Source organism: Macaca thibetana, chromosome 1 (genome assembly GCF_024542745.1).
Source record: "Macaca thibetana thibetana isolate TM-01 chromosome 1, ASM2454274v1, whole genome shotgun sequence".
In the NCBI taxonomy this organism is placed as follows: domain Eukaryota; kingdom Metazoa; phylum Chordata; class Mammalia; order Primates; family Cercopithecidae; genus Macaca; species Macaca thibetana.
The window spans coordinates 108,626,656-109,758,158 of NC_065578.1; the positions used below are offsets into that span (position 1 = coordinate 108,626,656).

Sequence of the window (1,131,503 nt, forward strand, 5' to 3'; positions counted from 1 at the left end):
CGAGCGTTGTACCTCTCCACGCTTGCTCACGCTGTTCCCCTGCCTGGATGCCTTTCCCTCCTGCCTATTAGTGGAATTATTCCTTCCTCTTCAAGATAGCTCCGATGCCACCTTCTTCTTCTTCTTTTTTTTTCAGACGGCATTTCACTCTTGTTGCCCAGGCTGGAGTGCAATGGCGCGATCTCGGCTCACCACAACCTCTGCCTCCCGGGTTCAAGCGATTCTCCTGCCTCAGCCTCCGGAGTAGTTGGGATTACAGGCATGCGCCATCACGCCTGGCTAATTTTGTATTTTTAGCAGAGACAGGGTTTCTCCATGTTTGTCAGGCTGGTCTCAAACTCCTGACCTCAGGCAATCCGCCCGTCTAGGCCTCCCAAAGTGCTGGGAATACAGGTGCAAGCCACCACGCCCGGGCCAAATGCCACCTTCTTTAAAAAGCCCCCCCTAATTCCTCCACCCCCGCACAAAAGTATTAGTGACTATGGCTCTGTGACAGCTTTTGTCTCTGTCCAAGAGACTGGCTGTTCCTCGAGGACATAGTTCATCTGTGTACCTCTCACACTTAGTTACCTATCCCTGTGGCTAGAGCATGGTTCTGGCCAGACAGGGCCTCCCTCCTCGGCCTGCTCTGACAACCTGAACAGAACAGTCACATTATTCAGAGGGTGCTTGGGGATTTGCCACTCGAAGCTCAGCCCCAGGTTCCACCTCTTTCCGCCCTGTGCTCAGAGGCCGAAAGTGTTCTCAGCTGGATCTTAGACGGCTCTACATCCCTATGGAATGCTGGGCCTATTAAGCCACCCTTGACAAAGTACACTGGCACTGTGGGATGAATCCCATCACTAGGATAAAGCGTCCAATATCCTCTTTTAACAAGCCCCAAAGAAGGTCTGTCTCACAGGGCTGGGACATCAAAACCTCTACCCCTGGCTGCAGCAGGCATGGGGAATGCAGTTTTGTGGTTAAAGTGAGTGAGTCCGCAGCTGCCCCTAGAACAGCCTAGAGACCCCACTGGCCTACAAGATGGTGGCTCCAAGCATAAAGGGACACCTGGTCACCCCTTTCTGCCATCCATCCATCCATCCATCCATCCATCCATCCATCCATCCTCCATTCATGTATTCATTTTATCTTTTTTTTTTTTTTTTTTAAAGACAGAGTCTTACTCTGTCACCCAGGCTGGAGTGCAGTGGCATGATCTCAGTTCAGTGCAACCTCTGCCTCCTGGGTTCAAGTGATTCTCACATCTCAGCCTCCCAAGTAGTTGGGATTACAGGCGCATGCCACCACCCCCAGCTAATTTTTGTATTTTTTGTAGAGACAGAGTTTTGCAATGTTGGCCAGGCTGGTCTCAAACTTCTGACTTCAAGTGATCAGCCTGTGTTGGCCTCCCAGTGTTCTGGGATTACAGGCATGAGCCACTGTGCCCAGACCATGTATTCATTTTTTGACCAATATTTTCCACATGCCTACTGTGTGTGTCAGGCCTGTGCTAGGTGTTAGGTGACAGGCATTCAAGACATATGTGTTCTCATTCGTCCTGGAGCTCACTGCCAGTGGGTAAGATAGATGATGTTAGCCACATAAATACTTTATGTAATTACAAGTTGTCATACGTGCCAGGAAAGTGGGGGCATTTAAAACTGCCATGTTCAACAGCTGGAAGGCAGCCAGCGTGTCCAGAACAGAGTGAGGGGGGAGGAGTGAGAACAGGCAGGGCCACTCCACACTGGACTTTGTGGATAAATATAAGGACGCTGGATTTTATTCAAGGTACAACAGAGGCCCAAGGCAGGGCTTTCAGAAGGGAAGTCACATGCTCAGATGTAAGGCTGTGCAAGGGTACCCTGTGAAGGATACCATTAGGTGTCCTTTAATCAGATAAATCCAGAATGTGGCACTTCAACAAGAAAACTGGACTCTTCAGTTGATGTCACCAAAAAAGGAAAGAAAGAGAGAAATTTAAAAAAAAATAAAAAATGTGACATGTGACCAAATGTAATCCACAAAGTTGAAAGCAGCAGCTGTCTAGGACCTTTGGGAGACAGTAAGGAATTTGGATTGGATTGGATATTACATGATACCAGGAATTCCCCTTCATGTTCCTGGTTGAAGCAGCAGTCCTGTGGGTGTGCAAGAAAGGGAAGAAGGGGAAGTCCTTGGAAAATATTGGTCAAAAAACGAATACCTGAAAGGAGGAAGGATGGATGGATGGATGGATGGATGGATGGATGGATGGATGGATGACGGGATGGATGGCAGAGAGGGCTGACCAGATGTCCGTGTATGCCTGGAGCCACCATCTGGTAGGCCAGCTGGGTCTCTAGGCTACTCTAAGGGCAGCTCCAAACTCAATTCACTTTAACCACAAAACTGCATTCCTGGCCGGGCGCGGTGGCTCACACCTGTAATCCCAGCACTTTGGGAGACCAAGGAAGGTGGATCACGAGGTCAAGGGTTCGAGACCAGCGTGGCCAACATAGTGAAACCTCATCTCTACTAAAAATACGAAAATTAGCCAGGCATGGTGGTGCATGCCTGTCATCCCAGCTACTTGGAAGGCTGAGGCAGGAGAATCACTTGAACCTGAGAGGCGGAGGTTGTGTGAGCCAAGATGGCGCCACTGCACTCCAGCCCGGGAAACAGAGAAGACTCTGTCTCCAAAAAATTAAAAAAAAAAAAAAAAAAGTCTGCATTCCCTGACTCTCAGGAGCTGCCTGTGGAGGGGCCCAGGGCTCAGGCACCTTATTTTCCTCTCATTCTTCAAAAATTGAGAGAGATAAAGCAGAGTGTCAACAATTATTGAATCCAGACACCAGGCACAGTGGCTCACATATGTAATCCCACTTGAGACCAGGATTTGAGATCAGCCTGTGCAACACAGCAAGACCCCGTCTCTTAAAAAAAAAAAAAAAAAAAAAAAAAATAGCTGGGCATTGGCAGCCTGCGCCTGGAGTCCCAGCTGTTCAGGAAGCTGAGGTGGGAGGGCCACTTGGGGCTGTTTTCAAGCGTTGAGGCTGCAGTGAGCTGTGATCGCACCACTGCACTCCAGCCTGGGCAGCAGAGTGAGACACTGTCTGAAAAAAATAAAATAGAAAATATTGTTGAATCTAGCCGGAGAATATCTGGTACTATTTATACTATTACACCACTCTTTCGATTTCTCTGAATGTTTGAAATTTTCCCAAATAAAAAACTGGGGGAGATTTTTTAAACCTAAAAAATGTTTAATAGTTAAAAAAAAATTACTTTGGCTGCCGAGCAGAGACTGGTTTGGGGGGAAGTGACCACATGAAGAATCCATAAAATCCTGACTGAGTATCCCCCTCTGTGACAGACCTGAAGTGGGGCACTGAGAAACAACACAGCCCCCACAAGGAGTGCACCCTCCAGCCTTGAAGAAAGTGGGGAACAGTGGACGGGGCATGGCAGGCAAGTGTAGACCGAAGGGTGTTCAGGTTTCTGGCCGCCCCCACCCCCCAGGCTGCTGGCTCCTGGTCCCTTCACGCCACCCACCCCACAGTCCAGGAGCCCCCCATGGCCAGGTTCTCTCCTTCTGGTTTCTGTGCCCTTTCTAAAGCAGCACGGAGCCCAGAAATGGGATCGGGTGCCAGGGCCTCTTCCCCACTCTCTCCTTCCAGAGAAACTGCCCTGCCCACCCACAGAAGGTCACCATGACCGTTCCCATCAGCGGCCTCCCTCCCTACCACTCCTTCCCTGCAGGCCATTGGTTCCAGAATTTCAGCCCACAAGGACCTGCCCAAGGCAGAGCTCACCTTGTTCTTCCCAATGTGGCCCCTGTCTGCCCCTCCAGTGTGCTGGGCCACAGGAGATCCACCCCAATCTCAGCTCCAGCCAAGCTGATGCTTGCATTTCATTCATTCATTCATTTTATTCACTCATAGCGTACTGCTTAAAAGCGTGGGCTCTGGGCCAGATTGCCTGGGTCCAAATCCTAGTTCTTCCATTACTAACGGTATAATCATGGAGAAGACACTTAACATGTAGCTTAAGAGACTCAACTAATGAATTCCTCTTCCAGGAATGCTGTTCCTGATTCTTGAAGATGCAGCCCAAGTCTTGTCTCCTCTAGGAGGCCCTCTGGGATTTCCCCCACCCTCACCACTCTCTCCTCTGAATTCCTTTAGCCTTTTCTGTCTCATTTGCTTCTGGAGCACTTCACCCATGCGACCCCATTGCCTTATCCAGGGGCCCTCAGGAAGCAAGCTGAGTAAGAAAATCCCATCAGAGCTAAAGGACAGCCAAGCAGGTCTCCTTCCTTCCCAGAGCCTCCACTGTGAAGTGGGAGGTTTGGACTAGAAGAGCAATAAATTCTCTTTTAACAGACCCCAAGCCCTTGCTGCCCCTTGATAGCACCTAGAAGCTACGCAAAAAGGAAGCCTAAATGTCCCTTACACATAGGAGGGAGGTCCATTGCTTCCTTACAGCTGGAAAGCTCCATGAAGCAGGCAGCCCTTCCCTGGGAATCAGGGAGGCCTCCACCAGGGCAGCCCCTCCCTCATTTGAGACTCTCAGTGATGCATTTGAAACTTGGAAATTTCCCTCCTGCTTTTGGGAGTTGGAAGTATCTGAGTATCTGAGGAAGTGATGGGGAGAGAGCTCTGTCCTGTGCCCCTGGAGGGAGGACTGGGGAGGATTAAGGACTATTTGCCAAACATGCCTGGGGATGACGGGAAGCGTTCCTTGGATCCCCCAACCTATCCGCCCTTGGGTGGAAAGGCCGCCCACCTGGAGGGGTCTCCTGTGCTCATGCCTTCCCTGGCAACCCTGCCTCAAGGTGCGAGGCTCCAGAACCACATTCCATGATCCAGAGCCAGGGCTACTCTTTCCTCCCACCCAGAAAGCTTATTTTAGCAACAAAGGGAGAGAGATGAATGGAGAGTTGCAGCGTCTCCACGGGTTGGCTTGGGCCTTCACCAGAAATGAGAGTCTCATTACCCAACCCCAATTCAAAGGATACTTAACAGATGGTATAATTTCCAAGCATTCTCTGCACCACATGGCTATTAGGTGAAGAACAGAATGCCCACGCAGCCCCTAGATCCTTCCAAACTCCAGAGTCTGAGGAAGTCTGGAGAGGCAGAGCCCTGTGGAGGCTGCGTAACCCACACCTCCATCTCCAGAGCTGCCCTTGGCCTTGCTCAGAGGAAGAAAGCTCAGATGTCAAAGGGGAGGGCATTTCCTTGAGCCATGGGTCCCCCTGCTACCTATTTCTCTCCATCCTGCCAGCACAGTCTAACCCTAATCTTCCTTGCTGTAGCCAAGGCCCATCTCCTTTCCTATTTCCCCAGGGAAAAAGACAAAAGCTGATTTCTCATCCTTGGCCTCACTGTGTGGTCACACAGACACTCCTTGGGCCTGGGGCTGGAAGTCCTCTGCTGTGACCCAGTGAGAGTGGCACCACTGTGACCAGGGGGCAGTGGTAGAAGGGAGCACCTGATCCAGTACTTTTCAGATGGGTTCCTCCAGACCCTCAAGTTCCACAGAGCAGCCCAGGGATCTCTTGGTTGGGGGAGTGGTAAAAGAGGGGCAAGGCCCTGACCCCCTCACTTCAACCCAGCAGCACTACTCGTCTGTTCTTTATTCTGGCCTTCCACTTCAGATTTCTTTTGAAGAAAAGGATTCTACTGCTAAATAAACATTCGAGCACCATTCACCTTATTCAATCCCCTCATTTTACAAAAAGGGACACTGAGGCACAGAATTTGAGCAAGGTCACACAGCTGTGGGGTTGGAGGCTGGGACCCAGGCCAGGGCCTTCCCCCAGGCCAGCTCTCTACCGCCTGGCTGGGCCCCTGGCTGCTCCAGGATGTAGGGAAGCGTTTTCTGAGTCGCCTGCACGGCTCCTGCCTGGTTCTCCGTGGTCCAGCTTCATGTCTGGTCCTCTCCAAGGTCCCCTGGAATCCCGCACACCCTCTCAAGTGAAGCTGCCGTGAAGAGGGTCTGGAGCCCGGGTACCGGGTAGGCCTCCTCGCTGGTCACAAAGCTGTGGCGGAAGGAGGGGGTAGCCGCAGGACACGGACAGGGAGGCAGGAGGGGGTGAGAGGCCGACTCTCTAGACGGGACCTCAGGGGGCAGTGCAAGCCCCTTGTCTCCGATCCAGGAAGCCTGTGTTAAAGCTAGGCTCCACCGCAGCCGGCCTCTGAATCTGGTGATAGTGTGTTTACACCACCTGGCTTCCACCCGCTCTCACCCTTCTAATTTACCTCTCTGGAAAAGCCCAAGTGGTGTCCAACATGAGGCTGGGGTCATTCTTCCAGCAGCCGGACCTCAAGGGGCATGCTGGTCAGACCGCAGCCTCGCTGGTGGGGTGGGGTGGGGGGGACGGTAGGGAGGGAGTGGGCTCAGTAGCTCATTGTGGGTGCTTCTCTGGGATTTTGGTGGCTTTGTAGTGTTGCTCGGGGCCCTTTTAACTCAGTCTGACCCGGGACCTATGGGAGGGGACAGCAATGAGGGCTCTTAGGACTGGCATGAACTGGGAACTTGGCCTCTGAGAGCCCTTAAAATATTTCGGAAACCTCTAGGCATACTTAGGGTACTGCCACCATGACTATCATCGGCTGGGTGGCTTCCGATCGCTAATTCGCACCGGCAATCTGAGGCGGCCGGCCTGGGGAAATAGGGATGGAAGGTCCTGCTGGAGGGAATCCTGGCGCGTCGGCGCGGAGGAGTGCGCTGGGTGGGGCCCACCTCCTTCGGCACGGCCGGCGTCGCCGCTTTAAGGCGGCAGCGGCGCGAGCAGGTCTATGGTAATGAGCCGCCGCCGCCGCCGCCGCGGCTCTGCAGAGCTCGCCCGCCCGCCGGGGAGGCGAGGGAGCGCGGGGCTGGGCCCGGGGCCGCGGCGACAGGCAGCAGCCGCGGCGGGGACGCGGGGCGCGAGCCGGCGGCGCGGGATCGTCGGGGGCCGCCGGGGCCGGGCCGGGGTCGGGGCGCGCGGCTACGCGGGCGCAGGTGGGAGATCCCACAGGGGCGGAGGGGGCACCCCGGCTCCGGAACCCGGGGCCCGGCAAGGCCAGGGGCGCCGCGGGGCCCGCGGGCGCAGGTGGTGAGTGCCCGGAGCGCAGGTGGAGGCGCAGCGGCAGCCCGCAGTGCTCAGGGTAACCAGGGAGCGGGTCTGGCTCCGGGGGCGGTGGGAGCCCGGGCGCGTCGGAGGGCGCAGCGCGGGGCCCCGCCGAGCCATCCAGGTGCAGGCCCCGCGGGGCGCACGGGGGGCCCCCGGGGACTTGCGCCCTGGCCCGGGCATGAGGCGCGGCGGGGCCGGCAGGAGCCGGAGGAGGAGCCGCCGCCGCTGTTGACTCGGCCGCCGGCCGGGAGCTGGGAGAGATGCGGAGCCCGGCCACCGGCGCCCCCCTCCCAACGCCGCCGCCGCCGCCGCTGCTGCTGTTGCTGCTGCTGCTGTTGCCGCCGCCGCCGCCAGTATTGGGAGACCAAGTGGGGCCCTGTCGTTCCTTGGGGTCCAGGGGACTCGGCTCCTCTGGGGTCTGCGCCCCTGTGGGCTGGCTCTGTCCATCCTCAGCGTCGAACCTCTGGCTGTACACCAGCCGCTGCACGGATGCGGGCACTGAGCTGACTGGCCACCTGGTACCCCACCACGATGGCCTGAGGGTTTGGTGTCCAGAATCCGGGGCCCATATTCCCCTACCACCAGCTCCTGAAGGCTGCCCCTGGAGTTGTCGCCTCCTGGGCATTGGAGGCCACCTTTCGCCACAGGGCAAGCTCACACTGCCCCAGGAGCACCCGTGCTTAAAAGCCCCACGGCTCAGATGCCAGTCCTGCAAACTAGCACAGGCCCCTGGGCTCAGGGCAGGGGAAGGGTCACCAGAAGAGTCCATGGGTGGGCGTCGGAAAAGGAATGTAAATACAGCCCCCCAGTTCCAGCCCCCCAGCTACCAGGCCACAGTGCCAGAGAACCAACCAGCAGGCACTCCTGTTGCATCCCTGAGGGCCATCGACCCAGACGAGGGTGAGGCAGGTCGACTTGAGTACACCATGGATGCCCTCTTTGATAGCCGCTCCAACCAGTTCTTCTCCTTGGACCCAATCACTGGTGCAGTAACCACAGCTGAGGAGCTGGATCGTGAGACCAAGAGCACCCACGTCTTCAGGGTCACGGCGCAAGACCACGGCATGCCCCGACGAAGTGCCCTGGCTACACTCACCATCTTGGTTACTGACACCAATGATCATGACCCCGTGTTCGAGCAGCAGGAGTACAAGGAGAGCCTCAGGGAGAACCTGGAGGTTGGCTATGAGGTGCTCACTGTCAGGGCCACGGATGGTGATGCCCCTCCCAATGCCAATATTCTGTACCGCCTGCTGGAGGGGCCTGGGGGCAGCCCCTCCGAAGTCTTTGAGATAGACCCTCGCTCTGGGGTGATCCGAACCCGTGGCCCTGTGGATCGGGAAGAGGTGGAATCCTACCAGTTGACGGTAGAGGCAAGTGACCAGGGTCGGGACCCGGGTCCTCGGAGTACCACAGCTGCTGTTTTCCTTTCTGTGGAGGATGACAATGACAATGCCCCCCAGTTTAGTGAGAAGCGCTATGTGGTCCAAGTGAGGGAGGACGTGACTCCGGGGGCCCCAGTACTCCGAGTCACAGCCTCAGATCGAGACAAGGGGAGCAATGCCCTGGTGCACTACAGCATCATGAGTGGCAACGCTCGGGGACAGTTTTATCTGGATGCCCAGACTGGAGCTCTGGATGTGGTCAGCCCTCTTGACTATGAGACCACCAAGGAGTACACCCTACGGGTGCGAGCACAGGATGGTGGCCGTCCCCCACTCTCTAATGTCTCTGGCTTGGTGACAGTGCAGGTCCTGGATATCAACGACAATGCCCCCATCTTCGTCAGCACCCCTTTCCAGGCTACTGTCCTGGAGAGCGTCCCCTTAGGCTACCTGGTTCTCCACGTCCAGGCTATCGACGCTGATGCTGGTGACAATGCCCGCCTGGAATACCGCCTTGCTGGGGTGGGACCTGACTTCCCCTTCACCATCAACAATGGCACAGGCTGGATCTCTGTGGCTGCTGAACTGGACCGGGAGGAAGTTGATTTCTACAGCTTTGGGGTAGAAGCTCGAGACCATGGCACTCCAGCACTCACTGCCTCGGCCAGCGTCAGCGTGACTGTCCTGGATGTCAACGACAATAATCCAACCTTTACCCAACCCGAGTACACAGTGCGGCTCAATGAGGATGCAGCTGTGGGCACTAGCGTGGTGACGGTGTCAGCTGTGGACCGTGATGCTCATAGTGTCATCACCTACCAGATCACCAGTGGCAATACCCGAAACCGCTTCTCCATCACCAGCCAAAGTGGTGGTGGGCTGGTATCCCTTGCCCTGCCACTGGACTACAAACTTGAGCGGCAGTATGTGTTGGCTGTTACCGCCTCCGATGGCACGCGGCAGGACACGGCACAGATTGTGGTGAATGTCACCGATGCCAACACCCATCGTCCTGTCTTTCAGAGCTCCCACTATACAGTGAATGTTAATGAGGACCGGCCGGCAGGCACCACAGTGGTGCTGATCAGCGCCACGGATGAGGACACAGGTGAGAATGCCCGCATCACCTACTTCATGGAGGACAGCATCCCCCAGTTCCGCATCGATGCAGACACAGGGGCTGTCACCACCCAGGCTGAGCTGGACTACGAAGACCAAGTGTCTTATACCCTGGCCATTACTGCTCGGGACAACGGCATTCCCCAGAAGTCCGACACCACCTACCTGGAGATCCTGGTGAACGACGTGAATGACAATGCCCCTCAGTTCCTGCGCGACTCCTACCAGGGCAGTGTCTATGAGGATGTGCCACCCTTCACTAGCGTCCTGCAGATCTCTGCCACTGATCGTGATTCTGGACTTAATGGTAGGGTCTTCTACACTTTCCAAGGAGGCGACGATGGAGACGGTGACTTTATTGTCGAGTCCACGTCAGGCATCGTGCGAACGCTGCGGAGGCTGGATCGAGAGAACGTGGCCCAGTATGTCTTGCGGGCATATGCAGTGGACAAGGGGATGCCCCCAGCCCGCACGCCCATGGAAGTGACAGTCACTGTGCTGGATGTGAATGACAATCCCCCTGTCTTTGAGCAGGATGAGTTTGATGTGTTTGTGGAAGAGAACAGCCCCATTGGGCTGGCCGTGGCCCGGGTCACAGCCACTGACCCCGATGAAGGCACTAATGCCCAGATTATGTACCAGATCGTGGAGGGCAACATCCCTGAGGTCTTCCAGCTGGACATCTTCTCTGGGGAGCTGACAGCCCTGGTAGACTTAGACTACGAGGACCGGCCTGAGTACGTCCTGGTCATCCAGGCCACGTCAGCTCCTCTGGTGAGCCGGGCTACAGTCCACGTCCGCCTCCTTGACCGCAATGACAACCCACCAGTGCTGGGCAACTTTGAGATCCTTTTCAACAACTATGTCACCAACCGCTCAAGCAGCTTCCCTGGGGGTGCCATTGGCCGAGTACCTGCGCATGACCCTGATATCTCAGATAGTCTGACTTACAGCTTTGAGCGGGGAAATGAACTCAGCCTGGTCCTGCTCAATGCCTCCACGGGCGAGCTGAAGCTGAGCCGCGCGCTGGACAACAACCGGCCTCTGGAGGCCATCATGAGCGTGTTGGTGTCAGGTAAGGAAGCGTCCAGGTGGCGCTGGGGTGGGGGTAGCTCGCGGGGAGGGTCCGGGCAGCCACTGGAGGTAGGGCACGATCCAGGAAGCAGCTACAGACCCACCTCCCTGCCCAGTGCCTGGCACAGAGCGGGAGGGGGCAAGAGCCAGCTTGGGAAGAAGCCCCAGGAATCCCGGTGGCTGGTGCAGGCCCCGCCTTCCACCAGGCTGGGCTGGGCTGCTTCGGTTGGCTGCCCCCACTGTCTACCAGCCTGTGACGTGGTCGGGGAAGTGTTGTGAGGCTGCCCTGGCTATGGCTGCCAAGAATTGTGAAAAAAGGCGCGTGGAAGCCTGGGGGGCCAGGAGAGCTGGGGGAAGGGTAGAGAGGACTGTGGCGCAGGAGGGGAGGCGAGGCCAGGGCCCCTTCACCCCCATCAAGATATTCCTGCAGTCTCATACAGCCTTTGGCAGAAATGGGGACCACGGGAGCACAGGGCTGCCGCTACCCAGGGGTCAGGACCCTGCAGTCCTCTTCTGGCCCCTTTTGCCTCCTGGCTGAGCTGCAGAATCGGCTGACATGGACTTTGTCTAGCGCATTCTTTTCCCTCCAGGCAGAAAGAGCCTGGCCTGGCTCCCCCTTCAGAGCTCCCACAGGAAGTGAGGCTAGAGCTCATTGTCTGACCAAACAGATCCCACTTTCAGAGTCCGTGGTTCGGGTCTGGCTTGGAGGAGGGGCTGCAATGAAGCTGGGGGGCAAGCTGAGGCCTTCTGGGCCCCCTTGCCACCCCACGGGCTGTTCTTAGGGTGCCAGGCCTTCCTTTTCTGCTGGCTGTGACCCGGACGAGCTCCAGGAATGGAGTGTAGGGACCAGGACAGGCCAGGGGACTGGTGGGCTTTGAGGGCAGAGACCCCAAGGCACCTGATCTGAGGACAGAACAGAGTCCCAGGGCGTGGGAGCCTGGCGGGATCCCAGGCTGGGGCATTCCTGCTGCTTGGCCAAGCGCTCAGCCTACAGACTCCCTGGACAGCAGGGCTGGGGGAGGAGAGTTGGAGGGGGTTGGTGACAGTATTCTGTCTTTTTTTATCAGCTGTGGGGAGCCAGAGGTAGCAGCAGGGAGAGGACCACACCCAAGTTGCTGAGTGCCTTCCCCAAGCCTGGGAACAACTGAGACCCTCATGAGGGGATGCTGTTAGCTGCACCCCAGGGGTGGGTCAGGTCACACCCCCTCTAGGCAGCTTTCAAACCCGTCAGGGAAGGGAGGAAAAGAAGAGGCTGACAGGCCCCTACTTCCACCCCAGGGAGTGTGGCTGGAAGGGGAAGGAAGGGCATGGGAGAGTCAGGGCGTGGCCTCACTCAGGGTCCTTGCTGGACAGATGCCCCCCTGCCCCACCCCTCAAGGTAGCCACAGGAACCAGGAAGCAGGAGCTTTTCAGGGACTGTGGCTGAGGTTCTGAGCCTCCGGAGACTTCAGTTTCCCCTCCAGGAGGAGGAAGTGGGAGGCTGAGCTCCTGTGTCCTCAGCTGTGCCTGGGCACTTGAGGCGGTGGGAAGGAGGTGGGAAGGAGGGCCTCTCCCTCTGGTCCTCCACACCCAGCCTGCCCTTGGTGAGTGTGGCCAGACACTAAGTGATGGGGGCAGAGAAGCGCCCCCACTAGGCTTTCCGTCTCCCACCAGGGCAGAGCCCCAGACCTTGGTTCCCTAGTCTAGAGAAGGCTCGGGGCAACATCCAGGAGGGCTTCTCCTGGCCTGGCAGCTCTGGCCCCACCCTCTCCCTTCCGCCCTGACCCTTGGAGGCAGTCACCACGGCAACCCCAAAGTTCAGGGAGGCCAGGGTGAGGGGGAGCTGACTCCCACTGCCCCTTTGTTTTCCTCCTCTTGTTCTTTGTCTCTTCCTTCTTTCCCGCCCCTGCCCATGCGGGGCCTTGCAGCACTGCCTCTCTCCGGTGCCCTCTCCCTGCTCCTGTGGCTCTCCTGCTCTCCCACTTGCCCATCGCGGGCTCTTTTCCTGGGGCTTTGTCTTCCCCTGTTTGGTCTCCGTGTTTGTGCCTCCTCTGTCTTCCTCCCTATGGCTGCGGCTGTCCCAGCCTGGGCCGATGGCTCTCCTGGAGCCTGAATTCTCCTCGCCTCTTTCTTCCTCTGCTCGGACACACAGCAGCTCCTGTCCATGGTCTGGGCAGCTCCCAGAACAGCAGAGCCCTCTTGGCCTCCAGCCTCCGCTGGCACGTCTGCCAGGGGAAGAGAGGTTGGGAGGCTGACCGGGACCTGGCGCTTTTCCAGGTGTGCCTGGCTAAGCTTGGGGCACAGGTGGCATTTCCTGGGGTCAGAGGCCATCCTAGCGCTTTCTTTTCTGTTCAGGAAGACAGCTTAGGCAATGCACTCCCCACCCCTGTTCCCACCCTGCCTTTGCACCTGAGGGGTGACCTAGGTCAAGGCAGGGGAGGGGGACACAGAAAGGAGAGAGCAGTGGGTTGACTGTTGGGGATGGGGACAATAGCAGAGGGGGCAGGTGGCCCCAGATGGTGAACCAGATGGGCAGCAACAGAGACATGCTGGGAGAGGGGCCCAGGCGGGGCCTAAGACGATGGCGGCGGGGGACACAGCGAGGAGTGTTCGTTCCCAGGGCTGAGTGGTGGCAAAGTTTCTCCTGCTCCGTGGCTTTGGTTGCCCTCTCGTCTCTTAATCAGTTATGGGCACTGTGTGTGGAGTCTTGGGCTGCTTCTGCCTGGAGGGAATATCTGGTCAAGGAATCATTAGGCAGATGTACCAGGTATACAAGAGCCCTGTGCCAGCTGAGCACCCTAGTGCGTGCGGGGAAGTCCGAAACAGAGAGGAAAGTAGAGCCTGATGACATAAATCTGGGTAGGCTTCCTGGAGCAGGTGAGCTCAGGGCAGGTTAGAAGACTCGGAGGACTGTGGGCTGGTGTCTAGGTGGGAAGGAACAGCCTGTGCAACAGCTTTGAGACGAGAGCAGGAGGAACAGAAGTGGGTGATGACAAGCGGGCTTACTGGTGATAGCTGGTGAGAACAAGCAAGTGATGAGGCTGGAGGGTAGGTGGGCAGTGGGCCGAGGACACGGCTGAGATGGGGGTCTGCCTTCAGCCTTCCCGGCTTCAGCTGAGCCACCGCTGGTATAGTCGGTCACCCCAAGTAGGTACAGTACAGATGCAGAATTTGTCCCCATGTTCCTCGCCTACTCACACCCCCCCCCAGAAACATGGGCTCCTGCCCCATTACTGCTAGGGTAAGCATTCGCTCTTTATGTCTAGTTGGGCTCCCCCTGCTATGTGGTGTTTGTTTGTTTGTTTGTTTTCTGGGGACAGAGTCTCGCTCTGTCACCCAGGCTGGAGTACAATGGCGCGATCTTGGCTCACTGCACCCTCTGCCTCCTGGGTTCAAGCAATTCTCCTGCCTCAGCCTCCTGAGTAGCTGGAACCTCCTAAGTAGCTGAGATTACAGGCGCCCACCACCACGCCCAACTAATTTTTGTGTTTTTAGTAGAGCCGGGGTTTCACCATGTTGGTCAGTCTGGTCTCGAACTCCTGACCTCGTGATCCACCTGCCTCGGCCTCCTAAAGTGCTGGGACTACAGGCATGAGCCACTGCGCCCCGCCCCCCTGCTATGTTTTAAAGACCATTTATTCTTTTTGGAGACTGAATAGATTGTCATCCACATCTCAGTGTTTTCTGAACACCTACTATGTGTAAGGCATTGTAACAAATAAAAATGTGAATGTGCCGGTAGCTCATGCCTGTAATCCCAGTGCTCTAGAAGGCTGAGATGGAGGATCACTTGAGGCCAGGAATTTGAGACTAGCCTGGACAACATAGCAAGACCCCATCTCTACACACAAACAAAAATTAGCCAGGCATACTTGTGAGCACCTGTGGTCTCAGCTATTTGGGAGGCTGAGGTGGGAGGATCGCTTGAGCCCAGGAGTTCAAGGCTACAGTGAGCTATGATCGTGCCACTGCACTCCAGCAGAGGCGACAGAGTGAGAGTCTCTTAAAAAAATAAAAAATAAAAAATAAAAAAAATAAGACTATCCCTTATTGCCCTGCAAAGCCATTTCCTCCATCTCCAGGTCCCCAGCTTTCATGTTTTAGCTAAATAAAATTCATTCCCATGTGTATGTGCATTCAGGTGTGTGTGGTATTTCTGGGCTTAGGGTGTGTGGGTGGAGTGAGACACCAGCAAGTGTGTGTTAGTACTTAGCTGTTTATAAGTGAGTGTGTTGCCTGGGGGTATGGCAGGCATTTGGGTGTGATGCTTGAGCCAAGTGGGTGATGAGTAGCTACAGGCCCTAGGGCCAGAGAAGAGACTGACTCAGTGGGGCTCTGGGGTCTCAGAGTGGAGAGCTGCCCAGGCCCTTCTATCTCTGCCCCCCTGGTCCCCCACCCCCACTCACCCTGTCTCCAGCATGGGGTAGTGGGTGATGTTGTCACTGGTTCACGGGGCTCAGCTGGATTTCCTGGGGTGGGGCCCCCCAGGCTACCCACAGCAGCCCAGAGTTGGGCGGGAAGAATGCTTTGTGTTGGGTGTTGCCATGGGGATAGCAGGTCTGCGCCCAAGCAGCCGTGGGGCTCAGTGGGAGGGGGACTAGGTGGCCCACTGACCCAGTTTACCCCCCCAACTCCCTGCTGCAGCCATGACTGCGATTATCGTGGTGTTGAGGCGTAGAGGCTGAGGGGGCATGGGGATGATTTTTATGGCTCTCAGGATGCTCTGGGCCCTGTAGAAAAGTATGAAAAAGACAACATAGGGTTCCCGTGCAGGGCAGCACAGACTCTGGGGGAAGGGAGCCGGAGCCTTGGTTGGACAGGGAAAGGTGCACAAACATTAAGAGGTGTGCTGTGCATCAGCGACAGAAGGTTTTGGGAAAGGATGCAAAGAGAGTTTCTGCAAATCTCATCCCCTGAGCCCTGAAGGAGTGACTGGCCCACAGGTGACATACCTGGCTCAGCACCCTTATGCCAGTGGGAGAGGAGAGGCTTTCTTGGTGGGTGGTGCAGGAATATGCAGGCTGAATTGCAGCCCCGGCTCCTGTGCAGGGCCTTCCCCACACCCCTGCGCGGGTCTGTGGCTTGGCCCCCCACCCCAGACTGGGTCCTGACTGGTGTCCCTCTCCACAGACGGCGTGCACAGCGTGACGGCCCAGTGCGCGCTGCGTGTGACCATCATCACTGATGAGATGCTCACCCACAGCATCACGCTGCGCCTGGAGGACATGTCACCCGAGCGCTTCCTGTCACCACTGCTGGGCCTCTTCATCCAGGCGGTGGCCGCCACGCTGGCCACGCCACCGGACCACGTGGTGGTATTCAACGTCCAGCGGGACACCGACGCCCCCGGGGGCCACATCCTCAACGTGAGCCTGTCGGTGGGCCAGCCGCCAGGGCCCGGGGGCGGGCCGCCCTTCCTGCCCTCCGAGGACCTGCAGGAGCGCCTGTACCTTAACCGCAGCTTGCTGACGGCCATCTCGGCGCAGCGCGTGCTGCCCTTCGACGACAACATCTGCCTGCGGGAGCCCTGCGAGAACTACATGCGCTGTGTGTCGGTGCTGCGCTTCGACTCCTCCGCGCCCTTTATCGCCTCCTCCTCCGTGCTCTTCCGGCCCATCCACCCCGTCGGGGGTCTGCGCTGCCGCTGCCCGCCCGGCTTCACGGGTGACTACTGCGAGACTGAGGTGGACCTCTGCTACTCACGGCCCTGTGGCCCCCACGGGCGCTGCCGCAGCCGCGAGGGCGGCTACACCTGCCTCTGTCGTGATGGCTACACGGGTGAGCCAAGGGAGGGGACCCATGGGGCAGCCCTGGAAGGCTCTGGTGCAGGCACAAATCAGGACAAATGATGGCGGCTGCCTCATTCTCTTCCCGAGTGAGGTGCAGCTACACTGGGAGGTCATAAATCCGGCCTGCTCCCTGACAGCACTCCACTGAGGAAAGCAGCGCAAGGAGTGCTTCTCCCTGCTGCGCACGGGACACACAGGCAGTGTCATTGCGGGTAGAGCTGACTCCAGAGCCAGTCGGCCTGGGTTCGTGTCTCAGCGTTGCCACTAGTAGCTGTGTGACCTTGAACAAATTACTTAATCTCTCTGGCCCTCAGTTATTTGAAATGGAGGTAATGACCGTACTTAGGTCATAAGTTGGTTGTGAGGATTAATGTAATTAATTTGATACTTGGAAACAGCTAGTGGCATGGAAGGTGTTGGCTTTGATTTAAGGGAACGCTGAGATTGGGTGACTTGCTCCTGGTCTCATCACAGCTGGTTTAGATGTGAGGCTGGGCCTAGAACCTGGTCTCTACACTGCTGAGCGAATTCCCTTTCTAAGCTGCAGCAAGTACTTTTCTCCCCAGGCATTAAGGGGAAGACACAGAAGTGCTGGGGGAACTGGAAGGGGTCGGGTTCTGAGATGGGGTGCTCCAGAAGATCATTGCACCTGTGTGGGCCTGGGCAGAATGGCTCCACCTCTGCCCAGGTGCTGGTAAAAGAGGGTCCTGGCTAGGGGACTTCCCTGTTGGCCTGTCAGCCAAGGTCTTTACACATCTTGCTCCCTGGGATGCTCACTGCCTCTGCTCTATGCTCCTGACCCCTCCCTTCAGGCTCCTGCATCTTCTCAGGGCACTCCCTGCTTCTCTTCCCTTCCCTGCAGGCCCTTCCTTCCGAGATGCCCAAGCCCTGCTCCCTGTCCTCCAGTGCTATGCCCACTGGCTCTGCCAGCAGCCATAGGCAGGCCCCACTCCCTTCCCTGCTGCATCTTCCTGCCCAGAACTTGCCAGACTTGACTTCTCTTTGCTGCTGCTAGGGGTGGGGGGAAGGGGAGGGGCGGGCATGGGGGAGGGGAGAGGAGTCTTTGTCCAGGAGGATGGTGGGGGGGTTGGGGGGGTTAGAGTAGGCGAACAACAGTTTCCATGGAAACAAGAGCAGTCACTAGGCACAGGAGCTGAGAACCTATCTCTAGAATCTGGGAATGGGGAGGGAGAGAAGGGTGGATTTTCCCATCTGATGTTGGAGTTTTCAGCTCCTCTGTTGAATTGTCTGAGCCCTCAGAGCTCAGTTTCTCACTTTCAGCATGTCCCACGTGCACAAAGGTCCTCAGTCTGGACCCCAGGGCTCAAGGTGGGAGGCCTCTGCCCCATTCCTGGGGGCTCCCCAGCTTCTCTCTCTTACTCCTCCATAACCCAGACAAATCTAAGTGGAAGCCTGGTCCCATCCCCGGGGAGGGAAACTGATCTCAATGCCTGAGAGGGACAAAAGCACCAGTAGGAAGAAGGGAGGAGGGAGGCTCCCAGCCCTCCCACTGTCCTGCAGGCCCATCTGCCTGTGCACATTTACCCTCTTGGGGGCCAGGACACCCCCAGGCATGCTTGGTAGTGTGACATCGAAGGCTCCCAGGAGCCTTACAACCAAGTGTCCCAGCAGGCCTGTGCTTATGAAACCCAAATGGGGTAGGGAAGGGGCTGGGAACTCTGAGGAACTTGCAGTGTGTGGAGCTGTGGCGAGAGAGGCTCAGTGAGCCAAAGAGGGTGCCCAGGAAGGCCTGGGGACCGTAGATCTCAGAGAAGATGGCACAGGAGAGGAAGTGGGGATGCCTGGGAGGTTTGGGGGGTATTACAAGGGTCACGGGAGGCCGTGAGAGCTATCACTGGGTTGTGGGGGGTCTCAGTTCCCCTCCCATCCTCAGGTACTTGGTACTCACCTGCCTTTCCTCTTGTCCAGGTGAGCACTGTGAGGTGAGTGCTCGCTCAGGCCGTTGCACCCCAGGTGTCTGCAAGAATGGGGGCACCTGTGTCAACCTGCTGGTGGGCGGTTTCAAATGTGATTGCCCATCTGGAGACTTCGAGAAGCCCTACTGCCAGGTGACCACGCGCAGCTTCCCCGCCCGCTCCTTCATCACCTTTCGTGGCCTGCGCCAGCGTTTCCACTTCACCCTGGCCCTCTCGTGAGTGGCTGGGCGCTGGGGGTAGGGAGCAGGCCTGGTGGGCGTCTGAGGTGCCTCCTGTTCTGTGGATGAAGTAAGAGGTCAGGCATCGAAAGAGCGTGGAGCAGGCTGCCAGCAGAGCCAGGAGCTCTTGGAGTTGCCTGTGGTTCTGTCCGCAGATCTCCCTCCCCTGCGCTGGTTAGGTGGTGGGGGTGCTGGCATCAAGGTGGATACCCCATTCCCTGCCCCCATCCCCAACTCCTGTTCAGGTTTGCCACAAAGGAGCGCGACGGGTTGCTGTTGTACAATGGGCGTTTTAATGAGAAGCATGACTTTGTGGCCCTCGAGGTGATCCAGGAGCAGGTCCAGCTCACCTTCTCTGCAGGTGATCACAGTTGCCCCCCATCCTTGCCCATCTTCCAAAGACCCCGAGTCTCCCAGCCCCTGACCCCAAGCCACATACTCTAATCAGCCAAACCTGGGCCCAGCCCCAGCCACTGGCACCCCAACCCTGCCTTTCCCAGCCCTCATCTGGCATACCAGCTCACCTGATCCTTTCCTCAGGGGAGTCAACCACCACGGTGTCCCCATTCGTGCCTGGAGGAGTCAGTGATGGCCAGTGGCATACGGTGCAGCTGAAATACTACAATAAGGTGGGTGTGGAGGGCACAGAGGGTTGGGGTTCTGTTCTTGCCTCAGGTGCTTACACAGCCCTGAATGGCACTGCCTCCAGGCTTGGGTGGGCTGGTCAGGGCATTTCTGGCTGAGAGGAAGGGAGCGGCTGGGAAGGTACCACCTTGCTGGGCATTCCCACCCCACTGGGCACTGCTTGATGCTCCCTGTTCCACTAGGCAGCCACAGACTTGGACACTGAGGAAGGTAGTTACATGCATAAACCATGTGAGCACACGTGTGTGTATGCATGTATGTGCGTATGTGTCTGGGCATGTGGGTGCACACAGAGGCACCCAGTGTGTGCTGGCCATGAACCTAGTGGGCTCTGCATCAAGTGTCCCCCTTCTTTGCTCTTTCCTGTCCACAGCCACTGTTGGGTCAGACAGGGCTCCCGCAGGGCCCATCAGAGCAGAAGGTGGCCGTGGTGACCGTGGATGGCTGTGACACAGGGGTGGCCTTGCGCTTCGGATCTGTCCTGGGCAACTACTCCTGTGCTGCCCAGGGCACCCAGGGTGGCAGCAAGAAGTGAGCAGGGAAAAGGGCCAGGGATGGGGTGAAGTGAGGGCAGAGCCAGGCAGGGAGGGAAGGTGGAGAGGGTGAGCTTCTGGGGGCTCCCTCCCTTTGCCTCCCTTAGCCCCTGCTCAGCCCTGGGGATGGGGTCAAGACTGGGGAATCAGAGCAAGGCCCTGTGGGGCAGTCTGGGGAGGGGGCCAAGTGTTGGACAAGAACAGTTCCAGGTGGGGGTGACCCCCTTCCTAAGCACTGCTCTGCAGGGCCCCTTGGACACCTGCCTAGGCCCTTCCTGTCTCCCGGCCTGGTGGCAGAGCAAGCGGAGGACCGGAAGCTCCCAGCCCTGCCTTGTGCTGCCACCATCTTTTCTCCCCCAGGTCTCTGGATCTGACGGGGCCCCTGCTACTAGGCGGAGTGCCGGACCTGCCTGAGAGCTTCCCAGTCCGAATGCGGCACTTCGTGGGCTGCATGCGGAACCTGCAGGTGGACAGCCGGCACATAGACATGGCTGACTTCATTGCCAACAATGGCACTGTGCCTGGTATGGGCGCCCGGGGTGGAGTCAGGCTGGGATCCCAGTGCTGAGGGGAGGGGCTGTGCCTGGTGTGAGGATGCCAGAATGCAGGGTCTCAGAGGCCTCTCTAGCCGCTGCCACAGGATTCCTCTTTACAGCCCCGGCTCAGGTCCACTGAGAGGCCTTCTCTCCATTCCAGGCTGCCCTGCCAAGAAGAACGTGTGTGACAGCAACACTTGCCACAATGGGGGCACCTGCGTGAACCAGTGGGACGCGTTCAGCTGCGAGTGCCCCCTGGGCTTCGGGGGCAAGAGCTGCGCCCAGGGTAGGAGGGGCGGCTGTTAGAGGCTGAGGCCTGGGTGCTATCAACAGCCTGGGAATTGGCAGGGTTGGGGCAGGCGCTGGGCAGGCCGCCGCTGAGCCGGGCTGTGGGTGGAAAAGCGTGTCTGGGCAGAGCCCTGAGAGGGCAACACAGGAGACAAAGGGGCCAGTCAGAGGCAGGCCTGGGCACAGCGTGGGGCGGGCCCAGGGCAGGTACACACTTTGGAGGGCGGGGCTGATAAGGGGAGTGGGCTCTGCCTTCCATGCAGCTGCCACCGCTGAGCATCACACCCCTAGGGTCCTCCACGGCTCCACCCGTCACAGTCTGCCTTTTCCTGCCTCCCCAGAAATGGCCAATCCACAGCACTTCCTGGGCAGCAGCCTGGTGGCCTGGCATGGCCTCTCGCTGCCCATCTCCCAACCCTGGCACCTCAACCTCATGTTCCGCACTCGCCAGGCCGACGGTGTCCTGCTGCAGGCCGTCACCAGGGGGCGCAGCACCATCACCCTACAGGTGATGCAGGGAAGAGCCGGCTGGCCCTGGCCTGGCCGTAGGGCCCTGGTAGCCTCTAGGGGGCTGGACAGAAGTGGCTGGGCAGGTCCTGGGCAGGGGTGGGGACAGATAGAGGCCACTGGATCCGTTGGGAAGGTCAATGCTGCCACCTATTGGGCCTGAAGGAAATAAATACACTTTCCTCTCTGTGGCCTAGCTGGGCAGCAGGATGGGTTTGGTGGTCCAGAAAGGGGAACTGTGAACTGGAGAAGAGTGATGAAGGCCGTTTGCTGACGCTGCTTTCTTTCCTCCTGGTGTCAGCTACGGGAGGGCCACGTGGTGCTGAGCGTAGAGGGCACAGGGCTCCAGGCCTCCTCTCTCCGTCTGGAGCCAGGTCGGGCCAATGACGGTGACTGGCACCATGCACAGCTGGCACTGGGAGCCAGTGGGGGGCCCGGCCATGCCATTCTGTCCTTCGATTATGGGCAGCAGAGAGCAGAGGGCAACCTGGGCCCCCGGCTGCATGGTCTGCACCTGAGCAACATAACAGTGGGCGGAATACCTGGGCCAGCCGGCGGTGTGGCCCGTGGCTTTCGGGGCTGTTTGCAGGTGAGTGTCCTGCCCTGCCCTCCCATCTTCCCTACCACTTCAGCCCTGCTCCACTGAGGGCAACACTGCTCCTGTCCCTCCCAGGGTGTGCGGGTGAGCGATACGCCAGAGGGGGCTAACAGCCTGGATGCCAGCCGTGGGGAGAGCATCAACGTTGAGCAAGGCTGTAGCCTGCCTGACCCTTGTGACTCAAACCCGTGTCCTGCCAACAGCTATTGCAGCAACGACTGGGACAGCTATTCCTGCAGCTGTGATCCAGGTATGCTAAGGATCCAGGGCAACAGGCAGGTTATCAGGTGCCTGGGGCCACATGCTGGCTCTGCTGTGTGACTTGGGGCATGGGGCATCACATCACCTCTCTGAGCCTTAGTCATCGACACAGCAAAGCCAGCTGATAGGATGCTACGTGGGAAGAAATAGATGAAGGTGGGTTTCATGGAAGATGGTGCGAGGGGAGGGTGGGGGAATGAGCCTCTCTGGTCCTTCTGGTCCCAGGTTACTATGGTGACAACTGTACTAATGTGTGTGATCTGAACCCGTGTGAGCACCAGTCCGTGTGTACCCGCAAGCCCAGTGCCCCCCATGGCTATACCTGCGAGTGTCCTCCAAATTACCTTGGGCCATACTGTGAGACCAGGTAAGCAGACCAGGGCATGTGGCAGCAGGTCCCAGTGGCTGCTACTCCTCTTTGTGTGTCCCTCAGAGCCCTGAAAGCCTGGCTGATCCACAGCCAGGGTCAGAAGGGCCACACAGGGCTCACCTAGGTTAGGTGGGAGTGGCAGGGGGAGCTCATGCCTGCCTGGATCCCTCTCTGCAGAATTGACCAGCCTTGTCCCCGTGGCTGGTGGGGACATCCCACATGTGGCCCATGCAACTGTGATGTCAGCAAAGGCTTTGACCCAGACTGCAACAAGACAAGCGGCGAGTGCCACTGCAAGGTGACAGCCCCAAACAAGCCCCCACTGTGGCCACTTGGGCCTCTGTCCACATCTCCTGGGCCCTAGGGGGAGGCTATAGAGATGGGTCTTCCTGCAGAGTCGAGGGCCTTGTGCCTTTGCCCTCATAGGCGGAGCTGTTGACCGCTTACCTTCATGTGGCTGAGGTGTAGACCCTGGGCCAATGTGTAACCCATGGGCTGTGGGCCTGGTGTGGTGGTGGTTTGCAGCCTATTCTGATTGTGTGACATCTCACTGATGGGCTCAACTCCAAAGCATTGCTAGTGTTAATTATTTTTGAATGCTGCTCCTGAGGGGACCTGAGGTCGGGACCCCCTCCAGAGGGGCCACAGCTGAGAGGACCCATGAGCATCCTGGGAAGAGAGCCTGGCCAGTGACACCCTTCCTCCCTCATTTCTCAGGAGAACCACTACCGGCCCCCAGGCAGCCCCACCTGCCTCTTGTGTGACTGCTACCCCACAGGCTCCTTGTCCCGCGTCTGTGACCCTGAGGACGGCCAGTGTCCATGCAAGCCAGGTGTCATCGGGCGTCAGTGTGACCGCTGTGACAACCCTTTTGCTGAGGTCACCACCAATGGCTGTGAAGGTGTGGCTCCTGGGATGGGTGGGCAGCCCTCTTCACAGTGTGCTGGGCACCTGCACCCCAGGGAAGCCAGGAAGGGGTGGTTGCAGTCCTGGGGAGACCTAGGGAGGGCTGGGGATCCTGGGCAGGACCGCAGAGGGAGAGCTGCTCCTGGGTGACCATGTGCTCTTCCCTGCAGTGAATTACGACAGCTGCCCACGAGCGATTGAAGCTGGGATCTGGTGGCCCCGTACCCGCTTCGGGCTGCCCGCTGCTGCTCCCTGTCCCAAAGGCTCCTTTGGTAGGTGTTGGAGGCCCCAGTGTGATATTGAGGACATGGCCTCTGCTGTTAGTGGGATGAGGGCAGGAAGCCCCTGGCTGAAGATCCGGGGACTCTGCTTTCTGGCCTCCAGGTCCTGGGATTTCATTTCCCATCTTCCTTGGCTCACGGTCCCCCTTCCCCTGTTGCCCAATTGTGCCTACATCTTTGACTCTTTTTTTTTTCTTTTTTCTGAGACAGAGTCTCGCATTGTCACCCAGGCTGGTGTGCAGTGGTGCGATCTCTGCTCACTACCACCTCCGCCTCCCAGGTTCAAGCAATTTTCCTGCCTCAGCCTCTGGCTGCTGTCACACCTGGCTATTTTGTTGTTGTTGTTGTTGTTGTTGTTGTTGTTGTTTTTCTTTTTTCTTTTTGGTATTTTTAGTAGAGACAGAGTTTCACCATGTTGGCCAGTCTGGTCTCGAACTCCTGACCTCATGATCCGCCTGCCTCGGCCTCCCAAAGTGCTGGGATTACAGGCGTGAGCCACTGCGCCCCGCCACATCTTGGACTCCATTTTTTTATTTTTTTTGAGATGGAGTCTCACTCTGTCATCAGGCTGCAGTGCAGTGGCGTGATCTCGGCTCTCTGCAACCTCCACCTCACAGGTTCAAGTGATTCTTCTGCCTCAGCCTTCCGAGTAGCTGGGACTACAGGTGTGTGCTACCATGCCCAGCTAATTTTTTGTATTTTTTTAAGTAGAGACAGGGTTTCACCGTGTTAGCCAGGATGGTCTCAAATCTCTTGACCTCGTGATCAGCCTGCCTCAGCCTCTGAAAGTGCTGGGATTACAGGCATGAGCCACTGCATCCGTCCCACATCTTGGACTCTTAACAAAAATGCTGAAAAACCTGCACAGTGCTCGGCATAGGGCTGTGCTAGAGATTCAAAGATGAATCATGCAGGGTTCCCATCGTCAGCTCACCACCGAGTCCTGGAGTTATGCCACCACAAAGGCAGACAGTCTGGGGAGTAGGGGTGTTGGCTGCTGACCCAGGAGACCCAGCCCAGTATGGGGGATGGCGCTGGTCCTGGACTGGCGATGAGCAGGTTCATAGGCAGGAAGTGGTAGAGAGCACAGAGTGGTGACTGGAGACAGGCAGGATGAGGGCTCAAGGAGGTCACATGCCCTGTTCCCCCAGAGCCCTGTGTGGACCCATCTTGCAGAGATTTTTGGCCCTGGTGTTCCACATACCTGTCTTCCTGTTTCACCAGAGCTCTTGTTTGCTAGTTGCTGTCCCTGGCCCATGAGGTGCTGGCCTCCAGCAGAACCTGTCAGCCAGTCTCAGGGGCTTCCTGTGTGTCTCCCTGAGGGCAGCCCTTTTGGCTTCCTTCCCGCAGGGACTGCTGTGCGCCACTGTGATGAGCACAGGGGGTGGCTCCCCCCAAACCTCTTCAACTGCACGTCCATCACCTTCTCAGAACTGAAGGGCTTCGTAAGTGAACCGCCTCGTCGCCATCTTTTCCCTCTCCTTCATGCTGAGTCTCACTTGCCCCTACTCCCATCTTTGAGAAACGGGATTCTGGAATTCCAGCCTGTGTGTTCCTGGTCTCCCAGCTGGAAAGACCATCTCTCCCCTCCTGAGGTCCTTTTGCTCCAGAGTTCCTGCCCTCACTCCTGCTCCTCCACTCCCTCCTGTCTAGGCCGAGCGGCTACAGCGGAATGAGTCAGGCCTAGACTCAGGGCGCTCCCAGCGGCTGGCGCTGCTCCTGCGCAATGCCACGCAGCACACAGTTGGCTACTTTGGCAGCGACGTCAAGGTGGCCTACCAGCTGGCCACACGGCTGCTGGCCCACGAGAGTGCCCAGCGGGGCTTCGGGCTGTCTGCCACGCAGGACGTGCACTTCACTGAGGTGGGGCTTGGAGGTTGCAGGGCTGGCTGGTTAGATGGGGGTCATGGTGAGTGAGCCTGCTCATGGCAACCTGGAGGGCAGAGGGGGCCTTCCCATCCCACCTATGAGGAGCTCCCTGCTGGCAGGAGGCCTCCGTGAAACCCGTGACCCTTGGCCCAGCCCTCTTCCCAACCCTTCTCATAGTAAGGTGTGTGTGCTGGGGCACGGTCTGACCCAGAACAGAGGCCTGCCTGTGGTACCACGGGCTGGGAGGAAGCAGTATCTCAAGACATCTGTGTGGGTCCAGGCACAGGGCTGGGAAGCTCTTATGTAGAGAATGAGGAGGAGGGTGAAGGGGCAGAGCATCCGGTGACCTGAGTGGGCAGTGCAGTCCAGGAGCATTTCAGGGGAGGCAATGGTGAGCGCAGAGGGAGGGGCCTGCCGGGAAGCGGGGGCTGGCCCGGGCACAGGCCGAGGCTCTGTGGCGGGGATGTCAGGTGTAGGCTGTGAGCACACCCACCGTGACCTTGCCCACCCCAGAATCTGCTGCGGGTGGGCAGCGCCCTCCTGGACGCAGCCAACAAGCGGCACTGGGAGCTGATCCAGCAGACAGAGGGTGGCACCGCCTGGCTGCTCCAGCACTATGAGGCCTATGCCAGCGCCCTGGCCCAGAACATGCGGCACACCTACCTAAGCCCCTTCACCATCGTCACACGCAACATTGGTGAGGCTGGTGCCAACGGGTTTGTGGAGGGAGTCCCCGACAAGGAAGGGCGGCTGTGCTGGGGTCCTGCCTGCCTCACAGGTCCTATCTGTGACCATTTCCTTCCTTAGTCATCTCTGTAGTGCGCTTGGACAAGGGGAACTTTGCTGGGGCCAAGCTGCCCCGCTACGAGGCCCTGCGTGGGGAGCGGCCCCCGGACCTTGAGACAACGGTCATTCTGCCTGAGTCGGTCTTCAGAGGTCAGTGGTGGCCATGGATTGAGTTGGGAGCTGGACCCCAGTGTCTGTGCAGACCCCACAGAGGGCAGGGCCCAGCTAAGTGTGACAGTGTCCCCTCCCAGAGACGCCCCCCGTGGTCAGGCCCGCAGGCCCCGGAGAGTCCCAGGAGCCAGAGGAGCTAGCACGGCGACAGCGACGGCACCCGGAGCTGAGCCAGGGTGAGGCTGTGGCCAGCGTCATCATCTACCGCACCCTGGCCGGGCTCCTGCCCCATAACTATGACCCTGACAAGCGCAGCCTGAGGTCAGTGGCTAGGGGACAGGTGTGGGTGGGGTGTGGGTCAGGCGGTGAGTGCTGAGGCATGGAGGGGGTCGGGGGCGTCTCCCCAGTCATGTGACTGCTGTGGTGACTGTGCACCTGCCTGCCCTACATCAGAGTCCCCAAACGCCCGATCATCAACACGCCTGTGGTGAGCATCAGTGTCCATGACGATGAGGAGCTTCTGCCCCGGGCCCTGGACAAGCCCATCACGGTGCAGTTCCGCCTGTTGGAGACAGAGGAGCGAACCAAGCCCATCTGTGTCTTCTGGAACCATTCGATCTTGTGAGCCTGCACTACCCTCGCCCCCCCGCCCCCAAGGCTTTGGGCTGAAAGCCCAGGCCCCTGCATGCCTCACCCTCCTTGTCTTCCTGACTCTGCCTTCCTCACACAGGGTCAGTGGCACAGGTGGCTGGTCGGCCAGAGGCTGTGAAGTCGTCTTCCGCAACGAGAGCCATGTCAGCTGCCAGTGCAACCACATGACGAGCTTTGCTGTGCTCATGGATGTGTCTCGGCGGGAGGTCGGGCCCCCAGGGGCAGATGCAGAGCCGTGGGTGGGCACTCAGGGCATGGGGCTGGTGCTCAGGTCCTGCTCTTCCTAATTCGCTGGCCCCCTGCCACCCACTCTGCAGAATGGGGAGATCCTGCCACTGAAGACACTGACATACGTGGCTCTAGGTGTCACCTTGGCTGCCCTTCTGCTCACCTTCTTCTTCCTCACTCTCTTGCGTATCCTGCGCTCCAACCAACACGGCATCCGACGGAACCTGACAGCCGCCCTGGGCCTGGCTCAGCTAGTCTTCCTCCTGGGAATCAACCAGGCTGACCTCCCTGTAAGATGCTGCTACTGCCCAGAGACTGTCCCCACCTTCTCAGGCTACCTCCCCAGTCCCCACTGGCAACCCCTGCTCCTTCACCATGAACTCTAATAAGGTGCCTAGTGCAGCGCCTGGCCCAAGATTTCCTCTTCTCCAGGTCCCCCGGGATCCCCCAGCATCCTACGGGCATCTGCCTCTGGCCCAGGCTTCCCCGGAAGCAGTTCCCAACACCCAGGCCCTCCTCCCTGCCTGACCCAAAGCAGAGCCTGTCCTCTGGGTGGACCCCGGTCACTGACCTGCCCTGGCCTGGGCCCTCAGTTTGCCTGCACAGTCATTGCCATCCTGCTGCACTTCCTGTACCTCTGCACCTTTTCCTGGGCTCTGCTGGAGGCCTTGCACCTGTACCGGGCACTCACTGAGGTGCGCGACGTCAACGCCGGCCCCATGCGCTTCTACTACATGCTAGGCTGGGGCGTGCCTGCCTTCATCACAGGTACCCCCACCCATTCCTGGCCTTGGGGTCCCACATCCTTAGGTCCACCTTTGTTCCCTCTTCTCCCCACCCACATACAGGCCCTGAGGCCCCACATCCCCATGCCCCAGACCAGCTTATTCACAGGTGTCCCTCTGCTTTAACCCAGACTCCGAGGCCGCCACCCAGGTGTTGCTTCCCTATCCTGGGGAGGACACAAGGGCCGATGGTGGGCAGAACCCTTTCCATGCTTTGTGCCTGGACCTGTGAGCCCACCTGCTTGCAGCCCTACTTCCCAGGCCCCTCACCACCCCTCACCTGCTCCCGTCTGTCTCCATGCTCCAGGGCTAGCTGTGGGCCTGGACCCCGAGGGCTATGGGAACCCTGACTTCTGCTGGCTCTCCATCTATGACACGCTCATCTGGAGTTTTGCTGGCCCAGTGGCCTTTGCCGTCTCGGTGAGTGCTAGCAGGTGGGTTGGGTGTCACCTGTGGCCCTCCTCTGCTGTCCTCCTGCTACTGGGGCCATGTGTCCTCAGGACTCCCTTTAGGAACAGCTGAGGCCACGGGGCATTGTGGGCTGGGTAGAAGCTGTTTATCCCCACTGAGCACCCCATGTCCTCTGCCCCTGCCTAGATGAGTGTCTTCCTGTACATCCTGGCGGCCCGGGCCTCCTGTGCTGCCCAGCGGCAGGGCTTTGAGAAGAAAGGTCCTGTGTGAGTATAGGGTTGGGGTGCCTGGGCCGTGGGCAAGCACCAGCATGGGAGGCCTTATGGCCAGACTCATGGCCTGTCCCTATCCTTAGCTCGGGTCTGCAGCCCTCCTTCGCCGTCCTCCTGCTGCTGAGTGCCACATGGCTGCTGGCACTGCTCTCTGTCAACAGCGACACCCTCCTCTTCCACTACCTCTTTGCTGCCTGCAATTGCATCCAGGTAACTGGCCCAGCCTGTGGAGAAGGGAGGTACCTGGGCTGTGGGTACCTGAATATGCACAGACCGTTGCTGCCTCTTGCCTGCCAGGGCCCCTTCATCTTCCTCTCCTATGTGGTGCTTAGCAAGGAGGTCCGGAAAGCACTCAAGCTTGCCTGCAGCCGCAAGCCCAGCCCTGACCCTGCTCTGACCACCAAGTCCACCCTGACCTCGGTGAGGGAGCCAGGGGTCTTAGGCGGGTGGTGAAGGGAGGGAGAGGTAGGAGGCCCAGTGAGCCTGTACTTTTGGCCCACTCCCCTTTCCCTTTTCTCCGTCCGTTCCTGGAAGGTGGAAGAGGGGGTGAAAATGGTATGTTTGGCCTGGGGAGGAGATGTTGGAAAGGGTGTGTAGGATTTTGACTTGAGGGAGATGGGTCTGAGACAGATAATCAGGTAATAAGTGCCTTGCACCTGAGAATCTCTCATGAATTTTAGTAAATTTTCTGTCTCCCAAGGTGCTCTCAGGAGTCAGTTTCTGGTCCTATCTTTTACAGAGCCATTATATAGTGAGTCCAGGATCCCTGGGGGCATGCAGGGGTGGCACAGCTGTGGCAGAGCTATGACCACTGCCAGGCCTCAATACGGGGGCAGCAGAGAAGCAGGGCCCCCTCTTTCAGACCTGAGCATGTGGAAGGTGAAACTTAGGGCAAGTTCCCTCCACCCTCCTACTTCCCAGCCTGGGGCCAGCCATCCCACTCCCCTACTTACTGACCTCTCTGTTCCCTACCTAGTCCTACAACTGCCCCAGCCCCTACACAGATGGGCGGCTGTACCAGCCCTACGGAGACTCAGCTGGCTCTCTGCACAGCGCCAGCCGCTCGGGCAAGAGTCAGCCCAGCTACATCCCCTTCTTGCTGAGGTGAATCCTGGAAATGGGAGGGTGGAGGAGGGGAGGAGGGGCCCATGCATGCTGGACCCGGGCCAGCCAGCCGTTGGGAGTTGAGGAGCACACACTATGGCTAACATGTGGGCTAGCTTGGATTAGAAGCTGTAAGGGACCCACGGCTGGAACCAGGATCCCAGGGGAGAGGAGAGACGGGGACTCTGGGCAAGGGGCCAGGCTGACCCCCAGCATGGTCTCGTCTTCCTAGGGAGGAGTCCACACTGAACCCTGGCCAAGGGCCCCCTGGCCTGGGGGATCCAGGCAGCCTGTTCCTGGAGGGTCAAGACCAGCAGCATGGTGAGGATGGCAAGACTCCGGCCGCCCAGCGGGGCAGTTGGCTGGCTTTTAGTGAAGGTGGGTGGAGGTGGCTGGGCTGGCTGTGATCTCTCCCTGGCCTCCTAGATCCTGACACAGACTCCGACAGTGACCTGTCCTTAGAAGATGACCAGAGTGGCTCCTATGCCTCTACCCACTCATCAGACAGTGAGGAGGAAGAAGAGGAGGAGGAAGAGGAGGCTGCCTTCCCTGGAGAGCAGGGCTGGGATAGCCTGCTGGGGCCTGGAGCCGAGAGACTGCCCCTGCACAGTACCCCCAAGGGTGGGCCAACACCAGGGCTATAGCCTTTGGGGCCGGTAGGAGGAGAATGGGCCTGGAGTTCTTGGGAAGCAGGACTAGGGTGGTGGCCTCCTGGCTATCTGCCCTCTGTGGGCCTCATCTACTTCCTTTCCCCACCAGATGGGGGCCCGGGGCCTGGGAAGGCCCCCTGGCCAGGAGACTTTGGGACCACAGCAAAGGAGAGTAGTGGCAATGGGGCCCCTGAGGAGCGGCTGCGGGAGAATGGAGATGCCCTGTCTCGAGAGGGGTCCCTGGGCCCCCTTCCAGGCTCTTCTGCCCAGCCTCACAAAGGTGAGTGGGGCACCCCCAGCTGCCGCGCTCCCCTGGTCAGCAGCCTCACACCTCACATTCTCCTGTGGCTGCACCTCACAGCCCTGCCCCGGCCCGCAGGCATCCTTAAGAAGAAGTGTCTGCCCACCATCAGCGAGAAGAGCAGCCTCCTGCGGCTCCCCCTGGAGCAATGCACTGGGTCTTCCCGGGGCTCCTCTGCCAGTGAGGGCAGCCGGGGCGGCCCCCCTCCCCGCCCACCGCCCCGGCAGAGCCTCCAGGAGCAGCTGAACGGGGTCATGCCCATCGCCATGAGCATCAAGGCAGGCACGGTGGATGAGGACTCATCAGGCTCCGAGTGAGTGTGGCCGGGTGGGCGGGACGGGGTGCAGCCCCGCGGAGGCCCCACCTGGGCCCAGAGCTGCCTCCGGGCCTCCCCAGGCGACTCTGGTTGGCTTTAGGAGGACAAATGGGTGAACTGGCCCAGCTCCCTTACTATGCCGTGCCCACAAACCATGGTGCCTTGCGGGGCGGGCCACCCCTCCTGGGCGCTACGCGGTGTGGCCCAGCCTAGGGCAGAGTGCGGGAGGATGGGGAGCTGGGAGTGCTTTCCTGTTTCCTTCGTCTGGTGAAAGCTGTCACTCTCTCCTCTGTTTCAACTAACCCTCTGTCTGCCTTTTCTGCCACTTTCCTTTCCTGCCTCTCCAGATTTCTCTTCTTTAACTTCCTGCATTAACCCTGGGCTGTGGCTCCTACGCCCGAGGCTCCCTTCCCTTCCCCAGCCGCACTCATGCCCTGCTCCTGTCTTGTGCTTTATCCTGCCCCGCTCCCCATCGCCTGCCCGCAGCAGCGACGAAACGTCCATCTGAGGAGCCTGGGCCTTGCCAGGAGGGGTACCCACCCCACCCAAGGCCATCTAGTGCCAACTCCCCCCCCACCATTCCCCTCACTGCACTTTGGACCCCTGGGGCCAACATCTCCAAGACAAAGTTTTTCAGAAAAGAGGAAAAAGAGAATTTAAAAAAGGATCTCCACTCTTCATGACTTCAGGGATTCATTTTTTTTATACGCTGGAAATTGACTCCCCTTTCCCTTCCCAAAGAGGATAGGACCTCCCAGGATGCTTCCCAGCCTCCCCTCAGTTTCCCATCTGCTGTGCCTCTGGGAGGCGAGGGACTCCTGGGGGGCCTGCCCCTCATTCGCCATCACCAAAAGGAAAGGACAAAGCCACATGCACCCAGGGCGTCACACCCTTCGGGCTGCACCCGGGCAGGCCTCAGAAAGGTGAGGGGCCAGGGCAAAGGGTGCGCCTCGCCCTGCCCGCGCTGCCTCTCCCAGGAACTGGAAAAGCCCTGTCTGGCGAGGGGGCAGAAGGACTCAGTGCCCCCGGACCCCCAAATGCTGCATGAACACATTTTCAGGGGAGCCTGTGCCCCCAGCGGGGGTCGGGCAGCCCCAGCCCCTCTCCTTTTCCTGGACTCTGGCCGTGCACGGCAGCCCAGGTGTTTGCTCAGTTGCTGACCCAAAAGTGCTTCATTTTTCCTGCCCGCCCCGCACCTGGGGCAGGCCAGTCATGTGTTAAGTTGCGCTTCTTTGCTGTGGTGTGGGTGGGGGAGGAAGAGTAAACACAGTGCTGGCTCGGCTGCCCTGAGGGTGCTCAAGCACAGGTTTCAAGTCTGGGTTCTGGTGTCCACTCACCCACCCGCCCCCAAAATCAGACAAATGCTACTTTGTCTAACCTGCTGTGGCCTCTGAGACATGTTCTATTTTTAACCCCTTCTTGGAATTGGCTCTCTTCTTCAAAGGACTAGGTCCTGTTCCTCTTTCTCCCCGACTCCACCCCAACTCCCTGTGAAGAGAGAGTTAATATATTTGTTTTATTTATTTGCTTTTTGTGTTGGGATGGGTTCGTGTCCAGTCCCGGGGTCTGATATGGCCATCACAGGCTGGGTGTGTTCCCAGCAGCCCTGGCTTGGGGGCTCGACGCCCTTCCCCCTGGCCCCAGGCCGCCATCTCCCCACTTCTCCCCTCTCCTCAGTTTTGCCGACTGCTTTTCATCTGAGTCACCATTTACTCCAAGCATGTATTCCAGACTTGTCACTGACTTTCCTTCTGGAGCAGGTGGCTAGAAAAAGAGGCTGTGGGCAGGAAAGAAAGGCTCCTGTTTCTCATTTGTGAGGCCGGCCTCTGGCTTTTCTGCCATGGATTCTCCCCCTGTCTTCTCCCCTCAGCAATTCCTGTAAAGGGTTAAAAATTTAACTGGTTTTTACTACTGATGACTTGATTTTAAAAAATACAAAGATGCTGGATGCTAACTTGATACTAACCATCAGATTGTACAGTTCGGTTGTTGCTGTAAATATAGTAGCATTTTGTTGTTGTTGTTTTTTCATGCCCCATACTACTGAATAAACTAGTTCTGTGCGGGTACAGCACTGTCACTGTCTGCTTCTGTGTGGCACCCTGTCCTCCCACAGGGAGGAAGACCTGGTCTCTGGAAAACAAAAGAGCTGGCAGGGCCCAGAAGTCCCCACTGGGAGGTCAGGAGACTCAGACGCCACTGGTTGATAAGCCTGTCCCTCGGTCTATGTCCATGACACTGCTCCCAAGTAACTGGATCAGCGCAGAGCCCATTTCCTGGCATTTCCAAGGAAGACCTGGCGGGCAGGCAGGAAAGCGTCCTTTTCACCAGGACAGAAAGGACTTCTGTGGTGGGAGAGGCTGCACAGGGCCGGCAGCCTTTCAGCCCAGCCCCTCAGGGCTGAGTCCTAGACAGGGCTGAGTTTTCTGGGGCAGCATTGAAGAGGCAGGGAGGGCTGCATTGAGAGGCTGGTGGGAATTGAATGGTGCTCAGTGACTCAGTGCCTCCTAGCTACACTGCTCAGGGTTGTTTTTTGTTTTTTTCCCCATTGGAAAATGAAGCAGCTACTCATACTGAAGCCAAGTGTGTGCTCTGCAACATTACTTCTCGTCCTAAGTTTCATATATATATATATATATATATATATATTTAAAAATACATACTTTTTAAATTTAATAGAGACAGGGGTCTCACTGTGTTGATCAGGCTGGTCTCGAATTCCTAGGCTCAAGTGATCCTCCCGCCTTGGCCTCCCAAGGTGCTGGGGTCACAGATGTGAGTTGCCGCATCCGGCCTAGTTCCAGGTTTTGTGTTTGCCAAAGTTCCAGTCAATAAACTAGAAAGACGGCTGGGAGTGGTGGTTTACGCCTGTAATCCCAGCACTATGGGAGGCCGAGGCAGACAGATCACCTGAGAGATCAGGAGTTTGAGACCAGCCTGGCCAACATGGTGAAACTCCGTCTCTACTAAAAATACAAAAGAATTAGCTGGGCGTGGTGGCAGGCGCCTGTAATCCCAGCTACTCCAGAGGCTGAGGCAGGAGAATGGCGTGAACCCGGGAGGCGGAGCTTGCAGTGAGCCGAGATCGCGCCACTGCACTCCAGCCTGGACGACAGAGCGAGACTCCGTCTTAAAAAAAAAAAAAAAAAAAAAAAAAAAAAAAAAAGGCCGGGCGCGGTGGCTCAAGCCTGTAATCCCAGCACTTTGGGAGGCCGAGACGGGCGGATCACGAGGTCAGGAGTTCGAGACCATCCTGGCTAACACGGTGAAACCCCGTCTCTACTAAAAAAATACAAAAAACTAGCCGGGCGAGGTGGCGGGCGCCTGTAGTCCCGGCTACTCGGGAGGCTGAGGCAGGAGAATGGCGTAAAAACCCGGGAGGCGGAGCTTGCAGTGAGCTGAGATCCGGCCACTGCACTCCAGCCTGGGCGACACAGCGAGACTCCGTCTCAAAAAAAAAAAAAAAAAGGCCGGGCACGGTGGCTCACGCCTGTAATCCCAGCACTTTGGGAGGCCGAGGCGGGCGGATCACAAGGTCAGGAGATCGAGACCATGGTGAAACCCCGTCTCTACTAAAAATACAAAAAATTAGCCGGGCGCGGTGGCAGGCGCCTGTAGTCCCAGCTACTCAGGAGGCTGAGGCAGGAGAATGGCGTAAACCCAGGAGGCGGAGCTTGCAGTGAGCCGAGATCGCGCCACTGCACTCCAGCCTGGGCGACAGAGCGAGACTCCGTCTCAAAAACAAAAAAACAAACAAAAAAACACAAACCCTAGCTGGGCGCACTGGCTCACGCCTGTAATCCCAATACTTTGGGAGGCCAAGGCAGGTGGATCACTTGAGGCCAGGACTTAAGAGACCAGCCTGGCCAACATGGTGAAACCCATAGCTACAAAAAATACAAAAAAAGCCAGCTGTGGTGGTGCGTGCCTATAGTCCCAACTACTAGGGAGGCTGAGGTGGGAGGTGGCTTGAGCCCAGGAGGCAGAGGCTGCTGTGAGCCAAGATCGCACCACTGCACTCCAGCCTGGGTAACAGAGCCAGACCTTGTCTCAAAAAAAAAAAAAAAAAAAAAAAAGACACAAACCCTGGAACCAGACTGAGTGACTTAATCTTTCTGAGCCTTAAGTTTCTCTGCCTACAAAATGAGGATGATGATAAAAGCATCCACCTAATTGAGCTTTTGTGAGGATTAAGTGAGTTAACACATGTAGAGTGCTTGGAACAGTTCATAGTACAAAGTAAGAGGCCAGTAAACACTGGCTTTCTGTGTTGTTGCTACTGGGTGCAGTGGAAGAGTGCATAGACAGAAAAAGTCGAAAGCCAGGCCCAAAGGGAAGGAGACAGGCAGGTGGCTGAGCAAGAAGGGCAGCCGTGGCAGGAGGGCCTCCTCCCTGACTGGCACTGCCTACTGAAAGTGCTGCTGAAGCAGGTTTGGAGTGGGAGGAGGTGGGGTGGGGACAAAACTCAAGGCTGACCAAGAGGGCGAACAGGATGTGCCATGCCCTCTCCAGCCGCCAGGTGGCAACAACACATGGGTCTGCAGCTTGTTTTGCCTCTAACAACCTACCCCGGACATGGCTCACACCCAGCCCACACAAACATGTCACCTTCCAGCCTCACCCAGGTGTGTACCTAAGCCTGCTGACCTTCCAGTGCTTCTATTGGCCTGGGAGCCACCAACAGGCCCTGCTCACTAGACACCAGTGCAGGGCGCAGCTGGGAAGCACACTTGAGGTTTCTTGCCTTACACCAAATTTCTCCAGAGCCGAATACTCCATGTCTGTCTGCATACCCCTTCCCTCCCACCGATTCCTGGAATCCCAGAGGCTGCAGGAGTTGCTGCAGAGCTCAGGGAAAGGTGCATGTCTAGGCACTGTCACTGAAGTAGGTGAATGTGCCAGGTGAACCTTGGAATCAGCCGCAAAAAGGGGAAAGCAGTGGTGGGCCCCTGGCTCCAGGGACAGGGCAAGGACACTTTGGTGCCTAAGTCAGGCATTTATGGCCAAAGAGGCATCGGTCGGGGCACCAGCTGGCAGTCCCACTTCTCTTGCCCACTTACCACTTCTCAAGTCATGAAGTTTCCTCAAAACTCAGAAGGAATTGAATTGGTTCTGATTACCAGAGTTAAAGACTGCAAAAAAAAGGGAGGCCTTACACCAAATCTGTTAAACGTCTTTGTTATTCCTTCAATGAACACCATCTTGCACCCAAATATCTTCGGAATAAATAAACTAAATGCTCTGCTACACACAGGTCACAACACTAGGGTACTGCAGAGGTTTACTGGATCCTGACGCTAGCCCCCAAGTCTAACGGGAGATGAGGAGAGCACGACAACCCCAGTGATGTAAGTCGGAGTGTGACTAGGTGTTCCAGCAGCTCTGGCTGAGGTGACTAGGGGAGATGAACACCACCAAAGGGCCTTCACGTCTCACAGGGAGAGCAAACAAGAAGCTGGTGTGTTTCCAGGAGGCTCCATTCTTTTGCCAGTAAAGGACATTCAAGTTTAGGATATAAGTAAGAATCTACCTAGATCCTAGCTTAATAGCCTCACTTACTGTGAATTAAGCTACACTTAACTTTCATCTGGACCTTCCAATGATACATGAGACCTGGGGAAGGGCAGCCTGTCCTTGTCTAATGCCATCAAGGGGAGCAGTCACAGCCTGATGAGCCTGAATCTCAAGGCCCTAGGGCCTATTCAGGCCCCTGCCTAGGAGGCCCATCCTGCCTACCTGCCTGGAATTAGAGATTTACTCCAAATTTGTTAGAAATTGGAGCAGGGGGCCGGGCGTGGTGGCTCACACCTGTAATCCCAGCACTTTGGGAGGCCGAGGCGGGTGGATCACCAGAGGTCAAGAGTTCAAGACCAACCTGACCAACATGGAGAAACCCTATCTCTACTAAAAATACAAAATTAGGCCGGGCGCGGTGGCTCAAGCCTGTAATCCCAGCACTTTGGGAGGCCGAGACGGGCGGATCACGAGGTCAGGAGATCGAGACCATCCTGGCTAACACAGTGAAACCCCGTCTCTACTAAAAAATACAAAAAAAACTAGCCGGGCGAGGTGGCGGGCGCCTGTAGTCCCAGCTACTCGGGAGGCTGAGGCAGGAGAATGGCGTGAACCCGGGAGACGGAGCTTGCAGTGAGCCGAGATCCGGCCACTGCACTCCAGCCTGGGCGACAGAGCGAGACTCCGTCTCCAGAAAAAAAAAAAAAAAAAAAAAAAAAAACAAAATTAGCCAGACATAGTGGTGCATGCCTGTAATCCCAGCTACTCGGGAGGCTGTGGCAGGAGAATCCCTTGAACCTGGGAGGCGGAGGTTGTGGTGAGCTGAGATTGCACCATTGTGCTCCAGCCTGGTCACCAAGAGCAAAACTCTGTCTCAAAAAAAAAAAAAAAAGAAAAGAAAAGGTCGGGCGTGGTGGCTCACGCCTATAATCCCAGCACTTTTGGGAGGCCGAGGCGGGCGGATCACGAGGTCAGGAGATTAAGACCACGGTGAAACCCCATCTCTACTAAAAATACAAAAAATTAGCCGGGCGTGGTGGCGGGCACCTGTAGTCCCAGCTACTCGGGAGGCTGAGGCAGGAGAATGGCGTGAACCCGGGAGGCGGAGCTTGCAGTGAGCTGAGATCGTGCCACTGCACTCCAGCCTGGGTGACACAGCGAGACTCTGTCTCAAAAAACAAAAAAGGGAAAAAGAAATTGGAGCAGGGGCTGGGTGCAGTGGCTCACACCTGTAATCCCAGCACTTTGGGAGGCCGAAGCAGGGGTGGATCACCTACCGTCAGGAGTTCAAGACCAGCCTGGCCAACATGGTGAAACCCCATCTCTACTAGAAATACAAAAAATTAGCTGGACGTGGGTGGTGGGCACCTGTAATCTCAGCTACTCGGGAGGCTGAGGCAGGAGAATTGCTTGAATCCAGGAGGTGGAAGTTGCGCTGAGCCCAGATTGTGCCATTAAACTCCAGCCTGGGTGACAGAGTGAGATTCTGTCTAAAAAAAGAAAGAAATAGGAGCAGGATCCACTTCTAGATATACAGAGAATATAAAAATACGTTCACTTTATTTTAGAAAAATGAAGACTCATAGAGTAAGCTTATCACAAACTGGCCTATTAGGAGTCACAGAATTCACAGGAAACAATTTCTGAAGTCCAGGTGCCTGCTGCCACCTCTCCAAGCAGGCCGGAGTCCAGTAGAGAATGCAATTCAGGAAGACGGCTCCTCAGAGGGCAGGGAGGTTAGCGACGGAGGCCACTCATATGGAAATGTCCAGTGAACCAATGCCGGGGAAGAACATCAAATTCTCTGGGGCTGACCACAACTGTGGGGGTGGATAAAGACAAACCACCGGCCTGTACTTCTCATTTTCTGTTTGTTCATTTCACTGCTGGAAGGTGACCTCTTTTCCCCTAATCTTCTTTCAACCCAGAGAGTTTAAGACTTCTCCAGCTCAATCCTAATCCACCCCATTTCCCATGGTCTCTCCTCCTGGGAGACCAGCTCTGGTGGCATCTCTTCCTCCTGTCCCTGGGCCAGAATCTGCTGGCGTCAGGGTCTGCCGGGTAGAGGCAAGTCCAGGTACTGACTGTAGTGGTTTGCTACTGAAGTCTTGCTTGCTGTCCTGATCTCTTTACCTAAAGAGATAGAATGAATAACTGCTTTAAAATGCCCTTCTTCCTCAAGCCCGTTTGTCACCCAGCAGAGTTCAAGCTCCTTAGGGTGGGGGCGCCTGTAAAAAAACCCAGATTGCAGTGAGCTGAGATCCGGCCACTGCCTCCAGCCTTCCCTCAAAAAAAAAAAAAAAAAAAAAACAAAATGCCCTTCTTCCTCAAGCCCGTTTGTCACCCAGCAGAGTACAAGCTCCTCAGGGTGGGAAAAAAATGGGATCCCCCTTCCCCTGCCCCAGGCTCCCCTCCTCTCTCCATTTTGCCATACAAAATTCAAGGCTGATGCGCATAAGAGCTTGGAATCCCAGATGATGGCAGGGTAGGGAGACAGGATGGCCAAGGGAGGACCAGACTGACCTGGTAGGTCCTGGGACTGCCACTTTCCTGGGGGGCTGCAGATTGCTGCGAGTGGCACCCGTGACAGGAAGATTTGGTCGCTGGGAAACAGGAACTTCACAGGGTTAACAAAAGAAATGAGTTAGCAGCAAATTTAACTGACCTCGAAAAGAAATACTGGATGAAGGAAGCGAGTGTGGGATTAGTACTCTCCCCCGTGACCATGAGGTATTTGAAAACTAAGACTCAGACTCTGTCCAGCCCCATGTCCTCTCTGTAACTCAGTCTCCCCATCTTCCAATCGAATTGCAATGAGGATGGCAAAAGTGGTCACTGTTGCCAGCTCTGGGAGGGTGAGGACATGCTGGGCAAGGGCAGGAATTCTTCCCCCTGACCTCTTACCCTTGTGTCCACTTTCCCGCACTCTGTGTCCTGCAGCGCTTGGTCTTGGAAGCCCTTTTCGAGTTGACACAGAATCCGGAGGTAGGGCACCTCTGCCAGGTGGCACACTCCAGCTGGTGAGTGGCATTCGGCTGGCAGGCCTGGGGATGGCTGAGGGAATGGGCAGTTGACTGGAAGATTTAGCAGCTGCTCCCTGTGGCCGGGGCAGGCGTTGAGAGTTGCTGGCAGAAGGCTGTGGGGCCAGGACTGATCTGACGGGGGCGGGTGGGCCTGGTGGAGAGGCGTGGAGAAATTTCAGAGTCAGTCCCACCAACTCCCCACTCCCACTCACCCACAACTTGGCTGCTCAGGTGTCCTCACTGGCTGCTGCTCTCCCACTGGGCCCAGCTCTCCCCCGGACTGGGGGAGTCGATCGGGTAAGAGGAGAAGATGCTGGGCTTTTGGATGCAGGGAACAGATTGCAAGTGGGTGACTCCTGAAACACAAAGAGAGAGAAAAAAGATTAGAGTGGAAAAAATATCTGTTCTGTGGCTTAAGGAATTAAGAAATAGAGGTGGAGAGTTGTCTACATCCCAGTAAGGAAGGGTAGAAGTTAGCTGCTAATATCACCATAACCATCACTATTGCCCATACCATTTATTGAGTTTATTATAGACATTACAGAGCTTATACTCAGACACTGTGGTAAGAGTTTTGGTTCTCTTTTTTCATGGTTCTCATTTAATTCAAACGATTCTAGCTGAAATATTATCCCCGTTTTACCAATAAGGAACCACTCCCTGCCTGCATCATGGCACGCACGAGTCTGGGGCACACTTCCAACTCAACCCTCTCAACTCACCCTCTTCATGTTGGAGGGCCTCTTTCCAGATGTTGTCCGGAGAGCCCTGACTGACCCCTTCCTATCACTGCTCCGGAGTCGAGGCGTCAGGCTGCTTGGGGAGGGGGTACTCCGAGCCAAAGAGTTCACAGTCGGCAGCAGGTCTCTGACAGGACTGTCCTTCAGCACAAAGGTCTCCCGCCGAGGACTGGGCTTCACTCGGTGAGGCCCCAGGCCCTCGCTTGCGCTCTCCCGCTCCTGCAGGGCACACTGCTCCAGCTGGGCGGCCAGCCGGTTGGCCTCATCGAGGATCTCCTCCAGTTTCTCTGGGCTGAGGGGGCCTAGGCTGAGCCTCACACCCTGGGGGGCAGGAGCCACGGCATTTGGGTCACTTCGGTGGGAGAGGCCCCGTCGAAGTGGTTTCTCTGGAGTCACCAACACTGTTATGTCTTCCTCCTCACGGCTGAGACAGGAAACAAACCAGGCATCATGCCCGTGCAAAAGAGAACAGGAGTTTATGCAAGGGAGACTGCACAAAAGCCCCACAACAGAGCCAGGGACATGACCCTAGGCCCTGATGCCCATGCCGGCTGTGAGCTGTGGCCTCTGGGTGATGAGATACCTGGTTCTATGGGGCCTAATAGGCCTTTAGCATTTACGGACATCAGAAATGATGCCAGGATGGAGATGCAGCAAATCCACTTACCCTTTTTCTTAACACCCTGAAATCTAACTCCAGCTTCTCCCTTCTCTCCCCACTACCAGTAGTGTCATAGAGGCCCAAGTCAGCCACCCGCCCAGCAGCCCCAAGTGCGCCAAACCTTGCTAAATTACCAACCCAAGCCCCAGAGGCAATTCAGCAGTAAGGGGTTAGAGACAAAGAGGTACTGTTAGAGGAAAATAAGTGGGATAAAGAGGTGGTACCTGTCAGATGGTGACAGCCCCCCAAAGTCCAAGGTCTCATCCACAATAAACCTTACATCTGAAGGGGAAAGAAGAATGAAGGCCAGTCATGGGTTCCTGATGCAGCTCTCCATCGCTGGGTCTCACTCCTCCCTCTCATTCTTCCCTCCCTCATTTCCTTACCTTCCTCCAAATCCTCCATGTCCAGCCAGCAGGAGCGAGAGTCCAGTTAGATGTGAGCTGGAGAGAAACAATACCTTTCCTCAGTATCCTTTCTGCCCAAGTCTCGCAGCTAGATTCAGGGTGCAAGCCAGGGGCGGGGGTCATGCTGGAGGCAAAGCAAGCACCCAGGAGTGGCACCTCCCGCATAACTACTCCTGCTACTTCCAGGAAAGATACGGAGGGCTCCCCCAACTGCCCAGATTGCCCTGGAGCCGCCCCGCATCCTGGCCTCTCCTCACTGGGAGCGGTCTGCACGCCTCACCTTCCTCCCCGCCACTAGCCTCAGGGTTCTGCACTCCCCAAGCCACCTTTCTACTCCCCTGGCATCACACGCAAAGCACACCTCCAGCCCACCCTGTTTCCAGTTCCCGCGCTGCCTTATCTTCCACGCAACAGGCTTTCTCCCGCAACCTAGTCCCGGGAATCAGCTCTGAGGGGGCGGGGCTCCTTTCGAATCTCTCAGGCCCCACCCACTCAAGCCACACGCGCGCTGTGATTGGTGAATCCTCAGGGGGCGGGACAGCGGAGCTGCCGGCCGGAAGTCAGTCGATGGGGGCGGTGGGAGGACCGTTCCCAGAAGACTCCATCCCGGGCGGCCAACGCGGAGCCAGAGGGTTGAGGCCGCGAGTGCGCGTGCTCGCGTGCCCGGAGATTCTCTTTCCCACAGGCAGATGACAGCGGAGCGAGGCTGGCCGGGAGGGAAGGAAGGGACACACGAGTATGGACCTCGCGCCCCACCCCGCTGTCGCTGCTGGGCCGCCGAGCCCCCAGTCTCCAGAACGGTTGTGCTGCCTAACGCGGCCGCTGACCGACGCTCTGCGGGAGGAAATTCGTTTTCTTGGGTGCACTCAATATGCAGGCGCCGCATTGGCCAGGATTCCTCAGTTGAGGGTTTTTTCCAAGTTAAGGAAGCACCTAAACACTTACATTGTAGTTATATTGAGGTTCTCTAAGTACATCATCCATCGCCTCTTCAAGAACCTGAGGCAGCTGAGGTGTAAAGAAAGCAACGGGCGGCCGGGCGTGGTGGCTCAAGCCTGTAATCCCAGCACTTTGGGAGGTCGAGATGGGCGGATCAAGAGGTCAGGAGATCGAGACCATCCTGGCTAACATGGTGAAACCCCGTCTCTACTAAGAAATACAAAAAATAGCTGGGCGAGGTGGCGGGCGCCTGTAGTCCCAGCTACTCGGGAGGCTGAGGCCGGAGAATGGCGTGAACCCGGGAGGCGGAGCTTGCAGTGAGCTGAGATCCGGCCACTGCACTCCAGCCTGGGCTACAGAGCGAGACTCCGTCTAAAAAAAAAAAAAAAAAAAAAAGAAAGCAACGGGCTTTTCACCCAGGCAGGCTGGGGTTCAAATTCAACCCAAGTTTGACTTCAAAACCCAAGTTTCGGTTTAGAGGCGGCTGCCTTGAGTATATTTGCCCTCTTTTCACCTCTCTTCGCTGATCTGTGAAAGGAAGATGGTGGTCCTCGCAGTTATGGTGTTAGGAGGATAATTATGAGGGCGTTTTCTACTGTGTGCCCTTAGGGGACTTAGACGGGGTGTTTGTAAGTAGCCCTCTCTGAACTAAAAGCAGTATTTGTAAAATGCTTAAGCCAACTTGTTAGGAGTGTTGTCTCTGTTGTTTCTAGATGTTGCCCGGGCCACCAGTGAACTTGTCAGAGGCTTCAGAGCAGAGCGACTCCATCTTGAATAGAGGCTGGGTAAAATAAGGCTGAGACCTGGGCTGTATTCCTAGGAGGTTAGGCATTCTAAGTCACAGGATGAGATAGGAGGTTGGCACAAGATACAGGTCACAAAGACCCTGGTGATAAAACAGCATGTGGTGAAGAAACCAGCCAAAACCTGCTGAAACCAAGATGGCGGTGAAACTGACCTCTGGTGGTCCTCACTGCTCATTATATGCTCATTATAATGTATTAGCATGCTGAAAGGCGCTCCAGACAGGGCTACACAGTTTACAAATGCCATGGCCACATCAGGAAATTACCCTATACAGTCTAAAAAGGGGAGGAATTCTTAGTTCCAGGGAATTGCCTACCCCTTTCCCAGAAAACTCATGAATAATTCATTCCTTGTTTAGCATATAATCAGGAAATAACCATAAAAATAGCCAACCAGCAGCCCTTGGGGCTGCTCTGCCTCTGGAGTAGACATTCTTTATCCCTTTTCTTTCTTAATAAACTTGCTTTCACTTTATGGACTTGCCCTGAATTGTTTCCTGTGCAAGGGCCAAGAACCCACTCTTGGGGTCTGGATCCGGACCCCTTTCTGGTGACAACAGGAAGAGATAGCAGGTCCGCACAAGATACAGGTCACAAAGATCCGTCTAATAAAACAGGGTGCAGTAAAGAAGCCGGCCAAAATCTGCCAGAAACCAAGATCGTAAAGAAAGTGACCACTGGTATCCTCACTGCTTGTTATATGCTAGTTATAATTCATTAGCATGCTGAAAGACACCCCTGGCAGCGCCATGACAGTTTACAAATGCTATGGCAACATCTATATGGTATAAAAGGAAGAGGAGCCTTCAGTTCAAGGAAATCATGCTCCTTTCCCAGAAAACCTATGAATAATCCACCCCTTGTTTAGCACATAATCAAGAAATAACCATAAAAATAGCCTACCAGCAGCTCTTGGTGCTGCTCTATGGAGTAGCCATTCTTTCATTCCTTTACTTTCTTAATAAATTCACTTTCATTTTACTCTGCGGACCCACCCTGAATTCTTTCCAAAGATCAAAGAATCCTTACTTGGGGTCTGGATGGATCAGGACCCCTTTCCAGCAATAAACTGAGCTCCTACAAATGTTCTGAATATTTAAAGTGAAAAAGCCCTAAGGGAATGGTTGAGAAGCTTTCTGGTAAACAGAACCTGAGCTTTAGTCCCCAGAGTTCATGCCCATTATTTTGGCCATTTATAGGCTTTCTTGTTTACTTCCTAGTTTTTGGCTGTGACATTGAGGTGGTGAGGTCTGCAGGAGTGAGATGTCACTGTAATAAATACCATCAGAGACCAAGGAGCTGGAAACCAAAAATAAAATTCTAGGCCCCCCAACCGACTGAATGGACCCATTCTCTCCAACAAGGGCATTCCAGATTTAACCTGGAAAACTAGTTCAGGCCATAATGGAAAGTGGGGGGTGGACATGCCTCATTATACTCTCTGCCTTTTGGGATTCAGACACAGCTGACCAACATTAACATTAAAACAGAGATCTTGCTGGGCGTGGTGGCTCACGCCTGTAATCCCAGCACTTTGGGAGGCCGAGGCAGGTGGATCATCTGAGGTTGGGAATTTGAGACCAGACTGACCAACATGGAGAAACACCGTCTCTACTAAAAATCCAAAAAAAATACAAAAAAATTAGCCGGGATCATGCCACTGCAGTCCAGCCTGGGTGTCAGAACAAGACGCTGTCTCAAAAACAAACAAAAAAAAAACAAACAACAACAACAACACCACAAAGATCTTAAGGCTAAGGAAACAGACTTTTTTTTTTTTTTTTTTTTTTTTTTAGACGGAGTCTCACTTTATTGCCCAGGCTGGAGTACAGTGGTGCAATCTCAGCTCATTGCAACCTCTGCCTCCTGGGTTCAAGCGATTCTCCTGTCTCAGCCTCCCAAGTAGCTGGGATTACAGGCACACGCCACCATGCCCAGCTAATTTTTGTATTTTTAGTAGAGACGGGATTTTGCCATGTTGGCCAGGCTGGTCTTGAAACCTTGACCTCAGGTGATCTGCCCACCTTGGCCTCCCCAAGTGCTAGGATTACAGGGATGAACCACCACGCTTGGCCAGAAACAGACTTTTTGTAGCAATAATATTACTGGAGAGGGGTCCTGATCCAGACCCCAAGTGAGGGTTCTTGGATCTCACACAAGAAAGAATTCAAGGCGAGTTCATAAAGTGAAAGCAAGTGATTAAGAAAGTAAAGGAATAAAGAATGGCTACTCCATAGGCAGAGCAGCCCTGAGGGCTGGCGGTTGCCCATTTTTATGGTTATATCTTGATAATATGCCAAACAAGGGGTGGATTATTCATGCCTCCTTTTTTCAGACCATATAGGGTAACTTCCAGATGTTGCCATGGCATTTGTAAACTGTCATGGCGCTAGTGGGAGTGTAGCAGTGAGGTCACTCTCATCATCGTCTTGGTTTTGGTGGGTTTTAGCCAGCTTCTTTACTGCAACCTGTTTCATCAGCAAGGTCTTTATGACGTGTATCTTGTGCTGACCTCCTTAGGATCTCATCTTGTTACTTAGAATTCCTAACTGTCTGGTAATGCAGCCCAGTAGGTCTCAGCCTTATTTTACCCAGCCCCTATTCAAGATGGAATTGCTCTGGTCCAAACGCCTCTGACAATAATACGCCAAATTCCAGCCTGATTCTAGTATAGTATCACATGACAGACAGTAGACCCTGAAAGAAATTATTTTACCCCAAAATATATTTTTCTTTTCTTTTTCTTTTTTCTTTTTTTTTTTTTTAGAAGCAAATGAAGCACAAAATTTATTGTGTGTTTTTTGTTGTTGTTGTTGTTGTTGTTGTTGTTGAGACGGAGTCTCACTCTGTTGCCCAGGCTGGAGTCCAGTGTTGCAATCTCAGCTCACTGTAAGCTCCACCTCCCAGGTTCACGTCATTCTCCTGCCTCAAGTAGCTGGGACTACAGGTGCCTGCTATCACGCCAGGCTACTTTTTTGTATTTTTAGTGGAGATGGGGTTTCACCATGTTAGCCAGGATGGTCTCCATCTCCTGACTTTGTGATCCGCCCGCCTCGGCCTCCCAAAGTGCTGGCATTACAGGCGTGAACCACGGCGCCTGGCCCGCAAAATTTATTTTAAAAGATGCTGCAAATTCACTCATCTGCTCTAAATAACTCCTGTCCTTTGGGATCCTGTTATAGGCAATGTACACAAGACTTTCCAGTGCAATATATATATTTTCAGTAGCTCTTTGGGAAACTGGTGGTGTTTGGTTACATGAATAAGTTCTTTATGGTGATTTCTGAGATTCTGGTACACCCATCATGCAAGCCGTGTACATTGCACCAAATTTATAGTCTTTTATCCCTCACCCCACCCCACCCTTTCCCCTGAGTCCCCAAAGTCCATTGTATCATTCTTACGCCTTTGTGTCCTCATAACTTAGCTCTCACCAAAATCTATTTCTTTGACATATTTTGAAATGGCCCTGCAGAGCTGTCTCTTGTGGGGAAGATCTACATTCTGTAGAGAATTCCCATTCCTTCCCAGGTATCTTCCCTGATCCGGGAGAGAACTAGGAGTCCGGCACCTTTTTAGGTCTGATAAGAGCTCTGAAGTCTGCTACCTGGAGGCTTCACCTGCATAATAAAACCTTGATCTCCATAACTTTTTATCTTAACCCAGACAGATCTTTCAATTGGTTCCAGGTCTTAGATAATAACTCTTTTAACCTATTGCCAATCAGAAAACCTTTGAATCTGCCTATGACCTGGAAGCCCCTCCACCCCTGCTTCAAGTTGCCCGGCATTTCAGCTGAACCAATGTTCATCTCACATGTGTTGATTGATGTCTGATGTTGCCCTGAAATGATTAAAACCAAGCCATAGCCCAACCACTTTGGGCACATGTTGTCAGGATCTTCTGGGGCTGTGTCAGGGGACCTTGGTCACTCATATTTGGCTCAGAAGAAATCTCTTCAAATATTTTATAGAGTTTAACTCTTTTCATTGACAGAGCCTTAGGATTTAGGGTGGGAATACCCAGAACTTGCAAGTTTATGTGAGGAAGAGCAGAGAGAAGAGGATTGCCTCTTCTGCTAATGAAGATGGAATGCCAGTTGCTTGCAGGATGTAGGGTACATGGAGGGTGGGGAAACCAGAACCAAGTAGGGCTTCCCTCTCTCCAGGCAAGTAGTAGCAAAGTGGAGATCAGAGGGGAAGAAGGGAAGACGCTGTTAATGAACTGCGTTTCTTCTTCCCCTCGGAGCAGCCCGAGTAGAGAAACTCTACACTTCATGCATCCTTGGATGAGTAGAGGAGGAAGTTTTAGCAAACTGGAAGTTAATTTCTCCTAAAGAAACTCCACCAATTTATGATTTATTTTTATTGTTATTATTATTATTTTTGAGAGACAGAGTTTTGCTCTGTCACCCAGGCTGGAGTGCAATGGTGTGATCTCATCTCACTGTAACCTCCACCTCCTGGGTTCAAGTGATTCTCCTCCCTCAGCCTCCTGAGTAGCTGGAATTACAGGCATGTGCCACCACACCCAGCTAGTTTTATATTTTTAGAAGAGACACGGTTTCACCATGTTGGTCAGGCTGGTCTTGAACTCCTGACCTCGGATGATCCGCCTGCTTTGGCCTCCCAAAGTGTTAGGATTACAGGTGTGAGCCACTGTGCCCAGCTCACATTATGATTTTGAAAGCTGTTGCAGTACCAGGAAAAAAAAAAAACAAGGCAACAGAACTTTCATCTCCATTAGAAAGACAGCAAAGCCAGAAAGTATAGCTTTCAGGCACAAAAGTTCTTCGCCCAGCCAGTAATCTGGGAAATATTGATATTTGTTTTCCTCACCTCAACCCCAAAATGACATGTAGGAACAGGTGTTTAAGTTTTTGGATAAATAATGAATTAGTGAAGAAATTCTGGTTGGTCGCGGTGGCTCATGCCTATAATCCCAGCACTTTGGGAGGCCGAGGCAGGCGGATCACAAGATCAGGAGATCGAGACCATCCTGGCTAACACGGTGAAACCCGATTTCTACTAAAAATACAAAAAATTAGCCGGGCGCGGTGGTGGGCACCTGTAGTCCCAGCTACTCGGGAGGCTGAGGCAGGAGAATCTCTTGAACCCAGGAGTTTGAGGTTGCAGTGAGCCAAGATCATGCCACTGCACTCCAGCCTGGGTGACAAAGTGAGACTCTGTCTCAAAAAAAAAAAAAAAAAAAAAAGAGAAGAAAGAAAAAAAGAAAGAAAGAAATTCCACCTCTCCCAGCCACATAGTAGGCCTGAACTCAGAAGTCCTCCTTAAGTGTCAGATGCCTAAATGAGAACAGTAAGGACTCCAGCGTGCCTCTCCTTTGATGCAGAATGTGGCTGGAGGTCTTGGGCAGTGTGATTTTATTTCTTCACCATGAAGTTTGGGAATATATAATCTTTAAGGGATGACCCTTGAGTAATTCAGGGAACAGCAGAGGCATGGGGCTGTGGGCTGAGGCCAAAGGTCTGACTTATCCTTAGGGCATCGTAGCTGGGGATATTTCACCCCTTCCTGACCTAGGTCCTGCTTCCACTGGAGGGAGGCCTCTTTGCCATTGTGTACATGGCTGGCTGTCACTGGACTCACTCTGGTCCCTCCCCCGACATTCTCAAGCAGGGGTTCCCTACAAATGATTCGCATGACTATTTTCTCAATTTTCAAAGGGATAGTATATAACTGGTAACATTCTAATTGCATAGAAATAAGTTAATTTATGACACAAAGGATACCTTATGGCATGGAGGCTTAATTCTTGTGGAACTTCAGTTGAGGACTGGAATAGATACTTTGCCTCAACTGAAAATAGACCTTTGGTCTGAACAAAAAAGCCCTTCACATTCTGCTCAACCAAATTGCTTCCCCAACCTCCTCAAAACCTTTCCTAATATGTATTGCCTCCTGGAAATATTTTCTTTCTTAAACACATGATTCCAACCTAGACCCTCTACAGTGGGGATCGCCGGATGAAAGGGATGAGAGAAAACAGGAAAGCCTTGGAGTCAGACAGACCTGGTTCAAATCCTAGCTCTGCTGCTTACCAGCTGCATGACTTGGGACAACTTGTGAACTTCAACTTCCTCATTTGTAAAATGAAGATTAAAAGAGATAAGGCACTGAGTTCAGTGCCTGTTGCATAGAAGGCTGTTTTAGTAATCTATGATTATATAGCAAACCACTTCAAAATTTAGTGGCTTGAAACAACAGCCACTATTTATTTGCTCATGAGTTTACAATGTGGGCAGGGCTCTCCAGGGGTGATTTGTCTCTACAAGGTGCTCGACTGGGGCTCTGGGGTCCAAGGTGGCCACATGTGTCTGGGGCCAGGGTGCTGGCTGTCAGTGGGGATGCTTGGTTGTCCTCCACGTGGCCTCTCATCATTCAGTAATGTAGCCTGAGATCCTTTACATGGGAGCTGACTTCTAAGAGGAAAAGTAGAAACTATGGTACCTCTTAAGGCCCAGGCCTGGACTGGCACCTCTTCACTTCTGCTACATTCTTTCGGTCAGAGCAAGTCACATGATTCAACGGAAGGGGAAACAGACTCCAACTCCTGATGAGAGGAGCAGCATGCTCATACAAAGACAGGAGGAACTGTTATCATCTTCTGTAGATTCTATCACAGAACACCTTCCATATCTTATTTGTCATCAGAATGAAAACAAAGATAATCAAGGGAACCTCACCTTTATTCTTTCCTGGGTTTAATGAGACTCTGCTCCAATTTCTTTTTTTTTTTTTTTTTTTTTGAGGCTGAGTCTTGCTCTGTTGCCCAGGCTGGAGTGCAGTGGCATGATCTCGGCTCACTGCAAGCTCCAGCTCCTGGGTTCAAGCGATTCTCCTCCCTCAGCCTCCTGAGTAGCTAGGATGAGAGGCGCCCACCACCACACCTGTCCAATTTTTTTGTATTTTTAGTAGAGACAGGTTTTCACCATGTTGGCCAGGCTGGTTTTGAACTCTTAACCTTAAGTGATCCGCCTGCCTCGGCCTCACAAAGTGCTGGGATTATGGGCGTGAGCCACAATGCCCAGCCTAATTTTTGTATTTTTGTATTTTTTTTTTTTTTTTTTTGAGACAGAGTCTCGCTCTGTCGCCTAGGCTGGAGTGCAGTGGCGTGATCTCGGCTCACTGCAAGCCCTGCCTCCCGGGTTCACGCCATTCTCCTGGCTCAGCCTCCTGAGTAGCTGGGACTACAGGCACCCGCCACCACACCCGGCTAGTTTTTTTTGTATTTTTAGTAGAGAGGGGGTTTCACCGTGTTAGCCAGGATGGTCTCGATCTCCTGACCTCGTGACCCACCCGCCTCGGCCTCCCAAAGTGCTGGGATTACAGGTGTGAGCCACCGCGCCCGGCCTAATTTTTGTATTTTTATAGAGATGGGGTTTCACCATATTGGCTGGGCTGGTCTCGAACTCCTGACCTCAAGTGATCCATCTGCCTCAGCCTCCCACAGTTCTAGGATTACAGGTATGAGCCACAGTGCCCAACCCTCCAATTTCTTGAGTATCATTCCAGCCCTCAGGTCTTGGGGCTCTGTCTATAATTAGTTATGTTCATACTTGTGTTCTGCTGTTTGCCTCTTTTTGGTAGATGTGTGTCCTGTTATCCCAACTTAAATTGGAAAGCCCATAGAGGCAGAGAGCAAGTCACCTTCGGCATCTCTTTCCAGCACTTAGTACTGTAGAGAGTTGAATTCAGTTGTGTCGTAGATGTCTAGGAAAAGAACAGCATTAGAAACCTCTGTGGAAGAGAATGTGGATATGGGAAGAGAAAGGGGAGTCTTAAGGCCCTGTGATTCCTTATAGCATGGCTAAAGGATGGTAACTTTCCTTGTGTTTCATAGAAAGTCTCAAATACAGGAACATTTAGGCACTGGGGAGCCACACATTTATTTAGATGAATCCAAACCAGACATGGTGCCGAAGCTCCTTGACACAATCTCACCACTGGTGGGCTTCCTGGAGGCACTGAAAAGAGATAGCACTTTGTAGCCGTGACAGCAAATGGCCAGAGGACACCAGGCTGCTGAGGGCACCATTCTCACGGACCCTGGCTCCTGTGCCATGAATTCACTTCATTGCCGGGCACTGGCTGTGAGAGAGGGAAAGGGGTAACTAACACGAATGCAAGTATCATTAACACAGAGAGGGAGGGGAGAGAGGGAGAACTGTCTCTGCAAGCCGACTGTCGGAGAGCGCTTTCCTGAGAAGCCTGTACTTGTAATGCATCCCTTTGGGCTTTCATTTGCTACATACCAGTGAGAGCCTTAAATAAATGTCTTATGGGATCAAATTCATTTCCAATTTCCATCAGCCAGCAGCTACAAGTCAGAGAGGACACTGGGAACTTGTTCTCTTTAGTTCTGTCTCAAGCTTCTTTTTCACCTTATGCATCAATTTCTACATAGCATGCCTACTGTGAATGACAGAAAATCTAAAGGAGCTGTCAAGTTCTAAATGATGAGCTGAGTTGCCTTTTGCCAATAATGTGCTGCTTGGGACCACACACCTAAAGGTTAAATTATAATTGACATAAATGAGAAGGAGGATTTTCTTCTCTTGGAAGGGAAGGAATCTATAAGCTTCAAAGTAAAAAAAAACAAACATATTAATCCGTTTTTTACCATGCTTATGATCCTGAGGTGTTTACTCAGTCAGCAGGAGCAGCCTCCCCTGTCCTTATGTACCCCACAGGCATAAGGTGCTGTGACTCTTGTGGGTTCCTGCACTCCGAATTGTTCCCTTGACATCTTTTCCTACAATACCTGCCCAGCTCCCTCCCCTAGAACCTCCTTATGATTAGGTGGATGCCGTCACTCTTCTTCAGAGGACCATTAGGTTTAATTTCTACCATCAACTTGAGAAGTTCAGATGGAGAGAGGATATGACAAAAGCAGACTGCATCTAGTATTCATTCTCTCCACAGGGATGACAGTATTCGCTTTTAAAAACAGGCCGAGCGCGGTGGCTCATGTCTGTAATCTCAGCACTTTGGGAGGCCAAGGCGGGCAGATCATGGTCAGGAGATTGAGACCATCCTGGCTAACATGGTGAAATCCCGTCTCTACTAAAAAAAAAAAAAATAGCTGGGTGTGGTGGCAGGCACCTGTAGTCCCAGCTACTCAGGAGACTGAAGCACAAGAATCGTTTGAACCCAGGAGGCAGAGGTTGCAGTGAACCGAGATGGCCCCACTGCACTCCAGCCTGGGCAACAGAGCAAGACCTCATCTCAAAAAAAAAAAAAAAAAAAAAAAAAAAAAAATGCTTACAACAAAAGTGGTCACTAGTGGATACATGACTGGAAGGCTCAGGAATGCACCTCTGTCCCTGACTCAACAACACTAGCCATAAACAGGAACTAATCCACTGACACATCTTGCCTCTCTTTACTTACCTTTGTCAGAGTACCACGTCTTCTTAGGTGTCCTCAATTAGGAACTGCAATAATTCGGACATTTATCAGTGTTAACATCTCAGAAATCTCTGAGAAACCTTCTTTCAGAGCATTAGCATTAGAAATAGAAATATTCTATTTCAGGTTTTTGGGGAGTCAATGGTGCTAATTAGGTAGTCTATACATAGAGAAGAACAGGACATGTAAGGGCTCATTCATTCTCGATTCATGCAACAAACAGAGTGCCTACTGTGTGTCAGAAACTGGGCTAGACACTGTGGGGACAAACGCAAATAAGACACTGTCCCTGCCCTCAAAATGCTTATAATTTAATAGGAAAACATCTATAAATAGAAAATTATAAAACAGTATGTTAAACACAATGATAGAGATCTGAACAAGGTGACAGGTATAGATAAGTGATTAAATACTTTAAGGAAGTAGAGAGGATATGCAATATTACCTGTAAACAAACAAGAGGGGAAAGTGAAATAAAGCCCGACAAACAGCTGCAGCTTTCCTAGGCTGAGTCAGAAGATTGCACAGCATAAAGAAAAATGAGCTGAGTGAGGACCGGAGACCTGGGCTCTTTCCACCAGTGCCAGGTGGTCAATCAACTGACACTGGAAATCATGGGCAAACCAGTTGTACTTTCGTACAACTACCCCCCCCGTACTTTCGTCTTCTCTTTTGCAAAATGGAAATACAATTCTTCCTGTATTATTGAATTGCGATGGGGAGAAATGAGATTGTAGATAATTAAAATGTCTCCTCCAAGACATCCTGATGATGACAGTGATGAGAGGGTCCAACCGAGGAGCCCCTTCTCCACCTAGGCTTGCGTCTCTGGCCCCTGACTCTTCCACCGGTGGAGAGAGGAGGTGGCTGGCAACCTAAGGCACTGGTTCTCCTCTTGCCCTTACCTTTCACATCCACCCGACAGTCCACAGATGCCTCCCCTAGGGGGTTCACCGCCTTGCAGGTATAGATGCCTCCATCAAAGGGACCAGGCTTGCGGATCTCTAGGGAGCAGATTCCCAGGTGAGTCAGGGCTCTGTACTTAGGGTTGCCTTGGATATCCATCTTGTTCTTCAGCCAGATGATCTTGGGCTGAAAGACAAAGATGAGGGAGGCAGCAAGGAGGGGCAGGGGTAAGAACCAATAGTCTTTCTGTGCTCAGTTTCTGGGACTCTGTCTACATAGAGATAATGGCTTTCTGGAAGGCTCCCTGTTCCTTATTGTGGGAAGGGGTTCCCCTTCCAGTACCTTCAGTAGTCGCCCAAGCTCCTTCTCTTGGTTGAAAATAGCGCCTGAAGCTTCACTTTCTTCGCCAATATTTCTGACTGGAAGAAAACTGCTAACTTCTATACCGTGCTCTCAGGATCAGAAGCACTGAGCATCAGGCTCACCTGTTGTGAACCATTCATATTCTGTTCCCACTGCTGACTTTTGAGTTGCCTCTGTTCCCTCTGGTTAGAGAGTAGCTTCTAGAGTGGGCTCTTGATATCCCCCTTCTGAGATGTTATCTCCATGTAGTCTGGCCCAGACTCGAAACCCAAAAGGTTCTTGGTACAGGTTATTAATGGTGTTTTATGCTGTGTGTGGAGCACGATGACTAGATTGTAAATAGAGAGCCTTGTTCAGGATCATGGCCAAAGGCTGAACTCTAGGCAGCTTGCATGTGCACGGCCCTGATGGGATGAGGTACGGATGGGAAGGAGAAACCACCAGGACTCCGTCACTCCTACCAGAGACACAACTTGAAGCACATGCCTAATTGCCAGCAGGTCAGTAAGCAACATTTTCATATATGAGAAACAAACATTCAAAAGGAAATGTCATTCTCATTAGTCTGTCTTGGACTCCAAGCACCCCGACTGTTCCTAAATACCGCGCTGTTGAAGAGGCAAATGGCGGTGATGGTAACAGATGTTATGTTACAATGCTCTGCAACTCAGCTTACGTTAGGAGAGGCAGGAACAGAAAGCAGCTCAGCACAGCACCCCCAAGAGCCCCCACTCACCCGGGGAGAGGCACGGACACAGCAGAAGAGCTGGGTGTTATAGCCGGTGACTGTAGTGCAGTCGGCCAGAGGCTGGGTAAACTTTGGGGCTTCAGAGAAATCTCGTTGGGCAAACCCCTTGATCTTGTAAACAGTAGCTGAGGGCACCAAGAGGGGCTGGGATGTAGCTTCTGAGACCCCAGCCCTCATCGACTCGTTATCCTTAGCCTTTTCTTTCTTTCTTTGTTTTTTTTTTAGATGGAGTTTCATTCTGTTGCCCAGGCTGGAGTGCAGCAGCTCTATCTCAGCTCACTGTAACCTCCACCTCCCGAATTCAAGCAATTCTCCTGCCTCAGCCTCCTGAGTAGCTGGGATTACAGGAGTGCGCCACCATGCCTTGCTAATTTTTGTATTTTTAGTAGAGACGAGGTTTCACCATGTTGGCCAGGATGGTCTCGAACTCCTGACCTCAAGTGATCTGCCTACCTTGGCCTCCCAAAGTGCTGGAATTACAGGCGTGAGCCACTGCACCCGGCCTATCCTTAAGTCTTCCCAGCTCATGGTCCCCGTGCCTCCCTTACCTGCTTTCTGGATGTGGGCGAGATCCGTGGTGATGGGGGCTGTTTCACTGAGTCCGCATTGGTTTTCAGCAAAGACACGGAAGGCATAGGAGTTGCCGATGATGAGATCGGAGACGATGCAGCTGGTGCGGTGATAGTGCTCCAGCACTGTGAACCACAGCTGCGGGGCCGAACATGATGCCAGAAATCAGCCACTCCATGTGGAACTACCAGAGGCCTGTCCCAGCGTGCCCTCTTCCACCCTCCTTCCTCCCCAGCTGGCCTCACCCCAGATTTTGTGTCAGCCTTCTGCACCGTGTATCCCAGGAGTGCTGTATTCCCCGTATCTTGGGGAGGTGTCCATTCCAGGGTCGCGTTGAAGCCCCAGACGTCCACTAGCTTAATACTCTGAGGAGGGCCTGGCCTCTCTGAAAGGGCAAAGCCATGGCAGTGGGCGCGGCACAGCCCACATGCATTGAAGTCACTTCAGGAGTGCCCCAGCCCCTTTTCCTGCTCAGCTACCCTTCCTGTGCCCACCCTGTGTCCCAGACATGACGTGGGGGCCTTGCCCCAGCTTCCTCAGCTCTCTGCGCTGGCTCCTCTTCAGCCTGGAGAGGGAGTTCCTGAGGAACCCCCATCTCCCACTCCCCATCTCCCCCGCCGTACCAATCACCAGGATGTCAATGGTGGCGGTGGCCTCCAGCCCGCCCAGCTGCACACGGAGTTGGTAGCGACCTGAGTCAGCACGTTGGGCTTCTCGGATGAAGAGGATGGAGTCTCGCTCCCCATTCCGCACACTCACACGGCTGGTGTCCAAGGCACAGCCATCGTGTGTCCAGATGGCTTGAGGTTTGGGCTTGCCCTGAGGAATGAGGGTAATGCTTTGAGCAGCCCTGAGAGGCTTCCTGACTCTCCCTGCTGCTGTAGGGGTCCCGTCCACCCCAGGTCCACAGGGAGGCTTGACTTGGAGCTGCATATGCCTTGAGTTAGAAGTTGGTCGACCCTCCCGGGGGCCTCCTCCTTTCAGCAACAACCTAAGGATCTTGGGAAAGGGGGATGGCTTTGAGTCTCCCAACCTCTGAGAGCTTAGGTCATGAACACCCGGGGCAGCTGTGACCCAACTGAATAGCCACTCAAACTGCCAAGAACCCTTCTAACTGCAAGCTCCGCAGCCTCTGCAGACTGAATGGTATGGATTAGCCTCATACCATCTCATGGGTGCACATCCAGTCCTATCCAAACCCACCCTCAGGAGTGCAGAGGTCTTTTGGCCTCAGACTTCTGGTGATGTGACCCCTTCTATCCAAGGCCGGGAAGATTGCCCCTCTGCTAGCAGGACTCTTGGCATCTGTTTCCAAATCGGAAGCCTGGGCTGGCCCCAGACATGGACCCAGTATGGTTCTCGCGTGATCACCTGGAATGGGATTAGTAGGTTCACTGTGTCCCCAACCTTCCGGATGTAGGTCTGCCTCAGGGCCCGAGGTAGCCAGATCTTGGGGTGCTCTGAGTGATGGAAAGAGAGAAAATAGGAGATGGATACTCAGAGAAAGTAAATCCTGCCTCCAGCTGCCTGCTGTGGGTGGGTGGCCCAGGAATCAGTCACCAAATTAAGCCTTTCTTAGAGGGAAGGGGAAGAGTGCTCCTATCATCCTGCTGGGATTTGGGGATGAGGGGTTGGCTTAAGGAACACCCTGGGAATGTTAAAGTCTCAGCAGAAAGAACACTGGAGCGCGAGTCTGACAGTTCTCTTAATTTGTAACTCTCAAATGCTGACTTTCCATCATCTCGAGGCATTCCATCCTGATGGAGGCATTTTTATTTTTCTGTTTATGTACAGACCAGCCTAGTCTGTGTGGTTTGTCTTTCCACCCTTTTCTACATTTGTCCTTAATACCATTCCTTTTATCAAGGCCACTTTCCATGTCAACCCTGACCTCCCAGTTAAGTCTGAGTCTGAGGAGAATGCTCTCCATTCTGCAGGCAGAGTCAACACCCTGGCCTCCCCAGCCGCCCACGGAGACAGCACTGATGTCACTGCAGAGGGAGCGCATGTCTGGGTCCCTTCCTCTGCATGGCCACTCTGCTCCCGGGCTTCTTCCAGTTTGCTGAGGATCATTTTGTACAGATTCTGGGACAGATGCGGTCCACCGCTCATTTCCCCTTGATCTCCCCGGCCTGCCCCAGTGAGAAGTGGAGATTAGATGGTGTGTTTGAGCTTCCAGGATGAAGACAGGAGAGGCCTGGAAAAGTGCTGAGTGTAGGTTTGGAGAATGACCAGGTGTCATTTCTCTCCTCCTGGGATGCCTCACACTGTCTCGGCTGCCAAAGCACAAATATTCTACCTGGGCTCCCTCGGGGGCCTGGCTGAGACGGACACCATTTTCTGGCCTTTTCCTGGCTGCTGTCTCTTCCTTTCTCAGGCACAGGCGTTCGCCTGGCTGATGTTATCTTCAGTAGAATGTGATAGTGCTTCAGTTCCCAACAACCCAGGATTCCTGCCGCAGTTCATTCTTGGCAGTTGGAAGAACTTCACCCCTGGTACATTCCTGTGGCAAAGAGCATGACTGCTTGATAGTGGATTCCAGACTCTTTGCTAATGCACACTTCTGTGAAAATACTTCCCTGAGCATTCACTATGACATATGTCTGTTTACTTATAGATGAACTGTTGAAATATGTACATTACATAACACAAACATGTAAGTGACGCAACTGAAACAGAGCTTCTACTGTGTCCTTCCTCCAGCTCAATCGGCGAGCACTGTCCAGAGAACTTGACTCCCGGAGTCTCCCCATGATAATCTCAAGGTCGCAAGACCTTTGCAAATGAAGATCAATAGCAATGTACAGTGCACACAGTCCGTTTGATTTCTGCAGTTTCCTTTTGTGCTGTGTGGCTTATGTTTTCACCCGGGCTGTGCCTGTCTTAGACTGCACCTCAGGAATACATGATGAGGGGACTTGATGGGTCTGCGTGCCCGTTCTCCCTGCCCTGCGCAGGGCTTGACGGCCTCAGCACAGATGCAGCAGTCCCAGGCGGCTGAGCGACCCTGCTGTGGCTGCCCTCGGCTGGGCTCTGGTGGCTTGGGAGGGGCGGGGCATGAAGAACAGAAGAAGCGTTTGTGTGATGGGCTCCTCTCCTGTGGCCATCTTGGCAAGCAACCAAGGAGTTGAAAACGGGTGGATATGACTTAAGGGTGTTTTGAAAAAGAGGGCTAGTACTTGGAAAGCGAGGGTCAAAAATCCCATCTTTTGGGAGGCCCACTGACGGGGGAAATCACCCTTCTTACATTTGCTGGAGATCGAAGGTGGCTCCTGGCGTCCACAGTGAAACCCCTCCCTATAAAACTACAAAAAAAACTAGCCGGGCGCGGTGGTGGGCGCCTGTAATCCCAGCTACTTTGGGAGGCTGAGGCGGGAGAATGGCAGGATCAGGAGATCGGAGCTTGCAGTGAAACCCCGGCCTACTGCAAATCAAAAAATTAGCCTGGGCGACAGAGTGGCGGGGGCCTGTAGTCCCAGCTACTCAAAAAAAAAAAAAAAGGAAAAAAAAAAAGAACCCGGGAGGGCGGAGCTTGCAAAGTGAGGGTCAAATCATCTTGCCACTGGGCACTTTCCCACTGTTGGGGGAAAAGCGTGAGACCCTTCTTACGTCTCAAAAAAAAAAAAAAAAAAAAAAAAAAAAAAAAAAAAAAAAAATAGAATGTCGGCGTTGGGAAGGGGCTGTAAGCACCAGAACAAGGAAGCTGGGAGGAAGAGGGCTCCGAGAAAAAAGCCGGTATTCTGGAGACCTCCCGGCTAGCGGTGACGATGTGCCTGGCAACTGAGACTCCTGCCTCCCCATCTAAGATTGTGTGTCTGCAGGACCCATTCTCAGAGCACTAACTGTGTCCTGCCCGCCAGTGTCCCCCCGGCACTGAGCACCAGTCAGGGCTCAGAGAGTGGCCTGCCCCTGGAGGGAGGAGGCCCAGAGGGAAAGCAGGAGCTAGACACACCCAAGAACTGCAAAGGGTTGAGGTGGGGAGAGGAACCCAGGTCTTCACGCCTGGCAGAAGTGCCCGCTGCGGCCCGCCCTGCCGAGACCTCAGGTAGGGAATGGGCTGTCATGGGTGGCTGTGAGCTGATGTATGTGTTTCCACCTAATGTTTCTTAGAAAAACACCTTGGAAAATGTTAGCGTTCTTACATCTGAACCAAAGAGAAAAATGAAAGAAACGGGTTTATGTGGAACATAAGCTAAGGTGGGAGAGTTAGGGGAAGAGGAGCAGACTGGCCCTTGAGATCTAGAGAGGATCCCAGCTGGGCAGAGAGAGCAAGGAAGGAGGCTGCCCGCGAGGACGGTGGTCTCTCCCGTCCTGGACGGCTCCGTTGCCGGTTCTCTGCTTATCAGTGGGTTTCCTGACAATGGACTCTGAGGATGAGCAGGTGAGGCCTCTGCTCACAGCAGGCTCCTGGCTCCCTGTGGGAGGGCAGAGGAGGGGCGTGAGGCTCACACAGCTGACTATGTGCAGAGGTGGCAGGAGACAGTGTGACAGCTTCAGACGCCCGGTCAACAGGTCAGCAGCATGCGCTCCAATCGCCTCCCAACCCAACCTGGGTGCAATCTGACTCTTTGCTAAGAATGTGAATGCCGGGCTCATTTGAGGCATCTCTTTTCACACATCTGCAGTCAAGCGAGGTGTAAATTGTACTGACCTTGGGGAGGCATGGCTTTCCCTGATGCCCAAGGTCTTTCTCCTCCTCAGATGCCAGGAGGGATGTGAACCAAAGCCTAGAGCCTTTAAGAGCCTAGGTTTTCTAAGAGCAGGTCTGTGAGAGTCACAGTTTGGTTTTCTCCCTTCATAGGGTCTTAGAGAAAAGGCATCTTGAAAAGTCCTTTAAGGGCCTTTGGTTCTGAGCTGGGCTGCTCTCAGTCCGACATTTCTCTCAGACAGAATGCTGTCTAATTCTTTCTCAAAGATTCTTAGAGAAGACTACTTTAGTCCGGGCACAGTGGCTCACACCTGTAATCCCAGCACTTTGGGAGGCTGAGGAAGGTGGATCACCTGAGGTCAGAAGTTCAAGACTAGCCTGGTCAACATGGTGAAACCCCGTCTGTACTAAATATACAAAAATTAGCTGGGCGTGGTGGCAGGTGCCTGTAATCCCAGCTACTTGGGAGACTGAGGCAGGAGAATCACTTGAACCCGGGAGGCAGAGGTTGCAGTGAGCCGAGGTCACACCATTGCGCTCCAGCCTGGGCAACAAGAGCAAAACTTCATCTCAAAAAGAAAAAAAAAAGAAAAGAAAAGAGAAAACTACTTCAAGTCCAAAGATCTTGAGTTCTGATTAGAAAATTCCTCCTAATGCCTACCCTACTTTTATCCTGCTAAAGTTTATGCCTGGTTTACTATTCTATAATTGTTCCTATCCTCTCATAATTCCCTTTTATGGGATCAGTCTTTCTCCAGCGGCTCCCTAGGGGCTGTATAGTTCAGACCAATGTTACTAACTATGACCTAGAGAGACAAGAATCAAGATGGAAGCACTGGAGAAGTGGAGAGGGGGTGTGTGTGTGTGTGTGTTTGTATGAGGGTGTATGTATGTGTGTGTGAATGCATGTGCGTGAATGTGTGTGTTTGTGTACGTGCACGAATGTATGGGTGTGTTTACGTGTGTGTGTGTGAATGGTGTGTGTGTGTACGTGTGTGTATGAGAGTGTGTGTGTGAGAGAGCCTGCATACACACGTGCCTATGTGGGTGAAGGGTCACCAAAAGAGGGGGAATGCAGGAGGCTAGCTACGGCTTTGAAACTATCCAGAGGTTTCCAGAAATCCAAGAAGTACCAGGATTTCTTAGAGAAACATTACCAGATGCCTAGGATGTGGCCTTGGTCTACTCAGAAACCTGTCTCGAGGAGTGCAATGGGAAAGGAGTGGGGCAAGAGTGTCACTTTCTTGAAGACCATGAAACTAAGGTCAGAAAAAATAAAAGGACATAGGAACAGGCAACACTTCTTTGAGGAAAAGACTCCACCCCACCCCGTCCCTGTGTTACAGTCGTCCCCCTAGTGCTTGATGGTTTTAGCCCTGGCTCACTGTCTCTCCAACACTGCTCCAGGCATAATTCCTGCTGGTCCCAACACCCATGTTTCCAGTCCCTGTAGGGTCTCTCACATCCAGCCCACCACTCCTCCAATAACTTTGTCCTCTCCTAATTCAGCCACTGGTCCCTGTGGCTATTTCTAGACCAACAGCTACAATCCTTCTATGATCAGAATTACAAGCATCCCACTGTCTCATCACCAGAGATGGCTGTCTAACAAAATGTATGTTACCCCTTCTGTAGTGTAGCTATCTCTGAGAAGTGGCTACCTGGCCACCTTTTGCTGGACGGCCATGAGACTAGTTCTTGCCAATGAGACCTAAGTGGCAATGGTGAGAATCACTTCTGGTCCCAGGCTTTGAAGAAGTTAGATTTCTATTTTCTCCTTCTGCTAGCTGTACGCAAATGATCACGGGGCCCTAAGGAATGGCAGAGCCCCAAGATGAAAGAGGCCTGGGTCCCTGAATTACCACATGGAGGAGAACTATCTGCAGAATACAGTTGTTTTCAGTTCTTATGCTAGTGAGAAAGAGATGTCTGTCATTCCTGAGACCAATTTGTTTCATTCACTAGTATACCTAACTAATATAATCTTTATCCCTTTAGCTCACTTCCTCTAATGCTCCAACACCAGCAATTCTTTGGCACCACTGAGATCTGTGATCCATTGTCCTACCACCCTCTCACTACCTACCACCCCTTTCATGTCAGCACTTTCTTCACTGCCCAACTTAGATTACATGGTCATTATTATACTCTCTCTCTTGCACTCACTCAAATCCCTGAGTCCTCTTTGACTTCATTGCACTCTCCTGGCAATACCTAACCCTGGTTAAATAAACTTCCCACCCACTCAGTGCCTGTATCTGCACAGAGTAACAGGACTAGGGGAAAATACAAAATTATGTGGAGTTTAACTTGAGGGCCATTAATAGTGACCACCACCTCCAAGTGGACCCTGGCAATTCTACTAGACTTCCCAAGTTCACTCGGTCTCCCATTCTCCTGGATGACTATTGCACACCTTCCCCTTCTAAAACCTCCCTACCTTCTCCCTCATTCTCATTCCCAGTTGTTGATCTTGCTAGTGTCCAAGGCCCACCTACAGTCTATTCTTAACATGGCCAGCTGGAAAAATCCTTAAAATCTACAGTTGGTCCTGTCAGTCCTTACTCCCAGTCCCTGCACTGGCTGTCTCTCTGTCTCGTAGACAAACCAAAGTCTTCACAGCGACCCTGCTACCTCTCAGACTGAAATACTGCCACTGTCTCCCTCTCTGTGCTACAGCCACAATTGCCCCAACCCATAAAGCACACTCCTGCCTCAGGGCCTTTGCAGTTGTTCTCTCTGCGTGGAAAATATTCCCCCAAATATCTGCATGCATTGCTTTCTCACATCCTTTAAGTTGCTGCTCAAATGTCACCTTATTAGTGAGGCCCTCACTGAATATTCCATTTGAAGCAGGAAGCCTGCATGCTTCCTACCCGCAGCACGTGTTATCCCCGTCCCTGCATTAGTTTTGGCATAGCATTTCTCACCACCTGACATATTAGATATTTTACTTGTTTATTTATTATCTAGCTCCCTCTGTGAGAATATAACTTCCATAAGGGCAGTTATTTTACCTATTTTGTTCATTTCTGTAATTCTGGCACCTACCCGGCCACCTTTTGCTGGATGGCCATGAGACTAGTTCTTGCCAATGAGACCTAAGTGGCAATGGTGAGAATCGCTTCTGGTCCCAGGCTTTGAAGAAGTTAGATTTCTATTTTCTGGCACCTATGATGAGCACCTGGCACATCATAGGCACAACCTAAATATTTGTGGAAGGAAGGAGGAGGAAAGGAATGATGGAAGGAAGGGCGGGAAGAAAGGTCACTCCTAGGCATGAGATTCAGTTTCCCATGTCTGGAAGACACAGAACAGTTCAGACTGAAAGAGCACACACAGTCAGTTGGAGCGATGTTGCTGAAGTCAGCAGATGGGCTCTCCCTCCTCCACCTCAGCGTCTCACCTTCTCTATGGGAGGGATGCAGCTTGTTACCCAGCCTCTCCCTGTTTTGGAAGCTCTCCTCTCGCCCCTGCCAAGCTTTGTCTCCAGGACACAGTGCTCAGTGTAGTGCTGAGGACAGACATAGAACTGTTTACCAATGCCGGCCACCTACTCCTGCTTATTTAGCCACGTAGCAGGCTTGCCAAACTAAAAGCTCATTGTTGGCCATTTGCAGTTGGTTTTGATCTTGCAAATTAATTTCTATTTCTGATGCTTGCTCTAGTTCCCAAGTTTTCACATGCTTACTGTGATACTCAGTCCCAGAGCTCTCTGTAAGGAAGAGGAGTTAGGAGGAAGAAAGGCTTTGGAGCTCTCAGGTGGCTTAGGGGTCATCTAGTCCAGGCCCATGGCACCCTGAAGGATCTTTAGTGGGGGTTTGTGTGTTTTTTTGTGTATTTTTCCTGGGGCAAGAGTCCACAGCTGTCATTAGATTTTCCTAGGGGTCCATATCCACCAAAAGGTTAAGACCCTGATTTAGTTCAACTCCTCAATTTACAGATGAGAAAATGGGAGTGGATTGACTTGCCTCGGGCCACAGAACAGAGCCAAGATTTGAACTCTTGGAACTTCTTTGTTCCAAGTAGTTAACAGATGCACATATATTTTGGAAAGTATTCAAAGGTATTCTTATTGCCAGTGACTTCTAGGGTACCACTGGGTTGAGCCACTGGGTGCTAGTGGCCCTGAGGCCTGCAGTGTACAGAGCTGCCGCAAACAAGAGGGTTTGGGCTGCATTTGCGGGCCCGTGACTGGGGGCTGTCAGGAGCTGGCTGCAGCCAGAGGGGAGAAGCATGGGGGAGATGAGCGCCCTCCCTTGGGGTTTTGGGGAGACCAGTAGAGACAGCCAAGTCTTCAGCAGTCTCAGCTCTCATTCTCCTGCTGCCTGTCACTTATTCTCTGGGCCTTTTAAGGGAAGAAACTGGTTTTCTGCCTCAATCACCCCAGCTTAATATATTAACACAAACTTCTGCTCCCATCTTCAATGGGACAAACTTGGCCAGCTCTCTACCCTTGACATTCAAACAGTTTCTGGAAACCTGGCCTCTCCCATGAGGATAAGAAGCAGAGAGTATCTGCTGCACAACCCTATGGAGGCAGAACACAGCCTTCACCTCTCACTTGGAAATATTTGATCATTTATTTACATCTAGTTTGACCTCTTCCAAGGCACTCTGGATCATCTCAGCAATCCTTTCAACTACCCTGATAGGTAGATGTTACGAATCACCATTTTACAGAGCGAAAATGGAAACTAAGCCATTCAGTGACTTGTCCAAGGTCACAGGGCTATTAGAGGCAGCACTAGGAATTGAGCCTACAGCTTTGCCTCCAAGTCTAGTACATCTTTTCCCCTGCCTCTTCCTGCCCTGGGAGTCCACGTGTTTCTTGTTTGTGGTCTTTTCATCCTCTTCACTCAAGAATTCCAGGTGAGCGCCACGAAGTGGTTAGCTACAGAGGCCTCAGTCAGGGCATTCGGGGATGGGTGGCAGGAAGCTGGGGGTTGGAATTCGTGCCAACCACCTCCTCACTTGGGAACGCCTCTTTGCTGAGAGGCGCACAGAGACCATCGTGAAGGGGAAATCGAATGCTTCTCCCAGACGAGCTCCACCTCTGTGGAGCTCAGACTCCGAGGGGTCAGGATCTCCCATGGGAGCATCTGGAGGTTGGAGGAGGTCCTGACCCCGTGGCACTGCCCAGCAGAAGGCCGAGTGTCACTGTGCTGCCCCACTCTTAGCCTCCCCATTGCCATAGCTTTTGATTTCCCTGTTCCTTCTGCAGACAGCCACTCTCTCTCACCCCTCAGTCCCTTCCTGACTGGCCATTAGTATATCAGGTCCTCCCGTCCTTATGACAATTTTTTAAAAGGTAAAAATATAAACAGATCATTTTTAGTCACTGTAAAGTGCCACCAACATCATCACTGACTTCTCAGCTAAAACACAAAAACTTAGCAGAGACATTTGAGCAGCAAGTCAGACTCCATCAAGGACAGGGGCTGGGGGCTCCCACGAATGATCTCCAGCCTAAGCACCAATCCTATAAAGTCTTTAGCTCAGCAAAAAACCTGAGGTGCCGCCAGGAAAGTGGCAATGTCCTCCCCAACTCCCACCACCCAGCCTCGCCAGCCTCCCCACCCGCCATGGGTCACCTTCTATAGGGGGCAGGAGCTGGGGAGTGGGGCTGCCAGCCCCCTGTCCAGGTGAAGCCTGGGGTGGTTCAGCATCTGCTGGGCTGACTTCTTTCACCTTCAGCTTGGATCCTACGGCCACCTCCGGAGCTGTGGCTGCCTCCATGCTGGGCCTTCCCAGAGGCTGGGCTCCAGCTCTAGATTTTCACTGCTGGTGATGAGGGAGGGGCTGAGCACCTGCTCCCAGGCTGGCCTCCCGGGTCCCAGCCACAGGGTTACGTAACTGGGCTGGCCTTCCCCCCTCAGCTACGCCCTGCAGAAGGGCTGAAGTAGGGGTTGGGGGAGAGAGGAGGATCAAAGAGCAGCCAAGAATAGCCCCAGGAGGAGGACTGAGGTGGCCCGGTTATCTCGAGAGAGAGATGACACCCCCCACAGCACCGGGGGGGGAGGGAGAGCTTGAACACAGACCATCCACAAGGGACCTCTGATTTCTGTCGGGAGGGTTGAGTGACATCTCTGCTCCTGACCTCCAGTTCATCCCGCAGGGCATTCAGGTCCCAAAGAAGGGGCCCAGGATCAGCTGACTCACAGCAATACCTGAACTGCTCTTTCTCCCTCTGCTCCCACATTCAATGAGTTGTAAAGTCTTATCAACTCGACCTTTACAGGGCCTGTCCCATTCTCCCCCGCTCCCCAGAGGGCAGCGGGCACAGTGCAGTGGTAGGTGGAGACTGCACTCACACTGGCTGCCCGGGCACCACTTGGGGCTCTGTCACCAACTAGCTGTGTGACTCACAACACATCACAGTCTCTCTTCAGTCTGTTTCCTCATCTGTAAAATGGAGATAATTATAACCGTAGGGTCGTTGTGAGGATTAAAGAGGTAATCTCTGTAAAGTGCTTAGCAGAGTGTACCCGACTAAGTGCTTGATAAATGTAAGCTATTTTTAGGTCAGGCCAGCACTTCCCCCTTTGAGAGCTGTCAATGGCTGCCTTGCCTATGAGATGAAGTACAAATAAAGGGAGAGGCAGCAGTGGTAGAGGCAGGCGAGCTCAGAGGACCTGCGTGTGACTTCTGGCTGTACCACTCACTCACCAGCTGGGACTCTGGGCAAATCACCAACTTGGAGTCTCAGGTCCCAGCCTGTGAAACAAGGGATGATGCCATGATTGTGTTGAGGATAAAATGATACAATCTATAGGAAAGTGGCCAGCTCACAGCAGGTACTAGTCACATTAGTAGGATTTCCAGACTTAGCAAACCATCTTTCTATACGTGTTGTACATGCCATGGCCACTGCCGCTTTCCTGTCATACTCCCACCTTCTTATCTCCAGAGGCCAGCATCCCTCTGCATTTTAAAATGCCTTAATTTTAGAGCAGTTTTAAAGTCACAGCAAAGTTGAGTGGAAAGTACAGGGTTCCCGCAGCCCCTACTTGCCCCTGTTATTTTTTTCATGAAAAAAAAAAAAAATGGGTGCAGTTGAATAAATGGACTGACTTCTTACTCATTTTGCCCTCAATTTTGGGGTAAATGGTAAGATCCCAGGAGCCTGTGTTATCTTGGGGTGACAGAAGCTCACCCTCTTTGTAACTGGTATAGGGGCTGAGGTCCAGGACAATCTGTTTATTGGGGCCTTGGATGGCCTATGGGGCTGGTTTGGTTGGCAGAAGACTGGGTTTTTGCCATATCAGAACTAGTTTGAAGGTCTTCCTGAACTATTTTTCTTGCCTGACCCAGCCAAGGCCCCGTTAAGTGTGGACAGTCCCCTAGCCAGGAGACCCCAAATACAGCCCCTTTTACGCAACACGTAACCCATCTTTTGGTGAGGAAATTGGCCCAGGCTGAATCTTAGCCCTTTGTTGGAACGAAGGTGTAAATAATCAACTTTAAGATGCAGGTTCCTAAGCTTTGCCCATCAGAAAGTCTAATTCAATAGGTCTGGGGTGGTATCCAGAAATCTGCACCTAAAAAAACCAACCTAGTGATTCCGGCACAGGAAATCTTAGAATACCATATTAGATAGAATTCCTTCAAATAAAACGACCTTAGATAATGTCCTGGTATAGAAACTCTCCCATCAGATGGTGGCCTCAGAAACAAGGGCTTTGCCCTGTCATCTTCAGACCAAGATGCTGGAGTATTACATGGAATATTGCCCCAGGCTAGCAGGGTAGGATGGCTAATGGTTCCAGACGGGTGGGCAGGAACCTCTCTTAAACGCTTTGCAAGGTCCTTAAATGAAATGGACAAGAAAGGGCCAGTACGAACAGCAAGAGAAATGTAAGAGGGGCAGATGGGAAGTTACAAAGCTGAACTTCTCAGTGCCGCCAGGTGTCAAACCTGCTGAAAATAACACAGAATTCAAGGAGTAATTATCTGTTGCTGTGTCCAGAAGGAAGAGTGTAGCAACTGAAACCTGTGAAGGTATGTGGGGTGGGTGCCTAGACTTTCTAGGCACTGGTCGTACACACACCCACAGGAGGAAGATCTGTATGAGCACAAAGAGCAAGAAAATGAGGTAATTTACGGCTCACATTTTGTGAGTCGTTTTCCTCATAGATGACCGAATACATTTCATGCTATAAATGTACAGTCCTGGCTCTTTAACTGGCCCGTTCTCTGATTGCTAGAGTCTGATTCTGAAGCTAGAAAACTGGAAAATGTATCATATTAACAAACTGTAACTTAGTCATTTCAGTAGGTTAGGTAACAAAGTCCAGTCTGTTTTATTTTTAACCCAAATATTCCAAATATACAGAAAATTACCAGTACAAAGTTAAACACATTCAGATTTATTTACACAATGCTAAAGAAATTTGAGTTTTATTTCCATTTTGTGGAATTTTATTATGGGGCCTGGCTTTAATGTGTAAGTGATGTGGGTCACTGAAACTCGATTATCCCACCTCACATGCAATTTTCTGTCCCAAGGGAATAGAAAACTTGGGTTTTTAGGGCACATGCAGTAATGATCTTAATACTGCTTTACACTTTCGTAGGAAGGCAGCTGTCCCACAGCTTGGGGAAGGACCACATGCTCAGAAAGGGAACAAGAGAGAGGGTTGAACAACAGGCACATGGGGACCCTGAGCATTTCTGTGCACAAGGAAAAGGAGAATATAACCAAAACCTCCTCCCTAGAGGTCCAAACACAGGAGGTGGGCCAAATCATCAGGGAACAGTCAGTCACCCACTTGTGGCTGAGGGCATGCGGAGGATGAGAACTACATTAAGGATCTGGGGCATAGCAATAAATCATTACCATGTACACTATACAGTTTATATATGTATATATGTACACACACATATATATAAAGGTACAGATTAGTTTGTTATTCCTTATAAACAAGTACACTCAAGAATGTACTGGTGTGAAGAAATGCATACTGCAAGTTGTTTCGAATTAATTTTCTGACTCTTGTTATTGTAATGCAACCTAACCAAGAAATCAACATGCTCCTGCTATTTCAATGATGCTTCATGAGGGGAAGGCCTGGGCTCTGCTAGGGCAGGATGGTGCTCCTAGAGCTACCTGAGCTGGACAAACCCGTGGCAGATGGAACAGAAAGTCTGGCACCTGCTGACTCTGGCCCTCCCTGTCACTTCATCACACAGCAAATCTTAAAACTTTGGTTTTTTTCAAAGGACATTTAAGTCCATGTTCATTTTCCTGCTTCAGGGAAGATGGCAGCAAAGTTGAAAGCCGAACCCTTTCCTATTTTAGCAGTTCCAAGTATCCTGGACGAATATAGGGGCGAGGGGCTACACTGACAGTGAGCAGGATGCACTCTAGGTCATTGTGGACAGGCACGGAGCTCTTGAGAGCGCTGCTCAAAGGAAAGGGAATCTCTACCTGGATGGTTGGCCTGGAAACTAAATAATGACTAATGCCAGGCCAGTCCTGTTATCCTAGGGTGGGTGTGGATGGCCCTGGGCTCCTCTCCGTATCCTGGTATCGTGACGAAGGTCATGAGAGAACCAGCTCTGGTTTACAGACTCGAGGCAGGAGCTGGAGGCGGTCAGCACATTACCAGCCTGTCAGGGATGAAAGGCAGCTTGGGCATGGAGAGGCCCAGAGGCAAGCCTCAGAGCAAGAGAGAGGAGGTGGGAAGTCCATTCAGAGGCAGACACCGATTCCAAGTTCCAGTTACAGCTGATCTATGGACCCTCCCGAGCCCACCCCCAGAACTGCTGCAACTCTTCAAAGGCTTTTATTCTTTGAAATAGAGTTGCCGTTGAATTAACAGCCTACAGGAGAGACCAGCCTGGGCTGTGGTCTCACTAGAGCCCAATGCCCCCTTAGGCCCAGAGCAGAAAGAAGAGTGAGTTCCCTACCTGGATTTAAGAACTCGGACCACTTTGGACTGGTATGTTCAATCTCTCTTATAATGCTAAATTCCATTGCTGAAGCCTCCAGAAATGATCTCTTCTGCTACATCAAGCCTGGGAGTTTACACAATGATACACTATGTTTTACCTTCAAAGACAATGTTCCTAACATGAGTAGGGCAAATTAGAAATGTTTTTTTTTTTTTTTAAAGCTGTAACGGATTTGGGCTGTCTTACTCTCTGGCTGAGGACATACATTTGTGAGTGAGCAGGTTGATAAAGAAAGCTAACTAGCCAATAATGAGAATGAGTCAGGCTGGCTGTCAGTCTTCAAACCAATGGAGCTAGCCAGCCTGGGGTGGAAACCAGGGTGGGGAGGGAGACCCCTCAGTGGAGAGTCCACTTCTGCACTCTTGAGCAGTGACCCTCAGTGAGGGGAAGGGCAGTTTCTGCAAACACATAATTCCCATTACTTTTTTTTTTTTTTTTTTTTTGAGACGGAGTCTGGCTCTGTCACCCAGGCTGGAGTGCAGTGGCGCGATCTCGGCTCACTGCAAGCTCCGCCTCCCGGGTTTACGCCATTCTCCTGCCTCAGCCTCCCGAGTAGCTGGGACTACAGGCGCCCGCCACCTCGCCCGGCTAGTTTTTTGTATTTTTTAGTAGAGACGGGGTTTCACCGTGTTAGCCAGGATGGTCTCGATCTCCTGACCTCGTGATCCGCCCGTCTCGGCCTCCCAAAGTGCTGGGATTACAGGCTTGAGCCACCGCGCCCGGCCAATTCCCATTACTTTTGTTTTCAGCCATGAAAGACAGGAAAATACAATTTTCTGTTCACCAAGGTGGCAAAAAGGTGCTAAATACTGCTCGGAAACAAATGCCACTGATCCCTGTCATAAAGAACAGCAAGTCATCTACATGAAGGCTGCCCTGCTCAAAGTGGTCAGCACTCAAATGCATAAAGATTTCCAAGAGTCCTGAAGACAGCCAGCCAGCACTGCTTATCACACACACGGGAACCCTGAACTGACTCCATCCCAAGAACATTGTGAGGTTCAAATGACATTATGCGAGTGAAGGTGCTCTGAAAATTTGCTAAGTTCCACAGAAATCCCAGATATCATCATAAGCGAAGAGCTTATAATAGCCATTACCAATGGCTAGCTCCACTGGTAATCGTATATGGGTTAGAGAAGAATATTAAGTTTCTTAAGTCTTAAAATGAGTAAGAGGATTACCATGTATTGGTGCATCTACCCACAGTGAGTACATGCTGGGAGAAAGGTAAGTGGTGTAAACAGTTCTTTTATGGGCACCAAATCCACTTTGGGCAGGAGGGAGGGTAGGACAGAGGGTGACGCTTTCATTTGTGAGCTGGCGTATCTTTGGAATTATTTTTAATTTTAAAACCATGCAAAATGAATGAGCAAAAAGACCAGTGCACTCCAGCCCTAACCATATTAATTATCTTCGCAACAACTGCCTTAACTTTATTTTCTAACGGAAGCTCCCTGACTCATTTAATTCTACTGCAGTTTCAATGTCTCTAAAAGTCTCCATCCACTCTCTCCCCCACTTTCCACGCAGCTGTTAATCCATTCTGGGGAGGAGAGAACTTAGCCATCTGCTCACATTCTGATGAAAGTTAATTTGGCACTTAAAAAAAAAACCCAAAAAAACCTGACTTTCTAGCCACAAAATAAACTAGTAGCAAATGGTATCTACCAAAGAATGTCCCAATCATAATCGCTGGGAGAAACTGTGACCCGCACAGTAGCTACAGTAAGACCAAAAACTTTCCATACTATATTCCTATATAGCAAATATTCAAGCTGTATTAAAACGAATTATTGCAGCTTTCCATTACTATATGGGCACCCCAAAATTCACCCAACAACATTCTATAATTTATTTAATTTAGAGAAGTATCAAATGGAAAACTTTTTTCAATTCAAAATAAGAAATTAATGTATCACACAAAGCATCATCTAGACTGGAAGTGTGTTTTCAACTGGTTCCTCCAAAATTTTCGTATCAACAAATTACTTGGTGAGGCCAGAAAAAAGTGGTGAGAAGGAGAGCCTGGTAATGAAATTCTAATTTTTTAAGTCTATACATCTGAAAAAATCTCTAGTCCTGGTTCCATGTACAACAGCAACCTAAGAAGCAGCAGAGAGGCAGCCATTGACATGATTCAGCAATGAGCCACATGACAGTTAAAAAGGGAACATGGAAGACTGTGAGGTTCCGTCTTCGGGGGGGGCCACACTGTGTACCCGACAATCAACTCTAGGGAAGAGATCATTCAGCCTGGGCAGACTTCCAGCTAAGTCTGTACCCTGTCCTTGAGTAAGTCCACTGGCACACACACAAAGCACAGCTTGAAAGATCTCAGAAGAAGCAAGAGTTTCTCTTTTAATAGGTGCTAAATCTAGTCAATTCTCTGCTGCTCCCTTCTTCCTGCCCCAAGTTAAAAATATTGCTCTGTAAGTTTTCCTGATTTACCGTGTGGGAAGCACATGTTTAACTTAGTTGTCAAAGGGCAATTAACAAAGGTATTGCCTAATTAAACAGGGGAAAAAAAATCACTGTGGTCTGTGGTCTCTGAAAAACACAAAAAAAGGAAGTGGGATCTGTGTGAGGAGCTGGTGTGCAGTGTTCTTGGAGTAGGACTGTCCCCAGATGGAGAAAAGCTGGCCAGGCTGTGCCAGCCTCTGCAGCCTGTTTTCATCTCTACAGCTGCTTCGTCTCACCAGCAGAGCCCAGGGATGGTACCAAGTACACTGTGAGAGCTGATGCTGGAGTTGGCAGATGCCCTGGGGCAGGCGCCATGCAGAACACACAGAAGTGAGGTTAGTGAAAAGGTCCCTTCGACTTCCATTTCATTTCCCTTAAAAAACAAAAAACAAAAGCCCATACTTTGCAAAGAGACAGGACAAGAAATAAGAAGTTAAAGAATTTAAAATGTCCCCCTTCTTCTCAGAGCCAATTGTAAAAAAGTGCTCAGGGTTCCCCACCCCCACCCTGCATTTCTTTAATGTAGGTCCTTTTGGCTTTGATGGAAGCAGCAGAAACAGAGCTGGGTCCCTCGCAATGGGAAATTTATTTCCCGAAGTTGGAGCCACAGGGAGTGTAAGAGGTACTGTGGTTCCACCATTCACGCTGGGTCCAGCTCCTCTGAAGAGCTATTCCAAGAGGTCCTGAAAAAGACATGCACCATATTACCAACAGACCACAACACTCCTATTTCAAAAGCAATCACCTAGTTTTTGGGCTTGCCAAATATTATAGTCATTAAGTTGCCTTGGCCCTGGCATATCTTGATCACGAACAGAAGACAAATTTTTTTTTCTTGTATTTTTTTTTTGCGGGGGGGTGGGGTGGGGTACTACCATTCAAGAAGAAATAGCCTCACCTCATCTGAGTCGTCATGATAACCACTTTTATTAGTGTGGGAGGCTGTGTCCAAAGCATCCACACCATCCATGCCATTGGCCTCTGCATGCTGCTGCAGCACAGAGTATCGATGCACCAGGAACCTGTGAACAGAAACCTCCTTAACACTCGGGTGGCACACAGGGGTGCGTTTCTTACAGGACTGTGGACTTCCTCAGTTTTATACACTCAGGAACACATCAGACACAGAAAACACAGTCCATGGTCGACATAGGAAAAATGTAAGACATGAGAAGATTTGGGCCTGATTTTTCAGGAACAGTACTGCAAGTACCTAGTTTTTGCCAAGAGCAGACTCAGCCACATGCCCTAGGCTAGCCTTCTGGCTTGAACTCAGTACCTTGGATTGACTTCTGTGTTCCTTACCTTCCCCCACAGACATATTTCTTCACAATGAGCACTCCTGCTATGACTGTGACCAGCATCAATCCCACGATGGCCAGGATAATTGGAACAGAATTTGACTTGGAATTCTTGAGAAATTAAAGCACAAACACAAAAGTTTTAGGCATGCATATCCTAGGACTGAGGTCAAAGCAGCCACTCATTCCCCTCATCTCCTTGTGAATGATCTGCAGTCCTGATGTGCTTACGGATGGCTCTTTTCCAGCTCCCCAAGATGAACCATCTCAATGTTACCAGGAGAATATTATAGCTGGCAGAGGGTCATCTTAGCTCCAACTGCCTTGAACCTTCAAATTCAGTGCCTTAAATGTCAAAGTTACCCTGGAAGCCTTGGCAACTGCCTAGATCAAGTATGACTGCTCCACAGCACCACTGTTCACAAGTCTTGGGGCTTAAGGGTGGAGCAGGAAAGGGAGACTACTATAACAGTGGGCCGAATGCCTAGAGAACAGGGTCATTATCTGGGAAGAAGCTGTGTCAGAAGAACCAGGCAGGCCATTATATGACACCAAGATTTATTTTTTTACTTAATTTTGATATCTTGTTACAAATAAGCCTTATTATATCATTGTTTGCGTGTGACCTACCTGCTTCTGGGTGGGAAATAGGGAGTGTGTGTTTTCAATGTATCCCAGAGGAGGCGGAGCTGGATTCTGGGACAAGCTGTGTCCCTGTGGGCGGGAGTCCTGTGCAATCACACACACGAACACTGAGGAAAGTCACCAGGAGCCCAGGACAAGGGTGCACAGAGGGAGGAACTCGCCCCCTTACCAATACACGCACCCACACACTCCTCTCCCATCATGTCCTTAATCCCACCCCTTGTCAGTCCTTCATCCCTTAGAACAACAGAGAGGAGGAACTGCAGGTGGTCCAGCTTGACCTCCTCTATTACGAATTGGGAAACAGGCCTGCTGTTTAGCATCTGAAGTCATGCTGTTGGTCTAGTGCTTCATTATCAAGAGGTTTCCTCTTTACACATCTCCAATTCTACAGGTAGTTCAGTGCTACAGATTTGGACGCAGCCTCATGACCTTTTTTTTTTTTTTTAAATTGAGACAGGATCTCACTCTGTCACTCAGGCTGGAGTGCAGCGGTATAATCACGGCTCACTGAAGCCTTGACCTCCCAGGCTCAGGCGATTCTCTCGCCTCAGCCTCCTGAGTAGCTGGGACTACAGGCATGCACCACCACATCTGGCTAATTTTTGTTTTTTTTTGTTTTTTGTAAAGATGGGAGTTTCTCCATGTTGTCCAGGCTGGTCTCAAACTTCTAGCCTCAACTGATCTGCCCAACTCAGCCTACCAAAGTGCTGGGACTATACAGCTGTGAGCCACCACGCCCAACAGATAACTTGCTTCTAAATCAAAACCTGCTCATTACCATAGCTCAAATTTTCACTTTGAACATACTTAACATGACTTGGTCAAAGATCCACCCTACCTATTGCCCAGTGCTCTTCTCTTCCACACATGCACAACTCCAGGTCATGGCCCTTCACAGACAACCTTTTCTTTTTTTGTTACGGAGTCTTGCTCTGTTGCCCAGGCTGGAGTGTAGTGGCACGATCTCGGCTCACTGCAACTTCCACCTCCCAGGTTCACACGATTCTCATGCCTCAGCCTCCGGAGTAACTGGGACTACAGGTGCACACCACCACCCCCAGCTAATTTTTGTAATTTTAATTTTTGTATTTTTAGTAGAGACAGGGTTTCACCATGTTTGACAGGCTGGTCTTGAACTCCTGACCTCAGTGATCCACCTGCCTTGGACTTCCAAAGTGCTAGGATTACAGGTGTGAACCACTGTACCCAGCCCATAGACAACCTTTTTGAATTTTCCTAAATGACTCTCAGCCTCAGAAATTTCCACAACTGTATGATTTTAAGAATTTTACAGCTTTACAGAATATCATCCCCCCATCCTCAATAAAAAAGGAGCTTTCAGTAGGGTGAGCTTATCACTGGGTTATGTGACCCATCCTTCATGCTAACAGCTTCCTGTGCAAAGGGAAGCCTGACAGAAGTAGTTTGACCACTTTGTATCAGTAACAAAACTCTTGATGTTTTAACTTTGATATTTCTTGGCAGAACACAAAATCCCATTTGTACCTGAAAACTAGACCTATTTTAACATACCTGTTTTTCCGGACTCAAAAAGTTGCTTGTGCATTTCTTTTTCAAATCTTTTACTTCTCTAACTGGATTCACCCCACCCTGGCATTTGTCCCCTGGAATTTTCCGGTACCTACCAGGCAGAGAAGATTATTTGGTAACAGAAGATAAGGATGTATTCCTGGGTCCCTGCCTACTTCTTGGAAACAAGATTTGAAAAGCTGCCAAAAACCTTCCCATCCTTACATCATCTTTCAGGTCTGGGGGGATGTCCACAGGGATGTTTTGGGGGTATTTTGTGTAGTTTCAGGCCTCTTAAGCAAACTAAGCATCTCAGTCCCCTGCTGTCAGAAACATGCCTGTTCTTTCTACCTAAGAGACTGTGCCAAAGAAATGTGACCTGGAAAAAGGTCATTAACAAGTGGTCCAAAATGGGAGAGGGGAATTATCAGGGGAGGGAGGTAATGAGGCCCCTCTAGAGCAGCACTGTCCAATATGGTGGCTACTTAAATTAAAATTGATTAAAATGAAAATTTCAGTTCCTCCGTTACACTAGTGTCCACAGCTACGTGTGGCTAGTGACTATCATATTGGGCACAGCAAATTACAGAACACTTCCATCACCAAAGAAAGTCCTATCAGACAGAGCTCTGCCTGGCCGTGCCTAAACTGTGGCAGGCGAGTGATGGACATTCATGGTGGATGGGACGCTTCTATCGTTCTGCCTGGGGGTCCCTCGCCTCTCCTCCCTTCCTGGGGGCGGTGGGCGGGAGGCAGGGGTGCAGGATCTGGCCGAGCTTGTTCTCCTGCCCTCTGCCTCGTGGTGTTGGTGGGGTTGAGTCCTCTGACACCAAGCACCCATGGCTCACCTCCTGTAGTTGACCCTCGAGGGAGGCCTTCACATCCTGCCCCTCCCCAACCCCTCCAAAAATAGTGCTCTAAAGTAGGGCTTGGATCTCAGTGTGGAGAGAAGCAGCTTTCACTCTGAACAAGAACACCTCATCCATCATGACAAGGGAGAAAAGGCCACCTCACCCATTTGTTGTTAGGTGTTCTTCTCTTCCGTACAGACAAAACTCCAGGTCATGGCCCTTCAGTTCTGGCTGCTCCACACACTTGGAGTCATTTTCTGGACGGTAGTAGCCAAAATCACTGCAAGAGTCAGCAAATAAAGTACCTTTCAAAGCAGCTGGAAGACAGTAAGTGACTAGCAATGAAGGGTTATGTGGGCAGTGGATGGTTAACATTCTAGTCTTGGGTTGTTAGAAAGTAGCTCAGGAAGGCCTGTGACACCTCTGAAGGAGGTCGATTTAGGAAAACAGATATGGAGAAGCCTTTTTTTTTTTTTTTTTTTTGAGATGGAGTCTTGCTCTCTTGCCTAGGCTGGAGTGTAGTGGTGTATTCTTGGCTCACTGCAACCTCTGCCTCCCGGGTTCAAGTGACTCTCCTGCCTCAGCCTTCTGAGTAGCTGGGGTTACAGGTGTGTGCCACCATGCCTGGCTAATTTTTAAATTTTTAGTAGAGATAGAGTTTCACCATGTTGGTCAGGCTGGTCTCGAACTCCTGACCTTGTGATACGCCCGCCTTGGCCTCCCAAAGAGCTGGGATTACAGGCGTGAGCCACTGTGCCCGGCCAGAGAGGGCTTTATTGAGGAAAAGAAGCTTATGGGTCAGGCCTGGTGGGGTAGGACTAGCAAGGGCCCCGAGGCTGTGCACTGCAGGCAGCTCAGGCGCAGGGAGGGGACTAATGCAGTCTGCAGAGGGGTGGGACTCACAAAGAAACCTCAGCATCAGCAGCAGCTCTCAACTCAGGGATACTTGGCAATTCTTTTCTTTTCTTCCCCCCCGCTCTTTTTTTTTGAGACATGGTCTTGCTCTGTTGCCCAGGCTGGAGTACAGCAGCATGAACATGGTAGCTTCAACCACCTGGGTTCAAGTGATCTTTCTGCTTCAGGCTCCCAAGGAGCTGGAACCACATGCATACACCACCATGCTCATCTAATTTTTTGTGAAGATGAGGTCTTGATGCATTGCTCAGGCTTGTTTTGAACTACTGGGCTCAAGTGATCGGTCCACCTCGGCCTCCCAAAGTGCTGGCATTACAGGTGTGAACCACTGTGCCTGGCTAATTTTTGTATTTTCTGTAGCGTCAGGGTTTTGCCATATTGCCCAGCCTGATCTCAAACTCCTCAGCTCAAGAGATCCACCTGCCTCAGCCTCCCAAAGTATTGCGATTACAGGCATGAGTCACTGCACCCAGCCAGTAATTCTTTTCTTTACCTCCAAATGTCATTATTATGTTGCCCTTGTGATACACAGCAAATTTTTCTGTCTTCCCCACTTCTGTTCCTTTAGCTTCTTAGATAGTCTTTGCCTTCCATGTGAACACCTTTTTCTGTCCTCCATTCCACCCTGTCTCTCCAGAGTGCCACCCACTGCTCTCCTTTTCCTGCTTTCCCCAAAGAAACAACGTCTGCTGACAATCTCCAGGGCTGACTCCATGAGCATCCTCGGTTCCCCTCCTCTGACCTGCCCTGGGGCCTTGCTTCCCTGAGTATGAGGAGAACAATCAATCTCTCCCACTCAGCTGGCAGCATCTCCTTAGCCTGCATGTCTTGACCTTAGAAATTACTTCCTTAACCCACCTCTCCCTTACTACCCACATTTCTCGAAAGAGTATTTCTTTACTTGTCCTATTTTACTCATTTATTTTTTCTTCCATGCATTTTGGCTTCGACCCCTTCTGCAACTTTGAAAATAAGTGTCTGGTCCAGGTATGGTGGCTCATGCCTATAATCCTAGCACTTAGGAGGCCGAGGCAGGCAGATTACCTGAAGTCAGGAGTTCAAGACCAGCCTGGCCAACATGGTGAAACCCCTTCTCTACTAGAAATACAAAAAATTAGCTGGGTGCAGTGGTGTGCGCCTGTAATCTCAGTTACTCGGGAGGCTGAGGCAGGAGAATTGCTTGAACCTGGGAGGAGGAGGTTGCGGTGAGCCGAGAACACGCCACTGCATTCCAGCCTGGGCGACAGCACGAGACTCCATCTCAAAAAAAAAAAGAAAAAAAGAAAAAAAAAAAAAAAAAAAAAAAAAAAAGTAAGTGTTTGCAATGTCCCCAAAGCTCAACAATCATCAAATTCAGTGGAGCCCTCTCTGGTCTCATTCCCCCAGACCACCCATTCTGCAGCATCGAACACACTGTTGTGCCCCTGCCCACCTTGGCACTGGCAAAGCTGCACTCATCTGTTTCTCTGCCCTCTGCTGCCCCTGCCACTGCCTGCTCTTCTTTCTTCCTAACCCATAAATGTAGTCTTCTGCCGGGGGCGGGGGTAGGTATAATGCATTCTCTTACTTTTTCTCTACCTGCTCTCCCTTAGTGATCACAACGATTTTTGGTTGCAACTAAAACTTCCAGGTTTTACCTCTCTTTAGTTCTAATCCTGTATTTCGAATACATGCTGGATATTACCACCTAAATACGCTGACAAAACCTCAAAGAAATAAGATGTTCAAAATACATCATGTTTTCTCCTTTGTGACAGACTCTCCTTATCATTTCCATATTTGTCCATGACATTACCTTCCTCCCCTCAGTAGAAAATTTAGCCTGAGGATCCTCCTTCTGGACCCTACTTACTTCTTTATCATGACTACTATGACTTCCTCAATGGCCTATCTTCCAGAACACCCTTCCTTGATCATGCTGTCGGTGTCTCTGCTTGCAGTAGTCCACTGGCATTGATGACCTGCTTCTTCCCAGATGCTCATGGACAAATCCTACCGTTTGCCAATGCTCAGCTCTCATACCACCTCCTCAACAAGGCCTTCTTTGACCCACTTCCTTTCAGCTCTACATGAAATATTCTATTCCTTTTCTAAATCCCCATGGCACTTGCCACCTTCTGTTTTGCAACAAATTTTCCATTATCGCTTTTCATTGCCTGCACACAGCTGGTATTCAATGAGTATTTGGGGAATATATAGATGCTGCTTGTATTTCAAGGTTTTTCTGGTAAGTATTTAGGAGAGAGTATGGAGAACAAAATATGCTGAAGATATCACCCTTCAAATAACAGGAGGAAATTCGGGTAAGAGTTTTAGGTATTCAATCAGAAATTTCTGGATTTTTGTGAGTACCCTTCTCACTCATAAAGGACCCACTTCCCAAACATGTGGGCTCTGGAGTTGGGATGCCAGTTTCACATCCCAGCTCTGCCACTTCCCACGGGCATGACAGTCATATCCTCTCTGTTGTGAGGTTAAATGTAAATTGCTTAGGACAGTGTCTAGTATAGAGTTAGTGCTCAATAAATGTTAGCTGCTATCATGATTACTATATTATTATCGAATAGAATATGCTTCCAAGGAATTTGGGGCTTAATGGTGGAAGCAAACCTGTAAATAGTAGTTAAAACACAGTAAGTGCTGTAATAGGGGAACTCTGGGGGTCTAGATGAGGGAAAGCCCATCTAGTGGTGATACCTGAGCTAAGTATGAAAGGCTAAGTGGGAAGTCGCCAGACTTGGGGGTGAAGCAGGGACTGTGGAAAGACTTTTCAGGCAGAGGAAGCATCATGTGCAGTGGCATGGAGGTCTGAAGAACCACAGCATTGCTGGAGAAGAGCAGAAGCACATGTGAAGAGCCTGGCATATGTGGAGTCAAGGATAGGAGAGAACCCTTTAGAGTGTTACAGGTTCATCAATGACCTCCAACCCTACAGGAACACCAAAGGTGATCCTTACGGAAACAGAGAAGGGAGGACCCTTGATCATGCCACACACAGGTGTGAGCCATGCAGGAGGAACCACACTGGGTCAGACCTGCATTTTGGTCAGAACTATATTCTACAGTCACCTGCGATTTGAGAGAACATGACATGCAGGGCCAGGGCTGCTATCTGCTTCCCTTCTTTGTCCAAATCCTTTAGGATCTACTTTTATCTTGTGTCAGTATCTTTTACAGGTAACAAGTTTCATAAGATCATCATCTGTGATGTGAAGCAGTTCCTCTTATTTGCCCCAAAATTACCTCATTTAAGCTATCCAGGGACTCATGCCCTTATATAATCAACTAACCCGATGCCAGCCAAGTAACTAATCCTTAAGTCTGGATGGTCCTGAACTCTAGGGAGTCCACTTTGATGGCCTCTAAACCTTAATGGGACCATGACTATACTGATGTCACCTCTAGTCTCAGGACCAACCACCATCTCTCTGCCTTGATTCTTGCAGAGGATCCAAAACCTAGTGTCCGCCTGCCGAGCTCATGCTGTCAGGGAGTTTTCTTTCTCTTTCTTTGTTTTCGTTTGAGATGGGGTCTTGTCATATTGCCCAAGCTGGTCTCAAACTCCTGAGTTTAAGCAATCCACCCTCCTTGGCCTCCCAAAGTGCTGGGATTACAGGCATGAGCCACCGTGCCGGGCCTCAGGCTATTTTCTAAAGTCCAATTTCCTCTTTGCTCCTCTACCACTTCTTTTGGTGTTTTTGTCTTTATTTCCTACAGATTTTTGTTTTATTCTCTTCTTTTTTTTTTTTTGAGACAGAGTCTCACTCTGTCCCCTAGGCTGGAGTGCAGTGGCGTGATCTCGGCTCACTGCAAGCTGTGCCTCCCGGGTTCATGCCATTCTCCTGCCTCAGCCTCCCAAGCAGCTGGGACTACAGGAGCCCCCGACCACGCCCAGCTAGTTTTTTGTTTTTTTTAGTAGAGATGGGGTTTCACCATGTTAGCCAGGATGGTCTCGATCTCTTGACCTCATGATCTGCCTGCCGCGGCCTCCCACAGTGCTGGGATTACAGGCGTGAGCCACCACGCCTGGCTTCTCTTCTTTCTTATATCACTTCTCTCCTTCCCACCACTGTCAACTCAGGATTTCTGGGGTTCATTGCTGGTTCTGCCCATTAACTGTCTAATACGATTATATTATCTAATTATTAACAATTTTGGTTTCCTTTCTCTGTGCCTCAGTTTCCTTGATAAGAAGCAGCAGTTCTCCACTCTTGGAGAAAAGGGTTTCAATTTCTTTTGGGACAAGAGTCTCACTCTGTCGCCCCGGCTGGAGTGCAATGGCGCGATCTTGGCTCACTGCAACCTCTGCCTCCCAAGTTCAAGTGATTCTTGTGTCTCAGCCACCTGAGCAGCTGGGATTACAGGCATGTGCCACCACACCCAGCTAATTTTTTTTTTTTGTAGAGACAGAGTTTCACCATGTTGGCCAGGCTGACCTCGAACTCCTGGCCTGAAGTGATCCACCTGCCTCGAACTCCCAAAGTGCTGGGATTACAGGTGTGAGCCACGGTGCCCGGTTGGATTTCAATATTTGTTAGCCTATAAGAAAACTGTCTTTCACCTCCTCCAACAGGGAAGGGGAGATAGAGAAATCTGAGGAATGCCGATACCAGAGAAAGTCCTCCAGGGAACAGAGGCAGATGGAAGGCTGCTTGGTCACAACATAGTCTCGACCATTCTGACACACGGATGACTTGCGTAGCCGCAGAAACTGTTCTTTATAGCCCAAAATGCAGCCATCTTCATAATCTTCAGGGTCTGTGGAGTGTGCCAGCCATATGGTATAGTCCTTCTCTTCACCTGAATGAGAGACAGACTGTTCAGGAAAAGTGCACAGCACAGAACCCACCCACGGGAGGCAGCTGCCAGGCTATAGGAAGAACAAGGAGAGGGAAAGTGGGAATGTCTGACTCAACCTATTCCTTCATTTTGGAATTGCAAACAGAAAGCTACACTAGTCTAGAGCCTACTAGCAATTGCATTTCCTCATGCCAAAAGAGTATTCTTTCCATCTGAGGATTAGGAAAAACCCTACTTGTTTTGAAGTGGGAGCTGGATAGAAAATCTCTCAAGTTCCTTCCAAACTAAGAGGCTGTTGTCTGTGTGTCTTGCACACCTACGCCCTCAGTCAAGGAGCTGTCAGATGTAAGCAACCAGATATTTTCCACTCAGGGCCAGGGAGCTCTTTGTTTAGGACAAGATACTAATTAGCCAAGAACACAGGTTCAATTTCACCATGTGTTCACTGGCTTAAGGCAGAAGGGAAAACATCCTCTTCCTAGACTTCTAGCTCCAATTGACCGGCTCTCAAATGCAGATTGCTGATGAACCTAGTTTCTGGCTTAGTATGTCGTATCATCTACTGGAAAAACGACTCAAAGGCTGTGACCTAAAGACAGTGGATTAGGTTTTATCCTTCGGGAAATGAAGACCAGCATAGAGCCTGCTAAAGAGCAGGTGCCTAACAAATCTTTTAATGACATTAAACTTTAGGGGTAACTGGAAAACTGCCTGCTGAGGGGAAAACTCCCAAGCCAGCTTCTGTACAGACTACTGAATGGATTTAAATGACAGCGACCCTCAGGCATTAAATCTATTTGAACGTCTTATGGAAAAGTAAGGTCCAAACCAAGGGTCTGCTCCCTCAGGAGTCACTAAATCAACACACTGAGGAAATGAGCTCATGAGTCTCAAAGAACCAAATTCAACTAAAGTGTCTGGAAATGTTAAGTCTTTTATTGTATCATGCCAACACTTAACTACAGGTCATCCTTTTTCCAGTGTTTTCCTTTATCCCCCTTCTTTTTTTTTTTTTTTTGAGATGGAGTCTTGCTCTTGTCACCCAGGCTGGAGTGCAATGGCACGATCTTGGCTCACTACAACCTCTTCATCCCGGGTTCAAATGATTCTCCTGCCCCAGCCTCCCGACTAGCTGGGATTACAGGCACCCGCCACCTCACCTGGCTAATTTTTGTATTTTTAGTAGAGACGGGGTTTCGCCCTGTTGGCCAGGCTGGTCTCGAACTCCTGACCTCGTGATCTGCCCATCTTGGCCTCCCAAAGTGCTAGGATTACAGGCATGAGCCACTGCGCCTGGCCATTCCCCTTATTTCTTACTATAATGCCAGCACCTTTGTTTGGCACTGAGATCAGGGTTTGCTTGTGACACTTCGGGAACACTGTGTAATGAACATTATGAATCTTTTTCTGAAGCTATTTTCTGGTCCTTTAATACTGCTTAATGTTGAAATAATATTTTGTATATATTAAGTTTATTTTATTAATATCACCTTTCTTTTTACTTTTATAATGTAACTGACAGAATAATTTAAATGACATATGTGACCCTCATATTTCTCCTGGACAGTGCTAGCACCAAGGAGGAGGCTGTTTTTCTGATGCCATTCCATTACTTAATCACCCGCACAGAACATCTGTCAATCCTCTTTCATGTGCATATGCATCTGCTGATTCCAGCTAACAGAAATCAAACCATATTGATTATTTAGGAAAATAGGCTTAGGTTGCTGGTAGAAAAGGTCAAAGGAGACACTCACAGTTCCTTTCAAGGATATCTTTAAAATCAATGGTGTAGGAGACCCACTGGCTGGTCAGGAAAGATTCTGTGAAGCCCCAAATGCTGATATTCATGGACCTCGCTCCAGGTTCTGAAGCTAGGCCAGTGAAATAGATGGGGTCCCTGGTGAACGTGTAGGTTTGCCAGCACTGACCTTCGTCTGTGGAGAACCTGAAACCACGATTAGAGAAAGATCATGACAGAGGATCCACGTATACTGGGAATTCAGAAAACCACTCTGGCTTTTTGACCCCAAACCAGACAAAACCCCTTACACATTTAGGTGATGGCTTATTGGCTGACAACTATTTTAATCTTTTTTTTTTTTTTTTTTTCTGAGATGGAGTGTCACTCTGTCACCAGGCTGGAGTGCAGTGGCACGATCTCGGCTCACTGCAACCTCTGCCTCATGGGTTCAAGAGATTCTCATGCCTTAGCCTCCCGAGTAGCTGGGATTACAGGCACGTGCTACCACACCCAGCTAATTTTTGTATTTTTAGTAGAAATGGAGTTTCACATGTTGCGCAGGCTGGTCTCGCACTCTTGACCTCAGGTAATCTTCCCGCCTTGGCCTCCCAAGATAATCGGTGTGAGCCACCGCATCCGGCCAACTATTTTTACTTTTAATGTCTGTGGTTAACAGGATAAGCAAAAGAGATTTGTTCAGAGAGAGTATGAAAGTAAATATCTTTGCAGAAATTATTTCAAAGGAAAGACAGGAGAGTGACCCGGGTAAGAAGTGGCTTTTAAATTAATAAATTTAAGGCTGGCTGTGGTGGTGCACGCCTGTAATCCCAGCATTTTGGGAGGCTGAGGCAGGTGAATCACCTGAGGTCAGGAGTTCAAGAATAGCCTGACCAACATGACAAAACCCCGTCTCTACCCAAAAAAAAAAAAAAAACACAAAATTTAGCTGGGTGTGGTGGTGCATGCCTGTAATCTCAGCTGCTCAGGTGACTGAGACACAAGAATCACTTGAACCTGGGCGGCGGGAGGTTGCAGTGAGCCAAGATTGCACCACTGCACTCCAGCTTGGGTGACAACAGCGAAACTCCATCTCAATGAATAAATAAATAAATAACAATCAAATTATTTTATAACAACTTATACTTCTTTTTTTCTTTGAGACAGGATCTCACTCTGTCACCCAGGCTGGAGTGCAGTGGTATGATCTCGGCTCACTGTGGCCTCGACCTCCTCAGGTGATCCTCCCACCTCGGCCTCCCAAGTAGCTGGAACCAAAGGCATGCACCACCACGTCCAGCTAATTTTTCTTTTTTTTATGGAGACAGCGGTTTGTCACATTGCCCAGGCTAGTCTTGAACTCCTGGCTCAAGCGATCCACCCACCTTGGCCTCTCAAAGTGCTGGGATTACAGGTGTGTGCCACCATACCCGGCTCAGAACTTATACTTAAGAAGTCATTTTCAATCTAGAGTGCTTGAACGCTTCCATAATAATTTTGTAGACAGAAAGAATATATATATATATATATATATTTTTTTTTTAATTGAAATAATATTAGAGACAGGGTCTCCCTATGTTGCCCAGGCTGGTCTTGAACTCCTGGGCTCAAGTGATCCTCCTGTTTTGGCCTCCCAAAGTGCTGGGATTAAAGGCATGAGCCACTGCGCCCAACCCAGAAAGAATGTTTTTAAGAAGTGACAAATATGTTAGCTAGAGGCAGTGAGACGAAAAAACAACGCCATTTTAAAAGCAATCCTTTCTAGAATCTTATCTATAGTTCTGTCAAATGCAAAAATTTGAATTATAGTCTGTAACATCCCCCCAATAAACTGAAGACCATCCCCCAAGTTGCCCTCTATGCAGACAATGTGTGTGAGATGAGTTCATGCATACTTAATCACATTGATAGGACGGCTGCTGTGCTCAATGGCCACAATGATGCCTCCAGAATCCAGGATGGTGTAATAGTGGGGTCCTTCCAGCATCTTTGTCCAGGAGTAACCCCCATCATCTGAGATGTACACATCTGGAACCATCACTGAGATGGCGTCCCCCACGCTACCTGCAACATAATCCGCCATCTCATCAGCACAAATAGGCAATGAAACAGAGAGCATTTACTCAAGAGAGAATAATTTTGAATGAATTTATTCTGATTATTTCCCATCAAGTCTCTTTTAGTAGGAAAGAAAACCACCAAAAACTTGGGAGAAGTTGTGTTGCTCTCTCTGATAAAAGTTGATGAAAAACCCAAAGTGTTGTTGTAATGTAAGAAATTCTACCAAAGGAATGTAAAAGCATCCACAGTGTTTTTTCTCAGAGCGTTCAAAGCCTGCGGCTGAGTTTCAGTGTGCTCAGCCACTGTTCCAGTTGGAGGCGGTGAGTGGGAGGTTTCTTACCATGAGCAATGACAATGCCTACGGCATTCGGCTCTGAGAGTGGGGCCATTGGAACATTCAGTTTCTGGGAGATGCTGTAGGAAGCATGAATATGAAGGCTGCACTGTGAAAAGAAACAAAAGCTTAGATTAGAACCAAAGATACAATTTCTTTAATCATTTCACAGAGCCCTTCCAATAAAGCTTTAAGTTAACCCAGACCTAGGTAAATGTACCATCTTAACCTTTTATTTACTATTTAGGTGTATAGTTCAGTAGTGTTAAGTATTTTCACATTGTTGTACAATCACATCTCTAAACCTTTTCATCTTATAAAATTCAGTCACCAAATAAGCAACAGTTCCCTACTTCTTCCTCCTCCCAGCTCCCAGAAACTACCATTTTACTTTGTGTTTTCTATGAATTTGGCTACTCTAGGAAGCTCATATAAGTAGAATCATATAATATTTGTCATTTTGTGTCTGACTTATTTCACTTGGCATAATGTCCTCAAGGCTCATCCATGTTGTATTAATAGCGTATGTCAGAATTTCCTCCCTTTTAAAGGCTAAATATTATTTAATTGTGTGTGTGTGTATGTGTATCCACACACACCCCACACTTTATTTACTCATTTATCTGTCAATAGACACAAGTTGCTTCCACCTTTTGGCTATCATGAATAATGTTGCTATGTACATGATTGTACAAATATCTTTTTGAGAACCTGCTTTCAATTCTTTTGGATGTATACCCCAGAACTGGAATTGCTGGATATGATAATCCTATTTTTAATTTTTTTTAGGAACTACTATGCTGTTTTCTGTAGCAGCTGCACCATTTTACATTTTTACCAAAAGTGCACCAGGGCTCCAATTTCTCCATATCCTTGCCAACACTTTTTAAAATAGTAGCCAACCTAATCTGTGTGAGGAGATATCTCATTGGGGTTTTGACTTGCATTTTCCTAATGATTAGTGATGTTGAGCCTCTTTTTATATGCTTGTTAGTCACTTCTATATCGTTTTTGGAGAAATGTCTATTTAAGTTATTTGCCTATTTTTTATTCAAGCTATTTGTTTGTTGTTGAGTTGTAGCCCAGTGGCATACTCTTGATTCTGAAATGTACTACAATATCTGGAAGCAAATATACAATTATTTCCTCATGGGTAACCTGCCTCAGTTTATTTTATTTTTGCATTACATCAAAGCCTCTGACCAATGTTTAAAGGCGGACTCCACACAAATAAACTTGATAAGCACCTGATATACTTCAGACACTGTACAAGATGTGATGGTAGTTGGAAATAAGATCCAGTCTTGTCTTTAAGAAACTGGTGTCTTAGGCTCCATGCCCACTCTCACAGACCCAGCCAAGTGGACCACTGCATCAGGCCAGCCCCTGAAGGCTAAGGGTAGCCCGCACCAGGTTGGCTCCTGCAGATTCACTTACCAGGCTCCAGGTGTTTCACCTGAAGACCCACTTACAAGGTCCACTCTAGTGGATTCCACTGCCAGGCCTGTTGCACAGGACCCAGCCTCCAAGCTACTCCCAAAGCCCAAGGCACCAGACCCACCTACCTGCAGAACCTGTCAGTTGCCCTGCAAGAATCTCTGGATGAGCTACCTGGTAAGAGATTCCCCTGCTGAAGCCATCTGTAAAGGACTATGTGTGTAAGGGGACACATAGGCTGAAAGTAGAGATCAAAAAAAGATATTCCACACAAATGGTAGCCAAAAGAGAGCAGGGGTGGCTATATTTATTTATTATTATTATTTTTGAGACCAAGTCTCACTTTGTTGCCCAGGGTGGAGTACAGTGGCGCGATCTCGGCTCACTGCAAGCTCCACCTCCTGGGTTCACGTCATTCTCCTGCCTCAGCCTCCCGAGTAGCTGGGACTACAGGTGTCCACCACCAGGCCCGGCTAATTTTTTGTATTTTTAGTAGAGATGGGGTTTCACCATGTTAGCGAGGATGGTCTTGATCTCCTGACCTTGTGATCTGCCCGCCTTGGTCTCCCAAAGTGCTGGGATTACAGGCGTGAGCCACTGTGCCCAGCCAGGGGTGGCTATATTTATATCAGACAAAATAGACATTAAGTAAAAAACTATCACAAGGGATAAAGATAGTTACCACACAATGATAAAGGTGTCAATTCATCAAGAGCCTATAACATTGGTAAATATAAATGCACTCAACATTAGAGCACCTAAATGTATAAAGCAAACATTAACAAAACTGAAGGACGAGGTAGACAACAATACAATAATAGTAAGGGACTTCAATACTGTACTTTCAATGATGGATCATCCAGACAGAAAACCAGTAAGGAAAGAGCAAACTTGAACACTACCATACAAATGGACCTAACAGACATATACAGAACACTTAACCCAACAGCAGCAGAATACACATTCTTTTCAAGTGCACAGAGAATATTCTCCAGGATAGGCCACAAAACAAACCTTAACACATATAAGACTGAAATCACCTCAAGTATCTTTTCTTTTTCTTTTTTTGAGACGGTGTCTCACTCTGTCACCCAGGCTGAAGTGCAGTGGTGTGATCTCAGCTCGCTGCAAGCTCTGACTCCTGGGTTCAAGCAATGCTCTGCCTTAGATTCCTGAGTAGCTGGGATTACAGGCACTCACTGCCACACCTGGCTAATTTTTTTGTATTTTCAGTAGAGACCAAGTTGGTCAGGCTGGTCTTGAACTCCTGACCTTGTGATCCACCCACCTTGGCCTCCCAAAGTGCTGGGATTATAGGCGTGAGCCACCATGCCCGGCCTCAATATCTTTTCAACTATGACATAATGAAACTAGAAATCAGTAAAAGGAGGAAAATTGGAAAATTCACATGAATGTGGAAATTGAACAACATATTCTTGAACAACCGAGTCAAAGAAAAGGGAAATCAAAAAATATCTTGAGACAAATGAAAAGGGAAACACAACATACCAAAACTTAAGGGATGCAGCAGAAGCAGTTCTAAGAAGAAAGTTTTTGGTGATACATGTCCACATTAAGAAAAAAGAAAAATCTCAAAAATCTTAACTTTATACTTCAAGGAAATAGAAAAAGAACAAACTAAGCCCAAAGTTAGCAGAAGGGAGGAAATAATAACAGAGCAGAAATAAGTGAAATAGAAGTTAGAAAAAAATATGAAAGATCAATGAAACTTAGATTTGTCTTTTTTTTTTTGACAAGATAAAAAAGTGGCAAACTTTTAATTAGAATAAAAAAAAGAGAAGACTCAACTAAAATCAGAAATGTAACAGGAGACATTACAACTGATACTACAGAAAAAACAAAGGATCCTAAGAGACTACTATGAACAATTATACTTCAACAAATTGGATAATCTAGAAAAAATGGATGAATTTCTAGACACATACAGCTTACCAAGACTGTATCATGGAGAAGAAATAGAATATTTGAACATACTAATAAGAGTAAGGAGGCTCAATCAGTAATCAAAAACCTCCCAACAAGAAAAGTTTAGGACCTGATGGATTCAATGGTGAATTCTAGCAAACATTCTTCAAAGAAAAATTAAGACTGATCCTTCTCAAACTATTCCAAAAATTGAAGAGAATGGAACACTTCCAAACTCATTTTATAAGGGTGGTATTACCCTGCTACCAAAACCAGACAAGGACGCTAGAAGAAAACAAAATTACAGATCAATATCTCTGATGAACATAGATGCAAAAATCCTCAACAAAATACTAACAAACTGAATTCAACAGCATGTTAAACAGATTATATACCATGATCAAGTAGGATGTATCCATGGAATGCAAGGATGGTTCAACATATGCAAATCAATAAATGGGATATGCCACATTAACAGAATGAAGGACAGAAATCATATCATCTTGATAGATCCAGAAAAAGCACTTAACAAATTTCAACACTCTTTCATGATAAAAGCTCTCAATAAATTAGGTATAAAAGGGATATACCTCAACATAATAAAGGCTATATGTGACAAGCCCACAGCTAACATCATACTCAAACATTCAAAAGCTAAACCTTTTCCTCCAAGATCAGGAATAAGACAAAGATGCCCATTCTCACCACTTCTGTTCATTATAGTAATGGAAGTCCTAGCCAGAGTAATTAGGCAAGAAAAAGAAATAAAAATAAAAAGCATCCACACCAGAAAGAGGTAAAATTGTCTGTCTCCAGGTGACATGAGCTTATATATAAAAATCCTTAATCTTTAAAGACTCTACCAAAAATCTGTTAAAATAAACAAATTCAAAAAAGTTACAGAATATAAAATCAACATATAAAAATACAATATACACTAACAACAAACTATCCAAAAAAGAAATCAAGAAAATTCCATCTATAGTAGCACAAGAAAAAAACTTAAAAAAAAAAAAAAAAAAGAAACTTAGGGACAAATTTAACCAAGGAGGTGAAAGACTAAAAAACTACAAAACATTGATGAAAGAAATTTGACAAAAAAAAAAAAAAAAAAAAAAAAAAAAAAAGAAAAAGAAAAATATCCTATGTTCCTGGATTGGAATAATTAATATTGTTAAAATATCCATACTACCCAAAGTGATCTACAGATTAAACGTAATGCCTATTATTTTGACTGTCTTTTTTTACTATTATATGGTTATAAATAACCCTCTTTCTGTGACAACACAGAACAATCCAAATACATATTAATTAATTCATCAGATGTTTACTGAGTACCTGCTATATTTCAGGCACTGTTTTAGGTATTTAAGGTACATCAAGAACAAAACAACCAGTTGTGGTGGCTCACATCTGTAATCCCAGCTGAGAGGCTGAGGTGGTAGGATCACTTGAGGCCAGGAGTTTGAGACTAGCTTAGGCAACATGGTGAAACCCCATCTCTACCAGAAAGTACCAAAGTTAGACAGGTGTGGTGGTACACACCTGTAGTCCTAGCTACTTGGGAGGCGGGAGGATTGTGTGAGCTCAGGAATTTGAGGCTGCAGTGAGCTATGATTATTCCACTGGACCCCAGCCAGGGTGACAGAGTAAGACTCTGCCTCTTAAAAAAAAATTCCAATGGTATTTTTCACAGAAATAGAAAAAATCCTAAAATTTATATGGAACCACAAAAGACCCTGAATAACCAAAGTAATTGCGAGCAAAAAGAACAAAGCTGGGGGTATCATGCTACCTAATTTTGAAATATACTATAGAGCTATAGTAATCAAAACAGCATGGTACTGGCATTAAAAACACATATAGACCAATGGAACAGAATAGAGAGCACAGAAATAAATCTATGCATTTATTGTTGACTTATCTTTGACAAAGGTGTCAAGAACATACAATGTGAAAAAGACAGCCTCTTAAATAAATGGTGCTGGGAAAACTGAATATCTATATGCAGAAGAATGACTTTCAACCCTTTTCTTTTTTTTTTTTTTTTTGAGACGGAGTCTTGCTCTGTCGCCAGGCTGGAGTGCAGTGGTGCAGTCTCGGCTCACTGCAACCTCCGCCTCCCAGGTTCAAGCAAGTCTCCTGCCTCAGTCTCCCCAGTAGCTGGGGCTACAGGTGCACACCACCACACCCAGCTAATTTTTGTATTTTTAGTAGAAACGGGATTTCACCATTATGGCCAGGATGGTCTCGATCTCTTGACCTCATGATCCGCCTGTCCTGGACTCCCAAAGTGTTGGGATTACAGGCGTGAGCCACTACACCTGGCCTCAATCCTTATTTCATGTCATGTACAAAAATCAACTCAAAATGGATTAGAGACATAAATGTAAGACTTGAAACTGTAAAACTACTAGAAGGATATATAGGGAAAAAAGCTTGACATTCATCTGGGCAATGGCTTTTTGGATATGACCCTAAAAGCACAGGCAACAAAAAACAAAAACAGACAAATGAGACTGCATCAAACTAAAAAGCTTCTGCAGAGCAAAGGAAACCACCAAAAGACAGAAGAGAGACAATACACAGAATGGAAGAAAATATTTGCAAACCATACATCTTATAAGGGGTTAATATCCAAACAAATCAGTAGCAAAAAAACAAATAATCCAACTAAAAAATGGGCAAAGGACTCGTATAGCCATTTATCAAAAGAAGACATTTAAATGGCTAACAGGTATATGAAAAAATGCCCAACATCACTAATGGTAAGGGAAATACAAATAAAAACCACAATGAGATATTATCTCCCCCAAGTTAGAATGGCTATTATCAAAGAGACAAAAGGTAAGTATTGGCAAGGACATGGAAAAAAGGGAACCCTGTACATTGTTGGTGGGAATGTAAACTGGTACAGCCACTATGCAATACAGTAAGAAATTTTCCTAGAAAATGAATAACAGCAGGGCCGGGCATGGTGGTTCAAGCCTGTAATCCCAGTACTTTGGGAGGCGGAGGCAGGTGGATCACGAGGTCAGGAGTTCGAGACCAGCCTGGCCAACATGGTGAAACCCCACCTCTACTAAAGACACAAAAAATTAGCTGGGCATGGTGGCACACGTCTGTAATCTGTCACTCGGGACGCTGAGGTAGGACAATCACCTGAACCCGGGAGGCGGAGGCTGAAGTGAGCCAAGATCATGCCATTGCACTCCAGCCTCAGTGACAGGACAAGACTCTATCTTAAGCAAAAAAAAAAAAAAAAAAAAAAGAAAATGAAGGACAGAATTACCAGCAATCCCATTTCTATTCAAGAGAAACAAAATCAGTATGTCCAAAAGATATCTGCGCTCCCATGTCCACTGCAGTATTATTCACAATAGCCAAGATACAGAATCAACCTAAGTGTCCACTGATGGATAAATGGATAAAGAAAATGGAATATTATTCGGCCTTAAAAAAGAAGGAAATCCTGTCATCTGTTGAAAACACAGTGAACCTGGGAGGCATTATACGTTAAGTAAAATAAGCCCAGCACAGACAGACAAATACTGCATGATCTCACTTGTAAGTGGAATGTAAAAATGTCAAGCTCACAGAAGCAGGGAGTAGAATGGTGGCTTTCGGGGGCTTGGGGTATGGGGTGATGAAGGCCAAAGGGTACACAGTTTCAGTTATTCAGGATGAATAAGCTTTAGAGGGAAAATATACATGGTGAATACAGTCTAGAATACTGTATTGTTACTTGAGGTTTGCTAAGAGAATAGATCCTAAGTGTTCTTACCACACACACAAAAGATAATTCTGAGGTGATGCATATGTTAGTTAGCTTGACCGTGGTAATCATTTCACAATGTATACATATATCAAAACATCACAGTGTACATTGTAAATATATATACAATTTTTATTTGTCAATTATGCCTCCAGAAAGCTGGGGAAAAAAGAAGTGTATTGTCAGAAACTAGTTGAGGTATGCAGCCGAAAGAAAGTTAGTGCTCTAAAAAAGGTTCAAAATGGTTAAAATAATAAATATTATATTATGCATATTTTACTATGTTTTAAAAAAGAAGAGGTTCAAGCAAACTATTAATGAAATGAAGAGGAATGATTAGTTCTAACCGGATGGTCACCGAGGGTGGTTAGGATTTCCACTAATCCTAGTCAACTGGGGTTGGGGGAGACAGGCCCAACTTCCCCCAGGAATAGTGTGGGTGTTCAGGCAATGGCAGGGGGTTACAAGGGTGTGTCAGGGATAAGGTGAGCAATGACAATGAAAAGGCGGCAGAGGGCCCACCAGGAGAGAACCTTTACTCACCAGGTCAGGGACAGAGGCCATTCATAGGCCAAGAGAGCCACAATGAGCGCTGGGCAGGGAGAGGCATGGGGAGCCTGCAGGCAGCAAGGCAAACACACAGGCCACTGAACCTGCCCAGGCTTAAGGCGAGGAGGGCAGTGGCTGGGCAGGGCCAAGGCAGACAGATGGGAAACAGGGGTCAGAAGGTCGGGTAGATGCAACAGTGCTTGCGAGTGTAAAGGAGGAGAGTGTGTTGAGGTGGTGTAGGCAGGCACACTTTCTCTCACCATTTAAGGCTCTTAAAACAGAAAACCCCACCTAGAAAAGCAAAGTGTATGTCAGTGATAGGGATACTAAGGAGGGTTTGGGAACTACTGGTACTTGAATTTCTGAAGGAAACTCCAGCTGTCCCCCAAGCTCTCATTCTGTGAGAGTCAGATAAAAACTTATTTTTTTTCCCCTTTTTCCTTGCCTGCCTGTCACTCCTGGCTTTGGATCTCCTGGAGTGACACGTGTGTAGTTCCGGTTCCCAATCTCTCTGCAAGGAGGCCTGCCTTGCGTCCCTGTGCACTAAGCAGGTCACCACCCACTGGCCATGGGAGCCTAGGGAGAGGGAAAAGAAGGCCAGATCCTCTTCCTCTTGTTTCCAACGAGCAAGACTGTGCACTGCTTATGAGTGGCGGAGCTGTGGCTTCTTGCAGAATCTCTAAAGTCTCCCAGCTGCCATGTTGAGCCCTAACTAATTACCAGCCCCTCTGGCCATTGTTTTAACTCAGCAGTTTAGCGAACCACAAATTGTTAGCCCTCAGTTTTGTTCTTTAAAAGACAAATAATCCATAGTATTTTGACCTTTCCTCAGTTCTTACTTCCCAAATTCTAAGTTAATTTCATTACTCTCATCTCAAACTTTCCATCTTATTCTGAGGACCCTAATCAAGTATGAAACTTCATCATCCAAAAGCCTGGCACGGATCAGAGCAAAACGGAAAGGCTGCTGTGCTCTGCACACATTAGAGTAAACAAACCTCATTCTTGTTTTTTGCTGTAGCATCACATTCACTGTTTTCAGGCTTCCTCAGGTGCTTCCACCTTCCTCCTTGGTCAAAAGTGATCATGGTCTGGATAGAATTATCTGAATGGGAAGAGAACGACATTAAGCCTGATACACTGGAAGTACCTAATTAGATTCAGTTTATCATTGCATAACTCTCTCCTGAGACCATATAGCCCCTGGAGTACAACAAGCTTGTAACACCTCACAAAACAGCTCATTGTTGGTGAGTAATGAAGCAGCACTTTAAATATGATATTTGAGGCCAGGTGCAGTGGCTCACACCTGTAATCCCAGCACTTTGGGATCACCTGAGGTCTGGAGTTTGCGATCAGCCTGGCCAACATGGTGAAACCCCGACTCTACCAAAAATACAAAAAGTTAGCCAGGCATGGTGGCGGGGGCCTGTAATCCCAACTACTCGGGAGGCTGGGACAGGTGAATCACTTGAACCTGGGAGGTGGAGGTTGCAGGGAGCCAAAATCACGCCATTGTACTCCAGCCTGAGCAATGAGAGTGAAACTCTGTTTCAAAAAAATAAAAAAAAAAACATATTTGAAGAAGGTGTCCCACCTGAACAGGACCCAACTGATTCCACAAATTATCTAGGACTGATATTCTTTGAAAAAGATACTTTTTAACTCCTTACCAACATGAACAGGCTGATGTCCATTCTCCTTCCCTGTTTGCTTGCCTGGGAAGTAAAGTCTACCATAGGAAGGCATCCTAACGTTTATTCAGACAAGGCCATGACACTAGGCTTGTTTCAGGGACTCTTGAGATTCAATAAGTGCGCATAGTTCCAGGTTAATAACTCTGAATTATTGTCTCTCTACTACTCCATATCCTATTTTTCTTATACCTTTCTTTTTTCCCTTGTCTCTTCCCCATTCTTATTTTCAATGATATAAACTGTTGCAGGTTTTAAATTCAGAGATAATATCCTTTGAGTTTTCCTTTATTTTTATTTATTTATTTATTTATTTATTTATTTATTTATATATCTACTTATTTATTGAGACAGAGTTTCACTCTTGTTGCCCAGGCTGGAGTGCAATGGCGGGATCTCAGCTCACTGCAACCTCCACCTCCTGGGTTCAAGCAATTCTCCTGCTTCAGCCTCTCGAGTAGCTGGGATTACAGGCACCTGCCACCCGGATAATGTTTGGTATTTTTAGTAGAGACGGGATTTCACCATGTTGGTCAGGCTGGTCTCCAACTTCCGACCTCAGGTGATCCACCCGCCTTGGCCTCCCAGAGTGTTGGGATTACAGGTGTGAGCCACCGCGCCTGGGCTCCTTTGAGTTTTCTAGGAAAAAGCAAATGAGAAAGCAAATGAAGGAGAATTAGTTTATTCAACAAACATTTACTGAGTGCCTACTATGTGAAAATTCTTTTTTTTCTGAGACAGAGTCTTGCTCTATCACTCAGGCTGGAGTGCAGTGGCATCATCTCGGCTCACTGCAACCTCCGCCTCCCGGATTCAAGCAATTCTCCTGCCTTAGCCTCCCGAGTAGCTGGGACTACAGGTGCGTGCCACCAGGCCCGGCTAATTTGTATTTTTAGTACAGATGGGGTTTCACCATATTGGCCAGGCTGGTCTCAAATTCCTGACCTCAAGTGATCCACTCACTTTGCTCTCCCAAAGTGCTAGGATTACAGGCATGAGCCACTGTGCCCAGTGTGAAAACTTTTGTAAGCCTTTGGGAATATATCAGTGAACAAAATAGACAAAAAAGATATTGTGAAAAATACATTCCAGTAGGGCCAGACAAGCACCAGACATAGTAAATAAGTAAATTATGTAGTATGCTAGAAAATAAGCACTATGGAAAAAACTTGCGCAGCTAAAGGTGGATTGATAGTGTGTGTGTGAGGAGGGGAGGGCAAACTGGAATTTAAAATAGGATAGTCAGGGAAGGTCTCATTCAAAAAGTAATACATGAGTACAGACATATCAGCCTTGCAGGTACCTGGAGAAACAGAGGGAACTGTCTGTGCAAACTCTAATTCATGCATGTGCATGTGTACCTGGTGTGTTAAGAACTGGCAGGTGGACAGTGTGATGAGGGTAGGGCAGATAGAAAGAGAAGAGCTGGAGGTGAGTCAGGGAGGAAACCAGGAGCCACATCTCCAGGACCTTGTAGGCCACTGCCAGGACTTTACAAAATAAAAACAGCCCCTACCTCCTACTGAAAAATAAATACATAAATAAAATGACACATTAAGAGTCTTTGTACTTGAGACTAATGTGTTTATTTGTATAACTGGCCTAAGGAAAGGTGAGCTCTGTAGAGCCAATGAGTAGAACACAAGAAGAACCCTGGTTGGCTATCGCTCTGCACCCTTAACAAGAGGAAGAGCAGGAAGTGGGTCAAATTCAGGCTTATTCTCGTAGGCCTACATCTCCCAATACAGAAGACTCATTTTATAACCTAAGCAACACAGACTCAAAACATCTTCTTTTCTACTTGCCATTGCTCTTCTCACTCCTAGTTCTATTTACCATAACTTATTTAAAACAGGGAGCCAGAATTTGCATGGGCTTGGTCTGTCCCTGCTAGACTCTCCTCCTGATCCCTCCTCCCCTGGCATCACCCAATGTCTCACCACCACCAGGCCAAACCCTCCTGCGACTCTGATACTTTGCATGTGTAGCTCCTTCAGCTGAAAATGCCCTTCCCTCCCCATTCCTGCCTATCATACTTCAGGCTCGGTCTTAAATGTTTTTAAAGTGTGTTCATTGTATGGTTTTGAGTGCAAGGCTGTCCAGTCGTTTATTCATAGGCTCATTCAGCAAGTATTACTGAACATCTACTATGTGCAAAAATTGTCATAAGCACCAGAGGAGCATCAGTGAACACAACTTTAAAAATCACTGCCATTCATAGGACTCAAACAGAAGCTTCTTCAAAGAAGATATTCACACGGCCAACAAGCACATAAAAAGTTGTTCAACATCATTAGTCATTAGAGAAATGCAAAAAGAAACTATAAACGAGATACTACCTCACTCCCATTAGGATTGCTTTTACAAAAATAACAGAATATAATGTTTGCAATGAAGTAGAGAAATTGGAATACTTTTGTATTGCATGTAAAATGGTACAACCACATGGAAAACCCATTGGTATTTCCTCTGAAAGAGAAACATGGAATTATCATGTGATCTTGCTATTTCACTCCTACATATATCCCCAAAGGAATTGAAAGCATTGACTTAAACAGTTACATGTATAACAATGTTCATGGCAGCATTCAGTATTCATAAGAGCTGAAAATGGAAAGAGCCTAAGTGTCCATCAATGGAGGAATGAAAAATAGGCTGGGCATAGTGGTTCATGCCTGGAATCCCAGCACTTTGGGAAGCCAAGGCGGGCAGATCACCTGAGGTCAGGAGTTCGAGACCAGCCTGGCTAACATGGTGAAACCCCATCTCTACTAAAAATACAACAATTAGCTGGGTGTGGTGGCACACACCTGTAATCCCAGCTACTTGGGAGGCTGAGGCATGAGAATTGCTTGAACTTGGGAGACTGAGGTTGCAATGAGCTGAGATCAAGCCACTGCATTCTGGTCTGGGCAATAGAGCAAGACTCCATCTCCAAAACAAAAACAAAAACAAAAACAAAACAAAAGGTGTTATATTCAAACAAAGGAATATATCTATTCTAGCCTTAAAAAGCAATAAGTGAAATTCTAAAACATGCTGCAATATGGCTGAACTTTGACACAATATGCAAAGTGAAAGAAGCCAGACATACAACCAATAGTGTATGATTCTGCTTACATGAGCTACCTAGAATAGGCAAATTCATTGAGACATAAAATAGAATGTTGGTTACCAGAGCTGGACGACTGGGTGGGGACGAGGAGTGGTTGTGCACCTGGTGCAATTTCTATTTGGGATGATGAAAAAGCTCTGGAAATAGGGGTGATGGTTGTACAACATTGTGACTATGCTTAATGCTACTGAACTGTACCCTATACAATGTTAAAAACTGCAAATTTTGTTATACATATGTTGCCACAATAAAAAAAAAGGAAACAAAAAAATGTACATGGGTAGGCTTGTTGGCTTGGCAAGCAACACTACTAGAGGACAGGTTCCCCGAAGCCTCAAGTCCTACCACATGCAACTGAAGGCACGGTGCACCACCGGGATGCTGAGACTCACCTTCAGAGAGCACGCTTGTTATGTAGACGCCGCGGAGGGAGGTCACATTGGTAAAGTCTGTCTCTCCGCCTGTGGTAGTGTAGAGATGTCGGTCCAAAGACTTGGAATAGACAATGCCTCGATCATCTGAGGTAAAGATTGTGCCAAACCCAGTGTCTGAAATAGGCAAACAAACAAAAATACTAAGTCTTGGGTGGAACCAAAGAGAAAAACAATAGTCTAACCACACACATGATTGTCTGCCTGACCAAACACAGCAGCCAACTGTGTCTCTTCACGATGAAGACTCAGACCTGAGAATTAATCAAGGTTTGATACTCAAGATTTTTATGCCCATCTTTAATTCTAGTACCCAGCTTAGTGCCTGGAATATGGCAGATGCTGAGTTTGTTGAATAAATTAATCAGATGCTACAGAAAAACTCTTCCCAGATATATTTTGGTGGGAGAGGCCGTGTGTTTAGTTTACACTTTTTAAATCTTTACACTCTAGAACAATGCTTCTCAAACTATCTGTAGTGAAGGATCAATTTGTAAGATTTCCAATATGTCACAAACTGATGCTTTTGTAAAACATAATAAAAACTAATCAGTAGATATAAGCCCCTAATTTTCTTTTTTTGAGACAGAGTCTCACTCTGTTGCCCAGGCTGGAGTGCAGTGGCACAATCTCCGCTCACTGCAACCTCCGCCTCCCGGCTTCACGCCATTCTCCCGCCTCAGCCTCCTGAGTAGCTGGGACTATAGGAGCCCACCACCATTCCCGGCTAATTTCTGGTATTTTTTAAAGTAGAGATGGGGTTTCACCGTGTTAGCCAGAATGGTCTCGATCTCCTGACTCACAATCTCATGCCTCAGCCTCCCAAAGTGCTGGGATTGCAGGCGTGAGCCACCACACCCAGCCATAAGCCCCTAATTTTTTATCATTAGATCCAACAGACATAAAATTGCTTTGTCGAAAGGCTAGAAGAGTTTCCAAACTCTTGCTCTCAATTTCTGTACTTACCTGGTAACAGAGAGTTTGTAAATCAGTACCAGTCTGGCTGACCATTCTTTGAGCAGCTCTGCTCTAGAACACCTAAACATACACACAAGCTACCTTAGAGTACGAAAACAAGTGGCATTTTTAACAGGGGCTACAGATTATCTCTAGGACAGAATAATCAGTAAGGCACTAATAAATTTCTAGGGGTAAGAGGAAACTCGACATGTAAAAAGAAAAGCTGCTCAAAGCTTACATCTCTATGCTTTTAAGGGTAAGCCACTAAAAAGCTCTCACCTCCAGGTTCATCTACATGCATGAATACCATGTCATCATTTGCTGCCAGAATAGAATAAAACTGTTCCTGTCCCACAGAGGGTAGCTGGGCCATGCTCCACGTGTCCCCTTGATCTGTTGAAACGTGGATCCTTCTTGTTGTATCCTAGAACAGATGTCAGTATTTATCTTTCTAATTTTCAGCCAAGATGCCATGTGCAGGGACATGAACAAGAATGTTTTAAATAATTACTATTATCCATTTCTCCACTGGGTACAATTGCTATGAATGAAAGGTCACAGTACCAATTACCAAAGCAATTTCTAGCCTCTAGCAAAGTTCTAGGTAAAGGAACAATCCATTCTATTTTAAGTAAGGCTATCTTGGCTTTCTCTTTGAATTCTTCATTCTGATGAGGCCCTGTAAGACAGTATAGTCTTTGTCTCTGATAGTCCATCTCCTTCAGTAGAGCTAAGGATTTGATGGGAACATCTTTAGGTTGGCTTTATAGCCATTTGCATACACTCACTCAGATAATTCATTTTTTTCATTTTTTTTTTTTTTTGAGACGCAGTCTCGCTCTATCGCCCAGGCTGGAGTGCAGTGGCGCGATCTTGCGTCACTGCAAGCTCTGCTTCCTGGGTTCATGCCATTCTCCTGCCTCAGCCTCCCGAGTAGCTGGGACTACAGGTGCCTGCCACCACGCCCGGCTAATTTTTTGTATTTTTAGTAGAGACTGGGTTTCACCGTGTTAGCCAGGATGGTCTCGATCTCCTGATCTCGTGATCTGCCTGCCTCGGCCTTCCAAAGGCCTTCCAAAGTGTGGGGATTACAGGCGTGAGCCACAGCGCCCAGCCGGATAATTCTTAAAATGATGACTACTGCATAAAAGTTTGGTCCCTTTCATACAGTCCTTGCATAATTCAAAGAATTATATAATTAAGGGTCTAGAAAATAGAGATGAAACCCATATTTGGGAGATCACAAGGGAAGTCAAGATGTAACACGCCTTCTCTCTAAGGAAGTCTCTCAGAATAGCCAGGATGAAGGAACAGGCATGGGCTGGAAAGAGGCCAAGGAGAGTCAAAAATTACTATAAGGAAACTGATCAGGGAGTATTTGGCTGGCAAAAGGAGTCTGTTAAGAAAGCAATTAAAACTTAACTCTCTGATAAATAGCTTAAAATCGCTACTAGATACAGTTAGCCTGGGCATAAGAATTAATGTCAGTGTTTCCTTAGGTTAAATACTCTTTAAAGTTCAGTGATAAGTAGATTTAACTTATTCAACTTATACCAAGATGTCTCATTACGTTGAATCTTATTCTCATTGCTGTAGGTAGAAACCAGAGTTCAAAAGCACATCGCAAAATTTTAATTCTGTAGACAGAATTATACCATATATGCAGTACAGCATAGGAGGCTACCTCTGGAATTTGAGTCTGATTTCCAGCAGGATTCCACTATTGTTGACCCTAAGTAAGTTACTCAATTTCCTCACCTATAAAACCGAGATAATACTATTAGCTCACAGGGTTGTTGGGAGGATATTACAAAATGGCTCGGGAGAGTTATCTGTACTTATTGCCTACTTCTTCATCTCTAGTTCTCACTGAAGTCACTCCAATCAGCCTTTTAAATTCCAATGAAGTGCTTTTGTGAAAGTCACTAACAACCTCCACTTCGCCAACTCCAGTGGATTGTTCTCAGAATGCACCTAACGCAATGGTCCTGATTTCCCTTTCCCTCCCTTGCTCCTCCCTTTCAGTCTTCTCTGCTGGATTCTTCTCTTTCCAACTTTCTGTTGTGGGTGCTTCAGGGCTTGCTCAGTCCTCTCACCTCTTTGCTACCTACTTACTCCTCCAGAAGATATCATCTAGTCACATGGCTTCAAATATCATAGCAATTAGGGAGATTCATATACCCAGATGCTCACTTGACATCTGCATTCAGATATCTAATAGGTGTCTCATATGCAGAACTGAATGCTTTTTTTGTTTTTTTGAGACAGAGTCTCACTCTGTTGCCCAGGCTGGAGTGCAGTGGCATGATCCTGGCTCACTGCAACCTCTGCCTCCAGAGTTCAAGAGATTCTCATGCCTCAGCCTCCCGAGTACCTGGGATTACAGGCACGCGCCACCACACCTGGCTAGTTTTTTGTATTTTTCAGTAGAGACAGGGTTTCACCATGTTGGCCAGGCTGCTCTCAAACTCCTGACTTCAAGTGATCTGCCCGCCTTGGTCTCCTAAAGGGCTGGGATTACAGGCATGAGCCACCGTGCCTGGCCCAAAACTGAATTCTTGATTTTTCTCCCACAACCTACTCCTCCTGCAGTCTTTGCCATCCTAGAAAATGGCACCACCACTCAGGTGCTCAGGATAAAAACTCTTAAAGGTACCCTTAATTTTGCTAATTCTCTCACAACCCACATCAAATCCATCAGCAAGTCCTACTAGCAATATGTTTAAAAATATATCCACAGTCTCACCACCTGCCCTCTCACCCACTGCCAAGAGCCTGGCCAAGCTACCACCTCCCCAGCTTGGACTCCTGAGAGAGCTCCTGGCACTCCTGCTGCTTCCACGCATGCCCCTGTCAGGCTGTTCTGCTCACACCTATTCTTCAAAAGAGAAGACAAATCCCAGCATTCCCCTGCTCACAACCCTCTCATAGTTCCCAACACAGGAGGAGTAAGGCCCACATCCTAATTGTGACCTACGAAGGCTGCATAAGGTCTGGTCAGGCCCCCTCTGGCCCCACTTTGGACTGTTATTCTCTGTGCTTCCTCCATACTGCCCTTCTCCCCTTTGCTTGGATTGACTGGGCATGCTCCAGCCTGAGGGTCTCCACATTGGCTGTGCCTCATCCTACTCTCCTCCGAGATGGCCACATGGTCATGTCCTTGTTTTACTTAGGTCTCAGAGAGCCCATCCTAAACACCCTGTCTAAAAGAGCACTGACTCTTGACACTTTCTGTTTTCTTACTGTTTTAGATTTCTTCACGGCTTTAATTACCTGATACACACACACACACACACACACACACACACACAGACTCATATTCATTTATGAGACAGGGTCTTGTACTGTCACCCAGGCTGGAGTGCAGTGGCATGATCACAGCTCACAGCAGCCTCAACCTCCCCAGGCTCAGGAGATCCTCCCGCCTCAGCTTCCCAAGTAGCTGAGACTACAGGCACACTCCACCATTCCCGGCTAATTTTCCTATATTTTGTAGAGACAGGGTTTTGTCATGTTGCCCAGGCTGGTCTTGAACTCCTGGCCTCAAGGGATCCACCTGCCTCAGCCTCCCAAAGTCCTGAGATTACAGGCATGAGCCACCACCCCCAGCCTTCATATTTATTTTTTGAGTATTTATTTTCCCCCTTAAATATAAGTTCTGAGAGCAGGAAATTTATCTGTTTTGTTCACTGCCATATTCCTGGGACTTAGAATAGTACCTAGCATATAGTAGGCACTCAATAAATTAATGTTATCTAATTGTATCTTTATTTTTGGATAATGAGCAAGAGATTGCTTTCTACAGATGTCCATGTCTGAGTAATGCCCAAACCCTGGATCAAAATATCCTGGCCAGGCGCGGTGGCTCACGCCTATAATCCCAGCACTTTGGGAGGCCAAGGCAGGGGGAATCACCTGAGCTCAGGAGTTCAAGACCAGCCTGGCCAACATGGTGAAATCCCATCTCTACTAAAAATACAAAAATTATCCCGGTGTGGTGGCGCACACTTTTAGTCCCGCTTACTTGGGAGGTTGAGGCAGGTGAATTGCTTTAATCTGGGAGGTGGAGGTTGCAGTGAGCCGAGATCGCATCACTGCACTCCAGTCTGGGCAACAGAGCAAGACTCTGCTTCAAGAAGAAAAAAAAAAAAAAAAAAAAAAAAAATTCCCAGAAAAGATACCAGAATTCACGTGGTGACTGAAGGCCAAAGTGCAGAGTAGCCTATCAGATTCAATCAGCCTCTGCAAAAAGAATCACCCCTAACACTTACAGTGGCACTAAATATAGCAAAAAGACAAGAAACTCTGTCAGTGCCAAGTAATAAGGAGAATCTATAGGAGAGATATTTGCAGAAATATCAGACCCCAAAGGGAACAAGGCAATACCTACCTTATCAGCCATCACAGAGGCAAAAAGGAAACGTCCCCCAAGACCAAATGAGTAGATTTTCACGCCAATAGTTTTGAAGCTTTTTCCCAAGTCTAAAGTTCTCCATAATTCCAGAGCCCCAAGGTCAGCTTCTTAAACAAGACAAAATATTAATTAAAATTTCACTTACTGGTGAGCCTAGTTCAAAGCAGTTGTTTTCGAATCAGTCTTAATTTTATAGCTAAACCATTTTAAATACTATGCATGTTAATCAAGTGACAACATAAAATGTGATACAGCATTAGATTTAGGAAATTCATATTTGTGTTTTATTTTATACATTTCAGATTTTTGCTCGATGGAAAGGTAAGAGATTACTTAATTCCAATACAGTGTTTCATGAAAACATCAAAGCCACAGCATGCTGCTTTACTTTCTTCATGGCACAGTTTAGAATTATCTTATCCCATTTTAAATTGTCGAGTTTTCTTTTCTTTTAAGAGCTGGGGGTCTTGCCACATTGCCCAAGCTGTCCTTGAACTTCTGGGCTCAAGCCAGCCTGCTGTCTCAGCCTCCCAAGTAGCTGGGACTACAGGCATGCAACCATCATGCCCAGCTTGAGTTTTGGTTTTCTTGTTTATCATCCAACACCCCTACTTGAATTTACATTCCATGAGGGCAGGCCTTGGGTGTTTTGTTCTCTCCATCCTTAGAATAGTGTTTAGCATATGAGCAGGTGCTCAAATATCTGTTGAAATATGAGTAAATGATAGATTTTGCTTTCTGTTTTGAAACTGTGTCATCATTTGGGAAGCCAGTTGCTTCTACAAGCAAACACAAACACAACCCATGCTTTCCTGTAGAAATAACTATGCATTTCAATTTGCTGTTGTCTGTAGCATAATATTTGCTTTACATAAATACATGGCTAAGATTAAATATTGCCTCTATGTATAGCCTATATTTTTACTTGATCTGGATAGTGTAGTAATTTGGTTTTATTTTTAAGATTTTAATAATCACTAACTGCTTTCTTTAGCTATTACAATTTCAGGAGAATAGAAGGATCTTTTATGTTTCTACCTTGCACAATCCAGAAAATTCTACCACGAATGGACAACAGGACACTATTTTCTGGGACTAAAATATACTTACTGCAGGAGCCATTTGCATAGGTGGTAAAGAAGATGGTGTTGTCTGATCCCCTACAATGAGGCAAAAACGGGGAAAAGAAATGGTTTAAGACTGCTGAAGGACTGTGTTGACCTTACTCACAAACTTCCTAGCAGGTCTAACAAGCTTCATTCACAGGTACCAACAAGCACCGCTTCTCAGGTGCTGAGCCCTAGTCCTTCACAGCTCTGCCCGTCAAGCTCCCCACTGCCCAGCCCACGTGTTCTCTATAGTCTACCACTTCTTTAAGTGAACTCTTTCAGGCAGTCATGCTTGTCTATTCACCCTCTCCACATTTGCCTCTGACATTTTTGATCGTCACAACTGGGCGGTGGGTTGGGGAGTTGTTACTGGCATCTAGCGGGTAGAGGCCAGGGATGCTGTTACTTATTTATGATGCACAGGATGGTCCTACATGATAAGGAATTCTTTGATCCAAAATGTCATTAGTGCTGAGGTTGAGAAACTCTGTTTTAGAGCAGCTGGCATGCATTTGCCTACTGTTTCTTATTTTACTTGCATAGTATGTGCCTTACCTTTCCTACTATATAAATTAGCTTCTTCAGGGCAGGTACTATGCTTTGCTGTTTCCCTTCAGAATCAAGTTCAATGCTTTGTATGAGCTAAATAATTTAGTTCTTCCATCTCAAATAGACAACTAGGTCAGTGGTTGAATTATTTAAAATGTAACCTGGAAAGGGAGTTTGCAGGGAACTAGATTCAGACCCTCCCGGCACTTACTGGATTACAACCAAAAAAAGGTGTTGGTTTTGAGAATGTTCTTTCAGAACTTTAGGTTGTAAATTCCTAGAAACTAGAGATCTAAAAAGGTGAGTAAACAGCAGCAGCCTGGTTATTCATATTTAGACACTAAACAAAAAAAAGTTACAAAAGTAAAAATCTTGCATAGGATACACAACAAAATACTCTTTTAAAATAACTTTTTAGTTTTAAAGATAAGGTTGTGCTTGTTTATTTAAGTGATGGAGTCTTGCTCTGTCACCTAGTTTGGAGTGCAGCGGGGCAATCACAGCTCACTGCAGCCTCGAACTCCTCGGCTCAAGTGATCCTCCCACCTCACTCTTTTGAGTAACGAGAACTACAGGAGTGCACCACCATGCTTGGCTTTTTTTTTTTCTTTTTATTAATTTTTTGTAGAGATGGGGTCTCACTATGTTGCCCAGGCGGGTCTTGAATTCCTGGTCTCAAGCGATCCTTCCATCTCAGCCTCCTAAAGTGCTTGGATTATGGGTATGAGCTACTGCATGTGGCTAAATATGAGTTTTAATGATTAAAATTTAACAAAAATTAGCCAGGTGTATGCCTGTAGTTCCAGCTGCTGGGAAGGCTGAAGTGCGAGGATCACTTGAGCCCAGGAGGCAGAGGCTGCAGGAAGCAGAGATCGTGCCACTACATCCCAGCCTGGGTGACAGAGCCAGGCCTTATCTAAAAAAAAAAAAAAAAATTACTGAAGTCTTACTTACACATGACCTACATGTTTTAGTTCCATCAGGAGTGAAACAATTTAACTTAGTTATCTTAAAAATTACTTCCGCCTGGTGCAGTGGCTCACGCCCTGTAATCCCAGCACTTTGGGAGGCTGAGGTGAGCAGATCATGAGGTCAGGAGTTTGAGACCAGCTTGGCCAACATGGTGAAACCCCATCTCTACTACAGGGTGTGGTGGCGCACGCCAGTAATCCCAGCTACTCAGGAGGCTGAGGCAGGAGAATCACTTGAACCTGGGAGGTGGAGACTGCAGTGAGCCGAGACTGCACCACTGCACCCCAACCTGGGCAACAGAGTAAGACACTGTCTCAAAAAAAAAAATTACTTCCTTCCTGATAAAACTGTATAAGGTACAAATACAATTCATTAGAATACATAAAATGAAAGCAAATGTGGCATGTGTACCAGAGTGGTGCTATAAAAACCTCATTAAAAAAACATTTCTGGGGCTAGGCATGGTGGCCTATAGCTATAATCCCAGTACTTTGGGAGGTTCTGAGGAGGAAGGATTGCTTGAACACAGAAGTTTGAGACCAGCCTGGGCAACACAGTGAGACCCCCCCACATCTCCACAAAATAAAAATACAAAAATTAGCTAGGCATGGTGGCACATGCCTGTAGTCCCAACTACTTGGGAGCCTGAGGGAGAAGGATCACTTAAGTCCAGGAGGTGAAGGCTGTGATAAGCCATGACTGTGCCACTGTACTCTAGCCTGGACAGAAGAGCAATACCCTATATCTCAAGAACAAGGAACATTTCTAGAAAAGGCCTACTTTATTTAAGCAACATATTTAATACTTTAATTAATCTTGGTAGACGCATTTCAAATCTGTATTCTACACTTTCCTGATTCCTCCAGTACAGGAAACTCTTGGTATTGTGGGTCCTGATCATGAACATCAATTGTATCAAACTATAACACAGTGTTCCCATTAGAAGTTACCAACGCAGGTGTACTTTCTTGATCTAGCACTAAAGAATTTCATACTGTTTATTCTCTAAGTTTTTGTCTGTTCTTTTAGAGTAATTTCACCTCCTTCCAGCTCTCAGGCTGTAATTCTAATGCTGTTACGTGCTTATTGTAGCAGTTACATATCCCACCTCTGGAACCAATCTGCTATAAACTGGGATTCACAAATTAGCTGAAATTAGTCAAAGGGAAAGGAGAAAGAGGCTCTAAACAACATTTTGAGCCTAATCAGATTTTGGAGGCATGAAGCCTCTTAATTCAATTCTTGCTTAGCCATCCCCACATTCTCCAAATAAGCCTCCTTTTACAAAAGGAAAAAAACTAAAGCCCAGAAAGGTTGAGCCCCTGACTAGCAGCAGAGTGAGGATAGAACAAAGGTGACGCGACTTCCAAGTAAGAGCTCCCTCCACTCCATCCTCTTTAAGCAGGCACCCGGAGGGGCAGGGAATCTCTCCGAGAACAGTGAATGAGTTTTGGTGCGCAATGTGACTTCAGGAGTCTGGAAGCTCTTTCAGCTTTCTTCCTGATTCCTTGCCATGTTCTACATAACTGAAATGGAACTCCAGACAAGAGAGTGTAAATCTGGGCATGGAGAAGTATTTAAATCCCTAAATTAAAGCTATATTTTATTGTATTTTAATTGATGTCACCATTCATAGAGAATAAACCCTGGGCAGGCAGCAGCAACTCAGTCACATGCCTTGTTTTATACTTTATGTTCTAACATTTAAGTGAGACTAAGTCTTCTTTCCCAGCAGAATGAGAAGCTCCTCCAGGTCAAGGCCTGTGTCATAGCCCTCTCTGATATTCCTTATGGCACCCTGAAGAGCACTTGGCACAGAGTAAGTGCTCAATATTCATTCATGTGATTTTTGGCAGCACTATCAGGAAAAGGGTTTAGGGCTCTGCACAGATGGAGTCTTCTGTTACTTACCATTTGGCCAAACATACTGCTTTGTGGATTTCTTCCCATTTTCCCCCAAAATTCTTGGACACCCACAGGCCATTCTGAAAGATTATAAATGACTTATCAAAATTCTAGCTTTATCTTGTGCAGTTGCTTGTATGACCTTTAATATTTCATATCCAATCATTCAGGACAGTAAAAACACACACTGAAGCTCCATCAGAGCTGCCCGAGCTCCACAGACGCACACATGGTCTATCTGGGCCCTTTTGGGGTCTTGAAAGTTCGGAATAACAAATGTGTATGAAGTGCCTACTATGTGCCACGCACTGTACCAGATGTTGCACTGGGGATACAAAGATGAATAAGACACACTCCCTGCTGAGAGAAGGGGCTCACAGTTTAACAAGGGGCATAGATAAGAGGAAAGTTCAACACTATGCAGAGTTATAAAATATGGTCTAGTATAGAAGTGGGGAGAGGAGGAACATCGCATCAGAGATAGTTTCCTGAAGAAGACAGCTGCACTGAGTTTTTTTTTTTTTTTTTTTTTTGAGACGGAGTCTTGCTCTGTTGCCCAGGCTGGAGTGCAGTGGCCGGATCTCAGCTCACTGCAAGCTCCGCCTCCTGGGTTTAGGCCATTCTCCTGCCTCAGCCTCCCAAGTAGCTGGGACTACAGGCGCCCGCCACCTCGCCCGGCTAGTTTTTTGTATTTTTTAGTAGAGATGGGGTTTCATCGTGTTAGCCAGGATGGTCTCGATCTTCTGACCTCGTGATCTGCCTGTCTCGGCCTCCCAAAGTGCTGGGATTACAGGCTTGAGCCACCGCGCCCGGCCTGCACTGAGTTTTAAATGATGAGCAGTGGGACCAAAAGAAGGCAAACAGGGAGATGAGGTGTTGCTGCACAAAGAGAGACTAGTATTAGCAAGACAAGGAGGTCATAAACCCTGCAGCGTGTACAGGGAGCTAAAAGCCATCAGACATTACTGGAGTGCAAATTCCAAGGTAAGCAAATGAGGAACTAACGCTAGGCAGAAAGGTGAGGCCAGCTCACAGAGAGCCTTCCTTCTGTGCCATGGTAAGGACTCCAGGGCTTATTGCATATGAGGTGCTCCCAGGAGGAATGTGTGCTAAGCAGGAGGATGACACAGTCCATTTCACTTTTTTAGGTGGAGTACTTGGATGAGAATGGGAAAGATGGATTTCAGAGGGTCCAGACTAGAGGCAGGAAAAGCAGTGAATGACTGCCACATTAGTTCGGTAAGAGCTAATGAGGTCTTGAACACTGGCCATGAGGAACAGGCTCTGCAAGAATTTAGAAGCTAGCATAGTAGAACTGGATGACTTTTCCTCCAGGGCAGGATGAGAGGTAGGAGTATGGGGGAAGTGTGTGTGTGTGTGCGTGCACGTGTAAGTTGGTCACTCTGGTTTTCTGTTTGGGGTATCGGATGCAATGTGATATCATTAACTAGTATAAGGATTAAGGGAAGAAGATCAGGTCTGAGAGAAGAGTAGGGAGGAAGCTCAGTTTTAAATTGATTTAAGGTGCTTGTGGAACATCCAGCTAGAGATATTCAGGGGGCAGCAAGACAGGAATATGATGCATTAGGGGAAAACCAGGGCTAGAGATAAGTATTTGAAAATCTTATACATTATAGGTGGTGGTAGTTAAATGGTAAGAGTGGAAGAGACTGCTCAGTGAAATGAGGAGTAGGCATTTAAGGGTAGGCTGAAAGGAGGTTAAGGAAGATACTAAGAAGGAATAGCTAGAAAGCTAGAAGAACTAAAAGGAATAATGTCACAGAAGCCAAATAATTAGAGTTCTCAAAAGGAGGAATTGGCCAATAGTTTGAAATGTAGCAGAGACTTAACAAAACCCTGACTGACAACATAACACTGGTAATGTGAGCTTACTGAGCTCGGCCTCAGCGGAGATGGGACAGAGATGTCCTAGTCTAGCTGAAATAAATGTAACTTATTTAGGCAGAATTTATGTTCAGTACTCCTGTACTCTCACCCACCATTCTCCTTTAACTTTTTCTCCCCTGGTAATATATTCACATCCCAGCATTTCTAATTTATCTAATTCTACTTATAAAGACAAGGCAGAATTTGATACCACTTATTTGCACTTTAGTACAAATTGGTCCCTCTTCTCCAGCCCAATTATATGTACTTCAGACTTACCCTTAAATGGAAGACATTTCAGGTACCGAAGCAGATTGTATCTGTCTCTTTCTGAGGATAGTGCTGTTTTAATAACCCTGAGACACTTGGTAAAGGAGACGCAGTAGTCAAAGGGGAGCTCTATGGGCCTGTTCACTCCTAGGGAGGGCTCCTTGCTCCCTTGTAGTGCTTTCAGCTTAAGCTGCTGGAGGCCAATTTCTAGGAATTGTTCTAAGATCTGAAGCTTACTCCCCAGCAAGCTAGTTTCCTTCCCCCAGCCTCCACTGCTAAGCATAACTCTGAGGCCAGACACAGTGGCTCACGCCTGTAATCCCAGCACTTTGGGAGGCCGAGGCAGGCGGATCACCTGAGGTCAGGAGTTCGAGACCAGCCTGGCCAACATGGTGAAACCTTGTCTCTACTAAAAATACAAAAAAATTAGCTGGGTGTGGTGGCACATGCCTGTAATCTCAGCTACTCTGGAGGCTGAGGCAGGAGAATCGCTTGTACGCGGGAGGTGGACGCTGCAGTGAGACCAGATCGCGCCATTGCACTCCAGCCTGGGCAAGAAGAGCAAAACTGTCTCAAAAAGAAGCATAACTCTGGCCCTCCTGGAACCCCCTAGCCTGACCTCTGCTCAAAAATCTCCCCACAGAAAGCCCAGAATCCAGATCTCTCTTCTAGTGCCCTTCATCCTCCTATGTCACCCTTTGCTCAGCCTGACTAGTTCACAGTTATGATCTTGTTTCTGACCCCAAAACAGTTAGTACAGCAATGACTCTCAAACTTTGGTGCTCAGGCTCAGCTGGGGAGCCTGTTAAAAATATTGGCCACCCTACAACAGAAGTCATTGACTTATTATCTCTGGGTTTGGGCAAAGGGATGTGCCTCTTGAACTAGTTCCTCAGGTGTTTCTATCTGATGAGAGAAGGCCATAAAAATGTAAAGTATAATTCTGATTATTACAGTCTAGCAACTCAGCCACTTTGGGCCCTTAACCACAGTAAAGGGAGACTGGTCCTCCAAGAAAGGAGAAGCTGAATGTGTTCCTCAGAGAACTTTCAGAAGAGAAGTGGGAAGGTTAGGAAAACACACTGGTTTCTGGAGAAAGTATAGGAATGTGGTAGGGAGCGCAGGGATTTAAGACTTTGGATATTTATACATGAGTGCCAACGACAGAAACCAGTATGTTTTATAAACTGATGACCTAACAAAAAAGAAAAAAAATTAGAAAGATGTTGTCTGATCACAGAAAAGGAACAATGACAACATCAGGAGTTTGACAATTTATGCTTGTCCCTTGTAGCACAAGAATGGTTAAATTAAACTGTTTTCTAGTTCATTACTGCAATACCATACATTTAGTCACTTAAAAAAATTACAATGACAACTAGGCATCATACTTACCTGGAATAGACAGCACATGGAAATTGTGTCCTTTACCAAATAGGAAAAATCGTTAAAAAAAATACAAACTTCATGCCATAAGGAGATTCTAGAAAGAAGTCCAATATTAAAAGCATTTCCTAAAGGATCCTTCTAAGACAGTACATTTGAGACTCTAAAATGCAAAAGACAAACCACGTTCCTCAACTGGACTTACTTCAGTGCTGAGAGCTAAAAGATAGTCAGAATTCTGAGGGCTATACATCATCTGAGTGAGGGGATGAAAAGGGAGATCTGTTTGCACAAAGTTCTTCGCAAAATCTGATGATCTGAAGATTCTTCCTCCACGACTTCCTCCAGACACCTCTGCTGTTAATACCACCTGACAGGAAGAGGAAAGATCTGATTCAGGGTATGATACTATCTATGCAAGCACACAAGTTCGTACACCATTTTCACCAGACATTAGTTAAGAAATCTTAGTTCTAGAAGTAAGAAGAGTTACAAAAACCGATTAGTTGCTCCACTCTACTCCTTGGGTCTTATTCTTATCAAAAAATAACACCCTGAACTGAGCTGGGACATCGTATCTGTGGGTTTAAGCCTTGATTAGGCTGAATAACTGAGATTAGTTTTCCAAAAGACTAAAATGTTGTCATAGGGTATATACATTGGAACGTTAAGCAACTGCTGCGTAATTATTAAGGGCTTTGGTGCACCTTGGGCAGGGAACAAAAAAATAAATCTGTGTGCTCAGAGTTCCATTCTTTTTTTTTTTTTTGAGATGGAGTCTCGCTCTGTCGCCCAGGCTGGAGTGCAGTGGCGCAATCTCCGCACACTGCAAGCTCCGCCGCCTCCCGGGTTCACGCTATTCTCCTGCCTCAGCTTCCCTAGAAGCTGGGACTACAGGCGCCTGCCACCACACCCGGCTAATTCTTTTGTATTTTCAGTAGAGACGGGGTTTCACTGTGTTTGCCAGGATGGTCTCGATCTCCTGACCTCGTGATCCGCCCGCCTCGGCCTTCCAAAGTGCTGGGATTACAGGCGTGAGCCACAGCGCCTGGCAAGAGTTCCATTCTTATACGACTGATATTAAATTGTGTTTAAGGCAGGCACAGTGGCTCAAGCCTGTAATCCCAGCACTTCAGGGGGCCGAGGTGGGCGGATCGCCTGAGTCCAGGAGTTCAAGATCAGCCTGGGCAACATAGCAAAACCCTGTCTCTACAAAAAAAAAAAAAAAAAAAAAAAAAAAAAAAAAATTACCCGGGAGTGGTGACAAGAGCCTGTAGTCTCAGCTACTCAAGTGACTGAGGTGGGAGGATCCCTTGAGCCTAGAAGGTCAAGACTGCAGTGAGCTGTGATGGTACCACTGCACTCCAGCCTGAGGGACAGAGTGAGACCTTGTCTTAAAAAAAAAAAAAGTGTTTAATTTTAAAATACAAATATAGCAATACTAAACTAAAATACATTATTGTGAATCACTGGACCATGCCAATACTAATATCTGACAGCTCTGCATGTGGTATCAAGCACAAGCTTTATGTATACAAGAATGAGTCTCACCTTTCCAGAGTTCTCAGGACCAATAGCCATGCCAAATTCTGTCCGAATAAAGGTGTTATTGATGAGATTTGTAATATCCTTAAAGTTCTTCCCATAATCCTCACTGAGAGGAAGAAAAAAAGGGCAAATTTAGGGTACAGTGGTCATGGATATTACGAGTTCCTACTCAACTTTCATTCTCCCTTCCCACCAACCATACTGAGAGACTCGGCTCACCCTCAACAGTCACATTCCTAGCTCCAGAGGTGCCCTGGTGAGTCCAAAGAACATTCCACCCCGCCTCACCAGTGATGGGGGTTCAGGAATTGGGGAGTGACTCAGGATGAGCCAATGGGAGACAAAAGCGGGGGGAAATTTGGGGTCTTCTAGGAAGCACACTGCCTCCCACTTACGACAGCCACCTGATAAAATGGTCTATATTCCTTCAGACCAGCAGTTCTCAATCAGGGTGTTTTTGTCGCCCAAGAAACTTTTGGTAACGTCTGCAGACTTTGTTTCTTTCTTTGAGACAAGATCACACTCTGTTACCCAGGCTGGAGTTCAGTGGTGCAATCTCAGCTCAGTGGTGCAATTCCCAGGCTCAAGCGATTCTCCAGCCTCAGCCTCCCGAGTAGCTGGAATTACAGGTCTGTGTCACCACGCCTGGTTAATTTTTGTATTTTAAGTAGAGACGGGGTTTCACCACATTGCCCAGGCTGGTCTCGAACTCCCGAGCTCAAAGCGATCTGCCCGCCTTGGCCTCCCAAAGTGCTGGGATTATAGACATGAGCCCCCGCACCCGGTCCTGGAGACATTTTTGATTATCACAACGCAGGGCTGAGGCGCTACTGGCATTAAGTGGGTAGTGGCCAGCGATGTTGCCAAACATCCTACAAGGCACAGGACAGTCCCACAATAATAAAGAATTACTTGGCCCCAAAGGTCAAGAGTAGTAAGGTTGAGAAACCCCAATGATGCAGTATACGAACACACAGTAAAAAGACTGCTATCGTTATTCTGTCCCAATGGGAGCACAGAGAAGGTAATTTCAGAATTCCTGAGAAGTAGAGCCTATGACACTGAATTGAATTGACCCTGAAGCCTGACATTCCTCTGTACTTAGTTGCAGAATCAACTATTCCCTTATTATTCAAGTTAGTTTAAGGTAAGATCTATGCAAAGTACAGCCAAAGGCTTCTAACTAATCTATTAATCCACAGCACTTATGATAAAGCTGTAAGTGAAGCTGTACCAAGTTCTTGAAGTTTTCCCCCCTAGAAGTTACCATCCTTAGGCACAAGTCTCTAAGGCACTCAGTACATGAAATACACCTAGGAAAAACAAACAAACTTAATCTCAACTTTCAGGGTTTCAAAACTTTTTCCAAAAGTTCATTCCAACAATATCTTTGAGAAGTATCTGAATCCGTGTTTAGATTCTGGGAAATAAAAGCAAAAATTCCATAGCTGTCTAACACTGACAGGTTTAATACTATGTATAGCTCTCTTACACAATACACAATGCTAAATCTTAATGTTCATTAAAGTATCCCATCAATGAAGACAGCTGTGCACTGCAAATTTTCACACACAGATAAATGTAATCTGCAGCGGTCTTCAATGATAGACTATAGCTACATGTTGCATGAAGATGCTTTGGTCACCAACGGACTATTTATACGATGGTGAGTCCAGAAGATTATGATACCATATTGTTACCATGCCTTTTCTGTTTAGATATACAAATACTTAGCACTGTGTTATAGCTGCCTACAGTATTCAGTACGGTAACATGCTCTACGGGTTTGTTGCCTAGGAACCACAGGTTATACCACATAGCTGCGGTGTGTAGTAGGCTATACTGTCTAGGTATGAGTTAAGTACACTCTGCGATGTTTGCACAATAATGAAATCACCTAATGATGCACTTCACAGAATGTATCCCCATCAATAAGTGAAGCCTGAATATACATGATGTAAATGATGTTATAGGTTTTGGTAGCGGCCTCAACAAATAAAGAATTGCAAAACCATGAGTGATGTAAGGGGCTGAAGTGAACATCTTGTCTAACTCCCTCATTTCACAGATGAGGAGTTGCAAGGGAAGGCAATTTATCAAAAGTCAACTAGTTAATTAAGGGCAAAATTGAAACTATAGTCCAATTCTCTGAACCTTTAGCCCTAAACTAGAGATAACTTTTAATTATCTGTGAGGATTTTTTCCCTTACAAACTGGGACCTTCCTCTATCTTGCTGGGGGCTTATGACCCGGCAGAAGAGATCAGCTAAGAGAAAGTTGGAGACAGAAGGGAAGTATCCATGTGGGTATGTAGAGGTCCCTGATAATATGCTTAAACAACTATATATGTCTAGGTTGTCTGAATGACTTTATCCTTCCTTAAGTACATACACACACGTAGAAAATTCCTAGATAAATGAAATAGCATTGGGCACCACCCAACAAAGTCCTATATTACCCTTCCTTTGGCTTTGGAGTAGATCAGCTCTTACCTTCCTGACAGCTGGCCAAGAGATGTGCATAAACAATTCCCAGCTCTACAGTGCATATATCATCAACAGCCCTGTAAACCTTCCAAAGGGGTTGAAGCAGCCTGATTAAGACTAGTTTACAAATCGGTCCTCCTTCATGACATCCCCAGAGAATCTCCACAAACCTGTTGTTGGCAAGGCTGCTTGCTTTTTAAGAACTTGGCACAACAAACACATCCCTGCCCTTCAAAAAAAGAAACCAGCATGAGCAAAACAAAAGATCACCTGCTACAGCACTCTAGTGCTTTAGTCAGTTAAATAAATGGAGAAAATGAACTAGCATCAACCTGCTAGGACTTAAGTAGAGTACTAGCAAGGCCACTTTGGGCCCAGGGGTATATTTTATTAACACAATACTTTATTTAAATGTAGCTTTATTTTCTATTAGCATACATATCACGAAGATATGTATGGTCTCAAACTCCTGGCCTCAAGCAATCCTCCCACCTTGGCCTCCCAAAGTGCTAGGATTACAGGCTGATCCTAGCACTTTATTTTCTTTCTTTTTTTTTTTTTGAGACAGAGTCTCGCTCTGCCGCCCAGGCTGGAGTGCAGTGGCGTGATCTTGGCTCACTGCAAGCTCCGCCTCCCGGGTTCACGCCATTCTCCTGCCTCAGCCTCCCGAGTAGCTGGGACTACAGGCGCCCGCCACCTTGCCCGGCTAGTTTTTTTGTATTTTTTAGTAGAGACGGGGTTTCACTGTGTCAGCCAGGATGGTCTCGATCTCCTGACCTCGTGATCCGCCCGTCTCGGCCTCCCAAAGTGCTGGGATTACAGGCTTGAGCCACCGCGCCCGGCCGCACTTTATTTTCTATCAGCATACATCATGAAGAGGAAATCAATGAAGCAACTTTGATAAATAAATCTAATTTTCAAATTCCATATGATAATTAATGCAGTTAGGCACAGCTGTCATATGATAGGTAAACAATTAAAACCCTGTGAAACCAACTGCTTTAGAAACAAGTCTTTTTGGCTGGGCGCGGTGGCTCACGCCTGTAATCCCAGCACTTTGGGAGGCCGAGGCGGGTGGATCACGAGGTCAGGAGTTCAACACCAGCCTGGCCAAGATGGTGAAACTCCGTCTCTACTAAAAATACAAAAATTAGCCAGGCGTGGTGGCACGTGCCTGCAATCCCTGCTACTCAGGAGGCTGAGGCAGAGAATTGCTTGACTCCGGGAGGCGGAGGTTGCAGTGAGCCAAGATCATGCCATTGCACTCCAGCCTGGGCGACAGAGCGAGACTCCATCTCAAAAATAAATAAATAAATAAATAAATAAAAAGAAACAAGTCTTTTTAATAACAATTCTATGCATCAACACTAATGTCCACTTTCTGGTTACTAAAAATAAATGATCATGGCCGGGCGCAGTGGCTCACACCTGTAATCCCAGCACTTTGGGAGGCCGAGGCGGGTGGATCACCTGAGGTCAGGAGATCAAGACCATCCTGGCTACACAGGTAAAACCCGGTCTCTACTAAAAATATAAAAAAGTAGCCAGGCGCGGTGGCGGGCACCTGTAGTCCCAGCTACCTTGGGAGGCTGAAGCAGGAGAATGGCCTGAACTCGGGAGGCGGAGCTTGCAGTGAGCAGAGACTGCACCACTGCACTCAAGCCTGGGCGACAGAGCGAGACTCCATCTCAAAAAAAAAAAAATAAATAAATGATCATTTTTGCATATATCCATGGTGTAAACACGAACGTTTATAACTCAAGACAATAATGCTAAAATACAAATATAGTTGGAATACAGCTTATTTTAGTTTGGGCTGCTATCAGAGAATACTATAAACTGGGTGGCTTATAAACAGCAGGAATTCATTTCTCACAGTTCTGGAGGCTAAGAAGTCCAAGATGAAGGTGCCAGCAGATGTGCTGTCTGGTGAGGGTCTGCTTCCTGCTTCACAGATTGCCCTCTTGTCACTGTAACCGTACATGACAGAAAGGACAAGGGAGCTCTCGGGGGTCTCTCTTAAAAGGGGACTAAACCCAGTGGTGAAGGTTCTGCCCTTATGACCTAATCACTTACCACAGGTCCCACCTCCTAATACCATCGCACTTGGGGTTAAAATTTCAACATATGAGTTCAGAGGGAACACAAACATTCAGTATACAGCATCCTGACACCCCCACCCCGCCCCTCCACTCCATTCCTCCAAACTCATGGCCTTCTCACATGCAAAATACATTCGTTACATCCCAACAACCTCAAAAGTCTTTTTATTTTATTTTATTTTTTTGAGACAGAGTTTCACTCTTGTTACCCGGGCTGGAGTGCAAAGGCAGGATCTCAGCTCACTGCAACCTCCGCCTCCCAGGTTCAAGCGGTTCTCCTGCCTCAGCCTCCCGAGTAGCTGGTATTAAAGGCATGGGCCACCACACCTAGCTAATTCTTGTATTTTCAGTAGAGACAGGGTTTCTCCATGTTGGCCAGGCTGGTCTCAAACTCCTGACCTCAGATGATCCGCCCTCCTCGGCCTCCCAAAGTGCTGGGATTATAGGCGTGAGTTACTGCATCCAGCCTAAAAGTCTTAACTTGTTCCAGCATCAATTCTAAAGTCTAAAATCGAAAGTGTCATCTAAGTATCATCTATATCAGACAAAGGTGAGACTGAAGGTATGATTCATCCTGAAGCAAACTGCCCTTCAGTTGTACAGTTTGTATTTTTGTATATTAGCCTCCCAAAGGCTAATTTTTGTATTTTTAGTAGAGACAGGGTTTCACCATCTTGGCCAGGCTGGTGTTGAACTCCTGACCCGTGAAACTTGTGAAACCAAACAAGTTATGCACTTCCAAAATACAATGGTGGGACAGGCACAGTATAGACATTTCCATTCCAAAAAACGGAAATGGGAAAGATGAAAGGGGATTCCAACTAAGTCTAAAATATAGGCAAACTTCATGATATATATTTATTTAGTTATTTTTAAAGAGTAGGTCTTAAGGCTGGGCATCCTACCACCTCGGCCTCCCAAAGTGCTAAGATCACGCCTGTAATCCTAGCACTTTGGGAGGCTGAGGTGGGAGGACTGCTTGAGGCCAGGAGTTTGAGACCAGCCTGGGCGACATGGTGAAACCCCATCTCTATAAAATACACAAAAATTAGCTGAGCATGGTGATTTCCAGCCTGTAGTCCCAGCCACTCGGGAAGCTGAGGCAGGAGGATCACTTGAGCCCAGGAGGTCGAAGCTACAATGAGCCGAGATCATGCCACTGCACTCCAGCCTGGGCAACAGTGCAAGACCCTGTGTCAAAACTAAGTAAATAGAGGGTCTTGCTCTGCCACCCAAGTTGGGGTGCAATGATGTGATCATAGCTCACTACAGCCTAGAACTCCTGAGCTCAAGCAATTCTTCTGCCTTAGCCTCCCAAGTAGCTAGGACTATAGTCATGTGCCACCACACCCAATTTTTTTTTTGGCAGAGATGGGTCTCACTATGTTGCCCAGCTGGTCTCAAACTCCTGGCCCCAAGCAATCCTCCCACCTCAGCCTCCCAAAGTGCTGGGATTATAAGCATGAGCCACTGCACCCGGCCTAGATATTAAAGCTTGAAAACAATTCTCTTTGGCTCTAACCTGGGTCCTACAGGTCCAATGTTGGGGAGGGGGTCCCTCCTCTTCCCAGACATGTTGGGATTGTGGTCTTGCTCTGCAGCCTTGCCAGAAAGCGGGTAGGCCCCCAAGGATCTGGGTGGCCTTTTTTCCATGGCTTTGGGTGATGGTCCCTCCTTTTGAAATTGAGGAGGCAGCCTTGGAGATCCCTGAACTGCCTTGTCTTAAAGAAGAGCGCACATATGCAATCGAATAGCTCTGTGGTCCTTAAAATCTGAAAGCCTTTCCTCATTGGGTTCAAACTGGCAGTTTTCCTGTTGGGGTAACTGATTAAGTTCTTAGTTCACACCGATGCTAATCTCTTTATCAAATGGTCACTCGGCCACATCCTAATTATTCTCAGTTTGTGCAATTTAGATAGACTGAGAATTTTCCAAATATTTAAGTACTGCTTTCTTCTTGCTTAATAATTCTGTCCTTGAGTCATTTCTCTTTTCCCACATTTTACTACCAGCAGTCAGGAAGAACCAAGCTGCAACTTCAACATTTTACTTAGATATTGTTTTAGCTAAATACGCAATTTCATTGCTTGCAAGTTGTACTTTCCACAAAACACTAGAACATGAACACAATTTGGCCAAGTTCTCTGCCACTTTATAACAAGCATTGTTTTTTCTCTATTGTCCAATAACATGTTCCTCATTTCTGCCAGAAACCTCATCATAATAGCCTTTGTGGTCCACATTTTAATGAATATTCTACCATGGATTACTTAGGTATTCTCTAAGATGGAAGCTTTCTCTATAGCTCTCCTCTTTTCTTTCTGAGCCTTCACCGGAATCGTCTTTAAGTTTCATTAACAGCTATGTAGGCTTTTTCAAGCATGCACCTCAAAACTCTTTCTGCTTCTACCTATTTTCTTTTGTTCATTTTGCCATGATTAAGCCACCATAAATTATAACATAAAAGTAACAAGGATGATGGCAAACTCTTAAAAATATTATTGTTTTGTAGTTTTTACTAATTGAGAAAGCTTATATAATCTTCATTATGCATGGATTCTATATTTGTAAATTTGTTTACCTTCTTAAATTTATTTGTAACCCCCAAATCAATACTCATGGTGCCTTGCTAGTCATTTACAGACATTTACAGAGCAGCAAAAATGTGAGTCACCCAGTGTACCCATTCCCAGCTGAGGTCAAACAAGCTGATTTGTGTTCAGTTCTAACACTATAAACAAGTGTCCTTTTCACGGTCTATTTAGTGCTAGGTTTTTGCACGTTCATGCTTTTTTTGGGGTACTTTTTCTACCTAAATGGCCTCCAAGTGCAGTGTCAACATGCTGTTGAGTGTTCCTAAACGCAAGAAGGCTTTGATGTGCCTCATGGAGGAAATATGAGTATATGAGACAAGCTTTGTTTGGGCAAGAGTTGTAGTGCTATTGGCCATGAATTCAGTGTTAATGAATCAATAATACACATTAAATAAGGTATCTTTAAACAGAAACACACATAAAACAAAGTTATGTATTGATCATTTGATGAAAATGAGTGCTGTGACCAGAAGTTTGCATAAACCTAACCCTATATGTCCCCCTAGGAGCAATGGTTCACTGTTAACTAATTCAGTATTCATGACAACTTTACAGAACATAACTATCACTAATAATGACAACCAACTGTACTGAGATTTCCAGGTAAAAGATCAATAGGGAGAATGTAGTTTATTAAAATGTATCAAAAGAATCATGGACCTGAAACTACTGCTGGGTAAAACTGGCAAGATTTGAATTCATAATAAACTTAATTCCCAATATTTCAGTCTCTTTTTTCCCCACTACCTGATATTACCTTGTGTTTTTATTTAAATATTTTGTATTTTATCATTATTGGGAAAGGATACACGTTTTCTGTAGAAATTTTGAAACTACAAGTGGGAAAATAAAGAGAGTAAGATATTGTAAATAAAATCACAGAACTTTTAATCAGAAGGAACATGAATATGTATTTGGGGGTCTTCATCTTACTCTGATTGACAACTTGACGTGTATAAAAGTGAAGTTGTATTAAAGGTAAAATGCCAGCATCACATTTTAGTATACTTTTTCTTTAAAAAAAAAAAAAAGCAAGAAAATATATGTTGTAAATGGAATTTATGCCAACCTTGTAACTGAAATATGCAGTCATTGTTAACAATCTACTGCAGCGAAAACTGAACTCAGCATATCATAAAAAAGGTTGTTACACAAGATGCCTTGAAGACGCTGGTTTACTGCACTAGCAGCACTTTGCATTGTATACCTTTAAGTTATCCTTTTTAAAAAATCTCAATCCCAGCACTTTGGGAGGCCGAGGCGGGCGGATCATGAGGTCAGGAGATCAAGACCATCCTGGCTAACACAGTGAAACCCCGTCTCTACTTAAAATTAAAAAAAAAAAATTAGATGGGCATGGTGGCAGGCGCCTGTAGTCCCAGCTACTTGGGAGGCTGAGGCAGGAGAATGGCATGAACCCGGGAGGTGGAGCTTGCAGTGAGCCGAGATCGCACCACTGCACTCCAGCCTGGGCAACAGAGTGAGACTCCATCTCAACAACAACAACAACAACAACAAAAACTCAAGTAACATCCTGAAAAACTTACATTGACTATGTAATATATTTTAATGCAAAACCTCTTATAGATTTCCCTATTGATTCCCAAAATTTGAGCAACTCTCAATAGGAAATTAAAACCAGAAATAAAATAGCCCAGCAGTCTTTGTGATATTAATAATTAGGTATACAATATTGGTGTAGAACAATGCCTACATTTGCTTCACTAAGTAAATTATACAATGAAAAGCTGGACTTAAGACATCATAAAACAAAAAGATGGAAAATATCTGTTAGTCACCAAAAATCAAATTATCATCTTAATTGTAGCTAGTTTATTTCTTCAACTTCATATGTGCGAGACAAACAAACTTTATAATCCATTATACAAACTAATATTCCTTATAAGAAAATCAAAATTTGCCGGGCGCGGTGGCTCAAGCCTGTAATCCCAGCACTTTGGGAGGCCGAGGCGGGTGGATCACGAGGTCAGGAGATCGAGACTATCCTGGCTAACATGGTGAAACCCCGTCTCTACTAAAAATACAAAAAAAACTAGCCGGGCGTGGTGGCGGGCGCCTGTAGTCTCAGCTACTCGGGAGGCTGAGGCGGGAGAATGGCGTGAACCCGGGAGGCGGAGCTTGCAGTGAGCCGAGATCACGCCACTGCACTCCAGCCTGGGAGACACAGCGAGACTCCGTCTCAAAAAAAAAAAAAAAAAAAAGAAAATCAAAATTAATACTATATAAACACGGTTCCTTTAAATGGAATACATATATGTGTGTGTATACATGTACACACAAACATATGTATACACACACATATATTTGTGTACATATACATATACATATATATAATCTCCCAAATCCTTCAATAATTCTTTTTCACAGCTTAAAGACAGAAGTATACTCCCTCTAACTCTGCATATCAACAGGGACAACCTCCTTCTATTCTTGTGAGACTTCATGCTGTAATACACAGAGCAGGTGGCATGTGATTTGCTGTTTTTTATTTGAAATCCAAATGAACCTTTAACCATATAAGATTTAGTACGCAAAGATAGTCTAATGAATAATAAAATCATCAATGCTGTGAAAAACAGAAAAGTCCTCAGAGTGGGTTCAATGGGCTTTTAGTGGTAATTGGGCAACTTCAACATACTCAAGACCCATTTTGATCAAACTGCGTCTTTCACTTTCTCATTTCGGAAACAACAGTTGCCTCTTGGTTGGCATGTTCAACATGGTTGACTTGGTTGGCCAGTCACTTTAGGCCAGGCCAGCCCAGTTAGAAAGGCAACAAGGCATATTTACAGTTTCCGCCTAAACTCTGGGAGCAGGTACAGAGTCAGTTGCTACTTTGTGGCAAGGAAGAGATAATTAATATTCAAAGTCAATGTGGTTAAAAAAAAAAAAAAGAAACAAAAAACTGCTGGGTAATATGAAAAAAATGTTACCCTGGTAATATTATACTATATCAGAAACAAATAGAATTGCACTCTAGTAAAGTATATGTCAGGAAAGCGGGCTTTTTCACAAGACTACACAAAAACAGGCTGAAAAAAGGCTGAGTCTGATGGTGGTATTTAAACAGTGACATGGCAGTATCAGTTCTCATTTTGGTTTCGATTGTCTTAAGTTGTTGAGGCATTAGGTATAGAAAATAATTCAATCTGGAGAAAGAGGCATTTAACAAACAGCCTTTAAAACATGCTGACGGCCGGGCGCGGTGGCTCAAGCCTGTAATCCCAGCACTTTGGGAGGCCGAGGCGGGCGGATCACAAGGTCAGGAGATCGAGACCACAGTGAAACCCCGTCTCTACTAAAAATACAAAAAATTAGCCGGGCGTGGTGGCGGGCGCCTGTAGTCCCAGCTACTCAGGAGGCTGAGGCAGGAGAATGGCGGGAACCCGGGAGGCGGAGCTTGCAGTGAGCCGAGATCGCGCCACTGCACTCCAGCCTGGGCAACAGCGTGAGATTCCGTCTCAAAAAAAACAAAAACAAAAACAAAAACAAAAAAAAACAAAAAAACATGCTGACATCCATCAGAGCGGAGGTTTTCCTTTGCTACTAAAAAGTGAATTGGAAATAAACATCCCCTATCACACAAATGTGTATGATATTTATCACAGTAGCATTAGTGAAAAAAACAGCTACAAGCTAACTGTCCAATGGAACAATGATAAATTATGTCAACCTAAAAAAATGAGGGGTTACTAGCAGAGTTAAGGTATGAGTACTGACCAATCAGCATGGATGTAGGTCATAATGCCAGGTGTTAGTAACATTTGCATGTTGGCAGGGGCTAGGGGGTACAGTGTGCATTTGTAGAAGATGTGGAGGCATCTGGGGGCAGGCAATCACTTTTTAGCAACTAGTGTGGAAGGCTTCAAATTCATTTTAACAACTGGTACAGCAATGCCAGTACCTGCTGGCTACATGCCATCCCTGGTCATTGGCATGGCAGCAGCTAACAGCACCCAAGCTATTCCTCCATGCCAGGCACTGCAGAGCATACCTCACAACAGCTCTGAGGTGGGCATTATTATTGTCCTTTTACAGATGATAAAAAAGACTTAGGAGGTTAAATGACTTTCCCAAGTTCATTCTGTTTGCAATGACAGTGCTGTGATTCAATCCTAAGCCTACTTGCCAACAAAGCTTGGCAACATTTTGCTATTCCACGTTGCCTCCCAATACTCTACAACTATATGATACAACATTAAAGGGGAAGGTCAAGATAATAAATGACAAATGAATTAAGATTACACTTGGCTGTATGAACTTTTTTCTTTCCTTTAAAATTTTCAAATGTCCTATAATATGATTATACTGCTTTTATAATGAAACACAGGTTGGTAAGAAAAACTATCATGAGGAGATACTTTATTTTTTTGAGAAAGGGTATCGCTCTCTCACCCAGGCTGGAGTGCAGTGATGTGACCATAGCTACTGCAGCCTCAACCTCCAGGACCCAAGAGATGCTCCTAACTCAGTCTCCCAAGTAGCTGGGACCACAGATGTGCGACACCATGCCCAGCTGGGGAATGGGCAATTGTGAGGAGGGGAATTTATGAGAGCAAACATTCTTAAACACTGGAAAGAGTTACTGAAGCAAAGTTACACATTTTAAAACGCATTTTTCTCTCCCCAAATAGGATGCTTTTCATCTAAAATGGTTCAACTACTGTTCTGATTGAATAAACAAAGTCACCTATTATAGCTCTTTCTAGCACCAAGACTCTAAAATATAGTCGATCCTGTATCAAAAAAAATTTTAATTATCCATCCAAAAAAATTATAAAGAAGCCAAGACATTCATTCATTTATTTGATTATTATTTACTGCCTACCTACTACATGTTAGGCATTTGGCTAGATTCTGGGGAACCCAGTTAGTCAAGAACCTTGCCTTCATGGAATTTGCACTGTAGTTCTAAGATAGCAATTCCTTGTTGGCCTAAAGGTATTTGTTGCCTCTCTGGGACAACATCAATGTACTGAAGGGCAGAGACTTCTGGCTCCATGCCCAGGAGACGTAGTCAAAGTTCATACCTCATGGGGAAGAGAGGTTAGGCTAATCCATTTCAGAGCTTGAACGTGGGTTCACTCCCACTTGGGCCAAGAACAGCAGTCAAATAAAGAACCTTGAGAAAGTACCATGACTCCTGGGAGATACCCTGACCCTAGGGTAGTTTCTATATCATCTGCTGGGAGGTCATTATTTCTTTAGGTCCCTAGGGGAAAATGAGACAGACATAAATGATTGAGAAGACACAATCATTCAGCAATCTCTAGGAATTAGTTGGTCTTGATCTTACTGTTAAGGAACGGAACCTACTTTTTAATCAAGTCATACCTTTGAGAAGACAACTCTAAAACTTCACCAATGTCACAGTATAGGTTGTGGTTCCAGAACACAAGTTACCATCATTATCACCAGTGTGAACACTACAAAGCATTTTGGTAGGTCTGACCTGACAGCCTCCTTCTTACGTAAAAATAATCTGCTTAGGCCTCAAAATGCTGTATAAATAATATTTGCTGGGAAAGTACAATGAAGATTTTTACTTCAGGAATATAAAAAACCATTTTGTGCTCAAACTTAATAGAAAGACTTTTTAAACTCCATACTACCTTCCCACAAACAAATATCCATATAAATGAACACAAACACACAGCACTATAGACTCTTTCTTCATCTTCCTTTATTGTTCTGCCCCTCAGTCAGGTCAAACCAACCTCTTTGGAACCAGGTCCCTTTTCATACTTCTTTCAGTTGCTAATTAGATGTTAAGGCCAGGCACTGTGGCTCACACTTGTAATCCCAGCACTTTGGGAAGCCGAGGTAGGCAGATAGATTGAGCCCAGGCGCTCAATACCAGCCTGGGCAACATGGTGAAACCCTGTCTATCCAAAATACAAAAATTACCCAGGCATGGAGGTACATGCCTGTAATCCCAGCTACTTGGGAGGCTGAGGTGGGAGGATGGCTTGAACCTGGGAGGGAGAGGTTGCAATGAGCCGTGTTTGCGCCACTGCTCTCCAGCCTGAGTGACAGAGCCACACCCTGTCTCAAAAAAAAAAAAAAAAAAGTAGACGTTAAAAAGTGTGCTGGGGGCTGGGCACAGTGGCTCCCGCCTGTAATCCCAACACTTTTGGAGGCTGAGGCAGGCAGATCACTCGAGCCCAGGAGCTCGGTACAAGCTTAGGCAACATGGGGAAACCCCATCTCTACAAAAAAATACAAAAAATTAGCCGGGCGTGGTGGCGTGTGCCTGCAGTCCTGGCTACTTGGGAGGCTGAAGTGGGAGGATGGCTTGAGCCTGGGAGGCGGAGGTTACAGTGAGCCAAGATGACGCCACTGCACTCCAGCCTGGGAGACAGAGTGAGACCCTGTCTCAAAACAACAACAACAACATGTGCTAAGTGTGACAGTCTGGTGAAAACTTAAGATGGCTAGAAGATCTTTTACATCAACTGTTACACGCCATCATGTCTAGAAAAGGGAGAATCTACATTCTCAGTATGTTACTTAGTCAAATGCTCCAACGCGTGTTATTGATCTCACCTTCGATATAGCTTGGACTGTCCGAAAGTCATAATTACCAGTGGTACATGGAAGGTAGTCAAGACTAGAATGACCTGGAGAGAGAAAAAAGCATTCCATAAATCAAAAAGATACTCCAATCACATGCTGATATGTGTTCAAGATTAAGCCAACACCTAAAAGACTTTTGATATCCCTACTTTGTAGTACTCCCCAAAGTCTAGAAAGATCTAGGTACTAGGGCTGAGAATGATGAGAAAGTCCTCAGCTCATTTTGTTGGGTTGATCCCCATCGCCTCCATTGAAGCAGTGAGGCTGACTACTCAAATACACATTAAAATAAAAGAAGGCTTTAACTATTTTGTATCCATACTATTGTAAGATACTCTCAGGCAAGCACCCTCTCCATTTTCTCCTTATAGAAGCTAGAATAGCGTGGGTGTTCTCCTAGAGGTCACTGTGTCATGTCTGTCTTGTCTTTTTCTTCTCCTTGTTGTTGGTTCTTCATGAAATTCATTTTTTCAGTACTTTATCTACCAAAAACTATGCATGAGGAAATGATTCTGGATGGATTACTACAAGAGTCTAGGGAGTCTCAAAAAGCCATATGAGAAATCTTGAAGATGGCTGGGCACCGTGGCCCATGCCTGTAATCACAGCACTTTGGGAGGCTGAGGTGGGCAGATCACTTAAGGTCAGGAGTTCGAGACCAGCCTGGCTAACATGGTGAAACCCTGTCTCTACTTAAAACACAAAAATTAGCTGGGCATGATGGTACATGCCTGTAGTTCCAGCTTCTTGGGAGGCTGAGGCATGAGAATTGCCTGAACCTGGGAGGCGGACGTTGCTGTGAGCCAAGATAGCACCACTGCACTCCAGCCTGGGTGACAGAGCAAGACTCTGTCTCAAAAAAAAAAAAGAAAAAAAGAAATCTTGGAGATACCAACTATCTAAGATAAAAGGGTAAATCATGGAAATTAGGGTACAACTCAAATTCTAGAAAAAACTGAGCTATGCTTAAAGAAATTCTACTAGAAGTTTAAAAATTAATCAAAATAAGAAATTTACAATTTGCTTTTCAGCACCAATATTTTATTTCTTTAGGCTTCTAATATAATTATCATGTGCCTCAATGAAATGACACATGCATTATGGAATACCAGGAGGCAGGAGATGTTGCCTCTGCTCTTGTTCAAGCAGGATATTAAGACAGCCAGGCAACAAGTCCTGATTTAAGACCAGAGGCCAATGTATCCTCAGCATGCCCTCCTAGTGGAAGCCCAGCTGTATATCAGGAGGGATAAGGAACTGACTGATCCTCCTTCCAGTCCCCCAATCCTGACAGTACCTCCTTTGTGGTAGGGGCAAGGACAACAGATGAACAACCATGAGCCCATGGGCACCACAGTCCCTCAACACACCTGTGGGAAAGGACACAGGAACAATACAGTTTGGAGGAAAAGTGCCAGGATGTGTTTAATGGACATTTTCTGTTTCTATATAGGGGTTTTCCCAAGTATTGTGAGCTTCCCTTCTCAATACAGAGCACTCTCTTCCCTCTTTCTTCTTGCTCATCTTGATGCTAAGCAGCCACCAAGGACTGAAAAGGTGTCCATCTTCCTACTGTGGAAGAAGGTGATCAGAAGACGTTCCCGGCCAGGCGCAGTGGTTCATACCTGTAATCCCAGCACTTTGGGAGGCTGAGGCATGTGGATCACCTGATGTCAGGAGTTCGAGACCAGCCTGCCCAACATGGTGAAACCCCATCTCCACTAAAAATACAAAAAATTAGCTGTGCATGGTGGTGGGTGCCTGTAATCCCAGGTCCTTGGGAAGTTGAGGCAGGACAATCGCTTGAACCTGGGAGGCGGAGGTTGCAGTGAGCCAAGATCGCACCATTGCACTCCAGCCTGGGCAACAAGAGTGAAACTCCGTCCCTACCGCACCCTAAAAAAAGATGTTCCCAGTTCTAAAGCAAAACCAACACAACTACAACTTCCTGAAAGTCTGTCTTGCAAACATTTCCTGTGATTGAGGCTAAAGACAGTTTCAGGAAGAAATGATACTAGGTGCTTAACCGCCCCCCAAATCTGTTGTCATCTTCTTGCTGGGTTGAAATAACAGACTCAAAATATGACTTACCCCAGTGCTATCTCCAACCCAGGACAAGGATACTGAGCCTCTGAGATCATCAAACACATGCTATAAGGGGAAAAAAAATTAATTTAGAAATGACAGCTACTCTCCTTCAATCTTTGGCTTCTTTAAATATCTGAACTTTATTACTGTTCAGAGTAATTAAGTTAATAATTATAAAGGGGATATGGATTCCCAGTACAAAATTTGGGAGAGATGGGATTTAACTACTTAATATGAATCACAAATAACCTGGAAATTTAAATTCTCTTTTACACAAAGTAAGCCAAGCAGATGAGTTTTCTTTACTGCACCAGATGGGGAGATGGGATAATCTAATTGCTTTCTCCAACAGAACTAAATATAAAGGTATAGCAAAGTATTTTTAGGACACTTTAAAACAAGAGATCATAGCCCACACTGGCAGGCGTAATTGTAACCAAATCAGCATAATTTAAATTTTTCTGGGCATCCTTTACAGTATAGCTGAGAAGTTCATAACTGGATTCCTTTTACTTCTAGGCTAGCTCACTCAAAATGACAAGGGGCAGAAGCAAGAAGCAAATGTCTTTGTTTCACCTTTTTATTTAATAACCATAGTAATAATGATAATAATAAAACAACCTCACTAGAGTTGCAGTGAAAGTAAGGAGGTAAAAAAGGGAAAACTGGTATATTATACTCAAAATATAATAAGCATGTTAAAATATAGTTATAATCATCATTGTAGGTGGTTTTGGATTTGTTTTTTAAATACTTCCTTTCTCTACTTATACAATAATATATATTCATTAAAAGAGATGTAGACAATTATAACAAGGTATAATAAAAATAAGTCATTCACAATCCTACCACATAGAGATATACTCAAGGTTAATATTATATGTATTAATACAATCTTCTGTTCTCTATCATTTTTGTAACTGATTAAAAAAAAAAAACCAAAGAGGCAATAACTGCACTTGGCAAAAATTTCAAACCATATAGAAATTACATACTATATAGAATCTATATAGCAAAAAGTGAAGATCCTTCTCTTTTCCAGGCCACATGTTCACCACCCAAGCCCCATTTCTTAGACAGTTTAATAGTTCAGTATATATTTCTAATAATTGTTGATGATTATGCTTTTTTCTTAAGACTTATAATCTTACTAAGATTTTAAAATCTTAAACATGCCTTGCCCTCCCATATATGAGAAGCTCCTTAGAAGCCAGGGAATGTAACTTTATATTTCTTGGTACTCCCTGTGCCTACCACAGGAATACTTTGCACACTCAGTAAGCATTTGTTGAAAATGATTACACATCCTTCCCAAACCATAAACTCAACCTCAAAATAGAACATGTCTAAAAATGGTTGGGATGTCAGCTACTCGGTCACTCAAGCCACCAATCCCAACATAGAAATCTAAAGAAACAGAACTCAAAACATGAACTGTTTTGTTTATCTTGGAATTTTCTCTTGTAGTCTTGAACGGGCTTCTGAATTAATTCACCTATGTGATTTCCCCTCTGGACCATAAGTACCTTTGATGTCAAAAGAATCTCTCACACAATTTCTGTAAGTTAGTACAATCAGTGCCTCACGCAGGTCTTGCTCCGTAAATAATGGTTAACTCTCAAATGCTCGGCAGAGCTTCTCACAGCCTCTGCAGGACAGAAGGGTTATTCAGATATGCAGGCTTGCCAGGCATCTGAGAAAAAGTAGGGCTGCTAGAGCTTCTGAAACCGGAAGCTTAAAAGTGACACAGCAGTGTGCCTTATACGATATTTCACACATAGCAAAACCACACATTCTCTTGAGTGAGCATAATGTCTGAACTGACATCAATGAGGTCCTTCAGGAAAAACAGGAACATCCAGAGCTACCACAAGCACCAGGCAGATCACAAGGGCTAAGATCACAGTCATCTAAACATAGGTTATCTTTCCAAGGAAGGTCCTTGTCATAACTGACTAAGAGAAAAGAAAAAGCCCATCAATTATGGCACTGGAATTAGTGGTTGTCTTCATCAGGCTGTAAGATATCAGTCTTGAGCCAATCAGGACTGCAACTTTTACTTTTCAGGCAATGCTCTACACAGCTGACCCAGTCAATGCAGACTGGCATTACCCACATTTTCCTATTGCTCAACTATAGAACGAGGATTATCACGTGTCACTGGCAACTCTCAGCTTCACTGAAACAACTGAAATGGTAATGGACCTCATTCATCATCCAAAGAGTTCCTTTGGAAATGTAGCAAAACTGTGATTTTCTACTACCCTTAAGCTTCCTTCCCATCCGCTCCAAATAACCAGTGAAGATTTGCTTTTGAAAATGGGCAAACTCACTGAAAAACTCATCTACCTATAGCAAATGCAACTAATTTTTTAATATTTCAGTCTCTAACATTCTTACACTGGTGAAAATTCAAAAAGAAAAATGAAATGAGATGTTACAGCAGGCCCAAAGGTTAAGCAGAAAGAAAAGGTCATATGGAAAGGAGATAAATCCAGGAGAACTAGGGACCCAAGAGTACAGATTCAATCCTGGCCTTTCAATGGGAGAAAAAATATGGATGTCCAGGAAAGGGCGGACAACCTGGTCATGGTTAGGAGACAGAATTCACAAGTCAGCACAAAGCCATCAATCCTAATCCAGAATCATTTCTAATATTTAAGACAACATACATGTCATTCTACACTGCAGTGGCATCTTAGATCTTTCAAAATATGTATTACAGCACTTTTAATTGTAGCCACAAGAACCCTGCCTGTCCTCCCCACTAGACCTGAGGTCCATCTGGTAAAGGAATCAAGCCTATACATTTCAGCAGCTAACACCCAGCACAGTGCACAGTGGGCACACACAATAAATATTAAATTCTTGAAGAACTACTTATGAAGTTCTGAAAAAGAGGATGATGAAGTAAAAAGAGAAGGCCAGGCCCACTTAACTTCCCCATGACAGACATGGGTATGAAATGTAAAAGTTCATTTCAGAGTGGACTTCTGCTTCTGGTCAAGATAGAGTGACAGGGATCACATTTACCTTTCTACGGGAAATAGCTAATAAAAAAAAAAAAAAAAAAAAAAAAAAAAAAAAAAAAAAAAAAACCACACACACAGAATAGGCTGGGCGCGGTGGCTGATGCCTGTAATCCCAGCACTTTGGGAGGTTGACACAGGTGGATCACGAGGTCAGGGGTTCGAGTGAAACCCCGTCTCTACTAAAGATACAAAAAATTAGCCAGGCGCGGCAGCACACCTGTAATCCCAGCCACTTGGGAGGCTGAGGCAGAGAATTGCTTGAACCCAAGAGGCGGAGGCTGCAGTCAGCCAAGATCGCGCCATTGCACTCCAGTCTGTGTGACAGGGTAAGACTCCATCTCAAACAAACACACACACAGAATATATGAAATCACTGTTTCCAAGATATTGAACACCAGGCACAAAGGACGACGATTCCTGAAAGAAAAGGAACTGAACGAGAGTACCCTACAGCTTACTGGCTTACTGCCTGGAGAGAATTTCAGGCACAGTACAGGGGAGGGGCACCCAGGCAGAGCCCAGCGTTCTCCCTAAACTGAAGAGAGGAAGCTGATAGTCTGGGGAGGCCAAAGAGGTTCACAGGGCAGAAGATTAGAGCAGAAAGACTTACAAAGAAAAAAATTTCTGGAGATCTGAGCAGTGGGCCTCCCCTGCCACCCCACCAAGTCTTCCGCTGAACACCGAACAGCACACGCATGTGAGGAAACTACCTGAGGCCAGGGAAATAATTACCTGAAAGGATGGCAGAGAACAATATTCAGACCTCACACAGGAACAGGAATAATCCTTGTTCCCAGCAACCATAATAGGAAACCTTGTATTTCAAGGAAATTGGGTAGAGTACTCAGAAACATTTACCTCTGTGGTAAGGAAAAATAACCCCAGACTTAATGCTGTGCTGGTCCCGCCTAAAAAAAGCTTAAAAGCAAGACCCAAAAGGATCAAACTGTTTCCAAGTAATCAGTGTTCCAGAACAAAGTTCAAGAATATTTATAAGAATACAAAAATATCTAGCATCCAACAAGCAAAAACTCACAATATCCAACTGAAAAATCATCAGGTGGGTAGGTGCAGTAGCTCATGTCTATAATCCCTGACCTTTGGGAAGCCGAGGTGGGAGGATCACTTGAGGCCAGGAGTTCGAAGCTAGCTTGGGCAATGTAGCAAGATCCCCATTTCCACAAAAACAATTTAAAAAAAATCAGCTAGGCATGGTTACACATGCTTGTTAGACCTCGCTACTTGGGAGGCTGAGGCAGAAGGATCTCTTGAGCCCAGGAGTTTGAGGCTACAGTGAGCTATGATTATACCACTGCACTCCAGCCTGAGCAACAAAGCAAGACCCTGTCTCTTAAAATAAATTTTTAAAAATAACGAGGCACCGGGCCCGGTGGCTCACGCCTGTAATCCCAGGACTTTGGGAGGCCAAGACGGGCGGATTACGAGGTCAGGAGATCGAGACCATCCTGGCTAGCACAGTGAAACCCCGTCTCTACTAAAATACAAAAAAAATTAGCTGGGTGTGGTGGCGGGCGCCTGTAGTCCCAGCTACTTGAGAGGCTGAGGCAGGAGAATGGCGTGAACCCGGGAGGTGGAGCTTGCAGTGAGCCGATATCGCACCACTGCACTCCAGCCTGGGCGACAGAGCGAGACTCCGTCTCAAAACAAACAAACAAACAAACAAACAAAAAAAACATAACCAGGCACGCAAAGAAGAAATCAGGACCCATAATGAAGAGAAAAATCAAACTGACTCAGAAATAACAAAGATAATTAGTAGATAAGGACACTGAAACAGTTATAACTGTACTCCACAAGAAATTAGAGAATGGATTGAGAATGTTAAAGAAAAAAAATTTTTGAAAGACTTAAATCAGGCCAGGCGCGGTGGCTCATGCCTATAATCCCAGCATTTTGGCAGGCCAAAGTGGGCAGATCACTTGAGGTCAGAAGTTCAAGACCAGCCTGGCCAACATGGTGAGATCCCATCTCTACTAAAAATATGAAAATTACTAAAATACTAAAAATTAGCCAGGTGTGGTGGTGGGCACCTGTAATCCCAGCTACTCAGGAGGCTGAGGGAGGAGAATCACTTGAACCCAGAAGGCAGAGGTTGCAGTGAGCAGAGACTGCACCACTGCACTCCAGCTTGGGTAACAAGAGTGAAACACTGTTTCAAAAAAAAAAAAAAGACTTAAATTAGACTTGTAGAAATGAGAATTACAATGTTTGAGATGAAAAGTATACTGGATAGGGCGCTGTGGCTCATACCTGTAATCCCAGCACTTTGGGAGGCTGAGGTGGGCAGATCACCTGAGTTCAGAAGTTCGAGACCAGCCTTGCCAACATAGTGAAAACTTGCCTCTACTAAAAATACAAAAACTAGCCAGGTGTGGTGACATACACCTGTAGTCCCAGCTACTCACAAGGCTGAGGCAGGAGAATTGCTTGAACCTGGGAGGTGGAGGCTGTATTAAGCCGAGATTGCACCACTGAACTCCACCTGAACGACAGAGTGAGACTCCGTCTCAAAAACAAACAAACAAATAAACAAACAAAACAAACACTGGACAGGCTGAACGGGAGATTAGACACTGTAGAAGAGATGAGTGTGAACCTGAAGCCATACCAACAGAAACTATCCAAAGTGAAACAGAGATAAGAAAAGACAAAAAACGAACAGAGCCATCAATTTAGAAAATGTTCTAGTTTCTACAAATGTTCTTGAAGTTGTTCTATAGCTCAGCGATGGCTCTGTCATTCTTTTTGAAGTAGAACAACTTCAGACAGCTGATTATATATGCAATCAGGGCATCTAGAGGAGGCTGGGCTGGAGACAGAAAAAAAAGTTAAGATATAATAGCCAAAATTTCCCCAAATGTGATGAAAAGGATAAACCCAGAGATCCAAGAAGCTCAGAAACCCGAAGCTCAAGAAACATGGTGAAAAATACACCAAAGCACATCATATCATAGTCAAATAATCTAAAATCAGCAATAGAGAAAAATCCTAAAAGCATCCACAAAAAAGATGACATTACATACAGAGAAACAAAGAATGATAGCAGACTTTTCCTACAATACAAGCCAGACAGTGGAGTAACATATTTAAAGTACTGGGTAAAAAACAGTCAAGCTGTAATTCTATAGCAAGTGAAACTATTTTTCAAAAATGCAGGTTTCACAATGAGATACCATCTCATACTAGAAAGAGTGACTACTATTATTAAAACATCAAAAAAAAAAAAAAAAAAAAAAAACCCAGATACTGGTGAGGCTGTGGAGAAAAGGGAATGATTATATACTGTTGGAGGGAATGTTCAGCCACCGTGAAAAGCGATTTGGATTCTCAGAGAACTTAAAAGAGAACTATGATCTGACCCAGCAATCCCGTTACTGGGTATATATCCAAAAGAAAACAAATCATTCTACCAAAAAGACACATGCACTATGTTAATTATCGCTCTACTGACAATAGCAAAGACATGGAATCAACCTAGGAGCCCATCAGCAGTGGACTGGATAAAGAAAATATGGTCTATATACACCATGTAATACTATGGAGCCATAAAACGAATGCCTGTCCCTTGCAGCAACATGGATGCAGATGGAGGCCATTACGCTAAGCAAATTAACACAGAAACAGAAAACCAAATACCACATGCTCTCACTTATAATGGGAGGTAAACACTGGGTACTCACGGACTATAAAGATGGCAACAATAGAAACGGGATTATTAGAGGAGGGACAGAGGTGAGTATTGAAAAACTAACCGTTGGGTGCTATGTTCACTACCTGAGTGATGGAAGCATTTGTATTCCAGCATCACATGATATACCCAGGTAACAAACCTGCACATATACCCCTAAATCTAAAAGTTGAAAAAAAACCGCACGTTTCAAAAAGGAAAAGTTCTGTGTTTCCGCACTTGTCCATCGCTCCTCAGCATTCTACGGTGGGTGTTTCTTTTTGACAGCCACCAGGGACGGACTACACCAGTGCAAAAGATCTGAAAGACAGCCAAAGTCCCATTTTTCACTGCAAAACAAACCATTCTGGTTTGTAATTATCACAGCTCAAAGTGATCTCCTCTTCCTAAGTATTACCCTCACAGCATTTACAGACACTCCTTGTACTATAACTATTTATATATATATATAAATGTAAACTATACGTACACGTAAACTATACATGTAGAACTATTTACATATTTGTCTTCCTCTCAAATTATGCTATAACTTCTTAATGGCAGACACTATAATTTGGTATTACCCATCAGGCCTAGAACAAGGTCTTATACATACTAGATGCTCCACAAACATTTTCATAAAAGTCTATTCACAAACTCCTGCTACTAACGTTCTTTCTTTTTCTTAGTATTTTTTTTTTTAATTCACGATAGCTGTTTGTCCCGAACTAACATTATTGATCTGTGTGTAATCTTCCTTCTAACACGGTTACTGCTGTCTCAGTAAATAATGGCTGAATAGAGTTATTCCTATGCTCTTCCAGCCAGCCAAGACACTGTTATACACTGGCATGTGTTCTTAGCTGTTCACACATGATGGTGACCTTACTCCTCTCCTTCCCATTGTAGTTACCATTAGCTTCATGTAGCTAAACATTGGTAAAGATGCCCTGAGCACATCTAAGTGTTTAGAGGCATTGAGCAGGGGTAGTCTATATAGAAGAGAAATTCAAATTTCAAGTAAAAAAATAAAGGTATGAATACTGAGATTTAAGCAGAGTTTACAGAGTTGGGAGGCAGATATAAGCAAGAGCAAGGCAATGAGAGAAGGCAGCGGTGCAGGTAGAACATACAGGAAGATAACATGCAAGTATCTTGAACATTTTCAAAGAACACAAATAAAATCTATTAATATCACCCTCTAGTAAAATGCTGAGTATACAGTAAATGCTATTAAGACTTGTTAAAATAAAAAAAAAATTTCAGGCTGAGTATGGTGGTTTATGCCTGTAATCCCAGCACACTGGGAGGCTGAGGTGGGAGGGTCACTTGAGTCCACAAGTTCAAGACCAGCCTGGGCAATATAGTGACCCCCATCTCTACAAAAAATTTAAAAATCAGCCAAGCATGGTGGTGCACACCTGTAGTTCTAGCTACTCAGGAGCTGAAGTAGGAGGATCACTTGAGCTCAGGAATTCGAGGTTGCAGTAAGCTATGATCATGCCACTGTACTCAAGTCTGGACAACAGAGAGAGAACCTGTCTATATTTAAATAATAATAATAAGAAGAATCTCAAGGTCAGAATAAAGAAAGTTAAGGTTGAAATAGAAGGAAAATAAAAATGAAGAAAAGGAAATATCTTTAAGAAGACATTTTAGAAATAGTACTCCTGGCTTGAAAGACCAAAGAAAGCTGAGAGAAGCCACTGGATCACTTAGACAAGAATGGTGTCTGACGATATATACAGCTGAAAATAATGAGTCAATAAGTTATGGTTCAATTGCTCTAATCAAGGCAAAGTAAGAAGAATAAAAGAAATATGAACAGAGGATAAAGCTTTGTTGCTAGAAAGAACTGAAAGGCAGAATAATTCCTATAAGAAGGGAAAACCCAAAACCTCTGACACAATATTACCAAAGAATGTTCTATAATATTAAAATAATGAATCATACAAAAACATCTAGTACTATGTTGCAGAGTCCATCCAACAGAAGGTAGAGTGAATATTTTATATATATATAGCACTTTATATATATATATAGCATATATATAGCCCTTTATATACATATAGCATATATATTAATATTTTGTCATGTTGTTATATTAATATAAATTAATATTTATATATAGCATATAAAGCACTTTATATATATATATAAAGATATTATGTGTTAGTTGTATAAATGATTCAAATGGAGAGTGTGGGGAGAGTTGAAGCATGTTTTGTTTCTGGTAAACAACAGCTGTAGGCCAGGCATGATGGCTCACACCTGTAATCTCAGCACCTTGGGAGGACGAGGCGGGTGAATCACCTCAGGTCAGGAGTTCAAGACTAGCCTGACCAATACAGTGAAACTCCATCTCTACCAAAAATACAAAAATTAGCCGGGCCTGGTGGCACGCACCTGTAGGCCCAGCTACTCAGGAGGCTGAGGCAGAAGAATCGCTTGAACCCAGGAGGCAGAGGTTGCAGTGAGCCAAGGTTGCGCCACTGCACTCTGGCCTGGGCAACAAAGTGAAATTCCATCTCAAAAAAAAAAAAAAAAAAAAGCCGTGTTGCTTTAATGTAGCATGCCTAAGAGACAGATTATTTAGCACAAGGGTGTCCAATCTTTTGGCTTCCCCGGGCCACACTGGCAGAAGAATCGTCTTGGGCCACACATAAAATACACTAACACTAACAATAGCTAATGAGCTTAAAAAGAAATCATACAAAAAAATCTCATAACGTTTTAAGAAAGTTTATGGATTTGTATTGGGTCGCATTCAAAGCCACCCTGGGCCACATGTGGCCCGCGGGCTGTGAGTTGGACAAGCTTCATTTGGCACAAAGAGAACATGATCTGGTCACTACATATTGCTAAGGAGTCAGCTAAATGTATGATCTAGAAACAGGTCAAAATTAAGGAAAACTATGTAAATATGTTGTTTCTCTGCTCAACAGTCCAAAAGCCAGTACCCTGGCAAATACTGTAATTCAGATGACCTAATCCTACCCCAGGAGAGGAAGCACAGAAGCCAAGAAGTTTAAGAGTAGTTGGGTAAAATGTCAGCTTGATTCTACCAGGAGCAGATGAGCATGAAATTATTGCCACTTTTGGAAAAATTTATTAATCCCATGACAGAGTTACTGGCGCAGGAATAGACAAATCAATAGAGCAAAACAGATCCAGGAATGGATGAGGTTTCTTTTAGCACATGATAAAGCTAGCACTTCAAGTTAGTGGTATAAGAACACTGGAAAAACTGGCTATTTGGAAAAATAAAAAATAAAAAGCTGAATTCATAACTCCCTTAAAATGCCTAAATAAATTCCATATAGGGAGAAGATTTAAATGTAAAAAAAGTAAATTATAAAAATACTAGAAATGGCCAGGCACAGTGGCTCACGCCTGTAATCCTAGCACTTTGGGAGGCCAAGGTGGGTGGATTGCTTGAGCCCAGGAGTTTGAGACCAGCTTGGGCAACATAGTGAGACCCTGTCTCTATCAAAAAAGAAAACAAACAAACAAAAAACAATAGCCAGGTGTGGTGGCACAGCATGCGTTTGTGGTCCCAGCTACTCAGAAGGTTGAGGTGGGAGGATTGCTTGAGCCTGGGAGTTCGAGGCTGTAGTGATCTGTGATGGCACCACTGTACTCCAGCCTGGGTGACAGAGTGAGACTCTGGGTCAAAAAACGATACCAGAAGTATAAGTGAATATTTTTATAACCTTGGAATGGGAAGACTTTTACAAAAATGCTATAAAAATCAGAACCAATATTTAAGGATTTATTTTGACTATGTAAAAAGTTTAAATTGCAAAACACCAAAGAGAAAGCTGAAAAAAACTGGGGAAAATTATTTCTAACATGACAAAATATTAATGTAGAAAGGGTTTCAATTAATATAAAAGGGTTTCAATTAATACAAAATTATTTGTAACATGATAAAATATTAATATACAAAGGTTTTCAAATCAATAAGAAACAGGTCAAAACCTCAAACAGGTTTTTGGAAAACAGGCAAAGAACATGAGCACCCAATTCATAGAAGGACAAAGAAATGGCCAATATACATATGAAAAGCTATTTAATCTCTAAAAAAAAAACCAAAAAACAAAAAACAAAAACAGGCTGGTGCAGTGCCTCACACCTGTAATCCCAGCGCTTTGGGAAGCTAAGGCGGAAGGATCACTTAAGCCCAGGAATTTGAGACCAGCCTGGGCAACATGGCAAAATCCTGTCTCCACCAAAAATTTAAAAAAAATTAGCCGGGTATGGTGGTGTGCACCTGTAGTCCCAGCTACTCAGGAGGCTGAGATGGGAGGGTGGCTTGAGCCCAGGAGGTAGAGGCTGCAGTGAGCCAAGAAAGAAAACGAAAAATAATATGACATTTTTGCCTTTCAGACTGGCAAAGATTAAAAGACTTGACAAAATGTATCCAGTGACAGCATAGGGACCAGAGTACCTTCTTCTATGGTGGGTGGGAGTACATAAATTGCTGTAATTTTTCCGGAGAGCTATTTGGTGATGCAAATAAAAAATGAAAACATCCATATCACGTGACCAAGCAAATCCTCTTAGGAATTTGTCGTAAGGGGATAATCACACATCTTTATAAAAGATGCCATATATTGGGGTGATTCCTGCAGCTAACAACTATTGAACATTCCCCACGTCATCTTCTGTGTTAGGTATCTTATACACATTATTATTTAATCCACATAACCCCATGAGATATTACTATACCTGTATATTATAAATGAAGAACTGGAGCTTTGTTAAGTAAATTATGTTATACCATATAACAATATATCTGGTGCTATTAAAAATGTTTCAAGAACAAGGAAAAAAAGAAACATTTAAAAAAATTTTAAAAAACAAAACCAAAAATGTTTCAGGTATTTACTGACATTGAAAGATATTCATAGCATATTAGTAAAAAGCAGGCTACAAAACAGCATGTGACATCATATGTGCATATTTATGGTTAAAATGATATCTGGGACCGGGAACAGTGGCTCACACCTATAATCCTAGCACTTTGGGAGGCTGAGGCAGGACAATTGCAATTGCTTAAGCTCAGGAGTTTAAGAACAGCCTGGGCAACATAGTGAGACTGCCTCCACAAAACCAACAACAACAATAAAAACTACCCAGGCCTGGTGGCAAGCACCTGTAGTCCCAGATACATTGTTTGAGCCTAGGAGGTCAAGGCTACAGTCAGCCATGATTGTGCCACTGCACTCTACTCTTGATGACAAAGCAACACTGTCTCTAAAAAAAAAAAAAAAAAAGATATCTGGAAGGATACCCTTTAAAATATCAATAGCAACCGTCGTATTGTAGAATTGACACAGGTGCACTCTTCTTTATAGTTTTTCTAGAGTGCATGAATTACTCTCATTCTACCTCCAATTGGCAGAAATCATTTTTAAAATAAAACTATATAAGTAAGCTATTTTTAGTTTAAAAAAAAAAAAGAAAAAGTATAAAGGAAAGGGTGATATAAAAAGTACACATAGACCATGTTAATTAATTAATTTATTTTTGGGGGGCAAAGTCTCACTCTGTTACCCAGGCTGGAGTGCAGTGGTGTGATTTTAGCTCACTGCAACCTCCATCTTCCAGGTTCAAGCAAGTCTCATGCCTCAGCCTTCCCAGTAGCCAAGATTACAGGTGCATGCCACCAGGCCTGGCTAATGTTTGTATTTTTAGTAGAGACGGGGTTTTATCATGTTGGCCAGGATGGTTTTGAACTCCTGACCTCAAGTGATCCGCCCACCTCAGCCTCCCAAAGTGCTGGGATTACAGGCGTGAACCACCGCGCCCGGATGCATGTTAGTTTATTCTTATTTATATTACACTAGCTAACAGATATACCAGAAGGTTATAGGATAGGTCAAGAGCCCCTGCTACACTGAGGCACAGGAACATAGGCGGTCCTGATGTAAGGTAGACCTCCTAATATCATTAATCACTGATACACTAAGCTGCCTTTTCAGAGTCACATTCAGAGCCTTTTGTCCATTACCTATTGAATAGTGATTTCTGGTGTCCCAGATGGTACCAACAGCCATCTACTGCCCTCGGTAGGGGAGCTCCGAAGCAGAAATAACTGGCTGGCATTTATAGCTGCCATCTGACTGTCAAATAGATTTTCAGGAATTCATTATGTTAGAAAGCAGGGGACAGCTTGTACTACCTTCTCTAAAAGGCATCCACCTTGAGAGCTGATGATATAAGACTCATCCAAGCATTTATTGCCTACCATCTTAAAGCAGGAGGCCCCCACACTTCAGAGTTCATGAATTAGCACACTGTCCATTTCTGGGATCATCTGAATACCCCCTAGGTTCTGCTCACAAGATTCTTCATGGAAACAACCATCTTCACATCTAATTAAACTAAAAACCAAATTAAATTACTGTTACCATAAGCTTGGAAAATTTAAAGTTGGGCCCAAGAGTCACTGTAGCTTGGAAAAAAATCCAGTCATGAGAAACTTCTATCTTTAGTTACACACATGATCAAAAATAAAACACTGAAAAAACTAACACTGGCACTACTGCGTGTAGGTCAGTTTTCCCAAGGCAAGGCCCAGCTTAAAAGCCACTTGCTGACGGCCTGACCATGTACCCATCAGGAGCAGCCTTTTTGACAAGCAAAGAAGGAGGTGAATTCAATGATGGCATTCTTCACATACATGCCCTCTTTCAACAAATATGTCTGCATGCCTACCATGTACTGTGATGATACATGCTCTGAGCTACTGAAGATTATACCCTATCAACAGGCATCTTACGTACAGAAATCTAAAAAGAAAGGCTAAACACACTAGACTTTTAATCTACAGAAGTCAGCCTGTCACACTGAAAATAAAACTACGAAAGAACGTTAAGCCTCGCCCAGTAACTAACTGGTTGGGATGGTAGGCACAAATCATTTTCTCTGTTGGGAATCCATTTCCTCAGGAGTAAAACTGAGGATTACGAAGGCAAGGCATTGGTGATCCCACAAAGACTGGGGATCTAGGATTAGTCTTCCAAAGCCCTGTGAGGCCTAGAACACAACCTGAGTGACGCTTTTGCAGGCAGGAAGAAAATCCTAACAGAATATAGTTCTATTAAATTAGGCACTGCTAGAATCATAAAACATGAGCCAGAAATAAGATCACAAATGTCCCAGTTCTTATGGAGTCTATTCTTGGAAATGAAAAAATTAACTACAAAATAATGTACAAGTTTTCAAATCTATTTAATTATTCAGAGTTTTCTGAGGGAGCATGATACAGAGGAGAGTACCAGGCTAATAATCAGTCAACCCGAATTTTATTTCCAGCTCTGCAAAACGCTGCGTGAAACTGGGCAGCACAACCTGACATCATTACCAAAGTGAGGGGGCTAGAATGACAATCTTTCTAGTCTTTCTAAGCTTTAAAATTCTATGACTCATCAACAATTCAGCCACTGAGTTTGCTTTTCAACTGCTATGTATCTGGGATTTGGTTGTTTTAGAGATCAGCTCCCTGCTCCACAATAGGCCAGTGTTCAAAGGAGAGGGGCAACAGCAACCTCCATGATTTAGATGCCTCAGCAACCTGGATACGCACTGAAAAGAAGCAAGGAGACCTCTGATGCCACTATTATGCATTAAAAATCTGTGCATTTGACTTCTAAGAGAAATCTGCAGACCATCACTCTAATTCAATTTACTAAACTGGTTAGAATTGTCTAATGTTAGAAATCTGCTTTCTTAGCATACAGAGGAAGCAAATCAAATTTGAGGGTGATATATGCAGAGACAGACAGGGACAACAGCAAGAGGAAGAGGATATTACAAGAGGAATTACAAAGGGAATATCATTTCTGCAGGAAAAAAGCAAACAGGCAGACAATGGCATTAAGTTTATAATCTAGGACATTTGAAATGGGAGAAGATAGCCCATATATCTCAATAGCCCCTGTGGGTATTAAATATTATACCACATTAAAATACTGTGAGTCATGTCTTAGTCCATTTTCAGTTGCTATAAGAGAATATCCAAGACTGGGCAATTTATAAACAAACGATGTTTATTTAGCTCACAGTTTTGGAGGCTGTGAAGTCCAAAAGCATGGCATAGGCATCTGTAGAGGATCATCCCATGGCAGAAAGTGGAAGCAAGCACAGGAGACACAGAAAAGAAATAGGAACAGGCCAGGCATGGTGGCTCACGCCTGTAATCGCAGCACTTTGGGAGGCCAAGGCAGGTGGATCATTTGAGGTTATGAGTTTGAAACCAGCCTGGCCAACATGGTGAAACCCCATCCCTACTAAAAATACAAAAATTAGCCAGGCATGGTGGCACACACCTGTAATTCCAGCTACTTGGGAGGCAGAGGCATGAGAATCCCTTGAACCTGGGAGGTGGAGGTTGCAGTGAGCTGAGATCACAACTCTGCACTCTAGCCTGGACAAAAGAGTGAGACTCTGTCTCAAAAAAAAAAAAAAAAAAAAAAGAAAGAAAAAGAAAAAAAGAAAAGAAATAGGACCAAACTCTTCCCCTATTATAATTAACCCACTCCTGGGATAAAGGCCTTAATCCATTCATGAGTTGGTGCCCTCATGATATAATACCTCTTAAAGACCCACCACTTAATACTGTTAGATTGACAATTAAGTTCCTAAAACATGAATTTGGGGAGGCACATTCAAACCACAGCAGTCCTGGTACAGCATAATTTATTATCTTCTTAGTGACCTAGACTCATATTGTTGACCAAGAAGCAGAGAAGTATATTAGAAAGATTTCCATTAAAAAAGCAAGCAAACAAAAACCCTTTGGCACTTACAAAAGGGCAGGCTTAGTTTTTGAAAGTCACTTCCATGAAACAATTCATTTCTCAATAAATAGCTACATTTCATAATTTTTTGCATTTAACGGCTATATCTTAGTTCATTTTAAAGAAAAGAAAGTGACAAAGAAATATGCTCCAGTTGCCAGCTGACTGAGCCGAGAGAACCATAAAGGCTGGCTGCTTATCCCTTGGGTGTGGGCGCTAACCCCTTCCCCCATTCCCTCTGCTACAACCACACTGGCCTTCTTCCAGATCCTGGAGTATGCCAAGCTCTTTTAGACCCAGGCCTTATGAACATGTTGTTCTCTCCGCCTGAGATACTCTTCCTGGCAAAATTCTATTCAAGTATCAGTTTAAATAATTTCTCAGTGAATCTTTCCTAATGCCCCAGACTAAAAAAGACCTGTCGATTATTCTCCTGTGGTTACTATTTTTCTTCTTGGTTGTTACCACATTTATAATTATATATCGGTTAGTGCCATTTTCTCTATTGGTCCATAAAGTTCCATCAAGGCAGAGGTCTGGTGTTCTACACCAGTTCCCAGGACCTGATACAGTGCCTCATGTATGTAGGTGCTCGATAAACATTGCTGAATTAAAGAAAAACAATAATATTTAACCTTTACTAAGCACTTATTATATTAGTATTATATATATTAAGGTACTCACTGTTAATTTATAAAGAAAGCAGCAGGCTCAGAGACATTAAGTAATTTGCTCAAAGTCAAAAAGTTGGTAAGTGGCAGAGCAAGGCTTCAATATCATGTCTGTCTGACTCCAGATTACACATTTCATGACTACTCTTTCTTCAGCATTGTGGGAGGCAAAAGTGATGAAGGACTCATAGTACAAGCTGGACCCTACCTTTAAGGAGTTTATCATTGAGGGAACAAAACTTCTATGGATGAAACTGAACTCAAGACAGAAGTGTTGTATTATACGGAATAGTCCAAAATTATAGGGGAGAACAGGAAAAACTAACAAGGGCTAGAAGGGCATTCAGACAGGAACAAAGCCATGAAAACAAATATGGAGAAGCAAAAACCACATGGGGAGCTGGAGGGACTGGTTAGAAGGTCACTTTAACTGGAACAGAGCGTTAACATAGGCCAGGAAGTGGTGAAATAGTAGGTTAAATAAATATGCACACAGGCCGGGTGTGTTGGCTCACACCTATAATCCTACCACTTTGGAAGGCCCAGGCAGAAGAATCATTTGAGCCCAGCAATTTGAGAACAGCCTAGGCAGCATAGTAAGACCTCATCTCTACTTGTTAATAATTGTTAAAAGTTTAAAAAAGCAATATGCACATAAGAAAAAATAATTCCATCAACATTCTAGTCCGCTATTCTTTCAAGTTCCTGAGAAGTACCTATCACATTCACCAATATTTCTTGAAACCACAGAGGTCAGTCAGTAAAGCACAAAGCTAACAGTAGCTGCTCAGTTAAAAGGGTGAAATATGCAAGGTGCTATTTCAGAGCTATCAACTTAAACCACAGTCATTAACTCTAACAAATTAAAGCTTAATGAAGGGGAAAAAAATTGTTATTAAATTATAGTCTTTAAAAAATAATTTGGCCAAGTGCAGTGGTTCATACCTGTAATCCCAGCACTTTGGGAGGCTGAGGCAGGCAGATCGCCTGAGGTCAGGAGATCAAGACCAACCTGGCCAACATGGTGAAACCCCATCTCTACTAAAAATACAAAAATTAGCCAGGTGTGGTAGTGCACACCTGTAGTCCCAGCTACTTTGAAGGCTGAGGCAGGAGGATCACTTGAACCCAGGAGGTAGAGGTTGCAGTGAGCTGAGATCATACCACTGTACTCCATCCAGCCAGGGCAACAGTGAGACTCAGTCTCAAAAAATAAATAAATAAAAATAAATAATTTTAAGTTATTTAAACCTATTTACGAGCCAGGCACAGGGATATGTGCCTGTAGTCCTAGCTAACGCAAAGGCTGAGGCAGGAGGATCACTTGAGCCCAGGAATTCAAGGTTATAACAAGCCATGATTACACCCCTGCATTCCAGTCTCGGTGACACAGTAAAGACCATGTCTTTTAAATTTTTAAATTTTGTTTTAAAACAAAACAAAAACTATTTAACCATATATGCTTGAAGCTATTATAACCAGATGACCAGGTATCTGATTATTGTTTTCTGGTTATTAATCTGATTATTTTCTTCTCCATCTCCCATAGCTTCAAGAAAGGCATTTTGGGCTGGGTGCAGTGGGTCACGCCTGTAATCCCAGCACTTTGGGAAGCCGCGGTGGGTGGATCACAAGTTTAAGACCAGCCTGGCCAAGATGGTGAAACCCCTTCTCTACTAAAAATACAAAAATTAGCCAGGTGTGGTGGCAGACACCTGTAATCCCAGTTACTTGGGGGGCTGAGGCAGAGAATTGCTTGAGCCCAGGAGGTGGAGGTTGCAGTGAGCTGAGATCACATCACTGCACTCCAGGCTGGGCAACAGAGCCAGACTCCGAAGATGGAAGGAAGGAAAGGAAGGAAAGGAAGGGCATTTTGAATAGATGATCTCTCCCTAACCCTACCTCCCACTCTCCTCTTTTTTATCCTGAGTCCAGTGATACAAATAGTACTTTTTTTTTTCCTTTTAGATATGGGACCTCACTATGTTGCCCAGGCTTGCGTACAGTGGTTATTCACAGATGCAATCATAGTGCCCTATAGCTTTGAACTCCTGGGCTCAAGCTATCCTCCTGCCTCAGCCTTCCAAATAGCTGGAACTCTAGGTGTGCACTACCACCTACCCCTAATAATTTTTTTTTGTTTTTTTTGGAAGACAGTATCTCGTTCTGTTGTCCTGGCTGGAATGCAGTGGCGCAATCATAGCTCACGACAGCCTCAAACTCCTTGGCTCAATTGATCACCTCACCTCAGACTCCTGTGTGGCTAGGGCTACCGGCATATGTTACCATACCAGGCTAATTAAAAAAATTTTTTTATACAGATGGGGTCTCACTATATTGCCCAGGCTGGTTTCAAACTCATGGGCTCAAGCGATCCTCTCACCTCAGACTCCAAAAATCTTAGAATTATAGGTGTGAGCCACCCTGCTTAGCCAGAGCTAATATATCTTAGTCCAGATGTAGTTCTTGTGAGTACCTATAATTCTCTAGAAATATTAGAGATATGAAAAAAATTAAGCACATGTACAAATATTTAAGCATCTAACTGGTAATGTGTCAGAAGCTTTGTAGAGAAAATCATCACAAGAGATCCTCAACAAAAGAATATACACTAAACCCCATACCATCTCTTAATCTTCACAATGACCCTAAGAAGTAGTATTAGTACTCCCGTCTCATAGATGAAAAATCTAAAGTTCAGAGAGGTTAATTTGTCCATGGTCACCACTGAAGTTTGAATCCAGGTCTAATACCTGAGATCCTGTTCCCCCAAACCACTGCCTCAAACCATCATCAATCATATTAATAAAAGTTTGACATAATCACAAAGGCTTAAAAAAAGAAAAAACCACTACATACATGTCTTACACTTCTGCCAATCTTGACTCACTTTAATTCTTGCCACCCCCACTCAAGCCTGTCATCCAGCTCTGCCAAGTGATAAACCAAATGCGTTTATGCCTCATCCGTCTGCTTTAATATACATGCTCCTCAGGGTTTGACTCGAGGGTTGTATTTATCAGGATCACCTGGCTGACAAGCAGGCCCTGTGGAGGCTGTGACACATCAACAGGTTTATTAAGGAATTATACTAATCATACTCATATGGTACTTCAAGGTTTCACAATATTTTAACATATATTTTCTCTTCAAAACTTCATGATAATCCTCCATTTTATGTGATGGGACACGGAGGCTTAGAAAGGCTAGTTCAGCTCTGCTGAGGGTACTATGACCTTGAGGAGAAGAGTAGAATTCACAACTATATTACTTATAACTGGGATCTCATAACTTTGCCTTATCCCTGAAGCAAATGCATTGATTTCAACACTCCTATGAAACACTTCCAAATGCAGCACCATGTTGGGACATCTATGTTTTACTCCCAGCTCTTGGCCCATAAGCAAGTCAGCCAGCCACATCAGCAAAAGGGCTCTGACCAGCTAATCAGCCCAATGATCCATGATTCAAACCGTTAAGCACATTATCAGCAAGAGTTCAATCTTATCCTTGTTCACAAATGTTAAGAAAAATCTGTTCATAGGCATCACCGACTTACAGCTCTTGGCTTCCTCATGCCTTGGCTCACATTCTTCAACCAGGTCCAGAAGTTTAGGAGTGTTTTTTGGAAACATTTAGCACTTCAAGTATAAAGGACGTTCTGCCCCGCCCTCTGTTCTGCTTTCCTCTGGAACCTTCGCATCCAAGACCAAAGCAATGGCCGGCCTCTGAAAGGGGAACTCTTCTTGGCTCCCCATTTCTACCTGTGGTTCCTCCAGCTCTAGCCTCATGTCTAGCACTATCTGTAAAAACTCTTTCATAAGTAAGTCCTTTTTGCCAAACTCCCTACCCACACCCCTCGTCTTTCCAACCACCACAAAAGAGCTATTTTTTTTTTTTAACTTCCCTATATGTTTTCCTGGAAACCTTAGTGATACTTCCCATCAACTACCTCACCCTAAAATAAAGTTTCTATCGACCATTCCTTGAACATATCTTGGATTTTCCTACTTCCTTGGTGTCTTTACAGATCTCCCTAAAAATCACCTCCACTTTGATTCTCTCTTCAGCCAGAGGGCTTTCCCAACACACTGCACTGCAGTGGTCAAGCCTTCTTCCAAACTCCCCCTGAGACATCTCTGAACACCTAAATCCTTAAGATAGCCCCAGTGCTTTGCTTTGTTTATGCACAGGTCTGGACTCCACTCAGTACATGGCAGGCTGCTCAGTAAGTGTCTAAATGAATGACATCTATATAGTAGTACTCTATCTTTAACTAAACACGTCGGTAAAACTTCTCATTTGACCCTCCAAACAATCCAAAGAGCTGCTGCTCTAGTTTAAAAAACAACTGTAAAGATCACAGAAGTTAAGTGATTTTCCATAATCACACAGCTATGAAGCAGCAGAGCCAGGACCCAAATCTGGGTATTGAGACATCTCTTTGAAATTTTGTATACAACATGTTTATGTTCTGAATCCTTTGTGATAAATAGCAAATACCAGATAAACATGATTTGAACTAACCTGTCTGGGAATTTTTGAAGTTAATACAAATTTTCCTTCCCAGTTCAATTTCTCCTGGTCCTTCAGAGCAATTGTACTGTGGAACGAGACTTGCAAACTGGCTTAAGTACAATATTAGAAAGTGTGTGTGTGTGTGTGTGTGTGTGTGTGTGTTTTAGGATATACAGGAAGAACAAAACTGTTATCAAAAGCAAACATAAGACGGATAGTATTCATAAGCCAGAGAGGGAACATACATACGTTTTCTTCTGATGAAAATAAATCAAGCCAATTAATCATATGTGAGTTTCTACAAGTGAATATATTTATGGTAAGCTGACCATCTATTTTCAAACACACAGGCAGCCAGGATGAAGAAAAAAAGCCCAGTTTTGGCAGAGTACTATAGGGAAGAGAAAAAGAAAAATGAATTTACTGCTATCTATTGGGTTTGCTTTTGGACTATTCAAGCTAGTAGCTTTTATTAGCATTAGATTTTTCAGCCAACAAGGAACAAACGATAAAATATTACCCCCAAAATAAAAGAGACAAATGTCTTTCATAACTGTATGAAAAAAAGTACTCCTGCTATCTTTAAAAACACTCATATTTCACTGAAGCAAGTCCTGAAGGTGGTAGTAAACACCCCTAAATGTGAAATCCATGCTATGTTCAAGTTTGACTGGGAAGTCAAACAGCCACAGTTTGCTTCTAAATTTGGAATCGGCCAGTAAACATTTGTGATCACAACCTCTGGCCTCTCTTCTTCCATGTGAATCATAGAATTTTTAAAAGAAATTTTAAGGCTAGTCCAAAACTTCTCATGTTGTAGATGAGGAATGGAGGGCCAGAGACTAAAACGCAAAACAGAAAATAAATTACATTCACAGAAAACTTCCTCAGCAGAACATGACAGGTTCTGAATGGAAGGATTTTGTTTTTACTCTGGTTTCCTGAGACTGAGATTGGGGATAGAGAAGGAAAAATAGCCTCCATCTTTCACCTAACAATTTTCATAGGTATGAGGAATCTGTCATGAACATTCATTCAACCAAACTCAAAGTTTGGTTCATTCAACTCAAATCTCAAAGCCACATATTACTAATCCAACTTCGACTGTAGTCACCACTGAAACAACAACCAAAAAACTGTCTAGAACTGACTGAAATTGATCAGCTTGTTCTTCAAGCCCCATTAATCCTCAAATTCACCTGCATACAAATCACTGAGACCACAGAGTGGGAAGAACAAGTTTTCACCAAGTTTCTAAAAACAGAAGTAAAAGATGCAATAAAAACACTGATTACAAAAGGAGAGAAGGAACTGAAACTTGTAGAAATTTACAAATGCAGTATCTAGTTCATAATATTATCAGAGTCATTGCCACAGTTTTGATTTTTCTAGAAAGCTGTATTTTTAATTACATGTCAAATGTGATGGGTTTGTCTGCCTTAATGTTAGCCCCTAATTACGTAAAACACCTGAGCCTCATTTCTGCAGCCTCAAAACACAGTTCACTTTCTGTTAAAAAAAAAAAGAAAAAATGGAGGGGTAGGATTAGGTAGGAAGGAGGGAGAAAAACAAACATTACTCCCCCGTTCTGACCACTACAACTTGGTGCTAAGCACTGCCCAGCATGTGATGGTCACACAAGGGTAACAGGCCAACTGGGACAAAGTTGGGGAGCGCAGACTCTGCAGTCACCCACTGAGAACCCAATGCCTGTTGACAAGAGTTGATAGGACACTGGCAGAGTGCAGAAGAAACTGTTAATAGTACCTGTGACCCTGACATGAAAGATCTGATCAAAACAGCAGGATAGAAAGCCTATTATTGTTGTTAATATCACAAAAAGAAAATAGTCATTAGAAATTGAAGAGAACATAAGCCTTCTTGCAATTATTTCCACAAGCAGACATGAGACTCAGATTTCTAATTAAAAATCACTGTGCACAGAGCTAAATATTTGAGTCAGCAGAGAACTTACCTAATTGTTAACACTGCATTCCCTTGGAGCCATCTGTCATACCTGGCTAGCTTTCTACTCTCATCCCAACCAAACTTCAGATGAAGACTAACCTTTCCCCAGATAAATTACATTTCATCAAATCTGCTGATACTTCTTACTGAAATATCCAATGCATAAGTGATTTTAACATCCCTCTAGGGGCTAAAGGTCTAACTATACATTGCATGAGAGAGGGCTCTTCGTGAGGGTTTTGCTCACTCTGCTCAACCAGGACCAAGAAGGAGACCCTACAGAGTTCCTACTCCTTGATCCAAAACTGAATGGAAGAAACAGAACTGAAGAGAATATTAAATAAGCTAGACAGCTGGGGGTGCTAGGGAAGGTAGTATGAAGAGAGGCCAAGTATCGGAATAAATGAGGCAGTTAGGAAGTTCCGGGGCATTAAAGGACTGATCTTCAGACTTCCGGGTGTTACAAAGGTCTGGTGATCCACAACAACAGGCCAAGGGCTTCAGAGGCAGCTCCCTGAAGCCTCTGACAGGCACACTCAGTCCTGTGAGCTCGGATTCAACCCTGCCAGTGCCAGCAAACAAACACACACATTCTTCCCAGAGCTGACACCCCATACAACACGGCCTCTCTACAGGGCCTGTTTATTTAAGAAACCAGATGCTTTGATGTTGGAGTAGAAGTTGGGAAGTTATGTTTAAAGAAGTGGTTAGTGACAGGAGCAGAGGGAGGACAGAAAATAAGCAACAGTTCCTGGCTTTATTCATCGTAAGTTTTAAAAGTTTTAAGGAAATTGTCAAATGGTCTGTACACAGGAATGAGAAGGAATGAGAAGTAAGGAAATTACATCAGCCACCACCACAACTCTGGCCAAGGCATTTCATCTGTTCCTTTAAGACAGTTTCATGCCTACCCTCAAAGGGGTGCTTACAGCAGAAATGTTTTGAAGCAACCCAACGTAGCAACCAACATTAATAAAGTCTTCTAGGCCTGCTCAATTTCACGCATGTACAAAGGTTATACATGTCATGGATACTCCAAGCAGTTGAAGGAAAGAATCAGTTAAAAATGTGGCATGAAAACAGTTTTGAGTTCCAGGCAAAAGGAAGATTATTGAGACTAAGAAAAGAGCATTTATAAATGATAGCTAATTGCTGAGTGCTAATTATGTGCCAGACATTGTTCTAATGAGTTATTACATATGTATAGATTATACAACACAATGTGATATGTTGTAATACATACTATAACTCATTACAACGTAATACAATATTACATACTTATATATTAATACAAATAGATATTACACAATAAAATAATATACATATACGTATATATTATGTTTATATAATTTAACACACACTCATTTAATTCTCACAACCATCCTACAAATTAAGTGCTCTTATCTTCACTTTACAGATTAGGAACTGAGACACAGAAAACTTAAGTAACTTACCCAAGATCACACAGTGACATGGCCAGGGTTCAAATGCAGACAGTCCAGACAAGGCAGTGCTATACTGCCTTACCATGGTATGTCAAACCCTTAGAACAAAATTAGGGAGCATAATTTTTGGAATGGTATAACTATTTATCTTTCTCCTTTGCTTTCTTGTCATCCCTTTTGTTTGTTTTTTTAGTAACAGCCAATATTTTTTATTCCACTTTCCCATGAGTCTATCATAGCTAACTTGTATTATTATAACTAGAAAGGAAAATGTTTTCTCCTGCCTCAACTCCTAAAATAGAGCACTTAATCATTAGAACTTCTATGTGAAAAAATATATACTGTGTGTAATAAACCCAATACACTTTAAATATATTTTAAATTAATAGACTGAAATGATATGAGAAAAAAATCTTAGAGAGAAAAAGGGAGGCTTGAGCAAAGAGAAAAACCTGTTGGATTTCACGTACAAAGAAGCCTGAGTGGTCATCAGGACGCCGGTCTCCTAAAAACGTAATGTAAACGCACTACCGTGCTTTAGCTTTACCGTGCTTTCTTGAGAAGACAGGTTAAATGCTAATATATTCTCATAAGCCACAGAAACAGGTCTAGTAGTTTGCTATAACTTTCTGAGGCTTTTCATTCTCCAGTCTGAACGATCTTTTCTTTGTATCTTGGCACCCCCAGCACCTAGCACAGATCTAGGCATTTGGAGGGCATTCACATACACTGATGGTATGAATTACTGTGGCTTCAAACAAAACAGGACCAAGTTAAAAGAAGTAAGAGAACCATGAACTTTTGCCTTTTCTTGGGACTCAAATCCTGTCATATTATGTAGGAAAAATGATTCTACATGTACTTTCCTTCCCCAGTTGTACAAAGTATACAACATCTCTGATAAAAAGTTGTTCTGTCATGCTGATGCTTTTATTTCACATTGTTTTATAAAGGGTCCAAAAATGCTAGATCTCTTCAATACAGTTCAGGATTTTTCATGACTTCTAAAACCAAATAAATAAATAGAAGAACAGGCTACTACGTAACAATTCTTGGTTAAGGAAGTGCTACTTAACCATTTTTAAGGTAAAGGATATTAAACAAAGGCTCCACTTTTTTTTTTTTTTTTTTTAAACCAGATACAAAAAGGATGAGATCTCTGAAGAAAAGACCACGGATGATTAACAAATGCAAAACTTTTTTTGTTTGTTTGAGACAGAGCCTCACTCTCACCCAGGCTGGAGTGCAATGGTGCGATCTCGGCTCACTGAAACCTCTGCCTCTTGGGTTCAAGTGATCCTCATGCCTCAGCCTCCAGAGTAGCTGGAATTACAGGCGCATGCCACTGCATCTGGCTAACTTTTGTATTTTTAGTAGAGACAGGGTTTCACCATGCTGGCCAGGCTAGTCTTGAACTCCTGACCTCAAGTGATCCACGTGCCTTGGCCTCCCACAATGATGGGATTACAGGTGTTAGCCACCATGCCTAGCCAAAATAGCTATTTTAAATAAGGTCACTGAAAAAAAGACTGGGAGAGAAAAAATAAATAAATAAATAAATAAATAAATAAATAATTGCAAACAGCCAAATGAAAGAAATAGAAGGAAATTCCTTTTTTGTTTTTTGAGACAGAGTCTTGCTCTGTTGCCCAGGCTGGAGTGCAGTGCTGCGATCTCGGCTCACTGAAAGCTCTGCCTCCTGGGTTCACGCCATTCTCCTGCCTCAGTCTCCCGAGTAGCTGGGACTACAGGCGCCCGCCACCACACCCGTCTAATGTTTTGTATTTTTAGTAGAGATGGGGTATCACCGTGTTAGCCAGGATGGTCTCGATCTCCTGACCTCGTGATCCGCCCGCCTCGGCCTCCCAAAGTGCTGGGATTACAGGCGTGAGCCACCGTGCCCGGCTAAAAGGAATTTTCTTTTTTTTTTTTTGAGACGGAGTCTCGCTTTGTCACCCAGGCTAGAGTGCAGTGGCCGGATCTCAGCTCACTGCAAGCTCCGCCTCCCAGGTTCACGCCATTCTCCTGCCTCAGCCTCCCACTTAGCTGGGACTACAGGCGCCCGCCACCTCGCCCAGCTAGTTTTTTGTATTTTTAGTAGAGACGGCGTTTCACCATGTTAGCCAGGATGGTCTCGATCTCCTGACCTCGTGATCCGCCCGCCTCGGCCTCCCAAAGTGCTGGGATTACAGGCGTGGGCCACCGCGCCTGGCTAAAAGGAATTTTCTTTACATATGGACTTCAAAGAATGAGTGGTTTTAGGTCTACTCTTCCATAGATTTGACCTTAGAACCCCTCAGCCAGTTTTCTCAACCTCTTGCTTTGGAATCAATATATTACAAATGGCATATCAATTCAAACTAACCAGTAAGACTCTGACTCAAGGAATAAATCCAGGCAGGGCATAGTGGTTCACGCCTCTAATCCCAGCAGTGTGGCAGCCTAAGGTGGGCGGACCACTTGAGCCCAGGAGTTCAAGACCAGCCTGGGGAGCATGGCAAAGCCCTGTTTCAAAAAAAAAAAAAAAAAAAGGAAAGAAAAGAAAAGGACAATTAGCTGGGTGCATGCACCTGTAGTCCCGACTACATGGGAGGCTGAGGTAAGAGGATCACTTGAGCCCAAGAGGTCAGGGCTGCAGTGAGCTGTGATCGCACCACTGCACTCCAGCCTGGGCAACAGAGTGAGACCTTATCTCAAAAAAAAAAAAAAAAAAAGGAATTATACAAAAATTAGCTAGGCATAGTGGTGCACACCTGTAGTCCCAGCTACTCAGGAGGCTAAGACCCTGTCTCCAAAAAAAAAAAAAAAAAAAAAAAAAAAAGAAAGAAAAGAAAAAGAGGAGTAAATCTAAATCCAGGAGCAGCAGCAGATCTAAAAGTTAGGTCAATCAGCAAGAGAAGAATTTGAAATATGGAGTAAGAATGCTGTGTCCAGCTAGTGGTCCAGTATAAATTAAGCATCACTGTTGTAAAGGCTTTCTCAATCCCCCACTGTGAGAAGGAAGTCTATTTGATTTTTTTTTTTTTTCTCATCAAGTAGGAAGACTTCCTAGATCTCATTCTACCCAACCTGTCCCACCCTCCAGCACTAGCTTGGCTACCTTTACACAGCTACTGCTCGGGCTACGCAAAGCACAGTTATTCTTGAATACTTGTGTCTTGTGTCCCCAGATCAGAGAATTCTATCACAGGTGACAAGTATGGTCCAGATAATCGGGCAGTCCAAAGGGAGACTGAGGCTTGGCTGACGCTGAAATACAGTTACAAAAGGACAAGGGCAGGCACAGAACCTTGGCCATCCATCTCTGCCCCCAAGTGCAATTCATTTTCTTTGAAAGAGGAAAACAGGCAAGGGAGAAAATACATAGAATTGAAAATACATTATGCAAATGTGGCTAGCAAGGATTAAATTGTTAATTTTAGAGAAACAAGAGAAAGATGCCCAAGTTGTGCTGAAGCAAGGAACCAGGACTTTTTTAATAATTGGTTTTGTCAGTCCTGTAGTGTGCGAAGGTTGAGCTGCTTGTCCCCACGGACAGAAATCCCATAATTCTGAAAGTCTTTTTGACCAAGAGCTGGCTCAAAGCAGAATGTGTGCAATGCGTTTCTTAACTATTGAAAATGTTGTCACCGCGGGATATAGACATGCTAGTCAGAGTTCCATACCATGACAGAAGGTCAAATCTGAAGCAGTCAGAAAGATCACATAAATACTGCCATCTCATTTCCAATCTAGTCTCCTTAACTATTAAAACACGGTGACCAGACCGCTGCTTCGGGCCTCCTAAACTCCCGCCTCTCCCACCCGGAAAGTACTGACCCACGGAGGACACACCTTTGCTTCTGAGCAGCCCAACTTCTGCAAGCGCACAAGAGTTAATTACTCCTTCACCCTCCTGGGGCCTAACAGTGTTACTGGGTCCTGATTAGTTACACAGACGAAAAACGACGTTCAAAAGATTCTGACAACTTTAAAAAAAAAAAAAAGAAAAAAAAAAGAATGCGGTGGAAGTCTAAGATTGCCTCCCCTGTGACGAAACACAGCCCCGCCGGCCGCTCCTGCCCGACTCCGCCCGCCCGCCCGCCGCAGTTTCGGGGCTGCGGCCCGGGGGGCGCGGGCGCGGCGGGGCCGGGGTCTCCTCCGGGAGTCGCGGGGAGCACGGGCCGGGAGGGGCACGCGGGCGGCACCTCGCAGCCGAGCGGCTCCCGGGCCCGGCGCCCGCTCACCTGGTGCGTGTTGTTGGCCAGCTTGGCGACGAAGTCCCGGACCCGGCCGCACTCCTCGTCCTCGCCTGGCGCGCTGCGACGCCAACGGCCGCCGCGGGGAAACGCGCCCCCGGCCGCGGCCGCCCGCAGCCCCCAGCTCACCCCGATGGGGCCAGACCAGCGCAGGAGCGGGGCAGCGGGCGGCGGCGGCGCGTCCAGCCGGTCCTGGCCAAGGGTCACCGGCGGCAGCAACTGTAGGAGGAGGAGGAGGCCGAGACCGTGGGGCCAGCGCGAGAGGCCGTCCGCAGCTCCCCGGGGCCGCTCCATCGCCGCCGAATGCCGCCGACGCCGACACCTGCCGCCCGGCGCGCCCGCCCACCCCCGTCGGCGCGCGCCACACCCCCGAGCCGAGCGCGGCGCTCCTTGGATACGCGCGGCCGGGCCTCTCCGCCCCATAGGCTGGCCGCCTGTCCCTCTTCCCCGGTCTACTCCTCATTGGCTCGCGTCGCCTCCGGCTTCGGGGGTCCTGGATTCGGATGCCAAGATGCGGGACTGATTGGCTGGAACGTGGCAGAGACTGCTGAGGTCAACCCCGCCTCGCCCGGCGTCTCCCGAGCCCGGCTTGTGGAGTTCACGTAGGAGCTTCTCCCACCTTCCCGCCGAGCCCCGGGCTCCTGGCGCCGCGACCCCTTGCCGCACCTCTAGCGCCCTCAAGTTGGGGCTGGATTACGTCCCTCCTGTTCCCCAGAGACACTCCTAAAATTCCTTCAGTGAGGCAAAGCCTGGAAAACCTACCCAGGAAATCTCTGAGCTCGCTCAGCTGGAAAAGGGGGCTCCATCATGAACAGGGGCTTCAGGTTTTTATAAACCCCGCTCACTGGAGCGCCCATTGTCTGCTAAGCAGCTGCCTTGCTGCCAAGAAGGTGAATGCGAACTGGTGTGGGCCACATCCTACGGAGACAGACATCAGGACATCCGTGACTCGGGCAAGCCTGAATAGTCTTTCCATACGTTTGGCCTCTCTCGCCTTCCTCTTCTGCGGGGAGGTAGGCCAAAGGCGGAATTACTTACAGGTTTTCCAGGACTTCGAATGTAGCTTAGGCATTAGGGGCAGGTAAAAGGGGGCAAGAGAATGACCCAATGCCTACTGTTCACATGACCATTTCCTAGATGCACATTTATTTTACCAAAGTGCCTTAACTCTGCAGTGAGAGCTTCGGACAAGTTTGGTTCCAGTAAGTGATGTCCTCTAAATTAGCACCCCGATCCACCTCTAATGAATAAAATAAAACCCCTGCGCTTTTCCCTTTACCGCAGAAGCTGCACATACAACTTCTACAACACGTAGCACAGGTAAAACCAGTTCTGAATCCTTAAACTTACTGACTCCATCCCTTTAGAAAGCTAGAAATTGTTCAGTAGAAAAGGTAGCAAACAGATACAAAATATGCAAATCGTTACAAAGCAAGTAAAGATTACTTTTAACTATAAACTAGCCATAAACTCAAATGAGGGTATAGTCATTGTAGAGCAAAATGATACAATGCACCCAACCCGATATTCACATTAAAATACTTCCAGTCACATTAACTTTCAAACAAAAAGACTTACGAATTTACAAATTTTCCCAAAACAACCATATTAAGACGTGAGAAGAAAAATGTTTTTGAATGCCATCTAAGCAGGATAGTAAAATCATTAGAATAGTCTTTTAAGTTCTCAGTTACTGGACTGACAAGATAAAGCTGATGAGAACTGGTGAACAATTTGTTCCTTTCCGTAACTACTATCAGATTAATTTTAAAAATAGATTATTTTAAAATCTATGCCAACTATGGGAGTAGATCACAAGACAGTCAGTTCCAGTAGCATGTGATTAGGTGGGGGGAGGAAACGGGGTTATAAAGGAATATTTCTTTGTTTGGGTGACAAAGATGAATGGTCTATTGTCTTACTGTTTGAAAAGAAAAACAACTCAATAGTGCCACCTCCTGGAGAAATTGCCAAATACACTTTTAAACGCTATTAAATTTGTTGGCAATTATCTGTACCTTCACTTTTTAGTATGTTGCTTTTAGTTATCACAGGCTTACAGTAGTTATATATTTCCTTCCTCAAACTGTATCAGCTTCCAGGACATGGTAACTTGCATATGGCACTGAGAAAATGTTTGAGTGAATACATTTACTATTTCACTTTTTAAAATTGGAAACCCTAGGAACTATATTTCATTTTTGTCTAATGAGATTTACATTAAATATAAAAGTCACACTGTCAGTTCTCCTTTGTGAAATACTGGACATAAGATTTCACCTTATTTGCAGGACTAAAATAAGTAAATGTATCTTATTACTAAAAACCATACCTTTCTCCAGGAAACATTCTATAGCAGAAAGATAACATAAAGCAATTACACATCATGAAACCATTGCTGTTCCTAAGAAAGCTTGTTTTAATATTCTACAAAAAAATCAAAGTTCTACCTCTTTGAAGAATGCCAATTATAGAAGGTATGAAATTTATTGTTTTACCAGGTAAAATACAAATACACTGCCCAGCCAGTGGGAGGGAAAACAATTTAAGCTGAGGCCAATGGAGACAGGCTGAGCTATTCCTTAGTATTTGGGCATTTTTCCCCCTATGAAATGCATGTGATTCAGAGACACGACTCACCTCTCCCAAAAGCAACACTGGCTTTATCCATTTCTGCATTAACCTAGAGTTAAAGGGGAATATTGTTTATTGTTTGGCTCTCCCCACTACAAGTTTCACAGGAGCACAGATCATATCTACCATTTGAACAGCTCTCTCTGCCTGATGGCTAATACATTTCTTGGCATATAGTAGGTAGGTGCTCAATATATTTGTTACAGGAATAAATGAGATAGGATTTTCAATGGTATTTTCTATTAGGATTTAATAAAACAAAGTGATCTTTAGAGAAACAAATCTCCCAATCAACATGCTATACTTAATAACAGTGTTAAAATCACTAGAAGTCTCTGGAACATTGAGTAACAATATACTAGTTCTCTACTTTCCTTATGTGTTATTCTAGGGCAAAATCCCTTTCTTCCAAATGTTTCCTGTCGTTGCAGTTTCCAAATGTATATAAACACATTGTTGTTTTTTGCTGAATTACAGTGTGGATTTAGTATGAATTCAGCCTACCCAAATAGTCATAATTTATTAACATCATATAGTACAACTTCCTACACATTAATATACCCAGAGCCCAGCAAATAATTATGGGGTCCCTGTTAGTGAATTAAATCAATTCTGCATCATCCATATATGGATTAGCCATGTTGTGGACAGTGCAAGCACTTTTCAAATCTCCAGATTTCCCTATTACAAGAGCTGGTGATCTGAAACAAGATCTGAGCTGTTCCAAGTCCCAACAGCTTAATTCTGTGTGTCCATGGGCACACAGCATTAAGATTCTTCATCTGTTAAATAGTGATACAAATAGTGATACTGATACCATCTTCCCATGGTAATTTTTGAGGCTGAGATACAATGATTCTTCAAACAGTCTCCACCAGTCATATGATGGCAGCTCTAATGGGGAGAGTTCGTCATTCATTCCAAAGTCTAATGTAAACTGCTTCTGAATTTTATTTTATTTTTTTATTTTTATTTTTTTTTTGAGACGGAGTCTCGCGCTGTGTCACCCAGGCTGGAGTGCAGTGGCGCGATCTCGGCTCACTGCAAGCTCCGCCTCCCAGGTTCACGCCATTCTCCTGCCTCAGCCTCCGAGTAGCTGGGACTACAGGCGCCCGCCACCACGCCCGGCTAGTTTTTTGTATTTTTAGTAGAGACGGGGTTTCACCATGTTAGCCAGGATGGTCTCGATCTCCTGACCTCGTGATCCACCCGCCTTGGCCTCCCAAAGTGCTGGGATTACAGGCTTGAGCCACTGCGCCCGGCCAAACTGCTTCTGAATTTTATAATTCTCTTCCTGATATGGCTGAGATTTGTAATTGATTGCCAGTAAGGCCAAGGTCATTAATTTAATTCTTAGTCCTTCACTTCGTAAACAAGGAAATCTCTTTCCAAATTGTCTATCAAGACCCAAGAACTGGTACAACACTGTTGATGGCTTATTCCAACCCATCAGTGTTTTGAGGAGGACCTCAAAACATGTTCTTCTGATAGTCAATTAGTAGCATCTCCTTATAAGAAAAGCAGCAAAAATACATGTTTGCTCAAGAAATTACAGGGCCAAAAATGGATTTACAGTGCTGTTAACATCTATTAACCACTGGGAAGAGCTGGACTAACATCTATTAACCACTGGGAAGAGTTCATTTATCAACACCAAGGGATTAATGGGTATAGTTGATTCTGTTATAGAGCATCACTAAAACAGTTTTAGAACAGACATCTTCACAGAATAGGGATATTAATAATGCTATCCTTTTGGCCCACTAACATATGCATTTCAAACAAAGACTGTATTACAATGGCTGGGTGCAGTGGCTCTCCCCTATAATCCCAGCACTTCAGGAGGCAGAGGCGGGAAGATCACTTGAACCCAGGAGTTCGAAACCAGCCTGGGCAATATAGTGAGACCTCATCTCTTTAAAAAAGAAAAAAGAAAAGAAAAAAAGACTATCAGAAGAGTCTATTAACAAATATTTTAAAATTTTCTTTATTTCAGAACTGCCTTTATGTACAGACATCATTAAAAAAATGCACATACAATGGAGATTTTCCAAGGATCAGGAGTTGGAAATAAAATTTACGGACATTATTAAGAACTGAAATTGTCCCAGAGAAGTTCTGAGAATCAGGCTTCCTTAAATGTCCTTGATAACCTCTTCAAGTTCTTCCTTTGTGAACATGTGGAAATTCTGGCCAGGCTGCACTGTGGCTAGCTGGAAAGAAAACAGAAGGGTTAATAAGCTGGGCTCAGTTACCCTGCAGATGGCCCTACCATGGTCAGGAGAAGCTGTGTTGGTGATGCAGCTATTCATTAGGAACTAAGGGATCTGCTGTCCCAAGGCCTTCCCAGGCAGCAGGTCCCTAAAATAGCTCTCTGGCTCCAAAATAAAAATGCTTATTGACCAAATTTTCTATTTTAAGGTTAACTCACCACATCATACTTAACCAAATGCCTGGCATCACTGTCACTTCTTGAAGTCACTTCAACAGGGATCACAAAAGCAGCGGCAAAGTACACGGAGTCAGTACTTTTTTCTGTTAAAGACTCCTTTAGAATTATATTCGAAGTATATTTAAATACTTAAAAGTTGAGCTTGTGTGTGTGACTTCAGGTTACTTGGCCACTCTGTGCCTCTATTTCTTCATCTGTACAATGAGGACAATAAGAATAGCTAATTCACAGAGTAGTTGTGAGGATTAAATGTTAATATATGTAACGTGCTTAGACCATTGCCTACAACAAATAATCATTAACTACTGTCAGGTGTTTTCCCTAAAATTGTTTATGTGGCAAAACTTATCAAAAAAGTTTGTTGTTGTTGTTTTTTGAGACAGAGTTTCACTCTTGTTGTCCAGGCTGGAGTGCAATGGCATGATCTAGGCTCACCGCAACCTCCACCTCCCAGGTTCAAGCGATTTTCCTGCCTCAGCCTCCCTGTAGCTGAGATTACAGACATGCACCACCACGCCTGGCTAATTTTGTATTTTTAGTAGAGACAGTGTTTCTCCATGTTGATCAGGCTGGTCTCGAACCAACCTCAGGTGATCCACCCACCTTGGCCTCCCAAAGTGCTAGGATTACAGGTGTGAGCTACTACACCTGGCCTGTTATGTTTTTTAAAAGGACTGGACAAGAAAATATTTCATTAACACTGGCATAGGAAATCAGTTGTGACTGCTGAAGATATCAGTAATAACTGGAAGTCCAGATGGTTAATTTCAAATTTAACTAACATGGCCAGGTTTTCCATTCTCTCTGCTGATCGTGTCCCACAGTTTTAGGCAATACTGAGCAATAGGTGCCACATTTGCCTCAAAAGATGTGTGTTTTACATGTCATTTCCTCATAGTGTCTTTTTTTTTTTTTTTTTTTCAGTTTTTAAAATTAAACACATGGCTGGAAACAGTAGCTCATGCTTGTAACCCCAGCACTTTGGGAGACTGAGGCGGGAGGTACACTTGAGTCCGAGAGTCAAAAACCAGTCTGGACAACACAGGGAGACCCCGTGTCTACCAAAAAAAAAACCCCAAAACTAGCAGGGGGTGTAGCAAATGCCTGTGTCCCACATACTCAGGAGGCTGAGGTGGGAGAATTGCTTGACCCTGGGAGATTAGGGCTGCAGTGGGTTGTGATCGTCCCACTGCACTCCAGCCTGGGTGACAGAAAGAGGCCCTGTCTAAAACAATAAATTAATTAATAACAATTTTTTTAAAAATTATAAAGATAGTAGGGCATTTTAAAGTAATTTTCAGTCCTGATATTTAATATAACTTGAAAGTTGCGAGACAGAATTAGCATAATCCAGTTATATGATGTTTAGTATCCTCTGCCTCATCTATAAGTAAAATTCAGAAAGACTGTTGCACATTTTAAGACACCCGATACCTGGGAACAGACTTAAAAAAATGTTCTCCTCTCAAAGCTTATAGTCTCCTCTAGATTCTCCTAAAAGATATATCTCCAATTACGTGAAATGTCAGAAAAGTCCCAAATATATTTGCAAAATATAGGTAAACAATTAGTTTACCATATAGACCATGAGTTCCATTCCAAGGATATTTAAACATACAAATATTACTGCTTCTTTTGGCCAGACAAAATTCCTTTAATTCTGGCACTTTGTGAGGCTGGGGCAGGTGGATCACCTGAGGTCAGGAGTTTGATACCAGCCTGGCAAACATGGCAAAACCCCATCTCTACTAAAAATACAAAAATTAGTTAGGCACAGTGGCACGTGCCTGTAGTCCCAGCTGAGGCACAAGAATTGCTTGAACCTGGGATGTGGAGGTTGCAGTGAGCTGAGATCGCACCACTGCACTTTAGCCCAGGCAACAAAGTGAGATCCTATCTCAAATAAATAAATAAATAAATAAAAATGTTACTACTGCTTCTGTTAAGGTATATCTTTACTTGATGATCAATGACGTGAAGACACAGAAATACAAGGGCAATAATCTAAAGAGTTAGGGCCTAAAGAATTTCACTCATGACTCAGGCTAGCCTTCTCAAAACATTACAGGGGCTAAAAAGCAGAAACTGGGAAAACTCTTGAGTAGAACAGTCCTACAGAAGAACTGGAACGCAAATCATACCATTAATAATAGAGTTTGAGCCAAGGACTGCTTTCAGGAAGTTGCTCATCACTAGATAAGTAAAAATAATCCCTTACATTTGCATAATAATAAATTTATTTGCATAATATGAAAGAAAATTTTCTATTTATCTCACTTTCAAAAAACACTTCTATGAGGCAGGTAGAACAGATATTGTCTTTCACTCTATTTCACCAATAATTAATTAATAAGCACCTGTGTATTAGTTACATGTACTTGTGACTAAGGATCCAAAGAAAGAAAGTCCATCTTATTTACTAAGTGCTAGATGCCAAATGTGTTCAATGTCAGGTAAGTGTTATAATAAAGCTAAGCATATGTATAAGAGTGATCTGGGGGAGCCCAGGAAGGCTTCAGGGAGAAGCAACTTTTGAGTTATGTATTAAAGCATGGCAAGAATGGGTCAGACAATCAAACACAGGAAGGGAAACAATGTGCAAATGTGCAGAACCACAAAAGAACATGATGTATTTGCAAAATTGAAAGTAATTCTGTATGGCTAGAGTGGAGGTTGCATATGGAATATGAAGTGAAAAGAAGAGGGAACAGGGGGGTCAGAGCCCATGGGAGACAGTACATTAAAGCGGTTAAAAGTATAAGACCTAAGACCAGACCTGGATTCAAATCCTGACTCTACCATTTACCTGTTGGCCCTACCCTCTCAAAGTCAGTTTCCTCTTCTGTAAAATAAGATTTTCGGAATAGGAATATCTATCTCATAGAAGTGTTGTGAAGATTAAGAGAAGTAATTGCATGTAAAATGCTTAGCAAAGTCTCTAATAGATTAAACAAATGACTTAAGTAGTAGTGAATTATGCCATGAAAAGAATTTTGGAATTTATCTCACAGACAACAGAAGTCAGAAAAGGTTTGTTTGTTTGTTTGTTTTTGAGACAGAGTCTTGCTCTGGAGTGTAGTGGCATGATCCCAGCTCACTGCAACCTCCGCCTCCTGGGTTCAAGCAATTCTCATGCCTCAGCCTCCTTAGTACCTGGGATTATAGGCGCATGTCACCGTGCCTAGCTAATTTCTTGTATTTTTATTAGAGACAGGGCTTTCACCATGCTAGTCTGGCTGGTCTTGAACTCCTGGCCTCAAGTGATCCACCAATCTTGCCTTACCAAAGTGGTGGGATTACAGGCGTGAGCCACCATATCCGGCCAGAAAATATTTTTTAAGCGGAGAACAATTAAGATTAGATGTAGCTTAGAAAATCCACTGTAGTAGCACAATGAGGAAAAAATGGACTGAAATGGAGGAGGGCAAGATTAATTAGGAGGCCTCTGAAAATATACAAGGTAGGGGAAAAATGGGGACCTGAACAAAAGAAGGCACTGGAAGTAGGGATGCAGAAGGGACATTGACTTGGGAGTTATTTGTAAGGGAGCAAAGAAATGATTTGAGTAAAAGGGAAGGAAAATCAAAGTCTTCCAGGTTTCTCATGTGCATAACAAGTGCACTGGGGGTGTCATCAGCCAAAATTAGAAATATGGGAAGATGAAATGGTTTTTAAGAAAGATAATGATTTTAATTTTAGAACCGTCAAATTTGAGGTGAATGCTTCAAAAAGGTCAAATGATAGTTCCAAAGAGTGACCATGAAATCTGACAAATAAGAGTTATCTTACCAAGGAGCAGTCTCATGGAAATAATAAAAGCTGAAACAAATAGTAATGATTGAGGAGTAAATGAGAGGTGAAGCAGTGGAGATAAGACAGGTTCTGTTTGGAGGAGACTTGGCAATAAAGGTGAAAAAATAGGATGGATGAAATAGCACTCAGCAATAAAATGTAACAGAATTGATGCAACACGGGTGAATCTCAAAATCATGCCAAGTGAAAGAAGTATAGTCCCTATAGTCACCTACAGTCCCAGCTACTCAGGAGGCTGAGGCAGGAGAACTGCCTGAGGCCTGGAGTTTAAGACCAGTCTGGGCAACACAGCAAGACCCCATCTCTAAAAAAATTAAAAAACATTAGCCAGGCCTGGTGTGTGCACTTGTAGTCCCAGCCACTAGAGAGGCTGGGGTGGGAGGACTACTTGAGCCCATGAGTTCAAGACCAGTCTAGGCAATATAGCCAGACCTCATCTCTTAAAAAAAAACCAACCAAAACATTTATATGAAATTCTAGAACGCAAAACAAATCTATAGTGACAAAAAGTAGATCAATATGGGGGAAGAGACTACAAAGTGACATGAGGGAACTTTTTGGGAGGATCGATATAATGACTGGGGTGACACATATGGGGTAGTACATTTGTCAACATCTGCTGAATTGTAAACTTAAAATTGGTACATTTTACTGTATGTAAATTATATCTCAAAAAAGTTCATTAAAAGTAAGGACACTAGACAGAAGGAGGTATATATAAAGATTTTCTTTAAAAGAAAGATGTAAGATGTAACTTGGATTTTTTTTTTTTTTTTGAGACAGAGTCTCGCTCTGTCGCCCAGGCTGGAGTGCAGTGACACGATCTCGGCTCACTGCAAGCTCCGCCTCCCGGGTTCACTCCATTCTCCTGCCTCAGCCTCCGGAGTAGCTGGAACTAGAGGCACCCGCCACCATGCCCAGCTAATTTTTTTGTATTTTTAGTAGAGATGGGGTTTCACCATGTTGGCCAGGATGGTCTCAATCTCCTGACCTCGTGATCCGCCTGCCTCGGCCTCCCAAAGTGCTGGGATTACAGGCGTGAGCCACCGTGCCTGGCCGGATATTTTCCTTTTCTTAGGGGAAAAGGCGGGAGGCTGGAGCTCCAAGGAACAACTAATGGACTAAGAACTTACAGCAGATGGGTTCTAGAGCAGTGGCTCCCAAATGTTAGTCCTCCTTAGACTGACCTTTCACAGCAGCCTATGAAAGCTGGTTCTATGGGTGAGACATTCACCAACAATACCCTCCAGTATTCTCTAATCTTCTGTCCTTAACTAGTCAATCCCCTACTATGGATTAATCCAACCATCCATTTTCTCATGAGTGTAGTCAACAAATATCCTGGTAAGTACTAATTGGTTTAATTACTGATTTATAATTATAGCCTTGGTTGGCCTTTACATTTTATTTATTTATTTTCTGAGACAAAGTTTCGTGCTGTTGCCCAGGGTGGAGTGCAATCTTAGCTCACTGCAACCTCTACCTCCCAGATTAAAGCAATTCTCATACCTCGGCCTCCCGAATAGCTCACCACACCCAGCTAATTTTTTGTATTTTTTTAGTAAAGCCGGGGTTTCACTATGTTGGCCAGGCTGCTCTTGAACTTCTGGCCTCACGTGATCTGCCTGCCTTGGCTTCCCAAAGTGCTGGGATTACTGGCCTCAGCTAGGATTTTAATATGGCCTAGCAATCCTTTTACTCTTCCCTGTCTTCTCTTTTCCCTATCCATAATGACTTTTCCAAATATTTCCCATTCTCAATTTTACTGTTGCATTCACCCACCCTCAGCAGATGACCTTACAATCACTAGGAAAATTCCGGGGAAATGTGGGACATCTCTCCAGTTTACCGCCAAACCCACCTATCTTTACTCGTCATTACTTCCTTTTCTCCTGTCTACTCTTAGCATACTAAAAAAGGACATTCCCAAGCTGGTCCATACCTCTCCAGTCTCATCCCTTACCATCCCCCACCATCTTATATATATCCCACACCCAACAGTCAGACAAAACTTCAAAGTTTCCTTTACCCACAATGTTATTTTTACATCTTGAACCCTTTGCACATGTTGTCCCCTCTTCCTGGAATACCTTTCTGCTCCCTTTTCCAGACATCTCCTCTTCCAAGAAGCTTCCCTAATGCTTTAGTCTAAGTTACACATACGGGAATCTGTTCTTACTGACATTATAGAAGTATCACCCCAGGTTGGTTCTTATTATCTATATGTTCCCTGCACTACACAGTATACTACTTGAATAGGAATTGGATTTTCTGTGTCTGTATCCCTGGGCATCCAGCATAATACCTGCTATATAATGGGTACTCAGTATGATGCTGAATGAATTTTACTTTTCAAAACCAACTTTTTCATGTGTACCACCCCTTACCTCTTCTATAACTTTTCCATCACTATCCTAACCTCTCCTTTTATTTCTTTCAGGTTTTTTTTTTTTTTTTTTTTTTTTTTTGAGAGAGTCTCGTTCTGTCACCCAGGCTGGAGTGCAGTGGTAAAATCTCGGCTCACTGCAACCTCCACATCCTGAGTTCAAGCGATTCTCATACCTCAGCTTCCCAAGTAGCTGGGATTACAGGCATCCACCACCACGCCTGGCTAATTTTTGTATTTTTAGTAGAGATGAGGTTTCACCATATTGGGCAGGCTGGTCTTGAACTCCTGCCCTCAAGCGATCCACCTGTCTCAGCCTCCCAAAGTGCTGGGATTACAGACAACTGCGCCTGGCTCTTTCAACATTTTTCTATAAGCTAGTTTCATCTCTGTTTATATTTTCAAGACTTCCCTATCCTTAAAACGACACAATCCTTTTATTGAATGCTACCTTCTGCCAACACAAATCAAACTTAAGAAAGCAGCATACTCTTGTTTTCTCCACTCATCACCTCCCTTTCATTCTGTTTATTTTATTTTTGAGACAGAGTCTCCCTCTATCGCCCAGGTTGGAGTGCAGTAGCTCACTGCAACTTCCGAATCCTGGGTTCAAGCAATTCTCATGCCTCAGCCTCCCTAGTAGCTGGGACTACAGGTGTGTGCCACCACACCTGGCTAGTTTTTGTATTTTTGGTAGAGATGGGGTTTTGCCATGCTGGCCAGGCTGGTCTCAAGTGATCTGCCTGCCTTGGCCTTTCAAAGTGCTGGGATTACAGGCGTGAGCCACCTCGCCAGGCCTCATTCTTTAACTCACTGAATTCTGGCTTTTGCCAGCACCACTTTACTAAAGCTGTTTATTATTCAAAGGCTGTTAATAATTTCTTAGGAACTAAATATACAAAAATGTGATTTCTATGATCTATGTAGTCTTCAGCAATGCCAGCTATAATATCTGAATAAAAAACAATAAAACAGCCAGGTGCAGTGGCTCTCACCTATAGTTCCAGCTACTTAGGAGGCTAAGGCAGGAGAACTGCCTGAGGCCAGGAGTTTAAGACCAATCTGGGCAACATAGCAAGACCCCATCTCTAAAAAAATTAAAAAACATTAGCCAGGCCTGGTGTGTGCACCTATAGCCCCAGCTACTCAAGAGGCTGGGGTGGGAGGACCACTTGAGCCCATGAGTTCAAGACCAGTCTAGTCTAGGCAAATATAGCCAGACCTCATCTCTTAAAAAAACAAACAAAAAAAATTCAACAATAAAACAGAAAGTACCTCAATGTTTGTTGCATTCAGCTTCTCCTCCATTACTTGTTTGAGGATGATGAGTGAAGACTTGATGGCTTCTTTCAAAGTCATAGACTTGAAACAAAGAAGGCAAGAAGATGCCTATTAATTATACGCAATCCCTCCTTCCTTCAAAGATTTTCCCTTTATCTCACTGAAAAAAGTATGTAGCAAGTATGTCAAACATCTTACTTACTATGGTGCATTACAAGTATCTCCAGAACTCAAGTAAATGGCAAATAAGTAGAATACACTTTTTCAGGGAAAAAACCCCAAAACCTTATTGTGAGCCACAATAAAGTCACCAACCAAAGTAATCTTTGAAGAAGGGGAAAGGGATAGACTTATCTTGTGTACATTTGAATTCCTCTTTTAATTTAGAAGATAATATTATTGGCAATATCCTATGAACAATGCCCAAATGATCTAAGAGGTAGCCTAATGATTTAGAAAATTCATATTTACCCTGTTTTGTACCTAATTTCCTCCACATGTAAAATCAATATTATTAGGAGCTAATGTAAGCAGGCTTCCCCATATGAACCACCTGAATAAGTACAGCAGCCTTCAATCACACCAATGAGTTACCCAAAACCAAATCTTCCCATCTCACAAAGAAAATACCAAATGCCCACTTGCTTCAAGAACCAATTGTAAAACGCTAAGTAAAGCTGTGGAGATAGAGGATAAACATATTGTGGTACACCCATACCACGGTATATTACTCAGCCATCAAATGGAAATACTGGTACAACATGAATGGATCTCAGAATCAGTGTTAAACAAAACAGATACAAACTGACTAACTGTTTAATTCCATTTATAACAAAGCATAAGAACAGACAAAACTAATGGACAGTGGTAAACATGGTTGTAAAGGAGGGAAAGAGATTGACTGGAATGTGGATGAGCATTTTTTTGGCGGTGATGAAAGTGTTACCTTGTTTTGCAATTGTCAAAACTCATAGAACTGAACTCTTAAGGTTTGCACATTTTATTATATGTCAATTATACCATGAATTAAAAAAATAGTAAGAGTTGTGAGAATACTTAATTACCTTGTGGTAAACTTCTTGCAAGGAGCTTTGGGCACCCTCTGAAGCAGAGCCAATTGCACGAGCATCACACTGTACAAAGGTCCCAGATGGATCCATATGAAACCTGCAAAACCCCCAAAATGAGGACTAAAATGCTCAGGAGTGGTGGCACTTTACGTAACAAACGTCTCACTAAAACAAAGCACAAATGCTTGGCCCTAGAGCCAGGAGACACCACTGAAACATTGAGGCAGCCGGGCGCAGTGGCTCAAGCCTGTAATCCCAGCACTTTGGGAGGCCGAGACGGGCGGATCACGAGGTCAGGAGATCGAGACCATCCTGGCTAACACGGTGAAACCCCGTCTCTACTAAAAAATACAAAAAACTAGCCGGGCGAGGTGGCGGGCCCCTGTAGTCCCACCTACTCAGGAGGCTGAGGCAGGAGAATGGTGTAAACCCAGGAGGCGGAGCTTGCAGTGAGCTGAGATCCGGCGATTGCACCCCAGCCTGGGTGACACAGCGAGACTCCGTCTCAAAAAAAAAAAAAATATATTGAGGCACAGATCTAAAAGATGTTCTATGTCTGGAGAAACCAGACATTTTAGAAAGTGTTTAAGAAAATTAGCAGCTTCCTTAGGGATTCAGAAGTATAGTATGTATAAATATGGTACTTGTTTATGCCTATCTTAGAAATATCTGAGGATGAGGATCAGATCAACATTCCAGAGCAAAGCTCTAAAACATACCCTGACTATAGTAACAAGTTACTTCTAATTCCTTCCAGAATTAGCACTGGTTCCAATAGAGGAATTCTTCATGGAATCCCCAAATTTGGGCAAACGGCATAGAATCACTAAACTTTAGTATTAGAAGCCATATATATATATATATATATATATATATACACACACACACTTAACAATAGCCCTTTTTACAATAATCTTTTTTAAATACATTTTTTAAAGAGATGGGGTCTGACTCTGTTATCCAGGCTGGAGTGCAGTGACATAATCATAAGCTCACTACAGCCTGGATGACAACTCCCGGGCTCAAGAGATCCTCCTGCCTCAGCCTTCAAGTAGCTGGGACTACAGGTGTGTGCTAATACCTGGCTAATAGTCTACAATAATCTTCTCAGTCCCCACCCCAAATTAAAATAACTCCCCACAAAAGCATGGGGGAAAATTACAAAATGGTACTTACAGCTGAGGTCCTTTCTCATCAACTCCTCCAAATAACAATGCTACTCCAAAGGGACGAGACTAGAACCAAAAGGCAAGAGATATTAAGATAAATGGCTATGAAGTAAGGAGTGAGAGGGGCTGGGAATGTTATGTTTACAGGACAAATGTCCTAAGTCCCACAGAACAATAAAAAAAACTCGACACAAGTATCACACTCACCATGGCACCTGGATCTGCATCTTCTTCTCCAAACTGGAGAGCCAGATTGGACACAGCTTGGGTCACACTCTCCACTGTCATTGTCTCATTGTAGGTGAACCAGTGGTTCTAGAAGAAGAGCAAACCATGGTACACCCTTCTAATAAGGACACTGAGGCAGCCCACCATCTCACTACGCACATTCCTTTAAACTGGGATTGGAAACTGAAGGCTCAAATGTGGTTTTCTTAATTAACATTAACCCTGAGTACTTGGGAGTACATGAGAGGAAGAGAAATAGCTCTGGAAATAAACATTATCACAAGGACTCTAAGCAACGACGGACAAGACAATTATTGCCTTGAAAAAGAGGAATATGCCCTGAAAGCACCAAGTTTACTCTTGTCAAAAACTAAAAGTGCCTCTTTCCCTCAAAGACTCTAGCTTATTCTGTTGATGTTTAAGTTAAATGACTTATTCTTACATAAGTACAGACAGCAAACTTGCAAGTAAGTGCAAAAAATTTTACCGTGAGATATATTTTTCTTACTAGCCTATCTCCAAGCAGCAGCTACAAAGTTTAAAAAAAACAAAAAAAACAGTATCCCTGACCAGTATTTGTCAGCTGGTACAAGTTATTACTCACCAGAGGAGGGCTGTTATTTGCAAGCCTGGCAACAAAGGCAGTTGAGGTGAGAATATCCTTTAACTATGTCCACCTCCTGCCATGATGCTCCCACAGAAAGTCAATTAGGAAACAATGCATTACAATGCATGCTTTATATAAGGCAAAGCCAAAAAAAAAAAAGGAAGACACTGTCAGCACTACTGACCAGAGCCTCTTTAAAACTGCAGTGATCAGACAGCTAAACTCCAAGCCCCAGAAAGTTCTAACTGGGAATTCTACCCAAAATTACTCCCAAGAGCCACATCTAATATTGACACAGACACCTGCAGTATAGCCCAGGCAGCTACATAATCACTAAACAAGCAACTCAAGTATCCTGGTAAAAGGGAGATAATACCAATTTTACCTGTGTCTCCACTCTGGCTTTATCAATTAAAGTCTTAGCATCAGCAATTAGCCCACTCATGGCACAACCTGCAATGTAAAAGCGACAGTGACCCAGTGGCCAAATCCTTGTAGAACTCTTTCATCCACTCAGGAAATCCTGAAATTCTGGAGTGGAACCATGGCAGCCATTCAGCTATCCCATGGCATTTTATACCCGAAAGTTTAGATAGGAAATGATCTGCCCTGAACCCAAGTATTAACGATGTTAGAAACAAAAAACCATCCACAATGACACACAAGTCCAGATGATAAAAATAAGTCCAGAGAAAAGCAGCTAAACAAACATGAATTTCCACATATTACATCCCTAAACATCCCTTTAGCACTCTTTGTAGATGATGATACATTTTCAAACTAAGCAAACACGAATGTCCCAACCTGGGAAACAGAGAAAAGAAAATCACCTCACTATGGACTACAGTGGAGGACTCTCGAATAAATCAAAAGTCTTTTGCCTCTCTGTCCCAAACACAAAACAACTAGTTATATCAGAGAGTTTGCCTGATGGCCCAAGCCACCACAATTATGGCTATACTGTTATTTTACGCACCATGACTCAAATCTAAATCTCCAGTCTAAGTTTCTCTCCCAAGTTTCAGACATATAAAGCCAAATAACTTCCTTAATATATCTACTTGGACATATCACACACTCATTTCCCTTCTAGACCCCGTCTTCTTCCTTGGCCCTCACAACCAATCAGATCACAAGTTCTGTCAATTTCTATCTTCCTCTCCATTCTCTGGCTACTGTGTTAGTTAAAACCTCCACCATCTCTTTGTTTGGACTATTACAAGTTTTAAACTGGCCTCCCTGCCTCTAGTCTCAGCCCTCTTTAGTCTACCTTTAATATCATTATCAGAATGGCCTTTCTAAAATTGTAATGGGATCCTATTACCTCATTGCTTAAAACCTTTCCCATCCTTGCAAAAGGATTACATTGAAGCCTTTGGTGTGGTAAAAAAGGAATTCCGCTCTCTGACCAACTCATCTGTTGCTGCAGTTCATGTCCCAGTCCCACAAAACTGCTTCTGCTATGGTATTTTATATTTTACACCATGACGGCTTCAGTCATTTCTATTCCCTCTGACTAGAATGCTCTCCCTTGCTATACCCAGACACTTGTTTGCCTTGTGTACACTTCCTTATCTTTCAGAATTAAACTCAGCTCAAAATCACTTTCATGGAATCCTTTTCTGAAAGCCCCACTAACACTGACTCCAGGCAAAACTAATTATTTCTTCCTTTGTACTCCTACTGAGAACACACTAGAGTCTTTCTTAATACTTTTGTCACTTAATTGCATTGACTTACTTACATGTCCACCACCACAATTAGACCGTATGCTCCTGGAAAACAAGGACTATGTCTTATTCCTTTCTATTCCCTGGTATCTAGCATAATGTCTGGCACATTGTAGGCTCTCAATTTGTTGAATGTAGTGACACTGAGCTACCTTCAAAAGACAAGTGACTCGAGTTAAAGAAGACACAATGTTCCAATCTTAAAAGATAAAATCTCAGTTTCTATATCTATGAAAGAGATAGTATCAAGCTTCCAGAGTCACCATGCATTTGGTTCTGATGCCTTCAAGCAATTAATTATTTTGCCAATGCTTCATTAATTAGATGACTAGACAGGTTAAGAAAATTTAGATAGCCAAATAAAATGGCATTCTATAAATAACTAGAACTACTCACCCTGTAATACTATTATACAATGATGTCAGAAGTCAAGGCAGGGGAATTAAAGACCAAAAAAGTGGGTAGAGGGAACAAGGAATACAAAGATAATCTGAAAACAAAGGAGGAAGACTGATCTAGTCAAGTCTATATTATTCTTATAACTTGTAGTCACTCCAAAGATCTTTGAGAATTCCTCTTTTCTCAATGGACACTCCAGCTTCCCATACATAATCCTGTGCTCTGGTGGCCTTCTACTAGAGCAAATATTATGCATCAGTAAAGACCCAACCATCGTAAGGAGCTGGCCTATGATTCAACCTTTGCATATTTCAACAACCATCACATTTACCAAGTCTAAATTTGAGGGGAAAGGTACTTCTGGGAGTAGGTTAAACATAAATGAGCCCTGCAACAGCCTCCTACTCCTACATTTATATATTCTGGCCTACTGCCTGGAAAATAATAGCAAACAAGGGGATAACATGTTCATTTCATAAACCTTCCTTGCAGCATCACAGAGGACTAATTAACCCAGACCAGGTCCTACAGAACAGCTTTCCTCCACTCCTTACCTATGTGAGCATCAATCTCTACAATTTTCTCAATGCTGCTGGGCTCCATCAGTGGGGAAGTAATTCTCTTCTCCACAGCTAGGCACACACCCTCTGATGTCTGGATCCCAATGGCTGTAGAACCAAGCTAAAGAGAAACATCTTATGATTACCATATACAGGTCAAATAACTGTCTCACATACTCACCCGATAGCTCTCTGTAAATCTTCACATGATAGAAACTTCAATTGGCCACATCTTATAGGCAGAGAGAAGGAGCACCCTAATATACTCTAAGTAATTAATATACTATTCCTGTCAATAGCAAGAATATTGATTTACAGAAAAAAGTTCTTTTTTTCTCCCTTAAAATTTTTTTTAAGTTTTTAATGTTTTCTTTATAATTTACCCAGGTAATTTCTAGAACCCCAAAAGAGTAAGTTCAACAAAGTCTTTCAAACATTGGAAAAATCCATTCTCTAATGCCAATATTTGGAGGAGGGAAGATTCAAAAGTTCTAAACATAGTGGGCAAGAAAGTAATAAAACTCTTAATGTCTTTTCTGGACCCGGTCTCTTTTCACCTCTTACATCTGTCTTGGTCTGTCCCAAGAGGTGATATTCCCCAACCTACCTGACCTCCAAAAAAGTAATAAAGGAAGGTAGGGAGGGACAAAAAGAACCACCACCATCATCACCACCAACAGTGTAAAACTATTAATTATTTAAGGTCGCTAGAAGTCCACAATATACCTGGAATTCATCTCGTTATCTCTATGTAACACCCAGCCATCTACTACTCCTCTATGCCCATTTCGTGCAAAATGAGGATGACAATAATAACAAGAAAGGTAAACATATTATGTATTACAAAATGCTTAAAATGGTGCCTGCCAAAGATGAACAAATGTTATTCATATTCCATGCCTAGATTACTTCAATAACCTCTTTCATCTTTAATCTCTCTCTCAATATATCTCTCATGTTATAGCCTGACTGATCTAATAAAATGCTATTATCATTATATTTCTTCTCTCAAGAATTAACATCACCCTATACTGCCTATAATATAATATCCAAATAAACTTCCAGAGCCTTCATATCCTGATGCCACTTTTCCCTTCCAACTTCATTACTCGTTATTCTCCAACAAAATCCCTCAGGTATAGCCCAACCCACTTGCTCAAGCCACATTATCTCCTACCCTTGCACCCCTCTGCTCATGCTGTCTCCCCTGGAATACATTCTTCCTTTCCTCTATCCAAATTTCACTCATCAAAGCCTTCCATGACTATGTTTTGTGCTTTGAATTCCCATTATATTCAGTTATTTCTACAAAGTAATCACTGCCAAGTGTGAGCATTGCAAAGGGTTCCAAAGAATCCCATGAATCTTTATGTATAACTTGCTTAACATGTCTGCAGACTGAATGATCGTTTCACACACATATATATTATTTTTCAAATGTGTTAAGTTGTGACTTTATTTAGAAGTGTTATTAAATGTACACCAGCTTTTTGGCATGTATTTTCTTAATCAGTGGATACCTGCATAACTACAGGAGATGAACTGTCAAAAAATTTTATGTAAAAAAATGAGTACTCAGGTTGGGCACAGTGGCTCATGCCTGTAATCCCAGCACTTTGGGAGGCTGAGGTGGGCAGACTGCATGAGTCCAGGAGTTCAAGACCAGTCTGGGCAACATGGTGAAACTCTGTTTCTATAAAAAATACAGTAATTAGCCAGGCTTGGTAGCATATGCCTATACTCCCAGCTACGCGGGAGGCTGAAACGGTAGGACTGCTTGAGCCCAGGAGGCAGAGGTTGTAGTGAGCCAAGATCATGCCACTGTACTCCAGCCTGGGCAACAGAGTGAGACCCCATCTCAAAAAATAAATAAATAAAAATGAAGGCTCATATTTCTAGTTAAAGGTGTAGACTAATGACATACATTTGTTCCATGCCTTCCTTAAGTCTGTTAATGTAAGATTACAGGACTTTTAAAAAGGCATAAATCCACTATAACAGAGAGTGAGACAAGACACAGCAACAAAACTTTGAAGCTGAAAAGAAGATAGGTTAGTGATACCCAAGTAATCCAAATCCTAAACCAGCAGTAAAGAAAGTAAAGAAACAACTTGATTTTTATCACAGGACCTCACAAAAGGAAATGGTGGCAACAAGGACTTCTGGAAATGGAAATGAACAAGGAGCTAAAAACTGCAGGATGGTTCAGTGTTTAAGAAACAGATTCCCAGATGCCCTCCCCTATGCTGTAAAGCTAGATGACTGCACCTCTCCCACTCCTGCAGAAGACTCCAGGCTTATTCTCTGGAGACCGTAAAACAGAGGGTCTTTGGATTGGGGACACCAAGCACAGTCTAAGGCAGGAATCATGCACTGAAAACAGGGTAAATATGTAAAACTTTACAAACTGAGTGTTAAGAACCTCAGCTTTCTTTCCCTACTCAGCTCTCAGAAGCCAGCAGGCAGAAATACCCTCCCGGAATGAAATGAGAAGAGGCAGTTTTCTTCTCAGCAATGTTTTTCAAACTTTTTGACCAAAAGCCACAGTAAGGAATACATTTGCTTTCATAACTAAACCCCACAAATAAATACAAATACATAACAGAAACAAAATTTCATGAAAAAAAACCACTCACCACTACTATGGGCAAGGCATTTTGATATCTACTGCTCTGTTTCACTTAAAAAAGAAATCTGGGCCAGGAGTGGTGGCTCATGCCTATAATCCTAACACTTTGGGAGGCTGAGGCAGGAAGATCACTTGAGCCCAGGAGTTTGAGACCAGCCTGGGCAACATGGCAAAACTTTACCTCCATGAAAAATTTTAAAAAATTACCTGGGTGTAGTGGCATGTACCTGTAGCTGGGGGCTGAGGTGGCATGGTCACTTGAGCCTGGGAGGTTGAGGCTGCAGTGAGCTGTGATCACACCACTGCACTCCAGTCTAGGTGACAGAGTGACACTCTGTCTCAAAAGAAATGCTCCTCATGACCACTAAATTTATTTTAGTATCTCCTAATAAGCCTAGATCTACAGTTTGAAAAACATAGCTCTAAAGAATCTGACCAGTTCAAAAGGAAAAAAAATATTTTAGACAGGGTCTCATTCTGTTGCCCAGGATGGAGTGTAGTGGCACAATCACGTCTCATGGAGTACCAACCTCCCAGGCTTACAAGATACTCCCACCTAAGCCTCCAAAATAGCTAAGACTACAGATGTACACTACTACACTCAGCTAATTTTTAAAATTTTTTGTGAAGACAAGGTCTCACTATGTTGCTCATGCTGGTCTTGAACTCCTAGACTCAAGCAATCCTCCTGCCTCAGCCTCCCAAAGTGCTAGGATTACAGGTGTGAGCCTTGCCCAGCCTAATTTTTAAAATTTTTTCTAGACATGGGCTATGTTGCCCAGGCTAGTCTTGAACTCCTAGGCTCAAGTGGTCCTCCTGCCTCAGTCTCCCAAAGTGCTGGGATTATAGGGATGAGCAACAATGTCCCACAGGGAAAAAAATTTTCAAGAAAAATTAGAAAATGGTTGAAGAAAAATAAGACATTTCATCCATAAAACAAGAACAGGATGCTAAGAAGACGAAAAGAAACAAAAGAAGTTGGAAATTTAAAATTATTTCTGGCCAGGCGCGGTGGCTCATGCCTATAATCCCAGCACTTTGGGAGGCTGAGGCGGGCAGATCACCTGAGGTCGGGAGCTCGAGACCAGCCTGACCAACATGGAGAAACCTCAACTCTACTAAAAATGCAAAATTAGCTGAGCGTGGTGGCGCATGCCTGTAATCCCAGCTACTCAGGAGGCTAAGGCAGGAGAATCTCTTGAACACGGGAGGCGGAGGTTGCAGTGAGCCAAGATCGCGCCATTGCACTCTAGCCTGGGCAACAAGAGCGAAACTCCAACTCTAAATAAATAAATAGTTTCTACAATACTATTGGAAAATGGGTTCTACCAAATTGAGCAAATAAATAAAAAAAGATGACATGGGGCCTAACACAAGAGGGAGTTAAAGGGAACGCCTAGAATGATCTCACAGAAAATGAAGTCCACAGCTATGCAGGAGGCCCAGAGAATGACCAGTCCAGATTGGAGCAGGTTAGAAGGCTCCAAGATTTCATTAAGAATCCTTAATAGGGCACTGTGGCTCATATCCATAATCCCAGCACTTTGGGAGGCTAAGGTGGGCGATCACTTGAGCTCAGGAGCTCAAGACCAGCCTGTGCAACACAGCGAAACACCATCTCTACAAAAAATACAAAAATTTACGCTGGGCGCGGTGGCCCACATCTGCAATCCCGGCACTCTGGGAGGCCGAGGCAGGTGGATCACAAGGTCAGGAGTTCGAGACCAGCCTGACTAATATGGTGAAACACCATCTCTACTAAAAATACAAAAAGTAGCCAGGTGTGGTGGCACATGCCTGTAATCCTAGCTACTCAGAAGACTGAGGCAGGAGAATTGCTTGAACCTGGGAGGCAGAGGTTGCAGTGGGCTGAGATAGCACCACTGCACTCCAGCCTGGGTGACAGAGTGAGACTCTGTCTCAAAAAAATAAAAAAATAAGCCGGGCATGCTTGTGCATACCTGTAGTCCCAGCTACTTTGGGGGCTGAGGCGGGAGGATCACTTGAGCCTGGGAGATTGAGGCTGCAGTGACCTGAGATGCACCACTGCATTCTAGCCTGGCTGACAGAGCAAGACCCTGTCTCAAAAAAAAAAAAAAAAAAAAAAAGGGAATCCTTAATAGGACACTTAATTTGCCTGAATGTTTTGAGAGGATACATGTAACCTAGAGAGACTTTGGGATGCATTATTGATCATCCTAAATTAAGCAAATATTTTTAAAAAGAGAATTATTAACTCCAAGAAAAACAATGTTGTGCAGAAACAGAAAAACAATTATAAAACACAAAATGGCTCAGCTGTGAAAAGCATTTACAGTCATACTAATGTAACTATTGACTAATGATCTAACAAAATTATGATATTCATGATATATATGGAGAGGGTCACCCTATCCCCACCTCAGAAGACAATTGTGTGTGGTGGGGACTAGGGGTGTGGGGTTGGGGCAGAAATCTTCATCCTTCATAATGAAAAGTCCATGGATAATGCCTAACAAAAAAACCATAAACCTGTGTTGTAGAGATACGGAGGTACATGCCTAGAACATTACCAGCTGAAACAATTTGAAGTGTTGCCTCTGAAAAGCTGAACATAGATGATGCAGGCCTCAAGAATTGCTATTTTTGTTACAAGGTTCATAGAACTACTTTGCCTTTTGACTCTGAAACTACATGCATGTATACCTTAAAAATCAAACAAATATATAATCAGCAACCATTGCCAGAAAACTTAATTTAGCACTTAATTGTTCTCTAATTGTTTCATTTATAGTATACTGATCTTGAATTCCCAACTGAACAGAGTAGGACAGAATTCATATATACTTTTAATCTAGAAGAGTGATTCTCAATTGGGGGCCCTTTTGTCCCCACCAGACATTTGGCAAAGTCTGGAGACATTTTTGGTTGTCACAACTGAAAGAGGGCTACCGGCATCTAATGGGTAGTATCCAGGAATTGATAAATATCCTAAAATGCACAAGATGGCCCTCCACAACAAAGAATTATCCAGTTCAGGCCAGGTGTGGTGGCTCACACCTATAAATCCCAACACTTTGAGAGGCTGAGGCAGGAGGATTGCTTGGGCCCAGGAGTTTGAGACCAACTTGGGCAACACAGCAAGACCACATCTCCACACACACACACACATAAAAAAGCCAGGCATGGTGCACACGTCTGTATCCTGGCTGCTAGGGAGGTTAAGGTGGGAGGAAAACTTGAGCCCAGGAGTTAGAAGCTGCAGTGAGCTAAGACGGTGTCACTGTACTCCAGCATGGGTGACAGAGTAAGACCCTGTTTCTAAAAAAAAGTAAAACAAATCTCTTTAGTCCCTAAGGTGTCTTTACCAACAAGAATACAAAGGTGGGCCGGGCGTGGTGGCTCACGCCTGTAATCCCAACACTTTGGGAGGCTGAGACGGGCGAATCATTTGAGGTCAAGGGTTCGAGACCAGCCTGGTAGTAAAACCCCATCTCTACTAAAAATTTAAAAAAGTTAGCCAGGCGCAGTGGCACATGCCTGTAATCCCAGCTACTGGGAGGCTGAGGCAGGAGAATCACTTGAACCCAAGAGGCGGAGGTTGCAGTCAGCTGAGATCACGCCACTGAACTCCAGCCTGGGCGACTGAGAGAGACTCCATCTCAAAAAAAAAAAAGAAAAAAAAAAAAAGAATACAAAGGTAGTCAGATACATGATTTGCTAAAGAAAACAAAACAGAAAAAGTAATACAAGTGCTAATTCTGGACTTCTGTATCCCTCTTTATAGCTAAGAGGATCAAAAGCACAAATATGTCCCTCCACCCCCACTGAGAAAAAGCTATTAAGATAATTATGAAGCAGTTAACTGCTCAAAAAGTTTTAAAATACGTATTAGGAATAGGATTGAAACTGTTATAAAAATGGTTAACAGTGGTTGCCTAAAGGGATGTAAGAACATTTTCTAAAGGAATGGTTAGACCACATTTACTCCAAGTGTTCTGCCAGCAAAATGTTAGGTAGCCATGAAATTTCAGGAACTATGCTACTTGCTACTATACCTTGATAGCCTCAATGGCATACTCCACTTGAAATAATCTTCCTTCGGGAGAAAAAGTATTCACGCCCCTATAATTTAAAAAAAGTTATTAATTATACTCATAAAAACTAGTCATGTAGACACTGAATTCAAGTTCCTTGACAACTAGCTCAGATAGCTACAGAATATGCATGCTGTCATTATTCTCTACTTCGCCCACAACAATCTGTAGCATTTTTTGTACATTAACAGTTTCTCAAGGGAATGGAACCTATATATAGAATGCTTCTGCCCCACTCCCAGAAAGTCTTTCCAAACTGGTGAAATGAGAGCAAGTGACTTTTCTGCCTTAATCCTGAATCAACCTGGGTCCATTCTGAATAGACTTGCCAGTTCCTTTGGTAAGTTCATGCCCCAAAACTATCAGCCAATTTCCAAGAAAATGTGCATTTTTCCTTATTCTCTTCCCATAACATGGGATATATGATGTTAATATCTGGGGTTAACACTCTTCTTTCCATTCTCAATGCCCTCATTACTTTTCACCTAACTTTTGTAATAGTCTCCTAACAGGTATTGACTCGTGGAGCAAGTCCGAAGTGTTTTTCCCCTAATTCAGACAATCTCTATAAAACACAGTTATTACTTTTTTGTTTTTTTATTTGAGACAGAGTCTCGCTCTGTTGCCCAGGCTGGAGTGCAATGGCACGATCTCAGCTCACTGTAACCTCTGCCTCCCGGGTTCAAACAATTCTGCCTCAGCCTTCCCAGCAGCTAGGACTACAGGTGCATGCCACCACACCCAGCTAATTTTTGTATTTTTAGTAGAGATGAGGTTTCACCATATTGGCCAGGCTGGTCTCGAACTCCTGACCTCGTGATCCACCCACCTCAGCCTCCCAAAGTGCTGGGATTACAGGTGTGAGCCACCGTGCGTGTCCCAATTTCTTTCTTTTTTTTTTAGACTGAGTGTGCTCTGTCACTCAAGCTGGAGTGCGGTGGTGCGATTCCGGTTCCCTGCAACCTCCATCTCCTGGGTTCAAGCGATTCTCCTGCCTCAGCCTCCCAAATAGCTGGGATTACAGATGCCCGCCACCATGCCCAGCTGATTTTTGTATTTTTAGTAGAGATGGGGTTTCACCACGTTGGCCAGGCTGGTCTCAAACTCCTGACCTCAAGTGATCCGCCTACCTCAGCCTCCCAAAGTGCTGGGATTACAGGCGTGAGCCACTGCGCCCAGCCCTAATTATTACTTTTTAGTAAAAGTTAGTCACAGGTACATTTCTATACTTACTTGTATGAATTACTATTGTTATCTTAACAGACTGAGATCCATGTAGTTCCTAATTCTAACCTAGTGAATTCACTCAACATTTATATAAATTACATGTCAGACTGCTTTTCTCTCTAAAACACTTCCCCTTAACACCTAACACTTTCCACCTTTCCTTGCTCAAGTGTGCTGGAAATCCCTACGGAGAAGAGGCACCAAACATGGTCTCAGCTATAAAAGCTTTGAGCACACAATGGACACAAAAAATATGTGAACAAATGAATGAGATGGTTGCAATCCGTGGTTTATGGAGTCTGGACTTTCACAACAGGTAACATGTCATATAGCAGTGCTTTTGGCCTGGCGTGGTGGCTCATGCCTGTAATCCCAGCACGTTGGGAGGTCGAGGCGGGCGGATCAGCTGAGGTCAGGAGTTCGAGACCAGGCTGGCCAACATGGTGAAACCCCACCTCCACTAAAAAAACAAAAATTAGCTGGGCGTGGTGGCAGGCGCCTGTAATCCCAGCTACTTGGAAGACTGAGGCACGGGAATCACTTGAACCCAGGAGGCGGACATTGCAGTGAGCCAAGATGGCACCACTGCACTCCAGCCTGGGTGACAGAGTGCTAAGCACCAGTTACTTCCAAATCTCTATTACCAGTTTTACCTCTTTCCTAACTAATTTAAATGTTTGCCGAACATTTCCACTTGCATATCCCATTAGCACTTAACACTTAACACTTTTCAGTTTGAAATATTATCTCTTTAAATCCAGTCACCTTGCAAAATTGACTTCATCTCCTGCCATTCCTATTTCAGTTTTATTTTAAAACACCTCCGATCTTCCAGTGTTCCCAAGATAGGAAGTTCTGAATGATCTGACTCATTCCTCCTCATCTTTTCCCATATCCAACTATATGGTAAGTCATACCAATTCATATCAATTCCTCCTCCACAGTAACACATCACTCTTCCTTCTCAATGCCCTCATTACCTTTCACCTAACTATTGTAATAGCCTAACAGGTATTGACTCACTTTTCCCTAATTCAGACAATTAATCTCTGTAAAACACAATTATTATTTAACAGCACACAGTTGCCTACAGAACTAGGACCCAAACTCCTTAGCCTCGTATTAAAAACCATTCAATATCTAGCAGCATCCTGCTTTTCCCATTATCTCCTGCTGTTCCCATACATGTATCATATGTGCCAGTCAGACTGGACTTTTCCCAAAATGCTTTGTGCTTTTCCATTGCCCCTCCTTCATTTATCCCATATTCTCCAACTCAAAACTAGTGATCTCACTGTCTTTATTAAATTCCTACTCTTTCAAGAGACCTAGTTTAAATGTCAGCTCCTTTGTGAAGTTTTCCAAGATCCTCTCATACTGCATGCAATCCCTCATCAAAAACTCAATGGTATTGATTTGAGTTGCTCTAATGGCATTAATATATTTCTGACTCACACTATAGTTACTTCTATAAACAATTTTTTTTTTTTTTTTGGAGACAAGATCAGCACCACCATACCTGGCTGATTTGTTTTTAATGTTTAGTAGAAACGAGGTCTCACTATGATGCCCAGGCTGGTCTCCAGCTCCTGAGCTCAGGCAATCCTGCCTCAGCCTTCCAAAGTGCTGGAATTACAGGCATGAGACACTGTGCCTGTAAACAATTCTTTAAGAGTCTCAGGCTGGGCGAGGTGGCTCTCACCTGTAATCCTAGCACTTTGGGAGGCCAAGACAGGTGGATCACGAGGTCAGGAGTTCAAGACTACCCTGGCCAAGATGAGGAAACCCAGTCTCAACTAAAAATACAAAAATTAGCCGGGCATGGCGGCACTGACTGTAATCCCAGCTACTCAGGACGCTGAAGCAGAGAATTGCTTAAACCTAGGAGGCTGGCCAGGTGCGGTGGCTCATGCCTGTAATCCCAGCACTTTGGGAGGCCAAGGCGGGTGGATCACGAAGTCAAGAGATCGAGACCATCCTGGCCAACATGGTGAAACCCCGTCTCTACTAAAAATACAAAAATTAGCTGGGCGTGGTGGTGCGTGTCTGTAGTCCCAGCTACTTGGGAGACTGAGGCAGGAGAATCGCTTGAACCCGGGAGGTGGAGGTTGCAGTGAGCCAAGATCATGTCACTGCACTGCAGCCTGGCGCCAGAGCAAGACTCCCTCTCGTCTCAAAAACAAACAAACAAACAAAACCCGGGAGGCGGAGGTTGCAGTGAGCCAAGATCACATCACTGCACTCCAGCCTGGGCGACAGAGCGAGACTTTGTCTCAAAAGAGTCTCCTATATGAGAGCAAGGAGCTTGATTTTGTCCATTGCTGTAGCACCAGCACCTAGAACAGTGCCTTGTTCACAGCAAGCACTCAAGCACATTAACTAAGAGAATAAAAAGGGATGTATTTTAGGCCGTCTTGGGAAGACAGAAAAATAAGTAACAAAGCAGTCAATACATATGTTAAGTAAATGGCCACAAAATTTAATAAATGATTTCTGATAAGGATAACAATTTCTATCATACACACCCTAACTCAAAATTATATGTCACCCGAGGATGATTCTCTTCAATGTTCTGGAAGTTAAATATCGACCAACAAAGTCACTTTGTAGGACAGTGGGGAAATATGTCAAAACTTCACACACATCTTCTATGAGTCAGTAAAAAAAGATGAAAAAGTGGTAACTGCAAGTGGTCAGCATATACTTGACAGGATCAGCATATACTTGACAGGAAATGCAGCTTCTGACACCACTCAGTACAAAGAAAATGTCTGCCTTCCCTGACTTTAAAAAAAAAAAACTTAGTAGCTATGTAAAAACTTAACTCATGAAAACAGAAACTGAAAGTAAAAATGTCTACAGCATAAATATGTACAACTTAATATTGTGCACATTTTCACACCACAAGTTTTTTAAAATTTGCTTTAAACTTTTAAAAAGTCAGAAAAATTTTGGTCAGTTGGAATCAGCATGATGAGAAATCTCTTGAAAACCACTCTAAATTCCAGTTCCTGTAAAATCAGACTCCAGACAATATATCCAGCCAAAGCTACGACTGCGTTCGCGCTTCTGCAGAAACTATACATCGCAGCATGCCCTACTACAAACCAGTTGCTTTTTCTGCCAGGAGGCACGTTTAACTTTTTGTTTGTTTGTTTAAGGCAGTCATACTAGGCACGAAAAGATGAACGGGGCAAGGGGTGACCCTTGGCCCTCTCCGGGTTCAAGTTAGGAGTACCACCGGCTCCTCACGCCTTCTTTACCAAGCACAAGTCGGAGCTTCTCGCTTCCGCACTGAGTTAGGACCAAGGGGGTGACTCAGCGGTAGGACAAGTGCCGCCGATGTGGTCTACCTTGGGGAACCACGGCGGGCGCCTAAGGAGGGCAAGAGATCCCCAGGTCCGGCCAATCTCGGGTTCCTGGGGAGCCCCATGACACGGCAGAACCCAGGCCGCGCGGCCAGGTCCCGGGCCTGCCCACCCGTAATTCCCACCCGACGTCCCCCAGCCGCACGGACCTGTCGTACTCAGACCGGGTGAGAAACATGGCGAGGGCAGGAGGAGGCAGCGGCTACGCGGGGATTCTGAGGACCAACACGACTCCACCGGCGCCCAACTCACCCACACCGCCACAGTACCAAAGACCAACTGCGCGTGCGACCGCGACCTCTTTAGCCCGCCTTCCTGTGCCTGCTTCCTATTGGCTAATAGTAGTTCCCGCTGAGGTGATTGGGCCAACGCGCTTCCTCGCCAGGGCATGGTTGGTCCGGAGGAGGAGGACCAGTGAGGTACTTCCGCCTTAAATCTCGGGTGGTTGCTAGGGACGATTGGAACCCGAGGCGTGTAGTGAGTTAGCCTTTTAGAGAAGGTGTGAGCCCGCCCCAAGACTGGCAATTGAAAGGGCTTGCACGCAGAGCTGGGCTGTCTGAACCCTGACTTAATAGGTCCCTCGCCGGCTCCCGTAATCCCAGCTAGAGTACTTTGGCCCGGTTTCCTGCAAGGGCCCCACCTTCTTTCTCTTCGCAGGGTTCCCTCTCTTAGGGTTCCTCCGCGGTGTTCTCCTTGCCCGGTCGAAGACTCCAGGACTTTGGACGGCAACGGGTCCGCTACAGTGGGTCTGAGCCGGCGCCGCGGACTAGTCCCTTAGCTTCAGCCAGTTTGGCTCGTTTATTGAGAAAAGCAGGGGGCGAGGGGTTAGTATGTAAGAAAGTCTTCGAGTTTCCATATGGTTAAGGTAATTTTATCAACTCTTTCTTGCACCCCTCCACCTAGTACAGGTTTCAGACCTAAATAACCTAGAGTTCAGGATCCGACTTCAAAATATTCACTGCTTTTTCTGTTATTTGTTAAAAAAAATAAGTGTTTTCTGTGAGCCCACATCGTGCCATTGCACTGCAACCTGGGCAACAGCCAAAACCTATCCGGAAAAAAAAAAAAGAGCGCTTTCTTTATCGACGCTTCTTGCTTCCCTTCAATAAGTTGCTTAAGGAGCAACTTTACAGCTTCGAAATAACACTATAATTGAAGTATTTGTTCAAGAAAGGCAAGTACGAACTCTTGGCACGGGGGTGGGGAATAGAGGGAAATATTGGTCAAATGATACAAAGTTTCAGTCAGACAAGGTGGATGAGTTCTATAGTTAATAATCATGTATTGTGTACTTGAAATTGTGAAGAGGGTACACCTTAAATGTTCTCACTACAGGAAAGTATGTGAGGTGATGGATTATGTTGATTAGCTTCATTATTCGCAGTGTGTGTATATGTATATGTATATCAAAACGTCACGTTGTATACTATAAACATGAACAATTTCTATTTGTCTCTTACACCTTAATAAAGCTGGAGTCGGGGGAAAGAAGTCATTTATGCTAGAAAGGGAAATGGCAGCATCTCATTTCCAGTTATTAATGTGATACCACTAGTCGAGTCCTTAACCTCTGAAGGCCTGTATCTTTCCAGTAAAGTTCATTCTTGGTCCTAGATTAGGTTTGTAAGTCACCAAGGCATTTCAAAGGTCTAGGAAATGTAAAAATATGCCTTTTGAGTATTAGCCAATATCTGTTTTCCCCACCCGTTATTTTCTGACTTCCTTCATGGATTCAGTAGGAATTTAGTTTGGTCATCCCTGGCCAATCAGATGTTTAGCACTAATAAAACTGAGGAAAAACTCCAAGTAGCAATCCTCAGGGATCTGTTAGATTTCTGAGAAAAGAATGGTAATTTTTAGCTTTCTTGTCAGTTTTCTGACAGGCTTTTTTTTGTTTTGTTTTCGCCTTATCAGTTATGTTCTATGGAAAAGTCTTGGTTGTAAATTGACTACAGCTGCTCTTTAGAAGTTCTTTTATGGCCAGGCGCGGGGTCTCACGCCCGTAATCCCAGCACTTTGGGAGGCCGAGGCGGGTGGATCATGAGGTCAGGAGTTCAAGACCAGCCTGGCCAAGATGGTGAAACCCTGTCTCTACTAAAAATACAAAAATTAGCCGGGCATGGTGGTGGGTGCCTGTGATCCCAGCTACTCGGGAGGCTGAGGCAGAGAGTTGCTTGAACCTGGGAGGCAGAGGTTGCGGTGAGCCAAGATCTCACCACTGCATTCCAGCCTGAGTGACAGATGGAGTGAGACTCCATCTCAAAAAAAAAAAAAAAAAAAAAAAAAAAAAAAGGAGTTCTTTCACTACAAAGGTACTTAAGTATAATATTTCCTGAGCACCCAGGGTTGGATGGTGCTCTGCAGCCCCTACCAATGTCAGAGACAGTAGTGAAAGACTTACGAAATGTTCTTGAATGTAGACTCTCCTCTGGGTAAATGTGTTTGTGCTGTATATAACATAAATGAATGGGAGCCGCAGGTAATTGTGGATAGGAAGGAAAATCTTTTCTCCCAAGAGAGTGCATTGTAAAAATCTAACAGCTAATATAATGTCTCTTTGAAAGAAAGAAAATGAGAAATTAGCTGTTTAAAAGTAATTGAAGTTAAAATGTGTGTATGCACAAAGGAATATTGTTCACTCTTTAAAAAGGAATGAAATTCTGATACATGCTCCAACTTGGATTAGACTTGAAGACCTAATGCTAAGTGAAATCGCAGACACAAAAAGACAAATATTATATGATTCTACTTATGTTAGGTACCTATAATTGTCAAATTCATAGAGACAGAAAGTAGAATAGTGGTTATCTAGGGCTGGAGGAAGAGGGGAATGAGGAGTTAATGGGTTTAATGGATACAGCATTTCAGTTTGGGATGATGATGAAGTTCTGGAGATGGATTGTGGTGATGGTTACACTACAATGTGAACTTACTTAATGTCACTGAATTGTATACTTAAAAGTGGTTAAAATGGTAAGTTTTATGTTACGATATTTTACCACAACAGAAATAATTTTTTAAGTTAAAGGGAGGAAGAAGGAAGATAATGAAAATGTGATTCATTTGAGAGTCAGTATTCTGTCTTGTTCAGCCTAGCACCTGGCATATGCTCTAGATACATTTGTTTGGTAAATAAGTATGTATTTTTTTAACTTTTATTTTGAGTCCAGGGTGTATGTGCAGGATGTGCAGGTTTGTTACATAGGTAAACGTGTGCCATGGGGATCTGCTGTACACACCATTTCGTCACCCAGGTATCAAGCCTAGTATCCACCAGTCATTTCTCCTGATCCCCTCCCTCCTGCCACCTTCTGCCCTCCAGTAGGCCCAAGTATGCGTTGTTTCCCTCCATGTGTCCATGTGTTCTCATCATTCAGCTCCCACTTGTAAGTGAGAACATGTGGTATTTGGTTTCTGTTCCTACATTAGTTTGCTGAGGATAATGACCTCCAGATAAGGGTGGGTTGATTGATTGATTGCTATAAGCATACTAGTTCCATAGACATTAATATATGTGTGACTTGGAGAAGTAGAGTAAGTAGAAAATTCAGAATTTCAAATAGCCACTTTAAAATGTTTTTAAGTACTGTAGTTTTTTATTTCTTAAATAAAATAGACAAAAGTTTGTTGGCTACACCTTGTTAGGTGAAATACTAATACTGAGAGATGAGAGGGACTGTTCCTCATTGGAGAAATGTAAGTTATTTAGACATTAATAAAAGTTCTGCGTTCACCCATAGAGTGAGAGTTCTCAGATATTTTGGTACTATTTTGCACATTTTTGCAAAGAAAGAAAAATCATCCCTAATTGAAAGCTGCCATGATTATTTTACAGATGAAATAAACTCTATTGCAGTAAAGATACTTTTCAATTGTAGATTAGAAGCTTTGTCATTCCACTGGAAGTAAGTGTAGTACTTTGGTAAAGTTAATAGCCTGATAAATGTTGAAAATACATTTGTTAGCAAACATCATATATGTAGCAAACATCATATTGTGTCAGACATTCCTGGGTGAGGCAGAAAATATGTGGAGAATTTAAAAAGTAATTCCAAATAAATTTAGGTCCCTTTTCTCTTTCTAAATATTACATTCCCCAAATCCATTTATCCACATTTATCTCTAGTAACTACAATTTGTTTACATAAAAAGACATTTTAGATTTGGCTGCTTCCCTGTGTATCATTTTTTACTTCAGTCATTTTGTAGCGTATTTTTAAATAACAAAGGTTTTTAACTCAAGGATATAGAGAGCTTTAGCTAGCTTTGATTCTTGCAAACCCCTGAAGAAATAGAAATTGAACAGTTCAGGCCAATGACTTAGCATGGCAAGAGTACTAATGCAGGCCCATTGCTGCATAATTTGGTACTCCTCTAACGGGAAACTTTGGCTTATAGACCCCCCCATCAGCCTAGCTGAAACTTTCTTAGAACTGAGCTGCAGCTTGAGACCCTGCCTGTGCAATCCTTTTTATTCTGTCTCCTTCATAGGTGCCAGACTTATAGCACAGTCTGTAGCATCTCCCACCTTCTCCTGCTCTCATCCCTTTTATCCTTATAGACGTTTCTGCCAATTAATCTCTTACATGTTTTTATGGGCTGAATTGTGTCTTCCCCCAAATTCAGATGTTAAAGCCTTAACCCCTAGTATCTCAGAATGTGACTGAGCTAGGACCTTTAAGGAAGTGCTCAAGTTCAGTGAGGCTGTTAGGGTGGGCCCTAATCCAGTCCTGACTGGTGGCTTTATAAGAAGAGGAAATTTGGATACACAGACACCAGGGGCAGGTGCGCACAAGAGAAACGGCCACGTGAAGACTCAACAAGAAGGTGGCCATCTGCAAACCAAGGAGAGAGGTTCAGAAGAAGCCAGACCTGCTGACATGTTGATCTTGGACTACTAGCCTCCAGAACTGTGAGGAAATACATTTCTGTTGTTTAAGTCACTCAGTCTGTGGTAGTTTGTTATGGCAACCCTCGGAAACTAATACACATGTCAAATCTCACTTTGGCTTTTGCTTCTCAGAGGACACAAACTAACACAGATGGCACTAAGGGTGATCCTGGAAGACATAAGATGGGATTTCAGGACTGACTCACTCACTAGTTGGGCAAAGAGGATGCCATCCTGCACAGCATAGGAGCTTGGGTAGTTCCTAGCACAAGGTGGCGACCCAGTTGCTAAAGATTTTCATCAATGGTGACCTGGGAAAATATCCCAGTGAAGTTAAAGACCTTGCAGATACAATTTCAGGCATTTGAACTATATGGGGGAACAAGGCCTACAAGGACAGTGGAGATGCCTGGATACTGCTAAGTTATAGCGATACTCTGAAGAGGGATGAGAAAACAAAGCTCCACTTGGTTAATGGCCAAATGCGAAAGACAGAGGGTCTCTTTAGTAGCCTACAAAGAGTCATTTATTTTTTGCAATGAAAAAGCTAACATGGATGTGTGACAGACTTCAGACATGATAGGGTCACATATTCCAGACACATTTAAATGTGCAGCCAAAGAGGTCAGGGTCCTTAATGGGAAAGCCAGAGATTGAAACAAAGGATGGGACATCTGGGTGGACATCCGTATGGATGTTTGCTCTGCAGACCTCTGTATACTTTCAAAACTTGCAGAAGTGGTCTGCCCCTCTATATTAAGAGTTACTTCTTCCTCCAAACTGAAAGATAACTGCAGAGCTACTCTCCCACAAAGAAACACAGGAGTTGCCCCAACTTCCTCTCCTAGCCTCTCCAGGCCAAGAACTAGAGGTGAATACTGGCATATCCCAGCTAGGAACATGCTGGGCCTGACAAAGGAGGAAAGACAATAAGAATTAATTAGCGTATGCAGACAAGCCAGGGGAGTACTCAGGGATTGGATTTTGAGGTTGCTTGATCAAGGGTACTAAAATATAAAACAATAATCAAGATTCATTGACTTGGGGGCACTTCTTGAGACACAGAATTTAACACCCTAGCAAAGACTCAGAGATAAAACAAAGTCGCTTTTGGGGAATTCTTAGAAATCGAACAAGGGCCGGGCGCGGTGGCTCAAGCCTGTAATCCCAGCACTTTGGGAGGCCGAGACGGGCGGATCACGAGGTCAGGAGATCGAGACCATCCTGGCTAACACCGTGAAACCCCGTCTCTACTAAAAATACAAAAAACTAGCCGGGCGAGGTGGCGGGCGCCTGTAGTCCCAGCTACTCCGGAGGCTGAGGCAGGAGAATGGCCTAAACCCAGGAGGCGGAGCTTGCAGTGAGCTGAGATCCGGCCACTGCACTCCAGCCCGGGCTACAGAGCAAGACTCCGTCTCAAAAAAAAAAAAAAAAAAAAAAAAAAAAAAAAAATCTGGAACAAGTGATGGCCAATGCTCAGCAAAGTAAAAATGAGTTACCCTGGCATATGGTAGAAGAATGAATTTAAAAATAATTTAAAATAATTTAAAAATTCATTCTTCTACCATATGGGGGAAGTGAGTGTTTTCAATTGATGTATCATGTGAGAACAGAAGACCCTTTAGAGGATTATGGTCCACAGAAGGGTCGAGAAGATGCACCATTCACCAAGGCCATCAGAAGTGCTCTGTTATGAGGAACAGCAGCATCACCAAAGAGTTTTCTATAGTCCCGGACTGACAATTGGAGAAGCAGTCACTGAGTTGGGCTTATTAATAACTGAGAATTATATCACCGCAACTCCCAAGTAATAGAGGCCAGATGGTAGTGCTTAGTCATCAGAATCCAGAAGGTCCAATTACCAGTAAAAGCAGCAAGATCTGGGAAGAGTAGCAAAGTAGAAATGTCTGAATTTTTTCTGATGTATGGTAGGGGCCATTCCCTACTTGAGTCATATATTTCTGTAGACTCTGTTATAATTGTAGCTATCAGACATGGAAAGATGCAATTTGGAGTTTGTGATGATTAATTTTTTATCAGCTTCACTATAGGGTACCCAGATATTTGATCAAATATTCTAGGCTTGTCTGTGAAGGTGTTTCTGGATAAGGTTAACATTTGAATTGGTAGACTGAGCGAAACAGATTGCCCTCCCAAATGTGAGTGAGCCTCATCTAATCAATTGAAAACCCGAATAGAATAAAAAAGCTAAGAGGGAACTCTCCTACCTGACTACTTGAGCTGGGACATTGGTCTTTTCTGGCCTTTGGACTGGGACTGGAACATCAGCTCTTCTTGGGTCTCAAGCCTACCAACTTTCAGACTTTAATTGGGCAGAAGCCAATGGTCTGGCCCTTTTCACAGGGGGTCTGGAAGGCAAAGGACTGAAAAATCAAAGACAAGGAGGTCTAGGATAGAGTCATGTGTCTGGGATAGAGTCATGTGAATGAGTATCCAGAAGCAGGCATGAGGTATGAAGTTTTTATATCATGTATCTACAAAAGAAGAGGCATTAAACAATCAAGTGGGCAAAATGAGTCAGTTGACATTACTAGGCTCAATCATTGGCCACCTTGGAACTAGTATTATGGACACTGTTATGGGCTAAATTGCTGTATTTGTTCACATGCTGCTTATTAGACATGCCTGAGACTGGGTAATTTATAAAGGAAAGGTTTAATGGACTCACAGTTCCACAAGGCTGGGGAGGCCTTACAACCGTGGTGGAAGTCAAAGGAGAAGCAAAAGCACATCTTACATGGCGGCAGGCAAGAGTGTGTGTGCAGGGAAACTCCCCTTTATAAAACCAGACCTTTTTAAAACCAGTGAGAGTTATTCACTATCACACGACTTACTATCATGGGAAAGACCCACCCCCATGAGTCAGTTATCTCCCACCGGGTCCCTCCTGTGACACGTGGGAATTATGGGAGCAAAATTCAAGATGAGATTTGGGTGGGTTCAGAGCCAAAGCATTTCATTCTGCCCCAGCCCCTCCCAAATTTTATGTCCTCACATTTCAAAACCAGTCATGCCTTCCCAACAGTTCCCCAAAGTCTTAACTCATTTCAGCATTCACTCAGAAGTCCACAGTCCAAAGTCTCATCGGAGACAAGGCAAGTCCCTTCCCACTATAAGCCTGTAAAATCAAAAGCAAGTTAGTTACTTCCTAGGTACAATAGGAGTACAGGCATTGGGTAAATACACCAATTCCAAATGGGAGAAATTGGCCAAAACAAAGGAGCTACAGACCCCATGCAAGTCAAAAATCCAGCGGGGCAGCCACATGTTAAAGCTCCAAAATGATCTTTGACTCCTTGTCTCACATCCAGGTTATGGTGATGCAAGAGGTAGGCTCCCACAGCCTTGGGCAGCTCTGCCCCTATGGCTTTGCAGGGTACAGCCCCGCTCCTGGCTGCTTTCATGGACTGGCGTTGAGTGTCTGCGACTTTCCTGGGCACACAGTGCAAGCTGTCAGCGGACCTACCATTCTGGGGTCTGGAGGATGGTGGTCTTCTCACAGCTCCAACAGGCAGTGTCCCACTGGGGACTCTGTGTGGGGGCTTTGACCTCACAATTCCCTTGTGCACTGCTCTAGCAGAGTTTTCCATGAGGGCCCTGCTCCTGCAGCAAACTTGTGCCTGAGTATCCAGGTATTTCCATACATACTCTGAAATCTAGGGAGAGGTTCCCAAACCACAATTCTTCTGTGCACCTGCAGGCTCAACACCACGTGGAAGCTGCCAAGGCTTGGGGCTTGCACTCTCTGAAGCAATGGCCTGAGCTCTGTTTTGGCCCCTTTTATCCCCAGATAGGACACAGGGTACCAAGTCCCGAGACTGCACAAAGCAGCAGGGCCCTGGACCCAGCCCTTGAAACCACTTTTCCCTCCTAGGCCTCCAGGCCTGTGATAAGAGGGGCTGAGGTGAAGACCTCTGACATTCCCTGGAGACATTTTCCCCATTGTCTTGGTGATTAACATTTGGCCCCTCATTACTTTTGCAAATTTCTGCAGCTGGATTGAATTTCTCCTTAGAAAACGCGTTTTTCTTTTCTGTTGCATCATCGGGCTGTACATTTTCTGAACTTTCATGCCCTGTTTCCTCTTGAAGGCTTTTCCACTTAGTAATTTCTTCTGGCAGATACCTAAATCATTTCTCTCAAGTTCAAAGTTCTGCAGATCTCTAGGGCAGGGGTGAAATACCACCAGTCTCTTTGTATAGCAAGAGTGACCTTTACTTCAGTTCCCAACAAGTTTCCCATCTCCACCTGAGACCATCTCAGCCTGGACTTTGTTGTCCATATCATTATCAACATTTTGGTCAAAGCCATTCTACAAGTCTCTAGAAAGTGCCAAACTTTCCCACATTTTCCTATCTTCTTCTGAGCCCTCCAAACCATTCCACCCTCTGCCTGTTTCCCAGTTCCAAAGTTGCTTCCACATTTTTGGGTATGTTTACAGCAACACCCCACTCTACCAGTACCAATTTACTGTATTAGTCTGTTCTCACGCTGCTAATAAAGACATACCCGAGGCTGGGCACAGTGGCTCACGCCTGTAATCCCAGCACTTTGGGAGGCCGAGGTGGGTGGGTCATGAGGTCAGGAGTTCGAGATCAGCCTGGCCAACATGGTGAAACCCCATCTCTACTAAAACTACAAAAATTAGCTGGATGTGGTGGCAGGCACTTGTAATCCCAGCTACTTGGGAGGCTGAGGCAGAGAATTGCTTGAACCCAGGAGGCAGAGGTTGCAGTGAGCAACACACCACTGCACTCCAGCCTTGGTGACAGAGCAAGATTCTGTCTCAAAAAAAAAAAAAAAAAAAAAAAAAAAAAAAGACATACCCAAGACTGGGTAATTTATAAAGGAAAGAGGTTTAATGGATTCACAGCTCCACATGACTGGGGAGGCCTCACAATCATGGCAGAAGCCAAAGGAGAAGCAAAAGCACATCTTAATACATGGCAGCAAGCAAGAGGGCATATGCAGGGGAACTCCCCTTTATAAAACCATCAGACCTTGTGAGACTTATTCACTATCATGGGAAAGACCCACCCCCATGATTCAATTACCTCCCACCAAGTTCTTCCCTCCACACACGGGAATTATGGGAGCTACAATTCAAGATGAGATTTGGGTGGGGACACAACCAAATCATATCAGTTGCCCCCTACTCAATTCATACATTGAAGACCTAACCTCCAGTAGCTCAGATTGACCTTATTTGGAAACAGGATTGTTGCACATGTAATTAGTAAAGATGAGTTTATACTGGAGTAGGGTAGAGCCCTAATTCACTCTAACTAGTGTTATAAGCAGATGGCCATGTGAAGACATACACAGCATGAACACTATGTGAAAATGAGGCAGAGATCAGGGTAACACAACAGAAGCTAAGAGAGAGGCATGGAGCAGATTCTCCTTCATAGCTCTCAGTGGGAACCAACATTGCTGACACCGTGATCTCAGACATCTAGCCTCAGAACTATGAGACAATACATTTCTGTTGTTTAAGCCACCACGTTTGTGGTACTTTGTTATGGCAGCGCTAGGAAACTAATACCATCACATAAACGGAGTGGCCACAGTGGCAGGGATAGAGGCTATGTATGGGCTTCAACTTTCCAAGGCTGATTTAGCTACTGATGATCTTTACTGTCAGCATCAAAGACTAATGCAAAGTCCCCAATATGGCACTATTGAGGAGACCAACTGGCTGCTTGGTGACAAGTTGACAGCACTAGGTCTCTTCTACTTCTGAGGGGTTCAGTAGTTCATTCTCACAGTGATGGATGTCTAATCTGGGTGTGGGTTTTCTTTTCCTGCCCACAGGTCCTCAGTCAGGGTTTAAAATATGGAGTTTAAAATACGGGTTTAAAGTACGGGGGTTTACAGAATGAATGCCTGATCCACAAGCATAAACATCTTATGTAACATAGCATCCAACCAGGGACTTGCTTCATGGTAAAAGAGGAGTGGGAGTGGGCCTGTAACCATGACATCCATTGATCATACCATCATACCATACCATCCAGAAAAATCTGGCATTTTAAAGGGCTGGAATTACTTCCCCGCCCCCCCCCGCCCTGAGACAGCTCACTTTGTCACCCAGGCTGGAGTGCAGTGGTGCAATCTCACTGCAGCCTTGATCCCTCGGGCTTAAGCCATCTTCCCACTTCAGCCTCATGTGTAGCTGGGACTATGGGTATGTGCCACCACACCCAGCTAATTTTTTAAAAAATTTGTAGAGAGGAGGCTGGGCGCGGTGGCTCAAGCCTATAATCCCAGCACTTTGGAAGGCCGAGGTGGGCAGATCATGAGGTCAGGAGATCAAGACCATCCTGGCTAACACGGTGAAACCCCGTCTCTACTAAAAATACAAAAAATTAGCCTGGTGTGGTGGTGGGCGCCTGTAAGTCCCAGCTACTCAGAAGGCTGAGGCAGGAGAATGACGTGAACCCGGGAGGCGGAGCTTGCAGTGAGCCGAGGTGGCGCCACTGCACTCCAGCCTGGGCGACAGAGCGAGAGCTCATCTCAAAAAAAATAATTGTAGAGACAAGCCCTCACCATGTTGGGCAGGCTGGTCTTTAACTCCTTGGCTCAAGTGATCCTCCCGTCTCAGCCTCCCAAAATGCTGAGATTACAGGCATGAGCCTTCACAACCAGCCTGGAGTGACTTTCTAAAGGCACGAGTGATGTTCCACTCAGAGGCAACACTCTGAAAGAATTGGATGCTATCATTCTGGATTTGTTATACACATTAAATCAGAGGCCTTTGTAATTCTGTCATAGTTTGTTTTCCATTGCTGTAACAGAAAACCACAGACTAGGTAGTTTACGAAGAAAAGAAATTTATTTCTTACAGTTCTAGAGGCCAGGAGGTCAAAGAATATGGTGCTGTCATCTGGCAAGGTCCTTCTTGTTGTGTCATAACATGACAGCATCGCATGGCAAGAGGGCAGGAGCATGTGTGTCAGCTCAGTTTTCTCTACCTCTTCTTTTAAAGCTACAAGCCCCATTATGGGGGTCCCACCCTGATAACTTTATCTAATTCTAATTACCTCCCAAAAGCCTCACCTCCAGATGCCATCAACATATGAATTTGGAAATTAATTTTTTTTTTTTTTTTGAGACAGAGTCTCGCTCTGTTGCCCAGGCTGGAGTGTGGTGGCGCGATGTCTGCTCACTGCAAGCTCCTCCTCCCAGAGTCACACTATTCTCCTGCCTCAGCCTCCCAAGTGGGTAGGATTACAGGCACCTGCCACCACGCCCCTCTAATTTTTTGTATTTTTAGTAGAGACTGGGTTTCATTGTGTTAGCCAGGGTGGTCTCGATCTCCTGACCTTGTGATCCACCCGCTTCAGCCTCCCACAGTGCTGGGATTACAGGTGTGAGCCACTGTGCCTGGCTGAAATTAAGTTTTTAATACATGAAATTTGGAGGACACATTCAAACCACAGCAGGCCCTAATAGGAAAAATACTTGGGTCCACTAACCAAAGAGTAGATGTAGGAATAGCCCCACTTCTCTTCACTATCAATAACCCAGTAGAAGATTTTGTGCTTCCCATACTCACAAATGTGGGATCTGTAGGGCTGGAGGTCCTAGTCCCCAAAGAGGTTACACTCCTGTTAGAGATCACAGCAAGGGTCCCATTGAACTACAAGCTGTGGCTGCTGCTGGGCATTTTGGACTCCTTATTCCAGAGATCAGGAGGCAAAAAGAGGAGTCACCATCATGACAGGAGTAATTGACCCTGATCAGTAAGAGGAGGTAATGCTGCTTTTTACAGAGCCAATGTGATCCCTCTTGGGCATCTCCTGATACCTCCTTGCCCCATGTAGCTGAATGAACACATGCAGCAAATCTGGCCTGAGGAGCCCAGACCACCACATAAGCCACCAAGACCTGCTAAGGTGATAACGAATGGTGAGGGGAATTTGGAGTAGATAATGGAGGAGAGAGAGGATCAGTATCAACTGTGGCCCCCAGACAAGTTGCTGTAGTTTGTCACACTAACCTTCCTCTTCAAGTTTTCCTTTAGCAAGAAAGGCCCATGGGAACCATAGAAAAATTTCTTCCCAAACCTGTGTGAAAAAGTGGATCTCTAGGGCTCGAAGAGTGGGCTGTGGTGGTTATGAAAGTGGGCCTTTCAGATTTCCTGCTATGGGAGAATAGTTGATAACCCCAACTGCTGACTTTCTGGATCAACCAATGTGTTTGCTGCTGAGGCTATGCTTCTTAGGAACTATTTTTAGCCAGTGACTAAGCATGGTGGGGTACTAATACAGGCTCAATGGGACTTCTCTAATGAGTCACTTTGGTTCAAAGCTCAGAGGGAAATTTAGAGACAGAAGCAGCAAATTTAATTCAAAGAAAACAAAGGAAAGAAAATAAAGATGGCATCAGAAATCAATGAAATAGAATGCAGGCATCCAAGACGGAAAATCAACAAAGCCAAAACTTAATAATCTTCTAAAAGAGAAATGAAAATTCATCAACTCCTACCAAGGGTAATCAAGAAAATGTGAAAGAAAACACATTACCAATATCAGCAATTAAAAAGGGGGACATCACTATAGGTCCTATAGACATTAAGAAATATGGGAGGATGCTACAAACAACTTTATACCATTAGAGTTGACAATTAAGATGAAATGGAAAATCTTAGTGAAAAACAAAATTTACCACGACCAAAACCAGAATAAATAGAAAATTTTATATTTTAGAAGAATTGAATTCATAATTCAAATCTTCCTACAAAGAAAACTCCAGATGGCTTCACTGGTGAATTCTTTCCAAGATATATACTGCTTTTAGAAAGGCATAAAAGACATATTCATACTTTCTAATGCTTGTATATTACATACTCTATTTGTGGCTTCACTTTCCCCTGCTTCCATGCATCATTCATTGAACACCTACTATGTTTCAGGGCATGATGCTAGCTGTTATAAATACAAAGATGAATAAAGGGTTTTTTTGGTGGGGGAAGGACTTTCAGATTGATGGAAGAAGTAGATATATATAATGTAAATGCAGCAAATTCTGTACTAATGATGATATGTATAAAGTAATATGAGAGATGGTGATGAATCCAGGGAAGGGAAGGCTTCCCAGGCATGGGAGTGAAACAACATGGCATGTGCTATAGGCATAAAAATGACTAGAAAATAAAAGACATCCCTTCTCAGTCTTCCTTACTGAATCCTCTCCTCATATTCCCTTAATTTTTTTGATTCCTCAAGTCCTGTGCTTGGTTTGTTTTTCACTCTCCCCAAGCAGTTTTATCAACTCTCACATTTGCCCCTTTCACATACAAGTTAATCATTCCAAAATCTATGTCTCCAGACTCCACCTCTCTGTTGAGCTCCAGGCCCAATGTCCAAATATCTACAGAAGTCACCTATGCAAGAATTTTGCCCTCACACTATGCCATCTCCTGCATCACCAACTTCCCTCCCTTAAAAAAAATCCTTCCATTGATTGCACATGTCTCTCCAGCTACTACACAATTTCTCTCCTCCTCTTTGTGTAATGAAACTTCTCACTTTCTTTGTTTATTAGTTAAAAGTGAGGTTTTTATCCCCATTACTTTTTTTGAGACTGTGCTTATCAAGGTCACCAATAACCATCCTGTTGCCTAATTCAGTCCTTAACCTACTTGACTAAATGGCAGCATTTGACTAGTTGATCATTTTCTCTTTCTTGAAGGACTGTCTTTCCCTGGCCTTCACCCTATACTGATTTTCTTCTCACTTCAGTAACTCCTCAGTCTCTTCATTGGATCCTCTTTCTTTTCTCAACCTTTAATTATTGGGGATTCTAGTGTTCCATCCCCAGACTTTGACGACTTTTTTTCTTATACTCATTTCTTAGAAAATCTTAACCAACTCTGTCATTTTAAATATCATCTATATGTTAGTGATTCCAAAAAATGTATATCTGCAGCCTCTCCCCTGAACTCCAGACTCATATCTCCACTGGCTAATCCACTTGGATGTCTAATAGTATTCCAAACTAAATGTGTCCAAACCAAGCCTTTGATTCCTTGCTGCTCAAACCTTCAGCCTTCTCTATATCAGTAAATAGTTCTACCATTCACCCTGTTGCTCAGGCCAGAAATGTTGGGGTCATCATTAACTTCTCTGCTTCTATTACCCTCATTTGATCCACCAGCACATCCATCATCCTACCTCGAAAATATATTCCAAATCTGATTGACTAGTTCTTACCACCTTGATCACTGTTACTCTCATCCAAACTACTATTATCTCTTACCTAGATCCCTTCCTCCTAACTGGCTATCCTACTTCCACTTTCCCCCAACTATATTCTGAATGATCCTTTTACAGTGTAAGTTAGGATATGCCACTCCCCTGTTTGGAACTCTCCAGTGATTCATGTCACACTTCAAATAAAATCTAAAATTCTTTCCACAGTCTGCAAGGCCCTAATGATCTGGCCTCTTGCTGCATTCTGACCTTATGTCCTTCTACTCTCCCCTTCTTTTTTTGTACTTCAGCCATACTAGCTTCACTATTGTTTCTCCAACATATGACAAGCACATTGCTGTCTCTGGACCTTTATACTTGTTTACTTTAGAAATACTCATTCCACAGATATTCTTATGGCCCATTTCCTCACACCATTCAGGTCTCAGTTCAAATGTTACCTCCTCAGGGGAACCACCCTATCTAAAATAACTCTTTGATTTGCTGTGCTTTTACTCTATTTTTCCCTAGCTTATAACCCTACAGGAGTTATATAACATACACATCTGTTTATTGAATATTATCTGCCTCCCATGTTAGAATATAATTTCCATAAAGACAAGGAATTTATCCATTTTGCTCAGTCACCAAGTCCTATATATTCTACCTCTTTAAAATATCTTCAAGCTGACCCAACACTTTGGGAGGCTGAGGTGGAGGATCACTTGAACCCAGGAGTTTGAGACCAGCCTGGGTGACATAGACCCTGTCTCTACAAAAAAATAAAATAAAATTTAAAAAAATCTTCAGTTAATCTTCTTTCCATTCCTACTACCTCTGCCTTAATTCAGTTGCCATCTTCACTTGCTTGGACTATTAAAGTATTCTTCTACTTGATTTTGTACCTTTGTTCTCTCCTATCCAGGCCATTCTCCCACACTACTACAAATTTGATAGCCCTATAGTTGATATCTGTTCATGCCTCTCCCTTACATAAAACCCTTTGTAAGGGATACCCTCTTTGCATATTGGATAAAGGCAGTCCCTTAACACAGCATCCAAGGCAATTTCTAGCCACTTATTCTGCCCCCTCCTTGCCTTTCGTCTCAAGCAGTCCAAAATGCTTATATCTCATGTGTTTCTTGCCTCTGTCCTTGGAACATGCTGGTTCTTTTCTCTTAAATGCCCTTTCCTGACTCTCACAAAGATAAATATTACCTCTGGCCATGCTTCTATTGCATTTATTATACTGTGCTTGATTTTTTAAAAATACTTATATGAATGTCCCATTCATGTGACACTGTGAGCTTCTTAAAGGGAGAGAATTGTGTCTTATTTAGGGCACAGCTCCTGACACACAGTCAGGGACAGATGGAGATGGGAGTAAGGCACAGGAAGTGTTCAGAGTAGAAGGAACTTTATGTATGAACACTCTGAAGCATGAAGGAACTTGCTTCATCTTTAGGAAAGAGAGGAGGCGAGTATAACTGGAGACCAGTGAATGAGGGGCAGAGTAACAGGAGAGCAAACTAGAAAGACTATGGGAACTAGATCATGCAAGGCCTTGTTGGTCATGCTAAGGATCTTGAACATTATCCCAAGAGAAATGGGAACCCTCTGAAAGGTTTTAAGCAGAAGAATGACAAAATAAGATTTGCATTAAAAAATCAGGATGGCTGCTATGTAAATAATGGATTGAAAGGATACAAGAATGAATACAGAGATGAGATAGACACTATTGCAATAGTCCAGGCAAAAGGTGATGGTGGGTTAAACTAGAGTGGTAGCATTGGGGATGGTGAGAAGTAAATAGATTCAAAATATATCTTGGAGGTAGAATGAATAGGGCTTACTGACAAAGTGAGGGGGTGAAGGAGATAGATTTGCACAACAGAAAGGCTGGTGGAATCATTTACTGAAATGCAGATTTGTCAGATTACTCTTGCCCTTATGGGCCAAAAGAGAAACAGTTAAGTTTTGAGAGGTTAAGTTTGGGACGCCTGGGTGTGAGGCATGTAGAGGAATAACACAGTTGAATATAGGGGTGAAGATTTCAGAAGAGAGGTCTGGACTGGAAAATAATTGGGAGTCATGAGCATACAGGTTTTATGTAAAACCGTAAGAATCAATGAGAGAACCTAGAGAGATTGTAGCATGAAGAGAAGAGGGCATGGCTTATGTGGAATTGAATATAAATTCACTGGATTAGAGGTAATGAGAATATGAAACTCAGAGGGCACAGGGACCTTGAAGTTGCCCAGGAAAATGGTAGAAGTTGAGGGTACAGGAAGGCTGTGAGTGAGGTGCTTGCAGGTCTTAAAGAGAATGAGGGAAAATGACCAACAATTTGGAAGATAATTGCATTGAGAAGGGAGAAAAGATGAATAGATAGGTGACACAAACCTCTAAAAGACAGAAAGATTTTCCAAGAGGTAGAAGTAGCAATGGGGACAGACAACCTAAATTTCCCCCTTAAGTATATTTTCTGTTTCAGATAATGAGGATCTTCAAGAGTATCTTTGGATGTTGCAGGTTAAATAGATTCAAAGAAATTCTATCTCTGCTGTTCCAGACCAAGCCAGTCCCCTGGGTCTTTTTCAAGGCAGGAAATCTGGTGGAGTTAGGCCAAAGCAGCGGGAACCTGGCACAGATAAGAGTGAGAAATAGCAGGCTATACTGCGTTCAAGTGAGAGATGGTAAGGGATTGAACCAATGCAGGAGCAGAGGGGATAAACAGGGAGAGCTTCAGGAAATACCTCTGATGTGTCTGGAAACTGAGTTCAATTACATGGCTACTGATTCAATCATTCATTCCTACATAAGGAAATCCCTGCAGAACTCTGAATACCAAGGCTCAGAGGAGCTTCCTGGTAGGTGAACACATCAGGGTACTGGGAAAGTGATGCATCCTGTCACTGTAGGAGAGTGGGGAAGGATAATCTGAACTCAGAAACTTCCCAGATTTTGCTTTATGTCTCCTCATTTGACTGGCTCTGTTTTGTATACTTCATAATAAAACTATAATCACAAGTATAGCACTTTTCTCAGTTCTGTGAATCATTTTTGGGAATTATTGAACCTGAGGGCATTGTGGGAACCTCTGAAATTTTAGTCAGTTGGTCAGAAGTTTGGGATCCCTGAACTGTGGCTGGCATCTGAAATAAGGCCAGACTTTCTGGGGACTGTGACCTTAAACCTGTGGAGTCTGACACTAACTCCAGGTGGTTAGGATCAGAATTGTATTGCACTTGGAATTGGTTCTGAATAAAAGGTAACAGAAAATCCTATTCAAACTGACTTTAAAAACTAAATGGAATTTATTGGTGCATGTTACTGAAAAATCCAAAGTATAAGATTTCAGGGCATACATAGCTTGATCTAGCACTCAACTAGCATTACCAGGACCTGGTTTTTTTGTATCAGGTTTTCTGTTCTGCTTCCTTGAGAATGGCTTCATTCTCAGCAAACTCTCTCCGGTGCAGGATGGCTGCCAGTAGTTTCTGAAGCTGTGTGCTTGTGGATCTACATCAAATTGAGAAGAAAGGGAGAGACAGAGAGAGGATCTTGATGACTCAAATAGGTGTCCAATAATTGAGTATGATTGGCCTAAACTGGGTCATGTGACCATCCTTCAACAAACTACCTTGCCTAGGAGTATTGCCATAAGCCATCTAGAGCCTATCCCTAAAACCAGAAGTAGGGTAAGTCTTTCCCAAATCATTTTGCCAAAAATGGCTTGCCTTAAGCAAAATCTGGGTACTGTTGTTAGGAAAATGGGGAAATGAACACTGGGGATACAATTAGTTACGTCCACTACAGTGTTAAATTTATATTTATTTAATTGACTTTTCATTTAAAATATTAACTACATTTTTCTGCACTTAAAGAGTTTTATATCTGAACTCTAGTTGGTTTAAGTATTCTGTGAGATTCTCTTTGCAACCTAGGAATTTGTTAGTGCAGTTCAGTAAAAGAGAAATGCTGCTTGCCATATTATGGTAAAAACTCACCTCTAGATGTAATTTATGTCCAGTTTAATTATTCAGAGAATGGACCCTAAGAAATAGTTGGGTTGACAGAGTAAAATGATTCTGGTAAAAAAAAAAGTTGACAGAGTAAGATGATTCTGCAAAAGAACATTTCTGTGCCCTCAGCTCTGCAAGACCACTTGGAACTACCAAAATAGATATCACAAAGCTTATACACCAAAGCTCCTGGACTTTATTAATGGGAAACATTCTCAGATCTTCATTTAGAGCCAGTTTGCTATGATTCTAGATATAGTTCTGACAGATTAAGTTATCTGGTGTAGTGAACCTATGTTGTTCACAATTCTCTTTTTTGGGTAATAGTATTTTGATTTTCCTCTGGGTAAACTAGCTCTCTCACTTTCGGTTTTGTGGATTTTGTAGGGCTGATACCACCTATAAGGTTGAGGAATTGTACATGACCAAGATCCTGTCAGTCCCTTGTCCACAGTAATTGATGCTGAAATGGGCAAGTGGCTCAATCTGGGCTATTGCGAGCCCTACCCAGAACTTTGCCTGCAACTCTGGTGGGGTTGCTAGATTGTTAAGATGTAAGCCCAGATCCATATGGGATACCCTGAGGGAAGATCCTGCTGGAAAATTATGCCAATGTAGAGGAAAGAAAAGCAGAAAGATAGAGATAGAAATAGAGATTCGGCTGGGCGAGGTGGCTCATGCCTATAATCCCAGCACTTTGAGAGGCCGAGGCAGGCAGACTGCTTGAGCCCAGGAGTTCGAGACTAGCCTGGGCAACATGGAAAAACCCTGTCTCTACACAAACATTACAAAAATTATTCGGGTGTGGTGGCTCATACCTATGGTCCCAGCTACTCCGGAGGCTGAGGTAGGAGGATCACCTGAGCCCAGGAGGTTGATGCTGCAGTGAGCCATAATTGCCTGTCACTTCACTCCAGACTGGGCGACCAGAGTGAGACTGTTTAAAAAAAAAAAAAATAGGCCTGGCACAGTGGCTTACATCTGTAATCCAGCACTTTGGGAAGCCAAGGCAGGTGGATCATGAGGTCAGGAGTTCAAGACCAGCCTGGCCAAGATGGTGAAACCCCGTCTCTACTAAAAATACAAAAATTAGCCAGGCACGTTGGTGCATGCCTGTAATCTTAGCTACTCAGGAGGCTGGGGCACCCTAATCGCTTGAATCCGGGAGGCGAAGGTTGCAGTGAGTCGAAATTGCACCACTGCACTCTAGCCTGGGCGACAGAGCAAGCCTCTGTCTAAAAGAAAAAGAAAGAGAGAGAGAGAAACAGAGACAACTGAGCAAGGAGAGAGCAAGAAAGAGAGAACTCAATTCTGATGTTATACTTCGAGCCCTTGGAACCAGCCATGACTAAAAAATTATTGGACTTTTCAGTTACACAGGCAATAAATAACGTTTATAGCTTAAACATTTTTTAGTTAGGTGTACGTACTGAAAGAATTTTAATGAATTCATCTGGTTTTCTGGCTCAAGCAAATTTGATTAGAAGTAACAACAAGAAGGGTTTTGCTTGAAGGCATGTAAATAAGCAGCAATTTCACTTTTTTTTTTTTTTTTTTTTTTTGAGCCAGTCTTTGTCTGTCGCCCAGGTTGTAATGCAGTGGCTTGATCACAGCTCACAGCAGACTTGACCTCCTGGGCTTAAGCAATTCTCCTATCTCAGCCTCCTGAGCAGTGACTTTTTAAGTGTTATAAATCCTGAACACCAAATGGAATAAAATACAGTATTTTGGTATCTGGTGCTGACACCAAAAGAAGGCAAAATAAAACTATAAAATCTCTCTTTCTTTCTATTTCATTAAACAGTTTGGGACCCTAATTATTATATCATATCTTATAGTTCAATATCTTACAGTACAGGAAAATGTTTGATGATCCTAATGACATTCTCTATTTTTATAACTGCCTTCAATGTTCTTTCACACATAAAACCCTTTTCTTTTTTTTTTTTTTTTTTTTGAGATGGACTCTCACTCTGTCACCCAGGCTGGAGTGCAGTGGCATGATCTCGGCTCACTGCAACCTGTGCCTCTTGGGTTCTAGCGATTCTCCTGCTTCAGACTCCCAAGTAGCTGGGACTACAGGCATGTGCCACCACACCCGGCTAATTTTTGTATTTTTAGTAGAGACGGTGTTTCATCATGTTAGCCAGGCTGGTCTCGAACCCCTGATCTCAGGGAATCCATCCGCCTCGGCCTCCCAAAGAGCTAGGATTACAGGCATGAACCACCGCACCTGGCCCATAAAACCATTTTTGATTTCTTCTTCAGTGAGTAGTTACTATACTAAAGCAAAATTATATTATTAACGTTTCTGTCTTAATTTTTTTCAATTTTTTTGTTTGTTTTTGGGACTGTCACCTAGGCTGGAGTGCAGTGGTGCAATTTCGGCTCACTGCAACCTCCAGCTTCTGGGTTCAAATGATTCTCCTGCCTTAGCCTCCTGAGTAGCTGGGACTACAAGTGCACACCACCACACTGGATAATTTTTATATTTTTAGTAGAGGTGTGGTTTTCACCGTGTTGGCCAGGCTGGTCTTGAACTCCTGGCCTGAAGCAATTCACCTCGGCCTTCCAAATTACTGGGATTTCAGGTATGAGCCACCTTGCCTGACGCAGCCTTTTTCCTAAGAAAGAAAGAAAAAATAAGTGTAGCAGAGGATAGAAGAGGTACGGAGTTACTGAGACTGGGTGGTAAAAAGGGAGTGGGAGGGCTTGTGGTGAGGGTGTCAGTGATCGGGGGAGGGTTTGGGCGGAAAGAAGGAGGGTTTGAAGAGAGAATGAAGAAGAGTAAATAAATTTGCTGACCAGTGTGTAAAATAATGGTATAACATCAACAAAAATACCTGAATTTCAGTGCTTAAAAATAGCACAGTATACTGGAACATCATAATACAGAAAACAATAATGCAATGAGGACTTCCTCTTCCTTCACCTTCAGTCAGAGTAGCCTCTAAATCTTATTAATCCAATTTTAGAGACATATCATCCCACCTAGAGATTCTGCTTTCTGAAATATTCTTGGTGCCGACCTTGGAAGGCTCTGGTTCTGTTTTAAGAAGGAAAGCCATTTGCTTGTATCACCTTACATATTGCTGTCAGATTAATATTTCTGAAGCACAGCTCTAATCAGGTAGTCACTAATATTTATTGAGTGTCTGCTATGTTTCAGGCACCAGGCTCTACATACATTATCATATTTAACCTTCACAACAGCCATTTTTAAGTAGATACTGTCATTATCTCCATTCTCTAGATTAGCAAAAAAAAAACTTTAGAGAAATCAAATCTCTTGAAAAGGAAACACGGCTTCTAAGTGGCAGAACCAGGTTAGGAATCCAGGTCTGTTTGGCTCTGGAGCTTGGATTCCTCACTATTATTCTATTTTATCTCTTCTGCTCAAAACCTAAAAGTAAATAAAGTCCAGGGGCTTATCATTCAAGGCCGTTACCCCCAACTGCTATTCCAATTTTATTTTCTTTTTTTCGTTTTTTTGTTTGTTTGTTTGTTTAGTTTTGTTGTTGTTTTGAGAAGGAATCTCACTCTGTCGCCCCGGCTGGAGTGCAGTGGCGCGATCTCAGCTCACCAATGCACCCTCCACTTCCTGGGTTCAAGCACTTCTCCTGCCTCAGCCTCCTGAGTAGCTGGGATTACAGATATGCACCACCATGCCCGGCTAATTTTTTTGTATTTTTAGTAGAGACGGGGTTTCACCATGTTGGTCAGACTGGTCTTGAACTCCTGACCTCGTGATTCGCCTGCCTCAGCCTCCCAAAGTGCTGGGATTACAGGCGTGAGCCACTGTGGCTGGCCCAATTTTATTTTCTACTGCTACACCTTCATACATCTGATTTTCAGAGCAAATGGAAGTATTTGCTGATCATCAATATACTGCAGTATTTCATACTACCATACTTTTGTTTACAAAAGAATGCTTTCTCTGTCTCACTGGTTCTAAAAAATAATAGAAATATTTAAATCCTTGTTTCGTACAATAGTTGTGATTTTCATTATAATAAGAGCCATTGGATTTTACTGTGATGCAGCTATTTTTTCTTCTTCTGAAGCATGTATGAAGATTAAGTGGTTTTTGAAATCTGTTAGGCCTTTACAAATCATTTGTAAGTCCAAATCCTAGAGAATTAGGATTCTAGATAACAGAAGTCATTTTCAAAAGTCCAAGAACTCTTTAGTGTCTCCCAAGATTATCTAATAAACAAAAACAACAAAACCAATAGGACATAAATTTGGAAAATGGTAAATCTCATTTTGTAGTTGGAAGTGCCTATACTCCTAACAGGCAGAATATTCAATAATTAAAATATCTGCTATGGAATAATTTTGTAGATTAAAAAAGGCACGAGTGATGTTACCTTGAGTATACACTTAGTTTGGCTACAGTATGGTTTGAGCTTTTCAAAAAGCAGTGGCTCTTCAGAAAGTACAAAAGAAGAGAATATTTTCTAACTCATTTTAGGGGGCTATCATTACCTTGATAACAAAACCAAACCAAGATAGTTTAAAGAAAGAAAACTATAGATCAATAACCCTCATGGACATAGATGTAAAAATCCTCAACAGATATTGGAAAGTCCAATTCAGCAATATATAATATATAACACAAATATATAAATACATATATATAACATATATATGTGTGTGTCTCTCTATGTATATATATATGCAAACATATATAAAGAATAACACACCGTGACAAAAATGCAAGGCTGGCTCACTATTCAAAAATCAGCTGGGCATGGTGGTAGTGCACGTTTGTAGTCTCAGTTACTCAGGAGGTTGAAGCTGGAGGATCAAATCCAGCCTGGGCAATGTAGTGAGACCTCCATCTCTCCAAAAAAAAAAATCAATAGACTCACAAAAATATAATCAGAAATATAATCTTTGACAAAGGAGCAAGGGCAATTCGATGGAGAAAGAATGGGCTTTTCAACAAATAGTGTTGGAACAACTGGACATCCACATGCAAAAAAATGATTCTAGCCCACAAGCTTTACATCCTTCACAAAAATTAACTCAAAATGGATTATAGACATAAATGTAAAATGCAAAACTATAAAACTCCTAGTAGATAACATAGGAGAAAATTTAGATAGCCTTCGGTTTGCTGATTACTTTTAAATTTTTCATTTATTGTATTTACTTTTATTTGTTAGAGATACATGCCTCACTGTGTTACCCAGGCTGGAGTCCAGTTCAAGCTCACTGCAGCCTCAAACTCCTGGGCTCAAGTGATCCTCCCACCTCAGCCTCCCAAGTAGGTGGGACTACAGGCATGCCACCACCCTCAGCTAATTTTTTTATCTTTTGTAGAAACGGGAATATCACTATGGTGTCCAGGTTGGTCTTGAACTCCTGGCCTCAAGTGATCCTCCTGCCTTAGCCTCCCAAAGCACTAGGATTACAGGGATGAGCCATTGTGCCTGGCCTGATGATGACTTTTTAGATACAATACCAAACGCATAACCAGTAAAAGAAAAAATGATGTTGGATTTTATTAAAATTTAAAAATTTCTGTTATGCAAAAGATGCTGCCAAGAGAATGAGAAGACAAGCCACAGACTGGGAGAAAATATGTGCAAAAGACTGATCTGATAAAGGAGTGTTATTCAAATATAGGAGGAACTCTTAAAATGAAACAATAAGAAAATGAACAAACTGATTAAAAAATGGGAAAATGATCCAAACAGACATTTGACCAAAGAAGATGGCAAATAGTATATGAAAAAATACTCAACATATGTCATCAGAGAATTGCAAATTTAAACAGTGTGATACCAATACATACTATTAGAATGGCAAAAACCCAAAATATTGACAACATTTAATCCTGGTGGGGATGTGGAGCAATGGGAACTCTCATTCATTGTTAGTGGGGAAAAAAGAAATGGTACAGCCACTTTGGAAAATAGTTTGATGGTTTCTTACAAAACTAAACATACTCTTACCATACTATCCAGCAATGTCACCCCTTGGTATTTACCCAAATATGCTGAAAGCTTATGTCCACACAAAACCTGCAAATGGATATTTATAGCAGCTTTATTCATAATTGCCAAAACTTAGAAGCAACCAAGATGTCCTACAATAGATGAATGGACAAATTGTGGTACATCCAGATGATGGGATATTATTCAGCACCCAAAATAAATGAACTACCAAGCTATAAAAAGACACAGAGCAACATTAAAGGTATATTATTAAGTGAAAGAAGCAAATCTGAAAGGCTGCATACTGTATGATTCTCACTTTATGGCATTCTGAATAAAGCAAAACTATGGAGGCAGTAAAAAGATTATGAGTTGCCAGGGAGTTGGGGAAGGGAGGGATGAATAGATAGAACACAGAAGATCTTTAGGGCAGTGAAACTCTTCTGTGTGATACTATAAGGGCAGACACATATCATTTATTATGCATTTGTCAAAACACACAGAATATACAACACAAAGAGTAAACTCTGGCTGGGCACAGTGGCTCATGCCTGTAATTCACCAGTACTTTGGGGGACTGAGGCAGGAGGATTGTTTGAGCCCATGAGTACAAAACCAGACTGCGCAGTATAGTGAGACCTTGTCTCTCCAAAAAATTAAAATATTAGCCAAGTGTGATGGTGCTCAGTCCCAGCTACTCAGGAGGCTGAGGTGGGAGGGTCACTTTAGCCCAGGAGGTCAAGGCTGTAGTGAGCTGAGATTGTGCCACTGTACTCCAGCCTGGGTGACAAAGCAAGACCCTGTCTCAAAAAAGAAAAAAAAAAAAAAAGACTGTAAACACTAATGTAAAGTATGAACTTTGGTTGATAATGATGTGTCACTGTTGGTTCACTGATTGTAACAAATATATTACATTGGTGTGGGACATTGATATGGGAGAGACTGGGCAGGGGAGGAGGAGGTGTACTCTGTACTTTCTACCCAATTTTGCTGTGAACTTAACACTGCTCTCAAAATAAAATATATTAATTTAATTATACATGTAATTTTTTTCTTTTAAAAAATCAATTTAGGCTGGGCGTGGTGGCTCATGCCTGTAATCCCAGCACTTTGGGAGGCTGAGGTGGTTGGATCACCTGAGATCAGGAGTTCAAGATCAGTCTGACTAACATGGTGAAGCCCTGTCTCTACTAAATACAAAATAATTAACTGGGTGTGATGGCACATGCTTGTAATCCCAGCTACTCGGGAGTCTGAGGCAGGAGAATAACCTGAACCAGGAGGCAGAGGTTGCAGTGAGCTGAGATTGTGCCATTGCACTGCAGCCTGGGTAACGTGAGTGAAATGTCATCTCAAAAAAAAAAAAATCCATTTAATTTGCCATACTAAAAGTCTAAATAAGAAAGTGTAGTGGTCTTCCTGCTCCTTAGCTCAGCTAAGTCCAAGTTCTTGCCTCACAACCAGGAAGAATTAGGCATGTGGACACCAGAGAGTGAGTGGAGTAGAATTTATTAAGCAAGAACTCTCAGTGGAGAGGGAACACAGTGGGATGGTTCCCCTACCTGAAGGTGGGAAAGTCCCCTGTGTAGCTGGGTCTGGGGCCTTTTATGAACTTAGAATGGGGAGTGCATGCTGATTGGTTTGTGAGTATGCAAAAAAGGTTAAAGTGAAGACACCACTCAAAGGAAAGGGTAGGTATATGTAAAATAGGTGAAGAGTGGGGACCAATCAGAGGAAAGCACACCAAATGGGAAGACAAGTTCTCAATCCGGTCGGAGGATTTAACTTGTAGCCTGGCTTCCAGGCTTTAAACTGTCTTTGGCTTAGAGGTGGGGTTGTACCAGGGACCTGCCCCAAATCTGTTTAGGCATTTGGCTGCCTCCTATCACTATCATTTCCCCCTTCTAAAGAAGTACATCTAACTGCCATTAGTTTGAGGATGAAGTCCAATCTTAACTGCTTCCTGCTGACAGGGAGTGCTGTTTTGGGAAAACGGCAGTCAGATCTCCCTCAGAGGTCTAAGGGTCCCCAGTAAAAGGGAGCAATTGTCTAAGGCTCCGGTTACATGATCATTTGGAGTCTGATGGCCTCTAGGCAAGAATAAACAATTTGGTTTATTAGAAGACATGTATCAAAATGAAACAAGGGGGTAAAGACAGCTCAAAAATCCCAAGGCTGCCAATACACTTAGATAACTGGTGGCTATAGTTATGCCTGCTAAGATTTGGGTGCACGTTGGCTTTGGTTAACTCCCTTGTTCTGATTTTCCCAAACAAAGAAACCTCCAGGTTATGAGCACCCTGTTTACTCCTATCACCTGGCAGGATTTGCAGGAGAATTGCCCAGAATTAGAATATTGATCCGGATTTTTACATTATCCATCCCTTCTGTTTCTTTCTGAGCTGCAGTGGGAGATCACTGGTTGGTTCACAGGAAAACACAGGATTAGTCTAAAACGTAGGCAAAAACTTAAAAAGAACTAATGAGATTAGAATTTAATGAAAGTGTATGATAAGTTTGAAACATAATTTTTCTTTCTCCAGTCCTTATTTTTGTTAAAGACAAATCATGATAGGACTGAGTTGTTTGCAAAATAAACTTCAGTCTTATAGTTGTCTCTTATACTGATTATTATCTATACTTATACTGATTATTTGCATAAAGTGTAGAAGAATAATTATTTTTCACATAGGCTTTTAAACTTGGCTTTGATGGAACTCTGTTCCACAAGGAAGCTCAGATAAGACCTTTTAAAGCCAAGCCCAGCCATGGGTTTATAACCTCAATCCGGTCGGAGGATTTAACCCAAGGTTTACCAACCTATGAGTTGGGTAAATTCCTCTCTTCTTGAGATCCCAAGATAACATGGGGCTCCTGTGCCTGTTAGAAAGTGACTCTTTACTCAACACAGGTTAGGAACCCTGTACAGGGACAGTGTAGACAAGGTATGTGATCAGTTTTCCCAGGGGGTTTTTATTGGCTCTGTAAGTCAGGCTTGATTCCCTAAAGGAAAGTGCATCATTCCAGTCAAAGCCTTGGTAAAATAACCAGTTTCTCCAATTGTGTCCTGTTGCAAAAAAAAAAAAAAAAAAAAAAATTCTTATTGCACTGATGCAAATTCATTACTATATTGCTATGAGTTAAGAATACTCACAAATAGTTTCAAAATTCTAGAGAAACCTGGCAGGGAGAAACAAGTATACTTCAAATTTTGTTCGCAGGAGTATAGTTTACTCAATTATTAAAGGCTGTAAATGACTCAAAAGTTTCCTTGATTCTGAAAAACAAAACAAAGATCAGCAATATCTTAAGCAAAAAGTTTAAAAAAAGATTACTTCAGTTTTCTGTTCAGTCAATTCAGTGAACTCTTACTCTGCTTGATATTCATGAACATTTTGGCTCTTGATGAGTCCTGTACGTTTTCCTCTATTTCAATGTCACAATCTCCAAAGTGATCAGAAACCTGTATTTCAGAGCACCTGTCAAAGTCCTATAGCTGATTATAAACCATGTTTTGAAAAGAATCAAAGCAAGACAACAATTGTCTGTGAATGACAAAATGTCCTCAGGATAGTTAGGGTCAAATACAAAATTGACAAAGAAATTGGGTTATTTCTGTGGTTGACAATAACTTAACATAGTAACCTTAATTATGATTGCTAGCATATACTCAGACATTAGAATTTTAGAAATCCCATGCAATTTTGGAACACGTTAACATTATTCACTAAAATATAACCTGAAGAGAATTAAACATTATTTTGGCAATCCTACATAAGTAAACATGTCAAACAACCCTGTTTACCTAACTCTTTTGGATGCCCCACGGGACCCCTGTAGCACCCAAAAGTTAGGGGTTGGAAAAGACAACCTTGAAACTGAAGTTTGATTTGGGGAAGGCTGTCAAATATGTTAAAGGTTTAAAAACACTTGATATTATGAAATAGAATTCCAGATTACCATAAGTCATTTATTTAGCCAAGATGATGACTCAAAAAGTTTAAGCAAGGCAAAAACCTTTACTCATTAAGAGGGAAGCCTTAGTTTTCCAATCTGTCCTTAATATTACATAAAAATCCCGTTCAAAGGAGAGAAAGCCAAATTTCACCTTTGCATTAGTCTATTATTAATGTCAACCCCAATTTTTTAATGAAACCTTATAGATAATTCTATCCAATCTTAACCAGTTTGACCATGAGGTGAGATTCTTATAAACCCTTTATAACTCTTCATAAATTTTTGTTAAAGAGCAGATCAGTGCCTTAAGAAAACCTTGTGCTTTTATTCCAATGCTCAATTTGTGGAAAAACCCTATAATACCATTTTGAAGTTAGTCAATATGTTCACACACGGGATTTCTTTTGAAAGATTAATTTTTACAAACTTTCCACCACTTGTTTAAGCCTTTAGCTTTATCTTATCTAGTTTTATTAAATCTTATCTAATTTAAAACAATCCTTTAACCCTCTAAACTAGGCAAAAATTTACATTCCCATGCCTTCTTATAATCTTTTACCAAAAACACATTCCTTACACACCTTGCATGTAAATCTGTTTTTAGTAGTCTCAATTACATGTTGTAATGGCAACTCTTAGCAATTGATATAGAAGAAGCATTTGACAAAATTCAACATCCATCCATGGATTAAAAAAAAAAACTCTCAGCAAACAAGTAACACAGAGAAACTTCTCCAACCTGATAAAGGACTTCTACAGAAAATCTAGAGCTAACATTGTACTAAATGGTGGAAGGCTGAATACCTTTCCCCTCAGATGAGAAACAAGGCAAGTATGCCAACTTTCACCACTCCTATTCAACATTGTACTGGAAAGTTCTAGCCAATGCAATAAGGCAAGGAAAATAAAAGGCATACAGTTTGTAAAGAAAGAAATAAAACTGTTTCTATTTGCAGATGACATAGTTATGTACATAGAAAATCCCAAGGAATCACACACACAAAAAAAATGTCGTAGAACTAAAATAGGAAAGTATAAAGGTCACCAGATAAAGGATTTTTTTTTTTGAGAGAGTTTGGTTCTTGTTACCCAGGGTGGAGTGCAATGGTGCAATCTCAGCTCACTGCAACCTATGCCTCCTGGGTTCAAGTGATTCTCCTGTCTCAGCCTCCTGAATAGCTGGGATTACAGGTGCCTGCCACTAAACCTGGCTAATTTTTGGTATTTTTAGTAGAGACATTGTTTCACCATATTGGCCAGGCTGGTCTCGAACTCCTGATCTCAGGTGACTCACCCGCCTTGGCCTCCCAAAGTGCTGGGATTACAGGCGTAAGCCATCATGCCTGGCCTAGGATAAATGATTAAAATAAAAAAGTTATTTTTCTATATACTAGAAATTGTCAATTGAAAACTTCAATTTAAAACAGTATCGGGGCCGGGCGCGGTGGCTCAAGCCTGTAATCCCAGCACTTTGGGAGGCCAAGACAGGCGGATCACGAGGTCAGGAGATCGAGACCATCCTGGCTAACATGGTGAAACCCCGTCTCTACCAAAAAATACAAAAAACTAGCCGGGCGAGGTGGCGGGCGCCTGTAGTCCCAGCTACTCGGGAGGCTGAGGCCGGAGAATGGCGTAAACCCGGGAGGCGGAGCTTGCAGTGAGCTGAGATCCGGCCACTGCACTCCAGGCTGGGCAACAGAGCCAGACTCCGTCTCAAAAAAAAAAAAAAAAAAAAAAAAAAATATCATGGCTGGGCATGGTGACCCATGCCTGTTATCCAGGACTTTGGGAGGCCAAAGTGGGTGGATCACTTGAGGTCAGGAGTTCAAGACCAGCCTGGCCAACATGGTGAAAGCCCGCCTCTACTAAAAATATAAAAATTAGCTGAGCATGATGGTGGGCACCTGTAATCCCAGCTACTTGGGAGGCTGAGGCAGGAGAATCGCATGAATCCAGGAAGTGAAGGTTGCAGTGAGCCAAGATCACACCCCTGCACTCCAGCCTGGGCAATAGAGCGAGACTCCATTTCAAACAAACAAACAAAAAGTCATTTCTAGTGGCTCCCCCAAAATTAAATGTGAGGGCACTTGAAAAAGTGAAATTAAAAGATAAAAATAAAAAATATAAATTTTATTTATCAACACAAACTCCATCACCTTCAAGATAACTTTTGTAAATGATAATATCAGTCACTAAGTACATTACTAAAGAACTGAGGGTCCTGGGAACTTAACCATATCAATGTAATATTTTTTTACAGCATTAACTGAAGAAAAATAGGTGTCCTTTAAATATTTTTTAAGATTGGGAAACAAAAAAGAAGTCAGAAGGAGCCAAATCAGGACTGGAAGGTAGATGCTTACTGATTTCCCATGGAAACTCTTGCAACATTGCCTTTGTTTGATTAGAGGAATGAGCAGGAGCATTGTTGTGGCAGAGAAGAACTCTCTGTTGAAGCTTTCCTGGGCGTTTTTCTGCTAAAGCTTTGACTTTCTCAAAGCACTCTCATAATAAGCAGATGTTATCAAGGCAGGAGGATCGCTTGAGCCCAGGAGTTCAAGACCAGCCTGGGCAACATGGCAACACTCCGTCTCTACAAAAAAAATTTTTTTTTTTTTTTTTTTTTTTTTTTTTTTGAGACGCAGCCTCCCTCTGTTGCCCGGGCTGGAGTGCAGTGGCCGGATCTCAGCTCACTGCAATCTTCGCCTCCCGGGTTTACGCCATTCTCCTGCCTCAGCCTCCCGAGTAGCTGGGACTACAGGCACCCGCCACCTCGCCCGGCTAGTTTTTTGTATTTTTTAGTAGAGACGGGGTTTCACCGTGTTAGCCAGGATGGTCTCGATCTCCTGACCTCATGATCCGCCCGTCTCTGCCTCCCAAAGTGCTGGGATTACAGGCTTGAGCCACCGCGCCTGGCCCTACAAAAAAAATTTTTTTAAAATTAGTTGGCTGTGATGGTGCACACCTGTGGTCCCAGCTACTTGGGGACTGAGATGGGAGGATTGCTTGAGCCTGGGAGGCAGAGGTTGCAGTGAGCTGAGATTGTGCCACTGCACTTCAGCCCAGATGACAAAATGAGACCCTGTCTCCAAAAAGAAAAAAAAAAAACAACAGATGTTAAAGAAGAAAAAAAAAAAAGCAGATGTTATCATTCTTTGGCCCTTCAGAAAGTCAACAAGCAAAATGTCCTGTCCATCCCAAAAAACTGTTGCCACGACCTTTGCTCTTGACCAGTTTATTTTGCTTTGATTGAACTCCTTCCACCTCTTGGTGGCCATCGCTTTGATTGTGCTTTGTCTTCAGGATCATAGTGGTAAAACCATGTTTCATCCTCTGTTACAATTTGTTGAAAAAACGCTTCAAGATCTTGATTCTACTTTTTAAAAATTTCCATTACAAGCTCTGCTCTTATCTGCAGATAACAACAGTTTTGGCACCCATTGACTGGAATGTTTGCTTGACTTTAATTTTTCAGTCAGAATTGTCTAAACTGAACCAGTTAAGACATTTATCGTGTTGGCTGTTGCTTGTGCTCTTAGTCATTGGTCCTCTTCAATTAGGGCACAAACGAGATTTATTTTTTCCTTGCAAACTGATGTGGATGGCCTGCTGCTGTGGGCTTCATCTTCAACATCCTCTCATTCATTTTTAAAACAAGTTATCCATTTGTAAACTACTGATTTTTTTAGGGCATTGTTCCCACAGGCTTTTCACAAAGCATCCATGATTTTACCATTCTCTCACCCCAGCTTCACCATTAATTTTTATTCTTGCTTCAATTTTAGCAGAATTCATGTTGCTTTGGTAGGGACTCTTTTCAAACTGATGTCTTATCCTTCTTAGTGTCTCAAAGTAGCTCCTGTTAAGATAGGTTATAAAAAGTTAGTATGAGTTTATTTTGGTGCAAAAAAGTTTTGAGGCCAGGTGCGTTGGCTTACACCTGTAATCCCAACACTTTGTGAAGCTGAGGCAGGGGATCACTTGAACCCAGAAGGTCCAGGCTGCAGTTAGCTGTGATTGCGCCATTGCACTCCAGCCTGGGTGACAGAGTGAGACTCTCTCTCGTAAGTAATAATAATAATAATAATAAATTAATTAAAAAATGTTTGAAATCCATGCACAGTATTTTCATAATGCACATTGTCAGTGAACTTTTTTAAGACTTACGTATAAATTTATCAAAACATGTATATGATCAATATGCTTCAAACAGAAAAATACTGATGAAAGAAATTAAAGACCTAAATAAATGGAGAGGTATATTGTGTTCATGCTTTGGAAGGCTAAACGTAGTAATGATGTCAATTTTGCCTAAATTGATCGATAGATTTAATGCAACTCCAACAAAATCCCAGCAGAAGTTTTAAATTTTTAAAGTTGATACATAATAGATGTTCATATTTTCAGGGTACACGTGATACTTTGATACAGTCATATAATGTGTAATGATCAAATCAGGATAATTGAGATATCCATCGCCTTAAACATTTATCTTTTCTTCATGCTGGGAACATTAAAATTATTCTCTAGATATTTTGAAATATGTAACAGATTATTGTTTATAAAGTCACCTTACTGCTTTATAGAACACTAGGTATTATTTCTTCTACCTAACTGTATTTTTTGCATCTATTACTCCACCTCTCTTCATCCCTTCTTGCCTTTCTGCTTCCTGGCCTCTGGTAACTACCAGTCTACTCTCTCTCTCTCTGACATGGAGTCTTGTTGTGTCGTCCAGGCTGGAAGGGGTGGCGTGATCTCAGCTCACTGCAACTTCTGCCTTCTGGGTTCAAGCAATTCTTGTGCCTCAGCCTCCCGAGTAGCTGGGATTACATGCATGTACCACCATGCCCGGCTAGTTTTTGTATTTTTAGCAGAGACAGGGTTTCACCATGTTACCTAAGCTGTCTCGAACTCCTAGCTTCAAGTGATCTGCCTGCCTTGGCCTCCCAAAGTGCTGGGACTACAGGCATGAGTCACTGCCTGGCCTACCAGACTACTCTTTATCTTCATGAGATCCATGAAGCTACTCCGAAAACTGTTTGGTAGTTTTTTGGTTTTTTTTTTTTTTTTTTTTTAGCTCCCATATATGAGTGAGAACAGCCAGCAAAATTTTTCATGTAGACAAGCTGATCCTAAAATTTATTTTGAAAGGCAAAGGAACTAGAATAGCTGAAACAATCTTGAAGAACAAAATGGAGAAATCTTATTATTCTATTTTAACATTAATGATAAAATTACAGTATTCAATACAGTGTGGTATTGGCAAAGGTACAAACAGCTAGGTTAACGGAAGAGAACAGAGTCCAGAATTAGATTTACGCTAATATGGTCAGTTGATTTTTTTTTTCCCCAACAAAAGTGCAAAAGCAATTCAATGGCAAGAGAACAGTCTTCAAAAAATGGTGGGGGACAATTGGACATTCATATCTAAAATTTTTTATTTGTTATTATTTTTTGGAGACAGAATCTCTCTCCGTCACCCAGGCTGGAGTGCATTGGTGCAATCTTGGCTTACTGCAACCTCCGCTCCCCAGGTTCAAGTGATTCTCCTGCCTCAGTCTCCCGAGTAGCTGGGACTACAAGCATGTGCCACCACGCCCGGCTAATTTTTGTATTTTTAGTAGAGAGGGTTCACCATGCTGGCCAGGCTGGTTTCGAACTCCTGACCTCAAGTGATCTGCCCACCTTGGCCTTGCAAAGTGCTGGGATTACAGGCATGAGCCACCAATCCTGGTCATAAAACCTTTTTTTAAAAACCCCGACCTAGGCCGGGTGCCGTGGCTAACGCCTGTAGTCCCAACACTTTGGGAAGGCCGAGGCGGTCAAATTACCTAAAACCAGGAGTTCAAGACCAGACTGGCTAACATGGTGAAACCCGTCTCTACTAAAAATACAAAAGTTAGCTGGGTGTGGTGGCGGGAACCTGTAATCCCAGCTACTCAGGGAGGCTGAGACAGAAGAATCGCCTGAGCCCGGGAAACAGAGTTTGCAATGAGTCAAAATTGCACCACTGCATTCTAGCCTGGGCGACAGAGCAAGACTCTGTCAAAAACAAAAACAAAACAACACCCTGACGTAGTCCCAGCTACTCAGGAAGCTGAGGCAAAAGCAGCAATTGAGTCCAGGAGTTAAAAGTCCATTGAGTCCAGGAGTTCAAGTCCAGCCTGGGTAACACAGAGAGACCTCCCATCTCTTAAAAAACAAAAATTGAGAAAAACTTTGACCTAAATCTCATACCTTATACAAAAAAACCCCAAAAAACAAAAAAGCCATCTAAATACAAAACATAAAATTATAAACATATAAACATTTAGGAATCAATTTTTTGTTGTTGTTGTTGATACGGAGCCTCACTCTGTCACCAGGCTGGAGTGTAGTGGTGCTGTGTCCGAAATGTATTCCTTCCGGTGAGTTCCTGGTCTCCCTGACTTCAAGAATGAAGACCCTCACGGTGAGTGTTTATAGTTCTTGAAGATGGTATGTCCTGAGTCTGTTCCTTCTGATGTTCAGATGTGCCTTTAGTTTCTTCCTTCTGGTGGGTTCCTGGTCTGGCTGACTTCAGGAGTGAAGTTGCAGACCTTCGCAGTGAGTGTCACAATTCTTAAAGGTGGCGCATCCGGAGTTGTTTGCTCCTCCCCGTGGGTTCGTGGTCTCACTGACTTCACAGTCCCTGGCGGTGAGTGTTATACCTCATAAGGTAGTGTGAACTCAAACACCCAGCAGCAGCAAGATTTACTGCGAATACAAAAGAACAAAGCCTCCACAGTATGGAAGCCTACTCCATCAGGTTACCACTGCTGGCTGTGGTGGGGGGGGGGGGGGGGGAACAGCTTTTATTCCCTTATTTGGCCCTGCCCACATCTTGCTGATTGGTTCATTTTACAGAGCGCTGATTGGTCCATTTTACTGAGTGCTGATTGGTGTGTTTTTACAGAGTGCTGATTGGTGCATTTACAATCCTTTAGCTAGACACAGAGTGCTGATGGGTGCATTTACAATCCTTTAGCTGGACACAAAAGTTCCTCAAGTCCCCAACTGACCCAGAAGCCCAGCTGGCTTCACCTCTCAGTGTGATCAGGGCTCACTGCAACCTCCACCTCCCAGGTTCAAGTGATTCTCCTGCCTCAGCCTCCTGAGTAGCTGGGACTACAGGTGCTCACTACCTTGCCCAACTAATTTTTGTACTTTTAGTAGAGATGGGGTTTCATCATGTTGGCCAGGATGGTCTTGATCTCTTGACCTTGTGATCCGCCTGCCTCGGCCTCCCAAGGGTAAAGAGTTTTTTAGACAGGATGCCAAAAGCATGATCTGTCAACATAAAAATTGGTAAATTAGAATTCACCAAATGACAGTGTTAGGAGAATTAATAGACACTATAGACTGGGAGGAAATATTTGCAAATCACATATCCAACAAAGGACTCGCATCCAGAATATAAAAAGAATTCTCAAAATTCAATAGTAAGAAACAACTCACATTAAAAATAGGCTAAAGATTTGAACAGACACTTCACCAAAGAAAATGAGTGAGAATTAGCTAGGTGTGGTGGCACATGCATGTAATCCCAGCTACTCAGGTGTCTGAGGCACGAGAATCACTAGAATCTGTGAGGTGGAAGTTGCCGTGAGCCGAGATTGCAGTACTGCACTCCAGCCTGGGCAACAGGGCGAGACTCTGTCTCCAAAAAATAACGTAAAATAAACTCTCTGTGTGTGTGTGTGTGTGTGTGTGTGTGTGTGAGTGAGACAAATAAGCACAGTAAAGATGTTTAACATTATCAGTCACTGGGGAAATGCATATTAAAACCACAATGAGGTATCATGACATACCTTTTAGCATGGCCAAAAACAAAGTAAAACTAAACTGATAATACCAAGTTATGGAGAAGATGCAAAACAATGGAGTACATTGTTGGTGAAAAACAATGCAATGCAAAATGCTATAGCCACTCTGGAAAAAAGTTTGGTAGTTTCATATAAAGTTAAACATACATTTACACATAACCTAGAAATTCCATTTCTGGATGTTTACCCTAGAAATAAAAAACACATCCACACAAAAACCTATATAAGAATGTTTATAGCAGTTCTACTCATTACAGCCAAAAAAAGAAAAAAAAAAAAAAAAAAAAAAAAAAGGAAACAACCTAAATGTACTTCTGCAGGTGAATGGATAAGCAAACTGTGATGGATCATATTTCCTGTGAGGGAGTACTACTCAGCAACAAAAAGGAGCAAACCACAAGCAACAGTACGGATGAATCTCAGAAACATTATGCTGAGTAAGAGAAGCCAGACACAAACGACTACATACTGTAAATTCCATTTATCTGAAATTCTAGAAAAAACAACTGATTTATAATGACTGAAAGCAGATCAAATGGTTGCCTACAGATTGATTGCAAAAGGGCAGGAAGGGGCTCTTGTGAATGGTTGAAATGCTCTGTATCTTGGTCGTGGTGGTGATTATATGGGTGTATACATTTGTCAAAGCTCAAAGTTGAAAATGTACACATCTTATGACTGAGGTGGCTCACTTTTAGGTATAGAGCAATGTTTATCAAGCTGCTGGTAGAGTCCTGCTATTAGTGAATCATCAAGTTAATTCCAGTGTGTCTACCTAGAGAGGTATTTATCCTGGAACTAATGAAGCTGAAGCTTCAGCCTCCCACCCTTACAAAACATCTTCCAAGCCCTGGTTACTAATTTTGTATTCAAAATTGTGTGTGTTTTTTCTTTTTCTTTTCTTTTTTTTTTTTTTTTTTTTTTAGACAGAGTCTCCCTCTGTCTCACAGGCTGGAGTGCAGTGCACTGTCTTGGCTCACTGCAACCTCTGCCTCCTGGGTTCAAGCAATTCTCCTGCCTTCAGAGTAGCTGGGATTACAGGTGTTCACCACCATGCCCGACTGATTTTTTAGACGGGGTTGCACGATGTTGGCCAGCCTGATCTTGAACTCCTGGCCTCAAGCAATCCACCTGTCTCAGCCTCCCAAAGTGCTGGGATTACAGGCATGAGACACTGTGCCTAGGCAAAATTTTGTACTCTTTCTCAAGGGGGCCCTCAAATCGTATTAACTTTAGGCTCCACAAAACCTGGATCTGCCTCCGGGTGACCAGAATTTTTTTTAATGAAGTGGAATAGAAAATATGAGGATGTTTTGCAAAACTTTATTCCAGTTTATATAATGGGTCAGGTTGTAAAATTTTATTTCTTACCAGGGTTTGTGGTTTAGTGCATGTGCGTGCACACACACACGCACACACACACAAAGTTGGAAATTCAGTGCTATGTAGAAATCTATGTACATGTGCACAAGGAGGTCTGTACAAATTTAGTGCAGTGCTGTTTGTAAGAGAGAATCTGGAAACAACCTAAATGCCCATCAATATGAGAATAAATAGACTGCAGTATGCCTATGTATGTAGTAGAATTCTATATAGTTAAAAGGAATGAACTAAAGCTACATGCATCAGGCTAGATGACTCTCATAAACACAATATTAAGTAAAAAAGTGAGTTGAAGAAGGTTACCTAAAGCATGATACCATTTAGATAAAGTTTAAAGCAATTTGAAAAACAATACTATGTCTGATGAGTTTCTAGGTATTGCTCCTAGATATAGTTATATACATAGAAAAAGTAGTAAATCATGCATGAGACTGACAAAAAAAACAAATTCAGGATTGGATAATGAATATTTCTGGGGAGGAAGGAGGGAGGGAATGACATGAGGTGATACACAGGGCTTCAATTTTATGCATTTTTTTTCTTTTTCAAAGAATAGGTTTAAGGATAATAATGGATTTGAGGCAAAAAAGAGTTAAAGATTAACAAGGCTGGTTGATGCGCAAGTGGATTTTTGTTGTGTTATTCTGATTCTTTTCTGATTGTGTTGTATTCTGTATGCATATTGTTGAAGACATTGGTAATATATATGTTTTTGTGTTTGTGTAGTGTGGCATTCACACACATCACACTATTTAATTTTTATGACGGCCTCGTGAAGTGAGTGGAACATAAATTATTATCCCTATTCCATAGAACAGGAACCCAAGATGGCAGAACAATTTAAAAGGCGGAGGGACCGGGCTAAGCTGTTCCTTGCTTAGTCTAGATTTGCATGGAAATCCACTGGAGAAGTTTCCCTCAAGTCCATGTGGCCTGATCCAGCCCGAGCTGACTTCCTCATCTCTTCTCTCTCTAAATCCCAAGGCTTTGGGAAGGCACTTACTCAACGGGGAAACAACTTGTATGCATAACAGCCAAATGTTTGTTCAAAAAGCATTCATTCTGACATGCGGGGTGGAGCAGTGGGGGGGACCCGCAAGAATGACTTGGGTGAGATGGATACGTATTTACAAGCCAATGCAGAGGAATTTGTCCTTGGACAAATCACTTAACCTTTTACTACTTATATTTATGCTCTAGTAAACCGAGTGTAGAATATTCTCGACTGCTCACGAATGCTTTTCGAAAGTTAGAGACCGATTTACAGTCATCAAAATGCAACAACGTCAACCCCTCCTCTCCCCTTCCCTTCCCTTCCCTTCCTGTTCTTTTTCTTTCTTGCTCTTTCTTTCTTCTCTCTCTCCTTCTGTCTGTCTTTTCTCATTTTTCTTTTTTTCTTTTGTTTTTTGACACAGTTTTGCTCTGTTGCCCAGGCTGGATTGCAATGGCGCAATCTCGGCTCATTGCAACCTCCGCCTCCCGGGTTCAAGTAATTCTCGTGCCTCACCCTCCCGAATAGCTACAAGTACAGGCGCGTGCCACCACGGCCCCGGCTAATTTTTGTATTTTTAGTAGAGACAGGGTTTGACCATGTTGGCCAGGTTGGTCTCGAACTCCTGGCTTCTTTTGATACACCCGCCTCCGCCTCCCAAAGTGCTGGGATTACAAGCTTGAACCACCGCGACCGGCCAGACGTCAACTTTTCAGTACCTTTCAATATGTTCTTTGCACCCCATTCCTCAAAGGCCTTTTTTCACTCTCATTTAAATGGTAATGACCATTTTAAAGGAGATTGTTTATACTTGATAAGGTTAATAACTTTTTTTTTTTTTTGAGACAGAGTCTCAGACTGTTGCCAGGTCTGGAATGTAGTGGCGCGATCTCAGCTCACTGCAACCTCCACCTCCCGGATTCAAGCTATTTTCCTGCCTCAGCCTCCTGAGTAGCTGGGATCACAGGCGCACACCACCACACCCGGCTAATTTTTTGTATTTTTAGTAGAGACGAGGTTTCACTATGTTGGCCAGACTGGTCTGGAACTCCTGACCTCGTGATCTTCCGGCCTCGGCCTCCCAAAGGGCTGGGATTACAGGCATGAGCCACCGCGCCCGGCCAGTAATTTTTAAATCGCTAACATACAAATGTCTTTTGTTGATTAAAAAAAAAAAATCAAAACGATACCTAGCTGGACAGGATTAAAAATCAGCAGCTTACATTCTATCGCCCTTTTGTCGGTACTGACGGTATGTTAACCGTGAGACTTAGAACCTTGTTTCACAGCCCTGATCGTGCCTCATGAGAGTCTTTTACATTCTGGGTATTCTGGTATGGAAGAGGAGAAAATCCGGCGCAATCCAGGAAAATAGGGAAGGATAAACCTGGAGCCCGTGCGTTCAGGCGCGCCTGGCTAGGTTTTCCGACGGCCGCGGTGTCTCGGTGGGGACGGGTCCCGGAGGCTTCGGCAAGGACCCGGAGCCCCCCCGCCGCAGAACTAACCACGGAGGCCGCAGGTCCCTTTAAGGTGCCCGGCAAGCGGAGAAAGGGAGCAGAGGGGGCGGGAGGAGGGTTCGGGAGCGCACGCCACGTGACTCGGCGGCCAAGTTCGCTGCGAGTTTGACAGAAGTTTGAATCGGACTCGGGGGCTTTCTGCTGCCGGCGGGGCACCGCGGCGGCCGCAGCCTCGGAGAGCACGAACAGCAGCGCCCCTGCGACCCAGCCAGCCAGTCAGCCTGGACTCCGGCCCACCGACGGCCGCTCGCGCTCCGGCCCCGCTCGCCTGCTCTGCCCCCGACCCGCAGCTCCCCGCTCCCCCGCAGTGTCCACCGCCTCCCGGCCAGGGAGCCAAGCCCCCACGCCGCGCCCTGCGCCCGCAGCGCCAGCATGTCCTCGACCGAGAGCGCCGGCCGCACGGCGGACAAGTCGCCGCGCCAGCAGGTAGTCCCTGCGCGCCTCGGACTCTCTCACCCGCCCCTCTCCACCTAGATGTCGGGCTGGACCCTTATCCCACCCCTGGACGGCGTGTGAGTGGGGTAAGGGGACCAGCGCCTTCCCAGGGCTCCCCACAGCCCTGATCCCCCGGCCGGCTGTCTCCGCAGGTGGACCGCCTGCTCGTGGGGCTGCGCTGGCGGCGGCTGGAGGAGCCGCTGGGCTTCATCAAAGTTCTCCAGTGGGTGAGTCGCTGCCCCGGCCCCGGGCTATTTCGGGAGCCTGGGCTGTGACGCTGACCCGAAGCAATGGAGCCAGGGTGGGGGCTGGGGAGGTGCTGCGGCCCGGCCACGGCGGAAGGGTGGGGGGCGGCGACAGGTGGGCGGGGGAGGGGCGGGCTGGGGCTGCTTCTCCGGACTTGGTGGCAGGAGGGTGAAGAGCGAGGCATGCGGAGTCCCGGATTCGGTCCTTCTATGTGCAAGGAGCCTTTGCCCAGGGCGCTCACATTTCACCCGGGCGAGAGGACCCGGGTGTAACCTTTCCAGAACTCTGATCCTGCACATACCACTCCTTGGTGACGGGAGGAGGGAGAAGGACGAGGGGGACGAGGTCCGCTCTTCACCAAGAGGGAAGCCGTGGAGGGCAAAGGAGGGAAGGAAGCAGGCGATGGAAACCATCCTGCCCCCAAAACCACCAGGGACTGGGTGATCCTGCAGGTACTGGGCTCAAGGGACAGGCTCTCGGCTCGCCGTTCCCTGTTGAATTCGCTGGAGTAATCTGAGTTCCTGTAAATAAGTGAGGGAGTGGATGAATGAATGAACGGAGCTTATGGCTCTATGATTAAACAAAAGAAAAAAATGAGACAATTAAAAATCACAGCATGGCTAAAATGTGGCATGTAGAATAAGATGGAACACTGATCTGAGAAGCTGGGGCCCTGGGATCCAGACCTAGACCGGCCTTTTCCAGCTATGTCACCTTGGGCAATTCATTTCTCTGGACTTCAATTTCCAACACTAGTCAGATGTTGATCAGAACCTTCCTAGGGTCTCCTTATGCTCTAAATAGGTTGGTGTGCTAGAATATGGCCCTATGTTAGACTTACTCTGTGACCTTGAAAAAGTCACTTGCTCAGGTCCTCAGTTTCCCCTGTTATAGTCTAGTGGAAATACTGTCTTGCTTCACTAGGCCAGTGCCCAAGGCCTCCTGGGTATAAATTAGGAATGTGGACAGGTGCAGTCACTTTCTCAAATCATAAAGACTTGTAGGGGGCATTTAGTGCACTATTGCAGAAGAGATTTTAAGTTAGACAATCCACATACCAAATGGTGTGTGAATAACTTAATTAATGTGCTCTCAGTACAGAATTCAGCTAGGGAATAAGTTACCATTAATACTGAGAAGGATTGAGTTCTACAGGGCTTTGGAGACAAGAATTAGCACTGTGACACCAATTCTTAAATCATGGTTTGCATGAGAATAATCAAATCTGGAACCCAGGGGCAAGAGTGCACTTGGGATTATCAGGCCAGCCTGGGAGCTCCCAAGTGCAAACTCTGGGACCTGGTGGGGACTTTCCACCTTTCTTACTGCCGCAAGAGTGGTTGGACCAATTGCTGATTGAGCTCTTTTGCCTTTGGCCCCTTCCCTGTTCTGATCCACCACTCAAGTGCCAGAGGGAGCCATTTAAGAATGGTATTAAGGCGCTGAGAGATTGGCATCCAGAACTGGAAGAACCATTCTAAGCAATCCAGAGGAGTGGAACCTGAAATGTAAGAGAACAATTTTACCATTCAATTAGGCAAATGGATCCAACAGAATTTGAGACAGACTGTCAAAGGATAAGGGAGACAATGAGGGAGACCATGGACTCCTTTCCCTTGGAGGGATTCTGAAAAGTTTCCTTCTTCAATCCTGCCATCCTTCCCTTCACCCAGCACCCCAAATACCCACAACATTTCTGTAAAGGCTGTACAAAGCAAAGCCTAGGGAAACGATCCAGTCTTGAGGTCAGCATTAACGCCCTAGGAATTAAGATCTGATAGACTTTTATGATCTTCAAGTACTTAGAAAGGGAGTTGTGCAAAACAGAGACCCTTTTCTCTCAGAATGCTAAAGCCTGGGCCCTGAGCTAGACTCTGAATTCCGACTTCATTCACAGGGTAGCATCACAAAGAAACGTGCTTTGCTTTTATTGCCATCCCAGGTAGCCTGAATTCAGGGCGCCAGTTTCACTTGCTTTGAAGCTCTGCAGATGAGGTAACATAAAAAGTACACAGGCACCAGCACCAGAAATGACAGTGGAAATGTCATTTGAGTTTTTCACTTATTTCCTGTTTGGAGGGATCAAATGCTCCTGAGTGGAGAAGGAAAAAAGAAAACACAAAGCTTGCAGTTATTGTAATGGTAATTGAGAATTTTGGTGTCATTATTACCAAAAAACAGAGATTTTACTGGAATCTTTGTGAAAAGAAAGTAATGTTATTCTTTTATTTGTTAGGAGCTTATCTTAGAGTGTTTTTTTTCAATTGAGAAATCGATTAATCTCACCTCAATTCCAATTCTGGAGTCTCACTAAGTCTATACTAAGCTAGCAAAAATAACCTGGACATAGACCAATTATTGGAGAACTCATTTTTTTAAAAAAAGAAAAGGTCATCAAATCATGGGAGTTCAAGATAAAAAAGAAAAGGAAATAAGTATCTTATTTTTTTTTTTCTTTTAAAGAAAAAGACATACTTAGGGAGGTTGAGGTGGGACGATTGCTTGAGCCCAGGAGTTTGACACAAGCCTGGGCAATAAGGGGAGATCTCATTTCTACAAAAAAATAAAATCAGCTGAGTGTGATGACACATGTTTGTGGTCCCAGCTCCTTGGGAGGCTGAGGCTGGAGGATCATTGAGCCCAGGAGGTAGAGGCTGCAGTGAGCTGTGCATGCCAGCCTGGATGACAGAACTAGACCTTGTCTCAAAAAAAAAAAAGAAAGAAAGAAAGAAACAGAAAGAAAGAAAGAAAGAAAAGGAAAGAAAGAAAAAGAAAAGAAAAGAAACAGAATGAGACAGATTTTTGAGGTCAGATACGCTTTGGTTTAAATTGAGTCTCCTCTGCTTTCTTGCTTTCTAGCTCTGGAACCTAGAGTAAGTAAATACCAAATCTTTTTTTTTTTTTTTTTTTTTTTTTAGACAGGCTCTAAGATAGAGACTAAGATAGAGACTGGCTCTGTCACCGAGGCTGGAGTGCAGTGGTAAGAACACATCTCACTGCAGTCTCAACTTTCCAAGCTCAGGCAATCCTCCCACCTCAGCCTCTCAAGTATCTGGGACCAAAGGCACATGCCACCATGCCCAGCTAAGTTGTAAAACATTTTTGTAAAAATCGGGTCTCACTACGCTGCCCCACCTGGCTTTGAGTTCCTGGGCTCAGGTGATATTCCCACCTCGGCCTCCAAAAGTGCTGAGATTACAGACATGAGCCACCTCACCTAAACAAAACAAAACAAAAAACAATGAGATAAGTGTGGGAGTAGGACCTGAGGAGAGAATTTGTCTTCCTTGTGCTGTGAGCTAACTGGTGATGTTAGTGTCCTCAGGACTGTCACAGGATTATCACCAGTGAGCATGTCAGTACCAAAGGGGAGCCTCATCCTTAAACTGGAAAGGTTATTCTGACATCGTGGCAAAAGAGATGCAGAAGGAGGAGGCGGAGGGCAGAAAATGACCAGCGCTGTCCCAGCAATGGAGGTACAAGAGGAGAAAGGCTGGTTGGCACCAGAATGCTAGAATTCCCCCTTGTCTCAGGGCCTCTACTTCCCCTTGGCTGCTCCTTATAACCAGTTTGCTCATCTCAGGGCCTTGTGCTTGGTGACAGGGGTGGTTTCAGTTCTTTCCCTCTCTTCTCTGTGTCTCAGTCACTTGGCACAGTTAGGGAAGAAAGCAAACCAGAAGTGGAAAGATGGAGGATTAGGAGACATGGAGGCGGTTGGGAGAAGGTGTCTTTCTGAGCTTCTGCACCCCAAGGCACAGAGCTACTTTTTCCCTCCTTGTAATCCTCAACACACATGGTAGAGCTCTCTTCTTTAGCCTTAACAACTCTGGGATGCAGTGTTTGTTTTTATTATTTTTGTTTGTTTGTTTTAATATGACACTCCTTTCTTGATGTGAATTCTCAAGAGCAGGATCTAGGTCTTATTCGTCTTCACATCTTCAGCACCTGGCACAAGGTAGATGCTCAATCAGTGTTGAGTTAATGAGCAAATGAAATGGAAAGAGCACTGGGCAGGGAATCAGGAGATGTGAATTCTAAGCCTGGCTTTCACATCAACTAAATGTGACTTTGGGAAGGTGACTTAATCTTTTGGGGCTTCACCTCTGTGAAATAAGATGATTGGGCATGAGCATCTTTGAGGTCCCTTTTGTTCTGCTGCTCTGTGAACCTGTGATTCCCCTCAGATGTTCTCATTTTGCTCTGATACCATCCGACTGTACAGTGTTCAGATTTAAACATATATTTTGGTAAATAAAAAATTATCATGTAAGATCCCTGACTTGAAAAGAATCAGAATACAATAAATACTGAAGTTATTGTGGGTGTATTTTGCCCTCTGAAGAATCTGAAAGCAGGATTCAGGATTGTCAGAACCTCGGGACCGTCATTTAGACACAGCAGAACTTTTGGTAATAATGGAAAACTTTTAGAATCTGTGCTCTCTGAGACAGTACCTGCTAGCCACATGAGGCTATTAGCACTTGAAATGTGCCTAGTGTGACTGAACTGAATTTTTTTTTTTTTTTTTTTTGTATTTTAGTAGAGACGGCATTTTGCCATGTTGGCCAGGCTGGTCTCGAACTCCTGACCTCAAGTGATTCACCTGCCTTGGCCTCCTAAAGTGCTGAGATTACAGGCATGAGCCCCCACACCTGGCCTGAATTTTTTTGTTGTTGTTGGATCCAGTCTCACTCTGTCACCCAGGCTGTAGTGCAGTGGCATGATCATAGCTCATTGCAGTCTTGAACCCCTGGGCTCAAATGATCCACACACTTCAGCAGCTGGGACCACAGGCATGTACCACCATGCCCAACTTTTTTTTTTTTGGTAGAGATGGGGTCTTGCTATGATACCCAGGCTGGTCTTGAACTCCTGGCCTCAAGTGATCCTCCCACCTTGCTTCCCAAAGTGTTGGGATTACAGGTATGAGACACTGCACCTGGCTTGAATTTTTAATTTAATTTAATTTTGATTAACTTAAATAATCAAGCTTGGCTAGTGGCTACTGTTCTGGATAGTGCAGCTCTAAAGTGTGAGTCCATGAGGGCAGAGATTTTGATTTTCTTTTTCTTTTTTTGAGATAGGGTCTCGCTCTGTCACACAGTCTGGTGTCCAGTGGTGCGATCATGTAGCTTTGACCTCCTGGGCTCAAGAGATCTTCCCACATCAGCCTCCAGAGTAGCTGGGACCACAGATGTGCACCACCACACCTGGCTAATTTTTTTTGGCTAAATAAAAAGTTGGCTAATCTCAAACTCCTGGGCTCAAGTGATCCTCCCACCTCAGCCTCCCAGAGTGCTGGGATTACAGGCATGAACCACCATGCTTGGCCTTTTTTCTTTTTTGTTCACTACTAGATAATAGTGCCTAGAACCATGCATAGTAGACACTGTACATGCTAGGCATAGTACATGCTCTTAAATTTTATCTTTCTGTAGATGCTCAGGAGTGCCTTTCAGGAGAGTGCTGGTGAAGAGAAGTCTCCATAACTGACCATTCACTGCCCCCAAGTTTTGAGTACCTACTTTCTCTTTACGATTTTTTTTTTTTTTGAAATGGGATCTTGTTCTGTTGCCCAGCCTGGAGTGCAGTGGCATGATCATAGCTCACTGCAGCCTTGAACTCTTGGGCTCAAGTGATTCCTCCACATCAGTCTCCTGAGTAGCTGGGACTATTAGCAGGCACCACCATGCCTGGCTAATTTTTTGTTTGTAGTTTCTGTAGGCCAGGGTCTTGCTATGTTGCCTATACGTTGCTGGTCTCAAATTCCTGGGCTCAAGCCATTCTCCTGCTTGGCCTCCCAAACTGCTGGGACTACAGCTGTGAGCCACCAGGCCCGGCCCCTGCTTTCTTAAGGAACTTATAAGGAGCCATTCACTGACTAACTGCCAATAGGTAAAAATATTTCCAACTGTGCTGCCCTTCCTAGAATGTGACATCCTAATCATGTCCAGTACTGGGCACCAGAAGCTAAGAGGTATAAAGAAACTTCTAAGAGGAATCAGATGCCCACAGAACTGACAAAAGGTTAGATAATTCCTACGAGGAAGAGCTAGAGAAGTTCCACTATTACAATGGTGAGGCCACTTTGAGTAAGTAAAGGGTAATGATGCAGAGGCTTTGAGCGACTCTTCTCTACCTCTGTGAAGAAGGTGGGCAGACAGGGCCCTACTGCAGTCTCCATCATTTAATTCAGGAGAGGTTATTTAGGCATTGGAGGGAGGTTTTACTGTCTTCTTTCCCAGATATCTTTAACATGGAGACAATTCTCATTTGTCTGGAATAAACTTCCTGGAAACAGAGAGGTGCCCATTATGACCTTTGGAGAGAGGTCAATGGCTCCAGCATGGAGATCTGCAAGGCCAGGCACTGCAAGCCGGGGGCAGTGGTACTGGACACCTCCCAGGGGCAGAGCACAGCTGTTGGCAAGCCCAGCCAAGAGTACACTGACAACGTTACTCTCAGAGAGAGAGAGTTCTGGGACTGGAAAGGGCCTCTAGATTATCTACTCCAAACCCCTCCATTTAAGATGAGGAAACAGGTCGGGCACAATGGCTCACGCCTGTAATCACAGCACTTTGGGAAGCCGAGGCAGGTGGATCATGAGGTCAGGAGATCGAGACCATCCTGGCTAACATAGTGAAACTCCATCCCTACTAAAAAAATACAAAAAATTAGCTGGGCGTGGTGGCAGGCGCCTGTAGTCCCAGCTACTTGGGAGGCTGAGGCAGGAGAATGGCGTGAACCCAGGAGGTAGAGCTTGCAGTGAGCCGAGATCGCGCCACTGCACTCCAGCCTGGGCAACGGAGCAAGACTGTCTAAAAAAAAAAAAAAAAGATGAGGAAACAGACTCAGAGAGCAGAGTGACTTATCAGAGCTCACCTGGCTAATTAGTGACAGGACCAGGTCTGGAACCTAGGTTTCCATACTCCTAGTTCAGTTCTTCTTTCACTCCATAATGCTAACAAGCATTAGCAAAATAAAATGCATATAGCTTCTATTCTAGACTCTGGATGCTGGGCTGACATATCGATCAGCTGTCTTCCAAGTGTTTAATGTCCAAGACACTGAGTCTCAAAGAAACATATAGAAAGTGAACAATTAAGAGAATAAGCTCATTGCTTAACAAGAACGTGATATTGGGTACAAGTCAAAGGTAAGTGCACAGGAAACCTAGTCTGAGCAGATGATGTGGAGGACAAGACATTTCAATTTCTTGCCTCCTTTTCTTTTCTTTTCTTTTTTTTGGAGTGGGGGGCAGGGGGAAGAAGGTCTCACTCAATCGCCCAGGCTGGAGTGCAGTGGCACGATCTCGGCTTGCCCCGATCTCCACCTCCCGGGTTCAAGTGATTCTCCTGCCTCAGCTGCCCAAGTAGCTGGGATTACAGGCATGCGACACTCTACCGCCAGGCTGATTTTTGTATTTATAGTAGATACGGGGTTTCACCATGTTGGCCAGGCTGGTCTCAAACTCCTGACCTCAAATGATTCACCCGCCTCAGCCTCCCATAGTGCTGGGATTACAGGTGTAAGCCACCGCACCTGGCTTCTCACCTCCTTTTCTAACCAAAGTGTGTTTCCCAGAAAGAAATTGGAAAATCATAGGACGAGGAAATTTTATTTCCCTCGAGAGAGAAGGTGTAGTAAAATGTGAGGAAAGGTAGAGAAGAAAACCATTCAAGTGACCTGAGGCACCTCTGGATCTTAACACTGAGAAATAGCAGCATCAACAGATGACAAAGGGAAACACCAGTGGGGAAACGGTGAAGACTGATAAGGCAAGTGGAGGGTACTTTTCTCTGGGCTTGAGCCAAGATTGTCACATTGGCCCAGCCAGCGCTATTGCTAGAAGGCCATGTGCCTTTTGGGGAAGAGGAATTAGGCTGTCAGTACTATGGGACAGCAGTATGGCCCATCTGGGGTGGCTTGGTAGAAGCCGGCCCCTCCAGCTATACCTCCACCAAGGCAGGAAGCCACTGGAAGTTAGCAACTAGGAAACAAGATTAGATGACTAGTTCAAAGGAGAAATGAAAAGCATTCTAGGCATGTCTGATCTAGGTTGATGCAGGGGAGTCTTTCTGAGTGTGTCTCTCCCTTGGGAAGGAAATTCAAGTCTATCTGTAAGCTAGAAGTTTCCTAAAGCCTGAATTGCAGAGGTTTTGTGTTAGTCATCTTAAGGAGGCTACCTATGGTCCCCAAGTCATGCCCAATGGAGAGATCTGGCAACTGTCCATTTCCTGCCTCTTCATCTCCCTCACAGACACCATTCAGTCAACATTATTCATTTGGCTATTTGGTCCAGCAGCCTGAGGCTGGAAGACAAATGGAAGCCATGGGTTTCTGCCTAGGCAGTACTTGATTAAAGGGTATCCTCACTGTCCCCCACTCCCGCACTTAATGTCGGCATCTGTGGGGAGTCGCGGTTAGTTGTTGACTTTGGCCAGTTGAGGCCTTCTGACTCTCAAAGAGGTTTCACTCTCTCTCTCAGCTCTTTGCTATTTTTGCCTTCGGGTCCTGTGGCTCCTACAGTGGGGAGACAGGAGCAATGGTTCGCTGCAACAACGAAGCCAAGGACGTGAGCTCCATCATCGTTGCATTCGGCTATCCCTTCAGGTGAGCAAGAATTTGTTCCAACCCAGCACATTGTCTCTCACTTGATTGGCAGGACCTGCTTGGTCTCTTCCTCCTCCAGAAACCTAAAAACCATTCGTTGTGTGCCACTCCAGATTCAAATAGAATGATAAGACTTAGATCCTTTCTGCTCTTTAGCAATTTCAGACACACTGACCAGAGCAAAACGTAAGGGAAACACAGATTGATCACTGTTATAATAATGTTCCAGTCCATGGACAACAAATGGCAGGTCACACCAGCTCATACAGAAAGAGCCACTGCAGTTTGGGATGGAGGCTTACAGGAACCTTGTCAAGGTGGACAGGTCTCTCTGACCCTCAGCAGCCTCCTCTCTGCCTTGAAAGTAGGGAAGCTTATTAGTACTTACATCCTAAAGAGTTGATGTGGGATCCTCAGCCAGTACCACCAGGATACAAGTGGGCACACCTTGACAGGGAGGTAGAAGTGAACTCTTCTCTGGGTATTTGGGAGCTAAGGAAGTAGGGGGAGCTCAAATGTCCAGAGGAGAATGGGAATGGGGCTCACCTTTTCAGAAATTTCTAGTATCAGCACCCAAGTTATATTAACTGTCTCATATATAATTGGCTGTGTTTTCCTCTTTAATTTGTCCACTGCCTCATTGGAAAGCCCAATAAAGCCCGAAAATGGGTGATTCCAATCTTATCTTGGCCACTCTGGGCCTGCACTTTCCAGAGGCAGAGTGAAGCTGATCTGCCTAGTGGTTTGGCTACCAGAAATAGAAGAACTACATACATTGCAGTTGTGACCTAAAGGGCCCTGGAGACACTTGGGAATACATGGTCACCATGTCTGGGCAGGGTAGATGAGTGGGATGGGGGGCAGCTGAGAGGAAGGTAGAGTTTTACTGGAAATTTTGGGGAAGTTCTCATTTTGACTGCAAGGTTCCTTCCAGAAACTTTCCTCCCTACATGACCCCTTTGTTGGCTCTGTAAGAGTTCCCTGCTGAGAACTAGCACAGGACTACTTCTGGGCCAGGGAGACAGAGGATTGCTTGAGCTCAGGATGGCCTCCCCTGCCACCTGCAGGTTGCACCGGATCCAATACGAGATGCCCCTCTGTGATGAAGAGTCCAGCTCCAAGACCATGCACCTCATGGGGGACTTCTCTGCACCCGCAGAGTTCTTCGTGACCCTTGGCATCTTTTCCTTCTTCTATACTATGGCTGCCCTAGTTATCTACCTGCGCTTCCACAACCTCTACACAGAGAACAAACGCTTCCCGCTGGTGGTGAGTCAGCACAGGCCAGAAGGAATGGGGTGGAGAAACTGAGATGTTTGTGAGGGGGCTGAGGTCAGAACTGGAGCAGAGGACAAACATAGCGGCTTCCACCCCCATGGTGGAACCTCTGCCTCCATCAACCTCCCGTTGCTTGTTCCTGTTCACAGGAGGCACAATAGCACCATACACAAGCAGGCTCTGGAGTTAAGACTGCCTGGGTTCAGATCCCAGCATGGTCCCTTACTTGCTGTGTGATCTTGGACAAGTTAAATAACCTCTCTAAATTACAGTTTCCTTAACTATAAAATGGGGATAAAATAATAACTGCCTCATAGTTTTGTGTGTGTGTATGTGAAAAAATGAGAATGTATGTATTTAGTACATAGTTAGTCTCAATAAGCATTAGTGATTATTAATATTATTCCTCTTTACTCTCTTCCTATCCCAGGGCATGCAAGGTGGAAGGGGTGCCTTAAGGGACCCCATTTGCCTCCTGCGGTCTACCACTTGTAGCTGAGCAATGGTGATCAAAGGAAAAGCTGGGAGGGAAGAGTGGGGAGTTTAGGCTCCACTTGGGATGAGTGGGTTTTGAGGTGAGGCTGACCAACAGATGCCTTGGTACATTGTAGCCAGATCTTAGATGTGAGGGCATTAGCAGGGGCAGCCTGAGTGGCAGGACTCCTTTGGGGGCAGTGAACAGATACCTCAGGACCACCTGGGTTCTAGGTGTTGGGTAGGATGGGAAGAGGCAGCTGTCCTGGTACCCAGGGATTGCCAGCATCATGGCAAGAGGAAAAGAAGCAAGGGAATAATGAGGGCTTTCTGAGTGTATTTCCTATCCCTCTGCTCCTCCCAGGACTTCTGTGTGACTGTCTCCTTCACCTTCTTCTGGCTGGTAGCTGCAGCTGCCTGGGGCAAGGGCCTGACTGATGTCAAGGGGGCCACACGACCATCCAGCCTGACAGCAGCCATGTCCGTGTGCCATGGAGAGGAAGCAGTGTGCAGTGCCGGGGCCACGCCCTCCATGGGCCTGGCCAACATCTCCGTGGTGAGACCTGTGGCCACTGCGGGAAGCAGCACCAGCCCTGCTGCCCAGGCCTGTCCCAGCTAGCAGGTCCTGAAAGGAAAGAGAGGGTGTCCAAGAGCTGGTGTCCCCTGCATCTGGAGCTGGTGCCCTCACTGTGCTTCATGCTGGCTGCTCGCTCCTGGCTGACCCTGAGAGGACATTTTGGGATGAGGGGAACCCGAGAGCCACTTAGCCTTCTGTTCTTTCCTCCTTCCGCACTCTGCCTCCATCCAATTCCCTTCTCGTGTCCCCACCTCTAGGCATACTCTCTGTGATGTCTCCCCTCCTCCTGCCTGTTCTACACAATGTGTGTGAGCACATAAAGGGGAGCCTGGGGCTGTGGCTGAGCTTGAAGCTGGGAGGAGACCCAGCATGAGTGGGAAGGGGCTTATTGTCACTCAGCCCTCAGCCTGGAAAGGGGCTTTGGAGCAGTGGTGGATCAGCTGGATGCATATAGATTTGGCCATCCCAGTTGTTAGAATGTTGAAATATGTCCTTATCCATTGGTAAAGAGCTGAGGTCTTGAGCTTCTCAAATGCTGCCCGTCATCCCAGCCACCTCAGCCTTGCTCTGAAAATGACTTGTTCCCACAGCTGAAATGTTTAATGGCTGGCAGACCAGGAACACACTTCTGGAACTTGCTGGAACCCTGCTGAAGGTTCCCCCCACCCAAATTTTGTTGTAAAAATGTTCACAGATACAACAAATTTGAAAAAATTTTACAGTGAACACCCACACACTCACCACCTAGACTGTGCCATTAACTTTTTACTAGACTTGCTTTATCACATATTTATTCACTTCTTCATCCATCAATCCATCTTGTTTTTAGTGCATTTCAAAGATTTGAGACATCAGTACACTTCCCTCTAAGTGCTTCCTGCTGTGAGGTTTTAAAAATATTTTGAATAACTATTTGAATATAGCCCTGGCTGGGTGCCTGATCATAGGGAAGGAGCACCTTGGACAGCTCCTGCCACACCTACCTGGCAGAAGGTGCTCCAAACAGGGCCTCACGTGTGCTGCGGGAGGCACCACAGGGCTGACTCTTGGCTCCTTGCTACGCTTTGCACAATGCTCCTCTAAAGGGCCAGATTCTGCTAGTGACCAAGCTACATCTTGGGTGCATGCTGTGGACAGAATTAGACACTTTCACCTGGGATTCCCTAAACAGGTGATGGGCCTGAGCCCTGCCTCTATACCAAGCTCTCTGTCTTAATTTAGTCTTTTTGGCCCTCTGTGCTTCTTCCCTGCACAACCCCCCACCCCCACTGCAATAGGAACTCCCCCTCCCTGTTCCCACAGTGACCCCCTGACTATTCTCACAAATTCCCTTGATGTCTTTGCAGCTCTTCGGCTTTATCAACTTCTTCCTGTGGGCCGGGAACTGTTGGTTTGTGTTCAAGGAGACCCCGTGGCATGGACAGGGCCAGGGCCAGGGCCAGGACCAGGACCAGGGCCAGGGTCCCAGCCAGGAGAGCGCAGCTGAGCAGGGAGCAGTGGAGAAACAGTAAGCAGCCCTCGACCTGGCTACTCCCGAACTGGACAGCACCTCTTCAACCACCTCCGGCTTCCAGGACCTTTCTCTTCCTCCTCCTCCAATTCCCCTCCCCCATCATTCTGGTCTTTGAGCTTTGAGACGATCGGCAGGCATCAGCTGTTGGAAACCTGGGCAGCCCTCCCAGTGGCTTCCTATCCTCCTCCTTGCTGGAGCCATGAATGGCAGGAGCTCAGTGCTTCTTGTCCAGTGCCTGGACCCAGGCATCTTACTTCGGGTGTTACTTGTACCCTTACAGTCTCTGAGAACCAGCTTCTGCTGCAGGTGAGGGTTGGGGGCAGGAAACCAGTGCCCTGAGACTGGTTCCTAGCAGCCACCTTTCTGTCAACCTGTCCAGCTTCAACAATGTTAGGGGGAAGGGAAATCAGCTAGTAGCCTTCCCTTCTGGTCCCTTGTGTGGAAGCCCCAACAGTGGTTTGATGACCCCTCCTCAGTGGCTGCCATCTAGTCCCTGTGTCTGATGTCCAGTCAGTCCACGACTCAGTGTGCCTTCCACTGTCTTCTCTGGCCTCTGCCTGCCCACAGAGTCCACCACGTGTGAACCAGAGAGGTCCACCAGCCTAGAAAACAGCCCTTCAGAGGGTCCTGATGAGGCCTGGACTCAGCTGGGAGCAGGATAAATTTCAACTGAGTTGCAGATTCAAGAAAGTAAAGCCAGTAAACTTGCCGGCAGAATCAACTTCTTCTATCCCCTCAATCCTCCCACCCACCAGGCTGGGGCACTTTCCACCAACACTCTAAACTCTGCTTTAGAAATGCCCTGTCTTCTTCCCTGTCCACCTTCTTGGTCTCACACTTGGGACTCAAAAATGTGGAGTCTAGGACCTGCCACCTAATCCCCTTACTTCTCTGTCCATCTCCCTTCCCCAGCCTTGTGCATCTGAGGCATTTGAGATCCTTTTTGAAGTCTGTCCAGCCCTTCCTTTTATTCCTGTGGGGCCAGATAAGGGCTTAGAAAGGGCCAAAGGACCATCATGAGGCTAAGTTGCCCCAGAGCCCCAGGATGGATGGGCCCATTTTTTCCTTATTCCCTGCTCAGTTTTCCCCCTGCTCCTTCTCTAGTCCTTCTTTCATATTTCTCCTTCTCATCTTGAAAACAGGATGTTCCCACTCCCCCTTGCCCTCCCATTTCTCCCCTGTGTCCTTATTTCTCCGTCTCTATCCCCTCCCAAGTCCAGGGCAGGCCGATGCTATTGGTGCTTCTTCACTTTGGGACCCAGTTCCATATTTGTCTTTAGTGTATATCCTCTTCCTGATACCTCCTTCAGTCCGTCTCTGGGCCCCAAGGCTGAGAATCAGTGCTAACTGGGTAAGGATCACTTGCTTTCCACCCAGCTCAATCTGCCCTGGCCATAGGGCTTCCCAGGGAAGGAAGAAGAGGGAAGAACCCAACCACTTTCCAGTCCAGTGCCAATTGGCCCACCAAGCATCCCAAAGGTGACTGTGCCCTGTGCCAATCTCTCCTCAGGACTGAGTCAACCCCCTTCAACCTCCTCACCTCTCTAAACACCATCCATAGTAACATGTGCATTACTGGGGTACCTAGGAGTCAGGACTTTTGACTTCAGGCCAGTCATTTTCTCCTGATGGGGAAAAGGTAAGATTTACATCCCCAAAGGCTCGAGTCCCTCAGTGAAAGAATTAGTTTTTGTTTGTTTAAGATTTTGGGGAAGAGATCTGAGGAGGAAAGAAAGGAGATGGGGTGAGAGGGTTTCTAAGTTGGAAACTCTCTCCGTCATGAGCTGTCCCCAGGTTACTCAAGGACAAGGGGGGACAGTTTTGCCTATAGCTCCAGAGACACCGAGAACAAAGGGGCGACCTTCATTTTTCTTCAAGCTGGCCTCTGTGGGGGTCTGTGAGCAGCTTCTACTGGATCTTTGTTTGGATTCTGTGTCTGTATTTATAATTTATTTGAAATGTGCTGGGTAGTGTTCTCATTTGGGGGCTGAAGTTAGCAACTGGGCCTTCAGCTAGGGAAAGCAGTTGCGGGCGGGGGGTGGGGGGAGATTATATTCACTCCTGCCAAGGACTCCCAGCCCAGAACTCTCTTTAGAGCAAGGAAGGCTCGTTCTCTTTCTTCTCAGGGGGCTCCCTTGTTCTCTGTCAGGAGAGCCTTGATTTAGGCTATGGCCTCACTCTCCATGGCCACCCTAAGAGGAAAGGCTACTTCACCTCATTACCTCCGGAGGGCTGGGTGGGGCCAAGTGCCTCATCGGACTCATGCTCTCTCCAACCAGAGCTGGCATCGCTGCTTTGCAAAGTGGGGCCTGAGGTAGAAGAAGGTGTCTGGTTTCTCCAGCTGCTGTAGGAGGCTAACGGGCAGGGCACTTGCCCTTTGTCCCACTAGATTCTAACCCAGCGCCAGGGTGCCCACCTAGGACCTTTCCTGGACATGAGTTTCCATCACTCTCACAGCCATCAGTCTCCTACTTCTGGGATTGCAGATCAGGGGTAGGGGGAGAATGTTGCATGTTGTTTTCCCGTGCTTGTTATTATACATTTGAATAAACAGTGCTGCAAGTACTTGCCATGAAGGATCTGAGACTGGAGTCCTTCTGGGGATTTATTTTTTCTTCCTCTCCCTTGCTTTAAGTTCTTGGTCAAATATCAGGACTTTCACCAAGGTGCTTTCCACTCTGTACCCCAAGCAACAAAGTCATACTCTGTTGCTTGGGGTGCAGAGAGGAGAGCAGTTATTTCTAGCAGGCTCTCGTCTAGTGACATCTCCTCTTTTGGTGGCACCCAATTAGACCAAAGTAACTGGGACTCATTAGCAATTCTGGAGCAAACTCAAAAGGTGAGAGATAGTGGCTTCCACAAAGCTGTTTCCATTTGCTCTCCTACCATCTGTGACCCAAACACGCTTCCTGTCAGGAGTTAAGGGCCATATGCTTCGCTTTCTTAACTATCAGCTTCTTGTTGAACAAACTTGTACCTCTATCCCCCTTCAGAGAGTCACACACTACATTTACATCCCCTAGAAAAATACACTTGGGTACAACTGAACATTTAATTTTTAGCAGATTCCTGGATGCCCTAGGGATCATCTGTGGGTCTCAGGTTGAGATTCCCTGCCCTCAGAGATTATTCTTGAAGTACTTATACCTTCCCTGGATGAAAAGAAGAAAATCTAAGGTCTTGCTCCCAAACTTGTTTTTCCCTTAGCTAAAGGGTCAAGAGTAGGGGGTGAGGTGTGAGACGTTGAGGAGGAAAAAGGATTAGTATTTCTTTTTTAATGTGATGGGGGGTTGGGTGGGAAATGGAGGAGGCAGACTTTTGTCTCTTGATTGTGTGAGGGTGGGAAGAAATGTTATCAGCTGAGAAGATGAAATAAATGGATGATTAAGGTACTTTCCAGACCTTAGCAAGGAAGATGACAGCTCTGATGAGAAATCTCCCTATGCCGAGGCTTCAGAAGCAGCCCTTCCAGCAGAGAAAGTATTCATTAGAAAAAGAAGGCCAAGTGATGGATGGAGTCAGGGTCCAGCCAGGGTTTGGGAAGAGGCGGTACAGGGTATCGATCGCAGTTCTCAGGAGAAGAGAGACGGATCAGCAGAGATGCTGCAAACACCAGCCGCCTCGGGGCCACCCCAGTTCCAGGGCTGGCTCTGGCTCGGAGACAGCCTTCTGTCATCGTGACAGGTGATTTTGGTCAGCTTGGCCAGGTCCTCTCAAAACCAGACAACGCCACTCCAACCCTCTGCTCTGTATCAGGGCAGTGTGGGTTTCCCACAGAGGAGGCACGACACGGGAGCCGAGGCCCTCCCCCACACCACCCCGGTGTCCTTCAGCACATCCTACAGACTCCCTCCCCTTGCCCTTCTGATTCACAGCGCCCACCTCCCTGCACCTACCCTATTTGATCTACAGGGGAGCGAAGTCGCTTCGTGGCCGCCAGCCCGGGAAGGGGCGCCAGCCAGCTGGCGGACGCATGGCTTAGAGGGGTGTCTGGGCTGAGAGAGGTTTGGGGCTGGGGAGAGGTGCAGTGAGCTTGGGAGAGTGGACTGGTAGCACAAATAATGTGTGCATAAGGATTAGAAGAGGAGATCCTGGAGCTTTGGTCTTCTTTTTTCCCCCTGTAATTGTGCATTTCGGAGGGACTCTTGCTGCAAGCTCGGTAGGCAATAGCATCCGCTCCAAGACTACACTTCCCAGAAAGCTGTGCGGGAGGGAGAGGGGCCGGGAACAGGCAACCTGTGCTGCGCTTGCGCAAAGACTGAGCTGGAAAGGCAGGTGGGGGGGAGAGGGGAGGCGTGCCCGCGACGGGGCGAGGGGGAGGGGGCCGCGCGGCGGCGGCGCCAGGGCGGGCGCGCGTCCGCGGCGGTGATGGCGGTGCGTGAACGCGCGGCGGCAGCAATGGCCGCTCTGGAGCGGCGGGTGCCGAGTCTCGATGACTTCGCGGGACAGAGCTGGAGCTCGTGGGTGGAGCGGGCCGACCTGCCCGCGACTGACGGTGAGTGAAGCCATCCTAAAGTCCGGGGACCCCATCACTATCTCCCCTCCCCCCTTCCGGGCCCCCGCCAGCTGAGGGGAGCCGCCGACTGGAGCCGCCGTCCGGCTCCCCGGCCCCCCAAACAAAGGACCCGCCGGGTCCTAGTGCCCGCCTGCTCCGTCACCTTCGCGCCTCCGGGTCCTAGCGCCGGCTTACCGCTTACAGCCCACCCTGCCCATCTCTGCCTCTGCCAGTCCCCAATACCTGCCCCCCACATAGGCTTGCCTTTATCTTTCTCCTTGCCTGCTGCCCCCCAGCTCGCGCCCCTCCTGCACCTGCCTCCGGCTTTCCCTGTCCGCAACAGTCTTCTCCACGTGTTTCCCACGCACCCCACTTCTGTGCCCCCTTCCTCACCCTCCTTGTTCCTTCGCCTTTTGCCCCACACCTCCTGCTCCTTTTCGGCATTTGCCTGCAGCTGCAGTGGTTTTAGACCCCCGCCCCCTCCGCGTTAGTTCGTCCGTCCATCCATCTATCCTCCCTCCCTCCCTCCATCCTTCGGTCCATCCATCCATGCCTCTAACCCACTGTCCTTTCCCAGGCCTCTTGCCCTGCCTCTTGGCTCTCTCCTCTGACTCTCACCTTCTCTAGGCCCCTGAGTGTCTTAGTGAGCGGGCCTACAGCCCCTTCTTCTGATCTTTGTCTTCTGGGCCCCAGGGAGCACCTGGCCTCGTGGCCTTTCGGGGTGACAGCAGGCATCACGCCCCTGAAGAAGTTTGCAAGTGAGAAGAGGTGGAGGAGGAGACTGCATGGAGGGGTCTCTAATGACACTTGTTCTCCTCTGAGACATCCGACTCCCAGTTTCGTTCTGTCCATCATTCCCTGCACTTGCATTTCACGGACTTAAGAGTGGGAGCTGCCCCTTGTCTCTTGCGTGCCTAACCCACCACCCCTCATAATCTGGATATTATATAAGATTGTCAACAATCTTCTCATCCTAGAAAGGAGCATATCTGTTAATGGTCATCAGAGATCGGACCTAAGCGGGAGCCCAGGCCACCCTGGGACTGCCCCATGCTGGGTGGGCAAGGATGGGGCCATTGTCAGGGTCTGGGTGCATTGAGAACCGGAAATGGAGTCAGACGGGTTTGGTGACTCAGAATTGATTTTTTTTTCCAAGGGACAGGGAGGGGGCGTAGAGGAGGGAGGGGGGAGGAGAGAGGTAGGGGGATGGGGAAAAAGCTGCTTTGCACAGCTAAGATGTTTTTGTCATTAACCCAGAAACTGAGGTACAAGGGCAACCCCTGCCCAGAGCCCCTCTAAGAAGGGGAGGGACTTGCATAGCTGACCAAGGAGACTTTGAAGATGCTCAAGGACCAAAGACAGCAGTTTTTCTGCTCTGTGACCATCCTATCAGTGCAGGACCTGAGAAGCTGGGTGTAACTTTGACAATGCTATGGTAACCCAGGTGGAGCAAAATTGAATTCATGGGGGTGGGGACCTGGGAGAGTATCTATTTGGGATGCCACATAGTAGCAGAAAGGACCCATCTGAGAAATCTCAAGAAGAGACTCAGGGATAGAAAACTTCGTTAAGGACTGTTTCCCCTTTAAATGGGGAAGCAGGCCCAGAAAAGAGATGATATTTACCCACAGTCACCCAACTAGTTAGCAGTGGAGCCCTGAACTGCACCTTGAGGTGAAGGGTCCTATAAGAAAGGCGGATGGATTCTTCTTAGTGGGACCGTCTTAGTCCAGATGCAGCAGGTGAAGGAAGATGGGCATCTGAGAATGACCCACTGAAAGGTTCCCCAAGTGGTCCTCACACCAGGAGCTTGTCATGGAGTGTGGGCTTCATACTGTTGAGCTGCAGGCCCTGCTTGGGGCTTCTGGAAAGGGGACAACCTCTGGGCTGTCTTCTGGGAAGAACAGTCTCTGGTAAGGGGAGGCTGGAGACTCCCTAAAACTGGCCCTGAACCTTCTGAGCTGTGTTTCTCCTCTAGGGGCTGAGCTGGAGGAGAGTAGCAAAAACATGAAGAAGTTGGATGCCATGACCCTCATTAAAGAAGGTGGGAGTCGACACACATTAGGGCTGGGACCCAGGGCAGACAGGACCACGCTCCACTTTTCCACCACACTACAGAAGGAGGTGGCTGCTTGAAGCAGCTGTCTGGGGACCCTCATTTTGATAGGTCTGAGTCGGCCGGTTGCTCTGGCTCCTGTGACCTGCTGTTGGAGATCGTAATCATAGGTGATTGCCCACTCACCTGAAAGCGCATACCCTTTGGGACTGCTTAGATTGAACTCTAGAAGCTGGGAGCATTCAGCATGGAGCTTGTTATGTCAGCGGGGAGGTGAAGTGCCCTCTGAGTGGTGGGATGGGAGTGTTCTCCGATCTTCCAGGGAAACCCTGGGATCCTCAGCCCCAGTGACATGGGCTTCTGTCATTGCAGACATGTCCATCTTCGGGCACTGCCCTGCCCATGATGACTTCTATTTGGTTGTGTGTAACCACTGCAGCCAAGTGGTGAAGCCTCAAGCTTTCCAGAAGCACTGCGGTGAGGGGAGCCCTAGGGAGGAGATAAAGGGACAGGGGAAGGTGGAGCATGGAACTCTGAGGATGGGGTCAGTCAGGAGGTCTCATGGGGTAATGGAGGGTGGTGTTGAGTATAGGAAGGTCCTGGGGGTGGCTTCAGAGCATTGTGGGGAGTCGGATTATTGTTTGAACAAAATTTTAGCATCCAGTGGAGTTAAGGGAGGAGTTAAGGAGTTCAGGAAGCTAGGTCTTGAATTTTGAGTCTTAAAGGCTCAGATTCAAATGGGAAGGAGGCATGTTTACAATCTAATTTATGGAAACTCAGATTCTCTCATGTGAGTCTATGGACAGGGTTAGGTTGGGGAAGGAAGTGGTGATACCACTCACCTCGATTATTCTTTCCACCTCCTGGTGACAGAAAGAAGACACGGGCCCCTCAGCAAGCTTTATGCCCGGGCCCCACCCCCACCTCCAGCCCCTGCCAGCTCTCAGAAATGCCATGTAGTGAATGGGCAGGGCCCAGCTTGTAGGGCACCAGGTTCCACGAAAACCTCCTCCAGGGAGAAGGGCCAGGGGTCCCGGAGCCGTGGCCACCAGCCTCCTGAGAAGACCCAGAAGGACAACCTCTGGTAAGGAGAGGCTGGAGACTTTCTAAGACTGGCCCTGACCCTGACCCATGGATGGGTTGACATCAGTACAGGCAGCCCTGGGTCGAGGCGTACTCCTCACCGCAGGAGGCAGCCACCCTGTCTGCGGCTTCCTTCCATATATTCCAGGGAAGTTGGGGTCTCCTCTTCCCGTGTTTCACACCCCTGCTGGAGCCCACCCAAATTCCAGGGCTGGGAAAGAGATGGCTCTGGGCTAGAGTCCAGGCCCCAGGCCTCCCCTCCCCTCCCCCAGCCAACCCCCTCTCTCTATATGTAGCCTTTTCGTGCCTGTGGTGAATCTGGAGAAGATGTCCAGTCTCCCGAAGCCCGATGGACATGGAATCAGGGTGGCCCCACCCTCTGCTTTTCTCAGCCAGCCAGGGGGTCTCACCAAGGACTCCCCTGGAAAACCTCCCATGGCTCCGCCTTCTAAAGAACCTCCTGGCAGAGAGAACATGGAGATCATCCCCAGTGAGGGGTCCAGTCACTGGGCTGAAGGCACCCCTCCTGAAAAGGAGCCCAGTGGGACCAGGCTGCCCCCTAAAACCCACCGGAAGATGGCTCGTGAGTAGTTGTGGTCTTGGGGGTCCGGAATGTAGAGTGGGGACTCCTTTGGGCTGCTTTGTCCTTGGGCCAGATGAGGAGGAGGTCAGGTTTATGGGCCTGGCCATCACAGGTTGTAGGGTACAGGAGCCCTGTCACCTCTTGACCTGCTTGTTTCCCGGGAAGCTTCTCTCCATCCTGTGTCTCCTGATCAAGGCTGAGGGAGCCCATGCCCAGGAGGTGAAGTTCTTTCTCTCTTTTCTCACCTAGATCCAGGGCACATCTCACAGCTGGCTTCTCTGGCATCCCAGATGCCCATGGCTGCTTTTGTTTCTTGATATATGTTGCCCTGCTTTGGGCTTGAAGTCCCAAAAGATGCATCTGAGATTGGGATAGGGATGGTTCTCACACCCAGCAAAGAAATGTCGATGCCCAGAGTTTCTCTGGAAGGTAGAGCCCCAGGCTGAGGGCTATAGGCTCTTCTGCCTTAGTACCAGTTCTTCTCAGGCCCTTGACAGGAAGCAGCCAGATCCTCCTGTGAACTCCTGGAAATGGTCTTGAGGTTCATTGGAACTGCTTTCCCCACAGGGAAGGAGTGCGACCTCAACAGGCAGTGTGGGGTAATAAATCCAGAGACCAAAAAGATCTGTACCCGCCTGCTGACCTGCAAGGTAACCCCCTTCCCACTGCACAATGAGGGAGGACAGCACAGGGCTTGCCCACTCCTTCCCTGGGCGAGGAGAGGAATGTCGATGTTACTGAAGATCCAGCTTAAGGGAAGGCGGTTAGGCCCACCCAAGGGAAGGGGAGATGGGGATGCCCCTCTTGGGCAGAAGGTGGGAACAGTGGGAAGGAGGGAATTTCCAGATTCCTCCATCCCAAAGGAGGGTTTTGGCCTCATGGGGGAGTGAAACAAAGACACATGAACACAGCTGCAAATATGCCCACATCTCTCCCCACCCCCAAGCTTGCCCAGGCCAAAGCACCCTGCCGGCCCTCACCCCTGCTCAGTTCATACCTACTCCCCAGCTCTCCACCCTGCTGTATTCCAGATCCACTCAGTACACCAGCGCCGGGAAGTCCAGGGCCGGGCCAAGGACTTTGACGTGCTGGTGGCAGAGCTGAAGGCCAGCTCCCGCAAAGGAGAGTCTCCCAAGGAGAAGAGCCCAGGGCGCAAGGAGCAAGTTCTCGAGCACCCCTCCCAGGAGCTCCCCTCTTCAGTCCAGGTTGTGGCAGCGGTGGCTGCTCCCAGCAGCACCTTCTCTGTTCGTGCCAAGCAGACTTACCCATACTGTGCACTGCCCAGGTACGTCTAGAATCCAACCCCTACCTCACCTGGGGGTATTTGGCCCCTAAGCCATCAGGGGCCCCTGGAAACAGGCTCAGGGAGTGTACTGGAAGGTGCACTCACTCAGCCCTGGGTATGGGGGGATTCCTGGGGCTCCTGACAGTGGTGTGGAAGCAGGAGACTTCCCCTGTTCCCAACCAAGCATACCACAGCACCCCAGCCCCTCGGCAGTGTGCCAGATCCAACACTTGGGATATGAACATTTTCCGAGCTGCCTCCAACAGGCCGAAACTTGTCACTGGGGAGCAGAAAGGCCGAAAGGGTCACAGTCCCGGGCAAGGCAGCCCTGTGTGTATTCACTCACTTGCCCCTTCGTGTGCAGAGGCTACGCCGGACCCCAGGGAGAGCCTGACTTGCTAAAGGACACATACATGCATCTCTGCCCGTCACACAAGGGGCAGACACGAAACACAGGCTCAGCTCACAGACAGGCTCAGCTCACAGACAGGCTCACAGGAATATGTAATGGAAGAAGGGGGTTGAGCGAGTTGACTGGGCTGACCAGAGCTGGGTACCATTTAATTGCGAAGATTTTCTGGAGGAGGCGGATCTACAGCAGATTATCCCCTGAGGAGGAAGGGCCTGGGAGGTGAAGGGGCTGAGGAGAGAATCCCTTGGGAGCGGTCTCTCTGTCTTTTACTCTGTGAGATCTGTTGTTCCCTCCTGTCCTTCCCTTCCTTCTGTCCTCTTTTGATTGCCCTACAGGGTGTCTGCACCAGTGCCCTGCTCTTTGAGCTTGGTGGGTTCAAGGATGCCCCTACTCTGACCCCACAATAGTCACATTCCCCTCACATCTCTTTTGGCCCTTACAGGTCCCGGGCCTCCTCCGAGAGTGAATTGGATGATGAAGGCCCCTGTGATGGTGATGGGGACCCAGGCCTGTTCCCCTTCCCCATGCCCCGGGGTGGGGCCCAGGCATCCAGCGAGGAAAGTGAGGAGGAGGGGACATCTGACGACCTCCACCTACCCCCTGACTGCCATTATGCAACCCGGCCCCCACGGCCACAAGCGGTAAGGACCTGGGACAGGGTCCTAGGGAGGGGGTGGCCCAGCACTCCTGGCCCACAATACGGGGAAAAGAGGCCAGATCCTGTGTGCAGATGCCCTCCGTGCACCCCAGACCCTGCCAACTATGCACTGTCCTTCTGCCTTTAGTTCTGCACCTTTGGGAGCCGGCTGGTGAGCCCAGGATGCTATGTGTTTAGCCGCCGGCTGGACCGGTTCTGCTCAGCACTCAGCTCCATGCTGGAACGGCACCTCAGCTCACACATGTGGAAGTAAGTCTCTTGGGCCCAGAATGGAAGTTCTAGAATGGAAATTCCCAGGCTCCAGACATACCTGGACTTCAGAAGCCCTGATCTTTCCTGTATACCCATAGGTGTGCCTTGGCTGTTTGCCAGCAGAACCCTAGATAGGGAGTGGCATGAAAAGGAGGTGGGAAAACTTGGCAGCCTAGAGCTTGGCTAAGGCAGGGCATGGAATGGTGGTCTGGTGTTGAATCTAGACTCTCATCCATCACTTCCAGTACCTTTTGGGTAACTAGGGATAGGGGATGCCCAAACCAAGATTTAAAATGAAGTTCCTAGTGGGCTACCTCCTAGTTCGTATGTACTAGTTAATTCCTCTCCACAGGCACACCCGTGTCTTCTTCCTAACCCTCAGTTCCAGCATCTTCCAGCAGATGGCAGCAACTCTGGGGCTCTGCTGGCCATTTCTAGGTGGGGCAGAGAGACTGGAGCGTGTCTTGTGTTGGGAGAAGCTCTCTTGTTTGCTTGGCAGTCACAGTGGGGCCTTCTTTTTGCTGCAGGAAGATCCCACCAGCAGCTGAACCTCCAGCTCACCTTGTCAACTCCCCGTTATCTGCTCCCCTGAGCCCATCCTCTACAGGCACCTGCCCCCGCCTTCCAGGTCCACCCCCGAGACCTGCCTGCCCAGCCTCCACACCCCCCACCAAGGACAGCCTTGTCCCCAGCTACCCTGCAGGCTCCCCCAGTGTGGCAGCTGCCTGTAGCCAGGCAGAGTGCATGGGCGGGAGCCAGGCTATCACCTCACCACTGCCTGCCAACACGCCATCCCCGTCCTTCAGCAAGCTGCCGCCTTCCAAGGCCAGCAAGTCATCCAAAGGCAAGGATGGGGTGGAGGTGGAGGCCCCTTCTCGAAAGCGGAAGTTATCCCCTGGCCCCACCACTCTTAAACGGACCTGCATCCTGGAGCCCACTGGAAAAGGCAAACCCTCTGGCTGTCGGGGCCTCTCGGCCAAAACTAAAACAGCCCTGAGCATGGGGCTTAACGGGACAATGGGGCCAAGAGTGAAGCGGGCAGGGCCCCTGGACTGTCGTGGTTCCCCTCATCAGCTCCCTACACCAGTCAAGGCTTCTCAGCTGGAGAACCGGGGAGCAGCTGGACACCCAGCCAAGGCCCTGCCAACCAACTGCCTCTCTGAGGAGGAGGTGGCCAAGAAGCGGAAAAACCTGGCCACTTACTGCCGGCCAGTGAAGGCCAAGCACTGTCAGGCTGGTGCCCCTGCTGATGTGGCCTGCTCTGTGCGCCGCAAGAAGCCAGGCCCGGCCCTGGCCTTTGAGGAGAAGTGCTCTACACTGAAGGTACCAGCCAGGCTCCCTGAAGATTGATGAGGGTGGGGCACATGGCGGGTACCTGATACAGAGAATATGCTACATTGGTGTTTGTGCAGGGAAAGGGAGGAAGGGGAAGTTGAGAGAGAGTTCCTGGACTGTTTTCTTTAGGAAGAGGTAGGTCAGTTCTTAGCGAAGTGACTCCAGCTTTTGCCTGGTGAACCTTCCCCTATCCCTAACCCTTTCCCTTGGGCTGAGGAGATGCGGCACCCCTCCATCCCTGCTTTTGCTGTAATCGAAGGGCTACTTCTTTCTGAATTGGCTGTGACCCTCATTCCAGGTACTGGAGCTACCTCTGTTCCCTGAAGGAAAGGGAGTTTGAGTCCCTGGGTCACAGCCTAACATGCCGAGCAGCAAGGTGGGTGGGCTGGCCTCACTGGATTTTCCTCTGGGCATCAGGGCCTCAGAGGGCAGGCACACAACCCCATGTCCACTTATGCACATGTGCCCACCTCCAGGTGTGCAGGTGACAGGCAAGTTCTCCAGGGTTTCCAGTAAAGCCTGCAGCCAGTTTTATTTGCCTCTTCTGGTGGGAGCCCTGGCATAGTGTGCCATGTGCTCTCCATATGATCTCTGCCAGGAGGTGGGACGGGGGTGCTCTCCTGGGTTAGATGTGGGCCTAATCATAAACCCTGTGTATTCTCCAGCTTCACTACCCAGGCTGCCCACTACTTGCTCAGTTTTACTCACCGGGCCAGCAGAAGGAAACCAAGCTTTAGCCCTTGTAGTCCACACAGTTCACTGGGTAGGACAGCTGGTAGGCCCCCACCCTGACCCTTTCTCTCGCCTCTTGTCTTCCTGCAGTCAAAAACCCATTAACGAGAAAGTGCCTGCCCACTGCAACGGAGCCGCCAGCACCTCCTCCCCTCCAGATCCGGGCCCCAGGCTGCTGCCGCTTTTTATAACTTTATATTATTTTTTTTAAGAAAAAAAGCTCTTTAAAATACCTCAAGACTGTCTCCCTGTTCTGTTGCTGCTATGAAAATATAAAAACAGAAACATAGAAAAGGAAGGAAAAAAATAACAAAATGAGTGTCCTTACTGTCCCCAGCCCTACCCTGGGAGGCTGAGATGATAGGCAGCAAGACTCCAGCTCCCATAGCTTGCCTGCAAAAGTCTCTTATGCTCATTATTATTATTATTACTGTCATCTTCTCACTTTCAATAGTGTGAAAAATGTGTGGAGTTTGTGTCACTGGGGGAGTCTCTCCAGACAGGATGATGAGGCGTGTGGCTCTGAATGAGCAAGGCTTCCTGAGTCTTGACCCCAGAGACAACTATGGTCCCATTGGGAAGAAAAACTTGAGAGGGGAAGCTGCACTTCTGGCTCTTCTCTAGGATCCTTGCCCTGAGGATCTGGGAATTGGCTTGTGACCCTTTTCTGGTCCTTCAGCAACCCTAGGCGTCCATCCCTCCCTGAATTATTGCCTGTTTTTCTTCAGCTGTTCCTGCTTTTCCCACCTCTTACCAGCAGCCTCATTTTCTCAGCCACTTAGGGAGCTTGAGCTGGGTTGGTCATTGCTGTTGGGATGTTCCTGTTTTCTATTGGACAGCCTTCCTTCCCGGCCTGTGGGTTTGCCTTTAAGGAAGGGGTAGAACCTTTCCCAGGGAGGCCTCCTTGGGTTGAACCACACCTTTTTCGGAGGCAGGAAGGGAAAAGGCATCATCACTTGCAGAACTGGTGGTGTGGGAGGCCACCGGAGTGTGGGAGGCCTTGGTCCTTCAGGATCACCTGGCTCCTCAGGGCTGAGCAGCTTGTGAGGAGGCGGCAGGGCTGGGAGTGCCCTAGTTATTCCATTTATCTCGCTGGGAACCACTCCCGTGCAGATGCGAGATGAGACTTGCATCTCTCTCCTTTGGTCCACCAGGTTCAAGGCACTATATTTTGGCCATGTCCTTTCCTAGTCTCCTTGCCTTTAGGCAGGGAGGAAGCTTGTTCCCTGAACAACACAGAAGGAGGTAACAGGAGACAGTGCACAGCCAGGGAAATCCAGTACTACTAGAAATCGGCTCCAAACACTGGTTTCACGCTCTTGGTTCAGCGTACCAAGTGTGTGATTTGGGGTTTCACTGAAATCATTTGCCACAAATGTATTTCCAGAGGCTGCTTGGGATTTAGGCCCTTGTAGACAGACACACAGAAACAAATGAAGGTGGGCCGGGAACTGTTCGGTCCCCTTCTGCCTCCGGGCTCCCACGGGAGCGGGCCTCTCCGGGGCACTCGCGCTTCCCCCCCAGCCCCCAGAGGGCGCTGTGGGCCACTCCGTCGCACTGCCGGCGGCGTCCCGGGGGAGGAGCCTCTCCTGCAGCCGCCGCCGCCTCCGCGATCGCAAACCCGGAAGACGTGTTCGGGCAGCTGGAGTGTGCGAGCCCGCCGGCCACGGCCATGCAGCCCTTGGAGGTAGGTCTGGTTCCCGCTTCAGCTGGGGAGCCGAGACTGACCCGCTGGCTGCGGAGAGGCAGTGGGATCTTGGCGCACCTGGTAGCTTTGGGCTTCACCATCTTTCTGACAGCGCTGTCCCGTCCAGGAACCAGTGAGTGTGCGGGGCGGGGCTGCGGAAGGGGGCGGAGCGGAGATGCTGGAGGGGCAGCGCTTGGGAACGCCGGGAGACTTGGAGGAGGGACCCCAGCTGTAAAGGGGAGACAGAAACAGTGGAGGGATTTTGAGGGCCTGGTGGGGCGAGGTCCCAGGGATCCTGGAAGAATGGGGTTTGGGGTGCTGAGGGGGAAGGGCAGACGATTGAACAGACCGAACTACTTCCTCAGAAACAGGTCCCCTGATGGAGAATAGAAGTGAAGGAGGCCGGGCGCAGTGGGTCACGCCTGAAATCCCAGCACTTTGGGAGGCCGACGCGGGTGGATCACTTGAGGTCAGGAGTTCGAGACCAGCCTGGCCAACATGGTGAAACCCCGTCTCTACTAAGAACACAAAAATTAGCCAGGCATGATGGCGCGCGCCTGTAGTTCCAGCTACTTGGGAGGCTGAGGGAGGAGAATCGCTTGAACCCGAGAAGTGGAGGCTGCAGTGAGCCGAGATTGCGCCACTGCACTCCAGCCTGTGCGACAGAGTGAGACTCCGTCTCAAAAAAACAAAAAACAAATAAAAAAGGCAGAGGACTGGGCTGCCAGCTAAGAGGTGCTGAAAGGGGAACCCAGGCCAAACTGTTGTGTGTGGATAGGGAGGCCCTCTTGGTTGCTCACTCTGGGCCCCTTGGCTGCTCCACTTTGTCCTTAGTTCCTGTTCCCGATTAGGATTGGGGATGGTACTTTTCTCATGTGGCTAGATTCTTTGGGTTCCACCTAGCTACAGGGGCAGGAACAATGGTACCAAGCCCTCAGCCTGTTCTCTTTGATTCTTAGGTCTTTTCTCCTGGCACCCTGTATTCATGTCCTTGGCGGTGAGTTTGGGCTTCTATCTGATTTGTTTGGGTATGCCTCACCTCATTCTGAAAGCACCCAGCTTTCAGAAAGCTCAGCCTTTCTAAGGTTAAGGCAGGTGGAGGAAACATCTAGGGTTCATTTTTCCCTGCAGCCTATGGGATTGGGAAACCTGGAGGGCTGGGCCATAGGCAGATGTCAGGTGGTTGAAAAGGGTGGGAGGGCATGGAAGATCTTTCTTTCTCCACTGGGGCCTGAAAGGAGAAGCGGGGAGAGGTGTTACCCAGTCATTTCCCGACTTGTCCCCAAAGTTCAGGGAGAAGTTTAACATTTGCTGTTCCACTGGTCAAGAAATGGGAGTCATTGTAGAGGTTGGGATGGGGAGGTGTCAACCTGAACGAGGAGATGTGCACTCGAGTGCTGATTCCCAGTTGTTCCCAGAAATGTTGAGCTGTGAGACTGGTGGTCCTGGTGGAACTTATTTAACCCTTACCCTTTGTCCTCTTTGTTAGGATGTATGAGAGCACCTCCTTTTTCTCAGGCCTCCAAGCCAGACATGAGGCTTACTGGCTTTCTCCTATGTTCACAGTTCTGCCTCTGCATGGCTGAAGCCATCCTACTCTTCTCACCTGAACACTCCCCGTTCTTCTTCTGCTCCCGAAAAGCACGGATCCGGCTCCACTGGGCAGGGCAGACCCTAGCCATCCTCTGTGCAGCTCTGGGCCTGGGCTTCATCATCTCCAGCAGGACCCGCAGTGAGCTGCCTCATCTGGTGTCCTGGCACAGCTGGGTGGGAGCCCTGACACTGCTGGCCACTGGTGTCCAGGCACTGTGTGGGCTCTGCCTCCTTTGTCCCCGGGCAGCCAGGGTCTCGAGGGTGGCTCGCCTCAAGCTCTACCATCTGACGTGTGGACTGGTGGTCTACCTGATGGCTACAGTGACGGTGCTTCTGGGCATGTACTCAGTATGGTTCCAGGCCCAGATCAAAGGTGCAGCCTGGTACCTGTGCCTGGCACTGCCCATCTATCCAGCCCTGGTGATCATGCACCAGATCTCCAGATCTTACTTGCCGAGGAAGAAAATGGAAATGTGAGTTCCTGCGAACTCTTAATCTGGGTGGGACACTTGTCTTGAACATCATGGTTCATTCGGTGATCTATAAGGGATCTATTTCAGAAGTGATCAGGTTTTTGCACTTCTTGGCTGGTTCAGGGACTGCAGAAACCAAAGCTGCTGTTGTTGAGGAATAATTCAGTGGGTCAGAATGGGAAAATGTACAGGGTATGACTGGAAGGTGAGGGAGAGCCTGATCCTGAAGCCTCTACTTGATGAGAGACAGAGTTTTGGGTGGTGATAGTGATGTCCTGGTGGTCATTTCTTGCTTGTGTGCCTGATGAAAAATTGGGTTCCCGTAAGTAATGAATGGCATCCATGGATATTTGGGTTACTTTTAAGAAAGCAGTGTGATGTAGTGGAGAGAGCCCATGGGTCTTATTTATGGGATATGGTCCTGTTAGGCTCTGTTGTACAACCTTAGGTGTGTTTCATATCTAAGGACCTCCGTTTCTTCATCTGTGAAATGTTTCTAAACAGTCTCTTAAGTTCCTTCCTTCTCTAATACTCAGCATCTGTCAGGTCGATGTCTCAGAACACCCTCCCAGCCGTGGACCATGTGGACCACTTAGCAGACTCGGGGTAGTTCTTTACTCCCCTGGAGGGACAGCTCTGCCCTTGAGGCCCTTCAGAAATTTGTGCTGATTTGGTCCCTGTGCCAGGGCACAGGGGGTCAGGCGCTGTGGAGAGAAGGGACTCAGGTGAGAGTCTTCTGGACTCTAAGACAGTAAATGCACTAAAGTCACTTTAAAGCTTTTGGAGAAGCAGGAGGGCATTGACTTAACCAAGCTGAAGGCTCCTGGCTGGGCTGCCCAGCCCAGCTGAGATCTCCCTTCAGCCCACCTCAGGATCTGGGCTTGAGGGCTGCAGGGCCTGCGTGTGCTCCCTCCCTGAAATCACTTCTTAGAGCAAAGGAGCCCTGGGCATCTCATGCTTTGCCCTTCTTAGGGCTCAGGTTCTTGCCTTAGCACATAGCTTCTGGACACTTTTTGAAGCTTTTCATAAGGGCCAAGGAAGTGGGGCAGGGCTTTTCTGATCCAAAGAAAACAAAGTTTCTCTGGTTCCCCCTCTTCCCTTGTTATCTAAGCTTTCCTCACTTGTCATCTCTTGCCAGCTCTTAGGTCCAAGAGGGGGCTGAGTTTGGTGCCAGCTGGCAAATGAGGGCTGGGCTCTCTTCCCTACAGAGACCACCACCCTCCTTGCTGCAGCTGAAAGTAGTTCCCCAGACTGCCCTCGGTGGTGAGGACTGGATGCTAGACTGTTTAGTTGTGGTCTGGCTCAGTTGAGAAGATGGGACCTTCCTAGATCATGGCAAGGCCTGACAACAGCTGAGCCAGGAAAGTGCTGCTGAGGCAGGTAGACATAGCTCACAGGGAACTCTGGGAAGCCTGGGGTGTAGGCGCTGGAGCTCCAGTTCCCGGGAGCAGGGGCAGGTGTTCCTAGATGTTAGTGTTGTGGATGTCCTGGGTCTTTTGAAGATTCAGGTCCTCCTCTCCGGGTAGCTCAGAAGTAAGGAGGTTGGTTTGATTCAATAGTACAAGAATGGGGACAGCAAGGGCAGAAGTGTCCTCTCCATGTACCTCATTATGCCCCTACTGGGGGAGATTGCCTCTCCCAGGACGAGCATCTAAAGGAGGTCCCTGCTGTGCAGAAGGGTATTGTCCCTGTCTCTTTCATTGTCCTCCCTCCTCTCAAACTCTCAGTGTGGTGTGAACTCGGCAGAAACGGTTACTGGGGCTGCATGGAGAATCTCACCTGCGTTGATTTTGATCCAGGGACTGCATCTCCTCTTTCCTCATCACAGCCAGCACTGAGGGGCTCACTCTACCTGCCACAGGGTAGGAGGGCCAGGCAGAGTTCACCAGCTTGCTCTGAGAGCAAGCAGGCAGTGCCGTAAAGCCTGAGCCTGCCTGAGGTGCTGCCTCCTCCCAGGTGGTGCGGGGGTTGGTGGGCGGGCGGGCAGGCGTGCTGACAGCCGGCAGTTTGCGTGGGCTGTGCCATCTGATGTCTATTCCCAGCCCTGGGAGGAAGGGGGAGTCATTTATATTCTGCAGGAGGAAGGGGCCCCAGCTGTCGCCTTTCTGACCAGCAGGCCTGTAGGGCAGGGGCACAGAGCAGAGAGGAGGGCACAGGTGGTCTCCTGCTTAGCCTGGTCTGACTGCAGTGTAGGGAATAGGTCACCAGGAGGAGCCCTTCATCCTGGCAGGCCGGATTGCGGAGGGACTTCCCTCCCCCTTCTTTCCATTTCTCCCTTCATCACCACCTGCCCTCACATCCTGGGGCAGCAGCTGGACAGCCATTAGACCTCAGTGCCAGGGCACTCTTCCTCCAGCTGGGATCTCAGTGGCTCCCAGCTGCATGGCCTCCTGCTTGTGTGTTCCCTCCTCCACCATCCTCTGTTCCCCGCACCTCCCTTATTCTCATGTCTGGGGTATTTACTTGGCTCCTCAGCAAGGAAGGAAACGCCTTGGAGGAGAAGCACATGGTTGCCCTTTTGTCCTTGCTCCCTGGCTAAGGAAAGCTGCTAGTGGTCAGCCTGTTTTGCCTTTTTTTTTTTTTAAAAAAAAGCCAGGACAGCGTGCTTAGATTTAAAACATTTGAATGTCATTTGCACACATTTTCATATCAAGCTAAGTCCTGATTCCAAATTTGATTATATTCCAAATTTGATTATATTCCAAGTTTGATTATATTCAGATTCAACCTTGAGGACATTAGAAATATAGATGGCTTCTGTATCCAAATCTGAATGGAAATGAGATTACCCTTCTGGGTTCAGATACCCCTCCCAAGCCTGCGTCTTTCCTGTAACCACCCCTCCTCTGAGCCCCATCATGGCTGGGGTTTGTGTGGAATGGCAGGAGCTCTGTGTCTGGGGAAGTCCTCCAGCCTCACCTTCTTGGCTCTTAAGTGGTAGGCTGTTACCACTTGCCATTCTGGGCCTCCTCTCTCCCCACCCTTTCACAAGGCAGGCTGCCCTTCGCACTCACTGGCCCATCCCTTCTTTCTCATCGTCCCACCCTTCCACCCCCGTGCATGGCTGCTGTAGGTCTGGTTTTTTTTTTTAGACGGAGTCACACTCTGCCGCCAGGCTGGAGTGCAATGGCACGATCTTGGCTCACTGCAACCTCTGCCTCCCAGGTTCAAGCGATTCTCTTGCCTCAGCGTCCCGAGTAGCTGGGACTACAAGTGCGCACCACCACAACCAGCTACTTTTTGTATTTTTAGTAGAGACGGGATTTCACTATGTTGGCCAGGATGGTCTTGATCTCTTGACCTCATGATCTGCCCACATCAGCCTTCCAAACTGCTGAGATGACAGGCGTGAGCCACTGTGCCTAGCCAGGTCTTGTTTTTAAAACCTCACTGTGGGAGATTTAGGCATCCTCCCTGAGCCAGCTGGCTGCTGTGCCAAAGCGTGTTCAGAGTTAATAATAATCATTAGCTGAATGGTGCTGGAGCCTTTCAGCTTCAGATCTCTAAGCACTTGCAGGCTGAGTCAGTCAGCCCTCACCTTCCCCCTCTTCCTGGGCTGCAGAGTGTAACAGAATGGGGAGGCACTGTGGAAGGATGTCAGGAATCTTGCTGCTAGCCACGCCTTGCACTGTCGTCTGGGAGTGGGCACTGTGTCCTCTCAGTGAACTAATAAGACTTGCACCTGACAAAGGTCAAGATATGTAGGGAACACAGTATATGCTAGGCTGAGACCTATGGTGGTGGCAGGGATGGCTGCTGAGCCTAACTTCTAGTACTCCTGGCCTTCCTTCTGTTTACCTGTCTTGGCCTCCAGGGGGCACCCCTGGTCTTGATGCCTCAAACCCAGCATTTCTGGGTCCCCTCTGCAAGCTTAGAGAGCAGGGAGGCTTCTGGTAGTGCTCCTGATGCTCCTGTGTCTGGTTGGCACAAAGACCCTGTGTAACATGAAATGAAAGGTGCATCGGCTTGGGGGCTGGGAAACCTGCAGTATGGGTTTACTCCGTCCCTATCACTAGCGTGGCTGTGGGCAAACCACTTATTGCCTGACCTACCTCACAGGGATGTTGTGAGGATTTGATGAGACAATGAATGTTAATAGGAATTGGAAAATTCAAAGCATTAAACACATGTAAACAGGTGGTATTATTATGTTCTTGTCCTTCTCTTTCACTGAGCCAGGCTTTGGGCTTTATGCTTCTTAGGCAATAAACAGTTACGGATAATGACAGTTAGGGGATCTAAGTCTCAGAGACTTGTTCTGGCAATCATAAGAAAACATGGACACATTTCTTCCTTCCAGATGCAAGGTCAGCTCTTACCAACTCCTGCCAGAAATGCCACCAAGGCCATGACTAGTGAAGTTTGCCGTAAGTGCTGCCTACCTGGTGTTCTCAAATCACAGGGCAGACTGCAGATCTCGGAGTCAATATAGTTGCTCCCTAGGTCCAGCCTGAAGTTCCTGGAGCTGGTCTTCATCGGGAGCTGTAGGTCCCAAGTCTATCTAAATCTCTCCTAATTCTGACCTTCTGAGGGAAAAGTGGGGTGGACAAGCTAGGAAGGGAGGAGCAACTGGAACAAACAGCATCACCACAGACCCTGTTTCCCGAAGCCACAGAATGAGCAACACTTGCCTCAGGCATTGGAGATGCAGAGCAGGGACCCTTGGCTTCTGGGGGTCCACAGCCTGGTTTCCCTTTTCCCCCATTTCAGGCTCTTGGAGTAGGATCAGTCCCCTCCTCCTCCAAGTGCTTTATTGGCATTCACACACCCGCACACACACACACTGAAAGCAGTTCTGTTTAAATTTTAAATTGGGGAAGGATACTTTCCATTCCATTTGTCTGAGAGCAGCCAGCAGTCTGCCTGGAGTGGATGCAAAGAAGCAGGAACAACAGCAGTGCAGAGGCTTGAATATTCGTTTTTTATCTTAATTGTTTTTTCTGTCCTGGGATCCAGGAATGAAACACTAGCCAGGCATTGTGTGCAGAGCCTCAGCAGTTCTCACCAGCACTGCACAGAGAAGACAAGCTGAAAAGAACTGCCCTGGAGGGTGGTTTGAAGTAGCCCATCTCCAGCATGGTGCTGGGCTTAACCCCTTCATATAGGCAGAAATTACCTCCAGTGAGGGGACCTTCCCCCTACCTACCCTCTCAGGAGACTTGACTAGTCACGAGATGCATCACAGAATAACAATCTCAGTTTATAATCCACCTGCTATTGTTAGGATTTCCCAGACGAGTTTTTGACCTCTGTTGGAAGCAGATTAAGGAACGACTTCAGGCTATTCAATGGTATCTGAGGAGTCAACTCTGTCTCACTGAATATACATGAGTGGACCCCTAGCATCCCTATCTTTAAAGCAGATACCCAGTTATCTCATGGTGCTTTCTAAGGATGCTCAGTTCTGCTCAGGCCCCACAAAAGCAAACTACGACCAAGTGAGGGAGCAGTGGGAGGTGAGGGAAATGCAGCACAAAGTACAATCACTGCAGTACTCGCCAACCTGTATTTGTGTACACATGGACACACACACGGGCCTTGGCGTCAGTGACTCCTGCCTAATGTATGCCAGTCTCACCTAATGTATGCCAGTGCCGAAGGGCATCCAGAAGTCCCACCGCAGGGCTCCACATCCTGGCTCACTGCAGGTTGGTTCTCTCAGGCCATGGTTCCAACCAGGGAGAGTAAACAAGCTGACTAGATTGGAGGCCTCAGGGCAGGTCTAGGTGTCTTCACTATTTTGCATTTTCCACTTGAGAGTGTAGAAGCCTGATGAAGGGGTTTGACTGGCAGCTGCTTTAGCCTTCCTCTCTCAAGCCCCAGGAGAGGAAGCATCCAGCACAGGCTTACTGTGGCTAGACCAGAAAAGCCAACCATCCCACTGCAGGGGCCTGAGCCTTTTCTGCTATGTGGGTGGGGAAAGTGAAGCTTCCCCACTGGTTTCCTGGGAGACACAAGATAAGTGGTGCAAGAAGTGCAAGTGCAGAAAGGGAAGGAGTTGAGAGATTGTGGGGAAGAGAGGCCAGGCTAACCAATGCACTGAACTCGTATCTATTCTCAAAGAAAACTGTCATATTAGCCTCCTCCCTCCCCGCAAGTGCTACCTAAGAGTAGCCAGGGTAAGTGCTGCAAGGCATGGCAGACAAAATTGCCCATCTTGGCCAGAATCTAAGGAACTTCTTGTGGCTTGGGGGAGGTGATGGGGAGGTGGTGAGGATGTGGGTGGTGGGTGGGTGGGGGGTGTTGAAGAGATGCAGCCATGGACTTCCTTGGGCTTGGCACAGGCCAAAACAGAAGAGAGAACTCCAAGTAGTTCTCATCAGACTTGCTCTCCTTATCGGCTTCATCCTGTTGGCCAGACTGTCAGCCACAGAAAAACTGCTTTGCAGATGAAAAACTATATAAATGCAGAGTATGGGAGTGCTCTGACATCAACAGCTGTCATTTCACTGACTGCCAAAGTTGACTTGTCTGATGTGGCTGGTTGTGCAGTAGCTCCACCCCTCATCACCTTGGTTGTTCCTCCTGAAGTGAAAAACAACTTTCCAAATAGAGGAGGGCTGCCCTTCGGTCAAGACTTTAGGTAAGTATTCAAATTCGGATTCTTTCAATTTTTTTCCTTGTATCATTTCCTCTCCCCCCTTGGAATCTGCCATGACAACCCTCTTCTAGAATCACCGAGAGTAGCCAAAGAATCAGCATGGTTAAGAGTTGAGAATCCAGTCCAACTTCTGGTAGGCTGAATCTGCACCAAAACGAAGGGACTGCATTTTTCCGTTCCACGCAATGCCTAGGACACACTAAACCTGTCAAGGAAGATTAACCTGCCCATTAGGTGAATATACTTTTAGCCTAAGATGGCTACCATTTACAACATGAAAATACTGATAATAAAAAATTCTGTGAAAGTGAGCTGCTCCCCACCATTTTTAAAAACCCAATCCAAGCATTTTTTCCATGGTACGGTCAGTAGGCTTGATCCAGACTTTTAAGAGAACTCTGCAAGGGTGGCAACCCTCTGCCCTAGGGATCCAGGAAGGCTTCATTACCTACAAGCCTCAGCGAGCATCAAGTCATTTGATTTCTAAACTCTAAAGCTTCAGTGACATTTGAGAATCTTATCTTAGAGGTCAGCAAACTATGGTCTGTTGGTCAAACCAGCCCATTGCCTGGTTTTGTGTGGCCTGTGAGCTAATAATAGTTTATGTATTTTTTAATGGTTGGAAAAACTCAAAAGGCATGTTAAAATTATATGAAATTCAAGTTTCAATGTCCATAAGTCAAATCTTTTTTGGACCAGAGCCACAGTCATTCATTTTTGTCCTGTCTGTGACTACACTCAGGCTATAGCAGCACAGTTGAGTTGTAACAGAGACTGTGTGGTCTGCAGAGCCTCAAATATTTACTATCTGGCTCGTTAGAGAAAATGTTTGCTGACCCCTGGTCCATCTTAATGCCTAGATGTGTATTTCACCCATGTCCGTACAATAGCACTTAAAAGATTTTCTTCCTAGATAGGCCACACCCTTCTGAGGTACAGTGAACCCCACCCACAGGCTGAAAAAATAAACCAGTCAGATTGTGCCAGGACAGAGACTCAAGCCAGGTTTAATGATCATTGTCTAGTTTTCAGAGCCCAGAGGCTCCAAGATTTGCCAGCCTAGGTGTACACAAGTGGGAGGAATGGGGTCTTGGACACGGGAGGCCTGCTTGCTTTGTCAGCAGAGCTACGAGGAAGTACAGAGGTAAGAACACACAGAAAACTGGATCCATCTGCTTTGTTCTCCCCAGCGAGGGTGTACCTTCTCCTGGCCCCTTCCTTGGGCCCCATAAACACACACACACACAAAAAAATCACAAATAATTACACAGACAGATTGTAGAGCCCTGTCATACTCTGTCTCCAGGGACACCTGCTTCCTGGGAGACATGTCTGGTTTATGGGTGCGGGGTAGGGTGAGAGGAGGTGATCTCTCGGCCTTTTCTTATACCCACACCTGGCAGTTTTCAACACAGGGTTCTAGTGAGCTTACATATGGTGATTACTCAATTCTCCAATTAAAAAGCTACCTTTGGGTTCTATCACCTGAAACCACGGGAAGAAGCTAATCAAATCTCTTGGTAGGGCAGCCAGGTACATCATCTACCAGGTGTCTCAAACTCAAGGCCCAACTAGTGAATATAGTCAGGAGACAAGAGCCACAGGGCCTTTTCTCATTTCCTAAACTGGGTAGGAATTATGAAGAAAACGGCCCTCCTAGTCCTCAGGAGCTCCATCACGATGCCCCAGAAGGCCTGCTTCATTTAACGCTCACTTTAAGGATCGTCAGAGCCATAGATGGTGCCAAGTGGGGAGACTGCAGCATGGAGATGAGATTTTCACAGATTTCCTGATGAGTCTGAGGAGGGAGTCCTGGTTCCTATAGCTCCAGTAACAAAATTCTCAGGAGTCTCTGGAATAAATCAAGACAACTTTTCTCTCCTGAGGACAGTTAACAGGAAGAGCAGCTCACAGCTGCTTAGCCCCTTGCCAGTTTCCTTCTGAGTCCTTCAATGACCTAGTTCTATCTTAATTGCTCATATATTGCTCATATATATAGTCTTTAAGGGAGGTTTCTGAGGAGTCTCCTGAGACTCAGGAGTTCTTCCTGAGAAGAACCAGGTAGCTCCTCACCACCTCTTCTTCCAAGGTCTTCAACCCATGGTTCTTCTAACTCCAGCCTGGGCAGAAAAGTGATTCAGTGCCATGGAAATGTGGGTGAAGCTTCAGGGAGTTCAGAAATTAAAATACAGGAGTGTGTATTTGAAGAGCCTGGCATGGTCACTGTCTCTTCTAAAGGGGAATACAATTGTGTGGATGAAGTTGTGCACATTGGTGGAGACCATTCTGAGAGTGGCGTTAATGGGGACTACAGATTCACTGTCCTGGTGGAAGTCAAGGTGCTGGTGTGCATGCATACCTATAAGCATGCATACCTATGAGCATGCAGGTACTTGAGGGAAATGCTGCACCTCTCTCTCAGCAAAACTAGGTTACTAATAAAGGATGGACAGCAGTCTTGAGTTCCCAGGACCCAGACAAGGGGAAGATGTTGAGTCCCCTTCCCCAATCTTAATGGGAAGCTTAATAGGCCCTCCAAGCCCCTTACCCACAGGTAAATGACACCTCTTAGAACGTAAAAAGAGGTCAGAAATCTAGAGGATCTGGAGAACTTCCAATGGACTGGAAACGTGGGAGAGAAGAGACACTAAGAAAAACCAACATCAGAGAACATTTTCACCTTCGCCCTGCTCATCCCCCGCCAAAGCTCAGAGCAGCCACTCCCAGGGTATGCAGTATAGTCAAAGGGAAAAGTTAAAGGGATCAGTCATCTCCATACTCAAAGTATTCTGCAACCTTGGATGGAATGGAATGTTGAGCTCATCCTTCTTAAGTTCCTCTGGCCTGACAACCACAACTGCAAAGACCTCTCAATGGAGGAATGGGGTGGCAGAACTCCCCTTCTGAAAGTTTAGTACTCCTGATTATCTCTGCTTCAGGATTGCCTGGAATCTGTGGAGAGGGCAGAACTCTAAGCTGCACTCCAAATTGCCATTCTGGGGTAGAGACTACCCAATTCCAGCCCTTCCGATGTCAAAACCCCATGCTTTGACTTTGCAGCAGAGGTGATATCTCTGAGAGGAGCAAGACAACCTTGTCCACATAGAGGAGATATATACTGGATTTTCTCTATCACCAAGACTACTCTTAGCCAGCTGGGGCCAGGCTTTCCTGGACTCCTCCCCTTACAGAGCAGCATATTAGGGAAAATTCAGAATCCCACCTGAGCTTGATAAGGAGACTGGATGAAGAGATGGTATACATTGAGAATCAGCTCCAGCTGGATGCTACATAATAGAGGCTGATTTACCTTCATCCTTCTAGCGTGAAGTGGGCCCATGTACCATGTCTGTGGCAGGCATCCATAAAAGCTCTACCTTCAGCAGCCCCCACTCTGGCCTGACACACAGATGCTGGGAATCAAATACTAACCAAGGGTTTCACCAACCAGGGAATTAGCCTATCTGGAGTTCACCCCCCATCTACAAGTTTCGTGCCGGCACCGATGCTGTGACATGGACCCTTCAGTTCATGCTGTACCCCTCTGTGCTACTGGTCCCAGGACGAGGCACAGATAGCACATCCCACACTGCTGTCATAACTAACAGGCAGCAGGCCAGGCTCCTGCGAAGATCCATCCACCCAGGGCTCATCAGGAAAGAGGAAGGCTTTAATGGAAAGTCTTACAACAGCTTTGGGGAAGTGTTACCGATTGAGGTCTCAGCCTTTTCCTGACTCGTTTTCCAAAGGTTTTCAATTTCCCCAGCTGTGAAGTTTGACTTCCTAAACAAAGAAGATACTACAGCTTTTCCCCAGTGTGGCTCCTGTGGAAGCTCCCCCAACACACACAACATCACAGGTGTGGGTGGGCAGAGATAGAAAAAAATTTTTTTTTCTGAATGTTTTTCTCTTAAGGAGCTAGGGATGACCTCATGAAAGTTTAGGGAATCTGCTCTTCCCCTCACTCCTTCCTCAATCCCATCCAACTCAGACATGTTTCTCTTCCTCTACCACACTGAGAATTGGCAGGGCTTTGGGTACGGGTGTAGCATTTGCCTGAGGATTAATATACCCCCATTTGAAAATCGTGGCAGCCACACCCTGTTTGGGGTCTTGCTCTCTGTTGTACCTGGGACCAATTCCCTTGAGGTCAGGAGGAACCCATTCCCTTGGGCAGCCAGCCCTCTCTTCCATCCCCTCATATCCTTCAGGGGTGCATTACCTCTCCTGGGGCAGAATCTCCCCACCAACCCATCCTGCTCACACCACAATGGGCGTATCAGAGAAGACCGAGCTGACTGATTCCGGATCCGACATCCTCCGTTGGCCCTTGCCTGTGGCCTCAGGCACTGGCAGCGTGTTGCCTGGCTTGAGCTTGCCGTTTTGACCCTGCCCAGGTCCAGCAGGTTCCAGGAAAGCCACCCGCCGGTCAAAACCATCATCTTTGTCCCCACCAGCCATAGGATCATGGTTGGGTGTGGTACTAAGCATGGAAGAGCTGAGGCTGTCTCCTTGATGGCTGGAAGGCTTCTCTACACCCCGGCACCAGCAGCGGCAAGGGGTGAGGTATAGGTATATGAGGACCAGGACCACACTAAGGATACAGCCCACTAGGGTGGTATAGGCTGTGTTGAGGGTGTCATGGTGTCCGTGCAAGGTGAAATTGTGCACTTTCAATTCCACAGACAGTGTCTCATTGAAAGTCTCTCCCATGGCATAGCAGGTATACACACCACCGTCCTCGACCTGCACCTGCTGGAAAAGAAGACTGCCATCCTTAGACACACTCACCGTGCCATTGGTCACCTCATCTAGCACCCGTTCATTACTTGGCGTCACCCACACCTTGGTCATCCCTTGCTGCTTGGTGTCACACTTGATGATCAAGGTGTCACCCAGGTGGGCCTCCCAGGCACGCTCCTTGTACTCGCCACAGTTGAGGAAACTCAGGTTGAAGACATTGTGCAGCTTCTTGGAGTTCATGCAGTACAGATCCTCTTGAAAGTCCATCACGGAGCTCAGCTGCCGATACTGCCAGTGTGAAAAAAGCTGGTAGAGCTCACAGTCGCAGTTCAGGGGGTTGTTATGTAGGTACAGCCCATTCTTGATCCAGGCCGGCAGCTTCTGCAGGTCAGGCAGTGGCAAGTTCTTCAGCTTGTTAGAAGAGAGATCCAGGAGCGTCAGTTTGGGTAGCTTGGCTCCTTCCTTGACCAGTTCCAGAGGGAAGCGAGAGATCTGGTTCTGGCTCAAGTAGAGTTTCTGCAGCTGGGCCATGTCGTCGAAGGCGCACCGGTCCACCGCCATGATGTGGTTATTGTAGAGCAGCAGCACCTCCAGCACTTGCAGGTCACTGAACAGGAACTCATCCAGTGTACGCAGCTGGTTGGAGGAGAGGTCCAGGTAGCGCAGGTTGGGTACGGGGGAAAAGGCCTCAGAGGAGATGAAGTTCAGGTGGTTGTGGCTCAGCAGCAGGGAGTGCAGTTGAGTCAGGCGCGTGGGGGTCCACTCGGCCCGCAGGCGGCTCAGGTTGTTGTGGCTGAGGTCCAGTAGTGCTGTGTAACTGGGCAAGGAATGGGGCACATTGGGCAGCTGCTGTTTGGAGCAGCTGAGGATGTTGCTGGCGCACAAGCAGGCAGCAGGACAGCTAACCACGGCTCGGCCAGCTCTGGCCACCTCAAAAAGCAGCAGGGACAAGGACGGCAGCAGGAGCCAGAGGCCTCTCGGGTCACGGTGCGGGTGCATAGTGTCACTGGAGTGGGCGAGGAAGGCCACAAGGAAGATCTGGGAGGAGGTCACCCGGGCATGTTCTGGTGGGGTACAGAAGGGTCACTTGAGAGAAAAAGGATGGGTTTGTGGTCACCAAGGACTCCAGAGGAAAGGACACCCTCTCCCACTTCCCCTCCCACCCTTACCTCCACCCCCTTTGGGCTAGGAAAGAGATGCTGGGTAGTTTCCAGGCACTGTGCAGGCAGTGGGATGTAAATATCGGCCAAAGAGGAGGTGGCCCGAGGGCCTACTGGGCTGGGGTGACAGGGGTGCAGGCTGCAGGTATGTACAGGATGGAAGGGACTGCTGGGAGTCACAGGGATGGCACGGGCAGGGTTTGGAGGTGGGGTCGGCGTGCCTTTTGGGAGGAGCTGAGGGAAGGTCAACAGGGCACCGGGCTGGGTAGGACGCGTCCGGTCAGGGTTGAGGGTCCCCGGGCCTGTAGGGGCGGGCTCCCCCCGGGATCACCGGTCACTGCACCTGCTCGGCGAGGACGTGTCTCAGCCCATGGCCGGTCCGGGAGCTCCGTCGCGGCCTCCCCCGGCGGCGCCTCACCGGCCGGCCTGTCACTGCGCCCGCCTTACGCAGGGGCCCGCGCCCGGCACCGTCGCCTCCCGGGGACTTGCGGGGCCCCGCTCCGCTCCGCTCACCCCGCCACCGCCTCGTCCACTGAGCCCGCCGGAGCCCACTGACCGCGGCCGCTGTCTCCAGGTCCGCAGGCCTAGCGCGGATCGGTGCGGGGAGCTGGAGGCGCAGCGATCCGAGCGGAGGGAGCGGCGTGGGGGCAGCGAGCACCGCGCGCGCGCCCGTCGCCGCCGCCAGAGCCTCGGGGCGCGTGCGCGCGGCGGGGGCGGGGCGCACGTGCGTGTGTTTGTGTCGGAGCCGGCCGGGCGGACGCGCGCGGGGTCCTTCCCTCAAAAAGAGAGCTCGGGACGCTGAACTAAAGACGAAAATTGGCAGGAAGTGCGGCAGTGGCCCCTTAGGATCAGCTATAACTTCCTCCATCCCCATTCTCCCATCCCCCATTCCCCAGCACCCTTCTCGCTACACAGACCCGCTCTCAGGAAAAGTCTGAAATGAATCGCTGCACCTACTCGGGCAAGAGGCGTCACATGTCTTTTAATTTCGCAAATTAAAGAAATCTGGCTCAGCTCCCGCCTGCCAATGTTGGCGGGAAATTCATTAGTCACATCTGAGGTTCCCCCCTTCTCTCCGTAGTGGTGGGGTCTCAAAAATTGGGGGAAGTGTTCCCCCCTACCCACCCCGTCTTGATGCTGCTAGTTCATGACCCTTGAGGAACCACTGAAGGGCACAGCTCCTTAGCCTGCAAGCAAGCTGCGCAGGAGTGGCGGGAAAGGGGATGTTTGGTGGGCCCAGGCCCCAGAACACCCCTTTATAGACACCTCATGCACGTCTCACCACTCCACCTGCTACACACACACACACACACACACACACACACACACACACACACTGCATACAAGCCAGGGACAATTTCCATTCCTGGAAACTCCGAAACCCTTCGCAGCCTGGAGGAAGTCATTCAGCCCTTAGGTCTGGCCACTTGCCTTCTTCCTAAGCCAGTGCCAGCTCCCCACTCCCCTTATGGAGCAATTCCAACATAGTTTCTCTGTTACCTAATGCTCAAGATGAAGGCCAGTGGTAGAGGTGGAGGGGTGTCTTCTTTAGGGTGGCCCCTGAAACAACAAGAAGCTGTTACTAGTGTATGTTGTTTGGGGGTGAGGAAAGAGAGATGCAGGAAGAGCCTAGACCTTATCATTCAAGACGTTAGCTGTTCTTGAGATGGTGGACCGTAAGCGAGAAATTACCTTTTTATTCTTTCCAGTCTCTTACAACAGCAAGATCAAGACTGAAATTAATGTCTCAATAGATTAGCTTGCTAAGAGTTTTAAAAAGAAAGAATTTATATCTGTCACATGTTTTACCATGAATTTTAGTGAATATATTATCTCTTCAAGGAGTATTAGCATGTTAACCTTTCGCATAGTGTGAAAAGGTCTTTCTGCCAGGTGCAGTGGCTCACACCTGTAATCCCAGCACTTTGGGAGGCTGAGGCAGGAGGACTGCTTGAGCCCAGGAGTTGAGAGCAGCCTGGGCAATATGGTGAGGCTCTGTCTCTTTAAAAAATAATAATAATAAGGCATGGTGGCACGCACCTGTGGTGCCCACTACTTGAGAGGCTGCGGCAGGAAGATCACTTGAGCCCTGGAGGTCAAGGCTGCAGTAAGCCATGTTTGTGTCACTGCATTCCAGCCTGGGTGACAGAGCAAGACCCTGTCTCACAAAAAAAAAAAAAAAAAGAAAGAAAGAAAAGAGAAAGGTCTTTCTGTTCCTGTTCATTTCAGGTATCATTGAAAAGATGAGGAGGGTAATCTTTTTGGAGGACAAGGAGTGAAGAATCTTGAAATCACATTGCATCAGTTATCTATCGCTGTACAATCACATTACCCCAAAACTTAGTGACTTCCTACAACAATGTACATTTATTGCCTTTCACAGTGTCTGTTGGTCAGAGATTCAAGAGCAGTTTGGTGGACAGTTCTGGCTTGGCAGTTTCTCATGCAGTTGTACGTTAGATGGAGCTACTATCATTAGAAGGCTTCACTGGGGCCATAGAGGCTCACTTAATTTCGTGTGGCTGGCTGTTGGCAGGAAACCTCTATTCCTCTCCATAAAGGTCTTTCCACAAGATGACTTGAGTATTCTCACAACACAGTAGATGACTTACCTCAGAGCAAGAGATCCAAGGGATAGCAAGACAGACATCACAGTGATCTGGCTCTTTGAAGTGATGGGTATCACCTCCACTTTGGTCACATATGCAATCCCTGATTCAATATGGAAGAACTACACAAGGACACAAATACCAAGAAGAGAGGATCATTGGGACCATCTTGGAGGCTGGCTATCACACACATCATCTCTGAAGTTACATCTGTTTTTTAATTTTGAAAATTTTCAAACATACACAAAAGTAGAGAAAATAGTACAATGAACTCCGATATACCCATCACCCATTTCAATAATCATTAAAGAAATGTCATAATTTTGTTTTGTACAAATATTCCTGAGAAACACATGCTCCTCCCACCCCACCCCTCATCTCCATATTGCATACTTTTCACCCCAGTGTTGTTCCAGGCTCTCTCCTCTCCCTTTCCTCTTTTTTTTTTTTTTTTTTTTTTTTGACAGAGTTTCTCTGTTGTCACCCAGGCTGGAGTTCCGTGGCGCAATCTTGGCTCACTGCAACCTCCATCTCCTGGGTTCAAGTAATTCTCCTGCCTCAGCCTCCCAAGTAGCTGAGATTACACATGCCCGCTACCATGCCTAGCTAATTTTTATATTTTTAGTAGAGACGGGGTTTCACCATGTTGGCCAGGTTGGTCAGGAACTCCTGACCTCAGGTGATCTGCCCTCCTCGGCCTCCCAAAGTGCTGGAATTACATGTGTAAGCCATCATCCCCAGCCTCCCTTTCCTCTTTCTGCTATGTTCAAGGTATGGGAGAGAGACAGATACAAAAAAAGAAGCAGGCCCCTTATGATGGATACCAGTTTCAAGAGTGGGTGTCTGCAATTTGGAAGGGTCACTACAGATATGTTGCTCATCACTTTTTTCAGCTAATCCATATCCTTTTAAAAATAATCATTTTGGCCGGGTGCGGTGGCTCACCCCTGTAATCCCAGCACTTTGGGAGGCTGAGGCAGGCAGATCACATGAAGCAGGAGTTCAAGACCATCCTGGCCAACATGGCAAAACTCCATCTCTACTAAAAATACAAAAATTAGTCCGGCGTGGTGGTACACGCCTGTAGTCCTGGCTACTCGGGTAGCTGCGGCATGAGAATCACTTGAACCTGGGAGGTGGAGGTTGCCGTGAGCCAAGATCATGCCACTGTACTCCAGCCTGGGCGACAGAGTGAGACTCTGTCAGAAAATAAATAAATAAATAAATAACCATATCTTTTAAAAATGTTAATGTGCAGACAAATCAGCAGAGTATCTTATAATCATGGAGATTCTAAATTACCAGGACTGGGGTGTGACCTGAGATTCTGCTTTTCCAACAAGCTAACAAGATGATGCCAATGCTTCTTTGAGACCACACTTTAAGTAGCAGGAATCTAGAGTTGTGCTGCCTAATTGGTAGCCAGCAGCCATTTGTGGCTACTTAAATTAATTAAAATTAACTATAAATCGCTTCTTCAGTTTCCCTAGCCACATTTCAAATGCTTATGGCCATATGTGGCCAGCTACCCTGTTGAACAACGTATTGTCACAGGAAGTTTCATGATGGCACTGGTTTAGATAATTGACTCATAATAACTTTCCCACAGCTGCTTTTTAGACCAGAACAACTATTAATTCACAACCAAAGAAGACCTGGGCAAGATAAATAGCAACAGGTTATTTAGTGAGTATGTATTTCCACTTGCTGAAATGGACCAACTCAGTATTCCTAAATACAATTTGAGAGGTTGTTTGGTTAGCTTAGCACTTGAGCAAAAGCAAATGGATATGTGTCCCAGTTTATGAGACTGGATGAATTCCTTTTCTCCACACTACAAGAATTTTTTTTGCTTTCTTAATAGCTAATACTGGCCATTAGAATCAGAGTGGAGAAGGCTGGTAGTGGTGGCTTATGCCTGTGATCCCAGCATTTTAGGAGGCCAAGGCAGGTGGATCACTCAAGCTCAGGAGTTCAAGACCAGCCTGGGCAACATGGAGAAACCCATCTCTACTTAAAATACAAAAATTAGCCAGGCATGGTGGCATGCTTCTGTAATCCCAGCTACTTGGGAGTCTGAGGTGGGAAGATGGCTTGAGCCCAGGAGGCAGAGGTTGCAGCAAGCCAAGATCGCACCACTGCACTCCAGCCTGGGCAACAAAGCCAGATGCTGTATCCAAAAAAAAAAAAGAAAGAAAGAAAGAAAGAAAGAACAAAGAATTAGAACGGACAACGCCGAGGGAAGACACCCTATTAAGAAACTATCTTTTGGCTGGGTGCAGTGGCTCACACCTGTAATCCCAGCACTTTGGGAGGCCAAGGAGGACGGATCGCTTGAGGCCAGGAGTTTGAGACCAGCCTGGCCAACATGACGAAACCCTGTCTCTACTAAAAATACAAAAATTAGCCTGGTGTGGTGGCACACCTGTAATCCCAGCTACTCGGGAGGCTGAGGCACGAGAATTGCTTGAACCTGGGAGGAAGAGGTTTCAGTGAGCCAAAATCATGCCACTGCACTCCAGCCTGGGCAACAGAGCAAGCCTCTGACTCCAAAAAAAATTTAAAAATTTAAATATTTTAAGTATTCTTGTATTTTGTGGAGATCTCAGTAGTTCTACTCATATCAGCAACTTTGTATTTTTTGGGATGTCTCCAAGAAGAGGGGGGCCTCTAAAAATTAGGCTATTTTGGGGGTGGGTAGCAATAAAGATGAGTCTTCTGTTATGAATTGCTTAAATGGCTAACATTTTAGCCCTCACCACTGGGTTGAGGCCCCCCCGCTTTTTTTTTTTTTTTTTTTTTTTTTTTTTTTTTTTTTTTTTTTGAGACAAAGTCTTGCTCTGTCTCCAGGCTGGAGTGCAGTGGTGCGATCTTGGCTCATTGCAACCTCTGCCTCCTGGGTTCAAGCAATTCTCCTGCCTCAGCCTCCCAAGTAGCTGGGACTACAGGCGCATGCCACCATGCCCAGCCAATTTTTTTGTATTTTTAGTACAGACGGGGTTTCACCATGTTGGCCAGTGTTGTCTTGATCTCCTGACCTCGTGGGCCTCCCAAAGTGCTGGGATTACAGGCGTGAGCCACCGCGCCTGGCCAGGTTGAGCCCTTTCTATATCTAGCAGTTCACTCATGGTTCCATGTTCGGTTTGTTCCTGAAAGTGCTCACTCTTGAGGATTCCTTTTGCCATCCTCCTGCCCCCACCTCCATAAACCATCAATCATTTCACTGACCTTTTAACCTTTTAGAATGCTCACACATTGATTTACTCAATGTCCAGGAGGCAAATACTCCCTCTGTTTAGATAACCGGCATCGCAGCCTCTTTTTCCAGTCTTTTCTCTTTCCACCTCAACCCTGCACACTTTCCGGAAGCTCCACTTGATCTGCAGAAACCACAAGAATATGCATACCAACTAGGGGCAGCTGAGGGCTCACTGATGTAGGTGGAGGCATGCCATGGGCACCTATCCATGTCCTGGGCTCTTCAGGTTTGTCAAACAAATCTGAAGGCATCTGCTTAATCTATAGCTTGTGCACTACAGTCAGGACTATCCTGCCACCAAAGTGGTGATCACTCTAGATGACTAAGTCATGAACATTCTCTTGACTTTTAACATGTATGGACATCTCAGAATAACTCTGCACTGAGTCATCAGATAGATGTGTCTTTGAAGTATGGCTGAACAATAAATTCATGGTTCAAAATGTTATTTTAGCCCTTAGGGATGGAATTCACCACCACAGTCCACCTACAGCTGACCTGATATCCCAAAGATGGAAGACTATAGTTCCAAGGCCTTGCTACAAGTAAGAATACCTTGGACCTACTGCCATGGGGGCCTGGATAACCAGGAAGTCCTCCAAAAGGAATCTTACATTTTTTTCATTAAGAAGTTTTGTCATAAGTCTGAAAATATTTTCTTTTCCTGTACATGCAACCCTCTCTTTTGATTTCTAAAGGCTTTATATCTAAAATTAAATCCTAGCTAATGTTGAAACTTCTAAACTAATTTTCATATATGAATTTTTTTTTTTTTTTTTGAGGCAAAGTCTCACTCTGTCAGGTTGGAGTACAGTGTTGTGATCACAGTTCACTGCAGGCTTGACCTCCTGGGCTCAGGTGATCTTCCCACCCCTACCTCCCAAAGAATTGGGACTACAGGCATGTGTCACTACACCTGGCTAATTTTTAATCTTTTTGTAGAGACAAGGTTTCACCATATTGGCCAGGCTGGTCTCAAACTCCTGGGCTCAAGTGATCCGCCCGCCTCAGCCTCCCAAAGTGCTGAAATTACAGGTGTGAGCCACTGTGCCTGGCCCATATATAAATTTTGGACTAGTTTGTCTTATATTTGGAAAGTTAATATTCCAGTGTAGGAAGTTAGCACTTTTATGATTTGGGAAAGGATTATAGTTAAATTCAATGTTTAGCTTATAGTTAAAAGTTTCTTTCCATGATCTGCAGCCATTTGATTACTATTTGAGTTTATAGATCTGTCTCCTCTAATCATGCTTTCTGAGCCCATACCTACTCATTTGTCTTTGAAGTTTCTACTCTTCAACCACTTATAGCATTCTTAGCAAAGTCTCAGAGTAATGGCAGTACTAGCTCATCTAGCTCTTACCTATAATGAGAGAACTTTAGATTACCTGCCTGTGCTGGAAGAGGCCATAGCAGTCAAGTTCACAAGCTGGTTCATGGCAGAACTGAGTTAGAAGCCTAGAGAAAGAGTGTAGCTTTGTGGTTAAGGGAGTAGTCTCTAGAGCTAGACTCCTTGGGATCCTATCTTGGCTCTGCCACTCACTGTGTGACTTGAGCTAGTTACTTAACCTATAAAATGGGGATAATAAGAATACTTGCCTAATTGGATTGTTGTGAGGACTTACTGAGTTCAGGCATCTAGGAGAAACTCGAACACCAAGCAGGCTCCCTATAAATATGAAGAGGTAGGAGTGGGCTGTCTCCTGCATCCTTGGTCAAGGTTCTTTTCAATGCATCATAACATTTTCAGGGACAGTGCAAGGCAGATAGAACTGAGGAAAAGTTCTATCTGTAGTCTGTGCTCTCCAGAGCCTGCCTTCTAGGGCTCCAGGCCAAGGTGATAGGCAGAGCTAAGTACTCAGTGTTGATGAATGGGGGGCTAGGATTAGGAAGTCATTAGGAAGCCATGGTAGGGGCTGAAGGAGTGAGGAGGACTCAGGATCAGTAACGGAGCAGTCAGTTCCTGTGAGGGCACACACCAAACCAGCAGGAAGGGCAAGGTCTCACTCCCCAGAGCAGGCAGCAGTTCCTTTAAAATCACAGGCAAAGGTGCTCCGGCTGTACTTAGTTTGGGTCAGACCATAGCTGGAGTCTCAAGTTCAGCTCTGGGCAGCTCATTTACAGTCTGGAGCACAGCCAGAGGTAGTTGATGGAGTGGTACACAGTCTAGTAATCATTCATATGCATTCACTCACACACATCTGTTGAGCCCCTAGGGCAGAGCACTGTGTTATGTGCCTGTGGTGAGGCTGGGTGAAGCAGGATGCAAATATGCTTTAGAAATAATTTCTTCCCTCCAGGACTTAGAAGGTAAGATATGTGGATTCTACACAGTTTAGCAAATATCTGTCAATTGCTCATTATGTTAAGGACTCTATGTAGGGTATGTACTTTGTGGCCAATAGAAAGAGAATTGGACTGAGTGTCAAGAAAGCTGGATTCCAGTCTCACCCCCTGTATTAGGACATTCTTCCCTTGCTATAAAGAAATACCTGAGACTGGATAATTTGTAAATAAAATGTTCAATTGGCTCACTGTTGCACAGGCTGTACAGGAAGCACAGCAGCATCTGCTTCCCGGGAGGCCTCAGGGAGTGTTTACTCATGGAGCAGGCACTTCCCATGGTGAAAGCAGGGGCAAAGGGTTGGGGAAGTGCCCCACACTTTTAAATGACCAGATCTCATGAGAAGTCATTATCACAAAGATAGCACCAAGCCATGCGGGATCTGTCCTGATGATCCAACTTCTAGCTTTGAGGATGACAATTCAACATGAGATTTGGGTGGGGACAAATATCCAAACTGTATGACCCCTGTCGTCATCTGGCTGTGTGACTGTGGCCAAGTTACAGTGGGGCTCAGTTTTCTCACATATAAAATGGAAGTTATAATACCTGCCCTATTAAAAGTACAAATTCTAAAGCTCCTGACCAACTGAATTGGAATCTTCATGGGAGGAGCCTAGGAAGCGTTTTGAGCATCAGGGCACTTGGGAAACACCACCCTCAGGGCCATGTTCTCCATATTTAGGCCTCAAACTGTCTACATCAGAATCTCCAAGGAACTTAAAAAGAGGATTCCAAGGCCCACCCCAGACTTTCCTAGAACTCTGGAGATGGTGGCCTGAGAATCTGTATTTAAGGTGATTTTTTTTTTTTTTTTTTGAGACGGAGTCTCCCTCTGTCGCTCAGGCTAGAGTGCAGTGGCGTGGCCCGATCTCGGCTCACTGCAAGCTCCGCCTCCCGGGTTCATGCTGTTCTCCTGCCTCAGCCTCCGGAGCTGGGACCACAGGCGCCCACCACCACGCCTGGTTAATTTTTTGTATTTTTAGTAGAGACAGGGTTTCACCATGTTAGCCAGGATAGTCTCGATCTCCTGACCTCGTGATCCGCCCGCCTCAGCCTCCCAAAGTGCTGGGATTACAGGCGTGAGCCACCGCGCCCAGCCTAAAGTGACTCTTTATACCTCCAACTTTAAGCACCACTATTATAGAATTTTGGTGAGGATTAAATGAGAACAGTTGTAAACACTTTGATAGCTCATATATGAGAGATGACCAAGCAACGCGAGATTTTTACTTTGGGAGGAAGCCATCATAACCATTTCTGAAAGTTGAAGCATTGTGCATTAGTCAGAATCTTTGGAACTGCAAAGAAGAATGATACCTAACAGGCTTTAGGAAGAAAGGTTTACTGCAGGACCCCACAGGGTAGCTGGTGAGTCGCCTTGTTAGCTGTAGTCACTGTGGTCCCAATGCTTCCAAGACTTGGAGAACTGAACTCGTGTTTTGAAATGGCAGAAAGAGGCCCATAACCAAAAGTCATCCACCTTCTTTCATTTCCATCAGGGTGTTTACTTACTCAAAAAAGAGGCTTTGAATGAGTCAAATTGCCACCATCTAATATTGAGCACTCTTTTACGGCAGAATTTTTATCAAACCCTTTCCTTTGGCCTCCTGTGTCCCCCACCCATACAAGGTTAATTTCAGTAGGTGGACTAATCCCCATTCCATCATCTGTGGTAAGAGTAGCAGTTAGTTTTGCTCAGCGCCTTGGGGATATGCTTTCTTCAGAAAAGTAAGCAGGGAATATATTAAAAAGAAAGCATTTTGAGGCCTGTTTATCTAGTATAGATTTTCATGGAAAGAGGGAATAAATGAACTATGATTCTAAAATTTGGTAATACACATCTCTTTGTGAAACCCATGGATTTCCTCCCGGAAGCACGTAGGCAAGGCACACCCAGATTTTTGCACATTTCTTGGGGGCATGGACTTTATAAAGCCCATCCATGGACACCTAGGTTGAGAATCTGTGCTCTCCTGGGCCTTTAAAGGGCAGAACTATACTACTGGGTGGAAGTGCCAGAGACTCAGATTTCCTTCGCATGTACAGAAACATCTTCTGACATTTCAATTGTCCAATAACGAATCTTTTCAATCTTGAGGTAGTGAACTCCCATCACAGGAAGCACTCAAGTAGGAGCTGGATGACGACTTTGCACAGATGTCCATTCATTTATTTATTATTACTATTTTTATTTTTGAGACAGAGTATCACTCTATCACCCAGTCTGGAGTGCAGTTTCCTATGTGTCTATCTTTGGGGTTTTGTTTGTTTGTTTGTTTGTTTGAGACAGTCTTGCTCTGTTGCCGAGGCTGGAGTGCAGTAGCACAATCTCAGCTCACTACAAACTCCACCTCCTGTGTTCAGGCGATTCTCAGGCCTCAGCCTCCCGAGTAGCTGGGATTACAGGCACACGCCACCACGCCCAGCTAATTTTTGTATTTTTAGTAGAGACAGGGTTTCCCCATGTTGGCCAGGCTGGTCTTGAACTCCTGGCCTCAGGTAATCCACCTGCCTCAGTTTCCCAAAATGTTGGGATTACAGGCATGAGCCACTGCGCCCAGCCTATGTGTCTATCTTTGTATTCCACTTTTCTATTATACACACATAGGAGTTATTGCTATATGTGAATGGGGGTGTGTGATAGAATGAATGAACAAATAGGCTGGGTGTGGTGGCTCACACCTGTAATCGCAGCACTTTGGGAGGCAATGCAGGTGGATCACTTGAGTCCAGGAGTTGGAGACCAGCCTGGCCAACATGGTGAAACCCTGTATCTACTAAAAATACAAAAAAAAAAAAAAAAAAAAATTAGCCAGGCGTGGTGGCCCACACCTGTAGTACCAGCTACCTGGGAGACTGAGGTACAAGAATCACTTGAACCCAGGAGGTGGAGGTTGCAGTGAGCTGAGATTGCACCACTGCACTCCAGCCTGGGCAACAAAGCAAGAGTCTGTTTCAAACAAACAAACAAAACCTCCAAAGATGGACACATAGGAAACTGTTTCTGTCCTCAAGTGCCGTGGTGTAGTGAAGGAAACCAAGATGGCCACAATGCATGGTGACAGGTAATATAAGAGCCCATGTGTAAAGAGCTTAGGAAGACAGAGAAGAGAAGGGAGCAAGCTTGTGGAGGAGTCCTGCATAGGGCCAGAGGTTGACCAGATGACCACTTCCAACTCTAGTACCCCATGCAGCAGTGAGGCCAAGGGGTAGCTGGGGGCACGAGGTGGACTTTAGCCATGCCACTCCAAACAGATGCATGACCTATGTTTTTTAAAAAAATGTACTTGATACACAAATACAGCTTCAGGAGGAGTCTTCCAGCTCCCCCCACCTCCTCCTGCCTTCTGCCTTTCAACCACATGGCAGCTTCTTAGACTGTCCTATATGGGCCTTCTAGACTGCTACTGATCTTTTTGTTTGGTTTGGTTTTTAGAGACACGGTCTCACCATGTTGTCCAGACCAGACTCGAACTCCTAGGCTCGAGTGATCCTCCCGCTTCAACCTCCTGAGTCTGGGGCTATATAGGCATGTTCTACTATGCCAGGTCTATATTTCATGAAGTTATCAAATAATGGCCCGAGGCCCTCCTAGACATTGTTATTTGAATGGAGCACCATCAGTCTACTGTTTGGGCTGGAAAACCAGGGACTGCTGGTGAGAATGTGCTGGTGAAGATTAGGAAGGGGGCAGGTAGGAGTGCGTTTGAGCATGGAGTGGCTGTCTCAAACCTGGAGTCATCTCCCCATGATTGTTCTAACAACTTTGAGGGTTGAAAGCATTTCCTTCCCTGCAGGTTTTCCTCGTTTTCTTTGCCTGCTTCCACAGACAGTACACCCGCCCTTTCTCCCTCCCACCAAGGTCACCACTCAGCAGGCTTTGATCAATGTCATCTTTTTTTGAAAGTCGCCTTGGAAAAAGGCAATTTGACTGCAGTGAGGCAGAACAGGGAGCTGAACACCAGCCGCCCTTTATTGACCACAGTCCAACCCCAAGAACAAAATGAAGAGGAGTGCCGTGCTGCCCTGGGCCCCTGGTGATCGCAGGACCGCCTCTCCCAAGGGCTCTGGGCATGGTAGAGAAGCCTACAGCACTGGGTCTTGGGGTCTAGGTCTCCTCCTCCCTTTCTGTCCCTCTTCCCAGCCCTTTGTCTTCTGCTACTTGTTTCCTGGCGGGTAACTAAAGGTCCCTGAGAACCCCCATGGCTCTGGGGACAGGAGCCCTCTCCACTGTGCAAGCAGTGGGCTGCTGATTAGCGCAGGGAATAAATAACAGCAAGCTAATTATCTCCCTGATTGCGGCTTGCCTCACTAACACGGCTGGGCTGGAGTGGAGATGAGGCAGTTGAAACTATTCCAAGCATGCTTCTGGGTTCAGGGAAATTTCCATACGTTTCCAGCCTGGAGACACTTTCCCTTCCCAGATGCTCTGGAGTTCTAACTGGAGATGTTCCCACTCCTGCTTCACCTAGGAATTGAGAGACTCACCCCAGACAGACTGTTTGTGTCTGTCCCTAGTGGGTGATGGGAGCTGGCTTCTCAGAGAAGCAGGGAAAGGCTTTCAGGGAGGACGGGGATGGCCAAGGGCATGGAGAGATGAATCCTCAGGGACCACATACTCCAGCACTTAGCTTCCTAATTACATCTGCTACTCCAACTCCTTGAACTGAGTGCTTCCTATCAGGCCTGCAAGCAAGAGTAGAAAGTACAAAGAGCACTGGAGAGCACTGGTCCGGGACTCTAGTCCTACGGTGACTGCCTCTGTGACTTTGGACACAGTCCTTAATCACTCAGGTCCTCCATTCCCTCTTTATGAAACGAGAGAGTTAGGCATCATGACCTTGGAGCTTTGCCCAGCTCTAGAAACAGCTCTAGAGTCAGCTTTGTGACTCTAGCTCTGAAACTGGACTGTACTGTTCTCTTGGAGTCCCAGGCTTGGAAAGCGTCTGACACTTCTTGTGGCCACGTCTTCAGGTTTTCCTTTCCCCCATATTATTGCATTGTTTCCCATCTTCCCTCGCACTTTACCTGACTTCTCTACTCTCTTGGTCTTGAAAACGTGTCTTGCCTGGAGGGAGAAGTGTGAAGGACATCCTCTTCAGGAAGATGTTAGTTTCCAGCAGCCTGGGCCGTGCTAAATTGCTGAACAAGTAATTATTAGCCTGTGAAAAGACAAGATGTGGAGGTGTCTTTTCCCGGGAGTGGTAACTATTGCTGGTCTACTGAGTATAGAGGAAGAAATCTACTTGCCTCCTAGGCATTTTGGCCCATCCTGACTATGAGCCTTGCCCCTACCTGCACGTCAGTTGCAGAGTTCACTTGCAGGAAATTGAAGGGCTGTCTCCATTTGCTGGTGAGACTCATCTCTACAGGGTGGGTAAGCCGTCTTCTGCTGGAGGTCAGATGTTAGACAAACCAGATATTTTCATCTGATAAAGATGAATCTATGAAAAAGCAAACCTAGGAAACCCTTAGGAAAGGGAAAGGGAGAAAAGATAGGGCTAAGAGTATACTTGGGCTAAAGAGAAAAATACTGCATGTGGAAAGATAGGGTAACAACCTCCCAAAGTACTAAGTTCATGCTACCTGGTCAGATCTGATGGGAAGAGATCTCATGTAAGAATCAGAAGGTCACATTCAACATCATGCTTTGTAACTTCTAAAGGGTAAACTTGGACAACTCATTTGCTTTTTGCATTGGTTAGGGTGAGCTGGCTGATGTGATGAATAACCCCCAAGTCTCTGACTTACCTCAATGGAAATTAACGTCTCCCTGGAATAACAGTTTAATGAAGATTTTCACTTGATGGCTTCCCATTGGATGAGACTCAGAACGATCCGCCTTGTGGCTCTGGTCACTGTTACAGGTTTTGGAATCCTCTACTGGAGGATTCTGTATTCCCTGTTTCCAGTCAGAAGATGGGGTAGAGACAGGAAGCATGCAGGATTGTGTGGAAGGTTTTATGGACCAGCTCTTGAAGTGGCATTCATCATTTCTGCCATATTCCACTGGCCAGAACTGTGTCATATGACCACACTTGGCTACAAGGGAGGCTAGGAAATGTAGTCAGACTATGCACCCAGGACGTAAAATGAAATGGTTTCATAAAACCAGTCTGTGGCACATATTATTTGCAGTTTTTGTTCCCAAACTTATCCATAGGGCAAAGGGCCTCTACTTCATCATCTAAGTTAGCATGAATATAAGTTAGGAAAACAGATTTTGAGAGAGCTTAAAAAATTATAATGTGTGTGTACATATATATACACACACACATATATATACACATACACATACACATAATGTATTTCTCAGATTAATCTAGAATTAACTTCATAAATACTGGCTCTCTTACTCTATTAGAAACACTAAACGCTCTATTATTGAAACAAACATATTTGGGTTATATGACAAGTGTCTCTAAATGACAGTTGGAGTTCAGTTCAGTGTGTGAATAAATACTCTGCAATAATTAAATCCTTAAAAAATTATATAATGTGTCCTTTCTCTCCCCTTCCCTTTGATCTGGATTAAAGAATCAGCCAGCACAGATGGCGTGGTCAGTGTGGCTGGGGCCAAGATTTGGCTGGTTCAACCAGCATGTGTGGTGAGTTTGAGGCAGAGAGGGTGGCCTGTGTGGTTAGGAGATTGATTACAAACAGAGGAACTGAGCACACACGTAGTAGGTTCAGGATGATGGGACCTATATTTCTCATGGTTAGTGACAGGAGTTACATATGTGGAAAGAGAATAAACCCTGCAGTATTCAATCAGAATTGGGGTAATTAATTTGAACTCCTGATTTTAATATATGTAAATGATGTAAATGTGTGTGTGTGTACATATCTATTTCTAGTCCCATGTATACAAATGAGGGGACTTATTTATGTGTCCTTTGAACGATACTAGAAGCAATGATGCCCCAATGGCAGCGAGCACACCAAGCACCCAGATTTTGGCTTCTAAAGGTATTTTCTACTTAAAACAAAAACAAAAACAACTCCACTAGGACTGATTAGCCTAGAAATTATTAGATGAGCCCCAAATATCTTGTGCTAGAAAGTAAGGAAGTGCTCAGATAATGACGGAAACACATGAAAAGAATGGGGAATCCAACTTGAAGGGGCATGCACAGGCCAAATCTGGGACAATTTAGGCATCAAAATAAATAATTTTGGTATTAGGTTACAACTAAAATACGGTAAAACAGGAATGACGGAATAAACAAATAAATAAATAAATGGAGAGACAGAGCAGGCTTTATCTTATGTTAGAATGCCAATTGATGTGTATATATATATATAAAAGCTGCATTTAGAAAATTGCCATTTGGTAACCATCACAGTAATAAACAATCTAGGGGAGGCCTGGCGCGGTGGCTCACACCTGTAATCCCAGCACTTTGGGAGGCTAATGTGGGCAGATCACGAGGTCAGGAGTTCGAGACCAGCCTGGCCAACATGGTGAAACCCCGTCTCTACTAAAAATACAAAAATTAGCTGGGTGTTGTGGCAGGCACCAGTAATCCCAGCTACTCGGGAGGCAGAGTTTGCAGTGAGCTGAGATCGTGCCATTGCACTCCAGCCTGGGCAACAAGAGCGAAACTCTGTCTCAAAAAAATAAAAAATAAAAAATGAAAAATGATGTAGGCACAAGTCATCAGTGGATGTTATAACTAGTGGGTGAAAGTCTGATGAGCAATATGATTTTTACACAATTTTAGTGTCTCCCCACAAATACTTGATTGATGAGTATGCAATACTATCAGTTGACTTTACAGTGGAAAAACTTAGCTGACGTTATCTTAGCCAAGTGATAAAAGTTAACATCTCCAGGCCAGGTGCGGTGGCTCACGTCTGTAATCCCAGCACTTTTGGAGGCTGGACGGGCAGATCACCTGAGGCCAGGAGTTCAAGACTAGCCTGGCCAACATAGCGAAACCCTGTCTCTGCTAAAAATACAAAAATTAGCTGAGCATGGTACATGCCTGTAGTCCTAGCTACTTGGGAGGCTGAGGCAGGAGAATTGCTTGAACCCAGGAGGTGGAGATTGCAGTGAGTCAAGATCATGCCACTGTACTCCAGCCTGACCAACAGACTGAGACTCCATCCCTGCCACCCCCACAAAAAAAGATAACATCCCACTAACAGAATATGGCCTCACTTCTGCAGTATTCCTGACAAAACGCATAACCAGAAACTACTCATAAGGGAACATCAGCCAAACCCCAATTGAGGGACATTCTACAAAGTTTCCAGGCTGGATTCTTCAAAAATATTAAGTTCAAGACAAGGAAAGATAGGAAATGTTCCAGACTGAAGAAGACTAAAAAGACATGACAACTAAATAGAACACATGATCCTGGATTAATGCTTAGATCTATAAACAATGTTACTAGAATAATCAGTGAGGCCAGCACGGTGGCTCACACCTGTAATCTCAGTACTTTGGGAGGCCAGGGTGGGTGGATCACTTGAGGCCGGGAGTTTGAGACTAGCCTGGGTAACAGCGAGACTTCATCTCTACAAAAAGTATGAAGAAACTATCCAGGCATGGGTATTCACCTGTAGTGACAGCTACTCACAAGGTTCAGGTGGGAGGATTGTTTGAGCCTGGGAGGTCAAGACTGTAGTGAGCCGTGATCATGTCACTGCACTCCAGCATGGGCAACAGAGTAAGATCCTGTCTCCAAAAAAAAAAAAAAAAAAAAAAAGGATTAGTGAAATTTGAATGGGGTCTCTTATTAGCCAGCAGTTCTGTATCAGTGTTACTTTTCTGATTGGGATGTTGTTGTACTTTGGTTATGTAGGAGAATGTCCTTGTTTTTGGTGAATACACACTGAAGTGTTAAGGGGTAATAGGGCATCATGTCATCATGTCTGTAATATACTCTCCAATGGATCAGAAATTACGTATATATGATGTATATATATAAGAGAAAGACAGAGAGAGAACACATATAAAACAAATTGAGGACCGGGCACTGTGGCTCACGCCTGTAATCCCAGCACTTTGGGAGGCTGAGGTAGGTGGATCACTTGAGTCCAGGAGTTTGAGGCCAGGTTGGGCAACATGGCGAAACCCCATCTCTGTAAAAAAAAAAAATACAGAAATTAGCTGGGTGTGGTGGTGCATGTCTGTAGTCCCAGCTACTTGGGAGGCTGAGGTGGGAGGATTGTTTGATCCTGGGAGGTGGAGGTTGTAGTGAACCCAGATCACACCACTGTACTCCAACCTGGGTGACAGAGTGAGACCCCATCTCAAAAAACAAAAACAAAATTTAAAAAAACAAGTTGAGGAACTGGGTGGAAGGGATGCAGGAACAGAGGTTCTTTGTACCTTTCTTGCAACATTTCTGTCGATTTGAAATAATTTCAAAATAACAAATGAAGGAAACATCCACAGTATCAGAACACCTGTGCCTTTGGACTCCTGCAGGAGAGACACTTGAGAAGAGTTGGAAGTTAACAAGAGGTCAGAAGCAGCAAAGCATCACAGAAGGTGAACAGGATTTGGAATAAATGACATGGATTCGGTCCCAATTTTGTTACCTATTAGCTGCATGATCTGCAAGAAGGTGTTTCACCTTTCTGAGCCTGATGATAGTAATAATCTCACAGGAGTGCTGTGTGGCTTAAATTATTAAATAAGGTATGTGACAGTGCTTTGTAAAAACACTATTGCAAATATAAATCGTTAGTAGTATCTTCCTTCTCCCAGAAAACTACAACTAATGAATGTAAAACTGTCCCTTCAGTCCGCACATCTCTTTCAGTTCTTCATTCAGCTGCCATCTCAGAGAGACGTAAGAACGTGCTTACAGACTGAGAATGGAAGAGGCCGGCACCTAGGAGGAGGCACAGTTGACGGCAAAGCCACCAGGGATGGCAACAGTGCATGCATCTGTGTCCATGTGTGCTCCTGTTGTGTGCACGCACACCTCCTGGAAGCCTTGGTTTCAGGCGCCTTCTCTGTGAGCAGAGACCCTGTGGGGATGGATGCATGCTATTATAGATTCATAAACATCTGCTCGTGTGGCCTGGGTAGTCCCTTCTAGAAGGAAAGCCCCTTTGCTTCTGTCACTCCTGACAAAAATACTTGTGCACACAGCATTATGATACATACCATTCTCTAGTAACTTAGGAATCAGGGTCCTAACGCCACACACTGCAGATGAGCTGACAGCCAGCAGTGTGGGGTGATGAGAATCAGACCTGCTTGTGCACTTTCCAAAGCCTTTCATTCACATTCCCTCACGCGAGCCTTAGAGCGACAGCAGCCTGTGAGGCAAACATTGCTCTCTGCATTGCTCACGGATCAGGACTTGCCCATCCTTAGAGCTAATAAATGGTACCCACGGGACACAAAGTCAGGACTTTCACGATGCCCCTCCATCCCGTGGACATTCTGACTGAGGATATGGTTTGTCACAGCACCTCCCTCACCTCCCTTTCCAGGGCCCTTTTCCTCTGCCTCTGGGTTCTGTTTCCCATGTCCTTGGCTCCTCAGAGCTCTCCTCTCCTATGTCAGCCACACTGATCTCCACCCCCAGATTTCTGGCCCATGAAGCACCCTCTGCTAGGGTTGCCTCTCCAGACTGTCCAACAACTCCTTCCCCACTGCCCCCACATTCTAGCTGGAGCCACAAGGGTTCAGCATCTTAGCCCCTGTTCTGGAGTCAAGAGAGAAGAAAACAAGGAAGAGGCTACCCAGCCCATGGCTTCAGGAAGCTGGCCCCGGGAACTCACTTGAGTGCTCTCTCTATTCCCAGTCTGGTTGCCATGTCATCTTCTAGCCCAGGCGCACGTTCCCTTTCCTCACAATGCCCCTGCAAGAGCAGTACTTGGTTCCTTCTAACTCACTCTACCCCTGTGAATCAGGCCTGAGGAAGTTCCAGCAATGCCAAGTTACCATTAGGCTCCTTCTGCTCTAAGCACCTCTTGGATCCAGACAGACAGATGGATCAACATCAGGCATAGCAGAGCCCAGGGGTCTCTGCTCCATCCTTTGGGTGCAGCTGCTCCTAAACTGACAGGCTCAGCCTACTTCTGGTGACAGTGGTGTGACCAATGCACATTCTGATGGCCCCAGCTGCCTTCACTGTTCTGAGAGTCCTGAGGAAGAGAGTGCACCCTGGGCTTGTAAGGAGTGTTCGTTGGGCTTGCTGAGCATGTTAAATGGGTCAAGGGTGATCCACTAGACCTTAACCAGTGGTTTTCAGAACGTGGAGCCGCAGCCCTGTGGTGGAATGGAACCAACACTGACTATCTGGGCTATGGGAAAGCTCATCTGAAACCTGCCTCTAACAGCTGGATGTCCCTGAGCAAATCCTTCTCCTCCCTAGGACACAGCTTCCTCATCTGTAACATGAGGAATATGCTGTACCGCTGTAAGGGCCCTTCTGCCCTTTGTACACCTCTGGTTGTATGATTCTACCAGCTCTTCAGGGCTGGATCTGGGCCTGGGCCTAGAAAGAACTCACATCTGGAATTCAGGCCTTCTGACCTCTGTGTTTTCTATTCACCAATGATTCTGGAAATGGAGGCCATGGGGGGAAGTCTGGGGAGCGGCAGGTGCTATGCATAGCCTGGCCTCTGTCCAGTGGGTAGGAAACTGCCCAGTAACCCAGCAGCTGGACCCAACAGGACTTCCAGTGATTGGTGCTGTTCCCATGGTGGTGCTGGAAGGTGGGGGTGCAGGGCTGGAGAGTGGAGGTAGGATGGAAGGGAGCCTGGCAAGCCCCACACCTCTCCTGGAGAGTGAAGCCTCCACCAGTGGCCTGAGGACATGTGCCCAGGACACCTTGGAGCTACATTAGAATTCAATTTGGGAGGCCAAGGCAGGCGGATCCCTTGAGGTCAGGAGTTCGAGACCAGCCTGGTCAACATGGCAAAACCCTATCTCTACTAAAAATATAAAAATTAGCCAGGCTTGGTGCCAGCTACTTGGGAGGCTGAAGCATGAGAATCACTTAAATCTGGGAGGTGGAGCTTGCAGTGAGCCATGATTGTGCCACTGCACTCTAGCCTGGGCAACAGAACGAGACCCTGTCTCAAAAAAAAAAAAAAAAAAAACCCACAACAACCCACCCCCCCAAAAAAAACCCTCAATGTGGAATAAATGGGAGAAACACAGAACTAAAATGAAGCTTTCGGTAGCAGAATCAACCAGGCATAGCAGAGCTTAAGGCTTATTAGAGCTTGCTTTCTCCCTCTGTAAAATGAGGAGTGTGGCTCGAGATATTTTGGAGGTCTTTTCTAGCCTTCACACTTTATAACCCTGTAAGTAAGAATCCAGCTCATTAGGTCCTACTGAACTCCCCTCTGACACCTGGCCTCTCCGCTGTTGTCCTCCCTCCACATGGCAGGTCAGGCGGTGTGGAGAGCCTTGCCCCTGCCTCGGGTGCTGCCCAGCTAAGCTTCTGCTTGCCCAGGCCCGGGACAGGGAGTGGGAGAAAAAGAGAACTATTGTCTCTTCCCTCCCTCCTTCCAGTATCCCCCACTCCCCAAGGGCCAGAGGATCCCCTGCCATCTCTCCACCCCACAGGAAACCAAATCCAGCAGAGCCCAGGGGCACAGAGAGGGGGGCCCAGGGCCAACAGAAACAGCTGCCTTAGGTGTCATCTTGCCATGGGGGTGGAGAGGAGCTGCACTTTTGAGGTCCCCCCTGAGACCAGCTGGGTAATCTGAGCCTCTTTCTTGCCCTTCTTAATTATCTGAGAGAAGGCTCCGAGGGTCTCTTGCAGCCAGGTCAGGGCCAGCCCAGAAGCCACGAATCCATCTCTCTGGGCTCCAGGATTGAAGGAGTGGAGCTTTTGTGTGTGAACTCCAAGGAGCTCAGCTAGTGTAGCAGCGCTGGAGAGAAGCACAGCCAGAGTGCCAGAGCAGGCAGTCACTGGGCTGCTTTCCCCCAGACAGACGGGGTATTGATCCTGCTTGCACGCCACCCCCCTCTCCCCAACACTCTCCACTTCATGGCGCAGCTAATGGCCTGGAAAAAACTGGCCAGCTGTTCCCCAGCTGTGACATAATGAGCTCAGGGACGATCAATGCCGTTCTGGTCTCTAATTAGGCCAGGGAGCTGGCTGGAGCGAGAGTGCGGCCTGTTTCTTGAGGGCACCACTTCTACTCCAGTCCCCAGCTGCTGTCTGTTGGCAGCCACCTGGGCCCAGGCATCTACACCCCAGAGGAGCAGGCAGGGCCCTCCAGCAGCCCTTGGGAGGGTCTTTTGACCCAGAACTCCTTTTCCAGCAGCAGCAGAAGCAGCGACTTCATACCCACATTAGATGGGGAGCCTGGCCTGCACGTGAAGCGCAGGACTCCCTCCAGCTGCGGTAGCACCCCTCTCTCTGCCTGGGTCTGTCACTCATCCAGTGGCCTTCAACTGCAACCCTCCAACTCCCTACCCTTGAGGCCCTGCCCAGGACCCTTTCCACTACTGGTCCTGAATGCTAAGCTCGGGACTGCAAGGAAGAGGCTGGTAGCACAATCGGTTTCTAGCCCAGCCTCCCTCTGCTATTTATACTCTCAGTCCAGGGAGAGATGGATCCGATACTCAGTGTATGCACTGCAGAGGAGGAAGTGAAGATGGAGAGAGAGATGGAAAGGGAATGGGGAAAGGTGTACATTGAGGCAAAGAAGCAGAGAGGTCAAGGAGCAGAGGCCCATGGCCAAGAGGCTCCAGGACTCGGAGAGTTCTGAGAACAGGATTCAGACAGCAGAGGACAGATCAAAGAAGAGAAACCAAATAAGGGAGCCAGGAAAAGTGAGAAAATGGGGTCATCAAGGAAGAAAGAAGACGAGATAGAAGAACCAGGACACACCCTGTGCTTGTGGGGGTCAGGCCCCTGGTGCTGGATCAGATGTCTGATCAGGGAAGCGGAGGTGATGGACACACACTGTCCGGGGGCCTGGTGTGAAATTACAGGAGCCAGGAGAGAGTGCCTCAGAGGCACAGGAGCAAGGCCATGTGGGTGTGAGCAGAGGCTAGTCTGGAGGGACAGGGCTGGGCAGGATAGGCTAGGGATAGGAAGGCCAGGCAGGGATCCCCTCCTAGAACTGTGGCTGTGGGCTCTGCTCTCTGTGGGTGGAGGTTCAGGTTCAGGCAGGCAGCTACGAGCAGGTGGCAGCAATGTGGGGAGGAGAGAAGGGGACTGTTGTGGAGATTTGGAAGTAAGGAGGACCAGAAGGGAGGGATGTCTAGGCTTTCTGCAGCCTCCACTTCAAGGAAGCTCAACATAGCTCCACGGCCTGGGACAGGGCATTCTTCAGCCAGCCTCCAGCCATCCTGCCATTCACACAGTCACACAAATCAATCAGATGGAGCCCCTGAGAGGGGTCTTCCTGGGATCCAGCTGACCCTGGTCATCCCTTTCTCAGTCTTTTCCCAGTCCTAGGACTACACCTCTTCATGACTGTGGTTTCCAGAAGAATGGCCTGGTTTGTAGAGATCTGAAATGCCCACTGCTGTTTCCTGCGTCCCTCCACCCACCCAGGCTGAGCCTCTGAAGCTGTCAGGGGCCTAGAGAGAGAAGCCACTCAAGGACAGCAGCTGCTGACTCAGACGCTCAAATTGTAGGGTGGAAAAGGACCTTAGAGAAGGCCTAAAACTGTGGCCCAATCCCTCATTGGAAGCTGGGGCTCTAAGAAGCCTGAGCTCCGAAAAGCCGGGACAGCAGCCCAAAGCATACTGCCCACTTAAGGCGGATGCACGCTGGACTGCTGGTTCAGGCCTCCTTCTGGGACATCAGTCCCAGACCCTCACAAGCTCTTAGGAGTAGGAGGGATTTTATCTAAGGAGCCAGGGGCCTCTCGCCTGGCCCTCCCAGCTGACTGTGATGGTGTAAAAAGGTCAGGTTCCACAGGACCACCGTCCCCAGGAGGGAGAAGGCAGGTGGCGGTTGGGCGGGGAGAAGCCTGTCACCGGGTATTGCAGGCAACTCTTTGCATCTCTGTGGCCAACACTGCCGCCCTGTGGCTGCTGGCTGTCAAGGCAGTCTGGGGGCCGGAACTGGAGCGGCTTGGGTCCTCTTTCCCACCCAGGACCTCACCCTCTAGGAACTCTTGCCTAGTGCAATGCTGATTTAGATCCTCCAGGGATACCCCTCCAGGGGAGGCCATCCAGGAGACTGAGCTTCCACGTGCCATTCTGCAATAGGGTCCCCAGGCATGTGGGTGAGGGCTGACCACTTCCCGGGCCCCCACAAACCCCAGGGGCCACTCACAAGCCATCTCTGGATCCCCAAGGATTCCCCGAGAGTTCTAGGTCTGGAAGTCTGGCCCTCCCTTCAACCAATGGGCATAAGAGTCAAAGGAGGCGGGGGGTGCTGTTTTTAGGTGGGGCAGGAACGCAGGGAGAGGACTTTGGAGGGAAGGAAATGTCTGGGAAAGAGGTCACAGGACCAGTATCATTGTGTCCAGTGGTGTCCAGCCTGGACAGGGAAGAGTCAGGCTGCCTTAGGGCTCAGTAGGGCTTGGCTTGGCTGAGGATGAGATGGTTAGGGGCGACTGCCCCAGAGACGTAGAGCAGGGGTGCCCCCCAGAGTCAGACACCAGGCACTGCTGGGAGTGCTCTGTGGACCTCTCAGTTGGGAAATCCAGCACAGTTCTTTGTTTTCAGGCCAGGGCCAAAGAAGTAGGCCTTGAGCTGGGCGTTCCAGTGTGGAAGGACCAGCTGATAGTCCAGATGCCATGTCCTCTCAGGACAGGCTGGACAGCTTCTTGTGATATCATTACTCTATAAGGAGAATTTCCTGCCACTCTAATTACCACTCCACCCTTTCTCCTCCTCTCCGAAGAATGGACATGCAGGTCACTCATGAGTACCTGGGCCAAAGATCCTCAGAGCCCTACCTAAGAAACATGAGAGTCATCTGATCCCGTATCACTTCATCTGTGACCTCCCCTTTCTTCTGAGTGCACTCTGTCACACATTCACATGCACGATCTCCTTGATGACCTATATGGATTTTTATTTCTCCCTCTAGGCCTGAATGACAAAGGAAAATCCCCCGTCTCTGATTCAGCCCCTTGCTCTGGAACTTGTGGGTTCAGTAAACACTTATCAAAGGACCCACCAAAAGACAGGGCCTGGAATCCCAGCATTTTGGTAAGCCAAGGTGGGAGGATTGCTTGAGCCCAGGAGTTAGAGACCAGCCTGGGCAATGTGGTGAGACTCCCATCTCTATAAAAATAAAAAGTTAGCTGTGTGTGGTGGCACAACTGTGGTTCCAGCTACTCGGGAGGCTGAGGCAGGAGGATCACTTGAGCCTGGGAGGTCGAGACTGCAACGAGCCATGTCTGTGCCACTGCACATTCCAGCCTGGGTTTCAGAAAGAGACTCTATCTTAAAAAAAAAAAAAAAAAAAAAAAAAAAAAAAGATAGGAGATAGGCACATCTGTGGCCTTAATGTTTCCCTGCTCAAAACATTTTGTTACGTTGACTTCTCAGTCTGGCTTCTCAGCCTGGCTTGCAGGGGGCGCGGTCCCACAAATCTACCTTTCTATTCTCACTTCTTCCCTACATCCAGATTATTTTTCAGTCAAATTGGAGAACTCACAGCACCCTGATATTTCCTAAACTTGCTATTTCCAAATTTTTGGTAGACCTTCTTTTTCCATCTAGACTACTGTCCTCCTCAACCTCTTTCAATTACTCCCAGTTAAAATCCTACTCCTCCTTTAAGACCCATGCCACTTCCTTCATGAAGTCTTCCTAGATTTCATAAGAAAGTAAGTTCACTTTTTCCTTTGAATCTCCCCAGCAATTTCACCATCCCTTGACACTTAAAACCTGCATTGTCCCCATCCTAGACATAAGCACCAAGAGGGCAAGTCTGTATTTGTTTAATCTTTGTATCCCTCTTCCTCACTTCCTATACAGAGTTTTGCATATAGTAGTTGCTCAATAAACATGTCTCGAATGGAGTCACATAGAGTCTGCAGTTTGGGCTGCTAGGAGCTGAAGGAGGTGGGAATGGGGTGCTCCCAGGCTTCAGAAGACTATAGGAATGTACTCAAAATGGGGAGACAAGGACAGTATAGAGGTAAGTAGGGTGTCTGGGCCTGCTCAGAACCTTGCTGGGAAGAAGGAGCTGAAGAAAACAGACAGCTGGGAGGTCCTGGGGGTGTGGTGGGCTGAGGAAGGGCCCCAGGAACCCAACTGTGCACCATTAATGACAGGCTGAGAAAAGGAGCAGGACTCCAGAGGCTTGGGTTCTGGTTGCACCTCCTTCACTCTCTAGCTGTGTAGCCTAGCCCTGGGCAAGTCACCTTTCCACTCCGGGCCTGTTCATCTGTAAAATCAGGAGTTAGACACCTGACCTCCTGCGATCCTTTAAGCTCTGCTACTCTGGCCCCATGCCACGCTTCTGAAGCAGGGCTGTGCTGAGCAGTGGGGATTGGTGTCTCCCTCCCCAGGCTTCAGCACTGGGGATGACCCCACCCAGGTCCTGGACAGTATTTCCCAGAGAAGGGAACAGAACCCAAAGCCACGGGGAAGGAGGTATGTGACCTAGGTAAGCTGTGTCCTGGTTTGGAGGATGTGAAAGCAGTTCCAGGGGGAGATCACACCCCTCCAATTCAAAGCAATTAAAGTGCCAAGTTTTCAGGCCCCAGGGAAGGGTTTTGGAGGACTCCCCTTTCCTTAACTGTGCTTCCCTGTCTTCTTCCTTGCCTCATCCCCATAGTATAGATCTGGAGTTTGAACCCCAGTTGCTCAACTATGTGGCTCTGCAAAAGTCACTTAATCTCTCTAAGCCCCAGTGTCCATATCTGTAAATGGGATCACTGAGACTAACACAAAAGATTGTGTAAGACTACTCACACGAATACGCCTAGTGCTGTGCCTACTGCCAGAGCTCCCTTCCTGAGTCTGGAAAAGGACTGTTAGGACAGATGGCCCCCAGGCCACAGGGCAAATGACTAATGCTGCTTTGCCCATGCACTGGGTGTGGGGCAAGGCCTGTGGAGGGACAGGCTGATGATGGGAAGGTTGGATGGAAAGAACGTGCAGAGGATATTACCCTGATTGCTAGTGAGGAAGGGTCACTCAGCCTGTAGACCTATTTATTGTGTTATTAATAAATAGGAGACCCAGGAGCTCTCTGGGACTTTTCTGTGGGGTTCCAGCATTGAGCCCGTGCTGATGGACAGGAGGTGGGCAGCATGGGAAGGGCCCTGGTCCATAGCAGGCCTGGCCTAAACATGCACTGTGGGTGTTCCTGCCACTCTTTTGAGCCTGGTTCATCCGAGGCCCCCAGTTTCTAATCTGGTTGGGAAGGATTTATTTTTGGGTCCCTGTAACCTAGCAATGGGCTCACATGACCAGTGGCAGCTGCAGGCTGAATATACCGTTGGATCTCAGCTCCTGGCAGGGGGTATGGGCCAGACTGTGGGGGAATAAAGAGAATGGAAAGGCTCTCACCTCTGCTTTCCTCTGCCTCCCTCCTCGGCCCCTTGGCCTGGCCCCCAGATGGTGGGCAGGGTGAGGCGGGTGCCTGGAAAGCAGGCATGGCTGGTACTGGTACAGGGGTCTCCAGGCAGCCAGGAACTGAGCTGTGGTGGGGAGGTCCCAGCTGTGAGCCTGCTGTCTGGGTGGCAGGGGTGGGGGGGTTGGGTGCCTATGTGGATGGAGGTGGATGCCAAGAGGACACAATGCCAGCAGCTTGGCGGGGGAGGCCTGGCTAGGGAGTAGGCGGCTGACAGGCAGTCTATGTTGTGGGATCTCAGGGACATCCCTGGTCGATGCTGGAATCCCAACATTCTGCTTCTTCTCTTTGTTCCCTGTTAAATTGTTAATATTCCTGGGAGAGAGAACACGTTAAGCTGCTATCAGTGCAAATGGATTTATCAACCTCTTTCCTGAGAGCAGATTCTGACACAAGGCAGAGAAGGAGGGTAGTGGGTGCCACTGAGCAGGCGAGGGGCTCTAGGGAGGGGGCAGTGGCAACCTAAGAAGCCTTCAATGTTTATTGAAGAAGTGGATGGATGACTGAAAGATGAATTTGGTTGGCTTCCAGGTCTCATCCTGGGGCAGAAAAGGGTGGACGGGCAGACACGACCCTGTCACGAGGTGCTGGTGGGCAAGGGTTGGGTAGGACTGTACCAGAAAGCAAGTCTAGGATGGAAAGATCAGTCCTCAGCACGAAGGGCCCTGCCACGATACCAACAGGAGGGGTGCCACTGTCGGGAACAGGGCCTGGTCCCCGTCCTGTAACAGGATTCCCTTCCTGGGTATGTGCACAGCATAGTGAGCCATGGATTTCTTATGTGGTTTGGGGGATCACACCCAGTTTCTCCATCTTGGTCTTCTTGCCCCCTCCATTGTGCTAAGCTTTACTAAAAGGAGGGACTGGCAGGTGAAGTTGGGGGTGTGCTGTCAGTAGCTACTCCACACCCTGACTGAGATCATTTAATGAGATACAGCATAAGAAGTGCCTCCCAGAGTGGGCTTTCAAGAACTAGTAGCATCATTATTATTATTATTATTATTTATTATTATTACTATTATTTTGAGACTCTTGTTGCCAGGCTGGAGTGCAATGGCGCAATCTCAGCTCACTACAACCTCCATCTTCCAGGTTCAAGTGATTCTCTTGCCTCAGCCTCCTGAGTAGCTGAGATTACAGGCATGTGCCACCACGCCTGGCTACTTTTTATATTTTTGGTAGAGATGGGGTTTCGCCATGTTGGCCAGGCTGGTCTTGATCTCCTGACCTCGTGATCCACCTACCTCAGCCTCCCAAAGTGCTGGAATTACAGGCGTGAGCCACTGTGCCCAGCCAGCATGACCATTATTATTATTTATTATTTGCCCACAGGCTAGGATAAGCAGTTCCCCATCCCGACCTCCTGAGCCAAGATGGTTCCAACAGCTGGAACATGCTCCCTCTTTGGTACCACCTTTCCCAGTAGCTCTCTGGGAGGGGCTTCAGGACACGGAGGCCTTGCCTGCTGTCCACAACACGAGCTGTGATTACCTGTACTAGCTCCCTGAAGCCGGAGAGGCAGGCTATGTTTGTTTTGCAGGCTCCCTATCACTATTAGATAAGCTTGGAAGTGAAGAATTTTGCCCATTTTCACAGACAGCCAACTCACAGGCCAAGGTCTTACCACCAACCAATAGAATGGCGCCAAACTGGAACCAAGATTTATCTGACTCCAGTCTAGCGCTCTTTCTAAAATCCTGTTCCAATGGGTCCAGGTATGCTCTGGTTCTTATTGAACCCCTTGGAAGGGGCCATGCCAGTCTGGGCTGGGGCCCTGCAGGAAGAATGTGGGTGCTGAGCAGGGACAGGCTTTACCTAATCCCAGACAATCTGCTTGATGCCAAATTAATCTTGCCAACACAACAGCACAGGGCTTCATAAAAATCACTTTGCTGTCTACAGGTTTTCAATTTGGTATTTCCATTTGAATTTCTTGTACTCAGGTATACCTAGTTTTGAGGTCTGTTTTAGGCTTTCTGGAAGGCAGTGACTACTTCTATGAAGATAGCTTTTAGGGCTGTAGTCTACAGTCTTGTGTCAGGCCACTGAAGGGGGCATGGAGCCAAGGGAGAAGGAGGAGGAAATACTTGGACTTCAAACAGATCTGGGTTCAAATATCAGCTCTGGCACTTATTAGCCGTGTGATCTGGGGAAAGTCACTTCTCCTCTGGCACCTGGTTCCTCACTTATAAAATAGGGCAAGTCATGGCTGCCTCATAGATTGGTGTGAGAATTGAACAAACTGTATGTAAAGGGCCTGGCACTTATAAGAGCTCAAAAAGTGGTGGCTGGTGACAGCGGCACTTGCTGCATCGGCTCTTGGTTGGTCAGTGGCCTCTTTGTTGTTGACCTGGGGCAGCCAACTTATCCCAGTGAGGTCCTTGGGTAACTCATTGTTCTTATGGCTCTTTGGGTTGGGCCTGTTAAACAATTCCAGAATTCCCTTTTTCCTTCTTAGAGGCAGAAGGAGTCCCTAGATAGGCAAGTCTGAGGGAAGAAGGCTCTGGAGTAGGGTATCATGCCTGAATTCCCTGTTTAGGCTCATGGCTCTGCCACATGGAGCTATGTGGCCTTCAGCAATCTCTTTATCTCTCTGGGTCTCAGAAACATGGATACCTTGGCCTGTAGGACGTCTTACAGCTTTACAATGTTAGGATTCTATCCTTGGGTATCAGTCATGTACCCGGGGAAATGATCATTTTCTTCATAGCTAGAGGGAAGCCATGCCCCTTCATTGCGTCTCTAAAGGCCCATCATGCCACAGATGGGCGATGCTCAGTGGCTGATGCTCCCGAGCTCTCTCCAGTCCTACAAATCCAGATCAGTGTGAGCACTCCTGAGTCCCTGGCTCCCACTCTGTCTCCTTCAGGAAGCAGTGTTGTGTGGTTCCCATGGTGGCTCGGGGGGAGGTTAGATCCTCCTGCCCCCTCCCTGCCAATCTCCATCAGCCCTCACAGCCCCACTCCCAATAAACATACAGTCTAAGCAAATAATAACAATTTGCTTTTTGGTGGCAAGGACAGGTTTAAGACAAAGCCTTCAGCTGCCCTTCAAACCTGAGTGCTGCTCCTAAACCTGTCCCCCATATGCATTAGGCAGCTTCCAAAGGAACCAAACTTTGGACCATCCCTTGGAGCCTCAGTCCCCTCCCTGGCCTAAGCCTTGGGGCCCTGGGTCTGCGCTTACCTGATGCATCAGTACCTTGGTTCTGATGTCACACAGAACCATGCATCTCTCCTATCTTCTCTTTGAACCACTAAGAAATCAAGGCCAAAATGTAACTTGCCCAAGGTCACACAGCTAGTAAGTGCCATAGCCAGGCCTTAAACCTGGATTTTCTGACTCCATGTACTTTTTTTTTTTTACTTCATCAGGCTGGTCAGGAGGGTCTCCTCTACCTATCATTACCTGGTCCCACGAAACTTTTGAGATGCAATCCAGCAGCCTGGAGAAGTGAGAGGAGTTGAGCTCACTGCCCGGCACCTTGCCTGGGACATTGGTGCCCATCTTTTTGCTCCAGAAGTGACTCTGAGGGGCTGGGTGAGAAGCAGGAGGCCATTAGGACCCAGAGGCTCTCGGAGCACTCTGCTTTGCCGGCTGCCTCTCACCGCTCACTGCAGTGCTTCAGGCTTCAGCAGCTTTGGAGAAGCATCAGCTGAGAGGAGCTATCACATGGGAGCCGGGACTGCTCAGCAAAGGTAGGAGTTGCCGACTAGGCCAGGAATGGGGGCCAGACCCAGGGCCTGGTGGTGAGTGCCAAGGTATCCCCATAGAAGGGTGGCTTTCCAAGGACCAGCCCTGCCTACCTTCTGGTGAGCAGTTTGATCAGGAGATGGGCTCTCAGGTATCCCAAAGGCGGTATTGGGGTGTGGGCATCTCTGAAGCCCAGAGCTGGGGGGTTGATCATCTCCTGCCGGCAGGAGTACCCACATCCTGCAGACAAACAGCATTCCCGGTCTGTCTTGCTCCATGTCATGGAGATGGGTCTCCCACATTCTAGGAATGGGCCCTTCAGCATCCAGGCTGATGGGCAACTGTGTCCTGGGCGTGGGCAACTCTGCTGAGGAGAGGTTTTGTAGCTCCCCGGAAATCTTCCCTAGCTTAGGAGGGGCATGCTCTTGTCGGAAGGAAGGCTAGGCTCAGGTCTTTGGGATGGAAGCTCTGGATCTGGAAAACAGGTGCATGTGAATCCCAATACCTCTGTGGCCTTGGGCTGGGCACTTATGCACATCTTGCATCCTGTAACTTGACCATGCCCCTGCTAGAGGCCCAGATCTCAGGCCCTAGTGGCACAGCCTTCTAGGTACTGAAGGTCCTGGAGGTAAGAGGGGCGTTGTTGGAAGGAAGTAGTGGGGGAAGGAAAGCATCTGTTGGGGGAGTAGGCATAATGATACGACCTGGGAGAAGAGTAAGGAACCCTGGTTTCACCTATGAAACTGCTACACCACAGCCCTCCCCTCCATAGCCCCCGTCCATTAGTGAGGGAGTGCCAAGTAGCCAGATACACTGATCTGTCTGTTAAGAGAAAAACTGGAGTCCTGGCATTTAGGAGTCATTGTGGAGACACTGGCAAGCTTGAGGGGGCTATGAAAAAGAGCAAGGTCCAATGCCTTCGTGCTCAGGGCTCCATCATGGCTGCATGGCATCCCTCCAGCTCCACGTGGAAACCACATCTGCTTCCCTCCGTCTGGGACTCTTGATGTCCATCCAGACATGGTGGGTCTCTCCTCCTTCAGCCACCAGGGAGGGAGGGACTCTGAACCACGTCGTCTGGGCTTCACTCATAGGCAGAAGGGATAGGTAAATTGCAGCATGGAGAGTAAGGAGGAAGGATGCTTCTCCTAGCATTTCTTTCAGGCATTTTTCCTGGTAGACTCTTATGAGAAGCTGATATCTCACTTTTTGCCCACTCTTCATCTTCTCTGCAGACCCTAAATCTCTGTGGGCATGTTAACTGTGAAATGAGCTTTCTGTATCCCTAGAGAGAGGCACGTCTCTAGGCAGTTGCCCAAAGTTAGGGCTTCCTCAAGTCCAGGAACCCCGGCTACCCTTTCCACAAGAGAGTCCCTTGGCTGGCACACAGCTGGCTGACTGAGTGTTCTTGGAGTTTGTCCTAGGGGGCAGGGATTCAACTATCAATTTGAGTTTGATTCAATTCACAAAATTGTATCCAGCATCTATTGCAGGCATAGCATGTTAGAAGTTGGATCGGTGTAAGGTTTGTGGAAACACCAAAAACCAAAGGTGACTGTAAGGCTGTAACTGTGGAGGAGGGTGAGGCCCATCTTGCCATGTGGTCCTCTTTATTGCAGCCATAGAAATGATGGGTTTTTAAACTGAGCAACTTCAGTGCCTCCTCCCTACTTTTTGTTCCGTGACTGCAGTAATAGTCTAGAACTAAGGGGGTTCTTGGTCAGGGATCCTCCAAGGGTCAGCTCTAGAGACCAGAGATTTGGGAATCTGAGGAGCCGGAAGTTGGCAGCAGCTCCTTTCCCACAAGAGGGACACAGTGGCCTTGAAGAGTTCATGAGTGGGTGGAGGAGGGCAGCTTGAAAGCGACTTCTGGCTTTGGGAGCAGTGGAGGCTGGATGAGCTGGCTTCCCAGTTTCCTTCCAGCCGGGACATTTTATTTTCACTGCTCCTTCTCAACATTCCCAAAGTGGCAGCTCTTTGTGCTGGGAGTAGTGATGTCAAAAGAGCCTAAAGCACAGCTCCCCTTCTCAGGTGATAGCCCCAGAGCAGCAAGAGACATTTTTAGAGACAGCTGAAATTCAACAACTATTTACTGGATGCCTATTATAGTCCAGCCGGCATGGAGGGCACCTTCACATATGGCATGGCACAGTGAGCAAGAGTACTGGCCCTGGGGCCAGACTGCCCAGGTAAGTGCCCAGCCCTTGCTGCTTACTAGCTGTGTGACCTTGGGTAAGTTACTTAACCTCTCTAGACCTCAGTTTCACCCCTTGCAAAATGGAGATAAAAATAATATCTACCTCATAGGGTTGTGTGAGGAATAAAATGAGTTAATATAGGTAGAGTGCTGAGAACAGGGCCTGGCATATGGAAAATGCCATATTAATGCTACTGCTTGTCATTAATATTATTATTAAAAAATCACGCAGGATCCAGAAACACAGTTGTGAAGCAAGTCTTCTTCCTTTCATTTTACAGATGGATTTATGAGGAAACTGAACTTCAGAAGATTCACAGAGTTAGTAATGCCCAGAACTGGGACTAGAAACTAAATTTTGTGCTCCTTCTACTCCCCAGCAGCTCCTGCCATTCTGAGGAGATAAGAAATCAGGAAATTTACATAAGGAACCCTAAAACTGAGGCACCATCCCAGAAATCAGCAGGACCTGGGAAGGAGAGACAGAGGATTTAGAATCCCCGGCTAACAGTTCTGGAAAGGGTAGAAGGGTATGGAGAATGAGAATGGCAGAAAGGAAATGGAAAAGGAAGAGGTGAAGGCCATTCCGAAGGCGAAGTGTTGAGTGGGTCAGGCTCCTGTACCTCTCACGTCTCCTGCTTCTTAGCAGTCACCAAGGCAGATCCTGGAGCTACCTCTGGCCGGAAAGGGGATATGAGCTTCTAATCCTTCAGCTGCCTGGCCTGGCGCTCTGTACGCAGACAAACCTGCCCAAGAGGCTCCAGTGGGAGGCGCCCCCTACAAAACCGGGAAGCCTGGGCCTGGGCTCGCCATCCCAGGGTCACTGGACTAGGATGGGGGATGGGCCTGTGACAGGAGGTACCCTGGGTGTCCTCTTTCGGCCCCATGGAGTCCTCACCCATCCCCCAGTCATCAGGGAACTCTTCGACTTTGGGGAGGGTCCCTCAAACCCCAGGTCCCTCTACTGCCAGTGGGGTCCCGGAGGTGGGGCTGCGGGATGTCGCTTCGGAATCTGTGGCCCTCTTCTTCATGCTCCTGCTGGACTTGACTGCTGTGGCTGGCAATGCCGCTGTGATGGCCGTGATTGCCAAGACGCCCGCCCTCCGAAAATTTGTCTTTGTCTTCCACCTCTGCCTGGTGGACCTGCTGGCTGCCCTGACCCTCATGCCCCTGGCCATGCTCTCCAGCTCCGCCCTCTTTGACCACGCCCTCTTTGGGGAGGTGGCCTGCCGCCTCTACTTGTTCCTGAGCGTGTGCTTTGTCAGCCTGGCCATCCTCTCAGTGTCGGCCATCAATGTGGAGCGCTACTATTACGTGGTCCACCCCATGCGCTACGAGGTGCGCATGACGCTGGGGCTGGTAGCCTCTGTGCTGGTGGGTGTGTGGGTGAAGGCCTTGGCTATGGCTTCTGTGCCAGTGTTGGGAAGGGTCACCTGGGAGGAAGGAGCTCCCAGTGTCCCCCCAGGCTGTTCACTCCAATGGAGCCACAGTGCCTACTGCCAGCTTTTTGTGGTGGTCTTTGCTGTCCTTTACTTCCTGCTGCCCCTGCTCCTTATCCTTGTGGTCTACTGCAGCATGTTCCGAGTGGCCCGCGTGGCTGCCATGCAGCACGGGCCGCTGCCCACGTGGATGGAGACACCCCGGCAACGCTCTGAATCTCTCAGCAGCCGCTCCACGATGGTCACCAGCTCGGGGGCCCCCCAGACCACCCCACACCGGACGTTTGGGGGAGGGAAAGCAGCAGTGGTTCTCCTGGCTGTGGGGGGACAGTTCCTGCTCTGTTGGTTGCCCTACTTCTCTTTCCACCTCTACGTTGCCCTGAGTGCTCAGCCCATTTCAACTGGGCAGGTGGAGAGTGTGGTGACCTGGATCGGCTACTTTTGCTTCACTTCCAACCCTTTCTTCTATGGATGTCTCAACCGGCAGATCCGGGGGGAGCTCAGCAAGCAGTTTGTCTGCTTCTTCAAGCCAGCTCCAGAGGAGGAGCTGAGGCTACCTAGCCGGGAGGGCTCCATTGAGGAGAATTTCCTGCAGTTCCTTCAGGGGACTGGCTGTGCCTCTGAGTCCTGGGTTTCCCGACCCTTACCCAGCCCCAAGCAGGAGCCTCCTGCTGTTGACTTTCGAATCCCAGGCCAGATAGCTGAGGAGACCTCTGAGTTCCTGGAGCAGCAACTCACCAGCGACATCATCATGTCAGACAGCTACCTCCGTCCTGCCCCCTCACCCCGGCTGGAGTCATGATGGGCCGCTGGACACTCGGAGGGATATGGGGCTAGGGGCCAGTTATGATCGCAAGGACCACCTTGTGGGATCACCTTTTCCCAGCTGGCTAGGGCTGAGGCTGGGGTCTCTGCACACAGCTTTTGCTTAGTGTTTCCTGGGTCAGGAACAGAGTCAACAGGACGAACGTGTGCAAAAGCCTTGGACTTGGCTGTGATCTTTGACTGCTGGGGGAGGGAACCTGGGTATGGTGAGACGGTGACGAGAGAAAAGGGTCACAAAGGTGAGGTGAAGCCTCTCAACCAGTGAAATTTCCATGCTTCCAGAAGCAGGGAATTCTCTAAGGGTAGGAGTTGGAGGATACAGGGCAGCAGGCCAGGTTTGGAGTTATTCTAGGGGCCATTTAGGATATTTTATTTTTCAGTGTAATTGTCCAGGGCAGTAATTGCACCCAAGCAAGGTAAGAAAATGACCCATGTTTTCTCATTTCCTTGCTAGGTTTAAAAAGAACTAAATGATAGCCAAGCGTTTCCACTTGAGTTAATAGATCGTTTTTCTGGTTTTATACCTGAGATTTCTTTAAAACGAGAGGACCAGTAGGGTGTATTCCTTTACTGAGTTTGGCCAGAAACAAGGCAAAATAGAAATTAGGGTACATGGAGTAGAAGATAGGAAAGCTGACTGCAGCTCTCTTTCTCCCATTCTTCAGGATAAGCCTTTCTGTTCTATTTTTCTGTCTCTCTCCTGCACACAGGAGATCAAGGGTAGAGCCTGATCTCAGCAGAGACAAAAAGAAGGCAGGATGGCTTTCCTCTCTTTTAGGAGGAAGAACTAGAATGCCTGGGGGTCAGATGGGCGAGGGTGGAGGTTAGCATTTGAATTGGTAAAGTAGCTGGATACAGAGAGGCCAAGTAATCAGCCTGACCAATAATACTGCGAATCTTTTCTTTCCAGGACTGGCTTCCCTGATCTCTCTCCTCATGGCAGCGACCCACCTCCAGTCCCGTGGACAATCGGGTACAAGAGACTTAAGGTTGGGCATGGGAAGGGTGGGGTTTCCATGATCCATTAAATGCCTTCCTACTCCCATTCATCGCTCTCAAAATTAGCTTCAGTGACAAAGACTTAAATCTCTCTCCTATCTGCAGCACTGGGTTGGAGAGAGGGCACAGGAGTTGGTCTTGGCTGTTCATTGATTGAGACTGTAGGAACTGTGTTGGTTGGTATTGGTGGTGGTATTTTCAGCAAAGAGGGAATAATTGCAAACTGGACAGGACACCCATCTGGGACCACCTGTCCATCCTACTTCCCTCAATTGAAGCAGGTAACACTAAAAGGTCAAGGCAGGGCCAGAGGGTGGTGTGGTCTGCATTTGAACAAATTCCTGGCTCACTGAGCATCAAAGGGGGAAATGGGCTGGTGGGAGTGGGATAGTCTCCCCTTTAAACAGTTAATAAATAATTTTTATAAAAGGTTATACTGATATCAACATTGACTCCTTTAGTTCAATTCAGTGCATAATAGTTGAACACCCACTAGTCCCTGGGACCCACACAGGGTGTGTGGTCACTGCTTTTAAGGAGTTCATAGTCTAATTTGATGAGATACCTTGTATTTTCACAAAGCACTTTGATCTGATAAAGCACTACAGAATGTGCTTGAGAAATATACTGGAGAATATGTCCATGGTTCTAACTTCTGAGAGTTCAGCCCATGGCAGCAAGATGCATACCTGGAAGCTTCCTGCAGATTGTAGAAAGCATAGGGGTTGTAAATGAAACTCTCTAATGAAGAAAAAAAAAATTAAATGAAACTGGGCAAACAGCTTTCCCCCTTTGTTGTAGGAAAATTTCTAGGTTTGTCTTCCTACCACTAGATTATTATACCAGTCTAGTGCCTATTACATTGAGGAAGTCACCTAAAAACATAGTATATATAGGGAGGAGAGTCGTTTGTGATTGAAAAACATGTTCACCTCTCCTCCCTATTAAAATAAATGCATACTGAGGAATCAATCATTCCTAGACAGGGAAAAAAACTTCTTTCCAACACCACTAATCAGCTATTAGATACAAAGCATTGCCAGCAGGTGGCAGTGTGAGTCCAATGGAAGGAGGAAACGCGAGTGTATGTGGTGGGAGGGGGAAGGGGAGGGCATTAAACATTGCCTGGCAGCCATTTTGTTAATTTATTTTGCCTTTTCCTTTGACTTTGCCCTCCAACCCTTCCTTCACATACATCAAAGAAGAAAGTTTTAAGACTAAGGGTATCTTTAATTCAGGCTGAAATTTCCTGACACTGTGATCTCACTGGTGTTTATTACAGAGTTTGACATACATGGGTTCATTTGCCATTTATTTTTCCCTGTAGGAGTGGATCATGAAGGAAATAAAAATTTCTCTTTTATTATGCTGAGAACTTTCCCAACAATTTCTGCTATGACCACCTTCCAGGAGTTTTCTAGTCACCAGGATGCCTTGGTAAAGTTCAATACGTAATCTTTGGCTCTGAAAGCTGTTCCTGGACAAAATCTGAGCTAACTCACTGAAGAATCAACAGATTGAGGCAACCATCCGGTCAGTTACTTTTTCCTGCATCCTGCTGGTGTTGGGGTAACTCCCAATCCTAGATGAAAACCTTAGACTTTCTGTTGTCAGGTGTCCCCAGGCAATATCGTAGAGGGGCATGATAGAAAAAGGTAACTCTGGGGTCAGAGAGATCTACTTACTCACTGTGTGAAGTTGGGAAAGCTGCTTAATTTCTCTGAGCCTACTTCCTCACCTGTAAAAATGGGGATCTTTATTACCTACCTCACAGGGTTGTTGTGAGGATTAAGAGATGGGATGTGGAAGCACCTAGCCATATCTGGCAAATAGGTACTCAATAAATATTGGTTTTACTTCCCTTTCCTCTTGCCCTTTTTCCCCAAAAGTATTGATAATGGAAAAGCGGTCCCTTTCATTCTAACAGTCATTTGGGAATGACTGGGGGACTATTCAAACCTTGAAGAATTGGCATTGCTAAGAGTTATGGTGGACGAGGCTTTTTAAAGTGGCTCTAATCCTCTAATTAAATCCTTCTAATTAATGAATCATCACTATATAGCCCTCTCTGTTGGGACCTTACATTCTCAAGTTCAGATTCTATTAGAGAAAGAAAGTAATTTACAATCACAGGGAAAGGTTTTAGGGACTGAGTTCCCTTCCCTAGAATGTATAGTAATTATGGGCTTATTTGCCTGAAAAGTTCATTTACGACTACCTTCACGCAGTATCCAGGGTTATTAGTGAAAGATGCTATCGGCCTGGGGCTTTCACAGTGGACTTAAGTTTCAGGTGAGAATAGGGCTGAGAGGCAAATTTTACTAGAATTTCTCCTTTTGTATGTAATCGCAACAGGAAATTTTAATAGGAGATTCACAGGATGCATTGGTTTGTTTCAGGGTGTGGAACTGAAGTTGACTTATCTTGGTTTTAGTTCTAAGACCCTAAGGTAGGAAGATATGAATTATACTGGAGAGAAGGGCAGCATGGAAATTTTATGGAGGAACTACAGGCTTAACTTTAAGGTCATCGAGTATCTGCTAGTGATTTCATGTGGCCTTTTGCCAACATAGGAGTTAAGCAAATCTCAAGCCCACAAAAAAACGTGAAAGGTATAAGGACCAGGGGACATTTTGAGAGGAGTCAGTGGGCCAGAGAGGGCAAAAAGATATTGCTAAGGTCCTGAACACAGTCGGTGTCATGGTCTCAGATGTGAGACGTGAACGGCGCCCAGGCCGGGCAGCTTGTTCCCATTCCATTGATCCGATACAACCCCAACAGAGGCAGTGTCCCAAACTTGGGCAGGGGCCCCGAGTCTCCAGAGCAAGAGATCAAAGGAGTTTTCTAACAGCAGAGAAATTATCAGCAGAAATTCCCGCGCGGGATGTAGGCTTTAATTTAGACATCTCCGCCCCAAAACTGGCATTTTGAACGCGGGAGGGCATTATTTGTTGGAGGCCCCGGTTTTTCTCCATTTATCCAAATCAGGTAGCCGAAAGGTAAATGAGGCTTCAAGTTGGGCGGCGGGCAGTGAACTTAACAGAACCTCGAAACTATAGATCCGCCGCCCAACCTAGCCGCCAGGTCCCCGTGACTTCCGCTTTCGGTCTCAACTCCTCTCCCCGAGGAGAGTGGTTTAAACAGTGAAGGCTGCGGGGCGTCGCCGGAAGTGTCGTAAACGCCGGATATCCGGTTCTTCACGGCGCTAAGGGAGCTGACGGAGAGGGCCGCCGCCCAGCAGTAGACGCTACCTTAACCTGCCGAGCCGCAGTTCCCGCGGTGTGTGAGTGAGCCCGGGCAGGTGTCCCCTCTTCCGCCGCCGCCATGGGCTGCACGTTGAGCGCCGAAGACAAGGCGGCAGTGGAGCGAAGCAAGATGATCGACCGCAACTTACGGGAGGACGGGGAAAAAGCGGCCAAAGAAGTGAAGCTGCTGCTACTCGGTGAGGGGCTGGAGGCGGGGACTGAGTGGTGGTCGGGAGAGCCTAGGCGCTTGGAAGGCCTGAACGGGGTCTAGTCGGGCCGACGAAAAGGACTCTAAAGGGATCTGGAGGGCGTGCCGGGTGTGGGGCGGGGTGTTGGGGTTCATAGCTGAGGCCCCAGAGGGCGTGATGAGGGGGGTGGGGTTTTGGGGTTGCGGGAATTAGGCTGTAGAGGGTGTGACTCCGGACTGGAATTGCGTTTAGCAGAGAGACTTGGGAGTATGGGCAGGTAGGATATTGAGGGAGTAGGAATATGGGAAAAGCTCATAAAGGAAGAGTTGATACTCGGGAAGGTTTTACATTGGGTTGGAGCGTGTTGGTAATGGTTTGTGAGATTGGAGCGTCGTGGTTCTTTGGCAGGATAAAGCTAGGAGGCTTGAATGGATGGTATAGAGACTGGAACAGAATGGTCACATAAGGACGTTGACATTTGTTAATGAGAGAGCCTTTTGAACTGTTGGAGGAACCCTGGATTATCCAGGAACATGAAGGTAGGTAGACGAGATAAATGACAAATTATCAAGTATAAAGGAAAAGAGTTTGGGTGCAGAGGCCATCTCTACCTTTCCACCGCTTTCTATCATTTTTATTTTCAAGGTCTTATAACGCCTTCTGTTTTTATAAAAGGATCGGAAATGGTGTGAGCTAAAGAAATTTAAAGAATGATTTGTTTGAGGTTTGTAGCAGAAGATATAGTGAACAAGAGATTACACATTGGAGAGTGCTGAACAGTTGCTATAGATGATGTGCAGTTGGAATAGTTACCTTAGGATAAGTTACAGAGTTGGACATATTTACTGTAAAGACTGTGGTAGACTTCTGGTGGCTGTTGTATCCATTTTGGCCTCTTCAAAGCAAAACCATTGGTTTCAGGAATTACTGTTTATATTATCTGATAGTCGTTTTAAGTGGCTTTTTTTGTGCAGTCGGATGTGTTTTACTCAACATGAGTTTTAAAATTTTTGAGAGGCTCAGTAAATCATACAAAGAATCCTGGCATTAGCTTACTAATAAATCAAGCCACATTTCATTATTAGTATTTTCTAGGGTAGTATTTCCATTAGAGATGAATAAGTAGGAGTAGGGGTTTCTGTAAGCAATAGAAATTTACTTTTTAAAACAATTGATTTTTGAGGAAAAGGAGTCACTTTAGGGGAAGTGCTAAATTTTCGTGGTATAAAGCTCCAGAGAACAGAATGTACCATTGTAACCCAAGACTAATTTTGTACTCTAGGACATGCTAAGTGCCCCGGTAGTCTCTTCTTAACGTATTTGGTTGGTTGTAGATTGCAGAAGCTCTGGTAATAGCTTTTTTGGATATACTATAAAGGGAAAGTTATGTATTGGAGCTTAAGCTTCCGGTTTGTATACTTGAACTTTCAGAAGATGCGAGTTCAAATTGTTTTAGGCTGCCACTGTCTGTATAACAAGTAGATAAGCATGGTCCCTGGTACATAGTAGGTGCTCCTTAAATATTTACTGTTAACCAGCCTGAGCCAGCAAATGTTGAACATTGGTCCTTGGGGCCTTTGAGAAATTTGATATAAACTATAATATTTAGGGCATTCACTTTTTTTTTTTTTTTTTTTGAGACAGCTCTGCCTCCCGGGTTCACGCCGTTCTCCTGCCTCAGCTTCCTGAGTAGCTGGGACTACAGGCACTTGCCACCACGCCCGGCTAATTTTTTGTGTTTTTAGTAGAGACGGGGTTTCACCGTGTTAGCCAGGATGGCCTCGATCTCCTGACCTCGTGATCCGCCTGCCTCAGCCTCCCAAAGTGCTAGGATTACAGGCGTGAGCCACCGCGCCTGGCCAACATTTTCTTTATTGATTTATTGGTTATGAAATTAAAGATGTATTCTCATCTTCTATGAGTGATTTGATTTACACTGACCAACAGAGATACCCTCAGGACATCAGCTTATTGTAAGGTAGTTGGAAACTTTTGAGACTTTCTTCCAAAAGGCAGGATTAGGCAGGCACAATTTGGACAGGCGGAACTTGTCCATATGTCTAGAAGAATTTTTATTCAGGATTTTACAAATAGTGCATTTAATTAAAAGCAGAATTAGACACTTGATGACTTAGGGAACTGTGTAAGCAGTGAGTAAAAATCAAAGTACTAAACATATTTGCTTTCAATTTTTATCTTCATTCTTTTTTAAGTAAGATTTTTTTTTTAATATTCTTGAGCAAGTTAAATCCAGAAATTCAAATAGTTTGCAGAAACATATGTTCTTGCTTGAACCATATCATAACACACATAGAAAATTAAAATTATCTTCTATGCTATTTCTGTAAGCAAAATGTACCCAAAACAGTATACAGTTTTCTTTTTCCTGAATAATATCTCCTTTGCTGTAGATGCAAGTCGTTTTTACTTTATCACTATGGAACTTAGTTTAAGTTGAGATCTATCTACTTACCCTTGTGTCTCCTGGCACATGATATATTTTCTTATGGGGGTATAGTTTAACATGGTGATTAATAGCATGGGTCCTGAAGTCAGACTGCTTCAAATCCTAATTCCCATTTGCTAGTTATAGCCTTGGGAAAGTTAATTTCTCTTGGCCTCAGTTTTCTTATCTTTAAAATGGAGAAAATAGAGCTACTTCTAGGATTGCTGTGAGGATTAAATATGATAATGATGTAAAGCAGAACACAGCTTGGCACATAGTACTAGCTTCATGAAGATTAGCTATTCTTATTAAGTCAAAATGAATGTTACAGATTGTAGGTATTATGGAAATTGTACCAAATTAAGAAGCTAGTGTGGGCCAGATTATTAACAGACACTTCAGTATTGTAATTCTTCCTTTGATAACCTTTGGTTTGAATTTCCTTTAGATGTTCTTGAGAAGGGCTGGGCATGGTAACTCATTCCTGTAATCCCATCACTTTGGGAGGCTGAGGCTGGTAGAATCACCTGAGGTTAGGAGTTCGAGACCAACCTGGCCAACATGGCGAAACACCATCTCTACTAAAAGTACAAAAATTAGCCGGGCATGGTGGTGTGCATCTGTAGTCCCAGCTACTTGGGAGGCTGAGGCAGGAGAATCGCTTGAACCTGGGAGGCAGAAGTTGCAGTGAGCAGAGATGGCACCACTGTACTCTAGCCTGACAAAGTGAGACTGTTTGTCTTAAAAAAAAAAAAAAAAAGTGTTCTTGGAAAGATCTTGGTAGGTATATCAAATTAGTGTTTAATTATGACATTCTGTTGAAAAAATACTATGCAAAGCTTCCCAACCAATGTTCCAGTGCTTAGGATGGCATATAGGTGTGCTGTTTACAAATTTTTTATAGCATTGAAATTTTAAATCATTTTTAGAAGTTCAAACTTTTATAGCAGTTGAAATTACATTTGAACGTCTTTGGTTTGATTTCCTCTTTAAAATTCCTGAATTTGGTAATTTGGTTATTTACTATTTAAAAAGGTAGAGATGGGGGTCTCATTATGTTGCCCAGGCTGATCTCAAATGCTTGGCCTCATATGATTCTCCCATCTCAGCCTCCCAAAGTGTTGGGATTACCAGTGTGAGCCACTGGGCCTACCCTACCATGAATTTGGTAATTTGAAAAAATTGTATTTGGTATAAATACGAAATTTATACCAATTTTACATTTAATATCATCTGTAATGCTTTGTATATTTTATGCCATAATTTCATAATAAAAAGAAATTTTGTGTGTGTGGGTTTGGTTTTGTTTTGACCCAGGACAAGCAAGAAAATTTTTTTTCACCAAGCTCTTTCAGCGCACCCCAGTGAGCCTTACAAATATTTTAATATGTGCCATCATGTGACAAAGGTTGGGAAGCACTGGTATAATGGATAAGAGCAGTGCTTTTGGATTCACACAAAACTGAATTTAAGTTCCACCTCCATTTATTAGCTCTGAGACCCAGAGCAAGTAACTTAACTATAAGAATCATAATTTTTACATATGTAAAGCAGAGATGATGTTTCATAATATGAAATGAGATAATGCATGTAAAATGCTTCACATTAGTGCCTAGCAAATAAAAAATAGTAAGTGGTCACTTCTGTCAATGATGATTGTGAGACTTACCATTTTAGCTACTTTTTTCAGAGGTTTTTCAGACAGCTATTTTGTTATTTTCCGTATTAATATACTGTTTTCAAAGATCCTCAAATAATTTTAATATCCTTTTGTGGTGAAAGGAATTAAATGTTAGTCCTTTTCTTTTTTTACTCGTCACTATACTAATGAAGATATTTAGTTTTGTAAGTTGTTGAATGATCTGTTCTCTGAATTTCCATTTCTTGATAGTTTCCTTTAGCAGGTTCTGAGAAAACTTAAAAAAATACTTTGTTATTTGGGATTTGCTGGCGGTAGTATGGCAAAAAGCCAGTTGCATGCAGAGAACTGGAATCATCTTATTTACTTGAACTGTTTATTATACAGTTAGTTATTTATATTTAAATCGCTGCATATTATTGGCTGAATATGCTTATTATTGAGAATAAGACTGCCCTTTGGTAAACATGCCATTACATTATATCCTCCTATAGGATTATACCCTTTATTATGTTTCCATTTACTTGGGATAAGGTTCATAGCCAGTTACATTTCATGTGAGGATGCATCTTGTGTCTCGGGGAAGAAAAGCTTTGTGTTTTATAAGCACTTGTCATTCTTTGTGTCTTTTATTTAAATGCATTAGTCACTTTTTTTTTTCTTTTTTTCTTTTTTTTTTTTTTTTTTTTTTTTTTTGTTGAGACGGAGTCTCGCTCTGTCGCCCGGGCTGGAGTGCAGTGGTCGGATCTCAGCTCACTGCAAGCTCCGCCTCCCGGGTTTACGCCATTCTCCTGCCTCAGCCTCCCGTGTAGCTGGGACTACAGGCGCCCGTCACCTCGCCCGGCTAATTTTTTGTATTTTTAGTAGAGACGGGGTTTCACCGTGTTAGCCAGGATGGTCTCGATCTCCTGACCTCGTGATCCGCCCGTCTCGGCCTCCCAAAGTGCTAGGATTACAGGCTTGAGCCACCGCGCCCGGCCTTTTTTTTTCTTTTTTTAACATTTCAATAAGTTTTTGGGGAACAGGTTGTCTTTGGTTACATGAATAAGTTTGGCAGTGATTTCTGAGATTTTGGTGCACCCATCACCTGAGCAGTGTACACTGTACCCAATGTATAGTCCTTTATCCCTCACTCCCCTCCCACCCTTTTCTCCGAGTCCCCAAAGTCCATTGTATCATTCTTATACCTTTGTGTCCTCATAGCTCAGCGCCCACTTATGAGTGAGAACATATATTTGGTTTTCCATTCCTGAGTTACTTCACTTAGAGTAATGGTCTCCAGTTCCATCCAGGTTGCTGCAGATGCTGTTATTTCATTCCTTTTTATGGCTGAGTAGTGTTCCATGGGTGTAGAGGGGTGTGTGTGTGTGTGTGTGTGTGTGTGTGTGTGTGTGTATCACATTTTCTTTATCTACTCGTTGATTGATGAGCATTTGGGCTGGTTCCATATTTTGCCATTGTGAATTGTGCTGCTATAAACATGCATGTGCAGGTACCTTTTTTGTATTATGGCTTCTTTCCTCAGGGTAGATACCCAGGTGTGAGATTCGTGCATCAAATGGTAGATATACTTTTAGTTCTTTAAGGAACCTCCACACTGTTTTCCATAGTGGTTGTATTAGTTTACATTCCTACCAACAGTGTGAAAGTGTTCCCTTTTCATCACATCCACGCCAACATCTATTTTTATTTATTTATTTATTTATTATGGCCATTATTGCAGGAGTAAGTTGGTATCACATTGTGGTTTTGATTTGTATTTCCCTGATAATTAGTGATGTTGAGCATGTTTTCATAAGTTTGTTGGCGATTTGTATATCTTCTTTTTTTTTTTTTTTTTTTTTTTTTTTTTTTTTGAGACGGAGTCTCGCTCTGTCGCCCAGGCTGGAGTGCAGTGGCCGGATCTCAGCTCACTGCAAGCTCCGCCTCCCGGGTTTACGCCATTCTCCTGCCTCAGCCTCCTGAGTAGCTGGGACTACAGGCGCCCGCCACCTCGCCCGGCTAGTTTTTTTGTATTTTTAGTAGAGACGGGGTTTCACCATGTTAGCCAGGATGGTCTCGATCTCCTGACCTTGTGGTCCGCCCGTCTCGGCCTCCCAAAGTGCTGGGATTACAGGCTTGAGCCACCGCACCTGGCCTTGTATATCTTCTTGTGAGAATTGTCTATTCATGTCCTTAGCCCACTTTTTGATGGGATTATTTTTTTCGTGCTGATTTGAGTTCCTTGTAGATTCTGGATATTAGTCCTTTGTCAGATGTATAGATAGTGAAGATTTTGTCCCACTCTGTGGGTTGTCTGTACTCTGCTGATTTCTTTTGTTGTTCAGAAGCTTTTTAGTTTAGTTAAACCCCTTTTTTTATTTTTGTTTTTGTCTTTGCGTTTGCTTTTGGGTTCTTGGTCATGAAGTCTTTGCCTAAGCCAATGACTAGAAGGGTTTTTCCAATGTTATCGTCTAGAATTTTTATGGTTTTGGGTCTTAGATTTAAGTCATTAGCCCTATACACCAACAGTAACCAAACTGAGAATGAAATCACGAACTCAATCCCTTTTACAATAGCTACAAACAAAAAACAAACAAAAATACCATAGGAATATACTTGACCAAGAAGGTGAAACACCTCTACAAGGAAAACTACAAAACACGGCTCACAGAAATCATAGATGACACAAATAAATGGGAACACATCCCATGCTCATGGATGGGTAGATTCAATATTGTGAAAATGACCATAGTACCAAAAGCAATCTACAAATTCAGTGCAATTCCCGCTAAAGTACCACCATAATTCTTCACAGAATTAGAAAAAACAATCCTAAAATTCATGTGGAACCAAACAAGAGCCTGCATAGCCAAAGCAAGACTAAGCAAAAGAACAAGCCTAGAGGCATTACATTACCTGATTTCAAACTATACTATAAGGCCATAATCACCAAAACAGCATGGTACTGGTGTAAAAACTGGCATATAGACGAATGGTACAGAATAGAGAACCCAGAAATAAAGCCAAATAACTTCCAGTCAACTGATCTTCGACAAATAAACAAAAATGTGAAGTGGGGAAAGGACACCCTATTCCACAAATGGTGCTGGGATAATTGACAAGCCACATGTAGAAACACTAATCACTTTTGCAGTCTGAAAATACGGCCCTTTTCAGGAATTAAAATAATGTAATCTTCCCTGACTACGCTATTCCTGTAGTACACTCATGGCCATAGAGTAGGGTGCTTAATACTAGATTTGACAGGGCATGTACAGTTCTAATAAGTGCTGCTACTATGTTTCTTTAAAAAATAATTTTTAGCATATTAAACTTATATGCACTATTACAAAAAAGTCTTAGTTTTTAGGCAGTTGTCTCTGTTAAAAGTAATTCCTGGCCTAGAGATCTTTTAGAGATGGTTAGTAAAACCTGAAGCACTATGCCACCCCGTGGTGCTGAGCTTCTTCACCCTCTAGCTTCTTGGGAAGGAAAAGAGAGTTGTTAGGCCTCTGCAGATATTTCCTTTTTTCCTATCCTGTCTCTCTTCCTTCCCTGGTTTCTTCTACAGCATACTTTCTCTTGGGGAAAGGAGTGTGTGTGTGTGTGTGTGTGTGTGTGTGTGTGTGTGTGTGTGTGTTTCATCAGGTCCTTCCACTAACTTCCATTCTTTTTTTTTTTTTTTAGACAGAGTCTTGCTGTGTCACCCAAGCTGGAGTGCAGTGGTGCAATATCAATGCAACCTCCGCAATCTCACTGCAACCTCTGCCTCCCGGGCTCAAACGATCCTCCCATCTCAGCCTCCTGAGTAGCTTGGACTACAGGCTAATGCCACCACCCCTGGCTAATTTTTTGTAGAGATAGGGTTTTGCCATCTTGCCCAGGCTGGCCTTGAACTTCTGGGTTCAAGTGATTCACCCACCTCAGCGTCCCAAAGTGTTGAGATTATAGGCTGAGCCACTGTGCTCAGCCTCTAACTTCCATTCTTAAAAGTCTCTCATCTGTAACCAGGAAAAAACAATATAGAGAGACAGATGGCAGGAAAATCAGTAGCTGTGCAAAAATGGAATGTTCAAAACGTGGAAGAAAAAACTGAGACATTGTGAAGAGTCTTTTGGTTCCTTTATTAGAGGACAGTTTTTTACTTGGAATTTTTGAAAAATCTGTTCTCTCTACTTGAGATGGCTTCTCTTTCTGCTCTTCCCCCAGCGTATTAATGAACTACATCCTGCTAGTTACCTCAAGTCAGTTTATCCAGTACAGAACTTGCCTTCACTCTTCACCCCCAAATCCACCTGTTGGGAACTTTTCTGTTTTAGTACCACCATTCTCAACATCGTCTAGGCTGAAAACAGCACTTGTTTTTAACTCCTCTCTTACTGTCATCTCTTACAATCAGTCAGTTGTGAGGTCCTATGACTCAGTCATTACTAGATGCCAGATTTTTGGACTTTAAGGTTTTTGGTAGACTGACCTAGGATTTTAATATTTTATTTTTCTTAGTAAATACATTTTAAAAATCTCAGACTACTGTCTGTTATGATTACTATTTAGTTCTCTTTCCTCCGTGAAACTTTTGAGACAGTCTCACTCTGTTGCCCAGACTGGAATGTAGTGGCACAATCTTGCATCACTGCAACCTCTGTCTCCCAGGTTTGAGCAATTCTCGTGCCTGACCCTTCTGAGTAGCTGAGATTACAGGTGTGTGCCACTGTGCCTAGCTGTTTTTTGTAGTTTTAGTAGAGATGGGGTTTCATCATGTTGGCCAGGCTGGTGTCAAACTTCTGGCCTAAAGTCATCTACCCGCCTTGACCTCCCAAAGTGCTGGGATTACAAATGTGAGTCACCATGCCTCACCACTGGTAAAACTTTTGATGTTCTGAATTGGATATGACATGACTCTCTCTTTTTGAAACCTCATAGTACTTTCTATGCCACTTTTAGTCTGCCTTATATATGGTTATTTATGTACTTACCTGGTCCTAACAATATGGTCTTTTAGGGCAGGAGGACTAAATATTTCTCATCTTTGTATCTGTTGCAGGACCTAATATAATGCTAAAGTGTTTTTGCCCATAAGGAATAGGAACACCACTCATACAAGTCACAAGTAAAAGAGGTATATTGAAAGGACACAGTAGGCAACTTCATAGGTGTTAGACATTCAAGAATAGGTAAGAAATGAAATACAGGTAGGTTGTATGTACGTGGATTGTGATACCCAACTCCCACCCTCTCCCCTATTTCTCCTAGAGCAGAATGACCTCCCCCGAGTCTTCAACTTTGGCTTACTCTGACATCTTCTGTGGCTCACACACTGCCCGACCTGGTAGTTCAAGTGCTTCATGTTATCTGATGCAGGCTCCCAGGATCCCATTCCCAGTTCCTGGGAAAGAGTATCAGATTGGCCCAACCTTGTCATGTGCCAACCACAATCCAGTCATGTATGGTTGGGGTATAGCAGGGTTGATGGGGTATCATGAGTTTTATAAGGTAACCCTTTCAAGGACTGGAGTAGGTCAAATTCTCTATTAAAGGCATGGCCAGAGAATTAATGTTTAATAAAGAGATGACAATGCCTAACACCTAGTAGGCACTCATTAAATATAAGTTGAACATAATGGAATGACATGGGAATATTGAGGAACTAAACATATCACTGTGTTACTTTCTCGTTAGTTCATGAGAATGTGCCTGCTCATTCTCAATATTACCATCTTGTAACGTTGAGAGAGAGAACTTAAATTCAGATTTAAAATTAGGCCAGGCACACTGGCTCACGCTTGTAATCCCAGCACTTTGGGAGGCTGAGGTGGGCAGATCACCTGAGGTCAGGAGTTCCAGACTAGCCTGGCCAACGTGGTGAAGCCCTGTCTCTACTAAAAATACAAAAATTAGCCAGGTGTGGTGGCGCACACCTGTAATCCCAGCTACTTGGGAGGCTGAGGCATGAGAATCACTTGAACCTGGGAGGCGGACGTTGCAGGCAGCCAACGTGGCACAGCTGCACTCTAGGGTGACAGAGTGAGACTCTGACTCAAAAAACAAAAGCAAAATTTGAAGTTAAATTGAAGTAGGGTACAGGATTTTAAAGTCCCATTATCAACACATTCAACTCAGAATAGTTAATGTAACCTGAATTTAATTACATTTGATTTTAATTTAGGAATTAATTTTTTAAAATGCATATACCCAGCTCAGGGTCTGTGCTTCATCATCACCCCGGCTTTTTTTTTTTTTTTTTTTTTTTTTTGGGTGCTAATTTTTCCTCTTACTACTTTTATGAGTATCAGAAAATTGTCCAAAGCTAAGGGAAGAAATAAAACACTATTTTTGCTCCTTATTAATAATTTTGCTTCTAATTTTTTGTTAGAGAGTAGATAAAAACGTTTGGCAAAGTAGATTGCTCATAGAGTTAAGCTATCCATGCTTTGTTTTTACCTTTAGTTTAGTTCTATGGCGGGAGCATAGGGCTTGTTGAAGGGAATGGGGAAGAAGGGATGCAGGTCTTCATTAATAAGAAATGTCAGCCAGGTGCAGCATCTCACGCCTGTAATCCCAGCACTTTGGGAGGCCGAGGCAGGCAGATCACTAGGTCAGGAGTTGGAGACCAGCCTGGCCAGCATGGTGAAACTCTGTCTTTACTAAAAATACAAAAAATTAGCTGGGCATGGTGGTGTGCGCCTGTAATCCCAGCTATTTAGGAGGCTGAGGCAGGAGAATTGCTTGAACCCAGGAGGCAGAGGTTGCAGTGAGCTGAGATTGTGCCACTGCACTCCATCCAGCCTGGGTGACAGAGCGAGACTGTCTCAAAAAAAAAAAGGAAAAATGTCTAGAGCAGTGTGCACTGAATTTGTTCACGTTACTGAAGTTCATTTTTAAACTTTGTTTTCTAGTCAATAAAATATAGTAGACTAGCAATAATAAAACATATCTCTTTGAACTGGTAACTCACATCAGAAATAGGAGATACCATGCAATTAATATAGGGCAAAGAAACTGAAAATTGAGAGATTAGTCCTTATCACTGAGCTTCATTTTCCTTTCTTTTTACCACTGAGGGATTTAAATTGAACCTCAGGGGTCCTTTGTCTGTGAGCTTAGTATTATTAACCAGATGGAATATTTTAGCAAATTATAAAGATAATTATTTTTGTGTTATGTCTCTTATTCTTGAGTTTGATTGAAATTAGTTTAACATCATAAAGCTGGTTACAAAGATAGTTAAAAACTGAAGTTAAAAACCTGAAAAACATAAATTCATGAAGTACCCCTAATGTCAATGTTCAAAAGAAAATACAAAGAAATCACTCTAGTATTTGACTTCCCCTCCAATTTTAATTGTCTTTTGGTATAATTCTTTTTCGGTGTTTAGCAAGTTAAAGTTATCTTTAAGCCTTTATCTGTCCAGGTGATCCTGTTACCGGCTTAGTAATCAGCTGTATCATTTCTGTAATTCAAGCTGCTTGAACTGAATAACATTGTGTTAGGATCACTGTTTAATTGTTCTAGTTTTGATAGATACAGTGCTTTATATAAGTGAAATACCATATTTTTCGTGACTTTCTGTTAAGTTGTAACAGAAATTCATATATCTGATGTGAACTAAGCAAAGAAGAAAGATACCTAAAAGACCAAATTTGTTTGACTTGTACCTAAATAATGGTCTAGTGATCTTAGAAACAAGTTTCAGGAAGAGCTAGTCTTCAGATCTGAACATCCTTTGATTTCCAAGTTAGACTTAGATATTTTTTTTTTTTTTTTTTTTTTTTTTTTTTTTTTTTTTTTTTTTTTTTTTTTTTTTTTTTTTTTTTTTTTTTTTCCTAAAAGTTTAAGAAAGATTGTTAAGGATTAGCTGAGATGTTATTGTGTTTGTTGATCCATTACTAATTGCTGTTAGTGCCTCTTTTTGTCACCAAGTCACGTTTTCAGATGAATAAATGTTTTTAATATTAATACAAAACATCTGTGTTTTGAATGATGTTAGTATTTTACATCTCAAAGAATTCTTACTGCTCTTGGAAGTAGATAGTATTCTAAGTCGTAATAATAATAATTATTATTTTGCTGCTCAGTATAATATTCTGAATTTTTTCTAGCTGTAGCAGCTATTGAGTCAGGCATGCCTTGCTGTGATCAAAACATACACTCTGTTTGTATATTTAAATTGTACTGGCTGGGCAAAGTCCTGTAATCCCAGGACTTTGGGAAGCTGAGGCCGGAGGACTAGCCTGGGCAAGATGACAAGACCTTGTCTCTACAAAAAATTTGACAGAGTGAGACCCTGTCTCTTAAAAAAAAAAAAAAGTCATTTGAGGAACAGCAAAAGTCCTCTCTAGTCAATGCTCTTGTGATCCTCCTGCCTCAGCTTCCCGAGTAGCTGGGACTACAGGCATGCACCACTATGCTAGGCTAATTTAAATTTTTGGTAGACATGGGGTCTGTCTACAGTGCCCAGGGTAGTCTTTAACTCCTGGGCTCAAGTGATCCTCTCAACTCAGCCTCCCAAAGTGGTGGGATTACAGGTGTGAGCCACCTTATCTGACCTGATTCACTGCTCTTAAAGAGCTGATGTGAAAGTGAGTTTTGACGGGTTGTTTTAAAGTGACATATCTTTAACAGAACATTTTCCCTGTATTTCTTCAAATTAGAACTTGGGAATCATTAACTTCAAAACAGGGTTTTGTTTGATATAATGATAAGACTACTACCATGACTTACGTAGGTAATGTAGTCCTGAGGTATATGTTAGGATAGTGCAGTCTTAATTTTGGTTCATTCCAGGGTATTGAGAATAATTTGCTTCTTTTCTCCTTCTGCTTCTAAGAAGAAAAGTATTTCTTATTCTATTTTTGTTATTATGTTTGTAATTAAAATCCACATTCATGTCCCCAGCAAAAGTTGAAGTAGTTCTTTCAACTTTTTCTAGACTACTCAATTTTTTTAAAATAAACTTTTAATTTTGGGAAAATTTTAGATTTACAGAAAATCGTTGCAGATAGTGCAGAGTCCCTATATACTTTACACCTGTTTTTCCTTAATGTTGATACCTTATGTAGCTATGGTACATTTGTAAACACTCAGAGATTAATGTTGGTGCCTTAATGTTAACTAAACTTCACATTTTATTTAGATTTCAGCAGTTTTCCCACTAATTTTCTGCTCCAGGATCCAATCCAGGATACGCTATTGCATTTAGTCAAGGCTACTTTTTATTGAGCTTTTTGGTTTTCAGTGTTGCACTGTTCAGTGGAAGGCTCATGTATTAACTTATTTTCCAGCCTGGAGATATAAATGAGAAATACACAGAATTCTTAAGCAGTTCAAGTAGGGGAGATACAAAAGTAAACAATGGTAATAAAATGTGATTACAGAAGGAATAGTCAATTTTGTAAGGAGGAGGAGGAAGAGAGAGAGACATTTACATCAGGGAGGCCCTCCCAGAGGAGGTGACATTTGAAATGGGCTTTGAAAATTAAATAGCAACTTTTCTTTTTTTAGTTCTTCCTTTTAGAATATTTTACCAAGCAAAAAGCTGGGATGAAAGTTAAATAGGAACTCTTAAGGCAGAGGCTGGAGAGAAGCATATCCAGACAAAGGGAATAGTAAGCACAAAGACTCAGAACATGAGTGAGCAAATAGATTTGATTGAAATCAAGGGTTGGTACCGGGCGCGGTGGCTCACGCCTGTAATCCCAGCACTTTGGGAGGCCAAGGCGGGTGGACCACGAGGTCAGGAGATCGAGACTATCCTTGCTAACACGGTGAAACCCCCATCTCTACTAAAAATGCAAAAAATTAGCCGGGCGTGGCGGCGGGCGCTTGTAGTCCCAGCTACTTTGGAGGCTGAGGCAGGAGAATGGCGTGAACCCGGGAGGCGGAGCTTGCAGTGAGCCGAGATCGCACCACTGCGCTCCAGCCTGGGCGACTGAGTGAGACTCCATCTCAAAAAAAAAAAAAAAAAAAAAAGAAATAAATGAAGGGTTGGTACAGGAAGAGTGTAGAAGGTGAGCCTGAAATGAAGGGTTGGTACAGGAAGAGTGTAGAAGGTGAGCCTGAAAAGGTATGCAGAGGATTTGGAGAGTGTTTATGTTAATTTTTTTGGTAGCTGTATTTTAAGCTGTATTATGTATGTGTGTGTACATATGAATATATGTGTGTGTGTATATACATACACAAAATATATATGTATGCACGCATATGGAGTAGGTTCTGCATCTGGATTTAACCAATGACAGATCAAAAATATTGGGAAAAATAAAATAATATGACAAAAATTAAAGTATAACAACTATTTACATAGCATTTACATTTTATTAGGTATTATAAATAATCTAGAGAGGATTTAAACTGTATAGCAGATTGTGTGTAGGTTATATGCAAATACTACACCATTTTATGTAAGGGACTTGAGCATTGGTAGATTTTGGTATCCTAGGGGAGTCCTGGAGCCAATCCCCTGTGGATACCAAGGTATGTGTGTGTGTATAAAATTTAGGGGAACTCATCCAGAGACTGCATTGTTCTCCTCCTTATTACCTGCTTTTTTTTTTTTTTTTTGTCATTCCACCACTAATTCATGCTGTAACAAAAGGTTAAGTGGAAGTAAATACATATGTGAAATCCAGACTGTTTTGGGTTTTAGCTTAACAGCTTTGGTGAGCAATTATTATAGTAAAGGAAATGAAATTGCAGGCATTCTTATCTGGCAACTCAGTGTGTAGTGTTTGCTGTTAGTGAATTTTGAAAGTGTAGTTTGATTTACATTTGATTAAATATACCTGTAGAAACGTGCTCTATGTGGCTATTGATGTTAGAGGGCCCTAGGTAGGGAGGAATATGATTTCAACATTTTAAATCCCAAAATTGTAGAATTTTGGGATGTAGGTGTTTTGATAAATGATTTAGCATTGCGATTAACTTTGGAGGACATCTGCAGTGTGATGAATAACTATTTCTATGGGTTAAAATGAAATATTTGGATTATTTGTGCATTACAGTTGCTTCTGTCAGTTCTGTTCCCTTTTACTCTAAACAAAAGATAGTTTTCAGTCATGTCATATATAAATACTGCATAATTTAATATTAGCATCAAAATGGCTTTTTGCTGCCCTGCTTTCATACGTAGAGGGAAACGTACCACAGGGCAAAATTAGAACACTGAGACTGGGCACAGTGGCCCATGCCTATAATCTCAGCACCTTGGGATCGCTTGAACTCAGGAGTTTGATACTAGCCTGGGCAACATGATGAAACTCCATCTCTACTAAAAATACAAAAATTAGCCGGTGTGGTGATGTGCGTCTGTGGTGCCCCCTTTTAGAGGCTGAGGGGGAAGGATTGCTTGAGCCCTGGGGTGGGGCAGAGGTTGCGGTGAGCAGAGATCATGCCACTGCACTCCATCCTGGGTGACAGAGCAAGACACTGTCTCAGAAAACAAACAAACAAACAAACAAAAACCATTGAGGCAGCTAGAGGATGATCCCAGTCCTTGCTCACAAATGACTGCTGCCTTAAGCATTCAAAGCCAAGGAAGGAACTTAAGTGGTAACATTTTGAGGAGAGCTGCTTAGCTGAGTGAGCTGCCTTTTTTTAAAAAAAAACCTCAAACCAACCCTTCCTTAGATGATTTATGAATGTAAAATGCCTATTAACTTTCTGCTTTATGGTTTATGATGCTTGTAAAATGATAGAATTATTGTCCATGTATGTAATTGGTGAAGGATGTGAAACTCAGAACAAACCATACAGTGCCATGTAAGTTATGGACATATTTTGGTTGTTAGGGCCTTTAAAAAACATCTCCCCCTCTGTCATTACATATTTTACCCTCTAGAAATATTTAATGAAACAGTAACTGATATTGGGAGGGACACATAGGTTGCTTCAAAGATAAATGGTAATGTTTAATTTTTTATGCTGGACAATAGGTACACAGATATTTTTGTTATACATTTGCTGTAAGTATTCCCTTTTATGTATCCAATATTTATTTAATAAAAAACAACCTAAAATTTTAAAGGCAAAAAAGGTAATTCTCATGTCCTTAAGGCCAATTCCATTCAGTTATTTTGTGTGGTTTTTTTTTTTTTTTTTTTGGTGGCAAGGAAAAGAAAACTCATTCAAACTAGGACCAAAAGTTGGTGGGTTGATAGGTTATTGTTAGACTATAGAAAGGTGTATGTGGGAATACAGGAAGAGTTGGAGAATCAGGCTGCAGGAACTGAGGCAGCTCTTAGACTGGCCAGACTGTTGTCTCTTTTTTGTCTGTTTTTGCCTCTTGCTGGCTTCACTGTTTCTGCCTTTATTTTATTTTATTTATTTTATTTTTTTGCTTTCTTACCTTTGCTTGTTCCCCTCTTTCTCTCTTTCCTTGGTCCCATCCATTTGTTTTTCTGTTTGTTTGTTTTTTGTTTTTTAACTGGGGCAACAACCTTTGTTGTAAAACAAAGGTGCCCTTCCCCCATTTACTCTCTGTTTCCTCACTTACTTGATGTCTCTTTTTTTGTGAACTCTCTCCTTTAAGTCTCACTGCACATGTGTCTGTTCTCTTCTCTCCAGACCAACCTTCCTCTGAATCTCTTCCTTTGTGACCTTGTTGTGCATGAAGCTCTATTATGGTAGCCTAGGTTTTTTTCACATGTATCTCCTAGTGCAGATTCCTCAGATAATCCAACTGGTCCTGCTCATCTTTTGGAGCTAGGTCACGTAGGCCCCCAACAGTCTGTGACTGGGTGACTCCTGTGTTAGGTATTTACTCTCAATTCAGTCACAGGAAAGGATGTGGCCTAGATCGTGTGGGCCATTCCCCGCTGAGGTAGTGAAGTAGGGATTTTTATAGAAGAGATTATGGGCAGGCAGGTGTTCTGAAATTCTAATATGTCAGTTAAGTTTTATCAAAATTTTCTCATATGCTCTTTAAGCTTTTTTGATAATTGGTATGTGATTGCTTCCTAGAACAATGTTTTTCAAAGAAAAGACCATTAGCTCTCTTCCAGTTACAACTCACTGCCATCTTTTATCCTTAAGATACTCATTCGTAGCCAGGCGCGGTGGCTCATGCCTGTAATCCTAGCACTTCGGGAGGCCGAGGCTGGTGGATCATGAGGTCAGGAGTTCAAGACCAGCCTGGCCAAGATGGTGAAACCCCGTCTCTACTAAAACTACAAAAAAATAGGACGGGCGTGGTGGCAGGCGCCTGTAATCTCAGCTACTTGGGAGGCTGAGACAGGAGAATCAGTTGAACCCGGGCGGCAGAAGTTGCAATGAGCCGAGATTGTGCCACTGGGTGACAGAATGAGACTCTGTCTCAAAAAAAAAAAAAAAAAAAAAAAAAAACTCATTGATGATCTCCCTGAACAAATAATAAATGAGTGCTCACTATGTTTTATGTACTCTTCTAGGGGTTAGGGATAGAATGAGATGATGAGTGCAAGGGAACTAGGACAAGGGTTTGAGAGTAAGGCTAGAAGGGAGTGAGGTTAGTGAGTGAGTCCAAATTTATTGTCAGTACAGTCATGGGATAAGAGCTGAAGGGCCAAGAGTGGGTGTGAGGCCGACTAAAGATAGCATAGGAATGGACATCTTCTGTTTCTGTTAACTACCCACATTGAAGATTCCATCCATTGCATCTGGCATCATGATTCATGTGATTAAGCAACCACTGAATATTATAGAAACTCAAGCCATTCATCTCACAGATAGTCATTAAGTGCCTACTCTGTCCTAGATTTTACTCTAGATTGGCGGGGGGTGCACAAAAAGAAATCACAATTTTGTGCTTTCAAGGATTGTGCTTTGAGCTTAGGGCTAGTGGAGTCCTAAACAGGCACAAACCCGAATAATTACGATAATTTGACCAAGTACTAATGTAATAGTGTTTGACATTACCCTGTAAAGCCAGGTTGAGCCTGGTCAGGGTGCCTTGAGGGAGAATTACATAGATATGGAAGGGTTTTCAGGTTGTGACAGAAAGGGTTTCATTACTATTTTAATCAAAATCAGGAAAACCAACTAGCAGCTTATGAGAAGCAAGGAGATTAGGAGCTAGGAAGAGAGTCAAATAATTTTTTTACAGTAGCCAGAGCTGGCTAGAGATAAAATGAGGTGAGGTGGCTGGGAAGGACAGTTTGGGAGCTAGTTTTGGAAGTTAACCTCTTGAACTGATGTGCAAAGGGAGTAATCTATGTCAGCCACCAGGGTGGAAGTGATAACTGTTCAGAATGAATGAGGAGGGCTTCAGCAAGGAGTTGAAGTCTGAGTTGAATAGGGGTTTCACGGATGTTTATAGCATATATAGAGGCTTGTCATGTTTAGCGGGATAGTGGGCTGGCTGAAAAACTGTTTTGAGATTGTAGGCTAAGGAAACTTGGTAATTTCACAAGAAAAATAGATCTCTAACTTCTCCCACCAGACCATAAAGTCCATAAACTTATTTGTATTTGAAGTCACAATTTTCATCATTTTCAGGCATGTAGGAGACATGTTTGTTAAAAAAAATTTTTTATTTGCTCAGTGCTGTTTTTCCTATCTGTTATTCTTCTAGCCTTTTCTTTTATTGAACTAAGAAGCAACGGGTTTTTAAATTAAGTGTAGTACCTTGAAAAGCCATTTGAATGAAATGTCATTTTTTGTTTGTTTGTTTGTTTGAGACGGTGTTTTACTCTTGTTGCCCAGGGCAGAGTGCAGTGGTGTGGTCTTGGCTCACTGCAACCTCTACCTCCCGGATTCAAGTGATTCTCCTGCCTCAGCCTCCTGAATAGCTGGGATTACAGGTGTCCGCCACCACACCTGGCTAGTTTTTTGTATTTTTAGTAGAGACGAGGTTTCACTATGTTGGCCAGGCTGGTCTTGAACTCCTGACCTCAGGTGATCCACCCGCCTCAGTCTCCCAAAGTGCTGGCATTACAGGCATGAGCCACTGCACCCGGCCTAGAATGTCATTTTTAACCTTACTTTGAATTTTTAGAGTTACATACCTATGCCTGTTACTAAAAGGAATCAACCAGGAGCAGTAGGTACTCCTATTGGAAATAGCATGGGCTTTCTCCTATGATCTTTAGTTGTAGATGCTCACAATTCTTTTTTCTTTCCTGTTGTAAATGAAAGGCGAGAATAAGTTAGCAAAAAAATCAATTTTATTTGCTGATAAAGCTTTCAGCCTACTGTGAGAGAGGGGCTGTCTGCGCCTATTTTGGTCATATGTTCCTATATGTCTGATAACGGGGGCTGGTAGAAGAGAGAGTGTTGGTCTAGCACTGACTAGAAGGTTATCTAAAAATAGTGCCATACTGGGATTTGATTGTCCAGACCTCTGGAAGAGGGGCTATACTCTAATTATAATCCTGCTACTAAAAATTTTAAAATTTCTCTATAGAAACCGGTATTTAACAGGAAGAGGAGATGTTTCAGGTACCCCTGGAATAACCACTATCTCAGGTGGTAGCAGTACAGAGAGACCTGTGAGAAAGCTTCAAGGAAAAGCTATAGAGGTATAAATGGATGAAAAGGAGAGGCGATAGTAGACAGGAATATCTGGGGCTGAAAATACATTTAAGGAAGAGAGTGTTTTTGTTCTTCAGGATAGGGTGAAGAAAACGACTAATGCTTTGATATATTATAGTTTGCTGTAACTTTCAGGTTATAAGTTATAGTTTATGTGTGTGAATCCAGATTCTGTCTAGGATTTTATTATGAAACCACTGCTAAATAGTTATACCATTTTTACTGTAATTTTGAACCAACATCAGTATCCAAGTTATTACTAAATGAAACTTTGTGAGGCCTTAACGTTACTTGGTGATATTCTCAACATTGAAAACAGCATTCATAAATAATAACTAGCTAACATTTATGGAACGTTTACTGTGTGCCAGGCACTGTTTTAAGCATTTTCTATTGACCCCCATTCAAATGAGGAAATTCATTGTGCTTGAAGGCACAGAAATAGAAATTCGCATAATATACTCATGTATCTTCTTTGGACTGGCTTTAGTCAAATGAAAGAGAAAAAAGAGAAGGCCTCAGGGGATAGTGTTTTTTTTTTTTGAGAATTAGCCATCTGTCAGGGTTAATTTTTAAAATCAGTCTGTATGTGAGCTGAATGAGTTTGCTCATATATGATGATGGTTTATTTGTTTTAGCAGTTCCAGATTCCAATCACTTTAGGCCTTGTTTAAAAATTATCTTGCAAAGAAATTATCACCATCTCTCACTTTACATACCCATAATGTAATAGGGTGGAGAGCATATGCTCTGGTACCTGCTCAGAGATCATTTTAAAAATTCAATTAAGAACATGTGGCTGGGTGCAGTGGCTTGCGCCTGTAATTCCAGCACTTTGGGAGGTGAGGCGGGAGGATTGCTTGAGCTCAGGAGTTTGAGGCCAGCCTGGGCAACATAGCGAAACTTCATCTCTACTAAAAATAAAAAAAAAAATTAGCCAGGCACGATGGTGTGCACCTGTAGTCCTAGCTACGCCTATCTACTGAGGAGGCTGAGGGAGGAGGATTGCTTGAGCCCGGGAGATTGAGACTGCAGTGAGCTGTGATTGCGCCACTACACTCCAGCCTGGGTGACAGAGTAAGACTCTGTCTCAAAACAAAAAACAAACAAAAAACCCATGTTTAGGTAAATACAGTGATTCTACATTAGAGTACATATTGGTGAATTTTTTTTTTTTTTTTTTTTTTGATATGGAGTCTCGCTCAGTGATCCAGGCTGGAGTACAGTGGCGCGATCTCGGCTTACTGCAAGCTCTGCCTCCCGGGTTCATGCCATTCTCCTGCCTCAACCTCCCGAGTAGCTGGGACTACAGGTGCCCGCCACCACGCCTGGCTAATTTTTAAAATATTTTTAGTAGAGACGGAGTTTCACCGTGTTAGCAGGATGGTCTCGATCTCCTGACCTCGTGATCTGCCCGTCTCAGCCTCCCCAAGTGCTGGGATTACAGGCATGAGCCACCGCGCCCGGCTCCATATTGGTGAATTTTTTTTTGGTTTAACAGTGTTGATGATTATGTATTCAAATTGTAGGTAAACACAGATGATTTTCTTTTTCTTTTTGCTGGGACAAGGTCTTGCTCTGTGCCCAGGTTTGAGTGTAGTAGCACGCTTGTAACTCACTGCAACCTTGAATTCCTGGGCTCAAGAGATTTTCCCAAGTAGCTGAGATTACAGGTGTGTGCTGCTAGGCCCAGCTAATTTTTTGTGTTATTCTTGTTTTGTTTTGTTGGTTTGTTTTTTTTCTTTGATAGAGATGAAGTTTGCCTATGTTGCCTAGACTGGTCTTGAACTCATGGCCTCAAGTGATCTTCCTGCCTTGGCCTCCCAGAGTGGTGGGATTATAGGTGTGAACCAACCATGCCCTGTTCCCAGATAGTTTTCTAAATTAATCCTCTTCCTTTATTCTCTGCAGATTGCCTTGCCTCTTTTATTGAGAATGAGACTAACATGGCTTCCTTCCTCCTTTTATTCTCAAAAATCTCTGTGACTTCACCTCTCATCCTTTTTTCCTACTTATATAGGATATCTTTTAAAGGACAAAGCTTCTATGTTGAATGGATCCTATTCCCTCCTGTTTCTGGGACCTTTCCAACTTTTTCTCCCCTGTATATCCTAACCTCCTGCGCAGTTCCATCCCTCTGCATACAGAGTCCTCTTCAGTTCCTCCCTTTCCAAGCCATAGATGCTGTCTTTGCAATATCCTTTACATCTTCCCATTCTTTGTATTTCAACTATCACTTCCCTGGTGTATTAAAGATGGGCAACTGAATCTCCCCTTAAACTTGTGATAAATTTTTGAAGAAAGAGATAAAAGATGCAGATAAAATTAGGAAGTTCCAAACACCATGTGTGTTGTAGGGTAGGGAGATGGAACATAGGAAGCAGCTTGGGGAAAATGCAACGATGAGATGTTATGAAAAGGGAGCTTACTGCTAGAGCAATGGAGCACAGAGAGTTGAGGTAAAAGTGAAGAACCCAGACCTAATAAGAAAGGGTTATAGAAAGTGTTTCAATAATTTGGAGAATTGTTAGATAAACTGATGGTTTTAAAAATAGTGCCACTTGGGGCAGGCGCCTGTAATCCCAGCTACTTGGGAGGCCGAGGCAGGAGAATTGCTTGAACCCGGGAGACAGAGGTTGCAGTGAACTGAGATTGCACCATTGCACTCCAGTCTGGGCAATGGAGCAAGACTATTTAAAAAAAAAAAAAAAGTGCCACTTGGAAATGATGAGAACAGGGAGAGGGGCTTTGAACTGGAAGCTTCAGAAAATCACAGCAGTAACATATAATAGGTGCAGCATCAGGCTCAGACATGTGAAGGATAGAAAGGATTAATTTGAGAAATGCGTAAGAAGAAAGAAGATTTTGTTACAGCTTGGTAAGGAGAGAAGAGAAGTGAGTGGGTTCCAGATGACTCTCATATTTCACACTTGGAAGATGGATAAGATGGTGGCACCCTTCATGGTGATATAGAAGCCGAGTGGGTCAAAGACTTTTGGTATAAAGTGATTCACTCTTTATTTGTATAAAATGCCCCCCGGAACACCCACTGAAACAAATCCGTATTTAGTTCTGTGGGCAGTTAGAAGTGCCTTTTTTTTTTTTCTTAAGATAGAGTCTCGATCTGTTGCCCAGGGTGGCGTGCCATGGTGTGATCTTGGCTCACTGCAACCTCTGCTTCCCGGGTTCAAGTGATTCTCATACTTCAGGCTCTTAAGTAGCTGAGATTACAGGTGCCCACCACCACGCCTGGCTAATTTTTTGTATTTTTAGTAGAGACGGAGTTTCACCATGTTGGCCATGGCTGGTCTCGAACTCCTGACCTCAGGTGATCCACCAGCCTCGTCCTCCCAAAGTGTTGGGATTACAGGCGTGAGCCACTGTGCCCTGCCAAGGTGCAAGAGACGGAACTGGAAGCTCGGAAGAAGATGTTAGTGTGATAACAAAGGGAAAGGCAAACTGACATTTTCTCAGGGAGCCTTGGAAAAATGTGAGGGAGGTAGGGCAACAGAGGGGTTTTTTTTTAATCAGCACATCCGTAGGCTAGGATTAATGAGATAGGTAGAAATTGATTCTGAGATTAATAGATTTATTATTTTATTCAAGATAATCTCACATGAATGATGGAAATGTGGTTTTCAGTATATAAAAGAATAGTACACATTGATTCATTAATCTCAACTTTTCTTAATTTAGTAGCTTTTGTTAATATGGATAATCTGAGAATTTTGTCTTTTAAACAATTTAAAATATAACTGGTATGCATTTGTATTTTCTTCCCCAGAGTAGAATCATTGGGTTTTTTAGATATGAATGAGAGGATCCACCTTTTTATAACAGCATCCTAAGAAAGTCACTGTGTGCTTCTTGAATATTAACTATGTAATACTACCCTGATTATCGATTATGTAATGAGACAAGGTCATATATAAATGTGCCTTTTGATTCTGTAAGAATGTAGTTGTCTAGAATTTTTATATTTGGATTTTAATTAACTTTTGGTTAGTAAAGTTGAGAAATATTTAGTAAAGAATCATGGTTACTAAATATTATTCATTGTTTAGTAATATTTATTTGAGTAGATAATTTATGTCATGACCAATTTAAGGCCCTGGGAATGCAGGGATGAATAAGCCTTCATGGAGCTTATATTTTAGTGTGGAAGATAAGAAATGAGCTAATCTGTCATGTGAGGAAGCAGTAAGTGCTATGAAAAAATATAACACAGAATAAGGGGAGAGACTGTGACGGGGTGAGAACTATTTAGATAGATGAGTCAGAAAAAGCTGTTCCTGTGAAAAAGAAAATCTTGCAAAACTTATTTCAGGTAACAGTAAACTCAAAGACAGGAAAGACAGAGTCAGGACCTAACTCAGTAAGAACCGGTTTGGTGTGTTGGAGGAAAAGCAAGAATGCTGGTCTGACAAGAGCAGCGAGGACAAAGTGGAGAGTAACAAGAGATGAGGGTGAAGAGGTAGGCAGGGGCCAGAGTATATTGCACAATAATGCCCATGGATTTTGAGTATAACTGGAGATCGTGTGACATGGTCTAATTTACATTTTACAAAGTTTATTCTACCTACTGACTGGCAAACTGGCTGTAGAAAAGGCAAGGTCTGAAGCACTGGACTATTTAGGAAGCTTTTGCAGTGATCTAGGCCTATGGTTTTCAATGTTCAGGAACAAACTGTTAAAACTATTACATTAACTATTTATTTTGTTTTATTAAAAAAATTAAGCTTTACTAATATTTAATATACAGATTGGCACTGGCATCCTTTTCTTATCTACATGTTAGTCACATGTCACTTAACATTTTTGACTTGAGCAACTGGTGAATGTTGGTGCCATTTACTGGAATGAGAAGACTGAGGGAGGAGCAGGGTTTGTTTTGAGGTGAGAGTGAGTTGGGGAATCAGTATCTCAGTTTTGAGCATTTTAGGTTTGTGAAATCTAAATACCTGCTAGAAATCTAGTATCAGGTAGATGGTTTAGATATATGAATCTGGAACCAAGGTTAGAAGCCAAGATTAGAGATCTAAATTTGCAAATCAGTAGTATAGAGGCAGTAAACACCAGCTTTGGAGCCAAACTGAATGCAGATTTCAGTTCTGCCACTTACTAACTGTGTAATTGTAGGCAAGTTACTTGACATCTGTCTGCATCATTAATCTCATCTGTAAAATAGGGATGATAATGTCTACTTCATAGGGTTGTTGTGAGGATTAGATTAGTTATTACAAACAAAGTGGTTAGAACAGCATGGCCGAGGTTACTCACTAGATGTTACCTGTTATGATTGGTTTATGAATAGTATTTAAGCCATGAGATTAGGGCCGGGTGCGGTGGCTCACTTCTGTAATCCCAGCACTTTGGGGGGCCGAGGCAGGTGGATCGCTTGAGCCCAGGAGTTCGAGAGCAGCCTGGTGAACATGGTGAAACCCTGTCTCTACTAAAAATACAAAAATTAGCCAGATGTGGTGGCGCGTGCCTGTAGCCCCAGCTACTCAGGAGGCTGAGGCAGGAGAATCACTTGAACCTGGGAGGCAGATGTTGCAGTGAGCCAAGATTGAGCCACTGCACTCCAGCCTGGGTGACAGAGCAAGAGTCTGTCTCCAAAAAATAAAGGCGATGAGATTAGATAACTTAGAGAATGAGTTTAGATAGGGAAAAGGGCCAAGGAGGGAGCCCTGAAGCAATACAACCTTTAGAATTCAGAAACTGGGCCAGGTGCGGTGGCTCACGCCTGTAATACCAGCATTTTGGGAGGCTGAGGCAGGCAGATCACCTGAGGTCAGGAGTTTGTGACCAGCCTGGCTAACATGGCGAAACCCTATCTCTACTAAAAATACAAAAATTAGCTGGGTATTAAGGTGGGAGCCTGTAATCCCAGCCACTCGGGAGGCTGAGACAGGAGAATTGCTTGAACCTGGGAGGCGGAGGTTGCGGTGAGCTGAGATTGTACCATTGAACTCCAGTCTGGGCTACAGAGTGGGACTCCATCTCAAAAAAAAAAAAAAAAAAAAAAAAAAGGATTCAGAAACTGGAGAGAGGAGATTGAGGAGTGAAGTAGGAATCAAACCTGAAGGGTGTGTTGGCTAGAAGCCTTCCTAGTGAAGAAAATATTTCAACTTAGACAAATTCTGCTTGAGAGGCTAAGATGAGCAGCAAGAATTGACCAACTGGGTTTGTCAAGATGGAAGTTTTTGGAGACCTTGAGAAGTAGTTTCAGTAGAGTGGTGGGGATGAAAGCCTGATTAGCATAGCTGAGGGACAGAATTGAATGTACAAAATTGGAGGCACTGAGTGTAGATGGCACATTAGAGGAGTTTTGCTGCAAAGAGGGATAGAGAAAATGGAGTGGTAGCTAGAAGAAAATGTGTGGGGTCAAGGAAAGTTAGGGGTGTGTATGTGTGTTGAGTTAAAGATGGAAAATAGTATAGTAAGCTTGTATGCTGATGAGAATGACCCAGTGGAAATAAAAAATTGATCATATTTGAGACATGGGAAATATCATGGGAAATTGCAGCAGCCATGACCTTGAGTAGGTAAAATGAAGGTGCACAAGGGGAGAAGTTGATTTTAAAACATTGGCAGAGATTTTTCATCCGTTGATGAAGGTAGAGAATATTAATGGAGGTACAGATAGACTGGTAGATGTGGTTGTGGGAAAATGAGGTAGTTTTTTCTGATTGCTTTAATTTTTATGGAAAAGTAGGGCAGGATCATCAGCTGAGAGTCAGAAGTGGCAAGGGGTTTATAAAATTTGAGAGAGAGGAGGTGGTGTGATATAGGGATCTTGAAAGATAGGAAAATGAGTTGACTAGGGAAGATCTAGCAGGTGGCTTTGTCAAGGAGGTCAGAAGGCCAGCTTGACATTTGTGGTCATTTGTTTAAAGTGATTCCAGCTGGCTAAGGAGGGCAGGGTGGTCTTGAGATGGTGTATGGTGAGAAATTGATAGGCACAGTGCCTTCTCTGCTTCTATTTAAAACATCTTTAGTTCTGTGACTGATAGGATTGCCCTCAGAACATTTCTCTGGTATGGGCAGGCAGCAACAGAGGAATTAATAAAAATGAATAGACCAAAATATAATCATTACATTTTTGCCCATATTCAGTGTTTATATCATGTTTTATATAGTGAATGAGTTCCTCCAAAAGTTTATGTTGCCATCTGTCCTTGGATATGCCTATTTTGCACAAATGATACCAAGCAAGCCCTAGGACACTTTCAATAAATTATACTTGGTTGCTGAGTTATGTAAAGAAAGTAAAATGCTGTAGTGGAGAAGCTGGATACATTTTCTTGATAGACATGAAAGCCTCACCAAAATTTTCCCTAGGACCTGTGGTTTCCATCAATCTAGAGTTATCATTCATGTTGATATTATACTTTTATGTTGATTACTGAGAAATTCAAAGTCTGGTTTTCTTTTCTTTCAGGTGCTGGAGAATCTGGTAAAAGCACCATTGTGAAACAGATGAAGTAAGTTGGAATGTGGCATTTTGTTAGACTAGGATTTCTCCTAATGCATATAAAATTCATAGTATCTTTTCATTTTAGGTCCACGCTATTGACTTGTGGTTTTCTTTGTTTTAAAGAATCATTCATGAGGATGGCTATTCAGAGGATGAATGTAAACAATATAAAGTAGTTGTCTACAGCAATACTATACAGTCCATCATTGCAATCATAAGAGCCATGGGACGGCTAAAGATTGACTTTGGGGAAGCTGCCAGGGCAGTAAGTGTTTCTCATTTCCTCTTCACTTGCTCTTATTCAGCAGATATAGTTTTAAGTTAAGCAAAATTTTTGCTTCATGTTTTAGGGAAATGAATTTAAGCAACAAGATAAAATGTAGTAAAGTACTTTGTGCTCACTTGAGAAGTGTTAGCAATCTACTTTAGAAGGTGTTAGATGTAACCACCCCAAGAGGAGTCTAGGAAATGGGATTCTGTGGATGCATCATAGGTTTCTGGGATAACTGTTCTATTCAGTTGCCTTTTTTTTTTTTTTTTTAACAGCACTGTTGACTTTTATAGTAGTTGATAATAGTACATTAAAATAATAATCTAAGAGAAAGGTTGCCATGATATGTAGCTCTGCTTTCTGAGGTGTACAGATTAAAGGCCAAAATCAGTCTTGCAGAATAAATTCTGTAAAGACATGAGCACTAAGTCCAAATTCTTGAATATCTAAGTCAGATATTCAAGAATACTATATACTACATGGAACCTTAGGCTATAGAATTGGCATATACCATGCCCTAGTATAATTCTTTAATGCCTTGCACATGTCAGCTATTTAAAAAGTTGTATTATTAATTATAATAATACTTAGTAGACCCTGAAGATCTTGTTTATAAAATTAGAGTATGTATAATTAGGATGTTTTATGCCATTGGGGAGGGGGCCAAAATGAAGGCAGGAGATCTTTGATATTACTATCAGCTAAATTCCAGAAAAGGCTGGGAAATTATAGAATTATTTCCTACATCTAAGGGACTCACTGGCTGTGTTCAGAGTGTCATACTTACGTGCCATGGCAAAATAAAAGGAGATGATTTGGGAAGTCTGCCTGGAAAGGCAAAACCTATATGTCTATGAAGTCGCTTAGGAACTCTTATAAGCCACTTCCAACTTACCAAATGCGAATTTATATTTGATAAAAAGATAGGAAATTGTTGAGGGGAAATACTGAAAGGGTGGTCACAGTTGGATAGTGTTAGACTGGAAAGTGTCTTAGAAATGGCATAAAGGAAGAGGAGCTAGATTAGGGATTGTAAAATGAGAGATGAGTATCAAAAAATAAGAGAAAATATGTGAATGTGACTTTTATATTTTTGTAAAATATATCACATAGAAACTATTTTTCTATGCATCCGAGTGGGGAAGTTTGGCAGTCAAGCAAAAAAAAGCCTTTATCCTTGTCTTACCCTTTCCTATTCCTTCTCTCACCTCCTGCTTTTCTTTCCTTCTTTTCCTCTTTTTCTTCTTCATACCAGCTCTATCTGTGGTCTTATTTTCTTTTTCCCATTTCTCATTTCTCCCTGTTACCTAACTCTACTTCTCTGTTGCATTTGTTGTATCTGATAACAGGTCAGTAGTACTGTTATTTATTCTCTTCCCTCTCTCTGTTGGCTTTTTCTCCATCTCAGTTATTGATTCTTTTAGTTTGTCCCTTTTCTCTTTCCCTCTTTAATTTTATTCCCCACTGTCTGTCTTCCTTTATTTATCTCCCTACCCTTTCATTTCTTTTTTTTTTTTTTTTTTTTGAGACGGACTCTCGCCCTGTCACCCAGGCTGGAGTGCAATGGCACAATCTCGGCTCACTGCATCCTCCGCCTCCCGAGTTCAAGTGATTCTCCTGCCTCAGCCTCCCGAGTATCTGAGATTACAGGCGTGCGCCTCCACGCCCAGCTAATTATTGTATTTTTAGTAGAGATGGAGTTTCACCATGTTGGGCAGGCTGGTCTCGAACTCCTGACCTCGTAATCTGCCTGCTTCAGCCTCCCAAAGTGCTGGGATTACAGGCGTGAGCCACAGCGCCCGGCCCCGTTTCTTTCTGTTATCAAATAATTGTCATTAATCTTTGGGTCCTAACACTCCAGTGTCACCAGATGCAGTTGACGTCATTAATCCCTGTCAGGCCTCCTAAATCATCCAGCTTTCTGGTGTCCACATAACCTAATCTGTAATCCTATATTATAATTTTTAAATGTTTCTTTTTTTTTCCTTCTGTGTGTAAGGTTTTATGTTTATAGCTCCTCTCTTATTGTCCTCTAGTGTTTTTGTTTGTTTGTTTGTTTGTTTTTTGAGACAGAGTTTTGCTCTTGTCACCCAGGCTGGAGTATAATGGCACGATCCTGGCTCACTGCAACCTCTGCCTCCTGGGTTCAAGCAATTCTCCTACCTCAGCCTCCCGAGTAGCTGGGATTACAGGCACCCGCCACTATGCCTGGCTAATTTTTGTATTTTTAGTAGAGACGGGGTTTCATCATGTTGACCAGGCTGGTCTTGAATTCCTGACCTCAGGTGATCCACTTGCCTCGTCCTCCCCAAGTGCTGGGATTACAGGCGTGATTCACTGTGCCCGGCCTCTACTCTAGTTTTTTATAGTTGGTTAGAGAGTGTGAATGGAAAAAAAGAAATAGAGCTGGGTGTGGAATAGGTTACTTTTTCACATCTGCTTAAGTGTGGGGGTGTAAAGTTTATTATTAAGAGAGGCCTCTTCTCTTTTTTTTTTTTTTTTTTTGAGGCAGAGTTTCACTCTTGTTGCCCAGGCTGGGGTGCAATGGTGTGACCTCGGCTCTCTGCAACCTCTGCCTCCTGGGTTCAAGCGATTCTCCTGCCTCAGCCTCCTGAGTAGCTGGGATTACAGGCATACACCACCATGCCCGCCTAATTTTTTTGTATTTTTAGTAGAGACGGGGGTTTCTCCATGTTGGTCAGGCTGGTCTCAAACTCCTGACTTCAGGTGATCCATCTGCCTCGGCTGCCCAAAGTATTGGGATTACAGGCGTGAGCCACCATGCCTGGCCAAGAGGGACCTCTTTATAGACCTTTAGAGAGGGTTTATTGTGGGGAAGCAAGAGCAGGTCAGTGGAAGAAATTAAGTGATAAGAAAAAAGTGTTTCCTCCTAAAAGAATATTTATAGAGTCAGGACAGCAAAAAAAGTAGTAATAATTCCCTCTCTTTTGAAGTTTCTCAAATTAGAATCGTATTTTGTTTTTTTTTTTTTAAGTAATGCTTAATAAGATTATTTGAATATGTGCATGAGTATAGGTCAAATTTCAGAACCAAGGGATTATAAAGACTTCAAATGTTAAAGCACCATACCTTGCATGTGTAGAAGGACATGCTCACTGTTGAGTATGTTTGCCAATTTGTCTAATATTTCAACTTTCCTCTTTCATTTGTTTAAAATTTTATCTTTGAAAAGAAAGGGAGGGGCATATAGATGTCAGCTAAGGTTTCTTTTTTTTTTTTTTTTTTTTTTTTTTTTTGAGATGGAGTTTTGCTTTGTCGCCCGGGCTAGAGTGCAGTGGCACCATCTCAGCTCACTGCAACCTCCACCTCCTGGGTTCAAGCAGTTCTCCTGCCTCAGTCTCCCGAGTAGCTGGGACTACAGGCACACCCACCACGCCCAGCTAATTTTTGTAGTTTTAGTAGAGACAGGGTTTCACCATGTTGGCCAGGATGGTCTCAATCCCTTGACCTCATGATCTGCCTGCCTCCGCCTCCCAAAGTGCTGAGATTACAGGCATGAGCCACCGCGCCCAGCCAGCTAAGTTTTCTTAGAGTTGAGCCTAGTCTACCGCCATGCCACCCTGAATGCGCCTGATCTCAGAAGCTAAATGAGAGTGGGTTGAGCCTAAATATTACTAGAAAGAATACAGGAAAGGATCATAAAGGAGGAAATATTACTAGGTAAAAACCATTAGAGCTGGAGACCCAGAGTTTGGCAACAATAATTTGAATGCACTTTGGATGGTTTTCTTTTGGTAAGGTGGATGCACAAGTTCTGGTAATTCACGAGTCTTTGGAGTTTTTGGTTGTGAGTTCACCTGTGGTCTGAAATGACTTTTGTTTGTTAGTTTACTTGTCCTGATGACTACTTAAGATACAAATGATTGCTCCCTTTTCTCCTTTACTTTTTCTTTACATGTTATATACTTTTTAAATGTTTTATTTTTGTAGTTATTTGGAATCTCTCAAGGTAGATAAATATTAGATGTGGTTGGGAAAATCATCCTGTGAGACCTGTGTTTATTTTTAAACAACAAGTAGGGATGGATAGAATAAAGCAAAACAATAAAAATCTCATAATCCATTTCTGTCCTGTCTGTCACATATTTTATGTTTAAAAACTATAACAACCTAGAAAACTATGGCTATGTCTAGGCCCGGTGGCTCATGCCTGTAATCCCAGCACTTTGGGAGGCTGAAGCGAGTGGATCACCTGAGGTCAGGTGTTCGAGACCAGCCTAGCCAACATGGTGAAACCCCATCTCTACTAAAAATAGAAAAATTAGCTGGATGTGGTGGCAGACGCCTGTAATCCCAGCTACTTGGGAGGCTGAGGCAGGAGAATCACTAGAACCCAGGAGGTGGAGGTTGCAATGAGCAGAGATCACACCATTGCACTCCAGCCTGAGTGACAAGAGCGAAACTCCATCTCAAAAAAAAAAAAAAAACTGTGGCTATGACTCATGAAGTTTTGGTTACTTTCTTTTCCTCCTGCTGCCTTCCTTTCCCTCTCTCAGAACATTATTATTATTCCTTTAGGGAAATCTAGGGACTGTTTGAACCTTTCCCTGAGGGATTTATTTCCCCCATTAGACTTCTAGACTCCTTAAGTGCCTCCATCTCCTCTCCTTGTTCTGCTCTCTGGGCTGAAGGCAAAGAAGATAATACTTTTTCTTAAACTTGATTAATGTTTTACTCCCTTTGAGGTGTTTAGACTTTAACTCTTATGTGCTAGTCTTTTTATTTCTATTTTTATTGTAGGCTTCCTTTAATAGAACGGGAATGTTTTACATAAGCCTGTCTCATAAACCAGTTTTTTTCTCTCAAAAATTATTAGCAATCTGGATGGAGATTTGTGGGCTGGCCAGAAATGATCTTTTCTGGGGATGGTGATGTGTGGAGGAGTGGTGGGGAAGTAAAATCATTTCTCAGCTCAGTTCTGGACTTAAAATGGTAGTGGAATGAGAATGAGGAAAGAATTATAAATTCTGTCATGCTGGCCTGTCAGAAAAGGTCTCTGTAACAACACCTGTTTTAACATAACATGTAATGTGTGTATATTTTAAAGAGACTGTCATCAAGGCTGAAGGAAATGGAGAGTCATCTGTCTCTTTCTTAACTGCTTTCTTCAGGATGATGCCCGACAATTATTTGTTTTAGCTGGCAGTGCTGAAGAAGGAGTCATGACTCCAGAACTAGCAGGAGTGATTAAACGGTTATGGCGAGATGGTGGGGTACAAGCTTGCTTCAGCAGATCCAGGGAATATCAGCTCAATGATTCTGCTTCATAGTAAGTAATTTTTCTCCATGAAACTATAACAGAGAATAACTTGGTGACGCTAGAGAAAGTTTAGTGCCCATCCTTAAGGAAATGTTTAAGTAATAGACACTCTTAGAAGTTTATAGGATGCTTTATAAAAATTGTCTAAGTTTAGGATTATAGAGCCCTTGGTCATTTGTATGATTTGGAGAAAAAAGTTCCCTCTTGGAATGTAAATGGGAGACTTGGCACCACTAAATTAGTTCCATGGCATTTTATTATAAGCAAGTGAAGGAGGAGAGACATCTATTGTGGCTGGGTTCTGAATCTGTTCCAACTCATAAGTTCTGTGTAAGAGCTTGGCACTGATAGCCAGCTAGAAAGGGAAATTAGAATTGTGGTATTCCTTTTTATGCAGCCAGCTCACCGTGGATTTCACTAATAAATATTTTGCCAGATCACAATAGTAAACTTTGTATAGAAAGAGGTTGAGTCATGGAATGAAGTTGAAGTATCTTTTTTTGTCAAGGATATTATCTTGAGTGTTAACATAGTTTTAGAGAATTTGTAATGAATACTTATATAAAGCTATTACATGTTATCCTATTTTACCTCTTTTACATATACTTATTTATAAAACCTAGATTCAGAATTTTTTTTTTTTTTTGAGACGGAGTCTCGCTTTGTCGCCCAGGCTGGAGTGCAGTGGCGCGATCTCCGCTCACTGCATGCTCCACCTCCCACGTTCACACCATTCTCCTGCCTCAGCCTCCTGAGTAGCTGGGACTACAGGCGCCCGCCATGACACCTGGCTAATTTTTTGTATTTGTAGTAGAGACGGGGTTTCACTGTGTTAGCCAGGATGGTCTCCATCTCCTGACCTCGTGATCCACCCATCTCGGCCTCCCAAAGTGCTTGGATTATAGGAGTGAGCCACCGTGCCCAGCCCAGAATGTATTTTTTTAAATGTACTTTTGCGGGGCCTAGTGAGCACTTGTTATCTGTATTTCTCTTTGTACTTTTAAGCATTAAGGTTTTTTCTCCAATATTATTGTTTTCCTACTTTTCACATCATCATTCTAGCTTAAATTGTTACAAGAAGAAATTAAATGATATAGTCAGGCTGTGCATAAGGACAGGGATACATTCTGAAACATGCATCATTAGGTGATTTGTCATTGTGTGAACATCATAGACTATGCATACACAGAATTAGATGGTATAGCCTACTACACACCTAAGCTTTGTGGTATATCCTGTTGCCCCTAGACTGTGAACCTGTACAGCATGTTATTGTACTAAATACTGTAGGCAATTGTAACGTAATGGTAAGTATTTGTATATCTCAACATCTCTAAACATATAAAAGGGTAATACGGCCCATGATGTCACTAGGGACTAGGAGTGTTTCAGCTCCATTATAATCTTACAGGATCACTAGCATACATTTATGGAGTCTGTTGTTGACCAAAACATTGTTATGCAGCGCATGACTGTATTTGAAAACTTTCTTATTCTTTCAGTGAGAACTTGACTTTAGAAACGTTTCAGGATTCTTGCCTACCTTTTAATAACATATTTTAGTTGCAGGTATTGAGAGCTTAAATAATTCTACCAGTGGTCAACAAAAGTAGATTATAATTGCTTTTTTTCATCATTCATTCAGAAAGCTCTGAATCCTCTAACTACATGTGCTTACATTATAGAGATTTTCCTAACAGTTGATCTAAGTTTGCCTCTTTACATTAGTGATAGTATTTGGTTTTATAGATCATTAATGATTCACTTATATTGGTGCCATCTGCTCATCAGTTTTCTAGCCTGAAATCAGCAAAGAATATAGTTTTGAAGCAGTCTTTTAATTATTTCCCTGAACAAATTAATTTTTTTTGGAGGTATTTACAATTTGTTTTTGGTTTAGATTTAAAAAACCCCCAAACCTCCCCAACTCTTCTGTTTATTGAAAGAAAACGGAAAATATTCTTACTCACTATAGTTCTCTTAATTTTAGTAAATCAAACACCATTCTCTAATGTCCTGTCAAATAGTTAAACACACATGACCTATTAAGTTTAATTGTCTGAGGACTTTTGGTATAGTTTGGTTTTGGTATTATACAGTACACAGTTAATTTAGTATTACATTTCAGGAATTTTTCTTTACTAAAAACATTTCCTGTTCCTATTGTTTTAATTTTTTAAATTGGCCTTCACAGTTTAATTCTGTAGAATTAAACCTACTTTTGTGTCTGGGCACGGTGGCTCACGCCTGTAATCCCAGCACTTTGGGAGACCAAGGCAGGCGAATCACCTGAGGTCAGGAGTTTGAGACCAGCCTGGCCAACATGGTGAAAACCCATCTCTACTAAAAATACAAAAAATTAGCTGGGCGTAGTGGTGAGCATCTGTAATCCCAGCTGTTCAGGAGGCTGAAGCAGGAGAATCACTTGAACCTGGAAGATGGAGGTTACAGTGAGCCGAGATCACACCACTGCATTGCAGCCCGGGTGACAGAGTGAGACTCTGTCTCAAAAAAAAAACAACAAAAAGAAAAGAAAACAAAAAACCTACTTTTGTTAATGTATATAGACTCTATACTTTAATTGTCCTATGTTGGATTCGTATTTTTTCTTACTATTTATTTCTTTTTTTAAGAGACGAGGATCTCACTCTGTCACTCAGGCTGGAGTACAGTGGCACCCTGCAGCCTTGACCTCTTGGGTTCAAGTGATCCTCCTGCTTCACTCAAGGGTAGGAGGATTAGCTAGGACTATAGGCGTGCACCACCATGCTTAGTTAATTTTTAAAATATTTTGTAAAGACAGGGGTCTCTTTATGTTGCCCAGGCTGGTCTTGAACTCCTGGCCTCAAGTGATCTTCCTGCCTTGGCCTCCCAAAGTGTTGGGATTACAGTCATGAGCCACCATGCCTGGCTTCTTATCTTTTCTATGATACTGAAGATCTGATTCTGTTTTGCCACTCTAGTAACTAGTAACAGGTTTAGAATAGGAACTAATTTAGTCTGTTGATTTGCTATGCACATGGTTGGCTTCACCAAGTAAAAGTAAGTGTGTCTTTTATTTAGTTATCTAAATGATCTGGATAGAATATCCCAGTCTAACTACATTCCAACTCAGCAAGATGTTCTTCGGACGAGAGTGAAGACCACAGGCATTGTAGAAACGCATTTCACCTTCAAAGACCTATACTTCAAGTAAGTCATTAGCCTTTTTGCTAGGTGTGCCAAATACAAGTATCTTTTGTTTTAGTTTACCATCTCTTAATCAGGGCAAAATTCCTCTGGGCAGTATTCCTTGGTTTAGAAACTTAACCTATTTATCAGCATTGTTTGAATATTTTAACTGAATGGGGGCCCAAACATCTCTTGTTTCTCCAAATAGCATCAAATGTTTGTGTCCATTTAGAGGAATTTAAATTCAAAAATAAATTGTAACTTGCCTCCCAGTAAAATTTTTCCTGTGATAACTGGTTTGTTTTAATTTTATTCTTTTCAGCTGCTTGTTAGACTCACCAAAACAGATATCGAATGTTTAATAGGGTAACAATATTGAACTTATGAAAACCAGTTTTTTTGGTTAGTTACATGGTTTTGTTTTGCCATTTTGATATTAAAATAGGAATGTTTTTCTCCCCAGTGTCACTTCTTTTTGGTTTGAATTTCCCTTCCAGTTGAATGGAATGGAGCAAGTATTATCATGGCTCTTGAAGTAATTTGTGCGTAGTGTCATGTACAATTAAGTTCTTAGTACAGTGCAGAAATATGGGGATAGAGGTGTTTTGGGTTGGTAAGATGACATTTAAACAGTGATTTTTTTTGGTTTGTTTTTAAAATTTTATTTTTTAGAGACAGGGTCTTACTCTGTCATCTTATCTGGAGTGGAGTGGTGTGATCATGGCTCACTGCAGCCTTGACCTCCTGGGCTCAAGTGATCCTTCTGCCTCAGCCTTCCAAGTTGCTGGGACTGTAGGCTCATGCCACTGTGCCTGGCTAATGTTTACCAAAAAAAAATATGTAGAGACAGAATCTCTCTTTATTGCTCAGGCTGGTCTCAAACTCCTGGGCTCAGGTGATTCTCCCACCTTAGCCTCTCAAAGTGCTGGGATTGCAGGTGTGAGCCACCATGCCCAGTCCAACTGTGATAGTTTGAGAGAGAGAAAATTCTAGTATTCTAATACAAATAACTTTCTCATTAGCATTAGTAATTCTTTTTTTTTTTTTTTTTTTTTGAGACGGAGTCTTGCTCTGTCGCCAGGCTGGAGTGCAGTGGTGTGATCTTGGCTCATTGCAACCTCTGCCTCCCGGGTTCAAGTAATTCTCTTGCCTTAGCCTCCTGAGTAGCTGGGAGTACAGGCGCATGCCACCACGCCCGGCTAATTTTTTTTTTTTTTTTTGTACTTTTAGTAGAGATGGGCTTTTACCGTGTTAGCCAGGATGGTCTCTATCTCCTGACCTCGCGATCCGCCCGCCTCGGCTTCCCAAAATGCTGGGAGCCACCATGCCTGGCAGCATTAGTAATTCTAAAACAAGCCTCAGCTTGTCTCTGTGTTAATGGTCTTTTATAAATATTAGAAATGTTTTTTTGGTTCCTATTTTCTTCTTTTGTGACCTTTGAGATTAGGAGTAAACTTTTCTCCTTCAATATACCATGTGTTCTTTAGTTATGTTATTATGCTTATATGTAGAATGTGATGTTCGGCATTATTGCATACAGATGTAACTACTACCTCAGAGCCTGTCAGGTTTTTGGTCTGAAACCAGCTCTTACACAGGATTTGTGAAATCCACATAGGGTTTACTTATTACTAGATACCAGTCAGGGTCTTGAAATCCTAATACACTAAACTAGAGTTTTTCCTGGTGCAGGAAAATAGCAGTTCAGCTCTGAATGCTTTTAGAATAGACTTGCTGCTTGTCGTTAGTACTGATGAATTTATTTAGCAAGAGCAGCAAAGACCACGTGGATTATCACTCATAAGATGATAAGAATGAGATTTCTTTGTGTAAGGTTTGTAATCTACTTATAATTAAAAGTTGTGATCATTATTTAGTGTTGGAAACTTTCTTATTGGTGTTGTTATATAGATCAATCTTTAGTTAGGCAAATCCTAACTGTCCTGTCTTTTTATGCCATAATCAATAGCCAGATCTAATTAAGGTGCCACACCTACTTGATTGTTGGCATGTAGTTATCTTGTTATGAAGTACTATCATTTCTTCCTTTTCCTCTTCTCTCTAGGCAAAACTACTATCCATTTATTCAAACATTTATTGAGCATCTACCATATGCAAGGCATTGTGTAATTGCTTACTTGCCTCTCAGTTAATGAGGTAATGTTTATGAAATGTTGATCTCTTAGTGAATGATATTGTAAATGTTAATATGTGCTAAAAGCCCACCTTGGAACTTCACAGTGTTGTATAGACTTTGTAGAGAAAATGGGGGAGTAAATTGAAGTTATTGGTGTGTCTCCCCTTGAGACTTCCATGGTGAAATATATGATGTTAGCCTTCCTAAAACCTGTATTATGACCCTATATTAAAGCCAACTTGTGATTACATCATTTCAGGTGTCATGACCAAAGATCAAAAAGAATTGTGCAAGATCAACCCAAAGGAAGAGTTGGGTCATAAAGAGATAATTCCTTTCAAGCATACATTGAGAAATCACCAACTGTGTCTTATTTCTTTCAATTTCTGGGCAAAAACATCTCTGGAAATGTAGGCCTCTAGTCACTATTGATCTTATACATTAAACCAGTTCAGCAGAGTTTAGCCTTTAAAAATTTTATCATTTTCTTCAAACACAGATCACAGAGTAACAATTTGCATGTATACGTCATTAGACCTAAGTATCAGCTAAAACACAAAGCAGTGCAGGTCTTCTTTTTACTGTAGGAGGTAGTTGAGGATGCTGTTGATGGAAGTTCAGCAGTTGACTCAGAATACCAAGTAAGTCGCCCAGAAGAGAGTATTGGACTAAAACTGATCTGGAGTGGAACATAAAGTTTGTGAACAGTTGAGACTTTGTTTTTATTAATTAGGTTTAAGTAAGACTTGGAGTTTGGAAATGTTGGTCAAGGCTGTTTTTCGGTTATTGGGTTCATAGAATCCTACCATAAAAATATAATTTATTTGTTTTTACAATTAATCTCCAAATTTTTTTTTAAGATAAGGAAAACAAACTTAGTAGGAAGAAGTTATGGAAGCAGAGTGCACATTGGGCATTTATAGGCAAACCATTTTGAGAGTCAGAACATGGGTGCTGGAGTTAGAGTGCCTAGGTTCAGATCCCCAGTCCCTGTTTGTTAGTAGTGTACCTTTGAGCAAATCATTTAACATTGAATGTGCCTCAATTTCTTTATCTGTATAATTGGGGTAATAATAATAGTACTTATAGGAGTGTTACAAGGGCAAAATGAGTTAAGATGTTTAGTAGTAGTGTCTGGCACCATGGTAAGCACTCAATAAATATGCCATTATTATTATTATCTCAAACTGTATTATTTAGCTCTTTGCTTTTCCTGTCTTTTCCCCTCCTTCCTTTAATCCATTTCAGTGCTTATTCTGCTGACTTTTCACACATCTGGTACAAGCTTTGATAGAGAGGAGGCTCAACAGTCTGTCTAAAATTAGAATCTAGATTATTCACAAATTTTATTTTCTCATGTTGTTGTCTTGTACTTTTAGCCAAGGTAATTATTTTGACTGCATTTAATCTATTCCTTGTTTGTCTTCTATTATAAATGAAGTTTTGAATATGTAATAGTGGGAAGTTTCCTAATTATTTCAGTTTAGGGAGAGGTGTATGTGTGACCTTGCTGAATTTGTGCTTTCTTTCCCCTTGCCAGGATGTTTGATGTAGGTGGCCAAAGATCAGAACGAAAAAAGTGGATTCACTGTTTTGAGGGAGTGACAGCAATTATTTTCTGTGTGGCCCTCAGTGATTATGACCTTGTTCTGGCTGAGGACGAGGAGATGGTATGTTGGAGCTTCTGGTAAAAAACCTGTCTAATGTAACCAGGAAATAGAAAATAACTTATTAGGAAGATTGTCTGCATCCATTTGCTCATTCAGTCAAAACTTAGTATCTTTACTTTTTTTGATCTGTGTCCTGTTACTCTAAAAAAGATGTTATAGGCACATTGAGTATGTGGAAAGGATGTTAGCCAGCCCTTCCTCCTACCTCCTCTCGCCTCAAAATTACACAAATGAGGACTGACACTCAACTTTATCTTATTGGTGTTTGACTTATTTCCATTAATGCCATTCAGTGCTGCAAAACTTGTTGGTTTATCTTTTTCTTTAAGTTAATCCACTTTTACTATTTGCTACTGACCTATCATCCTTTCTTTCTTTTTCAGAACCGAATGCATGAAAGCATGAAACTGTTTGACAGCATTTGTAATAACAAATGGTTTACAGAAACTTCAATCATTCTCTTTCTTAACAAGAAAGACCTGTTTGAGGAAAAAATAAAGAGGAGTCCGTTAACTATCTGTTATCCAGAATACACAGGTAAGAGGTTATGAAAGACTTTGTTGGAGGTACACATCTTACTTAGATTGACACTTTGGTGGCATTCATAAAACTGCCTTTTTTTTTTTTTTTAAGTGATTGACGGAGAGTATTCAGTGGTAGTGGCATTGGCATTAAGCCTGTGATTAAAACCCCCTAAGTCAAGAGTGCCATATCAGACACAATTGAATTTTCTGTGTTTATTTTAAATTTCTCTCTTCATTTTTTGAGGAAAATAAAAAAGGAGAAAAAGTAAATTTGGGAGCTGGGCATGGTGGCTATAATTCTAGCTACTTGGAAGGTTGAGGCAGGAGGATCATTTGAGCCCAAGAGTTTGAGGTCAGCCTAGGCAACATAGTGACACCCTGTCTCACAAAAAATAAAGTAAAACTTGGTATATGTCGAAGAAAATACAAGGGTAAGTTGTAATCATTGTGCCCAAGAAACTGACATGTAGTTGCCGAGGGACATAAATAAATTTATTGTAGTGTAAAATGTGCATTAACAGAAATGGAATAGAAGTGGTTACTTCTGATGGGGTCAGTGTAGTCTTTTTCTAGAGCGGCTAAGAGGATGAAATAGAAATCATCAGGCAGACGGGAATAAAAGCATTTTAGAAAAGAGGAATTGCATATATGAAAATATGGAAGTAGGAAAATGGTGTGACCAGTCGTGGAACTCAGAAGGAGTTTGGTATTACTAGAGTTTACAGTGGCAGGGAAGAAGTGGTTGGAGAGATGGTCAGAGATCAACTCATGGAGGGCCTTATATCTCATGCTGAGACAATGATAATCAGTTGAAGGTTTAATATCCTTCCATGATCCATATCATGGGGTACATGATATAGAAGAAACTGTGCTTTAGAAAGATTATGCAATAAATAATAAAGATAGTAGTAGATTTGAATTAGTAAGAACTCAGGATGGAAATAAAAACTCTTGATGGGATTAAGGGATAGATCTTAGAACCCAAAGGCAAGAATGGACAGGTCTTAGAATGGAATTAGAACTAGGAAATAATTGTGAGGAACCCTGGAAGCACTCTTTATCCCCATCTTTTTTCTCTCCTCTGTGTATCTTTTTTATTATTCTTTCTCTCCTTACCGGCTTTCTCTGCTATTCAGTTTATGTGATAACAGCTTGGTCACAGTTTCTGTATCTCTGTTAAAAAGATCAGACTAGGCCGGGCGTGGTGACTCACACCTGTAATCCCAGCACTTTGGGAGGCTGAGTGGATCACGAGGTCAGGAGATTGAGACCATCCTGGCTAACACAGTGAAACCCCGTCTCTACTAAAAATACAAAAAAAAAAAAAAATTAGCTGGGCATGGTGGCGGGCACCTGTAGTCCCAGCTACTCGGGAGACTGAGGCAGGAGAATGGTGTGAACCTGGGAGGCGGAGCTTGCAGTGAGCCGAGATCGCGCCACTGCACTCCAGCCTGGGCGACTGAGCAAGACACCACCTCAAAAACAAAAACGAAAACAAAAAAAAGATAAGACTAGACTGGGATTGCTTGGCCTTGGTTTCAATTCCAAGGAGAGAGATTCTGGCCATGGTTAAGTCAGGCAGAAATCTGTAGGCCAATCAGTTGAGGTCAGGGGCAGAAATATAACCTGCCAGGGATGGATCACTATGAAACTAGGAGATCAGAGTCAGGTATTTCCAGAGAATAGGAACTCTTATTAGCAGAGACACTGTAAATGCTTTCTATAATAAAGTGAGGCCAGGTGCGGTGGCTCATGCCTGTAATCCCAGCACTTTGGGAGGCCGTGGTGGGTGGATCATGAGGTCAAGAGATCGAGACCATCCTGGATAATGTGGTGAAACCCTGTCTCTACTAAAAATAGAAAAATTAGCTGGGCATGGTGGCGCGCACCTGTAATCCCAGCTACTCGGGAGGCTGAGGCGGGAGAATCGCTTGAACCCAGGGGGCGGGGGTTGCAGTGAGCTGAGATTGCACCACTGCACTCCAGCCTGGAGACAGAGTGAGTCTCCATCCGTCAATCAATCAATAAAGTGAAGGGGTAAAGCAGGGTTAAGGAAATGGGAAGAGTCAGAGGTACTCCCAGGTTTCTGTCTTGGATGCTGGTGCTATGACCTGAATTCATATTTAGGAATGTTGATTTTAAATTATTTATGGAACATCGAAATAATATCTCATGGGCAGTTATATTTGAGGTTGGGGAGAGGTTGGAGTTTGAGATCATCAGTAATGAAAACATGGAAATGGGTGAAATGACCTATGGAGAGAATAATATAGAATGAGGAGAAAAAGGACCACAGATAAAATGAGAGAGAATAGCAGCCTCTATTGGCAGGAGAGAAAGAAAGATATCATAACCAAAAGGAGAGCTTAAAAAGTGAGTTGATTAAATATTTCAGTCAACAGTGTTATCTGCAGATAAGTAAGATAAATACTGAAAAATGGCCTTGGAGTTAACAGTTAGGAGGTCGGTGACCTGCTCTTGAGAGCAGTGTCAATGGAAAGGTGAGTACAGTGAGTTACAGAGTGGAAAGTGAAGAAAGAAGACAAGTGTAGACTACTCTTGAGCAACGTGGTAAAAGGGAGAAATTTAAGAATGTTTATAGGTTGAGGGCTAAGATCCTATAAGCAAAAGAGGTGTTGAAAAAACAGATGTAATTGAAGGAGCAAGATTTGCAAGCAGGTGGGAAAAAAGGAATTAAGAGTCTAAGTAGGATAAATGGATAAACAAATTGTGTTATATACATACAATGAATATTATTTACCCAAGAAAAGGAATAATAATAGATGGTACAACTTGTATGAAACTCAAAACACTGTGCTAAGTAAAAGAGGCCGATACTTCTATTATATGATATATCCAAAATAGGCAAATCCATAGAGACAGAAAGCATATTAGTGGTTATGAGAATTGGGAGAATGGGAAGAAAAGGGAGTGATTACTTAATGGGAATAGGGCATTGAAAAAGTTTTGTTGCTAGAGAGAGGTGGTGATTGCATAACATTGTGAATACACTAAGTGCCACTGAATTGTACACTTTAAAATGGTTAAATATCTGTTATGTTAATTTTCCTCAATTTTTTAAAAGAGTATAGGTAGAGCAATTGATTTTTGAGGAAGAAGTAAGACACCTCTAAGACCAGAAGTACAAATAAGTGCAGATATGTAACATTTTGAGTGAGGTGGTAGGACAAAAAGTTGAGATGTAGTTTAATCCTCATGGCCTCTGTTTTCTTAAGGAAGTTGGAAATGTGGTTACCTGTTCAGAGTAAAGAACAGAGGGAAGTGAGAATCAGGTGAATTTATAGAAAGCAACCAAGTTTTAGGATTGGGGGAGAGAGATGTAAGACAAGTAAAAGAATCGGCATTAATGTTGAAGGCCCAGCTTAGAGTCTTCACACAAAGCAAAGAGCCTTTAATATCGTATCCATTTTCTTTGTTGTTGTTAACTTCCAAGCCTATCCTCCATTGTCTTCGTTCTACGTACAGATTCTTACAGTCCTTATTTGCCAGGTATTAGTATCTGTTCCTAGCAGACAAAATTCACTTTTCACTCATCTGCCTCTAATTTACAGAGGTTGTTTTCCAGATTTTAAGAACCTGCTTCAAGCACCTACAAAGCTGTTTTCCTTCAGTTCTTTAAATATTTTAATTAATATTCTTTTCCTTTCCTTTTTTTTTTTTTTTTTTTTTTTTTTTTTTTTTTTTTTTTTTTTGAGACAGTGTCTTGCTCTGTCTCCCAGACAGAAATGCAGTGGCATGATCTCGGCTCACTGAAACCTTCGCCTCCCAGATTCAAGTGCTTCTTGTGCCTCAGCTCCACTACAGGTGCCCACCACTAGGCCTAGCTAATGATTTTTTGATTTTTAGTGGAGATGGGGTTTCACTGTGTTGGCCAGGCTGGTCTCGAACTCCTGACCTCAAGCGATCCACCTGCCGCAGCCCCAGGTGTGAGCCACCCCACCCAGCTCCTTTTTTCTTAAGCTCCATTTTGTTACCTGGTCTTCTTTATATCTTTGTTATTGATATTTTTGTTATGCTTAATGCTACTGAAAATAGCCTCTAGTTTATTGGAATAATGAATTGTCTTTGTTGCGTTTCCCTGGCTTTATAGCCAGTTTCTAAGGCTACTCTAAAGGTTCCATAAGTAGACAAGATGGTGTAAAAAGCAGGTGATTTAAGGGTATTAATTACAAATGTTGCTGAGACAGCTTTTACTTTTGGTTCCTGCCACCTTTCTTTTTGTAAAAAATAAGAGCTTTATTGATATATAATTCAGAAACCCTAAAATTCACTCTTTTAAAGTGTATTGCTTTTCCTTACTTAAATTATTACCTTAAGGCTTTGAAGCTAAACCTCCTTAAAACTGTGGAATGATTTTGAAAAGAACAATTTACCCTGTTGAATTCCTTTTTTTGTTTGTTTTAATACAAACAATCCCATAGCATTTATTGCCATCTTGTAGTAACATAAGGGTAATCAAAACAATATGAATAAATGTTCATATTGGACAAAGGACATCTAAAAGCAAACTGTATCCTTCTCAACAATTTCTCACTTCATTGATCCTTTCTAGTTGGAAACACTTTGTAGCAGAGTAATATTATCTCCTTTTAGCATGATCCAACCCAGTTGTTTTAAAAAATATGGAACGCTTCATGAATTTGCGTGTCATTCTTGTGGTGCAGTGGCCATGCTAATCTTCTCTGTATTGTTCCAATTTTAGTACATGTGCTACCGAAGTGAGCACTACCCTGTTGAATTTTTATTCCAAGATCACTCCAAGGAACACAGCCTCTCTCAGACCTTTGAAGCAGTTGTGTTCCCTAGAAATGCACCTTCCTACTTTCCTAGTTTCCCTTTATACTTTCTAGATTTTTTTTAGCTGAAAAGTCTAAATGAAAGGGTAAAGAGAAACAACGTTATGTTTTCTTCAATCTTTGTGTGTGATGATTTTATTTTAGTTACCATGAGAGTCTACTCTCATGAAGAACCTAATTATAGAAACATCTAATGATTATAGAAATAGAGAATTCTATTCATATTTAATTGGGTTATGTTTCCTCTCCATAAGTAAATGGTAATGGTCTGACTTAGTTGAGTTCAGGCAGCTGTTACAATTTGAACTGAGAGTACGGGGTGTCTGTTTTAGGTTCCAATACATATGAAGAGGCAGCTGCCTATATTCAATGCCAGTTTGAAGATCTGAACAGAAGAAAAGATACCAAGGAGATCTACACTCACTTCACCTGTGCCACAGACACGAAGAATGTGCAGTTTGTTTTTGATGCTGTTACAGATGTCATCATTAAAAACAACTTAAAGGAATGTGGACTTTATTGAAAAGCATGGATGTTAGTGAAAGGTAAAGTTTCATACAAGGTAGTTATAGTGCTATAGTGATGTCTGTTAGCTTTGTAAAGTTTTTCTAATTAAGAATCTTCTTCTCTTCTAGTTACTACAGTGTGGAGTGTTGAGACCAGACACCTTTTGCTGTCTTACGGGGCAGCTACAAGCATGAACGGGACCAGGGAATGGCAGCAGCATGCAGAATCTTAGCACTCTTTAGCACAATCTTCTATATTAGGGAACTTTTAATTGACATGAGATGCTAAAGTCAGACATTGGAATTGGAAGAACTGTAAAGTGTGATTTGATCATCAAGACATCACTTGGATTTCTTAATCTTAAATGCTTATGGAAGATGTGAAGTTGAGGTGCTGCATTCTAGAACTTCAATATGTAGCTTACTCTTTTTTTCCCCCTTCTTAACAAACCACCAGTGGTTCATTTTTAGGGTTTTTTCATCAAGAGAAGAATAACTTTACTAAATTTTATTTCTTTATTTGCAAAAGAATCTTTATTAAAACACAATGTTAACTATGCACATGATGTGACCAGATCATCTTGAAAATATTCCTCTTTAGTAGGAACTCTTTGTTTGTAACTCTTGGTGTGGTCAGAATATAATACTTCCATAATTACTTATAATTCTTTCCAGTTACTGGGGCTATGCATACAACTTTTTTGATGAAATTTATGTTATTATCCTGCTCAAAGTACCATTATGGTTTCCATATGGTAATTACATTGGAAAGTTCTGCAATAAGATTCTAGTTCTCTCTTTTCTTTAAGCTTATGGTTGAAGGTTAACTTTGTTTATGCAGATTACCAAATTACTGCTGTGATGTAGTATGATAAAGTCAGCTTCTTGGATACAGACATGCCCGGGACAGCTGCCAATCAGAAATGCAAATTGCTAAATTCCAAACAGAACCAGTGACTTTGCTGCTACATATTTACTAAATTGACCACTTTGATTCTTGCTTGTTTGTCTCAGTTATAGGGAGTTTTGTACAAGGTGCCTCTTGTTTTCCATCTTCATGGCCTTTTCTGTTGAGAGACATCTAAAGTGTATTAACAGTGCATGCTTTTACTTTGTAAATGTGGTGCCAAATCCCTGTTTGCCATCGTTTTTACTGTAGCAATGTTAACTGTAGTAATCCTTAGTCAGTATGTTCTTTTGCTGAAACTGTTGCATTTTGGGACTTTTTTCCACTTTGTCATGTGTACATTTTTAATCTGTTATAGTTGGCAGCAGTATTAAAATGGTGAGTAAAGAGCCCAGGTTTGCTCCTGTTTGTAACTAGTCTTTAATGGAAATACTGTCTTCTGTTTCCTTTTGCCTTTGCAGAATGTGTTTTAGCCTTTGTCTGAGAATGGGTTTAGGTAGAAGGGTTTCCTGAAGGTCTAGTCCTTTGGTGTAATAGTATTGTTGAACCTTAGGTTTTATGTTATATCTGCATACAAGTGAATGTGATCATCATTCATTTTGCAGATTTACATTTTGCTTGTGTGGAGAGTTATATTCACTTCAACCTACAGACCCTTTTGTATAATGTACAGCAAATGTCATTAAATATTGAATGCTCTATTGGGGGAAGACAAATGAAGAGAATGCATTTTGAGCATTTCAAATCAAAAGTTTGAGCAGTGCCTTTTGGGGTCCAATGTTTTCGGATTGGATTCTATATCATCTTTTGATGTGACCTTTCACTAGTTTACAGAAAAAGGTTGGTGTCAACAAAAAAGCAAGTCATAGCAGTTCAGTGCCTTTGTTGGTTGTTTTTAACTTTTTTTCTGATTCTTTTTGGAAAATCATAGCTTACAGATGGTATAACTGTATTATATAATGAAATTTCCTTTAGATTTGGGAAAACTTGATCTGAAAGAAAATTATCAGCTTCAGTTGGTGATTGATTCAATGCCCACAATGTAAACAGGGTTGGTAGTTCTTACTCATTTTGAATATATCTTTTCCTTATTGTATTCTGTAATATAGGATCATCTGGAAACGAGAACTGGTGGAATATTATTTTCAACTTTAGTCTTTCTATATTGTGGACTAATGGAATGGTGTTATTGATAATCTAAAATAACCAATAATCCAAAAAAGTTCATTTTATTTTGAATTTGTATTTTCATTTGAATATCTATCTGATATGTTAAATTTTTAGCCCTTCTGTTAAAGAAAAATAGCAGGTCCCCATTTTCTGCCTTTGTACCATTTACATTTGCTCTCTGTTTGTTTACATGAAGATCACTTTTATTTCACCATCCCAAATAACTTATCTAAATGCACATTCCTTGAGGACACAGGGAGACAATTTAAGTCAGTGGTCTTTAATATGACTTAAGTAAAAATCACTTGGACCCATCTAAGAGATTGACTTTTGGCTGGTGGGCTGGCAATCGATTTTTTTTTTTTTTTTTTTTTTGAGACGGAGTCTCGCTCTGTTGCCCAGGCTGGAGTGCAGTGGCGCTATCTTGGCTCACTGCAAGCGCCGCCTCCCAGGTTCACACCATTCTCCTGCTGGGACTACAGGTGCCTGCCACCACGCCCAGCTAATTTTTTTGTATGTTTTAGTAGAAACGGTGTTTCACCGTGTTAGCCAGGATGCTCTTGATCTCCTGACCTCGTGATCCACCCGCCTCGACCTCCCAAAGTGCTGGATTACAGGTGTGAGCCAGCGCACCTGGCCGGCAATTTATAATTTTTAAAAGGTGATTTTGATTACCAGTCAGGCTTGAAAATCACTGGTTTGTATTGAAACAAAAGATATTTTCTTGTAGCAGGGCTAAAATGTGAGATGAAACATTAAATCTACTAGCCTGAAAAAAAACTTCGGCATTTGTAGTCAAAGAAGCTAAAAGTTGCCTTGTGTGTTTCCTCTGGAGAATGCTGGAGATTTGTGATGGACAATGTTTCAGAATTCAGGTGCCTATGCTTTGGACCATTTAAGAAGCCATTAGTCTCTGTGTAAAGAAGAAATATTCTTAATGGACAGTCCCCCCAACCTTATAAATTCAGCTTTGCAACAGATTTTACCTCTTAGGATGAAAATTCCAAAAACTTTAACAATTATTCTTAAGTGGATCTTGAGATGACATTTTCATCTTGGACAATTTGAATTCTAAATCTCTAGTTCACAGTGAATCATTTTTTAAATTTTTACTGATGGATCGTTATATTTCACAAGGTACTACATTTTTATAGTGTAAGACTAGATGGGACCAAAATTAAAAAAAAAAATTTCTTGCCTTGTTTTTTAAATTTTCATATATATTCTATTTGTTGTATATACACATTAGACTATTTTAAAATAACAGCTGGTTTTTGTAATTCATTCAGTCACTCTATATTCTTATATTCTGGTCATTATTCTCTCATTTATAGCTGTGACATTCTTTGGACATTGCTTCCCTGGCCTGATTAGTTACTTAATATAATTTTTTCATTTGCTTAGCATGTGCGACATAGTTCTGGAGTTTCCTGTTGCAGAACTCCTTGCTGTATTGCAGTCATATATAAGGTAAAGTCAGCCTCTTGTTCCTATTAAAAACCTACCATTGATTATTTTCCCTTTTTATGTGTTTAAAAAAAAAAAAAAATCAGCAGCCCTCTACTCATTTGTATAAACCTAAAACATCACTGTTTTCCTTGAGTGGTAGTACTTGTGGGATCTTTCCTTTTCATGTGTAATACTGATTTTAAGAACAATGATCTTAGTTTGCCAGTGTCAGGTAATTATTGTGTTCTACTTTAGGCTTCGTAGTGCAAATCAGAGATCTGACCTGGATCACCCTCAGCTCTTTACATAGCTTTATGGTCATCATATTTTGTTGTATTGCTCCCAACAAGCACAAGAGAAAAAGGCAGGCTGCCTAGAGACCTCAAGTTCAAAGCTGATTTTGCTGACAACTGTCAGGGAGTAAAAGAAAGGCTTTTTCAGGCACTAGAGAACTAACTTTAATGATGATCAAGGTCTTTATTCCTTTATGTTTTAGTTTTTAAGATCCCTTCTCTCCCTCCTTTCCCCTCAGTTTTCTCAACATTTATGAGTTAGTTCTGCTGAGAATGACATACTTCAGAACATATCAGGATAGGGCAGTTTTTTCTCGTTTTTCTTTTTTTTTTTTTTTTGAGACAGTCTCGCTCTGTTGCCCAGGCTGGAGTGTAGTGGCACCATCTCTGCTCACTGCAACCTTTGCCTCGTGGGTTCAAGTGATTCTTGTGCCTCAGCCTCCCAAGTAGCTGTGATTACAGGCGTGTGCCACCACACCTGACTAACTTTTGTATTTTTAGGAGAGACAGGGTTTCACCATGTTAGCCAGGCTGGTCTCGAACTCCTGACCTCAAGTAATTTGCCTGCCTTGTCCTCCCAAAGTGCTGAGATTACAGGTGTGAACCACTCCACCTACTCAGGGCAGTTTTTTTTTCTGATACCATATCAGGCCTAGACCTGGGCTGACTCAGATCTTCTCAGGAATAAGAGGTAATAACGAATGTTAAACAGCAGTAGTTACCTGGGGTACGTGGTTAATTTGATTTAGCGGATTCTTTGGCTAAACCCTAGTAAATTAAAATGTCTGAGCCAGGTCATGGGAATATACATGTTTTTAATACATTCCTCAGGTGATTTTGATGTAGTCAATCTGGGCCAACATTTGGGGACAACTGAGTAGGACCTAATACAGGTTGAGTAGCCCTTATCCAAATCTCTTGGAACCAGAAGTGTTTGAGAGTTCAATTTTTGTCATGTTTTGAAATATTTGCATTATATACTTACTGGTTCAGGATTCCAAATCCAAAAATCTGAAATCCAAACTGCCCCAGTGCGTGCTTCCTTTGAGCATTATGTTGTCACTCAAAAAGCTTCCGATTTTGGAGCATTTTAGATTTTGGATTTTCAGGTTTGAAATGCTCAATCTATATTAAAGATCAACACAGGCAGCTGGGCGCGGTGGCTCAAGCCTGTAATCCCAGCACTTTGGGAGGCCGAGACGGGCGGATCACGAGGTCAGGAGATCAAGACCATCCTGGCTAACACGGTGAAACCCCGTCTCTACTAAAAAATACAAAAAAAAAAAAAAACTAGCCGGGCGAGGTGGCACGCGCCTGTAGTCCCAGCTACTCGGGAGGCTGAGGCAGGAGAATGGCGTAAACCCGAGAGGCGGAGCTTGCAGTGAGCTGAGATCCGGCCATGGCACTCCAGCCTGGGCGACAGAGCGAGACTCCGTCTCAAAAAAAAAAAAAAAAAAAAAAAAAAAGATCAACACAGGCTGGGCACAGTGGCTCATGTCTGTAATCCCAGCACTTTGGGAGGCCGAGGTGAGCAGATCACTTGAGGTCAGGAGTTTGAGACCAGCCTGGCCAACATGGAGAAACCCCGTCTTTACTAAAAATACAAAAATTAGCCAGGCATGGTGGTGGACGCCTGTAATCCCAGCTACTCTGGAGGCTGAGGCAGGAGAATCGCTTGAACCTGGGAGGCGGAGGTTGCAGTGAGCGGAGATGGCACCACTGCACTCCAGCCTGGGCGACGGAGTGAGACTCCGTTTTTTTTTTTAAAGTCAACACAAACATTGAAAAGCAACTTCAGTGCACAAATAACCTCAAAATCACTAGTGAATGACCTATTTTTTCCCGAGAAGAAGTACCATTTGTACATGACTTAAAGTGCCTTCTACCAAGAAAATTACTGAAGACTGTTGGGTCACATAACATTCCTACACTTTGGATACAGAGTATTTAGTTTTATACAAAATTAAGACAACAGGAAACCTAGGATGTCCAAACATTTATTTCATTTATTTTACTGCATTTATGAAGTGAAAATTGAAAGATATACCAAATTAAAGATAAAACCCTGTGACAGATAACGGTATATGTAATAACATGAATATTTATTTACACTTGGTAGAGAAAGCAAAGCTAAGTAGCTCTAAACTAGAATGAAAGTCATTTTGAAATGGGTAAGGGGGTACATAAGGGGAATGATTGAGTCACATGTAAAAGCCTTTGTATGCTCAGTGCTAGTGTTTTTCTGAAATTCAGTGAGAATCACAAGGTACCAGAAATAATCAAATATTAATAAGTATTAATACACTACTGGGATAGACGTATCTCAGTGTACTAGCATTCACTAAGCTGTAAAATCTTTGACAGCAGGAATATTAAATTATGAACAACCTGGTTTATCTGTCTCCTCTTATCTTTTACCTCTCTCTACCCCCAAAATTCTCCTTGGGTTATCCAGACATTTTTACTAAGAGGCTTATTTATATGTAAGAGAGATTTCCAGTAGACATAACAAAACACAAGAAATTACCTGTTCTGTTTATTCTTGCTCATGTAGGATAAAGGTCCTGAGACCTCTCAGAATCTTAAGAGGTTGGAGAGTTGTTTGGAATGCTGGGTTCTGGTCTTTTCTCTGCTTCCAACTAGCTATGGAATCTTGTGTATTCTTTCAGTCTTACATCGCTCATCTGTTATCTAAAGATGGACTAAATTATTCCTTCCTGCTGTGGTATTCTGTGGCTCTCATCAAATAGAAATAACATATTTGAAAGTGCTTTGTAAATGTTATGATACTCAGGATTATACTCTACAGGGAAAAAAAAAAAAAATCCTAAGGCAGCACCAACAAAGGTATTCAACATAGCTAGTGGTCTTTTACAGCATTACTTTGCCCATATTCATTTTGAAGACCTGAAATGAAGTTGAACTATAAATTGCTCTAAAATTCGTGAAGCAGGGTGAAAAGGTCTTTGCTTTGTTTTACATTTAAATCCAGCTATTTTCTGCTTATACTAGTGATTTTTCATGGCAAAAAGAAAAGTTCCCTTCTGCAGTCTCCAGTGTCTTCTGACCTCACAGAAATGTCTTCATGCTTTTACCTAGCAGGACCACCAGAGGCTCTGTCACACTTGCAGTCCCTGGCCCAACACCGAAATCCTGCTGGAATCTGTGCTCCGGGGGCTGTGCCGGGTAGAGAGGGCAGTGGGAGGTAAGAGCTCTTCACCCTTCACCACCTTCTCCACCCAGCATGGCCGGCACACTTTGGTCTACGGCACATCTCCAAGTATAGAGTGGGTTTTGAATGTTGTTATGTCTCACTGTGGGGATGGGAAGGAATACTCTGATTTGGACTCTTTGGGGGTACATGTGAGTGGATTTTATTATCAGAGTAGGAGCTGTTTCAAGTTAACATGTCTTTTATGTTGCTTTTAAGACAATTTTTATGCCGCTTTTATCCATTCTTCCTTTTATCCACAGAAATACAAATTTCTAATTATAGTGTATTTTTTCTATTTTTAAAATTGTGATAAAGCATATATAACATAAAATTTGCCATCTTAAGTATACAGTTCAGTGGCATTAAGTACATTCACACTGTTGCACAGCCATCACCATCATCCACTTCCAGAACTTTTTTCATCTCCCTGAACTGAAGCTCTATACCTGTTAAACAATAACTCCTCATGCCCCGTCTTCTTTCAGCCCCTGGTAACCAGCATTTTCCTTTGTCTCTATGAATTTGACTATTTTAGATACCTCATATAAGTAGAATCATAGTATTTGTTCTTTTGTATCAATCATATTGTATTTTTGTCTAAAAAAGGAAAACTTTCAGATTTATGTGAAATGTAATGTAATTTACATTGGATTTATTGTAAGTAATGTCTCTTTAATCGTGCTATACTAGGGAAGTCCATTATAGTCTCTCCCTCTAAGAATATGAAGAGGAAATTTTGCCTTCAACAAACAAGCAAACTTAGTTATGTCTTTGTGATTTTATGCTATTTTCATATTCTATTTTGAGATCTATTTGTCTTAGCTTGGAGATGGTTTTGTTAAATGTCCATGATTTAGAGATGGCATAATGAAAAAATAACCAAGAATTTGGTTGGGAATGGGAGGAGCCTAGAAGAACGAGAAATTGGCTTTGATTTTATAGTGTATGGTGGGCTGTTGGTAGCTGGACGTCACCACAGGCTTTGGATTCAGAAGACCTGTTTTGGAGTTCTAGTTCTGCTACTGCCTAGCACTGTGATCTTGATGAAGATACTCTTCCTCCCTGGGCTTCAGTTTTCTCTCTATAAATTGCTAGTGATGGGGCTGGAATATTTTGAAGTTCGTTCTAACTTTAGCAGTCTTAAGAATTAAGGTTGCAGTGCCAGAAAATAGGGTTAAATATTTATTTCTGATCTGTTTACCAAAAAAAAACTTGATGGCTTAAAGTAAATAAAAATTCAACAGTATAGTGTAAATTTAAAATGAGGCAAAAGGAGAAAGATAATGACAGCAGAATATATGACTTACTTTTTATTTTAATCTTAGAGCTGTTTTATATAAGAACTTTTCATGAATACAGTCAAAATGTCCATGAGATAAAAATAAGCTATTTATGAAGGAAAAGTACAAATGCACTTTTTCTCTAGCTCTAACATGTAAGGTTTGGGAATAATCGTTGGCCTGACAAACAGTTAAGCTAGGGTAAGGGTGAATGCCTCTTCTGGAAGCCTATCCAGAGCATCAAAGTGAAGTCCTCTTACCTTTAATCACGGGAGAGCCCAGTCTGGACCAAGAGTTTGAGAAAATTATTTTTACTTTGTTCTAAGGTAATAGGTGAATGGGTGGTGCTCAAGGGCCCCTGTTGCATTTCATGTAGACTTGCCAGAAGAGTTTTAGCTTGAAAACATCATAAGATGAATATAGGCAGATCCCAACCTCAGTAAAAAACAGCTATATAATGTTGCTTTAAGTGCTACTATCTTATCCTCTATCCTCCAAGATGAACGCTTTACATAAAGTTTGTACAAGGTGGCTTGTGTGAGTTTGTTTATAAACCAGTTAAAAGTTGGGATATCCACCAGCTATCCCAAAAGAAGGGGACTAAATACAACCCTGTTTTAGTCTGCTAGAGACTTGTCTTCTGACGGAAGACCTGTCCCACTGGCTGTGCTTCTGTACTAGTACTATAAGGCAGGTTCTGTGTGAACATTAATAACCAAGGATCCTGAGTTAGACTTATAGTTGGGTCGATAACCAATTTGTACCTAGATTGAAAGACCAAGGAAAAGTTAATAAAATAAGCAACAATCTAGTACTATGTGAGGGAAAGTAGGGCTGTCCTATATGGAGATGGAATAAATGGGATAAATTATGTTTGGGGCCTGAATAGACAAGAGCATAGCTGTATAGTGAGGGTTCTTAACCTGGGGCTTCAGAGCTCCATGAGTCTACAAAGAGACTATTTGATATGCTAGTTTTCTTTGTAATTCTCTGAATTTAATTTTATGTGTTTAAAAATATGATGAAAAGAGGTACATGGTTTCATCAGACTGCTGGAAGGATCCATGATACAAAACAGATTCAGAACTCCTGTATGTTGAGTTAAAGTGAACAGGTTAGTAATGGTTGCAGCATGATATTCAGAGTAGTTCCTGAACAGCTCTTGAGTATGAGAAGTCTTTCCCAGGTTTTTTGTTTTGTTTTGATTTTTTTGAGATGGAATCTCACTCTGTCGCCCAGGCTGGAAGTGCAGTGGCATGATCTTGGCTCACTGCAACCTCTGCCTCCTGGGTTCAGGTGATTCTCCTGCCTCAGCCTCCTGAATAGCTGGGATTACAGGCATGCCCCACAACGCCTGGCTAATTTTTGTATTTTTAGTAGAGATGGGGTTTTGCCGTGTTGGCCAGGCTGGTCTCGAACCCCTGACCTCAGGTGATCCATCTGCCTTGGCTTCCCAAAGTGCTAGGGTTACAGGTGTGAGCTACTGTGCCTGGCCAGGTTTGTTCTTTGGCTTGTTTTTTCATCAGCAGTAGCCAGAGTAGTTTCTCGGATAATTCTCCCAAGCTGCTTTCTTTTTAGGAAATCAGAAAGACTATTAAATGAATTTAACTATTAAATGAATTAATTTAGCTACAAATTTGTTCTTGTGTATTTCAAGCTTATATGGCTCTCTAGTATTAATATTGCTAGTAGCAGCCTAAGTGTGAGTGGGTGTTTCTGGCAAGGAGCAATTTCCATTTTAATTGACATTTTCTTCTATGTACTAAATTTTGGATGCCAAGAGCTTTCTTCACTGGTAGTTGTAAATGCTAAATCTATATACCTAACTTCATCACCTTCTGTCAAGATAAATGCAAACTGCATTTCCCCTCAAAGGAGTTCAAAGGAAAACTTGTTGGCGTGTTTGGGGAGATGTTGTTTTCATCCACCATCACATGGACCCAGCTGCAAAGATTTTCAGTGCCTAAAACAAGCTCACCTGTCTTGGTTCTTCTGAAACATGTAGCAGTTGAAATGAAAGTTTAGAATTGTTCCCTTGTTCCAAATTCTATGACAGAGAAGCGGCAGCAGCACAATAATATACTCTAAATAAGAGTATTTGATGTCCTCTAAGTTTATTCAGAAAGTATCTTCTGTAGCTAAGAAACATTTGTAGAGATAAAGGTCTGTTTGATAGGGGCAGAGGGATAATCTTTGCTTAATAAAGATGATCGTTTTGGGATGTGTGCCTTAGAAACTAACAAACTCGCATCTTCTATCCAGTGATCCAGATCTCTGAGCTAAGGCACATAGAGGTCTGTTAGTAAAAAGGGAATGGCAGGTTTATTTAGGTTTGGTTAATACTAGTTTTTTACAGACTATAGGAAGCCTTGCTATTTTGCTTGGAATAGTTTGTTGCAGTAGTTTATTCTAAAAACCAGGTGTTGAATTTAATATATGGCAGCTTTTATATAGGATTTATTTCTGTGACCCTAAACACAAGCAGTTTTCTTTTTTCTTTTTTTTGAGACAGATTCTAGCTCTGTTGCCCAGGTTGGAGTGCAGTGGCGTGACCTTGGCTCACTGCAACCTCTACCTCCTGGGTTCAAGCAATTCTCTTGCCTCAGCCTCCTGAGTAGCTGGGATTACAGGCGCCTGCCACCATGCCCAGCTAATTTTTGTATTTTTGGTAGAGACAGGGTTTCACTGTGTTGGCCAGACTGGTCTCAAACTCCTGATCTCGTGATCCGCCCACCTCAGCCTCCCAACGTGCTGGGATTACAAGCGTGAGCCACTGCGCCCGGCCTGCACAAGCAGTTTTTCGTGCCTTCCCTTCAGTTATGTTCGTGCTCCTCAGAATAACCCTGTGAAGTAGGCAGGGAAGTCATCTTCATTTTATAGTTGAAAGACTCAAGACTCAAAAAGTATTCACATTTTTGTATTAAGTTGGAAAACCAGTACTGGAACCTGGGGGGTCTTCTAACTACTGGCCTGTGCTCTTTAAGCTGCACTAGCTATCCCACTTTGAAAAGAATGTATGAAACACAGTTGCAGTCATGTATACTTCATCTCCAAAGAATGGATTCATTCTTCATGTCATAGTATATTGACTATAATCTTCTGTTTTTAATTACCCAGATTCCAAGCCTGTTTATAGAATTTATACCTGAGGAATGGTGAGGATTAGAAGAGGCCACAGTCCTTGAGGTTTTCTTTGATGATAATATCTGTAACTGCATCAAACACAAATTTGACATTCTGTGTATCTGTAGCACAGGTCATGTGACTGTAGATTTCTTTGACATCTTTTCGCATATTGAGGTCAAGGAACTGGCTCTTGATGTAATTCCCCGCATCATCATAGGAGTTGTTACCTGGTTTTCCAGAAAAATAGTGAAAAAGTAGAATAAATGAACCCTTGTTAGTTGCTGACTCACTTTAGGTGATTGACTTGATCCTTAAAATGCAGACGACAACAGCTGGGGGCCTGTTTTTGGAGGGAAGGTTCTCGATTGCACTCCAATGTTTCTCACTTTAGTTGAAAAGAAATTGAGGAGAGGTGTCTCTCCACCTTTGGTTTTTAGTAGGTATCATATGAAGTCAGTGGCTCTCCTGCATCTAATCCCTGCTGTATTCCAGAGAATCTGAATTTAAACCCTGTAACTGTGCCCAAGGTTTTCCCTTAAGTTCTTTATGTCACCTTAGCCTAAAAAATGAGACAATTGCTAGTCACTACTAAAAGGCATTATTATTATTTCCAGCCCCTGACACTTACCATCATACTCTGGAAAACAAATGCTGAGATGGACTTTCTTGATTTTTTCCTCAAAGAGATCCTTCTTGTTGAGAAAGAGGACGATGGAAGTAGCCGCAAAGAACTTGTGGTTACATATGCTGTTGAACAGATGCAAAGACTCATGCATACGATTCTAGTAAGAGGAAACACCATTGGAAATATCAGATTTGGCTTACGAATAGCTACCTACTTCCTGCTCTTGTTCCCCTTGGAGAGACCAGTGCTCCAAATGTAAAAAGCAAGACAGAGAACAGCTTATCTCTTTTTAATGTACCAGAGTAAAGCCAGAGAGATGTGGGTTCGTTCTAGTTCCCTGTCTTTTTAATAGCTGTGTGACTTGCGGAAAATTATTGAGCTTTTTCTGAGTCTGTTTTCCTGTCTTATAGGGTTATAATGAAAGCTAAATGAGATTGCATATGTATTGTGTCCATGATAGTGGCTGGCATATAGGTCTATAATATGTGTTATGCAGATCTTTAGCAGCCAGGGTGCAACTGAGAACTTGACATTTTATAAGTAGTGCTGATAATGGGTTGAAACAGGCCCAAGTTAGCATGTGCCCATATGCATCTCCAGGATGATTTTGATAGGCTTCTTTCATGGGGTCCCAGATCTCAGTTTGGGCTACTTTGGTCCTGTTGCCACATGGTGAGGGTTGGAGAATTTCCCAGTGCCATACCACAAGCATTTCTGCTCTCTCATTTCCTTCTCTGATTGCTACTTAGAGAGCGAGAAGTCGTGCTATATATCTGCAGAGGCTGCCCATTGCCCCAGCCCAGCCTGCTTTTAGGGAGCAAGTCTTTAGGATTTTGAAGTATGCTATCAGTTGACTTGAGTTCAGTCTACTTATCTAATAAAACAAGAACAATCTCATTTGTGGCTTTTCCCCCCATAATACTCCTGTACAACCCTTTAACGGTCTTACAGACTTGGTTTATAGACTTTAGGGTTAAAGATGGAAAGTCTCTTATACTTTAATCTTTAGGGTTAAAGATGGGAAGTGAATAGCTCTGTAAGCCATCTTGGTTAGATGATATTCAGAGTGCCCTAATGTGAAGTTAAAACTACAAGGGGAAGGGAAGAGAACAAGCTGTGGCAAGGGATAGGAGTATCCCTTTCATCAGCAAGCTGTGGACCTCCATTTGTAAGCAGATGCTTGGGTGAAATTAACGTTTTTCACGCCTCTAACCTTTCTCACTTCAGAGAAGGTAACTGGCTGGGCTCTAACACTTGTGCTGTAGAACTCGTGTCCTACAGAATTCTACAGGCTAAAGAGAACCACTCTTGGGTAGTCTTCCAGCTGCCAATTTAATTGGCATGAGAGCTGGTCTGCCAGTCTCTCCTTACTCCTATGGACAGTACATTTTTAGCATTCTAAGTGGGGTTACTAGTTCAACCCCTCTATTATGTTGCAATGAAGATTCATATATGCTATTTTCTCTGTTCTATCATTTTCATCTCCTTCCTTAGGCAACTTGGGAGAGTACTAAGTGTAACTCCTTTGCTTTGCCTAGTTGATGGTCCCTTATCTCTTTACATTCAATTCCTCTTACGAGCTTTGTGATGTCCAAGTGATACTTCAATGTCTAATTTGAGACCAAGCTCACTCTCAGTAAATTTGGAGCTCTAAAATGCTAACCTAGAACCTGCAGAAGAAGTTGTTTTTCTAGAATTATTTGCATGAGACATTGATTGGTCTGCTAGACTGAAATTACCTAAGTTGGGCAGTAGAGTGACACAAGACTTAGAGAAAGGCTCATGGGGAGAACTTGTTCTGCCAAAGCTGCTTGGTGCAAGGGCCACTCACCACTTCGTCATCTTCCACCAGCACCATATCATAGGCACTGAGGGCTGCACAGAAAATGATGCAGGTGACTCCCTCGAAGCAGTGGATCCACTTCTTTCTCTCTGATCTCTGCCCTCCCACATCAAACATCCTGAGGGAAGAAGCAGCTATTTTCATAGGTATGCCCAGCATCTGACCCATAGGCCTTTGATGTTCACCCCATGAAGTGGGAGAGGAAAAGGGGGAGAAGCAGAACAGTAATTTAGATTAGGCTTCACCAAAGGCCAAGAGGCCTGCCTGTGCCCCTTTTCGGGATTTCACACGTGTATCCGAGGTGCCCCAGGGAACCATGCACTTACCTGAAATTCAAGTCTTTGACAGAAAACTTGGTTTCAATGATGCCCGTGGTTTTGACTCTGGATCGGAGCACATCTTGCTCACTAGGGAGGTACTCAGGGTCTGTGATTCGTTCTAATTGGTTCAGGTAGCTAGAGAAAAGTGATTAGCATCAGTGACAAATTTTCCACAGATAAGGCTAAGAGATGTAAAAGGTATCTTACCCAAAGTCACACAGCTAATTTGGTGATAGAAAGCAGGACTAGAAGCCATACTGTTAAATTTAGGATTCTTTCCTTTAAACCTTCATAAGTCATTAACTAGAGGAAATGGGGGATGGACTGAGGAACAAGCCCACTTGTGGCTGGGGTTCCAGCACATTTAAATCAAGTTAGGTAAGTTTTCCTTGGGTTTCCCCTGACTGCAAGCTTTTGTAGATTTTGGAATGAGATTTAGTGGTTTCAGTGGGTGCTAAAAGTTCCATCAAGAGGCAGTAAATTGAAAGAGACTTTAGAGACATGCAACACAGGCACTTTGTTTATATCCTGAATCAAACTGGGGAGGAAACATTTGAGATAACCGGGGAAATTTGAACACCAATTTGGTGATATTTGATGCTATTAAAGAATTGTTAACTATTTGGGTGTGATTATATTCTTTTTATAAAAAGGGTCAATATTTTAGAGATTCATAATGACATTTTTAGCATGAAATGATACCTGGAATTTGCTTCAGAATAATCCAGTAGGAAATGGAGGTAAAATGAAATAAGATTGGCCATGAGTTGATAACTGTTGAGGGGTAATTCATTATATTATTTCTACTTTCGTATATGTTTGAAAGTTACCATAAAAAAGAAAAAGTTAGTTTTTTAAAAGAAAAGGCAGGAGGAAGGCAGATGTGAACTGAGATGACTGAGAGGAGGAGGGAAGCACAAGTAACACAAGTGCCTGCTGTATGCCAGGCATTTTAATGTGCAGATTCTCGTTTAAACTCCTAAGCCATCAAGTTTCATATCCCCATTTTACAGATGGAGAAATTCAGGAGAGTTAAAGACTTGGCTAGGGTCAAGAGAAATTGTGGTGTATTATGAAAAATATTCAGCTTTGTAGTCAAGCAGCCCAATGCAAATGCAGTCTCTGCCATTTATCTACATGACCTTGGGCAGTTGATTAACTTCTCTGAACTTCAGTTTTTCATGTGTAAAATGAGGCTAATTAGAAAGGTACCATCTACCTTAAAGTCTTATTGTGTAGATGGGTAAAGGGCCTTGAGATGATATACACAGCACACCTAGCAGTGACTGGGCTTTGAGTGCTCCAGGAACAGTAAGTGATAGCATTATTACAAGATTAGGAGACAGATGGTTAGGTTAAATAAACTCAGGTTTGACTTCAAAATCCATGCTTTTCTATGATCCCATACTGTCTGAGGTAGGATTGATAAATTATGTCCCTTATCTTTTTGGAAGCAGCTTTGCAATGATGGTACTAATTCCTGACCACCTTCCTTTGGTTTGCCCTGGTAGTTTGTGTCCCCTACCTTGGCATCCTGACATAAGATGCTCCAGGTGTAGGAGACTCATTTCTGCTTAGTGGCCTAAGTAGAGCTTAGATTACCAGATAGAAAATTCTTCCCTGAAAGAGCCATCATGAATCACATTACTCCTGGGAGAGTGTATGACAGAACTGCAGGGCTATCTTAGGGTTCTGGAAGGAGAGGCTCAGTGTACACCTCAAGAGAACAGGGCTGAGGGCTATGAGGCAGAGCACCTCTTTTGAATTTTGCATCTTTAGCCTTGTAGGCTGTAGTGAGCCAGTGTAAAGCAATATAAAATAGTGACAACTGTGGCAGATCTCCCCATAGCATTAAATTCAAAACATTGCTGAAGCCTAACAAAACAGATCCACAGGCTGAATTCAGTCTGGGTCTCCAGCTTTCAATGCCTGAAATTTTGGGTTGGGTGAAATTTCTCCCAACCAGAGAGAAGACTGGCTAGAAGATTGCTTAAGCATCAACCCACCCTCTCCCCAGTCAAGAGTCTTACTAAGATGCGGAGTCATTGAGCTGGTATTCTGCAGCTCTCTCGAAGCAGGCTTGCACCCCGCCATCCTTCCACAACCTCCTAATGACCTCCACGAGCTCTGGAGGCATGGTTCCCTCCTCAATGGAGTCAGCCAGGTTGTTGAGCTGTCGCCCATCGTCCTGTAATGCAGAAACCTGGTTAAGAACTTCACAGGAGTAATAGCTTTCCAAGAGGCTTCTGGGAAGACTGCTGAATGGAGCATTTTACATTACTACAAAGACCTAAGATGGAAGCAATCTGCAGTGAAGATTCTATGTAAGAAAACTACTGATTAATTTTTGAGTATGCTCCCCAGATGCAGAGGGTGGCACTATACCCAGCCCTGGGATGTGTCTAAAGCAGGGCAGGGGTCCCAGGTATTTCCTCTCTGGAGTTTCCGGCTTCCATCCTTAGTCTGAAAGTTTACTGCCACAAAACGTGGGTCCTCTGCTGCAGAGAGACTGGGAATGTAAAGGCTAGATTGACCATGAAATAGACAAGATAGAAGACAGAGACCCATCACCTTTGTTCTTCAGTGATTTAAAGCTAGAAAAAGGCCAGTACTAGAAGTAGGGATTTCACTTACAAAAGTTCCATGGCCAGGAACCCAAGGGTAGCAATTTAAATGTAAAATAAAGTAAAAAAGCAGAGGAGGCTGTGAGCAGCTTTATTTTGTAAATATTTCTTATAAAGTAGGGCTTGAGGCCAGGCACGGTGGCTCACGCCTGTAATCCCAACACCTTGGGAGTCTGAGGCAAGAGGAGTGCTTAAGGCCAGGAGTTTGACAAAAAAAAAAAAAAAATAGCTGGGCGTGGTGGTGCACACCTGTGGTCCCACCTACTGGGGCTGAGGTGGGAGAATCACTTAAGCCTGGGAGGGTGAGATTGCAGTGAGCCATGATCACACCACTGCATTTCAGCTTGGGCGAGAGAGCAAGACCCTGTCCCAGTAAAAATAAAGGTGGAGGTTGCTTACTTCTCCAGGACTGCATTAAGAGATTTGAAATTCAGCAGGTGGGATTTTAGTTACTATTTTTCTTACCCATCTTTCCATATAGTTTGTATGTTTCTTCTAGCCTTTCTGCTTCCACCCTTAACCACATAATAGTAACCACATACCGCACAGCTTGATTCAGCATAGTCGATGCCCAGTGTGGTCATGGCCCGGATGATAGCCAGGATGGACTGCAGCACATTTCCATAGATGATAGCCTTGAACTCCAGGCATTCTTCTGGTGAATAGCCATCCTGGTGAATGATCCTGCAAGGGGCAGACACTCTGTCTTTAGTTGGACCTCAGTAACCAGACCTAAGGGATTAGGAATTTGGGGGTATTTAAGGGGTCATAAGAATCCTCTCTCTCTGTTGCTACTGCTTTCTCAAAGCGGAGGGTGGGGGCAAGAGGTACAGATGAGGGGCATTGGAATCAGATCCTTTATACCTGGGCTCCTTGAGGCTAAAGAGCCTTTCACTTTGAATACCTCCACTGGCTGACTTCTTCACCCTATCCCAGTGCTTTGGGGCTTTGTTGCTACTCACTTCATCTGTTTGACGATGGTGCTCTTTCCTGACTCCCCAGCACCTGGAAGGAAAAATGCTTGTGCTTTCGATTTCCACCAGTTCTCCCCAGCCTTCCAGGAGATGGCTTGGGAGAAGTCAGAGCCACTGCTTGCTTGGGGGTCTTGTTAGAGGAGAATACATAGGGATGACTGCTGCCCTCAATTTCTGGCAGGCTTGAGCTTAGGCCATTCACCCTGGATTTAGAGCAGTTTCTTAATTTCAGTACTAGTTAGTTTGGGCTGTCTCATGCATGGTAGGATGTTTAGCAGCATTCCTGGCCTCTACCCACTAGAGGCCAATAGCACCCCACTTCCCTAGTTATGACAACCAAAAGTGTCTCCAGACATTTCCAAATGACTGCTGGGAGTCAAAATCTCCCAGATGTAACAGATACAGGGGGAGTCCTTTAACATTTCTCCTCTGTGCCTATTTTTGACTCAGGAGAGTGATCTTGGGGTAAGATTGGAGAGAGCTGGATCATTTCACCAAAATACTATATTTTCATCACCTTGCTGGTTCCCTTTTTTTTTGAGACAGGGTCTCAGGTTTATAGCCCAGGCTGGAGTGTCATGGCAGGATCTCAGCTTACTGCAGCCTCGACTTCCCGGGCTCAAGTGATCCTCCTACCTCAATCTCCTGAGTAGTTGGGATTCCAGGCGTGTGACATCATGCCCGGCTACATTTTTTTTTTTCTTTTTGAGACAGTCTTGCTCTGTCTCCCAGGCTGGAGTGCAGTGGTGCTATCTTGGCTCACTGCAACCTCTGCCTCCCGGGTTTTAAGCAGTTCTTCTGCCTCAGCCTCCTGCATAGCTGGGACTCTACAGGCGCGCGCCACCACGCCTGACTAATTTTTGTATTTTTAGTAGAAACAGGGTTTCACTGTGTTGGCCAGGCTGGTCTCAAACTCCTGACCTCAGGTGATCCACCTGTCTTGGCCTCCCAAAGTGCTGGGATTACAGGCGTGCACCACTGCACTCGGCCTATTTTTTTTTTTTTTTTTTTTTTTTTTTTTTGTAGAGACAGGGTTTCACCATGTTGCTCAGCCTGATCTTGGATGGGACTAAGTGGGTTTCCTTTATTGACTAAAGTGTCCTAATGTCCTCATTCACACTCTGCTCTCCCCATCAAAAACTTATACCTTTAATGCTGAGTTTATACTACCCTAATGCCTCGACCTCCTCCCATTTCGCCTGTGCTTGTTCCCTCTAAGCAGCTTATCCTGAATCTAGAAGAAATCTGCTTAGGCTTAAAAGATCTCTTAGTGGCCCCACCATCTCTGTTTCCCCCTGCGTAACCTCCTGGGCTCCTTAGAGTCTGGGTCCAGCTTACAGAGATGTGCTCCTTTAGTGTGTCCTTACGACTGTGCCACAGATCAGCTGGGGGAAAAGAAGGCACCTTAGCCTAGTGCGTCAATTCCCAGATCCCTTATGAGGGCTTGGAAGCCCAGCTCAGGCATCCAATCTTCTGCTACATAGACCCCACTTGCTCCAGCTACCCTACTTCTGTGGTACCAGTGGTTTCTTTTCCTAAGCCACATGTCTCAAATGTTCTTGTCTTGGTTTTATTTACAGCCATGATCAATTTCCCTGACAAATTGAGGTGCTTTTATTTTCTCAGCACAGACCAGTGATCTGCTTAGGAGCTCATCAAGTTGATGAACCTTCCATCTGGCAGGGACTTTGAAGGTGGCTATTGAATAGAGAGCCAGGAAGGGACTGCTATACATAGACACTATTCCTCCTCACTCAGGGCCCCCTGCTTCCAGAATTTTTACTGCAAACAAGAAGAAACCACTATACTTGGCAAAAACCAGTGGGACTATCTCTGGGACTGTTGGCACTGACTGTATATTGGGACTTTTGAGCCTGTTGGTGAGGGAAGGTCCTGTTCTCTTCTGATTTCTTGGCTTAGGGTTCTCTGACTGCAGATTGGGTACAATGTGCAAGTCCAGGGTCCTTGAAGCCTAAAGGATGTGTTAGATTTGGTTAGATTTGGAAATGGGAGGGTTCATGGTGGCCCTTGCACTATTCCTCACTCAAGAGTAGAAAAACTCCGGAATAGCCTTGGCATTCTGGATCCCCTTGGGGTGGCTCTTTAGGCCCCATATTAACTCAGCTCTAGATCTCCTGATCACCTAGCCTGAGACTGTGTAGAGGAGAGGAAAAATGACCTGCCACCCCTCCTTCCCATGGGGTGAGGTAGAACCCACTGACCCTTCAGGAAAGCAGGAAGGACCCCTGCCTTCTCTGGCTCATCTTCCCATCTCACTCACCCAGCAGTAGCAGCTTGACAGTCTTGGCTTCCTTATCAGCATCTTCCTGCAGCTTCTTTTCTAGCTCCTTGGACCTCTTGGCCAGTTCTTTGTCCTCAGCACTGGCTCCGCTTCCCATCTTTGCCGTCTTGTCACCTTTTTCAGGCCCCTAAACCTTTCTCGTAAGGTTTCCTGTATGTGAGACGGAGAGACGGAAAAGAGTTGGAATTGAGTATCCCAACTTGGCTCCCCTAAAAGCTGGTCTATACAAGGTCAGGTAAGAGAGCAGGCTGTAGGGTCTTGTACTCTGCCTACATTGACTGAGACTCCCTACTCCAACTGGAGACCTACTTCTTAGTCTGGGGATTGTAGCCTTTATATCTAGCAATGTGATAGGTCAAGCCAATTAAGAGCTTTGTCAGTATGGCAAGGGGTAAAGACTCAAATGTTTATGTAACTAGGGAAATGATCTGCTGGGTTCTGGGAGAAGGATAGGATGCACAACCACTTCCATCCTTTAAGGGGCTCATCCCCTGAAAGTCTCTTGCTTCCTTGGATTTATTTGCATCATAGAGCTAGAGATTACGGGCATATAGGTAGGAAGCATTCCTTATGTTGAGTCTCCAGATTATGAGGTCTTGGTTTCAAGGGCTTCAGGGTATCAAAGCATACTCGTTTACCATAGGCTGGTCCTGGCAAGGAAATTTGTTTTGGGTGGTGCCCTTCTTTGGGAAGATTAGGAATGTTTCAGGTCCCACAGTGGCTGCTGCTCCAGGAAGCTACTAGCATTGCTCCTTTGTACTGGCCCCTCTCTTTGTACTTCTGCTATTGGCACTTATCATTTCATATTGTATGTCATTTTACAAATCTTTTCCCTCACTGCATTTCTCCCCCTGGAGCTCAATGGACCAAATCTGACTCATCTTTGAACCTCTCAGAACCTGTAGTTTGTTCGTGGATCAAAAGGTTTGGTGAATGAATAAATGTAGAAAAAGGGTGTATGGTGAAGAGAATGGGGTTGCTTCCCTTCGGCCCACTAAAGCCAGTTGAGTCCCAGCTTCACTTCATAAGTGAACTTTGCTGGTATTCAGTGTGGGGTTTGTGCTGCCTCACACAACAAACTCTGCTTCTTTGGGAAATTGGACTCCAGACTCTGGCTTCTCAAAGGTCGGGGCAGCTCTCTCTCCCTCTGGCTCTCATCCCAGCTGCCCTTTCCTGGGGGAAAAATGAGGGTGCGGTCTAGTAACTGCCTCACAGACATTGCGGACTCCACAGGTTGTACTCCTCTATGCCAGTTATTTCAGTTGACTTAAATGAGTCTTGCTGGTGGAGCCTCCTCGGGTGGAGATGTTTTAGAATTTTGCTGCCCAAAATGCGGATCAAGAGCCAGCAACATCAGATCACCCAGAAGCTCATTAGACATGCAGAATCTCAGGCTTTAACCCAGAACTTCTGATTCGGAATCCGCATTTTAACAAGATCTCAGGTGACTCTAAAGACATTAAAGATTGGGAAGCACTGCCCTCGGGAACTGTTTTCCCCTCAACTTACCTAATCCTAAGAATCAGCTGGGTTGCTGGTTTCTGTGTGTCCTCAAGTCTTAGGTGCCACTGACTAGAAGATCACCCTGCTTTCTGAGATGTTAAAATAGTGTACAAGTTTTTAAAGGGTATGTTAGAATCAAACTCCAGAGCCAGAGAAAATATTTTAAGCTAATACAGGTAGTTATTACGCCTGTGAAGTTTGGAAAACCCTGCCCTGAAACAGTTCTCAACTTTTAGTGTACAGTAGCATTTACCTGGAGTGCTTTTTAAAAAATACTGATTAAATTGGTCTGGAGTGCAGTCCAGGCACAAGAATTTAAAAACATCCCCAGCTGATTCTAGCGTACAGCCAAGGTGGAGAACTGAGCTCGAAGGATGTAATTTGCTCTTTCATTTGAGAGCTGGACTTGTGCAGCAGTGGCCAGTTGGGACTGGGATGGTCAGGAGTAGAATCTAGGTCTCCCCACCTATCAGGTACCCTGAGCCATAGCTAATTATCTTCCTCCTTCACACCACCTTTCAGCGACTGTACGGGCTGATGGAGAAATAGGCAGCTGCTGAGGGGCTTTCCGTGGTAGCCATGTTTTCCCATCAAATTGGCAAGTGCTTATTGACCTAAGGGAAAACAGGAGAGTCTCTTTGAAATTGTGACTATCTTGGAATCTTCATTATAAGGTTTCAGTAATTATACCCCACTGCCAGACGTGCTGTAGCCTACCCACAGTAACTCAGTACTCACAGTAACTCACACTGAGGCCAGAGCTATGCTGAAGGCTACACTGTTCAAGGGGCTGCCTGGAACTATTAATAATTATTATGTTATAGTTATTATAATAACTACTGAACAATGTAAGTGGCTCATAACAGTTAATTCTCACAATAACTGCTATCGTCCCCAATTTACAGACTAGATTAACAGAGACTTGAGAGTTAAGTAACTCATTTAAAGTTGGCTGGGCACAGTGGCTCATGCCTGTAATCCCAGCACTTTGGGAGGCTGAGGTGGGCGGATCACCTGAGGTCAGGAGTTCCTAGCCAACACGGTGAAACCCTGTATCTACTAAAACTACAAAAATTAGGCCAGGAGTGGTGGCTCATGCCTGTAATCCCAACACTTTGGGAGGCCGAAACGGGCAGATCATCTGAGGTCAGGAGTTTGAGACAGCCTAGTCAACATGGTGAAACCCTATCTCTACTTTAAAAAAAAAATACAAAAATTAGCCGGGCATGGTGGCAGGCACCTGTAATCCCAGCTACTTGGGAGGGTGAGGCAGGAGAATCACTTGAACCCAGGAGGCACTGCACTCCAGCCTGGATGACAGAACAAGATTCTGTCTCAAAAAAAACAAAACAAACCAAAACAAAACCCAGCATGGTGGCATACATCCAGCTGCTTGGGAGATAGAGGCACGAGAATCGCTTGAACCCGGGAGGCGGAGGTTGCAGTGAGCCGAGATTGCACCACTGCACTCCAGCCTGGGCGACAGAGTGAGACTCTGTTTCAAAAACAAAAAAACGAAGTTATATGTCCTAGTGAACAGACAAACCAGTGATCCTTCTTTCTATTACTCCCACATAAGTAGCCAGAGAGAGAAAGCATGGGCAAATGCATGAACTCGATAACAGCAGCCCTTGTTAAAGGAACCACTAACTTGTTTCACACACAGGGAAAGTGGGCTCGTTCCTTTTTCTACTGCTACCTCTGCAAACTTCTGTGCTGCTTCTGCTTTGTTCCCTAACCTACTGGGTGGAAGTTCCCCATTCTCACTGGAAAGCTGAGAGAGGGAACTGCTAGCCCTCGCCTGGCCTGAGAACACAGATCCATTACTGTGCATACATCATCCTGATGCCCGTGACCTCCTGCCTCTGCCTCTGTTGTCAACTCTGTGCCTTTGTTGTAGCTGTTCCACTTTATGATCACATTTAGGGACAGTTTCCTGATGAAGTAAGTAAGGTATGTAGTGCTATTTCCATTTTTGAGGTGAGTGAACTGAAGTACAGAAAAGTGATCCTCACATTAATAAGCAAGGTAGTATCAGAAGCCAAGCCAGAGCTCAGTTGTTTTGATTCACAGCCCTTTATAACCATATCATCTTGGATGAAAAGTAAATCTCTGTTTCTCAGTGATTTGGGCATGTTTCCTGAGTTAAGGGATCTGTCTGACATCCGTGGTAAGCTTTGTCTTAAGTGAACTGTGGGTAAAGACTTGTCCCAGATGGAGTGGGAGGATATGAAGGATGAGAACTACCTTCAGGACCTTCCAGTCCATAGGCAGAGGTGGGGGAAATTCACAGAGAAACAAATTAGTGAAAGGGATACTGCAGTAGTGCTGGGAAATTCAGAGCTGTTTAAGACCTAGCATTCACCCCTGGTAGGAAAGGCAATTAAACACACAGCTGACTGTCTGACAAGTTTTATGGCAGAAGAAAGAAAAGGGTGATTGTGAAATGAACAGACTTTCCACAGAGAAGCAGAACAACAGTGGAAATGGGAGATTAGTGTTTTGGGGAAAGGAAAGAGCATGAGAAAACAGGTAGAGGTACAAGGTACAAGGTGTGCTCAGAGAAGACCTGGACTTTGATGTGACTGGACTGGAGTGAAAGGTGCATGGAGTGGAGGGCTGGGAGGTGAAGATAAGGACAAGAAAGGGAAATTGGAGCCAGCCAGTGAAGCGCCTTCAATGGCAAGGGGTTTGGCTAAAATCCACTGGGGTCTTATAAACAAGTACAGATGGAAACAGCTGCATGGTGCTATAAACACAATGCTGGGTGACTGAGGTGGGTGGTAGAGGGAGCTGGCTGCTAGGAGAAGCTAAGAAAGCAGAGCTGAACAGCTTGTTTCTAGAAGGGCCTAGGCATAAGGTATGGTTTGGGAAATTGCCCTGGCCAAGGACCTTTTTGGAGATGCAGATATTCTCTCCCAAGTTTAGTATCTGTGAAGATTGTTCTGGCCTAGCTAGGGAGGCTGACATCACAGTGAGCTGAAGTCCAGAAGTAAAGAAAAGCAGTTCTTCAGAGAAACAGGAGTGCACCATCGTTAGGGAGCTGGGATTCCAGGAGGGTCAGTTAAGGAGCCATGTGGGGAACAGGCTAGGAGGGGAGGAAGCTGTGTTTGGAGCTAGGGAAGATCCCAGAGGCTCAAAAGCAATGTTAAGGCCTCAGTGTGAAAAAAGCCCAGGCCATAGGATGACTCAGGCCTTTATTTCCCAAGCTCTATTCTGCATAGACAATGAAACCTCACTGTGATTCTTGCTGGTATTGAGTGGGTGGAGGGACTGATGCTTAACTGTAATCAGGGCCGACTTCCTAGCAGCGACAATACACCAGATGACCTGGAAATAGGGGAGGGTTGTAGAGTGAGGGGTGTGTTGCAGATCGGACTAGGGGACTAGCATAAAGGGACTAATGAACTGGTTTGCCTGGGCTGGGTGGAGGGCAAGGATTGCTACCTATTGGCTGCTGAGGTAGGTAGGTCTGCATTAAGCAGGAGGCTCAAGAGGCCTGGCCCAATGCAAGATACTATCTTTAAAACTATGTCAACATTTGCATCTTATCAGAAGATACATGACATTCTATGTAGTTACATGGTGCTTGATTTTTGAGATTCATTTTATTCATTCTTGAGAGTCCATCAGCCTCAAAATCCCTAAGGGCCCCAAGACCAATTCAGTGGGCCACAAATGTAAACAGAATAGTTTAAGTCTGGGGTTAAGACCCAGGGAAGTCTGGGTTGGGGGGACTGTGGAGTCAATTATGGATTTTTACCGATTTTTGTTGATTTCTAGTCCCTTGATTATAAAAGTTATGGGTATGTATTATAATTTTCAAAATGCAAATAAATAAAATATAACCCATAATTCCACCACTACAGATAATCATTGGTAAACTTGTTGGTGTGTTTCTTTTCTACCCATGTATATCACATAAGTAGGACCATTCTGTATATAGTGTTTTGCATCCATTCTTTTACCTAACTTTATATTGTAAACATTTCCACATCATTAAACATTTCTCCAAGAACAATTTTTAATGGCTGTATTTCATGGTATGAATCTTCCATAAACATTCCCCTACTGTTGGGCCTTTAAAGTGTCTAACTTTCCTATGCAATACACATTGTGGTGCTGAGCAACTTTTTGCATACATATTTTTCTGGCAGCTTTTTTAAGAAAAACTCCAGAAAATTGATTACTGGGTCAAATAATAAGAACCTTTTTGAAACTTTTGATTATATATTACCAGATGGCTTTCAGAGAGATTATATCAGTGTTCAAGGCCACCAGTAATGTGTGTGCACACGTACGTGTGTGTGTGTCTCCCATCTCACTAACTATACCCTTGCCACCTGCATTAGTGTTTGTTTTTTTGTTTTTTAGTCTTTGCTATTTTGATAGGTAAACCTGGTTATCTCTGTTCTCTTTTTAGTTCTATGGATTCTGTGTGAGGTGAAGAGGCCAAGTTTTTTTAAGTTTGTTCAGGGAACAGTAGACAGGGATCAATGGAAGTGGCACCAGATGCAGGTGGAGCACAGGGTTCAAAGTCCAGAATCCAGCGTGGGGAGAGAAGAGGCAGGCAGAGTTTGGGAAGGAACTCTGCTGTGGGGGTGGTGAGAACTGGGAGGAGCCAGACAAACAGCATTAGAACAACTGGGTTTGGGGGGCAAAGGCCTCCCACAAGAGGGAAAATAGGGAAGAGATTAATTCCTGCTAATGCATTTAATTATATTCAGTGAAGTCTTAGGGACTTCCCTCCACAAGTTCCCTTTAGGTCGGATTTTCTACCCCTTGGCAGTGGGGATGCTTGTTGGATAGGATGTCTGCAGACCCCAGAACGGCTGTAAGTGAATCAACCTGTGAGTGTCAATAGAGAACCAAGGCCAAGGCTAAAGCAATGGTAATAATAAAAAAGTGCTAACTACAGGCCAGGCACAGTTCTAAGCAGTTAACTTATATTAACTCATTCATCTTAACCACCATATAAAGCAGGTACTCTTACACTCATTTTACGGAAGAAACAGAAGCACAGAGAAGTTAGTTAACTTGCCCAGTATCAGGAAGTAGGTGAAATCTGGATTTGAACGCAGACATTCTGGCTAGAGTTAAAGCTCTTAACCACCAAATACAGAAATGTGGGAAGGGGAGCCAGAATTGCAGGGCACAGCCTCCTACCTATGCCGGCCGGAAGAAAACAGACGACCAGGTGAGATTGCAGGGGCAGGACTTCTGCTTAAAATGAATCCTGGGACGATAACAACAGCTATCTTTCATTGGGCCCTGACTTCGTGCCAGGCACTAGGTAAAGGGACTTTACGTTTAATCTTCACAGTAACCCCTTTGAGTGAGGTACTGTCATTACCCCATCTTACGGATGAGGAAGCTGACGCACGAAACTGCCCCAAGATCAAGGGTCAGCTCAGGCCAGCCCTACCGCGGTGTGGCGGCTGCCCACGTGGCGCCCAGGAAGAGAAAAAAATGGCGAGGCGGGGTCGGCAGGCGGAGGCGGGGCCAGGCGGGGGCGGGGCCAAGGGCCGCAGAGCCTGGCGCGGAGCCGGCGAGATTTTCGTGGGGTCGCACCTGTTGCGTGACTCCCCCACAGTCCGGCCGCGGGAGTCCGACCCTGAATGCCCAGGGAGTGTTGCGAGAAACCTGGACGAGTTCCGGGTCCCGCTCCCTTGGGAGCACGTGGCCTACCCGTCTCTCGATTGCGATTGCGGGGTTGGGTGGTCGCGACACCGGGGTCGCCTTGAGGCCAGTCTGGCTGCCGAGATCTGCGGGAGTCCACCTCCGGCCAGCTGGCAATTTTGAAAGACTGCCTTACTTTCCCCATCTCAGTGCCAGGGCAGGGGCCCTTGGAGTGACTTGGCCGGAGTCTGGGGCCCGACCACCCTGCCCTCTCTCAGGACCCGGGCTTTCTGCTGTGCAGACCCTCGTGGGCGGCCTCCCCTCGGAACTCGGACACCATGGCTTCAGGTGAGTGTGTGTACGTGTGTTGGAGGGAGGGTCTCTGGGACAGAGAAGTGCTGTGGCCAGGGTGACAAGAGGGTGGGAGTCACAGCACAGCAGCAGGACGTAGGGAAGGCGGTCAGCTCTTCCTACGAGGGCCTGGGGAGCAGAGCCAGAGTGTGCAGAGCCAGAGGAAAAATCCGAAGAGGCTAGGGTCTCTGTCCCAGACCCCCAGACAAGGGGGTCTCCTGGCCTTCCTGCCTTCCTAGGAGGTAGCTATTTGGCGACGGTGGAATTTTCCCAAGACAGGCCCCTCCCTCCTGGGCTGGGATTCTCGGTTCTTCCCCCTCCTCCCAGAGCTGAGCTACCCCCGGAGCTGAGGGTCAGATGTGGAAGGAAAGTGGGTGCTGGGTTTTCACGGAGTATGCCAGCCCTGCCCCGGGAGGACTGTGTTTGAGCTTGGACTCACTCGCTGCTGAATTCCTATTTGTTATTCTTTTTTCTTCCAGACTAGCTGGAAGGACCAGCTAGCCTGGACTTTGGCTTCTTTGCCCTGGAGCCCTGGCATAATGGGGTGAGGGCTCTTGGTGGGTTAGTGGAGAGCTGGGGGCTGGCCCTTCCCCATCTTCTTTTCTACCCACTCCCTCCCCCGCCCCCCGCCAAGCCCAGCCACCATCAGTCACGTCACTCCTGGGACTGAGGAGGGAGGGGAGGGATAGGGGGCAGAGATGGAGGCCCCACTCCCCGAGGTTGCCTAGACAACATGAGAAATCGTGGCCGGGGCCTCTTCCGCCTGCGGAGCCGCTGCTTCCTGCATCAGTCACTCCCGCTGGGGGCGGGGCGGAGGAAGGGGTTGGATGTGGCAGAGCCAGGCCCCAGCCGGTGCCGCTCAGACTCCCCCGCTGTCGCCGCCGTGGTCCCAGCCATGGCATCCTATCCATCTGGCTCTGGCAAGCCCAAGGCCAAATATCCCTTTAAGAAGCGGGCCAGCCTGCAGGCCTCCACTGCAGCTCCAGGTGAGTGTGTGCTTCCTGGCCTCAGGATAGATGCTGGGCTCTGTCTTGCCACCTCTCGCCCAAGCTGCTGGTCCCCTCAGAGGAGGCCACCTCCTCTGGCATCCTCTCTGTGGTGGTGCCTCTTAACCTCAGTCCCAGGGACAGCCGGCTTGGAAGGTGGGGTGAGGGGTGGCCGGGGGTGGGGGTGGATCTGAGATATCTGTGCCAGGGATGCTGTCCTCTGTCACAAGGAGTGGGCATGGTGTGGGTGCAGCAAGAGGTGTGTGTGCACACGTGTCAGCGTGTGCATGTGCTAAGACTGCATGTGGAGCATGTGTGAATGGAGTGGGGGTGTGTGGGACTGTTTTGTGGACTGGCCACTCTGGTGCCTGTGCCTTTACCAGGCAGGCTCAGGCTGTTCTGTGACTAGTTCCACTTTTTAGGACCCCACATCTAGATTCCCCTCACTGGGGGTCTGACATCTGGGCACAACCATTGTTGGCATCCCACAACTGGGGGCTTGACTGTATCTATCGTTTGCTATTTGCTCGTTCCTTGTCTATGTCATGAGCCTCCTTAGGAGTATGGGGCGTCCTTGGTCAGGTCCGTGCAGGCTTCAGACTGGGGCTGCTGCCCGCACTGCGTGTGCTCCTGCACCCTTTGGTTCGTCTCTCACTCTAGTAAGCATCTCTGCATCATTTGGAGCAGGCAGCGAGGTGCAGCAGCGCCTGTCTCAGTGAGGGCTTGGCTGCCTGGCTCTGTGCTTGCAGAGGGCTGTCTGCCTGCTGTCTGCTCCCAGGCCTTGTGGCTAAGGAAAGACCCACCCTGACTTTGATGACCAGATCATGCTGACTGCCCCCCACCCTTGCAGCTGTCTGTAGCCATAGCCCTACTATCAACCTCCTATATTTTCTTGTTTCATTGACGATGCCTAGTGCTAGGTCTGTACTGCCCTGAGGGTGTTCTCTGTGCCCAGGTCTGTGCCATCCAGAAAGGGTGTCCCCTGGGTGGGGCCCTCCCTGGCCCTGTTTGGTTCAGCAGTAGGGCAACTGATACGGATCTAGCCCAGAACTGGATACCCTTCAGTGGTCAGATGGTAAGAGCATCTGACACTTGTGGGGTCAAAGCCGTGGACACCCCTGTGCCTACTGAGGCAGTCCTGGCAGTGTGTGAGGGGCTCCTGGTCGAGAGGGGAGATGGGGTGCTCAGAATCTCAGAGTTGGTGGGAGTGGCTCTGGAGCGGCCCACTCTGGCTTTTGCTTGACTTCTCTGTAAGTGTGGGTGTATGTGTGTGGTGCTGGCCCCTAGAGAAAGGACCAGTAGGCAGCTGAGTCTTCTAGGCCTGGCCTCTGAGAACGTAGAGGTTACTGCCTGTGTGTCACCTTCAGTGAGCCTGTGGCAGCCCTGGAGAGTGGCCTGGCAGGCTGGGGGGATGGCGTTGGCTGTTGGAATCTGTCCTGCTCACCCCAGAACTGCTGTGGAGCCCCAGACCCCTGTGCTAGGAGAGGGGGTTGAGATTTGGGCCTTTGACTCAACTCCTGCTAACCCAATATGAACTAGCCATGGAGGTCTGTGGTCGGCCTCCCCTAGATGGAGTTAGAAGTGGTCTGGGGCCATATGTAGGGAGGAGGTGTGTAGAATCAGGGTTCTTGGGCAAGAAAAGGTCTTACACTCTGGGGGTGAGGCAGGGTCCCCTCTTTTCTTCCTCTTTCTACTTTGTCCTTTTCCAAGAAAGAGATAGTCACCCCATCTCCACCCCTGCCAAGTTCACTTCACTGCCCTTTACTGGCCTATTGCCTTCACCCTGCACTGGGCCCAGAGAACCTCCCACTGTCCTCAGTGGGCAGGGCTACAAGTAGGATGTATTTTGAAGGTCCCAGGAGTTCATAATTGCAGGCCTCGCCTCAACACAGAGCCTGGTGTTTTGCAGAACACTTGCAGAGCCATTATCTCTGTGAGCCTTATGGCAGTTGTGGCTAGGCAGGGAAGGGAGCACTTACCGCCCCACTTGTAGATGAGGACCCAAAGCCTTCCATGGTAGGTAGAGACATGCCTGGAAGCAGGAACAGAATCAGACCCATGTCCTCCAAATTCTAGCTCCCTTTCTCCCAAACTTATTCTGGACAGTTTGTCCCGTCCCTGATGATAGGCTTGGATCAGGGATTGCAAGTCTAGGGGCCTGTGAACCAGTCCCCTGAGCAGCTGGGCAGCGGGGAAGCCTCAGTGACTGGCCCCTACCTAGACTGGGCCAGTTCCTCAGCTGCCAGTTAGCTTCTTCCCCAGCAAAGGCCCTGTCTCTCCTAAGGGACCCCATAGTCAGGGCCCAGAGGACAGTGGTGAGTACCAAGGCCACTGCCAGGGGAGGCTGACCTGGGGCTGTGGGTATGGAGATGAGGAGAGCTGTTCCCTTCCTTTTTCTCCCCTCTTACTCTTTGGCCAGCCAGGCCCTGTCCACTGACTGTCCCCTAGGGCAGTGGATTTTAAGGAGGCTTGGCTCCTCCCTGCCGGCCTGCCCTGCCCAAATCAGCCTACCCTGCTACTCCCCCTTAGGAGCCTCACATCTGGCTGGGTCCTCCCTGGCACTGTAGAGGCCCTCTTCAGTTCTGGAGCTCATCTTATCTCCCAACTCTGATGCTCCTTTTCTTGGTTTCTGGGCTCCCTTGAACTCCCCTAGCTCTGTGCTCACGGCCATCTCAGGGTCTCCCCTGCTTGCAGCTGCACTTGGTACAGCCTGTGCCAGCCCCTGAGGGACTGGCTGCAGCTTCACTGGCAAACAGGCGGGCAAGGGGCACAGGGCTGCTGGCTGGAGCTGCCTGCACTCTGCAGGTAGGGTTCAGGCAGGGCCCAGGGTGTGCAGGGGACGGGGTCTTGGATCTGGGGAAGGCCCCTCCCTCTTCCCTTCGTCCAGCTTTGGGACCAGTCCTGGAGTATTGGGAAATGGGTGCAGAGACTTTAAGGCCGGCTACCCAGGCAGATCCTGTAATCCTTCCCTAAGCCAGGGTGGAGGGTGCTGGATGGGAGCACTCCTTACAGCCGGCTGAGAGAGGCAGTTTGGGTGTGGAAAGCTTCCCACTGAGGAGCTGGGGCTGCTGAGCCCAGGGAGGGTCCTTCGGGGTAGGCTGGAAGCCTTGGCAGCCCCCATAGATCGGTGGCTTTACGGCCCTCTGGTGCCATCCTCCGGGTGGCACAGATGAAAAGTCTAGTCTTGATGGAGAAAGACCCCTGGCTTCTGACACTCCATTCCCCAGGGCCCTCTGTGGTGCCCCCAGCCCAGATCCTGGAGCCTGAGTGACATAGACTGTTTGTGGCAGCTCCTTTTAGAGGGACAGGCCAGGCCACATTTTGGCAGCCGTGGGGCCCTAGGGGAGAGGGCAGGCCTCCAGGGAGGAGGTAGGGTTCCCCTGCCAACCAGGCCTTCCACTTCCTCTCCTCTTCCCTTGAGGGCTGGTCCCCAGGTCAGAGCTGAGCAGCAGCTGTGGCTTTTCTTGTGCTGCACAGGTCCAGGATGTCAGGCACAGGGCCCTGCCCCTTACTGGAGAATCTGCTAGTCCAGGGGCGGGTCTGATCCTGGGTTGCCTGCCCTGGGAGCTGCAAGCTGGGGGTCCCTGGTGTGGCCGCCTGGTCGTTACCAAGCGCCTGGTGTGTGTCTCTGCGGGTGTCTGTGCATACGTGCGTGTGTGCGCACATGTACACGTGCACCTGCCTCTGGGAGGTAGTCATGTGGAGATTCTCATGGCCTGAGGGAGCAGGCTCTAGTCTGGGATTCGGTTCTCATTTGTGGAGGTAATGAATCTACTTGTTCTAGGGGCAGACTCAGAATCCCCATCCCGAGCCTGAAATGGTGAGGGGTCCTTGTGTTAGAGGTGAGGGTGAGCCCTTTGGGAGCCACACACACAGGCCTACTCTTCAGCTACTGAGGAGAGACTGCCCTCTTTCCCCACCCTGGGCTCTCTCGGGAGCTGGCCTAGTCAGGGCAGGGGCCCAGGGCTATCAGGGGTGCCCCTCCACCCTTTGACCCTGGCATCACTGTCTCTGCAGAGGCTCGGGGTGGTCTGGGGGCCCCTCCGCTGCAGTCTGCCCGATCCCTGCCGGGCCCCGCCCCCTGCCTCAAGCACTTCCCGCTCGACCTGCGCACGTCTATGGATGGCAAATGCAAGGAGATCGCCGAGGTATCACCTGGCACCACCCGCACCCTCACCCTGTGTCTCCATGCCCTGCCTCTGCTCCCCACACCCCTCACCTCAGCTGTCCCCTCACCTCACGCTTGGCTGTCTCCTGATCCTCAGCCTCTCCCAGGTACCCCTGGTCCTGCTGCCCTCACCCCACCCTTAGACTGTGTAGGAGAGTGTCCGAGGGCGGAGGGCCAGCCATGCTGACCTTCCTTCCCTCCCCCCAGGAGCTGTTCACCCGCTCGCTGGCCGAGAGTGAGCTCCGTAGTGCCCCGTATGAGTTCCCCGAGGAGAGCCCCATTGAACAGCTGGAGGAGCGGCGGCAGCGGCTGGAGCGGCAGATCAGCCAGGATGTCAAGTGAGCCCAGCAGGCAGCTGCTTAGTCTCCCTCCATACCCGTCCAGACCCTTTCAGAGCCCTTCTCTGCCTCTTTCCCTCGCGCCCTCCCTTGGGGTGCTGCACAGGGAGCCTAGAGTGGGCTTTGGAGTCGGGCTGCTGGGTTCTGTTCTGTCTTCTAGCCGCCGGTGTGGCTGGGCCATGTTGCTTAACTTACGGGTCTGCTTTCTCATCTCTAAAGTGGGTGAGAACAGCACAGGGTTCTGCAGCTCTGCCTTTGAGGATCACATGTGACAACATGTGCACGGCACCTAGTGTGGTGCTGGGACCTGGGAGCAAGGGCCGTCCCTTGTGATCTGCCTGACCTCTCACCCCTTTTGCCTCTAGGCTGGAGCCGGACATCCTGCTTCGGGCCAAGCAAGATTTCCTGAAGACAGACAGTGACTCGGACCTACAGTGAGGAGGGCAGAGGGGCACAGGGGATGCGGAGCTGGAGTCTGCCCTTCTGCCGGCTCCAAACCCCTCCCTTGAATGCACCCCCTGCAGGCTCTACAAGGAACAGGGTGAGGGGCAGGGTGACCGGAGCCTGCGGGAGCGTGATGTGCTGGAACGGGAGTTTCAGCGGGTCACCATCTCCGGGGAGGAGAAGTGTGGGGTGAGTATGGGGTGCACGTGGGGCAGGGCCTTGAATCTCCATCACCTATGTCTTAGTGGGTTCCCCCAACCTGGAGACCTGGGGGTGGGGGCTGGAGAGGGTGTTTCTCTTTCCAGCAGCTGGAGGGGCAGAGGGGCTGGCTGGGAGCCACTTGATGTGCTGGACCAGGGTGATCTGAGTATTCCTGGGGGCCAGGGCCTGTGGGAGGTGGGGATAGTTTGGGGTCTGAGATAAAGCCTCAGGGAGGAGGTCTCTGAGTCCGAGACTGAGGATGGTGATTGCATGTCCTCATCTTCAGGTGCCATTCACAGACCTGCTGGATGCAGCCAAGAGTGTGGTGCGGGCACTCTTCATCCGGGAGAAGTACATGGCCCTGTCCCTGCAGAGCTTCTGCCCCACCACCCGCCGCTACCTGCAGCAGCTGGCTGAAAAGCCTCTGGAGACCCGGACCTATGAGCAGGGCCCCGACACCCCTGTGTCTGCTGGTGGGACCCCCCATCTCTGCCCCACCCCATGTGCCCTAACCTCCTGGGCTTCCTCAGCCTAGTGCCTGGGCACCTCTGCCCTGCCCGCCTCTCCCTACACCCAGCCTCATTCCAACCTCTTGGTGTGCAGGGGTGGAGGTTGGGCAGGAGCTGTCTGACCTACTGGGTCTTCAACATCTCTTGCCGTCTGTGGGGACTTTGGGTTGGGCAGTGGGTGGCTTGGAAGAGCCCTGCTCTGACTTTACCCTCCTCACCCCTGCAGATGCCCCGGTGCACCCCCCTGCACTGGAGCAGCACCCGTACGAGCACTGTGAGCCAAGCACCATGCCTGGGGACCTAGGCTTGGGTCTGCGCATGGTGCGGGGTGTGGTGCACGTCTACACCCGAAGGGAACCTGACGAGCAGTAAGAGGGGTGTGGTGCGTGTTGGGGGGATGCAGCGTGGGAGGTTGCATTGGCTTGGGAGAGGCCACAGGGCTCAGCTTGCTCTCCTCACCCAAGCTCCCCTCCATGCCAGTTGCTCAGAGGTGGAGCTGCCATATCCTGACCTGCAGGAATTTGTGGCTGACGTCAATGTGCTGATGGCCCTGATTATCAATGGCCCCATGTGAGTCCCCTGCCATCCCAGACACTTAGCTTGCCTCCTAGCCCAGATTCTCCAGCCCCAGTTCTGCCCCAGACTCCCATCACCTGGTGATAGTCATCTTTCCTAGTTGCTGAGCCCTCGACTTGCCTGCAGTCTACTGGCCTCTTGGCAGCCTGCATCCTTACCCTCCCACCTGCTCCCTCTGATCTGCTACCCGAGCCCTCCCCAGGTGCCTCCCTTCAGGGCCTAAGTGTCTGCCTTGTTCTCCTCATGCCCAGAAAGTCATTCTGCTACCGCCGGCTGCAGTACCTGAGCTCCAAGTTCCAGATGCACGTGCTACTCAATGAGATGAAGGAACTGGCCGCCCAGAAGAAAGTGCCACACCGAGATTTCTACAACATCCGCAAGGTGGGCCCTGACCCCGTGACCCTCTCCGTGTCCCCATCCCACACCTCTGCCCAGCCTCCCATTCAAGGGCCAGGCCCCCCACAGAGCATCCAGTACAGAGGGTCCTTTCCCATCGCACTGCCCTGGGCCCCAGACCGTCCTGGCCTCTGGTGGATCAGCAGTGCCCTGTTCCACTCCAGGTGGACACCCACATCCATGCCTCGTCCTGCATGAACCAGAAGCATCTGCTGCGCTTCATCAAGCGGGCGATGAAACGGCACCTGGAGGAGATCGTGCACGTGGAGCAGGGCCGTGAACAGACGCTGCGGGAGGTCTTTGAGAGCATGAATCTCACAGCCTACGACCTGAGTGTGGACACGCTGGATGTGCATGCGGTCTGTGCCAGTGGTGTGGGCTGTGGGACTCAGTCAGTCAGGGGACCAGGAGTCAGGGGTGACCTGAGCCTTCCCATGTCCCCCAGGACAGGAACACTTTCCATCGCTTTGACAAGTTTAATGCCAAATACAACCCTATCGGGGAGTCCGTCCTCCGAGAGATCTTCATCAAGACGGACAACAGGGTATCTGGGAAGTACTTTGCTCACATCATTAAGGTAAGGAGGCCGCCTTCCCTGCCAAGCCTCGAGCCTGAGGATCTGGGGGCTTTTGGGGGATGAGACTCAAGGAAGGTGGGCAGATGACCCCCTGAAGAGCTCTGACTCAGCTCACCTCATGTCTAGGAGGTGATGTCAGACCTGGAGGAGAGCAAATACCAGAATGCAGAGCTGCGGCTCTCCATTTACGGGCGCTCGAGGGATGAGTGGGACAAGCTGGCGCGCTGGGCCGTCATGCACCGTGTGCACTCCCCCAACGTGCGCTGGCTGGTGCAGGTGCCCCGCCTCTTGTGAGTGTCCCTTGGAGTGGGAGGGGAACCTGTGAGGTCATGTTCAAGGGGTCAGGGCCTGCCTCCTGCCCTCCTAAGATGGCTGAGCCTCCCTTGTCCCTGCCAACCCCTCTGAGTGCAAAGAAGGGCTTCCTGGTCCCACCCATGGTCTGTCCAGCCTGGCCCACCTGGGTATCCTTGCTTTCCCAGTGTGGTTCAGATACGCCCCTATGCTCTTGGGCCGAGCTCTGACCCTTACTGGCCCGCTGGGTTTCCTCCCATTGGCCCTGACTTGCACATACCTGCATGTTATGTCTCGCCTGCAGTGATGTGTACCGTACCAAGGGCCAGCTGGCCAACTTCCAGGAGATGCTGGAGAACATCTTCCTGCCACTGTTCGAGGCCACTGTGCACCCTGCCAGCCACCCGGAGCTGCATCTGTTCTTGGAGCATGTGAGCAGGCAGCACAGGGCTGGGTATGGGGAGCACAGCCAGCTTCACGTCCAGCTGCAGCTCTGGCTCTGACCCCAGGGTTCTGTATTAGGTGGATGGTTTTGACAGTGTGGATGACGAGTCCAAGCCTGAGAACCATGTCTTCAACCTGGAGAGCCCCCTGCCTGAGGCGTGGGTGGAGGAGGACAACCCACCCTATGCCTACTACCTGTACTACACCTTTGCCAACATGGCCATGTTGAACCACCTGCGCAGGTGCCCGCACCACCCTGTGTCTGTTTGCTGTGCCGTCTCTTGCCCAACAAACTTCACTCTTGGCACCTTGGGCTGGGGCCACCAGACCTCTGACCCACCTGTTGCCTGGACTAGATGGGTTCTTTCTCTGCCCTTGGAGCTACATCTCTCACCCCTCACAGCCAGTAACCTACCCCTGTCCCCCTTATCCCAGGCCTGCATAGTTATCGGCTGGAGGACATATGCAGGCTGGGTTGGGAGGCCAGGGGCTCCAGTGAGCCCAGGTGATCCCAGGCTCAGGAGCTGACACTGTCTTCATGTCCCCCAGGCAGAGGGGCTTCCACACGTTTGTGCTGAGGCCACACTGTGGGGAGGCTGGACCCATCCACCACCTGGTGTCAGCCTTCATGCTGGCTGAGAACATTTCCCATGGGCTGCTTCTGCGCAAGGTCAGGATCTGCCCGCCCAGCCTTCCCTCCCAATTGTTCACCTTCCTCTGAACCATTCGAGCCCCTTCAGTAACCAATCCTCCTCCCACCCAGCCCTCAGATTGGATTCTGCCTTCCCAATGTAACTACCCTTCCCCGCCCTAGCCTCCAGCCTGGGGCCCCAACTTGGATTTTGACTAATTCACCCTTTGCACATCAGGCCCAGCCTGGATTCTCCTCCCCCTTCCCTCTTCTGTGGCCTGGACCCCCAGAACCACTGTGCCCTGCCCAGCCCCGAGGCCACCTGACAGGCCCTCCCTCCCTGTTGCCTGCCCAGGCCCCCGTCCTGCAGTACCTGTACTACCTGGCCCAGATTGGCATCGCCATGTCCCCGCTCAGCAACAACAGCCTCTTCCTCAGCTACCACCGGAATCCGCTACCGGAGTACCTGTCCCGCGGCCTCATGGTCTCCCTGTCCACTGATGATCCCCTGCAGTTCCACTTCACCAAGGTCAGAGCCCAGCAGGCAGCCAGGCAGGCGGGCGGGTCCCAGGACGCTGGGGTCTTTCGGGTCGGGCGGGGGGGGGGGGTCTCTCGGGTTGGTGCTGCCCCCTGGTGGTAGAGCATAGCAGGCCAATTGGCAAGTCCTATGGAGTTGGGGGGTTGGGCGGATGGGGGGCGGGGGTGGGTAGAGCGTGTGGGGAGGCGGGGGAAGGGAGGCAGGGGCAGCTAGCCAGGACGCACTCCTCTGAGGGAACCTGGCCCGTGCAGGAGCCGCTGATGGAGGAATACAGCATCGCCACCCAGGTGTGGAAGCTCAGCTCCTGCGATATGTGTGAGCTGGCCCGCAACAGCGTGCTCATGAGTGGCTTCTCGCACAAGGTACTACAGCGCCTGCCTGGACCTTGGCATGGCATCGCTCCTCCCCTCCTTTGCATTTGGGGTCCTGACCTGTCCCTGGGATGGCTTGGGGTGGGGCACGGCCCCTCAGCACTGGCGGCAGCCCTGCCCATTACCCCTGCTCCCTGCAGGTAAAGAGCCACTGGCTGGGACCCAACTATACCAAGGAAGGTCCTGAAGGGAATGACATCCGCCGGACCAACGTGCCAGACATCCGCGTGGGCTACCGCTACGAGACCCTGTGCCAGGAGCTGGCGCTCATCACGCAGGCAGTCCAGAGTGAGATGCTGGAGACCATTCCGGAGGAGGCGGGTATCACCATGAGCCCAGGGCCTCAGTGAGCCTGGTCCATGAAGTGCCCACCACATCGCAGCACTTTTACCACGTTTTGTCCTCAGACCCCTCCCATGCTGTGTGGTCTCTGCATGTCTCCGTTCTTGTCTGTCTGTGTCTTGCATGTCTCCGACCATGTCACTGTCCCTGAGCCGCCCAGTGAAAGCAAAGCCTGGGAATCTGCTCGTTGTTGTTTGGGCTCAGGTAGCACCTGACGGCCCAGGTATTGAGGGTCCCCCCTGCTGGTGGCCCTGTCCTGGGGTCCTCAGAAGCCTGACTGTCCTACGGGCTTCTCCAGTGTCCATAGGGGCTTGGGATGGTTGTGGGGGGCTGGCCCCTCTAGCCTTTCAGGTCCTTCCTGGACAAATCTAAGCCTTGGCCAGGGCTGGAATTTAGGCCCCTGTCTTGTTCATGTAACCGAGGGGTAGGCGGGGGACCTGTACACCTCTGCTGTGGGCACGGGGCTGCTGAGGGTCTGTGGAACTCCAGCAGCTCCGCACTGGCTAGAGCTGGGCTGAGAGCTCAGTCACAGCCCTGGGCTTCCTGGCCTAAGTGGGTAGACGCAGGTGGCAGAGGTGCTGGACCACATCTCCGCCAAGTCACTGCCCAGCAGCCTTCTCCGTCCTGTCCCCAGCCCACGTGCTCCTTGGGTGTCAGCTTCCTGTGCCTCTGTGGGAGAGGGCAGCTGCCGTGTGTTATGTCTGGGGCCACGGTCACTGCAAGGTCCTGGATCTGCCACTCAACCCTGGGAGTGGTGTTCCCAGTGTGGCTCCCAGAGCTTTGACCAGATCCTGATCCCAGCTGGCCCCTGTGTTGTGTTCTGGACCGAGGCCTTTGCTGTGAACTGCAGTGTTTCATACGACCCATCTTTCCTAGTGCATGAGAAATAAAGATTATTTAATTAATGAAGCAGGTGGGGTTTCTGTTGGGAGAGGAAGCACCATGGTGGGAGGTGGCTGTGAATGGAGGCACTGCACATTCTGAGGAGAGGGACTAGTCTTGGGTGATGTGTATGTTGTGCTTGTGGAAACTGACAAAGGAAGCTGTGGGAGAGAGGAGATACCCATCCGACCCTCATCTAGCCTGTCCCCCATGAGGGGGACAGTTAGCCCCAGGTCTGCAGCACATCCCTGTCACACCAGCTCGGGGGCTGGTGTCTGTTTCCTACCTTGTACTTCTTCCCCTCTTCCAGCCTCTGAGGGGATGGCCTGGTAGGTGGGGACTGTGCACCTACAGGCAAACCCGAGGCCAGGGTCTTCTGGGGGGTCTTATTTAGATGGCCCTCTCGAGGCCATACTCTCAGAGATTCTGATTCAGTAGGCAGAAGGTGTGGCACAGACATCTGCAAACTCTCAGGCAGATTCTATTGCAAGAGGTTGGCACAAGCCTGTGCATTCTGATTCCAGCGCCTCCCCCCACAACCTCAGCCTCTGTCCCATGTTTAATACACAATTTCTGGAGCACCTCCCTGGCACAGAGGTTGCTGGAGTCTGTTCCCCAGGTAAAGAAGGAAAGTGGAATGTGCCCTGGGCTGTGCAGGGTCCTGGGTGGGCGGAGAGAAGCCTGTCGCTGCCCCTGCTGCTGGCTGGGGAGGCCTGTCCTCCCCTGGCTGGCTGCCTCAGAAGCGATTAGCCCTGGAACAGCATGAGCCTGTGTAATTGAGGGCCTGCCCAGAGCCAGAGCAGCTGGAGCAGGAGGGGGAGGCTGGGAGGCCGCTGGCTTCCTCCTCCCTTCTTGTCAGCTGCTCTCCCTCACCCCAGCCTCTTTCAGCAAGCAGGTCTGCACCTGGCCCTGGGCCTCCCAGCAGGTGCCCCGGGAAGACGCTCTCCTCATCCCTCCTCACTTCCCATTGGCCAAGCCCTCTCCCGGTCAAGACCCGAGGCCCTTCAGTTCAGAAGACACCCCTTGCCAATTCATCCTGGCCACTTACATGTCACAGAATTGAATGCTGGAGCCCAATGAAGGTGGGAGGTGGTGAGTCCACGGCTCCCCCACCCAGGCTGGGCCTTGGCTGCCCAAAGATCCCCCTTTACAAGGGTGAGAGGGACTCACTTTTCAAGTAGGTGAATAATAACACACCTGAGCTGTGTCTTGTCTTTGTTTTAACAAGGAAGCAGGATTAAAAGATCTTTCTAGAAGGTCTTTCGGAGGCAAGAACTGCCTGTCCCGTCTGCCAGCACTTAGGACTCTATATTTACTCGTTGAATTTGTCATTTAATAGAATCCTTCAGTTCACATTCTTGTCTCCTGTTTTTCTTAGTGTGTGCTGAGGCTTAGCTCTAAGAATATTACTAATTTGAAGTTCCTAGCAGCCTCTCCATGGTTTATTTTTGAAACAAGGTCTTGCTCTATCATCTAGGCTGCAGTGACCTCCTGGGCTCAAGTGATCCTCCCACTCTTGTAGCCTCATGAGTAGCTGGGACTACAAGCACGTGCCACCTTCATCATGCTGCGTAGGCTGGTCCTGAACTCCTGGGCTCAAAGTCCTGGGATTATAGGCGTGAGCCACCGCGCCCAACCCACAATTTATTTTTTAAACAACTTCCCTCTGGTTTCTTAGTTTCTCAGAAATTTCTCTTTCAAATATTTGTGAAGAGAAAATAATCTTAAAACAGTAAGCCCTTAATACTTCTTCCTATCTGAAAAGAAAATCATTTTCGTTAAAAAAAAATTGGAAAATAAAGAAAAACAGGAAGAAGTAAAAAGCCCACTCATAATCTACCAAATATTCAGTTTCACCAAGTATTTGCTGCATGCCTGAGATGTATGTAGATATTTTAATACATATCTATGCATATTTGTGCGTTCTTTTCAGTTCTTTTAAAAATCGTATTTTTGAGTTGATTTCACATGGATAATTTGGGCTTTTAAAAATATTTATTATTATTTTTTTGAGATGGAGTCTCACTCTGTTGCCCAGGCTGGAGTGCAGTGGCACAATCTTGGCTCACTGTAGCCTTTGCCTCCCAGGTTCAAGTGATTCTCCTGCCTCAACTTCCCAAGTAGTTGGAATTACAGGCGCGTGACACCCACACCTGGCTAATTTTTTGTATTTTTAATAGAGACAGGGTTTCACCATGTTGGTCAGGTTGGTCTCGAACTCCTGACCTCAGCTGATCCACCCACCTCAGCCTCCCAAAGTGCTAGGATTACAGGTGTGAACCACCAGGCCTGACCCCGGCCTATTTTAAAAATTATTTTAACATATGTCTTTCCACATGTCATTAAAATACTCTGCAAATATGAATGTGAACTACTGTGCACCACCCCCTGGTGAGCCTCCCGTGGTTTATGATTACAGCTCTCCTCCGTTAAGAATAACTGTGGCCTAATGTGACCAACAATGTGCACTCTGGGTTTGACTTTTGGTTCCACCACTTTCAGGCTGTGTGACCTTAGGCAAGTTACTTCCCCTGTCTGTGCCTCCAGGTCCTCACCCATTTCATGGGGATAATAATAGCACTTTTCTCATGGGTTGATTTTGGATTCAATCGGCCACTGGATATAAAGCACTAAGCAAGAACTCAGTAAATATAAGCTATTATTATCTTTGCATAAATCTCTCCGGATTATTCCCTTAGTGTAGATGCCCTGAGTGAAATCACCAGGTCCAAGGTAGAATTTTTTTACTGTTCTTGATAGAAATGAATCAAAGTATGTGAGCCGAAATAAAAAGTCATTTCCTTGCCCTCGACCTTGCCTGCACCTTCCATGCCAGCCCGTCACCTCCTCTCCTCTTTTGGAGCCCCACGCCCTGCCCTTCCTCTCGACCTGCTCTGTGTGCCTGTGTGTGTGAAGGAGCCCACATCTTCTTTCTGGTCAGGGGCCAGATCTTACATGGAATCGGGGGGTGGGGGAAAGAGGGTGGGTGGCAGAGGGAGTAAATAAAACAGGCAACCCAACCAATGTTTGGGGCCTGTCCTGAGTGAAGTCGACACTGAGGGACTGTCCCTCATCTGTCCCTAAAGCTTTCGGACTCGGAAGCATGAGGGCCATGTGCCAGGCCACATCTCACATGCCCTGCATGGGGTCACCTCTCCATGCCCACTCCTGGGGGAGTGGAGGAGAGTAACTGGGGAGCTATCTGGGTCCCCAGGCTGGGGTAGAGGACGGGTAAGGGTGTTTGGTTGGGTGACAATAATCCTGATTTCTAAACCCTACACCAGAACATTTACCATATCAAAGTATTGCCTCACTTATGAATGTATTCATATGAAATTCCAATAAAGGCCTAAGCATTAACTCAGATTTAATCCAATGTTTGACAAATCACTTTATTTTCAAAATGAGAGTGAAATTGCCCAAATTAGGATGCCCTGAACAATCTGGGGTGGGTGGTCTCTGCAGCTGCACCTGAAGTGGGCAGCCTGCAGGTCTAGAGATGGGGACCATCCAAATGCCTTGATTTTGTGCGCACACCTGTCTTCTCCTGGCAGGCCCTCAATGCTGCCCACCCCCGGGCAACACAGGGAGCTGAAAGAAAAGCTTTGAGGGCTGCAAAAAAAAAAAAAAAAAAAGTTGAAATTGACAAATGTTTAATGAAATGCCTTCAGAAAGTTGCATGTCAACTTTAATATTTGTTAAGTCACATGTCATTATATTTGAAAACAATTTGTAACTTGGATTTTTGACAAGAGTTCCAGAATATGCAATATGATGAAACAGAAATCATAGCCAATAGTAAATTAAGTGAGTTACTCAGAGTCAAGTAATTTCAAAAGCAAATTTATAAAACCCCCTTTAAAGCAAAGTAGAGTTCTATTTAATGAGGGGTGTGGGTGCATTTTAAATGCAAGTGAGGGTGGGGCCTCCAAGAATCAGATGTAGGGTCTATAAAGGACTTACTTAAAATGGCTCAGCCCCGCAGTCCCACTCTGGGCCAGGGGGTTGGCTCAGTTGTTGGTCTTGCCATCACCTTCAGCCCCTCCTGCCTCCCTAAATAGTCTGGGCAGATTTGGAGCAGCTACTGCTGCCACTGGCATCTTCCTTGAATCTGTGCAATGGATACGCACAGCTGGAATTTCTGTCTCCCCTTTGCAGATGAGAGACTGACCTGGGTTTAAACCTGAATGTTCTGTTTATTATTTGGGCAAGTCAGCCCTCCTCCCTGACTTCCCAGGCTTGGAGGAGATATGCAAAGGGGAGTGGCTACCAATCCATTCCCAGCCTGGGTCCCAAGCCACGGCTGGGGTATGCTGGTGTATCTACTACGCATTTGCCATGCTGGGGTAAAATACCTATGAGCACCTGGCATTGGGCTGAGCTCTTTGTAAGTAAGTGTGAATGTACTTCCAGCTCCTAGGACTCTGCATGATCTCTATCACCATCTTCCCGCACGTCAACAGGGAGAATGAGGTTTGGGAGGTTATGTAACTCATCCAGAATGACTCAGCTAATGAGTGCCAGAGCTGGGATGTGACCCGAGAACTGTCAGGCTGCAAAGTCTTTGTTCCTCCTACTCTATCATGGTCCCTGCGATATGTGTCTGGTTGAGGGGGTCCCTCTAGGGGTGGGGTGCTCAGGGAAGGGACAGGGTCAGGCTCTGATGAGCAGGCGGATCAGTGCGGGTGAGTCTGGAGGCAGAAGGGTCATGCAGGAGGCTCCTGCCACATCCCGGGTGTGATTGACAAGGACCTGGCTGGTGGCAGTGTGGGTGGAGAGGAGCTTTTGTGGGGAGGCTGTTAAGACCAGTAGTTAAGACAGAGGCGGTAGAGGTGGCCACAGGATTGTGATTGGCTGGCACAGCCTGATGAGAGATGGAGAATATGAATGCTCTGAGGCGGCTGCTAGCCTGACCCCTCCCGGTTACCTTATACCCATCCCAGTCCATACACGGCCAGGGAGGTACTGGGCTTGTGATCCCTGGGTTCTATCCCATGGCACAGCTATCACTTATTAGCCATAAGATCCTGAAAAATTTCTAGGAACTCTGAGCTTTAGTTCTCTGATCTATCAAATGAGGATATCGGGGTCCACGTGTATTGGTTTGCCATGGAGATTAAATGCTGTTTATAAGGCTGAGTTCAAGGACAGGAGACTTGAACAACTATGGAGCTAGGACAGAAACTCCACTGGGGGACAGAGAAGGGTGGGCTAATTCCTTTTTGGAGAAAATAGCAATAATACCATGCTTGCTTTGTGTTTTATAATTTTCCATATTTAGGCCGGGCGCGGTGGCTCAAGCCTGTAATCCCAGCACTTCGGGAGGCCGAGGCGGGCGGATCACAAGGTCAGGAGATCGAGACCACAGTGAAACCCCGTCTCTACTAAAAAAAAATACAAAAAATTAGCCGGGCGCGGTGGCGGGCGCCTCTAGTCCCAGCTACTCAGGAGGCTGAGGCAGGAGAATGGCGGGAACCCGGGAGGCGGAGCTTGCAGTGAGCCGAGATCGCGCCACTGCACTCCAGCCTGGGCAACAGCGTGAGACTCTGTCTCAAAAAAAAAAAAAAAAAAAAAAAAAAAAAAAAAATTTCCATATTTAGTTTTTTTTGTTTTTTTTGTTTTTTTTTTTTGAGATGGAGTCTTGCTCTGTGGCCCAGGCTAGAGTGCAGTGGCCGGATCTCAGCTCACTGCAAGCTCCGCCTCCTGGGTTCACGCCATTCTCCTGCCTCAGCCTCCCGAGTAGCTGGGACTACAGGCGCCTGCCACCTCGCCCGGCTAGTTTTTTTGTACTTTTTAGTAGAGACAGGGTTTCACCGTGTTCGCCAGGATGGTCTCGATCTCCTGACCTCGTGATCTGCCCATCTCGGCCTCCCAAAGTGCTGGGATTACAGGCTTGAGCCACTGCGCCCGGCCATATTTAGTTTTTGCAACAGCCTTTTGAGTTGGTCAAGAGAGTGTTTATTCCTCCCAGCAGCCTCAAATCCTTTTGGAACCAGGTGTGAGCTAAACAGAAGCCATAAAATGTTACAAGTCCATAATGGATAATGGTACCAAAAGTCAAAGAGTCCCATACTTTGCCTGGTCACGGGGATAGGAGGTGGAGAGTGGAGTGAGGTCCTGGCGCCGGACTCCCAGCCCAGTGCTCTTATCTTTGTGCTCCCTTTGGGACCTGCTGGAGCTTTGAGTCAGAGCCTGGCCAGGGGCCTTAACTGGGGGTGGGAGGATGACTCTAGGTGACTGTGAAGCTGAGGTGGGGATGGCGAGGGTGGAACAGGGTGTGAGGTCTGGGCCTTGATGGAGTCACTAAGACTTTCGTTTTGTTGTTGTTGTTGTTGTTGTTTTGAGATGGAGTTTCACTCTTGTTGCCCAGGCTGGAGTGCAATGGTGCGATCTCTGCTCACTGCAACATCCGCCTCCCGGGTTCAAGCAATTCTCCTGCCTCAGCCTCCCAGGTAGCTGGGATTACAGGCATGTGCCACCACACCAGGCTAATTTGGCATTTTTAGTAGAGATGAGATTTCTCCATGTTGGTCAGGCTGGTCTTGAACTCCCAACCTCAGGTTGATCTGCCTGCCTTAGCCTCCCAAAGTGCTGGGATTGCAGGCATGAGCCACCGCGCCTGGCCAAGACTTTCAAAGGCAAGTGCCCATGTGTCTATTTATTTATTTATTTATGTTTTTATTTTTTGAGACGGAGTCTCACTCTTGTCACCCAGACTGGAGTGCAGTGGCATGATCTCAGCTTACTGCAACTTCTGCCTCCCAGGTTCAAGTGATTCTCCTGCTTCAGCCTCCCAAGTAGCTGGGATTACAGGTGCCCACCACCACACTTGGCTAATTTTTGTATTTTTAGTAGAGATAGGGTTTCACCATGTTGGCCAGGCTGGTCTCAAACTCCTGACCTCAGGTGATTTCACCCGCCTTGGCCTCCCAAAGTGCTGGGATTATAGGCATGAGCCACTGCGCCTGGCCCCATGTGTGTCCGTTTACCTCTGCTGAGCTCCCTCCTCTCTGCTCCTCCTACTGCCTTGGGCCTGTGCATCTTCTGGGAGATCCCCTGCTGGCTCTGAATCTCAGTGCACCTCCTGGGCAGCTGTGGAGGCTCGGCGCCCTGCCCTCATCTCAGCCTCTCTCGCACCTGTTCCTGCTCTTCTGCTCCTGGCCCCATCAGCTAACTCCCATTTACCTCATTTCTTTTCCTGAGTAACTGTTCTTTTTTAACTCCCACAGCAGCACTGTGCAGTATGTATTAGCGTTATCCGTATTTCACAGATGGTTATCCTAATGCACAAAGAAATTAAGTAATCAGCTCTGGTCACTCAGCGGGCATGAGGTAGAGCCAGGACTCAGCTCCAGGCCCATCCAGTTCCAGATTCCAAGCGGAACCATTATGGCGTATCGTCTCCAGAGCACTGCCAACCTCCAGAATCCTGCACGACCAAGCTGTCTCAGAGCATCGGAATCCCACACCAGCTGAGACACAGCAGCATCCAGCCAGGATGCGGCTGAGATGAGCGGCCTTCAGGTTCTGTCACAGGGTAGCAGGGGAACCCGGGACAATACCCAGCGGCCCACCAACTGCTCCCTTGTGGGGGAATATTTCTTGCCTCGTAGCGTGGGTGAGCCTGCTCTAACTGGTCCTCCTGCCTTCCTGATGGCTTCCTCACTGCCTCCCTCTCTCTACCCACCTCTTCCTTCTCCCCAGCAGGCCAGGAGGCCAATACCTGCTGCAGGGGCCTGGCCTGTTGCAGCTCTCTCCTCAGAGCCTGGAGTCAGGATGGAAGTTGGTTGGGAGAGAAGGAGGTGCTGGGGCGAGGTGGAAGGAGGAGGGGAGAGAGGAGGAGAGGCTCCTCCACGGTGGTCATCGAAGGCCCTGGGTGGACAGATGCAAGATGGACCAGCAGCTGGTGTTCAGGAGGCCACTGGGCAGGCCCTCGCTCTGTTCTCTCATGCAAATATGACTGCCCATAGAAACAAATTCCTCTAACCCAGCACACAGGAGCTGATAAGCTCCTTATCAGCTTACGATAAAGACTCAAACAACAAGCACAGGGTTTTTATAAAAAGTCAACCAGAAGTGGCTTGATGAGCAGTATGTTGGAAACGGGGTTTTGAAGAGTCTTGGTCAGCCCTGGGCCTCCTCCTCCTCTGCACCCATGTGCACTTGAGCAGAGCCCTGCTGGCCCAGAAAGTGCCTTTATTGGTTTAGAAGAAGATGTCCCTTCATTGGGTAGACACAGCCTCCTGATGGGGAGCACAGCTTGGCCAGCAGAGCACAGGCTGGTTTGCAGTCCATGATTCCCCTCCGCCCCCAGAGGCTCTTGCGCAGCATGTAACCCATCTGATATCTGTGTCAGCCTGGCTGGGGGTCCCTGGAGCGCCCACAGCCTGAGGGTGCACATGTAGCTGCATTCTCACTGATGCCACTAGTTCTTGTGCCTACTCTTGGAGGATGTCACCTAGCCAGGTCTCAACGTTCCAGGCAGCATCCTACATGAGTTTGTAAATCAACTGGAGTTCCAGCAGCCCCAGCTCCACCCCAATTGTGTCCTGCAGCTGAATACGGCTCAGTGCCCACAGAGCTGCCTAGGCACCTCGGGTTGCCATGGGAGTGTGCATATTCATGCGTCAGTGTTCCCAGAGTGGTCAGCCATGGGGGCCACAGCCCCCACCCTGAAGAACCCCAGTGTATGGCTCTCTCCTTTCCCTCTGTCACATCCTCTCCCTGTGCACCAGATACCTTGCTGGGCCGCTTGAGCCCTGGGGTCATGCACAAACCCAGAGCTGAAACACCCTCCTGCCACCTTTGTGTGAGTTAGGAAAAGGTGAGCCTTCTGGGCAGATATTACCCCTGAAAGCTCAAAGAACGAAGGGCATCTTTTGGTATACAAGAGTGTCTCTCTCTCCAGGTGACTGCAGCTGTGCAGTGTGAGTTCTTGGGTTAGCAGAGTGTAGGCTGGGTTTCAGCTCCTGCTTGCCCCTTGGCTGGTAGTCCTTGTGCAGTACCCAACTTGTCCACAGGGTGGCGGTACCTCCTGAGAACAGCTTCTCCTGCCTGAGGTTGGGTTCTGGGAATGGATGGGCTGCAGCACCCTCTCTAGGCACCCATGCCCACTAACTTGGCAGCGGGCACACTTGGGACCCCACCTACCAGCGTGGTGGGCAGGCTGGTTCATGACCCCTCCAGTGAAAGCTACGGCTTAGGTTCACGCCAGGATCCCCACTAGGAGAGCTGCACTGCCACTAGCCGAGGCGGACCCCCTTTCTGCAGGGCAAGGCTGGAGCCACATGCACACACTGGCTTTTTGGCTGTCCTGTCCTAAGCCCCCACACCATCCGCATTATCTCGTGACCACGTTTTTTCCTCCAGATATGTGGGCCACATGTGGTTAGGCCATATCTTCTACACATCGGCAAAACCTAATGGGATTTCCAGACTCTTCCTGCTCTTCAAGTGGAGGAATGCCTCTGAATTTCTAGATGATATCTGCAGGTGTGTTTTGTTTTTGTTTTTCGAGACTGGGTCTTGCTCTCTAGCCCAGGCTGGCATGATTTTGGCTCACTGGAACCTCCATCTTCGGTCTTAAGCAATCCTCCCACCTCATCCTCCCAGGTAGCTGGGACTATAGGCACACACCACCACACCCAGCTAATTTTTGTACTTTTTATAGAGATGAGGTCTCACTATGTTGCCCAGGCTGGTCTTGAACTCCTGGCCTCAAGCAATCCACACACCTTGGTCTCCCAAAGTGCTGGGATTACAGGCATGAGCCACCGTGCCTGGCCTTTCTGGGGGTGTTTATTTCATCTCTGAGTGGATTTTCTGGTAACCTTCAGAGCTTTGAGGAAGGCCTAATTGTCACCCTCATAGCCTGGTCACACCCCAGGAGATAAAGCCCCCAAAGGAGATAAAGCTCCTTGCTAAGAGCCCTGGCGGAGGCTTACATGGGCTGTGGGTAGTCAGGGCAGCGAGGAAGCTCTAGGGTCTGGGGCACTTGGGTAAGTCTCCAAGGAGGAGATGGGCTTTGACCAGACAGTAAGGATGGGGAAAGCCTGCATGGAGGAGGAGGAGGGAGGAAGGCATTTGGGGACTGTGTTGGGGGCATCTTCCCATCCTGCTCTGGTGTGGGGTCAGTGCTCCAAAGGCCCACGGTAGAAGAGGATGGCACTGCCCTTCACCCTCAGGCTAGTGTCTCCCTGAAATCGAAACCAGATGATCTCCTTGCCTTCTTCAGAGAGAGAGAGAGAGAGAGAGAGATGCTCTGCTGGCACGGGAAGCTTGTCCCATGACACTTAGTCCAATAATTGTTCCCAGTGTGTGCTTAGCCCTGGGAACCCTGCTGATCTTGGATAAGGACACAGGGCCATAGCAGAGCCCAGGAAGAACACTTGGGGCTCCAAGGTTAGGTTCTTGGTATTAAGGTGAGAGACAAAAAGATGGTCCTCTGACTGAGGAGATTTGCCCTAAAGAGGATGACCAGGAGCTCACTGTGTGGCAGGGGATAGAAAAGAAGATTTGCTGGCCTCTTATGGAGTTAAGGTTGGGGTTGGCATGGGCCAATAGAGAGGGACAGGCCTGCAGAAAGCGCTTTTCTATCCAAGCTATAGGACTTGGGTTTCTCAGTCTCACCCACCCTATCCACATAAGCCTCAGCACAACTTTACACCCACTAGGATGACTACAATAGACAAGAATGGAAAATCAATGTTGCAAGGATGTGGGGAAATTGGAACCCTCATAACTGCTCGTGGAAATGTACAGTGGTGCAGCCACTATGAAAAACAATTTGATGGCTCTTCAAAATGTTAGACATATAATTGCCACATGACCCAGCAATTCCCCTCCCAGGTATATTCCCCAAAGAAGTGAAAACTGGTACTTCAAAAATATATGTACACTCTCTGGGCATGGTGGCTCACGCCTGTAATCCCAGCACTTTGGGAAGCCGAGGCAGGTGGATCACCTGAGGTCAGGAGTTCGAGACCAGCCTGACCAACATGGTGAAACCCCGTCTCTACTAAAACAATACAAAATTAGCCTGATTACATGCCTGTAATCCCAGCTACTCAGGAGGCTGAGACAGGAGAATCTCTTGAACCCCTGAGGCGGAGGTTGCAGTGAGCCGAGAATGTGCCACTGCACTTCAGCCTGGGTGACAGAGTGAGACTCTGTCTCAATAAACAAACAAACAAACAAATAAATAAATAAATAAATGTTTTACACACACACACACACTCTCATGTGTACAGCAGTAATATTCACAATACCCAAAAGGTGAAAATAGTCCAAATGTACATCAACAAATTAATGGATAAACAACATGTGTTATATCCATATAATGAATGTCATTCAGCCATAAAAGGGATAAAGTACTGATGCTTCCATTCAGTGGGTGAACCTGGAAACATGCTGAGCAATAGTAGCCAGACAAGACACAAAGATCACGTGTTGTATGACTGTATTTATATGGAATAGCCAGAATAAGTATATCTGTAGAGACATCTACAGATTGGTTGTTTCCAGAGGCTGGGGAAGTGGGATGATGGGGAGCAAATGCTTAATGGGTATGGGGTGTCTTTTGGGGGTGATAAAAATGTTTGGAAACTAGACAGAGGTGGTGGTTGCCCAACATTGTGAACGTACTAATTGCCACGGAATTGTTCGCTCTAAAATTGTTCATTTTAAATTATGTGAATTTCACTTCGATGTAAAAAAAAGAGAGAGAGAAAAACCAGCCTCAGTGTTCTTACTAGTAAAAAGAGGCTAATAACACTACTTATTTCATGGAGAGGTAGTAAGGAATAAAATAATAGGCGCAAAGTGGCCAGCATTCAGCTATTGAATAAAGGGTAGCCAGTGTTCTCTGAATGCTACTCTCTGGGGTTGCAACAAGGGGTGCTCCAAATCTCTTTCTTGGCCCCTGGGGAACGTGGCTTAAGTTCCTGCGCAAAGAACCGAAAAGCCCAAAGAGCTGTAGCTGCGAGGTAGAGGGCTGTGCCTCTACTGTGGTCAGAGCCGTGCCCCTTACAGCTGGGTAGCGCTGAGAGCAGAGCAGCGCCCGCCCGCGGGACTGGCCTGGGGATCCCGCAGGCGGGAGGGCCTTTCCCTACCTGGGAGGTGCACGGTTGGCCACCAGGGCGCGCTGCTGGAATCTCCCTTCCCGGAAATCGGACGGAGGTTTAGGCCTCAGAGTCACTTAAACTTGTAACCCTACCAGTAGCTGTGGAGTCTAGTAAATGTGGGGTCTGCCGGGGTTCGCCAGTCATCCCATGCTGCTGAGGGGCAGACATGGGGCCCATTGGCCACAGGAGACCTACAGGCTTCTCTCCCACTCTTCTCCTGCCTGCACCCCGTCTCAGGGAGAGGCTGCACCTCCTGCTTGGGATCAGCCACCCCCAAATACTGCATCAATGGCCCATGCCTCTGCCTGCGGGGCTGGGCCAGCGCGGGAGAGGCGGGCAGAGGAGCTGGGGATCTGTGGTATGTCCTGACCCCACACACTTTGTGTGTGCCATAAAGCCACAGCCTTTCCTTCCCACCCAGCCCGTCTGCATGAGAAAGCATCACCTCTGCTTTCTGTTTGATCCGGCAGTTCTCAGCCAGGCTGGAGGCGACCTGGAATCCCAGATCGTCTACCGACACCCCTAGTTTCCCTCGCCGCTCCTCTGGAGGAGGTCCCTAACCCCTGATGCTGCACCACAGACAAAACTGATAGAATCCCACCACCACCAAGATTGCTACCTGGTTGTCCCCAACCCCAGGTCAGACCCCTGCATGCATCTATGGCCCAGCTCCCGTTTTCTGGGGCTGTCTTTAAAACCTACTTTGCATTCCTGCCAGATCCAACTCATCGCCTCCCGCCTCTTGACCTCGTTCTCTCTGTGCACTTTCTTGTATTTAGGGAAACAGCAACAGTAAACCCCAAAGACTCATTACAGGGAGCTTTTTTTTTTTTTTTTTTTTTTTTTTTTTTTTTTTTTTTTTTGCAGCCAATGATGTTTGTGTTCCCCGGTGCACTGCTCTGCAGCTTTCCCACGCAGTCGGCTCAGGTCTCTCCCCCGCATGTCTGCTGCCTTGTTTACTCCCCGCTTAGCGTGTGTTTATAGGATCTACATTACACTGCAATATTCCAGCCTTGTGAACTAGCATTTCTTGCTGATAATGAAAACAAAAGACACAAAGAATTCTAAGAAATGCCTACTGCGCTTGGCACGTGAGGGCCTCTCGACTTAGTGCAAGTTTGTCTACTATCAGCCCCCACGGTGTCTGGAGAGTCTTGGATTGTTGTTGGCTCTTTGGGTCCTGTGGTTTCACCCTGCAGCCTTTTGTAGGCAGTGTGGTGTCCTGGGTAGACCCAGGCCTTGTGGTTGACTGGACTAGTTAGATACAACTTGGTGACTTGCTAGCTGTGTGTCGTTAGGCAAGTTACTTAATTTTCGTGAGACTCAGTTTTCTCATCCATAAAATGAGGGAAGAAAGAAATAATTCAAAGAGATGTTTTGAGAATTTGGTGAAGAGGTATATATAGTAGACATGTCATAGACACTCAATAAGTATTGGCTGGGGTTATTAGCAAAAGCGAATAAGCCCCTTCTTTAAAGGGAACATAGCTTTTTTCTAACATCTCTGTCATACTTAAATTGGTGATCAAGAAGTTATGTTCCTGAAGACACCCAGGAGCAGAGGCCAGGGAGAAGGATGTTCCAGGGTGCAGGGGAGACCTGGACTGCCACTTGCATTTAGGGATGACCTGCACCTTCAGACGAACAGCAGGAAAAAAGACTCTTTTCCATCTCTGCTGGTTTGAGGTGGAGTTGGGCCCCCTGTCTGAGTAGGGTGAGGTGGCTGGCAGAGAGCCGGATGCCCCTTCCAATGGCTGGCCAAAGGTAGCAGAGGTAGGATTGTTCTCCAAGGAATTAGGTGTAAAAGGCCCGCAGCCAAGTGTGAGATCAAATCTCAGAAAATGTCAGTACTGGGTTGGGCATGGTGGGACCGTGCCCAGTCTTAGCTGGACAGTTTTTAAACTTTCTATTCTCTGGGTTTTTTTTTTTTTTTTTTTTTGAGAAAACAAGAAAAGATTGGTTACTCTAATTAAATATAATAATGAGAATAGATGGCTAATTGTACTGGATACACTAATGCAGAGAGATACAGGTATGTGTACAGAATAAGGTATGATTTTCTGTTTATTTAGAAAAGTTACTACAGTTTAGTCAAAAGATACATTTAATATACACATATTTTATTCAATTATATTGTAAACCTATAGTTAAAAGCTTTAAAATAACTTTTGCTATTGAGTTGTGGGAGTTCTATATGTATTTTGGATGTTAGTTAACCTCTTCTCAGATATGTGGTTTGCAAATATTTTCTCTGATTCCATAGACTGCCTTTTCAATGTTGTTTCTTTTGCTGTGCAGGTTTTTAGTTTGATGTGATTCCATTTGTCTATTTTTGCTTTTGTTGGCTGTGCTTTTGGTATCATATACAAGAAATCATCGTCTAGGCCCATGTCATGAAGACCTTCTCCTACGTTTTCTTCTAGGAGTCTTATAGGTTTAGGTGTTATATTTAAATCTTTAATCCATTGTGAGCCCATTTTTGAGTATGGTGTAAGACAGGGGTCCAATTTTATTCTTTTGTATGTGGATATTCAGTTTTCCCAAAACCATTTGTTAAAGAGGCCATCGTTTTCCCATTGTGTATTCTTGGCACCCTGTTGAAGATCAGTTGATTATATGCACATAGGTTGTTTCTGGGCTCTCTGTTTTGTTCCATTGGTCTTTGTGTCTGTTTACATGACAGTACTATACTGTTTTAATTACTATAGCTTTGTAATATATTTTGAAACAGGAAGTTGATGCCTCCAGCTTTGTTCTTCTTTCTCAAGATTGTGTTGGTTATTTGGGATCTTTTGTGGTTCCATATGAATTTTAGGATTTTTTTTCCTATTTCTGTAAAAAAATGCCATTAGAGGCTCGGTGAGGTGGCTCATGCCTATAATCCCAGCACTTTGGGAGGCCAAGATGGGCAGATCACCTGAGGTCAGGAGTTTGAGACCAACCTGGCTAACAAGGTGAAACCCGTCTCTACTAAAAATACAAAAATTAGCCAGGCATGGTGGCGGGTGCCTGTAATTCCAGCTTCTCCGGAGGCTGAGGCAGGAGAATTGCTTGAACCCAGAAGGCGGAGGTTGCAGTGAGCCAAGATCGCGCTGCTGCACTCCAGCCTGGGCAACAGAGCAAGACTCTCTCAAAAAAAAAAAAAAAAAAAAGCCATTAGATTTTGATAGGGATCACATTGAATCTGTAGATCATTTAAAGTAGCATGAACATGAACATTTAAACAACATTGTTAGATCTTTCAATCTATAAACATGGGATGTCTTTCCATCTACTTGTGTCCTCTTTGATTTCCTTCATCAATATTATGTAGTTTTCTTTGATTTCTTTCATCAGTGTTATGTACAAGTCTTTCATCTCCTTGGTTGAGTTTATTCCTAACTATTTTATCCTTCTTGGTGCTACTGCAAATGGGATTGTTTTTTGTAATTTTCTTTTGGATACTTTGTTGTTAGTGTACCAAAACATAACTAACTTTTGTATGTTGATCTTGTATCCTACAACTTTATGGAATTTGTGTATTCATTGTAATAGTTTTTTTGTATGGAGTCTTTGGGTTTTCTACATATAAGATTATGTCATTGCAAACAGAGAAAGTGTTACTTAATCGTTTCCAATTTGTATGACTTTTAAATTTCTTTTCCTTGCCTAATTGCTCTGTTAGGACTTCGAGTACTATGTTGACTAGAAGTGGCAAGAGCAGGTATCCTTTACCTTGTTCCTGATCTTACAGACAAAGCTTTCAGTTTTTCATTGTTGAGTATAATGTTAGCTATGAGCTTGTCATATATGGTCTTTATTTTGTCCTTTTATACCTAGTTTGTTGAGAGTTTTTACTAAGAAAAGATGTTGAATTTTGTCAAATGCTTTTTCTGCATCTATTGAGATGATCATTTGATGTTTATCCTTCATTTTGTTAACGTGGTGTGTTACATTGATTGTTTTACATATGATGAGCCATCCTTGCAAAGGATTTGAATAGACATTTCTCGAAAGAAAGCATACAAATGGCCAACAGGTACATGAAAAGATGCTCAACATCACTAATCATGAGGGAAATGCAAATCAAAACCACAATGAAATATCACTTCACACCTGTTAGAGTGGCTATTGTCCAAAAAAAAAGGTAAACAAAGTGAGACAAACTCCAAACCAGTAACAAGTGCTGTTGAGGAGACACTGGAACTCTTGTACACTGTTGGTGGGAATGTAAAATCATGCAGCCACTATGGAAAACAGTATAGAGGTTTATAAAATAATTAAAAACAGAACTACTAAATGATCTAGCAATCCCACTTCTGGGTATACATCCAAAAGAATTGAAGGATCCCAAAGAGATATTAGCAGTCCTTTGTTCATTGTAGCACCATTCACAATATCCAAGACATGAAAACGACCTCAATATTCATCAACAGATGAATGAATAAAGAAAATTTGGTATGTACATTCAGTGAAATATTAATCAGTCTTAAAAAGAAGGAAATTCTGGAATATATAACACTATGGATGAACCTGGATGACATTATGCTAAGAGAAATTAGCTTATCACAGAAGAACAAATACTACATGATTCCACTGATGTGGGGTATCCAAAATAGGCCAACTCATAGAAACAAAGTAGAATGACTGTTTTCAGGGGATTGGGAGAGGAGGAAATTAAAACCAATCCAACTGTCCATAGACAGTTTTTTTTAAAATTTTTTTTTTTTGAGACAGAGTCTCGCTCTGTTGCCCAGGCTGGAGTGCAGTGGCACGATTTTGGCTCACTGCAAGCTCTGCCTCCCGGGTTCACGCTATTCTCCTGCCCCAGCCTCCCTAGCAGCTGGGACTACAGGCGCCCGCCACCACGCCCGGCTAATTTTTCATGTTTTTAGTAGAGACGGGGTTTCACTGTGTTAGCCAGGATCATCTCAATCTCCTGACCTCATGATCAGCTTGCCTCGGCTTCCCAAAGTGCTGGGATTTCAGGCGTACAGGGATACGCCTGTACAGGGATTACAGGGATACACTGCGCCCGGCCATAGACAGTTTTTGTTTTTTAAAACAAACTTAAAGTTTGAATCTCACCAGATCCAGATAATGAAATACCAAGCCTCTCAAAAGGTATCAAAGAACGGAAACTCAACAGATCATCACATCCAGACAATGAGATGCCAGGCCCCTCATTTGTCGTGATTGCTTCCTTAGCCCTCCAGAATTCCTGTTTTCCCATACATAGTTACACTTTTTCTCTGCTATATAAACCCCTAATTTTAGCCAGTCAGGGACATGGATTTGAGACTGATCTCTCATCTCCTCTACTGCAGCAATTAAAGCCTTCTTACTTGGCAGTAATCATCTCAGTTGTTGGCTATCTTTGCAGCAAACAGCAGGACTCAGACTGAATCCCTGGTGTTTCGGTAACGAAATGAAGAGTTGCTATTCAAGAGGTATAAAGTTTCAGTTATACAACATATTCTAGAGATCTGCTGTACAACACTGTGCTTACAGTTAACAATACTGTGTACCTGTGTACTTAAAAATTTGCTAAGAGAGTATGAGGCAGGAGAATAGGGTCTGGAGGCAGGGAACCTAAGGCTGATTCACACTGACTTTCTAGAACTAAATCGAAAAGAAAATCCCAACTTTCCATGCCGAAGTAACAAAAGGACGAGAAGCTACTCCCTTTGCAAATCCCCTGCTATTGGGCTCTGCAGGTGGAAAATGGACAGTTCCTCTGATTGGTTGCAGAAAGCAACCAATCAGATATTTGCATAGCAGTGTAACTTTGTAACTTCACTTCAGCCTCTGATTGTGGACCACTATTCATTTGCATGGGGTGAACACCAAGTGGCCAATGGGAAACTTCTAGGAGGTATTTGGACCCCAGAAGATTCTGAATGCAAGCTCTTGAGACCCTATGCTTGGCCTGCTCCCACCCTGTGGAGTATACTTTCATTTTCAATAAATCTCTGCTTTTGTTGCTTCATTCTCTCCTTGCTTTATTCAAAATGCCAAGAACCCACTATTCACAATAGCAAAGACTTGGAACCATCTCAAATGTCCATCAACGATAGACTGGATCAAGACAATGTGGCACATATATACCATGGAATACTATGCAGCCATAAAAAAGGATGAGTTCATGTCCTTTGCAGGGACATGGATGAAGCTGGAAGCCATCATTCTGAGCAAACTATCGCAAGGACAGAAAACCAAACACCACATGTTCTCACTCATAGGTGGGAATTGAACAGTGAGAACACTTGGTCACAAGGTGGGGAACATCATACACCAGGGCCTGTCGTGGAGTACGGGGTGGGGGGAGGGATAGCATTAGGAGATATACCTAATGTAAATGACGAGTTAATGGGCGCAGCATACCAACATGTCACATGTATACATATGTAACAAACCTGCATGTTGTACACATGTACCCTAGAACTTAAAGTATAACAACAACAACAAAAAAACAAAATGCCAAGAACCTGAACGCCCTCTACCACTAACAAGCAGATCTCATTTTAAGTGTTTTTATTACAACTTAAAAAAGTTTTAATTTGTTACCTATTTGTATATTTATATATCTGTGTATGCCTAAATGCATACAAATAAAGGAATATTAATAGAGCCTTTATTATAATCTATTAGAAAATTATGTACTAAAGGAGTAAAATTAGGATTTGGCTCTGTCATGTGAAATGACTCAGTTGTTTTACACCCAGATTACTAGAAGTTCTTTTTTTCACCAAATTATTCTGTTAACTCTCAGTGTTTTTCACATGCTCTTAAAATATCTTGTTGGAAATTCCCTTGGATAGCCCTGATCTGATTTCATTTGTTCGTATTTTAAAATGCTATCACAGACCTAAATTCACCCTTAAAGTAGAGACCACTCCAGAAAGTAAATCAGCTGCAATGACTGAAATAATTGCCCTCATCTGGGTCTGCTGGCTGGTAAAGTGTAAAAGAGTAAGCATATACACTAATGGCAGATGCACTTTTGGGGAGTCTGTGAATTGGGAATTCTTTGGAAATGAAGAGTTTTCTAACCTCCACAAAAACCTGCAAAAATTGGATGATGGATGAAAAATAAAACTTTCAGCTGCTTTGCTGTTACCTGAGGAAATAGCTGTAATAAAAGTAGACCACCATTCAATGCACAAAGACCCAGAATTTCCAGTAATACTTTAGCGGACCACCATGCTAACCCAAGTAGCATCACCAAGATCAATGCTCCTGAAAATCACACAGAAAAGAGGGGTCTTAGAGGATTCAAAGAGGCCATTTTTAACTGTCAGAGACAAACCTCTGATTCCAAAAAGTAGAAAAGTGAACAAATCTGGAAGTGGGAAAATTTTGGGTGTTCATGGCAAAAGAGATTATTTAAAGCTCTCAGGATAGCTGACACATAATGCCAAATAATTTAAAGTGGAATTTCAGAAAAATGCTTTGTGACATTACTCATAATAGCAGGGATAAACTGGCAACAATACTAAACCAACATTGGTAGGGGTAATTTTAGAGGTATTCCTAAGGATATTTAAAAAACTTGTCCTACTGCCAGCAATGTGATCCTAGTAAATGCAAAGGTGGGATATGAATAAGAACTAAGATCTCGAGGGCCCTTCAGACCTCCAATCACTTTATATGAATGCTTCCTGCAATGCACTATAAATATGTTCTGATTATTATTATTATTATTATTATTATTATTTTCTCTTTCAAGAATGATGATTAAAGCTTTTCCTTGCCAGAGAGTTATGGCTGTTTTAACTGTGGCAAAAATTTCTGCTTGATTTAGTTTTCCAACCTGGAAATTTCCACTTATTTCTCTAATAATGACAACGACACTCATTTTACTGGTATTGTTATTAAGGAACTCTGTAAAGTTTGCCTTTTACCCCAAAATTTTACTGTCCTTATCATCCATGGTCCTCAGGAAAAACAGAGGGAACTAATGAAATTTGGCAGCTAAGATGAACAAACCTCCCTTAAACTCCAGTGGTCTAAAATCTTCTCTTTTCTGGCTGGAACCATGGAGGGTGTCAAAGAGAAGAAGAAGAAGGTTTCTGCTGTGCCAGAAAACCTTCAGAAAAAGAAAAGGAATTTCACAGAACTGAAGATCAAGCGCCTGAGAAATAAGTTTGCCCAAAAGATGCTTCAAAAGACAAGGCGGAAGCGTATCTGTGAAAAAGCAAATAGGCAGCTGTATAGAACTGAAATTCAACTAGCAAGGGGGGTAAGAAAAGCTGGCAACTTCTATGTGCCTGCAGAACCCACATTGGTGTTTGTCATCAGGATCAGAGGTATCAATGGTGTGAGCCCAAAGGTCCGAAAGGTGTTGCAGCTTCTTCGCTTTCGTCAAATCTTCAATGGAACCTTTGTGAAGCTCAACAAGGCTTCAGTTAACATGCTGAGGATTGTAGAGCCACACATTGCATGGGGGTACCCAAATCTGAAGTCAGTAAATGAACTAATCTACAAGCGTGGTTATGGCAAAATCAAAAAGAAGTGAATTGCTTTGACAGACAATGCTTTGATTGCTCGATCTCTTGGTAAATATGGCATCATCTGCACGAAGGATCTGATTCATGGGATCTATACTGTTGGAAAACTCTGCAAAGAAACAAATAACTTCCTGTGGCCCTTCAAATTATCTTCTCCACAAGGTGGAATGAAGAAAAAGACCACCCATTTTGTAGAAGGTGGAGATGCTGGCAACAGGGAGGACCAGATCAACAGGCTTATTAGAAGAATGAACTAAGGTGTCTTCCATGATTATTTTTCTAAGCTGGTCAGTTAATAAACAGTACCTGCTCTCAAATTGAAAAATAAAAATAAAATAAAATCTTACTTCTAGCTTCAGTGTGTATAAGATCAACCCCTTCTGGGACCAACAGGTTACCTCCTTATTTACCTCCGATATACCTCTGATATTTATTATATATTAAATATACCTCCGATATTTACCAAGAGATCGAGCAATCAAAGCATTGTCTGTCAAAGCAATTCACTTCTTATTGATTTTGCCATAACCACGCTTGTAGATTAGTTCATTTACTGACTTCAGATTTTGGGTACCCCCATGCAATGTGTGGCTCTACAATCCTCAGCATGTTAACTGAAGCCTTGTTGAGCTTCACAAAGGTTCCATTGAAGATTTGATGAAGGCGAAGAAGCTGCAACACCTTTTGGACCTTTGGGCTCACACCATTGATACCTCTGAATTAATATAAGGCCAAGCTGGGTGTGGTGGTTCGTGTCTGTAGTCTTAGCTGCTCAGGAGGCTGAGGTGGGAGACTGCTTGATGCCAAGAGTTTGAGGCTGTACTGCACTATGATTGCACCTGTGAATAGCTATTGCACTCCGGCCTGGGCAATATAGCAACACCCTGTCTCTAAAAAAAAAGAAAAAGAAAAATGGCCCGTCCATGTATTTGAAAATTTCACTACCAATCTTTGATTTGGTCCTATTACAATGATGATGAAATATGATTAAGAATTGCAAGGGCGTCATAGAGTACCTTCCACTTTATCATCAACAGATATGATCTGCATTTCCAAACCACTCACCTATGATCCACAACAAGAGATTTAGTGTTCTGGGAAAGACCTGAGATAAACTACGTTTGATCCTCGAGGAAATGGACCTTATCAGATACTGTTAACAACTGACGCAGCAGTAATACTCCAAAGTATGGATCCTTAGGTTAACTATTTCCTAGCTCAAAAGACATAAATTTCCTCCGGACTCTGGGACACCCATTCCACTGGAAATCTTTGTGTGTTTTTTTTTTGAGGTGGAGTCTCGCTCTGTCGCCCAGGCTGGAGTGCAGTGGCTCCATCTCGGCTCACTGCAAGCTCCGCCTCCTGGGTTCACGCCATTCTCCTGCCTCAGCCTCCCGAGTAGCTGGGACTACAGGCGCCCGCCACCACGCCTGGCTAATTTTTTGTATTTTTTAGTATAGACGGGGTTTCACCGTGTCAGCCAGGATGGTCTTGATCTCCTGACCTTGTGATGCGCCCGCCTCGGCCTCCCAAAGTGCTGGGATTACAGGCGTGAGCCCCCGCGCCCGGCTCCACTGGAAATCTTCAACTGAGATTCTTAGGTGTGCTGCAGAAGATGCTGACTTCCGAAGTGGATAGCTTCTGCCCCGCACTCTGGATAAGGATTAACATTCTGACCCAACACCCTTTCCCGGCTATTATTCTACTTTGAAGCCACCTAAATATTAATGTTAGCTTCCTTATTTTTATCCTATTACTTCTTTTCTTTTCTTTTTTTTTTTTAGAGCCAGGGTCTCACTCTGTTGCTCAGGCTGGAGTGCAGTGGAACAATCATAGCTCACTGCAACCTCAGACTCCTGGGCTCTAGTGATCCTCCCACCTCAGTTTCCCAAGTACCTGGTATGATGGGCACAAGCCACTGTACCTGGCCCTCATCCTATTACTTCTGACCTCTTATGTTCTCGATCTACCACTTAATAGAAAACAAAATTTTCTTATACTTTTTTTTTTTTTTTTCCAGACCATTGCTGCCACTCTGAATCTAACAACCCTGCTGACAAAAATTTCATAGCTGTCCTTTTAAAAACTTCACAAGGCAACCTCCCTTTAACTGGCTCCTTATGGTAATTATGTTTCACTCACATCATTAATCCCAATCTTCAGTCTTGCAACAATTGCGCTTGGACTTCATGCCAACAAATTGCTTCTGCTGAGGCCGTTACAAGGCCAATCAATCAGGACTAATATTGGGTTTATTCTGGCTACCATGGTTGTTTGCTTTCTTCAGAGACATCTGAGCATGCTTTGCAGAAACTATTTAATTCTACTCAAGGAATCTGTTCATCTTGAGGAACACAAAAGTGACTCATTCCTATTGTAATAAATGATACTTAATACCAGTGTAATCAGTGCTCCACTAAAATCCTATTTCTTACATGACATCAGGCTCATTCTGTCCACTGCCCAGTAACTTACCCTGTGATTCCAATGAATTGTTACAGATTGCAAGATATTTAAAACTACCATCCCACCAGGAAATCATGTTTTCTTAAAAAAGATATCCAGAAGTGCCCAGGCGCGGTGGCTCACACCTGTAATCCCAGCACTTTGGGAGGCTGAGGGGGGCAGATCACCTGAGGTGGGAGTTCGAGACCAGCCTGACCAACATGGAGAAACCTTGTCTCTACTAAAAATACAAACTTAGCTGGGCATGGTAGCGCATGCCTGTAATCTCAGCTACTCGGGAGGCTGAGGCAGGAGAACGGCTTGAACCTGGGAGGTGGAGGTTGTGGTGAGCTGAGATCACGCCATTGCACTCCAGCCTGGGCAACAAGGGCGAAACTCCCATCTCAAAAAAAAAAAAAAAAAAAAAAAAAATACCAAGAGCTTCTAAAATGAGGAAAGCACAGGTCATCTGGCAGACCATCCAGGAAGGATAACTGATTTCTCTCATACAGGATGCAATTCCCATAGTAGGAATAAACCAAGATATATGCAGCAAAATTTGACAGAACTGAAGGGAGAAATAGACAGTTCTACATTAACAATGAGAGGCTTTAAAACCCCTCTTTCAATTTTGGAAAGGCTGAGACAGAACGTCAGTAAGGAAATGCAGAATGTGAACACACAGTGAACCAGTTAGATCTCACAGACATGCAGAAAATGAACTGACAACAGCGTGCACATTCTTCCCCAGGGCACTACTTCTGCCTCCTCCATCCCCGCTGCTCCTGATCCCTGTCCACAGACCCACTTCCCGCGCTGGTGTGATCCTCGTGGCCACTGTGGCCCTTACTTTGGAGATCCTGCTGTTCCAGTCCTTCCCGCCTTCCGCAGAGCTGTACTCCTCCTTCTGAAGAAGCCACCTGGGGCCCATCTTCCTGGCTCCTCAGAGTCCTTGCAACAGCGGGCACTACTTCTCAACCCCTCTCCCACTCCACTGCCTCTCAGTGTGCAAAAACACTAAGAAGTGTCCCGTATTTTCAAAATATCTCCCCTGTAGTTCCCACCTGACTTCTAGTCGTAGGTGGCCAAAGTACAATGTCTTTGAAGGATTGTTTTCCAGTGCCTGGAATATGGTAGGATCTCAACAACTGTTGTTTCAATAAAGGAATTACCAAATGGGTGAATACTAATATAACAATATCAGTTCTGGTTTCTTTCATAATTATTATTCTAATGAGTGTTAGCTTTCTTAAAAAATCATTTTCACAATTGGACCTAGACATTTTATCTTTCCCAGCTCAAGACGGATAAACGCAGAATGACAGGCCAGGCACCGTGGCTCATGCCTGTAATCCCAGCACTTCGGGAGGCGGAGGCCGGTGGATCACTTGAGACCAGGAGTTCAAGACCTGTCTGGTCAACAGGGTGAAACCCCATCTCTACAGAAAATACAAAGAAGTTAGCAGGGCGTCGTGGCGCTCACCTGTAATCCCGGCTGCTCGGGAGGCTGACGCAGGAGAATCACTTGAGCCCGGGAGGCGGAGGTTGCAATGAGCCGAGATCGCACTACTGCACTCCAGACTGGGCAACAGGGTGAGTCTCCGTTTCAAAAAAAAAAAGACGCAGAATGATAAATTCTTAATATCTTAATGTATAATGAGAAGTATAACTATTCAGAAGTCCAAGCACTTGTGTGTGCATGGTGCTATCGCCTTGCTGTAGGCAAACCTACATGGGAATCCACCTTGACACACAGGCCACTTCCTGAGCCTGGACCGTCTCAGAGCTGGGGAACTGGCCCAGCGCAAAAGGGTCGGGAGCATCTGGGACAGAGACTGCGCTCTACCAGCTTCAGTGACATGGCCTCCATCCACGCTCCCCAACTCAGCAGAGAGAGCACACCATCAGACTTCTAAGACTTAGTTGCCAAGAAGTGTTGAATTAAACTCTCTGAGACCTCTCTTTGGTCTGACTCTGGCAGCCTCAGTTTCCCAGAGCCTGTGGAAACTCGGCAGCCGAGAGGCGGAAGGCTGGGCCACGTCCGGAGAAGAAGGAACCTGGGAAATAACTTTTCTCTTAGGATCTGGCTTGACTCTCACGGGCACAGCCAAGTCCCTGGGGACCCAGCAGAGTTCTGAAGCGCGTCGGGGCGCGGTGGGGTGGGGCGGGGCGCGGCAGGGTGGAACGCCCCAGGGCGGGGCTACGGAAGCTGGCGAGGTCCAGCCCCGCCTGGGGCCTCCGGACGTTGCTCCCTGAACCCTCGGAGGTGGCGGTGGATCTTACTCCTTCCAGCCAGTGAGGATCCAGCAATCTTCTCCGTGCCTCCCCCCGCGCCTGTTGGTTGGAAGTGACAACCTTGAAGATCGGCCGGTTGGAAGTGAAGACCTTGAAGATCGGCAGGCGCAGCGGGGCCGAGGGGGCGGGTCTGGCACTAGGTCCCGCCCCTGCACGCCAGGAACCCCAGAGGAAGTCGCAGTTCAGCCCAGCTGAGTCCTGTCTGCAGAATCCACACCAACCAGCATCATGTCCATGACACTGGGGTACTGGGACATCCGCGGGGTTAGTGAGGGTCCGCTGCACGGTGGGACCGGGCGCGTGGGCGGGAAGTGCCGAGCGGCTGGGGACCGGCTCTAGGGACGGTTCCTCTTTAGGGCTACCTCTCACAGGAGGGCCTGTGCATGCCTCTGTGTGTGTGTGTGTGTGTGTGTGTGTGTGTGTGTGCCGGGGAGGCGGAGAGGGGTGCAGTGCAGTGTAGACTGGGGGAAGAAGAAGGGCAGGTGTGTAGGTGCGTGCATTGTAGACTGGGGGCTCGCCTGGTGCAGAGAAATTCACCAAGTCAGGGACCTGCCATCTCTGACCCGAGCTGCGGGCCATCTCTCCCAGCTGGCCCACGCCATCCGCCTGCTCCTGGAATACACAGACTCAAGCTATGAGGAAAAGAAGTACACAATGGGGGACGGTAATGGGCACCCTCGTGTCCGGGCCCTGCCCACTCCCGCTGAGTTGGCACCAAGCAACCCATGGTGGCCACCTGTGGCTGACTCTGCAGGCCTCCCCTGCTGGAGCTGCAGGCTGTCCCTTCCCTGAGCCCTGGTGAGGGAGCCCTCTGGCCTTGCAAGGCAGAATGCTGGGGCGGGATGCTGGGCCCCTTGTCTGGGTAACTGGGATGGGTGTTCCTCAGAGCTTGCTTAAACCCTGGAAGCCTTAGTCGCGTGGGGTCCACAGCCCTCACCGGGATTCTTTCTCTCTGAACCCCGGGATGCAGGGCTGCGTAGTCAGATTCTAGATCCACCTGTCTCAGGGGTCTTGCCACTGGCTCCTTGGGAGGGTCCCGGGGAAGGAGGGCTGGGCTCTGGGGAGGTTTGTTTTCACTTCATCTTCCCCACCACAGCTCCTGACTATGACAGAAGCCAGTGGCTGAATGAAAAATTCAAGCTGGGCCTGGACTTTCCCAATGTAGGTGCAGGGGAAGGGGCGGTTTTGGGGGCAAGTGCAATGTGTCTCTGACCCCATCTCCTCTCCCCAGCTTAGAGGGGTTAGGATCCGGAGTCTTCTGCCCAATTCCCTCACTCCTGGCTGTCTACACAGCCCTTCCATGATGTTCTGTGTCCAAGCTCATTCGTCCATATGACAGTATTCTTATTTCAGGCCTGCCATGAGCAGGCACAGTGAGTGCCCGGTCTCCTCTCTTCTCATAAGTCCTTGCTTATGAGAAGGGGATGCTGGGGAACCTGGTGGCCCAACTGAGCTTCCGCGGTTTCCCATTCATCCAGCTGCCCTACTTGATTGATGGGACTCACAAGATCACCCAGAGCAACGCCATCCTGCGCTACATTGCCCGCAAGCACAACCTGTGTGAGTGTGGTTTGCTGCAGTGTGTGGGGGGAAGGTGGCCTCCTCCTTGGCTGGATTGGGGTGCGATGCTCAGAGTGAGTGTGTTTTGTGGGTGGCAGGTGGGGAGACAGAAGAGGAGAAGATTCGTGTGGACATTTTGGAGAACCAGGCTATGGACGTCTCCAATCAGCTGGCCAGAGTCTGCTACAGCCCTGATTTTGTGAGTCCCTCCCTGGTCTGGGCCAGAAGCCAGACTTCTTGTATTCCCATCTACTCTGGTCCTATTCACAATTTGAACTCCTCACTGCTCTTGGTTCTCTCAGGGTTCCCTGTACTGTAGCAGAGTGACTGACATATCATTAAACTCTATAAAATAAAAACTTGAAATCAGTCCCCACCAATCATAGGAAGTCCGTACATCCCAAGCTAGAAATTCAGTTCCTAGACAATAAAGTCATGCATTCAGAATTCCCTTCACCTCTGACCCCTGACCTTTGCCACGGGTCATCTAACCCAGCTGGTTCACTCCATCTACCTGTTTGGGGAATACGCAGACTCACACTATGGGGTAAAGAAGTACGTAGTGGAGAAGTAATAGCACCCTCCTCTGTGGAATTCCATGCTATTTTCCTAGTGCTTCTTGACATGCACAGGGATGAATGCATTTTCCTAACAGGCAGCTCAGTGGTGGCCAGAGGGCCTTTGTTCCTCTGTCTCCTTCCACTCAGCCTCTCAAAATCTCATCTCTCCAGAAACTACTCAATGTCCATTTAATTATTCTGCCACTCCACTAGGAGGAACTTTCAACTTCTTTCTCTGAGCTCCTTTAGTTCTTTATATCCTTGATTCTGCTCGTGTCTGGGTCCAGAGCCTGCCAGGTGCTCAGGTGCTCCTGGGCTGACCCAGAGGAGTGTGGTTGGGAGGTCAGTGGGGACAGATTCAGGTATAGTGTTGTGTTCCTCTCTGCCATCCCATTGCCACAAAAGCCTCCAGCTACCCATTTGGAGCCTAATAAATGCTGGTATGTCCAACTAAGCCAGTTCCAGCTGTGGGGAAGATGGCTGCTTGCTCGTGGTCAGCTGGGGCCATACGCAGAACTGGGGAGGCCGCATCTGTGCAGGGATCTTGTGTCTGACGGTGGTGACAGCTGTTTTCTGCCTCAGGAGAAACTGAAGCCAGAATACTTGGAGGGACTTCCTACAATGATGCAGCACTTCTCACAGTTCCTGGGGAAGAGGCCATGGTTTGTTGGAGACAAGGTAATGGGGTCATGTGATGGGGACACTAGAGATTTGTCATACATCCTATGTTATGGAGGTTCCAGCCCACACATTCTTGGCCTTCTGCAGATCACCTTTGTAGATTTCCTCGCCTATGATGTCCTTGATCTCCACCGTATATTTGAGCCAAAGTGCTTGGACGCCTTCCCAAATCTGAAGGACTTCATCTCCCACTTTGAGGTGATGCCCCCATCCTCCTTTCTCTTTGATGCCCCTTGTTCCGTTACCTCCTTTGAGATGCTTTCCCAGTCCTGGAGCTACACAAAGAATAACTTGCATTTATTGAGTGCTGGCTTTATGCCAGGAACCGTGCCCAGCACTTAATACCTATTGTGTGGAATTTGAACTTTACAACATTCCTACAGGGTGACAGAATTATCTTGCCCATTTTAGAGATAAGGAAACTGAGAATGAGAGGGTCAGGCCTTTGCTCAGGGTCCCAGAGCCAGTGGAGGCTGTGCTGGGCTCCCTGTGAGCCTCTGGATCTATGGGCAGCAGTCAGGGCTCTCCCTTTTGTGACAAAAGAAAAAAGCCTCAGGCCTCATCCAGCCTGGGTTTCACAACCCAGGACACTTTGGAAGAGGCAGAGAACTTTAGGAGTGCGGATGCAGCTGGCAATAGTAGGACTGACACACCGTGGCATTGATGTCGAGTACGAAACCCACAGGCAGTATTCATAGCTACCCCCAGAAGCTTTGCATGGTTGGACCCCCATGTGGAAAATCCTGAGATATGGAGCTGAGGCTGGAGCTGGATTAGGGGACATATGTGGGTGCCCCTGTTGAAGGAGTGTGTGTTGAGGTGCTCTGTGCTGGGGCAGTGTCCTTCTTTATCTTTCTTCCTCTCTTTTTTCCCTCCAATGTTCCAAGTGTTCCCCTGTGAGATGAGGAGCACACTGATTTTACTCCTATTCACCAACCTTCTCCTCTGCATGAGGCAGGGTGTGAGGCACAGTGGGAGATGCATAGATGACCGCCCCATCCTGGAAAAGAGTGCAGTGAGAGGCCTGCAGTGCAGGCAGAGCAGCCTGTGAGGTGTGTGTGGTACCACCTGGGTACCGGGCCCAGGGCCTGCCCCCACTCACGGGGAACCATCTCACCCGTGCTGAAGTTGTTTGAGAGCAGCAAATCCTACTTTAGTACAGATTTGGGAATTTGAGGCATTAGTCCAACAAGTTTTTCAGCCTAGAATTTGTTTTCCTTTCCCACTCCCCATCAAGAGATCTGGTTACTCAGCTAGTTCCCATCAGCTCTGGCTCTGGTCCCGGCTGAGTGGCCTTGGGGTTATGTAAGAGGTGGTGGGAGGGGAGGAGAGCTGAGGGCTGCAGCATACGGTCCATCTGGGCGTGGCCCTTTGGGAATAGGCAGCCCTGGCTCTGACTGAATCCTTAGAAATTACATGGCCATTTGATCCTGGGAAGATCGTGCAGAGCACACCTGAGTGTCATACAGCCTGGTCTGTGGTAGTGGGGTTGGAGATGAGGTGGGTTAGGGCACAGTGGTATTTAGCTCAGGTACCAGGTGGGGAGGTTTAGACTTTCTGCTTTACAAGGAATAATTAGAGCCTGGTCTGACCTTTCTTTTGCTGGCCCAACACACCTTGTCCACTTTCATCAGGTTTTGCCTGGTCCTTGGGTGAGATCTGGGCTCTCTTCCAGGCTGCACGGACATTTTCAGATGTCCCCTCTGTGTGTGCAAACCTAGGCAAGCCAGGAGCCTCCCCGTGAAACAGAAGAATGTTGTGCAGACAGCAAGAGGACCTCCTGAGGGATTTGGGGGAAGATGGGAATTTGGCAGAAAGAGGCCAGAACTGGAGAGAGACAGAACCAGGCTACACTGCAGCTCTGTCCCCCTTACTAGCTATTTGAGTGTGAGGTAGTTGCTGGACTTCTGTTTCCCACATGAGAAATGGTGATAATAGATTCAGCCTTGCAGAAGAGTCAAGTGGATTTTCTAAGCTTATGTTGTAATTTCTCTTGGATATAGACCACCCAGCACAGTGTAGAATCTTCATAAGTGGTAGCTGTTATTATGGTATGACATTATTTTAAGGAAATTGGAAGAGTTAACTCTGCAGATCTGGGGACCCTAAGAGGCTGTGTGATGCCACAGCACTAGAGCCCATGTGGAAAGGCTGTGGCCAGGGCCCTGACCTGCTGTGTCTGCAGTGGGGTTACCCCAGCCCTCATGGGCAGCTGACCTTGAGCTCTGGCCTTATTTTCCCCCATCTCAGGGCTTGGAGAAGATCTCTGCCTACATGAAGTCCAGCCGCTTCCTCCCAAAACCTCTGTACACAAGGGTGGCTGTCTGGGGCAATAAGTAATGCCTTGAAGGCCAGGAGGTGGGAGTGAGGAGCCCATACTCAGCCCTCTGCCCAGGCTGTGGAGTGAAGCTGGACTGTGCATCCCAGCACCTGGCTCCTTGTCCTTTTCTCCTGTTTATTCCCATCTTTACCCCCGAGACTTTATTGGACTTCCTCACTTCCCCTAAACCCCTGTCCCATGCAGGCCCTTTAAAGCCTCAGTTACCCACTTTCCTTCATGAAGATCACCCTCCCAACATTACCCTTCCCTGCACTAAAGCCAGCCTGACCTTCCTTCCTGTTAGTGGTTGTGTCTGCTTTGAGGGGCCTGCCTAGCCCCTCGCCTGTGGAGCTCAGCCCCGAGCTGTCCCCGTGCTGCATGAAAGAGCAGCATTGACTGGTTTACAGGCCCTGCTCCTGCAGCATGGCCCCTGCCTTAGGCCTTCCTGATCAAAATAAAGCCTCAACCACACTTGCTATATATAGTCTTGTCTTATTTGCTCCTGGCTGCCCAGACCGTGTCTGTCACTGCTCCTTCCGAGGGACTGGCTGGTGACCCTGGCGGTAGCTGGGTTCATAGAGATTATGACGGGCTTAGTAAGGTGTTTCCAACTTTTTTTTTTTTTTTGAAACAAAGTCTCCTGCTTTCCAAGGTGAAGGGCACTGGTGGGATCATAGCTTACTGTAGCATCCAGTCCTGGGCTCAAGCAATCCTTCCACTTCAGCCTCCCAAATGGCTGAGACTCTAGGTGTGCCACCACACCTGGCCGTATTTAAACAATTTTTGTGAGATGGTGTCTCTTTATGTTTCCCAGGTTGGTCAGGAACTCCTGAGCTCAGGCAATCCTCTTACCTTGGCATCCCAAAATGCTGGGATTGCAGGTATGAGCCACCACGCCTGGCCCTGTTTCCAACTTCTTGATCCCTTTTCTGATCGCCTTAGAGCAGGAAGCCACATAAAGTGCTCTATAGAAAGGATGCCTCTTTCTGGGCCTAGATCTTCATTTATTTATATTCAGTATTATTCAGTGCTTTCCATGGTTAGGCAGAGCTAGTCTCAGAGAATAAGTCTTAGATGCCTAGAGGTGGTGGAATTCCCGTCACAGAGAACAAGGATCCTTCTGTCTTCCACACTGTCTGACTCCCATCACAGCTCTTAGATCTCTAGGACCCAAGCTCTACTGTGAGCTGCTCCACCGGAAGGTTCTCCCAGCTCAGCAGTTCCCAAGCTGTGTTACCACGAATAGTTGTTGATTTTTTGGGTCAGGAATTCAGGTAATGCTCAGCAGGGAGAACTTACTACAAATCAACAAAGATCTCTTCTCCAAAAACTGTGTATCCAAAAATACAACCCATTAAAAGATGACTGAAAACTTGAACAGGCATTTCTGAAAAATGAATATCCAAATGGCCAATAAGCTCATGTGAAGATGCTCAACATCATTAGACAGCAGAAAGTCAAAAACCCGTAGATCCTACTGTATCCCCACTAGAATGGCTGACATTGAAAGGACTGACAATTGTTGGTGATTTATGGAGTAACTTGAACTGTCATGCCTTGCTGGTGGGAGAGCCACTTTGGAATACTGGCAGCGTCAACTAGAGCTAAATATGCATCTACCCAGGACCCAGAAGTCCCACCCTACAGGAATGAGTCCTAATGGATTCCAAGAGCCGGGTATAATGATGCCAAAAGCAACTTTATTTTAAATAGCCAATAACTAAAAACAATCCAAATTCCCTGAATAGAAGAATGAGCAAATGAACTGTGGTTTATCAACATAATTCCATCATTTGTATAATGGAATACTTACTCCGCTATAATAAAAATAAACGTGCTAATGCTATGTGCAAAAACATGGATGGGTCTCACAGACGTGTTCAGTAAAAGGATCCAGACAGGAGAAAGGACACACGATCTCATTCCACTTACACGAAAATCAGGAGAGGGAAATGAGTCCATGGTATCACAGGTCAGGTGATTGGTGACCCTGGTGAGAACTGGAAGGTTGCCTATTGAAGGCGCCTGGTGGAGTGCTGTAAGTTTTCTCTCTTTATCTGGGAGGTGATTCCAGAAGAGTATAGAAGTGGAAAAGCCCACAGGGTAGCACACTTAAGGCCTGTGCACTGTATGTACATTACACTTCAATGAAAACCATGCACAGAAGTCTTATACCATTTGTGTGCTTGTGTGTGTTTGCTTTTCCTCATAAGATATCAACGTCATGAGGGGATGTGTTTTTGTCTCTTCTTGTTCACTGATGTTACAGGTGTTTGCATATCACTTAGGACAGTCCCTGAGCATAGTAGGTTCTCACTGAATAGTTATTAAGCAAATTATACGCTTATCGTAGTGTGTCACTTCAAATTCTCTTAGGTTTGTATTCATGCCTACTTCTTTGGATAGGTGAGATTGATGTGCATACACACTCTTAGGTTCTACAGTTTTTTTCTCTTTAACATTTTACTTAAGAATCTGTACATGTTGGCAGTCTATATGCATGCCTATTTCTAACATTTAATGACTATCATTACTTCCTGTGGATAAATTATAGTTTGCCTAGTCATTCTTACCCTATTGGGCATGTGGATTTTTCTAATTTATTTCTTTTTATAACAGGGTGATCATGTTTAAACTAATTCCTTCTCTGGTTTTTGGTTACTTTATTTGAGTTGGTCCCCAAAGGCAATTACTACAAGGCAAAAGGTGAGGATGATGTTATGGTATTATCGTAGATAAATTGATTGCTCTCCAGAGAGAATAGCTTTTTTTTTTTTTTTTGATATGGAGTCTCGCTTTGTCACCCAGGCTGGAGTGCAGTGGCGTGATCTCAGCTCACTGCAAGCTCCACCTCCTGGGTTACAGCAATTCTTCTGCCTCTGCCTCCTGAGTAGCTGAGATTACAGGTGCGCACCACCACGCCCAGCTAATTTTTGTATTTTTAGTAGAAATGGGGTTTCACCATATTGGCCAGGCTGGTCTCAGACTCCTGACCTCAGGTGATCTGCCTGCCTCAGCCATCCAAAGTGTTAGGATTACAAGCGTGAGCCACCATGCCCGGCCCAGAGAGAATAACTTAATTTATGGTGCCATCTGCAAGGCACATGGAGCTTTCTGCACTACCTTAGGTACTTGAGGGATCGCAGTTTCATCTTATGATCTTTTTAAAGATTTATAAGAATACCTTCAAGTTTTCTACCTTCACCTTTTTTGTTTATTGTGTGTGCATGTTTCTGCCAATGAATCACAGTCTATGAATCTACCTGTCCTTGAATCTCCTGTATAAAACTCTCTGTTTACCCATTCTCTGCCTGTGGCTTAGTCAATTCCTGGAGAAAGGTTAAAGAATGATCTTGTGGCAGTCAAAGCTTTTTCTCCGATAGGCACAATGTAATTAATTGTGATTCTGTTCTAGGTTTCCTGTGGCATAATGTGATGGTTAATTTTCTGCATCAACTTGACTGGGCTAAGGGATGCTCACATGGCTGGTAAAATTATTGTGTTTGTGAGGGTATTTCCAGAAGAGATTCACCTTTGAATCAGAAGACTGAGCAAAGATTTCCTTCAGCAATGAAGGGGGGCATCCACTAAACTGTCAGGGCCCAGAGAGAAGAAAAAGACAGAGGAAGGGTGAATTTGATCTTTCTGACTGGGACATCCATCTCCGCCTATCCCGGGACATCCACACTCCTGGTTCTCTGGCCTTCAGACTTGATCAGGGACTAACAGCATCGCCTCCCACCCTTACCTTTGTTCTGAGGCCTTTAGACTCTGAATGATAGCACTGGCTTTCCCCCTTCTCTATCCTGCAGTCGGCAGATCGTGGGACTTCATTCCAAAACTGTGTGAGCCAATTCCCATAACAGATAGATACATTTATAAATAAATGCACACATTTCCTACAGGCTTATCTTAGTGGCGTCACTTCAAATTTTGAAGAACCCTTTCTAGTACATATAGCAAACAACAACAACAAACAAACGAAAAAACTACAAGTGGGTCACCATCATCAATGAGTAAGTTTTAAAAAATCAAACACAAGATAAAACGCTACAGCATATCTATTACCTGTGGGCTTTTTCTATATGTAAAGAACTGTCTGAGATGCCTTGCAGTAAACTCCAAGGAGATTTTGAGGGAAGGTATCCTCTTTTCTCCTGGTAAATCTCCCCACTGACCATTATTTTAAAGGCTCCAAAGATCAAAACACCTGCTTGCACAATTTGCCGATTCATTTTGGGTGAGGGTCTCTGGCAGGCTTGGAAGGGTGGGTGAACAGTGGGAAGGGGGCTGCCTCTGTGGTTACTAGCATCACTCATGTCTACGTCTGTGGCAGTCATCAGGTGCTTATTATATATTCAACTTTTGGCCACCCCTATGGGGGTGTTAAATGTAGCGAGAGTCCAGTCAGGTCATTGCAAATTGGCAGTGACTTTTGAGACCTTTCTACGCACGATAGTCAGGTAGATACCTTCTTTTTAAATTTGACTTTTTTTTACTTTTTTTTTTTTTTTTTGAGACAGGGTCTCACTCTGTCACCCAGGCTGGAGTGCAGTGGTGTGATCACGGCTCACTGCAGCCTCAACTTCTCAGGCTCCAGTGATCCTCCCACCTCAGCTTCTCAAGTAGCTGGGACCACAGGCAAGGGCCACCATGGCCAGCTAGTTTTCGTGTATTTGGTAGACAGTGTTTCAGCATGCTTCCCAGGCTGGGTGGATACCTTCCAAAAATAAGTTCAGTTCATCCTGCCTAGCCTTACCCCAGCAGCTTAAAGGAATTACCCACTCTGGTGCTGGGCTCAGGCTGCCTGGCTCTGGAACAATGTGCTCAGAGCTGCAGAGGGAGGCCTGCAGGCTGACTGGCAGAAAGAGTCCCACACTCCCTACCGTGTATCCTGGAAGACCAGGCTGCCCAGCCTGTCCACCTGGTAGACCGTTTCCCTGCCCAGTTCTCCTTCTCTCATTCCTGATGTGCAGCTTGATTCCTGCAGGGACTGCACCGGCTGAGATTATCTCAAGGTCCTCCCTTCTGCCAGCTAGTGTTCAGGGAAGTGGGTCCTCTGGTCTCCTTCCTGCCACCAGAATTTTGAGGGCCTTGTTTCTCCCACTGCAACTTTTGACCCATTCCTGGGTATCTTCCTTCCCTTTCTCCCTCCCTCCCTCCCTCCCTCCCTCCCTCCTTCCTTCCTTCCTTCCTTCCTTCCTTCCTTCCTTCCTTCCTTCCTTCCTTCCTTCCTTCCTTCCTTCCTTCCTTCCTTTCTTCCTTCCTTCCTCTTTCTCTCTTTCTCTCTCTCTTTCTTTCTTTCTCTCTCTCTCTCTCTCTCTCTCTCTCTCTCTCTCTTTTTTCTTGACAGAGTCTCACTTTGTCACCTAGGCTGGAGTGCAGTGGTGCAACCCCAGCTCACTGCAACCTCTGCCTCCCTGGTTCGAGCGATTCTCCTGCCTCAGCCTCCTGAGTAGCTGGGATTACAGGCACCTGCCACCAGGTCTGGCTAATTTTTTGTATTTTTAGTAGAGTCGGGGTTTCACCACGTTGGCCGGATTTTAGATGAGAGTTTCTTCACCTCAGCAGTACTGTCATTTTGGAGGGCAGAATTCTTTGTTGTGGTGCACTGTCCTGTCGCAGGGTGTTCAGCGTCCTAACCAAACTCTACCCACTAGATGCCATGGGCGCTTCCCAGTGGTGACAATTAACAAAGTCTCCAGACAGACCTACGTGTCCCCTGAGGGGCAAAGTTACCTCCACTTGAAGACCAGTGATGTGCTGGATGGAGACTAGTATTAAAATAATAATAGAAATCATAATGTAACTCATGTACTTAAGGTAAGTCGTTTTTGATGGAACATTTATTTCAGTTAATAATATTTGTATATGTCTGTCCTGGTAGTTTGTTTTTTTAAACTTTTTATTTTGATTTAATATCAGAGTTTGAAAAATTTGCAAAAGGAATTAATACAAAGACCTCTGATTACCCCAGATTCTAACGTTTCCACATGGGCTTTCGCCTCCCTCCTCCTGAGTCCCCCAGCCCCTGCTCCCCGCCTTTCTCTCTCCCCGCCCAGCAAGCTCCCTAGGAGCACAGCACCACTTATGACAAAAACATCATTTTCTTTTCTCTGAGGCGGCATTCCTGACGTTTGGATTTAGGCTGATAAGTGACAGTTACAATCATCCTTGCCTGTGTTGTCCTTCCCATGTTAGGTCTGTCATGCCATGTGTGTCTGCAGTTTATAACAATCTATATCATACATGCCTTTTGAAAAGTTTTGAAAACTTATCCAGTGAATCCCTGAGCACCAAATGTTCTTTTGTGTTATTTTTCTTTATTAGGCTATTATTACTTTATTCAGAATCTCTCTCTCTTTTTTAGAGAGAGCCTTTCTTTCTTGCCTAACCTAGAGTGCAGCGGCGCAATCATAGCTCAGTTCAGCCTCGAACCCCTGGGCTCAAACAGTTCTCCCCCTACCACCGCCCCCGCCGGGCTTCAGGGCATGGTTAACTCTCTCCTGGAACCCTTGGGGCTGGGAGGTGGGAGGGGATCTTATTCCTTCCAGCCCCGGGAGCGCGCTTCGGGCCTCCAGATTGGCGCATTTCGGGGGCAGAGCGGGCCGAGGGGCGGGGTCTCCGCAAGGCTCCCTCTCTACCCTCTCTGGGCCTCTCACAAAGTCTGAGCCCCGCCCCGCCGAAGCCTGTCTGCAGAATCCGCAGCAACCAGCACCATGCCCATGACACTGGGGTACTGGAACATCCGCGGGGTGAGCGAGGGTCCGCTGGGCGGTGGGACGGGGGGCGCGGGGGTGGGGAAGTGTGGAGCAGCTGCGGGACGGGCTCTAGGGAAGGTTCCTCTTCAGCGCTGCCCCTCACAGGAGGGCCTGTGCTTGCCGCTGTGTGTGCGTGTGGCGGGGCGGGGTGGGGGGAGGTGTGAGGCAGGAAGGAGAGGAGGCGATGGGTATGTGCAGTGTAAACTGGGGGCTCCCCTTGTGCAGAGAAGTCCCCAAGTCAGGGACCCTCCATCTCTGACCCGAGCTGCGGGCCATCTCTCCCAGCTGGCCCACTCCATCCGCCTGCTCCTGGAATACACAGGCTCAAGTTACGAGGAAAAGAAGTACACAATGGGGGATGGTAATGGCACCCTCGTGTCTGGGCCCTGCCCACTCACACTAGGCTGGCACCAAGCAACCCATGGTGGCCACCTGTGGCTGCCTCTGCAGGCCTCTCCTGCTGGAGCTGCAGGCTGTCCCTTCCCTGAGCCCTGGTGAGGGAGCCCTCTGGCCTTGCAAGGCAGAATGCTGGGGTGGGATGCTGAGCCCCCTGTCTGATTGGGTTGGGTGTCCCTTAGGGGTTGCCTAAACCCTGGAAGCCTTAGCCTTGTGGGGTCCAGAGCCCTCAACGAGATTCTTTCTCTCTGAACCCTGGGATGCGGGGCTGAGTGGTCAGATTCTAGATCCCCCTGTCTCAGGGGTCTTGCCACTGGCTCCTTGGGAGGGTCTCGGGGAAGGAGGGCTGGGCTCTGGGGAGGTTTGTTTTCACTTCATCTTCCCCACCACAGCTCCTGACTATGACGGAAGCCAGTGGCTGAATGAAAAATTCAAGCTGGGCCTGGACTTTCCCAATGTAGGTGCAGGGGAAGGGGCGGTTTTGGGGGCAAGTGCAACGTGTCTCTGACCGCATCTCCTCTCCCCAGCTTAGAGGGGTTAGGATCCGGAGTCTTCTGCCCAATTCCTGTCACTCCTGGCTGTCTACACAGCCCTTCCATGATGTTCTGTGTCCAAGCTCATTCGTCCATATGACAGTATTCTTATTTCAGGCCTGCCATGAGCAGGCACAGTGAGTGCTGAGTCTCCTCTCTGCCCTTGCTTATGGGAAGGGGATGCTGGGGAACCTGGTGGCCCAACTGAGCTTCCCCGGTTTCCCATTCATCCAGCTGCCCTACTTGATTGATGGGACTCACAAGATCACCCAGAGCAACGCCATCCTGCGCTACATTGCCCGCAAGCACAACCTGTGTGAGTGTGGTTTGCTGCAGTGTGTGGGGGGAAGGTGGCCTCCTCCTTGGCTGGATTGGGGTGCGATGCTGAGAGTGAGTCTATGTTTTGTGGGTGGTAGGTGGGGAGACCGAAAAGGAGAAGATTCGGGAAGACATTTTGGAGAACCAGCTTATGGACAACCGCATGCAGCTGGCCAGACTCTGCTATGACCCAGATTTTGTGAGTCTCCCACCCCACTCCCAGTCTCCCCTTTCCCTGCAGAGTTTTGATCGGGAGCCAAGACTCTGGTCCTGCCATCTACATGGGTCCTGTTTTCCATTTGAACTCTTTAGTGCTACTCATCCTTCAAGCTATTTCCTATACTGCCACCAGAGTGACCCTCAAACCCCAAAGTCATGTCAAATAAAACCTCTAAATCAATTCCCCACCAATCTACTTACAGAATCCTGACTCTCCAGGTATGAATTCACTCTCTAGACAGTAATGGTTACTTCCAGAGTCCCCTCCATCTCTGACCCATGACCTCTTTCCAGATTCTCTCTCCCAGTGGTTTGGACCATCTCTCCCAGTGGTTTATATCATCTGCCTGCTTTGGAATACACAAACTATGAGGAAAACAAGTGCAAAACAAAGGAATCTAATGGCACCTGCAATTTTGGTGTCTTCTGAGTGCTCTCTTGACATACACTGAGATCAGCGAATTTTCCTAACGGGCAGCTTAGGGGCAGCCAGAGGCTTCTTTTCCCCCTCCTTTCTTCTACTCATCCTCTGAATATCTCCTTATCTTTCCAGAAACCACTCAATGGCAATTGTATTCTTCTGCTGCCCCACTAGGAGGAACTTTCTACTTCTTTCTCTGAGCTCCTTTAGTTCTTTGCATCCTTGATTCTGCTCATATCTGGGTCCAGAGCCTGCCAGGTGCTCAGGTGCTCCTGGGGCTGACCCAGAGGTTGTTGGGAGGTCAGTGGGGACAGATTTAGGGACAGTGTCACATTCCGCTCTGCCATCCCATCACCTCAGGAAGACTCCAGCTACCCAGTCAGAGTCTAATAAATGCTGATATATCCAATCGAAGCCTGGGCACTGCCCCAGTTCCAGCTGTGGGGAAGATGGCTGCTTGCCCATGGCCAGCTGGGGCCATGCACAAATCTGGGAGGCCACATCTGTGCAGGGAGCTTTTGTCTGAGGGTGGTGACAGCTGTTTTCTGCCTCAGGAGAAACTGAAGCCAGAATACCTGGAGGGACTTCCTGAAATGCTGAAGCTCTACTCACAGTTTCTGGGGAAGCAGCCATGGTTTCTTGGGGACAAGGTAATGGGGGCATGTGATGGGGACAGTACAGATTTGTCATACTTCCTATATTATGGAGGTTTCAGCCCACATATCCTTGGCCTTATTCAGATCACCTTTGTGGATTTCATCGCTTATGATGTCCTTGAGAGAAACCAAGTATTTGAGCCCAGCTGCCTGGATGCCTTCCCAAACCTGAAGGACTTCATCTCCCGATTTGAGGTGATGCCCCCATCCTCCTTTCTCTTTATGTCCCTTATTCCTTTCCCTCCTTTGTGATGCTTTCCCAGTCCTGAAGCTACACAAAGAATAACTCGCATTTATGGCCATGCGCGGTGGCTCACGCCTGTAATCTCAGCACTTTGGAGGCTGAGGCAGGCAGATCACCTGTGGTCAGTAGTTTGAGACTGGCCTGCCCAAATAGTGAAACCCCATCTTTACTAAAAAAACAAAAAAACAAAAATTAGCTGGGCGTGGTGGTGAGTGCCTGTAATCCCAGTTACTCAGGAGGCTGAGGCAGGAGAATCACTTAAACCCGGGTGGTGGAAGGTGCGGTGAGCCAAGATTGCGCCACTGCACTCCAGCCTGGATGACAGAGTGAGACTCCATTTCAAGTGGAAAAAAAAAAAAAAAAAAAGAATAACTTGCATTTATTGAGTGCTGGCTTCATGCCACGAACTGTGCCCAGAACATTATACCTATTGCGTGGAATTTGAAATTTATAACACTCCTACAGGGTGGTAGAATCGTCTCCCCCATTTTAGAGATAAGGAAACTGAGAATGAGAGAATCAGTCCTTCTTCAGGGTCTCAGAGCCAGTGGAGGCTGTGCTGGGCTCCCTGTGAGCCTCTGGATCTATGGGCAGCAGTCGGAGCTCTCCCTTTTGTGACAAAAGAAAAAGCCTCAGGCCTTGTCCAGCCTGGGTTTCACAGCCCAGGACATTTTGGAAGAGGCAGAGCACTTCAGGACCACGGATGCAGCTGGCAATAGTAGGACTGACACATAGTAGCATTGATGTTGAATAACTAAACCCACAGGCAGTATTTGTAGCTACCTCCAGAAGCTTTGTACAATCAAACCCCCATGTGGGGAATCCTGAGAGCCAGAACTGTGGCTGGAGCTGGATTAGGGTACATATGTGGGTGTCCCTGTTGAGGAGCTTATGCTGAAATGCCCTGTGCTGGGGCACTTTCCTTCTTTACCTCTCTTCCTCTTTTTTTTTTTTGGAGACGGAATCTTGCTCTGTCGCCCAGGCTGGAGTGCAGTGGAGTGATCTCGGCTCACTGCAACCTCCATCTCCTGGGTTCAAGTGATTCTCCTGCCTCAGCCTCTTGAGTAGCTGGGATTACAGGTGTATGCCACCACATCCAGCTAATTTTTGTATTTTTAGTAGTGATGGGGTTTCGCCATGTTGGCCAGGCTCATCTCGATCTCCTGACCTCAGGTGATCCACCTGCCTCAGCCTCCGTAAGTGCTGGGATTACAGGCATGAGCCACCGTGCCTGGCCTCTTCCTCTCTTTTTTCCCTCCAGTGTTCCACGTGTTCCCCCTGTGAGATGAATGGCACGCTGATTTTACTCCTATTCACTGACCTTCTCTGCATGAGGCAGGGTGTGAGGCACAGTGGGAGATGCATAGATGACTGACCCATCCTGAAAATGAGTACAATGAGAGGCCTGCAGGCAAAGCAGCCTGTGAGGTGTGTGCTGAACTTGTTTGAGAGCAGCAAATCCTACATTACTACAGATTTGGGAATTTGAGGCATTAGTCCATCAGGCTTCTGAGCCTTGAATCTGTTTCCCTTTTCCACTCCCCATCAAGAGATCTGCTTGCTCAGCTAGTTCCCATCAGCTCTGGTTCTGTGGTTCTGGTCCAGGCTGAGTGGCCTTGGAGTTATATAAGAGGTGGTGGGAAGGGAGGGGTGGAGGAGAGCGGAGGGCTATGGGCTGTGATGTGCCAGGGTCAAGCCTGTTGCCCAGGCTGGAGTGCAGTGGCATGATCTCGGCTCACTGCAACCACCGCTTCCTGGGTTCAAGCAATTCTCTGCCTCAGCCTCCTGAGTAGCTGGGATTACGGTTGCCCGCCACCATGCCCGGCTAATTTTTGTATTTTTAGTAGGGATGGGGTTTCACCATGTTGACCATGCTGGTCTCGAACTCCTGACCTCAGGTGATCCACCCACCTCGGCTTCCCAATGTGCTGGGATTACAGGTGTGAGCCACCATGCCTGGCTGGATCTTTCTGAATACCTTATCTGGGCATTCAATCCCGGTAAGATTGTGCACAGCACATCTGAGTGTCTTGTAGCCTGATCTGCAGCATCAGGGCTGGAGATGCCATGGGTTAGGGCACAGTGAGATTTTACTCAGGTACTAGATAGAGAACTTTGGACTTTCTGCTTTAAGGGGAATAATTAGAGCCTAGTCTCGCCTTTCATTTTCTTATGCGCTGCCACCCCCCATTCCACTTTCATCCAGGTTTTACTGAGACATTGGGTGAGTGTGTTGTGAGCCCGTTTGTTCTGCTGGAGGTCCCTTCTGTGTGTCTACACCCAGACAAGCCAAGAGCCTCCCTGTGGAAAAGGAGACTGTTTGTGCAGTCAAGGGGTGACAGGGCCCGGTGTGAGGGGTGGTGGGGCAGAAGAAGAAGAGATTTTGGCAGAAAGAGGCCAGAACCAGAGAGAGACAGAACCAGGCTACACTGTAGCCCTGTTCCCCTTACTAGGTATTTAAATGTGAGGTAGTTGCTGAACTTCTGTTTCCCACATGAGAAACGATGGTAATAGATTCAGCCTTGCAGAGCAGTCAAGTGGATTTTCTAAGCTTGTATTATAATTTCTCTTGGGTACAGAGCAGCCAGCACAGTGTAGAATCTCCATAAGTGTTAGCTGTTACTGTGGTACAGCATTACTTAAAGGAAGCTGGAAGAGTTAACTCTGCAGATCTGGGGACCCTAAGAGGCTGTGTGATGTCCCAGCACTTGAGCCCATGTGGAAAGGCTGTGGCCAAGGCCCTGACCTGCTGTGTCTGCAGTGGGGCTGTCCTCATAGGCAGCTGACCTTGAGCTCTGGCCTTATTTTCCCCCGTCTCAGGGCTTGGAGAAGATCTCTGCCTACATGAAGTCCAGCCGCTTCCTCCCAAGACCTGTGTTCACAAAGATGGCTGTCTGGGGCAACAAGTAATGCCTGGAAGGCCAGGAGGTGGGAGTGAGGTGCCCATACTCAGCCCTCTGCCCAGGCTGTGGAGCGCAGCTGGACTCTGCATCCCAGCACCTGCCTCCCCATTGCTTTCTCCTGTTTATTCCCATCTTTACCCCCAAGACTTTATTATCCCCACTTCACTTCCCCTAAACCCCTGTCCCATGCAGGCCCTTTAAAGCCTCAGCTACCCACTTTTCTTCATGAACATCTCCCTCCCAACATTACCCTTCGCGGCACTAAAGCCAGCCTGACCTTCCTTCCTGTTAGTGGTTGTGTCTGCTTTGAGGGGCCTGCCTAGCCCCTCGCCTGTGGAGCTCAGCCCCAAGCTGTCCCCGTGCTGCATGATAGAGCAGCATTGACTGGTTTACAGGCCCTGCTCCTGTAACATGGCCCCTGCCTTAGGCCTTCCTGATCGAAGTAAAGCCTCAATCACATTTGCTGTGTCTTGTCTTATTTGCTCCTGGCCATCTACCCAGACTGTCTGTCTGTCACTGCCTCTTCCAAGGGACTGGCTGGTGATCCTGGCAGTGGCCGGGTTCTAACGGAGTCTGCTGGGCATAGTAAGGCATTTGACAATTCTTGCTCCCATTTCTGACAGACTCAGAGCAGGAAGCTCCCTGAGGCTCTGTGGAAAGAATGTCTCTTTCTGGGCCTGGGTCTCCCATTCATTCATCCAGCCTTACTGAGTGCTTTCCATAATTACCCAGAGCTTGTGTCTCATTGAATAGGACCCCAAGGGGGTGGAATCTCCATCAGAGAGAACCAGGGTCCCTTTTACCTTCCCCACTATATGACTGCATCACTTCTGTTAGGTCTCCAGGACCCAATCTCTATTGTTTTCTCAGATGGCTTCCAGGTACCCTCTCGAGGCTTGCTGCACAGCTGTCATCAGGACGTTCTCTCTGGGTTTACTTCCTCTGTTTCCTGGGTACCTGTGAGAGAAATGTCTTTAGTCCTTGCACAACTGAAAGTGTCTTTACATGCTTACTGAATACTCTGGCTGATGTTTTAGTCTGTTCTCACGCTGCTAATAAAGACATACCCGAGACTGGGTAATTGATAAAGGAAAGAGGTTTAAAGGACTCACAGTTCCACAGGGCCTAGGAGGCCTCATAACCATGGCAGAAGGCAAATGAGGAGCAAAGTCACATCTTCCATGGCAGCAGGCAAGAGGGCCTGTGCAGGGGAACTCCCACTTATAAAACCATCAGATCTCGTGAGATTATTCACTACCATGAGAACAGTATGGGGAAAACTGCCCCCATGATTCAGTTATCTCCACCTGTCTCCCATGCTTGACACCTGGGGATTATTACAATTCAAGGTAAGATGTGGGTGGGGACACAGCCAAACCATATCAGCTGGGGATAGAATTCTATGATGAAAACCTTCAGACCTCTAATAGACTTACCCACTCTTTTCTGAAATTGAGCATTTCTGGTGAGTAGGTGGATGCGTCTGACTGCATCCTTTGATTTTTTAAAGTTATTATTATTTTTATTATTTTGAGAGGGAATCTTACTCTGTTGCCCAGGCTGGAGTGCAGTGGTGTGATCTTGGCTCACTGCAACGTCCCCTTCCCGGGTTCAAAGGATTCTCCTGCCTCAGCCTCCCGAGTAGCTGGAACTACAGGCACGCACCACTGTGCCCAGATAATTTTTGTATTTTTGGTTTAGAGACGGGTTTTCACCATGTTGGCCAGGCTGGTCTCGAACTCCTGACCTCGTGATCCACCCACCTCAGCCTCCCAAAGTGCTGGAATTACATGCATGAGCCACTGCGCCTGGCCATATCTTTTGCTTTTTTACTTAAGCTTCTACTGTTTGTCATTCTGAGGTCTATAATTCCAAAGACTACGTGGGGATCTACAGGTTGATGTCTTCCTGACTCACATCCTTGCCGGAACATTCTAAGCATAGGCTTCCTCCACCCTGACAGCAATCCCATAGCTTTATCTGCATTGCATCTTCTTGAAGTAATTTAAAATCTCACTGGAGAGTGAGCTGCTTCAGAGGAAGAATCTCATAGCTTAGCAGTTCCTAAGCTGCGATGCCAGAAATAGTTGTTGAGTCTGTAGGTCAGATATTCATGCAAGGCTCAGCAGGGAGAACTTGTTACAAATCAACAATGGTCTCTTCTCCAAAAACTATATATCCAAAAATACAACTAATTAAAAAATGAGTCAGAATTTCAACAAGCATTTCCCAAAAGTGAATATCCAAATGGCCAATAAGCTCATGAGAAGGTGTTCAACATCATTAGACAGTAGAAAGTTAAAAACCCGTAGATCCTACTGTATCCCCACTAGAATGGCTGACATTGAAAGGACTGACAATTGTTGGTGATTTATTGAGTAACTGGAACTGTCATGCCTTGCTGGTGGGAGAGCCACTTTGGAATACTGGCAGTGTCAGCTGTGGCTAAACATACATCTGCCCAGGACCCAGAAGTCCTGCCCTACAGGAATGAGTCCTAATGGATTCTCAGAACCAGGTATAATGATGTCAAAAGCAGCTTTATTTTAAATAGCCAATAACTGAAAACAATCAAAATTCCATGAGTAGAAGAACGAACAAATGAACTGTGGTTTATGAACATAATTCCATCATTCGTATAATGGAATACTTACTCCGCTATAATAAAAATAAACGTGCTAACACTATGTGCAAAAACATGGATGGGTCTCACAGATGTGTTCAGTAAAAGGATCCAGACAGGAGAAAGGACACACGATCTCATTCCACTTACACAAAAATCAGGAGAGGGAAATGAGTCCATGGTATCACAGGTCAGGTGATTGGTGACCCTGGTGAGAACTGGAAGGTTGCCTATCGAAGGCGCCTGGTGGAGTGCTGTAAGTTTTCTCTCTTTATCTGGGAGGTGATTCCAGAAGAGTATACAAGTGAGAAATTCCACAGGGTAGCACACTTAAGGCCTGTGCACTGTATGTATATGACACTTCAGTGAAAAGCATGCATGTATGTCTTACATTATTTGTGTGCTTGTGTGTGTTTGCTTTCCCTCATAAGATGTCAACGTCGTGAGGGCATGTGTTTTTGTCTCTTCTTGTTCACTGATGTTACAGGTGTTTGCACATCATCTAGGACAGTCCCTGAGCATAGTAGGTGCTCACTGAATAGTTAATAAGCAAATTATAGGTTCTTCTGAATGGTGTCATTTCAAATTCTCTTTAGTTTTTTTTCATGCCTACTTCTTCAGATGAGATTGGTGTGCATGTATAGTGTTAGAATCTACAGTTTTTTCTCTTTAACATTTTACTTTTTTTTTTTTTTTTTTGAGACAGATTCTCACTCCTTTGCCCAGGCTGGAGCGCAGTGGTGCAGTCTCAGCTCACTGCAACCTCCGCTTCATGGGTTGAAGCAATTCTTGTGGCCCAGCCTACTGAGTAGCTGGGACTACAGGCATACACCACCACACCTGGCTAATTTTTGTATTTTTAGTAGAGATGAGGTTTTGCCACAATGGCCAGGCTGGTCTCGAACTCCAGGCCTCAAATTATCTACCTGTCTCCTCCTCTCGAAGTGCTGAGATTACAGGTGTGAGCCACCGCGCCTGGTCTAACATTTTACTTAAAAATCTGTATATGGGCCAGATGTGGTGGCTCACGCCTGTAATCCCAGAACTGAACTTTGGGAGGCAGGCAGATCATGAGGTTAGGAAATGGAGACCATCCTGGCTAACATGGTGAAACCCCGTCTCTACAAAAAAAATACAAAAATTTGCTGGGCGTGGTGGTGCTTGCCTGTAGTCCCAGCTACTCAGGAGGCTGAGGCAGAAGAATTGCTTGAACCCGGGAGGTGGAGGCTGCAGTTAGCCAAGATCGTGCCACTGCACTCCAGCCTGGGCAACAGAGCAAGACTCTGTCTCAAAAAAAAAAAAAAAAAAAAATCTGTATATGTTGGCAGTCTGTATGCATGCCTACTTCTGATACTAAATGGCTGCCTAACATTAGTTCCTGTGGATAGTTTGCCTAATTATTCTTATGCTATGGGGTATGTGGATTTTTCTAACTTATTTATTTGTTTTTAGAGCAGGGTAATCATGTTTCAACAATTCCTTCCTGTTTTTGGTTATTTTGAGTAGATCCCCAGAGGCGATTACTACAGGGTAAAGAGTGAGAATGGTTTAATGGTATTATAACAGATAATTTGATTGCTCTCCAGAGAGAGTGACTTAATTTATGGTGCCACCAGCAAGGTATACGGAACTTTCTGCACTACTTTAGACACTTAGGGGATTGCAATTTCATCTTTTTTTTTTTTTTTTTTTTTTTTTTAAATAAGAACACCTTCAAATTTTCTGGCTGGGTGTGGTGGCTCATGCCTGTAATCCCAGCTCTTTGGGAGGCCAAGGCAGGCAGATCACTTGAGGTCAGAAGTTTGAGACCAGCCTAGCCAATATGGTGAAATCCTGTCTCTACTAAAAAATACAAAAGTTAGCCAGGCCTGGTGGTGGGCACCTGTAGTCCCAAATATTCAGGAGGCTGAGGCACAAGAATCGCTTGAACCTGGGAGGCAGAGGTTGAACTGAGCCAAGATCGTGCCATTGCACACTGCACTCCAGCTTGGGTGACAGAGTGAGATTCCATCTCAAAAAAAAAAAAAAAAAAAAAGAATACCTTCAAGTTTTCTTCCTTCACCTTTTTTGTTTATTGGTTGTGCATGTTTCTGCCAATGAATCACACTCTATGAATCTACCTGTTCATGACTCTCCTGCAGAAAACTCTCTGTTTACCCATTCTCTGCCTGTGGCTTAGTCAACTCCTGGAGAAAGGGTAAGAATGATCTTGTGGCAGTCAAGGCTTTTTCTCCCACAGGCTCAATGTAATTAATTGTGATTTTGTTCTTGGTTTTCTGTGGCATAATATGATGGTTAATTTTCTGCATTAAATTGACCAAGCTAAGGGATACTCACATGGTAAAATTATTGTATTTGTGAGGGAGTTTCCAGAAGAGATTGGCCTTTGAATCAGAAGACTGAGCCAAGATTTCTCTCAGCAATGGAGGGGGCTTCCAACAAACTGTCAAGGTCCAGAGAGAAGAAAAAGACAGAGGAAGGGTGCATTTGATCTCTCTGACTGGGACTTCCATCTCCACCTATCCTGGGACATCCACACTCCTTGTTCTCTGGCCTTCAGACTTGATCAGGGTCTAACACCGTCGCCTCACACCCCACCCTTGTTCTGAGGCCTTTAGACTCACACTGAACGATATAACTGGCTTTCCTGCTTCTCTATCCTGCAGCAGATGATCATGGGACTTCATTGCAAAATTGTGTGAGCCAATTCCCATAAGAGATACCTAGATTTATAAATAAACACATAAATTTCCTACAGGCTTATCTTAGTGGTGACACTTCACATTTTGAAGAACCTTGACTATTACACATAGCAAAAAACAAACAAACAAACAAACAAAAAACCAAACACAAGTGGGTCACCGTCATCAATAAGTAAGTTTTAAAACATCGAACACAGGACAAAACGCTACAACATATCTATTAGCTGGGTGTAGGGACCAGCCCCACAGGGTCAGTGGGTTTTTCTCCCCGTGTGCGGAGACGAGAGATTGTAGAAATAAAGACACAAGACAAAGGGATAAATGAAAAGACAACTGGGCCTGGGGGACCACTGCCACCAAGACGCAGAGACCAGTAGTGGCCCCGAATGCCAGGCTGTGCTGATATTTATTGGATACAAGACAAAGGGGCAGGGTAAGGAGTGTGAGCCATCTCGATGATAGGTAAGGTCACATGGGTCACATGTCCACTGGACAGAGGGCCCTTCCCTGTTTAGCAGCCAAGGTGGAGAGAGGGAGAGAGAAGACAGCTTACACCATTATTTCTGCATATCAGAGACTTTTAGTACTTTCACTAATTTTGCTACTGCTATCTATAAGGCAGGGCCAGGTGTACAGGATGGAACATGAAAGTGGACTAGGAGTGTGACCACTGAAGCACAGCACCACAGGGAGACGGTTAGGCCTCCGGATAACTGGGGGCAGGCCTAACTGATGTCAGGTCCTCCACAAGAGGTGGAGGAGGGGAGTCTTCTCTAAACTCCCCCAGGGAAATGGAGACTCCCTTTCCCCGTCTGCTAAGTAAGGGGTGTTTTTCCTTGGCACTGACGCTACCGCTAGAACAGGGTCTGCTTGGTAAGGGGCGTCATCCCAGACACTCGTGTTACCGCTAGACCAAGGAGCCCTCTGGTGGCTCCGTATAGGCGTGACAGAGGGCTCACACTCTTTTTTTTTTTGAGACGGAGTCTCGCTCTGTCACCCAGCCTGGAGTGCACTGGCGCCTCCCGGGTTTACGCCATTCTCCTGCCTCAGCCTCCCCAGTAGCTGGGACTACAGGCACCCGCCACCTCGCCCGGCTAGTTTTTCATATTTTTTAGTAGAGACGGGGTTTCACCGTGTTAGCCAGGATGATTTCGATCTCCTGACCTCGTGATCCGCCCATGTCGGCCTCCCAAAGGGCTGGGATTACAGGCGTGAGCCACCGCGCCCGGCCGGGCTCACACTCTTATCTTCTGATCACTTCTCACTATGTCCCTTCAGCTCCTATCTCTGTATGGCCTGGGTTTTCCTAGGTTATGATTGTAGAGCAAGGATTATTATAATGGTGGAATAAAGAGTAGTTGCTACAAACTAATGATTAATGATATTCATATATTATCATGTCTATGATCTAGATCTAGTATAACTCTTCTTGTTTTATATATTTTATTACACTGGAACAGCTGCTGCCCTCGGTCACTTGCCTCGGCACCTGGGTGGCTTCTGCCCACACCTGGGTTTTTTTTTCTATATGGAAAGAACTGTCTGAGATGCCTTGCAGTAAACTCCAAGGAGATTTCCAGGGAAGATATCCTCTTTTCTCCTGGTAAATCTGTCTGTTGATGATCATTATTTTAAAGGCTCCAAAGATCAAAACATCTGCTTGCACATTTTGACGATTCGTTTTGGGTGAGGGTCTCTGGCAGGCTTGGAAGGGTGGGTGAACAGTGGGAAGGGGGCTGCCTCTGTGGTGACTGGCATCACTCATATCCATATCTGTGGCAGTCATCAGGTGCTTATTGTATATTTGACTTTTGGCCACCCCTATGGGGGTGTTAAATGCAGGGAGGGTCTAGTCAAGCCATTACAGTTTGGCAGTGACTTGTAGCAACTTTCTACACACCTTTCTCAATCAGGGTGGATACCTTTTGAAAATAAGTTCATTTCATCCTGCCTAGCTTTGCCCCAGTAGCTCTAGAAGAATTACCACATGGTGCTGAGCTCGGGCTGCCTGGCTCTGGAACAATGTGCTCAGAGCTGCAGGGGAGGCCTGCTGTCTGGCTGCCAGAGAGAGTCCCACCACTCCCTACCCTGTATCCTGGAAGACCAGACTGCCCAGCCTGTCCACCTAGTAGACCGTTTCCCTGCCCAATTCTCCTTCTCTCATTGCTAATGAGCAGCTTGATGCCCGCAGGGACTGCGCCAGCTGAGATTGTCTCTAGGTCCTCCCTTCTGCCAGCTGGTGTCCAGGGAAGTGGGTCCTTTGGCCTCCTTCCTGCCACCAGAATTTCGAGGACCTTGTTTCTCCCACTGCAGCTTTTGACCCAGTCCTGGGTCATAGACTAGGGTTTCTTAACCTCAGCTGCACAGAGATTTGCAGGGCAGAGTTCTTTGTTGTGAGGCGCTGTCCTGAGCATCGCAGGGCGCTCAGCATCCTACCCATCCTCTCCCCACTAATAGCATGGGCGCTTCCTGCTGTTTACAGTGAACAAAGTCTCCAGGCAGACGTACATGTCCCCTGAGGGGCAAAATCACCTTCACTTGAATCACATCCAGTGGTGGCCTGGATGGATACTGGCATTCAGAAATAATAATAATTTTAAAAAATCATAATGTAACTCATATAGTTATGTCCTTATTGATGCAACATTTAATAATGTAAGTATTATTAATACTTATTAATGATTACATGTATATTTAATTTTTTTTACCTTTTATTTTGATCTAGTGTCAGAGTTTGAGAAGTTTGTAGAAAGATTTGGCCGGGCGCGGTGGCTCAAGCCTGTAATCCCAGCACTTTGGGAGGCCGAGACGGGCGGATCACGAGGACAGGAGTTCGAGACCATCCTGGCTAACACGGTGAAACCCCGTCTCTACTAAAAAATACAAAAAACTAGCCGGGCGAGGTGGCGGGCGCCTGTAGTCCCGGCTACTCGGGAGGCTGAGGCAGGAGAATGGCATAAACCCGGGAGGCAGAGATTGCAGTGAGCTGAGATCCGGCCACTACACTCCAGCCTGGGCGACACAGCGAGACTCCGTCTCAAAAAAAAAAAAAAAAAAAAGAAAGATTATAAATGACTCTGATTACCCTAGATACTAGTGTTCCCACATGGGCTTTCTGCCCCCCAGAGTACCCTCTGCCCCTCCTTCTCCTGCCCCCGCCTTTCTGTCTCTCTCTCCCCCAGGAAGCTCCCTATGAGCACAACTCCAATTATAAGAAAATCACCATTTTCTTTTCTCTGAGGCGGCATTCTTGACGTTTGGATTCAGGCTGAGAAGTGACAGTGATTTATAATCATCCTTGCCTGTGTAGTCCTTCCCATGTTAGGTCATGTCTGTCGTTTATGTTGATGACAATCTGTGTCATCCACGCCATTTTCAAAATTTTTGAAAACATATCCAGCCAAAAGCTAAGGATAAAATGCCCTTTTGTGTTGTTATTTTTCTTTATTGCTCTTTTATTACTTCATTCAGAATCTCTATCTCTTATCATGTTTTGGCCTGTTTGTGTTTCTTCCGCTTGGTGGTAACATCAGTTAACATTGAGTTTAGAAAAAATGTTTCCCCAATTAAAAAAAAAAATCACTTATACTACATCTTCTTTCTGATTTGCATTAACTTGTAATTTTATTTTTTGTTTTTGTTGTACTAATACTCTGTTAATCAGCTAACTTTCAAGAAAATAATCTATTATGTATAACAAGCAAATTGGTTAGTTTCAATATTCTTCTTAAGGTAACTTCTTGCTTCCACTTCTTTTTCCATCTCTAACTTTGTTCCTTTTCTACTTTCTTGAAATTCTAGTTTGTTTGCCTTATTTTTGGTATAACAGGCATGTTGGAAAAATGTTTTCTCAATTCAAATTTGGTAGCATCTTGGATATGGTGATTTTTATTTTCTTCTTTTCAGATTGAAGCAAAGATTCTTTATATTTTGGATTTCCTAAGTTCACCCAAACAATATTTAAGAGACTTTAATACATTTCCATGAAGTAGGATACATTTTATTGTCTGTCAGTATTTGTTTCTAATAGATTGGTTTTTACAATTCTGACAACATTTTATGTAGATTTTCTGTTAATTTGACTTGAGAATACAAGAATGTTGACAGAAGAGACAGAAGGAATTATGAAATCCAGTCCAGAGGTCCCCTTACAGGCCCTTGGTAAAATGGGACCCAGTGCATTTTGACTGTCTGTGCCAGCGCTGTTTTAAAAATTAGAACTTGTCCACATTTTGCAGTTCGGACAGCACATACAAATCCAGAAGACCTGGCCCTGTCGGGACTGAGTTTCTGTGTGGTGACAACTGGCTACAACCCCTTCCTTCAGAACACTTGCATCTTCCCTCATCCCCGCTGCTCCAGTTCCCCATCCACAGACGCACTGCCCTGCTGGTGTGATTCTCGTGGCCACTGTGGCAGCTACTTTGGAGATCCTGCTGGTCCAGCCCTTCCTGCCTTCCGCAGAGCTATACTCCTCCTTCTGAAGAAGCCACCTGGGGCCTGGGGCCCATCTTCCTGGCTCCTCAGAGTCCTTGCAACAGCAGGCACTGCTTCTCTCTCCTGCACTCAATCCCTCTCCCACTCCACTTCTTCTCAGTGTGCAAAAACACTAAGAAGTGTCCCGTATTTTCAAAATCTCTCCCCTGAAGTTCCCACCTGATATGTAGTTGGAGATGGGCAAAGTACAGTGTCCTTGAAGCATTGTTTTATTCATAGTGCCTGGAATGTGGTAGGATCTCAACAACTGTTGTTTCATTAGAGGAATTACCAAATATGTGAATACCAATGTATCAGTACTGGTTCTATGTGTTTCAAAATTATTATTCTCATGAGTGTTAGCTTTCTTAAAAATTCATTTCTTTTAGTTGGATCTAGACATTTTATCTTTCACAGCTCAAGATGGATAAACTCAGAATCATAAACTCTTAATGCATAATGAGAAATGTAACAATTCCTAGGGCCAGGCACTTGTGTCTGTGCTGGTGCTATTGCCTCAATGCAGGAAAATCTACATGAGAATTCACTTTGAGGCCAAAACGGCTTCCTAAACATGGATACCTACCAGGTATTTGAGCTGGGAGTACTGCCCAGGTCTGGATGGGTGGGGAGTGTTTGCAACAAGGACTGCGCCTTGCCATCCTCAGTGACACAGTGTCCAAGTGCCCCAACTTAGCAGACACCTGCCGACCACCTGATTTCTGTGGCCTAATAGGGATGTGATGAAATCTACCTGTGCCACTCAACCCCAATCCACAAGTTATCCAGGTGGTTTGAAACTTTTTTGATATACTGGGTTCATGCTCTGGAGTCCTAACAATGTTTTAGCTAATTACCAAATATATATATATATATATATATGGAGAGAGAGAGAGCGAGAGAGAGAGAGCGAGCGCAGTGCAATAACCTTGTCCTTTACATTGTAAAATGATTTCTCCTTAAAGGTCTATCATCTGTTTTCATATATCCATTATTATTTGTAATATCCTTTAAACAAAGCAAAGTCAACCCCAGGCCAAGCCATTGCACAACTCTTTCAAAATAGTCTCCTTTCTACCTTGAAAGAAGAAAGTTGGCAGGTTGAACGTTGTTTTTGTGGAGCTTGTACCATGAGTCACATATCACAGTGTGACTTCAAAGGCCACTGGAGCCACCATCTCACACTGAAGAACACACATGGGTCAGGAGCCAGGTCCAGAACGGTGGATCTGGAGAGGTGAGGGTCCCAGCCTGTGGTCCTGTGGGGAGCCCTCAGGCTCCTCTCTGGCCACCATACTCTGACCTCCCTCCTCAGCAGGACAGGGTTCTGGCCTCTCTGATGACAGGTTGTGTGGCAGACCAGGTCTCACTAACACAGGCCTCCATAACAACTGGCTCAGTACTGACTGAGTGATTAGATATTAAAAGCTAAGAAAAAAAAAAAAAAAAAAAAGCCGGTACCTTTATACAAAGGCTGGAACGTAACAAAAGCCCATCAAGAGTTTTGCTTAGGCCTTTCTTGGGCCTTAAAGCATGACAAAATAACGAAGGAATTCTTAACAGGACCCATTTAGGATTAAACAAGTTTTATTGGGGGTCTGAGGGAACTCCCCACACCTCCGTGAGGTAGCAGGAAACGAGATAAGGGTAATCACCCCCGGCACCTGGACCCATTTAGATAAAGTAAATAGACTGAGGCTCCAGAGTAAGGTCTCAGGACCCAGAACTTAGTTATAGATTAAAGAAGTCAATCACTTATGTCTTTAGATGATGCACACTCACTTGTAGGCATATAGCTTAGAAGGTATATATGCTCTGGAAAACTTTGTAATTTTGAGTTGGTCTGGTGGTAATTTCCAGACCTTCTCCCTGAAACCAGTTGCAGAAATAAAACCTCTCTTCCTCTCCAGGTGATCTGCATCTGGTTACTGGGGCTGGAGAAATAGCAGCCTGACCCTCAGTTTGGTCCCGGAAGTTCTTCCACCCTCCCTCGCCTGCCCTCTGTGGCCACTGTACTCACTGCTGCTGTTGCTGTTTTGGTTTATGTGAGGTTCACCTAGTGGACTGGCTGGACATTTCCAGGGGGCACCTCAGATACCTCACCAACTTGCTGGGTCTGATCCTTTAATTTAGATTCATAAATTGTGCCAAAATACGAAGTGGCTACTTTACATAGTACTTAGCCAGATGACCAAAGGACTCAGTACCCGAGGGCCCCTAACAGAAAACACAGACCACATTTCCTTTACTCTGACCCATTTCTTGGGGATCCTTCCCATACCACTGACACCGTTCCTGTGTAGGCGGGGCTAGAGGGGAGACAAAGCCCTCGGAGTAGCTTTCGAATCAGAGGAAGTCCTGCTCTTACAGTGACGGGCAGAATTAAATTCCCAGGTTGGGGCCACCACCTTTTAGTCTGACCCCTGCAGCCCGAGTCTCCCAGAGCCCGCGGGAACTGGGCAGCGGGGAGAAGGCTGAGGGACTCCGCGGGCAGGGAGGAGAAGGGAGAAGAGCTTTTTGCTCCTTTAGGATCTGGCTGTTTCAAGCGCAGGGCCAGGTCGCTGTGGACTTAGCAAGGGCTGGATGGACTCGTGGAGCCTCAGGGTGGGTTGGGGAAGCTGGCGAAGGTGATTCCCGCTTTCGGCTTCTGGGCGTCCTGACCTCCCTCCGGGAACCCTCGGGGCTGGGAGGCGGGCGGGGGTCTTACTGATTCCGGCCCCAGAAGCGCGCTCCGGGTCCACAGACTGCCGCGTTTCGGGGGCTTGGTGGGCCAAGGGGCGGGATCGCAGCAAGGCCCCTCCTTTCCCCTCTGTGGAGCTCTTATAGTCTGTACCCCGGTTGTGGCCTGTCTGCAGAATCCGCACCAACAGGCACCATGCCCATGACCCTGGGGTACTGGGACATCCGAGGGGTGAGCGAGGGTCAGCTGGACGGTGGGACCAGGGCGCAGGGTGGGAAGTGTGGAGCAGCTGCGGGACTGGCTCTAGGGATCCTTCCTCTTCAGGGAGGTCTCCCTCAGAAGGGCCTGTGCAAGACTCTGTGTGTGTGTATTTGGGGGTGGGGGTGGGCAGAGGAGGCGACGTGTGCGTGCAGTGTAAACTGGGGGTGTTCCTGTTGCAGACAAAGTCACCAAGTCAGGGACCCTCCATCTCTGACCCGAGCTGCCGGCCCTCTCTCCCAGCTGGCCCACGTCATCCGCCTGCTCCTGGAATACACAGACTCAAGCTATGAGGAAAAGAAGTACTTTAGGGAGGATGGTAATGGCACCTTCCTGTCTGGGCCCTGCCCACTCCCGCTGAGTTGGCACCAAGCAACCCATGGTGGCCAGCTGTGGCTGCCTCTGCAGGCCTCCCCTGCTGGAGCTGCAGGCTGTCCCTTCCCTGAGCCCCGGGGAGGGAGCCCTCTGGCCTTGCAAGGCAGAATGCTGGGGCGGGATGCTGGGCCCCCTGTCTGGGTAATTGGGTTGGGTGTACCTCAGGGCTTGCCTAAACCCTGGAAGCCTTAGCCTTGTGGGGTCCAGAGCCCTCACCGGGATTCTTTCTCTCTGAACCCTGGGATGTGGGGCTGAGTGGTCAGATTCTAGATCCACCTGTCTCAGGGGTCTTGCCACTGGCTCCTTGGAAGGGTCCCGGGGAAGGAGGGCTGGGCTCTGGGGAGGTTTGTTTTCACTTCATCTTCCCCACCACAGCTCCTGACTATGACGGAAGCCAGTGGCTGAATGAAAAATTCAAGCTGGGCCTGGACTTTCCCAATGTAGGTGCAGGGGAAGGGGCGGTTTTGGGGGTAAGTGTAAGTGTCTCTGACCGCATCTCCTCTCCCAGCTTAGAGGGGTTAGGATCAGGAGTCTTCTGCCCAATTCCTGTCACTCCTGGCTGTCTACACAGCCCTTCCATGATGTTCTGTGTCCAAGCTCATTCGTTCATGTGACAGTATTTCTATCTCAGGCCTGCCATGAGCAGGCACAGTGAGTGCCGGGTCTCCTCTCTACCCTTGCTTATGGGAAGGGGATGCTGGGGAACCTGGTGGCCCAACTGAGCTTCCCTGGTTTCCCATTCATCCTGCTGCCCTACTTGATTGATGGGACTCACAAGATCACCCAGAGCAACGCCATCATGTGCTACATTGCCCGCAAGCACAACCTGTGTGAGTGTGGTTTGTTGCAGTGTGTGGGGGGAAGGTGGCCTCCTCCTTGGCTGGATTGGGGTGCGATGCTCAGAAAGACTCTGTGTTTTGTGGGTGGCAGGTGGGGAGACAGAAGAGGAGAAGATTCGTGTGCACATTATGAAGAACCAGACCATGGACAACCATATGCAGCTGGTCATGATCTGCCACAACCCAGAATTTGTGAGTCTCCCCAGTGATCTGCACCTGGCAGAGTTTGGATTTGGGACCAGGACTTTTGCATTCCTGCACATACTGGTCTTTTCTTAAGTCCTTGGTACCACTCATCCTCCAAGTGCTTTCCCATACTATCAACAGTTATCCTTACGACTCCAATGTCATGTCAACAAAAGCAGAGGCAATTCCCAGCAATCTTAGGACACGATCCAGGCATCCCAGGGTAGAAATTCAATTCCTAGATGGTAAAGTTTGTGTTCAGAATCTCCTTCATTGCCTCTGGCCTCTGACTTCTGTCCTGGGTCATTTCTCTCAGCCAGTTCACTTCACCTGCCTGCTCCTAGAATATACAGACTCAAGTACAAGACAGAGGAATGTAGTGGCACCATTGAATTGCATCTTCTCCTCCACAGTTTTCCAAGTGCTGTCATTGACATGCATAGGGATCCACGCATTTTCATAACAGGCAGCTCAGAGGCAGCCAGCGGGCCTTTATTCCTCTCCCTCTTTCCTTTCAACCTGAACTTCTCATCTCCCTGGAAACTGGTCAATGTCCATGTTTTCTCTTGCCACCCCATTAGGAGGAACTTTCTACTTCTTTCCCTGAGCTCCTGTAGTTCTTTGCATCCTTGATTCTGCCCATGTCTGGGTCCAAAGGCTGCCAGGTGCTCGGGCGCCACTGGGGCTGACCCAGAGGTTATTGGGAGGTCAGTGATAACAGATTCAGGGACGGCATCTCATTCCTCTCTGCCTTCTGATCACTTCAGATAGGGTCTGGCGCCCAGTCGGAGTCTAATAATTGCTGATGTATCCAACTGAAGCCTGGGCACTGCCCCAGTTTTAGTTGCGGGGAAGACGGCTGCTTGCCCACGGCCAGCCTGGGCCATCCACAGCCCTGGGGAGGCCATGTCTATGCAGGGAGATTTTGTCTGAGGGTGGTGACAGCTGTTTCCTGCCTCAGGAGAAACTGAAGCCAAAATACTTGGAGGAACTCCCTGAAAAGCTAAAGCTCTATTCACAGTTTCTGGGGAAGCAGCCATGGTTTGCAGGAGACACGGTAAAGAAGGAGTGATATAGGGAATGAGATCTGTTTTGCTTCATGTGTTGTGGAGGTTCCAGCCCACATATTCTTGGCCTTGTGCAGATCACTTTTGTAGATTTTCTCATCTATGATGTCCTTGACCTGCACCATACATTTGAGCCCAAGTGCTTGGATGCCTTCCCAAATTTGAAGGACTTCATCTCCCGCTTTGAGGTGATGCCCCCATCCTCCTTTCTCTTTGATGCCCCTTGTTCCTTTCCCTCCTTTGAGATGCTTTCCCAGTCCTGGAGCTACACATAGAATAACTTGCATTTATTGAGCATTGGCTTCATGCCACGAACCGTGCCCAGCACATTATACCTATTGTGTGGAATTTGAATTTTATAACATTCCAACAGGGTGACAGAATTATCTCGCCCATTTTGGAGATAAGGAAACTGAGAATGAGATGGTCAGGCATTGCTCAGGGTCCCAGAGCCGGTGGAGGCTGTGCTGGGCTCTCTATGAGCCTCTGGATCTATGGGTGGCAGTCAGGGCTCTCCTGTATGTGACCAGAGAAAAAGCCTTAGGCTTCCCCTAGCCTGGGTTTCACAGCCCAGGACACTTTGGAAGAGGCAGAGCACTTCGTGACCATGGATGGAGCTGGCAATAGTAGGACTGGCACAACGGTGGCGTTGATGTCTAGTGCTAAACCCACGGGCAATATTCATTGCTACCTCCAGAAGCTTTGCATGATCGGACCCCTGTGTGGGGAGTCCTGAGAGCCAGGGCTGTGGCTGGAGCTGGATTAAGGTACATATGTGGGTGCCCCTGTTGAAGGAGTTTATGTTGAAATGCCCAGTGCTGGGGCACTTTCTTACTCCACCTGTCTTCCTTTTTTTTTGTTTTTCGAGACAGAATCTTGCTCTGTTGCCCAGGCTGGAGTACAGTGGAGTAATCTTGGCTCACTGTAACCTCCGCCTCCTGGGTTCAAGCGATTCTCCTGCCTCAGCTGCCAGAGTAGCTGGGATTACAGGTGTGCGCCACTATGTCCAGCTAATTTTTGTATTTTTAGTAGAGACGGGGTTTCACCATTTGGCCAGGCTGGTCTCAAACTCCTGACCTCAGGTGATCTGCCCGCCTTGGCCTCCCTAAGTGCTACTCCTCTTCTCTTTTTTCCCTCCAATGTTCCACGTGTTCCCCCTGTGAGATGAGTGGCACGCTGGTTTTACTCCTGTTTACTGACCTTCTCCTCTGCATGAGGCAGGGTGTGAGGCACAGTGGGAGATGCATAGATGACCGCCCCATCCTGGAAAAGAGTGCAGTGAGAGGCCTGCCGGCAGAGCAACCCTTGAGGGGTGTGTGGCACCACCTGGGTACTGGGCCCGGGGCCTGCCCTCACTCACGGAGAAGCATCCCTCACCCGTGTTGATCTTGTTTGAGAGCAGCAAATCCTGCTTTAGGACAGATTTGGGAATTTGAGGCACTAGTCCAAAGGGCTTCTGAGCCTAGAATCTGTTTCCCTTTCCCACTCCCCATCAAGAGATCTGCTTGCTTAGCTAGTTCCCATCAGCTCTGGTTCTGGTCCAGGCTTAAGTGGCCTTGGAGTTATGTAAGATGTGGTGGGAAGGGAGGGGTGGAGGACAGCTGAGGTCTCTGGCCTGTGACATGCCAAGGTCAATCAGTTTGAGAACAAGCAGTCCGGGAATTTTTTTTTTTTTTTTTTTTTTTTTTTTTTTTTTTTTTTTGAGATTGTGTCTTGCTGTTGCCCAGGCTGGAGTGCAGTGGCGTGATCTAGGCTTACTGCAACCTCTGCCTCCTGGGTTTAAGCAATTCTCTGCCTCAGCCTCCTGAGTAGCTGGGATTACAAGTAGCCGCTACCACACTCAGCTAATTTTTCTATTTTTAGTAGAGATGGGCTTTCACCATGTTGACCATGCTGGTCTCGAACTCCTGAACTCAGGTGATCCACCTACCTCGGCTTCCCAATATGCTGGAATTACAGGTGTGAGCCACCATGCCTGGCTAGATCTTTTTGAATACTTTATATGGGAATTCAATCCCGGTAAGATTGTGCACAGCACATCTGAGTGTCTTGTAGCCTGATCTACAGCAGCAGGGCTGGAGATGCCATGGGTTAGGGCACAGTGAGATTCTGCTCAGGTACTAGATAGAGAACTTTGGACTTTCCGCTTTAAGGGGAATGATTAGAGCCTAGTCTCACCTTTCATTTTCTTATGCACTGCCATCCCCCATTCAACTTTCATCCAGGTTTTACTGAGACATTGGGTGAGTGTGTTGTGAGCCCGTTTGTTCTGCTGGAGGTCCCTTCTGTGTGTCTACACCCAGACAAGCCAAGAGCCTCCCTGTGGAAAAGGAGACTGTTTGTGCAGTCAAGGGGTGACAGGGCCCGGTGTGAGGGGTGGTGGGGCAGAAGAAGAAGAGATTTTGGCAGAAAGAGGCCAGAACCAGAGAGAGACAGAACCAGGCTACATTGTAGCCCTGTTCCCCTTACTAGGTATTTAAATGTGAGGTAGTTGCTGAACTTCTGTTTCCCACATCAGAAACGATGGTAATAGATTCAGCCTTGCAGAGCAGTCAAGTGGATTTTCTAAGCTTGTATTATAATTTCTCTTGGGTACAGAGCAGCCAGCACAGTGTAGAATCTCCATAAGTGTTAGCTGTTACTGTGGTACAGCATTACTTAAAGGAAGCTGGAAGAGTTAACTCTGCAGATCTGGGGACCCTAAGAGGCTGTGTGATGTCCCAGCACTTGAGCCCATGTGGAAAGGCTGTGGCCAAGGCCCTGACCTGCTGTGTCTGCAGTGGGGCTGTCCCCATGGGCAGCTGACCTTGAGCTCTGGCCTTATTTTCCCCCGTCTCAGGGCTTGGAGAAGATCTCTGCCTACATGAAGTCCAGCCGCTTCCTCCCAAGACCTGTGTTCACAAAGATGGCTGTCTGGGGCAACAAGTAATGCCTGGAAGGCCAGGAGGTGGGAGTGAGGTGCCCATACTCAGCCCTCTGCCCAGGCTGTGGAGCGCAGCTGGACTCTGCATCCCAGCACCTGGCTCCTCATTCCTTTCTCCTGTTTATTCCCATCTTTACCCCTAAGACTTTATTGTCCCCGTCTTCACCTCCCCTAAACCCCTGTCCCATGCAGGTGCTTTAAAGCCTCAGTTACCCACTTTTCTTCATGAACATCCCCCTCCCAACATTACCCTTCGCGGCACTAAAGCCAGCCTGACCTTCCTTCCTGTTAGTGGTTGTGTCTGCTTTGAGGGGCCTGCCTAGCCCCTCGCCTGTGGAGCTCAGCCCCAAGCTGTACCCGTGCTGAATGAAAGAGCAGCATTGACTGGTTTACAGGCCCTGCTCCTGTAACATGGCCCCTGCCTTAGGCCTTCCTGATCGAAGTAAAGCCTCAATCACATTTGCTGTGTCTTGTCTTATTTGCTCCTGGCCATCTACCCAGACTGTCTGTCTGTCACTGCCTCTTCCAAGGGACTGGCTGGTGATCCTGGCAGTGGCCGGGTTCTAACGGAGTCTGCTGGGCATAGTAAGGCATTTGACAATTCTTGCTCCCATTTCTGACAGACTCAGAGCAGGAAGCTCCCTGAGGCTCTGTGGAAAGAATGTCTCTTTCTGGGCCTGGGTCTCCCATTCATTCATCCAGCCTTACTGAGTGCTTTCCATAATTACCCAGAGCTTGTGTCTCATTGAATAGGACCCCAAGGGGGTGGAATCTCCATCAGAGAGAACCAGGGTCTCTTTTACCTTCTCCATTATATGACTGCATCACTTCTGTTAGGTCTCCAGGACCCAATCTCTATTGATTTTCTCAGATGTCTTCCAGGTACCCTATCCAGGCTTGCTGCACAGCTGTCATCAGGACGTTCTCTCTGGGTTTACTTCCTCTGTTTCCTGGGTACCTGTGAGAGAAATGTCTTTAGTCCTTGCACAACTGAAAGTGTCTTTACATACTTACTGAATACTCTGGCTGATGTTTTAGTCTGTTCTCACACTGCTAATAAAGACATACCTGAGACTGGGTAATTGATAAAGGAAAGAGGTTTAAAGGACTCACAGTTCCACAGGGCCTAGGAGGCCTCATAACCATGGCAGAAGGCAAATGAGGAGCAAAGTCACATCTTCCATGGCAGCAGGCAAGAGGGCCTGTGCAGGGGAACTCCCACTTATAAAACCATCAGATCTCGTGAGATTATTCACTACCACGAGAACAGTATGGGGAAAACTGCCCCCATGATTCAGTTATCTCCACCTGTCTCCCATGCTTGACACCTGGGGATTATTACAATTCAAGGTAAGATGTGGGTGGGGACACAGCCAAACCATATCAGCTGGGGATAGAATTCTATGATAAAAACCTTCAGACCTCTAATAGACTTACCCACTCTTTTCTGAAATTGAGCATTTCTGGTGAGTAGGTGGATGCGTCTGACTGCATCCTTTGATTTTTTTAAAGTTATTATTATTTTTATTATTTTGAGAGGGAATCTTACTCTGTTGCCCAGGCTGGAGTGCAGTGGTGTGATCTTGGCTCACTGCAACGTCCCCTTCCCGGGTTCAAAGGATTCTCCTGCCTCAGCCTCCCGAGTAGCTGGAACTACAGGCACGCACCACTGTGCCCAGATAATTTTTGTATTTTTGGTTTAGAGGTGGGTTTTCACTATGTTGGCCAGGCTGGTCTCGAACTCCTGACCTTGTGATCCACCCACCTCAGCCTCCCAAAGTGCTGGAATTACATGCATGAGCCACTGCACCTGACCATATCTTTTGCTTTTTTACTTAAGCATTTTCTGCCATTCTGAGGTCTGTAATTCCAAAGACTGCGCGGGGATCTACAGGTTGATGTTTTCCTGACTCACATCCTTGCCAAAACATTCTAAGCACAGGCTTCCTCCACCCTCACAGCAATCCCATAGCTTTATCTGCATTGCATCTTCTTGAAGTAATTTAAAATCTCACTGGAGAGTGAGCTGCTTTGGAGGAAGAATCTCATAGCTTAGCAGTCCCTAAGCTGTGATGTCAGAAATAGTTGTTCAGTCTGTAGGTCAAGTATTCATACAAGGCTCAGCAGAGAGAATTTGTTACAAATCAACAAAGGTCTCTTCTGCAAAAAGTGTAGATCTAAAAATACAACTAATTAACAAATGAGTCAGAATATCCAAATGGCCAATAAGCTCGTGAGAAGGTGTTCAACATCATTAGACAGCAGAAAGTTAAAAACCCGTAGATCCTACTGTATCCCCACTAGAATGGCTGACATTGAAAGGACTGACAATTGTTGGTGATTTGTGGAGTAACTTGAACTGTCATGCCTTGCTGGTGGGAAAGTCACTTTGGAATACTGGCAGTGTCAGCTGGGGCTAAACATACATCTACCCAGGACCCAGAAGTCCTACTCTGGGTAGGACAGGAATGAGTCCTGTTGGATTCCAAGAGCCAGGTATAATGATGTCAAAAGCAGCTTTATTTTAAATAGCCAATACCTGAAAACAACCCAAATTCCATGACTAGAAGAACGAACAAATGAACTTGGTTTATCAACATAATTCCATGATTCGTATAATGGAATACTTACTCCGCTATAATGAAAATAAACGTGCTAACGCTATGTGCAAAAACATGGATGGGCCTCACAGACGTGTGGAGTAAAAGGATCCAGACAGGAGAAAGGACACACGATCTCATTCCACTTACACGAGAATCAGGAGAGGGAAATGAGTCCATGGTATCACAGGTCAGGTGATTGGTGACCCTGGTGAGAACTGGAAGGTTGCCTATTGAAGGCGCCTGGTGGAGTGCTGTAAGTTTTCTCTCTTTATCTGGGAGGTGATTCCAGAAGAGTATACAAGTGGAAATGCCCACAGAATAGCACACTTAAGGCCTGTGCACTGTATGTACATTACACTTCAGTGAAAAGCATGCACATGTGTCTTACATTATTTGTGTGCTCTTGTTTGTTTGCTTTCCCGCATAAGATGTCAACGTCATGAGGGCATGTGTTTTTGTCTCTTCTTGTTCACTGATGTTACAGGTGTTTGCACATCATCTAGGACAGTCCCTGAGCATATTAGGTGCTCATTGAATAGTTGTTAAGCAAATTATAGGATCATCTTAATGGTGTCATTTCAAATTATCTTTAGATTTGTATTCATGCCTACTTCTTTGGATAGGTGAGACTGGTGTGCATGTATACTCTTAGATTCTACAGTTTTTTCTCTTTAATATTTTACTTTTTTTTTTTTTGAGACAGAGTCTCACTCTGTTGCCCAGGCTGGAGCACAATGGTACAGTCTCAGCTCACTGCAACCTCCGCCTCCTGGGTTCAAGCGATTCTCGTGCCTCAGCCTCCTGAGTTGCTGGGACTACAGGCATACACCACCACACCTGGCTAATTTTTGTATTTTTAGTTGAAATGACGTTTTGTCATGATATCCAGGCTGGTCTCAAAATCCGGGCCTCAAGTTATCCACCCACCTCTACCCCTCATAGTGCTGGGATTACAGGTGTGAGCACCACGCCTGGCCTAACATTTTACTTAAATATCTGTACATGGGCTGGGCGGGGTGGCTCATGACTGTAATCCCAGCACTTTGGGAGGCCAAAGCAGGCAGATCACAAGGTTAGGAGATCGAGACCATGCTGGCTAACATGGCGAAACCACTTCTCTAGTAAAAATATAAAAATTAGCCAGGTGTGGTGGCCCTTTCCTGTAGTCCCAGCTACTCAGGAGGCTAAGGCAGAGAATCCCTTGAACCCGGGAGGCGGAGGCTGCAGTGAGCCAATATCATGCCACTTCTCTCCAGCCTGGGCAACAGAACAAGACGCTGTCTCAAAAACAAAACAAAAAAAAAATCTGTATATGTTGGCAGTCTATATGCATGCCTACTTCTAATATTAATGGCTATCTAACATTAGTTCCTGTGGATAAACTGTAGTTTGCCTAGTCATTCTTATGCTATGGGATATGTGAATTTTTCTAACTTATGTATTTGTTTTTAGAGCAGGGTGATCATGTTTCAACAATTCCGTCCCGCTTTTGGTTACTTTGAGTAGATCCCCAGAGGCGATTACTACAAGGTAAAGGGGGAGAATGGTTTAATGGTATTATAACAGATAATTTGATTGCTCTCCAGAGAGAATAACTTAATTTATGGTGCCACCAGCAGGGTACACGGACCTTTCTGCACTATTTTAGACACTTAGGAGATGGAGATTTCATCTTATGATTTTTTAAAAAATAAGAACACCTTCAAATTTTCTGGCTGGGTGTGGTGGCTCATGCCTGCAATCCCAGCACTTTGGGAGGCCGAGGCGGGTGGATCACTTGAGATCAGGAGTTTGAGACCAGCCTAGCCAATGTGGTGAAACCCTGTCACTACTAAAAATACAAAAATTAGCCAGGCGTGGTGGTGGGCACCTGTAGTCCCAGCTATTCAGGAGGCTGAGGCACAAGAATCGCTTGAACCTGGGAGGCAGAGGTTGCACTGAGCCAAGATCGTGCCATTGCACATTGCACTGAGACAGAATGAGATTCCATCTCAAAAAAAAAAAAAAAAAAAAAAAAAAAAAAATACCTTCAAGTTTTCTTCCTTCACCTTTTTTGTTTATTGGTTGTGCATGTTTCTGCCAATGAATCACACTCTATGAATCTACCTGTCATGAATCTCCTGCAGAAAACTCTCTGTTTACCCATTCTCTGCCTGTGGCTTAGTCAACTCCTGGAGAAAGGGTAAGAATGATCTTGTGGCAGTCAAGGCTTTTTCTCCCACAGGCTCAATGTAATTAATTGTGATTTTGTTCTTGGTTTTCTGTGGCATAATATGATGGTTAATTTTCTGCATTAACTTGACCAAGCTAAGGGATACTCACATGGTAAAATTATTGTATTTGTGAGGGAGTTTCCAGAAGAGATTGGCCTTTGAATCAGAAGACTGAGCCAAGATTTCTCTCAGCAATGGAGGGGGCTTCCAACAAACTGTCAAGGTCCAGAGAGAAGAAAAAGACAGAGGAAGGGTGCATTTGATCTCTCTGACTGGGACTTCCATCTCCACCTATCCTGGGACATCCACACTCCTGGTTCTGGCCTTCAGACTTGATCAGGGTCTAACACCGTTGCCCCACACCCCACCCTTGTTTTGAGGCCTTTGCTCTCACACTGAATGATACAACTGGCTTTCCTGCTTCTCTATCCTGCAGCAGATGATCATGGGACTTCATTGTAAAATTGTGTGAGCCAATTCCCATGAGAGATACCTAAATTTATAAATAAACACATAAATTTCCTACAGGCTTATCTTAGTGGTGTCACTTCAAAGTTTGAAGAACCTTGACTATTACACATAGCAAAAAACAAACAAACAAACAAACAAAAAACCAAACACAAGTGGGTCACCGTCATCAATAAGTAAGTTTTAAAACATCGAACACAGGACAAAACGCTACAACATATCTATTAGCTGGGTGTAGGGACCAGCCCCACAGGGTCAGTGGGTTTTTCTCCCCGTGTGCGGAGACGAGAGATTGTAGAAATAAAGACACAAGACAAAGGGATAAATGAAAAGACAACTGGGCCTGGGGGACCACTGCCACCAAGACGCGGAGACCAGTAGTGGCCCCGAATGCCAGGCTGCGCTGATATTTATTGGATACAAGACAAAGGGGCAGGGTAAGGAGTGTGAGCCATCTCCGATGATAGGTAAGGTCACGTGGGTCACATGTCCACTGGACAGAGGGCCCTTCCCTGTTTGGCAGCCAAGGTGGAGAGAGGGAGAGAGAAGACAGCTTACACCATTATTTCTGCATATCAGAGACTTTTAGTACTTTCACTAATTTTGCTACTGCTATCTATAAGGCAGGGCCAGGTGTACAGGATGGAACATGAAAGTGGACTAGGAGTGTGACCACTGAAGCACAGCACCACAGGGAGACGGTTAGGCCTCCGGATAACTGGGGGCAGGCCTAACTGATGTCAGGTCCTCCACAAGAGGTGGAGGAGGGGAGTCTTCTCTAAACTCCCCCGGGGAAATGGAGACTCCCTTTCCCCGTCTGCTAAGTAAGGGGTGTTTTTCCTTGGCACTGACGCTACCGCTAGAACACGGTCCGCTTGGTAAGGGGCGTCTTCCCAGACACTCGCGTTACCGCTAGACCAAGGAGCCCTCTGGTGGCTCTGTATGGGCGTGACAGAGGACTCACACGCTTATCTTCTGGTCACTGCTCGCTATGTCCCTTCAGCTCCTATCTCTGTATGGCCTGGGTTTTCCTAGGTTATGATTGTAGAGCAAGGATTATTATAATAGTGGAATAAAGAGCAGTTGCTACAAACTAGTGATTAATGATATTCATATATAATCATGTCTATGATCTAGATCTAGTATAACGCTTCTTGTTTTATATATTTTATTACACTGGAACAGCTCCTGCCCTCGGTCACTTGCCTCGGCACCTGGGTGGCTTCTGCCCACACCTGGGTTTTTTTTTCTATACGGAAAGAACTGTCTGAGATGCCTTGCAGTAAACGCCAAGGAGATTTTGAGGGAAGATATCCTCTTTTCTCCTGGTAAATCTGTCTGTTGATGATCATTATTTTAAAGGCTCCAAAGATCAAAACATCTGCTTGCACATTTTGACGATTCGTTTTGGGTGAGGGTCTCTGGCAGGCTTGGAAGGGTGGGTGAACAGTGGGAAGGGGGCTGCCTCTGTGGTGACTGGCATCACTCATATCCATATCTGTGGCAGTCATCAGGTGCTTATTATATATTTGACTTTTGGCCACCCCTATGGGGGTGTTAAATGCAGGGAGGGTCTAGTCAAGCCATTACAGTTTGGCAGTGACTTGTAGCAACTTTCTACACACCTTTCTCAATCAGGGTGGATACCTTTCGAAAATAAGTTCATTTTATCCTGCCTAGCTTTGCCCCAGTAGCTCTAGAAGAATTACCACATGGTGCTGAGCTCGGGCTGCCTGGCTCTGGAACAATGTGCTCAGAGCTGCAGGGGAGGCCTGCTGTCTGGCTGCCAGAGAGAGTCCCACCACTCCCTACCCTGTATCCTGGAAGACCAGACTGCCCAATCTGTCCACCTAGTAGACCGTTTCCCTGCCCAATTCTCTTCTTTCATTGCTAATGAGCAGCTTGATGCCCGCAGGGACTGCGCCAGCTGAGATTGTCTCTCGGTCTTCCCTTCTGTCAGCTGGTGTCCAGGGAAGTGGGTCCTTTGGCCTCCTTCCTGCCACCAGAATTTCGAGGACCTTGTTTCTCCCACTGCAGGTTTTGACCCAGTCCTGACTCATAGACTAGGGTTTCTTAACCTCAGCTGCACAGAGATTTGCAGGGCAGAGTTCTTTGTTGTGAGGCGCTGTCCTGAGCATCGCAGGGCGCTCAGCATCCTACCCATCCTCTCCCCACTAATAGCATGGGCGCTTCCTGCTGTTTACAGTGAACAAAGTCTCCAGGCAGACGTACATGTCCCCTGAGGGGCAAAATCACCTTCACTTGAATCACATCCAGTGGTGGCCTGGATGGATACTGGCATTCAAAAATAATAATAATTTAAAAAACATCATAATGTAACTCATGTACTTAAGTCCTTATTGATGTAACATTTAAGTTAATAATATAAGTATTATTAATAATAACATGAGTATATGTATATGTAATTTTTTTACCTTTTATTTTGATCTAGTGTCAGAGTTTGAGAAATTTGTAGAAAGATTATAAATGACTCTGATTACCCTAGATACTAATGCTTCCATTCTAGCGCTTTCTGCCCTCCCAGAGTACCCTCTGCCCCTCCGTCTCCTGCCCCCGCCTTTCTGTCTTTCTCTCCCCCAGCAAGCTCCCTATGAGCACAACTCCAATTATAAGAAAAACACCATATTCTTTTCTCTGAGGCGGCATTCTTGACGTTTGGATTCAGGCTGAGAAGTGACAGTGATTTATAATCATGCTTGCCTGTGTAGTCCTTCCCATGTTAGGTCATGTCTGTCGTTTATGTTGATGACAATCTGTGTCATCCATGCCATTTTCAAAATTTTTGAAAACATATCCAGCCTAATGCTGAGGGTAAAGTGCCCTTTTGTGTTGTTATTTTTCTTTATTACGCTTTCATTACTTCATTCAGAATCTTTATCTCTTAACATGTTTTGACCTGTTTGTGTTTCTTCCGCTTGGTGGTAACATCAGTTAACATAGAGTTTAGAAAAAATGTTTCCGCAATTTAAAAAAAATCACTTGTACTGCATCTTCTTTATTAGTTCTGATTTGCATTAACTTGTAATTTTATTTTTTGTTTTTGTTGTACTAATGCTCTGTTAATTAGCTAGCTTTTAAGAGAATCAAATATTATACATAACAAGCAAATTAGTTAAAGTTTCAATATTTTTTAAGGTAACTTCTTGCTTCCCCTTCTTTTTTCATCTCTAACTTGGTTCCTGTTCTACTTTCTTGAAATTCTAGTTTGTTTGCCTTATTTTTGGTATAACAGGCGTGTTGGAAAAATGTTTTCTCAATTCAACTTTGGTAGCATCTTCAAATGGTGATTTTTATTTTCTTTTCAGATTGAAGAAAAGATTCTTTAATTTTGGATTTCCTACATTTACCCAAACAATATTTAAGAGACTTTTAATAAATTTCCATGAAGTATGATACATTTTATTTTGTCTGTCAGTATTTGTTTCTAATAGATTGGTTTTTACAATTCTGACAACATTTTATGTAGATTTTCTGTTAATTTGTCTTGAGAATGTAAGAATGTTGACAGAAGAGACAGAAGGATTTATCAAATCCAGTCCAGAGGTCCCATTACAGGCCCTTGGTAAAATGGGACCCGGTCCATTTTGACTGTCTGTGCCAGCGCTGTTTTAAAAATTAGAACTTGTCCACATTTTGCAATTCGGACAGCACATCAAATCTAGAAGACCTGGCCCTGTCGGGACTGAGTTTCTGTGTGGTGACAACTGGCTACAACCCCTTCCTTCAGAACACTTGCAGCTTCCTTCATCCCCGCTGCTCCGGATCCCCTTCTGCAGACCCACTGTCCCATACTGAAGAACACACATGGGTCAGGAGCCGGAGCCAGGTCCAGAACGGTGGATCTGGAGAGGTGAGGGTCCCAGCCTGTGGTCCTGTGGGGAGCCCTCAGGCTCCTCTCTGGCCACCATACTCTGACCTCCCTCCTCAGCAGGACAGGGTTCTGGCCTCTCTGATGACAGGTTGTGTGGCAGACCAGGTCTCACTAACACAGGCCTCCATAACAACTGGCTCAGTACTGACTGAGTGATTAGATATTAAAAGCTAAGAAAAAAAAAAAAAAAAAAAAAAGCCGGTACCTTTATACAAAGGCTGGAACGTAACAAAAGCCCACCAAGAGTTTTGCTTAGGCCTTTCTTGGGCCTTAAAGCATGACAAAATAACGAAGGAATTCTTAACAGGACCCATTTAGGATTAAACAAGTTTTATTGGGGGTCTGAGGGAACTCCCCACACCTCCGTGAGGTAGCAGGAAACGAGATAAGGGTAATCACCCCCGGCACCTGGACCCATTTAGATAAAGTAAATAGACTGAGGCTCCAGAGTAAGGTCTCAGGACCCAGAACTTAGTTATAGATTAAAGAAGTCAATCACTTATGTCTTTAGATGATGCACACTCACTTGTAGGCATATAGCTTAGAAGGTATATATGCTCTGGAAAACTTTGTAATTTTGAGTTGGTCTGGTGGTAATTTCCAGACCTTCTCCCTGTAACCAGTTGCAGAAATAAAACCTCTCTTCCTCTCCAGGTGATCTGCATCTGGTTACTGGGGCTGGAGAAATAGCAGCCTGACCCTCAGTTTGGTCCCGGAAGTTCTTCCACCCTCCCTCGCCTGCCCTCTGTGGCCACTGCACTCACTGCTGCTGTTGCTGTTTTGGTCTATGTGAGGTTCACCTAGTGGACTGGCTGGACATTTCCAGGGGGCACCTCAGATACCTCACCAATTTGCTGGGTCTGATCCTTTAATTTAGATTCATGAATTGTGCCAAAATACGAAGTGGCTACTTTACATAGTACGTAGTCAGATGACCAAAGGACTCAGTACCCGAGGGCACCTAACAGAAAACACAGACCACATTTCCTTTACTCTGACCCATTTCTTGGGGGTCCTTCCCATACCACTGACACCGTTCCTGTGTAGGCGGCGCTAGAGGGGAGACAAAGCCCTCGGAGTAGCTTTCGAATCAGAGGAAGTCCTGCTCTTACAGTGACGGGCAGAATTAAATTCCCAGGTTGGGGCCACCACCTTTTAGTCTGATCCCTGCAGCCCGAGTCTCCCAGAGCCCGCGGGAACTCGGCAGCGGAGAGAAGGCTGAGGGACTCCGCGGGCAGGGAGGAGAAGGGAGAAGAGCTTTTTGCTCCTTTAGGATCTGGCTGGTGTTTCAAGCGCACGGCCAAGTCGCTGTGGACTTAGCAAGTGCTGGATGGACTCGTGGAGCCTCAGGGCGGGTTGGGGAAGCTGGCGAGGGTGATCCCGGCCTTCGGCTTCTGGGCGCCCTGACCTCGCTCCGGGAACCCTCGGGGCTGGGAGGCGGGCGTGGGTGTTACTGATTCCAGCCCCAGGCGCCCTCTCCGGGGCCTCAGAATGGCGCGTTTCAGGGGCGTGGCGGGCCGAGGGGCGGGGTCGCAGCAAGGCCCCTCCTCTCCCCTCCCTGGGTTTCTCATAAAGTCTGAGCCCCGCTCGGCTGAGGCCTGTCTGCAGAATCCGCACCAACAGGCACCATGCCCATGATCCTGGGGTACTGGGACATCCGCGGGGTGAGCGTGGGTCCGCTGGACGGTGGGACGAGGGCTGTGGAGAAGGGAAGTGGAGGAGGGAAGTGTGGAGCAGCTGAGGGAAGGGCTCTAGAGACCGTTCCTCTTCAGGGCGGTCGCCCTCAGAAGGGCCTGTGCCTGACGCTGTGTGTGTGTCTGGCGGTGGGGGCGGGTAGAGGAGGCGACAGGTAAGTGCAGTGTAGACTGGGGGCTCGACTGGTGCAGAGAAAGTCACCAAGTCAGGGACCCACCATCTCTGACCCGAGCTGCATGCGTGCCATCTCTCCCAGCTGGCCCACGCCATCCGCCTGCTCCTGGAATACACAGACTCAAACTACGAGGAAAAGAAGTACCGGATGGGGCACGGTAATGGCACCTTCGTGTCCGGGCCCTGCCCACTCCCGCTGAGTTGGCACCAAGCAACCCATGGTGGCCAGCTGTGGCTGCCTCTGCAGGCCTCCCCTGCTGGAGCTGCAGGCTGTCCCTTCCCTGAGCCCACGTGAGGGAGCCCTCTGGCCTTGCAAGGCAGAATGCTGGGGCGGGATGCTGGGCCCCCTGTCTGGATAACTGGGATGGGTGTCGCTCAGGGCTTGCCTAAACCCTGGAAGCCTTAGTCGCGTGGGGTCCAGAGTCCCCACCGGGATTCTTTCTCCCTTATCCCTGGGATGTGGGACTGAGTGGTCAGGTTCTAGATCCACCTGTCTCAGGGGTCTTGCCACTGGCTCCTTGAGAGGGTCTCGGGGAAGGAGGGCTGGGCTCTGGAGTGGTTTGTTTTTATTTCATCTTCCCCACCACAGCTCCTGACTATGACAGAAGCCAGTGGCTGAATGAAAAATTCAAGCTGGGCCTGGACTTTCCCAATGTAGGTGCAGGGGAAGGGGCGGTTTTGGGGGCAAGTGCAACGTGTCTCTGACCGCATCTCCTCTCCCAGCTTAGAGGGGTTAGGATCCGGAGTCTTCTGCCCAATTCCCTCACTCCTGGCTGTCTACACAGCCCTTCCATGATGTTCTGTGTCCAAGCTCATTCGTCCATATGACAGTATTCTTATTTCAGGCCTGCCATGAGCAGGCACAGTGAGTGCCCGGTCTCCTCTCTGCCCTTGCTTATGGGATGGGGATGCTGGGGGGCCTGGTGGCCCAACTGAGCTTCCGCGGTTTCCCATTCATCCAGCTGCCCTACTTGATTGATGGGACTCACAAGATCACCCAGAGCAACGCCATCCTGCGCTACATTGCCCGCAAGCACAACCTGTGTGAGTGTGGTTTGCTGCAGTGTGTGGGGGGAAGGTGGCCTCCTCCTTGGCTGGATTGGGGTGTGATGCTCAGAGTGAGTGTGTTTTGTGGGTGGCAGGTGGGGAGACAGAAGAGGAGAAGATTCTTGTGGACATTTTGGAGAACCAGCTTATGGACAGCCGCATGGAGATGGTCAGACTCTGCTTTGACCCAAATTTTGTGAGTCCTGCACCCCACTCCCAGTCACCCCTTTCCCTGGCTTCTGGCCCAGAGCAGAGAAGGACTCACAAAGTCAGGCCTGTAGCGGACCCTGGCCTGCTCATTGGAAACGTCTATAGCCTGGTTCTACAAAATATCCACATGAATCATCTCCTCTTCTGAAGAGTCGTGTGGACATTTTGGAGAACCAGATCATGGACAACCGGATGCATCTGGTCATGATCTGCTACAACCCAGAATTTGTGAGTCTCCCCAGTGATCTGCACCTGGCAGAGTTTGGATTTGGGGCCAGGACTCTTGCATTCCTGCACACACTGGTCTTTCCTTAAGTCCTTGGTACCACTCATCCTCCAAGTGCTTTCCCATACTATCAACAGTTATTCTCACGACTCCAATGTCAACAAAAGCAGAGGCAATTCCCAGCAATCTTAAGACACGATCCAGGCATCCCAGGATAGAAATTCAATTCCTAGATGGTAAAGTTCATGTTCAGAATCTCCTTCATCGCCTCTGGCCTCTGTCATGGGTCATTTCTGTCAGCTGGTTCACGTCACTTACCTGCTCCTAGAATATATAGACTCAAGTACAAGATAGAGCAATGTAATGGCACTCTTGAATTGCATCTTCTCAATAGTTTCCAAGTGCTGTCATTGAAATGCACAGGGATCCACACATTTTCATAACAGACAGCTCAGAGCCAGTCAAAGGGTGGCTCTCCCTTCTTCCTTTCAACCTGAATTTCTCATCTCCCTGGAAACTATTCAATGTTCATTGTTTTCTTCTGCCACCGCATTAGAAGGAACTTTCTACTTCTTTCCCTGAGCTCCTGTAGTTCTTTGCATCCTTGATTCTGCCCATGTCTGGGTCCAGAGGTTGCCAGGTGCTCAGGCACTCCTGGGGCTGACCCAGAGGCCATTGGGAGGACAGTGAGGACAGATTCAGGGACAGCATCTCATTCCTCTCTGCCTTCTGATCACTTCAGATAGGGTCTGGCACCCAGTCAGAGTCTAATAAATGCTGATGTATCCAGTTGAAGCCTGGGCACTGCCCCAGTTTTAGTTGCGGGGAAGACGGCTGCTTGCCCACGGCCAGCCTGGGCCATCCACAGCCCTGGGGAGGCCATGTCTATGCAGGGAGCTTTTGTCTGAGGGTGGTGACAGCTGTTTTCTGCCTCAGGAGAAACTGAAGCCAAAATACTTGGAGGAACTCCCTGAAAAGCTAAAGCTCTACTCACAGTTTCTGGGGAAGCGGCCATGGTTTACAGGAGACAAGGTAAAGGAGGAGTGCAATGGGGAATGAGATTTGTTTTCCTTCATGTTTTACGGGGTTTTCATACCACACATACTTGGCCTTCTGCAGATCACCTTTGTGGATTTCCTCGCCTATGATGTCCTTGACATGAGGCGTATAGTTGAGCCCGGCTGCCTGGATGCCTTCCCAAACCTGAAGGACTTCATCTCCCGCTTTGAGGTGATGCCCCCATCCTCCTTTCTCTTTGATGCCCCTTGTTCCTTTCCCTCCTTTGAGATGCTTTCCCAGTCCTGGAGCTACACAAAGAATAACTTGCATTTATTGAGTGCTGGCTTTATGCCAGGAACTGTGCCCAGCACACTGTACCTATTGTGTGGAATTTGAACTTTACAACATTCCTACAGGGTGACAGAATTATCTTGCCTGTTTTAGAGATAAGGAAACTGAGAATGAGAGGGTCGGGCATTTGCTTCAGGCCCCAGAGCCAATGGAGACTGTGCTGGGCTCCCTGTGAGCCTCTGGATCTATGGGTGGCAGTCAGGGCTCTCCCTTTTGTGACAAAAGAAAAACTCCTCAGGCCTCATCCAGCCTGGGTTTCACCGCCCAGGACGCTTTGGAAGAGGCAGAGCACTTCAGGAGTGCAGATGCAGCTGGCAATAGTAGGACTGACACACCGTGGCATTGATGTCGAGTACGAAACCCACAGGCAGTATTTGTAGCTACCCCCAGAAGCTTTGCATGGTCGGACCCCCATGTGGAAAATCCTGAGATACGGAGCTGAGGCTGAAGCTGGATTAGGGGACATATGTGGGTGCCCCTGTTGAAGGAGTGTGTGTTGAAGTGCCCTGTGCTGGGGCAGTGTCCTTCTTTATCTTTCTTCCTCTCTTTTTTCCCTCCAATGTTCCAAGTGTTCCCCCTGTGAGATGAGTAGCACACTGATTTTACTCCTATTCACCGACCTTCTCCTCTGCATGAGGCAGGGTGTGAGGCACAGTGGGAGATGCATAGATGACCTACCCATCCTGGAAATGAGTGCAGCGAGAGGCCTGCAGTGCAGGCAGAGCAGCCTGTGAGGTGTGTGTGGCACCACCTGCGTACGGGGCCTGCCCCTCACTCATGGGGAACCATCCCTCACCCGTGCTGAAGTTGTTTGAGAGCAGCAAATCCTACTTTAGTACAGATCTGGGGATTCAAGGCATTAGTTCAACAGACTTCTGAGCCTAGAATCTGTTTCCCTTTGCCACTCCCCATCAAAAAGCCTGCTTGCTCAGCTAGTTCCCATCAGCTCTGGTTCTGGTCCAGGCTGAGCAGCCTTGAGGTTATGTAAGAGGTGGTGGGAGGGGAGCAGTGGGGAACAGCCGAGGGCTGGGGCCTGAAGCCTGCCTGACCCTGGCCCTTTGGGGAGAGGGAGCCCTGGATCTCTTTGAATTCTTTAGAAGTTACATGGTCATTGATTCCTGGTAAGATTGTGTGCAGCACGCCTGAGTGTCATGTGGCCTGGCTAGCAGTAGTAGGTCTAGAGATGTGGTGGCGGCACAGGGACACAGGGAGGTTTAGCTCAGGTACCAGGTGGAGAAGTTTGGACTCTGTGCTTTAAGGGGAATGATTAGAGCCTGGTCTGGCCTATCTTTTGCTGGTTCACCCTTGCCCTATCCAGTTCATCCAGGTTTTGCTAAGCCATTGGGTGAGATCTGGGCTCTCTTCTTGGCTGCACAGGTGTGTTCTGAACCCCTTTGTTCTGCTGGAGGTCCTTTCTGTGTGTGCAATCCTAGGCAAGCCAAGAACCTCCCTGTGAAAAAGGAGAATGTTTGTGCAGACAGAGAGTGACAGGATCTGGCATGGGGTGTGGCTGGGTGGAAGAGGAGGAGAATTTGGCAAAAACATGCTAGAACTGAAGACAGAACCAGGCTATATTCCAGCCCTGTCCCACTTACTAGCTATTTGAGTGTGAGGAAGTTGCTGAACTTCTGTTCTTCCATATGAGAAATGGTGATAATAGAACTGACCTTGGAGAGTAGTCGAGTGGATTTTCTAAGGCTGTGTTGTAATTTCTTTTGGATATAGATCACCCAGCACAGTGTAGCTCTTTTGTAAATGGTAGCTGTTATTATGGTATAACATTACTTAAAGGAAGTTAGAAGAGTTAACTTAGAAGAGCTGGAGACCCTAAGAGGCTGTGTGATGCTCCAGCACTTGAGCCCACATGGAAAGGCTGTGGCCAGGGCCCTGACCTGCTCTGCCTGCAGCAAGGCTGCTCCAGCCCCACTAGACAACAGACCGGACTCTGGCCCCTTCTTCCCGCCCTCAGGGTTTGAAGAAGATCTCTGCCTACATGAAGTCCAGCCGATTCCACCGAGGTCTTTTGTTTGGAACGACAGCCACGTGGAACAGCACATAGGGCCCCGTGATGCCAGAAGATGGAAGGGAAGAGCCGACCCTTCTGCCTGTGACCCGGGAGAACAGCCTGACTCCCTGGACCCACCTTCTTTCTTTCTCCTTCTTTCTACTCTCTTCTCTTCCCCAAGGCCTCATTGGCTTCCTTTCTTCTAACATCATCCCTCCCTGCATCAAGGCTCTTTAAAGCTTCAGCTCCCCACCGTCTTCCATCACAGTCCCCCTCCTAACGTCTTTCTTTTCCTGCACTAACGCCAACCTGACTGCTTTTCCTGTCAGTGCTTGTCTGTTCTTTGAGAAGCCAGACTGATCTCTGAGCTCCCTAGCACTGTCCTCAAAGACCATCTGCATGCCCTGCTCCCTTTGCTAGGTCCCTACCCCAGCCCTGTGTGATGCCCAGTAAAGCCCAAACCATGCCTGCCTTGTGTTGTCTTATTCCCTGAGGCTCCCTTGACTCAGGACTGTGCTCGAATTGTGAGTGGTTTTTTGTCTTCTGTTGTCCACAGCCAGAGCTTAGTGGATGGGTGTGTGTGTGTGTTGGGGATGGTGGTCAGGCAGGTTCATAAGTTTCCTTGGTAATTTCTGCGCTCTAGCCACATCCCTTTGTTCCTCACTGTGGGGATTACTACAGAAAGGTGCTCTGTGCCAAGTTCCTCCCTCATTCAGCTTTCCGGTAGGCCGTCTAGAACTGGCATGGTTCAAAGAGGGGCTGGGCTGACGGGGAAGAGGGCTGAGCAGCTCCCAGGCAGACTGCCTTCTTTCACCCTGTCCTGATAGCCTTCCCTGATCTAGATCTCCTTCGTCATGACAATTCTCAATAAAACATAATCCCACCGTATTGTAATTGTGGTACTTGTTTTTCACCCAAACTCAATCATAAATTTATTGAAGAGAAAAGCCATGTCTTATTGAACTTTTTACCTCTAGTTTCAGTCACGTTCCTTAAATATAGTAAATGTTTAAAACATGTGAAAAATTGAGAGTTCCCTCAAGGGAAGATTCTGCCAACCTGTACAGCCATTATTGGGATTTAGAGCTCTGGATATAGTTGTCTTAACCAGAGAAGATACAGGATAACGTTCAGAAGATTTTACATGTATGTGTCTTAGAGAATGAGCCAGTAGCTCTCTGTAACTTCAGCGTTTAGTAGCTGCTAGCTGTACTTTGAATGGCTTAAACTGAGATGGGGAAGCCTGGTTGTTGGGTCACACAGTAGCAATCTGTGTGGTCAGCAGGTGTTGTGGGTATTTTATATCAAGTCATCCGCAAAGGAGCAGGACTCATTGGATCACCATCTGATGAGCAGGTTCCTCCAACAGTGGCTGGATAGTGGAGTAAGGCCCAATCTTAAGACGTAGCCCAGAACAGGGAAATTTTGAGGAGAGTCTTGTGGGGCTGTTGTCCAGATGATCACTGCCTGCAGCTGCACTATAAAAGGGAGAAATAGGTGTAATATTAAGGTCATTAAGAAGTAAATGACTCATTTGCCGGACACGGTGGCTCACTCCTGTAATCAATCCCAGCACTTTGGGAGGCCCATGCTGGTGGATCGCTTTAGTCTAGGAGTTCAAGACCAGCCTGGGCCACATGGGGAAACCCTATCTCTACAAAAAAATACAAAAATTAGCTGGGCATGGTGTCGCTCACCCAGTTAGGAGGCTGACGTGGGAGGATTGCTTGACCCCGGGAAGTCAAGGCTGCAGTCAGCCAAGATTGCACCACTGCACTCCAGCCTGGGCGACAGTGAGCCCTTGTCTCAAAAAAAAAAAAAAAAGAAAGAAAAAATTTGAGCAAAGTTAGAATCTTATGCAACTGGTAAGAAAAATTAGTTAGGCCAAATATTTATGAATGTTTAACTTCGATACAGAAGGGATAAAAATAAAAAGGAAAAAGTAATAGAAGTTAGGAGTTAATACTGTGATAAAAGATAAGTGGATAGTATGAAAATATGAAACGAGTAAAATAAACATAGATCTAGAAGAGAGGTCAGCAAACACTTTTTGCAAAGGGCTGGTAGAGAACATTTTAGGCTTTGCTGGCTAGTGGGCTCTGTCATAATGACTCAGCCTTATCGTAGTGTAAAAGCAGTCATAGACAATACATAAATGAATGGTGGGACACTGCATTCCAATGGAACTTTATTTACAAACACAGGTGACTGCAACAACAACAGAAACCAAAGAACCTGATTCAAAAGTGGGCAAAGGATTTGAATAGACATTTCTCCAGAGAGATATAAAAATGTCCACTAAGCACATGAAAAAATGCTCCATATCACTCATCATTAGAGAAATGCAAATCCAAACTATAACGAGATGCCGCCTCACACCCGTTAGGATGGTATTCAAAAGCAGAAAATCACAAGCGCTGGTGAGAATAAGGAGATATTGGTGCACTGTTGTGCAGTCGGTGGGAATGCAAAATGGTACAGCCACAGTGGAAAACAGTATGGCAGTTCCTCAAAAAAATTAAACATAAAATTACTATATGATGCAGCAATTCAATTTCTGAGTACACACCCAAAAGAACCGAAAGCAAGCTCTTAGAGAGATACTTGTACACCCATGTTCACAATAGTATTATTCACACAGCTAAAATGTGGAACTAATCCAAGTGTGCATCAACAGATGAACGAATAAATGAAATATCATGTATACATACAAAGGAATATTATTCAGCCTTCACAAAGAAAGGAAATTCTGACATATGCTACAACATGGGTGGGCCTTCAGGACATTATGCAAGGTGAAATAAGCCAGTCACGAAAGGACAAAAACTGTGATCTCACTTATTTGAGAGAGTCAAAAAACATCTAAAGAGAAAGTAGAAAGCTGATTGTCAGTGGCTGAGAGAATAGGAAAATATTATTTTAGGTGTATAGAGTTCCAGTTTCATAAGATGAAAAGAGTTATGGAGCTAGATAGTGGGGATAGTTGCATAACACTCTGAATACATTTAATGTCAGTGAATTGTTAACACGGTTAAGATGGTAATTTTATGTGTATTTTCCCACAATAAAAAATAATAAAACCAAAACAGAACAAAAAACAGTAGGTGGTGGTAGTTTTCTGATTCCCGATTTAGAAGCTCAAATTAAAAGTGCATAGCTATATTAAAGGTAAGGCATTACATTTGAGATTTGAAAGGTGATTATCAAAGAAAAACACTTAATCCTTAAAAAAGAGGGAAGACGTGGTAAACAAAGAGAGTTGCAAATGAAAATGATTTTCTAAACATTGTGGTCAAAATTATAAAAGACAAAAACATACATTTTAAAGTCAGAGACAGAAGTAATATAACCTATGTACCTCACACTGAGCCACCAAAAAGGATTATCTAATGGTGGCTAGAACCTAGCAGAAGTCCTGGACTGTGAGATTGTTCGGTGCCTCATGACAGTGCTCATACAGCGTTCAGTGTGTCTCCCCCTTCTATTAATAGAATAGAATCAGAAAATGAGATGCGCTGGGAGAACCCAGCAGCCTGTATTGGTGGCTTCTGCATTGGTCTGTAATCATCTGTTGTTAATTACAACTTCCGTGCCTTGTATGCCTCCATTACCCTTGTATTAGCAGAAAAAGATGAAGCTGAAAGAGACCCCAAGACAGCAGCTTATAGGAAACAGTTGATTCTCCTTTTATGTAACAGTTCTACAGGGAAGAGTCTAGGTTGTCGGGAAGCTGTCCTGCTCTGTGAAGTTATTCAGGGACTCCAGTTCCTTCCATCTTGTGCCTCTGTCATTCCTTATGGTGCTTCCTTATCTCCTTGGTTGGAGCTGTATTGCCCAAGCCAAGGAAGTGACTTTCCATTATGCAAGTGAGGCAGAAGTTGCCCACATCACAACCATTCACATTCGATTGCTGAGATTCAGTTGTGTGGCTATATCTAGTTGCAAGGATAGATGCATATTATAATGGAACAATAGATTTTGGTAGCCAATTACAACTCTCCCGCATCCAGAAAAGTAGAAATAAAGGTTAATTAAACCCAAGTGTAGGAGAAATCTTGGGTTTGAGCCAGTGGTTCAAAGCAGGTAGGATCGAGGCTAAGGTATTAAAGATAAGATCTTTAAAATCTGCTGGACCTGACGTGGGTGGCATATCACTTAGAGTTCCTTGTTGCTAAAACAGCAAAAGAATTTATTAGTGATATCAGGTAGCTCATTGAATCCCTGGGAGGGCCAGGGAGTTGGCCTTGGAAGCTGGGTAGCCAGGAAGTACACCTAATCATGTGTGGGATTATTCTAGAGAAGGCACCACAGCCATTGCTGGGCACCAACCCCAGAACCCCTGCCCATGACATGTGGCACTGGATACCAGTCTCACCACTGCTGTCTCCAAAATCCTGACCCCTCCATCACTGCCCTTCTCATAAGAAAACAAAGAAGCAGGGCTTGCTTCTTTAAAACTGAAGTCTTGCACCACTGTGTGCAATTAACAGCGTCTGGGGCCAAGGCCTTTGCCTCAGCCACAAGGGAGGCTGGAAGAGCAAGTGGATTAGTTAGCATTAAGTTCTGCTATATATAGCCAAATAATAGCAGTGGCTTAAATAGGACAGACATCTATTTCTCATGTAAAAAGGTGTCTTGAGGTAGACAGTTAAGTGCTGGTAATGTCAGCTTGACAATGGCCTTAGTGACTTAGCTTCTTAATTTTATCTTCAGCATATAGTTTCCCTTCTCCATGTCACCTCTTTGTCCAAAGCAGTTGCTAGAGTCCAGCCATCACATCTGCATTCCAAACAACAGGAGGGAAAAAGAGGAATGGGAGTTGCTCCCTCCCCTTTAAAGAAACTTCCAAGAAATAACATATGCCATTTCTGCTTATGATCATTGGCTAGAATGCAGTCACATTGGAAATGACATCTTTTGCCTGGGAAGTAATGTGCCCAGGAGAAATGAAGTTTCTGTGACAAAAGAAGGTAGGGAGAATGGACATTGGGAAAGCAGTCTTCTACCTCAGGAAGGTGGGATTCTAATGTGAGAAATTCCCCACCTATGGGAAGAGTGTTAAAAAGACACAGATGAGAGATACCTAACAATAATGTATTATTTTTCCATATGTCCATGTCCATTTATTACCATAACAGTCACTACTATAAAATGCTCCTGCTTAGCATATGCAACCATGCCTTGTACAAATGAAAATACATTTACCCACTTTCTCCCAAAACAGACACTAAGCAAAGTGTCATCTACTGCATCCATTTCCAAGTTTGGAATCTGCGGGTAATGTTCATATTGATATTTTGAAAATGAGAGACTGAAGTGTAAAGTTAATAACCCCAAATTTGGGCAGGGTGTGGTGGTACAGGCCTGCAGTCCCAACTACTCTAGAGGTTGAGGTGGGAGGATCTGCAAACAGAAGTTTGCAGTGAGCTATGATTGCACCTGCATATAACCAGCGCACTCCAGCCCGGACAACATAGCGAGAACTCATCTCTGGAGAAAAAATAATAATAATAAAGGAAGAAAGAAAGAGTAAAAACAAACCCAGTTCACCCTCTATAAAATAACAAACGAAATGGCAAGTGGAACAAAGGGAAAAATTAGGTGAGCCTGTATGATACAGTAGAAAACAGGCTGCACTCAGATTTGCAAATAAGCTGTTTTGCATTTATTTACAATGCTTATAGAATGCACTTCTTTGGTGAAGGGACTCTGAAGAGATATTGCATAATAAGACTTATATACTAAGCATTGATATGAACAACCCAAAGTCACTCCTTGGATTGGCTCTTATCTCCATCCCTCTGTGACCCACTCAGGTTTACTGTCATCCCACTTTGTTACCCTACATTTTTTTTTGAGACGGAGTCTTGCTCTGTCACCCAGTCTGGAGAACAGTGGCGCGATCTTGGCTTACTGCAAGCTCTGCCTCCCGGATTCACACCATTCTCCTGCCTCAGCCTCCCGAGTAGTTGGGACTACAGGCGCCCGCCACCACACCTGGCTAATTTTTTTGTATTTTTAGTAGAGACGGGGTTTCACCATGTTAGCCAGGATGGTCTCGATCTCCTGACCTCATGATCCACCTGCCTCGGCCTCCCAAAGTGCTGGGATTACAGGCGTAAGCCACCACGCCTGACCTTACCCTACATTTTTTTAAGCTCATGTGGCTAGTGTGGAATGGTGAGGGAAACTCTAACTGATGACAGACACACAGAGACAGACTGGCCACTACCACATGGTAACCTGAGACTTGAAAGCAGTGAGCGAGAGTGGTCCATTCTGATGGGTTCCGGAACAAGTCTCTCTGTAAATGGTAATTGTCATCCTCCTTGTAAACAGATCTGGTTTTCCCCAGAGGACTCTGCCTTTTGGAATAGCCCCAACAAATCCTCTCAAAGCATATTCTGTCCAAAAGGCCCAATAGACACCCTACATTCCCTGCATACCTTTAGTTCTCTTCCCAGTTGAAACATAATTTTTTTTTTTTTTTTTTTTTTTTTTTTTTAGACAAGGTCTCACCCCATCGCCCAAGCTGGAGTGCAAATGGTGCAATCACGGCTTACTGCAGCCTTGACCTCCTTGGGCTCAGGTGATCCTTCCACCTCAGCCTCCTGGGTTGCTGGGGATACAGGCACATGCCACCATGCCTGACTAATTTTATTTTTCCCTGTATTTTGTAGAGATGGGGTTTTGCCATGTTGCCCAGGCTGGTCTTGAACTCCTGGGCTCAAGTGATTGTCCTGCCTCTGCCTCCCTCCACCTCCCAAAGTGCTGGGATTACAGGTATGAGCCACTGCGCGTGGCCTGAAACATAATTTTGGAAAGAAGCAGATAGAGTCTTGGTCATGGTTCAAAAAGAGTATCTGTTAATATAATTGAAAGTGTTGTACCACAGAAGATAAAGTACAGGCCTATTTAATAATTATAATTTTCCTTCAAACTTCCAATATAACATAAACATTATTAGCTGACATGTTCTATTCTTTTTCTTTTGCATCATGGAAAACATCTCCTGCAAACACTAGGTTGGCCTGCTGTCTCCAAGTCAGGCCACACAGCAGCACCTATTCATTTAAAATTCAAATGTACACACACCCATTTAATCTTTTCTTCCGAATTTAAGTCTCTTGTGTCAGTTATCTGTAATTATTTCCACTGTAAACCCCATAAGAACATTAAGAGCCAATCCTTGTTAATTTTCAGAAATGTTTCATTCCAATTTGGCCTACTCAAGGAAGAAATAAGCCAGACCATGAACTTGTAAACCCAGAAAATCTGAGAGAGGTCCAAGTTAAATCAGAAAGTTTATTTTGCCAAGGTTGAGGATGTGCTCGTGACACAGCCTCAGAAAGTCCTGACAACATGTCCCCAATGTGGTTGGAGCACAGCTTGGTTTGTAAATATATGTAAAAGCTATGGCTTAACAATATATATAAAAAGTACATTGGTTCCATCCAGAAAGGCTAGACAACTCAAAGCAGGTGGGGGCGTCCAGATCACAGGGAGGGGAGAGACAAATGGTTGCATTCTTTTGAGTTTTTGATAAGCCTTTCAGAAAGAGGCAATCAGAATCTGCATCTATCTCGGTGAGCAGAAGGATGACTTTGAATAGAATGGGAGGCCGGTTTGTCCTAAGCAGTTTCCGGCTTGAATTTTCTTTTTAGCTTACTGATTTTGGGGGCCCCAAATATTTTCCTTTCACATTTCCCTCCTTTTCTTTTTAAAAATCTTTTGGAGAAAGCATTTTAGGAGAAAATGAGTCTCTGGTCTCAGGTTTCATCTCATCTCTCGTGGCTAGGATGGCTTATTCCTAGATGTGTAGGTCCTGAAAGTTGATTTTTAGCAGGTTGTGAGGTCTCACATCCTATGAAGAGAAAACAGTGGGGAGGAAGAGAGAAAAAGCAACAACAAACAAAAGAACAATCCTGGAAAAATCGATATAAGCCACATTACTCTGAAGTCCATACATTAGTAGGCAGGTATGAAAGTGGCTTATGTATGTAAATATGTTGCTGTTATTTTTCTTCTGAAGTTTATTTTGTCTAGCTTTAGTTTGCAGAGTTTTAAGAAAGCACAGCTTAGTTTTCCATGACTCTAAATTAGAAAAAATGGGAGAGAAGAAGAAAAATATTGAAAACATTATTTTGAAGACTTGTAGCCAAGAAAAATTAGAATTTGGTCCAAACTGTAGAAAATAATATAAAGTAAAAAACATTAGGCAAGATTAAAATCTAACACTAGGTGTACTATAGTTTTTGAAACATAATTTTTCTCTCTCCAGTTTCCTATTTTCGCTAAAGACAAATCATAGTAGGACTAGTTTGCTTTATTGTACTTGGCCTAATTATTTGTAAACAGTGCAAGAATAATTCTTTTTTACATAGGTTTTTTTTTTTTTTTCTTGAGACAGAGTTTTGATCTTGTTGCCTAGGCTGGAGTGCAATGGTGCGATCTTGGCTCACTGCAACCTCCGCCTCTCGGGTTCAAGTGACTCTCCTGCCTCAGCCTCCCGAGTAGCTGGGATTACAGGTGTGTGCCACCACGCCCGGCTAATTTTGTATTTTTAGTAGAGACAGGGTTTCTCCATGTTGGTCAGGCTGGTCTCAAACTCCTGACCTCAGGTGATCTACCTGCCTTGGTCTCCCAAAGTGTTGGGATTACAGGCATGAGCCACCGCACCAGGCCTGCATAGGCTTTTAAATGTGCTTTGATGGAATATTATTCCACAGGAGCGTGAGAGGAAAATATCTTGGGTCCCCCAAATCACTAAGGAAAACTCAAGCTGGAAACTGCTTAGAGCAAGCCTGCCCCCCATTCTATTCAAAGTCACCCCTCTGCTCACTGAGATAGATGCATATGTGATTTGCCTCCTTTGGAAAGGCTAATCAGAAACTCAAAAGAATGTAACCATTTGTGTATCACCTATCTGTGACCTGGAAGCTCCCTCCCTGCTTCCAGTCTTCCTGCCTTTGCTTCAAATTGTCCCACCTTTCCAGACCAAACCAATGTACTTCTTATATATATTAACTGATGTTTCATGTCTCTTTAAAATGTAGAAAATCAAGCTGTGCTCTGAACACCTGGGGCAAATATTGTCAGGACATCCTGAGGCTGCGCCACCGGTACTTATCCTCAACCTTGGCAAAACAAACTTTCTAAATTAACTGAGACCTGGCTGGGCGTGGTGGCTCATGCCTGTAATCCCAACACTGTGAAAAGCCGAGACAGGTGGATCACCTGAGATGAGGAGTTCAAGACTAGCCTGGTCAACATGGCGAAACCTCATCTCTACTAAAAATACGAAAATTAGCTGGGCCTGGTGGCAGACGCCTGTAATCCCAGCTATTTGCTTGGTAGGCTGAGGCAGGAGAATCACTTGAACACAGGAGGCGGAGATAGCAGTGAACCGAGATTGTGCCATTGCACTCCAGTCTGGACGACAAAGCAAAACTCCCTTTAAAAATAAATAAATAAACAAATAAAATAAATAAACAAATAAAATAAATAAATAAATAAATAAAGACCTGTCTCAGATTTTCTGGAACTTGTCTCACATTTTCTGGGTTCACAGGAGGACTCTTAGAAAAGACTGTTTTAAAGCTGAGCTCAGCCATGGATTTATGATATGAAATACCTATGAATTGGGTGATCCTCTGCCCTTGAGGTTCCAAGATAAACTTGGGGCTCCTGGACCTGTCAGAAAGTGACATTCTTTACCTACCACAGGCGGACAAAGGTATAAGGCCAGTTTTGCAAGTGGCTTTATTGGCTCCATAAACCAAGTTTGATTCCTTAAAGGAAAGCACACCATTCAAGTCAAACCTTTGGTAAAATAACCAGTTTCTCCAATTGTGTCCTGTTACAAATGAAAACAGATTATTATTGTGTTGGGAGCCAAAAGCCTGAGGGTTGTGACCAACTCAGCATTCTGCTGGAGGCTATATGACCAAGCAGCAAACTGTTTATTATGAATGCAGAATGTGGGCAAACTCGCATCTGCGCCTGCCACCAGAAGGTATGCTGAGGGTAGTCACTCCCTGGCATCGTGCTCCTTGAGGTTATCTATTGGGACATCTGGAGCCTACCGTTCAAATAATGCAGTCATGTAGCCCTGCACTAAGTCAAGCAGCTGACCACAGCCGCCCCCTTCTCCCTATCTCCTTTAGTCAATGCATATGAAGGGCTCTAGAAGCTTAGTGCCCTAGTCACTAGAAGCAAAGAGCCCCCTGACCCCTTCTTCCAAATATACTTCTTAGTATTTGTCTTTATTCCCGCATTCATCCTCCTTTGTTCAGTCCAGCAAGGTCTGCAGCATTATTGCACTTATGCAAATAACTGTATTGCCATAAGTTAAGAATACTCACAAATAGTTTCCAAATTGTGGAGAAGTCAGGTAGACAGAAACAAATGTGCTCCAAATTTTGTTCATAGGAGTATACTAAATTGTTAAAAGCTGTCAACAGCTCAAAAGAAAAATTTCAAGACACTGAAAAACAAAACAAAGGATTAACAATGTTTAAAGCAAAGGTTAAAAAGATTACTTTAGTCTTCTTTTTTTTTTTTGAGATGGAGTTATTGGCATGATCTTGGCTCACTGCAACCTCCGCCTCCTGGGTTCAAGAAATTCTTCTGCCTCAACCTCCTGAGTACCTGGGATTACAGGTGCCCACCACCACAATGCTTGGCTAATTTTTAAATTTTTTTAGTAGAGATGGGGTTTCGACATGTTGGCCAGGCTGGTCTTGAATTCCTGACCTCAGGTGATCCACCCACCTCGGCCTCCCAAAGTGCTGGGATTACAGGAGTGAGCCACCGTGCCTGGCCTACTTTAGTCTTCTATCAGTTCAGTTTATGCAGTTAATTCATGTTCTGCCTAGTATTAATGAACATTTTAGCTCTCCATTAGAGTCCTGAAAGTTTTTTTTCTCTATTCTAATGTCACAATCTCCAAAGTTATCAGACACCTCCATTTAAGAACACCTGTTAGCTAATTACTACCATCTAAAGAGGACCAAAAAAAGACTATTGTCCTTGAATGACAAAAAGTTTTAGGGCAGCCATAGTCAAAGGCACAGTTGACAAGGAAATTTATTACCTCTGTGGCATACAATAATTTAACATAAGAATTATAATTATTACTGATAACATATACTAAATTATATCAGAATTATAGGAGTGTCCCATAATTTTGGAACACATACCAATAACTTATTTACACAAATTCAGCCCAAAGAAAACCAAACACCATTTCATATTTGTCAATGCTTCCTGTATAATTTTTGTACCAAATAAGCCAAATTATGACATTTTTGGGCTTTAGGGAAGCTAATATCTTAAAGAATTAATTAGGTCAGAAAAAGACATAATTTATAATTTGATTTTGGAATGTTTGTCAAATATCAAAGTTTTAAAACATTTGATACCACAAAATAGGATCACAGGTTATTGTAAAATAAGTCATTCATTTAACCAAAGTGATAACTCAAGGATTTTTTTTAAAACAGGTGAAAATCTTTATCCTTCAAGAGAAGAGACTTAATTTTCCACACAATAAGCCCTAATAAAAACAGCATGAAGCCAATTACATTTGTTTTTCTAAATTTTATAAAGAATGTATAAAATTTTAATCTTGACCATAAAATATAGCTTTCATAAGCCTTTCATAACCTTTATTAAGGTGTCAATTAATGCTTTAAGAAAACCTTGTTAATCTGACACAGGGGCCCATATACTGGTCTTGCATCAGTGTGCCTTTAACATTAATTATTAATTTATAGAGCAATTGAACTTATTTTATCTTTCAAAGTCAGCCCTTACAATGTCATGCACCTACCTCTTCCATGACAGTCCCTGGGCCTTGAGGAATTGAATAGCTATAATTTCTGGCTGTGTGTCTTAGGAATGCAGTTTATTTTGATTTGGCATCTTCTGCTGAGCCTGAAAATGAGGATTTAATTGCTGTCAGTGTTTAAGATTTAGCAGGATTTAGCAAGATTTTGTCCTTTCTAGACTCAGGAGTCAAAACCCTGTAATGCAATGTCACAAGAAGTTTAAAAGCACATACAGGAAGATACATGGATGTAATAAACTTAATTTAAAATTTTTAAATCTCAGTTTTTATTCCTAAGCAAACCAAAGCTTAATAATAATATGACAACTTGATCACATAAGAGTTTTGTTTTTTTTAAAAAAATAAATCCTATTATTGTGACTTGCACTGACCATTTGTGACATAATTGGACTTTCTGGTTTGTCCTGAACACCCCTTCTTTTTAAACAAACAGCCATTTTATTTTAGGACTGAACTTACCATACAAGATTCTTTTTCATAAAATTATTTCTCTTTAAGCTTCCTTGCTACAAAAAAATTCTCTTTATTTTTATAACATTCTTTCTTTCTATTTCCTGGTTTCTTTTTTTTTTTTTTTTTTTTTTTTTTTTTTGAGACGGAGTCTCGCTGTGTCGCCCAGGCTGGAGTGCAGTGGCCGGATCTCAGCTCACTGCAAGCTCTGCCTCCCGGGTTTTTACGCCATTCTCCTGCCTCAGCCTCCCGAGTAGCCGGGACTACAGGCGCCCGCCACCTCGCCCGGCTAGTTTTTTTTTTGTATTTTTTAGTAGAGACGGGGTTTCACCTTGTTAGCCAGGATGGTCTCGAACTCCTGACCTCGTGATCCGCCCGTCTCGGCCTCCCAAAGTGCTGGGATTACAGGCTTGAGCCACCGCGCCCGGCCTATTTCCTGTTTTCTTTTACCTTGTTTTATACATAACCATTAAATAAACTTTGTTTTTTTGTTTGTTTGTTTGTTTGTCTTTTGAGACAGAGTCTCACTCTGTTGCCTAGGGGCTAGAGTGCAGTGGCGCAATCTTGGCTCACTGCAACTACTGTCTCCTGGGTTCAAGTGATTCACCTGCCTCAGCCTGCTGAGTAGCTGGGATTACCAGCATGCACCACCACACCCAGCTAATTTTTGTATTTTTAGACAGATGGGGTTTTGCCATGTTGGCCAGGCTAGTCTTGAACTCCTGACCTCAGGTGATCCGCCCACTTTGGCCTCCCAAAGTGCTAGGATTACAGGCATGAGCCACCATGCCTGGCCTAAACTTTGAATTAGACAAAACTTGTTCACCTTTTTAAAAAAGGGGATACTTTTTTGTTTTTTGCAAGAATATTTTCCTACAATATATATTTATTGTAACATACCTAAATAATGAAATATCTATTATTTAATTTAATATTCCTTTCGATTCTAAGTTATGAGAAATTTGTCTACAAGTATTTATCCCATTATGTTTACCTATTTTATGTTAATTGTTTACCAAGATTATTTATGAAAACTGTAATAGTTACCATTTAAAGTTATGAAACTGTCATTGCAAAATTAAAACTGAGACTGTGAAAAAGATAGGACCTAACTGACTCCATCTTCCTTCTAACCTCCAAGCTGTCCTTGTTCATTCCTGGACTTTGGGAAGAACTTAATTTATAGTTTGACTTTGAAACAAAGGCGATAACAGTCCTTTCCCAAAACAAACCTCCTACTGCCCATGGACTAGACTGCCTAAAGCCACAGGATTAAAAGTTATGGTAATCTTACTAAATTCAAGATGCAGCTATTTTCATTAAACCAATATTAATGTCTTATATATTAAAAATTACACAAGCACACGTCATTCTGTTTTGGGCTGGGTTTATAGTTTTGTAACCCCAATGCCAAATTTTGACATCTTATAGTATTTGGCAGGGGTAAGAATGAAATTGCTTGATTAATGAATGCAAACAAAAATGTATGCTGGCAATTTTTAAGACATTTCTAATATTACTTTACCCATAATTGGCTAGCTTTTTTACTAAAGATTTTACTTAAGTTACCTAAACTTGAAAAAGCACTTAACAAGTCTTTTCTCTTTTCCTTATAAAGTATTTGATTTAAATGCTTTTATTTTTCTTTAAGCCAATTAACTAGAGCCTTTTATATATTTTTGGTAGTGAAACATTGTGACCACAACACATAAATACATAGAATGTATTAGGCATGCCCATAGAAGTATATCTTATAGATTCATAAAAGAAAAACATTTTCTTTTTTCCTATTTTAGACTTTCAGATTCTTGACAAGCTGTTTCACAACCTCAGGCAGTTGTCAGCTAAATAGACTTAAAATTGCATATCAGAGGAAGCAACTCAGTTTGTTTATGTCATGTGCCTCTGTGTGAAGAGACCACCAAACAGGCTTTGTGTGAGCAATAAAGCTTTTTAATCACCTGGGTGCAGGTGGGCTGAGTCGAAAGAGAGTCTGCAAAGGGAGTTAGGAGTGGGGCAGTTTCATAGGATTTGTGTAGGTAGTGGAAAATTACAGTCAAAGGGGTTGTTCTCTTGCTGGCAAGGTCAGGGGTCACAAGGTGCTCAGTGGAGGAGCTTCTGAGCAGGGAGAAGGAATTTCACAAGGTAATGTCATCAGTTAAGGCAGGAACCAGCCATTTTAATTTCTTTTGTGGTTCTTCAGTTGCCTCAGGCCATCTGCAGGCTTGGGCTCAGAGGCCTGACATTCCTGTCTTCTTATAAAATAGTGTTGAAGTGTTGGGGCAGCGAAAAATTTTTTGGGGGTGGTATGGAGAGATAATGGGCAATGTTTCTCAGGGCTGCTTTGAGCGGGATTAGGGGTGGCGTGGGAACCTAGAGTGGGAGAGATTAAGCTGAAGGAAGATTTTGTGGTAAGGGGCGATATTGTGGGGTTGTTAGAAGGAATATTTGTCCTACAGAATGATTGGTGATGGCCTGGATACAGTTTTATATGAATTGAGAAACTAAACAGAAGACACAAGGTCTGAATAAGGGAAGGAGAAAAACAGGTATTAAAGGACTAAGAATTGAGAGGACCCAGGATCCAATCAGAGTGCCTAAGGGAGTTTAGCGTGATTATTTGCTTGGTTGGTGAGTTTTTGGGCTCTATCCTTGAATTTTTTTATGTTGTCATACACCAGGCCAGATTGATTTAGGTAAAAACAACACTCTTCATTTAAAAATATACAGAATCCCCCTTTTTAAGCAGTGAGTAAGTTGAGGCCTTGGTGATTTTGGAGGAAAGAGAAATGCAAAGCCAGCAATTGTTTGTTAAAGAAGGATTAGAAACGGCTAGGAGAGAGTGAGTGAGATTGATAGTGTGGTGGAGATAACTGGGGAGAGGTAGAGAGTAGCATAAGAACAGGAACAAGAATAAGAGTGAGTATAAAAGTAAAGAATAGGACTTCATCAGGGTGAAAGTATTGGAGTGTACCTTGCCACTGAAGATCTTCTATCTACTTCAAGAGAGACTTAAGGGTGGTGGTTTGAGGTAAAACCAGGAGATATCATTTATGATGGTTTGGAGGAAAAGTGCAAACTGGCAGTGTAAACAAGGGCAGGGCATTTACAAGTAGTTGAGAATGGTAACTATGAATTTGCCTAGAGAGAAGATAGTAGGGATGACAAGTTTTTGGGGCACAGACCAAGTTGGGCTGGTGTCTGGAATGAAACTGGGGCCTAATAAAAAGGAGCATCCATACAGGAGCTTAAATGGGCTGTACCCTGTAGCATCCTGAGGACAGGTCCGAATTCTGAGAGGGGCAAGTGGTAAAAGTATTGTCCAGTCCTTTTTAAGTTGGAGGCTGAGCTTGGTAAGGTGTGTCTTTAAAAGACCATTAGTCTGTTTTATCTTTCCTGAAGATTGAGGATGGTAAGGGGTATGAAGATTTCACTGAATACCAAGAGCCTGAGAAACTTCTTGGGTGATTTGACTAATAGAGATTGGTTTGTTATTGGACTGTTTAGAGGTGGGAAGGCCAAACCTAGGAATTATATCTGACAGAAGGGAAGAAATGACTGCAGTGGCCTTCTCAGACTCTGTGGGAAAGGCCTCTACCCATTCAATGAAAGTGTCTACCCAGACCAAGAGATATTTTAGTATCCTGACTTGGAGCATGTGAGTAAAGTCAATTTGCCAGTCCTGGGCAGGGGCAAATTCTCGAGCTTGACGTATGAGGAAGGGAGGATTAAATTCCTGAGGAGTAGTACAATAGCAGATGGAACACTGAGAAGTGATTTTTTGAGGATAGATTTTTACAATGGAAAGGAAATGAGGGGTTTTAAGAGATGGGCTAGTGGCTTGCAACCTACATGGAAGAGGTTATGAAATGACAACAGAATAGAATGGGCCTGTGAGGCTGGAAGGAGACATTTTCCTTGGTCCAAGAACCATTTGCCTTGTGTGGGAAGAGATTGATAGGTGGAAGTTTCAGTGGGAGAGTAGGTGGGAGTGACTGATGAGAAGGAGAAAAACTGGCTGTGAGGGACAGAAGTTGGGATGCTAGCTGCTTCTTTAGCTACCTTATCAGCATAAGTGCTGCCCTGAGTGATGGGATCTGATGCCTTTTGATGGCCCTTGTAGTGAATGACTGCAGCTTCCTTTGGAAGTAAAGCGGACTTGAGTTTTTATTAAAGAGGCATTAATGATGGAGGATCCTTGCATAGCAAAACCTCTTTCAGCCCATATAACAGCATGGTGGTGCAGGATATGGAAGGCATATTTAGAATCAGTATAAATATTGATGTGCAGTACCTTTGCAAGAGTGAGGGCCCAATTAAGGCAATTAGTTTGACTTGCTGAGAGATAGTGGACGGGGGCAGAGTGGTGGCCTCAAGGATAGATGTGGAAGATACTATATCATAGCCTGCCTTTGCTGGTGAGTGGCAATTAGGCCTAGTGTAACTGCCATCAATAAAGTAAGTGTGATCAGGGTGAGGAACAGGAAAGAAGGAAATATGGGGAAATGGAGTGAATGTCAGGTAGATCAGAGAGATACAGTCATGGGGGTCAGGTGTGGTATCAGGAATAATGTGGGAGCCAGCCTAAACAGTAAGGTCAAGTTGTTTGAACAGAAAGGCTACAGGGCATGGTCCTGGTTCTTGTGTAAGAATTCTGACTGCACAGCCCTGCACTTCAGCTGTGTGTAATGAGAAAGGGTTGGGATGAGTTAGGGAAAGCTAGTGTGGGAGCAGGTTCCAGGGCTGTTTTTAAGGAACAGAAAGAGGAGTGGGGAAAGGATTTAGGATCTATGGGGTCAGCTAGGCTTCCTTTTGTGAGTTTATATAATGGTTTAGTCAAGATGGTAAAACTAGGTATCCAAAGGTGAAAGTACCTAACCATGCCTAGGAAGGAAAGGAGTTGTTGCTTTGTAGAAGGGGTTGCGGTTTGGGAGATTAGTCGGACACAATCAGCAGGGAGAGTACGTGTGTTTTTATGAAGAATTATATTGAGATAGGTAATGGATGCGGAAGAAATTTAGGCTTTGGAGGGGGATGCGTGATGACCTTTTGAGAATAGGTGCTGGAGGAGCAGGAGGGTGTTCTGTTGGGAAGATTTGTAGGAGGGGCTGTAAAGTAGAAGGTTGTTAAAATATTCAATAAGATGAGAAGCAGATGGATGGAAAGAAAGTAAATAATGAGAAAGGGCTTTACTGAAGTAATGGGGGCTGTCCATGAAGCCTTGTTGTGGCAGTATAGGCCAGGTAAGTTGCTAAGACTGATGGGTGTCAGGGTCAGACTAAGTGAAAGCAAAGACAGGCTGGGATGAACGATGTAAAGGAATAGTAAAGAAAGCATGTTTGAGATTTAGAACAGAGTAATGGGTTGTGGAGGGGTTGTGGAGGTAGGTATTGAGGCTAGGAGAGTATACGGGTTTGGCACCATGGGGTGGATAGGCAAGACAATTTGGTTGATAAGGTGCAGATCCTGAACTAACCTGTAAGACTTGTCTGGTTTTGGACAGGTAAAAAGGGGGAATTGTAAAAACAGTTTATAGGCTTTAGAAGCCTATGCTGTAGCAGGTGAGTGATAACAGGATTTAACCTTTTTAAAGCCTGCTGTGGGATGGGATATTCACGTTGAATGGGGTAAGGGTGATTAGGTTTTAATGGGATGATAAGAGGTGCATGATCAGCCACCAACGTAAGAGTAGAGGTGTCTCATACTTGTGGATTAAGGTGGGGAGATACAAGAGGAGGATGTGAAGGAGGCTTTGAACTGGATAAAAGGGTGGCAATGAGGTGTGGCTGTAGTCTAGGAATAGTCAGGGAAGCAGATAATTTAGTTAAAATGCCTAGACCTAATAAGGGAACTGGGCAGGTGGGGATAACTAAAAAGGAGTGCATAAAAGAATACTGTCTAAGCTAGCTCCAGAGTTGGGGAGTTTTAAGAGGTTTAGAAGCCTGGCTGTCAATACCTACAACAGTTATAGAGGCAAGGGAAACAGGCCCTTGAAAAGAAGGTAATGTGGAGTGGGTAGCCTCTTATTGATTAAGAAGGGGATGGACTTACCCTCCACTGTTAAGAAGTACCCAAAGTGTCTGTGATGGCCCAGCAGGCTTCCCAGGTGATTGGGCAACATCAGTCTTCAGCTGCTAAGCTGAGAAGATCTGGGAAGGAGTCAGTCAGAGAGCCTTGGACCAGAGTTCCAGGGGCTCTGGGAGTGTCTGCCAGGCGAGTTTGACAGTCCGATTTCCAGTGGGGTCCCGCACAGATGGGACATGGCTTAAGAGGAATCCCAGGTCATGTGCATTCCTTGACCCAGTGGCCAGATTTCCGGCACTTGAAGCAAGATCCTGGGGAAGGAGCTCCTAAAGGAATGCCTGACTGCTGTGGCTTAGGCGTTTTCAAGTTCTTGTGTGCTGGTGATGTGGCTGGGGTTTCTCTCACAGCAGAGACAAGTAATTGCAACTCTATTATTTTACACGTTGAAGGTGAGGTTAATTAAGTCCTATTGTGGAGTTTGAGGGCTGGAATCTAATTTTTGGAGCCTTATTTAATGTTGGGAGCAGACTGAGTAATAAAATGCATATTGAGAATAAGATGGCCTTCTGGCCCCTCTGGGGTATAGTGTCTAAGGGTTGTTGCCAAACAGGCTGCGAACTGGACTGGGCTTTTATATTTGATGAAAAAGAGCCTAAATGCTAACTGATTTGGGAGAGGTTGGATAAAGAAAAAGGAGCATTAACCTTGACTATGCCTTCAACTCCAGTCACCACTTTAAGAGGAAATTGTTGGGCAGGTGGGGGATGGCTAGTCACGGAATGAAACTGAATGGACTGGGTGTGAGGAGGGGAGGTGATAAAAGGATTATAGGGTGGAAGAGCAGAAGCTGAGGAAGAATTGGAGCCTGATTCAGCCTGGCGGGGAACGACCTGAGGAGGAGCAGTCTGGGGATGAGGGGGTATTTGGGAAGAGTTGCATTGGGAACAGATACTAGGGAGGGACTGATGTGTAAAAGAACGTCAGGCACCTCAGACCATTTGCCCATTTTACGACACAAATTATCTAGATCTTGTAGGATGGAGAAATTGAAAGTGCTGTTTTCTGGCTATTTGGAACCATTGTCGAGTTTGTATTGGGGTCAAGTGGTATTGCAGAAGAAAATAAGGCATTTAGGTTTTAGGTCATGTGTGAGTTGAAGAGGTTTTGAGTTCTTGAGAACACAAGCTAAAGGAGAAGAAGGAGGAATGGAGGGTGGAAGGTTGCCTATAGTGAAGGAGACAAACCTAGAGAAAAGAGAGGGTAGAGACCCGGAGAGAAGGGGTGGAGGGTACTTGCCCCCCAGGGGAGGTGGTGCTTGCCACCCAGGGGAGGTGGTACTTGCCACCAAGGTGAAGGCACAAGGCAGGCATACCCGTGGTGATCAGACACCTCTGAAACGTGGGTGAATAATCAGGCAGGCATCCCTGCAGTGATTAAGCACCAAGGGAAGACTGTCTTCCCGAGTCCGTGACTGGCAGCGGAGTTTTGGGTTCACAGATAAAACACATCTCCTTAGTCTACCAGAAAGGGAAAGGAACTGAAATTAAGGGAAGGGAGAGATTGAAGGGTGGTGCCAAAATCGAAAGGAGAAAGAGGTTGAGGGATAGTGAGAGAGGCTGGAGAAGAGAGTAAAAAGAGGCTGCTTACCCAATTTAAAATTGGTGAGATATTCTTTGGGCTGGTTGGTCTGAGGAGCAGAGGTCATAGTTGGATCTTTCTCATGGAGCAAAGAACAGGAGGACAGGGGATTGATCTCCCAAGGGAGGTCCCCCGATCTGAGTCACAGCTCCAAATGTCACATGCATCCATGTGAAGAGACCACCAAACAGGCTTTGTGTGAGCAATAAAGCTTTTTAATCGCCTGGGTGCAGGTGGGCTGAGTCTGAAAAGAGAGTCAACAAAGGGAGTTAGGAGTGGGACAGTTTTATAGGATTTGGGTAGATAGTGGAAAATTACAGTCAAAGGGTGTTGTTCACTTGTGGGCAGGGGTGGGGGTCATGAGGTGCTCAGTGGGGGCGCTTCTGAGCCAGGAGAAGGAATTTCACAAGGTAATGTCATCAGTTAAGGCAGGAATTAGCCATTTTCACTTCTTTTGTGGTTCTTCAGTTGCCTCAGGCCATCTGGATGTGTATGTGCAGGCTTGGGTTCAGAGGCCTGACAGTTTAGATAGCTAAATGTACATCATGTGGTACAAAGAGAATGTATGGTGAGCTAGAGGGAAATTAAAAATGGATTTATTTGCCAATTGAACATAAAATTATAGAAATTTATCATTGGATTGTCTAAGGAGACCAATTTTATTTAGATACTAACTACCTATTTTTTTTTTTTAACTGGATCTCTGAGTTCTGGGCAGAACCCACACTGAATCCTGGGTCTCCAAAAAGGGAGAATTATTATGAGGCTAGAACATGTGATGCTTTTATAGTACACTTAAAATATTTTTTTTTTAATCAAAGACATGTCTAAGTGTCTAAACTACATTCTTCCTTAACTCAAGAGTAGCCTCCGTTACAGTAAATATTTTAGTTAAAAAATCAGGTGGCCGGGCGCGGTGGCTCACGCCTGTAATCCCAGCACTTTGGGAGGCCGAGGTGGGCGGATCACGAGGTCAGGAGATGGAGACCATCCTGGCTAACATGGTGAAACCCCGTCTCTACTAAAAATAAAAAAAAATTAGCCAGGCATGGTGGCGGACGCCTGTAGTCCCAGCTACTCGGGAGGCTGAGGCAGAAGAATGGTGTGAACCTGGGAGGCGGAGCTTGCAGTGAGCCGAGATCGCGCCACTGCACTCCAGCCTGGGTGACAGAGCAAGACTCTGTCGCAAAAAAAAAAAAAAAAAAAAAAAAAAAAAAAAAAAATCAGGTGAAACAAAATTCAGTCAACTCAGAAGAAAAAATCTTTTGCTCAAAAAATACAAGGTCCTAGAAGAGAAAAACAAAAACAAAAAGGCCTTTTAAATACATATATGCACTCATGCACACATACACACACATATCTTGGATGATAGATTTTAATTAAGCTGACATTTAACCATCGAGCTCCTTTTAAAAAAATATTTTAAAATCTCATTACTATATTTCAGCTAGGACAAATTGCTGCTATTTCAGAAGTACCAAGTATCAAACCAGCAAGGGCTTGATTTAGGAACCAAATGTGTCATAGTAGAAAAAAAGAAGGCAGAACCTTAGCCATCGAACTGCAATGTGGGGGGCAGCCAATTCTTTCAATTTGGCCTGACTGGCAAAAAGGTGGCCTTGTTATGTAATAAAGTCCCTTTAGTAGTCAAAATAAAAAATCTTTCCTCTTTTTTTATTTCCTTTTATCTTTCCTCTTTTTTTGTTTCCTTTTGCTGGCCATTTTTCTACCCCCACCATATCTAACCATTTTTTTTTTTTTTTTTTTTTTTGAGATGGAGTCTCGCTCTGTTGCCAGACTGGAGTGCAGTGGCATGATCTCGGCTCACTGCAACCTCTGCCTCCCAGGTTCAAGCAATTCTCCTGCCTCAGCCTCCTGAGTAGCTAGGACTGCAGATGTGCACCACTACACCCGGGTAATTTTTATATTTTTAGTAGAGATGGGGGGGTCTCACCATGTTGGCCAGGATGGTCTTGATCTCTTGACCTTGTGATCTGCCTGCCTCGGCCTCCCAAAGTGCTGGGATTACAGGTATGAGCCATCACGCCTGGCCCATACCACGTTTTTGTGTGTGTATGGGTATTTTAGCCACTTCGGAGGCTTGTTACCCATATTTTGGAGTTCTCCTTTGGATTTGACCCAAGTCAGGATGTGTGTTGGACCCAAAATGTGCTGCTTGCAGACCTAGCTTTTCAGGGCTGTTACACCCTGAACCAGTTTGGTCTACCAAACTGTGTTGCAGCTACCTGGCACAGTGTGCCAGGGGCTCAAGGTGCGGGCAGGGTCACCTCCTTATATGCACCTGTTGGCTGAGATTAGACCCTAAGTATATTCTCCTGAGGAGAAAACCTATTTGAAGCCACTGCAGGTCTTAGGGAGTGTTCCTCCCAGATGCGCTTATGTGATCTCAGTTGCCTGAGAATGCCCCGAAAGGCTAAGGGGAGCAAGGTGCTCTTATTTCTTCAGAATGGAAGATTCCACACTCATGAGCTACAGTGTTTGGAGTTGGTCAAATCTGGTAAGGAAAGGACCGAAACACATATGCAAAAAAACAAAAAAACAAACAAAAAAAAACCCAACAAGACAGAAACAAACAACAAAATAGTTAAGCAAAACTAACAATGATCACACAAATTATATGATTTCTGAATGCTCTAAGTGTAAGCAGAAATTAACACCAGCTGGTCGTTAATGCTAACTTTAGTCATTTAAAAATAATTTGCCAGACAGAATCCCAAACCAGTTTCTTACCTAGTGATGTGTCTCAGGCTGTAGACTGCTCTCTACAATCCTAGAAGCAGGAAAAAGACTCATCTTCCCTGTTAGAAGCTAGCTCAAACTCCATTAAGGAGTTTCCTGCCTTCCATTATCATGGAAGCAGGAAAACTTGCCTTCCTTGTTGGAAGCAAGTAAAATTCCAAAGAAAAGAGGAGTTGTACAGGAAAATAAACTTTAGATCTCGACCAAATTTTTGGAAACCAGGGATTCTCTGCAGGGGATGCCCTCAGACCTCAGCAAATTGTCCTGTTGGTTTGAGCCATAAAGTTAGCTCATGCTGGTACCAAGCACCAATAGGAGATTTGTCAAAGGTCAGGGGCATCTCCACCCAGAATCCCTTCATGGTTACCAAACTGTAAACCCAGAAAATCTGAGACAGATCTCAGTTAATTCAGAAAGTCTATTTTGCCAAGGTTGAGGGCGTGTGTCTGTGACACAGCCTCAGGAAGCCCTGATGATATGTGCCCCAGGTGGTCGGGGCACAGCTTAGTTTTACACATTTTAGGGTGACATGAGACGTTAATCAATATATGTAAGTTGTACATTGGTTCCATCCAGAAAGGTGGGGACAACTCAAAGCAGAGGGGAGGGAGTTGGGCGTCCAGGTCACAGGTAAGTGAGAGACAAATGGTTGCCTTCTTTTGAGTTTCTGATAGGCCTTTCCAAAGGAGGCGATCAGAATATGCATCTATTTCAATGAGCAGAGGGATGGCTTTGAATAGCATGGGAGGCAGGTTTACCCTAAGCAGTTTCCAGCTTGAATTTTCTTTTTAGCTTACTGATTTTAGGGGCCCAATGTATTTTCCTTTCACAAACTCACATAACCTACTCTCCAGCCTCAGTGTCTTGCTGATCCTCTGAGACCTCCCTGAACAAGAACTTCAGTTCTGACTCCAAGCACTTCTACCTGAACTCTCTCCGTTTTAAGAACAGGGCATTTTGTTTTTCTGAGTTCTCTCAGTCAAAACAAAGAGGAATTTTTTAAAGTTCCTTGAGGGCATTAGGCACTTACGTATCAAGCAAACTCTTCTTTTTTTCTTCCAATTCTCAGTAAATGACAGGAATCAGTGCATAGTTGTGAGTGCCTACTTTGTGTCAGACTCTGTGCAAGCACTAAATATAAAATTTTGCATAAGACATAGTCTCTGCTCTCAGGCAACTTATAATTTAGCAGCAGAGACGAACATCTAAATGAACAACGAGTTGTATGGTAAGTCCTGATCGAGGAAAGCATTGTACCCTGTGGGAACAAAAATTTAAAATACGTGCATTTAAATTAGCCTGTGGGAAGTAGAGAAATGTCAGTCAGGATAAACCAAATCCTAGTGGCTTAATACACGCTTTTTTCTTACTTACCCTTCATGTTGGATGTGATCAACAGGGGCCCTGCTCTTTGTAGTCTGTTAGAGACCTAGGCTGATGGAGGCTTTAACTTGGCACCTGCTCTGAGTCTAGACCACTGCGGTAGTCAGATACGGTGACTTACTCACTGGCTCTTAAAACTTCTACCTGGAAAATGTGTGTAATTTCTATTCGTGTTTAATTGGCCAAACAAGTCAAGAGACCACATTTAAGTTAAAGAGTGTCATGAAGCTTTCCCAATAGGAAAACAATCAGAAATCTTTGGTGACCATCACCACAGGGATTACCAGATGTGGCTTCAAATATGATTTGAAGGCTAAGGGAGGTGGGGGAAAAGCAGGAGGCAGAGGGGACAGCATGAATTAAAGTGTGAAAATATGAAAGTGAATGTGGTGCTTTTTGGCAATTTATATTTATAAATTTATGTAACATTTATCTGTTTCAAGTGCTCTAAAATATATATATTTTTTGAGACAGAGTCTCGCTGTGTCAGCTAGGCTGGAGTGCAGTGGCATGATCTCGGCTCACAGCAATCTCTGCCTCCCAGATTCAAATGATTCCCTTGTCTCAGCCTCCTGAGTAGCTGGGATTACAGGCATGCATCACCATGCCTAGCTAATTTTTTTATTTCTAGTAGAGATGGGGTTTTGCCATGTTGACCAGTCTGGTCTTGAACCCCTGATCTCAAGTGATCCACCTGCCTCCACCTCCCAAAGTGCTGGAATTACAGGCGTGAGCCACCACACCTGGCCCAAGTGCTCTAGAAATATTGACTTCATTCTCATTGTAGCAGGACAAGCCGCAGACAAGAACCCCTCAGGCACTGAGTTGTAGAAGGAAAAGGCTTTATTCAGTTGGGAGCATCAGCAGACTCATGTCTCCAAAAACCGAGCTCCCTGAGTGAGCAATTTCTGTCCCTTTTAAGGGTTTACGACTCTAAGGGGGTCCGTGTGAGAGGGTCATGATCGATTGAGCAAGTAGGGGGTACGTGACTGGGGGCTGCATGCGCTAGTAATCAGAACAGAAAAGAACAGGACAGGGATTTTCACAGTGCTTTTCCATACAATGTCTGGAATCTATAGACAACAGAACCAGTTAGGTCAGGGGTTAACTACCAGGCCTGGAATGTAGTGCAGGGCTGTCTGACTACTGATTTCATTTCTGTCTTTTCTTTAAGGCAGAAACTTTTTCTTCAAGGCAGAAATTGGGCATAAGACAATATGAGGGGTGGTCTCCTCCCTTATTGCCCCACTTTGAGAACTTTACTCATTAGTGGGAGTTCTCACTTTCATCCTCATTACCCATGTCTTCTTGCAAGACAGATCAATAGTGATTCATATAATACACTTGTGCTGAAGCATTTTGGTGGACTAAGGTAGTGATGAAGCTTTTTATCATTTGAAGAAGTACAGGTAGCAAACAAGGGAGCAGTAAAGAGGTTCCTATTACTATTGTAACTCCTATTATAAGAGTTTTAAATCCTCCTAGTGCTGGGAACCATTTTCCAAACATGGTCCCAGGATCAAATCTATGCCACACTTGCATGGGCACATGTGCCAGGTTTGTCATATCTCTAACTATGTCTTCAGCTACTTGCCCTTGATCATCTATGTGTAGACAGCAATTAGTAAGGTTAAATTTCCCACAGACCCATCCTTCAGCTGCTAGCAAGTAGTCAAAGACAATCTATTTTGATAGATAGCATTTCTCATCTGAGTTTCTTGCTGGGCCAGAATAGTCAAGGCTCTGCCAGTTTTATTAGTGATTATTTCTGAGACAGCTTGTAACCGTATGATTTGGTTGAGCATGTAAATGGGAGTCTGGTATCCCCACGAGCCATCTTGTGCCCAAGTAGCAGGCCCATAATATTGTATGATTCTTTCAGGGGGACATTCATCATCTTTCCCATTTCCTATAGCTATGCTTCTTTTTTTGTGGGAAGCATAGACAGGGAAGCCCAGGAGCTCGCCTATTTTTATGGGCAGTAGGAAGAAAGATGGTTTAATAGTGCCAATAACACAACTACTTGCCCACTGGTCAGGTAATTTGGTGTAAGCTCTATGCCCACATATCCAGTATAATCCAGTGGGGGCTGTCCAGTCCCGACAGGACTCTGGGTGGGTCCACATGGTTTGCAACTTTGGGAATTTACTAAGCAAATTTCTTTCAGTGTGGTTTGAACTCCACCAAGTGGCTGTTTTTGTAGTACTATACAGTTTTTGCCCAAGGTAGCTGAGTCTTCCCAAAGGAAGGGTGAACTCCTTCCTCACCCTTGCACTATTGTCTAATAATTGAGGTTTTTCAGGTCCCAGAAGTTGCCAGTCTCTCAATTTATTTTAAAAACAGTAGTCATAGGGGGCTCAGATGGATTATAGCACACAACAGGCTGGTCACTTCCTGGGCTACATACCTTGTATAGCATTATACAAATAAGTTCCTTTTAGAGTCCTGTTACGCTTATAATAACCATAAAATAATAGGGCTGTAGCAACCTTTTGTTCTACCTCAATGACTTGATGTATATACTGGGAAGGGTCCTCAGTCTGAGGAAGGTCAGTTGAAGTCCTTACTGTACAAGTCCAAATTTTAAGGAAAATGAGTCCCATGATAATTCTTCTCATGCTTCAGCCGTGCATGGACCAGTCAGCTTCCAGGTGTGACTGGAGCAGGGCTTGTCGTCCTCCTCAGAGTCACTTTGCAGGGGTTGTCCAGGCTCGGTTTTGCCTCCCAGGTTTCAGGGGCTACAGGTTTCACACAGCTGTGGTGGATCCAGGATGGGATTTCTTCTACCTTTACAGCCGTGGGGGTGGTCAGGATGATGGTCTGAGGTCCTTTCTACCGTGGCTGCAAAGGGACTACATTCCAGTCCCTGATCCATAGGTGATCACCTGGAGAGAAAGGGTGAACTGGGGAGAATAAGCTAATGGGACCCCTCTCATTTACCCAAGTTGAGATTGTCTGTGTAATTTTTCCCAAAGCCTGTAGCTGTCGCTGTAACTCAATTTCACCTGACTCTCAGGGAGTGCCTGGAAGTCCCCATAGTATAGAAGGAGGCCTATGATACAGTATTTCATAAGGTGAGTATCCTGTTTTCTTAGAAGGGGTCCATCTAATTTTAAACAATACCATAGGAAGGGCCTGTATCCATTTTAATCCTGTTTCCTGACATACTTTCCCTAAACTAATTTTGATGGTTTGATTCATTCGCTCCACCTTTCCGGAACTCTGAGGTCGGTAGGCAGCATGTAGCTTCCAAGTGATTCCTAACGCCTTTGCTGTCTTCTGTACCAAGTCAGCCACAAATGCTGGCCTGTTATCTGAGCCAATTCATAAGGGCATTCCAAACCTAGGAATAAGATCTTGAAGAAGCACACGGGTTGCTTTGTAGGCCTTTTCAGTTTGTGTTGGATAAGCCTCCACCCACCCAGAGTAAGTACACACAAGTACCAGCAAATACTTGTTACCTCCACATTTCAGCATTTCTGTGAAATCCACCTGAAGAGCCTCAAAAGGAACTGCTCCATAAGCTTGTATGCCGGGTGGAACAGTGGGACCTTGCCTCGCATCGTGCTGTTGGCAAGTAATGCACCGCTGTGCTACTGCTTTGGCAAGGGCTGGCTAGTGTGAGATGTAGAAGTACCAGCCTAACAACTTTTCAACTGACTCTTGACCTAGATGAGTGGTTTCGTGCACGGCCAGTACGATTGTGGTTCCCAGCAACTGCGGCACAGCTACCCTCCCATCTGGCAGTCTGATCATCCTTCTTTTATTACTTGCCCCACTTCTGCATGGAATGTCTTTTTCTTCCTTAGAATAGGTAGGTACCAGGTCAGGTGTTTGATGGAGTAAGGGGCCTGCTACTGATGCCCAGTAAGGGGTAGATGCTGCTTTTCGAGCTTGTGAGTCAGTTCAGGAATTTCCTAAGGCCACTGAGGTGGAGTCTCGCTGAAGTCCCCTGCAGTGCATGACTGCCCACCTTCTGAGGTTTCCACACTGCCTCTAATAATTGTAGAATTTCTTGTTGATATTTTATGTCCTTTCCCCCAGAGTTTAACGGCCCTTTTCCTTATATAATGCTCCATGCACTTGGAGGATTAGAAAGGCATATCGAGAGTCAGTGTAGATGTTTACAGCCTTACCTTCACTGAGTTCTAGAGCCTGAGTTAAAGCAATGAGCTCAGCCTTCTGGGCTGAAGTGTCCTGTGGCAACGATTTGGCTTCAATGACAACATCCAAAGTTACCACCGCATATCCTGCACATCTTTCTCCTTGTGGGTTGATGAAGCTGCTCCTGTCCACGTATAACTCCCAGTCTACTGATGCCCATGGCTGGTCCCAAAGGTCAGGTCTGCTAGAATAAATTGAGTCCAACACTTCTACAGTTATGCTCGAACAGGCACTCTGATACTGGAAGCAGGGTGGTGGGATTTAGGGTATTACAGACTTCAATGATTATGCGGGGATTTTCACATAGCAAGCTTTGGAACTTGGTTAATCTAGCATTTGTTAGGCAATGATGTCCTTTGGTATTCATCAAAGTTACCACAGCATGGGGGGCCTTTATATTCAGGTTTTGCCCAAGGGTTAGCTTATCTACTTCTTGTGCTAACAGGGCCACCACTGCCAGGGTGCTTAGACATGGGGGCCAGCCTTTGGAAACCCCATCTAGTTGTTTTGAGAGATACGCCACTGGCCTTGGCCAGGGCCCTACAGTCTGGGTTAAAACTCCAACTGCCATTTTTTTCTCTTTCTGACACATCGAGTGTAAAGGGCTTTGCCAAATCTGGTAGTCCTAGGGCTGGGGCTGACGTAAGTTTTTCCTTTAACTCACAAAAGGCTTGCTGTTGTAGAGGTGCCCATTCAAAGGGCTCCCAGTCACCCCCCTTTGTAACCCTGTACAAAGGCTTGGCTAGTACTGCAGTTTGGAATCCATAATCCACAAAACCTCACAGCTCCTAGGAATTCCCTTACTTACCTTCTGGTTTTAGGTTCCGGTAGGCTGCAGGTGACCTGCTTTCTTTCTGACCCCAGGCTACACTCCCCTTTCCGAATAGTGAATCCCAGGTAGCATACCTGCTATCTGCAGATCTGAGCTTTCTTCCTGGACACCTTATACCCACAGTCCTCCAGGTGCCAAAGCAGGGCATCCATCCCTTTTGTGCACCCGACCACCATGGAGTGTCCCAGCAGAAGGTCGTCTGCTTACTGGAGCAAGATGCAGCCTAGGTCTTTAGCAGGCAACTTTTGCAGGTCTCAAGCCAGGGCCTCCCTGAAGATAGTAGGGGAGTTCTTGAACCCTTGGGGAAGCCAGGTCCAACTGTCCTGAGTAGTGACACCTGACTCTGGATCTTCCCACTGAAACGCAAACAGCTTCTGGCTCTCAGGAGCTAGTCTGATGCTATAGAAGGCATCTTTTAAGTCCAGACAGGTAAACCAGCTGTCCTCAGTCAGCGGCAACCCTAACAATTTGTAAGGCTTAGAAACTGTTGGGTGCAGAGTCACTGTAGCTTGGTTGACCAAGCACAAGTCCTGTACTGGCTGTTAGTGCTTGGGGGACAGGCAGGAGTAGGGTGTTCCATGGAGACTGGCAAGGGACTATAATTCCAAAGGCTTTTAAGTGCCTGAGATGAACCTGGATTCCTTCTAGAGCTTCTCTGGGAACTGGATACTGCTTTTGTCTAATTGACTGGGCCCCAGGTTTAACTTCTATGAGTACGGGGATTTGGTTGACCGCCAGTCCTGGAGGATTATCCTCTGCCCATACTCCGGGCCATCACTTAGCTAGAGTTGGTTTTATCTCTTGGCCTGGCTCGGTTAGAAAAAGTCTCCATTCTTCTTCCCGGGGGACCATAAGGGCCATGATAACTCCTATTTCCAGTAACTTTAGCTGTAAAGAGCCCTGTTTTGTAAAGGAGATGGTGGCTCTCAGCTTGCTAAGCAAGTCTCTTCCCAGCAAAGGCAAGGGACAGTCAGGCATGTACAAGAACTGGTGAACTATTTCACGTCCCCCCACCGAGCAGATCCGCAGTAGACAGAAAGCCTGCTTAGTGGAAACTCCTGTTGCTTCGATTATATCTACAGTTTTCTTGGATAAGGGTGCAGCTGGGGTGGTCACTACTGAATGTTCAGCACCAGTATCGACCAAAAACTTAATGTCCTTGCCCCCAATTGTAATCCTGACTGTGGGCTCCTTGGGGGCACTTAAGTGTAGAGGACTATGTGCTAACGAGATGTTCCCGATAAGTCCTGCTCTTGCAAACAAAGCAGGGTGTTCCTTCCCTGCAAACAGGGAAGACAAAGGAGCCAGCTGCAAACAGCAGACCCTGGGGGCTGGTTTATGTGTAAACATCTTGAAAATCCAGAAAGTCAGGGAAAGGTCAGAAAAACAACAATGTGTCTTATGACTTGGCAACATTCCACAAACGACTGTATAAAATAAAGCAGAGCGTGTCATTTGGGGCAGCCGCCATGTTTGTCTCATCCTGTGTTGTCTTGTGTGTTCATTCCCTTGGTTAGGAAACACGCGGACCCCAACACTTAAGCCCAGTCCCCTTCAGTCTAATAGTCCTTCAGCCAGATTGTACAAAACTCCCTTGTCTTTATCTGAGGTCTTTTGCTCTGAATCACCTTGCTTTTCCTTCAGTTGAGGACACTTATCTTTTCAATGTCCTATTTCCTTACAATAGGCACATTGGTTACAATGCAAGTGTGGGCTATTAGATTGCTTGTTCTTCCCAGAACCCCCCTTTCCATCTCCTTTCGGGGGAATTCCCCTAATGGCCGTGGCCAGTAAGTCGGCGTTTCGCCTGGCCTGGCATTCACCTTCCTTCACGACTTTCTCTGCAGCTTATTGCATCTCTATTCACTAACATTTGATTGGCTATTTCCAGTAACTGCAGGGTATTCATACCCACAAACCCAGCCTGTTTCTGCAATTTTCTCCTGCTGTCTTCCACGCTTTGACTAACTAAGGCCATGTTAATCATGAGCTGATTTTCAGGGCTATTTGGATCAAAAGGAGTGTACATATGGTAAGCCTCACACAGTCTTTCATAGAATTGTGCTGGACTCTCTTTTCCTTGGATGACCTCAGAGACCTTATTTACATTTGTAGTCTTTTGAGCCCCTTTCTTTAGACCTTCTGTCAATGCCTCATGGTACCATCTTAGCCTCTCTATGTCTGGTCCCTCATTTGGGTCCCACTGGAGGTCTGTTCCTGGCAGCTGAATTCTTATATATTCTTGGGGGTTTTGGTAATCTGCTGGGACATGCTCCTCTAGCCACTTAGTTGATGCCTGGAGCACCCTTCGCCTTTCATCTGTATTAAAGAGGTACATGAGCAGCTGGTGGCAATCAGCCCAAGTAGGATTATGAGTCTGTATAATAGTTTAGAGCAAGTCAATTAAAGCTTGAGGCTTTTCGGTGTAAGATGGAGTATTATTTTTCCAATTGAGGTCAGCAGAGGAGAAAGGTTGATACAAAAAGGCACGCCTTTCCACCAGGTGTCTATCCTCATCTACCCCAGTATATTGCTGTTCTCTCAGGGGCATTTGGATTCCACTCTTGGGCCATAAGTGAGCTGCCACGGGAGGAGTTTCTCCCACGGCTGCACTTCCTCTTTTGTCTACTCTGGGTGGTCTAGGAGTGTGGATATCTGGTGGAGATGTAGTAACTGTGGACTCAGGAGTGGGAGGCCCTTGCTCTCAATAAGTAAGGGTCACTGCTGGTACCAATTCCTGCCATGATTCTTCTTTTGTGGTGTGTGTGGTGTGAGTATGGTGTTTTGTCTCAAGGAAATATGGGTCAGGCACAAAGTAAGCCCACCCTACTAGGAACTAAGTTGGGTCGGACAGGACTTTTGGCACTGACTTCCCTCAGCAGGTGGAGCGAGAACCTTCTTTAACTAACTGTCTCTTTGCTACTAGTACTGCTGCTGCCTGTCCTCTTAACCACTGTGGGGGATCTAAAACTAGCTGTAACCAAGAATCTATATATGGGAACTGATCTGGGTGCCCTGGCTTACAGGTTACTCTGTGCAATACCTTCGAGACAAGGGACCTGTCCAAGCTTCCTTCTGATGGCCAACCCACCTCTAATGCTAGCCAGTATATCTCACACAAAATTCTAAGTTTTCCTGGTGTCATAGTAACTCCATAGTCTCCCTTAAATTCCTTTTTGAAAATTTTCAACATAGTTCCTAGTGGGGTGGGCTTACTTTGTGCCTGACCCATGTTTCCTTGAGACAAAACACCACACTCACACCACATGCATACCACAAAACAAAGAATGGGTAAAGAGGGACACACACACTTTTACAGTTTACACCAAACCAGAATCAAAACCAAAATCAGAGTATCAAGCAATCCAAGTCAAGTCAAAAACAAAAACCAAAGTGCTGGTACAGGCACATCATGGGTGATCAGACCACGCTTCCACTCAAATGGCATGGGCAAGTTCCAAAGACCAGTCTTACCAAGTTTCAGACGTCTGGACCCCAAGTGCCAGTTCCTTCCCGGTATTCAGCCACTGCGTTGATCCTCCATGGGGGCCTGTCATGTGCTTCTCTGGTGAGGTGTTCCACTGGGGCAATTGCCTGCCCTCAGGGAGCACTCTCAGGATCTGCATCTTTCAAGCTGGCTGGAGTCCCCCACAGGGATGCTCCACAGGGTAGCCTAAGCTGCCTAAGGAGCTGCCTCGACCGTCCATTAATCACCTCAATTCCTGGTCAGAGAACCAAGAAATGTAGCAGGATGAGCCGCAGACAAGAACCCCTCAGACACCAAGTTGTGGAAGGAAAGGGCTTTATTCAGCTGGGAGCACTGGTGGACTCACGTCTCCAAAAACCAAGCTTCCCAAGTGAGCAATTCCTGTCCCTTTTAAGGGCTTACAACTGTAAGGGGGTCCATGTGAGAGGATCATGATCGATTGAGCAAGCGGGGGGTATGTGACTGGGGGCTACATGCACCGGTAATCAGAACGGAAAAGAACAGCACAGGGATTTTCACATTGCTTTTCCATACAATGTCTAGAATCTATAGATAACAGAACTAGTTAGATCAGGGGTTGATCTTTAACTACCAGGCCTGGAATGCAGCGCCAGGCTGTCTGACTACTGATTTCATTTCTGTCTTTTCTTTAACTCCTACTTTTTCTTTGAGGCAGAAATTGGGCACAAGACAATATGAGGGGTGGTCTCCTCCCTTATCATAACAACCTTGTGAGAGACGGTTCATTTAACAAAGAAGACACTGAGCACAGGAGGCCACCATTTACCTGGGGCAAAGCCAGGATCTGAACCCAGATGGCCTGGCTCTGGAGTCCATGCTTCTGAGCACCATATAGTGCTGCTCCCTTGGAAATTCATAAAGGGAGGACTGGACCCAGTTCTCCAGGGCAGCAGGGGGAGCGCACATGCCAAGGATGCCACTGGAAAGTGAGCAGAGGTGAGGTTGTGAAGGTAAGCCTGAGAAGACAGTTTCCTCCCCCGCCTCCCCTGAGGTCTTAGAAGCCACTAAACATCTTTAAGCAGGGGAGTGATGTGAACAAATTTACACATTAGAAAAATCACCCACTGAATTTTATTTCTTCCCTTCCCCCACCAACCATCTGAACTTTCTAAGTCCTCTTTTTCTGTGTGGCTCATTTGCTCCACCTGTACTGCAGTTGAAGGATAAGGGATGTGCAATTTCTATACACAGTCCAAGTGTTTTCATAAGTGCTTCTTAAACTGGCTTTAAAGGCAGATCTGTGTCCATGACTACACCTGTCCCTCTCTCCCTATAACAGTGAAAAAACTCTAAAACAAACTTTCCTTTAATCACATAAGCTATTTCTTTCTGAATTAGAAATGCCCAGTTGCTCAACCTGCAACAATGAATACAAATCAGTTTCCCTAACACTTTGGGGAACTGCTCCACCAAATCTAACGCACCTGTTTCAAGTTTTCTTTTAAGCCCTTACTGATGCTACTTGTATAAACCCATCACTATTGTGCCTCTGTGCCTTGGATGTGCTCCCAGCCACTCCCCTACCTCTGCCACTTGCTTGAAGGCAGCCATTGTGACAGCATTCTTTTCTTGGCCCATATTAGAGTTAGAACTGGGAGCTTATTGAGAACTGGGGATCCATCTCTCTTGTGGAAAGGGTCTGTTCCTCTCAGTGTTCCCTGTTCCCTGCTTTCTGGACCAGTAAGGTCCAGGTTTTACATAACTGTTGAGTGGATTTTCACTAACAAACATAATAATTTAAAAAAATTGAAACATGTGATTTGCCTATGTGATCTATCTGGAATTCATGTGAAATACATTTCACCTGCAGACTTGAATTTTTAAAACTTCTCCCTTGCAAATTGCTCATTCCCTACCTTGCTGCTTTCTCTTGTCATCTGTCTTTCCCGGGATATTTTTCTCATAGGACTGCAGGACCAATCTCCCGTTTCCTTCCTTCTTCTCTTGTGGTGAGCAGACTCTAAGATGACCCCCATGATCCCACCTCTTAGTACTCATGCCCTTGAGTGTGGATGGGGCCAGTGACTTGCTTCTAATAGAATAAGAACAGGTGATGGGATGTCACTGCTGTGATTAGAATACATAGGACTGTAGTGTTCCTTCTTCCAGGAGACGCCTTTAACTAGCTTTGGTGAAATGGGTGGTCATGTTGAGGAGGCCCCTTTTGCAAGGAGCTGAAGGTGGCCCTAGCTGACAGCCAATGATAAATGGAGGACCTCTGTCCCACAGGAAACAAAGAACTGATGCTATCAATAATTACACAAACTTGGAGGCAGATCTTTCCCCCACTGAGCGTGGGGGTGAGATCAAAGCTCTGGCTGACCCACTGAGTGCAGTTTTCAGATGAGACCCTGAGCAGAGGACCCAGTTCAGCTGTGCCCAGACTCCTAATCCACAAAACTTGGAGACAATAAACATGTATTGTTTTAGGCTGCTACATCTGTGGGAATAGTTTAGAAGTCTTCCTTTGCCCCTGGAGTATGGCAAGGTTCAGGCTCTTGTCCCATGACCATGAAAAATTAGGCACATGGACGTGGAGAGTGAGTAGGGCAGAGTAGAATCTACTGGGAAAAAGGAAAGCTCTCAGCAAAGACAGGGGTCTTGAAAGCAGGTTGTCAGTAAGACATCTGTGTTCTGTGTCTTTTATGTGGCAGAAGCCAGGAAGTCTTCTGTGGGTTTTGCCCAGATGGGAGAGGTAACATTTTCTCCTTGGGGTACTACAGCTGTGCATGCCTAAGGTTTGCCAAAGTGACTCCATCTTGGTTATTACCCATGAGTGCCTAAGCAAAACCCATGGGGGTGCTAAAACCACAATGCTAATGTCATGTTTAATGACATTATAATGAGCTGGGTTAAATTAGGGAAATTTAGGTTGATTTATTGTGCCTGCACCAAAGTTGGGATGGTCACTTCTGAGCAACATCCTAGCTTAAGGGTAAGTTCTTACATTTTTCCTGTTAACTGTAGAGGCAGTATAGGGGCTGTCCCACAGTTGTTCTTGTGAACATAGTTCCTTTCTATCCCTTTTCCTGAGACCCTCCCTCTCTATGTGCCTAACCATCCCTTAACTACCTCCTCTCTCAATAGTGTTACACAGCAATAAATAATGCATTCCCTTTTTGATTTCTGGTCATAGCACCGATCTAGCCCCAGGGACATCCTCAATTTCTCTGGCCTCCCTTAAATACACAAGGCCTTTCCTTAAAGCATACCACTCCCTCACACTATGAAAATTATATCAATAGTTATCAGAATGGAAAACTTCTGAGCTTTATACCTCTTCTGGCCAAAGGCTCCCCATGCCCAAGAAACTGGCCTGAACACCTAATCCCTTCTCACAGGGGGTGGCAAAACATGGCAGTTGAACTGTCTGCTTAGCACCTTCTGTCTGTACTATTCCTCCTGACATCACTGGGTATCCCTGCCATTTGGGCCCTCTAACCATCACTAGAGAGATCCTTGGCTTCTGGTCCATAGGGGATGACAATTTGGCCTGCAGGCCTGTCTCTGAAGACTATTCGGACTCTGCTCTGTGAACGGAGAGTGGTGCCAAGTCATCTCCAAAGGAGTCAGTGTTTCTTAAGTTTGCTTTCTTTTCTTAAAACTAGTTTCTACTACACAAGCAATGCAGAAGTACATTCTCTTAGTTAGAAAAGCAAGTCTTAGCCTTAACTTGGAAATGCCCTTTAACTCCCACCATGGAGTCTGGGCCTTTATCCCACTTGCCTACAGTAAGCCTGTTATGAGTTTGGTGTTTCCCTCCAGACTCTTCTCTATGCCTGGAGATCTTTTTTATTTTTTTAAGAGATAGCGTCTTGCTCAGTCACCCAGGTTGGAGTGCAGTGGCAAGAACACAGCTCACTGCAGCTTCAAATTCCTGGGCTCAAGCAATCCTCCCACCTCAGCCTCCTAAGCAATCCTCCCACCTCAGCCTCCTGAGTAGCTGGGACTATGCATGAGCAACTGTGCCCAGCTAAAAAAATTTTTTTTGGGAGACAGGGGTCTCACTATGTTGCCCAGGCTGGTCTTAAACTCCTGGCCTCAAGTGATCCTCCCACCTCAGCCTCTGAAAGTGTGGTTATTACAGCTGTGAGCAACCACAACTGGCCTGTTTTGGGAATCTTTGCAGGTTAGTTCACACAGTTCAGTCTCATTCTTCCACTGCCACGTGGTACTCCATAGTATTGACAGGTATTTACATGGTTTCCGCTCATCTGTCATTACAAATAATGCCACAGTGAAGATCTTAGTATATGCCTCTTTGAATGAGGTTTTTTATTTTTTTTGAGACAGAGTCTTGCTCTGTAGCCAGGTTGGAGTGCAGTGGCGTGATCTCAGCTCACTGCAAACTCTGCCTCCTGGGTTCAAGCAATCCTCCTGCCTCAGCCTCCTGAGTAGCTGGGACTATAGGCACATGCCACCATACCCAGCTAATTTTTATATTTTTAGTAGAAACGGAGTTTCACCATGTTGGCCAGGATGGTCTCGATCTCTTGACCTCGTGATCCTCCCACCTCAGCCTCCCAAAGTGCTGGGATTACAGGTGTAAGCCACCAAGCCCAGCCATGGATGAGTTTTTATAGCATGGAATTGCTGGGTCATAGGATATGATTTAAATTTTAGCAGATGTTGCTAAATTATCCTCCAAAGTAGCTATACTAATTTACAAGTTGACCAGCAGGAAATGCATATCACTTTCCCAAGCCTTGCCAACACTTTAGAAACTTTTTACTCATCGGATAGAAGGAAATATGGTTTCTCACTGTTGTAATTTATAGTTCCTTGCATTATAAACATCTTTTAGATGTTTTTGGTCACATTTCTACTTTACAAATTATTCATTGATTTTGTCCATTTTTAAGAACTCAGTTGTCTTAATGATTTACAGGTCTTTATATAATCTTTATACTAGTGCTCTTTGTCTCACTTGTCATTTATTGTGTGTGGCTTAGGAAAAGTTGTAGAATTTGACCCTATTCAATTGGTAAATCTTTCCTTTGTGATTTTGTTATTGTTTGAAAAAGTAAAAGAATAAAGAATGGCTACTCCACAGGCAGAGCAGCCTATGGTTTTTTCTTATGTCTTTAAAGAAACTTCTCCTACCCCATGGTCACAAAAATTCTTACATTTTCATCAATACTTCAACAGCTCTGTGTTTAATGTTGGGCCTTAAATTCCAGATTTTAGTGAATAGTGTCAAGTGGGGGGGTCTATTATTTTTAATGAGTAAGCAATTGTCCCAACTCTACTGGCTAGACCACCAGTCTGAAATACTACCTTTATCACACTAAACTCCCATGTGTACACAGGACGGTTTTTGAACTCCAGTTAAGTCCATCAGTACCACAGTTTTACTTCACCCAGTCTTCACAGGGACTCCAGTCCCATTTAACATACCTGCTCTCTCCAACTGTGCAATCTCTTTTTCTAGTACCCACTCTCAAGGCTTGGGCATGAACCTACAGTGCTTGAACTCAGTTGGGGAGTAGGGGGATGCCAGTGTTGCAGTGATTCAATTCATATCTTGATGATTCTCCACATATTCTTTTTCCCTTTTAGCCTTTATACCCAAGAGAAATTCAGCTGGACACCAGTAACCTAAATGCTATTTATTGAAAAGAGCAAAGAAAGAGTGCTGACCCCTTAGGGACAGGATGAAACAAAACAAGCTCTGCAAGTCTACCTCCTGCTCAGCATACAGGCTTGTTGCCCCACTGGGCCATCTTGTTGTTGATGGGCATCTTGAAGAACTGATCAGACTGTATATAGGCAGCGATTTTCTCCAAAGCCTGAAAGGAAAATACACCAAATCTTATAAAGACCCCAATCCAGTCCAACAGATGCATACCAAAACAGCAACATTCACATGTTGCCTATGTCTACCTCCTCCACTTTTTGTAGACAGTGCCTTCAAGGTGTAGAAGTCAGGCTTTTCCCAAGACTTAAAGGTCTAGAGGTGTCCAACCATTGATCCCTTTAGGCAAAAGCCAGGCAAGAATCCACCACAAAGGGATCCTACAGGGCCCAGGGAAGCCTGTGAGTGTTTTTATAAGAGAAAGGTGCAGGAAACATCACCTCAAAACGGCACATAAAAGCCTTCAGGTTTGGGAACTCATCCAGGCACTTGGGCTCAAACATACGGTTCTGATCCAAGATATCATAGGTGAGAAAATCCACAAAGGTGAGCTAGAAGAAAAGCAATAAGATGCTTGGATCTGAGGAGTAGTAGCCTGCAGAGATAGAAGGTATTTTCTTCTTTTCCCTTCTTCCTACCTTTTCCCCTGCAAACCATGAGAATTTCCCCAGAAACACGGAGAATTGTTTCAGTTGTCCAGGTAGCTCTTCCAAGTACTGAGGCTTCAGTTTTTCCTAAGAGGAAAAAACAGAATGAGAATAGTGGTGATCACTTTTGTAGTTAATCAGGGCACAGGCCAGTGATGGACATTTAGTAGCCCCTTCTCTAGGTGGCTTCTCATTGCCTTCACTTGAGGATGGCAAGGTGGGAAGGAGGAGTTTGGAAAGAAGAGGCACCAGAACCGGAATTACATGACAAAACAAACCAAAAATTATAAGTTCTGTTTCTTATTCTAATAATCTGGGTTGGTGGGAAGGTAGCAGCAGCAGAATGAAACAGAGATAACCCTTGGGTTCCTAAATACCCCTTTTTCTGATACTCCATTCAGCAGATGTGTGCTAAAGAAACTCACGTGATCAGAGCTGTAACACAGCCTTATCAGTTGTGTGCGGAAATCCATTACTTGGTTCTCTATGATGTCCACTCGAATCTTTTCTTCCTCAGTCTCACCACCTGTAGGCCAAATGATAACAAATCACCCTTGGCATTGTCTACTCTCAGACAAACTACCAGCCTGGGGTCCCTCCCCAGCCCTACCCTACTCACACATGTTGTGCTTGCGAGCGATGTAGCGCAAGATGGCATTGCTCTGGGTGATCTTGTTCTTCCCATCCATGAGGTAGGGCAGCTGAAAGGAAAAGGACAGGCCAGATGAACAACCTACCTCTCTCTTGATTCCCTACCTCTCTCTCCTGGGGAAAAGAATACTTGCAGGGCAGTGAACAAGAAAGAGAAGATGCTGCATTAGGAGAAAAAAGAAAATAAGTAGAAGGCAGCAACTGGGTCCACGAGATTCTAGACAGGGGTTCTTAAATCAGTGTGTGTATGTGTGGGTGTATGTGCATGCCATGGACCTTTTCTCAGAATAAAGTTGTTAAAAGCATGAAGCAAAATAGATTATTTACACAACCAAAAAATATTTTAAAAAATTCAAATAGCGTAATATGCCTATTAATGCATTAAATAGTAAGCAGATGTAATGACTAACATAGTCTCAAAGTAAATAACATATGTATATATTTATTTACACGTATATAAATATCACTTAAAATATCTGCAATGCATTTAATAGAATATAAAACTACCTGATTTCAGGCTGGGCACAGTGGCTCACGCCTATAATCCCAACACTTTGGAAGGCCAAGGTGGGAGGATTGTTTGAGCCCAGGAGTTCAGGATCGGCCTGGGTAACATGGCAAAACCCCATCTCTAACAAAAATACGAAAATTAGCTGGGCATGGTGGCCTGTGCCTGTAGTCCCAGCTCCTTGGGAGGCTGAGGTGGGAGGACTGCTTGAGCCTGGGAGGTTGAGGCTGCAGTGAGCTGCGATTGTGCCACTGCACTCCAGCCTAAGCAACAGAGACCCTGTCTCAAAACAAAAGAACAAAAAACACACAAAAAAGAAAATACCTGATTTCTACTAGTGACAAAGTGACAGACATGGCTAATAACCAATGTCACTTATTGTCTCTCTTCACAATAAAAGGAAATCACTGTTGCTAGTGGTTAATGGGAATGAAAATACATATCCATCCAGTTGAAGGACCCCTGAATTCTATTTATTCTATCCAGGTTAAGATCCCCTATTTTGCATCCTTCTGTACCAGGCAGGAAAGAGGCAAGGATGGATACACTTGAAGGCTTTCCCTTCTGCCCGCCACCTCTACTAAAGCCACTTACATTAGGAAAGTCCAGGTCCAGCTTGAATTTCACATCCAGCCATTGGCTTCGATCATAGTCAGGAGCTGTAAGAGACAGAATTAAGTGGGACCCAACCTCCTTAATACCTCACCTGACAAGAGCGAAAGATCTAAAGAAATGACTTGGTCCCAATACCTCAAATTCCCGGGCCCCAAACGCATAACCATTGAGCCTCTGAGCCCTATTTGGTTAAGCATTAAGATGCGGTTGGGCTATGTTAAAGAGAGAACTCCGAGTTCCAGATAAAGGATGTGTCGCTATCCATCCAGACTGGGGCAGACGTCCCACCCGGCCTTGGCGCGATGCCACCACCCTCTGGGCCTAAGAAGACCTGGGCAGGTGGAGGGCCAGCTTGGCTACAAGGGCACGCAGAGCGGCATTACCTTCCCCACACGTGTATCGTTTCTCCTCATAGGAGGTATCCGTGAACTCCAGGAGCAGGCGGATGGCGTGCGCCAGCTGGGGGAAACAGCGGTTCAGCGACTGCGCAGCTCCCACCCATTCCCAACGCCCGCCCGCTAACGTCCCCGGCTCCGGGGCTGCCGAGCCCCTGCATCCTGCCGGGGCGGTGGTTAAGCTGCCCCCCAAGCCCGGCCCCGGCGTGGTCTCCTCGGCCCCTCCCCACAGGGCCCGCCATCCCAGAGGCTGGGCAGGGGTCGACGTCTGTGGCTCGGCAGCTCGAAAATGCTCCCGCGTAGAGCTGCTCCTACTGGAGACCGCGAACCCAGAGACCCGCCGTCTCCGCGTCCGTCTCTTTGACCGAGCGGCTCTACCGTTGAGACGGCACTCACCCCACGAATATCCCAGTACCCCAAAACCATAGACGACTCGCACGACATGGTGAAGGATTTCCGAGCCTTGACGGACTGGAGAAACCGTGAGCGGGAGGGGCTTTATACCCGACATAAGAGGGCGGGGCCCACGCGCTGGCGTCCTGACTCCGCCTCCGCCCCGTTCTCGGTCCCCTCCCTCCGCGGCTCCACAGGGCCGTGCGCAGGCGCGACTTCTGTCGGGGTTGGGGTTCAGGGCCTCGCAAGCCGAGACGGGACACGGGCGGGAGCGCTGCAGGCGAGCAAGCGGACCGGAGGTTGAGGCTCCTCCCTTCCCCACGGGTGGGAGCCAGACTTCATTCATTAATGGTGTCAGTGAAGACGCGAAAAGCAACACTAGCCAGGCAGTTGGGACCCTAGTTACCCAGGGAGAGCGAGATTCGCGCCGTTTTTACCGAGCCAGCCGGGGCTGGAATGTGGGATAGGGAGACTGGGGCAAGGCGGGAGAGTCGGACCAGCCTCTGACCACACAGAGCAGAGGATTCCCCACAGACCAAGCTCCCCTCTCTGTCAGTCAAGGACCTCTGCAACCTGACCCCAACGTGCTTTTCCAGTCCTATCTCGCCGTCAGCCCGTCACAACTTCATAAGCCAGCCCAACCCAAAAATGCTTGCTGTTCCTTCTACACACACTTGCATTTCCCGCCTTGGAGTGTTTGCCCTGTGATCCTCCTGCCTGCAGCCTAATATCCACAGCCTATACTTCCTCAGCAGCCTTGCTCAAATGTCTGCCTTTTCCTTGAAGTCTTCTCAGAACCAACCTCTATGCTGGCCAGAAGAGGTCTCTTATCTTGAATGTTTCCTACCTTTGTTTCATGGGCTTAAGTAGTTTATGGTTTCCTTATTATAATTTCCTCCTTCTCCAACCCCTCCCACTTCCTAATGCTCACGCATTTAGGGAAATTAATCTTGCCCCTTTGTGTAGCATGGACTGGAGGAAGAAAGGTACTACCATTTTTCATTCACTCATTCATCTGTCCAACAATGTTTAACATGCCCGTTATGGACAGGCACTCTTTTAGGTACTGGGGATACAGAATTGAACTCAACAGACAAAATCCCTGCCCTCAGGAAGTTTACATTCTAATGGGGAATAAATAAACTAATATATAGTAAATATCTAGTAAGTCCGATGGTGATACACATCCTATAGAGAGAAATAAAATCGAGAAGAGGGGGGTCTCAGGGTGGGAATTGGGGGAGTCCTAGCAGGAAGGGGATTTGTGTTTTTAAAGGATATGTTCATAGAAGGCCTCATGAAGAAGTTAATCTTTAAACAAAGACCTGAAGGAGGTGAGAGATCAAGCCACTCTGCTGTAGGGGCCACCATGGGCTGATATAAATATAAAACAGAATAATTGCTGTTCGTTTTACAAGCATGTTTGCTCTGCTCCTGCCTGCACCCTAATGTCCACGGCCTACCCTTCCTCAAGTAGCCTTGCTCAAAAGCTCACCTATTCCTTGAAGCCTTCTCAGAATCACCCTCTATCCTGGCCAGAAGAGCTCTCTCCATCTCTTATCTTGAATCACTTCCTACCTGCAGGAGGCAGGGAGAACTCCAGGAAAAGGGAAACACCAAGTACAGGAGTGATCACTCTGTAGATTGCGTTTGAAACCAGAGACTAAATGAGATCACCATGGGAGCGCGAGTAGCAGAGATGAGGTCTAAGGGTTTGAGGTGCTCTGGCATATCAACATGTAAAGATTAGGGAAAAATGAGAGCGAACCAGCAAAGTAGTCTGAAAAGGAATCGCCAGGGAGGTAGGAGGAAAACAAAGGGCCTCGGAAGCCAAGTGAAGATGTTTAAAGGGAGAAGTGATCAACTGTGTCAAGTGTGGCTGATCAAGTAAGATGAAGATGGAGAATCAATGGTTGAATTTAGGAAAGTAGGGGTTTTGACCTTGACAGAGCAAGAGACCTGCAGGAGGCCCCTATAGTCATGGGAAGAACTAAGCTTCTGAATTTCAGCAGGGCCCATGCAAATGAAACGGGGCACAGATTTGCAGCAGGGTCAACTCGGGAGAGATAGGGTTCTAGTTGACTGTGGAGGAGTGACAGAGGAAGGAGTCCTGAGCAGCTCTGAGGGTTCTGGCCAGGCCTCCACAGCACAGCCCTCAGGGCACTCTGAGCTCCTAGATCCCCTAGCTTGGGTGTGGGAAATCACATTTGCCCATCAGTTCAACTGAAGCAAGGTTAGGACTTTTAAAAAGGGCATTTTGCTAAACAGAAGAAAGGAAAAGAGTACAAACCACAGGGACAGGTGAAATTTATAATGCCTGTGTCTCTCATTCCCAAGAAAGCAAAAGGCCAGTCACAAATTCACCTGAGGTTTAAGATTAGCGTTTATTGAGTACCTATCATATGCCAGGCAATATCTAAGTGTTTACGTATGTTAGCTAATTTATTCCAATTTAAGCTGCACAACAACTTTAGGAAGTAGGTGTTACGCCCATTTTCTAGAAGAAACTTCCTGGAGCGGTTAGGGGAGTTGCTCCTCTAAGCTTGAGGTCCCACAGATGGTCTGGGATTCAAACCTAGATCTGTCTAATAACACAGTTGGTGCTAGTTTCCCTGCACTTGGCCATCTAAACAGCCTCTTGCTGCAAGGCAGTCTTCTTGGGAAGTCTGGGGAACACCAGGTGAAAACACTTTTTTCTGGTCATGAACAGTTTCCCTGCTTCTAGGCTCCTTTAGCTCTGGGAGGCAATGGAGGGTGATGGGTTAATACCTCCTCCCTCATCCCAAGAAATTAACTTTTCTGGGTAACTTTTGCCCTTGACAAGTCACACCCAAAGGGTCTCACCTTTTCTCTCTTTTGTGAGGGAAAATTGTTGCTTTCCTATTCTGTTAACAGCTATGAGAGATGATTTTCTGAGGCCAGGAACATTTTCTGAGGCCAGGAACTTAAGGGAATGACATAGGCAGTCTAAAAATAGGGCAGTCTGGGGCCCAGACAATGTTAGGGTCATGGACAAATTCAGCTAAGAGAGATTTAAGGGAACATCTGAAGAACCCTCAAATCCATAAGTACATTGGGCCTTATCTGTTGACTAAATTAATACAAGTATAGCTACTGGTATGTAGAGAGGGGACTCCTTTGAAATTAAAGAAAGCTACTTTTACTAAAAGATATACAAAGCTATGGACAGTCCAGATTCTTTGCTTAACCCTTGAGAAAACAGGGTCCCAAAGAGTGGAATGACTTGCTGGAGTTCACCCAGCCAGCTGGTGCAACTGACCAAAGCCCACAGCTGTCGATCCTTGTGCTCTTTGCTACTGTGAAGTGGTGTGCCTGCAGCTGTGCTGGGTGCCTTGGAATATACTGAGAGACGCGTGTGCGAAAAAGATGGTGAGCATAGCTTTATTTTGGAGTTTGTTTGGAAAGAGAGTCAGGAGAGCTTGGACCATGATTCTCAAATTCTGATTCCCAGCTCCAGGTTGCTGTGTGAATGTCCACTCACATTCAAACAATCTGGCTCAGTGATGGATGTAGGCTTGCTGCTGTTTTCATGCCAAGTGTTCCAGCCCTTCCTGCCTCCCTGCCTTTGGTCTCCCTCAGGCCCAGAAGAAGCCGCGAGGGAGGCACATGACAAGCTTGAAGATGCTTTTATTGAGAAGGAGAGGGACTGAACAGATTCTTGACAAGCCTAGGCATAAATGCTCCAGGTTTGGGAAAGAGATAAAATAAATAGGTGGTTACTGGGGAGACTCCAACACAGCCAGAATAGGCACAGTTTGCTTCAGCCTCTGGGCCTGTCCATTGTTTTCGCTGTGTGAGCTGGGGCGTGGGGTTTGCTGCAAACTGGGATCCAGAAGAGGAATTCTCGGGGCTCTAATGGGTATCAGATCTGCCATCTTGCATCAGCAGGGCCTGGTTCTTGGAGGTGTCTAAGCTGGTGCCTAAGGGCTTATCTGAGGAAAGAAAAAGATTCAGATGAGGCTGGTGGCAGGTGAGGGATCTGCAGAGCTTATGCCACCAATAAGCTTGGAACCTCAAGGTAAGCCTGAATGCATGAAGCTAAGCCCCTGGGGGAATATCCTGTGCCCAGCACCCGCCACACTCAGTTCTGCCCCAGGGCTGGGCCGGCAGGCTTGTCAACTTCGCACTCTCTCTCACCCAGGAGCACCAGACAGTCCCAATGGGTGTCAGGACCCCAGGGTGTCCTCACCCCCAGCATCCTTCTGACAGCCTCCAGCCGGGACAGGATTCTTGGGGCCTCCTGTGGACATAGCATCTGTAGCTCCCCAGGTCTCATGTGAAGTAGCTGGCTCCCCGTCAGGGACCCAAGTGTCCTCACCGTGCTGTGAACGAAACAGCAAAAGCCATCAGTGGTGCACTGGAAGCACTCTAGGCCTGAGCATTTGGGTAGAAAAGGGGCTCTTTGGGCTTGGAGGTTGGGGTTACAGAAAAATTCATGGAGTAGGCTGTCTGGGAGTGAAGGAGTAAAGTCAGCATTTGGCTTTAGCCAATTTCAGAACTTCCAGGCTTGAAAGAAGTGCTCCGGGAGAGAATCTTCTGGCTGGGGAGGGGCGACTGAGCTGGCAGCTGGGGTTCTTCCTGAGTCCACTCCCCTGATCCTTGCTGCCTTTGCCACAGCAGGGTTCCCCACTTAATCTCTAATGTAGGCTTGAACACGCCTCTGCTCTGTCCTCTAACTCAGCAGAGACAGTGCTGGATCGGGGTCATGTACAATGTAGGCCAGGTTGTATGTTCTGGGTCTCTGGGTTTCCTTGGTTAGCCCTTTATAAAGTTTCTCCCTCCACATCCGGTAGGGCCAGGCACTCACACAACGGAGAAGTTCTCTGCCTGCAGCCAGGCTGTGACCTCTTCAGGCCTCGAGCTAAGTCGAAGCATTGGAACCTAGAATCAGGGGGAACCAGGGGTCAGAGTCCATCTCATCTCACAGTCAACCATAGCCCCTAACATCTGGGTCCCTTCTCTAGGTTCCCATCAAATCACTTCTCTTACTCTGTGGCTTTCTGGTCTGGTGGGGAGCTGGTCTTATTCTCTGCTCTGGCCCCATGATAAAGTTGGCACACACTAAGCATGCAATAATACGGTCTAAATCAAACCAAGACTATCTCCTCCACTTGCCACTGAATCCTCCTCACCCCCACCTCCAACTCAGGACTTAGGGCTCTGGATAGTCCAGGCTGGGTAGTACCCGAGAGGGTGATCGGTCCTGGGTCCCAGAGGTCCCCGACTGCAGGGGCTCCAGGATGTTGCTGGGAATGTAGCCGCTCTGTCCTGCTTCGTTCTTCACCAGCCACCACCGCTTGCTATGGTCCAGAACCTGCCAAGAGTCACCACCTCAGTCCCCTGAGCCTCTGTCCAGCCAGCCTGCCCTCCCCACACAAGGCTTTCTCCCTCCGGCCCTTTCCTACCCTCCTTCTCCCTCTCTAGGCCACCCACCTTGGCAGCCCCCTCCCTGGACCGCCCACCCTTGGCTGCCTGTAGCTCCCACTAACCACCACCTCCTTTTCTAGCCTCTGGCCCAAGCCTCACCTCCAGCTCTTCTCCCTGGACCACAGTCAGTTCCCGTGGGTTCCTAGCTTCAAACTCATACAAGACTTGCATTTTCAGGGCTGACTGGACAGGTTTGGGGCTGGAGGGTCTGGAGTTGGGGTCCCCAGGCTGAGGGTCATCGTTGTGTGTCTTCTCCTGAGGAAAGTGTGAGGTGCTCCCTAACCTATGACTTCCCCTCCTAAGAAATAGAGTCAGGATGGCTGGAGAATGGGGCCTCAGAAATTGAGCCTATGTCCCAGCCCTGAGAGTCCCCCCAGGTATCTCCTGCCTGCAGTCTGATGGTGACTTTTGGGTTTCTTTAGAGTTTGCTGGCAGGTCAATGTTAGGTGGGGCTTGGAGCGGGGCTTTCTGACGGCAGGAGGGTCTGAAATGTCATTGATTTCTGAAGACATTTCCGGGAGTGGAATTTTCTACATCTGAGCTCTGCCCTAAGCACTTTATACTTGAGTTTGGGAGATCAGAAACATGTGTGGGTAGTCTCATGAGAAGAAGCTATGGGAGCCTAGGAGGGTAGAACACTGATTTTCCCCCAAGGTAGGAGAGGGATGTCCTTGTACATGTTTGTCTGGCTAAAAGAGACCCTGTTGGCTCTCTTGAGATGTAGAGAGCCAGAGATCCAAAGGAACAGCCCTGTCCCTCCCTCCCCAGGACCACACGGTCCCTACTTAGCCCAAAGCATACCGAAGGGAAACAGGGGCCTGGTATCCTAAGGGTGCCTGTAAGGGACAGAACAGAGAGTGAGTAAGAGCAGGAGGCAGCCAGCATGGTGGGAGGGAGCTGGGGTATCTGACCACAGGCATAAGCAGCTCACACACAGCTGCCTCCTGTCCCTTTTCCTGTCTCCCCCAGTATACAGATACAGGTGCCCACATGAACCCACCCACCACTTGGAGATGGGGCCTCAGAAATTGAGCCTATGTCCCAGCCCTGAGAGTCTCCCCAAATATCTCCTGTTTGTAGTCTGGTGGTGACTTTTGGGTTTCCATGGAATTTGCTGACTTGCCAGTGTTAGGTCACACTAGTTGTGTGACCATGGTTTGGATGGGGAGGGCAGAAACTAGCCAGGGACTAGGGCTGTGGGTAGGGCTCTGTGCCAAGCTCCCCTTACTTGGCTGGAGGGCTCAGGAAGTTGCCAGCCATCTGAAAATGTGGGTTGGTAGGGCAGCGGCTCATCGCCTGTCCAGTCGGCCCTGAAGAGAGAAACAAAGCTGAGTTCACATCCACTCTGTGAACTCTGATGCCAGGCTGTGGGATGTGGAGAGGGAGGGGATGGCAGGGCCTAGCCTCAGGAATCTTTTGGCTAATAGGTGACATGGTCCATGTGCACAGATGAAAGGCCCCGACACCCACAAAGGAGCAAACAGCTAAGCCTGGACACATCCCACAGAGCAGGTGTCTGGGGGCCAGCCTCACCTCTGCCCGTGAGATAAAGATACACCACCTCCGTAAGAACATGATGGACGCTTCATTGCCCTGATTGGGCGTTTGGATTGAAGTAGTGGAACTACAAGAGCTTTTGGGCTGGTCAACACCCCAGGGGGCTTGTGCAGTATTTTTCTAGGCTGTTTTTAGTTTCCTGGCAGCAGATCCTTTTCTTTCTAGCTAAATTGTTTGTGGATTTCCACCTTGTAAGTAGACTGCAGCTGAGCTGCTCCCGTTGACTCTGGGATGGGCTGGTCCTTGCCTCTCAGCCTCCCCCTCTCCCACTGCACAGGGCCCAGGAGGACCATGCTGTTTGTGGCCTTCAGGCTTGCCGTGCTTGGAATATTTTCCTCTTGTCTGTCCAGGAAATGCCCATTCATTTCCTTGAAGAAGTTCCCTTCCTTGCTTCACTGGGGCAGAAGTAAATATTCTGCTGAACTTGGTACATCCCTGGGTTATTGCTCTTCTCACACTGCATTGCTCATGATTCTTTTCTCTTTGTTTCTTACTATATATAGATCTCCTTGGGGGCTGTACCCCTAGTACAGTGGCTGATACACAGGAGGCAGCTATTAAGTGTTTATTCAATGGGAACAAAGGAAAGATTCCCTCGTCTGAATCTTTTTAATTGGTTCCTTCTGTGCCTTAGAAACATGCTTGGGTCTTGACCCTAATACTACTCCTTATAAGCTGTCATCCTATTACTTTCTTCTTACCAAGTTTTTTGAGAATATGCCTATATCCTCTGCCTATATATTCTTATCTCTGTTTCTTTCATTATTCCTGCAACCTGGTTTCTACTTCTGCCATTACTTTATTGAAACTAGCCCATTTAAAATCCTGATTGCCAAATCCAATGGCCTTGTATGGTCTCTGTTCTTCTGGATGACCACAACATTTAGTGTTACTTATAGCTTTGGGTCAATTTGCCAAAAATCAAGTTATCTAAATATAATTTGCCTGAAATTGAACTCTTTTGAGGGTTTTTACATATCTTTAGGTATTCTATTTTCTATGTTTCTTTCATTTATTTCTGGTTATGTTAAGAAATTAGAAAACATCTAAGGGCACATCTGACTTAATATTACATTTAGAAGTATTTATCAATTGTACATCATTTTATGAATACTGAAGTTGTTTTGCATCTTTGTGGGTATTTGAAAAATTATATGTGCTAATCTGTTTTTATAAGGACTGAAATTGTAGAAGTAAGGCTGGGTTTTGAAATACAAAATGGTGTGTTCGACATGATTATTCAATGTTAAAGTGGCTGAATGAAGGAATTTGAGGCCCTCTTATTTGAGTCTATTGTAGAACCTCTGTTTTCCTCTCCTGCTAGTGCTAGACAGATACCAGAGCTATTCCCACGGACAGTGGGAGCCCAGCACAGCCCCAAGAGCTGTGAGACTGGCTTATTCAGGTACTCTTAGTCCCAGGGTTTTGGACAAGGGAACACTGGTATGAGATGGGAGGTCCAGAACTGATAAGTAATTTCATTTTAGTGACTGCACAGAGGGTGCATAAAAATAGATTGTTATGGGTGGAAACAACCCACGTGTCCATCAACAGATGAATGAATAAACAAAATGTGTCATATTCATAACAACGGGGTATTATTCAGCTATAAAGAGGAAGGCAGTTCTGATAGATACTACAACATGGAAGAATCGTGAAGACATTATTTTAAGTGAAACAAGCCACATACGGCAGGACGAATATTGTCTGATTTCACTTATATGAGGTTCCTAGAACAGGCAACATATTTCTCATAGAGACAGAAAGTAGAATAGAGGTTTCCAAGGGCTGAGGAGTGGGTAATGGGGAATTATTATTTAATGGGTACAGAATTTCTGTTTGGGATGATGAAAAAGTTCTTAAAGTACTGTAGATAATGGTGTTGGTAGCACACATTGTTAATGAACGTAATGCCATTGAATTATACACTTAAAATGGTTAAAATGATAAAAATGGTTAATTTCATGCTATGTATATTATACCATAATGAAAAACAGATAGTTTTGAACTATAATTCATGTCTTCAGACAAACTGGACACAAAATTTTGTAAATGGGGCTGAATTGAAAAGAACTGGTCATGGTGGAGTGCGGTGGCTCATGCCTGTAATCTCAGCATTTTGGGAAGCTGAGGTGAGGGGATCCCTTGAGCTCAGGAGTTCAAGACCAGCCTGGGCAACATGGCGAAACCCCATCTCTATAAAAAAATACAAAAAATAGACAGACATGGTGGTGGCACACAGGTGGCACACTGTGGTCCTAGCTACTCAAGAAGGTGAGGTAGGAGGATTGCTGGACCCAGGAGGTGGAGGCTGCAGTGAGATGAGATCATCACGCCACTGCACTCCAGCCTGAGTGGCAGAGCGAGATCTTGTCTCAAACAAAATAAAAGTGGTTATTAGGCAAATAACTCCAAGGAAAGATTCATTTCCCTGTTGGCTTTTCTGCTTTTCTAAAGCTTTTTCTCTTGGTTTTCATCCCTCTGCTCTTCAGGTTCTCCTTAACTCTTCTGCCTTCTTAACCCTTTTTGCATTCACCATGTAGAAGTTTGCCAAGGCCCTTGCCTCTTCTTTCATGGAATAGAACAAACTATGCTTGTCAAGGTACGTTCAGGGGCTCCCTCTGGAGTGCTCCCCAGTAGCTGTGCCTCCAGCCATCACTTCCGTGCATCCCCTCTCAGCTGCCCAGCCACCAGGCCTCTGCGGAATGTTCCAAGGATGCCTCAGATCAGCGTGCCCAAGCTGGTTCCTCCCACTCCCCTGGCTCTCATCCGTTTGACTTTTTGTTTTGTTTTGTTTTTTGAGATGGAGTTTCCCTCCTGTTGCCCAGGCTGGAGTGCAGTGGGGCGATCTCAGCTCACTGCAACCTCCGCCTCCTGGGTTCAAGTGATTCCCCTGCCTCAGCCTCCCAAGTAGCTGGGTTTACAAGCGTGCATCACTACACCCAGCTAATTTTGTATATTTGGTAGAGACGGGGTTTCACCATGTTGGCCAGGATGGTCTCGAACTCCTGACCTCAGGTGATCCGCCCACCTCAGCCTCCCAGAGTGCTGGGATTACAGGCATGAGCCACCGCACTGGCCTCCTTTGGCTTTTTTGTGCAGCTGCCCATCTCACAGTTACCCCTGCAGGGAGTATCTCTTTCTTTCTTAACCCCTGGCTCATTGGTTGCCAAGTCTTACTGATATTACATTTGCAGCATCTCTTACGTCAGTAATTCTTAAATTTGGGGCTGGATTGAGACAAAGTTTTCACTTTGTCCTTGACAAAAATGAGAAAATATTTTAGTAGAAGGTTGCCATCTCCCTTTTCTTGGGAAAAACTGTTCTTTTTTCTGAGATAACATGTTTCAGTAGTGGGTGATGGCAAATGTGCACTTTTCTTTTGTTAATAAACTGTTTGCACTTATCCAAATAAGAAGTTGGGAGCTCTGTGTAGAGTCCCCCAAGTAGCTCTGAAATATTTCTGGTTTGTGGCAACGTAGAGCCTGGCCACCTCTGATGTCCTGCCTGATGCCTCCATGCCCGACCCCCAATTCAGTTCAGGCCTTGTCTTCACTCACCGGCTAGTGGTCCAGGCCAGGCCCAACCCCATCCAAAGGTTACTCTCAGGTGGGCTTAGACAGGACTGTAGCAGGTTGATGGCTTTAGGGGTGAGGAGGGGTGAGATCACTTGGGCTGCTAGGCCAGCCTCAGGGCACTTGGCCAGGATCTAGGGGAGAGATGGAAAATGTCAGGAAGCCTAGGCTCCCACAGGGCCCAGTGTGGGTGGGAAAGGCCCAGAGTCCCTGGCTTCCCACTTTTGCAATCGTAGGATGTTAATTCCTGCAAGTGTCCCCATCTGCCTTGGGCCTGCTGCTCCTTCCTGTCTCCCTTGGAGCCTTGGCGTCCTTGGCTCTGACCCCAGCCCATCTGGTTCCACCCTGGCCCCTGCTCCCCCGTCCCCCTCCACCAGCCTCCTTTCCTCCCTCTACTCCTTCTTGACTTCAGCCTGTCCCTCTTCACCACCCTGTCCTCCCTTGACTCACGAAGTTCAGGGATTTGAAGAGAATGTGCACGAGCTCAGGGGCACTTGTCTCCTGCAGCCAGGTGGCCAGCCTTCCCTGGGGACACAGGGCAATGCCTGTCACCACCCTTCACCCCACCCCATCTTCACCAGGGCACCATAATTGTTTTATGCCTTGGCTAGAAGGCTGGCACTTCCCACAAGTCCCAAGAGGGGAGGGGAGGTTCTAGGGGGAGTAGATGGAGAAGAAAAAGGCTTGGGATGGTTGAGTCCAGACAGCAGAGGATTAGTGGGGAGGAAGGGGAAGAGGAGAGGCCTGGTGAAGTTGTGGGGAGCCACCTACCAGGAGGTTGAAGCTGTACTTGATTTTCTGGAAGCAGTCAATGTACTGTGCCTGGGTGAGACCTGGGAGAAGGGGCAAGGCAGTGGGCCACAGATCACCCCAAGACACCCTTCTTCCTCTCTCCTGGCCCTCAGTACTCACCTCCCTGGTCCTTGCTTTTTTTCCCAAATTTCTTCTTCTTCCTGCTGGTCTTTGCCTGGACCTTCTCCAGCTTTCCCATGAACAGCTCAATGTCCCTTAGGACATGGTTCAGCACTTCCTGGGCCCCAAACAACGCATGGCCTTGAATGGGCAGTTGGGCCTGCTCTAGAACTCCCAACATGCCTCCTGCACCCCTCCCCACCACAAGCCCCAGCCTCAGGCCGGGCCTGGAGTATAAACAAGCTTCTCTGGCCTCCTGGCCCAGGCCCTGGCCATCCTGGGACCCTGGCCTCCTAGAAAAAGAGGGAGGGTTGTGTCCTTCCTTTTCCCAGGCCCAGAAAGCCTCAGCAAGCTCAAGACCACCTGCAGTTACCTCGTCCCTCTCTGGGTCCTCGGGGGAAGAGGGCCGCCTTGGAGGAGGCGGAGTAAAGACACTTGGTTCTCGGGCACTGGGGTAGTGTGGCAGGGGCCTTGGGGATGTCAGGAGGCCTGCAATGTAAGGGGACCATGGATCTAGATCTTAGATCTTTGACTTTTTATCGAAACTTTCTCCTCCACCTGCCCCCATGCCTCAAACTTACTGTGCTCTAGGGTCCTCTGGTGGGGCTGTTCTGGAGGGAGCCCCCGCTCCAGAGAGAGTGCCTGCTCCAGAGGGAGTGGCCTTTCCATAGGAGGCCCCCTCCATCTGTCCTGGCCTGGGTGAAGGCCTCCAAGTTGGGGTCTGCTGAGGACATGGTAGGGGCCACATCTTTGACAAGGTTCTTGGGAGAGAGGCCCTCCCCACACTTCTGCTCCAGGACCCAGGGGCACCACCACCTCTCTCCAGGAGTCGTACCGCCTGCTCCCTGGTCTCCTTCTGGACCCACCCCTGACTCCACCCTGCCTCATCTGCCTACCCTCTGGGCCCTCTCGGGTCCTATCTCAGTCTCTGAGGACAATCTCTAGTGCCCCCTGGGCCCAGCTCCTTCCCTATGCCCACCTCTGTCCCGGCTCCTCCTCAGTCCAGGCCCAGGTTGGTTGGGCCACAACCTTCTGGGTCCCCCAAGATATGGGGTCAGGGTCTGGCCCTCGAGGCTGAGCTGGGAGGCCCCATAGGTGGGCTGGGCTGAGGCTGCCTACCTTTGCTCCAGCTCTTCCTCCAGAGCCTTCTGCAAGCTGGTCCTCAGTCGCTCTGCCTGGGAAGCACCAGTCAGGCAGGCTAAGTTTGTGTGTGTGTGTGTGTGTGTGTGTGTGTGTGGTGGGGTGATAGTCGATGAACCCCACCCCTGACCAATCACCCCTGACCACTCACCCCCACTTCCTGGCACTGGAAGAGCAGAGTGCTGGTGCCTGGCAGGCCTGGCTCCTGCACGGTGATGGACAGGATGGAGTTGTAGGAACATGTGTTGAGCGCCACATTCATGGCCTGGATGCTGTTCAGGCGGTAAGAGTCCAGCTCCTCCTGGGCCAGGTGGAGAGGTCAATTGTGAGGCCACCAAGAGCCAGGTGTGGCTTCTGGGAGCTCCTGACCAGCTCGTCCTAGCCCTTTGGTGACTTGGGGCTGGGGTGTCAGCTACCTGACTCTTGTGCCTCTGTCCCCTGTCTCTTCCTAGGCCTGGGTGTGTGTTGTATTTGGGGCGGGTGGCTGCCCTTTGGGGCATGGAGGGTGGAGTTCAAGAGCTAGTGCTTGCTTCCCCACAGCCCACGCTGGCTATGGCTGGGTTTGCTGGGAGGGCTGACCTTGGTCTCAATGTCCAGCAGCTGCAGCCAGCCGTCCCTGACCTGAAGGATCAAGTCTTGGCTCCACACCCGGCCCTGCGCATCCATCTCGAACAGCTTCTGCAAGGCATCCTTGGGCCCCTGGACTTTCTGACTCCCCAGCTTGCATGTCATCAAGTGCTGCAGGGAGAGGGGCAGGACTGGGAGAAAGCTCAGAGAGGGGGACCACAGGCATGCTGGGTAGAGAAAAGCAGAAGAGGAAGAAGACATGTCCTCGGCCCCCTTGAGGTGGGAGGTTCTAGGCTTCAGATAAAGCAACTTTCCAGGGCCAATGTGAGGGCCGGTGTCGAAGCACTGGGGCCAGGGATGGGGGCTCCAACTCTGAGTCTGAGGGGCTGCAGGAGGGGTTTGAAGACTCTAGAGGAAGGACAGGCATGGCCTTTACTAGTCCAGGCCAGGTGAGGCAGCTGGGTGGTGGTGGATGTGCGATCCAGCCACCCAACAAATAGCTCCTCTGGAGGGGATACAGGACCCTTAGATTCTGTCCCTGGCTTCCTTTGTTCCCTTTGGGAACTCAGTCTCAGCCCAGTCTTCCTCCTCACTCACCCAGAATTCCTGTCTCTTTCTCCCTGGTTCATGCCTGGAGACATCCATTGTGATCTCAGTCTCTGCTCAAGTCCTTGCCTACTGCTAGGCTGACCATTCAGGAGTTTTTTGCTGTTATCCAGTTTCCTTTAGGAGCCCCTCCCTTCTCCCAGTCAAACATTGCCTTCACAAGGCCCCTTCCACCCAGGCTTCTTGTGAGGGGAAGATGCAGCCTGCCTCCTGCCCCTTGACCCCCACCCCTGCCCAGGGCCCAGCTCCTCTCCCTGTGTTCACACTACCAGCATGTTCAGGGGACCCTGGCATTGTGAGCAAACTCCATCCTCCTGAACGTGTCTCCTCTTGCTCTGCCTGCTGGGCCTAAAGTAAGCCTGTTCTCAACCTTCACTTTACAGAGAAGCTGAGTCCTCCTGGCCTCTCCTCAGCTGGCTGTGGGAGCCCTGCCTCTGCTGCCCTGTGGGACCTCCAGACCATCTCCCCAGCTCCCTCCCTGCTTGTTCTCCACTGGAGTCCTAACAGTGGAGCTCTTCTACCCCAGAGCTCCAGCCTGACCCTGTGCCTGCTCTCCCCACCACGCCCTTATAGCCTGTGCTTCGCCTTCACCTTGGTGTCGACAGCCCTTCAGGCACCTAAATCTTGCAGTGCCTGCGTCATCCTCCCTGGCAGAGCCAGAGACTCCTTTCTAGCCTTGGAGCAGCCTTGGAGCTGCTCACACTCACCCTGGAGGCTTGGGCCCAAATGGCTCCCCTCTCCAACAGTGGCCATCTCAATCCTCCACAGGGCCCAAAGACCTCGCACACTCCCGCCTCCAGCCATGCAAGGTCTTGGGCAATGGAGCAGTGCCCTGGGGACTCGGGCAGCAGGGAGTTGGGAGACAGGTGAGGGTAGGTGGGTGGGTGGTTGCGAGTGCTTCCTATCCCATCCCGCTGCTACTTCTTCCTGTCTGGGGACAGGACACCCACCCGCTCAACCTCCAGCCAGGCCTGCTTTGCCCACTCCGACCACCCCTCCTACTCCCCAACACTGAGCAGATGCTCTGGCAGGCTTGCTGGATCTGAATCCATGGGACATGGTTGGGACAGGCTGTTGGCTTCCAGGGCAGGGACTTGTGTGAGGTGTCCGTGTTCTGGCAGGGCAGTGGGCACACAGGAACACTTGGGTTTAGTTGGACACTGCCCAGGGCTGCAGAAGTACTCACCTCCACCCTGTGCTGCAGGAGGGTGGGCTCTGAGGTGAGGTTCTGGGAGTACTCCTTCCGGTGCACTACAGGGGCACAGAGCAAGGGGTGGGAAGCAGGCAGAAGAGCGAGGTGAGACTCAGGCAACTGCTGGGGGCAGTTGTTGTGAGGAAGAGGGAGTGGAGGATGGGACGTTCAGGGGGCTCAGTGGGAGGGCAGGGGAGACGGGCCTGCCAGGAGCTTACAGTAAATGGCTCTGCTGCTGGGCCTTGACATGTTGACGCTGCTGAGGACGGCTCCCTAGAACCCAAAGTGAACCAGAGGCAGCCTTCAGAGCTGGGGAAAGGGGAACCAGGCACAGCAGGGCAGGACAGTTGCTATTGCTCTGACTGGGGGCCTCTGGGACCAGACCCAAAGCCCCTGGCTCCAGGGGCCCTTTCCAGAGCCATCTGCAGCCAGTGTCCTCCACTGAGGAGCCCTCCGTCTTGGCTGGGCCTGGAGGCCCCAGGCTGAGGGAAGGGAGGGCCAGGGAGGCCACAGCATGGCTGGGCCCCAGGGAAGGCTCAGACCTCCCATTGTTTGGCCAATAAAGCTCATGCCAAGGAGCCCAGGAAACCTGGATGGATAGGGACCTGCGTTCAGATCCTATCTTAGGCCTGGGTATGAAAGATGCTGAGGGTTCTGTAGCTGACTCTGCCAGAGTAGGCCCTCTTGTTCAACCCTGTTACAGTTCTGCAAACTGAGAGGACACTGATGCTGGCTCTTCAGCTGTAGACCCTCTGGGAAGACTGCATGCATGCGTGTGTGTACTTACGATGGCACTGCAGGACTCGCCAGTGAGCTGACCTCCACGAGTGTCTCCCCAGGCCTCCTGGCTCTTTGCTTTTTGTACTCTGTATCCTCTGCCCAGGTCCTCTCCTGGCCCCAACCCTTTAAATTCCAGCTGTGCTGGAATGCTGCACCGGACCTTGTACATTTCTCTCCAGCAGCGATAGTCATATCAGCCACCACGGTGCTGTGAGCCTGGTGCCAAGCCCCTTACCAGCATCCTATCAGTTCCTCCTCACTGCCTTCCACTTACTTGGTGCCGTGTGCCTAGCACTGTTTTAACAGCTTTATCTTTAGTCACTCTAATCCTCAAAACAACCTCACAAGGCATGTACTGGTATTGTCCCCATTTACCATATGAGGACTCTGAGGCTCAAAGATGGTAACAGGCCTGAGGTCACAAATGAGTGCTTAATAGAGAGCAAACCCAGATCTGTCTGATTGCAAGCTTCATGTTTTAATGGTTTGTAAACATGCCTCTGCCACTGGGCTGTGCGCAGTCATGGAGGGAGTCTAGAGAATATACATGTTGAAATGGAGTGGAATTAAATGTGGTGTGTGTGTGCCGGCTGGGAGTGGAGTTAGTCTGTGCAGGTCAAGGGTATGTGTTAATCTGAATGAGGTTTGTGGATATCCACAGGTCCTCATGGTACACCTCAGCTGTGCAGAGATACTGGAATACCCCGGGGAACATGTAAGAGAGCAACCCACACCCTTGTTTATTAGGACTATTGTGAAAATGACGTAGGATCTGATAAGATGACTCAGTGTTGAAGGAAATAAGCTGCCAGTGAACAACAAAGGGAATGTGGAAGGGACGGCTGGATCTCTGGTTTCCTTGTTTGAGAGGACCGCTTTTCTCTCCAGGGGTAAGGCTGGGCTAGAAGCCTGCTCCCCTTTCCCAGCCTCCCCCAATCCCCATTGTAACACTTCCTGCTTCTCCATGCTCTCCATGCAGAAGAGGAAGTGAGGTCTGGCCCTGGTTAGCCCCACTCCCCACTCCCTCAGCACCAGAGTGGGCCCTGTAGGGCCCTGTAGGGCCCTGTGGGTAGGTAGGTCAAGGTGGGGAAACAGCTGCCTCCAAAGATTTCCTACCCCAGGAAGGGAAGAGGGGGCTGGCTCGGCCTGCCTTGCCCCTTAGGGGTAGGGGAGCTGTGACAGCCCAGTTTCCCCCTTTAAGCCCTAGATGTAGGGGTTTGGAGCAGGGAAGGCCATCACCTCACAGACCCTGGGGCAAGCATCCCAGAGGTCCTTCCGGAACCTGGACCTTGCTCTGCTTTCCAGCCCACCAGCCAGCTGCTGAGTCCCAAGCCCCTCCTCGGGCTTGATCCCCTGGGCTGCAGCTGGGAACAGGCTGGAGACTTGGCCTGGGAAGCCACTAAGTTGCCCCCACCTGCCCTGGGATCCCCTGTGACTGGGCTGGGCCCCGATCTTCCCTGGGGGCCAGGCCCTTACCTGGGTGCCAGTGAAGACCAGGTGCCTGGTTCTCCCAGGGGGCTGGTCTTGGAGCAGGTGGTCCGGTGCTGGTGGCAGAAGGACAGCAGCTTCTCTGCTAGTGGCCACAGGCAGAGCCTGCCTTTGATGAGGTTACAGAGGCAACCACGCCTGTGTTCTTTGGACTCTGGCGGGTGGGGAGGCCTCCTGGCCACTAACCACTCAACATCAACCTGGACCTGCGGCAATGTCTGTGCTGACAGGTGTCCCCAGCTTAGCTAGAGGCTACTGCTTCCCTGTTTCCCCACTTCTAGCCTTGGGGCGTGGCCCCCTCTTCCCTCTGCCTTTTGCGTGCCTACTCTGGGGAACAGGTCAGCATCAGGCACGGGCCTGGGACCAGAAGGAGAGAGTATGCATGGCCCAGAGTCTGGGTTCTGTGGTGAGGGCACAGGCTGGCAGGAGGTGGACTCCAGGCTTGGGGGAAGCTGTGGGCTGGTGTGTGTGCTGTGCCTGTGCATGGGTGGCACCCATAGATGTGTGATCCTGTGTGCCTGGGTGGTGCCTGTGAGCAAGACATGGATCTTTTCAGAGAAGATGGGAACTGGGGCACAGAGCCACATGGGGCATTACATGGAGGACTCGGATTCCCTCCGGCAGGGCCCTCATTCTGTCCCTACTGCTGTCCCTTCCAGCAGGAGCCCCTGTACCAGCCCATTCTTGCTCTTCTACTCTCTTTCCTTCTCTACCCCATCTTGTGCCCAGACCCCTGGTGGATTCCTGGCCGGCTTCAGCAAAGATGGGAAACAGAGACCTGCATCTATATGTAGTCATGAACCTACCCACTTCCTGCACTTCATGGTATTGAAAACTCTTTTTTGGCACTCAGGGTGGGCCAGGCTCCCACGCCCTCTGGGAACTCACAGTCTAACCAGTGAGGCCAGGTGTAAACAGAAACCAGGGAGCAGGGCAGGAGGGGAGGCGGGGGCAGGGGAGTGTCGGTGAGCCTCGGACCGTTGTGAGCAGAGTGCAGGGCCCCAGTGCTGGGCCCTGTGATGGAGTGTGCTGTGGAGTCTGAGGGCTGGAGCACTCCCATCTTTAGCTTCCCTGGAACTATCCCAGGAGATCTCAGCCTTCTCTCCCATCACCACCCAACCAACGCTGCCCTGGATGGCCTGGAGTCCACAGGTCAGTTCCTAGGGAGATGCCTTCCCTGACTGGGCTGTGTGTGTCTCTGGGAGAGTCCAGCGGGTAGCCAGCTGCTGGGGCGCAGGGATCAGGTGCCTGTGAGGCCGGCACCCAGCCATGGCCCCATGGGAAGCAGTCCTGGGGTTCTGTTCCCTGGGTCTCCATCTCGTGGCCCTTCACTTTCTTTTGGGATACATAGCCTGTACCCTCGTTGCCTCCCCCAGCTCCATGAAGGCCACAGTCATAATTTCACCCCAGCCCTAGCTTGGGGTTCAGGCAACACCTCATTTCTGCCCAGCTCAGGCCAGGCCTGTCCTTCCCACAGGCCCCTCCTCAAGTCAGTGTGAGCACAGCAGGGACTCCCATGGGGGCCCTGGGTCAGGATGGGCAGGGGCAGAAAAACAATGAGTGGCATTCACAGCACCTCGCTGTCTGCAATGCCCTTTAGGGATGCCCCTGGGAGCAGTGTGGGTCTCCTCAGACAAACCCTTTGTGGCCTGGGTGGGTCTGGGGCCTGGGGCCAGGTATTGGGGACTTCTGCTTCTGTGGAGCCCCCTCAGGGAACAGGGAGAGGCCAAGCTTCCCATACCTGGGGACTTGGGGCCATAACTAAAGCTTCTGCACAAAGCTCTGGGTGCCACAGCAGTTCTTCTGCAAAGGAGTTCCAGCTGAGGCACCAGGAAGCAGGACTCGAAGCGCATATCCTTGAAATTGTGGAGTTAAAAGGCTGTGGGACCACATTCGTTCACTCACTCCACAGCTTCCTGTAGAATTGAGGGCTTTCTGCCTGCTAGGCACTGTGAGAGATGCTAGGATCCCTCTGGAGGGCTTACAGACACCTTGGAATTCAAGCTGAGTTCATTATTTCTCAGCAAACAATCTCCCCTCTCATGCTCCCATCTCAGGGAAGGCACCAGCCACCAGCCATGTGTTCCAGCAGGGAGCTGGAGTCCTCCCTGAGTCCTCCCTCAATCCTCACACCCGATGGACTACCCTTCCTAGCAGACCCAGCTCTGTGGCAAGCCCTAAGTGTCCCCCCTCCTCTCCACCCCACTGCGACTGTCTTCCTCAGACCCCATCACACCTTCTGTCTTTGACCCTGTGGCAGTCTCCTCACCCACGCCCTCGCCTCACTCTTTTCTCATTGATCCTTCCCGGTTGCTGGTCGGGAAGCTTTCTTAACTGGAGATTTGATTGTCCACTCCTCTGCCTAAAACCCCTCACTGACTTCCCACTGCTCAGAGGACAAAACCTAAACTCCTTCTCAGGGCAGCTGAAGTCCTTGATGAACTCAAGTCTCCTGCTTCTGAGTCTGGCCTTATCTTCCCCCCAACTCCCTGCCCCTTGTACTTTATACTCAGCTTGGGGCATGGCTTGTAATTCCTTGAAGAGTCACGCCCTGGTACCTGGCTAGCCACTGTTCTGTGTCTGGAATGCCCTGGGGGAAACATTATGCCTTTATGTCTCCAGTAAGCCTCCTTCAGTAGCCTTCCCACTGCCCAGGGCTGGTGGAGCTGGCCCGTGGCTTCCAGACGCCTTGTACATGTGTCCCTCTGTTACTGCATGTATCACATTGAAGGGGATACCCCCATGAGACTAAGGTCCCTGTGGGGAAAAGAAAGAGAGATCAGACTGTTACTGTGTCTATGTAGAAAAGGAAGACAAAAGAAACTCCATTTTGATCTGTACAAAGAAAAATTGTTCTGTTTTGAGATGCCATTAATCTGTAAATTTAGCCCCAACCCTGTGCTCACAGAAACATGTGCCGTATTGAATCAAGGTTTAAGGGATTTACAGCTGTGCCTTGTTAACAATATGTCTGCAGACAGTATGCTTGGTAAAAGTCATCGCCATTCTCCATTCTCTATTAACTAGGGACACAATTCTCTGCGGAAGGCCGCAGAGACCTCTGCCCAAGAAAGCCTGGGTATTGTCCAAGGTTTCCCCCCTCTGAGACAGCCTGAGATATGGCCTTGTGGGAAGGGAAAGACCTGACCATCCCTCAGCCCGACACCCGTAAAGGGTCTGTACTGAGGAGAATTCGTAAAAGAGGAAGGCCTTTTTGCAGTTGAGATAAGAGGAAGGTCTCTGTTTCCCGCATGCCCCTGGGAACAGAATGTCTCGGTGTAAAGCCGAAGTCGTTCTATTCTGAGATAGGAGAAAACCGCCCTGTAGCTGGAGGCGAGATATGCTGGCAGCAATACTGCTCGGTTACTCTTTGCTACACTGAGATGTTTGGGTAAAGAGAAACATAAATCTAGCCTACGTGAACATCTGGGCACAGTACCTTCCCTTGAACTTATTTGTGACACAGATTCCTTTATTCACATGTTTTCCTGCTGACCTTCTCCCTACCATCACCCTGTTCATTCTGCTCTCCTGCCGCGCTCCTCTTGCCGAGATAGTGAAAATAGTAATCAATAAATACTGAGGAAACTTGGAGACCCCCGCCGGTGCAGGTCCTCACATGCTGAATGTGCGGGTTCCCTGGGCCCGCTGTTCTTTCTCTATACTTTGTCTCTGTGTCTTATTTCTTTTCTCAGTCTCTCATCCCACCTGATGAGAAATACCCACAGGTGTGGAGGGGCAGGCCCCCTTCAGGTCCCTGAGGACCCAGATTGTTTTCTGCCACTGTCTAGAGGAGAGAAGGCCTTGTAAACACATGCACTGTAGTATGCAGGCGTAAAGAACCCTACTCGGCTTGGGGGTGTCAGGAAGGACTTCTCAGACGAGGGAATGCAAGGGCTGGCCCTTCAAGGACACACAGGAGTTCAGCCAAGAAGTGGGCTGGGAATTGCAGGCAGAGGGACTACAGTCCTACTGGATGAAGCGGCCTGGGGAGAAGATGGGTATGGCGTAAACTGTGTGTATGCATGTGTGTGTGTGCGTGTACATGTGTGTGTGCGTGTACATGTGTGTGTAGAAGGGAGGTGGTGGCAGATGACAGCATATGTATGCCCTCATCACCTGGTGGTGAGTAGAGCCGTTGAATGGTTTTGCACGGAGAAGCAACAAGAAGGCTGCTGGGTCTTCTGTCTTCTGGAAGACCCTGCCGCTTGCTGGTTCTCAACATATACAGAGAAAGGCTTCTGTGGGGTGGGGCGTCAGATGGACCCAGGTGCACAGGCTTTAGGTTAAGGGGCCAAGGAACCCCTCCCACCACCCTGGCCTGGGCCAGGAAGCAGGGTGGGTTCCTTGGAAGCTCCAGAGCAGGCCCTGGTCAGAGCTGGGAAACTCTGGAGGGCTCTGGGGAAAAGAGCTCCGTGTTCATGGATGACCATGTAGGAGGTAGGGCAGGGCTCTGGCATTCAGAGGTAAATGGTTGCCGCCTCACCCGCAGAACCAGACCCCAGAGCAAGGTCCAGCCAGAACCTCTTGCTGGTGGACTGCGTGGATGAGGCGCAGCCTCAATGTCAATCAGGGGCTGATTGACAACCCATCTTCTCCCCAGGCCGCTTCATCCAGTAGGACTGCAATCCCTCTGCCTGCAATTCCTTGCCCACTTCACCCCTTGACTGAACTCCTGTGTGTCCTTTAAGGGCCAATCCTTGCATTCCCTGAGTCATGGTGGTCCTGTCCAGGGACTGACACCTGGTCCTGGGGCTGCTGGGGAATCACAGAGACAGCCCCCATCCCTGCCCCTGCCTTCCCCAGCCCTGGCACTGGGTAAGTGGCTTCTATGAGCCAGATGGAGAAATAAACAAGAGAGATGATGTCCTCCCCTCTGGAGCTAACGTGCCGAGGTAGAAGAAACAAATGCATCTGAAGATAATCAGGGTCCTGACAAGTGACACAAGAGAAATAAAGAGAGTGAAGTGGACGACGGCATGGGGGTGGGTGTTTTGGAAGCAGGATGTTGAAGAAGGCTTCTCTGAGGAGGGGAGCTTCAAGCTGAGCCAGGGATGGGAAGGAGCCTGGGAGAGGAGACCATCTATGTAAAGGGCTTGCAGCTGGGAAGGAATGAGCTGGCAGAGAGGTGACCGAGATGGGGTGGACAGGGCCAGAGCACACAGGGCTCTGTAGACCATGGCCAGGAGCCTGGCTTGTATTCCAAGGGCAGTTGGAAGACACGGAGGGGTTTTAAGCAGAGGAGTGGCATGATTGGATTTGTGTTCTAGTCACAACTCTGGCTGGAGTGGGGAGAATGGGCTGTGGTGGGAGTGGGGACAGACTCAGGGAGACCACAAGCAGCTGCTGCAGGGAGGGCAGTGGGGCTTGGACACAGCAGGGCCGTGAGGATGGAGACTTCGGTTGCAGGTGGAACGGACAGGACATGCTATGGATTAGAATGGGAGTTGAGAGGGGAAAGAGGACCTATTAGGACCCAGGTTTTTGGCTTGGACAACCGGGTGGGTTATGGTGACATCTGGTGAGATGGAGAAACCGAAGACGAAAGGGATTGGGAGGCGATTGGAGATGAAGAGTTTCTGTTCCATTCTGCACGGCGTTAGTTTGAGAGGCGTTTTGGGCCTCTGGGTGGAAGTAGCAGGAAGGCCAGGGCAGGTGTGAGTCAGAAGCTCAGCAGAGCGGGATGACCACCTACAGGCATTCAGAAGCATGTGGAGAAAGATGATTCAATGATGCGGGGAACGTTTGCAGTGTAGAAAACAGTAGATACTTGACAGCTGTAAATACATGAATAACATTCAGAGACCTAAGACTCGTGAGACCACATGGGCAAAAGTGTATAGATAAAGAGAAGTGGGCTCACGACTCAACCTAGGTGCTCCAACATTAAGAGATTGGGAAGGACGAGGGGAGACCAAGGGGCCGCCAGTGAACAGCAAGGAGAGCTGGGAAAAGACAGTGTGTTTCAGGAAGGAGCCTGGGCCAGGTGCTGCTGGGAGATGGAGGCATGGCTACCATCTGTGTGTTTGTGGTAGGGGCTGGAGCCAGCTGGGGATGGCTGAAGAGTGTGAGGACGAGGAGGTGGGCTGTGAGTGAGTTGCCGAGTGTAGACAGAGGGCATGGGAGGCTTTGCTGGGGGTGGGATGGGCCAGGGATGAGATACCAGAAACTTGTTCAGATGTGTTCAGGATGGAAGACATCTTGGCATAATGGCTAGTGGGAACAACACGCTACTGCAGAGACAGATGAGACAACAGAGATCCTGGGTGCATGGCAGGAGGGCAGTCTGTGTGGGAGGGCAGGGGAGAAGGCGGGCTTGTCTCTGGAGCCTCTGGTCAGGCCTGGGCTAGACTCTGCCATGCTGCCCACCCATCCACCTGCCTGCCCTGCCCGATAAAGGCAGACGAAGCACGAGTGGGTGATTTGAAGGCAGGTGGGTGATTTGTAGTCCCACAATTACAAGAGGCTCAGTGGCTTGAGTTTTCAGGAAAGAAGGCCAGGCCTCACGTGCTTCTGGAAGCTGCTCTGTCTGGGGACGGACTGGGGTTGGGGTCTCAGACCCGCCCCCATTTTCCTAGCTCTCCTGGGTGCCTCCGTTTGTTTAAACCCCAAACCTGAAGCCAGTGCTCAGGGCTCTGAATTCTCCTGCCTTTTCCTCATTGCCCTGGCAGCTGGTGTCGGTCCAGATGTCTCTCAGTTCCTGATTCTGGGCCTTGGTTCCGCACCTCCCCAGCCCTGGATCCCCTTGGTGACTTCTACACACACCCCCTCCTTCTTTCCCTCTCTTCTGCATCCCATCCCATCCAGGTAGGCAGTCCCAGGAGCCTGGATTACCCTGGCCCCACTGCCCTGACAGCCCTGGAGGAAGGGACCTCAAGGACATCTGGAAAGCCCTTCACCAGAGGCCAGCCTTGGGTTGGGATTTGGAGCAGGCTTCTCAGGAGAGCTGGGCTGGAGAGGAGGAGAGGAACCCAGGGCCAGGCTGGGAGGTGGCTGCTGAGGAAAGAGCAGCCTTCGGGAAACGCAAGCCCTTGGGGATCTCAGGGGAGGGGCTTAGTTGGGCCCAGCTCAGTCTGTGGGGCAAGTGGGGAGAGACAGGGAGAGGCAGTCCTATCACCATGCAGGACCATGCCCTGGGCCCCCTTCCAGGAGCTGGTGGCACTGAGTCTTCTTCCTGGGCCGGGCCTGGCCAGCAGCCATGGGTATGGAGGGGAGAGGGCCTGACCAATCCTGCCCACTCCCTCAGACACTTCTGCTCCTGCCCCCAGTTTAAACCACTTCCCAAGACCAACAGTGCGGCCATTCAGATCCATGTAGTGAAGGGATGTTCAGTGATGTGGAAAAGCTCCCCATTAGCAGTAGATGAAAAAGACAAGTTACAAAATGTAGATCTTAGTTTTGTGAAACAAACAAACACACAAACAAATAGGGAAATTGAAATCACATAAAATGAAACAGAAAAATCTAAATGAAACCTGCAATCATAGACATCTAAACAGGAAACATTGCAATTATGTAAATACCCAAACATAGAAACGTTCATGATGTAGTATACGGTGAAACAAGCTTCTTACAAGTTGGTAATACTCAATTTTGTTAAGAAAAGTTGTAATGAAAATCTAAACAGAAAATGTTAACCTTGTAAATATAAATATTTATCCAGCAGTTGCTCAGTGGCAGACACCCATCTAAGTCTTTATATCAAATGCTCACAACCGCCCTTTGAGATAGGCACTGTTATTTTCACCTCCGGTTTACATATGAAGAAACTGAGGCACATAGATGCACAGAGAGGTTAAGTAACTTGTCCCGGATCACACAGCCAGAAAATAGCAGGCCTGTGGTTTGCACCCAAGCAGCCTGTCTTGAAGAAGAGACAGGAGCAGAAAGAATGTTAGTTATCTTTAGACGTGTGTCTGTGTTGGGATGAGGGGACTTCTTTGTGGTTTTACTTTCTTTGTGCTTTTCTATATTTTCCAACTCTTCCCCAAAGAACATGTTATGCTACTTTTGTAATCAGTGCATCTCCATTCCCACGTCACCCCACACAAAATAAATGGTAATTTTTCAAGTAAGAAAACAAGACAAAAATGTCCCAGAAAGGAACTCCTTCTGCAGCCCTGGGACTCTGTCCTGCTCCCGAGGGGTTGTCAAAAGGGTGAGAACAGTGGCCCCAGGACTGGGAAGGCCAGTAGGAGGGCTCAGCTCCCCTCTGTCTGATGTGTGGCCTCTTTGTGGTCCCAGAGGCTCTGGGCTATGTCCCTGAGGAATTCCTAGGTCTCAGGCCAGAGCCAGGCCTCATCCCGGTTGGTACTGAGTTTTCCTAGCCTTCCTGAGCTTCGGGGAGGTGTGCGTCTGCGTGTGTGTGCGTGAGTGTGTGTGTGTGAGTGTGTGTGTGCGCGTTTGTGTGTGTAGGTGTGTACACAAAGCCAGCATGGAGGAGTCTGGGAGCCCCTCCTTGGTTTCTTGGCACCACACCCCACACATATTCCCAGGTCAGCACAAAGCAAGACTCCCCCTGCAGGATTCAGCTGTCGAGGAACCCTGCTAGGGACCAGAAGCTCACCACCTCCCCAGCAACGCAGGCCATGGGGAGCGCTCTCCATCGCGCAGAGGAAGCGGCTCAGCGTCAGAAACACAGGGTGTGAATCCTATCTCTGGCTCCTAGCCATGTGGCCTTGGAACCTGAGTTCTCTGAACTTCGGGTACATCATTTGTCAAAAGGGCTGATGATGACTGCATGGTTTACATAAGACAACTTGGTCACATGTCTGGAGCAGGGGAGAGGCTCCATAAACGGGCTCCTGAAAGTCGACCTCCCTGTAAAGCCTTCCTCTGCTGCCAGCCGCCCCTGTGATGCTGCCCAGAATAGATCTGATCCCTCTGAGGCACCTCTTCCCCAGGCAGGCTTTCCCCTGGCTCTTCTGCCACCCCGGATAGCAGGCTGCCCAGGCTCACTGCATCTTCATCTCTCTAGAGTAGTTTCTCAAATGCCTGGCTCCATGGGACTGCCTGGGAAGCCTGGTTGAAAATGCAAAGTTCTAGACTCGATCCGTGGAGAGTCTGATTTAGGAGTTTCAGGAAGGAGCTCCAGAATCTAAATTTTTATAATCTCCCAGTGGTTCTAATGGGAGCCCGTGCTCTACCGCCTTCCAGTTGGCAATGTCCTGCCTTAAGTGTCACCCAGAAGTGACCAGTGCCAGGCTGCCGCCCAACCAGCTTGAACCTGAGAAGTCATCCCTGCAGCTGCCCCTGCTCTCCCCACCCAGCCTCCTAGGTGCCCCAGGGGTGTGCTGTGTCACAGCCAGGCAGTGTCACTCCAGAGACTCTTGCTCTACAGTGCTCTCTCTGAAAGTGGGCAGCAGCTGGAGCCAGGAGCCCTGGCCTCCCCCACTCTGCCCCTCAGTGGATTCTGTGCCAGGAATATGTGTCCATATAGAGGCCTGTGCAGACAGCCCAAAGGGCTCCCAGGAGGAGCTGGTGAGCTTGGCCTGTGACTCTGCTGACCTTCCCATCAGGCTGAAGGGGTCCCGCCCTGTGAAGAACATAGGCCACCAAAGATCTTGCCCTGAGAGGCCTACCCAGAATTCCAGAACCATCCCCAGTGGAAGTAGGCAACTGTGGAACAGTGGGTAGGGGACCGCCCCTCTGCCAGTGATCTGAGATCCAGAGGCCCTCAGAGAAAATGCTGGGCCTCTCTAGCCCCGAGGCAGCTGGGAGACCATGGGGAGGGCGGTGACCTCTGTGATTCAAGGCAGGCATCCACTGTGTCTGGCCCTTCCGTCCTCTCAGAATGTGACCTTCTGGACTGGAGGGGGACAAAGGAGACCCACCATCCCTCAATTCCCAATGCCCTGAGGCCATTCTTCAGACAGGGTGCTCACAGCCAGCCCAGGCAGGCCCTGTCTCAACTGGCAAGCTCTGACCATTAGAACATTTTTCCTTAGGCCAAGCGCAGACCTGCATTCCTGGAGCGTCCCTGCAATGTGCCCCTCTCTGATGGTAAGCCCTTCAGATATTTAGAGATGGTATCACACCCTCCTGGAGCCGCCCAGAGCACCATCAGAGCCAGAGCCCCCGGGTTCAAATTAAACTCTTGGAACCTCAGTTTCTTCATCTATGAGATGGAGACAACCATGGCCTCTATTTATGGAACACGTGACCTGGCCAGGCATTGCACTAAGCATGTCACGTGCCCAGCACATAGATGTTTATTATGGCTTCCAGATCCTTGGCCAGACCAGCGGCACTGGTTCCTGGCTGTCTGTGGAGAGGTGCGGGCTCCCTCTGCTGGAAATGGTGAATCGCAGTCAGGACGGGAGAGGACAATGTAGAATTGCAATCTAGGTGGGAGGGACCTCAGAGATGACCTGACCCAACCTGGTGTTTTACAGATGAGGAAACTGAGGCCAAGGGTGGCCGCCTCACTGGATGACCTCTTTGAAGTGTGCCTGTGACAGGTCCCAGATTGGGGCACTTTCTCCCGCCCCCCAACCACACGCTGCAGAGAGGAGCTGGGCAGTTTGATTCTAATGGGCGCCCTGACTTCTGAATCTCACTTTCCATTCCAACCCACCTCATCCCTCTGGGACTACTCGGTGGAGTGGTGGGAAGGACACCGCCAGGATGCAGGCACAGGGCAGGGGCAGAAGCTCCAGCTGTGCACTTCCTTCCCCCAGCAAGCTGCAGTTCCAGGGAAGGTCCTGAGGGCAGGGCAGGAGGTCAGGAGGGTGGGGGATCAGGAGGGCTGGGCTATGGCGTCCACCCACCCACACCATGCCTGGGAAGGACAGAGCCCACAGAGCTGGGGTCTCCCAGCTGGTGCCATTCAGGGAAGCAAAAGAGAGCTGCACAGACGTCTGGGTCCAGCCTGCATTTGCTCATCCAGCTGGTAATATGACTGATGGATAGAGAGGTCCAAAGGGACTTCCAGTGGGGACACTGGCAGACTTGGAAGATTCTGGAAACTTGTAGCTTCTCCGTGCTTGTTGTTCATGGTAGTAGCTCTCTGCTAGGAGCTATGTGATATGCTTTATGGTTATCATTTTTGTTTTCTTTTTTGAGACAGTGTCTTGCTCTGTCACCCAAGCTGGAGTGCAGTGACGTGATCACGGCTCCCTGCAGCCTCCAACTCCTGGGCTCAAGTGATCCTTCCACCTCAGCTTCCTGGGTAGTTAGGACTAGAGGGGTGTACCACCACACCCAGCTAATTTTAAACTTTTTTTGTAGAGACAGGATCTTGCTATGTTGCTTAGGCTAGTCTTGAACTCCTGGCCTCAAACGATCCTCCTGCCTTGGCCTCCCAAACTAGTCCATTTCATGAATGGGGAAACTGAGGCTTGGAGACATAAGAAATGGTCAGGTATTTAGAAGAGCTGGCATGAACCCATGTCCTCTGACGTGAATGGCTTTCCACTAACTGCATTGCCTCTCGTCTGTTCTTGTCTCTGTACCCTCAGTGAATAGCCATGGAGCTCCTAGAAAGAATGGGAGCTTTCACTTGACCTCTCTTCTCTCCCTCGCCTACTGCCCCTCAGCGAGTGCTTCGGCTACAGTCTGGGAGCCGAAGATGCCTGTGTTGATGCCTCCAACACCCTGTCTCTGCATCTCTAATCCAGCTACATGACCATCTCTTGCCCACCTTTGGCCATTGTCCCTAAGACATTTCAAGTGCATCATGCTGCAGACTGGGGCTGCTGTCTCCACAACACCGCGCTTCCCCTGTGTCCCCATCTCAGTCCTTGGTCCCTCTATCCACTCCCCACATGCAGCCATTGAGTCCTCTATTGTTGTTCCTTAAATCTCCAGAATGTGCTGACTGTTTTACTTCTCTGTTGTTATTGCTTCAATTCAGACCCCCCGCCACAATCCTTTGCTCCTTATTCCCCCACACCCTCTCGAGCCTTTCCCGCCATCTCCTTTCCAGGGGACACTCCCTTCTGATCTCTCTCCAGCTTTGCCCAACAGAGTTTTCTAAAATTCTGATCTGTACATGTCACTCCCTGGCTTATAAATCCTTCAGTTGCTCCCATGCTTTAAAAGAGAATCATACACCTTGACTTTGCACATGGCATTTGAGCTCTGCCTCTGCTGCCTTACCAGGTCTCACCTTTCTGCTGCAAACCCAGACACAAAGACAACCCAAAGTTCCTTGAAGGCACCTGCAGCACTTTGCCTCTCCACACCTTGCTGCTGCGTCGGCCTCCCTGCTTTCTTTGCTTGGCCAAAACCTCATCTTCCCTCCTATCTCACCTCAATCATCTCTGCCTCTGGAAGGCTTCCTGGACTCCCCTCACTCCTCAGCTGGTTCGGGGGTTGTGATCTGAGACAGCACACCTCTTCTTATATCTCTGTCCAAAACCTTAATGTAAGACATTGGTGAATACCTTAATTTTCTCTTCCACTAAATGATGTTACTTTGAGCAGGTTTTACGTTTTTTGTATGTGATACCCACAGTCAGGCCAGTGCCTGGCACCTAATAGGTGATTGCTGACTGAGTACATAAGTAAACAAATGAATGAAGAAGGTAGAAAGGAAACAGAAGTTAGGAGAGCAGAAGTGGCTGGGAATGGAGACAGTGGCCTGGAAACCTGGAGGAGGGATCAGCATCCCTTAGACACAAATTTCTCTCCTACCTGGCTGCACATTAGGGGGACTCTCCGCTCTTTCCTGCCCCTCCGTGGCAGACCAGTGACTCCTGGACACCAGTACTGGGAGGGCAAGGGGCCTGGAGGCTGGTCAGAAACCCACACAGAGACCATCCTTCTCCCATCCCAAGGGACGCTGCCAGCCTCTGCAAGAAGACTACCCAAAGGCTGGTGGATGGCATGGAAACATGAGTGCTGGAATGCGATCACCTTTCCTGCCCAGCACTGATTATGCACCAGCTGTGTTCTGGGGCCTGTACTGAAACTCCAAGGTTGTGCATATCCCAATGTGACACCATTCTTTGACTTAGTTTCAGATGAGACTAAGGTGGGCCCAAACCACAGGTGGCTGGAGTGAACTCTGGGCAATGAGTGTCAGGGGACAAGGGTGAGGATGCCAGGGCTATGCAGTCAGCAAGGAGGTGGAACTTGGACTGGGTCTTGAAGCAGAGTGGAAAGGCAAGTGCATTGCCGGCAGGAGGGATGACCTGTATAGAGGCTGGAGGTCAGGACACACAGGGACAAAGAACAGCTGGTTTACTTGGACCTGAGGCTTTGGGATGGAGTGGTAGGAAATAGATTTGGAAAGAGGCATTGGAACAGGGTCCTGGGGGAATTTGCTAAGGCAAAGAGTTTGAACTTGAACCAGAGCGATGAAATATGGGGCTGGGGTGGATCCCACGGGGCCAGCCAGGCAGCCCCTGGCTGCTTCTTCCCCGCCTCTCCAGTTAAGGAGCCATTCCCTGCAGTGACCAGCAGGGGGCAGGACACGCTCACGTTCCCTTAGCCCAGGCCTTGCCGTCAGGGCTCAGTGTCCAGGGAGAGACCTGGGTTGGGTGTCTCTTGGAGAGTGGGGAGGAGCACCAGGCACAGAGGAAACAGGCCAGCTGTGCATAAATGGGGGACCGGGGGAGGTCTGTGGCCCCTGAAGCTGCGTGGTCTGGTGACCTGACCTGGACAGCCCTGGGGTGAGCATACACCCTTCCCTGGTACTAGTGCTGCTTTCCAACTGTGCCCCCTTGCCTTTGCTTTCCCAGCCCCTCCTTCCAGTAGAAGAACCCTTGTCACCATGAGGTGAATTGGGCCTTCCGGCACCCCAGCTCCTTTAGAATCAAACCAAATCCAGGACTGTGGTTGAAGAGAGTCTCTTTCCTCTGCTCACTCCCTTCCCTAGAGAGAACGAGGAAAGGTTGTTGGGCTGATGACAAGGTATGCATGTTGGTACTTGACTGGCATTATTCAGCAGCTCCTGTGCTAAGAACAGGGACATGAAGACAGAAGAGCATCAGGCCAAGGCACCATTACACTCAGGGTCCCCAGGCCACAGAGTAAACAACTCCGTGACTCAGCTGGCAATGGCTGGAAGGTGCTATGAACACAGTGCCGTGGACGCCCCGAGGAGGAGGGAACACCCCTGCACAGTGTGGGCTGCAGAGGCTTTGACGAAGCTGCTGCTGGATCTAGGCCTTGAAACATGGGTGGGATTTTACCAGATGGGGAAGAAGATGGGGCATCTCCATGCAGGAACCAGCGTGAGCAAAGGCACAGGAGTGGGGCTGTGTTTAGATAATATCGGTGAAAAGATACAGCTCTATATGCTTTTCCATGACCACTTGTCTTATGACAAACATTGTGCTATGATATTTATATTTCCAATTTTCAAATCAACCCTTAAGGTGTTATGATCCCCTCTTTACAGATAAAGCATCTGAGGGTCAGAGAAGTGGCATGAGAGCCCTGGTAAAGAGCATAGAAGCTGACATGCTAGTCCCGGTCCATGTGACTCCACTCTGCCTCCGAAAGATGGAAGTTAAGGAGTGTGCAGAGCAGGGGTGGGTGGGAAGGGCTGATAGTGCCACGAAGACCAGTAAAGTCCTTCTCTCCCAAGGGACTCTCCCCTTGGCCCTAGCATCTCTGGCCAGTCTGTAAGATCTTCTGGTCAGAAACCTTTTCTCAAACAGCTATTTACCTTTTCACTTTTCCTTTTAGGAAGAAGTTCTTATGCAAATTTTATTCTTGCGGGTCAGAGATTTTGTCTAGGTCTGGGTCACTGACGAAGGAGGGGCCCTGAAATAGGGTGAAAGGAGGAGGGGCTGGGCCAGACCCCCAGGGGGCATCACCCTGCCCTTGCAAGCCTTTCGCTGGTATTTAAAGGTTGGCTTCCGGCCGAGTGCATTGGCTCACGCCTATAATTCCAGCATTTTGGGAGGCTGAGGCATGAGGATTGTTTGAGGTCAAGAGTTTGAGACTAGCCAATGAAGACAGACACTGTATCTACAAAAAGAAAAAAATTAGCCGGACATGGTGGTGCATATGCTTGTAGTACCAGCTACTCAGGATGAGGTGGGAGGATCACTTGAGCCCAGGAGTTTGAGGATGCAGTGAGTTGTGATCATGCCACTGCACTCCAGCCTGGGGGACAGCAAAGGATCCTGTCTCTAAAACAGATACATAAATAAAAACAAAGATTGGGGTCTTTTCCCACTCTCCATTTGTCTCCTATGTCTGGGTGGGATGGAGTAGCTGAGAGGGCAGACCTCCAGCCATGAACTTCCTCTTCCAGATGGAAGAGAGGCCTGCTCCTCCAGGGCTCCCCTCCTCTGCAAAATATCCTCTGAACCACCTCCCTTCCCTGGTCTCAGTAAAGCCATTCCCACATCTTCCAGAGGTCCCTGCGTTAGTCTGTTGAGGCTGCTATAGCAAAATAGCATAGACTGGATAATATATAAACAACAGAAATTTGTTTCTCACAGTTCTGGAGACTGGGAGGTCCAAAATGAAGACACCGGTAGATCTGGAGTCTAGTGGGGGCCTGCTATCTAGTTCATAGAAGGCACTTTCTCACTGTGTCCTCACATGGTGGAATGGCAACACAGCTCTCTGGCATCTCTTTTATAAGGGCACTAATCCCTTTTATCAGAGCACTTACTCACCTCACAAAGGTCCCATGCCTAATACCATTGCCTTGGGGTTAAGATTTTTTTTTTTTTTTTGAGACGGAGTCTTGCTCTGTTGCCCAGGCTGGAGTGCAGTGGCGTGATCTCACTGCAAGCTCCACCTCCTGGGTTCCCGCCATTCTCTTGCCTCAGCCTCCTCAGTAGCTAGGACTACAGACACCTGCCACCACACCCGGCTAATTTTTTTTTTTTTTTTTTTTTTTTTTTTTTGTATTTTTAGTAGAGACGGGGTTTCACTGTGTTAGCCAGGATCAGGGGTTAAGGTTTTAACATATGAATTTTGGGGAGACACAAACATTCAGACCATAGCATTCTGCCCTGGCCTGCCAAAATTTATGTCCTTCTCACATGCAAAATATACTGATTTCATTTCAATAGTCCCAAATGTTTTAACTCATCCTAGTATCAACTTTAAGTTTAAATCCAAAGTCTCATGTAACTATCATCTAAAACAGATATAAGGGAGACTCAAGGTATGATTCATCCTGAGGCAAATTTCTCTCCAGCTATGAACCTGTGAAATCAAGCAAGTTATATGTACTCAAAATACAATCGGGGAGACAGGTGGAGGATAGACATTTCCATTCCGAAAGGGAGCAATAGGAAGGAAAGAAGGGATACCAGGTCCCAACCAAATCCAAACCCAACAGGGCAAACAACATGAAATCTGAAGGCTGGAGAATAATCTCTGGCTGATGCTCTGCCCTCTGGACACTGGGGTGGGGGTTGGGCCCTCAGAGCTCCGGGTGGCCCTGCCCCCATAGCTTTGCTGGGCACTGCCTATGTTCCATCTCTCACAGGTTATTGTTGGGTGCCTGTGGCTCACTCAGGCTGGAATTGCACGCTGGTGGGTCTGTGGTCTGGGATCTTGGTGTTGGCCCACCCTCATGGCTCCATTAGATACTGTCCTGGTGGGGACTCTCTGTAGAGGCCCCACCCTTGCCGTACCTCTCTGCCTGGGTCACATAACTGAGGCTCCTGGAGGCTCCAATCTTCAGGATCTAGGTGAAGGTAGCCACGCCCCCATAGCTCATGCACATTGACAGGGATGGCACTTCACGGAGCTGCCAAGGTTTATCACCTATGCCCTCCAGAGGGGTGGCCACCTTGGCTTGTGTTGTACCTAGGCCCACTGGAGCCATACCTGGGGTGTCCAGCTAGTACTGTGCTAAAGTGCAGGGAGTGGAGCCTTGAGATCATTCTGTCCCCCAGGCCCTTGCACTCTGAGCCTGTGATGGGAGGGACAATTCTGATAATCTCCAAAATGTTTTGGGGGACAGCCTTCCATTGCCTTCATCAATAGCACCTGGCTTCCCTTGAGATGGCCCATCCATCCCAATCCCTTTCTCAAATCACTGTGGGGCCACATTCTTGGTGTTTTCTCTGAACACACTTTCTCATTCTTTTCAATATGGGTAGGTTGAGAATTTTCCAAAATTTTAAATTCTGCTTCCCTTTTGATTAACAATTCTATCTTCAGATCATCTCTCTCTTCTCAAATGTTACTATACGCACTCAAGAGAAGCCAAGCTGCACCTTCAACACTGCTTAGAAATTTATTCATTCAAATATCCCATTGCATCGCTCACGAATTCTACCTTCCACAAAAGCACAATGATGCAAACATAATGCTGCCAAGTTCTTTACTACTTTCTAATAAGGATCGTCTTTCCTCTAGTTTTCAATAAAACATTCCTCATTTCTGAGACCTTATCAGAATGGCTTTTATCATCCATATTTCTACCAATAGACTGTTCATGACCACTTAGGTAACCTCTAAGAAGATTGAGGCTTTCTCTACAACTCTTCACACCAGAACTGCTCTTAACAGTCCATTCATGGCAATGGTTAGGTTTTTTTCTAGAATGCACTTCCAAACTCCTTCAGCCCCTACCCATTATGCAGTTCCAAAGCCACTTCTACATTTTAGGTATTTTTTACAGTAGCATCCCACTCCTGGTACTAATTTTCTGTTTTAGTCCATTCAGGCTGCTATAACAAAATGCTATAGACTAGGTAGCTCATAAACCACAGAAATTTATTTCACAGTCCTGGAGGCTAGGAAGTCCACAAGCAAGGCCCTGGCAGATTTGGTGTCTGGTGAGGAAATGCTTTCTTGTTCATAGATGGTACCTTTTCGGTGTGTTCTCACATGGTCAAAGGGCAAGACAGCACTCTGAGATCTCTTTTATAAGGTCACTAATCACCTCACCAAGGCCCCACCACCTAATGCCATCATCTTGGGCATTGGGAATTTAACATACGGATTTTGGGGGTAGGAGGACACAAACATTTACACCAAAGCTGACACCTTCTCAGCAATCATCCAGTCCTTTTAAATTGGGACACTCACCTTTTTCTTGCCAGCAATCATTGAAAAAAAGCAATTTAAAATAGTAAAAATTATAATAAATACCATAATAGCAGAGAAGGATATGTAAAAATTAGAAATGTTCTACCCTTTTCCCTTGCCTCATCTTATTCCCCAAGGAACCACTCTTAACAATTTCTTAGTTATCCCTAAGATATTTCTATATATATAGAGAAGCACATATAGCTACAAGTCACTGTATGTGCTTTGTAAAAAATATATACAAGTGGGATCATATCATAACCATAATGTAACCATGTTATTTTGCAGCTTGCTTTTTTCACTTAATGTCAGATCTTGGACCTCTTTTTCATGTTGATATCTGTAGATCTACTCATTTTTTTTTTTTTTTAGTGACTATAAAAAGTTCATTGTAAAGATATGACTGACCAGTTCCTTTTTTAATGGAGATTTATGCTGCTTAGGTTTTGCTAAGGCAAACAGTTCTAAGATGAACAACTATGTTTGTAGATTAATTGCCAGCTGACTAATAATGTGTGTATTTAAAATGTGAACATGTGTTCCCAGATTGACTTTCAAAAACACTGTAACAATTTATAGTTCCACTAACAGTGTATGAAAGTGCCCATTTCCTTATATTAGCACCAACATTAATACTATCAAACTTTTAAATCTTTGCTAATCTGACAGATGAAAAATGGTAAAAATTTTTAAATTTTGAAAATTTAAATGCCTTTAAAAGTGAGGGTGAGCATTTTAAAAAATATATCTTGGCTATATAAACTTCTTTTTCTTTCTTTGTTGTGAAACCCACGTGCAGAGGGATTTTTTGAGATGGCTAATCTTTTTCTCATTGATTTGTAGAAGCTCTTTGTGTATTAAGGAAATGTGTCTAAAATTCATTTTCTTAGCTCTTTCATTACAAATTCTATGTTTGAAAAGGTTTTGTTAAGTAGCAGTTGCCAAGTTACTAGTTCTTTTTCTGTTTTCTCCATCTGATCCATGTATACTTAACCTCAAATATTTATCTGCTCAGATAGCCAATGTTTCTGCATTGAGTTGATGTAACTCCAGCCAAAAGCAAAGCACTGGAATTTTTGTTAATCCCAGAAATCTCACCATGGCTAAATGTAGAGTATCCATTGGTTTTCTGAAATATTTTAAGTGGTTCAAGGAACCCTAGAGGCCTGGGGCCCTGGAGTGGGAGCCACAGCCTCTGATTTAGCCCTTTAGCTGGCACTTCCTTGGGCCAGCCCAGCTCACTTGAGCCAGCAGTGTGGTCAGCACCTGTGTGCACCCCACTGTCCAGCTGTGGATTCTTCTGTTCTGGTGAATGGGCCGGGTGTTTGCATATTTTCCCCTTTGTTTATAGGCACTTATAGGTGTGGGTCCCTTTTCCCTTTAGCAGATGGTCCCTGAGGCAGCACTGAACCTGCCCTAGGCCAGGCCCAGTGGGACTTCACTGGGGGTTAAGGAAGAGATGGAGGAGTACAGTGTGGGGCGGACAGAATGGGGCTCACCCTTAGAGCCGCTCAGCTGGCCCGCACCCCCGCTGCCCATCCTTCAGCCTCCCTACTTCCTTGAAGAAATGTTGCCAGACCCATGTTCTATTCCCTTGAGGGTAGGTGTAGGCCTCCAGGCAGGTTGGGAGGGGGTCTGCAGAGCCCCACATTGGAGAGTGGAGGGCTGGACACCACTCTCCAAATATGGGCCTGTGTGTCCTAAGTAGGAGTTAGAGGCATAGATGGGTAGTGGGGAGGGGGTGTCCTGGGGAACGGAGGTAGCTTTCGGGCTTCTGGACACTCACCCCCAATCTAAAAGCAGCTTCACTTTGTTCGGGAATGTGTGTGGGGTGAGGGTGGTAGTGCTGAGCTTGCAGGTGTTGGGGTGGGAGGAGAGGGAGAGAGGCCGGAAGCCTGCCCCTGATTCCTGACCTGTCTGAGCCTCTGCAGCTGACTTAGAGGCTTCCAGGTTTATTTGTTGTTTTAACCCAGGGCTGCCTTTTAAGAGACTGCCACATTCCTAAGGGATTGGCAAGTGAAGGTGATGAATGGGGTTGGCAGGAGGCAGAGTCTGAGGAAGTCAACAAGAACTCGAAGCTGACACCCGGGAGCCCAGGTTCCCAGTGCTGTGGCCACGCGTCCTGTCGGAGGACTGGTACCCCTGCTGACCCTAGTGGGTGGGGAAGGAGACCTTGGGCTCTGAAAAATCCCCTTGTCTCTTCCCATGAATATCCTCCAGCCTTTCTGGTTTGCCCTGTTCTCTGCCTCAGGGCACAGCTCTCCTGCCCCATTGGGGCAACCCGAGCCTGGGAGTGGGCACAGAAAGGGTAAGGGCTGAGGCTGGCAGACCTGGGTCTGTCCCCTGGAAATATGCCTCAGTGGCAAATGACTCCCCAGAGCTGCCTGAGCTTTTTTTTTTTCTTTCTTTCTTTTTTTTTCTTTGTTTTTGTAATTAGTATCTTAAGGAGACGATACATTTCAAGAATTGCTTAAATTCTGATACCCGGATTTAAGCATGTGAACACATGATGAGACTTTTAAACATGCAATTAAAGCTATTCATCAGAATTTGTTATACTACCAACATTACAGTTACTTTGGAGCATAAGTCAAATGATTTAAAGTAATCCTGTAACATACCTAAGGAGCACCTTCCTATATTACGCATGCAAATTACTTCTCCATGTAAAGGTCTTTTCACTTTAATTTCTATGTTACTTTTTCTTTAAAGCAGGGCTGGTGAGATGACATAGACAGTGCCTGCTCTGACTTCCATGAAACCTTATTTCATTGGCTCCATTTGCCCCGCCTGAGCCCAAATGGAGTCTCTGAGAAGGGAGCAAGAAAGAGCTGCTCCTTCTTCCAAATGTTCTGCTTTGGTCTGCAGGAAAATTGTCTCACTAAATACACAAATCTATCTTGACAATGCAATTGAATGGCCCTCCCATGTACAGTGCGATGCAATAGGTGTATTATTCCCGTTTCCTCTATCCTGGGCCCTGGCAAAACCATCCCAGCCAGACTGAGGGAACACCAGTCCTGATATTTGGGACATGGTAGTGAAGAATGTGGCTTCTGAGCCAAGCGGATGAAGGGCAGACTTGGCCACACACGGGAGCTGGCTTCATGGACTGGTTCCCCATCTGTAAGTGGGAACCGCTCTGCTCAGGCTGCTGCAGAGATGAAGTTCCAGCAGGTGTACCAGTGCTACAGTCAGGAGCGGCTCAGTGCCTATGCTCTCACTCTCCTGGAGGCCCTTCTCTCGCCTCCTCTGGGAGCTAAGTCCTTCCAGCCAGGCCTGACCATCAGGCCCCTCTAGATATGACTTGGCTGACCTTCTTTCCCCTTCATAAAATACTTGGGTCTTGAAGTCCCTTTCAGCTCTGAAGTTTGATCACTGACTCAGGCCTGGGTTGTCCAACTTCATAGTTTTGCAGGCTGGGTTCAAGGAGTAGGCTTATGCCGAGAACTCAGGACACAGTTGTGTCGGTAGGACAGGGGTCGGAAAAGGCTTGGAACATGGAAGTGGCGTGGGCCTCCTGCTGGGAGTGAGAGAGGAGGAGGTGCTTGATGGTAGTTGACATGGGGTGTGTGTGTGTGTGTGTGTGTGTGTGTGTGTGTGTGTGTGTGTGAAGTGAGAAGTAGTCTTTCAAAATAACATTTGTCTCGTTTTCTCATTTTTCTAGAGCTGGCTGGATTGAAGCAGGGTTTGTCTTAGGACTGCCAGGAGCATGTGTGTGTGTGTTTGTTTGTGCGTGCTGAGAGTAGATGTGACAAAACGTAGCCCTTGAAAAAGCCATAAAACAAAGGCTTCTCAATTTCTCTGGGGTTATTTACGGATATTTTATGCCTCTGCCATCCACAAAACCAAGGGCATCTATTTAATTCATTCTTTCAAGGAATGTATTGAGCTGGGCCCAGGAGGCCGTGCTCTACATCCAGAGGCTGGCCCTGTGCTGGGTACCAGAGATAAAGTAAGAATAAGACGTGATTCCATGCCCCCGAGCCCACGGCCCTGTGGTGCAATGCAGAGTGTGGGGAGTCCTATGCCTGGGTGGCTGTGGGGTTGGGGGCTGTGGTGGCCCAGAGAGGAGCTGCAGGAGGCTCCACTGCTAAGGAGGGCTTGAGCTTGCACCAAAGACCAGGTAGGCACCAGTGCAGTCCCCACAGTGGGGACAGGCACCACAAGCCATAGCGCTGCTGGTGCAAACACTCAGAGGCATAAAAGAACACTGGTGATTGGAGAACCAGATGTAGCATGGGGTAGCCAGAACCTTGGGGACAAGGACAGTGGGGAGAGATGAGAAGCTTATCCTGAGGGTCACCACTAAAGCTTTGGGGGCCTGACTGAGGAGTTTGGATTTTAGCCTGTGGGCAGGGGTCCTAAACTCAGCTGTCTGCAGGGACCAGACTAGGAGGAGAGGCATGAAGATGCCAGTGCAGAAAGAGGTTACCCTGGGGAAGGCAGGCCTTGTCCCCTCTGTTCAGTCATTGTCCCAGGTTGGGGGGACAGGCCCAGAGTAATATGTCACCTAACTAGCTCTTACAGAGAAGCTGGCAGTCTGGGTTTTTACATGGGCACATTTATTTTTAAACGTTAGCAATTAATTCAAATTTAATACATAACGAAACAAAACACATGGCTCAGGCCCACCAGGAAGGGTCTGGGTGTCTCACTGGGCGCTCAGGCCCTGTGTGGCCACTGCCTGTGATGGTGGGGGATGTGTCCACAGCTTCCAAGTGGGAGTGGGTGGGTTAGAGTTTGCTTCCTGTGGTGGGCATTCTGAGGAAGGCTGTACAAACAGCTGGATGGACAGAGCTGGAGAGACCAGTACAGAAGTTATGGAAAAATCTCATTCTTCATTCATTCATTTAACAAGTGTTTATTGAGCATGTGCTGTGTGCCAGGCACTGTGGTAAGCAGGTGCTATTAAAGAACACCCAGCCTGTTTCCAACCCACAGATCAAGGTCCAGGCTAATTCTGCCATGCCTTCCCAGGCCTCCTGTCCTTTCTTCCCAGGCTCTGAGGCTACACTTCTCAGTCCCAGGCCAAATCTGCTCTCTGCAGGGCCTCCTGAACTCCAACACAGCCTTTTTTCTGGGTTTTGCCCCCACTCCAGTCGTGCTCTGTCCTCTTCTTCTCTGGCGTTTATTGCTCCTCACAGCTCTGCCCTCTGCACACCCATCCTTCAGTGCCTGGGTGTGGCAGAAGAGGAGCTCTCCTTTCCCCAGCTCTCCTGCTCTTGTCATCAGCAGGAAATTTGCAGAGCTTTTACTCTGGATCCAAACAAACACTCATGTGTTCATGCACCTAGCTGAGAGCCCAACCTGGGTCTGGGCTGGCCTGGGAGCCTGCGGGATGCAAGGGTCTTTGTCCTCAAGGCACTCCCAGGTATAGGGGAATAAGCCCTGTCTACCACCAAGAGCAAGACCACTCAATACCCGATGGATAGTCCCCATGAGCCAGTGGGGGCCGTGGAAACATAGAGACCCAATTCTTAGTGCTGCGTGCTTAACTTTTATGGGCTCATGGGTGCTTCACCTCCGCCCATTAAAGCCAGCTCTGTTATGGTACTATTTCACATTTGAGGAGACTGAAGCTCAGAGAGTTGACTAGACTGTCTGAGATTGCTTAGCTGTCAGAGGCAGCACATTGGTTTGACCCTGGGGTGGTTGACTGCAAGCCCACTTAGTGCACGGCCATTTCAGGAGTAGGGTGTGAGAACTGGCAGGGATGGGGGGGTAGTGGCTGGGGCACATCCCCACTGGACATCTTCCTGGACTTTCTCCAGGATGGGGAGTGATTCTGCACTGGCTGATATGCGGTGTGATGGGCCTGGCTGCTGGTGTGTGGCCCCGTGGCACCCCCACCCTTTGCTGGGCTCTCACCCAGCCCCCTCTCTGGTCTCCGACTCTGTGGCACGTGCCTCTCTTCTCCCAGTTTATCCCCCCTCCTCCTCCTCCTAGACAAAGGTAGCCTGATACTGTGAGTCAGCTTGGATTGGGAGCCAAGGTCATTAACTCACCTGGGCCTGTCAAATGGGTGTAAACACTGATTATCCTGCAGGGATCTAGCGGAGCTCAAACCTTTGAAGACTACAGAAGGAAACTACTATAAATATTTAGAGGCTTGCGTCATTCATTCATTCAGCAAGTATTTATTGAGGGCATACTCTGTGGCAGGCCCTGCTCTGAATTTTAGGGATATTGTCCTAAGGAAGACAGCCTTAGCTCCTGCCTGCATGGGGCTTACAGTCTAGAGTAGGGTGGGGGGCAGACATTCAGTAGTCATGCAGATGAACACATAGGTACAAAGCAAACTGTGTTCAACAAGATTGTTAACAGGGATGGAGCATGGGTCCACAGGTTTTCCTGAGTAAGCGGAATTTCAGCTGAAGGATGACGGGTCAGCCTGCACAGGGCAGGGCAGGGCAGGGGCCCCCAGGGCGTGAGTGCAAAGCCCTCAAGTGGGGGACAAGCCAGAGGCTTGCGACAAGGAAGCATGAGCCAGGGCGGTGCGGGGGGAGGGTGGGGGGCTGAATGGCCGGACAGGGCATGGCCTTGCAAAAGAGAGCTATTGAAGGATTTAGTTTAAGTGGCTTAACAAAAATAACCTCTATCTCTTTGACCTGGGTCCCTAGAGCTTCTCCTGCCTCCTTTGCCCTCAGTGTCCATTCTGTGTGGTGAGAAGTTGAGCTGGGGGGAGGTCTCAGCCCCCATCCCCTTCTCGGGCAGAAGGGCAGCTGATTGAAAGCAGATGTCTCGCCCTGGTGGGGCCCAGCCCGGCTCCCCAGTGCTGACCTCAGACCTGCACCGCTGGCATGTCCAGGCCGCAGACTCTCTGTCAGCAAAGCCGCATCCGTCCTGCAGAGAGACGGTCACTGTGGCTGCCCACACCCCCAACCCAGCAATTTCCCTACCACGGTGAGAAACCTCCCATATTCCGGGGCTGGAGCCCAGCCTCCTCCTTCCAATTGCCTGGGGGAGGGAGAGACACCAATTAGGTTCTTGGAAAGGAACTAGGTTAGAAGAGGTGTCTGTCACCCCTGCCCAGTTCCTCGGCACACCTGCACCAGCACAATGCCAAAGGAGGCCGCTATTATACTATTCAGCGTGTCCTTGGCTCTGTGCTAAGTGCTTTATGTTTTCCCATTTAATCCTCATAAACAGCTCCATGAGGCCCAACTGTTAAGGGAGTGTGTGACTGAGGCTCAGAGAGGGCACCTGGTCACACGGCTGGTAGGTGCAGAGCTGGGATTTGAGCCCAGGTCGTCAGGTCTGAAGTCCGTGACCCCAGTAGTCCTCTGCAGGGGGCACTGGCTGTTGCTCCTGTGCCTCTCAGACACTCCATGTGCCCGTTGCTCCTGAGGAAGCCCAGGTCAGCTCCAGGCTGCTTATGCCTCCAGGGGCCTGCGTCTGGGCATAGGGCACCAAGATGGGCCCAGAGAGTGCTGGTGCGGCCTCTAGGTGGTGGGAACCTGGGCTCTGGACATTGTCAAGGGCAATGTGCTTGCTGTTGAATCAGTTTGGACCATACCCAGTGGTCTCTTCACAGAGGGAGTTGCCATATTGATTTTTGCCTTTGAACTCCCCCGGGGACCACCCCCCATGCACCTGCCCTTCCGGTGCTGCTACATCCATAAGGCCTCTGCTCCCCGGCCCCCACTGCGCACCTGGAGGCATCCAGCAGGTTCCACAGGTTTCCCAGAGATGCCTCTGGTGTCCTGCAGCAACCCTAGTGGCCGCTTCCCTCACTGCCCCTTACTCTCAGGCCACCCTAGAACTGCACCCTCTTTCCTCTGCTCCTACAAGGCTGCTCCCGGCCCTTCTGCAGACCTATCTCCCTTACCCCTGGCCATTTCCCTGGTCTACTTCCCCTTCTCTGCCCATCCCAGCATCTCCGCCTGATCCCACCCCCTCAGAGAGATCACTGTGCTTTCAGTCAGTCAGCAAGCATTCATTGAGCTGTAGAGACGTCCTGGCTGAGAGCTAAGGCTCTGAAGCCTGACGCCTGGGGCTACAGAAATGAAACCCTCCCATCCCCTGCTCACCTCTGGTGCACTTGGAGCGTAAAGAGAAAAGGCAAAGACTCCACCACTGGATGCTGGCTTCACTTTGGCTTCTCCCCGCTGCCTAGTTACTGAGAAGAAAAAAATACGGCAGGACGCCCCATATAGACCATTTTTTTCCCCTCTGTTCTGTGCAAGAGTTACCTTGGTAGTCCTCAGTTAGGTGACTCAGCACTGGGGTTTACTGTGGAGGGTGGGTCTGGGGGTGGCAGAGGGGAGCAGCTTTCTGGGGACTTTCAGACACAGGCGTAAGGAGGCCATTTGTGTTTTGGGGTCTGTAAAGAAGGAGCCCCAACCCCAGTGTGGATCCTGGGGAAGGAAAAGGGACCCAGACTCTGACCGCAAGGGGTGGACCCAGAAGCCCCAGCAAACTGTCAGCCATCCTCAGCCATCCTTGGAGTCAGCCCCCAGAAGATGCACGTGGCCTGTGTGGTGCTCTGGTTGGCACGGGACACTCCGCCTTCTGACCACGTGGGAGCAGTTATCAACAGGTGCCACCTCAGTGGGAATGGGTCAGCGTCCTTGTTCTTCTGGCCGAGGTGCAGAAGTTGGAGCCTCCACCTCCCCTTCCACTTTTTGAGTACGTGAGACCTGGAGGTTCTTGGGCAATTTGAAAAGAGAGGAAGATTCCAGAGGAAGGTATGTTTTTCTTTCAAGTATAGTAAATTAGGTCTGGATGGTTTTAATTAAAATTATACAAATCAAAGAAATGCAATAGTATTTGTACCTCCAATAACTGCTGTCACTCAGTAGTCACAAAATCATCAGTTCCTGTTTATCAAAAGCTTGTGGTGTGCCAGGTACTGTGCCAAATCTCCCATTTACATTGTTTTATTTAATCTTCATGACAAGGTAGGTACTTTCTGTCACCATTTTACAGATGAGAAAACTGAGGCTCTCTACAGAGAGGTTAACTAACTTTCCCAAAGTCACACAGCTAGCAAAGCTGTGAATTTGGCTTATAACCCACATTATCTTTCACTCCAAAGTCCTTCAACCACAAGTTTCACTCTATTGCTCTGTCTGGGGGTTCCCTGAATCTATGGGGACTCCGGAAGATATGGACCCGCAGGGAGAAGCCATGGGATCTGGAGGCCCAAGGCCTAAGGAGACCGTAGGGCCTCCTTCAGGTAGCTGTCTTCGGCAGCAGCTGGATCCCATTACACTGTGGACAGCAGTCTTTAGAAAGCCACCTTCTCCCGGGCTGCAAAGGAACAGGGTGACCACAGCCTATGAACCCTTGGGGCCCCTTGAATTCCTACTGCCTACCCAGCAGGGTTTCACAAACACATTGACGTTGACAGGGCAGCCTGTGTGGAGGGTGCAGGAAGCCCGGAGGCCTGTGGCTGCCAGCATTGCTCAGAGTTTCCGCTGAGCTCTTCCTGCAGGGCCCTCCTCAGGGCTCTGCTAGCCAGCGCCCCCTGTCTTGAGGCCTTCGTGGGCCCCAGCTGGCTCTGAGAGAAGCTCAACTGATTCCAGGGCCTCTGAAGGGCCAGGAAGGCCCCATTTTCTGGGTGCCGAGCCTTGGGTTAGCTTCAGAGGCCCTGGTGATAGCCTCAGGATGTCTGAAGGTTCCTTAGGACCAACGCCACTGGGTGGGACAGAGACAGTGCTACTTCCAGTCAGAAGATCCAAGTTCCACTCTCAGATTCAACACTCGCTGGTTCTGCACCCTCAGGCGCGTGTCTCCCTCCCCGAATTCCCTTCCCTGTCTACCTCACAGGGCTGTTTAAAACCCTGGGCAAATAGGAAAACACTCAGCCAGTGTTGGTGGCCCTAGTAAGGCTGTGGGCTGACTGTGGGCCTGCCCCTAATTGGTCTTCCCACCTGGAAACTCAGCAAAGAGGCTGGATTTATGGGTTCCGGAAGAGGGGAAGGCATTCCAGGACGAGGGAGGGCTGAGCCCAGGCACAGAGTCCAGAACACACAGGAATGGATTGAGCTCTGTGCCAGAAACTGTTCTAAGTATTTTACAAATAGTAACTCATTTACCTCTCTCATCATTCCCATGAGATAGGCATTACTTCACTCCACTTTACAGATGAGGCAATGGAGGCACAGAGGGGTAAAGTAACTTGCTCAAGATCACATCGCTAGAAGTGGGGAGCCAAGATTTGAACCTGGGCAATCTGGGAGGAGACCACAAGTGGAAGCAGTGGTGGTGGGACTGGAAAGGCTGGGAGAAACGCCAGGGTCTGGGCCGCATCTGCCCTGCCCACTGCTGCAAGGCCAGTGCCCAGAGCAGTGCTTAGCACATAGTAGGTGTTCTGAACCTGTTCCTGATACATGAGCTCTGCAGCAGGTGTGGCTACCTTGCTTGTCTGGGGACGCTGACATTTCACACAACACAGAGAGGTTGGGGTTGCTGCCTCTGCCTTTGGGCTGAGATTCAGCGCTTTTCAGTGGGGCTACTGGACCCTTATAGCAGGAGGGCCCCTCGTGGGAAGGCAGACATTTAAAATCGTTCCTTAATCTCCCTCTGGCCCCCTCCCATTAGGCCCCACCTTGCCTCCTGTACCTCCCTGGGGAGTGTTTTTAGCTCCCAGAACTTGGGATCCAGGTGGGCTGGGGGGCTGGGGGAATGCAGACAAACTTGGAGAAGCATGTTCGCGGCCGGCAGAGGCTGCTGAGGGACCAGTCTGTTTGCATGGCTGGAGCGCTGGGGGCTGGTGAGAAAGGAAGCTTCCTACTCTGCAGCACTCAGACCCCACTAGGAATGTGGCTTGGGGCCAGGATCCCTCTGGGCAAGAAAGGATGACTCGGCAGAAACAGCCTCCTGGCCCCACAGGACAACTGGAGCCGCTGCCCTGGGGGCTGGTGCCAAGTGGCAGAGCTGCTGAATTAATGACCCCTCCGCCTCAGCTTCATCTCCACCCTCCCACACCTCATCCCGCCTCCCATTCCCCCAGTCCTCTTTTAGAAGCCATTCTCTGGGCTGGGGTTTTCAGACTCTCAGAGCGGCAAGAACTCACCCCCTCCACCAACTTTCAGACAGAATTGGGAAGGGTCCTGAGGCTGGAATGGATAACTGGTGAAGGGAGGCAGCCAGCCTTCGAGACCCTCCAGGCCTGCCAAGGGAGTCCAGTACGGGGTGAGGGGTGCATGGGGCAGTGGCAGGAGCTGGCCTGGGCCGGGCCCTGGGGAATTCCAGCCCAGGAGAGCCAACTGGAAGCACGTGTTTCTAGATGGGCACGGAACCCACAAAGCTGCTTCTTCCAGCCCAGCTTCCCAAGAATTAAAGATCTCAGGAATCCTGGGAAATCTGTCTCCTTGTCACCAGAGGCCCCTCATAACACAGGCTCCTGCCCCACTTTGCACCTCAGGTCCTGAGCAGAAGTGGATGATGATGGTGGTGGTGAAAATGCGCATCTTGTGAGAGTCAGGCTGCAGCTGCTAGCGTTCATTGTTTCCCACACATCCTGCTGACCGCTGCTACCTGTTTAAACCCAGGTGCTCCCCAGGGCAGCCTTATCAGGTGGGTAGGTACCAGTATTACCCTCATTTTCTGCAGAGGAAATTGCCTTGCAGAAGGGTAAGTAGCTTGTCCAAGTTCACTCTGGTTGTGGCAGAATACATTTCCAAGACTGGGATCTTAAATGCTCTGCGTGATCGTCTACCTCTTGGAGGAAGGAAAAAGTGTAGAGTTCCTGTGGCTCTGCCCCCTCCCCTGGGTGCCACGCAGTGATTGAGGGTCACCAGGGCCAGCCCATGGAAACACTGACCCTTTCTAGGAGGCATTGCAACATCCAGCAGTTTCCTGCACACCTATCACAGGAGGCTTGGGTCTCGTGAGCAGTGAAGATCCTGAGATGTGGGGCTAGAAGACATGAGCCTGTCTCCTGACTTACTAGCTGTGTGACTTTGACACTTAGCTTTGTCTCCCCCTTGGTTCCCTCATCTACAAAACAGAAGAGAAGAATACAAAAACTTTCTCTCCATGACCTGCCCCAGGGAGATCAAATGTAGACCCTAAGTCGGCTGCAGCCAGGGGGCCTGAGAAGATGGAAATCAGCAGTGGATGGCGGGGGTTGAGAGGGGAGGAGATCAGGGACGGGGGCCGGAAGGGAGTGTCGGGGGCTGGTATCACACTACTAGGCTCCCAGGTCTGGAGAGAGGCCAGCAGAGATCAGGATTTCCTTTCATAACAGATTATGGAACAGCTACTTTGCACTAATCCATCTGCCTGATAGAGATCATCTGGGGGTGACCCAGCAGCCTTTGGTGAAGACACAGAACAAAACGACTGCATCTTCCCAGGAAAATCCCATGGGCAAAACGACTCCAGCTGCCAGATAACAGCCAGTTTTTGGCAAGTGCCCGGTTTGCTGACTTCCTTCTGTCCTACTCTAACCTGGCTTCTGTTAGTTGACTGGTTCCTGTTGCCTCAGCAACAGAGCAATAATGGAGGTGGGTGTGAATGGCTATGTTAAATCACTTAATTATTGCAAACAGGCACTCTGCCAAACGGGGGTGGTTACAGCTATGTTAGACTTAGTCATTGCCTGCAACTAAATGTAGCTGAGATGGTCGTAAATATGCATGAAATAATAGACCACCAACAAATACATCTTGGTTGACTGAAGAACCTTTGGAATTATGAAGACATTAGACTACATCCATCACAGTTGTATCACTGAGTCCATTTTATTCTATTCAAAACCTTTGCAAACCAGTAATTTACATAGGATGTGTATGGTGAGGCTACCTCAGTTACCCCATTCTTCAACTCTATAAGGTTTTATCAATAACAGCAGGTCCATTCCATTTAGGCTGTTATTATGGCTCTCCCCTGGGACATTCTGTAGTGGTTGTTTTTTGGAAACATCATTTGGTTCATAATCTCTTAGCAACAGGACTTTGAGGGCTAACGGCCGACATAGAAGCCCAGCAAGATGATTGTGACTTGTGGGTAGGCAAACCCACAGCAGCCAAGTCTAAGCACTCTCTGATTATGGGTTTAATTGTTTTAGGTCATTGAACGTCATGGGCACCCACTGCGGGTCAAACTGGCTTTGTTATCTGCCAGTGAGCATTTGCCAAGGCAGCCACACACCCAGGGCCTGAGGAGAACTTCCAGAGTCACCGAGTGCTCCAGGCATCACAGCTTGGCCTTTTTGCTGCAGACCCTGGAATGCCTGATGGGGAAGAGGAAGAAAGGAAGGAGGATTTATCTCACTCTGTGTGTGCCTGCCACTTCACCTCATCGTATCCTCACAACCCCCTGTGCAGCAGTGATAGGACTGTCTTGCCAGGCTGCAGGTGAGGAGGCAGCCGCCCAGACCGGGCAGTCACTGGCTGCGCTCACAGGTGCTCAAAGGCTGGCAGAGGCAGAGGCAAGATTCTGATCCAGGTCCTCCTGAGCTCACAGCCTCTGCTCTTTCTGCTCTTTCCATGCAAACACCCACGCCTACGGGGACAGCTGGGTCTTTCCTGGATGTTTGGTCTCCATAAGATTCTGTTCCAGAGTGGAGCATGTGAGGGTCATTGCCACAGACCCATTCCACATGTCAGAGGCCACGCAAACAGTGTATACATCTGGCGCCACTGAGCCCAGCACTCACAGGCAGCCTGGGGCCTGCCTGCCTGCTCTCAGAGTTTGCAATTCCCTTTTTATTTGAGTTCTTTCTGGTCCCTCCCAGAGACTGAGACTGTAGTTTGCCATCTGTATTTAGTAGGAATTAAAAGTTTTAAACATAGCTACCACGTTTTACTATGAGCTGAGCACATACACACCGCTATTTACTCCTTAAAACCTTGTAAAGATGTGATACTGTGGTCCCTGTTTACAGATCAGGAAATTGAGGGTTAGAATGGTTGGATGATTTGCTCTAAGTCACAGAAAACAGGTTCTTTTTTAAATGTTTTAATTTTTTTGAGACAGAGTCTCACTCTGTCACCCAGGCTGGAGTGCAGTGGCGCGATCTCGGCTCACTGCAAGCTCTGCCTCCCGGGTTCACGCCATTCTCCTGCCTCAGCCTCCCCAGTAGCTGGGACTACAGGCGCCCGCCACCACACCCAGATAATTTTTTTTGTATTTTTAGTAGAGACGGGGTTTCACCATGTTAGCCAGGATGGTCTCCATCTCCTGACCTCGTGATCCGCCCACCTCGGCCTCCCAAAGTGCTGGGATTACAGGCGTGAACCACCGCGCCTGGCCTGAAAACAGGTTCTTATTGTGATACCCACAGCCCACCCCCTGCCCTGCTCTGTAGCTCCATTACTCCTGAGCAGGGGTGGACGCCCGGAGAAATATGCAGGTTTGTGCTTTGGGGCCCTGCACTCACAGGGGCCTTTTCCAAGGCCCTAGAAATCTATTCAGATGGTCACATATCTTTGTAAAATTTGCAAAGGTAAGATGTTTTTATCTTCTTTTAATAAAGGAGCATCTCGCATCCCCTCATTGTATAAACTTCAGTTTCCACAGAACCTAGGTCCATCCTGCTAGTGAGTATATACCTTGAACATTCTACCTAAGAATTTACTCTTCCTTCTAGCCACCACCACTTGGCACTTCTCATGAATACACTATATACTTTATGTATTAATCTTATTTATTGTAGTTTTTTTTTTTTTTTTTTTGAGATGGAGTCTTGCACTGTCACCTGGGTTGGAGGCGTTGGAGTGCAGTGGCGTGATATTGGCTCACTGCAACCTCTGCCTCCCAGGTTCATGCCATTCTCATCCCTCAGCCTCCTGAGTAGCTGGGACTAAAAGTGTGCACCACCACACCTGGCTAATTTTTATATTTTCAGTAGAGACAGAGTTTTGCCATGTTGACCAGGCTGGTCTTGAACTCCTGACCTCAAGTGATCCATCCACCTTGGCCTCCCAAAGTGCTGGGATTACAGGCATAAGCCACTGCACCTAGCCAATCTTATTTATTGTAGATTGTAGGCACTACTCTCCACAAGTTTTTTTAGGTGAATGAATGCAAGCATCATCCTTATACTTAAAAGAGTCCTGTAGCATAGACGGAGTCATGATAATTTTCACATTCTAGACAAAGACGTGGAAGATGGCATGCTCAAAGGCACCTACTAGCAAACCTAATCCCCTTTCTATGTTCTGAGCTCCCTTTGAATTTGGCCACGTCTCGGTTTCCTCTGGCCATGACATCATAATTTACTCATAGACTAGATATCAGCTCACTAGTGTTTCATCCTTGACTCTTCTCTTAACAAGTTTCTCATTCCCTCTAAATTTTATCAACCACCTCCCAAATATCTCTTGAACTTTAGCACTTCTATCTCCACAGCCCCAACCCAGAGAAAGTGTCCAGTAGCCTCCCGACCCCAGCCTCTTCCCTCACAGCCTCCCAAGGCTTATCTGATCGGACAATCCTCATTTCTTAGAGATTGTATTTGAAGTCCTCAGCCCAGCCCACAAGGTCCACACTGAGTTTTGTTTTGTTTCAGTTTCTCAAATGCAGTGTCTCCTTTCTGACTCAGAGCCTTTGTACATGCTATGTCCCTTTCTGATACCAGAACATTCTTGTTCTCTCCTTTCCTCCGATCCTACTTAGTTTTTACTCACCCTTCTGGTCTCCAAGCAAGTGTTACTTCCTCAGGGTTACCTTCCATGTTGTCCCAGCTTGGGTCAGAGCCTCTGTGAATGATTTTTACAGCTCCTTATATATTTCTGCTTAGAACTGATTACAACTGTTGTTAAACAACCAAACTGTTTCATCTGTTGTAGCAATCCCTCCCCTCCACCTTCCTCCTCAGCCAGGCATAAGCTCACGGAGGGCAGAGACTACGTCTGCCTTGGTCCCTGCTATATCTTTGTTTTGTTTGTTTGGCCTAAGGAATAAAGATGTTTATATGTGCCGAGTGCAGTGGCTCACACCTATAATCCCAACACTTTGGGAGGCCAGGGCAGCTGGATCACCTGAGGTCAGGAGTTGGAGACCAGCCTGGCCAACATATTAAAATACAAAAATTAGCCAGGTGTGGTGGCAGAAGGCTGTACTCCCAGTTACTGGGAGGTTGAGATATGAGAATCACTTGAATCCAGGAGGTGGAGGTTGCAGTGAGCTGGGATTATGCTACTGCACTCCGGCCTGGGTGACAGAGTGAGACTCTGTCTCAAAAAAAAGATGTTTATATGTAACCTTCCAAAGTGCTTCACATCAGCAAGCAGCAGCACTCAATGTGGTTATTTAGCAGCATAGGTCCTTCCATGCTTGTCATCCCTAGGACTTGAGGCCGGATCAGTGCCACATCTGGGTTGAAGCCAGCAGGAAAGGGAATTGGTTTTCTGGGTCTTGGCTTCCTTCCGGTGGTCTATTATAGAAGAACAAACCACCCCAAATTTAGTGCTGTAAAACATCAACCATTTCATTATCTTCACAGATTCTGTGAGTCTGCAAGGAATTCTGGGGAATTTGGACAGAACACAGTGAGGGTGGCTTGTCTCTGCCCTGCAATGTCTGGGCCTCAGTTGGGAAGACCCAAATGGTTGAGGTCTGAACCGTCTGGAGGCATCTTTGCTTACCTGGCACGTGGCTGGAAGACTGTACCAGAGCACCAACATGTGGCCTCTCCAACGTGGTGGCCTCAAAGGAGTTGGGTTTCTTTTATGGTGGCTCAGGGCTCAAGAGTGAGTGTTCCCAGAGAACAAGGTGAAGCTACATAACCTTCTGTGTCCTAAGCCTCAGAAGTCACTTTTCTTCCCATGGTACTCTTTGATAGAAGACTGCCCAGGTTCAAGTAGAGGTGTCCTAGACCCCCCACCTCTTGATGGGAAGACAGTGGAAGAATTTGTGGCCATATTTATAAACCACTACAGCCCAAATGGGCACATGCCAATTTTACTCACATTCCACCTGTGAGAGTGTAGTTATATGGTGTCACCTAAATGCATAGGGCTGGAAAATGCTGTCCCTACTTAGAGAGCTTCAACTGCATTACAAGGGAAGAAGAGGCTGGGCACAGTGGCTCATGCCTATAATTCCAGCACTTTGGGAGGCCGAAGTGGAAGAATTGTTTGAGACCAGGAGTTCGAGACCAGCCTGAGCAACATATCTTCAAAAATTAGCCAGATGCACTGGTGCACCTGTGGCCCCAGCAACTCAGGGGGCTGAGGTGGAAGTATCACTTGAGCCCAGGTGGTTGAGATTGTAGTGAGCTGTAGTGCCACTGCACTCCAGCCTGGGCAACAGAGCAAGTCCCTGCCTCAAAAAAAAAAAAAAAGAGAGAAAGAAGAAAGGAGAATAGATTTTCGTGGACTGTTAGCAATCTGTCACAGTCACTTCTCTGGCTACCAAACATCTAAGTGTCTCACTCCCCACATATGCAATACACTTCTCCTAGGGGGAAAAAACCCGAATCCCAGTGATGGTATCTGCTGCTGCGTATTTGTTGAACAACTAACTGACTGGATGTTGCAGAGTAGCTATGTCCAGCCCATCCATTATGAAGATGGGTGGGCAGAGACAATGTTTTATTTCTTTATTTCTTTTTTTTTTTGAGATGGAGTCTCACTTTGTTGCCCAGGCTGGAGTGCAGAGGCGCGATGTTGGCTCACTGCAACCTCTTCCTCCAGGGTTCCAGCAATTCTCCTGCCTCAGCCTCCCAAGTAGCTGGGATTACAGGCACCTGCCACCACGCCTAGCTAATTTTTGTATTTTTAGTAGACATGGGGTTTCACCATGTTGGCCAGGCTGGTCTTGAATCCTGACCTCAAGTGATCCACCCGCCTTGGCCTCTCAAAATGCTGGGATTACAGACGTGAGCCACCGCGCCCAGCCAATGTTCCGTTTCTTAACCTTGAGCCTTGGGTGGGCTAGTTCTAAGTGGGGAGGCAAAATGAGGTAGACTCTGGCCTGTTAAGAATGGAGAGAGATCTGCGTTTCCCTTTGTCTTGGCACTTAATTCAATCATTTACAGAGTGGGAAACATGAATAAATGTTCATTGAAAAGAACATCTATCTCATGCTGCATCTTAAATTAATTCCAGATGGATCAAAGAGTTACATGTGAAAAATAAACACAGGAAAGGCTAGAGGAAAGGCATAGGAGCAAACAGTTCACAGAAGATTAAAAAAAGGCCAGTGGTGGTGTGAAAATATGTGTTCTTGAGGATGTGGGGAGGCAGGAACTCTCAGACATTGTCAGTAGGTGTTTAAGTTGATCATTTTTAGATTTGGCAATAGCTTTTGAGGTGCCAAATGTTCCCTACCTTTTTATCCAGAAACTCCTCTTCTAGGTATTTATTCTACAGATGTACAATATTCCCCCAAATGAGCAAAAACTCTGTCAAGAATGTTCAGGTCGGGGGCGGTGGCTCATGCCTGTAATCCCAGCACTTTAGAAGGCTGAGGCGGGTGGATCACCTGAGGTCAGGAGTTGGAGACTAGCATGGCCAACATGGTGAAATCCCATCACTACTAAAAATACAAAAATTAGCTGGGCATGGTGGCGTATGCCTGTAATCCCAGGTACTTGGGAGGCTGAGGCAGGAGAATTGCTTGGACTCGGGAGGTGGAGTTTGCAGTGAGCCAAGATTGCACCACTTCACTCCAGCCTGGGCGACAGAGCAAGACTCTGTCTGAAAAAAAAAAAAAAAAGAGAGAGAGAGAATGTTCAGTGTACGCTTGTTTAAAATAGCAAAGTAACTGGAAACCACCTAAATGTCCATCCATGGAAACATTAAATAAAGTAGAATTCCATGCAGCTGTTCAAAAGAATAAGATAGATTCAGTAGTATTCACATGGAAAAATGTCCAAGGAGCACTGATAATAGGAAACAGAAGGCAAGCTGGAGAGTAGTATGGATAACATAATTCCATTTGTGTTAAGAAAGAAAACAAGTCAATATAATTCATAAGTATAAAACAACAATACCTGGAAAGATTTACAGGAAGCTTTGACAGTGGTTTCTTCATGGGGAGTGAGTTTCACGCTGGGGGTAGCAGGAGAATTTTATCTTTGTGCTTTATACCTTTCTTTACTGTATGGGTTATTTTACAATGTACATGTAATCAGTTTCATAGGAGAATCAAATTTAGAATAGTGATTATCTCAAGGGAAGGAGGGAAGAGAATGGAACAGAGGTTATAGGGCCCTTCAGCTGTATTTCCAATATTGTGTTTCAAAAAGAAATTGAAATGGTGAAAATGGTCAATTTTATGTTAGCATATTTTACTACAATAAAAAAAGAAGAAATTGAAGCAAATGTGGCAACATGTTAAGAATTGCTAAAGCTGGGCTGGATGCAGTGGCTCACACCTGTAGTCCCAACACTTTGGGAGGCAGAGGTGGGAGGATTGCTTGAGCTGGAGTTCGGGGCCAGCCTGGGCAACATGGTGAGATCTGCCTCTTCAGAAAATTGTAAAACTTAGCCAAGTGTGGTTTACTCCAGAGGCTGAGGCAGGAGGACTGCTTGAGCCCAGGAGTTTGAGGCTGCAGTGAGCTATGATTGTACCTCTGTACTCCAGCCTGGGCAACAGACCAAGACCCTGTCTCAGGAAAAAAAAAAAAAAAAAAAAAAGAATTGGTAAAGCTGGTTGGTGGGTACAAAGATGTTCATTCTACAATTCCCTATGCTTTTCCAAATAGTTGTTGCATTTCACAACTTAGAAAAAGAGTTTAGAAATTCATTCAACATAACAAGATAAAGTAAATTAAAAAGAAACCAGAAAAAAATGAAGCAAAAGGAAAACAAGAGCAGTAAAACAAAAAACTTTATAACCCATACTAAATGCATTAGATAACTTTTTTTTTTTTGAGTCTCATTCTGTCACCCAGGCTGGAGTGCAGTGGTGCCATCTTGGCTTGCTTCAACCTCTGCCTCCCAGGTTCAAGCCATTCTCCTGCCTCAGCCTCCCAAGTAGCTGGGATTACAGGAATGTGCCACCACACCCAGCTAATTTTTGTGTTTTTAGTAGCATGGGGTTTCACCATGTTGGCCAGGCTGGCCTCGAACTCCTGAGCTCGAATGATCTGCCTGTCTAAGCTTCCCAAAGTGCTGGGATTACAGGTGTGAGCCACCATGCCTGGCCTAGATAACTTTCTTACAAGCAGCTGGAGAAATTTAATAGGCGGTATAGGAACTTCATGTTTCTCATTTTAAGCTCTAGGAAGCACTTTAGTTCTGGAACTTACAGTCAATCTGTAAGAAACAGATAGAATGTTGCTTAGAAAAGCTCAATTTACCAATCCAGCATGGAGGTTGGATTTCAGTGCAAACCCGAGGTGGGTGAACAGTTCAGAGCCTGTTTCTCCGGGTGCAGATGAGAGCCACGGACAGCTCTGGCAGCCCAGGGGAGAGAGGGGCTGGACGGATTTATTGCAGAGGGCCTCCCTGGGCAGAGATCAGAACGAGGAAAAGGACGAGGAGCTGACCACCAGGGAAGCAGGTGCTCCTCGTGGGCCTCTGACTGATCCTGTGTGCTTGGCCCTCCTTTCACAGCACGGGGCATTTTGGGTGAGTGAAGATACCTCCCAATGGTTTGGCTCCCAAACACTTGAGTCTTCTCACCCGCCATGGTCTTCACCTCTCTGTCCCTTCCCCTGCCCTTGCCCTGGAGAGCTGGAAAGGCAGTAAATCAGTGGAAGGGGCTGCCCCCACCCCAAGGCATTCACACCCTTCCCTGGCCCATTTCCCAGCACAGGTCACAGGCAGAGTCTTAATCTGCTGCACCTGCAATTCTTTGATCCATTTTGGTTTCCTTTCTTTTGAAAAACGTTGACCGCAGTGCAATCTTGACTCTGTTGCTTTGAAAACCCTCTTCCTGTGAACTTGTGATGCCAGTGATAAAGAAAAGGGCAGAGGGCTGCGGGTCTCACCAGGGGCCTTTGTTATGGTTGCTGAAGGGGAATAAATATCACAGTGGGTAGAAGGTGGGGCCGGGCCTGGAGAGGCTCTGAGGGCTTGGGTTGTTCGGGCCCTAGGCTGGAGACATCCAGGGCCAGGCGGCTACTTTCTAATAACCAGGCTTCCCAGCTGCCCTGGAGCCCAGTGGGGCCGTGAGCTTCCTCCTACCTAGATGCTACTGTCTAGGGTGCATGGGAGGATCCCCACACTGGGGGAAGTGAACGCAGCACTGCCTAGTTTCCTACCAGCTGAGCCCACGATTCTAGGCAGAGCTGGGCCTCCTGGTCTAGCTGCCTGCCCCTCTGCCACCCTGAGGGCGGACGCTGCGCTGCCCACAGGCCTGCTGCTGCTGCTCTCCAGAATGGCAGAGAGGTCAGGCACCCCGCCCTCCCACAGCTGCAGGATTGGGGTGTGAGTGAGTGTGCGGAGAAAGGGTTTCTGGGTTCCATTCCCGGCAAGGACTCTAAGACCTCCTGAGCCAACCTCTCGTCAGTGATTGTTCTGCTGCCCAGGGCTTCTGGGGCTGGCGACTGGCTTCTCAGTGGCCCCGATTTTGTGTTCTTGTTGTTGATTCTTGGAAACCAAATGCTGGCAACCAGCCTGTGCCTGCCGGACTCCAGGCTGGGGCCCTTAGATATGTGACTGCTTTTCAAATTTGGAACAACCAAAACATAAGCATGCTCATCAACACTCTTGTACAAAGAAGGAAACGGAGTCAGGATTGGGTGTCTTCTTCCAGTCTGCCTGCCAACTTTCTCCATCTTGGTCTGCCCCCTAGGACTGTGGGAACTACATCCGTGGGTGCTCTTACCCTCTGCCTTGGTCACTGGGGAGCACCGACAGCTTATGGGAGGCAGAGAGGAGAGTGAGGTCAGGGCACTTAACCTCCTGCAGGGTAGCCACAGCCTGACTGCATCCCTCCATGAGGCCACAGCTGCTGCCAGGCAGCCCTATCTACTCGGCTCCAGAGCTCTGCAGGTCTGGTGACCTCCCCTGGGCTCATCAGGTCCAGCAGCAGAAAAGCCTGATGCTCTTGGTCCAGGTTCCTGCAATCCTTTTCCAAGACCTTTGACAATAGTCTCCTTATTGAATACTTCTCAAATCCCCCAGTTTGAGTGTGTTGACAGCTTCCTCCCAGGACCCTGCATGATCCATACCATCCAGCCAGTTGATGAGCAAGGACTCCTGGGTCTGCCGAGTCACTACAGACTGCAGCTGGGCCATAGGAGGGGGGCCCCCTTTCTAATTCCTGCTCTTTTTTCTGGCTCTGCTCATACCCTCATCCATGTACCCCCTATTACCCTGCTTTGCCTCCCACCCCAACCTACAGTTCTTCCCCTGCCAGATGTCTGGGGATGTCTAGAAGATAAGAGTCACAGCCAAACAACTGCTTCCCCACCCCAGCCACCCATGATGCATCCGGGAAGTGGTGCTCATTGGGATCTGAGCTCTGAGGCGTCATAGGGCAGTCATAGAGGCCCTGGGTCTTTGAGACAGGTGTCCTGGAAGCCAGTGCACGGAAGCAGGGTGATTTCACATTGCTGGAAGAGTCCTCTTCTCTGGGGACCTCTTTGCCAGTAAAGCCCACCCACTCACCTACTCACTCACTTGCAATTCAGAGGGGCTGGCTCACCACCAGGCCCACCCCAAGGGACCCGTGTATCACTTCCTGTGGGAGGCTGTCCCTGGCCCCTGGTAGAGGCTGGCTGCCCCATCACATGCTCCCAGCACATCGTCTCTCCTCATGTTGTAACCCTTATCACACTGACATGGCTTGTCTGTTGTCCACGTCCACCACTGGTCCCACCACAGCCTGGAGTCCTTCGCACCTGGCACAGTGCTGGGCACACAGAGAGGGCTCAACAAATGTTCATTAAATTAAAATGGGAAAAAAACGTATTTCAATCAATACTATGCAGGTTACTCTTCCTGTATCTAGGTGGCCCCTGAAAGAACACCTAAAGAACGTCCTAAAGAGAACACCAGCCTGCCGAGTCTGGAGACTGGGCTCTGTCCCTGATGTGCCTCATGCTAAGCGTGTGCCTCTGGTCAAAGTCTCTGAGCTTTAGGTTTCTCATCTCTAAGATGGAGATGGTACTTACCTTCGTTTTCTATTGCTTCATAATAAATGATCACAAACTTAGGGGCTTAGAACAGGACACATTTGTTAGGCTTCGCTGGGTCCTCTGCAGGGCCGCAGTGAAGGTGTCAGCCAGGGCTGGGTTCTTCATCTGGACGCTCACCTGGGGATGGATCCACTTCCAGGCTTATCAAGGTTGTTAGCAGAATTCATCTTGTGGTTGTAGAACTAAAATCTTTGTGATAACTGTTGGTAGGGGGCTGCTCTCAGGTCCTAGAGGCCACCTGTACTTCCTTACCACAAAGCCTCTCTGATGCCCCTTCAGATCATGGCACTTCTTCAAATTCAGCAAGGAAGAAAATGTCTAGCACCAGTCTGCTAATAAGCTCAGGTCTTTTTTTTTTTTTTTGAGACAGAGTTTTGTTCTTTGTTGCCCAGGCTGGAGTGCAGTGGCACGATCTTGGCTCACTGCAACCTCCGCCTCCCGGGTTCAAGCGATTCTCCTGTCTCAGCCTCCTGAGTAGCTGGGATTACAGGTACCCACCACCATGCCTGGCTAATTTTTGTATTTTTAGTAAAGATGGGGTTTCACCATATTGGCCAGGCTGGTCTCAAACTCCTGACCTCAGGTGATCCGTCTGCCTCGGCCTCCCAAAGTGCTGGGATTATAGGCATGAGCCACGGTGCCCAGCCAAGCCCAGGTCTTTTATGGAACGCTTCATGAATTTGCATGTCATCCTTGACAGCCCACGTCTTTTACAATATAACATAATCATAGAAGTGACGTCCCATTCCCTTTGCCATATTTCCTTGATTAGGAGCTACTCACAGGCCCTGCCCTATGAGGGTTGGGGATCACAGAAAGACATGAACATGGAGTCACTCTAAGGCTCTAGGAGCTAGAGTCTGAATCCTGCAATGCTAATCTCTATCTCATAGATTTCTGGAGAGAATTAAGTGAAAGAATGCCTGGCACTTAGTGAGAACTCAGGAAATGTCACAGAAGGCAGCATAAGCAGCTGTCTTTACTTTGGCCCACTTTGAAATGTTGGCTCACAGCTTGTCCTCAGGCTGCACCTGCCCTGTTGCTTCCACCACGCTGCTGCGGTCACTTTTATCACGTGGCTGGATCTTGAAGGCAGTTGAATTTGCCATGTGGTATTAACTGGAACGATCAACAGGTGTTATTATCATTTTAATTAAAAGTTATTGGAAGATAAGAACCCATCTTACTAATGTTTTCAGCCGCTGGTGCTTAGCCTGTTCAGCTTAGGATGTTGGCTTTAGCTTGGCTGCCCTGTAAGTGTTGAGCCATTGCACCCTACAATGATGTAATTGAGTTCAGGGCTGCAGCCTCAGGGGACAAGTGATGGTTGGTGGGGAGAAGGGAGCAGACATGGGTTGGATGGGCAAGTTAGGTGACAGCTGGGAGGAGCAGGAAGAGTCTTGGCAGGTCCCTGAGTCCAGATCCTGCCAGGGAAAGCGCCTCGACCCTGCTGCCTTGCCCACCCACCCTCCCAACCCCTGGCTGCTCCAGGCTTTCTTCCATTCTTTCTGTTCAGCTCCCCTCACACCCCTACCCCCAGAGCAGAGTGGAGTGCAGTGGCGCTATCTCAGCTCACCGCAAGCTCCGCCTCCTGGGTTTACACCATTCTCCTGCCTCAACCTCCTGAGTAGCTGGGACTACAGGCGCCTGCCACCATGCCTGGCTAATTTTTTGTATTTTTAGTGGAGACGGGGTTTCATCGTGTTAGCCAGGATGGTCTCGATCTCCTGACCTTGTGATCCGCCCGTCTCGGCCTCCAAAGTCCTGGGATTACAGGCGTGAGCCACCGCGCCCTGCTGGGCCCTGTCCCTTCTAATGTGGGGAGAGAAGCCTGATTCTTTCAGAGACATAGAGCTTCTGGGCCAGGAAGGGCCTTAGACTTGGGGTCAGTAACTGTCTTTAGGATGCAAGTGAGTTGTGTCTATTGAGCAACTACTTGTGCCACTGGGCTCTGCACTTTACATACTTCATTTCCACCATTTTTCAGTCTTCAAGGTGGATAAACCAAAGTCCAGAGAGGGAAAGCAGCTTTCCCTGGTCACACAGCTGCTAGGTGGCAAAGTTAGGACCAGAGCTTTGGTGACCTGAGCCACTGGTCCAGGATTCCCTTTCTGTGACACTCCCTCCCACCCAAGTCTGTGGGCCCCCCGGTGTCGGTAGGGGAGCGTGCCTGCCTTGGCCCTAGCCCGGTTCTTCATATAGGCTGCTCTGACTCCCACCCACAGTGTCTTCCTTCCCGCCACCCTTCCTTCCAGAACTTTGCTCCAGCCTCTTACCAACTCCGTCCCACATCCCTCACTCCCGCCTGGCCCAGAACCAGCTGGGGCAGATGGTCCAGACCCTGAGTGTATTCTCTCCCGGCAGGGACAGAAGCAGTCTGAGGCTCACACATCTGGGCAGCTGTTGCCCAACTTTGATCTGCAGGAAATAAGCCAGAGGGATCCTTCCTGTCACTTCTGGGCTGGACCCTGGCCCTGAGAGTTGGAGCGTCCTCAGAGAGGTAGAAGGCCTGCCTCAGCTGTGGGAGGGGGTGGTAGCAGCAAGAAGCTAGGGTACTGCGTGGGTGGGGTCACCTGGCCTGGGACTAGGGGCAGCCAGACTGGAAGCTCGCCCTCCTTCCTCAGGTAGAAAAGTGGAGGACAGAAGCCCAGAGACAGCAGCCTAGGGCCGGGCCTGGAAGAGCCTGTAAACATCTGAAACTGTCAGTTTCTTCCAGGGCTGTTTTTGTTATCCCATCTGATTTCTCTCAAGGAGTTAGTGGTAAAGCCCTTACAAAGCATGTCTTCAGGGTTGGAAAAGAAGCAGAGCTGGGTTCCTGTGTTCTTTTTGCACCCAGATGAGGTCTGGGGAGGGTGGAAGCAGGTGGCCAGTGCTGGGAGGTGCTGGCTGTGCTCCTGCAGGGTGGAAGGCAGCCTGGGTCTGGGTCAGGGCGGAGCTGAGACTTTGTTAGCCTGGGACTCAGCTGTTGCAAGGGCTCAGACGGGCTGGCACTCCCCCAAAGCCCAGACTGGCTTCCAAGAAAACACTCTGAACATGGTCGGTAATGGCAGGGAAGAGCACCCTGCAGCCCAGCTCCACCTCCTTTCATAAATGGGAGCTGGTCCGGGCTCCTCAGGGGCAGAACCTGGCAAAGGAGGATGCACACAGCAGGCACGCACACACCTGTCATCCCCCACAGAACACAGGCTGCAGACCCCTGACTTTCTTGGGCCTGGGCCTGTGCCAAGAAGATTGGGGGTCTGCAGCCTATATTTTGTGGGGATTGACACGTGTGTGCATGGTCCTGAAGAGTCATACACAGCCCCACCCAGTCACACACAGCCACCCACAGCCACACGCACCCACAGGCATGCTTCCTCACACTCCGCACCACACAACCACTAGAACACACATAACCACAGGTGATCATGCCTAACACACCATGACATACAATCACACAAAACCATACAGCACCAGGTGCAATCGCATTCAGTCCTCCATCTGCACTCAATCACAGCTGGATACGGTTACACGCAGGGATTCTGAGTCACATGTAGTCACACAGAGACTTGTACCATTCAACACAACCACAGTCACATTCAACCACGCCTATCGGCGCATAACACACAGTCACAGGCAATCACACACGACCAGTACGGTGGCAGGCAAGCATAGGCAGTCACAGGCCATGGATGGTGCTTTGATACAGCAGGGGGTCAGGGCCTGGGGAGACCTTGTTCTCTGAATGGGGGTTGGTGAGGGCCTGGCTGTGACTAAGGGACAGAGGCATCCATCAGCCATTAGACAGTCCACTTCCTGGTCACCCCTTCAGAGCGGTGGAAGTTATTCCCCGCTGCTCCCACCCAGCAGAGCATTCCTGGGTCCTGATGCAGTCTCCTTGGCCTCCTACCTCCCTCTCCTCTGGTCTTGGCTGGGCCGCTGGCAGGAAGCTTGGACTAGCCAGGACTATGGTGAGTCAGCAGGGAAGGGCTCAGGGAATGCCAGGCAGGTGAGTGACCCACAGGGCCTGCAATTGATGAGGCTTCTGAGAGTGGGAGGGCTGCCATTCGTCATTGGGGGCTGCCCACTGGAGGTCACCCACCCAGGGGATAGAGGGTTATGGGCATGGGACCAGGTGACGATGGTAATTTCCCAGCCAACCCTATATCCAAAGCCTCTGCTCTTGGAAAACTCCCTATGCAGCTGTCAGGGTCTATGCCCTCCTACAGGCTGAGCTCTGACCTGGGCCTCTGCTCCCATGGTCCCCAGCTAGTCTCAGCCTGGAACAGTCCTGCATCCCCAGCCCCACACCCTGCTCTCTACCATCACTGACTCACTCATTCATTTAGCACTTTGTGAAGCACCTACCACACCAAGATGTTTGACAGTCTCTTCAAGTAGGGAAGATCGCCCAAAAGATGATTCCAGAATGATGTGGACGTGTAGGGACAGAGATATATACATATTATTGTGGAAGCTGTTGGGATCGACTGCCTTGTGAGCCCTGGATGGCCAGTCCTTGCTATGGGGGCTGGAATGGCTGCTGACAGTGGTGACCGTCCACAGGCAACCCAGCCAGAAGGGGCTGAGCCCCTCCCAGGGAAGGCACCAGTGGCCTGACAGTTAATAATAGAGCCTTTTTTTTTTTTTTAAGGAAGTAACTCAACCCACTTTAATACTTAGCTAGCATTTATGTTACAGGTCTATGAGGGAAGAAATATGCTGGAAAAAAAGAAGAAATACATTTTTTTCTCATTCTGAAAGATTTCATTTCGCCACAAGAGAGCAAAATATACAAATATATGCAAATATGTGCATGCACACGTGCACACAACCCACAAAAGTCCTATCTATGACGGAAAAAGATACCAAGTTCAATTTAACAGGAATTTAGAAATGATAGGGAGGTTGGAAGAAAAGGTGAGAACACGTGAAAAGTAATTTTACTTTTGTTTAACCTTAAGCTTGCCAACTTTTTTCCTTGAACAGCATTTGTCTTGTTTTCATACCCACCTACGCTCATATCAGGAACTTAATACAAACTACTTAGTGATTCTACTTTGAATTTATAGCCGCATGACTAAGATATTTTGAATATAAGCTTATCCATATGCCAGATAAACTTCGAGAACTCTTAATATCTCTTCTTTTATAAGAATTCTACCCCTATTCTGATGTAGTTGGGTTGATCAAGAAAATTAAAGGCCAAGGGCCAGAAAGCCAAGTTCCTTAAAGGCAAACAGAGGAAAATTTCTTGCACAACTACCTCTATGCAAGAAATCTTTCTTGCAAGTACTAAATGAATTTCTTCAACTGTATAATAAATTCTAATTTGATGGTTTCCAAAAATAATAGAGTAACAACAAAGTATGATAAAATTAAGATTACATGAAAACAGAGTAAATGAAATAATAATTCAAATAAAGATTAAAATAAAATGACATTTACTATGGATTTTTGTAATCGGTATCTCATAATATATTTAAATTTTCCTTTTATACATAAGATCACAGCCAACCAGGTTAACTATAACTTCCAATTTTATCATCAGCCACTTGTGCTATTTTATCACATTTGAAAATATCCACTCTTTTTTTTTTTTTTTTTTTTGAGACAGAGTCTGGCTCTGCCGCCCAGGCTGGAGTGCAGTGGCCGGATCTCAGCTCACTGCAAGCTCCGCCTCCCGGGTTCACGCCATTCTCCTGCCTCAGCCTCCCGAGTAGTTGGGACTACAGGCGCCCGCCACCGCGCCCGGCTAGTTTTTTGTATTTTTTAGCAGAGACGGGGTTTCACCGTGTTAGCCAGGATGGTCTCGATCTCCTGACCTCGTGATCCGCCCGTCTCGGCCTCCCAAAGTGCTGGGATTACAGGCTTGAGCCACCGCGCCCGGCCGAAAATATCCACTCTTACTAATTTACTTCAAACAGTGACTTACAAATTTGTTTAGACTATAATAATTAAGGGCCCTTTCTTTGTCAGGATAATAAAAAAATTAAATGATATATTGAAGATACTACTAAAGAAACCACTTTGTTGATTTTGGCCTCTGCATTGACGATCTGTAGGAATTTTTCTAATTAATTTTCAAATCTTCCCACAAGTTTTATGTTCGAAGAAATATCATCTTTGAAATAATTTGTGGGAATAATTTACAAATCAAAAATTGATTCACAAGATTGTGTTGCTGTTACCACCAATTTTAACATCTAAATATTTTCTGTATTGGTTTTCTTGATTGTAAAATATCAATAATGTGGATGTACTTTTAATATACCAGAACACTTAATTACACCAGTTTCCCATCAACCCACCAAAATCATTTAATGATTATATTGGCCATTTCCGCTGATTGGCAGGAGGCTCTTCTGCTAAGAAGTCCCATGGTTTCCACTGCATTATTTTTTTCGCCAGACTTCATTCATTTTGAGCCTGAAGAATCACCTCTTTGGCAACCTTGAAGTCAGTCTTCTTATTTTTTAACATCTGGTTCTGCTTTAACCATTTAACTATTTTAACCAGCTTCTCATTTGTAATCTGTTCTGTATACTTTCTGTATGTTGCATTTTTAGGGTTTTGCTTAATAACATCAAGAATCTTTGCATGCAGTATTCTCAGCCTCTCCAGTGGACTCTTGCATACATCCAGTCTCACAAATCCCGGGTTCTTCTTCAGCACACCGCCATGACAGCACCAATGAACCCACCCATTTTCTTTTATCTAACAGAGTCGGGTGATTACTTTTTCAGATCTGAAGAACGAAATTTTAAATGACATGTTTGAAGGAAGTCTTTCCAAAATGATGAATTCCTGCCAGGCACGGTGGCTCACGCTTGTAATCCCAGCACTTTGGGAGGCTGAGGCGGGTGGGTCACAAGGTCAGGAGTTCAAGACCAGCCTGGCCAATATGGTGAAACCCTGTCTCTACTAAAAATACAAAAATTAGCTGTGTGTGGTGGTGGGTGCCTGTAGTCCCAGCTACTCAGGAGGCTGAGGCAGGAGAATTGCTTGAACCCGGGAGGCAGAGGTTGCAGTGAGCCGAGATTGCACCACTGCACTCCAGCCCGGGCAACAGAGCAAGACTCTGTCTCAAAAAAAAAAACAAAAAAAAAAAAGATGAATTCCTGCCTCTTGCAGCATGGCAGATTCCCCACAGCATTCTTCTTCTTGTCTCAGGGCCATTAGTCCCAACTTCCATTATGACTAGAGTAGGATGCAGTGATGCTTTCTTGGACTCAGAGTAGGGGCACAAAAAATATTTGTGGAATGGCCAGGTGTGGTGGCTGATTCCTGTAATGCCAGCACTTTGGGAGGTCGAGGCAGGTGGATCACCTGAGGTCAGGGATTCAATACCAGCCTGGCCAATGTGGCAAAACTCCATCTCTACTAAAAATACAAAAATTAGCTGGGCATGGGGGCTCACACCTGTAATCCCAGCTACTTGGGAGGCTGAGGCAGGAGAATTGCTTGAACCTGGGAGGTGGAGGTTGCAGTGAGCCGAAATCATGCCATTGCACTCAAGCCTGGGCAACAAAAGTGAAACTCCGTCTCAAAAAAAAAAAAAAAAAAATTTGTGGAACACACGCTAATGAGCCCACCCAGTTAGGCTGGAAGATTGGAATGCAGAGAGTAAAGAACAGAATGCTCCCTGGTATCGGGTCCATGGGGTGCGGTGGCCGCTACTAGGGTCTTTCTCTCTTGCTCCCTGGATTCTTCCTAAGCGAAGAGCGACTCTTCCTGCCTTCCTTCTTCTTTGCTGCAGGGGCTCAGCCTGTTTCCCCTCTTCTAGGCCCTGCATCCATCCTCCTAACATCGTCTGAGGAGTATGTCCCACTCTCACTGGGTCCTCCTTTCCTGGCTGTCCCTGGACTTGAGGAGAAGCACCAGCCTTCCTTCTAGTTCCTTCTCATTGCTCCCTGGAAACAAGATGTTAACAAATATCAGAACCACAGGGAACTTGCAGAGACTCTGGAATCTTAAAAGTCCCTACATCCGGCTGGGGGCCGTGGCTCACGCCTGTAATCTTAACACTTTGGGAGGCCGAGGCGGTGGATCACCTGAGGTCAGGAGTTCCAGACCAGCCTGGCCAACATGGTGAAACCCCGTCTCTACTAAAAATACAAAAATGACCCAGACGCAGGAGAATCACTTGAACCTGGGGGGCGGAGGTTGCAGTGGACTCCAGCCTGGGTGAAAGAGTGAGACTTTCTCTCAAAAAAAAAAAAAAAAAAAAAAAAAAAAAAAAGTCCCTACATCCTAAGCGGCTGTCTCTTTTAAAAAAAACAAAAAACAAAAAACAGCTAAGTCATCCTGCCTCACATCTATAATATAAAACAAATTCCAGATAGAAAAAATATTTCAATATAAAAAGAAACCACAGAAGACATGAAAGAAAACAGGAGTGACTATTTTTTTTTATTTTAGAGTGGGGAAGACCTTTCTAAGAAGAAACTCAGAAAAGCCTAATACATTTAATTACATAAAATTTGTAATGTTCTGGACAACAAAAGCTCTGTATACAAAGTCAAAGCACAAAGGACAAGCTGGGGAAAATACTTGCAACAGATAAAACAAAGGGTTTGTATCTCTAATCTACAAAGAGCTTTTCCACATCAACAAGAAAAAGATAAACAACCCATCAGAAAAATACAAAAAAAGCCAGGAGCAAGTAATCCATAGAAAAAGTATTATAATTAGCTACTACATGTATGAAAAGATGTTCACCTTCCCCCATAGTTTAAAAAAATCAAATCTATCAGGATGGCAAACATTAAAAAGATGAAATATATATATATATATATATATTTTTTTTTCTTCTTCTTCCTCTTCCTGCTCCTCTTCTTCTTCTTCTCCTTCGTCTTCTTCTTTTTGAGACAGTCTCCTTCTGTCACCCAGGCTGGAGTGCAGTGGCACAATCTTGGCTCACTGCAACCTCCGCCTCCCAGGTTCAAGTGATTCTCTTGCCTCAGCCTCCCAAGTAGCTGAGATTACAGACATGCACCACCATACCCAGATAATTTTCTGTATTTTTTGTAGAGACAGGGTTTCACCATATTGGCCGGGCTAGTCAAGAACTCCTGACCTCAAGTGATCTTCCTGCCTCAGCCTCCCCAAAACTGTTGGGATTACAGGTGTGAGCCACTGTGCTCAGCTAGAAGATGAATAATATTTAGTATTGACAAGGTGTGGGTTAATGGGCATTTTCATAGCCTGTATAGTTGGAAGGAAAAATTGGTAGAAACGTTTTTGGAGGGCAATTTTGTAATATCGATTAAAGTTTGAAATACTCAAGCCCTTTGACTCAGCAATTCCATCGCTAGGAATTTATTATAGAATAAGGATAAACACCACACATCAGGGTGTTTATGGTGCATTTTGGGGGAGTCAGTGTGAATTTTTTCCTCCATAGGGTAGTGTTTTGTCTTAATCCCCTTGGGATTCTATAGGCACTTGGGGTGTGGAGTTTATACAGTCCAGTAAACTCACTTATTTCTCTCTAAGCCCTTACACCCTTAAAAGCTCTCATAGGCCGGGCACAGTGGCTCATGCCTGTAATCCCAGCACTTTGGGAGGCTGAGGTGGGCGGATCACCTGAGGTCGGGAGTTTGAGACTAGCCTGACCAACATGGAGAAATCCTGCCTCTACTAAAAATACAAACTTAGCCAGGCGTGGTGGCGCATGACTGTAATCCCAGCTACCTGGGAGGCTGAGGTAGGAGAATCGCTTCAACCCGGAAGGTGGAGGTTGCGATGAGCTGAGATTCCACCATTGCACTCCAGCCTGGGCAACAAGAGCAAAACTTCATCAAAACAACACAAAACAAAACAAAAACTCTCATAAATCCCCACTTCCCCTCTTCTAACAGCTCACTTTTTGTTGGAAAATAAATCCCTCTGACTTTGGGAAAGCCATCTGTACCTCAACTCTGGAGGGGAGCATGTGACCTAGACTAACTCTGTCGAATATTTCATCCTCCCACCACAGCTGTTGGTTCGGTGGCGGGCACATGGCCTAAGGTATTCCCATCATAATGCAGTTCTGTTGGATGTATGAGGACAGAGATCTTCTTTTCCTATAGATGTCATAGATAGATATGTGATCTGAACTGCTCTAGTTCGTTTTCTGCAGGGATAAAAATGAGCTTGAGGATGAAGCTAATCTATGGAGCAAGCCTGAGCCAAGTCAATTACAGAGAAATGAACTAAAGCCTGATGATGTTGTGAAACTCTAGATCAAATCACCCCGGAATCTCACCGAGCCTCTGGGCTTTTCTAATGTTGGAGGCCATACATTCTCTCTATCTGAGCCAGTTTGAGAAGAGATGTTTGTGTGCTTGCAGTGGAAGCCTCTCCACAAAGACAGAGTCCCTCCTCCTTGCAGACCATCTGGTTCTTTGTCTCAGGAAGGCTCTGCCTCAGAGAACAACATTTTGTTAGTTCTTCTTGGGAGTGAGGGAAGAAGTCCTGACTTCCTTCATCCTAGGCTTCATTGCTTTGAGGTACTGTTGAGGTGGTATATGGAGGTGAGAGAAAAATGCCTCCTTGTCTTTGTGAGCCTCCTATAATGATGTGAACTAGTCAGATATTAGTCTCTCCCTGAATTACCTCACTACATTAGTTTCAGCTACAAAACTAGGAACAATTCAAATGCTTATCAGCAGGGTAACTTAATCGTGGCTCATCCACATGGTGGGGCGGGGGGTGGGGGGATCCTCTGCAGCCTTTAAAAAGATGTAAGAAGAAATGCTCTATGCACTGCCATGAAAGGCACCTAGAATAAATCATTTATTGAAAAAACCTGGTTGAAAAGCAGAATGTATAGTATATAATGCCACTTCTGTTTTTTAAAACTGTAAGTCTATGGTTCTATCTGAATAGAAAAAGGTCTAGAAGGAAGGTTGCTTGCACGACAAATTTTAAAATGATCTCTGGGTGCTAGAATTCCAAAGGCTTTGCATTTTCTATTTTTTTCCACTCCTTTACTGAATTTGTATAGTATAATAAAAGGATTTTTTTAAATAAAATTTTTACAGTGCTGGCCTCTGGTCTATAGCTCCCTATTTCCCTCTGTGACAGTAACTGGAGGCCTCGAGGGAGCTGCCACAACCTGAGTGTGTAGTTAAACATCCCTGCTGCTCCAGGAAACTCCAGCCTTGCTTGGCTTGTTTGTGGGTCTGTGAGAGACAACTCCAGGGTGGGTAGGGCCTCAGGGGCAGGGCCATGTGCCCAATCATCCTGAGCCTGGTGTATGGTGCCAGGTGGTGAAGAGTGACAGGACCAGGATGCCAGGGGGTGGAGCGGTGAGCTGCTGGTCAGCTTTGTTAGAGGAAGATGTCAGCGTGGGTAGTAGGCTGAATCATAATCCCCAAAGACTTTGGATCCTAATCCCTTGGTATCAGTGAATGTTACTTTATATGGAAAAAAGGTCATAGCAGATGTGATTAAGGATCTTGAGATGGGCAGATAGTTTTGGACTATCCTAGCAGGGCCTAAATGCAATCGCAGATACCCTTAAGAGAGAGGCAGAGGGAGATTTGTCACAACAGAAGAGGAGAAGGCCATGTGACCACAGAGGCAGAGACTAGAGTGATGTGGCCACAAGCCAGGGAATGCTGGCAGCCACCAGAAGCTGGAAGAGGCCCGGCACAGATTCTCCCATGATGCCTCCAGAGGGGTGTGCAGCCTGACTGAAACTGGATTTTGGCCCAGTTATACCGATTTTGAACTTCTCTGCCTTCCAGAACTATGAGGGAATCCGTTTCTGTTGTTTTAAGCCACCAAATTCTTGAGGATCTGTGACAGCAGCCGTAGGAACCTGACATAGCTGTCGAAAGTGAGGCTGGCCTGCAGCTGTTCGGTGTGCTTTTTCCTGCGGGCCTACCTTCCTCACTCCAAGCTGCCCGGGCTGAAAAGAAAATGAGGCTGCTTCTTCTAGACACCCTTGAGAGGGGCTTATCTAATGAGTTCTGGCACTTGTGAGGAGGGGTGTGGGAGTGTGGAGCCTACCCTTGCTCTCCACTAGCCCTGCTGGCGGTGAGGGGTTGCCCAGCAACCACAGAGACTGGCAGGGCTCCCCACTGTGCCCTGGTTTCTCCTCAGAGCAGTTCTTGCCGTGAGTATTGTTAGAGCGCAGAGGCTATTAAAAAAAATGAAAACACTAACCCTCAAAATAACTTCCCAGGTTCTAAAAATGGAATTCTGCCCAGTAGTAATATTTCTCACTCCTGCAATAGTAAAATTTCTCACTTCCTCGTGCTCTGTAGGCTTGTGTCTGGCCCAAGAGGGAACTGCTATTAATGGCAATTTCCGCCTGATGTAATCCCTTTGGTGAGCCACCTGCCTGTGGAGGGTGACAGTCCTTTACCCAACAGGCCTTGGCACCCTCCTCCACAGAACCTCCCCCAGCATGTTAGGTTTTTGTCTGCTTTGATTGATATCCATAGTCTCTCTTGGTTAAGAAAACAATAACAACAATGATAATCAACCAATTACTTATGTAGCCCTTATAATGTGTCAGGCACTGCTCCAAGCACGGAACATTTATTAACCCATACACTGCTCGTGACTATCCTATGGGGTAGCTATTAGTATTGTCCTCATTGTACAGATGAGAAAACAAAGGCACGGGGAGGTTAAGAGCATGTCCAAGGGCACATAGCTACCAAGTGGCTGAGCTGGGGTTTGAACCCAGCCTGAAGGGCTCTGGGATCAGAGCTCTTACCTCCTGCATTGTATTGGCTGGCTGGAGGAAGGATGGGGAAGCCTTTCTCTGTGCAAAGCAAGCTGTCCTGGGCAGCTGATTTGGGCCCTTGAGCTCTTTTGAGGTCAGGGCTGCGATTGCCTGGAGAGGTCTCCCAGCTGCATGCGCTCTACATTAGCACCTTCCTCTTCCTTCCTGTTGGGTCATTGCAAAGCCTGTGACTATGAGTAGGGTGGGGAATTATCCTTCAGATTTTGGGCACAGACCTCAGATGGGTGTCCTGGAGGAACCAATGCAAAGTCCTCAGGCCTGGGTGTGGGGCAAAGCTGGTTCCATTCTGCTCACATTTACTGGGCAGTGTGTGGATAAATAGCCCACAAGAACCGAGGATGGTCCTCGATGCTGAGACTAGAAGGGAAGCAGCCTCCTTTCCTCTCCTTGTGGGAAGGACCTGTGGGAGAGGGACAGAAGGAGGATGAGTGGTCTCCCCCAGGGTCCTGGGGTGAAATGAACAGGTGCCCATGCTGTCCGTGCCTGCTCAGGGATGGCCTGACGTCTTAGATGAACAGAGCCTAGAAGTTGGAGTGAAGAGACCTGGCTTCTAGTCCTCATTCTCCCAGGTTTGACGCGAGGTGTCACTGTCTCTGTGTCCCAGACCTCCCCTCTGTATACCGAGGGATTGGATGCACTTTGATACATGAAATCCCTCTCTAAAACGCATAACTGCTCTGCAAATCCAAGTTGGTTTGCTGCGGGTCCTCTGTGAGACAGCAAGTCACAAGCAGCCGGATCCCATGCTCACTTTCTGCAACTCCTGTCGTTTTGTCACTGTGCTTGCCTCTCTTCCCTCACTAGCAAAATAGGGGTTAAAACACTCGTCTCAGAGTTGTGAGCCTTAAAGGAACATCGAATGGAAAGGCCCTTCTTGGAAGGGCGGAGCCCTGCCCTATGGGACCCATCAGAGAGGGGCCCCTGCTCACCTGGACTCAGATGGGGCTGGGGGTGTGGACGCTGGAATCTTTCAGAGGTAAAAGGAAACTGGGTGAAGAGATTGCAGACTGGCAGCTCTCACCTGGACAGGCAGACATACTTTTTTGGTCCAGCAAAAATACCACACTAGAAAAAAAAATTCTGAGTGTCTTCTGGGGAGAGGATAAGTTCCACTCTCTAGTTTACCCACAGAGCCCACCCCTCCCTGTTGTCTTACACAGGGCTGGGCATGGCAGGCCCATGAGCTCACTGAGTCCTGCCTTCGGAGAACCTGGACCAGGGGGTTTGGATGTTCCAGGGGGCAGGACTGATGCTCCTCCCATCCTCAGCCCCACCCAGGTCTTGGCAGCACCCGAGTGGGTGTGTTGTGGGGGAATACTGAACTGGTCTGGGCCTCATTGCTCTGCCCTCACCCCCAACCCCAGAGATGAGAGCTCCAAGTTCAGCCAGCTGGTTGTGCTGCCTCTTTGCATCTGTTTTGGGGTCCCAGAACTCCTCTTTTCCCAGAGGAAGGCGGTGTCCCTGCTGGGCCTGTAGAGGAAGCTGAGGGCTGGGTGTACCCTGGCCAGCAGCCCAGGAAGCCTGAGCATGTAATGAAAAGATTGCATCTCCTCAACTCTGCTGTTGGGGACAAGCACTTCCAGTGTTGTCCTTGCCCTGTGACCTCTGTCTGGGCACTGCCTCCCCTGCTGCCTGGCTCTGTTCTGTCCCTTTAGGCAGGCTCGGCAGCCCCATCTCAGCCAGTTCTGAGCACGGAGAAGACAGAGACCCCTTTCTCCTCTTCAGGTCTCCTAACAGCCACCCCAAAGGATGACAGATGTGCCTCCTCTTCACATGCCTCTTTGCTGTTGGCAAAGCATAGTCACATCAGTCCTGGAGGGACACCCCAGCTCTACAGAGGTCACCCAGCTGTAAGGGGATGAGCTGCACCTCCGACGTGAATCTACTGAGTGTTCAACCTTGCGCCGGCTCCCTAGTCCGTCCTGACTCCCTCTACTGTGAGGCCCATTCGTGGGAGGCAGAGTAGGGTGTGGACGAGGTGCATAGGATAGCTGAGGAGCTGCTCCCTGAGCCCCAGGCAACGGCTCTGACGAATCCAAATAGTCATGGAACACTGTAGCCTTTGCAAGTAAGACCATGAGATATCAAGTCGCCCCACAGTCACCAGCCTCACTAGTAGAAGGAAGTAAAGCAGGCAAGGACTCTCAGCAGAGAAAGGGACCGACTTCTGGGGATACAAAGGAGAGGGAGGATAGGGCCAGGCAGGAGAGGAAAAGTCAAGGGTAAGAGCCTGGGCGGTTGGGCAGTGGGGAGAGCTTTCAAAAGGACAAGCCAGTGGACAGGCCACATGGCCCTGTCTCTCCTCCTCCCTGTGGCTCTGTGGCTGATCAGGAGCTGGGAGCAGGCACGTGCTTTCTGGGCCTGGTGGCCTGGGCACAGAGGCTAAGAGTGACTATGGGAACCTCTTCTGCCCATGAATCCGCCGATTCCTGCCACTGCCCCAGGAGGCGGGTGGGCCCATCTTGTTGTACAGCCTGGATGGCTGCAGCCTGGAGATGGAAAGGGACCTGCCCAGAGTCTCCCAGGCTGGGGCCGTTTTCCCCAGTCCTGGTAGCAGCGGCTGCCATTTGCTGAGCACTTCTCTCTGCCAGACTCTGTACTGAGCACTTTACAGGCACCACTGTTATCCCACTTTCCCTACAAGGAGACCTGGTCTCAGAAAGACCAGGCTCACGCAGAGCCAGTGTCAGGAGTTGAGTCAAGGTAGTTTGACTTCATAGTCTCCGTGCTTAGCGCAACTGCCCCACTCATTCCCTCCTACCTTCTCCCTTACCCCCACTAGACATTTTGGGTGGTCTTTTCTACTTATTGGGCCTAGAGGTCATTGGGCTGCTTTTCTCACCCTCAATTCCCAGGGCTCCTCCCGGAGCCACAAGCCTCAGTGCTTGGGGAGCTAGGGATTTCCCTCTGTGCCTTCTGCCTGGGCCTCCTTCTTGCCCTTGAAAGAGGAACAGGGGGAAGAGTAGGCGAGGCTTTGGGGAAGTCTTGGGGGTAGGTCTTCTTCACCCCAGGCTGGAATCTCCAGGTAGCTTAGTGTCCTCAGCTTGGTGTCCGCAGCCAGGGCAGGGATGGGTGGGGAGAGCAGCATTGGTCAGGGGTACAGATAATGAGAGTGGTCAGACACATCCTGACTTTTTTGTTTGTTTGTTTGTTTGTTTGTTTGGAGGAGTTGAATCCTCAGGACATTTAGGTCCTGCGGTCACTCAACCTTGAAGGCCTCATGACGTCCCTTAGCCTTGTCCCTGCCAACTCATAGTAGGGCCATCAATAGTAGGCTGGTGGTCTGTGGGCATTCTGTGGCCTGTAACTGTACTGGGCTGCAGGGTTCCTGCCCAACTAAGGGTGGTCCCTGCCCTTTGAGGGGGTGGTCGGAAGCATCTTACTTTGCTGGAAGGTCAGGGAAAACCTAGACAGCAGATCCTTTAAGGATGTAGGAGCCAGACCAGGAATGAAGGGCAAGGTATCCCTAGCTGTGGGAATGGTACGGGCAAAGGTGGGGTGTCAGAGCAGGCCCTTATTGGGAAATTGTTTGGTAGGAGGTCCCCCAGGGCTGTGGGTTCCACGACTGTGGATTTAACCAACTGCATATACCCTGGATAAATTGTGTCTGTATTAAACACGTAGGGACTTGTTTTTTGTCATTATTTCCTAAACAATAGAGTATAACAACTATTTATATAGCATTTATATTGTATTAGATATTATAAGTAACCTAGAGTTGATTTAAAGTTTATGGGAGGATGTTTATAAGTTATATGCAAATACATCACCATTTTATATCAGGAACCTGAGCATCTGTGGGTTTTGGTATCTGCAGCAGGATTTGGAACCAATATCCAACAGATTCCGAGGGATGACCGTAGCCTGGGTGGTTGGAGCTGGGGAAAAGTGAGAGGGCAGGTTTGTGGGAGGGAAGGGTCACATCCTGACCATCTCAGTACCAGCTTGCAGGGCAAGTCCTTCATGCCAGGGCAGCAGGGAGCCATCGAAGGATTCTGAGCAGGAGAGTAATGTGGTTGTAATTGTTTTTGAAAAAGCCCACTCTGACTGCAAGAGTGGTGTGGGGAGAGCAGTTAGGAGGTGCCAGTGGAGCAAACACCCACACACGCTGTGGTGGAATTCTGTGATGAGCGCCCCGAGCAACTGGGACCCGTGGTGCAACTGTTGCCTAGGCCAGCCTGGTCATCTTCCTCTCAGCTGGAGCAGGGCCCGTTTGGCTGGAGAACTGAGCAGGCGCAGAGAGAAGCACATGTGGCTGATGTGAGTGTGGCTGAGGAAGCTGTCGTTCGTGCTGATGAGTCAGTGGCCCGTGCCCCATGCCAGCATTGCCGGCTTCCTGGGATTGGGGGAAGGATTCAGAGAAGGGTGGGGGTGTGAGGGAGCAGGAGGGGGATACCCTGGGGAGGCCGTGGGTTGAGAAGCCCAGGCTGGCCTTAGTTCCTACCACTACTTACACCCAGGAGGGCAAATTAGTTTCTGGCTACTTACAGCCAGAGAGGGTTTGGGAGCCTCTTCTCTGCATGGAGGCTGGGCAGCCCAGGTTAACCCCTTTATGCCCTGCCCCCTCCTCAGCCCTCCTCCTCTGGGCCCTAGTACCTGGGGTGACCCAAGGCAGGACTGGGAGGCAGTTGAACTTGTTTCCTTCCTCCCTGCGATGATCATATCGTTGGCTTCCAGCTCTCCCAGCCTGAGAATCCAGGGTCACTCTTGGTCCTGACGCCCTGCCCAGAAGCCAGTGCCCTTCTCCAGGTCTGCCCTCTGATCCCATCTCTGCCAGCTGGCTCCTCGGAGGGATGTAAATAACCAACCCAGATTAGCTGGCCTTCCCCTAAAGCCTTGGGCATCATCAAAAGAATGAACAACAGTAGAATGCAAAGCATCCCGAGGGCCCGGGGTGGGAGCCATGATTGGGCAGGTGGGGGCTCTTTTGTCTTCTCAGACCACTGCTCTGACACTCAGAAGGTCCAGACTCCAAGATGGGGTAGCATTCTCTCGGGGCTTCCTGGAGCTGTGTGCTGAGGGTCCACGTGGGGGTGGGCGGAGTGGCTGTGCAGAAGGCCGCGGGTGTCAGCCCTTGGTTCAAGAGAGGGAGGTCAGGAGACTTCTGGCATCACTGTCTTCACCAAATGCAGGGCCTCAAAGATCAGAGGGTGAGTCACTGGTTCAGACTTGGCGACTCCCCCCGGTCCAATCAGAGGGTGGTGGGAGGTCTGAGGGAGAACCCAGGGCAGCCTCTCTAGGGCAAGGGGACAGGGCCAGGGCTGAGGGAGCAGGTGCTTCTAGGGAGATTCCATGGACAGTGGAAAGAAAGGACTGAGGCAGGCAGGAAAGATGACTCCGTGAGCTGTCCCTTCTTTGGGTAAGACAATGAGCGGCGGGTGGAGCTGAGGGCTTGCTGAGTAATGTCTTCACGGGGAATGGCCAAAAATAAGGAGGATGTGTGACCCTCGGGTGGCTCAAGGGCCTGTGAGGTCATGCTCCTGGCCTCTGCTTCTCCAGTTTCTCAAGATAACAGGGTGCCCTCCTGATGCAAGCTCCTTAGTTACCCGAGAGCGGACTCTTTGGACTTGCATTTGTTTATTCATTTAACAACCAAGCAGGAGAAACAGGAGAGTGCTCTGGGAGTCCAGGGCTGGGACACTGATATACAAATGGTCAGTTGCCATTTATCAAGTCAATGTCATTGCATGCAGAGGTCCAAGGACAGAGAGGTGTAGGGGCACAGAGAGAGGGGTTGGCTCTGCTGAGTCACGACAGGGAAGGCTTCACAGAGGAGGTGGCACTTCTTGAAGAAGAAGTGGTGACTGGCTGCGAGAGGAGAACGGGAAAGGACATTGCAGACAAAGGTCAGGCAGCATCCCAGCGCCAGGGAAACCGAAGGAGGTGCAAGGGAGAAAGGACGTGCAGAAGGTGGTGGGAGCTGTGACAAGTCCTCAGTACGGCTGCTTAAGTGGGGAGGCCAGCGCGGCCTCTAGAGGGTTTGCCAGTCCACGCTTGGGTGAAGAAGGGGAGCAGATCTTGCTCTAGCATAAAGAATGTGGGGCCTGGAATCAGGAAAGCCTGCCTTCGAGTCCAGGTTCTACGGCTTAGCACCTGCTGAGCTTGAGCTGGTCACTTAATGCCCCTGAGCCTTGGTTTCCCGTCTGTGCAGTGGGGAATCACTGTGACTGGGGTTTCTGTAAGCAGATGTGACACTGCTTTGCAAGCTGTAAACAGCTCTGCAAACTTGAGGCATCACTAGGGTGGCACCTTAGCAGCAGCTGCTTCTGTGTTGACCTTTTGCTTCTGCAGCACCATTTCCTGGGGAATTGCCACAGAAGGCTGCTCTCACCCAGTCATCAGAGGGTGGTGTTTTCTGAACTTTTCCCTAGACTCTATGGGGTCATTTTGTTTGGGACCTGCTGTCACTGCCCAAGGCCTTGGGGCTTGCTGCAGAGACTTAGAGACAAGGGGTCCGCAGCCTGAATTGAGCCTTGAGGCTGGACAGCGAGGCACGAGAGGGTAGGGGCAGTGGACCCCCAGTGGGACAGGGACCCTGAGGCAAAACAGAACACTGGGGCAGCAGGTGAGTGAGGCTGGACAGAGAAAAGGATTGAGTGAAAACTAGAAGAGTGAGGAGGACAGAGGTCCCTGATCTCAGCAAGGAAGTCTGCTGCCTTCACCCCCACCGCCCCACACCCCCTGTTCTCAGCCTCTTCAGCCTTGGGGCCGCCTGAGAAGCCAAGCGCAGAAGGGGAGGAGGGAAGGCTTTTTAGCTCCATGGGCCTGCGGCCTCCATTCCGCCTGCCCAGCCCATATCATGGCGGCAACTCCAACTCTCTCTGCCCCAGGGTCACCCTGGCTCAGCATGGGCAGTGTTTCCAGTGGTCTGTGACTCAGCAGTTCTTGGCCAGAGGGTGGAGCCCCAGCTGGCTGCTGAACTCTGGTCTCCACAGGGCCGAGGCTTTGCTCGGGGCCTGGAGGTCCTCAGCAACCAGCCCGGCTCCTGCACCCTCTCCAAGCCCCTCATCTGCTCCAGTGGTCTTGGAGGTCCCTCTGTCCACAACACCATGATGCCAGGATGGGGTCAGCCTGGCCCTCTTATTTGCACTGAGTAGGTGCCATAAATATTTGTTGAATGGTATTCTTGCCTCTCGTTTGGGATTTTCCACTGCAGCCAAACAGTTGCTCCCAGCCCTGCCAAGGGCCTAAGCTGGTTCTGCATTTGCCCTACATGCAGGCACACGGTAACATCTCTTCCCCACCACACCTTACTCCTCCTCACAACCACCACTGCAAATTGCTCCTCAGAACCGCTGCCTCCCCCAGCGTGTGCCTACAGGCCTCTGCCTTCTGTTTCCTCATTGTTTTCCTTCTTCTATGCATGTCTTAGCAGGGGTGAAGGAAAACAGGCCCCGAAGCAGAATCAGTGGTGGAGCCCTGTTTGTGTGTGCTCACGTGCGGTAGAAGAGCCGCCTGTTGTAGGCAGGGCAGGGGGGGAAGGTTAGGCTTCTACACTGCAGGAGACTAGACTTTGGTGTGAGGATGAGGGTAAAGAGGTCTGCTAAAGGTCACGTGACCACACAGCCTGGTTACCCATTGCAGGTCTGGCTTTTGCCTTTGCTCTAATTATTTAATAGCACCATAAACTATACGGCCACCCTACTCAGAGGGGCTGCCACAGACCCCTAGGGCATAGGGAACTAAGCTGTGTTGTGTCTCCAGGACTTGGCAGGGCAACTCAGCCAGGTCTGCACCTTTCCCTTCCACCGCATGCACCCAGGGGAGCATTCATTCAGTGTTGACTGAAACAGGGTTTCAAGGTTGAGACAGGTTCATCAGGTACACAGGTAACAGGACAGCCCCTGGTATAACTGTAGTGTGAATTGCCCTTCCCTCCTCCCCTTCTGTGCTTGCCTTCTCAGGCGGCCCCAAAGTTGAAGGTCATAGTAGCATCCAAGAAGGTCAGGTAAGGGCTTTGCAAGCCATAAAGTTCCCAGATATTCATAATAACATCTAACCCTTGTAGTTACTTAACATACTGCTAAACAACCCCGTGATGGGGAGCCTATTATTACCTCATTTTTTTTTTTTTTTTTTTTTTTTTTGAGACAGAGTTTCGCTCCCGTTGCCCAGGCTGGAGGGCAATGGCGTGATCTTGGCTCACTGCAACCTCCGCCTCTTGGGTTCAAGCAATTCTCCTGCCTCAGCCTCCCAAGTAGTGGGATTACAGGTGCCCGCCATCTCACCCAGCTGATTTTTGTATTCTTAGTAGAGACGGGGTTTCACCACATTGGCCAGGCTGGTCTTGAACTCCTGACCTCAGGTGATCCACCCACCTCGGCCTCCCAAAGTGCTGGGATTACAGGTGTGAGCCACCGTGCCCGGCCTGCCTCAATTTTATAGATGCAGAAACAGGCAGAGAGAGGTTATGGGACTTGACAAAAGTCACACAGTAAGTGTCAGAGCCAGCTTTGAAATCCAGGCAGTCTGTCTCCAGAGCCACGCTTTTAACCGTCATGTCACAGTGTTTCACGTCCAATACTTCAGTTATTAATGTATCTGCCAAGAGGATTTTGTGAGAACTAAATAAGGCCAAATACATCAGGTGACTTTGTAAACTAGAGTCATTTTTGCAGACATGAACCAATTGTAAAGTATTTAAGAAATAGTCAAATTGTGTCAAACTGTGGAGATAATGAAAGTATTTGCTAACTTCTCCTGAATCTGTGTTTCAAGACTAACCATAAACTAAGATTATTAAATTTTCCCCTTCTTTCCTTCCTTTTCAGATGAATACATTGTAATGGAATTGGTTTGATAGTTGGTGTTAGATTCTATTTTTATGATCAGTATCATGACAAGTCCAGTCAACTGTATTCTAAGGTGTCTCTTACATAGAACTCCTCTTTCCTGTCTTTAGGGTGTTATCCATAGCCAAGTCTTCACATCACACCTAAATCACACAACAGCTTTCTCCCCATCACTCTGCTTTGGACCACTGTCATCTCACATCCATCCTTTCCAAAGCAGCTTGAAATTTCAACGTGGTTTCCCCATTCCAATGAACCCAAAAAAGGCCTGCAATATACCCAATGAGAAAATGCAGGAAATAGAAATAGTAGGATTACGGGGGGAAGAACTGGCAGATGATACAATTGCATACCTAGAAAACCCAAGAGAATTCACTGGAAGGCAAATATAACTGAAGTTTTTTAGGTAGCTAAAAAATAACAACCAACATTTATGCAGAACACAACCCATGCCAGGCTCTGTCCTAAACACTCTACATGCATCACTGAGTTCCCTTCCACTGCGATTGCAGGAGAAGCGTTACCTCATTTTGTAAACAAGGAAACCAAGGCACAGGGAAGTTTGGTGGCTTGCCCAAGAACCAGGCAGTTCGCCTCCTGCGTCTGCCTTCTTAGCTACTCTGCTATCAGTAGCTTTCCTGTGTGCCAGCAATGACTTCTCACAGAGTTTACCAGGAGAAAAAGAGGCAGCCGTAACTGCTTTCAGAGGTACTGGCGTTTCACTTACTCCCTCACGTTGCCACCGGTGTCTTTCAGCACCTGTGATTGTGGCCAGAGTCTCATGAAGCCTCTCACAAAGTAGTCATCAGTGTCTGGCCCTTAGATCACTCACAACAGGGGTCCCAGGCTTGGGCTAAGGGTCAAATGGAAAGAAACATGGCAATACCCCATCATCAGGCTCGTCTGTCTCCTTGCAGGCGCACATTTTGTCCACAGCAGCCTGTTTTACAGGGAGCAACTCTGCCTTCAACGGACACAGCCAGAATCTTCTAAAAATCACAGCTCCGTTTCAGGACAGGGCCTTTGGTTTACATTTCTGTAATTAAAAGGCCCATATGGGGAGATTTTCCTGAATAAAAGGACAGAGTTCCCTAAACGACTACTGCAGCTTCCACTTCTTATCAGAAGGAAACTCACTGCAGTTGCGCTGGCCGGGCCCCAGGCACAGCCGTGGTGGCTGCCCAACACGTGAAAACCAAAGAAGATGCGGATGGTGCCTTCTTGGTTTGCTCTAGAGCGCGTGAATTACAGTTTTCCCCACCATTTGGAAATTTTTCCAGAGCAGAAGCAATGTTTCTTATCCCGCTAATCATTTCTAGGGCACCAAATAGCACTCTGAAAGGAGCAGGGCACTAATTGGCTGGTTGACTAAGCTACAGCCTAGGGCCCTCCCTCCAGAAGAAGCGAGAGTAAGCAATGTTTATCAAGCACCCTTCATATGTACACAGTGGGTAGGTACTTTCATAGGTCATCTTATTTAATCCCCACTATAACCTTATGGAGAAAGTGTTGTTATAATCACTTTAATTTTAATTTTTTTTTTTTTTTTTTTTTCAGACAGGGGCTCACTCTGTCATCCAGGCTTGAGTGCAGTAGCATGATCTTGGCTCACTGCAACCTCCCACTCCCAGGCTCAACTGATCCTCCCACCTCAGCCTCCTGAGTAGCTGGGATTACAGGCACACACCACCATACCTGGCTAATTTTTGTGTTTTTAATAAAGACAGGGTTTCACCATGCTGGCCAAGCTGGTCTTGAACTCCTGACCTCAAGTGATCTGCCCACCTTGGCCTCCCAAAGCACTGGGATTATAGGCGCGAGCCACTGTGCCGGCCTCTTAGACTCACTTTAGATGTGAGGAGACTGAGGTCCCAAGTGGGTAAGGAACGCTTAGTACATACGTAGTGTGACTCAGGCTTGAATCCAAGTGTGCTGGCTCCGAAATCCATGGTCTTTCCATCTTTATAGTCCATCTGTATGGTCTTGATGAAAAGGCCTAGAGTGGGCAGAATGTGAGTGCCTCGAGAATGACAGCAAGGCAGTCACGGTGGGACACTCCCGCACAGGACGAGAGAATTCCAAGGTGGTGGGACTCCAGGATGGGGGCTAGGGAGAGAGATAGGACTTCTAAGGACTGATGACAACCTCTGGGATGTCACTCGCAGGAGTGTGCCCATCAGACTGAGCTTGCACAGAATGCTCTTTCGGTGGTCTGAGCCCAGCAAGGCCTGCCTGCCTGCCGGCTGCAAGTCTTCTCTGCCCTGAGCCTGTCTGCAGGATGGGACAGCATATGCGGCCATGGACCAGTGGCTTTCCCAGCCCAGGATCTTTGCTGTTCCTCAGGACTGAGCCGAACCACAGTTCTTCTCACTTGGGCCAAGTTACATGCCAGGGCTGCTGATACAGTAAACAGGAAGGAGGGTGTTTGGATTTGGTCCCTGAGGCTGGGCCTGAGAGGTCAGGCTGCCCTCCATGAGGAACAGGAGATGGTAGGGACTCGGTTGCCGCCTCGCTCTTCTCCTGTCCCAGCTGTCTCTCTGGTTTTTATGCAACTTTCTGTGACTTTTTCAAGGGTGGAGATTTGGCTGGAGCAGGATTAGGTAAGAAAAGAGGGAATGGAGAGGGATGGGTGTTGGGACTGGAGGTAAGGATGGAAAGGATGGGGTTGGCCATGGAGGGAGGGACCTAAGCCGCTAGAGCAGCATCTACTGAGTTCTTACCACGTGCTAGTAATGGTGCTGAGCACTTCATGGACATCATTTCTCTGAATCCTCGGAGCCACTTAAGGGTTAGGCACTCTTATTACCCCATTGCATTGATAGGGAGGCTGAGCTTAGCAGAGACCTGGACCCAGATCTGTCTGACTCCCAAGCTAGTGATCCTATCCACTACATTGTGGAGGGGTGGGGGATAGGGCAGGGGTGGGGAGGGGTTGAAGAGAGACACTGAGAGAGCCCAGGGAACTCGGGCAGGGAAGGCTGGCCCAGAGTTGAGATCGTTGCAGTCCTGGGCTCCCCCTTCCTGTGGCTCCCTTGTTGCCACCCCCAACTGCACACGCTCCTGATTGGCAGGCCTCTTTTAGGAAGCCTCCTGCTATGCTCTTTCCCCGAGAAAAACCTCCTCTCTGGAAGGGGCCTGAGGTGAAAATGATTCAGAAAGCAGCTGAGGTGTTCTGGAAAGAGCCCCAAAGACCAGGCTCTGAGGCCTCCCCGGGCCACTTACTAAATGGGAGAGGATTACTTGGGAAAAAGCCTAGAACAGTGCCCAGCATAGTAGGTGCTCATTTAAATTTTAATCTGTAAAAGCAGAGATCATATCCCTACCTCAGTCTGTGATCAGGTTGGGTGGATATTCTGCATGTGAAGGTTCTTAGGAAACTGTAAAGTTATTTAATTGTAAGCATATTAGTATGATCTCAGGAATGTGTGTATTTTATGAGAGAGCCAAGTGTCGAGCCAAGGGATGTGTTGACTGGCTGGGAAGTTCTTCTGGGCACAGAAAGTCCCCGCTGGTTCTCCAGAAACAACCTGAAATCCCACAACTTGTCTCCAGCTGCCTATTATGAGACTGGAAGCCAAGCTGAGCTGGTAAAAAACCCTCATGAGGAACCCCAAGGCTCGAGGCCATGGAGCTTCAGAGAATTTCTTAAGGAGAAGAAAGTTGTCTTCAGAGGTTGCAACTTAGCTTTAGGTGGCAAGGAGGCTGTTTCTTCAGAGAGGGGCTCGCTGTGATTGCACAGGGAGCATGGCCAGGCAGCAATGCCACAGCTCTGCAAACTGGCTCCATAGACTAGAAGACAGACAGAGGACAGGCACACAGATGGGAGTGCAATGCAAAGGGGCTGTGGGTTGCATACTGCAGCTGGAAGACACAACTTTTTGGATTTCCCTGAATTCCTGCCAGGCACTTTTCTCCCGGATGACCTTCCTGATGGCACTAAGAACTTAGCTGCTCTACAGCTAAAGGCACTCACCCTTCAAAGGAAGTTATTGCTTGCTCAGGTCACATAGCTCCGAAGAAGTGGATTAGGGATTTATATTCAGTTCTGTCAGATCCAGTACCCAATTTCTTTTATTTATTTTTCGAGACAGAGTCTTGCTCTGTCGGCCAGGCTGGAGTGCAGTGGTACAATCTTGGCTCACTGCAACCTCTGCCTCCTGCATTCAAGTGATTCTTGTGCCTTAGCCTCCCGAGTAGCTGGGATTACAGGCGACCACCACCACCTCCGGCTAATTTTTGTATTTTTAGTAGAGATGGGGTTTCGCCACATTAGCCAGGCTGATCTTGAACTCCTGACCTTGGGTGATCTGCATACCTCAGCCTCCCAAAGTGCTGGGATTACAGGTGTGAGCCACTGTGCCTGGCCTGGTACCCAATTTCTGACTGTTAAATGGTGTGACTTCCAAGTAGCATCATCTTTTTTAAAATTCAATTTTATTTTAAGTTATGGCAAAAAAAAAATAGCATAAAATTTACTCAACAAGTTTTAAGTATACAGGTTGTTAAATCTGTCTACTCTAGAACTCTCTAGAACTTTTTCATCTTGCAAAACTGAGACTCCATACCCCTTGAATAACAATTCCCCAATTCTTCCTCCCTTTAGCTTCTGGCAACCACCATTCTATCTTCTGTTTCTGTGAGTTTGACTACTTTCATTGCTATTATTATTATTTGGAGACAGGGTCTCACTCGTCACCCAGGCTGGAGTGCGGTGGTGTGATCATGGCTCACTACAGCCTCAACTTCCTGGGCTTAGGTGATCCTCCCACCTCAGCCTCCCTGGTAGCTAGGACTACAGATGTGCACCACCACACCTGGATAATTTTTTGTAATTTTTTTTTTTTTTTTTTTTGTAGAGACGGCATTTCACCATGTTGGCCAGGCTGGTCTCAAACTCCTGGGCTCAAGCATTCCACCCACTTTGGCCTCCCAAAGTGCTGGGATTACAGACATGAGCCACCGTGTCCAGACTGAGTTTAACTACTTTAGATGCTTCATCTAGGTGGAATCATACAGTGTTTGTCTTTTTGACACTGGTTTATTTCACTTAGCTTAATGTTCCCCATGTTGTAGCATATGACAGGATTTCTTTCTTTTTAAAGAAGAAATAATATTCCATCACATGTATTTACCACCTTCTCTATCCATTCCTCCTTCAATGCACATTTGTGTTGCTTCCCCCTCTTAGCTGTGGTAAGTAATGCTTTAGTGAACAAGGGTGAGCAGCATCATCTTTTAAAGCAAAGACATTTGCATGTGTGTACACATATGCATAAAGATATGGACACGCATTCAAGTGTGGTGTACACATATGCCTCCACTGAGGGTAGACCCAGGCATAAGCTGCCTTGGGGTATATCTTAGAGCAAACTAACTCTGTAAAGCAATCACATTTTCATGAAATAATGTCAGGTTTTAAAAACTTTTATCAAATTAACAGAGCATTTAAATGCAATTGAAAACGCCTTTGCAAAATTATGACTGAGACAGTGAAAGAGATCTGACTTTACTGACTCCATCTTGCTTCTAACCTCCAAGCTGCCCTTGTAGGCTGGGTGTAGGCTGAACTAATTTTGGGAGAAACTTAGTTTATAGTTTATAGTTTAAACAAAGATGGTAACAACCCTTTCCCAAAGCAGGACTCCTTCTTGCCTGGGGACTAGATTGCCTTTGTAGAATTAATATTAGCTGCAAGATTAGAAATTATGGTTTAGGAGTCATGCAGCTGGAGACTTCAAGATTCTGATCTTCCCTAAACTGCTCCCAAGATCATTGCTTGAGACATTTTGTAGACCCTGCACTTGATGAATCAGCTGGAACCACCCAGATCAGTAAACTGGCTCGTCTGATCTTGTAGCCCTCACCCAGGAACTGACTCAGTGCAAGAAGACAGGTTCGACTCCCTGTGATCTTTCTTTCTCTTTCTTTCTTTTTCTTTCTTTCTTTCTTTCTTTCTTTCTTTCTTTCTTTCTTTCTTTCTTTCTTTCTTTCTTTCTTTTCTTTCTTTTTTTCTTTCTTTCTTTCTTTCTTTCTCTTTCTTTCTTTCTTTCTTTCTTTCTTCTCTTTCCTTTCTTTCTTTCTTTTTCTCTTTCTTCTTTCCTTCCTCTTCTTTTTCTTTTCTTTCTTTTCTTTCTTCTTTCTTTCTTTCTTTCTTTCTTTCTTTCTTTCTTTCTTTCTTTCTTTCTTTCTTTCTTTCTTTTCTTTCCTTTCTTCCTTTTTCCTTCCTTCCTTTTTCTTTCTTTCTTTCCTTCCTTCCTTTTTTCTTCCTTCCTTCCTTTCTTTCTTTCTTTCTTTCTTTCTTTCTTTCTTTCTTTCTTTCTTTCTTTCTTTCTTTCTTTCTTTCTTTCTTTCTTTCTTTCTTCCTTCCTTCCTTCCTTCCTTCCTTCCTTCCTTTCTTTTCCTTCCTTCCTTCCTTCCTTCCTTCCTTTCTTTTCCTTCCTTCCTTCCTTCCTTCCTTCCTTCCTTCCTTCCTTCCCTCCTCTTTCTTTCTTTCTTCTTTCTTTCTTTCCCTTTTTTTTTTTTTTTTGGGACAGAGTCTCACACTGTTGCCCAGGCTGGAGTGCAGTGGTGTGATCTCGGCTGACTGCCACCTCCGTCTGCATGTCCAAGCAATTCTCCTGCCTCAGCCTCCTGAGTAGCTGGGATTACAGGTGCCTGCCACCATGCCCGGCTGTTTTTGTATTTTTAGTAAAGATGGGGTTTCACTATGTTGGCCAGACTGGTCTTGAACTCCTGACCTCACGATTCGCCCACCTCAGCCTCCCAAAGTGCTGGGATTATAGGTGTGAGCCACTGCGCCCAGACTATGATTTCATCTCTGACCAATCAGCACTCCTGGCTCACTGGCTTCCCCTAACCCACCAAATTATCCTTAAAAACTCTGCTCCCTGAATGCTCAGGGAGACTGATTTGAGTAATAATAAAACTCCCGTCTGCAGTACAGCTGGCTCTGCATGACTTACTCTTTCACTATTGCAATTCCCCTGTCTCAATGAAACAGCTCTGTCTAAGCAGCGGGCAAGGTGAACCCCTTGGGCAGTTACAAATTTGGGGGCTCGTCTGGGATTGCCCTTGTGGCTACCTGCCCATGATTCAGTGGCCTCCTCCTTTAGCGATGGATCCAGAAGCCAGCCCAAGGGGTGGCCTAGTTCTCTTGGACTGGGGGCTGACTCTGGTATTTCTCTATTGGCAGGGCACTGCCGACCCAATGTGCATGGATTTAATTGCAATGGAGGAATTGTCCTGGGGAATAGCCCTATCCCAGGGTGTCTGTCTGTAGCCCCATGGTGGGGTGTCTGGATTGGTAAGTATCCTAGGCATTGCCAAAGGCTGCTTCCTTCTCCTGACTGGTTATGTAACCCTGTGGTAGGGTGTCAGTAGCACCATAGTGGGGTGTCTGTTCAGTTCCTGGGGGGTCTCAGTTGGCTCTTTCTAACTAGTCACAGAACTCTGAAGGTCTAGTAGGAAGAGTCCTGGTTTGGGAGACTTGTCTTCAATCAGGAAGATTTCGAGGAGGTTTCTCAGAAGGAGACTAGGAGGATAGTTTGGGAGGGATACTCTTGGAGTTCTTGGTTAGGGATCTGATTTAGAAGGCCTTCTTGGCCGGGCGCGGTGGCTCAAGCCTGTAATCCCAGCACTTTGGGAGGCCGAGACGGGCGGATCACGAGGTCAGGAGATCGAGACCATCCTGGCTGACACAGTGAAACCCCGTCTCTACTAAAAAATACAAAAAAAAACTAGCCGGGCGAGGTGGCGGGCGCCTGTAGTCCCAGCTACTCGGGAGGCTGAGGCAGGAGAATGGCGTGAACCCGGGAGGCGGAGCTTGCAGTGAGCCAAGATCACGCCACTGCACTCCAGCCTGGGCGGCAGAGCGAGACTCTGTCTCAAAAAAAAAAAAAAAAAAAAAAAAAAAAAAAAGAAGGCCTTCTGTCTTTGTGTGTGTTTGTATATTAGGAAGGGATCTCAGAGGGATTGCTGATGGAAGTCCAGCAGGCCTAACTCAGAGAACTCTCCTTATTTGTCTGGTCACATTCGATGAGCTTTAAGAAGGCTCAACAGGCCTGTCTCAGCGAGTGAATATCTGCTCTTCCTCTTGCTCAGAGACCCCATTGTGAATTACCATTCAGAGCTCGTCCATCCCCACCTGGAGTGGATCAAAGACAATAGGGGCCAACAGGAAAAAGTTTGAGCTTTGCCAGGCTGATATTGGCTGCTGAACAAGGTGACTAATGTCTGTTTTGTTATGTGTATTTTGCTGTCATGGAAAATGTTAATTCGGTTCCCCATGCAGTCCATTGGGCAGCATATTGCAAATTAAGAATCTTGTCTTAAAGGGTGATTTTCTCTTGTAAGGTGGCTTGAACCCCAAAGTTATAGCACAAGCAAGCAGGATCATCAGAAGCCACTCCATTCTTCTGGAAGCTGCAGGGAAACGGAATCCAGAAACCAGGTATGCCAGCAAAAAGGGTAAAAAATGCTTACCGGCCAAGTTTCTGATTGTCTTGCTTCCTCTGTCTGAATAAACAGTAAACTATTTGTCTCCTCTGCAAGGGTTTGATTAACAGAAAAAAGGATTTGTGAGACTAGTCTTAGGCTGTTCAAATCTGGTGTACTTTGTGCTAAGAATCTGTCTTTCTGTGTTTTGTAATGGAGAGAGGGGTATCACAAGATAGAACATGGGTGTAGGACCCCTAGGCCTGCTTTTCAAATCCGTTTGGCAGGCTGGTCAGTTACAAACTTTGCTACGGGTCCCTGAAACCAATACAGGATGAAATTTCTCTGTTTTGTTTTGTACTTAAGAGTTTAACCTTATGACCATGGGGGATACTTTCTTTTGGTTTCCACCACCCAGAGGATAGGAATTTTGGGGTTCATGTCATAATCCTAAATTTTTTTTTTTTTGAGATGGAGTCTTGCTCCCGTCACGCAGGCTGGAGTGCAGTGGTGCGATCTCGGCTCACAGCAACCTCTGCCTCTTTTCGTGTTTTTTTGTAGAAACAGGGTTTCACCATGTTGGCCAGGCTGGTCTCGAACTCCTGACCTCAAGTGATCCACCCGCCTTGGCCTCCCAAAGTGCCAGAATTACAGACAGGCGTGAGCCACTGTGCCCAGCCTAAAAATTTTTCTTGAGCAATTGAAAGCCTTGCAAGCTTGAAATTGGCTCCTCTAGGCTCCTTCTGGGAAAAGCAATAGAAACTGCTCAATGCGCACAGCGCAGTAGCTAAGGCTTTATCTTTCGACAGTGGTGGCCTGGGTTCAGTTGTTGGCTGCTGAAATGATTCTTTTCTGGTTTGTTATTTTTGTAACTTTGCCATTTATTGAGGTTTTTTCCCCTGGTAGATAGCTTCTGATTTCCTCTCTTGAATTTTCGTTTCTTTGAACTACTTTGTGGAGATTCTAAATCTTATAAAAAAAGAAACTGCTTACCATGTCTTTGAAGCACCTAGGAGCTTACATTTGGTAAAATTCAGAAGCTAGAAGTATTGGCCACTTGGCATGGCTAAAGTCAGGTAATAAGAGATTTGAAAGGATTTCTTTTTTAAAGAGCACTATGGTTAAAAGTTAGGTTAATTAAAAGTGGATAAACAAGCTATAGATGTATTTAAAAGGCCATTGTTATTCTCTTCTTGGAACTTGTTTTTCTGGAAAAAGGTTTTTCCTTCTCAGTCGACTGAATTATTTTTCTCCGTTTTTTTGGTCTTGTCACTCTTAATGCACACATGAGAAGCCCTAAAATAATTTCTGGTAGCCTGGGACTCCTTGGGAAAAACAGAGGAGGCACTGCAGACCCCGCTTTGGGGAAAAAACCTCTGTCTTCATCATGAAACCCCAGGAATTAAAAGCGGATAGATCCCTCTCAAAGTCAAAGGTTCGTTCTGTTTTGCATTGTGTTACCTGACGGTTTTGAGTTTTGGGGGTATCAGAAATTACTTCGCATTATGAGAGAGCTTTGGTGTGTAATTACGAGGTAGGAAATATACTGTAAGGGATGACTAATAGTAGTTATGGAGGGATACTTGACTTTTTGCACACTTGCATCAGAGACGCATGCTCTTGGCCACCTGGTAGATAAGGAAACATCCCCACCCCCTGCCCGGGAGATGAGACTCTCACGAGGGATGGGCCGATTACAACATGGGCTGATTGGCTTTGGGTTGTCTTGCAATGAAATGCAGGGTAGAAGCACTGCACTGTCCTCTCCTGTAGTATTTTCCTCCTTTTGGGATCCAGGATCAGTATAAAATGGCACCCTTAATTTTGGGGATCTGTCTTTGACTTCAGCTGATTATTTGCTGCTGCTTATGTGGCATTAGAAATGCATGCTTTCCTGGCCCTGTTCCTCCAAGGGCTGCACCCGGAAGCCAGTAATTCAATTAAGAAACTGGCAAATGAAAAGTCTTACAAGTCCTGAATCTTCTCTCTGTTTGTGTATTTATATGTGTTGTATGTTTAGATATAAAAGAGTTCTGATTAATTGGCTTGGAAAAATAAGCACTTAAATCAAATATTTTGTCAGAAAAATAGAAACTTTAATGCCTTTTTGTTCTCGTGATTTCAGTAATCTTTTGGAAATAAAGACAGTTTTTAAAGACTATTGGTAAAATAAAATTTCTTGAAAATATAGACATTTGGTCTAAATTAAGGTCAGATATCAGATTTGCTAAAGATTTTAAGGTCATACTGTTTCTTTGGCTTTTGAAAACTGTTCAATATACCTACTTTGGAGCATTAGATTATAGATAAGGCCTGGGATATATGGAGAGCCATGTCCGCTAGCTATGCTAAAAGGAGTCAGATCCTATCTTTGTTTCTGTCTGATGTCCTAGGCTCCACCCCTAGCACATAATTAAAATCGCTTACTTATCAGGTTTTTCACTAAATATAAAAGTTGCTAAGAGTTAATATTGCAACATGTAGTTGAGACCACTGGAGAAACAGTTTTACATACAAGGTGTGTAGGGAATGTATTTTTGGTAAAAGATTATAAGAAGGCATGGGAATATGGCTTTTGTGAAAGGGAATGTAATTTTGTCTAGTTCAGAGGGTTTTAAAGATTGTCTTAACCTAAAAGAGTAATGGAACAAAACTGAAGGTTTAAGCAAAGTGAAAAGGGTTTGTAAAGGGTTGATCTTGTAAAAATTCTGTGGGTATAAACAAGTTGGCTAAGATTAAAAAGAAATTATTTAGCTTTTTTCCATAGTTTAAAACATTAAAATCATACTGATGTGGGACCAGAATCTGGGCCCATGTGTCTGAATAACAGGGCTTTCTTAGAATATTATCTGCTGTTTGATGGAAAATTGTAAAGGGTTCTAAAAAGTTTATGAAAATCTTACCTTATGGTGAAACTAATTAAAACTGGATAGAGATATAAAATTTTATCTGAAAAACTAGCTTTAACATTAAAGATGCACTAATGCAAACATGAAATTTGGTTTTCTCTTTTGAAGATAATTTTTATGTAATGTTAAAAGATAATGAAAGGGTTTTGTTTTCTCCTTGGGTAAATGGCAGGGAAAAAAAGAAAAGAGATAAGAGACAGATTCAGTTGGCCTCGTGCTATCTTCATTGGGTCTTGTTTGGAAAGCTAAGTCTTCTGTATCAGAGTAAAGCTTTTTCTTTCTTAAAAATTGTTTTGAAGTTATTATTTTGGCCAAATGAATGACTTATGGTGACCTGAGATTCTATTTTGTGATATCCTGTGTTTTACACCTTTGATATTTGACAAACTTTTCAATATCAAATTATAAATTATGTCTCTTTCTAACCTAATATTTTAGATATTAGGTCCTTTAAAGACCAAAAATGACATTTGGCTTATTTGGTACAAAAATCACACAGGAAGCATTGTCAAATATGAAATGGTATTTGGCTTTCTTTGGTCTATATTTGTGTAAATGTGTTACTGGTATATGTTCTGAAATAATGTAAAACTCCTATAACTCTACTATGACTTAGTCTGTGTTATCTGTAATAATTATAATTATTATGTTAAAAGACTGTGTGTGGGGCCTATTGTGGGAGGGGGGGAGGGATAGCATTAGGAGATATACCTAATGTAAATGACGAGTTAATGGGTGCAGCACATCAACCTGGCACATGTATACGTATGTAACAAACCTGCACGTTGTGCACATGTACCCTAGAACTTAAACTATTAAAAAAAAAAGAAAGACTGTGTGCTACAGAGGTAAATTTCCTTGTCAATTGTGTCTTTAACTGCCCTAAAATGTTTTTGTCATCCACAGATAATTGTTGTCTCATTTTGGTCCTCTTTAAAAGATGGTTTTATAATCGGTTTTAAAATGTAACAGGTGCTCTTAAATGTAGGATTCTGATAAATAACTCTGGAGATTGTAATATTAGAATAGAGGGAAAACTTTCAAATAGAAGAGTGAATGGTGTTTGGTTCACTTTGGACTGTATTTGTATTAATGTGTTATTAGTATGTGTTCCAAAATTATGGGAAACTTCTACAATGTTGATATAATTTAGTGTACATTAATAATTATATTGTTATGTAAAATTGTACACCACAAAAGTAACCAAAATTCCTCATCAGTTGTAGCTTTAATAGTGGCTACAGACTCTTGTCATCCACAGACATTTTGTCTTGCTTTGGTCCTTTTCAAAAGTCAATTTATAATCAAATATAGGACTCTAAGTGCAGGTCTCAGATAACTTTAAAAATTGTGCTGTTGGAATAGAGGGAAAAAACCAAACTTCTAGGACTGTCATGGAGCACTAATGTGTTAAACATTGCTAAACCTTTTGTTTCCAGAGTCAAGAGAACTTATTTCTTTAGAGCTATTTGCAGCTTTTAACAAGTGAATAAGATATACTCCTGTAAACAAAATTTGGAGCACATTTGTTCCTCTCTACCTGATTTCTCCAGAATTTGGAAACTATTTATTAATATTCTCAATTTATGGCAGTATAGTTAATTGCATAAGTGCAATAAGAAGCTGTTTTCTTCTGTAACAGAACACAGATGGAGAAATTGGTTAATTTACCAAGGTTTTGACTGGAATGGCATGCTTCCTTTAAAGAATCAAAGCTGACTTATAGAGCCAATTAAAGCCTGGTGGGGAATCTGGCCTCATACCTTGTCGGCACAGAGTCCCTGTACAAGGTTCCTGACCTGTGGTAAGTAAGGAATTTCACTTTCTAACAGGCCCAGAAACCCCAAGTTATCTTGGGAACTCAAGAGGAGAGGAATTTGCCCAACTCATAGGTATCTGAGGGTACAAACCCATGGCTGGGCTTGGTTTTTAAAAAGTCTTATCTGAGATTCTTCATGGAACAGAGTTCTATCAAAGCCAATTTAAAAAGCCTGTGTGAAAAATAATTATTTTTGCTGTACTTTATGCAAATAATTAGGCCAAGTACAGTAAGACTAAAGTTTATTTTGTAAACAAATCAGTTCTATCGTGATTTGTTTTTAATGAAAATGAGGACTGGAAAGAGAGAAAATTATGCTTCAAAAGAAAAACTATAGTACACTGTTGTTAGCTGTTCTTGAGGTTTTTTTCTGCAGTTTAGACTAAATTCCAAATTCTTTGTGGACTAGAAGTCCTCAAACTAATGCTTTCAAATCTTTTTTTTTTAAGTGGGAATTGTACTCCTCATCCGAGGACTCATTATTTACCTTATAATAGGCTGTTTCACTTCAGTACTGTAGTAAAACTATAGTTGAGAGTACTAATGTTTTTGCCATGAAAGCCCATCCAGGCCTGCCTGAGTCACTTAGACAGTGGCAAAGCAGTTCAACTCTTCTCACCATGGGGTTCACTCCCATTCCCACCACATTCCCTGTTGGCAGGAAGAAGCCAGAGCGATCAACCACCTTTTCCCATCTTCATAGCCTACATCATAAGATGAAGGCATTACAAAACCCAAAGGGAAGGATTGAAACCGCCTTGAAAAATTATGACTGAGACAGTGAAAGATCTAATTATACTGACTCCATCTTGTTTCTTACCTCTAACCTGTCCTTGTAGGCTGGGCGTAGGCTGCACTAACTTTGGAGTTTACAGTTTAAACAAAGATGGTAACAGCCCTTTCCTAAAGCAGACCTCTTTCTTGCATAGGGACTAGATTGCCTTTGTAGGACTAACATTAGCTGCAAGATTAGAAATTATGGTTTAGGAGTCTTGCAGCTGGAGGCTACAAGATTCTGAGCCTCCCTGAACGACTTCTGAGATCAGTGCTTGAGATATTTTACAGACTCTGCACTTAATGGATCAGCCGGCATCGCTCAGATCAATAAACTGGTTCATCTGATCTTGTGACCTTCACCCAGGAACTGACTCAGTACAAGAAGACAGGTCTGACTCCCTGTGATTTCATCTCTGACCAATCAGCACTCCTGGCTCGCTGGCTTACCCTGACTCGCCAAGTTATCTTTAAAAACTCTGCTCCCCAAATGCTCAGGGAGACTGATTTGAATAATAATAAAACTCTGGTCTCCCACACAGCTGGCTCTGTGTGAATTACTCTTTCTCTATTGTAATTCTCCTGTCTTGATGAATCGGCTCTGTCTAGGCAGCAGGCAAACCAACCTCGGGTGGTTACACAATGAAAATATTAAGAAAAATTTTAAAATGTTTTACTGAGTTCAAAACAGGGAGACTATTTTATTGACTAAAATGGTTTGGGACTTAAGTCCTTTTTAAATTAGCTTCATATTTTGGAGCTGCCAGTCAGATTCTCCCAGGGCTAAGATAGTGGCACTTTGCCATAGACTGGTTTCTGCCATAGGCATGTTTAGAAGGACAATGTCCCTCTTCAAGGATGACCTGTTCTACTTTGGGTGAGGATGAATGGCAGGAAATCTTCAGGCTAGGGGTTTACAAACGGTAAGCAATACAAATTCATTTTATGTCGCAGTCCTGAATACATAAACATATGTATCTAGGTGAAGCAAAAATTCCATAGAAACAACACTTAACCTCACTCCAAGTGATGCACTCATATTTTCCAGGCCAGTGCTACTTGAAGTGTGATCCCTGAACTGCTTATCACCAGATCACCAGCCAGGGAGGAGATGAGTGCAGATATTCAGAGAAATTAAAGTGTTTTGCACATGAAAAGGTGTCGACATCATTAGTCATTAGGGAAATGCAAACCAACACTACAATGGAGTACCACGTCACACCCATTAGGGTGGCTATGATAAAAAAGATAGATAATCCTAAGTGTTGGTGAGAATGTGGAGAAATTGGAAGCCTCGTGCACTGCTGGTGGGAATGCGAAGTGGTGCAGCTGCTGTGGAAAACAGTCTGGCAGTTCTTCAACAAGATAAACACAGAGTTTCCATATGACCCAGCAATTCCATTCCTGGGTGTACACCCAACAGCTTGTACATGAATGCTCATAGCAGCCTTATTTATAATAGCCCCAAAGTGGAAACAACCCAAATGTCCATCAACTGATGGATGGATAAACAAAATGTGGTATATCCACAAAATAAAGCATTATTTGGCAATAAAAAGAAATGAAATGCTGACACATACTGATGAACCTTGAAACATTATGCTAAAGAAAGAAGCCGGTCACCAAAGACCACATGGTGTATAATTCCATTTATCCGAAATGTCCAGACTAGACGCATTTATGGAGATAGAAAGTAGTTTAGTGGTTGCCTAAGGCTGGGGTAATGGGAGTCTGAGGGAAATGGGTATTACCTGCTAACGGGTAGAAGGTTTCTTTTAGGAGCGATGGAAATGTTCTAAGATAGATTGTGGTGCTCTGTGAATATACTAAGCACCATTGAATTGTACACTTTAAATGGGTGAATTATATCTCAATAAAGCTGTTAAAAACAGAGTAGTTTAGACACTTATAGTAGGTTGACATTAGTATGGTAGCATGATCCTTTTCCTAGTAATTCATTTTTATTGTTTTATTGCATTTTGCAAAAGTATCCATTCATGACAGATTGGAATTGAAAAAAAAAAAAAAAAAAGCAGATCCCTTCGCCACCAGCCTGGCCAACATGGCGAAATCCTGTCTCTACTAAAAATACAAAAATTAGCCAGGCTTGGTGGCACGCACCTGTAATCCTAGCTACTTGGGAGGCTGAGGTAGGAGAATCTCTTGAACACAGGACGCAGAGGTTGCAGTAGAAGAGATTGTGCCATTATACTCCAGCCTGGACAACAGAGTGAGACTCTGTCTCAAAAAAAAAAAAAAAAAAGGGTAAATCCTCTATAATCGATCCTTTGAAAGGCATTGTTCTAGTCTATTTTGCTACTTTAAAAAAATTCTAGTTTTCAGCCACTAAATTGATTTCATTATCCAATGGGTTGTGACTTGTAGTTTGAGAAGTACTGCCCTGGGGACACAGCACCCCAGCAGGGAAGGTTCGGTGACCTCAGCAACTGTCAGAGGTGAGTGGTGCCTTCAGGATAAACTAACACCTTGATCTGACTCTGTCCGGTCTCCTGCTCCTCCATTGTGTGTTCCCACATAGGCCTTCCACTCCCATCCTACCCAACCACATACTTTCCCCAACATGGCAAACCAGTTGGGATTCCAGTGTCTTTACAAATGATTCCTTTGCCAGGAATAACAAAACTTCAGTGCCATCTACCTAGAAAACACCTTGTTATTCTCCATGTTGCAACTCAGACATATTATCTCTGTACCTGGACCCCCTTCCTCTTTGCGCCTCTTACCCCAAGTCCATAAAAAAGCAACCATTACACAGCATGACAATCACACCCTTGCTGGTCCATCTGCTCCAGGAGATGGTGAATTTTGGGAAGGTAGGTAAGATCTTTTGTTCATTTGTGCATCCTGGCGTTCACCAAGGGGTGAGATGCATGTGCTCAGAGCATAAATGTGGCATAGTTCACCCCTGTTTTTATGACAACTGGAATCCTTCCTGTCTGCCACACTAGACAGACAGCCAGGCAAAGAGCCCTTCACGTAGAATCCTGCCCATCCCACATCCTTGGCTGGGAGGTTCCCCTTCCCTTGTGTTTCTGGGCCATTTTACCCAGCTGGTGGGTTGACATGGTGACTCCTGTTTCCTGGCTGCTTATGTGTCTCTCATTCCTTGCATCCTCCACCTTGGTACCGACGGACTTCTCTTTCTGTCTCCTACTGATCATCTGGGGCCATAGGATATAATTTCCTGGCTTCTTTGATATGGGAGATCCTTATTTTTTACTGTGCTTTACAGGTGGCAATTAGTTTCTGATCATGTTGCTCAAAAGAGGATCTCCCTTTTTACCCCGTTCCTATTTGGCCTACTTTTTTAGTGTCTAGCTAGATCCAGGCTACAATCCATTTATGACACATACTATTGTGTTAATCTTGTTGCTCTCTCTTTCTCTCAAGTCCTTGACCATTTAGCAGTATTAAAACATAAAAGGTCAACTTGCCTCTGACTTGAGGGGATCAGCATAAAGAAATCAAGGGAGACAAACAGACTAAAACACATCGTTGAGATGACTTAGAAAGGCAGAGAAAAGTAGATGGAACTAAGCCCCATCTAGCCAAGTTTCCCACAAATTAGAGGTAAATTATATCTCATTACTATTAGCTACTTTCAAGCTGAATTGGGACTGAATTTGTGTTTCTGCCTTGGTAACAATGCAGTGCAGTACAGCACTTAGGATCAAGGGCTCTGGGAGTGGAATGTGTGGGTTCTTGCACTGGCTCTACTATTTACCAGCTGTGTGATCTTGGGCAAATTACTTAACTTCTCTGTGCTCCTATTTTCTTTCTGTAAAATGGGAATTGTATTTGTACACAACCCATAAGTCTATTATGAGGATTAAACAAGTTAACATAAAAAGGATATATAACACTGTGCTGACCTAAAGTAAGCGCTCAATAAATTTTAGCTACGATTAACTCTTTCTGAGGACCTACTCTTCACATATTCATTAAAGCTGTAGATCCAAGGATCAATGAAGCAGGAATTGATTTCTCATACCAAGCCTGTACCAGACCTTGCCTTTCAGTAGACACTTAATACCTCATTTAATTTTTATAGTAACTGAATGAGATACATTCTGTTACCCCTATCTTATAGTAGAATTAAGCTCAGAAATGTTAGGTAAAAAGAGAAAAAGAAATCAAAGGATACTACTGTTCAAAGTAGGGCAAAATGACTGATGATTTAAGGTTTTGTCGACAATTTCTCAGTGAAGATCAAAGCGCTAATCAGTAGGAGGTGATGCTTGATTGCCCATCTAAGGATGGGAAAAAGTTGGCTGGATCTGGTTCCTGAAACACACTCCCAGGTATCTCAGGAGAGCAAAAATCACCCAGTGATCATTGAACAGGCCCCAGAGACAAAAACTCCTTATCTGAGGGATTTAGAAGGGAGCAAAGACCACTTGGTGATCATCAAACAGGCCATCTGGAGGCAAAACTCCTCATCTGGGGAAATTAGAAGTAATTAGACTTCCGTATTATATAAAGCAGACATCTGGTTCCAGATTTCTACCCCCCCCAAAAAAAAATTTATACATAACTATTATTTATTTATTTATTTATTTATTTTATTGAGATGGAGTCTCGCTCTGTGGCCCAGGCTGATCTTGGCGTACTGCAATCCCTGCCTCCCAGGTCCCAGTTCAAGCGATTCTCCTGCCTCAGCCTCCTGAGTAGCTGGGACTGTAGGCACACGCCACCACACCCAGCTAATTTTTGTATTTTTAGTATAGATGAGGTTTCGCCATGTTGGCCAGGCTGGTCTTGAACTCCTGACCTTGTGGTTCACCTGCCTTGGCCTCCCAAAGTGCTGGGATTTACAGGTGTGAGCCACCAAGCCTGACCCATAACTAGACTTTTTATAAATCTCTGGAATGCCGTGCCAAAACTCATTGTGCAACCTAAGGAACCAAAATGTCTATACATGTAAGCATGTATCATGACTTACGTGGCTAGTATGGTTCAAATTACCCTCAAGCTCCCATCTTAAGGTCCATAAGTACCCCTGAGGAAAAATCTACTGTGGCAAGCTCAGTCCTCTCCCTGAGGTGGTCTGCTGCAGCCTTCTGCAGTGTTCTTTCTAATAAACTTTCCTTTTGCAAACATATCCTGTTGTCGGTAAGTTCTTTCTACCAACCCGTGAGTCTACCACTTCACGATGCCAGGGTTTTGACACCCCCTCCCCTACCCGGCCAGTATCCTCTCAATGTAGCCTTTAGGCCTCTAAAGGATTCTGGTGAGAAGGAAATTGTAATGTCCCCAGTTCATGGCTGGGAACCTGAGCCAAGTCAGGTGGCCAGTGAGTGACAGAGCAGTGCCAGGAACTCAGGTCCTTTGATGACGGTGATCATTGGCCACAGGCAGCCTCACCCAGCTTGCTGCTGCAAAGGCACTGACAATTCAGACCCCTGCGCAAGCCTTGCTGATTTGTTGAGGAAGAAAACTCCCATGCTCCAGTGACATGCTCAGCCAAGAAAACTCCGCACTTGGACTCCCACACACGTGCCCACCTTGCCAGAGCAGCTGGGTCAGGAGGCAACAGTCAAATTACCTCTTCTCAGTCCCTTCCCCTCTGGTAAGTTTCTCCCTTGGTGGTTCTTGGTGGCCTTTCCCACTACTGGTCCTCAGCAGGGACCACATCAGCTCATCAGAGAGGTTCCCATAGTCTTGAGTTGGAAAGAGGGAGGGATTGGATATTGATCCCTCTCTTCCTAGTTGATGGAATTTTGTTGAATCTGATTTCAATTCCAAGAATTTCTCATCAGTCATATAAAATCTGAACCTGCTGTGGAAATTCAAATAACTTTTCCTTATTGCCTATAAATCACTTTGAATCATGTATAGAAATTGCTAGACTGGGTGTGGCAGCTCACACCTGTAATCCCAACACTTTCGGAGGCCAAAGTAGGAGGATTGCTTGAGACCAGGAGTTTGAGACCAACCTGGGCAACACAGGAAGATCCAGTCTCTACAAAAAGTAAAAAATTAGCTGGGCATGGTGGCAGGTACCTGAGGTCCCAGTTACTTGGGAGGTTGAGGCTGAAGGATCATTTGAACCCAGGAAGTTGAGACTGCAGTGAGTCATGATGGTGCCACTGCACTCCAACCTGGGTAAGAGAGCAAGACTCTGTCTCCAAAATAATAATAATAATAATGATAATAATAATAATAATAATAAACAACTAAAAAAAGAAAAATAAAAAGAAATTTCTCAGTTGGATGAGTTTTAAATGGAAATCTAAATTTCCTTAGCTTAAGTCTGGGTTTCAGCTGCTGACAGCTTCATTGTTTTGTTACCTCTACCCCTTCACCATCTATTAGACCATAACTAATTTTTTTTTTTTTTTTTTTTTTTTTTTTTTTTTTTTGAGACAGAGTCTCACTCTGTCACCCATGCTGGAATGCAGTGGCATGATCTTGGCTCACTGCAATCTCCTCTTCCCTGGGTTCAAGTGATTCTCATGCCTCAGCCTCTCTAGTAGCTGGGATTACAGGTGTGCACCACCACACCCAGCTAATTTTTTGTATTTTTAGTAGAGATAGGGTTTTGCCATGTTGGCCAGGCTGGTCTTGAACTTCTGCCTGCCTCGGCCTCCCAAAGTGCTGGGATTACAGGTGTGGCCCCCGTGCCTGGCAGACCATAAGTAAATTAATCAAGGTTTGCTTGATGGAGAAAGTATGAATGGATGGGTGGAGGAACAGATGATGGACAGACTAATGGCAAGACGGACAAACAGATATGTGAATCTGTGAGCAGACGGATGAGACCATGGTAATGACAGCATTGCATTGTGATACAGTTGTTAGCTACTTACTCATGATGATTTTGTTGAACTAAATATTTACTGGACCAGAAATCCCAATTATTGACTGACTTGGAAAGTAGAAATGTAACTAAGATCTTTGTGTATGCTTTGGCTAATTGCTTTCCCTCACTGCCATTTAGTTGGCTTTGTTTTCAGTGGTGACATGAATTTCAGATGGATATCATCACTTTGAAGGATCCTGGTCAAACCTTCAGCTACAAGTACCGACCAGACTTAAGCCATGCCAAGGATTTGACTCCTTTCCAGCTCCCAGCATGCCTCAGTACCTGCTAAGAGGTGCTGCTGTACTTCTGCTCCCAACACAGAACTCCCAGACCAAAGACAATTTCTGTCTCTCCAGATCAGCCTTTCTCTCATGACACAGGTCCTTTTAAAAGAGACCTTTGAAGAGTGGACAAACTAGAGGAATTGTCCTCAGGTAGGGCTGCAGGTAGTGGCTCAAGTTGCCTATTAATAGAATTTGATAGGAAACCATTTGGGTGGAAGTGTCCTCTGTGTCTGCTGCTGCCTCACCCACCTTCTCACTTGGGCCTGCCAATGAAGTATCTGTTCATTTTGCTCTCTGCCCTGAATGCAATATCCCTAAGTCATGTGGGCCCTGGCCAGCTGCCCCTGTCTATTCCTGCTCCTGCCACCCCCTCCCCCTCCCACCTGCCTCCACCTAGCTTCTTATTACTCAGGCCTATCTGTTTGCTCTCATCCAGCTCTGTTTGCTCTCACCCAGGCCTAGGGTACAGTTAGTTCTAACTGACAGAATTTCTACATAGTGACAAGTTGAACTCTTCCTAGTAGTAATTCCACCTATAGAATTACCTGCTCCACAGAATATGCTAATTCTATTTCCACCCTCTGGGGCAACACAGAATAAGTCCATTCCATCTTCTGCAGGGAGATCCTTTAGTGTTGAAGACAACTTTGAAGATGACTAATGTATCCCTTAAGACTTCTCTCCAGGCTGATAGCTCCAGTTCCAGCAATATTTCCTCAGGGGACTTGCTTTCCAGGCCTTCACCATTCTGGACATTTTCTGGTTTTTTATTCTTAAAAAGTTTTTCAGAAGACTGAGGATCCATCCCAGAATAGAGGTGATTAGGGAGATATGACAACTACATGCTATATTGAAGGCTGGATTGTATTTTCTATATCAGAAAAGGGAGATTGGTGGGACATTTAACTTAGTTTGAATAGGATCCATAAAGTAGTTAACAGTATAAATGTCAATTTCCTAATTTTGGTAATAATATATGGTTATGTAAGATGTTAACATTTAAGAATGCTCAGTAAAGTGCATACAAGAATTTTTTTTGCAGTGTTTTGGAAATTGAATATTATTTCAGAATGAAAGGTTTCTAAGTTAAAAAATAATCTTTCAGATGTGTTGGATTTGCATAGTGGCAATTTAACTAAGCTGGAACTACAGCTCCCAGAATTCCTTTCTCTGTATAGTATGGAGTTGGCGGGGTGGGGGGCAAGAGACCTGTGTGTGAAATTCTGAGGGCAGAAGTGAGGGATTGCCGGGGCAGGGCACCAAGTGCTGCTGCAGCCCATGTAGTTTGTTGTAGGGCAATGGCTATCCCCACAGCTCCAGCCTGATCTATTTCTGCTTCTCCAAGTCCTTGGCCTGGTACATACTTAGCTCCTTCTGTGAAGAAGTGCACGATTTAGAAGAAACCGTTTGGAATCTTCAGGCTGCTCATTTTGTATTTGATAGATGCTGAGCATTTGCCCCAGTAAACATTTCAATGAACTATTTTAAAATCATTTTAATCTATTGGGAAGAAACTTGATTGATGAGTTAGTTGATATTAGTACAGTATCAATGTGGTCTAAAATTTGGTTACCTTTTTGAGAAATCAAGTCATAATGCTATCTCCTATTAAGCTAGTGTCAACTATCAATATCCAGAAATTTCCCCACATGAGTTGCTCTCATCCAAGTCCTTCAGTTCATTCTTGCAAGTAGTTTTTTGAACCTGAAGGTTTAGCTTTACATTTTTCCCCATAAAATTTCGTCTTGGGGCTTTTGGTTCATGATTCTAGCTATTCTGACTAATTTGAATGTGGAATCTGTCATTTAATACATTAGTTGTCCTTGTGAACTTTGCATTACTCATACATTTGGTAAGAACATATTCAGATTTTCTGGAGGTCTGTTCCAAGATGGCTGAATAGGAACAGCTCCAGTCTGCAGCTCCCAGGGTGATCAACACAGAAGATGTTGATTTCTGCATTTCCAACTGAGGTACCTGGTTCATCTCATTGGGAATGGTTGGACAGTGGGTGCAGCTCACGGAGGGTGAGCTGAAGCAGGGTGGGGCATCACCTCACCCAGGAAGCTCAAGAGGTCAGGAGATTTCCCTTTCCTAGCCAAGGGAAGCTGTGAGACTGAACCTGGAAAATCGGGACACTCTCACCCAAACACTGAGCTTTTCCAACGGTCTTAGCAAATGGCACACCAGGAGATTATATCTTGTGCCTGGCTCGGTGGGTCCCATGCCCACGAAGCCTTGCTCACTGCAAGCACAGCAGTCTGAGATGGACCTGTGAGGCAGCAGTCTGGTAGGGGGAGGGACGTCCGCCATTGCTGAGGCTTGAGTAGGTGAACGAAGTGGCTGGGGAAGCTCGAACTGGGCAGAGTCCACTGCAGCTCTGCAAGGCCTACTGCCTCTGTAGATCCCACCTCTGGGGCAGAGCATAGCTGAACAAAAGGCAGCAGAAACTTCTGCAGACTTAAAAGTCCCTGTCTGACAGCGCTGAAGAGAGCAGTGGTTCTCCCAGCATGGTGTTTGAGCTCTGAGAACGAAGAGACTGCCTCCTCAAGTGGGTCCCTGACTCCCGTGTTGCCTTACTGGGAGACACCTCCCAGTAGGGGCCGATTGACACCTCATACAGGCGGGTGCCCCTCTGGGACAAAGCTTTCAGAGGAAGGATCAGGCAGCAATATTTGCTGTTCTGCAAAATTTGCTGTTTTGCAGCCTCCACTAGTGATACCCAGGCAAACAGGGTCTGAAGTGGACCTCCAGCAAATTCCAACAGACCTGCAGCTGAGGGACCTGACTCTTAAAGTGTCTTTTCTTCTCCAAAGGATTGCAGCTCCTTGCCAGCAATAGAACAAAGCTGGACGGAGAATGACTTTGACAAGCTGATGCTACCAGGGGGTCCTTGTTCTTAGAGCTCCCAAGATGGTGGCAGGCCACTTCCAACATGGCAGCAAGCCTCTTGTTCTCTGACCTGGGGTTCTTAGCTTTATGGATTCCAAGGAATGGAATCTTGGGCCATGCAGTGAGTGTTATAGCTCTATTAGAAGCTCTATTAGAAGTCACAGAAGAGAACCATGGAACCCAGCGACTAGCGTTCAACTTGATTAGGAAGAACCCGGGCACTTAGCCATGCTGGAACAATGGCAAGCCTTTAGCCCGATCAGGAGGAGCAATGGGTGCCTCGCTGGATCAGGAGTACAGTGAACACCCTGCCAGATCTGGAGGGGTGGAAATCAGCAGCAGGTCTGTGACAGCGGCAAACAGCAGTGGTGGACAGTGAGACAAAGCTCAGCTCAAGCTGTAACAAACATGCACCAGAAGAGTGTTCAGTTGCAAGATGTAATAGAGTGAAAACAGAGCTCCCATACAATGGGAGGGGACCCAAAGGGGGTTGCCATTGCCGGCTTGAATGCCTGGGTTTATATCCTAATCATTGTCCCTCCCCCTGTGCTCTCAGGTGATAGATGATTGGCTATTTCTTTACCTCCTGTTTTTGCCGAATTAGTATTTTAGTGAGCTCTCTTTACTACCTGATTGGTTGGGTGTGAGCTAAGTTGCAAGCCCCATGTTTAAAGGTGGATGTGGTCACCTTCCCAGCTAGGCTTAGGGATTCTTAGTCGGCCTAGGAAATCCAGCTAGTCCTGTCTCTCAGTACCCCCTCTCAACAGGAAAACCCAAGTGCTCTTGGGGAGATTGGCCGATGACTACTCTAACTGCTACCTGCTGAACTGGGGCATAGTAGGGGTCATGCAGTTGAGATTTCCTTGGGAGGGGTGCCTTCGATGTCATCAATGTCAGCGCATGGGCTAGCAGACTGGTCCAGGGGTCTGCAGTAGATCTTAGTCATGGACTGCATCTGGGGCTCCATTTGAAGAACAATTTGTAGTTTTACAGCTTCGATTCTGGAAGAGACAAACTTAATAAGGATGTTAAAGACACAAGAATTGAAATGTATGGCCTGCAGTGCAGGTGATTATTTCTTTGGCACACTTCACAGGCCCTGACTATCTGCTTGATAATTTTGAAAAGGCCTGGTCCAGTAAATAATAATTTGGCCATCTGGTGGGTGCTATCAATGCCTAAGTGAAAGGTTTGTTGAAGGGTTTTGAGTAATTTCTATTGGTTAGCTGCAGGCAAAAGTATTTTTCCTTCTTCAATGGCTAACCATTCTGAGGGGAGGAAACTATGTCCTCATGAGGTTCCCCATTCTATTTCTCCTGCTGAGTACTGGAGCTTGGCTTCCCAGAGAGGATTACCCCATCCTAGGGGTCTTTCTATAAGCATTTCTAATGGAGGGCCCTGCCTTGCAGCTCTTCTGGCTTCATTATCCGCTTGGTGGTTCCCTTCTATTTCCCTTTCCTTTCCTGTCTGATGACTCCAGCAGTGTAAGACTGCGACCTCTTTAGGTTTCTGTACAGCCAATAATAATCTCCTAATGGCTTCCTGATGTTTGATAGGTGTTCCCTCAGAAGTTAGGAATTCCCTTTCTCTCCATCTTGCTGCATGGGCATGGAGGACTAGGTAAGCATACTAAGCATACTTAGAGTCTGGATATATATTTACCCTTTTTCCTTCTAATTCTGGTGCCCGAGTGAGGCCTATTAGTTCTGCCAGCTGAGGGCTAGTTCCTGGAGTGAGGGGATTACTTTCAAGTATTCCATTATCACTGACCACTGCATACCCCGCTTTTCAAAGCCCTTTTTCTACAAAGGAACTTCCATCAGTATACAAGTTGAGGTCAGGATCAGTCAAGGGAACCTCTAGAAGGTCCCCTCGAGTGGCGTAGGTTTGAGCAATCACCTGTTGAACGTTATGTTCTATCTTTTCTTCATTGTCTAGAAGAAATGTGGCTGGGTTAAGAGTTGCCCAAGTGCACAGTTCTCAGCACTGGCCCTTCAAGTAATAGAGCCTGATAGTTAAGCAAACAGTTGTCTGACAGGCACAAGTCTCCAGCAGCGAGTATGCCGTTTACATCATGAGATGTCCACACGGTAAGATCTCTTCCCTGTATTATTTTAACTGCTTCAGATACTAAGACTGCTACTGCTGCCACTACGCATAAACAATGAGGCCAGCCCTTTGGCACTAAATCAATTTCCTTAGTCAGGTGTGCCATGGGTTGCAAGCTCATCCCTCAGACCTGTGTAAGGACTCCTAGAGCTATTCCTGTTTTTTCTGTGACATATACAGAAAAGTCTTGCCCTGTTGGCAAACTTAACACTGGGGCTTGGGTTAGGGCCTTATTTAGGGCCTGGAAAGCTGCTTCTGCTTCAGGTGTACATCTTACTAATTGGATATTGGTTTTCTGAGTTTCCTTAATTAGTGCATATAATGGCTTGGCTATTTCACCATACCTGGGAATTCATATTTGGCAGAAGGCTGTTATGCCAAGGAACGCTCTTAGTTGTTTTAGAGATTTGGGATGAGGATAAGCCAGTATAGGCTGGATACTTTCCTCACTGAGGGCCCTGGTGCCTTTGGATAATTTTAGCCCTAAGTATTTAACCTGCTGTGAGCAGAGCTGAGCCTTTGATTTGGAAACTTTGTAGCCACAGTTGGTGAGGAAATTTAAGAGTGCTTGGGTGGCTTGATGGCACGAGGTTTCCAAATGGGTGGCTAAAAGTAAATCATCCACGTACCGAAGGACAAGAGTGTCCAGGTATGAGAATTGGCTCAAGTCTTGGGCTAATGCCTGGCCAAATAGATGGGGGCTGTCCCTGAACCCTTGGGGTAAAACAGTCCAGGTAAGTTGAAATGTTGGGTTCGAAGGATCTTCAAAGGCAAACAAGAATTAAGAGTCAGGATGTACAGGGATGTAGAAAAAGGCATCCTTAAGGTCCAGGACTGTAAACCCCTCTGCTTCCTCTGGTATTTGGGAGAGCAGAGTATAAGGGTTAGGTACAGCTGGGTATAGAAGGACTCATTGATAATCCTAAGATCTTGCGCTAACCTCCACTGTCTGTTGGGTTTCTGTACTCCTAAAATTGGAGTATTGCAGGGGCTATTGCATGGTTTTACTAGGCCTTGGGCTTTTAGGTCTTAACAATCTTTTGGAGTGTTTTTTGGGCCTCAGGTGTAAGAGGGTACTGCCTTTGGTAGGGAAAGGAGGTGGAATCCTTTAGTTTAACTTAAACAGGATGGGCATTCTTTGCCCATCCATATTGTCCTTCTGTTGCCCAGACTTCAGCATTAATTCCTTCCTCAAGCAGGGGACAACAAACAGGTGTTCCTTCTCCTATGTTTGGGCATATAATGGCCCCTGCTTTTGCTAGAATGTCTCTCCCTAACAAGAGAGTGGTGCTTTCAGGCATAATTAGAAAAGTATGTTAAAAGAGTAAAGTTCCCCAGTCACAGCTTAGTGGCTGGGAGAAGTATCTAGCGACTGGCTGTCCTAGGATCCCTCGGCTAGTGACAGATCTGCAGGACAGTTGTCTGGGACAGGACAGTAAGACTGAGAAGGCCACGCCAGTGTCCAGGAGACAGTTAACCTCCTGGCCCTCAATGGTCAAGCATACCCGGGGCTCTGTGAGGGTGATGGCATGGGCTGGCACTTGCCCCAGGCACCCTCAGTCCTGCTGCTGGATCATCTGGTTAGTGGCTTCTGACTCAGAGGACCTTCATCCCCTGGGGCAGTGGGCCTTCCAGTGATTCCCTTGACATAAGGGGCATGGACGAGGGGAAGGCTTATTTCTATTCGGACAATCTTTTTTAAAGTGTCCTTGTAGACTGCACTGGAAGCAAGCCCTATTAGGCATTCGATTTGCCCAGTCTTTCCATGTTCCAGAGCCTCCAAAGTCTGCTTACCTGAGGGCCATGACTAAAGTGGTGACCTTTTTCTTATCTCATTTGTCCTGTTCCTCCTGCTCTTCCTGATCTCTATTATAAAAAACCAAGGTAGCCAAGTTCAATAGGGTTTCTAAGTTTTGCTCCAGGCCTAAGGCGGACTTTTGAAGTTGTTTTTTAATGTCTGCTGCTGACTGAGTGATAAACTTATCCTTTAAGATTAGTTGGCCTTCAATAGTCAGGTGACCGAGAGGTATGCTTCCTCAATGCCTCCCTTAGTCTCTCCAGAAAGGCAGTAGGATTTTCTTCCTTACAGTGGACATCATTGAATCATTTATGGGCTGCTTCCTAGTTTTCCTTAGTCCTTCTGGCACGCAAGTTAGTAAACGTCTGTGGCACCAATCTCCATGTCCTGATTCTGTGTCCCAATGAGGGTCTACACTGGGAACTGCCTGCTGGCCTGTGGGGAATCGTTCTCTTTCCTCTGTTGTCATCCTATCATTGCCCTGCCTGAGATATCAGAGATCGCCAAACTCTTGGGTTGCAGTTATGGCAGCACTTCTCTCATTTGGGGTTAGTGTCAGATCTAGCGGTAACATTATATCTCTCCATGTCAGACCAAAGGATTGTCCCAACCCATGTAAAACATCAATATAGCCATCAGGGTTATCTGAGAATTTACCTAGGTCTATTTTAATTTGCTTCAAGTCTGACAGGGAGAAAGGTACATACACACTGGGCCAAATTCTCCAGAATACATCTTAGGGGTGTTTTGCCTTGGGGGGAATGTTTCTCATCTGAAAAAAAAAACCATAAAGATGCCAGCACCCCTAGTCATTTTCCAATGAGCATTAGTCATATAGCATCCTCTATGGTCATAGTGCTTATTCCTTTCCAGGGTGCGTAACCACCCATGGACCTCTGCTTATTGGATTAGTTACACTCACTGATGTAGCAGTCCTGCACCTGTTTTCCTGCCTTTCTTGACCACAGATAAAGGGTTCTGGGCTGCTGGATTCTAGTGGTCCTTCACCAGCATGCACAACATTGCCTTTGCCCTCAGAGGTGAGTTCTGGAGCTGGACTGGGTTCCTGAGTATTTCATAACAATGTGGCTGCCCCATCAAGATGCATTCCCATAAACAACAGTTCTTATGCAAATTCGTTTCAGAGAGGGTGTAGGTAACATTTTGAGTCAGGATTGAGATAGAGTCTTTTTGATTCTGTAAGTACTTTAAGGCTTGGCTCAGTGCAAACAGCTCTTGTTTGAGCAAACCAATTATTAGGCAATTTTCCTAACTCTGCTTCCACAAGAGTCTCCCGATCAATTACTGAATGCCCACTGTGGTTTTTTTTTTTTCCCTCAATCACTGGGGAGGAACCATCTATCATCCTGTCCTGAAGGGAGTTCCTGCTAGGTCTGGTCGGACCTTTGTATGGTAATGAAGATTTAAATCCCCTGTTAGAAAATCTGCTGGGTTAAGGGAATTTTCAGTGGTTAATGTTAAATCACCTTTTTCTAACAGAAGAGCCCCATACTTTAAGATTTTTGAGTTAGTAAGCTACCTTTTTGCTTTTTTGACTTAGAATAATTCTGAACTGGTGAGGTGTGCTCACAATGAGGTTTCCTCTAAAAGTTACTTTTCTACTTTCTTCTGTTAACAAAGCAGTTGCCGTTACAGATTGAATGCATTTGGGCCATCAGTGGGTTCCTGGGTTAAGGATTTTTGATAGGAAGGCTACTGGTTGTCAGTGGTCTCAGTGTTTTCAGGCTAAGCCCTTGTTTACACTGACAACAAGGTAGTACTGGAGTGTTATAGGGTCACGGAGAAGACCTTCAATTATCAATTATAGGTTTTGAATTTACCCTGGCTTTTAAAGGAATAGGGCACATTGTTTTTTCTTTACTACTTCTATCTCTGTTTTTCTCTCTCTCCCTCTCTTTTGTCTATCTCTCTGTCTCTGTCTCTATGTCTCTTCTCTCCTTGACTTACTCAATTCACTTTCATCCTGATCTATTATGTTGTCGTAGACCCATTTCCAGTTGTTAAAGTACTAGGTCATCAGTTCTAAGGTCCTGGCCAAGGAGCCAAGGCTTGGAGATTGTATTGCAGAGGGGAAAGCTGGGTAGAAATTGGGGGAGGAGAGCATCTTACGCAATGGGAGAGCAATCCTCCTAGCCATTTACAAACTTGGGGCTCTGGCAAGGGTGGTGGGGAATAGGTCCCACATAACTGCCCATGTTGAGAGCTATATGCCTAAATTGGGAGGGACACCAGGGACAAGAATCTCTGGGTTCATAGCTTAGGGGCCTAAGGATGCAGTGTAGAGCTTCCTTAGATTCCTTTGGAGATAGAACTTGCTAGAGGAAATGAAAGTCTGAACCATTAGTACCTAGGAAGTAGGGATCAGAGGAAGTAGATTCAGAGGTAAGGAGAATTTTGGGGCTACACTTTCAAGAAAGTCATGGTTGGGACCCAGGAAGTGTGGGTCAGAAGGAAAGGTAGGGGCATACGCATGGGCAACTGTTGAGTAGAGACTTCTGGCTGTGCCATGATCTCAACCGGCTAACGTCAGGAGTTCGGGATGACAGCTTTCTGCCTCTATTCGGCCCTTGGCTTCCCTAGGAAAATTGAAAGTGGAATCTGGTTCCAGGCTGACCAACGCTCCCAACCCAGAAGGGTTGGGGGTTGATAGAAAGCCCTTTCCCAGACAGCCTCACACCTGAGTCTTAAGTCTGGCGTCCACGCTAATCATTTTTAACTGGCCAACAGGTGCCCAGTATTTTCCTCCAGTTCTAAGGAAGGCTAGGACAGAATAGCAAGTGAAAGTTGTCCAATATTACTCATGGCTTTGGAGGTCCCTTCGTGGTCACCAAAATGTTACTGGGGGGTCTTTGTTCTTAGAGCTCCCAAGATGGTGGCAGGTCACTTCCAAGATGGCAGCAAGCCTCTTGTTCTCTGACCTGGGGTTCTTGGCCTCAGGGATTCCAAGGAATGGAATCTTGGGCCATGCAGTGAGTGTTATAGCTTTATTAGAAGCTGTGGGTCATGGAAGAGAACCGTGGAACCCAGTGACTAGTGTTCAGCTCAATTAGGAAGAACCTGGGCACTTAGTCATGCAGGAACAATGGCAAGCCTTTAGCCTGATTGGGAGCAGCAGTGGGCACCTCACTGGATTAGGAGCACAGCGAACACCCTGCCAGATCCGGAGGGGTGGAAGTCAGCAGCAGGTCTGGGACAGCGGCAAACAGCAGTGGTGGACAGCAAGCAAAAGCTCAGCTAAAGCCGTAACAAACACGGACCAGAAGAATGCTCAGTTGCAAGATTTAATAGAGTGAAAACAGAGCTTCCATACAATGGGAGAGGACCCAAAAGGGGTTGCCATTGCCAGCTTGAATGCCTGGGTTTATATCCCAATCATTGTCCCTCCCCCTGTGCTCTCAGGCGTTAGATGATTGGCTATTTCTTTACCTCCTGTTTTTGCCTAATTAGCATTTTAGTGAGCTCTCTTTACTACCTGATTGGTTGGGTGTGAGCTAAGTTGCAGCCCTGTGTTTAAAGGTGGGTGCAGTCACCTTCCCAGCTAAGCTTAGGGATTCTTAGTCGGCCTAGGAAATCCAGCTAGTCCTGTCTCTCACTGACAGAAGTAGGCTTCAGAAGGTCAGTAACAACAAACTTCTCCAAGCTAAAGGACAGTGTTCAAGCCCATCACAAGGAAGCTAAAAGCCTTGCAAAAAGATTAGACAAATGGCTAACTAGAATAAACAGTGTAGAGAATACTTTAAATGACCTGATGGAGCTGAAAACCATGGCAGGAGAACTATGTAACACATGCACAAGCTTCAATAGCCGATTCAATCAAGTGGAAGAAAGGGTATCAGTGATTGAAGATCAAATTAATGAAATAAAGTGAGAAGAGAAGTTTAGAGAAAAAAGAGTAAAAAGAAATGAACAAAGCCAAGAAATGTGGAACTATGTGAAAAGACCAAATCTACGTTTGATTGGTGTACCTGAAAGTGACGGGGAGAATGGAACCAAGTTGGAAAACACTCTTCAGTATGTTATCCCGGAGAACTTCCCCAATCTAGCAAGGCAATCCAACATTCAATTTCAGGAAATACAGAGAACACCACAAAGATACTCCTCGAGAAGAGCAACCCCAAGAAACATAATTATCGGATTCACCAAGGTTGAAATGAAGGAAAAAATGTTAAGGGCAGCCAGAGAGAAAGGTCGGGTTACCCACAAAGGGAAACCCATCAGACTAACAATGGATCTCTCGGCAGAAACTCCATAAGCCAGAAGAGAGTGGGGGCCAATATTCAACATTCTTAAAGAAAAGAATTTTCAACCCAGAATTTCATATCCAGCCAAACTAAGCTTCATAAGTGAAGGAGAAATAAAATCCTTTACAAATGCTGAGAGACTTTGTCACCACCAGGCCTGCCTTACAAGAGCTCCTGAAGGAAGCACCAAACATGGAAAGGAACAACCGGTACCAGCCACTGCAAAAACATGCCAAATTTAAAGATCACTGATGCTAGGAAGAAACTGCAAAATAACCAGCTAACATCATAATGACAGGATCAAATTCACACATAACAATATTAACCTTAAATGTAAAAGGTCTAAATGCCCCAATTAAAAGACACAGACTGGCAAAATGGATAAAGAGTCAAGACCCATCAATGTGCTGTATTCACGAGACCCATCTCACGTGCAGAGACATACATAGGCTCAAAATAAAGGGATAAAGGAAGATCTAACAAGCAAATGGAAAGTAAAAATAAAGCAGGGGGTTGGAATCCTAGTCTCTGATAAAACAGACTTTAAACCAACAAAGATCAAAAGAAACAAAGAAGGCCATTACATAATGGTGAAGGGATCAATTCAACAAGAAGAGCTAACTATCCTAAATATATATGCACCCAATACAGGAGCACCCAGATTCATAAAGCAAGTCCTTAGAGACCTACAAAGAGACTTAGACTCCCACACAATAATAATGGGAGACTTTAACACTTCACCATCAATATTAGACAGAGCAACAAGACAGCAGGTTAACAAGGGTATGAGGACTTGAACTTAGCACTGAGGAAACCTAATAGACATCTACAGAACTCTCCACCCCAAATCAACAGAATATACACTCTTCTCAGCACCACATCGCACTTATTCCAAAATTGACCACATAGTTGGAAGTAAAACACTCCTCAGCAAATGTAAAAGAACAGAAATCACAACAAACTGTCTCTCAGACCACAGGGCAATCAAATTAGAACTCAGGACTAAGAAACTCACTCAAAACCACACAACTACATGGAAACTGAACAACCTGCTCCTGAATGACTACTGGGTAAATAATGAAATGAAGGCAGAAATAAAGACATTCTTTGAAACTAATAGGAACAAAGACCCAATGTATCAGAATCTCTGGGACACATTTAAAGCAGTGTGTAGAGGGAAATTTATAGCACTAAATACCCGCAAAAGAAAGCAGGAAAGATCTAAAATCGACACCCTAACATCTCAATTAAAAGAACTAGAGAAGCAGAGCAAACAAATTCAAAAGCCACTAGAAGGCAAGAAACAACTAAGATCAGGGCAGAACAGAAGAAGATAGAGACACAGAAAAAAAAACTTTCAAAAAATCAATGAATCCAAGAGCTGGGTTTTTGAAAAAATCAACAAAATTGATAGACTCCTAGCAAGACCAATAAAGAAGAAAAGAGAGAAGAATCAAATAGATGCAATAAAAAATGATAAAGGGATATCACCACTGATCCCACAGAAATACAAACTGCCATCAGAGAATACTATAAACACCTCTACACAAATAAACTGGAAAATCTAGAAGAAATGGATAAATTCCTGGACACATACACCCTCCCAAGACTAAACCAGGAAGAAGCTGAATCTCGGAATAGACCAATAACAGCCTCTGAGGTTGAAACAGTAATTAATAGCCTACCAACCAAAAAAAGTCCAGTACCTCCCTAACTCACTTTATGAGGCCAGTATCATCCTGATACCAAAGCCTGGCAGAAACGCAACAAAAAAAGAGAATTTTAGACCAATATGCCTGATGAACATCGATGTGAAAATCTTCAATAAAATACTGGCAAACCGAATCCAGCAGCACATCAAAAACCTTATCCACCACGATCAAGTGGGTTTACTCCCTGGGATTCAAGGCTAGTTCAACATACTCAAATCAATAAATATAATCCATCACCATAAACAGAACTAATGACAAAAGCCACGTAATTCTCTCAATAGATGCAGAAAAGGCTGTCGACAAAATTCAACAGCACTTCATGCTAAAAACTCTCAATAAACTAGGTATTGATGGAACGTATCTCAAAATAATAAGAGCTATTTATGACAAACCCACAGCCAATATCATACTGAATGGGCAAAAACTGGAAGCATTCCCTTTGAAAACTGACATAAGACAGGGATGCCCTCTCTCACCTCTCCTATTCAACATAGTGTTGGAAGTTCTGGCCAGGGCAATCAGGCAGGAGAAAGAAATAAAGAGTATTCAATTAGGAAAAGAGGAAGTCAAATTGTCCCTGTTTGCAGATGACATGATTGTATATTTAGAAAACCCTATTGTCTCAGCCCAAAATCTCCTTAAGCTGATAAACAACTTCACTAAAGTCTCAGGATACAAAATCAATGTGCAAAAATCACAAGCATTCCTATACACAAATAACAGACAAACAGAGAGCCAAATCATGAGTGAACTCCCATTCACAACTGCCAAAAAGAGAATAAAATACCTAGGAATCCAACTTACAAGGGATGTGAAGGATCTCTTCAAGGAGAACTACAAACCACTGCTCAACGAAATAAAAGAGGACACAAACAAATGGAAGAACATTCTATGCTCATGGATAAGAATGATCAGTGTTGTGAAAATGGCCATACTGTCCAAGGTAATTTATAGATTCAATGCCATCCCCATCAAGCTACCAATGACTTTCTTCACAGAATTGGAAAAAACTACTTCAAAGTTCATATGGAATCAAAAGATAGCCTGTATTGCCAAGACAATCCTAAGCAAAAAGAACAAAGCTGGAGGCATCGCACTACCTGACTTCAAACTATACTACAAGGCTGCAGTAACCAAAACAGCATGGTACTGATACCAAAACAGAGAGATAGACCAATGGAACAGAACAGAGGCCTCAGAAATAACACCACACATTTATAACCATCTGATATTTGATAAACCTGACAAAAACAGGAAATGGGGAAAGGATTCCCTATTTAATAAATGGTGCTGGGAAAACTGGCTAACCATATGTAGAAAGCTGAAACTGGATCCCTTCCTTACACCTTATACAAAAATTAATTCAAGATAGATTAAAGACTTAAATGTTAGACCTAAAACCATAAAAACCCTAGAAGAAAACCTAGGCAGTACCATTCAGGATATAGGCATGGGCAAGGACTTCATGACTAAAACACTAAAGCAATGGCAACAAAAGCCAAAATAGACAAATGGGATCTAATTAAACTAAAGAACTTCTGCACGGCAAAAGAAACTACCATCACAGTGAGCAGGCAACCTACAGAATGGGAGAAAATTTTTGCAATCTACCCATCTGACAAAGGGCTAATATCCAGAATCTACAAAGAACTTAAATAAATTTACAAGAAAAAAACAAACAACCTCATCAAAAAGTGGGCAAAAGATATGAACAGAGACTTCTCAAAAGAAGACATTTATGCAGCCAACAGACACATGAAAAAATGCTCATCATCACTGGTCATCAGAGAAATGCAAACCAAAACCATAATGAGATACCATCTCACACCAGTTAGAATGGAGATCATTAAAAAATCAGGAAACAATAGGTGCTGGAGAGGATGTGGAGAAATAGGGACACTTTTACACCATTGGTGGGAGTGTTCAACCATTGTGGAAGACAGTGTGTGGATTCCTCAAGGATCTAGAACTAGAAATACCATTTGACCCAGCGATCCCATTTCTGGGTATATACCCAAAGGATTTCAAATCATGCTACTATAAAGACACATGCGCACGTGTGTTTACTGCGGCACCATTCACAACAACAAAAACTTGGAACCAACCCAAATGTCCATTAATGATAGACTAGATTAAGAAAATGTGGCACATATACACCATGAAATACTATGCAGCCATAAAAAAGGATGAGTTCATGTCCTTTGCAGGGACATGGGTGAAGCCGGGAACCATCATTCTGAGCAAACTATCTCAAGGACGGAAAACCAAACACTACATGTTCTCACTCATAGGTGGGCATTGAACAATGAGAACACTTGGACACAGGGCAGGGAACATCACACACAAGGATCTGTCATGGGGTGGAGTGCAGGGTGAGGGATAGCATTAGGAGAAATACCTAACGTAAATGACAAGTTAATGGGTGCAGCAAACCAACATGGCACATGTATACCTATGTAACAAACCTGCACATTGTGCACATGTAACCTAGAACTTAAAGCATGAAAAAAAAAAAAAAAAAGAACATATTCAAAGTATTATCCAAGTTACTATAAAGGACAGAGGCATGCAATTTTCCTGTGGGCCAGCATCATTTGGTCAATCCAATCGGGTGTTAAACTAGCTGAAAACCCCAAACTTGTACCATCGTTGAACCCACATTTTTCTAGCTTATCCACAAAAATATTATAAGCTGTCATTTCAGCATTTTGTTGGTGTATCAGAGCAGATAAGACATCCGTTTAATAATCTGTAACTACTGTCCCTTGCCTTACCAGCTTGGGATTCAAATAAGATTCCCATTATTTCTTATTTTCCAGATTAATCTCTTGAATCCCCCCATGCCCAAATCAATTTGTTACCAGGCTGCTGTAACAAAGTACCACAAATCGGTGGCTGAAAACAACAGAAATTTAATGTCTTGCAGTTCAGGGGGCCGTAAGTCTGAAATCAAGGTGTTGGCAGAGTTGAATTCTTCTGGCTGGCAACCCTTCGCATTCCTTGACTTGCAGGTACATCACTCCAATCTCTGCTTCCAAGGTCACCTGGACTTCCTCCCCATGTGAATCTCTGTGTGTCCTCTCCTCTTCTTATATGGATGCCAGTCACATCAGATTTAGGGCCCACCTAAAACCAATAGACCCTCATCTTAACTAGTTACATCTACAAAGACCCTACTTCCAAATAAGGTCAGGTTCCAGGTAGATATGAATTTGGGGTGGTGGGGGTTGCTATTCAGCCCAGTACACCAAATAAGTGTCAACCTAAAAGGAAAAAGCTGAGGCAAAAATAATGTAAGGAGTTTATTCTCCAAACTTGAGAATTGCAACCAGGCAGCATAGATTCAAGTTGTCCTGAACACACGTTCTGGTCAGCAGCAGTTACAAGTGGACATTTATTTATTTATTCATTCATTCATTCATTCATTCATTCATTCTGAGACAGAGTCTCACTCTGTCACTGTCACGTGGCTGGAGTGCAGTGGTGCGATCTCGGCTCACTACAACCTCTGCCTCCCGGGTTCAATCAATTCTCCTGCCTCAGCCTCCTGAGTAGCCGGGATTACAGGCACCCGCCACTACGCCCAGCTAATTTTTTTTTTTTTTTTTTTTTGTATTTTTAATAGAGAGGGGGTTTTACCACATTAGCCAGGCTGGTCTCGAACTTCTGACCTTGTGGTTCGCCTGCCTCAGCTTCCCAAAGTGCTGGGATTACAGGCATGAGCCACCACACCTGGCCACAAGTGGATTTTTAAAGGCAGAAAGTGGGGACAGGGAGTAGGCTGATACAAAGTTGTTTGTCAGGATTTCTCATTGGTTTACAAAAGTAACATTGGGCCAAGCATGGTGGCTCACGTCTATAATTCCAGCACTTTGGAAGGCTCAAGTGGGTGGACCACCTGAGGTCAGGAGACCAGCCTGGCCAACATGGTGTAACCCCATCTCTACTAAAAATACAAAAATCAGCCAGATATGGTGGTGGGCACCTGTAATCCCAGCTACTCGGGAGGCTGAGGCGGGAGAATTGCTTGAACCCAGGAGGCAGAGGTTGCAGTGAGCTGAGATGGTGCCATTGCACTCCAGCCTGGGCAACAAGAGTGAAACTCTGTCTCAAAACAAAAACAAAAACTGAAACAAAAAACACACATACAAAAAAGTAACATTGAATAGTGATTTGCTATACATCGTTAAGCAATATAGTGTCCAAGTGCTATTTGTGGCAATAGCAAGCAGTTTCAAGAGATGAATACATAGCTCAAGGGGGAAGTAGAATGTGATTGCTTTCTCATTTTAATGTCTCTCTGGGACTGATGATTTAAAAGGACTCACATTCCTCAACTATAAGTTCTTTTCTTTCCTCATGAGCAAAACCCTCTCTCTCCCTGCTGCCTGTGCATTGTTGTAGTTTACGCAGTGTTTGGCGGAAGGAACCCAGGCTCTCTCTGATGCTGCCATCTCTATCACTGTTGAAACTAGAACTCCTCCACTCCCTCCCCAGCTCCTGATGCACTGCTGCTAATGTCACAGGGTGAACCCCCAAATTAAGGTTCAGCCTGGGAGGCCTCGTGAGTTCTTGGCTTTGCACAAGAAGGAATTCAAGAGCGAGCAAGCAAAGTGAAAGCAAGTTTATTAAGAAAGTAAAAGAATAAAAGGGGGGCTACTCCATAGGCAGAGCAGCCCTCGTGGGCTGCTGGCTGGCTATACTTACTTGATTACATGCTAAATATGGGGTGGATTATTTGTGAGTTTTCTAGGAAAGGGGTGGAGATTTCCCGGAACTGAAGGTTCCTCCTCTTTTTAGACCATATACGATAACATTCAGTGGTTGCCATGGTATTTGTAAACTGTTGTGGTGCTGATGGGAGTATCTTGTGGCATGCTAATGTATTATAATTAGTGTATAATGAGCAGTGAGGACCACCAGAGGTCACTTTTGTTGCCATCTTGGTTTTGGCTGGCTTCTTTACCACATCCTATTTTATCAGTGGGGGGCTCTGTGACCTACATCTTGTAAACCAGTCCTGCCAAAGTCCTATCACACAAACAGTCCAGCTCCTGACACAAGCTGCATTGAGTCCTCCCACAGTGTCATGCTTAGACAAGACTGCACCACATATGGGCTGCTACACACAGACACCCCTCTGGTGAGGCAGCTGGGCTGCAGGGGTGCGTCAGCCTCAGCCATGCACCGTGCCAGAGGACAACCAAGCCATCGTTTCACACCTCCTCTTCCACTTGGGTGGGTGCAGTGGGAGTGAGCAGTGGTTCTTGGTCATTTCAGGTGGAACCCAGCCATGGATTCAGGTATGACCATTTCAGCCCATCAGAGTTACATTTTGCCTCAAACGAGAAGGCAATGGTTCGGATCCGTCTTCTCCCAGAAGGCTCCTTGTGCGCCGGTATAAATTTGTCCAAATGCTTCAGCAACCAGCTCCTCATACCAAGAAATACGGAGAACAGCCTTTGTCAAGCCACACAGTTGGAAAAAATGTCCAGTTATATCCTCTTCTCAGGATGATGGGTGCCTAGCTGCCCACATTTACGTAACTGAAGGAGACCATTCACACGATTGTTCTAAGAACAAAGACTTCCTCTTAGAAGATTGGCTGCCTCCTCTTGCTAGCTGGCAACCTTTAAGTGGCAGTTTATTGAGGCAGAAAGATGTAAAATTCCACTTTCTAGGCACTCCATTACAAATCTAGTCCACACTTGTACCATGAATTAATGTTGTTTGGAAGTCAGAGGTCGTTAAATTTACCCCATTTACACATTCTTCCGTTTTGAAGACTGACAAACATTTCACACTTCCCTGGCTGTTGGCTTCTTTCCCAAATTTCTCAGAAATCATGGACAGTAGTTCTGCAATCACATCCCAGAGTTCCGAGGAGATTCCTCTAAAACCAGAACTCGAATGTGGCCAGATGCTCCCACCACCTCCTCAGGGCTGCGCTCCACGTTCTTCTGGAATTTGCCTTTACACTTTCCGGTTTGAGAATTACTCTTCCTGAGGGAGAAAAACATTCTGCATTAAAAAATTTGCCTCCTCCACTAAGTGTGGGGCCTGGATCTTCCCGGTTGTTTTCCTTGCTTCAGATGATTTTCTAAAACAAGGTTTCTGGTTTCTGTCATTTGTTTAAACCTCAGCTCATTTTACATGTTAGTATTCCTGACCCCAGTCTTGTGGGCTGGTGCTCCTTTGGGCGTTTGTTTTTGGCCCTCTGCCCCTTCCCACTGCTATACCTGCTCTTTGAAATTCTGAACTCACCGTGTATTTGAGGTGGTTTCTTTAGATGGCTGCTCTGGGCCCAGTCCACCTTCCTTCTCAATGAGGTTATTAATTATTCCTTGTTCTATGTTTGTGGAGCCCCTACTACGTGCTGGGTACAGCACGAGGAACTACTGATATACCAGGGAACAAAAGCAGATATGGTGCTTGCTCTTACAAACTCAAAGAAAGAGACACTACTCAACTAATTACACAAATAAATATAAAATTACAGCTCGATAACTGTGAAGAGGCACATAGCTAAGCATTTATAAAGAACCTTTCTTCTTTCTTAAATCTAGTTAAAGGTGCAAGAAAGGGATCACTGAGATCTAAAAGATGAGTGGGAAGGATTGACTGAGGTCAAAAAGGAAGGAAACGACTCAATTTAGAAATGAGCAAAAGATCTGAATAGGCATCTCACCAAAGTAGATACATAGATGGCAAGTAAGCCTATGAGCAGGTGCCCAACATCATAGTCACTAGGCAATTAAAGATCAAGGAATTTTTAGGGTAATAAAACAGTAAGGGTGGGTATCTATCATTATATATTTGTGTAAACCCACTGACTGTACAACACAATGAATGAATCATAATGTAAGCTATGGCCTTTGGGTGATAATGACACATCTATGTTGGTTCATCAGTTGTAGCAAATGTCCCACACTATTTCAGGATATTGAGGGTGGAGGAGGCTGTGTGTGTATGGGGATGGGGGTGGGGGTGGGACAGGGAACTCTTTGTGCTTTCCACTCAATTTTGCTATAAACCTAGAACTACTGTAAAAAAAAAAATAGTCTATTGATTTTAAAAAGGGTTAGGGGTGCAGATAGGGGGAAGAGAAGGAGCTTTCCAGGAAGAGACTTGCACATGCAAAGGCCCTGTGACACAGGAAAATTTGGTGATTGAGACTAAAGGAAGGCCGTTATGGGTGGAGTAAAGAGAGTAAGATGGAGCTTGATGAAGCTGGAGAGACAGGTGATGCCCAGACTTGGCAGGGTCTGGTAGGTTATTAAAGCTGTTTTTCTTTATCCTGGAGGTGCTAGGAAGCCAGCAAGTGGTTCTAAGGGTGGGAGGTAGGATAGGGATGATGGGATTGCAATCAGATTTATATTTCAAAATAATCACTGTGGGTATAGTGTGGAGGGTGGAGAATGCCTTAAACTCTAAAAGGGGCCAGAGTTGATATGGGGAGACCAGTTGGGAGCCCAGGTGAAAAATAAAGGTAGTCTGAAGGAGAGTGGGTGATACAGGAATGGGAAGAAGCAGCAAGACAAACTTAGGATTTAAATTGGACAGAATTTAAAGGAGGATGAAAAAGGAAACTAGGAAGAAGGTGGGGCCCAGCATGTTTCCTTGGTTCATTTGTGATTACATAATGAGCATTTTACTTCTTGGAAATTTCTGTCCCTCTTTAGCCATATTCTCCTTTAATGTTTTTGACTCATGCAAATTTCCCAACTTGTCGAAATCTGCTTTTCTTGAGTGAGATGAACAGGTCACTCCTGCACCATAAAGAGCTCCACAAAGCCATTACTTTCTCCCAAGCTCTAGTCACTTCTACATCATAAACCAATATTGACATATGTTTTTAACATTAGATCCAACAAAGGAGTTCCTCTTATTTCTTCTACTTTTGGAGAGTTGAGTTCATAAAGCAAATTAAACATTCTTGTGCTGTCTGCAGGATAAGTGATGGCCATGGTTATATAGAGCTTACCATGTACCAGGCACTGTTTTGAGCACATCATTAGCTCACTGAATTCTCCCAAGAACCCAATGAAGTAATACAATTATCATCCTTATTTTAGGGGGAAACAGACACAAAGGGGTTAAATAACTTCATTATGTCCACACAGCCAGGATTTGAACTCTGGTTCTGGAGTCCATGCTCTTAGCCATTATTCTAATTGCCCTCCCCCCGCAAACATGGTCTTTCTGAAGGATTTTTCAAGCCAGTTCTGGAGAGAGAAATTCTTTTGTCTCTGGGGTCTCAAAAATGGAGAATAGAAATCTGCAGGTGTGGCCAGGTGCGTTGGCTCATGCCTGTAATCCCAGCACTTTGGGAGGCCGAGGCGGGATCACGAGGTCAGGAGATGGAGACCATCCTGGCCAACGTGGTGAAACCCTGTCTCTACTAAAAAAAATTAGCTGGCCCTGGTGGTGTGCATCTGTAGTCCTGGCTACTTGGAAGGCTGAGGCAGGAGAATCTCTTGAAGCAAGGAGGCGGAGGCAGGAGAATCTCTTGAAGCCAGGAGGCGGAGGTTGTAGTGAGCCCAAATCATACTACTGCACTCCAGCCTGGCAACAGAGCGCGACTCCATCTTAAAAAAAAAAAAAAAAAAAAAAAGAAAAAGAAGAAATCTGCAGGTGCATATTGTATGGGGAAAAACAGGAAAAGAACAAAGCTGACCCACAGGATAATCTAAAATGGGAGAAGGAAAAGGATGGAGAAAGACAGAGAAACAGAGAGAAAAAGAAAGAGATTTTAAATGGCTGTGGGCCAGGCACTGTGGCTCACGCCTGTAATCCAACACTTTGGAAGGCCAAGGCAGGCGTATCAGTTGAACTCAGGAGTTCAAGACCAGCCTGGGCAACATGGTGAAACTCTGTCTCTATAAAAAAAGCACATAAAAGTACAAAAATTAGCCAGGCATAGTGGTGTACCCCTGTAGTACCAGCTACTCAGGGGCTGAGGTGGGAGGATTGCTTGAGCCCAGGAGATGGAGGTTACAGTGAGCTGAGATTGTGCCATCGCACTCCAGCCTGAACAACAGAGTGAGACCCTGTCTCAATCAATCAATCAATCAGCTGCAGAAGATCATGATGGCCAAGAAATGAAAAACAATCAATGCCAGCAACTCTCAAGGACTACTGACTATTTTCCTGACAGTCAGAAGGTGAATGTCAATCTTCTGGGAGGCATGAGCAAACACGGGGTGGACACTTGACTCCTAAACATAGGCCTAAAAGCCAGGTAACTGGAAGAACTTAAAGAAGACCAAGGCAGGTTCACACCTTGGCTATGGTTCTTAATGGAGAATTTATGTAAGGTCTCCAAGGAAATGGAGACCTTAACCTGACACAAGACTTACAGAATCTCTTGGAGTGGGATTGACCCTAGGCATCTATAGTTCTTAAAAGCTTCTTAGGTGATCCTGATAGGGGTCCTTGGTTAAGGCCTCCAGCTGATGCCTGTGCGAGATCTCCTGGGGAAGAATTTACTGGGTGCTTAAGAGCGAAAAATAAAATCCCAACACAAAAGTCTACTTGAGGGTCCTGGAATTAATAGAACCTTGAAGAAGCTTGGGCCAGAGGCCTTGACTTATCCATCTGGACTCCAGGTGGGTTAACTGTGTCCCATGAGGCAGAAGTAGCCTGGCCCCATCTTGAGACAAACCAGAGAATGGGACTAGGAAAAGTGACTCTCCCCTTAAGGAAGGCCTGGGTCTCACATGAAACTCAGGCACCTCAAAACCTCCCTTTACTAGGAGTGTGGAATATGACCACACACATTCAGGGGCTGAACTGCAACTTCTGGTCCAAGAATGGGTATTATTGGAATGAGCTAGATGGTTTGAGGAATAATTGAGATGCCATTTTGTTGGTTACCATTATGTCAACACTTGCTGCTTGAGTGTAGAATGTATGTATGTATGTATGTATTTTTGAGACAGAATCTTGCTCTGTCACCAGGCTGGAGTACAGTGGTCCAATCTCGACTCACTGCAACCTCCGCCTCCCAGGTTCAAGTGATTCCCCTGCCTCAGCCTCCTGAGTAAATGGGACTATAGACATGTGCCACCACCCCCAGCTAATTTTTTGTATTTTTTTTTTTTTTTTTTTTGAGACGGAGTCTTGCTCTGTCGCCCAGGCTGGAGTGCAGTGGCGCAATCTCGGCTTACTGCACGCTCCACCTACCGGGTTCACACCATTCTCCTGCCTCAGCCTCCCGTGTAGCTGGGACTACAGGCGCCCGCCACCACACCAGGCTAATTTTTTGTATTTTTAGTAGAGACGGGGTTTCACCGTGTTAGCCAGGATGGTCTCGATCTCCTGACCTCGTGATCCGCCCATCTCGGCCTCCCAAAGTGCTGGGATTACAGGCGTGAGCCACCGCACCCGGCCCAATTTTTTGTATTTTTAATAGAGGCGGGGTTTCGCCATATTGGCAGGATGGTCTCGATCTCCTGACCTCCTGATCTACCCACCTCGGCCTCCCAAAGTGCTGGGATCACAGGTGTGAGCCACCCCGCCCGGCCAAAATTTATTTTATCTAACAATGAAAACCCTTTCCTCTCCCTTTCCTTCTCATAGAACTGTCAGGAAAAAAACGCAAGGAGAGGACTTTGCAAGCGACTGGCAGTTACACAGTACATGCAATAAAACGATTTACGAAGACAAGATAAACGTGAGATTTGAGATCATGTTTGTCTCAAATAGAAACAGTGTGGAGGGGTTGTGTACGTGAGGGATGTGGAATAGGAGTGACGGTAAGGTTAGGGATGCTTTTGTTCAGAGTGTTAGCTTTGTGGGTACTCATTGCATTATCAAAATAACTAGCAAACTACTAACCAAATAAATAAATGGAAATAGCCATGCCTGGACTAATGATAATGGTGTGTAACGAAACAAGGATGATAATGAACACTATTCTGTGTACCTAAGGGCCAATTTAGAAATAAATAAAGAGTCAGCCTGGGCAACCTAGTGAGACCCTGTCTCTACAAAAAAATTTTTTTTTGATTAGCCAGGTGTAAAAGGCACATAACTGTAGTCCTAGCCACTTAGGAAGCTGAAGCAGGAGGATTGCTTGAGCCCGGGAGCTCGAGGCTGCAATGAGCTATGATTGGGCCACTGCATTCCAGCCTGGGTGACAGAGTGAGATCGTATCTCAAAACATTAAATTAAGAAGTACATATAGAGAAAAAAAATTATCTACAAAAATCCCACCACATTTCCTTTCCAGATATTTTTGTAAATCTTTTTTTTTTTTTTTTTTTGAGACAGAGTCTCTCTCTGTCACCCAGGGTGGAGGGCAGTGGTCCGATCCTGGATCACTGCAACCTCTACCTCCCGGGTTCAAGCGATTATCCTGCCTCAGGCTCTAGAGTAGCTGGGACTACAGGCACACATCACCACACCAGGCTAATTTTTGTATTTTCAGTAGAGACGAGGTTTCACCATGTTGGTCAGGCTAGTCTCGAACTCCTGACCTCAGGTGATCCACACACCTTGGCCTCCCAAAGTGCTGGGATTACAAACGTGAGCCACCACGCCCAGCCAAATCTATTTTTCAATACAGTTGAGATCATACTGTAGCTATGATTGTTTTGTATTCATTTCTTAAAAGAAACTATTACATTTTATTTTTTAGAGTTGTTCTAGGTTCACAACAAGTTGGTAAGATATACTCCTCTTTTTACTTAACATTAGGGCATACCTATATTTTCATTTCATCAAAAGCTTCTCAAAAACATATTTTTTTAATTGTCAACATAATATTTCCTTATATGAATATAATATGGTTAATTTAGCCCTACTGCCCCGGACATTAAGATTGTTTCAAATTTTTTGTGACATAAGTAAAGTGGGGATGAACATTTTGGTGCATAACTCACCCTACCCCATGCATTTAGCATTTTTTAGGGCAGATTATTAGAATTGTTGACTGAATAAATATGAACATTTTAAGGCCTAGTTTACCAAACTGCTAACTTGCTTTCCGGAAATTTTATGAAATTTTACAACTTTACCAAAAGAATTTGAGAGGATATACTCATTGTACTCTTACCAGTTGTGATTGAATTAATTGTTCCTCCCCGCAAAAATGTCTATGTCCTAATCTTCAGAACCTATGAATGGATTGTCTTTCGTGGAAAAGGGGTATTAAGATTGCTTATCTACTGGCCTTGAGATGAGAGAGTATCCTGGATGATCTTGATGGACCCAATATGATCACAATGGTCCTTAAAAGTGGAAGAGGGTGTCCGAAGAGGACCAGAGAGACACCCATGTGAGAAGGACTCGGCCTTATGTTGCTGGTTTTGAAGATGGAGAAAGGGGCCACAAGCCAAGGAAAGCGGGGGACTTCTAGAAGCTGGAAAAGGCAAGGAAACAGATTCTCCCCTATAGCCTCCAGAATGGAACACAGCCCTGCCAACCCCTTGATCTTAGTCCTGTGAGACCCCTGTTGGACTTTTGACTACAGAACTGTAAAAGAATACATTTATATTGTTTTAAGTCACCAAATTTGTAGTAATTTGTTACTGCAGCAATAGAAAATAATATACCAGCATAGGGTATTTTCATTTCATCCCAATTTTCTTTCTTTTTTTTTTTTGATATGGAGTCCTGCTGTCTTGCCCAGGCTAGAGTGCAGCGGTGCACTCTCGGCTCACTGAAACCTCCGCCTCCCAGGTTCAAGTGATTCTCCTGCTTCAGCCTCCTCCCAAGTAGCTGGGATTACAGGCACGCACCACCACACCCAGCTAATTTTTTTTTTTTTTTTTTTTTTGCACTTTATTAGAAATGAGGTTTCACCATGTTAGGCAGGCTGATCTCAAACTCCTGACCTCAAGTGATCTGCTGGCCTCGACCTCCCAAGTGCTGGGATTACAGGCGTGAGCCACTGCATCCAGCCATTTCATCCCAATGGTATTTGTAGTTTTAATATGCATTTTTTAAATTTTTGGGTAGAACAATTCTACTGTTCTGTTCTGTCACATTTTATTGTTTAGAAAATACCCTTCTTCTGGGAAATGCTCCTTCACCTCCTTTTAAACATGTGGTCCAAAATAGAGCTGAATAACTGAGCCAAACTAAGCCATTCAGAGTCTGTCTTAGTGATTTAAAATGTTTTGATTAGAGAAAACAAGCCTCATCCTTCTCTGTTGGTGAGTCACAGCAGCCGCCAGAGGCATTCTCCTGCCATCTGCACCAACCCTGTGTGAGAGAACGACGCTGATGTGCAGAGAGAACAAGGATGAGGGCTGGAGAGAGTCTCCGTGATCACCTTTGGTCACTGGAGCCAACTGCACTCTGCTCTTCTCCTGGCCACATGATCCTTCCAACAAAATGTTTCTTTGGCCAAAATTAGTTTGAGCTGTGTTTCTGTCACTTACTACTAAATGAGTCTTAGTGCAGAAATTGGAACTTGAAGTAGGATGTGGAAACTGGCAAGCTTCAAATGGCTGAATTAAGGTTGGTTAGTGAGAGCATCCCCAGATCCTAGGCTGGGAAGATTGCATTCCCTAATTTTCTCAAGGAGGAGTTAGACCACTTTCCAGTGTTTCTTGGGACTCAGACCATGTGCTATGCAGGCTTATGCTTTAGGAGACCTGGTATGAAAATATCAGAATAATAGAATGTATTAACAGGATTCATTCTAATTTAGTGATTCAGTGATTTCCTGCAGCCTTTGGTAGGGTGCTGTGAGGGAGAGAAAGAGAAGACCCAGAAGAAGAAGCAAGCAGTCAAGGCACCCCTGGGCAGAGAGGTGCAACTTTAAGAGAGGTCTTTCTGTTAGTCTCCAGAAGTCCCAAATGGCCAAGTCATGCCCTTTGTTCATCTTCATGGCCTTTGTCCAACAGCAAAAACCCAATTCTCTTCCCACACTAAAGTTTCTGCACTGATTAAGAAGCTGTAGAATCCTGAAAACTGAAATAGCGATACCTGGAAAAAGCCATAACCAGCCAAGCATGTTGTGTTGTGCCCTCCTTGCCTGACAAGGAATTACCAACCTCTCCCCACCCCACCACAGTGCAATGTGAAAGTCCCCATGGCAGAAGTAACGTAGCAGAACAGAGTAGCCCTGCCTTCCCTCCCCAGTTTCCTGCTGAGCCCTGGGGGATGGGCAGAGTCTCCAGAGCTGCTGGTAAGAGGTTGAAGCCACATGGGCAAGGGCCAACACACTTCTTGTACCTTCAACATTGCTGGAGTTGGTTATTAGTCACAGAGACCCTCAGAGTGAAACTCACAGTAAGATGATGCAAGGTTTAAGGGTTTGCATGCTAAAAAACCACAAGTTTGCCAAATGGAAGTGTGTGATTGCTCAATCACTAAGGTGGTTATTTTCTAAACTTTCCTGACAATAAGAATCCCTTGGGATGATTGTCAAAAACACAGATTTCAAAGCACCTCCCCTGGAGATTTCATGAATTTGAGGTGTGATTGGAGATCTGTATTTTCACTAAATTTCCTAGGAGATTTCTATCATCCAACAAGTTGGGGAAACTCTACTGTGAGGTAATCTACAGGTATGTAGACCAACAGGAAGTGATTTGTGAGGCACTACAGCCTCAAGCAGGGGGATCCTTTGTACCCCCTTGCTCACTAGGGGTCTTGTGGATGTGGGCAAAGGGAATGTTCCCAATAGGCAAAACCTGGAGAGCCAGACTGGCCAACCAGAGATCTCACTCCTTGCCAAGGATGGAGTGATATTATTCAGCCACAGCCCTGACCTTCCTGTCCCTATCCAGCTGGATGTGGTTTAAATGTTGGACCAGTGTCCATTGAACGTTGTTTCCTTGTTACCCAATTTAAATGGTAGCATTTACAATGGTTACCTTACTTCCCACCAGCATTGTGCATGAAGTGCGTTGGAGGTGGCTGGTGGTTGTGATAATCACATCACCAATAAGGACAAGACTAGATAGTTTAGTCCAAGTATCCTAAACTTGGACTTGCCATCAAATGACCCTCTAAGTTAATGCTTTGAGCACCACTTTCATACACACTAAACTCATTTATTTTCTCCAAATATGTAGAAATAACCCCAACATGTATTAAACACTAACTATGTCCTAGGCATAGTTTATGTGCTTTATATGTGTTAGCTCATTCAACTCTCCCAAAAACCCCATTAGGTAAGTGCTATTATTATCCCCCAGTGAACAGATGAGGAAATAGAAGCTCAGAGAACTGAAGAAGGCTGCCCAAGGCTGTGCAGCTATTAAATCATGGAGATAGGAGCCCTGGCAGCGTGACCCCCGAACCTGAGCTCTTCACCATCACTCTAAGCTGCCTCCCCAGTGAAAAAGGGGAAAATAAAACAATGCTGCCACATTTCAAAAGAAGCTAAACATTGCCATGGATAAGAAACAGGAAAACTAATATGAGGAAACACTGCCAACAAAAGCAGTCAGCAGGGAACAAACTCCCTCCAGATGAAAAGAAAGTAGTCGAGCAAGATGAAAATGGTTGTCAACTAAGCTGGTTTAGAATCCTCAAAAGATAAAAGAAGAGAGGCCAGGCTTGGGGGTTCACGCCTGTAATCCCAACAATTTGGGAGGCCAAGGTGGGCAGATCACCTGACATTAGGAGTTTGAGACTAGCCTGGCCAACATAGTGAAACCCCATCTCTACTAAAAATACAAAAATTAGCCTGGCATGGTGGCGTGCGCCTGTAGTCCCAGCTGCTCAGTAGGCTGAGGCAGGAGAATCGACCCCAGAAGGTGGAGTCTGCAGTGAGTGGAGATTGCGCCCCTGCACTCCAGCCTGGCCAACAGAGTGAGACTCTGTCTCAAAAACAAAACAGAACAACAACAAAAAGATGCCCACTGAGTTCTTAGTAGAATAGGTAGTAAATTCACATCTGTACAGGCTTTTCTAAATCTGCAGAACATCAAGAAGAACAAGAAAATCTTAACAGCTATCAGAGGAAAAAAGAGATTTCTAATTTAGTAGATTCTGAACTTAGAACTGCATGCGGTTGCTGGATAAGACTTGAGTTACATTGCACTGAGATGGGATGGTTGTATTATGTTAAGAGAGGACATTTGGAGGCATTATTTGTATGGGAAGAAAAGTGTGTATATGGGGAATCCAGGGGATATTCATTGTTTTGCATGCCCAGAAGAACACCCACCTCCTCTGAGCAGCCAAACGAAGAAGAGAGATAGAGTGACTCTTGCCAGTGTGTAAGGATCTCTTCCTAGCTATCTCCTCTAAATTCCCTCTTTAATTTAACTCGTAAAAATTAAAATTCTATTCTTTTCAGCCAAATGAATCTTAGTTAATGAAATGTGAGACTGATATTTTGTTATTATTTAATTATTTACATGTTTCCTTTTGGGAAATGTTTTTTTCTTGTTTATCTACTGAGGGCTGCATGGTTTTTTGTTTGTTTGTTTTAAATGTGCAAGACTCCTAAACAAAATTTCTATTCTCCTGATCCCAATTCTCTTTCTCTTTTGCCTTTCTTAGCTACAGGCTTCCCTATCGTCCCACACATCCAAGCCAAAGGTCTCAAGATCATGAAGGAATTCTCTTGAATTCACCTCTCATACCCACAAGCAGCCACCAAATTCCATCAATTCTATCTTTTAAAAATCTCTTTCAAATCCATCCACTCAGACTTTAACAATGACAAACCCACCGACTGAAAGGGCGGCAGGCAACAATCTCATTTGCTGCCGAGTGGAAACTGGAAACGCTTTTCTCAGAGAAATTTAAAAGTAAGTTTCAGTGATCTTAAAAATATTTATATCTTTTGACTTAGCAGTTGTACCCCTATGAATAAGGGGAAGGGGAAATCAAAGATAAGAACAAAGACTGTTTAAAAAAAAACGGATGTTTACAATAATGTCATGTTTTAAAATGTATTTTAAAATGTATTTAATAGAATGAGGTGTGGCTTAAGATACAATGTTAACTATGAAAGAATATGAAACATATATACCGTATAGTTCTCATAAAAATATATGTCCAATTCGATGATGATTCAGAAACAGAATAATCAATAGGCTTCTGTTCTCCTGTCTTTGTTCTCTAGCCAGCCAGCTGCTCTTCCTTTCTGTGGATCAGGTGGGTGGGATTAAACGGTGACAGCCTCCTGGTTGCTTGGGGCTTTTCTTAGTTCAGCCTACAGAGTCCTGAGTGTGGTAACATTTTCAACATCTTTACCTTGTGCTTTTTGGGACAGTAGAGACCCCCTTTGCTTCAAATGCTGTTTTCTATTACTTTCACCATCATACAACCCCACACTTCACACTTGTTCATTTTTATCCCCACACAGATCATGTTTTGGTTGGGTTTTACTCTATTTGTCTATCTACATAAAAAACAATAAGTAAACACTAAAATGTTCCTTCTGTGTGATGGAAGTTTGTTGGTTTTAATATTCTCCTATACCTTTAAATATTCTTGAGAATGGAATTGCTGATGGCCACTTAGCATTCTGACATATGGGGACACTCTAGCCGATTTAATCAAACTCTTTTTCTTGAACATTTAGGTAACTTGCCATTTCCCCTTGCTGTAAGCAATGCTTCAGTCAACACGTTGGTACACAAATCTCTGTGCCAACTGGGCCCTGCAGAATCATACAGACGTGAACCAAAAAGGTGATGGCCTTCCCCTTTTCTCCTTAGTAGGGGAGAGCAGACATGTATAGCAATAACTGTACTATAAAACATAACGTGTTAGAAGGATTTCAATCCAGGTAGGGACCAGGCTGCCTGGAGGAGGAGGCATTTGAGCCAGGCTCCTCAAGCAGAAAACTGGAAAGAGGGAGCTCATCTCCCTGGTAACCACAGAGAGTCCTCTCAGTGAGCGACTCCCTCCACGGTTCCTGAGAGCTGGGAAAACAGGCCTTCATACCAGAGCCAGAGAATCTGGGGCCCCGGTCCCCAGCCCTCTTGGGAATAGGGCAGCTCTCTTCAAGGGGCAGGAACAGCATCTCTCATCTACAGAACCCAGGAGATTTCCCCCGACTTCCTTCCAGCTCCACCAAAATCACCCCACACTCAAAGTCCCTGCGTTGGGGGAGGGAGGGTCTTGAGAGCCCCCTGCAACCCCTGCCCCCACCCTGTGCCCGCAGGGAGCAGGGCCGAGGAGCTGTTCCCTGACAGTGCTGAGCCATGCGGCAGGCCCACAGGCTCCCATTCCTGCCGGCTCTCAGCGTCTCCTGCCAAACCTCAACTCCTGGGGTTAAAGGAATGTTGAGCAATCTTAGGAATTTTTCAGTGAGAAATAAGTACTTTCGAATTCCGTTCAGGCCTCCTGAGTAGGGCGCACTGCCTGCAGCGCCTGAATCTTCCTGAACCGGCATCAGGGAGCACTGGGGGACTTTTCAGTGTTTGTTTTCTCCTCCTGCTGGCCAGGCTGTAGGACACTATTACAATGAGGTCATGGGGCCCTGCCCCACTGCGTCCATGGGTGGCTGAGCAGCCAGGATCTTTCCCTTCACAGGCTGGCTCGGGTGTGCACAGGGTTGTACTGGAGGATGGGCGAGGTCAGAGCCCAAGCTCAGCCTGCACCCCTCAGGGCCTCCCTGCCCCATCACTGCTAGGTCTTATTCCCTTTCCGGGGCCTGGCCTTGGCCTAGGATCTTGGGGCCACACTCTGTATCTAGTCTGGTGCGGGCTGTGTGAGGAAACTAGTTTTTACTTGCTAGAGATAATGGAACAGTGCCCTGCAACTAGTTCTCAGCTCAGATGGCACCTCCTCTGGGAAGACTCTTGAAACTTCCTCCACAATGTCAAGTTCCCCTATTATACATTCTCATGGTAGCCTAAGCCTCTCCATCTAAGTTCTTGCCTCTGTTATTAATAATAATTATTTGTTAACACAAATAATAAAAAAATTTGTGTATTTGCTTAATGTCTGTCTTGCCCACAGACAGTGGGCACCTTGGGGTGCACCATGAGGGCAGGAGTCCATTTTGTTCACTGCTGTATCCCCAATACCAACTGCAGTGCTTGACATATAGTAGGTGCTTTATGGATTGCATTATGCCAAGCAAAGTTTCTCAAGAAAGTATAAGGAGTCTGCCTCTTAAGGCACTCTTGCCAGGACACGATCTCCTCAGGATTTTCTTTTCTTAAGAGACAGGTCTCACTATGTTGCCCATGCTGGACTTGGAATTCTTGGCTCAAGTGATCCTCCCACCGCAGCCTCCTGAGTAGCTGGAACTACAAGTGTGCACCACTGCACCCAGAAATTCCTCTGGGATCTTGTACCAGATTTGGGGGTACCTTCAAGCATGGCCCCACTGTTGGCCTCAATTTCCCTCTGTGTTCCAGGTCCTCCAATTTCTGCCTTGTCTACAACCAGGTAAGTGGGAGACCAAAGTGTCACTGTTTAACTGAAAGCAAATCTCCTTTGTCTGTGATCAAATTGCAAGTTCCCAGGCAAGGGGACCTGACCAGGCAAGGGGTCCTGACCAGGCAAGGGGGAATTTTGCAGATACCGGCTGTGTCAGAATTCCTGGCTCTGGGGCAGGTCCTGACCCCACCTGCATGCCTCCACTTTATTTTAGCTTTGAGTAAGGTTTGAAAGTTCCCAAAGCCCATCACACTGTTATTTCATCTGTACCTCCCACCAGCATTACCCTTCCCATTTTACGGAAGAGAGAACTGTCCCAGAGAAGTGAGCTTCTTTAGTCATGACTAGGAAATAGCAGGGTGAGGTTTCTAGCTCCACGGGCAGGATGAGGAATGTGGGAGACAGGTAGCAGGTGGGAGTTGGGCCCCAGGAAGGGGGAGACACAGGCCAGGCACCTAGAGAGTCATGCCAGGGTCCTGAGGTAGGAACACAGCCACCTCAGAAGGTACTGGAAACAGAGCAGTCCCTTCTGCTTTGAAAGAAGGCTTCACTTTGTAAGCCAGACAGTTTTTATGATTCTTATGTTCTCTGTGTTAATTTCCCTGATTTCCTCCCTTAGTGGGAAGTAGGAAAGACTCAGGAAAGTTCTAGTTGGCCTCAGCTGTGCAGAAGGGAGCCAAAGGAATAGGTTTGCATCTCTGCATGTGCCGGAGTGTTTCAAGTGGCCAGCATGCTGGGTGGGGGAGTCATAAAGGGGAGGGGGCTGGGCATTCCTGGGGGCCATTGTCACCCTGACCCTGACCCCAGACACTTGGAGAGAATCACAGCTTAAGCATGGAAAACTTGGAGTTTCTGTCATTAAAATAAGTAGGCTGACTTAACCACCTCATAGGATTGTTGTGAGATTATATCACTCACACACAAATATTTTTTGAGTTCTAAGTGTCTAGGATACATCAGGGAACAAAACACAGATTAAATCAGTAGATTACATGGGAAGCTAGAATGTGCTAAGTGCTGTGGGCAAAAGGACCTGTGAAGTAGGCCAGGCATGGTAGCTCACGCCTGTAATCCCAACACTTTGGGAGGCTGAGGCGGGTGGATCACCTGAGGTCAGAAGTTCAAGATCAGCCAGGCCAATATGATGAAACCCATCTCTAGTTAAAAATATAAAAAGTTAGCCAGGCGTGGTGGTGGGTGCATGTAATCCCAGCTACTTGGGAGGCTGAGGCAGGAGAATGGCTTGAACCCGGGAGACAGAGGTTACGGTGAGCCAAGATTGCTCCACTGCATTCCAGCCTGGGCAACAAGAGCAAAACTCCGTCAAAAAAAAAAAAAAAAAAAAAAAAAAAACGACCTGTGAAGTAGGTAAAGGAATGAAGGGGGTCTGGGCTAGGGGCGGGGAGCAGTCAAGGTAGGCCTCATAGGAAAGGGGAGACTGAGTCGTGGGGTATCGGGGGCGTGCGCCCCAGGCAAGAGGAGCCTGTGTGCTGAGATTCAGGAGGGCAGAGGCTGGGGCAGAGGAACCAGGAGAGAGTGGCGGGAGTAGAGGTCAGGGCGGTTAGCACAAGGGGCAGATCACGAGCTGTCTTCCTGGCCATTGCATGAACTTGGGTGAAATAGGGAGCCATGGAGAGTCTGATTTCTCTGGCTTCTGTGCTGAGAAAAGACCGAGGGGTCACTGGGGGACACACCAGGATGCTGCAGCCATAACCCAGGTGAGGGACAATGGTGGTGTGGACGCGGGCAGAGCAATAGGAGATGGTGAGAGCAGGTGGGGTCCTGGCTGTCGGGAGAGATGACAGCTTTTGCTGATGGTTCTGGTGTGGGATGTGAGAGAGAGAGGAGTCAGGGATGATTCGATGGTTTTTGGCTTGAGATGGTGGAAAGATGGAGTTGCCATTAGCTTAGATAATTTGTGTTATTCTAGCTACTGACTGCAGACTCTGGGCCAGGGCCTGGGTCAACCACTTTTCACCCTGATCCCATTCAATCTTCACAACCCCACAGGTAGGAACTTGTCCCTTCAGCTAAGAGAGGGTAACTAGCTGACCAAGGTCACCCAGCACGTAAGTGGTGGGGTTCAGATGCCACGGGCTGGTCTGATCCCACCAAGCAAATGTGGATATCCTGTCCCCAGGACTTGGGACACCAGTTCCCTCACCTCACCTGACCTTGCCTGGATTTGCACCTCATTCCGTTTTTACCCTATAGCAAGCTGCCTCAAAGCTACAAAGCTCTCATGGCCTGATGTTGTACACATCCTGAGGCTTCTCTCAGAGGCACTTTAAAACTCCTTATTTGGATATCTGAAATTAAGTAGAGGGGTGGCCAGGACTAGTGTGTTTGGGGACTTCCTCAGAGGCCTTGGGCAGACAGGTGGGCCGTGAGTCAGGGGCAACGGGTGGAGGGGACACAGGCAGGCTCTGTAGCTGTAGCAATAAAAATCTGAGATTCTTGTAAATACAGTCAGCTACCCGGCCCACCACCCCCGCGCCTAAGCTGGAGGCACTGCTCTCCCACCCACAGGATTTGTTTTGCTCTTCTAGACCACCATATTCCCAGTTTAGAGGAGAAATGCGTGGGATCAAGGATTTGAAACTGACTTACTCAGACATGGGAGCAATGCTTGTGGGTGTGCGGCGGGGAGGGGGACATCCACAGCACAGCATGACAAGCGCAGCACGGTGGTGTTCAGGGCTCTGACCTCTGCCTGCCCAGGACCTTTTAGAAGCAGGGTGCTAAGAGCTGGCTTAGCACTGAGCTCAGGCTAGGGGCTCCTGGATGGCTCTCTGCGCTCCTAAGTTGTGCTGAGGAGTTGGGGATACAGCCCCACCGCCTGCCCTAGTCACAGGGAGGAGAATTTAAGCATGAATAAGCACTTGCTCTGTGCCAGGCGCTCTCACACACACCACCTGCTTTAATTCTCATAACTGTGAGGTCAAGACAAAACTAAGTTCGGAGAGCTTAGAGGCCACACAGCTGGGGGACCCTGATTTTACCCTTGGCTATCTGACTTCAAGGCTCGCAGGACCCGAAGTCTTTGATATCTCTGGCACCCATAACTCAGGCTCCTCTGCACCTCCTCCTGGCTGAGCGACGAATCTGCTGAGGAACAATTCTGGGTCAACCCGGCTTCCTTACCAGAGGTCTTGCCCTCGCTGGAGCCTCCCAGCCAGGCCTGGGATGTGGAGAAGCCCACAGGGAAGGCTGATGCCCTAGGGTAGGAAGTCGGGGAGTTGTGCCGACGTATCTTTGGCATTTTTCTGACTCCCCCATCCTTTTGGACAGAGAGCAGACAAGGACTAAGCATGTAAGCAAAGAAAGGGCATCCCTCTTCTCAGGAGGTGGTCCTGCGGCTGAATGGGGTAACATCTATCTCCACTGATATTCTTAGATGCACTGTCTCCTAAGCCCACTCCTCAGCTGCTGTTCCAAAGCTCCGGACCTGTCTCCCAGAGCTCACTTTCAGCCAGTGGGGTACTAGATGTCTTCACTGGCCCAGCTGCTGAGCCCCTACCTCTGGAGTGTCTCCCCTTTCCCCAGGCCCTATACCCCTACCCAGCTTTTGAGCCAGTTTCTCCTGGCTCGTTCAGTGGTTGGGACTGATGCAGGTGACTGCATGACGAGGTCCTATAAGACAGTGCTTATCCCAGAGGAAGGAACTGCTAGAAAGTGGTTGTCTGACCTCATGGAGGGATGCGTTGCATAGCGCCTGCCCCTGACATTATCAAAACATCAGAGAGATGTGCTGTCCTGGGCTCAAGGCTTCAGGGTCTCAAGAGGCCAATTCAGAGCTTCTTGGAGCCCTAGATTTCTAGGACTGATGGGTACTGACAAGGGCCACCTCTGTGCCTTGGCCTTGAGGTTTGGGGTAGGAGGGGGACTCTGAGCTGTGGTCAGAGTTCAGCTATCCGGGGTGTGACAGGCACATACCTTCTCCACTTACCATGCTGCTGGGTATCCCTACCGCCAATGTCCCCCTTCTAAACTCCCTTCTAACCAGCACTGACCCCTTGTCTGGATGCTGCCTCTCCTCAGATCCTGTGTCTGAGAGCCGCTGCAGAGAACCAAGGGATTGACACATGCAGAAGGCCCCGGTGGAGGCCAGAGACAGAGCCCTAGACGGGGGCAGGGCGGGCGCACAGACAGCCTCTGTTGGCCTGGGAGGCAGGGAACAGTGGCAACTCAAATACTGTTGTTTGCAAATGAACAACCTCAAGCCTAGAAGACAGCTCATCTTTGTTTGCCATGGTTGGTGCTGATGTGGCTTCTGCCCCGCCCCCCATCTGGGGTTCTTTTTTTCTTGCTCACTGCAGCCATGGACCCAGGGAAGCAGGGACAGGGGTGAGTTGAAGCCCAGGCCTGAGGCACCTGATCTCAAGGATTGAGTTCTGGCCCCATGGCCTCTCAGGTGTGACCCCTCTCACCTAGTGCTCATGAGAAGCTGTGCTTAGGATCACAGGCCCCAGACCCCTCCCTGCTGGCCTGGACCTCTGCCTCAAGCTCAGCGTGTTCTCAAAGCCTTGCAGCAACGAGGCTGCGGCTCTGTGCCATGCCCCATCTGAATCCTAGGATACCAGGGAAACTTGGTGTGTGGATAAAGAACCTAACTCCTGAGACGTCAGGTAATTTGCCCAAAGTCACACAGCTGGTGAGTAGCTGAGCTGGCTCTCTATGCTCTTGGAGGCATTCTCTTCCCATTTTTCCTGTGGGCTCCTCCCAGACCCCAGCCCACCCAGGAGAGCCCAAGCTGGGCTGGGATGAGCTCTCTCTCCACACATGTGGTGCTTATCAAGCAAACGTGGCCTCGACGGGTTTCGCAATGAGCCTTGTGTTCTGGTCCCCGCAGTGGGCTGGGAGCTCCAGGAGAGTGGAGGCCCTCCTTTGCTGTTCTCTAACTGCTGCCCAGGTTGCTGTCCCATGCACATCAAGGGGCAGGGCCCAGCAAATCCTTACTCAATGAGAGAAGAGACTAGCAAAACCTGGAGAGGAAATGGACTTAGGACAGTTCCGACTGTTTTCTCTCTGAGGGAACAGAGCCACGCGTTGTGCAGGAAGGCAGGGAGATGTTTGTAGGCTCCAGTTTAGGAAAGGGACTTGTAAAACAGGGAGGTGGCCAAATTCATTCAGATTGGCCTTGGAGCAGGCCCTACGCATGGAGCCAACTGAAATATTCAGAACTGCAGGCCAGCAACCTGTCCCCAGAGGCTGAAGGAGGAAGGCCCAGTCTAGAGCCCACAATGGCAGGATCAGGATCAGGAAGGCCTGGGCTGGCAGAGGATGCCTAGGAGAGGTTCATGGTCCTCAGGGAGCAGTGAGGGGGGACTTCTCTGGGAGGCCTTCTTTCTAGGATTAATTAACCCCTCCTCCTCCGCATTCAGCCAGTTAATCAATCGGCTTTCCCATGAGCCCAGTGTGGTCCTAGAGTGCTAGAGGCCTAGAATGGGGTGGGGGAGGCAGACACCAGAAATATGAGCCAGTGTCTGCCTTCAAGGGATCTGTAAAATAGTTGGAGAAAATAAGCAAGCACGTGCAAATCAGACCATGGTTAAGACAGATTAAATAGCAGACCATAGGGGACCAAGTGCAATGGGGTAGGGAATGTCCTATCCGCTGTGTCTCAACACTGGCTTCTGGTCTTTTATTTTTTGTCTTTCCTTCAACCATCCCCCCAGTCCACACAGAGTCCCCTGCATAACAGGGCCAGCAGTCGAGGCTAGGGAACAATTTCCTAGTAAATCAGGGACTCTATGAAACCTTGGCAACATCTCAATTCTCATCTTGAATTTATAGCTCTCAGGGCTCTCGCCGCTGGCCACCAATCCCAGCGCACTACCAACATCTTCAGTTTATTGACTGACAGGCTGATTATCGCTGTGCAAGGCGGCCAGTGCTGGTGGTTTGCAGAAGGATGGCACACAGGCAGGAAAAAGCTGAGAGCAACTTGGCAAAATGCAACAAGCATTCTTCCTGTAGGAAGAAGGGAAAGCGTTAGAACAGCTCTCTAATGACTTTCCCAGAGCAGATTCTTTGGTTCCCACTTCTGAGCCTTCACACTTTCCCCACAGCTGGAACTTCCCCACCTCCTCTCATCCAAAAGCTCCTCCCCAATTTTGAAACCAACTTCTAGGGAAACCGGCTCTAGGTCTTACGCCTGACTAAGCCCATTGGACCTTCCCTGCTCTGTCGATTGAGCTCGGGTGGCCCAACTGTCAGTCTCTAAGGGCCAGGATTGGACGCTGGGGTCCTTCTTGTGCATACACAAGTTTTCTACTCAGTGAACCCTTCTGAGTGCCTGCTCCGTGCCTAGCTCCAGGCTACATCAGTGGGAGACAGTGGGGCAAGCCAGGCCTAGATGCCTACAAGTTCACAGTCTTGTTAGGGAGGGAACACAGACACTCACCAGAACAAGCTTAACCCTACCAGGCGGCCTGGGGTCAAAGTCCAGTGAGCAGAAGCATCATGGCCTTCTTTGTTTTGCTTTGTTTATTATTTTATTTGTTTATAGCGGCTCTATTCACAATCTCTAAAAACTATAAACAAACGATGTGTCCCTCAAAAGTCACTACCTGTAAAAAGTTCAGGGGAGAAAGATGCTTCTGAGTGCTGGGAGATAGCCCAGCTCCTTGAAGAATCTGAACTGTGAAATAATGTGGACAGGTGGAGAAGAAGAGAGAGCATTCCAGGAGAGGGAAATTGCCTGAGTCCAAGGGTGGAGGGCTGCAAGACGTGGGCAAATATATGGCACACGTGCCAGCCCTCTTCTATCTCCTGTCCGTGGCAGACATTGTTGATGTACTGTTTCCTCTGACTCACTGCAGCCGTCACCAATCAATCAAAACTGAGGAGTGAGAATCAGCCTATCTGTCCTGGTGGTCTAGAGTGTGTAGAAGGCATGGGAAAATGGGTCGGGCTGGAGCAGAACATTTGTGCCATGGAGAAAGGCAAACTCATCGAGTTGTAGGATGACAGAGTGGGAATGGGCCACGTAATCTAGCTCCCTAGTCTAACGCTAGAGAAAAAAGAACTTGCCTGAGGTACATGGAAGTTATTGGCAGGAGTGTTGGAACTCAAGCCTCCTGAACCCTGGGCAATGGATTGGGGCCAGACATTCAGAAGGGCCTTGAGCACTCAGCTGCTGAATTGATATCTAATCTTGTGCAATCGAGTTGGACACGCAGGAGCCAAGGCAGGACAGGAAGATCTTCTAAGCTCATTCTTTACTTCCTGACACTCTCTCCTCGCTGTCCAAACTCTCATTCCTCCTGTGCTGGGAGTCCAGGAGGGTGTCCTGGGAGCACTGAGGCAGAGAAACAGGTGGACTTTCCTCCCAAAGACCAAAGGAAAGCACTTTCTCCCCCCGAGCCTGAGGCACCCTGAGGGACTGAAGCACCAGTGAAGAAGCCCCCCGCCACCTCCCCCAGCTTCCAGGCCACAGACTTTGAGCATGAAAATGTTATGATAAAGTGATATTTACAAAATATTATTATAAGAGATTAATCTGTCCTGCGTCCTTTTAGGAGAAAATACCTCCTGTGGGACATTCCTGGATGACTCTGAAGCTCTGAGGAATGAGGTTCCCCCCGGCATGAGGGCTCCAAGGAATAGGGTACCCGCTGGAGGTGAGGGGGCCACTGGAGGAGTTGAGTTATGGTGGAGAAAAGAAGGGGACCTTACCCTCAGGAACAAATCCACGGGTCAGAATCCACTGAGGCCCCCAAGGGGGTCAGAATCAAAGCCAGGAGCCATATCTAGCTGCAGGAGCTTTGGATGTGTGTCAGGCTTCATAACTCCCCATCTGGGGTGGGCATGTTCTGCTTGTTTTGCTGTTTGTTTCCCTGAAGGAGATGTGAGTAAAGGATGTTGTAGGCTTGTCCTGGGAGGTAGAACGAATTGGAGACTGGGGACCATCTCTGCAGGCAGGATGTGGGGATCTGAGCAGGAAGAGTGGGAAGCAAACTCCAGGCAGAAGAGTGGGTGATGGCAAGAGAGGGCAAAGAGAAGGATGCAGCCTGCAGGAGCCCTCTCAGGACCCAGAGGGTCAGCCGGGAAGAACCCTGGTCTAAGAAGGGCAGGACTGAGCAGCAGCAGTGCCTAGAGATCCCATTAGCCTGTAAGCCTCCAAAGGTTGGGGACCAGACCCCTGCCTTCCTCATCACAGTCCCAGGTTCTGGAAACTGGACATATAAGCCATGACCTTGCTTGAATGGAATTGACTTTATCTCTCTTTCTGACCATTCCCCAAATCAGAAACAGTTCTTCCACTTGTAGAAATGGGCAGGGAGGGGCAGCGTTGCCCCTGCCCACAGAGGTGCTATCAGAGGGAAGGTAGAAGGAGCTGGGACCGGAGAGATGAGCTAATTTTTCTCTTCATAGGTCATGTCTGACGTCCTTTTTTCCAACCCTGGGAGCCACTTCTCAGCGTTCACCCTTTCTGGGGCAGCTGACCATGTTGCTCAAGCTTCACTTCTTTAAAAGTTACTCCCTTGGCTTCCGGCCTTTGCACCTTCATGGTTCTCCCTTGAGGCCTCTAGTTCCTCTTTCCCCATTTCTGGTTTAGTTTACTCTTCTTCCTAAGCCCCTTAAATCAGGTGTCCCCAAAGTTTTATCAATAGTACCTTCTGCTTGGACATCCCCATGATCTCCCTAGGGATGCTCACTACTCACATAGCTCTGATGGTCACTTGCTTATTGGTGAATCCTAAATCTACACCTTCAGCCTGATCGTCCTTCAATTCTAGGCCCTCGTTTGTAACAGCCTGCTGAATAGGTACAACTGGATGCCCTCCACAATCCCCAAGCTCAACACACCCATTGTTCTGGAGTCTTCCATGGGACTTGGGAGAGCCTTGCTGGAGGCCACACTTCAGTAGCCAGGCCTGGAGATGAAGCCGCCTGGGTTGCTGTACCTTCACTTCCGCTCACCAGCATCAGCCCCGCCATCTCCCCGCAGGAGGCTGCCAGCCCTCCCTCTTGTCTCTGGTCACTCTGCCTTCTGATCGTTCCTGTTGACATTCAGGATTCAGATAAACCTGGCTGAGTGATTGGTGTTGGGACTGGAGGATTGACACCCCCACTTAGGCACATCATGGTGTGTAAATTAATTCTAAATCTATTTGAAAACATTCAGTTTTAACAGATGCTCTGCACTGAGAGCTCACAGGAAGGTAAGAGGAGACCTCCAAGGCTGAATGGGGAGAAAAGCTACTCCCTTATTTATCCTTGAAGCATTAATTGAGCTCCTTGTCTGTGCCAGGGACTATGCCAGGGGCTCAGAATCCAATAGAGAAGACAGAGTCCTGCTCTTGTGGCATTCACAGTCTAACAGAGAACCAGGCATTGGCCAGGCCATTAGAGGGTGACAAGTGATCCACAAGGGAAAAATAGGATTGAGGGAGAGCAAAGGACAGAGCCTGAGACCTAAGGGATTATCATTAACTAAGAGGAAAAGAGGGAGAGGAGGAGAGGATTGTTCCAGGCAGAGGGACCAGCATGAGGGAAGACCCAAGGCCAGAGCAGCACTTTCGAGGAACTGAAAGAAGCTCAGTGTGACTGTGGAGCATTGAGAAAGGGGAAGAATGGCCCAGAAACAGGAGGGAGAGGTGAGCAAGGGCCACGTTAGGCAGGGTGTCGGGACCCTGGTAAGGCAAGGCATTAGGACCCTGGTAAGGGTTTCGGATTTCAGAATTTAAACCAGTGACATCCATGATAAAATATGAATTTAAATAAGACCATTGGGCTGTTTGTGGCAATCACGTACTAGAGACCAGCCAGGATGGTGTAGCAGGTAAAAGATGGGGTGGCCTTGACTAGGATGATGGCTATTGCTGGAGAGAAGAGGTCAGATTTTAGGGATATTTTAGAGGATTTGGGAGCTAAAGAAGAACAGAGGAGCTCATTCCTGTTGACATTCAGGATTCAGATAAACCTGGCTGAGTGACTGGTGTTGGGACTGGAGGACTGACGTAGCATTTTTCATTTGTACAATGCAGTGGATGGTTGAGTTTGTTTCATGGGAAGTCAGCTGTGGAGATACTGAGTGGAGCTGCTGCGAGGGGTCTCAAATAAAGGTGTCAAGTCATGCAGGGTTGCCAGATCAAATATGGATGCCCAGTTACACCTGAATTTTAGATAAACAACAAATAATGTTTTAGTACAAATCTGTCCTATTACTTTGGGCGTTGTCATACTAAAAAAGCATCCATTGTTTATGTGAAATTAAATTTAACTAGGCATCCTGTGTTTTTATTCGCTAAATCTGACAACCCTACAGGCAATTGAACCTGTGGATCTGAAGCTCGGGAGGGGTTTAGAAGAGAGGTGTGCTTCATAGCTGCCAGCCTAGAGCAGCACTTGGAGCATTAGGAGTGCAAGGGGTGGCTTAGGGGCAATAAACAGAGGAGACAGGTCTAGGGTGGTCTCAGTAAGTCCAATATTTAGGGTTTGGGTAGAGGAGGACAAACAGGAAAGTGTAACGGAAGCCACGGGTAGGAGAAAGAAGAAGTGACCCTCAGTGGAAAATTCAAACACGCGAGGGCTAAAACTGTTCACTGAATGTATGGAGAAGGTCATTAGTAGTTTGGATGCAGTTTATTTATATTTTGTGAGGGAGGAAAAATCTATCACAGTGAGTTGAGGCGTAAATGGAAAGTGTTTGAGATGTTTTCCTAGGAAGGAGAGGGTAATCATTGGAGGAAGAGATAGAATCAAGGGAGGGCCTGATTTCACATTAGAGACTTGAATGTGTTTAAATGATGGGGAGCTGAGAGTAAAGAGGGAGAAGTTGAAGATAAAGGGAAAGAGGGGATAGGCCAGGTCCCTGAGATGGCAGCAAGGTTTGGGATCCAAAAGCTAAGTGGGCAAATTAGATAGAAGAGTGTGTGCCTTCCATTAAACCAGGAGGCAAAGTGGAGAGGACCTGCACAGCCAGTAGATAGGAGAAGCTGCAGGATGGCCCAAGACTCACTGCCTCAAGGCTTCTGTCTTATTTATTTATTTATTTATTTAAGATGGAGTCTTCCTTTGTCACTCATGCTGGAGTACAGTGGCACAATCTTGGCTCACTGCAACCTCTACCTCCTGGGTTCAAGCGATTCTCCTGCCTCAGCCTCCCCAAGTAGCTGGGACTATGGGTGCGACCACCATGCCCAGATTTTTTTTTTTTTTTTTTTTTTTGTATTTTTAGTAGAGACAAGATTTCACCATGTTGGCCAGGCTGGTCTTGAACTCTTGACCTCAGGTGATCCGCCCGCCTCGGCCTCCCAAAGTGCTGGGATTACAGGCGTGAGCCACCGTGCCCGGCTGGCTTCTGTCTTATCTTTGAAAGGAGTAAGAGATAGCATCGGCTGAGAATTCAGATGGAAGTACAGATGTGGAAAGTTTGAGGACAGGGATACTTTTCAGGTAATTCCACCATGTAGTAGAATTACCAGTTTATAGGGTGGTTTTTCCAGGACTAGAAAAGGCATGGCAGGCAGCACTGAGGACCCAGTTGAGCTTGGTGGTCACAGTGCTGGAGGACCTGGCTAGCTTGCTGCTGTGGCCTTCTCCTGCAGAATCACCTGTTACGCCAGTGCAGTTCAGAGGAAGGACAGCTGCTTCATCCACCAGTGGAATTTTGGCAGGTGATGCAACAAAGTGCAATTTATGTTATAGGAGACAATGAATAAAATTCTGAGCTGTGCATCTCAGGTATGAGAAAAGAGAGTGCAGGAAGAAGCAGGGTGCTGGATTGAAAGAAAACAGAGGGGTCCATGGATGGGGCACCTGATGGGGTTAGAGGTCAGGAGGAGACAAAGTGATTGAGTAGAGAAGCTGAGAGGATAGAGAAGGCCGTCAGGATTAGTGATTTCAGAGGTGAGGGAGTTCTGGGTGGTGACTAAGTCTAGGGAGTGGTGATGGGAGTGGGTGGCCAAGTCACAGTGGGACAGAAGGTTGTCAGAGATGGGGAAAGCCAGCAGCTGAGAGGCTAGGGTGTGGGCTGCCACTCTCACGGACATGAAGTCATCCCAATGATAGCAGGGGCTCCCTGTACACACCACATCTTACCTCTCTTGGCAACACCCCACTGTGTCTCAACCACGTGGGTTGCTGTGGTGGTGGGTGTACGTGGTGTGGTGATAGTTAAAACTGGGAGGGCTCTGTGAGATGTTTCCATAATAGGAAGAGATTTTGTCACTTGTGTAAGCTTTGTGCAAAGTGGGTTCCTCAGAGCCCTCACATAGCTTGTTATCAAGATGAATCAGGATTGAGAAAATCTAAGATTCTTCCTCTACTCCCATGCTGATGGCAGCCCAGAATGGAACGCCTCCTCCCCTTCCCCCACTCCTGGAGCCTGCTCCTCTCTCATGTCCTCCCAGCCACTCTGTGTAGATAATTCAGTCTCACTCCCATGTCACCAACTCTGCCTCTTTCTATTTATTCCCACTGTGCCTGTTCTGATTCATGTTATTGCCATCAGTCTGCTAACATTACATTGTTTCTTAACTGATTTATCTGCTCCACACTTTCCCCCCAACTTTCCCCAGCTCCCCCTTCCAGGGGAGAGAGGCCAAAGAGAGGACACTCCTAGAAATGCACTCTCCAAAATACACCCTCCCCACAGCCATCAGCACAGCCTCTGCAAAATGCGGGTTAGTTTAGATGACTCCTGTCATGGAACCTTCTCAGAGGGTCTCTGTGTCTACAGAACAAAGATGACACTCCTTGCTTAGCATGGTACTAAGACTTCTCCTCACCTGACCACCTACATCTCCTCCTTCCATGTCCTATGCACCAGTTCCTGTGGGCTTTTGTATGTTAGCTGTAACAAGCCATGTACTTTCCTGACTCATGCCCTCCTCCTGTTTCTCTGGCTGGCAAGAGCCTGTGCATCCCGTAGGGCTTAGCCGCAGTCACACCTTCTCTTTGGTGCCTTTTTTATCCTCATCATTTAGAATTAATCAGCCCTTTCTCTACAACAAAGCCAGCATGTCAAATCTCTGTTTAGCATACATTGTCAGCCTTGTATTGCAGTCAACTGTTTAGAAGTGGTTCAGGTAACACTTATCTATAAATATGTTTAGTTGTGTGAGACACTGAGGACACAAAGACAGAAGGCCAATTCCTGCCTTCAGAGTGCTCATGTTCTGGTGGCAGGGGGATGGGGGTTGCTGCTAGGCTGCTAGGCAATGACACAGCTTAGTGGTGTATGCTGTGATGCTTGAAGGACAAGGGTCAGGGAAGACTTCCTAGGGGAAGATGACATTTCAGGCTGCAGGGAGGAGCTGCCTGGCTTTTCAGGTAATTCCACCATGTAGTAGAATTACCAGTTTATATGTCTCTCTCCCCAGCTGCAATCTAAATTACTAAAATTCAGAGAAATGTTTTACTTATCACTGAGTCCCCACACCTCATCCCCAGAGCCTGGCACATCTCAAAGCACAGTGATGGCTGTTAGGATGGGCCTCTGGACTCCTGGAAAGCAGGAGCTCTGTCTTCTCCATTCTTTTATTCTTCTCCCTTCCAGCGCCTTGTCGTGAAGCCTTGGCAGATCGGGAGTTTGTTGAAATGAGTTATGAGAGAGCTTCCCGGAAGTAGCAGGTGCTCTGGGGACCCACGAGCAAACAGTTGGCCTGGGATGTCTCAGACTAGACAAGTGCGCACGACTCATGTGACTGCCGTCTAGACCCCAGATGCCAGCAAGCTGATGCTCATCCCGGCTGGGCTCCCTGAGGCTTTCTGACTGAACAAGACCTCCCAGCCTTGGCCTGTTGTCCATCATTCTTTCCTACACACTGCCAGGAAAGGGACAGGGAAGAGACACTTCCAGCAAGCAGAGACAGGGCCAAGAACTCCAGGGACCAGGCTGGAGTGACTCACTGGGACAGTGTGGGGGCACGCTGAGAAGCACCAGCAGAATGCCTCCTGCCCTGGCTGGAGACTGGACCCCAGCATAGTTTTGGAGGCTATAGATTCAGCAGTTGTGGTGTCAGCCATTGAGTCACTCATCTCAAATAAAGGACAGGGGGGTCTATTCCCTCAGTGTGAGGCCCAAACAAGAAGCTGACAGGCAGCTTCTGATTTCTCCTGGGGAGAAATTATTGGCTCCTGGGCTGGGTAGTAAGGGAGGGTCCTCCAGTGGAACCTCCTTCCTCCACCTCCCCGCCCGCCACCAGTTTGTATTGGGGAGGGGTAGGTATGCAGAGGGTGAAGACATTATTATGAAAACAGGAAAGTGTCCTGAATTCCAGGGCTGAGGAAAATCTCCCCAGGGCTCTCCAGTTCCTACCAGGAAGTGGGGAATTCCCAGCAGCTTGCGGTGGGTGGTGGGGAAGTGGAAAGGGAGAAGTTTCCAGAGGGTCGGGGCTTCCTTAGGGAGGGCCCTCCCATCCTGAGGCAAATCCCTGCTCATCCCTTGAAGATAGAAGTGGGCTTTGGGATCCAAGGTGCCCTGTAGCTTAGGATGTAGGGCATGGAATTCTTACTCACAGGACAGCCTCTCTCCTCATGCCTTGGCAAGGAGCCAAGACAGACGCCCTCCCCCTCCAGCAGCCAGCTCCTTCGGGTTCCTCCTCCTCCTCTCCTCCGAGTGCTCCTCCCTGGACTTCTTTATTCCCCTCATTGTCTTCTCATCTCTCCACTGAAACTAGGAGAAGGTGGAGAGTGGGCCTAGACTGTTCTTCTCTGAAAGGGTCCCTGAGTTGGGTAAGAAGAGCTGGTTTGTGGTCACGGCCTGCAATCCAATAAGCTCGGGCTCTGCCTGTGGCCAAGTTGCTCAGCTACTCCAAGTCCAGGCTTGCTCATCTGCAAAATGGGGATGCCCCTTTCCAAAACTGTTGTGCTGAGCCATTGCATGTTAGACTCTTTGCAAATTTGCTTTAGAGACTGTTGTTCATTAGTCGAACATCCATTCGGCACATTTATTGTGTGCTCAGTATGTGCTATGTGCTGTTCTGTGGGCTAAGAATGTAGAGTGAACAAAGCAGACAAAACCCCTGCCCTCCTGGAGCTCACACTTTAGTGAGGAAGATGAACAGGAAGGAAGCCAGCAAATACACAAACATGTAATACATAATAAATACAATTGCCTGCCATGCAAAAAATAAGGAAAGGTGACAGAGGGTGGAGAGTTCTATCTTAGGATGCTCAGCAAGAGCCTCTCTGAGGAGGTGACATTTGAACAGAGGCCTGGATGTGGTGAAGGGGATGGCCAGGTGACAATGTCTGGGAGGGCCTTCCAGGCAGAGGGAGCAGTGCCAGCCAGTGCTCTGAGGCAGGGAGCAGCTTGCTCAGGGACCAGCAAGGAGTCTGAGGGTCAGGAGTGGAGTGAGCAGGACACAGTTCCAGGGAAATTAGGTCAGAGGACAAGGTAAGGCCAGGTCTCCTAGGGCCTTGTTTGTCACTTTAGGGAGCTTGCATTTTATTCTAAGTAATGGTTTTGAACAAGGGAGTGACATGATCTGATTTATGTTTTTAAAAGATTCCTCTGCGTGGAGAATTTGCTGGCAAAGCGGGGCCAGGAGAGCAGTCAAGAGGCTGTGGTCATTATTCACCACAGTGCTCCCCTTCTTCCATCTCTCCTCAGCCAAACTCCTCGTTGCCTCCCTACTGCGCCTGGAGTCTGTCTGCACACTCTGGAAGCTGCAGTGGGCTTCCCCCAGGGGCTTTGGCAGCCTCCAGCTCTCTGAGGCTTGCGATGCTCTTGGTCCGCTCCTCCTGTTGGGAACCTCCACTCCCTGGCACCTTGGTGCTGCATCACACAACCTAAAGCGCCCATTCGGGACACAAAGCACAGCACCTGTATGAGGTCCACTCTCTGACCATCCCTTCTTTCCTCCTCTGCGGGCTCCTCTCCTCTCCCTGAGGCAGAGGTGTTCTGTTCTGACTGCAGTTCTGCTGTCACCCCCACCATCCCGTTCCCTGCTGCAGGAGCAGCTGTGGTGCTTCCTGGTGAGTCAGATGCTCCCAATTGCATCCGTCACCGGTGTCTACTAGGTGTCCACTCCGGGCATGCCTCAGGCACCTCCAAACTGAAGGCAAAGAAGGCAGACTAAACCCCTCCCCTCAGGGAGGTCTCATTCTAGTGGCGGAGATAGAAAAACACATGCACAACCTATGATCTATCAGTCGGGGAATGATAAATGCCAAGATTAAAATTAAAGCAAGGGAAGTACATTGAGAATGATGGGGGTCAGGGTCCACTCTAGACAGAAACCTGGATTATTTGGATGCGCAAGTCATGTGAGTGTCAAGGGAAAGAGTGTTTCCGGCAGAGGAAAGAGCAAGTGCGTGGCCCCAGTTGGAAAATGAGCTCCTAAAGAAGGCGAATGTGGCTGGAGGGTGAAGGGGAGCACGACTCACACCCCCATGACCGTGGCCCAGACCATGTAAACTCTTCCCATGTAAAGTCTCTCCACCTGCAGCTCACCCTCCTCCAATCTGTGGTCCCCACTCCAGTCACCCTGGACTTTCCAAGGTGAAATTTTGCACACTGGGAACCTCTGCTATAAACCATTCACTGGCTTCTCATGACTCTTAGGATAAAGACCAAACTGTGAGGGACTACTGGGCCACTCCCCGCCTCTTCTCACCACCCACCTCACACCCTCTACTCCAAATTTTATGACCAACTTTCAGTTCCTAGAATGCACTGACTCTTGACTGAGGTCTTCCTACTTTCTGGTTCCTCTGGTCCACACATTTTTGCTGCCAGCCTCCAGCCCTTGCTCCCTTACCCACCTACCTCCTACTCACTCGCCAGGAAATCAGCAGGGGTGTGACCTCCAGCCGCCTTCCGTGATCTCAAGGTGGGCGAGGTGTCCCTCCCAGGTGCTACATTGCAAGTGCCTGAGTATGTCTCTGTACCTCTACAAGCCTGACAGGCCCATGAGTGCTTGTCTAGCTCATCGGAGGTGGAAACTTCAGCTCATAGCACTGGACTTGGCACACAGAAGGTGCTCATTAAATATTTTTTGAATAGATGGAAGGGTGATGTGGGAATGGAAATGGGAATGGTGCATCTGGAAAGGAAAAGGCATTCCAAGGAGGGGGATGATGGAGAAGGGCATGGCAAAGGCAGAATTGTGGAGACGGCCGTGTGTGCTATGTCACATGCAGCAGCAAAGGAGGCCAGCCTGATGGAGCAGAAGGTGAGGAGGTCAAAGAGGAGGTTGGGGCCAAGCGAGGGCATTTGGACTTTATTCTGGAGGCAACAAGGAGCCTCTGAAGATTATAATCAAGATGTGACATGGTCACAGCTGTGTTTAAGGACATCAATCTGGTATGACCTGCAGGTGAAACTGCAGGGCAGGGAGGAGAGAGGGGAGGGATTTGGAGACTACCCCCACTTTGGGGGGTCAGCAGGCAGACTATTCTAAACCCCTTCTTCAGCAGTAAGACCTGGTCTAGCCACAAGCCTCAGTGACCCTGGACAGTGAGCCTCTCCTCCCAGGGTTCCTCCTCCCCTCGGCAGAGGCGGATTGCCCTTCCTGGTGACTCACCCCAGAGGGGTCAGCTCCAAGCAGAAAGTCATTGTTGACAGGAAGAGGGGTCAGACTTTCCCTTCTCCGGCCAGCTTCCTGGGTACCAAAATAGCAACGCAGCACAGCAAAGAGCTGGGGTAGTGGAGGCCTCCCAAATGGGTTGGAGGACACATTGGCCCCACCCCATGCTGCCCACCCGCCCATGGGACCCACCATGCCACATGACAGCCAGCCTGACAGCACCATTCGCTGGTGAGTCAGGCAGCCCTGGAAACCCTCTCACAGCCAGCCGAGGAGATGGGAGGGACACAGAGAGAGGAGGTGCCATTTCAGCCCCCCGTGCCAGGCAGGTCGGGGTGAGAAGGGCACACCAATTAGGGCTGGTTCTGAGGCTCGCATCCGGAGGGAGATGCTGGAACCAGGGGGCATCCGAGTTGGGGACACAGTCTGGGAAGGTGTCTAAAGGAAGTGAGAATTGAAGGAGGGACAGAGTGCTACCCAGAAGGGCATAAATAGAGGCTGGGACCAGGTCAGGAAACATGTCCCTCTGGTGTAGAAGCTGCAAGTGAGAAACCACTGTGGTAGGAACCTCAGCAGGCTGCCTCCAGCTCCAGAAGCTGTTGGAGTTGAGGATTTGTTCTCTGTAGAAGAGCGACATCACCTGTGTGGTCTGGTTCCTAGGCTAGACCATCCTCTAGAATTCTGTGTGAGCCAGAATGTTCAACTAATAAGAGAAGGCTGCATACTGGGGGTAAAGGGCGGGAAAGAAGGGGGGCTTGCAGCATCTGCAGGGGCCAGAAATCACATGCACAGAGGTGCTTTCTCAGTCAGAAAAGAGCTCAGGAAACATTGAACCAGAGAACAATGCAAGCAAACCTATGTCCGGGAGTGGCTCCAGTGAAACCCACCTCATTCTCTGTGTATGGAATTCCAAACACCCCTTGTACAGGAGGAAGCAGCTACAGACTGTCCTACTCACCAGCTGGGTGGCACCTCCCGCTTTAAGTAATGGGTAAACTGGCTCAAGCAAGCCTGGGACTCAGAGACAGATGTGCGAAGCAGAGATGTTGCCATGCCTAGGCTGAGGGTTTTCAGCCAATTGGTGAGGGGAATGGAGGAGAAAGGAGAGAGGGGTGTTGGGCTGAGGGCCAGGATATTAAGAAAAGGGATGTATCCTGAGAGATGGGCTAAGGACCTAGAGAGTGAAGAGAAACACCCCCTCCCACAGCCTCTGCAGCACCCAGAGTTGCAAGATCCGAGATGTTCCTTTCTGTCCTCTCTTTGCTGTCCCCCTCTCCTCCTGGCCCTCCCAGCATTGCAGACGCTGCCTCTGGTTCGCAGCTGGGCTAAGGGCAAAAGCAGAAGCAGGAGCCTGAGCTGCTTTGTCCTGCCTGGATTTCTGTTCTTGCAGTTGCCACAGAGCTGGCTCCTTCCCATCAGACTGGTCTTGGCTTGAACGTTACATCCTCCAAGAGGCCTTTGCTAGCCACCACAGTGATGTAGTCCACCCTGACATCACTATCACAGTCCCTGCTTTAGTTTTAAGATAGCACGTACCACGAACTGGTATTTTCTCTCGTTTCCTTGTTTATTTTTGTCTCCCCCAACTAGAATGGAAGCTCCCCGAGAGCAGGAACCTTGTCAGTGTTGTTCATGGCTATATCCCCAGCACTCAGAACAGGGCCTGGCACAGAGTAGGTGCTCAAATATTTAGCTGATTCATGATTGAATAATAATTGCTAACATTGGTTCAGTGTTACTACATGATAAGTACTTATTTCAGTTATTAACTCATGGACGAGCGAGCTATAGGCATCAGGGCAAATCCAGCTCCCTGCCTGTTTTTATAAATGCATTTTATTGGAACACATGCCCATCGTGTACATGTTGTCCATGACCACTTTCATGATACAATGGCAGCATGGAGTAGTTGTAACAGAGCCTGAGGCCTCCTAGAAGTGCTAGAAGCTTTTCCTTACCCCTCCAACCCTCTACCACTCACATTCACCATACTGAGCCAGTCTCCCCTCTGCCCTTTGTTTTTGCTGCTCCCTCTGCCTGGGACCCCCTTCCTGCCCGGTCCTTCTCCCTTTTCCTTGGCTCACCTGTCATTGGCCCTGAAAATTGCACCTGATCCTGGACCTTCTCCTGGAGGCTCCCAGAGCAACCTGGGCTTCCTCCCCTGTAGCACTAACTATGGGATGCTGTCACTGGCTGATTACCAGGCTCACCCCTTCCAACTCTGCTGGACTGTGAGCCCATTGAGAGTAGACTATCTTCTACTTTGGAAATCCTAGCACTTAATCTTGAGCCAGGCACATAGTAAACATTAAGTAAAGATTTATCAGCCGGGCACAGTGGCTCACACCTGTAATTCCAGCACTTTGGGAGGTCGAGTTGGGTGGACCACTTGAGGTCAGGAGTTTGAGACCAGCGGCTAACATGGTAAAACCCCATCTCTACTAAAAACACAAAAATTAGCCAGGCATGATGGCGGGCCCCTGTAGTCACAGCTACCTGGGAGGCTGAGGTGGGAGAATCGCTTGGACCTGGGAGGCGGAGGTTGCAGTGAGCCGAGACTGTGCCACTGCACTCCAGCCTGGGTGACAGAGCAAGAGATCAAGACTCTGTCTGAAAAAAAAAAAAAGATTTATCCAGTGGATGGCTATCCGATTTTTGTCAGGCATAGGGGTGAATAACGGTGCATACTAAAAATATTTACTATCTGTCCCTTCACAGAAAAGATCTGAAGACCCCTGTAGTAACTCAGTTAATCCTCACCAGTACCATTAAGGTCAGTGCTGTTATTATCTCCATTTTATAGATAAGGCAACTGAGGCATAGAGGCACAGAGGGCTTGTCTAAGATTACACAGCTATTAAGTACAGAGGCTGGAGTTGAATCAGGCAGTCTCGCTCCAGCCCATGTTGGATCATTCCCTTTCTAAGAATGTTACCTGCTTCATTCTCTTTCTAAGAATGATCAGGAGGTGCTGATGGGGTGGGAGGGATGGGCTGGCCAACGTCATAATGGAAGCAGCACAGCAGGAAGGAGAGCTGGGAGCCCAGCAGAGCCCTGATGGCCCAGGGCTATTGTTTTTGAGGCTTGGCCTGATTCTGGGACCCAGAGCTCTCAAATTCTGTTTCCTAGAGCAGGAGTCCTACCCCTAAACATACATAAACACCCCCAACCTTCCCAATCTGAAGACTGAGTGTAGAATACTCCCCACTTAGGACTTGAGGTCTCAACATTTTCCTTAAACCTTTGACCCCTGCTACGAGTTGTCTACATGAGAGTTGTCTTAGTCTGTTTTCTGTTGTTATAGCAGAATACTTGAGACTGGGTAATTTATAAACAAAAGAAATTTATTTCCCCAGTTCTGGAAGCAGGGAAGTCCAAGGGCATGGCCCCAGCATCTGCCTGGCATCTGGTGAGGGTCTTCTTGCTGTGTTATAACAGGGTAAAAGGGCAAGCAAGCACGTGAGACACAAAGAGAGAAGCATCAGAGGACAGAATCAATGGATGACAGCACACCCACATGATAACATAAATCCATTCATGAGGACTCCCCCTCGTAGCCCCACCTCCCAACATGGTCACATTGAGGATTAAGTTTCTAACACATGAACTTTTGGGGGACATGTTAAAACCATAGCAAGAACAAGGATCCAGTGGTCTCTGATTTAACACAGTTAGGTTAATTTAAGGCTGAATATACTGTTATTTAAAAAGAGGTCGGGTGAGGTAACTCATGCCTGTAATCCCAGCGCTTTGGGAGTCTGAGGCAGGCGGATCACCTGAGGTCAGGAGTTCAAGACCAGCCTGGACAACATTGTGAAACCCCATCTCTACTAAAATACAAAAATTAGCTGGGCACGGTGGCACACATCTGTAGTCCCAGCAACACAGGTGGCTGAGGCAGGAGAATTGCTTGAACCCAAGAGGCAGATGTTGCAGTGAACCAAGATCGTGCCACTGCAGGCGAGACTCCATCTCAAAAAAAAAGAAATTTTTGTTGTAGTTCCACAAAAGAATGATCTGGCTTCTATGGGCTTCACAGTTTAAACATGTTCAAGAACTTCCCATTCTTCTGATGTTGACATTTGGATGCGGTTCAACTCAGAGGTTAAAAAAAAACCCAAGAAGTAAATCCTCTAGAATCAGAAGAAAAATTGCAGCCTTGAAAATCACAGCTGTAGGCCGGGCGCGGTGGCTCAAGCCTGTAATCCCAGCACTTTGGGAGGCCGAGACGGGCGGATCACAAGGTCAGGAGATCGAGACCATCCTGGCTAACATGGTGAAACCCCGTCTCTACTAAAAATACAAAAAAACTAGCCGGGCGAGGTGGCGGGCGCCTGTAGTCCCAGCTACTCGGGAGGCTGAGGCAGGAGAATGGCGTAAACCCGGGAGGCGGAGCTTGCAGTGAGCTGAGATCCGGCCACTGCACTCCAGCCTGGGCGACAGAGCGAGACTCCGTCTCAAAAAAAAAAAAAAAAAAAAAAAAAAGAAAATCACAGCTGTACTCATGAGGCCTCCCAGATGTGCTAGAAGCCTTTCCTTACTGATAAGAAGTGCAAAAAAAAAAAAAAAAAAAAAGAAGGCAAGCGCTTTCTCCTTAAGGCCCCCAGAGCAACCTGGGCTTCCTCCCCGATAGCACTAATTATGGGATGCTGTCACCGCCTGCTTCCAGCCTCAACCCTCCAGCCCACCGGACCGTGAGCTCACTGACAGTAGACTGTCTTCTACTTTGGAAATCCCAGCACGTAACCTTAAGCCAGGCACATAGAAAACATTCAATAAAGATTTATCCAGTGTATGGCTACCCAATTTTTGTCAGGCGTAGGGGTGTATAATGGAAAACAAGACGGAAGCAGAAGGTTGGGACCAACCCGACGAAGGCCCTGGCATCAGTCAAGGGTGCTAGCATTCATGCTGTGGGTGTGTGGAGCCACTGTCAGCACTAGGTGAGGCCACGGCAGGGAGGACAATGCCCATCGGCAGGACTGCCATGCCACATGAGGGCTGGAGCAGAGCAAGGACAGACCAAGAGTGAGGAAGGCCTGACAGGTGCCCCAGCATCCTGTATGCATGCAGGTCTCTGCAGCCTTTGGAGAGCCTGGACAAGTACCCTGAGTTCTGCTAGCACCTGGGTTACACTGACAGAGCAAGTTCTGACCTGCAGCTCTGGTATCCTGCCAGAACCCATGACCTCACCCAAGTGCAGAGGGCCCATGATAAGCATGTGACACAGCAGCCAGCACGGGGACAGGCCACAGTGGGATGAAGGGATGGAGCTTAGCTTAGAAACAGGAGAGGGAAAAAGGTTACTTCCAGCAGGGAGAATGGCCTGGATTCATAAAATCCATTCATTCACTCATTCATTCATCCATTCGACAAAGCTTTATTGAGCACCTAGTATATATGGGGTCTGTGGGAGATAAAAGCTGTCTCTACATTCATAGTTTATTAAGAAGAAGGGTAAGAAATGTACATAAACACAAGAGAGACACAGAGACCAGAGAACCATGGGGCCAGAGGAGAGAGGAAGCATTCCTGTTGAGAGTGAGGGGGAAGGCTTCCGGAGGAGGGGACATTTCAGACAGGCCCTAAAGATGAGTACAAGGAGATTCCAACAAGAAGACATGGGAGGGGCAAGCAGGGAAGGCAGGAGACCATGAGCTCCTGGGGGTGGGAACCATGGCAATCTGGTTCCTAATTGTCCCTGGTCCCCGCTTGGTGGTCAGTGAGCATTTGTCTTGTTTGTTGAATGAGACAATGACTGTTTCCTGGCCCCTCCTTCTCTCTTCACCTGGATCCACCACTGATTACCCGAATTTCTCCCTCTACAGCACTTAGTCTCCTGAGCTCTGTTCCTTCTGCCAAACCCACATCTTGGCCCTCAAAGGCAAAATGTCCCTTTCTCTGACCCCACACACCCTCTCCTCATATCCTTGATCTCACCCCTGCCTATCCCCAGTACCCTGCTCCTTCAGTGGCCCTGTCTCTCCATCTGCTTAGCTTTTCCCTCTGTGGGCTCCTTCCCATTAGCTGATAAACCTGTATAAGTGTCTGGCACTCCCCCAAGCCCTCACTTCCTAATAAGATGCTGCATTTCCTAAGAACAAGTCCAGGCACCACGGGATGTGCCTCTTCACGGACCCCATCAGATGGTGCCCTATGCTTGGAAAACATTCATTGAATGGATGCATCCAATCCTGTCATCTCCTAGCATCATCAGTGGTCCTCAATGTAAAGTCAAATGTCACGTGTATGACCTACAGATGGCCAGTGAATGGGATTGATCTGGCCTGCCTCTCACTTCCTCTAGTCTTCCTCCCCAGCTCCAGTCATTCCTGAGTAATTATACTACCCAGAACCCACTACACTGCCCTTGCCTCTCCTGAGCTTTGTGCATGCTGTTCCCTCTCTCTGGAATGCTCCTTCCCTCTCTCTGGAATGCTCATCACCACGTGCACTTTTGCTCTCAATGCAGCTCAAGGGTCTCCTCCTCCCACGAGACTGGGAGCATCCTGGGAGTAAAAGGTGGTCCTGGTTAATAACTTTAGCCCTAGTGCCTACGTAGCTGCTCAATAGATGTTCATCAAATAAGCAAGTTAAGGAATATAGGGAGAAGTGCTAGTGATTCCAGAGGCATATGCTCAATTTTCCTCTTGAGTCCTGGCTCCCACCTGCAAAAAGAGGTGAAATTCCTTAGGGGCACAGAGTGTCCAAGAAGACATGAGCCTATAGTCTGGTTTCCCCTAAACTCAGCTCTAGGAAGATTCTTCTTTTAAGCTGGCTTAAAGAATTAGGCATGTGCTTAATGATTTTCTTTTAATTCAAGGCAGAACGGGAGTATGACTTCTATTGTCACGTTCTAAAAATATTTTTTCTATGGTTCTCTGCTTTCTTCACAGTAAAATAGCCTTGGCATGACCCTGTTTTTGCACAACTGAAAACACAATTTAATGAAATAGCACTTTTTGAGCTTTAAGGGAAGCAAATATCTGACCTAATCAGGGGTGAAAAAGGGGATAGAGACTCTATGCCAGGCTGTTCCATCTCTGTTAGGAAAGGCCCAGGGCCAGGCAGTTCCCAGCTTTTCAAGGAACATTGGCACTGGAGTCCAGGATCAATTATCCTCAATCAATCAGCAAATATTTATTGCATGAGTACAGCATGGGGGCCTATAGCTGCAGAAAATAAGATGCATGTGAACCTGGTTTGCTTTCTATGGTGAGCTCTGTCTGGTCATATCATTCCTGTTACTTCTATGAATAATTGTAGCTAATAGTCACTGGGCAGCCACTCTGCAGCATGAGCCTGGTTGTACACTATGTTGACTTTTTGTAACACTCTGAGACACGTAGTATGACTTCCACTTAGTAGATGAGGAAATTGAAGTTCATAAAAGTTCCTACATTGCCCCAGGTCACAAAGCTAGAAAGTAGCAGATCTGAGATCTGAATGTAGATCTGATTTCAATCCCAAAGTCCTTTACTAATGATAGCCAATATCACGAGTCTTCTAAGATTACAGAGCATTTTCCAGTAAATTTCTAATTTGATTCTGTCACTACTCATGGGAGGCCAAAATTATGATAATTCCCATTTTACCGATAAAAGAACTGAGGCTTGGAGGATTCAAGCAACTTGCCAAAGGTTCCTGTTGGTAAATGGTATATCCAAAAAGATCTGAGCTGAAGCCAATTCCTGCATTCCTTCTGCTACACCTTGGCAAGGACTGGATCACTGAGTGTTGGCCCCTCAGCTGCTTCTAGCAAAGAGCTGGATACTGACAGGCAGAATTCTCACCTAACAGTCCCAGCGAACACCCTGGTGCCAAGCCATGGATGGCCCTGACTGGACTCTGCCCCAGACACCTGCCCATGGAGGACAGAAGAGGAGGCTGTTCCAGGCCAAGTGACCAGCTGCTCTGGGGACTCGCAGCCCGGCACTGGGAGCTGACAGGGAGCAGGAGGGGCAGAGCGCTCTGCCTGGGCTCCAACAAACAGGCTTTCTAGTGAATGGACCAATTGGCAGTTGTGGGTTATGTGGCCAGTTGTGGTTAGGGGAAGGGAGGAGCTCCTGGAGGAACACTGCATTCCTGCTCCTGTCAGTGACTCCGAGAGAGTTCTGGACTAAGAGGTGGGAGCACAAGCCGTGTCAACTCCTCTGGGCTCCAGAATTAAGCCCACTCCCACATCCTCCTGGCCCCTGGAGCAGGAGCTCTCCCCATGACAGGATTCAGAAGGGGCTTTCCTGAGTGGAACCAGCCTTGGTCATACGCCACCCCGCTCCCCGCACCCCCGCCACTGTTCCCTGACTGAGAAGGCATTAGCACAGACACTCTGGAGTCCCCCTTTAATGACACCTGAGGTAGCACTGACTGAACAACAAATGCAGTGCCCTCTCTGCTTCACCAGCCCCTCAACGACGACCACTCTACGCCTTCTCTAGCTATATTCTGTATTCTATATATTCTAAGCAATGCTTTAGGCATTTTATGCATAATCACCTAACTGATCCTTATACCAACCCTACGAGTAAGGCACCATTATTATTACTATTTATTTTTTACTTTTTTTTTTTTTTTTTTTTTGAGACGGAGTCTCACTCTGTCACCCAGGCTGGAGTGCAGTGGCCGGATCTCGGCTCACTGTAAGCTCCGCCTCCCGGGTTTAGGCCATTCTCCTGCCTCAGCCTCCCGAGTAGCTGGGACTACAGGCGCCCACCACCATGCCCAGCTACTCTTTTGTAGTTTTGGTAGAGACGGGTTTTCACCGTGTTAGCCAGGATGGTCTCGATCTGACCTCGTGATCTGTCCTCCTCAGCCTCCCAAAGTGCTGGGATTACAGGTGTGAGCCACCACGCCTGGCCGAGTAAGGGCACCATTATTAACTTCATTTTACAGATGAGAAAACTGAGGCACAAAAAGGTTAGGTACCCTACCAAGGGTCATGGAGTTATCAGGAGGCAGAGCTCGGATTTTAGCCCAAGCAGTTGGGTTACAGAGCTAATGCTCTTACTCGCCACATTCCACTTGTGAGGGCTGTGAGACTTTTCCTCCCCCCAGGGAGAAGTGCCTAGCAGCAGCCAATGGAAAGGGCACTTGTCTTCTGGCTGGAGGACCCGGGACTGGGCTGGGCTGGGCCCCCGGCCCGGGGCTCACGGCAGCCACAGAAATGAGTGAGTATTGCTCGTTGTATTTGGAGTCATCCATGACTTTCCTCCCTTCACACGGGGAAACCTTAGGAAGGTGTCCTCTCCCCACTTACTCTCCTGCTCTAGGCCTCCCCCATCTCTGCCCAGCCTGGCCTCCACACAGGCATCCAAGCATCACCTTGGACTTCCCAGTTGGCACTGGGCAAACCAACATAGAGAACCAAGACAAGGAGCAACCTTAAATCACGTAAGTGGAATAGAGGGGTCTATCTCTCTGGCTGTATCTAGGACCTGATTTCTTCTAATTCCCAATCTCTTCTCTACTCCAGGTTTCTGATTTCCTTCAAGTGACTTCTGAAGCCAAACCACTTTGGGCCTTTGGGGCACTGGAACATTTCTTCATTGTCATACTCATACCCCTTGATGTGTGTGTCCCTGGCAGTCTGTGAAGAGGGAGGCCATGTAATTCAACAAAGTGTGGACAAGCACAGGCCAGGCATGCAGCAGGCACTAAAAATGTTTATTGCACTAACAGATGACTACAGATGGTGTAGGTTCTCACTTCCTGTTTCTAGGTAATTCTCTGCCTCATTTACTCTGAAGTCACATAGGGCCAGGATAGGAAGTGAGCTTGCTGTGATGCTTGGGCACCAGCTGACACATCATCCTTTTCATGATTCTCTTTTTCCGATGAAGGTTGGAAACTTTCATTCTAGAAGGGTCCTCAGCTGAGGGGTTGTGACTTTAGGGGGTAGGGAGGCCACTTGGGAAGCCAGAATTCACTGTGGATTAATTGCTTATCAATTTCTGGGTTAGATTTTTCAGTTCTGAGGGGTTCATGAGAGCAACCTAAGAATCGGTCCTGCTGAGGTCCAGAAGACAGTGCCGGGCCTGGTTGTGGCAGGAAGCTCCAGGAGAGGAAAGTGGACAGGCTGCTGATACAGTCTTGCATTGCAGCAGTGCTTGCCCTTTGTGGGTGGCACAAGTCTTGAAGCCAGCACGTATTTCTGTGGCTCTGGGACAAGGGGGACAGCTGACTTTCCCCCAGCCATAGGATGGCGTGGTCTCAACAAGTATCAATAGTTCCAAAGTACCAAAGATTGGCTCTCAGTAGTTTGCCAAACACAAAGGCTTCACAGCAGCCCTAGGAAGCTGGCAGGTGGGAGCTGCTGTTCCCATTTAATTGACAAGGACATTCTGTCCAAGATCCTTCCCTGGTGGCTGCTTTACCAACCTTTATGCTGCCCCTCATCTTGAAAGTGGGAGAAGACATGACTGAAAGGGCGGGCTGCAGTACAAAGGACATAGGTGCATGGCTGGGAGATGGGACGCTCTGGCTCTGACGTCCTGCTCCCAAATCTGGTCAGCCAGGAGTCCTACATTCTGGCCCTTTCTGTAGCACTGGGACAAGAAAGCAGCATTTTCTTGGCAGCCCCAGCTTCCAAGGTAGCTGCTGTCCACCCCCAGTTGACTTTCAAAAGAGCCACAGAGCCACTTAGGTGGAAGAAAGAAAGCTGGGAAGGAAGGAGAAAAGGAAGGGAGAAAGAAAGGAAGAGAGAAGGAATAGAAAAAAGAAAGAAAAGAGAAAGAGAAAGAAATGAAGAATGAAAGGGAGAACAAACAAAAGAAAAGTAGGAAAGAAAAAAGAAGAAAGGGAGGAGGAATGGAGGGATGCATGAATAAAGGGAGAAAGAAAGAAAAGAGAAAGAGAAAGGAAGAAAGAAAGCTCTTTGTGATAGAAGGCCATTCCCTAGAAGAGATCTCAAGAGGAAATTGGCTGTCAAATAGTTTCAAGGAAATGACATTTGGACAACCAGCAAATGAGGGTTTCCTCCCACTTCCTGCCATCCATCTCCATTTCCCTCTGTTCAATCTCTCACCTCCCTCCAGTGGTTCGTTCCTCTGACAAATAGCATCTCTCCCATGCTCCCTTCTACTACTCTTCTGGGGTCAGCTGAGCACTGCTTCCTTGATGATGCTACATTAGGAAATCGTCACAACCCCAAATCTCGGATGCTTCCAATTCCCCTATACCTGTCCCAGAACCTGGCCTGGGACATGACTTCACTGGTAGTCAGCAGGGAGGCCAGCAGCTAAGCTGACCAAGGTAAGCATGCAGAGCTGAGTCCTCTTACTCCAGGACTCACTCTGGAGGTCCCCGCCCTCAACTCATCATTCATGTGTGACTCTGGAGGAGGAGGCTTATCCTGTCTGGGCCTCCATTTTTCATCCGAGGCAACATGGGGTGAAAAATCTCTTTCTGTGGTACCAGCACTCCTTGCCCATGGATGGGTACAAACAGCTTGCATGGATGTGAAGAACTAAGACACCATGTGCAGACAGACACCATCCTGCTGACTTGGCCCTAAGATGCAGGCAAGACCTGCCAGCCACAAGTCTCCCAGCCAGCCAGGCAGACGCACTGGGGCTGGGGGGCTTGCGGAGGGTGGAGGGAAGAACATCAGTTCCAGGGCAGGAGCAAGCGGAGGAGACTCAGGTGAGTCACTTGAGGCTAGCCATCAGCTTTTCCAGCCTCAATTTCCCTGTGTCTGGTGACAAAACATGTCCACACCAAGCAGATCCACAATCCCTTCTTTTAAGGTAACAGAGAAGAGACAGCTGCAAGTCCCACTGTGGAGTCATGGTTATCAAGGACCTTGCTCATCCCTCTGCAACTCCGTGAAGGCAGAGCCTCCCAGAGCCCCACAGCCCACATGTCCAAAGAGCTTTCATCACTGAACCCCTACTGTGTGTTGTGCATTGCCCTAGGGACTCCCATATGACCCATTTGACCTCATGACCACTCCTTGGGGAAAGTCTTAAAATTGCCACTGTACAAATGAGGAAAGAGAGGCTCAAAAAGCTAAGGAGTTTGTCCAAAGTTACACAGCAAATGAATGGCAGAGCTGGGACTAAAATCTGACCTTGGGACTCCCAAGTCCACTGCACCATTGAGGTGTCATTGCTTTAGAACCCATGTGAGTGAACAGATAATAGTAACAATAGCACTTACTGTCTTCAGGCCCTGTGCTAAATACTTCACAGGCCTTATCTCATTCAATACTCATAACACCTTAGTTCAGAGAGAGAAATTAACATCTCTGTTTTATAGACAAGGGAACTGAGAGAAGTTTGTCCAATGTCACACAGCAAATAACTTGGCAGAGCTACCAAGGTCAAATCACTTGTAAGTAGTGGAGTCAGGTTCAAACTAGGGTATGTAAAGAACTTCAGTTTGGGGAATGAGGACCTCAAGCCTTGCACCAACGTGGAGAATGATTACGCTCCTCCAGAAGCTGAGCAAAGTCCAAATGCCAGCCTCAGTGAACCTGGGCCAGGGCTGGGTTGGTGAAGGAGGGAGCAAGTAAAACTGGACCCCATTCTCAACAAGTCTGTTGGTTTATCTTTCTCAGGTTACTTCCTCTAATCTTTTATCAGTCTTAAGAACTGTAGTGTCAACATGTTATCTTAAATCATTATTGTACAGTGACCATGTCATTGGTGTATCCCCAGGGCCCAGCACAGTGCCTAGCATCTGGTAACACATATTTGTCAAAAGAACAAAGTATTCTCTAATGGCCTAATTCAACTCAACCATCATTAACTGGGTACCCATTATGTGCTAGGTACCATTGATCCAGAGGTGACTGAGCATGGGTGCCACCTGGAGGAAGTCTCGGTCTAGGGTGGGGACAGAATGTAACCATCGGTACCACCTTACACACTTCAAAAAGTACTGTGGAGAATGAATGGATGGCAAACGACTTATCGGAGCCAGCACTGAGGAATGAGCCAAGTCCAGTGGGAACACAAGAAAAGGACCCTTTGCTCTGCTGGGAGAGTCACAGAAGGCTTTGCTGGTGGAGGATGAGATGCGATTTCAGCCTGAAATGAGGAGTTTGTCTTCAGCCATGTGGAGAAAGGAGCATTCCAAGCAGAGGGACCAGTCTGAGCAAAGGCATTCAGGTGTAAAATTATTGCCTAGGACTGGAGTGAGGGATATGTAGTGCAACTGACAAGAGACTCCTCTTCAAGAGCAGGCCACATATCCTTTATTTCCCAGGGGGTGGAAATGGGCAGCCTCACAGAGGAATTGAATCATAATGAATTGAAGAAAGAAAAAGCCCCTGAAGTTGGCATTATAATTAATAGGTTTAGGCTCAGGCTCATCCTACTAGTCCTCACTTAGATTCATTCTCATATAGAAACAAAACGTGATTAATCACCTCAGTAAGTGCAATTTCCGAAAACATCCAGGGAAATCTAGGGTCCAGGTGCAGGACCTTTCCAATCTGAGCTGGATTTTGCCTCCAGGAGAGAGCATGGGTACCAGCCAGCATTTTCATCATCTAAGGGTCAGGTGCCCTGAAGTGTCTGCTGGCACCCAGGGAACAGCCCCCCAGCTTGCTGTCGTAGGACACAGCTGCTCCCTTCCTGGTCAGGTAGCTGGCATCCCTCCCATAATGGGACTTGAGGCTGGGCGGGCTGCTTGGGGACTGCAGAGGAAGAAGGGGGCTGCCGGCAAACCTGCTGACTCAGGCTCCACGAGGGAGCAAGTAACACTGGACTCCTTTCGGCACTCCGAGAATGGGGTGGGGGCGTCTTCAAAGGATTTTCCTCCCTTCCCAGTGCTTGTCCCTGTTCTCGGTCCGTTTTCTGCTAAGATTTGGGGATTTTCAGGCCTGGAGGGAAAGTCCCTTGGGAAGATCATAGAAAGAGCGCTAGCGCCGGATCAGTCTGGAGAGCGCGGAAGGAAAGGGTCGGTCCGCAGAGGGCGCGGGGAAGGCGGGGTGGGGACGCGGTGGAGCCCGCGCTCCTTTGCTGAAGGCTTGGAAGTGCAGCGCAGAAGACAGAGGGTAACTGGGAAGACGCGCGAGCGGGGCCGGCCGGCCGGCGGGTGGGGGAGGGGGAGGCGGGGGAGGCGGCTGAGTGGGCCTCTGGAGTGTGTGTGTCTGTGTCAGTGCGCGTGTGTGTGTGTGTGTGTATGTGTGTGTCTGGCGCCTGGCCAGGGTGATTTCCCATAAACCACATGCCCCCACAGTCCTCTTAAAAGGCTGTGCCGAGGGCTGGCCAGTGAGGCTCGGCCCGGGGAAAGTGAAAGTTTGTCTGGGTCCTCTAGGCGCCAGAGCCGCTCTCCGCATCCCGGGACAGCGGCGCGGCCCTCGGCCGGGGCGCCCACTCCGCAGCGGCCAGCGAGCGAGCGAGTAAGCGAGGGCGGCCGACGCGCCCGGCCGGGACCCAGCTGCCCGTATGACCGCGCCGGGCGCCGCCGGGCGCTGCCCTCCCACGGTAAGCGGCGGCCGCGGCGCGGGGCCCGGGACAGGCTGGGACGGGGGCTCGGCGGCCAGGCGGCCGGGCGGCCGGGAGCTGCCAGTCGGAGCCGACAGCCTGGGCGCGCAGGCTGCACTGGCCTGGCGTTCCCGCCGCGGACCAACCGCCTTTGCGCACCGACTGGGCCCCTGGCGCCAGGGCGGAGGCCGGTGGCGGCCCTGCAGCTGCACCCCGACTGCCAGGCTTCCCTGGGAAACGGAGGGCTGCTCACCCCATTGCACGGAGGGGAACACTGAGCCACCTGCAGGCACGAGCCCCCGCTCAGCCAGGGTGCCCTGCCTCTCTCCGTACCCGCCACCACCAAGGCACAGGCAGAGTGGCTGTGCGCTGTGTGCCCTCCCCCGTGGGCACCTTCCTCATCGGCCACACACGTGCTTCCAAGGCCCTGCAGGGGAATGGGCGCTTCTGGGCAGGGAAAGTTCAGGGGGTCAACCAGATTATAGAACGCCAGGGCCTTGCTGGCAGAGGGACGGAGAGGGGCAAGCCACTGCTTGTTCCAGCCCACAGGCAGGAGCTGCGGAGGACTTGGGTGGCTGTTTGGGGGGGCGGGGGCAGGGGACGTGGGGTGGGGGGACGGCAACAGCCCCTCGCTGGGGCTGCTTGGGGCTAGCTCAGAATCTCTTTTTCTTGCAAATTCTGGTTTCATCGGTTGGGGAGATTCTGGGCTTTGTGGTGGTTTATGGTGGTTTGCAGTGCTTGAGGAAAATGGAAAGAGGGTTTGGTGTTGCAGAGCTGTGTCCAGGGGCAGGGTCTGCTCCTGACTGTGCAGGGGATGCCCTGCCCTAACTGTGGCAGTAGCAGATGCAGCCGTAGAAAGTGAGCGCAGCACTGTTCATGACCAGTCAGTGGGCTCATAATGGGTTTGCTTCTGAGGAGTCCTAGAAGAAAATGAGAGGGGAAACCTGGGGGGGAAAGAGCAGAAAATTATTTGGGGGTAGAGGAGAGAGGGCTGCAGGTGAGGTGAGAGAGAAAGGGAAGAGTGGGTCCACAGAAAGAAAGTGCCCCACTGAGAGAGAGGAGATAGGGTTGAGAGGGGAAGGGAGAAGGGCTAGCCATAGGCAGGAAAGCAAAGCTTCAGGGCTGAAGGGGAGACCATGAGGAAAGAAGAGGAAGACAAGGGGGCTGTGTTTAGACAGGGGAAATCCAAGGGCCCGGTTCTGCCAGGTCTCTCCAGAGGCCTTGTTGAGGGGGAAGATGAAATGGAATAGGATAGGTGGCAGAGGAGGCTGGACAGCTGGACGGAGGTGTCCTGGCATCTCTGAGCCTGCAGCAGAGATTCCTTCTGAGGGCTGCTCCCCAGGCAGAAGCCAGGGCTGGGAGTGGGAGGAAGAGGCAGTCAGAGGAGAGCCTGCCCAGCCAGATGCAAGCCAGAGTGTTAACCCCCCACTGTCTGTCCAGATCCTCCTGAGGCAGAATGGAGGCCCCAGGTCCAGGGGTATCCCCTTTGGCCACCTTCGAAGTCAGCCTCTCATGTGGTGGCTGCACTCTCCCCACACTGATGCCTGAAATATCACCAAAGCCAGACAGCCCTTGGGGTTAAGCATTGCTCCCACCTTGCTCTCCTCCAGGGAGGTTGTCATCCTGAGCGGTCCCTTTCATACGCACCATTCACTCCAGACCTTGAGTGGCAGCCAGCCTGGGGTAGATACACCGTCTAGTGGCCCAGTTTCCTCCAATCATTCTTGAACCTAAGGTTCCTGAGAACCTGGGCCATTGTTCCCACCCAGGGCAACCTCCCCAACAGAGCTTGAAGTCCCCCCAGCCCCCATGACTGTCGTCACGTGCGCTGAGTGTGTGCCCTCCCTCGTGGGCACCTTCCTCATCGGCCACACATGTGCTTCCAAGGCAGCCTCTTCCACACTTTCCCTCCCTCAGATCGGCCAGGACCCTCACCGTCCCTGTGCTGAGTGGTATTAAACTGTCCTCTGCCTCTTCCTTCCATGCCTCCCACCCCTCTCCTGCCATCAGCTTCTCCCCATCTTTCAAGGGCTCACTGAGGTCCCTCCTCTCTGCAGTCTCCCTGGTCACCCAGCCAGAGCTGCCTTCTCCTCCCCATAAGAGCTGGCAAGCATTTGGGCTTTTGGTGATACGTAGATTAGCACATTGTTGTGGGCTGTTTCATAGCCTCCTTGTGTTTTTCCAGTGAGCAACTTATTTGCAGTATTTGTCTCAACATCTGGATTACTGAGGCAAAACCCAGAGTCCAGGATAGTGTCAACCCTCACCCTACCCTGCCAGCATTTCCCTGAATCTGGGGGCATCAGCTGCCAGGAGGCTTAGGAGCTCTCAGGAGGTGACCTCAAGCTGGAGAAAGAAAGCCCAAGAGTCCCTCTGCTTTTGGCTGAAGAAGGAGAGACCTAGGGCCAAGTGTAGGGATGAGGAGACCTCAGTGAAGAGAAGGAAGAGAGGAAGAGGAAAGACAGGGCATCAGGAGCCAGTCCCATCACTCTGGTGCTGAGCAGCTGCTGGGCCAGGTGGGTGCTGGGAGAGAAGAGGGGTCTCAGAAAAAACTTCTCTGCCATGATAAGAGGTGGCTGGCTGGAGGCAAGGCCTGATGGTGCTCAAATAGGCAGGTGGCAGGCAAGAGATGGCCCGTTACTGGCACTGGTGCCTCTGATTAATCAGTTGGGCTCCTTTTGAAACACATACCCAGGGCTCCAAGAGGTCTCTGGCAAGGGATGAGTTCCAGTGAAACTGAGTTTGATCCCACAGTCTTTCCAGTGGCAGAGCCAGATCTGCATTGAACCAGGTGGGAGGAAGTGCTGGGCCCAGGGGAGGTGTCTCTGGCTTGCCATCTGAAAGCCGGTGCATGAACGTGAACTTGAGGGCAGTTCAAAAAGTGCTTGGCTCAGTGTTGATGTTACAGAGACAGAAAAAATGGGTAGATGCAAGTCCTGCCCTCGAGTTTCCTGTGTCATTAAAATTTAGACTGGTAGGCACACCATCTGTGTCACTATTAGTTCAATGTGTAGTTAGGTTTGGCTTAATCTGGGAAGGCTTCTTGTAGGTGACATTTGGGTTGTTTTCATGGTAGAACAAGGTTGTGCTGTGGCTGCTAGAAATCCTGGGAAAGCTGGATTTGAGGGATGCTGTATCCTGAGGTAAGGGGCAGAGCCTGTAGCATTGTAGGTTTGAGGCCTTTGTTTTTCTGCTGTGAGCAGGGCATGGGGATAACTGGGGAGAGTGAGGGCTGGGGAGAAATGACACCCTCTCTGTCACAGACATGGCTGGGCTCCCTGCTGTTGTTGGTCTGTCTCCTGGCGAGCAGGAGTATCACCGAGGAGGTGTCGGAGTACTGTAGCCACATGATTGGGAGTGGACACCTGCAGTCTCTGCAGCGGCTGGTGAGTGCGTGGCCATGCTGTATTCTACCTTCTCTCCACTGGGGAAATGGAGGCAGGAGCCAGGGAGCAGGTCAAAGAGAGCAGTTGCAGGCAGGAAAATAGGGCAGTGCAGGACATTGCTTGTGGTTCCCACTAGCTCCACCAGTGATGTCCTTCACTAGCCTTCCCAAAGTTAGGACCTCTGGTCTCCCCAGCTCTGAAGCCCTCTCTGACTCCCCTGCAGGCAGTGGATGGGGTGGGCTTCCAGCTGCTTGCCTGGGTTAGTGATTGCCCAGGAATATCAACCACTGATTCTGAAAAGGCTTCTGAGGCCTGCTGTCCCTCAGTGGGATGCCTCCTCTGGGAAGCTAGCCCAGGCAGCCTGCTGTGTCCAGATGTTGCGTCTAGCTCCTGGACTCTCATGTGTGGCGCCAGTCTGGCATCAGAGCCCCACCCAGATTTGGAGGGGAAGTGCTCACTTAACTCCCAGCCTTCCACCCTCACTTCCCTGGCTCTTGCCCATACCCTGAGGCTGGGATGGCCTGCTCGTCTAGGCCATGAAGGAGCCCGTATCTCATTCTAATCAGGCCCATACGTGGTCCACCCAGGCAGAATCAGGTTGCTGTCATGGCTGCCGTCCTGCTCACTGGGAATTTACCATCCCTCTGGCCAGCTAGGCAGGGTGGGGCCTCACTGGCTAAGGCTAGCTCCAGGGCCCTGAGCTTGGGGCCTGTGGGCTATGCCTTCCACCTCTCTTGCCCTAGCGCTACTTCTCCTGCATGTAGTTGCTGTAGCAATCCAAGGTAGACCAAGAGCCCCAGCATTCTCTGAGGCTTAAAACCCAGAACTGCTGCTCTGGGGCTAAAGAGGGCTTTAAGGGCATCCAGCTCCAACGCCTACAGATGTTCAGTCCCCAGAGCTTGTCCAGCCTCTGCTTGAATTCCTGCCATGACAGGGTGCTCACTACCTCCCAGGGAAGATTATATCCTATATTCTCCTATAGACATTTCTTTCTTAAAACAAATGGGCATTTGTCAGATTTCCTGGGGTGGCAGATGGAAGGAAAAGACTTGTTCTTCTACAGCCTTCCCCTGGGCATATGGAAGGCACTGATCTTCTCCTAGACTTGACTGTCTTTCCACATGTGGTTGGCAGGGATGAAGTTCAAACCCCAATGTATTCAGAAGTTAAGGTCCCCGTTCTGAAGAAGGCTGAGTTGAGCTGTAGGTTGCCCTGCAATCATTGGCCTGCTCTCTCTTACAGATTGACAGTCAGATGGAGACCTCGTGCCAAATTACCTTTGAGTTTGTAGACCAGGAACAGTTGGTGAGTGATAGCTGTTTACAAAATCCATGTACCAGTCTGCATGCAACTCCCAGGGTGGGGTGTGTGTGGGAACATGAAGGCAGCAGAATGCCTACAGCTGGAAAGGTTGAGAGTGTGAGGATCCACGGGTGCTCAACTCTGGGGTGCCAGTATCCAGGGCTCAAGTCCCCTGCCATTCCCTTCTCCTGGCTTGATACATAACAAACGCTCACTAGGTACCAAGCACTTTGCTAATTTAGTTCTGACAGTACCACTATGTGGTACACAAATACTGTTTATTATCCACAGAGAGGTGAAAGGAGCATAGCTAGTAGGTGGTAGAGGCCTGATTTGAATCCAGGAAGGTTGGTTGTAGGGCTTGAGGCAAATCAATACTTCTTCCAGGTCACATGCTTCGCTTAAGGATGTCACTTCTTTTCACTAGGCCAACCAGCAGGCAGGGAGGCAGTCCAGCCCTTCCTGGACTTGCCCCACACCCAGCAAGCCACCAAGTGCTGCTGGTTCTGCCTCTCAGCATCTCTGGGTTCTGTCTCCTCCATCCCTACCTTCACCCCTCAATCAGTTGCTTGGACAATTTCAGGAGCCTCCTAACTGGTCTCCCTGCTTTTAGTTCACTCTTCATCTTACCACTAGGGGGAATTTTCTGAAACGCCAACCTGCTGCCTTTACCTCACTCTCCCAAAACCATCAGGGGCCCCATCACTCCAGAAGAAAGCCAAGGTTGTCTAGCCTGGGTTACACCAGGTCTAGCCATTCTCCACCACATAAACCTGTACACCGCCTCCCCATTCCCTGCTCCTTCCTGCCTCCCATCTTTGCACAAGCTCTTCCCAATGACTGTCATGCCTTTCCACCTGCTCCCCCAGTCACTATTCCACATCTGTTCATCTTTATGCCTCATGCAAAACTGCCATGGTATCCAGAAGTTGCCCCTGTCTCTGAGCTTCCACACACCAGACCCATATGCACCTCTGTTAGTACTGGAGACCACCTCATGGTCCAAAGAATAGCCTCTGTATTTTATAGCCTCACTCACTCGCTTGCTCTAGCATTCATGCCTGAACTAGCATTTGCTAGGAACCTACTGGACTAGATGCTGGGGGTAGGGAGCTAAAGCAGAGTGGGTCTTCAAGGCAACTACCATCTCTTTAGGGAGACAAAACACAGAGGTTATCCTTTGTACCATGAGATAGTCTTCACCCCCCCTATATCCTGGAGGATTTGAAGGGGCCATATGGTAAAAGATTTTTGTGAAAGGAAGCCAAGAGGAAGACAGAAAGAAAGGCAGGGGGAGGTTCCCTGGAGCCCACCTTCCCTATGTACATCCATCCTGATTAAAACCTCATATTCCAGAAACCCAGAGAACTCTCTAATCAGAATCCACATTTCCTTCAGTCTAACCCAGTCTCCAATAGTGCTAGATCCCAAAGAGAGAGAAAGACAGGCAAGCTAAGGGCAGCTTTCTCCTCGTTGCTGGCATGGTGTGGTCCCTCCCCTGGTCGAAGGGGGAGAGCAAGCTGCAACCCTCCATCTGCCTGGGGTTGGGGGTTCCCAGGCCACAATGGCCAGGCTATAAGCCCCAGGTTCCTGTTTTTTCAGAAAGATCCGGTGTGCTACCTTAAGAAGGCATTTCTCCTGGTACAAGACATAATGGAGGACACCATGCGCTTCAGAGACAACACCCCCAATGCCATCGCCATTGTGCAGCTGCAGGAACTCTCTTTGAGGCTGAAGAGCTGCTTCACCAAGGATTATGAAGAGCATGACAAGGTAGGAAGCCCTGAGGCCGGGAGCACTGAGTGAGGGCAGAGGGCGGCTACAGAGGCGCCGCTTGGTCCACAGGCACAGAGGACGTTTGCTCACCTCGCCTCATGCCGTTGCTTACTCACTCTCATTCATTTGTCATCCCACCAACCTTTACCAGGCAGGAGGCACGAGGGATCATGCTGGGCCCTGACGATGTCATCATGAGCAACAAATACATGGTCCCACCCCATGCAGCTTATAGTCAAGTGAGCTTGGCAGCTGTTAAACAAACCATGACACCAGTCAATAGAATTACAAACTATAAGGACTGTTCATTCCAACAGCAAGCAGCTTTTGTGTGTCTCTTGTGTACCAGATACTGTTCTAGACACCAGGAAACAGCTGTGATCAAAACAGACAAAAATCCCCACATTCCTGGAACTTACATTTGGGGGTGGTGGTAGTGGTGGTGAGACAGTTAACAAAATATGTATGTAAAATATACAATATGTAGCATGGCAATAACAGCATTGGAGAAGAGTAAACCAGGGATGAGACGACCCGAAGGAGGTGGAGGAGTGAGCTGGGAACAAGAACCGTGAAGGGCTCAGGGAGAGCAACAGGGAACTCAGACTTCCATGGAGTTGGGGAGGCAGAGACAAGGAAGGCTTCTGAGTAAGCAAATATTGATTTGAGCTCCAAAGATGAGTAAGAGTTGAAAGTGGTAAGGCTGGAAGAACATTCTGGAACAGGAAAAGCTATGCAGAAAGCCCTAAGGTAAACAAACAGGAAAGTGCACATTCAGGGACCCAAAGGGTTATAAGCATGGCCAGAGCATGGGAAGTGCAGGAGGGAGAGGAGAGAAGGCAGAAGCCAGATCATGTGTGATTTTAGAGATGTGGGATTTTGTCTTAAGGGTGAGGGAAGCTGTCATGAACAGGATGTGGCTTACTCTCAGGTTATAAGACTGACCTGGTTGCTGTGTGGAGGATAAACCACGGGGCAGGAATGGAGGCTGGGAGACCAGCAGAAGGTGCGAGTCCAGGCTAGACGCTTGGACCAGGTGGTACAGTGAAGGTGGAGGCAAGTGGACTGGACATTTTCCCATGAGCTTGGGGGCCAGAATCAACAAGACTTGGTATGTGCAGTGGATGCGAGAAGCTGAGGGAAAGGAAAAGCCAAGGATGGTTTTTGTCTTGAGCACCTGGATATTCCAATGATGCTGAAATGGGGATGATCCATGGGCAGAGCAGGTTTGAGGGAAGACAGTTCAGTCTGGGGCACAGCAGACGTGAGGTGCTCATGAAATGGTGAGTGGAGACATTGAGCAGGCAGCTGGGTGTGCGGGTCTTCAGTGTGACCGGCAATGCACAGATCTATGAGGCATGGGGGTTCGGCTTATCTGTGAAGCCATGGGACTGGACAGCACAGACACTGTGAGAAGAGAAGCAGGCCCAGGAACCCAGCATTTGGAGGGCAAGCAGAGGACAGCGGACCTGGCAAGGGGCAGCCTGAAGGTGGGAGGAAAAGAGGGAGAGTGCAGAGTCAAGGCACTAGGTTCCAAGATGGAAAAAGGGATGGAATTTCATAAAAGAGGGTTGAGAAATCAAGCAAGGGGAGGGCTAAAAATTATCCATTGGATTTGGCAACGTGTCACAGGTGCCGGATCAGGGTGAATAGAAAGGAAGTAGAGACACCACTGTGGAAGAACTTGGATCCGAATGGGGGCAGGAAAAGAGATATAGCTGGAGGGAGTGTGTGATTGAGGAGGACTTTTTGTTCTGTTTTTGTTGTCATTGTTGTTTTGAGACAGGGTCTTACTCTGTCACCCAGGCTGAAGTTCAGCAGTGCAATCACGGCTCACTGCAGCCCCAACCTCCCAGGCTCAATTGATCCTCTGACTTCAGTCTCCTGAGTAGCTGGGACAACAGGCACACCCCACTATGCCCAGCTATTTTTTGTAGAGACAGGGTTTCACCATGTTGCCCAGGCTGGTCTCAAACTCCCAGGCTCAAGCGATCTGTCTGCCTTGGCCTCCCAGAGTGCTGGGATTACAAATGTGAGTTACTGTGCCTGGCCAGGAAAACATTTTCAATAAGACAGGTACTAAATCTGTGATTTTCTAACATTAAGATTCCTGAGAATCACTTGGGAATATGTTGAAAATGCATATTCCCAGACACACCCCTAGACAGTCTGATATACTGGGTTTAAGAGTGGCTCCAGGGCCGGGCATGGTGGCTCATGCCTCTAATCCTGGCACTTTGGGAGGCCGAGGCAGGTGGATCACCTGAGGTCAGGAGTTCAAGACCAGCCTGCCCAACAGGGTGAAACCCCATCTCTACTAAAAATACAAAAATTAGCAGGGGCTGGTGGCGTATGCCTGTAATCCCAGCTACTCGGGAGGCTGAGGCAGGAGAATCGCTTGAACCAGGGTGGCAGAGGTTGCAGTGAGCCAAGATCAAAACTTCATCTAAAAAAAAAAAGTGACCCCAGGAATCTGCATCTTAAGCAGCTGTCCCACTGATGATTCTGACCCCCTTGGATGTTCACCCATAGACGGGTGTGAATGCTGTGGGGCAGGCTTCAGGAGAGAGGGTGGGTGAAGCTGGAGGAGCTAGCTCCCATCAAGTCTCCGGAGAAGACAGTGGGAGGTATTCGGAGCTCCTGAGGGAACTCAGAGTGAGACTCCATCAAAAAAAAAAGTTGGGCATAGTGGGGTGTGCCCAACTCTAGCCATCTCAGCTCACTGCAACCTCTGCTTCCCGGGTTCAAGCGATTCTCCTGCCTCAGCCTCCCGAGTAGCTGGGATTTCAGGCACGTGCCATCATGCCAGGCTAATTTTTGTCTTTTTAGCTGGGATTACAGGCACGTGCCACCATGCCCGGCTAATTTTTTTCTTTTTAGTAAAGACAAGGTTTCACCATGTTGGTCAGGCTGATCTCGAACTCCTGACCTCGTGATCAGCCTGCCTCAAACTCCCAAAGTGCCAGGATTAGAGGCATGAGCCACCGCGCCCGGCCTATCTGGTAAACAGTTCTTAAGAGCTGACTGTGCACAGGCCAGGGGGATGCAGCGATGCCTTCAAGGACTTCACAGCTTAGAAAAGCCCATGGTTCTTCCCTGTGAAGCTCAGTTTAAGGAAAAACTTGGTATTTGTGAGTCAGTGGCAGTTAGGCCCTGGATGAAGCTGTGGGCATGCATGGCATGGCCTTGTGTGAAAGGAGAGGTGGGCCCAGGAGTGAACCCTGAGGGATAGCAGCATTTGGACATCAGGAGGAGAAGGGGAGCTTGGTAAGGAGACAGAAGGAGCAGCTTGAGAGATGGGAGAAGACTCAGGATGATGCAGCTTCTCAGAGTTCTAGTAGGTGTAGGAAGCCGGGGCCCCTTGGGCAGCACAGAAGACAGGCTGGGACCTCCTCAGCCCTCCCGCCAAGACACACCAACGCCAGCAAAGGACCCACAGGCCTGGCGGCTGCCTCGTTCCCTTCTCCACACTGCAGCTCGATGATTTTTCTCAAACTGAACGCTTACCATGCCACTGCCCACCCATAACACCCCTTCAGATGTTTTCCCTTTGCTCTGTGGACAAAACTAAAAGTTCTGGGCTTGGCCCACAAGGCCCTCAAGACCTGGCGCTTGCTAACCTCTCTCCTTTTGCATCTCTTGCCATGCTCCTCCTAGATGGTAGTGCTGCAGCCACGCCAGCCTTCTTTTAGTCTTTGGACCTTTCATGCATTTTCTTGCCTCAGGACCTTTGCACAGTCTGTTCTTGCAGCCTGGACAGCTCTCTGGAATCCCATCTCTTTCCTGGTTAACTCTTGCTCATCTTTTAGTTGATTCCTTGGGGAAATTCTCCCTGAACACTTGTTTTGTTTCCCTTGTTGCACACCATCGGATGACCCAGTACTTCTTCATAGGACTCATTGCACTTGTAACAATGTGTTTAGTCCCTGCTGGACTCAGTGTCCAACTCAGCCAGGAACCACCTCTCTCTTGTTCATTGCGTGATTCCCAGATAATTACCATATGCCTGGCACATAAACATGTGTTGAATGGGTTGGTGAATAAATGACATATCTCATAACCTCAGGACTCATTCTGCTGCAAACCAGGGGAAAGGGGAGGGAGGAAACAAAAGGGAAAAAGAAGACAGATGTGAGAAAGGCCAAGGGAATTTGACAAACAAGACGGAGACATGGGGCCAATGGTCATGCTCACAAAAGGGGGCCCTGATCTCCTTCCAGGCCTGCGTCCGAACTTTCTATGAGACACCTCTCCAGTTGCTGGAGAAGGTCAAGAATGTCTTTAATGAAACAAAGAATCTTCTTGACAAGGACTGGAATATTTTCAGCAAGAACTGCAACAACAGCTTTGCTGAATGCTCCAGCCAAGGTAAGCATGGCAGGGGCCAGGAAGTGTGTGGGGGTGGTGGCATATGGAACGGGGATTGGGAGGTGAGATGTGAAGCTGGGGGGACCCCTGGGGAGGCAGCCTGGCTGCTACTTGTGTTCCTGTATGCATGAATGTGCTTGTTCCGTGTACATATGTGGCTTCACGTGCCTCTGGTCCTGGGCACATGTCTTTTCTGATATGTGTGTGCATGCACACCTACTTCTGTCTGCATGTGGCAGCGTCAAGAAGGATCATGCTGGTGCCTTGGGATTAGAGAGTGGAAATGGGAGCCTGTCTTGGGAGCCCTGTAGGTATGGAAGCTTTCCCCACTGGCTCTGCAGGCTGACTGAACATATGGGGGGTTCTGTGGAGACAGCTGACACCCATCTGGGAGTCAGGGCCCTTGCTCCAGGAGCTCTGCTGCGAATCACCATGATACCCTGGCTCCCGAAGTCCCCAGGATGCCTTGGGCGTTCCCTCAAGGGACAAGGCTGGATTTGAAGTCTGAGCATCATTGGAACTCCCAGGGCTGGCTCGGCTGCATACATGTGTACACTGCGTGTCCTCGTCTCTGCGTCTCGTGCCACACATGCCCTCCTACATTCAACCTTGCTTCCCAAGGCAGGGTCTAGGGCCCTGCAACCTGCCAGTGGCCAAGTCTGGTCTCGTTGCTTCAATCCCAAGGCTTCAAGACTTGGCTGCATTCTAGCCCCAGCTTGTTCCTGCCTGGGGCTGTGGCTGTGGCTGTGTGGCTCCTGGCTATGCATGAAACCAGTGTCTTTGGGGCTTGAAGTTGTCTTGTGTTGGTCTGGAAGGCAACTGTTCAACCTCCTGACCTGCTGCTGCTCACCCCTAACTTGGCCTGTGGCCAGTGGGTACCCTGCATGGGCTGTTCTCTTATCTTCCTTCTCCCCTACCCCCAGTGTGTACATCTCAACCCTGTTCTTTGTCACTGCCCATAAGACCCTGCATATGGCACCTTCCCTGTGTCATGAGCACCCACTCTAGTCCCATCCTCTTCTCAGCTCCAGGGCTGAGCTAGGAGATGAGGGCCCCCCAGACTCATATTCCCCTCTTGCCCCGCTCTAGGAAAGCTGTGCTGGAGGCTAGTGACTCTATCTCCCCATCTTTCTCTCTCCCTCTCTCTATGGTTCTTTCAGATGTGGTGACCAAGCCTGATTGCAACTGCCTGTACCCCAAAGCCATCCCTAGCAGTGACCCGGCCTCTGTCTCCCCTCATCAACCCCTCGCCCCCTCCATGGCCCCTATGGCTGGCTTGACCTGGGATGACTCTGAGGGAACTGAGGGCAGCTCCCTCTTGCCTGGTGAGCAGCCCCTGCGCACAGTGGATCCAGGCAGTGCCAAGCAGCGACCACCCAGGAGCACCTGCCAGAGCCTTGAGCCGCCAGAGACCCCGGTTGTCAAGGACAGCACCATCGGTGGCTCACCACAGCCTCGCCCCTCTGTCAGGGCCTTCAACACCGGGATGGAGGATATTCTTGATTCGGCAATGGGCACTAACTGGGCCCCAGAAGAAGCCTCTGGAGAGGCCAGTGAGATTCCTGTGTCCCAAGGGACAGAGCTTTACCCCTCCAGGCCAGGAGGGGGCAGCATGCAGACAGAGCCCGCCAAACCCAGCAACTTCCTCTCAGCATCTTCTCCACTCCCTGCATCAGCAAAGGGCCAACAGCTGGCAGATGTAACTGGTACCACTTTGCCCAGGGTGGGCCCCATGAGGCCCACTGGCCAGGACTGGAATCACACCCCCCAGAAGACAGACCATCCATCTGCCCTGCTGAGAGACCCCCCGGAGCCAGGCTCTCCCAGGACCTCACCACCACGCCCCCAAGGCCTCAGCAACCCCTCCACTCTCTCTGCTCAGCCACAGCTTTCCAGAAGCCACTCCTCGGGCAGCGTGCTGCCCCTTGGGGAGCTGGAGGGCAGGAGGAGCACCAGGGATCGGAGGAGCCCCGCAGAGCCGGAAGGAGGACCAGCAAGTGAAGGGGCAGCCGGGCCCCTGGCCCGTTTTAACTCCGTTCCTTTGACTGACACAGGCCATGAGAGGCAGCGCGAGGGATCCTCCAGCCCGCAGCTCCAGGAGTCTGTCTTCCACCTGCTGGTGCCCAGTGTCATCCTGGTCTTGCTGGCTGTCGGAGGCCTCTTGTTCTACAGGCGGAGGCGGCGGGTGAGCAGATCCCCATGAGGAAGAAGAGGGCGTCCCTTAGGGCAGGGGCAGAGCCTGGCGGGGGTGCAGGTGAGGGGGACAGCTTGGTTGTGGCCTGAGTTCTTCAGACGCAGAGAGATAGGGGCTGGCTCAGCACAGAGGATGAGAGGTGGAAATTGAGGATTGCTTCGAGAATGGGGAAGGCTCAAGCTATAAGGTCAATGGGAAGGGAGTGGAGCAGAAGGGAGCGGGAGAGAATATTCTTGGGCTGACAGCAGGATGACATCCAGACAGGCAGGGAGCTGGAGGAGGAGAGCAATGCTGTGTGAGTGTGTCAGGGCAGGCGTACACTGGGAGTTCTGCAGAGCCTGGGACAGGAGGACCGATAGGGAGCAGCCTGCAAGGGCGTGGGGAGAGGAGAGGGAACACCATCAGCAGAGAGACCTCACAAATCTCCCTTGGGCCTCTGGCTGATCCCCACTTTTGGGAAGCTGGAAGGACTCTTGCAACTCTCTCATAAATACCTGGGGCAGCCCTTACTGGGGATGGGGCCACCGTCCCCCCACCCTCCCCCGGCTCCTCAGTGAGATGCTCTTTCCTGTCCTCAGAGCCGTCAAGAGCCTCAGAGAGCGGATTCTCCCTTGGAGCAGCCAGAAGGCAGGTGAGAGCTTGAGGTGGGGCTCTGGGAGGCACTGGGGGCCTGGCTTGGGATCTGTTTCCCCTCTTCGTGGTGGTGGGGCTCTCCTGCTTGCTCTGAGGAAATGGAGCTGCGGAACAGGATGGGGTAGAGACAGTCTTCTCTCCTTTCCCAGATATCTGGGCTTTTTCCTCATTTCTCCGTAGAGTTAGACGGTTCTGGGATTTTTCAATCTGAGAGGGCCTAGAGCATGTGTGGGGCTTAGGGGTAAACTTACGGGGTCCCCTTACTCCCCTGCTCCTGCTGATGTCTAATGCCAGTGCTGTGCTCTGCCTACAGCCCCCTGACTCAGGATGAGGACAGACAGGTGGAACTGCCAGTGTAGAGGGAATTCTAAGGTAAGATTCTGATTTTGATCTCCACTCCTAAAACTTAGCTATACCCTTTTCCAGTCACCCTCACCTGTTGGTGACACCAATTCCCCTGAGACCCCCACACTGACTCCCTTGCCTCTCTCCAGTTCCTTTTCTATACATTGCCAGCCAGGTCCAGCCACCATCTCCTTTCCAGGTCCTCAGCTATCCCCCTGCCCCTCCATTCCATCCACTGCCGCTGAGGCCAGGGACTATTACCTCTGCACTGGGCTTCTAGTGTTGCTGCCATCTTTGACCTCAGAGCAGCTAAACCCCACTTCTTCGTATGTGGCCTTTATAAGGTCTTTACCCACCTGAGGAATCTTCAGTAGCTCTGTGTGGCAGCCACTGCAAGCCCTATATTCTTGGCTTGGCTGCCAAGACCCTCCAACAGCAGCTGCTTGCCAGATCGCCCCCACACCACCAGTTGACCCTCCTCCCCAGCCGAGGACAGTTCTGCTTCCTTGCTTTTAGGATCATGTTGACATAGAACCTGAGTCTTGGAAGGGCTCTCAGGGGTCATTTGGCCCTGGGTCACACCCCAAAGGGACTGCCCCTCTCCATGTCCCCAACAGGCAGCCAGCCAGCTGACTGTCACACACTCCCAGTTCCAAGCCAGCTCCCTGCCTAGCCACAGCCCGTGCCATCTTCCAGTCAGACTGAGAGAAATGTCTTCCTCATGCGAGGCAAAACTGGCTTCCCTGCCCCCTCCATACTGCTCCTCCCTCCTGTTCTCATGAAAGCCCTCAGATATTTCAAGTCAGGTATCCATGTCCCCTTTGAGAATTCTCTAAGCTAAGAATGGCCAAGTCCCTCAAACGTTCCTTATATGATATGGTTTTCAGACCCCTCACCATCCTGGACACACTCGTTTGTCAATGTCCCTCTGAAAATGTGGCGCCCAGCCCCGGACACAGTACTCCAGATGTCTGACCAGCTCAGAGAGAGTACAGTGGGACTGTTACCTTCCTTGATATGGACAGTATTCTTCTATTTGTGCAGATTAAGATTGCATTAGTTTTTTTCTTAACAACTGCATCATACTGTTGTCATATGTTGAGCTTGTGGTCTATTAAAACCCCTAGTTCCGTTTCCCATAAACCTCTGTCAAGCCAGACCATCTCTACCCTGTACTTGGACAACTTAACTTTTTTAACCAAAGTGCAGTTTATATTCACCTTTGCTAAAGCCACCTTGTTGGTTTCTGCCAATCACCTGAACCTATTGAAGTTGTTTGAAATCCTAATTCTGTCGTCTCTGTAGCCCTCCCTTTTGTGGCTCCTGCACATTGATGAGTGCCTGTTGTTGTCCTTGCCCATGTTGTTGATGTAGCTGTGACCCTATTGTTCCTCACCTCTGGCCCCCCCAACCCCAGCTGGCGCACGTCTTCCCCCTCCCACCCAAGCCCACAGCCAGCCCATCAGGAAGCCTTCCTGGCTTCTCTACAACCTTCTGACTGCTTCTTTCAGTCATGCCCCTCCTGCTCTTTTGTATTTGGCTAATAGTATATCAATTTGCACTTATTTGGATGTTGTTTTCATATTTTTTTAAATCTTATTTTATATGTATGTGTACATTCCACATCCCTAAGATTGTAAGCCCCTTGAGGGCAGGAACTGTCTTCCACTTTTTTTGTGTTTCTTTTTCCATCCTGGGTCCTACTACAGAGAGGGCCTCTCCACATTTGCCAAACATGAAATAAATATTGACTGACTGGCTTCAGGGCTGACTCACGGACTGACCCTGGCCAGCTGTCTCTAACTGACCAGCCTCTAGCTGACCAGTTAACCAGCTAACTGACTGACTCTGACTGACTGGCTGACCAGCTGGCTGGGTGAATGACTAACCAACCAACTATCTTGGTAACTGGCCAGCTGTTGCTTGGGGAGCCCATTGAGCAACTGACTAGCTGATTTCCTGACTAATTGGCTGGTTGGCTGACTAGCTGGGGTGGCCGAGTCAAGTTTCCAGTCACACTCTACCAAGTGCAAGCCAGCGCTGCAGGGCTCTCCCATGTGTGGAGTGACAGGTCTGGGCCCTTTCTAGAGAGATAAGGAATTTGGCAAATGCTCAAAACCAGGGGAACCTATTTAGACAAGAGCCAGCAGTAACAACATATCTAGAATCCTGGGGTCTACCTTGTCAGTGGGGTGGGCTAAGATGGGCGAGTGGGTCAGCTGGGGCACTGGCAAGACTGTGAAATGACCCAGGCCTCCTCAGAACTGGTGGTGGCTGGTGGCTCAGTGCCACGACACCCTTCCCACTGGTCGCCTGTCCCCCAAACCCCTTGCCATGGTCTTGGCCCTCTGTCCCATCCCTCTACGTGCCCACCCTCCTTTCCCCACTTGCTTATTCTCAGGCCCGTCCCAAGCTTTCATTTTCCTCCCTTCAAGATTTCACTTGGAGAGGGAACCTGGGGCAAGGGGCTACATCCAGATCCCACTTGGCCCAGCAGGTCCAGCCCTAAGGTGGTCTCCAGGCCAGGCACCAGTGGCCTTGGAGAGATTGAGTGCCAGCCCCTAGACTGACTGCTGCTCTGATGGAAGAAGTGAGAGAGGGAAACAGAGGCAGAGACTGAGATAGGGACTCAGAGCCACAGAAAATGCAGAGACCAGCACCTCAGCCCTAAGCAGCTAGGAGATGGGGCAGCAGGCTAGAACTTGCCCACTGGGTCCTTCTCCCCTCCTGGGCCTTAGCTGGGCCTGTGGCCTGGCTGTACCCATCATGGCTCATGTCCAGTTTATGGTTCCCCTTCTTTCCCTCTAGAGCATGGGAATGGGCAAGGAGCCAGAGGCTGTGGTTCCATCTTCCCTCCTTACCCAGTAGGGCCTATGGATGTTAGGGAGGGAGGCTCCACACAAGGTCCAAAGTCAAACTGTTGGATGGGGTCCAGGGGATTTCTGCTCTGGGAACAAAGCGTCCTGAGGATGCTGGGCAAGGGACAAGGATGGGGGTGGAGCAGGAGAGGGCAAGGCCCTGACTCCCATGGATGATGCAGGAGGCAAGGCCCTCGGCCCATCCAGGAGGGGCTGGGTTGCTTAGGGGTCAGCATGCCAAATGGCAGTGTGGGAATTTCCTTGTCCCGGCACTACCTCTAGACTTTTCCTCTCTGGCCCAAGTTCTTCCTCTTCAGCTAGCTCTGCCCGACTGTCTTGAACATCATATGTGATGCCCCTCTGATGAATGCTGTGGAGGTGGAAATGAAAGATTCTTCTTTGCTAGTGTTAGCAGGAATCACCTTTTGTTCACTGGGCCAAGACCAATGAGATGACCTTGCCTGAGGAGGGGTCCAAAGACGTTCAAGTGCCCGCTTTGCTCCTCATCAGAGCCCTCTGCTTGAGGAGTAACCCCTCTTCCCAGCCTTGCCCAGACCTCTCCTGGGCCCTGTTATCTTCCACTGAGGCCCTGATTCCCCAGGAGGAGATAGGAGGTGAGGCCAGTTTGGCCAGAGGCCTGGGCTGGTGCCAGAGAAAGCCGCCTGCTCTCTCTGTGGTGTCTGGAAAGGCTAGGGAAGGGAGGAAAGGAAGTCCCGCCTGCAACACCGCCAACAGCCCACAGGAATGCCACACCTCCCAACCCATGTCCTCAACGACCCTCCCCGCACTCCCACTCTGCTGACTAGCCTTTCCTTCTCTCCCACAGCTGGACGCACAGGACAGTCTCTCCGTGGGAGGAGACATTATGGGGCGTCCACCACCACCCCTCCCCGGCCATCCTCCTGGAATGTGGTCTGCCCTCCACCAGAGGACCGGACCAGAGCAGCCAGGCTAGGGCCCCTCTGTCTCAACCTGCAGACTGTTGACTGAGAGAGGCCAGAGGATGCTCCCCATGCTGCCACTATTTATTGTGAGCCCTGGAGGCTCCCATGTGCTTGAGGAAGGCCGGCGAGCCCGGCTCAGGACCCTCTTTCCTCAGGGGCTGCACCCTCCTCTCCCTCCCCTCCATGCCAGCACCCAGGCCAGGGACCCATCAGCCTGTGGTTTGTGGGAAGGTAGGGTGGACGTTGAGGAGTGAAAGAACCCTGCACCCAGAGGGCCCGCCTGGTGCCAAGGGATCCCAGCCTGGACAGGCATGGACCTGTCTCCAGAGAGAGGAGCCTGAAGTTCACAGGGCGGGACGGCGTCGGCTTGATTTCCCGTAAAGGTGTCAGCCTGAGAGACGGGAAGAGGAGGCCTCTGGACCTGCTGGTCTGCACTGACAGCCTGAAGGGTCTACACCCTCGGCTCACCCAAGTGCCCTATGCTGGTTGCCAGGCACAGAGGGGAGGCCAGCCCTGCCCTCAGGACCGGCCCGACCTGCCAGTGATGCCAAGAGGGGGATCAAGCACTGGCCTCTGCCTCTCCTCCTTCCAGCACCTGCCAGAGTTTTTCCGGGAGGCCAAGCAGAGGCTCCCCTCATGAAGGAAGCCATTGCACTGTGAACACTGTACCAGCCTGCTGAACAGCCTGCCCCCGTCCATCCATGAGCCAGCATCCATCCGTCCTCCACTCTCCAGCCTCTCCCCAGCCTCCTGCACTGAGCTGGCCTCACCAGTCGACTGAGGGAGCCCCTCAGCCCTGACCTTCTCCTGACCTGGCCTTTGACTCCCCGGGGTGGAGCGGGGTGGGAGAACCTCCTGGGCTGCCAGCCAGAGCCGGTCTTTAGGCTGTGTTGTTCGCCCAGGTTTCTGCATCTTGCACTTTGACATTCCCAAGAGGGAAGGAACTAGTGGGAGAGAGCCAGGGAGGGGAGGGCACAGACAGAGAGGCTGCAGGGCGAGCTCTGACTGAAGATGGGCCTTTGAAATATAGGTATGCCCCTGAGGTTGGGGGAGGGTCTGCACTCCCAAACCCCAGCCCAGTGTCCTTTCCCTGCTGCTGACAGGAACCTGGAGCTGAGCAGGTTATCCCTGTCAGGAGCCGTGGGCTGGGCTGCATCTCAGCCCCACCTGCATGGCACCCAGCTCCCATCCACTTCTCACCCTTCTTTCCTCCTGACCTTGGTTGGCAGTGATAACCTCCATCTCTCACCCACCCGTCTACCATCACCTCTAACCAGGCAAGCCAGGGTGGAAGAGCAATCAGGAGAGCCAGGCCTCAGCTTCCAATGCTTGCAGGGCCTCCACTTCGTGGCCAGTCCGTGGTGGTGGCTCTGAGGCCTAGGTAACAGGCGACAGGGTTGCCAGTTGCCCCTGGGTTCCTTTGTGCTGCTGTGTGCCTCCTCTCCTGCTGCCCTGGGTCCTCCACTGAGAGACCCTACCCTGCCTGGCCACTGGGCCCGTGACTTTCTCTTCCTGCCCAGGAAAGTGAGGGTCTGCTGGCCCCACCTCCCCTGTCCTGATGCTGACAGCTAAGGGAAGGGCAGTGAACTTGCATATGGGGCTTAGCCTTCTAGTCACAGCCTCTATATTTGATGCTAGAAAACACATATTTTAAAATGGAAGAAAAAAAAAAACAAAAAAAAAGGCATTCCCCCTTCATCCCCCTACCTTAAACATATAATATTTTAAAGGTCAAAAAAGCAATCCAACCCACTGCAGAAGCTCTTTGTGAGCACTTGGTGGCATCAGAGCAGGAGGAGCCCCAGAGCCGCCTCTGGTGTCCCCCCAGGCTACCTGCTCAGGAACCCCTTCTGTTCTCTGAGAAGTCGAGAGAGGACATTGGCTCACGCACTGTGAGATTTTGTTTTTATACTTGGAAGTGGTGAATTATTTTATATAAAGTCATTTAAATATCTATTTAAAAGATAGGAAGCTGCTTATATATTTAATAATAAAAGAAGTGCACAAGCTGCCATGTGAGTCGTGGGAAAGTTGCTTTTGGGGTGTGGGTGGCAAACATCAGGGTGGGTGGGCAGCAGTTGCTGGATGAACGCCAGCTCAGAGAACCTTTTTCCACAAAACACAGGGGAGGAAGGTTCTCTCCAAGTTTCAGTCTTGTTACCAAAACCTCCTGTATTTTTTTTTTTTTTTTTTGAGACGGAGTCTCGCTCTGTCGCCCAGGCTGGAGTACAGTGGCCAGATCTCAGCTCACTGCAACTTCCGCCTCCCAGGTTTACGCTATTCTCCTGCCTCAGCCTCCCAAGTAGCTGGGACTACAGGCGCCGGCCACCTCGCCGGGCTAGTTTTTTGTATTTTTTAGTAGAGACAGGGTTTCACCGTGTTAGCCAGGATGGTCTCGATCTCCTGACCTTGTGATCCGCCCGTCTTGGCCTCCCAAAGTGCTGGGATTACAGGCTTGAGCCAATGCGCCTGGCCGACCTCCTGTATTATTGCTGTCCCAAACACATTCATCTGCATATCTGGTCGTATTGGGCAGAAAGTGGCCAAACCCCAGGCCTGGTCCCCGGCCCCTGCTCCTGCCCAGCCTAGGAAAATGGCTGGTTGGGCTCTGTCCAAGGACCCCGGGGGCCTGTGAGGATAAGGCTCCTTGACCGTTGAGCCCTGCTGACCAGGGCAGAGGGAGCTGGCTAGGTCCTTGCAGGCTCTGAGATGAATGAGTCCTGTTTCCAGGCTGCGAAGTGAGTGTGTTTAGCGGGGGAGAGCCAGGAGTCTGTGTGAGGGCCCTCGTTCGGGCTTGACCTTCCTACTGGAGCTGGAGAGGAGACTGAGGGTGTGGCTTTCCGTGGGGAGAGGGGTATTAGGCAGGGCCAGAGGAGTTGAAGGCCCAAACATACACCCTGGGCAAAGCTATGACAAGAGGGGCCTCTCAATCCCTGAGGGTGTGGTAGACAGCTTTGGATTAGTGGTTCCCAACGCTGGCTTCCAGGAGAATCACCTGGGTTGTTTTAAAAAAAAAAAAAAAATCTGATCCCCTGAGCCCCACCCTAGATCAATGAAATCGAATCTTAGGGGCGAGGCTCAGGCACCAGGTGTCAAAACTTTTTAAAAGACATCTCAGGTGATTCCACGGTGATCCAGGATAAGAAGTATCTAGAGCTGCACTGTCAGGTAAGATGGCTATTTAAGTTTAAATTAATTAGAATGAAATAAAAGTAAACATTCAGTTCCTTAGCTATACTATCCACATTTCAAGGGCTCTGTAACTACATGTGGCTACCATGTTGGACAGCACAGAAATACAACATTTGCATCATTCCAGAAATTCTACTGGACAGCGCTACCCCAGAGATTAGGTCCTTGGACTTAGGGACCAAGGATACAGGGCCAAGATTGGCATCAAGCAAATTTGACCAGGGGCTAAGTGTTCAGGCGTCTCAGTCACCCCTTTCTGTGCCCTCACCCCTACCACCCTGTCCCTTATCATTTCCCTTAAGATGGCTCTTCCCTTTCTATCAAAAGAGCTACAGAAAAGATTTTTGAAGAAACTTAACATTTTATTGTTCAAGGCCCCTCTGAGAAGCCTTCCCAGCCTGACTCGAGCTCCTGAGGCCTACCCAGGTTCAATTCTTTCCCCACCTGTGCTTCTCCAGATTTGGAATTTGGAGGCTGTTTGTCTGTGTGTCCCACCAGGCCATGGTCAGTGGCAGACACTGCTACATCCCTCCTTTTATTAAAGGGGGACGTGCACCTAGTGCCTTAGTGCCTAAGAGTATCTGGCACTCGGTAGGTGCTCGGTAATTGCGTGCCAAAGGTTAATACTGAAAGCATGAACAGAGGCATCATAATGCAAATTCTGACCAGATGTAATGGGTGGCCTTTTCTAGAGGCCTTATTGGTATTAGCAAATGAGAGTAGTATCTAATAACTACTGTTCAATGGCCATGCAGAAGGATCTTCAGCAGAGGAGTCTTCCTGGCTTCTGACAGAGATGGGGCTAGGTTACAGCCCTTCCTGATCACTGGGCGGTGGTGGATGGAATGTACATTTCAAAGCCTCTAAGCAAGGATTGGTGATGAGGGGAGCAAAAGATCCCTTCCCCTTAGCTGCCTTTCCAGAACCCCCAGAAAGAGCTGAGAATCTCAGCAGGCCTTTCCTGGGCTTCATGTGCTGCAGGGGCTGCTTGGGAAGCATCCTACCTATACAGCAATATTCGCTTTGAGTTGAGAACCAGAGAACTGGCTAAGGGTGGTGGCTTACACCTGTAACCCCAGCGCTTTAGGGGGACTGAGGTGAGAGGATCACTTGAGCCCAGGAGTTTGAAATCAGCCTGAACAACATAATGAGACCCCATTTCTACAAACAAAAAACTAGCCAGATGCGGTGGCACACACCAGTAGTCCCAGCTACATGGGAGACTGAGGTTGGAGGATAGCCTGAGCCGGAAGGTTGAGTCTGCGGTCAACCCTGATCGTATCACTGCACTTCAGCCTGGGAAATGAAGCAAGACCCTGTCTCAAAAACATCAAAACCCAAAAACCAACAGAACTTAGGTTCTTGACTTGAATCTCTCATTGGCTCTTACTGTTTGACCTTAAGTAAGTTTTTAAACTCTCTGAGCCTCAGGTTTCTCCTCGTCTGTAGAACTAGTTTAAGAGTACAAACCAGGTGGCTGGCTACGGTGGCTCACACCTGTAATCCCAGCACTTTGGGAGGCCAAGGCAGGCGGATCACCTGAGGTCAGGAGTTCAAGACCAACCTGACCAACATGGTAGAACCCCGTCTCTACTAAAAATACAAAAATTTGCCGGGCGTGGTGGTGCACGCCTGTAATCCCAGCTACTCGGAAGGCTGAGGCAGGAGAATCAGTTGAACCCGGGAGGCAGAAGCTGCAGTGAGCCGAGATCGCGCCATTGCACTCCAGCCTGGGCAACAGAGCGAGGCTCCGTCTCAAAAAAAAAAAAAAAAAAAAAAAAAAAGAGTACAAACCAGGTATACCTGGACTGCAGTTCAAATGAAATGACAAACCCAAAAGCACTTTGTGGGCTCCAAAGGGCTGCCCCTGAATAAAATGTGTACTGGTAATGTGCCTGCCAGCTGGTCCAACAGTGCCCAAGCCAAACAGAGAGCTGCCCTCTGGGCAAGCCCTGGGGGACCAGCATGCTACCAGGCCCTGGCTATTCTCAGAGGAAGGTGGCAGAGCTGGGTGCTTCCCACAGGGATGAGCAGTTAGAGAGCTTGTAGCTCAGGGATTTCTGGCTGACAAGAAGAGCCAGGTAGAAGACTAGAGGGGAAAGTGGCCTTGGGTTGCTACGGGTGCCGGTGAGCAGGCAGGGTCAGGAACTCTGGCTTGGACTATATAAGCAGAGACCACGGCCAAACCCCAAACCACTATCCGGCCAGAGGCAGGAAAGTGAATCAGAGGAGACGAGGAAGAAGCCTGAGGTTAACCTCGTGCAGACTGTGGGCCGTGGCAAGAAGGGTTGGTGACAGGACTAGATGCAGGGCCTGGGTGGGTGTCCAAAGACCCCTTGAATAAGGCACTAAAGTCATTTGGTGAGGGCAGTGACCAGGCAGCCCTGAAGAGAAAAGGCCACATGTCCCAGTGAGCACATGTCCCCTGCCCCAGTGAAGGCCTCCTCTGCCACAGCAGCACTTTTGTTTGCTGGTTTCCCTCTTCAGGCTCTAGGAGGGGTAGGGGAGTCACCAGGCTCTGCTTCTGAATACTGGGACTGCTGAGGGAGCAAGTGGACCACACTAGCTTGGAAAGCCCCATGGTGAAGTGGCTGGACCACAGGAAAGCCCACAGGTTGACCTCTATGGCACCATCTAGAGTCCATACTGACTCAGCTCCACTACTGGGTGGCTGAGTCAGAAGAGGTTATGCATTGGGGCAGTGGAGAAGGCTGGGTCAGGGAGTTTTCGAGTGAATTCCTTGAGGAGGGCTAGGGGAGAACCCCAAGTTAGACTTTAGCCTCTCTAGTCCACAGGCCCCACCCCTGCTCTGAGGTCTTAGACGTCTTCCCCCAGTCACTCTGCTATTTTGTCCTCCTCATGTGTGTGCATCTAGTGAGGTCTGTGAAGGCAAGAGCCTCATCCTTATTTATTCATTCATTTCCCCATTGATTGCCACACACTGAGGAAAAAATGGTAAATAAAAGAGTCAGTGAAGGAGACAGGTATTAGTAAAACAATCACAAATAAATATCTAGTCATAAAGTATGAATAGAATTAGAAAGATGTCTAATAGGAACCTGACCAGGGATGCTGCACTCTGCAGGACTTCAGGAAGATTAAGACAAAGGAAGCCATATAAGGGTAACAGGAAGTCAGGCACAGTCTGTTCCTCTTCCTTGTCCAAGACTGTCAACAAGATCGAATGGAAGGCTATTTACTATTTACTGGTATGTATGAGGCAGTCTATAAAAATGCAATTGCATTCTATCCTATAATAGCCCTGTAAGCGAGGTTCTAACATCCTCATCTATAGATGTAGAAACTAAGGCTTAGAGAAACTTAGCTCAGCCAAGATCACAGCAGCTGGCAAGTAGCAATGCCTGGATTTGAAGCCAGATCTGCCTGTTTTCAAATACAGCATCGTAACATCACACTCTAGCAGACATTTAGCAAATGCTTCATGCACAAACGGACAGCTCGTGCCAGCTTGGTGGGCTTTGAGGGTCCCCAGGGCCTTAGAATTCTCCTTCTTTGTCCCCTCAAAAGGATTGTGTAGTCTGAAACTGGGCAAAAGGTGCCTATGACAGACTCCTGTTTTCTCAGTCTTGCTGCTATCCCTAAATCCACCAGGAAAGGAAAAAGGACCTCTCCTGGGTGGTGTGTCCACTGCCTGGGCCTCTGAAAAAGGCCTCTCTTGACTGGCAGTCCCTCCTGGCTTCTCTTGGCTTGAGTCCTTTGTGACCCATGTGTTTTCTTCCTGCCCACCCTTTGGACATATCCCAACCCGCTGGTTAATTATTGAGCCAGGTGACACCTGGCCATTGATCACTCCAGCTGGCAGCAGGCTTTGTCATCATTCTTATTTTGCCTGATTACAACTTTCCCAGAAGAAAGGGCTAGAAATAATTTGTTCTCCCACACCCAGCAAGATCTCCAGGGGAGGTTGTCCAGGCCTGGGCTGGGGTTTCATGGGCAAGGCTGGATCAGGACCACCAAGTGTGACGTCTGCAGGCTTAATATGCTCTAGTGATTCTGAGAAGACGGACCAAAGACTAGAGGCTGAAGAATCTCAGAGGTGGGAGCAGGGCCATCACCTGGCCTGTGATATTTAGGGGATCTTCCAAAAGGTGTCACTATCAGAGGGCACTATTGGTACACTTTCTATGTTGGCTTTCCTGAAAAGAGCTCCATGCCCACATGCAGGAAACAGTCTCTGTCTACTCTCCTGAAGAGGAGTTTCAAGTTTGAAGCTCTTTGGGTATTTGGGCCCAAGTCCTCTGCTATGTTCAGAGTATTTCTCTATATTAACAACAACAACAAATCCTGGGGGAGAGGGTAAAAATGTGACTTCCAGAGTTGATGCATTATATTATTTTAAATGTCTAGCTTCCAACAACAACAACAAATGCAAGGCATGTAAAGATACAGAGAGTATTCTCTATACACAGGGGGGAAAAGCGATCAATAGAAACTGCTTCTGAGGAAGCCCCAACATTAGATTTACTAGACAAAGATTTTAAATCAGGTATTCCAAAGTGTTCAAAGACTAAAGGAAAACATGTATGAAGAACTAAAAGAAGATATGAGAATAATGTCTCACCAAATAGAAAATACCAATAAAGATGAGAACATACAGACAAGGAACGCCTGTAATCCCAGGACTTTGGGAGGCTGAGGCAGGCGGATCACGAGGTCAACAGATCGAGACCATCCTGGCCAACATGGTGAAACCCCATCTCTACTAAAAATACAAAAATTAGCTGGGCATGGCGGCGCATGCCTGTAGTCCCAGTTACTCAGGAGGCTGAGGCAGAAGAATTGCTTGAACCTGGGAGGCAGAGGTTGCAGTGAGCCAAGATTGTGCCACTGTACTCCAGCCTGGGCAACAGAGCAAGACTCCATCTAAAAAAAAAAAGGGAGGGGGAACCAAATAGAATTCTGGAATTGAAATGTACAATAACTGAAATGAGCATTTTACCAGAGGGGCTTAATAGTAGATTTGAACAGCCAAAAGAAAGAATCCATGAACTTGAAGTTATCTCAATTGAGATTACCCAGTCTGAGGAAGATAAATAACAAAGAAACAATGAAGAACAGAAAAAATAAACAGAGCCACAGAGGCCTGTGGGACATCTTCAAGCATATCAACATGTACATAATGGGAGTCCCAGAAGGAGAGGAGAGACAGAAAGGAATAAAAAGAATATTTCAGCCAGGTGTGGTGGCTCACACCTGTAATCTTAGCACTATGAGAGGCTGAGGTGGGTGGATCACCTGAGGTCAGGAGTTTGAGACCGGCCTGGCCAACGTGGTGAAACCCTACCTCTGCTAAAAATACAAAAATTAGCCAGGTGTGGTGGCAGGCACCTATAATCCCAGCTACTCAGGAGGCTGAGGCAGGAGAATCACTTGAACCCAGGAGGTGGAGGTTGCAGTGAGCTGAGATTGCACCACTGCACTCCAGCCTGGGTGAAAGAGCAAAACTCCATCTCAAAAAAAAAAAAAAAAAAAAAAGAATATCTGAAGAAATAATGTTTGAAAATTTTCCAAATTTAATGAAAGACATTAATCTACACATCCAAGAAGCTCCATGTACTCTAAGTAGGATCAACTCAAAGAGGAACACAGACACGTCACAATCAAATGTTCAAAAGACATGGACTATTTTTTTAATTTTTAGTTTTTGTGGGTACATAGTAGGTGTGTATATTTATGGGATACATGAGATATTTTGATACAGGCACACAATGCATAATGATCACATCAGGGTAAATGAGATATCCACCACCTCAAGCGTTTATCATTTCTTTTTGTTACAAACATTCCAATTATACTCTTTTGTTATTTTTTAATGTACTATAAATTATTATTGACTATAGTCATCCTGTTGTGCTGTCAAATACTAGATCTTATTGATTCTATCTAACTACATTTTTGTACCCATTACCCATCCCTGTTCACCCCCACCCTGACTACTGTTCACAGCCTCTGGTGACCATTATTAGAGGGATTCTTGAAAACAACAAGATAAAAGTAACTCATCCATGCAAAGAATACTCAATAAGGCTCACAGCTGATTTTTCATCAGAAACCAGAGAGGCTAGAAAACAGTGAGATGGCATAATCAAAGCACTGAAGGGAAAACAGTGTCAACCAAGAATTCTATATCCAGCAAAACTATTCTTCAAAAATGTTGGAGGAATTAAGACATTTCTAGATAAACAAAAACTGAGAGAGTGCCACTAAGCAGATCCAACCTAAAAGAAATACTAAGGTGGTCCTTCAGGCTAAATTGAAAATATATTAGATAGTAACTTGAATCCACACAAAGAAATAAAACCACCAGTAAAGGTAACTATGTAGGTAAACATAAAAGACAGTATAAACGTATTTTTTTCCTATTTAATTTTTTAAAAAAAATTCATAAAGCATTAATGATAAATCTATGTCAATGGAAAAAATGTATAAAGATATAATTTGTGTTAATAGCAGCATAAAGGAGAGGGAGGTACAGAGCCAAATAGGAGCAAAGTTTTGTGTACTATCAGAATTAAATTGGTATTAATTTGAACTAGATTGTTATAGACTAAGTTGCTAATGGTAATCTTCAAGGCAATTACTAGGAAAACAACTCAAAAATATATAATAAAAGAAATGACAAGAAAATTAAAATGGTGCACCAAAGTATTTTTCTATGAAAACCTCACTCTTGGCCGGGCGCGGTGGCTCAAGCCTGTAATCCCAGCACTTTGGGAGGCCGAGACGGGCGGATCACGAGGTCAGGAGATCGAGACCATCCTGGCTAACACGGTGAAACCCCGTCTCTACTAAAAAATACAAAAACCTAGCCGGGCGCGGTGGCAGGCGCCTGTAGTCCCAACTACTCGGGAGGCTGAGGCAGGAGAATGGCGTGAACCCGGGAGGCGGAGCTTGCAGTGAGCTGAGATCCGGCCACTGCACTCCAGCCCGGGCGGCAGAGCGAGACTCCGTCTCAAAAAAAAAAAAAAAAAAAACCTCACTCTTAAGCAACCAGCAAAAAATGGGGAGTCTGAACTCCCTGAGAAGGGGAAATATGCATATCCCCTTTGTTTCGAGCCCTACGCTTTACTCATACCTTAACATAAAATATCCAGCATTCCTTAGTTTTGCATGCCCTTTCCCAGAAAATATCATGTTTTCTCCTCAAAACAACCTTGTGAGGCAGGCTTCATAATATCAGTTTTAGAAGTGAGGGCTCTGAGGCTCAGAGAGGTTAGGTAAACAGCTCAAAGACACACAGCCAGTAAGTGTGAGAGTTGGGATAAGAGTGAGGTCTATCTTACTCACGACTCTTTCTTCCACAGCTCAGCTTAGCACATGGCTGTCAGAAATGCTGGCTTGCTTTTCCTTTGTTTCTTTTCTAAGTTTTAATTATGGCAAATATAAAACATGTACCAACTGGGCACAGTGGCTCACACCTGTAATCCCAGCACTTTGGGAGGCTTAGGCAGGTGGATTGCTTGAGTCCAGGAGTTGGAGACCAGCCCTGGGTGACATGATGAAACCTCCCTCTACAAAATATACAAAAATTAGCCAGGTGTGGTGATGCATGCCTGTAGTCCCAGCTACTCAGGAGGCTGAGGCAGGAGGATCGTTTGAGCCTAGGAGGCTCTTGCAGTGAGCTGAGATCATGTGACTGCACTTCAGCTTGGGCAACAGAGCAAGATCCTGTCTCAAAAAAAAAAAAAAAAGGACCAAAATAAACAGATAGTAAAATGAAATCCCATGCACTCATCACTCGGCCTGAACAATTACAGCCAATATTCATTCATCTATATTACCACACACTATTCCCTGCCCCACCTCATTATTTTGAAACAAATCCCACGTATACCCTATCAAACATAACAATCTCAGTACGAATCTTTAAAAGATAAAGATTTGTTTTTTAAAACATAACTACAATACTCATCACTTCTAAAAATTAATAATCTCTTAATGTAATCCAATAATTTGTCTCAAATTTTTTAAAGTTTGTTTGAATATGGATCCAATATTCATACATTGCAATTAGTCAATATGTTTCTTAACACTTTTCATCTCTAGGTCTCCTTCTCCTCATCTCTTTCCCTCAGCAGGTTATCTGATGAAAAACTTGCTTATTTGTCCTATAGAGTTTCCCAATATCTGAATTTTTCTGGTTGCAGCCTCAATATGTCACTAACGTGTTCCTCTGTCACTTATATTTTCTACAAATTTGGAAATTCAATGTAGAGATTTAACCTCTGGATCAATTGTTTTTATAAGAATACTTCATAGGTGCTGTTGTATACTCTGATCAGAAGGGTACATAGAACCAGTTGTCTCCTTTTGCCCTCATGATATCTTTATCTTTAAACTTGGAAACACCTTAAATATCTGATACTAGGAGAATAGTTATATAATAATAGTTCATCATTTACAGTGGAATTTTATGCAATCATTACTGGTCATAGTTTTTAAAGAATACTGAGTGATATAGGAAATGCTAACCATATAATATTAAGGAATAAATGAGAATAGAAAATACCCATGGGGCTGGGCGCAGTGGCTCATGCCTGTAATTCCAGCACTTTGGGAGGCCAAGGTGGACAGATTACTTGAGACCACGAGTTCGAGACCAGCTTGGCCAACATGATGAAACTCTATCTCTACTGAAACTACAAAAATTAGCCAGGCATGGTGGTGCACATCTGTAATCCCAGCTACTCAGGAGGCTGAGGCACAAGAATCACTTGAACCTGGAGGTGAAGGTTGCAGTGAACCAAGATCACACCACTGCACTCCAGCCTTGGTGACAGAGCAAGACTCTGTTTCAATAAATAAATAAATAAATAAATAAATAAATAAATAAATAAGGTAAGCCATATACCTGTACATAGAAAAAAAGATGAAAAGGAGCCATTAATTGCAAGGAAAAATGACTATGTTAATGGAGGCTATTACTAAGGGTTAGAATTATGGGTGATTTAATTTCTTTCTTTATTCCTTCTACATTTTCCAATTTTTAATAATACATTTACATTACTTTTATAATCTGAAAAAATATTTTATAAAACTCGTATTTTTGTAATGAAGTTGTGATTTTTCTGAAGTCATCCACAGCAGGGCCAGGAACTGGTACCAGTCCATAGGCTGTTAGGAACCAGGCCACACAGCAGGAGGTGAGTGGTGGGCCAGTGAGCAAAGCTTCATCTGTATTTACAGCTGTTCCCCATTGCTGGCATTACCACTTGAGCTCTGCCTCCTCTCAGATCAGCAACAGCATTAAATTATCAGAGGAGCACGAACCCTATTGTGAACTGCACATGTGAGGGATCTAGGTTGCACACTCCTTATGAGAATCTAATGACTGATGATCAGTCATTGTCTCCCATACCCCCAGATGGAACTATCTAGTTTCAGGAAAACAAGCTCAGGGCTCCCACTCCCTCTACATTACAGTGAGTTGTATAATTATTTTATTATATATTACAATTTAATCATAATAGAAATAAAATGCACAATAAATGTAATGCACTTGAACCATCCCGAAACCATCCCCCACTCCCTGGTTCATGGAAATATTGTCTTCCACAAAACCGGTCCCTGGTGCCAAAAAGGCTGGGGACTGCTGATCCACAGAATGGCAAAATGCTACCTTGAGGCAAGATCTAAACATACTAAACAGTGTGGTCATAGAACAAATTGCTAGTCCATTGCTGGTTGGTCACTGGTTGTTTGATGACTCTGAGTGGTTATTTTGGTCACAAAAATCAGTCTGCTGCTCACGGGAGCCTGGCAAGAGTGGAGAAGAGTTCATTAGGAAGGCCAAGGGAGAAGATCCTTTGGTTCAGCTGGTCTGGCCAGTAGGCTTGAGTCTTCAGAAAGCCCAGTCTCACTGCCCTGTGCTGTCTGTTAAATCGTTCACTATGAGACCAAATCACTCACACAGCCACAGAGGCGCGATCCCTCTAGCAGGAAAGATCTCCAGCAGGGCTAGACTAGCGTAGCAGCTATGGGAGGCATGCCCAAGGGTCCTTCCACCAGGACAGCAAAGGCCAGACTTGAAATTTGACCAGGACAGAGGAAGATGTGAGATTTCCATTTCTGATTTCAAACTTCTTCTCCTTCCTGGTCGATGTTAACCCTGAACAAAGGAGGCATCAGATACTGATCTGTAAGAAAAGAAGATCGATTTTAGGATCTCTGAAGCCCCTTTCTAGCTCTGACACTCTAACCTTTTCTGGACTGGTTTCCTCCAAATTCCATAAACCATTTAAACTCTAAGAAGAGGCATTTTTTGTTTCTTCATTCATAAGTAATAATTTAAATCTGTATCCCCACATATAGACCATCTAATTGCAGCAGTGTGTCACATACACAAATCTACTCATTATGCAGCTCCACCCTTCAGACACCACAGATCACTAGGATGACCATTCAATCAACCAGTCTCTTCTATGGTGTTCATGTCTTCCTTTAAGTGGATGATTTATTTTAAAACGTTTTCTCTTTTTATAAAGTTAGCACGAGCTGATAATAGGTAAATAGGAAAATGCAGAAAACTGTAACTAGGAATATAAAAATCACTCTTGGTTGGGCGCTGTAGCTCATGCCTGTAATCCCAGCACTTTGGGAGGCCAAGGTGGGTGGATCACCTGAGGTCAGGAGTTGGAGACCACCCTGGCCAACATGGTGAAATCCCGTCTCTACTAAAAATACAAAAATCAGCCGGATATGGTGGTACATGCCTATAATTCCAGCTACTTGGGAGGCTGAGGCACGAGAATCACTTGAACCTGGGAGGCAGAGGTTGCAATGAGCCAAGATTGTGCCACTGAACTCCAGCCTGGGCGACAGAGTGAGACTCCGTCTCAAAAAAATCACTCTTAACCGCACCATTCAGGAATAACTACTGTCAACATTCTGTTGTATTTCCTTCCAGTATTTTAATAGTATGTTTATATTTTTACGTAGTTGATATCATAATGAATGTACAGTATTGAGTTTTTACATAATGTCATAATCATGAATATTTTTCCATGTCATTACAATTTTTGTAGATAGCTTTTTACTCTTTTACCTTCTATGTTTTGTGCATTCAAAGCTTTCAGACAAGGCCAGGGAGGAAAGAAAGTTCATGTGTCTCAGGAATGGGAGACAGATGATAGGCAGTTCTGTGGACCAAATTTTCTGAGCCGAAAATTGAGCCACAAGATCTGACCGAAGTGCTCTTGGGTAAATAATTTAATCTGTCTGTGATTCAGTTTTCTCATCTGTAAATTGAGGGTGATAATAGCACAGTTCTTACTTCTAAACTGTCCTGGAAAATAGCACCATCCAAGTTGTAGTTTTTATCATTTGGGAGACACAGGTATTTCAGAAGCTCTTGCTTGGTTGTCAAAATATTTGCATTTCACTGTAACGTAGAGATTGTGGGGTAAAATATTTGAAATCTTAACTGTCCTGGGAGATGTAGAATAAAAGATTACTCCTACCTAGAGGAAAGGGTATGGAGAAGGGAGAGAGGCCAAGGGACAGAAAAAGAGAGAGAGAGAGTCCTTCCAGCAAATTATCAGGGAAGAATACATAGAGGAGGAGAAATTTTAAGGGGTCTTTAGAATCTTCCTTAAAAGTCATAACTCTTTGAGTTAAAAGCTCAAATACTGAGGTAGATGAACGTCGTCTGACATTCCCTCATCATTGGACGGGAACTCCATTCACAGGGCCTGCCCACCACCCACCACAGACCAGCAGAGAGAAGGCGCTCATTTAACATCCGTGGAGCTGATAAGAGCAAAATGGAACGAGAAGACGAATACAACTTTCAGACATTATTCCCCTTTTTATTTTTTATTTTTATTTTATTTATTTATGTATTTATTGAGACGGAGTCTCGCTCTGTCGCCCAGGCTGGAGTGCAGTGGCGTGATCTCGGCTCACTGCAAGCTCCGCTTCCCGGGTTCACACTATTCTCCTGCCTCAGCCTCCCCAGTAGCTGGGACTACAGGCGCCTGCCACCATGCCTGGCTGATTTTTGGTGTGTTTTTAGTAGAGACGGGATTTCACCATGTTAACCAGGATGGTCCCAGTCTCCTGACCTTGTGATGTGCCCTCCTCGGCCTCCCATAGTTCATTTTTTAACCAACAACCAAACCCTGAACCAGAATTTTTGTTCTAGTGCAACCATTCTCCACCAATTTTTTAGCACAATGTTATTTGATATGAGAATATCAGCAGAGGTCCAAGTAGAATGTACTTTAAACAGCATTTGGCTTTTTGGCTCACAGCGAATGCTCATCTCTCGCAGAAACTGTTGTCTTCATCCTTTGCATGATTTAACAATGAGCAATTTTCTTTTCCTTTTCCTTTATTTTTTTTTTTTCGAGATGGAGTTTTGCCCTTGTTGCCCATGCTGGAGTGCAATGGCGCAGTCTCAGCTCACTGCAACCTTCACCTCCCTGGTTCAAGTGATTCTCCTGCCTCAGCCTCCCAAGTAGCTGGGATTACAGGCGCTCACCACCACACCCGGCTAATTTTTGTGTTTTTAGTAGAGACAGGGTTTCACCATGTTGGCCAGGCTGGTCTCGAACTCCTGAACTCAGGTGACCCATCTGCCTCGGCCTCCCAAAGTGCTGGGATTGCAGGCATGAGCCACTGCACCTGACCAACAATGAGTAATTTTCTAAAACAAAAACCAAAAACAAGACAAAAAAACGTCAACAGTATTTTTTAAAGGGGAAAAAAAACACGAACAAATTTCAGCTCCTAACTCTGCCTTGTGTTGAAATAGAATTGATGGAGAAAGGAGCACTGATTGGAACCACACAACCTGGGTTCTGCTCTGGGCACCTTAATGAGGAGCTGGGATGAGGTGGTGGAAGTAGGATTAAGAAGGGCTTATGGAAAAGTTAAGATTTAGCCCTATGAAGGTGCCAACTTCCCCACCACTGAAATTCCTCATCATCCAGAGGTTCAAGTCACCTACAAAGGATGCAGGTTATCCCTTCACAATCAGGGCCCAATCTATCATTTAACCATTTAACCTCATCTGCAGCCACTCACATTCACATCTAGTAAATATCTTTCTCCTTGCCCTTCCTTGGGCTCTCGCTCCCCTTCCCCTTCTCACATCTACTTCCTGTCCAACCACAACCTGCTAAAATGTCCTTCCTCTAGAAAGCTGTCCTGATCCTGCTGGCTGAGTTAATCTCTTCTGTCATTCCATCTGAATCTCCAGTATGTCATTTATGTCTTTCTCATATGCTTTCAAGCTACTTAAGTGAGTGTCTTGTTTTTTATGTCTTTCTCATATGCCTTCAAGCTACTTAAGTGAGTGTCTTGTTTTTCTTATACCTAATTACAATAACACCTCTTATTTCTATAATGCTTTACAGATTACAAAGCAAGTTGGCATATATTTTATCACTTGGTCCTCACATCTGGTGAAGCAGCTCTTTCTATGGTTTACACAGAAGGACCTAAACCCAAAGAGGTTAAATAACTGGTCCAAAGTCATGACAACCCAGAGCTTTTATGCCAAGACTCTCCTGCTGGACTGTAAGTTCCTTGAGGGCAAGAACCCTGCCTTAATTATTTTCATATCCCATCAAAACCAACACAGGAGCTGGTTCAGAGCGGGTGCTCAATAAATGGATATGTATGACCCTGGACAATCCCTTCACCTCTCCACACCTAACAGTGCTAGGTAAAGATGCTCTTAACATACTTCCCAACTTCCTTTATGGCAAGAGTCAATAGCACCACTTCTCTGTATTCCCTTCTGACACCTGGATGAGCTGCATGTCAACAGAGCAATTGTCAGGATGTCCATTCCATTCTGTGCCTCTTCTTTCACTAAACACTAATATATTAATTTCCTACTGCCGATATAACTAATTGCTGCAAACTTAGTCACTTAAAACAACACAAATTGGGCCGGGTGTGATGGCTCAAGCCTGTAGTCCCAGTCCTTTGGGAGGTCAAGGTGGGTGGATCTCTTGAGGTCAGCACTTCTAGGCCAGCCTGGCCAACATGGTAAAACCAGGTCTCTACTAAAAATACAAAAATTAGCCGGGCATGGCGACTCACACCTGTAATCCCAGCTGCTCAGGAGGCTGAGGCAGAAGAATTGCTTGAACCAGGGAGGCAGAGGTTGCCGTGAGCCAAGATGGCACCATTGCACTCCAGCCTAGGCAACAGAGTGAGACCCTGTCTCAGAAACAAACAAAAAAACCCCCACAAATTTATTCAATTTATTCTCTTAAAGATCTGGAGCTCAGAAGTCTGAAATTGGTCTCAGTGGGCCAGAGTCGAGGTGTGGGTTGGGCTGGTTCCTTCCAGACACTCCGAGGGGGAAATCTGTTTCCTTGACTTTTTCAGCTTCTAGAGGCCTCCTGCATTCCTTGGTGTGTGCCCCCTTCCTCCGTCTTCAATGCCCATCACACCAGTTGCAGCTTCCACCATCACATTGTCTTCTCTTCTGTGGGGAGATCTCCCTCTGCCTTCCTCTTATTTATAAGGACTCTTCTGATCACATTTAGGGCCCACCTGAGTAAGATGGCATTCACAGGTTCCAGACACAAGGACCTGGATCTGTTTGGGAGACATTATTCAGCCTACCACAACTATTATTACACCCACAATTTACCTATTATTTGTATATGTATCTGTATCTCCAATACCCTGTGAGCAACTTGAGGACAAAGACTGTACGTTATCTACCTCTCTATTCTCATCTCCTAACATGGCTCCTCAGATACAGTAGGTGCTTAATAAATAATGATTGTGTGAATAAACAATCCCATACTTACAGACTTCTATTGCTTCTGCCTTAGGGAGCATCACAGCACAACATTCCAAAGAAATCTAAAGCTGACTTTTCTTTTAAAGCCTTAAAATAAATGTCAGTCTTTAGCAAAATTATCTTGGGACGTAGAGGAGAAGGTTATACAACACATTGCACAGCAACGCTTCCTAAAAATGCCCTGAAGACATTTCTTCCCTCCTCCAGACCCCTTCACTTGGTCCCTGCACTTGCCTGCCCATCCACTGCCTCAGCCAGCCAAATCTGTAACTTTTCCCAGGGAAAATGCACAAGCATCAGGATTTAATTTTGACACTACCCACTCTCAACCAATGGGCAGGCAATCAGCAGGAAGGAAAAAAAAAAGCACTATCTACTTTCTAAATTCTTGGATGTGTTTCTGAATCTGTCTCCCACACAGTGGGGTCTTCAAGGCACCCGTGGTCTAGTGCCCAATGATCCCATGGCTCCATTTGGGACCAGTCCTGCCTCACTAGAAGCAATTCAAGAAGAACTCCTCTAGCCAGGGCCCCAAGGCTGACTGTGAGAGGGCCTCTGGTGAGGGGAGAAACCTGCCTCGTAGCCCAACTGAGAACTGAAGGCTTAGGGCATCCAACCTCCCCATGCCAACCCAGCATCTCCAGTGTAAATAACTGGAAGGCTTTCTTTCTTCCTCCTCCCAGATACTCACTGGGTTGGGTAGCTCTTGGTTATAAATTCCTGATGCTTCTGTCTGATCCAACCTTTCTTATTCTCTGAGCAGTGCTCCCAGGCACTTTGCTGCATGGCAAGATAACCGTAGTACAAAATAATGACAGGAGCTTGCAGTTGATGAGAATCCTAATGTGGGAACTTTTCCTGTTTTGTTGCACCTAAACCTCACTGCACCCCTAAGAGGAAGGTGCTGTTGTTAAACTGAGCCACAGGCGTGTAAGTGACTTGCCCAAGGTCACATAGCTAATAAATGGTAGAGTCAGAATTCAAAGCCAGGGCTAGGTGTGGTGGCTCACACCTGTAATCCCAGCACTTTGGGAGGCCAAGGCTGGTGGATCACCTGAGGTCAGGAGTTCGAGACCAGTCTGGCCAACATAGTGAAACCCCTTCTCTACTAAAAATCCAAAAATTAGCCGGGCATGGTGGTGCACACCCGTAATCCCAGCTACTCAGGAGGCTGAAGCAGGAGAATTGCTGGAACCCAGGAGATGGAGATTGCAGTGAGCCAAGATCAAGCCACTGTACTTGAGCCTGAGTCACAGAGTGAGACTACATCTCAAAAAAAAAAAAAAAGAATTCAAAGTCAGGCAGTCTGGCATGCCATGCAGGTAGGCAAAACATCTCATCTTCCTGTTTACCTGTATTATGAGTTGGACAAATAAATTGTAACTCCTCTCCGTCTTGCCATGTGTCCTGTTTAGAACTTTCATGCATCCTGTGGCATTTACAGAAGGCTCTGAGTTCACACAGGCAGAATTCCCTCACAATGGACCTTTACTCTGGAATTTTCCCATCCCAAGGCCTGCCATTCCTGCAGCCTTAGAAGGCACTTCCTCCCTGGTGCAATGCTCCCTGCAAAGTTCTCTAGTTTCCCCGAGTGTGGCTTACAGCTTCCTCCTTTGTGGGCAGCCAGTTCCTAATGAAGCTGAACCTTTCAGTCCTGCCTGCCTGGGCACCCTCCTCTCTTCCTCTTACTGCAGGACAAGTGTGTCCTTGAGGCCGAGTTAATAGTGTCCATGAAGTGAAATGAAATCATTACTTCAAGCCTCAAGCCTCACCAGGGAGTTTCTTAGACTTTTCAGTCTGGCAGGTTGGCATAACCCTGTGTAAGAGGATTCTTCACCTAGGACAATAAGTTCTGGGCAGCGCACTGTTCCAAAGATTAGAATTCTGTTCTCAGGGGGTGACCTCTCTTGGCTTTATTACAGAAAAATCATACTTCAGCATCTCAGGTGGTAGCACTGCTGTGTTAACATTCGCATTCTTTCATGTTAGAAAAAAGTCCCCAGATTTTCATTCTTAATTGTCCAGTGTGTTATTACAAGAAAGTCTGCTTAGAATTTCCTCTATTATTTGGCACTTGAGTCATTTCAAAGTTTCATTTTTTCACACAGTATGAAACAGATTGATTTTTTTTTCTGTTTGCTTAATTTTGGGTTTATTTACTTCCTTGTAGATAAGCTTCCAAAAGCAGAGTCAATAGTCCAAAAGATATGAGCATTTTTGCTGCCTTTGATGCATGTCCTTTTATTGTTTAAGAGATTGCACAAGTTCATATTATCACCAGCAACATATAAGTACTTGTTTCCCCACAGTTCTGTTAACATGGGATTTATCACTTTTATTAGCTTTTTGCTAGTCTAATAGTTCTAGAATGATATGTTAAAGTTGTTTAAATGGTCTTCTCTTTATTGCTTTCAAGGCTGTATGTTTTTCTATGTGATAATTGTTCTTCCTTTTTGGGGGGAAGAAACTATTCCTCTTCTTTGACAATTTGCAGAGTAGAATCCAGACACAGCCAAGAATTTTCTCCATCTGTTGTTTTCTATTTGGGGATAAGCTTTTAATAATTAATTTTTTCACATATCTTTTATTTCTATAGCGTAGTCTTGTATGTAGTAGCTACCGTAAAGTTCAGAGTAATCTTTACGTATTTGGCCAGGTATAGTGGCTCACACCTATAATCCCAGCAGTTTGGGAGGCTGAGGCGGGCAGATCGTTTGAGGTCAGGAGTTCAAGACCAGGCTGACCAACATGGTGAAACCCCATCTCTACAAAAAAAATATAAAAGTTAGCTGGGCATGGTGGAGTGTGCCTTTAGTCCCAGCTACTTCTGTGGCTGAGACAGGAGGATCGCTTGAACTCAGGAGGTCAAGGCTGCAGTGAGCCAAGATTGTGCCACTACACTCCAACCTGAGGGATAAAGTGAGAACCTGTCTAAAAAATAATAAAATAATATGTGTTTATATTTCTCTACCTTGTCCATAATACATTTTTTTCATTTCTTCAATAGTCAGACATTTATGACCCCTTCAAACATGAGATAACCATGTTATTTTTCCTCATTTAAAAAAATACTAAGCTGGGTGCGGTAGCTCACGTCTGTCATCCTAGCACTTTGGGAGGCTGAGGTGGGCAGATCGCTTGAGGTAGGGAGTTCAACACCAGCCTGGCCAACATGATAAAACCCCCTCTTTACTAAAAATACAAAAATTAGCAGGGCGTCGTTGCACACGTCTGTAATCCCAGCTACTCGGGAGGCTGAGGCAGGAGAATTGCTTGAACCCGGGAGGCAGAGGTTGCAGTGAGCCGAGATCACGTCACTGCACAACAGCCTGGGTGACAGAGCGAAACTCCGTCCCCCCACCAAAAAAAAAAACCAAAACAAACAAAACAAACAAACAAACAAAAACCAGTGTAGGTTTTACTCTAATCCATCTGAAATGTATTATTATTATTATTATTTTATTTTTTTGAGACAGGGTCTCACTCTGTCTCCCACGCTGAAGTGAAGTGGCACGATCTCAGCCTCACTGCAGCCTTGACCTCATGGGCTCAAGTGATCCCTCCACCTGTCTCCTGAGTAGCTGTGGTTACAGGTGTGTGCCACCATGCCTGGCTAATTCTTTTATTTTTTTGTAGAGATGGGGTTTTACTATGTTGCCCAGGCTGGTCTTGGACTCCTGAACTCGAGCAATCTGCCTGCCTAGGCTTCCCAAATAGCTGGGATTACAGGCCTGAGCCACTGTGCCTGGCTGTATTATTATACATAATGCCATGTATTACTCTAAGATATTAAATTCCCTTTTTATTATTTCATTGCTCAAACAATTAGCAAGCAGTGAAATCTTTCTGCATTGTTGTGTTGCTTCTGCTTTGTTGTAAATTAAGTTTATAAAATAGCATAGCAGTGCCACAGGAATTTCAGTTCTATCTCATTCATTCATTCATTTGACAAATATGTGTTAAGCACCTACTATGTGCCAGGTACCATTCTGGGTGCCAAGGATACAGCTGTTAACAAAACAAACATCCCTGCCCTCATGGAGTTATATCATTCTGGTGGTGATGGAGACAATTTAAAAATAGATAATAGATGGATAAATAAATAATAAATAAGATAGGAACGAGTGATAGGGAGCCTGGCATGGGAATGAAAAGTTGAACTTTTCTCTGGGAATCTTAAGAAGGATCTCATTGAGAGAGGCTGTTTTAGCAAAGTCTGAAGGAGGGGAGGGAAGAAGTATGCAAATATGTGGTAGAAAAAAGGGTTCCAGACAGAAGCACGAGTGTAAAGGAACATCAAATTTTGTGACCTGGGAAGTGCCTAATGCATTCAGGCCTAGCGAGAGGCCAAAGCGACTGCAATGGAATAAGTGAGGGACAGAACAGGAGAGGTGACCAGACATGCAAGGGCGAGAGCAGATCTTGCAGGGCCAGGTTGTGCATTGTAGGATGAGAAGTCTAGGATGGTTTTGCACAAAGGAAAGGCAGGGTCTGACTTAGCTTATCAGGGCCACCCTGGCTGCGGTGCTGAGAAAGTTTTGATCAATGTACTTTTTGTAATACATTTTAAATCCTGTGAAAGCCCTACTTTTTTTGTATCTTTTCTTATTTTCTAAGATTGTTATCTATTATTCTGCTTCTGTAATTATTTTATAAGGCCTTAAACTAGTACTGCATGAAATCTATTAACTTTGAAACACTGTCACACTTATTAATATGTATTTTTCCAATAATAATCTGGTATATCTCTCCACTTGTTCATATCCTCCTTTACTTTTCCTGCTATCGTTTAGTAATTTTCTTGGAATAAATCTTGTGGCTTAAAGAAAATCCTCAAGCAAATTTATTTTTGGTTTATGGTTATGAATGGAATCTTTCTTTTTATTTTATGTTTTTATTAATATGCAGCTATATTTCACTGACAGAAATGCAATTGTTCTATGTGGGTTTCTTTTGGCTCACATCTTTGCTAAATTCATTTATTATTTATAGTAATTTAGGGGATACTATTCTTGGAACATTCAGATAAATAATCGCGTCAACTGAAGTAGTATTTTTTACCCTAATTGTATTTTTTTTTTTTCCGAGAAGGAGTCTCACTCTGTCACCCAGGCTGGAGTGCAGTGGCTCACTGTAACCTCCGCCACCTGGGTTCAAGCAATTCTCTGCCTCAGCCTCCCGAATAGCTGGGATTACAGGCGCCCACCACCACACCTGGCTAATTTTTTGTATTTTTAGTAGAGACAGGGTTTCACCTTGGCCAGGCTGGTCTTGAACTCCTGACCTTGTGATACACCCACCTCAGCCTCCCAAAGTGCTGGGATTACAGGCGTGAGCCACTGCGCCTGGCCTACCCTAATTAGTTATGCCTTTCCCAAACAGCTATTGTCAGCATTTCTAGTACCATATTGAGAAAAATACACATGGGTGCACCTTCTGTTCTGTTTTTCAGAGAAACAAGCTTCATGCATCTCCAATAAGTATGACATTGGTTCTTCAGATTAAGTACATTTTGTTCTTATTTGAGAATAAAAATCTCTGCATCTAATTACAAAGATTTAATAAGGAATACATATTAAACTTTACTGACTGACTTTTCAACAAATATTAAAAATATAGTTTGCTTAAAAATTGTTTTTCTTTTTTATTTACGGTTTAATTTTCCCTATTTTCTCTCTTTTGAAAATTAGCTAGTTAAATAAAGTGCCAAGGAATCCAAATGCAATTATATTTTCATTTTTCTCTTTTTGCATGTCTTTATTATTGCGTTATTTAGATCCTAAAACTTGAGGATTACTAACATTCATTGCTCAACATAGGTTATCATTCTTCATATTTGTTATCATAAAATCTCCTTTGCTGCCATTTTTTTATACAATCAGGCGAGAAGTTAGGATACTCCCATCATTTAGTCTTTTTTTAAAAAAAGTCTTGTGGTTTTAGGCCGGGCGCGGTGGCTCATGCCTGTAATCCCAGCACTTTGGGAGGATGAGGTGGGCGGATCACCTAAAGTCAGGAGTTCGAGACCAGCCTGGCCAACGTGGTGGAACCCTGTCTCTACTAAAAATATAAAAATTAGCCAGGTGTGGTGGCAGGCGCCTGTAATCCCAGTTACTTCGGAGGCTGAGGCAAGAGAATCACTTGAACCTGGGAGGCAGAGGTTGCAGTGAGCCAAGATCACACCATTGTACTCCAGCCTGGGTGACAGAGTGAGACTCGTCTCAAAAAAAAAAAAAAAAAAGTCTTGTGATTTGTGATTTTTCTTTTCCTTTTCTTCTTTCTTTCTTTTTTTTTTTTGTTTTTTGTTTTTTTCATTTTTTGAGAAGGAGTCTTGCTCTGTCTCCCAGGTTGGAGTACAGGGGCGCAATCTTGGCTCACTGCAACCTCCTCCGCCTCTCGACTTGAAGCTATTCTCCTGCTCCTGCCTCAGCCTCCTGAGTAGCTGGGACTACAGGCGTGCGCCACCATGCCCAGCTAATTTTTTTTGTATTTTTAGTAGAGACAGGGTTTCACTATGTTGGCCAGGCTGGTCTCAAACTCCTGACCTTGTGATCTGCCCACCTCAGCCTCCAAAAGTGCTGGGATTACAGGCGTGAGCCACCCTGCCTGGCCTAATTATTTTTCTTATAGATAATTAATAGTTACATTTCTTTTTTAACTCAGTCTTTAAACTTATTTTCTCCTTATAGGGAGTTATCTTCTGGATATATAAGTGATATACTTGTAAGATCTTTAATTGGTCCTGGTATTTATCTTTATTTCATCATTCTTGACTTTCTTGATTTCTTCAACTCGTCTTGAAGAGGAACAGAAGTACCAATACCAATCTTTGTGGTTATATTTTGACAGTCTGGAATCCTTTTTGAGGTTCCGGTTTTTCAGATGGGATTTGACAGATATTTGAATGTCAGGCATATTTTTTGCCTACATTGTCCCATTTATATGGGGTAACAAATGTGGGAAGTAGCTATTATCTTCATTTTGTAGACTTCGAAGCTCAGGGATGTTGGTTACTTGTCCGTGTTTTATATCTCGTAAGTGGTAGAACCGTAATTTAAACTTTATTAAATATCATATTACCAGTTGTTTTTACTTTGATTCATTAACCTTGCCTTTTGATAATGTCCTAGTAGATTATTTTTACTGAAAGTTTTTTCAGGTGACTTCTTTGTCCCTGGCTGTGCTCTTTGCCTCTATAGGAATCTGCTGATAAATAGAACGCAGTCCTCTTCTTTGATCTTCAAGAAAGAAGATGGAATCGGTCAATCTCATTAGATTATAGGAAAAGGAGAGGTTCAGATACAAGTGTGCCCTTCTCCGAATTCCTGAAGTAGCTTCCATGGTGGTGTTTGTGTAGCTATGGCCTGGGGACCACCTGCCTCAGATGTATCTGAGAAATTAACTGCTGTCTAACTAAACAGATCTCTGGGCCCCACCTCAGACTCACTGAGTCAGAAATTCTGGAGATAGGTCCCAGGAATCTATCTACTAACAGGCCCCCAGGCAATTCTTAGGTATACACAAAACAGAACCACCGCCTAAGTTTGACACGTTATGCTGCCTATGTAGGACAGATTCTAGGATGACCCCCTAGTGAGTCATTGGGTGGAAACTGTGACCCTCCTCTGAGCAATAGAAAAATGGCAAAGACAGTGAGATAGACTCTCATGTTACATTATACAAGAAAAATGGCATTATGCAGGAAAAATTTATACATTATATAAGAATGTATATAAGAATGTAAAAAATGTATACATTATACAAGAAAAATGGCAAAGACAGTGGGATAGACTCTCATGTTACAGTATACATTACACTTTACATTATGTGAGACTTACATTATGTTGCTACATTATATGAAATTTTGTTTTAGAGGACTAGAGAGAGGTTCTTGTGCTGGCCTTGAAGAAGTAAGAGGCCATGTTGTGACAGCCTGTGAAAAAGTCATATGCCAGGAAGTGTGGGTGACCTCTAGAAGCTGAGAGCAGGCCCGAGATGACAGTCAAAAGAAAACAGGGGCCCAGTCCTACAACCACAGGAACTGAATTCCACTAACAGCCATGTAAGCTGGAAGAGGACCCGAGCTCCATAAAAGAATGCAGCCTGGCAGAAATCTTGATTGCCACCTTGTGAGACCCTGAGCAGAACACTCAGCAAAGCCATGCCTGGACTCCTGACCCGCAGAGACTGTGAGATAATAAATGTATGCTGTGTTAAGCTACTAACTTTGGGGTCAGTTGCTACATAGCAATAGAAAAAAACTTAGACATCTTCCTTTTCAAAATTTCAACATTCAGCTTTTTCATAGCATTATTTACAGACTTGGAGGGAGAGGCTATAAGTAATGACCTATTTATTTATGTTTTGTTTTAAATATTTCTTTTAAAATAGTGAATACACCACTACACACTCAATATAAAATTAAAAAGACCCAACAACACCAAGTACTGGCAAGGATGAGTACAACTTGAATTCTTATGGTAGAAATGGAAAATGATAAAATCACTTTGAAAACCTGGCATTTCTTTAACAGTTAACATATACCTACCATACTATCTAGCCGTTCCACTCAGTATTTACCCAAAATAAATAAAAACATATTTCCACTCAAATGGAACATTATACACAAATGTTCATAACAATGGCTGGGCAGGGCGTGGTGGCTCACGCCTGTAATCCCAGCACTTTGGGAGGCAGAGGCAGGAGGATCACTTGAGGCCAGGAGTTTGAGACCAGCCTGACCAACATGGTGAAACCCCATCTCTACCAAAAATACAAAAATTAGCCAGGCATCTGTAATCCCAGCTACACGGGAGGCTGAGGCAGGAGAACTGCTTGAACCCAGGAGGTGGAGGTTGCAGTGAGCTGAGATTGTGCCACTGCACTCCAGCCTGGGTGGCAAAGCAAGACTCTGTCTCAGGAACAAACAAACCAAAATGATCGTTAACAGGTTTATTCATGTAGCCCAAATCTGTAAACAATCCAAATGTTCATCAACAGTAGACTGGATAAACAAAATGGGGTATATCCATTCAATAGAATGCTATTCAGGAATGAACTATTGATACACATAGCCACACTAATAAATCTCGAAATCGTTATGCAGAGTGCAGAAGTCAGATACAAAAGAGTATATACTGTGTGATTCCTTTGATATAAAATGCAAACTAATCTCTAATGACAGAAAGCAGATCAGTGGTTACCTGGGGCCTGGGAGGAGAGATGACGGATGGCAAAGGGCATGAGGCATCTTTTGGGGAAACGTTAATGTTCTGTGTCTTGATTGTGGAGCTGGTTTCACAAGTGTATAATTTTCTCTTTCTTTCTTTCTTTCTTTCTTTCTTTCTTTCTTTCTTTCTTTCTTTCTTTCTTTCTTTCTTTCTTTCTCTCTCTCTCTCTCTCTCTCTCTCTCTCTCTCTCTCTCTCTCTCTCTTTCTTTCTTTCTTTCTTTCTTTTTGAGACGGGGTCTTGCTCTGGCTCCAGGCTGGACTGCTGTGGTGCAATCTCGGCTCACTGCAACCTCCAGCTCCCTGGTTCAAGCGATTCTCCTGCCTCAGCCTCCTGAGTAGCTGGGATTACAGGCACACGCCACCGTGCCTAGCTAATTTTTGTTTTTTTAGTAGACACAGAGTTTCACCATGTTGGCCAGGATGGTCTCAATTTCCTGACCTCGAGATCTGCCTGCCTCAGCCTCCTAAAGTGCTGGGATTACAGGTGTGAGCCACCGTGCCCAGCCTCACAAGTGTATAATTTTCAAAAGTCATTGCATTGTAAATTTTAAATGGATGTGGTTTAACTATACATAAATTATTGCTCTATAAAGCTGATTAGGAAAAAATAGATAATACACATGGTACAAAATTCCAAAGGTACAAAAGATTTTAAGTAAGTGCCCAACCTTAGAGGCAACCACTGTTACCAGTTTACTATGTATGTTTCTAGACATATTTTTACTTAATATAAATTGCAGGTCTTTACATATCAGTCCAATTTTTTTTTTTTTTTTTTTTTGAGACGGAGTCTCCCTCTGTCGCCCAGGCTGGAGTGCAGTGGCGCGATCTCAGCTCACTGCAAGCTCTGCCTCCCGGGTTCACGCCATTCTCCTGCCTCAGCCTCTGAGTAGCTGGGACTACAGGTGCCCGCCACCATGCCCGGCTAATTTTTTGTATTTTTGGTAGAGACGGGGTCATATCAGTCCATTTTTAAAAGCCCTCTTTCTTTTTAAAAAGTGTCCATTTATGGCTGTATCATAATTTGCAGACCCAGTCTCTAGTCGATGGTTGCTAGATTATCTCCAATCTTTTTACAAACAAAAATAAGCATAAAATTGCTGGACTAAAAAGTATGTGTATTTTTTTCTATTTTTAAATTATCTTCCATAGAAGTTATAGCAATGTATATTTCCACCAGCAATGAGAGAGTCTATTTTTCCATCCCTTGCTGACACAGCACGTTACAAAATATTCCATTTGATAGGTAAAAAAGTAAATATCACTATAATTTTGTTTTGTATTTTATGTTATGAGTGAGATTGAACATCTCTTCACGTTTTTAAAGAGTAATTTACATGATTATTTGCTTTTATAGTTGCTTTTTGGTAAACTATTTAGACCTGCCTGCTTTTCTATTGGATTGTTGGTCTTTTTCACATTGTTTTATAATAGTTCTTTATATATGGTCTTGGCTCAGAATCCCCTATGAAACAGAACCTGAAGCAAAGCTTACATGGTAATGCTTGACTGAGGGAGTGCAAGCCCAGAGCAGAATGCATGAAGGGAAAAACGGAAGGGAGGACAAAAAGGAGAGAAAGCAAATACAACATGATACATTATCAGGCTGACCATAGCTTCATGAGGATACAGACAGTTGCTCAGTTAAGTTGCTCAGTTGTCAGGAGTGAAGCATGGTGGGAATGGGAATGAGAGGATTTTATCTGTCCTCCTATCTGCAGCCTCTCATAGATCCTCTTTTGACACAGAGCGTTAACTATCCTGCACTTCTGGGTTGCCTTACCTAGCACAGATGATGGGAAAGCCAGGTCCTATGTCCCGCCTGAGACCAAAGGAGGAGAGCATCATATCTTCCAGATTTGGGTACCTGTGCAACTGTGGCCCTTGCCCAGCCTTCATCCTGAGGGGAGATGAGACAGGCAGTGTTGCTGGGGAGAAGGTAGAGAGGGAAGTGTTCAGGGCACCCTATGGAGCAAGCCACTGAGTCCCTGGAGAGGCAGGTAGATGTGAGCAATTCTGGAGGAAATAATAGTTACAGACATAGATACAAATATAATAAAATATACTTATAATAATATGTATAATTATTGTTTTGCTGTATTATAATTTTTAGATATCCTCACCCACCCCCAAGTTTGTTATTTGACTTTAATCATTTATGTGATTTTTTTTGACCATGCAGAAATGTTTGATTTTTATCTGACTGAATTTATCAATTCTTTATATTATGGCTTCAGCCTTTTCCACCCCTGAGATTACGAAAAAACTAACAAGCAAACAAAACCAAAAAAACTTCTATATTCTTGTGCTTCTGGAATTTCATTTGTCAAAATTTAAATATCTCTGATCCATCTGGACTTTATTTTGGTATAAAAGCCTATATTATAGATATAATTTTATCTTTTCCAAATGGCCACACATTGTCCCTGATGTAAAAGGCCACCTTTATCATATATTAAACATACTTATTTCTGAAGACTTCTTATTGAGCATGCTTTCACCTAATCTGAATCAGACCTAGTCTAAAGTTTACTAGGTCTAAGAAATGATTTATGGGGGGAAAGTCACAAAATTGTAGAGCTGCACTCTGTCCTGCACTATTGTCCACTCTATAGAGGACAATAGTGGTCAAATAACAGAGTTAAAACATAATTAATAATTCATTTTGTAATACTATGGCCAAAGTTTCATCTCCTTCATTTCACCAAGATGTTGATAGTTGTGGAGACATCGCCCAGTCATGACGTATTGTGGTTTGAATTAAAGCTTCTTTCCCTGGAGAATGTTGTAAAATATAAATGTAGTTTTAGATGTGCTATTTTTACTTGGCATGGTCTGTGGGATATCCTCAAAGGTATTTAAAATGAAAAAAAAAAAAAACAAAAAAAACAACAAAAAAAAAAACCAGTAAGACAGGAATGAATAGGAAAAAGAAAAAACATGTTTAAAAGAAATTGGACCTTCGAAACAACCCTTGCCCTAGAGAATTAACCATTTATTTGTGCACCCAACCCCCACTCCATTGACCTATTTAACTTGTACATCCTTCTGGCATAACCCCAAGACAATTTTAATGTCATTTAATTATTTACAGTCCATCCCTCCTGGCCAGACGGAAGGAAGCCATGCCTACATTTAATCCCAGGGCTTAGCCTAGAGCCTGAAACAGAACAGTTGCTTAAAACACATTTCTGAAATGAATGAAATAAAGAGCAGGACAATGAATCAACCCAAGTCCTTTGAAAGCTTCTTCTGATGCCATCATTTCTTCGTCCAACCCCACCTGGACTCTGGGGTCCCACTGTGCCCTTTCATCTAATCACTGGCTTTCTCACTTACCCATTTACGTGTCTGTCTTCCCCATCAAAGTGTGAACTCTGAAGATGACTGTCTTAATCATTTTTATATCCCTACCACCTGATATACACTGTAAACATTTGTGGGGTGAATAAATGAATTAATTACAGTTACAGAGGCAAACAATTAGAAAAGGTCTGAAAGTTGTTAAGGGGAAGCCAGAGTATCTGGTCTTTGCCTCCAGAAAAATGGACTTCTCTTTGCAAAGGAGAAAATGTGGCCAAGTAGAAAGAGCATGTGCTTTGGAGAGAGAAGGCCTGGGTTCTAATTCCAGCTCTGCCACTTACTTTGGGCAAGTCACTTACCTTCTCTGAGCTTCCGTTTCCTGCACTGTAAACTGGAAATAGGATTGGAGATAACGCTTGGAAGCGTCCACCACAGGCATGGGCATGTAGTAGGTTATAGCTGTGCTTGGCTAATATTAATATTTACACTTATTGTTATTAAGAGGTGTAGGAGGAATACAGACCAAAGAGAGCTGTTAAATTTAGAATTTAGGGCCGGGTGCGGTGGCTCATGCCTATAATCCCAGCACTTTGGGAGGCCGGGGCAGGTGGATCACTTGAGGTCAGGAGTTGGAGACCAGCCTGGCCAACATGGCGAGACTCCGTCTTTACTAAAAATACAAAAAAAAAAATTAGCAGGGAGTGGTAGTAGTCCCAGCTACTCAGGAGACTGAGGCAAGAGAATCGCTTGTACCTGGGAGGTGAAGGTTGCAGTGAACCGAGATGGTGCCATTGCACACCAGCCTAGGCAACAGGAGACTCTGTCTTAAAAAATAAAATAAAATAAAATAAAACAGAATTTGGGTAGCTTTGGAGGAGATAGTTTGGATGTGGAATGGAGTGTGGGGGACCTCCAGTCATTGTTATGGTGATGCTAACCATCAAATACTGAGCCTACACTCCAAACACATCATTTCATTAATCCTCACAATAAATCCTAACATCAGTGGTATCACCCCAATTGTCAAAACAAGGAAACCAAACCTCAGAGAACATCTTTGAGTTTCAAGGTCACAGAGCTAGTAAGTGGTTGAGCTGGGTTCAAACCCAAATTCATTTGATTTCAAAGCACATGCTCCAATTTTAACTTTTATTATCTTATTCTGAATAATCTGGGAGCTGAGAATATTCTGGGAATCCAGGTTAGAGACCTGCCAAAAGCCTAGATAGTGAGTTAAGCTGGGCTAAGACACTGAGTAAACTCAGAAATACGTCTGTTTGTCATCTCCCTGTGCTTACTGCTCCTGTTGTTAAAGATGTCTTAGCATCTTAAACAACTGAGCTTGTGCTGAACCAATGGACTACATTGGGTGTGGGAGCTGGTCCTTGGGGGAAAAAACTCTCTCCCTGCACCCATATGTTTAGAAGCAGAAAGTTACCAGTGATTTTAAGAAAGCTGCCTTTTGGGAGACTGCCCTGGGCCTGGCTTATCACATGAATACAGACTATTGGTTTGCATTTCACCAGCCTACATCAGATGTTTGTCTTAGCATACCATACATTCTTAAAACATGTGGGACAAGGAGATGCACCCCAGGAAGGGCCCTTTCAAAGTTTCAACTGGCCATAACCTCTTTTGACCTTTGCTCTAGTGCACAGGCTCATCCTGGTCAAAGACTTGTCTTCAGCATTACAAAATTTAGAACCCAACTCTGAATTCACATGCATTGTTTGCCAATGTTTTTCAAGTCTTCTCACTTCCAGCCAGATGCTCTTAAATGTGCTCTGACCCGCACAGTTTCAGACAAGTTGCAGAGCACTTTGTAGGTATTTGATAAATATGCCCTGAATTGAGAGGCTAATTAAACAAGAGGAATTTAGCAATATCACCTCTTGGCATCAGTATTATGTAGCATCAGTATTCAGGAGGGGTGGAGGGGTTGTAGAGCAGGGGTGACTTCTTTAAAACCTCTCAGTTGCATATATGCGTCCCCTACTGAGAGTCCTGCTGGTAATAAATATAATCTGCCCTGTGTGTTCCCACCACAGGAGGGACATATAGCATGAATAAGAGCTGGCTTCCCTTGGACAGCTTTTGCTATTTGCTCAGCAAATATTTACTGAGCAAAATGGGACAAGAAGGGCATTCCGGGGAGAGAGATGAGTTTGAACAAAGCTAAAGTGGAGGGAAAACCAGGAGGATGTATGGGATACACTGAATAGTCAAATTCAGGTGATAAAATCTGAAAGGTAGGAGGGAACTGATAAGTAGAGCTTTGAATGCGTGGCATGGAGTTTGGACTTACTGAAATAGGCAAGAGGGAGCCAAAGAAGATTTTGAGCAAGTGATAAACATAATAAAAAATGCTTATTAGGCAAATTAATTTGCCAGCAGTTCCTAAATTGGACTGGGTTGAAGAATAACTATATAAAGTAGCCAGCAATGATTGAGTAGCTACTATGCACCCAGCACCATGCCAAACTCTTTGCATACATTTTCTCATTTAATGAAAGTAATAGTTAATGCATTTAAGACTCGGTGTCTGGCCCATAATGTATTCCAACCCTCACAATCATCCTGTAAATTGAGTATTATTATTACCTCAGTTTTATAGATGATGTCTGTATTGGTCTGTTTGCTATTGCTTATAACAGAATACCTGAAACTGACTAACTTCTAAAGTTTATTTCTTACAGTGATGGAAGCTAAGAAATCCCAGGCTGAGGGGCTGCATCTGGCGAGTCTTCTTGCTGGTGGGGAGTCCCCAGGTAGTGCAGGGCACCCCATGGTGAGAGGCTGAGCATGCTAATTAATTAATTAACTATTTAATCCATTAATCCATGAATGAATTAATCCACAAATGAGGGCACTGCTCACATCAAATGTTTGATTTTTTTTTTTCCTGTGTCTAAAGGGTTTTTATTTAAGAGCCTGTAGTGCCGAGTTACACCAAGGATTTGGAAGGTCACTCTCAGCAGCAGCCACTTCTGCCAGGACCAGTGGTGAGCACCTGGCAGAGGAGCCTTGCTGTTTCCACATAAGGCAAAGGAATCCAGCTTTTCTGTACGATTTTTGCTGCAGCTGTTCAAAACCCTGTGTGAGCCAGCAGTTCCAGTTCAAAGGTTAAGAAGGTGCATAGTACCTAGGTGGCCAGGTTCCTGTGAGTCACCACTCAGGCCATAAGTACACCATGGAGGGGAGAGACAAAGCAGCCACAGCTGTTCTGTTTCCAGTCCCACCCCTCTGGCAAACAGATCAGGGGAAATGGAGAAGAAAAGTTCACAAAGTTGGTGAAATGGCCAGGCACAGTGGCTCACACCTGTAATCCCGGCACTTTGGGAGGCCAAGACGGGTGGATCACTGGAGGTCAGGAGTTCGAGACCAGCCTGGCCAACATGACGAAACCCCATCTCTACTAAAGATACAAAAATCAGCCGGGCATAGTGGCAGGCTCCTGTAATCCCAGCTACTTGGTAGGCTGAGGCAGGAGAATCACTTGAACCCAGAAGGTGGAGGTTGCAGTGAGCCAAAATCACACCACTGCACTCCAGCCTGGGCGACAGAGTAAGACTCTACCAAAAAAAAAAAAAAAAAAAAAAGTAGGTGAAATGAAGGGGGCAAAGGAGTTGTAGGCAACTATGTGCAGGCCCCATGCACCTGACAGTTCTGCCCTCAAGATCCAATCACCTCTTAAAGGCCCTACCTCTCAATACTGCCACAGTGGGGGTTAAATTTCAACATGAGTTTTGGAGGGGACCAATATTGAACCTATAGCACTGCCCAAGGTTCAAAGAGGTTAAGTATTTTATACCAAAGATCAAAGAACTACATGTGGCAGAGCTAGGATTTAATCTCAGGTTGATCTGACACCAAAGTTGACTCTTAAGGCAGGGAAGTATTAGGAAGCAGTTTCAAAAGTTCTGACAAGTGGTGATGGACTAGGGGAACGCGGGGGGAAAAAGACAAGAAAATGGATGTACAACTAAGTTACAAATGCATAGCACACATGACATGGCAATTGGTAAAACTTTAGATAGAGAGAATGGTCAAAAATGACCCAAGGTTTCAAGCATGAGTGACCAACAGAAAGGTGGCACCAGACTGAAAATCCAGAACATAAGAGGGAAAGTCAATTAAAGGGATTGTGAATACGTTGAATTTGATATGTTGATGATAACCATGTGGAGATATCTTGCAAACATTTGGAAAAATTTTCTTATTCCTTATACTCCTTTCGTTATTCTTTTATTTAAAAACATTTTAAGAACAACTGAAAAATCAACAGCTCTTCTTAGATCCTTCAGAGAAGTGAGGTCACGGGACAAATCACTGCCTCTAAAATTAGAGACAGATACAGAGAATTACAACTTAACCAAGGCAGAAACCCATGAGCAGAAACTTCTGCGGGAACCAGTATTAGGGTACAACAACTTAAACTGTAATTGATAAATTGCTAGAGGCTCCATGTGGACAAGTCTGAGAAATAAAAATTCCAGGGGGTCCCAGTCAGAGGGAGGCCCCACAAGTTTTTTGTGAGGTTTAGCTCCAGGAGCGCTACCAGGTTCTCACAGAGAGTACTACAGAAAAATCCCTTTATACTTCTGGGGAAAAGTAACCATTTTGAAATATGCCAGAGCGTTCTGTTCTTCTGAACAAGGTCTGCCTTCAAGGGAAACTATTTTACCAGAGCCTAACCGAATGGGGTTTTATCAGAGCCTAAAACCAACTGGGCGGAAGGGAAATACCCAACTCCAGCCCACTGCAGCCATCCTGTCCCACACTGGTGGTTGAGGTGGATATTGAGAAGCACTGTGAAGTTTACAGCCCAGGGGCACAGGCTTACTAAAAAACTGAGACCTCATTATATAAAATGCTCATCCTCCCACTACGTCTTAACTCCACACCACTAAGGACTGTTTATCAGAGTTTCTTTTACCCAGTACATTGTATCTGGGGTTCAACAAAAAAAGTGCAAGACATACAAATGGCAAAAAACATAGTTTAAAAAGACAGAGCAAGCATTATAAGCAAGCTCAGGTATAGCATGGATGTTGGAATTACCAGACCAGGATTTTAAAACAACTGTGATTAGTATATTAAGGCCTCTAATGGAAATAGTAGACGACATACAAGAACAAACGGGTAAACAGAGGGATGGAGATTCTAAGAAAGAATTTTAATAATGCTAAAGATAAAAAACACTGTAACAAAAATGAAGAATGCCTTTGATGGGCTCATTAGCAGACTAGACATAGCTGAGGAATCTCTCAGATTGAGGATATGGCAATAGAAAATTCCAAAGAGAAAAGAGACTGAAAAAAAAAAAAAAAAGGAAGAGAATTTCAAGAACTGTGGGACAACTACAAAAGGTGTAACATAAGCATAATGGGAATATCGAAAGGAGGAGAAAAAGAGAAAGGAACAGAAGAAATACTTGAAGCAATAATGACTGAGAATTTCCCCAAATCAATATCAGTTAACCAAACCTCAGATCCAGGAAGCTCAGAGAACACCAAGCAGAATAAATGCCAAAAACAAAAACAAAGCCCCACACCTAGTCATATTATATTCAAACCGCAGAAAATCAAAGATAGAGAAGCCAGCTAGCGGAGGAAATCCCATTACCTGTAGAGGAGCAAAGGAAAAAATTACATTAGAATTTTCGGAAACCATGCAAGCAAGAGAGAGGAGAGTGAAATATTTGAAACATTAAGAGAGAAAAAAAAAGCACCAACCTAGAATTCTGTGAAATTATCCTTCAAAAGCGAAAGAGAAATAATTACTCAGACAAACAAAAACTGAGGGAATTTGTTGCCTGCCTTGAAAGAAATGCTAAGACAGTTTTTTCAGAGACAAGGAAAATGATATAGGTCAGAAACTGTTCTATATAAAGAAGAGTATCAGACAAGAAATAAGTGAAGGTAAAACAAAACTTATTTTTCTTATACTTAATTGATCTAACAATAGTTTGCTCAAAGTAATTATATTATGGATACTTGTGTGTGTGTCTACATATGCTTATGTATGTTTATGTATTAAGTAAAACGAATGAATGATTAAAAGGATGGGAGGGAGGAATTAAGAATATTTTGTTATTGTAAGGTACTTTCCATATCCCTGAAGTGGTATAGTGTTATTTGAAAGTAGACTTGGATTAATTGTAAACACATATTGCAAATTCTAGGGCAACCATTAAAAAACATTTTTTAAAAAGTATATATTAATTAATATGCTAAGAAAGGAGAGAAAATGGAATAATACAAAATGCTAAATTAAAGCCACAAAAGGCAGAAAAAGAATAGAAGACAAAAATAGGCACAAAGAATAAGGATAATGAATAGAAAACAGTAATAACTATGGTAGATATTAATCCAAATGTATCAATAATAATTTTAAACATCAATGGTCTAATATGCCAATGAAAAGACAGATTGTCAGAGTAGATTTTTAAAAACCCAACTATATGTTGTATACAAGAAACCCACTTTTAATATAAACATACAGATTAAAAGTAAATTATGGAGAAAGGCACACTATGTTAGTTCTAATCAAAAGGGAGTGTGAGAAACTATATTAATTTTAGGTGCAGACTTCAGAGCAGGAAAGTTATCAAGGGTAAAGAGAGGCATTAGATAATGATAAAGGGGTTAATTCTCTAAGAAGACAGGACAATTTTTTTTTTTTTTTGAGACGGAGTCTCGCTCTGTCGCCCAGGCTTGAGTGCAGTGGCCAGATCTCAGCTCACTGCAAGCTCCACCTCCCGGGTTCACGCCATTCTCCTGCTTCAGCCTCCCGAGTAGCTGGGACTACAGGCGCCCGCCACCGCGCCCAGCTAATTTTTTGTATTTTTTAGTAGAGACGGGGTTTCAGCGTGTTAGCCAGGATGGTCTCAATCTCCTGACCTCGTGATCCGCCCGTCTCGGCCTCCCAAAGTGCTGGGATTACAGGCTTGAGCCACCGCGCCCGGCCTACAGGACAATTCTTAATGTGTGTGCACCTAAAAACAGAGCTTCGAAATATGTGAGCCAAAAATAGATAGAATAGCAAGGATAAATAGAAGAAACCACTATTATAGTTGGAGACTTCAACGCTCCTCCATCAGAAATGGACAAATCCAACAGGCAGAAAATCAGTAAGGACATAATTGAACTCAATAGCACCATTAATCAAGTGGATATAATTAACATCTATAGACGACTTCATCCAACAACAGCAGAAAACACATTCTTCTGAAGCTCACGCGGAACATCCACCAAGATGATCACATTCTGGGCCATAAAATACACCTGAACAAATTTAAATGAATAGAAATCACACCATGTCTGCCCTCAGATGACAATGGAACTAAACTAGAAATCTATCACAGAAAGATAGCTGAAAAGCCCCAAAATACTTGGGACATAAAACACTTCTACACAACACATGGATGGAAAACACAAATCTCAAGAGACTTTTTAAAATATTTTGAAGTAAATGAAAATGAAAATACAACTTATCACAATTTGTGGGATGCAGTGAAAGCAGCACTTAGAGGGAAAGTTGTAGCATTGAATGCATACATTAGAAAAGAACAAAGATTTAAAATTAATAATTGTTGTGTACTGAATGTTTGTGTCTCCCTGAAATTCATATGTTAAAGCTCTAACCTTGAATGTGATGGTATTAGGAGGTGGGACCTTTGGAAAATAATTAGATTTAGATAAGGTCATGAAGGTGGAGCCCCCATGATGAGATCTGTGCCCTTATAAAGAAGAGGAAGAAGCACCAGAACTTCCTTTCTCCACGATGTGAAGACACAGCAAGAAGGCAGCCCTCTGCAAGACATGAAAAGAACCCTCACCAGAACACAATTATGCTGACACCCTGATCTCAAACTTCCCAGCCTCCAAAACTGTGAGAAACAAATGTCTGTTGTTTAAGCCACGGTCTCTGGTATTTTGTTATAGCATCCCAAACGGACTAAAACAATAAATAATCGAAGCTTCTACCTAGGGAAACCAGAAAAAGAAGACCAAATTATATACAAAGTAAGCAAAAGAAAAGAAATAATAAAAATTAGAGACAAAATCAATAAAATTCAAAACAAGAAATCAATAGATAAAGTCAATGAAACAAAAAAAACTGGTTGTTTGAAGAGACCTATAAAATTGACAAGCCTCTAGCCAGGCTAACTTAGAAAAAAAAGAGAGAAGACACAAATTAGTAATATTAGAAATGAAACAGGGGGCATCACTACAAATTTCATGGACACTAAAAGGATAATAAATACACTTTGGGAGGCCAAGACGGGCGGATCACAAGGTCAGGAGATCGAGAACACCCTGGCTAACACGGTGAAACCCCGTCTCTACTAAAAAATACAAAAAATTAGCCGGGCGCAGTGGTGGGCGCCTGTAGTCCCAGCTACACAGGAGGCTGAAGCAGGAGAATGGCATGAACCCGGGAGGCGGAGCTTGCAGTGAGTGGAGATCACACCACTGCACTCCAGCCTGGGCGACAGAGCAAGACTCCATCTCAAAAAAAAAAAAAAAAAAGAAAAAAAGGATAATAACTAAATATGTGAGTGACTGTATGCCCACAAATTTGATAACCTATATTAAATGAACCAATTACTTGAAAGACACAATCTGCCAAAACTCACACACACACAAATAGACAATCTAAATAGGCTTATATCTATGAAAGAAATTGAATCAATAATTAATGACCTTCCAGAGCAAAAAGTACCATGCTCAGATGGATTCACTGGTGAATTCTACCAAACATTTAAGGAAGAAATTATGCCATTTCTTTATAATCTCTCCCAAAAGATAGAAGCAGAGAGAATATTTTCTAACTCATTCTATGAAGCCAGAATTACTCTGATACCAAAATCAGACAAAGACATTATAGAAAAGAAAACTACAGACCAATATCTCTCATGAACATAGATGCAAAAATCCTCAACAGAATACTAGCAAATGAAATCCAATAATGTACAAAAAGAATTATACAGGCCAGGCATGGTAGCTCATGGGATTACATAGTAGTGTAATCCCAGTGCTTTGGGAGGCCAGTAGGAGAACTGCTTGAGCCCAGGAGTTTGAGACCAGCCTGGGCAACATGGTGAGATACTGTCCTTACAAAAAATAAAAAATTAGCTAGATGTGGTGGCAAATGCCTGTAGTCCCAGCTACTTGGGAGGCTGAGGCAGAAGGATTGCTTGATCCCAGGAGTTCAAGGGTGTAGTGAGCTATGAGCAAGCCACTACACTTCAGCCTGGGTGACAGAGCAAGATCGTGTCTCTTAAAAAAAACAAAAAGTATACACCATGACCAAATAGGTCATATCCCAGGTATGCAAGGCTGATTTAACATTCAAAAATCAATTAATGTGACACATCTCATCAACAGGCTAAAGAAAAAATCATACAATCATATCAATAGATACAGAAAAAGCATTTGACAAAATCCAATACCTATTCACGATGAAAACTGTCAGCAAACTAGCAATAGAAGGGAAATCCTCAACTTGATAAAGAACATTTGCAAAAGCCCTACAGCTAACACCATACTTAAGGGTAAAAAACTGAAAGTCTTCCAATAAAATCAGAACAAGGCAAGAATGTCCCCGCTAACCATTCCTTTTGAACATTGTACTGGAAGTCCTAGCTAATGAAATAAGACTAGAAAAGGAAAGAAAACATATTCGGATTGGGAAGGAAGAAATAAAACTGTCTTTGTTTGCAGATGACGTAATTGTCTATGTAGAAAATCTGAAAGAATCAACAAAAATCTCCTGGAACAATAAGTAATTATAGCAAGGTTGCAGGATACAATGTTAATATATAAAAGTCAACCACTTTCCTATATACCAGCAATAAACAAACATAATTTGAAATTAAAAACACAATACTATTTACATTTGCATCTCTAAAAATGAAATACTTAGATATAAATATAACAAAATATGTACAGGATAAATATGAGGCAAACTACAAAACTTCAACGAAAGAAATCAAAGAACTAAATAAGTGGAGAGATATTCCAAGTTCATAGATTGAAAGAGACAATATTGTCAAGATATGTTATTCCTAACTCAATCTGTAGATTCAACATAATCCCAATCAAAATTTCAACAAATTATTTTGTGAATATTGATAAACAGATTCTAAAGTTGATATAGAAAGGCAAAAGACCGAGTATAGCCAATACAATGTTGAAGGAGAAAAACAAAGTTGGAGGACCAACATTACCTGATATCAAGATTTACTACATAGCTAGTCAAGACAATGTGCTACTGGTGAAGGGATAAACAAATCAATTAATGGAACAGAATAGAGTGTCCAGAAATAGGCTTGCACAAATATAGTCAACTGATTTTTGACAAAGGAGCAAAGGCAATCAATACAGTCTTTTCAACAAATAGTGCCAGAACAACTGGATTTCCACATGTGAAAGTATGAATCTAGACACAGAGTTTATACCTCTTACAAAAATTAACTCAAAATGATGGCCAGGCACGGTGGCTCATGCCTGTAATCACAGCACTTTGGTAGACTGAGGTGGGCAGATCACAAGGTCAGGAGTTCAAGACCAGCCTGGCCAACATGGTGAAACCCAGTCTCTACTAAAAATACAAAAATTTGCCGGCCATGGTGGTGCACGCCTGTAGTCCCAGCTACTTGAGAGGCACAGGCAGGAAAATATCTGGAACCTGGAAGGTGGAGGTTGTGGTGAGCCGAGATTGTGCCACTGTACTCCAGCCTGGTGACAGAGCAAGACTCCATCTCAACAATAAAATAAAATAAAATAAAATAAAATAAAATAAAATAAAATGAAATAAAACTCAAAATGGATTACAGCCCTAAATGTAAAACTACACAAAACTACACAAACACAAAACTACAAAACTCCTAGATGATAACATAGGAGAAAATACAGACAACTTTGGGTATAGCAATGACTTTATAGATACAACATTGAAAGCACAACCTGAAAAAGAAATATTAATAAGCTACACTTCATTAAAATTAGAAACTTCTGCTCTGTGAAAAAACTCAAGAAAACGAGAAGACAGGAATGTAAAATGATACAGTCACTGTAGAAAACAGTATGGGAGTTCCTCAAAAAAATTGAAAATAGAATTACCACATGATCCAGTAATTACACTTCTGGATATATTCCCAAAACAATTAAAAGGAGGGTCTTGAAGAGGTATTTGTACACCCATGTTCATAGCAGCATTATTCACGACAGCTAAAACATGGAAGCAACTATTGTTTTTGCTTACGCTATTGCTTGCATATTTGGCCCTCCAAACCTCAGGCTGAAATTTAATCTCATGTTGGAGGTGGGGCCTAATGAGGAGTGTTAGTCATGGCAGTAGATCTCTCATGAACGACTTTGCTGTACTAGAGCAAAGATTGTTTAAAAGTCTGGCACCTTCCCCCACACCCACGCTTCTGTTCTCTCATCATGTGATCTCTGCACACGCAAGCTCCACTTCCCCTTCTGCCATGAATGGAAGCAGCTTGAGGCCCCCACCAGATGCAGATGCCAATGGCATACTTCTTGCACAGCCTGCAGAACCACGAGCCAAATGAGCTGCTTTTCTTTATAAATTACCTAGCTCAGGTAGTCCTTTATAGTAGCACTAAATGGGCTAAAACACAACTCAAGTGTCCATCAACAGACGAATGGATAAGCAACATGTAGAATGGAATATTATCCAGTTTTTAAAAGGAGGGAAATTCTGATATATGCTACAACATAAATGGAACTTGAAGACGTTATGCTAAGTGAAATAAGCCAGTCTTAAAGTGATAAATACTGTGCGATTACACTTACGTGAGATACTTAGAGTGGTCGAACTCACAGAGACAGAAAGTAGACTAGTGGTTGCAAAGGGCTGGGGAAGGGGGAAATAGGAGTTATTGTTTAATGGGCATGGAGTTTCAGATTTTGCAAGAAGAAAAGAGTTATGGAGATGGATGGTGATGATGGTAGCACAACATTATGAACGTATTTAATACAACTGAGCTGTGTACTTACAATGAGTAAGATGACAAATTTTATGTTATATGTATTTTACTGCAATGAAATTTTTTAAAAGAATGGGAAGATAAGCCACATACTGGAGAAAATATTTGCAAAAGACATATTCAAAATATACAAAGAACTCTTAAAACTGAACAATAAGAAAACAGCCTTATTTAAAAAATAGGCAAAAGACCTGTACAGTCACTTTACCAAAGAAGATATACAGATGGCAAGTAAGCATGTAAAAAGATGTTCAACATTACATGTCCTGAGGGAAATTGAAACCAAGACAACAAAGAGATACCGCTATACATCTATTAGAATGGCCAAAATCCAGAAAATAGACAACACCAGGTGTGACTGAGGATGTAGAGCAAGAGGAATGCTCATTCATTGCTGATGGGAATGTACATTTGTACAGACACTTTGGAAGACAGATTGGTGGTTGTTAAAAAGAACCTGGCACTTTCCACAACACCCTTGCTTCTGTTCCCTCATCATGTGATCTCTGCACATGCCAGCTCCACTTCCCTTCCTGCTGTGAATGGAAGCAGCTCGAGGCCCCCACCAGAAGCAGATGCAAAGGTAAACATACTCTTACTATATAATTCTGCAGTCCGGCTCCTTGATATTTACCCAAAGGAGTTGAAAAGTTACTTCCACACAAAAGCCTACACATGGATGTTTATAGCACCTTTATTAACAGTTGCCAAAACGTGGATGCCAAGATGTCCTTCAGTAGGTGAATGGATAAATTGTGGTACATCCAGAAAATGGAATATTATTCAGTGCTAAAAAGAAATGAGATATCAAGCCATGAAAAGATATGAAGGAAACTTAAATACATATTACTAAATAAAAGAAGTCAATCTGAAAAAGTCATCTGCTATCTGATTCCAACTACATAATATAGTGGAAAAGGCAAAACTATGGAAACAGTAAAAAGATCAGTGGTTGCCAGGAGTCAAGGGGCTGGGAGTAATGAACTGGCAAAGCACAGATTTTAAGGGCAGTGAAAATATGCTGTACAATACTGTCATGGTGGATCTGTGTCATTATACATTTGTGAAAACCTGTAGAATGTTCACACCAAGAGTGAACCCTGATGCAAACTATGGACTTTGGGTGATAATGATGTGCTAATGTAGGTTTGTTGATTGGAACAAATATACTACCCTGGTGAGGGATGTTCATGGTGGGGGAGGCTGTGCATGTGTGAGAACAGTGGATATATGAAAAATCCCCGTACCTCCTGTTCAATTTTGCTATGAACCTAAAACTGCTCTAAAAAATCATCTAATTTTAAAAATTTTAACATAATATTAAATTGGCATGGATGTGTGTAGACTTGAAAATTTTAACATATGTATAGGTTGGTGCAACCACCACCATAATCAGGACACAGAACAGTTCCATCACCCCAAAACTTCCTCATTCTGTCTTTTCGTAATTACACTTTTTCCCTATGTCTAACCACTGCCAACCACTGATCTGTTCTCCATTACTGAAGAATGTCATATAAATGGAACCATGCAGTATGTAACCCTTGAAAGACTGGTCTCTTTCACTCAGCATGCCTTAGATTCATCAAAGTTGTTTCATGTATCAACAGTTTACTCCTTTTTAATCTATTGTGCGGATGAACTGCAGTTTGTTTATCCATGTACTTGTTTAAAAATATTTAGATTATCCATTTTGGGCAATCATGTGTACAGCTGCTATAAATATTCTTGTATGGGTGTTTGTTTGTGTGGACACAAATTTTTATTTTTCTAGGGCAACTGTTTAGTTGCCCTAGAACTAGATATAGACACACACAAAGATGGCCAATTGATGTTTTACAAAGGTGCAAAGGCAATTCACTGGAGAAAGGATAATCTTTTCAACAAATTGTGTTGAACAAAATGCAAAATGGCTGTACCATTTTGCATTTCCACCAGCAGTGTATGAGAGTTCCATTGTAGGAGAGTCTTCTCATCAGCACTTTGTATTGTCAATACTTTTATTGTCACTATTCTGATGTGTGTCATGCATCTTATTAAGGGTTTCATTTGCATGTTCCTAATGACTAAGGATGTTGAACATCCTTATTTGCTTTATATATCATCTTTGGTAAAGTGTCTTTTACTCATTTTTTTGTGGGTTGTTTGATTTCTTGTGCAAAGTTTTGAGAATTCTTTATATATTCTGTATTCAAGTCCTTTTAAAAACCTGATTTGCAAATATTTTCTCACAGTCTGTAGCTTGTTTTTCATACCCCTTTATCGTGTATTTTACAGAAGTTTTTTCTTAACTTTGATGAAGTCCAATATACCCATATTTTTATTTTATAGATCATGCTTTTCTTGTCATGTCTTAGGTCTTTATGCGTACTTCCAGGTCATTAACATTTTCTCCTATTGGCCGGGCGCGGTGGCTCAAGCCTGTAATCCCAGCACTTTGCGAGGCCGAGACGGGCGGATCACAAGGTCAGGAGATCGAGACCATCCTGGCTAACATGGTGAAACCCCGTCTCTACTAAAAATACAAAAAACTAGCAGGGCGAGGTGGCAGGCGCCTGTAGTCCCAGCTACTCGGGAGGCTGAGGCAGGAGAATGGCGTAAACCCGGGAGGCGGAGCTTGCAGTGAGCTGAGATCCGGCCACTGCACTCCAGCCTGGGCGACAGAGCGAGACTCCATCTCCAAAAAAAACCAAAAAAAACCAAAAAAAAAAACAAACAAAAAAAAAAAAACATTTTCTCCTGAAAGTTTTATAGTTTTATGTTTTAAATCTGTGATCCATTCTGAATTGATTTTTGTATAGTGTGAGGTTTAGGTTGAGGTTTTTCTGCATACAGATATCCATCTGTTCCAACACAATTTGTTGAAAAGATTATCCTTTCTCCAGGGAACTGCCTTTGCACCTTTGTAAAACATCAATTGACCATCTTTGTGTGTGTCTATTTCTAGATTCTTTATTCTGTTTCGTTAATGTATGTATCTCTTCTGCTTCCAATACCACAATGTTTTGATTACTGTAGCTTTGTGGTAAGTCTTAAAATCAGGTAGTGTGATTCATCCACTTTGTTATTCTTTTTCAAAATTTTTCTAGCTATTCTATTTCCTTTTCCTTTCTGTATAAACTTTGGAATCAGCTTGTCTATGCCTACCAAAAATCTGCCAGGGTTTTGATTAGAATTGAGTTAAATTTATTTATCAATTTGCAGAGAATTGAATGTATACTCGATTGAGTTTTCTGATCCCTGAACATGGTTTATCTCTCCATTTATTTAGATCATCTTTGATTTCTTTCATCAATATTTTATAGTTTTCAGCACAAAAGTCCTGTACATGTTTTAGGATATTTACATCTGAATATTTCATTTTTTAATTATTGGAAATGGCATTGGTTTTGTTGAATTTGGTTTTCAATTTTTGTTTTTAGTATATAGACATATAATTGATTTGTATATGTTGACCTTATGTCCTGCAACCTTGTCAAACTCACTTATTAATTATACAATATGTGTGTGTGTGTTTGCATGAATTATTCAAGCTTTTCTACATATACAATTATGTGATATGTGAATAGAGATGGTTTTATTTCTTCTTGTCCAAACTGTATGCCTCTTATTTTTATCATAAATAGATGTCATTTTGTCAAATGGTTTTTATGCATCAGTTGCAATGGCTTTTTTCTTTAAATGGCAAATATGGGGATTACATTGATTTTTTTTTTCATTTTCAAATATGGAACAAGGCTTGCATTCCCTAGATAAACCCCACATGAGCATGGTGTAGAAATCCTTTTGTGTCTATGTTCATGAGAGATATTGGTCTGTAGTTTTCTGATTTTTTTCTGGTCTTGGTACAATGATATCCTGTTCATGTACCAATGCTTTATTTTTAAAGGATGGAACTTGAGAAATGACAAGGATTCTGCAAACACCCCATAAAAGACACTTCCTGGTAGCATTTGTTGGTCTATGAATTGAATATGACTATGTTTTGCTCCTGAATTTCAAATACAGATGATAGTCATGTTATTCTCGGTGATAACTGACTTGTATAATCTCGCTGTCTTATCATAATTGTTAAAATGGGTTTTTCCTGCTGACACATTTTCAGTGACTGATGCAACAAATGTTTACAGTTTCCTACAGCTGCACGGCCAACCTGATGGCTTTTTCTTCTTCTATTTCATAGCCACAGCCAAAGTGGAACAAAATCTACCAACTGGGTAAACTAAGACAAGACCTCTGTGCATTTCACAACTATGTAGATTCCAAGGAGCTGAGGGTATTTCTGTTTCCTTTTCCTCCAGAAAAGTACATATAGGTCAGGTAACCCAGGCCTCTAACAACGCACAGCATTTGGCTGAGGAGACTGCCCACCTGAGGCCCATGGTTGTTCAGATAAAGGCCATCTCAGGTCATCGACTAGGACATGTGAAAGCAGACAAAGCGGGAAATTTCCACCAGGCAGTCCCTCTCCTGGTGCTGGGAAGAATAGACAAGAAGTTAGTTATTCATTTATCTTGTTCCATCTTTTTAAAAAACTATTTTTAATTTGTCCTACATATTAAATGTATATAGTCCTAATGTGGAGGGATGCTAATGAAGTAGAGTGGGAAATAAATGATTAATAAGTAAGTTAAAATAGTTAAAACTCATGTGGTGCTTTTTATATGCCAGATACTGCTCTAAGAGCTTTACATGTATTAACTAATTTAATTCTGATAAATATCCTAATAGGGTGGGTATCATTGTTATCTTGATTTCACTAGGAAACTATCACAGGAGGGTTTGCCAAGTAATACGAATAGTACCATATGTACAATCTTAAAAGCCACATATGAAAATATGATGTGGAGGTGAGGTTACCCCACTCTACACCTGGAGTGTGGGAGTCAGTAGAGAGAGGGGGGTTTTCACTTTTGTTGTACGTACACCTGTTTGTTTAGATTTTTTACAATGAGTATGTTTTACTTTTGTAGGTTAAAAAAATTATTTTAGGCCAGGCATGGTGGCTCATGCCTGTAATCCCAACACTTTGGGAGGCTGAGGCAGGAGAACTGTTTGAGCCCAGGAGTTTAAGACTAGCCTGGACAACATAGTGAGACCATGTCTTTACTAAAAAAAAAAAAAAAAAAAATTAGCTGGGTGTGGTGGCACACACCTGTAGTCCCAGCTCCGTGGGAGGCTGAGGTGGGAGGACCAATTGAGCCTGGGAGCTTGAGGCTGCAGGGAGCTATGATTGTGCCTCTGCACTCCAGCCTGGGCCACAGAGCAAAACTGTCTCAGGAAAAAAAAAATTACATTTAAATTTAATTTGAATTATTCAGTAACATAAGATAATACACACTCATTGCAGAATTTTTGAAAAAGGAAGACAAGCAAAAATGAGAAAATAAAAATGATCTATAATCTTACCACATAGAGGAAATACGCATTTTGGTGTTTACCTTTCAGTTATTTTTTCTTTATATAAATATTTAATTTCGTGTTTACCAAAACATTGGGTCACACCATGATGCTGTTTTCAAAATTGCTTTCTTTCAGCTACCAATATTATCATGAACAACTTTCCATGTCATTAAATATCCTTCTGCCAGGCTACACAGTACAGCCTTCTATGACTGTACAGTATTATTAGTCACTTACTGCTGAACTTTTCTTTTGCTGTTGTAAGTGTAACATGGCGATTAATTGAACATTTAGTGTGGCAGAATAACGTGATTGAGAAATCAGCCATATCTGGCTTTCTTGGCTGCAGACTCTTCAGAAAAGAATGTGAAGTATTTTCTCCACATCCTCCCAAGGGGGCAGCCAGGGCTTCAAGTCCAGGATGTAGAAGAGGTTGGAAGGTGGTTTTTCCATTGAAAAGCAGAGTAGCCTTACCTGTGGACACTGACTTCCAGCACCAGGAAAGACGGTAGGAGATCACGAGTGTCCACAAGTGGCAGCAGTTGAGATCCAACTGGAACTCCTCCCTCCACCCTGGGGATGGCACAACCTGAGGTAGAGCTGGGGGTGAGGAGGCTGGAATAAAGTCCACTAAGTAGCTTGCTGCTAGGAGAGACCACTGTGAGTGGGCAGCTCCCCAGCCTGCCTGGAGAAGCAGTGCCCACAGACAGGGAGGACCCGCATACAGCCTGAGGGGCAGCCATTAGCAGTGGCGAGCCCCACGGAATCCCAACCAGCTGCCCCAGTCCTGCAAAGAACAAAGTCTTTGTTTATTTGGGGGTTTTCATTTTGTTTTATTTTTTGTAAAATCCAATGAGCCAAGAGAGGAAGCCCTAAGAATGATATCAGACTTCTCACACACTGTGGATGGGATTTGGGACCAGATTTAAATAAATGTGGGAAAATAAAGAACACTGGCATGTCTTTCTCATCCAGTGTCATGAAACTATTCCTTCCTCATTAATACGCAAATATGCAACACCATGAGGAGCATTCATGTGTTCATCCATGATCACTGGTTGTTCATTTCATACATCACCTTGGACCCCTAAGGAATGGCAGGGTCTGTTGCGTCAGCCAACTCCATAGATAAAACCCCCTGGATTAAGGGACGTGAACTGAGCCAAAACAGATAGGGGTGGGAGAACCTGGGTCCGGTCCTTGCTCTGTCACTAATGTGCTTTACAGCTCTGAGCAAGTTTCTCACCTTTTTGCTCCTAAACAGAGGATTAACAAATAGGCCGCTCTGTAAAGCTCTGGGAATCTATGGGTCATTGGCACTTGGGAGTCCTCAGCCTGTAGGGAATCTAGACAGACTCATGCATCCACGGAAACTGTAAGCGGCTCCACATTCTCCCATGTGCTCCAGTCAAACCACATTGCTGGCCATGTTCCAGAGCATACCCTGCATTTCACACCTCCATATTCCTGCTCTTGCTGTTCCCTCCATCTAAAGTCAGCGTCCCTCATGTTCACCTCTTGAAATCCTAGTCATCCTCTAAGATTCAACAAAACCAACTCTCCTTCACAAGCCTGCCCCATTCCCTCCACGGGGAGCGTCTTTCTTTCTTTTTCCATGGGCGTCTTCCGCCTCTGACTGCAGTCATCTGAACACATTTTGCAAGCTCCCTGAAGGCAGGGGCTGGGCCTCATTCATCTCTGCATCCCCCACAGGACCCAGCTCAGGATCCTGCAAGCTGTGGAGCAGCCAAATGTTTGTGGAACTAAAATTGGGACCTGGGCCTAGGCTTGGATGAAGTTTCGGGCTATTTCAGGCCCTGGAATGGGTGGGGCGATGAAGGGAATGTTGGGGTTGGGAGATAAAAGACCTGAGCGGGAATGTGGCCTGGGCTTCACTGACTAGAACGGCTTCTCCACCCCCACCCCTTGATGTCTCATCTAGCCCGAAAGAAACAGGGAAACACTGTGTACTTGCAACTCTCTTCCATCAGTCCCTTGAGCCCTTCCAGGCCCTCACGTCACCCACTCCTTCCCTGAGCCCCTATAAAGAGGTCAAAGGGCCAAGCAGGTCTGCAGGAAATGGCTGAAGGGCCTTTGTGGAGAAGCCAAGGTCCAAGCTCCTGGTCTCTGGCATGAGATCCATTCTTGCCGTTGGTCTAAACATTGTGTTGACCCTCCGTTGGAATTCTGTGGAAGTGTGGAAGTGGCATGAGCTCATGCTGGAGGCTGAAGAGCTCTGTCCTCACTGCTGCAGAATGGGACAAATGCTGAGGGTGTGGAGGACGAAGCTTAACTCTTTCCCCGGGGAAGAGGCCAGGCTTGTGTTGTGCATGTGGAGCCTTCAACCCTTAAAAGGCTGCCCAGGCAGAGCTCCTGGAATCGTGCAGCAGAAGGGAGGTTTGACAGGCATGAGGAGCAGCCTTGGGAATCCAGGTCGGCTGCAGGGAGGGTTTGAGAGGGTGAAATGGTTAATGGTTTGTTGAAAAACAGGGAGAGTCCCTCCTCCAGGGGCCCAGTTGGCTGCAAAACCAGGAGCAGAGAATCCAAGGGTGATGCAATGGGGCCCGCCCTGCACACCAGAGAGGGTGAGGAAGGCAGGCTCCCACCCCGCAGCAGCCTCCACACCACCAGCAGCCGACCACTCTCCTCTGGCTCCACCAAACCAGCCACAGGCCAGGCCCTTCAGGGCAAAGGGGCAAGACCCTGAGCACGTGAGCTCTGTTCCACGCCATCAGCCCCAGCACCTTTCCAGTCAAGACAAATCCTCTGCTAGCCCCCAGCAGGCATCCTGAAGGAATACCCACCAGGATATTGAACCATCCTGGCCACCTGTGTCTCTGCGATTCCAGGACTGTTTCCAGTACTAGAGGCAGGTTGCAGGTTGTGGGTAGAGAGGCAGGCCTGGGAGAGGCAAAAACAGGCAGTCGCCCCCTTGTCCCAGAAGCTGACACTTACATCTCACTAGTCCACTCACCATTGTCCTGGGGGAGCCCATCTGCCAGGGAAGCAGTGTCCCAGAAGCTTCCAAAAGACTCGGGGCTACTTCAAGGGTGGGTCAGCCTCTCTGAACTCAGGAGAGAGACTGCTCTTCCTTCTCTAGCATGGGGCTAGACACAGCCTCAGAGGCAGGGAGAGGAAGCACGCCACACACCTGGAAGACTGCTTGGGGTGGAGCACATGGAGACAGCAAAGAGGGGGTGTGCCCTCTCAGTACTGGGAACCTCGATTTTCTGACAAAGTTTTGCTATGGACTCTAAACCCCATGAGGACAGGAACTGTGTCTGTCTTGTTTACTGTGGGATCCTTAATGCTCAGCACAGCTCCAGGGACAGAGCTGATGCTCAATAAATAACTGACTAGGCAGAGGCTGAAGTCCAAGGCCAGTTTCACAATTTCTGCTTTTTTGGTAAACTCCTCACCATCCCCACCTCCATCCTCCCCCCTCCCATATAGGCACTTAAGAGCAGGAAAAAAACATACAAAGTAGCACAAAGAGTCATCAGAACAGACTTCTTGAACATTGTTTACAATTGGTGGACGCCTTCTCAGTCTGAACTTTAACGTGTGGCAGCTTTGGGAACTGAAGAAAGATACATCAGGATCTCTGGTCCAAGCTAGATAAAAAGCATGTGAGGAAGTTCCAAGGGGCTGCTGGTCACACAGCCAGACCCCGGGGCCAGGTTGGGCCAGGAAAGCAGCAATTGCTCGTGGCTGGGGCAGTGTCAGCCCTCCCTTTTGAGGAAACACAATCCACATGTCAACAAGTACTCAGAACCAGCAATGACAATCCTTTCCTGCAGCAGACGCGTTTCTGCTTATTCCTGTCGTTCTGGGAAGCGGAGAAAAGAGAGAATTCCAAATTCTCAACAATAGCGCCTTTGCCCTCCATGGTTAGCCCGGACCCACATCTTAGTACCTTACATTTGCACAATATTTGCAACTTGTTCAAAGCTCTTGCATATTTATGATCACACTGGATTAGGTCATCACAAGTCCCAGATGGAGAGCTATCAACCTGTCTTGCATGAGGAAGAAGAGGTCAAAAAAGGTCCAGGATGCCAGGGGCCGAGTTAGTAGCAGAGTAAAGATCTGAGCCCACATCTCTGCCCAGTTTTCCTGCTTCCTCACACCATGCAGCCTTGCCATGAGTCAGCTATCACGAGTTCCAGACACAGGACCTCAGATCCTCTAGGGTCAAAAGGTGCCTCCTTATCCTGGTCCTTGTTTACAGTCAGTACAACTGGCCCCACTACTTACATTTTTGCTTCCTTTCTCTGGCAGGACCTGGTGCTGTGACCCATCTTCGCCTGTTTTGCTTGAAAGCCATCCCCACACCCACTCCGAAACCACCTCCCTCCATTCCATTATATTGCACTAGTTGGAAGCAACTCAAATACCCAACAATAGGAAAACAGTTAAACAAACTCATAAAGCAGTAAGACAGAATGCTTGGGAAACATGGGCAATAATAACAAGTATGTCGATGTTCTCTGTATGGGTCATGTGTTTTTGAAATATTGTAATTTGATCAAAGCAGTATACAAAAGGACATGAACCTACCAATCATAGGTATGTAAAAATGAGTTTCTGCAAATTGCTAAAAACTAGGAGTGAACTTAACAAGATGAAAAGAGATTTTTAAAAAATCTTCACAGGTTTTTCTTTCCTATAATGTTCAAAATGATAATAAAGAGTAAATGATCCCAATAGATATGATAATAATAAGCAGAGGGGGAGACAGAGAAGGAGGAATGTTTCCCCACTGGAACTGGAGAAGGGGAAGGAGAAGAGGCTGAGGGGAGGGAGGGAGGGAACTCGGTGGGAAGTAGGAGCCAGGAAGCCTGAGTACCAGCATCCACAGCCACAGAGACACAACCAGGAGCCCAGCCTCTGGGAGTCCCTCAGGGCCAGCAAGGTAGGTGACCAACCTGAAGTGGTGCTCCAGGGCACCTTTCACAACAATTACAATGTCAGTGGTGCCTCCTAGAGCTGTGCAAGGTAGCAATTCTGGGACAGAAAGAAGGCTGGAGTTGGAGGGTTTGCCCATGCTGGAGAGCTAGAGGCAGAGCCACTGCCCTCTTCACCTTCTTCCGGACTTCCATTGTCACCCAAGATCTCTGCAGTTTTTCTGCATTTTCATTCCAGAGAGCTAACATTTGGCCTGGCCGACAGGAAGTGAAAGGCCTTCAGGAGGAGCACAGCCTCCCCCTGGTGGGGAGCCTGACTGGTAGGGAGCAGGCAGTTCCAAAAGGTGCCAACCTGGGCTCCCCTGAGACTCAGGGACAGTGCCCTCCATAGACATATCAAACTCAACATGTCCCAAGCTGACTCCTCTCAGCAGCACCCCCTCCACCCCTCTAGCCACATCTGCTTCTCCTCCTGTGCTCCCCAGCGTGGCAGACATCACCACCACCCGCCCAGGGCTTAACAGGCCCTGCAGGATCTGGCCCTGGCTTCAGTGCTCACTTCACCCTGCTTTGCACCCTGTACCCCACCCACATGGCGATATTTACAGTTCCCGTAATATGCCAAACTGTTTCCATCACCATGCCTATTCTGAGGCTGTTTCTTCAGCATGGAGAATCTTCCCTCCCTTGCCCAGCTGCTCATCTGTCAAGACTCAGCTCCGGCAGCATCTCCCTGTGTGTCATTGCTTTGCCCTCCACTGCACCCCACCCCCATCACCTGTCCCCACGTAGAGATCAGCACCTCAGCTTATTTGTCTCTGTAGTCCCGACCAACATCTAGCCCTGCTGCTGGCACTTCTTCGGCATTCAGTATATATTTTGTAAATAAGAGAACAAATGACTGAATGTGGAACATAAATTTGGGAGTGGACAAAGAGTGAATCTGATTAACCAGACCAAGCCCATGTGTGGTAGTCCAATGCCACTACATTTCTGGTGACAGCAGCTCCCAATTCACCACTGCCCTTAGGCCACTCCTTTCTAGCAAGGGTCCTCGCTGGTCTCCAGGCCCTTGGAGACTTCCCACCACCACACACAGCAGGTGCGTCTGTCTTTGGGTCCCTGCTCTTCTCCAACTGCCCCGTAGAGGGGTCTCTCACCTGTGTGTGGACTGTGCTGTTCAGGGCAGTGAGCTTGCCAGTAGAGGTGCTGAGTCAGGTGGGTGGGTAGGCTGAAGACAAGTCATCTCTTGGCATTCATGAGAAGCAACCGCCTTAGCTGTGCCATGTGAGGCTATCTGAGGATTGGCTTTGGGGGTGGGGGACAGGGTGCAATGATTCTCATGGATGTTATGTTGTCACACTCCCCGGCTAGGTGAGCTCTTTGATCTCCAGCACACACGTGATGGAAGGGATGGCAGCCACCCATGCCCCCTGCAGTGGCTGGTTTCCAAGAATGTCCCGGGCCCCTGGCCTCACTTGAACCACATAGGCCTAATGCTTTCCACCAGGATAGGGGGCGCTGCCCTTCCCCTTTCCAGTTTGAGCCCCCGGACTCTCCTACATCAGCTCATCAATCTCCCCTCAGGCCAGCCACTCAGGTGAGTGAAGTCTGACCTGCTGATCTCCTTCTTAGCCCAGACTGCTAAGGTACTGCATGCTCTAGGCCTGGCCCTGTCTGTCATCCTCGGTGGCAGCAGCAATAGCAGACAACACTGTGAGCCTGGTGCTAGGGCAGACCTGGTCCAGGAGGAGCAAAGGAAAGACTGAACTTCAATCTCCAGGAAGCTCACAGTCTGGATGCTTAAATGCACAGCAGAACTGGGGGACTGAGAGACATGTTTAGACAAAGTGAGTTCTTTTTTTTTTTTTTTTTTTTTTTGAGACGGAGTCTTGCTCTGTCGCCCAGGCTGGAATGCAGTGGCCGGATCTCAGCTCACTGCAAGCTCCGCCTCCCGGGTTCACGCCATTCTCCTGCCTCAGCCTCCCGAGTAGCTGGGACTACAGGTGCCTGCCACCTTGCTTGGCTAGTTTTTTGTATTTTTTTAGTAGAGACGGGGTTTCACCAGATTAGCCAGGATGGTCTCGATCTCCTGACCTCGTGATCCGCCCGTCTCGGCCTCCCAAAGTGCTGGGATTACAGGCTTGAGCCACCGCACCCAGCCCAAAGTGAGTTCTAAAAATCAAATCCAAAAGGCAGATGCACTGATACTTCTCTTTAAAAAAAAAAAAAAAAAAAAAAAAAGTTCATCTTAAGTCACACGTTTTTCTGTTACAGGGACTTGAGATTTCATCCCTAGTTCCAACGGGCTCTGCCTCGGGTCTTTGGGCAGGCATCTCTGATCCCTGGGCTCTGCCAACAGTTCGGGCAAACCCATATGGATGAAAGACACTGTGAGCCTTATGTCCAAAGAGTCCTCAGTGCACCAGGTGTGGTTCCCGACCCCTAGCTGAAAGATGCCAGTCTGGCACCCTCATGGATGAACCTGGTATTCTGGTCTCCATTTCTGTTCCCGTTCTGCTACAGCGATACCCCTGACAGGGAAGTCTGAGTGCTCAAAAAAGTGAGCAGATGAAAGAATTCAAATAGTTCAAGAGCAAGATCTGCAAAGAGTGTATTCTTCCAGGCACTTCTACAGCCCTTTTCAAACAGACAGTCTCATGAGGCTAGGTGGCTGGAACACAGGATTCCCTGACTAAGACTTTTAGGGCCCTAGAGGTGAATATTTCACACTCTCCCCAGCCCTGAACATTAATCAGTGGGGAAAATGTCATTTCAAACCCAAACTTCCTTCTTGAATGGGTATGCCCTGTTAAAAACCTGGGAGTTTTCTGGATGTTAAAAGGTGGTCCTGGCCAGGTGCAGTGGCTCACGCCTGTAATCCCAGCACTTTGGGAGGCCAAGGCGGGTGGATCACGAGGTCAGGATTCGAGACCAGCCTGGCCGAGATGGTCTGTCTCTACTAAACCCTGTCTCTACTAAAAATACAAAAATTAGCTGGGCATGGTGGTGCATGTCTGTAGTCCCAGCTCAGGAGGCCGAGGCAGGAGAATTGCTTGAACCCGGCAGGCGGAGGTTGCAGTGAGCCGAGAGCACTCTAGCTTGGGCAACAGAGAGAGCAAAAAAAAAAAAAAAAAAAAAAAAAAAAAAAAAAAAAAAAAAAAAAGTGGTCCTGGGGAGGAATTTAGGGAAAGGACACTGGAAAGACTAGAATTGCTCAGCACAGCAGAGGAGAATCTGGCTTCCCAGAGTCCATCAAGGAAGGAAGGATGAGGTGCAGGGATGGGAAGGGAGGAACAGGAGGAAGCTAGATTAGATGGCAATGGGCTAGGGAGCGTAGTGGGATCTTGTGGCCATTGAGAAATCCCTGGGTGGTGAGACAGCCAAAATAACTTTTCAGAACATTTCAGAAATGTGATCTTAAATTGTTTGCTCTGTGATGTAATCTCTCCCCTGTGACCCACAAACCTTTATGAAAAGTTTTACTACATGTTACAGCCTTATTTTGTATTTGTTTAGCATGGGGTGGGGGTTGAAACAAGAAGCAGCAGAATTGACCCCAGGAGCTACAGAAACAGTCACAAGATCAGAATAGTGAATAAAATGCCAAACAAGGCAAAACAACAACAACAGCAACAACAAAAAAGTAGAACCAGAGGTGACCATGAAAATCCAAGTCCTCCCAGTAATTCACAGAAATCCCGGGGAGGGCACTGGACTTTCCACAGGACATGGTAATTAGAGCCAATGTCATTTGAATCTCAAAGGACAAGCTACCTCAGCTGACATTAGGTTACAGGCAGGCTTTGCCTCTCCAGCTGAACTAAGCCTTGCAAAACATAAAATGCGTCACATGCCCTTTTGCCAGCAGGGCCTTAGCACAGGCACTGCACATAGTAGGCCCCGTAAAAGGGTGTGAACGGTCCATGAATGTCCTGGATGCCCACTGAGAGCTGTAAGAGTCTAATACTTTGGTGGAGCAAGGACCGGAAAGCCATTCTGGCTGGGGACTTCTCCATCAGCTCTCCTGGTCTCCACCCTCATAGCCATCAGCCCTATTCCAATGAGGGTTTTGTAAACAGGCAAGGCCCAGTCGGAGATGATGGTGGAGGAAGTCACAAAGGGTTGTGCAGAAACCAGACTACTCTGAGTCAGTTCTGCCCCCTATGAAGTCAAAGAGGCAGGCACTGCCCCTTGGGAAGGAGCTTTAATACAAACGGCCTGGGGCTGGGGCAGTGAGTGAGTGAGTTGTCTCAAGCCCCGGACTTTTCCTAGGAATGGTTGTAGGATGTGTCGTGTTGGGCTCTGGTCTTTGCTCCCAAATACCCTTTTTATGCGCCACTGAGGCCTCGCCAGGAACCCCGCAGCCCAAAGACCCTCCGTTCCGCAGCGTCGTTGCATGAACCACGCGCTCCTCCCAGGGCTGATGGTGCCACCTGGTGGCACAAAGAGTCCTGCTCACTCTGGGAACTTCGCTCTCGAGCGGGAGAGAAGGAGCGGCTTCTGTGGCCCAGCCCAGCGTGGTGACGTCACGACAGAGTGCCGTTTCTCCCCGCCTCTTCCCCCTCCCGGGAGCTGCCAGTACTTGACGTGGCGTCACCGCCCTCTACCCTCGCTTTGCGTGCGTGTTTGCGTACAGCGGAGGTGGCGGCGCGGGCAGGTCGGAGCTCGGGGCTGCTGCTTCTGGTTCTCTTGTGGCCGCCGTCGCTGTCCGGCTGCCTTGAGCTGCTGAACAGACGAGGCGTGGGCCACAGCACCTCAGAAGCCAACGCAGCTCGACGCAGGGCCCGGCGGGAGGGTGGGCGATCGCGTGTCGGAGGGCGCCGCGCGGGCAGGCGGGCGGGCGCCTGAGGGGGAAAGAGGCGGGGGCGGCGGGTCAGCCGCGGGCCGGGCCGGCCGGGGGATGTCGATGCCTGACGCGATGCCGCTGCCCGGGGTCGGGGAGGAGCTGAAGCAGGCCAAGGAGATCGAGGACGCCGAGAAGTACTCCTTCATGGCCACCGTCACCAAGGCGCCCAAGAAGGTGCGGGGGCTCTGGGTGGCGGCGGGGGCTCGGGCTCCGGCCTCGCGGAAGGGACGCGAGCAAGCCCGGGCTCTGGCTAGTTTGGGACTTCTGGGGCTGGGGTTGGGGTGACTGGGGACGGCGGAGGTGATGTAGGGGGTGACGGCTATGCGGCCCCAGGCCTATCCCGGGTTGAAAAGGCCGCCTCTGACCTCGCTTTCCTTTGTCCCTCGGCCCAAGTCCTCCGGGATCGTTTTGAAACCCGACAGGGCCAGGCCTTAAATTTGCGACTGACTTTTCCTAGATGAAGGTCCTCGAAGACGAGAGTGGGAGGGGGTGAACCAACTCAGTTGACCCTGTGACCGGTCCGGGGGCATGGGGTGTACAGAAAATCTCCTTTCATTTGAGTGGGTAAATCTGGCAGAACTTCCGTCAGATCTTTGGGAGCAGTGGTCGGTTTATCCAACAACTGCGTGATAGCTGGGAGGCAAGAGAAAAGAATGCGTGAAGCTAGCTCTGATATACAGGTGAAAGCAATGAGAGTAACATGAAATTGAAAATCTGTGATTTTCACTTTCTACAGCCTTCCAGTTACTCCGAAATATGTAAGAAATTGACATTTGGAGGGTGGTGACAGCAGACACTGTCATGGATACAGGTGGATCCTAGAGTCATGTGAATAGATTACTTAGGCATCCCTGGAGAAAGGAGCTTGGGTGGGTTGGAGTGGTGGGTGGTAAGGAAAGATTGCTCACTCTTGACTGTACTTTTGAGGCAGAACAAGTTTGATCTATGGTGCTGTGGGTTGAGCTCAAAGGACACCCTTAGAATTCTCTCATAAATGGCAACCTTTGAAGATGTTAGTCTCACTAGCTCTCTGAGTGGTGGAATTGGGATCCTTATTGCTTTCTGATCATTTACTGCCAGCCACATCTTGATTATCCATACACCTGGCACCCAGTTAGCAGTAGATCAGAGAACCTTTACAAAGAGGTGACCTTCCTGAAGCCAGTGAGAGCCCAGATAAATGTCTGCCTTCTCTATAAAGACGGAGTGTTACAAAGCTGTCTCTGCCTGTATGCAGTGTTGAATAGGATGCAGGGCTGAACAAAGCAAGGGCTGCAGGAATAGTTAAGTCCTTGAGGCTTCAACTAGTTAAGCTGTCTTAAGTGGGAGAGATGGCTTTTTTTTTTTTTTTTTTTAAGTGAATTAACCTGCCACTCCAGAAATCAAATGCAGGATTAAAAAGACAAGTCGCCATTATGTGCTTTCATTCTGTTTTTTCACAAAATTAAGAATTTAATTCTTTAAAAGGTTGTGGAAGATCCCTTGACTCTGAGGCATCTGATTAACTTTAGTGCTGTCAGTTCAGTTGACTGCTTTGTTGGGACAATGACCCTTTGCAATCTGCACTATTCTTTGGAGAAACAGTCAGTCCTTATAAGCAGAATGATTGAGAGTGGGACCTTAGGTGAGTTAGAGGAAAGAATGGAAAAGCCCTAATACCTGAATTTCCTAGACTCTGACATCTTTGCTCTTACTTGCCTTTATGTTAGTAAATCTCTATTCTTGAAAGTACCTCTGTTGATAAGACAAAGTCTATATTGTAGATTGTAAAAACTCATTAAGGCAGGAATTCTTGTTCACCTTTGTATCCAGTGTGCCTAGCGTTGTACCCAGCATATAGTAGGTACTCAAATATTAATTGCCCACCTGGCTAACTAGTAACTGAGATGTCCATATAGCTACCTACCAGGAATAACTATCCCTTTTCCCCTCTTCTTCCCAGGAGGAATATTACTAATGTGTATTATTGTCAGGCCAAGTGCTGATGATTTTAGACTTACATTGCATTAGCTAAAAGAAGCAGGCTTTGCCAGGAATGTGGGAAGACCCCGTTTTAAGTTTCCATTTGCCAGTAAATGTGCCCCACCGTGTTTCTTATTAATCTTTCTCTTCTGGGTTTTATTGTTCAGCATTTACGTAGTACTTTGTAATAAAGTGTTTTATGATGACTAATTACCCTTTCCCTAGTGATGATAAAAGACATTTATTTAGTTAATGGATCAGTTGAGGACTAGTCAAGGTCACATAGCAAGTCCTAGTCTGTTTTTCAGAAGTGCTGAATTGAACATTATGACTTAAGTCACTTTTGTACCTCTGCCATGTGTTGATAATGTGAGAAAGCATGGGAAAACTAAGAGGGAAAAAAGTAACTTGGCATGGTACTTAATGGTGTAGAAAAAGACCTCTTCAAATGGTGCAGTCCTTCACCTATGAGAATTCTACCCTGGCTCTAGACCAGTAATCCTTGGATTATTCTGAAGCCCTGAGGCCGGCCTCAGGAATTGAGGATGTTCTTGATACCAGAGGATATAGGTTACTTCAGGGTGACCTTGATGATCCTCAATTAGATCAGATCCCAGTGTCACTTTCTGGTCAGCTTTTATGCATTTTGTTTGCTTTGTTTGAGATAGAGTCAGTTTTTATTCATTTTGTTTGCTTTGTTTGAGATAGAGTGGATGTCCATCAATTAAAAGTATAAATATCTAGATTCTTCAACTATAATCATGACTTACTCAGTTTTGTATGCCAAGGTCTGTCACACTGCTGTGAACAAAATAGGACTTGTTGGTTTGATTGAAGATTTCAGATATCTGGGTGTCGAGAAGTCAACTAAAGGGGTATGACCTTGAGCAAATTAATTAGCTTTTGTACCTCCATCTCATCTGCCAAATACATGCCTATTTTTTGGAACAGGTGGAGATAGGGGCATGTTGGGGAGTTAAGATAGCAAGTGTAATTTTTTAAAAGTCTTATTTATATATTTATATTCTTCAATGGGTATTTGAAGTGGCTTATAACACAGAACCTATATGTGATATAAGAGGAAGTAAAAACTATAGAAAGAATGAAAAAAATATTGTTAACCTCGAGGGCTAAGATAGTTGATGAGGTCGATCACATGCAACTTTAAACTTTTAGCAACCAGAGGATAAAAAGAATCATAGTTACAGTCTCCTTAGCAGGCATGGGAAATAATACATGTCAGTTCCTCAAGAGGACAACTTTTCCTGACACAGAGTTCTAAAAGAATTTTTCACGGGACTATCTTAATAGCTGTAGTATAATTCACATTGCAAGGCTTGTTCACGACTGTCACTGGTGATTTCAGATGGTATGGCTAGGAAAATTTGAGGTAAGAAAAGGAATCCTTCAGTTGTAAGAGTTAAGTGTACCACAACTGAAGAAGATCTTTGTTTAATGTTGGCAGTTATCAGTCAAACCAAGTAAGTAATGTAGTTCCCCATAACCCCTGGTTATTTATGCCTCTTTTTCTGCTACTTTGTGTAACAGGAGTGATAACTGTCCTTGGACCTTTAGAAATTGACACTGTGTCAAGTTTATTCTTTTTTCATAATATAAACCCAAATCTCCAACTTGTTGGAGAGCTCTTACAATAAGCATGTTTCTCTGGAAGGCCTATCAGAACGTTTGCTGTTCTCTGAACTTCTGAACATTAAGGGCACTCTCCAGAGTGATCCATTAAACATTTTGACCTAGGATCTGTGCAGTCAGACCCACCAGCAAAATGTGGGGAAGGAGAAGAGCACAAAAGAAACTGCTTTTGTTTATAGGATATTCTTTATTTGAATGAAGCTATGTGGCACTAATTCATCAAAAGGGTCAGCTGAGACTTAGGAAGCACATCAAGTAGAGCCCCAATGGGTACAGCTTGGCTGTTAACCTGATAGATAAAATCCGGGTTTCTCGTTTTCTCATAAGAGTTATCTTATGGTTAATTTTTGGTGCAATTGTATAGAATTTACACCAGGACTTGTCAGAATCACTGAAAGAAGATTTCATAGGTTGGCATTTCCTATCTTCACATCATTAGTATCTCTTGATTCTCTTTAGAGTGGCTGCTGTTTTAGTAGCAGTCTTTGAAACAGGAGTTGGGGTGTAAGAAGATCCTCTTTTTAAGATTTCTCCACAGATATTGATTACCTCTCTTTTTCTTGTTTGGTTTAGTTAGTTACACTCTAGTTTCCAGATTACTTTGTTCTAAGTTCCTTTAGACATTTAGCTTGTAACAGAAAGAAATCTGTTAGAAGATTTCTAGATCAGTAGTTGTCTAGATCTTTTGCTGCCAAGGTTACAAAGATACACCTTTTCTTTTATCAGGAGTGTGTCATTTGGATCCAGAGTGTTTTACCCAATATAATATTCTTTTTTAAAATGTATTTTTATTTTTTATAGAGATGGGGAAATCCCTGTGTTGCCCAGGCTTGTCTCGAACTCCTGGGCTCAAGCGATTTCCCATCTCGGCCTCCCGAAGTGCTGGGATTACAGGCATGAGCCACCATGCCCACCCTCAATATAGTATTCTTGGAAAGTTGTCTATAAAAGCTATTTGATACATGGAAACATGCAGGTCTTTAGTTGCCTGTGACTCCTAGCAAGTGTACTCTGCCACTCCAAGTAGTTAATGATCTGTAAATAAGCACTTTAATGCCCTCTTGGGGTTGTTTTAAAGGAACTGGCGAGTAAAGGAGAATCATTTATACCTACCTGTTTCTCAAGTTTGGGAATGTGAGTATTGAATTTTTAGAAAGAATGTCAACCCTGATTATACTGGACACATTTTATTATAATTCAGAACTGAGTAGTAACTCAGAACACATGCTAATAAGGTGCGTCAGATGCATTCCTATCATGCGTGAAGGACAACCTGTGTGCATAGACCAGAGTTTTTTCATCTGAGAATCCCAAATTGAAGACAAATTCTTACCACAAATTTTCCTTTTGATTATTGTCAATACTATCAGTGCCTGTTGTGTAGTAAGCAGTTAATAAAAATTCACACAGAATTGCAGTTGCCTTTCCTCTTCTGATTCCATATTTTCCTTTGACTCACTCAAGTAGTTCTTTTGTCCCACTGTTGCTTGGCTGTTACATGAGACCCCTTTAACTTCCCGTTTCTGTTCCTAAAACTGTGAGTAGTAGTACAACGTAAGTTAGGCACTTGATTTTTGGAGTCAGTTTTACCTTTAGTCTCTACCATCTACTAGTTGTGGGACATTCAACAAGTGAGCGTCCTTTTCTCATCTATAAAATGGGGAACAATGATAGTGCTACCTCTATAGATGGTTGAGAGGATTAGCATTTAGTAAATATTAATTAGTGGCTTATTTTGTACCTAGAGTGACCATATATTCTGGTTTGCCTGGTGCAATTCTGGTTTATACGTGTTATCCTAGCATGCAGTCCAATGAGTGCCTCCGCAACTCTGAAAGTTACCCTGGTTTATGTGGCCACCCTATTTATAACTCTCTGGATGATGCAACACGATAGTGCAAATGAGAGCCTAATTTTGAAATGTTAAAAAACCAAAACAAAGAAGTTTTTATTGGAATGTCTTTTCAATAGGAAAATTTTTTTTCTGACAAAAATGTTATTTTATATAGAGCTTACAGCAACTGAACCCCAAAACATTTTGTTGATTACGGGGGCGGGGTATGTAGACAGAAATCTTAGAGCTTTTGGTGGAGTTGAGATGTCCTCTACCTTACCATTCCCCCATTCGTCCCCCATAATACATAATGCACTCATAGAATGTGGGTATTTGTCAGACAGTGGGCCAGTCTCAGTCCAGGAGTTTATTTCCTTAAACTGCAGGTGTTTAGGGGTTTTCCCAAACTAGAATCCTTGAATTACATTAAATAATTCCAAAGACTGCTGAACTGTGACTTTATCATTTTAGATATGTACTCCAGCACCCCGCCCCACATCCCTGCAGGTACTATTTTTTTTTTTGCTCTTAACAGCTTGCTCCTAATTGTGTATAACTGATTTTCTCCTGTAGAAATGTGTGGCCTTTGCTGCATGCCACTCATAGAACTAGAGTAGAGCATCCATGCCTTTATTGAGAGACTCAGGCTGGTTTCATTTTTGTTTCTATCTCTGTTTAATTTTTCTAAAGGATTTAGCCTGGTGCCTTACTCTCAGAATGTAGATAATGATTGATACTGCTTAGCAGTATACACTGGGCGACTTAATCATTTACTACCCAAATGGGACACAAAGTAAAAAGTTTAATAAACTACTGGTGAAAGGTAGTATTTGGAATCCTGGGGTAGAGATTGGGAAAGTGCGTTTGAGAACCACAGGTACAAGACTCTCCAAGCATGCTCCTGCTTTCTTACCATAAAAGCCCCAGTGCCTCCGCTAATGTGCCTGTGTACTTAACCTGTGGGGCTTAATGGGCTTAACATGTTCTCCCCTACCAGCCCTAGGCAGTTCACTTGTTTTAAAGTGGACAGCCTGTACTCAGTTGTGTGATGGAAATGAGGCGTATTAAACAGGAGGGGTCTGAGACTGCTCTCTGTTCCATGCTGTTCATCTTGGACCTGCCTCAGGCTTACTTCTTCACAGTTTGAGGAACTGCCCAGCAAGAGCACACCCTGTTGTTGACATGTTTTTCTCTTTTCTCCGGAACCTGTGAGTGTACGATGGCATTAGTGGAATCCCTCTGAGCCTGTGTGCCAAGGAAAATACTACTGTGCTGATCCACAATAATGTGTGGCTCAGTGTGAGCTAGATGGTAAATCTGTGAGTGACAGAGTAAAGGGGCAGGAGGCTGGAGGAGATAAGTGTAACCATCTTTCATTCACTTAGACCTCCTGAATGAGTTTTGAGCAATGAGAGGATTGTGGAAGTTCTGTTTTTAATAAATGGCTCCAATTCTTCTAGTACTTACTACTTGTATTAAGGTGAACCTTTGGGACATAGGTTTCCATGTGCATAATGGGAAGTACTTCGTCCCTTTTCCCCCAGGACTGGCTTGACCTCACGTCAGAGTTTTTGGGCCATGACCTGTTTCCTTTGTGGTTCCAAAAATCAGGGGGAAAAAGAGAGAGAGAGAGAGACCTATCATAAAAGTTAAAAGGACAGGCCGGGCACGATGGCTCATGCCTGTAATCCCAGCACTTTGGGAGGCCGAGGCGGGTGGATCATGAGGTCAGGAAATCAAGACCATCCTGGCCAGCCTGGTGAAACCCCATCTCTACTAAAAATACAAAACAAATTACCTGGGTGTGGTGGCACACACCTGTAGTCCCAGCTACCCAGGAGGCTGAGGCAGGAGAATCGCTTGAACCTGGGAGGCGGAGGTTGCAGTGAGCCAAGATCGCACCACTGCACTCCAGCCTGGCGATAGAGTGAGACTCCGTCTCAAAAAAAAGTTAATAGGACAGAGATTCTGATCTGCCCTCTTTGACCAGACCCACCCCTTCTCCTTCCTCAAAGACTTTAAGGAAAAGACTTCAGGTTCTCATGACTGTTAGCTTTATTTTGGAGATGTAGAAAAGAGATTCACCTTGAATTTTCAAAATGCACATCCCCGTCTTTGTTTCTAATTTTAGAAGAGAGGTCAATAAGTAGACAGATTTGTGTAGAAGATAGAGAATTAGAATATGCTTCTTTTTTGCCTATTTGAGGGAATGCTCTTGAGAATCACTGGATTAGAGACCGTAGAACAATGGTTCTTACTCTTTGAGTCAGAGGTCCTTTTAAGAATTTAATGAAAATCCTGGTTCTTTCCTCAGGAAAATTCAGGAGCACAGGAATTTGCATACCCTGTTAGAGGATTTATGGGACTTCTGAAACTCACGGATCCTGGGTTTTAAAGCCCTGATATAGAAGGCCAGGCCTCCAAGCCACACTCTCTCTTTTCATTACAAGTCCACAAACTACTAAGAGATTAAGTTTCCATTCTGCAGTTTGTCCTTATGGCTTGGAACAAAGCTGAGGTTGTTGGCGTTGTCAGCTGCCTCTTTGGGATGCTCCTCAGCTTCCCAGAAGACTCATTAAAAGTGCCTTGAGAGTTCAGCTCAGGAACTTACACACATTGGAACCAGCATTTCGACCACTTCGGGGATTTTTTTGGTATTACCTTAACTCTACCGCTCTTCATATGAAATGCGGATGCCCCTGAAGCTTCAGAGCTGATTCCATAGGAGTGTTTGAAATAGGAGCTCACATAGTAGATTATCAAAACTAAGCAAAATAATTTTCTTCTCTGTGTCTCTCAAAAATAAGTTTGATTTCAATGTAGTACTTCTCAAACTTATATCTTAAGGACTGACCTGATGATATTTGAATCTTACTCGTCATTTGACTTTTCTAGATGGAACATGTTGAGGGCAAAGACCATATCTCACATATATGTATATAGTACCTGACAGATAATACTGTCAATAAATGTTTATTGAATAAAATAATGTGAGATAATCATTCCTAGGAGAAAGTAAGTTGGACTCGTGTGGTGGCTTTGACTCACTTTCCCTTTCAGTTGGCTGGGGTGATTTTTCTAACTCTTAGAGCCCTCTCACATAGGTGTAAGGAAGTACCGAGAACTGCAGGTGAGAAATTGATGAGAATTTCCAACTTAATATATCCCTTTATAATGCCAGAAATAGGAGGTCAGGGAGAAGACATCTGAATATATGCCTCCAGCTTCTTAGCCCAGTGGCAGTGGGCATAGGGATATCCTTAGACAATAACGGGGAAGGTGACTTGAATTTCTCACCATTGAAACAACTTTTAAGCCCTTAGCATTAGGGACACTGCCCAAAGTTGAAACTGGTATCCTGGTTTATACATGCTCTTGATTTAAAGAACAGGGAGGCTTTCACATAGGGTGTTTGAGGTTTGGGGATTTGTGATGAGTTGAATAGTTTGATTTTGAAAAGTACATTGGAACTCTGAAAGTAATAAACAATAGCTCTGCCCGGCAGTGATGAGCAAACTTCTGGTTCTTACTCTGCAACCCTGGCTTCCCCTTCTGAGCCAAAGGCTGCGTTTGATGCTCAAAAGCTATACATGCCCTTCTCTCTTTGAAACACACCTTCTTTAGAATTACAGTCTTCTGGGAACCAGGCCAATGCTTGTCCTAGCCAGAAGCTCAGGCTGTAGTTGGCACTAAATTTTGTCTGTTCTGTTTCACTTCAAGTGTGTAACTTAGGCAAGATTCAGGGGAAAGGGAGACCTTCAGAATTTTGCTATTTTGTGTTGTTTGTTTGTTTGAGATGGATTTTCGCTCTTGTCGCCCAGGCTGGAGTGTGATGGCACGATCTCGGCTCACTGCAATCTCTGACTCCCGTGTTCAACAGATTCTCCTGCCTCAGCCTCCCAGGTAGCTGGGATTACAGGCATGTGCCACCACACCTAATTGTGTGTATGTGTGTGTGTGTGTGTGTGTGTGCGCGCGCGTGTGTGTTTTGTAGAGATGGGATTTCACCATGTTGGTCAGGGTGGTCTTGAACTCCTGACCTCAGGTGATCCACCACCCTCAGCCTCCCAAAGTGTTGGGATTACAGACGTGAGCCACTGCGCCCGGCGAATTTTGCTATTTTGGAAGTTGAAATAGGTGCTTCGGTAACTAATTCAGTTTCCTGTGGGTGGCCAGGTGGTATCCCACTTCTAATTCAATACTTGAGGGTTCGGTGCCCAGCTTCTGAGCACCAGATTTCTTAGCAAGCAAGACATGAAGATTCCCAGTGTTCATTTGTGAGAAGTAGCCCAGCTGGCTTGTCATGCTGGACTAGATGAATTGTGAATGTTAATTATATTGATAATACAGTGGCCTTGGTAACAGACTTGTAGCTGCTGTAGAATCTGTTTACTTCAGGTTTGTAACAGAAAAGAGACCAAGCTGGTTGGGAACATGGTGTTCTCAGTGTAATAAGATGTATTGTAAGTCCAAGGAAAATGCATCTTGGAGGGGCTGACCTTATTGCACCCCTTCCCCAAGATTTTACAGAGAGAAACACTATTCTGGGGATAGTTTCTGTTCTTGTTCACCAATCAAGAATGAACTGAGGTTGGGAAAGGCTGGGTTTTCAGTGGAAGTGGGATAAAGTGAGTTTACAAATCATAAAGTTTAGAAGGAGAACACCTTTGTTAAGCACCTTATTTCTCTACGTAGTTTATAATTAGGAGGGGATGGCTGATGAGATTAGTTTTGGCCCTTGTGTTCAGAAGGTGGAGCCCCTCCTATTTGGGGAGTAGGGGGTTCATAATTCTGTACATTCTTATTCCACAGTGAGGGGATTAGCTGAGCGCTGGGCATGTTTGGAATGAGAGCACTTTGCCAATTTTTACTGAATTTGGACCAAACCGTAATAAAAATACAGTCTCTGTCTTCCTCAGACAGTCTCTTTGTCGTATTCTCCTAACCCCTGTGGATCCCTCTGATGGATTGTCTGTTCCTGACAGATGGAGTTGGTATTAAAGGTAGATTCTCTACTTCCTTTGCCTTATTTGTTTTATTTCTGAACAAGGCATATCTAATGCATTTGTTCCCTGTGTTGGAAGTTGCTTTGTCAAGAGCCTGGTAAACTCAGTGTGCTTGTGTTTCCTTTTCTGATCCTGCTTAGATGATTTCTTAGATCAGCACTTCTCATTCTGTAGAAGGAGAAGAAGGTATCAGTCACATGGGGAGCTTTTTGCAGTAACTCATTACCTGGTTCTAAACTAGAGCTGTGGGCCGGGCGCGGTGGCTCAAGCCTGTAATCCCAGCTCTTTGGGAGGCCGAGACGGGCGGATCACGAGGTCAGGAGATCGAGACCATCCTGGCTAACACGGTGAAACCCCGTCTCTACTAAAAAATACAAAAAACTAGCCGGGCGAGGTGGCGGGCGCCTGTAGTCCCAGCTACTCGGGAGGCTGAGGCAGGAGAATGGTGTAAACCCGGGAGGTGGGGCTTGCGGTGAGCTGAGATCCGGCCACTGTACTCCAGCCTGGGCGACACAGCGAGACTCCGTCTCAAAAAAAAAAAAAAAAAAAAACTAGAGCTGTGTAATCAGAATGGGGGAGGAGCTGAGAGTAAGAGAGCAGATGGAGAATCGATTGACATTTTGAAACAGCTTCACCAGATAAACTTGAAAGCTCCCAGATTTAGAACTATTCTTTTAGATTATCTAGCAAGACTGGCCAACACTGTTAGGAAATGTAATATTCAGATGCTAATGGGCCAGGCACGGTGGCTCATGCCTGCAATCCCAACACTTTGGGAGGCCAAGGCAGGCAGATCACTTCAGATCAGGGTTCGAGACCAGCCTGGCCAACATGGCAAAACCCCATCTCTACTAAAAATACAAAAATTAGCCGGGTGTGGTGGCGGGTGCCTGTAGGCCCAGCTACTCAGGAGGCTGAGGCAGGAGAATCACTTGAATCCATAGGGCGGAGGAGGTTGCAGTGAGCCGAGATGGCGTGACTACGCTCCAGCCTGGGCAACAGAGCAAGACTATGTCTCAAAAAAGAAAAAAAAGATGGTAACGCAGCTACCACCTTTCCTGGATGATTCTGATCACAAGGAGAAATATTGGTCCTCCCTTGTGTGAAAGGTCCTGAAAATAGTCTACTGTTGCTCTTTTTCTGCAAGTATTCGGAGTAAACCATGACCAGAAATCATGTAGCCCTGTCTGCTCAGGATGCAGTGTCCCAGGACCTGTGCTAGGCACTTAGGGCATATCAGTGAACAAAACAGATTCATACTCTGTAGAGCTGACATTCTTGTGAGGTTATTATTTGGATCATTTAAGTCCAGTGTAGTGGTTCTTAACCATTTGGGGTTTGGAACCCTCTGAGAGATGTGTACATATTCCAGCAAAATGCACATAGTCATGTGTCACTTAACAAGGGGGATACATTCTGTAAGCTGTGTCCTTAGGTGATTTTGTTGTTGTGCAAACATCATAGAGACTTTAAATGACTGACAGCACAGTAGGTTTGTTACACCAGCATTACCACAAACATGTGAGTAATGCGCTGCACTACAGTGTCACCAGGCAATAGGAATTTTTCAGCTCTATCATATTCTGTGGAACCACCACTGTATATGTGGTCCATCATTGACCAACCTTTATTGCACAGCACAGGACCATATAAGAGGAAATTGGCAGCCTGAAGCCCATCCATGGACCCAGTGCTAAGAACCTAGAAGACTTGTCTAGAATTGAGGATGTGGTGATTGGGATAAAACCAGGCCCTGAATTGGGTGTTTGGAACCATTATCTCCTAGCCAGACTGGGTTGTAGTTTCTTGATCTGTACAGCCAGAGCAGTGTGTAAACAACTCAAGGATATCACTAGAAAAACAGGGAATGGCTAAGCCTTCTCTAAGCTAAAGAGTCTGTGTTTTATGTGAAATGCTAAGAATGATTCTGACTCTGTTCTCACTGTTAACCCTAGTTTCTGGTTGGCTGGGCTTCTGGCGTTCAATAGATTAAAAGTCAGGTCAGAATAAGAATTTCCCTAATGTGCTAATTTATATTATGAATTCCTAGACTGACAGTGATAGTAAAGTTATAAAGATCACAAGAAGAGGACATTTTAGTGAAATTCTGGCTTCAAAAACACAGAAAGTGACAGGAGTTGGTTGAGGGGCTGATGAAATAGCCAAAGAGTAAAGATTAGAGAAAGATGACAGGAAGAAAAGGAGGGCAGAACTCAGGCAGTCGACTAAGCTGGTGAGCCAGTAGCCAGGAGAGTAGCTTTCTCCTTAAGCCATAGTGAGCCGATCTGAGACTTACATACAGAAAAATACTCCTTTTTGGTCTTGGAGGGGTCTGTCACTGTTGCTTTGTTACCAAATAGGACCCGGGATAAAAAGGAGGAGGGCAGATAAGGGTTTGCCTGATTTATACCAATGTTAATCTATCTTTGTTGCTGGAAAAGTTGGTATTAAACTTGAAAGAATGGCCAAACCATGCCTGAGGGTTGGTGCAGTGTGTAACACGTACTGCAGAAACATGAATGAAATGGGACACTGGGAGAGAGAATTATGTAGGAAGATAGCCAGATTTAGAGGTTGGAGCACAGAGTCCTGTGCCAGTTCCACCTTTACCTCCCTGAAATCTGATCTTTAATATAACCATAGGCCAAGACCTCTTTACTTTAGGTTGATCTTTACAGGGATACCTAAGGGAGACTTTCCATATGCACACTGAAAGGTAGCTGAATAAGGGCTGTGTTCAGGCTAAACTTGTATAAACTCATCTCATTAGAGAACAGAGCCCACAGTCCTCCCCAGAGGAGTGAGGAGGCTCTAGATGGTTCCAGTTATAACTGCTCTCCAGCATATGGAAAAACGGTTCTGCTATGAAACCTTCCAGCCAGCTACTCACATAAAGACATCTCATTGTTTGCTCAGTGGTGCATTAAAGCTGAGGCTGCCTAAGCTAGATAATATAATCACATACCAATTATCTTTTTTTTTTTTTTTTAAAGAACCCCTTTAAAATAACCCAAAGAATTTCACACCTCACTTCCTGGGACTGGGTCTGTTTTGCAGTTGTATTCAGCTTGTGAAGTTATATAGTTAAAACTTGCTACTCGGTTTTCAGAAAAATTATTCTTAAAAATTATAATTAAAAATTCTTATTCTTGGGCCAGGTATGGTGGCTCATGCCTGTAATGCTAGCACTTGGGGAGGCCAAAGCAGGAGGATCCTCTGAGCCCAGGAGTTTGAGGCCAGCCTGGGTAACACAGGGAGACCCTGTCTCTAAAAAATAAAAATAAATAAAAATTATTGTTTTTTTGAAACCGAGTTTCACTCTTTTCCCCAGGCTAGAATGCAGTGGCGTGATCTCAGCTCACTACCACCTCCGTCCCCTGGGTTCAAGCGATTCTCTTGCCTCAGCCTCCTGAGTAGCTGGGATTACAGGTGCCCACCACCACTCCTGGCTGATTTTTGTATTTTTAGTACAGACGAGGTTTTGCCATGTTGGCCAGGCTGGTCTCAAACTTCTGACCTCAGGTGATCCACCCACCTTGGCCTCCCAAAGTGCTAGGATTACAGGTGTGGGCCACCGAGCCTGGCCATAAAAATTCTTAAGTGAAAAATTTTCTCTATTCATTGAGTATTGGATATTTTTTTCAACCTTATTAAAGTATAATTGACAAGTGAAAACTGTATGTATTTGGGCCAGGAGCAGTGGCTCACGTCTTTGGGAGGTTGAGGTGGGAAGATTGTTCAAGGCCAAGAGTTCAAGACCAGCCGGGGCAACATAATGAAATCCCCATCTTTTACAAAAAAGGAAAAAAAAAAATCAACTGGGCATGGTGGCACATGACTGTTATCCTAGCCACTCAGGAGGCTGAGGCCGGAGGATTGCTTGAGCCCAGAAGTTGGTTGCAGTGAGCTATGATCCTGCCACTTTACTCTAGTCGGGGTGACAGCAAGACTCTGTCTCTTAAAAAAAAAGAAGTATTCAAGGTGTACAGTGTGATATTTTGATGTATACATTGTGAAATTATTACCACAGTCAAGCTAGCTAATATATCCATCACCTCATAGTTACTTTGTGTGTATGTGTGTGTTGTATGTGATGAGAATACTTAGGATCTACTCTTAGCAAATTTCTGGTATACAATATGTTATTGTTAACTGTAGTCACTGTGCTGTTCATTAACTCTCCAGAACTTATTTATCTTATAACTCCATACTGTACCCTTTAACCAACATTTCCTCATTTCTTCCACCTTCCTGACTCCTGGTAAGAACCTTCTGCTTTTTGCTTCTATGAGTTTGGCTTTTTTAGATTGCACATAAAAGTGAGATTATTTAATTGATTACTTTAAATAAATACCTACCATAACTTTGAAACCAAGATTCAGTAATCACATATCATGTTACTTAAATCCAGAATACTTCAATAAAAATAATAGCCTTACAAGAACTTTTGTTAGTCATAGTAGTCACAAAGGTGGTACCAGAAAGTGGAAATACATCAATGGTAATTTTTTTTTTTTTTAACCCGAGGTCTTCAAATTTAACATAACTTTTTTTTTTTTTTTGAGACAGGGTCTTGCTCTGTACACTGGCACAGTCACAGCTCACTGCAGCCTCGACCTCCCAGGCTCAAGTGATTCTTCCACCTCAGCCTCCCGAGTAGCTGGGACTACAAGGGCGCACCACCATTCCCTGCTAATTTTTTTTATTTGTTGTAGAGCCAAGGGCTCACAATGTTGCCAGGGCTGGTCTCAAATTCCTGGGCTCAAGGGGTCCTCCCTCCTCAGCCTCCCAAAGTGCTTGGTTTATAAGTGTGAGCCACTGCACCTGGCCAAATATAACTCTTTTTCTGTTGGTAGAATTCAACTTTGCTAGATCTTTTAGACATAAGATGTGAAGTGACTTGGAAAGGGTGCTTTTTGAGTGGCACACTACAGATGAGAAAGGAACCTAATGGAATGTTTTTAGTTTAAAAGAAATTCTCTGATTGTGCTAAGTGTAGATGTGTGAAAGAAGTAGTCCTCCAGCACCATTCAGCACAGGATAAACCCCTTCAAAAAGCACATTTAAAGTATATTCTCTGTTGCATGTTTTAGAATATGGTAACTTCTCATGAAATAACCAGCGAATTTCCCCAGTGACCAAAAGAGGAAAAAGAAAAAATCAGTGGTCAATTTAACTATACTAAACTAAAATTTTTGCTTAAACACTGGTGGAAATGATACAAATAGGGACTTCTGAATTAATTTCTTTTGTCCTAGAAAAGTAGTCAAGATTAGATTGCCCATACGTTCTCCTCCTTACTCCATTCCCAAAAGACAATGGAAGTATATTCTAGAATGAAACATTTTGTTACCACAGTGTTTGGGCTCTGCTTTTACTGGACTCTCCCCACCCTTTCTAGGTCTATGGAGCAGTACTTCTCAATGGCAATTCGTTGGCAACTTAAAAACATTACATTTCTTTGCATCATTTTACTTTTCTGAAAATTAGTAAAGATTTTTGGAACTGAAAGAATTATTTTCCTTTACCAATGCTTACAAATGTTTATCTGGTATTATAAGCTCAGAAAGCTTATAGTGCAAAAGTAGACCATTCCAAGGTAACCTGACCCCTTGGAAATAAAGGGGAAAGCTGCCGTTTCCCCAGCCTATTCCAAAAGAAGGAAAATAGAACTGGGCTTGTGGGTGGGTTTTTTTGTTTTGTTTTGTTTTGTTTTTTTGCTTTTTGCTTTTTAAATCTCAGTGTTGGTAGCAAATTGCCTTAAGCAAATCACTTAACCCCAACCCCTGTTGTTTTCTCATTTGTGAAGCATAGATGCAACATTCAAAGGATTCTGGAATGTTTTAAAAATGCAAATCCTCTATAAATTGTAAGCCACAGGTATTGAGGCAAAGCACTTAAAGTCATATAAATCTAGGCATTCAAGATCTTGGTGTCCACCCTACTAGTAAGTGTGGATTTCAAACTTCCTGTCCAATCAACTTTAAGTAAAAATCTTCATCTAGTGCTGTCAGGTGGTGGTACCAGTGATGCTTGTTATTTGTATGCCAAAAGTTCAACAAAAATGGTTTGTAAACTATTTAGATCAGTGATATTCTAGCAGTGATACATATTGACAAAATTTGTCGATATTTTCCTATACAAAATTTAATTTTTTTTTTTTTTTTTTGAGACAGTCTCGCTGGAATGCAGTGGTGTGATCTTGGCTCACTGCAACCTCCACCTCCCAGGTTCAAGTGATTCTCCTGCCTCAGCCTCCCGAGTAACTGAGACTACAGGCACGTGCCACCATGCCCGGCTGATTTTTGTAATTTTAGTAGAGACGTGGTTTCACCATATTGGTCAGGCTGGTCTCAAACTCCTGACGTTAGGTGATCCACCCCCCGTCGACCTCCCAAAGTACTGGGATTACAGGCATGAGCCACCGCACCCCGCCTTGACAGCTTTTTCTTTCCCTGAGCCTATACTAGTTGGTTCTTATACCCTATGAACCAATACAAAATGATTCCCAAGTGAAAAAAACAAGGTGCAGACTATATTATCATGCTACCTTTTGACTAAGGGAGGGAAAATAATATGTATTTGCTTCCCACACTCCTAAAAAGAAACATAAAAAAGATAAACCAGAAACCAGTGAAAATGGGGAGGGACACGCAGAGTATCGGGGCTAGGAATAGCATACCTTTTAAAGTTTTGAGACATGTAAATGTTTTATATGTCAAAATCAAAGAGAAGGCTGGGCGCGGTGGCTCAAGCCTGTAATCCCAGCACTTTGGGAGGCCGAGACGGGCGGATCACGAGGTCAGGAGATCCTTTTAAAGTTTACTAAAAATACAAAAAACTAGCCGGGCGAGGTGGCGGGCGCCTGTAGTCCCAGAGACAGGCAGGAGAATGGCCTAAAGGCGGAGCTGTTTTATGCATGTCAAAAGACTCCGTCTCAAAAAAAAAAAAAAAAAAAAAAAAAAAATCAAAGAGAAAAAAGGAAACCTTTAAGTTGCTTACAAACAAAAAGGAATGAACCCAAGTAAAATATAAAATCCAAAGCTAATATATCAAATTGATTACTCAGTCACCCAGAAAATAGTACTTTGACTATACATCTTTATGAAATATATTCTGAGGACGAAAAGAACTTCGATGAAACCTTGACACTTCACTCAGTAAATTTTGGTGCATAATATAATTAGTCTTGTCATTTTGAAACTATTTTATATGCATTATAGAATAAATCAAATAAGTAAACATTTATTAGAGATGACATACAAATAGTAAAACTTGTTTTAAAAAGTAATATTGAATCTGAAGTAGAAATATCAATATGAACTCATAAGTAAAAGGATTGATTTTTCTCTCTACCAAAAGAACCTAGGCGTAGAGGCATCTCTAATAGCAATTATCACACCTCTTACTCCAGATACTAGCTTCTAAATACTACCCCCTCCTAAAAGAAAGGCTCCTGAGAGAAATGGTTGAATCCGAGTTTGGAGAAGAGGAAGAATAAGGTGAGCCTGGTATATCTTCTTTTGTCAAAACGAGTGGAAGGACTGTAATGGAATCATGTCAAAAGGACAGAAGAGCCAGCTTGAAGGAGGCTCCCACTGGCCCAATTTGAGACAATATGAGTATTCAGTGCAATTAATGTGTAATTAAGTGTAATCTGTTAAATACATAAAAATCTGAATGACAAATGGAGAAGAGTTTTCTTTGCAAAAGAATGCCAGCTAATGTGAAAGGATTGATAGAAAAATACAAGTTGTGATTCTATAACCTTCCCAATATAATTGGTTCAGGCAAGGATTATTAACAGATGGTAAAGTCATTAGGGAATAGGATATTAACATGTTGAAAAAAAGTATCGCCCTACAAATTAACTTTTACTTGCAAAAGAGAAAATGTACCTTTCAAAGGAGAGATCTGATGGTCTCACTTTAACGAGGACTCAATCTTAGCATTGCTAATAGTGGAACAACCTGACATGTGCCTCCTAATAATGATGCTAGGTGAAATATACTACATAATCCAGGAAATTTTAACCTTTTTCTAATAAAACCTCAGAACTGAACTTCCAGTTTGTAGGAAGGAAACCCTCTGAAAAATTCAAAACATGAGTGATTTTATGAGACAATTAATCTGGGTTCCTCAAAGAAAAGCCAGTATCACAAGGGGCTGGGGGACATTGGAGAGACTGTTCTAGATTAGCAGAGGCTAACAGAACCTAACAACCAACTGCATTTAATGAACCTTGAATCCATGCTGGGTTGGCAGGGTTGAGGAGACTGTTGGGATATAAAAAATATTCTTGAGAAAATTAGGGAAATTTGAATATAATCTGGACAGTCTGGATATATGATGATATAGAATAATTGTTAATATTAAGTGTGATATGTCATCATGGTTCTGTAGGAGGATATTCTTATTCTTAGAAGATACATTCAGAACAATTTATTGGTAATGTTCATGTTTGCAACCTTTATTTTTACAGGACCATGTGAAAGTATGCATGTGTATGTGTGTATATATACAGAGAAAAAAACCTATTATGGAAAATGGAAAGATTCATTCTAGGTGGAGAGTACAGGTGTTTATTATACTATGCTTTTACATTTTTTGTATGCTGAAAATGATTGTAATAAAGTTGGAAAAGTAACCAGAAAGTACAACAGTGGTGCTAGCAAGTGAGGATGGAGGGTAGCAGGTGGGAGAGGAGACTTTAGTGTTATCACTAAAGTAGTGAATATGTTCCAGGAACCAGGATTTCTTCAGTCACCTGTACTGAGTTTTTTTAAAACCTAGAATTGATTATAATTCAATGTCGGGAGAAACAGAGATGACTGGCATGTGTTTATATACTATTGGTGGTGGGACTGAGGAAAAGAGAAATATGGACAGGTCAGGCAACTGGGTAGGTAGTAGATAGCTAAATAGATATTGAAACAGTCTAGATGTGTGTTACATTCTTTTGCAAATTGTGGTCAAAAGATTGGGAGGCCCTTTTCAGTCCTACTTATTGCCTTTTTTTTTAACCTCTTACTTTTACTTCTAGTTGACAGTCGCAGGCCTCGATCCTGCATATTGACTGGAGCACTTTGGGAGATAATAGTGAAGTGTTTTGTCTTATAGGAAGAGAGGGGAGTAGCTCACAAGGGTCAAACTACTCTTTGGCAGAGTTTTTCAAGCTGTATATTCCTTACCTTTTAAGTGACTCAGCAGTTTGGAGCCTGGTATTGCCTCACCTCTTCTTGCCGCCAGCATTGACAGAAGATCTAGTTGAGTCCTACTTTGAAAGGAGTATTGCTTCTGACTGTGGAATTCGATTCTAGCTGTGTGTGTATTATATCCTGTTACTGTTGAGACACAGAGGCGGGAGTTGGGGGGGAAGATATGTGCTGAGATTAGTCAGCCTGCCCTCCCTCTCCCCCCAGAAACTCAGGCCCCATCTGGGGAGACTGAGAACTTAAGAAACTTGAGACAGGGAAGGAGAGCAGGGAGCAGCCAAAACCTGCTGAGTCTCAGAAGACTGGTTTCTGCACGAGGGAATGGAAGAAGTGACTGGAGGTGGCTGTGGATTCAACTCTGGCCTGAGACTGATGCCCTTGAGATAAGTTGTTTTTCGGTGGGTGTGTCTGGGGGCATTGTGTTGGGAAGGGAATTCCTTTCTTGGGGAAACTTTTTTTTACTTGAGGTGAAAGGTATTCAGACGTGTGTATTTCTTGTACCAAGGAGTGGGTTTTTATTGATAACTGTTTCTTTGGGTTCATCTGAAATGGGAATCAGACTGGTAAATATCAAGAAAAACTGGGCAGGGTGGTATGGGCCTATAGTCCCAGCTGCTCAGGAGGTGAGAAGATTGTTTGAGCCCAGCAGTTTGCAGCCAGCCTGGCAAACATAGTGAGACCCTGTCTCTTTAAAAAGAGAGAGAGAGTAAGGAAGTAAAGGTGTTACACCTGTTTTGGCTGTCTGCCATATCCTCTTCCTTTCCTCTGAAAAAGAAGTGGGTGAGGGTAGAATCTGTAGAAGAAAGAATAATTTAACCAGAAAATATGTGTGAAAGAGGGATTAGAAAAGATGTAGGAATCTTGAAAAGTGTTCTAACACACTATGCTTAGTAATGATGAACTTGTTAAAATTTCTAGTTTTTTATTGTTACTTTTTTTTTTTGCTCAGTTGCTAAGAAATATGCCGACCATAATTTCTAAACAGAAAAATCTCTACACACAATATGCTAGGAGAGACAATGGGACAGAATATATAAATTTAGGAATGTCCCAGAGAATCAGTAGTGTACCAAAAGAGGGATACTAGCCTTTCAAATAATTCTCTGCAGTAAGAAAGACTGCTTTACTTACTTCTACGTTACACTTTCTTAATGATTTGTTTTCCTAGTAATTGCTGTTCATCTTTGAATCTAGTTCTTTACCCTTAGGAAGAAACCTTTCTGAGGAAATTAAAAGCTATTAGATTGGCATTTAAAATAACAAATTTGACAAGATGTCTAAGTTAAACCTAGGTTAAACAATATCCAGATAAGGCTATGAAGACTATAATATCTGGCATGTTCCTCATGGAGCAGTGAAATTCCATGCCAAAGCCACTTATGTTACTATACTGTGGGTCAAAACATGTCTACAGATTTTAAGGGACCATGTTTCCTTACATAGAACTTTCCTGGAGTAGCACTGGATACTTAGTTGGTGCCTAGCAAATGTGATGATTAAAGAATATAATGCACCACAGATATTATCCTGCCTGATCACCATTTCTTGGCTAAAATGTTGTGGTGGAATTCTGGTAGCTGTTAATTCTTTCTCACTCAGGAGATAGCAGGCAAAACTGGGTGGACCCTGGGAGGGAGTGTAGCTGGGCTCTTTAACTTCTAAGAATATAGGATGTGTGTTTGTGAAAGTAAACTCAGCTTCTAATGGTAAAAAATATATATCAATTATGATCAACTAAATGAATAGCATACAATTTTTCTTCTCTTGAGGTGTGTAACTTTTTTGGATTGTGTCTGCTACCCTTTTCTTGGTAAGGTCTGCACAATTCTTTCAGCTCACTTTGTCAGCAGACTTCCCACTAGGTAGTGGATATACCCCAAATTATTCGTTTGGTAGAGCTTTTCTTTACCATTCTCAGTATCAAATGGAAGAAAGTCAACCATTGTACCTGCTAAGCTATTTGAAGAGGTGCTTTAAATAGCATGTTAAACTGGCCTGATATTTAATTGGGTTTTTAAGACGCAGCAAGTAGACTTCTGTATTTGGGTGTGCTATTTGAAGAATGGGTCAATCTGACCTTCTAGCCTTTCATAAATATGCTCTTAGTGTAAGAATGGAACACTGGTGTGCTTGTTCAGTTGTGGGTAAGGCTGTTTATGAGGTGGTGAGTACTCAAGCATAACATCGTTCTTTAACATAAGACTTTTTACTTAAAGATACTTTCTGCGTTTCAACCACTGTATTTCCTTTCCATTCCTTCTCTTCCCAATCCTACTTTTTTTTTTAGGTGTAGTATTCCTTGTAGATGGTAGATTTGAAGAAAGATGAAAGCACAGCAATTAAGATTTAATGTTTGGGGGCCGGGCGCGGTGGCTCAAGCCTGTAATCCCAGCACTTTGGGAGGCCGAGACGGGCGGATCACGAGGTCAGGAGATCAAGACCATCCTGGCTAACACGGTGAAACCCCATCTCTACTAAAAAATACAAAAAACTAGCCGGGCGAGGTGGCGGCGCCTGTAGTCCCAGCTACTCGGGAGGCTGAGGCAGGAGAATGGCGTAAACCCGGGAGGCGGAGCTTGCAGTGAGCTGAGATCCAGCCACTGCACTCCAGCCTGGGCGACAGAGCGAGACTCCGTCTCAAAAAAAAAAAAAAAAAAAAAAAAAGATTTAATGTTTGGGGCCGGGCGCGGTGGCTCAAGCCTGTAATCCCAGCACTTTGGGAGGCCGAGACGGGCGGATCACGAGGTCAGGAGATCGAGACCATCCTGGCTAACACAGTGAAACCCCGTCTCTACTAAAAAATACAAAAAACGGCCGGGCGCGGTGGCTCAAGCCTGTAATGCCAGCACTTTGGGAGGCCGAGATGGGCGGATCACGAGGTCAGGAGATCGAGACCATCCTGGCTAACACGGTGAAACCCCGTCTCTACTAAGAAATACAAAAAATAGCCGGGCGAGGTGGCAGCGCCTGTAGTCCCAGCTACTCGGGAGGCTGAGGCTGGAGAATGGCGTGAACCCGGGAGGCGGAGCTTGCAGTGAGCTGAGATCCGGCCACTGCACTCCAGCCTGGGCTACAGAGCGAGACTCCGTCTCAAAAAAAAAAAAAAAAAAAATACAAAAAACTAGCCGGGCGAGGTGGCGGGCGCCTGTAGTCCCAGCTACTCGGGAGGCTGAGGCAGGAGAATGGCGTAAACCCGGGAGGCGGAGCTTGCAGTGAGCCGAGATCCGGCCACTGCTCTCCAGCCTGGGCGACAGAGCAAGACTCTGTCTCAAAAAAAAAAAAAAAAAAAGATTTAATGTTTGGAAGAAATTATGATGATAGGAATTAATAGAAACAGAACAACTTTGTAGTCTTTTCGTCTTACCCAGATTATCATATTTGCCTTAAATGCAGTGAGTCCAACCCAGTCAGAAGGCTGTTGTTGAGATCTGGAGAGAAAACTTGTGATATCCAAAAGTTGCTTTTGGCAGCAGTGTTTATATTTACAGTGTGAGGGTGAACAATGCTCCAGGAGGTAGTTCACCAAGAGAAGACAGAGCTACTAGCTGTGAAGATAACCAGTGGAGCTAACAGGTCTGGAGGAAACTGGCAGAGCAAATGTATTCCACAGCATCAATTGTAACACAGATTCTCTTCAGCATGTAATTTGGGGTGGAAGAGAAGACCTTGCTGGGACACCTTATAAGTGGTGAGAATGTCAAACAGCTGCAAGAATACGCAACCCATTCATCCTTGCCATGGCTTGAGTTAACATTCTACCCACTTCAAATATGGACCATATTCATTATTTGAGAGATGGGGAGGTAGGGGCACTGCACTGGTTAGTAAGCTGCTAAGCTGCTTGCAATACAGTCGAGTATTTTTAGATGGGAAAGATTTTGCTTAGCTTTAGGCTACTGATGAGCTGTATTAATATAAGGGGAAATTATGATTATTCAGTTTTTAAGTTGCTGAAGAAAAACATTTCTCTCTTGCCACAGCCACCTCTCTATCTAAAAAACTGCAAGCGTTATTGCAGTTCCCTCCCCCACCGTCACCCTTCATGTACCTGGCATCTGGGAACATGCCCAGAACCCTTTGAAAAAAGGCAAACAGAGGAAGGAATCAGCAGAGGGGAGAGCAGCTTCCGAATAGAATAGTCTGCATTATGCCGGCAGCAGGGAGGCTGGTGGAGGAAGGGCTGCCTCTGGAGAGTGTTAAGAGGGTTTGATGGTCTCGTGACTGTATTTTTTGCCATCACCAAAATAACAGCATATTGAATTGGAAGTCATTACCTTGGTCCTGGATTAATTTCTTCAGTGAAACTAGCTTTGCTGACAGCAGAAATCATGTGAACATGCAGTGAGGAATCCTATCTAGAAGGGCAAATGCTGACCTGTGGCCACCTCAATGAGTATTTTTTTTTTTTTTTTGAAAGATAGTTGTGCTTTTGATGTTTAAGCTATTTATCGTTAAAATTTTAGCACCTAAACTAAAAAAGCAGCTTTGGATGTATAAAGATATTTGTTTAGCTCCGGTGCAGTATATGTGGTTTGACTTGAGTCTTTATTTACTTTTTTATTTATCTTTGAAACTTGATTGATTTATTTTACACAAGAAAGTATTTTTTTCTTCCTTTCCTTTTTTGAATCCTAATTGTGTGGAAACATAAGAAAGGATTTTGAAAGGATCACTCCTTCTACAGATATTCATTGAATGCCTTCCCATATGTTTAAGACCCTGGGCTAAGTGCCAGCATAGGTAGCTCATTCCCTTCCATGCCTTTAGGATCTGTCCTTAGATTTAATTAAACAGGATCTGTCCTCTATCACCTCCTTATTTCACAGAGTAGGCTAAAGAAAAAAATTTGCCCAGCTGGATACTGAACTAGGATAAGTTTTAAATAGAAGTACCCTCAGGGTTTTATCTTAGGCCTACTACTGATAGTATCCATGGCTGTTACTACATGGCTGGTCTCTGCTTTCATTCTTGCTGTGAACCATGCTAGATAGCAAACACGTGAAGCCCCATGCTAGATAGAGGTCAGGAGATTGGCTGACAAAACACAAACCTGCCGGGCGAGGTGGCAGGCGCCTTCCCTTAATTACTGCGTGAACGTATTGCAGTGAGCTGAGATCCTGTGGAGCGAGACCCGTGCTAATTGCAAACACAAACCTGTGTTCCCTTAATTACTGTTTTACCAATTTGTTTATATTAGCTGCTTATGCCTAGGCTGCCCACTTAAACCTGATTCCTACACTGCAATCTGGTGCTCCCCTAGCTGAAGGGTACTTGTGAAAGAGGAGGTGAAGCTTTTGTAGCTGTAAACGAGTAGTTTACTGTTCCTGGCTTTAATTTAAAGTGGCTATACCCATGTTGCCAGTATTATACAGAGAAGATTTTAATCTGTAGTCATTTACACTTCCAGAGTATTTGCCAAAGACTTAGCTTAATGGATTCTCTATGGGAACCTTTTCAGATTTAGTTGGATTGTGGACAGAATCTCAGTTCACATTCTCAAACCATCCTGCTTATTTCAGGATGGTGAAGTTTATTTTATTTTGAAGAAAGGGTTTATCAGAGTTTAAACAGGAGTTCAGGAAGAAGGTTTAAACCATGTAATAAAAGTGTTACACACTTTATAAATCTATAAATAATATCAATTGCAAGCTATTTGCTATTGATTAGATCCAGTTTTCCAAGTATTCTTCAAAGAATTATCTAGTTCTGACTTCATTTAAGGAAGTTTGTTTGTTTGTTTTTGTTGTTGTTGTCGTTGTTGTTTGAGATGGAGTCTTGCTCTGTCACCCAGGCTGGAGTGCAGTGGCACGATCTCAGCTTACTGCAACCACCGCCTCCCGGGTTCAAGCAGTTCCCTGCCTCAGCCTCCCAAGTAGCTGGGATTACAGGTGCCTGCCACCAATCCCAGCTAATTTTTGTATTTTTAGTAGAGAAGGGGATTCACCATCTTGGCCAGGCTGGTCTCCATCTCCTGACCTCGTGATCTACCCGCCTTGACCTCCCAAAGTGCTGGGATTACAGGCGTGAGCCACCGCGCCTGGCCCATTTAAGGAAGTTTTTAATGCAAAGTTTACCAAGTCATTATTTTCTCCTTCCTTCAAATTAGTCCTAATGAGTTAGATTTTACTATAGTGTGTGTGGGTTTTTCAATTTATCTTTATAATTATATTCTGGTATTTTAAATTTTTACTAGGATAGAAGGTTCTGGAGATACTACATTGGCTTTGTGAAGTATAGACATATGGTTGGGCTCTGAGTATTGGCACCCTAATGCCCATCACCATTTCTAGTCATCTCTTTATAATTCTTTCAGAAAGCAAGACCATCGCCAACTTTAGGAATGTGCTACAAGAGAATATTCTGAAAACAAAAACCAAAAACCCCAGTAGCACTATGAGATTCTGTTTTCTGAAAGATTTGGGAAGAAGGGTAAAGAGTTTAATCTGTCAGGGTTATAAGAGGGAAAAAAAACTTGATGGAATGTGAGAAAGATTTGTAAAATTGGACAAATACTAAAAGAAGTTGGGTCTTAACCTTAGCCCCTCCTCCCAAATCCTGCAGAACCAATTGGGAGGAGACAGTGATTGACGTTTTGGGAGCCTCGGCCTTCCCCCATTTCTGGTGGGAAAGTTGCTGGCTTAGTAGGAGCCATGTGACAACACTGGCTTTTAGGAAAGGCAATGTATAACCTTACAAAAAGAAAACATTTCACTGATTTTCCGTACAAGTTTTCAACTGTTTGTTTTCCTTTTATATAGCAAATCCAGTTTGCTGATGACATGCAGGAGTTCACCAAATTCCCCACCAAAACTGGCCGAAGATCTTTGTCTCGCTCGATTTCACAGTCCTCCACTGACAGCTACAGTTCAGGTAGGTGTGAATGAACTCTATGTCCTCTCTAATCTCTCTTCCCTGTTTGCTACCAGTGTTGTTCACTTAGCAATCTGAAAATACCTCATGTTATGACTGCCCACCTTTGTGCTGAAAACTGTTAGTTAGTGGCTGGGCACTGGGAATGTTCTGCAGTCAGGCTAGTAGCTGGGGAAGCTTCTGTTGACTCGAGACTTTCTTCCCCCTGGCTGTCTATGTGTGTGGTCTGTGGCCAGTGGCCAGTTGGTAGGACTGGGCTAGTTCCCATTCCCACATTGATCCACCCGCATTTCAAAGGGAAGAAATCAATGCTATTTTGGCTGACAGAATTGGCCTTAAAAAAGAAGTGCATTTTGAAGCACGATTTCTTTGTATGAAATATATCCTGCCACCTATCTCTTTCTTTCTTGTCCCCAAGACTGCTTAGATTGTAACAAGAAAATTAATATCTAGGCTTCTTTTATTTATTGGGTTATTCCTTCTGTTGAAATATCCTCCCTGTTAGCCTCTGGAGTAGGAAAGATTCAGACTACTATAATGTGACTCCAGCTCTGTTTCTTTGTAGTTCTCTCCTCCTGTCTTAACTCTCTATAAATAAAGTCTTTTTCTGTTTCGTATTGTGTCCTTCCCAACTACAGAGTATGTATTAGAAAATTAGCATGGAAAAGAATATAGAATCTTGGCAGCTGAATATAGGAGAAAACATTAGGGACATCTAACGGGGCATCCAATACAACTTTGTTGTTGTTTAAGTGAAGACTCATTGTTAAACGATTAAGAGGTTACAGATTGCTATTAATGTCAGCAGAGATATTTGTACCAAAAACCATTCATTGTCCTTTGCCAGAATACCTTTTACATTGTATTACTTACATTAAGGATTAACATAAATGAAAAGCCATTATATGTGATCTTGGAGTGACAGATAAAAAGTGGTGTGTGACAAGCAGGCTAATTGTAGCCAAGAAAGAAGAAAAATTAATTGTGAAAAATTGAGTTATGAGAGGAAGAGAGGAAGAACGATAAAACGACTGAAGAAGGCTTTTAAAAAGTCTTCAAAGATCTTGATGGCCATGTTACAGAAATGTATTAGAGCCTTTTAAAAAGCTTAGTGATATGGTTAAATTGTCATCGTGGGGAAGATAAGCTTTAGTAGTATTTGTGTTAGCTGGACCGGAGGAGGACCTGTACATAGAAGTCAGTCCATGAGAGAGTCCAGATATACTAGAAACTGTGATGAGGAAAATACTCAATTCAGAGAGGAAAAAAGTGATTTGAGAGGTAAGGAATGATTGTTGTATATCCTCATGCATATCTGTCGGATAAGTGGTATTTTTGGCTTTTATGTGAAACCGCTTTTTAAGTTGGTCATTTTGACAGACTTTCCCAGGGCTATCAATAGAACCAGAGCTGCTTGCCTTTTGTGCCATTTATTTCTTTCTCTATTCCTTGAGCACAACTTAGTGTAAAATCCCTTGTAAGACTATCTAATCACTTTTGTCTATATCCATGGTTCTCAAAGCATGGTCCTCTGACTAGCAGCATCAGCAACACCTGGTAACTTGTTAGAAATACTACTTCTTAGGTGCCACCCCATACCTGCCAAATGGGAAACTGGCCATGGGGTCTAGCAATATATGTTTTAACAAACCTTCCATGTGATCCTGACAGATGCTTGAATTTGAGAACCAGTAATCTACAGAAATACCGTTCCTTATCTGCCCTAAATTGTTCTTCTGTTTTTGCCAGGTCTAGTTCCAATCCAGATGGGACCAGGTACCTCTATTATCTGGGATTACTATAGCTGGTACAGGTTTAGAATCAGTAGTCCCTTATCACAGGGACTAATGGCATAATATTGTTAGGGTGGGTGAAAGAGCTGCAACACGGAAGCATCCACAACATTTTCATTCATACCACCAATTAGAACCTAGAGGAGCAGAAGTGAGAGGGTTATAAAAGGTAACTCCAATTAAGAGTGTTCCCTTGACTTAAATGAAAGTCCCTTGGGGACTGCACTCTGTAGAGTTGGGGCCACTGAGGTTTTTCTATCCTTGTTTTTTTCTTTCCTGGCTCTAGCTGCATCCTACACAGATAGCTCTGATGATGAGGTTTCTCCCCGAGAGAAGCAGCAAACCAACTCCAAGGGCAGCAGCAATTTCTGTGTGAAGAACATCAAGCAGGCCGAATTTGGACGCCGGGAGATTGAGATTGCAGAGCAAGGTAAAGAAAGGGAGTGGTTTAGGGGACGAGAAACGACCCTCTTGTTGGCCATCAGAATCCACAAACAACTTAAGACTTGAAAGCTGACTTGAAAGTATACTGGGAAGAAAGTATTATGGACTTCCGGATAAACACTTCTCTCTCTATGGAACTTGAGTCTCAGGATTCTTGTTCTCTCTTCCTTCTGTTCTCAGCATGTGGTGATGACACACAGAGTAGTTTCTGTTTTCCTCCCCGCCCCACCCCACCACCGTATTCAAAGATCTACATGGCAGAATTGGCAAGTCCTAGATCACTACTTGGTAGTTGGTTATATGGGATCTTACTATAGCTGCCAATGCCAGAGACCCAGATTGCCCAGAAACAGCTGATGAGGAAGGGTTTTAAGCTAAGGATGTGGTGACCTAGCGTCTTGTTTGGTCCTGAGCACCCTCTGCTGGAGCAGAGTAAAAGTGACTGACAAACAGTTGAATCTTGGTTTCCCTACCCCAACCACTCCCAGTAAGGTCCTCTTTACTCTTGTATTGTTTACACATTGAAGGCATGTTCTTTACTGAAAGAGAATAGAGAAACCAAACAGACTGACAGGATACGGTAAGACAGCATAGAAAAACAGAAGTTAGTGATTTCAGCTGAGGGTACAGTCTTTCTGGTCTGATGATTTTATATATAGGGATCTGTTAGCCAGTGCCTTAACTACTTTCCTCTCTTCCCAAATGAATGATGAGATTTACCCTTCATTTTGATCAGTTTTAAGGATTTACTTCATTCTCTGTTCAGTCCTCTGTGTATAAAGCTGAAGCAGTAGAGGAAGAGAGAAACTCCAAGTGGTTGCATGACCGCTCTCCACTATTACTGTGCTGTTGAAGCTGCCAGTCATCATGAAAATAGGCTTAAAGTTTTTCTGTCTCATCTCACCGTATCTCAACAGATCCAGACCAGCCCTGGGGCAGGAACTGATGATACTGCTAGTGCAGACCTAGCTCAAATCCTCTGTTCTTTCACAGACATGTCTGCTCTGATTTCACTCAGGAAACGTGCTCAGGGGGAGAAGCCCTTGGCTGGTGCTAAAATAGTGGGCTGTACACACATCACAGCCCAGACAGCGGTGAGTTTGTTGGAAGAAAAGAGGGACTTCTGATAAGGGGAAGAAAGAAATCAATGTTTTTTTTTTGTTTCACTTTTCCTTCCTAACTCACCAACCTCCAAATGCTAACTATTAGTAGGATCTCCCTGCTACACAATAGTGGGGTTTTCTGGGGGTTTTTTGTATGTGTAAACCCACTTTCAGCAAACTTGACCTAGGAAAGTCTAGATTTGCAAACATATGATTGTTATAAAATGTTATTAAGACTTTTAGAAACCTACGTTTTATGTAAAGTTAAACACCAGTGCACCACCTCGCTGGAGTACACCCCTTTCTAACTTCCCAGTGTAGCGCCTGTTGGTGCAGAGTTGATAGGTATTGTTATCTTGCTGAGGCTTGCTCTCCATTCCTGGGTGGCCCTTCTCTTCCTCACCCTGTCTTCCTATACCTCTACACAGGTGTTGATTGAGACACTCTGTGCTCTGGGGGCTCAGTGCCGCTGGTCTGCTTGTAACATCTACTCAACTCAGAATGAAGTAGCTGCAGCACTGGCTGAAGCTGGTAAGTTCAGTATTTTTTTTTTTTTTTTTACCAAATTTGCCCCAAAATAGTTATCCAAACATATAACTTTTATGTATCAAAATTGTCATTACAATGTCATATATGTCTAGAGGCTGTAAAATTGGGGATGGTGAAAACCTCAACAGGAAGAATGTGGATAATAAAATTAAGATGTATATCCATGATGGAATATTATGTAGTCATTAAAAATGACCTTTGAAAATAATCTAATGGCATGGGGACATGCACAGTTCTGGTGTTAGTTGAACGAGGAAGAATGTTAAACTATATACGTGCTATCAGTTTTGTGAGAGAGCACAAGTAGGAAGTGCCTTTTATATTGATAGTGCATTAAATAATTTGGTATTCAGTATGGCATTGAAAATATATGAGCTATTCATGAGTTTAATTAAACAAAATAATTTTTTATTATTCAGGCCAGGCCTGGTGGCCCATGCCTGTAATCCCAGCACTTTGGGAGGCCGAGGCGGGCAGATCACTTGAGGCCAGGAGTTCAAGACCAGCCTGGCCAACATGGTAAAACCCCACCTCTACTAAAAATACAAAAGTTAGCCGGGAGTGGTGGTGTGCGCCTGTAATTTCAGCTACTCCGGAGGCTGAGGTAGGAGAATCACTTGAACCCGGGAGGCAGAGACTGCAGTGATCCGAGATCATGCCACTGCACTGCAGCCTGGGCGACAGAGTGAAACTCCATCTCAAAAATTAATAACAATAATAATAATAATTTTTATTATTCAAATGTTCAGAAGAAAATCACCATGAAGTTTCTTTGAGGACCTCTCATCTTTCTCTCTTCCCTTCTCTTCTCTTTCTCTTTCTCTTTCTCTTTCTCTTTATCAAGATGGAGCTTTACTCTGTTGCCCAGGCTGGAGTGCAATGGTGCAGTCTCGGCTAACTGCAACCCCTGCCTCCTGGATTCAAGTGATTATCGTGCCTCAGCCTCCTGAGTAGCTGGGATTGCAGATGCACGCCACCACACCCAGCTAATTTTTGTATTTGTAGTAGAGATGGGGTTTCACCATGTTGGCCAGGCTAGTCTCGAACTCCTGACCAGCCTGGATGTTTGATCTGCCTGCCTTGGCCTCCCAAAGTGCTGGGATTACAGGCATGAGACACTGCACCCAGCCAGACCTCTCATCTTTCTAAGAACCTCAGAAAGTAACTTTATAATACTTTTGGGGTTTTTCGTTTATTCTTTTCTGATAAGTGTTTACTGCAAAAAATTTAGGAAGTTCCCAAAAAACCTACAATCCCACTACATAGAGTATTTGATGAATTTTTTTTCCTTTTCCTTTTTTCTACTTTACATGGATGAAATAAATTCTAATATGTATACAGTTTTATAACCTAAATATAATATTTTCAGATGTAGTTTTCCATGTCACTGAAAAGTTTGACAGCATCATTTGTAATACTCATTCATATGGCTATGTGATTTTACTTCACTATTTTCCTAATGGTGAACATTTAGATTGTTTCAAGATGTTTACTAATATCAATAATGCTCCAGTTAACAGCTTTATATTAATTCCCACTTCATTTTATCTCCTTCTCAGTATAAAATTAGCCCAAAGAAAGGAACACTTTAAGGTTCCAAAATACTTTTAAAACAAAAATTCCTTAATTTCTTAACATAATTAATTTTGAAGCAAAAGTGATTCTTTGACTTTTGGCTCTAAATATTTTCCTTTCTGAAATTGTTTCTTTTGCCTTTTTCTCTTCACATGGATCTCAGAAAGTGATTTGGTACAGGACATTCCTCAAAGGAGGCGGGCAGCTGATTCATTTCTGTCTCTGCAGGAGTTGCAGTGTTCGCTTGGAAGGGCGAGTCAGAAGATGACTTCTGGTGGTGTATTGACCGCTGTGTGAACATGGATGGGTGGCAGGCCAACATGGTAATAATGCATATACATCCTACACTTTGACAATAGATTTATTTCCTTTTTTTCCCTCAAAGCATGGTTCCCTAAATATGTTTTGGATGTTTGGTCTTATGCACTGACTTTGTTGCTAAAGTGTTTAGCTTGATACCTATTCAGAATGGGTCTGAGTACTGAATGGAAAGGTGGGGGAAGGGTAAGACTAGCTGAACACATGGCTCAGACACACCAGAACGAAATAGTGGTGCTTCTTTGGAGTAGGATTCTGCTTTCTTTCCTTCTGCCCCAGTTCTCCTTTTATATTCAAAGGGCCTATATATTTCAAGACTCTAGACTAAAAATGAGTCTGTGATTAGCTTAATACTCATCACTGTAGCCTAAAACAAACCTAGGAATCCTTTTAACCATTTTACACCAACAAATTTGACTGTATTTCCACTATCTAAGCCTGCTCTAAGGAGCTCTGAGGAGTGCTCTTCCAAAACATACAGGGCTCTCTTACTAGTACAGAAAGTGGGTTCAAAGTTCCCCCCAGCCCTAGCAGCCTGAATGCCCATAGAAGTCTTCTGGCTGTTCTATAGATCCTGGATGATGGGGGAGACTTAACCCACTGGGTTTATAAGAAGTATCCAAACGTGTTTAAGAAGATCCGAGGCATTGTGGAAGAGAGCGTGACTGGTGTTCACAGGTAACAGATTCTGGAGTAGCTGCCCCTTGTGTCCTTGCCTCAGCAAACTCTTCTGGTCTCTCTTAGGCTTTAGGACTGTGTTTCAGACTTATAACTAAATGGGAATATCTTCATTAGATAAAACTTCTGAGTTTTTACTTTTGAAAAATCAAGTTGATCCTAGAAGGAAGTTATTTCAGGTTCTAGTTCATACATTTTTCTCTCCCATTTACTCCACTGAGTGATTCTCAACTAGTGTTGAGGGGCGGGTAGGGAATAAGTGTATCTTGAAAAACTGTATTCAATATTGTATTATCATTTTATATTTGAAATATGAAAAACAATCCTATTGTAAAACTACATGTTAACACTACAAAAAGTAAAACTGGGCAAAATATTCTTGGCTTGTCGGAATACTGAAAAGATATCTGAAAGAGTGTTTCTTGGGGGCACATTGCACATGCTTACTGTCTCTCACACACACACACACACGGAACCATATCAGAATCATTGATAGTCTTTGTTTATCAGAAGTAGGCATGGATTTCTATTGAAAACTGCTGATCAAAGGAAATAACACGCCCTATAAAGGGAAGAGAAGTACATTTCTTCAATTGAAAGGCTTTTTTTTTCTTCCAAAAAAGGGGTAAAGGGAGAAGAAAATGAAAAGAAGTGTGGAGGGATGACAAGGAAATAATCATGTTTTCTAATATCCTTGGGCAATAAATGAGACTGGGAAGGGCAGCATGGAACTTGAAGAGAATTAGGCAGATTTTGCCACATATTATGTTGTGCCAGCTAACTTGGTTTTTGTTTGTTTTTGTGACCTCTTCTCCCTTTAGGCTATATCAGCTCTCCAAAGCTGGGAAGCTCTGTGTTCCGGCCATGAACGTCAATGATTCTGTTACCAAACAGAAGTTTGATAACTTGTACTGCTGCCGAGAATCCATTTTGGATGGGTAGGTTGAATGTATATATATTCAAATTTCTAGGGGCTCTGGTCTTGTCCCCTGGTCTTCCTTTGGCTTTAAAAGTTTATTAGAGGGACCATTTCATACTGAGCTCTGCCAGCTTCCAATTGATATTCTCAAGGGCATTGGCCCACACTTTTAACTGTGAAGAGGAACTGAGTTTGAGCTGTTAACATTTGAGTTGAGTCCTTGTCTGTTTCCACAGCCTGAAGAGGACCACAGATGTGATGTTTGGTGGGAAACAAGTGGTGGTGTGTGGCTATGGTGAGGTAAATAGCTGGGTCTCAGTGTCTCTTTCTTTTTGTGTACTTATTAGAAATAGTTGGTGAAGGAGGCTTATGCTGTCAATCTAGAGTCACTGATACAAGGTTTAAATTTTTTTAGATAATGTATCTCAAACAATAGCAAAAGTCTTTTATTCAGATTTATGAACAGAAACGTACAAAATGAATTGAGTTTTCAGATTTTACCATTTTGTTTTGTGGTATAGATACCAGTATCATTTTCCCCAATTATAACAATAACCTTTAATGAGACTTAATTCAAATGAATGTGTAGCATTTTAGCCCCCACAAGTGACTTGCAGTAGAATTAAGGGTGGAATCTGAAATGGCATACAGTTGAATATCTCCAAACTGGAATAGGTCACAGATTTTGTTGTCTTCAGCAATGACCCACAGAAGTTCCTGAGCTACGAAGCTATCCTTGAGTAGATTCTTGTCAAGTAAGAGAATAAGAAATTAGAGGTTGCTTAGAGTAAGTTGCTTTTGCTTAGTCTTGTTTCCCTAATGAAAACTGCTGTGCAAAGCCCAGTCCTTCCTATGACATGTCTGCTAAATTACCTCTCTAACTGAGGTTCACCACGTAATCTGGATCTGTTTCTGTTCTGCTTGGGATTGGAGCATCTGTGCAGTTGCTCATCAGATGACGGGCTGTTTCATGAAGGTTAATTCCTGTCTCACAAATAACCTACTTATCCGAAATATCCATGATGTAATGAACCTAATGACTTGACCGTTCTTTTCTTCTGCAGGTAGGCAAGGGCTGCTGTGCTGCTCTCAAAGCTCTTGGAGCAATTGTCTACATTACCGAAATCGACCCCATCTGTGCTCTGCAGGCTTGGTAAGAACAGACTGATAATACTATTAGATTCACCCTAGGTACTTTATGTTACTGAGAGTTCATAATTGAGTATATTAATCATTTTTGCAGAAATCACCTAGGGGAAGAGAAGGCTAGGACTGCTCTGTTCTTCTCATTCTAACCCTAGGGCTCTCTTAGAGCCTCTTGGCAGTTTTCCTTCCTGGATGGAGTCTTAGGGACTCTGAAGAGGCCAGTGTATATAGTTTAGCACAGCTTATCACTCACCATTCCTGTGAGGTGGCACTGGATCCAACTTTAGAAGGGGATCTTGTCTCATTTCATGACCATCTTCCCTCCCACTGCCTTCTTGCTTTACTCATAATGTTCCTTTCTTTTCTTCTAGCATGGATGGGTTCAGGGTGGTAAAGCTAAATGAAGTCATCCGGCAAGTTGATGTCGTAATAACTTGCACAGGTAAATAACTTGCATAGAGGGGTGTTTATTCAGAGGGTAAATCTTGAAAGTAGTCTTAGTGACTTTCATACAAAGGAGGTGAGACCTCTGTTCAGTATAAAGATCTCAGAACTAGAATAAGCTGTCAGAACCTTAACATGTTTTCCAGAGTAAAAAACTTCTTTCCCTGGTGACTTTTTATACTGCTTGATCTGAAGACCAGGTAGCCTAAGGAGTGGTTATGCATGTCTTCTCTCAGAATGTGTACATGTCCTTTAATGCCAGCAAGCCTCCTGTCTCCTATGTTCTACCAGAAAGCCAACCAGTACCTTTGTTGTCCAGCATCTCTTTCCTTAGCCACTCATCTTTACTTTTAGGAAATAAGAATGTAGTGACACGGGAGCACTTGGATCGCATGAAAAACAGTTGTATCGTATGCAATATGGGCCATTCCAATACGGAAATCGATGTGGTAAGGCTCCTCTCATTTGTTGCTAGGCATTTCTCTACTACCTTTCATTAATAACGATAGTCAACTGTGCTTTCTTCCTTTCAGACCAGCCTCCGCACTCCAGAGCTGACGTGGGAGCGAGTACGTTCTCAGGTGGACCATGTCATCTGGCCAGATGGCAAACGAGTTGTCCTCCTGGCAGAGGTACACACAGAAAAGGACTCTGGCAGAGCAGCACAAGCAGAGTAGTTAGATCCATGGTGGGGGTGGCGGGGGGGAACAAATATTGGGCCTGTGTTTCCCTGAATTTTATCTTTGGAGAGAGATATATTTCACAAATTATCTGGTCCCCAAAATAAAACCACTTAAAAAAAATCTCATTACTAAGTAACACTATTTCCTAACCACAGCTGATTCTTTAACCTTTCAGACTCAGATGGATTTGCAGAAAATAGGAAAAAGCCTAGAGTCCTGATCTGGAACTGTAATTCTTCCTCTTCCAGCTGAGTCTAGAGGGGTGTAAAGTCTTCTTCCGCTTTGGCTTGACTTGTATGCCATTGGAATCTGAGACAGAGCTCATCCCAGGGCTCTCTCTTACCTTTCCAGGGTCGTCTACTCAATTTGAGCTGCTCCACAGTTCCCACCTTTGTTCTGTCCATCACAGCCACAACACAGGTATGTGGCAAAATGCCTGCTTACACTGCACCGCAATTTGTGGAACTGGGCGTAGATCAGTTCCAGTGAGGGTGTACTGTACTATGTTCTCATCATCCTATTCTTTTTTTATGTAATAAATTGTTGAGACTTAGGTATTCTCAAGTACAGAAAAGAGTCACTAGTCAGTATGTGTTGAATTGGCTGTTTAGTTGAGAATATAATGTTCCAGCTTAGTTTTATTTGAGTTGTTCTTTTGTCAGGAACTAAACAAAAACAACAAATCCTCTTAGGATGTGTGCTGCCCTTTAGTATAGGCAAAGTCTTAGGTGCTGTCACTATGGTAGATCACTGTAGTACTTACCCAAATGCTATTAAACCTGGTTTTATTTTTATGTACCTGTCTAACAATTATTTTTATGTTTTCTGGTCTTCTTTTCCCACCTTAGGCTTTGGCACTGATAGAACTCTATAATGCACCTGAGGGACGATACAAGCAGGATGTATACTTGCTTCCTAAGAAAATGGGTGAGTGAAAAACAGTGGAATCCTATGCAGACAGCTGCATAGTTTGGTAAAATGACTGCCATGAAAGGCATTGGATTTAGAGTCAGAGTTCCAATTCCTGTTCTTGTGCTTACTGGTTGTTTGACCTCAGGACAAGTTCTAATCTCCATGATCCTCAGTTTCTTGATTGGTAAAATGAGAATAAAACTACATACATTGTAGAATTGTGTGAGAATCCCAGCTAATGAGTAACAGTGCTTAACACAATGGTTTAGGGTAGATGTTCTTATTCTAAGTAGCCTTATTAAGTTCAGTAAACTTCCTAGTGCAGCTGAGTACATACAGCCTTGGACCAAAATGAAAGAAACACAGGTTTTATTGTCCATTATCTGTGAGGATATGCAAACTATCCAATCTCTTGTAAGCAACCCATGCTGTGTTAAAGTGACATAATACATCATCTGTAGTCCTTTACCTTTCTGCACGGTGGTACCCATCTCCCATATCTCCTTGGCTAGGCCAAATCCCTTACTTCTTAACGCTAAAATACTTCTTGCTGTCCTCTCCTCCAATAGCTTACTTCAGACTTTTTTTTTTTTTTAGTGTATAATTATAAAAGGGAAGCTTATCTATGGAAAAGTAATAATTTTGTGCCAACTACCTTGGAAATTCATGATCCTAAGATTTGATCCTAAGATCCATGGATCTTATCCTAAATAAGTGTTATTGACACAGGCTCTTCCTAGCTTACTGGTGTCCACTTTGATTGCTAATTTGACTATAATTTAATCTAGTTAAGGAGGTTGCTGCAGGAAGGTAGGAGTAGCATGTGACATGTTGGCCACTGCAGGGAAGGCCCCTGCTTTGTCACAGAAGGATAGAGAGGTAAAAGCCCACTCCCTTTTGTTACCCTGGTAAGTGGCTTTTCTGAACTCACTTGAGATGTGCTGAGAGAAGCACCCTGCCCAGAAAGGCAGCCTTGAGGTTTTTTTTTATTAAGCAAATATTTCAAGTTGTGGATTCTTTTAGAGTTATTCCATCCCTTGTCTGCTTTCTTAAAAAAGCTTCAAATGAAAATGGGAAGTTATAACCTGAGAGACATTTTGAAAAGGAGTGTGCTCTCCTGCCACTTTGCTCTTCCTAGATGAATACGTTGCCAGCTTGCACCTGCCATCATTTGATGCCCACCTTACAGAGCTGACAGATGACCAAGCAAAATATCTGGGACTCAACAAAAATGGGCCATTCAAACCTAATTATTACAGGTAAACCTGGGGAGAAGCAAGTGAAAAGCTCTTTTTCCCAGTATTAAACCAAGCAGGCTAGCCTGTTTCTGACATAAAGATCAAATGTTGTACCAGAGTACAAGAAATCTGTTCCAGGCCAGGCACGGTGGCTCACACCTGTAATCCCAGCACTTTGAGAGGTCTAGGCGGGTGGATCACGAGGTCAGGAGTTCAAGACCACCCTGGCCAACATGGTGAAGCCCTATCTCTTAGCCGGGCATGGTGGCAGGCACCTGTAATCCCAGTTACTCAGGTAGCTGAGGCACAAGAATCACTTGAACCCAGGAGGCAGAGGTTGCAGTGAGCCAGGATCACACTACTGCACTCCAGCCTGGGTGATGGAGTGAGACTCTGTCTTAAAACAACAACAACAACAAAAAAAAAACCAGTTAACAAGGTAGATAGAGAAATTGTCGTAGATGTAAGGGAGTTCGGGGTTTTTTTTGAAATTTTGGAGCCTGGGCCTCACCCCAAGAGATTCTGATATATTTGGTCTGCGATGGGACCAAATTTACAAAACATTATTTTGTAAAACCTCCCCAGATTATTGTAATGTTTAGTCAGGGTTGAAAAACACTGACTCGGCCGGGCGCGGTGGCTCAAGCCTGTAATCCCAGCACTTTGGGAGGCCGAGACAGGCGGATCACGAGGTCAGGAGATCAAGACCATCCTGGCTAACACGGTGAAACCCCGTCTCTACTAAAAAATACAAAAAACTAGCCGGGCGAGGTGGCGGGCGCCTGTAGTCCCAGCTACAGAGGAGGCTGAGGCAGGAGAATGGTGTAAACCCGGGAGGCGGAACTTGCAGTGAGCTGAGATCCGGCCACTGCACTCCAGCCTGGGCGACAAAGCGAGACTCTGTCTCAAAAAAAAAAAAAAAAAAAAAAAAACACTGACTCATTCCTGGGAACAGGTGGTAACACCAGAAATGGCATTGCTAGAGACCCTGTGGAAGAACAAGGGAGAATGGTGCCCTGGAGAATGACTGCAGGGATCCCACCCAGGCTGGGGAGGGGCCCTGGAGAAGGTGCTCTGTTTCTGATTGTTCTCTTGGAACTCTCATATGGAAGACATAAGTGTTAACCAATCTCTCTCTCTTTACAGATACTAATGGACCATATTACCAAGGACCAGTCCACATGACCCACACACTCTAAAAGAAATATTTTTTAAGATAACTTTTATTTTCTTCTTATTCCTTTCCTCTTGATTTCTTTCCTATAATTTCATTCTTGTTTTTTCATCTCATTATCCAAGTTCTGCAGACCACACAGGAACTTGCTTCATGGCTCTTTAGATGAAATAGAACTTCAGGGTTCCTCACCCTAGTCACTAAAGAAGGATTTTACTCTCCCATCCCAGAAAGGTGATTCTTTCTTTACCATTTCTGGGGACTTTAGTCTTAATTAGGTACCTTATTAACAGGAAATGCTAAGGTACCTTCTCTGTGGAACAATCTGCAATGTCTAAATCGCCTTAAAAGAGCCCATTTCTTAGCTGCTGAAATCAGTGCTCTTTCACTTCTTCAGAGAAGCAGGGATGGTACCTACCCGGCAGGTAGGTTAGGTGTAGGTGGTGCATGTTAATTTCCCTTAGAAGTTCCAAGCCCTGTTTCCTGTGTGAAGGTGGTATGTCTGGTTCAGAGATGTGTATAATGAGCGTTGCTTGTTAAGACCAGGAGGCCCACTTGGATTTATAGTACAGCCCTTCCTCCCACCAGACTTTCTCATTTTTCTAGTTTTTAACTAGACTCTATTGAGTTTAATTTTGTCCTCTAGGATTTATTTCTGTTGTCCAAAAAAAAAAAACACAGAAAAATTAAGGAGAATTTTTAGTGTTAATGCTGAGGAACTACTTGAGTGGTTAGTTGTTACCAATTTCTCTTTCGAACCTTTGAAGCTAAGGGTGCTGAGTCTAGAGAAGTGCTAGTCTCAAGCCCTTTTAAGTCCCTCTGTTTCTAGCCTATAGTTTATAGCATCAGTGAACTGGAGCCATAACAGCAAATTCTATCAGCTCTGTCCCATACAGCTTGTGCTGAAGGCAAATTTCTTGAGCCATTGCTCAGTATAAAGCACTGAGTTCTATCTTTAGGATTTATCTTTAAGAGCAAATTTCTGGTCAGCTGTGCTTCTGCAACCTAAAATATTTAAAGGGAGGTAGGTGTGGGCAGGAGGAGAAATGATAAATTGGGCCAGGGCAAGAAATATCTAGCTTCATATAATTTGTCTGGGATTATACACCCTATATAATGTTAGTTTTACAGAAGTAATGCGACTTTTGATTGCTACATACCACAAAAAGTTTATGAACTGAAATCTTAAAGGGCAGTTGATGTGGGAAGAAAGTAGTCAGTACATCCTGGCTCATGCTCTGAAAGAATCTCCAGAGAGGCTCTCTCAAAGATCAGGGAGATATATTCCCATGCCATGCACCCTGCTTCCCAGCATTTCTGCATGGTCAAATGAGCTTTATGCTCATGAGCTTTAAGTTTATAATTATCCAGGATTTTAAATCCTCAACTTGTTCTAGCTTGTGATCCTTCAAAGTTGGGTCATACATTAGTGCTAGATACTAGAAATATTCACTTTTCCACTGATCAGAGAGACAGACATTAAAAACAAAAATAGAAGAAAGGAAAGCTTTCACCCTGCAGCTTCTTAGCAGGGGACAATTGTCTTGCCAAAACTTTTTTCCCTTTTCTCTCCCATTTTCTCCCACCCAGTCCCTTCTCACTCCTTGCCAGTGTGACCATGCTTTCTTCTCTGTAGATGTTAACAGTTAAGGCCCATTTTCCTCAGGCACTTAACCAGCCAATCAGAACACCACATCTGTTAGGGGAGGTAACCTGGCCAACAGTGTGTCCATCACATCAGCCCTGCTGGAGGGAAGGGACCCACATTCACCTGCCCTCTGGCCTGCCCCCGATCCCATATCTATTACCGTGTCCATAGGAATAATAGGTAAGGGCTGTGTCTCTGTCAAGCCATGTAACAAAGGACACTGTAAAAAAAAAAAAAAAGTCTGGCATCAGAGGGAGCATGTGGAGAGCAACTTGGGAGGAACAAGTTCATTTTGTATTGAATGATTTTTAATGAATGCAATATTAATCCTTGCAGATGAGCAATAATCATTAAAATCGATTAAAATGATAAGACCTTATTGGCAGTCTGTGTCATTCTTTGTTGAACAGCAAAACTTCATCAGAACCTGTTTTCTAGGGTGTGACAAGTTATAGGTCAGCAGCATTTAATAGAGATGTGTTGAGGGCCTAATATGTAGAGGCTGGATACAGGATTCTTCAGTAATATCTGAAGTTTTCTATGCCTGCTCTGTGCCAAGCACCGGGCCTGGGTACTTTCACTCCTAACTTCCTTCAGGAAGCAGACTTGCTGCTTCAGCCTCAGGGCTCCTCATTTGCATAGTTCCTTCTAAGACCTAATTTCTAAAGAATGCCCCCAAAGTTACGTAAGCTTCAGCCTCCTCCTACACCTGTATCCATTTCTGAAGTGGTCTCAGTGTCTGGGTTTTTTTTTTTTTTTTTTTTTTTTTTTTTTTTTGAGACAAGGTCTCACTCTGTCACCCAGCTTGGAGTACAGTGGCTTGATCTCAGCTCACTGCAACTTCTGCCTCCCGGGCTCAAGTGATCCTCCCACCTCAACCTCCCAAGTAGCTGGGACCACAGTCTCAGCTAATTTTTTGTATTTTTGGTAAGGATGGAGTTTCATCATGAAGTCCAGGCTGATCTCAAACTCCTGGGCTCAAGTGATCCTCCTGCCTCTGCCTCCCAAAGTACTGGGATTACTGGCTAGTGTCTTCTGATGTAACAAATATTTGTCTTAGTTTCTGCTGCTCCAGCCAAATCCTGAGACTAAGTAATTTATAAAGAACAGAAATTGATATTCTCAAAGTTCTGGAGGCTGGGAAGTCCAAGGTCAAGTCGTTGGCAGATTTGGTGTCTGAAGAGGACTGCTCCCTGCTTCCAAGACGGTGCCTCTTATGCATCCTAATACAGCAGAAAGTAGAAGGGCAAAAAGGACCTACCTATTTCCCTCCAGTCCTTTTTTAAGGTCATTCAACCCATTCATGAGGACAGAGCTCCTAAAGGCCCTACGTCTTTATACTATCACATTGGCAATTAAGCTTCAACAGATGAATTTTGAGGGACACATTCAGATCACAGCATTCCATCCCTGGCCTCCCAAATTCATGTCCTCCTTATATGCAAAATACATTCAATCCATCTCAATACCCTTTAAAGTCTTAACACATTCCAGCACCAACTCAGAAGTCTAGAGTCTCATTTAAATCAGATACAGGTGAGACTCAAGATATAATTCATCCAAGGCCAGACATGGTGGCTCACACCTGTAATCCCAGCACTTGGGGAGGCTGAAGCGGGTGGATCACCTGAGGTCAGGAGTTCAAGACCAGCCTGGCCAACATGGCCAAACCCTGTCTCTACTAAAAATACAAAAATTAGCCGGGCCTGGTGGTGGGTGCCCATAATCCTAGCTACTCAGGGTCTGAGACAGGAGCATCACTTGAAACTGGGAGTCAGAGTTTGCAGTGAGTGAGCTGAGATAGTACCACTGCACTCCAGCCTGGGCAACAGAGCAAAACTCCATCTTAAAAAAAAAGATACAGTTCATCCTCTGTGAACCTGTAAAATCAAATGAGTTAGGTACTTCCAAAATACAATGGTGGGGTAGGCATAGGGAACATTCTTATTCCAAAAGGGAGAAATAGGAAAGAAAAAAGGAGTAACAGATTCCAGTCGAATCTAAAATCCAACAGGTCACATGTTAAATCTTACAGCTTCAGAATAATCTGACTCCATGCCCTACCTCTGGACACACTGGGGTGGGGTTTGGGCTCCAAAAGCTTTGCTTGGTGCAGCCCATGTGACAACTCTCAGGTTGGAGTCTCATGTCTGCAGCTCTCCCAGGCTGGAGTTTGTTCTGGGTTCTTGAGGTCACCTTGCTTCCATAGCTCCACTAGGCATTGCCCTAGTGGGAACTCCGCAGTAGCCCTGCCCCTGTGGCAGTTCTGTGCCTGGAACTCAAAACTCTCCAAGGCATCCTTTGAAATCTGTCTAGGCACTACATTCTCCACTGAAAGGAGCCAGGACTCACTGGAGAAATGACTGATTTCATGGCAGAGCAAAAAAAGTACAAGATAAGCCAGAAAGCAAGGAAGGGCTTAAAAAAGAATACATAAGCCAGCTTTAAGGGATTTACATGGGGTAAATCTGAGACAATCTGAGCATCAGAATAGTAATGACTTGTAACGCATTGTAACAAAATAGAAAACTATGACTCTCTGCTAATAGAAATGAATGACTGAATAAGTAAATAGAAATTTAATGAGGAATGGTATATGTACATATTTTCTTTTATTCTATTTATTTTTGAGATGGAGGCTCACTCTGTTGCCCAGGGTGGAATGCAATGGCGTGATCTTGGCTCACTGCAATCTCTGCCTTCCGGATTCAAGTGATTCTTGTGCCTCAGCCTCCCGAGTAGCTGGGATTACAGACTCCCACCACCACACCCGGCTAATTTTTGTATTTTTAGTAGAGATGGGGTTTCACCATGTTGGCCAGGCTGGTCTTCAACTCCTGACCTCATGTGATCCACCCGCCTCGGCCTCCCAAAGTGCTGGGATTACAGGTGTGAGCCACCGTGCCCAGCCTATATATACTTTCAAAGCAGCCTTCCGTAAAGTATTTCTTAAATACAATAATGGGGAAAAGAGTAGCTTCACAGTAGTGAAGTCTGGCAGACCACCTTAATCAATGGAAAGAAATGAACCTCAGTAATGGGACAAATCTAGATCTTTGCCACTTGATAGGTTGCATTGAGAAGAATACAGCATCCCTTATATGACAAATCCATATTGAAGGACATTTTACAAAAGGACTGGCTCTTCTAAGGTATCAAAGTCAACGAATGACTAAAGAACTTCAGGAGACTAATACAACAACCAAATGCTATCCTGAACTTGTTCATTTTGCTATAAAAAGATATAAAGGACTTTATAGGAACAACTGGTAAAACTTGAAAGAGCTTGGAGGATGAGGCAATAGTAATATCTGTTAATTTCCAAATGTTAATGGCTGATCTGTGGTTATACAGAATGCTTGTTTGTAGGAAATCAACACTAAAGTATTAGAAGTGATGGGTTATCAAGTCAACAATTCACTTTCGGATGGGTCTGGAAAAAATTATTTGTAATATACTTGCTACTTTTTTGTTTGTTTATTTCAAAGTTAAAATTTTGTTCAATGAGAATTTGAAGATCACAAAATCCGACCAGCTTGATCGAGAAAACTTTAAAAATCAATTGTGCTCTATTTAGGGACATCTTAGACCAAAAATAAAGGTGAAGGCTTTCGGATTAGTAAAGGAAAATAAAATCAACAGAAAAACGCATTTTACATGCCTATACAAAAAAAGTATTTCACTGACAATACGTCACCACTAAAGTAATACACAGACCAGAGGGTTCGACAAGAAACCGGAGTGGCTTTCTCCTGTAATCCCAGCACGTTGCGAGGCCAGGGTGGGAGGATTGCTTGAGCTCAGGAGTCGGAGACCAGCCTACGCAACATTAGTGAGACTCATTTAAAAAATTACCTGGATGTGGTGGTGCACACTTGTAGTCCCAACAACTTTGAGGGCTGAGGTGGGAAGATTGCTTGAGCCCAGGAAGTCAAGGCTGCAGTGTAACCCTGATCACGCCACTGCACTCCAGCCTGGGTAGAAGAGTGAGACCCTGTCTCAAAAAAAAAAAAAAAAAAAAAGTGACGAGTGACGAGTGGGGTTGCAAGAAACTACTCCAGAGTGTTCCTTGGTTATGGATACTGAACAAAGTCTTCCCCACCAAATAACTTCTGAATTCAGGACATTTCTAGAGAAATTTGTAAATTTTGAAAGAATGTAAAAGAAGAATTAACAGCTGTACTTCTCTGCTAATGGGTATGAAACACTGGGTTAGGGCAATGGTTGGCAAAACTATAGCTCTCCCAGCAGCCAAACTGGCCTACTGCTTGTGTTTGTGTAGTTCACAAGCTAAGAATGGTTTTTACATTTTTACACAGTTGAAAAAAATCACTAATATTTTGTGACATTTGAAAATTATATAAGATTCAAATTTTAGTGTCCATAAATGGAACTTTAATACATAGCCACACTCATTCATTTATGAAATGTCTATGGCTACTTTCGTGCCACAGTGGTAAAGCTGAATAGGTGCAAACAAATGTCTTACAAAACCCAAAATGCTTACTATCTGGCCCTTTACAGAAAGTTTTCTGATCCCAGGTATAAAAGTTGTGTTAGGTATAAAGGTAAAGATGTAACAGAAAGCATTTGATTTGCAATCTGTTAGGTAAGAAGAGGGATTTCTGTGTGAGAGCAGAAACAGAGAATAAACATGAAAGAAAAGGATATCGAACAAAGAGTTTTCCAGTCTAGGTTGCAGATGCTAAATTCACCTGCATCCTGGCCAGGATTCACTTTAGGATTAGGAAATGTTGCAAACTGATAAAGCAACTCAGATAGTGCTTGGGAAGGTAATTGTTATTGCAATTTAGAAATATGTACTTGAGTAATCAATTTAAACTTGCAATTTTAAGTTGCAACCAATTTTACATACAGTATTGGAAATTTATACTATGTATTGGAAACATACAAGTACACAGTATCAGAATTTTTAAGAATAGTATTTTGGCCAGGCGTGTGGCTCACACCTGTAACCCCAGCACTTTGGGAGGCCAAGGTGGGCGGATCACCTGAGGTCAGGAGTTCGAGATCAGCCTGGCTAACATGGTGAAACCCCGATTCTACTAAAAACACAAAAAATTAGTCGAGTGTGGTGGCATGCGCCTGTAATCCCAGCTACTTGGGAGGCTGAGTCAGGAAAATCGCTTGAACCCGGGAGGCGGAGGTCGCAGTGAGCCAAGATTGTGCCACTGCACTCCAGCCTGGGCGACAAGAGCGAAAACTGTCTCAAATTGAAAAAAAAAAAAAAAAAGGAAGGAAAGAAAGAAGGAAAGAAGGAAAAGAAAGAATAGTATTTTGTTTGCTTTTATTTTGTTTGTATTTTGTGCCCATTGACAAAAGGCAACTTAATATATTAAATGTATAAACATATTTGAAAAGGTTTAAAGGAATTTAAGTTTTTAAGTGGGATATTCAAAATCCCTTAGAAGTCATTAATATTTGCTAGGTTTTTACAATAAGATTTATAAGCTGAACTTTTTTTTACTTTTTTTTCTTTTGAGATGGAGTCTCACTCTGTTGTCCAGGCTGGAGTGCAGTGGCATGATCTCGGCTCACTGCAACCTCTGCTTCTTAGGTTCAAGCGATGCTCCCATCTCAGCCTCCTGAGTAGCTGGAACTACAGGCGTGTACCACCACTCCCGCGTAAGATTTTGTATTTTACGTAAAGATGGGGTTTCACCATCTCGGCCAGGATGATCTTGAACTCCTGACCTCAAGTGATCTACCCACCTTGACTTCCCAAAGTGCTGGGATTACAGGTGCGAGCCACCGCGCCTGGCCTATAAGCTGAACTTCAAAAAGCTTAAGTCATGTTTTTGTTACGTTAATACACTGAATAGTAACTTATTAAGCTGAAGTAACATCTCATTTGTCCACACAGGCAGCCCTTGAAGACATTTTATTTCATTTATTTGTTTGTTTATTTTTTGAGAAGTCTCACTCTGTTGCCCAAGCTGGAGTGCAGTGGTGCAATCTCGGCTCACTGCAACCTCCGCCTCCCAGGTTCAAGCGATTCACCTGCCTCAGCCCCCGGAGTAGCTGGGACCACAGGCACGCACCACTACCCCTGGCAATTTTTTTTTTTTTTGTATTTTTAGTAGAGACAGGGTTTCACTGTGTTAGCCAGGATGGTCTCGATCTCCTGACCTCGTGATCGCCCGCCTCGGTCTCCCAAAGTGCTGAGATTTCAGGCGTAAGCCACCCCGCCCGGACTTTGAAGACATTTTATAATGTCCTCCAGAAGGAATTGTTCTGGGTTGTGGCCCTGAGGGTACTTGTCTTGGATCCAGGCCTTTCTTCCCTGCTGTCTTGTGGCGTGGTTCTCCACTGCAACCACCAGATGGCGCGTTGCTCATGTGATCTGGTTGTCAGGGTCTCCTGCCAAGAAAAGATAATAAAATACAGGTCTGAAATTCTTTCTCTGAAACCCCTATATTTTGAAATTGAGAATTTCCCAGGTGTTTAGGAAATAGATAAAGACACAGTATATTACATAATACTTTGACTTAATCTTTTTTTTAGTTTTCAGTTTAGAGACAGGGTCTTGCTCTTTCTCCCAGGCTGGAGTGCAATGGCAGGATCATACCTCATTGCAGCCCAGAACTCCTGGTCTCAAGCGATTCTCTCACCTCAGACTCCTGAGCAGCTGGGATGACAGGCACACCACAATGCCTCTAATTTTATAATTTTTTTGTAGAGATCAGGTCTCGCTATGTTGCCCAGGCTGGTCTTAAACTCATGATCTCAAGTGATCTTTCCACTTTGGCCTACCAAAGTGCTATGATTACAGGCATAAGCTACCATGACCAGCCTTGACGTAGTCTTTTGACTAATTCATGTTGTATGTAAGAAAGCTGAGATGTTATAAATTAATCTGACCTGAGACAGAGTGAAGCTGGCTGGTCCCTTTGGAAGACAGAATTAACTATTAGTTATTTGCCTTATTAATTAACCAAAACATTATTAATATTATCCTCTTCTGATAGCCATTAATGGAGAGAACTCCATGTGACACAGTAACCAGAGGGTAAGACCAGACCCATAAATGTTTTATATGCTATATAGATTACTTTAATATTGAGCATTTCAGTGACTAGCAATGTATTGTCCAGGGCTAGGATGGAAATTGCTAGAAACAGGCTCACTCTGCCTCCCAGCATATACTTAGGTATCAATGAATGTGAAACATGTTACCGAGTACCTGACACGCTGTAGGCACAGAATACATGCCAATTTCCTTCTACAGAGCCCACCTGGAGCAGCCACTATATTCCTGCAGCTCCTGCAATACTAGAATGGCTCAAATATGAAATTTCTTCCTCCAGTCTCTTGAACAATGACTGCTTGTGGTGAAGGAAGGGCTTCTCACCTTGGTTATCACCTCTTGGTAATAATTCTCCTTTATTAAAACAAACAAACAAAAACAAATAATGCTTTATAGTTTTCTTTTTTCTTTTCTTTTTTTTTTTTGGAGGCACAGTCTTCCTCTGTCACCCAGGTTGGAGTGCAGTGGTGCAGTCTCGGTTCACTGCAGCCTCTGCCTCCCAGGTTCAAGCTATTTTCCTGCCTCAGCCTCCTGAGTAGCTGGGATTTCAGGCGCCTGCCACCATGGCTCAAAATGTTACAGGAAAGAGTCTCAATCCAGACCCCAAGAGAGGGCTCTTAGATCTCTCACAAGAAAGAATTCAGGGCGAGTCCATAGCGTAATGTGAAAGCAAGTTTATTATGAAAGTCAAAGTATAAAAGAATGGCTGCTCCATAGGCAGAGCAGCCCCAAGGGCTGCTGGTTGCCCATTTTTATGCTTATTTCTTGATTATATGCTAAACAAGGGGTGGGTTATTCATGCCTCCCCTTTGTAGACCATCTGGGATAACTTCCTGGTGTTGCCATGGCATTTGTAAACTGTCTTGGTGCTGGTGGGAGTGTAAAAGCGAGGAGGACTAGCTGTCACTCTCATCGCCATGTTGATTTTGGTGGGTTTGGGCCGGCTTCTTTACTGCAAACTGTTTTATCAGCAGGATCTTTATGACGTGTATCTTGTGCTGACCTCTATCTCATCCTGTGACTAAGAATGCCCTAATCTCCTGGGAATGCAGCCCAGTAGGTCTCAGCCTCGTTTTACCCAGCCCCTATTCAAGATGGAGTTGCCCTGGTTCACACACCTCCGACAAAAAGGCAAGTGGGATTATTCTCATTTTACAGATGGGGAAGGAAAAAAGAGAAATGCATGAAGACACTTTACAACTTCTACTCTCTACTGGGTTGTGCTTCTCTCAAAGTTTCCTAGCAAGTTGGAGTAGTGAGCTCTCCAGCTGTGCTTCTGCTCCTTCACATTTGGGATTCTTTTTCCTTCCAGATCTGTATACTCTGTCTTATGCATGCCCCATTCCATTAGTTAGCCATTTCTTTTTCAAAAATTTTTAAATTTGATTTTTTTTTTTGGCGGGGGGTGGGGTACAGATAGGGTCTCGCTCTGTTGCCCAGGCTGGTCTCAAATTCCTGGGCTCAAACGATCCTCCCACTTCAACTTCTCAAAGTGCTGAGCTTACAGGCGTGAGCCATGTGCCTGGCCTCTCAAAGTTAACCATTTTCGTATTGGCTAGTTCTCAAATTAGGTTAATCGCAGCTTTACACTATTGAAAACACCATTGCCTGGAATATTATTGTACACCTATCTTTATTTAAATCTGATTATTTCCTTAGAATCTATTACTAGAAGTGGAATTATTGAACCAAAACCTTCCCTGTTCTAAATTTAGCTGAAACATGTTTTTCCCCAGGTGACACAGCTTATGATAGGCACAGGAAGATAGATAGGAGGAACTAGCAGTGTGGTAGTTTTGGATTATTTATTAATTTACAACAAAGACTTTTTAAGCACCTACTAGGTTGGACCTCAGGGGAAATCCCTGGAGAGTTGTATCACAGGGACTTTCTGGACTTGAGCCTGGGGTGTAGAGCAGGCAATATGTAAAGCTGGAGAGACAAAGATAGATAAAATGCCTTTAAGGATTTCACAGTATAACAACAGATAATGGTAAGAGCTATTATCACACAACACTTCTAAGATGTCTGATGAGTATCTCGAACTTGATGTGTCCAAAACTGAAGTCTTGATCTTTCCTCTAAACCTGTTTTTCTTACTCTTGGGCTTACTTACTTATTAAAGTGATACAGCCATCCACTCAGTTGCCCAAACCTAGATCTAGGGGGTCATTGTTTATTCCCCCCACCCAGCTGATCAGATTCCAGCAAATCCTGTCCCCCTACCTACACAAAATAGAAATATCAACCCAACGCTCCACTCTGGTGCAAGTACCATCATCTCCATCTACATGGTCCCCTAACTTGTCTTGCCTTATCCACTCTTGCAACTCTCCAATCCCTTCTCCAAAAGCAGCCAGATTGAACTTGTAAACATCACACCATAACATCTCCGTGGTTAACACCCTCGAATGGTTTTCCATTTCACTTAGAATAAAATTCAAACTCCTTCCCACTACCTTCAAGGCCCTGCATTCTTCTGGTCCCTGCATTATCATTATATGGCTCTCATCAACTACTATCCCTCCCTTGGCTCACTCAATTCCAGACACTCTAACATCAGGGCTTTTGCATTTAGCCGTTTCCTCTGTCTGTGTGCCCTTCCTGGAACTTTGCAGGGCTTCTCCTCACTTCTTTCAGAACTCTTCTAAAATCACACCCTCAGGCCTTCCCTGGGCAGCATGCTTGTATTACAGCCACATTCTCCGCTTCCACCAACCCGTCCCCCGCCCCACTGCCACCTTTTAACCTCTTAATTTTTGTTTCTTCTAACAAAGATTCTCTTCTTTGGCCAAAACTCTAGTCAGGCTCCTGTTAGTCCTCTGCCTGACTAGGCCTAACCCTTTGGGCTTCCCTTTCTGTCCTTGTTGAATCCAGTTTGTGCAAGAACTCTCCACTCTTGGCGTCCTAGTCCATTTTTTGTTGCTATAACAATACCAAAGAGGGTAATTTATAAAGGAAGGAAAGTTATTTTTTGCAGTTCTGGAGTCTGGGGAGCCTAAAGTCGAGGGGTTGCATCTGGTGAGGGCTTTCTTAAACTGCATGGTAGACAGCCTCTCACGATGAGAGAGCAAGAGCATGTGTGCCAGCTCAGATCACTCGTCTTCTTCTTACAAAGCCACCAGTCCCATCACAGGGGCCCTACCCTGATGATTTTATCTAATCCTAGTTACCCCGTCAAGGCTCCACCTCCAAATACTATCAATATATGAACTTTAGGATTGAGTTTCCAACGTATGGAATTTGGGGGACACAGTCAAACCATAGCACTCGGTATCTGACCACCCTCAACATCTTAGCACCCTGTCCTGCTTTCAGCAATAATCCTGTTAGGTCAGTTTAGCAAGAAACTTCTTATCCTTGATGTTTCTCTTAGTAGTTTTTGTCAGGCCTCTGAGCCCAAGCCAAGCCATCGCATCCCCTGTGACTTGCACATATACGCCCAGATGGCCTGAAGTAACTGAAGAATCACAAAAAACGTGAAAAAGGCCCTGCCCCGCCTTAACTGATGACATTCCACCCCAAAAGAAGTGAAAATGGTCGGTCCTTGCCTTGAGCGATGACATTATCTTGTGCCTGGCTCATCCTGGCTCAAAAAGCTCCCCCACTGAGCACCTTTTGACTCCCACTCCTGCCCGCCAGAGAACCCCCCTTTGACTGCAATTTTCCTTTACCTACCCAAATCCTGTAAAACGGCCCTACCCTTATCTCCCTTCGATGACTCTCTTTTCAGACTCAGCCCGCCTGCACCCAGGTGAAATAAACAGCCATGTTGCTCAGACAAAGCCTGTTTGGTGGTCTCTTCACACGGTTGGGCATGACAGTTTTCCATCCACTGACCCTCATCCTGCTCTTTGGTTATAAATCTCCACTGTTTCTTGTTGGAGTCAGAGTTGAGTCTAATTCCTCTTCTTCACTGCAAGGTCTGGTTGTAGTGGTCCCTGTAACTATCACCATGGGCTCTCTTACACAAAGTCTGCCTTACCATCTTTAATTAGTGCCGTGAACAAATTTTCCTTTAACACTTTTCAGCATTTATTTCTCTATATTTGTCTATTGTTTGTCTGACTCACCAAGCACTGTTATGTACCACGACTGCAGACACTTGTTCCTCATTTTATCCCACTGCTTGGTGCACAGGAGACATTTATCAAATGTTTGTTGAATGATTAGCACTTGTCACAACTGCAACTCTGTGAACTAGGATCCTATCCATTTTGTTCATTACAAAATTCCGCCTAAGCCTTGAACAAGGCTATCAGTGATAAGTGCAAAGCAATTTAGAGGAAGGAGGGGTAACTAAACTGAAGAAGCTCAGGGAAGCCTCACAGATAAAATTACTTCTAAACTGAAACTGAAAGTTAGGAGGAAAACTAAAAAGATCAACAACGGAAGGGCTGCAGACAGTATATCGCGAGGTGTTGGTCAGCCAAGATGGCTTCTGACACTGGCCGCCACACTTAATATGGCGGCCAGGGAAATTTCCTCGAGAAAATCACGCGAGACTTGCATCACGGCGGTTGTCCCCGAGTCAACCTGGGGGTGTGGAGCAGCCAAGATGGAGCCGGCAGCCGGCGGTCCGGGCCCACTGATCGTGAACAACAAGCAGCCCCAGCCTCCGCCACCTCCGCCGCCGGCAACCGCACAGCCACCACCCGGGGCACCGCGGGCCGGCGCGGGCCTCCTTCCTGGGGGCAAAGCCCGGGAGTTCAACCGCAACCAGCGCAAAGACTCGGAGGTCAGGAGCTTCGGGGGGCGAGGCTCGCACCCGGGCGGGCGGCGTCGGGAGTCCCGGGCCCGAAGCCACTGTCGGGACCAGGTTGGGCTTCCCAGAGGGCTCGGTAGAGCCCGGCCGAGAACTGTCAGTATACAGCGAAAGGAGCAGGAAGCGAGGCTCGCAGCTCCTGGGGTCGAGTGCATGAAGCTGGGGTCCTTGCTAGAGCTCCGCCGCCCGGGAGACCTTCCGGGAGCCGGCAACTGCTGGTTTGCTCCCTTGGGCCCCGGCTGTGGGCGTGGCCTCGAGGCCCCAGCCCCTGGGGAAGCCGCCTTCGCGCCAGCTCGGGGCCGAGGAGTCGGGGGTCTGGGTGCACTCCAGGGCGCTGGGCGGCCGCGTCCCCAACCTAGTCATCTCGGGCCTCTGCCCCTGGCACGCGGGCGCCAGCTCCTGGGTCCTGCCGCGTACAGAGGAAGGCGCTTGTGGGCAGGAAAGGTACCGGCGAGGATCTAGAAGGCAGTTAGAGCCGGACCGAGCTAATTATCACTGAGAGTATTGCTGCCGTAGGTTCCGAGAGTAGGAGGAGGAAACATGCCCTGTTCTGACCTGAGCCAGATCAGGCCGTGGGGTTGACAGTGCCTGTGGTGGGTGTTGTGCCCAGTGCGCCTGCTACTGAACTGTTAAAGATGAGAAATAGACATTTTAAGCATCCGTTAGGACCCAGCATTCATTCGTCTCGCCAGTGAGCCGTTCCTGCCGTTCTGGAGATGGCATAGTCTGGAGCTGACTAGTAACCTCACCCCAAGTTAAAGAATTCCTCCCACTACCTCCCTTTGCAGAATTCATGAATGAAGATACTCATGTCACGGCGTTTTAGGGCTTCTTAATCAGCAGGTTCCCAGAGCACTTACTATGCCATCTCCTAGATTGATCAGCAGCCAACCTGATCAGCCAAGTTAATGAGAGGGAATTCCTCACTGTCCAAGCATAAGGTACCAATTCATACCGAAGAGCGATGATACTGTCTTTAGACCTGTGAAATCAGTTCCTCAGAAGCTTTTATTTTTTGTTAGCAAGCCTAAACCCCTGAGAAAACATGTCAACAATTGGCAAGCCCGAAGTAGACGTAATTTGAGCTTGGAGTGAATTCTTTGAAAAAACAATGACACTGACCTTTTAGGAGCCCTTGCATGGTGGGATGATGGACATCAGTGGTAACTACTCAGTTTTTCAAGTGTGGAAGTTTACAAAAGTGGAGGGGGGTGAACCTACCTTCATCATGAGAGGAGTTATTTTGAAAAATGGTTTAAAATTTGTCTGAGTAGCTATGAATGGTCAAATAAATACCCTTTGACGAATTTTAATTTCTCTTTTTACCCTTTAATTTCCACATAGCGGACGGGTCCAGTGGCTCAGGCCTGTAATCCCAGCACTTGGGGAGGCCGAGGCGGGCGGATCACCTGAGGTCAGGAGTTCCAGACCAGCCTGGCCAATGTGGTGAAACCCCATCTCTACTAAAAGTACAAAAATTAGCCAGGCGTGGTGGCAGGAGCCTGAGACAGGAGAATTGCTTGAACCTGGGAGGCGGAGGTTTGCAGTGAGCCGAGATTGCACCATTGCACTCCAGCCTAGGTGACAAGACTGAAACTCTCCCCGTCTCAAAAAAAAAAAAATTTCCACATAGACTGATTACGTGAAAGACCAGTCAAATAGACACATTTAAGCAGAGACCTGTCTAAATCCATTTCTTTAGAGAGGCTGCCGGGCGCGGTGGCTGAAGCCTGTAATCCCAGCACTTTGGGGGGCTGAGACGGGCGGATCACGAGGTCAGGAGATCGAGACCATCCTGGCTAACACAGTGAAACCCCGTCTCTACTAAAAAAATACAAAAAACTAGCCGGGCGTGGTGGCGGGCGCCTGTAGTCCCAGCTACTCAGGAGGCTAAGGCAGGAGAATGGCCTAAACCCGGGAGGCGCAGCTTGCAGTGAGCTGAGATCCGGCCACTGCACTCCAGCCTGGGTGACAGAGCGAGACTCCGTCTCAAAAAAAAAAAAAAAAAAAAAGAGAGGCTGATGCCGTGATCTTTCTTTAGTCATAGCTGAAATCGGTAGTTTGGGAGCCTGATCAGTGAATGCCTGGAGGAGAGGGAGGCTGACATTTGATGAGAGCTCACTGTGTACTACATAATTTTGATTAGTCCTTAAAAATCTTCAGAGTAGATTTTCATCATTGCCATTCAATGAGTGAAGAAACTGAAGCTCAATAACTTGTCAAAGTGTACACTGTGTTGTCTCTGAACACAATGTGGAGTTCTTGTTTGTGGGTATGTTTTTTGTTTTGCTTTGTTTTGTTTTGAGACAGAATCTCCCTCTGTCTCCCAAGCTGGAGTGTAGTGGCGTGATCTTGGCTCACTGCAACCTCTACCTATGGGGCTCAAGTGATTCTCCTGCCTTAGCCTCCCCAGTAGCTGGGACTACAGGCACAACCCACCATGCCTGGCTAATTTTTATGTTTTTATTAGAGATGGGGTTTTACCATGTTGGCCAGGCTGGTTTCAAACTCCTGACCTCAAATGACCCGCCCACCTCAGCCTCCCAAAGTGCTAGAATTACAGGCGTGAGCCACCTCGTCTGGCCATTTGTGGGTATGTCATTTTGTGGCTGGTCTTTGTCTTCCCAGGTAGATTGTAATTAAACCTAAGGACTTTACCTATTTGTTTCTCACTTCTCTCTTCCCAGTACAAGCCTTCCAAGATGGTGTGTTCTCAGTAATCACCTATTTCCAACAGGAAAAAGACTGTCTTTGTCACATTCTCTCTTATATGTGGGAGGGAAGTTGATCTGTTTGGCGGTGGCCTTCTTTGTCAGTTCTCACTGAAATTTGAGACAAAGGCGGGGAAAGCTGAGGGTTTCAATACTCATTTTTGTCTTGAGCTGTTGACAGCTCACTAGCCAGAAAGAAGTTAAGACTTCTGGAATCTTAGCATCACATGGAATGGTCATTTACTGCACAAAATACATAGAAACCTTGTATTTGTTCATTTAACAAATATGTGAGTATAAACCATTCATTCATTCACTTATTTATGCCAAATACTATGCTGGACCTTGTGAAATCATTGGTAAGCTAAATGGATGATGTTCTTGTTCTCAGGGAACTTGCAGTCTTGTGGAAAGGCAGACACTAAACACATCCTATAATGATAAGTTATGATAAGTGCTCTGAAGGAAAGGTATAGGATACTTGGAGAGGTTTTAGGAAACAAAATGTGAAAAAACATCAGAAAAGTGGAGGCACTGGTGTCCTGTAACAACAGCATCTCGAAGCATGTGTTTCTTTGACAAACAGCATGATCCTTTTTCCTAAAGCTCTCTCCTCTTGTCAGCAGGGCTATTCGGAGTCACCAGACCTGGAGTTTGAGTATGCTGACACAGACAAGTGGGCTGCAGAGCTCTCGGGTAAGGCAGGGACCTTTGTGTTATTTGGGGGTAGTTTTTTCCTTATTGGTCTTTAAGAAAATTAAGAATGAATATCATTTAGGGCTTCATTGCTTTCCCTAGTTAGTTCTATCAGATATATGTGTGTGTATATATATGTGTATATGTGTATATATGTAAATATAGTGCATATATGTATACGTATATATGTGTGTATATATGCATATATGTGTGTATATGTGTATATATGTGTATATATGTATGTGTGTATATGTATATGTGTATGTATATATGTATATATATGACATGTTAGTTATTTGATTCAAGCCTTATGTATCTTATAACTTTGTGTTGTCCTTTACTTTTATGAAGCTGACTAGAGCCCAGTCCCATTGTGAGACAGTGATGTTCCTTGGCTATCCACTGTGACCCTGATAGTGGTCTCTCCTCCAGCAATGGGTCATGAGGGATGCCTGCATCTGTGCCCATCTGCTGCTGCCACTGCCACTCTCATGTAATGCGAGGTCGGTGTAAGCTGCTTCTCCAGCCTCTGTAATACATGTCCTGATCAAGAGGTAGCAGCCACTTGAGAGGCGCATCCCAGGTGGCCGTCAGCCCTGGCATGGCATGGTGGGATGGATGCACATCGGACAGGAAGTGTCCAGATGGCATTCTGGCACTCTGGTTCTCTCTATTGTGCACATTAGAGAACTAAGATCCCCTTCATAATTAGAGAGCTTATTCCAGGAGTCACTATGACTCAGGGCCAGAGTTGAGAGTGGAAGCAAATGCCTTGCCTTCTCTGCACATGTGAGACTTGGTGTGCAATGCAGACATGGAACCAATGGTGATGAGACTTTGTTCCAACAGAGCTTTACAGCTACACGGAAGGGCCAGAATTCCTGATGAATCGAAAATGCTTTGAGGAGGACTTCCGGATCCATGGTGAGATGATTTCCCCCACTTCTTGCTTCCTTTGCCCTGCATGATGAGAGCTGCAGGTTTCTTTTAGGCATCTGAATGACCTGAGTCATCCTTGAACGGCCTGAGAAGCCTGCTGAACCCTGATGGTTCAAAGCCAGATACATGTAGAGTGGGCTTGTGGCACATCCGTGGGGGCTTTTCAGAATGTGCAGATTGGGGGAGAAAAAAAAATTCATGTGATTAAAATTGCGCCCAAAATACCAGCGTTTCAGTTTGGAAATCAAATTCATAGGGCAGCAGTATGATCTTACCACTTACATAGGGGGTAACTTGTCTTTCTGGTCCTATGGCAGTCCTGAAATTGGTGAGTTAACATGGGTCCATGCCATTGTGAATATTTTTCTAGGCTCGGGTGTAACTGGTTTCTTGCCCTGCAGTGACAGACAAGAAGTGGACTGAGCTGGACACCAACCAGCACCGGACCCATGCCATGAGGCTCCTGGATGGCTTGGAAGTCACTGCCAGGGAGAAGAGACTTAAGGTGGCTCGAGCAATTCTCTATGTTGCTCAAGGTATTGAGTGGACCTCCCCAGGATTCCCTAGCACCTCTGCCCACTCAGATGCAGGGAGGGGCTCAGTGAACTGAACCCTGTGTTGCAGGCACGTTTGGGGAGTGCAGCTCGGAGGCAGAGGTGCAGTCCTGGATGCGCTACAACATCTTCCTCCTCCTGGAGGTGGGCACGTTCAATGCTCTGGTGGAGCTTCTGAACATGGAAATAGAGTGAGCATTTTTGAGAGGCTGAGTAGGGAATGGGAGGCTGGGGTGGAAGGGGGACACAGCTTGCAGAACTAACTGGCTTTGAGAGGGTTAAATGGGCCACATGGGGCAGAAAGTCTGGTCCCAGGCTGTGTTCTGACCACCTGGGTTGAATAATGGAGTTGGTCACTTACACCTTGAAGATTAATGGAGACTAATGACAGGTCCCTGCAGCTCCCTGATGCCAGAATTTTTACACCAGACAGGGTAGGCCCTACCCCGGCTTTGCGGGGCTGCTGCTCAGAAGGAGACTCCTCACTTTGAGCTCTCTTTTGAACCTGTAGACTCTGCTGTGTTCGCCCTGCAGTTCCCCGCTTGGCAGGAGGCCAGGCACAAGACTGACACATGGGCTCAACCAGTGCCTGGCCTTGCCTGTGTCACCTTTGTCCAGTGGACAGGTCAGCTGCTGCTCATCTAAGGATAACGCCATCAATGATAATAGCTAAGACCACTCACTGAGTGCCTATGTGTCCCGGGCATTGTTCTCAGGATATTACAGGTGCTAATTCATGTTAAGGATATAGGTACTGCTATCATCCCCATTTTACAGATGAGGAAACTAAGGCACAGTTAGAGCCAGGATTCAAACTGTGGCAGTCCAGTGCACGACTGGGTTTTTTTTGCTTGTTTGTCTTTTGTTTTTTGTTTTTTGGGGTTTTTTTTGAGAGTCTTGTTCTGTTGCCCAGGCTGGAGTGCAATGGCGCGAACTTGGCTCACTGCAACCTCCACCTCCTGGCTTCAAGCAATTCAAGCAATTCTCCGGCCTCGGCCTCCTGAGTAGCTGGGATTACAGGTGCCCGCCACCACACCCGGCTAATTTTTGTATTTTTAGTAGAGATGGGGTTTCGCCATGTTGGCCAGGCTGGTCTCAAACTCTTGACCTCAGGTGATCCACCCGCCTCGGCTTCCCAAATGGTGTTGGGATTACAGGCGTGAGCCACCGTGCCCAGCCATGGCCTGGGTTCTTAGCCATCGTATCCTGTGGCTTCTTGTGCAGTCCAAGCATGTATCACAGGATTTTGTGTCCCCATTGGTCAGTACTTGTCAGGGACATCACTTATCTTCCTTCTTGGAGGAAGATGCTGACTCTCAAAATCTCCTGCAGCAACAGTGCCGCCTGCAGCAGTGCTGTGAGGAAGCCCGCCATCTCCCTGGCTGACAGCACAGACCTCAGGTGAGGCGAGCAGCAAGCCTGGGCTTCCGAGCATTAGTCAGAGATGAGATCAGAGCAGGGTGTGGGAGGCTGTCTGTGGGTGTCCTTGCTGTGTGTGCTTCTGTACACATCATCTGCACGTTTGATGGGCCCACTGTGAATGCTTAGTAGGAACTGCTGAGGGCTCATCCTAGGTGGGGCTCTGGGTTGAGACTCCCAAAGGCAATCCAGGGTCAGGTGACTTAGAGCCACAGCTAAGTGTGGGCCTCCTACTCACACTGTTACTCAGGACCCAGTTGTGGGTGTTTTGTATTTGGGTGAAACACTTGATAATGTTCCCAGGGCTCCCGCCGCCTGTGTACACAGCTTGATCCTCATCTTCACTGGGTTAGACCCGACAGCTTCCTAATGTTTCATAGCTGCCCAGGAGCTCACAGCAACTGCTGAACACCAAGATCACCCTTCAGTTTTTGAAGGTTGAAATCTGGCTCTTTTTATGAATTTGGAAGTTTTTAGACTAGGTGGTTGTAGTGTTCCCTCCTAGGTGTTAGGATCCCTGGGTGTCACCTCTCAGCTCCTGCTTTCCACTTCCTCATCAAAAACCCTGTTTTTGTTCTCGCTGTGACCCCGTTCTGCTTTGACCCTATAGCTCACTACCATCTCTGGTGCTTTTCTTTTCAGGAAGCTTAGGGCGGTAAATGCTTTTGGCCATTCTTGTTCATATTCATTTATTCAGCTACCATTTATTAATATTTTTTTTTTTTTTTTTTTTTTTTTTTGAGACGGAGTCTCGCTCTGTCGCCCAGGCTGGAGTGCAGTGGCCGGATCTCAGCTCACTGCAAGCTCCGCCTCCCGGGTTCACGCCATTCTCCGGCCTCAGCCTCCCGAGTAGCTGGGACTACAGGCGCCTGCCACCTCGCCCGGCTAGTTTTTTGTATTTCTTAGTAGAGACGGGGTTTCACCGTGTTAGCCAGGATGGTCTCGATCTCCTGACCTCGTGATCCGCCCGTCTCGGCCTCCCAAAGTGCTGGGACTACAGGCTTGAGCCACCGCGCCCGGCCACCATTTATTAATATTAAGCCCCTGCTTTGTGTAAGCACTTTGTTAGACACTAGGGTGCTCCTTCGACCCCCCCACCGCCCTACTTCATTGTGAGCTGGCTCTTGTCCTCAGGGTCCTGCTCAACATCATGTACCTGATAGTGGAGACCGTTCACCAGGAGTGTGAGGGTGACAAGGCTGAGTGGAGGACCATGCGGCAGACCTTCAGAGCCGAACTGGGTAGGACCCTGGGGATCCTCTCTAGAGGCCCTGCCTGGAAGCTGAGGTGGAAGGCTTTGGGAGGGTCCTGATACCTTTGTGTCACCTCCAGGCTCCCCGCTGTACAACAGTGAGCCGTTTGCCATCATGCTGTTTGGGATGGTGACCAAATTTTGCAGTGGTCACGCCCCTCACTTCCCCATGAAGAAAGTTCTCTTGCTGCTCTGGAAGACAGTATTGGTGAGCACCTACTTGGAGGAGAACTCAGGTGCTAGGGGATGGGCAGTAAGGAGACTGTTCCTTGAATATCCTTTTGAATATTGAATTATGTGACTATAAAACTGCTTTGGTAAAAAAAAAAAATATTTAAAAAGCGCTAAAAGGAGATGACAAAGTAAGTGCCACTATTGTCCCTTTGTAGCCAATGAGGACATAGGCCTTGAGTCAGAACAGACTGTTGGCTCCCTGACTCCTGGAAGATGTTTTCTGTCATAGAACAGCTCTCCCCCAGACAAGCTGCCTCTCAGCAAGCAGCTCTGGACCTGGAGTTTGTAAAGGGATTTAAGGCAAAGTTAAAGCTGGTGTAATTGGGGCCCTGGTAGGATGTCACTTGAAGGGGCAAGCGTGAGCCCTGAGCCAGCCTCCATTTTCTTCAGGGTATGGTGTCAACCCGACTCTGTGTCTAGGTAGGGAGGGACTGGGTGCCAGCATGGGCCGTCCAGCACACTGGGCTTTGGAGCATTGTTAGCAGCCAGGCCATGCCGGAGGCCTTCCCAGGAGGAGTGGCATGGGGGAGGCAGTGGAGGTGGGTTGGGCCTCTGTTACACTGGGGCTCATCCTTCCTTTCAGAATGGGTCAGCTCTGGAGCCAGGGCTCAGTAAGTGTAGGATTTCTTGAGTCATTGACGCATTTTTATCTTGGCCACACATCCTATTCTTCACAAAGCCTTGCTAAGGCCAGAGAGGAAAGCTGAACTGCTCAGAAACAGCAAAACTAAGCAATCTAAAATTGCTGCATGGTGCTGGGGTTTCTGTTTCTTGGGAGATGTTTAGATGAAGCTTTTTTTTTTCTTTTAAATGTGAGCAACCAACTGTATTTCCAGTTTGACTTGGAAAGACTCGCATGTACAACTCGTGAAACATGAGTCTCACCAACTTTTCTAGGAACTTGCAGGGTTAGGCTCTTTGCTTTTTAAATGAAGAGTATGTCATAGGTGCAGAGTTAGTGTATCTGCACTAGGGTCAGTCAGCCTGCATCTCTACTCTTTCCTTGTTCCTTTTTCTCCTTTCCCTTGCGGATGTCGCAGAATTCTCCTCGGGAGTGGCTTCAGTCCGTTGTTCAGGGGTTGCCTGGGTCTCTATAAAGACGTGGGTCATGATGTGATGGGTGCTTCTGAGCCCAACACAATGGTCAGGGACCAGCCCTGTGGACACGTTGACTCTGGCTCTGCTTCCCTGTCTGTAATGCAGTGCACGCTGGGCGGCTTTGAGGAGCTGCAGAGCATGAAGGCTGAGAAGCGCAGCATCCTGGGCCTCCCCCCACTTCCTGAGGACAGCATCAAAGTGATTCGCAACATGAGGGCAGCCTCTCCACCAGCATCTGCTTCAGACTTGATTGAGCAGCAGCAGAAACGGGGCCGCCGAGAGCACAAGGTGAGGGTGACAGAGGTCCCTGTGACTCCTGAGGGCCCTCAAGGTGTATGCTTGCAGCAGCACAGTCCTTGGAGGAGCAGGGCTGCTGGAAATGATCTCTGATCAACCAGTCAGAATCATGCCTCCACGGCAAGGACACTTTGTCCCCAGCTCTGGTCCAGTTTATGGTGGGTGCTCAGCACGTGGTGCTTTTGAGGGACTGGAGCAAGAAGTACTTGATGGTTTGGCCCCCGTCTTGACTCCCCCTCTGGTTTTTCCACTGTTCCTGCCTCTACCTGACACCCCTGTGCGCTGTGTCTCCTCCAGCCGCACTTCCCTAGTCTGCATCCTCAATTGGCTCTTGTCTCATCTTGCTTCCCTGGTTTCAGGCTCTGATAAAGCAGGACAACCTAGATGCCTTCAACGAGCGGGATCCCTACAAGGCTGATGACTCTCGAGAAGAGGAAGAGGAGAATGATGATGACAACAGTCTGGAGGGGGAGACGTTCCCCCTGGAACGAGATGAAGTGATGCCTCCCCCACTACAGCACCCACAGACTGACAGGCTGACCTGCCCCAAAGGGCTCCCCTGGGCTCCCAAGGTCAGGTGAGTCTCAGACCTCCAGAGCACTCATAGCTCCTGAGGCCAGAGCCCTCACACCCTCAGGCCTGCCGCCCGGCCTGCGTCACCGTGTGTGGTCCTCTGCAGGGCAGGCTGACCGTGGCTCTGGGATGAGGCTCTCTTAAAGCGCCTGGTGCTGTCCTGAGGGTCTCAGGGAGGCTAGCGTTGCTGGTCTCACACAACATGGCCCCCATGTGGCTACTGAGTCAGTAATTGGAGTTAGCTCTTGGTTAGACGTGCTAGTGAAAGGGGATAGGAAACAAATAAAAACAAAAGCATTTAAGCAAACATGTCCCCACCCCTCCCGGGGTTGTATATGATTTTTAAGGGAAAAATGATAGATTAAGGAAGAGTTTCTTTAGAGCCATAATGAAAATGTTTGAGATATATGTGGGTACATCGATGGATGGGAAGGTACCTGGAGATATATAAATGGTGTCTGTTTGATAGGCAGCAACTTAAGAAATAGATGAACATGTGAGAGGATATAGAAGTCACTTTCTTGATCCAGGTAAAGCCTCAGTTTTCAGTGATCTGTGAAGGGAATGCAAAACAGATCATCAGAAAATGCAAGGTATGCTGATTGTTTGGGATAGGAAAATGTGACCTACATGAAAAATCAGTAGCCTGTAGCTTTAATTGTTTAACAAAGTTTTAGTATTTAAGAAAGTCTGTTGACAAACTTGTTCATACTATGTGAATAAAGTATGTTTTTAAGTTTAATGTATCTCTTTAATTTTATGAATAAACTAGTTAACATGTAATATATTTCCAGGTTATTGATCCAGCAAAATTATAAGAAACATTAAAATACTCTGAAAATTTCTATTTTTTCCCTTTTTTGAAAGAGAAAAACAGTTGTGGGAGACTTTTTCTTCTCCTGGCTTCACAGTTTCTGGATGCTCTATGTTTTTGTTAACTGTAACACTTTGAAATAGCATTTGCTAAAAACCTTTTTCTCTCTCTTTTTTTGGGGGATGTGGCAGAGAGAAAGATATTGAGATGTTCCTCGAGTCCAGCCGCAGCAAATTTATAGGTTACACACTAGGCAGGTGAGTAGAAGCCAAGTTCATTTTGCTGTTAGCTCTCCCAGCCTTTGGTGTTTGGGATCCCAGGTGAATTAATGTCGAGGCTCAACACAGGGCCTTCTTTATTCTCCAGTGACACGAACACAGTGGTGGGGCTGCCCAGGCCAATCCACGAAAGCATCAAGACTCTGAAACAGGTGAGTGGCTTTGGGTGAGCATTTGGCTTGTTTGGTCCGAAGTGAGTAAAGTGAAACCAGCCTGTAGGGAGAAGCCTTTTAAGACTGTTGTCTGCCTGCAAGAACCTGGGGTAGAGGCCAGGGTGGACTTTGGAATAACCTTGCAAACAGTCTTTCATAAGTTTTGCTTGTTTTATTATAAGTTTTACTTGTTTTAGCTGAGCTTTTGTTTGGGACTGACTGGAAAGTCTTTAAAGATTGTATTACCTGACCACTGGGCACCAAGGCATACGCCTGTAGTCCCAGCTACTGAAGAGGCTGATGCAGGAGGACTGTTTGAGCACAGGAGATCAAGGCTACAGTGAGCTATGATCATGCTCCTGCACTCTAGCCTGGGCCACAGAGTGAGACCTGGATTCTTTAAAAAAAAAAAAAAAAAAAAAAAAAAAAAGGATTATATTACTTGACAGTTGTTGGAATTCTACAGAGCTCAATAAATAACCCTCCTTTTCCTTGCCCACGTTCTCAGGCAGTTGAAATAGAGGAGTAGGCAGATGGAGATTGTAATGCCAACTTTATAGCTCATAGAGCCGTGGAGAATGAGGCTTAAGAACGCAGCAGTCGTGTCCTAATACATTGTTTCAGAATTAGGCAGAGATACCTACCAGTCCCAGGCAGTGCGGGCAGGAGAAGAGAGCACAGACTCTCAGCAGGCAGACAGGTTCTAAAGGGAAAAGAGAAGGGTGGAGCCAAGGCTGCCCTGTGTCCCCTCCCATACTCTCTGATCAGAGAAGGGAGCAGTGAGTGTCTGGATGGGGCAGAGAGAGATGAGGGGTGTTTGGCAAACCTCTGTCCCTCCACATAGGAGAGAACATTAAGAGTGGGGAAGAAGGTCGAGCGTGGTGCCTCAAGCCTGTAATCCCAGCACTTTGGGAGGCCGAGACGGCAGATCACGAGGTCAGGAGATCGAGACCATCCTGGCTAACACGGTGAAACCCCGTCTCTCCTAAAAAATACAAAAAAACTAGCCGGGCAAGGTGGAAGGCACCTGTAGTCCCAGCTACATGGGAGGCTGAGGCAGGAGAATGGCATAAACCCGGGAGGCAGAGCTTGCAGTGAGCTGAGATCCAGCCACTGCACTTCAGCCTGGGCAACAGAGCAAGACTCCGTCTCAAAAAAAAAAAAAAAAAAAAAGAGTGGGGAAGAGGCATCTCCCCTAACAGCTGTCTGGAGTGAAACTGTTGATATGTTTTGAAATATATTTTTGGAATTGGTAGTACTAAGTGGTCTCTCTGCAGCTAGGCATTTTGAGTATTTGATTTTGCTTTCAGTTTTTCCTCCTGTCACTGTAGCTATCTGAAAGCCTGTTTCCCTCCTTTAATTTACTTTTTTTTATCTACTGTGGGCTTCCTACTCTAGTTGCAAGAGGAAGGGGCCCATTTAGAAAAATATTTTGGGGCCAGGCATGGTGGCTCATGCCTACAATCCCAGCACTTTGAGAGGCCAAGGTGGGTGGATCACCTAAGGTCAGGAGTTCAAGACCAGCCTCACCAACATGGCAAAACCCCATCTCTACTAAAAATACAAAAATTAGCCGGGCATGGTGGTGCACGCCTGTAGTCCCAGCTATTTGGGAGGCTGGGGCAGGAGAATTGCTTGAACCTGGGAGGCGGAGGTTACAGTGAGCCAAGATCATGCCACTGCAGTCCAGTCTGGGCAATAGAGGAAGACTCTATCTCAAAAAAAAAAAAAAAAAAGAAAAGAAAAAGAAAAATGTTTGGGTTTGGGATTTTAGTTAGGGATTTTTGTGGTGACTTATCCTCTTTCAGAAGACTGTTTGAAGACAAATGTGTGGGGCTTTTGCTAGAGTGCAGGGAGTTTGGCCAGAGAATGTTCTCCCCAGCCCTTCTTTTCCCATCTCTCCCTCCAGCACAAGTACACGTCGATTGCAGAGGTCCAGGCGCAGATGGAGGAGGAGTACCTCCGCTCCCCTCTCTCAGGGGTAAGTTGGAGGTCCTCTTCAGCCACCAGAATCCCCAGCTCTTCCCAGGCATTGTGCTGGGATTAGACCACAAGGTTGCCCCAGGCCCTGCCCTCAAAGAACTCCCAGTCCACCTCCCAGTGCAGAGGGTGACATAGGTCTAGTGCAGGGTTAAGAATACAGACTGAGTCAGGAACCTGCCTCTTATGCCTGGATCTACCACTTTGTGGATGACAACTTAAGCCAGTTACTGGGTGTCTCTACGCTTTATTTCCTTGTGTGTGAAATAGGAATAATAATACCTTTATAGGGTTATTATAATAAGAATGAACTGAGTTATTACAAGTAAAATGCTTGGCACATTGTGTTCAGGGTTTGCTGTTATCATTAACATCATTATGTACATCACTGTCTACAGGTTTTCCTCCAGCCAGCTAGCAAGCTGGCTCAGGAGATTGTATTCTGGGCTGGGGTTTTATGCTTGTACCCATTATGTTAAAAGGGAGAAGAAGAAGTTGAGCAAGTCCCTGCAGAAACCCTCTACCAAGGCTTGCTCCCCAGCCTGCCTCAGTATATGGTGAGTGGCGCTTGCAGTGGGACCCTCCCACTACAGTGGCCTTAGAGTGGGCCCTGCCCTCCTCCTGCCACCTGTGGACCAACAGAAGGACTGCTCAGAGCTTAATTTTGGCCCTGGGCTCTCAGACCTGTGTCTGAATGGTCTACTCTTCCCAGATTGCCCTCCTGAAGATCCTGTTGGCTGCAGCACCCACCTCAAAAGCTAAAACAGACTCAATCAACATCCTAGCGGATGTCTTGCCTGAAGAGATGCCGTGAGTATCGTTCTGTGAATGGAGCAGGTGGGGCAGAAGATAGATGGAGAAGGGCAAACGTTTTCCTCTTGTCAGGTTGGTTGTTATTGGCCCAGCTTCTCTACAGGTTAAATGTAGGTATTTTTGACTCAAAAAAAAAAGGAAACTACTAGATTAAAGAGTTTCACTGGTTAGGGAGATGGCTTGGTCCTGTTGGCCTGGATTCTAGTGTAGACTCTGCCACTGAGCGAACTCCTGAGTGAATTGGGGAAAGTAATTTCCTCCTCTGTAAAATGAATGGGGCCACCCTGGACATTGCCCCAAAGCCGCCCTCTCCAAAGCCGCCCTCTCCAGCTGTGATCGGGACACCGGGATAAGGAGGGTTAGCTTGTAGACAGCTTGCCAGCAATAGCTGAACCTGTGCCAGGTATAGAGACGTCCCTTTTCGCCAGTAAGCGGACGCGCAGAATGCTGGCAAATGGCTCAGGGTGATAGAGTGAGATTCTTCAGAGCTCTTCTGCGCTGGGCCCTGTACTCGTTTTTCATGTGAGAGTACAGATTGAGATCATGTTCTACTTTGAGAAGGACCTGGACCTTGACCTGATCTGCCTGCCTGCCTGGGCCGCCAGCCCTGAGTCCAGCTCCTGGGTGGCTGTGGCCCTGAAGTATGGCAGTGATGGCCAGGTGAAGGAGGAGGCAGGAATTGGCTAATACCAGAGGGAGAATCACAGAACACTAGGCCATCATGTGATGATCCTTGAAAAAAAGGTTCTAGAGTCATACTATATATTTGATTCATGGATTTCTCTTATAAGGAGGAATTCCTTTTATAAAGATGTACAGTGAGAAGTCCTGAATTAAGAAACTGATGTAACTCAGTGCTTCCTAAATTTATCTGACTCCAAAACCCTTTTTTCCATGACATGAAATTTGCCAATATCCTGGTATTCCACAGAACACATTTTGGAGAACTCAGGTTAATACGGCAGCAGAAGCTTAGGGGAGATCTTGGAAAGGAGAAGAAGTTCATTTTTAGAGGAAAGGCAGAGAAGCAGACTAAGAATGTATTTGAGGGCATCATGGGGAAGGAATAAATTGTGCCAGGCTACATTGCTTGGGAGGTGGATGGGGGAGCCCTGGGCTGACTTCTGAGATGTCCATGGGGTGAGTGGGGAGGTGGGAGTCTTTGCCCAGGGAGGCTCAGGAGTCCATCTTTTCTGTGGGCACCTAGAAAGGAGGTACTGCACATGCTGGTGGCTTACCCAGGCAATTATGTTTCCAGCACCACAGTGTTGCAGAGCATGAAGCTGGGGGTGGACGTAAACCGCCACAAAGAGGTCATTGTTAAGGCCATTTCTGCTGTCCTGCTGCTGCTGCTCAAGCACTTTAAGTTGAACCATGTCTACCAGGTACCCGCAGGGCTTTCCCTCCTGTCCTGTGGTCTGGGGCCTCGGGCACTACTGCTCCTCCAGCCCACAAGAACGGGGGCCTTGGCCTTTGACCCGCTTGAACTCTGCATGAATGTTCTAAGACATGGCCCTCCAGCCAAGGCCTTTCATCCCTGGAGGAAAGAAGGCAAGGTCCCAAGGGCCACGCCTTTTTTTTTCTTCCCCTGTTGGCTTCAGTTTGAATACATGGCCCAGCACCTGGTGTTTGCCAACTGCATTCCTTTGATCCTAAAGTTCTTCAATCAAAACATCATGTCCTACATCACCGCCAAGAACAGGTGACGAGGGCCAGGGACCGTGAAGGGGCGGGTATGGTCAGACAGCAGAGTTCCCAGCTGGTATTTCCCACTGCCTCCATTTTTCCAGCATCTACGAGCCAGCGCTCTGCAAGGCATCAGGACACAAAGATAAATGAGACATGGCCCCTGCCTGTGGAGAGCCCAGTGTGTCAAATCTGAGTCTAGCTAGTCGTGCCCCAGGTGCCTTGGCCTGTACCTGGGCAGGAGGGTTTTCATCCCGGGATCTAGTACTTTCTTCCCTGTCCCTTTTGTACTTTTTTTTTTGAGGAGACCATGGGCTGCTTGCTCTCTCTAAGGGGCTCGGCCATGTGCCCTGTAATGCCCTGTCTGCTGACTCTTAGCCCCTGCTGTTGGCCTGGTGCCAGCTATAGTTGACATTACTTGCTCGTCAGTGTGATATACCACAGGGCGCTGGCCAGACCCTGTCTCCAGAAAGGCTTGGCATCAATTAGTTGCCCTGAGCAATCTCCTCCCCAGCCCCGCACTGATGGCTATGGGGGAAGCTGTGAGGGTCTCTGCCCCTTACAAGATCAACCAGCTGGCCTCTGGCTACAGGAGTGCCTTACAAGTTCCCTTGTAGCAGATATTTCCTCGTCTTATAGCTGGGGAAACGGGTGGGACAGACCAGGTAGATTCCTACTTCTGCTCCAACAAGTGAGGGAGGAAGGCTGGGAACTGGCTCAGGCACGGCTGCTCCACTAGGCCCTGGGCCTTTGCTCATGGTGGGCACCTGGATCCTCTCCCCTCTGCAGCATTTCTGTCCTGGATTACCCTCACTGCGTGGTGCATGAGCTGCCAGAGCTGACTGCGGAGAGTCTGGTGAGTGGCTGGGCTCTCCTCGGCTGTCCCTTTGGCACCCGGGTTAGTGAGTAGAGAGCCTGCCTACCCCAACACCACAGGAATAGAGGTGTCTCCCACAGGCGAAGTCACTGTGGAATGCCCGGCTTTTAGAGCACTGTAAGTGTACAAAAGGGCCAGGAGGAGGGCTCTTGCAGAGCAGAGAGATTTGGATTTAGGGATTTGTCAGGGAGTGTGATCTTCAGGGGCTGCTGATCCAGAGCTCACCTCGTAGAGGGCTTCTCTCCCTCAACACTGGACTCAGCAGTAGGAGCCCTAGGGCAGCCCAAGGCTGCAGCTCCCAGTATCACGGTTCATGTTTCCTTCAGGAAAAGTCTGGGGAGCCTCCCTCTTCCCCTAGTCCCTGCCAGCTTCTGGGACGGAGTCCTGGGGCTGCTCTGAGAGCAGGGGGTTCCTGGTAGAGGCCTGAAGACCCGGCTCTTCTAAGATCATGTGTGAGGGACTTGTGGAAACTGCTGCACACACTGTAGCCGTGAGGGCTGATTGTTCCTGGGTTTACCCTGCAGGAAGCAGGTGACAGTAACCAGTTTTGCTGGAGGAACCTCTTTTCTTGTATCAATCTGCTTCGGATCTTGAACAAGCTGACAAAGTGGAAGCATTCAAGGACAATGGTAAGTGAGTCAGTGCATTCAGCAGGCTTGGAACTTGGAGCTCAAAGAAGAGTGCTGGGAGCAGGGAGTCCCTAGGGTGGGGCTCACTGTGCCTTCTCACTTAACTTTGCTGTAGCCATATCCTTGCATTTTATGGGCCAGTTCCCAGTTCCTTGATGAGCTTGATGAGTTGAACTGGAAGCTGGAAGAGGCCCAGTCATGCACTAAAACAAATCTACACTTATAGAAGAGCTTTTTCCATGTCATCTTAATCTTGATTGGTTACATAACCAGGGTTCTGAGAATCTTCCTTAACTCTGGGTCTGTGGATGCCTTTGGGGTGGGGAGGTCCTTGAATCCTCTGGTAACTTATGTGTACATGTACACAGGAATGTTTCTGGAAAGAATCCATAGCTTTCTTCAGATTCCAAAGTGACCCTTAGTTAGGGTGACCAACCATCCTGGTTTGCCTGGAACTCTACTGGTTTTAGCATTTGAAGTCCAATGTATTAGGAAACGCTTCAGTCCAAGGGAAACTGGGAAGGTTTGTCACCTTAACTTCCAAAGGGTTAAGCAGCAGCGTGACCAGGGCTGTATGCATTTATTTCTGTCTTCAGCTTGGGCTGCTTGCTTGTTTGCCTTCCCAGATGCTGGTGGTGTTCAAGTCAGCCCCCATCTTGAAGCGGGCCCTAAAGGTGAAACAAGCCATGATGCAGCTCTACGTGCTGAAGCTGCTCAAGGTACAGACCAAATACTTGGGGCGGCAGTGGCGAAAGAGCAACATGAAGACCATGTCTGCCATCTACCAGAAGGTGCGGCATCGGCTCAATGACGACTGGGCATACGGCAACGGTGAGGCTCTGCACTCAGTCACATTTGGGTGGGAGTGTGTCGGGCAAGGTGACATCTTCCACTCCCTGCCCGTGGTGCTCAGGTGCTTCTCTGCCCTGAGCTTCCCACCAAGGAACAGAAAGGAGCCCAGCTTCTGCTTTTGTAGCATCAGGATGGGCACTCTAGGAAGGACTTTGAGAAGCTACCCAGGCTTGGCATCTGCAATCATCCCCATCTCTCCCTGTACCTCCAAGTCATTCCTTTTCTAGAAATTGTCATAACACTATGTCCCCTCTTTTCATCCCCATTTTGGCCACCCAAACTTTTACAGCTCTTGACTGGCTTCCCTGCCTCTAGTTCCTTCCCCTCCATCAGTGTCTTAGATTTCCCTAGTGATCCTTTTTTACTTTAATTTTTTTCAAAGATGGGGCCTGTTTCAAAGATGGGGCTGTGTTGGCCCAGGCTGGAGTGTGGTCTCGGCTCACCATAACATCTGTCTCCTTAGTCTCCCGAGTAGCTGGACCACAGGCACATTCCACTGTGCCCACCTAATTGTATCTTTTTTGTAGAGACAGGGTTTCACCATGTTTCCTAGGGTGTTTTTTTGTTTCCTTTTTTTTTTTTTTTTTTGAGACAGAGATTCTGTCACCCAGGCTGGTTTGCACTGGCACGGTCTCAGCTCACTGCAACCTCCGCCCCCCGAGTTTAAGCAATTCTCCCCCCTCAGCCTCCCAACTAGCTGGGACTACAGCTGGACTCCACCATGTCCAGCTAATTTTTGTATTTTTTGTAGAGATGGGGTTTCACCATGTTAGCCAGGCTGGTCTCGAGTTCCTGGCCTCAAGTGATCCACCCGCCTCGGCCTCCCAAAGTGCTGGGATCACAGGCGTGAGCCACTGTGCCTATCCTTCTCAGGTGGTTCTTGAACTCCTGGGTTCAAGGGATCCACCTGCCTTGGCCTCCCAAAGTGTTGGGATTACAGGCATGAGCCACTGCGCCCGGCACCCTAGTGAATCTTTTCAACATGCAGCTTCTGTGCTGTTACCTCCCTGAGTAAAACCCTTCATTAGCTTCCTCTTTCCCTTAGAATTAGATTCAGACTCAAGCATGAGGCTCCCTCGTCCTTTTTCATTATCCTCCTCTGTAATCTGACCCAGCTTCCTTTTCAACCTCGTTACCTGCTGTCAGTCCAGCCTCCATCATACCCAGAGCTCCAGGCGCAAGGAGTGCTTAGTCCCCTAACATAGCTGTGTGGTTCCCACTGCTAGGCCTCTGCAGACGCTCTTCCTCCACCCGCAGGGTCTCCCCTGCCCGCCTGGGCTGCTCTGTGTGGGTGTGTTGCCACATTGTTGCGTTTCTGGAGTATACCACCATGGCTAAATGACTGTGTCTGTACTCTCAGTGCCTTGTGAATGTGTGCAGGCCCACGGTGGCACACGGTACCTGGTCAGGGAGTTGAGAGAGAATGAGCAAATGAGAGGATTTCCAGGTTCCTCCCTCTGACCCCAGAGAGCTAGGGAGGTTGCCACTTTGAGAGAAATGTGTTGTACACATGGCTCTCCCTCTCTGGGTCTACATAATCTCTACAGTATAAGCCTCTTTGTCGGTACTTCTGTCTTTTCTGCTTGTACTTGACTCTCCTTTGGATCTAGGAAGGAATTCCTAGAGCTCGGAGGTATCCTGCTCCTAGTTGACACTCAATATTCCTGGCCAGGCCCCTGAGCTGCAGTGAGTCCATGGGGAGCTGCTACAGGGCGTGGCTCCTAACTGTGTTCTTCCTGCTTTGTCTCAGATCTTGATGCCCGGCCTTGGGACTTCCAGGCAGAGGAGTGTGCCCTCCGTGCCAACATTGAACGCTTCAACGCCCGGCGCTATGACCGGGCCCACAGCAACCCCGACTTCCTGCCAGTGGACAACTGCCTGCAGAGTGTCCTGGGCCAACGGGTGGACCTCCCTGAGGACTTTCAGATGAACTATGACCTCTGGTTAGAAAGGGAGGTCTTCTCCAAGCCCATTTCCTGGGAAGAGCTGCTGCAGTAAGGCTGTTGGTTAGGGGACTGAAACAGAGAAAGGAGGATCTCAAGGTACCTGCAGGACTGTCCTAGTTCATGGCTGCAGTGCTCCCATTCCCCACCAGGTGGCAGCACAGCCCCACTGTGTCTTCTGCAGTCTGTCCTGGGCTTGGATGAGCCCAGCTTTACCTCCTATTGGTTCCCAGGGTCCAGCTCAGAAGCAGTCATCTCTGCCTGGGATCCATTCTTCCTTTATTTCTCCCACCCTCCTCTCTTGGACATGGTTGGTTTTGGCTCATTTCACAATCAGCCCAAGGCTGGGAAAGCTGGAATGGGATGGGAACCCCTCCACAGCACATCTAAATTTCAGGGGTCATGCTGATGCCTCCTGAGACACACAAATCCTTGCTTTGTCAGCTTGCAAAGGAGGAGAGTTTAGGATTAGGGCCAGGGCCAAAAAAAAATACAACGGTGTCTTGGTTGTGCTCTGGGGCGGGGGTGGGGGGTTTCTGTTGTTATTCCAGCCTCCTGCTATGTTATATGCAGAAGTAATTGCAGAGGCTCCTGCAGCTGCCTCCACACTTTGATTTTGGACAGGGACAAGGTAGGAAGAGAAGCTTCCCTTAACCAGAGGGGCCATTTTTCCTTTTGGCTTTGGAGGGCCTGTAAATACCTATATATAATTCTGTGTGTATTCTCCTGTGTCATGTTGGGGTTTTTAATGTGTTTGTGTATTCTGTTTACATTAAAAATAAGCAAAAATCATTCCCGTTGGCTTGTCTACGGGAAATATGGCCTCTACATGTCTCCTCCAGGTCTAGAAAGTGTTTTTTTCTGCTAGCATTGCTGGTCACTGCTTGTCTTGCCAAGCTGCCTGCCTTTCCCATCCTGGGGGAAGAGAAGAGGGAGTTGGCATTTATCCAGTGTAAATTAACCCCACAGTAATCTGGGATTACTCTCACCCAACTCCAGGGCACTATCAAGGTTACTTTACTGAGACATTGTCCTGCACCCCTGGGTTTGCTGTAATTTCAGTAGGAGCCCCAGGTTTCTCTGGATCACATCACTGAGCTGGCCTCAGCCAAACCAGTGTCAGTGCTAGAGAGGGAGGGGCTAGGTCAAAGCAAGGGGGTCAGCTGCTCTAGGTCCTCCCTGGGGCAGGTGGTTGGGACTGAGCGGAAACTTCAGTACTCAGAGCGTAGGAAGCAGACTATCAGGAGTCAGGTTCATGGTGGGAAACAATGTTGCCAGGAGCCAGGAGCCCCCTGTGGCTGAGAAAAAAGCAAGGAAAATCTTTGAAGTGGGTGTCAGTGGACACCTGGCGCCTACACTCTGGCCTCCAGACCCCTGGTTGCGTCTGCCTGAGAAGATATTACCGTTTTGATGCTGGTAAAAGGAGTGTTCCCTTTTTAGAATTCCTGGAAGCTCTTATTTTACCTGTAGGCAGTTGTTTTATAGGTTCTTAAGTCTTGAAGGGTCTTGACTTGTAAAGGAAACATGTTCTGGGGAGAATCTCCCCTTCATTGGGTCTTGTGTTCAGTGCCTGCCTGACCTGGGACCTGCTGAGCCTCAGACAGGCCTTTTGATGTGCCAGCATGGTTAGGGACAGCAGGGGTGGAAGGCAGCAGTGTACTCCTGGTGGTCACACAGTCTGTGAGATGGGAAGTCCCATCTGTGACTGATGGGCCCTTTGCCCCAAAGTAACTTGTACAGGACAAGGGAATTGACACAGTTTATGTGTGGATGATGGATTTTCTGCTATTTCTTGCCAGGACTGGTAGGAAATATGTATCTTGAGATTTCAATTAGGGAGAGATGGATTTTTCACATTGGTACTGTCCCATGAAGCCTGAGTCACTGAACCTGCATGGTCAAGGCCTGTCTCTCCTCTGACCTGCAAAACAGAATGCAGGACTATCAAAACTGCAAGGGCCGTGAAGCCTGGGCAGGTGAATCCCTTCAGCTGTAGGCCCAGGAGCCAGCCCAGAGAGAGGAAGGGGCTTCTCACAGTCACAGAGCATGTTAGTGGCAGGTTGGCCATTTGAACTCAGGACTTTGTACAGAAATGTCTTTTGGAGCCACCCAGTTTTTGTGGCTTTTTAAATCTCATCTGGGTCATGAAGTGGGCAGAGTACATGAAGACCCTTTGTAAATGATTGAATTACATAAAATATTGTTTATTGCTAAGCAGACTCAGGGTCCACTCTTCAATCCACTGAGAGACAGACTACCCTGAGGCAGTATCACTGTAAGGATAGGAACTGTCCCTTATTAATCATAAGAGTTACCACTTATGGGTTGCCAAGTAGGTACCAGGCACAATATTAGATGCTTCTCAAAGCCTTATTTTCTACAAAGCCAGTAAATACTGAGTACTTACTATGTGCCAGCCAGCATTCTAACCACTTGATGTATAATATCTTATATATTCCTTGTAATATCTTGAAAGATACATGCCATTTTAATCCCTATTTTGCACAGGAGAAAACTGTGGCACAGAAAAGATAAAGAACTTGCCCAAAGTCATATAAAGGCAAGAGCCAGGATTCAAATCCAGGCCTCTGTCAGCACATGCATTTTTTTCACTTCCTCACACCCTTTGCTATTAGTCATTGTCATACCCCAGCACTTACCACCAGTACTTACCACCAGTGCATTCATTTGCTCATTTATTCACCACAGCCAATACTTCTATTTGCTCTAGCATCATCCCTGGCATGAAAGATTCATGGTAAATGTCCATTGCTTTAGGTCCTAACTGGACCACCCAAGCTTAACCTTGGGCTAGCCTCTGGTGTTCCCTGAATGTGCCCTCCTCAGGGTAACTTGGCTGTTGCTGCTGTCTTTTTTCTTTTCAGCCTGAGCCTAAATTTCTTTCTCTTCTGGGTCCCAGAGGACTCTTGTGTTGGCTGCCCTATCCAGACCTGTTAGGCTCATTTCCCAGAAAGCTGGCTTCTTGTCTGTCCTGGATGAGCTGACTTCTCAGAGGAGAATAGCTGTTACATTCATTCGGCACTTAGCACAGTCAGCCTCAGGAGCACCCTTTGGAAGTGAGACAGCCCTGACTTTCAGTTCGGGCTCTGACATTTATTCACTGAGGGACCTTAAGCTAGTCAAGTTCCAAGTCTCAGTTGGCTCATCTGTAAAAATTGGTTTAATAATAGCCCTATTGCGTGGACTGAGTAAGATCATGGAAATGAACCTACAGGTCTGGCTGACAAGGGATGACAATAAATGGTAGCAGTTCTTAGTCTTGGCAATGGCCCCTCCAACTCTAATGTTCTATGAATTTGCACCCATTTCCTGTGTCCCTAGAAGACAGAAATCCCCTTCAAGGACCAGAACCATGTCTTAGGCCTCCTTAAAGCCCCTGGACCTAGCTTGCTGCTCTGAATCCAGAGGTGTCTCAGAAGAGTCAGCTTCTCGTCCAGCAACCTGCCATCACACCTTGAAGGCCTGTTGGGGCCAGGCCCTGTGGTTGATGCCCTGGATATCCAGGTGACTAGGATACCACACTCTCTCACTTCTCTCGAGCTCACAGTTGATGGAGACACAGTCATAAGAGCAAGTAAAAGCAATAGCATGATAGGTATCAGACGTCTGAAGGGCTTACCTCAGGTCCCACTGGTCCCAGCCTCTTACTATTGGAGGAGAGATTGCTGGGGGAGCTGGCAGTCGCTGAGTGGGAAGGAAGGGGGCTCCAGCATCAGTATCGAGGGCTCTGACAGCTAACGCTTGATGCTTACCCCTTCCAGGTGAAAATGGCTGGGATGAGCCTGAGGAGGAGACTGGGGCAGGGGCAAGGTATGTCTTTCCTCTGCTGGATAAAGGAAATGTTAGGGTCTTCCCAGTTCCTGGCCATGCTAGACTCTTCCTGTCTGGAGCTGCAGAGGGTCTGCACTTTGGGATTGTAATTCAGGTTGAAGTGTAAATGGGAGAGGTGCGGAAGGAGGATTGAATGCCTCGTAGGAGAAGCATTTCCAGCTGCTGACTGAGGTGGGCAGACTGGACTGATGGGCCCCCTGGCTGTGGCCCTCTAGTCCTGACCTGGTGTCCATGTTCCTGCCAGGACCAAGATTTAGGGCTCTGGCATCTTCTCTGGGGGAGACAAGAGCCTCAGCAAAAGGAGCTGGGATTTCAGGAGGGGCCATTTCCCCTTTCCCTTCCCAGAAGGAGTGGCCAGAGCACAGGCTTGGCCTTGAGGAACCACTGGCCTGGGCGGAGGTCTGAGGTTACCTCTGGAGTGAGGCTGGGGACAGGGGTATCTGGAGATGGGGGCTGTGTCTTAGGGGTGTGTGGGAGGAGGGACACAGCTAATGAGAAGCAGGTGGAAGGGCTGCATGCCCCAGCCAGGGGACAGGCTGGCTGGGATGGCCCAGTCAGTAGGAGGACCTGTCACCTCACAGACAATCCCACAGAACAGGCTCCGGGATGCCCATTCATATTCATTATGTGTGAAGTGGGCGGTTGTAAAGTTAGCTTTCTCTTCATTTAGCTGTCACTGGACAGAAAAATATGAGCTGTGGGCAGATGCCCCTGGATGAGAGCCAGTAGCCAGTCTCTGGCCTCCCTGTACCCTCCCCTAGGAGCCCCCCATCCCACCATGGGTCCCCTCCTGGCCTCTGCCAGCCTCTGCCAGCTTCTCCCACTCTTGCTTCATTGACCTCTGGCTCACCTTTATTTTTTCTCCTGTCTCCCACTTTTGGTTTCTTTGTCTGGGTTTATCACAGATCCTTTCCTCTTCCCTCCTTTCATCTTTCTAAGCCCTCTTGAGGGAAAAAATGATATTTTTCCACAACCATCGCTCTATCTGGCACCCAGCACATTGCCAGGCTGAGTTGGTACTCAAAATGTTTGTAGAACAAACTACTCTTTCTACATCTGACTTTGTGGGGAAGAAGGTCCAAAACTTTGCTGATCACTCCTTGGATGAAGAAACTTCTCATACAGCGGTGTGAGCCCTGAAGTCAGAATGGTGGGCTTGAGCCCCAATTTCATTACTGCCTGGCCAGGTGAAAGAGATTCTGTTCATCAGTGGCAGCCAGGGATGTATCTCCTTCCTACCCTGACTCTCTTTCTGCTGGATCCCCTCCCGGATACAGGGCTCACACCTGTGGACCTCAGAGCCCGCGTCAGGACCGAGAGGAAAGAAATCACCAAAAGTCAGACCCTTGTATAGAGGGAAGGCGAAGGAAGGGAGGGAAGACAGACTCCTCTGGGGATACATGCGACTGTCTTGGCTGCGAAATCTGATCTGGTGGGGGACTCACCCCCTCCTCTGGAATCAGCTCAGCCCTGATGTGTCTTTGTGGGCTTGGGTTTCTCTGTGCCTGAAAGATGAGGCGTGGGGTGGGGGTGGCTGGGCCGCTGGCAGAGGCTGAATTCTGAGCAATGTGGTTGTGTTTACTGGGAGGGTGGGAGGGCCAGACCTTTTTCCTGCCTTCCAGGCTTCAGAGATAAGGCAGAAAGTGCGGATGAAGGATAGAATGGGTAATACTCTGAAACTACAAGAGTTCTGGCTTTTGTCTCTGCGCCACAGCTCAGACATGTTCCTGGGGCATCTGGAAGGAAGCCACCCCACTCCCACCACCCTGGGGTCCCAGCCCATGGGGAGCACAGAACCTCAGTGGGCTCCCCTTTCTTCCATTCTACCTCCCGTCTGTTGTCAGTTTAGCCACAAAGTTATTTCAGCTTTTTTGCTACCCTTCCCACCCTCAGTTTTCCCTGCCACATGCACCCAGTCCTAGAACTGAGCTTTTCTCCCTGCCTCCCAGCACAGCCAAAGCCACAGAGACCCTAGGCAGGTGACAGGGCCCGGCCTGGCATGCATCAGCCTTGAGGCCTCTGCTGCAGGACCACCTTCCCCTTCCTTGCTGGCCCCTCAGAGGTCCTGGCCCAGCCTGCATCCTGGACACAGACCAGCCCCAAAGCAACCAGTGTCCAGCCCTGGGGATAGACAGTCACCTGGTATAAAAAACACCACCACCTTTATTAGAATGCTGGGCAGCATTTTTTTTTCTCTCTCTTTCCCTTTTCTTTCTTTCTTTCTTTTTTTAAAACGTGTCTTTATAAAAATGGGGATCAGGATCTCAGTCTGTGGAAATCTATTTTATTCTGACCAACATCCAGTATCATTTCCATGGCATAGCTCTGGGCTGGTCCCATGGAAGAGATTCCAAATACGTGATGATTTCTGGTGGAATTTCTGCCCCCTTGGAGGGGAAGATGACTGCATGGCATGCTGGGAGTGCAGGCACAGGGCAGGAGTGAAGGTGGCTGGAGCTGAGGAGCCAGTGTGCCTTAGTCTATGCTGACTTTGGCGTTCACGCCCTCCTTAGTGTCAGATGCCAGCGCGCCCCCTGCTGGTGGGGAGGGGAAGCAGGGCTGACTCTACCCAATCATGGGAGACTCCATTTTGGTTTCCATCTCATCATGAAGAGCTCCCCTAGTCCACTCTGCGTTCTCCTCCCATTTTCCTGGGTTCCCTGAACGATAAGCCAAGTAAGCTGTCTTAGCTGGAGAGATGACAACAGACTTGGACAAAGTCTGGAGTCAGCAGGGCAGTGTCTCCCTGCCTCCAGCCCAGAGTTCAGGTGAGGGGACTCAGTTTGTGGTAGGAAGAGTCCTGGCTGCTTTGAAGCCCCTTCTCCAAGGCAGCCCCACCCTATTCTAAGAGAAAAGACCCTGTAACGTGTTCCCTGCTCGGGGCTGACAGTGCCAGCTGTTCCCACAGGCCTCCAGAACCATCTGGGGCTTGGAGGCAGAGGTCCTTCCTCCCTGGTGTCCAGGCAGGGGTGGGCTGGGAGCGGCTGGGAATGGAAAAGGAGGTGGGCAGCTCATTCTGCAGGTCCATGCTACCGATCACGTGGTCCAGTTCAGAAGGCCAGGTGGCTCCTTGGGCTTTACCCTGAGTGAGACGAGGCTTGGAGACTTATAGTCACCCTCTGAGGAGGGCTCAAAGCTGTGGCCCCCCAGGGTGGGGGGAAAGCCGTGGATGGAGTAGATGCCAGGGTGAGCCACAGAGGAGGCTGGCACCCCCATGAAGCCAGTCACACTCCCATGGGGGTGGGAATATGGAGACATGCATGGGGAGGGGATGCCCTCTGGAGACACAAGGCAGGGGCCCCCAGGGCTCCCGGATCCTGGACTGGCCCACAGGGAGTTCTGCAGCTGAAAAGAGAGGGAAAGAAGGCCCATGAGCCGGCAGCCTCAGGAGCTCACTTCCTTACCCGGGGGCTTTCTCTTTGTCCTTGGGGCCCCAGAAACTTTCCAGGAAACCTCCACTTGGCTCAGATCTACCCCCTCCCACCCCCCAATACTGGCAGTGGCATCTCAGGAGGCTCCTGCCACTGTTCTCAAAATGAAATTTTCTTCTGTGATTCCTTTGTGTTCCGCATGCGTCATTCAGGAGACAGGCAAGAGCCCCGGTTTGCAGAGGAAGAGTGAAGTGGTATACCCACCGTCATACAGAACCCTGATGCTCTCCAGGTCTCTTCAGGCCAGAGCTCATATTCTTTTTGGTGACCCTGCCAGGCCCTGGCTCAGGTAGGGCTGGGGTCTTACCTGAGGGTGGCTGTCAGTGCGGGGCAGCACAGAGATGTCATAGGCAGCGGTGAAGGGGTTCCGCCCCTCCTGCATCTTCCCATAACGCTCGCGCTTCCGCCACTTGGCTCTGCGGTTCTGGAACCAGACCTGGGGGCAGGTTGGTGGGGGTGATAGGGCAGCCTTGAGGAGAGGAGCCTGCTAGGGATAGTTGATGGTTGTGTCCTCTTGTGGGATGGGGAGCAGGCTCCAGGATGGAGGATCTCCACTGTTAATCCACACTGTTATCCAGGCCAGGGAAGCCTGGGAGGAAGCCTGGGAGAGGCCCAAACCCAAAGCGGGTTAATTGGCCCCATGGGCCTCCAGCTACCACTCTCTAGGTCGAGTCACTCTGGTCCTCCAGCCTGGTGTCTAGTAAGGGTGTTGTGGGGGCGTCTGTGGGCCTCAGGGGCCCTAGGTACTTCCTGGGTATACTGTGCACATGTTTTGGGTTTCTAGTCTCCCTGCCTCATCTCCTTTTCCAAGCTACCCACCTCATAGCATCCAAGGAATCTTAGACATTTCTGTTCAGGTCATGGTCCTGTTTAAACCCTCAGTGATTCCCCAGAGACCTTGGTCCAGAGCATAGCTTCTTAATAAGGCCCCTGCCTCTCTGCACAGCCTCATGTCCTCCCAGGCAAACACATTAGATTCTTCCCCTTTGCCTCCCAAGCTCCCACCCAGCTCTTCCAAAACACACTGCTATCTTGCTCCTTCCATCTTTTGCTTAGGTTTTCTCTTCCTGGACTACTCATCCCCTCAACATATACATCCATGCTGGGCATCCTCCACAGGACTTCCAAAATACCCTGGACCTTTCTTTGTACTCACCCCATTCCATTACCATGATCTGTTTTGGAATCTGTTTCTCCCATTTATTTGTGAGCCCTTGGCAGATAGGGGTGGCACATCTGTGTGTTGTGCACATCTGTGTACATATCTGTGATGAATTTGTTGTTTGGTATATGTGCTGTGACTGTTACATTTAAGTGTATTGGTATATATGTTTTGTATTTCTATCATTTAATCAACATTCATGTGTCAGCCTCTAAGCTAAATTTAACAATGTCAAAATAAAACCAGCCAAACAAAAACAACCCCTGCTTTCCAGGGATATCTAGCTGGGAGTCACAACAGAAGCTGTGTGTGTGTGTGTCAGTAATCCGTCTACCCCAGCTGGGATGAGAAATCCCACCCCAGCCTCTCAGGCTCCCTGCCCCTGTGGTCATTCCTACTCATGCAGGCAGGTAAGGCACCAACAGTGAAGGGGCTGTGCATACCCCATCCTCCTAGCTCCCAGGTTGCCAAGATAACAGAGCAGGCCTGCAGCAAGGGCAGCAAAAGGCCACCCCCACCTGCCCAGCTGCCTGGATTTCCTTTCTCTGCTCTCCCTTCCCTGTGGGAGGATGAGGGAGCCTGGAGCCAGTGAATCTGGCTATTGGGACTCACTTTTCTGTCACCACCCATTCTCCCCTGGGCTCTGGACCTGCCCTCTGCATTGTCTGGTGTGTAGTCTCATTCTTCCTTTCCATGGGGCAGGGTGTATGGGTGGGTTTCATGCTCCTGCCAGAGAAAACATTCCTACTCTAGGGTCTCCGTCCTTCAGGGAGCTTCTAGACTAGGGCTGAGGGCCTTGTGGCTACTCCTGCACCCTCTCAGGTTGAAAAGGCCTAGGAGAGGAGCAGAGGAAGTGCTCTCCACCTCCCACAAACACTTGCTTCGGGAAGAGCTGGTTAGACCACACCCTGGAGGCCCGCTGAGGTAACTCCATGGTCCATTCCCATGGCTTATATCATGTGGGGTTGCCTTGAATGCTGGGCCTTTTGCCCTGATGACTCAGCCCCTGGGGGTCTTGGGGGACAGTCTTGGAAGTCTGTTTTGGCTGCCACCTGGGAGGAGCAGGGAGGCAGGAGGACTCAGCAGAGAAGGGGAAATAGCCCAAGTCTCTCTCATCTTGTTGGATGCAGCTGTAGGGCCTTCTCTGTTAGATGACAGCACCTGGCCTCTTTATAGACTGGCCTGCCAGTCCCCATATCCTGCCAGGACTGTCTCCTGCCCTAGTGCCTTCACAGAGTATCTGGAAGGGCCCCATGCAGGGTAAGATAGCATGAGCTTCGTTCCTGCTAAGTCTCCTCCATGGTGGGAGAGAGACTCCTCTGCCTAAGAGGTCACCTCCTCACCTTTCCCCAGAACTCCAACCCACCCCTCCCAGTGCCTCCTGCTTGGCATCGGGAAGCCTGCTATGACTGAGCCGGTTCAATGCAAGCCAGTGAATGGCCATCTTCCTCTTGGGCCAGACTTTTATTGAAACTCCTTCCCCATCCCCAGCCTGCCTGCCACCTTCATGTGCTTTGACACTTCCAACATGCTTGGATGTGGGCTTCCCTTGCCTTCCTCCCTTCTCAGCATTTACCCACCCACAGGCTGGGCTCCCCTCATGTAAAACTGGCCACAGCCCCTCTGGGAAGCCCTGGCGCCTAGTCTCCATGGGGGAGTTTGTTAGGGTGGGGAAGGGCTCCCAGTCAGCCTTTCCCAGCCAGGGTCTGAGCGCTGGCAGGGACCCAAAGTCGGTGGCTCCTGATGACTTTGAGAATCACTGACCCTGAGACCTCCCGACAGGAGGCTGAGACCTCCCATTCTAGGCAGCCACCTCAGGAGCAGCCCTGATGTGTATTCAGCACTTCACCGCTTCCAAAATGTGGCCATCCCTGTGATCCTCAAGGTAGTCCCTACGCAGCCAGTCCCATCATTCCCTTTTCCTGAACTGGGAAACAGACTGAGAGATTCATTAACATACCCCAAATCACCTCCAGTAAGTGGCAGAGTTAGGACTCCCACACAGGTGATGGCTCCCAGAGGCCATCGCCCTTACACCCAAGCAGAAGCCTCAGTTTGGGCCAGAAGAGCCTGTGGCTGCAGCAGAGCTGGATGTGAGGGTGAGCCAGGAGGGGAAGGCTGAGGCAGGCCCCTGGGAAAGGTAGCTCTGGGAGGCACCAGTGCCCACCTCTCCCAGCCCTTCCAGGGTCTGGTCACTGTGTGGTAGAGGCAGCCAGAAAGCCCCATCCCCGCAGCGCCCTCACCTGTACCCGGGCCTCGGTCAGGTCTGTGCGCAGAGCCAGCTGCTCCCGGGCGTACACATCAGGATAGTGGGTTTTCTGGAAGACCTTCTCCAGCTCCTCCAGCTGGAACGTGCTGAAGGTCGTGCGGTTACGGCGCTTCTTGCTCTTGTTCTTGGCCAACTCCATGGAGTCAGAGAGTCCCGGGGAAAGAGGAAGACGCAGGCTGGCCAGGCAGGGGCCTGGGGAGCCTTGCAAGTTAGAGGGCCCGTCTCTGGGGCCCCCTCGGCAGTCCAAGGGCAGCTGGGGGAAGCTGGCAGCTTTGGAGGCCTTCTCCTCAGCTGCAATGGAGAACACAGAAAGGAGGATGGCAACTGAACCAGGGGCTTTTGTGGGTTGGAATGGAGGGAGGGGGAAGAACATTGACGCCTCAGTCTCCGCCTCCCCCTTCCTTTCCCTTCCCGTCCTCCCAGGCGGCCACCCTCCATGGGAGCCTGGCATTTAGAGGCCTGCCTGCTGAGCCTCCAGCTGGGGAGGGGGCCCTGGGGAACTATGTGCTCTGTGGTCTGGGCGGATCTGCTGGGGCCAGAGTGGGGTTCATTTCGGGGAAGTGCTCTGTGGTAGTGCGTTCCATAGGGACGGGAGAGGACTGGCGCCGCAGCAGGACCACCACCCTGGGAAGGCCAAGCATGGGGGCAGAGGGCGGGGTGAGGATGGGATGGTTGACATCTCCTGCTCCTGCCAGAAAGTGCTTCCTTGTTCCTAACTCTGCAGGCCTTGGTTCCCAGGCCCTTATGCCCACACCACTGCTCCCAGAGCCAGGCAGGCAGTGGACGTGGGTGCTCAGACCACCTTTGGCTGGTCCGGCTGAACTTTATTCTCTGAACCCCCGGTCTCAGGTCAATATCAAATTCCCCAGCTCTGGTGTAAGAAGGGCAAGATGGGACAAAGAAGTTTCCAGAGGGATTGCCTCTCTCCATTCCTCCTAAAATTGTGGTGTCTGGGCAAGGACTTAAGCTCCATCTATAGAGAAGCAGAGCTGAGATAGGCTGTGCTCAAAGAAGGAGAGTTGGGGACCAGTGTCACAACAGGGCACAGCCCCCTGTCCCCATCATTCCCATTATTGCCCACCCCCTCCTTCCTCAGGAGTTTCTGACTGCTCCCGCATTGCCTGTGTTTAACAGGCAGGGAAGGACTTGATTGCAGACTGGAACAGTTTCCAGCAGCCCCACTCTGACGTGCTAACCCTCACTCCAGAAACTTGGCGGAGCCTCACCACGGCGGATCGACCGACGAAGCATGGTGAAAAATAGGTCACCCTGATTGCCCACGCCCTCTCCCTCTGGCGAGGACCCCTAGCAGCGTCCCCATGAAATCCCTCCTCAACAGTCCACTGGGATGGCAGCTGAGACGCCACAAAGACGCCCCACTGACTCACACAGCCTCTTGCCTGGCTCTGGGCCCATCTCCAGTGGAGGCCTGGCCCTGAGGAGACCCAGCTAGCTGGCACAAGAGGCAGTTTCTTCCCAGGACTTGGTGTTGGGATCACAGCTGTGGTTGGGGGAGGATGGGACTGGAGGAATGGGCCTCTCAGGATCTGGGTCTGATGAGTCCCTGTCTGCACTGCGAAGGACAAATCAGGCAGGGTGCCCCTCAGCTGGAAGGTGGTCAGTTACTTTCCAGGACTACCCAGGCCATGAAATAAGCTCCAGTGTGTGTCCTGGAGGTCCTGGAGGACTGGGAGAGTCAGGCAGGGCTACCTAGCCTTAGACCATGCCCAGCCTGTACACAGGTAGCCCATCCTTCACAACTCAGGTGTTCCAGTCCCCTGACTTCCATTCTTCGGCCGGCACATTTCCGGTTTAGGGGCAGTTCCATTTGATAGAAGCTTAGGAAGGAAGACTCACAGAAGTTGAACAAAATATTTGAAAATGATCAGGAAGACTAGGGACACTGGAATGGGAAATCTGCCCCCCATCCCCGCCGCCACCACCACCACACACAAACACACAGCAGGCCATTGAAATGTTCAGCCTGAGAAGGAAGAGTCTTGGTGTCTTGGGTTCGTAGGGAGGCTGTGCTGGACTCCAGGCAGAAAAGGGGTGAGGGTAGCTCAGGGCTGAGGGTCAGGGCTGGGGTTCAAGAGTACTGACATCCCAGCAGAGGCCCTCCAAAGCCCTGGGGCTTGCTCTTCTGCCTCTTGGGTCTCAATAGGACCTGCCCAGAGGAAGTGACCAGATCTGGGGCCCTGGGACTTGTGTTCCTGACCTTGAGCCACCAAGCTGCCAGGGACAAGGGATGAAAGTGCAGTAGGACTTCTCAGAACAGCTTCCCCAAGGAAGAGGCCAAGCCTGCTGACCTTTACCCAACTCCCACGCCTTCCCAGTCTACAGCCCTCTCAGGGGACCACAGAACTGCTCTCTCCCTCATTGTCATTGCCCTGAAATCTCCTTCATCTACCTGGAGGACAAAAGAGGGAGGGTGGCATCCCCCCACTTTGGAAGAGAGGGACACTCCTCAGAGAATACAGAGCAGCCTCCTGAGGAGCAAGGCCCAGAAGAGGAAAGGGATAGAACTGGGATAAATGGAAGGTGGAAGCCAGGAAAGACAGGCCAGGAATAGCAGCCAGCAGCTTGAACCTAAGCTTGTAAAGGAGAGAGGGCTGCTCTGCTGAGGATGGGGCACATATGAGGTGTGTATGGGCTGTGCAGAGGAGTCACTGCACCTGATCCAGACACTGGGTGGTTAAGGTGGGGTACTACATGTTGGAGACAGCCTGAGACTGAGCGCTGGGGCGTCTTCTGCCTGCATACCCGCAGGACCACAGCAGCAGCTGTTGGGCGTGAAAGCCAGGAGCATTTTAACGTAGTAAAGGAGCTCTCTGTCCCTGACCCAGCTCTCAGGCCTGCCGCACCCTGAGCACCCCTCACCCGGAGGAGTGCCAGAGCCCCTACCAGCAGCTGCTTCTAAGCCACTGTGCAGCCAGGAAGCAGGGCCGCAGCAGGCCTGAGTGCTCCACTGTCCCCACGGAAGGCATCCATTGAGGCAGCGGGACCAGCCTCAGCTTTCACATTTCGCCGCAGCCTTGTTCCACGCCGCACTGTTTCCTCCGGCCACTGTGGGGTCGCTACGCGACCTGCAGAGCTCACTGAGGCCCAGGCTCCTGCAGCTCCCGCCGAAGACTCAAAGCCAGCGTGGACATAAAAGCCGGGGGCAGGACCCCGGTGAGGCCTCGGTTCCCTTCTTGGGGGTTCTCAGCCTTGGCCCAGAAGCCTCAGCCCGGGTCTAAGAACTTGGGACTCCCTCCTCGACGACGGCGGTCGGCCGGGTCATCCGGCTGAGGGCCTCAGCGGCAGCGGGCAAAACTCTAGTAGGAGTCGCTTGCCGAGGGCGTGTTTCGACGTCAGAGCCAAACTCCGGGACAGACTAGCCAAGCGCGGAGGGCGCAAGAGTAGCTGGCAGCGCCAGTACGCAGCCTGGGTTCAGAGCAGGGCTGGGCGTTCTCAGCAAAGGGCGGCCTGGGGCTGCGCGGGCGGCGGGCGGCGGGCGGGAGAGGGGCGAGGTGCGCCAGGCTCTGGGGCGCGCAACCGCCCAGCCTCGTGAAAGATCGCGCCGCAGATGGGACGCAGCTGCACGCTCACTCGTATGGACTGGAAACACTCCGAGCCGGTTATTTTAAAAACGGAGAAATAAGGCGGGTTCCCTCTTCGCCCGCCACTTCCCACAGAGTAGGCTGCGCGGCCCTGGGGGCTGATTGTCCCCAAGCAGCCAGGCTCCACCGCGCCGCGCTGCGCGGAGGTCCGCTCTGCCGCAGGGACGCTGGCCACCCGTCCAACACCGGCCGGAGCGCCACAGGCGAGCGGCCGCCAGGATCTCTACCAGGCTCTGCTCGCACCTGCCTGCCTACCTACCTTTCGTCTGGCCTGTCCTCCGCTCAACTGAAATCGTTAATTTTCTTATCCCCCTTGTTCCCATTTTGATATATTCCACGCTTTAAACATGCTCCGTTTTGTTTGGTCTGCTCCCTCCCTCTTTGTCCTTTTACCCTTCTCTAGTTATCCGTTTCGTTCGATCTTGCTCCTGCTTTTTTTCTTCGTTCGTTCCTCATTTATTCATTTCAGTTCATCCCAGCTCGCCCACTGCCATTTATCCTCTCGTTCCCGCCGCGCTCTCCGTTGTTTTGTTCAATTTCTCTTCCCCTTTTCTTGGTTGTTGTTCGCTTTCTTTGGTTTTCTTTCTCGGTATTTCGTTGTCAAGGACACCCTTGCCGTCGGATCCCAGGGTGCTGGGTTCCTCCCGGCCGCTCGTTCCCCACCAGCGCTCTCTGCAGTTCGCGCGGCACCGGTGTGGTACGGGAGCCCGAGCGGTCGGTGCCGGGTGCGGGGCGCCTAACAGGGACGCGGACCCGGTGGGGGTGGCTCCTGCCCGACACGGAGCGCTGAGCCAGGCCGGGTACCTGTTCCTGGCGGTGCTCACCGCGCTGCGCGGCCGCTGCAGTCTGGCTGGGATCAGAGGAGCCAGGCCAACTGCTTCTCATTAAGTCCCAACTGTGGTTTTTATCAGGAGAGCCTCTTTCAAAGGGCACAGACACGAAACTCCGCGGACTCCTTCATTTCCTCCGTTGACCCCCACACATCTCCCCGCCCTCCCCGACACATTCCCACCGCCCCGGCTGGGCGAAAGCTGGAGATGCCCTGCCACTCCATGGAGGCCCGCGAGGCGCCAGCCGGGCGGCGGCAGGGGGTTGAGGCGGATCTTGGAGGATCCAGCTCTGGGCCTAGGCTGCGGGATATGGCAGCGCAGATAAGGTAGGTGCGGTTTGGGCGTCGAGACGCCTTACAGGTCACAGGGTGCGGCGGACGGTGGCAGAGCTGCCCATCAGCCTGCCAGGCCCCTGCCTTCAGGCGCATTCTCGGGTGCCGGCGCAGTTCGGCCGGCCTTAGCACAGGGCACCGGCCCGGGAGCCCGCGGCGCCTGGGGGTTAGGTTGCCCAGAGCTGCTCCTGACTGCCCAGCGGTGATGATCCAGTGCAGGGAAGCCAAGACTGCCAGAAGGGCGGCTATCATCATGCATAACGGCAGGGAGGCCAGCTTAGTATGAGAAATAAGAATAGTTATTCCGTCTTGAGGACAGCCCTGGCATTGCACGACCAGTCGCGGCCAAACTGTGCCAGTCTAGCGCACAGGCAGCACCCTTCCTGTGAAGAATAGGCCCGGGGAGGAGAGGTGGGCCAAGGCCAGGCCTCAGTCCCCAGCCTACCCCGATTTGGCCACTCTAGGTCGAGGCCCAGCCTCAGGGCCCTCAAAGGGCGCCAGACACAAAAGCCGCGCTTCTTCGTCAGGTCTCAGTGTGGCTCCACAGCCCTCGGCCCGGTCTGGGCTTCGGGGTAGGTGGCAGTTCCAGTCCAACTTCTCCTTCCCAGGTCCGGCTGCTTTCGGGCCCCGACTGGACCCCGGGCCGTCGCCACTGCACCTTCCCTCGACCTCCCGCCTCCCATTCCCGCCGCCGAGGAACGGTGGTTCAGCCTCCCGCCCCGCCCTGGCCTTTGCCTGACCCGGGCCAGCGCCAACTCGGCTTCCGTGGGAGCCGTGGCGAAAGGCGAGAGAGGCAAAAAGTTGAGAAATAGGCGAGCGGGAGAGATAAGCAGGAAGGCCCGGGTGGGCCCGGGTAAGGAAGAAGGAGAGAGGGTCGGGCTGCGCGCTACGCCCCTCGCCGCGCGTTACCTTCCGCGGAGCCCTCGTAGAAGTGGCCGCCGTTGAGCGCCCGGCCGAGCCCAAGGTCCTGCAGGTACTTGGCGGGCGGCTTGGCCGGCTCTGGGAGGTAGGGCTCCAGGGTCCCGCAGGCCGGAAAGCGGGTCAGCAGCGGGCCGCGGGGCGGCGCGGGGTGCAGGTGAGGCGCAGCGGCTGGGGTTCCCTGCGGGCCCAGAGGCTCGTCCCCCGAGGCCACATAGGGGCCGGGTGCAGGCCCCACGCGGAAAGGCGCGCAGTGCTCGGGGTCCATGCCGGCTCAGGGTACACAGGCCTCCGGGGCTCGCGTTGCCCGCGCGGCCTGTGAGCGCCCGCCAAGGGGGAGGGACCTGGGCGCGGGGGCGCGGAGCCCCCGGGAGCGGCGCGCGCCGCGGGGGGCGGGGGGCAGGCGAGGGGGCCGCGCCTCTGACTTAATGCTGGAACCATCCACGTCACGTGTGGCCCGGTGCGGGTTAACCCCTCGGAGCCCGGGAACCCCCTCCCCCCATTCACCCAGAGCCCAGTCCCAGGCAGCTCTGGAGAGGATGAAGCAGCCTCCTCTCTAGGGCGGAATCCCTTTGTCTACCCATCCAGGTGAGTCTTTTGCTCAGAGCACACCCGTGGTCCTGATATCCAGCCTAGAGGCTCTTGCCCCTAGAGGGGTGAGGCCGTGTGGGCATCCCCCCCAAACACTTTTAGGCCTGGACTCCGGACATCAGCCTGGGATGAGGGCCTGGGCAGGCAGGCAGGCAGGCCTTAGGCTGCAATTTTACCTAGGTCTCCACTGGGAGCTGGACAAAATGTTGCCTCAGCAAAAAAACACCTCCCTTAGAGATCTCTTGTTTCTCACAGTGAAAGGAGCTATTGGGAGTGTTGTGTGGGAGCAGATCTAAGCTGGGAATGGGGTGCTGGGGAGCTTGGGCCTGGACACTATCGTTCATTAGCTATGGGTCCTTGAGCCAATCATGAGTGTCCTCATCTGACTGTGGAGGTCGGGCCAAAACAACTCTGGGTCTTTCTATGTATTTGAGGTGTGTTTCAGAAGTAGAGGCAGGGCCAGAGCAGACAGGAGACTCCCACCGGCAGCTCAGGACTGAACAGTGTCCTGCCCGGGCAGCCTTTGGAACAGGTGGAGGATGAGCAGAAGGGCTGGTGTTTCCTCTGGCAGCAGCTTGGAGTGAATGCCTTTCAATGGGCAGATGACCCAAGTGTCTGGGGATCCACTGGAGAGACTGTCTGCACCTCAGACCTCAGGGCTGTGCTCCCTCAGGCCTGATGATTCAGAAGGGGTGAGAGTAGAACTGCATCTTCTAAGAGTTGAGCCTCCCCAGCCAAAAGGAAACAGGATTAGAGCAGTAGCTTAGAATTTTGGAAAAGAGAAATAACCACCACCCTACCTAAGATCTGGGGAGAAACACCCAAGGAGCCGAGGACCCTGCTCGCTTCCCATGGATTGAGGAGCCTGTAGGGCTGGGTTAAACTGTTTTTATTTTCAATGCCCCCGAGACTAGCAAGAGAGGTGGAGAGTCAACATCATTTGTATTTCATTTGAATTCTCAATTTTTAAAGGAATCCAAGAGTCCTGGTGTGAACACCTCCCTCTTCCGCTGGGGGCTTAGAAGGGGTTTCTTGGCTCCTCAGCCAGAGTTGGGCTGTAAATCAAGACCAAACAGGAACCAGAAGCCTTGCATCTCACAAGGAGTCATTAAGCCGTTATTAAACATACCATAACTTCTCTGAAGCCTTATTGGTTTCAACACCACATTGGAGGCATTATGGCCATTAGGGCCCCTAATCACGGAATGCAGACTGGCCAGAGAGATGGGAGCACCTGGGGCTGGTATTTCTAGTCAAGAGGGAGGTTTGACTTGAAATTAAGCTTCCCTTCTGGCCTCACCAGAGGGATCCTTTCTCCAGGATCTAGTGGATCCAGCTCTGGGCAACCAATTTCAATCGATCACCTTTGCCCATTAATAAGGTTTTTCAATAGTTGTTGATTGGATATCTTTTTTTTTTTTTTCTCTCTCTCTCTCTCTCTTGCCTGTACCTGTGAAATTGGATATTGTTGACTTTCTAGGAGGAAGTCAATTCAGGATACCTATTCTATTCAACAGAGTTATCAAGCAGTTTACTGTGGAGGATGCAAATATCACCCAGGAAAATGTCACCAACAATTTAAACAAGGCAGCCTGAATCAAAGGCTGAGTCTTTGCCTCCTATGACAACCTTGCTGAGCCTCAGTTTTCTCATCATAAAGGTGGGCCACACATGGAAGTAGGATATTTGCAACACATTCGTGTTTTGATGCACTGTATTAATTTAACAGATGGTGGATGATTACCATCTCCAGTGGATTCCATCACTGATTAGGTAGAAGGCTTCTGACTTCAGACTGAATGGGCCTAAGGCTGGAGCTGAGCAGAGAGATGCAAGGACCTGCATCCACTTTCAAGCCCAGAAGTTTCTCTTGACATGCTCCCACTCTCTGAACAGAGCCAATTTCCATGCTGGGATGGTGTTACCAATTAAACTGAAGAGAGAGAAAACCCTAGACTACATGGGAGTTTTGTGGGTAAGTGGAGTTGCCCCTCCTGGGAGAGTTTTCTTCCAGAACCACACAAATCAGCACACTAGGAGGAGACTTTTCCACTGTCTTTTAAGCCATTTATGCAAACTTTTATCTATCTCTGTGTGGTCTGGAAAGAGTTTGACGGAGCAGGTGCATAGCAACTCAAAAACAGCAATCTCAGAGTTAATAAATTTTCCTTCTTAGGGAGGCTGGGAGATCATGGAGTGCCACAAAGGCCCTCATATTATAGGTAAAAACAACAGCTAACACATATATCTACAGTGTGCTAGGTGCTAGCTCATGTATTCTACATACATTGTTTTATTAATTTTTATTTTATTTTATTTTTTTAGATGGAGTCTCAGTTGCCCAGGCTGGCACAGTGGCCATGATCGCAGCTCACTGCAACTTCCGCCTCCCAGGTTCAAGCGATTCTCCTGCCTCAGCCTTCCAAATAGCTGGGATTACAGGCATGTGCCACCATGCCTGTCTAAGATTGCTTTATTTAATCCTCACAGCTCAATGAAATAGGCACCCTGTTTTCTAGAGAAAGAGCCTGAGGCCAGGAGGGAGCCATTTGTTCAGGCACAAATGGGGTTTCTTGGCTCTTTTGTGCCAGTTTGTGCCAGAACCAGAATTTATACTCAGATCCACGGTCCCCCACTCCGCATGACTCCTCAGTCCTTCTTTAGTTAACGAAGCTGAAATCTTCCACTGTGCACCCTCATTTTCCCAAGGAGAAAGCTGGGACTCCTTCCGGAAAGGAAGGCTGAGGCCAGAGTGGCCTGAGGACACTGCACTGCTGCTTTCACGATCAGCAGATGACATCTGTCGAGACTCACATGCCTAGCTTCGGCCGCTGGTACAGTAGGTGGAGGGTGGTTTCTGCTAAGCTGAGACCAAGTGAAACAGAGTGCTTAACACTTGAGAGGTTTATGACCAACACAGCCAGGTGTGGGGCAGAATTTCAAGATAATGTGTGAGTTCACCATTCATGCTGTTCAATAACCAATTGAATTATAACAGCATTTGTCACTGAAAAATTGTCCGTGGAGTAAGAGATGAGTGGATGGCAAGATCCAGATAATTCCAGGCCCTATAATGAAAAAACTGAACAAAACCCCTCTCCATCTGCTGAGAAGAGCTATCTTTTAAATGGAAATGATACTTACTAGCTGTTTTACACTGGCTGAATGTTTAATTCATTCATTTAATAGGAGAGCCTACCATGTGATCCCCATTTGCTGGTACCAGGATACAGTGTACACACGACATGTGATCCCTGCCTTCACAGTGCTTACACTTTGCTGGAATGGAAGTGTCTCATCCACATTGAAGAAAATCATCATTTGGATGTGAATTAGAGTAGAATCTGGTCTTGTGAGAAGAGTTTCTGGCTCTGGGCCTCAACTGTAAGGTCAATTCTTCATTTAGAGAAACATCAGCCACGGCACCACATTCCCTTTCATTCTCTACTTCCCTCAGCCTGCACCACAGGAAGGACAATGCGCTCCTTTCCCCCCCAGTGGATTTCCAGAAGGGATCGGCACGATGAGAAAGAGGTAACCTCAGATCTGAGATTTGCTTGACATATACAAAACTTCTTTCCGACAGGGAAAACTCAGTTGCTTTTTTTTTCCTTCAAAGGAAAGACAGTTGGTATTATGTTTGTCCTGTTTAGATACTGAAATCCTAAATTGATTCATATAAAAATTCTGGGTTTGGGAACCCAAGAAGATTGTTTCTCATTAGTGACATTCTTCCTGGAAGGTCAGGCTGAGGAATGGTAAATAAACCTGTGGGTCTGGTGCTTCCTGCTCACTCATGATGAGAGAGAGTGAGAGAGCAAGAGGGAGAGCGAGAGCGGAGAGGAGAGGAGGAGAAGAGAGGAGAGAAGAGAGGACAGAGGACGGGAGGAGAGAAGAGGGGAGGGGAGGGGAAGTGAGAGGAGGGGAGGGGAAGGGAGGGGAGGGGACGGAAAGGAAAAGAAAAGAAAAAAACTTTGTGTTGTAGACACCCAGACTCCTTGGCTGTGATTCTAACAACCCAGGCTGAAGTCTGCTTTGGAGTAAAATTTCTGGGAAGTTTTTTCTCTTTCATTGATGTGATCTGATTCATTGGGAAAGACACTTAACCTCTCTGTGCTACAGGTTCTTATGCGAAAATGGGAAGAAATGGTTCTGTACTCCAGCTTTGTGGGAATGAATGTGATAGGAATGATACACATGTTTCTTGAGCCTGAATTCACCACTGAACCTATGGTTTTCTGCTCATTCTCTCTGCCCAGCTCACTGAGATTGGGTTGTAATGGAGGGAGGGGCCAGAGAGGCGGAGCTGTGTCTCTTCTGTGGTAGACCTGAGTTTGACCTGTTGCCTTTGTGTGAAGGTGAATAGATTCTGTGGCAAGTGCTGGCATGGACCATAGAGAAGTCATTTTGTAAAAGAGTTTTTTTTTTTGTTTTTTGAGATGGAGTCTCGCTCTGTTGCCCGGGCTGGAGTGCAGTGGCACAACCTTGGGTCACTGTAACCTCTGCCTCTTGGATTTAAGCAGTTATCCTGCCTCAGCCTCCTGAGTAGCTGGGATTACAGGCATGTGTTACCACACCCTGCTAATTTTGTATTTTTAGTAAAGACAGGGTTTCACCATGTTGTCCAGGCTGGTCACGAACTCCTGACCTCAGGTGATCCACCTGCCTCAGCCTTCCAAAGTGCTGGGTTAACAGGTATGAGCCAGCACGCCCAGTTTTGTAGAGGAGTTTTTGATGAACTATTTCTTGATATAAAACAGACCCTTCTGTTTTAGGTTAGACTTTTTGGCAATTTTAACAGTTTGATTAATTTTTGTGCATTCCTTTATTCACCAAGCATTTATTGACTGCCTGCCATGTGCCAGATAGTGGGGTCGCACAGTGAGAACAGATCCTGAGAGAGCACCACTTACTCCCAGGGCTTTTCCAGATAACAGAAGAAAGACACAAAGCAACAGGCATTTACGCCATGGAGTGTGACTGTGCTGAGGGTGGGAGAGCACAGGGGGCCTGGGAGCTAGGAGAAGGGCAGCTGTCCCAGCTTTGGGCTGGAGGCAGCTGGTCATGGAATGCTTTAAGTTTGAATCTGGGAATCTGGAAAGTTGAGTGGGGGGTGCCTGGGTGGAGGAGTACTAAGGGGCAGAGAGAGAGGGCATTCCAGAGACAATGGCCCAAGAGTGAAAGAGAGGAAGCCAAACTCAGGGAACTCAATTTGTTGAATATTCCTGGAGCCTGGAGAAAGAAGAGAGGTTGGGGTGGGAAAAGAGAGACAAAGTCCACAAGAATCTAGAGACTAAACTCCGGGGTGGGGAGAATGGCACTATAGGCATTGGGTCTGCAGTGTCTGCCAAGCACAGCTTGAAGTACCGACTCACTAGTGGGAGATACGGAGGAAGCCCCAGGCCCAGGGAAGCACCCCTACTCTAAAGGGGGGACCCAGGACCCACACCAGCAGGATACATTAAGAAAATACAAAAACAAGAACACCTCCAGGAAGAACAACAGAAAGCACGTTTGTTTGCTGGGAGTCACGAGGTGGAGAATTGAATGGATAGGGCAGAGATGAGTGACGTGGGCAGGGCGGTGCAGTCTGTGAGGCCTTTTGTAGCCATATTTTGACTCTTACAGGGAATGCTGGCTAGGGCACCCCTTGAACTCATTTCACCAGGAAATCCATTGGTTCCAGAGTGCAGATTCCAGATTTGTTATTTTACAGAGCTAATAAGTATGTAATTATCACATTTGGAGCCTTTCAAAGGAAATGCAAACACACACCACTGAACACCCTGAAAAATGTGAGTGAAACCCACTCCAGAGTTCTGGAAGGAGCTCCTCACCATGTCACACAGAAGCATCTACCCCAGCCCAGGGTCTGCTCCTACACTGGAGGAAGAGAGAGGAGGGAGATTGGGCCTGAACTTTATAAGGAACTGAAAGAAAAACAAGATAAGAGGGTAGAAGGGCCTCTGCCCAGCTTCCAGACTCCTCTGGAGTCTCCAGGGAAGGAGAGGTAGAGGGTAGGTAATAATGATAAAATCTACTATTTACAGAACACTTACCATGTGCCAGGAAAACACCATCTCATCTAATCTTTACAGTGTTATAAAGTTGGTGTTCATATTCTCATTTTACAGATGAAGAAACTGAGATTGGACTGCGTGTTAGTTGTCTAATGCTGCATAACAAATCACCCAAAACACAGTGATTAAAACAACAATAGGCAGTGACTGTGGGTCAGAGATTCAGGAGCAGCTTGGCTGAGTGGTTCTGGCTTGAGGTCTCTTAGGACGGCAAGTTAAATCTTGGCTGGGCTACAGGATTCTGCAGGCTTGACTGGGCTTGGAGGACCTGTTTCCAAGGTGGCTTGCTCACATGGTTGGCAAGTTGGTGTAGGCTGTTGACTGGAGGCCTCCATCCTTCTCCACGTGAGTCTCTCCCCAGGGCTGACTGAGTGTCCCCACCACCTGGTAGCTGGCTTGCCCCACAGCAAATGGCCCAAGAGAGCAAAGTGGAAGCTGCAGTGCTGTTTATGGCCTGGCCTTGACTCACTCACCAGTACTGCTGCCATAGTCTGCTGGTCACACTGGCCGGCTCTACTTTAGCACGAGAGAGAGGATTATACAAGGTGAGGCCCCTTGAAGGTCATCCTGGAGGCCGACTACTGGTTCAGAAACTCCCCCGTATCCCACCACGGATAAGTGCTGCTGGGATTCAAATCCAAGTGGCCTGACTTCAAAGGCAAGGTTCTAATGCTAATTATTGGGTCAGGAGTAGCTATCTTGATGGGTTAAGAGGAGTCAAAGGTTCACAACTGTCACAAATAATTACTGGGCAATGACAGTCATGTTGCCTATCTTGAGAAAGACTGGGGAGACCCTGGAATTGGACCAAGGTGTGTCCTGGCTTTCTCTATGCTGTGGCTGTTCGGCTGTCATAGCAGGCAAACTCCTGGAGGGCTCCCTCAGTACTGAGAGCTGACCTCAGGGGTGCTTCAGGTCTTTCAGTTCATCTGGGAAGAGGAAGGAAAACCTACTTACCTTTTCTCTGTGCTTTTCAGAGGAGAGCTATGAGAAGTGCGTTAGGATTCCGTATTTGCTCTGCTGTTAGCTCACCAAAGGGAACCCTGGCCTTAGACCTTGAACTGAATGACAGGGAAGGGAGATGTTGTTGAGAGCCCACCATAAGTTAGGTCTGAACTGGTCACTCTCATTTTAAAATTTCATATAATTATGTTAGGAGGTAGCTATTATTATTTCAATTTTACAGATGAGGATACAGAACTCAGGAAATTAAGCAAACTGTCCAAAGTGTCATACTCCTCCTAAATGACTGAACCAGGAGGGACCTCAGGCAGGTGGCCTAGTAGACTTGCACCTTTGCCAGAGTCCCATGCTGCCTTGAGCCATCTCAGATGGACAAGGACTGTGCCTTCCTTTCCTCCTGCCATTCAGGAGATCTGAGCATTCAGTGGGGCAGAGACTGTGCTCAGCAGAATGAAGGGGCTAAAAAGGTGCCTCCATTCCACAGCCTAGGTGGATCCTTCTTACTACATTTTTTTTTTCTCCTGGGGAAGCAAGATTTGGACCTATGAACAATTACCCAGAAATACAAGACATTTAATAAGCATGAGACGGCCTGCCCTTGCTGAGGGGCAAATGTGAGCAGGAAGGGGCTAGAGTACTTCCAGGTCACTTTCAGGTAGAGAAGGAAACCATTGTGTGGTCATGAGCATGTTAGTACCAATCGCTGGAGTCCCAGCTGTATGACCTTTCGGACCAAGGGAAAGGGCCATTCCCCCTCGCAAAGAATCCTCAGAGGTCTGCGAGCTGCAGCCTGAGAAAACGCCAAGGGCCAGGACAATGGGGACAGATGGAGAGGCAGGCTGGTGCTGACGCTGGGAAGTGGCCTGGGGCGTCAGCACAGGGAGCTTGGTGCCTCTAGCTGGGGGTTCTGTGAAGGAGTAGCAGAGATGACAGCAGCAGAGACAGACAGACAGGGTGAGACGAAAATGTGGCAGGTGCAGAAAATGCAGCCAACTTTCTTTTGGGCAAGGAGGAGCCATTGAAGAGTGTTGAAAAGCACATGGGGCAGGGCCTGACCTGTAGTAAGTGTTCGATAAGTGTGAGTGTTATTACTGCTGCTGTTGTTATGTAGCAGGAGAATGAGAGCTGTGCTTTGGGAAGATAATTTTGGTAGCTTGACCAGAATAATGACAGTAAATGATAATTTATATTTGTTGAACACTTACCAGGGGCCAGGCCCTTTAAGTACATTATTTTATTTAATTTTAAACTCCTTAGGAGGGAGGTACCATTTTCTCCATTTTACAGATGAGAAAACTGAGGCACAGAGAGGGTAAGTAACTTGCCCAAGGTGTGGCAGAGAAGGGGAAACACTCAGCAGGTAAGGGATTGGTTCAGATGTGTGGTGACAAAGGCCTGCACAGATATGTGGTCGAGAGAATGGAGAGGGATGCCTGGAGGGAAGAGGTATTAGAGGGAAGTAATGACCAGACTTATTGCCAGATCCGGGTGGGATGGGGGCATGTGTGTGGGTGACCAGCAGCCCAGAGAATAGGGGCCACAGAGGCCACACACTGGCATCAGTGGAAGGGATAGCATGTCTCCAGCGGACATCATGAACCTCTCAGCCAGATTTCTATGCAGGAAGAAGTTCTTCATCCAGTATTGTGAACTGAAAACTCAGGGCATCTACAAAGCCCCAGGCTACTCTCTGGACTTTGGGGATCTCTTTAAAGGAGCAGAGGGTAGAGGGCTCAGAGTAGACTTTCCAGGCTCAGGAATCCTGTGATTGGGACAGCACTGGGCATACTAAGTACTAAATAAGAGTGGGCCAGGCTGCTGGCTCTCCTGTCCCTCAGAGAGCATGAGCCACCCCCAGCCTAGGCTGAAAGGCCCCAAATGGGGTTAGAGAGAGAGAGCCCACCCCTGGGATTGGGATGATTGCTGGGAAGCAAGCAGGATGTTGGCACGAAGAAAAGGGAGATGAGGAGTAAGGGAAAGACCAGGCCTGTGGCTGCTTGACTCTTCCTGTGGAGGCTATGAAACACGTGGACGCTTTAACGGGGTGGGGCGGTGGCTCTCTCCACGTAGGTCCCAAACTTTAGGATTGAAGCAGTGATAATTATTCTATTCTATTCTATTCTATTCTATTCTATTCTATTCTATTTCAAAACAGAGTCTTGCTCTGTTACCCAGGCCGGAGTGCAGTGGTACAATCTCAGCTCACTGCAACCTCTGCCTCCCAGGTTCAAGCAATTCTCATGCCTCAGCCTCCCAAGTAGCTGGGATTACAGATGTGTGCCACCACACCTGGCTAATTTTTGTATTTTTTTTTTTTTTTTGAGACGGAGTCTCGCTCTGTCACCCAGGCTGGAGCGCAGTGGCGCGATCTCAGCTCACTGCAAGCTCCGCCTCCCGGGTTCACGCCATTCTCCTGCCTCAGCCTCCCGAGTAGCTTGGACTACAGGTGACCGCCACCTCGCCCTGGCTAGTTTTTTGTATTTTTTTTTAGTAGAAACAGGGTTTCACCATGTTCACCAGAATGGTCTCGATCTCCTGACCTCGTGATCCACCCGTCTCGGCCTCCCAAAGTGCTGGGATTACAGGCTTGAGCCACCACGCCCGGCCTAATTTTTGTATTTTTAGTAGAGACAGGGTTTCACTATGTTGCCCAGGCTGGTCTTGAACTCCTGACCTCCAGTGATCCGCCACCCAGCTGTGAGCCACTGGCTTTGCCCATTGATGATTTTAGAAGTGGCTCCTGTCTTTGGGACAGCCCTATGCCAGGCCAGTTGAGTGGAGGTGTAGACGGAGGCGAGCCTGCTGTGGGAGAGGGGGGCTCTGTTAGTGGGGTGCAAACAGAGCATGTACATGCGTGGAGTATCTGTGTCTGTGTCTCCCTATTTGGGAGATGACTTGAAGCCCTACATCTGCTTTGGGGGCCCCTTGCAGTAAGAAGCAGGCAAGCTCTGGATCGTGCAGGGTCCTCACAGGGGAGGTTATTTGTAACCACACACAGTCCCTGGGACGTCTGGGGAAAAGCAGCTCTGTGGGCACATTCACACCAGATTCGTTGGACAAAGATGCTGGATATTTTGCTGTTTGATAAACTTCATAAAACAGTGGAGCTGAGTGGTTTTGCTGTTGTCTGAATGGAAGTATCCTAAGAACCCATGCCAAGAAGATAAATAAAACTGTGGCTGCAGGAGAGGAGCTGAAACAAATGTGCGGCAAGAGGTACATCAAAGTAAAACTAGTTTTCTTGACAACTGAGTGCTCTGTATGTGGGGAAGTTTGTGTGCATGTGTGTGCATGCGAACATGTGTGTGTGCACATGTGTGTTTGTGTGTGTTGGGGCAAGTGTTTGGCAGATACTAGGCCATGTTGAGGGGCCCGGAGATGTACCCTGGGCTGTTGCCAACCCTTCTGAAGGCAGCCCTTTACACACCAGGCCTGCCTGGGATTTAGCTAGGATTAGGCCCAGCTACGCTTAGCATAAAAGAAAACCAGCATTAGCCACTGTTGGAGGATTTGGGCGCTGTAGTCAGCCAGCTGAAGGAGGAGGTCAAATTGGAATATCTGCCCTGAGAGGTCAAGAATCCCTCAGTGGGCAGGGTGACCAGTCTCTGTGGGGCAGCTGAAAGATTTATTCTGCATTGATGACAGGGGGCACAAGCTTGGGTGTAAAAACATCGGTCCTCTCATATTTGGCTCTAAACACTCCAGGGGGTGTAGGGGAAATAGAGGAGCATGGGATAGAACAAAATGTTAGTTCTGGATGGGAGCTTAAACATCATCGAGTCCAAAGGTTCTCAAAGTATAGGCCTCAGGCCAGCAGCAGAAGCAACAGCTAGGAACTTGTTAGGAAGGCAAATTGTGGCCAGGTGAGGTGGCTCACACCTGTAACCTCAGCACTTTGGAAGGCCAAGGTGGGTGGATCACTTGGGGTCAGGAGTTCATAGACCAGCCTGGGCAACATGTTGAAACCCCGTCTCTACTAAAAGTATAAAAATGAGCCAGGCATGGTGGCAGGCACCTGTAATCCCAGCTACTCAGGAAGCTGAGGCAGGAGAATCACTTGAACCTAGGAGGTGGAGGTTGCAGTGAGCAGAAATCTTGCCACTGCACACCAGCCTGGGTGACAGAGCGAGACTCCTTCTCAAAAAAAAAAAAAGCGAATTGTTGGGCCCTACCCCAGAGCTACTAAATCAGGAACCCCTGGGGTGGGGCCCAACAATCCTTGTTGTCACAAGTTGCTTCCAGGTGATCTTAATGTACTCTAAAGTTTGAGAGCCGCTGATCTAGTTTGCCATCGTCACTTAGAAATGAGGGAACAGAGGCCTAGAAGGGAACTTTTGCCAAGAGCACACAGCTAGTTAGGATACAGCCGCTTTCCCCTTCACCCATATGGTCTCAGCTATTTATTTTGCAAATAACTTGGGGGGATTTTAATACATTTTTTCTTAGAGGCAATTGTTGTGTGGTTTATATATTTTCCATTTGTTAATCAGCTACTTAGATCAGTAGTGTCGCTGGGACCCAAACTGTGGAATTATTTTCCATTAAAGTTCAGGCTCTTTAGTGGACTTGGTAGCTACACAGTCCCTTTCCAGTCTGGCCCCAAGCTCAGGTGGACAAGTCATGCTTCCCTGGCTGCTCCCCAAGACAGTGGCACCATCTTCTCCTATCTGTCCCCAGATGCTCTCCCTGTAATGACATCAGTAGCACCATAGTCTTGCTCTGTGCAGATGTTTTGGTCAATAATCCCTCCCTTAATTTATCAGGCCAAGTGAGGGTGGATGTGGCAGGAATAGTTTCGCCCACTGGCCTTTGCTGCCTTCCTGGGAAGATCTGCCTCTTCTTCCGGCTCTCACAGTGGGCCCAGCATGTTTCCAATATTGCATCAGTCTTTTCCCCAACAGATTAACGCTTTAATGGGGCAGATTTGTTTTCTGCACAGGAAACATGTGGGCCCTTGTCAGATGCTGCATCAGAGTGAGTTGCCTTCCACCAGCTTCCTAGACCTGGCTGTGTGAGGAGGCATGAGGAGCCCTCTGAGACTTTGGGGTGAGTAACTCTTCTAAAAAAGAGCAGAACCATAACAGACTGTGTTTACATCAGTTCTGATTCCTGAGAAATTCATACAAAAGTTGTGTCGTGGTCTGAATTTTCTAGCAAACGGAGAAGGAAGCAGTTTGCTTTGTCCAGTGTAACTGGACCTTACTGAAGGATTTTTATATGTGGTGGGAAGGAAGAAACCCACTCCCTTCATCCTCCAAAAACTGGAATGGAGATGGTTAGCAAGGGGGTGTGGGAGAAAGCCCAGGGTAGGACAGAGTCGCCAGTCCCTCTTGTCAGTGAGAGCCTTCCTTGACTCCAAATCTTAATAAATTAGATCCCCACTCTCCTGGGAACTTGGTTTTCTTTTCCTGAGCCCCGAAATGCTGAAGCCAGCATTCCTCACCTCCAGGGAGCTGTGACACCCTGGGATAGTTTGTTTGATTCACCAACATCCTCTCTACTTCCCCTGCCCAATCAGGGGTCTATAACTTGCAGTTAAATAATTAAAGTCAATTAAAGTTTATTTCATTTTGAGCATTTCCCAAAGCCCCAGAGAAAATTAGAGGCTCCCTGGAGTACTGCAAAGCCGGGTTTGGAAACCTCAGATGAAGAGAATGTTGGGCAATGGATGATGGAGGAAAAGGAGAAACAAAGAGAAAGAGGTGAGGGAAAGACACAGCTTTCAGTTTCACTGGGTCTCCGCTTGGAGAGGATCTGGCTGGTTTAATGGTGATTCGATGCAAAAACGGTTGATTCCATTCTGATGTACTCCAGAACAGAGATGGCTGGAGACAGAGACAAGGAGAGTCGGAAAGCGACAGAAAGAAAGTCTCTCCGGGCCTCCCCACCCAGCCAGTGACAGTATCACCTCAGGAAGAGACACTCCCCGTTCCCCAACCTAGGTTCCCCTCCGCCAAAACCGTCCATTTTTAGGGAAGCCCCTCTTTATTCATTAGAAACCGGCTGCTTTGAGTTTGGCCCCTAAAAACTTGCCTCCTGCCCCGGAAGATTTATTTTATTAAGTGGTCCACACCTGAAAGTAATTGAGTCTCGGCGTGGGTGCGGGGACTGCGGAGGGGAGGCCCAGAAGCGGCGGCTGTGGCGGCGGCGGCTGCCAGCTCCTCTCCGCTTCGCACCCTGTGCCTCCGGGCTCCCTAGTCTCCCCGTCACGCCGAGACCTTGCACCGGCCTCCCGCGCACTCTTTGCGGAGAGGTCCGGGGCCCGTGTAGGGGAAGCAGAAAGAGGTATGTGGGGCGAGCGGGACTTGAGTGTGGATATGGGGAAGGGGGTGCGTCCTGCGTCGCCCCCGCACCCTCGCGTGGCCGGGCGCTGATCCCCGTGCCCGAGTCCCTCTGCGCACCCTCGCCAGCCCGCAGGGATTGTTCGCCGCGCTGGTGACTCCTTCCCAAAATGCGAATAAAAGATCAAAATAGCTGGTAAGCATGCGAAGTTTAATGTCAACCTCAAGTCTCTATAAAACCAGATCAAAGGGAACAGGCGTTTGGTTTCTTCCCGGATCGCTGGGGGGCCTCGGGGCTCGTGGAGCCCCAGGAGTCCAGCTCGCGGCCGCTCACTGCGCTCTTCTCTCCAGCCGGGTCCAAAGGCTGGAGCACCGCAGTCTGCGGCCTGAGTTGGACCCGGGCGCACGCAACGGAAATGCACGCAGTGCCCTTGAACTTGGGGCCTGGATAATTGATAGCAAACCGCTGGGTGCCCGTCGCGCGACCAGGCCTGCCGGGAGCCGAGCCGGAGGCAGCAAGCAAAAGAAACGCACGAGCCGGGAGCGCGGGCGCGCGGGGCCACGAAAGACAGACAGACTGTGTCCGATGGGCGGCGGGACAAGACGACGGATGCCGTGGGGGCCCCCCGGAACCCGCCGGCACAACTCCCGGCCCACGATGGTCGCAGCCGCCAGCCGTAGGGAGCTGCAAGAGCAGCGACGTTCCGCATTCCGTCGGGTTCCCGCGCCCTCCTAGGGCTCGTGCGCCGCGGGGCCTGCGTGTGCTTTCGTTTTCTCGAGTCCATTCTGATGAAACATACGTGGTGGTTCCCTTTCTTTTCTCAAAATGATTCTTCAAGGCGAATGACTCGAAATGGAGATTTCTTCTAACCTCGCGTGATCACCGACAACTTTTGCAGGACGGAATGAAACTCCTCTGGGTTTCCAGTGAGATGTGCGAGTGGGCTCTCTAAATTGTAAACCTGCAGTCTAACAGAGCCTTCAAGGTTATGGCCGTAAGAAATGTGAGTGGAGATAAAACCTCACATCTTGAGGATTAACGTGGAGAATTTTTTTAGTAGCAAAATTATATTCTCTTTCATCCCACATAAAAAAATAATTGTAAATTGTGGACTTTTTCTGCGTGTTATCAGTTTTATGTCCTGTAGAATTCCACCCTTCCTGACAAATTTCCATGCCTGCAGAGCTATGTCTATTTTCTGTGCCTGCATGTGCTGGCACAGTTATAACGAGGCAATGGACAGTTCTTGGTGATGGACCTTGGGAGAAGGGTCCCTAGATGGGTGGACACCTGGGAAAAATACCCAGGACTCCTATTGGTAAATAAATCAGCTGAAGAGGAGCTTCACCACTTCCACAGTCTGAAATTGCAGGAAATTCACAAGCAGAAAAAGGGCAGAAAAGAGGCCAAGGAAAAAAGGTTATTGCTGACAGAGAAAGAATACAAAATATAAAGACAGATACAATGCTAAAATACACAAAAAGGATGGAAATTCACAAAATAAGATTCTGAGAGGGAAACAGTACACAGAAAAAGGACAGGAAGATGGAATACTGTTAGAAAAAGAAAGAGGACAGGAGAAGAGACAAATGGAGAAAGAGAAGGTACAAAAAGATGTGGGAGAAGAAATGCATCAAGACAGATGAAGAGATAAAGAACCCCAGCCCAGACTAGGGGGAGGGAGGAAAGGATAGAAGCCTTGGAAGCTGGGAGCCTCCCCAAGACCAGGCACCTCCCCAGGGCCTTGCTTCTCAGGTTTCCCCAGTGCGAGGAAAATCCGGGGAAGCCTTTGTGGGCGCCGTTTGTTTGCTCCAGACCTGGATCTGATGATGCTGTTGATTTGGTTTTTAAACAGTGAGTTTGCAGCCTTCTGGGCTGGGGCAGGGGTCTGCTAGCCATACTTAAACCTGAAGATTGTATTGAATTTCGGCCACTTTGATGGTCCTGTAATTGTCTCCCAGTTTTCCAATTTCCAGTCCCCTCCACCCGGCTGGGGGTTGGAAGGGGACTTTAAAAACGCCTTTGATAACGTCTCACAGTTACATATTTCTATAACAATTTTCTCTACCAGATCGTTATGTTTGATGCAGCCCCAGATGTTCTGGGGGAGAAAAAGGGAACCAGTTCCTTCTGTCCCAGCCTGCCAGGCACGGGAAGCAGGCGTGGGCGGCAAGCTCAAGTACTGCAGGATGAGACCCTCCTCTAGCGTTTGTCTCTCCCGCCACCCCTACTGCCACCTCTTTCTCAGCCACACTTTGACTCTTTCACAGGGCCAGAGACCCATCCTGTGCATGCAGCTGTGGTACCACTGGGGCCCTAGATGTCTCTTTTCACCAACTCTTCCTTTTCCTGGATCCCCTTCCATTCTCTCTGCTTGGTGACAGTTTGCTGTATATAAACTACTTCATGCTAATGTCATAGTAGGTCAAATTGGTTCCAGCTGCTCTCCTGGAGACACAGCGTCCTAAGGAGCATCAGAAGACCTTTCTTTCTTCCTCAAACATTTATGGAACGTTACTGTGGGAAGGCACTGAGATGGATGCCTAAGTCAGTCAAACATCTCCCACCCTGGAGCTGTGCAGCATCCACACCACTGGGGAAATGAGACATGTATGTCAGGAACTTAGGCAGAAGCCTGAGTGAGTGTGAAGGATGCAGGAGAGAGAGGTAAACAAGTGGCTACAGCGTTCAAGGGCAATGAGATGAGTCTGGCTGGAGACATCTGAGAAAGCTGTGTAGAGGAAGTAGTGTTTGCTCTGGGTCCTGAAGGACATGCAGGGTTAGGCTGCATGGTGATGGGGAATGTTAGACACTGCAGTAGGCTGATGGGGAGGATATCCTGAGGCAGAGACACTTTTTAGTGCCCCCTTCCCAAATCTGACCTGAGTGGTGTTTGGAACAAGTTCATCTCATTCAGTACATTTCACCCAGCATTTGTTGAAATGAGGAACCAAACTGGGCATGTGTTGGTCACTGGGGCATAGGAATGGAGGAAATAGGTTCCTGCCCTCCTGGCCCCTGATGGTGTCAGTCATATTCCACAGATCTGCCAGGGGCTAGTCAGGGCTGCTGGGGCAGTGGACTAGGAGGCCAGGTAGGTGGCGGGCAGGCCCCACCTCCACTTCAGCCAGACCAGTTTCACTTTTTCATTTTTCATGTACTGGGTTTCCATGAGGAGCTTCCTTTGGAAGAAAAGCATGGTTTTGTGGCAGAGAGAGCAAAAGAAGGAAAAGCCCTGGTCCACGGGCGCCTGTGCATTATGAAAACTAAGTGAATAATCCCTGGTTCACGGGCACCTGTGCACTATGAAAACTACCTAAGTGAATAATTAGCTAAACGAAAGCACAAGAGCCTGTCAGTAACCAAAGACTATGACTAGGCCACAATCCAGTTCTGGACACAAGTTTCCATTTAACCCCCATCCCCACCCCACATTCCCCCTACCCTGTCCCAGGGTGTGTTCTGTGCCTTCCCTGTGTGTCTGTGGCCTGTGGATAGAGAGTGTACCAGATCGCATGCTGCCCTTTTCTCTGGCATGGTCTTCCTGAGTCCTGCTCTTTTCTCCCATGCCCCAGCTGGTTCGGAGTGGCTGGGTTCCAGCTATTCCCAGAACACTCAGGAGTCCCATCCTAATGATATCTCAAAACCAGACTCCAAAGACGGTCAGACGTCCACTGGGCTGAGCTCACACTCCCTCTTCTGTAATATCCCATGAGTTGCAATATGATAAAACGCCACCAGGGTGCAGGACAGAAGCATGGGGCTCCGCTGTCAGAAGGCCAGGCTTGTTTTCCACATAAAGTGTGGAGAGCTTACTATAAGCACTGCCCTGTGGCCCCCACCTGCAAAAAGCTGATGGTCCCTCAGTGGCTTCAATGATACAATCCCCTACTCCTTAACTGGGGAGAGGAGTCTTGGAGTTGTAGCTGGAACCCCCAGTCTCTTCCAGCACTGCTCCACTTCCTTGCCCCCACAGCAAGTCTCTGTGTGTTTCACCTACTTAGCATCTACCCAGGGTCCCCACTGGCTTCTCCACTGGCAAGGACAGAGGCCAAAGGAGCCTGGGCTTGGCTCTGCCTCCGCAAGGAGCCCCCAGGCACACATGGGGCACATTGACTCTTGTGGCTTCTCTTCATGTGCGACCTCTGAGGGAACAGGATGCTGGAGCCCAAGGCCAAGGCCTCTCAGCTCAGGGAAGACAAGCCAGCTCCTGTCTCACTCCATCCTAGAGACCCCCACCTCCACGCTAGACTTGGGTCTGCCCACGGGCCTGTCTACTTTCCCCAGCTGAGGAGAGGACAGGTCAGCCCCACCGTGCTGGGGCAGGGAGAATGCTGCTTGACAATGAGGCGTGCCCTGTGCATATGTGTGGGTGCTGGCAGTGGTGGTGGGGGGCTGCGAGCATTGACAGGTGACCGAGGGACCCCCATCTCCAGCTTGCCCTCAACACCTTAGCTCCTCAACCAAAAGACATGTATTAAGCACCTCCCTGCACAGGGCCCTATGCGAGGCACCATGGCAGGCGGGACAGTGATTTAGATACTGTCCCCACATGTGTCTGTGGACCCCACACGGGTGCTCCCATCTGACTCTGGCAGACAGTTGTGTGTGTGAACCACCTAAGACTGTTGAGGGAGGGCTCCCTAGAAACACGCCCCGGGGGATGGGCTGGCGAGGCAGGCAGCAGGGGAGTAAGGGTCCCATGTGGCTTTGAAGGATGGATAATCTCCAAGCTGTGGATCACAGAGGGCATGCCTGTCCTTTCACTGCTGAATTCCCAGAGGCTGGCAGCAGGCCGGACACACAGTAGGCATTTTGTTAATGTTTGTGGAATGAATAACCAAGGGGGAGAAGAAGGCATTGAGACAAGGTGGTGGGTGAGCCTGGGACTCTGGAGGGGGTGCAGGTGGCTGGGTTCTGACAGTCCCCGAGCCAGGGCTGCTCCCTGGGTGACCAACCATCCCAGTGTTTAATGGGAAGTTCCAAGTCCTGGGAAGCCCCTCAGTCTGGGGCAAGCCTGGGTGGCTGGTCACCCTGCTGCTCCTCCCCTTGGGAATGAGCATACAGGTAGTGCTCCCAGCCCTTTCCCTCCCTGGCCCTTCCTCCACTCCCCTTTCTCTCTCTTCCCTGCCCAGCGGGTCTCATCTCAGGAGACCTAGCCTAGCCTTGCCCCAGCCACAACCTCCCCGGCCTGACCTCCGGGGCTGCCACTTCCCTTTCACTCGGCTACTCCTGATAAGGAGACTGGAAACAGGTTTGCCCTTTCACCTCTGCATATCTCTCCTCCAGCCTGCAGGTCCTCACATCCTGGGTCATATCCTGCGGGGGCCTGTGCACCACTGCATCAACCCCTGCTCACTTGCAGGCCACCAGCCCGAGGCTTTAGGTGGCAGAGGAGTGTGGCATGAGGGGCAGCAAGGCCATAGCCCTTGAGAGATGTGCCTCTCCTGTCCTGGCTGAGGACGGTCCAAGGGCCTGCTCCCAGGGCACAAGAGCTGGCTGGATAGGAGGGCTGAACTGACTGATCCCTCCCTGGGATTTTGACTGACATTCTTGATGGAATTGGCCGGATGTTTCTCCTTCACAAGAGACACAGCCTCAGGCAGGACAGCTGTGCCTTCCTCGGCCCAGCTGCAGCTGGAGGTGCTGAGAACCCAGAACCCACACTTCCTACTTTTGGGATAACATTGCTGGGCCAAAAGGTCTCCTGAGAAGGGCTGTGGGGGCTTCTACAGGGTCCTGGAGAGGCCGCAGGAGTCACATCTGATTATCTCCTGACCTCATTCCTCCGGAGCTTTGGTCTCTGCTTGTGTCTGTGGACCCCACACGGGTGCACTCATCTGACTCTGGCAGGCAGTTCTGTGTGTGTGGACCACCTAAGACTCAGAGACCCCTCAGGGTCGGCCATAGGCCAGGCACTGAAACGTGCCAAAACCCGCTCATTTTTGCAGAATGCACCATCTGGGAACGCTGCTGTCCAGAACTTCTGCTCCCATCAGAAGTGCGATTAGTTGCAGTTATTCTTTAAAAGAATAATCAGTAATCTTTGCTGATTCAGAAGTCATTTCATGCATTTGCAGCATTTAGGGGGATACCATTGGTAACAACATCAATTTTGTGGCCTTGAGATGGTAAGAACTGTTTATCAGAGAACTTCTCCCTTTGGTAAAATCCCTGCACAGCAAATCCCAAAGCGGCCTGGAAGAGGGGAAGTTATCCACCTGTGGCCTGCAGGGGGCCTTGAAGGGAAGGGGGATGTTCCCATCCTTGGTCTTAGGGTGGCTTGGGTGATTATGAGATTTGTATATGAATATGAGGCTCAGAGCATATATATGTGTGTGTGTGTGTGTGTGTGTGTGTGTGTGTGTACAATGAGTTAAAGAAAAATGTTAATGATACAAGTGGCACTCAGATGTGGCAAAAATCGTGAAGGTTCTACTCAAGTCACTAAAGTCTGAAAAACATAGCTCTAAAAGATGCTAAAACAAAAATATGAGCTCTGTCTGTAATCCCAGCACTGGGAGGCCAACACAGGCAGACAGCTTGAGCCCAGGAGTTCAAGACCAGCCTGGGAAACAAAGTGAGACCCCCGTCTCTACAAAAAATACAAAACATAGCCAGGCGTGGTGGTGTGTTCCTGTAGTCCCAGCCACTCAGGAGGCTGAGGTGGGAGGATTGTTTGAGCCTCCTCCCTACCCATGTGCCGTATTTTTGGTGACCAGATGTAGCTATCATTTAAAGGGCGCATTATAATCAGACAGGAAAGAGGACGGGAGAAGAATGACTTTCTCACTCTGTGTTGAGGGTGCCAGCTAAGATTATCTCAAGTTCTGCCCAGGGTTACTGAAGGGTTCCATGGGCCTCTCCAGGAGGAATATTTCCCTGGCCACTGACCTAAAGCGTCCCTCTCAGCTCGTTCCTGACTGTCCTTTCCCCAGAGCACCCTGCCATCAGACATCTGCTCCACTGCAGCCACATTCGCCAGCCCACAGGGGGAAAACGAATGGAGTTGCTGGAGATGGGGGGTACTGATATTGCTCAGAATATTCCATATTTAATGAGGCAACCCCAGAAGGATTGTTTCCACATTCCTCAGTGGAGCTACAGAGAACTTCCCAAATGACTGTGCGACAATCCCAAGCATGAGAACATGCAGAGAATTCAAGCAACGCTTCCTCTGTGGACAGTTGTTAAATGATTTTCTTAGTTCCACATACTCCCCTGCCTTCTAGACTTGAGTGTCCCGCTGTCCATTGGTCCTCCCCATTGGCAGGCCTAGTGGGCATCTCAAACTTAACCTGTTCAAACAAAGCAGCAACTTTGATTTTTGCTCCCTCAGGTCCCTTCTCAGTTAAAGGCACTGCCAGTTTCCAGATGCTCAGGCCCAAAAGGCTTACATGTCCTTTTATTTTGTCCCCACACTCCAGATCTAATTCAATCACCTGTCCTGTTGGCTCCACCTTCCCAGAATATCCAGAATCCAGAGACCTCTGCTGCCCTCCTGATCCAGTCCGTGCCCCCACCATCTCTTGCCTGGACTACCCCAAATTCCTCCCAGCTGGTTTCCCTGCTCCTCCCCATTTGCCACACACCAAAGCCAGAGTGATCTTTTGAAGACTTAAATGTGATTCTATCACCACTTGGCTCAAAATCCTCCAGTGGCTTCTTGTGACACTCAGAGCAAAATCCAGTCTCCTTCCATGCTTTGACTCTTGCCTGCCTTTCCTTCCTGACCTCACAACCTCTGTCCTGGCTCAGCACATGCCAGTCAGGATGAGCCAGCCAGGCTGGCTTCCTTCTGCAGCTCTGACACTCCATCCCACCTCAGGGACTTTGCCCTGCTGTTCTCTCTGCCTGGACCACTCTCCCCTGATCCTCACATGGTTCCTGCCCATCAGCTACACTTGGTTGGAATATGAATAATAATGGTGAACCATTTACTGAGTAACTACTTCATGCCAAATGTTATTTGATGGTTTTCACATGTGTTAACTCATTTACTCCTCACAAGAGCTCTTTGAAGTAAGTATGATTATTATCCTCATTTTGGAGATGAAACTGAGGCATAGAGAGGTTAAGTAACTTATTCAAAGTTGCACAAATACTAAGAGGTAGAGCTAGAATTTGCATCCATGACATATGGCTCCCGAGTCCGTGAGCTTAATGTCTGACTTCTGCTTCTGTTTACTTTTTCATTGAGATGCATCTTATGCAAGCAAGGTGCAGTGATCCCAGGTGCGCAGTTCAGCAAATATCTGCGTGTGTTACATCTGTGTATCTGCCTCCCAGACCTGGAGCCAGAACTTGGCCAGTGTGCCCCAGGCCGCCTGCTATCGCTTCAGTCAGTTGCCTTGAGAGTAACTCCTAGTCTAACCCCTGTCACTGTTGATTGATATTGGGAAAGACTGTCTTTTATCTAATCCTGTTTGTTTTCTTAAAAAGTGCTGAAATACTTTGCTTTTGTTTGTTCTTTAATGCTCTTGCTTGATTCAATGAAAAGAAAATTAAAGTATTTCATGGACTGGACTGGGCGCAGTGGCTCATGCCTGTAATCCCAGCACTTTGTGAGGCTGAGGCAGGCAGGTCACTTGAGCTTAGGAGTTCAAACCCAGCCTGGTCAACATAGTATTGCAACTGTCTCAACAATTTCTTTTTTTTTTTTTTTTTTTGAGACGGAGTCTCGCTTTATCGCCCAGGCTGGAGTGCAGTGGCACGATCTCAGCTCACTGCAAGCTCTGCCTCCTGGGTTCATGCCATTCTCCTGCCTCAGCCTCCAAGTAGCTGGGACTACAGGTGCCCGCCACCTCGCCCAGCTAATCTTTTGTATTTTTAGTAGAGACGGGGTTTCACCGTGTTAGTCAGGACGGTCTCGATCTCCTGACCTCGTGATCTGCCCGCCTCGGCCTCCCAAACTGCTGGGATTACAGGCTTGAGCCACCGCGCCCGGCTTTTTTTTTTTTTTTATGAGCGTAGTGACACCTGCCTATAGTCCCAGCTACTTAGGAGGCTGAGATGGAAAGATTGCTTGAGCCCAGAAGTTTAAGGCTGCAGTGAGCTCTGATCACCACTGCACTCTAGCCTGGGTGACAGAATGAAATCCTTTCTCAACAACAAAAATCTGTTAATACCAAATTTGGGAAGCAGCAGTTTAGAGCCCTCACCCCCACCCTGCCTACCTCAGCAGCACCGTCCTTAGTCTCCTAGATTGAGGGAGAGGTGGGCTGTTTGGGGACAATCCTGCATGTTTGTCACAGCGCTGGGCCCCTGGCAGGTGTTTAGAACACCCGCTGATGGGTTGACCACCTGTGGTAGATGGTGCATCGCTGCCCTTGGAGTTCCTGGAGATTGAGCTTTTTTTGTCTAAGGAGGAGGCACCAAATTGCGGGATGGTGAGGTTAGATGCTCCAGCCTGCCAGCCTTGTACCAGGAACTGTCCTTTCTTTCTGGGGGTCCCTGGGTGGACTCCCACTGTCACCAGCCCATTCTCACTCAGATGCGCATCACTCTTCCTCACTCCATCTCCATCCGGTGGCCCCTCCCCACATTCCACTAGACCTACCTCTACCTCTGACCTTCCTTGTCTTCCTGCTTGGGACAGTCCAGATTCAAAGCTATGGGGATGTCACAGCCTAGGAATGAGGGCTTTCAACTGGGGGGATGGGTGTAGTTCAGAAGGAAGAGAAATCCACAGATGTTTCTTTGCAAGCGGGTTGGGCTCAGCCACTTACAAGTATTGTACTTGAAAGCCCCAGAGTGCTCTGTGTCCCCGGTCATTCTGTCCATGTGCGTGCACACACGCACACACTAGCATGCATACACACATATGCATGCACGTGCACGCGCGTGTGCGCACACACACACTTCCTAGTGTAGAACAGGGAGCGGGTGGTAACAGTTGGGTGACCTGAATTCCCAGTCTGAGGATCCCTCCCCACCATCTGCCATTTACCCCCAGCCCCCTCTGTAGTTTCTTTCCAAATCTTTGAAATGCTCAGAGGTGCCTGGGAGCCAAGGCATGTTTTTATTGTGACAAATACAGCACAGAAGAGAGACAAGCGGGGAAGTGAGAGAGAAAAGGCTGGAGTACAGACCCAGGCTGAGGACATGGAGCAGGCTGCCAGGACATAGAGACAGGCCAGGGAAAGACACCATCCTCCGTAGGTTAAAGCTGCTGGGGGACCTTTGAGTGTGCACATGGCCCAGCAAGTGTGGGGCAGCCCTGGCTTTGCCCTAAAGGAGGCTGAGAAGCAAGTTTGTACAACTTTGGGGTTGGGGATGTGGAGGAGTCCTGGGTCCTCAGATGATGCTACCCCTTCCCCTCCATGCCCATCTCACCCCACGTGGCCAAGCTGGTCACAAGCTCCAAGGTTCCCCAGCCTCCTGGGGCGATCCCAGGAGGGACAGGACAAGGATGGAGAGACTCAGGGACCCAGCCTGCATGGCGAGAATCCCTCTCAGACCTATAGCTATCTCCCCTGCTCCAGCCCAACCTAGCACTTGCTTAGAACTTCACAGGCTCAGACTTCCCAATCCCTGGCCTCCCTACTCCTGGGGCCTTTCCCCAGGTGTCAGCAACAATTTCCTGCCAGGCCTGGTGACAGGAGCCTGAGCCAGCCCAGGGGAAACCCAATGCCATGGTGTCAGCAGCGAGCGTCCTTCAGTGTCTGGGGAATGGGGCTGAGAATGTGCAGATCTGAGCAGCTCGAGGGGGCAGGGAGGACGGCCACCGCCCCCACCCCATGAACCCCTGCCCCTTCCACACTTAGTGGAGAGCACTGTGCCCACTCCTCTTGCACCCAAGGACCCTGGCAGAGACACCTCTTTCCTGCCTCATAACGACCAAGGCTGGAAAGAATCACCCACACCTGGGAGACAGTGCCTGGGTGGGCAGTGTCCTGCTCTGGGCAAGCTCATCCTTCCCTTTCCATAGTGATATAAGGATGCTGCTTTGGGGTGGAGTCAGAAGGGCCTTACCCCATCCCCTCCCCTCCCCATTCTAATCTAGCATCAGCATCTGAGGGAAATGTCATCATCTCAGACTCCTTTGATGACCCGCAGTTCACATCTTCTGCCTTTGGTTTTGCCTAGTTGCTAGATGTGTGCAGGGCACCCACCTTCTCCTGGGGGAGGCCTGGGTCTCCTCTCTCCTCTCCATCCCCCTTAAGGTCAGCAGGGCTACTTTCTAAGAACTGGTCCTCGAGCATAGAAGCTGATCACACTCATGTGTGATCTGTACCCTGCTTCCTTTCCCTTTGCATCTGTGTGCTCTCTGTACCTGGAGCTGTGCTAAATACGGACAGAATCTCTGTTCTTGGAGGACCCATAATGTAGTGGGGGAATCAGACTGGAAAACTTATATAATAGAGTGAGAGAAAGGCTGTAATGAAGAAAATGCTGGCTTTAGGGCCAAACATTCACCCTGTAATAATGTGAGCTTGGGAGATTTGTCAATGGTACACATAACAGCATAACCCAAATGAGATATTTTATTTAGTCTAATTGCCTCTTAACAGGTTTGGATGCAATAGATACATTGAATACATAGATTCAAAATGTACATTTTGTATCCCTAATATATTCAGTCTTTTCCTAGATATTGAATGTGTCCCCCACCCTTCGCACAGAGTAGGGGCTAAGTCAAGGTTTGCTGCATTGGATTGGATTGACTTACCTACAGTGGAAGCAGAAAGGGGAGATGACTCATGATTGTAGGAGACACTCTGAGAAATGAGACTGGTCTCGGCCAGGAGGGGCTGGGAGATGCATCCGGAGGCTTGGGACAGTGGGCAGGGGGTCTGGTCCCAAGTCCTGGCTGATGTCAGATTAGCTCTTTTCTCTTGGTTGGCAGGCCTTTTGTTGTTGTTGCTATTAGAACTTCTCTTGCATAGGCTGCCTGAGTGAGTGTATCCCCTGCCTCCCTTCATCAGAAGCCTTCTGCCTGGGGCACAGCTCTGTGCTCAGTGCATGAGACTGGTCCGGTACCTGTTTTCCATGAGCTCAGCTGTGGAATGCTGCTGCTGGGATTCATCTCAGAGGTCACCTTATAGTCCTGTCTCCTCCTTTTGCAGAAGAGGAAACTGAGGCTAAACATAAAGTAATTTGCTCAGGCCTGCCCACTTGAGGTTCCAGATTCTAGAGCTCCCAATCCAAGGCCTTGCTGACCCCAGGTATGATGTTGCCCGAGAAAGTCATTCTTCTCCCAGCCTCTTGCCCCGCCAGGCCTTTATTCCATCAGCCTGGTCCTGACATTTATTAAGTACTTAGATCACGCAGCACTCTGGACTGTGCCTCATGCTAGGTGAGAATGTCTTCAAATAAAACAATGTAGTTGTGGAAGAATCACCTGGGCCCAGACAGTCAAGGCTGCAGTGAGCTGTGATTGTGCCACTACACTCCAGTTTAGGTGGTGGGATCCTGTCTTGAGGCCACCCTGGCCAACACAGTGAAACCCCCTTCTCTACTAAACATACAAAAATTAGCTGGTTGTGGTGGCAGGCACCTGTAATCCCAGCAACTCGGGAGGCTGAGGCAGGAGAATCACTTGAACCCGGCAGGCAGAGGTTGCAGTGAGCTGAGATCGCACCACTGCACTCCAGCCTGGGTGACAGAGCGAGACTCCATCTCAAAAAAACAAAAAACCAAAAACAACAACAACCAAAAAGAGAAGGAATGATATCATTTCAAAATTTTAAACTAAAACATATAAAATGTAGCTGTACAGAGGATTCACTACTTATTTTTCTGCTTCACCTCAGACTGGTACAAGCATTATCATGGGCCAAAACACTTCTGTGGGCCTGAATTAGACCCAGATCTGTCCCAAGGAGCCCATGCTCTGGTCTAAAGTGGGTCCACCAGCCATCGCCACACAGTTCCCTCTGGGAAAGGGCTTCGCAGAGCATAAGAGTCAGGTTGGGGCATGGGTAGAGCCAATACAGGCCCTCCTCCTCCTATCTGGTAAGGGAATGGAGGGCTCCGGGAAGGGCCTGTAGGAGCTCTGCCCTCAATTGTATGACATCATTGTTTCTATCCAGATCCTTTGACCTGCACACTAACCCAAGGCCGTTCCACCCTGGGGTTGGGGCACTGGCTGGATATGGGCATTTGTACCAGCTGCTTTTCACACCGGCTGTGTGACCTTGGACCAGTCCCTGAACCTCTCTGGGTCCCTTTCCTTGCCTCACTGAGCTAATGTTAGGTTAACCACGAATGTAGCAAATGTACAGTTGTATGGCCATGGGGACTTTTTAAGAAGTGACTAAATGTCCCAGTATCCCACAGCACTTAGCTTGCACCCCACTGCTCTGTCTTACGGGTAAAGAGACCAAGGCCTAGAGGGGAACAGTGACAGAGACCCGCTGCTAGAGGCAGATACAGAGTTGATACTGGGGCCCAGGTTCTTGGCTCCCACTTCAGAGCCCTTCTCCACACCCCACAGCCTCCAGGTCTTCATCCAGCTTGAGATCTGCCCAGGAATGTAGTTTTTCTGCAAGCCTCTTGCCCTACCAGGCCTTTGTTCCCTCATCCTGGCCTTGACACCTTCCGCTTTCCACTGGATTCTGCATGTTCAGCTTACTCAGCTGTGTCCTCTCGGTGCCAGAACATCTAGGCACAGAGCTTGAGTCCAGATGCCATTGCTCGGCTGCCACTGGGTGGTGGAGACCATTGTTGACCCCCTCCTCACCTCCTTCCCATCATCCCTCATTCCAAAGGCCAGGAGGTAGCTCCTCCTCTGGAAAATTACTCTCCATTGGCTCCTCTAGGTCCCTGGGGTATCCCATGGCTTTCCATTGTCACCTCCCCTCCTGCCTCACTCCAGGACAGGGATTGTGGGCAGCCCTGGTCCCTCTGACTCTCAGGAAAACCCGTGTCTTCCCTCCCTCCTCCCCATTCTTTTTATCCTCCCTCTGCCCTTGGCCCCAGGTCCTCTCCCCCAGCCTTATCTGCCCAGGATTTGACCTACAGATGCACTTACTGCTCTGCGTGCTCCTGACCCCAGGATGGCATCACCGCCCAGCCTGCCTGCCCTGGGGCCAGCTCCGGCCTGTTCTCCTTTCCTCTAAAAGCCCCCATGTCTTGAAGCTGATTAAAACAAACACAGCTCGTATTTTTGTTCTTAATCCAATTCTGTGCTGGGCTAGGGTCGGAGAGGGAGGATAGGATGACAGAAGCACATTCCTCACTATGCCAGAGGGGAGAGGCAGGGCCAGGTATCTGCCAGGAAGTACGCAGTGCTGGGGAGACCATGGTCCAAGTGGGGTGCTGGTGGGCAGAGGTAGATGGGCCCTTCCCTGGGCGGGACTCAGCTGCTGCTCCCCGGTGAGGGGAGCAGAAGGGTCAGAAGTTCTCCAGGGCTTTCCCAGCGGCGGGGGCAACAGGCCTTTCCGGGAACAGCCAGCAGGGGTAGGGGCTCCCAATAGAGGCCTTTATTCTCTCTTGTCTGGGAAAAAGACAGGATCCTCTTGTCTCAGCCGACCCCTTCCCATGACATCCCTCCTCAACACTTTGCCTTAGGGTTCCTCAGGACACACAGACCTGGATATGTGCCATGGACACCTTCATATCCTGTAGGCAGGGCTCACAGGCCTCTGAGTTGGAGGAGAGGGTATGCGATGGTGCATACAGGCTGGAGGCTCAGCATGTGACTGGGTTTGAATCTTGTTCTAAGACACTAGCTGTGTGACTGTGGGCAAATTCTTTAATCTCTTTGCACCTCAGTTTCACCATCTGTAAAATGGATGTGGTATTAGTACCTACCTCATAGGATCATTGTGGAGAAGTATGGACCTACAGCATGGACACTAAGAATAGTGTCTGGCATCGTACTGCAGACTATACTAAAAGTGCCCTCTGAAAATATAATAACAAACATGAGAGTGCCTGACACTGTGCATGGCACGTGTTGATTGGATCTTAAAGTTGTGTGATTACATTGCTAACTGGAACCTTAAGAGACATTTTTGTCCAAGAGAGAAGGGAAGAGATAGTTAACGCAGGTAAAAGGGAAAAGGAGAAAAAGAAAAATTTAAAGAAGTAGAGTGATTTGGAGGATAAGAGGAATGAGACTACAGAATATGAAAAGGGAAGAGTGAGGAGGGACAGGAAAAACTGCCAGGAAGGGAGGGAGGGAGGGGCCAGCAAGGAGGGAGGGAAGGAGAAGAAAGCAAACTAGATACGAGGATAAAGAGGGGAGGGGGTAGTGGGAGAAAGATGGGAAGGGGCCCAAAGAGAGGAGACTGCTGGTAAGGGGCCTCAGTGACTGCCTTGGGAATGTGCAGGGCTGGAATTTCTTCCCGTCCACCAGAACATAAGATTTCTTCTTCCCCATCCCCTGGAACAGCCTCATGCCCACCTCCAATCCTCCACCTCCACCCCTGCCTTGCACTTCGAGCCAGGATCCCTGCGAGAGGTTCCTGGACTAGCTAGAATCAGAGGACCAGCTGGGGAAAATCTCTCTTGGGCAGTAGGTTTATAGTAGGTTCATAGAACTGTAAATTCATAATCTTTCAGGGCTAAAAAAAATGCTGGCATTGATAGCTCACCTGCCTGGCCTCCTCCTGAATGGCCTGTGTACCTCTCAGGACAGGGCCCTCACCACCCATTCGGAGGTGTTTCCTGGGCCCCTTCCAAGGCTGAGCTACAGCTGCTGTGGCTGCAAATCAGTCCAACGATAAAAGTTTGTGAGTACTTATTTTTTGCCCCACGAGAAGGACAGAGGGCAAATCAGAGGGACCCTAGCATATGCTGGGCCCACAGAGGGGGGCTGCATTGTCAGCCTAACTGGTCATCCTTGCCTCCCAAGTTCCAGGGGTCTTTCGTCCTCCTTCCACACCCCATGGCTACTTGGCTTGGGCTGTGACAGTTCCCCACACCACAGCTGGAAACCAAGATGTGTCAGCAGGTCAGAGGAAGGGGGACTAGAGATGGCCCATAAAAATCTTGGGCTCCCTGTAAACAGAGAGAGTCTTTGAAAGCCCAAAGCACTTTTATGTGCTAGTTAAAGGGCCTTCCTGTTGTGTCGCCAGGATTTATAGGGACGTGGGTTGGGGAATGGGGGAAGGTGAGGCCACGTGCAGCCTCTACCTACTGATACACCTCACTCCCTGGGCTTTTTGGAGCTGCTACTCTCTGGGTTCCAGGGGAGAAGGGAGGAAGGGGATATCTTAGTAACTTCTTGGTTATCACACCCCACTTACCAAGCAGGGACTGTGAGGCTCCTCCTTGACGCTTTAAGATCCTGAACCAGTCCCCTGGGGCCACATTGATGACCAAGGCAGCAAGCACATATTCCAGGCCAGCAGTGTCTACAGCTAGGGGGAAGGAGGTGCCAAGACAGAGCCAGAGCTCTCGAGGCGGAGGCCAGGCTACCGTATGCATTGTAAGGGTTCAGGACTAGGAGAATCCAACTGTTTCATGGCAGCTCTTTCCCATGCCCTGTGCCTGGTGCTAGCACCAAGGGATCACAGGGAGTGACCAAGTGTCAGTCCCATCTTGATTCTGTCAGTTAGGGACGCCCATCCATCGACCTGCCTCCTCGTGACACTTCGTAGGAATGTGATATCCATGAATTTAAACTTAAAAAGACTGGGCACAGTAGCTCACACTTGTAATCCCAGCACTTTAGGAGGCTGAGGCTGGGGGATCCCTTGAGCCCAGGAATTGGAGATAAGCTTGGACAACATAGTAAGACCCTGTCTCTGTTACAAAAAAAAAGAGGAAAAAGCTCCACACAATCAATGTGTTATTCCAGCCCACTCTCCCTCTTGGAGTTATGAGCAGCATATTTACTTTCTTTCTGGGAGAGGAGGACCCTCCCTGTCCAGTGTCACGGGAGGAAGCTGCCCCTCCCTGCTGTTCCACAGCAGCCTGCCCTTATACCCTACTGGGCCTGTCACAGTGTCACTTACAGACCATGGGTTCTCCTAGACTGAGCTCAGTGCCAGTGTTCACTGCTGTCCCCAGAGCCAGGCGTGATGCTGGGGGATATCTGCACACGGCCCCCTTTCACCCTCCCTCTGCCCTGCCGGGGAGATGCTAGTATCCTCCCCATTTTAGAGTTCAGGATGGGGAGAGCTGGCACCTGCCAACCTCTTCTCCTTTATCAGCCCTCTTCAAGAAGCAGCACATGCATTCTCTCCTTTAATCCTCTTGGCCTTCCCGCTGGGTCATATCCACCCCAATTTGTACATGAGGAAACTGAGGCTCAAGGAAGTTAGGTAACTGGGGAAAGTTCCAGCCAGGTGCGGTCCAGCCCAGAGCTGTTTCCCTGTCCTTTTATTTCATCTGAGCTGTAGGTTTCCTGATCTCCTCCTCCCAGGATGCCGGAACATGGAGAAAATCCCTGCTCCCGGCTGATATCAGAGGCGCCCCAGTGTTTGCCGCTCAGGCCTGCGTGTGTCTGTCTGTCCTGCAGCCCATGCCCTTGGTGGCCCACTCTGGCTGCTCTTCCTGACTTTCTTCGTCCTCATGGGGATCTCCCCTCCCTCCTGGGGAGCAGCAAGCAGAGCCACACTTGGCCTCCTAAGTCTGGGGCCCCGGGCTCTGTACCCAGGCTGGAGGACTTCTGTGCTGGCCTCACTGTGACCTCCGTCTCCAGCCTGCCAGCCAGGGGTGCCCATCGTGGCCTCAGGCCTCTGGCATTCTTCCTTGATGCTGCAGTTCCCCTCTGCTCCTCTGTGACCCTATTGAGTTTCCCCAGGTCCGGCCAACCAAACACTGCCATATGGGGGAGAGTTACATTTCCTGTATATGTGTCAAAATATCTGAGCGGATGTGAAATAGATCAGACATGTATAAAAATAAACTTTTACAGGGTGACTGACTACTCCCCTCCAGGGAGAACCAGCGATTCGCTCTTCATCTGGGGCCCAGAAACTTGGCTGGGGCCTTGGGGACCACTCCCCATGCCTGGCTCCCCACGGCCATCCTGCTTTACTTCCTTGGGCTGGGGGCCAGCTCCTCTCCTGGAAAGCATTCTCCCCAGTGCTCTGCTGGCATGGAAACCCCTCCCCAGCAGGCATGGAGTTAGCAAGTCACCTCTCTGGGCCCCAGTTTCTTGATGGGGGTGGTAGGGGTTGCTTTTTCAGCTCGCCGTTGTCTCTGACAATCCACGACTCTACAACCTGTGAGTCCCCAGTCTAGGCTATGGCAGGACCATCCAGTCACCTATTCTGGTTTGCAGGAAGCAACATCCCCAGCCTTATATCAGAAATTTCTCCCTAAATGTAATTCTCGATCATTCCGGACTCAGATGCCACCCCTTGTAGAGAAGTAGGGGAGCGGTCGGTTGTAAGTGGGAACTTGAGGGGGTGCACTGTGGTTTTGGATAGCTCCGGAGATTCCTGCCTTGACCTCTCTGAGACCCTGAAGCAGCTTGGACAGAAGACCCTATCTGTTAACCTGTGTGATTCCTACCAAATCCCATTCTAGGGCTGTTTCTTCCTGTCTGGTAAAGAATCCAGTCTGGCCGTGACATCTGCCTTTGCCCAGCCAAGGGGCTGGAGGGTCCCAGTGCTGAGGACCCAATGCCTGGCACATAAACTTAGTCAGGACCCAGAGGCTGGGTGCTCATTTCTGTTTTCCTGCAACCCCATCCTGGTTGGAGGTCTCTTCTTCCTTCCCAACTGGGCTACCAGGAGGCAGGGAGGGAGGCCAGGGCTACCCCCATGACTCTTCCACCCTGCTTCCTGGCCTCTGGGACATCACTGCAGGTGTACCACTCCCAACAGAGACTGGCATTGATGGGCACCTGCCAGGAACGTGGTGCCCCCAGAGCTTGGGCTGTAGGACTGGCCCTCAGCCTCACTTCAGCCAGGCCTTCCCATCATCTGACCCCTGTCCACTGCCTCTCAGGCCTCCTTTGAGTACCTAGTGTCCAGGCCCATTGCAAATGCCAGAGATAACTTCAGGCCAGCAGTTACTGATTCTGGGGTCCAGGCTTCTGCTGGGTGGGAGACAAAGGGAGGCAGTATTTTGGAGAGGCCAAAGGAGAGGCAGGGCTGATAGCTGGCTCTCTTCTCTCTCTGTAGTTCTCTGCAGGGCAAAGACCCTGTGTAACATTCTTGCCAGCCCCTGCCACCTCCAATTCTGGTGCCAGATGCTCTATACACCCCACCTTACCGTGAGTCCTGTCCCTTCCAAGACACTTACCTCTAAATCAGGTCCCTGTTAATGAAGGTAATGGGGTGACTTGTCTGTGGGTCCTAGGAGCATTTATTAGGTAATATACTTAATGTACAAAAGGTAGTGCATTGTGATATTCTTGCAGTGAAGGAGGCACTTCAGGGCAGAAGCTTATATTGGTGACCCCTGGGATGGCCATCAGCTAGGATTTGAGGCTGCTGGTCCAACAGGTAGTCACTTGGGTTTTGATACCAGGAATGACTCCACTGAAGTAGTTCTGATGGTCTACTATGGAGCTTGAGGCAGCCCCTGATCAGGCCAGTTTTTCCATACAGTCCATGCTGCTTGTAGAATCATCCAATCAGTGGTTGGCTGGATTTAAATATTCTCCCTCTTGCTTTTGGCTCCAGCTTCTTCTGATGAGTGGCTGCATGTAGTTAGTGCTACCAGCTAGAAGAGCAGGAAGTCAAACAACATAATAGGCCAACCCTAACTGTAACCCTAACCCAACATCCCACCTGCCAACTGGACTTCCTTAGGGTTAATCAAGCCTAAGTCAAATCCAAGTTTACTAGCGCCTTGTTCAGCTGTAGTTCGGTCTCTCTTCCCTTAGCAGAGATCTGTCTCACAAGTAGCTCAGTTCCCCCAAGCCCAGCTTCACTCTGTTCCCAGCTTTCTCACTCTTTCTCCCTTGGTCCTTCAATTTGGTCCCAGCTTCCTCTGGGGCAGAGGCCATGCAGCTTGTTCCATGCCATCTTCTCTGGCAGGAGCCTGCTTTCCTCAACTGACAGAAGGGGTCTTGTTGGCAAGAATCTCACCCGAGGACTGGCCTTAGCAACTTTAGACAAACAAGAGTCAGGCTGAAAGGCTAGCACAAGCTGCCCTGGTGAACGCCCAGCCTTTGTATCTCGCCAGGAGCAACAAGGACTCTCTTTGGTCCTGCGCGATCCATGTGGCAGCATCTTTAGATTGGCCACAGGCTTCTCCACCCAGACCCGGCTGTAGACTTTCAAGACCAGCAAGAGCAGGAGGTGTTCCGGGTGGGGATTTGTGGGCCCCTTCTTGGTCCTGGCTTTTAATGCATCATGTTTGATCTTTGCCACATGGTGGAGGGTTCCTGTCACTGTGGTTGATGACACAGATCTTCAAGGAAGCAGTCACCCCTGTAGGAAGGGGAACATTTATCAAAGCCATTCCCAGGAGGGTGCCTGCCAAGTCCAGGCCCTCAGCTGGACCTGTGTAGAATGTCCAGAATATAGCTACCATTCTGCCTGGCCCAGGAGGCCCTCTGCTTCTCCATCTAATCTGGCCTAAATGGGAAGAAATCTTTTTTTCCTTATTCTTGCAACCAAGATAAAATTGTAGATTTTTCAGGAAACACTTTAAGAGGAAACAAAAGAGGAAAATAGTACTCAAGAACCAGATGGAGGCCAGTGGCTCATGCCTATAATCCCAGCACTTTGGGAGGCTGAGGCAGGATAATAAAATTGTAGTGATCCTCCTGCCTCAGCCTCCTCAGTAGCTGGGACTATAGACACACACTACCACGCTCTGTTAATTTTGGTATTTTTATACAGATGGGGTTTCACCTTGTTGCCCAGGCTGGTCTTAAACTCCTGGGTTCAAGCCATCTGCCTCTTGGCCTTCCAAAGTGCCAGGATTAGAAGTGTGAGCCACTGCGCCCAGCCTGTTTGGTATGTTTAAATGCATGGCAGTCCCACGGCTACAGGTTGAAGCAGACTACTTTTTGTCAGCTGAAATCACACAGCTCAGAGTGCAGACGGGCACAGGAGATGCCCCTGTGTTGATCATGATTAAAGCACCCTTGACAGAGATAATGGGCCACCAGCCAGTGTCTCCTCCAGGGCACACCAGAGAAGGCACTGAGGGTGGGAGAAACTCACTCTTGGCACCATAACACTGGCTGGGGTCCTGGTGTTCTGAGAGCCCCAGTAGAACTCAGAGACTGTGTGGGAAAGAAAGCCGCCTGCTGATCCCAGCTTAGGTTAGCAGGGCATGTGTATGCATCCGTTTGCGTGTGTGTGTGCGTGTGTGTGTAAGAGAGAGAGGGAGCGATAGCTGTGGGCTGCTCCTTGGGGACTCCTTTGCTTGTGCACAGCAGGGATGCAGAAGTCTCGGCTCCAGGAAAGACTTTTGTGAAGGTGACGGCCCTGCCTGTTTCCTGGCTGCCTCGCCTCTCGCTCCTTTGCTGCACTCCCGCTCACCGAGTCCCACACTTCCACATGGACTTGCGTGTGCTGGGTCCTCAGTCAGGGCATCCTTCTTCATCAGGGCAACTCCTGTTCCTCCTTCACACCCACCCAAGCTCCCTCCCAGGTGAAGCCTGTGATCAGGCCCCACCTCCTGCTAGAGTTAGAACTTCTTTGCCTCCATAGTAAAGTTTATGCATGGTGCTAAAATGACAGGTTTATGTGTCCTCCTACAGGGACGTGTCTTACTATCCTGTTCCTGCCTCAGTGCTAGGCGATGTCTGTGCTCAGACCATGGCCCCTAAAAGGAGGGCAGGTGGATGGCTGGTGATCTGCAGGAGGAGGGGGCTGGTCCCCACGTGAGACCTTGTGCCCAGGCCCCAGGCTCCCTTGGTTGGTGTCAGCCGCTGAAACTGGCTGGTGAAGTCACCAGTGACATCTAGTGGTCACAGCAGGCTACAGCCCGGCGAGGTTTTCCAGCAGTTGTGAATTCCATGTGGGCTCTGGAGCCAGGTTTCTGAGCTGCTCCCAGCCAGTGTCTGACTTCTCCAGGGCTCCAGGACACCAGCAGAGGGCAGGACTTAGGTTGTCTGGTGTGAGGACCGAGGACTTTCAGATGTTAGACTGCCCACTGTCAGCCAGCGAGGGCTAGGACTGTAAGTGATGTCCCCTGGGCTTCTGTGGTCCCATGGAGATCTGCTGCCTTCCTCCTGCTCCAGCTCCTTGGCCTTGCAGGCCCCAGGCTCAGGTTCACCTGGCCCTTGGCTCCCTGAGACCCGGGGAGGGAGGAGGCTTTAGGGCCCTCATGGGAGAAGCCAGAGACCCATTTTGGTGCAACTGCTGAGACAGCCAGTGCCAGTCAGTGGATGAGGGGCAGAGAGTGGGCCACACCTACTGAGCACCTACTGTGTGCCAGGCACTGTGGAGGGCAGCCTGGGTCAGGGGCCACCTAAAGAGCTCCCAGTCCTGTCCTGCGCTAGGCCTGACAGGGCACAAAGCAGCCCTTTTCCTCATCAGCAGCCCTGATGACAGCAACAGGAGGTGGCACAGGCTGAGTGGGGTCTCCAGCAGCAGAGTGGTGGGCCTGGGGCAGCCCTTGCCACAGGGCTGTGTCTGGGGACCTGCCAGTCTTCACCTCACCATTGCAGGTGCAGGCACATCATAGGCGTTCAAGACACACTGTTGAGTGATGTGGGTACATGGGCTGGAGGCAGCAGGCTGTGCTGGGGACCACAGCTTTGTGCTCTCAGCTTCCCAGATTCCACTTTCTCTGCTCAAGTTTCCCCATGAACCATTTGCAGACTGTAAGGAGAGCGGGGAGAAGGACCGTGTTCTTAGAAGGGAGGCCTGCAGCGCTACTGACTGCACTTGGTTTGCATGAACTGTCCCTTCCTGCTCCTGCTTCTCCCGCTCCCCCAACCCCGGTTCTTTCCTTTTCTACCTTCTTCCCTGGTGCTGCTCCCCTGCCTGAACTTTTTATTTCATCCGCTTTTCCTCGTGTCCCTTCTGCTGTTCTCTCCTTTCCAAGCACTTCCTGTACTCAGCTTTCTTATTTTCCATTCCCTCTCTGTTTCTCTGTCTTGCTTTTGCCCTCCCCTGTCTCCCCAGGTTCTGCTCCATCCCAGGCACCTTCCTTGGAAGGCCAGCCTGACATCATAAAGTACAATAACTTGATCATTTGCCAGGGAGTGAGGTGGGCAGAGGCCATAGTTTATCTTCTATATGAGCCTTTCCTGTGGCCCCTGGGAGTGGTGGTAAACTTCCCACCTCCTGGAGCCCCCTTAGCAGTCAGCAAAGGCCTCTCTCCCTGCCAACCTGTGCAAGCAGTGGGGCCACCCCGGCCTGTGGGGATTCACACTTTGGGCACAGTTCCAGGCACAGTGGAATCTTCCTTCACTATTGAGGGGTGACAGTAAGAGCTGCCATTTACATTTATAAATTAAATCTATACGCCTGGATGTCTTCATGGGTCAGATGCTATGTTAGGTTCTGGGGGCATGCCCTGCCTATTTTGACCCTCACAGCAACCCTGCAAGGGAGGCTGGGCAGTGACCACACTCCCGTTAGACAGAGGAGGAAAATGGGGCTCGAGGAACAGGATTGCTCAAGGCAGGCCCCAGGCCGGCAGCTGGACACTTGGCTTTTATCCTGAGGAGTTCATACCCTCAGCATTCAATGTCCAGTTTGTCTGCTCAGGAGATTGCAAAGGGCTTCTGAGGAACCCAGATGTTCACAGACCTATTCCAAAGCACCCTCCGACGCCCATCCATTTCCCTGCCAGACACTGTGCTTGTTTCCCAGTGACACAAATTGCATTTGCAGTTGTTTTCAAGAGGGGTCCAAGCCTAATACTATCCAGCACTGTCTGCACACATTGATTCCTTTCCCCAAGTCACCAGACCCACTCATTCCCAATAATCTTCCCCCACTAATTATGGCAATCATTGTCTGATTGCATGTTCCGATTACACAATTACATTTTCTAATGCTAATTGCATAATTATCACAAGCAATTACATGAGAAAACATAAAATTTCCAGGCTCCAAATGTGATTTGAGGGTCCAGCAAGGTGCCTCCACTGTCCCCCTTAGGAAAGGCAGTGGGGTCTCCTGGGCATAGACACAGGGGCTGGGTAGTGACCATCTCTCTTAGCTTCTCTAGGCACAACTAATTCTGAAGCTTCTGTCTTCATGGCCCAACTAGGACTCTCTAGAACAGGTAGCCTGGTTTAGAAAGTGTGACCCAGCAGATATAATTCTCTAAGCCCCGGTCACAAGGGCATCTGCCTGCACACAGCCGCTGGTCTTGGAGAAACAAAGCCTGAGCTGTGCTGCTCATGTGCTTCTAGAAGCCCAGGCCCAGTGTGTCTTCTTCAGCGGCTTCCAGTGTCCTAGGCAACATCTGGCTGGGTGGATGGGTCAGAGGAGGAGATGCTGGAGGCAGGCAGTTGATTTTCATCTTTCTGCTCTGCTCAGGGCATCACCCATGGTGTCACCCCAATCCTGTCCATCTGATGGTTTGTCCACCACAAAGTCCTCCCCTCTCGAGGCTGGGAGTGCCCACATGCCAAGGAGAAACCTCATCCATCCCCTTGCTCCCTCTGCAGGGAGGCCCTGCAATCAGAGAGTCCACAGGTCTCCCCCACACTGTATGTACAGGTACATTTACAAATTCTATCTTATTTCAAATGCACCAGAGGAGCTGGCTATTTAAAGAAATGCTATACAAGATCCTTTGGTAAAGACTGGCCTCACTTTCTGATTGATTTTTTATGTAATTTTGTATTTTCATCTCTCTAGGGCAGGAGGTGGGGGTGAGAGAGAGGCTGCAGGTGGGTTTATATCTTTCCACAGCCTGCTGCACTGGACCTGCCCTGCATGCCCCTGGATGGCTCAGCATGTCTCAATTTTATCTTCTTCATTTGACAAGCAGGTATTCAAGGCATTCTGTGTACCAGGCTCATGGTGGAAATGTGGGATCCAAAGGCAGAGAAGACCTAGTCCCAGTCTCTGAGAGCTAATGAGCGAGACACAGATGTGTGCTAGGTGCATTCACATAAGTATGTTCAAGGGGAGCAATGGTTGCATGCAGGGAGGTGGGATTATCTCTTCCCAGGGCTGGGGAAAGCAGCGAAGCCTTCATGGAGGAGGTGATTTTAAACCTGAAGTTTCTTTTTTCTTTTTCTTGTCCTTTTTTTTTTTTTTTTTAAAGAGGCAAGATCTTCTTATGTTGTCTAGGCTGGCCTTGGACTCCTGAGCTCAAGCCATCTTTCTTTCTGCCTTGGTTTCCCAAGTAGCTGGGACTATAGGCGTGCATTAACCTGAGTTTTGAAGGATGAGTTGGAAGAGTTCAAATGGGACAAGCAAGTAGAGGAAATGCAGATTGGTGTGGCTACAGTGGAGGATGCTAAGTGAGGAGACATGAGGCTGGGTGACAAGCAGGGCTCAGCCAAGGAGGTTGGTTTTGATCCCAAAAGCAGAGGAAACTAAACTGGATGGTGTTACTCAGAGGAGTACACAACCTTGCTTTTATTTTGGGAAGATCCCCTTGGCTGTGGTATGAATGAACCCAAGGTGGTAGGACTGGTGGAGGAGATGAACTATGTGCTGGAGGGAGTTGACAGCCTGAACCGGTGGGTGGTGGGGATGCAGAGGAGGAGGAGTGGATTTTGGAGGCATTTTCAGGGAAGAAGGGAAATAACAAGGGGGCTCATTTAGTAGGGGAAAGGAGAGGAGGAAGGAAGTGACGAAGGGACAGAAGGTCAGGGAATTCCCGACTTGTGAGCTCTAGTTTCCCTATGGACTAGAATATAAGTCACCCGGCAAGAGTGAACATGGGGCTGGGGTGAGGGGTGAGGGCCAGCTGAGTTTGTGGCATCCATGGATATTTTCTCTTTTTCTTTTTTTTTTTTTTTGAGACGGAGTATCTTTCTGTCGCCCAGGCTGGAGTGCAGTGGCGTGATCTTGGTTCATTGCAACCTCTGCCTTCCAGTTTCAAGCCATTCTCCTGTCTCAGCCTCCTGAGTAGCTGGGATTACAGGTATGTGCCACCACGCCCGGCTAATTTTTGTATTTTTAGTAGAGACGGGGTTTCACCAGGTTGGTCAGGCTGGTCTCGAACTCCTGACCTCGCTATCTGGCTGCCTCGGCCTCCCAAAGTGCTGAGATTACAGGCATGAGTCACGGCGCCCGGCCCCATGGCTATTTTTACCAGCTACCCTTGGCTGCCAGGTTCAGAAGACAGGGACAGAGCTTGCAGCCACCTTTGGGCAGAGGTCAGGGCTGGGTACTGCGGAAGGGCAGTTCAGGAAAGTCCAAGGATGTTGACAACAGCATCATGCCACTGTAGCTTCCAGGCAGGTGGAAAAGGAAAGGAGGTTAGATGGGAGGGAGGGAGAGGGTGAGTGAGAAGAAGGGCACAGTCGAGCACAGAGCTGGTAAGAGTTGAGGGGATCCCTGACAAAATCAGCCCACTGGCTGTGAGATGTTATTCAGGTCTTCTCCAAGGTTGCTCAATTCTAAAATGAGACAATACTTTCCTCCCAGGCTTAAACGTGACAACATATGTAAAGGGTTTGACCCAGAAGGCCTTCAGCAATGCGTTGCACTGAAAACTGCCAAATGCAACAGAAGTTGCAGACACAGAGGAGGCCCAATCAGTATCCTCTTTCATATTCACCTTTGAGCTGAGGGTGCCTGCTCAGGGCCTGGGCCACAAAAGGCACTGAGCAGAGATTTGTTTAGGAGGCAACATGAGGCACCAGTGAAGACATGAGCAATGCTGCCTGCTTGCTATAGGATCAGCCAAGCCTCCACTTTCTCCTCTGGCAGATGGAGATCATGGCAGTGCCTGCCTCGTAGGTTGAGGGGATTCAATTAGGCAGGCCTGTGATGCAGATGCTGTTGGTGGTCCTGCCTCATCACCTCAGCACTCACGTTCCTGAAGGCCCAATGGCTTCCTACTTTTCTCTGATCACAGGAGCATGCTGCTCACACCTATGGACCAGAAGTGCCAAGGAGGTAGCACTGCCATTGGCCAAAGACAGGAGTCAGGGCATAAAGACACAGCTTCAGCCAGGTGCGATGGCTCACACCTGCAACCTCAGCACTTTGGGAGGCCAAAGCAGGCAGATTGCTTGAGTCCAGGAGTTCGAGATCAGCCTGGGCAGCATGGAGAAACCTGTCCCTACTAAAAATACAAAAATTAGCCAGGCATAGTGGCGTGCAGCTGTAGCCCCAGCTACTTGGGAGGCTGACACAGGAGAATTACTTGAACCCAGGAAACGGAGGTTGCAGTGAGCCAAGATTAAGCCACTGCATTCCAGCCTGGGCAACAGAGTGAGACCCTGTCTCAAAAAACAAAAAACAAAAAAACACAAAAATCCACACCTGGTGCAACTCAGGTGTGTTCCATGCAACTTCCCAAAGCTCCCCAGCAGGATAACATACTAGTTGCCCACAATGGCAGCCTGCTCATGAATGCACGTTCTGATTTCCCTCCCTTCCTCATCTCACTTCCTCACTCCCCTCCTGGTGCCTCCAGGGATCACCTCCTAATTGAGTATTTGTGCCCAAATCCCTGTCTCAGGGTCTGCTGCTGGGAAGCCCAATCCAAGAGAGCTTGTAAAGTGCTTGACAGAAAGAGGACACTTGATAAATGTTAGCCGGCTCACTAGTGTGAAAGTGAAGGCAGAAGGCATCCATTTGAATACGACTGTCTCCCCAGGTCCAGGTGCTGGCACAGGGATGGCACCTAATACACATGTGTTGAAGAAATCGATAGACATGCTCCTCCCGCCACCCTTCCCTTTCCCGCCCTCCCTTTTCCTAGTCTCACTCTCCTTTCTCTCAGTCCCACATTTTCTCTCCTGGTGCTCTTTGTCTCCTCTCATGGAGGAAGGATGGTCTGGGCCCAAAACCCCTCTGCTGTCCCTAAAGTTCCACTCCGGAAATGAGCCCTCCTGCAGCATTGTGACATCACTGTGCACTAGCCAATGGCTGCCTGCCTAAGCTGGGTTCCTGGTCTCCTGGGACCACTAGCCCTCTGTTGATAGGGAGAAGCCAACATCTCCTGCAGGACCCCCTAATATTCAGGGCAGCTCCCAGAGCATGGGTCCCTCCTGATTCCACTGTTAGCCTGATGTTCCTCACAGTCAAGCTGCTCCTGGGCCAGAGATGCAATCTGAAGGTGTCAGGGCAAGAGAGTGTATCCACGCTGAAGAAACTGGTGTCCAAGCGGCTGAAGGTGCCTGAGGAGCAGCAGCACCTGCTTTTCCGCGGCCAGCTCCTGGAGGATGACAAGCGCCTCTCCGACTACTGCATTGGGCCCAATGCTTCCATCAATGTCATCATGCGGCCCTTGGAGAAGACGGCGCTAAAAGAGGCCCACCAGCCCAAGACCCAGCCCCTGTGGCACCGGCTGGGACCTGTCCTAGCTAAACACTTTGAACCACAGGATGCCAAGGCTGTGCTGCAGCTGCTAAGGCAGGAGCACGAGGAGCGCCTGCAGAAGATAAGCCTGGAGGACCTGGAGCAGCTGGCCCAGTACCTCCTGGCAGAGGAGCAGCATGTGGAGCCAGCTGGAGAGAGGGAGCTCAAGGTGAAGGCACAGCCTCAGAGCTCCTGCGACATGGAGGAGAAGGAGGAGGCAGCAGCTGATCAGTAAACGGGCCATCCTACCCATTTGCACTCTAGAATTCTCCCGGCCTCATCCTTATGTGTTCCCTGGTGACTTTTCCTACTACTTCCTGCTGGTGTGGATGCGTCCACACCCCTTTTTGAACCTTCCGAGCAGCTGGAGGGTTTTTGGATCCCTGTCCCCTCTTGGGCCTGAGGTCCTTCCTCTGAAATCCAGAGTGACCCGACCCTCATCACCATCCTTCCCCCAGAAGGGTTCTGATCACCGGAGGGCAGCCCCAAAGGCCACAGTCCCCTCCTGTGCCGGCAGCTTTGCCCACACACACCCAGCAGCTCCCCAGGCTGAAAGCAGCCCTGGCCCAGGGTCTCCATGGTTCTAGGCAGACCCTCTTTCTCCTTTGCAACAGAAAGACAATGTGAGTTCGTTTTCCTCCATCCTCAGACCATGACGTGTCCCCTAGGCTCCCCAGCAGCCAAGAGGAGAGGAATGTCAGGTAGCTGCCCCTTGCCTTCTGGGTGAGGCTGTCCCTGATGTTCTCCTGCTTGTGCTTCCAGCTTAAGGGACAGGCACAGCAGAGGTGGGATTGGGAGGAGGGCATCTACCGGGTGCTAGTCCTGGAGCCCTCAGGGAGACAGGCACAGACCAAGAATAGCAGGAAACTGAGCCTTGGGCAGAAAAAGAGTTCAGCAAAGTCACACACTCCCTGTGGCCAGCGTGAACAGAGCCATGCCCCACCCTCCCAGACTGATCAGTCAGTAGGTATCACAGCTCACAATACCTGCCAGCGCTGCCAAAGGCTCCCTGGAAGGAAAAATGGTATCGTCAGTGAGGATCCTTGCCCTCACAGAGCACGCAGCCTAGATGCAGAGAACTGGTATACACAAGAAAAAAGTGGTGACATGAAACTAGAGTCTAGCCTCTGTGACTGAATGCCCGGCGCCTCACAGGGCCCTGGGTTCAGCATAGAGGGGCCAGTCCCCTGCAGACTACAAGGAAAGCCAGGCCCTTTACTCTGTTCTTGGAGTGAGAGAGTGGCCCTTGCAGAGGCTGAGGAGTCCCACACTCTGTGTGTGGGTGGGAGGAAGCGGGGAGCTGTGGTCCCCTGTTCACTGCTGAAGCCCCTGAAATGCTGTTATTGCAAAAGTTTCAGCCCTGAGTGATGGGGATGGAGGGGAGGGGTGGAGGAAAATGTCTTGAACAAGCAGGGCCCCCTTCCCTAGAAAGCATTCTGTCCTTGGCCCGCAGGCCCCTCGTCCTCTCTTCCAGTCCTAGTCCAGCTGTGTGGCCATGGGTAACCTGCTTTTCCTGTCTGATGCTCAGGTTTCCCACCTGTTACATGGGCATCCTTATAATAGCATCTACTTACCCCATGAGGGTTTGTGAGGGGGGCAAAGACTGTCCAACTGGGAGGGACGTCTTCTAGCAGTGAGCTCAGCGGCAGTGACAAGGATGGATGCGGAAAGCATTCTGTTTGTGGGAGCCTGCTTAGCAGCCACCATTCCCTCACTTCCCAGAATAAGACAACCTCGTTCAGCTTATGGCCCAGCTCCTTTCCCGGTGTCCCACCCTCTGTCCCAGCCAAGAGAGGAAACCAGGGGCACTGAGGAGACTAATGACCTCTCCCTGGGGCACCAAGGACCCAGCACGCACTGGCTGCAACCAGCACTCCCAGGCTGGGGTTTAGGGAGCCCCAGCCTGCTCCTTGGTTCCTGTCCTGGTCCTGCTCCTGGGCCCTGCGTCCTCAGCAGGGGAACCCTCTTGACAGTTCTGTGAGTGTTTTTATGCTGGGTCTGTGCCATTTGCCAAGGGAGATGAGCCTGTTATCTTTACATTAGAGGAACTAATAGCCCATTTCCCAGGAAATCCGTGAGCGATAAAAATAAGTGGGCCGTTTTATTCCTTTTGCTGAGAAGCTGGCATGAAGGACAGGGGAAGCCTTTGTTTTCTCTCTAGTTAGTGGGAGTGTCAGGGCTGGCTGAGAGCAGACCAGGAGAGGCAGTCACCTCCACTGTCTGTCCCCAGCACTGCAGGGGAGGATGTCTCCAATCCCAAACGGGGAAGAAGGAAAGTTGGTCTGCTCTTCCATGCACCTCCCACTACTGACTTCCCCCTTCCCAAGGGCCCTGCTGCCTCTGTTCCTCCCTTCAAAAGCAGGAGACGATGCACTGTCACTTGGAACTTAGCAGGAACTTGCATCTGTGTGTCACTGCTCCTAGGAATAGTCTTACTCAGTGCTGTGTTTCTCAATGAGAGGTGACAGGTGTTGTCCCCTAAAGGATGTTGTTATAGTCATCAGAGAACAGAAGTTAGGGGTATATTGAGGGGCTAGGGGCAGGATCAACCCCTAATACTCCAGCGATGGGTTTGGATCCCATCTGTGTTGAGAACCCTAGCTCTTGGGCTGCCTGCCATGGGACCCCTCACCGTGCCTAGTTTTGCCCTATTTCAAACTGAAGCCTGTACTAGTGCATGCGTTGAAGGCTCCCTATTTCCTTTCTGCTTCACTAGGGGGAAGGCACTTTTTCTAAACTTCAGCCTTGGGCAGAAACTCTTCCCCCTAACTCCCCACAGCACTTCTCCCCTACCTACCCTACAGATAACAATTTTGCTCATATTGGGGGCATTTCAGGACACCCACCACATCCAGTAGCCAGCTTTGTGTTTCTATCCACAAATCTAGCTTCTCATCCAAGCTCCTTCCTGGGTCACCTGCAGGCCAACACCCCTCAGTCCACTGGTCCATGGCAAAATAGTCTTTCTGATGGAAATAGGCAGAGCATCCTGGCCCATGTGCTATTTAGTCAGTCCTTTGCTTTTCGATCAATAAACGTATATGGGCCTCTGTCTCAGTCTGTTTGCGCTACTGTAATAAAATACCTTAGACTGGGTAATTTACAAACAACAGAAATTTGTCGTTCACAGTTCTGAAGGCTGGGGTTCCTGAGAGGAGGGTGCCAGCAGATGTGGTGTCTGGAGAGGACCTGTTCCTCAGTGACAACGCCTGCTGTGTTTCCTCACATTGCAGAAGGACAAACATACTCCTTTCAGTCTTTTTTTTTTTATGATAGGGTCTCCCTCTCTCACCCAGGCTGGGGTGCAGAGGCGTGATCTCAGCTCACTGCAGCCTTGACTTCCCAGGCTCAGGTGATCCCCCCACCTCAGCCTCCCAAGTAGCTGGGACTACAGGTGCACACCACCACACTCAGCTAATTTTTGTATTTTTTGTAGAGACAGGGTTTCATCACATTGCCCAGGCTGGTCTCAAACTGCTGGGCTCAAGTGATCTGCCCATCTTGGCCTCCTGAAGTGCTGGGATTACAGGTACTAATCCCATTCATGAGGATGAGCCGTTGTGATTAATCACTTCCCCAAAGTCCCTACCTCTTAATACTACCACACTGGGGATTACGTTTCAACATGTGAATTTTGGGGGACACCAACATTCAGACCACAGCATCCTACCATGTGATAGGTTTTGTGCTGAGATTTAGGCTGGTAGACAAGAGTCCTGTCTCCTGGACAGACAGTAGTGCACCCCCTGCTGTCCCTTGCAGCATGGTGCAGCAGAGGGGCTTCGGAAACCCCTGACCTCCAGTCCTGGCCTCTAAATAGGATGCGGTGATGTGTTCGTAGGTAGCTGTGTTGCTTTTACCACTAGTCCTGAAAGATGGGGCAGGCAGTGGTGTGTCAGGATGAAGTCTTGCAGATACGGAAGAAGCTTTCAATGTTCCAGGGCTCCAGAAACCCCGGATGCCTGATTTTAGAAGCAAATCCAGTCCTCTCCTCTCTTTCCACTCTGACTTGCTCCCCTCCATCAGTCTTTGTTCAGCGTTAAATGAGATTTTAGTTATCATATAAAGCTTCCAGCCATTTTAAACTGGGGAAGAGAGGCCTGGGTAGAAGGAAGTGGAGGGCAGGGCTGCACCTCCTCAGAAAAACAGCAGACTCCGGTTGAGGTGTCTGAGGGAAGACATGGTGACATTGTATTGAGATGTACACAGACAGGATGGGTGGGCCCTGGGCATCTTCCTTCTGTGCTGGATGGGCAGGCTCTGGGCATCTTCCTTCTGTGCTGGGAGAGGTGCTGTTATAATGGGCAAGGACTAGGGTAGAATGTTAGTGGTTTGTTGTTGTTGTTGTTGTTTTTGAGACAGTGTCTTGATCTGTTGCCCAGGCTGGAGAACAGTGGTGTAATCATGGCTCACTGCAGGAGCCTTGAACTCCCAGGCTCAAGCAGTCCTCCCACCTCAGCTTCCTGAGTAGCTGGGACTACAGGTGTGCACTACATGCCCAGATAATTTTTTAAAATTTTTCTTTCATAGAGATGGTCTTGCTCTGTTGACCAGGCCAGTTTCAAATCCCTGGCCTCAAGCAATCCTCCTGTCTAGACCTTCCAAAGTGCAAGATTACAGGTGTGAGCCACTGCACCCAGTTCAGTTTCTATTTCTCTATCTGGGACTTAGCTTGAACACAACTTTGCTTTTGCTAAATGAAAAATATTGACGCCATAATAAATGCAGTAAGCTCTCTTGGACGCAGTTCTAAAACTGTTGAATTCTTCATACTGTGGGGTGGCCCCATTAATAAGAGAATCACTGCAAATGGAAGTCCAGAAGTACTGAGTCTAGGTTTTCACATCGGGACTAGTTTGACAAAAGCACTGGCTGTGAAATGGAATGATCAGGCTGTCCCCTGAGTAGGTGCACTCTGACAGCCAGAGATCCCAGTGTGGGAAGCCCTGCACTGGACATGGACCTGGGACCCAGTCTTGGCTCTACCATTTGCCTTGAGCCTCGGACAAGTCACTTCATATCTCTGGACCAGTGACTCCCTCATTTGCAAAATAGAAGAAGGGATTGGACTTGACACCTAAAGTACCTTCTGACACTAAGGTTCTGTGATGGTGTGAAGTCATGAACAGGAGCTGCCGATGCCCCAGGCTGGGGCAAAGAAACAGGAGCTGGCCCTCACGGGGGCACTGTGAGGCCTTGAACACACATCAGGGATGGCCGTTTATTATGAGGATAGACAATGGCGGGATGGTCAGGATGACTTGCTACCAAATAGCATAGACAATATAAATGCATTTTTGTAATGAAATATGAAGCTCAAAATCATACAAAACAACATTATAGATATTATTTAGGGACATATGCCTAAGAAAACTTAATAAATGTTTGGTAGGAAGGGAAATGCAACTAAGGAAACTTTCACGAGGGCTTCAGTTATAAAGTTTATTGTGTCAAGTGGTGGGTACATGGGTGTTAGTTTTCTATTACTGTACAACGAACTATAGTCATCCCTTAGTATACACAGGGGATTGGTTCCAGAACCACATCCCCTCCCCGCTTTATACCCAAATCCACACATACTTAAGTGGGCCCCGAGGAACTCGAGTGTACAAAAAATCAGCCCTCTATATACACGGGTTTTGCATTTTGTGAATATTGTATTTTAAATTTGCAGTTGGTTGGAAAAAATTCATGTATAAGCAGATCTACTCAGTTCAAACCCATGTTGTTCAAGGGTCAACTGTACTGCAAATTTAGCAGTTTAAAACAACACGCGTTATCTCACAGTTCAGTGCCTTGTCTTACCTGGGTCCTCTGCTTAGGGTCTTAGGCTGCTGCTGTGAAGATATTGACTGGGCTGTGTTCTCCTCTGCAGGCCTGGCAGGGGAGGAATTGGCGTCCAAATTCCTGTGGTTGGCAGAATTGATTTTCTTGCAGTTGTGGGACTGAGGGTCTGGGCTTCTTGCTGGATGTTGGTGGGAGGTCACCCACAGTTCCTAGAGGCTGCCTGCAGTTCCTTGCCACGTGAGCTTTTCTAGCATGGCTGCTTGCTTTAGCAAGGAGAATTTCTAGAGTTAGCTGGCAAGGCCAAGTCTTCCACAACATAATGTAATCATGGGAGTGACGCCCCACCACGTTTGCCAGTTCTATTAGTTAGAAGCGAGTCATAGGCCCTGCCCACATTCAGAGGGAAGGGATTATACAAAGACTTGGATACCAGGAGGTGGAGATCACGGGGGCCCTCCTTATATTCTTTCCAGTGCCGTAGGTGTTGATTATGTCATTACATAATTTTGTATGTACAGAACCATGATTCATAAACCAATTAAAGTGGTCTGCGGCCCGGGAGCTGTGGGAACATAGCGTAGATGAGGAGGGACTGCTCTCAGATGTGGTCAGGCAGACTTCAAGGTAGCATCTGAGCTGGTGACTACCAAGTGACTTTTCCTGACACCCAGGGGCCCACATTTACACCTGGAGAATTGTTACTTGGCTCAACATGCCCAGCATATGACCTTGCTGGATGCCTCATGACACCCAGAGACATATGGACACACCCGAGGCACATATCCACAAACACACAGACAACCCCTCCCAACACCTCAAACCCGAAGCGTGGGGGTCTACAGTGGCAGAGCCAGGTTTGCCGTAGTGAACTTTAGGTTCAGCGGCACTTATGGTGTCAGTGGTCCAGACCTTGCCTTTTGGATTTTAGGCTGTTAGAGCCCCACTGACTCAGCCCAGCCCAGGCAGTCCAGCCAGAAGATCTCACAGAGCAAATTCAAGGACAGAAGAGGAAGACTTTACGGATTCAAGTTCAGGAACTGCTAGGGCTGCAGGAAGAAGTCACTTGGACCACCTTTGCTATCTTCAAGTGATGCATCATGTAGTCAGGACAGGAGTGTTCATAAGAGTTTGCAGAGAGGTCTCCAAGCATATGGAGATGGATCCATGTGTGCACACATTCACCCATTGGTTTCTAGTAGACTTTCAAGGGTATCTGCACATGCACATCAGTCCATGTATGTCTGAGGGCAGAGACCGCCTTCTCTGTGTGAACTCTCCAAGGTGGCATGTTTGCTTTCCTGATTCCTGCTCCAGTCTGGCTCACTCTCCCTGTGCTCTGGGCTGGACTTGGGTGCTGCTAGCCTGTGGCAGAGGAGTGGCCAGAGGGCAGGCTGCCCTGGCTCCTGCTGCCGAGTCAGCTATAACTCATGGAGGCAGCTGAGGCATGAACAGCTGCAAAGCCCACTTCCTGGTGCCTCTGGAGCAGATGGTGCTCCCTACTGGCTGCCTCGCTCTACTTCTCTCTTAGGTCACCTTTCTCCTTTCTCTGTATTTTTTGCTTTTCTTCTTGTACCTCTTCACTACCATTTCTCTCCTGTCCTCTCTAGTCACATATGGGGCTACTTTGGCTGCATTGTATGGCTATCTGGGTGCTTCCTTTCAGTTCTTTCTCTTTCTGTTCCTTATATCACTTTCTATCCACGCCCTGCCCACCTTTCTTTCTCCCATTTCTTTCAGCCATCAGTAGCTGCCCTTCTGTTAAACAGCATCATCACCACCATCACCATCACCATCACCACCATCACCACCACAACTATCATGATCACCACCATCACCATCACTACCACCATCACCATCACCACCATCATCACCACCACCACCACCACCATCACCACCATCACCACCATCGACACCACCACCACAATCTCCACCACCACCACCATTACCACATCACCACCACCATCACCACCACCACCACCACCACCACCACCATCACTACCATCGACACCACTATCGACACCACCATCACCACCACCACCATCATAACCACCACTATCACCACTACCACCATCTCCACCACCACCATCACCACTACCACCACCACAATCACTACCACCATCACCACCATCACCATGACCACCACCACCACCATCACCATCACCACCATCACCATGACCACCACCACCACCATCACCATCACCACCCACTACCACCACCACCACCATCACCACCACCACCATCATGATCACCACCACCACCATCACCACCATCACCATCACCACCCACTACCACCAACACCACCACCATCATCACTACCATCACCACCACCACCACCATCACCACCACCACCATCATCACCACCACTATCACCATCACCACCACCACTACCACCATCACCATCACCACCATCACTACCATCACCACCACCACAATCACCACCACCACACCACCACCACCATCATCACCACCACCATCACATCACCACCCACTACCAACACCACCACCACCATCACTACCATCACGACGACCACCACCACCATCACCATCACCATCACCACCACCACCACCATGATCACCACCACCATTACCACCATCACCATCACCACCCACTACCACCACCACCACCACCATCACCACCATCACCATCACCACCCACTACCACCAACACCACCACCACCATCACTACCATCACGACCACCACCACCATCACCACCACCACCATCACCACCATCACCATCACCACCCACTACCACCAACACCACCATCACTACCATCACCACCACCACCACCACCATCACCACCACCACCATCACCACCACTGCCACTGCCACCACCATCACCATCACCATCACTACCACCACCCACTACCACCAAAACCACCCCCACCATCACTACCATCACCACCATCACCCCCACCACCACCACCGTCACCACCACCATCACTGCCACCACCATCGCCACCACCGCCACCACCACCACCATCACCACCACCACTATCACCACCACCACCACTACCACATCACCATCACCACCACCACCATCACCATCAGCACCACCACCATTACCACCACCACCAGCACCACCGCCACCACCAGCACCACTACCATCGCCACCACCATCATCACCATCACTACCACCATTGCCACCACCATTGCCACCACCAACACCACAATCACCACCACCACCACCACACCGCCGCCATCACCGCCACCGCCACTACCACTGCCACCAACACCGCCATCGTCACCACCACCGCCACCACCACCACTATCACCGCCATCACCATCACCATCACCATCACCACCATCACCATCACCACCGCCACCGCCACCACCATCACCACTACCACCATCACCATCACCACCATCACCATCGCCACCACCATCATCAGCACCACCATCACCACCACCACCGCCACCACCACCACCACCACCACTGCCACCACCACCACCACCATCACCACATCACCACCACCACCACCGCCACCACCACCACCACCACCACCAGCGCCACCACCACCATTGCCACCATCACTGCCGCCACCAGCGCCACCACCACCACCATTGCCACCATCACCACCACCACCACCGCCGCCACCACCATCACCACCACCACCACCGCCGCCACCACCATCACCACCACCACCATCGCCACCACCGCCACCGTCACCACCATCACCGCCACCACCACCATCACCACCACCATCACCACCGCCACCATCACCACCACCATCACCACCACCATCACCACCGCCACCATCACCACCACCACCATCACCGCCACCACCATCACTGCCACCACCACCATCACCACCGCCACCATCACCACCACCACCATCACCGCCACCACCACCATCACCACCACCACCGCCACCACCACCATCACCACCACCATCACCACCGCCACCATCACCACCAGCACTACCAACACTACCATCACCATCACCACCAACACCATCACCACCACCACCACCATCACCGCTACCACCAACACCATCACCATCACCACCACTACCATTACCAGCAGCAGCAGCAGCAGCAGTAGCAGCAGCAGCAGCTCTTCTCCTTGTCCTCTTGTGTGTCCTCTTTGTTTTATTTTCCCAGACTCACAGTGAGCAGGCATGTGCAGGGATTCAGAACCCACTAGCTTTGAGTATGTGCCTGACCCCTCAATCCCCACTCACTTACAGTACTTGTTCGTAAGTACCCATAGCCAGCCCAGTGCTCCAGTACAATAAAAAATGGTCTTATTGTATGCATGCACCTATTTGCTGATGTATACCCCTGAACAGACGTGACACATACCCAGAGAAGGGGCACAGACACCTGCACATTCTGGGCCACACATACACTGGGGGCATCTGACCATGCAATCTCCCACAGCGACAGCAGACAGCAGGGTGGGTGCTGGGTTCCTGCGCTTCCTCCCATGGCTCTGCCCCTGCCAGCCCAGCCCTCGTTCTCCTGCAGTTCCTCCTGGTTCTTCCCCAGGGATGCTGTATGGCCCTGCTGGGTTCCAGGGCTGTAAATCCCCTCTGGAAGGGACTGTAACCTGAGGAGCCAGCAGGAAGCCTGAGCCCCCCGGATGGCTCCTACCTAACCCTCTGCTCCCTCCGACAGCATTTCCCATCACTGTGATTTAAGGGCTCCCTGGCAGCCTTTAGCAGTTCCCAGTGCCCTTGTAGAAGGGTGATAAATCTGAGGTAACTACTGTCGGTGGCTGGTCATAAACCCGTCACGGCCTGCTGCAGTGGGGCCAGGCCTGCCTGCTGCAGCCCGGTGGAGTCTGTCTTGTCAGCCAGTCGCCCTTGGATGAGTCCCAGGGCACCCGTGCCTGGGACATTATTTATGAGCCTGAGACCCCAGGATCAAAGTTGCTGTCCATCAGAGAGGGTAGGGCGGCCCTGCTGGTCCCTTCTCTCACCCAGACAACCTCAGGCTGCTGCTGCTACTTAACCTTGAACGGTAACACGTTAGACAAAGCCTCAGTACTCCTGGCTTCCCCTGAACCCGCTTCCCCACCATCTCCAAGTGCACCCCACCTTCTGCACCCATCAGGACAAGGAGTCTGGGGGAACTTTGGTGACAGAGTTGGGGCCAGGGCTTCAGCTGGAGAGGGGCCTTTCCTGACCCACTGCTGCCTCTCCCTGCAGCCCAGCCTGGCTAGAAGGAGGGAAGCATCGGGCCCCCAAGGCCCAGGATTTTGTCTAAGCAGCCCTAAACTTCCCTCACTGGGCAGGCAAGTTTGAGGAGGAGGCACTCATCCTAAACAAAGAGAGGGGTGTGTCTCCAGACTCTAACTCTCTGGGCTGCCTGATTACCTGAGGCCGATTTAGCTCCAGACCCTCCCTCATTTATGCTCGGAAGATGGCAGTCCACAAGGAGAAGGGGGCGCAAGGCGGTGACAGAGAACAGCGTTAGACCTGGAATCTGAAGACTTGGGAGTCAGTCTTTAGATACTTCCTAACTGTGCAAATTTGGGTGGGTCACTTGGTCTCTGTAACCCTCAGGGGCCTCATCTGTACAGTGGGGATAAGAGGGCCCTCCTTGTGGGGTAGTTAAGAGCACCCAGTGATGAGGTATGGGAAAGTGTTTTGTAAATCCTACAGAGCTATGCAGAATTTAGCCTTATTTGTATCCTCCTCTTTCTCTACAGAAATCTCTACTGCAATCAACAGAATGCACTTAGGCCCGTTTATACATAGAATAATTTATTGCAGAGGTGGGTGGTTTATTGGAGGGCCAAAGAACCAGACTTGGACACTTAGCCAGAGCACTGCAACCAAGAGGAGTGCCTGACACACCATGACCACCTCGCCTGCTGCTCGGCCCTGCGGTTCCAGGGGTGAGAGCCCAAAGCCCCCAGCACAGGTTCTTAGTGGACCCCAGTGGCCCAAGCAGCACCCGGAAGAGCCGTCTCTCACCTGACTTTCTTCCACCCAGAGGTCACATACAGCAGCGTCTGACTGGGAGGAGCCAGATTGCAATGAACCCTAGCTAAAAGGGAGTCCTGGAAATGTAACTTCTTTTTTTTTTTTTTTTTTTTTTTTGAGACGGAGTCTGGCTCTGTCGCCCAGGCTGGAGTGCAGTGGCCGGATCTCAGCTCACTGCAAGCTCCGCCTCCCGGGTTTACGCCATTCTCCTGCCTCAGCCTCCTGAGTAGCTGGGACTACAGGTGCCCTCCACGTCGCCCGGCTACTTTTTTTGTATTTTTTTTAGTAGAGATGGGGTTTCACTGTTAGCCAAGATGGTCTCGATCTCCTGACCTCGTGATCCGCCCATCTCGGCCTCCCAAAGTGCTGGGATTACAGGCTTGAGCCACCGCGCCTGGCCTGGAAATGTAACTTCTAACTTTCCAACAAACTGGAAAGGGCGTTGGGCTGTGGGAAAGCCTGTGCAACAAATGACCCAGTTTCTTCGTCAAATCAATTGCTATAGGAAGAAAGAGAGAGAGAGAGAGAGAGAGAAATCTGTAGATTAAAAGTAATTGAACAGACATAACAAATAATTGCAATGTGTGGAGTTATCTTCATTCTGATTTGAACGAACTGTTCCAGAAAAAAAAGCAAGACAATCAGGGAAATCTGAACATCGATTCACTATTTGATGCTAGTAAATATTAGTATGCATTTTTAAAATGTGTGATGATAGTATTATAGTGATGATTTTAAAAAATCATCTTTTACAAATGCACAGTGAAATATTTTTGGATGAAATGATACATAAGATTTGCTTCAGAATAATCTGGTGAAGTGGGACAGAGGCAGTTTCTGGAGCCATGGAGTGTCAATGTGATCACCTTAGAAGCTGGGTACAAGGTGCATAGGGTTGTTCATACTACTTTATTTTTGTGTTTGTTTGAAATGTTTGATAATACAAGATTTTGACAAGCTTTACCTCAGTGCTGCTCAGTCGCTGAAATCTTGCCTCTGACAGGTGCCATGCTACACAGCCTCAGTCCCGTCAGTAATGGTTTCATTACAGTGAGCCACCCACCACCAGCAGCCTGTCCTCTGACGCTGACCAGCTCTCTGTTGCCTCCAAATGCAACGTGTTCAGAAAACCAGTCCTAGATTCTCACTTCCTTGAGAGTTTCTTGCTTAGAATCTCTTCTGGTGTGAGTTACTGTTCTAAACTGGGGACAACAGATTTCACTCTGGCTGATTTAAGCAGAAAGGAATTTATTAGAGGATATTACATAGAATCTTGGAGAGGGCCAAGACACTGCTACATGGCCCGGAAGAGCACAGTCAGGAGAAATACCTGAGCATCTCACAGGACAGATCTGGTGGAAATACCGCTCTGCTGCCCACTCCTCAGGGGAGACATGCTAGAAACCCCCACAGCTGGCCTGGGGGACTTAATCGCCTTGACCTACCACTGCTTTCCTTTTTTTTTTTTTAAACTCTATAGTTCCTCTCTTCATCCCCTCCCCAGGTTCACATGGGAATTCTCTTGGTGGAACTTGGTCTCACATGAACCCTACCTGCAAAGGAGTCTGGCAAATGTGGTTACACTCTTTCCAGTCTCTTTGGTGCAGGAAAACAAACTCTGCCTTTGTCTCTAAGACAGCTTTTTCCTTGGTCCTCCAGCTCCCAGCAGAGGGACCTGCCCTCGCCACTGGGTGTTCTTTTGTTGTTGCCTGCCAAAGAGGGGGTTATTAAACCCAGGCATTGTCGGGGCAGATGTTCTGCTCAATGTCCTTAACATGTAACATCTTCACAGTTGTAGAGCATATGAAGAGCTCTCATATACTTTTTCTCTGTTAGTCCTCTCAGTAAGCTTGAAAAGTTGTCATTATCATCCCCATTTTATATTTGAGGAGATTGAAACTCAGGTTAAGTGAGTTCCCAAGATCATAGAGCTGGTACATAGCAGATCCAGTATCCAAATTCTTTACTTCCATTCCCTACTCCCCACTCACATAGGCGGAACAATTTATTGCAGCTTTAGTTTGTGGCTTGATCTCGCTTTTATAACTAATCATCCTTCCCCACCTCAGGGCTGCAGCCAGTCCTTTGTGCAGCCTTGCCTTATACCAGATTTTGGTGAGAGATGGCACAGAGTAGCAGTTAGGGCATAGGTCCTTGAGTTAGAATGCTGGGAGCTGCTTGTGAGCTGGCTGACCTTGGGCATGTTACCTTAACCAAAGTGACTAATAATAGTGGTGTTATGGTCTGAATATTTGGCCCCAACAAACCTCACATTGAAATTTGATCCCCAGTGTTGGAGGTGGGGCCTAATGGGAGGTGTTTGGGTCATTGGGATGGATCCCTCATGAATGGCTTGATGCTATCCTCATGGTAATGAGTGAGTTCTCACTCTGTTAGTTCCATGAGAGCTGGTTGTTAAAAAGAGCCTTCCTCATTTCTTTTGTGATTTTGCTCTCTTGCTGTGTGATCCCTGCATGCACCAGGCAGGGATCCCACCATGAGTGGAAATAGCGTGAAGCCCACATCAGATGTAAATACCAGCACCATGCTTCTTGTACAGCCTGCAGAACCATGAGCCAAATAAACCCTATTTTCTTTATAAATTACCCAGTCTCAGGCATTCTTTCTATAGCAACACAGACTGAGAAAACTCATGATACCCTATCTTGTTATCATCCAGACTGAGACAAGTAGCATCTATTACCTTAGTGACTTATAGATAGGATTAAATGAATGATCACAAATGAAGAGCTTAGAACATAGTAAAAGTACAGTAAATTTTACTATTGCTACTGTTTGGGGTGGTAGAGCCAAAAGCAGCAATTGTTAATCGCTCAGAAGACTATTCTCACACATTCCTGGCTTTTGTTTTGCCAAATTCTAGGTTCATTGATGAGATTGTGCTGGATTATCTTGGAGAAGGGGACAGTGGGAGGAAAGTTTGAAGGAAAGCAGACTAAAGGGACATGTTGGAGGGGGGTCCACGGTAGCTGGGACTGGAGCCATCCTTCCTTATGGGACCCCAGGGAGGTGACAGGGCCTTAGGGCAATGGCTGCAGGGTATCCCAAGAAGATTGACACTCAGCAGAGACCCTTCCCCAAATTGGCCCAGAAACAGGGACCCATCACCCTTCATGAATCATGAGAATTGGTCAATGAGCATACCTGTGTAGACAGAATGTGCAGAGACCAGCAGACTCTCCTCTAAATGTTCTGCAATGTGGGAGACCCCAGAGTCTTTGCTTGCCTCTGATGGTGCATGGACAAGGAAGCTTTAATATGGCAAATTGAATTTCCCTCTGGACTGGCAGGATGGAGGCTTGGAGCGGATTACATTTAATCTGGAGAAAGAAACGAGACCTTTTAAACATCATATGTTGGAGAGCAAAATCTCTTACTCATGATACCCTATCTGGTTATCATCCAGCATGAAGTCCCAGCAAAACCAAAATTTAGGCAAAGATTGCCTTGGAAACCTAGGTCTCTATTCCTCTGGCCTTTTCTGGGGTACAGCCAGAAACCAAAGCTCTTTTCTCTTCCCTCTCATTATCAGACTCGCACCCCAGTGAGGACCTGAATGAGTCAGGTAAACACAGATTCAGATCCCAGCTCTGCCACTTAGCAGCTGTGTGTGAGGTTAAGTCACCAGTAAAATGAAATAATTAAATTCCCTTCAAAGATCTGTCATGAGGATGGTGCAAGACGACGGAACTCAAATGCTGTTTGTAAGCTATGCCTGTAGGTCGACGTGCAGTGTGGCTACTGTGCTCTTGTGCAGATTTAAGCCAATGAGGTATGTGAGGGCTTTGCAGTGTGTTAGCTTGGCCGGGCAAAATTACATTATCCAGAATTCATTCTCCAGTGTGCTTCTGGATAGGGTGGGCCACAAGTGATAGTCTCTCATGGAAGTTGGGGGACAGAAGGAGGCAGGGCCATTTTGTTACATATACTCCCCTTCTTTCTCTTATTCAGTCAAACACTAATCTAGGTGCTGCTGTAAAGGGATTTTGCACATGTAATTACAGTCCCTAATCAGTTGACTTTAAATTAGGGAGATTATCCTGGGTGGGACTGACTCAATCAGTTTGAAGCCCTTTAAAAGAAGGCTTAGCCCTTCCCTGAGAGAGACTCTTGCCTGTGGGATTAAGCCTGCCATGACTTTCCCTTCCTGACCACCAACTCCTCACTTGCATAAGCCAATTTCCTGCAACAAATCCATACACATCTCCTACTGGCTCTGCTTCTCTGTGGGTCTCTGACAGGTACAGGGTGCCTCTCCTGGGACACAGAGTTGTAGGAGGCATTGGGGAACAAGGAATCAGGTGTGCCTGGTGGAGGAACCCCTGTGGAAGCCCCTGCAGTGGTACCAGAGGGATGCATAGGCTGTGGTAGGGCAAGCCCTGCCTCTGCCCACATGTCTATAGCATTTGTGGCACCCTTGCTGTCCATCTGCTGGCCTGGCACAAACACAGGGCCACATTATGGCATTTAAACACTGAGTGAGACAGGCATCATTATCTCTGCTTTTCAGATAAAGAATCAGACTCAGAACTGAGTGACTGGCCTGAAATCACTTGGCTATTAGGTGGTGGAAGTGAGTCCTGGCTTACCCGAGGGGCCCTCACAGCCACCCAGCAGCACTGCTTGTCTTCTTAGCTGCTTTATAACTGCTCTGCCCCCGAGTGTCAAGTGTCTCTCATCCATGGGCCAGGCCGGAGCTGGGGACGGAGACTTAATAATGTCGGCCAGACCCTTTCCCTGCCCTCCTGGGGCATCTAGTCCAGGGATGCCTCTCTGGGGAAAGTGTGGCTGCATCAGAGCTAACACTGGACCTGCAGGAAGCCGCAGAGCTGGCTGTCCTAGCTGGTCCTGGTTGCCCTGAGCAATACTCAGGCTTACTGCCTTCAGGTGAAGCCTCTGAGGAGGTAGATACTCTGGGCCTGCAGGAAGAATGGAGCCTCCTGGCACCAGCAGGAAGTGGGTGGCAGTCTCCCAGCGTCCCCTGGGCCTTGTTAGAAGCACTGATAATGACTCTGGAAAGTGCCCTCGCGAGGGAGGCCTTGAGGAAGAGGAGTGCAGGATGCAAGGGATTACCTTCCACCTTTCCCTGCACGCTGCCTCCAGGTAAGCCCTCCTGCCCATCCAGCCCTGAGGGGGCCCTTCACAGATGTGGGGAAACTGAGGCAGGTAGATCTTCAGCATCGGTCAGAGTGATGTGTCTCAACACACATCACAGCAAAACTGACAAGAGAGTATTTCCTGATCTGGGTGGTAAATTGCTTAGTTTTAAAACATTAAAAGTTTATCTGTTCTGGCTATCTGTATAAATAAAAGACTAGCCCCTGGCTTCTCCTACTTAGTATGATATGTGTAGACCAGCTTCTTCCTCACTGACTCAGTAAATATTGTTTGAGGGTCCATCATGTGCATGCAGCCCCACCCAGGCAAGGCCCCACAACCGGCTGAGGTGCTTGCTGAGGGCAAAGGAAGCATGGACTGGCCAGTGGAAGCAGTGGTCATAAGCGCCTGCTAGGGCCACATGGCCAGTTGTAGAAACAAGGACTGTATTTCCTTATGAATATGTTTTTACATGTGTTTCCAGTAAGCACTTTTGTTTTCTTTCCCTCCCTCATTTCCTACCATTTAACATAAGATGCCTTGATAGTAGTTAAGTTTTTATCTGAGAACTTAAGTTACAGGATATTAAAGGGGGGGAGTGTGAATCAATCAGGAGAAGAATGAGTGTCAAACAGTTAAAAGTTCCTACTCTGATTCAGCTTACATTCTAGTCAGGAAGAGAAATAAAGAAACAAATACATAAAATATATAGGTATCAGTTAGTGATAAATAATACAAATTAAAGCAGGGAAGAGGGACAAGGAGCATGCGTGTGCACATGTGCATGCATGTGTGTGTGTGTGCAAGTGCAGGTGTGTGCATGTACGTGTCTGTGTGTGTGTAATTTCAAACAGGGTGGGTGGGGAGAGAAGACCTTTCTAGAGGTGACATTTGAGCAATGGGAGAGAGCAGGTGCCAAGGTCCTGGGGGAGTGGTGTTAGAGGAGGCCTGCTGTGGCTAGAACAGGAAGAAGGAGGCAGAGCACAGCCTGGCAACAGCTGAGGGGTCATGGGGGCTGGATCACACAGGGCTCATGCTGAGGACTTTGGTTTTTTATCCCAGGTGAGACGAGGAGCAGGACAAAACTTTGAGCTGAGGAGTGGCATGCTCTGACTGACTTAGGTTTTCATTCTAATGTCGTAGCTGCCCTGAAGCCTGACCCTGCACATGGCCATCTAGATAAGGAGGACTGTCCCCCTGGACAGTCACATGGTACTAGCTGCCTCCTGCTTCCCACCCAGACCTATTGCAAGTGTGTCAGAGGCCTGAGGTCCATGGCTTTGTGGACAGGTGGCTAGAGAAGGGGAGTGTGGTAGTGCCTCTGCCTCCTAGCCCAGGGCTCCAGCCCTTTGTTGGCTTTGTAAGGTTTTTGAAAGGCTGATGTGCAAATGAACCTTGTTTGATTCCATTCCATGAACATGAGCCAGGGCCTTCTTCTGGGCAGGGCTGAGCTGAACACTGAGGTTGCAGAGATGCCCAAGGTGCCTCTCTACAAATCGGAGCCTTGTAGAAGGAGACAGACCTGTCTGTGATACACTCACATGCAGTGTGGCGGGGCTCTTCACATCAGAGGAGGGAGCAGCCATGGTGCTGGGGGTGGGGAGTGAGCGGGGGATTTAGAGAGTGGATCACGCTGGAGCGGGAGTGTTACAGGCTGACCAGGAGGGAACACCGTGAACAAGACCCAGACATGAACATGTGTAGAAGAGTCTCAACCTCAAAATAGATGGGAAGTCAATCAAAGTTCTTTATTTTCTAAAACAGCTTAAATTCTTTCTATCTCTCCCTCTTTTTCTCTCTCTCTCTCTTTCTCTCTCTCTCTCTCTCTTTTTTTAAGACAGAGTCTCACTCTGTCACCCAGGCTGGAGTGCAGTGGTGCAAACTCAGTTCACCACAACCTCCACCTCCCGGGTTCAAGCAATTCTCTTCCCTCAGCCTCCGGAGTAGCTGAGATTACAGACACGTGCCACCACGCCCGACTAATTTTTGTATTTTAGTAGAGATGGGGTTTCCATGTTGGCCAGGCTGGTCTGTAGCTCCTGGCCTCAAGTGATCCTCCCACTTCAGCCTCCCAAAGTGCTGGGATTACAGGTGTGAGCCACCACGCCCAGCCTAAATTCTCTTTTGACTTTGTTGGTTCAGGGGAGTGAAAACTTAACCTTGGTAATTTTGGGTGGGGACATTTGCCTTTGCCATCATCTGGTCCTGAAGGCCTGATCTGGTTGCCTTGTAAAGCCCTAATCCCTGACTAGCCCTTGCAGCCTGTGGCTCCTCTGCTCCTTTGACCCCAGTCCGAGGGGGATGCTGGGGTCTCTGAGAGCAAGAGGGAGGGAAGTCTGGTCTCTGAGAACCACATGCTGCAGAGGATTCAGGGTCCCTCCCTGACATCCACCACTCGTGACTCTTTGGGCCTTCGGGGTATGGTTTGGGAAATCCTGTCCCCAGCACACTGTGTCCTAGCCAGATGCCCTGGGCAGGGGTGGGGGTGGGGAAGGGAGCACTAGACCAGCTCTGAGAAATTCCCTCAGGTCCCCTCTTGGTGCCCCTTCCTTCTCTGGGCACTGGCCGCTCTCAGGAGTGTGTGTATGGTGGGAGCATATGGGGAAGGTGGTGGGGGGAGCGTTTGCAGATGTTCTGGCCAAGGGAGCCTCTGAATGGGGCATTGGGGACCCCGAGACCTCTCAGCAGGCATTCTAGAGGCTTGTCGGCTGCCCCTGCTGTTTGGAGACTCTAAAGAGCCGGGATTTATGTCCCTTCCCCGCTCCCACGCCTCTGGCTGGGGAGGGTGGCTCATTTTTCACGAGTGCCGCGTGACTTTCCAGACTGTATTTTCAGCCTCGGTTTGACGTCAGGCTCTCACGGTCCCAAAGGATGGGCTTTGTACATTTCCAGGCCGCAGGCCGGAGCCTCCCATCCCTTTGGGCCTCTTGGGCGGTCCCTACGGCCACCTCCCGCAGCTCCCTGGGGGCGGGAGGACGCTGGATGAGGGAGGAGGGGAGGTAATGCCGGGAAGGGGCGGTTGGTGGGAAGGAAGTCCAGGTGAGCCAGGCCCAAGTTGGGAGGAGCGTGCGCGGTGTGTCGGCCGGCAGGTGGGGGTGGTCCGGGCGCAGGAGGCAGGCGGAAAGCAGGAGCAGCAGGGGGAGCCAGGCTGGCCGAGCTGGGAGGTGGGCACGTTTGTCTCAGGCAGCTCATTGCCTGACACCCCCGGGAACGGGCTCTGCCCCGAGGCCTAAAATGAGGGGAGGGAAGATGAGGAAATGGGGGTGGGGACGATGGAGAGGATGGAAGGGGCGGGGGCTGCGGTGGTCTGCTCGGTGCAGCTGCGTCCCTGTGGGTTCCCCTCATTTAGTCCTCAAAACAACCTTGCCGCGGGTTGTGGTTGTCTCTTTTTCACAGACGGATAAAAATTGTTGCGGGGAGACTGCTCTTGGCCTCACCCCAGCTTTTGTTCAGCATTGAAGGGGCAACATGTGCTCTCTAGTTGGGCACCCAGGTGTGCCTGAATTTCATCACAGCGGCCCCAAAGTGCTGGCCATGCTGTATCTGGGTGTCTCCATCCTCATCCGTCTGTGAACTAGGGCTCCATCTGTGCCAGGTACCCCAAATACTGTCAGGAGACGTCAGTTCCAGTTTTTGCCCTAACACTTTCTGTGGGACTCCAGGATAGGCATTTACCTGTCTGGGCCTCGACCGCCCCATTGCTTTGTGCCTGATTAGGTGAGCATGTCCTGGGCTGAGGAAATTTTCTCTGCAGCCTAGACCCCATGCTGCTCCTCATCCCACACCTGCTCTCTGGTTAATGTCATCCTTGGCCCTTGGCAGTCCCCAAGCAGGACCTGGAGTGGTCCTTCAGCCCTCCCCTGCCTTACCCAATCCAGGCAACTGCCAGGTGCTGCTGAGTGTGCCCCTTAAATACCCTGCATTCAGGGTCCTGAATGCTGCCCTCAGCCGGGCACTCCATCTGACTGGCCTCTCGCTTCACAGTCGCGCCCCTCTCCAACCACCACCCGCAGCTCATCCTCTGGCTTAAAAAAAATCTCCTGTTCACCTATGGAGTAAATTCATTACCTACCTCAGCAGGCAGTGGAGGGGATTAGGTGGGATGATGGACAGAAAGTACTGCACACCAGGCCCGGTGTTTGGTAGATGCCTTTCTTCAAGGCTAGTTTTTGTTTTTCTTACCAGTCCCTCTTTCTGCTATGAAAAGTATCAAGTGATCTGAAAATGTGAGTGTCAGCCAGGCGCGGTGGCTCCATGCCTTTAATCCCAGCACTTTGGGAGGCCAAGGCAGGTGGATCACCTTAGGTCAGGAGTTTGAGACCAGCCTGACCAATACGGTGAAATCCCGTCTCTACTAAAAATTTTTAAAAAAATTAGCCAGGCATAGTGGTGTGCACCTGTAATCCCAGCTACTTGGGAGTCTGAGACAGGAGAATCACTTGAATCAGGGAGGCAGAGGTTGCAGTGAGCAGAGATGGCGCCACCATATTCCAGCCTGGGCGACAGAGTGAGACTGTCTTAAAAATAAATAAATAAATAAATAGGTAAATAAATAAATAAATAAATAAAAGAAAATGTGAGTGTCACTGTGACACAGCCGGATTCCTGAGCCTCCCTTCTCACCTCTCTACCTGTCATGGTACCCCAATCCCCACCCCAGCAGCTGAGGCTTTAAAACAGTCTGTCACCCAGTTCCCATCACATGGCCTGGGGCCAGGCTCTAGTGGCCCCCTGGGTGGTAGTACGCCAAAGTGGTTAAGCACAGAGGCTTTGGACTCCAACGCCAGTTCTGCCACTAACTAACTGTGTGATCTAGGCCAAGTTGCTTAATCTCTGTGTGCTTCAGCCTCTTTACCTGTAAAATGGGAGTGATACTAGATACTATACTTCATAGGCTTGTTACACAAATTACATTAATTTATATACGTAAAGTAGTTAGAACAGTGCCTGCCCCCCCCCAAAAAAAGCAACCCACAAAAAAGCATTCAACAAATATTAGCTTTTGTAATTATTGCCTAGAGTACAATAATAACCTCCCAAATGGTGTCTTCCTGCTTCCAGTTTTGTCCCCTCCAATACATTCTCCACTCAGTGCCCAGAGAACTTTCTCTGTTGGTCCCATGCAGGACTGCCAGATAAAACACAGGATGGTCAGTTCACATTCAAATTTAACTGGATGTCTGGTATTCTTATTTGCTAATTTTGGTAATTCTACACCCATGCTTAAAATTTTCCCCTGGTTCTCCATTAGCTTTAAAATAAATCTAAGATTTGTAGCATAAAATTCAAGCTCTCCATGCTTCAAGCCCCTGCCTTCACCATTTAATCTCGTCTCTTTATTTCTTATCACCCACAGCCCCCTCATCTTCTGCTCCAGCCACTTCCAGCTGCCTTCCTGGAGTCCCAGAGAATGAATCAGAGCATTTTGGAGCTAGGCAGACCACTCACCACATTTTCAGCTGAGGCAGTTGGGGTCCAGAGAGGTGAAGGGCCTGCCTAGTGCCACACAGCCAGTGGGTAAGGTCTATAGTGCTCTTACCAGGACCTCAAACCTTCATTCTGAAACACCAAAAGCCACTGTCAGGCCAGAGACGGACCCTCTTGAAACAAACATATTAGCTTTGAAATCCCTGGCCTCAGGAGGACCAGCCATGTGCTTCTCATCTGGGGAGTAGAGGGGAGGCTGGATCTGCTGGCCTGGAGCAGTTCCTAGGGACTGGCCTGGCAGGCTGGAATGCCCAAGAGGTTTTGAGGGGGCAGGAGAGATGACCTGGAAGTATTTGGGACTCAGGTAAGGACACACCTAGGGTATAGGAGAGTGCTTCCGGGACTTGAGGCTGGAAAAGCAAGGCCCTATTTGCAGACCTGTACTTGGGGGTTCAGCCTTAAATGGAAACTTATTTCCTTGACTCCAGGCAGCTGAGAGTGAGGACACGTTAGGCTGGGGATTCTGAAATGGGCAGAATAATCCTCAAGGGCAAACACTGAGTGGAAGTCATCCTGATGGGACTGGACGCCTTTCCCACTGGGCACCTGGGCAGGTCTCACCATTCTGCAGTCACCCCCAGCATAAAATATGAAGTGGAGCAGCTTCCCTGCCAGATCCCTGGGAGGCTCTGGCTCCGTTACAGCGACTCGATGAAAATATCTCTGCTCAGTGCTGAGAACTTGGTCTTAGTAATTGACTTGTATAATGTCCAAAGACTGTGCATATAACTGGCCCAAAGTGATGCATCATCTTTCGCAAAAAGATTTATCATGGAATCTGCAGCAGCCTCCCGTTTGTCTGGAGCAGAAATAGGAACAACTCCCCTTGCCAGGAGTCATCCTTTGTCTTCAAAGCAAATTCTTCCATGGTTGGAAGCTTCCTGGGCCCAGGCTGAGGCCTATGGCCAACTTCCTGGCCAAGGTCCCAGAGTCCCAGCATCTCTATCTGAGGAACCTCAGCCACAGGCAGCAGCTCCACAGAAAATGGAGCACTGGGTTTAGGAGTCCTGAGTTCTAGGACTGACTCTGCCATCAACTGGCTTGTGACCTTGGACAAGTCACTGAATACCCCCCGGGCTTTTCCTTCTCCATCCATAAGATGGAATTTGTGATTTCTGCTTGAACTATCTCACAGGAGAAATGGATGAGGAATTACCCACCACCCACTGTGTAGAGGGCCCTCATAGAATCATGGTTTAGAGCATGGGCTTTGGGATCTGAAGGATCTAGGGTCAAATCCTAACTCTGTTGTTTGGTTATGTCACATTGGACAAGTTTCTTAACCTGTTGAGAAAGTGGGAACACTAACACTATCTACTTTGTAGCGTTGTAAGGAATAAAATGAACAGATGCACAAGGAGCTCTTAGATTATGCTGCTACGCACTCAGGTATTAGCTGGAGCTTTCATTGTGTACCCAGCTGCCTGGGAGCAAACAGGAAGCGTGAGTGCAAATGTTTGTTGTTATAAGACAGCTCCATCACTACATGTCATATCATTTAAACAAACCCTTCAGTAACTCTAGATGAGGAAACTGTGATTTGGAGAAGGTAACGACTCACACAAGGTCACCCACCCAGTCAGTGGCAAAGGCAAGCTTTCAATCCATTCTGAACTGACTCCAGGGACTGTGTTTTTCCTGACACACACTGGCTTATAATGTAGCTGGAGGAGTCAAGGTGTTCAAGTGAGTAACAGTAAGGATGTGGAGCAGTGATGTGCAGCGTGTGTAAGCATGGGACTATGGGGGCTTGGGCTTATTTTCCACTTTTGCCACCTTTTAGCTGTGTGATCATGGACAAGTCACTTACCCTCTCCAAGTCTCATATATGTCAGGTTCTTGGCACAGTAAATGGTGTTCCATGCGATACTTCTTACTGTTGCTGTTAAAGGCAGGGTGTGCTATGTGCTGAAGGATGGTGCTGCGGCCACTCATAAGTGCTGGCAGAGTTGGCCTGTGGAACATCACTCTGGTTTGGAGGTGATCAAGCCAGACAGGTAGGAGTGACATTTAAATGGGACTTTGAAGGACAGAGAAGCTTTGGATGAGTGGAGCCAAGTGGAAGGACCTTCTGGGCAGAAGGGATGATGCACAGAAAGGTGCTAGGTATGAAGTCTCAGCAGAATTCGAGGTGAGGTGGAAGCTGGAAACCCACAAGGAAATGCTCCCATTCATCTGCCTACTGTAATAGAAGCAACTGCCTTCAAAATCACTTTCTACGTGCCACTTTGTAATCATCACGTCTACTGTTCACAGCCATTCATCAGAGAGGTGACATTATCCCCTTTTGCAAGATAAGCAGTTGAGGCTCAGATAGACTGAAGAAGGTCCCCAAGGCCATGAAAGTAAGTGACAGCCAGGACTGAGATTCAGGTCTGTCTCCAAGGTGTGCCCTGTCTGCACTGGCATGCTAAATACCAACCCCTCCCAGGCCCACCCAGATGACTTTGTACTTCCATTCAGTGCCCCCTGTTACAAGCCAGAGGAGGGGTTTATAGAATTAGGTTGGGCATTGTCTCAGGACTCCAGCAGCTTGCAGTTCTGGTAAACACACACAGTGTGGGTGCTCAACTGGTTGAGAAGCACAGAGGAAGTATGGCATTCACAAGGGCTGGCACAGCCTCCCTTATCAGACTACATGCTCTCACCCTTCCATGTGGGAGGAGGCTGTGATGGTCAGTCTGCTGGCAAACAGATGGTGGGGTGGGGGCAGGTGAGGTGCTCTGCCCTCTGCTTCACCCCTGTCTTCTGACCTTACCCCTAAGATCCACCAGGACGATCTAAGTGAAGAAGGAGGGAGGCAGAACCTCAGGCTGGGACACTCTGGCTGCTACCAGGCTCCAGCATGGGGAATTTTAACCTCTGTGAAGCCTGCTGGACTGCTGTCTCAAGACCAGGTGGTGACAGAGCTCACAACTGCTGCTGACGGTCTTCCGGCTTAGTGATGATGTCTGCTTTGTTCTTGGTCTCTTTCAGGAATATTTCAAAGCAAGTGTTTTTTTTGTCTTCTGTGAATCCATCTCCTCCTGGACCCTCACTGCCAGCTGCTTGCGCCCACGTGATTGAACCATATGAATCAGCTATGCGGTTGGCAGCCGACCTATCTGAAGGCTTGGTCACCTCATTCAAATATACTCTCCCCTACTCCGCCCACTCAATTCCTGCCCCACTATCTGGTACCCCTGAGAATGCTCCTTCTCATCCAGCTGCCGGGCTACCTCCTTCTCCTCACCTCCTCCTGGAAGCCTTCCCCAACTCCGGTGGCCTGTCCTATTTCTAGACCTGAGAACTGCCTGGAGCATAGCTTGTTGGGTAACAACATTCTCTTCTACTTACTTATCCATATGTACATAAGCATGGGAGGTCTGTGAAGGCAGGAAGTGTTCTTTTCTTGCCTCTTCATCTTATCCCCAACACCCATCAAGGAAGGGTACAGGACTTGGTGATGTTTGAGGGATTCAGCAGTGGAGGCAGATCTGAGACATTCTGATCAAAAAGATTTCCATGGATTACCAAGGATGACAGCTAGCTTTGCTCAATAATGCAAGACCTCTCATGATGTGTTAGCCACCGTCTCCCACATTTATTAGCCAAGGGTCCAGGACTGAGCCTTGGCACAGATGAAATGATCTGTTTTCACCTTCTTTGGAGAACCTATGACTCCAACTGTGTTGAACCACCTGGTGATTCAAAGTCCCACTCATCAGAGTCACATTTAAATCTGTGGCCCACCACAGACCCCAGCCAGAGGCCCCAGTTAGATGGAGAGGAATCTGACAATGACACATAGCCTGGTTCTTGCCCCAGTTTTGCAACTGACTTGCTGTGTGACCTTAGAAGAGTTAGTCTACCTTTCTGGGTCTTCTTGTTTTCATCTGTATAAACAAGGGTAGTGGCCTAGAGGATTGTTACGGTGCTTTCCAGCTCTAAACCTTTGATTCCCTGACTCAAAGGCAAGGCTTCTTGAAGAAATATATTCCTCTCCTGCCAGCCAGCCTGGGGAAATCGATAATTCTGTCAGAGCATCCTTGCAGTAAACCTAGAGCTCTGCAGTCTCCCCCAAGACTGGAAACTTTATGTTTATTCATTGTTCATCCTCGTTCTCCCCCTCCTTGGCCCTCCCTCCAGCCCTGCTTCACTACCCCACCCCCAATCCAGGACACTGCAACCTGCCATGAATGAAGAGTGGCTGGTCACATGGCCCGGTCACCATGGTGACGGATCCCCGCAGACGAGGTAGGCATCAAAGTCACATGAGAACCCCGGAAAACTGGCTGAGGTATTTATAGAAGCAGCGGCTGGTGCCTTTATGGAAATGGGTCTATATTTGACTCTGATACTGAAACCTCCATGCTGTCCCTGGGGCAAGGCAGGTTTTGCATCTGATTCTCTCTCCTCGTGCCTGGTGGGGCAAACATTCCCCTCCCCTTCCTGTTGTCTCCTGGCACAACCCCCCACCCCCACTCCCAGCTGATACCGGTCCTGCCAGAGCTGACTCCCCTAGTCTGTTTACATTGAATGATGCTTCCTTCCAGGCTGGAGTTTGGGGCCCCAGGATGCTGGGTGTGTTGGGAATTTGGGACACCCTTTTCCTCATGTACAAACTGGAGGAATGTCCTTGCTGCTCTCTAAATATTAGAGGGATACTGTTTTCCTCAAAGCCTTTGCCACTTGTTTCTTCCTTAAGAGTTTGGAGGTTGCTGGTAAAGGGAGGGAGGATATTCCCAAGTCCAAGCCACAGAAAGGTTCAGCCACCTCTGCCCTTGATGGGTATGACAGTCGTGTTCCAGAAAAGCGAGCCAGCAGGAACTGTTGTTTTTGAGCACTCACTTTATAAGTTATCTCATGTAATTCTTACCACACCCTATGACAGACTGCTTTTATCCCCATTTTACAGATGAGGACAAGGACACTCAGAGTCAGTGTGAGAACCTGGATCATCCAATTCTAAAGTCTATGCTCTTCCCACGGTCCCCTGCCGTGGAGTGTGGCAGATAGTGTGCCCAAAAGGAGGAGGCAGGAGGGAAGGCTGGCGCTGAGGACAGAGTCATAGAAAGGGCAGTCTAGAGGAGCAGGGAGAAATGCATTTTGTTATTTTAATGAACAGGTAACACATGCACATAATCAAGAAAAAGAAATCGAACAAAACTAAAATAAATCCAATACTAAGTTTCCCTTCTCATGGTCCTCTAGTGTCCGGTCCCCCTCTGCAGAGGAAGTCACTGTGGCTGGTTTCAGATATTCTCCTAGAGATCTCATGTGCATATAGGAGCAGATATGGATGGACTGAATATATATGGTAAAGACATGTGGCATGAAATTCAAAAGGTGGATGATGAAAAGTAAATCTTTCTCCCATGCCTGCCCCCACTCATGCAGTTCTTCACCCTAGAGGCAAGCACTATTATGTTTCTTATGTCCCATTCCAGAAGTATTCAATGCCTCTGTAAGAATATGTATCATATACAAATGGCCATACCCTCTCTGCACTATTCTGCTTTTTTTTTTTCACTTAACAATACGTCTTGGAGATGTTTCCAGATCAGAACCTATAGGGCAGACCTGTTCACTTTAATGGCTGCAAAGAATTTCATTCCTGGAGGTACCATAAGTTGTTTAAATGGTTTCTTGTTGATAGACATCGAATTGTTTCCTTTTTTTTATTATTACCAACACTGCTGAAGGGGTATCTTTAAATGAACATCTTTAAACAAACACGTGTGCAAAATGAGCATTGACTTCATAATTTTGATAGATATGGCCAAATGATCAATGGATATGTGCCTGTATAATTTTAATAAATATGGCCTAATTATCTTCCACAGAGATTGTATAATTTAACTCTTCTCTCATTAGAAACATGTGTGTTATTAACTTTTTGTCATTTGTTTTAATTATTTGCCAACATAATAGGTAAAATGGAATCCCATTATTTTTCAATTTGCATTTCTCTGATTATGAATGAAATTGAACATCTTTTTACATGTGTAAGGGCCTTTATATTTCATTTTCTATGAGATTTCTATTCATATCCTTTTCTATCTCTTTCTTACTTGATTTTCAGGAGCTTTTTGCTCATTAAAGAAATCTGTCCCCCTTCTTTAACAATCACTCAGTGAATATTTCTGAACACCTACTATGTGTCAGAACTGTTTTAGGCGCTGGTGATACGGCTTTCATCTAGTTTGCTTTCATCTTCAAACAAATGAACAGGAAAGTGAGTGGAATGCCAGATGGTAATATGTGATTTCAAGAGCAATAAAGCAGGATAAGGCAAAGGGGAAACCAGTGATGATGTCATATTTAGAGAGATCTCACCACCCATTTCACCCAACATGATAACAATTTTTTGTTTTTTCTTTTTCCGTAGTATTTTTATGATTTTTTTTTAAAAAATTGGACTTTGCAAAAAACAAACTTTTTTGACACAATTGTACATATTTATGAGGTACATGGTGATGTTGTAATGCATATAATGTATAGTGATCAGATCAGAGTAATTAGCATATCCATGATCTCAAACACTTATTTCTTTGTGTTGGGAACATTCAATATCTTTCTTCTAGCTATTTGAAATCATATAATATATTATTGTTAACTGTAGCTATAGTTAACTATAATGCTATAGACACTAGAGCTTATTTCTCCTATCTAGCTCCTGTTCCTCCCTTCCTCTACCCTTCCCAGCCTCTGGTATCCCCTTTTGCAAAGAACAAACTTCTGACTTCGGTAATCCTTTCTATTGTATGTTTGCTTTCCTATTTGATTAATTTCTACATTCCCTCCTTCTATTTCCTTTGGGTCTATTTTGTAGTTCTTTCCCTGCATTTTTGAGATGGTTGCTTGGTTCATTGATTTCAACCTTTCTTCTTTTCTATTTGAAGCTATAAATATCCCTCTACGTACCGCTTTTGATGCATTCCTGTGGCTTAATTTTTTCATTTATCAATATTGATATATCTACAATTTATTTTGGTGTGAAGAGTAAGGTAAGGAGTCAAACTTATTTTCAAATGACCACATCAATATCATTGATTAAAAATCCATCTTTTCTCTGCTCGTTTAAAATATAACCTTTATCATGTTCTAAATGACTATATCTGAGTTTATTTCTGGACTGTGTGTTCTGCCTCTTGTATTTCTCATAACTAAGTCCATACTAATTTATTTATTTGTTTATTTTTGAGACGGGGTCTCACTCTGTCAGCCAGGTTGGAGTGCAGTGGTGCCATCTCTGAGTCCACACTAATTTAAACTTGTAGCTTTGTAATGTGCCTCACCCTCTGGTAGGCTAATTCCTCACTTGACACCCACTAATTCTCCCTTTCCTAATCCCCCTGCTTTTTCTTTGTTTCTTTTTCTATATGAGTGTTAGTTTAACTAGCTTGTTTAGTTAAAAAGAAGAAAAGCTTTTGTTATTTTCACTGGGGTCATTTTAGAATTATGGATTAATTCTGAGAGAATTAACATGTTTCTTCTGTTTTGTCTCCCACTCTGAGGACATATAATTTCTTTTCCTATGTTCACACCTTCTTCTGGATCTCTGAGTAGCATTTGGAAGCTTTCTTCACATAGATTTTCTACAAATCTTTTAAAGTTTATTCCTAAGTATTTTTCTTTTTTGTTGTTCTTGCTATTGTAACTGAAGCATTTTTTATATCTTCTCACTGGCTGTTGTGTATCTGAAGGTGTAGATATTTAATAAGTTAATTTTGTATCCAACCATGTTACTGAATTATCTTGTATAAGTTTTTTTGTTGTAAATTATTTTTTATTTTTATTTTTATTTTTTGAGACGGCGTCTTACTCTGTAGCCCGGGCTGGAGTACAGTGGCGCGATCTTGGCTCACTGCAGCTCCACCTCTCAGGTTCAAGCGATTCTCATGCCTCAGCCTCCCAAGTAGCTGGGATTACAGGCCGCACCACCACACCTGGCTAATTTTTGTATTTTTAGTAGAAACAGGGTTTCACCATGTTGGCCAGATTGATCTTGAACTCCTGACCTCAGGTGATCCACCCGCCTCGCCTCAGCCTCCCAAAGTGCTGGGATTATAGGCATTAGCCATTGAGCCCAGCCAGTTGTAAATTATTTTTTAAATGAAGCTTTCAGCCTTTAAGGGAACAATGCACATTATATTTAAAATCCCCAGGGTAAGTGGCTATTTAAGAATTCAATGAGCTGATGAATGTAAGTTGCTTAGAGTAGGGCCTGGCACATCTTATGAGCTATCGCTAATAGCAACAGTGATAATACTGCCTTGAGTTTACAGAGTTTCATCTCATTTAATCTTTACAATGACCCCCATGAGGTTAGAGGACAGATTTTACTTCCATTTTCCAAATAAAGATTCTGAAGTTCACACATAGTGATATGTCAAAAGTCACCTGTTAGGCCAGACATGGTGTGGCTTATGCCTGTAATCCCAGCACTTTAGGAGGCCGAGGTGGGCGGATTGCTTGAGTCCAAGTGTTTGAGACCAGCCTGGGCAACCTAGCAAAACCCCATCTCTACAAAAAATAAAAAAAATCAGCTGCGTGTGGTGGTGTGCACCCGTGGTTCCAGCTCCTTGGGAGGCTGAGGTGGGAGGATTGTTTGAATGTGGGAAGTGGAGGTTGCAGTGAGCCGAGATTGTGCCCCTGCACTCCAGCCTGGACACAGAGTGAGACTCTGTCTCAAAAAAAAAAAAAAAAAAAAAAAAAAAGGGTCATCTGTCAAGGTAGTGCTTGGGTGAGAACCTAAGTTTTTCTGACTATACATCACATTGTCTTGAGGAAAAGCAAGAAAGGGGTGAATCTTTTTGTAAAGTCGAGGGTCCCTTAGAATCACTTGTTCCAAAGGTCTGCTTTGATTTTCACTCTGGATGTTCACACGTAGGTATGTTTAGCTGGGGGCATGCCTGCTCTGCTCGATAAGGAGTCTGCGGAGTCAGATTCTCCAGGGGCAATGTGCTGTGCCTCTGAGCTCCAGCAAGCCAAAGAGGCACGGCTGCCTTGGGAGTTTGGGCAAGGGGGCCTGATCTTTATATGCGTGTGCCTCTTGCTCCTGTGAAGAGTTGTCATCTCCATCATTGGGCATGGTGGTTCAGAGGCTCCTCTGAGTCATGCCGGAGGAAGGTGAGGTGGCGGGCACGGGAAAGGATTTGGAGGCACTTCCTCTTGTCCTCCAGGGCCTCTGACCCCTCTCTGCCCCTCTCTCTCCTCACATTCCGCCCCATTTCTCCTCCACCTCCCCCAACCCTGCTCGCCACTGGGGTTTATTAGGGTCAGGAATCCTCCTCGGGCCCTGCAGGGAGGCTTCCATTTTGCAGTCTGAATGAAGAACTTTCTAGAAGTTTGCTGTGAGGTGGAACCTGGAAGTAGAAATTGATGTCTCCTCTGAAGGAGCAGGGATGCTTCTGAAGGGTTCTGAAGTTTCCACCTCCCATTTAAGCCTAGATAGAAAGTCGTCCCCACAATGTCACTATCATGATCTAAAACTTTCAATGGCTCCCTATTATCCTCTGACATAAGTAGAGGCTTTCCATGTCAGGCTTTCCATGTCAGGCCTCCACATTAGAGAATCAAGATCACCTTCCAGCTTTAGTTTCCACTAGTTCCCTAAGCCCACAGCTTCTCAATGGCTCACCTGGATCCAGACCCAGTTCTGTGAGATCGGGGACATGCTGATCTTCCTGAGCTAATCCCTGCTTGTTCTCTGTTTCTTTGCAGTGGTTTCCTAGCTCCAGATAGGAAGCTAGATGTACTTGTTTAATCCTTTTTTTGTCTGAAAAAATGTAATTCTATTAATGCATCTCAAATTTAAGTTTGCTGTTTCAGTGGCTGTTTCACATTGTTGCCTCACTTTTCTTTAGCTTGAAATAAACTAAAACTCTAGGTAGTTTTCATATAAACTCTGATGGAATTGAGAGATGTATATGGAGAGAGAGAAAGAGAGAATATCAATTTTATATCCTTCTTCAAAGCAACATAATAAAGTCCCCTTGTCACTGCTTTAGGAAACATCAGGAAACATCTCGTATATCTGAATGAAGTTTATCACTGTCTCCATTCCTCTAGGGCTGCTTTGGGGCTCTTACTAGGCCCTGGTCCCTACAGAGGCAAGTTGTTTAGCTCCTTGACATCTTCCAAGTTGTCCTTGGATGACTATATAAACCTTTCCTCTGGATTCTGCCAGGGGCTGGCTGAACTTGGCACAGTACATGACGGACAGTAGATTTCCCCCAAATATGACTTGCTGGACTTGAAACCCAGACCACTGCCTGCAGACAGGAGCAGGTGGGCACGGACCTGTGGGAAGGGCTGCCACACCCAAGCTTGGCACCAGGTGGGCCAGGGGAGGAGGGGCAGCTGCCCACTCTCTCCTGACTCTGCCCAAGGAAGTCCCTGTCCCCTTTCAGATTTTCACTGCTCCCTGCTCAACACACGGCTCATGTTGGGACAGATGACCTTCTGGATGGCCTGGCTTGCAAGGCAGAGCTCCCTCTGTGAGATCAAAGTTCTGTTCCATCCACACAGGATCCCGGGATGAAGAGCTCTGACCTGAAGCACCCCTCCCCACCAACCCCCCGCCTTCTAAGCTCCTGATCCTGCCCCTCACAATGTTGTCATCTTCATCTTCATCATCATCGTCATAGCAGCAGCAGCAGTTTACATATATTGCATCCTCGTGGTGTGCCAGGCTGCTGTTATAAATGTGTTGCTTGGAAAAATCTCATTTATTAACAGCCGGTGAGTGAGGGAACTGTTATTATCTCCATTCCACAGGTGAGGATATGCAGGCCCTGCGACGGCCCAAGCTGCTAATAATAGGGTGAGACGATGAACCCTGGTGCCTCCACTCCTGGGTCGAGTTTTTAACCACACCCTCAGTGTGCTGTCACACTATGCTGCCCCCTCGTTCCTGCCTCTGAGAGTTGAAGCTTCATGTCTCCTCATTTTCCAACCCAGGATGGCAAACGTGCTTCATGTCTTCTGCTGACTCCAACTGATTGGTGACATAATGAGGCCAAGGGTCTCAATGGGAAATCAAACCAAAATGTATTAGGGATGATGGCCATGGGCAAGGAAAGGGAATGAAGGAAACAGAAGTGTCATGGATGTGGGTTAGCCCTGCAGAAGCATGGAGCTCATGTTCCAGGTTCCAGTTTCTACTTCCCCCAGGCAATGACACTGGCATTTGCATCTTCCTTCAGGTAGAATGCCACCTACCCACACAGATCAGCTTTTTCGTCGGAGGCCACAACAGGATAACCATATCTCAAGGCACCACATAGCCTAGCATTCATTCTACAGATACATTTATACAGTAACGATGGTGGCTGGGGACTTTCTTATCAGCTGTGTTTGAGATTTCGAATGCTAATTTGGTGAGGTTTACTCATCCTCTTTGCTGATCTAACACAATCTAGGAGGATGGGGTTCCTATGATGGCTATGGGAAGAGGCCCCACTTACTGCTTCTAAGCCAGGGGTGAGGGAAATCTCAAAGGTGTGGAGGAGCGGGTGGATAAGTGGTCCCTGATGATCTTGCTACTTCCACACTTATTCAATGATTACATGGCTGTTCTGGTTAGTTACTGCTGCCTAACAAATCCTCGTACAGTGTAGTGGCTTAAAACAACAGTCATTTTTTCTCCCTCATAGTTTCTATGGGTCAGGTGTTTGGGAAGGACTGAAGGGCAGTGGTTTCTGCTTCATGCAGTGTCAGCTGTGAGGCTTGGCTGGAGGCTGGAGGAGCTGCTTCCAAGATAACTCACTCACATGGCTGGCAGATTGGGGATGGCTGGAGGTCAGGAGCTCATCCAGGGCTGTGGGCTGAGGGCTCAGTTTCTCTCCCATGGGCCTCTCCATAGGCTGCTTGGGCTTCCTCACAGAATGGTGGGTAGATTCCAAGAGCAAGCATACCAAGACAGGGATAATGGAAGCTACTGTGTTCTTATGATCTGTGTCCAGAAATAAACATGATATTAATTATCTTGTTTACATAGTCTCAGAGGGTAGATTCAAAGGGAGGGAATATAGACTTCACTTCTTGAAGACGGCATTGTCAAAGAATTTTGAGGCCATGTTTTAAAACATACACGGTGAGGAAACTCTAATAACGGTGCCACCAAAAACAAAGGAGAGGGCGTATCTTAGCATCTGTATGTTTAAGACACTCAGAAACACAAACACGACTTAGGTGAATTGCAACTTGGGTTGATTCCATGTCCTGGGAAAAGGCCAATATGTCCTCCTACATCTTCCTACTTAACATGTTTGGGAATAGTATCTTTGAGGCTTATGTAGAAGGAGAGAAACATTAGGAACATCACTTCAATGTCTTTCTTTTCAGGAAAGCAAGCTTGAGTGTATGGGGGATAGCTGGGAAGGAAAGGTTAGCCATACATGTGTCTCCTCTTTCAAGGAGGACCAGTGCTGGGATGAATGGATTAGGTCATCGTGTTGGACCCACCGTGTTTGACAGGGCTGCCCAGCGTGTAAGCTTTGAGTACCTACTGTATGTAAGTCACTGTGCTGGGGCTGTATGGCATGGAGCTATGAAAAAGAAAAGGTCCCTCCCCTGTAAGGAATCACACTCTGATTTGAGAGGAAGCCATAGACACGTGAAAGCAGACCTATGTTATAAGGCCCTGAAGGCCAGGATTGAGAACAAGGGCTTTAGACCCAGGATACATCTCACTGTATGACTTGGACAGATTATTTAACCACACTAAGCCTTGATTTCCCCTTTAGTGAAATGGGAATTTGAGTAATATTGACCTTATAATATTACACTGTATAAGTTTATGTATTTCCATATGCCATAGAAAAGGAAGAATTTGTATTCTAGATGCTCAGAGGAGAGCTGGCCACCGAGAGCTGGAGTGTTCAGGAAGATTTCATAGTGGAGGCCTTACTTCCCGTTTCCATCTCAGCACCTTCCTGTGGCTTCAGGCCCACCTCCCCATGAGTGCTGTCACCGAGGACACCTCTCAGGCTTCATCTTTTTAACTTTGCTGCAGATTTCAACACTGTGAACTACCTTTCCTTCTTACAATTCTCTTTCTTCTGTGATACATGTCATCTTCTCAGCTCTTGACTCTTCTTCTCTGTCTTCTTTCCTGCCCCTTCCTGCCCCTCCTCCCCCTCAGAAATAAGCACTTCCTGCCAAGCCTCTATCCTCATGACTGTCTTCTGCGTACTTCCTCCAGAGGGTCTCACCTTCCCCCAACCCCTTTATGGTGATGACTTTCAAGTGTGTGTCTCCTACCCTCTTTCCTGGACTTTCCACCCATATTTCTAACCACACCTTATGTATTCTTTCATCAACTATTTATGGACAGTCCACTGTGTGTTAAAGTTGGGCATGGCCTCTGCCCTGTGAAGCTTCCACATCAACCAAGGAGACTGTCCCTAAGCAACCAGTCATGCCATCAATACTTAATTACAATTGTGGCAAGGACTAAAAAGGAGGAGAAAAGTCCAACTGGGAGGTTGACCCAGTTCTTCTGCATGGTCAGAAGAGGATCCAGTTCAAGGTGAACTCTGTTGGACGAGTGGGCAGGCAGTGAGGGAAGAGGACAAGGGGGACTGAGCAGATCCCTGTCAGAGAGGGCTTATGGGCTAAAGTCTGAGTCAGGAAGGAGTGGGAGGGTGGGAAAAGCTGAGAGAAGGGCGGTGTATTAGGGGGCTACAGGAAGGCCATGGGGGGAAGGGTGCGAGATGAGGCTGGAGACAGGGAAGGTCCCTGAAGGACATGCTAAAGATGTGGGTGCAACTTCTGCAAGCTTGAAAAGGGTGCGATTATATTTGTACTTCTAAAAGATCACTCTTGCTGCTATGTGGAGAGAAGGGAGTAAGACTGGAGTTAGTGTCAAGAAGGGACTGTGAGAGTTCAGGTGAGTGATTATTATGGTTTGGAATAGGCGGTTGGGGGCAGGAGCTGGTGGCAGCAGTATTAAAGAGAAACGACCAGATCCCAGAGGTATGTAGCGAGTAAGATCTCCAGGATTTACTGATAGATTTTATGAAGTGGGGAGTCTCAAGGGTGATTATTGGGTTTTGTCTGGCTCAACTATTCACAGAACCATGGAGCACAGGAGGAGGAGTAAGAAGCCAAATGCTGACTGTTCTGCAGGGTAGATCTTTGAATGGTGAGTTCATTTCTTGAACATGTGTAGCTCTGTGGAGCAACTGGAAAGGTGGAGTTGGAGGGTGAGTATGTGGAGCTCAGAAGACTGTCTGGAATGGAGGCAGACATGCAGAAGTCATCAGTGGAGATGGTCTAGGAAGGGTACAGAGTGAGAAGAGGGTTGGGCTGGGAGATGTACAATACTTAAAGATCAGCAGCGGAGACTGAGGGGTGAGCAGAAGGCTAGGAGGAAAACCTGGGAGTGCAGAGTTCTAGAAAGGGAGGGAAGAGAGTGTCAGAAGGAAGGAGCGGGCATCCATGATAAGCATTACAGAGACGCCACTAAGATGAGGACTGGAAGATGTCCTGTGGATTTAGTGACACTGGTGACCTTAGTGAGACACTTCTTGGCAGCATGATGGGGCAGAAGTGTGTTAAGGAGTGTGTTGGGGTGAGGAAATGGAGGCAGAGAATGCGGAAGAAATGAGGGATGAGAGCCTAGTGACTTTTTTTTTTTTGAGACGGACTCGAGTGACATTTTAAAGGAAGACATTTGCATATGCTCACGAGCTGCTAAAAAGGATCCAGGAGAAAGGGAAAGTTGATGAGACAGACAGGAGACACTGGATTAACTAATGGGTGGCTGAGGTTCTCAAGAAGGTGTGGGGCCATAGGACCCAGGGGACAGCTGGGGGCTGGTCTAGAGAGGAGAGACTCTCCCTACTGTATCTGGGGAAGAGGGAGAAGAGGGTATGTGCAGATGGAAACGGTTTAATTCTCATTGGAAAACCGAGGGGTTTCCAAATGAAGTAAGGCAGTTCCTGAGACAGCAGGGAAGTATGCGGCATCGGCCAGGGGGCGGCGGGGGGGAAGTAGGATGAGTATTTGGGGAGAGTTCTGGTTGGAGTGGTCTTGATCAGAGTGGGGAAGTAAGTTGACCAGAGAATCATAGGGAAGTCCTTAGGAAGCATGAGGAGCCCACTTGAAGTTGGTGGCCATGAAGGCAGACGGAGACTGGGCTGTGGTGTGTTTCTGTCTAGAGAACTTGGCACATAGAAACCAGGTATTAAGTTCATTCAAGGTTGGGGTTTCACTGGGTGGATGTGATAAAAGGCAGTGAGACAAGGCATCTTCTGGTTGTCACCTTGATATCCCAAGGACATGCCATTTTCAGTATGTCCCAAATCCGTTATCTCTTTACGTTATTCTCCAAATCTGCTCCTCTTTCTAAATTCCCCATCTTGGTTAATAACAATACAATCATCTAGTAATACCCCTAATAACAGTTATGTATTAAGAACATGGTATCAGATATGATAACAGATATTTTACTATTTTTTTTTTTTTAGAGATGAGCACTTGCTATGTTGCCCACGCTGGTCTCGAATTCCTGGGCTTAAGCAATCCTCCCAACTTGGCCTCCTAAAGTTCTGGGATTGCAGGTGCAAGCCACCATACCTGGCCAATACCAGATATTTTAGAACAATCATCTCATGATCATCATAACAACCTTATGGGGTATGTATCATTCATTTTACAGACACGGAAACAGAAGTTCAGAGAAGTTATGTCACTAACTCAAGGTCTCTAGTAAATGGCAGTCAGGATGAAAACTCAGATCTATGAGCCTCCAAAGTCTTTCCCCTTTCCCATGGCCACACCACCTGTAAGTTCTCTTGCCTTAACACTGCCTGTCTCTGATAGGTTCCTTCCTCCCACCTCCCACACCACGTCAGTTGTCACATTCTATTTGTTCATCTCTGTCCTGTCTCTTGCTACTTCCTGCTATGCCATTCCACCCCATCTGCCTCCCTGGTTGGTTCCACCAGAATATAAACCCTATAAGGGCAGAGATTATTATCTGTCTCATATTTTGCTATCTCCTCAGGGCCTGGAACAGTGTAAAGTAACCATTAGGCTCACTAAATAGTTGTTGAAATAATCTTTCTATCGGGAGATAATTCTCTATGGGTGTCTTGTGTTCCCACAAGTTTTGTGGGCAGGCGCACTGATGGCTTTTTGTTCCCATTATCTTTTGGAGGATGTTTGCATAGCAAACAGCCTCCAACGAGAGCATCTCCCTCTAGCGGAGGGCAGTTCTGTTTGCTGTCTAGTATAATAAAGATATGTCTAGGGCAAATGTCGGCCAAGTTTGCTTGCAGCACATTATAAAAGATTGGGGTTTCCTAAACTTGGAGTTCCTCAGTGTGTGTGGTCCAGTCTCATGTCCCTCCCATGGGACTTCAGAGTTAAGGGAAGGTGATCTGAATGTGAAGCTCTTGCAGCCTGCTGTGCCATGAGTAATTAAAGTCCTTTGTGTCTGGCCCAGAGTTTCCTGTCTTCTGCTGGCATCCATGAAACTGGCAGGCTAACTTAGATTGTAAGTGTAAAATCCCAGACCATTCAGAGTTCTTGACAATGGCCCTTACCACCTTTCACTAAGACAGCTGAGACAACCTCCATCTCCCATTCCTCCCAAACACCTGCCTTGGATGCCAAAGGTCCCCTTAGTGTTCCCTAGAGGAGAGAGAATTCATCCAGACTTCCATAACAGCCACCCAAGGCCCTGGCAGGATGGCTCCTGTTTCCCTCTCTAACCTCACCTCTCATCATCCCCACCCCTGCTCCAGTTTAGGCAACCACTACCCCTCTCCACGCATATGTTTCTACTCTCTTGCATCTATGCCCTTGTCATACTGTCCACTCCACAGGGGTCATCCTTCTCCCCTTCTGACTGTCCATCCGTTAGGCCAGGATCTTCCAAGAGGCCTACTCAGAAACCAGTCAGAATTTCCCTGTCACTGTCTCCCCACTTTACTCATCTTGTACGATTCTCCAATCCTTTTGCTTTGTATTGTGAAGACCTGGGTCAACCCACACTGCCTCTCTAGGAGGTTCTATTCCCTCACCTCTGTGATCCTTTCAGCCTCTGCAGCCCCTGGCACACAGTAGGTGCTCAACAGATGAGTGATGTCCTGAAGAGTTGACCTGCACAGGGAACAGCCTTTCGGAATGGTAGGATGGATGGACAGAGGAGTGGAAGGACATCTCAAGGAAAGGGAACAGAAGCAGGGAGGTGGAAATGTCCAGGGCAGGGGAAATGACCACATGAATTGAGATTGAGTTCATGAAGGAAGGCCGAAAGAGGTGAGTTTGAAAAGAACAAAGTGAGGCCCAGGGTCCAGGAGGGCTTTAACCATTGGGACCCCATTCCCATCCCAGGGCAGAAGTCCTGGCGAGGGCTCCAGGGTCTGCATCTCCTGATGAGTGGCCTCAAGAAGCTAAGCCCCCTGGCAACTCCCTCTCCCGCCCCCCGCCCACCCTCTCCGCCTACGTCGGCCATCAGAGCCTCGGTAGCTGCCCGAGAGCCTCGCATTGACGCGGGCCCGCGCGTGAGTCAAGCCTGCGTCACGGCGCCCCGCCGCCAGGGTGGCCTTTCGGAAAGCGAGGGAACAGTGCGCGCAGCGCTCCGCCCAGCTCCGTTCCGCTCCGCAGAGCCGGCGCGGGCAGGGCGCAGGGAGGGCGGCACTCGGCCCCAGTTTTCGCAGCCCCGCGTGCTCTCTGCCGTGGGACTGGGTCCCCGCGCCGCTCCCCTGAGCCCTGAGCGCGCGGCAGGCGGGTGCCGGGTTGGGACTGGCGGTGAGGCAGGGAGTGAGGAGCGAGCGGAGTCGCGTGCGCCGCCGCGCAGCTCCGTGTCGCCCCAGCCCCAGCCGGGGGCCTGTGGCCCGCGGGAGGAGCTGTGCGTCCGCGACCTGTCGGGGACCGCAGCTGCTCTGTCGGAGTGCACGGGCCGAGTCTGCGCGACTACCCACGCGTGACAGGTGAGTCGCTGGCCGCGCCCCGCCTGGCTTTACCGGGCCGGCCACTGCAACTTTCTCTGTTCTGGCCCCGCCCCAGTCAGGGAGGGCTGAGAACCAAGGTGCGAGGCGGCGCTGCCCGGGTATCCGCCCGACCCTGCGCTGGTCCCGGGCTCCTCTCGCTGCTCCAGCCGCGGTTGCCTGGCGACGGAGCCCCGGGGCCCGCTCTCCTTCGCGCATCGGGGTGCCCGGCGGCCCACGCAGGGGTTGGACACCAGGCTTCAGCTTCTGGTGCTCAGAAGGGCCCAAGAACTCTGGAGGAAATTGGGCTGACCTGCGGAGGCAACCGCCCGCGGAGAACCGGGAGGGGGCCTGCCCAGCCCATCCACGGCTTGAAACTGCGCGCCCTGGGCGCAATTCCATTGGGAGCCTCCTTCGCAGCTGGAGACCACCAGCCCCAGCCGCTCGGCCTCAGGCCTGTGACCTTGACAGTAACATTGGCAATCGAAGCAGAACTCTCACGTCCGAGATGAATATTTAATTCTCAGTCCTGGGGCTGGTCCTCGCTGGATTCGGAGCTAGCAGAGAGCCCTTCCTCCCTCGTGGGAAGCGCATCTGGGGAACAGAATGGCTGAGACAGGGGACGTGCGTGGGGTGCCCATCTGGAGGGGGCGCCGTCCTGGCCGGGCGAGAGGCCTCTGCTGCATTTGTGCCTGTGTGTGCCGTGTTCTGAAGCGATGCTGAATGCTCGCAGTACTACAGGGAGGGCCGCTCCCCCAGGGGCGCGGCCGCCTTGGAAAGAAGCGTAATGTTTCCTTTTAAAGCCCAGACAGCCCTGTCAGAAATCAAGTTCAGAAATCCCAAGGCCATTCACCTTACAGGACCTAGGCCCTGTCAAGTTGGCTTTAGAAAATATTTTTTGATCCCATTCCTCTCTCCTTTTTTTTTTTTTTTTTTTTTCAGAAATACTTTAACAGGCGTTTTGGATTAGGAGATTTCTAACCAGAGCTACCTTTGGGGCAATTCAGCTGTAAACTTGAGGCAGGTGGGGGTGGGTTGGGGAGACAGGGAAGTGGTAATGAGAAAGAAGATTCTTTTCCGGGCATTGTCCTTGTTAGCAGGAACTTCAGGAACAAAGACAATCCTGTAATGGCTCCAAAAAAATTCAACCAAAAGTTTAGTTAGCGCCTGTTAAGGCCTTGCTGGACACGCTCACTTATGTCTGGAGAACAAGGTCAGAGTGTGTTGAGGTTTACAGTGGGGAGTTCTTGTGTCTCGTTCTCTGCTTACGTTATCCCATGGCTCTGTGAGGCAGACCCATCACCTGGGCAGGAAGAGCTTTGAGGTCACACCTGATTGTCCTTGGCCATGGCCCATCCACGGGGACCATCAGAGGCTTTAGCTCCACTGCCGGATTTTTCTCTAATGGAACATCTGTGGCTAAGTAGGTGGTTGAGTTTCAGCGAATCCCTGCAGCTCAGCCTGGAGGGTGACTCAGTGCAGGAGGCAAATCATGCCCACCAGCTCTGATTGGAGTGAGTTTGTTTGGCCTGAGTCACACACAGAGTCGTGTGTCAGCTGTTTGTTAGTTGAATGGAGTTCTTTAGCAGGACTCGTGAGCAGGAATGACCTGAGCCCAAGTGTTTTGGGCAGAGGTGGGCAAGTCCTCTGAGGGAGCTAAGCACAGCTCTGGCTGCTGAGCAAGGGTCCTGGAGCTCTGACTCCATGGGAAGGTGAGCAGGGCCAGGCTGGTCTGGGCAGGGAGATGGGGAGAGGTGAAGGGAAGGGTGAGGAAAGGCTCTGTGATTGTGGTCAAAACTGGGCCCAGTGTTCTGCCATGTGCCAGTGGGGTGACCTTGGGCAAGTCACTTCACCTCGGGAGTCTCAGTTTCCTCAGTTGTAAAACAGGGATGCCTGTGATATTATTTCTGCCGGCTTATTTTGAGCCAGGTGCTAGACACAGCAGGTGCTCATTAGATGTTACTTCCCCATCCCTTCCCTTACGGGCCTTAACCAGAGGCAGTTCTTTCTCTCATTGCCCCTGCTCCATCATGAAAGGGGATGTGGGGAGACATGAAGGTTCCGTGCTTCCCATGTGATTAAGAAGGACCCATAACTCAGCTTCACATAGACCTGTTTCCAACCCTCAAGTCTCCCCATGAGACCCTAAATTGGGAAGCCTGATTAAGAGCAGGATTAGTGTTGGGTTAGGGGTGGGGTTCAGCTGTGCTGGGTCTGCTGGCTGCTCTTGGCCACCTGCAACAGCTCTCGGGTGACTCCAGCACAGACCTTGACTCCTTGGGGTTGTTTCTGACTGTGGCCTGGTCCCAAGCTGCTGCACCTGCTGGGTGGACTTCAGGGGTCATTTCTCTTTGTTCAGGTCTTGCCATCCTCCTCCCCACCCATTATATCCATAAAGAATTGAAAGTTACAAGAGAACTGTTCAGGAGAGCTGAGGCTGGCCTCTCCTGGAGAGGAAAGTGAGGTATGTGACTCCTGTTTTCCTGAAGGACCCTGAGTCCCTAGTTTTCTCTGTCTGTAAAATGTCCAGATTTGGTGCTGAGCTAAGATGTGTGTGCCTTAAGAGTGAAGGAAAAAAGGGGATCCCCACTGCAGCAAGAAAGAAGCCATGCTGGGTCAGGGGACTCCAATCTGCTACTGGCAATGTGTGTGTGTGTGCGCGCGCGTGTGCACGCGCGCACTCGCGTGCACGTGCATTGCATTCACCATTCATTCTGGAGCCAATGCCCTCCCCATTGGATCCAGGAGCAAATTCCAAGGATGACGGAAACAGAGATGAGAAGATTCCAGAGAAGCAGGTTCCTTCTGCCTGTATACCCTCCCTTCCTTTATACTCCTTTTCTGTCCAGGTTTGCTGCAGCAGGACAATTCATCATTAATCCCTTTAAAGCTGCTAAGATAAGCAGCAGAATAGTTTGAAGAGAAGATGGATTTAAGCTTTTTTGCTAGAACTAGCTCTGAGTTATCACTCGCTCCCAGGCTGAGCTACAAGAAGTCCTCACAGCCAAACATCTGGAGCACCAGGATGGGGGAAAAAACCTGTCACCTCAGCCCCTGTGTTTCCCTTCCCTGACTGATGTTGCTGGCTGCCAGAGGTCAGAAGCACAGTGCCATAGGTAGAACTGATTGCTAGAGCACTATCCCAAACTCAAGTGGGGCAGTGATCTGTGAGGAAATGCCTACTTTGCATGCTTTTAGGAGGGGCGAGTGCAATTCTGGATTCCAGTAGCTCACACTGTGCTTGGCACAAATTGATAATATCCCGTTGCTTATTGAGGCTTCTGTGCTGCGCTAAGTACTTTATTCCCAGACCATCTCATTTAATCTTCACTACAATCCCAGGAGACAGATATTGCTATCTCCAGTAAAATTTAAATTTAAGATTGTAAAATTTAAGGTTCAGAGAGGTTAAATGATTTGTTCAAGGTCACACAGGTAATGAGTGGCGACCAGAGAATTGGAACTCTATCAGTCCAAACTTCATGTTCCTAATCTCTATGTGATACTTTTCCACAGTACATTCTTAATAAACGCTGACAACCTAGGCATTTACCCAAACAAGATTGTCTAGAGCTGTGGGTCCAGTTTTTTTTTTAAGTTAATGCCCCGGGAAAAGGGGAAATGGGCCTGTACTAATTGGAAATTGGTGGAAAACTAACATAACCAAATGTCCAAGGTTTGGGGAATATGGTATTTGGCTCCAGGTGGGTTGAAATCCAGAAAAAGATCCCAGGCTCCATCTTGGTGCTTTCTTGTCCTTTCCCTGTCCTTCTCTTCCTGACCTCTGCTGCCCTTGACTTCATTCCCTTAACATTTGTCCAAGCTAGGGGTTCGTGTGTAGACCAGTGAGAGGAGTCAGAGCCGGATGGATGTTGCCCTGAGAATTTCTGCATATGCAGAATCAAGGACGGCCACTTGCTGTGGGAGCTTGGCGGGTCAGGTGTCTGCTGGAGAGTATATGCCAGGGATTTGTAGCCGTTTCTGGTGAGGCCCCAGACCCCAGAGAAAAACTGTGAACACTTCAAGGTTATTTACAGCAGCTGCTGGCAGGGCTGCTTGGGGAGATGCCACTTGCTTCTTCCTGGTCTTGTCCCATGGAGAGCCCACTTTCTCCTCACTCCAAAACTCTGCCACGCGTGTCCGTGGCCGTTCTGGGAAACATGGCACCTGATTCCTCCAGCTTCTCTGTCTCTTCTCTTTCTCTGAAAAATCGCCATCCCCAGGACAGGTCCATGCTGTCCTAGCCTGCCCATCATCTCCAAACCACCTGAGATCTCAGTGGGGAAGTTCCTGAAGGTGGATAACTGAATGTAAGTATTAATGTTCCTCACTGGCAGTGGACGAAGAGGACTTCCCAGAAACCCTTGCTTCATAGGCAGCCATTTTGTGGAGATAAGTCCGTTGATAATTCTCATTCTCTTCCTCCTCCTCCCATGAGTGATTCTTAAAACATTGCTCATTTATGGGCAAATCCAGTTTTTTTTTTTAATATATAGTTAAACATTCAATATGTACAGAAAATTAACATGTGAGAACATAAGCTCAGATGCAATATGAATTACTGTATACACTTAGTCTCATGTTCAGAACCAGGTGTGTTTTGTTAGAGAATAATTCTGGGTCAGGTGAGTCCTAGGCTTCCTGAGTCCCCAACTAGGGAGTTAAGGCACAAAGCCCTGTCCATTCTGTGTCCTCTTGTGGAGTGGGAGTGAGGCACATATAGAGTCAGGGGAGTGAGTACACCAGTTCACAGCTCATTAGCTGCAGTTGTCCCACTGAGCTGCCACTCTGCCTTCCCGAGCCTACCTAGCAGTTTAGTTGAAGATAACAAGTTGCCTGTCACTGTATGCCATTGTTTCTAATTACTGGTTTAATTAGAATTTCTGCTGAATTCTGTGTACCACTAATTTACCACCTTCTATTTTGCTTACAAATGGAATTCACTGGTCTACACCCCAAAATTCTGCCAGTTACATTTTTCTTTAATTACAAGATTTCTGGGTTCCTGAGGCTTTGAATCCCACACCAGCTCTAAATGGGGCAGAAGCAATGTTTGCTAAAACTACCTTGCAAGAGGAATGAATAGTCACTCCATAGGGTGGTTAAAGAATGTACTGCCAAGTGAGTATTCATTGAGGACATGGGTCTCCCTTACTTTGCCCAGATCTAAAGGAAGAAGAGCAGATGTTCTGTACTGCGTGTGCAACCTGGGGCTGGCGCTCAGAATGACCGGGTGGGCGCTGTCCATGGTCCTGCCACACTACGGGGGCCATCTGCCTGCTAGTAATTTGGGACTCCAAAGAACAGCTGGAAGGAATCTCCTTGACCAGTTCCCCAAATTGCTTTATATTGTGAGTTTTGGAAGAGAACTCAGTCAAGTGAGGAAGATCCTGATCTCTAGGAGAAATGGTAGTAGATGGGTTCAGTCCACGGTTGACTTCCTGAACGTATCATTTTGCAAGGCTGCGTGGAGCACTGCAGAACTTCCCAACCAGTGCTACAGATGGGTAACATGTGGCTCAGAAATAATGATGCCCTCATTCCTTGGAGTAGCCTGGGATGGCCTACCATGGTGGCGTCCCCTCTATGTACCCCAGTGTGCCATGCTAATGTTATTTTCTGTGTCATGACATGCAAAAGATCGGAACGTACCAGTATGTCAGAAAGAAAATAGCTACAGTTTGGTAGATGACAGTCTGAATCCCTGCTCTTCCATTGTATGGCTGGGTAATCTTGTACATGATAGAGGCTTCTTTGTCTTGAAGATAAGAATTGTATTTTGTCTCAAGTTGTTGTGAGGATAAATAACATATGTAAGCACAGTGGGTCACCTGTGGCTTGTCCCAGTAGGATGCTTTTCTGCCCAACACTCTACAGAGCTTCACTGAAGGCTGGTGAGGAAAGAGACATAAACCCTTCTCATTTTCAGGAAAGAGATATCATGTTGGGACTGTAATTAAGGGTTTCTGATCACTATTCCTTCAAGAGCTCTTCAGCAGTCCGTTTGGTAACTCAGGTAATTGGACACCCTTGGTTCACTCTGTCTCTTTCTGAGACAACAGAAAATAGTGGTTTTAAGACAATCCAGGTCAGATGATTTTTGGCAGATGCCGTGAGGAGTCATCTGTCCCCATGGTGGTCCCCCCATGAATGAGGAAAGAAGGGAATGAGGCTTTCATTAGTTGTTCCTGGACTTTTATATGCATATCTGGTCTTTAAAATTTTTCTTTTTCCAAACTGGTATACTCTCATGGGTCCTTTATCTGTCTGAGACCTGGTGTGCCCCTCAGCACCTCAGGTCCTCAGTTTCCCTTTCTCTTCAAAACTCAAGTCTCATCTACAGCCTGATCCACATCACCAATATTGCTCACCTACCCTCCCTGTTTCTTCACTTGTCCTACCAGCAGCCATTGATCCCTATAAAAATAGTCAGGTCAGGCGAGGCGTGTTGGTTCATACCTGTAATCACAGCACTTTGGGAGGCTGAGGCGGGTAAATCATGAGGTTAGGAGATCCAGACCATCATTGCCAACATGATGAAACCCCGTCTCTATTAAAAATACAAAAATTAGCCAGGTGTGGTGGCCTGCGTCTGTAATCCCAGCTATTCAGGAGGCTGAGGCAGGAGAATTGCTTGAACCTGGGAGGCGGAGGTTGCAGTGAGCCGAGATTGTGCCACTGCACTTTAGCCTGGGCAACAGAGCAAGGCTCCATCTCAAAAAAAAATAAATAAATAAAAATAAAAATAGTCAAGTCACGTTACTCCCCTGCTTGAAAACCTCCAATAGCTTCCTATTAACCTTGAAAGAAAACCCTAACTCCTTTCCATGCTCCATGAGTCCTGCCTGCTCTGAACACTCACTGTCTTCCTAGCCCAGCACCTCCCACTCTTCTGTTTTTCAGGGTACTCTAGGCACATGGCCGTCTGTCTGTTCCTTGTACTCACCAGGCATTCAGGTCCTGCCTCAGGGCATTTGCACTTTCTGTTCCCTCTGCTCTGAATGCTTTCCCAGGACATCCACATGGCCCACTCTCTCACTCTGTTCAAGTCTTTATGTCACCTTATCGGAGCATGCTTCCTTCGCCCCATCTCTGTTGCAGCATCCCTGCTGTGCTCCACCCCCTCATACTCTATACTGTATATGCTTATTTGATATACTTATATATACTATCAGATATAGTGTATGTTTGTATGTATAAATTATATATTTGTCTGATTTCTATTTGTCCCTCTGCACTAGAATATAAATCCCATGGGGCAGGGACATTATTTGCTCTGTTCTCTGTTGCACTAGAACAGGGCCTAGCATGTAATGTTCAGCAAATATTTGTTGAAAGAAGTAAAGGAAAAGAAGGAAGGAAAGAGATTTAAAAAACAGCAAGAAGAATATTTTAAAATCTCATATTTTAGCAGTACCTCTAGTTTATAGGAGTCGCTGGGCTCTATTCTCCTTCCAGGCCAAAAGGGGAGTAGAAGTCAGAGAACTGAGCCTCAGCATCCCCTGTCAGCCCACTGTATCCTTGGGCTCACACGTGCATGTCCCACCCAGCTCCAGGGCATTGTGGAATGTGGGTGAGTATGCCTTGATTCCTGGCTAAGCCCATTTCCCACATGTTCTCACGTGAAGGTGGTAGTTGGCACTGGTTGATGGCATGCCCAGAGGGCCTGGCCTGAGTTGAGCACAACTCTTGTGTTACCTCATTTTATACTCATGACAAGCCCACAAGGTGTAGCATCCTTCATTCCTATCTCTTCGGGTCCAGAAGGTAAAGCCAAGAGGGGTTATGTGTTTTCCCAAAGACTAACATCTCATAAATGGCAGAGCAGGACTTTAGGTTTTCCTGGCTCTGAAACCCATGATAGCATTGAGGTTGAGAGTCAGGCTCCAGGGTCAGTCTGTCAGTGCAGATTCAGGGGCTTTGGATGACTTGCCTTATTTCATCAATTCCAAAATGTGTATTTTTGCACATTACCACATCTTAAAATCAGGACATGACATGCAATTAATAGCTGTTTCAACATGGCTGTGGGTCTATGACAGCTCACCCTAGTTGGGTAGAAACCTTCGATGGATCCTTTCTGGTAAGTTCAAGAAAGTGCTAGCATCACAGGGTCCTAGATTCAATGAAATATAGGTAATTATCCCTCTGAGCTTCCATGTCTTCATTCGTAAAATGGGAATAACAGTGGTATCTACCTGTTATAATTACTGGCAGGATTAAAGGAGCTAATATCTGTTTGGTGCTCAGCATGGTGGTTGCCACAGAGATGGGACTCAAGAATTATGGCCTATGTGCTGTGTTATCATTGTTATCCCACGCTGCCTTCAGAAGTTCCCCCAGTGGATCCCTCAGCACCTGAATTCCAGTAAAGAGAGAATGCATGGATTGCCGGGGGGTGGGTCCTGGGGCTGCCCTTGTTTACATGCACACAGAGCATGCGTTCTCCCACGTGAGATGGTAAAATGGAACCACAAGATCTGTTTGCACTGGCCACACCCACATTTTTCAGTGCCAGTTCCTCCCCCTCTGGACCATCTGCCCCCTTTCCTGCTTCCCTTCCTTCTTGACTAAGAAAACAAGATATCGACTGAAGAGAACAGACTCGGCAAATGCAACAGGAAGGTAAGAAAGGGCTGCATAAGGTGCCACTGGCTCCTTGGCTAGATTTCTTGTTTGGAATGGTCCCACAAGTCCCAAGCCATGCTGTGCCCACCCAAAGATGATTTCCCTGAGGTGAGGATGGATTCTGTCTACAAAGTAGGGAAGGTACAGCACAAATACTGGCTCTTTTGAAAGTGGCAAAAAGTCACAAAGGGATGGCCAGGTTTCTTAGTGTATCCTGGCTTTCAAACTGTCACTTGGGGCATCCTTGGGGCATGATATGGTCTTGGCATCAGAATATCGCATCAGGAAATGGAAAAAACTGGGAGCTGGAAAAACACATCAGACTCCAGAAACTTTGGGGAGTTCAAAAATGGATCAATTCATTTATGCACTCATTCAATTCAATAATGTCATATTTATCATGCTCATATTATAATAAGATACCAGAATTTGGCCTTGCAGAAGCAAAGATGGTGTCAATTGAGGTATGAGATGGAAAACACAAACCCAACAAATCTGTGAAATGGAGTAAAAAAAATCACCACTCTGTTCATTTGACTATTCAATGAGCTTTTGTTTCTCTTTCTCCTTCCATCCATGTGGTAACCAGATGCAGCTGGTAGGTAAGCAGGCAAGCACAGCTCCTTATTTTACAGATGGCTTCCAAGTCTTGGGGCTCTCCCCATGTGTGCTACAGGGATGCACTGGATTAGAGTCCCCCTGACTGGGACATGCAGACTTCCGGTAGGTTCAAATGTCTCTCTAGTCACTGCTGTTAGTGTTTTACCCTACCTCTTTGTTTCAAAGGTGAGGCAGTAGTAAGATTTCTACATGAGAAGCAGGTTGTTCTCAGAGGATTGGAAGGCAGGGACGCTGGAACACCTGTAAATACCATGTTGTGCCCACAGATAATCTGTGTGTGTGAGGCACTGGGTGGGTAGGAGCAGTGAAGGGTGGGCACCAAGCTGAATGCACCTTCGATTCTGCCTCGAGGAGCTTGCTGTTTAGAAAAGGGATCAGGCATAACGACAACTGGTTGTACCAGACAGCCAAATAGTAAAATAGTGTAAAAGAGTGTTACGAGGAGTGTGCTGAGAAGGGCAGAGCGTTAATGCTCACTCACAGACTCGCAGGAGCTGTCATAGAGGCGAGGGGACCTAGAAGGCTTCAGCTGTCAGGGGATGGGAAGTGGTTAGTCTAGAGTGAGTGGTGAGTGGGCTGGGAGGAAGTGGAAGCTGAGGCCCAGGAGATAGAGCGGGCCCAAATGCCTTGGAAAGGGCCTTGGGCTCCCTTCAGTAGGCAGTGGGAGTGGGGCGGCGTGGCATTTCCAGAAGATGCCACCAAAGGCAATGTGTAGGATGCTGGTGGGGAAAGTGAGCTGGGAGCCTGCTGCAGGCATCTAGCCGGGGAGCAGGCTTGAACTAGAGCAGGGGGTGGGAAGAGGACAGAGCTGAGCACACTGACAGGACTTGTGACCTGGGTGGGGGTGGAGGAAAGAGAAGTCAAGAAGGGTGTGGGGTCCCTGCCTGTGTCCTGGGCCAGAACATCCAGGGGCAGAAGCCTCCAAGTCAAGGCCAGGCTCTGTCAGGAGCAGTTTGCCCCAGGTGACTGTCAGAAGTTTTAATAAAACAATTAAAAATAATTTGTGTCTCTGATAACAGTCCGGCCTGTTTTGGGCTCAGTAAAAGCTCAGAGGCTCTGAGGTAATTAGGAGAACAGTTTGGGCCACAACTGCCTGTCATGAAGAAACCAGGAAGCTGCCAAGCATTCTCTGACATGGCTCCTACTCACTGCCGATTCTACCTGAGTTAGATGTTGGCTTTGAGGTCCTGAGCAGGGACCACTTCCACTGCTCTCCTCTTCTTGGGGGCTCTTCAGGGTGCCTGTTGGATCACCCTGAAGAGGTGCTTTTTAAGGACGTGCTTGGCCACAGCCACTCTTTCCAGAGCCACAAGACCCAAGGGTAGCAAGGTCAGGAGCATGGGCAGGGGCTGGGCAGGGTGGGCCTGTGGTGTCTGGTCGTTGTAGTTAGGTGACTGCCTGCTTCCCCAAAATGGTGGCTCCCCCACTCACCTCCCCTGGGGTGTCTAACTCAGAAAGTAAATGATTCTCTTTGTTCTTTGAGTTACCTGAACCTCCCTAGCAAGAAACACCCCAGGCCCAGGAGGCGGGTGCTCAGGGAGCTGCCTCCATCATTACAGAAGGGCCCCGCTTCCCTTCTCCTCCGTGGCTGCTGTCGGCTCCAGGCTTTGTCCTGGTGCCAGCGTGAGAGCAGCCATCCCCCACCACCTTGAGCTAATTGCCGGATGCTGTGCTTGAAAAATTTTCATGGAGACCTCACCCCTCTGGCAGGAGATATTTTTACCTGTCTGCCTCCCAGTCACACTATTTTTTTCTCCTTTCAAGAAGATTCGCAGTTCACTTGCTCCGACCTGTTTCTGTCGCAGGAGCTATTCTGAGCTGCAAACCACCTCTGTTGCTAAGTGACAAGCTGGCACCGAGGGCTTGCTCGGCACTCGCGCCCCTCTGCGCTGTGCTTTCAGGGATGGAGGCACTCCTTTCAGAGAGTACCTTGCAGCTTCATCATCCAACGTGTTGCTCATGAAAGTCACTTCACAACCCACCCCAGCTACTACGGGGGGATAATTAGAATACAGCTGGGCTGTCTGTCACCACATCTCTACCGTGCTCCAGTGGGCTCTCAGCTGATGGAGGGCGGCAGGGCAGATAGAACTTACCTTTCGCATCCACTGTTACAGGTGCCTGGGGCAGGTGGCTCCTTGCTCACACCCACAAGCAGGAGGGACTCTCAGTGGATATATGCTAGAGCTGAAAGGGGTCTTGGAGGCCATCCGTGCCAACCCATTTTACACACAGGAAAACTGAGGTCTGGGGAAGTTAGGGCAATGGTAACAGTTTGCACAGTAGGTTGGTCAAGCCCAGTACCTAGCTGGCCTGCTGATGTCTGGATCGTGGCTGGTTCCATGAGATGCATGGATATGGAAAGAGAGGAATCACCCCTCTCAGGGTCCTTCTCTGATCCTGATGCTCCTCACAGACAAGGCTTTGGGGTCATTGGCTGGGTACACTTAGGATTTCCAGGCCCTGCCTGCTGTAAAAGCTGACCTTTCACCGGCACATGGCTCCAGGGAACTGGGGGTGGGGCAGGGAGGGTTGTTCTAAGTCACAGCCTCCACTGGGGTATGAATTGAATGAGAGCTGAAGAAACGGTACCATTTGTGAGCGCCTCTTGGGTGCTGCAGAGTTCTAAGACCAGTACAACGTATCCTCCTCACAGTACGGTGAGGTAGGCACCACTGGCACCCTCCCTTGACATGAGGAAACTGCAGCTCAGGGAGGCTAGAAAAGTTGCCCAGGCCAGGTGGCTGGCACGCAGTGAGCCAGGGTTGGAACCCAGGTCGTCTTACTCCCGAGCAGGATCACCAACCCAGGTTGTAAAAAATAAAAAATGGTTTTAAGTGGTCTCAAGCTATTCCAAACATGAGGTACATTTTAATAACAATAATGCTTAACTTTTATTACAGGCCTTGTTTTTATTAATAATAATATTGCTGGTCTTTCGGATCCAAGCTGGGAGCCGTGGGACCTTTGTCTGGCTTTCTTTGACACTGGGGTATGGTGTGTGGTAGGACTTTCTAGGGGCTGCCCTAGGTGGACACCAGTTCTGGAGAAGAAAGTGGGCATCACTGAGGTGGTGCAGGATGCTTCTCTCCACCCGCCTCCGCCCCCACGGTCAGCTGTCTTTGGCCTTTCTTGAGAAGAAATGGGATTGACGGGATCAAATATCAATATGGGGACTTACATATTTTTTAAATTTATAAAGGTAAACAATGCAAGACTTCCAGGCAGTGGCTGCTACCATTTGGGTCCTTTCTGTGTGCCAAGCTCTGTGCCAGGCACTCTGTGTGTGGCCGCTCCTTGGACCCTCACAGCAGCCCTCCCTGGGAGATGAGAGGCGTCATTAAATGCAACCTTTTCACCCATGAGGAGACGGATGCTCACATAATTAAAGTGCCGTGTCCAAGAGCACACAGCTAGTGTGTGGCCAAGGCCTCAGGGCTGCCCACCTCCTTCAGAGAGCCAGCCCTAGTCCTCACACACAGCACGGCCATGCTCCTCCCTCCCCAGCGCATTTCTCCCCGTCTCTGCCTCTCATTCTGCCCCGCGGCTCTGGCCACCTTGCTGTTCCTGGAATTCCCAGGCCTGCTTCCTTTTTGGGAGCTTTGTGTCTGCTGTTCGCTCTGCCAATGCTCTTTCCTGTTATTCATGCCTCTGCTCAAATGTCACCTCCTCGGAGATGCCCTTCCTGACTGCCCCCCCGATCCCCGCATGCAGCATAAAAGAGCTGCCTGCCAGCTTGCTGCACCCCTCCGGTGTGATTTTCTTTACAGCGTATATCACCCCTGGCCATTATATTACACATCGATTTCTTTAATATTTGGCCCTTCCACATGAAATGCAAACTCCACAAGAGGAGACACTTTGCCTGTTTTGTTTGCAGCTGTATCCCTCACCTAGAACAGAGGCTGGCATATAGGAGGCACTCAGGAAATGTATGTCAGGTGAGTGAGTGAGTGAATGAACTCTCAACTCCAGGCCTGTCCGGCTTCACAGCCCATGCCTCACACTCCCACACCCAGTGGTCTTCTTCCTGTGTCCCCCACCCCTACTGAGTCTGACTGTGTCCCAGACAAGGCTCTGATCAGGGTGTTAGGAGAACCTGAGTAGCTTCGGGCAATTCAGTTCCTCTCTCTGGGCCTCAGTTTCCTCAGAGATAAAATGGGAACATTGAGCTGGACAATTGCTAGGTCCCTTAAGCTTTAATTTCTGAGTCTGACCCTGCTGTCACCTGGGCATATTCACTGGACACAGAGGGTTCCAGTCATGACTGCAGCCCAGCCCAGTGCCTCAGCCTGGAGGTTTGTACAAGCCCTTTGCATCCTGCAGACCTAATGGCACAGGAGTCCTTGGGCCCCCATCCCTCAGTGTGGGATGCGCATGGCATCAGTGACATCTTGGGAAAAAGGAGGAAGCTCCTGTTAGCTGATGCTCTGTGGTTGCCGGATGCTGCTGTAGGTATCCTTCTCTGGTTTACCAGAATGTCCTTGAGTCCTCCTTGTTTAAAATGATGCTTTTTTTTCCTCCCAGCCCTTTCTCATCTTGGTGACCGAAGCTGCCATTCACTAGGCTATTTATGGAGAAACATGTGCTCCGATTGGTCAGCAGCAAGATAAATTCTGCAGACTTGCAGGAAACCCCCTTGGTTTTCTCTAGTTGTGGCTTGATGATCAGTAAATCATACCTAATGCACTGCAGATTGCTCTGCTCAAACTCTGCTGCAGGCAGAGCGGCCGAAGACAGGCTCTGAGCCAAGGAACCCTAGTGATTTGTAGGCTCCAGAGGGACCCCCACCCTCTTCCCAGATGTCATCTTTAGTAACAGCTCTGGATGTAAGCTGTAGGGGAGGGGGGAGATGCCTTGACAAGCAGCCATTTCTCTGTACGCCCTGCAGACGGGGGACCTGCTGAGTGAGGAGAGGAGCCCATGCTGGCAGCCCAGGCAAGGACACAGGCCTCTCCATTGCGTAACTCCTAGGGCCGCACTTCACTTGTGTAGCACAAGCAACACGGCAGCCCTGGGGGGTGGGGCTGAGGGCTGAAAGTTCTACAGATGCACAAGTGCCACCCATGGGGCACCCTTCAGGACACAATGGAGTGTTCAACTTACCCGCTGTGAAGTGAGTCCCAGAAGAGAGCTTCGTATAGGGAATTCTGTGGTCCTCTAACCAGGCTGGCCCTGTCATCGATACTCCAAAGCCGAACCCTGTCTATTCTTGAGGTGTGAGGGGGCAGTCACTAAAGACTCACTGTCCCCTTGGAAGAGGAGGGTAGCAGGTGTCACCTGCTAATGTGGTCCAAGACCTGGCCGAGGGAGGGCTAGCCAACCCCATAAACCTCCCAGCTTCATTACATGTGTAACAGGGCCTGGCTGGCAGGTCTCCTTGACAGTCAGGCCTTGGCTGTGGTCAGCCAGGAGGTCTGGGTTGAGGCTGGCAGGAAGGACAGGCCTGGCCCTTGTACTGCACAGCAACTTTGCCTGTGCCATTCAGGTGACACGCACCTACGAGGAGAACAAACAGGGAGCCCAGCTTCCAGAGACAGCTCTTTCCCTTAATAAAGTAATTACAGAGCTGGGTAAGTTACATCCCTAGAAAGATGCAGGGCAACCGCAGGCTGGGGTGTGTATGTTTAATTTTAAATCCTCCAACCTTCCCTTAATGAGGGGGTGCTTTGAAATGTAACAGAATGGTGGAATTCTTCAAAGGCTTCATTTTCGTGGTGCTTTATTTCTTTAAGGGAAAGCATGAAAGACAAATGAGGACTGGCAGGAGCAGGGGAGGGTTTTGCCTCCCCCGCCCGTGTTGTGCAGACATTATCTGCTGTAAAACTGTCGCCGAAGGATGGAGAACCAGCTCTTGGCTGCAGAAGTCCTCAGATAATGTCAGTGCTGAGCAATGACCCAAGATTCGTTGGCACTGAGCAAACAGCTTTTGGCTTCTGGTGCCAGAATCTTTAGCTGAGCCTGGTCAGCCACTCCGGCCAGGGGAATGGAGATGCCATAGGCACTGGTGTCCAGGGACCCCACGGTGATGGCTCAAGAGCCCTTTTTTTTTTTTTCAAATGTTAATATCCCTTTTAATCACCTGGGGATCCTGTAAAAAGGCAGAGATTGATTCAGGAGGTCTGGTGCAAGCCTGAGATGCCGCATTTCTAACCAGTTCCTGATATAATCCCTGCATTTTGAATGAAAAGGCCCTAAGGAAGGCAGGCACTGGCTTCCATGGCTCCCACCAGGTGGTTTTGGCTGAGCAGAACACCTGGAAAGGGAAGCTGTATGGGCCTCCAGAGGGGCTTGAGCACTCTAAGCTCTGCAGTATGGAAGAGAGAAATGTCTTCAAGAAACGACCTACTTGGGTTTGGCGTATGGCTTTGCCTCTTTTGCCCCTTTAGGTTTACTTTTCAAATAATGCTCGGGTAAAGCCTGTGGAGAAACTGAGTCTGTAGGCCTTGAGCTCCTCACCGGGCAGCCCCTGATGGGGAGGGAGGGCAAGCTCAGTATTTGAGGCCCTTGACCTGCCTCAGAGTGTGATGGGGAGTTGATTTGGGTTGTGTCCACGTCGGGCTCCTGAGCTTCCTAGTGTGGTCAGGGATAATCCTCTCCTGCTCTCCTGGTTTCCTAGGTCCCTGGATGAGAAGGAGCTGACAGCAGCTGAATTGTATCTTCTCTGTGTGCTGGGGAGCAGGGCTACACGCCCCAGGTGGCATCAATGCCGAAGAACAGCAAAGTGACCCAGCGTGAGCACAGCAGTGAGCATGTCACTGAGTCGGTGGCCGACCTGCTGGCCCTCGAGGAGCCTGTGGACTATAAGCAGAGCGTACTGAATGTGGCTGGCGAGGCAGGTGGCAAGCAGAAGGCAGTGGAGGAGGAGCTGGACGCAGAGGACCGGCCGGCCTGGAACAGTAAGCTGCAGTACATCCTGGCCCAGATTGGCTTCTCTGTGGGCCTTGGCAACATCTGGAGGTTCCCCTACCTGTGCCAGAAAAATGGAGGAGGTAAGAGACAGCTCTGCCTGCATCAGGGGTCCCCTGCAAATAGGCCGGGCTGAGGGTGAAAAAGAACACCCCTTTGCTGAGGCAGAACTGGAGCCCTTGTAGGTTGGAGCTCAGGATTCCCAGAGTAAGATGCCCCAGGAATGGCTATAATGATGGTTAGTAGCTACCAAGAGACTACAGGACATGATAAGAAAGTGGGCTCTGGCTCCAGACTGCCTGGGTTCAGATTCCAGCCCTGCCAATCAAATTTTGGACCTCCTACAAATTGCTTAACCTCTCTGTGCCTCATCTGCAAAATGAGAATAATAGCAGTTCCTGCCTCACAGGATAGTTGGGAGGATTAAATGAGCTTTACGTGCAGAATGGGCAACACACGACTGGACACGGTAAGGGGCACCTGTTGGCCATTATTACTAAATGCTTACAAGGTGCTAGGCACTGTTCTAAGGGCTTAATAGATATTAGGGCTAAGTGCCTGAAGCTGCTGATATTTAAGCATCTTAGAACAACCAAAGCACCAATTTTATGTGATTCAACCATCGAATCTTCCCAACAGCCTTATATGAAGGAGTTGTTAGCATCTTTGTTTTAGAGACTACAATACTGAGGCACAAATTGGTTAGATAACTTGTTCAAGGTTGTGTGTGACCAAGGTTACAGCTAGTGATAAAGTCAGGATTCAAACCTGGACAGGCTTGCCCAGAGCCTGGGCACTTAGCCTCCACACCTACTGCCTCTGGGTAAGAGGGGCCTTCACACTGTCCCCTAGGCTTGAATCCCTCTTGAGGGTGTTGCCCCTGGTATCAAACCACTACCACCACTTCCAGCCCCCAGGAATTGTCCAAAGGCAGCTTTTCCTGAAACCAGGGATCAACTAACTAAAAATAAAGAAAACCCAATAGGCTGGAAACAAAGAGATTTGCAAGCCCAGACCTCTGGTCCTGAGGAAGTCAACTAGCGAGAGCTCTTGTGTTCCTGAGTCCCTGTGCCTGGCGTGGCATGCTCCAGCCTGTTTGGTGGCCCCAGCTTGGCAGGCATTTTACTCCAGCTCCTTCCTTCCTTCCTTGGTTGTGGAACTCTTGCCATGTAGCCTCTTCCAAAGACGCAGTCCCCTCCTCTCCAGGATGCGCCTTTCCCTAGTTCAGAAGGCCACGTTTGACTGGGAGGCTTCTCCTCCTTTCCAGTTTCTTTTGAAGGGCAGGGAGTGAGAATGCCCACCTGAACTCTTGTGATTGAATTAGGCCAAAGGCTTCCATCTTTCCCCCATAGCAAGCTATATTAGCTGCATAGTCTCCTTGCTTGAAAGATCTTTTTTACTTTTTAATAAGTAGCTGTCGATCAGAGCTTGTGGCCTGCGTGGCATGATAACTGAGTTGATATAAGACTAGCCCAAAGCAAAGATATAAAAGTGTATGGTTTCCTTATGCACTGTGAGATGTCGAGAAGAGCTCCAAGGCGCCTAAAATGACTTCAAAGGACATGTGGCATTGGAGGACTTAGCTGGGAATCTCTAACCTTGTTCTTTCTAGCTTAGATGATCAGTTCTGCCTGGGCACTTGGTGATGAATTAGAGTCCCTTTCTATGCCACACACAAGCACTCACACCCAGGGCGGTGTTCTTGCCACAGTCTGACTGTTCACAATGACACCAGTGGTCACCATGGCACCAGACATAAAGAACTACCCTAGAGGAAAAGCATTGTCAGTTCTCAGAATTCTGAGCTTTCCATTCCACATTCCTGCCTTCCTTTTTCTATCTTCTCTGATTCCTGCAATCCCTTTTTATCTCTACCTTTAACTGTCCCATATTTTTACAGGTTTTTTTTTTTTTTTTTTTGAGACAGAGTCTTGCACTTTCCGCCCAGGCTGGAGTGCAGTGGCCGGATCTCAGCTCACTGCAAGCTCCGCCTCCTGGGTTTACGCCATTCTCCTGCCTCAGCCTCCTGAGTAGCTGGGATTACAGGTGCCCGCCACCTTGCCTGGCTAGTTTTTTGTATTTTTTAGTAGAGACAGGGTTTCACCGTGTTCACCAGGGTGGTCTCGATCTCCTGACCTCATGATCCGCCCGTCTCGGCCTCCCAAAGTGCTGGGATTACAGGCGTGAGCTACCGCGCCCGGCCTTTTTTTTTTTTTTTTTTTTTTTTTTTTTTTGAGGCAGAGTCTCGCTTTGTCGCCCAGTCTGGAGTGCAGTGGCGGGATCTCAGCTCACTGCAAGCTCTGCCTCCCGGGTTTACGCCATTCTCCTGCCTCAGCCTCTCGAGTAGCTGGGACTACAGGCACCCACTACCTCGCCCGGCTAGTTTTTTGTATTTTTTAGTAGAGTCGGGGTTTCACCGGGTTAGCCAGGATGGTCTCGATCTCCTGACCTCGTGATTCGCCCGTCTCGGCCTCCCAAAGTGCTGGGATTACAGGCTTGAGCCACCGCTCCCGGCCCTTTTACAGGTTTTTGTTTGTTTGTTTGTTTGTTGAGACGGAGTCTATAGCAAGTCGTCTTAAATATTTTTTAGGAGGAGGCAAATTATCACAGGAAGAAGACAGCTGTTTGGTCTGAGAGTTGAGTCTGTGCTTTTGAGCCATAGTCGATCTAATCAAACTTTGCATAGTTCTGGACAGAAACTCTGGAACACTCTCCTTAGCTCCACGAAATGTTGACATCTCCCTAGTTTGCTTTTCCTTCTGTTTATTTTTATGAGAAAAAGGCAAGTGTTCAACCATTGCTTACTATGGGTAAGCCACTCATTCAATCTTTGCAACAGCCTTGTGTGATAGGTGTTGGGTCAAAGCTTATGAAGTGGCCATTTTTGTAAGTCAAAAATGGTCAAATATCAGCAATTTTATACGTAACATTTTCATCCTCTTCAACCAGATGAGAAAACAGCAGCACAGAGAGATCAAATATTTTCCCAAAGTTGCACAGCTAGTAAGTCATTAAAACCAGGAGGTCTGACTTCAGGACCTGGCTCTTACCACCAAGATGGTCTTTTAAACCCCAGGAATAACCTCAGGGTTTGCCAGAAGTGAGGCTTAGAATACTGACCGAGGCATAGATGATAAGAGATCCAGAAGGCCTCAGAGATCCTGGATCCTGGCCCTGTCCTGATAAATCTCCTAACATCCTGAACAGTGCTCCCCGCTATTTGGATGAACAACTTGAGGCTCCCAAAAGCTGTTGAAACATAAAAGGAAATCCAGTTGTGTCCCCAGGTTGTATTTTCTAAGGCAGAAGAGGGTGCTGTTGCATTTTCTAGTGATTGCAACAAAGGTTGATATGAAAAAGTACCTCTGATTAACCACAGATTCTGCCTATCTTGACCGTGGGCCCCTGAGCGCTCTGGTTAGTTTAGGCTTTGGAGTGGTAGAGAGACCTGTAGTCAACTCAGGGCTGGCAGCCTGCCTGAGGTGGACAGCCTGGATGGTGAGGGGCCAGTACCTTGTCTTTGCACTCCCACCCCTGTCACTCTTTGGCAGCAGTTACCTGGAGGCTTGCCCTGATTCTTTGGGGAGAAAAAAGAGGCATCCATAGTAGGTGCCAACCCACTTTGCAGACACCCTGAAACTCACCTCCCTGCACATCTTGCCCCACCCAGAACACTGGGGCGAAATACAAAACCAGTGCGGCTGTCTCCCTTTGCCCTCCTGCAGCAGATCACTTAGCTCCTCTTCCATTTCCCCACACCCAAGACCAAGAGACTGAGTTAAAGACAGACCCAGGGGTCTAAGCATGTGGCCCTTTGGGCCCTCTCTCCTTTGAGCACCATGATGGGACTGCTTGTTAGTGACGAGTTGAATGTATGTGTGCATGTGTGCATCTAGTGAGTGAGATGCTGTCCTATAAAGCTCGGTGGGTTGCCTCCCCAGAAGGTTTTCCTGATTAGCTCCATGGGACCCTGGCCCCTTCCTCAGCATGTATGTGCTTGGTTGGCCTGTGTGACTAGTCTTTGGGGGGGGTGTGTGTGTGTATACACATGCGTGCTCATATTACTCATGTGACTCTGCCTGCCTCCCCGGCAGATCGTGAACCGTTCTAGGATGGTGTCTGTGCCTTCTGTTACTCCACTGTCCCCTGCTGCATGTGCATGGCACAGAGTGGACCTGCAGTAAATAGTTAATTGTTGCCAAGTGGCAGAATTTGTGCCTAGGAGATGCCCTATTGCCAGTGTTCATTGGCAGATTGGGCACATGTTGGTGAATATGTGGGATGTTATGTTATGGGGTCAGAGCGGTGTATCTGGGGGCTTCTGGAGGCTCTCTACTGGCAAGGCTTAGTCAGAGAGTGCTGGGTGACCATCAGGGCCCTGGTGACTGGGGCTGGCCTGACAGTGTTTGACAGATAGGCAGGGCCTTGCTAACAGGACTAGGTTGTTGGCACAGCTCTCAGCGGGGTGCACTCATCTGTGTCCAGACATGGTTTTAATTCTCCTGCTAAATGCCCTGTCACTTGGAATTGAGATTGTTTCTGCAGTGAGGCCCAGGACAGGACAGCAAGATTAATTTATCATCTGGAATCTTTAGCGAGACCCATTCTATCCTTTATGATCCTCCTGGCCACGCTTTTCTGAACTGCTAATTTCTCTCCCGTTCCTCTCAATTAGCTGGAGATTAATGGCAAAACTGGTCAGGCCCCCCTCTCCCTGGAGAGCTTCCAAGCTCTGCTTCCCTGGAGCTGCCCAGTCTGCTGCATCAGCGTCTGGTTCAGACTCTGGGAAGGCTGCACCCAGTGTCTGTGCGTCTGGGGGCGAGTAAGCCCCCATGCCATCTGCGGCTGCTTCTCTGTGGGCAGCAGGGGGTGTGAACAGGTGTCCACGGAGCACCTCATGAGGTGAGTGTGTCTGCCGCTTGTGACTTGACATGTGGATTCTGGAGAAGCAGTGCAATGTCTGTCTGTTTCTGAACCTAGCCTTGTGAGTTGACATACATACACTTCCTGCCTTAGTGTTTCAGGTCAGGGGAGCCAAGGGGGAGAAGGTGGGTCCCGGTGGGCTGCTGTGTGGTAGGCCACGCTTAGGGCCAGATCATTCACGGAGGAGCACCGGGACTGGTGACAACTTGCGGATGACCAGAGATGTGGCTGAGACTGGAGGACATGGCTGCAGCGCCTTCCCTCACTCTGCTGCTGTGCTCCAAAGCCCCTCTGCCATCCCTCTGCTCTCCCTGCAGGTGCTTACCTGGTGCCCTACCTGGTGCTGCTGATCATCATCGGCATCCCCCTCTTCTTCCTAGAGCTGGCCGTGGGCCAGAGGATCCGCCGCGGCAGCATTGGTGTGTGGCACTATGTGTGTCCCCGCCTGGGGGGCATCGGCTTCTCCAGCTGCATAGTGAGTCAAGGGCTGGGGCAGGCACTGAGCGGGAGGCAGGGGGCTGCTCCTGGGCATTGGAGAGGAGGTCACCGAGTTTCCAGGCCAGAGTCCTACGTCAGGACAAGGGCAGGGAGGGGGATCCTCAACATGGGAATTACAGCTGGGGTTCCAAGACCCCAGTCACCATGTTTCCTAAACTGAAAGTCGACCACATTGCCTGAAACAGTGTGGAAGATTTGCCACTGGTGCTAAGGAGGAAAAGCTGGGACATATTCACGTAGGGCCGCCTGGGACAGCTCAGCCAGAGTTCTCTGGGGACATATGGACTAGCCCAGATGCCCTTCTCTGCTTACCAGTCCCTCAGCTCCCCATGAGGGAGGTCCCTCCTCTTTCCTTGGTCAAAGAGTATTTTAATCAGGCAAGTAGGGAGCTCAGGAAAAGGCAGACCTGGGGCTCTGGGTCTCCTTGCCATTTTGCTGTGCCAGAGAGCAGAGTTGGAGAACTCACACAGGAAACTTAAGGTCAACCCAAGGCGGATGACGCTTTGGAAAGTGAGAGACAGGGAGACTCCCGTGGCCCTGGATGGAGAACTTTGTGAGGTCTCCAGGCTCGTCCACAAGGCTACAGACGAGACCCTGCTCAGAGCTCTAGGTGAGGAAACAGCATCCCTTAAGGACAAAGCCTATAGGGGCCCATGCTTACTGCTCACACCTGGGATAAAGACTGGAATGAACTTCTGGAAGGGACTAAGGATTCTGCCAGGCCTGGCAGTAGGGCCAGCCCAAACTTGCCTCAGGCAGAGACTGGGAGAAGGCCTATTGCAGCCCCCTGCTCTCATGTCAGCCATCAGCTTTGCACTGGCCAATGCCATGTACTCTGCTGGGGCTGGCTGTGTGCTGATACACAGGAGTGTGTGTATGGTCTCCCACTTGTACTGAAATCACACAAGTAAAGGAAGTGGGCGTCTCACTCTGTCTATGCTCCCAGAAAGTTCTGCTGTATGAGCAGCTGCGCCTGCACACACATGCTCAGGTGAGACTGATGAAGCAAGTGGCCCTCAGCTCTCACACTGACGCCTGTCTCACTGCCGCAGGAGACAGTCATGGCTCTGGAAGGGACCACTCCGTGTCCAGAGTGGATGCAGCAAATCCCTGCCCATAGAAACATTGCTTTCAGAGAAGCCCCTTGGACCCTCAGGCAGAGTCCATGCACTCCTATTTTAAATAAAATTCGACTAACGTTAGTTATTGTGTTTCCAAGAAATGACAAGAGCCATCTTTCTAGAGTCGGGCTGCTAACACGCCCAAGAGAGAGTAGAATCCACAAGAAACACCCAGAGAGTCTCTAAAAGCACAGCAATCTGGATCTGTTTACTGTAGGGGTCAAAGCTGTGCGTGCCTTCACAGTCCTGGAGGGCATCTCTGCCATTACCATCCCGAGTCATCAGGAAATGAGGAGGAGAAAGGACTTCAAGTATCTTAGAAGAATTTCAAACTGGAAAGGATTAACATTTTAAGAGTTTGTTGCTTAAAAGAGAGAACTTTAACATCTGAAAAATTCCTTTGTGGATTCCCTGAATACCAGATCAATGGAGCACGAGGGGAGCTCCTCCACGGCCCACACCCCATCCCTCCTTGCCTCCCTTGAGGTTGTGCTGCTGTGTTCTGTGTTGCTGCCCATGCGCTGGGCCTCGGGTTGGGCACGGGGGCAGGGTGGAGTTGCCTGCAGCCTCAGTGACCCCGCAGCGGGCTTGTCCCCAGGTCTGTCTCTTTGTGGGGCTGTATTATAACGTGATCATCGGGTGGAGCATCTTCTATTTCTTCAAGTCCTTCCAGTACCCGCTGCCCTGGAGTGAATGTCCTGTCGTCAGGAATGGGAGCGTGGCAGGCAAGTATGGGGCCCAGCTGGGGATGCCAGCCAGCCCTGTCCCAGGAAGGGGTCTCACAGGCTTAGCGCACACATTTGGAATTTCAGACTTGTTGTGTCACCTTGGATAAGTCACTTAACATCTCTGATCCTCATTTCCCCTTCCCCAGTGGGAATGGTCTCTTTTCCAGCCTATTTCTGACAGGATTGAATACAATAATGAGTGTAGGTGAAACTCTGGAAAGTGTGACTTTAATTGTTATTACTCACCCTGTTATTCCACTGCACAGATGAGGAAACCGAGGCCCAGAAGCGACTTTCCCATGTTCACACCACTCATCTAACCAATGATCTGGGATGAGAATCCAGGTCTCTAGCTCCCAGCTCAGGACCTTCCCCAAGGAACTTTAGGCCAATTCAGCCTCACGTTTCCTCCCTTCCATGGAGAGACATGGGCAGCGGGAGGCATGGGTGGGAATCAGCCAGGCCGGTGTGTCCTGAAGCCTCCCAGACCCCACTGGGAGCCTAGGATTCCTCAGGGACTGCCAGATCTTGGCTAACCCAGAATGAGCACAGCCCCTCCCAGCTGCGCACCCTCAGCTGCTCCCTCACCCACTACTGCCCTGAGTGGGGGTCCAGCAGAGGAAGTGACCCCATAGTCCCCGCCACTGAGGCCCTGTGACCTTTGCTGCTGTTTCAGTGGTGGAAGCAGAGTGTGAAAAGAGCTCAGCCACTACCTACTTCTGGTACCGAGAGGCCTTGGACATCTCTGACTCCATCTCGGAGAGTGGGGGCCTCAACTGGAAGATGACCCTGTGCCTTCTCGTGGCCTGGAGCATCGTGGGGATGGCTGTTGTTAAGGGCATCCAGTCCTCGGGGAAGGTGAGTGCTGGGGGGCACCCAGGACCCAAATGGGGAACAGCAGAAAGGCACAGAGGGCACAGGGCAAAGAATTCCAGGCTGCCCCTTACAGGGTCTTCCAGGGGGGTTTGGGCCGTGGATGGCTCTGGATGATGACGCGGGCCCCCAGAGGAGGGCGTGGAAGTATCATTTCTATAGTATTGCTCACCATGGACAGCCCACCCGGAATGGAATAGCTAGAAAGTCATTGCCCTGGACCCCAGCCGCTTCCATGCTCAGATAACTCAGGCCTGCTCTAATGCAAACATTAGAGAAGAGGAAAACTAGAAGTATTGACCCAGGGACATCTATCTAGATTCTAGACCCTCAGGTTCCCAAGAGCAAAAGCCCTGGAAGAACCAGCTTTGAGCAGTTTTTGGTGAAAACCAGCAGCTTGCCATGACTACAGCTAAAGGGCCCTTTGAGCAGGTAGATGCTATAAGTGAAAGGGGCCTTGGAGGTCTCAGGGGGCAGCTCCATAGCAGTCTCTGAGGGGTAGACCAGCCAAGCCCCACACCTCTTCCCAGCATTTCAGATCCCCTTTAAATAAGGGCCCTTTCTTACTTGTCACCTATCAGTATTCATGTGCTGCCAGGGATGGAAAGGACTGGATTAGAGGTCCTGTATCCCAGGCTACTCATTTTACAGATGAGGAAAGTGAGGCCCAGAGAGGGGAAAGCACCTCAGCTAACATCACGCAGCCAGTCAGTCTCAGAGCTGCAGCTAGAACCCTGGCTGTTTGAGGCTTCAGGTTCTTTACTGGATTTGATGAGCAAGGAAGCTAAGCTCTTGAAAGGTAGAGTGACCCCAGCCACTGACCTCTTCTCTTTCCAGAGGCTGAGATAGTAGCTGATGCTTCATGGCACTTCTCAGGTGCTGCCACCCATGAACGCATTTGGTCCACAGCAACGTTATGAGTTAGGGATGATTCCACCTATTTTAGAGATGAGGAGATGGAGGCTCACGGAGGTTAAATGAAATGCCTGAGGTCACATGTTGGTAAATGGTAGAGCCAGGGTTACAAGTCAGGCAGCCTAACACCAGACATGCATTCTCTTAGCCTTTACACCACCCTGCCCAAACAGCCCTCTTCCTTTGTTTCAGTGCAGCAAGCATTTTGTGAGCATCTGTTTTGTGCGAGGCTGTGTACCACGCACACAGGGATATAGACATGTGCGAGAAATGCGGTGCTAGAGAAGAGCACACGATTCATCCTCACAAGGGGCTAGGGACTTCTTCAGATGTCTTCTGCTTGGGAGCCGTGTCTATAACCTCCTGCAGGTCTTCCCTGAAAGGAGCTCTAAGGACAGGGGAGATCCTTAGGAGGCCCACTGCGGGAGTGAGACATGGGAGAATCAGGAGGGGACAGCAAAAGACTCCCTCACCCTCTTGGCAGCCCTCTGGGGTGAGGAGGCTGTTAGCTCAGCCCTGCCAGCTCTGGAAAGGAGAAAAGCAACCCCAGGCACAGCAGCCATGTAGACTCCAGCTTGTCCTGTTCCTGCTTCTGCCTTGGCTCCCTGCCAGATGTGTGGCAGGCTTGGCCCTATGCCCAGGGGTTCCAGGGCTCTGCTTTCTGCTGCCATCAGGGGCAGCTCATGTGCCCCAGATGTGAGCAGGGATGGGGGGTGCCAGCTGCAGGAAGGGCTCTGCCTGATGGGGGGTGCCTGTCCTCTCTGCAGGTGATGTATTTCAGCTCCCTCTTCCCCTACGTGGTGCTGGCCTGCTTCCTGGTCCGGGGGTTGTTGCTGCGAGGGGCAGTTGATGGCATCCTACACATGTTCACTCCCAAGGTAAGGGTTTGGGGCTCCCACATGCTAGGGAACAGCAACAGGCCTACTGGGCCTGGTCAGCTTCATGCAATTTCATGGAATTTAATGCACTCCAAATACCTGCTATATGTTGGGTATTGTGCCAGGCCCTGGAGAGATGCACAGGGAAGGGGGCATGGGCCCTGCCCTCAAGGTTCCAAAGAGAGGCATGTCTTCGATTTGGGTGAAATTAGAAAAGCTTCAGAAAGGTGGTAACAACTGAAAGAGCCTTAGGGAACAGGTAGGATTGCAGTGAACTGCCAAAGGACATTATAATCAAAGGGAACTGCATGAGCAGGGGTGTGGAAAAACACTGGACATGCTTGAGGCAACAGTGGGAAGTCAGGTTGGGCTAGGGCATGAGAGTAGGGAGCTTCATTCATTCATTCATTCATTCATTCATTCATTCATGGATTCATGGGGGCTTTCATTGTGTGGCAGCAGGAACCAAGAAGATGCCTAAGAGAAGAAAGCTCCTGGGAATCTCCCCTTGTATCCAAATCAAAGGAAAGAAGTTGCTATTTTATTAAAGATAATAGACTACATGAGTGGTGATTTTAACCTTAGCAAAGCCGTTCACACTTCCTCTTAATTCTCTCAATAGCCCAGGGAGCAAGATGAGCAGGATCACTGTTCACATTTCATGAAGGGTGCAGCAGAGGCACGGGCATCCTGAAGATGTATATGCAGGTTCCCTAAAGATGGTCTGTCTCCACCCATGGCCTTGCCTGTCTATGACCCTTCAGACCACTGGGCACAACTGGCATGCCTCAGTCCATGGACGAATAAAAGATTTTCAAATGCAGATTGGCATTCCCTTCAAGTTGCCCCAAGCCATGTACACTGGCAACCCCAGCTGGTCAGGCTGAGAGTCCATCTCTAAATGCCAGCTGATCAGTAGCAACCAGCAGGGACCTGGTGAGATTATAGCCCATGGGCACAGGGTCAGAGCTCAGCCAGGCCAGCTTGAATTCTTCAGTGTTCATTGGTGCCACCTTGCACATGTGTGTACACACACACACCCCTTTACACAAACAGTTTGTGCAGGATGACACAGGAAGAAGAACCCAGATCTGATAGGGTTGAAAATCCCCGTAGGCTCCTGATGTTTCAGGTGTAGCACTGGTTAGGGCACATGCCACTCCATAGTCACCAGACAGTGCCTAAATGGTCCCTCAGCGTTCTTGGATATATTATCTGAGGTTTACACATGACCAACTTCAAAGATCCACTTTATGAAGCACTTAATGAATCTCCTGAGGCATGAATGTGAATCCTGAGCCATGTGGCTGGCCGTAGGGTTGTTGTAAACACATGATATCTGACAAAGAAAAAAAAATAACCTGGTTTCTTTGGGAGAAAATAGCCATGAAAAGAAAGCCAACTGTTTGTAACAAATTACAACTGTATCTCTAGAACCATGATCAGTCTAAAATGTTCACTTCAGTTTTCCAGTTCTACTTTACTAAACTTTAGGAGGAAATTATATGCTCTGGTGTTGTTCCTAAGTGTGGAACATCACAAAGGTCTCCAGATGGGCTCCTCAATGGTGTTAAGAGCCACCTGTATGTAACTCTAGGAGCAAGAGGAACAGAGTCATAGGAGCAGCTGCTGGTCTCAACACACACAATACTGCTCCCCACTGGATTCAGACACACTTTAAATTATCTCTTTAATTATGAAATATCTCAGGCGTATAAACACATATCTAATAATATAATAAAAATTCTTAGGAAATAAAATATTACAGATGCCATTAAATTGCCAGTGTAGCTCTCCCTGATCCCATTCCCTTCCCTGCCCAAAGATAGCAACTGTCTTATTCCATTCCTGCTGCTACAACAAAAATTCTTTTTTTTTTTTTTTTTTTTGAGACTGAGTCTGGCTCTGTCGCCCAGGCTGGAGTGCAGTGGCCGGATCTCAGCTCACTGCAAGCTCCGCCTCCCGGGTTTACGCCATTCTCCTGCCTCAGCCTCCGGAGTAGCTGGGACCACAGGCGCCCGCCACCTCGCCCGACTAGTTTTTTTGTATTTTTTAGTAGAGACGGGGTTTCACCGTGTTAGCCAGGATGGTCTCGATCTCCTGACCTTGTGATCCGCCCGTCTCAGCCTCCCAAAGTTCTGGGATTACAGGCTTGAGCCACCGTGCCCGGCTAACAAAAATTCTTTAGACTGGATAATTTATAAACAATTGAAATTTATTGCTCACAGTCCTGGAGGTTGGGAAGTCCAAGATCAAGGCACCTAGCTTCAGTATCTAGTGAGGACTCTGCTTCAAAGATGGCACTTTCTCACTGCATCCTCACATGGCAGAGGTTCAGGGGAACTCACTTGAGCCTCTTTTTATAGGGGCACTAATCCTGTCAGGGCTCCACTGTCATGACCTAATCACCTCCCAAAGACCCCCACCTCTTACTTAATACTATCACACTGAGTATTAGGTTCTGTCATGGGAATTTTGAAGGGATACTAACATTCAGATTATAGCAGCCACTATCCTAAATTTGGGATTTGTCTTGATCATACATTCTTTGAAATTTGTTATACATATATGTGTATCCATAAACAATGTTTAGCATTTCTGCATACTTTTAACCTTTACATAAATGGCATCATATTATATGTATTCTGCAACTTGCTTTTATTTTTGCTTCACATGAGTTTTTAAGATTTACCAATTTTGGTGTATAGCTCTAGTGCATCAGTTTTCATGGATGCATAGATTTTGCTGTAGGACTAAACTGAAATTTGTTTATTCATTCTCTAGTTAATGATCATTTAAATTGTTTCCAGTTTTCACCATTGCTAATAATGTTACAATAAACACTACGCAGGTCTTCATGCGTACATGTTTCTCTACGGTATCTATGTTTAGGAGTGGAATTGCTGTCTCAAAGGGTATGCACATCTTCAGTCTTATTCGATGTTGACTAAATTGCACTCCCAAATGGTTGTATCTGCTATCACTCCCACAAGTTGTACATGAAAATCCAGTTGTTCCACATTTGTCAGTCTTCAATTTTTGCCAATTAGATGGGTGCAAAATGGTTTATGTACACTTTCCCTTCCCTCTCCTCTCCTCTCCTCTCCTCTCCTCTCCTCTCCTCTCCTCTCCTCTCCTCTCCTCTCTCTCCTCTCTCCTCTCCTCTCTCTCCTCCCTTCCCCTCCCCTCCCCTTCCACTTCCTTTCCTTTCTTTTTTGAGGCGGAGTTTTGGTCTTGTAGCCTAGTCTCGAGTGCAATGGCGCGATCTTGGCTCGCCGCAATGTCCGCCTCCCGGGTTCAAGCTATTCTCCTGCCTCAGCCTCCCGAGTAACTGGGATTACAGTCATGTGCCACCACATCTGAGTAATTTTGTATTTTTAGTAGAGACAGGGTTTCTCCATGTTGGTCAGGCTGGTCTTGAACTCCTGACCTCAGGTGATCTGCCCGCCTTGGCCTCCCTAAGTGCTGGGATTACAGGCGTGAGCCACTGCGCCTGACCTTGGGGTGCATCTTTCTAAAACGGTTTCCAGGATGTTCAGGAAACCATGTGAATCCACTTTGGCATTTGCAGAGGCCAGGGTCTTCATGAGACTTTAAAAAATCAAATCCAGGAGCCAGGTGCAGTGGTGTGTGCCTGTAATTTCAGCTACTTGGGAGGCTGAGGTGGAAGGATCCCTTGAATCTAAGAGTTAGATACCAGCCTGAGTAACAGTAGTGAAACTGCATCTCCAAAAAGTAATTAATCCATTAAAAATCAACATAAAAATAAAGTGACTCTCCTGAAGCTACACAGCTGGCAAGAAGCAGGGGAAAACCTGAACTCATGTCCACAGACTCCACATCCCATGCTCTCCAGCTGATAAACTGGCTTCATGAAAATTGGTGGCTGAGAGCCAGGTGGCAAGAGTGGAGGGTTAAATAAAAATGTCCCCTACCTTACAATTTCATCTAAAACCGATCCTTCTTATATTCCTGGGAATGGCTAAAAACAAACCCACATTTTGGGAGATGGGCAGGAGAGGTTTTGCAGGAACAAAAACCCCAGCACACTGCTGCTAATCTGCCTTTCCCCATCTCATACCCCATGATTGAGCTGAGCTGGCTGAGAAGGAAGCTCTGGGGGGCTCCATCCAAGCCCCCTCAGGGAGTCAAGCAAGTGAGGCCAATGGTGATGGCTGGGGTGAGGTTCCTATTTACAAATCTCTCCAAGTCATCTGCAGAAGGATGGGCCAACTCTCAGAAACAAATGCCTGACAGTCTATGTGTGGCAAACTACTGTTGCAGAGCTGTGACTGTTTCAGCACAGAACTGGGGAGATATGAAGGGTCTTAGGAGCCATTTCGAGTTCTTGCCCTAGAATGGTGCTATAAAGTACCAGGTCAATGCCCTAGCTGCCCATGCTGTGCACTGCTCCATTCATATAGACTATAATGTAAATGACATCCCCAAGGGTCATGCTGTCTGGTACCTCTGGCAGAGTCCAAGAGTTTTTGGCCAGGGCATCTCAGAATCCCTGTGGGAGAAGCATTGGCTCTCCATAGATTATGCTTAATGACCTGGAAGGTCTTCCCTTCCATAGAGCCTTCCAACATCGGAAATTATTCAGGCTATCAGATTTGGACTTTGCAGTCCATGTCTTCAAGCAGTTACTGGGTATGATGAATCCAATGTGGCCAGGCTGCCATGATGACCCACTAGCATCATTGATAGGACAGTAACTGGTGGTGACGGCTAATGAACTTCTTGAATTCCTTGGGCAGCTTTTCTCCTGATTACTTTCTTTCCGTGTAGGTAAAAACCCAGGTCAGCATGGAGTACCATGCAATTAAATTAATCATGTGATTTGTTCAATATAAAGTGGTAGACTATGGTAGGATTTTTAACCATCAAAATGTTCAGAGAATGTTTATCAAAATTACAACTGTTCGTGTCTTTCAGCCCAATTTAACTTCTACATATTTGTCCTACAGATGTACTTATACATAAGCAAAATGATTAGTGTACAATGTAATGTAATGACCAACATTGCTCATTACAGCATTTGTTTTAGTGGAAAAATATTGAAAACAACCCAAATAACCACCATTCACCTACTCATTCAACAAAGGTTTATTGAATGCCTGTAACATGCACTGTTCCGAGTCCTAGGATCCAGCAGTGAACAAAGCAGACAGACTTCCTGGTCCTCATGGAGCTTACGTTCCAGTGGAGGGAGACAGATGTTGTCAGATAATATAAGATAAAGAATTGTCATTAACTGTTGATGCCAAGGGGAAAAATAAAGCAGAGAAAGAAGATTTAGGGCATTCGGGGAGAAGAGTTGCACTTATGGACAGTACGGTCAAGGAACGCCTCACTGAGCAGTGACGTGTGAATGAAGACCTGAAGGAGGTCAGGGAGCAGGCTATGTGGATATTTGGAAGTAATGCATTCCATCCCGAACAGAGAGAACAATGAGTGAAAAGGGCTTGAGACTGGCTGTGGCTGGCATATTCAAGGAGGCCAGTGTGGCTTGAACAGGAGGGGGAAGAGGTAGGATATATGGTCAGTGGTAATGTATAGCCAGATCATGAGGGTGCTGTGGTTAAGGTAAGAAGTTTGACATTTACTCTGGTGAAAAGGGAGCCATGGAGAGTTCTGAGCAGAGGAGCAGCATGATCTGGCTTCTGTCTTAGGATGATCATTCTAAGCCTCTTAAATGGCTTCTATAGAAAATCTGAGGGAATAAGGACAGGACAGGGAGACCTGCTAGGAGGTCCTCCGGGTGAGAGATGACTGGGGTGTGAGCCCAGGTGATGGCAATGGGAGTGATGAGAGTTAGTTTAATGGAAGATACGTTTCAGAAGCAGAGTCAACAGGATTTGCTGTTGGATTGGTTGTGAGGTGTAAGAGGAAGAGAGGAGTCAAGGATGACTGTGGCCCTTTATGTGAGCAGTTGGAAGGATGGAATTGACATTTATGGAGATAGGGAAGACAGTGGAGGGAATGGATTCAGTGGGGAACATCAAGAGTACTCTTTCGGACAGGGCAAGCTTAAAATATCTAACAGATCTCCACATGGAGATGCTGAGGAGGCAGTTGGATGTATGGATCTAGAGGTCAGGTGTGAAGGTCTACATTTGGGAGTCTGGGATAACAGAGAGAATTTAAAGCCATAGATTGGTTTCCAAACACCTAGAGAATGAACAAAGACAGAGAAGAGAGCTGAGCACTGGGGCCCTGGTGTTTAGAGGTTGAGGGAGGGATAGCTCTGGGGGGGTTGGTGGGGGGGGGTCGAAAAATAGGAGCAGAGAGAGAGACAGGCAGGCTGACAGACAGACAAACATTCTAGACGCAGAGTGAAGAAAATGTTTTAAGAAAGAGGGAACCATCAGCCGTGTCCAAAGCCGCTGAGAGGTCAGGCGATGAGGTCTGAGAATTGACCAAGGCACTTGGCAACAGAGGGGTCACTGGTGACCTCAACAAGAGCTACTTTGGTGGAGTGCTGAAGACAAATCTAATAACAATGGGTTGAAGGGAAAATGGGAGGTGGGGAATTGAAGGGAAAATGGGAGGTGGGGAATTGGAGACAAGTAATAGATACCAGTTATTCTCAGGAGTTTTGCTTTAGAGGAGCAGAGAAATGAGAAATGGGATGGTAACTGGAGAGGGCCATGGGGTCAAGGGTGTTATTTCACAATTTATATGATAAAAATAATCCGTCATACACCACTGGTGGGAATGTGAAATGGTATAATGGCTTTGGAAAACAAAGCCTAGCAGTTCTTCAAAAGGTTAAACAGGGTTAGCATATGACCCAGCAATTCCACTCCTAGGCACGTATCCAAGGGAACTGAAAGCATGTTCACACAAAAACTTGTACACAAATGTTCATAGCAGCATTGTGCATTATAGCCAAAACGTAGAAACAACCCAATGTCCGTCAACTGATGAATAAATTTTTAAAATGTGGTATATGCATACAATGGGATATTATCCAGCCATAAAAAGGAATGAGGCAGTGATACACATTGCAACATGCAACTCCTGAAAACTTTAAGCTAAATGAAAGAAGCCAAACACAAAAGACCACACACAGTATGATTCCAATGATATGAAATGTCCAGAATAGGTGAATCCATAGAGAAAGAAGGTGGATTAGTGGTTAGTATTGGGCTTGTGGGCGGGTTGGGGGAGACATGCGGAATGACTCTACGTGTTTGAGTTTTCTTTTGGGGGTGATGAGGAGGTTTTAGAAATTGGGTGTGGTAAAAGTTACACAACAGTGTGATTATGCTAAAAACGATTCAATTGTGCACTTAAAATATTCAAAAAAGAGGAGGAAGTTTATGTTATAGGAGAGGAGAAATAAGCAGGAGGGAGAGACTGCAGTGCTCAGCTGGAGGAGTTGGTCTCAACTAGGACCACACATAGTCCCCATAGTAGCAGGAAGGAAAGGCCAGGCTGTGGCACATGGACGCTGGCAGGTAAGATGGTGTGGGGAGGAACTTTCTGCCAATTGTGTCATCTTTTCGCTGTGAAGTAGGAGACAAGGTGATCATTTGAGAGCAGGAAGGGAGGAGGAGGACTTGGAGGGCTAAGGAGGAGTGAGTGTGAAGTAACTGTGTAAGAGATGGGGGAAATGTGTGGGCAGCGGCAGCATGAAGGGCCCCCTGGAGGCTAGGGGTCAGGAGTGTGCAGTGGACTCTCCAGCATGGAGATCGCCAACACTTCTGCAACTCCAAGATGGACAGTTTTTCACATTTGAACATCTCTGAAAGCACGCTGTTTCCAACCATCAGTGAGGTAATTATACAAGCCTGTTTTTTTGTTGTTTTTGTTTTTAGGTGGAGTCTTGCTCTGTTCCCCAGGCTGGAGTGTGCAATGGCGCGATCTAGGCTCACTGCAACCTCTGCCTCCCGGGTTCAAATGATTCTCCTGCCTCAGCCTCCCGAGTAGCTGGGACTATAGGCGCGTGCCACAATGCCTGGCTAATTTTTTGTATTTTTAATAGGGGTTTCACTGTGTTAGCCAGGATGGTTCAACCTCCTGACCTTGTGATCCGCCCGCCTGGGCCTCCCAAAGTGCTGGGATTACAGGTGTGAGCCACCGCACGCGGCCCACAAGCCTGTGTTTTACAATGGATGGTGCTTACTCTGTGCCAGGCACTTCTGTGTGCACTTTGCACATATTAACCCATTTAAACCTCCTAACAACCCTGGAGAGGTCGGTGATCTCATCACCACTTTGCAGATGGGAAAACTGAAGCACAGAAAGGGTGGATAACTGTAGGGAGGAGGCTGTGAGTGGACAAGAGCAGAAGGGGCAGTGTGCCAGGAGCTCTGGGACTCTGTGGGTTCCCAACGTAGCATGTTGAGGAAGTGCCAAGGCTGGGAGCAAGGACAGTGGCCCCGGGAGCGTGGAGAGCTCCATGACAACCCTGGTGTGGATGGCAGGGAAAAAAAGGAACACACCCACACATATTCATGTGTGTGTATGTATATGTGCATGTAATGTATGTGTGAGTGTATACTGCTGGTATATGCATAAAATATCACGGGGGGTACACAGGAAACTGACATCATGTGTACATCTGGAGGAGAAGAACCAGGTGTTACAGGATACAGGGATGAGGAAAAGGAGACCAAGGGATCTGGGGTGTGCATCAACTCCTAGAGAAGAGAAGTGGGATCTCTGCAAGTTCTAAAGGCCCAGGGGTGGAGGTTAGGGGTGGAGCTTCTTGACTCTCACAGTTAGAGAGAGGGCTTCTCAGCAGGATGATGAAGGAGGCCCAGCCTCATGACCAGAGCATGGGCTCTGGAGCCAGACAATCTGGTTCAGACTCTAGCTCATCACTCAGCAGTTGTTGGGCAAGTTCCTTTGCCCTCAGGGCCTCAGTTTCCGCAAAGGCAAGATGGGGTGGACAGTGGCACCTCCCCAACAGGGTTGTTGGGAAAGTGCTTAGGACTGCTCCTGGCAAGTGGAGAGCATGTGGTAAATGTTAGCTATTATTATCCTCGTCCCTTATGAAGGTGACACTGTTCTTGGGCAGCAGGAGTCTGGTGCTCCAGTGCCATCTGGTGCCTCGTGGCCCTGGCTGGCTCCACACCAGCAGGTGCACAGCAGTGCTGAGAAGCAAGGGCGTGTGCTCCTGTCACACATGCGCTCAGGCTAGGGCTCAGCAGCTGCTTGTGGATTCAAAAGCATCATCATGCCCGTGAGTCAAACCCCTTGATACACTTTGTTTCCCTGCGTGAGGAAGTAGTTCAGCCATCGTGCTGAAGAAATGGCAGGAAGCTGTTCCTGTTTTAGAGCAGACACCCCGAGGAGGGGGTGAGCCCTCTTTTCTGAGGGAAAAGCCCATTGCCCATCCTCCTCTTGCAGTCACATCCTGATGCCTGGAAGGGGGGCGGGGTTTTCTGAGTCTGGCCAAGGGTTCATCCTCTGTTGTTGCTTGTTAGAGATCATGCACCATCACCCCAGGAATCCTGGAAAGAGCCCCTTAAATTCATTATGTACTGAAGGTGCCAGGCTCAATTTATCCCCAGATTAGCGCTGGGCATCTGCGGTCATCTCCATCAGCAAGAGTACCCCTCCAAGCTGCAGGCTGGAAGGGAGGACCACCTGCACCAGGCACTTTTCTCCTCAAAGGTCAAGTTCACCCTCAGATGCTTTCCTGGGCCCTATCAATGTCAGATTTGGTTCCATCAGTTTGCTGGGTGATGTGTATGTGGGTGATGGGTATTCATTATACTATCTTCTCTACTTTTGTACATTTTATAATAAATATTCCGTAATTTTTTAGTGGAAAAAGAGCAGTCTTAACAAACAAACAAATTTTTGTTCTATCCAAAGTTGTTGAATATTCCATCCTCTAAGAATTCTCCAAGCTATATAGGGCCGGCTCTGATCTGCAGTTTGGCACTGTGGTATCCTCCCAGGAGTGGCTGCCTCCATTTATGAAATTTGGCCCTGAACTGTGACTAGGCTGAGGAATTGATTCACATCTTCATTTATCCTAAACCTTATAGGTTTAGGGAGTGATGGAAATCCTAATGATGGTATGAATTTGAGTTTCACAGGTAGTCTGGACCTTTTTGTAAAAATGATTGACGTAGATGAAAAAGGAAATAATTACCAAAAAAAAAAAAAAAAAAAAAAAAAACCAGAAAAAAGAAAGAAAGAGAAGAGGAAAGGATAACAAAATGAAGCCAGTGTTAAAATAGCCATGTTTTAGAAAGTAGAAGTTTGAAGTCCTAAGATCATCCTCTTGTTCTAGAAAACAGCGTCTTAGCCCAAAAGGCTGGTACGACTTTGCAGCCCCTTGTCTGGTCCCTCCTGCTCAGCTCACAACTCATAGAAAAAGGTCAGCTTTTGTCCAGTCTCTCTCTCTTGTGCTCCTGACTCTTTCCTTCTCTGCCACGTGCCAGGCACTATTCATACAAACAGGAGAGGAGATGGGCACCACCCCTAAGCACAAAGTGGTGAAAGGAAGACTAGACACATAAAACTATGATGCGGGTATTGACAAGAGCTGTGAGCTCAAGGACCAGAGGCAATCAGGAAAAGCTTTAAAGAAGAGATGATATTCATGCTGGGTTTTGAGAAATATGTAGGAATTTACCAGAAACTGAGTAGGAGGAAAGGAATTTCAGGAAACAATTACAGCCTAGGCAAAGGCCAGAGGTGTGAAAGACTACGGTGCTTTTGAAGAGGAGTAAGTCACCTGCATTTAGAATGTTCAGAATATAAAGGAATGGAAAAAGATTTTCTAGAAGACAGTGGGGAACCATCAAAGATTTTTCAGCATGCAAGCGACATGACCAGAGCTGTGTTCATCTTGTTAAAACACACACACACACACACACACACACACACTTCAGCTGGATTAAATTTAAAAGTTTAATTGAACAATGAACGATTCGTGAATCGGGCAGCCTTCTGAGCCAGAGTAGGCTCAGAAACTCCAGTGCAGTCATGTGATGGAAGAAGACTTAAGGACAGAAAAAGGAAAGTGACTTATGGAAAACGGAAGTGAGGTACAGAAACAGCTGGATTGATCACAGCTCGGCGTTTGCCTTATTTGAAGTCGGTTCGAACAGTTGGCCACATTTGATTGGCCAGAACTCAGTGATTGGCACAAGAGTAGGCTACAGTCTGTTTACACCTCCACTTGTTATAGTTTATGATATACAGAGAAACCTTTAGGCCAAACTTAAAATATGTAAGGAGGCAGCTTTCGGCTAAACTTGATTTAATCATCTCAACATACCTTCTCTTAGAAAATTTCATAATTCTTCCTAGTTAGAACTCACCAAACTGCTCAGAGCCACGAGGTCCTGGTTTCTAGCCTAGGAGAAGCCCAGGCTCCAGCAGATTGCAATAGGGCTGCTGTGATTGACATTTGTGAATACCAGAGACGGCCAGCCAGCATGCCTTCCAGGCATAAGTCACCCTTATGCCCATTTCTGGAGTATGCTTGAAAAATTATTTTTCAAAAACTCACCCAAGCGATGGGAATTAACACAAGTCCTTTCCCAGTGGAACTATGATTATTTTCTTCTCCTTTTCTATTCTCCAAATTTCTACTAGGCACAGTGCAGGCCCCCATTTCCTTATCCACAATACCAAAATCCAAAGAGCCCTGAAAAACAAAAGTTGGTTTGGTTTGGTTTTGATCCTCCAGAACTCACTTGGAAGCAAAGTGACCTGCACAGATGTGAGGCTATTTATAGTCTTTATGGATTCACTTGGTGTGAATATTCATATTTTGCTGCAGAAATACTAACGTGTTTGATGACAGGGTGCTGCCCCAGACCCCGCTGGGGGTGTTATGTAATTACGTAGCATATGCATCACATTACCTCTCTAAAATTAAATTAGAAACAAAAGCTTGCATTCCAAAACCAGTCAGCCCCCAGGGCTTTTAGATAAGGAACCGTGGGCCTGTATTACTTTTGTAAAGAAGGTAACATTTCATCTTACTTTAAAAACCAGACATCCGCCTATGCAAGGGGGTGCGCCCCCAGCAGTACAGGACAGCCCTGCCCTGTTTCTCTGGTCACCTGCTCTCGCATGGCTCTCGCATGCTCTGCTGTGGCTATTCTAAACCCTTCCAATCCTCCACACCCTCTGACCTTCCTTCCGGCATACTCATCCCTAGCAGATGATTTTGCCTCCTGCTTTACAGGGAAAACAGAAGCTGCCAAGAAACTCCCTCAGACGACAGAGACAGAAACCGACCATAAAACCTGCCTGCAGCTGCCCCATCCTGTCCTCCCTCCCTCCTCTCTCAAATGAGTAGCCCAAGGGTGGTCCTATAGAGGACAGCTTCCCCCAACCCCGCCCCACCCAGCATCCCTACCCTCCAGCTTTTCAAGACACTCCATTGAAAGCAAAAACAAAAACGAAATCAAAACATACGAAAACACAACCCTTTGTGGATTTCGTAGCCGCCTTCTGATACTGTTCTTCTGCTCCTGATCCGAGGCTTGCTTCTCCGAGGACCTGCTTATCCACATTGCCTCCATTTCCTCCCCTCTACCTCTCTCCTTTCTTCACTTCCCCTGGCTTCTCACCAGGGAGCAACTCCGAGGAAGCCCCTGCAGCCTCCTGTGCCGACTCCCTCAGGGTCTGTCACTGGCAGCGCTGACCCTTCCTCCTCCGTGCTCTGGGTTTTCTTCTTGCCTCTGCTACTTCTTCTCTGACTCCCTTTCAGGAGACTCTCCCTCTTCCCTGCATTCAGTGTTGGAGATAGGAGCAGGCTCTCGCTTCTTATCCCTCTGTAACTATATAGCCGCAGCCTCAGCTCCTGCCGGCACACCTGCTACTCAGAAAGTCTATCTCCAGCTTGCCTCTCTCTGACTCCAGGTTCATCTGTCCAGCGGACCACTTAGCATTTCGTTTTAGATGTCTTAAAGACACATTCAGCTCAACCTTTCTACAACTAATGTCTTGATCCTCCCTGCCCAACACCATCAACCTGTTCCTCTCCCACTGTCCCCATCTCCACCTGCTCAAGTATGCAGGCCGGAGACATGGCCCTCATCTCAGCCTCTCCCTCTCCAGCATCTCCCATCTCCAGTCCATCCCGAAGGTCTCCTTGGTTTGTCCTGCGAAGATCTCTCCATTGGCACCACCCGGCCCCTTAGCAAAGCCACTGTCCCCTCCAGCCTGGACCCCAGAAGCTGCTTCCTTGAAGGTCTGCTGCATCCACTTACTTCTTTTGGAAATGCACATGATTGTGTCGCCACTTCTTTAAATCCCTTGGTGGCTTCTCGGGTTACATGCTTTCTTAGGGTAAAGACAAGATCTGTACAGGCCTTTGATCTAACTTCTCTCCTCTCCCAGCCCCACCTGTGCTGCCCCCACCTCGCCCTCACTGCTTCAGCCACCCTGGCACCTTCCATTCTCTTTTACACACCATCCTCTGTCCCATCTCAGGACCTCTGTCTACGCTTCTTCCCGGATGCTCTACCCTCCCCTCATGGCCTCGCTTTCATCAGCTTTCAAATGTCAGCTTGAGGACCTCTTCCTCTGGGAAGCCTTGCCTGGCCTCCCAACTTGTCCAAATCCCCTTCTTATGGGCTCTCGGAGCACTGGGTGCCCAGCCTTCACAGCCGTTGTCACATTTGCAATTTAGCATTTGTTCGTGGGATCATTTGACCAATGTGTCTCTCTCCAACTAGAGTGTAAACTCGGAGAGCCTGCTTGCCTCTGTTCCCCATGGTCTCTGCATTGCCTGGCACCAGGCCTGGCCCACAGCAGGTGCTCAGAGATGGCGGCAGGTGGGCCCTGTGTCCTGGATGTTATTTAGGGCTGTGATATTAAAGACGGCTAAAGTCCAGATGGACCCTAAAGTCCAACACCTCACTGTTCAGATGTGGACTTACCCACAGGTACTCAGAAGGGGGGTGCCAGGACCCACACAGGGCTTGTCACCACAGGGAAGTGAACTCTCTAATTGGCTCCTTACCTCCTTAGTCTATCTGGAGTGAGGTCACTTAGGTTCACCTCAGCAGCACAGGTTGCAGGGGAAAATGCTTTAAAGAGTATAAGTGATAGGCAAACTGAGTCAGGAGTTGGTGCTGGGGTCGGGGGTGGGGGCCTGGCCCAGAATATCTATATTTTAGTAACCACTCTGCCCCGACTAACCAGCTCCATTACCTTGAGCAAGCAATTTCATCTTTGGGGTCTCAGTTTACCCTTTAAAAATGTGAATAGTAATCCTTGCTTCCTGCACCCCCGCAAAACACAAAACACCCTGTCCTGACTAGGCCAGCATTATTCTGTTAGGATTGAGTGCCACTATGTACAGGCATTACTTGTTGCTATACATTTGATCCTCACATTCACTCAGAGCCTCTATTACTATTCCCTTTTTTCAGATGAGTAAACTGAGGCTCATAACACAGTCACTGCCACTTACTGAAGGCTTCATAGCCATTTAAACATGGGAGTCAGGATTTGGATCTGGATCTGTCTGAGACTCTAAAGCTCCATGCTGGGTCCAAGGCTTGGTCCCTGCCCCAAGGAACAAACAGTAAAAGGAAAATGGGTTGGAAATTGCTCCATGCCATCCAAATGCTGTTGCAGTTCAGGCTCCCGTCAGGTGTGAGGGCAGATGGAGGCTTAGGCGGGGGCCCTTTCTCCAGGAATTGTCTAGGCTCTGTGCTTCCGCTTGGGTGGTGGTGGGGAGAAGCAGGTGGTTTGTTTTTTTCTTCCATGAGGTAGAGGAGTTTGAGGTGGAGAAGGCATCATGGACATTCTGGTATCCTCAGTTTCCTTGTGCTGCTGTGCAAGCTATTCACTGCAGGACTCTAGGAGGCATCGGTCACAGCGTAGTCTAAGTGAATGGCACTCTCTAGAGCTGTGCACTACATGACCGTATGTGATGGCCTTGATGATGTTCCTTAGTATGATGGCTGCATGGTAAGCCATGGTAGCAGTTAAATTACTGTGGAAGCACTCGGCATGTATGTTGTCTTACCAGGGCTTCACAATCATCCTCTGAAGTTGATACTCTTGTGATCTGTATATTGGGGAAACTGAGGCTCAGAGGAGTTAGGGAAATTGCCCAAGTTCACACAGCTTCTTACCACTATGGGCTGCTGCCTCTGAACCCTGTTGAGGCTGAGAAAGGGGGTGTGCATGTGAGAAAGGGGGTGTGCACATGAATAAAACCATCTTCTCTGTGTCTCTTTTCTTCCTCCTGCCTTGGTCCTCTGCCACAGCTGGACAAGATGCTGGACCCCCAGGTGTGGCGGGAGGCAGCCACCCAGGTCTTCTTTGCCTTGGGCCTGGGCTTTGGTGGTGTAATTGCCTTCTCCAGCTACAACAAGCAGGACAACAACTGCCACTTCGATGCCGCCCTGGTGTCCTTCATCAACTTCTTCACGTCAGTGTTGGCCACCCTCGTGGTGTTTGCTGTGCTGGGCTTCAAGGCCAACATCATGAATGAGAAGTGTGTGGTCGAGTAGGTGGCATCTCTCCTCCTGTCCCTCCTCCTCCCTGTCTACCTTACTTGGGAGTAGGGGGCGGGTGTGTGCATGGGGAGAGAGGTCCCCTCCACTCAGGCTGAGGAATGGAGCTCAGAGGAGCATTCTGTCCCCACCAGCTCTGGGCCACAAGGACAAGCTCAGAAATGCCTCTGTCAGTGGCCCATGAGGGTCCCACCTGGGTGCCTGGGAGGAGCCTCCAGGATCTCACCCATTGCCCATCCCTTCCTTCTTACCTGGCTCCCTCGGTTTTGTACTGCAGGAATGCTGAGAAAATCCTAGGGTACCTCAACTCCAATGTCCTGAGCCGGGACCTCATCCCACCCCACGTCAACTTCTCCCACCTGACCACAAAGGACTACATGGAGATGTACAATGTCATCATGACCGTGAAGGAAGACCAGTTCTCAGCCCTGGGCCTTGACCCCTGCCTTCTGGAGGACGAGCTAGACAAGGTGCGGGGATAGGCTGCCCTTCCCAGGACAGGCAGGAACCCAGAGAGCAGCTGTCGCTGGCTGGAGCTTGGGCTCAGGCCTCAGGATGCTGACAGGTAGTCATTAGTTTACTTAGTAAGCAAGGATCTGCTATGTGTCCAGAGAGAGTGAAAGGGAAGAAAGGTATTGGCCAAAGTCCCTGCCCAGAGGTAGGCTTGAGCCTAGACAAAGAGTAGGGCAGACACACACCTCTCAGAAGTCACAGTAAGTGTATGGGATGATGTTTCCATTTACTGAGTGGGCTTCTCGTGCACCATCACTGCCATAGGTAATGCACTCAGAACAGTGCCTTGACTTGGTATGCATCAAAGAAGTGTTGAAGTTAGTGTTTGTCCGTTGCTATCTATCTCCTTTGATGCTCAAGGCAGTTCTATGAATTGAGTATTCATATTGTTCCCTACCTTACAGATGAGTAGCCTATGAGGTGGGGGCTTGATCAAGGTCTCACAACTAGTAAGTGAGCGAGGCAGGGTTCAAATCCAGTTAGTTGGGTCCAGAGCCCATGCTCAGAACCACCCCTTCATGCTTCTAGCCCTCACCCCACTGTCCCCATTCCAATCTCACTGCCACGATGATACTTAGACTTTAGGGTGGTGCTGGGGGTGCTGACTCCTCCTTAATGCTCAGGCCCAAGTTAGGACACCTTGCTTCTATTTATACTTACATAGCTGGACACTTTCAAAATGACTGTTCTCTTAGAAGGGGTAACAGGAAAGGGACATACCCACAGCGTCTTCGGAACCAGGCTGGAGCCAAGGCTTACATGGGGCAGAGCCAGCTCCTGTCAGCCTGGGTCAACCCTGTCCTTCATGGGACCAGGGAAGAGGGTGCTTTCCCTGGGCTCCATGTTAAAAGTCAGCTCCATTGGACTGGCACCGTCCTAATGCTATGGGAGCTGCATCCTGCACCCTGACCCCTTCCTCGGGGATCAAGAGCAAGAGAGCCCAATCTCGGGTCCCCTGCCCTGGTTTCTTCCCCAGGTGACTGGCAGCATAAAGGACCTCCCCTTTTCACGTTCTCTAAAACCCTGCCCAGTTCTCATGGGCATGGCCTGGTTCTCTGAATAAAACTAAATTTATAGCAGTGTTTTCATAAAATACAACTCCGATAGCATTCAAATGACAAGAATTATACACTCACTTAGTGGGGAAGAAATGTTCCCTTATAATCACTGAATATTACAGGGCAATGTATAAGTGACAGGGGGCAGTGTGTGTCACCTGAGCCACAAGCATGGCCCAGTCATTAAAGCGGTGATTCTCTACCTTGGCTACCCATTAGAGTTCCTGGGTTTTATTTGTTTTTGCTTTTTTAAAAAAAAACAAAAAAAAACCACAAAAAAACAAGTCCGACACGCAGCTTCACCCCAGACCAGTCTAGTCATTGTCCCTGGGGTGAAACCCAGGTGTCGGTGTTTTTAAAGGCTCCAGCGTGCCTCCATTGAGAGGCGAGGCTGAGACCACTGCATGAAGATCTGCAGTTCCAAAGTTCTGAGCTGGGAGCGGCCACAGTGTGGCTGGAGCAATCAGGAAAGACATCTTAGAGGAGGGGGGTCCTGAGCTGATGTATTTCTAAACATGAGCATCTTCATCTGAATCACCTAAGCTTCTGGTACAACCTGTAGATTCTAGGCCCCATAGGTGAACTCTCAAGTTGGTGTTTTTGAGCTACCTCTAGGGGATTCCAATGCCTGCTAAAGTTCGAGACCCACTGGCCAAAATCAACAGGATTTAGGTGGAGGTGGGAACCCCTGTGAAAGAGGGAATAGTTATTCCAAAAGTTCGAAGGGCAGAGGAAAGGCAGCAGCCGTCTGCCCGGGGAGGGGTGACCTCACAGGTCCTGCTTTCCACCCCGCCTTCAGTCCGTGCAGGGCACAGGCCTGGCCTTCATCGCCTTCACTGAGGCCATGACGCACTTCCCCGCCTCCCCATTCTGGTCCGTCATGTTCTTCCTGATGCTCATCAACCTGGGCCTCGGCAGCATGATCGGGACCATGGCGGGCATCACCACGCCCATCATCGACACCTTCAAGGTACCCAAGGAGATGTTCACAGGTAACTCCTCCCTGCCCCCATGCCCGGGCTCTGCAGGCTGCCCTTGTGGACAGCAATCCCGTTCTGGCTTCTGACTGGGTCCTTCATGACCCCACACCCAGAAGGCTCCACCCCGCACTGGGACACAGCTGGAGCCTGGCTGTGCCGCTCAGTGACGAGCACTCAAGCCAGGAAGAGAAAGCTACTTGGAAATGTGGAGCAAACATGAGCTGGGAGGCCTGCACCTAGGCCCCTTTGTTGGTTCACTTACCCCTCTCCCCAAGGGTCTGCTGAGTCATCTCAGGCAGGGGTGCTGAGTCGTCTTGGGCAGGGGCGCTCACTGGCCTTGCGCCCTATTCCATCTTTGTCACTCTGGTCCCGGGTTGTGTCCACAGTTCCCTTCGGGGTCTGCTGAGTTGATCTAGGGCCCATACAGGGATACCTCTCACCTGCATCCCTAGAGCGGGTATCTTTCTGTTCTCAAATGGGGAAACCGAGGTGGAGAAAAAAGACTGGGAACAATCAGATGAATCATTTAAGTTAAATGCAGCAATTAAGTAGAGCACCTGCCGCCAGGCACTGTGCTGGGGCAGAGGCATGGGATGAAAGTTAGACACAACGCCTTCCTCAGTTGCTCCCCGACTAGTAGAGCGGGGCTCAGAACCTGAGCATCTGGATCCCTCGTGCAGGACTGGGCCTGCTGGCAGGAGGGCTGCAGGCATGCGTGGGGGAGGGATGTGATGGGAGGGGCCTGGGTGCCCCAAGACCCCCAGGGCCCCACCCACCCTGCACCTTTGCCCCCACACCGGCCTCCCGGCTCTCTGTAGTGGGCTGCTGTGTCTTTGCATTCTTCGTGGGGCTGTTGTTCGTCCAGCGCTCCGGAAACTACTTTGTCACCATGTTCGATGACTACTCGGCCACCCTGCCACTCACTCTCATCGTCATCCTTGAGAACATCGCTGTGGCCTGGATTTATGGAACCAAGAAGTAAGGGGGACATGGGGGAAATGTGGGACGGGAGGAGGGGTCTGTCCTGTGATGACTCCCTGGAGAGGCAGATTATAGAATCACAATGGCAGAGCTGAAAGTGCCCTTACAAGTCATTTAGGGAAATCGAGGCATAGTGCAAGGACGTGGCTGCCTAAGGCCACTTGTCCAGGGAGAAACAGAGCCAGTCTGAGGACTGGGTGTCCTGGGTGCAGGTCCTGGCATCATCCTTAAATTACCATAGCACCTTTCCTGGGTACCAACTCTTCAGAATTCTGTTAAGTTTTTATGAAGGGCTTAGTGGGTCTACAATAGGCCCTTGCCCTTGGAGAACGTGTAGACTTCAGCAGCCTGTTCACAGTTGTAAGGGCCTAGATAGGGGTATGAGATGAGGTGTGGTTTTGGCCCCAAGTCTGGGGTCGTGCAGAGTAAGAGGATTCAGCCCCAAGAAAGGATTGGGTCTCACAGCCTAAACCTAGGGCAGTCGTACGCTTACTGTAAGCTCTTGGCCTCATCCCTCATGTTAGGGTAAATACGTGTTCCCAGGAGTTCTAGAACTACGTCTCTCTGACTCACTTAGCATCGACCGTGACCACATTGTCCTTGTCCTTGGCAAGACCCACCTCCACTAACCCTCTCGGTCTGACCCTCCCTGATGCCTGGACCCGGTTGGGCAGTGGGGCTCTTTCACAGGGGCCGTCTGCTTCCTGGGAGAGCACAGGAGGGGACAGGGAGTCGGGGAAAGGACACTCCTCTGCTTCCACCTGCTGTGGGCCAGGGCTGTAAGACACTGCCACAAGGGACTCTGGCTGATTTTTGTGTCCCGGACTCCTTCGGCAGTCTGGTGATGTCCCTGTACTCCTTCTGTTATTTTAAATGCATAAGATAAAATGTGTAGGATTATATAAGAAACTAATAATATTGAAAAATAGCGAAATATTGTTTAAAATCTGTGATATAGTAATTATGAGCACTTTATTTTTAATGCATTGTTACAAGATCTAGCTATAGATCTAATAACAATAGTAACTTTGAAGTAGTGACGAAAATCGACAATGACGCTATCTTCAATAGCTGGGATGTAATATGAAAATATCTGTAATCTATTGGCGACAGTCACGGGTATTGTTAATACTACTGTGGTTGCTTGCATTCATAATATAATAGAAAGTAATGCAATATTTCAGTTAGGGGTTACTGAGGTAAAGATGATTCTTTTGTATGCCATTCAAGCCTGCTGGCCGTCGGAATTCTGCTCACCCCTTGGTGAGAAACCTTTGAAAGTCAGGGCAGCTCTCTACCTTTGGACTCTAGAGAAGTGCACTTCTATGCTTTTCCAGCAGGGGGAGCCTTCAGCCAGGCCAGTGTGAAAGGGCTAGGCACTCCTGAACACACAAGCTGTCTATACATAAAACAGACGTGCACCTGCCCAGGGTGTGTCTGCTGGGCCCTATCATATCTCTGGATGGGGTGTGATGTGACGGAATCAGAGGAGGTTAGAGGAGGACAGTAGAGCCTTCCCAGGGGCCAGGCAGACCACACACAATGAGCACTGAATGTGAAGAATAGAAGAGCCCAGGAGGGAGGGACTGGGGAACGAGGACTTTCTGGAGGAGATGGTGAAGGGGGAAGAGGGAGGTGTGACTGAGGGATGCCAACTGCTGGACCCTCTGCTATGCCTGGCAGGTTCATGCAGGAGCTGACGGAGATGCTGGGCTTCCGCCCCTACCGCTTCTATTTCTACATGTGGAAGTTCGTGTCTCCACTATGCATGGCTATACTCACCACAGCCAGTGTCATCCAGCTGGGGGTCACGCCCCCGGGCTACAGCGCCTGGATCAAGGAGGAGGTAAGGGTTGGGGCCCCAAACCCCAGGGACATTTGCATCTTCTCAGGCCTTTAATGCAACCACAGATAGGGATACACCTTTCTAGGGCAGGTGCTATGTGCCAGGCCCTGCCAGGTGCCTCACACCTAAACCACAATCCTACAACAGCCCAAAGACAGAGGTGGCATCATCCCTGTAGCACAAATGGGGACACTGAGGCTTAGAAAGATTAATGCACTTATCCAGTCTTTCTAACCCATATTCTCTCTCCATGCCTGTGGAGTGGAATTAGTTCATTTTATAATAGTAGAAATCACCCTAGACCCTTTCACCAAGGTGACCAGGTAAACCCCTGTCAACCCCCATCCTTGGCTGTGCCTGGCCAGGATGGTGGGAGGGGAGAGGAGTGGAAGGCCATGGGTGAGGGCAGGAGAGCAGTCTTGGAGGGTTTGGGAGGGGAGGGCTGTCACAGTGCCGGCAGCAGCCCTTAAGGCAGCCCACCCGCAGGCGGCCGAGCGCTACCTGTATTTCCCCAACTGGGCCATGGCGCTCCTGATCACCCTCATCGTCGTGGCGACGCTGCCCATCCCTGTGGTGTTCGTCCTGCGGCACTTCCACCTGCTCTCTGACGGCTCCAACACCCTCTCCGTGTCCTACAAGAAGGGCCGCATGATGAAGGACATCTCCAACCTGGAGGAGAACGATGAGACCCGCTTCATCCTCAGCAAGGTGCCCAGTGAGGCACCTTCCCCCATGCCCACTCACCGTTCCTATCTGGGGCCTGGCAGCACATCGCCCCTGGAAACCGGTGGTAACCCCAATGGACGCTATGGGAGCGGCTACCTCCTGGCCAGCACCCCTGAGTCGGAGCTGTGACCACTGCCCCAGCCCTGCCCGCCTCTCCCCCCACACTCAACCTGCCCACTCGTCCAGGCCTGGCCTCTTCCTCGAGGTGGCCACCAGGCCCAGGCCAGGCCCTTTGCCCAAGAAGAGAGGGTCTGCCCTGCCTCACTCCCCTCTTCAGTCCCAGAAGACTCTGCTCCCTAGCCCTGAGCAGGAGGCTGGGAGCAGCTCTGTTTCCCAATTCAGGACCCCACTCATCTAGCCCTCCAAGAGCCTCCACCAGATTGCAGCCATGTAATTGGAACAACCCATCACTCCGGCTTCCCAGTCCCTGGGAGATTCCAAGTGGCCACTGCAGGAGTCACTCACCTCCCTCTCTTCCTGTAACTTGCCACCTGCAGTTCTTAGGGCTCGGGGGTGCCCTGAGCCACCAGATGGTGGTGGTGAGAGGCCTTGGGGCCGGGGAAGGAGAGTGGACTTTAGCTCACTCTGCCATGAGAGCAGGACACCATCCTGCCCAGCCCAGACGGAGTTGCTCCTAGTCTAAGAGGCTACCTGCTTGAAGGCAGAAGGGCTCAGGGCTCAGAACTGGGAGGGCGTAGGCAGAAGCCCCAAGTTCTATTGTCAGAGGTGGGTGCTGCCCTCGGCTTGAGCATGAGCCTTGGTAGCAGAAGGTGAGGAACATCCTCTGCCCTGGTCCCTGGGTGGAATCTTCCCATGTCCTTGGCCCTGGCTGGGGTGGGTGGTGTGTGCTCCTGCGTCTTGTCTGGGAGTGCAGTGACTGGGACCAGAACCTCCCCCACCTCAATTAGGGCCTAGCCATCTCCCTGTCCCCAGCACCCCTCCCCAGCCCAAAGTGGTGGCCTCTGCCTCTCTCCTGGAGACAGAAGGAAACGGTGCAAGGAGAGGTTTCCAGAGCACACATTGTTGGTTCCCAGCACAAATTAGATGGTTTGGAGCACAATTGTGAAACACACTTCCCGCCCTCCTCACCTGGGGTCCAATGTTCTGTCTAGTGGCAGCTTTTCCCCTGGAACAGGGGTCCCCGGAGTTCAGGGGCTTATCACTCCTGGGGAAAGACAGATAATTTCACTGCCCCTTTGAGCCGCCACTCACTCTCCTTATTACACAAGCACAGCCACCCAGTGTGCACATCATGTACAGACACTTTGGAAACCTTTCCCAAGCCTTCCTGGCCCATAGTGGCCAGTACCACAGGCAGTGCTGTGGACAGTAGAGGCTGCCAAAGACAAGGGCTGGTCTTCAGAATGGAGGCCAGCCTGTGCAGAAGGCTGCAGCTGACAACAGCGACCCCACCCTCCATTACCTTCAGGGCCTCCTCTGGAAGAGAACCCATTCTCAGAGTGCAGCCAGGGAGGAACCTGACCCAAGAGTTAATGTCTGCAGAGGGATGGATGGATGGATGGATGGATGGATGGATGGATGGATGGATGGACGGATGGATTGGGGGGTGGGGTTGGATGGATGGGTGGATGGATGGATGGATGGATGGATGGATGGGGTAGGGGAAGGAAGGAAAGGAGGGATAAAGGAGGGAATACTGGCTCCATCTTTCGGAGAGCTCTGGTGGGCAGGGCAGAAACAGGCCACAGTGCTCAACCCAGACACCCTCACAAAGGGTCACAAGTCACTCTTGTAGCTCAGATTGCTCTTAGGACCTGGAGGGACAGACCAGAATCAGGGTGCCCTCCTTCACCCCCGAGTTCCTTACTGTCCCCCCAAGCCTGGGAGTGGTCTGTCCCCCAGCCCTGCCATCTCCCTTACACATCCCTCTTCCACACCTTCCCCTTTCTAGCCCCCTCTGCCCTACCTGTCTTTCCTGAGTGTTTGAGGGGAGAGAGAGACCCACCTCTCAAAGAGATGAGCTTTTGGGGCACAACATCCCACCATAGGCCCCCTCACCTGACCACACCTCCTACCTGGCCCCTTGCCAAATCCCAAGCAGAATTAGCAACAGGAAAAGCAAAGCCCCAGGAGAGACACTCTACTATATATACTCTTCTATATATTCTGTTTCTATTGTATATTCACTCTGTACATGTGGGTGTAAATGCTGTTAAATGACAAACCCAATATACTGTGGCTGGTGGACTATTTTCATCCTCAGTGCTGTACAGATCTATTTTCATTGTATATTTGATATATTTTTAATTTTGTAGCGTGTGGCTGGGCCAGGCCCCAGCGGGAGGGGCTGAGCTGGGGCTGTATGCTTGCTAGGTGTGGGCGCGCTAGTGCTCCCTGTAGCTTTTGCTGTGTCTTCGCTGTGTGTTAGACGTAGGGCCCAGAGCTCAGGGTGTGTGTGTGCGTGCGTGTGTGTGTGGTGTGCACATACGTGAGTGTGGGTGTGTGTAGCGTGCTGATCTGTGACTCCCAGTGTTCACCACCTTCCTGAAGACCATGCTCCCTCCCCCTGCCTCCTCCTCCTCTATCTATCGGGAGCCTCAGGGCCGGCAGGGTGCCTCGGGAGCCCCCTGCTATGGGGAAAGGCATGTGTTTCTTGCTGGTGACTCATTGCCTTCACACCACTGGGTTTGCCAGAAACAGGGAAGGAGGGCGTTAGGGGAAAAAAAAAATCCTCAAATGTATTTACCAGTCAGCTTCTTGCTGTTCCCAGTAGAATCGCTAGCTTTTCTCCAGAGGAAAAGTACTAGGATTCTTAAGATGGCGAGACCCCAAGAGGGATCTCACAGCACTGCTGCATTTGCCCTTGATGCAGTCCTGACAGTGTTTGGAAAGGGCCGCCTGCCCCCTCCCCACTGTACTTCTGACGCCTTTGGAGTCAAAGGCAGGTGGGGTCACCTGATGAGCTAAGATCCAGCCCCAGAATCCTGGAGGAGCAGGAGAGGACCAGGTCCCCAAGTCCTTTCACAGGGTCCCCACCCCCACTGGCTTTGGTGCTGTCCAAACAGTGCCCACCAGAAGACAGAGGGAACTCCAGGGCAGGGATGTGCCTGAAAGAGTCAACAGTCTCCTGATCCCTTACCTGTGCCTGCCCTCCAGCCCCATCACCAGCTTCTTGCTCAGGGAGCCTTCTGCCCTCCTCACTGAGGCAGCATGAAGCCCGAGGCCCAGATGGGGGCTGAACAGGTAGGGCACATCGGTGAATGCCAGTGAGGTCGGCTTCTGCCCTCCAGCAATACATGTGCAGGGGCTGCTGCTTTCCCAGTGCCAGGAGAACCCCCGCTCTGAGTCAGCCTGTGTGGGTCATGGGACTGGGATGCAGGAGCCATGGTCCCAGGCACTGCACAGGTCTACGGTATTACCAGGCGGAAGGGCTGCTTTCCTGCCCTTCCTCACCCCAACTTCCCCATCCCACTCCCCCAGAGTACTCCCCACTGTGAAAAGAGCTGGAAACTGAACCAGTTAGAATGAACCTGGCTCCCTGAGCACCCCTGTATCCTTCAAATAGGCCCTGAGATGTGAGGTCTGCTGCTTCACTGGGGCCTGATGACTTCGGCTGGGGGAGGGGGCCTAGGGCCCCTTCTCATTGAAAGCTCTGCTTTGTACAGACCCAAGCACAGACACCAGGCTGTCACTTTGGGTTCTGGCATAAGTTCAGAACAATTCAAGTCCCTGTGTCCCATGGCTGGTCAGAGCCCTGGGTCAAAACCACTCAGCCCAGGGGAGGGGATGAGGCATTGTCACCCTAGACCCCTCTTCCTCTCTCCCCCACCATGGTGTGCAATAAAGTGTCTGTTCTTACCAAACCCTTCTTGCCTTTCTCACCTGCTCTTGCAATGAGGGAGAGGGATGGGTGGCCAAGGATCCTGTGGGAAGCTTTGGGGGGAAAAGCTTGGACTGGGATGGGTGGACAGGACTGCTGGGGGGGTTGTGGGTGCTGGCTGGCTGAGGAGCAGCACGGGAAGTGTGGGCAGGTTCACCTCTCTATTTTCCTAGGAACTGTCATAGGTATTAATAATGCATACACTTCATCCTGGCTAACACGGTGAAACCCCGTCTCTACTAAAAAACACAAAAAAGTAGCCAGGCAAGGTGGCGGGCGCCTGTAGTCCCAGCTACTTGGGAGGCTGAGGCGGGAGAATGGCGTCAACCCGGGAGGCGGAGCCTGCAGTGAGCTGAGATCCGGCCACTGCACTCCAGCCTGGCAGAGCGAGACTCTGTCTCAAAAAAAAAAAAAAAAAAAAAAAAAAAAAATAATAATAATAATAATGCATACACTTGCAGAGGGCCCTACTGGGGTCCAGCGATTCCACGTATCTAATTTCCTGTCATCTTTGCAACCATTTCCTGAGGGAGATCCTTTGCTGTCTAGATTTTTCCAGGTGAAACTGCATCTGAAATGAGGATGGTATTCAGTGGTCTTTTTTTAAGGACCTTTTTTTTTTTTTTTTGAGACGGAGTCTCGCTCTGTCACCCAGGCTGGAGTGCAGTGGCCGGATCTCAGCTCACTGCAAGCTCCGCCTCCCGGGTTTACGCCCTTCTCCTGCCTCAGCCTCCTGAGTAGCTGGGACTACAGGCGCCCACCGCCTCGCTTGGCTAGTTTTTTGTATTTTTTTTAGTAGAGACGGGGTTTCACCATGTTAGCCAGGATGGTCTCGATCTACTGACCTCGTGATCCGCCCGTCTCGGCCTCCCAAAGTGCTGGGATTACAGGCTTGAGCCACCGCGCCCGGCCTTTTAAGGACCTTTAACCACCTTAAGGTAGTTAAAGTTTTCTCTGTAGGGAAAACTCCTGTCCCGCCTGACTGCCAGGAAAAGCCATACTTGTCAGCCTGGCAAGGGCAGGGTGTGTGGAGGCCCACCCCAGGGAAGGACAAGGGTGGGAAGGTGCCAGTGTTCAGAGGTCTGAAAGCAAGGACTAGGAGGCAGGGGACTCCTGGGTGCTGCGGGGTGGACTCCCCTGGAACAGGCATAAAGTTCTGCCCCTCTCTTCGATAGCTATCCCTTTTGCAAACTTCAGTAGAAGGTAAAGATGAACTAGGGGATCTGACATCACCCCGTTCTAACATTCCAGCCCCAAGTATTCACTTATTAAACACCCACTGAATACTCAGCACTGTGAAGAACGGAATGTGCTGGGGCCTGGGGAAGCTCTTCTTCCTGCCTCACCCTCTAGGAGCACCGACGTTGAAAGAGGCAAGAAGTCAGACTCCTGGAGGAGGCCTCACCCCCACCCCACCCAGCTCCAGGCTGGAATGATGCTGCTTGCACTCACACACACACATACACACACACAGCCAAGGACCCTGACGAAACCTGTCATTTTCTTCTCTTGCCATAGAAAGTGTTCTTCCAGGAATAGCCACCAGATGGCAGGAAAAACGTTTCTTTCTTTCTTTTTTTAAAAAAATTATTATTATTATACTTTAAGTTCTAGGGTACATGTGCATAATGTGCAGGTTTGTTACATATGTATACTTGTGCCATGTTGGTGTGCTGCACCCATCAACTCGTCAGCACCCATCAACTCGTCATTTACATCAGGTATAACTCCCAATGCCATCCCTCCCCCCTCCCTGCTCCCCATGATAGGCCCCGGTGTGTAATGTCCCCCTTCCCGAGTCCAAGTGATCTCATTGTTCAGTTCCCACCTATGAGTGAGAACATGCGGTGTTTGGTTTTCTGTTCTTGCAATAGTTTGCTGAGAATGATGGTTTCCAGCTGCATCCACGTCCCTACAAAGGACACAAACTCATCCTTTTTTATGGCTGCATAGTATTCCATGGTGTATATGTGCCACATTTTTTTTAATCCAGTCTGTCACTGATGGACATTTGGGTTGATTCCAAGTCTTTGCTATTGTGAATAGTGCCGCAGTAAACATACGTGTGCATGTGTCTTTATAGCAGCATGATTTATAATCCTTTGGGTATATACCCAGTAATGGGATGGCTGGGTCATATGGTACTTCTAGTTCTAGATCCTTGAGGAATCGCCATACTGTTAGGAAAACCTTTCTCGCCAGATCATAGCCTGCTTGCCTTCCTTTCCTCTCCATCATTTATTCCTTTGTGGGTCAGTTTATTTGTTGAACAAACATTTATTACGTACTCACCCTGGACAGGCTCCATGCCAGCTATAGATGAATAAAGATAAAATCAGCCCCTGCTGTCCTGAGTTTGGCAGAGGGAGGGGCCCTGCCCTATGACTCCACATCTCCCCATGTATCTTTCAAACCGGGAAATGGCCTGGTGCTAGAAAAGTCATTTCTTGTAAAGTATCAGTCTTTTGGTTGAAGATAATGTTTTTGGTTGAGATGTGAGCCCTTCTGCCAGGAGGGGCACACAGACCCGCCAAGATGCAGCATAACAAGGGATTTGGTTCGAAGGAGCTCTAGAGTCATACTTCTCAAGTTCAAGTTCAAATGCCACCCAGCTTCCTGCTTCCTGGGAGGCCTTGAGCAAGTCACGTAATCCCTCTGAGCTTAAATGTCCTAGTCTGTAAAACAGAGATAATAGATTCAGTGAGATAACACATGTTGGTCCAGTTATCTATTGCTGTATTCCAAGTTACCCCAAATCTGAGTGGCTTAAAACAACCATTCTATCATGCAGTTTTGTGAGTAAGGAATTCAGGCAGGACTTGTCTGAGCAACTCTTTTGGTGGCAACCGAGGTCACTCAGTGATATTCAACTAGCAGCGAACTAGTCTGAAGGGTCCAAGGCAGCTGCCTTCACATTCACTCAAATGCCTGGCACTCCAGTGAATGGCTGGAAGACTGGGTTCAGCTGGGCCTGCCGGCCGGAGTGAACAGCTACCACTGCCTCTCCAGCATGGCTACTCGGCCAGACTTCTGACTGAGGGGCTCAGGGTGCCCAGAGAGACCATCTCAAGAGACAGGAGGTGGAAGCTGCTAGGTTTTTAAGGCCTGGGCCTGGAAAATGGCGCAGTACCTCCACCATCTTCTGTGGGTCACAATATCTGCCCAAATAAAGGGGAGGGCACACAGAAGCCCCCACTTGTTGATGGGGGAGTGGGGAAAATCTGGCTGCCCATGTTATGGGCCGATTCTAGAGTGTTAGGGATCTTTGTCATCAGTCACCAGCACCTGGGCGGAACTTCCTCCTGAGGGGCTATCAGCTTAGAGACACAGAACTGGACACACAACAGGTCATTTCTGGTGGGGAGGTGAGTGGCTAAGTTTGGGCCCTGGGTGGAGGGAGCAGTCAGGGAGGAGGATGAGAAGGGCATGCGGGAGGACACGTGAGGCCACTGCTTCTGCCTCAGGTTTGCCCCAGGGCAGGTGGCATGAGTGGTTTGAATCATGGGTCTGTCACCAACCATACCACCTTGGGGAAGCCACTTAAACCCTGGAACCTCCATTTTCTGATCTGTAAAAGGAGGACGACAATAAAATATCTTCCTTAGAGATGGTATGAGGGAAAAATGAACTTCATCAGTAACATCTACTGGAATACAGTATCGACTTCTTTCTATATGGGGATACAATAGGTGCTCATTAAATATTTCCTCCTTCTTGCCATCCTGGGCAAGGCCATGGGGCCTGCTTCATTCTGGGGCCCCATCACCCATGCAATGAGCCATCTCCTAAAGCTATTCACAAAGGACAGTTTCAGCCTAAAATCCAGAGAAGCCAAGGAAGGAGGGGAGGAAAGGAACTCTCTCCAGGAAAGGGAGTATCAGAGTGTGGGGGTCTCACTGATCCTGTACATTATCGTGTTCACCCCAGCAGTCACCACCAGACAGCTCCAGTCATAGGGACTTGGGCCAAGGCTAAAGTATTCCACAGACCACAAGGCTATGGTGGGGTTTTGTTTTTGTTTTCTTTGTTGTTGTTGTTTTAACAAAGAAAAGGCCCCAAATTCTTTTTAATACTTCTCCCATCAAAAGTGGAGTCTATCCTCCTCCTCTTGAATCTGGGTGAGCAAATGCCTCCTCTGACCAACATGGTATAGCAGAAATGATGCTATATGACTTCCAAGGCTAGATTCAGAAAGGCCGTTCCACTTCCACCTGGTGTTGTAGGGCTACTGGTTCTAGAGGCAGCCAGCTGCCATGTAAGACGGCCAACCGCCCTGAGACTGCCATGGTAGGGAAGCGATATGTTTGCAGATGCTTAAGTTGACAGCTTCAGCTGAGCTTCGAGCCAACAGCCAGTGTCAACTGCCAGCCACATGAACACATCATACTGAACGTTTAGCCCAGCTGAGCTTCAGATGTTTGCAGCCCGCTGTCATCTGATTGTAGCTGCACGAGACCCTAATCAAGAACTGTTCAATTGAGCCCTTCCTAATTTCCTGACCCATAAAATAATGAGCAAAATAAAATGACTGTTGGGTTTATACCACTACATACTGGGGGTAATTTGTTTCATAACCATAGTAACCAGAACATGAACCTTACGGATTATCTGGCCAAACCTCCTTGTATAACAATGGGGAAAACTGAGGCCCAAAGAGGAAAAGACCAGATTTCCCACAACCAAGCAAGAGGAAGACTGGGGGCCAATGCCTGGGTTTCTTGACTCCCAATCTAGTGCATTCTCTGCCACACAGCAAGGAACCGACAGGGAGGACTCCTCCCCCGCCACCCCCCGCCTCATTAATTCCATGCATCAAGCAAGCATGAATCAGGTATTCTGAGTGCCTGGGATTGTGCTGAGCACTGGGAATATACAAAGGACTAGGCAAGAGTCTCTGGCTCGCAGAGGCAGTCACAACCTGACTTGGGTGTCTCCCCTCCTGGCACACTCACTGGTGCCAGGCACGCTGCTGCATTCTTTACTTACATCATCTTAGGTAGGAAGAAACCTGTGAGATGGGAGACTATGCCTGTCGTTCAACCACAAACCCTTACAAAGATGGATCCATGCCAGGCACAGTGCTGGCTGCGGAGCATAAAGACTCAGTGGGGATCTGCTCTCTGTCCCTGGGTCTGAGCTGCCTGGGTTCTGGGTCCCTCCATTCTGCCCAGGGCTGACCCAAGCAGGGAAGAATCCCTGGACTTCAGGGGCACCCAAAAGGAACCTGAGTTTGGCCTGCCTCGCCAGACAGCTGCTTCCCCTTTCCCCAGGACATTGCTGGAGGGAACCGGCCCATCAGGACTAATTAACTACTCTAATGGAATGAACCAGTTTTTCCTGGAACTTAGCCCAGGTGGGAGGAATCTGTACTTTTATAGATGGAGAAATGCTAAGTGTCAAGGGGTCTTGCCTGCCGGACCCTGGGCTAGCGTGTGTGTGGTGGGCGGCCGGCGGGGACGGGGGGTACTCTCTGGATGCAGGCTGAGTTCCCAGCCTAGGAGCCTTAAACAAGGAGGCCTCTAGGGTCCACTCAGCTGGTGGCCCCCACGTCGTTCTCTGTCCTTGGCCCAATCCCAGCCCTAGCTCAGTCTCTCAGAGTTCGCTGCTGCTGCTTAGGCCTGACATCCCTAAGTGGGGGGAATGTGTCCATGAGCTAACACTCAGGTCCCCTCCAACCCTATGACTCCATGTCCATAGTGTATGAGGCCCCGAGCCCTGCCCAGGCCTGAGCTTCTGGTCTCTTCGCTTTAAGAGCAGGGCCCTCAAAGGTTGCCTTTGAGCCCCAGATACAACTTCACTGGGATTATATTATCCCAGCAACCCAACCCTGCTTTCAGTCCTGAGGCAGAGCCCTTCTACTGATCTTCACAAGACCTGAATCACTGGGGCTAGATTCTCCCCAGAGCCCCCTCCGACCTACAACCCCTCCCCCCGCCGGAAGGCTCTCACTTTTGATTTGGAGCCTGCAAGTCTCTGCAGACTGCTTGGGGTGGGGGGAGGCAGGATGACATGAGCTGAGACGCAGACAGGAGGCTGCCAGCCTGCTCTTGCCTTCCCTTCTCTTGTTCCCCCCTGAACGGTGAGGCCCTATCACCCTCCAATGACTCTGATAAAGCAATTCAATTTTCCAGGCTGGGAGAGAGCAAGGCGTGCTGGGAAAGGATGCTGGCTCCTTGGCCTGGACCTGAAGGAGGAGGGTCAGTCCCTGGCAGGAGCTAGAATATCAAAAAGGGAAAGTGTGAGCACCACTGGATAGGACCTTGCCTTGGCCTACAGACCCTCACCACAAATGGGTTTCAAAGAAGGAAGATGGAGAGGAGATTGGATGGCTCCAGTAATTCTAAAGAGGCTGAGCCCATACAAAGCTCCCAGTGTGGAAAGGGGAAGGGTAAATGGCTTTGATTTCAGGCTCTCAGCTTCCTATGGACAGGGTCAGCCTCAGCATTCAGAGGGTGAGGACCTTATTATGGTGGGGGGGGGGGTGGGCCTGGAAAGGGTGCAGGTGCTTGACAGCCTCCATCGGTGCCCCTTTAGAATCTCCCATGGCTCTCTCTTCCTATTCTTTCGCCACACCCTCACCCCTGATGAGGGAAATCCGCTGTGGCTGACACTGTGAACTGGCTCTCAGACAGGTGCTCTTCCCTGACAGCCTGAAGAAACCAGGACACTCAGGAGAGGACAGAAGAGAAAAGGTGAAACTGAGGGAAAGAAGCTTGGGGAACTAGGAATTTCCAATAGTGGTTGCTTTGTGGTCTTGCTTAAGCCTGTCAGGCATCAAGGTTCTTGGAGGAATGAAGAAGGGAGGGGGTAGGCAGAGTCCCAGTGGCAGAGTTAGGCTAGAAGAGGTACCTGAGGTCCTGGAATCAACAGGAAGCCCAGAATCAGCTGCCACCCCATCTGCCCACATCACAGCCCCCAGAGATCAGGGCAAGGTCTGGAGCCAGGACATCCTAGCACCACCAGGGGGCAGCACCCTCACATCCATAGGTTGTATCACAGTAGCCTGGGCAGGGGGCTCTCCTATCCTTCTCCAGCTGGGCTCTGCGTTTTGAGGGAACACGAAGACCTCACACAAAGAACCGATGGGAACAAGTCCCATAGTGCTAACTGCAGCATAGCGACTCGCAAAGAGAGGCACAGGTAACAGGTGAGCCCAGAGCTCTAGAATGAATCTCCAGTAAGGGTGAGGCATTCTCTAGAGGCCTTGGGACTGAGCCTGAGCTCCCCTCTCCGGAGCTGGTCAGTGCACAGAGCCAGGAGACCTGGTCCCACGCACCTTTACCCAGCTGCCTCTCTCAGGCTGGGCCCTCTGTTTTTGTCAGCTCTTCCTAGGTTCCCATGCCCATGTCCCAGCTTTCTGATCTCCCTCCCTCCCCTCCTGGCCTCCTTTTTCCCTGGAAACTTTCTCCCTCTACCCATCTCCCCAGGTGCTCATCACCATCCACGAGCACTGCAGAGTGGAAGCACCTGTTGGGCAGATTTACTAGGGCGAGTGGCTGTTTTATTCACTGATGTATTTCCAGTGCCCGGAACTGCTTCTGGCATATCGTAGGTATTCTATAAGTATTCACTGAGTGAATAAGTCAATCGGGGTGGGATACTATGGATTTTTTCCCCTTACCCACTACACTCCCTTTCTTCCAATGACGGAGCTCAGTCATCCTGATTGACAGAAAGCAGGGGAGAGACCCCAAGGGACTTTGCCAGGACACAGACCAGATAGGACTTGAAAGGTATTCATTACATTAATATTCTGTGGTTCTTTCTTCCTCACTCCAGCTTCTGGCGTGTCCCGGGTCTTCTCTTCCCAGTTACTCTTGGGATATTTCTTTTCACTGCAGCAAATTCAAAGCCAGCTAAACTCTGAAATACGAACATCAGTTTCGAGGAGCAGGGACTGGGCACAAAGGGGGTGCCAGAAAATGTGTGTTTCTGATTAACACACCACCCCTGTGTATCAGTACTGATCATCAAAGATCATTGCCATTTTGGTTTTCTGGCCTCATTAATAACGAGACTTGCTTGTAAAACTCCCTTGCATTGGCACTGGGCTTTTAACCTTTCCTGAGACACACACAGGCCCTTGTCTTGTTATTCCCAGTTGAGCTAGGTACTGCCTGATCTGGAAATGGGAAGGTGCACAGCTGTCCAGGGTAGGTGTGTCATTTACCTTTCATTTCTGCCTCAAGATCTCCTTACATCATCCAGACAGGCATGGAAGCTGCCTGAAGCTGTAAAAAAATAAAAAAAAAAACCATTGGGGATTAATATGAAGATGTAAAATAGGTTCTGGACTTAACAAAAACAAATGAATCTGGAAATTGCTCTTGGGATAGGGCCAGTAAAGTCCTGTTGGTGCCTATGTTTTGGGTATGGCAGCTTCTCAATCACTTAGCAAACAGGTTCTCAGAGGCAGGAACTGTGGGAGCTATCAAGATGGAAAAAGCACAATGCCGCCTGCAGGAGCTCAGGGTTAGGGAGGGGAGAGGAGGCATATACACAGGCAAAGTCAAATTTTAATGGGTGGAATAAGAGTAGAAGCAGGAGGGGGTCATGAGGCAGGACACAGGCACTTCCTATGTGGACCCCAGAGCAATGACGAGCAAAGGCTTTAACTAATGACTTTTCAGGGCTACCCACCCACCCACCCCACATCCATAACACGTTTCGCGATGAACAGAGCCAGAGCTACGGTTTCCTTCCAACTGGCACAAGAGGCGTTTCTCTGCCCAAGGCCACCCGTCCCCCATTCCATCGCGGGGGCTTTGGTGGCTGGGACAGAGGCGAAGAGCATCAAGACCATGGGCGTCTTGGGCTCCGCTGGGCCTCCGAGGCGCAGGATGCGGGGCGGGGTGCTCAGAAGGCCCCAACACGGTGCCTGGTAAAGGAGAGGACAGCCTGATCCTCGCGACAGCGTCTCTACCTCTTTCTTCCTTGGCCTTCCATCAGCCGCAGTGAAACGGCAACAGTTCGACCAGCTTGGCGGGGAGGGGGCGACGGAGCCGGGCGGAGGTTAGAGGTCAGGGGTCGAGAGCGCTTCGGTGTCTGCGGGCTGCAGTGGGAGGAGCTGCGGGCCCGGGGGAGGCGGGGAGCAAGGCCGAGGGGGGCGGGAGGGGCTGCCGGCGGAGGCGCGCAGGGGCGGCGCGCTGGGCTGGGCACTGGCGGCGAGGAGGTGACGCGCTTGGTTTGGGCTCGGCTCCGGGGAGGAAGACTGCGCTCGGTCGCCGGGGCCTGCAGCTAGCCGGTTCGGCCCCGCGCCGCGCCCCGCCCACCCCGCCCGCGAAGGGCGCGCCTGGGCGAGGCGGGGCCCCGGAGAAAAGGCGCCACTGGAGCGTGGCGGCCGCTGCCAGCGCCGGAGGGAGACCAAGAGCCCCTAGGGCCCCAGCCCACCAGCGCCGAGACGCCCCCTCCCCTATGCCACCTCGCGCCCGCCCCCTGCCGCGCACGAGCCAAGGCCGGCGCCCCGCCCGGAGATGGGCAGACGCGTAGATGGCGTGGCTCCCAGCGCCGCCAGATCGCAGGAACCCGGCGCCGGGGCGTTGCGCTGAGGCTCCCTCTCCGCGCGGCGCGGGAAGCCTGCAGGTGTCCTTGGCAGCTCGGCCGCCGCCCCGGGTACTCCTTCGTCAGTGCCCAGAGCCCCGCTCCCCAGAGCGGCCCCGCCCCCCAGGCGCCGCGCAGCGCAGGACGCCCCGTCTGAGGCCCCCCCGCCCCAGCTCGGCCCCCGCAGCGCTGCGCCGGGTCCGGCTCAGCTCCCAGCCGCGGACGCAGGACCCGGAGCTCGCTCCTGCGGGCGCGCTTGTTTTCCAGCTGCCGCCTCGCCCTGCGCAGCCCCCGCCCGCCTGGCCGCCGCGCTCTGCTCTGCCCCGCCTGCCTTCCTCGCCCGGCGCTGGATTTATGAATGGGGGGAAGAGGCTACATGCCGCCGCCGCCGCCTCGTGTTGACCGCAAGCAGCCCGGGCCCACGGAGCTCCGGCTGCCGTGAGAGTGTCAGCACGGCCCCGGCAGCCACTCGGAGGACTTGTTGCTGCTGCGCTGCCGCCGCTGCGGGGAAGCCGGCTGCTCCGGGGCTTGGTGCGGTCTGGGAGCCGGAGGGTGGCCCGTGTGAGTGTGAGCGCAAGCGCCCCGGACCTTCGCGGTGCGCCTGAACTGTGCGCTTCCTTGTCTTTGGTCGGGGTGACGGCGGGGGCGTGTCCCCGGCCCAGAGCGTCTGTCTGTCCCGTCCTAGCGGGGGACCGCGTGTGTGCTTGCTTCTACTTCCCCGCGTCCTCCCTCTCTCCGCCTACCTCTCTCCGGAGCTTCCTGCCCTAACCCCAACCACCTGTGCACCAGAGAAATCCAACTCCTCCCGCTCCGCGTCCTAGGGGGGATAGGCAGGGGCAGGGCCACGCCGCAGAGGGGGCCGCCGCCGCCTCCTGCCTCTTCTTCGTCTCCTCCCCCTCCCCCGTCTGACGCTGCCTCCTCGGGAAGGGTGTTTGGAGGGCAGCGGCCGCCCCAAGCCGGAGCCCCGCAGCGCTTCTTATGATCAGCTCGGTGTGTGTCTCCTCCTACCGCGGGCGCAAGTCGGGGAACAAGCCTCCGTCCAAAACATGTCTGAAGGAGGAGATGGCCAAGGGCGAGGCGTCGGAGAAGATCATCATCAACGTGGGCGGCACGCGACATGAGACCTACCGCAGCACCCTGCGCACCCTACCGGGAACCCGCCTCGCCTGGCTGGCCGACCCCGACGGCGGGGGCCGGCCCGAGACCGATGGCGGCGGTGCGGGCGGCAGCGGCGGCGGGGGCTGCGAGTTCTTCTTCGACAGGCACCCGGGCGTCTTCGCCTACGTGCTCAACTACTACCGCACCGGCAAGCTGCACTGCCCCGCCGACGTGTGCGGGCCGCTCTTCGAAGAGGAGCTCACCTTCTGGGGCATCGACGAGACCGACGTGGAACCCTGCTGCTGGATGACCTACCGGCAGCACCGCGACGCCGAGGAGGCGCTCGACATCTTCGAGAGTCCGGACGGAGGCGGCAGCGGCGCGGGGCCCAGCGACGAGGCCGGCGACGATGAACGGGAGCTGGCCCTGCAGCGATTGGGCCCCCACGAGGGAGGCGCGGGCCACGGCGCCGGGTCTGGGGGCTGCCGCGGCTGGCAGCCCCGCATGTGGGCGCTCTTCGAGGATCCCTACTCCTCCCGGGCGGCTAGGGTGAGTGGCAGGAGCCCATGTCTCCCCATCTTGGGTCTGCAAGGGGCCGTGGTGGGTGGCGTGTAGGGGCTGGGAGGAGCAGGGACCGAGCCTGACTTACCTTACCACCGCAGATTGTTCCCGCCTTCCTCTCAACCCCCCTCCGAGGCCTGCAGGGGAATTACACACTCCCACCCTCTCCCCTGCACGCTCCATCAGGAGATTGCACACACTTGACTTACTACTTGGACCCAGTCCCAGCTGCCTGCTTTGCCGCATCCCCTCCAGTGAGTGGGGTGCCCAGCTCAGCTCCTCCACCACCTTCTTTGGTCTGCACAGGCCGCCTTATCTTCAGCTGCCCTCCACTCCGCACAGGACTACGGTCCTGGAGAGCTGAAATTTGGCCTTTTGCTGGGGGCAGGCAAGGTTGAGAGGAAGGAAACTAGGGTGGGTTTTGTTAGATGCTTCCATGCGATGCCACCTCATTTACATCCTCCCAGCAGCTCAGTGTGCCCACAACTATGCACTTGGAGAGAGGAGGATATAGGCTTCAGCATCTTCAGCTCAGAAGAGGCAAAGCTGAGACCACAATCCGGCCTCCTTTCCAGGTTTAGGAGAGGCCTTCTTTCTCCCAGGGAGAATGCCATGCCCCCCAGGCTTCCTGCACACCTGGGATGTCCTGGCCTCAGCTGGGGTGAGAAGAAAATTAAACAGAAAGGGCCTAATGTTCTAGGCCTTGGAGGCTCCCACGGCCAGTGGCCAGCCACAGGCTTGCTGGTGATTATACCAGATTTTTGTTGCCGCTTTTCTTTCTGCTGCAGCACAAACTCTTTCCAGAAAGCCCTGGTTCAGATTACTGCTTGAAATGGGTATATGAAGGAAGGGGGAAGCACAGGTTGATTTAGGCAAGACCTACCACCTCCTCCCCAAGTAAATCCAGTTTCCCTAACCCCTTTAGGTGGAAGGGGAAAATGGGGGAGATGCTTGCCCCATTATGCTTGGACAGCTAAAAAAAAAAAAAAAAAAAAATTCCCTGAAGGATGGCTTTAGATTCTTTAAAGAAAGAAAACTCTGGGGGCTGGTGTTGGATCTCATGATCAGCAGCCTAAAGCCTGGTTGGGGGTCTGTCTGGGAGACAGGAAAGAGCAATGTAACTTGTTGGGTCTGGGGACTGCTGCTTGCTGTGGAACCTGGTTGGTTCTTCTGGCATCCCAAATTGTCATGTTAATGAGTCTCAGAGCGCCCTCCCTTTCGCAGCACTCCTGTGCTGGACTCCGTCCTAGACATAGAAGAAGGCAGGGTAGAGAATTGGGGAACAGGCCTGCAGGGAAAAGCCAGGCTGGCATAAATGCCAGGCCAGGGCAGATACATCTTCTGACTGGAGGAGAAGGGAGGAGCAGAGGTCTCAGGGGCCGTGGCATACTGGGCTGGGGCTGCAGGCAGCCATGAGAAGGCAGGGATCTTTCGCAGGACTGAGAACAAAGCTAGAGGCAACTGCCTGGGGTTCTTTCCTTGTAGCCCTGAGACCGGCTCAGAAGGTGAGGGCACAGTGATGTCCCTGGTCTGGGTCTGCTGTGAGTTCTGCGGGCTTCTTATGTAGATCACTAACCTTGCTAGTGTTAGCACTTGGCTGTCTGCATTAGGGGAGAGAGACAGGCACACATCATTCAGACTCTTTCAAAGTTGGGGGTGGGGGAGGAGAGAGAGAGATAGAGATGGGGAAAGGGGACAAACCAGGGAAGCAGGCCTGGGATGAGGTGGTTAGGGGAGCTAGGCCCTATTTCTGAGCATTCTGGGATTTCTGGGGGCTTTTCACCTACTCTTGTTCCTCTCTGGAATTCTAAGTGGCACCCCACATATCACTGAGTTTATTTTCTTCCTAACACTGCTGAATGGCCAAGCCGGGGGGCCTCTTTGAGTAAGCTCAGAGCCTGGCCTGCCCCTTGAAGTCTTCCAGGAACCCAAGGTGTGCTTCACCCCTTTGACATGGAATCACATCAGCCCAGGCATTCCAGTTGCGGTCTTGAAGTTTATGATGGGGTAAGGTTAATTCTTTCATTTAAACATTGAGAAAACCAGGATTCAGAGACAAAGTTTCTTGCCAAAGACATTTAACTAATAGCAGAGCCAGGAAACCACCCCTAGTTTCCAGCCTTCTGGTTGTTCATCCTGATGTGAATATCTGGATGGAGTTCTGGCCAGCGCATGTGCCAAAAGAGGACTTGCCTCCTGCTGAGGAGCCCAGGCACAGGCAGCCCTCACCTGCTCCCGGGACACACAAGTGAGAATACATAATTTTTAAAAATTAATGAATAACTGCTCATTATTGAGCACCCCAGACAGATACATTGCTATGTATACTTTACATTAATCTCTAATCCTCCCAATAAACTTAAAACCCAGTGATTATCCCTGTTTAATGGATTGAGGCTGTGAGAAGGTAAACAGTTGCCTGAGATCACATAGCCAGATAGTGGCCAGGCTTTGAATCAAAGCCAGAGTCCCTGACTCCCAAGCCGTTGCTCTTGTGATTACAACACCTACTTTCCACTGAACTAGGCTGTTTTTGAGGCAGAGAGCTTGTTTCTTACTCTGGCCTGAGAGGTGTCCTTCTGAGGTTCTGTAACTCCTGTGGATGGCATCAGAAAACCCAGGGGCAGATGGAGACGTCAGAAGGAAGACTTACTGTATTACCCCTCCAGGCCTGAGGGTACTGTGCCATGCGGGGAGTTCTGGGGCTGCACTTTCCCCCCTCCATTTGCCCCTGGCTAGTCACGCTGTCCGTTTCTTCCCACCCCTGTTCCCCTGGGTATGTGTGCTTCCTTCCCTCGCTCACAGCTACCTCCTTCCTAGAAGGGCCCACAGCACTGTGGGGTGGTGGGCGAAGAGGGGCAGAGGAGCAGTGCTCTGCCCTGAGGCATCCTTTCGCACACATCAACCTGGTCATTCGAGTAGTGCATTGTGACAGCAGCAAAATGATACAAATGGAAAGTGAACTGAGCTGATTATGAGAGCTTGTTGCCTAGCTACAGACCTGGCCCAAGGAGCTGTTCCGCTCAGGCAGGCTCCTGGGCTGGGATGCTCAACCCTGCTCTACTGTGCTGGGCCCATGGTCGGCTGCTGCTGTGGTTCTGTTTCTGTGGCCTGAGCTGGGAACAGGCACGAGGGGCAGACTGGTCCTGTCCCCACCTGCCTACTGCCCAGGGCAGAGTGAAGGCTCACCATGGAGACTTCACAGCCTCAGGGGGCCCAGTGGAGGTTTGGCAGCGTCCAGAGCTTTAGAAACCTGCACCTTCTTTTCTGAGAGCGGACGAGAGGCCTGAAGAACGGGGCCAGGACGCCCTTCCCCTACGCAAGTCTCCAAGGTCTCCGGGGCAGGGCTGGCTTTAGCTCAGCTATCAGCCTTATTAAGGATTACAGTTCCTCTCCTTTGGCTAAATCAGCGCATTTTTCCTGTGCTGTTTCCCTTTTGAGTAGAGGAGGGGACCCACAGGAACTCCCTGCTCCATGAAGGCAGCTCCAGCAGGGTCCTCCCCTTTGTTAAGTGTCAGTTACTATGTGGGAGGCTTGGCCTGTGCTTTCTGCTACTACTCATCTGGCCTAGGTGAGGAAGGTATTGTTAACATCTGTATATCAGTATACAGATGAGGAAACAGGCCTGGCGAGGCTTTCTCAAGGTCGCACCGCTTGTGGTAGAAGTAGGATCCAAACCCAGGTCTCATGAATCTAAGTCCGTGCTCCTCCTGTGGCCTCTGGCTCCTGCCCAGAGAGGATCTCTGGCTTCCAGAGGGTGGCTCCTCACTGGAGAGCTTCTTCCTCCACTCTGTTCTTATCTCTTCCTTTACTTCTCACTCCCTAGAATTGCTCAAGTCTAACCTCTCTTCTTACTGTGGTATTTCTATAGGAAAAATGAAGGGAGGCATGGTTAGGAGAAAAGACTGAGGGAAGCTCCCTTGCCCAGGCAGAGCATGAAACCAAGGCCGCCTAGGAAAGGAGCGGAGCTGCATTCCTGCCTGCCGCTTCTGAAGCTCCCTGGCTTCTCTGGTCTGGGCATTGCCTGGGGGACAGGTCAGTGGTCACAACAGGCTTTAGAGTGAGGGCTAGTACTCACTGATGCTGTGCCCTCTGAGCTGGGGTGAGCCAGGAACGTGAGCGCAGGAGGGCAGTACCCTGGCTTTCTGAGCTCCCCAGGAGGGCAGTGCCAGCCTGCCCTGGGCAGCCTCTCCACCTCCTTCCTGAGGAGCAGGCAGGGGCCAGGCTGAAGGCTGCAGGACTCCCTGCACACCCTGCCCTCAGGGCAACCTCCCGGTTTCCTCTTGGGTTTGTTTTCTTCTCTTGTTCTGAACAAACCAACATTTGTCTCTGAACATCTTTTCTCTGAATGCTGAGGTGTTTCTGGTTGTCACATTTGGGGTGGGGTGTGGAGTAGGGGAAGGGGAGAAAATAGACCAGCTATTTTGGAGACTTGGGGGAAGAGCAGGCAGGCAGGAACAGAGCCAGGCAGCTTGGCCTTGAGGGTAGGAGACTCTGAGCCCTTCACCCCCACCCATGGGCAGTGTCAGCCTGGGATGCTGGGCACCAGAGCTCTGTGCCACCCTTATTCCCTGTGCATAACTGACTTGCCATGACCTCTGGCCCTGCTCCCTTCTGGAATTTTCTTCTGGCTAAGGGGTGGTCACCTGGTCTCTAGCAAGGGTCCTTATCAGGAAGTGGACCTGGCTCACCCTGGAGGGCAGCAAAGGTCCTAGGGCCCCAGTCCCTAGAGGTATTACTGGGCGTATACCCTTGTCACTTCGTCCCAGTCAGTGGGTCTGACGACCTCTTCTTCTGACAGGCTCACCAGGACCAGGAGAGAGAGCAGGGGGTCGGCTTGGCCCCAGTCATTCAGAAAACACTTACTGCACACTTACCATACATATGCCATACACATGTGGGGTTCTAGAAATCCAAAGATGAGTCAGAGGGGGTCCCCTGCTCCTGACGAAAGCCAAGTCGGGTGGAGTAAGTGGCGGTCAAGGGAAATTAGGTGACAAGAAATGGCAACAGTAATACAAGATGGATCAGGAGAGGTGCCACAGGAGTCATAAAAAAGTAAAGTTCAATAGGAAGTGAGAGGAGGAATCAATAAATCCCACCTCTATGTGGGATGAGATGTAGGAGGTGTTCAGAGAGGCTTCCACAAGGAAATAGAAGTTGAGTTGGGTGGGCCTTGTAGGATACTGAATTAGCACCTTAAATAATTTTTTTAAAAGAGGTACATTATAAATAAATACATAAATAAATAAAAGTTCAGTGTGGGTAGTGCTAAACCACGCAGTATTAGGGAGAGGGGGAATTTTCTGGTCAGGCGACCAGCCCAAGCAGAGCTAGGACATTTTGGGGCCCAGATGGGCAATAACCAGGAATTTTGTTAGACTGAATAGTGGCTTCTTAGTTAGTGATTCGGGCTAACCTGAATTCCTTCTGGGGTAGGGACTCATCTGTTCTGGGCAACCCAGAGGCCCTGAGAGGCCCCAAGTGTGGGCTCATCGGAGCGTGAGCATAGGTAGAGGTGGGTTCTGGACACTGGGACCAGAAGGTCCTGGCTCAGCATGGGGTGGGGGCAGGGCCAGGTCCTGTTCCAGGGCCACGTCCTGTTCCTAGCGGGGAGGAGGGGATGTTTCTCTACTGGGACCTGGGCCTTAGTGCGGGCCCTCAGCTAGGAACCAGGGATAGCTCAGAGATGCTTTGTTTGGCAGACCCTCTCATTTCCTGCCTCTTACCCCCAGGACTGCCCCACTGTCTTCCAGCACTGCCTGGGCATGAGGATCTTGCTTCCCCGGAAGGCTCAGTCCCTCAGTCCCTCACCCCATCCCCACAGATCTTACTCTGCTAGTGTCTTTGGCTGTGTTCTCAATTTTCCTTTCTCCTACACTTCATCCTTAATATAGGTTTTTGGGCCCGAGTCTCCTTATGTTTATCTGTCCATCTGTCTCCCTGGCCCTTCTTCCCTGGGCTCTCCTCCCCTGCCCCCGCTGATTGTATTCAGTTCCCAATGATTGGTGTCTATCACCTCTCCCCTCGACCCAGCCTGTGCCAGATTCCTGGAACGCTCTAGGCTTTGTGCTGAGTTTTACAAGTATCATTCCTTTGCATCCTCAAAACAACTGTACAAAGTAAATACTACCCTCGTCCCCTCAAACATAGCAAGCAGATTGTAGCCTCAGGACCCTTGCAGTACTCATCCCTTCTGCCTCGAACTTTCTGGGTCTTCGTATGACTCACTTCCTCACTGTTCAGGGCTGTTCAGGTGTCACCTTGTTGTTAAGGCCTTACCTGATCTCTCTATTGGAAACAACTCCCCTATCCTCACACCCCTTATCTCCTTTTTCTCTTTATTTTTTTCATAACACTTAGACCACCTGACATACTGTGTATTTTGCTTGTTTATTTGTTAACAGTCTGCCTCCACTAGAATGTAAGGTCCCAGGGGCAAGGGTGGTTGTCTGGTACTTTCCCAAACACAATGTCTGGTACTTGGTAGGCACTCCCTTTTCCGTTTTATAAATGAAGACCTTAAGGCTTGGAGAGGTTAAGGAACTCATGGAGGTCTCATATGCAGTCAGTAGCAGAGCCCAGCTTGAACCCAGAAGTGTGTGACTTTACATTTCTAGGGACAGTCCAACGATGGGGTTGGTGGAGGAGGCTGGTAATAGTGCTGAACACCTGTGCCTTTGGAGTTGGATGGGTTTTCAGCAGGACACAGCCAGGCAGTGTGTCTGAGGAGCCCAGGGGGCACAGGGAGTTGGGAGGAGAGACACTCTCCTGCTTGGGTGATGGGAGCCTGCTGTCCAGGGTGCTGAGACCCCCCTGCATCCTCCCAGCAGGAGAGGAGCTGCCCCCAGTGGAGCCTGTTCACCGGCAGTTTTCTACTTGGGAAGTTTTGACTTCCAGCAGAATCCATGCCCTTTGTGGTGGAAAGAACTAGCAGCTTCAGCCGTGAACATCAGGACAAGCCACTCCTCCCTGGGCCTCAGTTTCTTCATCTGTAAAACAGCAGAAATGGAGTTGAACTGGGTAACTTCCTCAGTCTTTTTCACTTCTAAAAAGCGAAGATTCTGTGATATTTTGGCTCCAGATTCAGCTTCACCTCCAAAAGCTGCACGCAGAGGACCCTACCCCTCCTCAACTCTTATTTCCATTTTATGGAGCACTTATTGGGTGCCAGGCATTTACCATGCAGAAGCTCATTTAATCCTACCGTAACACTGTGAAGGGAGTACTAGTACTGTCCCCATTTTATATAGAGGAAACAGGTACAGAGGTTACCATTCATTTACCTGATTGAGTGGCAGGGCCAGGATGAGAAATCCTGGAAGTCTAAACCAGGGCCCAAGGCTTCTAGTATAGGGTTCCTTAGCTGTTCTCTGCCCTTAGTCTTTCAGCACAGGAGCCCATGGGAGGGAGACTCAGATCTCCACTGCCAGCTCTGTAGGATGGCAGGATGGTCCAGTGGGGAATGAATAGAAGACTCGAGGCTGAGGCTTTGGCCTCTAAGTAGGGTGGTGTTGCTGCAACCACCTCTTCTTCCCTTGGCCCTGTTTTGTGCTAGGAAGCCCTAGTCAAGGGAGCTGTGTATCCCTGCCTCCAGAGGGGAAGGCCTGGGGAAAAGCACCATTTGCAAGCAGGGTCAACCACTTATGAAATGATTCAGTTTGGGGAGCAACTTAGGTCAGAAAGGAATAATTTGGGCCCTGAAGGGGAACCTGTAACCTCAGGGCCCACCTGGAGCAATGAGCCACAGTTCAGGCCGCATCTCTGTCTCCTTGGGGAGGGAGGGCTTCTTGGGGCCTGCTGAGTGCCTGCTGCCCCAGCCCTGGAGAGGCCACAGTGGAGACTGAGGCCCCACTAAGGTTTCAACAAAGGAGGAGGGGATTATACCCACCTGCTTGGTCAGAGGCGCCAATTGGAAAGAGCTTTGAGCTGAGAGTCAGGAGACTTGGCCTCAGTGTGATCCTGAGCAAATCATCTGCCTTTTCTTGTGCCTCTATTTCACTTAAAAAATGGGCACACATGACCACGCTTTAGCTCCCCTCCTCTTCTCAGGGTGGAAGTGAGGGGTAGCAGTTAATAGTAGATGGAACAGTTCTGTATTTTGAAAAAAAGTAAAGGTGAGCGGGTAGACAGGAATCCAGAGGGTAGTTCCCTAATCCAGGATGTGGCTGGTACCCACGGGGCCTGAAGGACTCTCTTGCCTGCTGCAGAATGAGCCCGTGGTGGTGGCAGGTGAGGAGGGCAGCGAGGCAGGCTCGCTGGCCCTGCTATGAGAGGATGGCCAGGGCCACGCCATCCTCCCTCCCTCCCCCTGCTCACCCTCTTGGCAGCTCTTCCTGAACTTGTTTTTCCAAGTCACTAATTAACTTTACGCTCAGTCTCCCAGGTGGGCCTACTCTCCTGGCTAACTTTTCCTCAGAGAGCCAGCTTCTGCTTCCCATGGTTCCTGGCAGAATTGGGATATGCTGTCCCTGCCCCTTACCTCAACCACTCTGTTTTTCAGGGGAGAGGGTGGTGCCGGGTCTGGATTCCCGGCATGACCAAGGCCATGGACAGGCACTTTTGCCAGCCCACCTATGGATGGCCATGGAGAGCCCACAGGCTGGAGCCATTTACTTAATGCCCACATCAGCCTGTATTGACTTGGCAGCCCCTTTCTCAGAGGAGGAAGAATAAGGCCAGAAAAGGAACTTAAACTTACCTTCACTGGGGAGAAGCAAGCAGGAAAAACTCCAGTAATGTTGTAAAATAGGGAAAGTGGGTCTGTGTAATTGTTATTACACACGCATTTCATCTCCATTCATCCCCTTGGGCCCAGCCTTCTCCTTCCGTGCTGTTTCTGATCAACCCATCCAAGTTAAAGTGTAAATGAGGTACATTGAGGTGTGTGATGGGGGATCTGTCCTAAGCCCGAGACACACATTCCCACGGGTGAAATAGCAGTCGTCAGGGAACTAACTGGGAACAGGATCAGTGATTCAGAGACGGCTTTCCCAGGCCTGTGAATTGACCCTGCCTGGGAGGTGGTGAAAACATTGTGGTATGAAGAAAAGGTACAGCCTTTGAAGTTAAACAGTTCTGAGTTCAAATCTGGTTTTTACCCCTTCCGGACTGCGTGACCTTAAGCATGTATGTAACGTCTCTGATGATCAGTTCATCCTGCATAAAATGGGATGATGAGGCGTGCGTTACAGGGTCGTAGGGAGGACTGAAGGCCATTGAAGCATATACAGAGTGCTTAACAGTACCAGACACGGAAGAGCTAGCTGAGGACTGTTCATTCCCAGATCTCCCCCCTCAAACTTTCTCCTGCTCCAGAAGCCCTGGCGGTGCTGCTGCTTGCTTCATTTTCCCAGGTCCCCTTGTATTCTTCACTGGTGTTTTGCAGTACTAAGAACAAGGTATGCCTTCCCCATCCCAGTGCAGACTCCCAGGGCGGAAAACCTCTCTGAGTCCTCACTGGATAGGGGATGGGCACATGCCAGTGCCTGCCCACGCAGCCAGGTGGAAATCAGGGTGGGTCAGACAGACTTGGGGATTACCAAATGGTACCATGAGCCCACAGACCTCCCTTACCCACCTATTTAGGCACAGCCATATCTGGTCAAGGAGGAAGCCCAGTCCAGCCATCACGCAGGATAGGCGGCAGCAGGAGGCATGAGACTGGACGTCATCAGTGGGCATCCTGACAGTGGTGGATGGCACGGCATGAATAACACATGAAGGCTCCATAATTGGTGTTATTACACATGCATTTCATCTCCATTCATAATGATTGGACACTTAAACCCAGCCGCCGTTCCTCTGCCGAGTGCTGCTGTCATCCTTCTAGCTGAGATCCCAGCAGCTGTCGGGATTAGCCCCTGCCACTCTGATGCTGATGGGTGTGATTCCTTTTTCTTTGGAGCTCAGAGTTCCAGGAAATGTCAGTTTGTAGGAAGGAGTGAGACTAGTTCTTGCGACTAGACCACCCTCTCCACTGCCATGGTGCGCATGTTGTCTGCCTTCGGGGACTTCCTCACCATCTAGGCAGTCAGAGGGGACATCCTAAGGTGAGAGGCAGAAGAAGAGACTATGGCTAATAGGCTCAGCCAGCAGAAAGTGGTCCAGGGTCATTCCTTGCAGCATCCTGCCTCTGAGCATCCCTTCATACAGTGGACCTCAAACTAGTGTGCATTAGGATTACTTAGAAGGTTTGTTAAAACATTGCTGGATGCTACCCCTCGGCATTTCTCACTCAGTAGCTTTAGGTAAAGTTTGAAACTTGCGTTTCTAACCAAAGGACCAGAGACCTAATGCTTCTGGTCCAGGACCATACTTTGAGGACCATTGCCTTAAAGCCCAGTTACTGCAACTGTGGTGCATGGACAAAGAGCCTCACCTGGGTGCTTGTTACAAATGCAAAATCACAGGACCTGCCCCAAGCCTCTGGATCAGGAGTGCATTGTAACAAGATTCCTGTTGCAGCTTGACAAGCCTTAAAATGCATATGGGTCAGAGGTGGGCAAAGCTATCGAAGGCAGGTCTGGCAGCTGTAGATCCCTGACCAGTTGCTTCCGGCCAAGAGCAGCTTCGGTCTTCTGTAACAAAGATTGGGAATCATTGCCTGAGAGCCCCCAAGCATATGGATAAAGACCCTCTGAGGAGGGACTTCCAGCCCTGTCTCCACATGTTAATCCCACCTCTCACCCTGGAATGCCCTTTCTGGTAACCTTCATGTAGAAGTCCATGTCCCCAGCTGGGCCCATCCATCCCTATCTGACAGCTGCCCCCTGCTCTCCTCCCCTGCCCATAGGTAGTGGCCTTTGCCTCTCTCTTCTTCATCCTGGTCTCCATCACCACTTTCTGCCTGGAGACACATGAGGCCTTTAATATCGACCGCAATGTGACAGAGATCCTCCGCGTGGGGAACATCACCAGCGTGCACTTCCGGCGGGAGGTAGAGACAGAGCCCATCCTGACCTACATCGAGGGTGTATGCGTGCTATGGTTCACGTTGGAGTTCCTGGTGCGCATCGTGTGCTGCCCCGACACGCTGGACTTCGTCAAGAATCTGCTCAACATCATCGACTTTGTGGCCATCCTGCCCTTCTACCTGGAGGTAGGGCTGAGCGGCCTGTCGTCCAAGGCAGCCCGAGACGTGCTGGGCTTCCTGCGCGTGGTGCGCTTCGTGCGCATCCTGCGTATCTTCAAGCTCACACGCCACTTCGTGGGGCTGCGCGTGCTGGGCCACACGCTGAGGGCCAGCACCAATGAGTTCCTGCTGCTTATCATCTTCCTGGCCCTGGGCGTGCTCATCTTTGCCACCATGATCTACTATGCTGAGCGCATCGGGGCCAGGCCCTCCGACCCTCGGGGTAATGACCACACCGACTTCAAGAACATCCCCATTGGCTTCTGGTGGGCTGTGGTCACCATGACGACACTGGGCTATGGAGACATGTACCCCAAGACGTGGTCAGGCATGCTGGTAGGGGCACTGTGTGCGCTGGCTGGCGTGCTTACCATCGCCATGCCGGTGCCTGTCATCGTCAACAACTTTGGCATGTACTACTCCCTGGCCATGGCCAAGCAGAAGCTGCCCAAGAAGCGGAAGAAGCACGTGCCACGGCCGGCCCAGCTGGAGTCGCCCATGTACTGCAAGTCTGAGGAGACCTCCCCCCGGGACAGCACCTACAGTGATACCAGCCCCCCTGCCCGGGAAGAGGGTATGATCGAGAGGAAACGGGCAGGTGAGATTAGGGGTTGGGAAGGAAAATCCCTTTTCCCCCAGTGGCCTAGGGAGTTTCCAAATGAACCTCGGCCCTTGGGATTTGGGCATGTGTTTTGTGTGGGGCTTCCGTAAGCATAAGAGGTGCCTTTATGAGGGCAGGGTGTTGAGGCCGAATTTCTCTATCCTCTGGCTGGGTCTCTAATAGCTTCCCAAACATCGGATCTTTGGACTGAGTATTCCACCCAGGGTAGGGTGTGATGAGCAGTACATGGGGCTGTATATTAGACGCCCTGGTTTTAAATCCAGTCTTGGCCACTGTGCTGTGTGCCCTGAGGCCGGTCACCCCCCATCTCTAGGCACCTGTAAAATGGGAATAATATCATACCCTACCCTCAAGATTTTGAGAGACCCGAATGAATGACAGATATGAAAGTACTTTGAGAAGTTAAAACCACTTTACAAATGTCAGGCACTGTCAATATTAGCCAATGAGCAGGGCAGCTGTTCTTCCAAGGTACGTCAACACATGAATCACTTCTTTGCAAACGTTCGAGTCTGGTATCTCGGCCTAATAAATGTGATAACGTAATAGCAGTGGGAGGCTGCCTTCTGTTCAGCACAAGCTAGATTGAGTCCTGGGCTCAGGGTTTGACATGGGGTGGAAAGGAACTGAGGAAGGAGTGGCCCAGACAGTGTTGGGAAGGGGAAGAATGTGGAATAAACTAATATCTGTGCCCTGGAAGGGGAGAGCCTGGGCATCTGAATCCTGTCCCTCAAGGATGGGAAAGGCCATCCCAAGAAAGCTCATCTCCATCCCTGAATCAGGAGTTGGGGAATGGAAAACAGCTTAATCCCCAACAACATGGATTTAGGTTGGAGAGAGGGAAAAGCATCCTGACTGTTATGTGTAGGCTGGGCTCCTGGGAAAGGTATGGAATTCCTGGTATGGGGAGCTGGACTGGAGCCAGGAGACTATGGGTAAGCTCTGGGGCAAAGTGGGACTGACCCTGCAGGAGAGGCGCCTAGCTTGGGACACTCACCTGTGGCCTTTGGCATGTGCCTATCATACATGCCCGGGTCCACTTATTCCCTGGGGTCATGTCAGGGGCCTGGGTCTTCCAAAGGCCTTGATAGAATAGCACCCATCAGGCTTCCCATTTCTCCCCCACCAAAGTGGCACTGCTTCCTAATTTGTGAATATTAATCTCCCGGGGAATTTCAGCTGCACTCTGAGGCCCATTCAGCGCATAAAGAGAATCCCAGTATTAAAATGTAGAAGTCCTTAAGTCAGCTCCTCAAGGTACACTTAACTGTGGCCCTATCAGCCTTGCACTTAGCCTAACCCTGACAGCAGCCACAGTAAGGGCATGCCTGGCCAATGGCAGGGCCACTGTCTTCAGATAGAGTAGCACCCCCTTCTCCAGATCCAAGGGCCCAGCTTCACCTGTGCTACTGCCTGACAGAGGCAAGGGGTGGGGACTAAGCCCACAGCACTTGGGAGCTGCGTCGGAGCTTTTCCCATGGTATCCTCCTCAAAGGTCAGCCCTAATTGCAGAGGGCTCTAGGCCTTTTGGGCACAGGACTCTGGCCTAGATGCCCAGTGAACAAGAATGACTGTCATCCAGGGAGAAAGCATGGATACTACTTTATAGGTTTAACCCTTGCCATGCCACCCCTCACCCCTAACAAGCCAGGTATTCTCCAAGGGAATGCAGACTCATCCAAGAGTCAGCCTGAGCCAGACCCAAGGAGGAAGTAGAGTCTGCGGCCTGCTTTGGGCTGATCTCCTGGGGCAGCCGTCAGCAGGCAGATATGAGGAGTCGCTGCTGTAGGGCCTCTGCGCTGTGGCTTCATCCCCGAGGAGAGACCCTAGGCTGAGGCTGGGAGGGAAGTCATTTTACACCAAGTGCAGCATCCTGCCTTTTGCCTTCTGCTCCTTGGCTCTGACAACGCTCCCTCCCAGGTAGATGCTAGGCCCCTCCTGAGGTTGAGGAAGTAACACTCTGGGTCTGGGAGACCCCAGATGACTCACGAGCAAGGCCCGGGTGGCCCCTCACGCAGCCTCCTTTCTGTGTGCCCCCTTCAGACTCTAAGCAGAATGGCGATGCCAATGCAGTGCTGTCCGACGAGGAGGGAGCTGGCCTCACCCAACCCCTGGCCTCCTCCCCTACCCCTGAGGAGCGCCGGGCCCTGCGACGCTCCACCACTCGAGACAGAAACAAGAAGGCAGCTGCCTGCTTCCTGCTCAGCGCTGGGGACTATGCCTGCGCCGATGGTAGTGTCCGGAAAGGTATGGCTTCCCAAGCTGCACAGGGGGGGAGCCCCCACAGAGCTGAGTCTCCCGAGTCCCCCCCCAAGAGCTTGAGGTCCCCGCCTCCCCTGAGACCATGGCCGCCATCTCCTCTGCCTTGGACGAACTCTCGCTTTTAGAATGGGTACCTGATCTCCCAGTCCCTGGATTAGAAAGGCCTCCTTCATCTCAAAGGGCACATGGCTCCCGTCCAGCTGCCCATGGGAAAGAGCAGCGCTAGAGGGTTGAGAGCACGCAAGGCCAGGGTCCCCGCCCGATGCTTCCATTGCATCTCTTTCTACCTCTCGTTCCCACTGCTGCCTTCAGGCCCCATTCCACAGGGTCACTGCCAGCCTCTCCCTAGGCCTCCCTTAAACACAGCTAAGCCTTCCCAAGTAGGTCACCCCTTGAGGTACCAGCAATGTTCAGGAGTCAGGGAGCCCCACACATCCTCCCATCCTGTGCCAGGGGTCCTGGAGCACAGGACGGGCAGACTTCCATCTGCAAGCACCTAGGGGGTGACTGTCCTCTTGAGGCAGTGCCAGAGATGACCAGGGGGTGGGGTAGGTGGGCAGGAAGAGTGGGTCCCATCTGAGGAATGTTCTCAGTATTTGGAGAGGTAGAAGGAGCAGTCCATCCTCTGCTTGTCAGAAAAGGCTGAAATTCCATCCCCAGGCCCTAAGCCTGCAGCAAGGCAAGGGCAGAGGTTAGGCTGTGGAGCTAGGAATGACCAAAGATTGTGGAGGGCCCGTGGTGGCTGAGAACCAGGGGTCTTAGGACCGGGCCCTCCTACCCAGTTTTCGATCACTTATTCGTCTCCCTTGCCCTGTCCCTGTTACCTAACCTCCCTCAACGTTCTGCCTATTGCTAGAGTAAACCCTGACTCCCTCCAAAACAGAGCTCTTCCCCAGGTTCTCCGCCACTTCTTAACCAGCTGGATTTCCCATCCCCCACTTCCCTCTGTCCCCAAACTCCAGACCCAAACTAGGTTGAGTGAGGAAAGGGCAGTGGCAGCTACAGGAATAGCCTGTGATGCCTCTATCCCTCTGAAGATGTCCCGTGGCCTGCCAGCCCACGCAGGCTCTGTGGGCACCTTCTAGTTTCTTTCTCAGCCCTTTCAGTACCACTGTTCCCATGGAAGCCCCAGGCCACCCTGAGTCTAACCAGCCCCTGAAAGGTGTGTGTCCAGCTGTGCTGGGCATGTATTCTGTGGACTGGCAGAAACAGGAATCGTGATCTGGTGCCTAGAAGGAGGTGGTCCAGCAACCCCAACAAAAGGCTGCAGATGGAGGGTGCTCAGACCTCTACCCTCGCCTGTGTTCCTTTGTTCACCCCTGTGTCCTATCCTTGGGCCCTGGATTTGGCCTTCTCTCTTGCCTACCATCCCAAACAGGCAGTGGGTTCCACTGTGTCCTGTTCAGGCCCAAAGCCTTGCTCTGGCTGGACTATGCTGAGCGGACAATCTGGAAGGAGCGGTCACTGTGTAGGACTTGAACACACAGAGCTGAGTGCCACACACACCTGCTTTCCTCCCTGGGCTGTGAGGGGCTCAGTGGAAATAGGTGTGGAAGAGGCCATGAGGGTACCAGTCAGGAGGGACCACGAGGTGCTGGGAGTGGACTGCACCTGGGGAAGGAGTTTCATGTGCACGTGCATGGGGCAGGGGAGCCAGCATCCCACTATCCAATATCCCTGGGGTTCCTGTGGGGCCTGGCTGCTCTGTTTTCAAGATGCCTCCACACTGCTTCTTGGCAACAAGCATGTAGCTCAGCCAATTAGAGTGACCTTCGAGAGGAACAGGTGGGTTGCTGGGAAACAGGCCCTGCTAAGCAAGCGTGGCAGTTAACATCGCCAAACTCCCAATGTGCACTCGGCAACTTTCCCCACACTGTACTGTGCCGCACTTCTCCACACTCAGGTTACGCTTAAGACCAGGAGTGAGTGGGCCTGGGCCTCCTCCACACAGGCCCGTGTGTCAGAGTGTCAGTTCCCTGGGAGGATGGTGGTAGGTGCTAATTATAATTAGGGCTTCTTAGAGTCAAGAAGGCTGATGCTGGAGCCTGTGGGGTCTTTGTCTAGCTGGACTATCAAGGAGCTAGTGGGGAGCTTAACTGGGGGCAGGACAGGACAAAAGTCAGCTGGGTGTGGGCCTCTGGAGTCTGTCCTCAGGAGTCCAGGAGACCTAGAGACCAGGGAGAGTCAAGGGCCACTTGCCCTGCAGTGTCTCCTGGAGCATGGACCCTGAGGAGCTGCACCCACTGACCCATGTGCCTTTTCTTCACCAAGGCTGTGGAAAGTCCCGGAGTCTAAACAACATAGCTGGAGCGGCTGGAACCAGCCTGGGGCTGTCTCCACTGGCATCACGATACAGCTCGCCCTACCCTCTGAGAAAGTTCCTGCTCACCCCCTTCCACCCCCTCACCGGCCCACCCCCTGGTCACTCTGCCCCTTAGCTGCACCTTCACCTCTGGGCACATGCGCACAAACAGGTGCCCTTCCATGCCCTCAGTGCGGACTCCCCAGGGCCCACAGGGGCAGCAGGAGGGAGCAGTCAGGACAGAGGAGAACTTAGGCCCTGAACCTCTCCTCCATAGCTTTCAGCTTCCCGAAAGGTTCAGCTCTGGAACCGCAGAGCAAAGGGGAGAGCGATCCCAGAGCTTCTCCCCATATTGGACTCTTCCTGGGCTGTAGGTGCACACCCCGGACCTGCCTCTCAGCCTTGCCTCCCTCTTGGGGTCCCACCAGGGCCAGTCTCAGCCACCAGGCGTGTATGTGTGCACAGTGGCCTGGGGCCAGTCGGCCTTGCTGAGCAGTCAGGCCTACGTTAATATTTTTAATCACTGTGAATGTATTTCCATTCCTCATAGCCTTTAACCAGTAGCCAAACAGCCTGTCTGTCTGTCTGTCTGTCCACCCCACACCCAGACCAGCAAGGAACAAGGCTGTCACGTGGGGCATCTCTGCTGGTGTAAAGGTGCTTTGACTCCTTGGAAGGGCAGTGCCTATGAGCAGTGCTGCCCTGGGAGAAGAGGCCTGATGGTTTCTATCTCTGGCTTGGGGCGCAGGTGGCGGTCCCTAGCGTTGTAGCCTCAGGCTTGGTGGAGGCCGTGGGCGGGCTGCCTAGGCGAGGGAGGCCCTTCCCTCAGGAAGCCTCTGCCCAGATTCAGTGGTGACTCCCACTGGCAGCACCTGGTGTCCCTTCTGCACCCCGAGCTGCGGCATCGCTCTCCACGTTGCTTCCCCTGCTTCTGCGACAGTTTTTCTTCTCTCTCCCTCTCCCTCAAACTCCCAGCCCTGCCTCTGAGTCACCTGCCGTTCCCACCCAGCCTCTGCGCTCCGTATTCCTGCCAGAACCGGAGACTCATCTAATTTCTATAATTAAGTGTATTCATTTACCTAACGAGCCCAGGAGCACAACAGGTTTGTGAGTCACTGGGTGAGCAGGGGTACACCTTGCGCAGGGGCAGCTGAGGGGAAGTGTGGGGACAGAGGCCATCTTGCCCCCACCTGCTCCTGCCACTCCCAGCCTGAGGAACAAGGTTGCCTCAGCCAAGACGTTTCCTGTTTCACCTGATGGGAATTAGACCTGACAGCAGAGCCGTGCGCCTGGCAATTTTTAGAGTCAGATTATGCAACTTTGCGGAGAGAATGACTAAGTAAGGTCCAGATCGGCTCCTTCCATGGTCGGCAAAGATAGGATGGCAGGGCAGCATCAGGGCTGGGCAGAGGCAGAGCAGATTATTGCATGGGGTTGGGGTGTTGGGTAAAGCCTGTGCCGGGAGTGTCCCCATCTCGGCACCTCCCTCAGTCTTGGGCAGACGCAGAAATGTCCTTCTGGAAAGGTCTGTTCAGAGTGGGTGCTAGGATTACCCCTACCCTGCAGTGGTTTGTGGGGCCTGCCTCCCACTTGCTCTGAGAATGAAGTGACCTGACTCCTAAGAGTTGAGAAGAGGGGATGTGGGGGCCTCCATGCAACTGCCCTTCAGGAGGGAGCAGGCCCTTGAAGTGACAGGGATGGGGAAGCCTGTGGAACAGGATGGAGATGCGAGGGCCACTCCCCCAACAGTGACAGGGCTCTCTGGCACAGAGGGCCTGGACTCTGACAGGGACACCACAAGCCGGGTATGCAGGTTAGCAGGGATGCCACTGCTATTTTCTCCTCTGACTTGCCTTTCTGATTCAGGGAACCGAGGCCGCTATTTCTGTGGCAGCCCTCAAGTTGTCAGGAGCCCAAGTTTCCACGGCACCCACCGCCTCCTTCCCTCTCTTCCCTCCCACAGGGCTGGGCCTGTTCATGGCACCCCTATGGTGGGCACAGATGTCCCTGGGCGACAAGATGCAGCAGTGCCAGGCTGGAGCCCTAATGCCTCGGGGAGCTGGCTCCCACACATCCCTCCTGGCTCTCTGGCTTCATCTGGGAGAGATAGAACCCAGATAGCAGGCGGACTGAGTAGACTGTCTGCCCTTATTACCTCTTAGCACCTCTGGGCCTGCCCAGGGCCCTGGGAAAGGGCAGGGTGAGCCCAGGAATTTGCAGAACCCCTGCATACCAGGCACTGCCGCAGGAAGTGGCCGCCTGCACAGGCGTCAGGCTTACCCAGGCCTTGGGCCTCCCTCCTTGGGAGAAGGCTCTCTCCCACCCACCATCTGAGAGTAGAGTTTGTTTTCCTTGGACTAGACTTGGACCTGCACCCACTACTTTGCTGTCAGACGCTTTTCCCCTGCAGCTGGAGCTCAGCCCCTTCCCACAGAACTGGGAGGCAGTCTGGGTAGGAGTTCACAACCTCACCTTCCAGTCTGTAGCAGGGCTACTGGCAACCTAGAGGCCAATTTTCAGGGCTTCTGAGAGGTAGAACCAGAGGGAAGAGCACTGCAACCTAGTGGCTGGCTGACAGGAGCCAGAGGGGAGGCCATGGTCTGGCCGCAGGGCCTAGGCTGTCCTTTCGCAGAGCTTCCTGGGAGAGGAGAGGAGGGCCTGCTCTGCTCTGGCCAGTGCCACCCTCTGAAATCCCTGCCCCACCCCTGGTGGGTCAAATAGGTAAGAATCCAGGACGAGATTCCTAGGAAGACCCTTCCCCAACTCTCAGAGGTCCCTGAGGATGGAGAGTCCATGGAAGCCAGTGGAAAAGCAATCTAAGGCCTTTATCTCAGTATGGGCTGCTCTGCTCCCTGGCTTCTGGGACACTTGACAGCCTTGCTGTGACTCCTTCTGTCTCATACAGTGCCCATCCAAGTCCCCTCAGTAACCCAGGCATTCTCACCAGTGCATCTTAGGGCCTAATTGCCTGCAGGGAGCCCAGAGGCACTCCCCTGTCCCCTAGTGAGTGGGGATCAGTGGCAGGTGTTGCTTAAGTTATGCAGACGGGAGTCCAGGGCAAGACCACAGCTCTGTCTGCATGTCCTCAGAAGTGGGGCTCTGAAGAACCCTGAGCTCCTCTGATTTCAAGGATAGCACTCAGAGGCCCAGAACACTCGTAGCCAAAGGGGCAGTGTTTAAGGAGGTGGCTGGGGCATACAGTTGTAAGAAGATGGAAACAGCATCACCCCAAGATGAGGACACCACTTCCCTAGAAAGGTGATAGAGGCACCCCAAAGCCCAGGATGGAAACTGTGAGGTCTGGATGCCACATCTGCACTCTGCCTTAACAGGAGGCCTAGCCCTAGACCTCAGACCCAAGAGCTACAGGGGTTGTCCCAGCAGGTCTGGAACTCCCACCTCCACTGTTGACCCAGATCTGCAGCTGGGACAGCAGTACTCCTACCTGCCCTACCTGTGCTCCCACTGGTAAGGTTGGGGAAGGAAAGACCCAGGTCATAGACATCCCAGGCTGAGGATGGGATCCCAAAAGGGCTCTCTGAGGGGTCGGGTTTCTCAATAAGGTACTATTTCCTGACCTTCTCTCCTGAGACAGGCACATTCGTCCTCCGTGACCTTCCCCTTCAGCATTCACCTGAGGCTGCATGCCCTCCAACTGCTGGGACTCTGTTCCTGCCACATTGAGGAAGGGGGCTGGGCACGACATGGCATCATACTCAGGAGCCTTCTTCACCAGCTCCTTGGGACAATGGAATATCCCAGGGTGGTGACAGCAGATGGAGCTACTTGGGGGAGAGCTCGAGTTGGTCAGGCAGCAGCTGGGGTGATGGCCTGTGAGCCACAGGCCACATCAGGAACTTTCCTCACTGCCTCCATGCAAGGCTGCAGAGCTATGGTCCCTTTCTCCACTGCACTGGAGCTTTGAAGACCTAAGAGGCTAGTGGTTCCTGGAGCTAGTGGTTACCTGAACAGATATGGCGATGAGCTACAACATCACCTGAGTCACCAGAGTTGGGTTGGCAGAGGGGTGAAGGGCTCACCCCATTCCCTGACCCATCCATGCTCTTCCTGGCCTTTTAGCCCTGGGTTCCTCATGCCTTCCAGCTCTGCTCCTGGCCTGCTCCTCAGCCCACACCCTGTGGGTCAGCAGCTGACTTCCTTCTAACATCTCATTCTTTGTTTCTCCCTTACTTTTGCTGAACTCCCTGTCCCCCCAACCCAGAAGGCAATGTTGAGCCGAAAGCGTGCGTCCCAGTGTCTCACACCTGTGCTCTTTAAACACAGAGACCTGCCAAGACGCCCTCTCATCCAACTATGCCCAGGCTGAAGTCCTCACCCTCTCTTAAAGCGGCACCAACGTGAGAGAGACAGGCAGACAGACAGAAAGCCAGAGGCTTAGGGAAACTCTGGAACCCAGACAAGAATCTTTTCGCTGGGAAAGACTCAGATATCCTTGTTTGCACAGGACTGGTGGAAAACCTCCCATGCGACCCTCGGGGCCCAGAGCCATCTGGGTCTGATGTTCTGTTCTACTGTACATTGAAGAGATATATATGCACATATAGTATCTATATTCATACATACTATACTCTTGTGTGTAGTGCACGTGCTATTGGTGGTTTGTCTTCTTTGTTAGGCTTTGTCTCCCTAAGCCCTTGCCCCACCCAGAGTTTCCCATCCCCTTCACTGATTTCTGTTGTTTCTGCTGACTGTGTGGGTGGAAGGTCCCAAGAAAAGTGCATCTGGGAATTGCCAGTCCAGCTGGGTGGTCCCAGGCTCCTGTCTTAGGGGTGTTTCCCCTGTCAGCAAGTAACCTGGTGAAGTCTATTGAAGGACAGACTTCCCCCCATGGTCACTGCTTCACTAGCCCCACCCCACCCCAGATTGGGGTTCTACCTCCCACCCCACACCCTCGTTGTGGGGGGACTTCCAGGGGGCTCCTCTGCAGCCTCCTCCACTCCTTCCTCCACCCCATCTATGTCCTTGACTTAGTGGGGGCATTTTGTCTTTTTTATTTTTGATTTTGTTCTGTCTCTTTCGTCTGTTTGTTGTCAAAGATGCTGCTGGGCAGATGGGCAGGGAAGGGATCTGTCTGCCCATCTGTCCCAGGGGGTCTGAGAAGGGAAGCCTTGGGCGAGAGGAAACCAGTTGCAATACTGTACTTCCTGGCCAGTGGCCAGAGGATGCGTGCAATAGCAGAGGCCAGGTGACCCCTTCAGCCTTGGCCTCTGCCCCTCCCTGGGCCCTCCCTCCCTGCTCCTCCCTGGTGTTGGTCAGTCCTTTTCTAAAGCTGTCCTCTCGTGTGTGTCTGGGGCATGCTCAGGCTGGGCCCTGTGCCCTGTCTGCATGCCTCCAACTGTCATGCTGTGCTCGAGCCCCAATAAAGACATCTGGAGCATCCTGCTGCTCCTGCTGTGTGAGCACCTGCCTCTGCCTCTCCTTTCTGGCTCTGTGTCTATCGGGACCTCCTGGGGCTCTCACCCCTGACACCTGAGGAGTGCACACACTCGGCATAACCCCACTCCAGCAGGAATCGTCAGTGCAGCCTGACCCCTGCATTTTACAGGGAGAGACTAGTGCTCAGAGAGGACAAGTCATCAGCCCACAGCCACACAAAGAGGACTAACCCAGGACCCCGAGTCCCAGACAGTGTTCTAATCTCCACTGCTGTCCCTAAACCCCTGCCATAACATGGAAGAAAAGATTGTTTTTTGTTTAAGGAATTCCACTGTATTCTGTTTGTGCAGCGGGCCTCCCCTCCTCCCTGCAATTGTACCAGTTCTAAATGGGCCAAGGCTCTGGGGATGCCAAAGTTATTGACTGGATGGCTGATGAACTGAGGCCAACTAGAGACTGGTGGCACAACTGGAGACCAGTTACAGATGGAGAGTGAACACATCCTGGGCCTAGATAGGACAGGGAGATGGCAAGTGATGGTCAGATGTGGCCCTTGGCTCTCACTGTTGTTATCCCTCTCACATTCACGTAGGGGCACGTGCAGGGCCAGCTTCATGGGTGTGCAACCTGTGCAGCCACTCAGAAGGGCCCCACGCTGGGTTTAATGCTTGGCTGTCACCATGATGAAGTTAATAATGGTTGAAGAGGGGCCCTGCATTTCCATCTTGCACTGGGCTCTGGCGGGTCTGGTTGCCTGCTCACCTCTCCTTATTCTTGTCTTACTCCTCACTCTTACTCTGGGCATCCACGTAGGGCCGTAGGGGCCTTAATTTGAAGTCTTGCTTTGCTGCTTGCTAGCTGGGTAACTTGGGGGTGACTCACCAAACCTGTTTCCCTGTTTGTTAGAGGATAATGATGGCCCCTGTTTCAGAGACAGAGTGAAGAGCCTGACCTGGTGTCATGCGTCTACCTGTGACATGACCTATAGTAGTGGTACAGTGTCAGCTCCCTCCCTGCCCTGTTCCCGTCACTCTCAGACTTTTCTCCACAGATTTCTGAGATCTCCGTGTCCAGCTGCACCACGAAAGGATACGAACACACCTGGGAGCTGTCTCGGGCAGTGTAGAACAGCAGGGTGAGGAGGGCATGGCCGAGGAGAGGGGAGCAGCCAGGGGAAGCCTGTTTCTGAAGTGTAAGGAAAGATCGGCCTTGGAGCCTGGGCCAGCCGAGGCAAGGGGGTGGCAGACAGCCAGTGTCAATTAAAGATAAAATCTCTTCTCCGGTAGTGGAGGGCAAACAGCAGCTGTGGCCCCCCTAGACAGGAGAAAGCCATTTGCAGCCAGGCTGGCCTTGGAAAAGCTTGGCCAGGCGATAATGGGACGGGATGCGCTGCTGACTCCATAATGACATTATGCATCAGGGCCCACGGCCAAAGTGGCTGTTTTTTCTGTAGATCGATGTGGAACCATTTCATGGTCAGGGGCTGAGAACCCAGCCAACAGCAGGGGTACCAGATGCCAGAGTGGTCCTGAGGGAACTGAAGGGGTGGCAGCTGGGGTCCCTAGTGACCCTTTCAGGCTGACAGAAGAGGAGGGGGCAGTGTGCAGGAGGATGGAGGGGTGGGCAAGAGAAGCAGCAGATCGCCCCTTCTCCCCACCTCACGGAAACAGCAGGCCGTGCTGTCAAGGAAGAAAGGGCTCTGGCTTCCTCCTGTCCCCCACAGCTGGAGTCGAGCCCAAGGTAGGGAGCTGGTTAAAAGAACAGGACATTGTTTAAAAGAACAAGACAGACTTTTGGAGTCAGGCAGACTTGGGTTTGAGTCCTGACTCCATCACTTCCTTGTTGTGTGACCCTAGGCAAGTTACTCAACCTGTTTGAACCTCTATTTCCTCATCTTTTAAATGTAGTTTCTGCCTGAGGTAGTATCTCCCTCATTGAGCCATGAGGAGAAATGAGCCGGGGCCTGCAAAGCCTTGAGCACAGCGCCTAGCACATAGCCATTGCTAGAGGGAGGGGGGAGTATATTGGGGCAATTCACTCTAATAACAGATGACCAGTTTGGTTTGATGTCCTCACTTTTCAATGAATCAGCCTCATTTCAGTGAAGTCCTTATCTCCTTGCGAAGGAGTAAGAGGGGATGATTATGCCTAACAGCGAACATTTATTGAGTGCTGGGCAGTACATTTCATGGTTATAAAGATGCATTCCAAGACTGATGTTGTCGTTACCTTTGTTTTACGAGGAGAAAACCAACACAGCAGTGTCAGGTCATTTCTCCAAAGTCACACAGCCATTAACTAGCAAAGCTGGGATTCGAACTCAAAACAGTCAGGCTCTGTGGGTCCAATGCTTAGCCACTGTCTGAACTGAATGGGCTCGTGAGTCATAACCCCCAGTGTAGGAGTTTGTACTTTTTATGTTATTTCCTTAACTACAGATTCTCATAGCAAAGGTATTGTTTTCCCCCTTTACAGATAAGAAACCAAGGCTTGGAGAAGTGAGTCATTAAACTCACTCTCCCTTTTACGTGTATATACCACACCCCACACACACAGAAAGAGGAGGAATGACCTCTTGGGATCCATTCATTAATTAGCAGCAGGTAACACCTAGCTCAGTGACTGCTTGGTTCCTTCCCTCTGCGACCCCACTGGAGTTTTATTCTGTGACACACAGGAGTGGGTAAGAGGGGTAGGGCTGCTCTGGAACCCAAGTTACATGAGGAGTGGCTCAAGCTGGAGAAGTCTTGGAAACCTGATCCCAACTACCAGGTGTTTAAAGGGTACCTATGGGGAAGTGGGTTTAGATTATTCTCTGATTGCAGAGAGCAGATCTGGAAATAATAGGTGGAAATGTTAGGAGGGCAGATTGGGTTTAAATTTTAAAAAATCTTTTTTTAATGAAATTTTTGATTTGTAATTTTTGTGGGTACATAGTAGGTACATATAAGAACCTTATTTTCTGTTGTTTCCCTTGCTATGATAAATTTAATACTGCCAGGCATAGTGGCTCATGCCTGTAATCCTAACACTTTGGGAAGCTGAGGAGAGTAGATTGCTTGAGGCCAGAAGTTTTAGACCAGCCTGGATAACGTAGCGAGATCCCCATCTCTACAAAAAAAAAAAAAAAAAAAAAAAAAAAAAGAAAGAAAGAAAAAAAATTAGCCAGGTGTGATGGCATGTGCCTGTAGTCCCAGCTTCTCGGGAGGATCTCTTGAGCCCAGGAGGTTGAGGCTACAGTGAGCTATGATCGTACCACTGCACCCCAGCCTGGGTGACAAAATGAGACCCTGTCTCAAACATTTATTTAATACAAGGTATTGGAAACCATCCCCAAACCAAATCAACAGGGAATCCCCTGTCACCCTTCCACAGTCCCACTTTCTTCCCCAGAGGTGACACTGTTAACATCTGGTGTGGGTCCTCCCAGGCTTTTTGAAAAAGAAGCTTTCTAACAAAATTACCAAATCAAAATGGGCTTCCCTGCGGGGTAGTGAAGTTCCCTTCCCTGAAAATGTTTGGAGACACAGTGGATGATCATGTGCTGCACCAGGGTTTGTGGGAAGGATTTCTGCTTGGCGTGGGAGGTGGAATTAGAAGACTGTTTCCAATCCTAAGACTTTCTGACTCACGTGGCATGCACAGCTAGTTAGTGGTGGAGGCAGGTCCAGAACACAGGTATTCAGACGGGGTTCAGATGAACTCCTTTCCTAGCAAGATTTTCCTTAAATTCTTCTCTGCCTCTTCCCAGCCCATCAGGGGTATAGGGCAGGGCAGAGAAACATCTGTGTCTCCTCTAGTCTGGGGTGACAGGAGTGCCCTGGGCCTGGGTCGTGATGTCATCCAGTGCCTTCCCTCGTGGGGCTCCTGTGGCATTATTGCAGTGAGCACTTTCCTTCCTTTCCTGGCTCCAAGCCCTGTGTGTGCATACATTGGTACCCACACAAGAGGTAGCACGTGAGCTGGCTCAGTCACTTGGGGCTATGGTAACCACATTCAAAATGCAGCATCACGCTAAAGGGCTGCCGGGGACTCTGGGGACAAGGCTGTCTCCTGGACAGCCTCAGTTGGGCCTGATCCAGCTTTAGGGGCTGAGGAGAGGGAGCCAAACGGCTATAGCTGCAAGTCAGAGGGGTCAGAGGCCTTCTGATGTTGGTGCTGGAAGCCTCTCCTTTCTTTCCCCACAGGGTTGTGGGGGCTCCTCCACTCCCTGCTCTTACCTGCCTGCTTCTCCAGGGATCCCTAGAAGAGCAGTGGTTAGCAAGCATATGCTATAGCCATTTAATACAAGTCTACCAGAAATGTAGGCTTCCACTTGGGGCTGAGTTAGGGTCTCTGCTTCTGAAATTAGCAGAGTTGCTAATTTCTGGTTGCTGGTAGGGGCTAGGGCTTGCTCCCTTTCTCTCTCCACATACTCTTTCCTGGGTGACCTCATCCCCTCCCATTGCCTTAAACATCTTCCAGGTGCTGATGTCATCCACAGGTATAGTTCCAGTCCAGAAATCCCCTATCAGCTCCATTCATTCATTTTTTCATTCATTCAGCAAACATATGTAGCATCTCTGTCCCAGGTACTGCTCTACATGCTGGGTGTACAACAGGGACCCAAACAGACACCCCTTTCCCCATGCTCTCCCTGCTCACAAACACGCCTGCGTGGCTGTGCCTGGGTGTCTTCACAGCTCCCTGATGCTGAGCTGTGATCCCACCCTTCTGCCTCCCCGGTCGCCCTCAGTGTGCTGCCACCATCCACCTTGAGGCTGAGACAGATGTTGTCAAAACTACCCTCTCATTCCTTAATTCACTCACTCATTTTTCATGCATTAAATCTTTATGAAACATCTGTACCCTGTCGTTAGGGAAACAATGGTGAACAAGACCAACAGGATCCCTGCCCTCATGGGACTTACATTCTAATCAGGGAGAGAGGCCAGAAGACCAATAGACAAAAAATGTCTCCCACCCATATTCCAACCCGTTACCAAGTTCTACATTTCTAGCTCTGAAATACATGTTAGGGATTTCGCATTTCCTGCTTTTCACCCCATTCCTGCAGCCGGACTCCTGCAGGAGCCTCCTCCCAGGTCTCCCTGGGTCCCATCTGCCCTTCTGCCACCAGTCGCCACCCAGCCACCAGAGAGAGAGTGTCTTCAAATGGAAACTGGATCAGATCATGTCACCCCTGCTTATAACCCTGTCAATGGCTGGGTTCCTACTTCGTGTACAATCTAGACTCCTTAGGAGGGCCTGTGAGGCCCTGCTGCTCCTCAGGCCCTTCCTGCCTCCGCAGACCTATTCGTGCCTCTGCTGTCAGCCCCTGAGACCAGCAGCTCACTTTGCTATCAGTTTCCCACACATCCCCAGCTCTCTCACCTTCAGTGGTTTTGCACTTGCTGTTCCCTCACAGGGACCACTTTACCCCTAGCCCAGCCTCACCCCACCTCCTTCTCTTGACCGAGAAGACCTGGCTGTAAATTTCACTTTCTTGGTGAGGCATTTTCCCCTCACACATCCATGCCCCTCTGCCTCTGTCATTTTCCATCACTGCAGCCAGTGCATTTTCTTCATGGTACTTACAGTCCTTTGTAACTATAAATTGTGTATTGCCTGCTTCCCTGTAAGTTGCTAGGGCCTAGAGGGGCTCAGTAAATATTTTATGAACGAATGAATGGGCTGGAGATAGGCCTGGCACAAGCAGCTGCTGAACTCCATCCTCTCTTATCCGTCACAAGCCCTGTCTCCAGCTGGCTTTTGCACCTCACTTCTAGGACATTCCTGGGAGTCCTTGGGGAATAACGTGAAAGCTTTTTTTACATTATGCATTTCCTGCCTGAGAAACTGTCAGAATAATGAGGAAGCCTTAGAGAGAGAGAGTTCCCATAGCCCTTCCTCTCTCTTCCTTTTAGAACCTACCATTTTTTCTACCTGGTACTTTTTGGTACTTGTCAAATTCCTCTTCCCACAGTGGCGAGTTGCTCAGAGGTGCTGGTTCATCCCACCTCCCACTCGAGGGCCTAGCTTGGTGGTCCATAAAGAGTAGGTGCTCAGCAAAATGTTGGAGTGAATGAAGAAGATGGTGAGAAAGGAAGCAATGAATAAGAAGGAAGAGTGAGAAAGAAGGAAAGAGGAAGAGGAGGGAGGGGCAAAGGGGTTGATGAAAAGTGAAGAGAAGAAGGGAGGGCAGTGAGGTCAGGGAGTGGGAAAGAGGGAAAGAGAACCCTGGCCCGGTGTCCACCCCAAGCCAGAACCCTACCCCACGCCTTCTCAGAGCCTCCTGGGTCTGCCCCAGCCTTAGGTGGGACAGCAGGGCTCCTCCAGCCTGCCACTGACACCGAGGGCACCCTGAGCTCTCAGCTCACAGACCCCGGGCTGCCTGGGGCAGGAGAGACTGCTCCTGCAGAGACTTCTGGAGGGACCAGAGCCCAAGATTCCTTAACCTGAGGCCCAGTTCCATCTCTGACATCCCTGGAGACTCCCCTCAGCTCCCTTCCCCTCAGCTCCTCATTTTGAGCCCCTGGTCTAAGGACGATTAACTCCAAACCTAGCATCAGTGATCAAATGTTCATAGCAAACGAAGGAAGACAAACACCGGTTTTCCTCCATGCCTCAGCCCTGGGGCCCCAGAGGCCCGGCTCAGAGACAGGTGCCTTGCCTCCTCCCCATGCCCGGCCCAGGCCTGCCAGCTGCCCTCGAGAAGACCAGGGGCCAGCCTCAGAGGCCCGGAGGATCTGTTCCCAGAGTAGCCGTTGCCACGGTGACCCTCCCTGGGGTGGCGGCCCCTAAGCTGCCATGGGAAGCAGAGTTGTGCCACTACCACGGCCACCACCACCACCACCAGGGCTGCCACTACAGCAAAGCTGCTCCTGGGGCCTCCCTCCTAATTAGACTGCTGAGAGACCAGTCTGTGCTATCCTCTCACCGCACCAGGCAGCCACAGTACCAGGGAACAGGAGTCACAATCAGCCCCCTTCCAACACCCCGGCAGCATCCCGCTGTGTGCCCCAGGACGGGCTCCACCCCTGAGGGGACGACACTATTTGCCCTCCTAGAAAATCGATTAGGGACCTCATTTCAGCACCCCACTAGAGATGGCAACCAGCTCCCAGGGCGCCCGGGGGCGGGATGTTGAGGGCAGCAGTGATACCAGGTTCCCTTTGGGCCTCAGTGTTAGGTGGTGACAAGCTGGGTTTCCCTGGACAGGACTGGAGAGTTGCTCTCTAATACTATCCATCTTTCTCTTGCATTCTTTCCCATCCCTGCCAGAGGCTCTTGCTAACTACTGTCCCCTTACGTACTGGCCCCCAAACATACACACACATTGCCAGAGTCGTCCTGCTCTCTTCACTCTCTTCATTTTCTGATCTATGCACAAGCAAATATCTTGTGTCAGTCATCAGCACTCTAGTATGAATTTAGTATGCAAATATTTTATTTCCCAGGAGACAGGACTGTTGACCTTCTCTCAACTTGTGGAGTAAGAGCCTTGTTCTCTGTGATAGGAAGTCCTAGCACTAGAGGGCTCCAAGCAGGATAGATAATTTTTTGATTAGGAGGGGAAGAAATCCAAAACTTCCTGTGTGGGTCAAATTAGAGGCCAGAGCTCTGCAAGGAATTCTGGCCTGACTCCAATGAACAAAGAAGGACGTGGCACACAAAAGAGAAATCCAAAGTGATATGCAATAGAAGCTGCCTCTGTCTGGAAGATCTTCCTGCTCCTTGTGCTCCCCTCTTACATTCCACTATTGTGTCCTCAGCCTGGCAAACTCTTACTCATCCCTCAAGACCCACTCAACTGTCACCTCTGAGAATCCTTCCTGGGCTCTCCCAGGGAGAATTCCTCTGTCTTTTATGCTCTCACAGACCCTTGTATATTCCTCCATTATAGCACCTACCGCAGTGATAACTTGTTGCTTGTTTACTCATTTATGGATGCCTTCCTTATTGATGATTTTACCTCCAACCCCTGCTCAGTGGTCAGGAGCTCAAAGGTGAACAAAGGAATGAGTGAGTGAATAAGGACTGAATGAATTAACTGCGCTTTGCTGACTTCTGTCCTTCACCCCTATCATTCTAGTCCATGGTTGGATCATAAGATTTGTCCAAAATAATTATCTGGGATCCTGGGCCTCTCACTCTGCCATCCCACCACCATGTGCCAGCCAAGTTTCCTCTCACCCATGCCACCCTCACCATCAATGCTCCCTTCCAAAGTTCCCCATTCCCGTCAACTCTCCAGGCTTCAGCCATCTGGGCCTTTCTTTCCTGATGTTAGTAGCTACAATTTTTATCACAGTCAAGTTGGAACAGCGGCAGGGCTCATGTCCTGGGTACTTTCTGCCTCCATCTTCTTCCTTCTCAGTCTTCATTAGTGGTGTTCTGTGAGCCTCGCACCCACCCCAACTCTCTGAGTGCTAGTTAGGTGCTCAGGTTTGTGCTCTTGGACGAAACTCCGGCTACATAAGTGGACATAGAAAAAGAGCCTGGCAAAGGTTGTTTCCAGAGGGGTCGGAGCCAATCCTGTGCTATTGCTGGACTTGAGGTTCCACATCTGTGAATGGGAATTAAGCTTCCCCTGCCTTCGTCCAAGGTGGGATGATAATTAAGTGAGAGTGGATGGATGGGTCCTTTGGAACTCCTGAAGCACCACTGGAGGCAAAAGGTTATCATTCTTCTGGCTTTCTCTCAAGGACTTGGGTGTTCCTCCAGAGTCAGAGGGCAGGTGCCTCTGGAAGTTATAATAGCTAACATGGATTGAGTGTTTACGACCAGCCCAAGCCCCCTACATGGCTTAATGGATCAGAGCAACGCCAGGAGGTAAGGGCTGTTTTTATCACTCACATTTTACAGGTGAGGAAACCAGAGAGTAATTTGACGGAGATCTCACAGATAGATTTCACAGGCAATTTTGACCATGCTCCTACGCTGGCTCTGTGGCCAGCCGCTTGGCACCAGCACCACCACTGCCATCGATTCCTGGTCCATGGCCAGATTGCTAATTCTTGCTCCACTGGCTTTGCCACTTGTGAGCTACGTGACCTTGGGCAAATGACTTAACCTTTCTAAGCATGGTCTGTGAAATGGAGATAATGATATATCTAGAGATTTTGCCCAGACGAGTAAATGGAGGTGGCATATGTGAAGTGGCTCTAGACCCAGGCAGTAAACAGTGCTCAGTGTGTGTCCTTCCCCATTGACACTGAGAGACCCTGCCTGGCAAGCCTGACTTGCACAACAGAAGCACTAGAAACCCTTTTCCAGAAATTCCTTGCTAGGGCCACTCACTGTTGACTGAGAGGATGGAGGCAGGTCCAGCTTAAGGCAGGGCCTTGGGACACCAGTGCTCAGGAGGCAACTCACTGTCATGGCCATTTCCCCCTTGGTGACCCAGAAGTGGTGACACCTGTGTGCTTCCCGAAGCAGTGAGAAGCCAGAGGGAGACCCACACAGCTACTGGCTCGAAAGGCTGCTCCCTGTGCGTGGGCACCTTGGCCCCATCTTCCATTCCCCTCTCCCCCCACTTCCCGAGGACCAGGGGCCAGGAGCTGCCCCCAAGTCCTTTCTACACATACTTGTGAGCTCCTGGGAATGGGATTCAAGGAGGCAGGTAGGTGAGAGGAAGCACAGGGGAAGACTGAAAGCAGATCTCAGAAGCTGAGAAGAGGAAGACGAACAGCAGGAGGAGGGGGAAGGGAGAGTGGTAGAGAGAGGAGCAGGAGCCACGGAGCAGTGAGAGAAAAAGCAGGCAGGGAAGGGGGAGGGGCAGAGAAGGGGAAGGAGGAGGGACTGCACCCGGCTGTGGGCAGAGGCTGCGGGGCCTAAAATGAACTGAACAGGCTGGAAATAGAACAGCTGGGCAAACCCCAAACGCTTTGTTTGGGTGTCTGCTGAGCAAGCACGTGAATGAGCAGAACAGGGGCAACAATGCAAGGAAGAAGTGGCTCATTTCACTCTGGAGGTGGGTCAGAACAAGAGGCGTGTATTTGCATTTCTCTGATGGCCAGTGATGATGAGCATTTTTTTCATGTGTCTGTTGGCTGTATGAATGTCTTCTTTTGAGAAATGTCTGTTCATATCCTTTGCCCACTTCCCAAATGTCCATCAGTGACAGATTGGATTAAGAAAATGTGGCACATATACACCATGGAATACTATGCAGCCATAAAAAAGGATGAGTTTGTGTCCTTTGTAGGGACATGGATGCAGCTGGAAACCATCATTCTTAGCAAACTATCACAAGAACAGAAAACCAAACACCGCATGTTCTCACTCATAGGTGGGAACTGAACAATGAGATCACTTGGACTCAGGAAGGGGAACATCACACACCGGGGCCTATCATGGGGAGGGGGGAGGGGGGAGGGATTGCATTGGGAGTTATACCTGATGTAAATGACGAGTTGATGGGTGCAGCACACCAACATGGCACAAGTATACATATGTAACAAACCTGCACGTTATGCACATGTACCCTACAACTTAAAGTATAATAATAATAAATAAATTAAAAAAAAAAAATAGAACCTGACAGGGCTGGAAAAAAAAAAAAAAAAAAAAAAAAAAAAAAGAGGCGTGTATTCCAGTCCAGCACAGGTTAGTCGGGGTTCTTTTTCTGGGATGTTTTCTTTATGTAATCATTATTTTTAACAGGCTGGCTTGGTGGCGGGATTAGCCTGACGCCACCCCATCCTTGGCAGGTGGAAGGTTTGGGTTACTTTGAGACCAAGACCACTCTGGGTTCTTACTCTAACTGTGGATGCCACTGGCTTTGGGAGAAGAGATCTTAATCCACTTTCTAAATGGAGGTTTAGGAATCTAAGCTGTGTAATGGAATATCATTTTCCTGATTAGAACAAACCCTAACTCGGGTGCAGTGGTACACGTCTGTAGTCCCAGCTCCTCAGCAGGCCGAGATGGGAGGATGGCTTGAGCCCAGGAGTTTGAGGTTGCAGTGCACTATGATAGCACCTCTAAATTAGTCACGGCACCACAGCCTGGGCAACACAGCGAGACTCTGTCTAAAAATAATAAAAAATAAATAAAGAACAAAACCCAGTTTCAGGATGGGTCAGGACTAGCCTGAGGGGCTCTGCCTGTCTCAGCTCACAGAACTGCACCATGCCTCACACACACAAGCACACTTCACCCTGGGAGGTGCCCAGGCCACCTGAGGCTCTGCCATGGGCTGGTTCCTTCCCTGATCACCAGCAGCACCACCTCTGTGTTTCTCCCCTCCTCTCCCCACAACCCCTGACACACAATATGAAGAACCTTCAGTCTAGAAATTAGACAAGGGACCAGCAGAGGCTATGAAGATAACTGGAGCCAAGTGGCCCCAAGAGCTGCCATTTAACCCAATCCAAGGTATCCGCATTGTGGGGCATTTGCTCCATCACTGATTTCTCTAGAATTCAGATCAGCTCTACTTGGGACTGAATGTGGACAGGAATTAGGGAGCCTGAACTCTAACCTCGCTTCCACCATGGGCTATGCGGTCTTTGGCAACTTGCTTAACGGCTGAGCTTCAGTTCCCTGTTTGTAAAATTGGGGATAATACTGCCCACCTCAGTGGGTTCTCATAAAGCTCCAATGAGATCCTGTGTCCCTCCTACTTAGCTCAATAACTTGACATTTTGTAAGGTTTAATTTCCTTCCTTCCTCTCTCCCTTCTTTTCTGGATAAGCTCTAAGAACCTTTCCCAATTCACTAGAGAACCTTTGAGGAAAGCTAAATTGAGGAGAAAAGGAACACAGCCCAGCCCACAGCCTCCCCACAAGGGGCTGGAGGGGTAGGTCTGGCGGAGGAGGGAAGAGGAGAGATGAGTGATCAGAAGGTCTCAACCTAAGTGCTGGCGGCTTCTGTGACAGAGAGGCAACTGAACCTGTGTATGGTATTTGGATCACAGCTGGAAATCAGACTGGATTTTGGCTTTAATAAAATATTTGACATTTTGTGGAGCTCAGTTTTAAACATGGGGCTGAGAGCTGGCAGACCTAGATCCATTCCTCAAGTTCTAACTCAGTTCCCCCTACTGCTGTGGGCTTCAGGATTCTCTGCTCTCTCTGTCATCAGAAGGCATTCACATGAAGACCCAGCTGGTGATCGGTTCATGGCAACAAGTGTCAGAAGCAGGAAGACTTATCTCTGGTCAGTGTTTTCGACTGGGTAGTTATCCTGCACTTGGTGATTGTACAACCCTAAATGGAAATAGGACCCTAAAGTCCACTCTTTTCCAAGACTAGCCACTTAGAAACACATCAGCAACCATAAGGAAGCTGATTTAAGACCCCTTGGCCCTGCTCCCATAACACACCCCCAACAGAGTTGGCTTGACTATGGAACCATACCAAAATCTCTCCTCCACACTGCCTCTTCTCTTCCTGTTAGGCAAGTGCTCTTGGCCTGAAGAAGCTTGCTTAGTGCACGTATCTTGTCTCCAGGTAGAACTAGAAGTTGAGCAAGTCAGTTTCCTCTTTCTGACATTGAGAGGGTGGGGATCAAGAAGGATGTTTCAGAGAACGAAGAGGTTCTTGGCTCTTTGTACTATCTGTGCCTGTTCCAGCTCTGGCTGCCCTTGTTTGACCTGCTTCTTGCAGGAGATAGTGACCAGCATCGTAAGGAATGCCCATGAAGTACTCTGGGCTTCTCAGATGTAAAGGGCAAGAAAAATCAAAGCCAGCTCTTATCTCCATCCAGATGATGGGGATAAAAACAGCCCAAGCCCATTTCTTGCCTCACTTGTTCAGTGGCTAAGCTAATGCCAAACTGGGATTTCTCTGACCTCACGTTAACCCGCCCTCAAGGCTGCCAGAGTATCAGCTACTAAATCACCAATCTATAAAAGTCATCTTGCAGCCTTTTCCAGATCCCAGAAGGAGATTTTACTCCATCCTGACCTCAGAAGCCACCTTGAACCCTCTGCCAATGCTTTCCTCTTCCTGTATTTAGGAATCACATCTATCATTTGGGGTCCAGAAAATATTTTTAGCTACCAACCATGACTCAGACTTCATCCCCATCTACAACCGTGTGACTAGAGGGTAGGGAGTTGGAGAAGATTCCTCCAGCCACAGGACTAACAGCTCCTTGAACAAGCTTGTTAAAAGACAAGTCTGGTCATGCCCTTCCTTTTCTGAAAAGTATTCTCTGACTCCCTGCTGGATAAAGGTTAGATGCCTCAGCATGGCTTCCCCAGAACCTTCACAGTCTGGTCAGCCTCCCTTTTGGGCCTCAGTCAGTCCCTGCCCTCCCTCCCACACACTCACACTCCAATTCCATGCACATAGAAGTGTTTGAATGAATGTACTTTCCTGCTTTGGGTCACATGCTTCCCTTAGCTTGGAGTGTCCCCTGGCTTTCTTCCACCTTGTGAATCTGCTCATCCTTTGTGAAGTCTTTTCTTTCTTTTTCTTTTTTTTTTTTGGTACACATTTATTGGGTACAAGTGCAATTTTATCACATGCATAGTTGCACAATAGTCACATCAGGGCTTTTAGGGTATCAGTCACTCAAATAACATACATTGTACCCATTAGGTAATTTCTCATTGTCCACCCCTCTCCCACACTCTCTCCCTCTGAGTCTCCATTGTCTGTCATGCCACTCTCTACATCCATGTGTACACATTTTTAAGCTCCCACTTACAAGTGAGAACATCAGATATTTGTCTTTCTGTGTCTAACTTATTTCACCTCTTGTTCCAGCTATGTTGGTATAAAAGACATAATTTCATTCTTTTTATGGCTGAATAGCATTCCATGTGCATGTGTATCACATTTTCTTTATCTACTAATCATCTGTTGGTAGACAGGGCATTTAGGTTGATTCCATGTGTTTGCTATTGTGAATAGTACTGCAGTAAACATACGAGTGCAGGTATCTTTTTTTTTTTTTTTTTTTCAGGCAAGGTCTAGCTCTGTCACCGAGACTGGAGTGCAATGATGCCATCACAGCTCACTGCAGCCTTGACCTCTCAGGCCCAAGTGATCCTCCTCTGAGTAGCTGGGACCACATGCCATCATGCCCGGCTAAGTTTTAATTTTTTGTAGAGATGGGGTCTTGCCGTGTTACCCAGGCTGGTCTAGAACTTCTGGGCTCGGGCAATCCTCCCGACTCAGCCTCCCAAAGTGCAGGGATTATAGGTGGGAACCACCAGGTCTGGCTTTCTTTTTGATCTATTGATTTCTTTTATGAAGTCTTCTTTTTTCTTCTTTTTCTTTTTCTTTTTTTTTTTTGAGACAGAGTCTTGCTCTGTCACCCAGACTGGAGTGCAGTGGCGCGATCTCAGCTCACTGCAACCTCCGCCTTCTGGGTTCAAGCAATTCTTCTGTTTCAGCCTCTCGAGTAGCTGGGACTACAGGTGTGTGCCACCACACCCGGCTAATTTTTGTATTTTTAGTAAAGACGGGGGTTTCACCATATTGGTCGAGTTGGTCTTGAACTCTGACCTTGTGATCCACCCACCTCAGCCTCCCAAAGTGCTGGGATTACAGGTGTGAGCCACCACGCCTGGCCTTGTTAAGTCTTTTCTAATCTACCCTGTCCCACCAGCAGAATGTTTTGCCCCTCAGCCAGTGATATGCCTTTACAAGAGCATTTGTTGCACTAGATGTTTACTCGGCTGCTTTCCACAGGCCCTTTCAAGGGCCATAGATTAGACCCACCTTTCCTGTAGCCCTGGCCAATTAGATCACAGGGACCTGTGTAGATATGGTAGGAAAAATGATCCAAAATGTAGCTGTGACCTGGAGGATGCCTGCATGTTCCTTCAATATCATACTAAGGCTTTGTCTGTCATGAAGATTATTAATTCTCTAGAAGTTTGCTATCAACAGATGGCTGTTGGACACTTGAAATGTGGCTAGTGCCTCATGTCAAAATGACAATATTTTGAATGTGTTGAGTTAAATAAATTATTAAAATGAATTTCACCTGTTTGTTTTTACTTTTTCATGTGGCTACTAGAAAAATTTAAATTATATGCCTGGTTCACATTATATATCCACTGGAAAGTGCTGCAGTAGAAGACAATAATTGTTTGACTTTGTCATTTGCTATTATTAATGAAGGACTCAGAGTGTGAAGTTACATATTAACTTATAGGTTTTTTGTTTTGTTTTGTTTTGTTTTGTTTTGTTTTTGCCTGATAGAGATTCAGATGATTTGTATCCAGTAGGAAAAATAACCCCAGTTTTATTTCCCTGTAGGACATTAACTAGATTTGTATTTTAAAAAAATTGTTTTGGTGTGCCTTTCTTTTAAATCCCAGTTCTTCAAATGCTCTTTGAATCAACTTTATTATCGTATTGTTTCCCTTGTCAGTTAATGAGTTCAATAAAATCTGTGATACATATTCATACTTTAACTGTATGAGACTTGTGTTTCTAACTTTTTAGAAATTATACTTTGACATATCTCTGTCTCCTGTTTGGCTGGAGGGCAGAGACTCAATTATTAACATACCTAGTATTAAGTAGGGACTCAGTAAACATTGAATGAATAAAAAGCATTTGCTTAGAATTGAGGCCGGAAGTTTAAACTGCCAGCCAAACTTTGTGGTGGGATCCCTATCAGCCACACATATGTGGAGAGTGGCAGATGTAGGAAAGATCTCTTTTCAGGATCCTGCACTATTCGGGTGGTTCCCCAGTCTGGGGGCCCGTGATCCCAAGGGGATGCTGGCCAAAGCGAGTCCCTTCTATTAGCTCAAGGGTGAGGTCCTCTCAGGCTCCCCACCCCGTCCACCCACCCTGGGTGCTCCAGGAAGTATGGAGCCCAGATAGGACTCTTGTACCTTCCTGCCCCATGGCCAACTACATCACTATGAAGATTCTGTCAGACAACCCTAACTGCTTCTCACCATGTGGACACAGAGGCACTTTTGTTGTTAGAGGTCAGTAGCAGAGTAGGCCCCTTTTTTCTGGGGGCCCTGGAAAAAGTTCTTTCGGTCCTGCATCCTGGCAGACAATTGCAAGTATATGTCTCTTCCCCTTTACCCTCCTGTCCATCTCCACAATAGGGGATGGCAGGCTGGTAACTGAGGCTGAAAGTTGCTTGCAAATTTCTTGAGGACAGAAGCTGTTGATTTGTATGCCTGGCACCTGGTTAGCACGTTGCCTGGCATACAGCAGACACTCAGTGAATGCTAATCTGCCTCCCCTCCCTCGGCCTGACTTCAGCACCCGAGCCAGCTTCCTTCCAATGAACCTGATATATAGATGCCTTGGCCTGGACAGAACACTGATTCATCAATCCCCTCTCTGGGAGTCTGAGCAGGATCAGCTGATAATTAGGCATCAAGCTCAGGGTTGGTGACCTTTTAGGAGTGTCACTGCTCTTGTCTGCTCCCTTAAAAGAAAAGAGAAATTGGTAGAGGCTTTGCTTCTGGAAAAGGAAGCAATGAAAAACATTGCTTTAAAAAAAAATTGTTGTCAAGTAAACATAACCCAAATGTGTTATTTTAACAATTTTTTTCAGTGACATTAAGCACATTCACATATTGTGCAACCAGTACAGTCATCCATCTCCAGAACTCTTTTTATCTTCCCAAACTGAGACTGTGCGCCCATTAAACAGTAACTCCTCATTCTCTTCTCCCCCAGTTCCTAGCAACCAGCATTCTACTGTCTTTGTAAATTTGACTATTACCTCATGTAAGTGGAATCATACGTTTTTTTTTTCTGAGGCCGAGTCTCGCTCTGTCGCCCAGGCTGGAGTGCAATCTCAGCTCACTGCAAGCTCCGCCTCCCAGGTTCCCGCCATTGAAGCCTCCCGCGTAGCTGGGATCAGTGAACACTTTCCTAATTTTTTGTAACAATTAACACCTCGTAGCTCTCGGCCTCCCAAAGTGCTGGGATTACAGAATTAGTTTTCAAGTCTGACAACAGGAATGGGTCATCAGGAATGGGTCATCACTCCTTTTCTCATGCCAAATGAAACACTGTCTTCCATATGGTTCCCAGACACAGCTCCTCTTTCCCGTGCTCCCCCACCTCCCTTCTCCCATATGACCAGGCCTTGCACACTCATCTGGCTAATGCCTACTCAGCTCAACCCTCATCTCCAGCCAGAAGTCCAGATAGACCTCTGGGGGGGGGGGTCTCTCCTCCCTCCTCCATGTCCTCCAGGCTGCCGTCTGGTAGGCCACCCTGTATCTTGCCCTACTGCCTTCTACACTCACTCCCTTTGGCCACAAGCTCCCTAAGGGCACAGTTCCCATCAGTCTCTTTGTATGGCTTGCACCTACCAAACCTTTGAGTTGCTTAGAATAATTCATGTGTCACGTTTGGCACCACTGCACAAGCCTGGGCCACTTTGTGGTTGGAAACTCCCCGGAAAAGAGATGGAGTTGTCCTCTTGGAGAAATATGCCTGCATGGTTGGTGTAAGGAAGGGCCAGGGGCACTGTCAGTGTGGATAGAGATTCCCGTCCTGAGGAAAAGCAAATTGCCAAGGGGATGAATTAGTTTTGAGACCTTCAGCACAGTTATTCCTTCCTTTATTCACTCAGTCATCCTACAAACATGCAGTGGCACTTGCTCTGACTGAGGCACCTGGCAAGGCCCCCAAGGGAAAAGAGGAAAGGAAGAGAAGACCCCTTTGGAGGTACTGTGTGCTCATACACAGCCAGTCTTCTGGGAAAGGACCAGTCTCCTAGGAGAGGCCCTGGGCTTCTCTGGGAGGAGGAGAGGAGTGGCTGGGGTAGGGAAGGCTAGGCCAAGCCCATCAGGTGGGGAAGAAGGTGGCTGTTCCTAAGCCTCAAGCCCATGGACTGCCTTGAAGCCCTGGCCTCACCTCCTGGAGGCTTAGCTATACTCTAGCTTTTGGTCAATTCTGGGGGAACGGGACTAAGGCCATGTAGCAGGCAGAGAGGGGAGACAGGTCCTAGGCAAACAGGAACAGTCAGGTATCCCTTGTGGCAGCTGCTTCTACCCAGAGGGTAGCAGGGGAGTGCCTACAGGGTAGTGTGGTCTGCTGGCAGGAGTCCCTATATGACCCCCATGTGAGGGGCCCCAATGTCACTGCATGCTAGTCCAGTTTGGCTTAGAGAGTCCACTTAGAGGACTTCAAGCTCCACAGGCCCAGAACATTGTTGTGGTTTGGCTGTGTCCCCACTCAAATCTCATCTTGAATTGTAGCACCCATAATTCCAATGTGTTGGGGAGGGACCTGGTGGGAGATAATTGAATCATGGGGGCAGGTCTTTCCCATGCTGTTCTCATGATAGTGAATACGTCTCATGAGACCGATGGTTTTATAAAGGGGAGTTCCCCTGCACACTCTCTCTTGCCTGACGCCATGTAAGACATGCCTTTGCTCCTCCTTCACCTTCTGCCATGATTGTGAGGTCTCCCCAGCCATGTGGAACTGTGAGTCCATTAAACCTCTTTCTTTTGTAAATTACTCAGTCTCAGGTATGTCTTCATTAGCAGCTTGGGAACAGACTAATACAAACATGAAGTCTATAGTAGAAAGTGACAGAATTTGAATCTGCTCAGAGGGCAAGCATTTGGGATTATTTACCCGAGAGAGAAGGAGGAACTTAAGTGACTTGGTTATCATGATTACTTTTAAGGTGTTAAGCTGACAACATTAACTCAAATGGTCCTCACAGTAACCCTATGAGAGGAGCAGGGCAGAAACAGCGATCCCATTATGCAGGCAAAGACAACAAGGCACAAAAGGTTAAGGCCCTTACTGACCACTCACTTCATCAGTAGAGGAGTTGGGGTTTGACCCCAGTGTTTCCATCTTTGGCCAGGGTCCTAGCTTAACCAGCCTGCCTCTCCTTACTTCATGCGTCTAATGGGGGCCCCACATTAGGGGGACTTTGAGAACAAGCCCATGATGGTGAACGCTCCAGCTGCTCCAGGCAGCCCTTCTGATGAGGGGCCAAAGGAGGGAGCAAGGGGTGGGGCAGGCTCTGAGTCACTCCAGGCCTGCACAGCTCACCAACTTCTCACCCCCATTCCTAATCAAGGTGCCCAGAACCCAGTAAGCCTGGAGCTTGAGTTCATTTATCTTACCAGGCATTGGCAGGGGAAGCTTGGGGAGCTCAGAGGCCTCCTGGCTAGGGAAGGATGTCCAGGTTCTGTGACTCTCAGTGTGCCCATAAGAAAATAAATCCATTAGGCCGGGTGCGGTGGCTCAAGCCTGTAATCCCAGCACTTTGGGAGGCCGAGACGGGCGGATCACGAGGTCGGGAGATCGAGACCATCCTGGTTAACACGGTGAAACCCTGTCTCTACTAAAAAATACAAAAAACTAGCCGGGCGAGGTGGCGGGCGCCTGTAGTCCCAGCTACTCGGGAGGCTGAGGCAGGAGAATGGCGTGAACCCGGGAGGCGGAGCTTGCAGTGAGCTGAGATCCAGCCACTGCACTCCAGCCTGGGTGACAGCGCGAGACTCCGTCTCAAAAAAAAAAAAAAAGAAAATAAATCCATTAAAATGATTTCTTTTTCCTTCCAACCAAGAAATGAGGTTCATAACCCATCCTTGGCTACCAGAGCACAGCTCTCTCTGAATTCCTTCCCTACCTTGGTTACAGCTGTTAAATTGGTCATTTGGGTTTCATAGGATGAAAGTCTGCCCTGCAAAACCTGTGGTTGGGCCTGGTTAACTCACTGGCTCAGGCCTGAGAGAAGGGTGGAGAGAGGCTTAGCTTCCCACTGGCTGGCTGTCTTGGGCACAGATGGAACTTGCCTGGATGGAGCACTTAGAAATGTTCTCCCTTGATCACCAGAGACAGGTTGGATGGCTCAGCTGAAACCCTGCCTTTCTGCTCAAGAAATTTCCCAATGCCCTGCCTCCCGAGAATGGCTCTGGTACAATACCACGTTCATTGAGCATCTACTCTGTGCCAAATATTTTACATATCTCATTCAATTCTAACACAATCCTTCAAAAAGCTATTATCTCCACTCTAAAAATGAGAAATGTGAGCATCAGGGAAGTTAACTTGTCTGGGTCAGGCAGCTAGTGAGTTGCAGAACCATGGCTTGGATCTATTGTAATCTCACCACAGTCCCTTCAGGTATGTGTTGTTATCAACTTTTCATAGGAGAAGAAATTGGGACTCAGATAGGCTAATTATAGGCCAATTATACTTGCCCAAGGTAAGCAACTGCCCAATGTATGTTTGTGATCTTATCTCCCTGCTCTCTTAGGCAGGCTGATTCCCTCACCCCATGTTTAGTGGGGCCTCCACGCCTTTGCTAGGTCTCCTCCACTCAACACTATTCCCCAGCCCCATCCTCTCAGCCGACTCTCTGAAGCCGGTATAACTTCCCAGTTCAATGCACAATGGCTCCTTCCACAAAGCCTTCCCTAGCACTTGGAGCCATGCTGACCCCATGCTGATCATCCCTTCCTCCCCTTTCCAATCTCCAAACACATTTACTGACCATGAGGGCACTTCATTGTTGTCTGTTTATGCGTCGTCTTGTTTTGCACATGTATGCCTTGTTCCTGCCCACTCTGGTCCTTCCCTAGAGAATAACAACCAATCATGAGAGACATCTCATTGCTTACAGCCCAGAGATGTCAACTCTAGATTCTACAAGTGTCTTCGCAGTGGGGGCCACATGCATGCATCTGCCACAGCATCTAGCATAGTGTCAACCACAAACAGAGTGTTGAATAAATTCCACACATCTGTATGTTATTATTCAAAGCACTTGAATGTCCCTTATCTTGATGCATACTCCTGAGAACAGTGGGAGGTGGGGCCCAGGCTCTGAGGGGCTAGCGCTGTAGGTACGGTCAGTGGGAGAGCAGGACCAGGACCCAGATTTTCTGATCCTGAGTCTAGGGCTCTTTCCTCTGCTCAGGCCACAGATAATCAACTGTTTCTTGGAACATGTCCTAATCAGCTTATTTTCTCCACTGTTCCTTCTTCCACAGAGCCATGAGAAGGGAGCCTTCCTTGTTGACAGTGTTATCAGACTGGCTCTGAGGGCAGCAGAAGTCAGAGAGCAGGGGTGGTGAAAGCATCTCAGGTGAAGCTCTGAATGACTCAGCCACCTGGCTAGGCTGAGGTCCTGGTCAAGAGAGGACCTTTCCAGTTCCCCTTAGGGCTTCTTGGGTCTATAGGGCCCCTGCCTTACTTCATGGCCATGCAGAGAGCCACCAATAGAGGCAGGTGATCAGTTGCAGACCAAGCTCCAGGTACCTTCAGGATCTTTCCTCTGGCAGGAAGGGGAAGGAAAACCCTCAGAGGCCTGTTACTGCCTCATAAGAAGGAAGAAATAGGCAGAAGTTGGGGGTGGGAGCAGTTGCTGTTGTTGTTTTGCCTGCAGGGTTCCAGGAGGGAGCCCCAAGCAGCTCTGCTGTGGATGTCCCACCAGACATATCTGGAGTTGCTTTGTCAGAAAGAAGGATTTGGTTGCATGGAACCCTTCCCATTCTCAGCTAGACAGCCTGCAGGATTTGGGTGCATCCAGGAGCCCAGCCCCTTCTCTCTGCTCTAAGCCAACCAGCCAGCCACAGGATCTGACCCCTGAGGCTCGGGAGTATGATCGGGGTCATTGTGGCATCTTCATGTGATCCAGTGCATCATTTTCACCTCATGTTCCTTCATAGCACCCACTGCACATCCAAGAACATCCCCAGAGAGTCATGGTCATTTTCAATTTCTCCATCTTGTGGCTTATCTGCCATGTGGAGGAGGCCAGGTTGGAGCTAAAGACAGACTGAGTGTGTGACACCTGCTTTTTGAGAACAGCCCTGGCACAGGCTGCTTTCTCTAAACTCTGTACAGCTTCCTGCCCTGGGAAATGCAGAATTAATTGAATGACATGTGCAGTGATTACGGGAAGAAGGAGATGAGTTGGGGGGAGGACTGTCTGTAGATCCTGCCAAGGAGACTAGGAATAAATTCAAACCATCACCTTATACTGAGCTCCCTTAGCAGGTGTCAGTGTAGCAGTCACCTCGTCTATCCCAAATACAGCACCTTACAGCCTGGGCATGTACTTTGCAGAGCCAGCCAGAGCCTCTGGGAGGCCCACAAGAAGGCTGCAGCAGTGCTGTAGAACAGGCCACAGCAGTTGTAGCAATGTCATTCCAGTCCATCCCATTCCATTCAATTCTGTATTAGCTCACCACCTACTACGTTCTGAAAAGGGTGCCAACATCATAAGTAAAATAATCTTCAAGTTAAAGAAGCTCCTGCATAGCAGAGGAGACATCCAAGTATATACAGATAGTATTTCTGAACTTGCAGAGATGATTCTGATTTAAGACATTTGGTAAACTCTGGTGAAAGCAGGGAACATACATTCTCTGTTATTCACCCCTGTAATCCCAGGGCCTGGCACAGAGCCTGGAGCAGAGTAGGTGCTTAATAGATGGTTGGCAAATGAGCAAATGCCTAGATCGTCTGAGTTGGACAAACAAGTTCCCTAGAGCTCTGCAGGGAGTTAAGCTCTGCAGACTTGCTCTCTGCTGGCTGTCCCCCTGGAACCCCCTGGTTTCCTCTCAGGAGGTCCTCCTCACTTCACCCTCTTCTTTCCAACACACGCCCTCAGACTTGGGCTCTGCAGTTTTGCATTCAACACCCTACTCCATGTCCCCAAGCACAAGTTGCCAAAGATAACTAATATTAGCAGGTTAGAGTCAGCACAGATATACTTTAAGATGCTTAGTGGGGCTGGAGAGCCCTAGACAGAGCTGGGTGTATTTTTAGCTCTTTGGGTATCTGGAAAGATATTGAGATGCAGTCATTGTTACAGACACCCAGGCAAATCAGTATTCTGCTACTGGCCTCCCTACACCAGGCAGTTTCCATTCAGTGTCTCAAAAGCAAGGGTTGCCATGGAGATTGAGTGCCAGGACAACCGAACTTCCTCTCAGGAAACAACAGCACAGGTGGAGCTCTGGGCCAATGGGGATCAAGAAGCTCCTCAGATGGCCACAGCTTTCTCTCCTGAAGGCAAGTGATGGCAGAGGTCCCTGGCACCCTTGGAAGGGGTCAGCCAGAAGATGGAGGACACTGTCTCTGGAACTTCATTCAGGGAGGGGTTGATTCTATTTCTCACTCACACTTGCTGTGGATGGCTTTAGTTCTCTTCCTGGCCCTTCCTTCCACAAAGGGATCTGGCCACCCAAGAAGCAGTCTGGAAGCTGCTCAGGGAGGAAGGTGGCAGGGTCTTTTTGTAGTAGAGGCCAGTTCTGGCAGATACGTAGAACACAAGCTCTGCATGAGGCTGGGGGAGGCTAGGTCAGTCCTGCAGCCATCAGAATTACAGTAGCCCACTCTTCTGGGTGGCACTGTACAGGACCATCTTATCCTCTTCTTGCTATCATCTGGGGAAGCAGCCAAGACAGGTGGCATGATTCCCACTTTCCTCCTGCATTCAACAAACATTTCCTGTGTACCTGACATGTTAGACAACTGAGATGAAAACCCAAAGCTCCAAGAGGCTATGAAACCCTCCTACAGTTACAAAGCTATTAAGGGTGGAACCAGAAGAGCACCCAGATCTCTCCAGTCCATAGATTCAGAGGGATACGAGCCCAAAGAATCTTTTAGAGAATATTTAGTGTGACCCTCACACTTCAGAGAAAATAAACTGAGGCCCCGAAAGAGCACATAACTTGGTCACTCAGAACTTGTAGTGCAGCAAGGCCAAGATCCTTTTGCCCACTCTTCTCATCACCCCTAACTCTTTCCAGATGTTCCAGCTTTTACTGGACATCACCCTGTGTCAGGCAGTGGATCAGCTAAGAATTACATTTAGTTGTGATTAATGAAGACCTGACCACAGTGACTTAAACAGGGGCTTACGTCTCTCTCATAAAAGTCCAGCGGCGACGGGGGCCTCACTCGCTCCCGGCCTGGTCGCAGCGGTTGCAGTGGAAGAAAGTCGAGTCCGCAGTGGATGGGAAGCACCGTCATGCCCCAGTATTACAAGGACAAGCTGGAGGACCTGTGTGTGTGTCTGTTGCAGTCGAACTGTATGGTCCAGGAAGGAAAATCCACTCTGCGGTGTTTGAAGGAAGGATACTGCAAAGTTTTGAAATACTCATTTTTTTGAGTATAAAAGATCAATGTTGGATACCAGGTCAAGAATCAGAGGAAGAAAGGGATATTGATACATTATGTTGAAGCCAAGATGAAAACAATAAAGGATTTTCTCTGGTCATTAACACAAAGAAGCCAAAACAGGAAACATACTTTTTACTACATCTGTTTGGTTGGAACAGTTTTCCCCTCCATGGAACACTGAAGAAAATGAATGAGTTCTGTTTTTGAATATGTATAAAGTAAATGATTCTCTTGATCCAACTTATTTTTAGAAGAAAAACCTAATTAAACAGTTATGGGTTGGGAGCATAATAAATGTGTTTTGAGAATTGTTCTAAAGCACAGAGAATGGAAAGATGGTTATTTGCAAACTTGACTCTTCAATCGAATTACACAATTTGTACAGGCCACTGATGTGAATGACACAGTTGATAACATGGAGCCTGTACAGAAGATGTCAATTGGGAAAGTTTAGGGTAAAACTTTTTCTTCAGTTCAATCTTTCCTATCTAGTTCTAAAATAAATTGTGTTCGATTCCACCCCCCCGGCCCAAAAAAAAAATCCAGGGTCCAGGTGCGGTGGCTCAAGCCTGTAATCCCAGCACTTTGGGAGGCCAAGGTGGGCGGATCACGAGGTCAGGAGATCGAGACCATCCTGGCTAACATGGAGAAACCTCATCTCTATGAAAAATACAAAAAATTAGCCGGGCGTGGTGGCAGGCACCTGTAGTCCCAGCTACTTGGGAGGCTGAGGCAGGAGAATGGCGTGAACCCGGAAGGCGGAGCTTGCAGTGAGCCGAGATCATGCCACTGCACTCCAGCCTGGGCGACAGAGTGAGACTCCGCCTCAAAAAAAAAAAAAAACAAATAAAGTCCAGAGGCAGTGTTCCAGGGCTAGTATGGCAGCTTTAACCAAGTCATCAGGGATGCAGCTTTCTTCTAGCTTTTTGCATCACTGTCTTTTGCACACAGCTTTAATCCTAAAACATCCAAGACTATTGCTGGTGTTTTAGCCGTCACATCCACATTTCAGGCAGGAAAAGTGAGAACAGAAAGGAATAAAAGGACATGACGTGCATGCCTGACCTGTCTGCCCCATTAGGAGTCTTTCTGCAATCCCATCCAAGTTCTACTTATAATCCTTTTGCACTTGCCAGTAAGGGAGGTTAAGACAAGTTGTCTTTTACCTGGGCACACTGCTATGCTAAACAGATTTGAGCTTGTGGTAGGAATGACGAATGATATTGGGAGCAAGCAGAAATTTCTGCCATAAACACTTTCCTAGGCACTGTATGGAGATATTATTCGTATATCTAGAATCTGTATTTCTCCTAAGATTTATGAAGGGTTTTTGTTTCCTGCTTTTTTTTTTTTTTTTTTTTTTTTTTTTTTTTGAGATGGAGTCTCTCTCTGTTGCCAGGCAGGAGTGCAGTGGAGCGATCTCAGCCCACTGTAACCTCCACCTCCCGGGTTCAAGCGATTCTCCTGAGTCAGCCTCCTGAGTAGCTGGGACTACAGGCATGCGCCACCACTCCCAGCTAATTTTTGTACCTTTAGTAGAGACGAGGTTTCACCATGTTGGCCAGGATGATCTTGATCTCTTGACCTCATGATCCACCCGCCTCGGCCTCCCAAAGTGCTGGGATTACAGGGGTAAGCCACAGTGCCCAGCCATTTCCTGCTTCTTAAAATAGTTCCGTACTTTCTAAATTTTCTTCAGCACGTATATGTTGATTTGACAATGAGAGAAAAAAAACCCATCCATCCTCCTTCAAATCATTCACACAGATGACTATTAACCCTGCCCAGAGTCACCTAGGCTATGCTGCTTTTACAAGGATGGCACAAAAATTCTTAAAACAGGATTTGAGCAAAATATCAATTCTATTCAGCTTGAATGAAATCTACCATATCACCCTTGGAGGAGGCATGGAGCAGAAGTGGCAAATCCTCCAAGGCGCTGATGAGAATCACAGCTTCACGCACAGCCAGCTCCCCAGCCCTCAGCCTCCCCTCTTCCTGCTCCCATCTTCTCTTGTCTGGGAGCGCCTCCCACACAAGGTCTTCTCCACACTGAAATCCAATGCCCTCAGGGGCTGCTGGGCTGCACGCCCATCTGGACTCAGAGCTGAATAGCAGGGGTGGATGCTGTGGCTCAGCGGGTGAGGCTTAGCCTTTGCACAGCCTATCACAGATGGCTCCGTTTACTTGTAAATCGGAGGTATCCTCCTCAAGCACCCAGAAGGTAGGTCAAGGACCTGGAGGAGTCTCCTTTTCCTCATAGTAAACCAAAGGCTGGGCCCACGCATCCTGACCCCTCCTGTCCACAAGGAAATTGTTGAGGAATGAATCGTACGCCAGATCAGCAGGTGACTAGGGCACATGAGGAACCCACTCGAAGACTTTCTCTCAGTGTGCCGCTTGTCTAAGGCATGATGAACAGGTGTTTGAGAGGGGATGGCGGACAAGCAAGGATCACTCTATTCCATATGGAATTGAAGCACGGGTGCTTAATTCATGAGATGAGCCCAGACATTCCTACTTATTCCAGAATCTTTCCTCCCCTTCATCTTTCTAAATGGATGTCAATTTTATTTGGGGCTGTACTGTGCTCAGTTGATACCTGATCTCTCAGGCTCTCTTACAGATGTTCACAGTGCTGGACCATGAAATGTAGGAACAGGACTCTGGGACGGGTATGTATGCCTGCAGAGAAAGGCCCAAGAGGAAAATAAGGCTGCATTTGACCTTACCCTTTCCCTTCTTGGAGGAGGAGATGCCTGGGAATGAAGCAGCTGTCTCACACTCCTAAAAAGGAAGGCCCCATGCTAGGATGGTGGGGCAGGAAGCTAGAAGGATCTGAGGTTCTTCTTGACTTTCTTGACAACATCTCTAGACTATCTACTTCCTGATTTCTTGTAATATGACACAAATAAAAGCCTCATTTGGGTAAGCCAGCATGGTTGGGTTTCTAGTACAGGGAGCCAAATACAATTTTAAGTGATGCCTCAAGATTGTCAAAGAGGGTGCCTTTTTGTGTGATTGCAGACTCGCCAACCAACGTGCATTTCCTGTCCAGGTTCTGTCCTCAGGCTCACTTCCTCCTAGGTTGGACCTGGCCAGGCTGCATTGTCCCAGCAGAACTCCCAGCAGGCCTGGGCATGCATCTCGGATGAGGCTGAGCTCTTTGACTGTTCATCTGTATTTATCACTCTGGGAGAAAGTGAAGAATAAAATACCATGGATTGTTTTTACTTCTCTCAAGAGAGAATGTGGCATACAAGAAAATGCATCTTGGCTGAGAAGTCCCTGAGAATTAAAAACTTGATCTTCCTGAACTAGGAACAGGGGGGCTTTTCCCTCTCTTTATCAAACCATTTAGGGCATAACGGTGCTTCCCACTGATAGCCCCATGGATTGTAGATCTTGAAAATCCTTTGGGATCTGTAAGATCTTAGGACTTTGTAAAGAGGAATTATGATCTTAGACTAGATAGCATGCAAAAAAAGAAAAAAAGAGGAAATGATGAATATATCATCTATCAGGTTTCAGGCTTTTCTCAATCAATCAACATGTTTTCCAGTGCCTACCATGTGTCTATATAACCTTCACAAAATGAACAAATGTCTTTAAAAGATTCCTGCAAAGAAATCCGAGTTGGAGATAATATCAATAATAAAAGCATAAAAAACGAAAAGAATATTTCTGGGTGACCCTTTTCCTTCTTTATAAGTTCTTTATTAGCCACTTCATAAGGCAAAAGCAATGAGAATCCAATCAGATCTGAAAAGAAGTTGACAAAAAAATGCAACATTTAAAAAACAATTATCTCTTTGGGAGGCTGAGGCAGGTAGATCACGAGGTCAGAAGATTGAGACCATCATGACTAACACGGTGAAACCCCGTCTCTACTAAAAATACAAAAAATTAGCCAGGTGTGGTGGCGGGCGCTTGTAGTCCCAGCTACTCGGGAGGCTGAGGTAGAGAATGGCGCGAACCTGGGAGGCAGAGCTTGCAGTGAGCCGAGATTGCGCCACTGCACTCCAGCCTGGGCAACAGAGCGAGATTCCGTCTCAAAAAAAAAAAAAAAAAAAAAAAAAAAAAAAAAAAAGACAATCCTCTGAAACGTGGTTGCCATTTATTATTGTTAATGAAGGGTATTGTCCTAAGAGTTTTTGTCTTGAGATATTAGCTAATGATAGCAGAAAATTGCCCAATTAGTAAGATATTTAAAAATTAAGCATCTAGACCATGAAGAAAAACTTTCTCAATTTTTTCATTGATGCTTAAAGTCATTACAATGCTTAATCCGGTATTTAACAACATTTCATTAAATCTAATGATAAACATATGCATGAATCCTTTGCAGTTCTTAGTAACTGCAAAACACAAAAAGCCATATGCCCTTAGGGAAACACTTGCTTTTTCTGCCATGAAAAATGGCTGAAATAAGACATGAAAAACAATACGGCAATAAAAATTGCAATCTTTTGTCAGCAGGCCTTATTGAAAGATGCACTAAAAACATTGCTGAAAAAATTTTAAATGAATATTAGAACAAAGTGTGCCTGATAGGAAATCTGCTATATATTTTGTTTAAAGTATAGAGATTTCTAACATCTCAGATAATGGAATTTGCTACATTTTGTTGAAATACGAGAATTATATGAGAAAGCACTATTTTTGAGCCACTAAAGGGAAGATGAGTGGGAAAAGAGTAAATGACTTCCTTAATAAAAATGCTTTATAGAAAAAGTATTGACTGGAATAAAAAGAGGGATCTGGTGTGGTTACAAAGATAGAACCACACTTAATATTCCTTTACTGGGCAGCAAAGAAGTTAAAGCCATAAGTGTGCAAAATGCTGTGTTGTCATTGATAATGTTAATTTCATAAAAAGAAGGTCTGTAAAATATAAAAGAATTCTTACAACACTTTGTAATGGGATATGGAGTGACCAGGAAGGTCTTTTGATTCCCATAAAGGTTTACCAATTTTCTCATGGCAAGTACTTAAGATTTATCAAAATTAAAAAGTGACTTGTTTTTCTTATACAAAACAACAAGCATTCCATTTTAAAGGTGATGCTTTATCATCTTTTAAAAATTGACGACATGCTAAGGAAAAAACATTTGAAAACAGATGTTTAGATGTTCCCATCATTACACAATTTTGCCCAAAGCACTATTTTGTAATACCTTTAAATCTCTCATACCTGTGCACTTAGAAAAGAATTGGAAACAACATTTTCTACCTTATTTTAAAATCTTGTGAATGAGGCCATAGGTTTTGATTCCATTTTATTAAAACTATAAAGATATAATTATATAATAAATGCTTATAAAATATAAAGTTATAAAAATAGTTCTGTTTGCTTAAAAGAACAGACTCTGGGTGCTATAGCAATTATGTGATGCTTATTGTGTACTGTCTTAGACCTCTGGCTTCTTATCTCGAACGCCTGACCTCAAGCCATCCTTGAGTACTGGGATTGCAGGTGTGAGCCGCTGCACCCAGCCAACCTGGGGCTTCTTATCATAGAGCACTTTGTCTTTTGATGCAACTGGGAGCTCAGTGACTGCTTCTTCTTTCTGTGCCTTTCCTCTTCCCTAACTTCCCCAACCCTACCCTGCCCCAGCGCCTACCTCTTTGATCTGCAGCCGCTGCATTTGTGAAAGTGAATTTAAAGTTCAGGCCAATAGAGAGTTTCCGGTTCTTGTAGCATACATTTTAAGGCCCATTTACTTGTCCTACTCTGGCTCCCAGAAGCCCATAGGATAAGCTCTAATTTCTTAGCAATACAGCTCTGCTTCTGCCTCACTATCTCTATCAACCTTGTCAAATCCATCTTTCCCCAATACTTCTCCAGAAGCCCTTCCTCTCCCCTACTAAGTGGAGGTCTAGATTTGTGACAAGGTACTTCTCAGGTCCCATTTCTTTGGCCCTGACCCCCTCCTTTTGGTCTTTTCCTCCTCTGAGGGCTTTCCAATAGTGCTTACCTGCACAGTCGGGCTTGATAATAAGCATTTGTCATGATGAGGATGTCCTGTCTTTCCTGCCTGTCAGGCCTTGAGCACCTGTGGTGAGATTCCGCGTAACCCCATCACCCAGGATAGCCTTGGGAACAACAGAGGATGCTGTGCACAGGCCCTGTCAGGAAATGCTCATTGGTGACAGCATGACCTCTGGTGTCTGCTTCATGACCTGTTTGCATCTGTCACTTGCACATTTTTCTGTTGTGGAGGGAGTTGAAGTGTGCTGTGGTTCTAGAATGGCTGCCTGCCTGGTGGCAAAGGGGACATGTGGGGTCAGCAGTGGTGGGGCTTTTCAACCTGTTTTGGGGACAGCCAGCTATCCTGAGCCCAGGAAACTGAGGGCTGGATGCTGGCTCATCCCTTGGGTAAGAGATACGGTAATAACAGCTGTTCTGGGCCAAAATACATTTAGTGACATCCTGGGAGATTTTGGTGCATGAGGCATGCTTTAAAAATACATGAGAACTTAAGAGTTTTTTTCCACACCTGCTGGGGAAACATGTCCACACATCTAGGCTAATATTAGGGCTGTTTATTTCCTAGGGTGGACATTTTCTTGGCTGTCTAAGATTGCTGCTGGAGATAGAATGACCGATATTCACTTTGGCATCCTTCAGCCAGAAAGGACGATCAAGGTTAAATAGGAGCACGTCTGGGCAACACAGACAGACACCCAGAAATATGTAGGCCACTCCAAACAGGGTCATCAAATGACCCACAGTGCTGCTCAAAGTGGCCCTTACATAAAGGACTCCAGTTTACAGTATACATTCATATGGGAGACTGATGGTAGGTTCAAAAATCCAGTTTTATACATAGAATAAGAAACAGCTCTTCCAGTGGGAAAGACTACTTTGGGGAACAAATTGAGGCCTGGAAGGCAACCAGCCTTCCTCTCTTAAAAAAAAAAAAACCAAGCTCTTGCAAGCTTTCAGTGAGGAGGGGAGCTGAATGGGGGTCTCCATTTGGGGAGAGTCCTTCTCAAGCATCTCTACCTCTGGTCTTTTTCTCTCCTCTGGGTACAAATCTCTCCCATTCTCGCTGGTCAAATGGATGGGGTGCAGGAGTCTCTTTCCAATGTTATTCTTGGAGCAACTGAGGAATTCCAAAAGGGACTTTGCATACAAAAAAAAGAAAGTTTTTCTTTTTTTTTTTTTTTTTTAACTGAACAGGTGTCTTCTGACCCAGGGTAGCAAAGCCAAACACTGACACTGGGACTGCAGTGAGAGAAACCAAGACATTTATTGTAGGGCACCAAGCAAAGAGAATTGGGCAGCTAATGCTTAAGCCCTGAAGTCTTCAGTGGCTTACAGGTAAGAGTTTTTAAAGGCAAGGAGGCAGAGGTTACAGGCAAAGTCATAAATCAACACATAGAGGTTGTACATTGGTTTGACCTAAAAAGGCAAGACATCTCAAAGTGGTGGAGAGAGGAACAGGTCATAGGTGGATTCAAAGATTTTTTTGATTTGTGATTGGTTAAGGAGCCTTTGTCTAAAAATTTGGGAGCAGCAGAAAAGAATATTAGTTCTGGCTCATGGGCATGATCTCCTCCAAGCCCTTCAGGAAGAAATTTAGAAGAAAGAACAGAGGTCGCAGTTCAGTCCTTAGTACCCCCTTATCTGAGGTTGACATGCCAGCAGATCCATTTGGTAGGGGTCCAGGTTTCTGAAAAAAACTCAGGGACATTTGTTGAGATGTTGTCTTTAGTTTCTACAGGGAACCAAACAGGACTTTAACTTCCTTGGCTATTGTTTTAAGCCGCTGTTACCATCCTGCTTACCAAGTTGCTCATTTACTTCTCAAGGCTAGCCAGGAGCCTGCAATTTTCCTGGAAGGAACTCAAGATTTTTCTTTATTTAGGCCCCTAAGAGGGATCCCTGCTGGTCTCTGGAGAAGGAGGGGGAGAAAGAAGGGGGAGAACAGGCAGGGTCCGGCGGCTCATGCCTGTAATTTCAGCACTTTGGGACACCAAGGCAGGCAGATGGCTGAAGGTCGGGAGTTCGAGATCAACCTGGCCAACGTGGTGAAACCCCATCTCTACTAAAAATACAAAAATTATCCAGACATGGTGGCACGCACCTGTAATCCCAGTTACTCAGGAGGCTGAGGCAGGAGAATCACTTGAACCTGGGAGGCAGAGGTTACAGTGAGCCGAGATTGTGCCACTGCACTCCAGCGTGGGCAACAGAATAAGACTCCGTCTCAGAAAAAAAAAAAAAAAAAGAAGGGGGAGAGTGAAAAAAAATAAAGTACAAAATCACTTGCAATCAAAATAGAATTTATTGATGCTATGCTAGTGACTTCTTTTACCTTGTCCATTCCCCGCACTCTTTGAGCATCTTCAGAGAAAGATCTCCTTTATGGTGTTTAGGTTCTTCCTAGGCTAGAAGCCTTGGAAAATAAATTTACAAGTGACTGATGAGTGAACAGTAGAACTCACAGGCTCCCTGAGTTTCCAGCAGCAGAAATAAAACATAAAATAAATAAAATAAAATAAAATAAATTTCCCACCCAGAGGATGGCCCCTAGCAATCAGGTTTTAGGCTGCTAGGCTGCTAGAAGAGGGCTGTAGCCAGAGCCCAAAGGACTTTTAGAGAGGGCTGCCCAAGAAGTCATCCCGGCCTCTGTTCCCAGGCAACACTGAGGAACTCTGCACTCCTCTGGGCTGCTTGAGTTTCTTGCATTACATCAGTACTTATGTCAAATGTTAACCCTCTCTGGTTTGGAGAAAGCCCCAGTAGTCATCATCTTCCATTTTAGCACCAGGGAGCCTGTTCTGGGGCCCCTGAGGAACTCAGAGCCAGGGAAGAGGCCCTTGGAGGTGGGTAGGACAGGGTAGTTCCTGCTGAGCACTAGACCCTCTTCTTCTGAAAACACGGAGAAACTGGACCGCTGGTACTCTAGCCCCAGAAAGGCCCTTGGTTCCTTTGTTGACCTTCCCAAGTGACTTGTTGCACCTACCTTCCTAACTTGTTTGTCATTTGTTCACTCATTCATTCTTTCAGTATAGATAGACCCAGCCTACCATGTGATAACATTAAACCTCAGAGGACAGCAGGAATCCAAAATAAGTACATGTAGCCTTGTTCCCCTTTTACATGGAGAGCTAGGGACAGGGTGGGGACTGGCTCTTGAAGTTCTATGAAGGCAGAAGAGGCTCTGTGGAGCATTTAATAGATGCAGCCATTCTTCTGCTTAAGTACAATTCACCCAATTCCCCCGATAGCCCTGTGGAATAATGGGCAGGAAAGCAAGTTAAGTGGCTGATCAGGGACACAAGTACCAGCTTTGTGGCAACCAGATCCCAACACTGTTGCATGGGGAGAGAGTCTCAGCTGACTGAAAGGATCAGATATTGAAACATTCATAGCCACAACACTGAAACTGCACGCTGGAGGGCTGAGTGAGGAGGGGAGGGGCTGGAGTGCAGAACAAACCTGGTCCCACAAATAAATCCAGTCCCAGGACATCACTTTCCTAATGAGAAGCAGCAAGAATTTCTGCAAGGTTCTTGGAAGACCCTCTGGAAACAGTCATTCATTGTTGGTAACCCTCATTGAGTGCTTAGGAACAGCCAGGCTTGCTCTAAGCACTTTACATAGGACAACTCCCTTAGTCTCCCTAGCAACCCTAGGAAGTAGGTACTATTACTATCCCCATTTTGCTAATGAGGAAAGGTAAAACGACTTGCCCAAGGGCACAGAACCCATAAGTGGCAGGGCTGGGATTTGAACCCAGCCTAGCTCCAGTCTCTGCTCCTAGCTATAAGTCTGCCACAGCTGTTGTTACCATTCTTGACCCAGATTGACCCCCTTGCTCTTCGTATGGGCCCTATTTCTTCCCCTTAAGCCCTTGGCATTTGTACCCCAGGGGACCGAATACCAGGAGAGACCTAAAGTCTGTGTTCCCCAGACCCGAGGACCCTGTGCCTTGATGTGCCATTGTTATGGGGATGTTTGCTCCTTCTGATGTCTCCTTCTTAGCTCCTGGTTAGTTCTCCTGAAGCATCCCGCTTTCTCACTTTGGCTTGCTGGGCAGGCTGAGCAAGCACCATCTGCCAAGGGGCCTGCAGCAAAACAAACTGCAGCAGCCCCAGAGGTCTTGTAGCTTCCACTTAGCAGGCAGCCCGCACGCCTCTGTGGGCAGAACCCTTGGGGAGAGGGCTGCTATTCATCACTTGTTTGGCTGTGGGAGGCTCAGGAGTCTGTGTAGGGTGGGCTTTGCTGGAGAGAAAGGTGCTGGTTTTCTGGGAGCTAAGGAGGCCACTGGGAGGGGTTGGGGCCCAGGAGGGCTGCTGCTGGACTCCACGTTGCTCAGGACCAACGTCTTTTCTCCATTCTGATGCAGAAGAACATTGTGCTTGCTTGTTTGCTATTTATACTGCAGTTGCTGTCTAGGGGTTTTCTTTGAAGGGAACGAATAGACTCTGAGGCTCTAAGTACATTTCTGGCTCAGTGCTGTGCTGCACACACCCCAGTTTAGCTGATACGAGGCCCATCCTTATTCCCGCTGCCTCCATGTCCTTCTGGAATCCATACATTCCAGATAGCACCACTACCCCAACACCTCCACCACCCACATGAACACACTCCTAAGGACATTTAGAATCCGGCTCCTGCTTCCTTCCCTGGCCAGCAAAACTTCATTTCAGCCTCTCTTAGGATTAGGTTATACCCTTAGTCATCATCTTATTCTGTTGCTTTTAGCAAGATGCGACCCTCTACCTTGAGTCATTCTTAATCCTCCTTGCCCCACTTCCTATGTATCTCACCACCAGGAAGGGACTGAAATCGCCTTTGCAGAATTGTAAGTAATGAGAGAAATCTAACATGACAGACTGCATCTTGCTTCTAACCTCACAGGCTAAATTGGTTTTTTGCTTATTCTAGTCTGGAGGCCAATATAACTATGAGAGGAATATGGTTTACAGTTAAACTTTGAGGCCAGAAAAACTGCCCCTTCCTTGTTCGGAGATTGAAGTCGCATTCGTAATACGTGGTTAGAATCATGGTAAGGGCTCTAACTTTGCTGAAGAATAGGCATAGTTAAGCAATAACCTGCCATGGCTTAGCATGTTTTTCTTGAAGTGTTTTTACTACCCCAGAGTCATGTAAGCAGGGGTCGCAAGATTTATAACTTCCCCAGCTATGCCTATAGATGACATCACTATTGTGAATCCTAAAGAACTTCCCCATATGTATCTGGGGTATTTTTGAGATTTTTTTTCAGATTTGGCATTTTGGCAGACCAAGAGATGCCACCTGGTCTTGAGACCCTCTCCCAGTACCTGCCTCAGCGGCACAAAGGCAGTTTTAGACACCCCTGTGATCTCATCCCCCGCCAATCAGTTGTTTCAGTTTCTCAGCCCCCTGGCTGTCAGAGTGCCCTTAAGAAACCCTAGCCTTGGAATTCTCGGGAAGACAGGCTTGAGAAGTTTCTCCCGTTATGCTCGTGTGGCTGGCTCTGAGATTTTTAAACTCTTTCTTTGCTGCAACAACCTGCTGTTCTCATTGTTTTCTTCAGGGCAACGGGCAAGAAGAACCCATCAGGCTGTGACAGGGCCATCTTTTCAGAAAGCAAATCTCCCCGGGCCTTCCTGTAGCCTGGTACCTAAACTACGTGGTATTTTGTTTTGTTTTGTTTTGTTTTGTTTTCATTCAGGCTTATTAAAGTGCAATTTACACCAAGTAAAATACAACTCAAGATTTTTGACAGACACATCAGTTGAGTAGCCACCACCACAATCAAGATACAGAACAATTCCATCACCTCAAAACATTCTCTCATATACCTGTAAAGCCAACAACTTCCCCCATCCCCAGCTTCTCACAACCACCAACCTAATCTGTGGTGGTTTTATTTTTCTCCCCTCTGGTTTCGCCTTTCCCAGAATGTTACATAAACGAATTCTGGAGTCTGGCTTCTTTCACTCAGAGAGATTCAGCCATGGTGTTGCAAGCAGCAGTAGTCCATTGCTAGGTAGTATTCTGAAGCATGGATGTACCACAGTTTATCAATTCACCAGTTGAAGGACATGAGAGTTGTTTCAAGTTTGGGGCAATTATGAATAAAGCTGCTATAAACATTCATGTAGAAATTTTATGTGAACATATGTTTTCATTTCTCCTGGTAAATACCTAGGAATGGGATTTCGGAGTTGTAAGGTAAGTATATATTTAACTTTTTTTTTTTTTTTGCCAGATCTCAGGCAAGAGGATATATTTAACTTTTAAGAAACTGCCAAACTGTTTTCCAAAGTGACTGTATTATTTTGCATTTCTCCAAGCAGTGTGTGACAGATCCAGTTATTCTGCATTTTTACAATGTCAGGTATTGCCAGTTTCCCCATTCCAACCTCCCTCCATTCTAAAGATGTGCTACATGACACTTTTGTGATCTATTTTTGTGCTTCTTTTTCTCAAGTGGCAGCCCTAGAAGGCAGGAAATGGGATTTGTTTATTTCTATATTGCCTACACAGAGTATATCAGGGTAGGAGCTCAATATATCTTTAACACATATATGAATGAACAAATGAAGCTTTCTAGGCTACTTGGCAGTTTCTAGAGGACAGACTACTGATGCTCCATCCTTCTCACCTGGAAAAACACTGACGTCTAACCGGCTTCCCTTGGTCATGAGCAGTTCCTGATCTACCTCTGTCCTCACCCCTCCTTGAAGTCATGCCGCCTTAGACTCTCCTCTCTGGGTCCTTTCTGTTTGGATGTTGCCTGCTGCATTGGCCTCATTCCTCTAGAAATAAGCTGAGTGCAGAGAGGACCTTCCCCTCCAGTACCAGGTTATGATCAGCAGATCCCCCAGGGAACAAGCTACTGGAAAGATTTAAGGACTGTGTGATTAAGAGAGGGAACAGCCATGAAGAACAGTTGCATCTGCCTGGAGATCAAGCCAAAGCTAAGGAGTTAGATGAGGCTATACTAATAACATCAGGGTGGACTTAGAGGCAGCCTAATGACCCTGTCCACACAGGCACTGTGAGTCCTACAAGAGTCATGTAAGCAGTCGCCATATGTGGCTACTGAACTTCTTTAGGGAGATAAGCTGCTGACTGGTGGGTGTGAACCAGGAGGCTGAGCGAATGACCTTCAAGAAAGGAACAGGTGCGAGGGAGCTGGTTGTGAGGAAGATAAATAGAAGCAGTATGTGTGGGGAAAACAAGGCTACAGAGGTGGGAGGGGATTGCCTCCACAGTGCGCCTGGCTCTTCTCACCCAACCACACCGCATCAGAAGTGAGCAACCTATCAGGTGTCTGAACACAGGATGCCTGGCCTACCCTCTCAGTCACATTGCATTTTTCAGCCCCTGCAGACTGGCTGTGAGATGGCCTCAATTCAGAGGTACACATTCCAGACATTGGAGGAGTCTGTTGATGTGGAAGTTCAGCTCTTCAGTAGATTTAGACCCTGGGGGGCTGAATGGAACCCTCTTGAAAGATCTCTTCAGGCAGGCTTGGAGGCAAATGGAAGGATCCTGAGGATGACAGTTCCGGAGAGGGTAGAAATAGAAAACAAACAAACAGTGAATGACTCTCCAGAGTCAAAGGCATATGCAGTTCTCCTTGTGTGAACTGGCAAGGGCCAGATGCCACTCAGACCCTGGAGAAATTGAGCACAGAGAAAAGAGAGGTTAAACCTTCAGAGGTGGGAAGGTTGTGAGAGTTCAGAGCACTGATGGTGTGGTTGGGTAAAAGCTGGGTAACAGAAAGTCAAGAAGAAAAGAGCATTAAAGATCATCTACTCCAAATTCCCTCTTTATACAGGGGAGAGATCTGAAGCCTGGGATCTCTCCCAGGTAGGAAAGGGATAGCCCACAGTTACATTGCTAGTTAGTAGTAGAGCTAAAACTGGAACCCAATTCTCTGGACTCTTGAGAGTAGTTTTGAATCCTGGCAGCTCATTAGAAAAATCTAGTCTAGAAAATTTATCTTAAAGAGCAAAAAGCTAAGAATGGGAAGCAAGACTCATGTGAACCCAGATCTGTTTGGACTGGTTTATTCCTATCCCAAATACCTGCACTTGTGTAGCCTCTGATTATAGGGGCTTAAGCTTGTGAGTTCAGTGCCAGCAGACAACTTTCTCGTTCTTTAGAAGGCCATTCCAACAAAAAGTGGGCTAGCTGCCTCTGGAAACATTTAGGTCCAGTTTCGCTAGGAAGCAAACAATCATGTGGGGGCTGTTTCTAGCGCAGGGTAGGGAAGAAGGGGGTTGGGGTGTGGGGTTGGGGAGGAGACTGTTCCCATCGCATGCTTTGGGAATCTTCCCTCTTGCTGCCAACTGTACAGTGACTCTGAAAAGCGGCTGAAAGAGGAGGAGGAGGAGGAGGCTCTGTTCACACATGAAAGGCTAAGTCACTTAGGTTGTAACACACACTCACCCATAATTACCCCATATTCCTCTAAATTATCCACACCAGGATGGACAGATCCCTCCTTCCTGCCACAATTTTCCCTAAAGTTGTGGACCTCTGATGACATCGAAACTGATCTAACATAGTAATTTTGTTCTGGGGTAGCTGGCCCACTCTTGTCTCCTTCTGTGATCTGTAAGCCCTACTGAAGGGACCAACTTGACTGCCTTATGTGTTCTATGTGACCATCCAGCTACAGCTGGTTGAACCAGAATCAGATCCTGTCTCAATGTTGAACAATCTATTGGCTGGTCAGCAGCCAATCAGATTCACCCTCTTGAGAATTTCAAGTATGTGCTGCACAGCCAGAATGCAATCAGAGCTCAAAGGTTACTGAGAGTTAGGAACTTTACCTACAGTCAATGCTGTGAACAGGCTGAAGTTATTAAGAGGCAGAGATGCTTCTTGAACAAGCTGCAGAGAGAAAAATGGCCCAAATGTATAAATAGATGAGACCATAGAGACACCATAGAGGCCCCAGAGAAAGAGAATCAAAGGGAGGGACTATAAGTCATTTCAAAGAGGGCTTGGATGGCTATGAAAACAGAGCTCTTAAGGTTATAATAAGATTGAAATTTTCCGTAGGATGCTGTAGTCATGCAATAGTGCTGTTTTCTTGTGGAGATAGAAGACTTAGCCACTCATAATCATGACATTTCATTCATAATAATCCATGATTGGAGGTGTGGGAATGTGAATAGGTATCTCACAGTTTAAAAAGGGAGAGAGAGGAAAAGAGAAAAAGAGGGGGTGGGGGGGGAGAGAGAGAGAGACAGAGAGAGAGAGAGAGAGAGAGAGAGAGATACCTCGAGCCCTAACAGTTCAGATTTCCCAGATTCAATTTTCAAAAGGAGACTGGCTGCACTTTATTTCCACGAGCTGTCTTAGAACCTTACATTGACTACTTCGTTCATTTTGGTTTGCTTTTCTGTCCTTTGCATGCAGCAAATTCATCCTAAAATTCATTTATCTTTATGTAATCTGATTTCCTTGTATTATAAAAATGCTCACTCCCAAGTCTCCAAGGGATAGTCCTGGAGTTGGTTGTGGTGTCTATCTAAATCTCCACAGTTCCCCTGACAATTGGCCTTGGCAGAATGAAAGACCATTAAGAAGCTGAGCAAGGCGAGGAAGGAGGAAAGCTTCACCTCTGTAACTGCATGTAATGTTTCCTGGAGAAAATGAGCCCCGGAGCTGAAAGAGGGCATCTAGTTAGAGCTACACAGTGCCTTTCACTGACCTGCTGTGGTCCCCAGAGAGAAAGTGCTGTGTGTTTCCTAAACAGGTTCCTTTACTCATTCCATAAACATTTACTGTACATAGATATGGGCCTGACCCTGGGTTTGGCGCTAAGGAAGCAGATAAATACAACACTAAACCTTCACTAAATCATGAGTTTCTTCTCATGGTTTAGTGGAGACACTTTGGCATTCTGTTGGTACTGCAACAAAACGGTCTGCCTTCTATGAGAGTTATTTATCTCTGTGTCGGCCTCTTCTTTGAGACAAAGGGTCTGGAAAGAACAGAGACCCTGGGTTATCATCTCTCCTTCCCTCCGCTGAAACTAATGCTGAGCCTGGCACTCAAAAAGTGACTGGAGAATTGGCTACCAGGTTTGGGCTGTGGATTTGAACTGTGTTGCTCCTCCCCGCCCACTGATGGCCACCCTGGCCCTCTCCTCCCTGCCCACTGATGGCCACCCTGGCCCTCTCCTCCCCACCCGCTGATGGCCACCCTGGCCCTCTCCTCCCCACTCGCTGATGGCCACCCTGGCCCTCTCCTCCCTGCCCGCTGATGGCCACCCTGGCCCTCTCCTCCCTGCCCACTGATGGCCACCCTAGCCCTCTCCAGCAAATCATGGAACTATGTGCTCCTGGTCACAGTGGGAGGCTAAGGAGCATTGAGGAATGTGGATAAACCACTCAAATTCATTTTGGGGGAAGAGCTCAAAGCACATGACCACTGGATATGGGTTAGTGGTGTCTGTAGGGAGGTGCCCTGGAACTTATAGATAAAGCCACTCAGCTAGAAGGAGAGCAGGTAACAAAACTAGTTGTCCCTAAGTTCTCTGGATGCCATGAGTTTTCTGAGGGAGCATCCAAATTTCAGAGTCGGCACTGGTGTAGAGAGGACTCTAAACACTCCCAGAACCAACCCGGGAACATAAGGAGCTTCCTTAGGACTAAAATGTTATTAAGAACTTAATGTGGAAGTCAGAGCCAGAGCAATCAGGCAACAGAAAGAAATAAAAGGCATCCAAATTGGAAAAGAGGAAGTCAAATTATTTCTGTTCACTGATGATATGATCTCATATCTAGAAAGCCCTAAGGACTCCTCCAAAAAAACTCTTTGATTTGATAAATAAATTCAGTAAAATTTCAGGATACAAAATCAACATACAAAAATCAGTAAGATTTCTATATGCCAGTAAAACTCAAGCTGAGAAGCAAATCCAGAACACAATCCCATTTACAATAGCCACCAAAAAAAATTACCTAGGAATATATTTAACCAAGGAGATAATACTATTCAGCCATAAAAAGAATGAAATCTCAATGAGGAAAACTACAAAACACTGATGAAAGAAACTGTAGATGATATAAACAAATAGAAAAATATCTCATGCTCACAGTTTGAAAGAATTAATATTGTTAAAATGACCATGCTTCCCAAAGCAATCTACGGATTCAATGCAATCCTTATCAAAATGCCATTGTCATTTTTCACATAATTAGAAAAAACAAGCCTAAAATTCATATGAGACCTAAAAAGAGCCCGAATAGCAAAAGCAATCCTAAGCAAAAGTAGCAAAGCTGGAGCCATTACACTACCTGACCTCAAATTATACTACTGGGCTATAGCAACCAAAACAGCATAGCATGGGCATAGAAATAGACACATAGATCAATAGAACAGAATTAAAAAACCCAGAAATAAAGCCACATGTCTACAGCCAACTGATGTTTGAAAATGTCAACAAAAATATACACGAGGGAAAGAATACCCGGGGAAATTGGATTGCTATATGCAGAAGAATACAACTGGACCCCTGTCCCTCACCATATACAAAAATCAATTCAAGATGGATAAATACTTAAATATAAGGCTTGAAACTACAAAAATACTAGAAGAAAACCCAGGGAAAACTCTTCTGGACATTGATCTAGGCGAAGAATTCATTACTAAGACCTCAAAAGCACATGCAATAAAAACAAAAATAGACAACTAGAACTTAACTAAAAAATTTCTGGACAGCAAAAGAAATAATCAGCAGAGTGAACAGATGACATGCAGAATGGAAGAAAATATTTGCAAACTATGCATCTAATAGGAGACTGATGTCCAGAATTTACAAGGAACTCAAACAGCAACAAAAGCAAAAAACAAATAACCCCATTAAAAAGTGGGCAAAGGAAATGAATAGACATTTTCAAAAGAAGACATACAAATGGCCAAGAAGCATATGAAAAAAATGGTCACCATCACTAATCATCAGGTTTTAATGCAAATTAAAACCACAATGAAGTATCATCTTATGTTAATCAGAATAGTTATTATTAAAAAGTCAAAAAAACAGATGTTGGTGAGGATGCAGAGAACAAGGAATGCTTATACACTATTGGTGGGAATGCAAATTAGTACAACCTTTATGGAAAAGAGTATGGCTATTTCTCAAAGAACTAAAAACAGAACTACCATTTGATCCAGCACTTCTGCTACTGGTTATCTACCCAAAGGAGAAGAAATCATTATATAAAAAAGATACTTGCACTTGTATGTTTATCACAATAGCAAAAATAGGGAATCAACCTGAGTGTCCATCAATGGAGGGCTGGATAAAGAAAATGTAATATGTATATACCATGGAATACTATTCAGCCACTTAAAAAAGAATGAAATTGGCTGCACACGCCTGTAATCCCAGCACTTTGGGAGGCCGAGGCGGTTGGATCATGAAGTCAGGAGATCAAGACCATCCTGGCTAACACAGTGAAACTCCGTCTCTACTAAAAATACAAAAAATTAGCCAGGCATGGTGGCACAGGCCTGTGGTCTCCACCCAGGAGGTGGAGGTTGCAGTGAGCTGAGATCACACCACTGCACTCCAGCCTCGGTGACAGAATGAGACTCTGTCTCAAAAAAAAAAAAAAAAAAAAAAAAAAAAAAAAAAAAAAAAAAAAGAAATCATGTATTTTTCAACAAAATGGATGGTACTAGAGATCTTAAGTGAAGAAAACCCAGAAACAAATTCAAATACCACATGTTCTCTTATAAATGGGAGCTAAATAATGTTTACAGCTGGACACAGAGTGTGGAATGATAGACATTGAAGACACTGAAGGGTGGGAGTATGGGAGTGGAGTGAGGGATGAGAAACTGCTTAATGGGTACAATGTACATTATTCAGGTGAAGATTACACTAAAAGCTCAGACTTCACCACTACATAATATATCCATGTGAAAAAACTTATATCCTTTCAATTTATTCAAAAAAAAAAAAAAAAAAGATAAGGAAAAAAGGACCTTAGTGCTCTGTGACCTTTATACGTGAAGAATGGGTTAATAGAAATAGCTGGGTTTTCATGGTGTTCAGGCAAACAGGACTCCTCGACCAGAGAGAGGAAGAGAATTTCAGTGTCTCCAGCTTTTTCAGAAGGAGAGGGAGCCCTGACTAGCCCCCATGGGTACCTGGACTTCTTGAAAGGACTTTTTCTGGAGTGAAGACATAAGTACCTAGCTCCCATGGCATAATATATTGACCATCAAAAGCATAAACCAACCCCCGTGCCCCACATTCTGCCTCGGGACCACCCAGTTCAGCCTGTTTGAGTTCTATTTCTCATTACAATTCTGATTTACCATTAATCTCTTAGGAGGCTCATTGGCATGTGTTAGTCCTATAGTGCATCTAAATGCAAGAGCATCATCTTCAGGCAGAGAGAGCAGGACATTTTGCATTCAACACATCTTAGAACAGCCCTAAGAGCTTAGTATCTCACGCAGGAATAATGCCTCATGTCACCAAGTCAAAAACAAATTAAAGACTGACAAACACGGGCCTTCAAGGGGAAGACTGCAAAAGTGAGTTGATAACAGACAGTTGCCACCAGAAGTTCTCAACAGTGCTGAGAGCTGGGTCATATGTATATACCAATACCACCCACACATTTTTAATTATTAGAGACTCAAATTTCACCAAATTGCAAAGGACATGTAAACTGTCTTCTTCTGAAGCCTCTGCTTTCAGCATTACCTTCTACCCCACATCCCGCTGAAATCTAAATTTAGCCATCTGTTTTCACCATTCCAATAATCACAGGGAGTTAGGCTTACTTGATAGCGGTGATAACGTAAGTGAAGTCAAGAAAGAACACACATCATTAAAAATGTTCAGGACCAGCCAAATGCCTTTGAAATCACTTGCTTTTTAGCTGGAAATGTGAAATAGCATAGTGGCAGCTTGATGTCCACAACATCAGGAGGATAATAGAAATGTAATGCTATTCCCTGTGTCACTTTTAATGCCACAGGCAACTCTGGGCTCTAACAAATTAACATTGGGAAGTTCTTTTCTTTAAGAAAGAAGAAAATAAGTTTTATTGGTGAAATGGACAGCCCACCACATTTCTTATTCCATCACCTTACCTGTCCCTGAGGTAGCCCATCTGCTACCCACCTTGGAGCGCTTCCTCTCCAAATGAAACTTACGGCCTTCATCTTCTTTCAATACCAAGATCTATAAAGTCTGACATTCAAGTCAGTGGCACTGCCATGGGAGCTGAGAGTGACAGTGCTCCTATCTCCAAAACCTGGTACACTTTGTTCTAAACCAGATTCCAGGAAGGTCGGAGTGAGAAGTAACATCGTAAAAGTCCCCAGACCCAGCACCCCCAGGAAAGGGGACAGGAGCAGAGCCCTCTTAATTAAACGTAGGCTAACTCTAAAAGGTTTTATATGGCTCTGTGCTATAAGTTGTATGACCTCACTAGGTGCAGATTTATAAGACCCTTTCTTTTTGTGTGCAGTGTTATTAGAAGAATTCTTGGCCTGGGCATGGTGGCTCATGGGCCAGGCACACTGGCTCATGCCTGTAATCCCAGCACCTTGGGAGACTGAGGCAAAATTGCTTGAGCCCCAGAGTTTGAGAGCAGCCTGGGCAGCTGGTGAAACCCCATCTCTACAAAAATACAAAAAATAGCCGGGTGTAGTGGCTTATGCCTGTAGTCCCAGTTATTTGGCAAGCTGAGGCAGAAGGATCACCTGAACCCAGGAGGTCGAGGCTGCTGTGAGCCATGATCGCATCATTACCCTCCAGCCTGGATGACAGAATGAGATCCTGTTTCAAGAAAAAAGAAAATAAAAGAACAGAAAAGAAAAGAAGGAGGGAGGGAGAGAGGGAGGGAGGGAGGAAGGGAGGGGAAAAAAAAGAGAATTCTCCAGCGAGAGTCACCAAAGAACATACTAAATGTCCCTTGGGCAGATCACCTTTCTGGACCTCAGTTTCTTTATCCATAGATTGAGATGATATGAGTCAGTGGTTTTGAACCAGGGTGACTTTGCTTCCTGGGGACATTCGGTATCATCTGGAGATGGAGGTTTTTGGGTTGTAACAATGAGAGGGAGTATGCAGTGCCTCTATCATCCACGGACGCTGCTGATCAGCCTACAATGCACAGGCTCTGTGTGCCCCAACAAGCAAGTATTTGGTTTAAAATATCAATTGTGCCAAGGTTGAGAAACCCTGGAGTGGATGATTTCAAAGTTCTCTCCCACCTATAAGATTATCTTCCCTTTGGTGTATTAAAAACCCATGTGAATATGTATAATTGGGATCCCCAGGTTTTAATGGCAAGGCCCAAAATGTATTCCAGGTGCCAGGAAGGCGCCCTGCTTCTGTGCCCATGCCCTGATCTCACCTTCCTAGCAAAGCAGACCCAGGGCCATCTGCTGCCATCGTATCTGTCACCCCAGGGTCAGCAGAACACCTATCATCATGGAAGGCATTCCCAGCTAGAGAAGCTTGATGGGAAGTGGGGACAGAGGTATTACTTGTCACCGGGCTTTTCTAGCTACCAGGTTCCTCTCATTATCTGGTGAACTCTGTTCCTGTCTGTCAACATGCCTGTCAGGGGCCGAACTGCAATCTACCTTCCGTCTCACGTCTATTTCTTTCCTTTTCTGGGACTTAGGTCTGCCAGCTCTGAAGACTCACCTTCCCCGGCGGGGGGACTCAAGCTCTTCATCACTCCACCCCTCAGGCTCGGCTTCATAGTCCTAAAGAGATTTGAGCTGTGGGCTTTTCTTCCAGGATACAAATGCAAGGAAAGGCTTGATGTGCATATCAGTGGAACATCTGTGCCACTTCTCTTTCCTGCACCCATGGCAGACATCACTAATCACCACAAAACTTTTCCCCATTGAGCTGGAGCATGGCTAAACATGGCTGTCTACAAAGCCACTTCCAGTTGATAGAGTCGACATTCTGATTTTAACCAAGTCGCCATCCTATTCTCTGAACCATCCAAGTGAAGATAATAGGGGTTGGGAGAGATAATGAATGAAATGAAATTCTCAACTAGATTGTAAGTTCCTTGCGGGCAAGGACAAGTTCTATCTCATTCACTTGTCTATCCCCAGTATACACAGGAGAGGCCCAATAAACATTTGTTGAATGAATGAAGAGCCTCCCAGTTTGTGGTCTCCCTGAGATGCATGCTCCCCACCTGGATCCCTAAAATTGGAATGGACTCCAATTCATAGCTTGCCATCTGGACTAATGCTGGGTAGAGTTATCCTGGGAAAGGAGAGATTTGAAAAAGCAAAGACAATATAGTGAGCTCTGTTCTCAGGTGTAAACAGGGAATGTAGGACTGATGCTTTCCTTTATTTCTAAAAGAGCGATAATGGCTGTGAAAGAGAGCTTTGAAAGAGTCTGGAACCTGTGTCACTTCCCCATGTTAATTTTTTTTTTTAATTATCCCTGTCTTGGTTCCCTGTGGTGATTTAAGGGCTTTAGGATTTTTTTTTTTTTTTGAGACAGAGTCTCATTCTGTCGCCCAGACTGAAGTGCAGTGGCACGATCTCAGCTCACTGCAACTTCCGTCTCCCGGGTTCAAGTGATTCTCCTGCCTCAGCCTCCCGAGTAGCTGGGATTACAGGTGCCCGCCACTATGCCCAGCTAGTTTTTTGTATTTTTAGTAGAGATGGAGTTTTACCATGTTGGCCAGGCTGGTCTCGATCTCTTGACCTTGTGATCCACCTGCCTTGGCCTCCCAAAGTGCTGGGATTACAGGCATGAACCACTGCACCCAGCCAGAATTTTTAAGCTATCATTTATTGAGTGCTGTGTCCCATCAGCTTTGTAAACATTGACCCACTAGATGATCGCAATAGGTTGGTTCTCTTTTTAACCATTTCTTAGAAATCGAGGCACAGAGGGGTTAATTACATACCCATGATGCCCAACTAGGGGGTGACTAAGTTCAGATTCATACCCAGGCCAGTGTGCCTCCAAAGCTGGTCTTCATAAAGCCCTTCAAACAGAGAGATTCTGCATGGTTGTGCTTGGTGGCCACAGGGTGGGAGGAGATTGTGCTCTGTCTCTCTGCCAAGTTTGAAGACAGAGAGACTCTGGGGGCGGGAGTGGCAATGGGAGAAGCTAAGGGAAGGTCTCTTCCCTGAGACCTTAGGCAAGGCAGAAACAAGTCCCATGAAATCGGCGTGGGTAGGAAACAGGTCCTGAGTATACAACTCTGCGAAACACCTGAGGGGAGAAGCCCAGCTCAGAGGCCCAGGTGAGTCTAGCTCTGGTCCGCTGCCCACAATCCCCTAATCTCCTGCTGCACCATCTCCTGGTTGTCTCCCCCAACATTTGGGTGGCCAGATTTAGCAAATAAAAATACAGGATGGCCAGTTAACTTTGCAATTCAAATAACAACATTTTTTTTTTTTTAGTGTAAGTATGGCATATTTAGGACAAATACTAAAAAATTATTTGTTGTTTATCTGAAAGTCATATTTAATTAGCTATCTTGTATTTTATGCAGGAATTCTATCTACCATCCTTGGCCACCTCCCACACCATCCCCTGGTCTGCTGCCCTGCTATTCCCAGTGGAAATTCCTGGCCCCACATAGACCAAATTGCTGTGTCACATTCCCTGCCCAGAGCTGCACGGTGATCTTTACCTAGCTTAGTTTCTCCAGGAGCCCTCCTTGAAGCAAACAGTTATATCCCTGAGGACAGGACTGAGAGCATCCCACCCAGAGTCACTCAGATCCTCCTGGGGGTATTAGGTTCAGGCTCCCTGTGGTGGTGGTGGTGGTGGTGGTACGGGGGGTTCTGGATAGCAAAGTAAAGAAGCTAATGAGACAAGAAACCTTGCCTCATAGTTTGGAAAACTTCATCACTTCCCTGGGTCTGGGCCAAAGCAATCATTTTAAGGTGCTTGGAGCGGGAAAGGGGGACTGAGAGGAGGGTGGTTTGCTGCGGGTTTCTCCTCCCAGACTTGCCACCTGCAGACAGGATAGGTTAATGAGCTGTGGAAGCAGAATTCACCCAGGAAATGATGTGGGGCCACCCTACACCTGTTCCCAAAGGCTGTGGAGCTCCGGGCTTGGAATGAGTGAAATCTGAACACTCACTACCTATTTGGAGGCTCCCACTCCTCTCTTCAGACATAGAGAGATGGGAAAGGACTTGGCAGGAACCCATGGATTGAGGAGGATAGCAATGGGGGCGGAAAGAGGGAAGGAGAATTAGAGGAGCTGTGCTTTATCTGACTCCCCACATAGGTACACACACACACACACACACACACACACACTGCACTTACAGCTCAGGAGCTGGGGAGCTGAGTTCTCATGCCTATTCTGTGGCTCATGGTGAGCCAGTTGCTTCCCTTGTCTAGGCCTCAGTTTGCTCATGTATACATTTTAGGAGAAGGGCTAGAATCTCTCGGGCCCTGCCTGCAAAGGTCCAGGAATTTGCTATCCCCACCCAAGTATGAACTCTCTGAGAGCAGGGGCCTGGCTTCAATCTCGTGGATGACTGGTCACCCAGAACCCAGCCAGCCTCAGGGAGGTCCAGCAATGCTGGCTTCTGCTGCTGCTGCTGCTGTCCCTAGAGCTGAAGACTGGCCACAAAACCAGAGGCATTTCCTGATGTGTAAGCCTCTGCACTGGCAGAGGCTGCAGGGGAACCAGAAGCCTAAATTCCCAAGCAGGCAAATTACCCAGTGAGCACCCTGCACCCTAGTGCCTCAGGATCAGTCCAGGAGATGGGGCAGAGGAGGACACATCTGCCAGGTGGCTCCCAGGGTCCCACCCCCGAGTCATTCTCATACCCAGCGCCACTGTGAATGTCTTCCGCTTTAGCTTAATTAAGCCATCTGCCCACATTAAATGGTAAATTATCTCAATCACTCCCTGGATCCCAGAGGGGAGAAAGAGATGAAAGGGAAATGCCATCCCTTGAGTGGAGCTGGAGGACTCTGCCCCGCCTGTGATGACTTCTCCCTCAGCGAGGACAGCCTCCAGTGTTTACAAATCCTTCCGTGTCCTTGAAACTCTAACTCCACCTGTCATCTCTCTGCTTCTTTCTTTTCCTATAGGGAGGAGCGAGGCTCTTGCATGTCTGACCATGGGTAGGAATAAAGATGAGAGCTTTTCTGTTTTTCCTCTACCTTAGGGGTGCTTGAGTGTCTGTAATGTTGCTCTCTTCCAATAAGCCTGTTATTTTTTGCACCCCTGTCAGCTCTCAGTTCTGCTGAGGAAGCCCTGTGCTCCCAGTGAAGTGACCTGTGAACACCACTCTGCTCTGCAGGCATGTGGCCAGAGGCTGGAGGATGGAGGGATCTCATTACAGGCATCTGTGGGGTAAGTGGGGAGGTGTCTCCTAGGGTAGAAGCACCTTCTTCGAAGGGTTGCTGTGGACCAGGGGATGGCCCTCGCTTGGCTTTGCAGTTCCAGACATTGGATATATAAGCATGCTCATAGTTGTTCAGGTTCAAGAATCATTGACTTACAGTCACTAAATCCCTAAGAGACTGATGAACCTGAGTCCAGTAAAAAACTGGGGGACGTGACTTAAAAGAGATTGACTCACAATCACAAACTTCTAAGAGACTGAGTGTCTTCGTTCATTTTGTGTTGCTATAGCAGAATACCCAAGGCTAAGTAATTTATAAAGAAAAGAGGGTACATTTAGCTCATGGTTCTGCAGGCTGGGAGGTTCAAGAAGCATGGTGCTGGCATCTGCTTGGCTTCTGTGTGGGCTTTCCTACTGTGTTAAGACATGGTGGAAGATCAAAGGGGAAGTGGCCATGTGCAGAGAGGCAAATTTCAAGGAGTGTCCTTGTTCTATTAAAGCCCACTCTCAAGGGAGCATTCCTGTGAGAACTAGTTCAGTCTCACAGAGAGCAAGCACTGACTGCCACCAAACCATTTATAAGAGATCTGTCCCCACCTGTCACTGAGCCCCACTTCCCAAGACCACCACATTGGGGATCATTTTCAACATGCATTTTGGTGGGGTCAAACTCAAACCATAGCACTAAGGAGCCCAAGGTAAATGTAAAATGGTGACAATTCCTACCAAGTATTCCCTTTTTGGTATCAAGCTTACCCAGAAAACTAATAACCAGAAGATTGCTTACTGAGTTCAGAACAAAGAGACATTAGGTCAGGGGATAGGAAATTATGATTAGCTATGTCTGGTCCAGAGCCAGTTGTCTCTCTCAGTGGAACTGGAGACACACTAACTGGTCGTATTATTTGACTGCCCCTTTTCTGGACACCCAGCAGACCCAGATCTTCTAGTTGCCCTACACTTCCTTCAGTCAGACTGGGGACTACTGACTGGGCCCCAGCTCTCTTTAGCTACATTTAGTCCTGATGACTTTTTCTGGACTTAGATACTTCTCAGTCTCTTCATTATGCATTTATAAAGCATCATTTAGAGTGGGTCTTTTCTAGGTATGGCTAATGCTTAGCTGTTGTACTTTCTTGAAAATGACTGAAGTCCCAGGTTCTGTCAATCTCTTTCTGTAGCTCCCTAGCTACACAGTTATTTTAAAGAATCATTTCTGTAGCTCCCTAGCTACACAGTTATTTTAAAGAATCATAAGTCATGCCCCTGGATCTCAGACAGACTTCGTATGCTGTTTCAGGGCACATTGGGCTTCTGCTGAAGCATCACTCAATGGAGCCACTTGCTAACTGTGTTACTTTGGGAACAACACTAAGCCTCCATGAGCCTTGGTTCCCTTGGGATAAAATGGGGATATTAATGATGATCTCACAGGGATACAAAGATCAAGGGAAATGGTCAAGTGTTATATATTGATCATGTATCAAAATGGGCTGTGATCTCCTTACAGTGACTGTCATCAGTCAGGAGCCTCAAGGGATGCTTTCCCAGACAGAAATGGTCTTGGGAATATGCTTAATTTGTTTATTCATGAAACATTTATCAAGCACCTACTGTGTGACAAGCATGGCACTTGCAGTGATAGAATAAATTTTCTTAAATGCTGAAATAATTACTTTACCATGAGAGGTGAGGATAGTACATTGACAACTAATATGGGGAACTTATTGTGTTCCAGACAGGGAACTAATTGCAGATATCATTTTATTGAATTCACACAATAGTCAAATGAGGTAGACACTTTTACTATGCCCACTTTGCAGATTAGCACACTGAGCTAATCAAATTCTTTAAGGTCAGATAGCTTGTATGTGGTATAATTAGAACCCTGATCTGAGTGGCTGCAAAGATCATGCTCTCAACTAAACTCCAGAGAGGGATAGATTACAAGTGCAAAATCGAGATTGGTACAGACTAGACCCTCTTGCACGGTGTGTGTGTGATTTTCTTGCATGGTTATTAAATGTAATGTGTTGTATTCAAACATGACTGTGAGTTTAAGGCTACAATGTTTGGGTGGGTAAAAGGAGGATCTGCTTCAATAGGGTGAATAGTGAAGAAAGAGCCCATAATGGAGACAAAGAGGATTATCAGACTAGAATTCAGGAGGCAGAGGGAATTCCCCATGTAGGTGTGGCCTCCTGGAACGTTAAGTGCAAAGGCAGCATCCACCACTTTGAGGTAAGCAGGAATCAGGAAGTGGGGAAGGGGTGGTAGGTCAGGGAGACCTGCCATCTCTCTTAATAAAATCCCAGACCTCCGAAACCAGCATATAAGGAGACCTGGGCCTCACTGCATCCAACCCAGGGATTCAGACTCCCCTCAGGGATGTTGACAATGCTGCCTCTCTCATGGGGCCTCACATCTAAAGGTCCAGCCCTTGTGTCTAAAGGACAAAAGATTGTCTTTAAAGCCTATTGCTGAGTGGGTAGGGTGTCTTGAAGTCATGTTCTATGGTCATATTCTATTGCCTGCATTTAGTTTTTCTCTGTTATTCCTAAGCCTTTAGTCAAGTCTCATGTAACTGGCCCAGCCTGATTTCACCAGACAAAAGGAAAGGTCTTGTGTTCAGGCTCTAATTGGAGCATTAAAGAGATTGCGGGCTCCCTTCAGCTTTGTGGAGAGAACGTATTCCAGGTTAGGGTGTCATCTGCATCCTCATCAGGAGATGTGCTGGAATGGTCTTGTCACCACAGGACTGCCATGAAGCCTGTGAAGTTCATGGAATCAGTCTAAGGCCCCAACCCACCCTCAGGCCCCGGCAGCGGATGCCCTGCTCTCAGATTCCCATAATGGTTCCAGGTGGTGACCATTACCCAGTACCACACTTTCCAGACTGTGCTCATCTCAGGGGCCAGCCTGACAAACTCATCCCTAGAGTTTGTCAAGAATGCAGAGCCTCAAGCCTACTCCAGACCTCCTGAATCAGAATCTGCATGTTAACAGAGCTCAAATGATTCAGAAGCACATGGAAGTTTGAGAAGCACAGATCCAGGGCAGGGGCTCTTAATCTGGGCCCATGAGCTCAATGGGGGAAAAAATAGTATTACATCTTTATTTTTTTATTTTTATTTTTATTTATTTATTCGCAGAGTCTTGCTCTCTTGCCAGGCTGGAGTGCAGTGCCACTATCTCGGCTCACTGCAACATCTGCCTCCTGGGTTCAAGTGATTCTCCTATCTCAGCCTCCCAAGTAGCTGGGACTACAGACACGCACCACCACGCCCAGCCAATTTTTGTATTTTTAATAGAGATGGGGTTTCACCATGTTGGCCAGGATGATCTCGATCTCCTGACTTCATGATCCGCCTGCCTCGGCTTCCCAAAGTGCTGGGATTACAGGCGTGAGGCACTGCACCTGCCCACATCTTTATTTTTACCAATCACTAACCAAACATTAGGATTTCCTTCCATTTTGGATGTAGGTTGCAAATCACAGAAGTGTGTGTGATACTTGTGGCTTTGTCACCAATAGAAATCATGGATATTTTTGTAACACATTACAGTTGTTTTAAACATCTCAAAATAGCATATATGTTCACCACTACTTCAAAATAACAATAGCTATTAGATCTGAAGTTATATTACACTATATAATATAATAGTAACCAAACATGTTATTATATCACAAAACTTGAAAAATATTTTTGGTAAGGATTTCAAAGGACTTGACTTCCCTTATTATCCCATGTGTTTTATTTTCTGCATTAGAAACTTTATTCTGAGAAGGGCTTACCAAGTTGCTGAGGGATCCATTACACTAAAAAGGCAAAGAACCTGTGCTCTAAGAAGCACAGCAGGGCCGGAATAGTGTTTGGAGAATTTAAGACATGTGGGGCGAGCATAACTCAATCTGGAAAGCCCCAGAAGTCACATGCCCCCACAGACAGGCAGCCTTCAGAGCAGACCTGACTGGCAGCTAGTGGTCTGCTTCGATGGCTTCTTCATTCTCCCTTCATTAAAAAGTGGGTTTGATAAGGCCCGTGCTAAGGAATAAAACCAAGATTCCAGGTAGGGAATATTGCTCTTGTCAGCCTAGCAAGAAAATCAGGGACCCAACTGAAAGAGTATCAAAGATTGTTCCTTTTATCAGCCCCTCTCTATTTCCCTGCAGTGATCCACAGAAAAACACTTAAAAGGAAAATCACCTGTGTGCCTGTCTTTAGGGGCAGAAAGGAAGGAGCCAGTAGGGACACCAGCTCCCTTTGCAGCCAGAGGGGTGAGGAGAGTCCTGGGGAATGAGAGTGGGTGGTGGTAGCTTTAAAAAGAAGATCCTGGCCAGGAGCAGTGGCTCATGCCTGTAATCCCAGCACTCTGGGAGGCTGAGGTGGGTGGATCACCTCAGGTCAGGAGATTGAGACTAGCCTGGCCAACATGGTGAAACCCCATCTCTACTAAAAGTAAAAAAAAAATAGCTGAATGTGGTGGCGCACCTGTAATAATCCCAGCTACTGGGAGGCTGAGGCAGGAGAATCACTTGAACCTGGGAGGTGGAGGTTGCAGTGAGCTGAGATCGTGCCACTGCACTGCACTCCAGCTTGGGTGACAGAGCGAGACTCCATCTCAAAAAAAAAAAAAAAGAAAGAAAGAAAAGAAAAGAAAACAAATCCCTTTACACAGTGTTAGGCATAAGTAAAACATAAATAAATAAAAATAAAAAGGAGATCCCATGGTGGGGGAGCAGCATCCCTAGGCCTGAGGGAATGGTGGGGGTGTCTGGGTGAGATGTGACCCTGAGGCCAACAGCAGGCCTGAGCTGGTTGGTCCCCAGAATTCTCTTGAGGAGGGGGAAGTGGCCACTCCTAAAAAAAGCTCCTCTGGCAAGAGTGTAATGGAAAGGATATTAAGATCAGGGGTCAGTGCTTCTCCCTGGGTCCTCAGCTGGAGGCAGGGCGGGCACAATGAACCATTCCAGGAGCTGGGATGGACCAACAGCCCTGTGCTCATTGAGGGCCTTGAAAACATGGTCCTATAGGGCTCCTGGCAAAGATGCTTTGGGCCAACAATGGGGCTCTCTATGGTAAGACTAACCTCATGCTGTCCTTTATGAATAATGATAATAACTTCACAAACTGTTTAATATTTTAGACTTTTCAAAGTTGCCTTAAGGCAACCTGATATGGGAATGGAAAAAGACCAAAACTGAAATCTACTTCTGCCCATGGGAAAAAAAAAAAAAAAAAAAAAGAACACCATAGCCAAATTTATTTGGCTGTCTTGAGCTTCAGTTCTTTCCATCTGACTGATGGGGATAATAATAGCTGAGGAACCTGCTCAGTGATTTGTGTGCAGATCAAATGGCGCATGGGCATGAAAGATGAGGGCTTTGCCATGGAAGTGGAAGGTCCTGTTTTATGTGAGCACTGTCACCTCCTGTATGAGTTTCCTAGTGCTGCTGTAATAAAGTGCCACAGTCGGTGACCTAAACCACAGGAATGTATTGGCTCGCTGTTCTGGAGGCTGCAAGTCCACGACCAAGGCATTAGCAGGGTTGGTTCCTTCTGAGGGCTGTGCCTCTTCCTTCGCTTCTAGTGGTGGGCTGGCAACTGTTGGAGTTTCTCAGCAAGTGGAGGCATCACCGTGACCTCTGCCTTCATCTTCACATAGTGTTCTTCTTGGTAGGGTGTCTGTGTCCAATTTCTCCTTTTTATAAGGACACCAGTCATACTGGAGTAGGGGCCTACCCAAATCTAATAAGACCTTATCTTAGCTAATTACATTGCAACAACCCCATTTCTAAACACGGCGATAGAGTGAGGGAGGGGTGGGACTTCACAATTTGAGTTTGGGGCCAACACAATTCAGCCCATAACACTCCATTAGCCCACTGATGCTCCTTGGCTGTGGGTAGCCCAGAACACACAGGTCAGGTACAGAGGATGGAGCAGGGTGGAGAAGTTCTAACTCTTCTAGGCAGATTCTGCTCTCAGATGAATTGAAGTCTTCTACCATCTCTTTTATTAAACACTTAAACATTTATTAAACATCTACATTATGCCAGATATAGAGAATATAAAATGAATAAATTATTGTCCTTAACTTCAAGGGAAAAGAGAGATAGACATGTAAACAAATCATTGCAAGGCAGCATGATTCACACAATAAGAGATTTATGTGGCAAAAAAGACAGAGTCCAGGACAGGATTGTCAAGGAGGGTTCCTAGGAGGTGGCAACATTGGAACTAAATCTTGAAGACAACTAGGGATTTTCCAGGCAGACAAAAGGCAGAGACATTTCAACTAAACTGAAAGCACCACAGCACAGAAGTGTAAGAGCCTGGCTTGGGTAATTGGTTGGGCTAGAGATGGGAGCAATGGGAGACAGAAGTCAGAGGTAGGTTAGGGCCAGGTTAAGGGGGTTGTCCACCAACCTAAAGAATGCAAACTTTAGAATGGAAATCCTATAGGATCCCCATTGAAAACTTATTATGCTGTTAAGTTCTGAAAAGGCAATCATTTCATTGGTTGTGGGAGATGAGGCCAGAGTGCTAACATAGCAGACACTCAATATATACGCAATAAACACATGAATGAATGAATGGTTTTAAGCAGCAGAGTGGTTGAGAGTCTTAAGAGTAGGGAGCACATGAAAGCAGATAAACACAGTCAGGATAATTCGCTGTATACCAGGCAAGTGCTGTGAGGACCTAAATAGCCTCCAAGAAGAGCAGAAACACGTGGCCTTCAATGGGGTAGGAAAAGGTGAAAAAGGTGAAAATAATGGTACATCTGTAGGGGTCTTAAGACTGATTTTTTTTTTTTTTTGAGACAGGGTCTCACTCTGTTGCCCAGGCTCGGGTGCAGTGATACGATCTTGGCTCACTGCAACCTCTGCCTCCTGGGCTCAAACAATCCTCACACCTCGGCCTCCTGACTAGCTGGGACCACAGGTGCACCAAGAATACAAAAATTGGCCACCATGTCCAGCTAATTTTTGTATTCTTTGTAGAGGTGGGGTTTCACCATGTCACCCAGGCTGGTCTCAAACTTCTGGGCTCAGGGGATCCTCCTGCCTCAGCCTCCCAAAGTGCTGGGATTATAGGTGTGAGCCACTGCACCCAACCTTAAGGTTTGAATTTGGAGGACTTCCTGCCCCAGACCTCGGCCATCTCTGGGGAGATACTTCCTGAGGGAAAGGAAAGAAGAGGCTGTAGGAGGCGCTCTTGCTGAGGAGCACTGAGACCAGCAAAGAGCAGGAGGAGCTAAGAACAGAGCTCAGCTGCCCCAAGGCCAAAAGGGAGATAGATGCTCGACTGTGGGCCTGCACTCAGCTTGGGGAATTTGGAATGCAATAGAAGGAAAAAGGGGGCTATAGTGGGTTGAATAGTGTCTCCTCAAAATTCATGTCTACCCAGAACCTTGAAACGTGACCTCATTTGGAAACGGGGTCTTTGCAGATGTGAAATGAGATCATACTGAATTAGAATGGGCCCTAAATCCAATGATAGGTGTCATCATAAGAGACAGGAAAGGACGCAGACACACAGGGAGGAGGACCATGTGAAGAAGGAAGCAGAGACTGGAGCTGTGCTGCCACAAGCCAGGGAAGGCCAGGAGCCACCAGCAGCAGGAACAGGCAAGGAAGGGTTCTCCCGCAGTGCCGTCACAGAGAGCACAGCCCCACCAACACCTTCATTTTGGACTTCTGGCCTCTGGAACGATGAGAGAATACATTTCCCATTGTTTTAAGCCCTTGAACTTGTGGTACTTTGTTATGGCAGCCCCAGAAAACTCATACAGAGTCAGAATACAAGGGGCTGGTGAAGGTTAGGTCAAATGGTCAACCATGGAGTAGGGACCCAGGCAGGAAAAGAAGGGACATCAGGAGGGACTGGTAGACTCAGAGAGTTTTAGGGCTGAAGGTTTTGAGGAAGAATGACAGGTTTGGGGAAAAGCTGAATGAACAGATTTATATCCTGAGGGTGGTATATTTAAAATTAAGATTTTAGAGGTGTCTGTTAGACAAGAAGTTGTAAACAACAAAAACAAAGATTTCAGTAGTGTAAAAGTTCCAGGCGATTATAGGTGTAATCAGATTAATCTCTTTTTTAGTGGAGAAAAGCTACCTGACCAACAGATTTACCCAACCTGGCAAGACAATTTACCCTCTTTGGAATCTGCGTTTTAAATCCAAGGACTAAAGAAGAGCCTACGTTCTTCTGAGAAATTACTATTAGCTCCCTTCATGTCGAGGCTTTCAGACACTGCCTGGGAGTTTTGTGTTTTAGGAAGGTCATGGGGTGGGGGACAAGGTCTCAAATTTCAGTCTGTGGGTGAGTCTTCCCAGGCCTGGCCCAGGCTTTCAGAGAAAGGCACCCCCGGAGGTTTTCAGAAAGGTGTGTTTGTCTGAAGACCCCTGGGACATTAGACGGCAGAGAAAATAAAACCCACCAAAATGGCAAGGCAAAGCTGGGCCATTTGAGGAAATTCAGAAGGAAAAACTCCCAACAGAATCTTAAGGTAATAAAGTGACACCTCTGGTGCAAGCCAGAGAAATTCTCAGAGTTGCCCTGGGGCCAGGAATTACTCAATTAAATAGCAAAAGCCCAAAGGGAAATGGAGAAACAGTACCTCTTCCTCCTTTACCTGAAGCTCTGCTCCCCCTATTCCCTTCACCCCATATGCCCTCTGCCAGCAGCTTCTCCCCGCAGGCCCTACCCTTAGACCAGTCTGCCATCACATCTCAGCTGTCAGTACATTCCTCCTTTCCGGCGAGGACACCAGCACTGATTGATCTTCTCTCCTCCTGCTCCTCTCTGGCCCTGGTCCAGGCTGTTTCCTATCACTTTCTCCTTGGAGCATTCTAGCTGATCTTTCCTATCACTTTCCCCCAGGGCGGGGAAGGGTCTCATTTCCACCTTCTTAAGATATTGTCTCCTATGATATATTTATTTTTTCTTTTTTAGCTATCTCCTACCGAGAGGGTGGTCTCCTACTATTTAAACAGAAAAGAGTGTTTATTTTGAGGGAGAGTGGACAGGCAATAAGGAAGCTACATTTATTTCCTTACACAGTGCCTGAGCCAAGAGGACTCTGGCCCTAGTATCGACGTGACCAGAGCATCCTCAAGCCCACCCTTCAGCCCCTGCACTGTCCCTCACAGGCGTTTGCATTTGCCAGCCCAAGACTGTCAGGGGCATAACCCTCTGACTACATCCTCACACTCTACATTTAGCTCATTCTCCTCTCCCTGTGGCATCCCGGCACCACTTTGTCCTCTCCCTCTCCCCAGCCCTTTCTCCAAATCCCCCAAGTGGGAAGGATAGTTGGGAGCAGAAAGCAGTTTAGCTTTTACAAGCCCGGTGCAAGGATCTGCTAAGAGCTATTCCAAGGACCATGTTTGCCAGAACAGATTTTGTATTTAATCAATGAAGGTGTTTCACTCCCAGCAGACAGCTAATCACCAAGAGCCTCACATTCATCTTCTCTTGGTATTTACTCAGATGGGAAAAGTGGCTCCTCTTACCCTTACTACCTGAAGATCATTCTTCCTTTCCCCAGCTTCTCCCCATTCACATCGGGGAATTGTACTATTCGACCAGCTCTCTCCTGTGGGAAGAGTCAGAGGCGGGTGAGAGGATGATGACCTGGGGAGGCAAAGTGACAGAATATGTCAAAGAGCAGTGACAGTCTCTAGGTTTTAAGCTGCCTGGGATGGCATGGGGGATGGTGATTATATTGAGTCACCACTGATGAAATATTTATTGAGCTGTGAAGGAAACACTCCAGGGTAAAGCAGAGAAGCAGTAACTGATTTAAGATGCAGAAGTTCAAGTACTCACACCATTGCCTCACTGTGCGGGAACAGCAAGTTCTTTACCTCCTCTGGGTGTCAGCTCATAGGCCTGGGCTATCAGGGCTGGAAGGGAGCAGAGAGAACCTTTATTGGAACCTCACCTATTAAAGATGGGGCATTGGTGCGTTGCTGATGACAGAACCTGAAAAAACCTACTCTTCTGCAGCAGGTTGAATTCATGACCTGAAGCTGAATGCTTCCAGCATGTTCGTTCAGGGTGTAGATGGGAATAAAGTATCTTTGCAGTGCTCTGTTCCCTCCGTCTCCCCAGACATCTGACACCCTAAAAGCCATCCACAGCTATGGAGCCTGAGCGACACCTTGATTTGTGTTGTCACCTGACCAAGCCTAAAGACCTCTAGCTCAGTCCCCTACCTTCATCCCACCCCCGGATGATAAAATTCAGACCTCTCTCCTGAAAGGCAGAGGTTAAACATTCAGGACTGTTTCTGGCCGAGGACTTCTTCCAATTAAAATCCCCACCGTGGGCTGTCTCCCCTCATTTCACTTTTCTAAAGGGGCAGAGGCTCTAAATAATAACATGCAATGTGTATGATTTACTTTTCTGATCTCTTTGAGAAATATAAAAATGTGTTCTTAACTCCAGAACCACTCTTTTTGCATAAATACCTCATCGGGCAGCTTTCTAAGTGTGATTTTCCTGAGCCTCCCTTTGTTGGATCTGCCGGAAGATTTGTCGGGGAACCTTTAGTGAGGGTACTTCTTCCTATTTTTCTTCTGTTTTTGGAGGCATACACATTATGCATAACCGAAACAATGGCTCAGCTGTGTTTAACTTTGTATTTTGATTGTTGAGAATAAAAACAAAGAGTATCAATGTGTATGTGGCTGTTTGTAGTGAGTTCATTGCAGAATGAAGTTGTCTGTGTCCTTAACAAGCCAAGGGGCAGGAGGCACCCTCTCTTATCCCCTATTTCTTATCACAAATAGCACAAGCCTATTTGTGAAATAATATTTTGCTTAAGTGTCATTCACTTTAGTCTTGGAATTCCTTCACAAACGTCAGGGGGTCTTTTAGCTTCCAAACTAGCATACGTATCTATGAGTCTGACAGATCGCCTGAACACCATTAAGAGGTGTGGTGTTTTTGCTTTCATTTGTCCTGCTGGGAGAAGTGGCGGTTCATGTGTCATTCCAGTATCTCACATACTCATACGGGGCAGGGAGGAGGGGGAAACGGGGAACTACATCAAAATTTAAAGATGCTTTGGAAAGCAACCGTGAACACATCAACACAACAACGTCTATGATTACTTGCTATTGACTCTCGGACACATTTAAGAGAAAGAGACAGTCACTCTTTTTTTTTCTTAAATGATATACACACAGTCATTTTTATCCTATTATAATTGTCTTTTATCTTTATCTAGCACTATGTGGAAAGGGTTTGCATCATAGATTTTTCCCAGCCTTATAATATACCATAAGCTCCTACTTCCTTGCTCCTCTCTAATCAGTATTCTTTCAAGAGTTCTTCAGTGAAGCCATCTATCTGAAACTAAAATGAACCAAACCCATATTTCACTGGTGGTTGGAGAAAACCATAGCCAAAACGATTGTGGCAGGTCTCAGTCTTGGGAGTTTTTAAGAAGGAATGTGCCAGAGGCGTTTCCCAAGAACGGAGTTTTGTTTTGTTTTGCAGAGGCATTCAGTGTGTCTAGTGCTTGTTGGCCACAGCAGTTACTACCACAGAGCCTTCTGGGAGGGGCCGTTATGTTGAAGGAGGCTCCTGCCTGAGGGACAGCATCAGGCAGTGGGCTCTGTAGAGTGAGTACCAGGTGGACGCCTTCTGTGCCCAGCTCAGAGTCCTGCACCACAACAGGACTGCCCAGGCCAAGGGCTACTGACACAACTTCCACTCATTCCACTCTGTGTGGGGGGCCTTGCACCTCTCCTGGAAGGGCTCTTGGAGAAGGAATTGTAGTTGCGTACAAGTGACCTAAAGGGGAAGCTTTTCTTTCTTTTTTTTTTTTTTTCAGACGGAGTCTCGCTCTGTCTCCCAGACTGGAGGGCAGTGGCGCTATCTCGGCTCACTGCAAGCTCTGCTTCCCGAGTTCATGCCATTCTCCTGCCTCAGCGTCCCGAGTAGCTGGGACTACAAGCGCCCGCCACCACACCTGGCTAATTTTTGTATTTTTAGTAGAAACAGGGTTTCACCGTGTTAGCCAGGATGGTCTCAATCTCCTGACCTCGTGATCCACCCACCTCGGCCTCCCAAAGTGCTGGGATTACAGGTGTGAGCCACTGCGCCTGGCCAATGTGAAGCTTTTCTAGTTGAGATTGGATTAAATTCCATGTGATTTCTCTTTACCTTTAGTTCAGGTTGGGACTCGTTTCTTTCTGGTGGATCACAGCTGCCCAGATGTTGCAATTGATTTTTATGTTTCTGTAGAGAAGTATTTTTCTTGCAGAAAAAAAATCCTTCAGGATTTTTTTGCCACCAAAGGAAAACATGGAACTCTGTGTTTCCTCTTGATCGTGATTTCCCAGTGTTGATAGCTAAGTCCTTAGTGTCATAGGTCCCAGCCCACCAATACTATATCAAACACTGTTATACACATAATGCAGTACTGTGATCTAATGTAAATAATACTTTTTATTATTTACACTACTATATATAATATACATCAACACTTTTGCTATATAACCTAAGTGATAACCCTCTTTTAGTTACCTGCCAAACTCTGGACTTGGTTTATATTGCAGTTAACACAGTTACAAAGTTGTAATGGTGTCTCTTTTTCCTTTGTCATGGAATGTGTAAATCAAAGTATATACATTGTGTGGTGTTCCTGTTTCTGGAGTTTCATGAGGATTTACACATGGCATTCAGTGTTCTGCATAGGTCTGCCTACCTTTGTGAATTCATCTGTTAAACCCTCTTCCTTTGAGAGAGCGCCGGCGATGGTGGTTAACTCCTTGTATTTTCTCTCTCTCATACTGGTTATTCTTGAATTAAGCACAGACTTGTCAGTTCGGTTGCTTTATCACGAATAATGTATGTGACCTTACAGTTCTGCCACAGTTCAACAAACAACTGCTAGCTTCACTGACCAAAAATTAAGGAAGGAAAACACAGTTTTTAAAATGATCCATCTTTTAACAGCCAAAACCGATGTGTCTATGGTACTGCATCTTGCTGTTGTACTTCTGAAATCAGACCTGTGTGAATGATCATTTCTGACTTAACCGTGAGATGCTCATGAGTACCTTTCCCGTTGTTTTGTTAGCGCTGAAATCAAGACTGTTTATTTGGAATATATACAACAGTGTTTTTCCACTGTATTTCATTTGCAAAAGCTGAGAACTGCTTTCTCTACCTTTTGCAAAATAATTGATATTCCATATTGGATTCTCAAAGATTTCAATATGGTGAACCTATTAAACCTAGAACTTGTATTCATCCTTTCATGACTGTGGCCTGAGTTCCCCAGCCCCTCTCCTCCTTTTTTCAGATGAGATTTAGCACACTCTCAGTTATTTAAACATGCAACATTTCTTGAGTATGTATGTTGAGGCCATCTGAGCTCATAGCTGATTCCATAACCAGTTTCATGCTGTGTCATCCACACTCACTACTTAATACTGCCATGGTGAAAATGTGGAGGAAAAATGTATCCATGTGTGTCTGGGAAGCCTATACACTCGTGCAGTTTTTAATACTCTGATTCTGTAACACTTCCGAGTTTTGTTTTGTTTTACAGACAAAATGAAGTGATAAAGTAATCAGAAGATCAAGAGGTTTACTATTGATGCTTAGGGTCATCTGACCTTGGCTAGCCAACAGATCTACACAGCCAATTTAATTTATGAGAGTAATAATTTTTCAAAAGTCAATTTTTTTCTGTATTTTCGGTATGAAACTCCCAATATCATGAATAGAAAGGGAGAACCATAAAGGAGAAAGAACATGATGTTCAGTTATGTTCGTGTGAACCTAAAGAAACAATGTGGAGGCAGGCACTATCAGCCGAACTCTAGGGACTAGATGGTGTTGCTTGGAAGGCATCCATACCTGCATTTTGGATTCTTCGTATGTAATCATATTGCCAAAGACAAACTATTTCATCATTTATTGTAAACAACACTCTTCCCCAGACCTACCACAAAGTTTCTGTGATGTATTGTCTTCCAGGTGCAATAAAAATTACTGAGTTACATCAATTGGGGAAAAAAAAAAAAAAGATGATGGGGCATTGGACTTGGAGAGGCTGAGCTGCTCCAAACTGTAATTCCAGATGGATGGAGGCAGGGACAGCATCAAGAGCCAGCCTCCAGTCCCTGGCCACTGTCCTGTCTATCTGCTAATTAGTTTGGGAAAGACCTGAACCTGTTTGATCAGCAAAGAAGCCATTGGCCTTCCTTCCAAGTAGCTCCAAAAAGAGCAGCCTCAGATGAACATTAGGAGGCTTGGTCAGGTCCTGGCAGGAAATAGAAGGATTCTCAACTGGGATTATGAAGGTAATTGCATAAGGGAACCATTTGCAGAAGTACGGCAAGGTTAAGGGAATCAACAAGGAATACTGAGACAGGTAGGGACCAGCAACAACAGGAAGCTCTTCCTACTCTCAGCCTGAGGAGATGCATGGAAGAATGGAGTCCTCAGGACCCAGAAAGTGTGGGAGCTATGCAAGGGGGCTGCCCAGAAGGAGCTGTAGTTGAAGAATTAAAGCAAAGCAGGGGAGGAGGGAGCAGAAGAAACTCCCTGACCTGTCTCATGCCTTTGATCTCCTGCCAAAGCTTCCTGTTAATCTAACCCAAACTGGAAGACAGAAGACAGGAGAGCCCTGTGATACTATCCACAGAGATTTGTCTCCTGGAGCATGGAGCAGGCAGAAAATGGATCTTGGACTGGGTGCAAAGCAAAATTGCAAAACCAGCAGATGGGGTGTTGTAGATGGTGCACCCCAGTAGAAATAACAAGTCCTTGGAAACCAGTAGTCAGTATGAATCCTGAGTTTCCCGCTTACTGACTGTGTGATCTTGAGCAAGTCACTTTACTCTCTGAGCCTGGGTTTTCCTCTTGGGGCTAATTATACCCTGTTGATGGAGTAGTTGTGAGGATTAAATGAGACACCTTATGGGAAAGCAATGACCATGTACAAGGTTCTTATAAATATTGTTTTTCCTTCCCTTCAGAGCCCCCCTTCCAAGCTCTGCTGGACTGGAGGCACTGGATTAGAGTGGAATGGAAAAAATACACAGACTTTGGATTCAGACCCTGGCTCCACAGCTACCAGCTGCATGACTTTCCGCAAGTCACTGAACTGCACGACCAGGGGCAGGTTATGTATCCTCTCCAACTTTGTTTTCTTAATGGTAAAAAGGGAATACTCGACTCATAACATTGTTGTGAGGATTAGAAATGATGTAAGGTACCTACTAAAGTATTGGGCTCATTGTAGGTAAGCCCTGGAATTAGACTAATTTCAAATCCTGTTTCCCTCCTTATGAACCATGTAATCTTGCACAAGTTTTTGGATCTCTCTGAGCCTCAGTTTCTTCATCTATAAAATGGGGATAATAAAAGCACCTCTTTTTTAGGGTTGTTGATAATGAAGTGAAGTCATGGGCACACAACGAGCCAGGCATAGAGTTGGCCCTCAAAAGTTTGTTGTTATTGATCATTACTATTATCAGTCTTACAATGTTTCTTGTGTATCTTTCCCCAATCAAGCATCCAACCCTTCTACTCAGACCCCCAGAGCCTTTGCTGGAGAAAAGCAAGTAGGGAATGGGACCAGGGGAGACAACTAATTCAGAGGGGATGGGTTCATGGCATAAGGATGGCTCAGCCTGCTTGGCAAATGCCTTTGCACACACATCCAGACATGAGGCACAGTTGAACACCCGGCCTGTAACTCTTTGGCCTTCCTCTATCAGGTCGCCCAAACAAGAGGATGACCTATCCTCCAGCTTTCTCACCCTCACCCTGGGCTGCCTGATGTCATGTTGAGACTGACTGGCTTTCAGTTGGATGAAAACAGAGGGAAAGGGGGAGTGTACAGACCTGACACTGTATACCATAATCATAATTTGCCGAACCCTTACTATGTGCTAGGCATTGTGGAGACTTAACGTAATTAGCTCATATCAATTTCAACAATATTGTGAAATTAGTCAAATTGAAATAGTAACATTAGTAATATTGGAAGCTAAATCTCAGAGAGGTTAGGGAACTTGGCCAGCATCACACAGACAGTAACTGGCAGAGTCCACATTTGAAATCAGTTCTAATTGTTCCCAAAGCTCAAGCTTGGGCTGCTGTGCCAGGTGGCCTCCCGGAAGGATGGCTCATATGTTGAACATCAACATAAGGGTTTAGGGAGAGAATGGGAAGACAGGAGTGAGGAATGAGCCTGGAACAGATGTGAGAACAGCATTATCTGCCATTGCCGGTCACTTCCCTAGGAGGCCTGGAGACTGAGAATTGCTGAGGCTCCTTTCCCTCTGATACTCTGAGCCGGACCCTAACTGCCAGGGTCCTGGAGAAGAAAGACAAAAATCCAGCTTCCCAAGGCCCCAGAAGCTGGCCTCTTTCCCTCCTCCCCATTCTAGTTCCTTAGGGCTCAGATCACCTTTTCCTACCCTGAGCTGCAGAAAGCCTCTTAGCTAATGGTTTAGTGTGCCCCAGAGGGTGCCTAGAAAAAGATGGTGGACTTTCAGATGGGGGCCAGGGACGAGGGGGCTTTTCCTTACATCATAATGCCCAGGTGCTTTTGACCCCTTAATCTGCCAGCCTCTCAGGCGAAATCTGTGGTCATAAGTGTAAATGGACTGGCCAAAGGGTTGTGGGGAGCAGCAGCCAGACTGCTACAGCCTCTGTTGGCCTCTTCAGAGCACACATACTGTTCTTGGGACTTCTGCAGCCAGGAAATGTGGGGGCCCAGCACAGTGAAGGAGCTCAGCCATGAGGTGGGGGAACACGCAGCCCTGGGTGCCCCTCAGAACTGGAGCCCCCAGGATGTTCATTGATTTCTTCACGGATTCCACAGTTTCTGAGAACTTACTTTAGGTGAGCCCTGTGTAGGCCAAATCAGATAGAATCATGCCCTCGAGTTGCTTAGATCTCATGGGGGAGATAAAACGTGCAACACAAAAATACCAAAGCGCTGGGCATGGTGGCTCACGCCTGTGTACCCAGCACTTTGGGAGGTTGAGGCGGGTGGATCACCTGAGATCAGGAGTTCAAGACCAGCCTGACCAACATGGTGCAACCCCGTCTCTACTAAAAATACAAAATTAGCCGGGCATGGTGGTGCATGCTTGTAATCCCAGCTACTCAGGAGGCTGAGGCAGGAGAATCACTTGAATCCAGGAGGCAGAGGTTGTGTTGAGCTGAGATCGCGCCATTGCACTTCAGCCTGGGCAACAAGAGTGAAACTCCGTCTCAAAAAACAAAAAACAAAACAAACAACAACAACAAACAAACAAACAAACAAAAAACCGAAAGCGTGGAATGTTATCCAAACCTCTTCTTGGCATTTATAAGTGTTTGAAGGGTTCAGAAAGACAGCAGGTAGGGGGAAGGGGATGCTTCCATAGCACTTACTATATACCAGTCACTGTTCTAAATGCTTTGCATACATCAACTCTCATAATCCTCACAACCACCCCATCATTCTACAGATGAAGGAACAGGCGTAGAGAGGTGAAGTGACTTTCCTCAGGGCCTGAAGCTGGTAAGTGGATTTCACCCAGGCTGTGTGGCTCAGAGTCTGTGCTCTTACCTAGGTTATTGTGCGGGGTTCCTGCCTTGCCCTCAGGTCTTATCACCTGATTGTTAAAACACAATGATAAAAAACAAGCAGTAATATTTTCACCTATGTTATGCTCAGTTGTTAAAAATCAGTATATCTGCAACATATTAATATGTGTCATTGTTAGATTATAAGCTACAAAGAATCTCATTCAGCTATACTCATTGAGTGTCTGCCAAGAGCCAGACACTGTTGTAGCTGCTTAGCATATTCTAGGTCAATTCACTTCTTGCAAAAGCCTTGGGAAATAGGTGGCAATTTCCCCCTGGGTTCCAAAGGAAGAAAATGAGAGACAGACCGCAAAGATATTTGCTACACCAGTAACTCCTGGAACTAAGCTTTGGACACAGTTCTTTTAACACCAGTTTTAACTTTTACTGCTTTTAATTTTAAAGATGAATATTAATATGGTTAATCTTCAGTATATAGAACCACATACAGTGTAGCCTATACCTAGTATCTTTTTCATTTGTTTTTGCATGTGAAGTAAGCTTTATTTAATTTTTTTTTTTTTTTAGCACTAGCATCTTAACTCCTCATATTAAAGAGCATGGAATGTGGGCTTTGAGTTTGGCTCTGAGTTCAAGTTTTCTGGTTATCAGTATGAGGATGTAAACTTGGGCAAATCTCCTCAAATCTCAGTCTCTTCATCTATAAAATGGGGATTATAATAACCAACTCCAAGAGATTATTGTGAGGATTACATTAAGTTTCATATAGAAAGAGCCCAGAATTGTGTATGATACCCTATAGACTCCCAGCAAACATAGCTATTCTTTATAGATAGCTACATAGCATGGGTCCAATAAATATGTCATGGAGTGATGGGTCTTACATAGTCCTCTAATACACATCTTCATTTCATCCCATCAGTATTGTTGGGAGAAAGATATTCTCATTTCAGAGATAGATATCCCACATCTAGTAGGATTTGAGATTCTGCGTATCTCCTCAATCTCAAATGCATATCTCATGACTCACCATTCCAGTGAGCTCGCTGCCTTCCCTCATCTGTTCAGTGGGGACAATGGCAATGCTAGTCTTACTGTCCATTGTGAGCCTGGGAGATTTGTGTGATGGGACAGTTGCCCAGAAGGATCACAAAACGTTAATGGTGACCATATAGTGCTTATGGTGCTGCCTCTCTGATGGTGAAGACAGATGAGGGACTCCAAGGCACATGTACCAAGGTACTATCCTAGAAATATCAATCCTATGAGGTGTTAAAAAAAAAAAAAAAAAAAAAAAAAAGGTTCTTAGCTAAATTTGTTGGCTATGGCCACTGGCTGTGGCCAGTCCTATCTCAGAAAGCCCCTATTTGGCAAATAAGTCCTGACTTAGAAAATTCCTAGGTCTGCAGCTTAGTTAGAAATTCAGTATCTGGAATCCGGCTGTTGCAGCCAGGTGTATGTGATTTGAGTGAAGGTTTTTTTGGTTAAGATATTGATGATGGCCCACTACCTCCCTGGGTTGAGAGGAGATAGGCACCTGAGAAAGGAGAGACTCCTGTTCCCCTCATCCTATCAGACCCCCATTTAGCATTAACTCTGTGATTCAGAGTGTATCTGTGTGAGGTTGGATTTACTTGTTGATCTTACCCGAGTCTTTGTCTAACCCGCTGCCTTCCATCCTACACTTGGTTTTAGCCATAAGGCCAAGAAGTAATGCCTTCTAACCTTTATCTGAGATAAGTAGATGCTCTCCACCATCCTGAGCACTGTCAGGATTCTGTATCTGGTTGCCCTAAGCCATGTTGATCTTGACTTCCCACACCTTTCTTCTTGGAATATCACAGCGTTCACTAACATATTAGGGCTCTAAGAAATGTGCTTTAGTTAATCATGGGTCTCTTTATCCTACAACACCTGTTAATAGCCTACAGCCCATAGAACACACTTTGGGAAACATTGTCCTAACGAAAGAGAACCGAGGTTCCATTGCCTAACAGAACGGAACCCAAATTTCACACACCCCTTAATGAGCCTCCACTTCTGAGTAATCAATAGAAGGCATTAAAGCTTACCATGTGCAGGGGTCTGTGGGAGAGCATGGAGAATGTGGGAGGCTACAAAGCTGTGCTGAGCCCCCAGGCCCGCTCTCGAGGAATCCACGGCATGATTGAGAGAGATAAAACGCCCACACAATCAATGCTGAAGGAGGCCGAGTGTGGTTTAGTGCCAAGGATGGTGTAGGGAGGGCATCAACGTTGCTCTAGGAGAACTCACCCAGGGAGCAGGCCGGGGGAGAGAGAAGGAGTTGGAAGGTAAATTGATGATAGTCCTGGCACCATGGGTGTTCTTTCAAAGGAGAAGTTGGTCCCAACTTGAAACCAAAGAAAGCAATCTCAAGTGAGGCTGAGGACCTGGCCAGGTATGCCATCAGGTGGAGGCTTGGCAGGGCTCTGGCTGAGCAAGCAGCAGAGCGGTGGAGGAGCAGCTACCACCAAAGCCCTGCACAGCAGGAGCATCCATGAATACGATGTCTCGGCTGCTCCTGGGGATGGAGGAGGCTGTGGGAAGTGGGTCCCAAGACAGCAGTCCAGAGATGGGGGAGAACATGCTGGCCCCAGCTTTGGAGTCTGTGACTCTAGGTTCATAAAGGGCAGAGTGGGTAGGGAGAAAGGGCATATACCAGTTGTCCATGAGACTTCTTTGCATGGTTCTGTAGACCAGAAAACAAAGAATAAAACAGTAAGGACGGCCGGGCGCGGTGGCTCAAGCCTGTAATCCCAGCACTTTGGGAGGCTGAGACGGGCGGATCACGAGGTCAGGAGATCGAGACCATCCTGGCTAACATGGGGAAACCCTGTCTCTACTAAAAAATACAAAAAACTAGCCGGGCGACGTGGCGGGCGCCTGTAGTCCCAGCTACTTGGGAGGCTGAGGCAGGAGAATGGCGTGAACCCGGGAGGCGGAGCTTGCAGTGAGCTGAGATCCGGCCACTGCACTCCAGCCTGGGCGGCAGAGGGAGACTCCGTCTCAAAAAAAAAAAAAAAAAAAAAAAAAAAACAGTAAGGACAATGAAACTGAAGTCTGAGCTCAGCTTCATCCAATAACTATATACGGAGCACCTACTCTGTGAAAGAGACTGCACCAGCCCCACCTGGGTCTCTGCCCTTCTGAGAGTAGAGGGCTAGGGGTGGAGGCCACACATGGGAAACAACAGCTTTTAATACCAATTTGTAAAAAGTGCTTGGCAAACTCCACCAACTGTAGGTCCTGCATTCATTCTCTCATCTGGCTTTGGGCAAGAGAAAGCCTCCTGGGCTACTGACCAGGTGGACTTCATTCCATTTAGCCAAACTGATATGAATGAGCCCAACATGTGCTGGTTGCTAGGCGTGGGTTCAGGGACAGATAAGGAAATTAAAATTGTAAGACCTCACTTAGGTGCTGTGATAAAACCAAAAAGATCCTAGAAGTGTTTGATGGGCCCTTTTTGGTTCTGTCAAAGCACCTACGCCTGGCGTTAGGGAGACAAGGGCTATGCCACAGAGGTAGTATGCCCGAGCAGATCAGAAAGGCAATGTAGACTAAGGGCGCTGCCTGGGGAGAACAGAAATGGGCAGACTCAGAGGTAGCTCACAGGGAACTGTGAATAATCTTGGCCAAGTCCAGAGGACTAGGCCTTCCATAGGACCATCACAGCTCAGTGTGGAGTAGAGGGGAAAAGGTGAGTATCCCAGCCTGGTTAGAGTGTGGGCTGGAGAAGAGGAACAAGCATGACAGATCTTCCAAGGCATGCTAAGGAGTCTGGCCTCTACTGGGGAGCCACTGAACATCTATTGGTGGATGTTGCACGGAGCAGGATACCATTAGCTTTGCCCTTTAGAAAGAGCTTTCTGGGCTGGGTGCAGTTGCTTATGCTTGTAATTCCAGCACTTTGAAAGACTAAGGCAAGAGGAGTGCTTGAGCCCAGGAGTTCTAGACCAACCTGGGCAACATAGTGAGACCCCATCTCTATAAAAAATACAAAAATTTTCTGGGTGCAGTGGCACGCACCTGTAGTCCCATCTACTCAGTAGGCTGAGGCGGGAGGATCTCTTGAGCCTGAGTTTGAGGCTGCAGCAGTGAGCCGTGATTGTGCCTCTGCACTCCAGCCTGGATATGAGACTCTGTTTCAAAAAAAAAGAAAAAGAAAAGAAAGAAAGAAAAAGAAAAGCTCTTTCTGGTGACTCAGCTGGTGCGGCCAGAGGCAGAGGACTCCAGTGAAGCTTAAACTGGGACCTGAGGGTGGCTACAGTTCTGGTGTATGGAGAGAGTGGGTCAGCCTTCAAGGCTGGGAGAAAACCGTGGCCTTAAGGAAATGTTGACTCCGGGGATGGAAGTAAAAAGAAGGCTAGACCCCACTTGGCCCCTGGTCCATGGCCCCTGTGGCCACGCTGTGCTCCATCTCTTTCCTATCAACTCCCTTTCACCACTTTCAAATACTGTTTTGGGACCAGCCAACCTTGTACCCTGTAGAGAGGATAAAAACCAGCTGTCCCCCAAAGGGGAGGGAGGATAACAGAGGAGAGAAAGAACTATGAGTCAACAGAGGAGGGGAAGGATTCAGTGTAGGTTCTGCCCCTCTAGCTTGGTGCCTGGGCCAAGAGGTGGGCAGGGGGAAGTCTCAAGGGTATAGCAAGCTCCAGGGACTCAGATGTTGGCTTTGAAGCACTGGCAAGGCAGCTCTGGGCCTAAAGGTCTCTCAGGGACCAGAAATGGACAGTCATGTCTGTTGATAACGTTCTCCTTCAATATTTTGAAGTGACAAGAGGATGCAAGATGATGACAATAGGCTTTGAAGCAGAGCTGATTCAGCTGATGTGGGAACCACATGTTAACATATCAGAGATGACATGTTAGATTCAAAATGAAGCAGGGGTTCCAGGACACCAGAATTAAAGCATTTATAGTATAGGTAGTCTGGTTACGGAGCAAGTGAGTGGCATTAGACAGTCTAGGCATGTACTAGGTGAATGGCAGATGAAGTTGTATTTCCCATCCTTGTGCTATGACACTTTTCCCCAAGCATCTTGCAGAATGCTACCACATCAGCCAGACCTCAGTGCCTCAGGTCTTCCTACTGATGGCGGGGCAGTGACCAAAGCCCTATGCCTGGAAACCAAGGGCAGAGAACACAAGGCCTAAGCCCCTTTTGGAGCTGCAGAACTAGGACCATGAAGATTCAGTGATGCCTCCTGGCTGCCTAGCACTCTGTCCAATCTCTCTTCCCTACATTGTGCTGCTCAGTCTCAGAGACCCACAGGGATAAATGAGAATCTCAGAGTCCAAAATCTGCCCAAGCCCAAGGGTAGAACTACATAGGCATCCACCAGGGTTCATCCACAGGGCAAAGCTGGGATGGAGCTGAGGGCCCAGGAGTGGTAACAGGTAGAGAATAAGGATGTTCGGCTGAAATGACTATCAACTACTCTACTTCTACTAGGCTGAAACTATGCCTCTGCTGTCTAGTACAGTAGCCACTAGCCACATGTGTCTGATTGGATTTAAACTGGTTAAAATTGAATGCAATTACAAATTCAGTTCCTAAGTCACACTAACCACACTTCAAGTGCTTAGTCGCCACATGTGGCTAGTGGTGACCTTATTGGATAGCACAGGTGGAGAACGTTACCTTACTGGATAGCATAGGTGGAGAACATTTCCATCACTGCAGAGGTTCTGTTGGATAGGTCTGTGGCACTCCAAAGTAACTTCCTCCTTTCTTTCTCTGGTCCCCTCCTCCTCAGATGCCTGGGGCTCCCTGCTCCATTATGGCCAGACCTTTGCAGGCAGTGATATTCCTTGCCTGTTGACCTCTCGGTTAGTTCCTCCTCCTAGACCTTGGCTTCCTGGCCCCCTTCCACAAAAGTGGAGCACAGGAGAATTGCACACGGGACACTGCAGTGTGGAGTGTATGTTCTGGGCTCCTGCCTTTTTTCCTCCCCTGGTGACTTGGACTGGACCTAAGGTTGCCTGAACCCACCTCATCTGAGCCCAGAGCTGGCCCTAGGTTACCAGGCCTCTCTTCAGAGGGTCCTCTAGACCTTGAGAGCGCCCTTCCCCTTGACCAAGAGCTTCTCAGTTCTTTGAGCCTCCAAGTCAAATACTCCTAGCACATCTTCCCTGCAGGACACCATGCTCCTAAGGTGACGAGATGGGTGCCTACTAATGCTACCCCATGGTAGCATTGGGATATTGTCCAAGCTCCTGTGTCTTTTCCATCTGTTCCATTCTCAGGTGCTTTTTCCCAACCCTCTATCACCAAATGTCCTCTGTGCTTTTAGGCATGTGACAGAGATTGCTGATTGATCACCAAATCCATCTCACTTTCTCTGGCATTTGGTTAGGTTTCATTTCCCAGGTTGCCTTGCAGCTTAGCTGTGTTCTTGGGAATGAGTTTTGGTCAGTGGAATGTGAGGTGATGTGTGCCACTTTCAGACCTGACGATAAAAACATCCCAGTGTGGTCTTAATGTTCTTTCTGCATCCGCTGGACACCAAATCCCAGGGCAGCCTTGGTTAGAGATGGCAAAACCATGGTCACCCAAGTCCCTGAATAACTGAGTAGAGCACAAGCCCCTGCTACCAACCCGGACCTGCCCTGGAGTGAAAGGGGCCAGGAGACATGGCGCATTCACACATATACATGTATGTGCACAGGCTATCATCACATCTGGCTGGGGGTGCTCCTCTGGGCTCCTGGCCTGGTACCATTTCTAGTTAACAGGCAGGGCATGTCTGCCTCAAGGATCTGTGGATGAGGGGCCTTCTGCTTCCCCGGACACTTTCCTGTCCATGTCGCCTTTCAAGTTAGTCTGTAAATTGCTTTGGACAATCTTGCTCAGATCCTGAGGCCAGAAAGAACATTTCTTTTCCTGCAGGCTGATGACTTGGCTCTTGCCACTTGGCAAGCTTCTTCCTCTCACTGTGGAGAAAGGGGCCAAGTGATGGTCAGAGGAGGGACCAAGGACTCTACCTGAGACCAGATCTGATTCTAAGCAGTCAAAGGAGGCCCCTAACCTTGGCCTTCCCTGCCTACCTCTTGCAGATAGAGCCTCTGTGTCAGCAAATTTTGATTCAAGTTTCAGAGACTAGATTTGATGCACAGAAAGACCCTGCTTGCTTTACCAAAGAGGCACAGGACAGAAGGCCTCCCTCAGGCTGTCTCTGGCAACTTCCCGCTGTCCTGCCCTAGGGATGAGACTGTGTCCATGGGTCTGGGGGGCCTTCCCCTTCCCCTACTCTGTGATGCCTGCTGGGTGGGGTCGTCGGTGAGGCGCATGCTCCAGCTAGTCTAAACTGCGTTAGAAGTAGTTTCTTAAACTACTTCTTAGTCAAGTGCTCATCAAGCCACAAATGAACAGCTGCCTCCTGCCTTGAGCCTGATGCCTGGATTATTCATCCTTTTTGGCTTTCAGATCCTCTTTTTGGATGCAGACAGATACTGCTCCTTCCACAGCCACCTTAGTTTGTAATGTCATCCTCCCAGTCACCCCCTCCCCACTCCTGGCCCTTTTCTCTTTATGGTTCGGTGCATCTACCTCTTCTCCAGTCCCCTCCTTTCATCCTGGATAGAGTCTCTGGGGCATGGCTCCAGGCTTCTCTTGCTTCTAATCAATTCCTTTCCCCCTTATCCCAGCAGCCTCACATTCATTTTGTTGGCTCCTGTCCATTTTACTGAGCTTTCCTTAAAATATCTCCTTCCTTTTTATCTATCTCTGTTCCATCCCCTTGGAGGTGTGGTCTTTAGTAGTCCCTTGTTTCTCGTGTCTCCTGGGGCTCTTTCCTTCCTCATTACGACCATCCACCTTGTCCAGGTACCATCCTGCAGCTACTAGAATACGTATCACTGATGGTGTGTGGAATATGTGCCAGGCACTATGTAAATGTTTTTTCATTTCATTTCCTCACAATAACCCCTTGGCAGCAAATACTATCATCCCCTTTTAGAGTGAGGAAACTGAGAGAGAACCACAGAGGTTGAGTAATTTGCCCAGAGCCAGACAGTCCTTGGGAGGAGGAATTCTAATCCAGCTCTCTCACGTCCCCTGCTCACCCTGCCTCACACACAGCTCAAGTCAGCAGATATTTATGAAAAGCCTACTGCATACAAAGCGCTGTGGGTAATAGTTATGTGGGGGGGAAACACAAAGAACACAAGATTCTGTCTATGCCCTCAAAGAGCATCGCCTAGTGTAGGAGACATGCATATGAATGTATAACACTACATGGAAAGCCTAAGGGTTAAACATAAGCACAGTTTCTGAGTGCTTAGGAGAGGGAATGGCCTAGCATGAGAGATGGGAATCTCCCTCAGGAGGCTCTTGCTTCCTTGAATCAAAAACCTAAACATGGAACGAGAGTGTATTTCAGGCAGGGATGCTCCAGTCACGACAGGAATGCAGGATTTGTTGCAGAGCATCTTAGATGTTCAGTACTTGAGCTCTGCATCAGATTCCTGATCACGTTGCCCTTGGACAGGGAATCTAACATCTTGAGGTATCAGTTTTTTAATCTGCAAATTAGAGGATGCATACTACCTGTGTCATAGGAGTGCTGGATTAATTGAGATAGCACATTTTGAGTAAAGAATTGAGCATCGTAACTGGTATGTTTTAAGTGCTCAGTGATTATCATTCCCATAACCTTTCTTCTTGCCACAAAGTTTCCCACTCCTATGCAGTGAAAAAGGGCATTTATTGAATATCTTCTTAGAGTGAGGTGGCTTCACATGGGTTAATTCATTCAATTCTCAGAACAAAGCTGTAAGTTTTGTTTGGTGTAGCTGGTTGTCATCATTTTAACAAATGAGGGAACCCAGGCCCGGAGGGCTCAGCAATTTGCTCAAGGTCATCTGGTTAAGAGAGCCTTCATCAGGACTCCAGTGGCTCTGCCTGGCTCTGCAAGGCCATGTATTTTCCCTCTGCATGAGTCACCAAAAAGTCCTGGAGTGGAGTCACCAAGCGGAAGTGGAGGCATCAAGATCCAGGGGGACCTCAGAGTATATCAGGCCCCAAGATGTGGGCCTGTGGAAGGAGAGAGCCTAGTGGACTACTTTAAGGCAATGCTGGGCATTCTCCTGGTGACCCTGTGAATACTGAGCTATTTTCCTGCTCACAGTGGGGACAGGCATCCAGAGCATCTGGTTTTCCCTGAAACTGTCTACATTTCCACCATAATCTGCCCAGTCTGCATGTGGAAAAGGTAGCAGGACGTTGTCTATCCTTGCTACAAGGTAATAGGAGGACACTGGGAGTTGGCATCTTGCTGTAATAGACACAGGATTCGAAGATAAATAGACATGGATTCCAATCTCAGCCCCAAGCCTTGGAAGCCGGGTGACCCTGCATGAGGCACTTCTGGCCCTTGCTTTTCTGTCTCTAAACACGGATGATCATAATCACACCAGTCTCCACTGACTCCAGACAGTGGTCAGTAGATCCAATGAGTCAACGCATGGGAGTACACTTTACAGAGTCAGTTATAACTGGGCATTAGTTGTCAAATGAATGAATCGGGTATTTGGGAGAGTTCACTGCCTGAGGAAGGAAATCCAACCAATCCCCTGCCTGAGAGCCGAAAGCAGCCAGCTCCAAGATACCTCCTGGAGGGGCTTGCAGCCCTCTGGCACTGAGTTCTTTCTTCTCCAACTGCCTAGCCCCAACATGTTCATAGTCCACACCACATCCATTTCTCACGGTTCAGAAAGTCTTCCACGCCAGCCCATCTGAATCCTTTAATGACACCCCCACAGCTGTTACCCAGCACCACACACAGAGCAGACGCTGAATCACTGCTTACTGACTGAATCAGTAATGGGGTACCTGCTCCTGCCCTGCTTGCTTTCCTTTGCAGAGCCTCCTTGTATCAATACTTTTCCCCTCACATGGAATCCATCCTCACACAGGCCTTTCAGCAGGAAACTTCCCCTGGGCCCCTGGCCAGTGTTTCTTTTCAGAGCTTCATCATTTCCCAGGTGGCTGAGGTTGTAGATTTCAAAGCAAGGCCACAGAACGTAAGCTCCAGGCTGGTTTTCACTGCTTCTGCCAGCCCTGCTGCTTACCCTCACACGTCCCTGAAAAGCTTTGGCTGGGACCAGATGCCAATAGGCTAAGGTCCCTGTTGCCTGGCCCTCCACAGCATCCAAACCAGCAAACCAGGGGCTTCCCTAGGGCTGAGTGACCTTCTCTGGGAAGTGGGCCAGAGCTCAGCAAAGTGCTGCCTCTTCAGCCACTGTGACTGTGTGAGGCCTGGGCTGAATCCCAAAGAACGAGGGCCCAGCTCTGCGGCCGAGAATCTCAGTAGGGGCAGGGCTACAGGACCTCCATGGTCAGCAAGCTCAACCTTGTCATTGTCCAGAGGAGGATCCTAAGGCCCAAAGAGGCTTGGCAATGTGGATGAGGTAGCAATCTGAGAGCAGAGATATGCTAGGCCATGTCTCCCAGTCCGGGGCTATTCACACCACCCAACAGCTCCTAGTGCCTGGACTAGAAGATTCCAAAGCCCAGCTTCCAATTCTTTCCTTTTGAGTTGCTCTTTGGCTTTCCCAGGGAAGAAGATGGCTGCTTAATTTATTCATCCTTCCAATTTCAGACTAAGAGGGACTGGAAAGAACAGGGGCTATAAGGTAAATACTATTATTCTCCCTATTTTATAGATGGGGACACTGAGACTTGGAGATATCAAGTATCTTGCCTAAGGTCCCACAGGTAGTACATGGTGGTGCTGGAATTGCAATGGAGGTGACTGGCTGTATCACATTATGCTGCCAACACTACACACCTGGCGAATTACCCCTCAACCTGAGAAGCACTTGCTGCTCCTTGGAGCCCTAAAGGTTAGGCTGGAGTGAGAAAAAGTCTGTCTCCCACCTAAGGTTGGGTAACATAAGCAGTGGCTAGAGTTTAGTAGAGAGGATGTAGGCAAAGAGAAATTCCCAAGGCAGAGAGACTCCAAGATTTGAGCAGCTCACCCACCATAGGGTTCCAGCCACTTTCTCCAGATGGTCACAGATGAGGATTCTAGCAGCAACTGCAAATGACAGGAACTTTCCTTCTCCTGGTTCCACTGTTCTCTGAGCCTCAGTTCTATTTATTTTTTAATCAGTAAAACTGGGAACTCAAATTACTTGTCCAAGATTCCTTCCTCATCAATAGCCAACAAGTATTGAGCAAGGTGCTGAGCCTTTACACAGCAGCATCAGTATCCCCCATCCCTCCTGGAGAGGAATGGGCAACAAAGTCCTCGCTCTAAGGTCTTAGATTAGTTGAGAAAACACATTTTGAAGAGTGCATAAACTGGCCCTTGATTGCAGGTTCAAGTTTCCTTTCTAACCATCACAGTCCATAAGGGAAATGGGAGTTTGGGGAATGGCTCCTTCCCATTCCATCCTCCAGTTTCCTCCCATTCCAGGCCTGTTTCACCTCCTTGATTTCTTAACCCTCAAAGACTTCAAGAGGCCACGCGAGACTTCACACACTTCGCATCTTTCAGCAACAGGACTCTATGGGGTCCAGAGAAGCCTGGGGAGAGGTGGCCCACGTGCTTTACCTAGAACAGCATTCCTTCAGGTTGAGTTCACCCTGCCCAGACTGACAGCACAGTGGGCATCCACTCCTCACTTCCATTCTCAAAAAAACATCTGCTTCAACTGTTATCCCAGGTACACAGTCCCCCGACCAGGATGGGAGAGAGCTGGGAAGGAGAAAGAATCGTAATCTGCATGCTTGCTTCATTCTTCCACTTAATACTCACAGTAGCGCCACCAGTTTAGAGAAAAGGAAATCAAGTCTGAAAATGACTTACCCAAGGTCCTATGACATATAGATGGAAAACCAGGACACAAAGGCAAATCTGACTCCAAACCTGCCTCCTAATCACTCAGATATCAGATTTGGCATTCACCCATTCATATCCAGCGAGTTAGCCTTTTACGCACCTCCAAATGGGGGTTTCAGCCCAGCCTAAGGAAAGCCTCAAACTCCTTAAGTGAAGTCCAGGAATTCTCTGAAGCAAACGGCCCCACCCGTCCACTGTGGTAGGCCCGGCCTCCCATGGCTCCTCTGTAACGCGTAGACTGGGCTGTCCCTGCTACATGAAACACTTTGCTGGGAAGAGATCCCTCCAGCCTTCTCCCTGAGCCATCGCGTATTATCAGCCTCAGCCTTCCTTCCTTCCCCATGCAGGAGGGAGCGAATTTGCCAGTCCAGAGGTCTGAGGTCTCAGCCTTGCCAGGTGACATCTGGGGCCTCATAGCCCTTGCTGGAGAGGCTGTTGCCGGAGAGGCCCAACACGCCCACACCCCTCAGAATGTTTGCAGCTTGGCAGGACTGAGTGACCCAGTTTCCCCGGCGGGGAAGCTCACTTGGCTAGTGGGCTCTGCAGGGTTTGGCATCTGCACGTCTCTCCTGCCCTCTGCTGGTCACCAGGCAGGAGGCTTGCCAGGGCAGGCAATCCCACGCTGCGTTCGCTGCGGGAATTGGCTCTCAGGCCTGTAAATATTTGCTGAATTAACTGAATGAATGAGTGTATTGTGTATAGTTCTAGGCTTTAGGGCCTAAAGTGGCCGAAGAGACAGGAGCTACTCTGGGAAAAGAGTGAATTCTGCTGAGCTGGGCCTGTGTTCCCAGCAGGCCTCCACCTATACTTTCCTCCTGCCTGCCTCCCTGTATAACCAGCCCTCCCCTCCCTCCCAGGCCCTCCCCTCCCTCACAGCGTGCTGCCATCCTAGGATGAATGAGATCTTCCCAGGTCCAGGTCAACTAGTTTCATCACCACCTGACTCATTACATTTCCTCTACCACATTCCCATGGAGTGGTCTCAAATCTCTGTCTGAATGCCTCCAATGGCAGGCACTCACTATCAAGCAGCCCTTTCCACTTTCTGAGGGCTGTAAGCAAAAGAATGCTCTTCTTTCTTCAGACCAAATCAGCCCTGACGCTTCCACTTAGAGACCCAGTTCTTACCTGTTGGTCACTCAGAAGTCTGACCAGGCCACCCTATGACAGCCTTTCAACTCCTCGAAGACAGCAGTCATATTCCTGAGACTTCTCTTCTCTCCCTGCAAACACGCTGGGCTCTCTGCTTCCTGCAATTTATCTTAGTAAGTCTGGAAGACTCGGACAATGACTCTCCAGTGGTGGAATTCTAAAAGATGAAGGGATTTTCAGTCTGAAGACCTTCTGCACTTGATCTTAGCCAAAAGGCTGAGAAGCGAGTCTGAAGACCTTCTGAAAGGCAACTTTCTGTCTACTCTAGGAGAAGTCCTAAATCGCAAAATGGGATAATTCTTTCGTCACAGCTTGCAAATTTACAAAGCTCTTTCATAGGCCACCATCTCAGTGAGTAAAAGTATTTTCATCCCAATTTTAGGGATGAAAACAGCAAGGCCTCACAGAGAAAAAATGCTTTACTGGTGATCATGCAGGAAGCAAAAGCTAAATGGTACTCAGACTCAATCTTCTGATTCCAAGCCCACCATCCTTTCTACATATGCCTTGTTGCTTCTGCCTTTTGAGAACGTAAAAAGGAAAAAAAAAAAAAAAGACAGATAACAAGTCTTGAGCACTTACTATATGCCAGACATTGTTCTAAGGGGCTTAATATCTATTAACTTCATGTTCAAAATACCTTGTAAGGTATATACACTTATTATCATTCTAATTTTATTTTCCAGGGTTAGTGAATTCAAAATCCAGGACACTAACCAGTGCGATTCAGCTCCAGAACTGACACTTAGCCACGTCACCGTGGCTCTCCATGCTTGCCTAAGTTTATACGTACATCCATCTTTGTTTCTCTCCTTGCCTGTCATTTATCTGACCAATGATACTGTGGAGAAAGTTAAAGAAGAGTTCCCCAGCGGTGGGAGTGGGGAGACTTTCCTTCCTTCCAAGGCAGTGAACCAGAGGCAGTGAATCCTGGCTCTGCCACTGTTCAGCAAGTGACCTTGGGCCAAGTTATTCAACCTCCCTCCACTCCTCAGTTTCATCATCTGTAAAATGGAGGTGCCACCAGCACCAACTTCATTGGCTTTCTGTGAGTTATGAGTTAATGTTTTTGTAAAGTGGTTAGAGAAGTCTATTTCTATTACTAAATTTGGGCCTTTGGCTGTTTGAGGTGACTGGGGCAAAGTCTAGAGGGTGGGTGAAACCAGGCACCATCCTGGGGGAACACAGAAGGAAAGAGCCCTGGATGGGCTGGGGGAGGTTGGGTGGAGAGAGAAACTGATGGGGAATCGGGATGACTTTTGGTGGGATCTGACCCTTTCAAGGAGTCACAGTTTCTCTGAGTTAAAAGTATCTTTCTAGGGCATCTAATCCAGTCAAGCAGTGGAGCAGACACAAGTATCTAGTCTCAGCCAGAGGCCTTGGAAGATGAAGAATTCCATTTCCTAAGACTGGGGGCACACTGCATTAAAATAAATGATACTTGGCAGGCTGGAGTTGAGGGAGGTTCTCTCTGGCCTCTTGAAGAAACTAGACAGCAGGGATATAGGGTCCAGATGCCTTTACACCTGGCCTCAATTTGGTCTCATATTCTGTTCTCAGGAACAATACAAATTTGTAGCAGAACTGTATGAGTTGCAAGCTGATGGCACACTGATAATAATAGCTAACACTTATGAGAGATTCCCATGCACTAGATGCAATTCTGAATGCTCACTTGTGTTAACTCATTTACTTTTTACATCATCGCTTTAATGGTATTAGCCCCACTTTACCCAGGAGGAAATGGATGCACTCGGAAGTTCAAACACTTGATCATCCTCATGCAGCAAGTTATGAACCAAATCACAGGATGAGAACCAGACCCTCTGACTCCAGGAGCAGTATTCCTAACTGTTATAAAAAGTCAGCCATAGGTGGATCACTTGAGGTCAGGAGTTCAAGACCACCCTGGCCAACATGGTGAAACCCTGTCTCTACTAAAAATACAAAAATTAGCCAGGTGTGGTGGTGGGCGCCTATAATCCCAGCTACTCAAGAGGTTGAGGCACGAGAATTGCTTGAACCCAGGGGGCGGAGGTTGCAGTGAGCTGAGATCGCACCACTACACTCCAGCCTGGGTGACAGCGAGACTCTTATCTCAAAAAAAATAAAAATAAAAATAAAGCCAGCCATTACCCTCATTTCAGAAATTATTGAAATTGTGTATTAAAGAATATTCATTTTGAAAATGTAACCAAATCTTTAAAGGCTTCAGAGAAGCAGATTTCTCTTGTAGCTTGTGGCAGCATTTTCTCAGAACTGGACAGGGCCACCAGTAGCATCCTTCATTCCTCCAGCACATATCTGGGTGCTTGTTCCATGCAGGCATGGTATTAGGTTCTGGGGATGCTGCACACAGTGACACACACTCCGTCACTGCCCTGATGGGATTTTACCACCTGGTGAGGCAGAGAGATACTGGTCAAATAGTCACACCAACATATAATCCACAACTACAATAAATGCTATGAAGGAAAAGTCTAGAATGCTGTAAGAGTGCATTATGGGTAGCAAGAACTGCCCCAGACTGGGGTGCAGGGTTGGGGAGGGATGTGTCAGGAAAAACTTTGCCTCTAGGTTTTTATGTAAAAGAATGTCTTTGGGCTGGGTGCAGTGGCTCACGCCTATAATCCCAGTGCTTTGGGAGGCTGAGGTGGGAGGATTGCTTGAACCCAGGAGATTAAGACCAGCCTGGGCAACATAGTGAGACCCTGTCTCTTAAAAAAAAAAGAAAAGAAAATTAATTAGCCAGATGTGGTGGCACATGCCTATAGTCCCAGCTACTTGGGAGGCTGAGGTGGGAAGATCACTTGAACCCAGGAGGTTGAGGCTGCAATGAGCTAGGATCAGCCACTGCACTCCAGCCTAGGTGACAGAGTGAGACCCTATCCCTTTAAAAAATGTATTTTCTGGCGTAAACCCAGGAGGCGGAGCTTGCAGTGAGCTGAGATCTGGCCACTGCACTCCAGCCTGGGCGACAGAGCGAGACTCCGTCTCAAAAAAAAAAAAAAAATGTATTGTCTCCTAAGGTTATTTCTGAGTTACATGGACTCAAGTTTCACTTAGAGTTTCAATACTTAGACACAGGAAAGCTTCACCAAAAAACTTCTGAGACTGCATAGTCCTGGGGTAAAGAGGGTCAAAAATGCTTCTGGGGTGTCCATAGTGAGCTGGCATGAAGGAATCTTCATTGATCCCAGGAACTTACAGTGCTCTGGCTCTTCTTTCTAAAAACAACAATCCCTACAGATTCACAGCATGCCCCACCCAGCCTTTAGTAGCAGAGTGATGTTAGGAGCCATGGCTCTGGAGCCAGATGGACACATGTAGTAAATTCCTTAATTTCTAGAGTCTTCAGTTTCTACTCTGTAAAATGGGTTGATAATAATATCTACTTCCAGGGTTAATGTGAGATGTAAAGGAGATAAGACATAGGAAGTACCTGAGGTTTATGTGGATCGCAGCAAGTGTTCAATCAATGTTAGCTAGTATAGCCTCCAACTCTAACTACAAACGGGCAGGACCGTGAGATGAACCTGTATTTATCTCAAGACATAACAAGGAATTTCATTTCTTCTAAGCAAACCCCTGCTTATTTCCACACAATTGTTTCCTTCTTTTCTTCCTTCCTTTCCTATTTACCTGCCAGTTTACGTTATCTAATTCTATAAACCTTCATGGGAAAAGATCACATGACAAAAAATTGCTTGGTATTTCCTATGTGAAAAGACAAAAGAGAATCAATATGGAAATTGAATTCTGTTCAGCATTCCCAATGGTTATTTATAAAATTTACCCAGAGGGAGAGAAAGAATTCTAAATATAAAAATCACATAGAAATTTCCATTTAGGGATCTCCAAAGTCCTTTTGATGTATTATTATGACTGCAGAGGCTATTGTTAAATTTCAGATGCTGTGGTAACGCTGTGGGGGTGGCAAGAAAACCTGCAGGTGGATTTCACCCACAACATCTCTGGGGTCCAGAGGAAGACAGGGTCTTCATGAGTGGCTTTCAGAGCGCAACCACACTCTAAGAAACTACCTTGATGGTGGCTCCTGGCAGTGCACTTCAGAAATGCTTTTCTCTCTCCCCAATTTGGAAATGAATCTATAAAGAAAAATATGACCCCACGGGGGATTCCTGCCTAGGTGTGTCCTGTGTGTGGGTGAAAGCTGCATCCAGATTCCTGACCCTCTGAGGGCAGGAAAGCAGCTCCTGCTCCCCGAGTCTCTAAGAGAATACTCTATCACTTATCTCCCTCCCTCGACAATGGCTGGAATGCTGCCTCTCCAGGCAAAAGTAATTGCTAACCATAATTATACTCGACATTTAGACAACACTTTATAGCCGCTCATTAGTTAAATGCACACAGCACCCCGTGAGAACAAGAAGGATCCCAGCTCTACTTCCTGAAGGGAAAAGGCCGGGTGGGGAGTAGGACCTCAGGTGCAGCTCGAATCAGAGAGGCACTGTTTCCAGGCACTACTCCCACTCCCTGCCCAGCACAGCAAGCTCTGGGCAGCTATTAATAACAAGGATGTTAGTTTTCTTCTCCCTCAGAAAGACAATGAGGTGAAGGTCCCCTAAAACATTTCTTCTGCTACAGTAATGGTAATACAAACATTACGGTCAGCAATCTCTGTATCAATCCAAAGCCCTGGTAAACTGATTACGAAGCACCTTTTGAGCTCTGACTATACATATATCTGTACTTCACCTGTGCTGAACATCGTGGGGAAAAGGCCGGCCTCCATTCCTTCCCTCGAGCTCATAACCTAGCTGCACTGGAGTGGGGCAAAATAGCGGCCATGAAATAATCAGAGGGTAAGTCAACATGGAGAGAATGATGTGGAACAAAGTTTGCTGAAGACTGAATGAAGGAAGGACTTGTTGCTCCAGCTCCTGGGAGTGCCATGAGTGGACAGCCAGCAGCTGTCAGCCACTTGGGGATTTCCTCAACTGCAGAGAGCTGCCTTGCCCAAGTTCATGCTCCTTTCCATGGTGGCCCATCCAATGACTGGACAATGCAGAAACATAAAGGCTCATCCGTCTTAGCCCATTGTGGGACAACTCTGAAGGAACATTGTAACTCCAGAGCTCCCCACTGAGTCAGCTGAGGCTGTGTTGGGCCAATATTGCAGCTCCACTTTTTCTCCTTCCCAATCCTAGTTCCTTCTCTTCCCTGTCACAGGTGTCCATCTCAAAATAACTCCTTAAGAAAAACCATGCATGCTAAGCTGTGCCTCAGAGTTCACTTCCTAGGGAACCCAATATTAGAAATTTAGGTAAATGGACTTCAGTTAGGGGCCCACTCCAGAATTAGGGAAGTGGGATGTGGAACCAACATAAAGGAAGAAGAAAAAATAGGACCTTGTAGCAGATTATTTTCAGAGAGAGAAAAGTCAAACATAAAAGGTTTTAGTCAGCCTACGCAACATGGAGAAACCCTGTCTCTACAAAATATACAAAAATTAGATGGGCATGGTGGCGTGCACCTGTGATCCCAGCTACTTGGAGGGCTGAGGTGGGAGGATGGCTTGAGCCCAGGAGGCAGAGGTCACAGTGAGCCGAGATGGCACCATTGCACTCCAGCCTGGGTGACAGCAAGGTGCTGTTTCAAAGAAAAAAAAAAAAAAAGAAAGAAAAATGTTTTAGTCTATGTTTTTTAAAAAAGTTATCATATTACAATAATAATAATAATAATAATGGGATGGAGGTTTGTTGTGATAAATTCTCCTTTAGACTTGAGTTGACAACAAAACTTCCAAGTGGAGAGATCTTGGGGGCAATTGTGTATATAAAATAAGTCAATTTGGGAGCTATATCAGATTGTTTTTTCCAAAGATGGCCACAACACGTGTTCCCATCCCATGTGTTCTTCTATATTGTCAACTGGCCATTGCCCTCATCAAGAAGTGGAGTCTAATTCCTCCCACCCTCCTTGACTCTGGACCACTTGATACTGCTTTGACTAATTGAGTACAGTAGAGGAGATGTTGTGTGACTTCTGAAGCTAGATCAGAAAAGGCCATGCAACTTCTGCCTGGTTCTCTTGAAATGAAGCCATATGCCACGTAAGAAGCCTGACTACCCCCAGACTACCCTGCTGGAGAGGCTGTGTACAGCAGATGACAGCTGGCATCAACTGCCAACCATGCATCTTTATTTATCTTAGCACAGACAAGATAAATAAAGCCCCAACCAACATCTGACTACAACTAAGAGGGAGACCTCAAGTGTGAATCACCCAGCAGAGCCCTTCCCAGATTTCTGACCCACAATTGTTTTAAGCTACTAAGCACTGGAGTAATTTGTTATGTAGCAATAGTAAGGCGGAAAGGGTCATTAGCAGAGAAAAGAATAGAACCTCATCATTCTGTCCTGCACAATACCTTCCTGTCTTCCAGTCTTGCTCTACCCTACCCTGCCCTGATTCACCTATCCTACCCTATCACTATCTACCTTCCACATAGTCACCAGGGATCCTTCTTAAGTATGTCCCAGCTAATCTGATCAAATCACTTTTTTTGAAAACCTTCCATGTCCCTAATGGCCTATAAAAGTCCTCAGATTTCAGTGTGCATTCAAAACCATCTATATGATACACAGTATGTATCAGTAACCATCTGTGTGATGGCTAATTTTTGTGTCAACTTGACTGAGCCACAGGGTGTCCAGACATTTGGTCAAATATTATTCTGAGTATGTCTGTGAGGGTGTTTCTGGGTAAGACTAACATTTGGCTGGGCGCAGTGACTCACACTTGTAATCCCAGCACTTTGGGAGGCTGAGGCAGGCAGATCACTTGAGCCCAAGAGTTCAAAACCAGCCTGGCCAACATGGTGAAATCTCGTCTCTACAAAAAATACAAAAATTAACCGGGTGGGCATGGTGGCAGGCGCCTGTAATCCCAGCTACTCAAGAGGCTAAGGCACAAGAATTGCTTGGACCTGGGAGGTGGAGGTTGCAGTTAGCTGAGATCGTACCACTGAACTTCAGCCTGGGTGACAGAGTGAAGCTCTGTCTCAAAACAAACACACAAACACCTAACATTTGATCTAGTAGACTGAGTAAAGCAGACTGTCTTCCCTAATGTGGGTAAACCTCATCTAATCAATTGAAGACCCAAATAGAACAAAAGGGCTGAGTAAAAGGAAACTCCTTCTGCCTGACTACTTGAGCTGCACACGGGTCTTTTCCTGCCGTCAGATTCCCACTAAAAAATGGGTTGTTCTTGGGTCTCAAGCCTGCCAACTTTCAGAATGAAACTAACATCGAGGCCAGGCACAGTGGCTCACACCTGTAATCCCAGCACTTTGGGGCTGAGGCAGGCAGATCACCTGAGGTCGGGAGTTCGAGACCAGCCTGACCAATATGGAGAAACCCCGTCTCTACTAAAACTACAAAAAAATTAGCTGGGTGTGGTGGTGCATGCCTGTAATCCCAGCTACTTGGGATGCTGAGGTAGGAGAATCACTTGAACCCAGGAGGGGGAGGTTGCGGTGAGCTGAGATCTCCGCCGTTGCACTCCAGCCTGGGCAACAAGAGCAAAACTCCATCTCACAAAAAAATAAAAGAAACTAACATCATCAGCTCTCCTGAGTCTCAAGCTAGCTGACTGCAGATCTTGGGACCTCTGAGCCTCTATAATTGCATAAGCCAATTCCTTATAATAAATCATATACATATGTATACACACACACAGAGTCATGAGCCACATAATGACATTTTGGTCAATGATGAACACTGTCTTATAGGACAATGGTCCTATAAGATCATAATACTGTATTTTTGCTATACTTTTTCTAGGTTTAAATATGTTAGATACACAAATACTTCTGTGTTACAATTGCCTACAGTATTTAGTACGTTAACATTCTGTTCAGGTATGTAGCCTAGGAGCAATAGGCTATCCATATAGCCTAGGTTTGTAGTAGACTATGCCATCTGCGTTTGTTTAAATACACTCTACGATGTCTGCAGAATGATGAAATCACCTAATGATACTTTTCTCAGAATGTATCCCTATTATTAAGTAACCCATAGGATCCAGGAATTTGCTTTTTAAAACAAGATCCCCAAAACAAAAACAATAAATAAACAAAAATAAAATAAAATGAAGATAAAAAAACAAGATCCCCAGGTGATTTTGATTTTGATTCTGACGCCAGCTGACAAACCTTAACTTACAGAATACAGTCCTTCAAAACCCATTATTCCACACCCCCTTTTGTTAAACATAAAAATCTCACCGCCATTCTCAAGAGGACAATGGCTTTGCTGCAGAACCTCTGGAACTTCTATATTTACCTATGTTTATCCAGCTTTCCTAGTTCAAGATTTAATTTCTGTAATTCATATTATGAAAATAATTTTATTCTCATTTTTGATATATAAATGCATAAAATTGAATCTATAAACATTTTGTGTAATGTGGTTTTAAATATGCATGTGTGTAAAATTTTTAAGTTAAATAGCAACAGTAGGATACATTTTTCATATGCAATCCCCCTTCAGATACACATTGTTCCCTTCACCATCCCTTCCTTGCCCCCAGAGAATGTAATACTCTGCCTCACTGTGTTGAAAACCACTACTTTAGCTAGTGAGGGTTCCTTGGAGATTCCTGTTTGTGTTATTCTCTCTGCCTGGAAGACTATTTGTCTCTTTGACAAATATTTGTTGAAAATTTAGCACACGCCAGGCATGGTGCTATGCAGTGTACCCCCTCTCCCCATAGAGAAGTAATTGATTATTTCTCTGAGGGCCACAGGCGCTGAGTGTGCACTTCTATAACAGCCTCTCCACTCCATGATATAGTGAGCTGACTCCTTCACTACACTGTGCGGCCTCTAAGGTCAGGGACGACATCTTGTTCATCTTTGTATCCCATCACTGGAGCAGTGCCCAACACCCACTAGGAACTCAATTCATGTTGATGAATGAGTTAATAAACCAATGATGGTAGTCCAGTGTCTGGCACAGCGTAGATGATCAATAAATATTGGTTGAAATAAAACTGAATTGAAAGTGCAGGCCACAGAAACAAGGGCAGAAAGAATTGAAAGAAAGAGGAGTTGTGACACTGTTAAAAAGACACCAAAAGATCAAGGAGGGTAAGCACTGGGGCGAAAATGAAAAAGAAAACATTGGATTTGACAAAACTGAAGTTAATATTAAGTCCTAGCATTAGCAGCGATGGACAAAACATTTATCACAAAACCAACAAGATCAGTATTTAATTGTCTTCAGAGTGTTCATGGTACTTCTTTAAATCCAGTTACTAGGTATGTAAGTTCCTGTGAATGCTGCAGGTTTATTATGCCTCACCCTTCACTACATAGCCAGAAAAAAATGCTCACATATAAAGATTTCTACTCACACTTGAATTTTAGATTTAACAATATAATTATATTTTCTTTGAAAAGATGAGACCACCAGCTAAGATGTGATCACCCCAGATACTTTCTCTCTCCATTCATTCACCAAACAAATGTTTACTGTGCTACATACCATGCTGAGCAGAGTCCATTCTTCAGCTACTTGTGCAGGTTCTATTTGTAGAACTTGTTTGTGCTTGTGGCACCATTTAAAACATCTTAAATCCTAGACTTGCCTGGATTCCCAAGGCAGCTTGACTCTTGTGAAATTTCTCTCTCTCTCTCTCTTTTTTTTTTAAACAGACTCTCACTCTGTCACCCAGGCTGGAGTGCAGTGGTGCGATCTCAGCTCACTGCAACCTCCACCTCCTGAGTTCAAGCAATTCTCATGCCTCAGCCTTCCAAGTAGCTGGGACTACAGGTGTGCACCACCACACCTGGCTAATTTTTGTATTTTCAGTAAAGATGGGATTTCACAATGTTACCCAAGCTGGTCTCAAACTCCTGATCTCAAGTGATTCACCTGCCTTGGCCTCCGAAAGTGCTGGGATTACAGGCATGAGCCACCATGCCTGGCCAACTCTTGGGAAGTCTCTTTTACTACACATTTAGGATATTTCCTGCCATTTGCTGCTTCCAGAAACAGCACTAGCATGGGTATCTAAGTTGTCTCTCTTGAGTAGAAGTGTTGCCCACAGTATGTCCTGGTTTATATCCTGTGGTCAAATGAGTTGAGGGCTTCTTTACTGCAGGATTTGCCAGTCTTTTATATGAAAATATGTGTGGGGGGTAGAGATGGAGGCTTAAATAATACTGCGTAAAGTGTTTTCTAAAGTCATTTAACTTTTCACTCAACTTCATTTTATAGGATATTTGAAAATACCATCGTAGATTAGGTTCATTCATTCACTCAGCAACAATTTTTGTGTACCAGTTATGTGCCTGGCAGTGTGCTAAGACTGGATAAAATAGTGACTAACCAGTCATACAGAGCTGACATTATGAAGACTTGGGGGGAGATACACATAAATCAAATGCACTAAACTGTAAATCGAATAATCATAAGAAACATAAAATTGCAATTTTGACAGGTGCAATAAAGAAGAGTCACATTCCATGGCCAAATGAGAGCCTGTACTAGGGAGCTTCAGTCTGGTCAGGGAAGGCTGCTCTGAGGAGGTGACCTGGGGCTGATATCTAAAGTATGAGCAGGAGTTCACATGGGGATGAGGGTGGAGAAAAGCATTTGTCCCAGGATGGGATAGAAAGAAAGCCAGTGAAAGAATGGAGAGCAAGATGAGGCTAGAATGATAGAAAAGGTCACACCATATAAGGCCCTATAGGCCATGTTGGGAATTTGTTTTTATCCAAGGAGCATGGAAGCCATTTAAATTGCTAAGTGGAGAACTCATCAGAGGTGAGCCAGAGTGAATCTAGGTGAGCCATTTAAAAAGCTATTGAAGTGGTTCAGGATGGTGGTAACTTGGCCTAAGATGATGGTGGTGGAAGAGATGCTGAAAAAAAAATCATCTCATGTGTCTAGACCAATCCCTCTTCTACAAAGCAGCTGAACCCACACAGAGCTGGCTTTGTAATAACTCATAGATACCCATTCACTTCTCCAGAAATCTCCCCTCTGTACCTAAAGGATTGGGAATGGGGAAAGAAGTGGTCTGCTCTCACCTCAATTCACTCAAGCAAAGCATTGTGTAGAAACATGTCTTAAAATTAGAGATGTTCTCTGGAACATCTATTATTAGGACCCAAAAAGAGCCACAGGACTCTCTTTCCAGCCTAACACCCACCTGTAACCATGCTCTTTGGGGCCTACCATTTACTCTTCATGACTGCAAGTTTGATTTATGTATCTGGGAATTTCAAAGCTGGGAGGGATCATAGAAGTCATCACCACTCTCAACCATATGCAAAAATTCCTTCTTTATTTCTGTAAAACATCTCAAACGAGAGTCAACTTATTCTATTCCCAATTATACTAATTATTAGAATCCCAATTACAAGTCTTTCATCCTGTCCCTAAACCTCTGGGGTCTTTAGAGTTTAAGCATCATCTCACAACTGCCCATAGCAATTCCTGACATTCTTACAGTTACCTACTCTCTTATTTACTCACAACAACTCTAGTTTACAGAGAGGTTAAGTGCCATGCCCAAGGTTACACACTAAGGACACTTAGAGTCAGCACCCCTCATAAAACATTGCTTGGAATGTAATCAGAATTCTATACTGTGCATTCTGTACTCTATGGAATGTTACAGTGAACACATATAACTGGCCTGGTTTCCCCAGTCTGTGTTGATCTACTTTCACTAAATTTTTACACTTGACAACTTTTTTTTGACAGATAAAATTTTATGTATTTATTGCATACAAGATGATATTTTGAAGGCTTAACTTTTAAATATTTATATTTTAATTATTCACTGACTAATTTTTAAGTGTACCTGGTTTTTGTCCCCCTATAAGCAAATTCTGGGTAGGAATCATATCATGATTTTCTCCCTGTATTTTAACTGTACTAGGCACATAAAACATGACTAATAATGATTAATTTGTTGATTTATTAAAGGAAATCAATTTTTTTTTTTTGAGACAGAGTTTTGCTCTGTCACCCAGGCTTGAATGCAGTGACGTGATCTTGGCTCACTGCAACCTCTGCCTCCTGGGCTCAAGCGATTCTACTGCCTCAGCCTCCCAAGTAGCTGGGACTACAGGTGCCTGCCACTATGTGTGGCAAATTTTTGTGTTTTTTGTAGAGACGGGTTTTTGCTATATTGCCCAGGCTCGTCTCCAACTCTTGATCTCAAGCAATTCACCCACCTCAGCCTCCCAAAGTGGCTGGGATTTCAGGTGTCAGCCACCGTGCCCTGCCTGGAACTCACAATTTTAAGATTTCATGGTAATACTGCTTTTACTCATGCTACATATATACAAACATTTGCAGAAATCCACTTTTTTGCTTTTTTTTTGGAGACAGAGTCTCTATCTGTCGCCTAGGCTGGAGTGCAGTGGCTCGATCTCAGCTCACTGCAACCTCCACCTCCCGGGTTGAAGCAATTCTCCTGCCTCAGCCTGCTGAGTAGCTGGGATTACAGCCACATGCCACCACACCTGTATAATTTTTGTATTTTTAGTAGAGACGGGTTTCCTTATGTTGGCCAGGGTGGTCTTGAACTCTTAACCTCAAGGAATCCGCCTGCCTTGGACTCCCAAAATGCTGGGATTATAGGCGTGAGCCACCGCGCCCAGCCAAAACTCCACTTTTTTTCTGTAAGAAGATTTACAGCTGTTTCAAGAGGCTGGATTTCTCTAAACTTGGTCTCGTCTTGCTAATAGTGGGCTCACAGAAATAGCTTGTGAGATCTCAGAAGTTGATTGCATTTGACAGACTTTATGTGCTAAAACACCCCAGAAAATAGCTGAATCTACCACTTTTTGTCCAACACAGTTGGCTGGGAGCAGTGGCTCATGCCTATAATCCCAGCACTTTGGGACACCAAGGTGGTCTTCTATTTAATTAATTTTAAAACCATAAAAAAAAAAAGAGGAAAAAGAAAAAAGAAACACAGTTGGTAACAGATGTACTCATATTCTAACAACTTTATTACCATACCAGTTTTTATAGGTGGGTGGAATTTGAGATGTGAGAGATAGGAAGACTACATGGAATATACTCTCAAGAGCTCTTTAAATTGGAATCTCCACCAGACACTAGAATCAGCAAGAGAATTTTGCCTAATACCCAACAAACAGCTGCAAATCAAACTTTTACTGTCTCTGACTGTAGATGCTTTGCCCAATAACTGAGAGTCCCTGAATCTCCATCTCCTTTGCAAGACGCCTAATTTTTTTGTCTTTAAACTGTACACAATCAAGTGAAATATTCTCTTGCGGTTGCTATAAACTACTGAGGTTAAAGTACCACTCTTGAAGCAGGCAATTAATAACATGGTTACTGTATATTTCTATAGAATTGTCTGTACCACTTGTTATCAAATTTCCCCTGTTAAAGTATTGCACTTATTCACAAAAAAGAACAGGAGAATGGATATTGGTTAGGCAACAAGCAGTGTCATCCACAATATGGAAGGATGACTTAAAATCAAATGCTTTGCACAGACTGTGGTGGCGGCCAGGGGACCAACCAGGGTACACCTATTATTCTTCTTAAATATTTGTAAAATATATTAGATCTCTAAGCCTCAGTTTCTTTTTCTGAAGAAAAAGGGATTATAAGCCTACCCGTCTCCTGGGGTTGTTGTGAGGGTAAGGTAAGCTAATGTGAGGAAAGTTTTAGTGGAGTGCCTGGCATGTAATATGTGCTCAATAAAGGCTGGATTTTATTTGTCAGTGAATGGATCATGTGATGATTTATTTGTTCAAATTTCTACTTGTGGGAAGGAGAGGCAGCTGCTCAAGACCCATGTCATTTCCAACAACCTGTTTCACATGGGATACAGTGGAAAGTGTCCAGTGGTGGTAGTCAGTGGATTTGACTTCTGTCCCTTGCAGACTTACGAGCCAAATTGGGAAAGTCACAAAACATAGAATTACAGGGCTTGACGGGGAGAGATTCTGTTGAGAGAATCTGAGGCTCCTGAATGGTACTACTGCTCCTTTCCCTTCAACTCTACTGTCTCCCTCTTTAAAAACAAAACAAGGCCAGGTGCAGTGGCTCACGCCTGTAATCTCAACACTTTGGTAGGCCAAGGTGGGTGGATCACCTGAGGTCAGGAGTTTGAGACCAGCCTGACCAAAATGCTGAAACCCCGTCTCTACTAAAAATACAAAAAATTAGCCAAGCATGGTGGCAGGTGCCTGTAATCCCAGCTACTCAGGAGGCTGAGGCAGGAGAATCCCTTGAACCCAAGGGGCGGACGTTGCAGTGAGCAGAGGTCGCGCCATTGCACTCCAGCCTGGGCAACAAGAACGAAACTCCATCTCAAAAAACAAAACAAAACAAAACAACAACAACAACAACAACCAAATACCACCACCCGGCTGGGCATGGTGGCTCATGCCTGTAATCCCAGCACTTTGGGAGGCTGAGGTGGGCGGATCACGAGGTCAGGAGATCAAGACCATCCTGGCTAACATGGTGAAACCCCATCTCTACTAAAAATACAAAAAATTAGCTGGGCGTGGTGGTGGGCGCCTGTAGTCCCAGGTAGTCTCAGCTACTCGGGAGGCTGAGGCAGGAGAATGGCGTGAACCCGGGAGGCAGAGCTTGCAGTGAGCGGAGATCGTGCCACTGCACTCCTGCCTGGATGACAGAGAAAGACTCTGTCTCAAAAAAACAAAAACAAAAACAAAAAACAAATACCACCACCACCAACCATAATTACCTGAATTTTAGTTTTCTAATCTGCAATTAAGATATTCATATTTGTCTTTACTCATATCATTACTGTGAGAATAGAATTAGATAATGTAAATCAAATCATGAAATGACATGCTATAACTGAATCCTACTAAGTACCATGGACTTTACATGCATTGTGTCATGTAATTCACCCAGTGCAGAGTTGTGGAAAAAACTGCTGCTTGGCCCCAGTGTCTGCTCTTCTCCTTTTCCTTAGATATAAAACCTCTGTTTTTCAGCTGGGCTAAAATAAATTTACAAATACACTTTCCAGCCTCCCTTGCAGCTAAATGTAGCTGGATGTCTATGTTTTGGCTAATGAGATATAGGTGGAATTTTAGTGTGTCACTTCCAGGTAGTGTTGTAAAAGGAAGCCAGCATGCTGCTGTTCCTCCCCTCTTCCCTGTTGGCTGACTGGAATGCTTATTGTGGCTGGAACTTGAGAAGCCATATCAGATCATAATGCAGTAGAAGTGCAGAGCAAGAAAACAGAAGGAAATAATCTGTTCCTTGAAAGTTTTCTGACTCATTTAGAGGAAGTTGGAGATATTCCTTTACCCTTTGTGAAACGGAAGTATCTGAGATAGGTCTCAGTCAATTAGAAAGTTTATTTTGCCAAGGTTAAGGATGCATGCCCGTGACACAGCCTCAGGAGGTCCTAACAACATGTCCCCAAGGTGGTCAGGGCACAGCTTGGTTTTATACATTTTAGGGCGACATGAGACATCAATCAATACATGCAAGATGTACATTGGTTTGGTTGGGAAAAGTGAGACAGCTTAAAGTGGAGAGGCAGCTTCCAGGTCATAGGTAGATAAGAGACAGATGGTTGCATTCTTCTGAGTTTCTGATTAACCTTCCGAAAGAAAGCAATCAGATACGCATTTATCTTAGTGAGCAGAAGGATGACTTTGAGTTCTTTGTCCGCAAGGAATTTCCCTGTGGACAAATTGTGAGTGAGGCATGTAGCTTTTTTATCTTAGTAGCTACCTTTTTTTAGGACTAGAATGGGAGGCAGGTTTGCCCTAAGCAGTTCCAAGCTTGATTTTTCCCTTTGGCTTAGTGATTTGGGGATCCCATGATTTATTTTCCTTTCATACCTTAAGTATTTCAGCATGTATTTCTGACCTTAAAGGCATTATCTTAATAACCCCAGAACACTGATCAAAATCAGGAACTATAATATTGGTACATTACTATTCACTAATTCATAATACATATTCAAATTGTATTAATTGTCCCAGTATGGGTTGAGCATCCTTAACATGAAATTTCAAATGCTCCCAAACCCAAAACTTTTTGAGTACCGACATGAAGCTGCAAGTGGAAATTTCCACAAATAAACATTAACACAAACTTGGTTTCATGCACAAAATTACTATTATTTTATTATTTTTTTTTGAGATGAAGTCTTACTGTATTGCCCAGGCTGGAGTGCAGTGGCACCATCTTGGCTCACTGCAACCTCCACCTCCCAGGTTCAAGTGACTCCCTGTCTCAGCCCCCTAAGCAGCTGGGATTACAGGCACACACCACCATGCCTGGTTAATTTTTGTATTTTTAGTAGAGATGGGGTTTCACCATGTTGGCCAGGCTAGTCTTGAACTCCTGACCTCAGGTGATCTGCCCGCCTTGGCCTCCCAAAGTGCTGGGATTACAGGTGTGAGCCACCATGCCCAGACAAAAGTATTTAAAATACTGTATAAAATTATCTTCAAGCAATAAGGTATATATGAAACATAAATGAATTTCATGTTTAGACTTGGGTCCCATCCCCAAGATATCTCATTATGTATATGCAAATATTTCAAAATCCAGAAAAAAAAATCTGAAATACTTCTGGACCCAAGCATTTTGGATAAGAGATACTCCATCTGTTTTGTGCTTTATAGCATCTTTTCCCATCTAGGATATAAGGTAGCATTAGGCATTGATTTTATTGACATGTCTTTTACTCTGGAAGAAATTCAACTTCTATAATTAAAAACTTGATAGCTAACTGGAATAAAGTGAATTTTCTTAAGGTAAGGATAATAAGAAAACAAACAAAATGTGTAATGAACATCATCTTAAATGGAGAAACATTAGAAGTACTCCTTTTAAAATCAGGAATAATAGGCCGGGCGTAGTGGCTCACACCTGTAATCCCAGCACTTTGGGAGGCCGAGGCGGATGGATCACCTGAGTTCAGGAGTTTGAGACCAGCCTGACCAAAGTGGTGAAACCCTGTCTCTACTAATGTAGCAGGACGAGCCGCAGACAAAACCCCTCAGACACTGGGTTAAAGAAGGAAGAGGCTTTATTCGGCTGGGAGCGTAGGTAGAATTGCGTCTCAAGAACCGAGCTCCCCGAAGAAAGATTTCCTGGCCATTTTAAGGGCTTACAACTCTAAGGGGTCCACGTGAAAAGGTCATGATAGATTGAGCAAGCATGGGGTATGTGACTATGTCCACATTACAGTAGCGGGGGGAGTAAGCAAGGCAAGTATTTCTCCATACCGTTGTCTGTGATCTATAGATAGCACAAGCGGTTAGGGTGGGGGGGTAATCTTTTTTTTTTTTTTTTAAGATGGAGTGTCGCTGTGTCACCCAGGCTGGAGTGCAGTGGCGCAATCTTGGCTCACTGCAAGCTCTGCCTCCCGGGTTCATGCCATTCTCCTGCCTCAGCCTCCCGAGTAGCTGGGACTACAGGTGCCCACCACCACACCCAGCTAATTTTTTTGTATTTTTAGTAGAGACAGGGTTTCACCATGTTAGCCAGGATGGTTTTAATCTCCTGACCTCTTGATCCGCCCACCTTGGCCTTCGAAAGTGCTGTGATTACAGGCATAAGCCACCATGCCCGGCCAGGGTGAGGGTTAATCTTTAACCTACAGGCCTGGCCAATGGCACTGCTCAGTCTGTTATTTTTCAATTTTTACTTCCTCCTTTTCTTTGGAGGCAGGGGACAGTAGGAGAAACGGCCTCCCTCCTCACTAAAAATACAAAAAATTAGCCAGGCGGGTGGTGCATGCCTATAATCTCAGTTACTCAGGAGGCTGAGGCAGGGGAATCATCAGAACCCAGGAGGCAGAGGTTGCAGTGAGCCAAGATCGTGCCATTGCACTCCAGCCTGGGCAACAAGAGTGAAACTCTGTCTCAAAAAATAAATAAATAAACAAAAAGTAAAAATAAAATAAGGAATAATAATGCTTACCATCATTCTTTCTATGTAACATTATATCAAAGATTCTATCAATCAAAGTCAGCACAGTAACACCAGAAAGCAAAATCATAAGGATTAGAAAGGAAGAAATACTCTTACTATTTGTAGATGATATGACTGCCTACATAAAAAACTAAAGGAGGGTCAGGCACAATGGCTCATGCTTGTAATCCCAACACTTTGGGAAGCCAAGGTGGGGAGATCGCTTGAGCCCAGGAGTTCAAGATCAGCCTGGGCAATATGGTGAAACCTCATCTCTACTAAAAGTATAAAAACTGAGGTGAGAGGATCACCTGAGCCCAGGGAGGTCGAGGCTGCAGTCAGCTGGGATCACACCATTGTACTCCAGCCTGGGCAACAGAGTGAGACCCTGTCTCAAAAAAAAAAAAAAAAAAAAAAAAAGGAAATTTAGCAAGGGGCTGTATTTCGAATCCTGACAACAGACAAATAAAAAGCATAATTTAATTTAAAAAGACACCATTACCAATAGTAACAAACCATACTAAAAGAGATGCAGGAGTACTCATCAAGTGTACAAATTTTGCTGAAGGAAACGAGATAAGACCTAATTAAATGAAAAAATATCCATATTCACTAAAATACTTTTTTAATAAGGAAAAATAATTTTTTTTTTTTGAGGCGGAGTCTGGCTCTCTTGCCCAGGCTGGAGTGCAGTGGTCGGATCTCAGCTCACTGCAAGCGCCGCCTCCTGGGTTCAGGCCATTCTCCTGCCTCAGCCTCCCGAGTAGCTGGGACTACAGGCGCCCGCCACCTCGCCCGGCTAGTCTTTTGTATTTTTTAGTAGAGACGGGGTTTCACTGTGTTAGCCAGGATGGTCTCGATCTCCTGACCTTGTGATCTGCCCGTGTCGGCCTCCCAAAGTGCTGGGATTACAGGCTTGAGCCACCACGCCCGGCCAATAATTTTTTTATAGGGAGACTTTTTTTGCCTTTTTCTTTCCTTTTTGTGGAGAATGGGGTCTCGCTATGTTGCCCAGGCAGGTCTCAAACTCCTGGGCTCAAGCTATCCTCCCACCTCTGCCTCCGTAAGTGCTGGGATTACAGGTGTGAGCCACTCTGACTTATAATTTATAAGAAAGAACAAAAATTTCATATAGTCAAATACTGGCAGGGTTGGGGAAAGTGATGAGGATGTCTTAGACAAGATACAGAAAGTGCTAACTATAAAAGGTTGATAAATTCAATCTTATTTAAATTAAGAATTTGTTTCTTAAAAATCAGCTTAAATTGTGTGAAAAGATAAGCTACAACTAGAAAAAGATATTTGCCATACATACACTCTATGAAGGATTAGGATCAAGAACATGTGAAAAACTCATATACCTATAAGAAACATATAATTCAATAGAGGAGCAAAATACATGAATAGATATTTCATAGATGAAGAAATATATATGGCCAGTAAATTTATAAAGAGATATGCAACCTCACTAGTAACCAAGGAAATAAAATATCAAAACCACAGAGACATGCTATTTTATGTCCATTTGATTAAAAAAAGTTATAAAATGTTAGTGACAGGGATCAATAAGATCTCTTATACACTACTGATGAGATTGTAAATTGCTAACACCACTTTAGAAAACAATTTGACATTATCCTGTGAAACTGGACATTCAATATAACCCTTTTTTTTTTTTTTTCCTAAGAGACAAGGAGGGTTTCACTATATTACCCAGGCTGACCTCCTGGGCTCAAGTGATCTGTCCACCTTAGCCTCCTGAGTAGCTGGGATTACAGGCCAGCTTCAATATAACTTTTTAATCCAGTAATTCCACTCCTAGGTATCCTTCACCTCCCACCTCTCCATCCTATCCCAGGGGAATTCTTGCATGTGTGCCTCAGGACATATGAATAAGAATCTTCATCATAGCACTGTGTTAGGCCATTCTGCGTTGCTATAAAGGAATACACAAGACTGGGGTAATTTATAAAGAAAAGAGGTTTTAACTGGCTCACAGTTCTGCAGGCTGTACAGGAAGCATGGTGCTGACATCTGCTCAGCTTCTGGTGAGGCCTTGGGCTGCTTACAATCATGGCAGAAGGCAAAGGGGGAGCCAGCATATCACATAGTGAGAGTGGGAGTGAGAGAGAGTGGAGTGGCATTTACTTTTAAACAACCAGAACTCTGGAGAACGAACTCACTATCACAAGGACAGCACCAAGCCATGAAGGATCCTCCCCCATGATCCAAATGCCTCTCGCCAGGCCCCACCACCGACACTGAAGATAACATTTCAACATGAGATTAGAGGGGACAACATTCAAACTATATCAAGCACTCTTCAAAATAGCACAAAAAGTAGAAAATATTCATAGCCCAAATCAAAAGAAGAATGGATATATACGTAGTAGTATATTCAATATAATGGAATATTTTACAACAATGGAAATAACTATAGCTACTATGTATGATAACATGGAAGAATCATAGTAACACAAAAAATAAAAAATGGAAATCTCAGAAAATTATGTATAGTATGTTGTTCGAATACAAGTTTGTATAAAGTTCAAAAACAACCAAAATGAAAATAATATACTTTTAAAGTATGTGTGTGCACACATGTGCAAGCACACACACATATGAATTGTTTAAAATTCTTTTAAAAATTCTTTTACAAGGCAAGGATTGTTAAATGCTAGATTCAGGATATCTATGAAGGTGGGCAGTAGACAGGATAGAGGAGCAGCATTTAGGTAGATGTAAATTACTAATTTTCTATTTATTTGAGTGCTGGATTGAGTGCTGGGTTCATGGATATTCATTATGTTATTAATAAATAATAATGTTGAAGGGCCCATATATGGACCATTGATGATTATATACCATGAATTAAGGATTACTATTAATCCAATTCTATGTACTCAAGTTCAAAAAGAAAATATATTAATAATAGCAATCAATTATATAGTGCTTACCATGTGCCAGGCACTGTTCTAAGTTTTTTATATGGTTTAACCCATTTAACCTCCCCAGTGAGGAGAAAACCAAGGCCCAGAGAGGTTACCAGTAACTCGTCTGAGGCCCATAGCAGAGCTGGGATTTAATCCAGGCTGGCAGGCTCCAGAGTCTGTACTCTTAATCATTACACCTATAAGGTGTCTAAATAAATAAAAGAGATATTATATTAGGACTTAGTCATGAAGAAGTTATAGCAGAGTGCTTTCTATAAAAATATGAAGGGAGAAACCACATGGACGGCTCTGTAAGGATACTAAAACCCCCTGAATTGTATTACTTTGGATGGGTAAACTTTATGGTATATAAATTACATCTTAATAAAGCTGTTAAAAAAAAAACCTCACAGACCACAAATAGTGATTTTGTAACACAAACTGGTCCTGAATGACTGTTTGCTACTTTTGGGATTTAACATTTGCCTAAGGGTAAAAAGATACACTTTTTCTGCAGACCAAACAAAATAAACCTCACTGTCAAGACACTACTCACTTTATGGAGGAAGATGAAATAGAAAAGTTTAATCTGCTATTATCGGTGGGAAAAATTTTTCAATTCCCAGCTTTAGCCTCTTTTTTGCATCTGCCAGGAAATTGGATGGCTCTCAACTCCGAAGATAGATTTCATATTGCAGTTGTAATTGTGTGTATATTGAGGATACACAAACAATAAAACCTAGGAAAGATGAGGGTGGAAAGAAGACATTTGACTGAAAACATACACATAAGTTTAAGATGCCAGTATGTTTTCAATCTTTATTAAGCTTAATTTATATACCATAAAGTTTATGCATTTAGAGTATACAATTCTAAAGTTAGCTGGGTGTGGTTGTACATACCTGTATCCCAGCTACTTCAGAGGGTGAGGCAGGAGAATCCCCTCAACCCGGGAGATGGAGGCTTCAGTGAGCCAAGATTGCACCACTGCACTCCAGCCTAAGCAACTGAGCAACACTCCATCAAATAAATAAATAAATAAAATAAAGTATACAATTCAGTGGTTTTTTAGTATCCTTACAGAGCTGCTCTGATGCTCAGGGAATCTGCTGGTAACTTAACTCTGTTTTCTTTTTTGTTTTTTTGAGACGGAGTCTTGATCTGTCCTCCAGGCTGGAGTGCTATGGTGCCATTTCAGCTCACTGCAACCTCTGTTTCCTGGGTTCAAGCGATTTTCCTGCCTTAGCCTCCCCAGTAGCTGGGATCACAGACATCTGCTACCACACCTGGCTAATTTTTGTATTTTTAGTAGAGACACGGGGTGGGGTTTCACCATATTGGCCATGCTGATCTCCAACTCCTGACCTCAAGTGATACACCTGTCTTGGTCTCCCAAAGTGCTGGGATTACAGGCGTAAGCCACTTTGTCCAGCCCTGTTTTCATGACCACTGAAGATCCTCCTCACCTAGGTCAGCTCTCCTCACAAATCTGGCCATTGATCACAAAGAGATCAAATGAAAGCTCGGGTTGCACCTTAACAATTCCATCATCAACAGCAAAAGAAGGGTTCAAAGTCCTGGCCAACTGAACCGTGGGTCACTTTTATCCACTTTTACACATGTGCCCTCTCTAAAGCACATATGTAAACAGAGGATAAAACCTAACTTGGTTGGGTACAGTGGCTCACATCTGTAATCCCAGTGCTTTGGGGAGGCTGAGATAGGAGGATCACTTGAGGCCAGGAGTTTGAAATAAGCCTGGGCAACATGGCTAGACCCCATTGCTACAAAAAATTTAAAAATTAGCTGAGTGTGGTGGTGTGTGCCTGTGGTCCTCCCTACATGGGAGGCTGAACCGGGAAGATTGCTTGAGCCCAGGAATTTGAGGTTGCAGTGAGTTATGACTGCACCATTACACTCCAGCCTGGGTGACAGAGCAAGTCCCTGTCTTAAAACTAAAACTAAAACAAAACAAAACAACAAAAAAGAAAAAAAAGAAAAGAAAAAACTCACTAAGCAGCTTTATGCTTTAAAGCAGGAGTTCCCAGCCCCCAGGCTGTGGACCAGTAATGGTCAGTTGCCTGTTAGGACATGGCTGCACAGCAGGTGAGGGGCAGGGGAGGGAGCATTACTGCCTGAGCTCCACCTCCTGACAGATCAGCAGAGGCACTAGATTCTCAGAGGAGGGCTAACCCTATTGTGAATGGAGTATGTGAGGGATGTCGGTTGTGTGTTCCTTATGAGAATCTAATGCCTGATGATCTGAGGTGGCACAGTTCCATGAAACTGGTCCCTGGTGCCAAAAAGATTGGGGACCACTGCTTTAAAGAACACAAAGGATTTTCAGGTAGTATCTGCTGGGAGCCAGGGAAGGGGGTAATTTTGGGGGCAAGAATACAAAGGAAATGAAAACAAATCATTTAACTACAGCATGGATCCAACTTATGTCATTATTCAGTTGTTGTGGAAACACACACACATGTACACACATACACATCACAGACAATATTTTGGCTGTTACTGTAATAGAATCTAGGCCTTTTCCATCTAAGCATAAAACTTACTAGTCCTCTTGGCTCCAGGCAGATTTTCAGTCCCCCTCGGCAAGCCTTTGTACTATAGCCAGCCGCGGGCAGTAGCTTCCATCAAGCTCTCCGGTATTTGAAGTGGCAAGCCACTAAGCTTGGCATGCCTCTGGTGCATGTTCACACAGACTGGGTGTCTGCTTGTCTCCCTGAATTATTTCTCTCAAATCTTGTGCTCCCTCAACCCCTATCATGAGGTCTGGAAAACTACTGATTTGGTCATTATCTTTTTCTTTGATCAGTGAGTCACCTTAGCAGGTCAATTTAGGTTAAAAAGTCACTCTAGTGCCTGGTTTATTATCTCGATTGGCTGTTATATTGAGTAATTAGATAATGGCTTAACTTCAATTTCCATTTGTGGTCTATTAATATAACCTTGAAACATTTAAACCCAGGTAAAACATTTTCTTTTATTTCATGCTTTTACAAATAATATGTTCATGTATTTTTTATCCTCCAGCATCCAGATTTTTATCTTTAAATACCATTTCCCACTAAAAGGAACCAGAGCTCTCTGGAGAAATTGCTGACTCCACAACTGGGGCAGGAAATGTATATCAGGTAAGTCTGGAAGAAAACAATGGAGAAAGGAAGAGTGGGAAGAATGATGCAGATGAAACAAGATTGACATGATTTTATAATTGTTGAAGTAGGGTGTTGGGTACATGTGGGAGTTCTTTATTCTTTTATGTATTTTAAACTTTTTCCATAAAAATAGTTTAAGGAAAGTTAAAAATGTTATTTTCTAAACTGAAGGAGTAATAGCGCGCCCTTTGTAGAAACAAAAGATTTCTACAAAGAAAAGTGAAGTCTCCCTCCGACTCCAGACCCTTACACCCCTCCTCAGGGCAATCCTAGGAACAATTTCCCACGTAGTTGTCAAGAAAGTTTCCACGAAAATATTTTTAAATGTACATACTCATAAAATACAAATATTTTTAAAACCACAAATGGTGGCGTATTATACACGTTATTTTATGCCTTCTGAAGTTTTATTTCCTATTTTAATACAATGAATATGTCTACACATTACAATATTGTGGATTTTTATGCTTTACAATTGAGCTTCTTCCTTCAAGTTTCTTTGATTTATTCAAGAGATAAAAGGCCTACAGCTTCATATTCCTCAGGATTATTTACAAAAAGAAGGATGGCTCAGCCAAGGCTAAATTTAGGTTACAGTTCCTAATATTAACAGTTTTCAAGTTTAGGTTTCAGCTTTTGGGACATTACTGTTACCCTGAAAAATGTCATGTTTAAAAACACCTCACACCTCTACTATAGATTGGATCTTGGGAAATAGGGTTGAGGACGGGATCAATATAACCTCCGCCCCGGCGCATACCCGGGAGAGCTGCAGACGGTCTAAAGGATGTGGTGACCTCAGCGCTGCGTCCCTGCAGCAACCGGCGAGTGCTGGGGCACAGGCCATATCCCCCTAAGCTCGGCATCGCCTGCACCTCTCACAGGTGCTCTGTCCGCCACAGTAACGCTCTATGGAAATTAAAGTTGTAAGGCGAACGACAGAAGGAGCCAAACGAGGTGGATTCGGAGCGGCCACAAGGTGCCTGTGCTGCTGGCTTTTAACACACAAAAAGAGGAGTGCCAAGGAATACAAGAAGCCACAGGGGGAATAAAAAGCGACATATCTGCATGGAGCCTAAATTTCGCTCGATGATTTTCAGGGAAGAAGCATCACATATTAAAAACAAACATTGCTATTTTACGGGAATACCGGATTTAAAAATCCACACAGATTCGCAACATAAAACAGGCAGCCCAAAGACACGTCCGCGGTGTCCTGACAGTTCCGGCTCCGCCCGCGGGCCACGAGGCGGGGATCGACGGTCACTCCCCTCGGTTGCCCAGAGTACTTGGGCGGCAACGGGGAGCGCCAGGGAGAGACAAGCTCCTGGGCTAGGGCTGCGTCTTAGCCACCTTGCTTAGCTCTCGAGGTCCCGCGTGTTACGTGTTAGCACCGCCCCGGGGCGTCAGCGTGACCCGGGGCTGCAGGAACCGTGAACTCCCTGCCCCGCGGGCCCAGGTGACCGCGGGCATCGCTCTCCCGCGCGCGGGGGGCGGGGCTTCCCCCGGCTGTGCACTCAGCTACCACAGCGACATAAGATGGTGTCCGCTAGGCGTCCCAGGACGGCTTCCTAAGGGACTGGAGGGCCCCGACAGCCGGAGAGTCTGCCCCGCCCCTTGGCCGGCACAGGTAGGACGGCGGGGAGCTCAGAAGTTTCGAACTCCAAGGGCCGAAGCACAGCCAAATACCCCACGGAACTTAACAAATGTTTGTGGGGAGAACGCCAAAAACGCGGGGAGGCGGGGCTGGCGCACAGTCACCCTCTCGCGACATCTAAGTGACGTCGCATAGCAAGCACGTGTTCTAGTCTTTCACCTTCAGTCAGCCTCCTCCGTTATATGGGCCTACCCCTTTAAGCGAGTGATGGACAGTTACTTCAGCCTATCAACTTCCTTGCAGACATCCAATCAGATTTAAACTTCTTTTAGCCGCCGGAGGAGTTGGAAAAAGGGGGTCGAAAGAGGGAGCTCACCGTCTCTCGCGATATCGCTGTGAGCCTGCCTCTCGAAAAAACGCCGAAACTTGGCCCCACCTCCCAAATAGTGGTTTAAAGGACGGGTTTATAAGCCAATGAAAGGGATGAGGAGGCGGGGTTGCTGCTTTCACTGAGCAAGAAGTACCGTTACAGGGCAGACTTTTTGTCCAATCAACACAGCTACACTTTGGGTCACGTGACCGCAGAGTGCGAGGGGCGGAGCTACAGCCTGGCGCGAGGAACCGTTAAGATAGACAACAAATGTAACCAATGAGGTACTCTGACTAGGGGGTTGGGAACCCAATAACAGTGGTTGGGCGGGCGCCTTCCTGGAGCGCGGGGAGATGTAAAGATAGACAAATAATTTTCCCAATGAGACTGTAGAAGAGAGAGCTAATTGGCCAATGAGGACTGCGGGGCGGGACCCTGTGCCGCGGCGGAGTCCAAGATGGCGGCGTGCGGTTCCGCTGTGTGAAACGAGCGCGGGGCGGCGGGTTGATCAGCTCCGCGGAGACGACCTCCGAGGACCCGCAACAATGAAGGGAAAAGAGCGCTCGCCAGTCAAGGCCAAACGCTCCCGTGGTGGTGAGGACTCGACTTCCCGCGGAGAGCGGAGCAAGAAGTTAGGGGGCTCTGGTGGCAGCAATGGGAGCAGCAGCGGAAAGACCGATAGCGGCGGCGGGTCGCGGCGGAGTCTCCACCTGGACAAGTCCAGCAGTCGAGGTGGCAGCCGCGAGTATGACACCGGTGGGGGCAGCTCCAGTAGCCGCTTGCATAGTTATAGCTCCCCGAGCACCAAAAATTCTTCGGGCGGGGGCGAGTCGCGCAGCAGCTCCCGGGGTGGAGGCGGGGAATCACGTTCCTCTGGGGCCGCCTCCTCAGCTCCCGGCGGCGGGGACGGCGCGGAATACAAGACTCTGAAGATAAGCGAGTTGGGGTCCCAGCTTAGTGACGAAGCGGTGGAGGACGGCCTGTTTCATGAGTTCAAACGTTTCGGTGATGTAAGTGTCAAAATCAGTCATCTGTCGGGTTCTGGCAGCGGGGATGAGCGGGTAGCCTTTGTGAACTTCCGGCGGCCAGAGGACGCGCGGGCGGCCAAGCATGCCAGAGGCCGCCTGGTGCTCTATGACCGGCCTCTGAAGATAGAAGCTGTGTATGTGAGCCGGCGCCGCAGCCGCTCCCCTTTAGACAAAGATACTTATCCTCCTTCAGCCAGCGTGGTCGGGGCCTCTGTAGGTGGTCACCGGCACCCCCCTGGAGGTGGTGGAGGCCAGAGATCACTTTCCCCTGGTGGCGCTGCTTTAGGATACAGAGACTACCGGCTGCAGCAGTTGGCTCTTGGCCGCCTGCCCCCTCCACCTCCGCCACCATTGCCTCGAGAGCTGGAGAGAGAAAGAGACTACCCGTTCTATGAGAGAGTGCGCCCTGCATACAGTCTTGAGCCAAGGGTGGGAGCTGGAGCAGGTGCTGCTCCTTTCAGAGAAGTGGATGAGATTTCACCCGAGGATGATCAGCGAGCTAACCGGACGCTTTTCTTGGGCAACCTAGACATCACTGTAACGGAGAATGATCTAAGAAGGGCGTTTGATCGCTTTGGAGTCATCACAGAAGTAGATATCAAGAGGCCTTCTCGCGGCCAGACTAGTACTTACGGCTTTCTCAAATTTGAGAACTTAGATATGTCTCACCGGGCCAAATTAGCAATGTCCGGCAAAATTATAATTCGGAATCCTATCAAAATTGGTTATGGTAAAGCTACACCCACCACCCGCCTCTGGGTGGGAGGCCTGGGACCTTGGGTTCCTCTTGCTGCCCTGGCACGAGAATTTGATCGATTTGGCACCATACGCACCATAGACTACCGAAAAGGTGATAGTTGGGCATATATCCAGTATGAAAGCCTGGATGCAGCGCATGCTGCCTGGACCCATATGCGGGGCTTCCCACTTGGTGGCCCAGATCGACGCCTTAGAGTAGACTTTGCCGACACCGAACATCGTTACCAGCAGCAGTATCTGCAGCCTCTGCCCTTGACTCATTATGAGCTGGTGACAGATGCTTTTGGACATCGGGCACCTGACCCTTTGAGGGGTGCTCGGGATAGGACACCACCCTTACTATACAGAGATCGTGATAGGGACCTTTATCCTGACTCTGATTGGGTGCCACCCCCACCCCCAGTCCGAGAACGCAGCACTCGGACTGCAGCTACTTCTGTGCCTGCTTACGAGCCACTGGATAGCCTTGATCGCAGGCGGGATGGTTGGTCCTTGGACCGGGACAGAGGTGATCGAGATCTGCCCAGCAGCAGAGACCAGCCTAGGAAGCGAAGGCTGCCTGAGGAGAGTGGAGGACGTCATCTGGATAGGTCTCCTGAGAGTGACCGCCCACGAAAACGTCACTGCGCTCCTTCTCCTGACCGCAGTCCAGAATTGAGCAGTAGCCGGGATCGTTACAACAGCGACAATGATCGATCTTCCCGTCTTCTCTTGGAAAGGCCCTCTCCAATCAGAGACAGACGAGGTAGTTTGGAGAAGAGCCAGGGTGACAAGCGAGACCGTAAAAACTCTGCATCAGCTGAACGAGATAGGAAGCACCGGACAACTGCTCCCACTGAGGGAAAAAGCCCTCTGAAAAAAGAAGACCGCTCTGATGGGAGTGCACCTAGCACCAGCACTGCTTCCTGCAAGCTGAAGTCCCCGTCCCAGAAACAGGATGGGGGGACAGCCCCTGCGGCAGCAGCCTCTCCCAAACTCTGTTTGGCCTGGCAGGGCATGCTTCTACTGAAGAACAGCAACTTTCCTTCCAACATGCATCTGTTGCAGGGTGACCTCCAAGTGGCTAGTAGTCTTCTTGTGGAGGGTTCAACTGGAGGCAAAGTGGCCCAGCTCAAGATCACTCAGCGTCTCCGTTTGGACCAGCCCAAGTTGGATGAAGTAACTCGACGCATCAAAGTAGCAGGGCCCAATGGTTATGCCATTCTTCTGGCTGTGCCTGGAAGTTCTGACAGCCGGTCCTCCTCTTCCTCAGCTGCATCAGACACTGCCACTTCTACTCAGAGGCCACTTAGGAACCTTGTGTCCTATTTAAAGCAAAAGCAGGCAGCCGGGGTGATCAGCCTCCCTGTGGGGGGCAACAAAGACAAGGAAAACACCGGGGTCCTTCATGCCTTCCCACCTTGTGAGTTCTCCCAGCAGTTCCTGGATTCCCCTGCCAAGGCACTGGCCAAATCTGAAGAAGATTACCTGGTCATGATCATTGTCCGTGGTGCGTCCTAAAGTCCATGTGTAACTTGTATTTACTACTTTGACATGGTTCCTGTTTTGTGATGTGTAATGGGATACAGCATCAGATGCAATTTTCTTTTTAGTTGTTAGTTGTAGCATTTTCTTTTTTATATTTTTATAAACGTCTTTAAAATAGAAATCAGGACAGTTTAGCTATTTTTTTGTTTGTTTAGCTATTATTTTAAGTGAAAGGGATGCCCTAAAGGTAGCAGGCAGACAGATTTGCTTTAATTAGGAGTTCCCACCCTTATGAGTAATTTTTTTCCTCTATTCAGTTTTTTTTTTTTTTAATCTTGAGCCTAAAAAATCCTCTGAGTTACAAAACCAAAACTTTGAAAAGTCAGAATTTGGAGAAAGGAGTCCACTGACCATACAAAGAGAGTAATAGCCACCTAAAAATGACTTGATTGGTGTGTAGGTAGATAATTCTTTTACCAGAAATGTGTGTGACTGAAATTTGATCAGGGATCTCAAAGGTATGCTGGTAAATTGTTTAGCAATGTAATTATTTTAATCAGGTATTTGAATATTTCTTAAGATACAGTTTATTCCCAGAGAGTTTGCTTTAACATGCATTTTTAAAATCATTTGTTCTAGAGTTCTGTATCCCGTGTATGCACTTTTGGTTTGTAGCAGTAACTGTTCAGTAAAAATTAAGGACTATGTTACAAACCATATATGTCTTATGCTTACACTAGTATGCAAGAAGTGAGTAGGTGCTTTTAAAATCAGAATTCTTTGGTCAGTTATTGGTGTGTGGTGATGTTTTTACTGACTTTTTCAGAGAGGTGTAGCAGGTACAGTTCTAATTGTGCATATTTCAAAACTGTTCTTCATCAAAGATGAGTTTTTGATTTTGTATCCATTCAAATTTCTGGTTTCAATAATAGAAAGAAGAGTTGTCTGCAGGCTCGTAGTCATCTTTTATTTCAGTGGGCATTTAAAGCAGCCATATTTGGATTGCAGACTTTCTTAAAAAGTCATCATAAAATGCCTTTGACATGCTCTCTTAAAATTTTGCTTGTCTTTTTATTTTCATATTTAAACAGTAGTGACATTACATTATTGGAAATGTTTTGAACATTTTGGAAATTTTATGTTTAGTATTCTCACTGCTGTCCAGCTACGGAATTGAAATGTCAGTGTAGGAAAATCTTTTTTTATTGTTTTATTTTCCCAGACACCTGGAATTAATACAGGATCATTTAACTTACCCTCACAGTTTTTTTTTTCAAAGGTGATAATGACATCAACCTCTGGTTCTCAACAAGGACTTTTGCTGCTTAACAGTAATGGATTTTTTTTTTTTTTTTTTTTTTTTAAAATCTATCCCCTCTGTCCCACCCCTAATTTGTCAGGTCATTAGTAAGTATATTTTTCTCCCTTGATTTAAATGCTGAAGACTTCAGCTAAGGCCCTTGATATTTAATTATGATTAGAGACTTTTGGACCTTCTGGATCATGGTCATGTTTCTGTTCTGTGAAAGTGACTTAACTTGAAGCCTGGCAGAACCCAACTGTTTTCTTTCTGTTATCAAAGCTGGAAGTTTTGAAATAGCACCAATAATAACCCAGGGAAATGTCATGTAATTTTTATTTTCCATTATGACAGGTGTCTAATGCATGTCAGCACGAAAGTGTCACCACTGCTGTGTCATCCCTCTTGGTTTTCACTATGCATTTATAATTTTTTTAAGTTTGCAGGTTTTGTGGGGGTTTTTTTGTTTGTTTCTTTTTAAACTGGAAAAACTAGCCATTTTGAGAGAAGGAGGGTTCTAGGCTATGAGCATGAAGGTCCTTGTACCTCTTAGGAAAATACTATGCTTCTTGCTTTCAAAAAGCAGTGCTTGGTTTGGAGTAGACACCTGTTCAGAAACTAATGCAAGTGTGAAGTCTGTGCATACATGGGCTCATAGTATAATTTGTGGCCAGCTACATTTTTCCAGTTTAAATAATCTCACTAACCATTAACTTTTGAGTATCTTTTGTTGAGATAAGTTGGACAAATGATTTTGCTCTTTTGGAGAGTGAAGTCCATGACATCTAATTTTACTATCATCCAAAATGTGTGTTTTATTTCTTTTCTTTTTCTTTCTGTCTTTTTTTTTTTTTTTTTTTTTTTTGGTTAGTGTGACAGCTTACAGAAGAGTACTATGGTTTTGCTCCACGTTTGTTTGAATCTTTACCTGACATTGCTACTTTTGTTAGGTCTGGGCAATTTGTGCTTCACTGTTTTTGAAACAATGGCTTGATACCATTTCTAAATGTATGTATTATAAAAAACTAATTATGTTTAGTTGGTCATTACCTACGAGTGCCATAGTCCACATGAACCGCTTATTTGTACTGCCTATTCTTTTGTGCGGGTTCATAATATCCATAAAGTATCTAGTTAAACCTTAAGAATTCGAATGAAAACTAAAGTCTACAACTGGTTCTACTTCTCATTAGCCAGATTTAATAATCCCAACGTTGGATGTTCTTTGTAACAACCAATTTTTTTCTTTTTTCTTTAATTATTTTAATGTAGTTGATTTTTCTGAAACTCAGTTAAAATGAATGGAAAGAAAACTTCAGGATATCATTTAATGACTATTAAGTATTATTGGTAAAAATGTGAAGATAAGACTTTTAGATCACAGCTTCCAATTTTATGGGAAATTAAGCAATCAATACCTAGCCAATAGTTCTGCTTAACTTACTGGTTAAGTATTTTGTTGGGATTCCTGTAAATAATTTTTCACACAAAGTTTTAAATTCCTGGTGTACTTTGACTCTCAACTGAGAGTGGATAGAGTTTTTCTTTTGAGGATTACATCTTAAAATGTCCATCCCCTGACTGGTTATAAGCATTTGTCACCTTTTGAAGGTAAAATATACTCTGGCCCTTCTTGACTCACTTACAGGTCATTTTAGGTCCAGTAGTAAGAGTCAGGTGTTTGTTTTTTGCTTTCAGAGTCAAACATTGTTTAGGTTTATTTAAAAACTATTAGCAGGTTTTCACTGACAATGCTTTTTTAAAAATAAAAAATGTAAATCCAGTTTTTAAAGACAGATTTTTCATTATGCATATATAGCTTGAACTATAGTTTGGGTCCATATAGGAACCATTCACCAAAAACTCTGGTAACAGAATTAGGAAATCCTCTTGAGAAGAGGGCCTTAATGACCTTTTATGTGAAAAAAATTTTGGAGAGAATTTCTGGACATTTTTTTTCTGTCTCTGCCACAGTGTTTGGTTTTGAGATAGGAGTTAGGTATGAGAACAAGAAGAGAGAAAACATGGCGCTGACCTTGTTACAGTGGTTATAGTGGTGTCCCTAAAGGGAGAAAATGATTTCAGGTAACCACAGTGAAATGTTAAGCTTAATGAAGAGTTTTATATGTATGGTTTAAAACAGAGTTGAAAAGTGAGAGTCCTGAAGTGTTCTTTGGCTGTTTAACAATTATTTGTATGAGTGTTTTCTTAAAATAATGGCTGTTGTCTTTGGTAACATAGATGAGGGTGGATTTTTAAATGGCTTTGTATCGACCCCTTTCTACAATAATGGAGTAGTCTGTGTTGCTCCATATAAATTACAGAACGAAAATAGATGGGGCAAAAGTTTGACTAAACTTCACCTTTTTATAGTTTCACTTTTTAAGTTATATTTAGAATATATTGATAGATTATAAATTGATTGTGAAACTTTTTTCTGAATTTTTTCGACATGTTTTACTCAGTTACATGAGTATAAAGGATATTTTCAGTCCTGTTATCTTCAATTGCAGTCTTTAAAAAAACCCACCCTATTGTTCTACTTGTTATATGTCTATTCATACAGTAAATTCATTTCAAGGTTTATGCCAGTGGGTATTATTGGTGCTTTTTGAAGTTGAGGTGAACCATCCAGGAAGGTCTTGTTAATGTTATGTTCATCTATAATGGCATAGGGGAAATATATATATTTTTAATATTGTAAACATTTGTACTGAATAACCTTTTTTTCCCCCCCTCCGCAAGCAAAACTGGTTGAACAGCGGATGAAGATATGGAATTCAAAGCTCTAATGGACCTTTTTGAAGAGAAGTTGTGGCTTATGTGGAGTTTACATGGGCCTCTGATGGAAGAAAGCTAATCTGTTTAGTATTTGTGCATTTTACTAAAATGGCAGCTTAAAGTTGTGTATCTGCTATTGTGATGCCAATGCCGGTGTTTTAAGTGGAAAAAAACATGACCTCTTTGCTTTGTGCTGTGTACACAAGATTTCTGGAAAAGTAAAGAAAAACCCTTTTTATGGCTCACACAGCTTAAGAGTAGCTGTCTCTCAAACGTGCGCTCACAGTTGAGCTGCTTTTGTTTTATTCTAAATAAATTGTTTCTTTTGAGGAAAATGTTTTTCTGCCTGGAAGTGAATTGACGGCAAACCTTTGACCCCTTTGTTTGCAGCCGAGGGGGTACTTGCTGCTGCTCAGATCTTGTATGTCTTGAGCAAGAAGCAGGGAGACCATCAATTTCATTTTGACTATCACGGTGTGTCAATTCTGAAGGATCACTAGTGTTACTGTTGACCCCCTTTGTTTGCAGTGAAGGGGATCATTTGCTTCTCGGTTCTCAACGTGATGAGGAAATGGTGCTGTTTGCTGGCACGCAAGAAGCCGGGGCAGGCACCCTAAGCCTCACCACAGTGCCTGAGTCGGGGGCTTTTGCTGGTTTGAAGAGCTGGAGTTGCTGAAATTTAAGTTTTGATTTATTTTGTTCACCCATCACGTTTGGCCTTAGTTTCATTTTTAATTTGAAGAAAAGTTTGAAATTGCTTTATCTTGCACTTAACATTTGCACCAAATTGCCAAAAGAAGGAGAAATACTCCGTTTGCTTTTTAAATGTTAATGATGATGTTAATAAAGCCTTTCCTGACACATTTGAGGAGCTCCTCCGTCTCCAGGGGCTTCTTACCAGAGTTATGCAGTGATGGGTTTAGTTCTGAATGGATGAAGAGTTCCTGAGAGCTAGCGTTTGTAATTAGAACCGTTACTTGGTATCTGTGCCTTATTTGACCTTTGGTTCTACATGCCTTGGATGTGCATGCACCGTGACGGTTTCATAGGTACGAACGCACACTCAGGCCCAGTCACTTCGGTTGGTAGTACAGATTGTGAGGAAAAAGATGGAGGCATCCTTAAGGAGGAAAAATGTTTGCCTTTAGTTCCTGCATTATCCTGTACAGGGGCTCCTGAGTTTTGGAAGCCTGTTCCCAGTACAGGAGAACAACTCCCCTGTTTGCAGCAGCAGACTTCGGTGCACAGTGACAACGCTGGAGTTCAAGAGGAAGCCAGCAGTGCTGCACCATTGGCTTCAGACACCATTGTTGTTGTTTGCCAGTTTTAAACTTAACTAGTTGCAGATGAAGACCACCTTGAAATGCAGGCTTGTTGGGCTTGTTTTGAATTTTAACCTCGGATGGAAGAGCCCTAGTGCTGTCTGTCTCCATGCGGGATGATGATTGCTAGGCAACAGGTGATTATCAACAAAGGATGCCACGGTTATACTCTGCAAGGTGGTGTTCCAGTGGCAAACAGCTGTATAAACTCTTGTAAACAGGTAAGAGGGTTTTTAGAGGTCAAAATGCATTATAATTAATAGGGTGAGGGCTTTTAATGTTTTGGGTCTGTTTCTCTAGATGGAAGCCTTAAGGCACTCTGCTGCCATTACTAACTTCCTTCACCGAAGTGTCATATTTCAGGTCAGAACTTCTGTTTTACTTGATATTTTTCTTTTTAAGTTTATTTTTAACATTAAAAAAATACTTTTAATGTGGCAGCCAAAGTTTTAAGATCTTGGTTATGGATTTGGAACCTATAGTCTTGATGTCCTTTAAAATTTGACATTTGCTGTTAACCTTGGCCTTTACCCTTAGTCATGATTTAATGATGCAGGAGGACTTACTGCTGTAAAAACGTTGCTTATTTACAAATACTGATTTCTAAACTTCAGAGTTAAGACATTACAGTGTGTAACAGCAACAAAAGAAAGTATGCCATCAGATTGTGAATGATACATATTTTAACCAGGATTTTTTTTTCTTTCTTTTTTTTGTCCCACAGAGAGATTATAAAATTAGGCAACCTTAACTTTAGGGAAATTAACAAGCAGCGTTGAGAAGTCTGACTTTTGTCTGCCCTTAACATTTTCAGTATCTATTTAGTTTTACCAGCCTTCTGAGCCCTTCTCCCCTACATTAATCAAGTTTGAAGCTTTGGCACTTATAACAAGCACAGCTTTGTTAGTATGTAATACAACTTAGGTTTCCTTGCTTTATTTCAAATGAGATCAAAATTTGTGAATAGAATTGTTATTTTTTCATCTCTTCTGGAAGACATCCAGTATCTAGTAACTACAATAGCTGATCTATACTAGTTAGTTTTTCCACAAGATTGAGCTCCTTGGATTGTTTTGCTAGGCAGCTTATGTACCCATACTTTGATAGAGTAAAAGGGAAAAAATGAAGTACAGTGGAATTTTTCAGGTTCTCAGTGTGTCATAAGAATTTTTAAAACAGCTGGTTATGAGATGATGGCTGCCATCTGAGGCTTTTCTAAATGGTCTCTCCCCTGCATTTCTTTAAACATTTTATACTTGTTGGAAATGTCAGTTTTCAGTGTGTTTTCTTTTTCTTGCTAATTCACACCATGAGGCCGCTGAGTGGTTTTTTCCAGTTAGTAAGCAAATATTTTAAATCACTATGGAGATTTAGAAAGATTATGTTACACTTTCTACATATTTCTATATGTCTGGTATCTTTTTAAAGTTTCAAGCTTCATCTCTCTAGTAAGAACAAGAAAAAAAGTTGCAGACAGGGCATTTGTTTATTTGTATATAAAGCCATGTCATAAATAATGGGAAGGTACACAGCATGACAATTTTTTGAAATTACTCATGAAATCATTTTATTTATTCCCAGCTGCACTGTGGAAAAAAGTTAACTGGATTGAGTGTTAGATTCAGTGTTCTGGTTTTATAAATTGGAAACTTCCCTTTTGAAGTATTTGTGTGGTTTCCCAGTGTCCTTCATATGATCTAAATTTAGGGTTCTGTAAAGGAACTGCTTCCAGGAACACCTCCAAATTGACTTGGGCTCAACTTGAAAAGCTTTGTTGTTAGTACTAAAATTGAAAATGAGGATTACCCTGATTTCAGTAAAACAACCTAAATTTTATGAATTGTCACTTCCATAGCTTAAGTTGTATAATTGTTTGTAAGCTGTTTATCTGAGGCAATATATTTAGTATTTACAGCTTATAGAACATCTATTTTTCTTTTGACAATAGTATATCTGATTATGGCTTCTGACCATCACCTCTGTCTCCCATTTCAGTTTAGTCTTTTTGAGCTTCCCTGTTTAAAGATCCTTTAACTTAATAACTTGAATTATAATCTAGTTTTAAAATCTTGGCAGAGGAATTTATTGAATAGCAAAATGTCTTCAAACCTCAGACAAGTTTGGTCTTAGCAACCAATAAGTTTTTTTCATCTATCTGTTCTCTTCAGCAACTTGTACTCTTAACTGGAGAAACTATTAAACAGGTGAATAGTTAATTTCTAATGAATTTTTTTTTCCCGTTGCCCAGGCTGGAGTGCAGTGGCATGATCTCAGCTCACTGCAACCTCTGCCTCCCGGGTTCAAGCGATTCTCCTGCCTCAGCCTCCTGAGTAGCTGGGATTATAGGCATGTGCTGTCACGCCTGGCTGATTTTTTGTAATTTAATAGAGACAGGGTTTCACAATGTTGGCTAGGCTGGTCTCGAACTCCTGGCCTGAAACAATCCTCCCGCCTCAGCCTCCCAAAGTGTTAGGATTACAGGTATGAGCCACTGCGCCCTGCCTCTAATGAATTTTTATAGGTGATATAGGTGTATGAATGAGCATATGAACAGGTTACTTAAAACAGGGATGGTCAAGAAAGGCTTTACAAAAGAATTTGTTAGAGTAGGACATGGAATGGTGGAGAGAGGTTGGGATGGACGTGTCAGGCAGACAAGCATGAGTAAGAATATAGCAGCTTGTGGATTGATGGAAAAGATAAGATGCAAACTGAAGCCTGGAATACTAGTAAAATGGTTGGGTCAACAAAAATAGGGAATCCTGAAGGGTAGGCCCGTTTGCGGGGTGGAGAGTGGAAACAGATCATTTGGGGCACATTGATAGCAGTCATTTATTGACTGTCTACTTCAAGCTAAGGATTCTGCCAAGTAGTGTACACACATTGTCTCATTTAAGTCTCACCACAGACCATAATTTGACAGTTTAGTGATAGAGCCACAGTTCTAACCAGGCCTTTGTCCCAGCTAAGGCTCTCTTGGTTACCTACTTGTAGGAATGAGATTAAGGCTGCAAACCTGAAAAAATGGGCAATGGATTTCAAACTATAGTTTATCAACATTGGCAGTACTTGGGAAACGTGCAGGCCCTTGGTACCTCCCCTAGACATTCTGGAATGTGTTAGGACCAGCATGACCTAGGAGTCTTTGTTCTTTTACAAACCCCCCAGGTAATTCTGATATATTCTGTGGTCAGTGGGCCATGTGTTGAGCAACACTGGCCCATAGAGAGTAGAGTACTAAGGTAAACTTAGGATAATGTCATATTTGAGGCATGGGAAGAGAAGATGGTGCTGGAAAAAAGCCTAGATAGGAAAATAAGAATTGTGTTGTCTCAGAACCTGAGAGGGGCTTCTAGAAGATAACTTTACAACCGTTGCAGCAGACAAGGAGAACAAAACTGCAATTGCCATGGAATTTATTACTTAAAATTGCCACTTAAGTAACATAACAGTTTTCTAGTCATGTAATTATTTCTCCAAGAAACTCAATCTAGATTACTATTTAATTTTGCCTCATAACAGTCCTGAAGATGGGCCCCTGTTTTGTTTATGAAATGCTAAAGGGACACCAGAAAAGTTTTGTGACTAACTGAGGGATACACAGCCAGGGACTGATTGAGGTATCTTTGAGTTTTCAGATGGCAATCTAAAAATACTGTGACTATAGTCTTAAAATTGGAAGTGATGCTGGCATTGAGTGTGTACACATGAAACTTATTTCCATTAATGGACCATCACCTATATCTACTACTCCTAAGTTACCAATAGGATTGAGACAAAGGCATTATAGGTAAAGTTTAGTGTATCTTTGTCCTGTAAATGATTATTTATATCTATACTGCATTTGTGTTTGATAAGTATAGCCAATGAACTATTCAAATATTTGAGTACATATTATGTATTGGACATTATTCTAGATCTTGGGAGTAAATTTGTGAAGAAAAAAGAGACGTGTTTCTCTTTTCTCATGGAGCTTACAGTCTGGTGGAAGAAAGGAGATGATAAGCTATAAATTAGGGCCTTTAGGCTCCAGATAAAGGTTTGGATTGTATTCTAAATGCTGATTGCTATGGGAAGCCGTTGTAGGTTTTAAGCAGAAAGTGATAGGATTTGATCAAGATTTGACTACCTGTCTGAGGAAAATAATAAATTTCCTTCAAATGCCAAAGAAAATAAGTTATTAACATTTCACAGATTCTCTGTCAGACTGTAAATATGTTCCTGTTCAGAGATCAGTACTGTTCTTTTATTTAAATACAGTAATAAAGGTTTTATTTCTTTTTAGGGCTCATAATTGTTGACCATCCTGAACTTTCAAAGCAGTCTTCCTTCTGAAGTTGCCTCATTTTCTGAACATGCCGCTTTGTATTTTCTGCTTTCAATAAACTGTCGTAACAGTTTCCACTGTAGTCATATATAGACTGATATAACACACTGACCATGCTTTCTATATTTCATAACTTGCAGTTTTTCTAGTGATATTTAACCAAACACCCTTGCTAAAAAATAAATTAGAGGGTCTTTTTGTGAAATGGCTGTTATCCTATGCAAATAAGATACATGTGTGTATATAGTTTTTAAGTGCTGAATTTATCTGACCTTTCTCAGGTAACCAGCAGATTCCTTTTTATCTAGGAAAAGGACTTAATGAAAAATTTTTATGCGTAAGCATAAGTTATTATACCAGTGTCTGCAATATAATTATTATTACAGGCAGAATTAACACTTTGGGTTGCTGTATACATGTATATTTTTGATTACACAGTTTAAGACCTATTGGGAATATTAATGTTTCATAAAATTGATTTGCATTTTAGCATATAGAAATTGACTATCAGGCCAGGTGCGGTGGCTCACGCCTGTAATCCCAGCACTGTGGGAGGCCAAGGTGGTTGGATCATGATGTCAGGAGTTTGAGACCAGCTTGGCCAATGTAGTAAAACGTGTCACTACTAAAAATACAAAAAATTAGCTGGGCATGGTGGCACGTGCCTGTAATCCCAGCTACTCAGGAGGCTGAAGCAGGAGAATTGCTTGAACCCGGGAGGTGGAGGTTGCAGTGAGCTGAGATCACGCCATTGCTCTCCAGCCTGGGTGACAGTGTGATACTCTGTCTGAAAAAAAAAAAAAAAAAAAAAAAAAACATTGCCTATCAGGCTGGGCGCTGAGTCTTGCACCTGTAATTCCAGCACTTTGGGAGGCTGAGGCGGGAGGATTGCTTGAGTCCAGTAGTGCAAGATCGTATATCTTAAAAAAAAAAAAAAAATTGAGTATCACAAGATTTATGTAGCTCCCAAGATAAGTATCTTTCTTCTTTTTTTTTTTTTGGGATGGAGTCTCGCCTGTTGCCCCGGCTGGAGTGCAATGGCGTGATCTTGGCTCACTACAACCTCTGCCTCCTGGGTTCAGGCAATTCTGCCTCAGCCTCTGGAGTAGCTGCGATTACAGGTGTCTGCCACCATGACCGGCTACTTTTTTGTATTTTTAGTAGTGACGGGGTTTCACGATGTTCACCAGGCTAATCTTGAACTCCTGACCTCGTGATCTGCCCGCCTTGGCCTCCCAAAGTGCTGGGATTACAGGCATGAGCCACCGCGCCCAGCCTATGATAAGTATCTTAATATATATGCCATTTGTGTATATTCTTTATGTACAGAAACACTTCAGTAAACTAGACCCCTTAATTGGAATTTTTCTGCATTCTATGGCAGAGGTTCAACTCTGGCTGTACAATGGAATCACTGAGGAACTTTAATACCGATGACTGGGGCCCCCTCTCAGGGATTCATATAAATTGATCTAGATTGAGTGGGTTTCTGCAAAGGCCCAGGTTTGTTTTCATTTTGTTTTAAGTGCTCCTAGGTGATTGTAATGTGCAGTCAGGGCTGAGAACCACTGCTCTAGAGACAAATTTTATACCTACAAACGCACACAATCAGCCTTTTAAGGATTGTTTGAAAATCAAAACACAAAACTTTGAGAATGTAATTTGGGTTCAGTACAGTATGTATATTGCCCAGTCTTCTAGAATCTGTTATTGAAAGTATGGTGCTCAGACCAACAGCATTAGTCTCAGCTGGAAGCTTATTAGAAATGCAGAATTGCAGGGCCTTACCCCAAACCCACTGAATGGAACAAGATCCCCAGGTGATTTGTACATATATTAAAGTTTGAGAAGCAGTACTTTAGATGTAGATATAAATGTTCTGTGTGATAAAAATTGATAATTAGAATCTTCTTCCATGTGCATAGGATTCTCAGATTTGTGCATTAGTCAATGTCATTTACTGTAAAGCATTTTAAAAAATACTTTCAACAAGAAAAGTAGAACAAAAGAGTTCTTATGTAGTGAGCCTCAGGTGACCAGAAAATTACCAGAGGTCTCTGTCACTAAGACAGGGAAAAGGGTTACTATTTTGCCTATCCTAGTTGGTTGGTTCTTGATTACTTTGTGATGCTTTTCTCTTTTCTTGCCTTCCAGTTCTATTCTTGTCACCTCTCTTCATTATGAGATAGAAAATGTTACTTTTTTACAAGTACAGGTGTGAATATTGGAGACACTCTGCTAATAGGTGCCCCAGGATTTAGGAAATTTGGTAGTGGTAGGTTTAGAGCTTTCTGTGAGGGGATAGAAATGGGCAGAATTGAGGAATGGTTCCCAATTGCCTTTGTTTCTTAAGTGTAATATACTAACTTCATAAATCAATTTTCCTTACATAACAAGAATCAAATACCTATTAAAGTACACAGTGACAAATAATGTAGTATTAAGATTCATGTGTATTAAAAGGAATGGTTCAGTATGAATGCTCAGAGACAAATAATGTATTAAGATTCATATGTCTTAAAAGGAATGGTTCAGTATGAGTGTTGAGATAGTACTCTAAATTGCAGTGTATCAAATTAGGTTCAGGAATGATATTTTTACTTTTTTTTTGAGACAGTGTCTCACTCTTGTCACCCAGACTGG

General features: G+C 47.0%; 25 protein-coding genes, 1 long non-coding RNA gene, 1 other non-coding gene and 2 pseudogenes across 68 annotated transcripts; 18 read left to right on the plus strand and 11 right to left on the minus strand.

Moving 5' to 3' along the window:
- The first annotated feature begins 6,803 nt into the window (after positions 1-6,803).
- CELSR2 (cadherin EGF LAG seven-pass G-type receptor 2) lies at positions 6,804-33,063 on the plus strand. Of its 4 annotated transcripts, none has more exons than XM_050745464.1 (35): positions 7,341-10,663; positions 15,772-16,419; positions 18,360-18,582; positions 18,831-18,946; positions 19,126-19,214; positions 19,604-19,761; positions 20,124-20,287; positions 20,460-20,585; positions 20,929-21,095; positions 21,396-21,683; positions 21,768-21,942; positions 22,179-22,320; positions 22,501-22,621; positions 23,041-23,224; positions 23,400-23,501; positions 24,128-24,175; positions 24,861-24,955; positions 25,164-25,373; positions 25,893-26,076; positions 26,187-26,315; positions 26,417-26,597; positions 26,730-26,897; positions 27,007-27,133; positions 27,245-27,445; positions 27,749-27,923; positions 28,248-28,360; positions 28,538-28,617; positions 28,707-28,833; positions 28,921-29,043; positions 29,600-29,727; positions 29,960-30,048; positions 30,154-30,348; positions 30,487-30,657; positions 30,739-30,991; positions 31,342-33,063. In XM_050745464.1, exons 1-35 carry the CDS (start codon positions 7,345-7,347, stop codon positions 31,367-31,369), a joined length of 8,847 nt encoding a protein of 2,948 aa, XP_050601421.1. In that variant the 5' UTR covers positions 7,341-7,344; the 3' UTR covers positions 31,370-33,063. The 4 variants fall into 4 exon arrangements, with proteins under 4 accessions (XP_050601445.1, XP_050601421.1, XP_050601426.1 ...); XM_050745469.1 differs by having other exon boundaries at positions 30,757-30,991; XM_050745488.1 differs by lacking the exon at positions 24,128-24,175 and having other exon boundaries at positions 6,804-10,663; positions 30,757-30,991.
- A 4,988-nt stretch (positions 33,064-38,051) lies between these two features.
- On the minus strand, positions 38,052-41,797 carry PSRC1 (proline and serine rich coiled-coil 1). Of its 2 annotated transcripts, none has more exons than XM_050746566.1 (8): positions 41,712-41,797; positions 41,319-41,375; positions 41,157-41,214; positions 40,254-40,695; positions 39,773-39,887; positions 39,413-39,682; positions 39,032-39,125; positions 38,052-38,641 (listed from the first exon to the last, which is right to left on the minus strand). In XM_050746566.1, the coding sequence occupies exons 2-8, from the start codon at positions 41,335-41,337 to the stop codon at positions 38,638-38,640; spliced, it is 1,002 nt and encodes a 333-aa protein (XP_050602523.1). In that variant the 5' UTR covers positions 41,338-41,375; positions 41,712-41,797; the 3' UTR covers positions 38,052-38,637. The 2 variants fall into 2 exon arrangements, with proteins under 2 accessions (XP_050602523.1, XP_050602529.1); XM_050746572.1 differs by having other exon boundaries at positions 41,701-41,795.
- A 7,486-nt stretch (positions 41,798-49,283) lies between these two features.
- On the minus strand, positions 49,284-65,550 carry MYBPHL (myosin binding protein H like). 2 transcript variants are annotated; one of them, XM_050746547.1, is made up of 10 exons: positions 65,345-65,550; positions 56,474-56,562; positions 55,726-55,921; positions 55,348-55,487; positions 55,081-55,240; positions 54,521-54,657; positions 53,421-53,607; positions 52,498-52,541; positions 50,755-51,195; positions 49,284-49,526 (listed from the first exon to the last, which is right to left on the minus strand). In XM_050746547.1, the coding sequence occupies exons 1-8, from the start codon at positions 65,487-65,489 to the stop codon at positions 52,531-52,533; spliced, it is 1,065 nt and encodes a 354-aa protein (XP_050602504.1). In that variant the 5' UTR covers positions 65,490-65,550; the 3' UTR covers positions 49,284-49,526; positions 50,755-51,195; positions 52,498-52,530. The 2 variants fall into 2 exon arrangements, with proteins under 2 accessions (XP_050602504.1, XP_050602495.1); XM_050746538.1 differs by having other exon boundaries at positions 50,664-51,195.
- Positions 65,551-72,596: 7,046 nt separating this feature from the next.
- On the minus strand, positions 72,597-158,875 carry SORT1 (sortilin 1). 5 transcript variants are annotated; one of them, XM_050745715.1, is made up of 21 exons: positions 158,501-158,600; positions 158,109-158,242; positions 130,149-130,208; positions 128,028-128,101; positions 114,282-114,384; positions 112,936-113,100; positions 109,194-109,267; positions 105,763-105,812; positions 104,629-104,759; positions 100,518-100,662; positions 99,240-99,395; positions 95,037-95,143; positions 86,358-86,460; positions 85,852-86,020; positions 83,973-84,163; positions 82,026-82,215; positions 76,664-76,780; positions 75,653-75,761; positions 73,476-73,582; positions 73,069-73,192; positions 72,597-72,853 (listed from the first exon to the last, which is right to left on the minus strand). In XM_050745715.1, the coding sequence occupies exons 4-21, from the start codon at positions 128,057-128,059 to the stop codon at positions 72,839-72,841; spliced, it is 2,088 nt and encodes a 695-aa protein (XP_050601672.1). In that variant the 5' UTR covers positions 128,060-128,101; positions 130,149-130,208; positions 158,109-158,242; positions 158,501-158,600; the 3' UTR covers positions 72,597-72,838. The 5 variants fall into 5 exon arrangements, with proteins under 5 accessions (XP_050601672.1, XP_050601658.1, XP_050601648.1 ...); XM_050745701.1 differs by lacking the exon at positions 158,109-158,242 and having other exon boundaries at positions 104,629-104,756; positions 158,501-158,875; XM_050745691.1 differs by lacking the exon at positions 158,109-158,242 and having other exon boundaries at positions 158,501-158,875.
- Positions 158,876-163,117: 4,242 nt separating this feature from the next.
- Positions 163,118-673,089, minus strand: PSMA5 (proteasome 20S subunit alpha 5). 2 transcript variants are annotated; one of them, XM_050746808.1, is made up of 10 exons: positions 673,080-673,089; positions 188,291-188,411; positions 183,508-183,574; positions 176,836-176,962; positions 174,538-174,605; positions 173,525-173,632; positions 173,325-173,383; positions 172,143-172,245; positions 171,073-171,159; positions 163,118-163,359 (listed from the first exon to the last, which is right to left on the minus strand). In XM_050746808.1, the coding sequence occupies exons 2-10, from the start codon at positions 188,317-188,319 to the stop codon at positions 163,282-163,284; spliced, it is 726 nt and encodes a 241-aa protein (XP_050602765.1). In that variant the 5' UTR covers positions 188,320-188,411; positions 673,080-673,089; the 3' UTR covers positions 163,118-163,281. The 2 variants fall into 2 exon arrangements, with proteins under 2 accessions (XP_050602765.1, XP_050602766.1); XM_050746809.1 differs by lacking the exons at positions 183,508-183,574; positions 673,080-673,089.
- SYPL2 (synaptophysin like 2) lies at positions 228,984-244,634 on the plus strand. Its single transcript, XM_050746643.1, has 6 exons — positions 228,984-229,340; positions 229,502-229,576; positions 238,084-238,208; positions 239,276-239,477; positions 240,325-240,516; positions 241,884-244,634. Exons 1-6 carry the CDS (start codon positions 229,287-229,289, stop codon positions 242,046-242,048), a joined length of 813 nt encoding a protein of 270 aa, XP_050602600.1. The 5' UTR covers positions 228,984-229,286; the 3' UTR covers positions 242,049-244,634.
- ATXN7L2 (ataxin 7 like 2) lies at positions 246,370-255,179 on the plus strand. 2 transcript variants are annotated; one of them, XM_050745749.1, is made up of 12 exons: positions 246,372-246,545; positions 248,524-248,589; positions 248,974-249,078; positions 249,475-249,685; positions 249,981-250,267; positions 250,835-250,917; positions 251,299-251,552; positions 252,407-252,605; positions 252,750-252,871; positions 253,402-254,197; positions 254,508-254,585; positions 255,032-255,179. In XM_050745749.1, the coding sequence occupies exons 1-11, from the start codon at positions 246,419-246,421 to the stop codon at positions 254,547-254,549; spliced, it is 2,292 nt and encodes a 763-aa protein (XP_050601706.1). In that variant the 5' UTR covers positions 246,372-246,418; the 3' UTR covers positions 254,550-254,585; positions 255,032-255,179. The 2 variants fall into 2 exon arrangements, with proteins under 2 accessions (XP_050601716.1, XP_050601706.1); XM_050745759.1 differs by lacking the exon at positions 254,508-254,585 and having other exon boundaries at positions 246,370-246,545.
- On the plus strand, positions 255,181-262,837 carry LOC126930137 (probable transmembrane reductase CYB561D1). Of its 5 annotated transcripts, XM_050746852.1 has the most exons (4): positions 255,181-256,761; positions 256,994-257,097; positions 257,588-257,625; positions 258,195-262,837. In XM_050746852.1, exons 1-4 carry the CDS (start codon positions 256,614-256,616, stop codon positions 258,304-258,306), a joined length of 402 nt encoding a protein of 133 aa, XP_050602809.1. In that variant the 5' UTR covers positions 255,181-256,613; the 3' UTR covers positions 258,307-262,837. The 5 variants fall into 5 exon arrangements, with proteins under 5 accessions (XP_050602809.1, XP_050602819.1, XP_050602785.1 ...); XM_050746862.1 differs by lacking the exon at positions 257,588-257,625; XM_050746828.1 differs by lacking the exon at positions 256,994-257,097.
- Positions 266,277-271,685, minus strand: AMIGO1 (adhesion molecule with Ig like domain 1). 2 transcript variants are annotated; one of them, XM_050746375.1, is made up of 2 exons: positions 271,542-271,685; positions 266,277-271,124 (listed from the first exon to the last, which is right to left on the minus strand). In XM_050746375.1, the coding sequence occupies exon 2, from the start codon at positions 271,035-271,037 to the stop codon at positions 269,556-269,558; it is 1,482 nt and encodes a 493-aa protein (XP_050602332.1). In that variant the 5' UTR covers positions 271,038-271,124; positions 271,542-271,685; the 3' UTR covers positions 266,277-269,555. The 2 variants fall into 2 exon arrangements, with proteins under 2 accessions (XP_050602332.1, XP_050602343.1); XM_050746386.1 differs by having other exon boundaries at positions 266,277-271,102; positions 271,542-271,682.
- Positions 301,526-308,915, plus strand: GPR61 (G protein-coupled receptor 61). 2 transcript variants are annotated; one of them, XM_050746445.1, is made up of 4 exons: positions 301,526-301,599; positions 304,073-306,294; positions 306,966-307,044; positions 308,382-308,915. In XM_050746445.1, the coding sequence occupies exon 2, from the start codon at positions 304,677-304,679 to the stop codon at positions 306,030-306,032; it is 1,356 nt and encodes a 451-aa protein (XP_050602402.1). In that variant the 5' UTR covers positions 301,526-301,599; positions 304,073-304,676; the 3' UTR covers positions 306,033-306,294; positions 306,966-307,044; positions 308,382-308,915. The 2 variants fall into 2 exon arrangements, with proteins under 2 accessions (XP_050602402.1, XP_050602404.1); XM_050746447.1 differs by having other exon boundaries at positions 301,529-301,599; positions 304,172-306,294; positions 306,966-308,915.
- GNAI3 (G protein subunit alpha i3) lies at positions 310,171-357,211 on the plus strand. Its single transcript, XM_050746535.1, has 9 exons — positions 310,171-310,496; positions 337,503-337,545; positions 337,662-337,803; positions 342,942-343,099; positions 346,154-346,282; positions 349,939-350,068; positions 350,452-350,605; positions 355,742-355,954; positions 356,045-357,211. Exons 1-8 carry the CDS (start codon positions 310,379-310,381, stop codon positions 355,930-355,932), a joined length of 1,065 nt encoding a protein of 354 aa, XP_050602492.1. The 5' UTR covers positions 310,171-310,378; the 3' UTR covers positions 355,933-355,954; positions 356,045-357,211.
- On the minus strand, positions 355,230-355,339 carry LOC126944496 (U6 spliceosomal RNA). Its single transcript, XR_007722073.1, has one exon. It is a non-coding gene; the product is annotated as a U6 spliceosomal RNA (small nuclear RNA).
- Positions 361,723-382,809, minus strand: GNAT2 (G protein subunit alpha transducin 2). Its single transcript, XM_050746554.1, has 9 exons — positions 382,712-382,809; positions 376,022-376,192; positions 373,729-373,771; positions 373,309-373,450; positions 372,173-372,330; positions 370,149-370,277; positions 369,811-369,940; positions 367,983-368,136; positions 361,723-367,581 (listed from the first exon to the last, which is right to left on the minus strand). The coding sequence occupies exons 2-9, from the start codon at positions 376,137-376,139 to the stop codon at positions 367,391-367,393; spliced, it is 1,065 nt and encodes a 354-aa protein (XP_050602511.1). The 5' UTR covers positions 376,140-376,192; positions 382,712-382,809; the 3' UTR covers positions 361,723-367,390.
- On the plus strand, positions 383,086-395,228 carry AMPD2 (adenosine monophosphate deaminase 2). 4 transcript variants are annotated; one of them, XM_050745614.1, is made up of 18 exons: positions 383,086-383,512; positions 388,519-388,649; positions 388,877-389,007; positions 389,373-389,441; positions 389,532-389,640; positions 389,939-390,125; positions 390,388-390,529; positions 390,642-390,731; positions 390,989-391,118; positions 391,298-391,492; positions 391,579-391,710; positions 391,837-392,000; positions 392,306-392,432; positions 392,524-392,687; positions 392,995-393,115; positions 393,432-393,605; positions 393,866-393,976; positions 394,126-395,228. In XM_050745614.1, exons 1-18 carry the CDS (start codon positions 383,503-383,505, stop codon positions 394,333-394,335), a joined length of 2,397 nt encoding a protein of 798 aa, XP_050601571.1. In that variant the 5' UTR covers positions 383,086-383,502; the 3' UTR covers positions 394,336-395,228. The 4 variants fall into 4 exon arrangements, with proteins under 4 accessions (XP_050601571.1, XP_050601552.1, XP_050601561.1 ...); XM_050745595.1 differs by lacking the exon at positions 383,086-383,512 and adding an exon at positions 384,000-384,501; XM_050745623.1 differs by lacking the exon at positions 383,086-383,512 and adding an exon at positions 384,706-387,306.
- LOC126930060 (glutathione S-transferase Mu 1) lies at positions 393,677-470,888 on the plus strand. 9 transcript variants are annotated; one of them, XM_050746774.1, is made up of 9 exons: positions 393,677-393,680; positions 432,358-432,436; positions 432,728-432,803; positions 433,231-433,295; positions 433,606-433,687; positions 433,788-433,888; positions 434,884-434,979; positions 435,070-435,180; positions 438,050-438,591. In XM_050746774.1, exons 2-9 carry the CDS (start codon positions 432,401-432,403, stop codon positions 438,137-438,139), a joined length of 657 nt encoding a protein of 218 aa, XP_050602731.1. In that variant the 5' UTR covers positions 393,677-393,680; positions 432,358-432,400; the 3' UTR covers positions 438,140-438,591. The 9 variants fall into 9 exon arrangements, with proteins under 9 accessions (XP_050602731.1, XP_050602689.1, XP_050602722.1 ...); XM_050746732.1 differs by lacking the exons at positions 393,677-393,680; positions 432,358-432,436; positions 432,728-432,803; ... (4 more) ...; positions 435,070-435,180; positions 438,050-438,591 and adding exons at positions 420,449-420,824; positions 421,149-421,224; positions 421,657-421,721; ... (3 more) ...; positions 423,449-423,559; positions 470,709-470,888; XM_050746765.1 differs by lacking the exons at positions 393,677-393,680; positions 432,358-432,436; positions 432,728-432,803; ... (4 more) ...; positions 435,070-435,180; positions 438,050-438,591 and adding exons at positions 420,449-420,824; positions 421,149-421,224; positions 421,657-421,721; ... (3 more) ...; positions 423,449-423,559; positions 456,178-456,720.
- LOC126930095 (60S ribosomal protein L7-like) lies at positions 415,321-416,145 on the plus strand (annotated as a pseudogene). Its single transcript, XR_007717447.1, has one exon. The product of XR_007717447.1 is annotated as a 60S ribosomal protein L7-like (transcript).
- On the plus strand, positions 466,971-473,038 carry LOC126930168 (glutathione S-transferase Mu 5). The gene is made up of 8 exons (XM_050746913.1): positions 466,971-467,101; positions 467,389-467,464; positions 467,896-467,960; positions 468,269-468,350; positions 468,449-468,549; positions 469,726-469,821; positions 469,909-470,019; positions 472,109-473,038. The coding sequence occupies exons 1-8, from the start codon at positions 467,066-467,068 to the stop codon at positions 472,196-472,198; spliced, it is 657 nt and encodes a 218-aa protein (XP_050602870.1). The 5' UTR covers positions 466,971-467,065; the 3' UTR covers positions 472,199-473,038.
- On the minus strand, positions 510,349-513,872 carry GSTM3 (glutathione S-transferase mu 3). The gene is made up of 8 exons (XM_050746876.1): positions 513,602-513,872; positions 513,194-513,269; positions 512,790-512,854; positions 511,656-511,737; positions 511,462-511,562; positions 511,028-511,123; positions 510,830-510,940; positions 510,349-510,543 (listed from the first exon to the last, which is right to left on the minus strand). Exons 1-8 carry the CDS (start codon positions 513,647-513,649, stop codon positions 510,445-510,447), a joined length of 678 nt encoding a protein of 225 aa, XP_050602833.1. The 5' UTR covers positions 513,650-513,872; the 3' UTR covers positions 510,349-510,444.
- On the minus strand, positions 517,229-531,057 carry EPS8L3 (EPS8 like 3). Of its 3 annotated transcripts, none has more exons than XM_050746000.1 (19): positions 530,852-531,057; positions 528,814-528,868; positions 528,590-528,654; positions 526,810-526,968; positions 526,382-526,531; positions 526,210-526,265; positions 525,672-525,814; positions 525,464-525,579; positions 525,091-525,208; positions 524,950-525,011; positions 524,629-524,703; positions 524,164-524,312; positions 520,275-520,356; positions 519,848-519,882; positions 519,146-519,344; positions 518,805-518,933; positions 518,427-518,500; positions 517,809-517,941; positions 517,229-517,551 (listed from the first exon to the last, which is right to left on the minus strand). In XM_050746000.1, exons 2-19 carry the CDS (start codon positions 528,842-528,844, stop codon positions 517,540-517,542), a joined length of 1,788 nt encoding a protein of 595 aa, XP_050601957.1. In that variant the 5' UTR covers positions 528,845-528,868; positions 530,852-531,057; the 3' UTR covers positions 517,229-517,539. The 3 variants fall into 3 exon arrangements, with proteins under 3 accessions (XP_050601957.1, XP_050601965.1, XP_050601971.1); XM_050746008.1 differs by having other exon boundaries at positions 525,672-525,811; positions 530,852-530,977; XM_050746014.1 differs by lacking the exons at positions 517,229-517,551; positions 517,809-517,941 and having other exon boundaries at positions 518,468-518,933; positions 530,852-530,977.
- STRIP1 (striatin interacting protein 1) lies at positions 554,542-827,441 on the plus strand. The gene is made up of 22 exons (XM_050745631.1): positions 554,542-554,548; positions 806,621-806,827; positions 810,192-810,261; positions 811,111-811,185; positions 811,602-811,736; positions 811,825-811,945; positions 813,087-813,155; positions 814,308-814,414; positions 814,506-814,633; positions 815,863-816,045; positions 816,414-816,631; positions 817,633-817,698; positions 817,808-817,871; positions 819,781-819,852; positions 820,334-820,408; positions 820,564-820,661; positions 821,923-822,049; positions 822,266-822,366; positions 823,140-823,206; positions 823,752-823,856; positions 824,483-824,687; positions 826,459-827,441. The coding sequence occupies exons 2-22, from the start codon at positions 806,648-806,650 to the stop codon at positions 826,704-826,706; spliced, it is 2,514 nt and encodes an 837-aa protein (XP_050601588.1). The 5' UTR covers positions 554,542-554,548; positions 806,621-806,647; the 3' UTR covers positions 826,707-827,441.
- On the plus strand, positions 592,012-698,198 carry CSF1 (colony stimulating factor 1). 3 transcript variants are annotated; one of them, XM_050746187.1, is made up of 10 exons: positions 592,012-592,023; positions 678,170-678,380; positions 681,644-681,766; positions 683,009-683,071; positions 684,671-684,841; positions 689,065-689,212; positions 690,373-691,397; positions 691,985-692,037; positions 692,353-692,411; positions 696,069-698,198. In XM_050746187.1, the coding sequence occupies exons 2-9, from the start codon at positions 678,342-678,344 to the stop codon at positions 692,396-692,398; spliced, it is 1,668 nt and encodes a 555-aa protein (XP_050602144.1). In that variant the 5' UTR covers positions 592,012-592,023; positions 678,170-678,341; the 3' UTR covers positions 692,399-692,411; positions 696,069-698,198. The 3 variants fall into 3 exon arrangements, with proteins under 3 accessions (XP_050602144.1, XP_050602155.1, XP_050602163.1); XM_050746198.1 differs by lacking the exon at positions 592,012-592,023 and having other exon boundaries at positions 678,167-678,380; XM_050746206.1 differs by lacking the exons at positions 592,012-592,023; positions 696,069-698,198 and adding an exon at positions 693,272-693,527 and having other exon boundaries at positions 678,167-678,380.
- On the plus strand, positions 753,567-795,420 carry AHCYL1 (adenosylhomocysteinase like 1). Of its 2 annotated transcripts, none has more exons than XM_050746227.1 (17): positions 753,567-754,054; positions 780,306-780,417; positions 782,497-782,640; positions 783,648-783,748; positions 784,186-784,288; positions 786,110-786,204; positions 786,771-786,877; positions 787,699-787,815; positions 788,033-788,096; positions 788,861-788,949; positions 789,314-789,384; positions 789,741-789,835; positions 789,920-790,018; positions 790,421-790,489; positions 790,918-790,996; positions 792,120-792,240; positions 793,366-795,420. In XM_050746227.1, exons 1-17 carry the CDS (start codon positions 753,935-753,937, stop codon positions 793,370-793,372), a joined length of 1,593 nt encoding a protein of 530 aa, XP_050602184.1. In that variant the 5' UTR covers positions 753,567-753,934; the 3' UTR covers positions 793,373-795,420. The 2 variants fall into 2 exon arrangements, with proteins under 2 accessions (XP_050602184.1, XP_050602194.1); XM_050746237.1 differs by lacking the exon at positions 753,567-754,054 and adding an exon at positions 771,616-773,945.
- A 4,791-nt stretch (positions 827,442-832,232) lies between the features above and the next one.
- On the minus strand, positions 832,233-843,350 carry ALX3 (ALX homeobox 3). Its single transcript, XM_050747148.1, has 4 exons — positions 843,039-843,350; positions 837,340-837,656; positions 834,242-834,370; positions 832,233-833,848 (listed from the first exon to the last, which is right to left on the minus strand). Exons 1-4 carry the CDS (start codon positions 843,313-843,315, stop codon positions 833,540-833,542), a joined length of 1,032 nt encoding a protein of 343 aa, XP_050603105.1. The 5' UTR covers positions 843,316-843,350; the 3' UTR covers positions 832,233-833,539.
- A 41,429-nt stretch (positions 843,351-884,779) lies between these two features.
- On the plus strand, positions 884,780-886,338 carry UBL4B (ubiquitin like 4B). Its single transcript, XM_050746982.1, has one exon. The coding sequence runs from the start codon at positions 884,936-884,938 to the stop codon at positions 885,458-885,460; it is 525 nt and encodes a 174-aa protein (XP_050602939.1). The 5' UTR covers positions 884,780-884,935; the 3' UTR covers positions 885,461-886,338.
- Positions 886,339-925,116: 38,778 nt separating this feature from the next.
- On the plus strand, positions 925,117-976,962 carry SLC6A17 (solute carrier family 6 member 17). 3 transcript variants are annotated; one of them, XM_050745818.1, is made up of 12 exons: positions 925,117-925,482; positions 941,348-941,720; positions 946,878-947,035; positions 948,778-948,904; positions 949,584-949,765; positions 951,463-951,573; positions 966,786-967,027; positions 967,312-967,504; positions 969,405-969,597; positions 970,404-970,563; positions 972,250-972,412; positions 972,899-976,962. In XM_050745818.1, exons 2-12 carry the CDS (start codon positions 941,435-941,437, stop codon positions 973,265-973,267), a joined length of 2,184 nt encoding a protein of 727 aa, XP_050601775.1. In that variant the 5' UTR covers positions 925,117-925,482; positions 941,348-941,434; the 3' UTR covers positions 973,268-976,962. The 3 variants fall into 3 exon arrangements, with proteins under 3 accessions (XP_050601775.1, XP_050601794.1, XP_050601784.1); XM_050745837.1 differs by lacking the exon at positions 925,117-925,482 and adding an exon at positions 930,015-934,104; XM_050745827.1 differs by lacking the exon at positions 925,117-925,482 and adding an exon at positions 940,303-940,607.
- LOC126930048 (uncharacterized) lies at positions 974,503-976,962 on the plus strand (annotated as a pseudogene). Its single transcript, XR_007717440.1, has one exon. The product of XR_007717440.1 is annotated as an uncharacterized LOC126930048 (transcript).
- A 1,787-nt stretch (positions 976,963-978,749) lies between these two features.
- On the minus strand, positions 978,750-988,349 carry LOC126930289 (uncharacterized). The gene is made up of 3 exons (XR_007717554.1): positions 988,267-988,349; positions 985,150-985,210; positions 978,750-979,654 (listed from the first exon to the last, which is right to left on the minus strand). It is a non-coding gene; the product is annotated as an uncharacterized LOC126930289 (long non-coding RNA).
- KCNC4 (potassium voltage-gated channel subfamily C member 4) lies at positions 986,305-1,056,028 on the plus strand. Of its 5 annotated transcripts, none has more exons than XM_050745878.1 (4): positions 986,305-988,166; positions 998,974-999,910; positions 1,001,978-1,002,181; positions 1,008,094-1,009,918. In XM_050745878.1, exons 1-4 carry the CDS (start codon positions 987,498-987,500, stop codon positions 1,008,180-1,008,182), a joined length of 1,899 nt encoding a protein of 632 aa, XP_050601835.1. In that variant the 5' UTR covers positions 986,305-987,497; the 3' UTR covers positions 1,008,183-1,009,918. The 5 variants fall into 5 exon arrangements, with proteins under 5 accessions (XP_050601835.1, XP_050601852.1, XP_050601828.1 ...); XM_050745895.1 differs by having other exon boundaries at positions 1,008,783-1,009,918; XM_050745871.1 differs by lacking the exon at positions 1,008,094-1,009,918 and adding an exon at positions 1,004,468-1,006,007.
- A 59,289-nt stretch (positions 1,056,029-1,115,317) lies between these two features.
- RBM15 (RNA binding motif protein 15) lies at positions 1,115,318-1,123,546 on the plus strand. Its single transcript, XM_050745549.1, has 2 exons — positions 1,115,318-1,119,152; positions 1,123,176-1,123,546. Exons 1-2 carry the CDS (start codon positions 1,116,290-1,116,292, stop codon positions 1,123,220-1,123,222), a joined length of 2,910 nt encoding a protein of 969 aa, XP_050601506.1. The 5' UTR covers positions 1,115,318-1,116,289; the 3' UTR covers positions 1,123,223-1,123,546.
- Positions 1,123,547-1,131,503: the final 7,957 nt, after the last annotated feature.

Coding starts and splice junctions, on each gene's coding strand:
- MYBPHL (XM_050746547.1), bottom strand. CDS start 65,489: ATGGAGGCAGCCACAGCTCCGGAGGTGGCCGTAGGATCCAAGCTGAAG. Junction 56,563..65,344: donor GCTCCTGCCCCCTATAGAAG/GTGACCCATGGC, acceptor TCCATCACTCAG/AGCACCCCAAGATCTGGCTA. Junction 55,241..55,347: donor AGGCTGACACAAAATCTGGG/GTGAGGCCAGCT, acceptor TCGGCCCCGCAG/CTGTGGTTCACAGTGCTGGA.
- SORT1 (XM_050745691.1), bottom strand. CDS start 158,806: ATGGAGCGGCCCCGGGGAGCTGCGGACGGCCTCTCGCGCTGGCCCCAC. Junction 128,102..130,148: donor GGGTTGGAGATAGCACTGGG/GTAAGTCATATT, acceptor TTCTCTCTCCAG/GTCATTCTAGTCTTGACTAC. Junction 73,193..73,475: donor AAATATGTCTGTGGGGGAAG/GTAAGGAACACA, acceptor TTCTGTTCACAG/GTTCCTGGTGCATCGATACT.
- LOC126930168 (XM_050746913.1), top strand. CDS start 467,066: ATGCCCATGATCCTGGGGTACTGGGACATCCGCGGG. Junction 467,465..467,895: donor GAAGTACCGGATGGGGCACG/GTAATGGCACCT, acceptor TCCCCACCACAG/CTCCTGACTATGACAGAAGC. Junction 467,961..468,268: donor TGGGCCTGGACTTTCCCAAT/GTAGGTGCAGGG, acceptor CCATTCATCCAG/CTGCCCTACTTGATTGATGG.
- RBM15 (XM_050745549.1), top strand. CDS start 1,116,290: ATGAGGACTGCGGGGCGGGACCCTGTGCCGCGGCGGAGTCCAAGATGG. Junction 1,119,153..1,123,175: donor GGTCATGATCATTGTCCGTG/GTGCGTCCTAAA, acceptor CCCCTCCGCAAG/CAAAACTGGTTGAACAGCGG.
- UBL4B (XM_050746982.1), top strand. CDS start 884,936: ATGTTCCTCACAGTCAAGCTGCTCCTGGGCCAGAGATGCAATCTGAAG.
- GPR61 (XM_050746445.1), top strand. CDS start 304,677: ATGGAGTCCTCACCCATCCCCCAGTCATCAGGGAACTCTTCGACTTTG.
- AMPD2 (XM_050745595.1), top strand. CDS start 384,249: ATGAGAAATCGTGGCCGGGGCCTCTTCCGCCTGCGGAGCCGCTGCTTC. Junction 389,008..389,372: donor CAGATCAGCCAGGATGTCAA/GTGAGCCCAGCA, acceptor TTTTGCCTCTAG/GCTGGAGCCGGACATCCTGC. Junction 392,688..392,994: donor ATGTTGAACCACCTGCGCAG/GTGCCCGCACCA, acceptor CATGTCCCCCAG/GCAGAGGGGCTTCCACACGT.
- GSTM3 (XM_050746876.1), bottom strand. CDS start 513,649: ATGTCGTGCGAGTCGTCTATGGTTTTGGGGTACTGGGATATTCGTGGG. Junction 511,563..511,655: donor CGCTCGCAAGCACAACATGT/GTGAGTAGGGTA, acceptor TTTGGCCTACAG/GTGGTGAGACTGAGGAAGAA. Junction 511,124..511,461: donor TGTGTTACAGCTCTGATCAC/GTGAGTTTCTTT, acceptor TTTTCCTCTTAG/GAAAAACTGAAGCCTCAGTA.
- ATXN7L2 (XM_050745749.1), top strand. CDS start 246,419: ATGGCGGTGCGTGAACGCGCGGCGGCAGCAATGGCCGCTCTGGAGCGG. Junction 248,590..248,973: donor CATGACCCTCATTAAAGAAG/GTGGGAGTCGAC, acceptor CTGTCATTGCAG/ACATGTCCATCTTCGGGCAC. Junction 250,918..251,298: donor CCCGCCTGCTGACCTGCAAG/GTAACCCCCTTC, acceptor GCTGTATTCCAG/ATCCACTCAGTACACCAGCG.
- LOC126930137 (XM_050746862.1), top strand. CDS start 256,614: ATGCAGCCCTTGGAGGTAGGTCTGGTTCCCGCTTCAGCTGGGGAGCCG. Junction 256,762..256,993: donor GCTGTCCCGTCCAGGAACCA/GTGAGTGTGCGG, acceptor CTACTTCCTCAG/AAACAGGTCCCCTGATGGAG. Junction 257,098..258,194: donor ACGCGGGTGGATCACTTGAG/GTCAGGAGTTCG, acceptor CTATGTTCACAG/TTCTGCCTCTGCATGGCTGA.
- GNAT2 (XM_050746554.1), bottom strand. CDS start 376,139: ATGGGAAGCGGAGCCAGTGCTGAGGACAAAGAACTGGCCAAGAGGTCC. Junction 373,772..376,021: donor TGTCAAGCTGCTACTGCTGG/GTGAGTGAGATG, acceptor TTTTCCTTCCAG/GTGCTGGGGAGTCAGGAAAG. Junction 367,582..367,982: donor TTGTTTTCCAGAGTATGATG/GTAAGTGTCAGG, acceptor CTGGAAAACCAG/GTAACAACTCCTATGATGAT.
- CELSR2 (XM_050745464.1), top strand. CDS start 7,345: ATGCGGAGCCCGGCCACCGGCGCCCCCCTCCCAACGCCGCCGCCGCCG. Junction 21,684..21,767: donor GCTTTCGGGGCTGTTTGCAG/GTGAGTGTCCTG, acceptor TGTCCCTCCCAG/GGTGTGCGGGTGAGCGATAC. Junction 30,992..31,341: donor GAGGACTCATCAGGCTCCGA/GTGAGTGTGGCC, acceptor CTGCCTCTCCAG/ATTTCTCTTCTTTAACTTCC.
- STRIP1 (XM_050745631.1), top strand. CDS start 806,648: ATGGAGCCGGCAGCCGGCGGTCCGGGCCCACTGATCGTGAACAACAAG. Junction 817,699..817,807: donor ATAGGTTACACACTAGGCAG/GTGAGTAGAAGC, acceptor TTTATTCTCCAG/TGACACGAACACAGTGGTGG. Junction 823,857..824,482: donor GGAAGCATTCAAGGACAATG/GTAAGTGAGTCA, acceptor TTGCCTTCCCAG/ATGCTGGTGGTGTTCAAGTC.
- CSF1 (XM_050746187.1), top strand. CDS start 678,342: ATGACCGCGCCGGGCGCCGCCGGGCGCTGCCCTCCCACG. Junction 689,213..690,372: donor TGCTGAATGCTCCAGCCAAG/GTAAGCATGGCA, acceptor TGGTTCTTTCAG/ATGTGGTGACCAAGCCTGAT. Junction 691,398..691,984: donor TCTACAGGCGGAGGCGGCGG/GTGAGCAGATCC, acceptor TCCTGTCCTCAG/AGCCGTCAAGAGCCTCAGAG.
- AMIGO1 (XM_050746375.1), bottom strand. CDS start 271,037: ATGCACCCGCACCGTGACCCGAGAGGCCTCTGGCTCCTGCTGCCGTCC.
- GNAI3 (XM_050746535.1), top strand. CDS start 310,379: ATGGGCTGCACGTTGAGCGCCGAAGACAAGGCGGCAGTGGAGCGAAGC. Junction 310,497..337,502: donor AGTGAAGCTGCTGCTACTCG/GTGAGGGGCTGG, acceptor CTTTTCTTTCAG/GTGCTGGAGAATCTGGTAAA. Junction 337,546..337,661: donor ACCATTGTGAAACAGATGAA/GTAAGTTGGAAT, acceptor TTTGTTTTAAAG/AATCATTCATGAGGATGGCT.
- PSRC1 (XM_050746566.1), bottom strand. Junction 40,696..41,156: donor GGGCTGTCACCATCTGACAG/GTACCACCTCTT, acceptor TTCCTGTCTCAG/CCGTGAGGAGGAAGACATAA. Junction 39,683..39,772: donor CAGTGGGAGAGCAGCAGCCA/GTGAGGACACCT, acceptor CCTCTCCACCAG/GCCCACCCGCCCCCGTCAGA.
- EPS8L3 (XM_050746000.1), bottom strand. CDS start 528,844: ATGTCAAGGCCCAGCAGCAGAGCCATTTACT. Junction 524,313..524,628: donor TCTTCAAATCCCTGAACTTC/GTGAGTCAAGGG, acceptor TCTCTCCCCTAG/ATCCTGGCCAAGTGCCCTGA. Junction 519,883..520,274: donor TTCCTGAGCCCTCCAGCCAA/GTAAGGGGAGCT, acceptor TGTCCCTTACAG/GCACCCTTAGGATACCAGGC.
- PSMA5 (XM_050746808.1), bottom strand. CDS start 188,319: ATGTTTCTCACCCGGTCTGAGTACGACAG. Junction 176,963..183,507: donor ATGCCATTGAGGCTATCAAG/GTATAGTAGCAA, acceptor GTTTCTCTTTAG/CTTGGTTCTACAGCCATTGG. Junction 172,246..173,324: donor GATGAGAAAGGACCTCAGCT/GTAAGTACCATT, acceptor GGGGTTTTGCAG/GTTTCATATGGATCCATCTG.
- SLC6A17 (XM_050745818.1), top strand. CDS start 941,435: ATGCCGAAGAACAGCAAAGTGACCCAGCGTGAGCACAGCAGTGAGCAT. Junction 951,574..966,785: donor TACACATGTTCACTCCCAAG/GTAAGGGTTTGG, acceptor CCTCTGCCACAG/CTGGACAAGATGCTGGACCC. Junction 967,505..969,404: donor TGGAGGACGAGCTAGACAAG/GTGCGGGGATAG, acceptor CCCCGCCTTCAG/TCCGTGCAGGGCACAGGCCT.
- LOC126930060 (XM_050746724.1), top strand. CDS start 420,789: ATGTCCATGACACTGGGGTACTGGGACATCCGCGGG. Junction 421,722..422,038: donor TGGGCCTGGACTTTCCCAAT/GTAGGTGCAGGG, acceptor CCATTCATCCAG/CTGCCCTACTTGATTGATGG. Junction 422,320..423,262: donor TCTGCTACAGCCCTGATTTT/GTGAGTCCCTCC, acceptor TTTCTGCCTCAG/GAGAAACTGAAGCCAGAATA.
- ALX3 (XM_050747148.1), bottom strand. CDS start 843,315: ATGGACCCCGAGCACTGCGCGCCTTTCCGCGTGGGGCCTGCACCCGGC. Junction 837,657..843,038: donor CTACGAGGGCTCCGCGGAAG/GTAACGCGCGGC, acceptor TCTCCATTGCAG/CTGAGGAGAAGGCCTCCAAA. Junction 834,371..837,339: donor TGACCGAGGCCCGGGTACAG/GTGAGGGCGCTG, acceptor ACCTGCCCCCAG/GTCTGGTTCCAGAACCGCAG.
- KCNC4 (XM_050745871.1), top strand. CDS start 987,498: ATGATCAGCTCGGTGTGTGTCTCCTCCTACCGCGGGCGCAAGTCGGGG. Junction 988,167..998,973: donor ACTCCTCCCGGGCGGCTAGG/GTGAGTGGCAGG, acceptor CCCTGCCCATAG/GTAGTGGCCTTTGCCTCTCT. Junction 1,002,182..1,004,467: donor CGATGGTAGTGTCCGGAAAG/GTATGGCTTCCC, acceptor TTCTTCACCAAG/GCTGTGGAAAGTCCCGGAGT.
- AHCYL1 (XM_050746227.1), top strand. CDS start 753,935: ATGTCGATGCCTGACGCGATGCCGCTGCCCGGGGTCGGGGAGGAGCTG. Junction 788,950..789,313: donor ATCTGTGCTCTGCAGGCTTG/GTAAGAACAGAC, acceptor CTTTTCTTCTAG/CATGGATGGGTTCAGGGTGG. Junction 789,836..789,919: donor CCAATACGGAAATCGATGTG/GTAAGGCTCCTC, acceptor TCTTCCTTTCAG/ACCAGCCTCCGCACTCCAGA.
- SYPL2 (XM_050746643.1), top strand. CDS start 229,287: ATGTCCTCGACCGAGAGCGCCGGCCGCACGGCGGACAAGTCGCCGCGC. Junction 239,478..240,324: donor ACAAACGCTTCCCGCTGGTG/GTGAGTCAGCAC, acceptor TGCTCCTCCCAG/GACTTCTGTGTGACTGTCTC. Junction 240,517..241,883: donor GCCTGGCCAACATCTCCGTG/GTGAGACCTGTG, acceptor ATGTCTTTGCAG/CTCTTCGGCTTTATCAACTT.